Here is a 1,115,539-nt window from a genome sequence, read left to right as displayed (position 1 = left end):
GCCCAAACAGATTGTTCTGTCTCTGTTTTTGAAGTTTTCAAGAGAAGGCTGCACTATGCCATGAGAAACATGATCAAACCTTGTAGTTTACCCAGCTTTGAGCAGGAGGGTGAACCAGAGACCTCCCTAAGCTTCCCTCTGACCTGAATTATCCTGAGTCTATAAGTAATTTCATGTTGCTTTCTCCAGTTTTGTCTGCATTCCTTGCGTGTACTGCTCCCTCTCCATCCCCCTTCCTACATACAGCACACAGAATTTGTCTCAGACATGGTGGCTTACCATGACCAGTGCGCCATTTCCCAATGCACACATCTTTCTGAGTCTGGCTGAGTGTGTGCAGCTGCAGAGTTCATGCCGTCTGTGGAACCAAATTGTCTCTATAGAGATTTATCACTGAGCAGGCTGAAGACTCAGCCTGTTACACTGGAGAGCAAAGAGCTGTAACAGATCTGTTTAGCAAAGTGATCCTTTGCATCCACTTTGAACAACAAAATACATTTTGAGTTTTCCACCTCTTTATGAGCTTTCTTTAAAGGCATGTGCTTTTAAGTTGCTGTGTGAAGTCACAGATTTTCAAGGAATCTTTAGGACAAAGAGTCTTGAGGATGGGTTGACAGTTTTTAACTGGCTGTGGGAAGGATAGTCAACTAGAGGAAAAAATGTGCTTTAAAGGAGGAATGAACTAGCTGTGAAGAAAGTGCTTTGCAGCTAGTTCATTCCTAGCAGAACATGGAAGCAGAAGAAGGTGAGAATTGAAAATGAGGAGTCAGCACAAAGGCTTCACTGCTTATACATACTGGGGAATAAAAAGGCACTTGGATGCCATCTGAAATTTGGGATTTGGCATCGTTGTTTTTCTCTCCACATCTTAAACTAGAAGATAGTTAAGCTTGTCCAGACCACTTTAAGCTTTGAATTTTGAGGTTCTTAATTATGGGGAAAAAAGTGCTGTAAATTTGATACTTAAACTACCAATACATGCGCAGTCATACTACCTTCAGCACAGTAACTTAGTATTTCAGAGGGAGATGCTTAAGTAGCCAAATAAATGGGTGAATTTTCTTTTTTTGTTTTTAGCTGGAATGGTTAGGCACTCACTGGTGGTTCTACCTTACCACCAGCATCAACTGCTTGAGATTTTAGCCCCCCCCTCATTCTCAGCATCTGAAAGAATATCATATGAGCAATTTCTTTAGTCTTACACAATGAGGAGTTATCTGCGTCCCAAAAAAAAAAAAAAACAAAACAAAACAACCCAAACAGAATCCCCAAACTTTATTTTCTGCTTTGTCAGTTGGACTATGGGGGTGGTAAACATGAAGAGAGTTGTGGTGGTAACAAAGATGTTACCATAAACTTTTCCAGCTGTTTGGAAAACCAGCCATTAGATACTCCCTTGGGGTTCTTTATGTCTTGACATCTATCTAGATGTTAAGGCTCCTGTGGCCCAAGTGTATCAGGCCATAACAAGTAGGTGTTTCTCATATGCCAGCCTTTGGACATTTGACTGTTTTTCTTTAGCCTTTCTTCCGAGAAGAAGCAGTATCCAGCTAAGAGTATGAGCATTAAAGGTGGTAAATTAAAGTAGGATCTTCCCTGGAATAACTAATCTATTGCAATTACCTATGAATAACAGAAGGTAGGGTGAGTGTTGATAGTACTTATGATGGTGTATTTGGCATTTTGTGTTAGACCACATGTAGAATACTGTGTCCAGTTTTTGGGTTCCTGGTTTGAGGTAAAACAGAACCAACTTTCTGTTTAGTAATTTTACTTCTTAGCTAGGCCTCTTCTAACTCTCTGAAATTAACAGCATGTCATGTTGAAAATGGTTCGTTCTCAGAGTGATAAGACCAATGTTTACAGATTGTGCCAAGGAATGGTACGCAGAGAGGTTCTTACTTATACTTATTGCTATAACAACCAACGTCAACTAATTTCATTATTTGCCCCATTGGAGGGTTGGAAGTGGAAAAGCATAGAGGGGTCCCACCTGCAGGGAGGAGCGGACAGGACAGGTGACCCAAAATTGACCAATATTCCATGCCATCTGCCCCATGCTCAGTATAAAAGCTGAGGGATCAAACGGTCAACTCTCTTTCTTCCATGGCTGATGTCCGAGGAGGACCCTGCCTGCTTATCTGCCTTTGATCCCAATCCATGGGTTCCTGACTCCATCTGTGGAATCCAGTTCCCACCTGTCGCTGAGTCCAGCCTGGGACTTCCCCAGTGCCTGCCAGTGACATCATCCTGGGAGCTTAATACAGTTTTGTATACTCTGTATCTATTTCATTATTTTCTTTTTTATTTTATTATTAATATTTCATTAAAGTAGTTCAGTTTCTTCTAAACTCATAAATCTCTTTATCTCTCCTCCTCTCCATGTAGGAGAGGCTGGGGGGGAGCATCTGTCGCTGGCCATTGGCCAATTTGGCCAAAACCATGACACCAGTTCAAGGAAGATTTCAACCACCTGGAGCAAGTTTAGTGGAGGGCCACCAAGATGGTCAGGGCTCAGGCTTGCTCAACTGGAAAAAATTAATGAGGTAGCACTGTAATACCACATTACTGTAGTTAATAACAGGCCATAAGCTTAGTACTGAGTCTGCAAGGTCTCTGGACTGAGGCTCATCAGGATTCCCTTTCTGGACTTTTCTTGACCTGCCTGTAGCTTTGTTTTACTTAGTTTTGCTGTAATAATGATTTCTCTAACTGGCCAGGTGTCCGTGATTAATTTGTTTTACTTCTGTTTACCTTTGTGTGGTACAACCGTAGTTTTATATATGTAAGCGTAATAAGCAGTTATGTTATGTAGAATGAGACATTTGTGACTGAAACAATGATGTGGTGGAGAGAAATGCAGGTGTGGTATGATAGCAGAGACCTTTAGAAGTAGAAACAAAGGGTATAACATAGAGAAGTATAGATGGGGCACATGTATGGGACTGGAGACACTATAGACATATATTGGTGAGTGGTTACTCACGAGCGGTCAAGTATGTGTTTGTTGTTTGGGTTTTTTGTTTGGTTTTTCATTATTTTATTTGTGGTTAGCTTTTTGGTTTTTGTTTTTAAAAGGCAGAAGGAGAACTGGACAAAACTGTTTAAGGAGTAACAGAACAAAGAAATCATATCTAACGTATGTGAAGGGCACCATATATCATAAATTTGGATGTAGCATGGAACTGTAGACCAATGAGGAAAGAGAAAGGTGTAAAAGCACGTTAAGAAACATAGAGAATCCCAAGTGGATCATAGAGCGGGGAGGAAGAAAGCAGCAGCATGTTCCTCCCAACAAAGGACTCCAGGTGCTGACGGCTTCACATTATCCTTTCCAGCAGTCTGGAGCTATTGACTTTCAGACCCAGAGGACCAACAGAAGGGTGAAAATAATCCCTACAAAAGGGACAAATTGTGTGTTACAATTTTAACTGTATTACTGCGACGACTTCTGCAGAAAAGTACTCTAACTGCATTGTTATTCTTTCTTTTTATGTAATAATTATATCTAGGCTAACAGCAGTCCTTGAATTTGGATAAGATTTACATATGCTAACAATAAATTTTTAGCTTTACTTATATATGTGTTATGCTTCCTCTTTGCCCATAAACAAGATCTTCAGTGTAATAGAAAAGGCAACTTCAGGCAGAGTTAATAGCAGCCTGCCAGTAAATGGGGAGAAGCTGTCAGGAAAGTAGTCTGCTTTTTGCAGTTGTGTGTGGTGGGAGGATGAGAGATGACGGCATAATTTGAAACTAGAGGTTCTGATTAAAGGTAACAAAACCCCTCTGTGAGGATAATGAACCAGTGGAAGAGGCTGCCCAGAGAGGTTGTGCAGCTTATCCTTGGGGTGTTTTCAACTAGATAAAGCACTGAGCAAAGTGGCCTTGGAGCTGACCCTGATGAGTGCAGGACTTTAATATTAGGGAGCTCCTGAGGTCCCTTTCAATCTAAATTATACTATGACCCTATTTACAGTAAATTCTAAGTGAAACCCAAGTTTACTTTGCTGTAAATTATCTGCGCAATAATCAAGCTGTTTTTAAGACAACTAATAGGAGTTACCGAGGTTGCCAAACACGGCGCTTAGCTATTTGCAAATGAGGATTATAGGCTATTGATTTAGTTATGGTCTGGCTTCTCTAAGTAAACAGTTGTCCTGGGCTGAGCATCACAGGACTAACTTCTCTTCTAATGCTGGGGAAAAGCGCGCTTTTGGAAGACACTAGTGTCTGAATTTGTGAAAATATTTACTTTATAGCCACCTAGACTATGTGGGATTCAAGGTCTTGGTGTTTTTGAGCCTTGTCAGGTGTGGCGATGAGGAGAAGCGAGGCCTGGGCACTTGACCCAGGCTGGCCAACAGGATTATTTCATACCATGAACGACACATTCAGTATAAATTAGAAAGTTTGCTGTGTAGTCTCTTTCTCCCTTGATGGCGGCAATCCAGAGACCTTCTTGTCCCAGCGCCGGACCCCTGAGGCCTTCCCTTCCTCCTGAAGCTGTTGTGCTCACAGTATCCGACATTCGTTGTCCACTGCTGGGAGTGCACAGCTTCCTGCTGATAGAATTTGCTGAGTATAATTCTCGTATATCTTATATTGGTATCGGGATCAATATTGGTTATTATTATTGTTAATTATTTGCCCTTATCCTATTAAATTTATTTATATTTCAACCCTCGCGTTTCCTTGTTTTCCCTGATTCCTCTTCCCAGCTGGGGAGGGGTCAGCGGGTGATAGAATAACTGTCTAAACAACAATAAATTGTTATGGGTTTTCTCAAACTGTAACAACAGTCCAAGTATAGGTTTCTTAATTTATATCTTTTAATTGAATGGAAAAACGTCAAGAGCAGTTCTGCTACCGTAGCCCACTGCTGGGGAGACAGGGACTCTCTCCTCCTTGGGAAGGATCTGGAATTTCACAACTGGCTCTTTCCAAATTCTCAGCATCCTGCATTCCAGTAGTCTGTGGGTGATAAAATGTATTTTTTGTAGAGCAAATAATTAATCTGTGATTAGGTTGGGTAGAACATACGTAGGGGAGAATGTGTTCTTTATCATTAACATTGCATTTGGTCTTCAGCATTGAAACATGAGAAGAATTATTTGAAATGGAAAAGGACTGTTTTCTTTTTAGAAGTGCTAGCACTTTGTGTCAAAAAGTGAGTGAGCTGAATGCTTTCAGAGACATAATACTCTTATGCAGTATGAAGTGAGGCAGTATAATTTCCTTCCTTAAAGAGTAATAGCTTTGGGGGTGCTCTTTGTGTGTTGTTGTTTTTTTTTTTTTCTTTTCTCCATATTAAGCTTAAAAAAAGGAAGTTGATTGACTTTCCTTATGGTTTTTTGACCCTGACAGTGGCTGATGTCTTTCTAATTCCTGAAAGCTAGATGCAGACTCTCTGCTCTGCTAAAATTCTGAGCTTCTGTCTTTCCACGCATTTGTAATCCCGTGACAACAGAAGAAACACTGAGCCCTAAAGGGGGTGGGAAGGAGCGGTCACAGTCTGGAAAATACTGAGAACCTCTGGTCCTTTAGGATGAATACTATGCAAACTTCAAGATATAATCTATGCTGTTTTCCGATAGCTAGCCTTCCACCTATGCCAAATGTGGCACCTCTTTTGAGTCAACCATGTTGTTTTCACCCATGTTGTAGAAAATCATTATGTAGTAAGTAATTTTCTGAAATTATTTTTGAGGAATGTTAAAGGTTTTTGAAATAAGTTAATTGGGAAATTGGTGGTTACTCATACAAATGCTTGCAAGAAATATCCCTGACTTAATTGCATGTGCATAAATTATCATGGATCCTGCACAAGTTTGGTTTTAGTGAATGTATAAAATTTTGCTATATGAGAGCTATGTTTTTGAGTATTGTTCTGGAGAAATTACAGTAGGTCAGTGCAGAAAACCCATGACTACAAGAAAGGAGAAAGGGAAGAAAGCCATTGGGGAAGAAAAAACTTGATGGAAGTCTCAGGTTTGTGTCCTAAATCTCATGTTAATTGTCAAGTAAAAATATTACATTTCCTCAGTCTTCCTGGGGCAGGTTTTTGGTTTGTTAGTAAACCTCTGTCAGCTTGTTCTGCAGAACGTACAAGGGTGGATAGGGTAATAAATTATACTGCAGATGAGTAACTTTGTCAAGTTGTTAAAGGCCGTTTTAGACGAGATTCGTAAATACAGCTTAATGCTAAACGACATACATGGAAGCAAAGAATACAGGATATATTCTGGCATGGGTTTATATACGTACAATGACCACAATACATCAAGTCTCTGGGCAGTCTGGATTTGTGACTCAGTGGGTTGGAGGAGGGGACAGTACTGATTAGGAGCTGGGAGTGATCTGCCTTTGTAAACAGCATGAACAAGATCACTATGCCTTGTTTCACTGCACCTGCTTCAGGAAAGAAATTCAAAAGATCTTCCCTCAAGAGCTGTGAAATGTGCCACTAAATCTAACCGATAAAATTTTATCTGAAACCCGTGATGACTGTGACTTTGTGCTTTATGAAAGGACCATTCTTCAATCATTTGTTTGCTCTCTTCTGTGACTATAGACAAAGGCGCAGTGGCCAGATACCCCACATGGGGCACAGGATTATTTGCCTTGAGGGCAACTGTGTAAATGGTGGCTGCTTCATCCCTTCTCTGTAATTCTTGCTGGTGGCACGTCTGACAGCAGGTAACTTGCTTCCGTTATTTTTCGAGGTGAGATTGCTGTGTAAAAGCATCAGCCCCTAAAACCAGATGTGTGGCTATCAGTTTTTAGGCCTTTTACTGGAAGCGGTGGTGGAGGAGTACAAGCTGATGTGAGGAAGCAGTCTGAACGCCAGTCACCCCGCAGCTGACATGTGGATGCTTTCTGAGGTGGCAGTTCTAGAACACTCTCTGCTGCTTACCTATCCCAGGTATTTGTCATCTTATTCAAGCGACAACTGACTCTGACTCTTTTTTTTTTTTTCAATGAATGATGATATGACAATTAGAATAAAATCCCAAATATGCTTTAGAAGGTTATTATAAAAAATTGTATCTTCTCCCAAGAGTGGCCCTAATGCAATGGTTTTTCTGGCTGCAGGTGGCACAAACGCATGCTCAAGAATTGGTTTTAATATTGTAGGCTTCCTCGATTTGGGGAAAAACCCCAGATCTATGTGACTAGAAAAGCAGATCACATACAACATATAAACTAAAAAGGAAAAAGTCATGGTTTTGTTTCATACTTTTCTCTTGAAGACTTACTACTCATGAATAACTGAGTAGCTATTCTTTGTGTAATAAAGTACTTCCCCTTGGAAGTACCATAACCGACTATGGAGGCATGTTGTTTTTCCACTCTTAAGGTAAACTTGAAGATTTGAATAAATGCTGTCTTCATCTGAAAAAGACTAGGTGAATTTCAAATACAAAGCAGTCATTTTCAATTTTGAATCAGGATTAGTTGATTATTAGTTAAGTTTTATTTCCATTGCAAACTTCCACAATATTTTCTCAAATGTTCAAAGACAGGAAGCTGAAGATAGAAAAGTACAATGGCAAAATCTGAAATTAAAATTAAGTGGAGAACAATTTTAAAATTTTGTAGAATTACTTTTTAGGTCTGCTCCTAGTAGAAGGATCTGTTGTGAAGAGTTCAGCGATTTAGCTTAGCAAGCAAAGTCTGGGAGCGGGAATGAATTCTTCTAACAGCATGGGATGTACGGTCTTTAACAAAACCTTCCACCTTAAATTAAAGACTTCCACCTAAAATAAAAGACTGTGGGAGACAGTGGGAACTGGATAGAGTCCTCATGAAGAATGTCACAGGTGACCTGAATTGCAAAGTCACGGGGCAGGACTGTTCCTGTGGTGATTATTTTGTGTTACTTACTGAAACCTAAGACTGAGGTCTTTTGTAGACTGCCACACACTGAAGTTTTGAATGCTGGGCAGAGGCAGCCTGGGTAATTCCTCTGCATAATGGGATCCACTGTAATCCACTGTAAAGTGAGTCATCACTCATGACAAGTCCATTGATGCCTGGTTACAAACCATAAATTATGACTATAAAATTAGAGAGCATTTACATTCTGATGGCTGCTTGTTGCCTGTTTGTTTTTCTGTGTTCCTGCTCATTAACTTTCACCTTGAAATAAATTCTTCATTTTATCATACCTTGCATATTTATATGATATATTAGTTTCCTCTGCAGTCCCTTTTCAAAGGGAACAATGATGCTAAATTACCCTTGGAGGTAGAAACCAAGTCCCATTCATTCATAAAAGATTTTAAGATATCCCACTTATTGGGCTGTCTTTACACATGTTAGGTCTCAGTTAACACTGTTCCTCAAAGCACCTGGGTATTTTTGGCCTGACTTCTTGAGGATGATAGCAGATGACCACCGCAGAGCAACAGATGTTTTTTTCAGATGTTAAAATGGGGTCAGACTGAAGCAGGAGTTTATCAGGAATGTAACTAGATATCAAATGTGACCTGAACCTCAACTTTGAATGGAGAGGCTAGCTGAGGGGCTGAGTGGGCTGTCAGAGGACAGAGCGAGTGGTCCGTGCTGCATTAAAACATTTTTAACTCTCTGGCTGAGTAAGGGCTTTCTCAAACACCAAAGATGAAGTGGGGTCTAAGCCCTACTGCTCTGTGCTTTGGCGAGGAAGAAGGCACAACAGTGTTGTTCCTTGAACAACCTTTCCAACTGTCCCTTCATCCTGCATCCTTGCCCCTCTGCAATGGGGGACCAAGGGGCTCAGAAAAAGCAAGGTCTGCGCAACTGGGACGGCGTGAGGGGATCTAGTGATGCTGGGGCTGTGGTGCTTGGGGAGCAAGGAGAATGAAAAGTAGTGCCTCAAAGGCTGACCCATACAAACCTGGGAACTGTTCTTCTGAAGAAGGCCCTGGATTCACCTGCTCCACTGGTGGTTCTGTGACTTGTTTTCCCAGAGTCCCCTGAGCTCAGGAGAGGGAGGAGGAAATGTTGCTACTGAGCATGCTGCACAGCTCCCACAGCTCAGCGGTGGCTCGTAAGCAGCCTTCTCCAAATGCCTTCACCGGCTTTTTGGCACAAGTTTGTAATAACACAGATGTACTTCATTAGGTTCTGGAAAAAATGTGCCTGGAGTTTACTATTGCCTTTGGTTTCTTTATAAAACAATATAAATATATATGTATATTTCTACTTTTAACTTATTACTGGCTGATAATTAATCCTGGGAAAAGACCAACATGGTATTGTAGAAAGTCATTCAGTATTAAAAAGAACCGATTTGTCAAGATCAGGGAAGCAACGCACCGTTCAGCCATGGCAGGGAGCTATGGTAACCATCCACTTGGGCAAGCACATTCAAAAACATCACCTTGAGGAGCACACAGGGTTGTGTTTTAATCTCTCTTAAAAAAAAATAAAAATAAAATAAATGGCTACAGCATACACGTCATCCAGGAAATCAACCATATCAGGAAACTATAGGTTCTTCAATAAAGCAATTCATGTAAAATTGATGCAAGCATCTTACTTGGTACTCACGTCTATAAACAGATGACAATTTGAAGGCTCAGCATTTAGAAAATCTGGTGACTGTATTCCAGAAGTCCGGTGGCTGTAATTAGACTGTTCAAAAAATTTGAGACAAAGTCTATTGGAGTAGCTATTAGTGAGGAGAAACAGACACACACAAAACCAAAATCCAGGGAGGAGTCATTTTTTTGAAAGTGGACTGAGTCACATGATTTGACCAGTCTCCTTTTAATGGATTAGCACTCAGGCTATTGTTACAATTCCAGGCGCTTTTTTAACTCTAACATTGAGCAAGGATAGCAAAAGATGACTTTTTGGAGGGATTTCTCTTGGTGTGAGAGGACTAAGACTGCAGTCTCTGGATGTGAGTGAAATTGGTTTGCTTGCTTGGTTGTGGAAGGAGCTGGTGGCTCACTTGCTGAATGGGTCAAGATGGTGCTCCAGCTTACACATGATAAAATGTTTACGTGTTCTTTTTGTCTTGTATGTCTTGATCCCAGGACTTTGCCTTCAGACATGAACAAAGCTAAGACAGAATGTAATTTAATCAAATAGGTGCTTCTTGCAACCTCTAGAAAAAAGAGGAGAAGAACTTATTTGCAATGGTAGAACACTTAAGGTGAAATTTCTTGTTCTAGGTAATAGCAGATCGTGAGGCTACAGAGCTAACTCGCATCAGATGGGAACACTGCATTCGGTTTTCACAAATTAAACACTGAGACTCCTGAAGCTGATAATCCAGCCAGCAGGACAGGAGTTTTGCAGAATAGTCTCTTTTTGGACTTTAAATTGATTTGGTATTCATTTAAAACAGCAGAAAGCTTGTGAAGATCTCTCTGAAAAAGTGAAGATTTTCAAGCCACATTAAGCTTTACTTTCTTACTCATCTGACCAGACTGTAAGAGATTGATTTATTTCTTTTCTATCAAGGGACTGAAAGTTTCACAGTAAAATTGTGTGGTGGGAGAGAAATATACTAGGTTTTCTAACATCTTTCTAACAGGAAGGAAATCCTGCAAATCTGTCAAGTGGAGAAATAAAGATGCCGGGTGGGGAAGGGCTCCCCCAAGAAGGCAGTTAGACTGTCAGAAGTTTTGCCAGGGAATATGCCATCACTTCTTTAGAGGGAGAAGCAGCATTCCTCTTCTATGTGGGGAAGGGCTGCCATCAGAGCTGCCCTGCTGAGTCTAATCAAAAAGACTCGCTGCTAAAAATCTTGATTTTTTTTTCTTTTTTGTTTTCTCAAGCAATGAATAGGTGAAGAGGAACTAAGGAAAACGTGATACTGGGGGAACCGGATGTTCAAGTACTTTTTAGTTTGGGTAGAACAGGTGTGTTTGTGGTGAGCAGATGTCAGTGATACTTTTCAAAGCCTCTACTTCTTATTTGGAATGAGAGCAATTTGCAACATGAGCCGCATAGGAGCAGAGCCCCTGCCCTGGCTGCTGTCGTGTGCTCCTTGCTGAGGTGTGCGCAGAACCAGTACAGAGTTTTTGCTGGTGTTGGGGAATGAGCATTGCTCCTCTGGCAGGTAGCTGTGCTCACAATCTCCTCTGCTCCCAGGGGTCAGCTGGCTGAGCTGTGCTGTCCTGAGAAAAGATTGTGGAGAAATTGTTATAGACCCTGTCAGATGCTGTCCCCATGACATTGCCATCTTTCTTAATTTAATTATGAGATAACTGTTGGGAACTTGTCCTAAAATCTTATTTCTTGCTGGTTGGGTTGACAACATATGATCCACTCTCTCTTTCTTTTGATCCCTTTTCTGGCATATACTTTTCTAATTACATCAAGCATTGGCTATATGCCTTCATTTTCAAGGCTCTCTGCATTTTATCCGCAACCTACTAATTATCTTTCATTATTAACAATGAATGAGATGCCGAGTCCTGCCTCTCATCTCTATGGCTGACTTAAATGCCTTTCAGACAAGCTCCTTCACGCTTTCTACCACGCTGCTTCTCAGGTTTTGAAGGCGCTTTGTGCAAACACTCTCAAGGGTCCTGAATCATCCTCCTGTTTCCTCTGCAGAGCCCCAGTCCCCCACGCTGCCACCTCCAGCCATGTGTCCCTCCTCTCCTGTCCACCTCCCAGCCTGTCAGGCTCGGCCTTCTCTCCCAGCTCTGCCCTGGGCAGCACACCTTGGTGGCAGGGACAGCAGCCATCCAGAGGGACCGAGCAGCAGAGATTTTTCCATGATGTTCTTGAGACCATGTTCAGGTGGCAGCTGCCAGCGGCGCTGCCTGCAGTGCCAGCGCCAGCTTCCATAGTCTTATTTTGGGCTCCAAGTCACTGGCAGACTTTTCCAACAGGCTGTTAAAAGGGAAACCATGTCCCAGGCTGGCACAGGGGTACAGACTTGCTGCCATTTGGTTCTTCGTCCCGCCAGCTGGCGAGCGTTGCTGCTCAGCTGACATTTCAGTTTGTCAATACCTGGTGCAGCTTTTCCTTTCCTCTGTTTTAGTTTTCTGTTTTACAATAAGGTCAGAAGAAGAGATTAGCTGTGAATTTTCTAGGTGAGCATTGCTCAAATGCAGAAGAGAAGGTAACACAGAGCAAATAAAGCACAGACCTGTCTTGAGGAGCAGAAAATGGCGGAAAAAGCAGAAAACTTAATCCTCTGTGACAAGCCACAGTAAGTAAAGCAGAGAGGAAAGATTTTTCAAAACCAGCAGTATTTCCTGATCCTTTAGTATCTGTGGAGCCACTGGCACAGCCTATACATAAAGGGCTGAATGCTAAAAAGAGCAGATTTGGCAGCTGAACTGTTTGGCTGTTCATTAGAAACTGATGTCCCTGTTCTGTGATCACCATAATATTCACTACGACACCTGAGGCAAATACGGGGCCTTGGGACAAGGTGCCAAGCATGGCTCACGCAGGCTGTGCAGAGCTGAAGGGCTACATCTCGGAGGAGAGAATAAGGGATTGCTATTCCCCATCATGGAGCACCTTAAGCATCTCAGTTGTGTGCAAATGCAGCAGGGTAAGACGATGTTCATGAGTGGTCTTTTTTTATTTACTTAACTATTCTTTTAATGTGTTTGAAAAGGAAACTGATCCATGAGTCTAAAGACTGTTTAAGTGTTCTAGATGAAAAGTTTATATCCACATACTGGGTATTCAGAATATTTATTTTCTCACCTTCCATAAAGATAATAATTGTATTGCCTTCCACATATTGTCTCCTTCCACAAAAACCTTGTTCAAGCCTGTCTGAGATTTTTGTAAGTGTTTGAAAATTTAATTTTACAATGAAAAATGGGAGAAATAAATCACATTTTTTTGTGGTTCTTTTACAGATTTTTAATAATCTTGTTCTCTCTTCATATCGTACTTTTCCCACTTTAAAATGATATGCAGCACACATTCTCTTTTCATTTAGTCTTTTGCTCTTATGAGTAACTAAGTACAGAGATGAACTGATTAAAATGTTCTTTTTTTTTTTTTCCAAAATCTCAAGATGGTTTTAAAGGGCATACGAGAAAAAAAGTTTAAATGTATAATTTCAGAATCTGATTGGCTTAGGAACTGCTAGTGAGTTCATTTTTCAAATACCACTCAAATAGGTAATGAACATGTGGGTTAATTTCAAAGATACTGATCTCTTGTCTGCTGGTGTCAATCCAGTTTGGAGCAAACAAATATTTCCACCTTACATCTTACCAGCACAAACAAGCTCATAGAGAAACTCCTACAAAAAGTGTCAGGTCAGTATCATAGAAAAGGAAGGCACAATGACTCGATCCCTTTGCTCTGTTCAACACTCAAGAATTTTTACTGATGTATTTATCATCTGAATGAACAAAGCAAATGTCTTATGTGAATGTATTTTACGTGAATCCAATCTATGAGTTGTTTGATTGCTCTTACTTACAGGTATTCATTCCAGTACTTTCTGCCATTAATTATAGGGCTTGAGTGAAAACTTTTGTCTTAAAACATTGCTTCTGTTACGTTTGTGCCTGCTTCGAGCATCCTGAATAGGCATCTTTGTGTGGACAGAAGACATTGTCCAATGCAGTAACTAAACCTAACTGTGGCATTCTGTGACCTTGGAAGATAGTGCTGTCCATTCAAATTCCAGGCGCTGTTTTTCAGCAGTGCTTTAACTTTTCCATTAAAATTATGAAACAGTTAAAAAGTAATCATTAAGTTGTTATTGTTAGAGCTCAGAGATTGTTCCTATAATGAAGAGAAGCAGTTCATTGCCCATTGTATCTCTAGACTTTATAGGATGGCAGTTTGGAAGGACTCTTAACAATGAAATTTGTAATTTACTTATTTTTTGACTGTTATATTGCACCGAAGCCAAGATTCCCCTTGGAATAGCCAGTCAACACCCATCTTCAGTCAGCTGTTAGAGTCCTTGTTGTGTAGTCACAAAACCATAGAATGGTTGAGGCTGGAAGCAACCTCTGGAGTTCATCTTGTCCAACCCCCCTGCTCAAGCAGTGTTACCTACAGTAGGTTACCCAAGACCATGTTTAGATGGCTTTTGAATATCTCCAGGGATGGAGGCTCCACAACTTCTCTTCAACAACCTGTTCCAGTGCTCAGTCACCCTTACAGTAAAAAAAAATTATTTCCTGGTGTTCCCAGGGAACTTCCTATGTTTGAGTTTGTGCCTGTTGCCTCTTGTACTGTCATTGGACACCACTGAAAAGTGCCTGGCTCCATCTTCTTTACACTCTTCTTTCAGAGGTCAATGCATATTCATATGCATATTCATATGCATTGATGAGATCTGTCCTCCCTGATCCTTCTCTTCTCCAGGCTAAACAGTCCTAGCTCTCATCCTTTCCTCATATGGGAGATGCTCCAGTCCCTTTGTTGGACACCCTCCAGTATATCCATTTCTCTCTTGCATTGAGGAGTCCATAACTGGACACGGTACTCCAGATGTGGTCTCACCAGTGCTGAGTAGAGAGGAAGGATCACATCCCTCAACCTGCTGGCAACACGCCTCCTCAGGCAGCCCAGGACACTGTTAACTTCTTTTTTGCCACAAGGGCACGTAAACTGCTGGTAACTCTTCTTTCCCCATCATAAGGCACATAACTTCCTCTAAAATAGTTATTTTGCAGGATTGCTTGTGCCTCCTGGAAAAACAAAAACAAAACCAAAACAGGTTTATTTTAAGAATGTATGATAGGGACAGAAAATTCTATTCTGTTCTCAAATATTTATGCTAGCTGGAGTTACTGTTTCTTTTCATGCTCTACAGGAAAGACTATACAATGTGTGCATTGGTGCTAAGTAAAGGTAGCTAGGAGGGATTGTCTTTTATCTTTGACACAAACAAACGTTACAAAAGTCTCTTCCAAAAACCCGAACCACACAATAAGCTTTCAGAGAAGAGAAATGTTTCACTATGTTCACAGGCTTATTAATATTTCTCAATAAACTCCAAAGGTCATACAGTTCTCAAGTGGTGAAACAATGGTATACCACAATGGCTGTTTCATCATCTCGCTCTCTCCCGCTGTCTTTCTCTCTCCCTGCCCCCCCGCCAACCTGAACATGCTTTCAGCTTTGCCCCATGGTCTAAATGAAGACGTTAAATACATCAGGGTTAGGACTGATTATTTCTGACACGCACAATGTGAATTTCACAGAAAACTGAGGAATAAATAAAACTATGACTGTCCTCTGTAGAAATCTGCCCGTTTGGATTCAAAACAGTCTGTTGTCCGGGCTCATGATAATAGATTTAAACTGGTGAATAAATTGATCCAGGAAGAAGGAAAATGGTGTTACAGAAAGATTTAAATTTCACCCAGGAGAAGCTGAAATCCTGGTGTTAAAATGCTACGACAACCTTATTTGTTAATGTTATAATCTGCAATAGCTTAGCCTCTGTTTACTCTGGGCAAACGTGGTGCTGGTGAACGGTGCCCTTCTCGCAGCCCTGCAGGGGAATGTCCTTTGTCTATTCAGGGAGTACGTACTGTGCTCCTGTGGTTGCTTCATCACTCCGCCACCATCGCCCCGCGGCTGGGCCCCCCCGCCTGCCCTGCAGAGAGAAAACCTCAGGGAAAGAGGCAGAGAGACATGGGGGTGCCCTGCCGAGGGAGCTGATGTATTTTTTTATTAAGGGATACTCTTAATTCTAAGCCACCAATGACTTCATCCGAGCTACCATGGAACAGTGCTCTGTGGTGCCAGGAACATCGTCTTCATTAGAAGCCAAGCACAGGCAATTGTGCCAGGAGCAGGGTAGGAAAAAGAGTGCGTCAAGAAGCTGCACAAGAGCTTGTGTGTGAGGAGAGGGAACAGAAAACCCCAAGTGCCTGAAACTCCGCAGGGACGGGGCAGGCAAATTGGAAATGCTCAGGCACAAGTTGTGTCTCACCCTGAGTACCCAGAGACCCATGTGAAAGGGAAGTAAAGCAGCTGTTAAAGAAGTTGCTGCATCAGAGGCTAGGTATCTGTCAAAGTACAAGCTAAGAAAAGTCAATCAGGTATCAAAGAATGCTAAATTTCTAGAAAGAAAGAAATAAAGTTAGAGTCTGTATAATAAAATTGAGTAAAAAGGTGTTGGGGAGAGGCTATCTGATCCAAGGGCATCTTGCAATAGAGTGTTGACATCCAAAACTGAGGGAAATATAGATGGAATTCCCCAATTTAAATCTAGAAAACAACAATCAAACTGCACCAGGATGTAAAATAAACCTAACAAGGGCCTAATTGTTGGAAGGGAAAAAGCCTATGTTATCATGGATGTTATTAAATAAACATCAGAAACAACAACAATGAAAATGGGCAGAGTAGAATGGAAGTTAAAAGATCCAAGGAGCAGTCTGCAAAAGGCAGCCAGCAAGCACTAAAAGGGAGCACTATGTAGGGCTGCACAAGGTAATAAGAGGCTGAAGCGGCTGCCAGCATTTGTCAAGAGACAGTACACCTGTCAGGAGCAAAACTATTTGACAGAAGCCCAAAGACAAGGATGAAGAAACTAAGTAAATGTATTTTGTACACCACAAAGGAATTATTTTGAAGACGTTAAAGGGAGAGCTGTGTCAAGGACTGGAACATCTACTTATTGGCTGAAATCTTAATACGCATTTACCAGGCAGTGAAGTATTAAATTCATGTCCAGTAAGAAAAAAAAAATGAGAAAAATGTATTCTTGTTAAACATGATTCAGAACGTAGCACACAGAAATAACTTCACAGGCATAAGTGATTTAGATATAAAGATAAAATCAAATCTTGAAAATAAAAGGTTTACAGTTGCTTTAGAGAAGAAAATATTTATTCCTTGCTTGTAAACGTGCAAGAGCTTGTTAGGAGGATGTGTACATTAGGTAGATATGTACTCACAGCCACAATGACCAATTCAGAAATACTTTAAAGTTGTGAGAAGGAAATTCTTGTAAGATGTAGTTCTACTGCCAAAAAAAAAATAATCTACAAATGTTTCGTTGGTGCTCCAGCAAAAATGTAGAGAGGAATTTGATAAATAGAACAGCAAAGAAAAGCCTATTAAATGGCTTACTTCTGTACTAATTATGGAAAATGAAGGTGTAAAAGTTTGCTTAGCTTTAGTTCCAGGGACTAATACAGTATAAAAATGGCTAAAATTCTGTACTGTTAGCCTCAAATGAATGTAGATGTAGAAGTATATCAAAGAATGTGAAATGTAAAAAAAACAATCTGAAATGCCCAAGAGAAGTTTGTAATGATAATTGCAGAAACTTAATATCTGCATTTGAAAAAGGCCTAGATTTGCTTCCATATGCTTGAAAGAAATTCTGTACCAGTTCGGATTATTTTCTCAATTCACAGAAGAAGTACTGTTCAAGTACTAAATGTGTAATCTTATTTAAAAAAACCTATACGTAATATCTGGTATGCGATGCTAAATGTGATAACTGTTTATAAATAGTACCCAATTTGATTACTGTAAGTTCAGACATTTTGCAAAAGGAAATAACTGTACCCATTTTCTATTGAGTATAGAGTATCCACAATCCAGTATTCCCATGGAAAAAAGTACAGACATTTTAAAAGACTAGAGAGTTAAGCCCCAGCTCTTACCTGCACAGCTAAAAATATTTGAAACTAGAAAGTTTTCAATAAAAAGCTGAGAACTGGACTTCCTTACAATATAATGGGCAGTATTAAAAATGTGAATATTGTGATCTGTTACTTGCACAAGGAAAAAATAAAAATGTTCTAGAAAAAAGTAGACTTGAGACAGTGGCAAACAAGGTGGAAAAGACCGGAGGCTTTTCTAAATTTTCATCAGGTTCCTGCAAGAGTATGATTGAACATGATTAGGTATATAAAAGGAATAGTGAACATTTGAATTCTTACACAAAAAGGGGAAGGGGAAAAAAAAGTGAAGTAGGAGTTTCTACATTAAAATACAGGACAGGCTGTTAAAATTTGACATCTTTGAGAGCAAATCCTAGGAGCTGGTTTGGAGAGTCATCAAAGGATGTTTGAAAATGTGTTGTGTAATCTTTTTTTCTTATGGAAGACAGAGTTGTAAAGATAATTGTCCCTTTCTGAAACTGGTATGATTGAGACAGATCAGCCATTGATTGAGGCACTGCAAGATACACCAGGTTTCTGTCAATACTTCATTTTAGCCCGAGTTCCTTTTTTCCTTCCTACAGTCTTTTAACTCTGTTAAAAATACACCTTTCTTATAAGGTTTTGATTCCAAGTTCAGAGGTTTTTGTTGTGATAGATTAGAGGGTGCAATGATTTATACAGAAAATAAATGTAAGAAAATAAAAAATGGAGCTTAACATTAGACTATGTTAGTTTAATTAAATTATTCGTGAACTGGTAGATTGATTGTAACGCATTACTTCTCGCTTAGTTACTCCCACTTTCATCTCTTCCAGTAGAATAGTGGGAGTGAGGCACTGTACAAACAAGGCAAGGAACAAAAAAACCCAAAACAGTTTAAACTTGAGTTGCGAACTGAACATTTCAGCAGATTAACTGAAGGTCTACTAGAAGCTGAATGAAAAGAAAATATGCAGTTATGGCACAGCAGTATGATTATTTCCATTCACTGTTTATCTTACTTTCTCCAGCAAAGGAGATTAAAGCTACAACAGCAGATATGAAATTTTGTTGGGAAGGTTGCTTTTCAAAAATGATTAACTCTGTGCGCACAAGAGAACAAGGACTTGTGGGCCTTGGTGGTGAGGCGCTGGAACAGGTTGCCCAGAGAAGTTGTAGATGCCCCATCCCTGGAGGTGTTCAAGACCAGGCTGGATGGGGCTTTGAGCAGCCTGGTCTAGTGGGAGGCGACCCTGACCGGGCAGGGTGTTGGAACTAGGTGATCTTTAAGGTCCCTTCCAACCTAAACCATTCTATGATTCTATGATTTCATGGGAAACCAAAGTCCTATAAGCCTCATCAACGCAATAGTCGCTGCAAGGAAGCTGGGGAACTTCTGCTGAGCATGTTGTGAGGGTTGTTGCAGCCCCAGAGAGTTTGCGTGAACCAGGGTTTAGATGGGAGAGGAGTGGTTTGTCCCCAGCACAGGTTCGGGGACCTATGGAGAAAACAGTCCACAGATGACTTTCAGCTGTAGATTTAAGGAAGCTGTGGCTCCTAGAGGTGAGTGGGATCCCGCTGACTCGCAGGACCATCCAGCCCAAGCAAAACGATGAGTTTAAGGAACTCCACTGAAAATGTTTTTCACAAACCGCATCGAACAAATTAAAACAATGCAAAACAAGCATTGTATAAAAGAAATACGGGAGTATGATAAGCAGAACGAAAAGGACCTTAACACTGACATTTTTGGAGTTACAAGTCTCCCAGGCAGAAAATTTCTCTGGCTCACAGCTTGCTGTAAGCCCCGATGTCAGGTTGAGGGTTCTCCTCAGCCTGGGAGTGCCAGGCCCCAGGGACACCATGGCCCTGATGGCCCCGACCAGCCTCAGGTGAGACACCGACACCCACACCCACACCCACACGGGACACCATGGCCCCAACCAGCCTCAGGTGAGACCTCCCCACACCCACAGGCCCTGAGGCTCTACTTAAGCTCAGCCCTGGGGCCTCAGCCCCTCTCTGGGCTGGTGTGGTTGCTGGTCTCCAGCTCAGCTGTGCCTGTGGAGAACCTTGCTCTGGGCCCCCACCTGTGGGCTGGTGTCCTGGTGTGGCCTGTCCCCATGGCCCTGCCTAGCCGTGCCTGCAGCTGACCCCAGCCCTGTGGGTTGGCTTTTTGGCCTGCCCTGCCCCAGCACCATAAGTCTGGGCTTTCTAAGTCAGACCCAGCTGCCATGTCTGTCTGAGGGTGGTGGGACAGGCCCTGCCACCCTGGGGATCCCCTTGTGCTATCGCTGCTCCCTGGCCTGGAGGTAGGAGGTTCTCTGTGCATGCAGGCTTCATCTGAGGAATGCTGCCTCGGGGAAGGGTTGTGGTTTTAGTGTCTAATCATTACTGCAAGGCTGTGCTATGACAAACAAGTAAGCAGGTGAGTAGTGTGTTTAATTTGACTCACTGTTTCTAAGCAAGCCAAGTCAGACCTTTGCCTCGTGGTTGTGTTTTGTGGTACCTGAATCCCGCAGCTCTCTCCTGATGTCAGTCTGACAAAATACCTGAGCCTGCGGTGATCGCTTGTCCGTCTCTTAACTCCCTCGCTCCCCTTAGCTCTCTTTTGTCCTAACTTAGGTTAAAAGCCTTGATTTTTAAAATTGGTGCCTATACTGTATTTCCTGCTTCATTTTTAAGTGATGGGGAGTGGTGGTTCCTAAGACAGTACAGACAGACTGCTTTACCTGAAATTCTAATGTTCTCCTTAACAAGAAACGTCTTGGTTTTTTCCCCAAAGAATATCCAATATCCCCAATATGAATAAGGGAAGTTTTTGATCTAACAATTTAGACTTTGCAAAAAGTCTCCATCATTGGTTGGTCTTATGCCATAAGATCTACCTCAGGTTATTTATAGAAAACCTTGGCAAAATGACTGAATTAGTGATCAGCAAAAAGAAAGCCTCATTGGAGTGTAACAACTGCTTCTTTAATTGATTCCCCTAAGAATATAGTGCAGAGCTGTGCATGATTGGCAAAACGCTCAGTAGTCACCATTCTGGTAGTCAGTTCTGACCCATCTTTGTAAACTGGTTCAAATTATTTATTTACACTACAAAACTTCTTAAAATGATGCATCAGTTTTCTTGATTACACATAATTTCAGATTTTATGGGATAGCTGGACCAGCAGAAACCCAAAAACTTCAACTTCTGAACATATATCAAATTCAGAAGAGTGAGATGCCTAAAACTCTCCTCTTTTTGCTCCAGCCAGGTGCCAGGGTTGAGATTCATGTAGGAGGAGAAAAAACTGGCAGAAAAGCCAGATTTGCAAACTGCCTAGTTCTATGAGTAAAGAAATCAGTCTTGCATTCCTGAGTACAGGAAGAGTCTCAGGTAATTTTAATTTTCACAACTAATATCTTTGTAGTAGGTACTTCCAGTATTTTACTACTTCAGGATTTTCCTTAGGGTGTGGGGACCTATGTTTAGGGTGGTCTTTTTCATCTCACTTTTTCTATATTTTTTAATCTGCCTCCCTAAATCAATATTCAGCCAAATACCTGCAAACAGAGTCTGAAATCTCAGTCAGACTTCCTATCCTTTTTTTCTGGTTGGAAACTTCTTATGTGTCTGGTATCTATGTTAAGGAGAGGACAGGAATTAAAATCAGCAATGTTTAGTCTGACAATAATTATTGTCCCAGAGCCTCACAAGTATTAGGCCCTTAAGTATCTGATGATTGCTCATATCCTGCACATCAGTTTGTGTCTATCAGCCATATTGCTTGGAATTAGGACAGTATAGAGACAGTGCTTAATATCACTTACAGTGATTAACATGTTGTATTGCTCTACGGAGTCCCAACTCTCACTTTCTAGGACAGTCTTGAAGCCAAAATAAACATGTTTTCCTCCTTTAGGAGTACTTCTGGGGCTAGTTCTTTAATTTTGCTGAGAATTTCTGGCAGGGGAACTAAGAATATTTCCTGGGACAAAGGCACGCTAAGGCACCTTTACCAAAAGTACATATGGCAGCAGGAATATCTGGATATCCATGTGTGCTTGAAGTAGCGATGTCAAGGAGAAAACCAAGGCAAAGAGGGATTTCTTCTTGCAGATGCCACAAAGTGAAATTCATACTGGGCTTTATGCACCAGACCACAGCAGGCACCATGAATTCAGGATGCTTCTCTGCAGCATAGGTGCAGCCTTGTTTTCTAGTCTAGACTTTGTTCTGAGCATCAGAGTAGAAATGATGAACTTCTAATGAATGCTCAAATGTTGCTTTAGGTGAAGGAATATTGGAGTTTTGGAAGGTCATCTGTGGATCTCTCAGTGTAACCTCAGTGCCTAGAGGGCTATTTCTTTACCTTCTTATAGTATGCCGTTAGCATTACAAAAATCTAAACAAAAATAGGGTGCAGGAAGAAAGAACTAGCAGTTTCTTGTGAAAGAAAAGGGTGATGATATTGAGTCAAAATGACAGAAGCAGCACACAGCTATGGTGCTCTGCCTGCCAGCAAAAGAAGGAATTTGGAGTAAACAAGTCAAGTATCTGAGCCACAAAATGAAAGCATGCAAACCTCTAATGCTAATGGCGCTGCCTCCATAAGCCTTGGAATGATCATGCTGTCTCAGACCAAAGTCCATGTAGCTCTGTGTCATGTCCTAAGAGGACCAATGTTAAAAAAAGACAAAAGAAACAGCTGCTTCAAAAGTTGCTTCTGCAGTATAGCCACCTAGGTTTCCAAAAAATCAGTGGTTAGGAAGTCTTAAGCTGAAGACGGTGCCACTTGCTACTTCAGAAAAGGTTGCTTCACTATGGAAGGAAAGCTTTCTCTTTAAAAAGCTGAAGAAACCCAAATCAATAGATATTTTAGGGTTTTTTGCAAAGCTTATTGGACATCTGCAGGAATGTTATACAAGCAGTAGCCTGAGACTCTGCCTGGAAAAAAAAACCCAAACAAACCAACAAGCTATAACATGCTGGCTTCCAGGGAAGCTCTGAGGTGATTGCCCAGAATCTATTAGCCTGCCTTTTCCTCAAAACTGGCCTGCCTAGAGCCCTTTCCCTTTCTCCTCAGAAAGCTCCCTCCTCACACCATTGCCAGCTTTCATCAGGAGTGCTGGCTGTGGGCATCCAGCCTAGCATTTCAAGAAATTCCTGCACTTTTCCCACCCAGGAGTCCCTGACTCTAGACTTTGCCATTTCCCCTCTGTCTCCAAGGGGAATGTGGCAGTGTGTGTAGCACAACCGAACTCCCTGTAGGTTGTCTTAATTAGCTTCCTGGCAATCCAGTCCTTAAAAGTGCAGCATATGGTCCAAAGCAGTCTCTCCGTTAGGCTGTAGCTTACTTAGACAGGACATGCTGTGGTACAGTGGCTCGCTCCTCCCAGGAGGAGGCAAAAGACTGATGAGGAACTACAAACATCAGCTGCAGAGCAGTCGGGGGACGCTCCCTAGGCACGGCAGCGGTGGGCTCACTGTTGTGGCAGACTCACACAGGATGATCTGGGCTGTTTAGCACAAACCAGCAGAAAGGGTTTACTTGTATGGTAAGTGCTGACAGGCCTGAGCTGTTAGTGTACATTTTCAGTGCTGTTTAAGCACTGTTTAAGGTTATAAAACTATATCACTCTTGGCAGGTTGTAGTTAAGACAAATAACTTCATACTAATCTCTTTCCAAATTATCAAAGATGTGTTGTTAGTGTATAGTGGAATCTGAGAATAGGCTGCACAATGTCTGTATCGTACGTGATTGTACTGAGATGTCATCAGAAAGCTAGTAGTAAACTTACTCTTACTACAAAGCAGAGGAAAGGAATCAAGACGTGGTATGAAGACCAGTCAACATAGCTGACCATAACTGCTGGCTCTGTGAAATGTAAATACAATTTGATTTATCCCAACAGTTTGTCCTGTTCAGTTTGTTCTGTTCGGTTTGTACACCAAGAGGCTACAGAAATGGTCCCAGGAGAGTCAGATGGGCAGATACCCCCTGCCTCTAAAGTGGACATAATGACCATGCTGGCATTAAGGAAAATACAGGGGGTTTCCGAGGTGGTGTTGCTAGAAAAAACTGCCCTCTCATATGGGAACAGTTGGAGATGGTCAAGAGTAAAGGCCTGGATGACTGTTACCAGAGATGAACTACCTTTTTGTGTATTAGGGTTATCAGAAAGGCTTCGTTAGGCACAATTCCATCCTGAACTTGCCTGAATCTAGTGAGTGTGCACTGATTCCTTCTCAATGGAATGACTTATTCTGAGCGTCAGGGAAAACTCATTAGCAGTTTCTAAACCCTCTACATGACAGCCCAATCTTTGATTTCACGCCCAACCCCACTGTCCTGTTGTCACAGCTGACAAATCTACTAGCAGTGAAACATCATCTGTGACTGTCAAGAGGCTTTCTTTAACTTTTAACTTGGAACAATTGTTCAAGTGGAAACTTTATTATTAAACAGAGAAGAAGATAGCTGTTGAGCAATATTGCTTATCTTAATACACCTTGTTCATGTCAGATTTATGTTGAATGAACCACTTTGTTCTGGGAATCTGTCAATGCAATGATAAACATACAGCTAATGCAAACAGTCATTCTGTATGGCAAAAGATAAACAAAGAGATCATTTTCCTCAGCTGTCTTCAAACACTCTTTTGTTGTATTACAAAGACTAGAGAGTAGAAATATGTGTCCAAGGGCTTTTGTCTTCTTACCATTAATACTGTCACGGATGGAGTGATGCACTTTACTCATAGAGAGAAGGAGTGATAAATTTAATTGATATAAAATATGGTGTATCTCTTCTGTATCATGATGGACCATTATTAAAGTTTTATGTACATTGGTTTGGATTCACTTCAATGGAGGTAGACAGTAAATCTTGACTTGGTGTATAATTAGATTATAACAATTAATAAGATGTAACAGGAGCTGAATAATTAAACTTGCATCCCATAATTTTAGTAAAGTTACAAACACAAATATTTGAGTGATAACTTGTACTTACAGTAATGCTACCCACAAATACAAAATCACAAAGGATTCTCATACAAACACGTCCTTCTCCATTATATACAATACAGTTTCAGGGGTTTCATCAGGATGTATTTCAAAATGACACGCATTTTGTTCAGTGTCAAGACAAACGTCCTGGGTTTTATGGTGTTATTCTCACAAATAAATTCTTGCTGTTCCCGTACAATGCATGTGTTAACATCAATCTGCCATTTGTTTCCGTTTTGTTGGGCTCACACTGGATATTCTAATGGATGTAGTTCCATTGTGATTTAGTCCTAACGCACTGATTGGGTTTATGGTGTATACCAAAGCATTGTGTATCGTTAGGGCAAAAGCTGTGGCTTTATTTTTGATGGGATCATAAGTAAAATTGACTAAATACTGCCAGGATTGGAATTCCTTTTCAAATTCAGTTGCATTACCCCAGATTACCTTTTGAATTTCAGTGGGTCAGATGCCCTCTTCACCTTCTCTTATAATTGCTGCTACCATGCATTGCGTCCACAGTTGAGCCTGGATACAACTAAGGGGTAGAGAAACATTATTTTGGGCTGCACCAAGTGCATCCACAATTAATTGGTGGTCCCCTTCATTAATTCTTTCCCACTGAGGCAGTATATCTGATGAGAGCCATTGGTTAGTTCCCAATGTTAATAGAGAAGACCGCAAAGGGTGTAAGCGGCATTGTTAGGGTTTGGAATAGTAATGTGAACACAAGCATTTCCATTTGCCATCCTGCGGGGTGCTACAAGAGAAAATAGAGACCTTTTTTGGTGGAGAGAGTCTGAACAGGTTACTCGGTTAAAAAGAAGGAAAAATGCATCGTACACTAATTCTATTACTTGTTTTCTGGGGGTAGTATCTAGTGATAGGGCCTTATATTGCCATTTACTCTTTACCCTTTTTGCTGAAGTATCCATGAACCAAATGTTTTCCGTTGGTATACCCTCAGTGAGGGGTGGTGCATCCAGAATGGATGAAGGTTGAATGTTGTTGTAATGCTAAAGGGTGTGTGTTTATGGGCATCTGCAATTTAGAGACCTTGGTGTGTCCTTCGGTTAATTGCACGTTTTCTGCAACTCTTATTAGGTAGGCACACTGTTTTCTGGTAGTGGGTTTTTGTGCAACTCCTTCTGAGAGGGCAGTCCCCTTTAGAATTTCTTCGGGTAAATTAAATGGTCCTCTAGTTGGCACAGGTTGTCCCTGACGTATTTTCTCAACCTTTTTAGCTGCTTGGACTACAGATCAATGTCCCTTTGCCCATTCAGAGTATTGTTGTTCTGTTTCTTTAAATATGGTTGACCAAAACCATAAAGGTCTTTTTGGCCCATCAGGGCCAGTTTGGAACAGGTTACAGTAAGCAGCGTATTCTGCAAAACCCCATTTGACTGTAAGAGGGTTGCAGGGGTGCACTGGTCCCAGTGACCAATACATTTTTAATTCTTCAATTAGAGTTTTCACCGCCTTGTTACGTTTTAATTTCCACTCCCAGGATTTGCCTTTCTGTGAGTATAATGGATGGCAAATGATAGAAAATCCAGGCATTTGCTTCCTACAATATCCTGAACTTCCCGTTAATTGTTGGAGTTCCTTCCTCGATTGGGGAATTTGCAGCTTTTCAATTTTTTTCTTAAGGTATCTGGAGGAATCACAGCATTGCCTGCCATCCAACAGGTACCTAAAAATTTTACTTTAGTTGGTCCCTGACATTTTCCAGGTGGAATTTCAATTTCTGCTTTATTTAGTGCTTGCCATGCTGCTGCTGCTGCTTCCCCCACCATCTCAGGAGAAGTTCCCCCAATCAGAATATCATCTATATATTAGTATTGGTGTTACATCTTGGGGGAGTGAGACTGTCTGTAAAAATTCAGCGAGTGCGGCATGAACAATTGTGGGTGTATGTTTATACCCCTGTGGGAGTCTGTTAAAAGCGTATTGTATTCCCTCCCAAGTGAAAGCAAACTTCTCTTTATCCTCTTCCTTCAAGGGAACCATAAAGAACATATCTTTTTACATCTAGTGCTGCCATCCATGGGTGTGCAGATCCATGCAAAGTAGCTGTTAAGTTTGCAATGTTTGGTACAGTAGCTTTTAGCAGGGCTGTATTAGCACATAGGGGCTGATAACCAACTGTTAAACGCCACCTCCCATCTGGTTTCCAAATGAGCCAGACAGGCATGTTATATGGGGTGTGGGTTCTGGAGATAGTTTGTTGTTTCTCCAAATCAGCTATGACTTCAGAAGTTCCATTTTGTGCTGCAACAGAAATTGGATATTGCGGTACGTTAGTGATCTTTGAGCCAGGGAGTGCAGGGGCTGCGCGAAGCACCCGCACTGCACCCTCCAGGTTTCTGCTGGGGCTGGGGTTGGTGTTTGAGCTGAGGAACCACACGCTGCCATCGGCAGGTGGCAGGTTCGGTCATTTAAAACACCAAAACCTAGTATATTTTCATGATGATCTTTAATTGCAAAGTGAGTAGTCAACATGTGCTTCTCACCCAGAAGCCATAAACTAACCTTGGCAGTTTGGCACAGCAGTAGTCGCTCCAGTTACACCGGTAATTTGAACTCTTTGCCATCTGGACCACACGCCCAGCTTCTCGGCATCTTTTTGTGTTAGTATTGAAATTTGTGCTCTCATATCTATTAAAAACCTCACCAATCATCCTGGAGGACCAACTGGAATCAAAACACATAGGCCATTATCACTTAAGTACCAATAAGCCTCCACTTGCCGGACAGGCAGGTCCAATTGCCTTCCTGTCACTACTCTTTTTTATTGTATTTTTGGTTTTTGGGTTTTTTTCTTGCTTCATGTCCTGCCAGTTCCTCCCTAAGAGTGACTGGCGCCAAAGGAGTTGAACTTTGTGATCTCCTCCTGAAAGCTTCAGGATTTGTTTTTCAGCTCGTGCATCGTCCTAGCCTATTTAATGGCTGTAGCCACCAATACTGTGCATTAATTCTGCCCATATAGGGACTTGCTTGCAGGCATTTTGAGCGTTATCGCCTAATCCCTCACTGTGTTCTGTGTCTTGATCCCCTCTTCTTTTGGAACTAGATGGGCTTTCCCAATCAGTGGTTTTAACATTGCCTTTGTGAGGCACCAAGTTACTTTTAGGTGCTCTTCAATGGCTTCCCAATTCTGCCAATTGCCACAATCCTATTCTTCTGAGAAGTTGGGACTTGGATTCACTCCATGCCTCCGTAAATAATGGGTGATACTGCTTGTCATCCTTCTGACTATGACAATTTGTTGCGGATGGAGTGATGCACTTCAGTCATAGAGAGAAGCAGTGATACATTTATTGATATAAAACAGGGATTTAGCAAAGTTTGATAGTAAATGCGACAGTTGGTGGCAGGGCACACTTGGTTATTTACTGCATAGAGGACAGTGTCAGACAGAACTGTCCGGGAGACCCTCCCATTGAGTCATGATGTTCAGAAAGGACCGCTTGCTTCCTAAACTCCTCAGAGAGGAGTCTATGTGCAGCTGGATCCAGTCCTAGTCCCAGACTTGGTCAACAGTTTATGTCTAAAGGATTATATATGCATAATCAATCCTTTATATCACTTAGTTAAACTTTCAAAGTTTAGCATGCAATAACACACTTACCCAGAATCTGTTGTGGCAAGAAATCTCTTAATGCCGAGAAGTAACCTTGAGAGGCATTCCTACTCAAAGGGATATCCTGCTGTGCAGGAGAGCTGAAAGGACTCTTGGGCTGTTCACTCTTTATGGGGGTAAAATGGTTAGGCAAGGTTATGGGAGATAAAAGTAAGGTTGGGGGTGGGGGAGCAGCACACCTTCACAAATACATCTCAGTGGAACATACCCGGTGAATAAATGCAAACATTGTATGAGCTGTAGTAGTACCCTCCTGCGGTACCTTCTGACTCACTATGCTTCACTCTTTCAGGAACTGACAAAGCTGCATGTGACTTGATCTGGTATTGGTGGTTGTCCCACTTTGAGTGGAGGGGTTGGACCAGGTGACTTCCAGAAGACCTTTCTGACGAACTTTTAATTTTTTTGTTTGTTTCTGATTGTATAATCTTTGACTGATTACCTAACAGCGCAATGGCAGTATCTGAGCAGAGTGTGGAATATTTGAAGTAAAGCATACAGACTATCAGGAATCTTTGGTCTCTGTTTAGACAAAAAAAAATGTGGATACAGTTGAGGCAATAAGGAAGCTTGTTTTTTTTTTTTTTTTCTTTTAAAAAAAAAAGAACCAATTTTGTGGGTAGATAAAGAACTATGGTCTGAAGGCTGGGATCCAAGCACTGTTCACCTTTGCAATATTCATACTAAATAAGTAAAATGAGCAAATAAAAGATTACACTAACTTCTGACAGCTACATTCGTGATTACTACATTTCTGTTACAGCTAGTAGAGCACTGTCAGAAGCTTTCTAAAATTATTATACTGACTGGTGCCAGTACTATTTTAATTATTGCAGTTGAGCCACAGCTGATTGAATGTTAAGAATTGAACTGTTACCTTTCTGTAACAACTCTCCTCCCTTTGCACTGGAGGCCAGGAAATTTCAGAGTGATCTGATTTCATAGCAACAAGAGAAACCAAATTATTCATTTTTGTAACTTCACTACAGTGAACTCGGACTAAGTTTTCTGTGGAGTGTGAAGGGGTGGATATAAGGCAGTTACAGAATATTTATCCCTTTTTCTGTGGCATTCATATCTTGCATGTCCCAAATCTTCTGCCCAGTTGATAAATAAATTTTCTTTACCTGTTGCATAATACATACCCAGTGGTATATTTACATCTGTAGAGGTATGTGACAAGATAATCCTCTTAGTGTGCTGACAGGTGATCTTTGACATAAATATAACCCCTGAGTTGATTGAGAAATACTCATAGCACTGGAAAAAAATAAAGCTTTCTTTTTCTGAAAGCTTAATAGGTGCACTTCAGGCTTTTGGAAGCACTCTTCTGGGAGCTGATTGCATTAGGGATGAAAGTCATTGTTCCTGTCTGTCCCTGGCTGCTAATACCACTGTGTGGTATTCACAGTCAAGCATGAAAAAGCAACAATCCTGGTTTATGTGTAGGCGGGCATAGACTTCCTACAGCAGAACAGAATTTCAGTCCCTGTTGCAGGTCACCAGGGCAGAACAAGTCTCCTTTGTGAGGGGAAGTGATGATGGTTCTCCGGAGTCAGTTCTGCTGCTGCTGTACAGCAGCTACATGGCTGCGTAGGCTGGGACTGGGAACAGCATGCTCTGCAATAAGAGCCCCCTTTCTCCCTCAGGAAAGTGAAATCCAGAGCTGACCCTCTGATGCAGAGGGTTGGGTAGAGTTAACTCTGGTCCTAGTGGAGGGGAAGCTTTGAGAACGAAGAAAACTGTATCGTCAGAGTCACAGAAAAGTAGGGCAGGAAGACCTGCAGCTCAGTCACCAAACCCCCAGCCCCAGGAGGTGGAGAATCTGCAGCCTACTTGGACAGTCTCTTGCCAGGGTTTACCAACATTATCACTAGAAGTTTATTTCTAATATCTAACTGAAGTTCCTTGCTGTAGTAGGGACACATTATTTCTCATTATTTCCAAAGATGAGATTATTTCCTTTTCTTTGCAAAAGTGCCTTTTACGTATTTGTAAATTTATGTTTCATCTCAGTCTTCCCTTCTTTAAACCCAATAACCTCAGCTTTTACATTTCCTTATCAAAGGTCTTTGGATGTCTAATCATTTCCACCTCTCTCCTGAGTCCTCTTTCGTTTGATGGTGTCTTTCCTGAAGTGATGTGTCCAAAATTGAACAAATTGAGAGCCTGCAGAGAAACACTTCTGTATTGTGTTGCTAGTTCCCTGACATAATTGTATCTTGGATTTCTTATGTTTTATTTAGCTTATTTTTTTCAACTTAAAATTACTGACTACTAAATCTCAGAATTTAGAGAGTAGAATAATGACAGTAAAAATGTCTTGAGATTTCTCTGTAGAAAGTCTTTAATCAATAGGATGTTTCTTGTGCCATGTCCCCATGAAAAGAGTAAACAAATAAAGAATAGATACAATTTTTCATTTAGAAATGTCAAAGTAGAATGGAACTGTACAAAAAAGAACTGGAGTACACATAGATATGTATATATAGTTAAAAACTAACAGAAAATGTACAGGAACAAATATGTTTCTCCCTAACTGCAAATTAAAGTGGAAAATTCATAATCCTTAAAACAACATTAGAATATAAAACAAAGGTTTTATTGAATGACCCCATGTGGAGGCTTACAGTTTTCTTTATAGAAAAATGAGTAAAACACAGATTTGATCAAGATTGCTTAGCCTGGAAGGATTTAATGAAGAACTTCTTAAAATTTGCCATTGGTCTTTCCTCTGAAACACACCCTAGCCTAAGAGTAAGCTGATCTGATACTTCCTGTTATATGTTTGGCACTGTTTCTTGCTCTACCTGTTTGTTTGCTACCCAAAAATGTATGATTTTGTTCAGGAGTGAGGTTTTGGGTACATACTTAAACCCAGAAATTTTCCTCTAACACAATGGCATTAAGAATATCTTAGAGGAACTTTAAATATAATAGATTGTTATTTGACTAAAGACAGTTTATCAAATGGATGTTGGAAAATATATATTAAGAAGCACAGGTAAAGCAGACTCATAGCTGCATATATAATCATGATATAAACATCCAGAAAGGCAGAAATAAAATTTAGATGTGAATTTCTGAAGTTCAGGGGAAGTTTATGTTCAGGATGTAATTATAATAAGTTTGCTACATCCAGGCTTGAACAAGATACGTATACATCTGCATGCCAATGTTTTGGTCTCTGTTAGCATGCAGCAAATGAGTGAATAGGCCCCAGAGGTTGTAATTGCCCCATATCCAGAGGCTTAATTCTTCTAGTGAAAGGAAACACTAGTTGTGAGAGTTTTCCCTATACCTGCCAAGGCTGGAGTCTTGTTGCCGTTCATCTGTTAGTACTTGAAGATATGAAATGCTCTCAGATCCTCAGACCTACCCTCTTCTGCCTTTCTCTTGGGGCTGTAAAGAAAAATGCCCTTTGTTCCTTTTTGGCAACATGTTAATGTACTTTAGTCTCTATTAAAGAAGGCTAAATTCATATTGCATGTAAGGAGAAATATCCCTAGTTGGTCAAGTGTATATGCCAATTCCTTTAGTATGTGTACACAGGGGATGGGAGAACTTTGGATACAGGGTTTTTACCCCTAAGAGAATTCATCACTGAGTTAACCAACACACCAAATTGTTTTGAAGATCAATAAAGCAGAAAATCAGAAATGGAAGCCTCTCTGATTATGCTAAATAGTTCAATTGAGAAGAAAGACTGTATTGTTTTTTCTTTTCAAGCCAGCCGAAACACTTCAAGCATTTGAGTGTGAGTCTGGGGAATGCAGACATTTTGCCCACATTGAAAATAAAGTTACAGTGAATTTTCTTTGAACAGCTGTAGTACTGTCAAGGCTTTGGAGAATGATTTGACTTTTTTTTTTTTGATGAATGGAAACTGCTGACTTTGGTCAAATAAGCCTTTCAAAAACTGCAGCTTACTTTTTAGCATGATCGTTAGATACCCAGATCCTAGTATACAACTTCTTTCAGTGTCTGTGTAGCTGTGCTCAATCCACTGCAGCTCTGGACTGCTTGAGATCATGCATTTTACAGGACTTATCAGTTACTCTCCTAGCAGATATTGTACCTGTACTAAAGAAGGACCAGGATTGGCAGTAAAACTGATCCAGGCAACAATAGGGACATTAGTCTGACTCAACAGCATGCAAAGCTTTAGAACAGATTTTCAAGGAAAAAAATAATTAAGGCAGGACAATAAAATGGAACACAGATTTTTCCAAAGGTAGGTCATGCTGTACTGATCTGATATCTTTGATAAAATAAATAATCTAGTTAAGAGAAATCCTGTTGATTTAATTTCCCTGGACTTCAGGAGAACTTTTAATATAGTATCAGTTTGAAAATCTTGCAGCTGAGAGGGCTGCACTTCTGACGAACACAGTAAAGACATACAGGGTCTTCACAGCAAAGACAAGCAATTGATCTGTGGTGTGATCAAAATGTAGGATCAAAAGGAGATGTAGAGAGTGGACAGGACATGACAGACTATTGAATTAGTGGTTACAGCAGGGTAAGACTGCATTTATTAAGGTCTGAGAAGAGGCAGCGCTGATAGCTGATGTCTGAAGGGCATCAGACTAATTACGAGTTGGGGTTTTTTTGACCCATATTAACCAAGGGACTGTAGAGGTTTCTCTGCATATTGTCTTTTCCTTTTTATGTTCTTTAGTGAATATTGCTTTTTTATGTGTAGCAAGTGTATGTTACTTTCCTTCCTTTCTCCTGTCAGGAGAGAAAATATATCTCTTCCAAACATAGTTTTTGTTGATGTGGGGTTTTTTTAAGACTCTTGAAGAAATTTGATTATAAAATACCCAAAACAAACTTTATTTTGCATTGGTTATTTAAATAATCAAATTTAAATAGTTTTGAATTATGGATAAACTGGGTGGTGAATCAACCATCCAGTGATTAACAGAGTTTATGCAGAGAAGGCAGCCCAATCACTAATCCAGCTATCTGCTGCAATACCTGGCCAGGTCTTGCTGGCCTTTTATTAGGCAACCTTGTCACTTCAACTATTTGCCACAGCACTCAAACATATCAGTAACACATATGGGTATTATTGTAATTTTATTTTTTACATGGAAAATCTTATCCCCAGATCAAGTGCTGAAGATCACCCTGTTTGACTGTGACCTAGATTTCTCCCTGCCAAATGTTTGTTTGAGACACACCTGCACTTACAAATTTATCTCCAGGAGACTTAAATATGTATCACCCATTTTCATTAGTTTACTTGGGACAAATAATATACTGGGTTGAGTGTAACTGATATTATTGTGCTTTTGAACTACCATGTGAGTATATATGTTAATGTTTATCCACGTATGGAGGTAAAGGGTAACATATACAGACACTTCAACACTGAAAATTGTACAACTTTTTTCCATTGCAAGTGTTTGTTACTTACAGTCTTTCCCAAGTTTAGTTGTTCAGATTGAAAATATGCAAGTTTGATTTTTACTTCTTGCTTTTTGCAATTAAAACTAGAATTTATTTGATATTTCCAAAGCAAGATCAGTGTATTACACTGCAGGTCACTGTTTTAGAAGATAAAGGATAAAAGAGAGTAATAATTAATGCCTGCTACAAGCCATCATACGACAAGAGAGCATGAAGCCAGCCCTGTAAGCCCCTGTGTGTTACATTTTGTGAAAACACTGCGTTTCAGACACTGACTTAATGAAGCTGAATGTTTTCTCTGTATTACTGATTTTTACTGATTTTACTGATTTTTCTCTGTATTACTGCTTTTTCCTGGCACCAGCTCCAGTACTTCTGTTTGTATTTTATGCATGTTATTGAAGATTGGGGAGGGTCATAAGAATAACCAAAATACCTGAAATGTGTTTATGATGAGTATGTTTCAAAGTCACTGGCTGCTCTTGCCTTGTTTTTATTCCTGTCTTTGTCTCACTTTGCAGACCAAAACTTGATGGCAGAAGTTCAGTCTGGCGGGAGAAATTTTTAACAAGACTCTGGGGCTGGTGACTGAGTTTAGGTAAATTCAGGCTCAGAAAAAGATGAAAATTTTTATTAGGAAAGACACAAGTGGTGCTGAGTAAAGATAGAAGAACTGAGGATGGATTCCTTGTAATTAAAAACTTTTAAATCAAGGTTTCATGCTCTTTTGAAAAGTGGGTTCTAGCCCAAACCCACATATTTAGTTTCAAGCAGTAACTAAATCAGACGTGAGTTCTGCAAGATACTAGCCTAGATAACCAGATTGTCTCGCCCCAGTAGATCTAGGAAAGTTTTTCCCATGATAAAGCACCCAGTCATTTCACTAAGAAGCTCTCATATAGCTGTGATGTGAATCAGGAAGGTATCGATGTTGTTCCAGGAACAGGAATAGAACTTTGTGAACATACATCCATATTTGGATGCTTTATATCTCTCTAAATTAGTCAAGTCTTTTAAGTCATAGGAATTTTCAACTCAATTCTTCAAGAATTGTATGCATGGCAAGCAGAACTTTCCATCTTTGCAGGAGCTGTGGGATGCTGTAATACAGGACACCACAATTGAAAACACAGCACCTTTTTCCTTTGCTATGCCTTCTCCTTTTCCCACCACAGGTGGAAATGGAAGTGAATAAAAAAAAGCACTACCAGAGAAAGCAGCTCAGTTTTTTAAAAGACTGAGATTAAAAGATTCTCTTCAGTTTGCACTGTGTTATTCTGTAATAATATCAGCATTTGCTGATCTTTCTCTCATCTGCAAATGTAAGCATGTTAAAACACTTTTTTGTGATCTGCTTATGATTTTTCTGTACCATAAATATATTTCCCCTGGCTTTTAATAAAAATTAAGATAGAAAGTAAGATAAAGGAAGAAAAACCCCCTTATTTCTCTAATACCAAAGCCATTTAATCCTGGTATGTTGGAGGCTTCTGCTTAGGCACCCTAATAATGGGCACACTCCATCAGGATCAGTTTGTTTTATAGTAGTTTTATTTGTAGTTCAGGCCTCCGGGGTGGGGATTGTCTTACTGCTATAAATGCAGATAAGAGCAACAATCTTCTGATTCTTATCTAGGTATTATTGTCTTAAAACCAGTTATAACTGATGGTCATTTCCTGCAGATCATACTTTTGTCACAGTTGTTTTGGTTGGTAGTTTAATTTACAAAAATATATAGGTGTTGTATAACTGATGTGCGTGTGGTTTTAGCTAAGGTGTTGCTCTGCCTAGCAAGGCACAGCACAAAGATTATCTGGGAATTATTCAATCTTAAAAGTTTATTAAATTGTGATTGGCTAAAATAGTCAATAACTGTCCATCATCCATCAGAAGTTGAGTAAGTCACAGATGCCAAACAAATGTATTGGGGAGGAACTTCCAGTGAACTTCTCTGGCTTTTCTTCTTTTTTTTTTTCTTAAATGGACAGTAGTTAACATAGTGCTATTCCTGCAGAAAGCATAAAATCATCAATTTTATCCAGAAACCACTTGCACTTTTGTATTGTATTGTAGCAATCATACCACTTTTAGGTTCTACAGGAACAGAACACATCAGGTTCATACTGAGGACTTCATTCTTAGGGTGTTGCCCTTCTCTTTGGCTAGATGAGTAGAGATGGTATAAATCTTTAAGCTGTCAGTCTGGTCTAGTGACATAGCCTAGTTTTCATCCCCCAAAATAAACACCTCTATTGCAGGCAGAAGAGTCTCAGTTTCGAGATACGAATGAGGGTGTGAAATGAACTAGAAGACAAGCCTAGGCAGAGCTGCTGATGCAGAACTACAGGGAGCTACCATGTCCCAAATCAGACCTAAAGCTTTCATGAACTCAACTTGCTGTTAGTGTCAGCAGGTAACGGATGAGGCTGAAAAAGTCCAGTTTACCTCATACAGTCCCCTTCCTGCTCATTACAAAGGTGCAGTCACAGTACATGGGGTGCTATGTGTAGGATAGGCCCATTTTCTATTTACTTATTTGTTAGAGTTGAAGAACTATTTTCATAATATCATCATTGAGCTGCAAGAGAGTTAAGGACAGATATTGGAAAAAGATTTCCAAATGCATAGTATTAAGGTATTGAATTCCTTTTTCTGCCTTCATAGATCTCTTTCTCCTTCTGTAAGTGTGAATCCCTGGGTGAATCCAATGTGCACACTTTCACACACATCCCTCTGGGTATTTCAGATATGTACTTTTGTCCGTCCTTAGGTCAGCAAACAGCTCTTGGCACACAGACTAGAAATGAAAAGATTGCACACCAGTCCAGAATAGGTAGAAATCGATGTATTTGGCATCAGTGTCTGAAACATCTCAGACTTCTGTAAGCTTTGAATCAGACTCTTTTTGAAGTAGAAATTGATAGGTTGCATAATGCAGGGGTAGTACATGGATGAAGGAAAATGTTTAAAATCAAAGAAAATGTTAAAAATGAAGGTAAAGGTTGCTCACCCCAAATATTTTCTTCCATTTTTTCCTAGGGTCTAATATTGCTAAGAAAAAAAATTCAAACTCTCTTGCTGAAGAAAGACAACAATGGGTTGTGCTGTACATGTAGTATTCAAGGATACACCTTCTTTTTATTTGAGCTACGGCATTAAGTAAACAGAAAGCAAACTGGAACCTGAGTTGTGCAAAGCTGTATCCAGACAGGAAGCTCCAGAAGCAAAAAATGTTGTAGAGGTACTTTCTCTTCTTTTTTTTTCTATTTCTCTTATAATATTAGTATGATTATTTTTTTTTCTTCTAGGTGTTTTGCTAGTAAATCAAAGCATTTGTGTTCTCTATTTGTGTTTTAAAAGATACTGACTTCTGACTTTAAGTCTAGTGATGTCAAAGACGATTGGCTTTTCAATTGATCTCTTCAGACACAGAAATAATTTTGCAGTTGTTAATGCTTTGATGTGGTTTGGTTTTGGGTTTTTTTTGTGATTTTTTTTTTACATTGCCTTAATTATGTGAAAAGAAAATCATAAATACACAAAATTTTATGTAGATATCCAGTGATTAATTCTATTACCTGAGAAATATTGTGTGTAATTATTGGTGTAAAGGAGATGCATGAATTGGCTAAAATGCTAAACATTTTGTAGACAATAGATTTAAAGCAGTACTATGAAGAAGAAATGTTGATGTTATTTGTAGACTTTGATTAAAAGCCAGGATACAATCTTATTTAGTGTCTTCAGTTTCTTCTTTGATATCTATTAGCTGCAAAACCCTAGAAAAACCTCTTAAGGCACAAGAATTTTTGCCCTTTCAAACTTCTGAAATTTTTTTAGCTACAAATGTGATGTTGTAAACCTATTTTTACACTAGTGCAAGGACTCTTATTCATGAAAACATAGAGAGAATACAAAACCGCACACAAGTTTCTTCTTGTACTGTCATTTCATTAGTGAGGTTATTTCCAGAATGCTCTTTCCTTTTGAATTCTTATGTGTCAAAACCTGAAGCAGCTTTGGTAATCTTTCCACAATAAAACTTTTAAACTTCTGAGCACTTTTACCTGTAGGATGAGTTCTACTACACTCTTTTGGAAGTAGTAAGCTGCCTCTGTGTTTCAGCTTTTCTAGCATTTGAATAAGGGTTGCTGAGGCTTATTAAGAATACAAATTAATTACTAGCTTCTATTTCACACTTTGTTTTAATCTCTTTTTTTTTTTTTACATTTTAGCCTTTTGAAAGATACTAATAGTTCTAAATTTGAAACAAAGAAAATTGAAATGAACGATCACTTCGGGTTTTTTTCCCCTCAGGCTTCACATATACTAGGAGTGCTTCACTAGTTAGAAATTCTTGTCAACTGTATTGGCAGATTTTCTGAGTAAGCACATAAATGTAAAACAGAGGTATGCTTTATACATTCAATCATCCCTATGTTCTGTGGATGAAGCAAGAGATATCTCTAAAAGTGTCATTTAATTGTTATTGTACAAAGTGCTTTTGCCATCTTCCTCTCTTATACATATAGACATTCTTCATTCTGCCATGATGAATGAGCCCAGGGTAATAGCTGGGCATATTTGTGGTTAGTCATCTTTGTACAATCTGTGTTATAGTTATACAACATGATACCATGTCCTGTTATTTAAATAACTGTTAGAAAGGCCACTAAAAGCCATATTTTTTTGTAATACTATATTGAGGCTGAACTAGAATCTGTGAAAAAAAAAAAATAATCAGCGAAGAGTCAATAATTTAAAAAGTGATGCTCTTTCCAGAGGGTATCATCGCAGGGCCTCAAGGCCTTTTCCAAGGCTGCATTACTTATTCTAAATCCAGATGCTGCTATTGCTTCTTTTCTTTTTGGAGGAGTACAAGTTGTGGGAAAGCTGTGGTTTATCTTTTAGGTACTGTTGCTGCTAATTTAAATAGTTTAAATTAACGTCTTTCATCTTTGCAGCCTTTTAAGAATACTGATATTATAAAATCATTCCAGAGTGTCACAGAAATCTATCTCGCGTCTGAAAATATCATTGGCATCTTTTATAGTCAGGGACCAGGACTTTTCCCTCATGATAGCTATTGCTTCATGTACTGGAACTTGGACATTGGGACTTTTAAGTTCAACAAACATTTTTTTTTTTTCATTTTCTGCTTAATTTCACTGGAAGACAGGGTCAGGAGCATGGTATTGGCATTTACCTTTGGGGCTTAGTCACTAATGGGTTTACATGGATGTGGTTATAGTTGAAAGGTCTACACTCGGGCAGGAAGACAGACAGATTGCCTTTAGATGCAAGGCTATTTCCTATTTTTAGAAAGTTTTTAAACTATGATAGAATAAATGAATGTTTTGGTTTATTTGGCAATCTCAAGCACAAATACAGGTTGGGCAGAGAATGGCTTGAGAGCAGCCCTGAGGAGAAGGACTTGGGGGTGTTGGTGGATGAGAAGCTCAACATGAGCCAGCAATGTGCGCTCACAGCCCAGAAAGCCAACCGTGTCATGGGCTGCATCAAAAGAAGCATGGCCAGCAGGTCGAGGGAGGTGATTCTGCCCCTCTACTCTGCTTTTGTGAGACCCCACCTGGAGTACTGTGTCCAGCTCTGGGGCCCCCAACACAGGAAGGACATGGACCTGTTGGAGCAGGTCCAGAGGAGGGCCACAAAGATGATCAGAGGGCTGGAGCGCCGCTCCTATGAAGACAGGCTGAGAGAGCTGGGTTGTTCAGCGTGGAGAAGAGAAGGCTCCGGGGAGACCTTATAGCAGCCTTTCAGTACCTAAAGGCGGCCTACAGGAGAGATGGGGAGGGACTCTTTGTGAGGGAATGTAGCAATAGGATGAGGAGTAATGGTTTTAAACTGAAAGAGGGGAAATTCAGATTGAATATTAGGAAGAAATTCTTTACTGTGAGGGTGGTGAGACACCGGAACAGGCTGCCCAGAGAAGTTGTAGGTGCCCCTTCCATGGAAATGTTCAAGACCAGTCTGGATGGAGCTTTGAGCAGCCTGGTCTAGTGGGAGGTGTCCCTGCCTATGTTAGGGGGGTTGGAACTAGATGATCTTGAATGTCCCTTCCAACCTGAACCATTCTATGATTTTATGATTTGTTCCTTTGAACAACTTTCTTCTCAGCCTTTTTGGAGGTGAAATACATAGCCCTCACCAAAGCTTTTCTTCAGCAAAGTCTGAGGAGTTTACTCAGAGAAAAATCATAGGATAGTGAATATGTGATAGCAATATTTTTGTTGTAGGACTCCAGTAGTACTCTACATTAGGTAAGCATTAATTTCATGCTAGGCTGTATATTACTTTGAATTTAAAAAGTATGTCTCACAGAAACAGTTTATCTTGTGTATTTTAGAGAAATGCAATGTTCAATAGAAATTCAGAAGTTCAGGAAGCAGTATCAAATGGATTTTTCCTGGTTCAAATAGTTTATAAAATGTGAAAAATGTAATTTTTCTGCAAGGTAAAAACTGCTTTAAGGAGTGTTTTTTCTGTACAAAATCACCTGAACATGTCTACATATGTGAATTGGAGAGGCAATACAGGTAATGACCCACACAGGTATTTGCTGGAAATGGAGTTATGTGTCCTAGGAACTCATGTTATATATTACTACAACAAACACCCCCCTATGAGATTTTCTTTCAGCTAGTTGTCCATATGATACAGTTCTTTGGGCAAGAACGTCTATACATTGACAGAATTGGATCTTTGGTGGAAGGCAGGCAAAAGGAATTTAATCTTCTCTGCCCAGTGAAGATACTTTATTAAATTCATATCATCTTGAAGTTTGATCAATACAAAGAACAAGCACATGAAAAAATTCTGAGACGAAGCAACCTGATTCTGCAGGCATCTAACAAAGTACATCTCCATATTTTATGCCCACATCTCACTTTACTCATTTTAGTACTCTTCCATCTCTCATCATCACAAGTGCCCCCTGAGGCAAATGAGCTCTATGTCTTATCGGTAGTGTGTGGAGTAGCTCACCAGAAGGGCAGGCTTCAGCAGGTAAGAGTGTTTCTCTACCAGACTCCATTAGAAATCCCCAGGAAAGAGACAGGCACATTTCTGACATTTGGAAAAGCAGTGCGCAACCATCAAATATCAGATATACTGGTCTCTGGAAGATAGCAGTCCTTTTGCCATAACTCTTCACATTTCTCATGAGAGCTAAAAGGATGTACAGTAGAAAAAAAAGTGTCATCATGCCAGTCTGGGCAGTGGTAAACCCTGTAGTGGCTTCACTGGTTACGAGTCACTATATTGAAACAACAATCTGGCTTTGTATAATTTAGTATGAAAGCTTTGATAAATGTAGCTTCTCTAGAGAGGTGAGATGGGGCTTCTGAATTATACAACAGGATGAACCACAGATTTACAGAAAAGGAGACTGGAAAAGACTCCAAGACCTCATCTTGTTTATTCTGAAGCTCCAAGGGAGAACCAGCTGTACCTCAGAAATCACAAAGTGTTTCATTACCTTTATTGTTAATAAGATTTTCTTAATAAAGAACATAGACTTCAGTGTCGTAGTTTAAACCCATCACTTCATATCTACTACAGATAAAATAAATAGTAATCCCTCCTTACCACTTTACAGGTAATTTATGTAGATGATAATCTTCATATGTTCAGTTGTCTTCTCTTCTTTAGACCAAGCAATCCCAATTCTTTCAATCTTTCTTTCTTCTTTCTTTCTTTTTTTTTTCTTTTTTCCCCCAGAGAACTGACCATTTTCTCTGCCCTTCTCTGGACTCTCTCCAGTCAGTCTACTTTCTCTCTGAACAGTTTTGCTTGAACAGAACACAGTGCCACTGGTTGCTGTGCTAGCCAGAAATATAATAGGAGGTGTTCCTTAATGTATTGCACAAGCAAAACAGTTTATCTCCCTAAAATGCAGCTTGCATTCTTGTACACATATGGTGTAACAGTACTTATGCATGTATAGCTTGTGATTGACTGCTACCCCTTTTATCCCTTTTTGGCAGAATGGCTGCCTAATTGGTCTTTGCCAATCCTACATCTTTACAAGCTATTTTTCTGCCTCTGAACCTCACACTTGTAAACACAAGTGCATTGCAATGTGTTTTCTCATACACATAATTTCTCTTATTTGACAAAAGCATCTGAATTTGATGTATCATGCAATGTATTTGTTGTTCATCTGGGCTTACTGTGATCTACAAGGTTGAAGGATTTTTCCTTTATCCAATCATTAGTGACTTGGGCCGTTACCTGGCGCAGAACAGACCGAGATAGAATCTCATTGATTGTATTTTTTTAGTTCGATAATGAATGATTAAAAACTAATCTTAAAGTCTGTGTTCTTTTTTTTTTCCCCCTAGGTAGTTTTGTACTTTTCCTGAATTAGTTTCACTTTAGTTTACTTTTGAAAATGTATGAGTTAATATCAGTAATATTACTGAAATTAAAAGATATTATATTATCTGCTACTTCTCTATTTATGAGACTTGTTGCCCTGTTACAGAAATTATATTGCTTTATATTTTTGGCATGCTGGCTATTAGCTTTTTTAACTCTCTCTAACCTTCAATGAATAATTTATTTTTTTCATTTATTCTAGTATTTTCCCAGAATTAGTCTCTTCCTCATTTCTTGGCTTTTTAAAAATGAGCACTGTGTTCACCTCCTCACACATTTCTCACACAACTTCTGAGAGTTTTCAGAGGAAGCTAACAGCTCTGAGCTTGTTTCACTCTGTTTTCAAAGTATCTTCATGTGCACTTCCTCAGGCTCAGCTGTCACTATGGATAGGACTCATTTCACCTAACTTTATCTGCCTATGAAATAGCTATCTATATCCGTGCAGGGGTGTAGGTTCCTATCACGGTCAAGGGAGACTTAGTGCAGTCAATGACCAGTAGAGAGCTCTTCTGGAGACATGTTGTAGAGGCATAATTGAGGATGAGGTGAACTGCAGTATTTCCAAATTATTCTCAGACCTCTTTCCTATTTTAGGTGGATTTTTTCTCTACTGAGTTTAGTTATTAGTCATGTAATTACAGATCACCCTTTATGAAGACTGATGGAAAATGTGCTTCAGCCTTCTGCAAGTGAGCTATCACTAGGTTTTTCTTTTCCTTACAGATTTATTTTCTTGCTTTTGAACATCGCTTTTTTCAGTTAAATTTGTGCTTTATCCTTTCTGACTTTGTTTCAGCATCTTGTGCTATTCTTTCATACTTGCCCTTAGGAGTTTGACCTGGTTTCCACTTTCTGTACGTTTCCTTCATGTGTTTCAGGTCATTGAAGACCATGTTGCTTAGCCAAGTTGATCTCTGACCATACTTCCTATCCTCCTACTGTGTGGGATTGTTTGTGTTTGTACCCTAAACATAATTTCTTTAAGGAACTGCCAACTCTACTGAATTCCTTCTGCTTTAGCCATGTTTCCCATGAGAACTTACCTTCCAGTTCCCAGGGTTTATTGGAGTCTTCTTATATAGAGTCCATTGGGTTTGAATTGATCTTTCCTCTTGTTCCTCATCTAAAACCAATACACATTATCTTTCAAACAGATTGCCTTTGCCCTCATATTCCCAGCTATCCTCCTCCTTGGTTGCTTAGCAGGCAGCCTCTTGGCAGGCTGCTGTTGAAGCACTTGGCAGGCTCTGACAGCTGCTGTAGGCCATACACAGGGAGTGGTTAAATGCTGCTCATTATACCCAGAGACAGACACAGCACATTGCTTTGTAATGTGCAACTGGAGATGTTCACCTAAACATTCACAGGGAAACACACCTGTCGCACCTTTCAGCTGGGCATTTAATTAAAACAAAGAACAAATACTATGTATACAGAGTGTTTCAGATTCTCTCCTGGGAAAGCATCTGTGTGGATGCAGAAACACTTTGCCCAGCTGAAGTCCAGCTAAGGAGAAGACAAAAACCTCTCCCCTATTTCCTTAGCAGACCTAGGCATAAAATTAAAATAATGTGTCTCTTTGAACTGATCTTTCTTTGTCTGAATCTTTATTTTCTATTTACTGTCACTCAGAGGAATGGGAAGTCTTCACTGAGGTTGTCTGATTGGTGAGTAAAATTGGATTATTTGTAGCTTTTCATGTTACCATGATTTTCGTAGTGTAGTCAAATCTCCACAAAGAGATTTCTTTGTCACAGAGTTGTTTAATTTTTTATTTATTTATATATTTAGGTATTGCCATCCAATCACTCAAGAAATAAACTGAGACATTATTTAGCTTTTGAAATCACACCATGATGAAGTGAATCTACAGAAGATTTTTTGGCAGTCTATTTTTCATTGCTATAGCTCTCCTCAGTTAAGAATGGGGGAGTTTAACATACATCTAAGTTCATGCTACAAGGATTCTGCTGCCTGAATTGAAGAGACAGAGGCTTTCATTCACTTTCTGTCTTTGCTAAGGGTGATAGGCCTCTTGACTCTTCTCATTTCAATACATTTAGCAGCTGTATAGGATTTTGTCAAAGTTCAAGTGTTTAAGCAGAAATTTTCCATGCTAGATATCTGGCTTAAGATGATTTTTAAAAGCCTTTAAGCATAAATAGTTTATAACTTTTTATACAGTTTTGGAAACGGTGCTCTTTTTTCTTATCTTAAATGGTTCTGGTGACCTTTCCTCTAAGAAGTTCAGGTATTTTGCAGGCTTTGGAAAAAGCATTTGAAAAATGAGGTTAAGGGGATTCCTCTTGTATTATCTCAGTGAAACCTCTGCTGAACTGAGGTGGCACAGGGGAGTAAACCACATGTTTTAAATAACAAGGCAAGCATAAGCAAGATTTTTGGGGGGAAAGTGTTGGGGGATTACTGGCAAAATAGACTCAAAGAATGAAACCAGCAGAAAGAAACTGCCTTGATGAGTAGTGTGAAAATTGATGTGGGAGGGAAAGGAAAGGAACATGTGTCAGTATAGTTTAGGAGATATTAAAATAGCTAGAGCTGAAGCGCAGAGTCTGGGACGAGCTGAGTACAGATCTGAGAGCGAGAAGCAGTGGGGCTGTGTGGGAGGCTTGGAAGAAGGAGAGACAGATCTGATGAGCTGAGCTCGGAAGTGTGTTTGGTGTCGGGGGCTGTGAAGCTGACTGAGGAGACTAAGGGAGGAGTCTGGCAGTGGGAACCAGCAAAGAGCTCACTCGTGCATGAGGAAGACTGAACAGCAGAATCCGTGTGTGACCTGATGGGCATTTGGGAAGCTGGAGAACAGGATTTGCTGGGCAAGCTCACTGGGAACGATACGAGGATGGCTTTTGGAGGTGAGATGAGGATTTGCTGGAGACTGGGTTAAAATTTTACTTGAGGAGTGGAAGCAGGGACTGGGGAAGAAGGGGTCACACCTCGGGTAGGGGCTGAGGGAAGAGCCCTGGTGCCCATGCAAATATATGTCCAGGAGGGAAACTCAGTGTTGGAGAGTTGCTGGGAAGTGGGATGCAAGGAGGTGGGGTTGGGGATAGCAGAAATAGAAGACTCTGGGCAGGCTGTGCTGGTGGTGGGAACAGGGGAAGCAGGGACAAGCTCTGCTAGGGACCACTCTCCTCCAGTGCCAGGAATGCCTGCATGCCTGAGTCTCACCATTTTGTTGCTGTCAGCAAGTAACTCTGACGAGCTTGGGTCTCGTCCTTGTTGAATCTGGGTTTGCTCAGAAGATAACCCGCTGCCACTATCAGTTATTCCATTCCCACTGACAATGATTTTTGTGCCTTTTGTTATGATGCCATATGAATGTGTTTTTTCGGCAGTTTTTCAACAATTGGTTTTTAAAGAAACAAGATATTGCAAACAACTTAACACAGTTCCCAGCATAGACGTGCTATTGAGATACACTAGGGCTGTGCAATAGGATCCCCACTATCTACAGCAGGTGAGGGGAGGTGTGCAGTGAATCAGGCAAGGGGTTTTAGGATGAGAGTTTGGGTTCTTTGTCTGCCACAATATTCCCTTGTGGTGTGGGGCGTCCAGATTTTCAGAGACTCCCATTGACTGTCCATTCTCCATTTTCTGGGTACATGAGCATGGTCTGGAAAACATATTTTCAGACTTTTTGAGCATTCATATCTGTAACTGAATCAGCAAGACTGTCTTGAACTTAGAGTGTACTGTAATGTAAAATACCCGGAAATGTCAGCTCTTTAGTTTCAAGACTCTGATGCCAAAAGCCAGCAGGTACTTCATCTTATGCTCTCTATTCATGCACCAGTTTAATGCTACCATTTCCTAACTTCTGAATACTTGATACTGCATGTGCCATAGTATGATATAAAAACCTGTTTCTAAAAAAAGACTTTAAACATAACATTTCTGCTGAGCAGCTTGTTCTGCAATACAGAAGGGACCACAAAGGAAAGGCAAAACTGGCCTACATTCGTGTAGGAAGAGAGAGGAATGCATACACATGGTTTTGTCAGTAAGTGTCAGGATATTTCACAAAACAAGGTTATTTACGTAAAAGAGCAGGCACAAAACCACCAGTGTAAGGGCTTGTACGTGATTCCTGTACATGAGTCTTTGGACGAGTATAAAAAAGAAAGAGTTGGGTGGAATGAGAGTACAGGTATGGTTTTGGACATCCTGAAAATGAGGGTCAAAAGCTGGACTAGAATGATAGCAGAAGCTGGAAGAGATGGGAGCAAAAAGGAAAATAATTTAAGCAGAGACATGCTGTATGCACTGAAGCATAAAAAGAGGAAAAGCTGATACCGCTGTGGGAGTCTGCTATAGACCTCCCAACCAAAGCAGTGAGGTGGATGAAGCTTTCTATAAGCAGCTGGGGGAAATATCACAGTCACTTGCCGTTGTTCTTATGGGGGACTTTAACCTCCCGGACATCTGCTGGGAATACAACACAGCAGAGAGGGAACAATCCAGGAGGTTCCTGGAATGTATGGAGGATAAATTCCTCGCACAGCTGGTAAGTGAGCCGACGAAGGAAGGTGCCCTCCTGGACCTGCTTCTTGTGAACAGGGAAGAACTTGTGGGGGAAGTAAAGGTTGGTGGCCATCTAGGGCACAGTGATCATGAGATGGTGACTGAGTTTTTGATTCTCGGAGAAACAAGGAGAGGGGTTAGTAAAACTGCCACCTTAGACTTCTGGAGGGCAAATTTTGACCTGTTCAGAAGACTGCTGGACAAAATCCCTTGGGAGGCTGCCCTGAAGGATATAGGAGCCCAGGAAGGCTGGACATACTTCAAGAGAGAAGTCTTAAAGGCACAGGAGTAGGCTGTCCCCGTGTACCGAAAAACAAGTAGGTGGGGAAGGAGACCGGCCTGGCTAAATAGGGACCTTTGGCTGGACCTCAAGAACAAAAGGAGAGTCTATGACCTTTGGAAGGAGGGGCAGGTCTCTCATGAAGACTATAAAGATGTAGCGAAGCTATGCAGGGAGAAAATTAGGAGAGCCAAAGCGCAGCTAGAGCTCAACCTACCTACAGCTGTTAAGGATAACAAAAAATGTTTCTATAAATTCATTAACAACAAAAGGAGGATTAGGGAAAATCTCCCTCCCTTATTGGATGCAGAGGGAAACATAGTCACAAAGGATGAGGAAACGGCTGAGGTGCTCAATGCCTACTTTGCCTCAGTCTTTAGCAGTGGAACTAGCTGTTCCCTGGGCACCCAGCCTCATGAGCTAGGAGACAGGGAGGGGAAGCCGAACGAGGTCATCACAATTAAAGAGGAAGTGGTCAGTGACCTGCTGCACCGCTTGGATGCGCACAAGTCTATGGGACTGGATGGGTTACATCCAAGAGTGCTGAAAGAGTTGGCAGACGTGCTCGCCAAGCTACTTTCCATTATTTACCTGAAGTCATGGCTGACTGGGGAGGTCCCAATGGACTGGAGGGTAGCAAATGTAGCGCCCATCTACAAAAAAGGCAGAAAGGAGGATCTGGGAAACTATAGACCTGTCAGTCTGACCGCAGTACCAGGGAAGGTCATGGAGCAGATCATCTTGAGTGCCATTACAAGTCATATATGGACAAGCAGGAGATCAGGCCTAGTCAGCATGGGTTTAGGAAAGGCAGGTCCTGCCTGACAAACTTGATCTCCTTCTATGACAAGATGACCCGATTATTGGACGAGGGAAAGGCTGTGGATATTATCTACCTAGACTTTCGAAAAGCATTTGACACTGTTCTCCATAGAATTCTCATGGGAAAACTGGCTGCTCATGGCCTGGATGAGCATACGATCTGCTGGATCAAGCACTGGCTGGATGGATGGTCCCAAAGAGTGGTGGTCAATAGAGTTAAATCCAGCTGGCAACCGGTCACAAGTGGTGTTCCTCAGGCCTCAGTGTTGGGACTTTTTCTGTTTAACGTCTTTATTGATGATCTTGATAAGGACATAGAGTGTATCATCAGTAAGTTTGCAGATGACACCAAGTTAAGCGGGAGTGTTGATCTGCATGAAGATAGGGAGGCTCTACAGAGAGACTTGGATAGATTGGATCGATGGGCCAACGCGAATGGAATGAGCTTCAACAAGGCCAAGTGCCAGGTCCTGCACTTGGACCACAAAAACCCCATGCATCACTACAGGCTTGGGGAAGTGTGGCTGGAGAGCTGCCTGGCAGAAAAGGACCTGGGGGTTCTAATTGACAAGCGGCTGAATATGAGCCAGCAGTGTGCCCAGGTGGCCAAGAAAGCCACTGGCATCCTGGCTTGTGTTAGAAATACTGTGACCAGCAGAAGTAGGGGGGTGATTGTCCGCCTGTACTCAGCACTGGTGAGGCCACACCTTGAGTATTGTGTCCAGTTCTGGGCACCTCAATACGAGAAAGATATCGAGGTGCTGGAGCGAGTGCAGAGGAGGGCAACGAAGCTGGTGAAGGGCCTGGAGAATAAATCTTATGAGGAGCGATTGAAGGAGCTGGGACTGTTTAGTTTGAGGAAGAGGAGGCTGAGGGGAGACCTCATCACTCTCTACAACTACTTGAAAGGCCATTGTAGAGAGGTTGGTGCTGGTCTCTTCTCACAGGTGATTAGTGATAGAACAAGAGGGAATGGCTTTAAGCTGCAACAGGGTAGGTTTAGACTGGACATTAGGAAAAAATTCTTCACAGAAAGAGTGGTCAGACACCGGAATAGGCTGCCCAGGGAGGTGGTGGAGTCACCATCCCTGAATGTGTTTAAGAGTCATTTAGATGTGGTGTTAGGGGATATGGTGTAGGGGAGGACTTTGTAGAGTGGGGTTGGTGGTTGGACTCGATGATCCCAGGGGTCTTTTCCAACCTAAATGATTCTATGATTCTATGATTCATGGCTGTTATCAGTTATGACAGAAGGGTACTAGTGGAAGGAATGCAAGAAGGACGTAATGAGATGAACAGCAGCCAGGAGATTGCCTCGGGGATGTGTGCTAAGCAACCGGGACTGTTACAGACAGTTCTTGCTATGCTATGTGGTGTGCAATGGCAGGAATGAATGAATCAAGTTTACACAGGGTTGAGACAAGGTGTGTAGACCTTAACGTCAAAGATGACATTGCTATTACTGACAGTGGCTGAGAAGAGAAATGTGGGACAGAACTCTAAGATACAAAAGAAGCCAGAGACCTAGTTATTTATATAATGAGGAAAGCAGAGGGATTTTATGAGGCCCCATCTCCTATGAAACCAGATTGGGAGGAGGTAATTTATTGCCACCATGGTAAGCAGGCATCATGTTCTAAACTTTCCTTCCATACTCCCTTTTCTCCCTTTCAAGTTTCTTAGGCTTATCTAGATTCCATAAAAGAAAAAGTAGTGGAAATTGCTTTCCCATAACTGGTTTTGCATGAGCTTAAATGGCAGTTGATACATGCATGGACTTTTGAATTAAGAGTTTAGATAAGAAGACCCCATAGCCCATTACCATATAACAAAGCAGAGGGTGTGGATTTTGTTCTCATATTTTCTGTCAGGGACCAAGACCACTAACAGGGCTCTGACTGTCTCTGTCTTGGGACTTCCTCCACCCTGCCCAGGACCCCATGTAAGCCACTGGGGCCATCAGTCCCTGCCCCAGTGATGCAAAGTTCTGGCCTCAAGCTCCCCATGGCCCCACCAAGCTGGGCTCACCCATGAGCCAATGTCAGCGTGGCTCTGCCTGGTGAACTGGTCTCTTGGGTGAACCTGGCCACCATCTCCAGGTCTTCACCGTTCAGGGCCAGCGGAGATGCGACAAGGCTGGAGAGGCCTCTGCCACTCTGGCCATGTGGTTGCACTTGGTTCCCAGCCTCCCATCCTGAAAGGAAAAGCTGTCCCTCACTGCTCTCTGATGACATCGACGGGAAGTGGCCATACTTAAAAAATCAAAAGCCCTTGGCCTTTTTGGCTACAACTACAGCAACAAAACCAGACAATTTTGATCACGTAGTAAGGGTTGAGTTCCAGCATGTGACTGTAGTGCCTTTAATCTCATTTCTCTTTAAACGTCTGTGGTAATTTATTGGATAGTTTTGCACATTCCTTCCTATACTCATTTCCTTGAATTTGTTCTTCTCCATCTTTACTTCACTGAATTATTCTTTGCATCTTTTCCACACCCATTCTCAGCCTCCCTTTCCCACAGCATCATTTGAGCAGGCTACGCAGCCTTTCTGTTTCCCATGGCCCTGGCTCTGACGCTTTTCCTCAGGTTGCTGCTCCCTGCCTCTCTGAGATTTTTTTCTGTCAGGCTCTGTGCTGCCTTTTCCCATGTACTCTTTTTTTCCTCCTCAGTTTGGTTCTTTTCATCCCCAAATTGGCGCCTCCCTTTCACTTGCTCTTTTGTGGGCTGGTTGGAAACAGTTTTAGCACACTGACAGCCTAACTGGTGTTGGCGTCCCTGAAAAGGAGGATTTTAAGGAGTGATTTTAGGTGAAAAATACAGTAGCTCTGTAGGTGCTTCAGAAACTTTTTCCAAAAGGGGGGCAGCAGAGAAGAAAGCAGAAGCTATTTCATAGAATCACAGAATACCAAGTTGGAAGGGAACTCGAGGATCGTCTGGTCCAGCCTTTCTTGGCAAAAGCACAGTCTAGACAAGATGGCCCAGCACTCTGTCCACCTGAATCTTAAAAGTGTCCAATGTTGGGGAAGCCACTACTTCCCTGGGGAGATTATTCCAATGGCTGATTGTTCTCATTATGAAAAATTTTCCACTTGTGTCCAATTGGAATTTCCTCAGGAGTAACTTGTACCCATTACCCCATATTTTTCCACGTGTCTCCTTGTAAAAAGAGAGTCTCCATCTTCTTTGTACCCACCCTTTAAATACTGGAACATGGTGATAAGGTCTCCCCTAAGCCTTCTTTTCTGGAGGCTGAACAAACCCAATTCTCTCAGCCTTTCCTTTGATCATCTTGGTGGCCCTTCTCTGGACCCTCTCCAGCCTGTCCACAAATCGTTTGTATAGCGGGGACCAAAACTGAACACAATATTCCAGGCATGGCCTGACAAGTGCTGAGTAGAGGGGGATAATGACTTCTTTATCTCTGCTGGTGATGCCCTTGTTGATGCAAACCAGCATCCTATTGACTTTCTTTGCTGCTGCAGCACACTGTTCACTCATACTGAGCTTTTTGTCCACCAGGACCCCCAGGTCCCTTTCCACAGAGCTGCTCCCCAGACGTGTAGATCCCAGTCTGTGCAGCGCTCCTGGATTATGTTTTCCCAGGTGCAAGACCTTAAACTCGTCCTTGTTGAACTTCACAAGCTTCTTGTTAGCCCACACTTCCAATGCATTCAGGTCTTCTTGCAGGGTGGCTCTCCCTTCCTCTTCTTCACTCAGTTTGGTATCATCAGCTAACTTCATCAGGGTACAATTGCTCCCATCATCCAGATCACTTATGAAGATACTAAACAGCGTTGAGCCCAGTATTGATCCCTGGGGGACCCCACTTATGACAGGTTGCCAGTTTGAAAAGCCAGTAGCCTCTCAGCCAGTTCCCCTCCCACTGCACAGACCTCTTGTCTAGACTGTAATACATCAGTTTTTCTAGGAGGAGGCTATGGGAAACCCTGTCAAAAGCCTTGGAGCAATCCAGGTAGACAATATCCACTGCTCACCCCCCTCAACTCATCAGGTTACTTTGTCATAGAAGGCGATCAGGTTTGTCCAGCACGATTTTCCCTTGGTGAATACGTGCTGGCTTTTCCCGATCACATACTTCATCTGACTATTTGTTTATTAGCAAGGGTTAATGGTAGCAGGGGCTAGCAATATGGCTGATCGGAAAGTAAAGTTGAGCTTTTAATGCTGCATGAGAAGTGACAGGTAAAGAAAAACCTTGGAAGTGAAGACAGGCAGATGATATGGGATGAAATAGAGAAGGATGCTAAAAGACAGGCATAAGAAGGTGGTGGAATGAGAATAACAAACAGTTTAATGATGGCAATGAGAAAGGTAGCACTGCAGCTGCTGAGAACGGAAAGAAATCGGGTGCAATAATGGAGGGCTGAGATGATCAATGCAGGGAACAAGAATTTTAGCTTGCACCTGTGTTGGAAACTGTGACTTCATACCCGCCTCACTGCTGTGAAGTGTGCTACTCTGTAGGACATCCCTGTCAGCCTCTTACTCAGTAGCCCCCAGTCTAGCTCATAAGTTGTCTCCCTCCTGAACTTGTACTCATTTTTGCATAGCATCTTTCAGTCCTTGCTGCTGCAAGTGAGGTGATGTCAGACCCTGACTCTTGTTGAGAAAATGACACAGATCAGATAGTTCTTCTAGCCTTTGGCTGTCTGCAGCCTGCTGGAGGTTCCTAATCCACTAATGATTTTCCATTTCACAGAGCAGGCCAGTCTGCCTGCTGAGAATCCAGTTTCTGGGGTCTCCCTCCCTCCTGTCCATCCATAGCAAGTTGTACAAGAACAAGGAGGCTGCAGATTTGGATGAGGAAGGGTCTTGCTTCTAAAGGTGGGATTCACCCTGTTAGAACAGCACACTCAGAACTGCATCCAGCAAAGCTTGTTTTTCCTGTTCATTTTTTATTCTGGCTGTTCCTGGGGGGTTTCTACACGTCATCACCTCTTCACCTTCTATGTACCCATGTACATATCAGTATGTATGTATTTGCAGTTGTCTTTTTGAAGGGATTAACAGGGCTTAAATATAGAATGTGGCTCAGCCACTGAAAATGTTATCTGTTTCCAGAGATTTTCCCTACCTTCCTATGAGCTGCCCTACTGGTACCTTTTTTTTACTTATAGCTTCAAATGTATCAGGAGCACACATAAGTATTGTTGTAATTTCATTCTTTTAATCTGGAAAGTCACCTTATCATCAGGTAGGGTGCAAAGGATCGCCTCATATGCTCAGCTGTGACCAACATCTATCTTTGCAAAAAATTAGCTTGAGACACACCTTTGTAAGTTTATCACCAGGAGACCTTAAATCCTTATCAACCTACTTAGTTAGTTTACTTGGAGCAAATAATGTGCCAGTGTAACTGATATTAATGTGTTTCTGAACTACATGCATGCGTGTGTGTATATGTACACATGCATATAGTTCAGAAATATATATACATATACACATACACACACGAGTGTCTGCGCCTGTATTTCTGTACTTGGGTAGTAGGTGCCATACATGAAGACTTAACGTTATTCAACATTTCCAGTTATAGGACTTCTAATTGTTTATAAAAGTATAAAAATATTGGTTTTTCAGACTGTTTTTTTAATATTTCTTTAAAAATTTCAGATTTTTCAATTGCAATGGTTCATCAGTTCCAGGAGAAGGACTGGGAATGCTCAGTTACAAATCATTGTTATATCAGTTCAAGGACAGAATGATGTACCAGTGATACCTGTTAAAGGCAACACAATCTACTCCTTCAGTGCCTGTGCTAGAAGTAAACCTGCACGGCAGGAGGGAGAACTTAAATCTGAGTGTGATGTGCTAGATCATGTACTCACATGACTTTATTGTTAAAATAATCTTTGGACTGTCTAAATATTTCTTAATGGAAAGAGAACCAGCAATACTATATCAGACCTTGTTTTGGTCAGGGGAAAAGGAACTCATTACAAAACCAAAGGTGGTAGTTGGCTAAGTGTGAGTGGTTGTGGTGTAGCTACATATGGTACAAACAGTTAAAGTCCAGACTGCTAACAGACATATGGAATGGCTGTATAAGGTCTACTATCACAAAATGGACAGCAAGTATGAGACAAAGGAACCAAGAGAAAGCAATTTAAGAGGAAAAAATATCTGATACCTCAGGCATATGATATTTTTGTGAGACCCCTGGGAAAGTACAATCTCATCATTGAAACAGAGATCTCTACTGGGTCAAATGATCTATCCTGACATACAGGAGATGTGCAAGTAGGTTGCCAGCCACTCCTCCGTACCCAGTATAGCATATAGAAAAGGGGGATGTTGAAAAGTAATTAAAGGCGGAAAATTGTCATAAATTTCTTGAAGGAAACAGAAGGATGGGAAGAACATTTTATGGTCAGCAAACTTGGGAACAAAGATATGAACAATGTAATACAACTTTTTGGGGGGTTTGTTATGAGGAGTGCGTGTATTGGGAAGAGAAGAATTTTAACAATGGATTAGTAGAGGGAGATGGTAGAATTATCAGTAGTGCAAATAAGGTTGGAATTCAATAAATATTTCTCGCTTTATGAGGGCGTCAGGCCTTTTTCCCATCTCGCATCCACATGTGATGATTTGCATTGCTTTTCCCAATAATCTGTTCCCCATTTGCTACCACTCCTGGCTTGAGCAATTGCTCTGGTTGCTCTCTTGTAGCAACTTTGTATTATGTTTTAGGAAATGGATCTCACCAAACAGACTTCCTATTTTTGTTTGGGTTTGGTTGATTAAGGTAATAACATTCATACAGTGGATTTAGAATTGTATAAAGCATTCGACTTGATACTGCAGCATGTTTTGGCTAAGAAGCTAGAAAGCTATCAAACCAGCTGGATGCACATTGAAGGAATTAAACACTAGTTAAATGACAGGCCTCAAAAAATCTCATCACCTGATAGAAACGCTTCTGAAAGCATTCTGCAAGAAAGGATTCTGTAAGGATCGTTCCCCTCACTGCCTGGTTTACTGCTTAGAAATGTCCAAGAAAGAGTCATAAAATGATTTCTGATGAAATCTGTAGAATCCAGTGCAACATGCAGAGTTGAAGATATTAAGCCATAGGTATGTATGGTTAATCTATAGTAATGTGATCTGAAGAACAAGCAAAAAACAACAGCATGGTGTAAGACTCTTATCTAGAAGATTTTATGCTTCATTAAAAATAATAAAAAAAAACCAAACAAAAAAACCCACAAAGACCCCACAACTATGTGTAAAAAGAACAAAGCAGATTAATGCCCCTTATTCAGTTTTTCATATTTCCTCCTCTCCTTGGGGATATGCTGGTTCCAAAGAGACATTTAGATCTCCGACTCCTTGCTGTGTCACTTTTCACTAGAAGACATTTCTGCCTTTTTTCGAGGAGCCTGTGGGAGCCCATTTCTGCTTCCCTTTGGTTACAGCTATTTATTATGGAGTTGTTGTGTTAATAGACTCACCACACCTTGACTGAGGAATGCCTTGTAGTTACCCAGTCACCTTAAATCACACTTAATTCAAGGTAGGATGAGGTAAAATGCAAACAGAAGTATTAATTCATTATATCTAAAATAGACAACACAATTACAAATATCTGGAACAGACATAAGGAAGAAATAGAAGACAAAGTTTATCTGATCTGCTGACACTGAATGTATCACAAGGATGTTTTTTTGTTTTGGATTTTTGTTTCCCTTTTTCAATTTCAGGTTACTTGTCCCTTTTCTGAAAAAATGGCTCTCAGAATTTTCTTTCCTCCTATTCCTCAGGTTGCTCTTAGGTGATTTTCATCATTGGAGACCGTGCATTACACAGAACTCCGTATTGGGGTCTCCTGTCAGAAAACATCTTCAGAAGAAACCTTTGGACTTCACCTCCAGGTAGTTTCTCCAAATTCTCATGCTGACCTCACTTGCTGATGGACAGTTTTAGCTCTTACAGCCAGTCTGCACTCTTAAGTTTTCTAAGGGGTCCAGAACATGCCATCGTGTGTAAAAATACTGTGTTTGTTTGAATTAGTATTGTGGCAGTTTAATATAAACACAAGTAAATTGTTAATATATGTGACTGCAGCTTTGTTCATAATGATGTTTACAGGTCAGAGATAGTGAACAGTCATCCCTCTTCATTTTTCAGGTCATGCCTACCCTAAGAGAGATTTAATAATTAGTAATGCTGTTAACTGTATGAGTTTGAAGATATTCTGGTAAAGATGTGTGATATAATAATCACCTGTCAGCCCTGAAAGGAAGAAGCCTTGTGTGCAAGTACATTTTCAGCAATTTAACTATTGCTGCCTCTTCTGCTGCCTCAGAAAACACAAGAAACCTGTTTCCATTATGGCAGCTGGGGTTTATGTACATCCACACTGGAGGGAGCGGGGTGGAGGGGGCACCACAAATAACTTCCAGAGTGGTCCTGTTGTATCTTTGTAAAAAAGAAAAACAAAGAAAAAAAAGTTGAAGTTAGATCCTCAAGAAATCCAGGCAATGATTTTTTTTTATTGCCAGTAGGTTCAGGGTGAAAACCCAAAAGGTGGAAAAAGAAGTCAGTGTTGCTTGACTTTTTTGATGGTGCAGACTTTATGGGACAGAAATAGAATGTCATGTTTGCCAGTAGTTGTGGTTTTGCACTTAATTTTGCTACTTCAAATAAAAAGTGATGAAAAAGCTTTCTAATGGGAGCAACACAGTAAGATTGCACAAAGGACATAGAGAGTTCTCTCTCCAGGAAACGTAAGGGGACAGAACGAGTGTGCACAGGAGAGGGAACACTTTGAGTGTTGGATTGCATTGGCCTTCTCTCCTTTTATCTCTGAAAATGGAACATCTTCTTTTCTTTTGTTTCCTCTGCTGCTTCTATTTGCTTCCTGCCGTAGTGAACCATTTTGCAGCTCTTACGCTGCAGCAGCAATGCAGCAGCAATGGCAGCAAACATGTATACACTGCAGTCTCTTTGGGAGAGAGAGAATGGGAGAATTAATCTAATGTTAGTAGTTGGGATTCTCTGCTGGCATGTGGAAGAGTTTGTCCTGCAGTAAATATTAATTTATTTGTACGAAGTGGAAAGCTTCAGGGCAAGAATCACAGAATGGTAGGGGTTAGAAGGGACCTCTGGAGACCATCTAGTCCAACCCCCCTGCCAGAGCAGGTTCACCTAGAGCAGGTTGCACAGGAACGCATCCAGGTGGGTTTTGAATGTCTCCAGAGATGGAGACTCCACCACCTTTCTGGGCAGCCTGTTCCGGTGCTCTGCCACCCTCAGGGTAAAGAAGTTCCTCCTCACGTTTAGGTGGAACTTCCTATGCTCAAGTTTGTGCCCATTACCTCTTGTCCTGTCACTGGGCACCACTGAAAAGAGCCTGGCCCCATCCTCCTGACATCCACCCTTTAAGTATTTATAAGCGTTGATAAGATCCCCCCTCAGTTGTCTTTTTTCCAGACTGAAAAGACCCAAATCCCTCAGCCTTTCTTCATGAGAGAGGTGTTCCAGTCCCCTAACCATCTTCGTAGCCCTTTGCTGCACCCTCTCCAGCAGTTCCTTGTCCTTCTTGAACCGGGGAGCCCAGAACTGGACACAGTACTCCAGGTGCTGCCTCACCAAGGCAGAGTAGAGGGGGAAGATGACCTCCCTCGACCTGCTGGCCACACTCTTCTTGAGGCACCCCAGGATGCCATTGGCCTTTTTTGGCCACAAGGGCACATTGCTGGCTCTTGGTCATCCTGTTGTCCATCAGGACTCCCAGGTCTCTCTCCATAGAGCTGCTCTCCAGCAGGTCAGCCCCCAACCTGTACTGGTGCATGGGGTTATTCCTCCCCAGGTGCAGCACCCTACACTTGCCCTTGTTGAATTTCATGAGGTTCCTCTTTGCCCAACTCTCCAGCCTGTCCAGGTCTCTCTGTATGGCAGCACAGACTTCTGGTGTGTGACCCACCCCCCCCAGCTTTGTGTCATCAGCAAACTTGCTGAGGGTGCACTCTATCCCTTCATCCAGGTCATTGATGAATATATTGAACAGGTCTGGGCCCAGTACTGACCCCTGGGGAACACCACTCATCACTGACCTCCAACTAGACTCTGTGTCCCTAATCATGACCCTCTGAACTTTGTCTTTCAACCAGTTTTCAATCTACCCCACTGTCCATTCATCTAACCCACACTTCCTAAGCTTCCCTATGAGGATGCTGTGGGAGACTGTGTTGAAAGCCTTGCTGAAGTCAAGGTAGGCAACATCCACTGCCCTTCCCTAATCTACCCATCCATCCATCCAGTCATGCCATCATAGAAGGCTATCAGATTAGTCAGACATTATTTCCCCTTGGTGAATCTGTGTTGACTACTTCTGATAGCTTTCTTTTCCTCCACTCCTCCACATGCTTTGAGATGATGCCCAGAACGAGCTGTTCCATCATCTTTCCAGGGATGGAGGTGAGGCTGACCAGCCTGTAGTTTCCTGGGTCTTCCTTCTTGCCCTTTTTGAAGACTGGAGTGACCGGCTTTCCTCCAGTCCTCAGCCAGTTCTCCAGGACCTTTCAAAGATGATGGAGAGTGGCCCAGCAATGGCTTCTGTCGTCTCCCTCAGCACTCAGGTGCATCCCATCAGGACCCATGGACTTGTGGATATCCAGTTTACTTAATTGATCTCTAACTTGAACCTCCTCAACCAAGGGGAAGTCTTCCTTCGTCCAGACTTTCCCTGTTACTTTCTCCAAAGTCTGGGACTCCTGAGGGCTGGCCCGAGCAGTAAAGCCCAAAGCCAAGAAAGCATTTAGTAACTCTGCCTTCTCCGCATCCTCTGTCACCATGGCTCCTGTCTCATCCAACAGCAGGCCCACATTTTTATCTAGAGATGGGAAGAATCTCATCCTGAATGCATCATAGACTTGCAGATAGACCTGTTGCAGGTTACAGAAAACTTTGTACTCCCAGACAGTGAGAAGGAAGGTTATTAAAAAAAAATAAAAATCTCTGTAATCCTAAATGAGTCTATTGTTACACAATATGAAGGGACAGATGGGTTTGCTTGACAGGAACACCAGCTTTAAATGAGAACGGAGGAGTATTTGCTCATATGCAGTTCATTGTTCTCAGAAAGGGGGAAATTTTGTAATGCTTTGAAATGGTCATATTATTTGTCTGTTTGATTTAACAGTATAATTGTAGTGATTCTTTTTCATAGGGGGATTTTTACTCATTAAATAAAGCCTGTTTTTATAGGGCTTGAAAGGTCTTTCTGCTATTGTAAATTCTGTAAGAGAATACCGTGTAATCTTCGTTATATCAGTCATGCAAAATCTAACCTCTACTATCTTTCCTTTGTACAGAAAGGCAGATTTCTACTTTAGAGATCACTTCATCCTCCTTCCTGTGAAAATAATATGAATCAGAAGGTGTTAGTTTTCCTTCTCCCAAATTTTATTTTTGGGATATTTCTTTTTGGGTTTTTCTATAAGAGACAAAAGAACCTAACAGGTGAGTAAAGAATTTACTGACAGAAAGTCTTAATGTTTTCTAGAACCAGGGACACCTTTCCCCGATGTGTTGGAAAGTAAATATGGAGTCTAAGTGATAAACAATACTATGAAAATACTCAAGGCCCTGTCACTGTGATAGCTGTCTTAGCAGTTAGAAGATAGCAGGAAGAATACTACAAAAACCAGTCGACATTAGAAGTGTTAGAACGTCCATCTTTCTTAGATTAATATTGCTAATATGTTGAAACTTTTCTTTTAACATACTTTTCACTAAGTAGGATAGTTTGTTGCATGTTTGCCATAGTGGAGTCTGGTGCCAGTAAACAAAAAATTGATTTTAGGATCTTCATTTGTTTTTGTATGCAGGGAGATAGATTGAGTGCTATGGTGATAACAAAGAAAGACTTACATAAGACTATTTCACACTAATGGCTTTAGTTTCTTCCCTCCTTGGTTGCAGGTCCTTTTCCTGATCCCACTGAAGATTGGCTGGCAATTCAAAATGATCGCAAAAGCACACTGGCTTCTGTCTGCCTGAAGAACAACATTCTTAAATTAGGAAGCAAATTGGATTCTCATGTTGCAAACCAACTCTTTGTGGAGCACAAACATAAATTTATCTACTGTGAGGTGCCCAAGGTAGGCTGCTCCAACTGGAAGAGAACTATTTTTCTTCTCCAAGCAGACTTGAATGCAGAAGCTTCTGAAATTGAGCATGACCACATTCACCAAACCTCAGTGATCAAAAAGCTGGTGACTTACCCTCCTGGCGTACAACAGGAATTTCTGAACAATTACACCAAAGTGATGTTCACCAGACATCCCTTGGAACGACTGGTTTCAGCTTACAGAGACAAACTTCTGCACTCTGAGCCATTCTACAGTATCACTGTTGCTAATGAGATTAGGGCAATGTTCAGGAAAAACAAAAATTCTTCTGAAAAAGTGAGTTTCCAGGAGTTTGTCAATTTCATTATAGCAAAACCACCAAATACTCTTGACATTCACTGGAAACCAATGTTTCTGCTCTGTGATCCTTGCAACATTCACTATGATATTCTGGGTAAGTATGAAACTCTTGGTTTAGATTCTGAGCATGTTCTGAAGGTCATTGGAGCGCCAGGGAGCCTGCACTACCCCAGCTTGAAGAGGTATGGCTCAGAGAAACGAACTAATGGTGATATCACCTTGGAGTATCTCAGACAATTGAACTCAGAACAAATTGAGAAGATAAATAAATTGTATGAAATGGATTTTGTCTTGTTCAACTACTCTATGAAATATGAGGATTATTTTTCCCTGAATGACTAATGTAGGTTGAACAAAGAACGGCTTCCTTTGTCCTCACAGGTGCTTGGTAGGTGGGTTGGTGACTGCTGCTGAGATTTTACTGATGTTTGGAGACATTATCATCTTAAGCACTCTTATAACAAATCGATGCCATGATCTGTTGTACTGTACAGTTCTTTACCTATACGAAATTATTTTCTTCATGTTGATCATTAATGACATATGTTTGTTTCATGAAGATTGTTTATAAATGATAGATTTTGGTCTGTTGGTAAGAGTTAGGGGAAGGATGAAGAGTCTTGTTTTTCACAGTGAATATCTTAAAACACAATTTAAAATGTAAATTATTTAAAATTTTTATTAGAAAAAGACATATGAAGCAATAAATCATCTGCTTTAGAGTCAAACCACTCTGTCTGCAAGAGCCTCAGTCATGAATCCTGTAGGAAACGAACAAGTAACTTGAGACGCTTGAAGCTGCATTACACAGAAATTAATGCCTCATTATATTCCCCTCTACCAATGCTCTCACCACAGCCTACCAGCCTCATCCCTCAAGCAGTATAGTTGGCAGCAATCCAGCCAGGGTTTCCCTTGATATCTCTTCAAAATCTTCTGATGAGCAGGTCTGGAGTTCATGGTGACTTTGCAAACTCTTTTCACCACCTTTCTTAGCATTATGGTCTGATTTAAGAGGGGAGGTCTGAAAAATGTATCTTTTTTTACATAAGTAGTTAGAGGTACCTTCTAAACTTGGGTGGTGCAGGATCTAAAATCTCAGTGGAAAAGTGACTCTTATCTATTCTCCAAAAGCACTTACCACCCAGTCAACTGACTGGCCAGTCAGCACAGGGGGGACAATGTTTGGGCTTTCTCCATGTGTGCCTGCCTGGAGCCCATGAGCCCTTGGGACTTACCTGAGCGTGGCACTTGGGTGGAGGCAGTAACCTCAGATAATGCATTTGTTCTACATGTTGCTTTCTTGCTTCACAGGAGATTGAGTGCAAATAAATTGTAGAATTATGGTGAGGGGAGCAATGAAGCATGTGGGACAAGCAATTCAAACAATTATCAACTTCTTATATTATATTTGTAGGTGGCTTTGGTTTTAGATCATTGAGGGGTCTATAACTGCTACTATATTAAGTACAAGGCTTGCCGCATTTTTTTGAAAGTCTATTGCCTGATAACATTGAAAAATAATTTGTGACCATATTAATTGTGGCAAGTTTTAGCAACTAATCATGAGCATTAGCACCATCTTTAGGGGATGTCAGTCTCTTAGGAGCTAACTTGAAAATCTCTCAAATGCACTTAGTTCTTATCAGCTATATCTGCAAATGTACAAAGGCTGGCAGGCTAGTCTTGGATCCAAAGTTGGCTCACAGCTTCTCATTGCATAGAAAAGGACTGGGACAAAATAACTTTATCATACTGCAGCCACCAAACTGTACAGCCATTGCTGCCAGCAGCATGGCCAAGGGAGAGGGAAAAGGGGACTGCGAAAAATGGGTGCAATGGGATTTGAGTCAAGAAGGTTGTGAAGAGAGCTCCTAGTGTAGGGAGTGGGATGCAGTGTTGTTCTACTCCAGAGGGAAGATGAAGCGATGTATTGGACATCAGCTGGAGACACTGATGAGACCCATGGTGACAGGAGGAGACAAAGGAAGAAGCTCTGTGCATCCCTCCTTGACAGCAGATGGTAGACAAAGCCAGGACTACCATTCAGTCCATCTGGCAGCTCTTACATGGCTGACTAGTCCATAAATGGGGCAGCTTTGGCACAGGGAGAGATCCAAAGTGAGAACACAAAGCAAGAACAGCAAAACATTTTTATTTAAAAAATAGCTTGTGATTTTATGTGGAGTGATTCATGGTTCTGGATCTTACCCTCACCACCACCATATTTGGTGTCCCCACAGTCCTACTATCCCCCAACACTGGATTGCTCATGCTGCCCTGGTAACCCTGTAGTTCATGTGGATTTTCTTTTTTTTACTTTTTTATTGTTCTGAGGCAGAAGCTGGAAATTACTCCCATTCAAAGTTAAGGCTATGCAGAGGGATCAGGTCTCTCTCTCTCTCTCTCTCTCTTTCCTGAATCAGAGCCATCTCCAGATACTTGATTCTCTGACATTCTTTGCCAGATCATGCAGAGGAAGAGGGAATAAGATTTGCTTTATAACTTGCTTCTACATGATATAGCTCTGGAGGGATCTAAGCTTCAGCAAAGATACTTTAATTTTCTTGCACCATCAGGCAGCCTAGGAAAACTCTGAAGAAATGCTACTGACAGAGTTTGATAGGTGTCTTTACTATCAGCACTCTAGTGTTAACACTCCCCTTCAGTTCCTTGCTGTTAGATATGAGTGGCTTTCTATTCTTATTTCCTCTTTCACACAAGATCACGTATTCTTCCTACAGTGGTGACAGAAAATGGATGGCTACTTCATTCATCACAAGCACTAGTCAGTAATAGATGGCTATCTATTAATGCAGAAAAATATCTCTAATTGTTCACGATGGACTCTCAGATTTGACATTTGCCTATTGGAAACTGTAAGTAGCACATTGCCCAGTACCACTGGCTGCTGTAATGCTGCTTAGCTGGTGTGGATCTCAACAACAAAAACTGCAGAGGACATGTGCGTGCATGTGTGCTCATATAACAACAGTTTAGGAAGCAGTGTCACACGAGAACAGTGTAAGTCGTGCACTAACAAAATGGGAATAACGGGTTGATGTCTGTTGGAAAATAGAAAAAAAAAAAAGACATTACCTTATAAAGGATTTTCTAAGATTCCCCTGCAGGCATCTTTTAATGCTCAACCCAATTTACTGCATTTACATTTCTGTGAGCTAACACTCCCCCAAACCAAGAGCTGCTGTGCAGTGGTAGAGGAGTGCATGTGAGTTCTGCAATGTGTTTCAGCATTAATGAAAACAATGGTGCCTTGCTGTGTGTTGTAAAAAGCTTTCACAGCTTGCAGAGATGGGTATGGAACTTTGGGCTGAGCTCAAAAAATGAGTCTGCAGGGGAAAATTGCAAGATCTTTAGTAATTGCATCGAGGTGGCTGTGTTTTTTAGCGATAGCTGTCAAGTGGCAATGCTTGTGGAAAACTCTGGTCTATAATCTTTCCTAGCATATGAGCGACTGCCCATTGCCCAGAATAGTGAGAGTTGTGCCACCTTGTTTATTCCCCAAGTAAACCCCAAAGCTCATTACGCTGGACGGCATTGTAAGTTTGCTAACAGAAGAGCTTACTGTTATTTCATTCTTGATATTGTAATGTAATAAAAGTTGATGAAGGCTCTAGACTTTGTCCTAGTCAGCCCGTAAGAACTGCAAGACACCTGTAGACTAAGTGACATTTCCTGTTCTGTCTTCCCTACAAGTGTACTGTCCAGAAGAAAGGCTCTAAGCTGAGCCGGCCTCCCTCCGGCCTTTGCTCCACCCCCAGTGGAGCTTCTTTCCTTCGGGTGCTAACTCTGGGTGATGTTTTCCTGGGAGGAAAGTGGGTGCTTGCCGTTGGGAGCAGGGGTGGAGGCGGCGTGGTGTGGCTCGGGGCTCAGGCCCTGGCGTGGATTAAAAGGGGTAGGTCTTGCCATAATTAATCTGATTTATTGTTATATGCCTGTGATATTACCATTGCTAAGTTTAATTTCTAATTATTGTAATAAACTTTAGTGAGTTAACACATAGATCTATTTGCTCATCCTTCTGAATAACGTCTATTTAAAAAAAAAAAAATGACTCAGAGCTGTTCCATCAAAACATAACATAGGCCAGACGCTATTTGGCTCTGCTTTGGTACATTAATATAAAGCTGTCTCACAGGACTTGTAAAGAATTGAAAAAATTACCAAATACTAATGAGTGTTCCAGTTCAGAGAAAAGATGGAGCTAAGAGGGGAAAGGAAGAGAAACAAAAAATCTTGCAAAGTCAAGCTTGCAGCTTTCCTGCAAGTCTACCTATCAGCAGTGAGGAAATAAGGGAGAATTTGCCCATTCTCATGGATATCCACACAAAAATCCTTTCAGGATAGGTACCCCAAATCTGACATCATACCTTCTTCGTGAGGTATAGCAGATCTGATCAGTGTATGTCAGCAATGGAGACTGTGTCACCAGTAGTTCCTTGAAGCAGATGTATTCTCCACTTAAAAGTGATGGTTCTGCTCATAAGCAGTCATTTTTCATACAGTTTTGAACGTGAGTAGTAGGTAAACCGTGATTAGTGGTTTCTCCTTCAGAGAACTTCCCAAAGCAGGACAGCTATGAACAGAATAAAAGGTGTCTACAGAAGAACAGTGTGAGCAATGAAACTTTGAATGTTACACAAAGTGTCCTCTGACCAAGAGTAAGAAGAGGAAACACCACCTGTGCAAGTCATTGCACATCGACCAAACTGCAGCCCTCATGGCTCACAGTTAGAAGGTGATTCTACTTCTGCATTCAGATTGTTAATACATTAAAAGCTTTAAGCTCTACAATCTCCAGTTTTCTTGGCTTGTCTGTCATAGATGTGTGAAAAAAAAAGGAAAAGGAAAAAGGAAACAGGAAAAGAAAAAGACGCTAATGAATATGGTGTAGGCCTGGCACAATTTCTTCCCGTCACCAAACTTCTCATCTCCCTTTCTTCTGGATTTATATGCTAGCTCATGCTTTAGTATAAAACAAAAAGTTATTAAGTTACATAACTTGCATAAATCAATGTAAACCAAACAAAATCAAAACAGGCAGAGAATTTACTTGATAGAAGCGTGCGAAATTGCGGGAAATCCTCCTGGAAGTTTTGACTGGGTATTGAATGTACACAGGTGTGCAGTTACAAAGCTGCTTCTAGTAAGAATTTTTTTTAAAGAAAAAGCTCGAGTGATCATAAATCTCAGTCAGTTACTGAGAATAAAGTCCAATGAACCAGCAGACCAAAACTGGTGATCAATCAAACCATCACAGGATCAGGCCTGTAAAAACGAACCAGCTCAACACCATTTCAGCACTGCCCACGTGCACAACGACTAGAACACTTTTTTTATACCTCCAGGATCCTTCTTGTACCTTCTTCTGGAGATGTACCAAAGCTTAGCAATATGAAAGGGCTTTCTCAAAAAGTCCCATCATCCCATGCTGTAGAGACATTGTTAGTGAGATTATACATCATTTGTGGTGTTCCACCAAAGGTACAAATGGTCAGCAATTATTGGAGCTCAAAGCAGAATTTAGCATGATTACCTAATGCCAGGTAGGCATACTCAAGTTTATATTTCTATGATTTACCAGAAGTATGGGGAAAGCTTTCACCAACAAAAACACGCTCCGGGGAGTGGGAGACGATGCAGCTGAGGAGGCTATTGCAAGGAGCCTTGCAACAGAGACTCCCGTTACCACCTGGACAGTGACTGCCCTCGCTGTCTTAATTTGGAGTTATGCAAAGCGTTTTACGCTGTCCGGCACGACATCCTGGTCTCTAAATTGGAAAGGCATGGATAAGGAATGGGATAGATGGCCGCACTCAAAGGGTTGCAGTAAACGGCTCGATGTCCAAATGGAAACCAGTGATGAGTGGTGTTCCTCAGGGGTCTGTACTGGGACCAGTGCTGTTTAAAATCTTTGTTGGTGACATGGACAGTGGGATTGAGTACACCCTCAGCAAGCTTGATGATGACACCAAGCTGTGTGGTACGGTTGTCAGGCTGGAGGGAAGGGATGCCATCCAGGGGGACCTGGACAGGCTTGAACCTCATGAAGTTCAGCGAGGCCAAGTGCAAGGTCCTGCATGTGGGTCAAGGCAATCCAAAGCACAAATACAGGCTGGGTGGAGAATGGCTTGAGAGCAGCCCTAAGGAGAAGGACTTGGGCGCATTGGTGGACGAGAAGCTCAACGTGAGCCAGCAATGTGCGCTCACAGGCCAGAAAGCCAACCGTATCCTGGAATTCAGCAAAACAAGCACAGCCAGCAGGTTGAAGGACGTGATTCTGCCCATCTACTCCGCTCTCATGAGACCCACCTGGAGTACTGTGTCCAGCTTTGGAGTCCTCATTAACGGAAGGAACGGGACCTGTTGGAACAGGTCCAGAGGAGGGTCATGAAGGTGATCAGAGAACTGGAGCACCTCTGCCCATGGTAGGGCGGTTGGAACTAGATGATTTTTAAAGTCCCTTCCAACTCAAACCATTCTATGATACTATGATTCTATATTATGTTTGGGAAGGGCTTGGGGGGGCTTCTGTCTGCTGGGGTAGGCAGGGTCTGGCCACTCTGACAGCCAGAGGCCTACACCCTTTCCAGCTGGGGGCAACATGCCCTCTTCAGCTGATGGCAATCTGGGGTGGTGACTGGCAAGGAAGAGAATGGTCTGCAGAAGGTACTGAATAGATACAAGCAAGCTTCTTGCTGGCCTGCAAGCCTGCCATCGATTTGCAGGAGCTTAAGCAAGCTTTGAGACAGTTATTTAAAAGCTCCAGTCTCTCACAGGGTGTCATGAAGGCACCAAGAGCACACCCACCACCACCACCAGCAGCTCAGAGGCAGCACCAAGGGAGCCGATTCCACCTCACAGGATGGGATCTCAAGGAGCAAAGCATCCGCGGGCCACGTCACCTGATATTAGGTTTGTGGGGGGGCTTCTGTCTGCTTTGGAAAGGCAACTCCTGGGAGCCCCGTCCTGCCTGGTGGCTCTGGACTTTGTGGGGTTGGGGCTGTGGCTGCCTGGGGCAGCTGTGGGCCGCTGAGCCGGGGGGTGGCCCAAGGGCAGGGCTGGTTGTCGGGGGAGCCTGTGATGCGCTCTGGCACCTGGGACACCACAGGGGATGCCTCACAATGGGGGCGGCTAGAAAGGGCGCCAGCGGGCAGCGCTGCCCCAGTTCGGCACGGGAGAGTGGTGAGTGGGGTTGTGGGGGGAGGCTGGGCTGGGGCCGGGGCAGAAACGCGGCCCCTGGGGGGTGGGTTCTGACCCAGCATGGAGGGCCCAGCCACTGGCGGGAGCACCTTGGGCCAGCACGGTGCCGCCGCCGGCGGGGCTGGGCGCAGGCCTTGCTGCTTCCCCGCTGCCTCGGCCCCTCTCCTACCTGCCCCCAGCTCCCTGTGGCTCCCGTCCCCCCTGCCGCCAGCTCCCTCCTTCTCTCCCAGCCCCAGTGAACCCCTTCTCTCCCTCTTCCTGCAGGCCATGGCTGCCCAATTGCTACTCGCCTTCCTTGCTCTGCAACGGATCTTCCGGCTCCCACTGCTGACTGGTGATGAGCTGGACGAGGCCATGCGCGAGCGCATGGGGCAGCGTGCCGAGTACCTGAACGAGGAGATGATGCAACTGCTGCAGAAGCTGGAGCAAATGAGCCCAGAGCAGCAGAGCGACTCTGCCTGGGGAGGCCCGCTCTTCGCTACCTTGCGGCAGTGGCACTTCTGGGCCGTCGCTGGAATCCTGGTCCTGCTCCTCAGGCTCTGCTGGCGGCTCAGGAAAAGGAGCCGTCGGCCAGCCAGCCACAGCAAGGAGGGCAGTTCCAGCAAGAAGGTGGATAAGGAGGCGCAAGAAGCAAAAGCCGGTCTCGCACTGCAGGCACGCTTGATTTCGGCCAAGCGGCTCCTCGACCTGTCGGAATCATTCACAATGGTGGAGGACCTGGTAAATGATCTTCTCCGCAGCTGCCACAAAGTTTCCAGGGGTACTTTAATGCCGCGAGTGAAGCCAGTTGTCGGGATGGAGAGCGCTTTAGGAGCTTGGGGTCCTCACGAGGATGATGCCATCTACCGCCTGCTCGTGCCCCTGAAGGCCCCGCACGGGCACGCCTTCCACCTGGAGCTGGGCACCCCAGAGGGGACGACGGCAAAGTACTCCTGCATCCGCGTGGAGCTGGAGTGCAGCTGCACGAAGGAGCGGCTGGCGAAGGACATGCCATGCCTCCTCCACTGCAACGAGGAGCAGCTGAGGAGAAATCGGGGTCCCAGCCTCCTAGGCACCCTCTGCACCGGCCCCTACCTGGACGTAGAGAAAACCACCCGCTGGTTCCAGGACTTGGTACGAGACGCCTGGGTGGTTTTGCCTCAGTCGAGACACTGCCACCTAAAGGTGCTGCCCTCCAAGCGCTCCTGCAAGCTCCGGCTGACGGACGCTTCCGGTAGTACTGTCCTGATTCACATGATGCTTGGCGTGCAGCAAGGTGACTCAAGTAGGAAGAGACTGCTCACTGCAAGGAGCCTTGCAACAGAGACTCCCCTCTACCAGCTGGACAGTGACTGCCCTCCCTCTTCCAGAGGGAACTTTACCCTGTACATAGTTGGCAATAAGTCACTTGTTTGTTTGAAGAAACGCTGTGTCCGCGAGTGGCCATGCATCGCTTTGTTGGGGAAGGCGGGCACAAAGCTGCTGGCTGCGCAGCTGCTGCAGGGTCAGGGAGCATTTAGCAGAAGAGCTGCTGCAGTGGGCTCTGGTTTCCTGAGTCACTGGGCTTTGGCTTGCCGGGTGGTGTGGGTGAAGCCCAGTGGGCAGCTTGGCATCACACAGCTGCTCAATCCCTTGGCCCAGTGGGGTGGTGGAGAGAATCTGAAGGGTAAAAGTGGGAAAGCGTGTGGGCTGAGCTCAGACGGTTTAGGAGGTAAAGCAAGAGCTAGACGCCTAAGCAAAGCCAAAGAAAGAATTCCTTCACTCCTCCCCTGCTCTGCCAACCAGACGTGCCTTTTTGGGAAGCATTCTGCCTCCCTGGGGCTCGGGTTACCACAAAACGGCCTAGCCTTGTACTGCCCTCAGAAGCATAGAATCGTAGCATATTGGCTTGCTTGATTTCAGCACATGTTTCACCCTTGTGGATAACCTGCGCGGTAGCTCCCACAGTTCAATCTACCCCGGGGTCGCCAGCCCATTCCAGGTGTTGCAGCCCTTCCTTCATGGCCTGAAGTGTCACGGGCCCACCCAGCTAGGAAGAGTTCACCCTTATGTTCCCAGTCCAAATCTGTCTGGAAAGTTTGGGCAGCCTCACCCACTTGTTGGTTGTTTTGACGTTCCTCAGTGGCCCGACTCATGGGTACTTGGGCATCTACATGACGTACCTTTATGACTAGTTTCCTGAGCTGGTCAGCAATATCTTGCCACAATTCAGCAGCAAGGATGGGTTTACCTCTGTGCTGCCAGCTGCGGTGCTTCGGCTCTTTTCACCACCAGCACCGAGCACCTGCCACCATCCATGAGTCCGTACAGAGATAGAGTACTGGCCACTTTTCTCATTCGGCAATGCCTAAAGCCAGCCGGATGGCTTTTACCTCTGCAAATTGACTCGATTCACCTTCCCCTTCAGCCGCTACTGCGACTTGTTGTGTAGGACTCCACGACGCAGCTTTCTGCCTTCGATGTTTTCCTATAAGAGGACCAGAGCCATCGGTGAGCAGAGTGGAATACCGCTTCTCCTTCCCTGAGAGTTCCTTATAAGGCGGGGCTTCTCCAGCACGTGTTACCACCTCTTCTGGTGGTCTCGGACGGCAACAAACAACCATGCGGCCGCTCTTTCAAACTACCTGCCATGGGGAAGAATCGGAAGAAAAAGGCAAAACTTGTGGGTTGAGCCAAAGGCGGTTTAACAGAACAGCAAAGGGCACAAGAAAACACCACCAACAACACGGAGAGAGGAATATACAAGCACTATGAGAGTGACCACCGCTCAGCCAGGGAGCCGGGATGCCCCTGCCCACTCCCAGGGGGCAACTTCCTGCCCCCTCCCCTGGCAGTTCAGTTCCAACTGGGCATGGCTCTCATGGGATGGAATACCTGTGCAGTGTCCCTGCCGGAGCCTGAGGAAAGTTAACCCTATCCCCGCTGGAACCAGGACAGGTAGCATTCCAAAGCCTTTGCTTCGGGCCAGTTTCTGATTGCTTCTGCAATTCCTGGATGATTGGGGTTTCTTATTGGAGCCAACTGTGTGATTAAGGCAACCCATTTACTGCAGATAGTATTAGTGTCATGATGAGTTGTAGGAACTTTACCCTTGAACAGCCAGCCCAATAGTGGTAATCGGGACACCATGAGGAACCATGCTTTACTACCAGTGACTTCCAAAGCACCTCTAACTCTTTCATATGCTGCCAGGATTTTTTTCTGAGTTGAATGGAGCGTAGTTGGCCTCACAGCCCTCTTATGCCCGACTCCAAAATCCTAAGGGTCGACCTCGAGTCTCCCCTGGTGCTTTCTGCCAGAGGCTCCAGGTAGGACCGCTGTCCCTGGCTGCAGCGGAGATCACGTTCTTAATGTCCTGTTTTGACTGTTTAATGCCACGACATAGAGGTGACTTGCTGAGCATCCAGTAGGAAGAGGGCAATGTTAGCAGCAGCAGGAGGTGGCATGAGAGCTGTGCTATGGCAGAGGTGCAGGCACAGGGTCAGGCCTGAAGACACTCCCCGAGGAGCTGGTGCCACAGAACTGATCATGCTGGACACGGAGAACATGGTGCTCAATCATCAGTGGGAAATGCTGCCGCACCTTCCACCAGCTTCCACCTTACCAGATTGCATTGTCCCAGATACCTTCTTCAGTATTCACCTGAACTATACATAGGGACTCCTGCTGAGTTCCGACTGTTCGAGGCCACCAAACAAATGCTGCAGATGCTGACTTTTTCAGGTACAGGTCGTTGCCAGGTGCACGTTGCTGGATGTATTACAACTATTGTAAGAAGGCTTTTTGTGTCAGAAAGTTGTTCAAGCACCTGCTCCATGAGCAAGATATTACTGCCATGTGAGATGTGAATATAAAGTGAACAACATTTTGAAGGCAATTCTACCCCCTAAAAATAAACTCATCTTCCATTCAGATAGTTTTATTGAGTAAGGGAAAGCAAATTTGGGATCACTGACATCAAGTCTCAGAAGCCCCTGCTAATTATGAACAAAAAGAGACAGGAAACGATCTCTCATGAGGGGCCATCATTCTCTGCAGGGTTAAATTTTGTTTACCCCCAGAGATTTGTTAAGACTTGTCCCCAGGGGCGTGCCTTCATGGTAAAGGAGCCCTTTGAGACTTCTAGCTTCTGATAAGCATGGAAAATTAGACTGATGAAGTTGGGAGAGAATCCACCTGACATCCCAACATTAAACAATTGATTCTGGGTCCATCCTGTTCCAGAAAGACAGCACAGGTAAGAAACAAAAACAGGGAAAAAATCAATGCAATTAATATTAACAAAGCATTATCCTGAAGATTTTTGCAATTCAGGAACAATTGTGCATTTTTTGGTCTTTGTTGTTTAGGTTCCTATCTGGAAGGCTGAGATTATGGGTTTGGCTTTTTTTTTTTCATCTTGCTGCACAGCAACTATTGCAACAGGCAGAGCCCTTTAGGTTTTGTAATTTTGAACAAAGGGTCACAGTGATGCTTTTATTTGTAGTAATATTCTGAGTTGCTGTGCAGAGCCAGACACCCACTTCACTGTATACTGTGTCAGAATTTGGATTTGTTGCCCAAGTTCCTGTTGTTGTGGTTTATGTTCTGTGGGACTCTCAGGAGTACCCTGACATACAGCTGGCAGCTGACTGGCTGCTACATGTTAGGCATTTGTTACAGCCTCTGCCAAGCTTTTCATTCTACTCTGGTTTGGGAGTTTTGTTTGTATCTGAAGCAGATTTGGCTTCCACTTTCTGTAAACTGCAGGTTTAAGAGTTGATGAGGATATCGTTTCTCTAAAATAGTAATAATATAAATAATTAATAGCTCTGATATAGCTGATTTAGCCACTTATTTTGTATGTAAACTGTTTCATAAATTCTTATATGAATTTAAGTCTTGCGGACTTAGTAAAGACCGTGTATTGCAATTTCTGTTTGCTTTTCCTAATTTATGTTCTAAAAACCCTTAGACTTTATGAATTTAAAAGTTTTTTCTGTCTTTTGGGGTGGCACACTGTAAAGCAAAGGTGTAATCAGGTCTTTCGAAAGGGGTCCCTAACATGGGTACACACCACACCCTGTGTTGTGGTTTAACCCCACCTGGCAACTAGGACCACACAACCGCTCCCTCACTCCCCCACCCCACCCCCCCAGTAGGGTAGGGAGAAGAGGGAGAAAAGGAGGGGAAAGGAAAAAAACTTACGGGTTGAGACAACGACAGTTTAATAGAACAGTAACAGAAGAGGAAAATAACGATAATAGCAATGGTAAAAGAATATATGAAATAATGTGATACAACACAAGTTTCTCTCACCACCCGATGATCGGTTACCCAGCCTGTCCGAAGCAGTGATTGTGAATCCCTGTCGCCTGGCCAATCCCCATTCATATAGTAAGCACAATGTCTGTAGTTTGGAATATCCCTTTGGGCAGCTTATCCTGTCTACGCTCCCTCTCCGCTTCTGTGGGAAGCAGAAAAAGTCCTTGACTAATATAAATGTTATTTAGCAACAACTAAAACAATATGTATTACCAACATTCTTCTCATACTAAATCCAAAATACAGCAGCTACTAGAAAGAAAATTAACTCTACCACAACTGAAACCAGGACACCCTGAAATAACAATTAACAGTTTAAGTTTATCATTGGAGGGAAAGGTGTCTATATTGACTATAATGATCTTGTGGTGTTTGAAGTGTAAAATACATAAATAATCAGTATATCAATGAATATTTCCTGCTCTCTCCCTCAGGATAGGGCATAGCAACTGTGTGCATCTCTGTCTGAAAGCAAGGAAGGGATGTATTGTTCAGTTATTGGTAATATTTTACAGGGCTTTACTGCAGTGCTTCATATTCCTGTCTGACTGTGAGACTTCCACAGGACATTCCTCCAGGGTGGGAGATATATGAACTCTGAAAAGCACAGCAACGCTTTTTGATATAGGTATGCATTAGCAAACTGATTCAGATGCTTATAAGGCATTACGTTAACCTGTCAGAGGACTGAACATGGCCTGTTCTACAGCTATGTATGTGGAGTGATTTCCACATTTGAATTAAGGCTAGAGGAGTCTAGATCAAAATTTTTCACTTACGGTGTTAGTGCTATAGTCTGAAAAGAAAAGTAGGATTTGGTTGCTGCGGCTGTTGAGTTTTGGGAAAATCACAGTCCTTTATTTGTAGGGCAGGTGTATCCTGTGGACGTTGATCAGCAAGAATACCTCAAGGGCTGTAAGCTTATGACTGTCCAGCCTGGAGATTTCAAGTGGCCATAGGAAGGAGAGAATACAGATCTTGGGAAGTACCACAGCAGTACTTCAAGCATCTATGAGAATATATTAATGAAATGCTTGGCTCCAATGGTGTAGATGAGAGATTAGAAGAACCATGCTTTTGACCTTTAGTGCTTACCTACTAAGTATAACAATGGTGTTTTCCTCTCCTTGAGAAATGAAGAGCTAGCAGAGGTCTCCACAACATCTTACACCTGCAAGAGGCCAAGTGGGAAGTCTGAGTTGAATCCTCTTATTGAAGAGTGCAAGAACCTTTGGGACACCAGTGAGGGCCAGAAATTAAGTGGCTGCAGCCCAACACTGCTGCACCGTGAAGTGGGGCTGATTACAATACACAGTGGTTCATCAAGGTCTCCTTGTGTCTTGAATTCTGCTTTATAATTAAGCTTACTTTCATCTAACCTACCCCTGCCAAAAGGCCTGGGATGCAAGATACACTGTACTTCACCTTTTCTAGAAAAGTTTTTAGTGGAATTCCTGCAAATGTTGAAAGTAGCATTCAGTGCTTTTCCACAGATATGTGTAATTGTTAATTCCCCTGCAAAGAAACCTCCTAGACGTCTTAGAAAATGAACCTGGAGGGGCCCTCAAGAGGCTGTTCCAGAATTTGCTGGCTCATAGCAGCAGAGTCCTAGCCTCCTGCTAAACTTCCTGACTTGAACTCAGGGCCCTGCCGACAACACCAGCTGCTGCCTGGAACTGGCCGACAAAGCTCTTCATCAAACAGCGTAGCAAGTCATTTTTTTTCAGGCTTTGCACACTGGTTATGTTTCGCAGAACTTTTGTTCATCTTTCCCGCCCTCCTTTGAATTGTCTCCAGTTCCAGGTGGTTTCCATCTCTCCTGAAGCACGATGCCCAAAGCGGGGTGAAACCATGTGACTTTACGAGTGCTACATAGATTGAAAGCATAAACTCAGGTATGTCACATATTACATTCCCATTTGTACTGTGAATTCAATGTCATCCTTGTACTAGTGCATCGTCTTTTGTGCTTTTAAGACTGAGCCATGATTCTGCATCCAAATATCACAGGATTTGAGACCTGGATTCAAATCCAAGCTTTTGAACCTGAAGCTGTTCAAACTTTGCAGCCTCATATGGTCAGACGTTTTGAGTTGTTTTGGTGGGTTTTGTGGTGTTTTTTTTTTCTTTTTTTTTTTTTTCTCCTTTTCTTTTATTTTGTCAGCTAGCACCCCTGGAAATTACACAGACTTGAAGCCCGTATGTCTTCGCAGCGAGCGACCGACCAATTATTCATCCAAGTTCATATGGGGCCATCTGGTGGTGAAGTGTGGGCTAGGCAAGAGAGGATTACCCGAAGAGAGGTACTTGATGGCTGGAGTGTTTCAGTCCGTTTTTGACCTGAAGTCTTGTATCTCAAGACTCTCATGCCTGTTCTTTCTCTCCGTCTGCTTCTCTGATTATCTCCCTCTTTCTCTGGAATAAGAAGTCAGTTTCAACTTGGTCACTAGTGGTTTTCTTGTACCAGTAGTTTGTTCATCAGTTTGCCACAAGCCCTTGTCCCTAACTTGCTAAGATGTAAGGACTGTCCAGCTTCCGACACTGGGGATTACCTTGTGCTGCTCTAGCAAGAACTTCTTGTTTCTGTGTTGCATGGTGCAAGCCTACTATCTCTACCTCTTTTTTTTGTTTGGTTTTGGTTTTGGATTTGGTTTTGGTTTTGTTTTTTGGCCTGCAACTCAGCAGGAAAATTTGGTATTATGGATTTGATTTATCAGCACCCTCATTAAGTTCAAACTGAACTTTATGGTTCAATGTTATATAAAAATGAATTATGAAGACAGCTAATTTTCAGTTGCCTACATTTGAAAAGTTATTTTGTGTGCTTTGATTCATCTCTGTCATTACTTCAGGCAGACATTTATCTATTCACCCTCTTTGAATATCTCTTTATGAGTTTGATCTTCATATGACAATCTGAAAAACAGGGTGTTGTGTATGATGTGTATGATTATGTATGAACACCTAACCTGCCATTGGCCATTTTCTGAGTAAAGTGGAGCTCAATACCGCTACTATTAATCTCAGCCAAAATTCTGCTGATGTATTTACACAATGAAATCTGAAGACAACATTGTTTTCCAGAAATCCAAATGTGCGTGTATCAAAGGGAAATGATTTTCATGAAAATGACCAAAAACTGCCTGTGAGGGAAATGCATTTCTTAAAATGAAAATGAAATTCTGGCAAACAAACTTCTAGACACTTCATATCAGCCTCCTTGTATCATCTCAACCCAGTGTTTCCATTTCTGAAGGTGTTTCTGTCCTCACGAGGCAATTTCTCAAACTCTTTGGCAAGTACTTTGATACCATTATAAGAGAAATAGGATTATTCCTCCAACTGATACACAGAAAAAACCCACAAAGGTGTTAGGTTCTAGTTAGTAAACATCTTAACTAATGAACATTCACCCTTGCCAACTTAAAAAAAAAAAACCCAACACAAAAAAAAACAAAAAACCAACATAAAACCACAAGCTAAAACCAAAGAGTGTTTCTTCAAGTTGATAACGACCCCACTAGGGAAATAAAGATCTTCTCCTTGCAATTTCAAAGAGGATGTGGTTCTCTGTTTCCTGTATGGTCATCATGCAGCCTTGCAAAACTGTACTTACCTAAGGCAATAATGTATTGGATGCATGAGTAAAATACCCTTGCCATTTTTTCATTGTTTTGCTGTATTTTTTCCACGATGCTAAAGACCATGTTAATAGTTTTTTATGCCAGTAAAAGCAGGGAGTATTTTTTCCCTTAGTACTTTTGCATGGGCTATTTTGTTTATCACCATTTATTAGGACAAATTGTGCAACTAGTGCCATCAAAAAAAAACCTGGGAAAGCATCACAAGTTCAGGAGGTTGGAGGAATGCTTGATTGCTGAGCCAGGATCAGAAGAATTCACTGAAAGATTGACCACCCCTGGCTCATAATATAGTAATGTAGTTCCTTACAAGGAATAATGGATGGTTTAATCCTGTCTTGCTTTCAGTGTCTTTTTCCAGCATCTGCTGTCTTGGAAAGAGAAACAAAGACGGAAACCCAATCTAATGATCTGCAATCCCAGTTTAGTTACTGAAGGGAACTCTTTGTGCTCTTAGCAATGGCAGAAACACCAAAGACACGTGCCAGATATTAAGTCAGCACATGGATATGGCAGCATTAAGTTTTGCAGCACAGTTTCTGTGTAGTTTGTTCATGTACAGAATTGAAGAAACACATCAGAACAATGGCACAGGAAATCTCAGAATTTATCCACTAGGCTGAAGAAGAAGACAGAGCATTTTATATTCTGATTTGAAAAAAATAACAAATCCAAAAGACAGATCCATGGCTCTAGGGAAAGTAGACCTTCTCATGGTTCCCATTATTGATATATTTCAGCATAAATTGAGAGTCAATATTTCTTTAATGCAAAAAATCAGAAATTGTTTTCCATCGAGCCAGTTACTTGCTTTACTTTCAAAACAATATGAAGAAAGAAAAGGTAATTAAAACTATGTACACATTACCACAGAAGAAGCTTGGAAGAACCAGACCTTAAGCATTTTTATAATTTTTATACTGATTTAATCTTGGAACATTTAGTGCAATAGGCTGTCCATTGTGACTGATTACACAGCGTCAACGGTTATGTCATGGGTTATGTCATACTTGCATTAGCAGCACCATTATGGTTACAGTGTTATCATTGACTGACTGTTTAAGAGTCTTACCAGACTCTTTTCAGAAGCATTACTAGTAGCAGTAGTCTTGGGGACTTCTAGACCACCACAGAATATGGGTTCTCTATTCTGAAGACAGAACCACGAACGTAACTCAGTGCAAACATTAAGCTTTGTTTTCGTTTTAAACACTGCTTTGGTACGGACAGCCTTACAATGACTGGCACTACCCAATCAAGCTATCCATAGCCTGTACGGAAAACCCCACAGTTAAACTTGACAGGCGGAAGGGGCCGTTTTGGGAGAGGAGGGTTTCCCCGGCGCGGTGGCCGGACCCGGTGCCCCGCTGAAGCTCGGAGCTGTCCGCGGTGCTGAAACACCGCCCGGCGCCACCCCCCATCCCGCCCGGCGTTCAACCCCCCGCAACCCACAGGCTGGCGGCGCGGCCACCCTGAGCCGGTGGCAGAAAGGGGTACAACGCTGTGGCAGAAGGCTTATGCCAGCGGTGAGGCTGGAAACGTTCTTCTCGTGCTGTATTTTAATTCTGCTGTTGTTCTTGGTGATTTTCATAGATCACCCTTTTTCCCTGACACTTTTATGATCGAGTGGAGGAAGTCGTTATGCAATACGTTCCTTTGCAACACTCCTCACTTAAAGAATAGGCCAGATACAGGTAGTGAAAAACCCTTTGAAGACAGAGACAATAAGTATGTACTTACATTAGTGCTAAATTTTTTCCTGTGACTTCAAGTAAAAAAAGCATTTGTAAGCACTTCTTGTGGGCAAATAAATAAAACACATGCAAATATTTAATCTTATGAAACAACAACTACAATACCAACTCTTTTCAGTGGTGCCCAATGACAGGACAAGGGGCAACAGGCACAAACTGGACCACAGGAAATTCTGTCTGAACATATGGAAAAACTTCTTTACTTTGAGGATGACAGAGCCCTGGAACAGGCTGCCCAGAGAGGTTGTGGAGTCTCCATCTCTGGAGACATTCAAAACCCGCCTGGACGCGTTCCTGTCCAACCTGCTCTAGGTGAACCTGGTTTGGCAGGGAGGTTGGACTAGACGATCTCCAGAGGTCCCTTCCAACCCCAACTATTTTGTGATTCTCTGTAATTTTGCACAAGCGCAAACTAGACACTTATGTTAAAAGAAAGCTACTTGCACCTTGCTTAGTAATTACTCTTGCTTACCTTTTCCTTAAAATACATTCATACGGCATCACTAATATCACTAGAGTGTGTCTATGATTTTTCAGGATGTATTTGATCTTTAGTGCAGCACTGGCAAATGAACTGGCAAAGCAAACTGTGTGGACAAAGAAATCTTTAATGTACTAACACGCACCCCCACACCCCCCAGCTATTCAATTGTTCAGTAAGAAGTTTTAAGAGTTTTCCAGAAATTTCCCTCTTGAAAAGGGAAATAAAAGCCTGTGACTTGGGATTTAAACTTTTGACCACATTTGCGTAGTAACATCCTTTGTTAAAAAGACTACTTCAATTCAGCTGCCATGCCAGATTAATTGCTGCAATAAATACTACTAGTGATGGTTTCTGTGGAAAACATTAGATTCTGCCTTAATCTTTGTTAAAATCTAAATTATTTATTTCAGAGTTTCAGTTTTCTCCATAATCTGGAGGGGGTTTTATAATTTATACTTTTAAATGTCTTAAAAGTGAAATAGCCTCTTGCTGAGATGTATTTTACTGTTTCTGATAGGGAAGAACCATGATTTGTTCTTTAAGTGGGCCCCTGGGTTGCAGGGTGAATAGGTGAAATGAAACTTCTAGAAATAGTCTGCCTGTATAAACAATGAGACATAACCTGCTCTTCTTTACACTATTATAAATCAGGAGTAAATCCACAGATTTTAATGTGAGCATTACTGTAAATGTAGGCAAATATGTCCCGATGTTCTGAGGGGGTTATAAATAGCAGGCCAAAAATGACAACTATGCTTACTTAAAGCGTAAACAAGTGGTTTCACTGAAGTAATTATCTTTAAATCAAATCTTCATACTGAAGTTCTCACAATCAGTTCACAGGGAACTAGGAAGAACGTGGTTTTTAGGGTGAAGTGTTACCTGTAATCATCTCAAACACATGACAGCAAAACTTCCTCTTGTTTTGTTATGGCATTTTTGTGTGGATTTTCTGCTAAAATGACAGTCGTGGAAGCTGAATCTTTTATGTAAGCTGAGAACAGGCAAAACACAAGCAAAATACATAAGAGTATCTCAGATGCTATTCTACTAAGCTGCAGGCACTTTGAGGAGGGAGCACACAATTCACATGTCAAACTAAGAACCTGCAGCCAGTGATGCTGCTACCATTTATTCACCTGGCTGCTCCTTTCAGCACATACTTCCCATCATGGAATAGGACACCCGGGGCCCCTTCTGCTCTCCCATTTTATTCTATTGCCCGGATGGGTTGGCCCCCAGGCCAGCAGTAAGAGTGTGAGGGAGAAAGGTAGTGATGACAGGCTGAGGGGGAAGTAGGAAGGAAAGGCCTTACTCTTCCCCTTTCATAAGGAATCATAGGATCATGGAATGGTTTGTGTTGGAAGGGACCTTAAAGACCATCTTGTTCCAACGCCCCTGCAATGGGCAGGGACACCTCCCACTAGACCAGGTTGCTCAAAGCCCCATCCAGCCTGGCCTTGAACAACTCAAGGGAGAGGGCATCCACAGCTTCTCTGGGGAGCCTGTTCCAGTGCCTCACCACCCTCACAGTAAAGAATTTCTTCCTAATATCTAATCTAAATCTACCCTCTTCCAGTTGGAAGCCATTACTCCTTGTCCTATTACTACACGCCATTGTCAAAAGTCCCTCCCCATTTTTCCTGTAGCCCCCTTTAGGTACTGGAAGGGGGTCTAAGTTTTACCTGGAGCCTTCTCTTCTCCAGGCTGAACCACCCCAAGTCTCCCAGCCTGTCTTCATAGGAGAGGTGCTCCAAACCTCTGATCATCTTTGTGGCCCCCCTCCGGACCTGCTCCAACATGTCCATGTCTCTTGTCCTGAGGACTCCAGAGCTGGATGCAGTACTCCAGGTGGGGTCTCACGAGAACAGAGTAGAGGGGTAGAATCACCTCCCTCGACCTGCTGGCCACACTCCTTTTGATGCAGCCCAGGATGCAATTGGCTTTCTGGGCCGCAAGCACAGCACAAGAACAGCAACTGTCTGCAGCATGAGATGGGGCAGATGTGGGAGAAAAGTGTTTTTTCCTCCTGAGCATTTTCCAATCACTTGTGACCTCCCCTCTCTTCACCTTCAGTGTAGCTCTTAATTCCCACAGTACTTCCCTACCCTTCCCTATAGAGTAACCCTATGCTCTATATACTGGCAGATCATGGTGAGTCATTTTGGTAGCGGGGGTGCTGTGTACACTCTTTTCTTCCTTCTGGCCTTTTCCTTGTGTCTTTCCTCACTGTCATGGCTGTCTCCTTATGATCTCAAACACTTGCAACCCCTTTTCCCAAAGGGCAGTGGCATCTGGCTGTGCTTGAGGCATGTTTTCTCCCCACTTGCATGTGAGTATGTGAGGTAGCTGAATAGTTAGAGATACTTTTGTTCAGGAATATGACTTGAAAATGTAATTTTATTTCCAGCCACGAGGGGTCTTCATAGTTTATTGTGTCTTTTCTGCACGTTCATCTGATCCGTACACCAAGATCTATACAATCATGGTCACTTTCACCAATATACTACATCTCCCTCATAGCTGAGGATCTGCTCAAATCCCAGTATCCCCTGCTAAGTCATCTTTCATATCCTTGGAATCTGCATCCAACTTTATTCCACTGCTTAAACCCAAGAGCATCTTTCCTGTGTTTACCTATCAGCTTTAGATTCCCGTTTCAGGTCATCAACTTTCTACAGACTCCGGGCTGCTCAGGGGCAAGACTACAGGGTACTAGCAGCTGAGTTGACAGCAGGGCTGGGGAGTAGAAAAAGTGATTTCTGCATATACTGATCCACAGATTCTGGGCCAGAGATCCAAGGCAGGCGAAAACTGAAGCATTGCTTGTGTCACTTCACATTTTAATAATTCAGCCACAGTACGATTTTTAAAATTGCTGCCTGAGTTATAGCTATGCTGCTTCTTAGGTAAAAAGCAGTTCCTAAATCCTTTTTCATATGGCATTCATTGAGCAGATGTTCAGAGTTTATATCCAAAGTCTCCAAGCCTTGCATAGAGGAATTTGGCAAATAACCTACAAAAATTAATCTGAAAAATAATGAACTCCCATTTATTGCAGCAATTGCTTTCATGCTGTATAACCAGGGTTTGGAGTCTCATTCTCCTCTCGCAAGCGGTAGCTGTGCACTTGGATAATTTGATCTGCTTATGTTTGTATGACAAAAAGGGGATGTGACTGTAACATGCACTAACCTGCTCACTTAATCTAGCGAGTAGCAAAGACAGAGCAACCAAAACACCCAGCTGGGGTCCCCTGCTCATTTGTAGTTGGTGACGAGCCGATGAAGCTGTCTCCCCTCACTGCCACTGCTACTCTGCCAGCTACACCAGGCCTGCCAGCTGGGCCGGCCCAGAACCTACTCTGCTCCCACCTCCTCCGTGCAGAGAAGCATCATCTCTCCGCAGGGTTGCTCCTGACTGACACCACTCCTGAAGGGAACTCGAACCACCCGACGCTTTTCTTTGTACTTTCCCGGTGGAGCTGCGATCTTCATTTCGGCCACTGGGGGGAACCTTAGACTTTATGATGAAAGGCCTGGGGGCGAGGTGGGATCTCCCCGTAGACTCGGCCAGCGTTCAGGCCCATGTGGCTTTCAAGTCCTGAAAAAGGGCCTTCCTATATAAAAACGTACCCATCTCTTTTCCTCCTCCCATTATAATAACTACTTATTAACGTTATCTTGCTTGTATCTGTTGCATTGAAGACAGACATGTGAATCACAACTCTGAATTACTTTTTCAGGTCTTCTTAGGTCATGCTCAGTTGGAATTGAAGGACACGGCGTTTCTCAGCTGTCACGCTCCAAGCCCTCTGAGAAGTCTCATGTGGGCAATGAAGTATTTTGCGTGTGCTAAGCAGGCCAAGTTAAACCCAAGCCTCCCCTCTAGACCATACTTAAACTGTTGTCTACGTGAAATCTTTCATGTCTGTAGAAGTGTCCATTGCATCCTCTTTGTCTTTGTATTGTCAAGGCTTAGACACCCTATGGGAATGCAAACTGAAAAGAAGTAAAAACAAGCAATATGTTAATGATAACAGTGTTTAAAAAGGGATGTCATGGGAATGAAATAATCTTTTTTTGCCAGTGTAAATAAAGGCAGAAAGTTCTTTTTGTAGCAGGAGTGTGTGAAATGTGAAACCTCGTCAGTGAGAAGCAATACCGATATGAATCAGAATGACTGCGATAAACAAAACTTTTTACCCCTGGAGGTGGGAACGTGACCTGGTGGTTATAGCAGCAGAGAGCAAATCTGCAGCGCCAGTTTCTGCCCCTGACTCACTGTATGTCTGTAGTCAATTCATGTACTGTCTGTACATCAGTTTACCCATCTGTGAAACAGGGACGCACATATCTGTATCTTATCAGACCCAGCTCTTGCCAAGCGTCATTAATGGATGCTGACAGCCCTTTGCTGTCAGGAATGCAGAATTTCACAAGTGGAAAGTACAAGTCATTACCACTTTGCCAGGACACGAGCAACATTCCTTTTGTTAAAACAGTGGTACACTTACAAGCAAAGGTGGTGATACCTGACGGACTGAAGAATCTCTTTATTCTCCTGGTAGTGTTGAGAGATTTCAAGTTAAATCTTACACAAAGTTCAGAGATCAGTAGCTCTCTAAAGCTGATAATGCTACAAAAGCAGTCAGCCAAACCTATCTAATCTTATCCAACCGATCGCCGCTAACTAGTATTATTAAAATGGCATTTTTCTATTTTTATACATGTGCTAATTTATTAAAATTAAATGTATTGCATGTATTTTGTTTCTATCTTCATTGGTTGAAATTAAATCCTTAAAAATTATATTTTATAACTGAACTATTAACTAATCTTAGCTCTATGTGGAATGAGTTGGTGGTCTCAGAACCGTTACTAAGGGTAAGGTTTCCAAAATAAGGAAACCTTTTAAATAAGGTTTCCTAATCATAGACCACACATAGTCCTGTAATTGCAGAATCAGCACACAGAGCAACGGCTAAAAGAGCCTGGAAATGGAACCGTCCTTCCACGTGCAGCAGGGCTCCCTGAAGGGTTCCTGTTTGGCCTGCAAAAGCTCGCACTTAAGCTCTCTCCTGTGAATAAACTCCTTTTCTATCTTGCTCGTCTACAGACGGACGCTGCCACAGCTACATAAATTAGTTAAGTGGGTCCAGCCCGTGTGTGGGGAATCTTCGATACCCGTTTAAAACCGGCCTCTGTGTTTTCTGCTGTGATCTGTAAATTTATCACAGTGAGTCTTCTTATAAGGCCATCAATTATAAAATCATGCTTTTGATTAAACTGTTATGACTTTAGGTATGTATTAGGCCTAATCAGTCTTCATAGTTTGAGATTGCCTTTCTGCACTACAAAATTTGAAGCTAATTACAAAGTTAATACATAAAATTGGTGACTCTATCTCCTTTCAGAAAGAACTTAAACCCGTTCTGGTCTACCATGAAGGAATATCCTCCCACTTTGTTTTTTTGTCAGTTGGTGGAAAGCTGCACTGCCAACCATTTTCTTCGGCACTTTACTGCTAGTGTTTTTACATAATTTGGCAGTAGCTGTCACCCCTGCCTCACTCACCACATGCACCTTGGCAGCTCCCACAGCTGCCTCTACACAAAGAACTAAATCCACCACAAGACTTGGCCGTTTAAACTGGAAATTCAGATTGTCCAAATTCCTGGCTGGGCACCACCTAATTCCAGAAAAGTATCGGAAGATGCCTGAATTTTTCCTTATGAAGTTCCCCAGCTGCCTTCCTGTCTGCTCCGGGGCATTTGCAAGCTGTGGGCTTTGTGAGTGGCACTGCAGTTGCCTGGGGAGAAGGCATGTCGTGTGGTGCCTGTTGAAACAGTTTTCCAAAGACTACCTGCAAGATCGGGCTGTAAAACAGTCAACTGCAACCGAATAATCCGAATGAAACAAGGCGGGTTGCCAAATTATTTATAGTATCACAGGACCAAGAAGTCCTGGCCGTGGCCTGGGCTGCGCTGCATTTACATGTTGAGGGAGCACAGCCCCTTTTGCAAGGAGCTCGCAGCCCAAGTACCAGGCAACAGACAACAGATGGCGAGAGACAGATGGGAGAGTACAAGGAAACAATGAGATAAATGAGCAAAAAACTAAGTTGAAGACTTTAGCATTTGGTTCCAAAATTCTTAATTCTACTAATCATCTCAGCTGATGTAACCCTATGGTAGGACGCCTTTCCTGTTCCAAAGGTCTTCACAGCAACAATTACAACACATGCCACAGCCCAGCATGGGTTGCATTTAAGGTAAAGAGTGGGAGTTTAGCAGGGAAGAAGTACCGGTGTGTGTGTAATTCTTGCTGAAATTCATTCAGTAAAGGGGGCTGGGGCTACCTCGGCAACCCGGGGCTTAAGGCCACCTGGGTAAGCCGGTAAAGCGCTGACCAACGGAAAATTCCGGCTTTACCGGAGGCCGGCTCTACCCTGCAGCCTCTACCACACGCAGCTGACAACGTTACAGGCGAGACGTGGGGGCCTGACCGGGGCGCGAACCTCCGGTGCTGCCAGAGGCCTGGAGCGCGGCCGGTCGGCAGCTCAGACTCGCCGCGCGGGTCACTCACGCACGGCCACCGCGGCCCCGCGGGATGGTGTCAACCTAGTCACCACACACACACACGCTCCCCCTGCCGCTCCTGCGGGGAGAGCGGAACCGTCCCCGAAGATGCTGAGGTCCCGCCATGGCAGCCCTGGCACCGGAGCCAGGCGGCGCCACCACGGGGGCCGGGGCGTGCGCCGAGGAACGTCCCGCGGGGGGGGTTCACACACGGATCCCAGACCGCCGCACGGAGGCCCTGACGGTGTCGAAACGCCGAGAGGGCGTCGGAAGTCGCCTCCCCATGGGCTAGGAAGCGGGCAGAGCGGGTCGGGCCGCGCCGCCTCTCCGGCCCCGAGGCAGCCGGGAGGCGCCCCCGCGGCTGCGCAGCCGCCGTGCCTGGGGAGCCGTTACTGGGCGGCGGGGCGCGAGGCAGCAGCCGTTGGGCGGCGCGCGCAGAGGTAAGGCGGGAGGCGCCCCGGCGGGGACACCCCGAAGGCTCCAGCCGCTCCCCGGGGGCCACCTCAGGGAAAGCGAAACCAAAAGGGCGGCGGCGAAGGGGCGGGTAGGGGCTCCCCGCGGCGCGGTTCGGCTCGGTTCGCTCCTCCCCTCAGCGCTGAGGCGGAGCGGGGCGGCGGCGGCAGGCGGGCTCGGCGCGCCCCCATGGCCCTGGTGCTGGGTCAGCGAGCACGGTAGCCGGCTCCGGCTGTCGCCCGCGGGTGAGTCAGAGCTGCCCAGAGAGGGCGGGCTGGACATGAGCCTCGCGGCGCGACTCCGAGCAGCGGCCGGAGACTGAGCCACAAAGAAGTTTCCCCGGCGGCGGCGCGGCGCTCCCCCATGCACGCCCCTGGCCGCCGGCCCTGGGGCACTGCCCGGCAGGCGCCCGGCCCCGACCCCGCCATGGAGCCCCGCGCGGGGCTGCACAGCAGCCCGGACCTCAGCCGGGGCAAGCGGCTGAGCGTAGGGGAGCTCCGCTCCCTCTTCGAGGCTCGCTGCGCCGCCGTGGCTGCCGCCGCCGCCCGGCAGCTGCCCGACCCAGCGAAGAGGGGCTGCCGGCCCCCCAACGGGGTGCTGCCGCCCGTCATCCCCCGGCTCACCGTCACCGCCGAGGAGAGCGAGGAGGCGCAGGGCAGCCCCCAGGCGCAGCCGCCGCACCCCGAGGGCGGCTGGCTGAGGACGGACAGCTCGCTACACCTGCAGTCCCGCCGCCTTTCCACCTCCTCGCTCTCCTCCACCGGCTCCTCGTCCCTCCTGGAGGACTCGGAGGACGACGTGCTGAGCGACACGGAGGGCAGGAGCCAGGGCATCGTGCACCTGGAGCACGGCGAGGACACCAACCAGGTAGGGGGAGGTGGCGGGAGAAGGGGGTTGGGGGCGGTTCGCCCGGGAGGCGCTGCCCCCTACCCGGGAGGGCGGCCGGGCGGGCCTGCTGGGTGCCCCCTGGGTGCCTCTGGGTCGCCAGGAGCACCCCTTTGGAGTGAGGTTTCCGTGACCCAACTCCACGCAAACTCTGGGAAACTCCTGCTTTTGGGCCAGCAGTAGTGCGATGCGGTATTACAGGTTGCTGTGCCTGTTGGGAAAACCCTGCTGCACGTTGGCTCTTATAAAACCTGGCCAGGTGTGCGCTGTTTCCTTTGTGCTGTGAAACTCTGCTTAATGTCCCAATAATATGGGGGGGCGTTGCTTGATCATAAGTAGATTGTTTTTTTGTTTTTTTTTTCTTTTTTTTTTCCAGTCTTCTATATCAGATCTTCAAAATAAAATTTTTCCAGGCATTTACCAGCAGGTATTTTTTGTCTCTTTCAATCCTAGAGTCTGTGGTTGTCAATTTTTGAGCTGCTTCTTGCTGTGAGCATGACAGGAGATGGGGAGGAGCTTGGAATGGGTAGAATGCATGCTTTTGTCCATTCTGGCAGTAACACATTCTTCTCAGTAAATCCCCTCTGTAATTTGGCAGCTTTCATCCATGAAGTGCACTTTTAAAGGCATATAGTTAGTTGCTTTTTCCTTTGGTATATATTTCCCTGACTCCTTATGATGTGCTGCTTGGGGTTTTGTAACTGAAATATGTTGCTTTAGTGAATTAGCCCTCCTACCTTTATTGAGGCTGCAGCTTAAATTGTTGTTCTAATGCCAGCTCATTGGTACTGAATTGTTTTCTAGCAGAACATATGTTCTGAAAAAATGTATAAGCAAGAAGTAATGGAACTTGTAGGTGGTACCTCCAGCTGGACTTTTCTCATCGTAATTGTGGGTTTACTACTTTAGAGGACACATAGTACAGGAGCTAAAATGCTGTGCGCAATATTGGCTTTGTTTGCATCAACTTGTGGCCTGGTTTGGGGAAAAAAAGAAAAAGGTTTGTACTTTATCATATTGCGTATCAAGAAACCGATAATAATACTACTGAATTTGTACTTTTGATCCTTACTGAATCCGGTGTGTGTGGGAAGCCATTACTAATGTATTGCTGTTTGGCTTTCTTTTCTGAAATACATGATATGCTAGTGGGGTTTTTGTGTAAGTAGCAGAAGAATAGACATTAAAGGTGGAAAAAGGCTATAGGCTCATTTGACTCAATATCCCTGCTATTGCAGTGGGCTGTATGCGTGTTAAATAGGGAACAGTAATTTAGTGGTAACACTTTAGCAATAAAGAGAACTCAGAGATGGCATCATGACATCTGGTTAACTTGTCTGTGAATATAGGCTGAAGCAAAACCTATTCTTCAGGCAACAAGCCATGCTGCCTTTAAGGTTCTGATTCTGTACCTCTGAAGTCATTGGTATTGTATGTAATATTGAGTCTTAAATCATTCATTAGAACTGTATGCTTTAGGTACATGCATGTAACTAAAACATACAGCATAAGTGGATGGTGAGTGGTATTTCTTTCTTTTAAATTATATGAAGTTTCTAGGCATTGCAAAATTGGAAAAGGCTTTAGTCACCTTTTAATGACAAGAAGAAAAGTTTAAAAGTAAAGAAGGTGGTCTTTAACAATGATTTATAGACAAACTAAAAATAGCTGTATTATAAGTACTTTAAACTCTGAGAGACTGTCCTATTCATTTAGGTGTGGGGGAAGTTGAGAACTTCAAAAGTGTTACGAGAATTCAGTTTTTGAAAAAAGTTTATGCAGGTTTCCCAAGTCCAGTGCGACTGCAGGATTTTTTAATGTCTCGTTGGTAAGGTGACTCAACTAGTAAAATACTTCATGTTTTTAATGGCCGAGTTACTCTTCCATAACTGTGGTGTAGGGGAAGATGGGGCAAACTGCCCACCAAGAGCCTGCCTTCTGACTGATATTCTCTACCATGTTATCACTTCTGTGGCAGGCTGGCAAACCAGAGCTGGGACTGGTACCTAGGACTCTAAAACAGCAGAACTAAGTATCACCAGCTTTATGACACTGCCTAATAAATTAAATGGACAAAATCTTTTATTTGCTTACTGCATGCTCATGTAGTTCATCCCTGCTTTCCTTGCTGCATTACCCACCAAAAGCTTGAATCCCGGGAATCTGCTTTTTCCCTGTGGTCAGGCATGCTGCCCTTCATCTCAGGTGGCTGCACTGTGTGCGTGCTGATACCTGGAGGTGACCAGGATAGGTTTGCTCTTGTGTTTGATGTCTTTTGATAGTGGACAATGCTGTGATATTAGCAATCCCTGCGCTCGGCTGTCCAGTCTTTACAGACACTGTTTCTTTAGTGAAGCAGTGAGCACGTAGCATGGTGAAGTAGAAGCCTCTGTTTTGAACCTCTGTGGGTTCAACTTTACAGGATATGTTCTTTCTACTAATTAATCTTAGGGCAGGCTTTGGGTTCAAGGCAAGCACATGCATGTGAAAATAACTAGAAATTTTAGGATAATCTGAGGAATGGTTTTATATTTTGAGGATTCTATTTAGAGGTAAATTGGCACATGTTGTACGTATGTATTGTTTTTAGTGTATGTATTTTAATAGATGAAGGCTCATTCTCAGAGTGGAACACAAAGGATAGAGACTTTTCTGAAGGAAACTCAATCAGAGGTGGGCCAAACTTGGTGTTCCCTGATTCATGGGAAATTGTGACATTTTGAAATTTTGCTTGTATTGGAATTTCCTTAGACTTTTCTTTGGAAATGTTAGAAATTAATTTGGAGCCTGGCGCCTTATGACTAAGCTCAGACCAGTGCTCAGAGGACTGCTGATCTGTCAAGCCTACCAGACTCCCCAGTGCCTAGCAGGGACCTTGGAAACTTGCCCAGGTCTTCAACTGCAGGAGCAGAAGTTCTGATAATGTTCCTGTTATCAGGGCTTCAAGGCTTCCATCTGCAGACCCAGGAACTTGAGACCTTAGCTGAAGAAGGCCCTCTCAGCTGAAGGCCTCTACTGTTGACCTGGCAATCAAGACTCAGCTGTGTCTTTGAAATTGTGTGAGCTCTCAAGCTATCTGTGCAGGCCTGTGTGAGAGACAGGAAACTCTGGAACCCTTCTTCTGTGTACAGGGCTTGCCACCCTGGAGTTATCAGGCCTTAAATCCTGGGATTATAAACCTGGGAGGCTTGGAGGATGGTTCTCCCTGGCAGCTCATGAGGCAAACAGAGAGTTCTCCAAGAGGATGAATGATTCAGTTAAATGTTTCACAGAGCATTCTGGGTTGGAATAATTGGCACATCACGACAGCATTAAATTTTAAATTCTTATTGAGCACAGTATGTGGGCATGTCCCTGGAGCCTTAGGGCCCCAGCTGGGCGGAGTGAATACCTTGGGATTGGTGACTGATTGCAGTACAGTTCCAGCCTGGCTCAGCAGGGACAAAACGCTGTTTGCGTTTAGGTGGGCCCACCTTTGAGAGAAGCTCAGTGGGTAGGTGTTCCAGTTCCTCAGCACAAGTTCTGCATTTCATTTTGCAGTAATTAACAGAGGCTTTGGGAACTGGACTGCCCTGGCTTTCCTGGAGGAAGACCCCTCCAGCAATGAAGAGCTGGAAGCATGAGAGAAGCCTCTGCTGCTGTCCTGTTAGCTGAGCTTGTGGTTCTGTGAAAACGAATTGCACATAGCTGTGTTAATGTAATTTGCATAACGCCATAGCTGGAGCTTCACAAATCTTGGCAGGTAACTTAATCAAAAAATAATGGTTATTTTTTAAATAGCCAATTGACAGAACAGATTTTACCCTATGACAAGAGTTAACATTCCTGCCTTCCCTTGCATTTAAATGGGAAGCGTGCTTTTCTACTCTTGCTTCGTGCCATCTGGAAAGTGTATATACACAGTTGAATCTTGCAGTGAAAGCACCAGTGGTCCATTTATAGTAATGGAGAGAGTGCAAGAGTTATATATTTTTGTCTTCATTCTGTGACTGAGCAATTTTAAGAAATACGTAAATCTGGTTAGCACCTTCTTTGTTGGGACAGAGATTTTAAGAAGTGGTTTTCACAGAGAATAAACACCATGATAACGTACAGCAGCCTCTTGTCCTCTTTATAGGAGAACGTTATTTACTAGGTGGAAACATGCCAAATAAATCTACTCGTTCTCATAACTGTGACCCGTCATTCCAAATTCCTAGGTCTGTAACCATGAGAACAGCTGACAGCTTGCTAGAAAAAAAACAGTTCAGTTCTTGCTTGCAATGGTACCAGTCCAGAAACTTTGGGGGATAGCTGTTAGTGAAGCTTATTTGGTTTCACTGATCTTCTCACCATTATTTTTTATAATACCAAGCACCTTAAAATGGACAAACATATAGAGAGTCACACACACTTGAAAAATACAGACCGAAAGTTTCAGCTGCTTCAGCTCAGGGGTGGGTTACATAAGCTAATGCAGTAGAATAGAATTGTTATTTTTAAATGAAGAATGGGAACGAAGGGATGACATAAGTAAGACTGTTAATGGGTTTTTAGCCTACTTTCCAAAGGAAAGAAAGCTTGTGTAATCACTCTATCAATTCCATTTTAACAACTTTAGTAGATTTCAGCCAAATTTGGCAGTAGGATAGACATCTCAAAGTTTCTTCAAGAAAGAGTTCTTTAAAGTTCCACAAAGATCAGCATCTGAGTGGAGGAGAGGAAACCAAAATAAGTGCATACCTTTTGTTCTCAGGGGGAGAAGGTGCAGGATGAGTTCAACAGTTGTCTTCTGTTTTGTTTGTGAACTAGTGGATTGGCATGTGCATACTGGCTAGTTGATCAGTGCTTATGTGCTTTTCCCAGCTGCTGCAGGTAGTGCCTCTTGTCCTGAGAGTGATTAGGAGAAAGTATGGGAGGGTGAATACACTGCTGTGGGCTGGTGAGGTTAGGGAATGTGGAAGGCACTAGTTGAGGCGCAGGGGAAGAAGGTAAAGAAATTGTGGGGATATGTAGAAATCTGATACTTTTTTTTTTGGCACAAGCTTAGAGAGGACAAGCTGTAGTTACTCTGATAAGAGTGGAGGACAGTAGATACCAGTCAGCTAGAAACCAGGCTTCATTAGTTTGCTGCTCGTGGAACAACTACTTCTAATGGAATACATTTCATAGTTCAAAAAAAAATAAAATGCTAATTTCTAATGTCAGTCCTGAATACTGAAATCTTTTTGAACATACATGTACTGTATGCTGAACAAATATGAAGTGAACAGCAGCAGACTACTTGCCACATTTCCACGTTGCACAGTTATTGGGACAAAACTCTGAATTGGGAGCCTTCTTTCAGTTTGAGGATGGTTTCTTCTCCCCTGTACGCTCGAATGGTGGAGTATATTGAAACATCAGAAGTATCAGTTCTTGAGGTCACTGTTTATTAGTAATGTAGGACTCTTGTCTGGTAGGAAATGAGTTAGCTCTTACCAAATTAGTTGAGAGAGAGGCAATTAAATGTCCTATCAGTTAAGAGTTTCTGATCCTGGATATATCTGAAATGGTGACTTACAGATTACAAGATTCTTTCTTGAATGAATTTCCCTCTGATAGTTTTCACTTTTCATGTGTTAAAGGATATATTGTTGCTAGGGTGTACAGTTTAAATTGGAAGAGCTCTGTTATATATTTTTTTTTTTCCCTTACAGACCTGTTGGATTAGGTATGTTACAGAAGTTTCTCTGTATGCATGTTTCTACAGTTCAAACCTCCTTGTAATGCTTATTACATCTGGAAAGAGGGAAAGAAAGTAACAGTGACTCCTCATCATTGGGTGGTGCATTCATATTTAAAGAGGGCATACCTAAACAGATTTTTTTTCTCAGGCTATCATCGATTCAACAGAGTTAAAGATTTATTTGTGAAAACCCGTGCTAGTCTGAAAAGGAATAAGGGTAGTGGCTGGAGCAATAGTTTAGAATTTTATGTGTCTATGTATATTTTTGGGTTCTGACACTCTTATTCTATTAGGCTGGTTTGATGAGGGTGAGCAGGTTTTTTTAATTGAACATAGACAAAAATAACCTCTCGGCCTACGTATAAGGTTTATTATAAATGGAATGTGTTAAAGTGAATCAGATTGATTAAATGCTCACAATGTGATGGAATTTAATACAGCTAATATATCTGGAAGCTTAGAATGCACATTTTATTTACGTGGTAGATAGCTGTTTTGTTTAGCAGTGACGGAGAGAAGAACTAAGGATCATCGTACAGCATTTTGTGGTGATTATCTATAAAATGTGATGTCAGAAAAGTAATATTATCCTCACACATCTGGAAGGAAAAAGTGATCTTATGTATAGCACCAGTAGATTCGCTGTCTGTCTCTCTTCTGCCTTCTCTGTCAGTGTAGTTTTTGCAGAAAAAGGGGGCTGAGGCAGAAAGAATTGGCTTGTCAGTCCATGATAATTTGGATCTTGTGTAGCGTAGATTTAGATTGCATTTTTAAGTGCTCTTCTCATCTTTCTCTACCAACAGAGCTTCCTCTATAAAGCTCACAAGTTGGGCAAGATGGCATTGTCTGTCCATAGCATAGCATTACCTTGGGGGGAAAAAAAAACATTAAAAAAAGAAAAAGTGGTGAGGGCGGGCGGAGAAGAAGCAAGTGTTAGTCTCCATCAGCTTATTCTGAGCAAAACCATAGGGAAGGGGGAGAGGCTACCTGTTCATCCAGTGTCAGACTAGCAAACACATTGGTGTATTGTTTCCAGTGTTTAACTGATCCATTCCTGTCAGTAATGGAGAATGCTTTCTGGGATAACATAGCCAGCAGCAGTTGGGTGGGTTTTGTTGAGCTTCCCACAGGGGCGGAAATTTTCCATTCCAAAATGTGGAAGAGTGAGACTGATGCTATAGAAACCTACCCTGAACTCATCAGGCGTGGCTACTATTGCCTGTTAACAAACCTTCTATTCCTTGGCAAGCTCAGAAAGAAGTTAGCCAAAGACCAGTTGGCAGCTCATTTGAAGCAGTATCATAGATCTGGCACGATTCAGATTTAGAGCTTAGGACAGAATCTCCAAGCCAGTTGGTGACTATAGCAAGCATGACACAGACGTTGCTTTGTGGGAGCTTGGCATTCACCCAGAATCCAGGAACACTCCTTATCTGCAGGATGAAATATCCAAGTAAGGTGGCGCAGTGAATGCAAACTCTTTAAACTGTTTACCCCAGACCACCGATATCACCTTTATTTTACTCGCATTCAACTTCAATCTGCTGTTCCTCATCAGCCTTCTGACCACATCCATACTTGAGCCACGTTGATAACAGAGGTGTGGTTACAGGTGATAAAGTATAAGTATAGATGCTTGTTATGTCTGCATATAATTGGCACTGAAATGCCTATGATTCATCAGTCCACCAAATGATTACCTGTTTAACAGGAAGCTGGGATGTCGCAGAACTGTGTGAGTAAGAAAGCTAGTGGCAACAGCACAGTTCACATTTGATGTATCAGAGGAGAGTGCGAACTCCTGTAATCTTCATACAAGTTTCATATGATAAGGGTCATATCTCTTGGTAAATTACTTTGAACACTGTATAGAAAGAGATGCCTTTGTTTTCCAGTGATGGTAGGAAACCATCATTCATTGTTGGTATAACTGATTCTGTCCCCTGGTGTCTACAACATCCTGACATAAAATGATCCAGTCTTAGCTATAGCTGCCTTCACTACTCTGAGCTGCTACAGAGAACACAGCTTTCTTTGTGTCTTAGCTTTTTTCAAGCAGCTCTGTATAGTTGAGAACACTGCAGTGATTCTTCTCAGTGATGTTCACTGTGGACAGCATGTCACTTCTGTGTTTTACTTTCTTTGCTTCCTGTTGTGGAGCGCTGAATCAAATGTAGGTTTCTACTTCTTACCTTTGAGGTGCTGGTTCTCCTTGAAGTCTGTCTGTAGTGCACACAGGGGACTGATGGAGCTCAGCTGTGAAGGGTGGTGTTGTCCATCTCACTCTTCAGACACAGGCAAGCTTGAGGAGGCTCAGCTGTGACCTAGGTTTGCTGGATACAAGAGTGCCATCTCCCACAGGGCCTCAGGAGCCTCTTCAAGTACAGCACTCCTTTCAGTGCCCTCTTTAGCACAGGCATGTTAAATGGACCAGACAGCTCTAGCTCACTCTGCAGCAAGTGCTCTGGAAAGGAAGGGAGGATAAAACACTGTTTTCACATGTCAGCGCCTTCCACTACCGGAATGCATTTAGATGCTCACCTCCTCTGCTGAAAATCTTCAAAGACCCCCTGAGCATGTGGCACAGGTAGTGGTCTTCTCTTGTGCTTTCAAATGACCACTCGTATGGGCAGACACACTGCGTACAGGAAGCTGTGCCATTCTGATGCAGGTTAGTCAAGAGTAAAACTTTGGAGATGAGGGAGGTAAGAGGGTTGTGATAGGCAAATGGGAGGGGAGTGACTGGGACTGGTTGGGAATGAGGGGAATGATTAGACAGAAGATCAAAACTTAATGGGCAGGCAGACTGTTGCTTTAAAAAACATGGAAAATACATTCTCAAAGAAACCCCCCAACCACATCAGGAGAATGTGAGGCAATTATGTTAAGAAATCATCATTCAGCCAAGCATTGAAAATATGTGAAATAAAATAACTAAAGTGACTGCAGTGTGGGCATATTAATATTCTACAGTCTTTAGTGTAGAACTCAACTAATAAGCAGCTGGTTTACGTTTCAGATCAACTCAAAGGACAAGTTCCATAGTGACTGATGCTACGTATTGCAGCACTTGTTTCTTCATAGATAGGTATACAACAAATCAGGCAGATCACAGGAAGAGAAAGACTGACTTTCTGATCTAATGCTGCTGAATGCTGATCTGGAGAACTGCTTGTGTTTCACAGCGTCCCTGGGAAAGACTAGGCAAGCTATTTATGTAGACTTTCACCATGGCTGCCAATTGTATTTTTCTCATTCTCCTATTGACCGACTTGAGAGTATGGGTCTTATTACCAGAAATGCTGAATGTTTGTAGTTGCAACTGAAGTTAATGGGAACTGTTCTACCGTATTGTATAACACTAGGTAATAGGAAAAGCAAAAATTGGCACCCGAGTTCAGGCTTTCAAAATTAGTGGATATTTCTCATATTAACCCATCTTTGCTTTGGTATTTTCCTTCTAAGATAGGAATAAAAAAAGTTTGTGTAACAGAGACTGTGAAAACAAATTCATTAAAATCTGGAAAGCACTCTACTGCTGCAGTGATGACTGTCTTAAAACTACCACACACAACTCAGTAACTATGTTTACAGTAGATTTCCAGTAAGTGAAGTATAAATGGTAAAGCCAATGAGGACAGAATTAAAAAAAAAAAAAAGCTGCTTTTTATAGGGTCAGGAATTGTTTACACTGAATGAATAGGAACTACAATATGTTATTATATAATTAAAGACTATATCATAAGGTCTACAGAAAAAGGTAAGCGTTGGCATAGAGAGGATAACTTCAGATTGCCCAGAAAACGTCAATTCTGAACATTTCTAACTTTTGAGTGCTCAATTTTGCATTTAAGATATTTTTAAAGCTCCAGTGCAAGCATAATTCTCCATCTGAACACATTCTGGTAGTGGAAGGTGCTGACATGTGAAAACAGTGTTTTATCCTCCCTTCCTTTCCAGAGCACTTGCTGCAGAGTGAGCTAGAGCTGTCTGGTCCATTTAACATGCCTGTGCTAAAGAGGGCACTGAAAGGAGTGCTGTACTTGGAGAGGCTCCTGAGGCCCTGTGGGAGATGGCACTCTTGTATCCAGCAAACCTAGGTCACAGCTGAGCCTCCTCAAGCTTGCCTGTGTCTGAAGGGTGGGAGGGACACCACCACCCTTCACAACTGAGCTCCATCAGTCCCTTGTGTGTGCTGTGCCCAGCAATCTCCACAGAAGGTAGCTTCTAAAGACTAACAAGTGTCTACTGCAAATGAACCTGAAGTTCTTACAATTTGCCACATTTGGTCAGGTTAACTTCTGCTCTTCCCGTGGCTTGCTCCTGCTTTGAAAACTGTCCTCTTGCCTAATTTCAGGCTCCTTCCTCAAAATTCAGAGTTAAAAAGCTTTTCAGAGCATTCACCAGAAATTTTGTAATGGGATCAAGATGTATCTTTTTCTAGCCTTGGAAACAGTTGAAGCTTTGCTGGAATTGTTCAGTCTGAAGCAGACAGTTATTGTGCTTCTTTAAGGTGAGCAACCTAAAGCAGTTCTCAGGAGAATGAGAGACACAGAAGCAGAAAGACTTCTTGTGCATTTGTGCTTTAGTGGCTCTACAGGAAATCTGGGGTTTGAGACCCTGATCTTCTGAAAGAGGTAGAGCTAGAGCAAGTCTTAAAAGGTGGCTTCTGTATTTTTCTCCATCACTGTATGCTTATGTGATGCAGTAGTGATAGAAAGGATAAAAATCTGTGTGCACAGTGTTCGGGTGTGCAGATTGGCTGTTTGTTATCTTTTGTGGGGTTTGAGTGGGTTGTTGGCTAAGTGCACTTGACCTGAATGTTCTAATCATGATAAGCTCTGCTTGCTGTGGGCTTCTTCCTCAGCCGTTCCCACCCATGCGCATTCTGTAGGAACAGCAGCACTGGTTCTGCAAAGGGTCAGCTTTGTTCAGAGGAGAATATAATGTGAAGAAACTCTGAAACCTTCCTACGCTCCAGCTTTCACTTTTCTTAGTGCAAAATGCTGAGTATTGTAATTTTGGGCTGATAATTGTATACAGTTTGTATTGTCTTGCTGTGTGGAATTTAGATATGGAATTTTTTTGCCTTCTTTGTACTAAAGCAGAAGGAGTAAGGAATTAAATCCCAAAGTACTCATTTTGGGACGGATCCTGCCATACTCTTGAAAATCCTGTGAGAGGATTTTGAAGTGGAGATTCCTGACTTCCAGATGCTTTTGCCTGTCACTTGCTCATGACGCCACCATGGCTACCAAAGGCATTCAGTAGAAAAAAAATAATGAAGCTGTATTTTAAATGTGTTAGGAAGAAGTGAGTCTCTGGAGTTGTCTCTGGCCTAATGATTTGCATGGATTTGGGCACTAATCAGGCCCCTGTAACGTTTTCATTACTTGTTTTCCTAAAATTTGTAGCAAGACCAAGGAGAATATGTGACTGACTGCCTTCAGCAATGAGACCAGGGAGGGAGGAAGTGCTGTGCTGTCTAATAGCCTTGTGCTTGTTAATCCCTGTGCCCACCGTCTCCAATCCTTTTCCCAGCAGTAGGACTAGCTGATGTTCTAAGCATGGTTTCCCATTCCAACATTAAAACTGTCGTGAAAACTAATTCTCTCTTTTCCATCACTGTTCATCCATTGGGATTTGCTGCATTATTTCTAGAAATATGTCCTGTCCTATTGCCATAGCTGTGTGTCTTGATCCCAGCCTGCCTTTTCAGTCCTCTGATTGTATAGGCAGCAGTCTTGCTGGGACAGGGGATGGCTCTAGGATGAATATAGCCAAGTCGCCAATTTTCTTTCTACGCTGCATTTTTCAAGAAAAAAAGCAGACAGGGCAGCAATGTCAGTCTTGGCTTGTGAAATAACTGCTCTGCATGGCCCTGTGTGAAGCATAAGTCATAAACCACTTGCAAATGATATTTCAAATGTCTGTCTTGTCTTTGTTTGCTGAGTCCTGATATATTGATGTTGGTCACTCATGGGTTCTGTTACTTATGTCCAATCTGGCATAGAAGCTGCTGCTTGCTCTGTATTTCGGGAGGCTGGTGTAGGTGGTTGTGCAAGATACGGGAGTGTGGCTTGCAGTTCTGTTGCTAGGAATCAACAGTATGAAATTCTTGTAAGTTTTTATGGGGGTTTTTGGTCTCTTACGATGAGGTAAAAGTTTTGGTAGATAAATGGTCTATGTATAAACTACACCCTGTTTATTTTATTTTATTTTTAGGTGGGTTCATGTCTTAATAATTAGCAATTGATGTTTGTGCTTCTAAAAAGGTGGGATCTCCAGGATCTTGATTGTAAACACGTTTGTTTACCTTCAGGGCAGAGGAAACATACTCTGTACAACACATTCACTATTGTTCAAACGCCCACATCTCTTCAGGAAGGCAGATGCCTTGTTTCAGTTTCAGTCTTTCGTTGAGTCACTCCTGCTTATGTAAGGTCTGAATTTGACTCTCTCTCTTAAGGCTACATTATGGAAATTAAAATCTTAAATAATCCCTTGTCTTCTGGGACTACCTGCTTCTGTTACGGAGGAGGAATTAAACTCGCCTTTCTTGTGTTGTTCTGTTAACAGAAATTCGCTTTTCATCCTGTGGTTTTGCTCAAGGGAGAAGTCATCTTTTCTCCACATTCCTTACATAGTTCCTGGTGCTGACTTGGGGCAGGAAGAGTTTCTCTAATCTTAGGCTTGCTCCAAAAATAAACAACTACCTTGTGACCCAGAAGGCCCTCTCACTCCTATGGGGGAAGCTGAAGGGTCCCTGTTCCCGTTTAATTCTGGGTTTCTCCATCATTGCCACATTCCGTTTATGGGCTCCCATGCTGTCTGGGACACTGGCCTCACTTGATCTGTTCCGATGCTAACCCAAGTAGGAGTGTGTTTTTTGCTTGCTTGGGGTTTTTTTGGTTTTTTTTTTTCCTTTTAAATCCTTTTGACACAGTGCTTTGGAATAATCTCACAGCTACTATGTTAAAGCTTGGAGTTATTAAAGTGGTTGCTGAAGGATGTGGCTTTCCCCTAGGTAAATACCACACCACTCTAAATAACAGTGCCTATCGCATGTTGACGCTTGCATTCCATTGCAAAGGGTGGGCCGTATTTGAACAGTGGTGTAAGTGATAGGTGAAGCAGTAACTGCTTATGCGTCTTTGGGGAAAAATGGAGGTGTGAGTTTGGAGGAGACAAAGGAGGAGAGACGGAGTACTGGACTCTGTCTTGTGGCAGATTAGAAGAGCAAATGGCAAACTGTTACCAGTGGATGTCTGATCAGTTTTTTACATGACATATTTTAAAACTGTAATAATTCTTTTCACTTAACGCTGTATTGCTGCTTATTTGAGTGCCTCTAATTTAGTTTGCAAGCATTAATTACTTAAATTGTTCAACAGTGTTCTGAAGTGGAGCTATTATAGCCTGCAGTTGTGGGAACTGGAGCAGAGAAAGGGCATGTGTCTGGACTTAGATCCCATAATGAGGCAGTGGAGTTTGCTTAGATCTTTTGCAAATGAGTGTCTGATGTTTTAGGATGTTAGAAGCTGAATTATCATGGTAGGAAAGAAAAAGGTTCTATGTATGTACATTTTAAAAATATATACCTGTCAGTAACCTCTTTATATGTGTGTGCATATGTACGTGCATGGGTACAATAATTTCAGAAGTCCTGATTTGCAGATAAGTGTTGGTGTGAGGGACTTAATTTTTTAAATGTATGTTTTAATATTTTTTAGGAAATGGAAATAAAGCACAGAAAGGGACCATATAACTTTCCTCACTGTCCTGCAGGACATAAGTATCTCTAGATGACTGATGATGAACCATCTTGGTGCCTGTGACTAGAACTCCTTTAAAAGTATTGCAACTCATTGATGCTGGGATCAGCCCAGTTTTATGTTGGTGGCAGGTGTCCCCTGTGACTGGGCTATGCCACGATTTTACAGGCATTTGTCAAGCCTGTTTGAAAGCTCACTGATACATGGAAGGCTCTTGTCTGACATCTGACCTGAATGTTTTGGTTTTGTTGCAAATTAAAGTCATTTGTTCTGATCCTTCCCAGTGGACATGGAGAACAATTGACTGCTCTAATAGTTACGAAAACTTTTGTACTAGAAGACAGTTGCGGTGCTTGGTCCTCTCAGGCTAAACAAACAATTCTTTCAGCCTCAGAGATATGACATTTGTTATTCATCCCCAAAGTTTGCTCCATCTTGTCAAAGCTTTCATGGAATGGTGACCAAAATGAAGCACAATCACCACAAGTAACCAGTAGGTTCTTACAGCAACCTTGACTCTATCCTTGTGCTATCTATCCTTTCCTACAGGAAAAAAATTAATTATAGCACAATAGTCTTCCACTGTTACAGTGTTATATTCCTTTTGGGCAGAAAGTCAAAGTTATATGGGATACGGCTTCTGGGGCCCTTACAGGAGGATACGTTGAAAGCATGGTAAGCTTTCAACATGTATTTACCAACCCAAGCTGTTAGCAGTAGGAAGAGAGGAGTCTTTGACCAGTTAATAGAAGACAATTTTGCAATTTCTGTGTGATGGTAGTGGTTTGTGGTGAATGGGGAAATGTAATAAAGGACAAGTATTAAAATTTCCTTAATTTATCTATTCAGACTGGAGATTCTCCTGTGGCCACTGAATCACTGGGGTGTTAAACTGGTGGCAAGCCTGGCTCTGAACTGCTGGGCAGGCAGGATAGAGCAGTGTGTCTAGGTAACAGTCTGCACCACCTTAGCAAATAAGATGAAGCGCATGCTCAGCTTCCTTCACAAGCGCCTGGAGTTCACCCAGGGGAAATTAGCTTCCTGGCTTGTTGCCAGAACACAGTCTCTTTTGATGTTACGCAGAAACCACACCTGATTTAAATGGATTGGCCCTTCTTCTTGTAGTACATTTGGATTTGAGGTCATACACAGTTCACAAATGACACGTTTGTGCCTTAACAAATTGTGCTTATGTTTTAGGCTGAACCTATTTATTGGTCTATGTATAGAGGAGTGTGGATGTGTTTGGGTTTTCAGTATTCCCAAATACTCATCCTGTTTGGAACTGGTAATTCTGTGTCCTGCCTAATGGGATGTTAGGTTCGTTTTTGCATCTAAAGAGTGTTGTCTTTCTGGACGTCCCTTTCTTATGACCGGTGATATCAATCAGTGACCCATGGCAAGCCGAGGATAAATGGAGGAAGGGCAGAAAATTCTCAAATTGCCAAACTGTGGCATAGGAAGCTTCTGAAGATTTAAACTGCAGTTGTTTTGGAGGTTAAGAAAGATTTCTTTCCTTCTGCCACACCATCTGCTAAAGTGATGTTTGATTTACCACAAAATTGTTCTGGGTGATGGACAGCCTGGATAAATCTCAAATGTCTGGGCTCTGAAAGTGAGTCAACTTTCCCTTAATGAGAAACTTTCCATTTACTTCTTGGATAATAACATTTCAATTTCCAGCAAGACTGATGTTCAGGCAGAACCCTAGTAGGGGCAAAACCTCTTTGGTTCAGTTTTCCTGAGTTCAGTAGGGACAGGTGTCAGAGCTCCATCCTGTTAGAGAACCGGTGTCTTTCAGAGCAGAGCACAAGCTGCGAAGATAGATATAATAGCCATGTTTAATGCCTGCCATCAAAGGTATACATTTTAGTATCTCTTAGATCAGAAAATGTTGATTCTTATTAAAATATGTCTTTCAGTCAACAGTATTGGCTTTTACAACATCTCAGTGAGAAAAGTTGAAGGAAGCCTTTGTGACAGTGCAGCTTTAAACCTATCTAATTTCTTGACTATCTTGGCTTTTGGCCTGGGAATAACATAAAGGTAGTAGGTATTTCACTTGATAATGATCAGAAGCAAAGTCCCAATGTTTATTCCTGCAAAATAGTCAGCAGACTGCAGCTCTTGTTGCTGTTTGCAGAAAGGCAAGCAATGCTTTCACTTCTTCACACTTCATTTTGCTCTGATTTGGAGAGACGCTGCTCCTGGAATTACAAGTAGAATCCAACTGTGGAGTGGGACGTGGGTTTTTGCGCTCCTAGTAATTCCATCCAATATTGGCCATCCATTTCTCTTTTCTTTACTTCTTCCCTTAGTCCAGGCATAGTGAATATCCAACAAGCTTACCAGGTATCCTGAAGAGCAGACAGCCAAAGAACCTATGCATCTCACTGCATGGTGAGGAGAAAACACAGGAACCTGAGGCTTCTGTCTTGCAGCTTCGTTTCTGCTTATTGCATTAAGTGTTTCTCATGGTTCTGAAGGTTTAGCCCAGCCCATCTCAAGTGTGGTACAAACAGGAAACGAAAACCCTGCAGTCAGAGGATACACCTGCCAAACACTGGTTGAGCAGCTGTGGCCCTCACCCATGGTTGAATGCAAAACCGGAAGCGTTAAGGGCTAAGTACAGGCTGAGCACCGTTTCTTCTCAAAGCTTTGGAGGCTGGATGGTGACAGAGAGGGAGGGAGAGATGAAGGTGTAGTCACAGTTTGCCTGGCAGTCTGATGAGAGGAGCTGCTCAGGAAGTTGCTCGTGTAGCGTGCGAACTGCCGTTCTTCTTTAGGAGTGTGTGTCCTCCTTTGCTGCTGATCATCAGTCTTACAGCTCCAGCTGGCACTTGTATACCATAGGAAGATCAACTGTGTGAGAAAGCAGAGAGTGTTAGTTCCTTTGGGGACTGAAGCAGATACAAGGATGGTCAAGGCTCCCAGGGTGTCTGGCATGTAGAGATTGCTCAGTGATTTTCTTGTTCAGGGACATGGTTACACTGTATTCCTTGAGTGAGAGCTGACAGCATTTGAAGTTACACAGCTGCCCTGGCAGAAGGCCAGTTGCAGCGCCTTGGACAAATTATCAGTTGATGTTGGTTGGCATAGCACTTCTGACAGTCTGAAGAGTGATGCTGTTGTGTATCGGGTTAGGGCACAGACTTCTTAAAGCAGGTGCTCAGATCTGCAGACGCTGGGCTGGGCTGTCCATTGATGTAAGTTATCGTAGAGCAATGTTTTGATTCTGGCCCTAAATTGTCTAGTAATTGTCTACCTTTTTGTCTAGTAATCAACAATCACTGTTGTGGACTAGTGTTTGTGTGCATCAGGAACCTGTTTACTGCCTGGTGACAAGCTGAAATGTGGTAGTAATGGGGCTAAGTCAGTTCTGTAAGAGCCTCACCCTATCTTGGGAGCTGAATCAAGCGTTGCACTCAGAAACTTAGTTATAAAGATTTGTGTGAGCGTTTGCTCACGTATTCCTGTTGGAGCTTGCTTGGGGAGCATTCTTCTTGTTGACTTGCTCTTTCACCTCCCACCCATTGAGATCTTTGTCTCAATTTGTGATTCATGTCTGATTCAGCCAAGTGGGTAGTAGACTTGGCAGGAAGAACCTCCTTAGTTTGAGGATTCCAGAAACCTTTAATGAGGGGCAAAAACACAGAAACTGGCTGCTGAAAGTATAAAGTAAGTGCTTTAACTCAGGGATTTTCTTTGCTATTTGGGGTACTTTTGTTTTAGCTATGGGCAAAGCTTGTACCTTGTGTCCCTACTACGCAGAGCCTTTGTGGATATTTAAGTTATATTTCTCCCAACAAATAAGGGAAAAATGTCATGCGTGCCTCACTTTCTGCACTGCAGTATGATGTCTTGTTAGGTCTTCTAAGTTTCTTCAAATACCAAATGATCCCAAGCCTACAAGTTGTTATAGTCTGGACAATTGAAAAAAAGAAAGTCACGGAATTTTGATCAACTGCGATGGAAAGGTTTTACTAGCTGCTTTAGATATTTTAGAAGTGTGCATGTATGTATATATTATTAGAAGAAAAAACAAGGATAATTATAATTTTCTTATATTGGCCGTAAAAATGCTGTGCCAGGATCTGGATCTGACCAAGTCAACTGCCTGCCTCTTTCAGATCTGCAAAGACAACTACACTAAGCCTCAAACTGAAAGAACTCAAAACCAGAATCCTTCAGTAGGCAAATTCTGTGACTGTAACCAAAAAGATACTGTGTTGCTCAGCAACTCTCACTATCTTTTAATTTTTTATTTTTTTATATAAGATCACTCAAATCCCCTGATCTCTCCAAGAGATGAAACCATATGGTTGGCTGTCCCAGAGCTGCACTCCTTTGAAAAAATGAAATTCCTAATAACCTTTGAAGCTGGCTGCTGTAAAGCTGCACCGATGGAAAACTCACTGGTTTGGGGGAAATTATGCTGATAACAACTTGTCTTGGTAGAATATCGTGACTTTGACAAAGCAGTAGATTCTTTGTTTAAATGTTTGTGACTCTTTTTAATAGGTTGTAATTATAGCATTGTAGTTATTGATTACATTAACACACAGAGAAGCATACCTAACTACAGGGTTATTAAATTAAGCTAGTAATTGTCTTGGTTGTGGTCCACTCAAAATGACTTCTTATGGAAGCTTTTTACGGTAACAGCAGGTAATGGCTGCATTGAGACAGATGAAAGCAAAGTTTTGTTCCAGTTAGGCTTAGTTCATTAAAATAATATGGTTAGTAGCTTTGGACCTACATTTAAGTTCTTTGTATGTGCAGGTCCAGTATGTCAGGTCAAAGCCAAGTCAAAAAAAGTGACAAACTACTGAAAATGGAGAACAAATCTGAATATGTTAATTTCATTTTCCAAATTGAATTAAGTACTTTAGTAAAATAGCATAAAAAAATTAAGAAAACAAACTAGCTTTCAAGCCGGTTTATTTCAGTTTTAATAAACTAAATAAAACAGTCAATGATTTTGTAGATGAAATTAACTTGTGGGGCTTTAAAAACATTTATTGAGTTAAGTAAGTGTATATACTATAAAAAGTAAAGCTGAAACAATAATAAAACTTTAAAACATACACAGAGTTTAGGAGGAACAAATATTAACCGAGAGCTATTTGCAGGACTAGACCCTACCATCTGCTCACACTGATGCTTACGACAGCTCTGTGAATAATCTTATGGACCTTATGAGTATTTGTTGTAGCACTCGGAGTAATATGGGTGCTAGTGTGTGACCCAGGAAGGAAGAGAAGTGGGGAAAAAAAAAATCACAGCAGAAAGGTGAGCCACTGGAGAATGACTAATATAGTGCATGGATAAGTCGTAACTGATACTCAGTTTAGTAATGCTTAGTGTTAGCTTAGGGCCCGTGTGTAGAAGGCAGTTCCAGCTAATGGTCCGATAGGTTCCCAGGTGTTACTTTTCCAGTCCCTATTGTTACGGTTACCGTGTCCGGAAAGGGGCCAACACCCATCACCTTCTCGCATGCTTGCTCATTTGCACTGTGTTGACTAAGATTGCCAGGCAAGGTGTTGCTCAGTGCTTTTGCGTTTTGGGCACACGGCTCTTCCAGAACTATTTTGAAACGCGTGTAGTAACTTTTTGATAATTATAGTTTTCTGTGCTCCCTGCAAGTCCCTGTGGAGGAACCTTGTTCCTTCTAGGAGTTAGTGAGACACTGAGTAGGCAGTGGCAACCAGCAATACAGATCAGATTTCAGCCCCCGTGTCCCAGAGTGGCAGAATTTAGCCTGAGTGATGTAAAGACTTTAAGAGAACAGTAGATTATGATGACTGACAATTAAATACTCTTTCTTAAAGCCTTTTACGGGATCAAAAAAAAAGATTACAAAGAAATTTCTCACTACCCTTTTGTTTCTTGCTGTCATAATAGCTCTCTGTAGGCTTGCGTAGGCTTTGTACTAGTGCACAAAAAAAGACAACAGGATCTTGGATAAAGAAACTCCTGAAATTTTCCTGGAAAAAGGATTCAAGGATCACTGTTTACTATAGTCTAGCAGAATTTCCATGAAAATCTACCAGGTCAGGCAAGAAACTATTCCTTCACTCTGCTGATGATGGAAAAATGAACTTTTTTAGGGACCCTCTTGATTTATGTTACATTTGAATGTACTTGTGTTCTTTAACTCACTATAGTTTCAGGTAACATGCTAGGATTATTAAAACTGATAAGTTTTGGGGTTTTTTTCTGAAGAAAAGGGTTTTCTTATTCCCTCCCCTGAAACTTACTAGTTTAGATGTGATTGTTGTTTTTAATTATTGTAATTTCTTCACTTATGGCTCAATTCTACAAATTCCTGTGTATCTTGCCTGTTTGTCAGCGCTTGTCTGAGGGTAGTTATATGTGTTTAAGGTCTTCACAGAACAGAGATCTTTGTTTTCATTTTATCGTTAAATAAGGGAGTGATTTTATTTATTTTTCCACAGAACAGCAGAGGAGGGTTCAGGTCCCTATCCCCCAACGTCCTTAGGAGTCAGAGTGGCTCATTTGTCCCTGAGGGATTCAGTGTACGCTCAGAGAGAGATTTCAGTTGTTCTGTACTGCCTGTAAAACACCAGCAGTGTCGACCCAAAAAACCCCACCGAGTTCAGGGAGTCTACGCTTACCTGTTCAGCGAGCTTGACTATTAGGATGTTACAGCCCTTGTCCTGAACTGGTGGGAGGGTTTCAGGAAAGCCGGTTAGTTCCTGTGGATTGATTCTTGGGGACAGTGAGGCCTGAGCCAAAACTCCTTAAAATGGATGAAATGGCTCTCAGTGAGTTTAGTGGATTTTCCTCAGCCAAGTCCTGCTGGTGTATTTGGGCAGGATCATGATGGCTGTGTGTCTGTGTACTAGTGATGTATAAAGTTTGTGCTCTCAGTCATGGGAAGAGGCCTGGAGAAAGCTGTGGTCACAGAAACCACTGGCCCTTGGTTGCTGCTCATCTTTCCTGTTTCTTAATGGATAGGCATGATGGCAACAGCCACCTGTATCCAGGGTTCAATAGGTTGGGAATACCTCATCTGCCTGGCATTTTGTCTGCACGTGCTAGTGCTAACACAGAGCAAGTCTGCCACATCTGCTGCATGGATGTATGCTTCTCTTCAGTGCTGCGCTTCAAGTTCAGAAGAGTAATCCGGATAACACAGATCGATGTCAGATACCAAGCCACCATCCTTTGCATGCATTGTGGCTGCGTTGTGGAAATCGGTTCTACCATTCTCTCCTCCCCTGAATTTTTGTTTGTTTGCTACCAGGGACCCAGTTCCCGTGGCACAGCCTGTCACACAGGCTGACCTGTTGGCAGGAAAATAGCTTTTCCCCTCTTCAGCATCCCACACCTTTTATTGCCTAGGAAGACATATATGTGTAGTGTGTCAGTTACAGTTCACACTGAGTAACTTATATGCTGAATCTAAGAATGTTAATATTTCTCACGCTTGCCTCTTGGCCCTTTTGGAATGGTTTGTGTATATTGATCCCAGAAGGCATATAAAACAGCATCGGTAATGTCAAGGGCATCTGATTCAGGCAATCCCAATACAGAGATATCTGAGTTTTCCCTGAATATATGTGAATAGCATACAGTGGCTGGAAATCTGGAAGAATTTCTTGGAGATACCCAGGCAAAGCAAAAGATCAAGGAAGACGGAGCAGGAATCTAGAAGAAACAGGGACTGAGGGAGATCTGGACTGCAAATGCAGATGGGCAGTGGTAGCAGTCCTCCTTGCCATTGCAGCATAAAGCGGTGATTTGAAAAGCACATAATACCATTGCTAACAAAGAGGAAGAAATCTTGCTTTAGAAATAGAAGTGAGAAAGATTCCTCCCACAGCAGGCACACAAAGTTTTCATCTTCCCACTCACACCACTGCTCCAACAGCATGCAGCCCTGTTTGCATCCTGGCGATTTGCATCCCGGGTTGAGTGAGTTGGGAGACTGGAAGTTGCAGTAGAGGAAAGTGCAACTGCTGAACCCCTGCCGATGGCAGGACGCCACGTGGGATGGGTCTGGAAGCGGTCCTTTCCCTCCGAGCTTGAGCCTCATGCTTTCCCTGCCTTGAGGGAGGACTGTGAAGACATTATTTAAAATAAATAAAAAATTAAAAATTGTCAGTGTCTGCTTATTGGATGAGTAGCTTAAACATACTTATCCAAGGCAGCTGTAACCTAAGCAGCCAAAGTCCACTTGAGCTGGGGCTGAATTTGGCCCCTTGTCTCTCCTTCACACCCACAGTACAAATAAAAGCTGCAGCTTCTTAGGGGTAGGTGGGAGGGAGGAGGCGGGAAAGCCTCTGGAGTGTGGTGTTACATTGACAGTTGATGTGCATTCCTTGAAAAGCTGAGCTTCTCATCACTCCTGGATGTAGCAGTATGACAACTCGTTGGGAGACAGGATGCAGTTTGTTAGGAGTGGGACATTATGATGAGTATTGGACACGGGGTAATGGCCTCAAACTGAAAGAGGGTAGATTTAGATTGGACATCAGGAAGAAATTCTTTACTGTGAGGGTGGTGAGGCACTGGAACAGTCTGCTCAGAGAAGCTGTGGATACCCCATCCCTGGAAGTGTTCAAGGCCACGCTGGATGGAGCTTTGAGCAGCCTGGTCTAGTGGGAGGTGTCCCTGCCCATGGCCGGGGGGTTGGAACTAAATGATCTTTGAGGTCCCTTCCAACCCGAACCATTCTATGATTCCGTGTGATTTACAGGAGAGTTATGGAGCAATGATGACTTCTGATGAAGGGATGGGGGGGGAAAAGCAGTGTTACTCTGAAAACTGGGCTGGAATCTTCAAAAACTAAATCTTTGGCAGAAGTTACATTCAAAGAAGTCACATTAATTCAGAATGATGTTTACTTTCAACTCTTCTTTAAGTAACTTACAGCTGTGTCCAGCTGGAGTAGCAACAGCAGAGTAGACTGGAGGGCTTCTGCCATCAGTTAAATCTGGCAAATAGAATATACAAAAGTAATTTACCTTTGCTAATTGAATAACAATAGTTACACTGCACGTTTCTCCAGAGGGAGGCAATGGACATTTATAAGTGGTGTATGAGAGTCTCTCTTATCCTTACTAAAAAGCAGCTAGCTCTGTGATAGAGCCAAGTTGCTGTTTAGCACTGCAAGGGTAAATTGGAAGAATCAATCTTATTTCAGAATAACTATGTTCAGATGGTGATTATATTGTTATGTCAGTTTAACTTGCAGCATAACTTAAAACTTTCTTGTGAAGACAAATCCTTAAAAAAAGATCGCTTGCATCTGTGAGTTCACATATCCTCTTGATACATTCTAAGATAGATGCAGGGTTTTGCCCTCACACAGTGACCATCATTGCTAGAGAATACCTTGTAAGAAACGTGGTATAAGCCAACTAGTTTTGGGAAGGATTGCCGGGTTAGAGAGTGATCTGAAGAGCTACATTTTGCCTGTGTATCATTGGATGCTATTTCACTTTTTGTATTTTTCACTTCTGTAGAAGTATATTGTAGAAGACAATAAAAAAATACGTATCCTAAGCATCTGAATTGTCAGATCAATATCGCTGCTAGAGAGATGTGGTTGTTTTGAAGGTGGATTTTTCAGGTGTTGAGCAATGACCTAAACTTGTTTTCAGTGAAATCAATGCCTCCCATTGATTTTGGTGAATCCTAGTTAGGCCGTTGATAAGCACTTCTGTAAATGCTGCCTTATCTCCAGCTATACTTGATCTCAGCAAAACCCCCTCAGCACTAAATTGTCACCCACAAGTACTGTGCAGCTCTGTCTCTTTCTCCAGCAGGGTATCGTGTCCTAGTGACAGAAGAAATGAGCCTGTGGTCCTTGTTTGTAAAGCACTTTGGGATCCCTCAGAGTGTAACCTGAACGCCAGTGGGCTGGGGTTCTCTCCCAGCTGGGTTTCAGTTCCAGAGCACATGACTTTTTCACTTTCTACTTTTTTTTCTTTTTTTTCACCTTTCTGCCTTTGTGACAGAGCACTCAGCTGCTGTTTGTGAGCAGCTGCTCCGTTTCCCTGTCTGCCTGCAGCGGTATCCAGACAGCTGCAGTGTGCCACAGCCAAAGGTGGCCACAGCAATGCCCAGCTTTGTTAAAAAGTAACAAGATTGGGAAAGAGGGGAGGGAGCAGGAAAATCTGTGACCTGGATTAGATTCTACAGCTCATTGTCAATGGGTGCTGAGAGACCTCTGTGTCCAACTAGAGATGCATTTTCTATGCATCTGTCGCAGTAAGACTCACCTGCTGACTCGGAGAAAGCCGTTAATCACGAGGTGATGCTGAAGTTCTCTGGGAAAGGAAGTATTGCTGACAGTGGCAAACAGCTTATGTTCATGTCTCATGGAAACTTAAATGTGCAGAAGTGTGTGTTCAGCATCTGCTTTCCGCATACTGCATGACTCAGACACGGAGAGGGTCAGGTGTGGCTAAGAACAGGCCTATGACGTGCAGTGACACTTTTTTTTTTATTATTTCTTGCAAGCAGCTTTCTTGTGGATGGTAGGGCATTATATTTGAGTATTTGTTCATTCTTGGTTTTATGTGCGTATTTTTCCAATTATGATCATCGTGTCTGTTCTGTGGTTCCACCTTCGAGCGCTTAAAAATTAGCGAGGAACAATTCAATGTGCATGAAGCTATGTGCTAGGTTTGTGGCATGTCAGGATTTGAGCTTTTGCCCAACTTAATATTTCTTTTCTTTGTATTTCAGAAAAAGGCATGGCATACAATTAAAACCATGGTTAACTTACCAGTCATCAGCCCCTTCAAGAAACGCTACTCATGGGTGCAGTTGGCTGGGCATACAGGTGAGATGGATCTCTTCAATGTGTTTGTCTCTGGAGTGGGGATGGCAGCAGCAAGGAAAACAGTGTTTCTCTCTTTCCTTCCTTCAGGTAAAAGGAAGCAGGCAATATCACGTGAATCTGTGAACTAGAACTTCTTTCCTTCAGTTGTGGGGGAATAGGGAAGGGGAAGTGAGATGACATGAGCAAGGAAGCAATGGTCAGACTCTGGAAGAGCCAGGGTCCCAATGCATCCTTGTAAGGTGATATGTGTAAAATAAGCGTTAGAGAGAAATAAGAGGGTCTGGGGAGTTGAAGCCCTGGCCCATCCGTTGCTGTTGGTTGTGGTATGTTATCATCTTTCTTGACTGAGTAGCCAATAAGTTACTTCCCTAGTTGGAAGGATTACTGTCTGTGCCTGTATGTGCCTCAGCTCTGGCAAGGACAGTGTTTCTAATACCAACTGCAAGCCCCTTATCTGAACATGGGTGGAAATCTTTGGGTGGAAAACAAATCTGGTGAAAATTGACTTGCTGACCAGGTATTGCATTGTGAGTCTGTCATCGCTAACTGTGTGAGTGCAAGGAGGAGCTCAGTCAGCTGGATCTAGTTTTATGTCTGTGGAAGTTAAGTGTGCTCCTGATATAGGCTTTGTTTCATTCGTCAGACAAAAAAAAAAATCAAGAGAAGTTATCAGGTTTGCTTCTCTCGTGCTTCAGTTAATTCCTATGCAGCCCTTGTTCCTAAAGTGATAGTGCGGGGTTTATTAGTACACATGTGGGCAGGCACCTACGCTGCATCGTGCTTTAATGCAGTACCTGAACCACCTCTTTATATGTTAATGCACTAATATGATGCACTTCAAAGCTGTGCAGAGAAATTTATTTAGCCCTAGAAATGGAGCAGCTGTATTTTACTTAGAGGTGTTGCTGGGTCTGACTTACATCATGCAGAAAGCCAAGATGACCCAGTCTTATTGCAGTTCTTACCACAGCGTGTGTGGGGTTGGCTTGATCTGTGTGGAGTGATGCAGTCACTAGTCGTGTAATCACAACCATTCTGGAGGCTTGTGTAGTAGGGTAGGAAGAGTCGGGTTAAGAGGTTACTAGAAGATGAGGAGAGATACTGCTCCACGTTGCTTTAGATAGTTTTCTGTGATTGCATTTAGTCCATCCTTCTTGCAGCTGTTCTTCTCTGATATGACAAGTTCTTTCCAAACTAAAACTTGGGCCATCACCACCTTTGCCCTTGTGCTGAGGCAGTGCCAGTTATAGGATTTGTCAGGGAAGAACCAGTTTGCAATGGCTGAAGGATCCTGTTGTGATAGAAGTTGAGCATTAGCTGCAGGATTAATGAGGGTCCTACTTTGGTGCCTGTTTTATGTCGTGTAGATTAAAGGGTACCTCTGAATGAAACCTGTACTTTCCTCAGATGTTATTGTCAGGTTGCGGGACCAGAGAGCGACTTCCACAGCTGGAGTCTAATTACTGCCAATCTTGGCCTATGCAGATTGTCATTTGTACTGGATACCATTCAGACACAGGGCTGTAAAAAAGCAATTGCACTACAGGCTGTACCTGCAAGACTAGCAGGGCTCTGGAGAAGAGGCAGTGCCTGGAGGAACACGCGTGCGCAGTCACAGCGTGCGTGTGTAGAAAGGGTAGTGCTTGGCTTCTGGCCTGTTCGTGGCTGTTTAATGATCACCGATTGACCGTACTGCCTCGGTACGTACACACTCAGCAGGTATACCCTATGTGAGGATTAAGGACAAAGCCAACACTAGCCGCGTTATGCAGCTTTAAAATAGCCTGTCAGAGGATTAATAAGTTCTGGCTTGTGGCTTCTTTCTTTGCATTTTAATAAGTAAAGTAGTGTTGGATATCCTAACAAAGAGTTTAGCATGAAAAAAACCCGATGGCCTCGAGCAGCTGCACTCCTTAAAGCTATAAATTCTGACATGGGAATGTATCCAAATGGACTTTCACTGCCAATGGCTGTGTTTGTCCTGGGTGTTTTATTTTTTATGAAAAGCATATTCTCTTTTCAGGGGAAATCTGTAACTGGTGTCATGAGGCTGAGGTAGATGAAGCTGAAGTGGTAGAGGAAGGTGGTTTTCTTTTTTGCAGGTCAGTCTTGTCAGCATGTGTTTGATTTTCTTTTTTAGGGAGTTTCAAGGCAGCCGATAGTGGGAAGATTCTCAAACGCTTCTCAGAGAATGAAAAAGAGTGTTTTGAGCGATTGATGAAAGACCCGCTACGCTCCTGTGTCCCTTGCTTCCATGGTGTGGTGGAGAGAGATGGCGAGAGCTACATTCAGCTGGATGACTTGCTTACTGATTTTGAAGGGCCTTGTGTGATGGACTGCAAGATGGGGATCAGGTGGGGTACATGAAAGAAGTGCTTTCTGACCCAAATGCATTTGAAGGAAGTGGGGGAAGGGGCGGGGGGATGTGGTCATGCTCTGTCTGGAGAAGTTTGGTAACATTTTTGGAGCCTTGGCATTCAGTCCAGACAACCTGTTGTTGGTTTGGCAATCGCCTTGGACAAGCTGAGGAGAGTATGTCCCATTGTTGCCTGATTGTACATGGATTCTGTAAACTGACTGATCTATAGCCTCAGAAACTATGCACATTGAGACATTTTCAGGGGTGACTTAAGACAAAGTTTCTCTGCAGTGGCCTGATAATACATGGGGGGAAAAAAATTACATGATTCGTTCACTGACAGTTCATTTAATCTTTGTGTATGCAGTAATTCAAAAAGACCCACAAAGAGTAAAATTCCCATCTCCAAATGTGAATGACTGAATAGCAGTGTGAAAGCCCATTTCCAACGCTTGAATGAGCCTTTGCTGGTATTGATCTTTTTTGTAAAGAAAAGACTTGACCATCTGCTCAGGAATGACCTGTGTTTTTTCCCTACTCTGACATTTCCATGATGCTATCACCTTGTTGTCCAGATTCTCGCTTTCTTTTCCTTTTGTTATCTGTGATTGAGAGGAAAACCTCAAAAATGGTATCTAAGCATAACAAATAGATAAGGAATCTGTTGAGAGCCTGGAGCAACAGTACAGAGAGGTATGAACTGTCATCGTAATCTTTTGTGTGCCAGCTCAGATGCTCAAGAGTTACTGTCATAAATGAGTTATTCAACTTACAGGAGTTCAGACAAGCCTTTTCAAATAGATGCAGAATCTTAAATGAATTGTCAGCTAAATCAGAGTAGAAATGTGTAGCATTGGTATGCCCAGAAGAAAGAGGAGAAGGATTTGCAGCAGTACATATTTTATTCAGAGTAGGTGACATTCTGGTAATGAGTGACAGCATCTCCTAAACACCTGCCTGGTTTATTACACTGTGTTGAAGAAAGTACACTCCATGTGCCTGATAAAGTACAAGCTTTGTGGAGAGAGACAAGCTCTAGGAGTCCAGTGGAATGTAGTGAACATGGATAGTGCCTTTCTAACGGTTACAAGATTAACGGGTTGAGTGATAACAGCAAAACGTGGAAGGTTTGTCACCTTTCACCTTCCTGCTCTTAGGTTATCTTTTCTGATTTGGAGTTGCTCAGATAATCTGCTTTACTCTGTCATTTTTACTATATGAAGGATTCTGTCTTTCATCGTGTGATGTGTTAAGTAAAACCTTAATTGCTTTCTGAGGCCTAAAAAAATCACAAGACTGGGTTGGTTTGGGTTTTTTTAGGAGAGAGAAGACAGTAAGACTTCAGCAGCCTTAATTGCTTTTGATTTCACTGTAAATGATCTCTCCTAACTGTCCTCTGAAAATACAGTTCTATTTCATGGCACAGTAGGAATTCAGCTTTCTTCCATTCTGTAAGCAGGATATGACAATGACATGTAACAGTAAGTAAAGGTATAGTTAGAACAAGTGAATGACACAACTCCTGATTCCTGGAACTGTTTCGCTAAATATGCCTGTGCAGTCATTAGTCCATGTTCTTTTTAGTTTTTTTAGTTTTTTTTAGTTTCCCCATATGCAAAACTGGGGTAATGATAACAACTTTCCTGGTTGACATTTCTTGAGGGCAGGTTGTAAGTTGTAAAAAGAAATGTTTGGGGAGTCCTTACAGTTTTGTTGGGATGTGATGTTTTTGCAGGACATACCTGGAGGAAGAGTTGACTAAGGCCCGTGAGAAACCAAAGCTGCGTAAGGACATGTACAAGAAAATGATTGAAGTGGATCCTCTTGCTCCCACAGCTGAAGAGAATGCCCAGCATGCTGTCACCAAACCCCGATACATGCAGTGGAGGGAAACCATCAGCTCTAGTGCCAACCTGGGCTTCAGGATTGAAGGGATTAAGGTAATAGTTTCACTTCTGCCTGATCTTGGAGACTGAACTTTGTTTGATTTGTTGATTAATCAAAAAGTACTCATCAGTAGCCAGTTTTTCCAAAGGATTATGTGAAAATGCACTAATTAAAGCCACAAGAGTTCAGTGTATTGTCGTTTTAAAACATCCGTAGTAATTATAACAGAGTACTGTCAATGAAGTTAAGCATCGAATGCACATCAGCCGTACTTGGCTCAACCACAGAGACATTGCAGGAAGGATCCAAGCAGGTACACAGAGCAGACACAATGAAAATGAGACTCTTATAAAGAAAAACTCAGAACTGAAGAAATAACGGCCTCTCCCCATGACATTACTTTTTTTTATCTGGGAATGATACACCTTTATTTCAAGTGAATCACAGTAAAGTGGGTTTTTTTTGTTCCAGTTATGCTTATTTGCAACGCATGTTAAAAGCATTAGCTTAGATATTCTTGGGATTGAGGAAATCCCTTTTCCTTTTAAGTATATTACAATAGCTGGTATAGATGAAGCTGGAATAAAGCCAAAACAACCAAAAATAAAATTTCTCCATCAACAAAGTCCATCTGCTATTCTTGATGGATAAATTTGTGCCCCTATACCATTCCTGGGATGCTACCTTACAGCCATGGAAGAACCCTGGCAATTTTTTTTCCCTACCCATTAATTCTTGATATTTGTTGTGCTCCATGACAATGTCACACACCTACCCAGAAACCCATTAGGACCTACTCTCAGAATATCAGCCACCTGACTCGATTACTTCAATGTTAACACGTGCTGGAATCCAGAGTTGTGCTTTCTGCTTGCCCAGGCCTGCTGCAGCTAGCCTTGAACTAGTTCGCTTGGGTTTGGATAGTGGTGTAGCAGCAGAGAGCGTGGTGAGGGCTGCCCAAACCCACCCACACTGTGGATGAATACTTGTTACCTGAAGCCTGTGATGGGACAGCTATGAAGAAGTTAGCATGGGTTACCCTGTGTGATTTCCGAATGTTCCCAGAGCATATACATTTAATTTAGGTATGTTAGGACATTGTAAATTAGAATCTGGATGAGCTTTGCTTCCATTTCATACTTCAAGCACATAGGAAGAAAAAAGGGATGAAAGAGGGTAGCAGAGGCTCTTTAAACACCCCTTCTTCTCTCCTTCCCTTTGTTGTCTTCTCCCTTCCTCATTCACGGATTCTCCTGCTGTGATACAGGAACTAGGGCTTCCAGCTCATGCTGTGCTGGCCCCCTGTATGCTGTGCCACCCACTCCAGGCTGTTACACACAGGCATCCTCACACAGGAACTGTCTGGGTGGTAGATGATCTGGCTCCAGTCCGGCCAAGACACTTCCTGTCTTACCCTTTAGCCATCTAATTGTGTTATCAAGATACCTGTTTTATTCCTATACCACTTAGGCCTTTGGATACTCCGTGTAACGGAATTAGAAGCCTAGATGATCTTGAGGCCTTTTAGATATGTTCTTGGAAAGATAGTCAGTGTAGAAGACTTAGGCATTTACGTCGAGTCCTGGAGAGCAACTGAGTTAAAGGAGCGCAGAGGAGCTCCAGTAAAACGTCCTGGCCTATTCTTTATGGTTTGTCTGGTTGTCAGAGGTGGGTAAGAGCAGTATGGCCCACAGACTGCATGATAATTCCCTCTGTTGAGACAATGCTGTAACTGTGCAAAACAGGACACAAATACCTAATCTTTTATTAAGCACAGGAAATGCTTTGGAGTACTGCAGTACATTACATTTTCCTCTGTCTCCCTGTGCTGTTATGAGGGATGTAGGTATTCTCTTATTTTTTTTATATGGAGAAAAATGTATTGTTCAAGCAATACAGCTAAATCAGTAGTCCCTGCACTGTTTCCCTGTAGCTGAACTGTACATCCAATTCTGTATATTTGCAGAAAAGCAAAGCCATGCTATAGAGATCCCCATTTTGAAAGGAGAGCCTATAAGGATCAGTGGTGCCAGCTAGTGGTTGATGGGAAAAAGGGGTTGTTTTCCCCGAGTGCCCTGATAACTCCTGGAGTTAGCTGAACAGTTATGTTGGGTTTGGTCATTCCTGCCCTGTGGCTGCAGGAGTAAAAAGCAGAAGCAAAGAAACTGATATCATAGCAACTTCTGTGAAGTGGATTCCAGTAAATGAGATCTTATTCACTGTATGCACTCCTTCTTCATCAGTGGGTGCCTTTTCTCTTTAGGTTGATCCATCTTTTTTCCTTGCCTTGCTTCCCTATCTCTGAAATCAGGCCAGGTTTACCTATGGGATTTTTCCCTCTTCCTCTTATGAAAAATAGTTGGAACCGTTGCGTTTCCTTACATCTGGCACCTGACACTCAGTCTCTTGCGCCTGCCAGATTCAGAATGCAGGTTTCCTCACTGGAAGGGGCTGTCTGAAGGCCAGACATCACAAACAGTGTCTCTACAACATCAGTAGTTTTGCAGAGCAGAGATGTGTGGGGCTGAGAATCAGGGGTTCTGTTTTCCCGTTCTGTCACTGAACCTCTGTGCAGTTTGGGAAGTTCCTTCTTTCTTTAGCTGTGGATCAGGGATAGCCATTTTTCCAGGACATCAGATTTGATTCGTAAATCTTTGTGAATCCATTTAGGTCACAACCTTACCCCAGAGCCTGTTAAGGGCATTCTGCAGAGGAATCTGAGCAAGACCACACAGATTAATATAGGTAGCACTATTTTATGGAGCAGCCAGACCTGCCCTTCTGCTAGCCGTGACACTGTCACATGTAATGAGAAGTGCTGCAAGTGACCCACTAGCCACACTGCGCAATGAACTGCTCTGCTGTGCAGGAATGTCTGTGGAGGCCCTGGCAAATGTATGACTTCAAGCGGCAAGTCAAGTGAGTGCTTCGTGGGGAACAGATACATCCAGAGTTGTAGCAAGGACCTGGTAGAGAATAGGAGGGATGGTGCCGTTCAAAATCTGGATGTTGTTTACAGCAAGTAAAGTCAGGCATCAGTTAGATTTCCTGCCAACCACTGCAAAGGAGCAAAATCATGGAAGTGTTTCTAAACAACAGGGAAGCAAACAATTTGTCTGTCTAGGCAAAAAGGACGAAAAGGGAACACACAGTAGCTATTTCAGACTTTGCTCTGGGATTTGGGGCACCGGCAGAATTTTTTTACTTTTTTTTTTTTTTTAAAACAACATTACTCCAGTGAAGAGGTACAAGGCATCAGACAACATTCCAAATTTCTGTGTGTGTTGAGTATTATCTTATCATACATCAGATCAGATGGCTCCTAACTTTCACTGCCTACCTGCTGAACTTCACTTGCATAACGTACACATCTCATCAGGCTGACATGCCACACTTGTATCTGGCCCACAGCCTCGGAATAAAGTTCTGTTTATTCTGCTTCTAGGAAGTCTGGTAGGTGGGAGGCTGTTCTGCATGGCTTTGCCATTCAGTCAGTTCATTCTCTTGCATGATAAATCTGGAAGTTTAGCATTACCAGATTTTTTTTCATGTATATACTAGGGGCCGAGGTCTGCTGTGGAGTAAATAGTGTTTTACCTGCTGAGACTGGAACTGAATTTACCCGGTTTTGGTGCGGTGACTTTTAACATGTGAGAGGCGACACATTTTGATGACCTCTTGATTTAGTCTTATAATGGAGACGAGGAACTTCATTGGACTGATATGATGGAGAAGAATACAGTGTCATAATCTTGCAGGCTTTTAGTGTATGCAGGCTACCAACTATTTTACATGTGAGTCCTAAAAGCTCATAGTTGTTTCTCTTGAAGCAACAGGGATGCTCTTGGAGAAATGCATATTCATATAGTCTGTGTTGAACAGATATCAACGATTCATGCACTGCTCTTTACTTGTAACCCCACAAGCACAAACCAGTCACTACCAGCACATAAAAATTGTTTTTTCAGTAGCAGGATGCTACTGAATGGGTGATAAGTTGTACCGCTAGCCCAAAAATACTCTGAATTTCTCCAGGACCCAGTTGGGTGCAAGCATGCATGCACTGTTCTTTGCCAAAATTCACACACCTGCTTTGTCACTGCTAGCATTTGTGTCACTCTGAGCATTGCAAATCCCGAGTTGTTCTTGGCTGCAACTAGCTTTCTGTTCTGTGACTTCTGGGTCATGTTAATGTGCAAAGTTATATTGGGAACTGAGTCTGAACTGCAATTCTTTGATTTTCCCATTGAAAAACAAAAATTAAAAAAACCCAACCAAACAAAAAGGACTAGTATTGGGTTTGAAAATGTCCCCTTACACCTCCAGCCAGGGTTTGACTACACCAAGCTAGATGAGAGGACAACCAAAGAGCTTACTGTGGTTTGCCCCATTGAACTTTGCACTGCTAGTACTGACGTGTGAGAAAACCCTCCTGCAAGCTGGTAATACCATGACTTTTTTTTTTTTAACTGCACTCAACAGGAAATGAAGTGCCATTTTAAGTTATCCAATCAGCTTTTCTGTCTTTCCTCCCCTTCTTGCTTGGTTTATCTGCCCTCTTCCTGTTCAGCTACTCACTTTCATCTGGTTAGCAAGAGCTGAGCTGCTGATGGTTCAAGAGGATTGACAGACGAAGGGAATGGTGTGTGTGTAATATAAATTGTCTTGTATCTTTGTGTGTTTTTGTGCAGAAGGCAGATGGAACATGTAACACAAACTTCAAAACTACGAAGACACAGGAGCAAGTTCTACAGGTTTTTGTGGAATTCATTGAGGGCAACACAACTATTCTGGTGAGTCTGAACTATTCAGGTTCACTGACCTTTGACCCAATGAACTTGCTTCAGGGCTGCGCGTCCTCTGGTACAAGAAAGATCAATGAAACTATCAAGGAGGAACATGGTTTGGACTTCCCGTGCCTCTCAGCAGATGGAGTAGACATGGTGGCGTGGTGGGCTGTGAGAAGTAGTTCTCTGAGACCAGTTCTGGCAGTTCTTGCCATGAGTTGAGCTCAGGTTCCTCCTGATAGCAAAACATTGGTGGATCTGACTTATGGCTTGCAGTCAGCTTTGACCATGAGTGTTAGATGCATCAGAGATGCATAGATGGTGTCTGAGTAAGGATTGTGTTGGCAGGAAAACTTGTCATTTGGGAATTCAGTCTGGAGAGGATAAAACCAGAGGATGGGGGCAGGAAGTGAGATTGGTGGCTGACTGTGCTCCTATGTGTGAGATTAGCCTCAAAGAGAAATTCCTGTATTGTTATTTCAGCATGGTTGGAACTCCTTGTCTCTCTAACACAATTTCATTCCCTTTTCACTGTGGAGAACTGAAAGATTTTTAATTGCTTGAAACTTTTTTCTCTTCATTTAAAAAGAAAAAAAAAAGGGGGGGGGGGATGCAGAAGGTGTGCAGCCAGATGCTATCTCACTGCATCCAAAGCAAGACAGATAATTATGCTTGGTGTAACACACGCAGCAGAGAAGCTCCAGTCTGTTCATTCACTATGAATGTGTGTTTTCAGTTTGACTTTCAAATGATGAACCTGTTGTTGTGAAGGACCTCTATCTAGTCTAAAATTAACATGATCTCTTCATTATATTGACTCTTGTAAACAGAATATCTTCATTCATTCTTTACTTCAATGTTTACAGTTTGTTTTTTTCCTCCTCCAGAAAAAATACCTCAAGCGTCTGCAGGAAATTCATATAATTCTTGAATCCTCAGACTTCTTCAAGCGACATGAGGTGAGCAGTGAGTGTAGTGCCGTGCAGGTGCTTTGCAGCTTCGTTTGGTCATTCAGATGTACTTCAGAATAGCCTGCTGTACTAATAGAAAGGAGTTTGTAGTAGAAGAAAACTAATATATGTTAACAACACAGATAGCCCAAAGCCTCCATTACAATGATACAGAAGATTAAACCAGTTGAGGAATAATAAATCCTCCCATCTTTGTAACGTAGCTCTGGGCCACTGCAGGGAATGGTTGATTAGTACCAGTTTCCTGTGGTTTCTCTGACCTCTGTGTGTTCCAGTGGGAATCTTTATGGGTGAATGGTAATGTGGAAGCTTGCATTTGCTACAGTAGCATTCAGTTGTAGTTTGGCTATGACTTTGGTATACTGGATTTACATTAAACCACTGTATAATTCGGCTCTATATGTTCTCCTTGTGTGCTTTGCTGTGGAGAAGGCATCGTTAGCTTTGTAAGTTCTGCTTGTTACAGCTCAAGATTTTGAGATCTTGAGATTTTATTTTATCTTGTTGATTTCCTCTTCTCACTAGAGGCATTTTTTGTTAATCGTGGGTCGTGGTCTTTGAAAGTAGTCACTGTCTTTTGCTGAATTGCTTAAATTGAGACCTGCTGCTAAGTGAGCTGGAGAACTGCTTTTCTTTGCTTTGTCTACTGGGTCCCTTTTCCCACCTACAGACCCATTAATACGTTACTGATTGATATGGTTATGCAAATTGGGTATGTAAATTGTCAATGTGTAAGTGCAGCCCAACAGTCTGTTGGGTCACAGGTGAAAAGGTCATTGAGGACATCATCTTCTTAGTGGGACGCACTAAGTGATGGGGAGAGAGCTAAAGATGTGTCTTTAACCACATCACCTCAATCTGTCTTCCAGGTCGTTGGAAGTTCACTACTTTTTGTACATGATGGCAGTGGGAATGCCAATGTGTGGCTGATTGATTTTGGAAAGACCACACTTCTCCCTGATGGGCAGACACTGGATCACAGGATCCCCTGGCAAGAAGGCAACAGGGAGGATGGGTACTTGTTGGGACTGGACAATTTGATTGGCATCTTGGAAAGCATCACTGAAAGATGAGTTGAGCATGGCACAAGACTTGCAGGGCTGCTCTGTAACTTTCTGCTCTACTGGGATCACTCAGAAGGAAACCTTTAACTCCCTCCAGACTCCTGAGGTCACCAGTACAGAGGGAGCTGCATCCAGAACCCAGCAGTTAGTCATCAAAATGACTTTACGTCGGCCCTCTATGAACCTAAATAACTCCAGATTGGTCTGTATTGCACCGGCCTAACTTCAGACTGGTCCTCAGAGAATGAAGATCTCCATACTCAGGAATCACACCAGCATGAGTCAAGAGATCTGTATGGTAAACCAGAATGATTCAGATTTCTGGCAAACAGATGGGACTCCAGATTACTTCTTAGTGAACCAGAGCAAGTGCTTGGGGATTCAGGGTAGGAATAACAATTTTTCAGGGAACTGCATAGTTTTGAAACCAGCAAGAGCGGTGTGGGTTTTCTTCCTCCCCTAATTCCAAGTCTCCTTGCTCCTGTGTACACTATAGGTTGGACCAACAACTTCTGCTGTATTGTGTTACAGTGTGCACAAGGTGGAAAGGGGTGATAATCACAAGAAACCTGGAGTAAAGGGAGACAGCAGTTTATAGTGGCTGGATGCGGTAACTGCTGTTGACCATTCCTCTTCTTCCCTACCCTATCCCGGATTCACTTCTATCCAAGAACAGCCTTTGCTTTTATGTAGCCTCTCAGGAGATTACAAATACTCTAGGGAGAGAATAGCAGCCTATTGTCTCCAAAAACGTTTGACTTTCAGACTGGGTGGGCTGTTGGAAAAGTGCCTAGCTTGGCAAGTTTGGCCTCTTGCAGTTGAACTGCAGTTCTGAAAATCAGCCACAGACCAGGGAACTAAGGGGTTTTTTTTTCTCAAGGTTTGTTTGTTTTTAAAGACAAAGCCCCTATATACGCGCACACACACACACACACTCGTGCCACTAGCCAGCAACCAACGTGATCTCTTAAGATCATGGTTTGACTGACTCTGAATGCACGTGACTTCTTGGCCATGTTCCTGTTCCCAATACGATGCTGCCACTTCAGCGTATAGACTGGCGCAGCGATCAGGAAGGTAATGTTTCTGCATTCACAGCATTACACTAATGATAATTGCCAGGCATCCTTCCTCCAAGGTACCAGCTTTTAACTCAGGGCAGTTTGGGGGAAGGAATGTCCATGTATCCCATCCCCTAGTCCCCGTCTGGAATCACAGGGCCATCTGTGGTTCATTCTTCTTTTGCTGTGGCCCGGGCACAGCCACAGAAAATTCACAGTGTTTAGGTTAAATCAAGAAAGACTGAAGTGATTTCTTGTAATGGTTTCACATACCTTCTCTGTTGGTTGCTTCTAGTCACTAAAACAGTTCTTTAAGTACAAGCAGTATAAATACTATCAGTATTCACATGTTCACTCACATTCCAGGTTTTAACATTAATAATGTGATGATGCAGTTTTCAAAATGAGGACAAGACTTACATTGCTATTTGATTTTTAATTCCCTTTCAACATGTAAAGCTGGTATTGCACATTGATCAGAAATTGCTGTCTTTTGCCCATGTCCCGTGTTCAGAAGAGATTCTGAGAAATTTGGGATATATCAAGGTGACCCCATGCTTTGGGAAACTGATAGTTGAATAATAATTGTAAGCATGAGCAAAAAAAGACTGTAGAGTCCAGAACTGGAACAAAATGTATCTATAACATTTGTAATTACAACTGAATGGCCTAGAATAATTTCTAAAAGGAGTTACTTCAGAAAACACACTACTGTACTAAGAGATCAGTCAGATTTAATGACTTTTTCATCACCTCCAAACAAAACATCAGTATTAAAAATTCAAGCTCAGTTGGACCTAAAAGTTAGATGGACATAGAGGGTGTATCCTGTGGGAAGTAATGACATGTGGAAACATTTCATCCTAAACCAGAAGTTGTTTGAATTTGTAATTAGTTTTGCAGTTCAGTGCAAATTTAGACTTCTGTGGCCTCCCAGTTTTATTTTCATGATAGTATGTTAATGAATTTTCCACTTAGATGTTTCAGAGGGTTTACACTTTTTTAAGTGACAGTGAGGCTTCAGTAGAGAGCACAGATACTGTCATTCCAGATGCCTTCAACTTTTGAACTGCTATGAGATGACAAATTAATCTGTTGTGAATTTCATACAATTTTAAAAAAAAAAAAAAAAGGTTGTCTTCTTCCTTTCCTGCAGCCGACAGGTAAGCCATGGGTTAGCAGTGCTAAAGGAGAAGAGGAAGTAAATAGATCTCACAGGAGAGAACTTTAATAATCTTTTCTATGAGGCGGCAATTGCCAGCAGTCCAACCACAGTAATAATAAAAAAAAAGTTAGAAATTAGACTGTTAAGGTGATTGATAGAATTCATTAGTGGTTTGCCCGATTAATCTTCAGAGTTAAATTTCTTTCTTCTGTTACCACATACGTGAATCTTTTGCACCAGTGTAACTTATTTTCTAGAGGGGCGATTTAGAGGGTAAAAAGTCGATGCTTAAATGTCAGTTGAGAATTTGAGACAAACTTTTAGAATGGCTGTCCAGTTCTAAAGGAGAACTAGAAGCAACACGGTACCAGCAGCTTCCAAAAAACCCACCTGCTGCTAGCACCTGGATGGGTTGCAGTACGTGGTCTTGGGGGAAAGCATAGAGAATGATCCATTCCTCTGCAGTTGTTGAAAAGGTCAGGAGAAAAAAAACACCTCTGCTATAGCAGCCCCTGGTCTGGAAACTCAATCTAGGTGATAAACAGTTCTAGCAAGTTAGTTTTTAAATGTCCCTTTGGCTTATGAAGGGATTAGAAGGGAAGCAGCCACAATCTTCTGCTGCTGTTATGGGAAAGGAGGAAAGGAGGCAGCTGTTCATTAGCAAACTGCGAGTGGAGGACTGCAACTGAGCACTGGAGCTCTGAGGGGCTGGAGGCTGTGAGCTCGTGAGCAACCTACCACAGGGTACGTTTGATATCTTGATTGTCATCGGATGGCCCAGCGTGCCTGTCTGTGTACGCTCACGTGATCCTGTAGAAGCGTAGCCTTCTTTCACTATGGGGTAAGCTGCCTTGAATAAGCTTATCTTTACCAGAGGGTGAACGTGATGTCTGTGCGCAGGCATGTAACATAGAAGAGCTGACGCATGCTAACCAAGGGACTTCTCATACGAGTCCAGAATGTGGTTATTTAATGCCTCCGCTGAGATGTTGCCTCATTCTGGAGACACCGCGAGCATGTGTGTTTCCACAGCCTGGTAAGCTACGCTGGCCCAGTGGTGCTGAACAGCTGACCTCTCACTTAGGCACCACAGGCTTTAAACTCACTAGTTAGATGCAGCAACACTTAACTGCTGTAGCTGCTGCATTCCTGTGTGAATCTAGCAGTAGGACTTCTGTCCCTCAGCTTTCAGTGACTTGTTTTTTTGGCTTTGGACAAGTATCCTAGGCCTCAGTTTTGTTCCCATTTTACAGATGAGAATAGTACATACTTACTTACCTCACAGGAATGGCGTGAGGCTGTCCTTCATTATTGCCTGCAAGATGCTGTGAGATTTTTTGGAGGAAGGTGCAATAAAAAAAGAAATGCACAAAGAGTTTAAAAGTGATGGGTATTGGGTCCCCACAAGGATATAAATTTGGATGAAACTTAACCAAAGTGGTAAAAATGAAATCCCTTGGGTTTTTTTGTTTGTTTGTTTGTTTTTGTTTTTTTTTTTTTAATTGGGGGGCGGGAATTCATTTAATATCTGATCCAGTTCCTATTATAGGGAAATATTTCAATGGGAGTTGGACCAAACCCTTAAGTATCTCAGAGGGCTCTTGCTATTTTTTTTTGTATTGCTGTTGTTATTATTTGTTATTCTTAAGGTACTGAGATCGAATGGCCTGTATTCATCCACAGTGCATCCGTTCTGAACACTACAATGCAATGCTGACCACGGTCACTTTTGACATTGACTGTATTGGTTGAGTGTTTGTTACTCTGAAGTGTGTATGCTACTAAATAAACGAGACTGGAGAAAAGGCATCCACTGATTTAGTCACAGGACAGTAATAGCTTTTCTTCAATAATTTCCTTCAGAAAGGGACAAAAACTATTTCAGTGTTTCTTGTGCTTTTAGTCTTTAGCATCCAGTATTTCCTAAAACAAAACCGGTGCTAAGACATCTAGCAGCTAATGTTGGAGCTTGGTTCCAGAACCCATTATTAGAACCTGATCCGCACAAAGCTTGACAGCTTCCTTCAAGGTAACCTCTGTCTCAAAAATCTCAGTTCATAACCTACGGCTTATCAAAAAGTGATGCATCAAAAGGCAGTTGGCAGACTCAGAGCAGTTAACTGTTCCATGGGGCAGTTTTGTGTGGCCGCAGGGAACAAGCAGTCAGCCCTCTGGGACTGGCAATGCTTCTCAGCAAGAGAAAGCGTCCTCTTACCTGTGTGCAAAGAGTACTTAGCAGAGAGGGAAACGAATAGCCACCATTACTGTCTCTTTATTTTGTGTTGCAAATATAGAAGTATACACTTGTCCAGCTTTAAATTGCATAGAAGCAGGCATGTCATCTACTTATGTACGGTAGTCACCAGAAAGGTAAGTTGGCAAGAAGTGCTGCCATGGTGGGAGGTAATGGCAAATCAAACCCAATTCAGCTAAATGAAAACGTCCTGTGACGTGATGGGAAGATGTTAAGTGATGTCATGCCTAAGGTCTCTGCATCAGATTGAAAAGGGTGGGCAGATGGGAGGAGGGAGCACGGCCATGTCTACAGGAGAAGCCGTCTTGCAGAGCTCTGCTGCCTGAGGGTCTGAGGAAGTGTGGTCCCCGGCTGACGCAGCCGTGGAGATGCAAATTCACTGGGGAAAATCCTACTCCCAGCAGTAGCATTTTCTTCTCTTTCAGGTAAGTAGGGGGAAGGTATCGGAGGGTGGAATAAGTTACACTTGTAAAAGCGCATAACTGTTTAATTAGACTTGTAAAGCTTTCTTGGTGCACACCTGCCCATTAGCAAATCAGTGGAGAACTTACCTCAGAAAAAGAGTTGATATGAAGGAACGCATTAAAACGTGTGCAGTTACAATTTCTGTTTCTTTAAAGGGAAAATTAAGATACAAAACACGTTGAGGAGAGAAAAGATAATGAAATCAGAAGCAAGAGTATCAACAAATGTGAAAAGAAAGCAGAGAAAGACAAATCTGAATTTGCATTATTGTTTCACCTCTTGTTATTCAGTCCCTTCCTTAAAATGTAGGTATGAGGTTGTATGAAGCAACATAAAGTACTAATGCTAAGTCCAGACGAAAAAACACCCCAACAACTATATACGCACACATCTAAAAACAAGTTGGTAACATGTTAAAAAACAGACACGCATCAGGAAGAGTGATTTATAATAATCCTATAAATGGCTGATTCTCCAGGGGGGAAGCGTTGGAAGACTTTTCACATGGATCACAAGACTGAATTAGTCCCAGATCTCCAGCTCATGTCATTCCTCGAGGAAACAAAATTGGGTTTTGGCTTTCAGTTGCCAAAGTAATCTAATTTTGACACTATGGGTTCAACTCATTGATTATGCACTGAAAGTGTCTCCTTAGAAAACAGTTTCAAGCTAGTTATCTTTTGAAATAATATCAGTTGAGCACTATGAAATCTGTGATTGTATGAACAGTAAGTTTCAGTCTCAGACCTGTAGGAGTGAAGGTTGTACTGTATGTCATTGCGATTGTTATTTTTCTTTTTAGATGATATGGTGTGGATGGCATGGAGCATTTCAGCATTACAACAGGAGCAATACTAGCATTATTTCCTCCAGGATGTTAATCAAAAATTCATTATCTGTGAGGGTTTTTAAAAGCAACTAAGAGATCAAATACGCACAGAAAAACTGTTACAGGTCAAAGAGTCATGTCAACTGCTGACAGAATTTAATTGACTTTTAGTTTCCATTTGAGAGAGTGAAGAGTTTGTATAACATTCAGGTTGCTAATGCAGATTCTTTTAAAATTCCTGGCTCTTTCTTTTGGTGCCCATTTGGTATGTGCACCTCCATGTTCTGTCTCATTACAAGACACTGCATCTGGCTCAGTACGTCCCCAGTCCCCTGTTGGAAACCAGGCAACTATGTCTAGGAACTAATCACTGTTCACTTGCAACTCCCAACCATTGGTCACTCTTAGAGATAAGATACTGGGCAGGGTGGAGTGTTATTCTGGCTCAGTGCAGCTTTGTCTACGCTCTTCCTTTAAATAAGTATGTTGACACAGCTCTTCAGTAAAAACAGGTATTTGCCCAAAGTGCTGGACTGAAGAACTTGCATTTTGTTTATAAAATGAAGGCATAGCTGCACCCAAGACTGCATGTGGCATTGGTAATAGAAGGGTGTTCTTCTCTCACTTCACTTTTCAAGGGCTTGCCTAGTTTTATAACTATTGGCCTTCCTAAATTCGTGAATTAACTTGAGGCAAGTGCTGCATATGGGGAAGACAATGGTAGCTCAAGCTGGGTAACCATATGGCCAGCAGGGATCCTGCCTCCTTCTCACTGCAATCTTAAGGCGTTTTATAGTCATTTCCATGTGAAAAAAAATGAAGAACCATCTTGTGCCTGCTACTTTATAAAAAGTCTGCAGAAAGGAAAGGTGTAACTTCCCATGGCTTCTGAACAAGTCGGTATGTCACTCCTCACCATCAATTTCCCACACATACTGATGGCTGAGGAGAATGTCATGCCTGAGCTCTGCTCAGGATAGAGCCTGTTACAAACAAGGGTTGGAAAGCGATCCGGAGTCACATCCCCTGCAGCTGAACTAGGATCGCTGCACTCTGCTGTGGCCTTACCACGTATGCAGGGAGGGAGGGCCCGAGTTGCTGACCCTCAGTCACAACTGTTGGAGAGTTTGGTAGCTCCCCTTTGGGGGAAAAACTACTGATGCATACACCATAGGACTAACATAATCCAAAAGGTAAGCCTGTTGAAGATGAGCTGGTGTTACTCCGACTAGCTAAGAGCAGATGTATTTATTCTTGACCAGCATGTTCCAGAGGTGGCCAGGCTCAAACATGATCAAAAAATGTCAGCCTTTGCAAGAGGAAAGAATGAGAAAACTTCCTGCTCACGGGGCTTTCCTGCCTCATCTAACTGAGCTGTAGCAGTTCCTGGACATGAGACAGGATGGGCAATGAGCGAAGCCAGAGAGCTAAAGCAAAGGTGAAGTGGAAAGAAGGGCATATGAGGCTAGGGCAACCATCTCCCTCAGTCACCACCACTCCTGGAATTTGCCCATGCACAGGGGTGACCTCTCTATTCTGACCATCCATCATTTCCCAACATGGATTTGGAATTATTTCCATGCGATATGGGTCATTGCTGAAAGGCAGCCATCATCACCGCTCTGGAAATGATTGCATAGAAAACTATTCATTCTAAAGCCAAAGGCCTAAAACTATAGGAAGCTTGGAACAGATACAAAGTCAGAGCAACAAAGCATAATCCTGAGCTGAAGATGGATTTCACTCATGATGGATTCAGACTCTTCACTCTGCTTTTCTGTACCACACCTCAGTAGTGTCCATCCCTGAATGACGCAGAGAACAGGAAGTCTGTGTGGTAAAAGCAAACCCTCTCCTGACAGCCCACATCTTCCGACTGTACATACAGCTGATGGCTAAGCGTGAAGCTTGTACCAGAGCACCTCTTCCCTCAGACAGGAACCAGACAGTCTACAACTGACAGCTCACCATACAACATGATTAGACCTGAAGGCAGCGTGTAAGTTGCCACTGTAGGCTGGCAGTGCAACATTCAGGCGTGGGACAAGGACAAAATGCTTCTGAGACTGTTCTGGCTTAATCCAAATTATTTACTTTTTTCAATGTCGTTATTATGCAGGCTTTAACCAGTAAACACCAGTTTAGACCCTAAGCAACAGAAGAAAGCCTTAGAAATGATCTGTCTTCAAAACAAACAACAACCACCTTTACCAGTAAGTCTGTATGCTTGGAAGGCAAGAAGAAATGACGACCTGCTCCGTGCGTGAAGCCAAGTCAAGCCATGATTTTAATGTTCTCAAAGGGTTGAGCTATTCTACCTTCCTCTGTAAAGGGCACCCTAAGGTAGAGTTTATATTTCCCTTCACTCTGCCCCTCCCCTGCATTACTTCGTTTCTACCTCAGAGGAGTAGGTATTAAAACTATGAAGAACTCCAGTTGCCAAATGCTAGACAGCTACCGGAGAACCTCAGCTTAATGCTTACCAACATAGTACAGGAAATTACTGTTGAATATCAAAGAACTTACAAAAATGAAGCTCATCCCAAGGAAAGTCCATTAAAAGATAAAGACAGTCTACTTCTCATCACCCCATGCAGCTCACCCTTTCTTGGAAAACCACCTGCACCTTCCCCACCAGGAGCTGTGAGGAAAGCAACACCATGAGGCAAGCAGCACATTTCCTTTGCTATTCAAAGGGATACTATCACTTCCACCAACTATTTTTTTTTTCAATAGCAAATTTGTTTTCCTCTTCATTGCTTGTTTTCAAAGCACATGCTCAGAGGAGCCTGGATTATTTTTTTTTTCCACATCCTTCCTACTGCTTCCAATTTGAGCAGTAGCTTCGTTTTCATGTTTTTCCACAGGGTCTGCTAATAAAACAGATGCAAATGTGGCTGCTATTTACTTACTGCCCTTACAGTAAATTAGCGTCATTAGTAAGTCATCAGGATTGTAAAAAGCTCTCTGGAATACAGAAGCCTTTGCAAGTTTGTTGCTGCTGGCACAGCATGCATTTTTGGTTTCTTCGGTCAGAAAGAAGTGCAACATGTGTTGGTTTCCATCCAAATGCTGTGGCTGGATGGTAGGTCTGTTTCTTTTCACCTGAGCAGATTGAGAAGGAGTCCTTTCACTAAATATTGTATCCTGAATCAGAGCAGCAATGCCAATGTTCTCCACCGCTAAGCTGGTTCAGTGGAACACATTTGATAGGCAGAGATAGAAACGCAACTGTCTTTAACCATCTGGGGATCCGGCAGGTAGAAGGAGGAAACAGAACACTGCTGATGTTGAAATATCACCCATCTGGAGGAACTTAAATGGAGGAAGTGAGTGAAACATGAAGCAGTCCTTCCAGACACACACATTCCCTGATCTTTGGAAGAACCTTTTCTGTTATACTGGAGTAACACTCAGGTCATCTGATAAAGACAGACCAGAGTCCCTCTCTCTTGATGTTTTCTCTGTTTTATAAAATGGCTTTTCATCTTTATGCAGGCTGGAGCTCCTTAGCACAGCTGCTCTGACCTCTGCCAAAGCTGATGGCTGGCGGTCAGTGCTATAGCACAGGTCATCATAAGCATAATTTACATTGCCGCAGGGGAAAGTCTGGAGTTTCACCAGTTCAATCCCACCGATATCCAGGTGAGGGCAGTTGCTTCGACTTGGAGATGCTGGAGATGCCCGAGAGCTAGGAGAAGAACTGCAATTCCCATCAAAGCCCGAATCTTCCCGCTCTGGAGTTGCTTTGAGCTTGGAGCCGGGGCTGAAGTGACAGATGTTCTCTAGCACCCACGATCCATAGGTTGGGTTCCAAAGATTTTTCGTTTTGTTTTTAAGTCTGTGGGTTGGTGGATTGCTGAGCTCCAACTTCTGGTTTGAGCTCTGCTGGAACCAGGACCCGCTGCTGAAATCGCTGAGGCATGGCAGGCTGGGCCCTCGAGCAGTCCGGTTGCTCAGGTTCTCCACCAGTAGCTCTTGTGGACATTGAACAAGTTTGTGCCCGGCATGGTGGGAGTCCAGTGCTTTAGGCGTCATCTTAGGTGTGAGAGAAGGGCTTACCAACAGGGGCACTATCCCACTGGAAATGTTCGGGCGCATGACCGTACTCCCTTCATCCTCTGGTGCAGGGCCACACTCCATGGGCAGCTCAGTGTTGATCACATCAGGGTCCTGAAAAGAGAGACAAGAACCTGTTACACCCCGAGCACTTCCAGGGTGACTGTCACGCCTGCATTTTAAAAGAAATAGCTGTGAGAGTGAAAAAGCTTTTGGCAGAGGCTGATATCAGGTTTTGGAAATATTCCTGAGCATCGTACAAGGTGCTATGCACCATCTGCATATCGCATGCTGTTAGGACTTGCAAAATTTACATGCTTCCTTTGAGCAGAAGCTGTGCTTTATTGAAATCAGTGGCTAAGCTGGGGGTCACTAGTATATAATTTCTCCCTTGGGAGGTTAGATCCAGGCCTGTAGCTGTAAAATGCTACTAGAACGTGAACTCACCGTGCCATCTCATTCCATACCCTCCCCGCTCCATTCTCACTCATCTGTGGCTTTCGAGCAACATTAGGCAACGTCAGAAGATGGACCTCTAAAAGATTCTAAATACCTTTCCAACACAAAATGAAGGACATTTTGCTACTGAACCAGCTGAGAGCTGAAAACATCCACTTGCCCAGGAACAGTATAATCTCATTTTGGTTGGGCTGAAGATGGGAGAGTGAGAACAGATACTGGAAAACCCAAATGAAAAGAGCAGTTGAGCCAACAGCACTACTGCAATCGGGAAAGGAATTAGATCAGTTTGTCAGGACTCTTCACTTCTTTTGGGCACTAAAGCTAGTGCCTCTGGACAGTTGTCATTCCATGGATTATCATCCACCTGGGTACCAAAGACCAATACCTGTGTGCAATATTTGATTCTTTCCAGGATGGTGGAGAAGTTTGGCCGATACTCTGGGCTGTGCTGCCAGCACTGTGTCATGATCCGGTACCTTAAAATAAGTAAAAAAAAAAAAAAAAACAAAAAAAGTATCGATCAGGAAAGATAATAATGTAAAACGTGTTTCAGTACTAAGTGATCATGGGTCCAGAGGAACCGCACTCAGTACCTGGCCCAAAGGAGGAGAACAAAAGTGGATATGTCATTTCTGCATCCTTGGATGCTGAGCCATTAGGGAATCGCTACTTAAAGCAAAGCTTATAGTGGTCTAAGCTGTACTCCAGAGGCAGTGGCTCAAGAGACTTTCAATAATACCCACCTAACACTGCGGGCAATCACCATTCCCTGACTAAAGGTGTCTAGTTGTCTTTGTCTAACCTGTTTGATACCTACTATCCCTTGGCTTGTGGGAGTAAGGAAATACTTACACTGGCCCTGGACAGTTTTTTGGTGGATCCATTCTTCCTCCACTGGTGACAAATTCCAGCACTTCCTGGTTGGTTTTGCAAGGGTAGGGCATGTAGCCTAGAGAGAAAATCTCCCAAAGAAGCACACCAAAGGACCTGTGTCAGAAACAAGCCAACAATACCAATTAGGTTTTATTTGTGCTTCATGCCACAAACCTGGCACAAAGCTGTTTAGGTAACAACCACAGCAACACCCTTTCAAAGCTGTAGGACAACCACAGCTTTAGTTACAATTAGCGTAATTATGAGTCAACTTTTATATAAAAGACCAATCTATTACAACCTTTCCCCAAGCTATGAAAGTAGCTTTGCAGAGGCTTCAAAATATTTGACTAACTCTGAAGTTATTCTTTCTGCTGCGTTTGTTATTTCTAGAGCAGGAAATGTCGGAGCACCCTTTGCTATGTATGGTCCAACTGAAAAGAACTGTTAGATCTGGCATGGAGGTTCCTACCTTACTTGGGAAGACTCAAGATGTTTGAATCAGTGTTTGGGAACAGGATGCTCAAGAATAAGATCAAGTAAGAGACATCCAGTGAAAGTGAAAGGCGGCAGCATTTATTTTTTCTCATGGTATGGCTGTTCTCCCTTTTTACACCCAGGGGCCAGTTAGGCAGTGCCACTGAGAATAATGTGTGACTTAGACCCAGGGGAGTCAAGAGGGTTCTGCCAGGACTTCAGCTGGGTCAGAATTTTAAGAGTCACTATTTGCTGCAAAGGTGGAAGAAATTTCCAGCACACGCATGTTACTTACAATAGCTTATAACTTATTATAGTACAGGAACTGGCTGCTCACAGTTAGGTGCTGATAAGCAATCCCTTGTCTTCCGGCATCACTAACAACTTCAGGAAACTGGGTCAGTGTGGCATTTAAGGGAACGTCTCAGTACAGTATATTGAAGCATCTACTGTACAGGGAGAGAGGCGTTCTTAAGCAACTGGAAAGCTTCCATTCCCCAGCACCTGTGCAGGAATGTGCCACTGTTGAGGGGGTGCTTATTTTAAAGAAAGACCAAGTTACATGAGGAATCAATATATCAATATTTTTTCCTCATCAGCCAGCAAGGACTTCTGATTAAATTTGCTGTCATTTTATGTACAACAGAAAAAAAATATACAAAAGAGTAATGCTGGGTGGTACAGAGAGTGTCATTTACAAGATATAGAATCAGGCCTTGTCACTGATACAAACTAAGTGGCAGATACTGAGGGAAGTGCCTGATGGTATTTGTCTGGATTTTTAACTGAGACTTCTTGGGAATCCAAACTGCTTTCTCTTTTCACTTCTTGATTGCCTTTACATGACACTGTATGTATAGCAAATTTTTAGCACCTCCATTTACAATAGATTTTTAATTCTTATTCAGAATTCTTTAGCCCTGCTTCTACTGAATGCAGAGGGAAAACTTCTAATATTTTTCTGGGAAATTCTGACATTTTTTAAGGTTCCTGCTGAGCAGACTTTTTTCTCGGGCAGTCCATTTCTTTACCCTTATCACTGAGTAGCAGAAGTGATTAAAAGACATTTGTTACCAGGTATCAGTCTTGGAGGTGAAAATGCCCTCTAGAAAAGCTTCTGGTGGCATCCACTTGACAGGAAGCATGGCTCTTCCTCCCTTGCGGTAGTAACTTGCTCTGGAAAAGATAAAATGCATGGAGAATGCCACACAGTCTGAAAGGGCTCAGATATATAAAAGATCTTATCACCACAGCAACAGCAGCTGGGGATTGCGTGCGGCAATGGGGGCCAAACGAAATAAAAAGAAAAGTCATCAACTCCAATAGTCCATTGAAGCAGTATTTTATCCCCTTTTTGCAACTGGGATGGAAACTGAGGCTTTGCACAAGGTGCTGATGCAGCAAGTCTTCTTGACATCATAAACTGTGAATTATGGTTGTTCTTTGGTTGTGGGGCGTTTTTTTGTGGTTTTTTTTTTGTTTTGTTTTTTTTTTTTTTTTTTTTTTTTTACATTTAAGATTATTTATGATTAACTAGCTAATAAATTTGCCTATGCTTGGTTTAGTGTCCACATGTGTTTGCAGTATTCCCTGGAGCCCAGTCTGGAATAAACACAGTTGAAGCCTATTGGCTAGCAGCCATAGATGTGTTAATTTACAGTCTGTTAACTCCAGTTAGTTAAACGGTAATCAAATTCAGACACTGCTTCAGATTCCATGAGACAGTTCAAACCAGTCAAAATGATACAGATTACCGAGTTATTCACAGGAACTGAAATGGCCTTTTTCACCTACCTGTAAATATCCCTGGCCATCCCAAAGTCACCAATCTTGGCTATTCGCCCTGCTCCAGTGCAGGTCAAAAGGCAATTCCTCGCAGCTATATCTCTTTAAAATACAAATAAATTATTAGTTATAATTCTAAACTCTTAAGTAGCTAAAGGAATAAAGAAAGAATATTAGAACCAGACCTGCAAGTCCTACTTGAGTCATCTTTACACAAATGAGAAGGGTGTTATTAAAAATAAGAAATAATGCCAGCTACATTATCATTTTTTATTAACCACAATTCTTAACCTGCATTTACATTACGTTTTCTACCCAGTGTTTTCCAAGCGTTCCCCACTCCCATCTCCTTTCACTAAGGCAGAGAACAGGGTCAGTATCAGACCAGGCATAGATCCAACCTCTTTTTTTTCAACCACCTTATAGAGCAAGAAAGAAATTTGTCATATCTTTTTTTTAAGACTGGCATTGCAGCAGTGTCTCCAGCAGTTGGGTAGTCTTAGTAAACTGCTTGAAAAGTCAATGTAGGACCGGATTCGGTAAACTGTTGCTTTGTTGCTTCTGGGTATCTCCTGCGGAACCAAGCAAAGCTACATATGGGAGCAGCCATTTGCTGGGTGCAGGTTTAGCATGTGACAAATGGCAGTGATGACTGCATGGCCAAGACTGAAGGATCTGTGTTCATTTTAAATACGCATTCTGACAAGGAACTCATTAAAAATCATAGCACTGTGGGGGTCCTGTTGACTGCCAAGAAAAATGAGCTCCTTGAACAACTCATATGTTTCTTCCCACTGCCAGCCTTGAAAAAAAACCCTCAGGATTTGGAAGACAAGCTCAGCTTTCTCTTCATCATCAGCTGTGACTCCTCCACGACAAGACCTGCCCTTAGAGACATCTCCACAACCTCACTACATTACCTTTCCCCCTTAGGATACTTGTTATCTGTAGCGATAACCTTCTTCCCTTCCTGATCTGCTCTAAGTAATACTGACATCATTAACAAATACAGAACCTGAATGAAATTCCTTCTATACTGATTCCCTGAATTGCTGGCTAAAACAAACCAAGTCCGTTCCCAGGTTGCTTATACTAGAGATATAACAGTGCAAAAACTGACCCAGAGAGTTTTTTTAAAACCGATACGCTGCTGTTAAAAGAGTCAGGCACTAGTTTCTTCCACTTCTCTCCTGAAATGGAGATTGGTCTTAAGTAATAACAGCTGACCTGTCCATTTGTTGACATAAATATTAGAAGCTTTGTGTGATGAGTGCTGGGCTCAGTGACATATGATAAGAAAACCAGGGAACATCTACCGGACAGCAGAAATGCAAATTAGTTTTATAAAACACTTGTTGAGAAAATTTCTCTTGAGTTTCTACTGGACTTCTTGCAGCACAAGCTGGTCGTTACTGGAAATTCAATAGATCAGGGTGGATGGAGGTTAATGAAGGATATTACTATTACAGTAAGGATTTAAAAAAAAAATGCTGTAGCGATTAACTCTGAAGTTTCCAATTAGAATACTGATCCTCTCATGTACTTATTAGGAGATACAAGAGCCAAAATTTGTTGCATGCTCTTACTGCTCTTTTTTAATGACAAAAAACTGTAATCCTTTTTTCAAAGGAACTTATTCATTGTTCCAATATAAAGGAAAACTGTCTCAGATGCTCTAATCATAAAGTTATAACACATCCTGTATCTCAGTCTCATGGCTTTTTACTCCAATTGCTGCTTTCCACCTGTTTCCCTCAGTTTCTCCAGTCTCTACCCACTCTTGCCTGGCTCTGCCTCTTTGCTCTGTGCAATATCGTGCGTATGCACACATGCTTCTTCATGGGGGTAAAATCAGTTGTCATCTTACCTAACTCCAGGCTGCACGTCAGTTTAGTTAGAGCCCGTGTGACCCTCTTGTGTGCAGGCCTCTCCTTTGCTGTACACAAAAGGGCTGGACTCAGCATGGAGTTCATACTCAGGAAGGAATTCAGTTGCACACTATGCCTGAGAACATTATGAGCTGGAACAACACTTGATCAGAAGCAAAAGAGTCCAATATCCAACTGGGAATTTTAAAAGGCTACCTAGAATAACCTTTACCTATTCTATATTTTATTCTTATTTGAAGCTTGACATAGCAACATTTTTTTGCTCTACAAAAGAGGAAAAAGAGGTGTGAACAGACAAATACGGGCTCCCCAAGACCACATGGCAGGTCAGCCACTGAGCTGGGAAGGAAGCCTTAGAGCTGTGTTTTTACCTCCTATTATCCCTATTCTACCCTTCTGCAGCCAATGGCTCAAAAATTATGGTCTACCTTGTGCTGATGGGATAGGGAAAACATTAAGTCAAGATAAGGAGATCTGAAAAGTGAGAAATACCTTACTTAGAAGCTGACACAGAGTGACACTACCATCTAGTGGACAACAGGGCTAATTTCAAATGTGTCTACCTTTTAGGCACCTGAAAATTAACACTTGAAAGCATTCACTGGGAACAGAAGATTCCTTACTCCCCAGCAGTGCAAAGAGCAGTGCAGAGCCTAACTCCTACTAAAAAACAGTAGGACCAACCCGGACATCTAAGCACAGGCCTGTATTGGTAGAGGAAATCTCTGTCTCCCCCTTGGAGATTAGTTCTGTCTAATCCACTGCAAATAGGAACTGTGTGAGCTTCATGCAGCTTAAGATACATCAGAAAGGACAGTTTCTCCTCACCTGTGGATAAAATGATTCTCTTCCAGATATTTACAGCCGCAGGCAATATCCCTAGCTATGTTCAGCAGGTCCTGCATTGTCAGCGTGGATGGTTGATTCTGGAAAAGGACACACAGAAAATGGTAAGGGAAGAATAACGCAGTAGAAGAATATAGTTCAGGAAGGGGACGTGGAAAGGGAGAGATATACATACAGGTTGGGGGAAGGGTTAAATCAGTCAGGCGCAAAGAGGAACATAAGCAGATCAAAGTAAAGTTTTAGAAAATGAGTCAACTCTTATTTAAGCCAAAAAACTTTCAGAAGATTTCAGTTCTGAGCACAGTGCACCAGTGCAAGTTGGCAAGAGATTTACGGCCTGGCCTGAACAGCCTAGGAAAGGGCGTGGGAGAGAACTATTCCCTACTAGTATTGGACTTTGTGAAATCAAAAGACAAGCAGGTTTAAAAGGTGTGATGGGAGAGAAAAAAAAACCCACCCACTTTTAAAGACCGAGTTAACAAATTATCAACAGAAATTACCACATGAACTCAGAGAGAGAGAGCAAAAGATGCACGACTGCACATTTCTGCACCAGCAGTCAGCATTCATCAACTTATCCGTTCGTGTGGAAGGACAGAGATTACCCTCAGGAGCAGTATGAAAAAAAGGGATGGCTTTACCACAGGACTCCAGGACTGGTACTAGCCCTTCACCATCTGCACTTCCCTAACTCAGAACAATAAAGAAATCTTTCTCCAGGAGCCCTGCTTATTTTCATCCCATAATTTATTTCCCCATAGGGAAATTTCCTTGGTGTTTCTCCAGGAACTTCTGTATTGCTCTCGGGAAGGGTGGGGAGAAATTACTACACTGCTGATCAAAAGCCCAAGAGATATGAAATAAATTGTTCTTTTTAAGGCTTTTATTTCTGGATGCTGTTATCGCTGTAATTTCTCATGCTCAAACCACATAACATACACTACAGCCATTGAGCACTATTTTTATTGGCTAGGAAAATTATTGTACAAAGCACTTGGACATCTGCCAGGGAGAGTTGTTATAAAGTAGGCATTTCTGGAGAGGAAATGACGAGCAAGAAGGAGAAACAGAACCACAGACATCCAGACCTTATCTCTGCTCTGGGATCCCTCTGTCAGAAGACTGCGATGGACACGCATTTTCCCTGCAGTCAGGGAAACTTGTCATGAAATACATTAATGATGGAGCTAGTTCTGTTTTCAGAAAAGGTGTACAGGACATTTTTTGAGTACTAAGGGGACTTCAACTATTGTATTTGCTATCTGCTAGCATACCAGCTAACATAGCAGCAGGTTTGTTTCCACGTGATTTTTAAGACATAACTGTTCATTACATTAGAACTATACATAATATTCAGATAAGAGTATTTATTATTCTCTGCTGCCCACAGACTTTATCTGCTCAGAGAATTTGCACCACTTTCACTATAAATGCCAAAAATAAAGATATACAAACTCCTCCATCTGGGTGCTGCTATACCACTGTAAGTGCATTTAATTAGTATATTTACTCTCCTGTATGAGGAAGAGATTAAGCTCGATCTTTTAGCAACATGTTATTACCAGCATAGGAGTATACACACATTAAGCTATATTATCATAACTATTTGGGGTGTACGTCTGTGTGGAGAAGCTGTGCAACCACATCATGTGGTGTGGGAATATCTGAGGTACCAGTCAGCCTCTTCCTGCCCCTGTAGGCAGCCAGCATAAGCACCTCAATACAACAAACAAGAAATAATGTAGAATCAGACCTAACTCTTTTTTTTTTTAAGTCTCCACTCAAGCAGAGATTTTTTTTTTTTTGTTAACAGAGGTGTCCAGGATGACACCGTTAAGAAGCAAGAACACGTAGCTGGAATCAGCTATTCATTATAAGAACACTGAAACTAATTAATTCCAAATATTCACTGTACTTGGTTGGCATCAACCAGAATCAGAGATAATTTGCAAAAACCCCTCATGACAGCTTTTTATAAAGATGGGGTTTTTTAAACAAAAATATTTGACTTGATAATTTCATTTGCATTGATTTAAATCCCTGTCACAGTGCTACATGCAGGATCAGCTCTTCAGCTAGTATAAATTTGTGCACCTCCACACGGTCCCATTACTGTATATGAGTGTTATAACTGCAGCTCCTCACACACCATCACAGAGCACAGAAAACAAGGCAGATGTTGAGGAAAGAAAGCCCCTTAATTTGTAGCCCAGTTAACAGTGAACTCTGGAATGGCAGGACAGAATTTTACTCTTTCCTCCTCAGTTACCAATAGATCGGAGTTCTGGCACTGCTTTCATTTTCTCTCACTGACATCTGCTTACATCAAGCAAACAGATGTATGTACCCAGAAGTTTGTAGGAGCTGGGACACACACCCAGCCCTGCTTGGCTTCAGTGCCTTTATCCAATTCATAAAAATAATAAAACCAGCCATACTGAAATCAACCACAAGCATAGCAGGGAAGTTCTCTCACCACTCTGGGTCGATTCTGCCGAAGAAAGCTCTTCATATCTCCTCCAGCCATGAGCTCAAGCAGAATGAAGCGAGGCAGCGTCTGTAGGCTAACACCGATGCACTGCACGATATTTTGGTGATTGAACTTACTGAAAGGCAAGATCACAGCAACATGGAAGAGAAAGACAGCATTAGTACCCGGCCATCATCCATCACCCTCACTGTGCCTGGAGCTTTGACAACCTGGACTGAAGCAAATCCCGATGCTGTACAAGTTACCAAACAAATTCCTACTTCAGCCATATCAAAATGCCCCTCTGATTATGACAGCCCCAAGGTCAGGGTTATGCCTTGCATTACCCATGAAAAGCCTTCAATACAAATTATGAAAAACTGAAAGTAGAGTCTTCTGTCTGTGAAGAGAGAATTTAATGGACACACTGACTGAAAGATGGCGGTGACATGACAGAGAAAAGAAAGCTAAGCACTTCAAATATGCAAATATTATTAGCATTTGTGAAACAAAATCCTGACCAGTGAGGATTTTACATCAGCACTGGTTATTTTAAATATACTGCTCTCTAGTCAGGTGGACTCAGTTCAACATTTAGCCTTCCAAAGAGGGGTTCAGCTAATAACCTACTGCAGCAGCTGCTTATGCAATGGCTTTCTGCCTCTGACAAAAGAAAGCTGAGACTGTCAAGAAGCTCAGTAAGACCCGGTCATTAGAAAGCAGCATGTTCCCTTGGATAGTGATTACCTGGATAACAGAGGAACTAAAAACGGAGAGGAATTTGGGGAAGAGAAAGAGTCATGTGCTACTAAGTGAATCAAAGCACTCTATAATCAATTGAAATTGCTCTTTGAAAAAACATACATCAGTGTTACCTCCTGTTCAGCTGCCAAAGTTCTTGCAGACTTTAGGAAGTGGCACTATGTCATGAGATTCATGCTTTAATAGGAGAAAACCAGCCTCTAGGTATTAGGTATGAGCTGGGACAGTCAATTAGAAGAGGAACTTCATACTGCACAAATTAAAAATGCATAAATTCTGATCGCTTACAATCAACCCTGACTATACTATTATTTTAAAGTCCCCCTTGACTATATTATTATTTTAAGCTTATGGATTTGGGTTAAGGAAGTAAATGCCAAGACTGGAATACTTAAAGTACAGGTAGTAAGAAGAATAGCTCTCTTATCTTTTCCAGGCAGGTTTGATATATCTCATAGTTCACTGTCAGAGTGTTGTGCAGATGAGACCTTATAAAGGTTCTGTCAAACTTGCAAAGACATCAAAAGCCAGAACACATCTAAGAGAAGTGGCCACACTAGGAGAAGGGCTGTGTTCCATCTGTGCAAGCTACACACGCAGAGCCATATTCACTACCCTTATCCCTGCAGAGGTTTCAGAGTGTTCCACTCAGCTATTTTTGTGCAAAGAAAGGGTAAAAGCCCAGGACCTTCACTGCAAAAAGCACTTACTTATGGCAAACAGTTCTGCGGAGAGGAGAAGCAAAAAGTCTGCACGTATGCTTAGCTACTGCCTGAAAACCGCAATGAGAAAAGCTTTTCACACCTTCTCTGTCAGCTGCCAAACCCGCTCTTATAAAAACTCTTATTTGCCCTTGCATCCAAGCCTAAAAACTTACCTCCCTGGCATGAAGCCTGTGTTGTACCACCTTGGTGCTGGTCTTGCAGGGACTGACCTTCTGAGTTGCTGCACAGGTGGCTCTAATCTTTAGCTTTCCTATTGCTTTCCATTTCATCATTGAAAATTTATTTTAGCAAGGGCTTCAGGACATGATTTATACTTAGTAAAAGGGCAATGGGATTCTTTGAAAAGGAAAACATTTCAAATGCAGAACACGTTTTTACAAAAATGTTGTGCCTTTTTAGTCCTCTGAACACGACCAGCAGAATCAACCAGCAGAATTTTTTGTTGAGATGTTGTACTGGTTTTGGGTGGGAGAGAGTGCATTTTCTTCACAGTAGTTCATATAGTGCTATGTTTTGGATTTGTGATCAAAACAATGTTGATAACACATTGATATTTTAGCTATTGCTGAGCAGTGCTTACATAGCGTCAAGGCTCCTCACACCACCTGCCAGCGAGGAGTTGCACCAGTGCACCAGCCAGGGTGCACAAGAAGTTAGGAGGGGACACAGCTGGGACAGCTGACCCCAACTGACCAACGGGATATCCCATACTATATGACATCGTGCTCAACAATAAAAGCAGAGGGAAGAAGGAGGAAGGGGGAAGTAATTCAGAGTTTGGCATTTGTCTTCCCAAGTAACTGTTACACGTGATGGAGCCCTGCTTTCCTGGAAATGGCTAAGCACCTGCCTGCTGAGAGGAAGTAGTGAATGAATTCTTAATCTTGCCCTTCCAATTCTCTTCCCCATCCCACTGCTGTGTGGGGCTCAGCTGCCTACTGGCATTAAACCACAACAGATGTGCAACAAAAGACCCTTGGTTACTTTGTTTGAGCTGAACACATGAAACCAGTAACTCATAATGCTACTAAAACACCATCTGGTGAAAAATAAGGCTGGATTTCTTTTCTGAACCCCAGCAAGTGGATTAATAATTCTCATTTCCTGCATTACTCCTTTTTCCCCTGCCCACCATCAGTATAAAAACCTTAAACTATACCTGATAATCAATGCTTCCATCAGGAAATCCATCTCATCCTGCTCAGAGCAGACTTCTGGCAGGGTCTGTTGAGAGGTAAAGACAGTGAGGACCATCCCACCAAAGAACTGAGAACATTTAGGTGACCACCAAAGGAAAAAGAAGAAAATAAAAAACACGAACAAGCATGGAACATGTGAATCACTTCAGGAATCTACTAGGAGGGCTTAATCTTTTTAGTGCTCAATTTATTGGACTGCACAAGACCCATTTGGTAGCTAAAGTTAGAACAGGAAACTGGTGATCTACTTGGAAATTTTTTGTGTGCATTTAACTATGTGCTGTGTTCTGGAGCAAAATAGCTTCAGGTACACATCAAGAAAGGCATTAGTTGGGGAATTACAGATCTAGTAAGCACTTTAAAATGACAGGGGTTAATTTATTCTCCATTTTCTGTACATCCACACTGCAGCACATGCTTCCACGTTATAGAACACATACAGTCACATGATTTAAATAATTGTGTCATGTGGCCTTTTGGTTTCCCCTCCTGCCAGCAGATTTGGACAGCATCTACCGCTGATAAACATGAACTGAGAGCACAGGCAGCAGTAGAAGCAGTGCCTGCTACCGTGCCCACTATTTTAACATTACGGGATGCTTTGGCCACAGCTGCGTGCAACACCTGCTGCCAAACTGCACGCAGAGAAGTGGGACGTTTACTGCTCAGCATGGTGAGGCTGGCATGGAAACAGTTCTTGTCATCAGCAGTGTGGGCTACAGAAGACAGGGTTGCATTTTGCTATCTCAAATAAGCGATTGCTTCACACAGGACAGTGCAGATGATCTATTAAATTGGTGCAATACCCACAAACAATATGTGGAGTACGTTGCAAATATATTTTTTAATTCATCCCCAGTCTGCACCTGCTTCTTTTGCAAAGTTGGATCAGGACTGATACACTCCATCATGGAACGAGATGAGCACAGCCACAGCTTGGGCCCCATGGACACTCTACCAGTTTCTAGACAGTGAGAAAAGCAGCTTTTTGATGATGTTCAGGGTGTCCACTTCACAGGCAACTGGGTGAACAAGTGGGCAGACAGGGCTCTAACAAGTAGCCGTCATTGCTGAGACTTGCAAAACTGCTGACATCCTCACTGGATTATCACAACTGAACAACATGCTGATCTTCTGTTTGTCTCTGTGCTGTGGTGCTTTCTCCAGTCTGGACTGTGAAACTGGGCTGGGCCATAACAGCTGCTTGGTAGTGTCTGCTCTGGGTTCATAACAAAATGCCATAATACACGATCCTTTCACTTTTTTTTTTTTTTATGAGGGTTTTGAAAGACGGGATGAATAACAACAGAACTTCTTTTTATTAATGAAATCTACGTTTTGGGCTGAACTCAAAGTAGATTTGGTTCTCTTAGGCACAAGCTTATAAAAGAACAAAAGCAGGCTATGAGCATCCTTAACATCAGGGCTGAGTAAGTGACAAATCCTGAGGCAACAGCAGTAATTTCACAGAAAACCAGCCTGTTATCTCATGCCATTAATGACATGGAAATTAGCACAATATCACAATATATATTCACAGCAGCATATTTAATGCTGCAATACTATCTGACTATCTGAAGACTATCTGAAAGTTCACATATGGCAGACAAACACTACTCTCAGTAGAAGGGAAATGTAATTAAGAAACAATAGACATTTTTAAATATGGTGATGTCATATGAAAAACTTAAGACAAAGCATTCAAAACCACTGAAATGCAGAAGTAATACTATATAAGCATTACTATACATGTTTACTGTTTGCTGTAACATAAATGCTTCATACTAATATTTGCCAGGGCTTTCTTTTCTTTATACAAGATTTAGAAACCCCCTTCTAGTCGGCAATGCTCCCAAAATGTCCGTTTGTTGCTATTTTTTTTGCCTATAGTTTCTTTTTTTCTTGGCTACTCAGATCTATAAAAATCATAGAATCACAGAATGGTTAGAATTGGAAGGGACCTTAAAGATCATCTGGTATCATCTACTAAAATCACTGCAGCAGAAAAGTCATTGTGGCAGATTCTCCGCTGGGGTGAACTGATGGCTCTCTATTGATTTCAAGGGAGCTATGTTTATGTTGAAAGAGAATTCGTTCTTTTAACTAATCACATTATGCAGTCTCCAGGTGACTAATTCACACAGCTTCCCATCTGAGGGCACTGATTCTATCTCTCCTGAGCAATGGGAATGGGGCTTTCAAAAGAGATTAGCCTTTACAGCCATTAGGCATGCAGCAAACAAAACAGATGCTTTACTTTCAACCTGCTGCTAGTGCCATACAGCTTAAAAATAAAATTTTATAATTCACAGATGCAGTAATGTGTGGAAACCTGCATCACACACATACATATGCCATTATGCATGTGATGAACGTGAATCTCCAACTGGAATACTAATAAGATAATTTGTCTCTTACAGGTAATTGTTTTTGTATAAGAAATTTGTGGGTACTGACCTTGATAGCCACTTGAAGAGGGTTGGGATCGCCTGCAATGCCTACCACAGTTCCCTCATAAACTTCACCAAATGCACCATGTCCTAGGGCCCTAGAAGGCAAAAAGAGAGAACAGATGTTACTACACCCCTGGATCCAGCACTGGCTGAGCTCTTCTCATAGAATCATAGATTCTTCTCTTCATCCAGTTGAAGAATAGGAATAGAACCTGCTCTAAGACATGGAATCAACAACAGAGTTTTGTTTTCATCTCAAAGCCTCTGAAAAGAACTTCTCAGTATTTTCTGTCACTGTGACTAAAACATGGTTCTGAACAAATAAAGCAGCCTGCTCAATCCTAAGGCCCTATCACCAAGTATGGCAACAGTAAGGCAAGAAAGAACTGGAGAAGAACAGAATAAGGTAGCTGCAAAGCTGATGTCTTCAGGAGGTGGTGTAAGACAGCACGTAAGAACAATGCGGTCTTTCCTTCTAAAGTTTACATAACTTTCATCAATATCATCTGGATGGTATGGAGCCAAAGAGCAACCCAGCATGTATTTCTTCATGACGGGAAATTTCCTTGTGACAGGAAATGCTGAAAAAGAAATACTGCTACAGATCTGGAACGGAGTTACTGCCAGGTGTCAAATGTGATGCAGGACATCATAGGAAAATACAGAGGTGAAATACCCTGTGCTTTGTGTGGGAACATGGAACAGAACACTCATAAAATTATACTTCCACTTGAGAACTTTATGGAATCAAAATATCTTTGAGAACATAGTAAGCGTCACATCTGATGTATTTTGGCTGGCTTGGACTAGGTGCTTTCCAGTTAGTCAGATAGGTGGCCCTCATTTTCTCATCCTGGATACCTGCTGATGAGTAAAACAAGCAGGCGAGCCCTACCTCTGCCTTTGTTTCAGGCTGCCTTTCCTGTCCTGTGCCAGAAAGCAACCCCTGCTGCAAGCCTTACCGAAGCAGAGAGATGTTCTTCCGTGGGATCTCCTTCAGCTCGCTCAGAGTGGCAGCCTTCCCTGCAAAGCAGTAGTTGGGGTTGTAATCTGTCATGATGGCCGATGTGCGGATTTTGCTCAGTTTATATTCTGGGCTCTGCAGTCGTGCTCTGGCTCCTTCCAGCTGCTGCTTCTTAAGGTGATATACTGGGGATGGGGAGACGTGCATATAAAAACGTGCAACTAAGATCAACACTTGGAGAGAAAAGACCATGCTGGTCACACAGAACAGAAAGAAAACACCTCCATAATTATAAATGCTCAAGGAGTATCTTTAGCTTACCATTATCATGCTCTTCTCCATGCTCTGTAGTGATTTAATACTGGATATGTAAACAGTCTTATTCCAGCAGAATAATACTCCTGCTCACCTGGGAGCAACTCAGGTTTCCTCTGCTTCTTTGTACATTGGCTAAGGAAAGGCTGGTCCACAAGACACCTTGCTGCCATCGAGTCCCAAAAAGCACACCATCTTCCTGAATTAGTTATATGTTCATTAATAGTCTGTGACTTCAGCCTATATAGCAGTGGCTGCTAAAGAACTGCCTGCTAAAACAGCTTTCCAAGCTCTCTTCTCAGTAGCAAACACTAGAACAGAGCAGTTCTTGTCCTTTGGGATTATGCTTGTGGGATTATGTTTGGGGTGGTGATGTTTCCTATGACTTCTTTCTCCTTGTCCCTCTCATCAATTTGGGAGACCACAACACTGGCTCCAAGTATTGAAAGTAGAAGCATGTGGTTGGATGGTCTCCTTTTGTCTAATCTAACTGGGAAAGGTCAAGTCAAAGGGTGATAAACAGTGTTCTTACTGATAGATAGGCTGCCACAAGTGAGGATCATTCCAAGCACCACAATCACAGCCACCACAGCAAGGAGGAGCGGGAGAGGAAGGTGTCCCTCTGGGACAGGACTCTGGGGCACTGCACAAACAAAAAACAGAGGTGCATTAACCAGAAAACAATCAAAGCTGCTGTAGAGCATGCCTCTCAAGGTTGCTTCTATTTCAGAAAACAACACAGAGATCATGGTCAGACCATCATATAAAAATTATAGCACATCCCTCTACAGCCCTGGAGGTTGAAAAAATACCTAAATAATTTTTAAAACATTGTTAAGATAGAAAACTAACTGATAAAATGCAGACTGCTTATCCACTCTCCAGCTTTTTATTAATCGGTAACACCACTGCTCCCAAGTTGAAACTCTACAGTCATGATTCTCTGGAGTTGCAAGAGAGTGTGCCAGGAAACAATAGTGAATACCAGGCATCAGCTGAACAGGCACAGTGGGAAACTGCTGTGGAAGGAAGTAATTTGTGGCTTAAATAACTCAGCAGTAGGTGGTATGTTATACCGAAGAGGTATTCACACTTAAATATCTGACACACTGTGCCTATTCAGGAAATTTACACTGTGTCTCTTTACAGATATTTTACCTTCTACCTAATCTAAACCTGAATTTTTGAGATGCTGATAGAGATGTAGCTCAGTGTGTAAGGAAAGGACATCAGTAATTTTCAGTCAAATGTTTGACTGACATTTCTCATAACGCTGTATATACTGGAGCCACCAGCTGTAACTTGGGGATTTGATGATCAAAAAAGCCAGGAGGAGAGATGATACAAAGAATACAGACATTATCCATTGAGGATAAAGCTCCACATCTTACCAGTGCAGGTGACATTGTCATTGGCTAGCACAGCCCCCATCTCACACTGGCAGACTGGCAGGTTGGTGTCAGGGTCCCGCTTGCAGTTGTCTGAGTGGCAGTGGCTGCAGTTAAGGTAGATCTGAACCTCCACCTCACCATGACTCTCCATGGCTGAATGAGGAACCAGACACAACAGGTGGGTTTAGTTTAGCTTTTCCTATCTTGTTCTGCTAAGGAAAAAAATAGAGCAGGTACCTACAGCTTCTCTCCTTTTCTCTAGCAGAGCAGATGGTCCAACACAGTGTGGACACATGCCAGAAACCTTAGAGGGGCCAGGAGGGAAGAAGCGATTGGGTCCCTCAAGCAAACAGAGAGGTCTTGAAATGAACTGACCTGGAAACACGTGGGACTGAGGTTGTTCAGTTGAACTTGATGACTGGTGTCTCTCCTGGCTTAGAGACTGAGACAAAAAGGGTACCAGAGCACTATAGATGTATTTAAAGAAATGACCACAGCTAAAGATCTCGCCTGCAGAGTAAAATATGCCTGAATGAAATCCATAAAAAGCAAAGACAGAAGGAGAGGGAGCAGGAAAGAGGAAATAGAGAGAAGGAAGGAAAAAGGAGGAAGAAAAGAACTGTGAGGAATTAGTAGTAGTATATTGTACCTGCCAGGGGATGCAAGAAGATCTCTCCAATGGGGTTCACAAAAGAGATGCCATCCTGCCCACCAGCTGTGATATCATCATTATCAGAGGCGTGTCCCCCTGGGGAAAGAGGAGTGTGGCTAGCCGATCAGTGCTGCATGCTGCAAAAATGTGATGCCTTTGAAGGGCTGCATTCGTTCCTGGCTCTTATCACCTGGGGTCACTCTGCAACCTTCCAGGGATATATTAATGTATAGTATCCTTGATGGATAAACACTCACTTGACCTAGCCAAGCCAGTACTAAGGCTAGTGAAGTGACTTATTCCAATGTAGGTTTCTCAGTTCAGCAAGGTAAAAATATATTTGCTTTAAATAGAAAAAAGAAATGGAATATTTTCCACAAGCAACTTGGGGACAAATGAAGAGGTGAAGCTGTGCTGAATCCAAATACTAAATCATGTAGGAACGCTTCTAAAACCTTGATTTCCCCAAGTAAAGAGAGATGGTGGAGAGTGGGGCAGGTTCAGCTTGAAGTATCTGTGAATTACCTTCTGCGGTAGTATACCTCTGCTCTGAGAGCTCTAGCCCTTAACTGCAGGTACTCTGAAGGGTACAAAATTAGACAGCATGACTATTCCTCCAACAGACTTACCTCTGTAGCCTCCGCCTCCTCCACCAGAAGTACAAGCTCCTCCTCCTCCACCAAAGCCACCAGAGGTGGCCCACTGGAGCTTGGCTAGTGCTTGAGGACAAGCTTGACCCCCTTCTCCACCTTCCAGAAGGGACTTCCCAGCCTGAGGAAGCAGAGTCTTATCTTGCCAGCCACCACCGCCACCTTCACAGTCAGAGAGTGAGAGAACAAAACAAGAACAGGTGAGGGAGGCACAAGCAGAGGACAGTAGGAGAGATACTGTAGAGAGACAGAAATTGGACCTTCTTAAGTTCTTAAGTGCTTGCATTCAAGTTAACTCCTTTTTTAAGGATAAGAGAATATACAGACAAGCTCCTTGTTTCCATGGATAATAACAAAGTGGAAACCTAATGCACAACCTGTGGTACATGCTGCATAACCAGCACCTTAGCACCAATTTATAGTGGCATTAGGGAAATACGGAGCCCACCAATCCCCTTCGGGATAACTGGTTAGGGCTTCCAGCCATGTGAGATGCTGAGCACCCCAGGGAAATAAAATATAAACTGGATTTCCTCGTCTCCCTCTAGCAGCACCTCTAAAAGGCTATTACAGCAGGCGATGGACAACCGCTGGACTTTTTTGTTTCTTAGGAATGGATTCTAGCTGTTACAGCTGTTACAAGATTACAAATAATCTTCCATTTCTGGTATGATTCCCACAATATAATTCTTGTTATTAGGATTTCAGGGGAGTAACAGGGAAAAAGTCTTTTCTTCAAAGGCCATTGTTAGTGTGGAGAACTGGGGTCGATCCCCCAAATATCATTTTCACTGAATCATTTCAAAGAAGAGAGGAGCCCTCCTATGGAATAGCCTGTGCTGGAACACTCATCACCTGTCTTTTTATCTGGTGACACACCATATAAGAAGACATCCTTTATAGACTACCAGCGTATTTCTAAAAACTACTGCCACAGAAAAACTCCAAAAGACCAAAGAGAAGCCCCTCGCTTCATGCCTACAAGACAACTTGTAGGGGTCAGGCTCTTTTCAGTGGTGCCCAGCAACAGGACAAGAGGTAATGGGCAGAAACTTGAGCATAGGAAGTTCCACCTAAACATGAGGAGGAACTTCTTTACTTTGAGGGTGGCAGAGCACTGGAAGAGGCTGCCCAGAGATGTGGTGGAGTCTCCATTTCTGGAGACATTCAAAACTCGCCTGGACGCATTCCTGTGCAACCTGCTCTAGGTGACCCTGCTTTGGCAGTCGGTTGGACTAGATGATCTCCAGAGGTCCCTTCCAACACCTACCATTCTGTGATTCTGTAACTTGCATATTCAGCCATCTGATTCAGACACTGTGTGGCTGTAGCGTCTCACCTGCTGCCCCAGTCCTTCCACTGACTCCAGGCACTGCAGTGCTGTTCTCAAATTGCTCCAGGGGTGCGTCATCCAGAGAGTTGTCCTGAGCCTTCAGGTAGGCTTTTCCTCCTCCTCCTGCTGCGATGAGCAAAGGTTCGAAAATCCCATCCTTCTGCTGGAAAACCCCCCATCAAATATCAGAAAAACTTCACATCCCTTGGATATGTGAACTCACAAACTCATCAAAAAGCACAAAAGCATCCCAAAGGAGAGTGGCCCGAGGCCAGGGCAATGATACTTATTGTTTCCTAACTGCACTACAAAAATATTTTACACGGTGTTTCTATGTACAAAAATAACTGCTTAACTGAACAACAGGGGGTTGGGATTTTTTTTGGTAGGACTGTGGGATCCTGGTGTGATTTCCAGACCTGAGCTATCAAGAACAGAGGAACCGGTACGGCTAGCTTAGTGACAGTGACAAGGTATGATCAAGGATATGAAAAGAGAGGAAGGATTTAAATTAAAAAGACAAAAGACAGACACAAGCAGAGGGAGGGAAGGAGGAAAAGGGAGGGAGGGGAGAGAGAGGGAGACTCCTTTTTCTTCACCTTTTTTAAAAAACTGAGTATCATATGCCAGGACTGACAGTGAAAGCTAGTTGCTCTGCTGGACACTGCTCAGGCGGGATGCAAAGAGGAAATACTTACTCTAAAAATGTAGGTTGCTCCTCCTCCACCCCCACCTCCTCCAGCCCATTCCTTCAAGTCCTTTTTTTTTTTGTAATCATCTTCAATGAGAGATGACTCCCCTAAGCAGATCCTCTGGGTTTCAGGATTGCCCTGAAAAGGAGACAAGAGATTCACTCAGATATCAGCAAGAGGCAATACCAAAGAATTCATGCTGAAAAGAGGCAACTTTTGAGCTTAAGTGAGAAAAGGACTTTCAAATCATCAAATCATGGGGTCTAGCATAAGAAGACACTCATATATATAAGCACTCATGTAACCAATTTCTGTTTGTCATGAGTGGGTTTTTTTGTCATTATATACGTCTAATACAGGGGCCACTGCAGTTAGTGGAAAGATTCCCACTGGTTTTGACAGGCTTTGGATTCAGACTTTAGTATGTAAGCTTAGAGAGTACCTAACACAGTGCAGCCACAACACTGCTGGATGCTTCCATAAATAATATTAAATTATCTGAAATCCTGGCAGGCAGAAAGAAACCTAGTCTGTGGAAAAATAAGAGAGGGAGCGCACAATTTTTGCCTAACATCTCCCTGCTTAAAATAAGCAGAAGAAAGCTGATGAACACCAGGAGCTTAAAGAAAAGTTACTGTGGGCTTCGTATTTGTTTGTGCATTTTGGGATTGTTTTTCTTTTCAGAGTTCTTTATATTTGAGATTCTTTCTCTAACATGGTTTATTGGTTCTTCCCAGTCTCCTGACTGGATTTCATTGCTGGATCCTGGGATTTCTATCTTTCATCACCAAACCCAAAGCCACCCACTGAATCTCACTGAATTGTATCTGCAAAGCCTCTGTCCACATGTGCTTGTGCAGCCCTCACCCCAGGGCAGGCATCCTCCCCCTGCTGCCCCACTAAGATGTACAGCAGCTCATCTTTCTCCAGCTGGAAGGTGGCCGAGATGAAAACCCCGTGGGACCTCTTATTGTGGTTTTTGGCTCCCTTCCCTCCAGCTGCTCCATAGGCAGAAATCCTGGAAGAAAAAGTAAGTAGTTAAAGAGGGAAATCACATACTTCTCACCGCCAAAGAAACTCCATCTGCTCTCACCAGCCTGCAGTCCGAAACAGGCATTGCTCCTGAGCAGGCTCCCCTTCTGCAGCATCTCATGGCTATTCTTTGTTTGAGACCCATGCAGCCAAGGCTGCTCAAAAGGACAGACTGACTCTACACTAGGGCACTGGAGATGGAGATTTTAGGAGCAAATAGCATGAGCTAGTGTAGCCAAATCTAGAAGACCAAGGCTTCAGGACTGAAATGATGGCAGCACTTTCACTCAGTCATATGCCCACAGTCACTCCTGTTCTGATCTCTTCTAAGTCACCACTCCACCCTTCCAAGCTTTGTGGTAGCTCAGACACAAATCCTTACAGCTAGCACTCCTATTTCTCTCTTACTTCACTGCCCCCTCCACCCACTCACTACAGATGGTCCCACACTTATGCTTGCTGAAACTCCACAAACAAAAAGTAGTTAAACGTGTCTGCCTCTCCAGCACACACTGATACTCACCTGTATCGGTTTGTGGCTGGCACTCTCCAGACTTGCACTCCCCGAAGCTTGCCCTCTTTCTCCACAGACACCGATACATTGCTGTTCTTATAGGCACTGTCACACTGAGCTTGAGTTGGCCCGTGTGGACCACTGGCACCACATGTTGTGAACCACCAGAAAACAACAGATGTGTCCCCTGTGACCAAAACAGTAAGAGTTGGGGCAGATGTGAGCTTCCCTTTATTTCTCAGACATGTGCAAAAGGCTACATGGAATTGGCTGGATGGCTACACTCAAAGAGTTGAAGTCAACGGTTCAATGTCCAAGGGACGAGGGACAAGTGACAGCTGACCAAGGACAAGTGACATTCCTCAGGGGTCAGTACTGGGACTACTACTATATAACATCTTTGTTGGTGACATGGATGGTGGGCCTGAGCACCGATGACACCAAGCTGTGTGGAGCGGTCAACACGCTGGAGGGAAAGGATGCCATCCAGAGGGACCTGGACAGGCTTGAGAAACGGGCCTGTATGAACCTCATGACATTATTATTATTCACAAAAAACATTAATGATTTTTATATAAGAAACAGATGATCAAGATAAAGACCATGTTGCGGCAGTATACACTATCTACAGGGCTTTAAAAGTCAGTATGTCTGTCTGATCACATGCTTATTATTATAATCAAACAGAAAAATGCTTAAACTTGCAATTACAATTTTGAGGATTTGAAAGCTAATACATGCTAAAGTTAAATTTATCTGTTCAACTTCAATGCTGCTCCCTTGTAATACAATCCACTAAGATACCACCCTTAATTACATGATCAGAGAGTACATATATTATCCCAACTTTATTCTAGCTGTAGAACTACTGCTCTGTATTTAGTCGCTGTTTGCATTTTTCCCCTCTCACCTTATTTCCTGCATACTATTTAATAAATCATAAACTGCAGATAAACCCCATCAACTGGAGGGGAAGGGGAGGGGGGCAGACTTCTGAGAAGGCGTTCATCCAAGTGTCTCACAGACATTATCAAATTTCTCTTCTCAGTGCCAGTATGAAGCAAGGCGGTATTATTCAACTTTCCAGGTGAGAACTGAAGCATATACACGGAAATAAAGATTGAAAACATCTGCCATTGCAACTAGTGACCACCTATGAAAGGTGGTGAAAGTTTTAAGTGACTTGTCTCAGGCTTGCATGAGTGGCAACAGCAACAGTCGTGAAAACAGCACCTTCCTACTTTCAGTAGGGGTTTCCTCCAAGCAAATTTTTGCCTGGCTCTCATTAAGCATTATTCTTTTGTTTCTACAGCAATGCAGCAGATAACCATCTCCTCCATTTCACAACCCTTGTCCAAGACCCAAACTGATCCATCTTGTCCAGTGAATGAGATAAGGCCTAAGAATAAACCTATTCAATAATGTATCTAAAAACTGTATGATGCAGTGCATGCACAAGGGCCAGAATTGTTTAAGGGTTGAATGATTAAAATAGCAGAAAAATTGCAAACTTTTAAAAGAAAAATTCTAATCTTGTTTAAAGGAAAAGGCAAGCAAACTATCCCCAACAGATGTCATCCTGTGAACACACAGATGGATCACTGGGGAAAGAGTGTTAGCTACATTACAGAAATCTCTGCTCCTTGAGCTAACAGGAACTGACAGCAGTACAGACTGTCACATTTCAGGTGGTCACCGTCTTCAGGAGGTGGTGCACTCACACGCAGGTATTTGTTGGCAGCGAAGCAGCCTCAAGCACAACCTCCCCTCCTCAGGCCCTCCTTCAGACAGCTCTTCTCACCCATACAGTTGTTATCTGTCCTTCAGAGTGGCAGTCTCTACTGCTGTCAGTAAACTGGTCCCCAGTGTCCCCTGTTCTCCTAGTTTTTCATCCAGCTTTTCTCCTCAGTGGATTTCCAGATCCTCACTTCCCCTCCCTGGATCTTCATCTTTACACCTCTGTTCTCCACTCATTAGATTCAGCTTCACTGCTCACCAAGTCCCAGTAAATCTCCTTCTGTCCCCAGCTTTCTGTACTGGCCTACACTTTTTGCTCCTGAGCTGGCTTTTGTGCACTCTGAATTCGAGTCACGAAGCTTCTGCTTTTACTTAAAGATCCTGCTTTTCTTTAAAAAGGTCCTGCTATTTAAGGACTGGAGAGTTGGGCTCCAGCAAACTACTGTCCTATAGCCAAACAGACACTACCTGACATGGTCTCCACATTTTTGGGATGGATTTTGTTTAGTTGCCCTGTTGTGATAGGGCAGGCAGATCACACGCAGGAGATGGGAAGGGAGCCACCTTTTATAGCCAAGAAACAGGCTTTCAGTACTGAATCATGTACCTGGGAGGGAGGGCTCTTCCAGGGGGTTCAGAAGATGCTCGTCCAGGATACCAATCTCCCGTGGGTACTGACGCTTCCCACCAAAATGATTTGGTTGTCTTCCTGTAATAGTTTGTAGAATGGATGAGGGAGATGGAGGATGATAGAAAAGAGGGATGGAAAATTTAAAGATCACATGAATGAACCAAGTATAACTATTTGGTTAAAATAACAATACCTTGGGTACAAAAGGTGTTTTAAACAATCATAATTTTTGTATTACTTTTTTAGGCCCATGTCTTGGGTTGGCTACTGGTATCTGTGCTGAAATCACATAATTTCTTCACATAAAGAAGAAGGTCTTCACATAAACACAAACTCTCCATGTTATCCCATGCAGGCTCACCTGCAGGATAAGCTCCTTGGCCAGCAAATTGCACTGGCTGTGATTACAAGAGACTTTAGGAAAAGCATAGTGTGGGAGAACAGATATCAGGTATTGATGCTATGCTAGTCAAAGGGACAAGTGACAATTCTGGACAGGAAACAAGTGGAGGTATAAAGGAGAGCAAGAGCAAAAATTGTTATCTTTGGTTCTGAATGGCATCATGGTAAGTAAGCCAGCTTAACAGATCATTCCCCTCTCAGCAAACTACTTTGAGCACCTCAGACCTTGCTTAGAGAATAAAATACTAAATAAAATTACGTGTATCACTAACATATACAGTTAAGAAACAGCAGCATACCCTTGACACAAGCTGTAAATCTTTGGAAAAACCTTTTTGAAAAACACAGAGCAAAGCGCTATATTTCTGACCAATAAAACAGGCCTTTAAAGATCAGCCCTTTCTCAGAGAGGAGTGACTTCAAAGCAATTGCTGATCCAAAGCATCTGAATGCATTGAGAATACCACACAACCAAAGCTGCCTTAAGACAGGAAAAAGTAATAACTGAACCCTTGTTTTATAATCTGCAAGCATCCTGTTTCAATAGTTAAATTATCCATTTTTATGCAGATCTTAGATTGGAAAATCTCTGTAAGAAAAAGGAGAGACTTCCTTCCATTTTATGAGCCCTCAGTTAATTTCATACCGAACATTTTTCATTAGGTGAAAAACATTACAAATATTTCAATTTGTTCCAGTTCCAGTTGTGAGAATCTAACAGCTGTTTGATGCTCTATTCAAAAGAGACTCAGGCAGTTCCAGCTGGACAATTATCTCTGCTGCAAAGCCACTGCTCTAAATAGCGATAATTAACACCCTTGTTAGCTGTGTCAGAAAGGCCAAATAACTAATTGAAGCATGGAGACCTTGCTGAGCTCTTACTCCTGAGAATATTCCCCCCAGGTCTGACTGAAAGAACATTGATGGATGGAAGTAAAAGGGAGCTTTATACTGACACACTCTGTTCATACTGAGATAGAGAACTTCAATGGATGGAGCTGTCAAGCCAGAGAAAAATGAAATTAACCCAAAACAAATGATCTGGATCAAAGACAAGAAGGAAAACCAAATGAAAAAGACAATGCATGGCCAGAAAAGATGCTTGTCTCCCAAGGCCTGCACTGAATTACGAATCCCAAAGGTCACAACAGTTTCAGATCCTTGGAGACATAGAAGTCTAGTTATGTTTGCCAGAGCGAAGGAATGTAAATCGTTCTCTGAAATAGTCAGTCTGTGTGTCTGCATGGATTTTTTGCAGCATCCCAACTGAGTATCCTAAGGCAATGCCTTGTTTCCAGACAAACAATCTTTCCTCCTTCTCCAAACAGTCTCAAACCCTCAACACGCTGGAAAAAAGCTTCTGTCTCTTTATGCTCAGCAGCAGACAAGCCGCAAGACAGGCTGAGCATCATGTTGTCCACATGAGCCATTAACTCTTAGAAGGCTGATATTTTTTGCACTGTCAGACATGAATTTGTAAAGTGGTATTTTCTACAAACATGATGTAGCCCAGGGATCCAGGGGCTGGTACTCCAGTCTATTTTCACAGAATCACACAGCATCACAGAATGGTTCGGGTTGGAAGGGACCTCAAAGATCATCTAGTTTCATCCCTCCTGCCATGGGCAGGGACACCTCCCACTAGACCAGGCTGCTCAAAGCCCCATCCAGCCTGGCGTTGAACACTTCCAGGGATGGGGCATCCACAACCTCCCTGGGCAACCTGTTCCAGTGCCTCACCGCCCTCACAGTAAAGAATTTCTTCCTGATATCCAATCTAAATCTACCCTCTTTCAGTCTGAGGCCATTACCCCATGTACTATCATTACACTCTCTGATAAAGAGTCCCACTCCATCCTTCCTGTAGGCCCCCTTTACGTACTGTAAGGCTGCTATAAGGTCTCCTCGCAGCCTTCTCTTTTTTTAGCTTCCACTTCCTCCTCTGACAGACAACATGTTGACGGTTAAGTGAATGGAAGGGAACAAGACTTAATTCATATTAAGGTGTACCTATATCAGAAAAATAAGAAGAGCACAGGACTCCTTTCTCCAGGCTTTAGCTAATGCTGTCAGTTTCCACACTGAAAAGGGATAGAGGGAAGTGTATCAGGGCATCTGCTGCAGGCAAAGAGCTAAAGTAACTCACTCCTACTTCCCTGTCTCTGGGACTGTAGTGAAAAAAGAAAGTGTGGTCCTGCGGCCGGGATTAATCAGAGTAAGGTGCCCTACGAGATCCTCAAAGTGTACATGATCTCCTCAGAGATCTCACCTTACTGATGCAGATTGGAGCATCCCTGGAAGCCTCTCCAGCTTGTCCTGGACTGGGACAGATAATAAGGCACCAGCTTTCCCCTTCCCCATCCCTTTGGTTATCTATGGCATTTTTAGCCAACACCTTCTGAAATCAGTGAAATGAGGCAGTAATGAGGCTTGAACCACCCCCCACCATTCACCTCAAGCAATGAGACTGGCAGGTCTACAGAACCAGACTTCGCTGGGTCAGGGACTCCAAAGTCAAGAACTAGAGATATGTTATACAAAAGCTCTCTTTGGACAGTCTTGCCATTCATAAACCAGTCTTCTGGGAAATTGCAAATGGTACACAGAACAAAATGTAATCCCTAGGTCAGGGCACTAGAGTGCACTTTGATAGACCACAGGCCTGGGATCTTAACTGGAACAATATAACACTCGGAGCATCAAAAGGTAAGAGTACAAGCAGTGATCACATAAGCACTGAGGAGGGCAACAATCACCACTCTATTTGCTATTCCTGCCCATGTTTTCATATTTAGACACTCACAATTCAGTCCTCTTCCTAAGAGAGCACTAGTTCACTAAAACGATAAGATATCTTTATGCCTGTCTCCTAGAAGTTCTCACAATGAACCAGACGCATGTCATCTGGTCTGTGACACTGTCTTACATAAGGTGATTGTATGAATAAGAAGGTGGTTTGATCTCACCTTTTTCACATAGAAAACATCTGCCACTAGCCAGGAGCTGCCATCCAAAGAATGGTCTCTTTGGTTTTTGTTCTTATTGATGTCCCCTGAGCTGCCCTCACTACACACTTGTTTTCCTCCTAAATCTTACTGAATCTCTCCTCTTGATTTTGAGGTATATGGAAAACCTTACCTTCTTTCCCAGCCTGCATACAGACAAGCAGTGCTTTCAGAGTCTGCACTGGGTTTTGTAGAGCAATTGAACTACAGGATTGAAATAGATGGAGAAAATAATATTTACATCCTAGCAAGCAGCAAATTCTTCCTTCCTGCCATACATCCTTCCTGCTTCCCTCACGCAAAGAATTCACCGCTTGGATCTTAATTGGCTCCATCTCTGACATCTGAAACCTCTCCTTGCCAGGGAGAAATAATTTCATTACTGAAAACACAGCAGAGCTGCCGGGCTTCTCTGCAACCTAACTGAATTAAAGTCATGAGAAGACAAACACAAGGGGGTTGCTTTCAGAGGCGAGAAAACATCAATTTGCAAAGAGGATTCAAGGAACAGTGGCAAGCACAAGACTTCCGAGAAACATGTTTTCCTTTTGATGTCTTTCTTCTGCATGAGTCACACATCTTTGGATCACACCTTCAGATGGCATAAACGGCAGCTGCTCCTGGACATCAGTACGATTTATACTAATTGAAAATGAGGAGTAACTTGGCCTATACAGACAGGCTCTGATAACATTGCTGCAGTGGCATCTAAGCCCCACCAATTTACCAAAGGATGCATCCCTACACTAGAGCCAGAAAAATGTCTGCAGGTAGACTGGAGGCTGTATTTGCTCTCAGAAGGGCAGTAAACTCCAGCAGTTGGGTGCACATCAGCTGCAACAAGAGCATCTGGAGTCACTCATTTCAGTTTCCTCAAAAGATTTCAAAACCAAGCGTTAGCATGGAGGTCCCAAAGGGTTCAGGAGCCAGGGGTGTTAAGAAGCTGGAGTGAACAAATGACTTACTGTCAAGGAACATCTCTTCCTCTTAATTTCAAATGAAAATGTGTGTGCTTAGCATTTTATAGAAGGGTAGTTTCAGTGCCCACAGAACAAAGGGACAGAGAACAGGAGACTGAATCAGACAAAGGTAGGAGGGAAAAGGGCTTTTGTTGATGAAGGACTTTTAACACGTCTGTTTTGACATAACCCTACCCACCTATTATGTTAGGCTACAGCTAGCCTCTGCAGGGACATGTTATTACTCTAAATGCTGACACACGGTGTGTGGTGACACATGAAGGGTAGCGCAGGACCGCTGATGCACATTTTGTCTGCAACAGACATCACAATTTAACTGCAGCACATTCTCCAGTTCCTTTACATCAGAGCACACAGGTCTTTTCTCCAGGGACGAAAAGGCGGCAGTTTCTAACATTTGCAAGTGGTTCAAGTATCCAGCCTCTTTCTACTTGTCCAGCTCTTGCTAACATGCTTAAGAGGGTAGCACTGGCTCCATTTTTCAGTGGAATACATTGTGGTCAGTCACATTCGCAGTAATGAAGCAAAGGAAAGCACACCTGTTATCTATCTGGCAGTGACAGTTGATATAGCTCCTTGCGGGGTAAAACAAACTTGTTGCAGTAATCCAAACTTTACTGTCAGAGAGTCACTTTATTACTTCATTTTCTTCCTTTCCTCCACTAAAATATGGTGACTTTCCCCTTTAATTTCAACAAATTCCCTTCAGCTATCAATTGCCAGGGTGCATAGGTCAGTGGGGACTGCTGAAGAACAGTGTGATGTAATCATTCCTTAGCCCCTAAGTGGAAGAAGTCTAGTGTTCCTTGCCAAGACACACAGACAGGTCTCAACTACGTGATACAGGATACCCCAGATTAGAGACAAAGAGAACACTAGGAGACTCTGACACACTGTAAAACTGCCTCTACTTGCAATCTTCAGTAGGTCTGAGGTAAAATGGCATTGTGCTGTAAAAACTAACACAAATGATCCATGTGCACTTTGTGGGGGGAACAGAGCATCTGTGTCCTGGGTCTTTGGGATGCTGATTACACTACCCAAATTCTTTAAGAGATTCTGCAACATTTGTGGCTTACCATCAGTGAAGCAGTCCAGTCCAAATGTAATATTGTCAATAGCAATGTCAGCTTGGGAATTCCAGCCCCAGGTTGCCAGGAGTTGCAGTTGAAACCTTTGCAATAAGACAGAAGTTTTAGAGAAGACAGACAAAGGGACAGGAGGGGAAAAAAAAAAAAACCAAACACTAAAAAATACAATGTTCCCTTATCATCAAATCATGATCAACACTCTTTAGAACATTTCCTCCAGAAAAGTCCTGCTGAGTAGCCAAAAGGGCCTGCTAGAAATCTGATCCACACGTCAATAGTTAGTAAGGACCAACCAACATTCATATAATGCCACACTTCATGAGGAACAAGAATGAGAGCCTACTAGCCCTGCTATCTGAGCACACATGTAGAAAGACAAGCTACTGTCCCTCACTAATAGTTATACACAACCATCCTTATTCAACAGCTATAAACAGGAATGTGCAAAAGGGAAGGGAAAAAAGAATCCATTCCTAAAGAGATAGCCAGAATAAAAACTGAACAGAACAACAATATCCAAATAGACAGGAATCTTGGGCCTAATACTCAGCCAATGTAACTCAACAAGGTGACATGAGTTTATTTCAGCTGAAGGCCAGGACATTTTAAATTTCAGCCATAACTCCCTAAAATGTTCACTTTCTGGGCTGTCTCATCTTTTTCACCATGACCAGATGTTTAGCTACTTATCTAGGAGGTTTGTCATGTCCCACGTGCATTGCCACATTCTGAATTCACAAGGAGGAAAGAAAACGGGCTGAGGGATCTCCTTCTAATGGATAGGACTGAATTGTTTTTCATTAAATTTCAGAAATAAACAGATGTCTGATGTCCAGTTCATTTAGAGCTTATTAAAAGCATATGGAGAGGACCTCTACTGCTGTCACTGGTGAAGCTCAGCGATGATTTATGAAAGATCAAGCACTGGCCTGCCTAAGACATTAATCATTCAGGCCAGGAACACACTTGTCCCAAATCAGTGGCCATAAACTATGTGCGTGTATTCCACCCACCAGCCAATTATTGCTCCACATCCACAGTTAACCTCATGTTGCATAGCTGCATCAAAATCTTTAGGGATAAGCTGCTTTTACCCCAACTCAAGAATGGCCCCTTGTGCTTAAATGAAAGCATTCGCACCTACAGGATCTGAGCGCTCTGGGAGTGTTGGTGCATAAATGCAAATCAAGGGTGTCTTGAATGACCATTGTCTTAGCTATGGGGTTAGCAGGGGAATTTGCTATTAGATTCCCTTCCTGCAGAAACCTGCCTCTTTATTAGCAGATTTAGCAATACTTGTATATTTTCAGACCTTGTACATAAGTCCACTGATACAAGACAGTAATTTCCCAAGCCATTTGATGAAAGAAAGTCACAGCACCCTGAGTCCAGAACTAGGGCACCTCCAGGACTCACAGCGATAAATACAACACCACAGACTATCCCTTACTTAGGACACACACTGCAGCGTACTCTTGGTCAGGTCAATTTACTGCATCTGGTCCATGGAGTAAGAGCAGGAGAGGATCCATGGCACTGCGCTACAAGGTAGATTTCTGATCCAGCTGAGTACAAGTGGGAGCCTGGGGAATGATCCTCCTCCTCCAATGCACAAGAATAGACATCTCAAAAGTGTTGGGCTCTCTATGCCTCCCCTTCCTCAGAACTTCCGTAAAAAAGGAGGAATTTGCCTTTTGAACTCTGTGCTGCATTAGCCAGAGGGGTTTCCAGTATTCCTGCTTATTGAGCTCACTTTGCTGACTCCAGTGTATTACACTTTTAAGGTCTCTGATGTCTGGTCTTCTGCTTGCCTGATTTTCTTCTGATAGCAACTTTTTTCCCCGTGTGTCTGAACCAAGTGAGTGAATTTGCCAGCTGATCACCAGAAGCAGTTTTCCAAGTAGCTAGGTGCTCAACTGGGAGGCTGATACGTGAACTGTGTAGTTTGTGTTCCATCTCTCCTAAGAAATAAATTCATTGGAGGAAGCTGTTGCTGAAAACTACTTACATATCCCCTCCATGGCCTCATCCTTCTATCCACTAAGGCTTCTCTCCTCTGGCCCCATCAAGCCATTTATGTCCTGCTACAACAACTATTTGTGTTGCAATTTATGTCTACCCTTTCTCCTTGTATGACCTGTCCCCTCCCATCCACTTTGCTACTGGCTATCATCCCTTCAAGGAACCAGGGAAAAATACAGCCCTTTCATACTTTCTCAAGGACAGCAAGAAAAGGACAGGAGTTTCCTGAAGATTCAGGATACAGGAAAATGGCATGCCAGCCCAAACTCTATGCTAAAAAAATTCCCTAAACACAGCATTGCTGGAGCTTGTATTACAGAGGAAAACTGTCAGCACCCACAAATATACAGAAACGTCATTCATGGAGGTTTATACCAAACTGCACTAAGATTGTACAGCAATGTTCACCATACACCTCTGTTTACAATCGCTTGCACCTTTGCCAACCTTAAGCCTCTGTTTACAATTGTTTGCAACTTCACCAACCTTAAACCAATTTAGGCTGAACTTTTCTATTTTGGGTGATCGGTATGACTTGCCTAGCAGTCAAAACGTTTTGCCAGTGTTGAGGATGAGGCAATGCAGGGATTCATTATTTTGACCATGCTCAAAAATGCTGTCAACTTTTTAAGTGCTTTGTGCTACCAGGTATTGGAAGTGGGATCTGAAATCTGTGAGGAAGAGTCACGTGGCATTTGAATGAGAATCTATCAAAATTTTAGTAAAATATCCTTCAAAATTTAAAATGCCTGACATTACCATGCCTGGTAGAAGTCTCCTCTTCCCTGGCTATCTTCAAGTCTGAGGTTAAATGGTACTTTCCATGGCAGTGCTGTCATGAACTGTGTCACGTCGTCCTGCTTCAGCTACATAAAGTGAGACCTGCCCTTCCAAAGTAATGGATACACTTTTTCTTCCCCAGCCCTTCTTTCTTTCGCTGATCCTGGCCAAATAGGAGAAAGAAGCTGCCTGAACTGAATCCAGAGCGAACAAGGTGGCATCTTGGAGATGCCGGGGAGCTCCCTGGGAACTTTACAGCAGGGGAGCTTGGACTTGGTGTGCAGGGGGTTTGGGCCTGAGGTCTACGGGGAGAACCAAACAGACAGTCAAACAGAAAAACTGGGAATAAACCTTTACTGTAGGTCTGGTATCATCAAAATAAAAGTGCACAAGAGGTAAGTAGGAGGAGAAGAGAATGGAAGTGCAGGCAAGGGAGTCAGGCTTAGTAAAAAACAAACACACAGAGACAGCACCTGCTGGAAGAAAGATGGAAACAAGAAACAGGGAGGAGTTCAGAGAGGGAAATTATGACTGGAAGCATGGGACAGATACAATGGATTCAGAAATGGGAGCTTAAAGGAGAAGGAAGAGAGATCAAGTATATTAAAAGAAGGAAGAAAGGCACAGAGTGCTTACAGAAGCAGGTGTAAGGGACAGGACAGAGCAAGGAAGGAACAAGACAAGAGGCCTGGGATGGAGCCCAAGTGTCCTGTGAGCACAAAGACCAGGGTTTCCTCACTTGGGACAAATAGCTGCAACACCTTCCAGCAAGGTGTGGGATGCTTCTGTTTCTGTTATAGATCAGTGCAGCAAATGACAACTTATTACTGCTGTCAGTCACTTGGCTAGCTCAGGTAGCACAGGTCCGCTTGCTAGGTCGAACTGTTCCAGCCTCACCCACAGTGATTGCCACCGTTGTGCCACATCAGTTTTAAATTTGTTTGAAAATGGCATACAGAAAGGTTACATGAAATGAAACAAGACAGAACTACTTGAAACAGATTGGCATAATGCATGCATGCATGCTTGATCTACTTGCTTCTTTCATTTTGTCTAAGTGCTCAACTCTTTCAAATATTACAGTATTTAAATATCAAATTTTTTCATGCAGTGCTGGCTAGTGGTCCCTAAAGCCTCTTGCTGTCCATTCTCTCCCGCCACAGAAGATCCATTTCCCTTCAGAACTGAGGGCTGATGCAGAAATCAGAGGCTTCAGGGGACAAGCATAACTGACCGTATATCAGAGGAGGCAGAAGGTCTTAAATACCTCTGAAGAGTCCCTGGGACTCTTCTGTGGTTAGGTCCACATGAAAGTGCCTGGGGGAAAGAGCTATTCTGTACAAATTCACTGGTCATACTTTACATATGCAGAACTAAACAGATGCTAATCCACAGGACTCCAGACTGTGTCAGACAGGAATATTAAATACACTGCCAGCATGCAGTCCTATCGTATCCTAATGGAATAATTCATGGCAAAGGTGCATATGGTGAACACGTGATAATGCTGAGACCAAAGGTAATCATGAAATTAAACTAGAAAGAGGCTGAGCTTTACTGTTGCTTAGGTCTGAATTACTATCACTTCCAGACCCAAATCCCTTAGCCTTTTACACAAAGATATGGCAAATATTTGAAGTTAAAAGGAATCTGCTCACACCTCTAAATCAGTGAAGTTTTGAGACTTTATTGCCAATATTAGGTAGATATTTTTTCATTTATCAAATTCATTTTATAGACTTTGAGATTTTTTTGTCTTAAGTGTCATGTGAAACAGGCCTTCCTGAGGAAGATGGCAAAAAAACCCAGATTGGAGCAATTTAAAAATCATTTGTGTCATGCAAAATAACTAGCTGCTAACACCAGCTACATGGCTTGAGACCAAATGACTCTGGGTGAGGGAGGAGAAATACTTAATTAAAAATAGATTAGGCTGAAATTCCTTGAATCTTCAGTATTTTACTTCATTTGAAAACCAGTGTCACACTGTATTTTCATATCTAAAACTGAAAATTTTAGTGTAAGGCTGATTTGGTCTTTTCCTGAGATTGTTGCATCAGTGATGTGGCAATGAATGATCTCCAGTTGCCTGGGCTGAACTGATATAGATCTTAGGCTAGACAGTTATATTGGCTAAACTGTGGTTTTGCCACTCATTTGACTCACATGGCTGTTTTTACTGTAGGAGTACAAACTGCAACTACGATTATATTGCTGTTTTCCTACTGGGAGCACTTTGCCACTGTGAGTATACTGGCTTTCTCAGATTGCTAAAATGTTTCCAGTACAGGCATTTGCTATTCCCAACACCTATGTGCTGTTTGAGGCTGCTTCTAAGTGCAGACACGCAGTATGGGCTTCTGCTGAGCTAAGCTGTGTACGTGCACGAAGATAGGCGCAGATGACAGAACGCTTCCTCAGCAAGCAGAATTGCAGTACTCCTGTAATTTTTTCAGTAGAAACGGCCGTGGAAGAAGGCAAGTGATGCTTCACAACAGACAGTAACAATTTCCTAAATCTCTAGAGATAACCCTAGATGCTGCCAGTGAAGCTCTTACCGGTTCTGAAGCACTGGCATTGGTAAGGTGATGAGAAACCAGTGGTCACTCCAGCTCCCAGCTCTTTCCCACATTGGCAAGGTGATTGGAGCTCCCTTTATCTCTTCCTTGACAGAGAAGGAGACAGTACCATTGTAGCTGCCAAAAACATGCACTGAGAATTGGATCTGTAATAGAGGAAGAAGAGAAAAAGAATGGTATCCTGTGATAAAAAGGGAAAGGTACTCACTTCTCCCCTCTCTGGGGATTTGAGACACCAAGCCTTTGATCCTGGGTCAAACTGTTTAATCATGCACGTCACTAAGGCCCCCATTGCTTGTGTGTGACTCATCAATGTTCCTAGCACAGAATTTTCTTGGTGGAGACCCTGAGTGACACTCCTGTTAGGCAGCTGTTCTCCAACCACTAACAATAACATCCACAGCCTGAGACACCATCTGGGTGAGAAAGCACTGGGTTCCTTGTTATCTCCTTCAGGAACAAAAAGTAGTACAGCAGAGGAACACAGGCTTAAACTCAATAAATGCTTTATCATTACATGTTTCCACTAGAGATAGGTTATTGCAGAAAAACAATCCTAACCACATTCCTTTTCAGTGTTCTCACCAGCTTAAAGATTCCTGTGAAAGGGTTTGAACCATGGTTTAAATCTTTTAAGGATTCCCATTGTAACCGCTCAGGTTAATGTGTTACACTGAGGTGGCTCAACCTATGTGCAGGCCTATATAGGGCACAAAAGCACCCCGAGGGGAGAGGTGCCCTGCCCCAGCTGCCCTTGAAATGAGGAATTAGGCTGTCTCTAGAGGCAGAAAACCTCAACCCATATACTTGCTCCAAGTCATAGTCACCATCTGGACTGTAGCACTTGGTGATCAGGTGAGCAACCTGACCACCAAGCCAAAGAATATTTTGAAGCAGGACTTGTTCCTCTTTCTTTGGGGCAACCACTTCCACTTTGCCACAGAGCAAGAAAGAACTGCCATTTCCACCATTGCTTTGAGCATTCAGCTGCTTTCTCTATTACAGAGAGCACCAGCACCAGCAGAAAAGGGAGTGCACACACACATGCACTGCAAAGAACCACCACAAGAAATTCCTTGCTCCTGAAATGAGGGTTCAAATCCTTGCCAGTGGAGGACAGGATGGCTCCAGATCTTCCGAGACCTGTACACCATAATAACAGCTACTGGTTCTCCTCCCTCCTGGTTTTGTAAACCTAGCTCCAAGTACATTTTATTTTGCTGGAACTACCCAACAAACTTGACCTGGATTTATAAATAAATATAAATGCTGAAGTTATACTTTTGGCACCTGCACTATATTTCTTTTGCCAGCTCTAATTAGGAGGCTTCAAAGCTTTCTGTTTTCCCCTAGCAGGGCTGGACTCCAGCTCAAACTTGCAGCTTAATTTTCCTAAGTGCTATGAGTGCAATATCATTTAATATTTTTAATTCCAGCATCTCGTAGTCACCCTTATTCTTTGTAGAGATCTGGGATGAAGGCAGGTTACATGATTTTATCCACGCAAGGTTGCCCTCACCTTTTGAAATTTCTGAAGAATGTGAACACAAGTTTATTATATTCATCTGTTCCTGGAAAATCTAATACCTACTAACTTTACACTCTTTTTCTCAGTGAGACTGAGTTTGTTAACTCCTACGAAAGTATTGCAGAATTTATGAAGAGAAGCCTCAGCAGCAGCTATACTGAATGTCTCAACAGCCCAGAAAGCCCACTCGCTTTCCTGCAAACCAAGACCACCCCATACAATTCAGGTGCCAGGTCTCTTTCAGAGGAATGATCGGTACAGGTAGGATGGGAAGTTTTCCATGATGAGGAGTTGCTTTGGGGTTCCTGCTTTCACTTACTGGGGGTGCACCTCACATCTCCTTTCCAGTGTCAAACAAGTAGCTAGCTAGTTGGTATAGCCAGCTCTTTTGCTTTCCGGTGTTTGGTAGAGTGTGCAGAAGCATAGGAGAATGGGCATATTGTGTAAACAGTGCCTGCAGCCTAATGACTAACTCCACAAAGGTATTAGGACAGCATGATATACCTGGTAGTCTTCAGTGGCAATACTGGCTGGCAAGCTGATACTGTAAGCCTTGGCCATACCGCTCGTCTGATTGCTGTCTGCTCGCAGGTAGAGGAAGTGTCCTGTGAACAAAAAAGTGAATCACAAAAGACAGGATGAGGTTTTCCTTTTTTATACTCTCTTGAAATAATTTAACATCATTGTGCTGAAATACAGTGTAAGTAAGATGACAAGCATGGCTTGAGAGCAAATCTGTTAGTGAGGCAGCTAAGTTGGATATAATAAGCATTGTGGTAGATTTCAGCAACAAAAAAGTCAACATCACAAACCCTTTCCTGGAACATGAGTGCATAAACCTCAGACACCACCCAAGCATGATCCCATACAGGGGCTCACACCAACCTACAGTGAGCTCCAGATCAGCCCTAATTCTTACACCATTAGCATCAATGACTCTTGCTAAGACAAACACTGGGCTGGAAGAGCTTATTTGTAGTCTTTGTTCCCAGGGACAGTTTATACAAGCTCTCAAGAGACAAACAGGACGCTCATATGGACACCCTTCATTTTGTCAGGGAACTGTGAGGCAAGAATCATTTGTGCTGAACACTTATGACTCTCAACCTGAACACCTGAGGGTCTGGCTTTCCTCCTTATTTACCAAGCTGACAGTTCTGGAAATTAACTGACTCTTTTTTATTGTAATATTCTACGGCACAGAATGTGTATGATCACTTGGTCTTTGGATATGCTTCCATGTGATGCTCCTCCTAACCCACTGGCAGAGTCTGTCAAGGATTTCCAAGATTTGTTTATACAAGCTGCCCAGTTCTGTTGGGCAATTTTTATTTTATGATGCAGCAGCTATCACATTGCTGCTGAAGCACTCTGCAATTGCATAGCTCATAAGAGGAAGAAGGAGGGAAGTATATATAAACAAAAGAATTCATCATATAATTTTGTTAAAGGTGAAGAAGTAGCCCAGTCTCCAATAGTTTTGTGTTAACTTTATTGCAGAACTTGTTTCATATGAAGTTTTGAATGATGTTCAAAAGTTAATTTTGGCCACATTTGAAGTTGTTACAGGTAATACTGATGCTAAAGTTCATTCGTCAATGCTGCCAAAAATTTTAAACCAATTAAAAAAAAAATAAATTCAAGGCTATTGTATATAGACATACACACAGAGTGAGAGAGAACTATGAGGAACTTACCTCCAGTGGCTTGCAAGGTAGACCCTACAAATGAGTCATCCTGAATCATTTCAGTAGAGCTACGAATAGACCAAGGAGATGCTGCAGTTTCATTCAGTGTCCAGCCACACGGACCCTCTTCAAAAGAGCAATGTGAGCCCTCTGGGAGACTGTCTACAATGGAGAATAAAAAAGCAGGAAAACAGCAGAAACTTGTTTATGGAAGAACACAAACAGCAACAAAAGTCAAAACTCATTGTGGTTGTCAAAGATACCAAATTTACGCTACATAGATTTTTTTCAATGTCAAAATATTAACTGGTCTCATTTATTTATTTCCCAAGTCACCGTTAGAAAGCCAACACTCCAGCCTCTGGAGATATTTGAGGCTTTGCAGTTCCTTCCTGCTCTAGATACTGTGTAAAACTGCAGCTCCCACAATCTAATATGTTTTAAACTGCCATATGTTTATGAAGGCCTTGCTGTATATGAAATTACAAACATTACAAAGTTTTCTGTGTTTCAGTTAAAGGAAGGCCAACCAAGATATTATTTTTGATCTCTGCCACTGTGCTTGCAACAAAGCTAAATGATGCTTCCTAGCACCACATATACTGAGTCAGGAGGGATTTCTCTGTCATGATATGCAAGATGAGCTCTGAATTGGGGATCTTGTGGGGACAAATTTATGACAGATTATGTTGGTGGATGGCACTAGAAGATGATCAGCACCTTCCACTGAAGGGAGGTTCAGAAGGAACTTCTCACCCAGATGCAGACTGGTTTCGCCTTTCTCTGAAGTAGAGGCAACTATGAAAAGCAGGTCATTGAGCTCCTTACTGCAATATTTAAAAAAAAAAAAAAAAAACCAAACCAAAAAAACTCCACAAACAAATCCATTCTATCCTATATTGGATAAACAGGATTTCAAAGAGGATCTTGGTATCCAATTAGTGTAAATAGGCTAAATTAATTCAGGAGGCAAAATACTGAATTAATCTAGAGATGGAATCAATTTAACTTATTTTTTTTCATTCTAAATTATTTCTTCTAATGGGATAAAGGTTCCCACCAAATGCCATGCCACATACTCACCACACCTCACCCCTTCCTGTTCTTTGGCAGGGCAATCACTGATGAATTCACAGATTTGTAAGTGGCTGACACAGCCTCCATGAAGGCAGGGGAAGGTGGAGCCTTTATCATATATAGAAAGATCTTGGTTTTCTTTATCTAAGGGAAAAAGAGAAAGAAACCCAGAGATGAGTTGGCAGAACGTGTATGACCCTTCACGTGTATCAGCCTTCACATGAAGGACCTCAGAAAGTGTCCTTTGGGTGATAAATGATACTCATTTCTGCTTTTTACCATGTAAGTTTATATCCAGCAAGATATTCCTGCAGATCACCTCATCTCTCAGGGAGACCAAATTTATTGCTCCTTTCTCTCTCATGCACCGTTTTCTGCTGCGTTTGTTCTATCTTTAGATAATCACTTTTCTTTTTTAATGAAGGACCTGTGGTGTGCTCCTCAGTTCTGCACATGTGACTGCGCACCTGCCTGGCAGCTGTCTCATGCTGCATGACACTCTGCTGCTGGCGGCAGAGATACCCACTTACAGCTCCGTCCTAACAGACACATTGATATGCCCTATTGAGACTCAGGCTTAACTAACACTCATGCTGCTGACACATTTCTGTGCCAGCTCTGTGGCATCCTGCCCATGAAGAGAGCTGCTTCCCCAGCAGGTCAGCTCACTGTACGGGAACTTTACTCATACACCCAAGCCAGTCCAGTCAGCTATACTCCAGGACCATTTGTCTGACTGCACAGGTACCCAGTGACCAGGCTGAGCACAATTATTTAAGTCTGATATTTCCCAAAAGCAAGACTCCTAACGCACCCAGCCTGTGCTGTGGATGTGTGTGTGCACAGGTCTGTTATGGACCTGCAGGTTTGTGTAGGTCTCTTCTGGACCTGCTCCTCTTTATCAGAGCTCTGCACAGAAGTTCCACTGGGATTGTTACTGCTCTGGAAAAACATGCAAAAGTTAGGGGACCAATTCCAGAAGCAAAAGAAAAGGACATCTCTACAACAATCCAGGTACACAGTCTGAAATAGTATTTCTTCATGGCACAAGGCTTGTCCTGAGTACATGCATCAGTTTATTTAGGGACTGTTGGGGGATGCTTAGCATATTGCTTCAGCCTGTATGCATCCCCTGAAAACTCCATCACTGTCAAAAAACCATCACATTAAAAATATAATGTTTGTTAAATCAGAAGATTAATGACTGCAATAAAATTAAATCTCTAATATGATCAAAACCAGTCTCATGATATATTATAAAACAGGTCTGTGAAACCAGTATTCTTTTTTTACATTTGAAGCTTTTTGCATTTACATTTCAAGCTATTTCTTCAGTGTCTGCAAAACAGAGGCAATAGCATTATATTAATGCATGAAAACCTGAAAACCAGGAAGTGAAAATTATGTCTCCAGCGTGCAGGCTGCCTGCGCCGACAGACTCTTGTACTTCCAAGAAGCCTAAATGACATTAGCAAGGTTCTGCACAGCTACTGAGGATCATTTGCACGACATTCACAACAGGACTGTAAGTGCTACGTAAAACTAAGGACTTCTGAGCTGAGCGCTCAGTACTTTGGTGAAAATAATTACATTCCAATTATTTTCATTTTAGACAGAAGTTCTCAGCCTGGCAGTAGCAAACAGACCCCATGGAGCGTGGATCAATGTTTCTTTTCTTTACAGATTTGGAAGATATAGCCCCAGTATGGAAAAGGCTTTGGTGACACAGGGTAGTCTTTTATTCTTGATTATTTAAGAAAGAAAAACATGAAATGCTAAAATAATCTAGGCAAATACTTTTTTCCATTCCTGTTGCTGGTTGCAGCGTAAGTCCTGTTGTTTTCTCATACAAAGATCAAGCAAAGAAAATCTGAAAAGCAGAGAGGATCACTTAAATCATTTCTATAATTCTGAGCTTCAGCCCTGCCTTTGGAGCATGTACACATGGGTGCATACACATAAAACACACACAAATGTGACCCTTGACAGGTAATCACTGCCAGAAACCCCAGAGGAGACTCAACTTTCATTTATCTCCATCTGAGCGACTCCCTGATGACACTAATCAATTTTAGTGAGGATGGTGCTCTCTTTTCTGACTGCATTTGGTTATTCCAAACCTGACTGTATTGCAACATACCAGGAAAGCAGTTCCTCAGTTGTAAGGAGCCCACTGCCAGTACTCCAACCTCTTGTGCTCCACAGTTTGAATACAGCAAAGTGATTCTAAAACGTCTTTCTATTCGGCCAATCTGGGCCATCAGGTATTTCCATTTCACCCTAGAAGACAACAAAGAGCTACCAGACATACACACAGCACACTACAATCCATGGAGTCTCTAGCATAAAGATTCTGCACTGTACCAAATAGAAGTAACAGTATTCACATGGGGAATCAATCAATGAATGTAGGCTCTAACATAACAAGCAGGTCTTAATAAAAAACAAGCGATGTTCAGCCTAACAAGCTCATGTTCAGTTATCTTTGTGGAGATCCTATTGCTAAGGATTAAAAGATCCAAACACTCCCAATGATTCTTAACTTAAAACAGGGCTTAAATTATCACTGATTTTGGGCAACCCCCCCATATGTGCCTTCCACGTACACAGTTGTGTTCTGTTTGCTCTTGCAAGTACAGATCAAGCAAGCAGCTACAAAAGTCTCTGGATCCCCTCAAGCCAACACTGACATTGTGTGTTCTGGAAGTTAACATCTGGTCCTGAATGTTTCTTGGATGTGTTAAGTGTGAGAACCTTTTTCTGTTCATTCTCTATCTCATCTCCCATCTTAACAAGCTACACTGCACCCACAAAGCGAGAGGAAGAAGAGAATGGTGATCCAGAAAATGCAGATTGCTCTGGCAATTTATATTTCACCACAGAACAAATGCCACAGCCCCTAGACAGCAAAGGCTTCTCATCTGTGCAGCACTTGTGGCATTTCAGAGAAAGACAGATGATCCCATGCACTCTAATTTTAAAGACGGTTATTAGGCATAAAGAGCTAGAGAGAGATACCGAGTGGGAATTTTCAAAGTACCTCACTCAAATCAGTCTGATTTGAAGGAAGTCAGGGTATCCAGGTGTCATGAAAAAAATCCAGCAAGATTCTTAAAAATATTTTTATTTTATTTTTTTAAAAACTGTCCTACCTCATCTTAACAAGACAATGAAATACAGGTAAAACTGTATGTTGTTATTTCGTTAAGGGGTTGTAGCAAGGATAGTGACAAAGGAATCCTTGCTCTAAGCTTTTTTCTGAGTACCACACAGAGATAAATTTACCCTACATACTGATGATGTTGCCAGAGGCACCCTTGATGAGTGACTCTAGGTCAGTGCCAGTAGGATGATAAGGAGGCCAGGCCATGCTGTTAAGGTGTGTTGCTCAGGCTCTGCTCCTAGTACTACTTTTTCATGTGGGAAATGCCTTCAGCTGCCATGAAGTGATCATCTAGCCCTTGTCCTGCACCAGAAACACATTAGAAGGCAAGACCCAGACAAAAAACACGTCATGAAAACCACAGAACACCTAATTTGCAACTTGCAAAAAACCCGAAGCAACTTTGTTTATCATTCTCTCCACTTTTCATTGCCACTGATTAGTTACCAAACCCATTCTTCCTTCCGCAAACTAACTATATCCCTTCTTCTGGTGAGAGTTCTTACTATCCCTTCTATGTCATTCCCCCATCTTCCACTTTCACCATTGTACACACACATAAATACCCACAGATACCCTAAACTCAACTGATGTTGAGCTCCTCTTATCAATATGACCCTATTTCTCCTGTTTCCTGTCCCATCAGAAATCTCCAGCCCTGAACTACAGCTGCACCATCTCTACTACCCAACAGAGGAGAACAACCGCTTTACTTTCATTTTGTATTACTGCGCAGCTTCAGGAACATCCAGCACTTATAAATATATCTTATAAATACACTTATAAATATATCCCCCCCACCACACTGTGGCACAACATCCAAGAGTATTCAGCACTGGCCCAGAACTCAATCACTTCTGCTACATGACACAGCTTTGTTCATCACTCCATTGCATCCTGTTGGCCACAAAAATCCGTGGGCCTTAATCAAATTGGTTCAATGAGTCACTGAAGTTAAGCACAGTCTTTAAATCTTTTTGAATTTACCTATTAAGCATACTAGACCTTCCAAGCACTGAGACACAGTTCTAGTACCTCCGTCAAGTCACAACCCACCTCCCATCTGAGACATCACAGTATCACCGGTGTTATCACATCCCTAAGTGCAGTAACCTGTAGCACACAGCCTGTGATTCACCACCAGTGTTATATTTAGTGGTAGCAACTAAAGAGATTACTGGCCCACAGCTGAAAACAATGACTAGTTCATCTGCTGCACCTTAATCCTACATGGTTTACAAGTGAGATGCTTTGGAACTTGCCATTTATAGCCTGGTATATCAAAATAAATGAAAACCACCGGTGATCTAAAGTCAATAAACCAACTTCTGAAGCGTCACAACTGAGAAAGACACACTGTCCATTCTGCCATCTCTGCTGGGAGAACTGTGGCATCTGGTAGAAGAGCAAGGCCACTATCTTAAACCACTACTTGCGTGAACTGGCAGCTTTGCTGAGTCAGAGCCCTAAGGTCTCATGAAACATTTTAGTTCTGCACTGAAACATCTTTAGTACTGAAATTTGACTCCATTTATAACACCACAGGAAAAGCTGGCAAGCGTCCAGAGACCACAAAAATGACAAGTAGCTTTGCATCACACAGAATACTTCTGTGTATGGAGTCTCATCATCATCAATGTATTCCCCTTCAGAGAAAGCTTCCCCCTCAAGATCCAACTGCAGCAAGATTTCTAATGCTGTAAATAATTACACCTTCTTTGCTTGGTCCCACTATCCAAACAAGGGCTAGTCAGAGCCAATTTAATTTCCTTAATGGAATCAGGAATGAAGCCCATTGTCAATCTAGCAGAAGATGGATCATTGCAGCAGGCTTCCAGATAAGTCAAGCTTGGCAACACCTTTACTATTGATTTTATGTCAAACCAGATCTCAAGTAACAAAGTAATATTACTCTTCTTCTAAACAGAGATGTTAAAATTTATCTGCATGCATGGAAGAGCTATCAGAATTTGACATAATTTAGAGAAATTTGCATGGATAGAAAGTTTGGAGTTGCAAGCAACCTGATGCTTAAGGCAAGAGAATTCAAGATGCGCCCTGCAAACTTGTAATTTCAACTTCTGATTTGTATTTTCAACTTTTGATTTTCACTACCCTCTCAATCTCCTCTGCTAAGCAGAAGTTTTCCTCCTCCTCCCTACCAATCCTCTCCATGCCAATGCCTTTCCAGAACCAACAAAGATAACTGATCACTAACTTTAAGAAAGACTATTTTAATATTAAGAACAACGATTTCTTCATTAAGAGTGAAAAATTCAATAAAGCTGAAGAGGAAAGCTGAAACCTTTCCTGAATTGGGGGAACTCACTGCATGGGCTATTGCACAAACGTATGTATGCTAAATACTTCAGGCTCAATCAGTGAATGTACAAATTAGAAGCTTTACATTACTTTTCTACATACAGGAAGTTGCTGCCTGCAAGTCTTCACAAACATCCAGTTCTAGCCATTGGACTTAAAAGGAAATAGAGAAGCGAGCAGAACACACGTCCACTCCTCTTGCCTTTACCAATCAGTTAGAGGGTTCTTATTTGACCCACGGTATTTTTGGGTGCAATTTCAACAGAAGCATGAGGGGCAGTAAATTTACTCCTAGATTAGTGTTCAAAAATCGTACGTATTAGGCATTTTCTGAGGACACTTACCAGACTTCTCCCTTTCAAAGGCTTGTGTAGTTGGACACCTAATTTATGAAACCCAAATGGCCACAGGTGTTTCTAGATGTTCAGATTAGCTAGATGGCAATGTTTCCATGTATGAGAGTAGAAGTTAAATAACTTTTGTGGGTAAAAACAGCCACATTAGTAGAACAGAAGTGTCAAAGACGGTAATTTTCTACAAGTGTCCTAGAAGCTGTCAGGGCCTTTTAACACCACCACTACCACCCTCCCAAAAAAGGGGGAAGACACAAAAAACTAAGCAATGATTGTTTTGTGAGGTTGGCTAACTGAAAACCCATGTGTGCACATGGCCATGAACTTTTTACTTTTTGGCCTACCTAGAATATCATGGCCAGTGCTTTATATTTCAGAAAGAAAACAGAACAAAATCAACTTGGCTTATTGACCACGGGAAGGGAAAATATTATCCCTGCCCCAAGCGATGCTTTTTTATTTTCACTGAAGTGTGAGTACTTAGAGTTGAAAGAAACTAGTTCCTTACTGAAACAGTTTTGTCTGACAACACTGAAATAATTGTGTTCAACAACAAACACAGGCATGTGAAATCATTCAAAACAAAAGCACACAGGACTCGGAAGAATCTTCAGCTGTGACTGTTTCTGGATCTGTGTGGTAAAGAGGGAAAAGGTGGGATAAGCGAAACAGTAAAAAAGACATTAGATGTGACCTGAACAAGCACAGTAACTGTAACCCTGAGAAAGTGAAGACAGCTTTCTGAGCCAAGTGCAGATGAAGAAGTCTTGGACTTGCAAGCAAAGAACAGGCTCTTGATGTTTGAGCTCTGCTGAGATAATGAGAAATAGAATTTTATGTATTTTTTGTAAATATATAGGATTTCAAACACCTTACTCCCTCAGTGGTTCTCCCTCTAACAGTAGTAACTCAGAATGCCCACACCCTATAGAGTATAAATATTGTGACTTTGCCCTACTTGTCCAGAGGACATGGTGTCTGAAGGTCCATCTGTTTCTTTGTTTTTTCACCAGGGTACACGTGTTAAAAAAATAAGTGTTAGCTTCAATACTGCAGATTTAATGATAAATTCTTTTGTTAGTGAGATGGATAGAACAGCAACTTTCTCTCACGCATGACATTTATCTAAGCTTTTGGGAACTGTGTAACTGATGGATCCTGAAGGAGGAAACACTATCAGTAGAAGATTTCTAGGTCCAGAAAGAGGACAGTTCACTGAAGTGGTCCGGTGCAGCTGGAATTTATGATGAAGTATAGCTTGATCCTGGAATTGAGGGGTGACAGACAGGACTGAAGCATGGCCAGATTTGTCCTGAGATTTTAAAAGAGTTTCCCTGTAAAGAGGCAGAAAAGGAAGGGTATTTGACCTAACATGGTTCCTTTAACTCTGTTTTTGTCTCTGTTCCTTACCCTCCTTTCTATCTTGATTTAAAACAGGACTCGGTCACCTTCCATCTTTAAAACCTTAGTACTAAACACTCTGAGCTTACCAGCGCTTCATTTCACTCACTAAGAAAAAGTAATACTGGCATCTATGCCAGCCTCCAGTGAAGCTAACTCTATACTTTCTGAATGCCATCACTTTTAGAAAGATGATAATCTTGATTTCATGTAGAATTGTTTTGCAGTGCTCAAATAAGCTGTTAAACAACATCTATGATACATTCCAGAGATGCTGCAGTGATTGTGATCAAAGCCTGGTCTGGGCACCTAGGTATATCAAAAGGGTATTTTATGAGTTTATATAGGGGAATGGAGCTGTGGCGACAGTTGCAGAGGCTTATCAAATACTCAGAGCAGCAAGGGCAGTTATAGGTAAAAAAGGACATTAAAAACTGATCCCAGAAAATGCAACAGATTCCTTATGAAATTGGCAAGAAGGGGAAGGAGTAGCCAGGAAGGAAGTGAGCAATAGCTAAAAGCAGGAGAGAGGAACCTGAAAGAAAATAAACACTTTTTTTAGTCAAACTCTGATATCTTTGGCTTACCAGGAGTCTTGGCTACAGATCTCCATGGCAGCCAGGGGAGTGCCAAAGAATTCAAAGAAAACAAGAACTGGGATCTATTGCTTAAGTTCTCCATGGGAGTCAGTCAGGTGATGGAAATAAAAAGCTCTGTTGTGTGCCTGACCTAGGTTCTTACAAGGCAGATTGCAGCAAAGGAAAAACAAACACATGGAAAATGGCAAAATCAGATGACACGTGGACTTTTCTCCTTCTTTTCCTGTTGTGATTCATTTCCTTTGCCCATTTCTCCTCCTTACTGCATTCTGCTACACATATGAATGAAAAAGTAAAACACTGGAAAGATCAAAAAGAATACAGGACAAGATCCAGAGTTGCTGCACTTTTTTTGTCTTCATCTCTTCTCACCCCTAGCCTCTGTTTTTCCTCTCCCTGAGAATTCTACAAATGAAGCAAAAGAGCATGCTCCTGAACTTAGAAGGCGGAAATTACAAAAGAAGTAAAGTTAACCCTACCTCAAAATGAGAACTGTGACACTTGTAACTATGATAGGACCTCTTGAATACTTAGAGATACCAGTCATGTTGCCGAGGCAGTCTTTCGACCGGCTGCATTTTACAGCTATAGTCCCAGTGAGAGAGTCAACCAATCTTGATCCTTCCAAATGTGAGGGAAGAAGAGTGAGTCCTAAGCAAGTGTGTTCTTTGCAAAGGGGACACGCAAAACCTGGGTCTGTTACAGACACCCTGTCAGGAAGCTGCACGTTTCAGCCCTGACAGTTCTACCTTCCATTTTCTGCTGTAACAGATGCAATGATTTCAAGAAGGGAGAAGACACTGATGTGGCCTGGAGGGACTCCACCCTACCCTGCAATTCAAAGTCTAAACAGCTACAAACTGATTGTCTTACCCGGCATCCTCCTCATGGCCAATTCTCAGAGAAATTGTTGTATTTCTGTTTGTCTCCATATATCTGATTTCAACTGTGAACCTCTGGAGGAGAGGAACAGCATCCTGTGAATGTATGGCCAGTTCCAGCAAGCAAGAGTCCAAGCTCCCAGGCAGGATGGGGCTATGCAGGCTGAACTCACATCTATCTGGGAGCCTACTGGTGTTCAGGAGGAAAATGTCCCCTGTGAGGAGAAAAAAAAAAAAAAAAAAAAAAGAAGAGACACACAGTGTGGATAGAAGAGAGATAATAAGAGGAAAAATGGATAAGGAGTTTGAAGCAAGGAATCATGAGAAGAAAGGAGAGGACTATGCACAAAACCCTAAAATAACAGAAAGTAGAGAAAGGAAAATAAAGTAAATATGAGGCAAGCGAATAAAAAAGTGAAAGAAGGAATGAGAAGAGAAGAAACCAAGCAAAGCAGAGTAAAGACATGTCCAACAAAACAAAAGCCAAAGACTTTGCAAGTCAGACAGCAGACATGTGGAGCCAGCCCTGGCTCGTAAAGGATTGAATTTCCTAAGAAAAATCCAGTCTCTGTAAGCAAAGGTAGCTTATCTTAAAACAGGGAGATACAAAAGGAGTATATAAAGGGGCAGGCTGTATACAGGGTACATACATACACAACTCAGGCAGTACACATACATTATATGTCTCTTAGTGACACCTGGGCACCGACAGCACACTTACAAGTTGTGCACCAGAACCAGCATACGGCAGTATTTTTAGTGACATGTGCCTGAGGCCTCAGCCTGATGGTTCCTGTTGCTGCCACCCACAGCAGCTACCAGTGCTGGGGGAAAGCAGATGTCCATTCAAGGGGAACTGTAACTCTGCATACCTTCAACATCTCCACGGGAGGAACTGTTTTCCAGAACCAGCTGCTGCCTCTCCTGAGAAACCAGGACACCAACTGAAGATAACACCCAGTCCGGTTTTCCAAAATTGTCTGCAGACGTCACCCATGAACAGCTTGAACCGATGATACAAGAGATTTCTGTTATGAGAAACCAAAGGTTTCATTGAGGCCTTCCCCAGTTCAAGGGGCAGGAATGAGCAGATCTAAGGGTATGGGCACTGTCTCCCCCAAGAAATGGAAGAGCTGAAGGGAAAAAAGAAAGTTTGTCTTGTGCAATAACAACAGAGTCTCTCCCAGTGTGGGTGCAGGAACATGCCAGAAAGAAAAAAAAACCTGCAAACTCTTGGCAGGTGTAAATCAGCATCCTCCCACTAGTATCAACAGTGAATTTACAGCAGTGGAAGGTCTAGCCTACATGTACATAAAACCCTGAATGAGAATAATACCTAGTGCAGCAAGGATATTGAAACTGTGTGGATTTAGTATTTTGGCAGAGAGAAACAAATTAAACTCTAAGGTCAACCCTCTCTCAGTAACAGAAAGAGCTTGACAGGGTCTCCAGCAAAATAGCTTAGCAATGCAAGCCTTACATATTTTTTTTATTACTATTTTTTTAAACAATTTTGCTTTCCTCCAGCAGAATGGACAAGAACACTCTCTTAACAAACTCCAGAGTCCATTCACAGCACTGAGAACACTAGATCATCCTGGCCAGAATTTTTCATAATCAGCATATTATAAACCAGACAAGAAGTAATTCACTGTTCTCTCATCAATCTAATATAAACTCCCTGAAGGGATGTTAGCTGTACAAAGCTCTCCCACACAGAGTGGGGCTGAATAGATATGGTAAGCTGATATTAACTTGTGTGATATTTATTTTCAGTAGTAATAATAATATTACAGTAATAACTGGAGGACCCCCAGGACATATGAGAAATAATAAGACACTAAACATTTGTATTTGGAATCCTGACGTTCAGAGGGTATTCAGACCTTGCAAACATGAATGACACGTTATCCCTTTGGTAGCTCTATTCCTGGTGAGGAGAAAAGACAGATATAAAGAACAGAATTAAGGTCAGGGATACAACAAGGATAGCTGGTTGCACGGGAAACAGGGGTGGGGCAGAAATAAAAACATAACAGCCACCAGAAGGTTGGCTGTACTTTAACTAAACTTTCAGAAAAGGAAGAAATGGAAGCATCTTTTGAGTGTAACAGCCAAAGTAGACAAATTTTCCTATTTTTAAAGTAAAGTGTAACCACATTTTTATAAAACAGCACCCAGTGTGCAGAGGCAAGAGAAACACAGGTGTTACAGAGCTGCACATCACTGTGGCTTGGGACAGGCTGTGAGCTCCCACCTGAACACGCACCCTCCCCAGCCCTACCTGGCCTGCTTGCTGCTGGAGGTTACTGCCTCAACCTACCAGCTGGGCCAACCACCTGAAAAACTTCTCAGACCAGTTCACCAAATCCATGGAAGCCACAGACAAATGAACTGTCAAATTGTGCATGTGCGTATGCAACGCCACCTTCCAGCAGGGCACAGGAAGGAGGATAACAGTCACTCTCCTGGCTCGGCTGGATCTAGGGAAAGGTGTTTGTGCACAGCTTCAGGCTATGGTTTGATGATCCAGTGAAAGAAGCTTTAGGGATCTCAATAGCTCAGAAACTCCAGGGCTGTGTGAGACAAAGCAGAGTCCTGATCCGGACCTGCTGTACTGTTTCAAATTTATTAAAGTTCGACAGGTTAACTCAGTACCCACTGACTTATTGTCAGTAGTAGTAATATTTTTATCAGGTAAAAATCTAGTTAGTTATAAAACCCAGAAAGCCATTTCTCTCACAACAGCACGACAGTGCAAGAGAGCAAAGTGAGAGTTCCAGAAAGAAAAAATTCCTTTTCTTTTTAAAAGAGGATTATTTGAAACATATTTATGACAAAATCATTTCATTAAATCTTACCAATACCCCTGCTTTGCAGTAGCAAAGACTGTACCAATGCAGACTTAATCCTTAGAAAATGTCTCACATCACAAAGCAGTCTGCAGGTCAGATAAGTGAATGCAACATTCTTCAAAAGGATCCAATTCCTGTATATTCTGGGCTGTATAAAACCTATCTGCCTGAGAGGATCTGAATGCCTGTTGATGTCTGGTAAAAAAAAGCCTCTGAGCTTTCTGGCAGCTTGCATTGTGATGGAAGATCAATCAATAAGAACCCGTCGTTTAGCCTAAATCGCAGAGCAAAAGAACTGGGTACCCTCATGCGGTCACAGTATGAGAGAACAATGAAAGCTGCAACCTCTGACACTACTGAGTACCACCTTACGGATGCTTCATATGCAACTTTGCTTAGCACCTATGAACCTGGAGAACTTCAAGTGTAGTCCCCATAAAGGCAAAATGTGACATAAATGAAAAGGAAAAAAAAGTAAATTAGAGAGAGAAATTTATCTCTACTACAACCAGAAAAGGACATATTTTAAGGTGTTACAAAAGTGCTTGGAAGAAACTTAGACTGAAGAAAGTTCATGGACAGTCATAGGGCATGTCCGAAAGGAGGTTCACACTTTAAAGAATTAGATACCATCTGCAAGATGTTACTCTAAGGAATTCCTCTCTGGCAAGTCCCTAGGTCACCTTGCCACCTCCTGCGAGGAATGTATATGACTTTTCTAGCATGCACAGGCCTTTATTGTTTAGTATCCTCGTTAATGACCTGGACCAAAAGGGCAGAGTGCACCCGCAGCAAGTTCACAGATGTACAAAACAGGGAGGAGCGGCTGACGCTCCAGATGGCTGTGCTGCCATTCAGAGCAGCCTGGACAGGCTGGAGATTGGGCTGATAGGAACCTCTTGAAGTTCAACAGAAGGAAATCCCAAGTCCTGCACCTGGGGAGGAATAACCCCTGGCACCAGTACATGATGGGGGCCGACTGGCTGCAAAGCAGCTCTGAAGAGAAGGACTTTGGGGTCCTGGTGGACAAGCTGTTTGTGAGCCAGCAATGTATCCTTGTGACAAAAAAGGCCAACAGCCTTCTGTGCTGCATTAGGAAAAGCATTGCCAGCAGATTGAGAGAGGTGATCCTTCCTTTCTACTCAGCACTGGTGAGACCACATCTGGAGTACTGTGCCTGGCTCTGGACTCCCCCATACAAGAAAGATACGGAGTTACTGGAACAAGTCCAGCATAGATCCACAAAGATGATTTAGGGACTGGAGCGTCTTTCATAAGAGGAAAGGCTGACAGAGCTGGGACTGTTCAGCTTGTAGAAGAGAAGGCTCAAGGGGATTTTATCAATGTATACACTTGACAGGAAGGGATGAAGAGGAAGACAGACACTTTCTCAGTAGTGCCCACTGACAGAATAAAAGACAACGGGCACAAATTAAAGAAAGACCAGGAAATTCAATCTGATCATAAGAGAACACTTTTTTTTAACATAGAAGTGGTCAAACACTGGAACAGGTTGCCCAGAGAAGTTGTACAGTCTCCATTTATGGAGATATTCGAAAGCCATCTGGACATGGTCATGAGCAACCGTCTCTAGCTGGTTTTACTTGAGCCATGGTGGTTGGACTAGATGATCTCAAGAGGTCCCTTCCAACCTCAACCATTCTGTGATTATTTCACTACATGAAAGGCGTTTCTTCAGTTTCCAAGTTTCCGTGCCACTGATAGCAACTGGTTAATTTCTCTTATAAACTATAGTGTTTGCTACACCTACCCTGACACCACAGTAAGATCAAAGTCATCCTAGCTATCTCACAAGCATTTTGTCAAGCTCACTGGGCTTTTACAATGCATAGAAAAAGAAAATTCCAGTTGAAAAAAGACTTAATTTGGTATCAAGAAAGGTAGTTCATTCTATAGTTGCTGGAAAGCAGCTCCACTAATTAGCTGGTGGATTTCACTGTGCTGATGGAGAACAGCATTATTTTTTTCTTCTTCTTCTTTTTTTTTTTCTGTATTTTGTTTTCAGGGTTTTTTATAAGTAAGGGATCCCCTTAATGTTACACTGGCCTTTCTGAGTCATAGCTCCATTTTCAGTCAGAAAGTTAATGGCACAGCTTTCTGGTAAAGGGTCCTTGTGACTGCTAGCATCTATCTTGCATGAAGGTTCTAAAGCAGAAAGGAGGAGGATGTAAGGAAGAAGACTTGTAGTACCTGGTTTAGAAGGCTGATGCAATGACACCATCCTCTTTTTTACCGGGGAGCGCTTCTGAGATGGATTTGGTGAAGAAGAGTTTTCTTCATGTGATCCAGAACAGGAGACGACGACTATAACAAAACAAAAAGAACAGGGGAAAAGTTTGGTGTTTCTGTACAAAACTATGCTCCCATATTGTTAAACATGAACATATATTCAACAAAGCCCTGTTAGATTACATCCACCCTCATTACAGTGTAGTGGTGCAGTACTGTCATGATGATGTTTCACCACTTCCCACAAACATAACTACAACAAAATACTTTACTTACTAATGTGTTCTTTACTATTCTTTACCCACTTCCATTTTTACCAATGTATAGGCTCTAAAGAGACACTGTATATTCCAGCAGTGCCCATGTCGCTGTAACAGTACATCTAGCTGCCTGCCAACAAGTACACCTCTAAAGCATTCATGTTGGATGGGGCTTTGAGCAATGTGATCTAGTGAAAGTTGTCCCTGCCCATGGCAGGGACATTGGACTAGACCATCTTTAAAGGTCTCTTCTTACCCAAACCATTCTATGATTCCATGACTAGAAGAAGAGTTCAGCTGTAAAATATATGTTAGCTATACAAGACATGGATTTATCAGCAATCTTTCAGGAGGACCTGTATAAGTGCTCTCATCTTCACCACACAAGAGCAACGCCCCATCTGAAATTAACACTAATGAAACTTTTGTACCACTGCATGCATTCACAGAACAGATTTCTTCCTTACTGCCAGGCATGAAGCATGGATTTTCAAAGGAATTGGGTAACTTGCTTGTATCTGATATCTATTAATACACACTCTCTCCAATATACTTCTTATTAATTCACCTGCACTGCTCTATCTCAGGGATCCCTTTGTCATGTATCTATAAAAACCTTCATTGGTAACTGTGACATTTGATCATAATTATGACACCAACACATATACATTTGTGCATTTTTATTCAGAACAAGTCTTAAAGTCCGGATGTAAAGTTCGGTTGTGCTGGAAACAAAGACCAAAATCTCAGAAGATGTAAAAGGCCAGAAAAATTATTTTCTACTTCACTAATGTGAATATTAAATCCAGCATGCTAAGATTAGCTGGTTAAATAGAGGTATTCTTCTGGATTAAATTTTTGGTATTCAAAGTAAAACAAATTTACCAAAACTACTATTAATTGTAGCACTTCTGACAATAAAATATTCAGTACCTTCTGACTTCTCTTTTAAACAACTCATACCAACAATTGCTTTTTTATTTATTTAACCTGTGCATGTGAAAATACACAAGTCCCAAACTAAGCATGCAGTAATCTTTAAGATCTTCCCTGGTCTTTTCTTTTCTAGGAATCATAAACAAGATGACCAAAACAAACGTTATTTGTTTTCAAAAGGAGCTGAAAGATGGAAAGGAGCAAAATGAGTTGCTTTGACATCTGAGCCATGTGGATTATGAATTCAGCAATACAAAAATGTGAAAGCATATCAGAGGAGACAGGAATCCTCTTCACATGAATTGCAGTTGAGACAAAGATGTACATAAATGCCTTTGATAACAGCTAAGATAGTCTCAACAGAACTTATCTGAATAGTAATATTATGAAAACATACAGAAGGATCTACAAAAAGAAAAACAAAAAAATGTGAAAACTTGAACATATGTTCCACTTTTTCAAACTTAGCACTGCTTTTAGTTTTTCAGCAAATATCTGGTCTGATTTTAAACTGCTAAAACAATTTTCATTTTAATATATATGACAATGTGCATCACGCAATGAGTAAAATGCTGTGAAATGTTTCATTGCATGAGAATGTTGTATCCTTCTGTCTTTTATTATAGTACTAAAGACAGCCACCAGTCTTCATGGGGTTCCAAAGAAAGGATAACTTTAGAACAGAACAGCAACATGCTGCTGCAGACACGTGCTGCACTGATGACAGGCCTGTGGTCTCCACAGACCAATTGTCAAACACTACATTTTTTTCCTGACTCTGTGTTCAAATGTGTAGGGACACTAATGTTTGAAAAGCTGATTCTGCACTGCATATAAGACACTGACACTGGTCTGCTAAGTAAGGTATCTTCAACAATGGGATGAAATCCTCAAAAAGAATGTGAATTCTTGTTTGGTCAGCCTTATGAAAGGCTTACCTTTCTTGGCTTGCCTTACGAAAAATGATGGGAGAATCTCTTTATAAAACTGTCAAAAAAATCCATGGTAAAAACCATTCACATATTGCAAACAAATCTATTTCACCATATTAAAAGAAATTCTGATGTGGAAAGAGAACAAGACCTTTTGACAGCTTGAGTCTGCTCCTCCCAACTTACGTTCTGTATCTGTTGAGAAGTTGTTCAGTTCTATATCTCCCAGTCTATGTTAAGCACTGCTGTAGCTTCAGTATTTACTTCCCTCAGGGGTTTCTGTAAAGTCTGTTCCACCCACTCACCTCCACACATGCTCCAAGCTGCTCATGTATTTTGGAAATAGCCTGAATATCATGGGACTCACAAAACATAGTACAGACATGACAGAAGTTCTGCTAGAGACATTCCTCCTGATAAAACTAAAACTTAATAAAAATATTTGACTTGCACTCCCCACCGCCCCTCAAATACATAAACACATTTAGGATTTTTGTCTTATTAGCAAACACAGGTTCCAGTGGCAGACTACCATGAACAGAGGCCTAAGCTACTTGAAAAATATCCATTGCCATTGGTTATGGCTGAGACAAACAGGGTACAAAAACTTTTTGTACCGTTGAGATAAATGTCTATGAAACTTGCTGGTGAGGTATTAAGATATATTAAAACTTAACTACTGCTTTGTCACATGAAACTTGATCCACTAATTACATTATCCATTGTGCAGACTGTCAGCAACATCCTATTCAATTTTGGTAGAATGCTAAGAGGGTTCATCGAAATCCCGGGTAACAACCCTACTCACCTATCCTGGGAAGAGACCACTTACTGAACTGGGCATATAAGAGGAAAGAAAGGCAGTCATTACCGCTGAGTTCATCAAGAGACAAAATATACTTGGACAGAAGACCCCTGACTCAGTGATAGGCAAGGAATTTGTTCATACACACCCACAGAAATATGCCGCCCTTCATTTATTTCCTCATAGCAAAGAATTTCTGGCTATGACTGGGCATAAGAGGACTCAGAGTATGATGAATCCATGCATGAGATCCGGATAGTGGTTTTATAACACTCCAGTCCAGCCCACACTGTTACTTTACATCTCAATTATTTTGCTCTCTCATTCATTCAACCTCTCTGATTGAACTGAAAAGCTAGTGCAAGCAGTCACTAAAAGAAACTCCTCTTCACTTGCTTTTGCAACTGGGAACTCCAGAGATGCTTCAATAACCCCACCTCACATATCCTCATACAAAGAATCATAGAATGGTTCAGGTTGGAAGGGACCTTAAAGATCCACTAGTTCCATCCCCCCTGCCGCGGACAGGGACACCTCCCACTAGACCAAGCTGCTCAAAGCCCCATCCAGCCTGGCCTTGAATTTGAATGCTTTCAGGGATGGGACATCCACAACTTCTCTGGGCAACCTATTCCAGTGTCTCATCACACTCATAGTAAAGAATTTCTTCCTAATATCTAGTCTAAATCTCCCCTCTTTCAGTTTAAAACTGTTACCCCTCGTCCTATCATTACACTCCCTGACAAAGAGTCCCTCCCCAGCTTTCCTGTAGGCCCCCTTTAGGTACTGAAGTGCTGCTATAAGGTCTCCTGGGAGCCTTCTCTTCTCCAGGCTGAACAAACACAACTCTCTCATCCTGTCTTCATACATACTTCTATGTAATTCTTGTATGACATGAACTTCAGCATTAAACAAATAATAAAGACTATCTCTTATCTACCTTGATCGGCAAAAGGCAATGATTTTAAGTGAAAAGAAATAAAAGATGCAGAGAAAGGAGATGCGTTATTTTAAGCCAAGTCTGCAACTAAGGAACATAAAATGGTCAGGAAGAAACAGTAAATGTAACAATATTCAACTATCACAGCAAAAATATAGGATCTTTTAGCAGCATAGTACAAATCCGTTGCTTTTTCTCTAATCGAACACAGTAAAATCAGGAGCCTCCAGCACGCAGAAGGTAATTCCATTTCTTTCACTACCTTACAGAAAAAAGAATTCAGACACCTGCAGGGCTGAAATTTTTCCTGAATCCTGACGTTACTTTGCAGAAGAGAAGAAAATTACAGAAAATACTTATAGAACTCATGATGGGAAATCAATTCCAGGTCAGCCAAGACACCTTCCTACCAAAACAGGAATTTCCTTTAGAGCATTTTCTAATGTTTTTCCCCACCTAATATCAAAATAGCAGCTCAATATTTCTCACTGCTTCTCTGAGAAGATAAACTAACGTACAGACTAATAGATGTGACCATCAGAAAGTCAGACTAGACAAAAAGAAGACTCTTTGTCTACTACCTATCTTAGTATTTTTCAATTACTCCTAAGCCTTCCACTTTCAGCTCAATAAATAATCTCTCTCCTTCATGAGTATTTACAGCTTTAAGTTATTAACCTTTCACCTTGAAAATGTCACTGTGATCTCCTGCTGCTTGCTATTAAACTCTTTTATTCTTTGCTCATTAGTTGGTTGGTCACCCTTTCCCTTGCTTGCTTCATCACTCTTTTTGTGCTCTGCCAAGATAGATTGCAGGTAATGGTGAAAAAGGGAAGCAACATGACAAAATGCAGTTTTGCCAAAGCTTATTATATGTGGTGATACTTTAGGATCTTCTTAGAGCCCTCTCCAGTTTTTCAGGGTGCTTGCTGAAAGGCAGACATCAGTGCACACTAATGCCATGCTATGCAGAATAGCCACTCTGCTCTCTCCTGATATCTCCCTGTTTATCCACACAACCACCTCATTGGTCATTTTGGCCAAAATAAATCCTCCTAGTTGATCATCCACCATGACATCAAGTCTCTGGCATATTTCCTTCCAGAACAGGTATTCCCATCCTCCATAGCTATATTATTTCCCCTTGAGATATGTGGTTTTATCTCATTGGTGAGTTGGACTCTCCCTTATTTTTTCCTATCTTAATCTTTATGTTGTCGCCAGATCACCAGTACAGCTTTTATGTTGTCTTCTGACTTACTGCTAAAACTGTTAAATAGCACATAGCCCAGAACTTACCCTTACAGGAAACTTACAGGCAGAGTTAATCAACAATGATTCCCATTTATACTTTTATTATAAACAACATGTGACATAGTGATTTGTACAATCCCTGGCATGCACTAAAGTATATATGAAGAGCTATCAATTTAAGTATGTGACTGAAGTCAGAATGTCCTATATCCACACTACAATTTTTATCAAACATGTAACTCATTTTTAAAACTGACACTGCAACAAGAAGTCTTTTCAAATAAGCCCTTTAGATTGACATGTAATTATAAACCCTTTTCTAGTTCTTTCACCCTGTATCAAGTATTCCAGTATTTTTACTCAGACTGATGTTAAGAAAGCAATCTTCGTATTGACAAGTAGTCTTACTCACACGGGTAGAGAGTATATCAGCACATATAATTAAATATAGCCATCCAGCATATTCCATTTGCCCTTTTTTAATACTAATGCAACATTAACTTTCTTCCATTCTCAAGAATTTCTTCTGTATCCCAACACTTACTAAAAAATTCAACACAGATGTCTTCTAAGGCTCCTTAGCTAGTTCTCTGAAAATTCTTGATCACAGGCTGTCTTGACCAGTTGTTTTACAAACTAGATATTTTAATATCTGCTTTTTCACAACATCTTTGTGTTGTATGAAAACTATTACATTATTTCTATGTGACAGTGAAGCATCAATTGTTGTTGGGTTTTTTTCCTAGAAGCGAAATATTTATTGAACTCTTTTTGTTTCTATTATTGACAAATGTACCACACACATCTATGACAGATTCATATCATTGCTAAGATGTTTTTGCTACTAATGCACTTGGAAAACTTCTTTATACTACCTAAATCTGCTGCTGGTTTCTTCTTAATTTCTTTTGCTTTCTTCATCTATTGCTAAACTTTCAACTTTTCAGCTTCCTTTTACTGCAAGCAATGTACTTTTTTCCGTATTTTTTTATACCAGCATAGCGTCCCCTTTCAGCTATAGGTTTGTGGCTTTCTAGCCGTTTACACAAACAAGCCAGTTATTATCTGTATTTTTCTGCCCACAGCCTTTCTTTCAACTGAGTTACTGTGACACTGTTTTAAATTTTAGGAGATTTACCTCTTCTGGAAGTACCACAATATTGTGCACTTCAGATGTTATTTAGGTACTAAAGTACATTTATTTAATATCTAGGCTGAAGTACATATCAAACCACATCGCATTTTATTCTGTTTCAAAGAAGTGTGTATTCAAACCTCAATCACTTCCACTTGTATAAAATCCGGGTTTAGTTCTGAGTTCAGTTCTTACCTTAACTCTTTATTTGCTGAGAATAGTTCTAAGACAATATCCTAATATGTGATATGAGGATTTGCATTCAGATACCGTCACCTACTCAATATTTCCAAAGATGCTCTCATGCTGACAGAATGAAACCTCCAATATGCCACTTGTATTGAAGGCTTCAAACACAAAAAAACCCCCTTTTTTTCTCCCCTTACACACAACAGGCTAGTTAGTATTTCATCCAGGTCTTTAGCTGGATTTGACAGTCTACAGCAGTCATCAGTGAGCACATCAACATTTATTTTAGGTATTAATTGATCTTTTGGCCTTCAAGGAAGTGTCACACTTGCCATGCAATGCTGTTCCCAACCTACTTCTGTCCTTTGATTCCAATCACAGGAATCCTCCCTCCAAGTCTGACCAATACCAGCTTATCAACGTTTAGGTTTAGAAATTAGTAATTCCATTCCATTGCCACTTGTTTACTAGCCAGCCTCATCACGTTGGCAGTAGGCAATTAAAGGACTCCTCTTTCAGTCCTCAATGCCTTGATTAATTTTATTCTGAACATCTTGACTCTCTTCTAAACATGTGATTTTTATTCCTTGCTTTTCTATCATTTCCCTTGGTTGCTAATTTAACACCATCTGAACAAGTCTGGCCTAAGAAGTCTAGAAGGTTGCTTCCCCTCCAGTGAGCTGGAGGATAGTCAAACTGTATAGCCTCTTTTCCCCAGGGAATACAGACATGCATTTCATAGACCCAAGTCTTATTCAACGTATCTGGTTAGCAGTATATTTACAGATTCTTTTTTTAAAAAAACCCCAACTTTCTGTATTGTTTTACATGCAGAACATGAATGGCATCTAAGGACATACCTTGTACGTTCTTCTTCTTTGGCATCAATCAAAGATTTCTAAAAATTAGTTACGTTCTGTGAAATTAAACCAGTCTTTTATGCTAGTATGGACTATCCTTGGTGCTCCTTGCTTATTTATTTCAGAGAACCTACTCAGCTATTGTAATCCTATCTGGTATCCCATTCACAAGAGATATAATGCCGCCTTCTTGCCCACCTGCTGACTGCTGACAAGAATCTTCCTTGAAGGGTGGTAAGTGGATCAGGCTGAAGAGCTTTTCACAACCAGACGCTGAGCAACTCCCTGTTATAATATTCACTTAAATTGCCAAAGATCATCTGCAGTTTCCATGATATAGAAAATGACTCGACATGTACAGTTGTACAAAATTCCTGCAGTCCTCTTTCCCACTGCTCACAGCATGCCTTCTTCCCGGCTGCCTCTAGTTACACAAAATGCTGCTTTATCTCCCATTTCCTCGCTTTCTCTACTCGGTCACTCAGTGGCCAGCTCCTTCCCTGGATAGCGATGTTTCCTGAATCATGTTGTCCAACCACTCTTTATCCTCTCCAATGCTTTGTAGAGTGTGTACGCATCCTTTCAAGCCTCAAATCTTTGTTTCTAATAAAATCACTACACTGCACTTTAAAAACAAAGACTCTTTAAGCTCTGGCACCAAACACCACTGTGCTACAGCTATTAGGCAGAACTCACCCAGAAAAAGTTTTGCCCATGCCATCTACATTTTTCTCACAAAACTCACCTAATAGATAAAACACAAGATGAAATTCTTGGGCCCTCCTCTTGATACTACTTCCCTGACTTGGCATATTGCCTTTCAATAGGAGCTTGCTAATTATGGTTCCTTATTCGGTTTTCAGTGTTCATGTAAATCTACTGAAATGGATCTGAATGACTATTTTAATTACAGTTGAGAAATAGCATGCCAAAAACACTTACTGAAATCCAAAACTATGCCATCTACTGCATCCTCCTAATCTACTAATTATATAGTGTATACACGCGCATAACCCATGTGTGCACATATTGTCACATTAACTTAGAAAGATTTCTCTTTTTATAGCACAGCTGCTCATTACTCATATGTTTTTATAATACTAACTGCTTATTACTTACAGATAATAAGGGCGAGGTTTTACATTGTGTCTCACCTCTATTAGAGCTGCCAGGAATCAATCATATACTACCCAATAGTCTGAAGGCTTTCCAAGGACCTTTGAGATTCTCTGTCCAGGGGAGCTCCATTCTGCTCCCCTTCCTTCTCTCCTCTGTTCAGGCTGGGGTGATTGCTAGCAGAAGAGGCATCTACTCTATTTCTGCTAGCTGTGTACAGACACGATACTGACAGCTAACTCAGGTTGTACCAGTGTTGGTTCTGGATGAGGGGATTTGTCCATATGACCTAAAGCTTCACTGGAAAACAACTTCTGTTTTTCTTGGTAAAATTTCATCGGTCTGAGCTACAGCCTTGCATCTGAAAGTTGGCTGTTCCTGCGGTGATGGCATGTGAAAAACACATTTGCTGCTTATATCACATCTGTGTTGGAGACAGCAGAATTCCAAATCCTAAACTCTTAATCTAGTACCTTTTCTTCCCTTGCTCCTCCATACACGTTAATGGGCAAAGAAACATCTAAAATTAAGAGACGCATAACTGTGTTTTTCTCACAGGGAATGTGGATTTCCTTGGGTTTGTAAAAACTGACGAAAACAGAGGTGGAAAAAAGAAGAAAGAAAAAAAAATATCAGAAGTGTTCAATGAACCAAAAGGTAAAAAAAATATTTTTATATTCTTGAAACCTTTTATTCCCTTTTCAAATCTTAAAACGCTTTTTCATTTTTCTGCAATAAAACCACCATCCATTCTTAACGAAAATTTTCCATTCTCATTAGTTAAATTTTTTAGGTTAACCTTTCAGTATTTTCAATCTAGTTTACAGTCAGGCCACACAAAGGGTTACTTTGTCAAAACCAGAAGTGCGACAAGCCTGGGTGAGAGGAAGGTTGCAAGCCTTTCAAGCTAGCTTTGTCATTAGAGGAAAGGGATGTGAGATTGCATCCTAAGATACCGGTTTTAAAACCAACTGTCAAAGAACTATCATCACAGAGGGTGCATAGCTTGGATGACAGGCTTAAATTAGATGTATAACTCAGATGAATAAAATTAAGGGGCATGTGTCCAACTCTTAATAGAGTTTTCAAGCAGCTCCAAAGAACCAGGAAAGACTACATGATGGAAATACATTTTGCCTTCCAATGGAACAGCACTTCAAAACTGTTGTGCTCTTGTGCATAAATTTAGAGGAAGAAATATAATTGTTTTATTCCTTCAGAACAGCACTCATTATAGGGTTTTTCAATGGCAGCTTAAAAGGAGATATGTATGTGTGAATTCACACATATAGATGTGACAGGCATAATTAGTCACAAGGGAAGGTGAAGGAAGGTATAAAGCCTGTAGATGCAGAGAGAGTTAGAAAGCAGCAGAGAAGGGCTCCCTCAAAAGACTACCCCTAGCCTCACTCTCTGCTTACAACCGTAAAATGCTGAGCAGTCACTATTTTCTCATGGCATGTTTTCATATGAAAATGCCAGTTCCATTACTTAATGGGAAATACTAATATCTTCCAAATATTCATGCGGAAACAATTATAGCAGTTTGTTAAGGTTGAAACATCTTCTTTACTCTGTAATCTGCTCTGAGTTCAGAGTTTGTAACATTAGTGCAGTAAAATGGTGTCATACCTAGCTGAAGGAAAATATTTTAATACTTTCAAAACAGACTGTTTGCCATACTGAATGAGTCATTTTGATTAAGTCAAAGCATAAATTTGGAACAATTTGGTTTGTGAAAAATGTTAAGACTTTGAGTCTTCATCATGATTAGAAATGAAACAAGATTTCCAAAATCAGTTTCCTATGATACAGGATATTTTGTTTTCAACAAACTCATATGCTAAGATGCCAAAAAACCCCTCTGTGAACTGCCCAGAGAGACCAATAAAATTAGGCAAAAGAATAATGGGAGACATAATTACTAGATAAGGAGCAATTGCCCTCTAGATTGCCCACTAGGAGATGGTCAGCTACCAGCTTCTGAATGCCTCTGGATTTTGTGGCCTGTGGCAGCAGCTCTGGGTCCCCGCCCTTCAGCTTCCATAGTATAGCAATGCAACTGTTTGCAGCAAAAGACAAATTGTGTGCCAGCAATAAGGTGAAAGAAATATAATTTTCAGACCCAGGTTTTGATTGAATTATTACAATGAATGCGGAATTGATCCTGTAGAATTCAATTTAGTAAAAAGACAATTATTTTCAATTACTTGATTTCACACAACATAACGTAAGCAGAGAGGACAAAAGTGACTTTAAGCTGTCCTTGAGCTCCCTTGGATCCTCGAGGTTACTTAATGTTCCCTTCCATTCTTGTTTTACTAGGAACAGCCTTAGGAATGCTCTAAACCTATGCACGGCTCCAAGAACCCCTCAGGGGCTGCTCTGCTCACAGAGGCTATCCAAGCACAAAGGCATATTTCCTGGCTTCTTTTTTCTTTGATCTACTTTTGACACAAGGATGGCTGCCAACAGTCTTCATCATCTAAGGATTCCCCTTTGAGAACTTAACCCTTGCTGACCAGCATAATTCAGCCATAAGGATGCTCCATACATCATTAAAAGCAGTTTTATTAGACACACATCTTTCTCTGGTAACTCTTCCCAGACAGGAATGCCACAGCACTGTGCCTAGCAGAGACACTACTCACGAGCAGGGTTTCCATTCCTGCTCTGCTTATTACTGTGTATAACAACACAGATGGCGGAATCAGCCTCCTGGGGAAGGTCCTTTTATCGAAACAAAGGGAAAGTGTGATGCAAAGACTTTGTTACTGTTGTCTTATCAACACTCCCCGTTATAGGGAGAAGGAAGAGCTATCACAGCTAACACTAATTTCCCTCTCCAGGACTCTTGGCTGTGGAATACTACAAGCTTTCCTCCAATATTCAGCTTGTATATGAATCTGTTGGGACATTATTGGGGGATCGGAAACTAATCCACACATGGCAGGTAATTCCATCTTTTTGCAATTTCATATCAGAAACAATATCATCTCCTAGCTTCATTAAAACATACCAAAATCCACTCTTTGTTGAAGAGCACATGACTACGGGTGAATTCTGCAACACTGAGAGGCTACTAGTCGCAGAAGAGAAATGCCTAAAAACTTGCATGCTCCCAGACAGTTTCCATGCTAATACTCAAAGCCCCGTGCGCAAACTGCATGCAAAGTGCTTCTCACTACAGTTTTGCCTTGAAGAGAGCATGCACAGTTGTGTACTGTGCCCTCACACACAAATGTAATCTTCACACACACACTTGCACAACAGTTTGCCCAGCAATGAAACAAGAAAAATATTTCACCACATCTATTTTTAATAATGAGAAATCACTTGGATATTAAATTAAATAGAGGCTATATAAATGAACAACTCAATATATACAGTTGTTTCCAAGACGTGACAGTGACAAATGTAGCAGAAAAAAAAAGAAACTACCACTTTGGGAAAGCACCAGATGCCATGGTTTAAGCTGAAAAATTCATGTTTTATCCAAAAAACACACAGTCTAATACACAGAATGGAATTTGCAAAGATTAAGTGGCCATTTCATTTGACCATATCAATCTTTAAGAACACTGTTTGTGATTTCCTGCTATTGGGCATACTGTATTTTCTCTTCTAAATCACAAAATCCTCCTTGTGGAATCTGCAGTAAACAGATAACACTGTGGACTTCCTCTAGCACTTTTTCTTTCAACACCCTTACTAATGATTGACTGCTTTATTAAGATTAGGCTACCCTTGCCTTTACATATTCTCTTGAAAACGAGCTCTGCTCTCAGTTTCCTTTTATTGAAAAAAAAAGAGGGAAGAAGAAGGAGGAGTTACACCACCCCTATAGAAAGACAAAAGACTGAAAGAGCCTGCTAGTTGTTTCTACTACAAGAGCCTCTATTTGTCCCTTCTGACACTGCCCCAGAGATGACGTTCATCTCAACCCAAGGACGAGCAAGGGATTAGGAAATGTCTAAATAAATCTATCAAAAAGAAAACTCACGGGTATTGCAAATTCATCAATGAATAAATAAATAATTAAATAAACGAAACCGAAGAAACCACTCCTACCCCAAAAACAACTAAAGAAAAAAAAGAAACAAACAACCCACCCACATACAACTTCAACAGAGTACTTAATAAGGTGGGGAGGAAATCCAGAGGTACCAGCTATTTGTCTTTTTTCCTAGGAAACTGTGGAAAATGCTCTTAAACCGTTAATTATATAAGGAAGCTTACAGATACATGGCTACTTCTAATGTTGTGTTGGTACAGAACAGCCTGTATAAAGAAGGCAAAAATTCTTGCAGCAGGAAAGGCTCCCAGTTATTGTCCTAGTATTGAAATGCAGTCTGGTCTCAGAAGCACGATGTGTGATTTAAAGTACTGATCTGAGTATGGAACTGTAAGAACGAGGCTCAAATCTCTTATTCTAACATAGCACAAATACTCCCGTTAGGATAAAAGCATCCAGAGGAGGAGTCAGCAGTAGGTACAGAGCATAGAGTGTAGAATGAGAGACATTTGCTAGAACCATGATATTGCTCGTTGTCCTTGGTCTGATGCTGGTATAGATCGTTCAAAAATGGTACTTATTATTACCCATCTGCTACTATTAACATTTCTTCTGAAGTGGAGTTTCACAGCAACAGCACAGCAAAACACTGTAAACTGTATAGTTATGGCCACAGTTCTCATTTTGGTTAATTAATTTGAAAGAGAAGTTCAAATGTATCAAGCTAAGTGAGCTGGACAAACAGCAAGTAATTTGACCCGATAGTTATTGCAACATATTCATCACTCACCAATTCAGACTCACAAAAGGGAGGAGAATGCAATTATTACTGCCTATGCTTGATGTCTTTACACCTAAAGGCAAATGAAGTGGGAAGCAGTTAAAACACTAACGTGCTGGGAAACCAGAACAGCAAGACTTCACCAAGAATGTCACCCAGCTAGCAGAAGTGAACTTCAGAATTTCCAAGAGACGGTCAATAGCAACCTTTAAAAGGTAGCAACTGTACAAAGAGAGTTCAGAACCAAAAAATCCAAATAAACTCAAGGATGGAAGAGATCTGGGGTTTTTTTTTGTAGCATCTAGAATGCTAAATGCATTGTGATACATGGCGACAGAGACGGCCAGTCATCAGCTGCCAAAGAAAACCCCTGTCAGCAGAAGATAAAGCCCCCAGCTGAGCTGAAAGGGGTCAAGGCACAAGAAACCGTGTGATCACAAACTCCAACATTAGTTGCTGGCGCAAATGTAGAATGAGGCAGACTCGTATGCTGCTTTGCCAAGTCACTTTCCTGTCTTCTCATCTTGACCATCCAGTTCTGCATTCTACAAAGTGCTAGTGTGCTAGTCTGTGAGTGAGAAGTTTTATTTGCGTTGTTTTAAAAAGAAGAAAAATAGCAATAATCTGTAGGACTACTTGTTATCAGTCTCTTTTATCTAATAGGCTTGCTATCTAGGACCAGAACAAAAATTGTCCTTTTCTCAGCTCTTTCACGAAATTTCTATTTTACCTCAGCAAGATTCACTGGCAAGCTTCCTACTCTTTCTTGCAACAGCATCAACAAGAGTTTGAAAACAGTATCTGACTTCAAAAAGTCTCACAAAGGTACAGCAGCAATGTTAGCCTTTTTTGTCAATATGGAGAGGCATACCAGAAAGGTAACATATCCTAGACAACTAATAAAGAATAAGGGGCATTAAAGTTCAGGGATAGAAAGAGATGTGAGTAACAAGAAACTTGTTATCCAAACACGCGTGTTTCTATAACCAGGAGAGGAATGTGAAAAACAACCAATGTTTCTGTTTTATTTACTTTTTCCCTTTTTCCTACTTGGTCACCCTCATGTGAAAATCACTCTGGGCTCTATGACTTCAAAGGATAATATCTTGTACACAAAGAAAGATACCTTCACCATTTGACTTGTAATATAATATTATGATAATGTTTTCTTTTAATGAAAGAGTGGAGAGTGTTTATTTGAAAGTTGGCTGCTGGCCACCTCTTTTTAAGCTATATGAGGCTGTGGTTTCTTAGAGCTGTATGAAACGTCTTTTATGAAATTCAGGAAGAGAAGAGAAACCCTCAAGACCTGAAGAACTGGGTCCCATTTTCACCTCTCCCATTAACAGTTCAGGTATGGACAGAAGCTCTGATCAATAGTAAGACATTCCATATAGGTAACACAAGTAAACAATAGGACCAGGCTCTATCCAATGTAAAGGAACGCAAAACCCATCCCAGAAAAGCTCACATTCTCAGACAAGAGACAATGAAGAAATGTCACAGAAAATAAAGATGCATGGAGAGAAGACCAATAAACACATATGCTAGGAGAGAAGAGACAAACACAATTGAATTGCATTCAAATATTAAAATGCTTTTGGGTTTTTTATAAGAACTTGGAGATATAAACTATTAAACTTACGTAGTACCATTGTTTTCAGAATACGTCACTGGAGACCCAAAGTGAGTATTCAGCTGTTACGAGCTGTGCTGGCAAGTCCTGCTTTACCGAGCAGAAGCCTAAATATAGTACCTCCTGGAAACTACAGAACATAACATGATTGTATAGTAAAGTAAGTACTTAACAAAACTTACTACTACAGTGTAGCAAAGCTGCTTCTTTAGGTTCTCTTTCACAAGCAGACAAAGGTTGCAGCTAGATCTGGAGGTAGCCACATAAGGAAGTACAAGACATACCTTTTTAGAGGAGAAGCACTTGTGTTTTGACATAAAATAGTGACTTCCTCAGAATTATTTTACTTAGAAGCCCCACCCATCACTCTTTATTAAACCCTCTGACAAGGGAAAAATATACCACACCATAATTACGGTTGGCTTTCACATAAGAAGTCAGTATCTGAGTATATACTGATACTTACAGTCCACACGTTACTATAGCCTTTACCCAGAGGTGTCACTGAGCATGCATTTGAATATGCATATGTGTGTGCCACTAGTGACTAAGACTTGATTACGTTTGCTTTCTGCAAAAGAGAAAGTCATTAAAATGTGTAGTTCTGCAGAGGCTAATTTTAGTCGTGTGATCAATTCTTCCCTAACTGGTAAAACTGACTTTTCTTGTGCCAATGCAATGCTTTTTTTAGAGTTAGGAAATCATTACTGATCATTTTTTTAAAACTCCAAAAGGCGTTTTTTAGACCTTGAACATGTGTCACTACAACTTAAGTCTCACTGGGAGTTCAGGTAAAGCTTCAGATCTCCTCGGTCATTTATAACCACCCTAGCGCAATCCTCAGACATCCTTGCCAGCTGTTCTACCTGCCATGTGACCCCAGTGTGTCTGACAGGCAGACAGTTGAATGTACAAGGAAAAAAGCTTACTTCTGTGAGAAGGAAATAAGCAAAGGCAGAAAAAAAGTGGACCAAAAAGTCTAAGTAGAAATGTCAAGGGATAATCAAAGGACTGAATTCCAGAAAGTTTGTATCCTTACATGTGGGATATGGTTTTATATTGCAAAATCATATTTTAAAAGTTGTAAATATACAAGGGGGAGAGAATAACTTTTTCTACTGCATATTCTCCTTACCTCTCGCTCTTGTCTGCTCCAAAGAACTTACCTGCTCTTCTCAAAGGGCCAGACACTGCAACGCTTCCTAATAAGTAATAGCACGTCCCCAGAAAAAATGTCTTTGGCAAAAGGCTCGCCCTGATACTGCTAAATGTAAGAAATTAAGTAGGAATATGAATAGCACAGTACAGAAGAACTGCGTAGGGGGAAAGAGGGCAGAGGAGTTTTGATGGTGATATAAACTTTTGAAGTATGACAGACCTGCTCTTGCCTGGGATACTTCACCCTAGTTCTGAGAAAAGGATATATCATTACCAGGAATCTTAGGAAAAATCATCTGCATGCAAAGTACAGCTGTCCTAGGGACGAATCACATTGCTTTTCTTGACTGAAATAATGACCAAAGACATTCAAAATCTGCTCAACACTCTGTACTGACAATGCTCCCCCAGGAATATAAAAGCAGAAGGAATATACAGGACACACTGCCCTAGATCATTTGAGAAAACGTCTCCCAATCTTACACCAGTTGTGAATGAAAGTTTGGTTTAGGCCATAAATAGAAAAAGACACTAACGGCACTTGACTTGCTTGATCTCTTGAAGGAAAAATGCAGTTATTTTTGTAAAGGAAAGGATATACATTTTATCCTCTTCTTCAGTAGACAATTTGATTCTTTCTTCAGGGCGCTGTCTGTAATTCCTGCCACTAATGTCCATTGCATGTCTGACAGGCCAAGAAGCTCTCTCCCCCTCCTCAAAAGGGCAGCCCTTGTTCTCTCCACATTCCCTGAAGCCATAATGCTTTCAATTGATTGCTTTTCTCTCTTTCTTTTCTTAAGCATCTTTTTAAAGTCACTCTACAATCTATACACACTCAACAACCACTTCAGTTGCCTTTCCCAACATGTGTGTGTGTGAAAACCCATTGCTTTATGTCTTAGGCTCAAAACCCTCAAGCAAGCTAGGAAAACCTTAAAAGCTTTATTTCTTAATTAGTTGGTTTTGGTTTCTTTCCCAGGGAAAGATAGGAGGTGTTGTAAAAGAAAGAGATGAAAAATAGTCAACCCTGTATCCTAATCCTTTCAAAAAGATGTCCTCTCTCTCCTAGTTTGTGAGCTCTGTTATTGTGAATCAGCAGAGAAGACAAGGCAATGACCATAAAAGAAGGACCTGGAGCCCATGAGGGAGAGCTTTCTGCACATCTGCTTCATTCATGAATTGCACACCAATATTAGATGAACTAGAAAAAAAAGAGGCCCCTGCCTGTAACAGGGAAAGTCACAATCTGTTGGTGTCCTGTAAGACTTTGTGGACAATGACCTGCCTTGATGGTTTTTGCATTCAACACATAAGCCAAGACTAAATAAAGCGTCTTTTGCCCATGCTTCTTCTGCCGTTCCCAGTAATATGGCTATTTGAGACTGGGAAGGAAAGAGGCAGATCAGTGAACATCCAATTGAACTTGCAGCCTGTATGAAGGGGATCTGCAAATACCCTAAAAGCATATGTTACCTTCTCATTGTGTTATGCCGTTAGTGGAGACATCCATGGGAAACATCATTATTGGTGTTAGAACCTAACTCTCCTCTTTCTTTAGAAATCAGACTAATAAATGAGTTACAGAGGAGCAAGGAAGGATGACCCCAATTTCTTTATTACCTCGAAAAATCAGGGCATCAGGCATCCTGGGCAGTTAGTACTTAATTTCCTTGCTGGTAGGACTGGCACACAGGACAACTTGCTTGGAAAATTTAAAATCAGCATTTTAGAAATTAAGCAAAGCAATTTCCTTTCAGCATATTCTGTTAAACAGAAAGAATCTTAGCATGTGGGATACTGTTATTTAAGCTGTCCAAAATTGATTTCAGATGTTTAGAAAGATTAAGCTGGTGAAAAGGACTTAATAGTATTACTTTTTGCTGCTCCCACAAGCATTAGACAGAGCACATGTCCAGTTACCCACCTTAGTCTGATACTGAAACAGTCTTTGTGACACAGTTCAAACCTCATTTAATGAGGCAACTATCTTTTTCAGGTGGAATGATGCAATTGGCACTTGGAAAAGAGATCAAACTTAATCCTTGGCTCCTCCACTCGGCCTGGGTCAGAACACCCATAAGACAGCTCTGCTCCAGTGCCACAGATTTGAGAGTTTAGCATCACAGTCAGCTCTTGCTTTTTTGCATTTACAGCACTTCTAGTACAGGGTGAATGTTTCGTGCTCCCTTCTCATCTAAATTTCCATGACAGGGCTGCCTGGGACTGTGGTAGGCTGTACTCAATAACCCAAGGGACCCAATTCATTCTGTAATCTGTTTTCTGCAGCATGCTTGGCTGCTTAAGTGAATCCCCGGTTAGTAAGTCACACACTTGAGTCTATGGCTCTCTATGGCTGATTTTCAACAGTGTTCTGGATATTCTCAAGCAATAGAGAGTCAAGGTGTCCTCCTGGGCTGTATTTAGATATTTCACATATTTGTGCTTCCTGCAGAACGGACTTTCATCTGTAAGAGCCTTTCACCTATGTACTGAAATCCAGTCTTGATTCCCACCCACAGTTGGACATTATTGTAGCTTTCCCTCTGTTCTAGCTCCTTTGCATGCTGTATTCACTCACAACCATTTCAGGATTAACTGACTTTCACTGAAGAAGCCTGTTAAATATAAAAGCTTTTGACCTCCAATGAGGTCTCTGTATACGTGAATTTGATGAGTCATTTTGAATGATATTATGATATTTCAGTGGAGCTAAATGTTGGGTTTTTAGATGTTTTTTCTCTTGCTATTTATATGCACATTTCTGCTAACTCAGTTTGCAGTACAGTAAGGACCTGGTTTTATGTGTGTGAACTGACATATTGAAGAGAGTTGCCGAAATAAGTGACTAGAGTTTCATGGATAATTACCTGTTATGAGTTAATTTTGGACCTTATAATGAGCAAACCGCAACTTACAGGGTATTATTTTGCTGCTACTTGAAGTATGGTGTAATATGTGGGAACAAAGGATTTAATTTAAAGAGAGCCAAATATCTTTCAAATACCAAAGCTAAACTACATTTTTTCCCTCAAGACTTATGGGTTTAAAAGAACAAAGAATATACAAAACATAGATCCATGCACTCTGCATAGACTTTCTGTTTAAAAATTAGCAAGGAAATATTAAGAACAAACCAACGTATCACTAGGCAAAAACTAGTTTAAAGTCTCTAAATTAAAATCTAACTATAGCCAAGTCTAGGTCACAAAGAATTTGGATCAATAAATCAAATGGGTTAATGGTGGTGTCTTAAATAATCAAATTCTGAAATCATCAAATGAATGCATCAGCTAATCAAATCACAAAGTTAACACAGACAGAATCACTTTTCATCGATCTTCTACTAAGAGATTGAAAGTGATGGCTATTTCCCTTTGATCTGAAGCTGCACCTTAGTTCCGATCTAGCGCAGTGGTCTTGGTGCAGCTGTTGCAGGACATGACAGTCCAGGCTGACTTTAAACCCTCAAACAAGTTTTAAGAGAATGCAGGAAGCTTCTTTCTTGTACCACATTGCTGTTATACAAATATTATTACTCTGCTAGTCTTCTGATTTTGCATACAAAACCCTGAATGTTTAATGAAAGTCATTATTGAAAGAGGTTGGTAACTCACAATACTAGATCCGAATAACACTTCTTCACCTGCTTACTAGTTTCCAAAAGTCCTATTCTAATTTACACGCAGGGAATTATTAACAGCATTATTTCCCACCATTCCAACCATGCCCACACTCTGCATATTCTTTAGAGTAACGAACAAGGAAGTTTCCTGCCTTCAAGGTTAAAGGAAGAGAGACTTAAGTTTGGTTTTTTTTTTTGCTTTGCCACCTTGGAAGCTTTGATGCAGATGACTGCAATTACTGTCACCAAACAATGCAGTAGCTTGTTACAAAAACACGAAAACAAAAACTAGTAGTAAAATGAGATTACTCTTCTCTAAATGGAGAGGTGTCCAAATGACATGGTCTGTCCAGGTGCTCCCCATAGAGCAAGAGAAAAGGAAGAGAAAAGTACCTCTAGATAGCAGTTCACCGCATGTCTGCCAGTCATGGATTTGTGACAGAATTGAATACTCTCTGGACAGCCTAGGTGGGATGAATTCCAGTGTTTCAGGACTGAACTGCTACAGTGATACAACCAAGGACAACTGTCTTCACTTCCCAGCCACTCAAAAGTGAACTGGAGATATTTTCTCTGCTCAATAGGACTGGTGAATCATGAGAAAGAGACCCTCTTCCTAATAACCGTATTTTTTTCTTTTAAAAACAAACAGAAATTAAAAATGTCAGGACTGGGATGGACTTCCACTTCCTCGGGGATTCAGTGACCCTGTTACATTAGAAATCAAGGGACAGTTAAGTGACTTCTGCATCCTAGACATAGCCAGCATGGTGTAATTCTCTTGTACGACACATGCTTTTGGCTACCTTGGCCAGAGTTTTTAAATGCATTTTAAAAAAACAAACACACAGTACTTTGGCATTTGCCTTTCAAAATTTGGCTCGTGTCACCAAAGAGAACCCCAATGAAAATGTCACTTTCAAAAAAGCCCACGGTGCAACCAGCAGCAGTGAATGTTACAAAAACATTACTCAGCTGGGGTGAACAGGAGACAACGTCAAGGATATGCCTTTCCTCGCTTCTTTAGGATAATGGTTGGACAGTACAAGCATTATCAAGTTCATTTAAAAGGATCCCAGATTCTTCACAGCTATAACTCACAGCTGAACCATTGCTTTCCATTCCTCACCCAAACTCATGCAGTCTACTAGTAGTTCTGAAAATAAACTAAAAAAAAAAAACCAAAAAAAACCCAAACAAACAACCCCAAACCCCCATATGCACGTTTACAAATCTCTTAACCACTGTCCTGTCACTGTACCCTGGGAAAATGAGGGAAGTAGAGAAAGCCTCATCTGAATTACGTGAGAATAAATTTTGCCTTCAACTTTTTCAGTGTGAGTGACATTTAATTTATGAAAAATAAAGTTTACCCAGAAGCATTTGGATAGGAATTATTCCAATTCAGTTGCAAATAAACTGGAATGACAGCTAATAAAAGAAAATCTTTCCTGTTCATTTCAAGTAGACTAACACCCACTATGGGCTAACACTGCTAGGAATTTAATGTAGCTTCCTGAATTGGCTACGTATTTCTTAACCTTGGTATTTACTTATAATGGCAACAGCTACACTGACAAAAGTTAGAAGTTTCTGTAGTAAGTTGGGCACTGAAGCTGAGATATGAGATTTCTGATTGCATGCTATATTATGTTTTGACACAGTCATACGTATACTGTCATTAAATATTCAGCAGCTTAATAGTGCTAGGCACATTACATTTTTATGTTTGGAAGTTTGGCGAGTTGCATAAAATACTCTCTTAAACTTCTATATTAGATCATTTTGAGTTTCTCATGGTGCCATTTTCTCCAGAAATGTGTATGGCTAGAAATTACCTTATTTCCAAGTCTTCTATTTAAACTCCTTGTTTCCATCATTCAGACACAGATTTATTTTGGGAGATAGAGGCACACCTGAGGGTGGGGAAGGAGAGGATGGGACATTCCTCACTACGTGAGGCTTTTGGAGCATGCCTCTAAGAAAACTTACTGTCTCTATTCTCAGCAAATACTTTTGCAACATTATGTTAATTTTCTGAAGCATAGATGCTGCTACAGTATCTGTAACACAGGTTTTGAGTATTTACTGCTTTGTGATTTCTACCCATAAACAAACTCCTACCAATTAGTCTTTTCTTTCCTGAATCTGGTGGTCACAATCCTATTTTGTTATTGTCAATGCTTAAAAAATCTATCCTCATGAAGAAGTAAACAGTTAATACCCTATCATCCATTCACTGCTTTCTGCTAATTTCAAAATTACCCCATTCCACCGGTTTTATGAAAAATAATAAAAAAATCGCTTAATTTTTTTCTTTAATCAGTCGCATCAAAGCCCTTCTGTGCTGTCTGAACACCTTTTTTATGGAATGAACATGCTCACATATGCTAACACGCACTCCATTGTTGTCTCCTCCTTTTAAGGTCTTTTGCTAATTCAGATGCTTCCGTGTAAACTCTATCTGTTTTTGCAATGCTGCTGTCACAAAGTATAGCAGGTGCCATCTAACCATTCCCAGTCACTTTAAAGCCTTTTTGGTGCAGAGCAGAATTCAACATCCGTCCTCTTCACATCAGTCAAGAATCAACATTCATTTCCATGTCCGCACAGCTCGTAGTGATCAGACACCTGGTGTTTTGGTGCACCTCAGTGGCTGACACAATTCCAGTATCTACTTGATCACATAGGCAGCAGCTGTAAACACTGTCTGTCAAATCTACCAACATTATTTATTAACGCTTCATCCTTTTCTTTGCTGATGTATGTACAAAACTTCCTCAACTGATTTTAAGAAGTCATGGTTGATGCTTTTATTCTCATATGACAGTGATGTATATCAGGTAACCACAAGGGTATAGATGAGCAATAAAATAACCACGGTACAGAAATAAAAGAAGCGAATGGGTGTTCTCTAATACAGAGAAGAAAGAGAATCTGAGGTCATTTAGCCAGGTTAGAAGTATCGAATTATTAACAGATATCCAGTGAACCAGCAACTGGTGTATCTGTCTCTGTAATTAGCTCTTGGGTATGTACCTTTCCAGAACCCTTGAGGTATGAGGGACACTGCTATGAGATTATAAGGATAGGCTGAGTAAGAGAAAAGAAGGGATGAATTAGCGAGATGTGATATTACACTACTGCTACTTCAGTCCTGCGGGATTTGAATGTACATGGCTTAATATTAGGTAGCACATAGCACAAGAGGGAATAAAAACATGGCCATTTACTAAATAGAAATCATAAGGTTCTCAATAATGAAGCTGAAAAGACACATTGTTCCATTAATGGTGGATTCTGTATTTACAAGGGGGAAAAAAACAACCTCACAGTACATATATGCCATATAAGAATGCAAAGACACCACCTCCTCAGGCATAAGCAATTTATAAACCAAGAGCTCTAGACAGCTTAAACACAAAAGTCTTTCAGGTTGTTGGTACCTCTGCCATACCACTCATTTTAGAAAGTCTCAGAACACTGAAAGCATCTCAGCACAAAAAGAGAGCGAGTCTTTTCTTGATGTTTGAAAACAGTAAAAGGGGAACCAAATGATATGCTGGATCCTGATTACACACTTGAGGAAAATTGCATTAAGTTTGATAAATTAACAATAGGAATACAGTTAAAAAGACAACATTTCATGGAATAAAAGGTTGTCTTAAACCCATCTTATTCTTTTCAGTCTTCCAATACTGAAGTTGCAACAAACCCACCAATTTAAAACTACACCTGCAGGTGGTGGTTTCCTAATGACGAGGACATATTCCATCAGCTTTCCAAAACATGGCAGAAAACTACTTCTGAGACCTTTTTGGCTAAATCTGTATGAAAATGCATCCTTCCTGCCTTCATGGATCTGTCTTTTTACTTTGTTGGTACCGCATTCTTTACCGTCCACTGTGCAGTACGGATATTAAAGAACATGCTATGTCTCCAGGGAATAGACCAGGAAATGTTAGGGCAGCAAGCTCCTGGCTTCCACAGTGATATTCAGCTGCTTTGCATGTAATAGAAAAGAATAATACACTGATGTAGTTTGACAGGGACCTTTTAGGTCTGTTCATGTAGAGCAGGTTTCAGAAGCATACCACCTTTGCATTTTCTGTTTCTTTTTTTGAGAGGACTCTTTGTCATCATATTTGCAATGATCTGGTCTGATCACTGACATTTATGTATTCTTGTTTACAGTCTGTGTGCCAGTAATAAATACAGTTATTAATAGGTGTGCCATTGATTCTAATATCAGGGAAATGCAGCTTATGGCAACCTTACAAACAGCTAACTTTCCTTCTAGTGCCCACCCTTCTTTTTCACAGTAACTTGTTTCATCCTTGTTTCACTTACACCACAAGTATTTCAATTTTTAATTTATCTTTCCAATTAACAGATCAGATTTATGCAGCTGTGTCTGAGCTTGTGGTCTTGTGGTTTTCCTTTGTCAGAAAGGGCCACCTTTCTCAAATTATATTTTCATATGAGACTATGAATACAGGAATTTTTTGCTAAATTTCATCTAGCGGTATGCCTACCGCCAGCACCCTGGCAGCAGCTATATGGAGCAGCATGGAAGATTCCATCCCCTACAATTTCTCCTCAATACTGCCAGGAAAATATGGAAGTACTGCCACAAGTCTCCTCTCAGTATCTGCCAAGTTCCTTTCCAGAAGGAGAAATTCCAATTGCTCCATGCCAAAGTTTAGTTTTCATAGGCATAAATTGTGAAAAGGTGGGATGCACAAGAGTACTGTTAAGAGATTAAACTATTTCTTACCATAAATTGTCCAGTAAATACATAAGAGTGGGATTTATGTCTTCAGCCACCTACTACTTAGGTGTTTAAGCTAGTTAACACAGAGAGAAAAGCATTACAGAAAGAGTCCATACGGCTAGCTTAAACCGCTCACCTACTAAATGGCTCAATTTGGACAAAAGAAATCCTACTGTAAGTGCCAGACAGTGTATTGGTTTGTCACGAGTTCACTTTGTACCTCTTAACACGTGCTAAAAACCTCTGACATGACAGTAGAAGACTGCTGTATGGATCAGCCCTTCAGTGGCTAAACTAGGTTGGAGAAAAGTACAACTGAATCTTCTGGTAATATGCCTTGCATTCCAAGACCCTGGATTAAATTCCCCAGTGCATTACCAACACTCTGTGTTACCCGGGGTTTATTCTGGTAGTGTCCAGGCTGCCATCTGTAAAAAGAGTGCAGAAAAACTTTTTATCCGGCTCATTCTTTGGTGTCTCCTGTAACTTCTTCAGGGTCACATCCTATTCTTTTTCTCCATGCCATCTCCTTCCCCACAACCCCCCTCCCCTCTTACCCTCCTCCCCCCTCAAAAAAAAAAAAAAAAAAAAAAAGAAAAAAACACAAACCCAAACCAGGATATGGAAAAGGAAGAGAATGTTTATATTATGCTGTGGAGAACTTTTGAATCAACTAGTAACTTTGAATAAAAATCCTGCAGATGAAAGATACATATGAAGGACCAGACCCTGTCCAACAGTCACATAAAAAGAATGGTTTCTAAGGAAATGAATGTCTAGGAAGTAATTTGAATTTAAAAAAAGATTTCCACATGCAGTCCAGGGAAATGCAGAGTTTTATGAGCATTGGCACAGACTCCAGCAAAGGACTTAGCAAACCTGGAAGAAATAGGGCTCATAGATCATCCACTGAACTAGGACTAGGTAGATCACCAGGTTAACTGCAATGAAAAGTGTTCCCAGTTAATCTACAGTGACCCCTGACCACCTAACGCCCAGGATATTCCTGTTTATTGAATGAAGAGAGGGGATGGAAATTATGTCAAGGAAGAGACAAACCAGGATCATTAAACCCAGTCATGGCAATTAACAAAGAGAGATAAAGAAGTAAATACTAACCACATGTGCATAAACTGAAAATTAGAATAGAGACTCCCTAGATCAGATATCTATTGATTTCTGAAGGTATCCTGCAAGGTAGGCTCTGACTAAACCAAAATATGTGAATTGAGAAGAGGAGAGGGAGGAGATATTTGAAGTTTAATAAGAACAACTAATTTTCCAATTTCTTGTATATATATATATAAACACATGCATTTAATTAAAGATACAAATGGAACAATGTAAGACATGCAAATAATATAATCATCAAACAATAGAACAGTTCACGATCTCTTTAAATCCCAACCCAACACTTGGAAAAGTCAGAATGGATTTTTTTATACTTTTAATGACATCAATTATGTTAGCACCAATGGGCTGCTACTTCAGCCTCTCTACAGAACTGGACATGTTTGCATGAATTATGATTAAGAAATTGGAGGAATGTTTTGCACAGTCTAGCATAACTGACAAAAAAAGCACCCCAAATAAATAACAGACCATGCCACATTAGTCCTAAATGTTGCAGATTTAACTGCAAGGGGGAATTAAAGAAAGATACTCTAAAAGCAAGAGATAACTACAGAGACAAGAAACTGATAACCAAAAGGCAAAAAGAGACATGAGGATAAAGGGGGGCTACTAGTTGGTAGTTTTGTATCATCACAACACACGCTTTTAGAAGTAGAGGGCAAAAATCAGCGAGCCCGAAGTATTGAGACTGCTCCCCATGGACGTAGTATGCTACAACCCAGAGGAGAAAAAAGATGGACCCAGAAGAGCTTAAAAAAGGAAAGTGCCAGGGTACACAAGCTGCCTGATGCCACACTTCCAAGGCCTTGTTGTGGATCCAACTATACTGTGTGCAAGTGAGCAGGTCTGTGCACAGCTACAAAACAGGCTACAGAAAGCAGTGGTGAGAGGCAGCAATTATGGGAGCACCAAGTTACAAGGTAACCTCAGACTCTAAACAGCAACGCAGGCAAAACTGAAGACAATGATGGTATTGGGACAGGCAGGCACCATTTCATAGAATCATAGGGTTGGAAGGGACCTCTGGAGACCATCTAGTCCAACCCCCCTAACAGAGCAGGGTCACCTAAGGCAGGTTGCACAGGAACGCGTTCAGGCGGGTTTTGAATGTCTCCAGAGACGGAGACTCCACCACCTCTCTGGGCAGCCTCTTCCAGTGCTCTGCCACCCTCAAAGTAAAGAAGTTCCTCCTCATGTTTAGGTGGAACTTCCTATGCTCAAGTTTGTGCCCATTACCTCTTGTCCTGTCCCCGGGCACCGAGAAGAGCCTGGCCCCATCCTCCTGACACCCACCCTTTAAGTATTTATAAGTGTTGATAAGGTCCCCCCTCAGCTGTCCTTTTTCCAGACTGAAGAGACACAAATCCCTCAGCCTTTCTTCATGAGAGAGGTGTTCCAGTCCCCTAATCATCTTGGTAGCTCTCTGCTGCACCCTCTCCAGCAGTTCCCTGTCCTTCTTGAACTGGGGAGCCCAGAACTGGACACAGTGCTCCAGGTGCAGCCTCACCAAGGCAGAGTAGAGGGGGAAGATGACCTCCCTCAACCTGCTGGCCACACTCTTCTTGAGGCACCCCAGGATGCCATTGGCCTTTTTGGCCACAAGGGCACATTGCTGGCTCTTGGTCATCCTGTTGTCCACCAGGACTCCCAGGTCTCTTTCCACAGAGCTGCTCTCCAGCAGGTCAGCCCCCAACCTGTACTGGTGCATGGGGTTGCCCTTGTTGAATTTTATAAGGTTCCTCTTTGCCCAACTCTCCAGCCTGTCCAGGTCTCTCTGTATGGCGGCACAGCCTTCTGGTGTGTCAGCCATTCCCCCCAGCTTTGTGTCACCAGCAAACTTGCTGAGGGTGCACTCTATCCCCTCATCCAGGTCATTGATGAATATATTGAAGAGGACTGGACCCAGTACTGACCCCTGGGGAACACCACTCATCACTGACCTCCAACTAGACTCTGTGCCCCTAATCACTACCCTCTGAGCTCTGTCTTTCAACCAGTTTTCTATCCACCTTCCTGTCCATTCATCAAGCCCACTCTTCCTAAGCTTCCCTATGAGGATGCTGTGGGATACCATGTCGAATGCCTTGCTTAAGTCAAGGTAGACCACATCTACTGCCCTCCCCTCATCTATCCATCCAGTCATGCCATCATAGAAGGCTATCGGATCAGTCAGACGTGATTTCCCCTTGGTGAATCCATGTTGAGTACTTGTGATAGCTGAGTTGAGTACTTCTGATAGCTGATTTCCAGACTGAGGAGGTCAAAAATCAGGAAGGCAAAGAAAAGGACGCAGCCAGAGGGAAGAGCGTCTCAGAGAAGGACAGCAGTGACCAAGAGGAAGTCCTTCCTCAACAGCAACAGGACAAACAAACCGTGAGAGACTGGTTTAGAGATCACAGTTGATGTCCTTTGTCAATGAGGCCTGACAGGCCATAGTGGCATGGCAGGAAAGGCATTTTCTAGGGTATAGTATGTATGACATTGGCCAAAGCTCTGTTAGAAAGAAACACTGTGAACTATCAGGGACCTTCAGAAAAAAAAAGAAAGACTCAGAGTAGTCATCAGGAAATCAATCTGTGCAGACAGGGCTAGGATGCTAACTCGAATCACAGCACCAATATAAACAGTTGTCTTAATAACGAGACAATTTAATAAGTATGGAGCCCTGATGGTATGCTGAACATTAAAAAGAGTGATGTTTTCATTGCTTACTGTTTCAGAGTTCCATGAAAACCAAGCCTTCAGAGGAAGGCGAGTCTGAGCAGTCTCCTAAAATCTGCACGTTTCTCTTATGGAAAGGATTAGGACTAAGCTTGTTCACACTGTTCAAAATATTTGCCACCTGAGGTGACTCTCCAGTATGAATACCTTAACTTGCAGCCAGCACAATGTAAGAGGTGCAGAATCTTGTTTCAAACTGCAATTTGGCTTACTGTTGGGAGCAATGAACTTTGTGTAACAGATTCTCAGTGGGTGGGAGAGCCCTGGTATTCAAGACTTCCTGAATGGACTACAAGTCAGGGATGACTTAGACTACCTTATGGATGTTTGGCAAATTGTTTCTTTATTTTCAAAGGCACTTCTGTCATTTGTGCCAAGATCTGAACTTTATTTTTGGATCCAAAAAAATCACCTTCGGGTTGAAAAAACAAAACACAGTTTTTACTCATGGCCTAAAACAACATAACCAAGATTTATGAATTGTACCAGTCTGCTTTTGATAGGAAACTGACTCTGCAATCAGAAGAGTGGTTACCTGCATTTCAGTTTTTTCACTTGTTTTCCCCTCCAGCAAAGAAACCTAAAAGAAACTGGGGATGATAGCCAGATGATCCCACTGTTCTCAGAACACGTAAAACAGAAGACAGTCAGTCGTGTCGTAAAGAATGACTATGACTAGAAGGATGCTTCGGCTTTCAAGAGAGTAAGGTGTGGTTTAAAGAGTGAAGTGTGATTTAGAGAGGAGATCTTTGGGCAATTATACCACACTTCCCGACTGGAAAGCAGCTAAGGGGGAATATTTCATATGAAGGCTTTTATTTTACTTTTGACAAGAAGTCCTTAAATATAATGATCCCTTCCTTTCCTTTAAAGGACCACTTCAGGATCAGTGCCAAAATAGAAATGGTGAAATTAGGAATTTCTTTCTTCCCAAGGATGAGGGCCTCAGATTACTGTCTCTCATTACTGCAAAGGATGAGCTTCAGGGTTTGACAACTTTATGAATTACTCTAGCACACTGGCACAGCCAACACTATTGTGGCTATTCTGATATTCTTAACACCGACAAACTGTTCTTTGAAAATATCCCCTAGCTCTTATATCCAGACGGCTTTATGGAACGGAGCGAGAAGTATAAAACCCAAATGACTGATAGCCAGATCATACCAGCACTGATCTGATTCATTTTAAGACAAGGGTGCCCCTCTCTCATTCCTTTCAAAGAAGTTTCAACCTGTCTTAAGCTTCATGCTGAAGATGAGAATGTGACAAAAAAACTCAACCCCATTGTGAAATCAGTGTGAGGACATCAAAGCAGAACAAACCAGAATGAGCGTCTGCAAAGAAACAAAGATTCTTGGGAAAATTTCTGACTTCCTTTCAGACCATGGATAAATTGATTAAACACTAGTGAACAAAATGGTGCCTGAAAGAAAATTACTGGGGACAGTCCCTTCCACCAGTCCTGAGGTATTTCATTTGGCAGGCAGTAGGGAAACACAACTGGATGCTTTTCTGAATATATCTGGAAAGTATCTATATGCATGAGAAAAAAGCACACAAAAAACACTGTATGCAAACAAACAGAACTCATGAATGTTGAATTCTCTGAATATCTCAACTCAAGCTCTTACATTTGTTCAAGAGAAAAATAAAACCATCTTCTATTAGAGTGAATTCATTCACAGTGCATTCATCCGCAGAATGGTTGAGGTTGGATGGGATCTCTGGGGGTCATGTTGTCCAACCCTCCTGCTAAAGCAGGGACGCTCAGAACAGGCTGCCCCGGACTATGTCCAGATGGCTTTTGAATATCTCCAAGGATGGAAACTCCACAACATTCCTGGGAAACCTGTGCCAGTGCTTGATCACTCTCACAGTGGAAAAAAGTGTTTACTGATGTTCAGAGGCAATCTCCTGTGTTTCAGTGTGTGCCCATTGCCTCTGGTCCGTCACTGGGCAACGGTGAGAAGAGCCCGGTTGTGTCTTCTTTGCACCTTCCCTTCGGGTATTTATAGACATCGATAAGATTCCCCCTTTGCCTTCTCTTCTGCAGGCTGAACAGTTCCGGCTTTCTCAACCTTCCTTCAGAGGACAGATGCTACAGTGCCTTCATCATCTTTGTGGCCCTTCGTTGGACTCTCTCACTATGTCCACGTCTCTCCTGTACTGGGGAGCCCAGAACTGGGCCCAGCACTCCAGGTGTGGCCTCACCAGTGCTGAGTGGAGGGGAAGGATCACCTCCTTCCATATGCTGGCAATACTTTGTCCAGCGCAGCCCATGGTAGCATTTGCCTGTTTTGCAAGGGCAAATTTCTGTCTCACATTCAACTTGGTGTCTACCAGGCCCCCCGTGCCTTTTCTGCAAAGCTGTGACTGCATGAGTCCAGACCTGTTCCACACCACTTACTTTCTGAAGTTTTTTTGGGACCATGAGAAAAGCACTCACTCTATGGAAGTGATTGGTAGGTTGGTAGGGAAATGGTATGAGCTCATCAGCTTTCAGTAATTACTCACTTTAACCAGGCCTTTATCAAAGAATTATGAGAGAGACTACATATCCCAGTAGAATCTCCCTAAAGATCAGTGCCTGACTACTGTTGTCCTACAGCTGGAGTTTCTTCGCTGGCAAGGGGTCACTCCAGACCTGTCCACACAAGGGAGAAAAATGAGGTTTCTATTCCTCAGCCCTCAAATGAGCAAGCTAAGATGAACACCAGACAGCCATAGTTCTTTGCTCCCAGGACATCAGCCAGCACACATGAGCCAGCACAATGAGGAAAACAAACAACATGAGGTCAAGAGCTCGTGCAGTTTTCTTCTCTGCTGGCCCCCAGTAAAAGCCTGAATCACGACAAGTCCTAAAGCAAACCTGGCTCTGCCCCCAGTGCAGTATATCAATGTGGACTCCTTTACATAAGGCAGCTTGCAAGGTGACAAAATGCCTCACAGTGGCATGTAGCTTTTAACAGCACAGGCACTGCCTGAAAGGTTCTTTAATTTCACAGAATTCCTACACTTTCAGTGCACACTCTTCTGACATCCAAAAATGAGTTACCGGACCAAGCATAGGTTCCTTAACTCACAGTGCCCACGAAATGCAGCACACTTGTCACTTGTTTCTGTACATTTAGATCATACTTGGACAGCTCATCCAACATCTCATTTTAACTGTTCAGCTGTAAACAGCCTGAAATTGTAGCTGTAATTAGCAGATTATCATCCATAGGAAAAGACTAAATATGTATTTGAGTAGTACTGTTCTTTTTCATATGTGATTGTCAAGAGTTCCCACTGCCCACCTGGTACTTCACTAGATATCATCCCAGTGATGGAGAAAATAATATGGTAAAATCATTGGTGTCATTTCAGTCTCCCATCAGTGCTCAACAGAGCTTCTTCCAGAGCCCTCACAGAATCACACATCTCAAAACGTCCTTTCTGTGCCAGGTCCCTCTGAAAAAGCCTCAACAGTGCTGCATCAAGAAGTTGCAAATGATACTGTAAATACCAGAAGTGTCCCAAGCATTTCCAAGAATCCCTATCACCACAACAGCCAGCTACTGTGTCAGTAAAAGCCACTGTTTCTTTGCAAGCAGAAGATGAACTCCACTTTATCTACAGTAATGAGAAAGTGTGACAGAGCATGCACAACACATGCACTCTGAGGGAACTGCACTGTCGATAGTATACTCTTTTGGAAGCAGATGTTGAAGCATTTGCATTGCACTCCACCTAGGAATGGCTTCAACAAGAAGTAGTTTCATCTTGTGTTTAAAAAAAAAAAAAAAAAGTGCCACGTAACCTGCCATAGTGCCATAACCACATCTGAAGTATCCAAGCTAGAATCTGCTGCTGTATCCTTCTTTATCACAATATTCTGGGCGGGCCAGGTAGAGAGTAGTTGGTGTTGGGGCACTGAATTCCTACTTTACTGTCTTCTACTCAGAGCAAGACTGGGTTTTAAAGTTACTCTGAGGTACGATGGAAATGGAAAGTCAGTTCAGTTTGTAGGACGCTAGTAAGGCAGGCTTCATTGATAGAGTGCTGCAAGGGAGCAGGCTGCAGCGTCCTGGGCACAGGGAGGCCTGCACTTGGCTTTGAAGGTAGTTGTGGCCACTGCTACACTTCCACATCAACACACCGAGGGCACACAGTGCAGTGCTCAGCCCTGTGTCTCTAAAGAAGAGATGCAGCTACTGTGCCAGTTTGAAGGTGGACAAACACCTACTCCTGCTGTCATCTCCCCAGCATGGCCCTGTCAGCTCTAGCCAAGAGTCAAACACCTTTCAAACACCTTCCTCACAGCCTCAGCTAGAACTTGTTGCCAGCTTCCAAGGTAGGGGCCACAGCTTTGCCAGCAAGCACTCCAGCAGCGTGTGGAGTCTGCCAATTCCAGCTGAGACTCCCAAATGGGCTTCCTAACAGCTGAGCCTCTCAATGCCAGCTGGACTCCAGAAGAGGAAAGCAGTCAAACAAACACTCAGAGGAGGCTCCAAAGGACACTCACCCTGAGTAATGTGTGCTTTATTCTTTGCATACACTTATTTCTTCCACTTTATGCATCTGAGAATCTGGGCTTTGAAACTAAAGGCATAGAGACACCAAGTGATTGCTTTGCATTCTTTTAAAGCTCACACCAGGTGCAAGTAACGGAAGCAGAGAAACAAGCTGTGTATTTCTTACAAGACCTAAAGACACCAGTGCATCCTTCACTGAGCTCAACCTGCCAGGGGCCTACCCACTGTGGGTAAGAGATCCCAAGCTGCAGGAGAAAGACCAAGACACTGGAGTAGGGCTGATGGGGTGCAGGGGATCAGGTATGGCTGTGCACCCCAGGCAAAGTAGTCAGAAAGGTTCCAAGACCCAAATTTGACTTAATAAAACTGATAATGTTCAGCACACAGCTCTGCCAAAAAGATGAGGGAGATGGAGAAAGGGAAGCTGATTACTTCAGTTAGCATTCACAAAACATGTTACTTCCAAATAGCACCAGCATTTAGTTGCATCCAGAAACCCAACACCAGCAATTATAGCTATACTCCTCTCTTTCTTCCGAAGATGAAACTAGACTCTGAAAGTTGACTCAGTGTCACCAATATCCAAGCTGGCATAAAGAATACCAATTCACGTCAACAGAGAAGCAAGAGGGAATTTTACATCTCTTCACCAGTGCTGTGCCTTCTCAGGAGCAGATAAGGATACATTATGGAAAAGCAGTACAAATGTACACCTTTATGTGTGAGGTGAACGTTAAGGAGAACACTTTTATTTCCTCCACCAATGGAAAAGCCAATGCTGTCAGAAAGCTCTTATCAGTAACTCAACATTCAATGTGAAAGAATAAATGTATCTTCTTTTTTTACAGCAACACATTTAAATTTCCACTTAAATTGAGTTATAGAGTCTCCTTAATTACATTTCATTAAAAAAAGGCCAAAAAAAATATTCTATGCACTGGATCTATTTCAAGGAACTAGATCATACAGTTTAATGTCTCACCACATCTGAATAAGGGAGATAAAATAGGTAAAGTAGGGCAAGGATCAGGGATCAGGGCCAGCCAGCATGGGTTTAGGAAAGGGAGGTCCTGCTTAACCAACCTGATCTCTTTCTATGACCATGTGACCCGCCTTCTGGATGCGGGGAAGGCGGTGGACGTTGTCTATCTGGACTTTGGTAAGGCCTTTGACACCGTGCCCCACAGCATTCTCCTGGTGAAGCTGCTGAATCATGGCATAGACAAGTGTACTCTTCACTGGGTAAAAAACTGGCTGGATGGCCGTGCCCAGAGAGTTGTGATTAATGGGGTGAAATCCTCTTGGCGGCCAGTCACCAGTGGTGTCCCTCAGGGCTCAGTTTTGGGGCCAGTTTTGTTTAATGTCTTTATCAATGATCTGGATGAGGGGATTGAGCGCACCCTCAGTAAGTTTGCAGGTGACACCAAACTGGGTGGGAGTGTTGATCTGCTTGAGGGTAGGAAGGCTCTGCAGAGGGACCTGGACAGGCTGGATCGATGGGCCAAGGCCAACTGTATGAGGTTTGATAAGGCCAAGTGCCAGGTCCTGCGTTTCGGTCACAACAATCCCAAGCAACGCTACAGGCTTGGGGAAGAGTGGCTGGAAAGCTGCCCGGCAGAAAAGGACTCGAGGGTGCTGGTGGACGGCCAACTTAACATGAGCCAGCAGTGTGCCCAGGTGGCCAAGAAGGCCAACAGCATTCTGGCTTGTATCAGGAATAGCGTGGCCAGCAGGAGCAGGGAAGTGATTGTGCCTCTGTACTCGGCACTGGTGAGGCCTCACCTCGAGTACTGTGTTCGGTTCTGGGCCCCTCTAGGGACATTGAAGTGCTGGAGCGTGTCCACAGGAGAGCTGCCAGGCTGGTGAGGGTCTGGAGACCAGGTCATATGAGGAGAGGCTGAAGAAGCTGGGCATGTTTAGCTTGGAGAAGAGGAGGCTGAGGGGAGACCTCATTGCCCTCTACAACTACCTGAAAGGGGGTTGTAGAGAGGTGGGTGTTGGCCTCTTCTCCCAAGTGAATAACGACAGGACAAGAGGAAATGGTCTGAAGTTGCAGCAGGGGAGGTTTAGGTTAGATATTAGGAGGAATTGCTTTACTGAAAGAGTGGTCAGGCACTGGAACATCCTGCCCAGGGAGGTGGTTGAGTCACCATCCCTAGAGGTGTTTAAGAAACGTCTAGATTTGGCACTTCAGGGCATGCTCTAGTGGCAGAGATTGTAGGTTGTTTATTTGTGGTGGTTTGTGATTTTTTTTTTTTTCCTTTTTCATTGGTGTGTGTATGGTTGCACTCAATGATCTAAAAGGTCCTTTCCAACCATGAAGATTCTATGATTAAGGCACCAAGACTAAGTAGCCTTCCCCAAATCGTATGGAAACCTTGTGGCAGAACTGGAAATCAGCCTTAGGAAATCTGACTCAACTTACCATATTGTAACAGAGCTATATAGTACAACCTTCCACTTCACCTAACTTAAAGTCACATTAAAAGGAAAAACAGATTTATTCTGTACATTTACTTTTAGTAGTAGGTTAGGATGACTGAAAGAATGACAAACGTCTCCAGTGCTGCCAGTGCTTATGATTCTATCGTGAATTCACTTCTCTACAGTGTTTTTCTTAAACATGTAGTTTCTGGAGGCATGTAATGACATGAAAATTACAGGAACAAAAATTGCTTAATAGTTACCCAGGATAGCAAACACAAACTGGAAAGACTCAGAAACCAGATGGCTCATAAATATGTTTGTTTTAATTTGATGATTTTTAACCCTATCTTGTGATGTGAAACGTGAGCGTGGAGAGTTTAGGTACCAGAAAAACGGTGCTTGCTATACATTTACCCTTCCTCAAGCGCAGAAAGACTAAGCAAGGTTCTTTCACCTATCAGTTCTCGCCAGCTTTATTTCTTGCTCCTTTGTGTGTTTGAGTCACCAAGAATAAAAGGACATGCTTAAGAGTATTCTTAAATGTAGCTGACCTTTTTTTGAAAACTCATGGGAGCACTTCTGTGCGTGCTAGAGCTTATAAAACATTTTGTGTATAAAATTTAAGCCTAGACCCAAAACTATTCTACTGCCTTCCTTTTAGACGATAAATGTAAATCCCAGTTCACCTTCAGAACAGACTCAGTCCTATCCCGAATTGCTTCAGAGCACCTGCTCTAACAACAGTCAGTATACATGATATCGGTCAAAGCTGAAAACAGACTATTTTGTCTGAAGGGCTAAAAGGAGACTTGAAGGCCACACAACAACATGGTGTATCTCTTATTCCTCATACTGTAGCATCAATGATAAGATTCAGACTCCTAGTCTGCATTTTGTGTCCCCTAAAACTGTTAAAAGTTTTGATAACTGGATGCCAAAAACTAACAACGTCCAAAAATAAGAAACTGTCATAAACAGAACTGGATAGGTAACAACAGTGTTTTTCGATTTAGTAAAACAGGATTGTAGGTATTTTCACAGTGGTACAAATTCATATGAGGGTTGTCAGCTCACTGAAATGTAGCTGACAAGGCTGATGTTGAACACTTGCTTCCTTGCAAGAGAATGGAAAGCAGACATGGCTAAGCTAGGTAAGGGTGTATTCACATAGTCTAAATTCAGGTATCTAATCCTGCAGGTTAGTTTCACAAAATACTTATGTCAATGACTGGGGGGAGAGATTCAGGAAAAACCCAACGGGTTAAGAGTTTCCCAGAACACTTCCCCCCAACCCCAACTTCCTGTAGCCCCACTGGGAAACTAACTCCCTTCTTGTCCTTGCCCAGTAATCATGATCTCCTCAACTGTACCTACACAAGCTATGTAGGGTCACACTGTCACTGGACTGTTAAAATGATTTACAAAAATAAAGAAAGCTAGCTTTTAACCTAGGTAATTTCAAAGCATCCGTACAGTCTGACCGACACAGCTAAGATGAGTCTATGCTGCCGACTGGGGGTTGGCAGGAGAGGTCAAGATGGGCATGAATGCTGGAGAGCGGAGCTAAACATCAGCTGAACATTGACCTTCTTCATGTTCACTCAATCTCGAAAGCCCTAAGAAATCCAGCGGAAGAATCAGCACTTCTACGTTTGAAATTCTACATTTACTTGACATAAGGCACTGCCCACCATTCTCGGTGGAAGAATGTCAGTAACATTATTATTCTTGTCAATCCTCCTTCTTGTAGCCATAAAGCAGTTTCTATCAGTAATGAAACAACTTCTCTAGCTTTCTCCAGTTGTACCTTGGTACTGCAGTGAATGTAAATTCTGCTGAAACTTAATTAAAAAATAACTATTAGCTAGATTTACCATAGCTGATAGTCTGTACAGTCACATGCCACATAAGTTGCTGCAAAATGGTAATCTACATAGTAAATATATAATTAGAATATTATCACAAACAATCACGAGAAACCCCTGAGTATTGTACAGTTTTGGATAACTGCATCCACCGAGGAAAGTGTGGAAGACAGCTTGTTTAAAGAAAAGGTGTTTTCCCATATCTTTTCAGGTCCTAAAATAAGTGGGGGGAAAAAAATTCACCATGAGGAAAAAAAAAAAAATCACAGATTAGTTAATTTTCCCTTTCATTAATTTTCATGCAGGTATATGCAGGAAAACACACAAGAGAGGAAAAAAAAGTTTGTGAATTACAATGGGGAGGGAATAAATAAAAAGAGCTACACCTTGGCCAAAACTTATCAGGAAATCAAAAATGAAAATAGCTTTTAGAGGGGAAGCTAAATGCTTGTGTCTAAACAATCTAGCACAGGTCCAGATGAGTTAAAAAGAGCTAGATCTGCGTAAGTCTTTCATTTTTCTATCCACCTGAATAGACAGAATACAGGCCCTTTTGAATAACTAAATAAAAGACAGTTTGTTTTATTCACTTTGTTTTGCTTATAATTCATTCACAAGGTTATTGTTTGTAACTTTTACTGACTTTCAAATTTCTTCTCTAGGATTGCAACAGACTAACAATCTGTCAAACTGAGAAAGTTTAAACTCTTCTAAGAATCTGGTTTTGAAGGGCCAGGAGACATGTGGGACTTCAGGAAAGTTGAAAAAAAAATGGTGATTGCAAGCATTCTGTGATGACTACACTATCACAGCTTATAAAATTCATAAAGTCCAGTGTCTCATTAAAATCTAGGCTGAACTGTTAGCCTGCATGGGGTTAAAGAAAGCTTCTTTCAGAGGTTTTAAATACTATTCAGGCTCCTGTAGTGACTGTAAACCCAGAAAATGCTCCTGTTGTGAATTACATACTTTAAAAGTGTTACTTATGTAAAGAGATCTGGACTCCAGCACAGTACACATGAAAATGCCATAGAGCAAACTCTAAAAACGTGTTACAGACCACGGAAATTTCAAGCGGTCATGCTTTTCTATGATTCCATTTGCTGAAGACAAAGTAGCAGATATATATTAATCACTCAGAGCTCAGTAGGGAAAAAAATTTAAATAGCAGATACTTGGAAAATTAAAACTGCAGTTAAATGTAAAAACAGAAACTAAAAAAAAAAAAAAATCAAGACATCTAAGGTATTAGAAGTGTGTAAGCATAATTGTCCGTGCTTTTTACTTTGTCTAAAATATTAGTCAAGACATCAGGGTATGCAAAAACCAGTGAAGCAAAGCGGTTTTTCTGTTCAGTTCCAGCTTGAATTCAGCTTTGCCTGAGGTTGCTCAAGTTCAGGCTGACAGCTGCTAACCCTTTTTTTGGGAATCCCAAACCACACTGGCTGGGCTCATGGTCTCCACTGGAAAAGAGTTCCTCCATCCTGCTCCTCTGCTCCCATCCTCTCCGTGTATCCCCCCAGTTTCCTCCTGCCTCCCTAAGACCAGGAAAGTGGAGCAGAAGTTGTGAGGCAGAGCTACAAAGGGAGCCCAAGCACTCAGAGTTCACCCTCAGCATGTACAAAAAGGTTTAGGTCACAGCCGCAGTGCCACTCAAACCAGCTCTGCATTGCTGCATGGAAGCAGGCACTTTCCCATGGGGAAGCGGAAGCTGGATGTGAAACTCTTCAGAAGCCCGTCCCATGCCAACGGCATCTCTGCTATGGGAAGCAAGATTTCAGCAAACTGTGACACTGAACCAATAACCTATTAGGTTCAGTTCTCACTGAGGTTCCAGTATGACTGCTGTTATTGGGTCAGTTCTGATTCAAGGTGGGGAAAAAAGTTCCACTTTGGGTTTCATTTGGCTCCTGGATAGCACAAAAAACTCTTCACCATGACATGCAGGAACAGATTTCTCACCTCCTGCACTTAATTCTGTGCACCAAAACACCATCACAGCTCTCCATGTCACTTACTGTGTGGCTCTCGCTCAGTTACTTTATCACTCCTATGTTTTTAATATATAAATATGTATCTCCATAAACATAGACACAGGGGAGAGATGTGGATGCTTTAATCCCAGAAAGTTTGGCTGTTTATGCCCTCAAACACATGCTGTGCTACGTGCTGGGAAAAAAACCTCAAGTGAGCAACTCAAATGCATGAATAAATGCAATCATTTTTGGCTGATAAGCCAAAGTTTATGCGATTTCAGATACCAATTAGCTGAAAATCTGTGATGCCTTATCAACAGACATGGCTCTCCCATTAGATAGGGCAAAAGTTAAGCTGAGTTGCAAGCATAGATCTGTGCTTTTTGGAAAGACTTCAGCTTTTAATTCTATACTTCAGTCTCATTCTTGATTACTTTTAATACTGATAAGCCTGCTGTGTCAGTAGGTGACCCTGTTTTTTAAATTCAGTCAGTGCCATTGTCAGGGAGTTCCTTTCCATAGGACGGGACAGGGACGGGACAGGATAGGATAGTTCAGTTAGAAGGGACCTACAACGATCATGTAGTCCAACTGCTCAAAATAAATATAAAGCCAGGTAGAAATCTTAACAAGTTTTTCACTGACAAGTGGAAGAAAAGGCTGTACAGAATTGTGCAAAGTTTCATGTTTTTCCAGCCAGTTTTATGCTAAAGACCACATACAGAAAACCAACCTGAAATTCTCCTAAAAAGATAAAACCTGGCCTGTGGATGAGCATCTTACTGGAATTCCCTGTTCTTTATTTCCTCAGTACATATGGCAGAGCTGCTTTTTCTAGGTGACAAAGACTGGAAGGCCATCTCTGTTTCCTTTTATGTCATTTCTCTCTGTTTTCATTAGCCCTTATGGGCCCAGCTGTGCTGGTATCATACACACTGAAGAAGCTGCGGTGGGGAGGTACACCACCTTGAGGAAAGCTCTTCAAAACAGCACACCTGAGGGAGACAAAATTATTCAGAGAGACTCCGCCACTTGCTTGGGAGCTGTAGTCCTTTAGGTAGTGCAGAGATCCAGGGAGGTCTTGATGCTACATTTGCTTGGTTGTAAAGGTCCCACACCCTGAGCTCCCCTCTTGCGCATTGGGCATAAAAAGGCAGGAACTTGGCATTCCCCAGGCATAGCCCCTCCGACCCCTAATGATACTGAACCAATCACAATCTGAACCAAAGGCTCCACATGTTCCTCCTACACGCACATAACCCACCAGTATGATCTGTCACCATTCTCACAAGGGATCTCGGTTCTCCCTTTTCACTCAGAGCACATCTGTCAGACCAGCTGCAAGTCATCTCTTATGAAACACCTCAACTCACCACTTTGCCAAGCTGGCCTGCTATCCTACCTGCCACAGGTTTCATCTTTGTGCACACCCTGTCCTGCTGATAGCAGACACATCAAAGCACTGGGTTTGTTACACACTAGGAGAGGAGAGAAGCAGAGGAGTAATTATAATGGAATGGGAGGAAGAGGAATCGTAAGAGGAAGGACTGATGCTGAGAGACAGGAAAAGACTATAAGCCTGATCCAATTAATTAACATAATTAATGTCATTATTTTCCTCCTCTGATTTAAGCATTCAATACAGAAATCATGCTTACTCCTAAGAGTCTCAGATAAAAGTCTCCAGATACAGAAGGCAAGACGTTGCACTGCTGTAACTATACTTCCATACAGATCCATCAATTTGCGTTAACTAAGAACCCCGTGGATCCCTTCCTCTCCATTTATTTCTGGAAAGAGCTCACCTGCCTCTTCTCTCAGCAGCTGCTTCATGCTTCTGCTTTTACTAAAGATTTGCAAAAAGTTCATGTTAATTTTGTTTCCTTTATTTCTGAGGAATTTAATCCAATACCAAGCTACAAACAACGGTACGAGCCACTATGTGCAGTAATGAACATCAGCCTGAGGACAACCACCTGCACGCACAAATCCAGGTACAAACTGCTATATGGTATTACAAGATAACTGAGCAGCTTTAATACAGGATTTTCCAAGTTACTGGCAAGACCAAAGAAATTAAAAATGAAAAACTGTCACAGGTCAACATGACATTTTTGCAGAAGTTTTATAAAATTCCAAAGACCAACACATTTCAGGGATTGTTGAACTATAATACTCCATGTCAAAACTAAACATTTGATACTAAATAATGTTTTAAGATTTTTAAATAAAGACTTAAGATTTTTGTATGGAAGACTTCTCTAAGCAAAAGTTTGAACTAAAAAAAAACCAAACCCAACATTAAAACAGATAGACTCACTTGAATGTCTCAATATGAACTAATGCATGCACACACAAAACAAACCTCCGTACCTAACAGCTCAAAACCTAGAACACTTTATAAAGGATTTTAGTGTCACCAGATCGGCATTTTTCACTAAAATGAATTCAAGATGAAAATTTGTCTCCACTGTTGTCACAGACGCATTTCTACACACCATCACAGCCAGCACGCACCCCATCACACATTCAAGCAGGCTGAAGACAAGGACCCTCCTGTGTATCTGTTCAGGACTCTGGGGGGCGGGAGAGGAATGCTTTTGAAACATGGCTGGAGCAGGGCATCCTCTTCTCCAACTTTGATCTTATGGACCAATTAGAAACTATGAAACTATGTAAAACTGACAGAAAGATGGATTTCTCCTATGGCTGATCACAAGACATTTTCTTCAGCTCTAAAGTACCGGTACACATGGTTCACTACTTGATTTCTTCCTCCTCCACCTTAGTCCTCCCCCTTGATGGAGTTTACAAATCTCTGCATGTGCTCCTTTTACTGTGGAACTCCCATATATCTAGCCTATCCTTTTCCATTGTATTCCGAAAGGTCCTCAACTTTGTAATGTCTGTAACTTAAAAAGAACTGTCTTTTTTTATTTCAAGGCATCTGCACAATGTTTGGTTTTCAGTGACAGTCATAGTGTCTTGAATTGCATAACCAGACTGGGGCCAGTATTAGTAGATATGCTGCCATTTACACAGTAACTGACCACGGACCTAACTCCTAAAACAAATTTCAAGGATCATTTGGTGCTGTCCTGGTTAGAACTATTTAAGTGAAAATACTGAAATCACTACTGTACTCGTATGCTACTTTAACAGAGCAGAGAGAGGCACAAGAAGAAGAGAATAAGAGAGACGCTCTTCAAATGAAGAGGCAAAAGAGAACGTTGGGCCCCATCCCTTCCACTCTTCGCGTGCTCTCCTCTAGACAGACAAAGGGATACACAAAGCAGTAAAGTCTAAGTGAGATAGATGCACTGGTTTATTTTAAGTTGGCTTACAACAAAATGAGGTACTCTATATAAGCATCTTCATGCATATGTGGACTGATTAAACTTAAACCAGCTTATACTCACTCTGTAAAAACCAGGACAGCTTAATTGTGAGAGGCAGACAAACCCAGGGAGAGAAAGAAAACCTCTGGGCTTCTGAAAACAGTTTGTTAGACAAATACAAGGAGGAAGTAGGACCCAGGAATGCAGCGTTCAGCATTGCCATGCTGATATACCATCCCACAAACAAACAAACAAAAGGCTGGCTGCCTTACTCCAAAACCTGTAATCAACCTCCCTATGCTTCTCTGCCTTAGAAAGGATTCAATGAAACTCAAAACCATAACTATTCCTCAGACTGAAATTCAACATAAGATATCCTATTCTGTGACAGCTCCACTACAAGTATTGGTAAGGGCTGTAAAGAAAGACTTGACAAAATGCCTCTACTAATATTATCTCAAGAACTGTGGTTATACTCAATAGCTAAACTCAGAACAATGATATAAACATGACTGCACTTTTGGAAAGGTGTTTGAGGTTTGCCCAGAACGTATGTTGTGCTGTAATTTTGCAGTTTTGTAAGTTTGCCCTCCACACCCAGCGGCCAGAGCTCAACATCTGACCAAGCACAACCCAGTTTTTCATAAAGGAGAAAAGGACTGACCTATCCCCTCCACCAAGCTCAGGTAATCAAAGGAAAATCACCCAATATGAAGATTCAAAACAATGCTGGTGCTTAAAATAAAAAGAAAATTCTCCCATACATTCATCTGGTGGCTTTTTTCACCTTCTACCTAGCCATCTCCTGAGACCTGAGGCTAGTGTGTGACCTCAGCCTCTGAATGACCGTGAAGTTGCTTTGACACTGAACAATACACCTTTGTGCACTGAGTTCTTTCTTGATTTTGTTGTTGTTGTTTTGGGGGTTCTTTTTCTAAGCGTTTTTTTCTGCTCTTGTTCTCTACAACTTTCTGAATTTTCTCAGAGTCTTAATTTTTGCACCACAAGGAGTTATGACCTCCTCCAGTGTTTTGGTATGCCAAAAATTTTCAATGGATTGGAACTCTGAAATTACACATTTAGGATACAGCTCATTAGAAAGGCATATACCAGCCAGTAAAACAAAAGGCAGAAAAGCAGACGTCTAAATTCCCTCATCACCAAGACCTTCGGCTTTCCAGATAGAGAAGGAAATGTAAAGCCACTCTGAAAATACGCTCCCGGAAAACTTCCTCAGGGGAAACTTCCTCAGTGGTTTTTAAAATAATTGACTGCAGAGTGTGAGAGCTGACCATAATAACCCAGTGAGACAAGCAACCCCCATGTGAAGATGGTGACATCAGCTACACAGTTAAATGCTCATGCATACAAGTGTCTTCCTGGTTAATTGAGATTATTTTTGGCAGAAGATTGGACAGAGATTGTAAAATGTATGTTTGTTTTCATTTAGGTCTTCACTTGCTCTCTCTGAAACACACCTTTTTTTATCTCCATCCTAATACAGTCATGCTTCAAAACAAAGACTTGGAGATACAGCAAATGTAATGACTATTCCTTACACGAACCTTACTTGCCTGTTGAAAGTCACTACACCAAAACCACTGCGATGATACTTAGCAGCTCTTGATGAGACCACATGCCATAAGAAATGAGGCTGTGGAGACACACAGCTCTGCTTGCCTGGCCTACACTTGCCCTGGGACCATTTGACAGCAAAGCAACCTCCTCTCAATAACAGGGCAGAAAAAGCCTGAAATCAAAAACTCTGTGCTATGCACTGGCATTTAATTGTAAATAGAACTAAATGATGAAACCTGCTTAAAAACCGATGTCCCAGCGTGTCTTTATATAAAAGAATATATATATAGGTTCAGCATTTAGGCAGACACAGAGAATTTCACTGCACTAGCAAGAACAAGCTGCAGCGCCCAGCAACCTGTTTGCCTTACCTCCTTCTCTACCTGGAAGTAATATGATTTGTTACACTGAGAACTACAGAAGTGTCTCCTGATCCTTGTCTAAGGGTCAAGATGATGTCCCTGTGTCTGCACTGGGGGCACTATTATAACTTCAGCTCTCTGAGAAATTCAGCATGTCCTGATAAGGTTTTTCTCTCCTAATTTTCACAATGAGTTTGCTTGCCACTGTGCACGTACAGTAAATGTGTCCCACTCCTACCTTCTTCTCCCATCGTTGCTTGCTTGCATGCATGCTGCCGCTTCCTAACTTCTCTCCTATTACTGCAGCTTCCCTCCTAACATCTCCCTCCTTCTCTTCTACTGGTATCTCATTCCTCTTGCTGCATTTCAGAACCAAAGCTGACAATGGCAAACAGAAGAGCACAAAGATTCCTTTCAAAACTCGGACTGAGAACCACTCTCTAGGTGGGAGCTCATAACTCCATCTTTCATAGTCCCAATACCTTCTTCCTTATCTGTCTCCTTTATTTCTCTCCTTAGACAAAGCATCTTCTCCAAACTACACCTTTTTCTGTAACCAACCTTCACTATTCTTAGAGCATTGCTTCCTCCTACCTTTCCAAAATAGTCCAGAGAAAGCAATCCAGTAATCAGAGAAGCAAAATGGTCCTGGGGTATAGCTGCTAATTTCATCCTGAACCCTTGTACGACAGTGCCTGCTTCCAGCCTAAGAGCCTCAGTCAGCAGCAGCCTTTCTAAAACTACAGATCACCTATTCATTTCAGTGAACAAAATTTACTTAGAATCAATAACCATCAAGATTTACTTACCCACGTCACCCACGCCAGTACTTTCTGCCCCCTCTCCTTTTTTCCCCCCACTGTTTTGAAAATAACGCTTTACTGGTTTTAAAGGTAAAAGGGAACAGGCAATGAAATAAGTCTGAGTCCCTGGGCATAAGAAAGAGTTTGCATGGCAAGGAGGCGGGGGAAGAAAATAAGTTACTTACCCACTGTGGTGACCAACAGCAGCAGCTGTGGGAGCCGGTTCATGGCTCTGCGGGGTGCGGGCAGGTCCCAGCCGGGTGCGCGGCTCCGGAGGGGCCGTGCCCGGCTCTTCCTGCGGGCTCCGCAGGAGCTCTGAGGCTGGGTTCGGGCTCCTGCTGCCTTGGAGGAGAATTCCCACCTCCTGCTCAGGAAGGCTCGCATGGGTCCTAGAGCCACCCTCTCTTCATTCCCTCCTCCTCCCGTTTTGCACACCGCTCCTGCACGATAAGCAAATCCATAAGGCAGTTGCTTTAGACATGAACACATCCGTCTATAAATTTTTTAGCCATTAGTATTCACTAGGAAAAGCTGAATTCAGCATCTTACTGGGCTGTTCCCCCATCGCAGCCTTCCCTTGCAGCTGCCTCAATGACACACACGAGACACGCTCACTGCCTAGACCGAACTCAGCTCATATTTAAGATAATAGAGAAGATTCCCTTGGTCTGGAAGTCTTCCACTGACTGCCCTGAAAGAGAAATCAGACCTATTTACACAGCCTAGATACCCCCCTTTCTTTCCTTAACTTCACTTACAACCGCTTAACTTGTGAGCAAGACAGCCTCAGTTGGTGAGACAAGCAACAGGGACCTGCAACACAGTGAGGCGTAGGTGCTCTGCCTGCAAGTTTATGCATTCACTCTTTAATCACTTTTCTTGTTAAACTCCTTTTTCTTCTGGTCTATCAGCATTTCAATTACATTAGTTCACTCTGCCTTCAATTTGTTTGCATGTGGGCTTTTCCTTCACAGGGAGTTTATTTTAAAACAGCTATTCCTTTTATAATCAGAATACGTTATTTCTGATTAATTCTCCATGTGATACCCTGACTCTGGATTAGGAGTGTTTTAGTCCAAATTAAAATAATTTATTGTGGCTGTGGGCTACAATAATTCAGAATGGAAACTGTTGTGAATTTAACAGATAGTACCTGAGTCTTGAGTAAAATACCATTCACACTGTAGGCACTGGAGAAATTTGGAGCTAACATGAATTAAAGCCCTGATAGGACTGGTGGGTCTGGCACTTTCAAGGCAGAGGCCTGCATTCTATTTTTAATTCTGGTTCATAAATTACACTAAGAATTTAGTGAATTTACTTAACCTTCTGTGAATCTTTCACTGATATCTATGAAAAGTATGCAATACTCAAGGGTACAATTTGATTTTGTACCATAACCATATATTTGGATCTCAGAATTTACCCTTTTATTCAGCAACATATTGCCATTTTCAACAGATTTAGAGAGGCATATTTCTGAACACAACATGGATGGTCTGGAAGAAAACATGATTCTGAGGCTTTCCTCTATGGCCACATCAATTACAAAAGTACGGTAGCAAGAAAGACAGACATTATCGGTTGCTTATTAACTATGTTTATATAAACTGTTCCCCATGCAAAGTAATAGACCAAGAATAATGTGTGTTCCTACCTGTTACGTCCCGGTCCGACTCCGTTGGGCCCGGGAGAGGTTCGCGATGATTCCAAGTGGGAGGTTAAGACACGAGGTCAGATGCCGCTCACTGCAGGTTTATTGTTATTCCCCAGCAATAGTCACTGAGACGAGCGACAGAGGAAAGGTGCAAGTAGAGGAAAGGCAGAAAAGAGAAGCACTATTACGGAGCGTAGCAAGAGTATAGTCACCACCACTGGCCTGAGGATGTCTCGGCGGTCCTCTGGAAGTTGAGCGGCGTACCGCTGATCCATGGTTGATGGTGGTGGGGGTCTCAGTCCCGATTCCCAAATCGTGGTGGGTCACCGCGCCAGTTATAGTCCAGGGCGGTCCGTAGCTTGACCAAGCAGCGTGACGGTGGCCTTTGTCCAGCTAATTGTCATTTTACACGGTCGCCGTATAAGCTTTTCCTGCCCCCTTGCTGCTTGGGCAATGCTTGGCTCAGCACAGTCATTGTGCCTCAGCAATTTGGGAGTTCATGGCACAGGCCTGGGTGGGCCCCGGGGTAGGCAGGGTCTGGCCACTCTGACAGCCAGAGGCCTACACCCTTTCCAGCTGGGGGCAACATGCCCTCTTCAGCTGATGGCAATCTGGGGTGGTGACTGGCAAGCAAGAGAATGGTCTGCAGAAGGTGCTGAATAGATACAAGCAAGCTTCTTGCTGGCCTGCAAGCCTGCCATCGATTTGCAGGAGCTTAAGCAAGCTTTGAGATAGTTACTTTAAAGTTCCAGGCTCTCACACTACCCAACACCAGAGGGGTGGAAAAAAAGCCTGCCAGCTTTCCATCTCTTCACAAATAACTTTCTTGGCTGAGGCTCTAGGACTGCAAAGCAAGTAATTTTTTACTCCAATTGATAAAAAAGTAGAGCGACCTCATGAGTTTCTATAGTTGCCCAAACCCTCCCACGAACAGAAATGTGAAAAATCTGTATCTGCAAGACACTGGTAGCAGCAGCAGAAGCAGATGAAATAACACTGTTTCTGACAATACTCAGTTTTAAAGCAGTTCGTATTTTCCATGGCTTTCAGTTAGTTTGGCCAAGACAGATGAATACTTAGGCTGATTACAGAAATGTGAGGCATTCTATAAGACTGAAATAAATGAATGTGATGCTTTTAAGCAGAGGTAAAAGCAGAGGAGAAGGTGGTTAATCTCTGACCAATTGGCTCATTAGCCAGTTTCAAGGGTTTGAGTCCTGGCTCAGAAAAGTAAACCTTAGTCTCGTGGAAGGTCTGCAGCTAATCTCAGCAAGGTAATCCACATCTGTCAAGCAAAGGAAGACACTCAATTCAGACCAAAGTTGATATTCTAGGGAATCAAAGATTTTAAAGAAAAAGGACAGGAAAAACAAATGCTTCACAGTGAAAAACAAAAGAAGATATGCAGAATGTGAAAACAACAGAAGTCAGAACAATGCCCAGCATTTGGAAATAGGTGCATGAACTACAAGCAAATGCCACTCACCAGCAGTTTGCAAGTGGCACAAGAGCATGCACAGCAAGAAACAAAACCGAACAATAACAAGAGAATGACAGCAACACCACTAATCCAGAAGAAATATCTGTAGAAGTAATTAGGAGCAATGGACAATGCTGTGCATCAGCAGAGAACTGAACTGTCAGTCTGGAAGCAACTGTGACAATTACACGCTTTTAAGTTGGGCACTGATGCACAAGCTAGAACATTGCCAGAATCTGGATACCAGCAATTGAAAAACCTGCTGGTCTTAAATAATGATACTATCTCTGGCTCAGCAACTCTGGAACAACCTACTGGAGCCCAGGAGAGGGAAGCAGATACACTTATTCTGTTCTTACATTCTTCTGAAGGCATCCATTACTGTCCACTGTTGCAAACACAACAGAGAGGGCAGCACAGAACTTTGAGCTAACTCTGTAACATCTCAAAAACATTCAGGTCGGGGTTGCAACAAAAGTCCCCTCCACACTACCAAGAAAATTCCTCAGAACTGAAGGGAGGTGAGGTGGAAGCACTTACCCACAGAGCAAGCAGAGTTCCAGCAATGGGGTCTAGTCACTGCTAGAAAAAATGATGGAGTTTTCGCTTACACGTACACTCAAGAGACGAAAATTTTAAACAGTGTAAAATATTCCCTATATACAAGAAGGAAGCATTGGAGAGGTGGTCGATACCAAACGCATTTCTACATGGGACGCAAAGCAAAGCAAACGTTCACCTTGCTTCAACACCTTCTTTGGGAGATACTGTTCCCTTTGGGGCTGTGCACTTCCTAGAAAGATACAGCACATTTCTGATAGCATGAACAGTACAAAAGTCTGTATCATGACATTTTGATCTGAGAAAAATATGAGAAAAATGCAGTCAGAGACTTCATAAACCTTGCATGGAAAACAAGCTGTCTGGCAAAAGCTAAACAAATACCATGCAAATTACTTATGATGGAAATAATATCCAGCAGAGCAAGGTGAATGTGGCAAGGTGATATAGACTTGCCACACTAAGATGTAATACAGATCCATTTGAAACATGAAGTATGTAAAGAAATATGTGCTTGGTCAGCCTGCCTCAGCATTCCGAATGCTGCTCTACAGAACTGTCTAACAGACAGAGGATTTAACCGTTACAAAAACATCTGGAAATCTGAAGACGTTAACCAAAGATGGACCAGTCAAAAATATGATAGCTAAGTGCAAAATTAACTTGTCCTCACATTCTTCTACTGAGGATATTGTTAATTTTTTCAAGTTGTAAAGTCAGACTTGGAGAGCAGTCAGTTATCCGTAAAAGAAATTGGGTGTTAGTGCACATAAATAAATAAGTTTTGGCTTTACTCCATAGCCATTAAAGGTTCATGTCTTCATGTATGGAAGAACTGTATGAGCTAAAACTGATCATAAAACTCTTTACAGCCTAAGGGACCTGGCAATTCTCAGGCTAACCTTTCCCACAAGCAAAAAGACTACAGAACTATTTTGGTTTCAAATATATGATTGCAATGTTGCGTAAAAACTAAGCAAGATCTGATGATGATTAGACACATGGTCTCTGGAGTACTTGACAAAAGAACTATGAAGCAAAAACATCCACAACTAGATTTTACATCTGTTACACACACAAGCTCTTTTTTAAAAGTATCTATCAGGTGTCAGACAAAATGTAAACTTTGATTGCTGCAAACATTTCTGGGTGAAAACCCCTGCAGAAAGTAATTGTGACCAGTGCCACGATAACGCTAGATGCTCCAAACTGTTCATAATAGCTAATAGGGTGGCTTTACCCCTTAAAATTATAGTAAGTAATAAAGAGTTACATTTGGTTGTTAAATGTGACTTTGTTTCAATGCATATTAAATCCTCAGACATCAGATGAAAAAAAGTGTTAAAAAGGACATGCACTGAATCATCTAGGGATTTAAAATCTAAATCTAAATATTTTACACCAGCCTCAGATAAGCAGCAAGTTTGAGGAAATTGTTGTTATGCTTGTCACATAGGCCAGAAGGAGTAGTAAAGATGTAGGTGGTATAAATGGGGGGGGGAAAAAAAGTAATCACCCAGAGCAAAGTAGGAATAGATTTGTCACTGCTGGCTGGGAGAAAACCAACTTATTTGCGTCCTAGACTGTCAAATTCATTCCTGCATAAAAAAAAATAGAATAGAATAGAACAAAACAGAACAATTTCAGTTGGAAGGGACATACAACAGTCATCTAGTCCAAATACTGGACCAATTCAGGGCTGACCAAAAGTTAAAGTATGTTAAGGGCATTGTCCAAATGCCTCTTAAACACTGACAGGATTGGGGCATCAACCACCTCTCTAGGAAGCCTGTTCCAGTGTTTGTCCACACTTTTTATAAAGAAATGCTTCCTAATGTCCAGTCTGAACCTCCCTTGGCACAGCTCTGAACCCTTTCCTTGCATCCTGTCACTGGATACCAGAGAGAAGAGGTCAGCACCTCCCTCTCTACTTCCCCTTCTCAGGAAGCTGTAGAGAGCAGTGAGGTCACCCCTCCGCCTCCTTTTCTCCAAACTAGATAAGCCCAAAGTCCTCATAGGACAAGCTGCTCCTCATAGGACATTCCTTCCAGCCCTTTCATCACCTTTGTTGCCTTCCTCTGAATACATTCGAGGACCTTCACATCATTCTTAAATTGTGGGGCCCAGAACTGCACAGTGTTCTAGGTGAGGCTGCAGCAACCCTGAATACAGTGGGATAACCACCTCTTTTGGCCAGCTGGTCATACTGTGCTTGATGCACCCCAGGATGAGGTTTGCCCTCGTGGCTGTCAGGGCACAGGAGTCATTTATGCACGTCAGTACTATCCTTGCTGTATTTTAGAGTACCCATGTTATTGATGTTTGACAACAGGACACCTTTAATGAACATGAGTTTTAGCAGTTTGCAGTGAAGTACGTACAAGGCATGTCAGTACAAGTCTCCATTATTTCCAGTACAACAAGTCAATAGAAAGTAGTGTCAAAATAATAAAGCACCTACTAATGAAAAATGATAGAGTCCATATTCAGCACTGTTAAATCAGAGCACGGCACCAGCAAAGCATGGCTTGTCATGTGCTGACATTTGATTCAATGGAAAATTGAAAATGAGAGTGCCTGTGCTACTAGAAATGGATGTCAAAAGCCCTTGGGGACTTGTAAATATCTAAGGAGACAGATGAGGAAAAACAGCAATCAAGAATGACTCGGAGTACCTGGAGCTCCTGCCATTTGCCCAAGACATAAAGCTCATAACTGTGAAGGCAAAACAGCAGGAAGGCAGCCAAGACAGTTCGCAAGTCATGGGAGTGTGTCACACAAGAAAACCGATGAAGAAAAGGGCCACCCTGTGAGTCAGTTGCTGTGTAACAATCCCAGGAAACTGTGCTTTCTGACTTGCCTGGTGTGTACAATTAGAATCAATAAGCCTGCCAGCATCTGACAACATATATGACGACAACTTACTAAAAGCCTGTGGATGCAAAAACACTCTTCTTTCATTAGCACCTTAAGCTCACAGACCACCTGAATGACACACAATTTCTTGTTGAGATCCTAGGTTTAAATCACATATCATATCCCATGGCAGTGGTTGGACCATCTGCTCTAGCAGCAACATCATGAGACTGATACAGGACGAAAGGTGATACTTAGTGTTTCCTATAAAGGCCCAATGTCACCTAGTACAGGAAACAGGTATGAGGCACAGCCTGAGTTCAGTGAGGTAACAAAGCCTGGTGTTATAATTTAGGCTGGGCTGGCCACTAAACGAACAACAGATGATCTCTTTAACCTCTCTCCCCTTTCCCAGAAGAGAAGGGAGAGAGAATAGGGGAGAGTGAGTTAAGAAAAGATAATAATATCAATAAGAAAATAATGAAATATATACAATATATACAAAACCAGTATCAAGCTTGCAGAATGATGATCACGTCACCGGCAGGCACTGGAAAAGTCCCAGGCTTGACTCGGCAACTGGATGGGAACTGGATTCAGGAACGCACAGATTGGGGTGAAAGGCAGATGAACAGACAGAGTCCTCCTCAGATGCCGGCCATTGAAGAGGCTGACCCCTTTGATCCCTTAGCTTTTATACCAAGCATCATGCAGATGGGATGGAATACCCTGTTGGTCAGTTTTGGGTCACCTGTCCTGTCTGCTTCTCCCTGCAGGTGCAACCCCTTTATGCTCTTCCACTTCCGGACCTCCAACATGGTACATAACAAAGGTATCTCACCTTGCTTGTTATAGCAATAAGTATAAGCAAGAGCTTCTCTGCATACCATTCTTTGGTATTAACTATAAACATCAGACCTTATCACTGCCAGAAGCAGACACTGTCTGAAAAATATGCCATTAATTTCAGACGGTGCTGTTAATTAGGAGACTTAACTGAAAATTAAAATTACTGGAAAGAAAATTGGTTGTGTTCTACCTCAAACCAGGACACCTGGCCACAGAATGTCTTTTCATCGAGTTGTAAGGGAGTTGAAAGAGTGGCATGGGAATCAATATTTACCCTTCTCTTAAACAAGGACACCACTTCTCCTGGTGTTTTCACTACTTGCCTCTTTTTTCCTCCCTTCTTATGTGATCCATTTCACATGCTCCATTTTTGCTTGCATCCTACTAAGTCTTTGCTTCCAGCTGCTATTTCTGACCCTCCAGGTCAGGGCTGAGAAACTGGATCCTTTCGATGATCCAACAGCCACAAACAGGCCTGATTTATGCCCTATTGCTTATTATCTTTTCTGTAATGCCACTTAAGAAAATGTTTCTATGTTTCTCCAATGATAGTCTTTCACTTTGTTTATTTTTACTACACTTTTTGGAAGCATTGCTTTAGAAGATGGGAAACTCTCCTGTCATGTCTGCACAGAGCTTTCTCCCTTTCAGTGCTAGACACCATCTCTCCTTTAGAAGCAATAGGAAACTAGTTCCACCACTCTGAGAGAGATGATTTAAATAGCTTCATTTCTCAGTCTGACTTCCCCCAGAAAGTCCAAAATCTTGAACTTCTCCTAGAGGCTTCAACCTTTTAGGAGTTATATGACCATTTGATGTCTATACAACAGTCTCTTCCAAACAAGATGGAGTTACACAAAATAGTTTAAGGTCCTTATACCTATACAAACTTCATCTGTAGCCAGGAGGCAACATAAACTGTGTTCTGGTTTCTGAACATCCTTCTCCCACCCTGCACAGGGTAAATGACCAGACTAACAGAAAGCCTGAAGAAAAGGTGCTGTAAGGCTGTGTGGGGATGAGGAGAAATTTATTTAGAAATCTTTTAATTTTCACCTATCTGATCGAATACATCTGAGTTTTCTCTGTCTCAAAGCCATCTTTTTCTAGTTCATATTCTAATATAACCTTACGGTGTGAAAGCCCTTCTCATGTTTACCATATGGTAATGAAAAGAGACAGGAGAGTGCACCTCAAAAAAAGTTCCACCTTGAAGCCCTGTTACAGAGGAATGTATTTGTTATGTAATAAAAATAACCAAGTCTGCAATTTCATTGCAAATATCTCCATCACTGTGTTACAAGCAGGATAAAGGATGAAGCAGAATTCTATGCTCATTGTGTCCCCCCATATTATAAGAATTGTATCATAAATAACTGAAAAGTTAAATCAAGTAAACAAACCTTTGTGGAACAACACTAGACAGTGGTAAAGTGCTGATTCAGTATTTTTACAACAGGACTCAGCCCGAGGAACTCCAGCCAGTTAAGAAAGATGAAGCACAAAGCTCACAAAGTAGTTCCTTTCTGATGCTCTGAGGCTGAATTGTACACGCAAGTAGAAGGCATGATTGGGATTTTCACGTTTGAGACTCTGCCTGTTCAAACATTATTTTTGGCATATGCTGTGAGTGTGGGCTTCCCCAGTAGGATTCTGAATAACTGATTTTCCGGTGTTGGCAATTTAACTTCTCTAAACCACCTTATGTAACACCTCCCAAACAAAAATAGCATATATTTAAGCTATGTCTTTAAAACTTTCTCTACAAACTTTACATATAGATGATGTCAGTCATCAGTGCAATGTATCAAAGTTCTAGAATATCTACAGATTATTGAAAGTACCTTATACATTCCACCTTTCTAATACATATTCACTATGAGGTGAACATCACCTGTGAGCAGCATAGTTTTTGGGATCGCTTGGCCCAACACACATATGAAGTACAGATAAGACAGAATAATTGTGACCTAAGGTTGAGTCTAAGTATTATATTTACAATCTTAGCCAATATATACTTACATCGGCAGTGTCTCAGTGCACCATTCAGTTATACTGAGAAAAAAGTGGATAAGAGTTGATTTTCTGGTAGGAGTGGTGAAATGATTTTTCAAGGAGTGGTTAAGATAGCAGCAAATTTCATAAGTCCTACCATAGTCCACAAGAAACAACTTTTTAGTTGCTCCTAATGGATTGTTAGATGAAAGACAGGATACAAAGTGGGTCATGACAGTAACTCCTGCACAGCTGCAAAGCAAAGACTTCCTAAAGATTTTTTTGGTAGCCACTTCAAAGTAAAGGAGGTTTACCATAAAATCATCTATAATTATTCATATAGGTTATTGTAGCAGGAAATTATATGTATTTTCCCCAAGATTCATCAATACAAAAATTATATACATGTTAAGTCAAAACCTTCATATATTAGAGACATTAGATTGTCTCCTCTTTCTGTTGTTAATTAAACAATTAAAGAATTTCCACAAAAGAAGTATTTTACTCTTTTGCCTCTGATCTCTCAATGGACAGAGTATCAAAATATTTGTGCTAATTATTTTGTCAGCACACAGCTGAAATAGAATAATCCACTATCTCCTTGAGTGTTCTCAAGATAGCAATAGAGCTGCATTAAGAATATACGAAAATGTAAGGAGTATGCTAAAATAAAATGGTATTAATGTTGTCAATGAATTAGTGCTTATACTGAATGTTATAATAAATGTTAATTCTATCTGTGGATGATCAAACACCATCTACAAATTAATGGAAAATAAGAATGGTTAATTACTTTCAGCTTACTGCCCAGGACATACATGCAAAGCAAGCAACAGGTAAGCCAACATTTTATCTTGAAGGCTGTGGTGCTGGATATTATGTCATATTTTCTCATTTACCAAAAGAGCGTCAGAGTTAGAGATTTCAATTCATCAGCCTTACGTACATGAAGAAGTTAAGGCATGTCCTTGAAGATGGTAATCTTTATACCCTGCATTTTAAAAGATACTGAAATATTTCTCAGCAATTAAGATGTATTTTATTCATGTTGGGTGAACACGGCTTAGTTGCAACCCTTGAGTTGTTTAAGAACAAAGATGATGAGCAACAGTGGAGAGACTTTTCCACTGATGAATGCTAATTGCTAGTGTTTACCTAAAAAAACACAACCACCTGTCAAGACATGCTGTAAAACCATTTAAATAAGCAGAGAGTGACTATGCAGTGGCTATAAACAAAACTGGCATTTCATTAGCAACATTGGCCAAGTGGTCTTGTTGACTGACGGTGTGGATTAGGCAGGTTAAATGAGTTCAAAAAGAATTCTTATTATACATTTTTTTCTCTCTGATACAGTCATAAAATTTCATGCATATTCAGAATCAGTCATTTCTATAAGAGTTGTATTACTGTTCAAGTATTTCATATACATCTGACAGATGATGTGGTACCACCACCCTCCTATGTTAATAATTTATTGGGGTTTTATGCATATTTCCATCATTCCAGCACGCTTATCTTATCTATTGTTCCAGCTTTGGGTATTCTTGAATTGATTCCATATGTTACTACTTAAGCAGGTAAGTGTTATTACTTTCCACTAAATTCTAGACTGGTAAATGTTAACACTGTGCTGACTTAAATGTTGTTTTATTTTTCTTTTGCAGTGTACTAAAAATATTTTTAAGATAATCCTAAAATTAGAAAAAAAGGATCTTGTGGACACTGAAGTTTATGACATAATGCATTCTTAGACACCTAAGCTAAACAAAAGATAAATGGCAAATTTGTTTTATTTTTTTTAAAGTTTAATAGTCTGCTTTCAAATTCTAGTTCTGTTAAATTTCAGTAATTTATTTGTAAAAAGAGATATAATAAAATTTACTCAAGCTGATATTTACCAGTTTAAATAATAAATTTAAGATTACGTTTAGATTACATCCATTCCTTTAGGTCTAACAACACATATAAGGTTCAGCTTCTATACTGAAAAGCCCACCAAATTCTGCTTATTCACAAGTGGATAGCAGTAAAAAAGTCTAAGCCACTGATCCAACCAAACTATTGGTTCAGATTCTCTCAGTGAGAATGTCAATATCAAAGTATCAGCAGTAATGCAGACGTACAGGAGCTGTGTGCCTGGGTTCATGGTACATGGAAGGCTGAGGTCCTAAGGGCGTACAAGTCCAGCTTGGAGGGAGACAACAGAAAGTCTTTGCTCTCTCTCCCTCTCATGACTGAAAAAAACAACTATAAGTGTGACTGATCTTTACACATTAGGGTCCAAGGAAAGGCTGTTCTCGCATCTGGTGATCAAGGACCAAAAGGCAGAAAAGGACTTTCCAATGATGGTAATAAAAAGGGGAGGGAGGAAGTAAGGATTTCATAAACTTGCTGGTTTGAACCGATCATATTGGCTAAGTGGTTTGCGCACCATTGTAGGAAATCAAGGCTGATGCAGAAATTTTCTTAAGTATCTATTAAACCTCTGTCATGTCTGAATTCCTCCAGAAATTATTCTAGTATTTCATTTCTGGGCTATGGGGAGGCAACTAGCGGCTTCATTCTTAGGTGTGTGTCTCAGTATTTGTATTTGAGTCATTAGCACTCAATCTGCTTCAACGTCATTACGTGCACAGTTGTGCCAGGAGACAGATGTGGCAGATGATCAGTATTCACAGCTTGCTTTGCTTTGCTGAGGATCAACATAAGGCCTAGCAGAAAGCAGTGGTGCCCTTCCCAGCTCCTTGTCACTCCTACCTCTTGAGCTAGAGCAAAATGTCTAGCAGTGATGCCTGCCTGTTACTATTGAGACTTTCAAGGGTGCCTTTGAGGTGGCTCCTGGAGATCTCTATAACATCCTGCCTCAAACAAGTTGTTTCATCAGCTTTGGTAATATACACACATCGCTCTCAGCCCTTACAAGTATTTTCCTCTAGAATTTGTTAATGCCCCTGTTATTACATTAAGCGCCCATCATAACAACAGTTTCTACTCAGGCTACTCATTTAGTCACCTCCTAATGACATCACAGATCCAACTCTCTGCGTAGATATAAAAACAAGCATTTTTAGAGATTACATTTCTGGGCAGAGTCCTTCAAAATCTTTTTATTTTCTCCTATATTTCTTCTTCTCCTCCTCTTGCCACCAATAGGAACAAATATCCATAGTCCTCAAGAATTTTGGTGTTTAAATGTGTGGTAGGAATGTGCTTATTGTTCTTTCTTGCTACTTACAAGAAAGAGGAACCTGAAGCACAGAGAGATGAACAACCAAGTTTTAAACGCATTTAGACACCTAGACAAACAGACGACCGTTTATAGAAGTAGTCCCATTAATATCTATAGGATTTAGGCCTTAGAAAAGGCAAGTGATGAAAACAGACCCTTCAGATATTGCTACTGTCAGTTGATGGAAGGTCTCCTTGGATTTCTTCCAACTTCTGCCAGATCTTGAAATGAAGGGTGTTGGGTTGGTAGCCTGGGAAAGAGCAGCTCTCTACAGATGCTAGGACCGGAAAAGGTTTTACCCTGCTAGACATGCTCGAACAACATTAACATCTTACAACTTGTTAACTCTTGTGATAATAAGGCACACTGTTAGAGTGACTGGCAGGGTTAGTCTCTAGGGTCCACCCAACCACTGCCCTCTCTGCCTACTCTGTAAATCTGTAGTCTTTTGTAATACATTGGGTTGTTACAGTGGTTTTTAATGTCATATGTTTTACACTTTCCATTCTAAACGCAAGGCATAGCTCTGCTACCTGAAATTAAATACAGGGAAATATCTACATTTAGAGGTGGGGAATAAACTCCTATCCACCCATGCCACTACGTGACACATTCTGTTCATCTCCTGGGAGACGATAAAGGATGGAAAAACGTGCATCTGTCTGCACTGAGCAGACATCAGATGTCAATGGATGGCAGTCACTCTTCAAGTAAGTTCAAAGCCATCTTCTATATTAATCCCTTAAACTGTTTGCATTCCCTCTGAGGGAAAAATTATATAGAGAGAGACAGACACATGCAAGTATAGAGAATACATCTCACCTCTTACAGAATTTCCATAAAATAAGACTGGACATAGGGTTATTTTTGGAGTCTATGAGTGCAGCTTTACGCTTGATTCCTGGCACAGTGTCACCTTTAAAACAACTGATTTTTATCAGTGTACTCTCCCACGTGCCTCTTGTAGCACCGAGTTCCTAAACTGTCTGCTTTAACTACAACAATCACGTGGGGCATTAGAAGGGCTGTAGAGGTCTCTGGTGACCTCCACAGCTTGGTATAGCCATGAAAATGCTCTCATCTACACTGAGAATTAATCCGTTACAGAGACAGTCTAGGCTCTTGCTGTCCTGGCTTCACAAGACTTCCTTGGGCTCAGCTAAGTAGGCTCTGTGAGCTGGTGAACAACAATGAATAAGATGCATTTGCAGTATTAGAAGGTTGCTTTCCATTTCTAACTGATAGAAACACTAAATCTCAAAATATCACTGGGTAATATTAATCCAAATACAATGAATGCAAGCAAAACTTATCTTATCTTGCTGACACGTAAAGTACTTTATTTTATAGAGGAAGCAATCCTGATATATTTTTGGAAAAAAAAATGCAATCCCAAGAGAGAGACATTTGCTAAGGATTTATCTGCTCCAATCATTCCTATTTCATTTAACATGCTTTTAGTTAATTAGCTCAGAAAGTCTAGTGACCTAATGGAAATTATCGAACCAGTCAGCATGAAATGAGTTGGAAATGGTCTACACGACGATAAAAGGAATCCCATAGAATCTAGCTGCTGCAACTTTGTCTGTGACTTGTTTATTTTTATTCACAGTGCCTCTCCTGATTGTTTTTCCCCTCTTCCTGTATTTTATTATTTAACTCTTATAATCTCACAAACTCCTGTCACTGAGTGTAGGCTGGCAGTCTTTGCCCTTGACTTTGGAATGTTCCAATCTTTCGCACTGAAAATGTTGCCACATTAAATATCTTCAAGCTAACAAGAGTCTTGATGATTGTAGAACTAATTCGACTTCTCGTGGTCTTAGGCAAGTCCCAAGACACTTTGATAATCAGAAGTACCGTCCATATTCTTTCTAATTCCAAGAACTGATGCTTGAAGTACTTTTGTTCTTCTATGTCAGGTAGAGATTCACAGGCCACTTTTGTTCTTCTATGTCAGGTAGAGATTCACAGGCCAGGTAAAGCAACTTTCTTCTTGAAGTTTTAATTTTAAAGTATGTCTACTTAGTTTCACCTCATGACCAGACAGGTCAAAGGAAATCCCCAAAACCCATATAACTGTAGAAAAGGTGACTGATGGTGTTTTACACAGACTGACTTCTTTTCAAGAGTGTACAATGGCAGGACTCAAACAACAAAAAGTTGTGCTATCTATGCATAAGCTTGTATCCCAGCTGGATTCAAAGGTGACTAGGTTGATAATGAATGGTGAGATGTGTCTTTCCCACCACCATCATTAAAGCTGTAAAAACAGTGATTCTATTTGCAATGGAATATATTTTCAGTGTTTTCCATCTCCTTGAGTTTGGGACTGAATCAAAGGCCTTCTTGCAGGCTACCTGCACAAACCCTAGGTTTTCTGCACTCAGAATTCCTCTTAACCAGTCTAAAAAAAAAAAAAAAAATTATGCTAGGCTGGCTTGCACAGCAAATAATAGATTACCGGCTCAGGTCATTTCCCTACATATTTTTTTGTTTATTGTTCCCTTCCCTTGCCTTTTCTAACTTGCAATTTCTCCCCCATGTATTTTTCCTCTTGTTTTTTACCACAGTGTTGAGGAACCCTAGGCGTTTGCTGTTTTACCTACTGTACAGCAAGCTTTTTTCTCCCTTTCCTTTTGGCATTTTTTGTATAGCTTTGTATCTCCTTGTTCTTATTAAGATTTTATCATTGGTTCTCTTTGATATGTGTTTCCTAACCTCTTCCACATTCCTTTCTTCTTCTTTTGAAATATTTTAAACAAATTCTTACATTATTATAAATTAATCTTGTATCGTTTATCTTGATTTTGGTGCTTTCCACTGAGGGAGCTCAAAACACTTAGCAAGTACGAGTCCATTTATCTTCTCAAGTTTCCCTATTTGGCATAGGAGGAAATTTAGGCAAAACCCTTGCCATTTTCAAACTGGTCTAAAAGGATTTAGGCACTAAAAGATTCCTACTGGACTTTATTTGGAGTGGGACACCTAATTTCTAGCTAGAGGCAGCTTGGGAGCCTGTTCTGCGTTTTCATCATGACATCATTCCTTCTTCACAGATGTCTAATCATTACTTTTCACAAAGGAAAGCCCACTCTGGAAAAAGCATTTCAGAGAACACAGTCTAGTGTCTTCAGCTGGCACTAACTGACATTGCTGCACCAACAAACATCATAATGATTTACACGAAGCTTTTAATGATCCCATCCCAATACAGTGGCACCTGCAACCCTGACTAGGCTTCAAAAAAAAAAACTAGACATAATATTTTGGATTACAAGTGTGAAGAGTTTTAAGAACTGCAGGAAAAAAAACATGACACAGAGAGAAGTCCCTGTTTTGAACACTGTGCTATACCATCATAAAAGTATATATAGAGAAATTAAAGAAACGTTTTACAGAATAAAGTGATGCAGGGCAGCAAGATAAGTTAAAGCTAAGGAAGGCAGCCAAAAGCAATAAGAACTGTTGCAATTCCATCTGTCCATGTTCTGTACAGTACACAGGTAGGCTGAAAGAGTTTGTTTATGGAGGTAAAAGTGGCAAGGCAGCCACTAAGCAATGCTGTGCTACATCAGGGGGAAAAAAAAATCCAGGCTACATAAATGAAGGCCTGGAGCATCCACCGTAGATACGGTGCAGCTTGTCATGTATGCCTCCACTACATTGAGTTCACCAGATTTCTACTGGTTGGTTGTTACAGAGCTGTCAATGTTTCATTGACATTACACTGAATGACATAGAACTTCAGTCTGACATACAATGATTGTTTTCACGCAGTGACACAGAACTTCAGTTTGACATACAACAGCTGTTTTCATGGCTACCAAGGACACTCATTTTCCCTTTGATGAGGAACAACATTATAGCAGCAGATAGTATCTGTATACATAGCTAGTAAACTACAGGCTGAACCCCTAGTAAACTACATTGGAATGCAATATAAATGACTGACAGTTGATGTATCTGTCTTTGTTTACACACAAAATTCTTTCAGTGAAAACTTTCAGGCACCCACCTTCTCCATGATAATTCTGTACTGCAGCAACTTTCCATGTTGTCAAAGGCGAATTGGCAGCATTCTTCCAGTGAGCTGCAAACACTGACCATCATCCTCCATTGTAGGCCTCCAGTTTTCAGAGATAATGACATTGTCTGTACATCTCTCCTAAACCAGTGGAAAATGAGCTATTAGTACAGATTATTTTAACGTATTCTTATAGTAAGTCATTACAACAACCTGGCATCTCTCTTGAGTTACAACAGACGCCAGTAACTACTCTGATATTTCAAGTGCTTGGTGAATATAACAACATATGTTTATATTTTACATGCTTATTTTACCAAAATGAGATGCTCAAGCTCATTAAATAAATTCCAGAATTTTCTATCAAGCCAGGAAAAGACTTAAGTTTCAAAAAGAAAATGTAGCTGGCCATAAGGCCAACTTCTGTTGTAACTTCTGTTTTTTCATGATTTTCTATTCAACTTAATTTTCAGATATACTGTAGAAAATGTGTGTTAAGGCTGGTTTGTGCTTTGCATGGAATAATCAGCCACAGTCTTTCACAAAAACTGTGAATATAAAACAAGAAATCATTTGGCCGAGAGTCAAATACTCAACAGGTCTATCTCTTCAGAGAGCAAGATGCCTTACACAAGACATGCTTTGGCAGAGATTCTGGCTATAGCCACCAAAAAATATTTTTCAAATATGCATGATCCTGACTTTATAATAGAGTTACTGTGTGTTCTCTTTCAAGGACCAGAAGAATGCAAGGCCATACACCACCGCCCCCCGCCTCCTTTGAATTCTCTCATAAAGCAAAGCCTACTCTTACCCCATCTTTTAAAAAGTGACTTTCTGCATACCCACAGACATTACAGGGGTCTGTATGGCAAGCTTGTTTTCACTGAATTTACACATTCACTAATAATACTTGCTAAAGGTGACCATCTGATTAGCGGGAAGCGACGGACCATCATTCATGCCCAGGAATCACTAATAGCTTTACGTCAAAAAGCTATCTGGTGTAGTTAAGTCAGGTGGGGAAGCACGTGCATTAATAAGAAAATATGGTACTGTCTTCTAAGTCTTCAAATGTTAGGAAGAACAATAGTGGTTGGGAAACTCTATCTGGTTAAATGGTATTTCCTCTCAATGGTACAATACCCTGGATTAAGAGTTTCCTTAAATGCTTGGGATTTTATCTACATCATTTCCATCACAAGCGTCATGCACCCACACCCTATAGCTTCTTGATGACCTTGTCACGTGCAAATGTCAGTGGTTTAGATACAGTATAGGTACTAAAGTTAGAAGACACTTAAGTACACCATATTGCAGGCCAGTTAAGAAAATAATTATTCCATTTAGGCAATCACTTACAAAGGCCAAACCCTTCCGAGACTTTAGTTTGTCCAGAAGACGGTGCTCCACAGTGAACAGCAACAGACAAGGAATACAGGAAAAAACAAGGTAAAGTGTTTCCTACAGAAGAGACATCTGTGCCCATGGCACCTGAATATGTAGCAAATACACGTCTCAAGCAATGCCAAAAGATCCCCTGTATGCCCAGCTGCAAGTTAAAGCATCTGAAGCTACAATACACTGAAGGGTCGCATCAGCTGCTTCCTGTGGACATAAGCCACTGAAGACCATCTCCCAAGTCACCTCTGAGGAAGAAAGCTGCAAGAACATAGTAAAGTGTTATCAGCTTGGTGAAGTAACAAAGACAAGGGAGGGGACATAGATTCAGTGCAGAAAACAGTGCAGAAACTCCTAGGAGTTGGTACAGCAAAGCTTCTTTCAATGAAAGCTAGTTGAAATGAGATGGCTTTGCTGAACTTTTCTGATGCTGCATAATCCAGGACTAACTGAAAGAAGAGTGAAGCTTCTCATCAGCCTCTCTGAAGATTATTTATGCTCCACTGCAAAAGACTATAGGTACTCCTGCAATCCCTTAAAATTTACTATGGAAGGATACCACAGTGCATAATATTTACAGAATTACAAAAGTTAATTATCTGATTCAGCACACAAAAACCAAGGTTCCTTGTTGTTGCAGACAAGCAATTCCCTTTATCAAGGTGTTTAAAGGTACATTTAGGATGGATTGCATCTTTTTTTGTGCAAACTACTCTTACTATATAGGTTTATTCACGCTAAAGGCCTCTATTGTGAAACTGACTTTGGTATAAGGTTTCTGTTCCCATAAAACAAATTAATGCATGATCCCAAAAAATTGGCTTCAACAGCTGGCCATGGTTCCTCCCCATCTCCTTCTGTAGCTTCTACATCTGTAAGCTTTTCTTTTCTCACATTATAGTCTCACATCTTTTGCAACAGCTCTTGCAATAACACATCCAAATCTCACTTACCACTTAGAATGACGCTCCAGAATTTTGGACTCCTGATACCCACTTTAGTCTCACGGCTGGTCATGGCCGTTTTGCATACGTCTGTAAGTAAATAAATCAAAGAAGGCAAATCAAGGTTACATTACAAGTTTGTACAAACTCACATTGCAGCTTTTACTCCTCATGCCCCTGGGTTTCCTAAGACCACGTTGCCTTCTGATGCAATTTTTCTACACCTGACAAAAATAGGCCACTAGAGACGTACCAGGTCTGCCTTCTTTTTGCTCTTGTGAGTGGGTTTTGTGTGAAGTAAAGGGGAGCAATTAGACTGTGAGTTGTCTTGTTTCACATCAGTAGAGGCAGAAGGGAACAAGTTCTCTTGCATGAGTACACCAAATAATCGATTTAACTACAATGCAGTATATGTATATTCTTTGCAAATTATTAAACTTCACACTTCATGGAAGCTTTGCACTATTAGAATACATAAGGTGGGTACATAGTTTTAATGCATTTATATAGACAGGCACAAAACCACACAGAGATCATAAGCAACTTTTCCCAGCTCAAATAACAGTTGACAAAAGGACAGTGAAGAGGACACAGAAATAAACACTTCCCAAATCCATCTCTAATTTGGTTTTGGCATCAGGCTCCAGCTCACCATTGCTGCCATGTATCTCATGCAAAAGCAGCAATAACAGGATAGATGGGAAAGCTCCCGTCAGATTTTTAGTCTTTCATCATTTTCTAGCAGGGAATAGAACTTACGCTTAAGGAAATATTTTGGGGTTTAAGGGGTTTTTTTTAGGAGTGCAAAGTTTATAAGCATTGTTTTTAGGTGAGAAAGGTGATCTTGTAATTTATTTCTTTGTAATTTTTCACTTAATACTCAGCAAAATTATAACCACATGTTCTGAATGTTTAGCATATGACAGATGGTTCGACTCCAGCTGAATCCAACTCAGTCTTACCCAGTAAGGAAGAAAAAATTACTGGGTGTTTTTACCTTTCTGCTGTCTCCAGTTTTTCTTAATTTCTCATTGTTGAACAAGAGGAATACAATAACTTCCCCAAATCAGCATGAGTTTATAGCCTATTTAGGAAGGGAAGGAAGAAGGGAGGAGGGAGGAGAAGGGACTTCTGAAAGGGTTGGTGTTAGAGTTGATCAATACTGCTGGGAATGGTCCCTTCAACAACACCCCCCTCCAGATTTCCCTTTCTGGAATGTTCAGAGCACAGAAAAGTGTGCTTGTGCCTCAATGCCACAGAAAATATTTATCACTTTTAATCACACTCAAAATAGGCATAAAAGAATACATTAGCACAATGGAAAAGACAGGGGAAATCTGTTGAGAAAGCCTAAACTTGTTTGTTTTTTCAAGCTTCAGATTTGAAAACACACCTGCTTCCAAAGAGAGCTACGCTGACTACTTTGACTCAGTGACACAGGCATCGGAGCCTGTACCCTTTTCCTATGATCCATGAAGTAATCCCCAGACCACACAGTTTGGTTACAGACATTTCTTTTAATGAATTATTGTGCCAAATGCAAGGCGAGCAAGTACAACCATCTAACACTACAGTGAGATTATGGTAACAGTCTCAAAGAGATTCTGAAAAAGAGGACTGTGGTTAGTATAGGTGATGAAGGATTTAACAGATCACTTCAGCATCGATAGACACTGAAAAAATATACTAGAAACACAAAATAGTTTTCCATCTTTGTGGGCTTAAAATGCATCACTTTATGGATGTGGCAAATGTCACCAATTCTTCAGCCGGTTTCCTACCTCCCTTCTTAATTGCAAAACAAAGCTCACATTTGAAGCCAAGACCCAGGAATTTGGGCCCTGGGACCTGAAGTTAGAGCAGAATCCCTGAAGGCTTTGAGCCCTGGCTCAAATAAGCAGTTTCCAGACTTCTGGCTACCAAAAAAAAAAAACCCAACCCAAAAATAAACCCCCAACCTGAAAACATAGTCATGTCAAAAAAAGTAAGATCCTGAATCCATGGTAAGAGGCCCAGAAACCTGCAGCATGCAAATGTTCATGAGTCATATACACTAGAGGCTGTAGAGTTTCCTAAGTCATAGAATCATAGAATAGTTAGAGTTTGAAGGAACCTTAAAGATCATCTAGTTTCAACCCCCTCAAGCAGGGACACCTTCCACTCGATCACGTTGCTCAAAGCCCCATCCAGCCTGGCCTTGAACACTTCCAGTGATGGGGCATCCGTACCTTCCCTGGGCAACCTGTTCCAGTGTCTCACCAACTTCACAGTAAAGAATTTCTTCCTAATATCTAATCTAAATCTACCCTCTTTCAGTGTAAAACCGTTACCCCTCATCCCATCACTACAATCCCTCATAAAGAGTCCCTCCCATCTTTCCTGTAGGTTGCCTTTAGGTACTGGAAGGCCTCTATAAGGACTCATAGGAGAGGTGTTCCAGCCTTCTGATCATCTTCGTGGCCCTCCTTTGGACTTGCTACAACAGGTCCATGTTCTTCTTATGTTGGGGGCCTCAGAGCTAGACACAGTACTGCAGGTGGGGTCTCAGGAGAGCGGTGGAGAGGTGGAGAATCGCCTCCCTTGACCTGCTAGCCACGCTTCTGTTGATGAAGCCCAGGATACAGTTGGCTTTCTGGGCAGTGAGCGCACATTGCCGGCTCATGTTGAGCTTCTCATCCGCCAACACCCTCTAAATCCATCTCCTCAGGGCTGCTCTCAGTTCATTTGTGCTTGGGATTGCTCCGACCCATGTGCAGGACCGTGCACTTGGCCTTGTTGAACTTCATGAGGTTTGCACAGGCCCACCTCTCAAGCCTGTCAAGGTCCCTCTGGATGGCATTCTTTCTCACCAGCGTGTTGACCGCTCCACACAGCTTGATGTCATCAGAAAACTTGCTGAGGGTGGACTCAATCCAACTGTCCATGTCGCTGACAAAGACGTTAAACAGCACTGGTCCTAATACTCACCCCTGAGGAATGCCTCTTGTCACGATTTGGACATCAAGCCGATGACCGCAACTCTTTGAGTGTAGCCATCTGGCCAATTCCTGTCAAAGCTTGTTCGTTTGCGTGAGAAACTGAGAAAGATGTAATAGAGCTATGGCCGCTGAAAACCCAGGCTCCCTGGCAGCCTGTCAAGAAACCCGACACACCTGAGCTATGACCTGACTAGTCAATAGCAGAGCCAATGTGAGGAATGAGGCCCAGTGCATGCTGGAGCTGAGCACACTTACCAGTGAGGGCTCCACACAAGCACTGCTGAAACCAGCCACCCAAGAAAGGAGGCTGAAGTGATAGCAGCAGTATGTTCGTCACCTTCGAGAGACAAAAATCCCAGCCATGGATATTGTGTGTGCTGCTGGCATAGTGTCAAACACTGTGGTGGCAGCCCTAAATGGCAGAGGTCTTGGAACGGTATGAGGGAAGACTGCTTGGGCCAAAAGACTGTAGACTACACTACGTACTGTGTACGAGAGCCCATCTAAGCCTCTGGGAACAGGCGGAGTTGCCAGGCGCCACAGGTACCTCATTTGTCTCTGGACAGGCCTCCCTCTGCCAAGTGCATGAGCAGACCCAGCACTGGGTTTTGGTGAAAAAAATAAGCTAAAATAAAATAGCACCATTCTGCAACAAGTAACTACCAGAGCTCTCACTGTCTGGGAAATCCATATGAAGGTCATATATACCAGTGGACTACAAACATTAGGCATTTAAATCAATCCAAGTTTGAAGTTTTGGGTTTATCCTGCTAGCAGCTTTAGGTATCTCTTTCTTTTAAATATCTAAATGTGCTTTACAGAGATGAGGACACCTGCAGGTTAAAAGCACAGGACCAGCATTATCATTAGCTTGAGTAAGTAGGAGATAAGCTGAAAATTTAATCAATCATTCTAAATAACCCTCCCACCTTTTTCATTTAATGCATACCTTTTTCAGTGACTTTTGCTGTAGGGTAGTATTTGCATATGAAGTGTGCAATTATGAGCTCAGAAGAGACTACTGAAACCAGCTACCAACTTTGTGAAAATTACTTGAAAATGTAGTTCTAAAAAATACATGATTATTAGTATAAAGTATATCCAGATTGTCCAACACTATTATAGGATATTTCCTTCATTGAACATTATCTTTTTTTTTTAAGAAAGTCTGTTAAATTGCAAAGAATTTATGCAATTGGTATTATTGCTATCTCACTGGTCCTCATTTTACTGGGAATTTGTCTCTAAAGCAGAAAGGACGCAGATTCAGTTGTCTCATTGCTCTGAAGAAACTTAATGGATTTTTAACAACATACTGACATGGTTTCTCATACGAAAAAACCTCCTTTTTTACCCTAGTATCAGTCTGCATTAAATGGTAGTTCCTAAAATTTCATCCATGAATCATTTAAGTTATTAACAGGTTTGCACAACAAATCTCTCAGGGGAATACCTTGTGGAGAGTGTGTGCTCCATTGACAGACAGACAGTTGTTTTTCTCCTGGTTCATGCGTGGCTTTTTCAGAATCTATCAATGTTCTACATCAAACTAAATTACCAACTAAGTTTGTGAGCTGAAAAACAACGTTTCTACCTGAGGACACTTTTTCAGCCACAGATAATGTTAGACATGATTGCAACTCCCTACCGACAAAAGCGGTGCTAATGAAATCAGATCCTTTCACTGGAACAACTATAGGGAATTAGGAGTTAAAATCTCTTTAATTTAAAATCTACTGTTATCTTCAGGACAACTGTTAATTATGGACACAGGCTCACCTGATGAAACTACTGAAATCAATGAGACCTGTTCTTACTGCTAGCATTTAAAAATTCAGTTAACCACATTTAATCAAAGCAAGATTCACACCATCACTCTTTCTTTACTGAAATAGGGCCATCAAATTTTGAAATTGTGGCACTTTTTCTGTTTCCTTAGGAAAGAGAGTTAATTAATTTTAACGTTATGTTTGTATCAACATTTTATAAAAGATGCATCCAAAAAAAAAAAGCTACATATATAAAATCTAAGGCTTCCAATTCCAGATTCCAATGTCAACTGCAGTTGAAGCAGTTATGGGAAAACAGCTTCTCTGGTACACTACAGAGCAGTGAGAACAGTGGCTGCTATTCCAAACCCAGAAAACAGACATCACTCAAAACACACACAAGCAGGGGAGGGTGCTTCACTAAATTATTTTCCAATAATGTTTGGAAACATTTTATGTAGTTATTGTTATGTAGTTAAAATGTTTGCACATTTTATATGTACACATTTTATACACAGCAGAGATTTGCCATGAGGGGTGCATATCTCAAATGCACTTCCAGGAGTCAAAATTATTCCACCCCTATGTTAAACAAAGAAGAAGAATTTTTTCAGCCTGTGACCTGGTTAGCATTTGGAGACTGAAACAGTTAGCTCTATGCACTCCTTCTGCAGTGCTGGCTAAAACTGATAGATTATTTTGTGCACCGGTTTGACAGTGGAGCTGCATATATAAAGAAGACAAAAGTTATTATGAAAGACTGGTTCTCCCTAAAATGACATTTCTAAGATGACGTTGTGCTCAATTAGCTTGTTACCTGAAAGGTTATGCATGCTGTTATTTTAGTCCTTAATAGTAAAAACTGTCTCCTGTGGGCTTGAAATGTCAACTCTTTCTAGCAAATATCAAAATATTATTTCTGTCATGTACTTGTTTAAGAGTGTACTCTTTAGCAAGGTTTAAGATTAACCAGTTACTACACATTGCAATTAAACAACTGCCTTCAGACAGAAACATTCTCATAGGCACGTGTATGGCTTCACCCTTTAGAACATCTTTCTGTTATTTGTGCAAATCCCTATCGGCATCTTCATGACAAATAGGGATGAGCAGTGACATTTCTTTACTCAATTATAAGGAATGGAGTTTTTCTCAACCATGGGTTTTATTTAATACTAGCTATATCAATTATTGAATTCTTCATGGAGATCTTTAACGCATCAGGAGCCCACACTGCACATAAATTACTAAACAGTTTTATTCATCCAGGCACAACCCAGCTCCCTTTATTTTCTTGGCAACTGAACAGTTTTAGGAAACTCTAACAAGGAAAATTGAGAAACTTAAGCAAGCCTTGGCTTAGCCTACCTACTGACCCTTTTTCTGTCCATATAGACCCCCCTGAAACAAATAATTTAGCTAAAATTAGGTTTGAAAGCACACAAAGAATCACCGTGGAGCTTAGTGAGTTAGAAGGAAATCACAGCATCTGATGACTTTTCAAAACTCACATTAAATAAAAATTTAAATTGATATAACTGCTATGAAACTTTGTGAAAGATCTTTTAAATCAAGAAATATTGCTGATGATCACATTAAAGAGGCATTGATTCTGAAGTCAATGTTTGTATCACCTGCAGACTTTAGGTTTTATCATATACTTTATTTCAAGAAGATCAGTGCTTGATGCAATTGTCAGTTGCAGCGCGATCTAATTAAGGCAGGAATACTTTCCAAATATTCATCCAATGCTACCAATTACAGACAGGTAGGCAGGACAACCAGTAGGCAGTACCAACCAAGAACTCTAAGCAGCAACAAATCAGATCAGACAGACCACACTTCTGGGATGGGAGGAATAAATTGCCCTCTCAGCACAAACTCGGCCTCAGTGCCAACAGAGACACAGCTTCTTCCATCTGTAAGATGGAGTACCACCACTCCATTGGCAACAGGCCCAAGGCAGAAGGCAGACAGCTGAAAGCAACATCACTGCAATCAGCTGAGCTTGGTGGAAACTTCTGGGGACCATTTTCTATACAGGTGTGGAGACACCTATTCTCCCAAGTCCTGTCCCTGAGATTACTGCGCCCAGGAAATGTAAGAAAGAATAGTTTCCACTTTCCCTTCTACTATTTCTGCATTTGCTGTGTTGTTAGGGAGAATCATATCTTGTAAAGAGCAATTCTTTAACCAGCCTTGAGTCACACAAGCACCACAAGCATCACTTGCTGCTATTCTCTAGAGTAAGAGGCTCAGTGAATGGAAGAGAATAGACAGGTTATCAAGGAAAATATTTAGCATCTGATCCAAGCTGTAACAACAGCTGGCAGAGAAGCTGGAGGCAGCAGCTATATGTAGAGTCGTGCCTTACATGCTGTGTCATTTTTCAAATTTCCTTGGCTTCAGAAGTTAAAACAGACTGGATGTTACCGGGGATGTAAATTAGCAATGCTAATAGGGATCTGCTCTTCCTGATGTTTTCTTACTTGCAGAATACCATCCTGTTTTGTCTTGCTTTCCCTGCCATGCAAGTGAAAACATCTGTGTTAGAAAGCTTGCTCGTAATAAATATTTTGAGAATAAGTTATCAGGATCAGTAGCATCAATCTTTGAATTTAAAATGAAATACAACTTCTTGGCCTAAATTGAGATGGATGGTCACACACTGCCTCTTACATGCATATAATGACTCTAATCTTGTCTGATCAGCTTTTGCTATTAGCATCAATGGGAGATAGACCCAGGTTATTGCTGGACTTTGTAGCCAGAAATATCCACATGGCAGCCTATGGGAAGAAAATATGCACGTCCTGAATTCATCCCCATAGCAACATAGCCTAGACGTGGCCAATAAGCCAGTGAATTGATGGACTCTGATAATCTGGAGGATTCTTCTTGTCTCCAGGAAGTACAGAGTCGCTCAGGCATGCACTTTGCCCACCATCCTGAAATCCTGTCCATCCCCACAGCCACCTCAATGCTAGCATTGGTACTCTCAGATGGTACTCTCAGCCGTAGCTTGCACCATCTCATGGACTTAATTAGTTTACACAAGCAATGCTAGAGCAGAATTTAATATGCTGTTTGTCCACAAGCAGCTCAAGGCCTAGCTGCATTTTTTGGTGTACCAAGAAGCAGAAGTGTAAAAATGCTTAAATATAGGTGCTAGCGCTCTGCAGGGGCTGATCAGATGTCCTCCCTCCCAAATTACCTTTTTGCCACCTTCTGGATGACAGTAGTGGCACAGCTAAGGAGGAGTTACCATCTTCACCCCCTCACCCCCACCCCCCTTATTTTTGGGGTACTAAAACTGATCTGTCATTTTTCCCCATGAGAGCTGAAACCATGGCTGCACGTTTTCCTGCACTTGGGAGTGGATATGCTGAGTTTTCAGCCCTTGGGCTGGGTATTTAGGAGGCTGAGGAAGACTATCTGTAAATATAAACCTCGTTGTCAGCTAAAGGTTTCTCTCCCTGTTCTCATCAGAACTTCCTCCCCTTATCACAGAAGGGAACCAAAATTGATGGATACTTTATGACTTCTCATCCTCATATACCATAGAGAAGGGCAATAAAATTAGAGGTCATCTCAAAATTCAGTAGCATATTTCAAGATACGTATTTACTTTAAACATCTCCATTAAATGGATCACTAATAAATAAAGCACAGGGAAAGAAGATCGGGTTACATCAATTCTCTACCATGCTACAATTTAAAGATAACTCTTAGCAATTGGGACATTTTCCACACACTACTGCTCCAGAGGATACCACAGCTCAAGATAATGTGTCCTGCATGAGCAGATAAGCATACCAAAACGATGAGAAGTAAATCCTACAAAGCAGTACACATAGCAACCTTCAGGCCAGTTCCCCCAAGTCTTCAGCCTTGTTGCCTGTTTCATTCTCTCTTGGGTATCCACAGAGCACCAAGAGAGAAGGAAAGAAGAGGTGCAAATAGGGAGTATGCAGAGCAGCCAGCCTGATTTTCTCACTCTGTCTCACATTCCTGCTGCTTCCACTCTATCATTCTTTCCTTCCTGCCTTGTTTTGTGTGTGCGAGTGTGTTAAGAGCCCTCTCTTCTGCATTTCCAGCTATAGGAAACAGATCTTTTATATATCCATGCTTCATGACGATTGTCCCATTCACTGATAATCACAGTGGGAAATCACTCTCTTCTATTCCTAAACTCTTCTTTTTATAATTTGAAGCCTTTATCTAAATCTGAAACTATTACTGATGTAAATAATCCCATTGATGCAAATGAAACTACCTGTATGTAGATAACTCCTGAAAATTGGAGGACGTTTCCTAATCATTTAACACTTACATTAAATTCTATTATTTTCCTCTCTTTTGACAGTGCATTAAATAGAAAGAAACTACAAAGACAAGTGAACCATCTCTAACATACTCTCAAATTATAATCACGTTTAAGCTGTTAGAGAAGGTGCTAGAAGCAGTTAGGGTAAGGTGCCCCATTTCACATGTATCTAGGATTCAAGCCAGGTTTTCCACACGTTAGTTCACCAGCAGTTGAGGACATTAAACAGAATAACCTGATTTAAAGAAAATAATATTGCTAAATTTCAGAGCACTGACAGAATCCTGAAGAGGATTTTGCTCTAGGATACAGTTTCTTCTACAGAACAGTTTCTTCTACAATTGGGACACAAGGTTACATTAAGTTAGAGTGGCCAAAATGACGTCTGAGGGACCTACACCATCTCCAACTCAGCCTAAAGCTATGTTCAGCTCAATACCAGTGCCAGTCCACAGTATCCATGCAGTCCTTTCTTAGGTTTCTGGAATTAATGAGATAATTTTATTCCAAGACCTGTATTCTCTCTAGAAAGTGCTTTTCATGCTAATAGGAAGAAACATGAAATATGTTACTTACAAAGACTAGTACAACAAAAAGACACCAACAAAAAGCAGCATGCTTTGTATTTGGATAGACAACTTTTAGGCTGTCCTGTGCTAAACATATGGAAAAAACAGCTACTGGTAATAGTAATAATAAAATAGCTGTTTAACACTGTTTACGCATGCCTGCCCTAAAGGAAGGCAGTTGTCGTGGTTTTGGCCAAATCGGCCAATGGCCAGCAGCAGATGCTCCCTCCCCCCAACCTCTTGTACACGGAGAGGAGGAGGAGAGATAAAGAGATTTATGAGTTTAGAAGAAACTAAACTACTTTAATGAAATATTAATAATAAAATAAAAAGGAAAATAATGAAATAGATACAGAGTATACAAAACCGTATTAAGCTCCCAGGATGATGTCACCGGCAGGCACTGGGGAAGTCCCAGACTGGACTCAGCGACAGGTGGGAACTGGATTCCACAGATGGAGTCAGGAACCCATGGATCAGGATCAAAGGCAGATGAACAGGCAGGGTCCTCCTTAGACATCGGCCACTGAAGAAAGAGAGTTGACCCTTTGATCCCTCAGCTTTTATACTGAGCATGGGGCAGATGGCGTGGAATACGCCTGTTGGTCAATTTTGTGTCACCTGTCCTGTCCGCTCCTCCCTGCAGGTGGGACCCCTCTATGCTTTTCCACTTCCAACCCTCCAATGGGGCAAATAATGAAATTAGTTGACCTTGGTTGTTATAGCAATAAGTATAAGCAAGAGCCTCTCTGCGTACCATTCCTTGGCACAAACTTGGTCTTATCACTCTGAACGAACTGTTTTAGACACAACATGCTGTTAATTTCAGAGAGTTAGAAGACGCCTAGCTAAGAAATAAAATTACTGAACAGAAAATTGGTTCTGTTTTACCTCAAACCAGGACAGCAGCCTTTAGAAAAAGCCTTCTTTCCAAGCTCTAATGCCTAGAAGATATTTTTCTAACATTTCTGACCACTCATTTAAGAGAAGTAGAGATTTATTTTTTCATGAGGAACAGGAACTAGAAGTGCTGCATGCTAGGACAGAAGTTTTATGTAGTTCCAGGCTGATCACAACAAGTGTATTAAATAGTTTTCAATTCTTTAATACCAATACTTAATTAAAAACTTCTGGCTGTAACAATTTATTCTGTAGCACAAAGGCATTGCCATGTCTATTGTTGTCATCTTCAAAACATTTCTACAAGAAACGTAGAAAAAACATTCTACGTTGTTCAAAACATTTCTAGAAAACATTTCTACAAAATGTAGAAATGTTCAAAACATTTCTAGAAAAATTTTCTACAGAGGAACACAGCTTACAGTGGAGTAAGTAACTGAGCTCAACATCTCTGAAATCCTAGATAGCTGCCTCATCCTTAGATCACCTGTGCCCTTCGATTACTATACATCCAGCAATGATGTTCCTGAGAAACACGTGCCCACTACATGTGGCACATGATACTTCCGGCATCACCAGAAGTAGGCATCATCAGAGAAGGTTTCTTTGCTTCATGTGGAAACATGTCAAAGCCTCAACAGGAGAAAGAACTGCAGAAAATTACAAGGAACTCTGTCTATGAGGCCTGTTCAGCCCTCAACATCAGTGCTGAGGCTAACTATGAGAATGCCAATCAGTGGAAACTGTGGTTTAAGAGCTCCCTGGACACATGACCAACACAAAGCTAAACCGAACCTCAATTTATTTTCAGAGAAGGAAGTTTTATTAACCAAGAAATAACATATCTCTGCTTGCTTTGTTGCTGAACAATTCTCTTGTGCGTGCTTCCCTGATCATAGCTTCGCCCTTGCCTTAAAAGGAACAGCTTCTTCTATAACCTCATAAATAGGCATAGAAAAAGAGAGAATTTCATTCTGCCAGTTTAGTGTAATTCTTTTAATTTTCTTCAAGCTACCTCACTTTTGTTGCATCTGCAGAGATCCTCCAGTCTGACTTTGTCCTCTTCTCAACTCCTACCTGCACATCCAGTACTGCATATATTAGCTACTCTCATCTGATTGCACATCTTGGGTTTTTTGTTGTTTTTTGTTTTGTTTTTTTTTCCAGACCTTAAATGCAACATTGATACATAATCACTCAGTTTTTCATATTTGCTGCAGTTTCCACTGTGGTGGGAGATTTAACAAAGCAGGAAAAAAACCCTCATGATTCATTGAAGAAAAGAATTGGCAGCCAGCCTTTTGATATATTTTCACATTTTACGATCTCATACAGCTGAAATTCTGTCCTTCGGTGGCAGTTAAAGACCCTAAGAAAGGGAAACCATTGCTATTTGGCCAGGAAAAGTGAATTGCTCTTGAACAGCAGCACCTCTACTCTCAATATCCTCTTCTGCTTGACATCTGTGCCACAGGAGGTGAATACACAGTACGTAGAAGTAGCAACTAAGAGCAACGTTTCAATCATTTTTTTGTTGGTGTAATTTGAACGGCCTCATTGAGTTATGTTGCTGTACTTGGTGAATGTAATGATTGTGCAACCGGATGGTGAGGGTTTAAACTGCAGATGACATCTCCATTAAAGTGATTCATGTTGTCATGGGATTAGGTCACAATAACAGGGCTGCAAATGCCACAGTACTTGTCAGAAGCATCTCGCTGCACCCTCTCTGAGTGGTGCCAGTGACACATTCAGGACTTGTTCTATGATACTCCAAGTGTTTAGGGACTAGAACATGACGCACAGAATAAATGGACATCCCAGGGGATCATTAACAGTCTATCAAGCTTTCACTTTTCATTTTAAGTTGACATCCAGGGTGGGTCAATGACAACCATGAGCCCTTTCTATCTGGCCTTGATGGGTTACCCGTGGTACAAGACGCCACAACACAAAAAAGGCACTTAAAATTGGAAGTACAGTAGAATCCAAATCCTAAATAAGCCAGCTCATGGTGCAGACTTTCAGCTGTGAAAACTTTTGTCATGCGCTGTGGAGTGCCAACAGTCTCTCTCTTAGAGAGACTGGGGGCTACTATTGAAGCAGTATCACTCACCAAATGAGATCGAGTGTCTTGGTCCTGTCTCACCCTGATCCATCCCTTGCATATGCTGTCCTAGATACTCTCCAGCTTTTATAGAAAGGAAGTTCTGCTCCCTACCAATGTGCAGGTCCTCGTATGGGCTTATTCAACCCATGGTGTAGATGCGTAGGGTCTTTGTTGGCACCTGCTACATGCTGAATTAGTAAAGGTAAAAAGACAGCAAAAGAGGCCTTCAGAGACACCTTTTGCATTTCCACCAGCATGTTGGTATGATCTAAATCCTTCCCTTGCACAGCTGTAGCATGAATCTAAACAACTTCCAAGGAACATAAATGAAAGTGAGAGAGAAGCACAGAGGTACTGATTTTTGTCCCTTTCCTCATACCCATACGCTTTGGAAGTGGAACGCTTATTTTGCTACCTTTTGCCCAGTGGTTGGTTGTGCTGCCTTCCTTTATTGAATCCATGGATTATTTTGAGTAGTTCTTAAAATCAGGTATACATAGCACTGTGGATTTACACAGTGGGTTATAAATGCAGACATATTTGTCACCTTGGATAGGATTACAGACTAAAAATAAACACTTCAAGCAAATACAACATAAATCCAAAGCAAAGCCATCAAAATACTAATCAAGAGATTAAAAAAAAAAAATTATTTGGGGAGAGGTCATTTTAAAGTTAAAATCAGTGCAGAAGAGCAGACAGGTGAGCAGAAAGAGCGAGTGTCTTTCAAGAGTAGGAGAAACTCTGATGGGAGATGAAACTCATGGGATACTGTGTAAAAATGGAAGCAGGCATGGACAAATATGAGGTGGGATGAGAAGTAAAGGGAAGGACTACTGCAGAAATTACACCAAAAAAAAGAAAATTGAAGCAAGGCTGGGTATAAGAAATATACAAGCGCACACTTCTCTCTAGCCAGACACAAGCGTACTTGCAAGCGGCACAGAACGATACATATTGGCACAGCAAATCGAACCCAGGGAAATCCACTTTTGCAAAGCCGGAGCTTGTGTTCATGCACTCTTGATTGTGCCCCACAAAAGTCTGTTTTTTTGAATGTAAACATAGCCCTCAAAATTATACACAGAAGAACAGGGACAGGACAGAAGAGGACACAACAGACACCCACATGAATCGAGCAATCAGAACATAACCTGGAAAGGAAAGAACAGTCAACTCATCTCTTGAGGACAAAGCTACTTGATCTCCTTTCTCTGTGACCTGCAGGAGAAGCTGCTTTTACATATCCATAATGCAAGCTGCTGGTGGCAAGGTCAAGCATCAATAATTTAGCTAGTTTGTCCACAAGAAGAAAACTAAAATCATTACATGACAGCTTTCTTCTGCTAGCATCTCTCTTGTTGTGAAGTACATGGTAACATGTGCTTGCCCATATACCAGCACTGCAACTGACCTGTTAGTTAGTTCTTCTATCGTTCAAATACTCTATGAAAATACATATACTTACATACGTGGTTATACATTCTATGCACATTTTTTTATGTATAAGAGTCTCCATAATATGTCTAAACATGTAATCCCCTGTGCATGGTTTCTCTCTGGAAATCGTTAGTTATTCTAGTGATGCCTAGAGGCACTTGCAGAACTCCCCTCCCAAGAAAGGAGAGTTTCCTTGTTTCTTGTTCAGTCAGTTTTAACGACTTGACATTGGGTGTCAGGGTACATGTCAGGGTAAGCTGCCCCTCAACTAGATCTATTTGGAACATATTAAGTCAGGCAGCAACAGGAGGTGGCAAGGTATGAACAAAAGATGTAATAAGAAAAGGCACAACTTCTTCCAGGATTTTTCCTTTTACTTTAGACGCTCCTGAAGTCCAAGAGAATATGAAGCAAACAGGGCTAAAATCAAGGGATTGCAGAGGAAGCAGGGACAAGTAGATGTTGGAATATCTGCAGTGAGGCTGTTTGGGAGGACTATTTGTTTAAAAGTAGATTAAAAACTGCAGGGTATTCCATCACTTTTCCTCAGTCACTTTACATTAACAGTCCTCTGATTTTAGTTTCACTGAAGTCACTGATTGACTAATCTAAAAGGAAGAGGAAAAACAGCAGAAAAGCAAGGCAGAGTACCATAGCTTTAAACAGCTATTAGGATGGGGTTGGCAAGCCTCTTCACAGCACAGAACACGTTTGAATGAAGATGAGACTCCCAAACAAAATTAGTTACAGCAATAGTAACTCAGAGGAACTTATAAAGAGAGCACTGAGGGGAGAGGCAGAGAATGTAATTTGGATCAAGATCTCCCTTGATCCAGAAGAGCAAGTTGAATGTCAATCTCTCAGTCTCTCTCGTTATCTGAAAATAAGAATATTTTGTTGTAAATGAAACATTACATTGAAGCCAAATGTGCATTTTTCTCTTTCTAATACGGGGGGTGTGTGTGTGTGTAGAATTAAAAATATGTTACTTCAGTCTGATGTTTGCTTCACGAGATTTAGGATTTGAAAACAGTATTAATCAATAGGCCAATTTCTGTACACCTTTTCTCAGAACCTACAGGATTGTATAGGGTTATCAGTGAAGCAGCACAGACATCCAACTGCTGCTATACAAATGATGAGCAGACTACATGCTTTGGCCTCTTATGAGCCTTGTAACTCACAAGTTACGTAGGCACCACCTAACAGAAGCCAACTAAATGGCCAAAAGTAACATAGGAAAAAAAGGATGTTAAGTCTAGTATTTCTTTTGTTACTGCTGTAACTAAACATTGTCAGGGCAGGGGTTACTCTTCAGTTAGCTTGCATATTCAGTGCCTCATACATGTTTATTATTCATAGACTAGCTGACAACTAGGTAGGTAGATAGTAGGTAGCTGGTACTGCCCACACATGGGCTGTAATAAGCCAAGGAGTAGCTATCACTGAGTCCTAACCTGTTACCTATTGGGAACACAGTTTGTAATCAGTCTTGGCTGCCAATACTGGCATCACTATCATTTTTAAAAACCTTTGATAGATAATTGCAGAAGACCAGAAAGTTGCTGGGAGAGACTCTCGGGGCATAGGTATGTACAGTTGCCAAAAGCTCTACTGGAAAAGCAGAGATGTGATGGCAGCACCCTGCTGTTGCACAATCAAGGACATGATCTGCCTGCCTACAGGTGTTCCCTCTTGACCCAGGCTCCACAAAAGGCAGTGCGATTCAAAACAGCGTGAAAGAACCCATAGACCATCTTCAGTTATTTCAAGAAGAACCACCCACCAAGTTGGTGTTGGCTGTGGTCCTGGCAAGAATATGATGGGAGGGTGAAAAGGAAGAAGAATGAAGGCTCAGGAACACACTGGTCTTTGGCATGAGCAGGATTTGGCTTCCACTCTGCTGCCACCTGGAATGAAGAGAAATTGCTTCCACTTCACCTCAGGATTTTCTATAAACAAGACACAATTATATATGAAACAGGCTAGAAAAAACAAAGGCTGCACTAATGGAGCACTAAAAGGATTTGGTTAAAGTGGAGAGCATGATCTTAGCTGTTAATGGCAAAGCCCCTGGAAATAAAATGTCAGCAGATTCACACCTGTCATTTGCTCTCCCATCCTGTGTCCCCCCCCAGCCCCAATCTCTGGGAGGCACAGAGTCAGCAAAACTCACACAGGCACTGTGCTTAATTCACTCGGGCAGCTGGAACCATACACTTCCACAAGTCCTTCTCTCTCTCTACCATTTTCTCTGCTAAGCAATGATGCCTGCCTGTGAATGGTATGCACTCCAGCAGGAGAAAAGCTCTTCTCTACTTGCTCTCCCAGTGCGAAGGGGAGAGCCTGAACAGTGAGAGCTGTCAGTTCCTATCTTTCTTTGCCACTCAGCTTATTTCCTGATTCCTAAAATGAAGCTGCAGCTGCACTGGATGGATGTGCTTAAATGCAAGCCTCCGGAGATGGGGAAGTGCTGACTGGTGAATTGCCTTCTTTCACCTTGTTCTGATGCCATCCTCTACTCTCTCAACTTTTCTGCTCTCCCCTCCCCCATTCCAAAGGGTGATCAGAAACCTGTTGACTTTAAAATTTTTGACAAGTTAGTTGTCCTTGCTGAATGCTCCCCCACATGCTTCTCTAAAATGACATCTACTCCAGCTTCCTTGAGCTTAAGGGATTTGAAAAGTCTAGGAATTAGGGCCCTGTATGCAGTTAACTGTTCCCACCATCCCACCCCACTCCATCCCCTTCCCCCAAAGAACCACGTCCTAATGATTTCATGTTCTCTATTCCCTGAAGGAATTATTTCAGGTTCCCTGAAGGAAGCAGTTATACTGCAGCCATAGTCCTTCAAGGCACCAGCCTTGAGACCAAAGCCTTGTTATTATATTGGGTTCCCAAGTAGTATCTAAAGTACTAGAGATTTCCATTTGGACATCAGTCCTTCCAAGTGATCTGACTTACATCTTTATCTGTAGTTTTACAATTGTGCAGCAAAGGGATAATATTAGGCATTTATTTTTAAACCTAAAATGAACACTTTTCAAGGATTGCTAAAAAAAAAAAGTGCTATGAAAAGGAGGTCAAAAATAATAAATATGATTTTTAGAACCTAAGAGAAGACGACGACAGAAATTTGGTCAAATCTACAATCTTTAAATGAAAACATATGAAAGTTTGGGGTTTTAAAACACCTCCTCCCCAGCCAATTTCCTACATGATTAAAATCATACATTTAAACAATCTGTTCTTCCTTCTTCCCTCTCCTCCACCAGAAGATATAATTTAAAGATTTTGACTCCTAGCTGTCCAAACAAAATGTTACACAGCAACAGCCCCTACTGCTATCACCAAATCAAAATAGATCTGGGCCATGAAATCTCAAATTTGAGCTTTTCCCTGTTTTCACATTGTATGGGTGAGAAATTCAGAGTCCACAGGTCAGACAGTTTACCACCATGTTTCAGATAGACCCAGTAGAAGTGTGGTAAAAATGAACCCCAGTAGTTTCTTGGATTTTAATGAGAACTTAGTCTGTTACATGTGTTACACCTTAGGTATCTGAAAGGTCTATATGGACTTCAGCAAGAAGCAATCTACTATCCTTTCCAAATAATCAGTCCCCCATCCTTATTAAATACATAGACCAAATCAAAATTTACAGTTTGCCAGCCCTAGAACCAATTCAGCCTCCAAAGACCAAGTGCCGTTCTAGTTACAGCACAGAGTTATCTTAGCCAAAGAAACAGTGAGGCTACCCCTCTACCAAAAGCAACAGGCAACAAATTGGTTAATGTAGCTAATGAATGTGCCCATGAGGAACAGCCTGAATATCATCCCGTGCTGCCTCCTAAACCTGAAACTGAAGGCCTTACTGAACCGGCCCCCTCTCCAGTCAGCCGTGTGCCAGGCTGTCACTGGAGCGGGCTGGTCACAGCGTCCTGTCAAACACATCATGAAGTCATGTCCGATCAGCCTTTTGCCTTGGAGCTGCGGGGCGCCAGTCGCTTCTCCTTAGAGCACCAAGAGGGATGCTAATTCTGTGAGTCACGCTGATAAATTTATGGCATCCTGAGCTCAAAAATGAGAGGTTAATTCACGCAAAAAAGAAGAAATAAGTGAGTGAGACAAGGATGACAGTAAAATTGAGCTTTGCAATCATGAAGCAGTGCTGCGACAGAAGAGGGACTCCTAACTGAATGGTTCCTAGCACAAAACGCTACAGAAGGCACAAGTCCCTGGTACCTCCCTGTTCTTCCTCGAGGATTTTGGAGGTGGCAGACCCCCTCAGAATCATCCCAGAACCCCCTCTCCTCCCACCCATAGTTAAAAGCTCTCAATCTGGCTTCTAGCTAAATCAGCCCCCTGCCTCATATATGCACACCCCATGGCTCCTACACAGCTTTGCTCTCTTTGAGTTTGTTTAGCGCCAACCTATGATGTAAAATGTACTGTGAAAGGGCAAAACATTCTGGTTTTCCTCTTTTCCTACCTGCCTTTCCAACTGTAAGATTATACTAGGATTTTCAAAATAGCTCAAAAAAATCTTTTCACTATCAGTGTATGTCTGAAAATTTGAAAAAAGTTTACTTTAATTTTCACATTAAAAAAACCCTATGATGAAAATCATTCAAATTTTCTTGAGCCTTGGTTCATTTTATAGTGAAACTGAAGAGTCTGGCTTGGCAAAAGTAACAGAGGTAGGAGCATTAAAGTATAGAAAATAAAAAAGACTTACACATTCAAAATTCTTACATAATCTCAGCAGAAGGTAATATAAGAGCTAGAGCAGCTGACATATAACGTGTCCTAAATAGCCTTCTATGAGGGAGGCTACTGTATCCAACCCTTAGATACATGCATCCAACCAAAGTTAAAAGAAAAAAAAGAAAAAAGGAACAGGCTTGCTTCAGGAATAAGTCTCCATTAAGGCTTGGTTGCATTAACTGAACGCAAATGCTTTGGAAAACCACTTTGAAGTTAGTATTACTCTTGGTGACACTGGCAAAAGTACATGATTGTGCTAGCTAGTTAAAATTCGGAGGTTTTTTTCCTCCAACTCTTGTGCAAGCCAATACTAACTGCACTGTAGCAACACCAAATGGAGACCTGACAAAAGCATTATGTAGATGAGCACACAACAAGTTTCAAGAAAATTACTGGAAAAATATATTTGATTGCTACTGGTACCACTCAAACTTCTCAGAATTTCCAATCATCTTACAGGGGGTTTGAAGGAAAATACTGAAATGTCCAACTCTCATAATCATGGTCAGACTTCTCACAAAACAGGCACTCCACATTCACATACTCTACCATCACCACACAAGTACAGTTCACAGCCAGAGGTTAACGCCTAGGAATCTTAATGAATATATATGAAAGAAAACGATACATTCAAAATCAGGAAGGAAAAACTACTCTTAAATGTCTTTTGGAGAGTCCCCATTCTGGTTTTGTTAAGAAAATAGGAGGTTCAGAGTTAAAGTGGTTGAAAATGAACACTGAATTCAATGTCTAATAAGTAAAAAAAAAAAAAAAAAAAGAGTGGTGTTTTCTCAAAAAAAAAAAAAAGGATAAAAAATAGGTTCTTTGTTCAATCAGAGCAAACTTTTGATCAAAGCAAAAATTCATAGAAACCACTACTGCAGGTAACTGGAAAGGTTTTTAGGGTGTAAACAGAGTTGTCATTCCAAAAGCCACGCCAGTATTAGCAAAGTTTAAAAGCCATTTCCTGCCCAGAGAAGACCCAAAATGACTTCACATATAAGGGAAGATGTCATTCTACACAGGACAGATTGTGTGGTTTAAGTGATGTTGGTGGGAAAAAGGTAGATACTGTAAAGAGAAGCACAGACCATATGACTTGAGAGACCTCAGAGTCTGACTGAAGCAGGCCAAGCTGGTACACACACTATGCATTATCAGTAGGAAATTCTCTGAATCTCATTTCCGAGGCCTTTCTTGCAGAAAGTCATTAAGCTCTAATTAATGGCTCTGTGAGGTGGAGGGATCCGCTTTGGCATCCATTAGGGTGGAGGCTCAAATGTCAGACCAGCAATGGCATTAGGCAGACTCTGGCATTTTGCCCAATGCATTGACGCATTCAGCATCCTTTGAAATCTTTAGCCCTGTAAGAAAATCTGCAGGTTTTCTCTCTGCCTGTGTGACGGATAACATCTCTAAGTGATCTGCTGGTCCATTACCAAACACCAACTCTCCACCCCAGCTGAGCAGGAAGAAAAGACTCAGCATGGCCCAGTTGCACAGTCCCTCTCCAAAACAAAGTTAAAAACAGACACAAATTGAACCCTGGAGGTGCCACAGGCCTGGAAAGAGCAAGACCTTTACATGAAGCACTCCCCACAGTTTGGCTAAGGAAGTAACAGAGGAGGAGAGGGGGCAGAAAATGGCCTAAAAAGCTGGAATTGAAGTGCTGCGCTGTCAGCAGGGGCCAGCGGTGGGAAGTTCGGAAGAACCTGCCTGCAAGCAATGTAGGGAAGAATAGAGGGACCACAACTCTCCTCGTACTACATCTGGAGGCAATTCAAAGGCACTGGGCTATGAATTGTCAATTTGATGTTCATTTTCACTGGAACCTGCCAGCCTATCAGAAATCACTGTTAGGCAAGGAACTAAGCCAGAGACCAGCATGCTGACAGCCTACCCTTTTCCACACCAATCATCATCTCTCATTCCCTAGCTGCCTCAGCTCTCTGTCCTTGGCCTCTAGCTCCCATGATCTTCCCTTCTTCCTAATTTGCAGAATTTTGTTACTAAGTCACTCACCCTTAATGAGATAGCCGATTCAGAGTTGCATATTGGACTAACCCAGGTAAAAGATACCAAGCTACCAGTTCACTTCTACTGTCTTGAGTAGCAATGCAATGGTAACATTAAATGTATTTTCCCCTACAACTGAGATACATCACTAAGAGTTGTTCAAAATAACTCTTGTAACTTCCGTCCAACCATGTTTTGCTCCTGGGTTTGCCTGTCCCGTTCCCCAGCCTGTAAAAACGTAGTTCTACTCAATGAAGTAGTACATCCAAGTCCTGGAGACAGAGGAAAGAAAGATGCTGAAACCTCATACTGCTAATCCAGCTGGATTATCATTAACTAAACCCCAAAGGAAGTTCTAGCCAGTGGTCCTCAGGCACCCATAAAACAAAAAATAGCCCTTGTGAAAGATAAAATACATGACTGCATCTCTCTCCTGTCAATGATCTCAAAGCACTTCCCTAATACAATCACAAAGCAACTCTGAAATACCATAGAAATGTGTAGCAACATGCCAGTTTCCTCCATGGGAATGAGGCATGGGATAAGTGAGAGGTCTTCTCCAGATAAAGAATGCAAGTAGTGTTTCCAATGCAAGTTCTAGACAGGGTTGTATAAAACCCGTTTTCCAACAAACAATGGTCAAAGCGGGAACTGAACTCCCACCTTCTGACCCTAAGTCCTGTCCTTTTTAAGCCCTAAACTTCCTTCAGGGCTGCAAAAGATCAAATTATTAGTTTAAAATTCATGACAGAAACATTTGAGAGTTTGGAAGTTTTACTTGCTTTACTTTACTTACTTGCTTGGGAGCTTTACTGATTTAATTTCAGTTCATGGTTGTCATGGGATCTTTGAAAGAAAACTCTTTCTTTGTCCCTTTATTTTCTCACCTGTAAAATGTACATTATATTATCTCCCCTGTGCTTCAAAGTACAACTACAAGAGAACAACATCTTTATTCAAATGTGAGAAGTCACTAAGATGCCTATGGCAATGAGTACAACTATCAGCCTCTTGTCTATCAATGATAGAGAATTTGAAAAATTGAAGGACTCACTGACAGCAGGGAAAAAATTTCCTTTCCACCACAAAAGGAAAGTATCGGAGTAACTGCATGGACATTCTGAAGTTCAGTAAAGTCAGTCTGACAGCTTCTGTCAGTCCATTGTTTCCACTTAATACTTAAGAACTGCAGAATCAGGTAAGTGCATTACCATGTTAAACACCAGCGGTACGGACCTAGCAAGTGAGGAAAAAAAAAGAAAAACATCATCAAAAAACCGAGATGAAATTTTCCCCACTGTTTGTATTTTCTGCTGCCACACAGGCCTCTTCCTTGCAAGTGGAGACCCTCACAGCCTATGAACAAGTTTTCTCCCTGCAAACAGAACAAAGCCATCATCCATCCTCATTTATTTCAATTATTTCTCTGTCCTCCCACCAGTCACCACCACTGAAAACAAGCATAGGAGATTAGGCTGGGCCAGCAGTAAAATCAGAAAACTGGCCCTCAGATATGCATATGCAAATGCCAAGCTGTGCCGGCTCATTAAGCAAATAGATGCTGGCTGGGAAGAGGGCTCTGAGGAACAGGCAGAATGATCACTATTGCGCTTGGAGCAAGCAAGGCAGCCGGAGCGAGGCCCAATGCCAATTGCCATTCATTCAGATGGACACCAGTCAACACAGGGATGTAAAGTTTAACCTGGCAGGAAGAAGAGCAGTTTGGCCAACTGAATTTTTGGTAACTGCTGTTAAAGTCATGGGAGAGAGGCAGCAAAGAAGTGAGACAGCCAGTGAGCTGGGCACTGTTTTAAAAGGCCCAAATGGAGCTATGATCAGGGCAACGGTGATGGGTAAACACAAACCCACAGAGCCATCTCTGTCATCTGATACACAGTAACTCTCTTCCACACCAAAAAATACCAAACCAAATGAAGATATGAAAATATTTGCACATGTTCCAAGCTGACAAAACCAGACCAAACTGCTTTAGAACTGTTGTTTAGAAATAGAGGTACATTGGCTTGAGGTAAAACGAGACCCAGACTGAAACATCATACAAAATTCAAGCCAAGGCTGTGGAAAGGTCCCGCAGAGTTTGACTTTATGTGGTAGAAGTGATAACCTCAGGGTCAGAAGCAGAATGGAGCTACACTTCAGTCCAGGCATTTTTTGGGCTTGTTATGGTCCTGCATGTTTCTTATTTCCTTTTATTTCTTCCCTTCTTCATGTCTCTTCTTCATACCCTCAGCCCGGAAGCTGCAGCAGAAAGAGCCTGACAAATTTAGCTGTGGAAAAGTCTCCGTGTTGCTTTGTGGAGAAAAACAGAAGCAGAGAAGTACAGAAAAAAATTATTATCTAGCTGGATTTTTTTAAATATGTTTGCTATTAGTTTGAGCAGCCATCAGCTTGCGATACTATGGGCGTATCGACATGCAGAGGTGGAAAGCAGGTGATTAATCAACAGCAGTGAGACACAAAGGCAGGAAGATCACGAGAAGTTGAATCTTATTAGAAAGAATCAACTTAAAACACAACAGCTAAACAAACAGAACACGCAGACGACAGGGGGCATAGAAACAGTAGCTTCGTTGCACGGCTTTACAAAGCAGACACAACAAGTTTACATGACATGCCAGAGACTGCACAGCCAGTAACAAAGCTGAGAACTCAGGTACCTGCACCAGTCCCAGCGTTTTGATAGCATACCACCCCACCATTGGTCACTTATTCCACTTTCCCCACAGAAACTGTGTTTCAAACTTAAAGTGGCAAATGCAGGAGGAGCTGTATTGGTAGCCAGTGCTCCCAAGTTTGTCCTGTTAGACAGGGGCAGTGTTACAACAACATTTCACTTTCAGTAGGCATGAAAAGAAGAAAAAAAAACCCACTAAACTATTCTAGCTGAATTCCAGTCAGTCATTTACAATGCATGTCTTGACCTAGTCTTTGAGAGACAAGACATATTTTGCTTATTACTCCAGGGCAGCAATGTAAGCATAGTGTTACAACAACTGGAGACTGCGGCACAACATGTTCTATATAAGGCGGACAGACACGTCATGAACTGAAGTTTCCCACATGCTTGAGGCTGCGTAGTAAGAAGACAGACTTAGGCCTTGTTCATGTATGTAAAATGCACTGAATTAGCAAATCCAACAGTGGATTCAGTTTTCCTCAATGAAGACTTTCACATCAGCTTAAAGCCACCACAAACGTGCCTTTAAACAAGCAATCCTAAGGGTTCTGCTACACAAGAAAACTGTGCTACCTTTTATTTAGCACAGGGCTTTGATTCACACACCCATATTGATCTAGCTGTGGTCATACAGGCAAGCAGACCCCAGTTTGCTACCACACCTCCCTACTCATGATTACCTTCCCCACAGCAGATCGCACAAAATATTTAGTGCATCCATCTCCTAATCACTGTAGTTCACAGGCCAGCCAGTGAAGTCACCAACTTACCACAGGCAAACAGTAACAATAATAACTGGGAGACAGACACTCTGCAAACTTACTGTTGGGTGGTAGACTGCAGGTTGGATGGGGCAGACTGTGAAGGCATAGCTCTTCTTATAACCTTGAGCCCTCAAGCTGGACCAAACCCCTGTTTTTCAGTCCCAGTGGTTTGTTATTGTCTTTATGTTGAATACTATGCATAATATTTATGAAATCCATAGAGAGACGCTTGCAGCTGCCTCCAAAAGCAATACAAAGAGGCTGTCTGTAATTTCAAGAAGGTAGAGTCTGCATTAGTGCTGTTAATCAATACATCAGCACATCAGGATGAAGGAAGCTCTGCAAGTTTTTGAAAGCAGACCAGCAAAATAAATAAATACACAGTCCTCTCACCTTTTTTTATAAATGTTCAGTGTGCATTGTACATGCCTGTTCTACAGTCCACATTTAAGAGACATTTAGAGTAGCACAACTGAAGGACAGTGAATATTGTCTGGCCAGCCATGCGTATATGAAAATGAAGGACCCATGCATTGCCCTGCTTGCTACAGCTTAAATAAAGCTTACGTGCAGCACTGGAGCAGGAAATATCACACAGAGGCAGAGAAATCTGCCATCAGTCAGAGAAAAGTATTGCTTGAACAAAAGTCATGTAGGGAGGTTGCCTTCAGTTTCCCTTCTCACAATGCATAATAAAGAAAAGATTTGAAATTCAGTCATATCCTGCTTGAAAAGGCCTTCATGCACCTATAATTTGCCTTGAAGGAAACAAGATGGGGCGGGGAGAGGAAACTAGCAGGTGGTTGCATATGATAAGACGAACATAGCTTTGCAGTATTCCTGTGGGCCATATTCTTTCTACCTCACAGTCTGCCTTGCATTCCCAGCCACACTGTTCTTTAACATTGTGCTATCTACCAGCATGCAGAAGCTGTAACTCCTTTGCTTGGAGACAACAGAATTCATCAAGCCTATCATTTGCCTGTGCTTAAGAGGCTGCGTACCTGCGAGTGTGTAGTCCACTAACTGATGCGTTCATTCCGTTCTTCATGAGTACCAGGGGTGATATCTGAACTTCCCCAGAGAACTAAAATGGAGTTCTCCAGTGGAAGCTGCAATGGCAGGGATGAGCAGAATGCCATTCTGTACTGCAAGACAATCACTTGACTATTCATCATTCAGAACTTCAAAATCTAAGCATCTGAATCAACATGCTAACAAACCTCTAATGGTTGTGCACTGGTAAGAAGGACCCAGAGTGTCACAGAAGTCTAGGGGCTATTCAGGAAATTGGCCGGTTGCTGCAGCAGAGGACCCTTCTATACAGCCTGTGGATCAGTGTGAGAATATACAACACGCAAGTCAACGGGCAACTCAATTTTCATTTTGAAGCCATAAGCAAAGATACAGTATTACTGGTTCATGCGGCTCCATGAAATAGTTTTTCAGAAACAAAAGCAATTTTCACAAATGCTTCAAGCTTCTCCAGCTATAAGCTAAGCATGAAGATCATCCTGTTACACATTTTGTGCTGTCTCTTGACCTTCAAGCTATTCATGCATTGTCTCACTCTGACTCATGATACAGTGTACTGTGCCATATCCTGCTATAAATTTAATCTCCGTATTTACGTTTGAATGGGAGACACTTAGCTGTCCACCAACACAGCAATATACATGCTCTTGGTTTGGTATCAGCTTCAAGTCATTAAATGGAAAAAGTTGGTCACAAAGTGCAATCATTTTTATATAGTTGTCATAGGTGATTACTGCCTGATATGCTGCAGACAAGCTCAAGTGAATGCCATCAGTTTTCTTGTAACTGCAAGTAAGCATGCTTTCTGCATACCATCCACTGCCATGTTCTCTCCGAACTGGCAAATTTACCAAATCTTTTAAACAGCTCTGAATTCATTTGAACCTGCCCATTTTTATTCAAATACTGTGTACAGCTTCTGCCGATGATGTTCAAAGAATGTTTGTTATGCTTTCCTAATGGAATTATTTACATGTTTTAAAATATATCAATTTAGCATACAATACAAGGACATAAACAATTTATCTGTCTTTTGTTGTTCGCACAACCTCAAGCAAGATTAACCTTTCCAGAAGCTGTTATCTATTTGGCAGTAGAAACTGTCGGATCTTTTTCCTCACAATTTTGGCAGCAAGAGCTTTGGTAGATCTTGGGGCACCCAAAGCAGATTCACAGAATAACTGAGGCTGAAAGAGACCTCTGGAGTCAACTAGTCCAGCCTGCTCAAAGCAGAAATAACTCTGAAGATAAATCAGATTGCTCAGGGTCTTGCCCAAATTATTTGGAGACCACAGACACAGAACAGCCTCCCATGAGGAACAGCATGAAAGCAAAGGTGAAACTACACTATGGGACAAAAAGACAGATACTTCTACTTTTAAGACTTCACTCCTCCACCCTCATTCCCCTTTACATCCCTGTCTAGCTTAGATTCATTGAAGAACGTCCACTCAATCCGTCCCCTCACATGAGGCAGGATTGTTATGTAAAAATCACCATAGGCAGACGTTCATCTCACAGATTCTTAAAAACCTCAGATTTCATAACCTCCGAAGGTAGCTCTTCTTCTAGTGGTGTCTTCCTAACTGTAGAAATAGCCTCCCCTTAAAATCTAATCCAACCCTCTCCTTGCAAATACAACTCATCACATTCTTACCTTGTTAGATACTGAGAATATCTGATGAGTATCTTCACTGCAACTACCCGGCATATATTAATATATTTTAAATCATATTCTTTTCCACCCAGTCCCTTTCATCTTTTTACATAGGTTATATTTTCTAGAACTCTGATCAGTCTCCCATCTTTCTATAACTCTGAAAACATGGTGTCAAAAATGGATACTTGTGTATTTGTATATTTGATTTTTCCATTTTCTAACCACTTGTCTTTACTGAATTTCATCTTATTGGATTTTACAGAATTTCTTCTGTAAGATCATTATGAATTCTAATTTTGTCCTCCAAAAGGCTGACAATCCTTTCTGGCTTGGTATTATCTGCAAATCCTATAAGCATGCTTTTCCTCCCATTGTCAAACTAACAAATGAAAATATTGAATAGTACTGGACCCAGGACAGATTTCTGATGATTTCTGATGACCACACTTGAATGTTCTCTCATCTTGACAAAAAACTATTGATAGATTACTCAGTCTAGTTTTTCCACTGGTTGTGCCAATCTTATGTGGATTTTGCTTCCTGAATTTGCGTACGAGAGTGCCATGCAGCACCGTGCCAAGCCTTACTTAAAATCAAGACGCATCACAGCTGCCACATCTACTTGTCCATTAGGCTGACAACATGAACATGGCTGCTTCAAGCTCTGATACTAATTAAGAGATAACAGATATCAGTTTGAATATCATGTTTAGAAGTTGATCAGAAACGGTTATTTGCACAGGTACACGTGGGTTCAGCTGCTCAGCATGATGTACTGCAACATTTCTGCCAGAATTTCAGCCTCTGCCTAGCAGGCAGGCACCCGACTCGTTTGCTTCCCCCATATGCTGGACACTCGTCAGTTGTTGGAGAACCTCTATGTTGCATCCCACATGCTGGTAGTGGGCAAAGTCTAGACTCCCATGGCTTCCCACTTGAAAACATGGAAATCCAGTTAGGTGCCCATGAAGCTTGTTTAGCTGGCAAAATTATGACGGGATTTTGTTATTTGTGTGGGTTTGTTTTTTCTTAAAGGAATTCTATTGTGTTTCTTGTATCTTCTGACTCCACCTTTCCAACCTGTTGTGCAAGTCTGTTACTATTCCCACACATCCAAAAACATGGTTTTGGTCCTTACTGCTATGACTGCTCTCTCCTATTTCTTCTACCTCTTGTTGCTCTTCCAGCAATGAGCTTATCCCTCAGCCTCTTAGTCAAATGTCTCCTGCCTGTGCTGGCTCTGTCCCTTGCTCTGTTCTGTACAGGACCTTCTTACTCCAAACCCCACCAAAACTCCTGTCCCCAGCACAGCAGCTCACTCCCAATACCTTTCAGTTCACAGTTTTCCCAGTGACCATCAGAAACACGTGAGATATCACAACAGGCACTGTCTATAGCTTTGAGACTTTAAGGATGACCTTTAGTGCAGAATACCTGATGCATCCTGAGGCAAGGACTGAAAGGTGCTGTGATTCAAATTCTTCAGTTCTCAAATGTGTCCCATTTCCCTTTAAAGTTGCCACAGTCACTCCCACACGTTAACTGCAAGTGTAAACTCTCCCATCTTAAGTTTAATTCTCTAGCGATATAGAACAGCAAGAGCAAACACATTCAGAGTTAAAAAGAAAGTTTTCTAATTCAGTTGTCATTTGCTTAAGGGACAAAAGAAAGATAATGCAGAGAGTGAAAATTAGTAAGTGATTTCACAGCAGTTCACCTTCCTGGAGAGTTTCTGTGTTCAGATAAGCAGAAGAGCCTTTACTTATCAGGCTCCTACTAAGGAGTCCTCAGCCACTTTCACAAAGAAAGCTGAGGAAAAGGTAGAACAGCTTCTGCCCCAGGTAACCACAGACCCTGCCAGGCAACCTTGTGGCCCTTTTCCTGATGCGCTGATTTGCCATAGGTGGAGCCAGCCTATTATCTAGGAGGTCCCAGTTTCAGCAGGAGAGTACCAAGAGTCACCACCTCTGTTGTAGATTGCCACTACTGTCTTGGATGTACAGTCCAACACAGAAAGAAAAAAGAATGAAAGAGAGAGCAAAGAAACCCAGAGTCAGGTATTCAACTGCACACAACAAAAAGAACCCAACACCAAGCAGAAGTAAACAGATAGCAGAAGCAAACATATAGGTGGATTCCCAAGCTAGTGCAAGTTGATATGGATGCTCTAGTGTCATTGAATATCTGCTATGCAGGTGTAATTTCAACAAAGATTCAAGACACTCCACAAAGAGGAGAAGCTGAAACTAAAGATATTTAGGAGGCTAACAAACAAGAGTTTCCACAAATGCATACTCACACTTAAAAAAACAAAAAAAAAAAAAAAGAATAAAAAGAAAAATTCTTTCCACTGTAGACCCTGCACTTCAGCATTCAATAACCTTAAAAGCACAACCTTAAATCTCACTTTTACATATACATTTCTATTCACTCACTTCACAGTTATATGAAGCACCAAGTACAGCTAAATGAAACTTCAGTGATTTCTAAATACGAGCCATACGTTCAACCTTTCTGACCTCTGTCGGATTCTGCCTGTTTTTTGCTTCAAAAATGTATGCGGATAGTATTTGCATGTAAATTATGGTACAACATCCTAAAATAGGACTGCATTGAAAACTGGGTCTAGGGCTCTCCAGAGATGGCTTAAATTTAAGTGAACATTCAGATGCACTTTACAGATAGCCTGAAAAAATGTCAAATGTCTTAAACATATCAAATGGTATTTTCAGTTACATACCCTCAGCATCTGCTTTATTTACCCTATTTCCTATTGTAATTCTGCAAACATAGCTGTAACCTGACATCTTTGTACATGAAACTGGCAAGTTTAAACTGGTGGGTAATTTGATTTGTAACAAAATACAAAGCCAGCTGAACTGGTTCTGGGTTCAAATTTCTCTGTAAATATTACATGCGTCTGGTTATAGCTTAAATCGTAATGCGAGGACAATCACGTGGCATCACCTGTCCATTGCCACCTGCACAAGTTCCCTGGGTGGAGCTGATCAGTGAGCTACATGCCTGACCTTTGTATCTCATACTTGGTTCCTACGGAAACTGCTATAAAGCCATAAATTCTACATCAGAATTTAATTGTTTCCTCTGAAACTAATGGTCAAGTGCATTTCAAAACAGGAGAGAAAATACAGAAAAATACAAGAGGACAGATTTACATGCAGGCCATTATGTATTTGAATATCTTTTTAACCTTAAACGTGGTAAACAATAGCAATAGCATAGTTTTGAAAGAAAACGAAGATCTAAAATAATAAATGGCTTAAGCTAGCTAGATCTTAACTGACAATCATTGCCCTAGGATATACTTTAGAAAAGCGATTTGCCAACACTGTAAAGTTACTAATCTTTGGAAGAGCAAGTTGTGGAGATCATGTATTCACACTGTTGTCTAAATGCTTATATACTAGAAAATGACAGGAACCAATTAAGACCATAACTAGTGTTTATATAGTAAGTAATGTTAAACTTTGAAATTATATTCCTAATACTCACATTGGGACCAAAATCAAACACGAAACCAAAAACACTAGTACACTGTACTAAAAATATGCTTTTTAAATATAGGCGTTATTCGGGGGTGGGAAAGCCTCTCAAAAGAATAATGTTAGGACATTAAAATGCCTAGCAAAAGCATCCAAGACCGAAATAGAGACACACATATTGATGCCAGTAAATAGAGCGACCCTATTTCTTACAAAAATTGTGGTCACTCTCCTGCCCTGATCCATCCAAACATTTTCAGGAATGACCTTGCTCTCCAAGCATTGCACTGCCCCATGCAAGAGCTCCCCCCATCCTGACTCTTCCCAAACTTCTCTCCTTAAACCCCCTTTCATTCTCCTCTCTCCCCTTTCCAAGACCCCCTTCTTAGAAAGCCTCCACCTCTTTAGCTCTCCCAGCCAGAGATCCCTCCTTCCTTTCACTTATTCAAGCTTTCCAACTCATCCAAGCAGACGCTTCTCAAAAGTGTCTCATATCTCAGTACTTCCCTATCCCTGCCCCTTGCCAGCCTATCCTCTTTTCACTCTGCATAGACAAGACTGCTACCCTCACTTTAGACCTAACCCTCTCCTGCCAGCAAGCTCCTTCCTGCCACTGGCAGTCAATGTTGCTTTCCTCTGGCTGCAGCAGCCAATCAAACACTCCTCTTCCCTGGGTCTCCTAATGGTTCCCACCTAGAAAAGGTTTCACTTTCCCATATGGGTTGCACTTCTTGAAAAACCCCACACATCCCTGGCTGCCTCAAAAGGCAGAAAAAACAAAATTAACGGATAGACATAGGAAATGCTAAAACCAAGCCTTTAAAAGCTTTGCTGTACGCATAAATAACAAAGCATCTATTATATAAGGGGAAGGAGGGAAAGGAAGACTCCTCCACCCTGGTGTGAGGTGGGATGGGGGCAGACGTTTTCCCCGTCGGCAGTCATTTGCAGCTTTTAAATCTGCTGCTGATTGCAGACCCAGTGTGACATTTCCACTCTCCATAAACTCCTGTGAAAATGTTTCCACTCGATCTAATGAAGCTTGCCATGCTTCCTCTTCACCCTCGGTCTTCAGCTGCTGCCTTGTATGGGAACTAATGAGATAACTGGCCACATTTCCTATGCATGTTTGCATAGGAAAGCTTAAGCACCTAAAGCAATCGTATACAGATGCTCTACCAGAGCAGAGCAACTTTGAATGGCTCAGAGGCACCTGAGAAGAGTGGATTTACATAGGTTGGAATGGTATATCTGTGTCTCCAAGGGACCTAAATACTATCTTGTGTTTGTATTGGGAGATATGGGGAGGAGTACCGTGCATTCTCTCGGCTTTGTTTTGCTGCTTCCATTTTATCTTCCCAAACCCTCCTCTCTAAACTTCCACAGGACAAAGTATAACAAAGGTCATGTTACTTCCAGAGGACTTCTCCCAAGCACACATCTAAAACACTGCATGCTTAAGAGCTTTTTGCAAGTCAGATACACACTTGGTGAAATAACGGGTCTTAAATCCTACAAGCCTTGCCTCTTCCTGGAAGGCAGGGACAAGGCAGGAAAGTGGGTGAAGCTTTGTGAAACTGCTGGGAAGGAGCCAGGGAAGAGCAGTACAATTTTTGCTTGTTATTGCTCTAAATCTCCTTTTGCAGCTCCAGAGAGACTTCTTGGGATTGGACATTAAGTGTTTGTTTGAAAACTCTCCCAGTGAGAGATAATTGTTTCCGCAGCCTGATAAAGGCAATGTAAGTTAATCAGGCATATCACTACTTAATGCTTAATAGATGCTGGTGCAGAGTATAGAGAGGAAAAAAAACCTACTCCTAAATCACTGTACTTTTGACACAAGATTACATAAGTGCCCCATACTGCAGCTAATTAGATATGGCACTGGATCAGTGCTAATGAATTTAATTTCTTCCTCCTTCCAAATTAAGATATGAAGGGAAAAAAAGCCAGGGGAGGGTGGGGGTGGGGGAGGGGGAAGAGAAGGGGAAGATGTATTTCCACTACTGTTTATTGCTGTAGTGTATTCCTCCAACAACAGGATAACATGATTTATTATTCTTACTTATGATACTTTTCAGCAATCTTTTTAAACTCTTCTAAATTCTTACAGAAATGGGGAGGTTGCTAGTTCAGCTTAAGGATGTTGCAATTGAGCCAATATTTATTTCAAGCTCAAAATCCAATCTATCCGTACAGAAGACTAGGACCTCCATGGGTCTGAAGTGACAGACACATGGTCCTGTATGAAACTCATCTACAAAAGTACTAACATGACTTGCACTCATTACACCGGCAATTCTAACTGGAATTCTGATAGGAAGCTTTTTGAACATGACTAGAAGGCTAATAAGATTTTTGATCGGGCCATTCAGGTGCTGTGCAGATACTCTTGAATGATCCATATAAATGGAGTACATTCAATAACAGAAGACAGAAGTGAATACTAAACACATACCCCGTATTATACATACATATTACATCGTTCACCCAGATGGGCAACACCATGCCAAAAGTTGATAGCTAATTTTGAATCACAAGCAGACTAAAAGCTTCCTTTATAATTAAATGACAAAAGGAGGGTTTTTTTAATTAAGACAGGCTTTGCACTGATCAATGTAAGCTTACAGTTTACACGTCCCCTTTTTGCTCAATAATTGGGAGACAAGAAAAGCTGCTGCCAGGATAGACAGTTACATCCTATCAAATGACCTGTGTCTGGGATTCACCTTTTCCAGTCCGTCTCCACCATGATCCCATGTTTACTGCTGACCATCTGAAATCCTAACAAGCAATAGCAGTATTCCATCTTCTGGAATAAAAAGTTGGAGCTACAGCTCTGAAGAGACATGTCTTCCAGAGTCATGTCTGAGAAACAGTTGAACATGGGCAAAAGTGAAATGGAATAAGAGGGCAAAGTTAAAATTATTTAAGATTCTTTACTTGGGTTACTTGAACACTACTGAGAACCCTTCCAAATATACATTCCCTTTCCTTTATTGCCCAGTGCTGACCTCTCCTGCTAGTGATTAGGTTTTCAACAGCATAGGTATATTATAGTAATCCCTCCCCTTCCTCCATTCTTCTTCAGGGAAGTCTCAGTTCAAATGTGAAAATGACAACGACAACTGACACATCAGAGCCTCACGAGTATAAGTGCTAGGAAACCCTATTTTCTCCAGTGAAAAAAGCAGGGCTTTTGTGAGCATCTGCACATGGCTTCAGATCAGGCTGCATAGGAAAACATAAGGTTTGCATTTAGGCAATCATCATTTTCACTCCCTTCTATCACCATCAATTTGGAACAAGGTGGGGGGAGGGGGGAGTGTTGTTGTTTTTCTTTTCCCTCCTTTTAACACAAATGGGTCAGTGAACTTCACAGCTTGGAACCTTGACAGAGCCATATGTTCTTCATTAAAAGCCATTAATGACAATGATAATAGCACTAATTAGGCTGCATGCAAACATGCACACACTTTAACAGCTCCAGAGCTACAGGCAATCAAAGGTCCAAATTGAACCAGCTGCTGTATGGTATCAATGAGTACCAACACCCACACCCCCAGCCCCTGCCTTGTCCCAAAGTACAGGGACATGCAATCAGCATCCAGCTGTACACATGGAACAGGTCCTTCTGATACACACATTGGTCAGGGTCTTTTGCCTTTGCTTCCATTGTCCTTCCACCATTTCCTCTTTGTTGTGTGTTAAGAATGATTGGGAAGCACCACCACAGCCTGCGAGCATGTGTACCCCATCACCATGTGCCATTTTTACTTCTCTTATGGGTAGAAGTGAGTCTGCACGCAGGGTTTAAAGAAGAACATAATTGTGTCACACCTGAAAACTATTGCCAGCAAATCGCACTGACTTGCTGCTTCCTCCGAACCTGACTTCTGGAAGTCACTTTGTTATTTCCTGCCTTGGTTTCCTAGACTCTAAAAGTAGAAACAGTACTAGTGCACAGGCATCTGTCAGAGCTTCTTCAGAAAGATCAGTGCTTTGAAATCCTTGATGTGAACAACATCTGGAACTTGGAGCTATACTAATAAGAGTTTCCTTTCAATATAACAGCTCAATCACAATTATCAAGTGATGGAGACACTCAAAAAGACTGATCCATAGAAACGCCATCCATTGCAGCAAGGCCTGCTGGATCAACTGGTGGACTTCTATGTGGAAAACCAGAAATCTAGGCTTGCCTCTGGCCTCAGTTTCCTCTGTAACGTTAGGCAAGTCTTTTACCTGCTCTTACCTTTGGGAATAACTATCTGTAAAAGAGGGATGAGGAAACTGACCTCCTTTTGTAAAATGCTTTGAGATATATTCAAAACAGTATTTATAAGAGTCCAAAAACAGTACTCCCAGAAAGTATATCAAAGCACACGCTCCTAACAGATATATAGTGTTGTTCATTTATGTATACTTAAGGTATAACGTTCAGGATGTATAGTAGCAAAAGAGGAACATACTAGTTGCAACATAACCATACACTCAGAGAATTATGCATTCAGAATCAGCGTAATTGCTGTGACGCTTCAGACAAGTTACTATGGATGCAGAACTGGCAGAGAGAAGCAGCCAGAGCAGCACTGCTATGCAACTGGTGAGAAACCTCAGTTAAGCCCAGGCAATCAATACCGGGTTTTAAAATTGATTCAAAATGTCAACAACCAAGTGCCTTGATGAGTCTTTGAGCCAGAACTGAGAGAAGAGAGACCTCCTCACTCTCCACTACCGTGTCTTTCTCGGAGGGGACCATTTCAGACTGACCACACTAACTCTTTGCTAAGGCCAAAAGCTTGAGTAAGGTCCCAATGAACAAGCTTCTGGCCACTCCCTCACCTTCCTGTCTTAGTTTGTCAAGGCAATAGCACATTGCTACCGTATTCATAATGAACTAACAAGTCCAAAGAAAGGAATGGAAAGCAATGGCCAGGAGATTTTTAACTCAAGTGAATCTGTAGCATAAAGGACAGGGACTTATTGGAAAAATAAAAATTCTGAGAACAAATGTCCCAGCTACGAAGACAAGAACCTCCTGGTTAGAAAGGTTCTCCAATTCTTCTATTATCATTCTCCTTACGCTCCAGGGATTATTAGTTCACTTGAACCATCCTTCTCTGATAGAGGATGTTTCTTCAGCTTTTGCTGATAAGTCTGTATTCTCACAGCCTCCAGACAGGAACTCTTAAATAGACTAATCCATTCCTACCATTCTTTCTAGATCATAACATTATAACAGCCAGGCTCCCAAAACTTTCTTTTCAATTTCAAAGAAAGAATAACTGGATCAGAAGTAGTTTCTTGATATCACAATATCTGATAAGCAACATTAGAAAGCCGTAAAACATCACCTAGCTGGTTTGCAGAAATATCTATTAATGCAACACCTCTCCTGTTTAACAGGCTGGTGTATAAAAAACACCAACTGGGGGACACATGCATGAGTGCAGCTATAGAAAAAGTAGCTAGACAACTTCAAAATCAGTACACAGCTACTTTCCTTCTTGTTTCATCTTACAGTGAACTTTTTTTGACAAAAAGTGCAGCATAAACCACATGAGAACTCAGCATGCACAGACTAGTTGTGCTAGAGGACAATACTTTATTAACTTTTCACACAGCTGAGTGCAACATATATCAGCTAGAATCATGCCTGCTTAAATGTGAAGTGAATTAGAAAGCTCAAATAGAACTGATAGCTTGGTTTGAAAATCTTCACGTTCTGACCTCCAGGCAATGCAAACTAGAAATAAATTTTTTTTAAAAAATCATTCTTTTAGAAGGCAGGAGCCGGGCAGCGTCACAGCATCTATGTTTTAACAGCATGAGTTTCTCCAAATGTATCAGTGTCGTTTATTCCAGTAGTAATTTTGTATGCCCTGCGCTTTTTTCAGTGACATATCCATAAGCCTCCTGGATCCATTTTCACCATATACTATTGCCCCTGCCCCCTCTCAGCCCTGCCCCAATCCACAGCAATATTTCTTTATAGTCAGATGTTAATAAAATGGTTCTCTCTAGAAGCAAGTCATTACCCAAGCAAGTTGAAGGAGGTTATCAAGAAGGTGAAATTACTGCACAGTGACCTGTGAAGGTTATTACTCCAAGACGAGAGATCATGAGGAGGGAGTACACGAGGAGATGTCTGTGGCAGAGTCATGTCACTATGCAGCCAACACCTGCTTTTAAACAGTTTTGTTCCTCAATTCCTTTTCTTCCCCAGAGGGTCAGGATGAAGCTACCTGCTAGTCTATAAGGGGTGCCCCCCACACAACAGCAGCAGGCTGTGAAAGGGCTAATTCCCCACAGGCAGCCAAGGGTGAGGTACATGGGCAGAGAGACTGGCAGCTTCTTGCTGACAACGTCCATTAGGGAGAAGCAGGGAACACCTGTATGCCAGGTCAGATGGGCTAAGCAAAGAGAGCTCTGCGACCAGACCACGAACCATCCCAATACTTTGCAGTGAAAGGAAGTAACCATGGTTCCGTCCATGTGGGGTTGGGGTCCCATTCATGAAAGGGCCAAGGTGGCTTAGGAGGCGGCCCACGTGAGTTGGTACTGCTGAAGGCTGGTGAGGAGCGCACGGTTATTCTGGGCCAGAGGAGTTGTCACAAGTCAGGCTACACACAGATCATAGCAGTGAACTCTTCCCCGGGCCCTGCGCTCCGCTGTTGAGACCACACACAGAAACAGCTGGGGAATAGGACTTAACCACTGTCATGGGACAACCAAGCTATAGGACAGGGGAGGAGCTCGCTGAGGAGCTCGCCCTTGATCTCACAACTGTCAGTTGTTAGTGAATTTAGGGCTTTCAAACAACAAATCCAGTCAAAACATGTCAGCCAATTCAGATGAACTGACTAATTACGATGATAAAGAAAATGCATTTTTTCCCAAAAAATCATTATTCACAAAATGATTCCACACAGTTGAACTTAGGTCTCAGTTTATCAAATACCTCTTCTCTTCCATTCCTTTTCTCTTTCGTTTTGCCTAGACCACAAGCTCTTCAGAACAAAAGCTGCCTCTTCTCGACTTTCTCCCTTGTACTACCACACTTAACCCAGAGGGCTCCTGATTCTGACAAGCGTCCCCAGGCACCTCTCTAATTGAAGTAACTTTGTTAAGCCACAGAAATTAAAAGGAAACAAAACAGCTTCCATTCATGTCATAGAAGTTTGAACCCGCTGAAAGTATAGATCAGAAAGATCAGAAGGTGTTAAAATTCCCGTGGCAGAACGGACTCAGTGATCACCTCTTACAATTTATACGGTACATGTTCTCAAAACAACATATTCAAACTTCATGTTTAATAGAAAGAATATGGATAGGAAGTGCTGTGTAAGCACAGGGTTCCTTTCAAGTATAGGAAAGGGACAGCCCTGTGACACTGGCCAGGGTTCCCCTAAGCTCAGGTGGCATTTGGGAACAGCTCACCCAAGGGATGGCTCCACTGAGTACAGCTGGCAGATGTTAAACTCATTTTTACCTGTACTCTCAGACAACCCAAAAATCTGGTAACTGCATTAGCACAGCACTGAGCTTGAATTAATTATCCCAATTCTGGCTTTAATTCAGGTTTTGGTTGGCAATACAGGAAACCTGAATTTTTGATTCCCCATAGCAGGTTAGTAGTGGCACAACTGCATAAAGCAAAATACTGAAGTATGATATCACTCTGCTGGTTCACAATTTATACTGCTGAGACCCAGCAGGGTTGGAAGCACAGACTAGTCAGTGGGGAACCACAGATTTAGGCTCATAGCTGGCTAACAGAAACATAAATCGTTCCGCTTAGAGCATATGCAGCATGTACCCATTTTAATCCGAACGCTGTGCAGATATTCCCCAAAGTATTAAAATGCCTATCCTGCTTGCATTGGAAAACTTTCCTTCTCCTGGCGGGACAGCGTAACCATCCTTATGAAGTTTAATGAAACTAAGAAGGGAAGGCTCCTGGCGGGAGAAAGGATTGCAAAGTCTAATCTGCTGTAATGGATTAATGCTGTCCTGAAAAACATGCTGGGCTGAGCTTTCAGCCCCTTTCCTCTTAAATATCTAGGACAGTATTGAAAAATGCATGTGCCACCATTACTGAGAAATGGACAACTTCTTTCCATTCCTCTTCCATTTGCCGGGTAAACAGGCCAATCGCAGAGTCAGCAGCCATGGCAATTTCTGAATCAATATTTATCAAGCCCTTCTCCAACTGCTATTTCATGCCTCATTGGTCAGAGAGCATCCTCTTCAAGTGAGCCAGAAAATCCTGACCTTGCAAATGACAGAGGAGCTGCTTGAGGATCACAAAGTACAACAGCTCCTCTAGCTTAAAAAAAAAAAAAAAGAACAAAAGGAAAAAAAAAAAAAATCACAATTCATGTGAATGTCTTCATGGCATTACACATTCTTCTTCCACCCCTTTCCTCTCCCATCCCTTCTTTCAGTGGCAACCCTTGAAGCTAAAGCTTCAATTAAGAGCCCTAAACAAACAGCTTGTTCATTAGCAAAAATCAAACTATATGTAAAGGACATTAAAAGCCATGGATACCTGCAAGGGAATTGTTTTGGGTGGGGGGGTGAGGGGATGTCTGTACTTTTAGTGACATGGAAGATTGATTTCTTCCTACCCCTCCTCTAGGCATAATTCACAATTATTCCATCAAACAAAATGAACTACAACAATTAAGGGGAACAGACTGACAGAAAGGAAGGTATTTGGGGGCACAAAGATGCTATCCTCCATCCTGACACTCCCCAGAGGAGACTACAGAGGGCAGAGAAACCTGAGAGAGGCCAAGTGCTGTAAGATCACCTCGGGAAAACAGATCACCAAAAAAATCAGCTGATAGCTCAGGGATATCTGTAAGGAAAAAAAGCGCTGTCCTTCCCTAGCGAAAGAAAATAACTTCTTATAAAAACAAGTATGTCTGTGATGCTAAGAGATGAAGTGGTGTTACCTACCAGCACACCCTCTGAAATGTATGGATTGTCTCCAGGACCAATTCAGACAAATTAGCATTAACTGTGCACTGTAGCCCAGAAGGGATTCACAGTACCACACAATCTGGTACCACAGCACGTTCCTCTGCTGCTGCTGGACATGCCTGAGGTTTTTTGGAAAAATACACGTGTACGTGAACACCCCATCAAAATATACACTGAAGGTGAGGAACTGCTCCTGCCAGAAAGAGACTGAAAACACAATCAAAGTGCAAATGTGAAGGACCAGAGAGGAGTCATGCCCCTAAGCACACAAGGAAATTGGATCTTTGAGTTTCCTCTGAGCCCCAAGATAAGCAGAGAATTTCTGTATCTTTGACCATTCTAGTGTAGATGCCTTAGGCCTTCTCTGTACAAGTCCATTATTCAAAACAAAACAACAAACAATAGGTATGATTTCAGTACATTTTCCTCCCATTAATCCCCATTACTCTTCTGGGAACACTTCTCCCAAAACAGTTTCTCTCTTCACTATTTCTTACCCCTCTTTTGCTTACAAACTAATATAAAACTGCTCTTTTGATTTTCATTATGTTTGTAGGGTTTAGCGATAACCTACTTTGTTCTTTTCAACTTTCCTAAACAGGACCGCCCAGTTCTTCAGTCTCTACTCTTTTCTGAACACTACTCAAAAGATCACATCACCACATTTCAAATACTACGCTGCACTCTGTGTTTGAAGCTCTCTCTACTGATTCAGAGGGTAGTCTTGTTCAGGGCTCTTTTGCCATGGGATATCACTTGGATACCAGCTCCAAATTACATAAAGTGATATAGCTTATCACCACCTTGATCCCTGGGAGAGGCTGCTGTCTGTAATATGTACACACCCAAGCTAAACAACTCCAATTGGCACTTTGTTCCTAAGGAGCCCAAGATGACCTCTCTCAGACTCTTTTGTACAGTTTTATTTCTCCAGTTAAGCCATGTTTCATATGACTTCCACTGTTTGAATTCTGCTGTATTGACTTCTGTCCAGATTTCAAGACTTTTAGTTGCCTTTGTATTTATCTGGTACTCACAATGCTTTCCACATTAGCAGCATCAGTGAACTAATGGGCTATTTGTTATTTCCCAGATCATTAGTCAAGGCCTTCAACAGAAAAAGCCCTTCAGCAATACTCATCCCTGCCCAGGAAGGGCTCTGCTTCTCAGCTTCATTGCTACCATTTTCTGTTTCCTTACATATACCGCCCTCCTGCTCACTAGCAGACTATGTGATAGCACCTTCACACATACCAGTGCAAATGCATTTTTCATTGCTTTTGCTGCATACAAAATGCTTTAACAGAATCCCAAGTGTTTGGGATCCTTTCTTCCTGCATTTCTGCCAGCCAATCAATTAGCACCATGTTTTCCTTGAGACAGATGTATATAGATATAGATATGTGCCACAGATATAGCAGTTACTGCAAAGGAAAAAATAATAAAAACCAAATCTTATTACATAAACAATGGCCTGGAGGAAGTTCAGTTTCTTTCACATTATCTCCTGCTACATTCTCATCCACATCTCCTGAACCTGACTTGGTAGTTTCAGGCTCCTGTGCCTTTCCCTGTTTTAGAGTGGCACGCCAGAAGGGCAGGATTCTCTGTGGCCAATCTGGACACACAGAGCTACTGAACAGCATGCCAGTACACACGTGTTAACTGGCTAGTTGGCTGCTACCAGACTGAGCAGAAATAGCCAAGCTGTTCTCTCAGCAGAGACACTAACAGATGCCTACTTCTCTTCTACTCGGTCACCAGTTCCCATGGAGCACACAGAGACTTGACTTACTTGCTTTCTGTTCTGTTACATTGGTTTCAAATTGACCTGTGCGTTCAAATGTTATAAGAGAAGCTCTGAAGGGTGGCAGGATTCCCCAGACCTCATTCCTGAAGAGCCAGCCTAAAACCGTATTTGTGTTGGTCCGCACATGCGCACACTTGCAGCATCAAGTCATTTGGGAGTCAATCATGGTGGCAGATGCACCTCATCAGGATCCTAAAGGCTCAGCAAGAGTCAGGCTCAGCCTGCAGCCAAGCTCTGTGCAAGTTCAGGGACTAAAGTTTGAAATTACATTGAATAAAATTACATTTTAAATGTAATTTAAATTACATTTTAAAACAATGTGTTTTAAAAGGTGAATGTTGAGGTGAGGTAGTATCAAAAGACCTTATTAGGGCTTCCAGAACTAAGAGTCACTGGCAAGTCCAAAAGCTGTAAAGGCTGAACCTTGACAAAAGCATTGAGGGGAACTTCGTTATGGTGACAGGAGAAGAAAAAGAGAGAAAGGCTTGCACAGGGATTGCTCTCCCTCTGTCACATACTTCCAGTGAGACCTTCACAGTCTGTGCTGTGTTTTTCCATTTGTCAAAGAGGAGTTTATAGACTACTTTTAGATATACTGATGGGGGGAAAAAGCAGGGGCAGGGGGGAGGAGAGGAATGGCACAAGTTGGGGATCAAATTTTGAGGCATCAACTTTAAAGGTGTTCCTCAGGGTTCAATTCTAAGGCCAGTTCTGTTCAACATATTTATCAACGATCTGTTTGCAGGAGCTGAATGCACCATTAACCAAATTTGCTGATGATACCAAACTGGGAGGTGCTGTTGACTCTCTTGAGGGACAAAAGGCCTTGCAGAGGAATCTAGACAGACTGGAGTATCAGGCTATGATTAATGGGATGAAATTTAACAAGTCAAAATGCTGGATTCTGCACCTAGGATGGAGTAACACCGGGCACAAGTACAAACTGGGAGACGAGTGACCGGAGAGCAGCCCTGCAGAAAGGGATCTGGGGGTGCTGGTCGAGAGCAGGCTCAGTAGGAGTCAGTAGTGAGCCCTGGCAGCCAAGAGGGCAAACCACATCCTGGGGTGCATCAAATACAGTATAACCAGCCAGAGAAGAGAGGGGATTATCCCACTGTATCCAGCATTGCTGTAGCCTCACCTTGAACACTCTGTGTAGTCCTGGGCCCTGCAATTTAAAAAGGATGTGAAGGTCCTCGAATGCATCCAGAAGAGGGCAATCCAGTGACAGGACGTGAGGAAATGGCTCAAAGCTGTGACAGGGGAGGTTTAGACTGGACATTAAGAAGCATTTCTTTATAAAGGTAAAACACTGGCACAGGCTTCCTAGAGAGGTGGTTGATGCCCCAAGCCTGTCAGCATTTAGGAAGCATTTGGAGAACACCCTTAACAACATGCTTTAACTTCATCAGGCCTGAATTGGTCCGGTAGTTGGATTAGGTGAACATTGTAGGTCTCTTCCAACTGAAATAGTCTGTTCTATTCTATTCTAAACAGTAGAGTGCACTGGCAGTAAAAGCGTGAAGCAAGCCTTTCAAGTTTGCTGTGCCAGCTCAGAGCTCTGGGACAAGAAGTTTCCTCTAGACAAGCAGGCCTTGCTGACTTACCTTCCCCTGATGATTCAGAAACTCTGACTGATCTACAATACCATCAGTGATATTTTTTATTTTTATTTTTTTTTACTTGGTTTCCTTCTCCACCCACCTCTTCCAAAAGGACTGATTTGCTCCTACATTTCATTACAAGCTCATCCATTCCTTTTCACTGCTGGTGCCAACCAAATTCCTCAAACATGGCTGTTGCATTTGACCTTCAAAGTCCACAAGTCAAACAATATTGTGTGATCAACTCACAGTCTGCCATTCATGGACACATCAGTGATGAGGTTACCCAGACTGACAGCCAACCATATGACTGCAGCATCCTAAATAGCTTCCATATCAAATCAAGGGTAATAATATATTGGTGACTCAAGAGAGAGAAGCCTTTTGTCTCTGAACAAATTTGTTTCTCTCTGAAATTAAGAGCTTCTGATTTCAATTTCACCTCCTCTGCTGCTGCTGAAACGAAGCTGCTAAAAAGCACAGATGACGTGCAGCAATGTCCTCTTTGGGCTGAACAAAACTTCAGAATAAACAGATAGAAGGACTTGGCACAGCTCATTCCTTATGCACCCAAGAACAGAAGAGCATTTTCCTTTGTCCATTTTCTCCTGTCTCAGATAACATCTGGCTTGGTCAGGGAGATCTTACTGCAGAGGCACATTTCTTTGCTGGAGGCCAAAAAGGCCCTTGACAAGAACCACATGAATACACACTTTTGTGCTATCAAACAACGTTACAGCAATTGTGTTTTTGTGGGCAATGCGGACATCCTATGGCCACATATGAATGTGCATGCGAGAGGGTGGAAATCAGGTGGCCACACCATATAAACAAAGAAGTTGTGAACCAGGTCCGTGCTCTATACCTCTGCTATAAAGAAAAGCACTTGCTAAGTTATACATAACATGCTAAGAATAGTTGCTAGGGAGAGCTCCTTTAGTTTCCTAGCACATGCCTCTTCAGAATGGAGCTAGGGTACCAGAAAGGTTTTGCTTATAAGATTCCTAGAGGCTTTTTAATGTGTGTACACGTGCACAGGCAAAACACAATTAACTGTGAAATCCTTAAAGCAGGACAAGCATGGCATACAGACCTGCTGCATTTATACAGTTTGCTATGGCTGCAGTTTTACAGAAAGCAGGAGTGAGGGGTGCCTTTCAGAGAGCTGGCCATGTAGACAGAAAAATGAGCTCACCCACAAAAAGCATTGGGAACTGGATACTCTCCTGAACAATCCAGGAATTAATTGATTTTTCAGGTCTAAATCAGTAAGCAGTTCTGTGCATAGCAACAAATGACAGACATACAAACTGGAAAATATTCTTTGTAGTCTCACTTTGGCCTGCCATAAAAAGGGAAAAACAAATCAGAAAGATACATCAGAACAAAAACTTGTTAGAAACCTCCTCAGGCAAGCAATATGGCAAGGACTCTAAGCTTTGATGGCATTTCGACTCCTGGCTACACAAATCTCTTCTAAAATAAAGCAGTCTCTAGAACAGATAGTCAGATCAGACAATGACAGATCAGTAGTTATTAAGTTCATGATCTTTCAGATGAGACATAAAACTGGGTCCTGACCTTGCGTGATCATTAAAGATCTCATAACGCTTTTTGCAAAAAGAGGGTTGTTAATCCCACTGGTCTGGAAACAATCCAATTTGGGTAACTACCTAAATCAATCTTACAGATTCATCTAAATACAGTAGTCTTCGCTGTTCTCCAGGCTAAAGTAGTGTGTGGCATTTCTGTGTGCTGTAATACATAACTAAAAGAGTCCTCCCTATCTCAGCATTAGGTGAAACAATCTTTGTATATGCATTCACTGCCACTCCTACAAAGGGGTTATGAACCTTAACGTTTGCTAAGGAACCTGGAGATGCATAGTACAATGGATAAGAAATTTATTATGGTGTTCAACACGGTTCAATTTTTCATTAAACCCTTTCCACACTAGAGTAGTTAGAAATTAGAGCTTCCCAACTTTTGAGTGCTAACAGAGAAACTACAAATGCAGGGGAGTAGAATGCTTATGCCTTTGCCATTGAATAAGCCTATTAGACAATATTCAAAGGGAGACAGGGACACGACTGGGACACCTCAATATTGCCTGAGTTATGTCTGCTGAACACATCGATGGTCAGCAGGTGAAACTATAGGTGGTCCAAACCAGTAAGTTTTCGAAACAGAAGTATGGGGCTCTTTAATAGGCATTAAAGGAAAACACACAGATTCATCCTAAGCACAACTTCCAGCTTCCACCCAGGATGACTCATAAGCACATCTCATTTTCAAGTCTTCTTTACAAATACCATCACTATGGGTCCCAAAACTCCTCGTGGTTCATTCAATATGGAAATCCATAGAAGCGGATGAAAGAGCAGACAAAACCAAACAACAAAATATCAACAGTGCTATTCAGTAAGGAGTTAGTCTCCCAACGTAGTCAATAATTATCTCTTAGAGGAATAAAGCAGCACCAAAATCCTGCAGGTACACACAGCTTGAGCTATAGAAGACATGAAATATGGATGTAGTAAAACAGCGTGGATTTTTTACTCTAATAAAAATGTAAGAGGATAATCACATTTGCCACGCGAAAGATTAAGTTTTGAGACACACAGCATCTTCACATGAGCATTCCTGCACACACATAAAAGAATGCCTGAGTCAGGGTGTGCCTTTGGATACTAACAGCAAAGGCTGATTTTGAATTGAGCTGTCTGCTCACAACTATCTTATTATTTTGCAGCTAGATGAAAAGGAGAGCTCATTATCAAAGAACAACTCCATTATGGTTACTTACAGCACTTACCTCTTGTGATCCTTTGGCATTACTAAATAGAAGCCATGATACCATTCCCATTAAAAACCTAAGAGTAGATTCCCTGGGGAAAAAATTAAGACTAATCTGCAGATGATTCTCACCTGCATCTTCCTGAAGCAGAACATCCATGTTTTCTTCACCAGGAAAGCCTATAGGTTACCATTTTCCTGGTCTTCACTGTCTCTTTACCTCAACAGTCTTACAATGTAATCAAAAGCCAAACACAAAAAAAGAAGGGATCCAAGAACAAGTAGTTTCTTGTAGTGAAGCTTGCTTCTTTGATGAGCCTGCAGAGTAAGAGCATGTGACAGGGCTTTTTTTTTTTTTTTTTTTTTTTTTAAACACATGTAACCTCCTATTAAAACATTGTGCACTGAAATCAAGAGCACAATCCCAGTAGGACTCTTTCATGGTCACTCTTTCCTGTTCCTCAGTACAGGAATGCAGTAAGGAGCATTCTCCAGTTACTGATTTAGTACGATTTGTTGGAACAATAGGTCGTTACCAAAAAAGAAGCCTGAATGAACTAAACCACAAACTACACATCACACTTTAGGAACCTTGTTCCTATAATTCTTTATAATTAATTCTTCATGAGTATTCTGTTGAGAATGAAGCAAAAAGTAAGAATTCATCTTTGGGTACCATTTTGACACAGTCACACTTAAGTGCACTGTAGCATGAGAACAAGGTGGAAACATCAGAAAATTGGGAACACCTTTCACATCAGAACAGCTGTTAGCCCAGCAGTTTGGGTCTCTCACATCACAAGAGATTACCCTAACCTCAGGCTATTGGTCTTTCTGGGGTGCATCATATTTTCTCTCTAGTTTAGACCAGAAACTGCATTCTGGAAAATGCTCCTGGCAGGGGTTTAGTATGACTATAAAATTGCATTTTCTGTTTAAATAAAGGTCAAGTATTCTATGCTAGCTATAGGCTTATCGCTTCTTTCTTTGATGTGCAGCTAGCTATAGGATTGACTGAAACAAATAACTCCAGAAAGCAGTAAGCAAAGATTGCTGGTTCAAAGGGAAAGTCAAGTTGCAAAATAGAGAACAGTTTCTTAATCTTAAGAGTATCTTACAGTAGCAGAAGACTCATGCAAGAAGACAGTTTATTGTCCGTAAGACAATATTGACAATTACATACTAATTCTAGAGGAGGTCTGCAAAATGCACATGGGCATACCTGCTAACTTTTCCAACAGTGGAATGCTGGGCCTTCATGGCACTGGTGCATACAGAGAATGAAACTGTTTGACTCACGATGCACAGGAGTAGTTATTCACAGTCACTGCTGAATAAAAGTACCCAAGTTCTGCACCCTATTTTTAATGTGCAAATTGCACTGTTACAAAAAAGATAAGCCCCATCACCACCACCCAAATTTGAGCTTCAGAGACAGCTATAAAATATAAACTTTGCTGATAAGAGCTCACTGCAAAGAAGCATGGTCAGCAAGCCCACGCTCTCCTCCATAAATATTTTAAGTGTTCATGAAACAGTACCAAAGAGAGAGAGAAACACACTAAAAAGTATACTTTACATCCCCTTTCCTCCCACTCCTTTTCACAGTGGACAGACAGGAGAAGAGCAATGGCAGCTCCTGCCCAAATAATTTCATCAGTCCAAACCTGATCAATGTTACTGCAGACAGTACTAAGAGGAACAAAAACGAGCCACCATCTGTGGCATCTTCTGGGTGGCAGCAAAACTAACATTTTGCGAGTGAGCTGACACTCATGTCAGAGACAAGAGACACATGATGCTTTAGCAGAAACTTTTGTATCATTCTAAATTTACTTTTGATAATCTATATGAAAGAAATATTGATGCCAGGAGTAGCAAGCTGCTTTTCTGTGAAGGATGCTAACAATGTGTCTTCACAGTTGCACAGCACACTTGTGTGGCTGTCATTGTATCGTTGCAGTGTGACACAAACCAACCCCCCCTCTGAAACTACAATTGATTATCAGCAACACAATACCTAAACTTAATTCAGAACTCTTGGGCTTCCTGCTGCTCTGAAGAGATCAAAGAGCCACCTGAATGTGCACTGTGAGGGAAGCTGCTAACAAAAGCCCACACGCACTGAGGAAGCCTAGAATATTGTTTTGGAGACATGCTCATTGATTTTGTGAGGCAAAAAGTTACTGTGGTAGAAGGCATAACAGTGTAGAAAAGTCACTTGATATACAAGCTTCAGTCTCCCTTTCAGCAGACAGATCCAATAGGTTAATTGCTAAAGTGCCGTCAAATATCTGATGGATCAGACCCAAACAGCGTGGTGTGCTTATACCACCTACACAGCAGGCAATCTGAGTCTTAAAAGTAAAGTTACAGCCTCCTTTGCTGTAAGGTTTCCAAATGGACATGTCACGCACATCATTTATGGACATCTGCCCAGACCTTCAGATGAACACGCCAAGAGACACGAGGTTCCACCTCAAACTCAGCGGCTGCATCTCAGTTCTCCAGTTTAACTATTGAATTACTGATTTTTTCTGCAAACAGCTAAAAGAGTGAGAAAAGCCAATGGAGAGGAACTAGAAGTTACTATGATGCGGGAAAATTCAAAATAGAAAGGCAGACAGACAGGGAGGGAAGGAGAGCCTAGTGGAGGAAAACAGGGATAGGAAAAAAACGCGAGAGAAGACAGGGAGGGGGACCCTGTGGCGAAAGAGGGGGAACCACAAACCTCACCTCAGCATGAGAGACCCAGAAACAATGGCACCTGAAAGCTGAGCCATCCTCCACACTCATCGGCTCACTCAATCCTTCCCTTGGTTCCTTCCCAAAGCCTCAAACCAGCCACTACAGTCGGGGAGCAAGGCTCCGCTGTGGTGGGACCTCCAGTACCCGCTTTCCTGCTCCCCCATCCCCTCAGCTACCACCAGAATTGGCCTTCTCCCGCCTCCACACCGGGCAGCTGGAGGAGCCGGGGGCCTGTCAGAGTCACCTCAGACCACCCCAAAGCGAGGCCTCACTGAGGGCAGGATGAGCACAAGGCTGAGGACTTGGGCAACCCTCCCTCCCTCCCTCCTTCCTTCCTTAGGGAAAGCACAAGGCAACCACCAGCATAGCCCCAAAAACACAGCAATCACCTCAGCCAGGCAAAAGCCTCGACCCAACAGGACCGCCCCAGTACACAAAACACATGTTTTAATGTTGCCAACCTGGTCCGCAGCCTCTACAGCCCCTGCCAGCCACCCAGTGCTCCAGAAAAACAGATAAGATGGATGAAACACAGTATTTTCCTCCCATCGATGCTGCTGCTGGCCCCTCTACAAGCTGTCTGAGGGATGGCCCTGCCCCTCCCTGCTCCAGGTTGGGCCCAGGTGTCCCCCATTACCTGCCTGGCCCCACAGCTGCCACCACTCAGGGCAGGCTCCCAGCCTCCAGGCTCTTGCAGAAAACTTCCTTCTAGGCTAACAAGCAACTAATGCACCAACCTCAGACTTCAGCATACACAGGCATGCCCATGCTCTGACACGGCAGCGCTTCTAAGTCACGCAAGCCCCCCTCCTTTTTTTTTTGTGGCTGGGGGACATAGAGGGTAGGTGCCCTGGCCTTCCTCATATGCCTTAGACTTTGTTATGATCTCCAAATACAGTACTTACTGGAAACATCCATCGCCCCAACAGGACTTTTGAGCTGGTTGCTCAACAGAGTACCGCACAAAAGGCGCCCAGAGGCAGGATAAAGGCTATTGCTTTGGTCTCTGGAGCCACGGGTGTCTGCTGGTATCTGCTGGTATCTGCTAGTTATGACCCAGCAGAAAATAAAGAACTGGACCCAAAGATGGACCAGGTGTCACTGTCTAAAACACCCTTTATCCGTTAGTAACCTACACATAGCTATCGCTTGGGGTCTGCTGGAGGCTCACCGCAACACTGCTGGTGCAGCATCTGGTCCTTTCAGACCACACAACCTCAGCTGGGTTCAATTTGGTCTCTTCAGGCTGCTCTTCCCCTCCTTGGGCTGGGGCTGGCCAGAAATCTACATGCACCATTTTTGCAACAGCTGTTTTGAGACTCAAGATTACCACACAAAAAAGGGAGGAAGGCGAGCACACAGTGCCCATTTCACCCCTGCGTACAAACGCTGCTCATCACGCAGTGATGAGAGATGCTGCTCATCACAGCAACTCTGAGAGCATGTCTTCACGGCTCATTCTTCATTCAAAGTGGGAGGAAAAAAAGCCAGATTTTAAGAACTAGGGCAAAGGCCAGTAAATTACCATGAAGTTATTTTTACAAGGGATATCAGAGGCCCAGCTTTGTGAACGGAGAGCTTATACAAGGTTCTGTAAGGGGAAAGAAAACATGTTTTGCCCCCAGATTTGATTATCAGCTGGAGGCAGCACCACTTCATTGATTAGAGATTTCTAAAGAGAACTTTGTAGAGCCAGGAAAGAGCAAAAGCCAGGATTAACAAGCTTTTCTGCTCTACTTTGTCTGACACCAGAAGAAATGGATTTGTCTGACCCTAGTATATTTACACACCCACATCTTATGGCTTGTTCTATCTGTCCGTGACTTAATCAGCAAAAGGTGTTTAGGCTTTGCCTGATACTAAGTGGCCAGACAGAATGCATTAGTCTAGAAATGGATTATTAAATTCCACTGTCAAACCAAAGTAGTCAATAAATACAAGTCCTTTAATCATACACTGCTTCACGTATACTTTACTATTAAGAAGTTCCCATACAGTGGGGTTTCAGTCCTATTTTGATTTCTTCCTTGTCTAACTCTTCACTTTCTTCTGCCAGGCTTTGCTCTGCCCTACTGTGTGGTACAGCCAGCTACTGAGTTGCTTACATCTTCTTTGGGAACTGCCCCTACTCAACAGAGTGGGTCAAGTCACTACATAGGGATCCAAAATCCAGGGAATTCAAACCACTCATGCAGTTGAAGGATCACAAATGAACTCCATTTCTTCTAGGTAGAAAAGGACATGCTTCCAAGCTAATGGGGAGACTCTCTCTCCCCTTTCAAAAAGAAAAAAAAAAAAAAAAAAAGAAAAATCAGTAGAATTCAGAAAACTGCTGCCAGTAAAGTTATGGAATGCAAAACTGACAGCCCCACCATCTTACCTGCCAACTCAACAGCAATACCAGAAGGATTATCTTCAGCTCATCTCCAGTCCAATCAACTGCTTGTTTTTAAAACCACATTGTTGCTGCCTTCCAGCACAGCCCCATCTGAATTTGTCCCATTACAGATTCCTACTGTTCCTACATGGGATAACATCTGTAACTGGGATGAAACCAAGCATTTTCAAGTCACAAAGGACATGAAGATGGTGGATTGTTTTTTTTTCTTTCTGAGAATTAAAAGACAGCATCTGTAGGGATTTTTTTATTTGGTTGTTGGTGTTTTTTTTGTCTTCTGATCACAGCTACCAGACAACATACACTGTTCTGAGTTCAAACTACTTCAAACCCAGAAACCTACTTGTGGGTCTTATTTCAGCAGAATTATTTTCTTCTCAAAGAAAACTTAAGCTTTTGACAAAGAGTTAAGAAGTCACATCAATTATTGGGACAGTTTTCATTTTCTTCATCTCCTCACTTACTCTGATCAGCATTAAACTGGATTAACAGAACTGGCACACTTTGGTCCTACTTCAGACTGCATTCAGTTTAAATTTTAAGCTTATACTCACTCTATCAGGATTCTTCCAACATGCTCCTGCTGGCAAAGCACTGAATGATTCTTAAAAACCAATCACATCAAAAATTATTTCATTCTCCACACTTTCTCCAAAAGTATATGCAAAAATTAAAAATGCAGAAAATCCAAACCAAGTTTAAGGGTTAGTTGTTTTTTGGTTTAAGTCCCAATTGCACTGAGCTGAGAAAGTTTGCATTTAAACTAGATAAAGCAACGCCCTCTAGTGTTCTGCAGAGAAATCTGGCACTAGGCTGCCCAAAGCCGTAAAAAATTCAAGTTTAGGATTGCTGTAACATCTCAAGTGACAGCCAGTTTTGAAAGCTTACAGCTCACATACAGTGTCCTTAGAACATTCTGCACACAAGTGTGGCCTGCAAAACGATTTGGGATCCTTTTGTTTCCTTCCCCCCATTGCTGATGCTTGCATCAGAGTTTCATGTCAAAAGATGCAGGTATTTTCTGGGGATACACTGATGGCTTCAAAAACATCTGGGAAGAGAATCTGGCATAAGCCTGATCCTTTCCTTCCCAGAGTTCGCAAAATCCACCTCCTCTCTCATCACCTACAAATACCACCCATGGACAGTTTTTTTAAACTGTGTTTTAAGTCACATAATACCCACGCCACCCTGTACCTTCCCCCAAGCACACACAACATTTGGTACCCTGTGTTACTGACCCACCACGCAACCAAGATGATGCGTTTGGCTTGAAAAGCTCTCTTACAGAGCTCCAAAGCTTAGCGCATTTCCTCACAGCGGTGCCCTTCCCAAGACATCAATAAATTGCAAACAAAACCATCCAAACTCAAGTAAGATTTAAATAAAGGAGAGCATTCTCATAGTTCCAAAAAAAACCCTGCAAAGCTATCAAAATATTTATTTACACCCTGTACACGTTACAAAACTCAACTTTGCATCGCACAAAGGACTGGAAGAGGTTTCATAACTGGAGGTCTGAAAAGCACAAGGTGAAGTCCTTGATGAAGGCTGCTCTTAAATGGGCAGCTAGGAGTCCTTAAATATTACCATCCATTGCTCTTGAAATGACAACTGCAGGGCTCTATCTAGACAGAATAGAAACTTGAATGACTTCAATTAAACTTTTAATCACAACAAGTACTTTTAAAATAATTAACAATAAAGAAAAACACGTTGACCACTGTGCTTTTGTTATGTGCCATTGATCTGCAGCAGAGAGAAACCACAGATCAAAAGCTGCAATAGAAGGAAAAAAAAATAGGGATTAAAATGAAACATCAGTTCCGCCCATGTCCTATCTGAAATAAGGAGAAAAAAAGACAAAAGGTCTATTTTCTGGCAACCTGAGGGGGACTGGTACACTTAGAAAACTGCAAATGAAATGACAGCACCACAGCCATAAAGTTGCTAACTGGAATTTGTTTCTTGTCTGGAACAATTTCAACAACTACAAGCTGGCCTGTTAACAGTGTTTCACACTGTTATTAGGACATTCACTGGAGCAAGGTTAATACAGGCAGGGTTTCTTTGGAGGGAAGCTACCTTGGCCTGTTTGATAAAGAGAGAAGCTTAGATCTTCAGGGTAGGCATCACCCTGCACCTTCCAGAGGAATTTATTCATAAGAACAAAAGAAATAACTTTAACAAGTTTTGTTCATAAAAGTAAGTTCTCCAAACCAAAGCCTGCCAGAGTGACTGTTGTTCTGCAAAAATTATTGGATATAAATGAAACATCCAGTGAGATCACACCTAGGGTAAATTCTGGGCTTGACCTGGCACTTGCAATGAGCCTTTAGGCCACTGTATTTGTAGCCCTTGTGTCTGAGGCTGCAATACAGAATTTGGATGAAGAAGTGGGATCAAATTAGGAATTTTTAAAATTAGGTTTAAGCTTAGGAACTCCACTTTTAAATTTAAATTACAATCCCCTCTACTTAGAGGGCAACCAATACATATTCTATTTAAACAAGCAGATATGTTTCCCCCCACCACCACCTCTAATGGGGAATGATTACTGCCAAGCATCCTGCCCTGCAAAGAAATTATTTTTGATCTTGTTATACACGTAACCAAATTAAAGGAGAAAAGAAAGCAATTTAGAGGCTATCCAAAAGACAGCCAAGGGAGGATATCCAGTTTTTGTACCACTGCACTAGGAACTATTATTTCTTAGAGGTCTGACACAATATGTCCGTGTGACTGACTGTGTGCACAAAACACTGTCCTGTGTGTGTCCTGTATATAAGCAAAAAAATTGCTTATGCATATAAAAAAAAAAATCTCAAGATCAGCTTCTTCCCTGCTGTATTGTCATTTTATTTGCAGGGGATAGAGTGAGGAAAGGACCACTCAAAACTCAGGATACAAAAAAAAGCAAGGGAAAGATCTGGAAAAAACAGACATCACCTTGAGAACCCACAGTCTCCAGCCTGGCTGAACAAAATAGCTTTTCCACTTCCTTCAGTTTATTCAACAGTCCAGTGCCCCTCAGCCACATTCTCGCCTTCTCTGGGGAGAAACAGAAAAACCTGAAAGGGAACGGATGAAAACGCTCCAGCATTCATCATGGAGAAGCCGCACAGATGTATTGCCGATTCTTGAGATGATGTGCATGGGAGCACTCTACTAGTGCTTCACTTTGTGAAGATGCCAAAAGTGTCCAGATACGACACTGAAAATTTCTGAAGTGCATGTAATTTCGTTAGTGAAGCATAAACTGAGCTCTTCCATTCTTCCCCTTGGCCCTCTTCTTGCCCAAGTGTTTTGCTATGAGACTAGCGCTGGTGCATTCTCCTTATTTTCTTTCTGTGTCACCATCTGCAGGTACTTCAGTCGCATAGCAGGGAGCTGCTCATAAAGGTCAAATCCCAAAGGGCTCTCTGCATTCAGCAGTCTGTAGTAGAGTAGGTGCTTTTTCAAGGTCTGAAGAAAGAAATAGCGGCCATTAAGCATGTCTGAAAAGAATCTAATCTTTTCCACCGTGTCTCCAACACAACATAGCAACCTGACAGATAGTACAATTCCATCATGCCCACCACATTTAATTGCATCATCTTCAATAGAAGAGCTATAAAAGATGAGTTTCTTCCAAGAAAATTCACATTTGATTTGCATGAGATTTCCTCTTCTGAACACAACTGCACTGTCTCTTCAACAACCCCTCAACAACGACTTCTTGCCAAAAGCCCAAATGGGGTTTTGAGTGGGAGCTAAGAATTTACCCTGGATGCTAAATATAAAGGGCCAAATGACCCAGCTCCGTCACACACATAATAGACCTTGGCAAGCTCCCTGAGAAAAAGAGAAACCTTGCATCTATTTTGTCCTTTTCAGGGAAAGCATCCAACTAAGAGCTAAGGGCCACCTATTCATAGTTGTGCTAGAATCATCCCCGTAGGACCTCTCACTATCCAGATATAACACTGCTTGGGCAAGAGGCATGGAAACAGAGTGTAGGAGATTCACCTAGGTTCCAATAGGCTCAGTGCTCTGAGTTCAATTACTACAAGAACTGGATAACAGTATTTACAGTCATCACAGGTCAAAATCCCGCTGCTAGTCTCTTCTCATTCTCAAATTAGCAAGGTAGTTAAACACAAATTTCAAAAGCCAAAGGTAAACCTGTGAGAGCACCGTGTCTGAAAAACAAGTCCCAGTGTCACAGACAGAACCTTACATATCCTACCTCATCCACCAACAGCCATGTCTTCCGCAGCATGCTTTTCCGAGCAGCATCAATCTCCTGGGAACAAAACACACACTTTGGTTAACATGGCACAATGCTATCTTTGCCCCTACAGCACTCCAGGAGGATGCTTTGCTCATTATGATGATGCCCCAAAGAGCAGCTTGTTCCATCAGAAAGGGCTTAGGATGGCTTTTGCTTGGATCCTGCCTCTCTCCTGAAACTCAGCTGACTTCTCAACTTTCAGGTAGAACTGTAGATCAGAGCTGACTGTTAGCACAAGTAACCAGCTGCTAGAGGCCCCAAGGCCATGGGAGGGCTTCTGCTCGGTTATTCAAGCAAAGTGAAAGGAAAGAGTATTCTGCACCTTAAGATTGCCCCAGGCAGCGGCTAAATCTATTACAAGCTCTCTCTGCCATATCAGCTCCCTCATCCTCTCTGTTTCATTCTTTCCCCACCACCACCAGAGCCCACGCAGTTACTGACTTCAAAGATTTATGTAGGATTGGCTACCATTATTGCAAGTGCTTTAGGGTATAACGAACAAAAGTTGTCGTCTCATATGTGAACTCTCAAACAGCTGACCAGTACTCAAAACATTTGCTTACAATCTTTGTTTTCAAGCCCACAGTCAGTGATTCACCACAAGGCACACTGGATTCTTGGGAAGAGCAGATGCAAAACCCAAAGCTTCCAGCCCTGAGGCTCTGCTATCCATTACCTACCTGCGTAGTGCTGTCTTGGGAGAAAATAAAGCTGTTCACATGAGTCACAGCCACCACATAAAGAACAGGGCACCAGCTGTGGCGCAGTGCACCAGTGACCAGTGTTCGGAAGTAGAGTCGCAGGAGGTTCAGGTTATCCTCAGGAGGCGAAGTGTATCGCTCAAGAGGCACAGGAAACTGCAAACACACACACACACAGAGGCAACATCACAATTTTTGTCAGGGTTTAAGTAGTGAGGGGAAGTTCATGAATTTAGGGTGCCCTTCCCCAGCTGCTTGTGTGTGCACTCCCATATAACATGATGTGCCTCAGTGGCACAACCCCCATTTGGAGCAGAGTTGTTAATGCCCACACCGACTAATGTGACATGCCTTTGACAAAGCATCCTCAAGACCTCTTCAGCTTTATGGAGAGATGTTTTACTGGTCAAATCACTGCAGTTGCTTTTTGGCACAGGTAAGAAGACTGGTTTCAAAGGGAGGAGACAGAGTGCTTTCAACAGCACTGCATCCTGACAGTGTACCAGAGAGGCTTACACTGGCCTATGGATTTAGCCAGAAAATGAAAGCAGATATATGTGCCAGAGTCAATGTTGTTAAGCGAGGTTTCCAACATTTTCCGACTTCACTGTCTTGCTTTGAAAAATAGGTTAGAAAAGCTTTAATTAACAACTTGATTTTGTTTGCTTCTCCCCTCTCCAGAAGCCTAATTTCCATTCTTCTCAATTTTGAGATAAGTTCTCTAGGGCCACATATTTCACTCTGGAGCATCTACATGATTAAAGACAATCGTTGATTTTACTCAATTCGAAAAACAGTCTGCCTGCTAGGGCATTTAATTCAACTTAAGACAAAAAGGAAAAAAACCCAAACAAACACCACCTCCTCAAGTGATCTTGCTCAAGTTTTCCAACACAAAGTATCTGGCATTTAAAAAAATTTCTAAGCACATGAAAATCAATCTGCTTTGAAATATTCTCCATTGTAACATATGCCGCAATTCTGATGGTACTGAGGGATCTGGCGTTGAGGGATCAAGACAAGATAAAGCATGTGACATAGAATCAAGGCTATGGTTTTCATGGAACATGGTTTTCATCTCTTTTCCTACATGTATTTGTGGAACTGGAGTAGAGACAGGGAAGTGCTACTGGGAACATCAAGAGAACAGAGAGCTTACTGTAAGATGCAGGCCAGAATATTTTGGTTTACCTGGCTTAAGAAACAAAGGCTCATCTGGCCATAATGATATAGAGAAACTGGCCGCAAGGATACTACAACCAGAGCAGAAGCACTGCAAGTACACAATGGAAAGCACTGATCTCACATAAACTGCTGCTTCGCAGTTGTTTGGAAAACAGATTTTGAAAGGTTATCTTTGTATTAGCAAACATTTTGTCTAGATTGGTTACTGTCTGTCAACTGACAGAGAACTTAAAGCCGCCCCTGCCATTCAAAAGAAATGCAGTCCTGCACTTCAAATTTTTTCGCCGAGTCACCCAGCAAAGCACAGCTCCAGTATAATTCAATGTGGAAATAGGGTTGAGAGGGAAAAATGACTGTCCATGCATTGCGCAAGGAAAAACATTTTTTTAAGGGAAAGGTTATGGCTGGCAGAAGAACATGGGGTGCAGACTAGCCCTGCATATATATAGGCCATAAATTAGAAGGAGGTTCTCAATTGTTAGACCAAGCAGGGTCTGGGACGGTTTCCATTGAAGACTAAGCAACTTCACAGCTCCTGCCCTCCACATATATGCAACTATCTGCTCTCAAAACAAAGTTCAGTAGGTTTCTGAAAATGATTATGTGACAAGGGCCTGCACCTACAGGGGCTGGGCTCTGTTCTTCAGACTGACAATCAATCAAGCTTTTTAATTTTAAAAAAAAAAAAAAAAGATAAATAACCACCACAAAAAAAGTATACACTGCTGTCACAGCCTTAAACCAAAAGAACATTGTTCTCCGTTCTTATTCTGTTTTACGTTCCATGCATTGGACTTTCTTCAGGGAGCATGAAAAGCTTCTAAGCAAAGAAAGCATGATTATTCTACTGGACAAGGAGGGATGAGGAAGAAGGGAAAGTGCTGGGAGGATGCCCAAATCAAGGTTGGAGAAACACAGGCAAGAGCCTAGTAACCCAGAAATACGCAGTGACAGGCATCTACCATAAAACAGCATTACCTGCTGGAGCGGCACTCCCAGTGCCCGCAGGATACTTGTGTGCTCCCCAAAAACAGAGAGACGCAGATGAACGCTGAAACGCTTCTGTAGAGGCAGAAGAACAAAGACTCCAAACAGTGGATCTCCAAAGGAGACACCTTCAAACTGCTCCAGAAGACTTATATAGAGATCGTGGAAGGACGCCAGACCAGGGAGAGGAGCATCCAAGTTCAGGGAGTCCAATGCCTTGGGTTGGCAATACACAGAGAGAAGGGCAGCTGTGTAGCAGTGGATCGGTGCTTCTAGAAAGAGGTCACCACCTGTGAGGAAGACACACATAAGCCGTGCAAGTTTGGCAGCAGTAGGGATGCTCTGAAGGGTTTTAGCACGCCAGGTTTCCAGCAAAAGGACCCATTGCAGGTTCCAGGTCACAGTGTTGACAAGATCAAGTGGGAGAGAATTCAGTACAGCCCCACGTGTCTCTGCATTAGTCACTTTGTTGTAGAGGCTGATAAGTGGAAAGAATGGCCAGTCTGAAGGCAGGATGGGCCCTTTGACCTCAGGAAGCAGCATTGACTGGATGAGGTAATTCCGTCCTTGGTAGGATGCTTGGGAACGCGTAAGGGCAGGCTGCAAGTGGACAAAATGAGAAAGGTAGCAGGAGCGGATGAAAGGCAGATTCTGGTACGATTCTCTCAGCAGGGCACCACGAGTAGGTTTTGAAAAAAACGCTGCCACAGAGCCAGGCTGTGCCAGTTTGGCACTGGTACCCAGATGCAGGATATCAGAGAAGTCAGCTGCTTCTGGCCCTCCGGCTTTCCCTTCCCTGTAAGATAAAAAAAACCCGTAAGTTTAAGAAACAAACAAACAAAACCCCCATCAAACAAATGAAACACCACAGAAATTCATCTCTACAATCTTCCTGGATCAAGGAGAATAGCAGATGCACAGCATTTCCAATGCTTTCCAGCATTCAGCTATGGTAATACTCAGTGCCTGTAAAGCATCGGCTATCTTGGTATTTACAGGAAATGCACAGAACTACATTTGGAGTTGGCAACGCTAAGGCCTTGCCATGAAAAACCTCTACACAATGCCAGTAGTCTGGTGTGGACACTGCAACTCCTTGTCCAGAAAGGCAGTCTTCTTACCAACACAGCTGTCAGGGTGCTGAGATGAAATAGCGCATATCATATAAGGCCTACATGAATCAATAATACAATTCTCGAAATAGTAGCTTTGCCACAGCTGGCAGTGGCAAGGTCAGGGGAACCATACAGACTGGTACTTAGAAATTGAGGGGGTCAAATCTACGTGCCACAATCTCAGACCAGAGACCAACCACGGTCTCAGATTACTCGCCAAATTCTCAGAAAATGGTAGCTCTATAGCAGGTATTTGTAAAAAACAAAAACTAACACCCCAAAAAAACCCCAAGAATTCACTCAAAACCACCCACAAACTTTCCTTCTTTCTGGAAAACTACAGTATCTCCTTGCAGCACCTTGGTCCAATCTCCTATAGGGATGCACCATGGCAAATTTTAAAGAGATTATGATGAACATGATAAACTGCTACCATTTTCTTGGCCTGATACGTGAGGCTTCACATTTGAGATGCTCATGATTTCTTCCAGTGCAAGGTGGAAGACATCACAGTTGTCAAATCAGCAAAAAGCTGTATAAGCACTTGTATAATAAGGGTTTGAGGAAAATTTAATATGCTTTTCAGGCTATGTCAAATTCACATGTATTTTCTAGACTCACTACTCTCAGGACAGCTGATGCTGGGCCTTAGTGAAAATCAGTTCTGTCAGGAATCACAGGACTCTTGCCACAGAGGAGATCAAAAGAAACTGGTCACATTTCTCAACATTGGTACATTGGAGAGAAGTGTGCAGCCACACTGCTGCTCTGATTAGAAGGCTCCGTGACTGCAGAATATGCCAACGAGTAACTAAAATCTGAATGCAGGCCCTACGAAAGGCCAAAAATGATGACAAAATTGCAGTGCCAACATGTGCTTTTTCAATTTTCCCAAGTTTTCCCATGAAAGTGGGAAAAACTACAGAAAGGAAAAAAAATGCAAAGCTTACGGAAGAAACTCTGGATTAAAGGCAACATCCAGTAGGACCTCATAAGCCAGATGCTCACTCCCTGGCAACAGACGGCTTAGCAATGCCATGGAAACGCAGTGATGGAGTGAGGCATGCTGGGTGTAATCCGGACAAGAGCCTACCTGTACATGAAACAAAACAACAGATAAAAGCACTGGATCATTTGTCAACAAAGCAATCAACAGGAGAGTCAATCGAGACATAGATCTCGCTGGAAAGTGAGATACTAAGGCCGACTGCAAGAACTGTCAGCATTCATACTGAGATCTTTCTGCTGCCCCTGATTGTCTTAGATAGTCAGACATCTTTCTAGCAGCACACTTGAAAACTTTGTTCTCACTCTAACCCGAAGACAGGCAAAAATATAATTTTGCCATCCAAAGTATTTTGGATGTAAATCCCCACATCAGTAACTGTAAAGATATTATTTGCTATTGGGGCACAAAAGACAGTTGAAGAGTCACCAGACCTAAGTCAGGCAGGAAAAAGAACATGGATGCAACAAGCAGTTGCCAGTCTGACACACTGAGTGGGAGAGGCCAGCGTGAAGTCAATTCCTTGGGTAAAAGAAATGAAAGGACTAATAACGATACCATTCTCCGAGTCAACGCTAATACAAAGTACTGCAGATGATATTCATGGCGCAGGATCCACGCAGATGAGGGAGTTACAGAGGGAGGTCCGGTCTGCCAGCTTTGATGCAGATAATCCTTCAAGCCTCTGAAGCCCAGCACAGAGCTGTACTATAAAGGAATCAGAAGTGGAGACAAATACTACTAAGACAGTTCACGGTCGGAGGAAAGTAAGACATAGCCCTCTCCAAGGCCTACCCCGTAACTTCTGCCATAAGAATTCCTGTTAGCTACTCCAAAAGCGATATTTAAAAATAGCCTGATAAATATCTGCTTTTCTGCCTCAGGTCTCACCTGCATCCATCATGACCATCCCCATCACAGGTAGCCAATAATCACTGTCTACATAGTGCTTTGTAAGGCAGAAGTCTGGCCAGCAGCTTAAGAAGTTCCCTTCAGCCACTATAGCACTTATTCTCTTGTTTAATTTTATCTCATTTTTCTTTGTTATATATGCTTAAACCATCCCTTTTCTCCTCTGACTCTCAGTTATTTATTTTGCTTAGCCAAACAACGGTTATTTAAGCCCTCTCAACGTTCTTTATAAATCCATCCTCTAAGTGTCATCATCATTCATCACCCGCTCTGCAAATCCAGCTTCCCAGCATCAACTGGATATTGGAATTCAAAAACAGAAGACATTTCTCAGATCCTTGTCCTACCTGCTCTGAAAACAGGGGTATTTCTCTCTGTAGTAGTTTGATATTTTAAAAATCAAAATACACAGCTATTCCTTTTTAATAGTCCTACTAACATCACTCTTAAGCCTGGGAGGATACAGATACTAACCTCCCTCACAAGTGCATCATCATTCACCTTGAACTTACAGTGAAAAAATCTATTCTCACCTTGCTGGTCAGGCCCTTGTGAACGTGAGTGATGCTATTGATGAGAAACAGGAGGGCAGTGAGGAAAGGGAAAGGTGACTTGGAGCCAACCAGGCTCAAAGGAGGTTTGCCTCCAGTGCAACTCAGGGATGCAATGCTGAAGACAGATTCCGGTGCTGGGGAACAGGACAGAGGGTTGCACAAAGCAGAACATGGCCTGTGTGAACAGATAAAGAGAGAGGGGTCACGTCAATAGCACTCATACTGCTGAAGAATTATCTTGTAGGAATGTTACTATCTGGATTGTGCCACACATTGCAGTAAAATGGAAACCCTGAAGACTGTGCAAGAAAAAACAACTAGTATTACTGCTGGTCAAGTAAACACTACCGTCATACAGACTAATGCCAGTGAACTGCCCGGAATTCTAATCTTCAGCTAAATTGTTCATGACATGCAGAAACACTGATGCAGTGACACATCTCTGATGTCAAACATTTGAAAGCATCGGGCCTTTGATTAGAAAAAAAAAATACACACATTTCCCCATGTACATACGTAAACCAGGCTAATAATGCTTCCCACCCACTCAAGACATTTCAGTAATAAACTGGCAAGCAAAGCCAAAAAGCCAGCTTATATCTAAAATTGACATTGCAAAATGCTGACCCTTATGTACTCATGAAATGCATATTTTTAAAGTCTATTCAGAAAGAATCTAGCTTTAACGTACATGAAGATGACCATGCATACCACTCTTGGTGTGTGTGTGTGTGTGTGTGCGCTTACTCTCCACAAGCAAAACTAGAACTTTTCATACCAACAGTGCTTACAGGGCCCACATTAGACATACCGTGTCCGTACAGGCAAAACCACTACAAGGAACAGCGTCCACAAGAATGTTGCTCAACAGTAGTGGGGCAATAGGGAAAATCCTGTCAAAAATCCATATCATTATTCTATGACAGAATTAATCCTATAAATGCACTGCTCTTCCTTCCACTGGCTTTACCATGTAGGAGATGCGTGAACACATCTGGGGCTCACACGGTACCCTGAACTTTTGGCCCCAATCTGACCAGAATGTTTACAACAAGATTGTCAAAATATTAAGGCAAAGACTCTTTTTAAGGCTGACTCTTCATTTTTACCAGTCAATGTTAAGAACAGCCTAGGAGAATTCTTGCCGATGGGCTTTTACAGCCTGACCAAACCCATTGTTTCCAGACCTCAAGGACAGGCAGGAAAGGGTCTAATGCACGTCCTTGTGTTGGAGGCTTTGGTGCTAAGAATTTCATACCTCATGAAACTGCAGTCATGAAAGAACATGGGCCAAACAGTTTGGTGACCATTCAAATACCACTTAAAACCAAAGAGTTACAAAGCCCTTATATCAAATGTTCTCAGAAGTAGCAGGATGTCTCCCTGACAACAAGTTAAGCCTTTCAGGTTACCCTCTCCAGAGGACTGATCACAAGCTAGTAGGAAGGCTCCCTCTACAGCGGAAAGAAAGAACATCTGCAGAGCTGAACGGTTCCCAGAGCCAGAGACAAAGCTTATGTTATCTAAATGTCTGAATGAACAGTTTGGTCTCTAGCCTTAAACTTTCCTGCAGGGACTTTCAAGACCTTAGTGAAGCTCTGCAGGAGCTTAAAGACCAGAGTCTAAATTATTTTATATAAACAGCATCACACAGAGCATGTGAATGGTACATGCACGCACGCACACTCACCTCCCTGATGTAAGAGGGGCTCAAATTGATGTTACCTTTTTTTTTAAACCCATGAAACCAAAGAAGAACCAAAGCCAATCTGAAATTGATATGAAATATACAGCTACATGGAAGGGCAGAGATGCAGGCCCTGCAGGAGCACCAGTAGGAAAGGAGGAACTGGAAAACCTCTGTGGCCATCAGGCTATTTGCTGTGAGGAGAGAGAGGACAAAGCAGGGTGTAGACAGAGCCCTGCTGCACTCTAATTCACACATATGGGGCACATATGTATAGGGGAAAGAAACGGAAGGGGAAATCTGCCACACAGTACAGTATAGAAATGAGGCTCCCTTAGCTTCTGGCAACAGCATCTTAGCACTGAAATTATTTTACCTGAGCAAGTCCCACATGCTGCATACGGCTGGCTGGCTGAGAAGGGGCTGCAGCACCTCAGATGTCAAACGTTCCAGTTCCTCTAAGCAGTCAATTGGATTGACTGATGGCTGCAGAAGACAGAGAAATACAGGAAAAGATGATGAATGAAGGCATTCCAGTGAGGGCAAAAAGACAGGTTGATCTAAATGCTTTCTCTGTGTTTATTATCTTTTTGCCAGACCACATCATCTACATAGTGATACTGCTCTAGGTTAGAGGCGGCCTCACTGCTGACAGCATGGAAGCTGAAAGCTGGCACCTCAACGTGTTCTCACACTCAAGTATTAAAATGCATTTCTTAATTGGCTGGATTTCTTAATTGGCTGGAAGTAAGGTTTGGGATCCTTGGGATCAAGATTCCCTAAATGTAAACTTGCCCTAAGTGTCTAATCCCCCCAACCCATACCATCTATGTGCTGATCTCTCCGTTTAACTTGAAGATGATACAAAGGTGATTAGAACTACCTTGAGAAAGCAAGAGTGGCACCACGAGGGTCTCAAAAAAAAATAAAATTAAAAAAAAAAAAATCAACTGTATAAAGTGCGATTGACCTACCCATCAAAGCATGACTGTGGATGAACACTGTACAGAGGAGGATCTGTGGCTTTTAGAGAACCATCCGAATTCTTCCGACCCTAGTAAGCAATATTCCAGGTTGAAGGAACATGCTGGCAAATCTTAATGTTCTTTCCCTTCACTAGAATGCTGCTTTAGGATATAGAAATACTAATTTCTATAAAATAGAAGTTTAACTTTTCCCCAGCTGAAATCCCGCTCCAGAAATCGGTGAAATCTGCATGAAGATGTTCTTAGTAATGTAACAAAAATAATCCAATGTGCCAGAATACACTATTCTAGTTACTAGACAAGTTGATTTTTTTTTTGCACTCATCCATTCAAACATGCTACATACAACTTTATTTTTATTTTTTTTAATCAGATTAGCTAATCACAATTGATTCCAATTATTTTTAAGTGGAAATAAAGAAAATCTTATGTTGTAGTTCAAGAACTTAAGTTATTTTGTCAGACACTCTTCTAGGATATCTATAAAGGTTGAAAAGGAATATTAAACTCTTGGTTATCTTGGTCCTCTAATGCTCAGGACCTAATTACAGCATGCGAAGAGTACTACTAAACATTGGTGCGCTGAAGACACATTTGAAAGATACTGGCGGTGCCCACCCCAGCCACAGCTAACTCACTCAGTTGCTTTGGTCAAGTTTCAGCGGAGTTGCAGAAGTGTGACTAACTACAGAAATTAAATTACCCCCGCACCTTGAAGACAGCTCTCCCAGGTCATAACTCAGGTACATCAGTTTGGCAGTAAAGAGGAAACTTCCATTTATCTTTAGAACGTGAATCTTTAAGGTAACTGAAGTATAAGACATTTTTCTTCAACAGCATCGCACTGATGTGTCACCTTCAGAAAACTCACTTTAAAAGACTCTATGATTCTACGGTCACATACAACAACTGTAACTGGGTTACAGAATTTGACCTGGAATGTCAGTGGGGCAGCAAATAAGTTTATCTTTATTGTTTGCTATCCAAAGTTCATATGGCATGACCCTCAAATGCTCAATCTTCCAACCAGATTATTGCAGTGTAGCTGTCCACATGTAAGCTCTCAGCAAATTCAAAAATTTGCAACTTGACTTAGCCCACAAGGAGAAATGACTGACAAACTAAATCAGGTCATATTTGCTTCATGCTTTGGATCTCTGCAGTACATCAGAACAGTCACAGCACTACCACATACCTTGATTGAGACTCTGAGCCCAAAGGAAGAAAGGAAGACAGTGATATTCGATACTGCTAAGGTGAAGGATTAGCAGGCTTATCTGACCCTAAATGCCACACAGCCTAGATATGAGCTGTGGTAAACAAAATCTAGTCCTCAGCTAGATGCCTCAACATCTGTCTTTTTCAGCACTGTCCATAAATTCAGGTTTTCAGAGGTAATTTACAAGCTGATGCTGGTGAGATAAAAAGCCACCCTGTATTTTCAGGCCTTACCTGTTGGCTGCAAGCACTATAATAAACTCCCAGGTAGATCAGATAAGTTGTGGTCAGAGGCTGGAGAGTTTGCCAAGTTTCTGTCTGGGATATCTCCTGGAGGCATTTTTTCAGACTGGTCTCAAGGAAGGGCTGTAAGCCTGACACTTGATTCCATGCTACTGGAGGAGGTGCAATCGGTTCAGTATCTTCTGAGCTATTACGGAAACACAATGGAAGAATGACACAGGATAGAGAATACATCTCAGAAACAATTGTCTCTCTAAATTATCATTTTTAATAGAAGATTTCCAATTGCATGTAGTCTGGAAGGCGACACCTGGCAACAGCCACTAGGGGAAAAAAAAAGTCTTTGCACATTCCCACAGACCAGATCAAATCAATTTAGGCAGAAAGGACAAATGCAGAATTTACTCATGAAAGCTGAAGTTTCTTCACCTGCACTACTCTGTCCTTGGGCTATGCTCTAGTTTTAGCAGACACACCACCTCAGTATCCAGCTTTAGTTAAAGAGTTTCTTGCTTTTCACCAGAAAAAGTACCTGTGTCTCCAGCAAATCCTACTGCTTTGATGTCTATCGAAACAATCTCTTAATCCTGACCCACCTTGGTCTCTGCAAAGAGGTTCTTTCCTCCAAACTTCAGGGAGATTACTTTTTTTCCCCCAAAAGGGAAGGTCAAAGGAAATTCCTAGCTTCTTTCAGCAAGGCATTCAGCTAACACTGCCCTTCTGCCCCATAGCTGAATGCAGATTCTTTCTCCTGCCTCTTACTAGACTAGCAGTTATACAGCTATCAGACTATATACCGCTTCTGACTTTGTGTCAGAGGGAATACACTCCACCATGCAGCAATTCATATATGGGACAGTAAACCACCCAAAATGAAGTAAAAAAAAGGTGATAGCCAGGTCTCCAAACCAAAGAGTGGGAAGACAGGACGCCAACTACTCAGATTCACAGAACTGGTGACAGAGATGGCCTACCTGCTCAGCTTGGCCTGCAGCTCTGCTGTGTAGCCTGCTGTTTGCGTCACATGTATCAGCAGAGTAACTACTGCGGCAGCTCGCTGGACTAACAACTCAATCACAGGGCTCTTTCCACGACACGCACTGAGCAATTCAGGCAGTGACTGCAGTATCCTCACCAGCACAGGATAGAGATCCCTATAGTACGAATCACAGAATAGATGAGGTTGGAAGGGGTCTCTGGAGATCATCTATAGTTCAACTTCCTGCTCAAGCCAGGTCACCTAGAGCAAGTTTGCCCAGGAGCATGTCCAGTTGGATTTTGAGTATCTTGAAGGATGGAGAGTCCACAATCTTCCTGTACAACCTGCTCCAGTGCTTGATCACCTTCACAGTAAAAATTTTTTTCTTACGCTTAAGTGGAATTTCCTGCATTTACATCTGTGTCCATTGCTTCTTGTACTTTCACTTCATACCACTGGAAGAACCTGGCTCTATCTTCTTTATACCCTCCCATCACATATTTACAAAGATTGCTAAAATGAGATTATGAGAACCATCACCAACATCAAAACAACAAAAACAAGCAGACATGGAAAAAAGATAACAGAGAAAGAACACTGTCATTCCAAATTGATCTCAATGGGACCTACCTAATAAAATATTCCAACAATCTCTTGGAAAAACTACTTTTATTTTATTCTTGTTTCCCTAGTTCTCAAATTCTCTGCCAAAGCATCCACAGTTATAATCATGCGCATTTAAGGAATCTTCTGCTGTTTCTCTTTCCTCAACATTATTTATAGTGCTGAAAAGTTATACACAGTTTTTACTCTTTATTAACCAATACACCTGATTGGGCTGGAGAACAACCCAATTGTTGGGAGAGCCCAATCTGTTGCAGAGAGAGAACCTCCCTTCTGAAACTTAATACTAGTCTCGCTTTTACTTCTCTTCAGAGCAAATGCATAGCCATCTTTGTGCTTCCCAGTCCGTGCAGTTATAGGAGGAAGATTCAATGCTTGAGGTAGGTCAGACTTATCCCAATGCAGATCTTCACAGTAAAGCACAAGAACTTGTACCGAACTGAAAGCTGACACAGCATGCAGAGTTTGACTGCATCTGTCTGCCTCACTTAGCATGCACGCTGGTGACTGCTGCCCACAGACTGCCTTTAGGTCATCAGATTCAATCCTAGGTGTGCCGCAAACTATGCGTCTTGATGTCGCGCACAAGCACGGGTTATTCATACCTTCAAGAGGAAAAAGATGCAGCCCAAAAAAGTTACGGTGATCTCCCATAGTATAGAGGAGAAAAAACAAAATACCAGTGCTTAAACACAGGAGATAAAGAACTACCAGAAAAAAAGACAATACTCAATACAAATACCTTTAGAAACTGTGAGTTTTACTGCAGGAGGCCAGAGAAAGGGAGATAAGACACCATGAAGGGAGCAGAGACTCAGCATGGGGATCCCTATATTTGCCCCTCTGGAAGAGGATGTCCATTTTCTCTGTTGTGCCCTCCACCCCCATTTCTCCAGCTTTGTGCTGTACCTGTAGAGATCACAGCCCTGACCATAACCAGCTGCCACAGCCCACAACCGGAACGCTTCGGTGCTTAGCCTGATGGCTTCTTCCCTTGGCAGGAGCAGATCCAGTGGGTCTTCAGCTATAAATCGACTTAACCGACTTTTCATTTCAAATTTGTTAAGCTGTAAGAAAAAAAACAAACAAAAAAGAAATGAACAAACTACAAAAAAGACAAAGGAGTAAGAGACAGTTGCATGCATCATTACTCTGACACACTAAGAGAGCTGCAGATTTCAATTCAGCTCATTCTAAACTCCTCTTAACACTGTTCAAATCTGTCTTTATCTTGTGTAATCTTAAGGAGCATACTACGGAGGATCAATAAATGGTGAATGGCTATTAAGAGAGAAGCATTCCTGGAAGAGATGCTTAGGTGTTACGTAAACCATTCCTAACACAAATCGACTACACCTAAATCATTCCTGACAGAGGTTTGTCTAGCCCACACATACTCTTGTTTTGGATGCTTACTGCAGCATTTAATTGATTTTTTAAAAAAATACATAATTATTCTTCAAGTAGTCATAAATAGAACTCTATTAGCCAAGATTACATGCAAAGATATACCTTATGAAAAACCATGTACACAAAAGTAACGAATCGATGCAGACATTCTTTTGGGAGGTCACGCTATATGGCTTTCAGAGGTCCTACAACCTAATTCTTTCTATGATTCTGTTTATTTTATAAAAAGGGTACCTCCTGCCTATTACTTTTATAAGATTATAGAATTTTGATGCCTTGGAAGTGTTCTGAGGTTACTTTAGTATTAAGCATGACACGACTCATTTGCAGTTCTCTAGAAATAATTTTTCTCCTCCCCAACAACTGGGTATTTTTGCTTAAGCATAAAAAAGAGCTTCTCTTTCCTTCTCCCACGCATCCTAAAGCTTGTGTGTGCTCTGTCTAAACAAATGAGATAACAATGTCTTTTTCACAACACGAGGACATATTTATAGATAATTTAAAATTCAAATACTTTAGAGACATCTTATAGGGAAATCAATGCACACTAGCCAGAAACCAAAGGAGCTGATGACTCAAACTATGAATTCTGACACCCCTCCTACAGAATAGGGGGCAAAGTCAAATTTACTTCCAGAGAAGAAAGACGGAAGAATTCTGCTGTTAGCTAAAATAAATTCCTACATTGATGATTTTGATTTAGTTTTTTATTATCTTCCATTCCCATGCCTAAGTGCCTGTAACATGCCAGATGACAGTGCAACAGAACCAAAGACTGAGTGGCAGGAACCTTGTAAGCAGTTTTTGCATGCCTTGAAACACCTGGAGTACACAAAGCCTGAAACAGAGTAAAATTCAGGGATTTTCTATTATGTTCCTAGCACCACTTAACAGCCTTTAAATATCCCACTATCCATTATCAGCACATTATTCTATATATTTTATAGCACAGACTGGTGTTCTTCTGCTGAAATTCGCAGTTTTCTGTATGGCAATTTATTAGGTGCTATTACAATACTGAACCAAAAACCCTAAGAGGTGCTCATTGCACTGTAATAGATGCTGCTCTAGGTAGATATTACGCATTTGTAGTGCCAGTATGATGACCTATATGAGTGAATGCAATTATCTCTGAAGTGGAAAACCTGTCCAAAAGTAGATAAGAGGGGTTGGAAATACTGATAAACGACCTCAGAGTTATTAAGACAAATGAATGGCAGTAAAGTTCAACCAGGGTTGTAAAACACAAGGATAGCAATTAAATCTCTGGTTTATACAGTCCTAAGCTGCCTACCACTGGAACATGGGAGAGTACAGAGCATCACACACAAATGTGTGCTCTAAACGTCTGCTGTTAGTCAGTATCATTGAGTTGTGCTATATGATTTTGCATAAATGCACTACATAAAAAAAAAAAAGCAGAAAAAAGATTGAGACAGCTCTTCTACTGGTACACAGCAGAAGGCATCATTATTATGATGCTGTCAACAATTCCTTCAAAATACACATATCCACCTTATTCACAATGATTATTTCAGCTTCAGCTCAGAGTCACCTCCGTTTAATCCTTTTTCTTTACTTAGAAAGTAAGGCACAGAGAACAAAGGCCTTTGCAAGCAGAAAAGCTCTTCTGAGAATCACTCACCAGCCTGGCTGTTGCATTTCGGCCTCCATATGCCAACACTCTGATGAACTTCATAGCAGTAGCACAAGCAACTCCATGGAGGCTGGTGAGTAAACACCCTGGTTCAGCCACTTGGGGATCCCACTGAGTAGGAAGAAATTCCCTGACAATGGTCTCAATCAACCGAGGACAGTCAAGCAGCTGCAGAGAAATAGCAGAATATTTGTGCAAAATAGCAGCACAAATAACTAAAGGTACACAATTATACAGCCGTGTAGAAGACATGCAAAACACACGAGTTTGTATAGTCTCCTTGCCATAACTTTGCCTGCTCCTTTCTTCCCTTTTTCAAACCTTTCTCTACCACTCCAGAGCTCCTGCACAATGGGAGATTTACCTGGCTGCACGCTTCAGAGGAGTGCCTTGCTATGTGGGTAAGGATGTGCAGTATATCCAGGACTACTGTTGGAACAGGTCGTACCACCTCCAGGATGTACCTCAGCCGGTGCTGGATCCGTGTCTTCAAAAGTCCCTGAAAGGAGCGGGGTGTGGGGGGGGAAATAACCCATTATGCTCTTAATGATTGCTTTCTGAACTGCAGTTGCTGGAAGACAAAAGCAGGTTCAATTACATCTTCTGCAGAGAGGAGGTTTTAAAACTACCACTGGGGAAACAAAGAGATAAGTTTCTGCGGATTTTCCAGTACGCCAGCAAATGAACAAGAGTTAGCTCAAGAGAGCAGGAACAACTGAACATCTGTTCTGAATCCCCAGGTGGTGGGATTGGATACTTGTGTCTTCCAGAGTATGAAACTGTAAGCAACAGGGAATAGGAAAACAACCTTACCTATAAAGGACTACTAAAACTTAATGTGTCTGAAAAGGATTCTCATGCTCCTTCAATCACTTTGGCTACACACCACCTCCACCTAACACGGCACTCTGTCTGATAGTACCTGTTATGCCAGAGAAAGCTGACAGAAGCAGAGAACAGATGCCAATCCCTATTTTGCAGTATGCAAAGAGAGATGCAGAGAGATGATGTGATTTTTATTTTACGGTTCACAATGCAGAAGACCATGATCAGTGGCTGTGCTAGGAAACAAACCTTGAATTTAAGTGACAGCATTATGCATTCCTAGTTCTGGGGAAAGGCAACTCCAAAACACCTGAGTTTGTAGTACTGATACTTCTAAAAAGTTGCAGCCAAGCAAGGTAGTAGTTCCAGGCCTGACCAAGTTCAGCTGCTAGTTTAAATACTCCTTTTTGAACTGTGTGGAGTTACTGGGTTGTAACAGCCAATAAGCAGGTGTGAAATGGAATTTTACAACAATTGTAACAGTGGAGAATTTCATCCCAAATATCTTCTGAGTTCAGGCCACTTGGAACAATTTAAAATCCATTATGCTGAACCACGTAACTGTTTCCAGAATCAGAAACCAATCTTATCTCTTCTGTCTATAACTCTTTTGTTAAGCTTTTTTAAGTGTCACCTAGTAGAATACATCTGAAATCATGAAGCCTCTAAATGAGACCACATGCACAAGTACAGTAATTCATTTTCCCAGTGAAGCTTTTAACCAAGTTCCATTCGAACACAGCCTCAAGCACATGGGCTAAGTGATGCAATCACAGGTTTTAATGACTGCAGCAGGCAAGAGAATTGCATTAGCACCACCAAGGTTGGGTTTGAGATAACAAAGATTGCTATTTTTAGATCTCAGGAACGTGGGATTAGGCTTAAACATGTGAGGAATTCCTTCTTAATGCTGTAACCCTTTATCGGAGAAATGCAAACATGAAGAATGAAATTGAGGAAATGCTAAGTAGCCACCTTATGTCAATTACAAAAAGAATGTCACTGTACAAATCTAACTAGTTCTGAATTATCTAGCTGTAATGCCCACATTTAACTTTACAAAAGTGCATACAGACACTTTAATAGTGTCTGGATCCTTTTCACTTTTAGCTCAAGTAAGCAAGCTTGAAAATCATGTTCATATGCAGTCTTTCAGCAAGTCTTACAAGGTCATCAGTGTGCTTGTTGCCAATTTCCCTAGAGGAAGTTAGAGATACTTAATGATACTGAAATCACACAGGTCAAGTCTCAACATTTTCAGAGATCAATGAAATTACCCTCCTGGTAATATATGACAGAAACATAACACCCAATAGCCAGGGAAGAGTTCTATTTCTTGTGCAGAATGTTCTTAACAGTCTACACAGGAGTGCTGACATTTCAAAAGCACACATAGCCACTGTGCAGAGCCTATTTTCCTAAAAATATTTCAGGTCTAGCTCGGTGCTTACCTTTACAACATCATATCGGGCCACATCTGGATCTGGCTTGTTTTCGTCCTTTAGTTTTTTATCTTGAGACTTCTCTGTTCCATTTAATTCTTCCTCTTCCTCCTCTTCTTCCTCCTCATTGTTGGGGACAAAGGGGAATGCAGCCATCCCTTGGTACCATGAGAAAGTCCAATCAAGATATTTCTATAAGGAGAGTCAAAGCACATAAAAATAATAAATTCTCAAAGAAATCATGGCAGACAAAAAATTTTCAAGGATGCTCTTGATTATAGAATGCTTTATTGATTCCCACCTAATCCCAGGAAAACAGGAGCACAATAAAGGGTATTCTTAACACGTACAAGCACATTGCAGTGCTTTTTCAGAGAAGTGATTTTGACCTATGACCCACACACACTTGGGAAACCATGAAAAGCAATAACTGTGAGGTGGATTAAATTCACTACATAGGTAACAGAAATGCAGCTTAAGTGAAAAACGTTTTGGATAAAAATAAATAAATAAACCACAAAGGCTCTAGAAGTTAAACCGGAATTCAGCATTTATTGGTTCTATTCCTATTTCTGGACCTGTGTGGAACTTAGGTCACAAATAATACAGAACGATCATGTAAAAAATGGTACGTTAAAATAAAGACTGCCTGGTGTATCTGTTCATGTTTGATTTAGCTTTTGTTTGAACAACTCTCAGCTTCAGCAAATAAAAAAATACCCTTTTTTGTTCATAGCTAATGACAGTGTCAGATACTCTCAAGTTCTGGGACAATACTGCAATAAGCGAGCTTTCAGCTTTTCAGAGAGGGATTTGCTCCCATAGCAGAACTACTTGCCCCAAAATGTTTTAGAATATAAGAGACAGTCAAATCTAATGCTTGCACTACTTCATAACTGCTTTGAATTTCCATTTCTTAAACTGGCAATCAGAAATAACTACTGCATTAGTTAGAAAAGAAGTGGTAGACTTCAACTAAACCCAAAGCTGTTTTGAAAAATTTCAAATGAAAGTGCCAAGGAAGGGCAAATTATTATCAGACATTAAGAAAAAAAAAAAAAGAAAGTGCAATATTAAAATTGGCAAGTGAGTGAATGACATGGTCAGAAGAGGCCTAACTTTAGGGGATGAAGCTACAAGTCCATCAGGAATACAGAGTTTGGGACTACAGCCTTCCTTCCACCAAGAGAAGGAAAAGCAGAAGACAGAGTATCCGGGTCTTCGAAGGAAACCGAGAAACATGCTTCTTCCCCACACAAAAGAAGTTTGAACCTTCTAATTCTCCTTCTAATAGGAGAAAAAGCATCAAGGAGAAAACAGACACACAAGAATGCAAAATTAGGTATTTATCAGTGTAAGAAAAGCACATGAGAACAGCAGAAAATGGACGACAGAAAAAGAAAACAGCATCACTATGAAGCATAAGAGAAAGTAGGGAGAATATTTAATCTGTTCAGAAGCCAGAAAACTACAAAGACAATGACATAAGAGACTATATTAAAACAATTAAATTGTACGTATACATTTGTAGTGGCCTGATCTAGATTGTAAAGATGTCAAAAGGAAGAGAACCTCAGCAGGCTGCACTGAATTTAATCATGGGACAGAGCTAATTCAAGCAGGATAAACGATGTCTGAATCTGTCAAACTGGGATAACACACTCCCTTGTCTGTCCCGAAGCACAGCAATGGCATTCTACTGATGATTAAACTAACCCATCCAGCAAGCCTTTGTTCAATCTACTTACCATGTCTTCTCATTCTGATTCCTGTAAACAGCTCAGCATGAAATCAAACCCAGGCACTTAATGATTGTCTCACCTCATCATCAAGTGACACCAGCAGAGCCCGGAGAGCACCAACAGATGCTGCCATGACATTATCCACCGCATCATCCAGCGAGAAGCGCAGCAAGAAGAGAAACCCAGCATCAAGCAGCAGACGCAGAACGCTGCCCTTCAAGGAGGAAGCAAACTCTCCAGCCCTGGCCTGAAACGTATGCCACACAGAGCCAGCGTTAAAGCTGTCTCATCTCAGCTGGGTACACTTCAACATTCTGCATGTTTGCCTCTTCCCATTTTTACCGTAAAGCAGCTAAACTGTGTGCAGGGTTTTTTCCTTTATTTTCTCCTCCTTTCATTCTACAGAGGCATGCAATTAAAGTTCCTTAAGGCAGGAAACCTTTCTTTCTAAAAATCTGAACCCATCTTCTGACTTCACCCTGTTCCGCGCCATCATTCTTCTCAAAACCACACTCCTACTTCTTCTCTGCCTCCACTGCTGTTGGAGGGAAGGTTAGCACTTCCCGTAAGAGTTAGGTGAAAACGTGCACAGAAGTAAGTGTTCATTTTACTTTATGCTATTGGCATATTTATTTATGCTTTATGAATAGGCTGGTTCATTCTCACCTCCTACAGAAAAAGCACATCATGAAGCTGGCTCAGGCAACAAGAGTGAAAGGGTCATTGCCAAGACAGGTTTGTCACAAAAGTAACACCAAAAAAAAAAAAATAATAACTTGCATCCAAAGCAACAAGAGAACTGAAGTTGCAGCACTGCTGCTGAACAACACGTGGAAGCACCTCCCCCCAAAGAAACCTGAAACTCAGTTTGTTATGTCCCAACACTTAACTCTTCTATCAGTAAGGAGACTGTCAGTGAAAAAGAATGCCCAGCTCGTGATTTTGCTCACCTTCATTGAATAATAGAAGGCAAACAACTAGTTCTGGGCCCTGATCCACCAGAAACTTGAATTACGGGGAGAAGTTCCATGGAAAGTGACTTACCTTTTGAACAATACGACCCAAGACCTGCAGAGCCAGTGTCCGCTGCTGAATAACTTGGCTGCGAGACAAATGAAAGAGCTCTTGGAGAGAATAACCAGCCCTCTAAATGGGGGGAGGGAAGAAACAAAACAAAAAACACCCACACTCAGCTATAGGTAAAAACAGGCCCCTGAAAATAAGATTAACTGCAAAATACTGCATCAGGTGAACTGAAATGCAATGTTGTTTGCTGCTTTGTGGCAACTGCAAAAGAAATTCTAAACGTTGATGTGACAGGAGATAACTGAACGTCTTAAGAAAAGGATACATGTGCGCTTTTTACCAACACAACAGATCCTTACTGGCACGAAAGAGAAAAAGCATTAATGGAGTTTTCTGAAATTAAAGCAGTTACTGCATGCAGACCCAACTTCTCTTCAGGAGCTTGTTTCAAAAGAAAATCACCTGGCCTCGTTTCCTAAGCTTTTTGTCACTAAAAAGCCTCAACACAAAAGGAATCTGCCAAACCAAACACTGAAAATGGAAATGGCTGTGCCCTTTCTACTATATTACACCTACCTCTGCCTCTTCGCCATGGTGATGCAGGCCTAGATGTGTCGGTAAATCAGCATCTGCAGGAATCAATTCTCCTTTTAGACTGAATCGAGCTTGCATTCCCTACAATGAGTGGAGGGAGAAAGATTATTTCTATTGCCTTCCACTCCATTCATCACTTAAAACACCACTTTTTACATCAACTGCTGGAAGGCAACAGTTCAAAAACTCCCCAGGTCAGGCCTCAAATTCTTAAAAAAAACTTTACTCCCCTTTCCTTTTTTTCTTAGCTTTCAGACCTGTTCAATCCCCGATTACAATTGCTAGTCTCTCACTTCCTAGCTGTCTTGAGCTCTACGGACTGAACTGACAGTGTATCATCCCACCCTGTGGAAGAAAGTGAGGAATCTCTCAGCCTGATGAAATCTTACAAATTGAGTAACCAGAGGACTAGTTTTTGAAGCCTTCAAAACCATTATTGCTGAGAAGCATGATCCAGACACAAACATGAAAAATATCTGTTTCTGCATTCAAACCTTTTTGGTTTTCTTTTGCCGGGGTGAGGGCAAATCTTTCATCCATTCCAGCTTCTCAAACTCCACGTTGTCCATGTGAATCCATTCCTTCTTGGGCTTCACAGGCAGATCATCATCTTTGTGGGGGGGAAAAAATGGCAGTCTTACCTTCTAAGGCAGGGATGAAGAAAATACTGCTCCCTCTTTGCCAACCTGCTTGGCTTAAAGACTGCATCAAATATGGAATTCATGTAAAATAATAAGAAAACAATTTTCAAACTGACTGTTGGCTGATGCATAAACATCAAAGGTTTAAAGCTGTTTTCATCTTTCATGAGAGCTAGAAGAGGAAGTAAACAGCACTGTAATGAAATTCACAGACAAGGCTAATTTGGGAGAAGTTGAACAGAAGTCAGGACATAAATAAGGCAAGTGATCAGAACCAGGGCAGAAAAATATCAGCCCTACTTTTGAGAAAGCAAACTAATATCATCCAAGGAGGGGGGCATTAAGAGTAGATGTGAAATGATTCAAAAGTGTTAATGCAGAGAGGTCCAAGCAAATTATTGGAGGCCAGTATGACTTCAGCCTAGATACACTGGAGAGGGCACAAACACTACCATTCGGGCTTTTGTCACATTTGCTGTGCTGCTCTTCATTGTATGTCCCCCTCTAAAGGCTTGAGGGGATCAGCTTAGGAAGAAAAGATCAAAACAGCTGAAAATTTACAGAGCTTGCCTAAGAAACACCCCAGCAAGGAAACTGGAGAGTTGAACAAGAACTTCCAAGGTACAAGTACTAAAGGAAGAAATTACTGATTTAACTTTATAAAGAGCTTTGACTAGAAGAATTTGAGAAACAAGATATTTTTGCCTGCCATCACAAGAACTGCCCTAGGAAAGAGACAGATCAGCATGTGGAAGAATCTCACAAGTGAACGGACAGAAGAGACGTAACTGGAAATGATGGGAACACTAGGAAAGGTAATGCTTTGCTACTAGGATACTATCCCATACCAGTATGAGAAGAGATGAGCTAAGAAGTCTTTGCTATCTCAAGAGAAATTACACATAAGGACAGGAACAGGCAGTCTAAGGGCACGAAAAGCAGCAGCATCACCCCTGCTGGAACAGACCAGAACTCTTTTGCACTGCAGCTATTAATCCTAGTGCTCTGGTCTTCTCTTGCAAGGAACAACAAGTCCCACTAGGATGCTCTTCTTTCATCAGATCTTTTCCTGCTGGTAAGTGGCCTGAAATATAACCTTCTACTTTCCTCCAAATCACAGATAAACTTTCAGGAAGGGCACTCAGCCTTTCTAGGATGAAGCTTCACCCTTATGATCAATGTGGTACTGAGTCAGGCAAGGAACCAAACACAGAGTTATCTTCCTCAGTCAGAAAGCTGTTCCGCAGAATTTCAGCCAAAGGCTCAGCACACATTTTAATTGAAGACAAGGAAAAAGCATCTGAAATGTAAGAAAGTGGAATGTTTGTGGGTGGTAGGTGCAAAACTAGAGGAAATCAGCAGAAAAATGAAATCCATTGACATTTGTAATTCAATAAATTGTTTTCTCCATTAATCATTAAGTTGATAGGGCTGAGTTAATCATTCTATGAATAGGATTACACATTACCACCAGCCCTTGGTATTATGATCTTGTCAACAAGAAAAGACAGATATATATTCAAAGGCATCAGCAGATTGTTCAGTTACCAAGAAATCCCTTCACAGAAACACAAGCTGCCAGTGTGAATGCAACATTTGCACTGAACTTTTTCAGACTTGGGTTATATTAAAGGCTATCAGCCAACCTCTTCCCTTTCTGCTTTACTTCCCTTTTTGTCTGGGTGCCAGAATTTACTTTTCCATTTGCTAAGATTGCAAGTTGCTGGATAAAGTCTTCACCATCTTGTTTATAAGCAACAGTAGCCTTTTACCTCATTAGAGAGGCAGGTTTGACTTTTGAGCAATCCCATTGCTTTGTGTTATCCTCCTCTCCCTGGGGAAATTCAGAATAACCATTTCTGCTGGGTTATTCATGATGAAGTTACTTCTGAGCACAAACAGATGCAAAATCCCAACACTAAGTGCTAACATCAAATTAATATTTTACATCTGCTGTGGCCAAGATGGGCTACAGACACAGACTCAGGTGCTGAAAAGGCCTCCCTTGGTTCTATAACTCTATTCCAGCTCATCCTTTCTTTGTTATTTCAAATATCCTGGGAAAACTCCTCTTCTCCTTTCCTGTGCAGTCTTCCATGGGAAGCAAAAGATGTTGTCAGCACATGATGCTCTGAACACTGAGCTATTCCCAATAGCACTGCTACAATCTTGTTCAGCCTGTAAAGGCTTCTTCTATTGCTCCCAGGTGAGTGAAAGAATGTCACTTAACCTGGTGCTACTTGTGCACTTGATTGTTCTGGAACTAGAAAGAACTAAAAATAGTCCTTTTGATTAAGATGGATTCGTGGAAAAGCAAAACTTGTGGAGAAGCAGTAAGGGACTGTTCAGTGAAGTGTTTTCCTTAATAAGAGGCTAATCAGCTTTCCTCCTTCTGCACGTGTATGCACATATAGACTCACAGGCTCATCCCTCTCATCAAGAAAATGGTAAACGGTTGTTATCGCTTGCAAACACCAAGCTGAAATCCAGGAGTGATTCAGAGACCTCTTTAATCAGTCTGCTTGTTGCACTGGCACACAAAGAATACATCAGAAGAGAAGATGAAGAGATGAAAACAGCCAAAAATTGGTGGGGGAAGCATGCTAACGAGGGAGAGAGACATGCTACAAACAAAAGTGTGGGGAAGACAAGAATGAGAGCCTAAAGTCGCCACAGAGAAAAAGAAATGGCTAAAGAAAAAGCTGCAGTGAGGAAAGCAACAATAAGAGCAGGAGCTTAAGGGGAAAACACTTCTTTTCTGTGCCATGAGAATATATGGGTTGCTCTAGCTGCTGGGGATAAAGCAGCTTTCTCCTCATTAAAGAGTTCTGTCGTAAGAGGCAACAGCTCTCTATAATTCTTCAAAAAAAGCAGAAGAACACTCTAAACCTTAATAATTCCCTCCATCCACACCACAAAGAAAGGAACCGTATCTTGTGGAAATCACCACATGGGCTCTGAGATACAAGCCACAGTGTGGGGCCATCAGGAGCAGTGGACATACATGCACTATATGAGCAATTTCCCTGAAGTGAGATTGACTGTCATCTCCATGCTATCCTGTGAGCAAATTATTAACTCTTACCTACCCAACACCCTCTTGTCTCCAACAGGTCCTAGTTAAAAGAAATTATTCAAGCAGCAGATGAATCTCACTACCACACTCTTCTGTTTGCCCTGTTTGCACAGCTGAACAGAAGAGCAATGATGCCTAGTTTAACACACATTTTCCCTTCAGAGATCTCAGAAAAAATTTCAGAAACAAAGACCTCCCCCACTGAATAGCTCATCTCCACTACACAGTCTATCACCCACCTTTCTAATCTATGGAGCCCAGCTAGAAATAACACAAATGTTCTTTCTTGAAACCAAAATATATGTATTTTTTAAATATGATAAAATTCCGAGTTGGATAACTAACAAAGCATCACATCAATCCAATCTGGATTGATGCAAACACCACACAAACCTTACATTTATGTTCAGAACATTAACAACATGCACTTTGTTTCTTACCTGTGATTTCTACCTTCATGTTTTCTTCCTTTCTTACAGATTCTTCCAGACCTGACTCCTGCATGGAAAGACATGATCCTACACCATGCTGAGCCACAGGCAGAGATTCCACAAACTCCTCCAGTCTGTTCTGTTCCATTTTTAATTCCTTTTTTTGGCTTTCATTGCCACTACGTCGTGACTTTAAGAAGGCCACTAAACTGGAATCTGCAAGTATTGACAAAGAGATAGACAGAGGAGTGACAGAAAGCCTCAAAATACTTGATACACCTATAGCTCCTGCTATTTATGTTTTAGCTTTTTGATTCCCATTCCACAAGTCCTCTAATTCTGTACCAACTGTCACTTCTTTTCAAACTGAGGCACTTAACCGCTTTATGACTTCTTCAGCACATAAGCTAGGTACAACTGACCAGCAAGGCAACAGCACAGAAAGAGCTGATAAATGCCTTTCAAGGTAAAGCAACAACAAAAATTCTAGTTATTCTCCCAACTTACAAATAAGGAGATAATTGGTGTCCCCCCGCCCCCCACCTTACTGTCACTGAAAAGGCACATCTAAAAAAAGACTACTCATTGTGGAGAGAATTCTGGTCTGTGATTTATGGGAGGAACCCAGTTTGCCTACCCTGCCTGTGGACCGCTCCATGGCATCAATCTGAATGCTACGAGAATACATCGGACAGACACCACAAAAAGAATTACCTGCTCTTTATTGAGCTGCACTAGAGCTGCAGTGCATGGTCTAGATATTATGTTAGGAGAAGATCTTATTTGTTCTGAACTGACTCCCCACCCTGAGAGTCAATTATGGTCTGACAACATACAGAAAACAGACAGGGACATTCTCTTCATGCTTTGGAGGAAACTAGGAACATTTGGGAGGTAGGGGTGTTTTGAAGGACAGATAATATTCCTACGGCTCTGAAATAGGAAAATTTCAGAAGATCATCATTTTACTTTCAGATCTGCTACAGATATCCCACGTCATTTCTGATGGAGCGCACCATTCTCTCTGAATATTCTCCACCTAGAAGATGGCACTGGGATGCTTATGCCAGAAGTGAACAGTAGAGCCTGTACTTTGTGCCTCTAAAAGGTACAGAGATACTCCGATAAGCAGTGTCAGAGATGTATAAAGTAACAGAATATAACACCTACATTGGTTATTTATTCTTTGGACAACAAAAGGTCAAGCAATTCAGAAATGCTCTGTACCTGGGAGAAGTCATCCCAAAAAGGAAACAACTCCCATGTCTCTGAAACAGTTCGAAGATAATGGAGGGATCTATCCCGTACTTGTGATTGCACACGCATTATCCCACACTCTCATGATGCAGTTTAAACCTCAGTTGGCGAGGGACAGGCATTCAGACCAATCTCATTAAAGCACCCATATTTTTTCCTGACTGCAAGCAGAGCTCTCATTTTCTCACACTTCACTGTACACAGCAAGGAAAAGACTGTATTTATTACTTCCTCATTTCACACAAACAGTGAAACAAGTAATTGATTATATTAATCTGTGCACAGTATGTCAGAAAGTAAGCCTACTCCTGTGCAGAGTCTCCAGGACCAAAACCAGAACAGTATCAGCAGTAAGACCCTGAAGACACTGCCCAGCATGGAATTGTCTACCCACCCTCATAGTCCACATCATGGAATCTCATCTGCTTCGTAACTAAGAGATTAATTCAGAGGCTGGGCAGCATTAAACACCCACAAATTATTCTCGTCCTGAATATGCAGAAAAAGTCTCTTTAATCCACACCTCTGTGCCTGTCCAGCTTCCAAGTTCATCTGTAAGCCAGCAATTTAGTTTAGGAGTTGCTTCATCATGCATAATTCCCTAACCACAGGTATTTTGGGAATGCCAAAATTACTCCCAATTTCCTTAAGGCCTAAAAGACAAAGATCTACAATTTTAACCCATAGGGCATATAAACAAACACATTGTTCTAGAAAATAATTTATTGTTCAGAAATACTTAAAATAAATCCTATCCTTTTAAAACTCCCTAAGCATTCACTTCACTAATATCACAAAGGCCAGAGAGGTGGGGACAAGGAGCAAAGATCACAAATCAGTCACAAGAAGAAAGTGCGTAAACAAGGTATTTTTCATATACATACCATTGTTATAAGCAGTGAAGTTTAAAAAAATATTATTTTTTTTCACCTCAGGTAGTTTGGAGAGCTTAGCTCTCTCAGTGAAAGATGTGCTTAAAGATTCTGTCTACAATCATTTTGCACAGTTCCTTTGCCACCTTTCCAGTTATACGCAGGCTGCTTGGACTGAGGTCAAGACCATTAATATGATCTTTAAGCTAAATCCCCAAGAGACATGCATCTAAAATGCCACTCACATCCAAATTTGATGCTAGAGAATCCGAAATGATGAGACTTTTAAAAGCCCTTGTCTGGAACCCACATCTGTATGTCTGCTCTTCAAAAACCATTGAAATCAATGATCAAAGCCTGCATACAAAAATTATTGAAACCGATACCAACAACTTTTACAGTGCCCTAGATCACATAAGTCTTATCAAACATACCACACTCAGTGTTCACGCCCATCTTGTCATCAGCTGTCAGTAACAGACATTCCCAGAGCATGACTGCAGACAGGGCTCCAAACCAGAGACCACACCCCTGCACCCAACAGTCAGGTAATTAAAACACTTTTTTGAGAAGTTTGAGACTAGTTGTAAGTTCTTCTGCTCTACCAAGTACAGATTTGACTTCAAATCGCCCACACGTTTCCCCTAACCACATACTGACAGTTCCGGCCCATAGGTATTTTGGAGGGCAAGACCAAGGGCTCTCTCTCACCTCAGCATTGCTACAGCCATCCTAATAATAGCTTTGCTTTCTTATCTGCTTCAGAGAACTACATTTTAGGACCTCAATACATGTATATGTAAACGTGTATTTGATGTGCAAAGTAACAAAGTGCATGGACCATCTTATCCCACACCAAAGGGGAGACAAGACAGACTTAAGCTAAGCCCCCTCTCAATGAGGAATAAGCGCTCTAATTCTTTCACATTTAATCTTACTCATAAGCTACTGAAGTGACATGGAAGCTAGATCATCCACGTACGCAGTGAACAGGAATTCCAAGCTCCCATCTTCAATCTGTGAATTTGGTAAGACTTCAGGACACCTACACATTCAGTACACTTCCATGCCTCTAGGAGAATTCACCCTGGGAAGCACGTACCCAGCTGAGCCAGAAGCTTTTCCTGCTCCTGCAGTATCTCTTCCTCAGACATGGACTGCAGCTTCTCCAAGTTCTCTTTGTGAATAGCTTGAGCTTCCTCCTCGCTCTTTTGGCTTCCAAGACCCTCTCCCGTTATGAGACAAGGCCGTTGAGAGGTCAGAAAGTCACCAGCTTTATCTATAAGATCCAACAGAGAAAGCAGTTAGTGACTTAGGTTCTACAGCATTATGAATGTATCTCAATTTTATCATTACCAGGCTCGCATAATTTCTTTTTTCCTTTTTTTTTTTTTTTACATTGGTAGATGAGTTAAAATACTACAAGTAAAGAAGTTTAGTTTAGCTTCAAACCAAATTAAAATATTTGGACTTTCATCCCATGTCACAACAAAATCCCATTTCCACCTTGTTTCTTAGGAGTTAAGGGAGGGATGGGGGAACGGAATTTTGTTTCTTTAATGCAAAGCAACAGCAAGAAAAAGTTAATTGGAGCATAATTCACAATTCATGAGTGAGAGCATTCTTCCAAGTTAGTTAATACTAGATTCTTTCTCTGCCCAAGAAAACCTGAACGCACATTTGTATGTCAGATGAACCATAACCTAGTAAATATGTGTTGAGTGAGACAGATAATTAAAATACTATGTAGCCCAGTTTCTGGAGCAATACCGGATCCATTCTTAACACAGGCATGTTTGCTTATAACAATGTCCTGCATTCACCTTTAAGGGCTAAACGTATTAGAAGTTCCAGCACGAGGGCTCATTTTTCCTACCCTGAACAAAATCAAGTCTCCTTTATCACCTGATCTAAATTCTTTTTAAAGTCCCATTTCATTTAACTCTAGCAGCAAGGTAACACGTTCCTTTGATCAGAGTGACCCTCCAGCCACCCTGTAGCCGAGGACCTATACAAGGACCTGACTTAGTGGCTTCATTCCTTATGTTTTGTTCATATGCTCCTTATAATGACTTGGAACACCCCTATGACCCTAAACCAGCCAACCCTGAAAGCATCAAACACCTGTTCAAACAGCAGTAATAACGCTCATCACAACATCAGCAAGGCTTGATGTCATTTCCACAGAAGTTGCCTTGCACATTGAGCAGAAAGATATGAGAAGCCAGAGTGACCTGGTAAAAGATTCAGTAAGTTTCCCACCATCAACAAGTGAGCTGAGGGTTACCAGGCACAAACACTTTGTTACTACAAGAAATGCAGCACCACCACCGCCCCCCTCTTCTCCTCTTGCTTCTAGGGATCCTGCTGCAACAATATTCCTGAGGAGGCCAGGCCATTTTCTGATCCATCTGTTGTGCTACTGCATTTTGAAAGCGTTCTACTTCACGAGGATCACAGCCGTAGGGTTGTGACAGGACAGGAGTACACATGCATGACTGTAACAGGATATACAGTAAGCACAGTATATTGACTTGGATGGTGGATTTTTGCACGCATGGCACATCTTGGGGTTCTCTTACCAATTCTCTGACAGGGCTCAAGGCAGACAGAAACCTTAGCCAAACCGCAATAACCCTCAAATGACATCGAGCCTCTATTTCAATGTGAAAAAGACATTGTCAGGGAAAAACGCAGACAAATGGTGGTCCTAAGCAAACAGGACCGACAAGCCATTAAAAAAAAAAAAAAAAAAGCAAGCCCGGAGATGCTGGTACCAGTTGAATTGGTTTCATCTTTCCTTGTCACACATCTTTCCTGTCAGACAAGCAACTGCTGGAGGTGGCACTGACTCATCAGTACTGCCTCACAGAATTCCTTATGGAGCAAAGTCACAGTCTCATGGCAGCAGATCTGGGGATGGAAGACTGAGCTTTCAGCTTCTAGGCAGGAGCGGGAACCTGCATCACAGTGGTCTCAAACACCTTCATCAGACACAAGAACAACCCTATTCCTAAAATTATGGAAATCAATGATGAAATGAGAAAAAATTTACATATAACAAAGAGAGAGGAAAAGGAAGACAAGAACCTTGAAAAATAAATCTGTTTGTCCCTGTGTGAAGCAAAAAGGAAATCAGTGAGAAGGCTAACACAATTTTTTGAACGTTAATTTGAGTCTCAGACCATTTCAAATCTTTGTCATGCCACAGACATTCCAAGCAACCTTGAGAATTCCTGAACAGAGGACAACAGCGCAACCCTAATTTAAAAATAAGGCACACTGATGTTATGATTACTAAGGTGATGTAAATACAGTAGACCGGATAAGTAGAACCTTCTTCACTTACCCTCCCTGATGCTGGGGAGAGGTGCCTCTCCTGTTGATCCCTCAGGATCCAGGGCATCTGGAGCAGCTGATTTTATTTGCACGCACTCGGCAGCAGAGGGAGTTGTTGCTGCCCTTTCAGCAGCTCTTCTCGCTGCCATCTTTTGTGCAAAGATGCTTTTTCTACCAGATCCCACCTTCACCTGCAAACAGGGAAGCCATGTGTCACCACTTTCTTCTCCACACTCCCCCTCACACCTGCCACTAACAAATGTATAGATCTGATCCCAAAGACACCCTCAGATCAGACTCTGGGACACGACACAGAGAAGCTGCTGGCAGCCGCATGCCCTTTTCTGTGCTTGTGCTATTCTTTTTTTAACACACGGTTTAATGCTAGGACAGAGAAACAAAAATGTGAATTGTTTTGCTACCCAGAGAAGGAAGATGATTAATTATAAGAGAATTCAAGTCAAGCAAGTACACCTAAAATATCACCAAACACAACAGTTCCAGCATTCCTGCTGTTTGGAAACCATGCATAGCTTAATACTTTGCATTTCTGAGGATAAATGGGGCTGTACTGTACTGTGCTCACCACATGCTTGAAAAAGGCTTCTTATAAGGTGATTAGAGAGCAGCAGGGTGAAGAGATTTACACAGTAAGAAGTGGGCAAGTGGCGCTAAAATAATCCTGACTAAATTACTCTGCTGCTTGTCTAGGCGATGGAAGTGCACGGCTCTAAACAGCCTTGCACAGGAAATCCACAGCAGACTAAGCAAAAAAAAAAAAAAAACAAACAACAACTTTGTATGTCCTCAGTCCAGAGAAGCAGCTTAAAAGGCAGTCTGAATATTTGGTAGCTGCTCTATGCACTCCTGCGTCAGGTAAACCAAACTGGTAGTTTAAAAAGTATTACTCTCTCCTTTCAAAAAAAGCTGTCCTTCTAAACAAGCTACCTCTTCAAAGCAACCACAGCTATCAACAACATATCCAATTCCCAGCATCTGACTCCCACTCAGCTAGCAGCTCTTGCTACTATAGCAATGTCTGATAGCAGCCATGGTTTCCAGTTTTACAGCCTCAGAAAAAAAAAAATGTCAAAATCCAAAAAGTTTCAAGAGGTAATCTGTGCAACCCTACTCAAATATCATGCTGGAAGGAATCTGGTACAACTTCAAAAGTACAGACTTAACCAAACCCGGTGGACAAATTAACAAGAGTTTGTTCCTCAGAGTAAAACATGCAGCAACCCTACCACAACAGTGAGATTTGATCCACCTCATTAAAGAAGGGGGTCGCCTTTGTTCCTAAACCAAAAGGATTCCAATATTATTTAACCGCAGGGTATGGACTGCCTACTTGATGGCAGGTGGGTAGGAGAACTCTCTCCTACGCTAAGGTGGCAACGCCAGAGATACGTTGAGCCAGCTCCTATCTCCAGCATGCCGAGTCACTTATTCTGAGCCCTACCACCCATCAAGCATTAGGCTTTGTAATGGGGAATTTTTAATAGCTAATGAAGGTAGCATAAAACAACTGCTCCCAATCTTACCTCACTTTTTATCTCAGAGCGGTGAAATGTCCTTGGAAATGGGTCTCCCGTGGGCACTGGCATGGTTACTGCTACTGCACTTGTGTCTCGCTCCTGCAGCAAAAAATTTAAACCATGTAGAAACCATTGCAACACTGAGACATGTTTATACCATTTAGCTAAGACAGGACTCAGCTCTGCAGCTCCCAAGCTTTCTGCTACATCACCATCAGGCTCAAAGTACCTTGTGCTTAATTAGAGCCAAAGTGAGGCTACTTTCCAAAAGGCTGGGCTGCCAAACTCCACACACCACTCAAAGAATCAGCTAAAGGAAAACCTGGGCCAGTGCAGAGAATGAGAATGTCTCCCTTAGAAAGTCCATAAACTCAGCCAAATCCACACTAAAGCACATGCCTGCAGGCAAGCAATGTGACCTGTAGGCAGTCTGGACTGGAAAGCAGATTCAAACCCACATTTAACTGACAGCAAAAATATACCCAAAGACCTTTTTCTTTCAAGGTGCCCCAGGACACTGGTCTACAGTGCTACAAGTGCTTCATTACACTGTAGAAATAAAAAGCAGCAAGAGAACCCTTCATCCCTGTCGACTGCTTAGTTCACAGCATTCCAAAAAAACACACTACACTATCACATAAAAACCAGACATACAATAATTTTGCTGAAGACTGCCGTAATGTGTTGATCATGACTCTCCAGTCTTTCCTCTGGATCTTCATCCTCGAAGTGGACACAGGCACTTTTAATCTTGGACTTTTTTGGAGGAGCTGGAGTTAGAGCTGGGAGAGTATCAGGAAAATCTGGGGAGAGGAAGGAATAAGAAAAAAAAAGCACTCAAGTTACTCAAATATAACTACTGTGCAATAGGTACTAGACCAAAGGCTCCCTAATAGCACCTATTATTGCTTTGATGAGAAACAAAGATGAGGAAGCAGTAAGACAATTAATTAAGAGTCCTCTATCTCTGACTTGTGCTGGCTAGTGGTGAGAAACATGCTCAAGAATTTTATTATTTATGTATTGGCACCAAGGTCTTCTTAAAGAGCTGCATAAGCAGGAAAGGGTAGTGAGGCCTGACTGCAAGTATTAAGGGAAGAAGCAAAGCTGTGCAGAAACAGATAGTGTCCTTGCACGTTGTGTTCAGACACAGAAAAGCACATTTCCACTGTCAGCTCTAACAGTGATTGATTTGTATGATCATGAGCAAGACCACCTTTTCACAATGTATAAACTGGAATTGTATTTCCTTAACTGGAACTAAACACTGCAAGATTTAAATTCTTGCTTTTAAGAAAGCACCTTGAGCTTCTGAGAATATTAAGCACATGACAGAAGTGTTACAGTTACTACTGACAGAGGAAAACAAAACCACAGGAAGGAGGCTTATCAAGCCAAACCTGCTGGCTGAAAGCTGGAGCTGTTAGCAGAGCTAAATCTCAAAGACACTGACTGAGAACAGGGTCTGGATAGATGGCAAAATAAGCACTGAGTGTCCAATGGGTACAAATCACAGAAAACACCTCTTGCGTTGAGGCTGGCAAGGTACCACAGACAGCTGATCAATGTAGACAAAGGTATTATGTTGGGAAGGTGGTTCTACTGGATGCTACTAGCATTGGACAAGTGCGTTTTCCAACAAGGTGCTACAGTTTGAAGAACATGCAACAATTTATTGTCATTTAGACAATTATCTTATCATCCGATGATCACTCCCCGCCCAGAAAGGGGAATGGGAAAAACAAGGAAACCTGAGGGTTGCAATATGAACAGGTTTAATAGAATAATACTAAATAATTAACAATAATACTAAAGAACCAATATTGATCCCGATATCAATATAAAATATAAAGGATTATACTCAGCCAATTCTATCAGCAGGAAGCTGTGCACTCCCAGCAGTGGACAGCAAATGTTGGACACTGAGTGCTACAGCTTCGGGAGAAAGGGAAGGGCTCAGGGGTCCAGCACCAGGGCAAGAAGTTCTCAAGGTGGCAGCCATCAAGGAAGAGTGAGACTCCTCAGCAAATTTTCTTATTTATACTGAATGTGACACTAATAGTATGAAATAGCCAGCTCAGGTCAAGTGCCTGGGTCTCACTCCTCCTCATCCTTGCACCTGGCTAGCTTGAAAACACCAAGACCTTGAAACCCACATAGCATAGCTGGCTATAAAGTAAATATTTTCACAAATTCAGACACTGGAGTCTTCTAAAAATGCAGTTTTCCCTAGCATTATAAGAGACCTTACTGAAAAGTAAAAATCCTGAAAGAGAAATTAATCCTGTGTTGCTCAAACCAGGACACAAGGCTACGAACAAAGAATACTGCAAGGAGGACACACATGCAGGGGAAAAGCAACACTGGGTTGAGAGGGATGCAAAAGGGCAAGCACTGAGGAACACTGAAAGAAACCGAGAAACCTAGTAATTCAAAGAACTGCACAAGGGGAATTACCATCCAACATCACTACATCCTTGCAGTCCTGCAGTGGGGGTCTCTCAGCATCTGTGCTGCCTTCCTCCCCCTTCCTCTTGTCGGCTTTCTTCACAATCTTCACTGCAGGTGAAGCTCTGGCTGCCAGGAACTGGTTTTGAAAGTGCAGCAGGTCTGCCTCGGACTCCCCAGGCTTTGGTCGTGACAACATCCTGCCTTCTTGCTCTTGGAGCCCAGCCCTGTGTGTTGTTCACATGGAACCTATTGAAGACGTGGAAAACTGGTTACAGAACTGGATTTCCTGGAGAGAGAATGGGGACAGCAAGGGAAAACTATTAATTTTTGTCTCACTCTGCTGTTCCTGTACATACTGCAGCCACCATACTTCAGGATCACCCCAGGACACGACTAGTTGTACCAGAGTCACAGACAAACTGTTTACCTTGTTCTTCATTGCCAAATAACACACTACTAGACAACTCAACACCTGGTGTACCAGCCAGCTGGGAGCAGAATGGCATCCATCCAGCAAAAAGCTAGCCAACAAGTGTATCGCTGCCAGAATGCCAACAACACGGCCTTGGATTTGCAAAGCCAGAGAAGCACCTGGTCCAAGACAACAAGTGCTGACTTACTCTGATGTCAACACCAACCAAGAACATCAGAGGCACAGTAGCATGCAAACCTCCTCCCTTCAGCATACGGTCTTCTCAGGATCCTAGCATTAGCATCTCCGTCAGGATGCAAGAGCCTGTCCACTCAGTCTCACTGACTCCGCTCTCCTTCTCACTCAAATCTCCCAAGTGAAAAAAGTTTTTCTTCCTTATCTAGTTCTCCTGCTTTTGTTCTCTCTCATTCTTTCACTGCCCTCTTATTGGCAGAAACCATGCTATTTCCAAACATTTTCATTCACTGCCCAGGCCAGTTTGGGGTTGAAAGCCAAGGGTGGTATTTATAAAGACTTTTACCCCTGTGCATACGAGAAGTTACTATGAAGGCAACTATTCCATTTCCCATCTACTGGGCATGAAAATACTCATGCATATTACTCCTCACCTCTTATTCCCAGAGCCTGGGACTGTCAATCCATTTCTCGCAGGCAGCAAGTAAAGTGTTTGCAAATACATTTCACATTAATTGAATCACTGATCAGCACTAATGCTACAGACTTGACACCCTCCCACACTTGGTATGTTGAAATATTTTGTACATATTTGATCTCTTCCACTTTTAAAAGCCCATCAGAACTTGATGATTTGTTGGGAGGCTGGAAAGGGAAGTGGCTATGGGTTTTTAAAAATACAATTATCTGCCATATGGATAGCTGTACGCAGGAGAAAATGCAAGGCTTGGAAGTGAATCTCTGTCTTAATCTCAGACCAAAACAAAGTTCTGTCATTGTGTAGGAATAGCCACTGCCCTGAAGTGAATGTTTTTTCTTACGCTATTATCATACTTTATTGTAAAATGTGTGGGGAGATACCTTGTGGGAAAGATGCGAACAGACAGAAGAATTGCCTCATGCAGTATTTATGACCTACATTTGGAATATTTATACCCTTTTCAGGGATCTCGTTCTTGATGAAGGCTGGTTAGATGCGATGCTGCTGGTTCGATGAGCACAAAGAGGTCCAAGGGAGTTTTATATTTGGTGATTGGCATTTTTTTTGGTGTTTTTTATTTTTTTTTTTAAATCAAGGCCTTAGTATAAAACCACCAACCACGTAAGACCCACTGAAATTCTTTTTCCTGCCCCTCATTTTGTGCAAAAGCTGGACTAAAACCATTCAGACTTAAGAATTTTGTGCACCAAACCAAAGTGGATTTTCAGAGGTTTCGAGATTTCTGGGGACTCCATTCACTTCAGCACTTCACGACTAAGGAACCAGACCTCTTCATCTGATGCCAGCATCATGAGTTAGTTGCTCAATTTCAGACATCTCAAAACACTGACCTTAATGAAAGCTATCAGCTCAAGAGTCCCAGAACAACAAATTCCATTTACATCAAGCCCACATATGGCACAAGGAGCAGCAAGGGGAACTTCCCTGTACCCTCTGAACAATAAAACCCTCCCCCGGCACACAGTGAAAATGCCAGACTTCTCTGCCAACACTCTCAAGGACATCTGTGGAACACAGCCACCAGCAAAGGCTACTTCAGGGCAGGAAGGGAAGGGAGCACGCTGCTATGGTGCCTTGCTACAGTCGGAGAAGAGCTTAACACAAAAACACCTGGCATGTCATTGCGGTTCTGACTGATGTTGAGAATGCTTCTGCATTCCATTCAGCCCAGTTCCCTTGCAACTGCACAGCAAAAATCGCAACTTCTGCAGACAGCTCCTTTTTTGTGCATTCCTAGCAGAAGCATGCACCTATTTGCTCTTTATTTATGGAGCTTTCTGCCACAACAGGGGCTCCAATAGTCACACTTCAGTTGATAGGTCCCTCTTTGATATGCATAAGTAACACCACACACATCAGAAGCCAGGTGTTTCATGCCCTATCATCACAGGCTTCAAAGCCCAAATGAGGATGATGCTAGGATTAACAGACACAAAACACCCAGTTATAAGCAAAGTGTGCTGCTAATCTCTCTGCAACAAGCCTCTTCCACACAGGCATGTACATACACTCGTCCGAGTCTCTGCATATTAAAAACATCCAACAAAAATAAAGCAGGCCTTGAAACTGTCTTCATTTGTCTGGGGAACTGTCAGGCACAAGAAGCCAACTATGCAGTCATTTCCTAAAGAGGTTAGATGTTGTTCCAGGAACCATTTCCTCAAAGTCACTCCTTCTTCCACATGGATATAGAGGCCACCCAAATATAGAGCGCTACACGATGGTAATACAGAGGTGGGCATTAGTCTGGTGCAAAAATAGATAAGAGCTTTAAATGTGTGCATTCCACGTTCTAACTGAGCCTAGAAACTTAATACAATCAAGGCCTTTGACTTGGTCCTTCTGCGCTCCAATAAGCTAGAAATTGCTTATATACATATAGCACTTGCAGACAGACAGAATGCAGTGAAAATAGTTTGTTTTCTAATCGTACCTTTTTCCGTTCCCTCTGGAAGCCATCTATGCCCATTAGCAATGCTTACCTGGCCATCACAAGGAATAATTCTTATCCATCAGTGCTCAGAGAAAACAGGCAAGAAAAATAACACACTACTGATGATCAACATCATATAGTCTGGTTATCCCCCGTCTTGCAACTGGCTACTTAAAAGCTAATCGCAAACTGCCTAGAGGGACCACCATATGCAACCTGCCAAGAATATTGTCCTATGAATGCATGTAAGGGATCAGAAACGCTGTCAAAGGACCATGAGCGCCTACACACACCAGAACATAGTGATTATGTGAATACACTATGATCTGCTGTTGTATCCTCTGTCTGCACGAAGAGTCTCAATAGTTTTCTGTCATGCTTTGGACTTTCTATGGATACTGTTAGAAAAGCCTGTCAGTGATGCAGGAAGTATTACAAATGTAGCTGGGACCAGTGGTCTAAGACAGACTAAAAGAAGACACAAAAAGCACAGAAGGCAGTAAAGCCACAGACTGCTTCAAGTACCAAGATACACTTTTGGATTAACCAACTTCATCTCAAGTGTAAGCCTAAGAAGGAAGGCCAATTAGGACAGTAAGGGACCCTAATCACCAATTAATGCAGCACCAATGTTTCACAGAGGATGGCATTTACTTTACAGAAAAGCTGAGGTTTATAATACTCTTCCAACGGTTTCCAGAAGCAGCATTTAAGTTTCTGAGGCGTATATTACCAACCTCTGATGCCACTCTCAGCAGACATAAAACAACATAAGAATCTGGCACAGCATCTGTTTGAGCAAAGTACCACGCCGCTGCTGTCCAAGGTTTTTACAGGTGCCACCAGGCTATAAAAAACTGTACTTACTTGATACAATCCAACACCACTATGATTTTTATTTTATTCTAGCTCTTGTGCATTTACAATCCATTTTTCGTCTGCAGCAGCAGAAGCCTACAGCCCATGGGAGACACTTACATCACCACAGCAGCCATGAACTAGACACAGTTAAAAGCAAAAAGGTAGCAAGTACATGTAAAAGCAGAGTCATCTCTGACTCATACTGATTTCTAAACCCTGTCAATTTTTTTCCCCCACCCTCAAGTCTGCAATTTTGCATTATTTTGTTGAAGTTATCAGTTAGGGGTAAAAGAAGAATACCAGGACCTGCTATCAAATCAGTGCCTCAAATTAGCATATTTCTTCAGACCTTGTTGGTTAAGATAGGGAATTAAAAGGAGAAGCGTAGCCACATCTCAGCCTCTCCAAGGCAGCTCAGCAGTCAATGGAAAAGTACAATTTCTCTGGTCTAGATGTGCAGTCAATAAAAGCCTCACTTGAGGCTCTTGTCTACTTTGCAAAACGGTGATGTGCATGCTCTCCTCTGTCACAAAAATGCCTTCTGCAGACAATACTGCAATGACTCACAGTCTAAAACATCTAGGTTTGACAAGACAGGTGGCAACTTTAATCTGCTATAGAGAAGGCAGATACTTGTAAAGACCCTCCTCCCAGAAGGAAAATCACAGTCAAAGGCTGCAAGAATGACTCTTCAAAGAGACTCCACAGCTCACGCTGGTCACATAAGACTCTGTGACTGTTTCTTTGCCTGTCAGGCACATACCACGTACACACATACAGCGCCTTGTCTCAGGAAGCACTGCTTTCCCCAGCTTGCCTGAAGAGTCTCTGCAACAAAGAAGCACCAGCACAGCACAAGATAAAATTAAAAGCAACGAGCTGCCATTAACAAACTAAAGAGCTGATGTGTCCCGACGCTCCCACCGCGCTCACAGCCCTCATGGGCTTTCCCTAAACAAGTCTGAATCGAAGCCTTAAAGACGCACACGTAGACTAAGCCCAGGGGCCCAGCGAGGCCTCTCCCTGACGGGGAACTGCTCGGGGGAGGGACTCGGCGAAACAGGGCCCCGCAGCAGAGCAGGCCTGGGGGGCACGGCCGCTGCCCCGGGGGCCGCACGGCGCCTGTAGCCGAGCTCCTCCTCACATAGTAAAGGCGAAGCTCTGTGGCCCCGCTGGCTGTCCCGAGCGAGACCTAGCCTATCTCCGCCGTCCCAGGGGACCTCGCACCCCCAAGACCTGGGCGGGGGGGGTGGGGGGCGGGAAGGCCCCACCACCCCCTCAGCTCGGGCGGCGCCTCACCTGCGCTCGGGCCGCGCCGCTCTCCGCCAGCGCTTCCGCCCAGCCCCGCGGCAGCTACTTCCGCCCGGAGAGACGTCACTTCCTCTTGCCCCTGAATCCGCTGGCAGGGGCGGAGCGGCGCCATTTTCCCCTCCCTCAGGGCTTTCGGTCGCGGTGTGCATGAGGTTTCTCCGCGGGGTGTGCGCGCGGAGTGGCCCAGCGGGTACAGTCTCGATGTGACCCTGAGACAGGTCCCGTGTCGGCTCCCTCGCTGACCGCGGACAAGGTGTGGGGAGGCCGCCCGCTGCTACTGGCGGCTGGGTGCCTGTGGGAGGAGGTTCTGCCTCTGAGCGGCCTCCCCAGGTTCGCTCGTGGCGTGTGCGCGTTCTCCCAGGCCTTTTCGTTGGGTCTAAATACAGGGCACCATCATCCCATAGCGTATGTCTGCAAACATAGAAATACACCTATGTAAATGTATGATCTGTGCCTTTTCACTATGAGAGGGTGTTGATGTGCCTGAGACTGGAGGTATTTCGTGAGAGCAGATACATAAAGCTATACAAATACAGCTGTAATTTGTTATTTGTGTCTGATTGTTCACTTATTATATATGCCAAGCTTTATTAAAAGCTACTGGAAAGCTGTCATAACCTGCAGAAACATTGATTTTAATATTGGTCATTAGTTCTAAGTGCTTGGCTTTCGACTTTTTTACCTGGAAGATTAATTCTGTGGGCGTGAGTACAGCCGTAGATCAGAGGGCTTGAGCTGGACCCCAGGGGCCAGTGGGAGGGACTCATAGTTTTATCCCTTCAGAAAACTGTGATTCTACAGCAAAATTACAACCAGACACAAGTTTCATTCATTGTGAGCATTGAAAGCACTTAAATGTATATAAATTAAGGTAAACCTTTACCTTAGCAGCAGCCAGCCAGTCTTAAGCACAGTATCAGGGAACCAGCATTGTGCTGAACTTGTCCAAAATAGAAATTCTCAGTGAAAATGCTGGGCAGAAAACATCTCTCTCAGCTGTGCATCTCCGAATGAGCACCACTTTTCCTGAGATGGTGAAGTTGATGACTACACTATTTTAGGTTGTTGAGCACTTTTTGACGTAGGAACCACCAAAATTACTTGATGAGATCACTAGACCAACTGATTAAGCAGCCAAGAGTGACCCCAGTTCCACCCTTGTGAGTGGACGTTTTTCTACCACCTGATTCTGGCACAGGTGTTTGAGCAGTTGCTACTATTACATCTGGTGGTTATAGGTGCCCCTAGCAGGAGGAATAAATAGAGCTGCTCTTAATTACATTTGGAGATTCTCAGAAGGGAGCCTTGAGAGTGCTTGGAGTGCTTCTCTGACACTGCCCTGCCAGGCTGCAGTTCATCAGCTGGTGGAGCTCTGCTTTGCACTCCCTAAAGGAACTGGAATCAAATTAAAGTCAAACCTAGTTCAGGAATAGCAGTGACTGCTGAGAAATACAATGTCCCAATTCTCCATTTCACTGAAATCAACTGTTACTCTACCACCACTATCTGGCACTTAATTTTGTCATTCCCAGTTTCTGCTGGTATGGGATGCAAGAAACACTTTGAAATAATTGTTCAAGTTTCTTGCAGTTAAACCTGAACAGCTGCAGTTTCTACTTCTTTCTCTGTGGAACTGCCTGACGTTGATGGTGGCTCCAGAACTCTGTTGATTGTATAGGACTGCTCCAAAATCTACTGAAATCAATGCATTATGCCTCTGCTTGAGGCAAAAGGTGAAACTAGGATTTTAGTTTATTGCACCGTTCCTCTTCAGACCGGACAAGAGAACACCATTAATTTTACAGAAGGGTTCGGCAGATGCACTGGTGCAAGTAGAAGAACTCGCACTCTCTGAGGCTTTGCTGGTGTTGAATTTAGGAACAATTTTCCGTGGACCCTGATGAAGACATTTGAGTTCTCTTACCTGGACAATAAGGCAGGGAGGCCTTGGCGCTGGTTGTGTTGGAACAAACTTGGGTTAAGTGTTGTGACTGTTTAGACTGACAACCGCTTCTGAGGTTGAGCTGTCCTGACCCCAGGGAATTTAATAAGTTGTTGTAAGGTCACTTTGACCTTACTAATGTTGTTCGTCTGTAAGTGATGTAAATGAATTACTATTTGTCCAGTGAAAAAAATACCCTAAAGGTGTTATAGAATAATTAACCCTATGTGTTTTTAACTGAGTCTATTCAGTAAAGTAGATGTCTTGAGTCATGAAAGGGCCTGTTTGAGTTATGGTTCTTCAGGGTGCTCCACCCATCATCCTTTCCTCTTAAACCCAGGAGAGGCGCCTATGGAGACATAACCAATTGCTAGCTGAATTTTGCTTTGCCTGAGTAGTCCTCTGATTCTAATAATAAAAAATGTTAACTTTGCCTCTTGCTTTCTGCTGAAGAAAGCCTGTGCCTTTCTGTAATACTTCTCATGTGAATGGTCAGCACTGAACTTCACAAAACTAACGAATGTTATTTGAGTTATATGTAATCTGAAATTAATCTGAGGGTCAACCAGGCAGAACTGGTCAATACCCACAGACGGTAATCTTACCCTGAGCGCGGGGTGGCATTCAAGCCATAAGCATTTTTCCTCCCCAATTTCTGTCACGCTGGCTGCACAGGTTCTGCAGCCACACACACTCATTCTTAGCATGCATGTGAAGTGGGCAAATAATCTTTTTTTGTCAGAAAGATATAAAAATACACTCAGAATGTATTCAGTTTTAATTACTGCAAGACAAGAATGCTTCCCATCAAAACTGCCAGAGTTTTATGTTTCTTTTCTTCATTCCATTAATTATTTACCTTTGGTTTTAATAATACAGTTAAGGGCACTATATATAGCTTATGCTCTATCAATAAATCATGCTTGCGCGTCTTCATATTTATCCTATAAATTATAAGTACCAACACACTTGCGTGGATCTGCTAAGCTATTCTAGGAAAGAAATTCCCACCAGAGCATCTCTAAGAGTTGTTGGAGGTGAACTCAAACATTCCTCACTTAAGGAGAGCTATTTTATGAGGTTTTTAAAAGGTCGTCAGTCTTGTCACAAACCTGGACAATCTCCCTCTCTCCCCTTCTTCTCGTTTGCCACAAGCAAATAATTTCACGTGACTTTCTGGAGGATGGGTTTGGTGTTCCAAAGCAGAGAGAACATGAAAGCCCACAGCCAAATGCTTTCACACTGGATTATAACAGGGAAGGGATCAGAATGACAAAGACAATGTGGCAGCGGCCTTGGTGGGATCAGAAAGGGTAAATCTGTAAATGCAGCAGTACTATCTATGTTGCAGAGATGATAAATATTAGGATGAGTTGTCTAAGAAGCAGGTGACCAAAGAGACAGATAATCCTAGTGGTTTGTTGCCAGAAGACAGAAACTGAAGTCGAGAACAGAGTAGCTGGTGAGCAGGGTGGTGGCCATCATGCAGGTCTGCTTGGGAAGGGAAAACAGATGATAATAAGGGATCAGTCCAAGATACAAGTCCTTGCTTGTGTTCCCTTGGAAAAAAGAGTTGAGTCTGGTAGGACAAAATGTTCAGTAGTAAGTTGTCACCTGTGCTAAAGGTTCAACTCTGAGAGAGGCTAAGCATTGAACTCAGAAGAAACGGTAATATATCATGCCTCAAAGGAGTGCACATCAACACCAACGACTGCAGGAATCCGCCTGGAAGAGCGAGAGCCCTGAGCCAGCAGAGCAGGGACTTGCACACAGCGGCGTCATGCGCAGCACATGGGGACTCTCTGTGGTAGTAAAAAAGCTACACGTGTTCTTAAAGAAATATGCGTGTGTGAGAGCAAAACTGGGTTGTGAGCTATCAATGGTGGCTTTCTTGCTGGTGGGACGACATGACAGGTGAGCAGAGACAGTGTGTGTCCCCGAATATCCTCAGAGATCCACCCACAGAGCCTTGAGTGGCTTTTTCTGCAGCTCTGGTCTACTTTTGGGGTGGAACCTTGGGGCTCTGCGGCAGTAACACCTCATGGAGCAAAGGCTGCTGGGCATCCCTGGGACTAGGTGAAGCGGGGATGTTTTAAATCAAACCCCGACTTGCTCACCAATAAAAAGCATGCATCCACGCATCAGTGTGAATTGATTTAACCATGTATGTGAGGGGGAAGGGTTGTGTGCTTTAAAAGCCCAAAACAGCAGAGTATTTACTCATCTCTAGCAATGCATCTGGCAAACATTATGTTGGCTTTTGACAGTTAGCATGGGATTTCCTCTTTGTTGTTTGTTTTATCAATTGTTTCTATAGAAATGCCATTTTTATCAGACTAACTGAAAATATCCTGAAATAACACACATCTTCAGCAAATAAAGATATTTCTCACTCAGTCCGTGTCATGTATCTGTATCACACTGGGTTTTCCTCCCCTCATTACAACATCGAAATAAAACCCAGCTAAAAGCGAGCTGCTGTACCGCTGAGACTCCAGAGAACAGACTGCTGTGGAAATTAGAAGGGGCAGTCAAGCAAATGTGTTTCTCAAGTCTGGTCATTCAAACACTGCCTCAGAAGAGTATTGCAGGTGAAAATCAGTGTTTGCACAGATGGTGAACGTGTCGTCATTGACAGAAGGCTTAAATGAAAATGGTCTCCCAGCTGATCCTCCCTGACAATGCCCTCTGCCCCTGCTACCACCACAGAAAGCAACGTTTCCGAAATTTCCCCCCCCATCTGGGCCGAGGACAGTGCCTCTCATGACTGCTGCTGCGGGATCTGTCTGCCAAAATCTGAGCCACGTAGTGGATGCATTCAAGTCTACTGTCATAGATTTTAAAGGAAGCCTGTCAAAGTGCCTAAGCCTGATATTTCATACAATTTAAGACAGTTTAAAGTACTGGATATGCTCAGATGATTATCCTCTGTCGCAAATCTCCTGAAGAAGTGGCTGTTTTGTTGGCAATTCAGGATTTGTTCCTTTGTTCTCTTCAGATTATTGAGTGTTTTATCATGGGGAAAACCTTATATTTCTGCACCTGAGCAGAACAAGAGAGCGATGCATCCAAATCCCACCTGTACCAGCCAGAATATAGACTGAAAGGAGCACCATGGGAAGCTCACCTCTCCCAGTCTCCAGCTCTCGCACCTTGGGAAGGGGAAGCGCGGCCTCTGCAATGCACTCGCTTTAGGGAGCTTAATATTCAGTGTAGGTGCGTGCACAGCAGCTAGCTCATACTGCCAGTGGACCCAAGCCTGAAGTACTTAACTCTGAATAGCTGTGCTAATGCTGTGAGATCTGCCAAGAGTTTTTAACAGTGATAACGTCCTGATGATTTAAGTGGTCTGGCAGAACCAACTGCAGTCACACAGAGGTGGGATTTTGCCTTCATCTTTGGAAATGTGAAGGGCTGCGGTGCGTAGCTGTGCCTCGTCTTTGTGAGTACTTGCCCATGGAGTCTTATGAGGCCAGAGCTGGTTTCCCATCTCCTTGGGAGCGACATGAAAAGCTGTGGGTTCCCAGAGGAGTGTGCTGGTGGTGTGCGTTTCTGCTTCTCAGGTAGCAACACACGCTGCTTTGCCCAACCTTCTGGGGAGGAAGACACAAGCAGCCTAATGAGAAACAACTGTCTAAAAGGACAGACCATCAAGGTGGAAGAGACACCTGGAAGAGGGGTGTTCTAAGGAAACTGCCAAAACTCTATTGTATCACATGGGATATCTAATACCTAGATGTGACACTGGTACCTAGTGTCGAGTCACTTTTGAACTCTGTTGCCACCTCATACACTGAAGAAGTGCTTTTGCTAGTCTTCTGCGGGGTAGGAATTTGCACCCTTTTCTTCCAGAGGCTCAGTGCTTGTGAAGTTTGGTGTGTGCCTAGCCCCAGGACGGGACTGTTCCCTCACTGGTGGTACTTGGTGATGGAAATGAAGTCATCAGAAAGCTTCGGCTGTACACGCTTCTCTACCAGGTTGATATGAAAGCATCTTTCTAGAGTACTCTCTTATGCTTATTATTTGTCTGACAACAAGTTCTCTTCAGTGTTGGGTGGGAGTTTTTTTATTTTATTTTCAGAGGTATTTATAGCTGCCTATGTCATTTATCCTGCCTACCTCAGGAGCAAAGAAGTTGACAGTGGCCAGAGGAAAGCTCACAGGCAGAGAGCCCCTCTCCTGATAGTGGCAGGCAGTACCACTAGCGACACCAACATTTAAAAGCCCCTTTCTTCAGCAGCACAGTCTCGGGGGAAACAGCAGAGATCACCCCAGTGCTTGCTCAATGTCACTGTGTGGGAGCATTGATTGCTCAGATGCGCGCGTGCACCTTTTCATTTTGGTTTGTCACTGAGGGCCACGCATTTTAAAAGTCTCTTTGGCACTGGACAACAGCCCTGAGCGCTGGCAGGCTGCTTTCTGGAGACATACAGCAGCAGCAACTGCCCGGCTTTCTTCCCATGGGAAAATGTTGGGAACTCTCCAAATTATCAACTTGGCTCTGGAATGGCACTGCCCAGATGGCCGTTCTGCATCAGAAGTCGTGAGCCATGGAGGTCAATGGATAGATTTGGGCTTCAGAGTTTAACTTGGGAAAGAAGCTGGCCAAGCCTCATGATAGTTAGATAATTCCTGCTAAGAACCAGAGGTATTTGCTCTTCTTCCAGTCATACACGCCATATTTTGGTGCTTGGAGCCACTGGTGATTTGCCTGGCCTAGGATTGCTCCTCTGGTCAGCAACGGTGTCTAAGGATTTCTCTTTCCTATTTAAGATAACAAAATGTTGTGAACAGATTCTTCCATCACTACTCCCTTTGATTTACAAAGCCCCTCAGAGCTGAGGAAAGATAATCTGGGGAATCAAATTCCCCGTCATTGTCCATAGCACCCCCTTAAAATTGGGGTGCCTTTACAGTATTTTTTAAAGTACTTTGTCCTCATTTGCTGCAAAGCACTTTGTGGACAGGACCTGGGTAGCATTAAGCTGAGCTACCAACTCCCACTGAAAAGCAGGGTACATCAGCTCAGGCTTGGCACAACATGAGCAGCATCGTCAGCCTCAGAGGATGCTGGTGGACTCTTGTAGGCATGGCCTTTTGGTGCTGCCTGACTCTCAGAGCATCTGGCCAATTTTATGCAGGTATGTTCAGCATACATGAAATAGGAAATGTCAGCACCAGCAGAAAACAAAACTCCTGTGTACAGAGGAGGGCAGAGGCAGCTCTAGGTTCTTCATGCTGCCCGTGGCCCTCCATGTCCTACCTAGGGCTGAGAGGACAGTATCTGTTCTGTCTCTGTCAGTGGAGGTTGGAGATGTCCTTCCTCACCGGCAGCCCCAAAAGGGAAGAATAACAGTTTGAAGAAGCAGAAAAAGTGAGGTTGGATTCTGCCTTGATACAGTTAGCAGAGGAATACTCTTACTTATTCCTAATACTCTGCTTACTCCTAAGCGCTTCTTGGGAATGACTCAAGGGAGGGCTGTAAGAGGAGATGCAGCTCTTGGTAACAGTGATGGGGACAGAACTAGGAAAGGTTTCTCAGGACTCAAAGATTGAAAAAGCTGGGAAATTAGAAGTTGTGGGAGATGGTGATTGTTCAGGTACTGCGAATAGCACATGGGAAGGAGCAAGATAAGGAAAAGATAGAAACGGGAGACAGGTGCCAAAATTGAAAGGCAGTGCAAATTCTGGCATGTCTGCACAACGTGGCAATAACATTACTAAGCCTCGAGCTTGAGAGTAGGCATCACTGCCACCAGAAAAGAGATGGTAGGAGACAGGGCAGGGACATCTAAGAGAACTGGAGGGAGACAGTGTGGAAGCAAAAAGCCTGAAGTGTAGAAATGGGTTGAGAAGTAAAAAGAAGCCAATGAGCAGTACCAGGAGGTGACGATGGCAGGAGGTGGCAAGGAATGAAGAGCACTTCACCCCTCTAGAGATGGCCCTTGTCTTGGGCCTCATGTCTGCATGGGTGGTACCCATGCTCTCCATACATGTTGGGTCCCCAGAGGTTTCGTATGTTGGCTGTTAAAGCCCAGGCCTCTCTGGGCACCAGGCCTGCTGTTTACACCAGGGGTGCCAGGGTGCGACCAATACCACCCGGCTCATTTCGTGCTGTTAATTGGAAAGGCATCACACAACAGGCTGGTTGTTCACCCCACTGTGATCCCTGGAGCTATGACCATCAAGTTGAAAGTCATGTACATTATTAGAGTCAGAATGCCCCTCAAAATGTGGCCATCCTTTGTCAGCACCAATGTATTAGAGTATGCAAAGACTTTACAGCCCAAGAGACAATATTGCCTTTGTCCTCTCTTCCTCTAAGAAGGCAGCAAACTACAAGCACCAGAGGATGTAATCCAAGTGCTAATAAATTATTGACGTCTCCCTTCAGCTTTTTACTTACTAAAAGGATATCAAAGCTCGTTTTGTGAATGGTCCAGACAGATTCCCTTTTGCTATATCCACAATTTAATTCACAAATATTGCACTAAGCGTTAATATTGAAGCAACGCAGTGTTCTCTCTTTACAGGCTTTGCAAAAGATAATAGTCATGTTTTGGATTACACAGACTCATAAACTGATACAGTGAAGGAAATGCCACTTGTGACTCCAATAGATGTTTGAATTTGTAATTTAAAAAAAGGCAGAGCTTATTATGAACTAGGAATACACTTTTTTTTTTTTTATTTAAATTGAAAGCCTGTTGAAATCCTTGGACTTCCTCCTTATGGATAGTCTGCATAGTTCTTTGGCACTCACACAAGTCGTAGGACAGTATAACTTACTTTATAATTAGTAATAGCTCCTCTCTTCCAATATGCCTATTTGCATAAGTCAACTAATGAACCATCTGTATTAAAAATACTCTTTCCATTACTGTCAGCCTTGGGGCAGCATGTGGCAGTTCGGCATATATTAATTTTAGCTATTTTTTGGAGCAGCAGCGAAGTAATTTGAAGTCCTCATACTGCCATTTCCCTGGTAGGAGTCTCCCCTGGACAGAAAGCTTAATGTTCCTTTTTCAATCAAGTGCTCTGCAAGTTTTGATGTCCAGAAATGCTCAGGATCTTGATAGCTGTCTCATCCGAAAGACACCAAGCTCCTGGGCGTATCATAAAATGGTACCGGATCTGTGCAAATTTAGCCTAAATGCCGTGTTTCAACCGAAGAGCAGGACAAAATCCTGCCTGTTAAATCGGTGCCATGGCCCAGCTGAGCTCAGAGAAAAGATTGCCAACGTTTTAACAGAGGCACTCTCTGAGTGGCAGGGGGCTGATCTTAAACTAACACAAACTGCAGTTCCTGACTGCACCAGTTTCTTCTTGCTCTGAATAGGGGCGGCAGCGCTGCAACTGCATGTTGTTCTTTGCTAGCTATTTAGAAAGAGTGAGTGACCAGGCACAAAGCCCAGAAGAGAGAGCTAATTTTTGCAATATGGTATACACATTTCGCAAGCCAGCCTGCAAACTGCTTATCTCATTTTTGGTGCTATATACATAAATATTCATAATTAATCTGTGTTAGAATGGAGGGAAAAGCTTCTAAAGAACAAAAATAGCCCCTTCAGGCAGCTCATACTAGTGACACTGATCCTCTGCATTTTGGAAATCAACAAATGAGCTTCTTTGCATAGATTTTGCAGTACTCTGAAATTCAAGCTTCCTTTTCTCCCTGTTCCTTCAGGTTGTGAAGGCGACCTTGATAACAGAGATTGATGCCTTGAATCTGGAGCTAGAGAGGTGGAAATAAAGGCGCCAAGTGAGAGATGACATTTCCAAAGCTTAAATCTCAGGGATAGCAACCTTCATTTTCCCCTCTCCAGGTCTCTCTCATCTTTAGGCTTTTCCCCATATTTTGGTTTCAGGTGCTAGCAGAATGCTGACAGCGTGGCAGGTGGGAAGATTTACACGCCGGTGCCTTACAGATCGAAAGCCTGAATTCAACTGGGGGCTACATACCCTCAGAGACAATTTCATCCCTTAAAGGTGGAAGAGCCGACTAGACAGTCCTTGGGACTGCTTGAAGCCATAAGCCAAGCAACAGTCAGGATTGGTTGAGTTGAAATAAATCACAGTTTATTCAACATCAAAAGCAGAGTGTCTGTGGAAATGAAAATAAATTAAAAACCTTCATTAAGCTGTTCAGGCTGCCCCAAAGCTCCGTGGGTGTTAGATGTATTTATTAAATAGAGGTGACTATTCGGATGGGGATAGCAGACAAATCTGACAGGCTGAGCTCTGCCAGGTCTTTGTTTTCTGTCCTTGTCTGACTCAGCTTTTCAATGTGATGCTCCTGCTCCTGGGCTGCTTGGCTTGCCCGGCGGGCACCTTTCTGGTGCGCAGCCTCTCCTGGCTGTCTGTGCAAACGGGGGCCCCAGCTTCAGAAAACTGTCACCCCTTCTGCCTTACCGAATGGGGGTGCTTCTTCACAGCTGCCTTGCGATACACTGAAGCCCGTTTTTTTCTACCTCCCTTCATGGTGCCTTTAACTCTTGCTTTTTAACAGTCCCAACAAGTAGAAATTTGGCACAAATACAACTTTCAGCCCAGATTTCTTAGTGCACAATTCTCTGGCTTGGCACATTTCCCCTCTAACCACAGCACTCCATCATGCCCCAGCGCGGCCACAGACACCCATTTCATAGTGTATATAAGGTCACTGAAACCATCCAGAGACACATATACAGGCTGACCAACCAGAGCAGGGTTTTAATTTCTCTCTTGTCCTATAGATTTTGGTGGGTAAGTCACCGGCACTCCTTATGCATTCTTTACAGCTCCTTCCCGTGTCCCAGATGTGGCCTGCTCCCTGCCCATCTGCTGCTCTTATTCCCAAGAGATCATATCCCATTGTGCCACTTACAGAAAGGAAACAGGGTATTTTAAATGTGCATTTTTGTGTGGTTTATGAAGCTGGGTTGTGCTGCCTTCCACTGTGTGCATCCATCAGGGCTGACAGGAGGAAAAGCCAGACTACTTTGTACGTATATATTGGATGGAGGCAAACAAATGCCACTCCTGCCAGGAGGAGATGTCATCAGGGGAGGACAAGGCACATGCGGCTGTAACTACAGTGGCAGTGGATGCACTGCAGTGTGATCCAGAGCCACGGGGGGGCAAAGGGAGTTTGTCAATTGTCTCTCGTGGACATCCTGCACCTCCAAAAATGGGTGAGTTTCTCCATCTGGCATCAGCCAAGACTTGTCCAATGCAATGAACACCCTGAAATTCAGATTTAGCAGACCCCAACACTTCTACAAAATCCCAGCCTTGGGGCTTTTTTTTCTCTACATTACATTAACACGCAAAGCACCGTTCCCTGCTCTACAGTCCTCCTAACCAACCTCTGACACAGCTTGAGTGCCTTGAAACTGGAGTGGAGTTTTCCAGAGCAGCATGCCTGAAAAGCAGCAAGCATGTTGTGGCAGGAGTTGAGGTGCGAATATTAAAGTGAACGTTGATGCTTCAAGTGCGCTCACTTGCCTGTTTGCAAGATTTTATGAAGCATTTAAAATATACACTGCTCTAGGGCACAGCAAGAGAAACAGATCAAATGAGACGGGCCTCACGAGGCAAAGAGTGTAATGAAACATGAAGTAAATATGCAGAGATAAGATGGTGCAGCACACCAGTCCTGGTCAGCGGGAGAGCAGATAATGACTGGATGCGCTGAGCAGCAGGATGCAGGCGGGAGGAAGAAATATCGACAGTGCAGGGAGTTTGCAGGAGGCTGCAGTTGTGTGGGGGGAGACCTGTGCTGGAGGCAGATGAAACCGTAGGAAAGGCGCAGGCACCAGGGAGGGGAGGAAGGGGCAGGAGCAGCAGGGTGCCTCCATTCCCTCTGCCAACTACTTCTGCCGGGAGAAAGGAGGTGAAGGTGGGCGGCAGGGCCGGGATGCTGGGGCGGCTCCGCGCCAACGCTCCTCTCGCACCGGGGGCAGCAGAAATGCCACTGCGGGGGATGCGGGCGAGGGGGGGCGGCTGCTGCTGCTCCCCGGCTCAGCCTGGAGGGGCCGGGACAGCCTCAGGGCTCCGTCCCGGCAACGTCGCCCTCTGCTCCCGGTGGCGGCGGGCAAGTTTGTCTGGCTGCTCCGTGCGGGAGCGCTCCCCTGGGGCAGCCTTCCTCCTCCTCCTCCTCCTCCTCCTCCTCCTCCTCCTCCTCCTCCTGCTGCCGTGCCGCGTCCCGCCGGGGGTGCCGCCGCCAGCCCGGGCGAGGTGCGGGCTCTGGGGAAAGGCGGGAGAGGTGGCCGGGGCTGAGGGCGTGAAGATGCGCTGACAGAGGGCGGCCGGCGGCGGGGGTGCACCCCGGGGGTGGGAGAGGTGGGCAGCGCATCCCGGGGCGGGGGGGGTGTCGGCGAAGCTCACCCGGAAAAGAAGACGAGAGTGGGCACCCCGGGGATAAGGGCAGGAAGGGGCACCGCTGGGAAGGGGAGGAAAAGGGTTCCCCGGGGAGGGTAGGGGTTTGGGAGGGCGTCCCCTGGGAGGGGGAGGGCGCACCCCGCAGCTCCCAGCCTCCCGCAGAGGCGCGCCGGGAGCCGCCGGGCGGTCGCCTGCCCACTTAGGGGGGCCGGGAGCGGCAGGGGCACCCCCCCTCCGCCTCGTCTTTCTCTCCTCCCCTCCGCCGCCTCCCTCCCTCCCTCCCTGCCCGCCTGCCTGGGATGGTGGAGGCAGCCGGGAGCACCCGGCGGGGCGGCCCTGGGCGCGGGGGGCGGCTCGCCCCGGCCCCGGCGCGGGGGGGCGGCCCGCGGGGGGCACCGCCGTCTCGGGGCCCCGCAGCCCCCGCCGCCGCCGCCGCCGCCGGTGATGGCCAAGGATGTCCTCGGAGGGGGAAGCCGAGGCGGCTGCTGAGAGCGGGCCGGGCAGCACCCCTGCGCCGGCGGCCGCCGCCGCCGTGCGGGAGGAGGTGAGCGGCGGCGGGGGCGCCCGCCCCACCCCGGGCCGGGCCGGGGGGACCGGGGGGACCGGAGCCGCGGGGGGGGGGGGTGAGGGCAAAGGCAGCCCCGCCGCGGGGATGGGGACGAGGGGCGGGCGTGGGGAGGAACCGGAGAGCCGCGGCGGGAGGAGGGTGCCCCGGCTGGAGGCGTCTGCGGAGCTGGGGGGGGGGGAGCCAGCCACAGCCCGTCCGCACGCCCGGCTACCTGCAGCCGCGCCGCGGGGGCGGCCGCCAGCCGCCGCGGTGCGGTGCGCGGTGCGGTACCCCGCCGCGCTCTGCAGTGCCGGGGCCGCCGGCGGGACCCCCCCGCCCCCGCCGCCACCCGGAGCCCTCCGGGCGGCCGCTGGCTGCGGGGTTTTACCGACGTGGGCCCGGCGCCCGGTGCCGGGCTCGGGGCGGCGGCTCGGCCCCTCGGCCAGCGGCTCTGCACCGAGACGGTGCAGTGGTGGGCGGAAGGGACCGTGGCCAGTGGAAGTTGGGGTGAATATGCCCCTTGGGTTTTGGCGTAGGAGAGCCTGCTGCTGCCCTGGGACTTTCGAAATGGTCTCGAAAACTGGAGCTCTGCGAGGCGCTGGTGTAAGTGGCAGGAGGGGCACATGGAGCGTGAGAAGGGGTTTGCAGCCGGGGCTCGGGGGCTTTCAAGTGTTTTGGGCCAAAGGAGGAGGTCATCCCTCTCCTGGTCCCCTGGGGCCTAGGCACTCCTGTTGCCTAATCTGCGATGGAAAACACTGTAGAAAATACGGCTCAGTTTGTTTCTTCAGATCAGCTGGGAAGTGCTTACTGTGGCCTTGCGCATCATAGGGAGGGAATGACGGATGTGTCTGAGGGTTGACACAAAAAATTCTGAGCCACAAGGCATTGGTCAGACAGAACTGCAGGGCTCTGTGGCAGTAAGTGACAATGCACGTACAATCCTGCACATTCAGGACAGCAGTCTGTCCTGTATCAGGAATGCCTGAGATTTTCTTCTATGCCTAATGCAGCCTTTGCTCCTTTGCTCCCAACTGTTTTGACAGGTCTGCCATGTACATCGTGTAATCCATGTGCAAATCATGGAAGTGACTGAAGTTTCTTCATAATACGGAGTTAAAAACAACTGTACCTGCTCCTAGGGATGCAGAGAGCAGCCTTAAAGCAGGCAGAGAAAAGTGAAAGCAACCCTGGAACATTGCTGTGTGCAGTTAGTCTGCTTAAAGCTTTTGCTAACGGGTTCTGTGGCTCATCAACAGTCTCGTGGTCCTGTACTCAAAATCCAGTAGCCTCAACAAAGCCGACGTGAAGCTGCAGTATACTTAGGCTAAAACCAAACAGCAGTTGTTAAAGTACCTGTAATAGAAAATTGACTTTGCAGCTCAGGTTGAAAAAACTGTCCTCCATTGGTGAAAATTAGGGTTTTCTCCTGTATAATTGCTTTTTAAACACCTGTGACATGGTTCACCGCAAAGAGCTGTGGCTGGATCCAGGATACAGCTGCTGTTCCAACGGTAGAGCTCCCCAATGTAATTATAGCCCTGCAGAAGATCAATAGATGGTTAATGCTGGAAGGGTTTTTTTGATTTATTTGGTCTATGACCAGGAGCTACAGAAGGCTTTCCAATATATCAAGTCCACCATAAAAACATCCAAGCCATTTCCAGACATGAGAGCACTTGATCTCTCTCTCTGCTAAGCACATTATATCTTGCTTCACTCATCCTGTTCTCAGTTTTTCTTCTGTTCCAACACAAACATTTGCACATTTGAGTCTATATCTCAAATGCCTCTAACAGTGATATCTTAAGACTGCAGTCCTACAATATCGGTCTTTTCCTCATGCTTTCTCCGTGTCCATGTAAATAGTCTTTTTGTGCTTGGACCTGCAGTTGCATTTAAACCCAGTATTAAATGGGCATTTCATGGGCTTCTCTATTAGTCTTGTCATTTATGGATTTCACTTAGATCAAATGCATGGGCTTAAATCTTAACAGTAACTAAAAATTGCCTTAATTAGGTAATAAATCAATATGAGATAAAACCCTGAGCTGGTAACAGAGAATGTGTCTGAAGTCTTTTTTCTTGAAAGCAGGACAGTGCAGCTGTGGAGCAAGAAGGAGAGAGGCAGTTTGCTTACCTGCCGCGGCCCTCGTCCTCTTCTGCCAAGGGCCACTTAGGTTTACTGATGACTTTGCTGAATGTCAGAGCAAGCCCTTGGATTAGCTGCCAGTAGTCTGGTTAGGGCTTTTTCTGTTGAAATACCCATTGCTCAGGCTGGATGATCTGGAACAGCCGTGCTTTTGGTGGTGGTGTAGGATTTTACCATTCCATCAACTCTTGCAAAAAACAATCAAGATCTTTGAGGGGAGGGAATATAAAGGACAGGTTTTTCCAAATGTTTCAGCAGTTATTGCTGTAGATTGGTTCTCTGGATGTATTTGCCTTTTCTTTCCTCCCAGAGGCAGCAGAACCTGCTGCTCTGTACTGCCCTGGTTAAGCTATGGGCTGGTGGGTTTTCTTCTCTTAGTTATTACTGTGACAGCCTACACCTACGCAGAAGAGTCGGTAGGGACTTTTCTGCATTTCTGCCAATTTACACCTCAATCTCGAAATGGTCTTAAATATTTGAATCTTTAAAACTTAGTTGGAAACTGTTTTTCTTTTTCAGCAAATTGAAGCTGGTGAGTACAAACATTGTTTATTTGCTACCGTAGCCAAGTAATCACTGAAGAAAGCTGAAAGCAGCCACTTGACATTTTGAAATACGTATTTGTCTTGTCTGTACCAGCAGAGTCAAACAGCAGTTGGCCATGCCCGGTTTTATCTTCTCTTCCATATGTAAGAACTTTAATTGGGCGTGACATAATGTAATCAGTAAAGCTATTTACATAAAAGGGGGAAAGCCTCATGGGGTGATGTTCCTGAAACTGATGGTCATCAGCTCACTGATGGAGATGTTGCAGAAGAGAGAGGGCACTGAAAACTGTCTCATCCGCCTCGTACTGCCAATGCAAAATGCAACAGCGAGTTTGTTTCAAAAGTGATGTTTGTGGTCACAACAGCACCAAGGCGTGTTACAAGTTAAGAAAATATACGGGTTGTTTGCAGGCTACAGCTTTACACACTGTCAGGTCAAAAGATAGCTGGGTCCTTTCCTCTTAAGCATGCCACTGGAGAGATATCCTCTACTTGAGAGATTAACTCCATTTAATTTTCTGGCTTTTTTATCCCTTTCTCCCAGTATGAATGTCAAACATATTTATTTTACTTGTCAAGGCTTATTTTACAGCATTGAAAACATCAGGCATAAAGCCCTTTAGAACTTAGACCGAGTAGCTTTAAATTGTCCCCATCTGTGGGTTGAGGCATACTCATGGGGCTGAGAGGTGGCGGAGGGGGCGAGGCAGGAGACCCTCTCAGGTTTATCAGGTCTGCTGTAGGTACACCTTCCTCACCAGCAGATCCCCATGGTCTGATGAACCTCTTTCCCTTGCAGATCTGCAGGACTCTGTTTGCTCCCCACTGCCTCTCTGATGAGCTCCTCTTCCTCTAGAGGCTTGTTGCCATCCCTGAGACTTCTGTGCTCAAGAGAAATGAACCCAGGAGCAGGGGGTGGAGAGGAGAGAGGGCATGGGGCCTGTGATGGAGGTTAATGTTGTTCCTTGCCATGGGACCATTGGGTACCAGTCGCCAGAGGGGGGCTGTTTCCCTTGTGAAGCTCCCCTCCAAGAGCTGCGCAGGACACTGACCCAATGGGCGCTGCCCAGAGGAGAGCAGGAGACGTGAGATGTGGCTCCTGAGGAAACTCCGCTTTTCCTTCCCCTCAGCTCTTCCAAACCTCTTGCAAAAGACCTGCTCAGCTAACTAATAATGATAGCTGCTGGTTAGCCTGTTGGAAGACTGTCACCATGCCAAGCAAGTATGATTGAATAGTTATTTTTTATGTAGTGCATGATATTCCCCTTCTTGTTTGGGGGTCAAACAGGACAAGCCCCTTTCTACCGCTCCTGCCCGTTCATTCGGCCAGCATAAACCAAGGGGTGCACCTCATTCCTTGATCTAAATGGTCCCTCTCATAGAGACAAAGGAAAAGGTCCAGCAGTAGTGGCATCGGAGGAACTGGAAGGCATTTTTTCATGATCCTGCAGTTCCAGGGAATATTTGCATTGCAGATCCTGTCACAAGAAAATCCATGCTGAGGCATCGCTTCTTTTTTCTGCTTTTGTTCTTTTCATTGTCCCACTTTACCTTCTGATCACGTGTCTGTTCTTGGTGCCCTGACGTTGGCTGTCTTCTCTGCACTTCACACGAGAAGCTGTCGAGAGTTTAAAAAAAATAGATAGGAAACATCAAATGGATGTGTCTGAGCTCTGAAGGGCAGCCGGGGCTCCAGCTGCGTGAGCTTCTACAGGCAAAGTCTTCCGTCCTCTCTGACAGATAGTGCTCCCTCGCTGCCGTGGCTGAGGCTGAAGGGAGTTGCTCCTTCTGGCTGACTTTCTCAATTCCCTCCAGCTTGGGAATTTCGTCAATGGAGTACTGGGCTGGAGTGATGGGGGAGCTCATGGAGCTCTGCCATTGGAGGGTTATAAGGACAATTTAGGCAAATAGCTGTTAAGTATGTAGATGTTGCCTCGCAGGAGAAGGAGAAACTAGGTGACTCGGTGGTAGGTCCCCTCCAGAGCTGGGTTCTAATGCTGTTCTCTCAGGTGGACAGACAGTCACGTGATACCAGTGGAAAAGCAATGGGCCTGCACACTTTTTTGAAGCCCCAAATACTCTGCTTGTTCTCCCTTTCTCACTTCAGAGACCCCAGAGGATGATCTCCTGCCAGAAGGGAAGTGCGGAGACCAAGGATGCTTTTCAATCAGTGCAAGCCATTGCAAGAGTGAGGTAGGAGGTATCTTCTCCCTGGGAACAGAGCGGGAGGCTTCCTCTCATCTGTTTCTATGCCTTGGAAGAAAACAGCTCAAGTCATTGCCAGTGACCAGGAACACTGTGGAAACGGAGATTAAAAAGAGTGAAATGTCCACAAGTAGTCCATACTTGTTTCTAGGTGTGTCCTAACACATGGTAGTGAGTTAACACCAAAAGTAGTGGCTGCCAAGCTATCGTCAGCACTATAAGGCCCTTTCAGTTGTTACAGTGATACAGTCGTGACAATATAGATAAGGCTGTGTTTGATTTTTCACTTAGAGCAGGAGTTCTACTTTTTGGAAAAGCGTGTTTAAGTTGTTAATTAGTTTTTAAGTTCTAATCACGGGAAATATAGTTCACTTTCAGACTAATCATTCATCAGGCTCCTCTGAGTTTAAGAACCACAAAGTTAAAAATAGCACCCAGTGAAACTTTGTTGAGGTCAGTTGCTATAATGGCTTTTTTAACTACCCAAAACTCTTCTAACGGGCTAAGCAGCTTTGCACAGAATGGCCGACGAGGTGTTAGAGCGGGGATGCTGCCTGCAGCGGAGCTGGCAGGGTCTCTGCCATCAGGATCCCACAGTGCAGGTCAGGGGTAGAGGCTGCCTCCGAGAGCTGCCCATGCCGGCTCCTCCCTGAGTGCCGACCGCTCTGCCCACACCGCATCTCATCGGCGGCCGCAGAAGCAAGGAGGAGAAGTGCCTGAAATGAGCAGGACAGATGGCGAGTGGGAAGCTGGAGGAGCCTGGCTGCATGAGGCACCGGCAGCTCCATAGCACCAGGAGGCTGGCAGCCTTCCCGGAGTGGAGTTAAGGTTGTGAAGCGGTGTCTGGTGTACCTGGCAGCCGCTCTCACAGTGCCACGTGTGCCACCGCAAGAGGACCGAGGGGCTTACACCCCACAAAACGCCTGAGCTTTTGACTTCTGTGACTTTTCATCAGGTGAATAATGTAAAGGCAATCCCGGCTCACACATAGCACCGCTTCTATACAGCACATCCGTGTTCAGCATCCATCCAGCAGAAGCCTGGTTAAGGAAAGGCTGGTAATACAGGGAAGACATGGGCTGGAAACAGCTGGCTGGTGAGAACAGGGACCGGTGGAAGCTGACAGCAAAGGGCAGAGAGCAGGTCACAAAGTGTCACGCTCCTGGCAAGGAAGCTGACAGTAGGTAATGGGGGTGACTTGCAAATGTGAAGTCTGCATAACTTGACCTTACCAGGGAAGAGGATGGTCTCAGTCAGAGACTTCTACAGGTCACAGCTTATTTGCGGGAAAGAAGTGATTTGTGGCCACGCATCTATGACTGGAGGCCGTCTTCATACCCATGTGATTGATTGCCCTTAGGAGCTGGACTGGGAATTGTGGAGTACAGCATTCAGTTAGTGTGGTAACAAAAGTGATTCAACGTGAGGCATCGGCATCTTGCTTTGAGCAGCTCTTGCAAACCAGCATGGTGTGTCCTGCACGACACGAGCTAGAAGAGCCTGAGTGCCATCAGGCACAAGCCGTGCCATCTCCCCTACCCTGCGATGGGCAGGGAGAGCACCAAGCACCATGGAGGCTGGGGTGGTAGCATCTGCCAGTAGGGTCCTGCCAGTATGGGGGTCTCTCTGAGGACCAAACAGACGGAGAACAATCCCCTCGTGTCTCCCTGGAGGTGAGGTGGCCAGCCAGAAGTGCCAGTGCCTGGTGGAGGTAGGGGGTAGTGAGGGCATGTGTTAAAAGGGTAGGAATGACAGTCTGTCTGCAGGCCTGAGGTGTGCCATGGTCCTCTGCAGGGGACTGTCTGTCAGCAGGCCAGGGTAGGAGCTAAATTCCCCGATTCCCACCAGCTGGTACTCTGAGTTGCGGGATGTGACAGCTCACATGCAGATGAGACGTCTTCCTGGAGAGTGCTGCTGCAATGCTCGTGTGAAAGCACTTTATAAATGCTATTTTTTCAGTGTCTTCAGGAGGTATAAAATGGTGTGCTGAAACCGTGCCATGGGTCAAAGTCAAGTCAAGAAATAAAATCCAGGTGTCCTGGCTCCCAGGATCCCTTTTAACCATTAGGTGTTTAAATGAATTTCCAGTGAAGTTTTCACCTGCTGTGCTGTCACATGTTGTTGCAGAATGTGTCACGGAGAGAGAAGCAAGAGGGAGAGAGAAGTGGTATTTATGATGAACCTTCTTTTCTCACAGGGAAGCATTAGCTGCTGGGATGCTATCTCATCTTAACAGAAGCACCATCATGAAAAACAGCTGATGGCACTGAGGTCCCAGCTGTGTTCAAAAAGATGCAGAGAGGGGGAAACACACTCCCCAAATCTGACAGAGTCGCTGAAGCCCGAGCAGTGGCTGGGTGTTACTGTGAGGGATGATGAGCTCAGCAGTGCAAGGGACCTGGCGCGGCCACAGCCTGAGCCGCACCAGCCCAGCACCGCGGGGCTAGCAGGTCCTCTGCTGAAGTGTGGCTGGCTGGCTCCAACTGGGAGGTCACACGCGGGAAATGGGAAGGCTGGAGGTTGAGAGGTCAAATCACAGAGCCACCTTGTCCAGGTTTTACTAGGCAAAAGGACGGCTTTGCAAAAAAGTGAGAATAAAAATAAAACCTCATTGTTATTGACAAAGCTTGATTCACAGTTCACTTTGAAAGACTTCCCCTGCCTTCACTGGAGCTTGGATCAGTCCCGGATCACGTTTCTTCTGATGACTTGAGAGATGTTTTTATACCCCATTTAATCTCAAAGTGTTCCTTCAGAGTAAGCAAAGATTAAATGCTATTAATAACAATAATGAACTACTTTTCTCATTTGCAAAGTTCTAAACAGAGGCATTCAACAACCAGGCTGCAAATAGCTGGTGAGGAACTAAGACTCCTCAGGCTTCCTCCTCACAAGGCTGCCTCCTCCCGGCTCCCTGCTTTCACCCCCAGGGAAGCTGGTCTGTGGCTGTTGTCCAGCCTGGCTCCAGGTCAGTCCCTCACTTCCCTGTGTTGAGACAGGGAAGGTCGGGCAGGGCACACAGGACGTGTGGCAGTGGTGAGAACACTAAAGCACAGGACGTGCACTCTTCAAGGATGGGGAGAGCACCTGCGACCCTAGCGACCCATGACTGGGAAGGGATGAGCTTTAGTACACCACTGAACTATGGCTCTGACACCCACTGCTGCAGGCTGCTTGTTTGCACAGCACAGAAGAAAATACACCTGCTCAAGGACCACCAGTATCTTCTGGCTGCTTGCTTCTCCCCCCCACTCCCTAGGAGCTGCGTCTCATGAGCAAAGGTGGGTGCGAAGTAGGTGTTACGGGATTCCTGTTGAACCCAACTGGGACTTTGTCAAGCACATAGAAGCTGGCAGCTAGCTACTGTCCCCTTCTCCCCTCCCTGCTGTTCCCATCCATCCCAGACTGAAGCAATGGGAGCTGGTCCCACCAGCCCTCCTGTTTTCCCTTGGCCGATGCCCGTTTTCCCTTCATGTCAGCAAAGCCGCTGGTATCACCAGTGCCGTCAGCAAGTTGCACCTAGCTGGTCCCCTGGGGCTGTGGTTCCTTTCTGTTGCCTGCAGCTTGCCCAAGGGTGCAGGGAGCTGTGTCTGGCTTTCACAGACTGGAGCACGCTGGAGCCTGCTCCTGCCCAGGTGAGGATCACTCCGCCCTGCAGCTGTGGGATGGACGGACAGACGGATGCTGCCCTCAGCCCTTCCAGGAGCTCCCTGCAGTGCAGGAGCAGGGGCAAGGGCACCTGCCCAGAAACCTCCATGCAGTGGGGGGCAAGTGGCCAGCTAGGCATGAGGCAAGCTGCAAAATACCGAGCGGCACAGCTATGGCTCATGCCAATGATTCAGTCTCGCTAATCTGGCTGTTGCTGGGAACTGCATCCCAGGAGCTTTCCTGAGGATATGTGATGCTTTTATTGGTTGACTGATAAGTGTTGAGGTAAACCATGTTGTTATACCTGTAAAATTCATCCTGTGTCTACTAGGAACCAGTGATATTCAAGATGGGGGAGTGGGTAATATGAGCTAAGTCTGATGGGTATGCTTAAAGTGCAGGAAAAAAACCTGTTATTGGAGCTACTCACTTGCTCTGAGACAACTCTTCTCCCAGCTTTTCTTTCCTGATGAACTCATTACCAGCATTGACATTACTGGGAAAAATCCTCTGCCCCCAGAATGTGCTCTTTGTGTGGCTGCTGAGTTGAAAGACAGTGGCAGCAACGTCAGCAATTTGGGGGGAAAAGGGATGAATTTGTTACTGTAGTTTTTTTGTGAGCATGTAGGAAGCTGCCATGAAAATAGCTCTGATTTCTCTTTTGCAAATGGTGACCACTTTGTTGCTAGGTTCTTTGGCACTGAAGATGCAACTGCACGACTTTCCTTGGTGCAGCGTGTGGGAGCATCACCAGCAGATGTGGCTTGGCCCAAATTTCTCACACCACTCACATACCTACCCTTGTATTTTAGTGAGCACCTTTCCCATCCTGCTGCATCATGCAGCATATATATTGTCTGGGATCTAAATGTATTTCTTTTCTGGGATTTCCTTTATTTCTGCTTGAAGAACGCAAAAGTATCCTGCAAGAGCTACTGCTGAATCTGACATTTTAGAGGACTGGAGGCTTCTTCTGTCCTGACCTCTGCTTTCCTCATCTCCAGATGGTGGCTTGAATTCACGGTGCGAAATAACAGGCTGTCTTTGTATGGTACTTTCGGGGGGCGGGGGGAGGTCCTAGCATCTGAAATTTGTGTAAGTCAGCAAGATTTGTGCCTTTTCATAGTTTGTCTTTTCCTGCGATAGGCTCTGCTGGGGTGAGAAATTAATGCTACGATTTTGTGCACGTTCCCACCCTGAGACGTTCCCTCTGACATCTCCATCGATGGAAGGAGGAGATTAAATCTCTGCAGTGACTTAAACAAGAAACCAAGCGATCTGTGCTCACCACAGGAGAGCAACTGCTGAAGTGAATGCCTGAGTCAGTGATGCTACAAACACATGGAGTGCATGCAGGTTATTCTTTATAAACCAAGTAACATCATTTCTGCTTGTCATTGACGTCATGGCCCCCGCTTGCAGGAAGTTTTCATTCTCACAGAAGGTTTCGTGGCAGAAGAACAAATGGTGCCTCCAAAACATACGCGCAGCAAACAATGTGCTACGTGTTCAAGGACTGGGGGGAAATTCTCTTTGATGCAAAACGGATTTTTTCTGTTGCCTTCCATCCCTTATATTTCCCTTTCTCTCCATGCTGGCAGCCATGCTGAGAGCACTTGCTACTGGCTCAGCATGAGCCAGTAATGGGCTTCTTGCCGTTCAAGATGGATAGCAGGAGGGATTTTTTTCAGGCTCCCCAGGAGGGGATTTATGAGGTGACTGTTGTAATATCTCCCTTTTCCCTCACCAGGCCTTATTATCAATGCCCCATGCGGAGCCCACATTGGGTCCCATGGTGGAGGAGTACTTCTGCCCATCATACACCAATGTCTGGTTTACCACAGCCCTGCAGGCTCCTTCCTCACCATACTAATGAGTATCTGACCTAGGAGTTCATTTGGGCCTGGAAAGCAATAAGAGCCTGTACTCTGACTCTTCTCCTGCAGTTGTCTTCTCCCTGGTCGCCCCAGACTTCTTTGGCCAGTCTTTCACCAGGATTACCTCAGGAGCTGGAAGATGATTTCTGCACCCACGTCTGTCGTGGCTGCTTGGGGAAGGGGGGTAGAGATCTCCTTGCTCTTCTTGCATCATCCCTGTCTGCTGCACAAATGGCAAAGCCTTTCTCAGCACCAGAGGTTGGTGTCAGGGCTCACCTCAGTTATGGTTAACAGCACAGCCTAGGGCTTGCCTAGCAAGGACTCACTCAGTGGTCCTTTCTGTGTTATGTCCTGCCGTGTCTGTTAGGAGGTGGAGTATTTTTCATTGCTCTCTCTTGATCAAGATAGAAGAGGTCTCATAGATAGAGACAAAAATCTGCTTTCATCCAGGCAGGTCACCACTTGCCAAAGTGTGTGACTTGTGGTTATTGATTATTCTTTCCCTTTCATATATCTCATTGGAATATATTCATCACTTCTATAAATCCTCAGAGGCAAATGAAATTGTGACTGGCATTAGTTTATCCATGTTTTTTTTTCTTCTTGCTTCTCTACTTTTATTTCTTTTCTTCCAGTCCTATGTCAGTCTTTCCCCCACTCTTTTTTTTCCCCATGGATAGGAAGCTTGTTCTTGCTAAAGAAAAAAGAAAAAATAAAGAAAAATATAAGATTGACGCTTTGCTCACATGAGTAATCCTGAGCTGTGGAGTCATTTTGTTGCCAAAGACAGTGATAAAGCCACCCTGTAGCCCCGAAGCCAAGTCTTGACGGAGAGCAGGAGCACGCTGTGATGCTGCACATCTCCCTGAGACACAGCTGCACCCTCAGCCCTGCAACGCACTGTCGCTTCTGTGGGAATCTCTGCCCCAATGTAGCACAACCTTATCCCACCCCCCAGGCTGTGGGGAGAAGATAAGGGCATAGATTTGTTTTTTGGAGAAGTTCCCAGTGCCAAGAAAGCAGCCGTTTAGGAGTACTGCTCTCCAGGTCATAGATGGGCCAGGAGGACTGCTGGCTCATATGATGCTTTGGTGCTGTCAGGTTGCGCGTTTCCCCCATTTGATCCTTGCCCAGGTCCTTTCTCTGGGTCTGATTCCCTCCTGCCCCTGCCCCGGCTGTCTGGTCTCCACCGCCACCTACCAGAGCCCTTCTCCTGCCTTGGTGGCACTGGCATTTGGAGCATGTCTAGGCTATCCTTTCTCTCCACCTCTTACCACGCCCCGTGTTTCCCCCTCATTTCTCTATTTCTATTCGGGCCACATCTTCGCTACCCTCCGTTTTCTCTCATTCTTTCATTCTAGACATGATAGCATTTTGCTTCAGCAAAATTGCAGCTCTTGAGGTCAGCCACCAAGGGCAAACACATTTACACAAGGGGTTTAAAAGGAAAGGAAACGTTTTTGGCATGATTTCCCTGAAGGAGAATTTTAATGCTTTTGAAATTGGGGAACCCAGATATCTGGCTGCGAACCAGACACGGAGAGTCAAACTTGGGCCCTGAACTGTCAACAAACCGAACATTAGAATAAATTCATGCTGTGGCAGCATATTTTCTGCTTTTACAGCTCATGCTGGGGTTTTGAAGGAGACTGAAGCATGAAGTCTGACAGAAGAGGAAAAAGCCATATTGTCAATAGGGAGCTATGGAGAAATAGTAAACATAAGGCAAAATTATATATCAAAATTTTAAAGACTGTAACTCCAAAATAGATGGGTCCATATCCTTTGGACTTTGCAGACTATTTCTCCCCACCTGTTGGGGAGTTTGGCAACTTTCGGTTCAAATTTATTTTGCCAGTCAAAATCAGAGGTGGACAAAATGAGAGGTTTATCATTGTCACCGTAACCAGCTGCATGCCACAGTACTGAGGCATCTAGAAAAAGAAGAGATGCTTCAAGCCCACACTGCCATACTTTTGGAGTAAAATACAGCTACTGATGAAGAGCATACAGCAAGCTAGGTGATAATGTGCTCCACTGAAGCTTTGGGAGGGTTTCTCTTAGTATTGTATCTAGACCTGCACGCGGGATGACTCCTGGCAGTGAGCACTGGAAGTGTGAGGAGCACCTTGGTGTCCACATAATGCCCACAGCCTTGTTTTTATGACTGACACTTAGCTTTGTGAAGACAGTTGTCTTGTATAAGTTAATGGGGTATTTAGCCATTAGGTTGGCAGAGTTCTGCAGGAATAATTACCGTATTTGACACTATCCACTGGAATTAAGCATAAAATCACTGCTGGTAACATTCACAGTTGGCACAAACATTAGCAGGCTGGTCTGTAATGATGAGATGAGCACAGTCCTACAGAGGGATCTGCTTCATTTGATAATTTCATTATTCGATCCAAAGACAAATCTGAAGTACACATTTCAGGGTGGAGACTGCAGCCAACCCTTCAGCTGTCCTCAGAAACAGTGACTCAAAAAATACCTGAGAGCAAGGCAGGTGAATGGCTGAACATGAACTCCCAGGGTGGTGCTGGGCAAAAATCTACTGATACAACTCTTGGAGACAGTAAAAAGGGGAAATGAGTGGGAATGGGAGGTATTTTATGTTTTAGTAGGGTGCCAATGAAATGTGTTGAAGTCCTGTATCCACTGGCAGGGTGCACATTTAGGAAGGATCTTAAGATGCTGGAGAGAGAGCAGAGGACCAAAAAGAGCTAGGAAGAGGGCTGTGCAGTGAAGGACTTCAAGACCTTGACCCATTTAAATTGTCAAAAAGAAGGCTGGGAGGTGTCATAATTAGAATGAAGAAGCATCTTCAAAGAGAGAAGGCACACATGAAAGGAGTCTTTCATCACCCAGAGAATGGGCATCCCCCACTGCCATGAATGGGCGCTGAAGTGAGGCAAAACTACAATGGCAGTAAAATATCATCACCAGAACAAATTACAAAGGGGATTGCAGGTTCTTCATTTCTTTTAGTCTATCACTTAAAGCAGAGTGTCTTCATGGAGGATGAGCTTTTACCAACCACTAGTAACTGGGCTGTACATAGGACTGTAGAGTGAAATTGCATTGCCTGTGAGATACAGGAGCTATGGGGAGAAGGTGTAGTGTCTCCCAGTCTTAAGGTGTAAATGTAGTTTGTGTTGTAGTAGAAGCTGAACCTTCCTGACGCAGAACAGCCTTGCAAAGTTGAGAGGAGAAATTTCTGTGACTATCTGTAAGTGCTAAGGAACCGTCTGGCTGTTTACTATATCATAAGGATCCCCACCATCACCAAGGGACAGCCACGTGGCTAGTGGGCGAGTCCTGCGACTAGACATGCTCATATCCAGAGGTCAGCAAAAGCAGTGGGCCATCACTGGTAAAACAGAGGCATCGGAGTTTCAGGTTAGGCACCCAAAAACCTGGGCTGCTGGAAGCAGCCTGGGCTTCTCTGAGCATGGCCCTTCCTCCTCCTGCTAATGGGGGCGTTCATTTGGAAGAACAGGAACAGCCACACCACCTCGACCAGTGTCCCAGGAAATTCGGTAGTCCTTATGTACCCATCAAGAGGAAGGGACCTAGAGACACAAGCACAATTTGCGCACCCAGAAATATGTTGTTCTGGTTTTCCAACATCAGTTTTGCATTTCAACATGAGTCTTTGCTTTTTAAGGTGAAATCGGGGTTTGAGGAGAGGTAATTTTTTGCATTTTGCCACCCACAAGGAAGTTGCTTGCAGGCTCACTTAGAACGGTTACCAGCTACAACTTACCTGCCCATGTCTTAATTCTGGTTGCTTGTAAGGAGTCAAGGGATGGGTCAGAGAGCTGAAACCCTGGCCACCAGTCCCTTGCTCTTGCCACCAGAGCACGCTCGGCTCCAGCTGGTAAGAGGGGGATGTGCCAGACTGTGCACTCCCCCTCCGCGCTCTCTCCACCCCTTTGCACTGGGGGAGATTAACAGCCCAAATCTGCATGCTGCTACAACACAGAGCATGCTTTAATGATTTTAATTACAGTTGCTGCAGCCAGAACCTGACCTCGCTGCTCTTGAGCCAGGACGAGCGTGGGGTGGGTGTGCCTGTGCAAGGGAGGCTCCACACCAGTCCTTGCATACCTGCTTTTGATCTTGGGTATCTGCCATCGGAGGGTGTCTTTGAAGGCAATTGCCCTTTCAGCCACTGCCTGGATGTTTTGTCATTTGCAAACTAAGTTTTGCACAGAACTTTCTTGAAAGAGAAATAATCCAAATGTTGCCAGCCTGGAAACTCCTGTCTGCTACAGGTGTCAGTTGAAATTCCAGTTCTCCATTGGCAGCTAGGGCTTTCCAGACTATTTTCCAGGAACTGCGGCAACAAATTAAATAGCATCTATCATTTAGTGTCTCGGAAGGCTCCACGCCACCAGACAGAAAACAGACCATGGGAGGATGTGGAGCTGTGGTACACAGATCCTCCCCTCTTCCTGAGCTTTCTGGAAATGACAGGCAAAAAAAAACCCAACGCAAACTTGGAGCAGTGCTGCAAGCACTGTGGAGCTCAATGCAGGGCTGTCCCCAACCCTTGTCCCTCTCCGTAAGGCCCCCAGCAGAGGTACCCCCAGTCCTCCCCACACGTGTCACCTCTTTCCCATGGTATTTTCCTCATTCATGCTGAGATCTACTAAAGAATTTGGGAAATATTTGTTTGTTGCTGTTTTTCTGTGTGGAAGAGTAAAGTGAATTTTGGCTTGTGATGATGGATAGTTTGGGTAAGAGGTAGCAGGAGCTTCCAATCCAATCAGGTGTGATGAGAAGGGAGGCCTCTGAAAGCTGTTCAGCAGCATACCAGAGCATAGCAAGTTATTTATAGCATGTGTTTTTAACACAACTTGAAATTCATACACAATAATACTGACAGCTTGGCTGTGCTTCTTCACAGTATTTAATCCAAAACGTGAGATTTTTACAATTTGTACTGTCGTTGGAGCTGTTTGGGACCTTTTCGGTGAAACATTTGATTTGGCAAAGCCATCCCTCTTCACAGAAGTGGTTGTATAGTCACAGAACCATTTGGGTCGGGAGGGACCTTCAAAGATCATCTAGTCCAACTCCCCTGCCATGGGCAGGGACATCTTGCACTAGATTGGGTTGTTCAAAGCCCCAGGTTGTTCAAAGGCCCAACCTGACCTTGAACACTTCCAATGATGGGACATCCACGACTTCTCTGGGCAACCTGTGTCTCATTTAATCTTCTGTCAGGAGGTTTCTCAGGTCAATGCTGGAAGCAAAACCCCAAGCAAAACCCCCAACAAACAGAAGAGGAAGGATGCCTCTCTTGATTTGGGTTAGAGATCCAAATCCGCAAGTCCTAGCTCGCAGGCAAAGTACCTGGTGGCTGAGCCTCCATCTATTCTGGGACAGTCTCTGTTTGGCTCTGGCTTTCTGTCAGGCTCTCTGTCTTTGCCTTCTTCAATTATGTTTCTCTATTAACATTTTTCAGGGGTTATGCTTTTGTTCCACATCAAACAACACAGATCCCGCAGCATTCCTCAAAGGACACAGTTCCTGTTCGCTGGCTGGCCGAAGTTATCATGGAAATTATTAGTTTCCTTAAGCATTTATTGTACTCATCCAGAAATACAAGCTTGCCTTGTTTCGATCTGAAACACTATGCACGGAAAGGAGAAAATTCCACGTAGTACCACAAACATCATGCTTGCAAGAAGGTGGTATGTTAATTAATAAAGTCTGGGAGCCACTGGTTTAACATATTAATGAATTTGTTATGCAGAGAGAGATGGAAAGATACATTTCCTTATTAGATTGTTGAATGTCTGATACTTCTATTATAATTATGTTCTATTTTTTGTCTTTCTTACAAACGCTCTAATAGTGTTTCTAATAGTATAACTGTGTTAGATAATTATGTCAGCAAAGGGAAGAAGAAATAAGGGTATATAGATCAGATGAAACTATTCAGAACTTGAAATAGGAGGGACAGCTGTGAGGGTAGACCCTGGAAAAGAGATCCTTTTATAACCGAGGACCTGCGGAGAGTGGGATCTGCTTAGGAACAAAGGAGGGTATGAGACAGTGGGTCAGAAGAGCCAGGAGAAAAGAATCATGTTTTCCCAAAGGGTTTTGAACATGAAGGCCCTGCTGAACTGGACTGGTAGGTGTGTGAATCAGAGAGATGCAGCGGGCTCTCTTGGCTGCATGTCTTCACTAATGCAAGGAGGAGAGAAGCTGTCTTTTTTACAGACTGCAGTGAGAATAGTGAAGGTAATCCAGCTTGGGCTGATCCAGCCTTTTCAGTGCAGTGGGTTGAAGACCATTTTTGAAGTGTCTCCAGAGGATGCATACAGAAATGTCATGTTGGACCTGCAAGCCTCGGAGCTGCTGCCAGCCCAGCCCAGTGCCAGCCAGGACCGGTGAGACCAGAGCCATCTCTTCCCCCAAAGGGGAGATGGCATTTCATGGAGCTGAGCATTTCCCCCCTCCGCTATGGCCACTGATAGCCCTAACCAGCAGGGCTGGTTGAATCACCCCTCGGGCAGAAGCCAAGCTGTGGGTTGTAAGTTGGACTACAGAGCTGCAGAGAGCAGAGAATTTGTTAGTCAAGGGAAATGGAATAAAGGGAAGGTGGGGATTGCAGTGCCTTTGGCAAATAGTGCCTTAACTGACGTGGGACAGCCCTCTTGCATGGCTGTGCCCAGGGCCAGGCTGACACTGCTTCAAACAAATATTAGAAAAAATTGGGATTCCCAGAGCCACAAGGAGTACTTAAGCACTCACCTTACATTAAAGCTGCTGGACCTCTTTTGCTGGATCCACTGGCATTCTTCACAGTGTTAACCATCTGTGATTCTACATGAGATGTACCTGTGGAAACCTGGCTGTGAACTTAAATTCCCGTGTTAGAATATTGCCCAGCTGTTTTCATATGCACAGTCCCAGTAAGTGGAGTAGAGAGATGTTCTCTTCTAGAGTTTTCTTCACCTCAGAAGACCTTCACGGGAAAAAAAAGGGAGAGGTTTGCAATTCTTCATTACAGTCTATATTTTTTGCGTTACTGTAGCACTTAAAAACTCAGGTCTGTGTCAAGAAGAGACAAAGAATAGAAGACAGTAATTTCTGGTGGACTTTCCATGAGTCGGGAGAGCCTGGGGCTCTGACCTGGGGTACAGTGTATGGCTGGAGCAGAAGCCTACACTGGGGCAGTAACCACACTGGGACAGAGCAGTGGGTATTTGACAAGAGTTTCAAGAAGTTAAACTCTCCATGACTGCACACAGACTCAGGGATTCACCCCCAAAACTCCCATAGTTATTTTTCAGCTGATATGGGGACTCCCTGAAGCCACTTTGTGGCTTTCCTCAAGGTTTCCTACAAAAGACTAAGGAAAACAGCCTTATTCTTACCCATAATAAGGTCTTTTCACAGCCCTACCTACAGAGAAGTTATGTACTGGGTCCTTTATATCCCACCTAGCTTCTCTACACCCATTGTGGCCACTGTAAAGAGAATACAGCCCAGAATAATTATTCTTTATTCCGACACATACACACATACAAATGGTTCGGGATAAGAATATAAATTGTTTACAGATTCCTTCTGGATGCATCAGGAAGAATCAGGGGCCAGATTCTGCCCTTAGTCCCTGCAGATGAATACGGGTGTAGCTCCCTAAAATCAATAAAATTACTCTGCACTTACAGTGTCAGATTAGAAGCTACAAAATCAAAACCAAACCCCATGAAGTCTAGTTGTCAGTGCTCACAGCAAGCCAATAGCCACTCTGTAGTTACTTAGAAGTGGTTCTCTGTTCCAGACAAAAAAAAAAAAAAAAAGAAAAAGCGGTACTAAATCTGACCTTAGGGTCAATGCCAATGCTTCCATCTCATTCAGAAGACAGTAAACTCTTCTTCCTAGTGGTGAGGCGCTATTATTTCCTGAGTCATAAGATGCTGCTCCTTAAATTCCTTGCTGGTTGAAGATTACTTACGGAATCCTAACTGCTGTGGGTCCGAGAAAAGCTATACTAGGCGAGAACTTTACTAAGGGAGAAAGAAAGAAAAGACATTTCCCAAACCTAACATCTATTGGCATCTATGGAGCAGTTTGATGCATTAGAAGTGGCCCCTTGGGAGAAGAAGTTACAGTGTGCTTCTATTTTTGCACGAAATCAGGCTCGGCAGAGGGCATGATGATGCATGAATATCAGTGTGTTTCTGCTTTCTCACTGTCATTTCCTCAGAGCTCGGGGGGAGATGGCAGTAACAAGAGGGACGCAGGCAGCCCCTATCAGGGCAGTGGGGGGTCTTGCTTCACACACTTTCTACAGACGGGCAGCTGCCAGCCAGTAACGTAACTCATGCTGCTGCTGCACTTTGCAGGGAGACAACTCCATTTCCGCTAGCTGCTTGGCTTGATTTGGCATTTTTTATTATAGCCCAACGTAGCATGACAATGCAGCTGATTCACTGCGCCATGGCTAGGGTAAGGGCTGCAATCACACCGTCTCAGGGGATGCAGTGGGAGTACGAGAGTGCGAACTCTGGCTCTGCTCCCAGTCCAACTTTCAGGACTTGAAAGAGAGGGATGTGCTACGTTTTAAATATTCACGCATACACCCTTAGCTCCAATGCTTAAGCTTTCAGGTATTCTAGGTCGGAGCTAGTCTTCTAACCAGCCTGAAGCTATGCTGCACCATGCTGTAATCCTGACAATTTTTTCAACTAAATGTACTTGAATCTAGTAATTTTCCTGATGGCTCACCTCCAAGAAAAATGGTGTCAATCACTTGGTAGGTTTCAGGGTTGGGTGTGAGTCAGCTCTGAGTCAGGCAGCAGCTCCGGCTCCACAAAGTGCTGGTCCCCTTGTGCTGGCACAACCCGTGGGGCTACAGCCCTGCAACGGACGCTTCTCCCAAGCCTCCCCAGCAGCACCATGTGGGAACCCAGGTGCTGGGCAATCACAAAGCAAAGGGGCAAGTCCACAGCCCCACACTTTCACCTGTTCATATGCTGCAAAACCCTCTCAGCCTCGGAAGATGGCAGGGTGCGTAGATGATGCTGGCTCCAGGCAGGGAGAAGGTGATGGGGACTTGTCTCACCCCCTGCGGAGGGGCCCATCCAACCGGGGAGCGGGCACGGCGAGTCACTGCTGGGCAAAGAACTTCCCTTCCCAGAGCCGGGAAGAAGCAAGGAAGGAGTTTTGTCCTGAGACCTCTGTCCCTGGCACAGTGTTTCTGTTTGTATTCACATTTATATTAAGTAGGGTGTCTCAGTCCTCCGGCAGTTGAGAGCAAAGCCAGACACAGTCTTGAAGGCAACAGTCACCGTGTGCATGGTGCAAAGTGGTGTGACTGATGGGTTCCTCGCTCTCTCTTTGTCTTTCTCTCCCTCTCTCTGGCACTGTGATTGAAGCAACGCCCCGTGAAGCAGTCCCTGAGCGCCTGCATGTGCCGAGAGTCCCACTGGAAATGCCTCCTCCTCTCCATCCTCATGTATGGCTGCCTGGGTGCAGTGGCCTGGTGTCAGCTGTCCCGAGTCACCAAGCTCAGCTTTGATAGCTCCTTCAAGGGCAAGTCCATGATCTACCACGACAGCCCGTGCTCGGATGGCTATGTCTATATCCCGCTGGCCTTCCTCTCTATGCTGTACGTGGTGTACCTGGTGGAGTGCTGGCACTGCCACGTTAAGAGAGAGCTGCAGTACAAGGCGGATGTGGACAGTGTCTATGAATGCATCAACCGCATGCAGCAAGCCACTCCGTGCATCTGGTGGAAGGCCATCAGCTACCACTTTGTGCGGCGAACCCGGCAGGTGACCCGGTACCGCAACGGTGACGCCTACACCACCACGCAAGTCTACCACGAGAGAGTCAACACCCATGTGGCTGAAGCTGAGTTCGACTACTCTCACTGTGGATACAAGGACATCTCCAAGGAACTTCTGGGCCTGGAGAGCTACACAGCCACCAAGCTGAGGTTCACCAAGTGCTTCAGCTTTGCCAATATTGAGTCTGAGAACTCTTACCTGACTCAGAGGGCTCACTTCTTCACAGAGATTGAGGGGCTAGATGACTACATGGAGGTGAGGGAAGGCATGCAGCTCAAAAACGTGGACTTTAAAGAGCTTATGATGGCCTATGGGGACCCGGATCACCTCCCCTGGTATGTGTCCCACTATGCTTTCTGGGTGGCAGCTATCCTGATGATCTCGTGGCCGCTCAGGGTACTCATAGAGTATCGGACTGCTTATGTCCACTACCATGTGGAGAAGCTGCTGGGCCTGGAGTACACGGCGCCTACGGCAGTGGAGGAGCCCTTATACCGGTACCGCATGCCCCGAGATGCCACGCAGGACAGCACCGAGCTGGAGTGGCACATCTGCACCAACCGGCAGCTGATCCCCAGCTACTCGGAGGCCATGCTCATGGACCTGGCCAACTCCCCGGCCTACAACAGCTACGCCGTGTGCCGATACGGCGAAACAGCCCATGGCTGCGAACGCTGCAACCGTGCCTCCAGCACCTCCTCCATCTTCTCACGCCACGCTTTCCACAGCTGCAGCGGCAACTCCCGCCTCTCCCTCAACACCAGCCGCTTCTCCCTCTGCCGCGTCCACGGCTCCCACAGGACAGGCCTCTGGAGGAGCCGCAGCAGCAGCATCGCAGACCGGGGCTGCCAGGACGAGCAGTGCTGCTCCTACTCCAGCCAGCTGGCTGTCAACGAAAACCCCCCGACCTACCATGACGCCCGCTTCTTCCCCGTCCTGATTGTGCACAGGCCAGAGGGGCACGATGGGCGGCATTTCTATGTCAGGCGCTCCTCCTGTCTAGAAACCTCTCTGTGACAGGCCTTTCTCAGCTCCTCTGCCCTGGGACAGGGCTTGCAGAAGTGCCGCCAGCGGGGAGCCTGCAAGCATTGGTCTCCACAGCAGGTCGGCAGGACAAGCTTCAGCTCTTCCCCTTGCCATTGCAAGAGGACGCAGTCACTCCGACCAATGGCTAACTTCATTTCCAGGAGCTTCTCCCCCTCCTTCGACTGGTCTCCCTAGTCATTTGTTCCCCCCTTCCTTCTGCTCTTTCGCTCCTCACCCTTTCTCTGCTCCTCCATTCACTGCCTCTCCTCCCATCCCACCCTCAGTCTGTTTTTTCATGTTTCAGTCACAGCATTTGACTGCTGTTGCCACTGGAGGATTTATAAAGCCTGTGCTTTGCAGTGTATTTGCCCTTTCGGATGCCCTGCATGATAAGAAACTCAGATAGAGCAAGGCGAAAGGCACGCGGCCAGCCAGAGTCAAGTCAGAAGGAGAATTCAGATCTGCAGGCGCTGAGTCACCTCCCGCAAACCTGAAACAAGGCGCTTTTTTATTTATTTTATTTTCACCAGTCTTTTTTCCTCTTCTGTCATTTATTCTCTCCTTTCTTCATGTTCTCCTCCTCTCGCTTTACCCTCATCTTCATTTTTTTTTCAGTTTTCTTACTTCTGTTGTCCAATTTTTTTGGGATTTTGCAGGTGAGGATGTCTTTCAGGGTGTAATTACTTTCCGTTGGGCAAAAATAAGGTTCTCGTGGCACAAATGCCACTGACTGCTGACACACGCCTCTGAGAAATGCTGAGGACTTTTTTTCCAGAGTACTGTCACGCACCAATAAAGCAAAAAGCCCTTTGCTCACCTTGCCCTGCCTGGTCTGCAGCGGAGACACTGCTGCGTTTCCAACTGTAGTTAACCTTGTCCAGCTCCACCCCTGTTAGCAATCTTTGAGATCCGTAATGTAGATCAGTGCCCTGTTAGTGCCACTGTTTTTAGGACTATAGGTCTGGTTTGTGGTTTTTTCATTCCTACCCACTTGCTCAAAGCAGCACGGGCTGGACAAGGGGAGAGAGGCTGGAGAGGGAAGGGGAAATCCTCCCACCGATAGTCTGGAGTTGTTAGGAAGCTCTTCCACGCGCAGCATCTATTGGAGCAGTTGCAGGACTGCTCTACGTTACCCTCAGCTTTCCCTGTGCCCTGTAGAGGGTTTTTGGCCCATAGCCCACTGCCTCCTTCCCACCTTCCAGGCAGGATGCGGTGCCACCCCAGCCCCAGGCAGGGAGCACAGCTCAGAGCCAGCCCCACCGGCCACTCCTGCCGGCACTCCAGGCTCTTCCCGTAAGGCTTCCCCCAGAGCAGGTGCAGCACCTTCCAGAAGCTATCGGATTAGTCCCAGCAATGCCAAACCCAGAAGGTGTCTGTTCCTGGCAGAGAGGATCGCTGCACTCTGTGGGCTGCCAGAGACCAGAGACCCAGCCAGAGACCCCCTCGACAGCCAGGGACCGACCCAAGAAGCTCATGGCTGCTCTGAGGACCCACCAGGGACCTCGCACCTGCCAAACCTCCATCCCCCAAGTGATGGTCATATGCTGAGCAAGCTGTGTACCATTTTGTCGAGTGTATGGCAGAGATGGTTATCCACCGTGACTCACAGGAGAATGCAATACGATCGCAATACAGTCACTTTCAAAAACGAAGTGTTGTCAATCCCTACAGCAAGTAGGTAAGAAACCGAGCCCCCAGAGGGGCTGGAAACAAATGCTTCCTCCCAAGTCCGTTCTGTGTGTATCTATATGTAATATGAGATTTGTAAAGTCATATTAGTATGTGTAGATTATATATAACTCTGCATACTTATATGGTGATTTCTTATGGCATTGACTGTTGCACCATGTTAAATACATTTCCTTTTGGTTTGATGACTCCGTTTTGATGTGTTTATTTCAACTCCAGAAATAGAAATATTGGCAATACCTGGCTAACCTGCTGCGAATGATGGCACCATCAGAAAGGCTGTTTAAATTCGCATGAGTCGATCTTTTTTAATGTAAATACTTTATGTATGATTTATGTGACATTTTCATTCTGACAGCTTGGCATTTATCGTAAAAGACAGATAACACATATGATGTGTTAGTTTATCACCTCTAAAAAAGAATAACCATCCCAGACACATGGAGGAACCAGGTTTGGGCTTGGGGTAGTGATTATGGTTGGGCTGGGGCCAAACCAGATAACATTGAAATTTACAGAAAAATCCAAACTTAGATCCACCCCACAGTGACCCAGTCCTAGTCCCCCATCTACACTGTGCCACCTACCACCCCCAGGAAGAGCTGTGAGAGTTTGGGAACTAGGAAAAGATCAGGCTTGAACTCAAAGCTCAAAATTATCGCTGATTTACTTGTGTTCTGGAGACGAAGGAAATACAAGTCTTTAATATGGTTCCCTGTCCTTATCTTCATTCACACAGAAAGTTAAAACCAGCACATATGGAAGATGTAAGAGGTGGAGGAGGCTGAAACATCACGAAACAGAGAGGCTGTAATATTTCAACACAGTTTCTTACCGAAGGAGGCGATAGGGAGGAAGACAAGAAAGGAGAAAGGAAGGGATGGTAGCATAATACAAATTAAAAGAGAACAGAGTTCAGCTGCAGCGAAGATAATTCCCAAATGAGCAACATAACTCATTTATGGCAAGCTTAGCCCAGACACAGGCAGGATGAGTTTCAGGCTTCTTGTGTAGCTGTTGCAGCCACCTGTGGCTTTAAATGCCATGTGCAAGGTCTTGGCATGGCCAGTTTGGGTCCCATATGTATTTCAAGATGGAGAGTTATATTTGGGTCCTCAGAAGCAGCCACGTTAAACAGCAGTATTATCTGACATGAACAAGCTCTGGCAATCCCATTATTATGGTGGGCTGGGCAGAGAATGGAGACAGTTTATGCCCAGTTTAACATTTTCAGCGTCCTCAAAAGCCACTGTAATATCCAGCAGCTCTCCAGCTATGTCCTTGGCAAGGTTTGGAAAGCCCAGAGGGTTTCTGCTTCCTCACTCTGTGTTCTGGCCCAACTTTGGGGCATTTATTTGAGAAGCCATTGCTAAGCTGCAAAAGCCCTCACACATGTGGAGCTCCCTCCTGTCACTTGCTGTAGCCTCTGGCATTGACTGAAAAGCTGGGAGCAGCTCCTGTTCCGGCCTGGTGCTGAAGATGCTGATTTGAACGGATCACACACTCAGGAAGCACCTGAACTGCCACCCGGGGTCTACTACACCATAGAGCAGAGCTGCTCCTGCGACCCTTGAATGCCACCTCATTGCCGCTGTTGACATTGCTGCAGCTTCCTGACGCAGGATGAGGGATCTGTCCCCTAGGCATGGAGGGAACGACGCTACTCTTCAAATCCCAAGTCAGAGGATGGAGCAGACGAGTTCTTGAATCCGAGTGCAAACCAGGCAGCTCTATGGAAAACGCCTTGTACAAACACAGGGATTTTGTATCCGATTGCAGACTGAGACTACTTTGACAATAGAGTAGTGGCATGCGCCAGCAGCTTTTGCTGAACTTTTAGGGCTATGGCTTCTCATGTGGAAATGTGTGTTTTGGGGTGCTTTCTCACTGGGATAACCCATCCTTGTCCTGTTGGGTCTAAATAATTAGAAGGGGCTGAACAGCAGAGGAAGATGAGGAAGTCCAGCAAATAATTCTCTCCCTCCTGCCTTCTCTCTCTTCTTCCTCCCTCCCTCTCTTCCTTTCTTCCTTTTTCCTTCTCCCTCATCTTCAGAAGTCTCCCAGCATTGGGAATTTATCTCTTGATTATTGTGCAGTTCTCCAGGCATTTTCTAGAACATGCCTACACCACCCAGCAAGTCCAGTGAGATGTGACAACACATGATCGCAACAGAAGAAATACGGAAAGGATGTAAGCCAGAAAGGCACTAGCTTGTTTATAAGCCAATGCACTGTATCCTGAGAGTGTGAGCCGTGAGCACTGCCACTGGTGTTATGGCCTGTAGAACAAAGCCACGTTGCTTAATTCAGTGGCATAAGAGGCCAGGAGAGTTTAATTGTCTTCAGTTCCTAAAAGCATTTTGGAATCACCAGTTCCTTTGATTTCTGCGTGGTAATATTGCACTCCTCCGTAAGTTTTACCACAGCAGTTTGCACTCCAACTGGCAACGCGTGCAGGATTTCAGTCCAATTTTCATATGGCTCTTCCTGCCTATCACTGTTGACACAAAGCCCTTTTTGGAAGAGATGAAGCCAGATTCCCTGCTGAGGAAAATTCCCTTTGGTCTTCTGCTTCCAGCACAGCTTTGCTCTCAGAGTCTGGCCTCTACAACAGAGTCCCAGAGTCTGTGCTGTGCTACAACTTCCTATCCCACACTCCTCTTTGCAGATGAAAGCTCCTTCCCCTTCCCAAAGCCTTTGGGAACATCACATATGACATTTGGATGAAGCACAACATGCCTGTCAAGGTACAGGCATGCTCCAGCCACGCAGCGTGGAGCCAAGCCTCTTTCAGCCACTGCCTCCTCAGATGGGCTTGGCCAGGTCACAACACTTGCCTGTGCCTCCTCTCTCCTGCTTGGACACCGGAGCGTTTCCTGAGCCCACGGGGCCAGTATAATGTTGTAAGCCTCTGTAATTGTAAGGCTGGAATAAATCCTTAGAAGGAAAACGCTGTACAAACACAGCATTATTCTAACGGCCATTAGTTTTTCTCATGAGACAACTAAAATCTGCAGAAGTAGCTACTTTCTGGAAGGCGCTACCGCCATGAGTAAGTGCAGAAACACGCTGCGCACTCGGATAGATGGGTATATATGGATACACGGGGGAGAGAGAGCAGTGACAGCAAGTACGCGTGAAGCTTTCAGCAAACACCAGCGCAGAAGCTCTCAGCCCAAGCGCTGTCGTGATCCCAGCAAGAGGCATGTCACGATTTCCTGTCCCGGAGAGCACCCAGGCTTCCTGCAAGGTCTCAGGTGGATGCTTGTTAGTGTCTCCTCATTGCAGCGGGAGGCACTGGGGAGGGAGTGACATTTCCATTCCAGTCATTAAATCTTCTTGGCGTTGCTCCAGTCCCCTAGGAATTCCTATCAGAAATGCAAATGGATGGGTGGGGGGGAGGATCAGAGCTCAGGAGGGAATTACGTGGGCTTGTCATGCCTCGGTTTCTCCATCCCACTAATGGGGATAACGCTGTTTCCCTGCGCTCCTCCATTTAGCCAGGTTTCCAGAGTACTGCGGGAGCCACTGGCTAAGTGTTGCACACTGATGGCTGTGGCAGAGCTGAAAGCTGCATTGTGTTGTAATGATATTGCTCCTTATGGTGCCTTTCAACCCAGATTCTCACCATAACTCCTACAAAAAGGCAGCACCACACTTTTTTCAGAATTTGTTTGTCGGTGACTTTTTCCACACCGCGCCAGTAACTCTGGCAGCAGAGATCTCCTTCCTTAGACCTCTCCCTACTTTTCCACTAAGTGGAAAAGAGGGCAAGGCCGAGCGGATCCTGCTTGAAGGGCACAGGCGCATCTCCTCTTGTTGCAGGTGCTCCGCCACAGATCAGGCACCGGCATAAGGTTGGCCACCATCCTGGGAGCCGGGGTCCGGCTGGCGAGGGGAGCACGGTCCAGGCAAGGAGCTGGAGAGGTCCGGCCAGGGAGGGAAGATGATGGGGCTGGGGGTGCTGTGGGCATGAGGCGAGGTGCTGCTCATCTCGGCAGAGTCTCGGTTTGGGGGGGGCTGAGCCCCGGTGGTGGCCCCAAGCCCTCCTTCCCAGGGGGGGCTGGAGGGCCTGCTGCGGGGCCAGGCTGCCCTCCTGCCTCCACGTGTAGGTAGGGGAATAAGCGACCTGGTTTCCCCCCTCCCTGCCCGGTGCCCCGGCAGCTCCCGCCGATGTGGGTCACCCGCCGCCGGCGCTCTGGAAAGCAGGCCGCCCCGTGGAGCAGCCCCCGGGGGAGGAGGGGGGACGACGCCTCCAGAAATCCCCTCGCCCGCCGCCCCCCCCCTCGCCCCGTCCCGCTCTCGGGAGGGGTCCGACGCCCGGGCACGCCGCGGGGCGGGGGGTGTCCGCGCCCGCGGTCCCGTCCCGGGGCGGCGGAGCGAGGGGAAAGGAGGGCGGGCGGCGGGCGGGGTGATTCGCCGCGTCGGGGGCGGTGGGCGCCCGGCTCATGCATATTCATGAGCGTGATGTCAGAGGGGGAGCACGGCGCGCGGTGACCGCCCGAGAGCGCCATTTCCTGGAGGAGAAGGCGGCGGCTGAGGAGGGACGGGCGGGCGGGCGCACCGACACGGGTTGAGGAGCCGCCGAGCGGCGCCGGCAGGGGGACACCGCTCGGCGGCGGCGTCCGCTCCGCACCGGACCCGACCCGACCCGACCCGACCGACCGCGCCGTCGCCCCCCGCCGCTCGCCCCGGCCGGAGCCGCAGCCAGAACTTTGAGCGTCCCCGCAGCCTCCCGGGGGAGTCCGGTGGCGGGCGGCGACGCGGGACTGCCTTAGCCGCTGTCGCCGCCGCCGCCTGCGCGGGCGGTGGGAGCCCCTCACGGCGCCGGGAGCTGAGGGGGGAGGATGGTGGTGCGGGAACGATGGAGCTGAAGCGGAGCATGGCGATCCCGCGGCTCCTTTTGCTGGGACTGTGGGCTGCGGCGCTCCGGGACGTCGCCGCCGTGGCAGGTGAGAGGGGCAGACAGCCCACCGCCGGGCGGGAGGGCGGCCGATGCTGCTCGCCGCGTCTGAGGGCCGGGGACGGGGGGTCAGTGCCCCCCGAGCCCTCTGGGCGCGGCGGGAGGGGCTGCGGGGCACGGTTCCCGCCGCCGGGCCGTGATGAGGGGGGGCTACCCCGCCGCCGGCCGGGTCACCCCGCGGGCAGCCCCGGCCGCGCCGCCTCTACAGGTGTCGGCAGCACGCTGAGGGCGAACGCCGAGCGCGGGGCCGCCCCGCCGGCAGCGGCTGGGGGACCGGTCGCCTGCCAGGGCTTGCGGGGTCCGCCCGGTGTGGCGGCCGTGGAGGCCTCGGGCAGCCACAGGTGGGGGTCGGAACCGGCCCGTTTTGGGCCCCCCGCTCCGCCGGCTCCCTGGGTGCAGCCGCCGGGCCAGCTGCGCGGCGGTCGGGAGGCGGTGGCGAGCCCGGGCTGTGAGGGTGCTGCGAGCCTCGCCCGCCCGCCCGCCCGGCTGGAAGTACAAGAGGAGTAGTAAGTCGCAGCCCAAATAATCCTCCTCATTGTTTGCGGAGGTATTGCCCTGGTATGTGCCGAGGAAAGCCGGGCGCTAACGCATTCCTGAGTGGCTTTTGTTGCGGTGTTTGTTTGGTTCTTTTTCCCTCCTGAACTAATTTTCCGAAGTTTCACCCCCGGGTGGGCAGGGAGAGGCGGCGTGTGAGAGCCGCTGGGCGCCCGGGCGAACCTCCCGCCGGCTTCCCCGAGAGCTGGGGCTCCGCGCTGCGGCTGGAGCCGTGTGGGGGGGCAGTGACAGCGAGCCGAGGGGCCGTGGCACGGGTGGGATCGCTAGATCAGGGTCCTGAGGAATCTGAGGAGCGAAAAACCTTTCCCTTGGCGTGCATTGGTAGACACCTTCCTCCCTCTCTCCGCTACCAAAATAACTTCACAAAAAGCAGACTCGTGTTCCTAGGAATGATACAAAGATGGCAAGTTTAAAAAAAAAAAAAAAAACAACCAAAAAAACAACAAAGAAGTATGTCACGTATTTTGACAGCTAGTATGTTTGTTTGGTGTCAACTCTGTCTGACAACTGGTTGATAAGAAATTTAGTATAATTGTATTTCCTAGCTACACGTTTCAACTCCTGCAGCTCTTACAGGTAGGCTTGGAGGAGCCTGTTTGGATGAGATTATTTCATGTGCTGGCAAGAACGTTATCAGATGAGAAATTGTGAGTGGGAGAGCAGAAGGAGGAATAGGTGGAAATTAAAATCCATATTGGCCTGCTATGTGCTTCTTCCTGATACCTGCAGGAAGAGATGCTGCAGCTAAAACTGGATTTCTGTCAAAAACCTGTGACTTTATTAAAAACTCCAGATCTGTATTTCTTCATTTCAGTTGATCTTGACAGAGGGGGTGATGTGGAGAATTACAACTCAGGCTGAATACTTGTACTGTGTATTAATTTCCTACATCATTAACTTGTATGGGAACTGAAAACCATCAAGGATGTCTAACAACGCTTCTTTGTTTAATTGGTGGCTAACTCAGCGGGCCAGTCTGAGGAGAGCTGAGTAGTTTGCTTTTCCATGAAGGCACCTGTAGGTGTCTGTCCATTTGTGCGTGTGTTCAGCAGCCTGGCTACATCAGTTTTCTGTAACACAGAGAGAACTGCTATGAAGCTTTCATGTTTTATTCCAATATTGTGAGTGGTGAAAGGGAGGATGCTTTCTGGCATACACTGGGACATGTAATTTGTGTTACAGATGAGTTAAGTAATGCAAGGTTAGATCATCCTCACCCAAGGTGATTAAATCCTTAAGCCAGCAAATGAGCTGTAGCAACTAAACTAAAGTGATCATCTTAGCAGTTTTCTAACACTCTTTGTGAATTTGCTAAATTAATAACAGCAGATAGAAAGGCAAAAGACTGAGTGTGGGAAACCAGTCTGGTTTCCCTGTTAACAGGCTGGGGGATCTCATTAAGGAGAGGAATAAAGTCCTTCTGCCTGTGTTCTGGGATTGCTCGGACCACTGGTGCTCTGCTGGGTACCTGTTGCCAGTGGCAGAGCACCGGCTGGTCCCACAGTGCTGGCTCCCCCCTCCTTCCAGCTGTTAGAACCATGCTGTGAGTAACTCTGCCATTGCTCTACCCTGTGAGCTGGTGCCCTCGTGGCTGCGGGAGGGTGGTGTGTTGGCAAGAGGGGAAGTGGCACATGAGAAATCTCTGTGTTTGATCACTGGTCAGGCTGTAACAGAGTTCGAGAGCAGCGCGGCTGCTTACTTAGCAGCGCTCCGGATTTCACAACTGGCGTTTTTCTGTCTGGCTCTGTAGGCTAACGAGGCATCCTGTGAGAAGCTGACCAGCCAGTGAACTGGGTGAAGTTGTAATGTAGTGTGATATGTGGCCTTGCAAGGGCAGCAGAGTGATGGTGTCATTTGTTTCTGAAAGAAGTGAAGGCCACTGCCAGGGCACAATATTGAACTAGGCTAGACCTGTTCTGGTCTGTCAGTCCTGTGCCGCTGCATAGGAAATGGCCACTCTCCCTAACAAAACTAGCTTTACGTTTATTTCCCACCTTCTTGCTTTCCCACGGTCTCCTTTGATCCTCTGGTTCCTCCTTTATATGCCTTTCTTCCTTAAATGCGCTTATATAGTTGGCTTCCGTGTTTTCTCATGGTAACACGTTCCATATATTCACTTCTGCTTGAGGGAAACACTCCCCATCCACCCACACATGTAACAGTGCTCCGGGCCAAATTCTGAACACTTCCGTGTCAATGTAAACCTGAGCAGCTCCACTGACTCTGGCCCTACTGCTCTGGTGTCACAACTACATAGCTCTGAGTATAACGTGGTCTTTTGACTGAACTGAAGGGTCACGGAGGCTCGTTTGGGCACACGCCCACGTCACACGACAGAAATATCTGTTCTGTAAACATTTCTGCTCCTCGGCGAGGTATGCTGTGGAATAGGCTTTGCTTTCACGGGTTTTGCAAATTGCAGAGAAGCTTTCTGTAACGCAGAGGAACAGTGTACGCTGAATAATGAGACAATTGCTTCTTTCTCGTATCCCAGCTCTTTACAAATGCATACAATGGAGCAAGCATGATGATTTCTTAGCAGGACAGGAACACCGTAGCTGAAATTCAAGCCTGGGGAAAAGAGGGAGGTGTGGTACCATGTTGAGTGAACACACTTAGCAGTGCTGGATCACTGACACCACGAAGCTCCCAGCGTTCCTGCCTGGGCACTGCGTTGCAGATGCTCACCCTGCTGTTATGTGAGTTGAAAAAAGCCCCATGTACGGACTGAGCCACTACTTTTCTCCAGCAATTGCGCTTTCAGTGCTTGCCTTTGACTATTGCTTAGGAGACACAGTAGAGCAGTGCCAAGACTAACAGACCCCTCTGCAGTGTGTGCTGGTAGGGTATGTAATTCCAGACCACCAACCTAGAGTAATTTGCTGTACTCCAACCCCCCTTCTTCTGGGGGTGGGGCGGAGTAGTATTTTTTTTTTAGGTATGAAATTTACAGGATCTCCAATCAAATTAAAGGTGTCCCAGGGTCAACCCGTCAAACTAAATTGCAGCCTCGAGGGAATGGAAGATCCTGAGATGTTGTGGATCAAGGACGGAGCAGTGGTGCAAAGCGTAGACCAGGTGTACATTCCAGTAGACGAAGAACACTGGATCGGCTTCCTCAGGTACAACAGATGCAGAGAAGGAAGAGTATCGCGGAAACTATTGCACAGTTTTCTGCTGTCAGCTATATCTATGCAACTGCAGTGCCCTTGGTGGGGCAGGGTCCTTGGGTCTGCAGTTCAGCACATAGCAATGGCATAACTGAGAGCTGACCTGAAGCCACTGAGGGCTGAGATTTTATGCGCTAGAACCATATTATCTTCCTGACTACTGTGGTGACAGGTGCTTTGCTAATGCTTGCGACGCTTAAGCTGTGACTTCAAGGTGAAAGGATGTTCTTGCCTTGTTTGTTCATCTTGTTCTGCCATGCAGCAGGAAAACCAAGGTTTGACTTATGTAAATAGGTTTTCTCTCTCACTCCGTTCTCTTACTCTCTCTCAAGCTGTCAGTCTGCCTAAAGGGTGAGGATTATTAACTGAAATGAGACTCCCAAGGCTATATCCCCTTCCTTTCTTTGGGGAGGAGTGTTTGTCGCCTGAACCATCCCCGAATCATTTTGCAGAGACTTTCCTAATGCATTTACACCACATGACATCAGTCCTGCCCCACTCAGAGGCACAAAAACTTTCTTCTGCAAAGCAGCTCTCTGGGCCTTTATTTCAGCAGAAGGACAATGTCGGCTAGTTCTGGAAGTACTGAGTTAAACAAGACTCAAGGTTCTGCTCTGGCTTTTTCTTAAAAAGAGCATGTACAAGCAAGCATGCCATCACTGTGAGGCCTCAAAACTGTTGACTGACTGAGAATCACTCTTCCCTGAGCTCTGGCTTCATCTCCTGTTAGGTTTCTTAGATTGACGTTGCTCAGGTTCTCCAGTTCCAGCGATCAAAAGTCTCCGTGATAAAGCTTGTCTGTAATAAACATTTTGATAGGAAAAAAAAAAATCTGTTCCCAGTAAAACTATTGCATAACATTATGTTGTGGAAACAGTTTGTCCTGAAACTATATCATTTACTTCCCCCCAGTTCCCCTAGTTAACTCTCTTTGCCCCTCACAGTCTCTCGGCCTGATCTCCTTTCTCACCTCTTGTTTTCCTCCACTGAGAACTTTCTGCAGCACCAGGGCTAAGTATAGGGTGCTAAATCTAGATGTATCCATATCTTTGTCTCCTTTTTCCTTTCTTCTCCTAAAGTGATCATTTCTACCACCCACTGTGTGACTCTGCTGTGATCGCTGTGTTTCAGAACATGCGGCTGGATGGGCAGGACAGCTGATGCCATTTGAAGGTACAGCTCTGAAAATCAGGCTGTAGTGGGTCCATTTTGTGCATTTCAGCAAACACTCTCTCTTTTGTGTCTTCCTTCCTGAGACATTCTTCCCCTTACCCAAGGCGGACTGCTAGCGTCAGAAAGGCGGGCATCAGATCTGCTGAGGATCCCTGCATGGCAGCAGATGCATGGCTGCACATCCCGTGGCAGGCAGTCAACATTTATACATTGACAGGTGCTCAAAGTCACACTGGTGCCTTGGGTAGCTGAGACCTTGTCACTTTGGGACCAAATTTTGTCCTTACTCACCATGCTAGCCTTGTGTTGCTAACAGCAGTGAGGATACCGCAGGTTTCCAGTGGTGGGGCAAGGAGCAGAATTTCTCCCCCAAGCTGGAGGCCTATGACATGAATGCTGCTTAGTCCCCGTGGCTGCCTTCCCCTGCTTGGATGCATCTTCTCAGAAGGGGAGCTGTTGCTGAGCAAGGGAGGACACAGAAGACTTCATAGGGTGAGGTCCTGTGCTGGAGCGGGGCAGTGTAACCCCTTGAAATCACAAGTTGAGAGGCCCAAGGGGTTTTGCAGAGCGAGGCGCTCTTAGGATGAGAAGAACACCGAGTGTTGTTGAGGTGAGGTGGGGCCTTTTCTGACCCATCTGTTCCTGTATGAGCCTGTCACCAGTCCTGTCACCTCACTGAGGCAAAACAGTCAGGCTCGTTGAAGGTTTGTGGTGTGGAGTTTCCTGCTAGCTCAGATGCTGTAGGCCAAGCTGTCGCTCTTGAAGGTTAGCTAGAGTCACGATTCAGGATCAAGATGACCAACCCCTTCCTATCCTCAAAGGACACAAATGATGGGTGTTCTGTGGTGGCGTTTCGGAAGAAGGCTGTCTGCTCTGCTGAGGATTCCCTTCACCCGCTTTAGAGAGGAGCCTCCTGTCTCCACTGTTCTGCCGCACGCTTTGTGCTGGCTAGCTGTTCTCCTCCTCCCTAGAGCTGGCTGCGTCTCAGTGGGTGTTGTCCATGCATCTGGTTTGCCATACACTGGAGGGTCCTTTGGGGGCAAAAACATGCTTTATCCACATAAAATATCGATATGGCTTTTGACTTTTTTCAGCTTGAAATCCGTCGAGCGGACAGATTCTGGGAAGTACTGGTGCCAGGTTGAGAACGGGGGGAAGAAGGAAGAATCACAGCAAGTGTGGCTCATAGTGGAAGGTAAGGAGTAGTAGTAGTGCTGGTTTCCTTTCAGGGCTGACCCACCAATGTGCTCTAGGTGGAAGTGGTGAGAGCAGATTGCTACAGTGACAGGCTTCTTGGCTCTGAACCATTGCTGCTAACTGCAGCGAGATCACTACAGAGCAGGAGTAAGAAATGGTAGGAGAGTAGTTTCAAGGAGAGGAGCTGTCAGTTTATTACCTTCTGGTTTTATTTTGGCACGTTAGGAAACACGTGAAAGATCCATTCATGCACACACATTTCATTCCAGCCCCTCAATCATTGTTGCTTTGGTGTCCAAATAATTTGTAGAATGATGGAATGGTTCGGCTGAAAGGGATCCATGGGGATCATCTAGTCCAGCTTCTCAAAGCAGGGTCACAGCCTGGTTCTGTGTATATCAGCCAAACAAGTCTTTGAGAGCAAGGTACAGTTTTAGCCCAATCCTGAGTTTCGGGAGAAGTGCTGTACATCAGCACTTCATAGCTGTGACTGTTCCACGTGGCACTGTTTTGCCCGGTCTTTGTCTGATAAAGAATAACTTCTACATGGTTGCCCCAAAGTCGCCCATGGCAGCATGGATTAGTGGCTTCTTACTGTCTCTAGTTTCATTTTCCTTGAGCCATGATTGCGTTAGATCCTCAGAAGCTAGTAGTCATAGGGTGGCTTAATACTCGATGAGGAAGTTGACAGGAGCAGTGCATTTGCAGCAAGAAGTGGCATTTTGGATGTAATTGGTAACATTTTGGGCCAGAGCTGAATCGGCAGTCTTAAAGACAGGGAGCGGGGAGGGTGTTGTGGGAGGTGGTGTGGTCTGGGTGTTTTACAGCAAAGGACTCGCTCAGAGCTGTGGAAACATTTATAGCAGTTCTCATGGGAAGAGGAGCGCTTACCTGCTGCCTTCCCTGAATCCCAGGCTTTTGTCCACCTGAATTTTCAGGTGCAGTATCAACTGGAGAACATTGTTTACAGCTTAAAACGCTCTCTGTTGTGCAGGGTTTCTACTTCTATGCCAATTACCATGGCCCACTCCAGAGATGGTTGCATTTGCATGGTGGGTGCCTTAGGGGTGATTGGGTAGCTTGGTGTGCTAAGCCATCTGAAAAACGAAGGAGCCCTTCTGGATAGCACAGGCAAGAAATACCGAAGTCACAAAAACGAGCTGCAGCTAGGTAAGGGGGAGTGTTGAGAATGAAGGCCAAAGCTTACAGCAGAAGCTAAAAAAAGGCAAGTACAGCAGAAGCTAGTTAAACTTGAACTGAGCGTGTAATCATGTGAAATGGGAGTTAGTGGAAAAAATTAAAAAATAACAAGTAATAATAAGGGGTGGATTTTTAAAAATGTGTCAGCTGCTAGCATAAAAAAACACTGGGGAATGCAAAAGCCTATCTGTCCCACTGTCACTGTTACCACTGTATGTATTTCTTCTCTGGGAGTACCAGCTTTGTCTAGAAGTGTCTGCTGTGTATTGGTAACAACTGTGTCCTCTTTGACTGGGACAGGATCTTTACTCTGGTCATTTGCAGCCTTCGGTAGTTGCTGATACCACACAAAACAAGTGTGGACTACTGAAGTGAGCTTGAATGGTTTTTTATGTTGTTTAATATCTCCCTTAAGACCCACTTAGGTAGTCTGGATCAGGCAGAATTTGTAGTGATGGTATCTGAACTGTCTTTGTAATACAGCTAAAATGTTTGATCTTATGAAACACTCCTCAGAATTTACAAAACCAAAATTATTTAGAAACTGTTTTCTGGTTTAGAAACTAGACTCTGGCCTTACTGAGAACATGATAGTATTTGATGCCCAGAGAGGTAATCTAAGAGGCACACTGCGGAGTGTGACCACCTGAAAAATAAGGATTATGTTTCTTACAGAACTTCCCCTCTGAAATTACACCTCTGACTGTGCGGCTGTTCCTGGGACTGCTAACCCCTGTTGTGGCTACAGTCAGAGCCCCAGCCACACCTGTATGGACACGTCCCCCTGAATTAACACTGTCTAAAAACTGAGCTGTAGAAAAATAATCGGCCCCAGAGGTTGGGTGCTGGCTTGGAACAGGGAATAGGAAGGCTAATTTTCTTGCTTTGCCACTGGGTTCCTGGATTTTGGCTGCTCAGTGCCTCCATGATGCATCTGTGAAAAGCGGGTGCCAGCAGTCACCTCTTGTACCAGGAACTGGGAGGTTAAATGTGTCGCAGAGAGTGAGGCATCCAGGTAACATACGTATGGGGGCAGTGCAAGTTCCTGAGCTGTGTGAGTCAGCTGTACTCCCTGAACTATGAGAGTTTTTATTGTGGTCTTCTCTAATCTGGCTAGCTGCTCCCAGAGTAAGAAAACCTGCCGAGCTGGGCAGGATCCTCCGGAAAGTTTGCCTCAGGTGCCATGGCAAAGGCACAGGAGGCAGGGATTCTGCTCACAGGTAGAAGAAATAATGGTATTTTCCCTTCTAATCTTCCTTGGAGAAGGAGGGCAAAGCAGGCAGAGGTGTCACAGCTGGTATCTGGAAAGTTTATTCACTTTTATTGTTTATGTATGGCTGCAATAAAAAAATGAAATAAAACACGTAAACAAAAACCAGCAGTGAATCATGATGATGGATATACCTGTCCTGAGCATTAGCCTTTGTACAGATAGGCACCATCATTCCTGAAGTGACCTATTTTTAGACCTGTTTTAGTTTGTTTGTTTACTTGCCACTTCAAAGGGAGTGGCAAGGAAGCGAGGAAGGGACAAAGAAACTGCCACCTGAAAGACACAAACAGTGACTGAACGGTGAGTGAAAGACTGAGGACGCCACTTTCAGATGGAGTGTAGGGGAAATGCCAAGCCTTAGACTTCTAAATCCCTATTTAGACACCTACGTTAATCGTCTTCTGTTGGAGGTGCTCAGCATCTGCCACACCAACTGGAGCCACTCGGGCCTGTCATCTTTGGCCAGGGACAGACAGTGCAATTTAAGCATGTGAATGCACAATGTTGCTGGTTCCTCTGTTTCTGTGAGGCAGCAGATCAGCAGTTCCTAGAACACACTTTTTCCAGCTGAGAATGCCTAATTTCGGTGTAGATGCAGTTGGTAGCGGTTATGCTCGACATGCAAAGTTTTGAGTATAAAAGGGAACTCAGTGTTTCTCTGGACCTTCAGCTCTTCCACCAGCCACCAGCAGCGCACGCTGGCTGTTCTGCAGGGTCAGCACTGGTGATGATGGCTGGTGAATTTTGTATTACTCGTTTGGAGTACTGAAACCACAAGAGTTTTGGCATTGCCCATAAGAGGAACCACGTCTCTTCTTGTCTTGAGTTACGCTTAGCTCTTGCCACTTAGAGATGACGTGGTGTAGTTAGCATTGCAGCTGCGTTTTACTCCCTATGGACCTGATCTAAGGCCTGTTGTACCAAGCAGGAATCTTTCCATAGTGGGGAACAGATAGTTATTGAGAGAGCTGTGTTCATGGATGGCCTTCAGCTCTGAAACAAATTACCCCTAATTCCAAGGCAGCCTGGTTCTTGTGGTGTCGGAGCGTGCTGGAAGGTGGCTCCAGTCAATTAAGCTGTAGAGAGAGCATTGTCAATGATCCCAGTCTCTCACCTAGGGGATTCTTTCCTCATTCATGGGTTTATTACAGCTGCTAGTTCAACATGTTCAGAAGCTTCAGTTTTTAATGCATAGCAAGAAGTATCTGCAGATGGATTAGGGATCTTTTAAAGTGTTGTCTGCCACCACGAAAATTATTGACTGTTGCCTCTTTAAACTACAATCTCTCCAGCTGAAAAGCTGAGCAAATACTGCCACTAAAAACGACTTCACAGGGGAGTCTTGAAGGAGACTCAGTGAAAGAGGTTTTTTCAAAGGCATTTTGGGAAGCAAACACTCATGTCTCTCTGACTTCTATTGGGATTACATAGACATTCATGCCTTGAGGTGGTCCAGCATATCTGACCCTTGGTTCTTGTGAAGGGCTTGGAGGGAGTCGGATTAGAGGCAGGGCAGGTGGGTGTCCAGTGTCGGGCACTGGTAGTAGTGGAAATAAACGAGAGAGAGGAGGAGTCTCTCCAGTTATTATCACTTGTCTGTTGCTTTTCTAGGTGTGCCGTACTTTACTGTGGAACCTGAGGATGTGTCCGTGTCCCCTAATGCCCCATTTCATATGGCCTGTGCTGCTGTTGGCCCCCCTGAACCAGTGACAATTGTCTGGTGGATGGGAGACTCTAGAGTGGGGCTTCCAGACATCTCCCCCTCCATCTTAAATGTGTCAGGTAAGGCTGCTGCCAATGCAGGGGAGCACTTTGAGCATCAGAAGAGGAGGAGAGCTCTCTTCTGATCATGCCTAGTGGCACTGGGTAGCCACATAGCGTGAGAATGGTCTTTGACTGTACATTGAGGGCTGAGAGATCGTGATCACATACAAAGCCAGATCATCTTGAGGGGTGATTGTTGCTCTGTGTATTTTCTGCTGGCTTGAGGCACACAGGCTCTTCAGAGCTTGGGTGGAGCTGGCACTGTGGTAAAGATTCTACTGGACAGGTGATACATTGGGTGCCTCTTTTTTTCCACCTCGTGGAGAGTGTTCATGGTTATATTAAGTGACTCTGTTGGTGACACCCAGCTTGGAAATCTCCAAGCATTCACGTGTAACAGATGCCACCTCCTCCTTCTTTGCACAGACATGTCACGCACTGCTTTCCCCTCTCTTCCCCCTCTCTCTCTCTTCTTGCAGGCTTGCTGGATGCTTTTGACGTTAAAACTTGACTGCCTCGTGTAATTGTTTGACACTTTTAGAGTGGTTGTATTGGTGCTGAAGGGGGATGTCTGATATAAGAGACAATGGTTTGCCCCAGAACAGGTACTAGGTGCATGGTGGTAAGACTGCCTTCCTCAGCAGGGTCAGCTCAGGAGCCAGTAGGTGTTCAGGATTCTCTTCAACCCACTTTCAGGGAAGGGGTGATATATCCCTACCAGGATCTGACCACAGCTATTCTTGTAGTTACCTCCTAAAGGTAACTTTGTTCCAGTTAGCTGTCCAACAGCTTTGTGTTCCTTCTTCTCTTTGCTGCTGTTTCATTATTCACAGCAGCCCTGAGCCAAAGTTGAGCTAGCTATTTAGAAAGAAAAGGTTCTACGACTCGGAGTCATCTCTGGGGCCTCATCATCAGTGTTAGTACAGTTGCACCCAGGGAGAGTTTCTTTCTGTACGTCTTTGGCCATCCTTTGAGCTATGCAATGCTATGAAACCTTTAGAACCTAATTTATATGTAAATCAAAACCTGTTTTGTGATTTGCAATGGTTCTATCATCTGCTCCCTCTCTTACGTAGCCACTCGATGCTGTTCCAAGTTGGAAATGAAAACTGCTCCCTCATGATATAATCTGCCTGTTGAAATGAAAACTGGAAAGATTGATAGTTGAGAGGGGAAAGACAGTAAAAAAATAAGTCTCCCTTGCTCCACTGAATTCATCCCACAGTGCCTCGCAAAACTTCTGTCATTGTGGGGCAGCAGCATGGGGGCCTGAAGAAGGGCATCTGCTTGTCGCGATTCTCCAAACGAATTGCTATTGTATATGTTCGTCACCAGCACCTTTCTTTGCCCTTTTCAGTGTTCTTTGGGATGTCCCTTGGGCAGATCTTGTCTTTGCAGTAGAAAAAACGTATCGGGACACAAGCTGCATGGTCAGATTGCCAAAGCATGTCAAAAAAGACGGTTGGCAAGATAACAAGCATTGCTAGCTAAAGAAAGTATCAAATTCTGCAGAAAATAATAGTAATAAAGTAGTGGCTAGAAAGCAAACATTTAGAAGGTTCAGCAAGCAGTTGGTTTGGTAAAAAGATTGTTGTATTTGGAAAGTGGTGCTGGCAATGGTGCTATAGAGTAAGGAGATCGTGGTTTGTGGTATGTTTTGTGTTTTCCTCAGGGCAGGGCTGTGTTTGGTTCTGTCTTTGGGACATGCCTACCATGTCAGGTGCTGCTCTGCTGCCTGGCCTTCAGCCTGCTGGCAGCATTTTTCTCTGGCTCACTAGGGTGAGTGGAAGAAGCTAAAATACTTTGCTCTTTTGTTTTATAGCAGTCCCTCGTCTCTTCCACTACACCTTCTCTGCATTGTCGTTAATCTCAGGCTTGGGAGGTGACTCAAAGGGCAAAGACAGACACTGCACAAGCTGCTCTATGCAGCTCTGAAGTCTTTTTCCTTCCTAAACCGTATGCCCATAGGGTGCCAATCCTTAACTTTTCTCAGATAGAGCCCTGTAAGGCAACTGAGGGCCAAGTCGAGTGAAAACATATGCTGGGCGCACTTCTGCAGGCAGCTTTGCAAATCTGTCTCAATTCTGAGTAATTTGCAATACCTATATGCATCTTGGAGCAGATGGACATTAGTATGATGCCATGTTCAGGCCCTGTGGCATGGATGGATGGATGGATGGATGGATGGATGGATGGATGCTCACAGAAGACAGGGAGCATAATCCTCGTTTGCATTATATCACCCCTGGAAAGTGCTTCAGTGCTGATGCAGTAGCATTTGACTTGCACTTCCTTTAAGTATCTTCAGAAATCTGATGCAAGGTGAGGGACAGGTGGGCATTAGCTTGACATCTGCAGCATCTGGTTGGAAGTTTGCATGGGCTCATAGCCAGTTAGAAGGTGGTTGTTTCTCAGGTGTCAGGCATATCCAGAGCATTGGGCGGTGCGTAAGCCACGGTTCAGCATGATCCTTGCTCCAAAGATGCTCAGCAGAAAGTGAGAAGTGGACGTCTACTAACTGAGCACTGTGAGCTGCTGTTCTGCCAGATTCATCCTTCTTTTTCAGTGCTTTCTGAAGCTGCTGTGGAAGCTTTTCTACATTGCCACACTCTCTCTATTAAAAATGTGTTTAGCACGTTAATTACATTGAAATCCACGTGCCTCTGATTGGCGCCCAGCTCAGCCCTCCAATTGCCTGTACTGCCTGAGCTGGATGTCACACATAATTGAAATTCTGCTGAAGGTTGAAGCGGGATTATATAGCTGTTTGTGTTTCGTTTCCTTTTCTTGGCTGATCTCCAGGTATTAATCAAAGCACAGTTTTCTCCTGCGAAGCTCACAACGTAAAGGGATTGTCTTCATCTCGGACAGCCACTGTTCAAATTAAAGGTGAGAGAGTGCAAGACAATGGGCAAGGGACTTGGGTTTGCTCTCCGGGGAGGGAAAGCGGGGCTCCTTAATGCAAGGGGCTGTCTCAAAGCTGCCAGCAACTAGACCAGTTGGAGCTCTCAGCAGTTGAAATAATGCTTTGTGCTCTAACAGCAGTTCCCGCTTGCTATGCAGGGCCGTCTCCCAGGCTGTTGAAAATAAACCACATCTGATTCAGGAGTGGAAATGTGATGTCAAATAACAGTTTTTCTTTGAAAAGGAGAGTCGGAGCAGTCAAATTGTTTGTGAGAGATTAAATTGGGTATAAATCTGTAGCTGGGGAAATCTTTCCTTCTTGGAGATAGATGGGTCTTGTTAGAGCTAGAGAGGCCATTGCTTCTGCTTGCTTCTCTTTGCGTCAGATTAGATGCTAAAAAAAGACAAGGAAGGTGGTCACCAGTGGCCACTAAAGTCTGCTTATCCACACTGTTTTTATGGATTTTATTTTTTTAAATTCTTTGCTCTTTAAAAAACTCATTCAAAACAAATAATTCCTAGCCTTTGCGTGACCAGTTGCCATTTGGAAGTCCCTAAGTTGATGTCATGTTACCTCTGTTCCTCCAGGTGACTGAAACAGGGATAATCAGAGCAATCAGTTCTTCCCCTCCTCTTCATGTTGAGATGCTTCTGCATTTAAATTTTTAGTCATGCTTTAACGTGCATTAAGTGACATGATTGTCAGTTCCAGGAGAGGCATGTCACAAAAATCATTTGTTCCAAGTGGTAGCTTATTGCTCAGCACGAATAAGAGCAAGCATTTATGTCTGTATCAGAAATCACAGTTGTATTAGCTAATATTCATTAAAGGATAGCTTAAAATCCAGCTGTAGATCTACCACTCTTACAGTGTGTTTTTCTTCAGGACATTGTGGTTACTGCTATGCCAAGAATGCAGTATGCTGGACTAGTAAGATCTATAACTTAATTTAAAAATGTTTGGAGTTGTTGCCTTAAAGGCTTGTCTACACAGGGGAATTAGTTATTGTGGTATATATTTTCTATGGATATTTTTATCCTGGGATAGAATTTAGTTCACAGAGCTATTATGCTTTTAAAAAATCTCATCAAGCCATAATTTGAAATAACATTTAGCAGGCACAAACTTTTTTTTTTTAATGTTAACACAGATTTAATATTTTTTTTTAACTGTTAATAAGATAACGGGGTAAAAGCCTCGGAATTCTCGCAATTCCCAGCAATTGTGTTTAGCCAAAAGTGCTCCATAGGGGTCAATCATCAGCTAATGAATCCACACAACCTATTTGGGAGGGACATATCACCATCACGTGCTTGTGCACATGCATACACTTTAGAGCTGAGGAAGAGCAAGCTTAAGTGATTTGCCAAATGTTGCACCAGTATGTGGCATGTCCTAGAGATAAAAAAAACAGGTTGTAAAGAGCAAGTCCAGTGCTGTAGTAGTAAAAGTTCTAACTGTAATACCTCAAAGATACGTCTAAAAGAGTAGTCGTAAACTTAAGGAAGTGATGAGGCTCTTCTAAGGAGCAGAAGTTTTGAAAATCTAGTACAGCCCCTGTTAAAACTAAAGAAAAGCTCCTAGCAAGGACATCGGCAGGAACAGGAACAGGCTGAGATAATGCTTATTTAGTCCTTGATTCTATGAACATGTAGACTTCAGTGAAATTACTCCTGGGAGCAGTTGTCCATACATGCATGATTAGGGCCTTCCTCTCTTACACAGATCCATTTGCTAATGAGGATTCTCAAGACTTTCTACAATTTATTAAACAATTTGTTTCTTCTGTGATTCCAGAGGCAAATATTTTTGCTAGGACATTTACAAACTGTTAACATTTCTTCCTATTTGCCGCTGTTGTTGTTCATTATCTATTCTCTGTAGTGCCCACAATGTGCTGGGTGTACTCCAAGCAGAAAATTACTGTTATTGTAGCCCGCAGTCCCCAGCCGTGTACAAAGCCCCATTGTTGCAGCCACTCTAGAAGCACAGAGGAAGTTAACTCTCATTATGTTAACACTCAAGGTCCTGCTTTCAGGCTGGCTTTGCACTTCTTGGTGTGTGTGGCCAAGATTTCTATGGTCATGTCTCGTGTTTCAGAGCACAACAGGAAACAGCCACCTGGAGTTTTTTCCCCAGCGCATGACGGGGAAATGCGTCTGTCTCTTCTACAAATTGTGGAGTTAGGGGAAGGTGCTAGCAAGCCGACCCTCTTCAGTGTCTGTCTCCATTAGAGAGTGGATGTGTTAGCAGTTGATTATTTATTCTTATTGGTGGTATAGCCTGCACCTCCTTTGGGCCTGCCATCCAGTCTTGAAAATTGCATGTTGCTAAGCCCAAAAGTAATCAGTGTGTTTACAAAAGACTTGAGTTAAGGGCAATGTTTCAATAATACCCAAGTAAGCAGTGAAAGCGAGCTTTTTCCCCCAAAGAACTTACAAACCTGAATACCTGACATCAAAAGGGAATGAAACCAAAACACAGAAAAGTCTTAAATTAACTTACAAAGACCTTTTGCTGAAAGGCAAAGAACTCATTGCCCATCTTTCATCCCAGACCTGGGCTCTGCTGCCCCACCTCCCTCCCACGCACACGGTTCCTATCTAGGTGGCAACCCTGCCCTGAGTCCTGGTAACTAGTTAACCAGACAACAAAGGCTTTATAGGGTTAATCTGTGGTACCATCTATTCCCTGCACCATCCTCTCCTCTAAGGCCCCTAGAGACTTGGGAGGAGGTTTTGATCTAAGTGTTTCTCCTGCAAGATGGCCCTGTGGAGATGCTGAAGGCAGTATTGTGGTTGTTCTCCATGCAGTGAGAGACAAAGGTGCTCTCTGGCAGAGTAGAAGATGCAGCTGGAGGAATCCTGGTTTTGCAGTTACTTTTCCACTACTGCTTTCCACTGGATACAGCTCAGGAGAGGTGGAAAATTCAGTCTGTAGGCGGAGCCTTGTCCTGAGGACCCTTGGGTTTTTGAAAGAGAACTCCTGAGGGTACAATCTGTTGAGGTGCTGCAGGAAAAGTGTTACTCATGGCAGCAGCACAGGTTTTTTTTAAATGAGCAAAAGGTCAGGGAAGAGGTTAGTATTCATGAAGCTGGTAATTTTTTCAGGCATGGGGTGCCTAAATAAAAATAGAGACTCCGGAATGAAAAAGAGAAGGTGAAGGGTATATCGGGAAGAATAGGAAGTAACTACATGGAATTACAATGGAAGGAAAAGAGAAGGCAAAGGGAAGCGCTGAGGATTCTAAAAGGAAGCCAAAGAGCTCAGGTTAATGCAACAACATACTAGAGGACCCTGCAGTGATGGAGGTGTCTGGTCAGAGCAAGAGCAGAGCTCTGGTGCTCTTCTGTGGTGGTAGGAAGCACAAACATGTGATTAAATGGCCAGTCTGGGAATCCTGATTTTGTTCCTGGCTGTGGCTTCACCTTGTAATATGCTATCAGCCACTTAATAGGCACTCCCTTTGCCTCCAATTGCCCCTCTGTAGAACAGAGTGCTTTCTGAGTTTATTCATCCCAAGCCTGAAGGAGGCATAGTTTTCAGTCCAGGCTCTGTCCCAGGTATTTCAGGAAGGGTTTCTAATGGACACCTGGAGGCAGTGCTTTCAGAGCGCCAAGTGGTCTACTGCAAATCCAGCTGCAGGGTATTTGGATTACTGCAGCAAACCACCCGTGGGCTGGTGCCGGCAGAGCTGGTTTCGGGGGCTGGACTGAGAACCAGGAGAGAGATTTTAAAGCCCTGATTTGGTTTACAATGAAGGTTCACAGGCGATTGTGTGCGCAGGGCTGGGTCATGTGTTTCAATGGAGGGGGCAGGGAAGAGGGTTGAGTAGCAAAGGTGTAAACATCAGAGACTGGCATTGCTATCAAAGAGATCAACCGCTGCCTGTATGCATCAAGCAAGTATGCTGGACTATTAAAGAATGGATGCTAATAGCTTGTTCGGTGTTAAAATAATAGTTTCATTCACAACAGTCAGGGACACCCTCTAAAGATATGATATTGTACAATTTCTGTTAGTGATTTCATTGCATAATTTCTAACCTCAAGCCTTTGCCATTTCCATGCGAATACCTGCTCAGTTCTGTGTATACTGAAAGGTCTCTTTGTTTCCTTTATAGCCATGCCTCTCCCGCCTCTCAATGTAACTGTAAGCCAAGTCACCAGCAGCAATGCCAGCGTGGTCTGGGTGCCAGGATTTGATGGCCGTGCACCCCTCCATTCTTGCACTCTTCAGGTATGGCCCCTCCAGATTGTCCCCTGTCCTGCATGAAGAGTAGGACTCCCTTCAGCCATGACGCTGCTTGGACCACCTCTTGCTCTCCTGACTGCTTTGTATCAGTGTTTGAATTCTTATTCCACAATTTTGAAACATGGAAACTTAACAGGATGCAACTCAGGGCATAAATAGGTGCTGAACAGCAGGGACGGTTTGGAGCATGAGTTTTTGAGAATTTGAGACTGGCCCCCTTCTCCCTCCCGGCAGTTTATCACGTTGGTTGCTCCGTGGCAGCCACTCCATGCAGAGTCGTACCCTGCAGCACATGTGAACTGCATATTGCGCTGTGGGAAGTGCCACCTTGGGTGGCTGCAGGGTCCTGCTAGCCTGGAGCAGCTGGCCCATGGTAACTTGTTCCAGTGCAGCGCAGTGGCCTGTGACTCCCATGCCACTTCAGCCCTGTGCTTTGCAGTGCCAGAGGAAATGCTGGGATCTGGACATACTGGATACAAAGTCAGACTTATTTGTACGTTTCAGAATAATTTTAAGCCCTGCCTCTATATCTTGATTGGTTTTCCATTGTCAAACACCAGTTCTGCCCAGAAAATCAAGGGAGATAATACCCTTTAGCTCTGCCAGGTGCTGTGTACTCAACATCTCTGAAAAATCGGACTGCTTCTTTAGGTTCCTAGGAACAATGGTATGTGTCCAACTTCAGGCAGAGTTAAGTTTCTAGCTTTGCACACCTAACTGTAAAATCAGATCAAACAGCTGATGACTGAGTGTCAGAAAGAAATGGTAATTCCTGAAGCAGGCTATGCAAACACAAGTAGGCACATTCCCCATGGATTTCTCTGCTGGGTGGGAATATTGGGCCCCTGTGCTTTTCCTACCTGATTACAGCAGCAATGTGAGCCGGAGTGGAATTTCTACGGGGTGTTGCCAACTATGTAGAGGAGGATTATAAGAACAAGGTATGCTGGAAGCAGCCTAGCTAATTTACTTGCAGTCCTCTTTTTATTTGGGGAGAAAACCAGAGATTTTATGCTCTTATGTTTTTTCCCTTTTGTAAGTAGAAGAAACCGTCATCTTGTTTTAACTCACTGACAGAAAGAATGGCTGACTATAGCTGGCCCTGGTCTCTGAGTTTTGTTGCTGCTTCTGTTCTTGTTCGCAGTCGAAAATGGTTTTCTTCCGCTGTTTTACAATGCGCGTTATCTCCAGTTGGAACAGCCTATTCTCTCTGGCTTGCATGCTGCAATGCTAATCACCCTGGGTTCTGAGTTCCCCCTCTCACTTTTGGCACGGGCAGGGGTGGGGGGGATGGGGCATGTGGAAAAGAGGCTGAATCAGAGCAGCTCAGTTTCTGTCCACTCAGCGGTCTCGCCCCTTTTCTAAGCCTTTTCTGTTCTGTTTGCGGAGGATGAAGTTCCTGCATTTGGATCTGGGAGCAGGCTAACTTGGCAATAACCCTCCACTGACAGAAAGCTGTGCTTCCTCTGTCTCCCACATTGTGAGATTTTGTGAGAGACATTGACCCACATTTCCATGTGAAAATGCATAAGCTCCTGGCTCTGCTTGGAGCCTCCCAGAAAGAGAAGGGGAATTGAAGCTTGGCTGTGGTTTTCTGGCACTCGGGAATTGCAGCGGGTGCCCCAAGAGCACTATGTTCAGACAGGCAGATTGCTTCTGGGGACAAGGTGGGAAATCCTTGTGTTTACTGACTGTTAACGTAAGCTGTGTTCTAGAGCATAAATGGGGCAGATGTAAGAGCACCGACATTTCAGACTGTTGAACAGGAACACATCATCAAATTGACAGGGTTTTACACAAAAGTCTGCTTGTTTTTTTCCCCTGCTTTGGATGACACTGATAATGACAACAATATGCTTTTCTATTAGGGAAAGTTGAGATTCTGCCTTTTTATTAGCCAAATAAATCAGTGGGCCAAAAGTGTGTGTGAGAATGAGCAGGAGGGCAGGGACAAAGGGAGGAAAACTGCTATATAAAGAATATGAAGTCCACATAAGTCTTTCACTTTTGTCAGTACACCTTGCTTTTACTCCCAGCTTTGCTATCTCATATGCACTTGAGAAGAAAGATAGGCTGAGCCTGGGAGCTGTGCAGTGATTTCTGCTATTGTTGGTACAAAAGCAGGAGCACTGAACGTGTCTGTGTGTCAAAAGCACACAGTGGTATCAGATTTAAATTAACATTCATATTGCTTAAAAGTTCAGATCCAAAAAAAAAAAAAAAAAAAAAACAAAAAAGGGTTGCGGGAGTGGTAAAAAGTTTCTTTTCAGTTTAATTTGAAACAGTTTAGTTGAACCAAGCCACCAGTGGCCACCGTGTCTTTAATCCACTACAAAACTGAAACTACATAAACTTCTGAAAAAGGAGCTGAGAAAAAGGTGACACTAGGCTGCAGGGAAGTTGATCTACCAATTTCCATTGCCCAAATTTAGACAAGCCTCAGAAGCCAGCCGCTAGCACTCAAAGCAACAAGCACATTTAGTTTTATTTAAAGGAATTAATAATCAACTGTAGGATTAGTGGCATATGTAAGCAAATGTATGGAACAAAATTTTCAGCTGGTGAAAGATTGTTGTGCTACCAGAGTTAGAAGAGTGACGTCATTTAAACCAAATAAAGGCATGGCTCGTGATTCTTAGTTTGACAACTCCCTTTTCAGTATTTTAAACACCACTGGTGCCATATCTATTCTTATGCATTCCCAAATTAACCATGAAATGGATTCTTATCGATATGGACCTGTTAGTCATATGGCTGATGGTAACAGTCTTCTCTGTTTCACTCATGGGACAGGTAGCTGAGTCACCAGATGGCCAGGAGGTCTCCACTGAAGTCACCCCAGTGCCACCCTTTGCCTACGGTGTGCAAGGCCTGAAGCATTCCACCAACTACAGTGTTCGTGTGCAGTGCAGCAATGAGATGGGCAGCTCCCCTTTCACTGACAGGGTTTATTTCCAGACCCTGGAGCTTGGTAAGCAAATAGCAAACAAGAACAGGAAACCAGTTCTGAATCTGAAAAAGAGATGATGAGAAACTTCATTGAACTTCTCCTTACAAATTCTGAAATGCAGGAAACGTTACGCTGTCAGATTGCTTGTTCACTCTAAGGGTCTCCTAACACCTAACATAAAATAGTAATATGCAGTCAAATGTGGTTAACAGGAGCGATGCATGATACACAATTTGATTCAGCCACAGGGCTTCTGCGTGCTAGGCATATGTCCCATTCGCTCTCCAAGATTCTTGGGGTCTTGGAAAAAAATGAGAGATGCTGACTGACCTTCTCTTCTCCGCTTGAAGCAAACATAGGGCTGGTGGCTTGCAGTTGTTCTCTCCCCTCATGTTCTCTCTTCTGGCTGATCTCAAGAAAGAGGGTAGATCTGTCTTTTCAGCCATTTTCAGTGTGGATAGTGTCTTATTTTCCTGCACAGAGTGATTGTGTTCTGTCCTCTGCTTTCAGCTCCAAGCAGCACCCCACAAAATATCCATGTTATCCAAAGAGATCCTGGTCTGATTTTGGAGTGGGAAGGTGTGGCTCCAGATGTGCTGAAAGAAAATGTCCTGGGATACAGGCTGGAGTGGATTCAGGATAATGTAACTCAGGTAACAGGTTGAAAGGGGAGCTAAGCCATTGGGCAAAGAGTTGGGCAATGTTCACGTTAAATTTTCTAGGCATTAGGGTCCCTCATCCTTTATCCATACCAGAGGACTAGATTGCTGGCATTGCTTTTGTGTAAATTGATTTACTCTAATTTGCAGCAACTTGTCAGTATTGGGCCCCGAGATTTAGGCCCGTTTATCCCTTCCTGGCATATTCAGAATTCCTTCAATTTGAATGTTCATCTGCAGACAGACCAGTTCTCTGCTATTCCTTGTACAACAAGGACAACATAGAGAAAATTCAGTTTGTCTCTGCCTCTTTCTAGTGCTGTATCAAAGGCCGTTCAGACAGTGCAGAATCTGGGCTTCTCTCTCCTGTGACTGGGACTTGGCTTTCCAAATCCTAACAGCGAAGGTGTATTTAACAAGTGAATGAGTTATACTGTAAATCACAGAAAGAAGGTTGTGGATTCTTTTATTTAATTTACAATATGTAGGGAGTTGAAAGGACCCTGTTAGGGTAGAAGGCCTTTCATTTGTTCTTCAGCATTGACCTTTCCCAAGTATCTATCTGCCTTTGAAGTTCACAGCGCTTCTTATGGTTTCTCGCTTCTTCATATTTATTTAGCCAGTGCTTATTAATGATGAACAAGCCTGTAATAATAGACAGCTAGAGGGAAAAGAGACTTATTTCCTTTTTTGCATGACCCATTTCATACTAGGTCAGCGTCATTGACTTTGAATGACAGTATTTTGAGTTCCCATTGAATTTACATTGTGTCAGTGGTGGCAGCCAAGTCTTCATGGGCTTACTGCAAATAGCATGTATGAAGAAGACCCACAAAATTACTGAAAATATGTTGACCTTGCCATTCTAAGTGAAAATTGGCCATGAAATTCAGAAGCCATTTGGGATTTGGTCAACAAGTTAAAACAGGCAGAATCCTCCCTCGGCTTAAAACTGTCAGATACTTTGCAGCATGTTAGCGCATCTTTGTGTTTAAACCACAAGACGGAGGTGTATCTTTTAATAGCAGACAAAAAACATTTCTGTAGCAACTTTGATGGAAGGACCTCCAAAGAGGAAATCATTAAACCTCCTATCTTCCCTACGGCCTGGGAAACTATTAGCAATTTTTGAGAAGAGAAACCCAAGATGATAGCACACAGTAATGTTTTGGTTCAGTTTTAAAGGTGAAGTTTTAGACTAGATTCCTTTTAAGACAGTTTACAGTTTATTGCCATTTGCTCTCAGGGGGAGATGATTGTGCAGGATACAAAAGCTAATCTCACAACGTGGAATCCTCTCAAAGACCTGATCATCAGGGTGTGTGTGCTGAACTCTGCAGGATGTGGGCCCTGGAGTGACCTCTTCCTGCTTGAAGCTCAAGAGGTCATGGGTGAGTGTCCACTGCCTTCCCTTCACTTTTGTGAAAAAAATCAGAAGTGCTGGGATTGCTGTTTGTCTCTTACTGTTCTTTCAGTGCTTACAGCGGACTGAGCCACTTGGCTTTACACAGCAGCACGCTTCATCAAGCAGAGTAGAAATTAAATAATATTTGAAGAGCTGGTATAAACAAAACAGCTTCTGGCCACTGCTGTGTCTTATTTAACGAGCTTTCGCTGCGCTTAGTGCAGAGCAGGGCAAGGGGAGACACAGTAGAAAAGGTGCAAATGAAGGTCTGAAGTCCTTCATTTAGGCTTAAGTCACACACATTTACAAGAGTAAATGTGACAGAAAACTCCTCTAACATAGGTTCTCTTCTTTGATTTAATTTGAAGCCATTCCTGACTAGTTTCAGTTGAGCCTGATTTAAACCATGGCCACATGGGGTTTTGTAATGGCTTTACTGAATGTCTCCATATTAAAGCAGTTTAGCGCTCTCCGTGGAAAAGCTGAGCTACTGATAGAAGAGGGAGATGATGGTACAGAAGCTGTATCCTGCAATCTGCACCATGTGGAAGGGTTTGTTGGGAGCAAAGAACATGCTTGTGTGGAGTCCATTCCTAGTGATAAAGGGCAGTTAGGCTCATCTGCGCTGGTTTGCTTGCTGCTTGTATTTCACAATGAATGGGGAATGGGAGTCAGGCTATGGAGAGGGGCAGGATGTTATATGGGGAGATGGATAGAAGGGAGAGAAGAATGCTGCTTGTGGAAAAAACTGTGAAACAACTAGGAGGAAGATGTTCAGAATAAATATACAGATTGGTAACAAGAAGTCAGTGAGGTGTGATTGTGAAAACCCACAAACTCCTGAGATTTTGTTGCCAGTGCCTGTGGCAGGACGAGACAGCAATCTCTAATCTCTGGTGCCTGACCCATCTGCTGCTGCTTCCTTCCTGACCCACATGCCTTTTGAGAAATCACATGGACATTGATCCCTCCTGATCCCTCCGCATTTAGGGATGGCAGGGGTAAACTAGAGTGGGGTTCCCAGGCAAGCGGGAGGTGGGGAATAGGGGCAGAGTAACCAGGAGAGAACTGTAGCCTTACTTGCAGTAGTGCATCTAATGCCGGGTTTATTTTACTGGGTTTATTTACTCAGAAAGGCCTTTTGCCAACGCAGTTCCTGTGATGAAGTCAGTACTGATGGTTATGTGTGAGCATGCAGTCACTGTGGGATCAAAGCCCTCAAATTATCTAAAGCAGAATGAAGGGGTGCGGAGGTCCAGAGATGACGCTACTGGAGTTTGGGCATCAATTTTTTTCTCCTGCTTTTTGCTCAGTTATTTTCTGTGGCACCCAAATAGAGAGAAAAGTACCTGAAGGGACTAGAAGATCCCTTTGGAAAATGGCCAATGCTACCAAGAAGCCCCAGGGAATGTATAGGATTTGCATTTTGCAGGGAGCTGGAATGGGATAATCCTGAAAGCACAAAATGTTTGCTTGTTTTTATTTACAGACCACTTCAGAAAAGTAGCATCAGGAGTGGTGCTTGTTTTTCCCAAATGCTGTCTGAAAGCACATATATTTCTTCACAAGCATAACAGGCTGGAAATAAAGGTTCACTGTGGAAACACTGACAGGCCTTAAACAGCAGAGCTGCAGAAAGACTGCAGTTTTGTTTCAGGCCTGGTAGAAAATATAAGTCGCTCCCTTTCCTAAAATAGCAAACTGGCACTGGTTGCTTTATGTGAGAAATGCCAGGGGTGGTTTATGACCAGCTCCCAGTGCAGCGGTAAGGATGACTAAGCCTGTATAAACTTTAAGGCGTATTTGTCATTACAGCAAAGCTAGTGGGAGCTCCACCCTGCTTATGCAGAAATCTTGTGCACTATAAACGGAGATTGTTTTAATATTTTCAGAAAGATTTTCAGTAGAAACCTCTCTCTCTCATTGCAGACAGAGGAACAGAATGTTCTAATAGCATTTTTCCTATCTGTAATCTTCATGATTGTATGCAGAGGACTCTTGGATTACATTCTTTGCACACCTTTGTGATATAAAACCTGCTACAGAAATAAAAGGGGTTCTCTCATCATCAAAGGGCTCCTAAATACTCATTTATACAATGAATATACTCTACTATGACAGACACTACTCTTATACAATGACAATACTCTAATACTGTCTTCTCTCTCCCTTGTACGGTCTTAAGGCATATACCACTTAGAAAAGGGGGGTGTGGGAGATGAGAGAGAGACAGCTGGGGGAGGAGAGGCAACTCAGTCTTCACTTGGGTTGCAGCCATCCTCTCTAGCTCAGTGGCATGAGTGGGCAGCAATGATCTGTGGGTCAGAGGAGGAGAAGCAGTGAATTTTAACATTCATTTCTATTTCTGACACATTTGCTGTAAACTGTGGGATGGGCTCTTGATTCCTACCAGTTTAGAAACAGGGAGAACAATTTCGTTTTGTTTTGTTTTCATCCATTGTCCTTTTAGAGGGACCCCCCGGAAGGTGACCTAAATCCCTGCTCTCTCACCAGGCCGGCTAGCAGACAGAGACTCGAAAAATAGGCCAAGAGAGGTTGTCTCACCAAAGGGAGAAGGAAACCTTATTGTTAACTATCAGAGAGGACCTTTTACATCAGTGTTGTTAAATGTTACTACCCTGATTGTTTGGCAGGAACAGTTGAAGTGATTGGCTTGGGAATAGTGGAGAGGGTTGAAGTTGTCTTTCGTTGTATTTTCATTCCACTTCTGTTTCTGATCCCTTTCCCTCCTCATAAGCAGCCTTGAAGGCCGGGTTAGAAGGTGCAGCAAGAGGGACTATCATAAAACCCAGAGCCTATAAAGCCTTCTGGGTGGGAAAAGAATATATGAGTCACTGAGGGAGATAAGATGCTGGAAAATAGGTGCAAAAGCTCTGATAATTTGTTTCAAGTGGAGAAGTACTAGTCTGCTTCCTCAATGGTCCAGAATTCTGTTTCCTTAAGCTCTACCTGTTTATTAGACTAACATTGCTTCTTTAAAAGCTTGGATGATAAGGCTGGACAATGTAACTAGTAATCAAGCCTCAGAAGCCTTTTGCTTGCCAGGGCTCTGCCAATAAAGATGTTTGACTCCTTTTCACATACATCTATGCAGAGGTTTATCCAAGTCTCAGCCCATTAGCCTAACATCTCATTTAAAGACAGGTTTACTTATGCTCTCATGACATATAATAGGATTAGTTACATCATCTAAGGCAGATGATTCTTCCTTAGCTTCTGCTAAAGCACAGTCAGCTGCTGAAGGTGAGCAAGGGAGCATGAAGATGAAGGAGGTGGTTGGGGCCCTGTTACCTGTTCTTGTTTACTCTTAAACAGTTTGGAGGTATGAGGGCTATCCTATATTTTAATAAACTCCTTCAAATTCATGTTTAATCTTTAGTAATTGTATTTGGAGAAGAAATCTCTTAGGGAATTGGATTAATTTATCTGTTGTTTGCCAAGCATAGATAATATTCTTTTATTCATAACCATGTTGCTTATCTTCCTTCCCTGGCAGCTTAGTCAGATTGGCAGCATCTCCATTTCTTCTGTAGACAATTTGTAGGCAAAAATATACATATTCTGGAAGCAAATATTAGACCAGAATTGGAAGCTGCATGATGGATAACTTGTTTCTTGACTCGCAAGGCACGTTTTAAAATTCACTTTTTCTTTGGTAGAGAGACATTGAGAAGTTACAACCAACCAACAGCACTGGGAAGTTACAGCCAATACCAAGTCCCACAGGGTGCTTCTCTTTGTGGGAGGGGTGAGAGGAAATGTAAATATTTTCAACCAGATTGCCATGAGGCAATTGTCTTTCTCTTATTGTCTTCCAAAATGTTATCTGCTTGGCATTCAGGCAGTACTGTGTAGCCTGGTCAAGGTTCTGCTGGCTGCCTCAAACAGAACAAGGTGAAATCTGCACAGAAAATGCTCATATTAAGCAACGTTTTTGTCCTGAGATTCCAGTTTAAAGTGCCCCAAATCATAAGCTCATGTAAAGTAGTATAATCTGGAGCAGTGCCTTTTAATTTCTTGAGGCTCAAAACTAAGAATAGGTTCTGGTAACTGGATGCATCTGCTCTGCCTTTACTGTGTGATTGACTGTGACTGAGTATCTGTTTATGCCAAATTCCAGTGTACAATGATCCACTGTGTACACCAGATCCAGAAGCATGGCTTTTCCATTTAAAAGCAAGAAGAAGAAATATGTCAGTATGATCTGTGTACCATTGACAGTCTTCTGTTTCCTGACTGGTGTTTTCTCCATCATCTAGGTGGCCAGAGACAACCTCCTTATGGGACATCCTGGGTTCCTGTGGCATTGGGCATTCTCACAGCTCTGGTCACGGCTGTTGCCCTGGCTCTTATTCTCCTTCGAAAAAGAAGAAAGGAAACTCGGTTTGGGTAAGGGAGGCTCTCCTTGTGCTGGAGATCCTTGCTTTCTCCTCTAGTATGGTTTCTGGCTTATTTTTCAGCAAGTATTGTGGGTTGAGTACCCTTGGCACTTTCTTTGGATAACTGTTTTTTCACAATTTTGGGGGTCACCCTGAACTACAGACTAGCAGGAAAGCGCACTACCCTCTTCTAAATAAGAACACCAGAATACAGTAGAAAAATGTTCTGTTCTTTGTTAGAGTATGGAAATATAAGTCCATGGGCCCTGATGGGATGCACCCGAGAGTGCTGAGGGAGCTGGCGGAAGTCATTGCTGGGCCACTCTCCATCATCTTTGAAAGGTCCTGGAGAATAGGCGAGGTGCCTGAGGACTGGAGGAAAGCCAACATCACTCCAGTCTTCAAAAAGGGCAAGAAGGAGGAGCCGGGGAACTACAGGCTGGTCAGCCTCACCTCCATCCCTGGAAAGATGATGGAACAGCTCGTTCTGGGCGTCATCTCAAGGCATGTGGAGGAAAAGAAAGCTATCAGAAGTAGTCAACACAGATGCACCAAGGGGAAATCATGTCTGACTAATCTGATAGCCTTCTATGATGGCATGACTGGATGGACAGATGAGGGGAGGGCAGTGGATGTTGTCTACCTTGACTTAAGCAAGGCATTCGACATGGTCTCCCACAGCATCCTCATAGGGAAGCTTAGGAAAAGTGGGCTTGATGAATGGATAGTAACGTGGATAGAAAACTGGTTGAAAGACAGAGCTCAGAGGGTAGTGATTAGGGGCACAGAGTCTAGTTGGAGGTCAGTGATGAGTGGTGTTCCCCAGGGGTCAGTACTGGGCCCGGTCCTCTTCAATATATTCATCAATGACCTGGATGAGGGGATAGAGTGCACCCTCAGCAAGTTTGCTGGTGACACAAAGCTGAGGGGAATGACTGAAACACCAGAAGACTGTGCCGCCATACAGAGAGACCTGGACAGGCTGGAGAGTTGCGCAAAGAGGAACCTTATGAAATTCAACAAGGGCAAGTGTAGGGTGCTGCACCTGGCGAGGAATAACCCCATGCACCAGTACAGGTTGGGGGCTGACCTGCTGGAGAGCAGCTCTGTGGAAAGAGACCTGGGAGTCCTGGTGGACAACAGGATGACCAAGAGCCAGCAATGTGCCCTTGTGGCCAAAAAGGCCAATGGCATCCTGGGGTGCCTCAAGAAGAGTGCGTCCAGCAGGTTGAGGGAGGTCATCTTCCCCCTCTACTCTGCCTTGGTGAGGCTGCACCTGGAGTACTGTGTCCAGTTCTGGGCTCCCCGGTTCAAGAAGGACAGGGAACTGCTGGAGAGGGTGCAGCAAAGGGCTACGAAGATGGTTAGGGGACTGGAACACCTCTCTCATGAAGAAAGACTGAGGGATTTGTGTCTCTTCAGTCTGGAAAAAGGACGGCTGAGGGGGGACCTTATCAACACTTATAAATACTTGAAAGGTGGGTGTCAGGAGGATGGGGCCAAGCTCTTTTCAGTGGTGCCCAGGGACAGGACAAGAGGTAATGGGCACAAACTTGAGCATAGGAAGTTCCACCTAAACATGAGGAGGAACTTCTTTACTTTGAGGGTGGCAGAGCACTGGAAGAGGCTGCCGAGAGAGGTGGTGGAGTCTCCAACTCTGGAGACATTCAAAACCCGCCTGGATGTGTTCCAGTGCAACCTGCTGTAGGTGACCCTGCTTTGGCAGGGAGTTGGACTAGATGATCTCCAGAGGTCACTTCCAACCCTATGATTCTATGATAAACTAGATCAAGATAATTCTAGAAGTCCTTAGCACTGCTGCTTAAGAGATTCAAAGAGAAAAGACTCACAGATGAATCACCTTCTGTGTTCTTCCGGCCTGGCCTCTTTATCCCATGATGGTTTTCAGTATAGCAGCTGCTTGTAACTTCCTGACAACCCAGAACCCTTCGGATCTCCAAGAAAGTCTCCTTTCCGTCCCCTCTGACACTTGGCTGTGGGTTGTTCCCTGCTGCAAGCAAGTTTCCCATTCTTTTCAGAGTCTCCCAGACCTCCCTCTCACAGCAGCATCACACAGGAGTGACTCCCCTCTTTTAGAAGGCTCCCACCCCCTCTAGGTGCATCAGTAAGGCAGCACAAGCCCATCGTTCCTCCTCTCCAGCTACACCCTCTTTAACAAAAGTCTCTAGTATTTATATGGCAAGCGGTGAGAAATCATCCATGCTGTTCAAAATACCCTTTTAGAAGAGAATGGCCCATGTAATCATGACCCTGTGTGTCTTTTCTGCCTTCTAGCCATGCCTTTGGCAGTGTGGTTGGCAGAGGGGATCCAGCAGTCCATTTCAGAGCTGCCAGGTCTTTCAACAGGGAGGGCCCAGAGCTTATTGAAGCAACATGTAAGTAAAACAACCTGAGTGATTCTGCCTGAGAAGCTGTGCTCATGCATGTACTGTGCTCTCTTTTTTTTCCCCGAAACTGATGCTTTGGATCAAGAACATGGGATTAATTTACAAGGAGACTTACACACTGTGGATGGCAGAAGTGAAAGGCCAGAATTGCTGTTGCCATACCAATTACATAGCACTTGCTAATTACAGCTACAGTCATTGTGTATACTAGTGCAAGACATAAATTTGCCACTCCCCTGCCCCAGTTTCACACTACAGGGACTCCTTCGACTGTAATATTGTGCAACTGTGAGATAAATATGGCTTAACAATATTAGCAGTATGCTTTAAACTCAGTGTGCTGAGCTGTGCTACAAGCACAAACCAATTAATCAGTCTTGGAAGGCCAGGAATTAGTAACTTCTCAAACAGGAGATAGAGTCCCAGGAATGGACAGAGTTAAGGTGATCCATTTCTGTCTCCTGGTTCAGCTGCTCTCTGTAGCGGCACTGCATGGCTGGGTTAGGATGATGCTCCAGCTGTCTTTGACTTGCTCCCCTGAGTTTAGAGGTGTCTCCATTAAATCTAGTGACCATAAACTGTTGAATGTTATGTTACACTCTCAGCCAGGTACTGTGAGACTTGTAACTCTACTTAAAATAGTCTGAGAGCCAGTCATTGAAAACTGGTGCAGCTCTATCAACTTAAATGAAGCTGTATGAACCAGTGTCTATCAGTGTCCCTTCTGATTGGATTTTGTCTTCTCAGCATTATTTACAATAGTTCTGTATTCCTGTTGCTCTTGGTGTGTTTATGGGTGTTGTTATCACACCCTCTCCGTTTCAGTACTGTTGGTACATTTTCTTGTGGTTGAAAGTTAATTGGCCTCTTGTCTGGGGTGAGGGTGGAGGACATGGAAGGGAGCTCTGTCTTTTTCAGGTTTGCCTGCTTACAGTGTGGGAATCAGTTTGGAAATGGATATTAGAACAGGTGACTCTTGATGTTGTGACAGAATATTTAAGTATCCCTTATTTGACTCATCCTTTGGGTTTTTTTTCAGTGGAGAGTGTAGGGATCAGTGATGAGCTGAAGACAAAACTCAAAGATGTCCTAATCCAGGAACAGCAGTTCACCTTGGGAAGAATGTTGGGCAAGGGTAAGAACCAAAACTGAACAAGGCTTTACATTGAAAGTCCCACTTGTGTTCTTTACTGTTGAGTAGGTAGAAGCAATTATAAGCAGCCTGTTTTCTCTCCTTTTGCTTGTAGATGGCAATTTAAATGGAACTTTCCCTTCCTCTGGGATAAAACATTTCAAAGGTTTAGCATAACTAAGAGGATATTGGCTAAGCCATTTCTATAATATGGCTTTACAGAGTCATGAACTGCAGTCTGTGCTCAGCTTTCCAAAGTACTGTTGATTCACTGGTGTGTGGATTTATTTCAAAGATTTAAACAAAGGAATATTCAATTAAACTTGTACTTTTTACACTAATAACGTGGTGCTATAGAATTCCTTCCATTTACATAAGCATGTGTCAAGTATTAAGTGGGCTGAGGCAATACAGAGACAGAGATGATCTACCTCAAACACTCCAAACCCTCAAAAAAAATGTTGATTCAGTTTCAGATATTCTCAACATCTGGGGTGGTTGGACTCCAGATTTTAGTTTGGGCTCTTATAGAGGCACATTTGGAACAGGTACTGAATTTTGCTGACATTTGTCCTCGTTAGTTTACGTCCTTAGGAGCTCTTCTGGCTGTGGATCTCCATCTGGATCTCCTACACAGGTGCTCCTAACGTTTCTCTGAGGTTTTCAGGTCAGGAGGGATGGGCAGAGTAAAGGTGGGATGCTTCTCACTTACCTTCAGCTAAAAGATTGGCCCAGAAACTCTGTGTGAAAAGCTGGTTTTGAATTTAGATTTCCCAAATGTCAGGCCAGTGTGCTAACTGTTGAATCATCCTTCCCTGCTTCTCGGGCTGAAGGCAATCTCTAGAAATAACTGAAAACGTGTAACGATAAAGCCAATAACTAAGAGAGGAGTGTAAGTCAGGGATCATAAGCAAAAGGAAGCTGTAATGTTTGGCTTCCTTTTTCTTTATAAGACTAGTTTTATTGCAGTTTTCTTTGACCCTTTCTCACTGGGAGCGTTCTTCTGCTCCATCCCTCCTAGACCAAATGTGTTTCTTTCAGAGCAGGAAGATGACCTTCCTGCAGAAGTGGTCTCAGAGGGCTTAACAATTAAACAGCTGTGTCATCTGTTTGTGAGTGTCAGCTCTTGGCCAGTTTCTGGGATCCTGCTTCAACCCTTCTGGGCTGTCCCCATGACATGTAACAAACTGGAAATCAGCTGCAGTGGGGCCCCTGGGGATGGCCTTGGTGGGAGGATGCTCGCTGACAGCATCTGGTCTATGTTGTCAGCCCCATTCCACCAACCCCATGCTCAACATACAGGTTACAAGATGGCATTATCTTGGGCTCTGCTGACTCTACAGCTGAGCAACAGCTCTGTCATACGTAAGCAGTATAAAATGCCTTTGCTTCTTCCCATTTTCCTCTTCTGTGGTCAGACGCACTGCTCGTGGTTATTGTGAAATAAGCGTGTGCCATACAGTAGTGAAGGACACTGGTGAAAAGCCAGTGGAAGGATAATGCTTTTGGGGTAGGTGTCCTGAGTGCCATATTTTGCTTCCTTCTTTTCAGTACCAGAGTTCCTCATACTAATGCATGTTGGGTGGGGTAAGCAGTTACAAAATTAGGGAGAGCAAATTTAGAGCCAGATCTAATACAAAGAGGCTGTTATGCTGTGGTATAAAGCCACTTCAGGCTAAAATAATTGTAAGAGGGTTTGGCCGGTTGCATTTCCACTGATCTGCCTTAGAGAACACATGAGAGTAAACACTTCCTCCTGTGAACTAGCATATCACGCACACACGAGTAGGTGTTCTATGTTTTGTCTGGTCAGCTGTGATTCATAGAAGTCATTCCCTGTGTTTTGAGAGATAAGGCCTGATTGTGTCTCAAATGGCTGAGTCCTGGCACCATTACTCAGCTGTGACGGCTGTCAGCACTGAGAGCTTCTTCAGCCAACCCATCCACTTGCTGCTCCAGCTAATAACCCTGTCTCTGACCAGACCCTCACTCAGACTCAGCCCTCATGATATGGTTTCCACAGAAATGTCTGCCTGGGATCCCAGCTCATACTCTGACTCTGCGTTGTCCGTCTGGTAGTGGACTACTTTCTTTCCCTCTTGTTTTCCTTTGCCTTATGGACTGCCAGCACAGTGGCCTCTGTCTGCTGGTAGTGCTACCTCTTCTAGGCGCACATATGCTGAATGCTGCTGGCTGGAACTGCAGAATGAAAAATGAAGCTGGTAGCTGCGCTTCTTATGGTTATTCAGCTTCTTTGCCAGTCACCCCTGGAGTGTACCTGCTGTGAATCATGCTTTCTTCACAAGAAGCTGTTCCCTCACTGCCTGCTCTGGTCATTTCACAGGGGAGTTTGGGTCAGTTCGAGAGGCACTACTGAAGCTAGATGATGGCTCTTTCCAGAAAGTGGCAGTGAAGATGCTGAAAGGTAAGTGGAAGCAGGGCTACCTGAAGTACTTAAGAGAAGAGAGCTTGGAAAGATGAAATACTAACTGTCCTGTTCTCCAGCAGACGTCCTCTGATGCTCTTTACTCCTCTCTGAACTTCCCACTCAGCCACTCTACCCATGTTGTCTCCCATCCGTTTCATGTCAGTCTTTTTGTAGTAGAAGCTCTTCAGGGAAGGACCTGTACCACCTTAGTTGCTTGTACAGCACCTAGCGTGTGGCGAGTGCAACCAAAACCAAGGCATAGCTACAGCTTCTTCTGTGTATAGAGGATCTTGTTCTGTTGCTTGATTTAACACAGCACTACATCATATGGCATAGACAGCTCAGACAGGTCTGCTTTGTCCTAATAATTCAGCAGTAAAAGACGGTATTCCTCCAAGCGTATATCCTAGAATAAACAGAAGAGTGTTTGGGCTGAATGCAGTGACAAGCTAACTCATCTCAGTCAGGCGTATTTGACTAAGTAGTCTAACTCCCTTCTGATTTGTTATTTGATGAGTGTACATAACCAGGGCAATTAACACGTTCATCAGACAGAAGTCTGTAACAAGAAAAGCAATTAATAGATAGGTATAAGTCAAAGCAAGTATGTACATATATATATGTGTATATATATGTTAACCTATGTTATTTCATGCCTGTTGCCTGCAAGGCAAAAATTAACTCTGACACTTAAAGCAGTGTCACACTCACTTATCTCTGGAGCTGTTTGCCTGACACAGAATACCAGCTTTTGATAAATATACTAGTACCATTTTAGCGTAAATCACATCATTTTATCCAGTTTCAACAATAATTCTAATCAGTTTGCAAGCTTTTGTGTAGTCAGACCATCTACCTTCAGGCGTGTAACTTGGGAACTCTCTGTCACCCTCCAGAGGCACCTTCCTTACTGCATTCACTGTAAAAAGGGAATCTACTTTTATCTTCTGAATCATATTTAAATTACTTGCCTAAAGCAGATAATGTGAATACTCCCCTACAGGTCTAAGTCTGATCTTGTAGCAGGACCGGAGGACTCCTGCTAAATTCAGCAGCAGCAGAGGGGATAGTAGACCACTGGGCTAATTCTTGATTATGTTGACAAACTTCCATAAATCTGGAGTAATAGCGATGAGAAATAATTTACTCCAAATTTATGCTGATTTATGTCACTGCTGAATTTGGTCCAAGCTCTCCAGTGCTGTGGTTATTTAAGAAATCTTAGCTCTTGCACCTTAGAAGACTCAATCATGCTACAACACATAAAAGCATTGATATTCCATGCCGTCCTTGTCAGAGATGATATGGGGTCTGCTGTGCCAGCCAGGGGCTACAGGCCATCTCCTCAGGTTCAACATTTTCTTTAATTTTGTGTGTCCCCACCCCGACATTGTGGTTTAGGTCCTTTTAGCTAATTAATTCTTACATCTTTAAGCCACACATGATTTCCATGGCTTCCAAGGAAAGTTGTTAATGAGAAAAGAGCTTGCTAATCAGCAGGTCTTTGCCAAGAACCAATTTACCAGATGTCCCTGATGTGCGCTTACTGCTGCCCATCCCAGGAGAAAGGCTCAGGCTCTGCTTTGTTGTAAACTGGCTCATCTAGCTGTAGGTCTGAGAGGATGTGCTGTGCCACAAAGAACAAGCTTCTGATAATCATTATCTGCAAAGCCCCTTGGAGCCACGCACAAAGGAAGAAAACTTACATTGGCTTTTTTCCAGCGGACATCTTTACCTCAACTGACATTGAGGAGTTCCTGCGAGAGGCTGCATGTATGAAGGAGTTTGACCACCCGCATGTCACTAAACTGATCGGTAAGCCAGCACTGCTGCTTGTGGAGCTGCAGAGCACCTCCCGTTCCTGCACAGTCCCACACAGCCTCACATACGCACCCCCACTGCTGTCCAACAGCAGTGTTAGTGCCGCCACCTCTGTGCTGTCTGGAGTCGTGTGTATATCAGCATTGCTCCTCCCCAGGCCTAGAGGGAGTTGGAGTGTGTGTAAGCGCTCACAACACTTGCCCTTATACACCGGTAATAAGCATTTCTTATTTAAGCCGTTTATTTGGTTCTTGCAAATCGTACATGGAGAGTGTGGCTGGCTGAGAAATGTCTAAACTGCTGTGAAATGCAGACAGGTGGGTTGGTAGGCAAATAGAGTGAAAGGAGATTGTGCCTTTTTGAAGTACTGTGTAGGAACTAAGACATTAATGGGTGGGCATTAATGGAACATGGGCAATTTCTAGAATGTGGAGGTTGCTCTGCAGACCCTGGGGTTTGTGGCTGTCTGGTCTGGAGTGATCCTGGAAACATTTATAGCCAGTCCTGCAAGTAGAGCTGAGCACCACTGGGCACTTAGTGCTGCCTCTGAAGTAAACAGGGTTAGAGGTGCCTTAACTCCTCCTGGCATGAAGCCACACAATGGAACTTGGAGCATGGAACCTACCCACCAAAAGTGCATGTTCTCCTCCAAATGTGTAAGAGAAAGACACAGCAGCCTGTAAAACTCCCCTTGGGACTAATCTGTTTGCTAAAACCCCTTTGCTGTGTGTGTCCTCATTAGGAGTCAGTCTACGGAGCCGTCCCAAGGGCCGTCTCCCAATTCCCATGGTGATCCTGCCCTTCATGAAGCATGGAGACCTTCATGCTTTTCTGCTGATGTCGCGGATTGGGGAAAACCCTTTTGTAAGTCTGTCACGGAATCACGGAATTTTTCAGAGTTGGAAGAGACCTCTAGAGATCATCTAGTCCAACTCCCCTGCTAAAGCAGGATCGCCTAGAGCACATCACTCAGGACTGCATCCAGGCGGGTCTTGAAAGTCTCCAGAGAAGGGGACTCCACAACTCCCTGGGCAGCCTGTTCCAGTGCTCTGGCACCCTCACCGTAAAGAAGTTTTGCTGTAGAATTCCTTCTGGGAGGGTATGGATTTTCAGAGAATGTACTCGGGTTAGTTTGGTGTTGGTCTCACAAAGGTGTTGGCAGATGACCAGATTTTGATACCAGAGGAAGTTATTGGATGTGATGTTGACATATTTAATTCCATGCATGTTGAGGACCAACTTGTCCATTCCTTTCTCTCTATATCCCCCAACCCTGCTCAGTAATCTAGCAGCAAATCTTGACGTTTGCCATACACGCTTGAAAGCTTCCAGGAACAGGACTTAAACTGTAATTTCTTTCAGAATTTGCCTGTTCAGACACTCCTCAAGTTCATGATTGACATTGCCAGTGGGATGGAGTACTTGAGCTCAAAAAATTTCATACACAGGGACCTTGCAGCTCGGAACTGCATGTAAGTGACCCGTGAGTTTTTTGGGGAAAGAAAGAGGGTGAGAGAGGGATGAGAAGCCTTTCACGTGACAGAAGTGGGGAGGGATCTTGTCTGAGAATGCTGATCCTTGCATTTAAGTGACAATGGGCACAGGGGAGCCATGCCCATGAGGGTGGGGGTGTGTGGTCGTGGTGGTGCTGGTGGCAGGGAGCAACTCTTAATGTCCCACTGAGCTTCCAAATCAACACTATTTATAAGGAACTTTTCCATCATTGGTCTGCACATGTATTTGCATAGGGTTGATTACAATATGTGTTTGTAATTAGTCACTCTAATGGCTGCGTGTCAGCATGGGCTATTTGTTCTGCAATATAATGTAACCACCAGGAGAGAATGGGTTTGGCTGTGTTAGGATAAAGGAACTTTCACTGTAGCCTGAAATCTGTATTTCTTATATCTATTTTGAGGACTTGATTATCACAATATAAGAAATGCAGAATTTCCCTAAAAGTTTGTGACGAATGGCTTATGTGGAGAATGCCTTTAGAAATAATTGCATGGTGAACACATTGTATGATATTCCACATTGCTGTTCTTGTCCCGAAACTGCCTTGCCTGCTTTGAAGGGAAGAAAAATCCTTTTTTTATCCTTTTCCCTCGGCTTCTTCACTGAGAATGGAGTAAGGAACAACTCATTCTGGCAGACAGAACTCTGCCTCTGAACAAAACCACAACAACCAGTAAAATTTGCAATGAGACACAGATTTCTAAAGGCATTTGAATGTCCAGATGTACAGGCAGGACCCTGACAGTCATAATGAAAAATGATGGGTTAGCCTGCTTTGACATTTATGAGAAATCCATACTGATTTCCTATTTTTAAACATGTAAAAAAGTACAGACCTCCTTCAGAGCAAGCTGAATGTCTATTTCATCATGTCTTCTGGGAGAGGCAGGGAGTCCTTTATGAGACCTTGGAAGCATGAAGTCTTTTTGGGCTTTACTTGCACTATCTACCAACGTGTCTGGGTTTAAGTGGGTGACAGAGAAATTCAGACCATTAACCAGGTCTGGAGAGAAGATCTTGCAGATCTAGTCTGAGCAGTCTAGGCAAGCATGTATGTTTTTTGGTTGCCTCTACAGGGTGTAGGCCTTAGTGGTAGCAGATGTCCTCTATTTATCTTGGAAACTGCAGAAAGTATCTGAGTTCACTTTGGCTGACAGAGTAGACCATCTGAGCATGGCTATTTCCTTACTTTCTTAGTCCTAATTATCTCCCTATTAGTCTCAAGGAACTGACTTGAGACCACTAAACTATTTCACATTGGTCATCAAGTAGATGAAGTCATTATCCCTCTGGGCAATACTTGGTGAACGATATACTTCAGTTCCCATGCCAGACAGTCCTGGATGTACCTCTTTTTTGCCTGAGGTAGACAGTAAATCTTTTCTCAGTCATTAAAACTTTCCCTTAGGTTGGATGAGAACATGAACGTGAGTGTTGCAGACTTCGGGCTTTCTAAGAAAATCTACAGTGGAGACTACTACCGTCAGGGCTGTGCTTCCAAGCTGCCAGTGAAGTGGCTTGCTCTGGAAAGTCTGGCGGATAATCTGTACACAACACACAGTGATGTGGTGAGTTTTGCTTTGGTGCGTTTGGGCACCAACTGTATTCCTGCTGAACTGGAGGAATCCTGTATTCATGGGGGTGGGAAAAAGCCCTGTTGACGGGAAAGGGAGCTTGCCTTGTGTTTGAAGGACAGTGCTACCTCTGCCTCGGGTGCTGTCAGAACTCAAGACTAAAAATATGTGCAAGTTGTTTATGGCAGAAGATATGAACCCTTTTCCTCTGGTCCTTTGGTCCTTCATTTTTCAGTGCTTATCCCCATCCCCTCCTTCACCTTTCCCGTTCTCCTCTTCCTTTCTCTCTGTTTTGTGCAGTCTCTTCTTTCTTTTACTCTTTCTCCTTTTTCTTCTGTGTGACAATTTGAAGGTGACATTTGAAATGCATGTAACCCACACACTCATGTACAAGTGAAGTGTCCTACAGAAGGCATTGGTGGAGCTTCATAGATTCTGAATGTCAGTGTTTAGACACTCCTCTCCATAATTTCACCCATGGGGAGTGAAGCTAAACCCATTCATCTGAAATTTTTGCTTCCTTTCCCTTTGTGTTTTTTTTTGTTTTGTGGGGGTTTTTTCTGATACCTTCTCCCCTCTTCCTTGCTGCCTTTTGACCTGATTTCACACTAGTTTTGTCCTTCAGGCCTATGGACTTGCCTTCCCAGTTATCCATGTCACAGTGTCCCTGAAGAGAGCACCAAGAGTGCCTTGTAACTTGGCTGCTGTGTTGCCCAGTGATTGCTGTAACCATCATAGACAGTGTTTAATGATTGGCGATCGCTAGTTCAGACGTATTACAGTATTACAGTATTATTACAGTAATATTACAGTAATATTACATATTACACTGGACAGGGTTTTGCTTATGAAAATAATTATTTTTTGCACCTAACAAACCTTGCAGTTTAGTTTAAGTGTAGAAGTACGACTGATGCAGTGTAGAGCACAAATGAACGTGAGCCATTGCCCTGCTTATTGGCTAAATTCCTTGCCCTGCTTATGGGTTAAATTCTTCTTTTGTTTGTGCCTGTACATTTCCAGGAACTCAGAATCTGTCTCAATGAATTAAGAAGCTGATTTGTGAGCCCCAAACCAAAATCTTCTTGTAGCTGGGAACCACAAAACTGATACTGCATACCTTGAAGAACCATGAGTAGGAGATGCTTGGGGGAGGCCTGCAGGTGGAAGACAGCAGTAGCTTCCAAATCTTCACCTGCTCCACTGCAGGATGGGGCCAGGCAGGGCCTTCAGCTGTCTTCAAAGATGATGTGTCAGGATCAGCAGCATGTGATGGGTCGTTTCTTTCTTTTCTAGCTAGAGTTTGGATAGTTCTTGCATCACTGCTGCTCATGTAACAGTGGTACTCCCTGGACTGGGAGGGTCGGCACAGTCTGAGCATACTGAAACCCCACCCCAGCGATCAGGGAACTGTCTGTTCAGTTTTTCTGTGTGCTGTTCCCTTTTAGTGGGCGTTTGGGGTGACCATGTGGGAGATTGTGACCCGAGGGCAAACCCCTTATGCTGGCATTGAGAATGCAGAAATCTACAACTACCTCATCAGCGGGAACAGGCTGAAGCAGCCGCCGGAGTGCCTGGAAGATGTGTGAGTATTTCCTCGCCCTGCTGACATGTGATTCCTTGAGAACTTTGGCTCATTGGAAGGAAACAGGGGCAGCTGGCTGGGATGCTGATCTGAATCTATCCACTTCCCAGTACGCAGAGGCATTCACTAGAAAGTCTCTGGGTTAGCTACCAGATACTCTTTGCTGGCAGAGCTCCCTGGAACCTGTGGTAGCTACATGAGCAGCTAACTTGGCTCAAGGGTTTGAACAGTGTCAACATTAGCAGCCCTTGCCTTTGTGGAAACTATAGCCGTGTTTCCAGAAACTCACTGCTCCCTAGCTTCTCAGGCCAGCGTCTGAGAAAAGAGATGAGTTTCGTGGCACACCCTGAAGGCTGAATAGAAAAGCAATCTAGCAAGACTACAAGGAAACTGGATTGCAGAGACACTGTCCTGCATACGTCTTTCAAAGTTGGGCCCAGTTTTCAAAATTGTATCTGCTACTCTCACAGAAATAGCAGGATGAAAGAGAAGAGGGCAGACAGGAGGATCTAAAGTTCTGTAGATCAATGTCCCACCTTAAATTACAGGTGGAAACAAATCTTGCAGATACTGGTTTCAGAGATCTTCAGACTTGCAGGAAGTACTCGGGTAGACCAATGGGGAGCAGGCAGCCACATGCTGCAGCCTGTGCTTCTGCCTTAGTCCTGCAGCCAAGGGAGCATTCTTGGCCAGCAGGTTACGTGAAATGGTTGCTCAGGAGCCCTTGATCCACGGATGGCAACTGGAGTTTCCTGGAATCCACACGTGGGGCTGCGGTCCCTCAGGGAGTGTCACTATAACTTCTCCCAGCATAAAAGCTTGCCTAGTCCAGAAAAGGTGAAATCATTTCACTGAGTGCCCAAGCAAGTCTCTTTTCTCAGCGTCCTGCCCAAAGCAAGACATAACTATGAGCATTGATTTATTGCCCTTTTCAAGACATTCCTTGCGTGTGAAATGGACAACGTGAGGTCCTCTCTCCTCCCTCTTCCCTCTTGCTGTAATGGTGGATTATTTCATGTGGTTTCCTTTCTCCAGCCTTTTTTCCACATAGGGAATAATCTGTACGCGTGTTATTAAAGCTGTAGATTTTAGCTTCTCAGCAGTTTGTTGTAATTGTTCTACCACTGCTTAAATTCATTGTATGTCTGCATCTTGACTGCTGTGAGTGGCTTTTGTTCCAAGTTGTGAAGTTTGTGGACATACGATGTTAGAGGTGCCAAAAGTAGAAAAGAGATTCAAAAAAGCTGCTAGGCATTGAAGAAAAATCCATCAAAAACTACTAAAAAGGTACAACCTCCATTTCAAGAGGCGTTTGAGCTACAGGTTATTGAGACCTGAGAGAATACACCATAAAGATCTCGCTACATGCTCACCCTCAGCTTGTGTGCTTTCCCCAAGCATCTGCCACTGGCCACTGTCAGAGGCAGGGTACTGGGGCAGTTGAACTTTTGGGCTGATTCCATACAGCCAGTAGTTTTCTACTTTTCTTTCAAATGAATTTCTGCTGTTTGCCAGCGAGGATAAAAGAATTGGTGCCACAGGATAGGAAGTTTCTATTTTACCTGGAGCATTTAGAGTTATTTCTACTGTTTGTGAGGGACCTAAATCAGGATTAAGACAACTGAACCGTAGAAGCTTTCTGTAGAACTACTGTGAGATCAAAAACAGTCTTGTAAAGCTGACAGCAAGCAAGGGACACAAAGTAAAATAAAAGCCATCATTAAATGCTCTTTTTCCCAGTAAAGGCCATATCGGATTTTTTCCATTTACAAGTTTAACTGAGGTTCGTTTGTCTGCGGTGTTTTTCAGTGCCAGTACTGTGCTTTGTTCCTGTTCCCTGCAGAACTGGCAACAATAACGCCATAGGAATGCAGCTGCCAGTCTTGTGGGTGATGCACAAAGAGGAGGAGGACAATGGCTCTGGCCGCGCTCCAGCCCAGTGGGCTCCGGCGGGAGGCCAGCCAGCACAGGCGCTGAGCAGCAAAGGCGGCCGCAGAGGGAGCAGAGCTCCTTGCCCCTTGCCTGAGCGCAGGCCATCGGAGCCAGCGGCATCTCCTCATGCTGGCCCTCAGGCAACCAGAGTTGAGGTGGCTGGCATTTGACTGCAAGAGAAACGCTGCAGGACGGGGCCTGAGGCTGGTAATGGCACCGAACATGTCTTCTGCGTAGGGGTGGTGCCTTTGTAGTAGAAAGGCCATTTCAGCATCCCTCGTCCAGCAGTGAAGCTGCTGTCCATTCCTCCACAGCCCTCTGAACAAACCCACTGTGCCTTTTTCCAGTCCCGCTGGCAACCTGTCGGGCAGCAACAGCGGCACACCTCCATTACGCTGGGAGCACTGAGTTAACACGTTGTGAAAAAAGAATATTCAAAGAATATTCTGGAAATAACTTGCACCTCCCTCAGCTGGATCTCTGTTTTCTTTTTTCCTGTGTTTTATCTGCTCTTGAACTAGAATTTGGAGGGATGGCTTCAGCCGCAGCAGAGGTTGTCAGGATGCTTTTTGTGAATAAATTCATAAGCTATTACTAAGTGGTGTCACACTCACGGTCCTATACTAGCTCTCCAGGGACAGTGGAATGAGGTTTTTACCAAGAATTTCAGCATCCTTTGACAGGGCTTTTGGGTTTTTTGTTACTGTCTAAATAATGATTTTGACAAAAAAGAATGCCTTTGAAAATGGGAAGGAACAAGGAATTAGATCCATAATGCCTGCCCACGTGCTGTCACCTGTGCAAGGCCAAAGCCGATAGGTTTTAAGGAAAGCGTCTGTGCTTTCTAAGCTACACTGCACGGAGCCCCTGTTCGGAGGTGCAGGGGGTGGCGGCTCTGCTTCTCAGTGCTCTCGTCTCCCTCTATTTTGCAGCTACGATCTCATGTGCAGATGTTGGCATCCGGAGCCCAAGCTGCGCCCCAGCTTCGCAGTGCTCCGCTCTCAGCTGGAAATGATTCGGGGGAGGATGTCTGCACTCTCTTCCAGTCAAGATCCTCTCTATGTCAACATTGGAAAGGACAAAGAGGCGTCTGCGAGTGACCCTGCCCTGCACGCCTCCTTTGGAAACATGGACGGTGAAGAGACTGTTGCTGGGGCAGCTGCTGCTGTCACAAGTGACTATCGCTACATCATGAGCCCCTTGTGCCTTGGAGATGATGCTGAGGGTGAAAGGCATCCAGATGGGCAAGAAGGGGAGGACAAAAGCCTTCTGTATGAGCTGGAGACAGGAGAGAAAAGTTGTTAGCCTGTACATAGCAGTGACACTCTGCTTCCCTGGGACGGGATGTGTGCAGCCACAGTGCCGTGTCGCCTGGGGCTCTGATGCCGGATCTGGAATGGCGTTGAACAGCACTGGCCAGAGCTCTTGGGCAGCTTTTGTTGCTTTCACCACCTGTGTGGGCTGCAGTGGCGGACGGCTTGGAAGGACCACAACTCCAAAAATCCCTTGGATTTGGGGGAGGGGGACAGCAGGGTTACAGGTTGATGGCATCCTGCTGAAAGGAGTTCAAAGCTAAGGTGGGCGGTCAGAGTCTATGCTCTGCTCCTTCTCACTGACTGCTGGAGCAGAGCTGAATACACCTTCTGTTCAGTCCGTGCTCGCTCTTGTGTAGATGTTGTCTTCAATCCTGGCTGCGTGACTTCGGGACTGGTACCTCTGAAAACACTAGTGGGTATTTACACTGTCATTCAGGACAAGAGGGCAAAATTCCCCTTGTGTTCACTCAGCAGTACTGCCTAGACTTGTTGCCTACCTCAGTGGTTCTCAAACTGATCTGCAGATCTACCCAGAACTGAATTGAACATCTGGCTTATTTCATGCAGTGACAGTTGCTGCTTCCTCAGTTCGGGGCTCTTTTAAGAGTTTCAGACATTTTGATAAGCGATGAAATTAGAAAAAAATGAAAATCCAGAATCCCTCTTCACCCCACATACCTCCTTTATGTCTTTCTTTTTCTTCTGTTTGATGCCAATTCAGGCCTGACCAGACTTGCAGCTGGCATTAAAATGCGAAGGGAGGGAGAGCAGCTGGCATGTGTGAGGACAGAATCCAACTTCAAAGGCATGGAAAGGAAACAGTGTAGAGAGGACTTAACAGCAGTACGGGGAAACAGTGCTCATTAATGCTAAATGCTGCCCTCCAGGAGAGGAAGGAGACAGCTTAGCTACAGAATGGCAGACTTGCTTCAGTTTCAGCAGGAGCAGGATTCAGCATTTGCTTTAAAATAGGATTCGTTTAATCTTTCTCTTTAACAGTCCTATGACTTTTTCAGGTAACCAAGTGCTGTAGCTGCTGCAGTGCAGGTGTGAAATCGGTTTTGGGAAGGTGTGTGTGTGTGTTGGGGGGAAGGGATCAGTTGGGAGATCTCTTTCTGAAGAGAGAGTCCTCATGATGAAAAAGCTTGAGAACCACTGGCCTTCCTATTTAGGAGGTCTTCTGGCATGCTATAAAAGCCACATCAGAACATAGACTAGTATCACTGCAGCCTTCCAGACAGGGCAAAATGAATGGTTTTGCCCTTTGGGTTTTGTTTTGTTTTCCAATCAGCATGTCTGACTCACTATAACTGCAAGCGCTTGTGTGGTTTTTAATAATTTAATATTTTACTGTAAATCAGCATTTGTTTTGTGCAGTGGTTCCCAGCAAGGAAGTGCAGTTACATCTTACTCTACTTATCCTAAATATTTGCTAGATCTTAATTTCTTTTATTTCCAGCGCCCTGAAAACTCGGCAGTATCACAAGACTTAGGATTCCACATTGCTCTTTCTCAGAAACAAATTCCACAAATGTCATCCTTTGCTGAGTTGGCAAAGGTGGGACCAATAAGTCAAATGAGATTGCAGACTTGATATCAGAACACTCCACCGTGCGATGCCCAGTATGTGCGTATTGTAAGTTTTGGGGCTAACTACAAAATTCAGGTCCGGTTTCAGCCCTTAATGAGGACACTTTCTAGGGAAGGGGAATTTCAGCCCGGGGCGTGGGCATGGGTCCTTTCTGTAAAGTTTCCTACTGAACAGTGATGTCCTACAGACATCTCTCAAAGTTCAGTGCAGTTTCTCAGTTGCAGATACAAACTGCACCATCTTATACCCCAGGCAGTACAGAGTTTTCATTTAGCTGGAATGCTGTAAATGCAGGTGAGAAGATAACACCTAACAAAGGGTAACAAAAACCTGTGCGGTGCACGTTTGCAGTGAGGGCAGAAGGCTATGCGCCCTGCAGCTGCCTGGGAAGCGCAGATGTACATACAGACTCTAACTTTGGGAAGCATGTCTTTAGTTTTTATGCATTTTTTAATAATAAAACATGTACTGTGTCTGAGTCCCAGCCTCTTATCTGTGGCGGAGTTTGTGACCATGCTCGCTTACTGAGTGGGGTCATAGCGAATCTGTCAGCCCCAGATGAAAGACGTCTTTCTCCCTTCACCAAACATCACAAGCACGATTAAGCTACTTCTTGGAGGCAGAGAACATGTGTAGCTTCCCCTGGCTGCAGTTACTCTGCATTGCTCCAGCCTTGAGACTCTGAAGGCCGAAATCTGATGGGCACGGGCCGGTGGTTCCGCAGAGACAGGCTCTGCAGCCACCACTGCGCGGGAGCCTGGGGAGGCGCCCTTACTGGGACGTGCTGCATCCTACCTGGGAGACCAAAACCTCTGCATCAGTTCTTCTCTGAAAGCTGTTGCCTTCACCCATCCAACTGCTGGCAGTGCTCTCTATGGAAGAGAGGTTTGGAGGCGGTGGGTAAAATTCAGCTGCTGAGTCAAATGTTCCAAGCACAACATAAAAGAGCCCCTGGATTTCCAGCTCACAGAGAAGAAAAGGTGTACCTCGCTTTATTCTTCATCAGCAAACAGCATGTTGCACGCCCTCTGCCTGCCAGCTCACACAGAGAGGAAGAGTGATGGTAATCGGTACAAGCATTCACCCCCCCATCTGCAATGCAGGAAAAACGACTTCCGAAGCACGAAGTGACTGATTTAGTTAATATTTTAAGGTTCCATTGCCCAGTGATGTCCCTTGGATCTGGTTCCAACGATGATTTAATCCTTTCGCATGCAAGCCTGGTCAGACCAGGCTGTGTTGTGGGTGGGAGAAGTGACACCAGAAGAAGAGCTAGTGAGAAAAGAGGGAGGGAAGGAGATTTTAAAATGGGGACAGATGGGCCGAGCTGTGAAGACAGCAAACGAGGGAGTCGAAAAGCAGAGATGGGGAATTTTGTATAAGAAATCCCAGCACAGAGAAAGCATTGCCCCAGCTGGGACCAGGCAGGGGTCCAGGGTGGGGGCTGGCTTTGTGTTTTGGTAAAGGATGAGATGCTCTGGTCCAGCCCGAGTGCCCTGCAGTGTGTTGCTCCTAAATCATAAAGAGTCTGTACGTGGCTGGCCTGGCTCTGCCTCCACTTGGCGACAGCACTGTGACCCTGACCCCAGGGAAACATTAGCCTAACAGTTCTGATCTAGGCACAGTCTGGCACATTGGATTCCTAACTAAACCAAACATTTCCCCCACAACCACTTTTCTTTTGTTTTACACTGCCCCAGGAGAACAGTGCAGTCCCTCCCATCCTCCCGAGCGGCAGCCCCATCCCCTGCGGTGGGACAGCCAAGGGGCACTGCACGTCTCTGCCGAAACAACCTCTGTCCCACACTGGTAAGCTTGACCACACTCCTCCATCCACACCTTCCTGAGGATGGGACAGGGTCTCCTTTCTAACGCAGGCTGAAGCCACTCAGGGCAGTTACCAGCTCAGTCGTCAGACAGCGTGACCCCATGGTGCTTCACAAGGGTACGGCAGAAGCTCGCAGCACCGTCTGTGAAACGTAGGGGTAGTTAATGCGTGAGGGGAGATGCCCCAGTCAGCTCCAGGGTCAGGGCTGACTGATGGGCCCTAGACTGCGGGCTCTGCTGGCAGCTCAGCCTGCAGATATGGGGATGCTCCAGCCCAATCCGATACCTGGGCAGCGTGGGGAATAGCAAGCTCAGTGCTGGCAGCTCAGCAGGTGCCTGCAGTGCATGGATGCGCCTCGGAGCTAATGCACACCGACCCTGGGACCTGCCACCTTCCTTCTTGACCTGTGTTTTGAGGGAAGCCTTGACTCACTAAAAACCCTCCATGAAGTCAAATGCAATTAATTTTGAGTAAAAGTTTGAGCCTGGCTGACCAGAGAAAGGAACAATATTTGCAGGTACATATTTTTCTGATCCACGTTCTGTTTTGCTGGCAGTATTCATTTTCCCCTAACGCTCAGACAGCCACCAGTTTTTGCAAATTTCTGTATTTTTTACCAGGGATTTCTGTGAGGCAGCCTCATACACAGTCCTAATTTTATACCGATTTGTTATTTAGCACCAATTATGCTCCCTTAAAATAGCAAGTTGTTCTATGAACACTTGGAGCGAAGGAAGCCTGGTCTCCTGTGGATTTGCATCCCACGGGTGGTTGCAAGCACCGGGTGAAGCTTGCCCCTAGTTAAGGTACTTACAAGAGCTTTTCCCTTGGTGGAGTCTCTGGTGTCCAAAACAAAGTCACTGCATTTCCATCTGTGGTGAAGGTACCGATGTGGCACTAATAGGGTCTGCCACACACAGCCTGTTTTCAGAAAACTTGTAGGAACTTAATTATCCTGCAGACCTCAATCTTGCCATCGCATTTGGCTGAAATGAAGCAGTGGATTCAAAAGCTATTAGGGCCAACACGTGCAGCTGGTGATCAGAAAGCCTTGTTACCATGGGAAACCGAGCTAAAAATCAATTAGTCCAAGAACAGAAAAGACTGACGGACATGGTTTTTGATTGCATTTGCTCTGTCATATAAAAGGAACTCGGCGTCAGTATGAATCAGACCTCAGTCACTGCACTGAGGTCTAGTGACAAAACAAAGATGATCGACTCCTTGCTTACTAATTACTCCATGGATCCTCCAGCTCGAGGCACGCCAAGCCAATTCATTTCTAAATGTGGGTAGGCTGGGGAAACGGCACATCTTTTGGTCATGTTGACAATAGGACCAAAATTAGGAGCTGGGTGTTTCAGCGGTTGTTGGCTCCCACCGAGCCCAGTTTGCCAGGCGGGCGCTCCGATGAGCCACCAGTCGCAGCTTGGAAAGTATCTAAACAGCTTTTGTTTCCTCCAGTTTCTCTTCACTGGCTTAAAATAGAACTGAAAGAAACATTTGACCTCAGGAAATGGACAGCACTTGTTGATTTAAGATTTGTTGAGTTCAGTAGGGATTTATGGGACTGGACTAGTTTCCAGAAGAGTCCTTATAGGAGCTGGCTCTTGCCAGCCTGCAGCGTGAGGAAGCAGGAATTCCTGAAAAGGAAAGAGGGTTTGCACACATAAATGATCTAATTGGGAATATAAGGTATTGCACTATATGCTGGTAAACACGTTGCCAGTAAAGGTGACAAAATGGGGGAGCTGAGAGAAATGGTGGGGCATGGGAGAGAAGCACGCTCTGTACACTGCAACGTGGCAATTAGTGCAGCAAATTCAGAAGGTGGCTGCTTTCTTAGTTAAATATATAAGACAACGATCCTGGCTGCTACCCTGTCATTACCCGAGCTGCGTGGGAGACTGCTGCTGCCTCTTTACTTCTGCTCCGCCAATGAATGCCTCTGCAACAGCCGCTTTTGCTTGTGCGGCACGGCACGGGTGTTAGCTGGAGCAGAGCGCCCTTTGGTCACTCGCTGCTGCCTCTCCTTGTTTCTTCTTATTAAATTACCTTAAAATAAGCTAAAAAAACCAAGGTTCACGTTGCTAGATGATCTAAGGCAGCATGCCTCCGCTAACAACAGGTAAGGTTCAGACTTAATTAATATATTTCCTGGTATTATTTGTCTACGTTATCCCTCCTCTTGCACAAAGATACACAAAGAGAAGCAGGAGCAGAAATATTTTGCAGGCTTGTGGCTGGGCGTACGAGGCGGGACTGAGCTTTAACAGCCCTTCAGTGACCATGAACCTTGCACCCGAGCTGCAGGGTGTGAGGGCAAAGGAAGATGCAGACTTGGGGGTTACGCACGGGACCCAAACTGCACCCCGGAACGAAGCAGGCCCTTAGCTGTTTCCAGAACCCACGGTACTAAAAAACCCTGTGTCAAATTCCAACTTCAAGGCTTGTCATTTACTCAGCAGTCAGCTGGGGCAGTTTAAGAGCCCTTTCCCCAGTATATGTTAGCTCCCCCTCTTCTGGAGTTGGGGATCCCGGCAGCTGGGGCCGGCTGTGCCGGCACTGCTGAAGGTAGGGAAGACAGCAGAGGATGCACAGAAAAGGATGAAGCACAGGCACGTGTTTCTACCAGCACTGCTGTGGGGGTGGAAATCTCCGGCAGAGCAAACAGCCGGTGACTTCTCACACTCCCTCCCCCCAGTCTGATTCACTCCAGTTTGTCTGCCAACACTCCCGGTTACGCCAAGGCGCTTTCATTGAAGCTGATACGCTGGGCTGTACCTGAGGCAACGATTGGGCTCGCTTATGTGAAATATTTCCCATATTTTCCACCTATTGATGAAATCTCTCTGGGTCACCACTGAAATTGCTCAGGGCTGCTGCCCTGCCAGCAGGCCAACTTTTTCTGCAGACATCATCAGGCAAGGGTCCAAATGAGAGGAGCTGAACCTATTTATAGCAGAAAATAACATGGCTCGGTATTTCTCCTTTTTCTCTCTTAATATACTCTGGGAAATACTGCCAGTCTGCTGAGCTCTGCAAGCTGTAGGTAGGGGGTACAGCTGCAGTGCTGTAACTGAAGGCAATAGTTGGCCCACGGGGACTTTATTTGGGGATTTATACTCTTGCATTTGACCCTCGTTGTGTCAGTGGAGCAGACCTTATCCCAGAGGCCTCCTGCACCACGGGCCTGACTTGCCCATTGCTGATACTGGTGTAAATCAGTGAGAAAGACACTGAGATCATCGAAGGTTGGTTCCCTAGCAAGAAAACAACACAACTGAGAGAAGGACATAGTCTGTAATCTGGAAATGCACCCAGCCTGCCTTTATACCGTGCCCTGACCTCTCCTGGGTAAGGACGAGTTGCTGGGACGACATCAGTTTTCCTCCTTGTGCTTGTTCAGCTGCTGAAGTGTTATTTAGCACCGCTGAGCCCTGATGCTGATCCCATGGCAGGGGCAATGCGCAGCAGTTCACGGAAGTCCAGGGGATGATGCCGTCACAAGGCTGGCAGGAGTTCAACATCGTGCTTTACAGCTTGCCTGTTTCTAGACTAATTTCTATTGGCATCAGAAATCTGTGAATGTCGAAAATCTGCATTTGCCTTCGTTCCAGGAAGGCTCTAAACTTTCATGAGAAAAAATTAATGGATTTATTTTCTCAGTAAACATCTTACAAATGGTCTGGGCAACAGAGCATCACTGACAGTGAGCTTGGCAAATAAAGAAAAAAAAGTGTTCTTAGCTCAACATTAGTGCAAATGTGGGAAAAATCCTAAAGAAGACAAGGCTTTCTGTGGTCTGTCTTCCTATGCATTAGCAGGGTGAGGTGTATCTCTGTCTCCCCCACAGCTCTCTTTTCCTGGACCTGCTATTGCAGGTGGAAGCAAGGTGCTGCCTTGTTTTCACCAGGTATGGTGGAAGGGCACAACACACCTTTCCCTTGGTGCAGATGAACCCACAGACAATGGCAATTGTCTGGTTTCTTCCCACTTGAGCTTTTGCTTGCAGGGAGGATGCTGGAAACAGGAGCTGAGCTGGCTGTGCAGGCGTTGGCTGCGGGATCCCTCCTGACATGCACAGAAAAGCCCCAAGGCAGCCTGAAGTGGGCAAGGTTTTACCCTGAGGATGTTGGGGATCAAATTCAGATTTGGCCCCACAGGGCTGGCTGCAGAGGGCTGGCCAGGGAGCTGGCATCGGCTGCTTCAGCAGAGAGCTGGGAAAGCTCAGAGAGGGCAGCGGAGATACCTCTCTGGACACAGAGAGATAATGTGCCTGTGGGGGACATTTTCCCCTCTGCAGTGTGATGTTTGCGTCTCTCAGAAACGCCGGGCTCCTCTCCTACAGCAGGAATCGTAGCTGCTCTAGGGGCTCATCTGAGAGTAGACTTTGCCCTCGTTCTTAAAATCCCTCACATTTCATTGTTTACATTCCCCAGAAATGTGCCCATAAAGGCGGTTGAACATGGGCCCTTCAGAAAGCTGAAGACATTCATTAAACGACCTGCAGGCCTGTAGGAGAAACCCTTCACCATTCACCAGAAAGCCCTGTTTCCCCCACAGCTCTCCTTCCAGCCCGCCCTCCTGCCTGTCTGGCCACGAAATCCTATTTTGCATCCTGCAAACCAATTTCAATACCTCCCCTTGGCCACATTCTCCTTCATGTCCCTGCCCCGACTTGGGTAGAGAGCTGCCATCACCACCAATGGCAGCCCCTGAGCCCCGGCAGCATCTCCACCCACGAGGATGCTGTGCGTGCCCGGCTGGAACCTTCCCCTTGCTGACCAATTCAAGACCTTTGCCACCATGCCACGGAACTGTGCTGGGGGTCTGAGGTGGCAGGCACGCTCCCCCAGCTGGCCTCCGTGCTCTACTCTGCTTAGCAGTTTTGCTGGTGAACAGTGAAGAGTAATCCTGCTTATGTTTCTGAATATATATTTTAACGTGAGTCAGCCGTTGAGAGAGAGTAGCAGATTGCTAAGAGAGAGAAAATTCTGGTCTCTGGCTCCACACAGTCTGAGAGTTGGGAGATTTTCTTGGCCAGACTTTTCCTTCTGCTCAGTTACACCTATTGACTCCTGCAAAACTACAGGAAGCAACTGAAATGAGAGTTCGGCCACAAACTATTAATTTTTGCTTTGCATTGACATTCGGCGTGCAAAACCTGATGAGATTTCCGGATGTACAGTTGTGAAGCCAACAGTGAAACTGGCTTGGGAGAGATGCAGAAACGCCTTTGACGAGTGCCAGCTCTCAGTTCGTCCAGAGTTTGTTGCATGTTTGCTCCCTAGGACGCTTATGCAGTTTTGTGATGTGGTTATGTTGTTTATCGGCAGCATCTATGGGGAAAGTGCTTTGTGTACTTGATGGCTGCCTTCTCTGTGCCATTTTGTAATTTCTCTGGATGCATTTCAGTGAAACGCGTAACGTGAAGACTGGCTTTAACTGGATGCTTTAGCATGTCCTTGCTTTGGATAAGGATGCTGCTTTCATAGGGAATGTCCTGGTGGTCCCTCCTCACCATGTACTGCAGGCTTTTGGCTGAAGCCCCCCTGGGAGATGGGCTGTGGGAATGCACCTACTGCCCACAGGCTGCCTGAGGGCCACCAGTTCCCAGGCCTGGAGAGGAGATGAACTGAAGCAATCGTTCCCGCCACAAATGGGTGCAGCACAAGCGGCAGGTTGCTCTTGCCAACTCTTTTGGTCTGTGAATATGCTCTGGCTGCACTACTCATGGATGCAGCCCTGGCTTTTGAGCAAGTTTCCTTGCCTCGGGTGAGACGGTGAGGGCTGGTGCTCTGCTGCCTGGTGTCTGAGCTGTCTCTGGGTTACGTGCCTGCCTCAGGAGCTTTATTTTGCCTTTGCATCAGCCTCTGAGGTAGGACATGGGTGGCAGCCGAGCAGGCAGATGCTTAGGGCAGTGAGTTGTTTAGGGTAGCAAGATTGCCCGTCCGTCCTGCGGCTTAGCTCTTCCCCGGGCAGTGCTGATGAGGCTGGGAGACAGGGGAGGGGAGAGGGTGCCCCCACGCACAAGGGGGATGGCTGATGCCTTGGGCTCCCCCCGCCTGCTGTTGGCCACTCACACACCCTTGGGGAGGGCAAAAATTTTGCAAATGTGCAGGAGCCTCTAGATAGCCCGCAATCGTCTGAAGATGGTTTCCAACCCATCCAGCAAACTTGGTGCTCTCTCTGCTTCCCCTCTGAGGGGTGCCCCAGCCCCTGGCACCTGCCCCTTCCCTATTCCCTTCTCCTCTCTCTCCCTTTTCCTTCCTCCCTGTTACCCCTGGGAAGGCCTCCCGCTTTGGGGAAGGGCCAAAGCCTTGGCCCCAGCGTGCTGGCAGGTGGCAGCCCGGGCTGTGAGGGTCCCTTGCAGGAGAGACGAGCTGTGCCTGCTTCATGCCCCCTTGCACCAATGGAGAGGCTGCAGAGCAAGGATACAGTCTGTCTTTTAGTGCCATTTAGATTTTTTAAGATCATTTGTGGCTCTCAAAGCCGCTTTAAATGAGGATATTGCAGCACAAGAACTACTGGCTCCGCATATCTGAGAAATCATCAGCACTTCCAGCTTACAAGGAACTAATTCTGGGAGCCAGCCAGAGGCTTTGGCGCTTAAGGGAAGGTCAGCCGGGAGCGCTGAAATCAGGTGCCTCAAAACCGCAGCTGCTTTTGCACCGGTGCCGACAGATGCCTGTACGGGGTTTTGCAGCTGGTGCTTTCTGCCGGGTCTCCAAGGCAGCCCCCTGTTCGTTTGGATCAAGAGCAACCAGCCTTTGGGTCCCCGCGGTGTCCCCTCCCTTGGGGACCTGTGTCCCACGGAGAAACCCCGGGCACACCTCCTGCCCCTCTCCCCGGGGGGGGGGTGTCCCTAACCGAGCCGGGGCTGCCGAACCAGCCTCCCTCCGCAGTGTTTTTCAGGAAAGGCTTATCCCCACCCCCCTGCCCCTATTTATTAAAAGGTCTCGGATTTATGCGGCTGCGATAACGATCTGCCCCCGGGGAGCTGCGCCCGCATCCTCCTTCCCGGCAGCTTTCGTGGGAGGAAGGTTTAACCCCTCACTCCCGGAGTGTCCTGGTTTGTCGCCCATTGCAGCAGGGAAGGGGCAGCACAAAGCGGGGTGTTTTCAGTGGTTTTTTCCCCTTTAGGGAAGGGTTTGTTAAGCTGCGATCCCTTCAAAAGGGGAAAAGAAAAGAAAAAGACCGGGCTCGGCAAGGCTTATCGCAGCAGAAGAGCCAAAGCTCTTCGCAGCTGGGAGGAACAGTAAGGCTGGAAGAGCAGCTCCGGGTTGTTTTCTCTTCCCTCAGGGAGGGATGATCTTGAGCCAGATCCCAAAGGTACCTTGTGCCCATTAGGAACTGGCCCACAGCAAGAAAGCCAAGTCCAAGGGTCTCACCACAGATGCATCCCCAGGAGGTTTCTGCTTTAAATAAGCACCACGCCAGGAGGGAACTGCAGAGAGACGAGGCAGCCAGCAGCTCCCCTCCTTTGGGTGCTGCGGCACAACTCCTCTCTGTGGAAAGACAGAGGCTGAGGGGCTGAAGTGCGGTTCTGTCTTCTTCAGGCTGGGGAGGGCAACAGTTTGGGAATTCACAGGTCATGACTGTCCCCGGTCCCTGTGGAGGCAAGCTGGGATGGGAAGACCCCTGCGGAGAAGAGGACTTGGCCATTTTCCAGTCTTTTGCAAAAGAGAAAGCAGGAGCCCAGCCTCAGCGGCGCAGGCTCTCGTGTGCGCAGAGATGGAGGGGTGTCTTCACCACGTCAGGAAGACGTAAGAAGGAAGGCCGCTGGGGCGAGCAGCCTGGAGACTTCCAGTGAGCGGCTGGTGGGCTTTATTACATTGGTGAAACTAAGCCAACAATACAGCGAGGGGCAGGCCGTCTACTTTGCCTGCCGTTTTTCCTTGCAGAATTATTTAAGAAAATCTGGACAGGATTTCCTCCTAACCTCACCTCTCCGGTCCCAGCGGCTGATCCCTGCCCTCTGGCTTTGGAAAGAAGAGCCTTTCTTGCCGTAGAATGACAGTGCTGCCTTGGCAGCTCTGGTGACAGGTATAAAGGGAAGGTTCAGGCTTAAATCGTGACGATGATGCACAACAGCAGCGGCTCCGAGTGTAACCAAGACAACTGATCTTTTTTAAAACTTTGCCCGATAAAAACAACATTAGGGAACTCTCAGAAAGAAACCACCACCGGTGAACCCTTTCCCTGTATTCAGAAAAGAGAGTCCTTATTTGGGATGCAAAATTGACACTAGAAAGCTTAGTAAATGCCAGCTTCACAATTATCTCAGCAATCTTTATCTGGCTCCCATGTGCGTAATGCTGATTTCATGAAAAATTCACACATTATTTTCTTCACATGATCCTGACTCATTCGTTGCCCAGGAAGTTGCATCCTTAGTTCTGACATTTTGCAGACTTTGAGTGATTGATTAAAGCATTTAAATAACATACTTCAAACATAAGGGTGGTGGTTGTTGTTAAATGTAATTATTGTTGTTTAAATGTAATTATTTTTACATTATGACTAATTATAAATGGATATTATTAATGGGAGAACAAAATTTGTTTATCGGGGTTTGAATTCTGCAGTCATCAGGAATAAACACACCAGGTAATGAGTTTGGCAATAAAATGCCAGCCTTAGGCATAGACCAGATTTAGCACCGCCCTTTCTCTTTGTATCACACTTCCTTCCTCCCACGAGTTCAGCCCACTCAAAACCTGTATAATTTCTTCCTAGAAAAGGATGTGCCTGTTTCTGCTCAGTTTTCACAAGCATATGCCTTTATTTCCTAAATATGTTCCTCGGTGGGAACTCTCCTAATGGATTTACAGGCCGATTTTATCACCCTTACTGGGATGGGTGGGAATGGAAGAGTGGAAGAAGCTGGGGTTTGATTTCGAGTGAAGGGGAGGAGGCCCGCGGCGAGCGGGAAAGCAGAGAGAAGTGGGATAGTGAGGGAAGGGGAACCTCTGGCTGAGCTGATGATGTGGAAGAGCAGCGCGGTCCCTGGAAGAACAGGTACTGCTCTTCCCCCACTTTGCCCCTTTAAAGGTTTTATTCAGAAAGGAAAGGAGTGGGAAGAGGAGGAATATTCTTTTTCTCACTTATTTAAGCTCCCTGAATCTCTAACGAACTCCAGCTTCCCAATACTCAGCTTTCAAAAAAACCTCGATGCGCCAACAAGCAGAAGATTGTTCGTAGGTGAAAAAAAAGAAGCAGAGGGAAAGAGCAGCAAAGAATTTTTCTGCAAAACCTCACCACCTTATTTGGGCATCTCTGCTTCAAATTACGCGCACATTTTCAAAATTAAGGTTTTCAAATCTGACTTGCATAGGAACTCCTTCAGCAAAGAAGCTGTGAGATCTGCCTCTCTTGGATAAAGATGGGTTTTCCACTAAGAGACCAAAATACCAATTTTTTTTTTTTTTAAGCCGTATCACACTGTTGGCTCATTTCTCTGATATTCACAGAGGTGAATCCATCAGGTTTCCTTCAAAACTGCTCCGGTCAAAATGTCTTTTTCCCCTGAGAAATAAATACCAATGACCTACTTCTCCTGTACGTGTTATCTTTCATTTGTCCAGAGCTCCAGCATTTTTGATTGCCTTTGTGTTATTTCTGTGTTCTTTCCTGGGTTTGCAGCATCATTACATTTAACGTGAAATGGTAAATTTCATTTGCGTGATGTTTCCTCTGCTCGCTCTGTTAACTCAAAACGCGTCTTGCAGCTGGGAATTGGGCACTGCATCCGTTCTAGCGGCAGGAGTTTCAAAGAAGCGGGCTGAAACTCGCCTGTCCCTCCATCTGCTCCAAAAAAAGGAGCAGGAACTCCAAAAAGACAGGACCTAAACCCGCCAGCACATACGCAGCTGGCACCCAAACGCTTCCAAACCTCGTCTGCGAGATTGCAAAAACCCACCAAAGGTTTAGCTTCTGCACCAGTTAATATGTAACCTTTTTATAGGGATTCCTCAAAAATATTTATCCAATATGTGAGAGAAGGTATTTTTGAGCTTCTCAATGATCTGGGAACACCCACTTCATTCCACTGGAATTCAGTATCGCTTCCAAAGGAAGCTCAATTTTGTGAAAGTATAAATGTCTGCCTAATTAGACCCCTCCCGTTTTACATCCCTCGTGGACTCCTAAGCCATATTGTCACAAATTCTCAGTAACGTCCCCATGCCTGGGGAACGCCAGTTGCTGCGGTGACGGAGAGCACTTTTTGAGGCCGAGACCTCCATTGCAGAAATTTCAGCCGGGGGGTTGCATCACGATGCCGTTCACCATCACCTTTTGTTTGCTTTTTTAATTGGCTCCCATTACATGTGATGTGCCTGCACCCGAGTCCACCTGGAATTACTTCTCAAGGCTGTGGAACACGCTTCGCCTTTGTCATTGGCACAGTTACCACACTCAGTGTGTGGCCACTGCCACCGAGTTCACCCAGCCTCATCTATCCGTAGTGTCCATGCTGCCCATAGCCCGGGGGGATTTGTTTACTTATTTTTTTTTTTCCCCCCTTACTTGCTCTGTTATCTTACTCTGGACCGAATATGGGCTTTCTTGAGGGTAATCTCCAGAAAACCCTTTTGTTTAGATACACTATTGAACAGGTCTCCTGTAGGGCCTTTATTCGTTAGCAGCTTCCCGCTAAGTCCGTAATTGGCAGGACTGCAGGGCTGCGGATGCTCCACACGCGGGCTGGCCCCCGCGAGCCCCGCCAGAAATACGGAAGCGTCGGTCAAACACGTTTAACGGCACCGCACCGCGGCCGTTTGCCTGCGGCCCGAGCGCCGCGCCCCGGTGCAGACGAACCCCCTTTTTTTCCCCCCACCTCATTCGCAGACGCCGCTGCGCGGAAGGAAGGACAGACGAGGCCGCGGTGGTACCGGCTGCTGCAGCGGGGAGGCCCTGCGGGAGGCCGGCGCCGGGCCGCGGCCCCCCACGCCGTGAGGGGGCCGCCGTCAGCGCCGCAGCCGCAAGAGGAGAGCGCCCACCGGAGGCGGTGGTGGGGACCGCGGCGGGGCGGGGCCGGCCGGGGGCCGGTAGTCCCTCGCCGCCGACCACCGTGGAAGGCGCCCGCCAACGGCGAACGCGCACCCGTGCGGCCCACGCGCGCGCAGCGTGTTTCCCTCGCGCGAGGGCGGGGGAGGGGCAGGAAGGGCGTGTCCCGGGCGGCGGGGAGCGGAAGTGCGTCGGCGGGCGGCCCCGGCCAATCGGCAGCGCGCCGCTGGCGGGCGTCGCGAAGCGGCTTCACGGCGGCCGCTGCTGGCTGCTGCGCTCCCCCCCTCCCCCCGCCACTCGGACGGCCGCGCCGGTACCGGCCTCGCGGGGGCGGCCCGGGGCCGCGGTGGGGAGGAAGCGAGAGGAGAAAGAGTGGGGGGGGGGAGACAGGAAAAACGGGAGCGGCCCACGTGATGGGCCGCTGCAGCCAATGAAGACGGCAGGAGGTTGCGCGTGGCAGGCGAAGGCCGCGGGAGCCGCGAGCGGGGCGCGTGGGCCGGGGCGTTGCTCGGCGCCGCGCGGAGCCGGCGGCGGGAGGCAGGTAGGAGCCCGGCCGCCCCCGGGGCGCGGCCCGACGTACGTACACCCTCCCTCCCGGTTCCCCCCCCTCCCCCTCAGGTCTCCCCGCCCCGGTTTTGAAGTTTTATTCGAGGAGGTCGGCGTGAGGCGTGCGTGTCACGTGAGCGCGGCGGCCCAATCACACGTGCGCGCTCCCTCCCCTGCGCCTTTGAGGCGAGGGGCCCGCCGGCCCGGCCCTGGCGGGGAGCGGCGTGCGAGGGGGGGGGGCGCACGGACTGCCCTCGCTCCTCGCCCGTCCCCCGCGCCGCGCAGTGCTGGGGGGCCTGCAAGGGGGGCTGGGCAGTGGGTGGCGGTCAGCGGGTGGCCGTCACCTGACGCGGGGGAGGGGGGGGTGGGGGAGGGGAAGGTTAAAGGGACCGAGAAGCCCCGCGGCTCCGCATCCGGGCTCTCCGGCCGGGAAAGGTCGGGGTGAGGCCCGGCCCCGAGCAGCTGCCACCTCCCAGAGCCATCGCGCTCCCGGGGACCGTCCCCCGGCAGGGGGCGTGGCCGGCGCCACCCGTGAGACGGGGCCGGGCTGCCCGCGCCCCGCCCCGGTGGGAGAGCCTCTGCCGGGGACCTGCCCCGGTGCCCGGGGGACGTGCCCGCCCCTCCGCGCGCTCGGCGCCACAGAAGGGGGGCTTCGGGGGTGGAGCGGGTCGGGGATGGGGGTGGGGTGGTGGCTGCCGGGGCCCCCTCAGCCGGGGGCGGAGCGTAACGGCTCGGTGGAGCGGCCCGAGGGCGGCCGCTGGCCCGCGGCGGCGCGCGTGAGTCTCGGCACGTCGCGTGAAGCGGCCGTTGGCACCGGGCGGGGGCAGTGCCCCCCACCCCCGTCACCCGCCGCTGCCCCCGCCCCGCCGAGGGCCAGTTTACCGGGGGCTCGGCTGCCCGGCGTAGCCTGGCCATCGCCGTTCTGGTATCTTCCAGCTTTCCCCCAGCGGAGGCCGAGCGCCGCCGGGCCGAGGACCCGCCAGCGTGGCGCGGGAGGCGGCTTCGTGTGGCGGGATTGTGCGCTCAGTCGGTCCCGGGGTTGTCGCTGCCGGTCCCGCCGAGGGGAGCTGGATAAATAAATAACGGTGCGCTCCTGGAAGGGCGATGGGGTGCCGGTGTTGGATTCAGCAGTTGGTGGTGGCCTTAAGTACCACGCTAGTTGATAAGGAGTTTAAAAGGGGGTCAAATAATGGTAAACTGGGCATAATCTGTAGTGGGTAAGGTAGGCATGAGGGTTAGCATAACTTTCATCAGCCTGGTTAGATGAGTGGTTTCCAATAACATGGTGTGAGTTTCTTGCCTAGCTTCTTAAGATGTCAAAGCCTTACTCCTGAGACATAGTGTCCAAACTCGTTTGTCATCTTTAATCGCACTTGATGGAGTGGTCTAAAGCCCCTGAAGATTTGAAGTTGCTACAGACTTTGAAAACCAAAGGTTGTTTAAAGAAGAGGGCAGGCTGATGAATGGGTCTTGCCACTTTAAGGTATTTTGCCCGAAGCAGCTGCTTGCTCTGTGGCTGCAGCACCCTTTCAGTGCCCTCAGGCACAGTTCCTTCTGAGTCTGTATTGAGAACCGGAATGGGGAATTGATTCTGCTTGAAAAATGTTGCCGTGGGTGAGCATTTTTGTGTGTGCGTGTTTATGTGGGGGGAAAAAGGCATAGTTTTTAGGTCTGGCAGAGGTGGGCAGCATTCATTCACTTACGTGTTCCATCTGGCAGCAGCTGACTATTAACCTCACCTACTGTTTGCTCAGTGTTGGTGCAGATGCTGTTGTGCCTGTCATGGGAGAGAAACGTGCAACTAGAGGAAACCAATGTTAGTCCCACTTGTGAATAAACTTGTTTGGTCACCTACCAGGAAAAAAAATAATTGAAATTCTTTCTTTATGAGCTTATGCCACTTCATTTATGCTCAAATCAACTAGATCACTTCTAAAGTACGTGGTTGTGTATGTTGGCTTTTTAAAACCTAGTTTCCAGAGGAATGGAAAGTCCAAGACATTTTTTTTACAAATGCAATGAAATAGATCTCTGCCTAGAGGAGTGACAAGGAGCTCTCATCTAAGAAGAGGGTGTTGTCCGTTTGCTGTTTCATAGACAGCAGAGGATCTACTAAAAAATTCAGCCATGCTATGCACATAGGAAACGGTGCCATTAGCTATGACACCAGCAAGGCTTACTTGGTGTCTTGTTCTTCCATAATTAAGGATGTGGTGTGGTGTGTGGTTTGGGGTTTTTTTTGGTGTATGCGTGTTTTCTTTGTGTGGTCTTTTTTTTGGTTTTGGGTTTTTTTTTGTGTGTGTTTTTTTTTTTTTTTAATACTAGGTGGCTTTAGAACAAAGAGTTGAATGGTGGTGGTGGAATTGCTCATCTCTCTTCACACAAAGATGGAATGTGCTTTCACTGTTGGATTCTTTCTGGTTTCAGTACCTAGGATAAATCCTTGATATATCTGATATTTCTGGACTGGATACGGAAGAATGCAGTGAGAATGGTATGGGTGAGAAGAATAATGAAGGCTTGTCATGAGAAGAAAGCAAACAGAAAAAAGGTTTTTTTTGGCTTTTTTTTTTTTTTTTTAAATCAAGCCCAAACCAGAAAGGCAGTAAGGGATGTGAAAAGCATAAAAGACAGCAAATGAATGTGGGAGCCAGATAAAACATATCTACAATAAAAATGTTTGCATTCATTTTTGCAGTTGCTATCTTCAGAAGAAGCCAATTTGGAGAATGAAAAGATTGTGACCTAATTACTGTTATACAAATACTTGTGATAATGGAATTGTGCTGTTTTGCTAACTCTTGCAGTACAGTGCTTTCTGATAACATGATGTGGTCTGCCTGACCACAGGATGAGTCAGTAAGTCAATAATGAAGATGGATACAAACCTGGAACCCATCACTAGCAGTCTGGTACTTTAATTGGTGTTACTTTCCTTTTTACCATAACATAAAAGGGGAATAGAGGTTCCCTGGCAGTTCTAACTTGATGAACCATTGGTGACTGTAGCAATGACTATTGCTATAAGACAACAGCTCAATGAATAGGATAGTCCTGAGCTCGGGTGTGGGCTTTTTTACTTGCCTGACTTGCTCTGCTGAATTTTCTTATTTTTTGCTCTCTTTTTTTTTCTTTTTTTTTTCTATGATGTGGACAAGATCTTCAGCTGAAGATTCGTCATGTATGTGATAAATGTTCCTCATGATGGCCATAAAGAGATTGAAATTCATCAGAATGGTGTTACTCCTGCTGATTATGGCTTGTTTCTGCCACTGTTGCATGGCAAAAAGCATGAAACATTGCTTTATTATTTTATTTTGTAATTTTCAGTAGTTGAAATAATAGTATATTGAAAAAATACAGCAGTCATTGAATGTACGAGTAGTGGGCATATCAATGACTTTCTGATAAAATATGGGAAGTAATGTAAAATACATGATTTAAATGTTGAAATAATAACCTATTGTGTACAGTTAAAAAAAGTGCAATTATTTGTAGCAAGCACTGGTGTTTATCCCTGCCCTCTAAACGGTGGTTCATAATTATATCAATGGATTGTGTGTTCTGTTTTGTAATCTTTGGTGTTTGGGAAGGTTTCTGTATTTCCCCAAAGTTCAGGGCACTCTTGGGAGATGGAGAGTGTTGTGCGCCGCACATTGCAGGATTGCTGTTTAACAAAGCACCAACTTCACCGGGGACTGAAAGTTTGGTCTCTTGCGGCAAAGTGTTAGTATTGGAGAGGTGAAGCAGGTATTTCCCTCTTCCTCTCCCTGCCCCTCCCCTCCCGGCTCAAGTGTTTGCCCTGTTCCTCCAATAGAAGCTGCTGCTTTTGCAGGGCTGTAGCTGACAGTTGATGAAGCACTTCCTGAACTACCACCTCGTCATCTTGCAATGGTCAGGGCTCTGAGTGCTAAGAAATGAATTTGGTTTTAGTATAAAGTAATCAAGTGAATTTGCTTGTAGTATAAAGTAATGCTCTGGGCTGAAATCTGGTGGCCCACAAGCTGTGTTATACTTGCTGTGGAATAGCGCACTCTGTGTGCGGCTGGAGCGTGTGCTTTTAGCATGTTTGGATCAGCAAGAAGACCTAAATCTGGAAAAGCAGATTTCTTGCTCTTTTTTTTTTTTTTCTGTGCAACAGTCCATTTCTTGTAATAAATTTTATTTAATCTCACACTTTTTAGCTGGATTCTGCCACCACTTTCATCTTTAATCTTCTTGACACTGGATTATACTTCCTCAGTATAGCTAAAGGAAGAACATAAGCTACTTCTCTATCATAAATAAAACAATGTAAATTTTTTTTAAAGGAGATTTGGGCTAGGATTCTGTTGCCTAAGGACAGAGGTCTGGAGCTGTCATAGATGCTGCAAGTTATTAGAGACATCTGTGTAAAGCAAACATTCAACTGTGGGAAGCCAATATTCTTCTGGAGAAGCAGTTGGAGACTAGTGGGGCTGGTTATGGTGTAGAAAAAGGGACTAGATACCTTCTGTAGGCAGTTTAGTGCATCCCAGAGTTTCAGAATTAACAGACTTTCTTGTGGGATGCTACTGTGTTAATAATTCTCCAAAGTGTCAAAACATTGGCTAAAGAAAGTATGGGTTTGTATTTTAACCCTTCTAGTGTGCACATTACACAACACTGTTAACTATAGATAGCATCACTAAATTTTCAGGTCTTTAAAATTTTTTTTCTTTTTTTTTCAGTGGCCAAAACTTGGGACTTTGTATGATTGTCAGCGCTGCCTGATCATAGTTAGTAATAAACTTGTAGACTAGGCTCTGCTGACTGACTGCCGCTGTGGGTGTATTACATTGGCACAGTTGGTTTTGATAGCTGTTGTTTTCAGCGAGTCTAGTTGCAGCTAGTGCTCATTTTTAGCTAATGAATTTGAGAGTTGAAAGCTTCCTTTATGCTCTAGTAATGCTCCAGTAGTAGTGCCTTTCAAAGTGTACAGTATGACAGAAATGTCCTATCGTGTATCTACTTGTGTAGTACAGATCTTTGTATTCGAACCGAAAAGGGGATTGCTAACAAAAAATCCGCACCTCCTTTATGTTTTACGCAGGTTGGCGACTGTTACATTGTGTTTAACTATGTGTGCAACATATGTTGCTCTCCCACATACACATATTTAGCAAAGCCTTGTGACCCTTCAGCTTGTGATCTGTTACTGAATCCTCACTGAATCTTTTTTTTTGAAGACAAGTTACAAATAAGAGTGGATGAAGAACAAAGCTTTTTGCTACAGCTCCAGCTAGCAAAAACTGGATTGCTGTGTGGTGAAAGTTACAGGCTCTGTGTTATTTGTAGTGGCCAGGCTTGAACTGGCGCTTTATGCTTGTAGCCATTCCTGAAAGAAGTAATGTGATTTACTGGCTATTGAAATAGTTTGTAAAGACTGTACTTCATACTTTGAAGGTGCTGCAAAGCAGGGAATATGTCTGAAAGAAGCATTTGGGTAAGAGGGTACTTCTTGGTAGTGGACTTCAGCATTTCAAATATGACCATCACCTTACTGCTTAGTATAAGGTAACTCCCTTTGATCATGGAGGGCAGTATTCAGTTGGTGGAAACCAGTTCATTTATATGCTGCCAACTGGTGTTTAGCACAAACAAGGCCTTAAAACTGGTGTTTGTACTGGTCTAAATGGGATGTAGTTCTTTATTGCAGTACTTCTATTTCCTGTCAGGTATAAGCTGCTTAGAACCAGGTTACTTAAGCTGGTGGGAATCTGTGGTACTACTGTTGGATCTGCTCTCCTTATAAACTAGAGATTCTGCTTTGCTCTCCTTGTAAACTAGAGGTTCCGCTTTTGCTGCAAGCAAGGATTTCTACCTGCGTTAGGTGAAATGGTAACAAAATCCCTGGCAACATCAACAGTCTCCGGTGTTGCTTCTCTTATCGTCACTGGAACACGTGGCTTGTGGGCCATGAATGTGGCACTGTCTGTTATTCAGTTCTGTGTGGCTGCTCTTAGGTGTACAAGTGTCCCTCTTGCTGAAGAAAAAAAGACATTTCTGTATTGTCACTGTTCAGAAACATATTGCTTAATACAAAATAGAGTGTCAATGTATCCTGTGACCCTAAAACTTGATGACTGCTGTACCTGATACACGATTGCTGTAGGTATAAAATGACTGTTCCTGATCAATCCTGGACAACATGGCTTAATTTTTTAATTGGTGTAATTATTTCTGATTGAATTTGTTAAGGGGGAAAAATACTGTGCTGGATCTGACAGCTTGAGGCAGCTGCAGCTCCGTGCCCCCAAGTATAATCAGTGGTAAGGCTGAAAAGGTATTCCCGATAAGCACAAGCACATAGAGCATATGTATACGTGACATATACATGTGTACACGTCTGGCCACACAGATCAGGCAGATACTCACAGGAACACAGGCAGCAGCACAGCCTTATCCTCTTCCCCCTCCCTGTCTGAGCAAGGTGAAGGCCTGCTAGTGAGAGTGGGTGTGCATATCTATTTTTATATATGCACACATATGTATGTGTATAGATATGTACAAGGTAGATTCCCTCCAGCAGATGGGCTTAAACACTTAGTCTGCCCAGCAGCTGGTTCCTGGATCCCAGTCTCCCCAGTTGCTGGCTTCTGGACATTTAAGCTGCTGAGGCCATAGGTGTGCTCCAGGTGCTGGTACATGCTGTCTCTCAGCTGACTGGGACTGCCCTGGTTTGCTGATGTCCAACACCCCTCCACAACCACATGACCTTGCCCTTTAGAGGGACACAGATGTGCAGTGCACATACATACAGAGCTGGTGGCAGTCCTCTGGTCCCCCAGGTCCTTTATCGAGCTGCACACCCTTCCCTCCAGTGTTTATAGCTAAACTGGAATGCTTTCTTGATTTCTTTCTTCCCTTTACTTCCCATTTGCTATGTGAAATGTGAAGACGCTTGACTGTTAGCCTTGGCTTTTTCTCGTGCAAAGATATTTTAGAAACTTCTGAGAGAGAAACATAATGTGAAGCTGTTTTAGAGAATAGCTGAGCATGACCCTTAACAAAAAGAATACTATCTCTGTGTGATTTTTTTTTTTTTGTATCTCCTTACTTCCAATTCCTCTGAACCTTTTTTTTCTCTCTCTAAATCTGCTGTTGCCAGCATTTGGGTGTTTCCCTTCTACCATGCCAACCTTATCTAGTATATGGATGTTGTGGTTTAATCCTGGCCACACACACACAAGCAAAGTAAAACAAGGAATTCAAGGCCAACAGTATCCTGGCCTGTATCAGGAACAGTGTGGTGAGTAGGACTAGGGAAGTGATCGTCCCCTGTACTCGGCACTGGTGAGGCCCCACCTCAAATACTGTGTCCAGTTTTGGGCCCCTCACCATAAAAAAGACATTGAGGTGTTGGAGTGTGTCCAGAGAAGGGCAACAAAGCTGATGAGGGGTCTGGAGAACAAGTCTTATGAGGAGCGGCTGAGGGAGCTGGGGCTGTTTAGCCTGGAGAAGAACAGGCTGAGGGGAGACCTTGTCGCTCTCTACAACTACCTGAAAGGAGGTTGTAGAGAGGTGGGGGTCGGTCTCTTTTCCCAAGTAACAGGTGATAGGACAAGAGGAAACAGCCTCAAGTTGCACCAGGGGAGGTTTAGACTGGATATCAGGAAAATTTTTTCACTGAAAGGGTTATTAAGCATTGGATCAGGCTGCCCAGGGAAGTGGTTGAGTCACCATCCGTGGAGGTATTTAAAAGACGGGTAGACATAGTGCTTAGAGATATAGTTTAGTGATGGTTTTTGTCAGAGTTAGGTTGACGGTTGGACTAGATGATCTGAAAGGTCCCTTCCAACCTAGGCAATTCTATGATAATTCATTCACTACTTCCCATCGGCAGGTGGGTGTTCATCCATCTCCAGGAATGCAGGGCTTCATCATGTGTAATGGTTACTTGGGAAGACAAATGCCATAACTCCAAACATCCCCGCCTTCCTCCTCCTTCCCCAGCTTTATATACTGAGCATGATGTCACATGTCATGGAATGTCCCTTTGGTCAGTTGGGGTCATGGTCCCAACTGTGTCCCCTCCCAACTTCTTGTGCACCCCAGCCTACTTGCGGGTGGGGTGGTGTGAGAAGCAGATAAGACCTTGACATTGTGTAAGCATTGATCAAGCAGTAACTGAAACATCCCTGTGTGACCAACACTGTTGCCAGAACAAATCCAAAACATCGCCCCATACCAGCTACTATGATGAAAATTAACTGTCCCAGATGAAACCAGCACAATGGGGCTAAAGCTTCCCTCCTGCCTCTGCCCATACCTCACCTTTATAAATGGCTAAAGTGTCAAAATCACAATCTTATATTCTTTCATGAATGTAGAATTTGGTATTTAAGCAGTTTCTCTGTACAGTGAATGTGCTTAATCCTCATTTTCTTCAGCCTGAGTTCATTCTTCTAGTTAAAAGAGAAAAAATACTCTCTGGTCTTCTACAGACCTGCCTATGTTGCTGTTCGGGTGCGCATTTTTTCAAGTGCCTTAAAAATGTATTTTCTTTAGCTATGTGCTTCTGAGATGATCTCCAACAGCGTAAACTTACATTGCCAAGAAACCTTCAAAGGGGTGCTGGCCTTTGTAACATTGCTCGTTTTGCCGTTTTTCTCCATCCTGACAGCAAAGGCACAACTGTTCATTAGACTGAGGAGCAGCCCTGCTGAAGTTACAGCCTGTAGTAGGCGGCAGTCAGTACAAAATCCTGGTCTACTGGTGACGCTGGATCTTGGAGTTAGCTTGTTAACCCTGATGCCTTGACTTTTTGGCACCACTGTTAGTATCTGTCCTTCCAGAATGGATGCAGTCTTGTAAAATGAATATTCTTGGTGGAAAAAGGGGTGGTGGTGGGCTTCACAGAAGTGCACAGAAATGCAGCCACGCTGCATTTTGGTGTGCATTCCCTTAACATTCGGAATTGTGTTTTAGGGGGCTTATTCTCAGAAGTGCCAGGTTTACAAAATGTAATTTCCTTGGCTTATGTGAAGGACTGCCAGTCTAGGTGTGGTGTGGTGTGGTGGGCTGCGTGGTGAGGTGCCGAGGGTGGGAAGATTCTATTAAGGTTATGCCGAGATAGACTGTGGCAAGGCGGGTTTTGTTTGCTAACTGGTTCGCCTGACATCCCCCAGGGCGCCAGGCCTCGGACGCTCGGTTAACCTGGGTACTTGGTGTGACATGCGGTGCGAGCTGTCTGAAAGTCACTGGGCACCTCTGCACTGTCGGTGGTGTTGGGTCAAATTCTGATTGAGCTTTGGCAGATGGGTGAGAACTCACGCAGAGGGAGGGAGGCATGACGCTGATCCCGGCCGTACCGTTACCTCCCGGGCTGACGCTCTCCCCAGGCTACCCACGTTCGTGCCTCGGAGATCCGTTGCGCCTCGCCTTTGCAGAGGGGAACGGCGGCACGGGATGAGGCAGCCTCTGCCCCGGGGATGGCGGTGCGGTGCCGGCTCCCTTAACGCCGCCGGTGCGCCGGGACGATACGCAGGGCTCTGCCGGGGCGCAGAACGGCGCTTGCCGGCTCTGCCCAGACCGGGCTGCCGCCGGGCGCCCATCCCGCCGGCGCCGCCCCCCCGGCCGTCGAGTGCCAGCGCGGGAGGCGTCCCCGCCGCCGGCGGGCCCCGGGCCAGAGCCGTGACCTGAGGCGCGGCCGGGACTCTCCGCCGGGGGGAGCGGAGCGGTGCGGTGCGGCCGGGCGCCTCGCCGGGCGGCAGCGGCGGGGGGGCGGGGCCGCGGCGGCGGCGGCTCTGCCGCTCGGAGCCCCGCGGGGCTTCGAAGGCGGCGGCGGCTGGCGGCGGCGGCGGCGGTGCGCGCGGCGCAGCGCCGCGTCCGCGCCCGTTCGAGAAGCTTCCCCGCGCGCGCGGCGCGGCGCTGTGCGCGGGGCCGGGCCGGGCGCCGGGCCCGGCGCTCGGCGCGGGCACGTGACGGGCAGGCGGGAGGGAGGGGGGGGGCGCGTGAGCTGGCGGTGCGCCTGCGCGCGCTGCGGCGCGGTGACGTCACCGCGGTGCGCACGCACGTTGTCCCCAGCTGGCGGACACACGGTCCGCGTGAGGAGAAAGGAAGGGGGGAGGCCCCTCGCTTCGCCGCACGGTAACTACCGGGGAGCGGGGGCGCGGCGGGGGCGCCGGCCGCCAGCTCCGCGCGCTTTTCCCCCGCGCCTCCCGACCGCCGCCCCAGCTGCGAAAATTAACACCAGGCGCAGCCACGAGGCGACGGGGCCCGGGCCCCGCCGGCCGCTCCCCGGCGGCGACGCGAGGCGCCGCTTCGGGGCCGCCCCACCGCGCGCGCCGCGGGGGCGGGGCCGCCTCGGGAGCGCCGGCGGCGCCGCGCCGCGCCCTTGTCGCTGGGGCAGCGCCGGACCGGGTCCCGGCGAAGTGCGGCGCGGCTTCCCCACGTGCGCCGGTGTTGCTGCCCTCCGGTCTCCGCCAGCCACCGCAGGCGGCGGTTCCGGCCCCCGCCGCTCCCGGAAAGGCCCGGCTGGCTCCCAACGGCGGCTGCCTGCCCCCATCCCGAGGCTTCCGGCTGGGGGCCGTCCGGCGGCGGGGGGGGCCGAGGGGGGGAGCGTTAAAAGCGACAAGTGCGCCGCTCGGCCGGTGACCGTGACGCCACCTGCCCCGGGCGGGGCGCTCGACTCTCGCCGCACCGGGCGCAGCCTGCCGGGCCCGGGCCGCCCCTCTGGGTGTGCGGGCGGGCGAGCGGCACCGCCGCCGCGGTGTTGAACGGCAGCGCCGCGCGTTCAGCGCTCGCTGCCATTGGGCCCGGCGCCGGGCTCCCGTCGGCAACGCGGCGGTTGGCGGGCTGTGCGGCGGGTCTCGCGCTCCGCAGCTCCCCTCCGCTGCGTGATGAGTGTTCTCACGCGGGCGGCGGGATGTCGTCATCGGCTCGCTGGTGCCTAACGGTGCTCGGCCTGCGGCAGGAGAAACCCGTGCGGAGCTCCTTGCTTGTGAGCATGACGTACATAAACCGTGGTCGTCTTTGCAGGGTGGGGTGGTTTGGGGTTGTTTCTTTGGTTTTGGGGTTTGTTTTTTTTTGTTTGTGTTTTGGCACGCGTTTTTTCACGTTTGATTATCTTCCTGCTTTTAGTACATCTCAGTGCAACTTTGAGTACGTTTTTGGCCACTGCTGTCTAGTTAGCTGTTGCTCCTCAAATAGACCTTATAGACTTCTCTATAGGGTAGAGAAGTGAACATTCTGAAGCTGATTAGAACTTCAACTTCCACAAATGCACACATTTTCCTTGAAATACTGGTTTAGAAACTCCGTGCTTATAATAAAGCAGACTAGTGTGAATGGCCACGTGTAATAAAATGTGCAAAATGGTTCTTGTAATAGACCGTGTCAGTGCTGAAATAATGTAGCTTTTGGCTACTGTAATTGGACATAATCGCATTGTAACCACACACATCTTTGACTTGATACTGTGAGCAGTGCCTATGGTAGAAATAACTACAACCACGCAATGCAAGAACTTTAAATGTTATAAAACAGAAACTGTGACTCAGTAGCTCTTTGTATGCATAGAATTTTTGCTGAATGCATGGTTGTTGAGCTTTTTTGAATTTATTTCTGTGTAGGTTCTACCTCAAGTAAATTTAAAGTTACAGGCTTTCTGCATATATTAAACCAGACTTGAAATCGCTTTGATAGTGTATTTCCTTCCTGAGCTAATACAGTTTTGATGTATATTGCACAGCATTAATGTGAACTCACTATATGGTTGTATGTTCAGTATACGTAGGAACATGCTGTAGGCGTATGTAGAGAGGGTAAGTTGGTGGAAAATCACATACAACTCAGGATGTGATTTCTTTCTCCCCATTCCGTGTATCTGATTTTTAGTAAGAATTTATCTTTCTATTGTGTTTTTATAGATGAACATGAAAAAGTTTTTCTTGGGGATAACTTCTTGTGTTGCTGAGATGTAGGATGTGCGTGCTCTACTGAAAAAGCAGGGCAACATTCTTAAACTAGAAAATATGAAGCTGATTTTGAACAGCTAATTCATTTTGTGTTCCAGACTCTATTAAGTAGTCCTGGGTGGGTGGGTGGTTGTGAGTGTATTTGTGGGGAAGCGGTTCCTCCTCAAGGTAAAATCTGTGCAGAACAGTTTTGTGTTTTTTCCTCCAATTTAACTTTTACCTGAAGTTTTGTAGTGCAAAGTTTAAAGGGTAGAAGTAGATCTCTCATATTTCCTAGGTGTCAAGAAGAACACTTATCATGGAGTATAAATTGCCTGCCTCCTGAGCTTTGGGTCATTTCCCACATGCATGTGGCAGCTGGTTTGCACAGAGGAGTGTTTCCTCCTACAGTACCCCAGTCCTAACAAAATAAATGTGTCTTATTGAATACCTAGTTCACTTAAAACTCATGAATTTGAGTTAATTCTCTGGAAGGAACTATGATTGTTTTCAAGCAGCTAACTGCTAGTGATGGTGATTCACTCTTGCTTCTGGTTCCCACCAACTAGACATTTGATTCAAGAATCTATCATTTTTTGTCAGTGTTGTGTTCCATATACAATAAGGGTACAAATACAAACATTTGAATGTGGGAATGGCATTCTTGTGAGTTACCAAAAGCCCTTACTTCAAATTTTCACATTGGGAAATATACAGGCTCTTCGAAAAATGAAGTTGTTAATCATCTTTTGTTAGAGTGTTGACATAATACTTAACTACTGTGAGGTAGACACACAAAAGTGGAATTGCGTATATGCAGAAAAAGGCAACTATTTCAGCTCCCTAAACAGCGATTGGGCTAATCATAACAGTACAAATGTTTTCTTATTTGATTTAAATTATTTCCGTAATTTAGAAGATAGAAGTAGCTAAGGTTGCTTTGTGCTTCCAGGCTTACGTTCATCCATTTCATCTTATCTGCATGGCCTTTTGGGAGTTAGTTTGTCTGTTTCTCCCCAGAGCTTATCTGTTTGAACTATTTTTTCTCTTCTGTTCTTTGTCTCTGCCTTGGATGGACATTTAGAAGTTTTTGGGGTTAGAGCGGGTGGGAGCAAAGAAATCCCAGCCACACAAACTTAGTCTTTTTCAATAAAGAAACTTGGGGAAAATGTTTTTCATGTACTTTTTTCTTTTTCCTTTCCCCCCTTTAAGTTTTGGGAAGTTTTGGACCTCTGGGAACTCTTTCTGACAAGAGCAAATGACTTCTGCCTTTGTGTCAGAGATGTGCCATTTGCTGTTCTGAAAACTTCTGCACGTTTTGCCAAATGCTGTTTGTTAAGCAAATGATCTGAAGAGTTGAGGCAATATCAGAACAAAGAGCACTTTGAAATATCAAGCAAAGCAAAGATTGTGGCAAAGCATTACATGAAAATTCAGTTTAAAGGTGTCATAGCCCCCGTGTCTATAAGGCCTAAATTATATACACACAGGCAACCTTGATTTGGTATATCCTAATTGTGCTTGATTTTATAGTACTGATTATCTTCTAAGTTTTTAATGTGGAGAACTGTTACAAAAAGGATTTCTCATGAGACTTAATTACTTTCTTAAGCTGTATTTGAATAATTGTAACTGGGTTTTCCTTCTTTCCAGAATGGTGAACACACATAGAAGATTTTCAGAACTGTGTGGAATTTGCATTTGATTTGAGAAACTGTAAGAGTGCTCGTCATGGAGAAACAGCAGATTGTCTTGGGTAGCCGGGATGGTGGGACTGTGTCTGGTGCAGCGCCTGCTTTTTTTGTCATCTTGAAACAACAGCAGGGAAATGGTAAAGCTGACCAAGGAATCCTAGTAGCAAACCGTGATGCTTGTGCTCTTGCCAGCAGTGTATCAACTCCAATAAAATCCAAAGTCAAGGCCTGCCTCCCAGCTGACTGTGTCTCAGGGGGCATTACTGTCACCCTAGATAACAACAGCATGTGGAATGAATTCTACCATCGCAACACAGAGATGATTCTGACAAAGCAGGGGAGGCGCATGTTCCCGTACTGCCGATACTGGATTACAGGTCTGGATGCCAGTCAGAAGTACATCCTAGTCATGGACATATCCCCTGTGGACAATCACCGATACAAATGGAATGGCCGTTGGTGGGAGCCCAGTGGGAAGGCAGAACCCCATGTTCTTGGTCGAGTGTTTATTCATCCAGAATCCCCTTCCACTGGCCAATACTGGATGCATCAGCCGGTATCCTTCTACAAACTCAAACTTACCAACAATACCCTGGACCAGGAGGGTCATATAATCTTGCATTCTATGCACCGTTATCTGCCACGACTTCACTTGGTGCCTGCAGACAAAGCCACAGAAGTCATTCAGCTCAATGGCCCAGATGTCCATACATTTACCTTTCCACAGACAGAGTTCTTCGCAGTTACAGCCTACCAGAACATCCAGATTACCCAGCTGAAAATAGATTACAATCCTTTTGCTAAAGGATTCAGAGATGATGGGTTGAATAGTCGACCTCAGCGTGATGTGAAACAAAACAGTAACTTAGAATTGGAAGGAGGTGATGTTCTTAGTGCTGCTAGCATTCGTGGTCGCCCTGCTGAAGTTGATGCATTAGATTTGCATCAGAGAAGTTTAGATTCTTCATTCATTGCTCAAAATCCATCAGACATTGATCTGGAAAAAGAGTCCTTTAATGCAGAAAGGGACTTCCTGCGTTTCCTGGACACTGACCTGTCTTTGGGTGATATGCCAAAGCTAAAACAAGAAGTCTCTGAAAGGTGGGTTAACATTCTATTTTTAGAACAAATACTGGTTGAGTGGGGTATTTGGTAAAAGATTAAATAATAGGATGTTCAGTATACAGATTTACAGCTAAAGTTTGCCTGACTCGAAGTGGCAGAACAGTTAGTATTATTAAAGCTTTTCTTTACTTGAGCAGTCATATATCAGGCTGGACTTTCTAATGTGTCCAAGGAGTGTAAGAGTTCAGTATTTTTTCCTATGTTTCCTTAACTCCCTTTCTAAAGAAGTGTTGGGGGATTTTTCTTAACCCTCTTAGCATTTAAGAAGACTAAATTTAATTTTTCAGAGTTTTAAACAGAGCACATAGCAGTCATCAGAACATCACCTTTCTTTTTAGGGTTGCTTACTGCAGCCACATGCTGTCTCTGTATCTTCAATTTTCATTAGCGTATGGGTGAGGTTGTGTGGTGTGTATGGGTATTTAGGTTGGGTATGTGTAGGGATTGCTACAAGGCAGTTGTAACTGGCAGCATGCCACTGTTTTGTCACTAACTGCTTGTGTGAATTCTTTTATTCCACAAAGTAGCCTGCCTGTTGGTAGTCGGTTGCCTCATGTTTGCTGGGAGGTAAGGGAATCTGCACCTGGGAAAGTACTTCAAAATAACTGTTACCCTGTTCAGACCTTAATTTACTCCATGGTAACTTTATGTCTATGTGCTTATCCAGTATTGACTTTTTGAACCATTCTGTTCCTATCACACAAACAGTAGCAAAGCAATGTAGTGTATGTGGAGAGCCTACCCGTAGTACGGAAATTGCTAACCAGTAAGTGTTCCTGTTGGTAAAGCAAGCCTGGCAAAACCTGTTATTTTACTGCAGTTTCACTTAGTTTCCAGATTCTAAGGAATAGAATAGAGCAGACTTAGTGAATAGTTAATCTGTGTCAAAAGGTGCTAGAAATACTTCAAACCTGAAGAAGTGATTTAAAAAACAACAAAAAAAGAGGTTTCTCTTCTGCCATGGTTCTTCATGTCTGTCTCTGAATACGAGGCTTAATTTGCTAAAGATTTAGTGACAAAAGCAGCCATACATAGATCAGTACACCAAGAAATTATTTAGCTGCAGGATATCAGGATGATGTTAATGGTGTAATTAGAGGCCAGTTCCTAGAAGAAGAAAAGTTGTATTTATGACATAATTATACAGTTTGTTTCAAAGGCTGTATTGCTGTCCTACTTCATTGTGTTTTAGAGAATTTTACTTGACTGTTTGGGTTGTTTGGTTTTTTTTCTTGCAGAAAGCCTCTCCTTGCCTTTTGAGTAACTGAAAAACTTCAAATTACAAAGTTCACCATCTTTTGAGACTTTATTGAGTTTAGTTGTAATAATTCTTAAGAGTACTAACATTGCTTCTTGGATCTTGTGTTCTAACCTTTCTTTTGCAGTATTTTCTGATATCAGTGTATTAGGAAGAAGAATGTCTTCTAGATGTCTTATATTCTCCAAAAGTATTGTAAATTCTAGAGAAACATGTCGGGAAGACTGAAAGTACACTGATTTCAGAGAGGATGGGCTTTCTTTAGTTCCGAAGAGTACAGCATGGAGAAGTGTTTAGATAACTTTGCATATTGGAAGTAAAACAGTAAAACTCTGAAAACAATTACTGAAATGTTATTTTGTCTTCGAAGTGATATTTTTTTTCTCCTTGGGGTCAGCTGCAGTTGAAAAAGTTAAATTTTTATCACTTTGTTTGCCTGAAGGGGTCATTCCAAATTATTTGAAAAACTATTTGAATTGGACAGCTTGGGGTGTTTTTGTTCCCTTCTTTCCCAAGGAATAAACCCCATCATTTTAAGGACTCAAGGACCTTCCTTAAGAACAGGTGATGCAAATTGGCAGACTTAATTTCTTTTGGTCCAAAGCATGTTAGATGCCTTCCCTGGTTTCACCTCCAAGACAATTTATTTCTGAAATGTGCTAAAAGCTGTGCAGACAGGGAAAGACTGTAAAGGGTTTTTCTCTATTCCGGTCTAGGAAGCATCTATCATTCGATGAAAAAAGGTTACCATAGTCCTAGAACAACCCTCAAGCATTGTCCAGCTTTTTGTTTTATGTTTTTGTACTCTATGTGAAAAAGTCAGATTCTGTACTTGGAAAGACAAAAATTGATCTTAGCCAAGAAATGGCAGAACTGTCTTTTTATGCACTGGAGTTTTTCAGAACGGTATTTCTTCTTTTTCCTTCAGATCTGTTTGCGGTGTTTTCAGGCCGTGCAGTTGAGATCTGCTCATAAATGTGCCAGCCTTTCAATGACAGTGTTGAGCGAGTGGCATTTTTTTTTATCAAACTAGATACATTAATATATACATATTATATATGTATATACATACACATATTATATAATATATACATATTAATGATAGGGCATTTTTTTGGTCATATGCCAACTATTACTAATAGTTGATAGACACTATCTTGCTTTTATGCAGGGTAGTGATTTCTGTTGAATTTAGATCTGGATGAGAGTCAGAAGATGGGAACTGCTGCCTCTCAGATGATGCTCTCCAAAGGAACTGGAGTTCTTAGTGCTAGACTGCGTGATATTTCCCACCACCACTCATTTTTTCTGACATTTTTGAGAATGGAACTGTGTAAAGTGTTGCATATACCTAAGAATAATTTTAATCTTGAGTTATTAGTGCACTTTGGAAATAAAGGACTGTTTTCTTTAAACAAGGTGGTATGTTTGGTTTGTTTGTTTTTTGTTTTCCTGTGGCCTGGTAGTATGTTTAGTTTCATCAGGTGTATTTTAAAGAAAGTAAATGTTTTATTTGAGTTGTGGACACTACCATAGGAATGCTTATGCCTGGAAACACTCAGACATTGGGGGTATGAAGGGAACCACAGACAAACTTTACTGGTTCTTAAGTCTTACAGGCTAATGTACCCTTTCTCCCTTTCAAGGTCTTTTGCATTTCCTGCTTCAAAAATGCAATACTGTGAGATTTTTAATGCTCTAATAGCCTTGTTTTTCTAATTTAGTTCTCTTGTGTTTAGTCTGACAATTTACTTTTTCCCGCCTTGCCCTCTTTTTGGAACAGGAAGGCAAGTGATCATCCTTCAAACCTCAGCCACAGATTGCTAGACTAATTCCAAAAGAAATCAGTTGTGGTTTGTTTTTTTTCCCCATGGTGCATTTTAAAATGATCTAAGTTAAAAATAAATAAATAAAACTCCATAAATGAGCAGCTAAAAGGTTTTTAATTTGGCAAAATGCAAGAAAACGTTTTCCCTGCTTTTGCTGTTTTATTGTGAGGGTACCAAATACATTACTTGGGGTTTAAAGAAGTTTGCTTAAATATGAGCATTGTTGCATATCAGGCAAAGAAGGAGCTAGTTAAGACATTATTTCACTTTTCACTGTTTTTACCCAATCTCGGATTAAGCTGGGAATTTTGAGAGGACAAAATTGCATGATTCATCTTCCTATAAGATATAGAAAGAGAAGTTGCTGTGACTGCTGATGTTGCACATAATTTCATTTGGCTTTTAGTTTGTGAAGTTACTTCAGTGCTAAAAAGCAACATTTTATTGCTTGGAAAGTTGATAACTGCATCTGAATTTAAAAATCTAGAAAAATGCTGCTCACTGTTTGGTGCAAATACTACTTCTTCTCATACAGACACACAGATGGGTGCTACCTATTTTGACACCATCTGGCTTATGGTTGCAATATGCAGAGTAAAATAACATTTGTGTCTAGAACTGTAATTTTTACCACAGGGCTGCTTTGGTTTTGAATACTGTCCAGATCCCTAATAGAAAGGTAATCCTTAGCTTTGACTATACATTTTGTAATAGATAAAGGAAAATGTCTAGAGAAGTCCAGACTTTACGGAGCTTCCAACTGGAAACAGTAGAACTCAGATGAGAAATTTATTCCTGGCCAGCAAATTTATTAGGGTTTTTTGTCTCTTTATTTTAGAGAATGTTAAGATAGAGGAGCAGATGACTAGGTCTTCTTAATAGCATTCACTTTAATTGTGGATCTGCTGTAATGTGACAGGATTTTGAGTTGCCCATAACCCGTAAGTGGATTATCTTAGAATTTCTTTCCCAGTAAACTCACTGAAGAAGAAAGTCTTCTTAATTTACATTTGACGTTCTTAATTAAATGAAAGCTAGAAACTTTCTAATAGGAAACTTATTGTCCAGAGAAGACAGTAGACAAAGCAGGACTGGTATGCCACTCTCCTGCTGCCTGCTATTCCCTCAGAAGGCAGGTTTTTGCTTCAGGTTTAATTCTGGTTACTTAATGTAAATGTAAATATACAAATCTGTGTTTTGACTGTCTGCTCCCTGTTTTAACACTGCAGTCTTTCTTCATGAGGTGGAGACTCCCAGCTCCATGTTGTGACTCTTGTGTGTCCCACGTTTTCTCCCTTAAGTATGTCTTCAGTCTAAATGAGGAGGAAGCAACCTCTTCCCCCACATCGTCCCCTCCCTCAGTCACAGCACAGGGTTCAACTGAGTGTGGTCATTCTTTAAAGGCTGTGGAGGTGGGTGGGTGGATAATAATAAAAAAATGCACATGCATATATGCACAATATATAAAGCAATATTCCCTTTATATATAATATATTGTTATTAAAATTAAGTTATATTTGAAATTGCATTAGCATTAACTAACATTAATAAATACTGTTTTTCTTAATAACAATTAACTTTAATAGAATTTGAATAATAATTTAACGTAACTAAAACTGTATATAGTACCTTACAAAACATATATAACGGGAATATTGGAATATTATCTGATGTTTAGTAAATAGGTTCTGACTAATTTTCTGAGGTTCGTTGTGGATATGAGTTTCTGGTTTCATATCTTAGTTGTTTCCTTTTATGACAAGGAGCCAGCTTCTGATGCACTTAACAAAACTGCTGACTGCAATTTTTTTGAACTGATGTGTGTGTCCCTCAAGGAAGCCCATCATGCGCATGTAACTGGTTGGACCTTTAGTTTTCAGTATCTAATGCTGATATGTCAAATTCTGATTAGGTTAATACTTGGACTTAATGGAAGATGGAGCATAATTCAATAGGATATTAACATTCTGTAAGTGTTGGAACAACAGTTGAATTTAGGAATTGTCTGTATGTGGCTTCAGGATGAATTAACTAAAATGTTAGTTAAATCATGTAAATTGAAGTGTATTAGGCACTCACTTGGCTATTTATTTGCAAGCACAAGGCTTTAGTAAGGTGACTTAATGAGATAGCAAACTGAGGCCACTTCTGAGCATTTAAAACATGATAGCTTGGCATGAGTTCATGCTGAGTCTCAAATAGGAAAAAGTACAAATGTCACCCTGCTGTTACGCTAGGGAAGGAAATTGTGCTGCTGCCTTCAGATAAGAAGTTGGATTGTTTGTAATGATGGCAGGGTTTTTTTTGAGTGCTTACTTCTAAAAATGTAAGCTTGTAAATAACAGCTTATTTAGCAGACTTGTGTCTTGGGGCATTTTGGAAGTTTTTTGTAATATGTAACCAAAGATTATGGGAAATGATGGAATTTCGGTAAAAGAAGAGATTTGATAAAGACTTTGTGTTGTGTTTTGTTTTTGTCCCCTCCCTCCCACCCCAGTCCCATTGCTAGCAGTTATGAAGGCAGTTCCCGTGTGGCATCCCCACTGGACCCAAATGGACACTTTAATGTAGTCATTAAAGAGGAACCAGTAGATGACTATGACTACGAGTCAGGTATTTGCACACAAGGAATAAGTGTGAAACAGGAAGACACAGATGAAGAGACGGATGAGTATTCCAACACGGATGATGATGATCCCGTTCTACAAAAACACCTGATGAGACGCAGGGAAACAGATGGAATTGATGGAGAATTCAGGTCTAGGAAGCGTGTGCTAACCAGTCCTTCAGGTGTTGCCAAAGCAAAAATGTTAAAACTGGATAGTGGGAAGATGCCTGTGGTCTATTTGGAACCTTGTGCAGTCACAAAGAGCACAGTGAAGATATCTGAGCTGCCGCAGACCATGCTCTCCTCTTGCAAGAAAGAAAAATCCCCTTTGAGTGCAATACTGGATTCTTTGCCTGTGTGTTTTGAAAATCACAAAGGCTCTTGCTCAGGCACAGCCACTGTAACTGAGGAGTTGGTGATGAAAAAACAATCTCCTGGGAGTAAAATGTCACAGAAATACTCTTCAATCAGAGAGGCCCAGTGGGCTCTATCTAAATCACCTAATTTTAATCTCAGGGGCTCAGCAGGTTGTCACTTTTCAGCTAAAGAGATCTGTGGAAGAAAAAGGCCTGGCATACTGAAGAATCCTATGTCCCTGAAAAGCTCTGGTAGCAATCAAAACACCCTGTCATCAGTTACAACTAAAAGAGGAAGGCCACGGAAACTGAAAATTTCCAAGGCTGGTCGACCACCTAAAGGAATAGGGAAAACTGTAATAACAAGCAAGAACACCTCTCTGGGGCCTGGGAGCATCCTTCCAGATGTTAAGCCAGACCTTGAAGATGTTGATGGAGTCCTCTTTGTGTCCTTTGCATCAAAGGTAAAACCTGTTATGAGTAAAATTAAAAACCTTTTCTGATGTCTCATTTTTAAGCCCTTTCTATTTATAAGCTGAAGGCATATTTTCTTTTAAACTGAGTTTTGAGATTTACGGCCTCTTTCCAAATCTGTTGTTATTTTGTCCCTATGTTAATTGTAACATTTTCTTCGTAGCAACTTGGGGAGCAATAGTGGGATCTAGAGTTCTGTTTAAAAGAACACATACTTGTTTATTAAACAATGTCATGTTTTGAATATTTCAGTGGTACTTTTGATGTGGCCTAGTTTGCATCTCAGTCAGTGTTTTAAGGTATCTTATTCAAGGCTCTGTATGTATGTAGGAAGCTCTTGACATTCACACTGTTGATAGAGCTGGAGGAGAAGAGTCGCAGAATCTTCAGGCACCCTTACTGACTACGAATGATCCAGGTATGTTTTTGGAAGCGGCTGTTCCCTGCAAGAAGGGAATTTGTAAAAACACACTGGGAAATTAATCATTTAGGTCAATTTTTTGCATGGTAAATGTTTTTTATGTGTTCTCTCTTTTTTATTTTTTTGAGTAGACTGTCAAGCAAGAATACAAGTACTGGAAAAGGAATTGATGGAAGAGCTGAAGACCTTGAGGCATAAGCAAGTAATACATCCTAGCCTTCAGGAAGGTAAGCTGGCAGTGTAGATATTGTTGCACCTGGTTCTATATTATACTTAATCTTACCGATTTGGTAATTTCCTACTGAATGTAATGCTATGTATGCCCAATACAGCTAGGATCTGATTTTGGTTATTTTGTTTTTTCAAATGGAGGAAAGCATACAGGTGTGTATGTACAAATGTGAGAGTATGAGAGGAAATTTGTGTGAAACTGTCAATTTCCCTCTTGCCAGTTGTGGCAATGAGAAAGAATCTGTGGTGTCTGACCCATTTTTTTTCCTAGAGGCTTTAGAAGTAGTTTCAGCCAGCCAATAGAGATGTTTTCGTTTTCACACATTCATGTTGCAAACTAGAAGAGGTGGAGGAGGCAAAAGATGAATCCTGAATCTCCAACAGCAGAGCAAGAGGCTGCATGTCATTGTAGGCCTCTTGCAGAAGATGCTGAGCCTTCAGACTTGAGGCCATGCCTGTTTTGTAATGAGCTAATTCTTGTAGAGAGCAGATAGAGTTGATTTTACTCCTCTATAGAAAATAGCCATTTTCTGGTAGGAGGGTAACTAGAGATCCAGAAACACTTAACTGAGACTACATTTGCTATGTTTGAGACCATATTGCTTTGAGTCACTGTAAATCCAGGTTCACTAGCCACATAAGAGGGCCAAGCAAGGTACTTCTAGTTGTGATCTTTCATTTGTATACAATATTATCCTGAGGTCAGATGGAAGAAAGTCAAGGATCAACACAGCAGAAGTTAATGTTCTCTCCAGTGATGATGTTGAAAATCATCAGTAGTAGTCCTGAGACCAATGGTGCTAAAGAAGGCATCAGAGCAGAAGACGAAGAAATTGATCCAAGTGGAAGCATCGTACCTCATGCTCTTGAGGTTCTGGCCCTGAATTTTCCAAACATTTAACTGTAGTGCTGTAGGGGTTGAGAGTCCAGATACTGATCTTGACTCTGATACTAGTTATTTTGGGTCCTCACAGTGCTTCTACTGTGAAGAACCCTGGATTATCCTGAATGGTCTGTCCATGGGGCAAGATGAGAACTAGCAACCATTGAAAGGGATGCCTTTGTGTCTTGCTGATGTTGAGCTGACATTCCTGTGTTCCACCTTTGCAAAGCACTCTAAGAAGGGTAGTAGAGAGCTCTTAAAGCTCCATATTGGATATGGTGGGAATGAGACAAGATAACCTATCCCCAGCTAGGTTGTACCTCAGTGGTGTAGCATCAGTGTTGACAGTTGTTTCGTGGATGTCTAAATGCAGTTTTCCCCTCCCATCATTCCAGAAATAGGCAGCCCTGTTTTCTAATGACCTCGCTGGCCAACCTGCTCTCACTGGTCTGCATGTGTTGTGATATTTCAAGAATGGTGGTAAAATCCCTTTTGTGGTCAGCTGCTGGCAATGCTAGGTACAGTGCTAAGCAAATGTTACAGCAATGTTAAGGCTTTTCAGGATTATATTATGGGCCTCATAGATGTTATCTTTACCCAAGAAAAGAATAATAAAATCATGGTATGTTGTCAACCACAACACTAGTGAGGGGTATTTTACTCATAAGATGATCCTGAAATTGGGAATGTGTAAAACACGTGCTTTTCCTCCAGCTTCTGAGCAGTGATGAAGTGTTTGGTGCTTTCTGAAGGGTGTTGATCAGCTCACAGATACTACAAAATGGACAAGAAGAATCAAGCATCAGGCTAAGAAAAAAAAGATCTGAAGAATTTTTACTTTCTTGAACGCTTGTAACCATCATTTACAGTGTTGAATGGTAATCTGCTGAGTGTGTTAAACGAAATTGTGAGTCAGCAATTAAGAGAATGACCCTCACCTGTCTAATTTTTAGAGGGAAAAGAAGTTATGTGAAGACTATTCGCAGTGAGAGCATTACTACAGGCAGATACAGATGTAATTTGATCAGGCTGTGAAGTGAATTACAGTACATATATTTCAGTTGTTAGACTTCATGTGCTGCATGTGAACTGGAATGAATCTTTGTTCAGATTACCTTCACCTTCCAAAATGTTACAGGTCTTTTGCCTTCTGTTACAGACTTGAGATTGGGGAAGGAACACAAAGATGTTAATGGAGAGAAGAGGGATTGTTGTGGGTTTTTTTATTCTTCTCTCTCTTTCTCTCTCTCTTCGTCCCCCCAATATCATTGATAAGACATAAGAAAGCGTCTGATGAGTGGCTCTAGGCCAGTCTTAAGGGCTGTATCTTCTCCCAGACATTCTGATTCTAAATAGCATCTTGGAGCTTAGTGCAGTCTCATTAGCATTCTTGATTCCGATACTTGTTCTCCAAAATTTCTTGGCCACGGATCATAACTAATAGGTATTGTCATGTGCTACAGAACCAGGAAGTTCCCTTATGTCTGGAAGATGTGAAGTGCATGTTTCTAAATGTGCCTTCAGCTCAGCCATTTTGTAGAAGCTTACTGGCTTTCTTGTCCTGACTGCAGTATGGGAAGTGGACATAGGAATTTTGATGTTAACTCTGCTTTTGGTTTTAGACAGTATGGTTGAGAAGCTTAAGTTTCTTTTTGAGATTCACTGATGGTGTGTTGGATCTGTACCTGAACCTCACAATTACTGTTGATTTGTGAATTTAAGAAAATGGTGATTGTGGCTATCTAGATCCTTAGAGACACCAGGGCTGAAGTAAGAAGATGCATCAGAAAGAAAGGAATTCAACTTGAGCATGTTAGAAGAAAAGCTCCTGCTGGAGTACTGGAATGCTATGGGATACCTCTTCTACCGGAGCTAGTTTGAATCCCTTACTATATTACTGAAAATCAAAGGCACTGTTGTCAAGCATTGTATTTCAGATTTAGTGGCTGCATCTGGTGGAGAGGAGAAAGTTCTGAAGGAGATGGTTCTTCGTTTGCTATTATTGGATTATAGCAACTGAAATTTAGCAGTACAGGGGATGATCGAAATTAATAAAAAATGATAATTCATGTATCATGTATGATGGTGTCTGTACTGACATATACTTACTGTTACCATTTATTTTCTCTAGGCTGTCTGCATTCGTTACATGTTGCGCTTGTTAGAATCATCCTCTGTTTTTTGTCTGGGTGCTTTCTACTTCACAATCCTAAACTGAAATAGTTAATTTTGTGTATGGGTGATGTTTTGTGGTTTTTTTTTTTGTTTGTTTGAGTGTTAAACAAAGCGAGGCTTGTTTTTGAAGATGACAAAATAATTCAAATTGAGTGTCAAGAAAAATAAATTGTGTGCTCGTTACATTTTATTTAAATCGAGTTTGAAAAGAAATGGATGGCATCTTGACATTTGGCAGTTGACATGTTTTTATACAAAATGCTGGATTGACTTGCTTGTTGCTCATTTTCCCTATGTAGGTTTGAAAATTAAATCTCAGTAGACTGTCTTTGATAACGGTATCTGTTTAAACAACCATGTCTGAGATTTGTTCCACGTTGAATGTTTTTGGGCTGCCAGTAGTCAGGTCACTGTGTTGCCACATAGAAACTTAAATGTGTACCACCAACACAAGTTTTCTACTGTATGTGCAAATACTACTGTATGTGTCCTGAGCCTTGTCAAGTTGTACACTTTCAATTTCAAAACGCACATATTTAATATATGAATTTCAGACTTGTTGGCAATAGGACCAACATTTATAGGTTTCTATAGCTAAAAACCAAAACAGATCTCAACTACAGACTGTCAGCTGAATTTGATTGACAAGTCATTTTTTGAATTTAGTGTAACAATATTTTCTGAAATAGGTACTAAGTCAAATTTGCTAGCTTCTTTTTTTCTCGGCATTTCAGTGTCTATATTTGTTTTGCCATGGACAAAGATGCCTTTTGTGGCCGAGTCAAGTCTTTCAATTTAAGTATTTTTGGAAGAGTTAATGAAGGAAGTTGATGTAGGCATTTGTGGTGGCATCAACAATATGAATTGTTTAGTTTATAGCCGTTTTTTCCCTTTGCTTCAAAAAAAAAAGGGTTTTTTTTCTGCAAACTGCCAAGCCTGGGAGAAAATAATCTCCTGAGACCTGGATCGTTGATGAACTAGTCCTGAGAACGCTGTCTGAATACAGCTTTGTTTATATCATAATTTTCAAACATGCACGCACACTTCTTCAGAACTAAAATGTGGTTTGCTCTTGTCTCTTATTGCTGTTTGAAACTGAAGTGTGTGTGGCATATGTTCTTGCACAAGAATAGGTTTCAGTAGAGAAGGGGATATGTAAGTACCACTAGCAGGATTGATAATTTATGGAGTCATATGAAATATCAAATAGTCAGCTGGGTTGGTTCAGGCAGTAACTCTAGCTTTCAAGGATATAAACAGTGCTAACTTCTTCAAAAAGTGAACAAGCAAAAACTTGTATTGCGAGAATTATTACAACACCGGCACTTTGGTTAATAAATTTCTGTGGAAACTTCAGTAGTAATCAAGAAAACTCTGAAAAGTAATTCCATTTTTTTCTTGATTTCATATTCCCTAAAATACTCTTTAATTCATACCTGCTGCAAATCCAGTATAAGTAACAGTTATAGTCACTAATACTTTTTTTCAGGTCTCTTAAAATGGTGGGTGAATGCTAGAAAAGCCTGTAGGTAACTTATTGGTTTACTATTTAGTAAATATCCTGACTGACTTTTTCCTAACATTTTGCTGCATGGAGACATTTACTGATACTTGCCTCTTGTAGTGGGACTGAAGTTGAATTCTGTGGACCCAACAATGAGCATTGACTTGAAATACTTGGGTGTGCAACTTCCCCTTTCCTACTCAAATTTCTCCTTGTGGAGCTATCCAGGAACCAATCCCAATTCTCCAGGTGGGTAGAATACAAATTTGCTGAAGTCTCAAGTATTACCTTTTAATTATCAATGATCAGAAGGAGGGAATGGCCATTTAGTTGAACTTGATATTTTAAAGAGATTAAAGCAGTATTAAAATGACAGAATGTGAGAACTTCCTTAAGTCGTTATGCGCATACTGGCCAAGGAGTCCTGAGTAGTTCTGGCCAGATTGTCTTTAGCCTTTAATTTTGTGGTGGTTGTGATACAGTAATAGCGTTTGTCTAGTTTATTTTATGCAGGCATGTTCAGTTTATTTGAGCTGGATTTTCTAAACATAAATATACACATTAACTACTCTCAAATGGCTCAGAAAAAGTCTAAGCAGTCTACATTTCTCTGTTGCTCACATGCAAAACAAAAAAAGTTATCTTTCACAGAGCTGAGTATCAGAGCTTTCCAGAAGAGCTTGAGGCACCACTTGAGGGCTAACCTATAACTTCATGATAAGTTTTTATTACGAAAGTGCTGACCAGTTGTGGTTTTTTAAACTTCTATTTGGTATGCACAAAAGTGCATTTCTCATTATAATGTGACTATGGTTCTAATACGGTTCATAGATACTATTTTTAACAATAAACTGGTTGGACAAAGTGTAGGGGTGCTTACCTTTCTCCTACTTACTACTTCATCTTACTTTAATATTCTGATTACTGAGTCAGTCTTATATCTGCTGCTTTTGGGAGCTGGTAAAGAGGCAGGCGTTGTATCTCAGATTTGTTTACAGTGCAAAAGAGGCAGATACAATTCAGAAGACCTCAGTCAGCTCGGTGTCAAATGTGATTGTTTTCTAGCCTAGCAATATGTAAAACAGCGACACAGATCCCTATTAGTATTTTTACATGGTAACTTAGCTCCCAGAGTGGCTGGATAACTTCAGAGAGATGCCGCTGTTTGCCTTATGTGATTATTCCCTGTCTCTACCCCTAATTAATACTCACCTGAATTTGACAGAACAGCAAACATCATAAGTTCCTACAGGTCTTATAACAGTCATTGACTCAATTGAGGGGAGACACTCAAATTACTTTCCTCACTGAGAGAGGTTGTAGTATCCGCTCAAAACCTGCCTGTTCCATTTTAGCCTACTAACTTGCTGATTTGCCTGGTTTGAATTTTGGAATCAACCGCTTGCACCATTGCGAAGGACACTAAAACTGAAAATACAGAAGACATCTTTTGTATCGGGTAGCAGATGCATGGCAACACAATGGAACTCTACAGGAAGCTTGGCTTTGTTAAGTGTTCTGTTAATTAAAAAGTAAAGAGCCAAGTCTCTTTATTCAGCCTTTTGATTTTCATCTATCCCTGAAGAGAAATAAGCAGAGTTTGCTAGGACATTGATAAAAATCAAGCTTAGCTCATAAACTGAGGCTACCTTTCTTCTTTTCCAGATACCGGATTTCCTTTTGTTTCCAGGACAGGAAAGACAAATGATTTCACAAAAATCAAAGGCTGGCGAGGGAAGCTTCATGGTGCTTCTAGAAATGAAGGTAAAAAAAAAGAGATCAGCGTACATATTTCCAGCACGTGGCCTTTTCCTTGACTTTCCATAGGTCTTGCAGTTTGGTGATTGTGTGTGTCTTAATGAGAGTTTTATTTTTTTTATATTGAAACTGTTATGAATAAAGAATTTTTTCATGCTGATTCCGTGGTTAGAGTGGGGGTTTATGAGAGAATAGAGAAACTTACTCTGAGTAATATAAAAAAAAAAAAAAGTCTGTTTTACACAGAAGGCTTGAGTGAAGATCAAAGGTGTAATAGTTTTGATTTTGTTTTTCAGTTTTGAGTTTACTTGGAAGTATGGTAACTTCAGAATTCTGTTGCCCCAGGGACCCTACTGAACTAGAGTAATTTTCATTAATATCAGCGTATTTGTAATTCCAGTTAGAGTAGATATTCCTTACATATTTGATTACTTTGCCCTGCCTAAGGGAGAAATGGATATTTGTCAATTTGCCAATTTTCACTTAATATTTAGGTTGAATATTTATATTGTATCTTCTGCCCTTTCATACAATGTTGTGTTGGGGTATTCCAGATGTATTGTGGTGTACCAGGTAGGCTAAATGTTCAGGACAAAGAAGTAGTTGCTTAGAAGCACTGCCTGTTGAAGGCTTAATGTTTTTCTGACCAAATATACGTGTAAAATCTCCACAAAAACAGTTGTTCAGACAGCTGGTTGTGTTTCAGTCTGGATTATATTTGGTGTGCCTGTGTTGTACTTTTAGAAAAGAATTGTATGTATAGTTTTAGAGAGGTATTTATCTATTCTATATTGTTTAATTATTGTAAGATTTGTCAGTATGATTTTCCAGGAGCTAGTTAAAGTGCTCTTTATTTGTTTAGGTGGCAGCTCAGAAGGTTCCTTGAAGAATCGCTCAGCGTTCTGTAGTGACAAGCTGGATGAGTACCTGGAAAATGAAGGGAAGTTGATGGAAACGAGTATGGGATTCTCTTCGAGCACTCCCACTTCTCCTGTGGTTTATCAGCTTCCTACTAAGAGCACTAGCTATGTGCGAACACTCGACAGCGTTTTAAAGAAGCAGTCCACCATAATTCCATCAACATCTTACACTTTCAAGCCTGTTCCTCTGTCATCTACCTCTAGGAAGACAAAGACTCAAAACAGACAGACTTCTGCAAACAGTAGAGTAAAATCATCTTACAAGCCTATACTGCCTTCACCTTTTCCTGCAAAACAGAAACAGAACTCATCAGGGGAAAAGGCTGCTAAGTCTGTCTCAAATAGCAGTTTGACTAACCAAGCAGATGGTTTCGTGGTGCCAGCTCTGGATGAAAACGTACTTCCAAAACAGATTAGTTTGCGCCAAGCACCACAACAGCAACAATCAGCTCGTCCACCAGGTTTGTCTAAATCTCAAGTGAAGCTAATGGACTTGGAAGACTGTGCTCTCTGGGACGGCAAACCACGGACCTATATTACAGAAGAACGAGCAGATATCTCTCTGGCAACCCTGCTTACAGCTCAGGTAGATCCTTAATAGTTCTTTTCCTTTCTGTACTGTTGCTTTGCCAAATCTGTGCACTTATTGATGTTGCATATAGACGCAGAAAATAAGAGTGAAGCTGCTAAGGAGCATGACAAAGCATGATGTTCCTTTGTGGTGTAGTCTTTGCAGTGAAAGTTGAGAAGTGCTGACTTAGCATTATGTGAAAAAACTAATTGTGATAATAGTGTGTTGATATAAATCATTAATAATTTGAGTTATCTCAAATTTTCACTGTTTAAAAATTCTGGTTAATACAATTGTTATTCAGTAACTGCATTTCCCTACTATTTGTCACTTTTTTTTTTTATGGTTGAATTAACTGCAAAAATAACCTGGTCATGTAACTTGGTTGTGACATGGTAACCTCTTTTGCTTTCTTCACATTCTACTTATGACCAGGATGGTTCAGCTGTCTCAAATGGCCTCTCAGAAGACTTCAAATGCGAACTCTCCTCTGTTCTGCGTTTTTTCAGTATAGATGACAAATTTTCCTATGTGAACCATGTAGCTGAAGGGGTTACTCTAAATGAACTTTGAATAGCAATTTTGCATGTGATTGATTTAATCTTACTAAAATTTCCTCTTACTAAAATTTGAAATATATACTTCTTTAAAACTTTTTTTTAGGCTTCTCTCAAAAACAAGCCTATCCACAAAATAATAAGACGACGAGCACCTCCTTGCAATAATGATTTCTGTCGGCTGGGTTGCATATGTGCCAGTCTAGCGCTGGAGAAACGTCAGCCTACCCACTGTCGCAGGCCAGACTGTATGTTTGGTTGTACTTGCTTGAAGAGAAGAGTGTTGCTTGTGAAGGGAGGATCAAAACATAAGAAAATAATGAAAAAGGCTGTACGTGGAAATCTTGTGTTCTATGGAACACAAGAAAATCAGCAAGAGGATGAAGATGTGGAAGAAGAGGGTGATGGGGAGGAAGATGAGCTAAAGCATAAAGATAAGAAGAAGAGAAAAAGGGTGGAATACAGTGAGTATTGCTGGGCAAAAGTGATTACTTGCAGCTTTGAAGGAAGCATCTATCTTGATGGGCATTTTTATTAGGACATAGTAGTGATGACATTTCTAAATCCAGACATTGGGAGTCAGTTCCAAGAGGTGTCTGCAACATCTGCTTTTGTATAGCTGACTAGCAGGAAGTAACACCTTTTCCCTTTTTTTTTAACTCTTATCTGATCAGCATTTTGGGCACTACTTAGTCGTTTATTGTGATGAAATAGCTGGAGTTTCTTTTGATACTCTTGCTTAATTCTCCAAATATCTTTAAAGACTAATGATACAATTATTGCTATCATGGCTGTAATCTTCACTGTCATAGTACTGTTTTCTTTCACTCTTGCCAATTGAGTATCTAGAACTGTATTATCAGTTGCTGTATATAGCTGCATAGTTCACTGACTTCAGTGGAAATATAGTGATTTACAGTAGTTTCAGATCTGGCCTAAGGTATTCTTAGAAAGCCAGATTGGTACAAAATGACAATGAATTTATGCTTTCACTTTCTTGCTAGTAGTACTTTTAGCAATAGCTAAAAATGAACATGGTGTTATCTGATGTTCCACTGGAATAAGTGAATTTTTTCATAGAGCTGTAGTATAAAGTCTGGGGTTTTGAGGAGTGTTTGTAATTTTAAGTATACAGCATCAATGAAGATCACTAATTCTTCATTATTTTTCTGTATCTTCTATTACAGTACAACTGGGAAACAATAATTAGTGCAGAATCATTTTAACTTTCATTGTCTCTTTCTTGTGGACAAATCCCAGTCACTTTTGGCTAGAATTTGAGACAAGAAAAACAACCAGTAGTCTTTTCTGACAGTATGAACTAGGGATTGCTGCATGGCTAGACCTCAGGCTCAAACAAAAATTTTTGTTACTGCTGTATTAGGTGATGTTTCATTTATAAGTAAATTGTGGGGTTTTTTCCCTCTTTTTTCAGCGATCTGTGACTCGGAGCCAGAACAGCCTATTAGGAATTGTCCATTGTGGGTGAAAGTAGAAGGTGAAATAGATCCAGAGCCAATTTACATCCCAACACCATCTGTTATTGAACCAGTTAAATCTGCAGTACTGCCCAACCCTGAAGTCTTGCTTTCTAGTAAGCATAGATCTTCCAGTGGAATGAAATCAGGCAGAGTGTATACTCCTAAACCAAATCCAGTGGTAAGAAAGGAAAAGAGATGCATTTGTTTTTCTTTGTATTGAAAACTTGTTTTTCTTTGTATTGAAAATTAAACAAACACTGCCAAAAGCTTCTGTGCTAGTCCATTTTAGATGAAACTTGAGATGAAAACCTGACAGCCCATAAGTATGTTGGTAAGGTAGGATGAATTGAGTGTGTATAAATCTTTTACTGTGTACATCTTCTGTTGAGAATTTACTGTAGCAATACGCAGATGGTGAAAGGTGATTGTGATTCACTAATAGCCTCATTTAAAAAATGCAATAATATATGCTATTTCTGGCAATATGATTGCTGGTCCTGTAATGTTTGTATAAGTTGTTAGCTGCATAATGAAGCCTCTCTGATTAATGAATTACTTGGAAAAAAAATGTTGGGATACAGACACACAGTGTTCAGTGTAGTTCTGGAGTTTCTTTTTTTGTTCTTGTTTGAGGTTTCATTGCCAATGTTGGAAGACTCTGCATTTGCCTCTTCTCTCACCTTAGCATCTAACAACAGCAGTAGAGTTGGGTCTAGTTATGTCTGAAGAACAAACGTACCAGAGTTGCTATTTAATATATACCAGAGAATGTTAAACAATGCATGGCGCTTAAGACTCATTTCCCCACTTAGAAGAGTATCTGAATGAGTTTGGGGTTTTGGGGCTGGTGGTGGTCTGTTTCTGCCCCCGCCCTGAATTTGGAGGCAAGATGTAGACTGGGCTATGTGATACTAAAAGGGTGGATACAGCTTTAAATGCTAGGCCTTTCTTTTGACATTTACTATTGAAGCATTAATGCTGAATTGCTGTTAGAAAGCAAAACTGTTTCATGAATCTAATGTGCATCTAGAATGGAGAGGTTTTCTTTTTTCTTTTTTCTTTTTTTTTTTTTTGGTAGATTCGAGAGGAGGACAAGGATCCTGTCTACTTGTACTTTGAAAGTATGATGACTTGTGCAAGGGTCCGAGCATATGAACACAGGAGACAGGAGAAAAAGCAACAGAAAGACAAAAGTGATCCACAAAGTTCTAGTATAAAGGTAAGAAGTCACACTGTTATGTATTACAGAACTGGCAGAAATTTTGAAAATGTTTAATTTTTTCCTGGGAAACTGCTATGTGACATGAAGGCTTGCGTTGTATTGGTGATAGGGCTGTGGAGCTCAGAGCCTAAATCACCTCGTAGTGCTGGTAGACTTATCTTTTTACTATGACAGAAATTGTCCTGTCTGTGGAAATTCCTGGCTGCCAAGTGCATTATTATGTAAGACTTAAATGTTCATTGTTAACAGAGCTGTTCTAACATGAAAATTGTAACATTGACAAAGTTAGTGTATGTGTTATGATTTGGAGTGACAGTATGGTGAACTAATTTATTTTGTGATGTGATGTTTAGTATGGAAGAGAAATACACAGGATTAATGTTTTTCTTGCACTTCTTTCCTCCCGCAGGAGCATGAACCAGAGCTTCAGTCTCCTGAGAAAGCAACCTGTGAGATAGACAAAGACAGTGATAAATCAGGAGGTAAGAGCCAAGTCTTGAGTATAATTCAGTCTCTTGGTAGTTCCACATTTTCGTGGTGTTTTTTGTGTTGCATTTATTTTTTTAAAAAGTTGCAGCTAATGATGAAACAAAAGTCCATTTGCTGGGGAAGTTATTGCAGTTGTCAATAAAAATCTTATGATGTGCTTACAGTTTCCTGTTTTCTTAAGCATTTGTGCGTGTGTCACATGGGAGATACAGCAGGCTAAATACCCATTACTTGCTGTTGCTCTAAGGTTAAAATGACCAGTATTACAGCAGCTTGTTTAGCAATAAAAGATTATACTGTACAGCATACTTGTCTTCCAGAGCGATAATTTAGATACTTGGGAAGAAATGGAGTTCACTGTTCATGGTTTGTCTGGGTTGGTTTTTCCTCTTTTTTTTTCATTACTATTACTTTGTAGTTACTGAAGAATTAGTAAATGTCCAAGTGGGAGGATGAGATCCTGTGAGAGTGGGATCCTCATGTTCTCCACTTAGAACTGTATGGGACAAGGAAGTGCCTATACTTTCTTTGGAGTTGTTTGATGTTGAATTCTTTTAGTTCAAGTTGAAAGGTTGAATTGAAGTTTTGCTACGTGATATATATTGGGTTTGAGTTTCTAGTTCATAAAGAAGTAGGCTAGACATCTGTGTTCTCATTCAGTCTGAAGTGGCCCAAATCATGTTATGAACTTTAAAATGAAACATATACTAAAGGCATTGTGTCATCCACTAATGAAATATAGCTGTCTTTTTGAGCTGAATTTTTTCACGGTTCGATGTATACAACAGCGCACTCTACATTTAAGGATGGGAATGGAAAAATAATACAACTAGTTGAAAATGCTGGTGAATTGGTAGGTGAAATCAAAATGGCCAGGACACAGGGCTCAACATCCTTACAGTTTTGAAAAAAAAAGTGACATTGGATCTCTAATGACAACAAAAGGTCATGCTTCTGTTTATACATCTTCTGCAAACACAGTTCTGCTAGTGGCATGTTTGCCTCTCGTACTGTTATAGGACACTAGTCCTTTTCTGACTCCAAGAGAAAAGTGCCATCTCTCGAATAACCAGCGATGCTTTCTTCTGCATGTTGGTGTTGCTTGGAGATCTTTCATCCATGTACTGAAACAACCCAGCTTTGTTTAGCTTGTGATGCAATGGGATACAGCTCGAGATGGTATGGCTGCAGGGAGTGAACTGTGAGAACGTTACTTTAGTTTTGCATTGAGTTTTTGCTTGCTTGTGAAGCTCTGCAAGGGGAAGTGATGCTTTGAACAGTTCTTTTACTTATTGTTGCCCTGCAGCTGAGACAAGGGTGGAGGTGTGGGCAGAATAAAACTGTTTTAATATCCAGGTGATTAAAATGCCATAGTATTGCAGAAACCTATTTCAATTCTTTCTCAGAGAAAAGCTGGTGGTCTTCCCGTAGTGAGGGGGACTCTTCCTCTACCTCCTATGTTCATCACACCACTCCAGGTGGACCAACCAAACTTATCGAGATTATCTCTGACTGCAACTGGGAGGAAGATCACAATAAGATCTTGACCATCTTATCACAGCATATCAACAGTAACGCGCCACACTGCCTCAAAGTCGGTAGCTTCATTATTGAATTGGCTTCGGAACACAAGGCCCAGGATGAGAACCACCCTCCTGTCTACTCCTCCAGAGTGAAAATTTCAGTGCCGTCCTACCAGGACAAGGACGAGAAGCCTGAGATACCTGTCTTGGAGACTCCTGATAGCGGAGTGCCGTCACACAAAACCCCAGAAAATCTAAAGTACTTGCGGGCAGACACATTGGACAAACTGCAGGAGAAGTTGCATGGGGGCAAAGGCTTGCCTTTTTATGCAGGCATTTCTCCTGCAGGAAAGCTGGTCGTCTACAAACGCAAAGCTAATATGAGCCCCTCAGGCTTGATTCAGGTGGGTCCCTCTGCCTTTACTGTGGAGATTAGATTCAGTTTCATCCAGCATCCCAGAACTCCTTGAAGGGGAGAGCACTCTTTAATTTGTCTACCTAGTCTTTTGCCTGTCCAGACAAGGATTCTTAGTGTCTAGTGGCATTCCTGCCTCTCCATAAGCTTGTTCCTTTCAAGATTGACTCAATAACAGGAAATCTGATTAGAAGTCTGAAATCTGATGGTTTGGCTTGTCCTTTTGGCCATTTGGGTCTTGGTGGCCCAAGCACAGAACCTCTTTCAACATCTTTTTAGTCCTTTGGAAAACTCGCTGCGTTTGACAGATAATACTTCTAAATAAATGTCTGTTAGAGGTCACAAAAAGAATATCTTCTGAGGACATGCATGCTGGGACAAAACTTTAAAATGGAATGTAAACATTAAATTGCTTTTTGCTACAGCTTACTGTTAATCTTCACTAATAGCCTGCGAGTAGAATATATGTTGTCCATCAAGAGACTTCATAGAACATAAGTTCAAAGTGAGTCCTTTCCCTGCACATTCATGCTGCCAACTTGGTCTTATGAATTGGTGGTAGGAACTGTAGGGCTAGGATGAAGATCTTTTTCAATCAAAGGTATTTGTGGTTATAGTAACACCACTTTCAGAGAAGGCATATGAATTAGAAAATAAGAGTAAAATTTATTTTCATGATACTTTGCAGATATGGCACCTTCACAAAGAGACGCTAGTGGAGAGAAAAAAATATAGGGGGAGTTTTCTTATTTTTAATAAAAGTTGATCAATAAAAAGAGTCAAGACCTTATTTAGTAGATTGTTAGATGTATTTGACTTTTAGAAGGTATTACAACCTGAAAGTAAAATGCAGCACTACCAAAACTTCCTGTTGACCAGTAGGCTTAAAGCCTGACATTCAGAAAGATGTTCTGTTTCTTCTCTCCCATATAGTCAGTTACCACTACAACTCTGAATTTGAAGTTAGTCAACTCAAATACCTTAATTACAGTATCAAATGACAGTAGGGATAAGAAAAAAGCTGATAAAGCTTTTACAATCTCTTTAGAGTTTTGTCCCAATGTACATGACTTGAGTATTCTTTCTTCTGTAATGCTAGATGTTAATTAGGTTTGAGAATTTTATCCAAAATTGTCCTCAAATTTGGGAACCCATTTTTATTCAGGACTGTAGCATAGGTAAGGGACGGGAAAAATAAGTGCTAGCTTCACTCTTGTCTAATTTTGGTGATTTCACATGCTCCTTTGGACTCTGAGATTCTATGTGAGAGTCTTGAGTAGCATCTAAAATCTGTATTATAAAGTTATAATAGAGTTGTTTGAAGTTCTTCTGGGCAGCAAGGAAATTGGGAATTCCCCTTCTGAATTGCAATGGTTTTTTGAAAAGGGCACTTGGAAGTCCCATGGAATGAAACACCTCTCCAGAGGTGGTGAATTAGCATTCTTTTCACAAAATTTCCCTTTTCCACTTTTTTCAGGTTAATGATAAAAGGTTTCCTCAGGCCAAACTGCTTTTGGGACAGATGGGGGCATTACATCCTGCCAATCGGCTAGCAGCTTATATCACAGGCAGGCTGCGACCCACAGTACTCGGTGTCTCAACCCTCAGTACTGTGATCTCCAAGGTAGCATCCAATGCTAAAGCAGCTGCTTCTGTGACACCATCAGTCCAGGTGCCCACAACATCAACTCCCAAAACTACATCTTCCACCAGCACTACTTCAACCCCCACTGTGACGACTCTGAAAACCCATGTCCCAGCACAGAGACAGATAGGTAGGTTGGAACTTATTACTGTGTTTTAAATTGCGTGAAGCTGAAGTAAAAAGTGAGTGTACAGCATTGCCATTGATTTCTGTGCAACAGTGCATGCTGCCTTTGGCTGCATTGCCAACCTAAACTGCCTCTGCAATAAATAACCTCTTTAAAGCAGAAAGTTTTATTTTGACTTCAGAATAAGATTACAGATGTTGACTAGTATTTTATTAATGCTACTAGAGCATATTTTCAAGAGACAAGGACAAGTGGATGGAGACATGCTGAATGTTAAGCTTGGATTTCTGTTCCAAGAGTTTTCCTTACTATGATTTTTAGTTGCTTTTCATCAAGCATGGATTTAACTGGAAATAAGTAAAGGATCACTCAAATCTGTGGTTCTTCGCTGTTAGTTTTTCTGATGATGTTGCACTTACAATTGGAATTCCTGTGACCACCAAAGATGTGTGAAGCAGCAGTGAAAGACTAAGATGGTCCAAATCTGGATTAGCAAAACAACAGGTGTGCAGCCAATAACCACACCGGCCTGTAATCTCATTGGATTTCACAAGCTAAACAGGGTTGGACTTAGCGCTTTGAGTGAAAAAGAGAGAGTATTGGAAGAAGCATGTGGTGCTTGGTCTGAGTTGGTACTGAAATGGTTACCCCAGCATGGCAAGAGAGGAAATTGCCTTTAACTATTACGTTTTGCATGAGTTTAAAAAAATATAAAATAAAAAAAAATCTAGTGCCCATCCACATATTCCCACACGTTAATTAAAGATCTGAAGAAGCTTTGCAAGAGAAAAGGATGTTACCTGTGTCCTGGCAAAACTTTAATTTCTGATTGATTGTTTTGTTTCTTTCTGCCTAAATTTTCATTGCCATGTAAATGGGTGTGTTGTTTTTCTTGTCCTGTAATAAATTCTTGTTTTGTGTGTTTATGCAATATTAAAGAGCTGACTGCATTTCATTGATGGGTAAAGTGATTGTTGCATATATGATTTAAGTGTACTAGCATATTCTGTGTTAAAAATGCTATATGCATAAATAATTACGATATCTCAGTTGGGCATTCTTCATAATCTCTATGCTGTTGTACTCATCTGTAGGCATCTGGAGTGATGTAGATGTGTAGTATTCTGATCCCTTGGAGAGCAAGGGATGAGGGAAAGGATCTTCCCAATACTCATTACTTGCCAGTGGTTAAATTTGTCCCTCAGTTGCACGAATGTCACTGCAATGAGAAAGTGACATGGCAAACTCTCCCTCACGCTCCCTTCCCCCATGGCTGTGTAAGATGTGGATACAGTAGAAGGGGGATGAAAACCAAGAAGCGGTCAAGATCACACAAGATGTTACAGGAAGAATTTGAGGTTTAGAACATAGTTTGAGCCCATTATTTCGCTTAGGTGTTTGTTTTCCTGCACTGTAATTAGAATTGTCAGTTCATAGTTTCACAATAAAGAACAACCCCTCAAGACCTGATTCTTTTGTGTGGCCAGGAAGAAATGCAACAAAAAGCCGTAGAAGTGGAATAAAGCAGACATATTTCTAATATGTAAGGCATGCTCAGGACTGCCATAAAGGTTTCTGTTTAATTACAAGATTCAAAGAAAATGGAGGCTCAAATTCGTGCTGAAATTACAGTTGTAGCACATCATGAAAGGCAAAGAGGAAATCTATTAAAATTTTGACCTGCAAGTTTTTATTTGCAGCTGCCCGACCCTCACCTGGTGGTGTGTTTACACAGTTTGTGATGAACAAAGCCGGAGCTCTACAACAGAAGATTCCTGGAGCGAGCACACGCCAGCCTGTATCAGGGCCACAGAAGTTCAGTATCAAGCCTATGCCAATAATGGTGGTCGCTCCTGTGGTTCCCTCAAGGCCATCTCCAGCTCAATGCACAGTCTCTCCTGGGGTCACCGCAGCCACCACTACTTCTCCAGTTACTGTGGAAAGTACCAGTGTGGCAGCATCTACTGTGACCACTCCTAGCCAAACAAGAGCTAATGAACCTGTCTGCTCTCCTCCTGCAATTACAGTCACAGCTGCTCCAGCAACACCTGGAATCAACACCTGTACTACTCCCTCATCCAGCACTCCTACTACCACTGTGAATATAACAAAAGCAACAGGGATTGTTGCACCAGTAGCAACGACATCATTCCCTAAAACTGTAATAACACCACCAACTGTTACTTGTCCTGTTGTCACAACATCCACTTCTACAGTTGTGTTAACAACAACTGCAACAGCTACATCTGTGGTGACCACACCAACTTCCTCTGCTGGCTCTGTTCCAATTATAATATCAGGAGTTAATTCTAGTCCTTCGCTGAATTCAAAAAGAGGTAAGGCTTAGGGACTTTGGGAGATTATTGCAACTCTTTTTTTATTCTGCCTCCTTCATAGCTGGAATACAGTCTGCAACTGTAGAACCCAATTTAAATATAGATTCACTTCCCTCACCCTTCTTTCCAAAATAGGATAAGAAATGTAATCTCTTAAATTGCTTGTTTTATTCCAGCCTGAGCCGGTAGAGGAGGAAAAAAAAATGTAGCTATCTGGTCAGTGACTGCTATGAATTGAGCTGGAAGTCTCACATCAGTTCTTGGTCCATAGAAATGTATAGCACAGTTATGACTGCTAGAATTTCACTGTTGGCATAGAGCCCAAGAAGTAGGTATGAAATTACTTTCTTGTTAACATGGGTGTCTTCTGAGTCATGGTTAAGAAATGTCAATGGAACTGCATGAAAAAGACTGTTCTGGCCTGGCTGGTTCTATGTCCTGGGAATAAAAAGAAAAAAAATTACTTTCTAATAAATTGAAAGAGATCCAGTTTTTCCAGAATATTTGTGCTTGTTTTCATTGAGGGTAATGCCTGATTTGTAGGCTGTTCTTAAACTGATTTTTATTTAACTTTTAAAATGTTTCAGAAGATGCTACTCCACAAGCTACGACTCCCCCGAAGATGTCTCCTGGAACAGAGAAACGTGTAGGACCGCGATTGCTGCTGATTCCAGTGCATCAGACATCTCCAGCTTTGCGACCAGTAAACAACACACAGCTTGCTCAGAGGCAGAGGATGATCCTTCAGCCTCTCAGGAGTCCTGGTGGTGTGAACCTGTTCAGACATCCTAATGGGCAGATAATTCAGCTTGTCCCTCTGCATCAGTTTCGAGCGGCAGGTGCCCAGCCCAGTGTGCAGCCAGTGATGTTCCGCAATCCAGGTACAAAGTCCAGTGTTTCTTTCTTGAATGACCGATGTGTTACCCAGAAATGAACAATGTAATTGTAATCTCTGTAATGCTCCTTTCCCCTGCTGGATGTAATTGAGTAGTCTAATTTGGTTCTGCGTGAGTAGATGAAGAACATAGTGTAATTATTCAGATGTAATGTAACTTAAGTACCATGTGTCTAAAATACAGAAAGTGCAGTTAATAGCTAAGTCACCCAAATTTGGGACTTCTGTGCAGCAAGTGAAAGGGCCTTTGTGTGTATGGCAATGGAGCCATGTCCATTGTACTGTCATAACTTAAAAGAAATTCTTTTGATCTGGTGATTCAAAAATAATTCTTGTTGGGGATTCCCTTAAAAAGAACGAGCCGTTATCCTGTATCTCATTGGATGTGCTGCTCTATTTTTGTTTGGTTTGCAGGTTTGTTAGTGCTTTTACAGTAGATACTTGGATCAAATGTTATGCTACAGTACAAAATTGCTGTTTTTTTCCTCCTTAGAGTGTGAGAAGAAAAAATTTTATTTTCAGCTGTTTCTCTAGTGCATAGTTGAAGATAGGGTTGGAAGAGTTAGATATTGCAGGTATCGACAGAAAACAGGGTGCTTGTTGAGCATACAGTTCTACATATTTGTAAATAAAACATGTTTGTAAACAAAATATACTTTAAATGCATGTTTACTTTCCAGTAGGATTTTTCTTCTGTCTTCCCTTTATATAGAAGCGCCTTGAGGAGAGGGAGGCAGAGTGGTGTTGAAAAGAGAGAGGCGAGAGCAAGCACAGTAGATGACAAAACTCGGGGGAGGAGAGAAAATAATCCTGTGCCTTAGTTGAGGTTTGAGCATGAAGTCTGGTAAAGAATCAGTCAAAAAGTTCATTGAATTCCTTTCTGGTTTGGGACTTTGCTGTACAAGAGAAACTATTTGCCAGTGGTGGTGGTTTTGCTCCTTGTTTTACGGAGTTCTGAAATGCTGCAGAAGAGTTAATTAAGTTCAAAAAGATTGTGGTATAATCATTTAATCTTGTTACAGTTTTTCTCTGTGGAAGTCTTTTTCGGGGGGCGAGGGGAGGGGAAGGGATGTTTAAATTAAATACTCTTACTTTCCTGTTTTCCAATAAATGGGAAAGTAAGATGCAGAGGGCTTTATTTAAAGGCAATGCCTTTTTTGATTAAAAAGCTTAATGCTAGAACGTATTAAATCTGTTAGAGTAGCCACCTCATGTATTTTATTGGGGTGTATATGTCTTTATGCAGTACCAGCACTTTCACTGAGAACTTGTGGTCAAATACCTGATAACATTGTGATCACTGAGAACGCTGGCTACTTTTAGTACAGCATCAAATACTAAAACTAAAAGAAAAAAACCCTACTTTGAGGACGTATTAGTTGATGTTTTGTTTTCCTCCCAGGATCTGTTGTAGGAATCCGGTTGCCTGCACCTTCTAAGCCTGCTGAGTCACCTGTGTCTCCCACTTCCTCTGTGTCTTCCACTTCTCCTGCCACAAATTCAGCTGTACAAGCTGCGGTACCCAAGTTATCCCCCACATCTAACCTAGCCACTCAAGCATCTTCTCTTCTTCCTTCAGTAACAAGTTTTGTGTCACAGGCAGGCACTCTGACTCTGAGGATCTCTCCTCCTGCTGCTAGCAGCGTGACAAATCAAACAGCCTCCGAGTCTAAAATAACCTGCAGCACAGGTGGTCTGCCAGCTACCACTGCAAATCTCATACCTTTACAATCCGGTAGTTTTGCTTTACTTCAGCTCCCAGGACAGAAGACTGTGCCAAACTCCATTCTTCACCATTTTGCATCTCTTCAGATGAAGAAGGATTATAGGAAAATATGCAAGAAAGAGGACTCAGATGCTGCTCAGCAGAAGGAGAATGGGAAGGCTTCACGCTCAGATGACGTTGAAGTTACAGAGTCCGAGGTCACAGTGTCAGATAGGAAACAAGAAGAAAATGAGTTGTCAGTTAACCAGGCAAATCTTGAAGAGCCAACATCTGGCACAGTCACGCCTGATCGAAATTCCACTACATTAGAGATGGTGGAGAAGGACTCAAAGGTGCTAGAGAGTTCTTGTGATGATAGCTCTTCTTCTCAGCATGATGTTTCTGCAGATGTCATATCGTCTGACCATTCGTACATCAGTGAGAAGCCAAATGATGAGGAAGAAAAAGGGGCTTCTGAGGAGAAAGAGGATTCTGTCAGTTCAGAAACTGTAGTGGAGGCTGTTTCAGCTAACTGTGAAACTGTTTGTGGGTCATCAGATCCGTCTGTAGTTGCTCCTCTGGATAATGCACATCCAGAGAGTCTGGAGAATCGGGAGACTGCACAGTTGAAGAATCATGGGAAGGGACAAATACCTGCTGAACAGGAAGAGAAAGCAGTAAAAGAGGAGGAAGGGGAGGCACAGACACAGATGGAGGACATCAAGGCAAGTTCTGGGCAGTCACAGAGTCAACAAGAGCAAGACACACAGCTGGAGAACACGAAGGAACAGAGAGGGACTGAACCGTCTCAGAGCAAACAAGAATGCCAGGGTGACGCCATGCAGCCAGGTACGGAAAGGAGTGAGGACAAGAGCTCTACAGAAGCAGAAAGCATAAGAGAGAAAAAAGGAAGTAACTCTGAAATCAGTTCTGCAAAAGAGCAGGATAATGCTGCAGGAGAAACGCATACAGTCCATGCTGAGGAAGGCAAAGCAAACATAACTAGGCAGGATGGCAGTAACAACAAAGAACAAGATACTTTTGATTCTCAGGAAGAAATGAAAACAGGTCACGATATTGTAACACATGTCAACAGTTCTTGGAGCAAAATATCTAGCATTGTACCCGCTTTAGAAAATAAAAGCGATGCAGATAACAAAGCTGATACGTCTGAGAAAAGTGACTTCCTGACACCAGAACAGAGGGCACAGGAAGCCAGGCATCACAAAAAGGGTTACCTGCCCACTATTGATATAACTGCTGATGACATGGAAGAGGAAGAAGAGGAAGATGATGATGAGGATGAAGAGGATGAAAAAACTGATGATTCTGCTGATGAGATGCTGGATGGTGCTTCTGACTTCCCAAGTGAAGAGGAAGTAGATGTTGAAAAAGTGGTAAGCATTTAACTATTTACGAAGGGATTTATTTTTTTTTTAAATTGACCAACTAACACGTCACAACCCATGGATTTGAAAGACATGGTATGATATTTGTGTTCTGGGCTTCAGTTTCTTTAGAAAGTCTAGATCAGGTTTCCAAGTGGAAATGTCTTCCGTTTCTTCTTAGTTGCATGCTTTTTTGTAGGTAGCATTGTAGTGGCCTTTTACAAATTGTCCGTTTTTCAGGTAACAAGACTTATATTGAGTGAGCTGTAATAGAACCATTGCATGCTGTCTTCCTCCAGTATCTGTTCAAGCAATTGGTTCCTTGTAATATGACTTATGATCCTAAAATATAGTAGCTAATCTAGTATTTCTGTTATTTTAAGCTGTTCCCTTCTACTTAATTTTTGTAGCTCTTAGTTAGCGTTTATTTCTGGAAGGAATGTTTGAATCTCTCCTTAAATTCCTCTTGAAATTTAGTAATACATCTAAGTAGTGTGTGAAAGCTGTCATTCCATATTTGATAAAAACCAAATTGCTTTGGAAGTCACAGAATAAGGGTAAAACATTTTGGTTAGTGTAGTTAAAATATATTCAGATTTTAATGCTCATAGAATTTCCATCAAATTTTGCCCAAAAATTAAAAGAAAACAATCCCACATTTAACTTCTTGATGTACTTTTTATATATCATTATGTGACTTGAGAAACAGTGCATTGTTACTTAAAATCTATGAAGTTGTGGTTTTGTGAGTCGTTCAAATGGACGTAAGAAATAAGGTAGCCATTTCTTGGGGTGAGATAAAAGTGGAAAAAGAAAGATTAAACTGGGAGAAAAATTGAAGAACAAAAAAATTAACAATAGGAGAGATTAGGTTTGTGTGTTCAGGAATTAGAAAGTATATAGTTCTTTTAGCCCTCTTGTGTTAATGTAGCCCTCTCGCACTTAAAAACCAAATTAGACTTCTTTTTCTGGACCATATCCAGAGCAACTCAATTAAAGCAACTCTGGCTTTTAGAGAATCTGTTTAACTTCCAGAAAAATTGACTAATCAGTTAGTATTCCAGCTTGCTATTCTCAGGCAAGATGATAGCATCTCAGCTGCATGAAGGTGAGGAAACCAAGAGCAGATGTGACTTTTAGAAGTTCTTCCAAGCTGAAAACTGAGCGGTTGCTGTCTTGTCTTGAGTCAGACGGTGACAGTTTAACTTCTGTATCCTTCAAAAACTTCAGCAGAGTTATCATCAAGTTTTGAGAACTAGACTTAATTCATGCCTGATCCCTGGTTAAACTTTCCAGACAAGGTAGTCTTAGGAATCTGTTGGTAAGCCAACAGTTGCCTAGGTCACAGAGTAGCCTGTTATCAGGGTTGATGTTTTAAAGATGTATTTTGTCCTGCAAAAGGATGATGAAATGAAAAAATAAATTATCAGAGATTATAAGAAATGTTTGTTTTTAGAAGAAACTTACTATGCAGGTTTTGGCTAATACAGTTTGGTAAGCCATATAAGGATGTATGTCTTCACCATAAGTTCACACAGACATGAGTCTAGCTTTGGTTCTAGAGCAGTAAAGCTGAGGAATAGAGATCTCTGGAATGAGATGTCTGGAATTTGGGCAAGCTCTTGGCCTGTTAGTCTGCTGCCTGCAAGTTAAGTTAGCATGTCAATGCCTAATAGAGAAATCAGTTTTAAATCTTGAGTATCTGAGTCTCTGTTTTTCATAGGGATGTTCTCTTTTATCAGCGTAGTGCTTACAAGACAGGCTGCACCGCACAGGTTTGTCATATTGGATGAAGTCAGATAATATAAACAGACTACTAGAGGATGTTTATCTGTTTCATTAAGCTAGTGGAAACATAGAAGCAAAGTGTACACGCATGTCCACTAATATTTTTGTTCAGTGGAAATACTAATGACAGCTCTTTCACTACTAGTTTGGAATATGGACCAGTTTTAGTTACTCAGGAAATAGCCATTAAAAACCCCAGAAAACTCTAGTCAGGATGATTGCTACTTACCTGTAGGAGCTCTTACTGTTTCTTTTTTAGTACATTTTCCCACACTGATTCTCATTGCAGTGATGACTTCATTGTTCTTAATTTTGCATATCGATGCTCTTCAGATGGCCTTCTTAGCTTAGGAGGGTTGATCGTCTTGTGTTTGGCGATATGAATAAAACCTTCTGAGAATATCTATATAAGCAAACTAATCATTATCGGGACCTCTTGTCTGAATAAATTCTAATGCGATGGTCTGGGACATGATGTTAAACTCTTGATCTCCAAGGCACGATGATTGTACACAAAATTCCTGTTGAGAATGGCTGCTTGGCCTGGGCTAAGTCACAGACTGTGTCTGTGAATTGTTCATTAAGTGCTTGTTGGCTTAAGCCAAAAGCATGCCAGGGCTGGTTCTAGTATTTTAATGCTACAGATAGAGTCCTGTGGTCCCATTTAACTTACTAGTCTTAATGTAGCTCTGTGTCTGACAAGTTATTTTATTTTAAATGTTGTTAAAATGTGTTTCTCAATCACTCTTTTTCTGAGCTGACATTAAAATGATAAGGAACTACTATGAATTATTATAGCATTGTAAGTTTAATAAAAAGTGTAAGTGACATATTTTGTGGATGAATGAAGTTCTAACAATCTCTCGCATGTTCTGAGTTTTTGGTACAGGCCATGTGTGAAACCTGCAGATGTTATAGCATAGAAGGCAGACTCAGAAATGAGGCATTTGCTTGGGTTATGTCATCTACCCTCCTTTCTCAGCACTGTCACTGAGGATCTTTTGCCATCAGGCAATTTGCTCTTCAGGAACCAGCAATATGGGTGTAGGCTGCCAGGAACAGACAGATAGAAGTAAGAAGAGAGCACTTAGAAACAGGCATTGACATGCAGAGAGATAAAAGTGCTGATATTTCTGTAGCAACTTTGGAACTTTGCTTGTAGTGCAGGATGGCTCCTCTTGTGTCTCCATTCCTTAAGGTATTTTACTCTTATAAGCTCAAAGGCATTTAGAAGTTTCGTAACTACAGGACCTGTGGAAAGACTGATGCTAGAAAGGTAGGGCTTCCACAAGCATTTAAAAGGTTTTGCACCTTGACAAGAAGTCATGCTAGGCTATGAATAGGATTCAGCCTATGACAGGTTGGCACTGCTTACATAGGAATAGGTGTTCTTACGATATTTTTCCTGTTGTTAGGAAGTCAGAGGTAGAGAGAAAGATTTACCATCCTGAAGCATTTTTCCCTTTGTTGTTAGATATAAGAATGAAAAAAGTAACGTTTTTTGTCTTACGTATGTCCACATTCAGGATTTTTAAACTTCAACATGTGAAATTCTTGGTGGGCAGTGGAGACTTTATACTTCTATATTTTTCCCTGTCTTTCCTGAAAAAGATGCAGCATCTTGGGTTTGGAATACTGTTTCTCTAGTATGATAGCATGTAGAAAGTTCTACCATGAGAACAGCTCTAGCTGGATAATTACTATCAAGCCCTTGGTTAGCCTAGTGTAAACGTTCAAAAGCTTTACCATGGTAGTGTTTCTACAGTAAGCTAATGTCCCGCGTTTGTTTTTTCCCCTCACTCTGTGTGTTGTAGCATCTTTTGAACTGCCCTTCATGTCTCCCTTCCTTACAGTGTAATGATGTCCAAATGCAGTTTAGGCAGGGTGGTCCTGCCCTCTGAAGAAAACGAGTATGCATCTCTTGCAGGTAGAATCACAGCAATGATACTGTATAAAATGGAAAAGCTAGAGAAAATATCAGGAGGCTTCCATCATCAAGAAGGTTTTAGGGATGACCCAGGAGAGCGGGCAAGAATGAGAAGTGATCTTTGTATAATGAAATACAACTATGTTACCATAAAATTTGACCTGTGCCTCTCGCACATGTAATATTTTCAACATAATGTGGCAGGTATCTAGTCAGCAATTCTGTAATATAAATAGTATCTTTGTTTGAATAAGTTTTGTTCAGCCAGTTGGTTTTTTTCCTCTGGCTTTATGATGCTTTTCCTTCTCTCATCAGGCCCTGGGGAGGATTAAAAAAAGGCTGTAGAAGCACCTATGCTACATGTTTATATCACCTGTTGTAGCTCAACAGAAGGTCTGCGTTCGGGGAGATGGTGTAATTTTGGTATTTTCCAGCTTCTTTTCTTTTGCTTTCCCTTCCCTCCACTCTTACCAGCTAGTAGACTTTAATTTCAGATTCAAGCTTGTGTTCTTCTTGGCTGAGGAATTCTTTGAATTTCATCACTCTGGGTCCTCTAATACATCCTGTAGTTCACTCTGTGAACCTGGCATAGCAATTAAGGACTTCTAGAGAATTTGGAAATCTTCAGTTGTGTTTTTGATTTTCCTGCCTTTCTGTGACTTTGTGCAAATGGGTTGGTCTCTGCTTTTCAATGGGGAAGCTACAGAATTGACATAACCGCAAATTTGATGAATCTGTTGTCTTAAGAACAAAATGACTTGATAAAAAAAATGTATCCAAAAAGTTGTTCCTGTTCATTAAAACTGGATCTTGACAAAGTCTGTAACGAGTGAAGCAAGCGTGAGGAGGAGTTGTTGAAAACATGCTGGCTGTTTGCATAAGTGATGTTCTTCAAGTGAGATTTTATATAGTAGAACTTAAAGATTTCTTAAGTTTTTGTAAGCCTTTAGAGCCACTCAACAGACAGGAAACAAAGCTGCGTACCATTCACAAGCAGTGTTTGAAACTTGTTGAAATACCTATGCTGAAATGCAATGTAGTCTTAACTTGGTCACAATTTCAGTAGCCCCTGCATATGTGTTCAGATCTAGACTGCAAGCAGTATTTGGTTAGACCTCAGCAAAGCCCCAGGGATGTGGTGTCTCCTGACTTTCAGTGTCTTGCTGTCTTGGGGAGCTGTGGTGACACGTAGCCTCCTGACCAGTCTGTCAAGTTCAACGTGGTACACAGCTTCCTTGGTAAAAACTGATTATTTTCTCTGCGCTTTACCTGGTCCCAGTGCTAGCAACTCTTGCTTTGTGGGAGCATATTTACAGGATGGAACAAATAAGGGTTTTATGGGCTTTCACGCACAGAGAGAAACAGTACTTCCTTAAGTTCCTGCCAGTGCCAGTAGCATACTTTCAAAGTAAGATTGAGAGTTGGTTTTCCCTCCATGCTGCTTTTTATACTCATAGCAAGAACTGTCATGGCATAATAAAGATTCATAGCTACTCTGAAGGAAAGCTGCAAGAAACCCCAGAAGGTAGTAGTAGTAGAATAATTTATTTATGTCCTTTCCAAGTGCAGAAATCACCAGAGATCTGAGCTGCTTTCCTGGGCAGAGAAGAGTGGTGTCTTTAAAGTCAGCGCATGTTTAAAATATCTTTGAAAGAATGAGTGAGATTGTTCTCGAAGGCTAGTAATTTCTCATCTAAGGTCACTCTCCTTACTCTTCTCTTTCTTTTTGAAAAGACATTGCTTTTTATAAGCATAGACATAGTAGGTAACATGGGAGTGTGCATAGCAACTTGTAGAAGTAAGGATGCTTTTCTGTTCAGATCTAGCAGCTATAGCTGATAACCTGAGCATCACTTTTCTTTGTTTCAGCGGTAATATCTTGATACTTCATAGCACAGGAAGAGGTGTCAGCTTCTCTGCAAGTGAGTAGTTTAGAAGTTTATGCCTCTTTCTACACAGAATCTATACTGCCAGCACTTTGTAGGACCCCTCATGACGTGAATGGAAAGTGATGGAAGACTTGAGAGTATTTGAGAGTGGTTTTACAGGGGAGGATGCTGCATGGTTTCATTCTTCTTAAAAGACTGGAAGTATTCTCCAGGCAGTAGTGCATACGTGTGTGTGTATGTATATCTAGGCACTAAAATATATGTACGATATACACACACTTTTTAAAATATATATATATGCACCCTTTTTCGTGTATATATATGCCCATGTACTCACTATATACTTCACTAAAGGCTACATTGCTACAAAGTATACATTTTTATACTTTCCAAAGGTTAGGTCCCCTGCGTAGCCTTTAGTAAAGGAGGGCAAACTTGCTTGATTTTTCATACTGATTCTGTTCTCAATTTTCTGTAGCCTCGATCATACAGCCATGGGAAACAGCAGCATGATTCCCTAGCACCATGATTAGAGTGGTTACTCTGTGGTGTCACTCAGGTGGCAATTCTGATGGTGATCTCTGAATTTTAGGTAGCCCTGCTGCGAGCTGTGGGTTTCGGGGTTGTGTTTTTCTTCTTTTTTGGGTTTAAAAAAAGTTATGTTTATTCAGTATGAAGAAGACAAGTACTGTATCAAACGTTAGGTTATTAGAGATCCTGCTTCTCTGTCAAAAAGGAAATAATCAGCTAAGATTTACTGTCAGGTTATAAATAAAGTCCCTCTGAACTAACATAGCTGCAGATTTCACAGGTGTAAATTTCATGACTGGTGATTGGAAATGTGCATCCTTAACCACTTGTTAGTTATGCTTGAGTGGTAATTTGGGCTGCTTATGTTTGTTTTTTGTTATAGTGTTGTATATAGCCTAATCTGTGGTCAGCTGAGTAAATGCAACACTTTTCTAATCAGTTTCTTAAAACATCAGTGCGAGTTGCAGATAACTGTAAATAGTCAGTGCCATGAAAAGCATTTATTAGAGGCCACTTACTGATGCAGTATTGCACATTGCCCTTCTTTTTCTGTTCTGCAGTTAGTGTTTTTTGTGATTAACTGTTTGCATCAATTTCAGGTAAGTATTCAGTTCAGAGGAGGAGATTGCAGCTCCTCAAAAAGAAAGAAAAGGAGGACAAAGAGAATGAAGGAATGACAGAAGAAGAGAATAGGTGGAGGACAAAATTGGGTTAGTTCGGGGAACGGGGTGAAATAGAGTAGAGAATGGAAGTATAATTACATTTTTTTTACTTGAGGAGGAGAAAGAGTTCTGCATTCTGTAAGCAAACCAAATATTATAATATAAAAAATTCAATAAAAACTCTAATACAAAAATTTGCTTGATTAAGGCTTGTTTTGTTGGGGGGTAATCACCTGGTACTACAAATGGCCACAATATTGATATTTGACTCTTGCAGTTGCTGCAGCGCTGCAGCTGTCTTCACAGATGGTAGCAAGTTTTCTTGGTCAGGCAAGCATGGAGAAAAAGTACTCTTCAGAATATCATAAATATTTAAAATAATTATTGGGCAGTCCTTTGGAAAGAGCCAAAATCATACTCTTCTTCATGTAAGCAGTTTACGACCCAAAGAAGCCTGGTTCTGCGATGTTCTGACTCTTGCTGTCTTAGGTGTGAGAGACCATTACCAAGGTGATAACTATCTCAAATCGTCTCAAAAAAAATGTTAGTTAGCAAGAGTCTACAGTAGTAGGTTGTAAAGGCAGTTTAATCTTATTTGAAAACGGAGGCAGGAAAGCTCTGCCCTGTGAAAGCTTTTTATCTCACCCATAGTAAAAGCATAAATGACAGAGGTGGGTTTTGCCCTTACCAGAATTCATTTTGAGGAGTTGGTAGTGGGAGGAATTCGAGGTGACAGTTAAAATAACCACCTGCTTAGCACTGTTTATTGGCCAGTGTAGCTGGAGATGTTGATTCTGAAATGGTTCTTAATGTTACTATGTAATCTCTTTTGAGACTGAAGTGAAACTGTTTTGGCCTGAGCTCTATTGCTAAGTAGATACTCATTTTAAAAAACAAAACACAAACTGTTCCAGGATGCGTGTGAATACAGTGAGGATGACGAGCAGGTGGACATTGAGACCGTGGAGGAGCTTTCAGAGAAGATTAACATTGCCCGTCTGAAGGCCACAGCTGCTAATATCCGACCTTCCAAACAGAAGTAAGCATCCTTGGAGAGCGCTACAGTTTTGTATTTTATTGATGAGCTGGCATTGAATGAACCCATTAAACAACAGGTTTAATGTAATGGTAAGATAAAGCGAGGCTTGTGTCAGGTCTTCCTGAGCACTGGTGCTTCCCAGTGTCTGTGAGGACGGTGCTGTCAGAATTAAGAGTAGATTTGAGGTGTCTTAGCCTTTGTTTTTTTTAATTCCCTGTAATTAATTTGTTCCTGGCGATGTGTATCTTGTAATGTGAAATTACTAGTGAATCGCCTCCCATCCTGCAAACTGAATATGAGCAGGGTCGGCTTGGTTTTAAATGTGATTTTACAAGCTTTGTTTATTCTTGCTGGTGGACTTGTTATTTTTAGGCAAGGAGCAGTCATTGATTTAATCCCTGATCCTGTAAATGAAAGCTTTGTCTTTGGGACCATTGCCCCAGTGAAAAAAGTATTTTCTTATTTACATATAGTCTGCCATGGTTGGATAGCTTGGCTTTTTTGTTGTTCTGTTTTTGTTTGTTTTTTGTTTGTTTTTGTTATTGTTGCTGCCCTTGCATTTATAATGACAAAATGCAATGTAGAAACATGGCTTATTTGAGATACGTAAAGATGGTCATGGCTATTTCTCAGTTGCACCAAATAAGAAAATGGGGAATGTTGCATCCTTAGTTCTTTTTGTTTGAAGAATTTTTTGGTAGAAACTTTGAAAAATCTGTTTGGTGATGTTATATACCTCCCAGATAGTTCCTTTTTTTTTTTTTTTTCCCCTTCAAAGATACAGCTCAACTTTTATCCTTAGATGGTGACTTTGCTATAAATTGTGAAGCTCTTTCAGTGAGAGAGAAAAACAGATGTCATGTTTCGTGAAAAAATAATTATTTCAAATGTGTATTGTTCTTTGTTTTCTTGAAGCTCCTGAGATGTGAGGAAGCTGTTATTATATATTAGGATAGTAATAAATGTGAGGATTTTGGATGCTTGTTCTTGGTGGGGGAGGGATTGCTCTGCCATCTGTATTGAATCTGTGTTTTTTCAAAAAAGAACCAAAGCATCATTAAAAACAATACTTTCTGCAGCCAAAAGTCATGGGCTGAATTTATTCTCATTGGCATATCATGAAATAGTTTGTCTTTTGTACTATGGGATACTTTTACAGCTTTCAGAAGAGCTGCGCTTTTTCCAGGATGATAGCATTGGAGATAAGAGTTCACTTTCTAGAGAAAGCTCTACAGTGTCCTGCTTTCATGTAGTTATGCAAGAAAGAGTTAATTTCAAGGGATAAAAATGAGCAGTTCTAGGCTGTTGGAATGTAGTTAATGAGGATCGAGTGCATGAGATGAGTAGTGTTGGGAAAAACTTTTTACCTTTCTTCCAGATACCATGCTCGTAATTCTTCGGATGAAAAATTTTCAGAAAAACCTACGAAGGTATATGTTTGCTCTCCTCTTTCCTTTTGGTATCACAACGCCATTTTAAAGATAAGCTTTCATCTCAAGTGCAACTCTTAACGCGATTTATCTACCTTCCATATATTTATGATCAAATGCAAGAAACCAAATGTGTAAATGGGGGGAACGGGCCCAGTCCAAATCTCATTAAAGAAAAAGGACTGTTACTGGCATGAGTGGGTTTCAGGTTCAGCTTTATGTGTGGGAGGAATATCTGCCTTTTATTTATTAGTATTTTTGCTTAGGTTTTGTGTTCTTGGCATAAATAATTTTTACAGCACACGTAAAATAACAAATGAGAAATGTTTTCATGTGTTGAAGAAGACAGTACGTAGGTTTATATAGGCACAGCACTGAAGAGGATTTCTGAAAACAATATTTTAAATAATATGTACTTAGGCGAGTTAAAGATAACACAGAATCCTTTCAAAACAAAAATTGCAGTCTTCTGAAGTTTATGCTGTACTTTAGGGTGGCTTCGAAGCCAGTTTCACTAACTGTCCGTGATAACTATCTGCGATGTATTTGATATCAGGTCTAGAGCTACCTGGTGGGATGGGGGTTTGAGGTGGGCTGTGAGCCTGGTGTATGTCTTGTACATTAGTGCAGGCTGGTATGTATGCTTTTGCCTGAGATAGAGATGGGTCCCAGGATGCTCTGCCTGCCTCGTCTTCTCCATATATTCTTCTCTCTGCCCTTGAAGTTACGGCACGAGGCCTGTTCTTGAAAGCAACCTAATGCCTAACACAAGAGCAGATGCAGTTGCAGCCTTAAGGTGCTCAGGCTGCCTATGAGAGCAAAATGGATGTCAAGAGCCAGGTTTCAGGAGACAGTCTTCAGATTCCTCCTCAGGTCAGCAGGCTCAGAAATAGTATCACTGGACCTGAGGAGGAGTCTTTCCACTGATTCACTGGGACTTGGAGGCAGGCCTAAAATGATGTAAAAAATGCATTAGTGCTACTTTTTAAGTAGTATTTCATCGTGAAATAAATAGCATAATGGTACAAAACCTGTAAGAGTAATGATGAAATAAAAAAATCTTCAAATCTGTAGAGATTAGTAATTATGCTTATTGCCTGTCAACCTTTTTGCAAAGCAAATTCAAAATCAGCCTGTCTTTGACGCTTTCTTGGTTAGATGTCTGAGGTGATAAGTTTCAATGCCGTCTTTCACATTCTTACCTACGATGTCTCTTGGCCCCAATCCAAATGTACCCATGAAACAAAATGGAAATCGAACTAGTTTTAACTCCAGAGAAAAATTGGAGTGTCCTATATTTGATGTGATTGTTTCATCCATTAGTAGACTCTTTTGAGCAAACAACGGAAAATTTCTCAAACATGTGTGATTTTGCTGTAATCCTGTGGTTTACCTAAGTAGCCTCATACTGGAAAAAAAGAAAGCTTATGAATAGAAGGGACTACTCATGATCTCTTCCTTCAGGGTGGATGTGATTATGTTGGTCATTTCTTTTTGGTCAGCATTTCATGCTTATTGCGTGTGCTTCTGACACTGAACTTTCATGAAGACATAATAGCAAAATAACATGACATGAAATCTTCAGGTGTCTGTAGAAACCTTGTAAATCGGGCATGCCTTTGAACATTGTTTGCCACTACATTACCTTTTTTATTTAAACTGGTTAATATGGTTACTTCTCCAGCAGAAACCTCAATTCTGGAAGAGAAAGCTGAAGACTGAGGCAGAAGCCTTTGCTCATTACCGCCAGACGCACACAGCAAATGAACGCCGGCGACGTAATGAAATGAGAGATCTCTTTGAAAAGTTGAAGAGAACTCTGGGGTTACACAACCTTCCCAAGGTCTCCAAATGCTACATTCTCAAGCAAGTAAGTATTGTGAAGCTTAAGTGAGGAGGAGAATCATTTAATCCGGACAGAGTAACTAAGCTAGCGTGAACTCTTTGAGTGAGTCCCAGTGATAGTGTGAATAGAGAATTTCTGTCGCCTTTACGCGACTCTCTAGAATAAAACAATATCTGAAAGAAATTGTATTCCTGAAAACTTAATCTTGATGACGCAGATGCACGTTTTCAGATTAGCCCTCCCCTTGTTGTATTCTTTGTGAATTTAACCGTGGAAGGTTATGTCGTAATTCCTTAGTGGTTTGCTGTGTACATCAGGCAATTTTGAAAGACATTGAAGACTTACTTTTTAAATGCAGGAGAAAATAGCATTTAAGTATTACACTGATATTAAAAATGTAACTGTAAAGATGTAAATGACAAGAAACAAAACATAAATTGTAGATACATAATTATGCTTATCAGCTGTACCTTGAAATGGTGGGAGAAAAGCTGTTTTTTTTTTTTTTCTTTAAAATAGCTGAACTTTGGAGGAAGGATGAACAAGATGTTTATCATTTTTCAGCTTGCATTTAGAGAAAGCTGGCATTTCATGGAAATTCACATGCTTTCTCTGAGTCCTAGTTTCTCAAGATGATGAAAATGTCTAAATAAATTTTGTAAAGGTTTCTGGGAAGGAAAAATAAATACTGTATTATTTTGTGTATTGTTGATTTATAAATCAGTTCCCTATCACTCTTCTAGGCCCATGAAGAAATCCAAGGATTGACTGATCAGGCAGATAAACTTATTGGACAGAAGAACTTACTGACACGCAAACAGGATGTTCTGATTCGTAAAGTATCCACACTTTCAGGTGAGATAGTTTTTTTTGGATACAAACTAGCTGGAATAATGAAAGAAAAGGCTTTTAAGTGTGGGAGTGAGTGGAGTATTCCTCTGTGGATCTGTGTGAGTCATGAGTTCGCATGAAATGTAGACTCTTGACGCCAAACAAAGACCTGCTAAGCTCTGACTCAGCAATACACTCATCATGCTGATAAGAACTGCTTGTATTTTTCTTTATGCCTAAAGGAAGTGTAGAGTGCACCGTGCTGCAAGCCACAGACTTGGGTTCCTGTGCATTTGGATATGCTTTAGTGAGGGGAGGGGGGAAAACCATTTCATTCTTGTCATTGGTCACTTCCTGAAACGGCTTTTCTGCTCAGTGCTTCGCAAGTATACACAGCTGTCTTTGGTCAGTACCAAAACCTCTGATTCCTTTGGTCAGCTTTGCAAATAACTATCCTTGTAATGCTTTTCTGAGAACTAGTGCTAGTAGTGTCCAGAAGAAGGCAGCTCTGTCCATAGAACAAAATCGCTGTATATTCTGAGCTGCTACTCATCTAGGCATTTCAAGACAAGGCCATGTCGTATTTATTGTGTCTTTCTGTCTCATTTGGAGGTGTAGGAAAGCTGTGACACGTGTTCAGCCAGTGCCAAAATGTGTGTGAACAAACAAAACATTTAAATTATTATTGTAATTTTCTTACTATCTGAGAATAAAAACAGGATGCAACCTGTAAAGTAGAAATTGATACTTAAATCTCGTGTATTTATGTGAATCATTTAATGCATATTTGAGATACTTGGTTAAAAAAAAAAAAAAGATAGGAAAAGTGCTTTAGTGATTTCTCATCTTAATCCAGAAATATTTGATAAGCCTTTTGGGCAAATAACTTTGGGCAAATAATAAAATAGTTTTCTGATCTCTTGCATCCCTAGTGAAGTACCTCAAAACTGACGAGGAAAAAATCCTCTTGCAGGAGACTTAGTTAAGTATAGACTTGATTCAAGATAGACCGTGATGTTAGAACATAAATACTAAGCAAGAAACAAGCCAATACAGTTATTTCAACTTTGATCCTATTAAATTGTGTGCATCCACAGAAAACAAATTATTTATAAAATCTTTGGGTTTGTTGAAGGTTACAGTTTTCATGTCAATAGTAAACTGTATGTGAGTTTACCTCTAAATGTTATTTGAGTAACAGGGTCCATTAATCCAAGAAATTTCACACCAGGTAACATTTTGTCTGGTAGCCATACATTTATTATTAGGAGAGATGTGAGTTTTTTTCACAGATGTGGGTATTTTCAAAAGATAGTGCTTGTCCAAGCTGATTTCTGCTCATTGAAGTTGCAGGTAAATTCTAAAATGTATGAATGTTTTTGAAGGAAAAAAATATCTTGGAATAAATAGGTAATTACTTCCCTCTGCTGTTAAGTTTGCTATTTACTTGGGGGTGGTGGTTATCTATTGTATAGTAGTTGAATGGTGTCAACAATAGATTTTTAGTTCTGTCTTCAGCTCTTTAGTTTTGGAAAGAGAGTTTGAAGATAGGTTGACTCTCTGATAATTTTTCTGTAGGGAAGACAGAAGAGGTTGTCTTGAAGAAGCTAGAATATATTTATGCCAAACAAAAAGCAGTAGAAGCACAAAAAAAGAAGAAACAAACTGAGCCAGAGGAATCTGTTGTAACCTCAACTGCAAGCACACAGCAAGAAGGATCTTCTGCTCCCTCCAGAGAGGTGGCCCAAATTCCTATGACAAATAGAAGAGGCAAGCCATTGATACTTGCCAGAAAAGGAGGCCGTGCCACAGGTGAGCTAAGAGCGATGCACATTTCACGTAAAGGGGAGACAGACATTGAAGCAGCACCCCATGGGATGGCAAAATGCTAGCCTGCTTGTGCAGGAAACTTCTTTCTTGAGGCAAAATTGAGTATAGGACCAGGAAGCGTCCATCTAATAGGTGCGGAAACCACTTGTTTTCAGTAAGGATGAGACCAGTACTACTGAGGTCTTCAAATGAACATGACTTTTGAGTTTCAGAATGATGGGAAGTAAATTCCTATTAAGTTGCGTTTGGTCTCATGGTGTTTCACTGCAATCCTGCAGTAATTTGTGAGAGTCTAAGGTGGTTCTTTTTGTGCTGACTCAAAACCTAAAGTTCAACCCCCAGAATATTGGAGTTGCTAGAATAGACTCAGTTTTTAAAACACCCCTCCCCAAACAAGCTAGTTCTCAAGGTGGTGGACGACTTGCTCTTGAATTAAATGACAGACTTGTCAGGCACTTGAGAATTTTTTTTGGAGCCGAGAACTTTTGGAGAAGTATTTGTTGTTAATGGGGACTTTTGCACCATAAATGTAGGAAGGAACAAAAGAATGGCGGAAGTCCAAACTTTCATGGTAGTACCAATATAGTACTCTGTAAGGATCTGGTGATGTCTCTTATTTTGGTAATAATAAGTAGACCTTACTTGAAGTGGTCTTGGGCTTTCATAAGCAACTGATCGTTCTGGTTTCCCAAGCCTGATTTTTGTCCAGGGCTGGGGAAGTTTGACATCAGAATTTGGATGTGGTGAGAAAATGTCCTTTCTTTGGACTGAACAATTCCCCTTTGTAATTTCAGCAAGACTGCTCTGATACTTGGTCAGGATGCCGCTCTAGAGAGTTAGGATTATGTTACACTTCATGAAGAGATAGCACAGACTGGCTCTAGCTGTGTAGATGAGGTTCCTGGAGCTTGCATAGCTCCTGTAAGAGCTTTCTGATCTAGTGCTTGTAAACCTTCTAGCTGGAGTTCCTTCCCCTTCCACAACTGTACTTAACACTGGATTGCAGGGTATCTTTTGCCGTCAAGGGTGCTATGCCAGAATAAATTACTGATTTACATATTTCTTTTTTACAGAGGACACCTCATCCTCTCTTACACTAACTGCTGCAAGCCTAGTGATGACTCCACAGGGGCAGGTGCTTACACTGAAGAGCCCACTGGTACCAGGGCAGGTAGCAGCGGTTCCTTCCACGCTATTGCAAGCTGAATTAAAGCCTCGAGCTGTCAGTACGACCATGACAGCACAGCCAGGTATGATCATGTGAGAAAGTGTTAATCAAAGTCAGTATAATGCTGTTCACAGATGTGCACAGCCGTTTACAAAGTAGCATGTTATTTAATTTTTGCTTTAATTTTTTGGGTTTTGTTACAATTTAACTGATTGAGGTAGAACCTGACTCTGACAAGAGAGATTTGATATAATTAACTCAAAACTATCAGTTTATCAACAGGTAAGTAAAATTGGTTAAATTTTTGCTATTCCCAAATTAGAGAAACATAGGGAAGATTTCTTAATCATCTAACCAATCTATATTTCTATTTCTTACCACTTTGATATGGTATTACAGTGTAAAGTCTTGCCTAGAAGTGCGAGGCTCTTATTTTTCCAGGCTTGATTGAGTATCTGAAAGGCTCTTGTTTCCTCCTTGTCCCCCCTTCCCCTTTTCTTGGATAAGGTATTGCTTCTGTGATGATTCAGCTGCCAGGATCAACAGTTCCTGTCCAAGTAAAAGGAATCCTTACTAACTCGACTATTCCCATTACATTGTCGACTGTTGCTGGAAGCCCAGTGCCCTCAACAGTAGTATCAGCTACAGAGCCCCATTCAGGTAGGATCTTTGGGTTTTTATGGATCTTTTTGCTTGCATGCAGGGAACGTTACCCTTGCAAAAATGAAGGTAAATTTTTTTCTCACTTGGAAATAATGATGGGTATTGTCTGGGTATTCAAAGAAAATCACTATTAAATGTTTTGAACAATTTAGAGGGGCCTCTAGGGGATTATAGATGAGAGCTTTTTAACTTCCCTTCACCTCACCGAGCCTCCTTGCCCTCAGCAAAATCAGAATAAGTGGGGACTGGAATGTGTCTGTGGTGTAATGCATCCTGCTGGAGAAGCTGCAGTACAGAAAGAAGATTGTTAGTCTTTTTTCCTCTTGCATCACCATCAGAATTGTAAGAATTAGTTACCTGTATTTTGGCAGCCTGCTGAAGGAAGAAAAAGGGCAAGTGGTTCTGGGATAGTAGGTGTGGAGCTTGCCTTTTTTCTGCGGGTTGAAAGTTAAGCTATTACTGTTTTAAGGCTTCACTTGACCAAAACTCTGTAAGCAGTTTAAATTGTGAATAGCAGCTTACTTGAGGAAGACCTGAAAGTGAGCAAATTATATTTAATTGGGAATTACCTTGCAGTTAGCATGGATCCTGATGGATGCTGCTTTGTTTGGTTTTACAGAAAGCGAGGATTCATTCATGATGCCAAAGATCGTTAATGTAACATCACTGGCTGCTGAGGGAAGCATGAATCTAAACCTAAACAGAAACAAAAATGCTAATACAACAACAGCTGCAGGTGCTCAGGCTTCTGAGAAATCCTTGGTTGCAGCACCCCTTGAAAGTAGGAAGAGTGATAGTATCCTTTCGGAAGAAAAAGCCAAACCTTGTCCTGGAGACAGTGGCGGAGATGGAAGAAATACCACAGGCCCCACAAAAGTTTTCTTTGAAAATAAAGATGGCTTTCCACAGCTCCGGAACGTATCGAGTACAAAGGAACCCCTAGAGTCCTTTAGCAAAAAGCTTTGCGTTGGTGAGTTTGTAGGAAGCCAAGCCAGGAGGAAAGATGGTGATCCTGGAGGGGAAAGATTAAAATCTAAAGAATTGTCATTCCGCAAGCTGCAGATCAAAGATTCCAGGATAGAAATGGAATTGAGGAAAGTAGCATCTGCAATGGAGGAAGCAGAACTGGATGCAAGTGAGTTATTGAGCAGCATTGAGGAGAGTGATGACACTGATGAAACCCTCACCTCGCTGCTCAATGAGATTGCCTTCCTCAATCAGCAGCTGAACGATGATGCTTCAGCTATGTCAGAACTGCCCGGCACTCTAAATTCAGATTTCTCTCATGAACATGCAGAAGCCCGTCGGGGAACAGCCAGTGATCTCACTGCTGCAGATGGGTCGTCTTTCCAGTTTGGCCATTTGGGAGGCAGTTTTAAGGACCTTTCTGAAGTTCCAGAGGGTGGTGGTTCTATAAGCCCTCTCCTGTTGCACCTGGAAGATGATGACCTTACTGATGGGGACAAGAATTCTGGGGAGCCTTCATCTGAAGCAGATGTTTTAAAGATAGTAATAGGTGCTGAAATGAAAGATCCCCTTCCCAATCTGTCTGTAACCAGTGGTGGGAATGGCAAAACCGTAACAACCTTGGCAGAGACCACGAATGTGACTCCACCAGTTTTGCAGATGAAAACTAATCCAGAAGCTAGTAATGCTGACACTTTGTGGAGGCCCATGCCCAAGCTGGCACCGCTTGGCTTAAAAGTGGCAAGTCTGCCAGCGGACTCAGAAGGGCAGAGCAATAAAGTGATGCCCTTATTGGCACCTATAGTTGCAAAACTGGCACCCAGTGGGGTAAAAACTTCATTACCTGCAACTGTTCAAGAAGGACAGGATAACAAAGTGATGCCCACGTTGGCACCTGTGGTTACGAAATTGAATACGACTGGGACCTTGCCTTCAAATTCAGCAGGCAAATAAATGCATATATGTTTTTTATCAGACCGGAATGGAGATCTGGAGCAGTGTGAACCAGTGTCGGAGTTTGCCAACCTCCCTTGTCTGCAACACTCGTTTTCTGTATGGCATCAGCACTCTCTTCATCTGAGGGCAGGCCCTAAATTAAGAAATAAGTGCTATGAAACTTTAAGCATGTTGACATATTTTTACCTCACTGTTGTATTCTGGGTGTTCTCCTTCCCCTTCAAAAAATAAGGAAGATGATCTATAACCATTGCTGGGCACATGGTATCCTTCCAAAATTGGGTCCTTCACAGAAATCGTTCGTCAAAGGACTGAGAAACCTAGGCTATTGAAAGAGAATTTCCCACCCCACCTCCCCCACCCTCCCACTAGGAAGGCAGCTGTCTTGTTGGGGAAAAATCGGATTACTTGTTTTTGTACCAGGCAGATTATCTATGCAGAAATGGATTTGTTCATATTTGCTGTTTTTAATTTTTGCAAAATATGATGAATGTGCAGAAATTAGGTTGCAGTTACTCTCAAACTTGTTACCTAAAGCAGTGGAAGGGAAATCCAAGACTGTGCAGAGGGCTGAAGTAAAAAGTTTTTGTTCTTTGGTGCTAGCTAGTTCTCTGGCAGAGACTCATTTTTAGGAGCTTATACACAGAAGATTTTAATAAACATCTATAACTCTCACTACATGGGGAAGAAAATTATATTTCCCAGTGTAATTAGAAGTAGGACAGTATGTTAATTTCAATAAAACTACTAAAAAAAACCCAAACATCACTTTCGCCTCCTGCCCCTATACAAATACTCCCTCCTTTGATGCTTAGGGCATCTGGAAGGAAAAATTACAGAGTAGAAAGAAATTTGGGCACCCTAATTCTATGACTTTAAATACATTGCTGAAGTAGCTTGAGTGTTTTCCCAGTTCTTATTTTCTTTCCTCCTGTCATTCTTCAAGATGTATGTGGTGGCTAGGAATGTTAATAGAAGTGTTGCTTCATAAAAATACAGAACGCTTTCAGGACTGTTGCAGCCTAGCGTAAGTGAGCGAGGTGTATATGTGAATGTATATATGAAAATATGTGTATAGCTTTCCAAACCTTCCATTTCTTTATAAATTCAGGAAAGGTACTCAGAGGTTTCTCACTGCATTTGCACAAGCTGTGTATAGCAAAAAAAGTCAACAAAAATGCTCATTACCAGGGAAATAGGGCAGTATTGAATCACAAGATGTATTTTTTATTCTTCTCTGCCACTGCTTACTCAATAACCTGTAGATACTCTTCACTGTTCAGCTGTTGGATGTGAAGGGTCTACAGACTGTAAAGATATTTATATTTTTGTACACAATTTTTGTTTTCATAGTTTTCTTGACAAATTAAATTTTCAGCCTAGGAGAGATGATTTGTTAATGAGTGTATACACAATCTTTTCCTATCAGGTTTGTAAATGAGAGCTATGGTGCGCTTGAGGGGCTTCTTAACTGCTCCAAAAAGGTAAAAAAACGTTGCCATGAAAATGATACAGAATTTGGTGGTGCATTTTGCTTTATGTTTAGGAATGTAATCCCCCTGTCTTACTGTTCCAGCAACAGCAGCTGGGATTTCCCCCTGAAATTCCCCATCTTTGGTCATGCAGTAATGCAGGAATTTAATCTTCCCAGCGCTGAGGCTGTGCAAGTGTTGAGAGGGATGTTCTTCCACAGTTCAGGAGCGATGTTTGTGCACAGTGCAACCATAGGCCCTGTTCAGTGAGCTGCATCTTCTGGATCTGTGTCTAGGTTAGATCCACCGGGGGAAACACGTACCTTGGGTGTTTCCTTGTCTTGTTTTTATGATTGTATGTTATGCTGCAGAGGAGAGAAGCCCTTCAAGCTCGGTATGCATAAAGTTACTCCAGAGCCTACATAAAAAAGGTTCTTCACCTGGCCATTCTAAATGGTGTGTTTTAAAGCAGTTACATCTAACTCTTTATTGCCTTTTGCGTATTTACTATTTTAATATTTGATGCGAGTCCTGTATTAGTGATTTGGAAAAGAGAATATAGGTCAGCATGAGAGTCATGCAAGGTCTTACAGTTGTCACTGAATGCCTTAGAAAAGGGAATTTACAGTATGGATAAGTATTTAGACATATGTTGCTCATTATTAAAGGATTTTAATCTTATTTTAAACCAGTGAAAATCTGCAGTAACTGAATTAGTTGCAAGCGCTCCATCAGACTTAAATTTATTTACCTGGGAATCTGGTTCTGAGCATTTCTAATAGGCTGAAGTTGCTTATTTTTTTACCTATGGCAGTTTGTTTTGCCAGTCGATTTCATTCCTTCTATATGTGAAACAGCAACCAGAACTGTGCTGTGATTCCTTTCAAATTCCTAATCCCTGACCTTTCTTTCTGCACCCCGTCCTCTCGTGGTTCTGAGTGGCTAATTTTAATTACAGAATTGTGTGCTAATCGTATCTGAGTAGTTTTTAAAAGTATGTGTGCTTTGCACACTTCCATGGGACAGAGAAAGCTGTAACATGAAAACCATTCAAATATTATCTAAAATAAATGCTGTACTTCTGAAGATGTTTTGTCCATTATGAAGGTAATGGAAAATGCCTGGATGTATTTACTGTTTGGCAGTGGGCAGGAATTTTATTGCAATAAAAATATGCCGTGTAAAGATGACAGCAAAAAATTTTGGTTCCTGAACATGATTACTAAATTAACTAAGAACAGACCCCCGATTTGGCTGCAAAAAGTGGTAGTTGGTGCAGTTCCAAGAAGGATCTATGATGGGTTCTACCAGGCAACAAAGCATGTTCGAAATGCTCTTAGTTTTTTCCTTTCCTTGTTCCACCGTCTCATGTCTGCAGCTTAATATTTTGCTATGAATTTAAATGCTGACTCTCTCTTTTTCACTCTTCCCTCAAGCCCCCGTTGGTTTGGAACAAACCTTTTAAAAATTATATATGCTGTCTTTTGAGGCAATAATGCAAGAATATGACACATAATGAAAAGATTTTAGAATCGGAAGAACAAAGGAAACCCCTGCAAGGCGCACGTTCTCACTAGACCAAGAGACCTGGAAATTTTCTGTTTTTTACACATCTGTAAATAGACTGGAATGTTTTTAAGAATATAATGAAATGTCAGATTTAGCTTTTTTCCTTTTATATATTAAAATATATCTTTCCCTCTTTTCTGCTTTTGAAAAATTGATATTTTTGTAGAAATCTAACAGTACAAGACTCTTAAATAACTGTATGTGAGGGACAAAGTGTAAAACTAAAATAAACCAATCGAGGTCGACTAGAAACTGGCTTTGAAAGTTTATTATGGGGGGGGAGAGGGAGCAGAAATGACGTGGTGGTGTGCTGTTGTTGGTGACACGTGGCATTGGACCTGAGCAAGTGACACACACGTATGCTCTGAGGCAGAAGTTTTGGCAACAAAAACATCTGGTTTTTGGTTCAAGTAATCAGACAACTGGGAGGAGATTTCTCTCTTCAGTCCTGAGCAGTATGCAGGAAATAGTATTGGTTGTAAAAAGGGATTTTTGACTTGCGAAATGCAGAAAAGGTACTGAAGGGACTTTATTTTCACCAAAATGCATCTGAAGTGGGAAGCCAATGGGGTTAACATTCGATAACATAATTCGATGTAACATTCGATTCAACCCCAACAGTTGAAGATAAAAGTCCACATAACATCACTCTCCGGGCTCCCTCCCCCAACCTTAGGTTAATCCTTTGTATCTGTTTCCTTTAGAGAAGTTAGACAGCACAGCTGTCTGCACCGGAACAAGCTGGAAGATCTGTCTCCAAGTAAAGTGTTAGAGGAGATGCTTTTTTAGAAGTAATAGATAAAATGCCTGTCACCATCTATCACTTCCACATCCATTAAATGGAAGGTTAAACACTTACCCAATGGTTTTTTTGTTTGTTTGTTTGTAAAAAGTAGTAAACGTCTACAAATGAACAAGTTTGACTTACAGACCTGAGAAAAGAAAATGAAAAGAATGGTTATGCATGGAGGTAAGTGATGGACTGGAGAAGAGATGTCGCAATTTTTTTTTATTATTTTATTTTAAAGAGGAAGATCAGATCTCACAGGAGAGGATGAACAAAAATGGGCGATAGTCAGGTAATGCGTTTTTGAAAACAACTGATGAAACCTTTCAACAAGGCCTCATCCCATGACCCCTTATGTTAAGGGGTACAGTTACTTCTTGGAACGGAAAGGAAACATAAGTGTAAGGTGCATCCAGTCAGGCTTGCAATGGAAAGAAGTTGCCAACAGTCCCATGACGGTGTGTGCTGAGGACCTGTGTTTTCCAGTATATACGTTGTGTTCTTGGAAACACAGATGATGGTACAAAAAAGCTCAGTTGACCACTTGACTATGAAAAGTTAGAGGAAGCCTTTGCAATAACTGATTTAAAGCCAGATTTGAGTCTACAAGTGCAACCTGAAAATGTGCAGAGGAGTAGTTTGTCCGTAATTAGCAATGAAGGGAATGAAATTAATTGCTGTCGTTTAGGATCCTGTTAGTGGAAGAATTATGGCGCTCTCTGTGAGCAGTTAAGCTCTATGCGTCATCTGTTTGCCCTTGTAACTGCTGATACAGACCAAGAAGGTGTTTTTGTGCCACTGTGTACTTGGTTGTTGCTGTGCATTTGGAATTTTGTGTCTTTTGTTGTCTGTCTTGGGTCTCTTGGGAGTTGGAGGCTCGTCACAGCTCTTGTGTAGGCCCCCCCTCTTAACACAATTCTACCCCTCAAAAGATTTGGAGTCTCCACTTGTCTGAGAGTCTTTTCTGATGAAGAGGAAAGGCCATAGTCTGTCCTTCTCATCAGCCACCCACCTGGACCTCGCAGGCTGCCAGCACCAACAGCCTGTGCAGCATTTCAGGCAACTGGAAATCTCTTTGCCCCAGGTTTGCAGCCGCACAGCCTCCAGCATGCTCATCAGCACAAGCATGTCCCCGCTCCAGCGAGGCCTCCAGCACCCATGGTTACGTCTGTCAGTGATCCACTTACGCATCCACCCCGCCAGCCTGGAGTGTCCGACCCGCATTAGTGCGTACGTGAATATGCCCCTGCCCTCCCCTGGTCCGGCGAGGTTGCTCTCTAACAGCCCCTTGCTGGCAGCAAGATTCCTGGGATAGAGAGCACAAGGAAAGGAAAACCTCTCCTTGCTTGAACAGCGTTCAGTTACCTGCTTCGTCGTGCTCTCATGAGGGTTCCCTCATTTTTGTAGGACTGCCTGTGTGCAGGACTGGGTCCTTGAGGTTACAGCTGTTGGCCCTGGGTCTCCTCCGGTGAAAGGCAGATGCTGGAAATCAGAGAATGGTTTAGGTTGGAAGGGACCTTAAAGATCATCTAGTTCCAGGGCTAGGAACATCTCCCAGTAGAGCAGGGCTTAAACCCCATCCAACCTGGTCTCAAACACTTCCAGGGATGGGGCATCCACAACTTATCTGAGCAACCCGTTCCAGTGCCTCATCATCCTCAGAGTGAAAAAATTCTTCCTGATATCTAATCTAAATCTCCCCTCTTCCAGTTTGAAGCCACTACCCCTCATCCTATCACTATATGTCCTCGTAAAAAGTCCCTCCCCATCTTTTCCTGTAAGCCTCCTTCAGGTACTGGAAGGCTGCTATAAGGTCTCCCCTGAGCCTTCTCTTCTCCAGGCTGAACCCTAGCTCTCTCAGCCTGTCTTCACGGAAGTGCTCCAGCCCTCGGATCATCTGACAAAGTCAAAGCTGCGGGACGTGAACCCGGCGGTGACTTTCTAACAAAGCTGTCTTTGCAGCCTTCGCTCCTTGGCTCTCGGTGTGAGGGCAGCAGCCTCAGGATCCCCACCTGTGTGACATGGGGACATGAAGGGGGGGGTGTATCAACACCACCCTGGCTGAAGGGGGGGTCAAGTGAGAGCAGCCGTGCCTGTCTGGCCACAGTCGCAGGTGATGTGGGTGTAAGGGGGAGGGCTGCGGTCCTGCAGGAGCAGGGCTTCCTCCCCTGTGCCAGGCTGCTGGGAGCAGGAGGAGACAGGCTTTTCTGGGTGGTTTTTGAGTTCCTTTGCTCTCTGGTCGGTGGCAGGGCTGGGGGCTGCCCCGCAGGGCTCCCACCGGCGGTGGGGCGCCTGTAGTTCCCCCGTCTGACACGCCGGGGTGCCCCTCGCCAGCGCTGCGCCCATGGGCTCAAACCAGGCAATTAAACAGCAGCTAAAAAAAAGATACACAAACATAAGCCATGTGCCATTTTCAGTGGCTTATATTTTGGTTAACTCCTTGGACAACAGCTGTATGAAACGACTTGCCTGGCCCCTCAGCTCTTCCCAAGCCGCTCCTCTGGCCAAAACCAGGGCTTGAGGGCCTGCTGGGCAGGGACGGGTCTGCGGCCATGAAGGGGCACCCATGAGGTGGGTGGCTCTGCCCCCGTCTCTCCGTGTGCGGGGCTGGGGGGCACAAAGCCCCGGGCGAGGTCTACAGCCTGGCGTGGGTCCGCACAGCTCACATTAGCAACGGGCTCCGATTGCAGCTGAGGCTCCCAAGCCCTGCGAGGGTATCAAATATTTCACACCACTGAGGTGCCAAAGGACCTGGAAAATGGACTTTGGATCCCTGGACTTTGGGATCCGGTCATCTGTGATTGCTGTTAGGTGGGGGAAAAAAAAAGCAAAATAACCTTTGTTATCACCAATCAGCTTAAAAAAGAGGGGGCAGAGTTTGTCTTTTAAACTGTGCTGGTTCCAGTCTACATAAAAAGCTAAATGGGAGGGTGAATGTATGACAAAACCTCGCTGGTTTCTGGAAAAGCGCAATGTGTTTTCAGCCCACGGGGACTGGCCGACTCTGCTGACCCCCGCCCTTCCCCTGGACCTTCTGCAGCGTGAAAATACGATCAAGACTTGTTTAGTTTGTAGCTACGTGATTGTTCTCATTAACAAGAGGCCCATTGGCAGGACAGTAACAGCTCTACAGGTGTTTTTACTGGGAACAGCTGTTGCAGCAGCACGTGCCGCTGCAGCCTCCTGTTGAAGACCTGGCCGGGGTTTCGCAGAGCAGTAAGAGGAGAAGGGTGGGTCTGTGATGGAGGTGACGGGGTGGTTTGGCAGAAGAAACTGGGGAAGCTGACACCAGCTCTTGCACCACCTGTCCCTCACTGCCCCTGCAGTGCTCTGTGTGCCAGGCTCCCTCGTAGCAGTTGCACAAGCTGCTCCTGGCCCAAGGGGCAGGTGCTCCTCATCCTCCCCTTCGTCCACCAGTCCTTCTGCCTGCTTGGGCCTGGACCTCTGAGTCCCCATCCTCTGCATAAAGAAAAGGGGCTCAAACCCGGCTGCTTCCCACATTCCACCCTGGCCTGCCATGATACACACCCAGCAGCGCCTCAAAGCCCAGGCCCGTGGCTACACTGGCCTTCTGGCTCAAAGTCAACTGCTGAGCACATGTTGGGTTTTCTCTTCCGAGAGCGAGACTGGGGCAGCCTCCCAGTGTGAGCGCGCTGCAGCAGAGCCCTGATGGTCCCTGAGAGTGGAGCTCCAGTCAGCCAGTAAGTTGCAAACGGCAGATCTGCAGCACCAGCCTCCTACCTCTTCCGGTAGGTATATCCATATCCAGTAGGTAGGTATACCTATATCCAGCAATATCTTGGTTTCCTTCAGGTGCCGCCTATCGTGCCTTATCCTGCAACCAGCAAGGGCACATCGCGCACCCCTCCGGTTGTGTCTGTGCCGTCAGAGCTCGGCTGGGCGGCAGTATTGGGGGTGAGCCCTCTGCTCCCCTCTGCTTCCCTACTGCTCGCCCTGCCCTCCGCATGACTGAGGGCTTGCCCGTTGTGCTCTTTTATTCACACAACATCTTCCACCCTGAGGTGGCCTAAAACAACAATAAAATGATTGAAGGGATCCTGGAATTCCTTGCTGAGTTGCTTTTCTCCTGAAGGAAAAACCCAACGGTGACCAGGTGTCTGGTTTCTTTCGGCATCGAATGAAGCCCAGAGCTGTTTGGGTAAACAGCAGCTAAAAATGCCTCTTCCCGTGGGAGCTGCTTGTTGCTCGGTGTGGATGAAGCTGGGTCATCCCAGCCACGAGCCCTTGGCCCTTTCCTCAGGGGACACGGCTCTCGGTTAGACAGCTCTGCCTCTCCCTGCCTAAGCCTGAGGCTCTGGCGGCGCTGAGCTTTGAAAATGTCTTAGCTAACGTTATGCCTTATTTCTGAGATGGGCTGGAGCTGGACTTTACTGCAAAACAACGTTATGCAGCTGGAGTAAAACATAATTCGATAAACCATTAGTGTCCCTTTGGGGCCTGGCCGGAGCCACATTTTGTATGCTCAGCCTCGTAAAGGCAGCAGGGCCCGGACAAGGTCCCTCCCGCCCGGGCAGCCCCATGCTGGAGCAAGATGCTGGGAGGGGTGGGAGCTGGTGGTGTCCCTCAGATGCAGGGTGAGGGACAGCTGCTGGCTTGGCTGGGCTTTGCTGGGTTTGGGGCGTTCAGGAGATGGTGGTGGGGCCCGCTGATGGCCGGTAGCCCCTCTCTGAGGGCCTGGGACAGGTTATGGGGCTGGCTAAATCTGGACAGGCCATGCTTCAGCAAAGTTCCAACATACGTGAATGTTTCTATGTACGAGACGGGTAACACAGCAGATAGATAGGATCTTCCTGCTCTGTTTATCTTGATGCTTTTCTTTTTAATGATGTAGATCTTACGTGATCATGTTACAACTTGCGTTAAGGTGACTCGCTGCAAAAGCAGGACAGAAAAAGAAGGTACCTGTGAAGATTTTGCAGCAGTAATGATTAACTCCTGCTCCTCAACCAGCGCTCTCAATGACTCTTTGGTTTTAAAAAATGGCTCAACCAGACTTTCAGCTCTGTGAAGGTTTAAATTTGCTTTCTCAGCTTTTGGATGTCCACGGCAAAAAAAGACAAAAGTCTTCCTGCAGAATTTCACCCCACAAATGTTTTGTGGCTCTGACATATGGGGCAATCAACTTGAACCAGGAGGCTTAGTCTCCAGGAAGAAATTTTAATAAACGGCTCCCACCAGGCGAACTGAACTGATGGCAGCCACAGTGGGAATTGTTTACTACCGTGCTCCAGCGTAGACAAGGCCTCATTGTCTGGCTTTGACGGGGAAAATGTCCAGTTTCGCAAACTTTGCTGAGCAAGGGAGAAAATAATTATATTGCAGATCAGCTTACAAGGGGCACATTCATGTTTGAAAGAAAACTTGATTTTCATAGGGTGAGGAAGAGAGGCATAACTGCCAAAGGGAAAAGCCAGTGGCTTCAGTGACCTACTAAAATTGCCTCAAGTCAGAAGTTATTCCTGGCTGAAGGTGGGTCCCAGGGGGCCGGATCCTTGGCTGTGGCTGGGAGGCAGGCATGCGGGAAACCAAGCGCTCCTCCGCCTCCGGAGCTACTCCATGGGCAGCCGGCACCCGTGTCCGAGGTGGGCAGGGCAGACAGCAGAGCACTCACCGTGGTGGGACAGAGAGCCACCGCTGCTGCGGCGTCGCACTCGAACCCCAACGCCCTCCCGTCTCCGAGCTCCCCAACGGGGGTTTGCCGGGGCAGAAGCTGTGGCATCAGGCTCACGTGTCCCAGTCCTCTGCCTGCCTACCCAGGAGCCCATGGGCGCTTCGGAGCCGGTCAGCACAGGGCTCCTCATGAAGCCGCGCAGGTGGTGGGCTCCCCGGCGCCGCTCACCAGGTGGGTGACCTCATGCCTCTGCCTAGAATTTGCCTGTTTTCAACTCCCAGTTGCCACAGTTGTGATTTCATTTGCAGTATTTGAGCAAGGGATTGGCAGCGTTTTGCTTCGTGTGTTTTTATTTAGGAGGACAACAGGGCGAATATTGAAGGAGTATGTTTTACAGAGCCGGGATGAGCCACACGCAGCTGGCCTGAGCTGCTGACTGGCTGCCTTCCCCCTGGTGCTGGGAGTATTAGTTGAAGCCATTTTGGTTGTCTCCCCAAGGGGGAGGATGTAATTATCTTCTCTTTGCAAGATTGCATGTAATTTTCTCCCCTCTATCTTAAAACTGAAACAGAAGCAGAAATGAACTGTGTAACACGCTGATAACCTATTAATTCTTTCATCAAACTGAAAGCAAAGCTCAAATGAGTTTAGTGCTATAAACCTCTCTGGTTTTTTGTGAACATTTCTCTCAAGGAAGCATGTACTCTCCTCTTTGCAGGAAGCTGCGATACCAGCAGAAACCCAGTTTGTTGTCATGGCAATGTCAGTAGTTGCCTTATCTGTATGCCAAATCGTAGGCACTTGTAGGATCAGGAAAATTCAGGTGGGGAGGGACCTCTGGAGATCTGTAGTCCAGCCTCCTCCTCAGGGCAGGGTCAGCCGTGAGATCAAACCTGGTTGCTCAGGGCTTTCTCCAGCCAGGACTTTAAAACCTCAAGGGATGGAGATGGCACTGTCTCCCTGGGCAACATTTCCAGGCTGTTGCTACCAGCCTTCCTAATTCCAGTCATTCTGGGAATAACATTTTGGGTTTGCTGTGTCTTTGACATTTATTCACTGTGCTCTCTGTTTTTCATCACCTTGAGTCTATCCAGAAGAGGAATTTCCCTTCCACTTCAATTTCTTTCTCTGTCTGCAGGGTTGTTACACCTCGCTTCATTGCTCACGAACGTACTAGCGCAGGCCACACCGCTATCTTGCATTCTCTTATCTGCTGAGGTTTTTGATGCCATCCTTATCACCATGACATCTGAAGAGTTTCTCCCGTGAACTTAAGATGTGGCTATACTTTTATATTTCCCTCTTTTTCGGTCAGTCATCTTGCCAGATGACTAATTGGTTGTGCTTTCTTGTATTTGACATTTGTTTTCTGCCCACATTGGCACTGCTTTAGGAAAGCATCCCTAGTCAGAACAATATTTGCACACTAGCAATGGGAACAAATGCATCCATACGTACAAGTTAAATGTGCATTTGACTGCTCTTCAGACAGGCGTACAAGCATGCAAATGTTGCCATTAATCCCAGTCCTTCCTGTTTGTTGTCACCTCTATAAAGTGCATTGTCCGAAAGAGAGAGCCATGTGTGTTTGTGCGTGTCCTTGTCCTGAAGGGCACCCACTTGCCAACTCTCTTTTGACGGGATTGTTTCATGAGTTTTGTGTTTCACTCTTCTTCTGCTTGTATCGTATTTGGTATGCCATGTCCTGAGGGCAACTGCTGTTCAAGGTTTGTCCTGTTTAATTGAATTATGGTTGCCATGGGTAGTGGAAAGGTCAAATTTCATTCTGCATGGTGAATTCTGCAAGCCAAGGTAAGTTGCAGAGGAAGGGGGAAACCTGCTCTCTCTGTCAAGGAGCCAGGGGTTGAACTGATGGGGATTTTGAAAGGCATTTATGGTAATTTGTTGCCCTGCTTCCCAAGGAAATGCAGATGGATTTGGGTACCAAATTTAGGCTTATTGTAAAACTCCATATTCACAGCCAAGTGCCACAGCTCTTTTTGTGCCTGTCTCCATGCCATCTCTCTGCTTTCTCCTCTGTCTCCTCCGGGACAGAGTCGTGCTTCATCTCAGCCAGTCTCTCTAGAGAACCAAGCACAAGTGATGGGACTGACATAACCTGCGTACTTGTAGGGCTGGGCAGTGTACCTGCAATGGGTCTGGAAAAACACAAATAGGTGCGGTGCCAGCATTTCTGGTATTTGGTTTCCAAACAGCATGAAATGTTGTTTGCACTTCAGCCCCTGTGCCTCATTTCAGCATCTCTGAGGCGAGAGGATGGAGCTTGGCACTCAGGGATGCCACAGTGCTAAGCCCTCCCCTACAGGCCCTGTAACAACCCCTGGGGACCTCTGTAGTGACCTCCATACTGACCTCCGTACTGGCCCGACATACTGACCTCCATACTGACCCAACGTACAGACCCCAACGCAGCTCTGCCTGCAGGAGGGGGACACAGATGTGGGCATCCCAGTGGGAAGCAGCAGAACATCTCTGCAGGAGGGTCTGGGACACAGCAGGAAGTTTTGGAAGGAAAAAACCCTCTTGCGAGTTTTGTTTTGATGTTTGCTTTTTGTTTTTAAGGATGCAAAAGGCAAAGAGCAGATCAAGTAAAGGGAATGTTTGTGAGATGTCACCCTCCAAGCAGGACTTCGTGAGAACAGATGGGGAAACTGAGGCAAAAGGCAGTGCTTGAAACCTCGCCAGCTGAGTGTTGCTCAACAACATGTGAGAACAAGAGAGAGAGATGACTTGTGTGCTCCATTGCATTTGGTTTTCCAACATTCATACTTGAGCCCTGCTGGGGAAGGCAGGGTTGTGACATGTGAGGAAATTTAGAACATCAATGCGCTCGGTGTGATTGTGGAAGACATTGCGAGCAGCTGTGAAAACTGATATAAATGGGTGAATTTCATGGCTTGCAATATAACACTTTGACATCACTTGTCATGAGAGGGCTTGCTTGCTCACAGTTTTGCTGTAGTTCTCTAATTTTGCTAACAGTAGTAATAACAAAAGGCATCTGTGGATGCCAGACGGCCATACAACACATTCGAGCTGTAAGATCTGTCATGTTGTCTTCTCAGAGCAAGACCCAAAGCTGTCTGGGTTCTGGTTTACACCGTCAGCTTGCTGAGGATCACCGAGAGCAAGACGAACTCCAGCCACGGCACTGTCTGCTTTGGGCTTGCAGAAGATATATGTGCTACATTGTTCTCCTTAATTACTGCTCTCTGGAAACATAAGGCATGGGATGGAGGAGAATGAAACAAACAGGCTTATTTAGGTCAATTACAGAAGTACGGGCTAATTGCGAACAAAGTGGTAAAACAGGAGCAGAAGGGGCTCAGAGGAAAACAATGTCAACAGTGACCTACATACTCCCGGCGAGGGAGGGGGCGGTTAGACAGCAGGCGGTGGGGAAGGCATAGCTCAGCACGAGAGGGGTTTGCATGCTTCTCTCCTTTCAGGTCCCTGGGCCAGGGCCAGCCTGCGCGCTGAGTGCCATCCCTGCAGTCTGCACAGAGCTGGCCTAAACAGGTAACAACATCTAGGGAGACATCACCCAAGTGATGCAGAGGCATCTTTCCCACGTGACGTGTTGTCCCACAGGAAGCTGCAAGACCTCTTCCCCGAGCCTCAGGGCAGACCCGGAAAATAATAGCCCCCTGCTTTCAACGCAGAACAGCTCTGGAGTGAAAACGCTGTAATTTGTGCACTCTTGCTTATGCTGCCAGGAAGGACAGTAAGTTGCTTAGACACGTGCTGGAAAACATATCTCATGATCCCTCTCTCTGTCTGTAATGGTAAGGAGCTCTTTCTAACCTAACGCAACATAACCTAACCCAATATAACATAACCCAACATAATCCAACCCAACCTTTCTACGGGAAACAGGCCCTTGGGTGATCTTAGAGCAGTAAGGCAGCAGCTTTCAACCTCTGCCCAGTGAGCCCTTGAGTACTTTTAAGATGTTTGTGAAAGGTAGCTGTTCTCAACTACCTTTTACAATCCCCCTAAACGCACCACCAACAGGCCGAAGCGTGTAGGTGTCCACACCTCCACTCACTGCCAAATGTTTATGGGTCCAAAACTGGGAAAGGTAAAAAGTGACTGCTCTAAGGGAAACCTTTATCATTCCTTGTAGAGTTCAATGATAAGTTCATCCTGTGCTTCATATTTCCAAAAAGCAGTAATCAAGGAGAACAATGGAACACAAATAACTCTTACAAAAGGGAACAAGGATTTGGCATCCCTTATTTAAGTACCAGCTCAGTCAAATGCTTTCCTATCATGTGATTTTCAGCTCTGGACTCTCCCTCCTTGCAAGTAGGGACCTCTGTATCCAAGATCCTATCTCTGTGTGCCTGCCAGCCCTGGCACGTGGCCAGTCAACGAGAGACAGCCCTCTCCTATCTGCACGCTGCTGTTCTTGTTCTACCCACGTCTAAGGTCCCAGCTAACTACTCTTTAAAACAGACGGAGTTCATGCAAGACTGTAGTTCCACTGTGGGCTTTTGAGACTGTCAAACCATTTGGTTCTGTGGGTAAATCGGACCAGACTCCTATCTAAGCTTAAAGAAAACCCTGCGGATTAGCCTGGATAACATGTCATGGCTTATCTGACCAGCCAAAGCCGTGATGGTGGGGAGTTCACAGGACCCAGCCAGTGTCTGGGTCAAGTTTTGCCTCAGTACTTGCTGTACATCCTCTCTAATAGCCTCCATGTAGACAGCAGGAAGCACAACACGTTTACATTCAGCAGCTATGGCGTGGTATTCTATTCCCCTGCCACTGAAAAATGAACAACACAGGCAGGTCCTGCTTCTGGCAAAAATTTAATAGGGTTGTAACATAATTTACCTCCCTTCACAAGCTGGCTACCACACGTATGTATGGGCCAGGCCACAGCTAGTGGGCGTAAATGTTCACATACAGCGCTGTACTAGCCAAAAAGCTGGAACAGAAGTAGCGGGGGCTGCGGCACTGCCCTTGGGGAGCCGCTGGCCCCCACAGTGCCCTGGCAGGCTTGTCCACCCCTGTGGCATCCAAGCGCTGACGAGGCTCTCGTGAGGATGGTTCAAAGCATGTGCTGCCCGAGGTGGCTGCGGGAAGTCCTGCAGCCATTCCTCCAGGCTTAAATCATCCGGCCCGGATTTTTTTTTAATCAATCACATCTACCTCCTCACAGCAAGCTTGGAAGCGTACCTCACTGCACACCGGATGCGCACATGCCTCGGGCACCAGGTGAGTCAGAATGTGGCCTCGGTTTGACAGATGAATGGACACATGTACGCACTTCGCTAATAACGTTAAAAATAGTTTTAAATGAGGGCATGGATTTTGTTGATCCCTTGAAATACAGGAGTGAGACATAAGTGGACTAGTTCACCTATTATAATAGCAGAGCCAAAATTTAAATTAATTTGTAATATTTTCCTTCACTTTAGGGCACATTCTTCTAATTCAGCAAAAAAAATATCAACGTAGCTGTGCTTGGGATTTCCAAGTACATCTGTGCACCTTTTGTCTTATTACAGAAATTATCCATCCTTGGTGGATACAAGCCTTTTCTAAGCAGCATCTTCCTATCTTCAGTTGGGCTTTCTATACTACACATTTTGTTCATATTCCCCATGGTTTCTCTTTATCAGCACAATTTCCTGGCAGCCAGCTGAATGGCATTCATGCATGTATATTTTTCTTTTTTTAAAGCTCAGCTGGGATCTGTGATATAAGTATATTCTCCCTGGATGCATTACGAACCATAGATGTCTACATGACTTTTCCATGGAAACACACGAAGGAAAGATCCTGTGTAACTACTGGCTGGAATCTAAACATTTCAAGTCAGGTACCAGGAGCCTAATAAAAAGACCCAGGCTATAGTTGGAAACAATTTCCAGAAACTGGTTCTGCTTATCCCTTGTAGCTGTGGCAATAAAGGAGAGAGAGTAAGGGACAAAGCTCACTGGGGAAAAACACGTCAATAAAAACAGCGAAGTCTGGTTGGGCTTCATCACCTGACATGCTGTACATTGAGCTTTGGAGACCTTTGTGTGTCTTACAAAGAATCCTTGGTGTATTTTGCCAGGACAAACTCGTATCTAATTAGGGGGTTAATAAGAAAATTATTATTAATCTTGCAGTCATTTTCATAGCTGGAGAAAAATTAAATGTCAAATGTCCTCTATATACTGCATGGTAACTGCTTTTCTTTTCTTGCCCTCTACCCTTCTATTTTCTTATATAGTTACTTTTATTCTGGACTAGACCAAAGCTGTTTATCTTTCCTCCTCCACCCTCTCTCCCTGTCCGAGTGCCTGCTGTTCACTGTTCTAACAAGTCAACAGGTGGAAAAAGGCGTTATGACCCTGATGAATCAACATCCTGTGAAGTTAAAATGATAGCCGTTAGCCTAACTGGAAAGCAGCACCATGGTCCTTTGGAGGTAGTAGGGTAGACAGCTCTTATAGAAGAAGACTGAATGCTCTTCTTTCATAGGGTTTCAAAGTTTGTGGGGAAAAAAATGTGTTCTCTGCTCTTGACTTGGACTGAAAGCTGCTCAGGAAAGTGGCAATGAGGGTATGGAGTGAAATGTCTGTCCTTGCTATTTTTGCAGATACACATGACCAAGTCCAACCCATGCTCTGAGCTGTCTGGAAGCCATGAATCTGCACAAATGTGATGCTGATCCCTGACTAACTCACCTGGTCTCTGAGCTGGCCTCAATTGCTCATGCTGGCTGCCACAACTTCCAGTTTGGAGCTCCCTCTAGTACCAGGAGAGCAGGTCAGCTCTGGCACGTTGGTGTCTGAAAAAATAAAATCCTTTCTCAGATGTGTTTCTTTGACTAAGAAATCAATAAAAAAATGGCAAAAATCTGATCAAGCAACTGTCCTGGCTCATGGCTGCACTGTGGTATCAACACACTGGGGTTTCAGAAGCACGGAGCACCTTGCTGCCGCTGTCACACAGGGTTTGAGCAGCGCTCAGCAGATCCAGTGATGGGACCATGGCTGCCCTCATCATGTCAGCACAGCTGGCTGGAGCATCGCCTCACGCTCCCTGCAGCCACAAGCGATGCGAAGAGCTTTGTGTGTAAGAAGAAAGTTCAAGGAAAGGTTTTAATATCACGCTGAGAGGACTTCTGCTCTGCTGCTTTGTGTCTTTTACGTGCTCTTTTTAATCATATTTTTGTCTAGGAAAATAATTTTGTTTGAAATTACTTCTAAAATGTTCCTTTGCTCGGAGCCCTATGGGAGGATTCCAGGATTATTTGCAAGATGCTATTTCTTAGAAAAGTAAGGAGGATTTCTGCAACAGAGAAAAACATTTCCAGAAAATTCGTTACCTAATGCTTAAAAACACAGCATTTAATTTATTGAGGCATCTGTTCTCTCTCATTATTTACGGCATCCCTCAGAAGACTACTTTAAGAACACATCATTCAAGAGCAAATGCCGCAAATGCCAAAGAAAAAGGATATAATTTATTCGTGTTACATTGTCCTTTCTGGCAAGAAAGGACTCGTGACCTCTAGAGTGAAGCTGAAAATCTTGTTGCCTTCAGTTATCATTAACTGATCTCAGTCAAGGTGCTGCCCTATGGAGATGGGCCATACAGGAACACACTGTAAAAGACAAGCCTTGTTCTGCAGTAAAGGCAATCTACAAAAACTTGAGCAATAGTGAGAAGACAATTAACGGCAGAACAAAAGGAACAGCAGTAATTGGTGGGGTGGGTGAGCACAGCTCACCATCATGAGCCACACGTGTACCTTTAATGACTTCCGACAGACGAAGCAGTGAATGACCAGCCAGCAGACTGACTGCTGCTGTGGGAGAGCGCTTTTTTTGGATACCATGAGCAAGAGCAACATCAGGAGGCATGACATGGAGCAACGGGTTTACCAATTGCTTCCAGACATGCCACTGGATGAAAAGTAGAAGTTTATTTCTCTTCATTTCAAGTTATTTGGTATTTATTGGAGGATAGGACTGGGAGAACAGAAGCCACGCAGATTAACATCATCTACTCCAGTTTCACCCAATCTAAAGCTCTAGTAGTTGCAGCGTCAGTGCAAGGGTTTTGCACTAACCTTTCATAAGTTATTACAATTGGAAATCGGGCCCTTCTAATGACGAAATAGGTGTATGGTAAGACTTGTACTGCAATACCTTGAGGAAGCTGGTGATTCCTGCTTGTTTTCCTTTTGTATTAATTGGATCAAAGGAAAAAAGAGCAAGTGTTTGTGTTAATAAAACTATAGAAAAAGTTTCTTTAAAAATCACTGGCAAGATCCTTCTCTTTAGGATGAACTGAAGAAACTGTGACATTTCATCCTGCTTAAAAAATAACTAGAAAGGTAGTATGCTTTAGTCAGAAAATCAGAAACATACATTCCCTGTCCCAGTTCCTTTTCACTGATTTTAGAAGTCCACTGATGTTTCAGAGTTAGCCCGTCTCCTCAGTCGCTTCACAGACACAAAGAATTGTAATCACAAATCACATTATGCTGTGCTCAGCTTTCAACAAAAGGGGAACAATGCTAGTTGCATTTAAACAGCGTCTCCCAAGCAAACATCTCAGCTGTCCCTTGTTTTCAAAGACGTCCCTCAGTTCTTTCTCAAATGTATGCATGTTTCTCCCAGATGTGATGACTCTGGTGTTTTACTGTTGAACAGCAGAAATTTAAGAACTATCAACTACTTTTTTTTTTTCCCCCGCCCTGTGCAATGCCAGGTCCCAGTCCTGTACAGGCTGGTACATGTTTTTAACTCCATGTCCAGTGTGAGTAGTTCCACTCACTAGAATTTATCCTACGCTGGATAAAACTAAGCACACGTGTAAATCTTCAAAAGAGTAGGGATTTTATTTTTGCAGCAGCAGCTCTGGTTTCCTTCATGGGGTTCTCCTCACCCTTAGCAACAGGGCAATGTTATTCAGCAATAGGACAATTGAATTGGTAGGAATGGACAACATTCACATTTTCTAGAAGAATCCTTTCGTTATGTACCACCTCTTGGGTTGCAGGCCATGTCTGGGGCTTATATTCCTAGCTCTCATGGACTTCAATTACTTTTCTTTGAAAAATAATTGCAACATTACCAACTCTAGCAACTTCACGGTAAATCTCACAAAATTTTGTACCTTTCTGAAAGACCCAGACATAGCAACAAGTGTGGATTTCCCTATGGCACCTGTGTATCAAAACTAAAGCCTAAGAAAGGTCAGAAACTGACATTTTAAACTCACTTCCTGCAGGTTATTATGGCATGACTGGAGCTGACAGAGAGTAGAAAGATGTCCTGTGTTATGCCTCTGGGTGTTTTCATCAATACATGCAGGTTTCTAACCAGTCAAGCCTTAAGATCCTAATCCTGCAAGCACTTGTACCTGCGCAGAATCCCACTTTGAATGCAAACAATCTTTTCTGGAAATTCAGGTGGCGCAAGTTCAGAGTCACCAGCCTGTGACGGTGGCAGTGTGCTGGCCACAATGGGCACTGCTAAGGGGAAGACCACAACCCACGTGGATCGTCTGTCATGGTAAATCTGTGCCTGAACTTCAGCAAATTTTCATGGACTATATTTTTGGAATGATCATCTGCGTTTGCTGTGAATACTCTGGATTTGCATTAGTCACTGAAGATGGGACAACCACCAAAGATGGAAAGGGGGGAGGGCACCCACAATAGGAAACAAGGAGCCAGAAAGATGTTCCAAGGACAGAGGACAGATTGCAACAAATGCCAGAGCACGCGAAGGAAGGGGGTGCTAACAGGACTTTTCCACTCTAAGAAATGCTGGTTTTCTTTCTCCTCTTTAGGGCTTTGTTGTGGAGGTGTTAGGCCAGTGTGGACCCGTGCAGTCTCTTTGAACTTAGAGCGCTACATCCTAAATGTACACCCTTTAATAGCAATTCAGGCTTGGTGGCCTTTGAAATCTGCACCCCCCCACCTCCTCTCACATGGTTAGTACCTGCCACAGCATGGCAGGGCTGCTGTCTGTCCCCGTTTGGGAAGCACAAGAATTAGCATAGTGGCTTCTGAACTCTTCCATGGGGAACAGCCATTAGGCAGCTCCAGGGAAAACCCTTCTTGCTGGCCTCGTGTATGTTTTGTTGTGTGCTTATGGAATTCTTTAGTATTTCATCAGAAGGGGAAAAATGTGTATGATTTCATCTACGCTATGTGACTGTTCAGTTTTCTCTGGGCCAAGATAAAACATGAGGTGGACTTGTCAGCGTTAGGTTGGACTCAATGATTTTAAAGGTCCTTTCCAACCTAAATGATTCTATGTTTGCTTCTAGGCTCCCATGTGCTATAAACCAGCACACAAGCACCCAAATTTCTGACTCCATGGTTTCCATGCCTGTATCTTGATGTGCAGTGGGCTGCTAGACTCCTGGCAAAAACTTTGGAGAGCTGAGAAGTAGCTACAGGACCTCTTCATAGGTGGGAACTGACCAGTTGCTGTGGAGTCCTACCATACCATCGTCAGGCTGTGGAGTCCCACGGTCATCCAGTAATGCCCAGCTCAGCTGCTACGGGTTTGGCTTTGCCAGCAACCTCGGTATCAGCTGGCTCTGTGACTATTGTAGCCCAAATAAAGGATCCAAACACCACACGTACAGTGTTACGAGACGTGTATCATCCATGCTTGGCTACCCTGAGGTAAGGTGGTCACTCAACAACTTTTTCACCTCCATAGTGAAATTATTACCTCCATAGTGCGTCCTTCCAGAAGCGGCCTGAGCACCGTCGCCCTCAAGGTGGCCTGGAAACCCGGCGGGTGTCACACCAATGCTGCGTGTGGCAACGCCACCCGGGCTACCCCACAGCACCAGGGCACAGGCTGTCTGTCCCCTCTCCCACCCCAGAGTGTCAGGCCAGTCCCACAGCTCCCGGCCCCCTCGCTTCCCCAGAGGTGTCCTGACACCAACGGCAGCCTGGGCGCCGAGCCAGAAATGGCCGGCCAGGCGTGTGGGGCAGACTGCCCAGTGCGACGCTCCCGGTGACAGCAAACCGCCCTGCGGCACGGGGACGGCGGCGGCAGGGACACAGCCGACAGCCCCTACCCCAACTCGTTAACGGCACCTCTGCACGCCACCACCGCCCCACGATCCCTCCGCCAACACCCCCCTGCGCTGTCCCGTCTCCCTCCGCCGCCCCCCCGGCTCCGCGTCGTGTTTTGACCACCGCGGGCCGCCGTAGCGCGGCCGGGCGGCCGTGCCGGGGCTGCGGGCGGCGCTGCGGCCGGCGGGGGGAGCGGCTGGGCGGCGCGGGCGAGCGCTCGCCCCTGGGCTCCCGGGGCCGGCGCGGCGGGCGGCCTCGACCCCCCGCTTCTGGCTGAGGCCTGAGACTGCGGAGCCGCCCCCTTCGCTGCCGCCGCCTCTGAGGGAACGGCCCCCGCCCCGCCCGCGGGGGCGGCCCGCGCCGCGGCCCCTCCTCGGGGGAGGCCGGCTGCATGGGCAGGCGCTGCGGGGCACCGTGGTCGCCGGCCTCGCCGGCAGAGCCGCTCCTGGGCGCCAGGTAGGAGAGGTTTAACCCGGCGGGTTAGGCTGAGGGGGGTGCGTGGGGGGAAGAGACGCGTCCCCTGAGCCCGCAGTGCCGCCGCCGCAGGGAGAGGGGCTGGCGGTTGTGCTGGCTTGGATGTTCCTCTCTTCTTCCTCTCTTCATCTCCTCCTCTCCTGCTCCTCTCTCTCCCCTTCTCTCTTTCTCGCTCTCTCTTCCCCCCGCCCCCATTTTGCACGGAAGCCGGGAGGATAATTTACTGCCGGCTTTGACTGGATCCCTCCTCGTTCCCCCGCTTCCCTCCGGCCGCCGCCGGGGCTTCGGGGAAGGCGAAGGTTTTGGCCGGGGGTCTGTAATCGTTGGCAGCAGTTACAGCTCCTCCTTGATCCCCTTTTTATAAATAGGGGGTGCGGGGATGTGAAATATAATATGCCTTTATTATCAGCTATCACCCACTATACGTGTGTACTTAAAGCAAAGATAAACTAGTGAGAGTTAAAAACTCCTTCGGGTTTATTCTCGGTGTGCTTCTGCGACTTGGCATTTAATAGTTAAGTACAGCGTTGTGCTTTTCCAGACTGTGAAGCCTAAGGTGGAATGGATGGTGTATGGAGCAAAAGCAAGGGGCTGGATGGACCCTGGTAATGGACTCCAATGGTGGGAATTTCTGTCTTTGTCATAAGATGATACTGAAGTGTAAAACATCTAAATTTTGGATCTGGGAATTGGTTCCAATGTGTTAATTGATACTAAAAGGATGATAATTTTTGTGGAAGCCTCTGAGAATAAGTAATACTGCACCCGTCCTTATCATAAACTCTTGCATTTGGCATTTCTTGTGAAGAATGAGGCTAGAATTTATTGCGAATGTTGTATTGACCCATGGGTGCATCTTTCAGTTTAGATTATTGCTGATTTGATCCTCTGGAATCTGCAAAAGGAAAGTCTGCCAGCCTCTGTGAATAGCTTTGCGGTGTAACAGGAGTGGAGTTCCCGAGCAGAATCGCTGAGAGATATGTGAACGAGTATAAGCAAAGCTGAGCACGTCGGTATTTCTGCCTCAAACCTGGGCTCCTTCCCCAGGCACAGTTTGTGTGTGGGGTGAACACCCTCTTGGCACCTGGAGATGATGTCGGTCGAAGGGTCTACAATAACAAGTCGGATCAAAAATCTGCTTCGCTCCCCTTCCATTAAGCTGAGGAGAAGCAAGCCTGGGAACAAGCGTGAAGATATAGGCAGCAAGGTGAGTTCTCTGTGGTGCAGCTAGCATGCTTTAACTTTGTTGCCTGAGGTCCCATCTGTACTAACAATACTGCTTTGGGAGTAACTGGTGTAACTGTAGAGTGATGCAGAGCAACTGATACGTGACTGTAGTCTGTCTTTTAGTTGGGGTCTTTACTGTGCTTCATCTCCTTGCTAAACCCTGGATCCCTTTCTGAAACACACTCTTTTTGCTTGTGTGTATGTAACCAATCTGTATCAGAAAGCTTTTAGCATTTCCCACGCTGTGGTGTGTGGAGTTGTTACAGATGACTGACAGGAGAAACATAATGCTGCCTCTTCCTCCATATTTCCAACTGCTAACCTGTGTTACCGGCAGCTACCGATACACAAAAGACCTGTTCTTCTGTGTAAGCAATTGCTCTCAGCCCCGCAAAGGAGTGTTCTTTGAGCATGAGGGGAAGGGTAGGATGATCTGAAAGATAGAGGACGTGAGACATCTCTTGCAGATGACTGTTCTGATGGGGTTTGTGTTCCACAGGCCTGGATGCACTTTCCTCTGTGTGCCTCAGACCCCCTTCCTTGGGGATGTCTCGTCTAGGGTATAATTGCATCTGCCTGAAAAATCCATCGTTCTTCTTGGTGTTGCAGACAATTCCTGACTGATAGTCACTGATTGGGAGTTGACTGGTGTCATGAGGAGAGGAGGATGACTTAACCCCGGCTGCAGGGAGAACAGGAGCTGGGTGGCATTGCCTTGTGCTGACAGCAGGCGCCTCTGAGTCAGGGCACCCCGGTCTGTCCCTGCCACTGATTCACTTGTAACCCTGGGCAAATCACTCAGCCTTTGCATAGCGCTCTCGTTCTCCATAAATAGAAAGCTTAATCCCTCCCCTCCTTGTGAAGACTCACTAATAAATAAGAAATCCTTATAATCCATGACTGCAAAGTGCATTCATTTGTCTCAAAACAGTAGCGCTTCAAAAGTTAGCTGCTGGAGTGAGGAGTGTGTAAAAACTGCAGGGGAGATAAATGATACTTTATCTAAATGCCCTGTCCCCAGCATGAAATCCTGTTCTCAAAACCGTCCCCTGAGATGGCTGTTCAATACCAAGGAACGTAATATTCTTCCCTTGCAAACCAAGCGAAAAACCTGCTTGGCTTCCTTAAAGCTGTCTAGAAGAGGTGTTCATGCTTGACCTCGGTGTGTGAATGTGCATGCGTCGCATTTAATGTGGCCTGTGGACTGCCAGTGAAACGTGCTTTGTAGCCATTGCTGAAGGGCAGTTCGTTGATCTGTATTCTGCAGAGACCTCTGTCACAAGAGCCAAAAGCCACCTGTACCACCATGTACAGTGGGCATTGGATTCTGGCTCTGTGAAAAGGAGCCGAGGTTTGCCCACTCCTTTGCAGAGTTGGGACCTGCTGCTGTAAACCCTGGGTATTCTCTGGTACCTGTTTTGGTTTGGGGTTTTTTTTTTCATTGTTTGGGGTTTTTTTTGTGTGGGTGTTTTTTTTTTTTTTTTTTCTTTTTTTACCTTGCACATGCCTTTTTGAAGAGCTCCATTGTATCCCTTGTGCTGTCTCCCAGTGTGCAGCCAGAGCTGTCTGATCCACTGGGAATATCATGGATTCATTCTACATCATCAAATTAGGGTTTGAGGGCTTGATTTTGTGTATCTTATTAGTAAGAGCAGTTAATCAGTGAGATGCAGAGGAACTGGTGGAGACTTTGCTGGTAGAATCTACTTGTCATCATGAGGAGTGCTGGTGTTGGTTTCCCAAAGCATTCTGCTCTTAATTTCCCTCAAATGAGTTATGTCCTGTCTTCAGTGGGACAGCTGGGATGGGCAAGGCAGAAAGGAGTAGGCTTCTTACCAAAGATGCAACAGAAGAAGTTCCCATGTCTGATATCTGTGGAGATGCACCCTCTGCTGTGTATGTGCTCCTCTGCCTTCTGAGGTGAGAAGCAGCTCTACTTTTCTAAAATAGCAGGAAACAGATCCTCTCAGTCTGCTATTTGGTATGAATGTAAACCCCTTGGGACTGAAATTGAGCATCATACACATTGCTCCCAAAGGATCTTTGCTGACCTGCAGGAAGGGCTTTTCCAGGCATCTTTGTCTCGGACTTTTTGAGAAATGGCTGCTCCAAGAGATGCATGTAGCTCTAGTCATGTGGAAGAATGGATGGGCCTATGAAGCTGGTAGCTTTGGCTGGTCATCTCTGCTGAATACTGCTTGGTTATATAGGATGGAGCCAGGACTATTGCCCTAGATTAATGCCTGAAAGGTGATATTGTGCTTTGTACATGCAGATGTAGGTGAAAAGGAAGCCCTCAACAGCTCTGTGGTTCCTCTGAGTCCCTCGAGCTTTTATTGCAACCAGCTGCTCAGTTTAAGATGGACAGGCACCCTCAGTGGCACTTCCTTGACTTCCATGAGCTGTGATTTTTTTTTTTTTTTTTCCCCTCTAATGGAAAGTGTCCCTGGTGTCCCTGCTCTTTCCTAAACAACACTTTGGCGGTGTGAAGCCTGCCAGGCTATCTCAATGGTTAGGGACAGACCCCTTGGGCAGTTTGTCATGCTGAAGAGAAGCCCTGTGGAAACTGGCTCCTATCAATGAAGCAGCCGTGTAACGCTGGGCTGAATGTGGGCAGGCTGTGGGAGGCTGGCTCCGCAGAGACCTGTTTGTGCATTGCTCTGGAAGGGGGAGTGTGGGTAAGTACAGATATTTTGCATGAGGGCTGTGCAGGACATGCAATGTGTTACTTGGGAACTGTACAAGAGAGAACTTGTTTTGTGACTTTTATTAGGACTTATTCCTTGCCTATAACTAATGCATGGTTTTACTGTGCAGCCCCAGGAGATCTCTGCAGGAGTAAAACTAAGGAACCAATACATAATCATGGATACGTAAAAAAAAAAAAATAGATAAAATAAAGGATCTCTTTAAGTAAAGCTTGTTGATAAACTTGATGTAGCGTTCAGTTTTGTTGCTGCTTTTTAGAAACAACTTTTGTTTTGTGAGAGTCCTGATTTTTGTTGCTGCGTGACTAGCTCTGTGTTTAGACTTTTGTGTGTGTGTGTGTGTCTTCTGATGTTTGTGGCTTGAATCCACTTTTTCTGTCCTGTCCAGATCTCCATTTCTTGTGTTGAACCAGTGTAGACCTAGAGTACAGTGATTTACGCCTAGGCCTGTTGCTTGTTCGATTGTAACATGTCAGTGTGGTGGCTGGAAGCTAAAATTTCCTCAGATAAGTTGGTTGGCCTGAGTTCAATTTCTAGAGGATTGCTAGCCCTACCAGAATCCCAGCTGTGCATCTGCTCACCGTGCTTGTGATTCCAGTAGAGACATGGAGTTAAAAACTGGGCACCAAGTGCCTTTGAAGCAGCATTGATCACCCTGATCACCCTGAACGGCACTAGCAGGACAGTGGGGAAGCTAAGGATTGAGCCGTCTCCCATTGCTAAAATGCCCTGGTTGCCATCCGTACCCTGCAACTTGGCTAAACAAATCTCTTGCTCTGACAGAAGTAATGTACCTGAGCAAGTACAGTTCCTGCAGGGGATGTTCATATTGTTAAGCTCTACTCTTGTAAATATAAGCATCTTTTTAAGTGATGTAGCTGTGCCTATTTTAGGGGGTGTGTGTGTGTTATCCTCAGTCAAACCCAATTATGAGTGTCAAGGGAGAAACAAATTGCTACAAAACCTGCTACAGGCTTTTCCCTGAAACTGTAAGCCAGTGAGTCAAAGAAACACATTTGGAATTTGCTGCTTGTTTCTTTGATCTCTACTGTTTTTTCTAAGCCAGAAATATTTCAAGTTGCCAGTTTAAAAGAGCGCTTTGACTAAAACCTGGCATTCCCCAGCAGGAAGTCATTCAGCACAGGTACTGTTGTACTGTGGTCTTCCCCCCACCAAGTGTCCTGTGAGCACATGCAGCTTGCACATCTGTTCCCTCTCCATGATGCTGGGCTGGATTGGGTGGCTCTGCAAGCCCTTTTTGAGAGTTTTTGTTCTGAAAATGAGCCCTAAATTGTTCCTAGTGGGACAAGGTTTCTTGTCCTCCTTTGGTGAGGCATGGTCTGTTGTTACTGCCAGCCTCTGGGCTGGCATTAGCCTGATGGTAGGTCCCAGGCTAGGGCAGCAGAAGAACGTATGCCCGCCTCTGTCTTCTGCCTCACATCCAGTGAGCAGGACATGCACAGGCACAGATTTAAGAGGGGAGCAGATCCATGGAAGCTTGAGATCTGTTATGCCTTGTTATGCCCCTCGCATTCCCAACACAGTTCTACAGCTCCTCAATCCTCTGAGAAGCTTCAGGGCTCGGCAAGGACCACAAGCTGTCCTGAACACAGGAGACTGGAATAATGTTTCTGTCCTGGCTGTAGCTTCCTGCCTTCAGTACGCGGCCCTTTTTGTTTGAAAATATTATAGCTTCTGACACGAATGAGTTTAGACCACTACTGGTCTTAACCAGATCAGCTGAGAATTGCTGAACCTGAACTGGAACAGAACCAAGAAACACATGAGTTTGATTCACTGATATAAATGCTTCAAAAATCATCACCTTTTATTAAATCATTTAAGGTGCAGCTGAGGCTTGTTGTGGAGTGAGATTCTTTGTAAGTCTTTGGGAACGACTCAGTCCTGCAGCAGCAGAGCCTGCTGGGTTCCTCGTGGGCAGCATTTCCCAGGGAGCTGGATGCGGGGCTGAGCAGCCTGGCTGTGTGGGTGAGGTAGAGAGCAGCCTGTCCGACGCTGTCACAAGCTCTTGTTTTGGCAGGATTCGCAAGGGTCTTTTACATAATGACGGTGCTTTTGAGGAACTGCTCAGCATGGTGTTGCCCTGTTCCCCTTCTCCACTCCACTGGACTCCGAGCAGTACTCAGCTCACCAGCTCTGTGATCAGCACAGCTGAGAGGATGCATCTAACCCTGGTCTGGCCTTGTGCTGCTGTGCCTGTTCTGCTTCGAAGTTTACATCCATGAATGTTGCTTGGCCCCAGTTGGTAGCTAGGGATCTCTCACAGCTCTGCACCACTCAGTCTAAACACACCCAATTGCTTCAACAGCTCAGGGGCTGCTGTGCAGAGATAGAAGGGATTTCATGTCTGTCTCTGGTCAGGCTTATAACAGTGTCTCTTAAAGCAGAGGACAAAGGCTAGTTAGCTTCTTCATAGCCAGACCTGCATTTCAATGGCATGTCCATATCTGTGGATAAAGTCAGTGGAACAGCTGAGAGTGTCATAGCTAAGGGGCTGAATGCCACCCTACTGGGCTGCTCTGGTCCCTTTTTCTTCATCCTTAAGTACATGGTGCTCAAGATGACCCTGTGTTTGTTAACAATTTCACACACAAGTTTTCCTTGCTCCATTCTTCACCCTCTGCATGTTATGCTTTGTCCTGAAATTACAGGGTGATCTGGCTAGCTCTCCTGGCCTGAATTGGAGCCAAACATGGCTATTAAATGTGACTTAGCCACAGGGCATATCGAAGCCAAAGTTTTTCTGCTGTTGGACTGCAGAACCAATTGCTTCTGGTTCTTGAAGTATGGTGGATATAAAAGCATATAGCTGTTCAACATGTTTGATTTTGTAGACTGCAACTGTATTCATGAACCACTGTGACCCTTCTCACCAGTCCTGAAACAAGATTGCTGGAAAGTTCCACCCTTTGTGCTGTCTTTACCATGAAAGACAGGAGGAAGACCCCTCCATGGCAGGAGGGGAGTGATGATGTGTTAACAGCTGAGGTGCAGTCACATAAATAACACAAACCAGGTCATTTGCTGATGAGTTTAAATGGTTATTCCTTCCCTTGGGTGGTCACATGCTGCTTTCCTGTATGGTCTTTTAGATCTGCTGAGGTCTTGGCTGGCATGTTGTTCTTCACCTCTTTCAGATGAGCTGGGTATTCTTAGAAGGCACATGGGCAGGTTTTACTCTGTCCCTGATGTGTTGGTTAAGCTATACACGTATAGACTGACGACCCCCTTTTGCTTGTGAGCTGTTGTTCTGCAGTGGGCTGTGAAGCATGTAGTGTTTTGCCAAAGACCTGGCTGGGATGGTAGGATGGCAGAGGTCAGGGCTGGTCAGAGGGGTTGTAGGTGGTACATTTACTGCTTGCTGGTCAGAGCTGTTGTTCAGTGTGGTGCAGGGAAGGCTGGTGGAGAAAGGCATCCACAGACACAGTGGGCAGAGACCTCCTCCAAAGTGTACCATCTGTTTCACTAGCTGCGTGCTTGGCGCTACCTATGGTGTATCACCTCATTTGTTTCAGGAGGGAGAACAGTTGAACTGATGGTTGGGAGTCAGGCCAGGTTGGACCACTATCTGTTCAAGTGTTTGCAAGTGCCTATAAAATGACTGGTATATTTTTTCACTCTCCTCTGTGTCTAGTGGAAAGCAACTGTTGGACATCAGCTTAATTTCCATCTGAGAAAGTAGTGGTCAGCATTTTGTTGGACTGGCAAATCTGAGAAGATAGTTTACTTCCTGTTTATCAGGTCTTAGGAAGAAGTTGCTTGATTAGTCTTGGTACAATTCGCTCTGTGAGAGTGAAAGTAAACACCATGTACTATCTAGTCTTTGGCGTTTTTAAAAGGTCTCTTTTCTTGATGTTTGGGGCAGGGAGTGGCACTTACATGCGCACAAGCAGCACAATGAAGCCCTGATATTAGTGTTGAGTGATCCCAGCTAAGGTCTGAATAATTAACTAGCACCAAGCCTGGTTTCATTCACTTCAGGCTTCTGGTTTGTGTCTGATGTACCTGCCTCTGCAGAACTGAAAGTTTCCGAGGAGTCCTGTATGTGCGTAGCAGGGTTGTGGTGTGCTCTCTGCTCTGGTTTCCAGCTCCAGATGTGGGCTGGTCCTTGCGCCTGAAACCCTGTGGGCTCTGCTGAGGGCTGTACTCACCAAAGGGTGGCTCCTGCAATTCAGGAAAACCTCCCAGTATTTCCTTTCAACCACAGTGCTGCTTAGCCTTTCACTGAGCATGTCTCCATCTTGTGCAAGGAAAATTTAGCTGAGGCCTGTGGGTGTTGTAACCAGCAGTGGATCTGTGCTATGTGATCTGTCTTCAAAAATATTAGTGTAAAGGTGAGTCGCTGCTAATATTTATATGACCGTAGACTGCAGGAGCAGTCCATCTCTACTTTGCTTTGGTGAGTGAACATTGGACAGACATGTGATAAACATCCCAGAGGAGCTTCAGGCTTAAGCCTGGAGAGAGGAAAAAAAAAAAAAAAAGGTGTGGGGGGAATGGGACATGCTTTTCCTATACAGACATGGCTACAAACTCCCACAGGAAGTCTGAGGCAGACCTAGAAATTGAATCCTGATCCTCCGAGGCCAAATCTTAGCCTTAGCCACAAAGCCCAGTCTCTTGCAGATTACCAGGGATGTTTCTCACCTCTCCCATGTGAGGACTGTGTGTTCATTTAGGATTATTTGCTTAAAAGTCCCCAAACCATGCTGTTGCAAATGCTGACTTGGTTCCATTGTCACTAATGATTTCAGTAGCTCTGGTGATGATGACTTTCCAACAGGCTCAAGCAGATTAAGCACCATATGAATTAGAGCTGTGGAAACCCCAGTAAGCCTTGTAATTTTGCTAGTGTCCCAGGAGACCAGTACTGTTGTTAGTTACTGCAGGGAAACTCTGATTGAAAATAGTACTATAGAAAAATCTATGAACTGCTGTTGTATTCGATGTTTCCAAGCCAATAGCAATAAAAGCCAGTCCTGCTTGTTCTCCCAAATACAGTATTAAAATTCACAATTGGTCAAGAAGGCTAATCTGATTTAACAACTACTATGAGACTTCTTACCTGGTGGAATTTGAAAAATAACATTCCTTCCTCACAGTGGTAGTTCTTTAATTTCTGCATCTCTCAAACACTTTGCATAGTTGGTCTGAAACTTCCCCCATCGTGAATCCAGAGAGACTCCTTTCTCTGAAATAAAGTAGATTGTTGGGAGTTGCATAGCAGTAGAGAGTCACAACATTAACAAATGCCTTGGAAGCAGGCAGATGGAGGAGTTTCTGAAAGAAGGAGAAAGCAACTTTACGGCAGTGTCAATAGATTCAAGGATGCAGACTTGTAAAGCTCTCTGCTCCTGTTTTTCTTCCAAGTAGGCACTACGGAAAACAGTGCTGCCTGTTTAGAAGCCCTTCCCTATCGAGAGGCAGGCCCAGCACAGGGCATTTGTTTGAAGTGCCAGTGCTGAAGTGTTAGCTACGTCTCCTGTGCTCAGCAGTGGTGGCCTTTGAGCTCTCCCAAGAGCTTTGAAATGGGTTGCTCACCTTTGAGTAGCACGTAAGGGGCTGCTTGCCTTTGAAGTCTTGTTTGTACTAGGGATGCTTTCATTTGCCACAAAAAAAATAAAAAGCACCATTACTCAGTCCAGGACTTTGCTCCAAAGGAGCTTGCGTTCATTACATGGTTCCTAACGTAATCTAGATGCCAGAGTTGCCAAAACATTGAATAGGACTGAAGGTAAAAGGAGTGTGTGCAAGACCTGCCTCCTTATTTGGTGACTGCTCTTGGTGCTCAGAACTTGCTGTGCTCTGTGCTTCAGCCCTGGCTGTGCTGGGGGCTGTGACCTGGACCGTAAGGGGATGGTGTCAGAGGTATCCAGAGTGGGCATGACTGTAAGGGTGTACTGGGCCAAACACTTGCCTGTGCTAGAAACAATTTGCAAGCTGAACTTCTACGACAAGCTATCTTAAGGGTGACACAGCATCAAAAGCACCTGTTGAGTGATCCTTTCCCTCAAAGAAACAGGCTATACTAGTAAAAGGACTTTTTTTTTTTGCCAGCTATATTGCATCAATATTAGTGTTTTTTCTGCAAGAGCTTTATCTGGGCTAAGAGTGACGTTTTTCATGCCCCTAACCAATGATTCTGTGCTGCTGAAATATGTAAATGTAGAGTGAACCTTAAAACAGAGCTGTATATTTTTTTTAAATGCAGTTAATGGTTTTGGGTTCTGTGCTTGCTCTTCAGACTGTCTCTGAGCCTCTTTTTTCCTCAATGTAAAACAGACAGGAGGCTACTTATCCACTTACTGCAAAGTGTCCCAGCATCCAGGGCTTTAAAACAGCTGTGTAACTCCTTGCATTTGGCTTATCTCCCAGTTTTGAACTAGATATAGTGGTCCCAAGCGCAGTTGTTTCAATACTGCTTTGGGGTGTCATCCTTCTCGAGCAGCTGGGCCCAAAAGCATTGCTGACTGTAAACTGTAACTGACAAATTTGGGATCCGCTTTGTTTAAACCCGTCTGGTCCCAGCTCATCTGGTTTTCTTGGATGGAATCATGGCCAGGCAGGCTGCAAAAATGGCTCTGTGTATCTTGCCCGACCATGAGGGCTGGCTGGAGGGTGCCCTGAATCCTGCTCTGGGAGTGGTGGTGGAGGGGAATGGGGACAAGGCAACAAATAGCACTCTTAATGAAATGAATTAACAAATATTTCTGATGAATCTGTGGTGTGCCTCACTGGACGTAGTTGTTTTAAAAATCCTGAGCTGTTTTTGAGGCTGGAATTGGGATTCCACATTCTCCTGCACCGGGAGGATAATCTTCCTCCCTGATAATCCATGGTTTGTGCTGCATGTCTCTGCAGGCCTCCCGAGCTAAGCTGTTGAGATGTATTTTACACGCAATCAGCGGTGCGAATAACTGGCGCTGGGGGAGGATGAGAGTAGGGTACTCTGGGCTAGAGGTAGCTTTCTTCAGTTTCCTTGCCGCTGGCTGCTTTGGCTGTGGTTTTGGCTGTAACTTCTGGAAGAGCGGGTCTCCTGCATCACCGTTGTGGTGGGTGGCTTATAGATGCTTGCTTTGCAAAGTTCTTGGCCCACTTTCTGTAGCGGGGCTGGAGATAAGCTTTTTGATGTCCAAGACCCAGGAGTAAATGGCTTCAAAATGGAAGAGGGGAGACTTAGATTAGATATTAGGAAGAAATTCTTTACTGTGAGGGTGGTGAGATGCTGGAACAGGTTGCCCAGAGAAGCTGTGGATGCCCCATCCCTAGAAGTGTTCAAGGCCAGGTTGGATGGGGCTTTGAGCAGCCTGGTCTAGTGGGAGGTGTCCCTGCCCATGGCAGGGGGGTTGGAACTAGATGATCTTTAAGGTCCCTTCCAGCCCAAACCATTCTATGATTCTATGAGAAATACTTTTTTGATGGAGCCATCAGTGGAAAACAGAGCGTGGTGCCGAGGCAGAAGATGCAGTGCCCGGACTATCTCTGCTGTGCATCGGAGCTACTCCAGGTCCTTGGAATTAACATCTCTGCCCAGGAGTGTCTGAATGTAAACATGACCATTAATAAAATGGCCAGCGGGCTGATTTATGGCCTCCTGCAAGACGCGCTGGAGGGAAGGCAGGAGGCCGGTGGGAAACACAGGGCTGCAGTTGCACGGCCTGGCCTGGCCTGGCCTGCTCGCTGCTTGCCGGCAACTTCGCGGGGTGGGCGTGCTCCTTCTGCCCTCGCTTCTCCCCCCGGCCGCCGTTCCAGCGCTGCCCCGGCCGCTGCAGCCCTCGCTCCCTCCATCCCTCGCTCCCTCCATCCCTCGCTCCCTCCATCCCTCCCGGGCTGGGTCGTTCTCCGGCCGGGCCGGCCCCCGGCGCGGTGCCGCGGGAGGGGCGGTGCCTGCGGCCTCCCGTCACCATGGAGACGCCTTCCGGCCAATGGGGGGTGAGGGGCGGGGCGCCGTGGCCCCGCCCACCGGGTGTGGCGGCGCGCCGTGTGCGCGGCGTTGTATTTCATGGGAGCGTGGAATGGTTTGGGTTGGAAGGGAGCTTAGAGATCATCTGGTTCCAAATCCCCTGCCATGGGCAGGGACACCTCCTGCTAGACCAGGTTACTCAAGTAAATCCTTTCATTTTATATATATAAAAAATATCATCCCCCACGTTTACTGAAAAATGTTATCTAGAATGGTAGTTAAAAGGAAAAAGGAAAGACCGCCACATTCAAACAGCAATTTTAACAAAAATAGCAGAAATGGCTTGTAATACATAGGAAAAGAAAAGGTCTAATTTGAACTGTGGAGAATGAAAGCAATTTTAACGCTGGTAGATTTTTGCAAAATTGCATTTAGCAGCATTTGGCAGGGCTCCTCTGGGCATCGCTGTCCTGATGCGCTTCTCAGGGACCGTACCCTTGGGTAAGCCCATGCCCGTTAATTTAAACACAGGCTTTGGAAAAAAACAGACAAACCAAGATTCCAGTCTAGAGAAACCCCATATAATGTGCTCATAGTCTGTGTCTCCAGACAGTGTCTGGTCCTTTGTGGTGGAGCTGGGGTGACCAAGGTTACAGGCTGACCAGCAAGGCTGGAAGAGAGCACAGGTTGAACTGGGTAATAACACTGTCCTTCATGGTAGAGGATGTGGTTGTATGAGATGCACTGGGCAGCTTCCAGCTCTGTGTCTCTGCCGAGGGAACTGAATTGTCTTGTTAGTTCAGGAAAATCTGCCTCTTTCTTTTGGGAAAGAAAAGCATTTTACAGAGTACCTGGAGAACTCTGAGGTCACCAGGGGTGGAGAAATGCTGCTTGCTTTGGAGAGTCCTGTAATCTAGTGGGAAGAGGAGAGTGCTTGCTGTGATAAGGTATTTAGTTTTGCTGTGAGTGCTTTCCAGAGGTTTAAAACAATTGGGAACACTCATCACCTACTGCCTAAAGGTTTGTTGGCAAGCAACAGAAACTCTTTCTCCTGGTAGTTTTTTCTGGCTCTTAAGGCCTGTTGTACTGGGAGGAGCAACCCGTCCCGCTTTAGCCAGCAGCACTGGCTGAGGAGGGGAGGAGGCTGTGTAACAAAATACGGTAACTCTGCAGGCAGAGGGGAGCTGCTATTCCTGCCTTGGTCTGTGGGGAGGGGAGTTGTGGGCCCGAAGCGTGTTTGCATAGCATTTGGGATTAGTTGAGCCAGGGAACCTCTCGTGCTGAGGAGATGGCAGAACTGTAAATCATCAGTGATCTATGTAAGCTGTGGAAAGCAGTTAGGGCAGAAGGAAGGGCTTAGAAGGAAAATCCATTATAAAATGTCAAAGTGGGTGATCTCCCTTGCTGGGGAGGGGGGTCTTGTCTCTGGGCAGCAGAGGGAAAGCTGCCTATGTGTTGTGGCCATCCCTCTGGAAGAGGGATTTACTTCCAGGTCTGCTGCCTGGGTTCTGTCCCACGTCCTGCCCTCCCACTCTCTAGTGTGATTTAATTTGGATGCTTTTCTCAGATCCCCAGAAAGGAAAGTAATGTAAACAGCTGCCAAGCAGGATTTTGTGTTGTAGAGCGTACTTAAATGCTGGGGCCTGGCTGAATGATGGTCTGAGTATGTTTCTATTTTTCTGCGTGTGTGTGTGTGTTTAATAGGAAGAACATATTCTGTTCTGGTTGAGTGTATGTTACTTTTCTTAGTGTGCCTGTTAGTACAGTAACTTACAACCCACTCATTCCCCCTGCTTATAAAGTGACACTGGTATTGTGTTACAGCTGTAATGTACACAAAGCCTCACACAACTCTTCGTATAAGATTTTTACAGTCATGATGACCTTGCACGGTTTAAAAGAAAATGAATGCAAACTCTGGCACTGTTCCTATGGATACTTAAGCATGTGCTTAATTTTGTGTGAGGTAGTATGAGCGTGAGTAGTTCCATTTCACCCAACGGACATAAAGATAAGTGCCTCTGTGGCCGATTGTAAGGTCAGAGTCTATATATGATGATTCACTCCATGCACATAACTGTATGTGTGTGCATGCCTTATATGTATATCATGCAGTTGTCTTTATCGTGTTGTTTTGACCAGCTCGGCTGCACTTTGTCCATTAATCCATATTCCCTGGGCATGTTGCTAACCAGTCCTGTGAAGCCTGGGACAGAGACTGTTTCTTTTTTTCTGTTTCTCATCTGCCAAATAAAGAGTTATCCAGAGAAATTCCATTTTTCTTTTGTACCCCCATCATCATCCCCAAAATGTGGATGAGGTTTTCCCTTTTCTCCCCAGTTAGAGCTTCCCTGACGGAGCCTCCTCTGATCCAGGCAAGATGCTGACCTGACACGTTGAGGAAGGGCAATTTCATCCCTGAAGTTACAAACAGGTTTATGCAAGGATAAAGCTTGGTTATTTATAACCCAGGACAAGAGATGCCCATCTCTGCAGAGGCCTGAGATGGTGGTCATTAACTTTTCCACATCACAAAACCAAAGATGCTGTGTCTTTTTAGATACTTCTGAAGTGTTGATTATGCTTTCCTCCTCTTTAAAGTCCAGTCCCATTGTATTCTTGGATTCAGACATAAGAAAAGGCAAGATTTTTTTTTTTTTTAAAAAGTGTTAATTTCCCCCCCCCCCCCCGTATTTAGCTGTTCCAAAGAAAAATTGATGAAAGGTTGTTTTCATCTATTCTGGGAAGACTGGCAGAGCTGTCTTTGCAGCCCATGAGAGGAACAATCTGGTGAAAGGCACGGTAGTTATCACCTGGTAGTTCTGTACATGTGATAGCAGAAGCAGCCTCCTTTAGGAGAGGGAATATAGCAGGCACTGCGTCTCCCCGTGGGCTGCTGCCTGGGGTTTGGCTCACCTGGGGTCATGTTAAAACCTAGGCCTAGCACTGGGATCAGCATCCTGTGGGGTTTTAGCAGGCACTTCTCTCACCTGTGTGTCACTGACGTTTCTGCAAACAGCATCGGGGGAAGTACATTTTGGATTTTGGTCCGTGTCTCCCATGCCTTGCCCTTCTTGTTTCTTCTCTGTGCATGAGCTTAGGGGTATTGGACTAAAGTCAGACTCATTAAAATATGGTAGCACCACTGATATTTTCAGTACAAGCAGGGTTTGCAAATAGAACTATCTGACTATCTTCCGTTTGTCCATCCCTTAAGTTTAAAAGATTACTTTAAAATGCAAGTGAATACTGGCAGATGCTCTACGTATTACATGTCTGCCCTTATGCTGCCACACACCCTGGTCACCTCTATGTACTCTCTTGGCAGTCAGGCACTATATCTTGATGTGACAAGAGCTGGCAGTTAACTTATAGCTATAAATCTGTTGGGGCTATAGTAGAAGTCTGTTAGTGCTGTGCAGGTGGCGAGTGGCTTGCTTAGCTTCTGGGTGGATTTTTTTTTTTTTTTAATTTCTTTTCCTAACATGGCTTGTATTTCTGCAGTGGTAGAGCCTGTTCTGGTCACAGTGGTCACAGTGGAGCAGCAGAGTTAACAGTGTTTATGGGAAATTCTTTTCAATTGCTGTGGCCTAAACATATGTACACCAGCATTGAGTTACTTCTGCCTGGAAATAAGCCACAGAGCTATATATAAAATATGTTTGAACTGTTGTAGTAGTGTTGTTGGTATAAATAGGTGAAAGGGGTAGCACCAGGGCTTCGCTTCCTTAGAGCTGATTTGAGAAGACTTCCCAGTGCTCCATCTTCAGTGGAAAAGGCTGGGGAAGGTGACTGGAAGTTGCAACAAAATGCCATACAGCTAGCCTTCAGGGAAGAGCATAAAGTGCGAGATACTTGGGTCTGGAGTGTTGACTTCCTGCTTGGTGGTTGCCCAGCTCTTTTCTCTTGTGGGGGAACATCTGTCAGAAATCTCACAGAGTTCTTTTTGCAGCAGCCTGGTCTGCCAAAGCCATGGGGTTTGGTCTGTGACAATCTTTTGTGTTCTTGTGACTCCAAAACTGAGTTTTCTTGAACTCCTTCTGGCAGATGTTTCTGTCCTCTAGCTATTAGACAAGCAGTCTGGGTACATGGGGAGCTTCTAGTTGCCTTGGTCATCATGTTGTGATATGATGTAGGGAGCAGTATTTTGAAGTGACATCATTGTGTAGCTGTGCTTCCCAGGTGCATTGGGATGCTGCTGTCATCTTTTGAATCTATGAAGTGTACATAGGACTTCTCCCAGGCAGTGCTTGTAAGCAAAAACAACTTCTGCAATGTCTAAGTACCTTTCTGCTTCTTTGTACAAGATTGTTTAGTGCCAGTCCTTGCTCAGTCAGCTTCGCTGCCGTAGCAGATTGTGCCAGTTTCTGAGGTCCTTTCTGTCACTAAAAGATTTTTATCTCACCGAAAAGAAATGTAGGAAGTGACCTCTATAGAAATAGCAGAAAGTGCTGATAAGCACTGAGCAGCCAGTTCTAGTCTTTACTTGTGGCTGGTGTTAATTCCATCTTTAAACTTTAAGTGCCTGTTTGTCTTTGGCTAATTTGTAAACAGATCCTTCCACAATATTGACTCTGAAGTGCTTTGTTGCAGGTATCAACCTCTGGTGTTCTAAGGATGTAAGAGAGACGAGGTTTGCAGGTAGAAATGTCTTTTCTTAAATAGACTGGTACAATTGGAAGAAGAGGGGCAAGATTGTGGACAGGTGGGAAGATTTTTAGGGTTTAGCGCTCCATGAACAATTCTCTACAATCATTTCTTTCTGCTTTTTTTTTTTTTTTTTTTTTTTAAAAGAATCTGAATCATCAGTTGCGTCCTTCAACTCTGACAGGCAATCAGCTCCATTTCATCCAACACTTCTTCTCTGGTTGGTCATGGGAGTTGTAGCCTGGTTTCAGCCAGAGGATGGTTCTTGTGCAGGGATGAGAGTGAAGCTTGTATCCAGCTGTTGCCCATTAACTTACTGTCAGTGCACCACAGCAAGGAGTGGACAGAAACTGCATAGAAGCTTTATAGCTATCTTTTTGCTGGAGGACATAAAATACAGTTTGAGTAGGGTTAGCATAATCATTCAGTACAAAGGACAGTCAGTGGGGTGTTCGGACTCTTAAGTGTTGCTTTGCTGTTCAGTCTTATTGCTTGCCCTTCAAGTGTTTGTCTGCTTCTTATATCCTTTGTTTGATCTGTAGAAATGTACTTAGGACTAGTATTTCAGGTATTTCTGAACTACGTGTGTCGCTCAAAGTTATTTCTTAGCAAGACAGATTCTGCTAACTGCTTCTGAGTAGATGAATGCGTCTAAAACTATTGACTGGAAAATCATGCATTGGGAGCATTGACTCTTTGCTGAATAATGGAGTTCCATAAACTTTTTTTTTTGTGTTTTGCTTTTTACTGCAGCAATTTTTGCTAAGAACTAAACATGTAAAAACAGAAGTGAAGTGTTGAAGGGGTAGGAGTTGGTTGTGTTCCTGGATCTAGGGCTTTCTGAATTTCAAAACAAGGGCAGTAAAGAAATGGTGGTAGTTGTAATGGTTTGCTTTCTTGAAGTATTGCAGGAGCTAGGTGGTAACAAAAATAAAGGGGTTTTTAAGCCTGTGGATAAAAATTGCTTCCTCTAAGTGTGGTTTTACTTCCTCAGTTCTCACGTTTAGTAATTCTACCAATTACCCATGCTTCTGAGCCTAAATGTAGGCTAGAGGAAACCTGCTTTTCCAGTGTTACTCCCACTGTTTCAGGATTTTAAGTCACTTAGGTGGCAGCCTGCTCCCATTTTCTTTCTGTTAAATCACCTTTAAAGAACTCCTCAGATAAGTCATCTTATGTTGGACTATTGTGCCTCTCGTTTACAGACTTGGTTTTCCTTCAGGAAAAGAAACTGAAAAGGTGCTTGGGAAAAATCACAGGAAGAAGTCATTTAAGGGCAAAGTATGTGAAGAAGGAAAGTGAGCTGAATGAATGATTTAATGAGTTTGTTTAGTATTGCTTTGTAGTTATCTTTTATAACCTTTTGTCTCTCTGTGCGGTTTATTGTGTAGCGGTGGTTTCCTCTGTGTATGTGTGTGTATAAGGTGGAGAGGATCCGATGGTGTTTCTCGCTGCTGACTTGCAGGGGGAGTTATTCATGTCTTTAGGTTGCTGGGTTTAGGCCGTAAAACTTGCAAGAAATTTTAACTGTTTGGAAAAGACTAAACCAAGTTCTGCATCTGGGATAGCTGTGACTATGAACAATAATTGTCTCTCCTGTAGTACCAGTTTGCATCCTTGAAGGAGAAAGATGGCCCTACCATGTGTACCAGAGTGAGCACGCATGGGTTTGCTGGAGTTGTCCATGCCGGTGGCTGAACAGCAGCTGCAGTGATGGTGACACTGTATTACCAGTGAAGGACTTTCCAGCCGTACTGGAACAGGAGGAGGTGGCAGCAGGCTCGTTGAGGAGACAATGGAAATCAGTGCTTGTACTGTTCTCTTAAGTTTGTTGTCTCAGTCTTTGGCTCGTGTTCATATGTATCGCTTCTCCTGGAGGACATGGTCTCCTTTCTGGCTGACAGGAGAAATCTCTTGAGTGCTCAATATGCGTGTTGACTAACAGATGTGAAGAGCGCCTTAATTCTAGGATGCATGAAGGGCAGATGATGATAAAGACTCTTCTGTAAGAAGCTTATTCCTCAGGGCAGAGGGCAGGGAGTGCAGGAAGGGATTGCCAAGAGCTAGGCAGCAAGTGGTGGCTGGGGGTGGACAGGAAGCTTGTGTGCTCCTCTGTATATCCTGATTGGTTTGGGGAAAAGAAATCTCTCATGCTTTCCTCCTATTCATTTTTAAGTGTTCTTAAAAAATGTTCTCCCTAGCCTCAAGCAGGAGTGAGATACAGCAACGGTGCAGCCTTGGCCGTATAGTAGATAGCTGCTGGAATTTGGGAGGGAGGTGAGGAGGTTATTCCCAGCTCTGCTGCTAATTTGTTGAATGACCACAATCAAGACATTTTACCCAGTGCTGCTGTTTGGTTTTTTTTTTTGTTTGTTTTGGTTTGGTTTTTTTTGCCATCCAGTCCTCTAATATCTGGTTATAGATTGCAAGCTGTGGGAGAGTACATCTTCCTACCTGGTGTAAGCACTGGTGGCCTTCATGTTTGTTGGGACTTCTTGCAAGTACTGTGAAACAAATAATAAATGGTCCAGACAATATTTAGGGGAAGAATGAATGCTAGTCTCTTTACCACCTGCCTCTTTCTGTAAGGATGTTATTTGTGTGATAAATGCTGCATACTTGCTCTGTCCCTCCTGTTGTATTTATTGCAATCTTAGCATCTTTTAAATTGGTGTTAAGTGTGGTTTTTTTTTTTTAATATAATTTAAATCAGCTTACAACAAGACCATTTTCTAATCCCCTGAGGATGCGAGTATGTACTTTCCCCCATAGCATCACTGCAGTCTTAGGGACATGCATGTGTGGGAGGACAAGGTGTCTAGTTCAGGTGTTAGCGGCAGGAGCCTTGAGGCACCAGGAGAGGTGAGCTCTCTGACCTCCTGTGGAGGGGACAGATATCTGCTCTGTGTAAGGAACTGGGCATAAAAAGGTGAGGCTTTTGCATACAGAGAGTCTCTTTAAATCTTTCCTGGGGGCATAAATACACTACTTAACAGCTGTCCCTTTCTCCAAAAGACCTGCAGTTTTGCCGTCATGGTAATGAGGGCTGGATAGGTACAGATGAGATCTAGACTTGCGATTTAGAAGTGGCAGTTGATGACTTTTAGGACAGAACTATTGTGCAAATCAGTGGTGGAGGATAAAAATAGACTGATGTGGCATGGGGCATTATATGTAAATAAAAAAATCACAAATGAATTATGAGCGTCACCTCAGGCAGGCTGATTAAAAGGCTTTTCTTCACCCTGCATAGCTCTAGCTTGTGTGTTGCTACTCCTGTTCTCAAGGTTCACCACCAAGTTCCCCCCCAAGCCTCAGACAAACAGCGCACTGATCTGTTTATACCAAAAATAAGCGCCGGTGAGAAGAAATGAAGGAAGTTGGGGAAGGGAATTGTAATGTGGCGCTTTTCTTGAAGCGCCTAGATGTAGCTTTCCTTCTCTGGCTCCCCTCGGCAGAGTTAATTGTGGGGAAGGCTTTCTGCACCCTCTCTTTCAGTGTATCTTCCCCATGTCCAAGTTTAGTTTGAAAGTTTGTGTTGTTTATGGAGTTCAGCAGGAGGTGATTTAGGATGGAGCTCCTCGCCATGGCAGTATCAGTGTTAGAAACACCGTGTTACAGCCCATGTGTTTGAGTTCTCCGGAGTCAGGAGTTATGTGGAGCTGCCACAGTTTCCTTGGAGTGGATGCCCATCTCTGACATGAAACTGTGGGCTTTTAACTGTTGTCCGTTTGTATTTAGGAGCAGGCCTGACTCGGGACCGGGGCTGTGGGGAAGGACTTTGGCAGAACTACAGCAGGAGCAGCCTTGCCAGCCCTTGCCCACATCCCTGTTTGGCTCTTCTCCTTGTTCTTGTTTCTCGCTTTTCTTGAGTGCTAAAGTCTGGGTGAAACAGGGGAAAGAGCCTTTCCTATCTGGGAAGTGATGATTAATGATGATAAACAGTGACCCTTACACTGCGAGAACCGCTTGTTCCTGCTTGATTTCAAACCCTTATATGAGTAACTGAAACGCTGCCCAAGGGAGCTATATTTACTTTTTTTTTTTTACTACATTTCACTGAAGCACTTTCTTTGCCTATATTCAGGCCCTGTGCGTGGATTTGGAGGAGACCAATGTATAACGCTGCCAGAAAGTCAGAAGTTGCTTCCTTTGCGCTGTTGGGACAGACTGATGGGGGAGTGTTGCAAATCCTCACTTGTACCTAGTACTCTTACTCTGTGCACGGGAAGGTGAATTGGTTCCTTTTTCTACTATGAAGAAAAAAATCACCGGACAAATTGCCTATGTGGGAGGGCAAAATCACCCCCTATGTAAAGTCTGGTATCTTGCTGGCCCTTTTTCCTTATGAAAAAGTAATGCACACTTGCAAATTGGAAAAATCTGTTCCTTGAGAAGAAGTGATCCTACACAATTCCAGGTCCCGAGACCTCAAGGAATGGCTTCTTTGAAGCCTGCCCACACAGGATGCATCTCTCAGTTGTGTCCCATAGGGCTTGCCTGCCCATGGAGCTGGTCCGATTGACTCCATGTGCAGATGCTTAGTCTGGAATAAATCAGGATTGACTCTTTATGTGCCAGCAAACCTGTAGCCTGTTTGATGTTGCTTTTTGTTTTTTAAAGTATACATTCATCATGCAATCTTCACAAACTTTGCTTACATCAACAAAAAGAATTCCCTACACCAGAGTCAAAATAGCATCCATCATCACAACACTGATAAAGGTGGACGTTTTACACACATTCCAGCCCTTGTCACTTTACCACATTTGTATCTCTGAAGCCCAGATATTCTGAAGGTTTTGTGAAATCTCATGAAAATCTGAGTTGGACTGCTTTTACAGTGAGGATGATGGCTGAATGGGAGAAGGAGGGGAAGTTGCTGCTTGCCATGACATTAGCTAGGGTTGATAAGGTTACATGTGCCTCTCCTTATCCCTGCAGTATTTCAGAAGAAATTGGACCTTGGTGTGGGGGTGGGGAAGAGAAACTTGGGGGATCAGTCTGGTGTTAAGTGAAGAAACAGAAGGTAATTATTTAATGGTGGCTAGGTCATGCTGCAGAAGCTGGTAGGAAATTAACCCTCTGTATCCTCTATTGCAGGCCACAGGGACACTTGCAGATGTGTGCTGCTGTCAGTTCTGAGTTCCCTCTCTACGATTCCTGGTAGAGGTGCTTTTAATAGCCTCCCACCCACTTCCCCAGGGCTATGCAATGGTATTTATGGCCTCCCTGGGACTGCCTTACTCCAGGTGCATGAAGAAGAAGGCAGAGTGCAGATTCAGCACGTAGCCCCCGACAGCTGGGGCTGACGGGTCAGGAATGCAGTTCTGACAGCTGGAATCGGACTGAAAGCAGCCAGCATGGTGGGGAGGCCAGGAGGGGAGAGCAGGCAAGAGAGGCTGTGCGGAGAGATGGGCAAATGCATGCGTGCTGTGTGCAGGCGCATGTGGAAAGACAGCCTGCAGGGACCCTGGGTTGTTCACGTTCCCTTTCTTCCACCTCTGTCCCTGTTTTGGTCCCTGTTCTCTCAACTGCCTGGATCATCTTTAATTAATGCCTGCACACCACCATACAACCATTGTAGTGACACCTGGCAGAGCCATTAGAGCTGAGGCTCAGCATTTCCATCAGAACACCTCCCCCATCCTACCTCTGCTTTTTTGCAGGTTTACAAATGTAATGTAATGCTTCCCATAACTCAGCGATTCAAACCTTTGGGCAAGTCAGTTTCTACCCTCGCCACTCTTGTGCCAAGGTGCGTCATTCATAAGTTGTGTTGTGGGAGATTGTTCCCTGATGTTCGTGAAGTGGTTATCTTGAAATCAAATTGCCTAGAATTAGCAACTGTGTGCTGCAGATGATGATGTTCTGGTCAGGTGTGTGGTGTTTGTTTTTTTTGTTAAATTCGTTAAAATGTGAGGGCTTGGTCAGTGGTCAGACATAGCTCTGAATCCTTTCACCCCATGAATAGTGCTTCAAATTGAGCATTGGCTGGAAACACCTTGAAACGTTGCAACAAGTCTGTGTAGTGGATTGCACAAAACCAGTTTGATGGTGGTGGAGCAGTTCCTAGAGGGTCAGTTAGGCAATAGGTATGAGTCTGCAATGGTGGCAGTGAGCAAGGCTTGTGAGACTTACTGCGAGAGACATGGAGACTGCTCTGCCAATGCAGAGACATTCTGCATTCGTCATGTGTTGGAGCTCAGCTTACTACTGTTGCTTTTGCAGGTGGAATATTTTCAGTCTCCAGGCTTGTCAAGACGGTACTCTTTGGTAGCACTGGATGCTGAGGGACGGAAGGCTCAGACTAGAGAGGAGGGAGAGGATAGAAAAGACTCCTAAAAAAAAAAACCAAACAAAACACAAAAAACCCCCCTGTGCATATTTTACATGCACATACAAAAACAGGGGGAGACATTGGATATGTGAGGGACAGAAACCAACTGTGGAGCTGAGTGGTTTTGTTGTTTGTGTGCTCTTGTAAGTCAAACATCTCCTGCAGTTAATTCCATCCACCCGTCTTCAGCCTTCCCCCTGCCAGACCAACAACAAAAACCCCAACTCCCGAAAAAACAAACAGGCAGAGGAACCTGGGCCAAAGCCAGACCTTTGCATGTTAAGCTCAAGTGCAAAATGAATATTTCACAGCTGTGTTATAAAGCCCTGAAATGAAGGCTTTGCAGTGGAAATGCTGACAGCCCCTTAAGTAGAATAGTATATTCTAGTAAGTGTTCTGTGTTTAATGTGCCAAACGAAGCACAGCAGAGCTAAACGTAAAACTTCAAGCCTTTGTTTTTCTGCAGCAGTAACAGGAGATCAGACAGTGTGTTCAGACGGTGGATTAGAGCCTACAATGTGTGTGCTGGTCCCTGGAGGTTAAACGTGCTTTTTTTGCGGTGGGGCTCAGGGACAGCAGGAGAGATGTACAAACAGGGCCAGCTGTGAGATTTGGCTCCCTGTATCAAATTTCACTTATGTAAGAAATAGACAGCTATTTCTTAAATGCTGACGCTGACAATGTACAGCTACGATGCATTTTCACGTATTGGATGCCAGAGTGCATTGATATGACTTTGCTGTGTTGCAGCATGGAAAACACGTTGGAGTGTGTTTCAGCAGTGCTGAAAACTCTGGAAGCAGAATATAGGGAGACAAACATGAAAACCACAGCGCTGTTGTGAAACTTGGGCCTGGTTCTTGGAGCTCCCTGTGTCAGTGTCTTGCCAGGACCGAAGAGTATTGGGGTCTCAAGTCGAGCTGTAAAAGCCTTTTTTTTTAAGGCAAAAGAACAGATGATTGTGTAGCCACTCCTCAGATGAGATGGTAACTGATTACTTGATGTGCTAGGAAAGGCTTTCCAAAGTAACCCTCATGGGTTATGTATCTCTGGGATTTCTGTGTCCACTGCTTTCTCAGGAGCGTGTGCTTTTGCACATACATTATTAATATGCCCACATTCAGACAGAGAGGGATGAGGGCAGGCACATTGTGCAGTGGATGATAGATGAACTCTGATGGATGTTGTCTTTTCATGCTGACTCGATGCTGCCAGTTAATTAAATGGATTTGAACGTTAACTGTGTTATACACAGGCCCATGGGAAAGCTTTTAAAATAGAACTTGTCTGGATGTGGACATTTATTGAAGCAGCTGTTCTGGAGTGGAATGGAATAGTTGTGCTGCAAGAACTCACTCTGAGGATGCCCTTATTCATGAATAAGTGCTCACAAAGATAAGGATAGGAAGGAGGAAGTTGAAATCAAACTGTTGATTCAAGAATAGGATTTCCCTTCCACAGGGGAGCAGAGAGGAGAGAATGGGGGATAAATTTCCGAGAGCAAAGCAGCAGGAGTTCTTTCCATTACTTTGTTGAGCCGGGTGACCTTTTTGCTGCTGTCTGTAAATGATCTTAGATGTCAAAAAGGCAGATCAAATGTAAGGTATTAGTGGGGAAAAAAGAATGGAGAACAAAACGTAAGACTATTATTCTGCTCTGTAAACACTTGCTGTGACCACACCTTGAAAGCTGCATGTGGTCTTGGTGTTTCCTCTTCATCTCAGGAAGGATATAATGTACCTGTAAGGTGGCTCACAGAAGAGCATCAGAGCTGATTAAAGATATGAGATGGCTTTCAGGAGAGCCATAAACTGAGTAAGTGAAGACACTTGTAGTTGGAAGACAGATGACTTGGGGTCCTTACAAAATCATGAGCCACTTAAAGATGGGTGGGGATTGGCTATTCAGTGTCTCTTTCTGTACAAGAACTAGGGCACATCAAATGATACTAACAGAAGTTTGGTTTAAAACGAGCAATGAAAGATGGTTCTTCTTGCAACATGTACCAGACTGGTAGAGTTCCTTGCCAAAAGATGTTGTCAATGCTTAGTGGATAAGCTCATGGTAGAGAACTCTACTGAACGGTTAAAAACTGAGAATATCTGTTTTGAGAGTGGGAGATTGACAGGAGGTGAGAAAGAATAAAATTTGCTTTCCCTGCTCTTAAACTTTATCCATACATTTGTTTATGATACTCTTCTTCCTGACTTTTCTCCTTCACTTACGGCTGCAAATGGAAACAGGAACCAGGGATAGATACTGGTGTCTGATCCAAGGTGGCCAATCTCATGAAGTCTGGAACAGACACATCTGCTTGTTGGACATGGTTTTGCCAGGCTGTGGCCTCCTGCCTAGTGCCATAGGTGCTGGGACATATGGGCAGCCCTGTACAGTAACACCAGTTTTCTCCCCTCAGTGGTCTTTTTGAGCTCTGGAGAGTTGCGTGTATCCTCTCAAATGCTTTGCTTCTTTATTTCCATGCTTAAATAAATCTTGTTTTGTAGAGAATTATGAATTTTTTGGCTCAGAAGAGAACGTGGATTGTATTAGAAGGCAGGAGGTGAGGTGATCAAGTCAGAAAATTCCTTCATTTCTTGAGCATATGAGTATGCAGAAGAGGGGCTGGGGGCTGAAATACTACTGAACTCCTACTTAGTCTTTTGCTGTCCTGTGGAGGGTGATAGGCTGAGTAACAGCATCATTCAGCCTATAGTTGAATCTCTTTGAGGGATGCCTGGTGTTAAAAATTACTTTCTCTTGAAATTTTCTTTTCCTCTCTTTCTTTAAGCTGAAGCCAGACTGCAGAAGTCTACTGGCGGGCAAGCAGGCATAGATACAGGAGCTCCTACCCAGCAGCGGTGGCTCATTAGTAAAACAGTGCAGCTGTAGGGAGAGCGCCTGTGAGCTCACGTCAGGCAGGACTGTCACTAGGTTGTCCCCTTTGGCACCCATTTTGGTGGAAATTGCTGCGCTGGGTGTGTTTACTACTGCTTTCTAACAGTGTGCTGCCTAGATGTGCGGGCCACAGTGTTTGCCTCCTGTGCCTCCTCTGCGGCTTTGCAGTGTAGATGGTCCCAAAGGAATGCAAACGATGGGAAGGAGAGGAGGAGAGTGTTTGCAGGGGGGTGAAGTTGGGCTAATCCTTCAAGGATTTCTGTGTTGTCCTTTTAGCATGTGGAAACAATTGCTTGTGGTAACTTCCTCAAAACAGCAGAAAGAGCTCATGCAATTATGAAACTCACTCTCTGAGAGCTGGCAGGAGCTGATCATGCATCTTCTTTCCTGAAAAGACAAAAAGGCTGGCAGGGGCTGTTTAGAGCAGCCTTTCTGAAAGGATTGTCTGCACCTTGGTAGTAAGGCAGAGGTGGCATGGCTTTGTCACGCAAGCGTGGGCTTTCCCCTTGTGCTGTGTGAGACCATGCTTGAGGGAAGCAAGGGCTGCTCTCAGATGTGCCCTTTGACTTCCAGGTGGGATTGGGCTGCAGCAAGGCCCAATCCCTGGGAAGGCCTGGCTGACATGAATGCCTGTTGGTACATTGAGTCCTGCAATTCAGGACTCTACTGGTCTGGTCCTACCAGGTGTGGGAACTATCTGATGATCTTGGGATTTGATGTGGAAGGAAAAGGGTAAGTGATCTGCTTAGGGGCTAAAATATTCTTTACACGTTTGTGCAAAGCTGAGCAGCCAAATTTAGATTTGAGCCTGTAAAATGGGTGAATATCAGGTTTTGCAAGACAGGTGTTAGCTGCACAGCTGATTCTGGGTTTGGTGCCTAAGAGTGTGTAGTGTGCTTCCAAATTTGAAAAGTTGACCTTAGAGGAATGGAGATGGGGTGGTTACAGGTAGCATAGTGGCAATGCAAAGTGAGCTGCAGAAGCATGTTGTGCATGGAACAGTTCAATAACACTTGCAAATCGCATAGAGAACGTTGACTGAAAGTGCCACATACTATTAATAGAAGCCTCAAGATGAAGTAACAAATGTGGCTAGGCGGCCTCCTCTCTGCGCCTCTAATTTAGGCGCACAAAATGACAGGTTTAATCTTGCAGTTGTTTCCAGGCTTGGATGAGGGAGGTGAGGTGGCCCATTGATTGCTTGTGAAGGCCTGAGCAAGCAGTGGCATGTCTGGCAACTGTGGGAAGCAAATTGGGCCAACATGGGAGCTATTGGTAATGAACATGGTGTCTCAGATCTTCAGTGGGACTCTCCAGATCCTGTGATTAGCCCAGATCACACTTGGAAAGGTGTGTCAGGGAATTTATTTCTGATTGGAATGTGCTGAAGTACCACCTGGGGGATTTGTGTGAATGGCAGTGGTTATGGCTGTGTAGGACTGGGAGACTGCACTTGCCACATGAGGAAGTGGGTTCCTGCCTTGTTGTAAGTTGTAACTTCAGAAGTGGGATAATGGCAGACCTCTATCAACAAATTTGCCCTTTGCTGGACAAATCTTAATTTCAGATTAGGAAGTTAAAGTTGGTGTACTCCTTTCCAAATTATTAACTATATTAATAATTTCTTTGCTTTAGCTGACAAGCTGGGAGGAATCCAACTTATACTGTATTGCTGCTATTGGTTTTTCTCTCTGAAGTGTTTTTCATTCTTCTGTCAAGTTTTGTGGCAAGTGACTGACTATCTCTTGCCCTTATGTCACCTAGTCTGGAGGTTGGTCATGGGGATAAGAGTGTATTTTGGGCAGGGTGGTGGGAGTGGAGCTCACAAGTGTGATAAGACCAAATTTTAAATTTGCATGTGCTCCTTTTGGAAGCAACTTGTTTTTCGTACTCAAGGATTATCATGTGGAGGTGTTGTAAGAGCATCCATTGGATAGGCTCATGGGGTTGCCTTTCAGATGCTTTACACTAGGAAGGTTTTAGAGCTAAGACTAGGAGCAAAAGAGAGGGAGTCTTTCAGAAAGTTAGTTACGAGTCTGTGGCACTAGGTCTATTAATACCAGTGGTATGGCCTTGATAGTTGTTGTCTTTTTCTAATGGAACGAGTGGTCTTTTGGAGTCCAGAAGATGCTCACTGGCAGTAGAATAATTGGACCTAAAGTCTGAGCTACTCCTTTTGTGTCAAGCTGTGTGCTGACCATAGGAGAAATGTAGACTTCCCACCTCCTAGCCTTCCCATAAGTAGTCTGTTGGCAGAGCAGCATGGGGCCTCCACAGACCCTAGAGTGATAGAATGTGACATTTTTCTGTTGGTGGGGTGAGAGTGCCAAGATGAATCAGTTAGTGCTCTTGTTCAGTTCCTCTCCCTCTGAAAGATGAGGAGGGGACAGATTTTTCCACATCACCAAGTACAGTGTGGGTTTTGGAGGTACAACTGGGTTGATGTAGTTGCCAGTGAAAGGGGACCGTATTTCTTTTCCCTGGCTTTGAGCTCCCTGAAAACAAAAACTCCGACATGGTTTGCTGCTGGTTTGGCCTGCTGGGCAGGCAGTTGTTATGCCAGGACTCGTGCAAGGGAAGTGGCGGGGGTGTCATTGGGATGAGTGGGATGAGGGAGGAAGGAACTGTCCCCTCCAGAGCAGGCAGCTGTAAGATCAGCTCAGCTGTGGCGTAAGACTGCACACTGAGAGGCTGAATATACATCCTCGAAGAGCAAAAATGTACCTGTGAAAGTAGGTTGCTGAATTGCTGATGAATAGCTGCATAGCCAAGGTCAAATAGTGCCTTTTAAGATAGCTGCAATTACAGCCAGCCTGAGCTAAAGCCTGCGCTGAGCAGCGTAAGCACAGCTTTGCTAAATTGATGTTTGCTGACAGCATCAAGTAATTGGTGCCTTATCTAGATTGGAGCACTTGAATGGCACGTCTCTTCCACTTCCTCCTTCGCTGTCAAGAATTAGGTTTCTCTAGTAATTTAAACCTCTTTCAGTTTGATGGGTTGGGAACTGCTGATATGAGCTGGAATCTCAGCAGTAGAAGCCTTGGGTTCTTCTTTCTGTGCATTTGTGGGGCTGCTTTAAAAATAAATGTGTTTTGAAATATTGTTAGTGAGCCTGGAAGAGTAGATATCCTCCTAGCCTCCCTCACCCCAACATTTTTGTTCCAACACTAAGTTGGAACAAAACTATTTCCTTTCTTTACCGGTGGATTTGTAAATGCATTTTTAATTGTATGTTCTTATACTTAACAAAAATCCAGAGGAGTTTCGTAAAAGCCATGTTTCCAGACATCCTCATTTTGCAAGGGAAGGGGACAATTTAGTGTTCTCTGATATGGTTTCAAAGTATCTGGGGTGTATCATTACTAAAAGGGAAAAAAGACCAAGTTGTTCCAGAGACTGGGATATGAAATCTTCCATTTTCCATGTCACTGATTAGAAGGCAGGCCAAATTTGAACTAGCTGAAGCACGGACGGCTCACTTTAAATGGTGGCACCTCAGCATTGCTTTACCTGTTGAAGCAAGGTGGTTCTCTGTGTGGGATTATTTCTATCACCTTCTCTAGTAACCTGGGCCATGAGCTCAGTGAGACCTTGTTTCTTCACCCTACAGCCTCAGGTCTGGTAAGCTGTGTGGTAAGGGTGGCGTGGGGAACCTGCCCTGCCCCTGCTTTTTGTGCACCATGTTGATATAAATACAAGATGTTCGTCTTCAGGGCAGCTATTAAAGATAGTAGTAATTATTACAATAGCAACTTCTTATGCCGCGTCCATGCCCTTAAGGTCTTAACCAAATATAACTTAGATGATGATAATTAAAACCAGAAGACTGTGACCTAGTAAAATCCATGAGTTTGGCAGGGACAGCAATGCTGAGGAGGAATGTATGCATCAAATATATAATAAATCAAGCTGTGCAAATGTAAAGGAAAGAGAATAATTTTGTGTCGGTCAAAACAACCCCAGGGCTGAGATCTGTTTTGTGCTCAGAGTTTGAGTCCTTTCATGCCACAAAGCAGATTTTGTGCAGTGTAATCCCACTACAGCCTTTTGCTTTGGGATAATTGCTAAATTCCGATGCTTTCTCTGCCAGGGAGTGCTCCCCAAAATATTGTGTCATATCTGTCTGTCCCCCTCCCTTCCCCTTTTGTTTTTGCTTTTCCTGGCTTCTTGCCACAGAGGCCTGGCTATGAGTCTTTGTATCTTCGAAGTAGCCCTTCCAGTTGCATTTCTTTTCCTAAAAATAGTTGAGGTCTTTGCTCGGGGGGAAAGCAAGAAGCAAGCATTTTGGATTACTGTCTCTTGCATGGGTCACTGGTGTGTGGGCTTGTGAACCCAGTCATGTAAGCTGTTCTGTCTCTTGAGATTGCTGGGGAGGGATGCCCTGGTCCACTGGATGTGGTTTCCAATTCAAGCACTGTGGGAAAAATTGACTATTCAGCTCCTAGGAATAGGGGACTGAACCATCTACCACTGGATGATGGAGATAAAGACAACAGGTCAGCCTGGAAATGATTTCTGGGGAAAGAGCTCTGGAGAAAGTAGTTTGCTGCTCTTCCTGGGAGGATGGGAATTGGTAGGCAGTGAATATGCATCCCAGCTTCTCACCAGTACTATCTGCTGCTTGCAATCCTCCGTCTTTGTAATACTTTATTTTACTGTGCTTGTGTTGAAAACTGAGTAGGTTTGCTTCTGTACCTGGATGCTCGTCAGTGAATTTCTAGGAGCTGTGATTCTTCTCAGTGCCACTGTGAACCAGACCATCAGCATCTGTGTATGGGTCCATTTGAACTGCACTCATATTTCATAATACTTCTTGTTTTCTTTTTCATATGCACTAGGTGACTTTGGAGAAGGTGTTGGGGATAACTGTGTCGGGAGGCAGAGGATTAGCCTGCGACCCCAGAACTGGCCTCGTTGCTTATCCGGCAGGGTGAGTCACTAACCACATTCTTCAAAGCTAAGGTAAACCAGGACTGGTGCATCAACACAAAGATTGAGGATGTTTCCACTATGGTCTTCTGTCGGGAGGCTATTTACTGTTCTTTAGTCTTTTAACACCAGAGAATGATGAGACTCAGCACTGTTACAAGAGAGAGGGATTGCATTTTACCTGTCAAGTTTTAATGGGATCCCTTTTAATGGAACCCCTCTCGTTCCTCTTGCTGTAAACTGGGAATTACATACATTGTGGACTTTTTAACTATGCTCTGTAGTGTGGTGAGCTTACACATAACTCAATGTGATTCTCAAGGCAGTGAATACCTAATGGAGCAGGTGATGCTTCAATTAATTGACAAAAGCCTTCTTGTATATGCTCTGCAATTTATGACTTGCCATGTTCCTCATCCAAATGCGGAGAAAGATTTCAGGCTGAGTGCCCCTTGTATGTGAATTCTCTGGAGTGCAACACATCAGCCGCAGTATTCTAAGTCCAGATAGAGATATCCAGAAGGAGACTTTGGTGGACAGCAAAAGAGCTACTAGAGGGAGGTTGCTGAGGGCTGGAGAGGTGGCTTTGTGAGTTGCATGTTTAGCAAAATCATACATTTCTGGGGCCAGATCCTGATCTTGCTGAAGGTAGAGGTCACCCAGAGGGCACGTGTCCATGGAAGAGCAGAGGATGTCAGAGTTGCTGGTCTGTGGGATGCGACTTGTCTGAAAGAATGTATCCCCTGAACAATTTTAAAGGGACTGTGAGAGGTGCAGGTAGAGGTCTCATAATGGATGGCATTTTGAAAAAGCTGGGGAGGAAAAACATTTTACTCTGCCAGTGGAAGCGTGGCTGTTGAGATGGGGTATATCTATGACTTAGATGAAAAGATACGATACTGTAGTGGGAATAGATTGGGAAGACAGAGCAGTGTCATGAGAAGCCTTCACTGCCCAATGTAGCACTGTGGGGATACTCCATCTGGCTGGGTTGCAGAAGTCCATATGAGCTTGGCTCTTCCTCTCAGCTTGTTTATTCTGCTGGTCATCAAGCTAAAGGAGAAGAGGAAGGGCAGTATCTCCAAGTGGCTTTGCATAGATGTACTCTTAAAATATGAAAACTGAAATTAGAAAAAAGAAACTTCCACAATAATTATAGATGATGTTTTCCAAGCATACAAGACTAGCAATACTTAAGGGTTCTGTGTTTGTGGCCAAAATGAGAGATGGGGTAAGTAAAACTGGCTAGAAATTTTTGCCCATCCTGACAATATCTTGGTACACAGAATTGTGGTTGTGAGGGACCTCTTGAGATCATCTAGACCAACCCCCATGCTCAAGCAGAGTCACCTAGAGCAGGTTGCCCAGGACCATGGCCAGGCAGCTTTTGAATATCTCCAAACATGGAGACTCCACAACTTCTCTGGGCAGCATGTTCCAGTGTTTGACTACTCTCATAGTAACAAAAAACCAAAAAACCCAAAGAAGCGGGGTGTTTGGTTTTTTTCTTTTATTTTTCCTTTGTGTTCAAATGGAATATCATGTGTTTTAATTTCTGCCCATTGTGTCTCTTTCTGTCCGTGGGCATGCAGACAGTTTGAGATCCACATCTGCTCTTGACAGCATCCTTTATGCTTGAACTCTTTGGAGCCAGGAAAATATATTCCAGAGTGTGTTACCTTTTCCTCTACATCTTTTCTGACAGTGAATATGTTCGTGCTTGAAGAGGGCAAGGAGAGAGAGAAGAATACAAGTGCAGTAAACAGATGTTTTGGACTCTTGCACAGCTAAAGATAGACTAGTTTTCTTAATAGCAATGTCCTCTGATGAGCTTGTGCATGCCTAACATGGATTTAATCAAGCATGAGGACACCTGGGGATTCTTTTGGGTAATTAAAAGGTTATGCGGCTCCTTAGGGCTTTACAGGGGAATTCCTGTTCTTACTTGCTGGTGGTAGCATCACATGGCCTGGGCAAGAAACCTATGGAGTATACCAGATGTGTGTTGTAACAGTTTAGTGGCTTTTATGACTTTCTGCTTCTGTGCCATGGCTGGCCTGTTTTGTGATGTTGTTGTGATTTGCTGCAGTCAAGACAATCTCTAACAAAACTAGTATTAGTTAAGGAGCCAAGACATGAGAGGGGTACTTGTGCAGACCATACTAAGTTGATGCAAGTTCAGTTTGTTGTTGTTGAGTCTTGGGTTTTTTTTCCCCTGCATTCTCATTTCCAGTGAATTTCTCTTGATTTGCACAAATTCTGGCATTTCTGGTACATGGGCTTCATTTTGTTTATTTTTCTTTCTATTTGTTTGAATTTATTGGTCAGGGAAGCTTCGTACATGAGGCTGATATAGCAGGCTGGGTATGGCTCATGGACAGTTGGTTTATGACCTGTCCATGCAGCTTGGTGACCTTTGTCTGTGCTTCATGTACTTCAGTGATTTCCTCAGCCCTCTGCTCATCTGCAGAGGTTTTGCAATCCTGACATGCAGATGCTTTGCTCCTCCAGTCTGTCCTACCCCTAAAAGCTGAATTTACGTAACAACTCTGTATTTTCCTAAGAACACTTTCAACATACCTAGGTTCATTTGGTTGAGATCAAAACAGTTGCCCCAGGCATCCTGACTTCATCCACACCAGGCATATGAATGCGTACATGGAAGAGGACTTGTGCATGAGAAGCTTTGGCGCTCTTTGAGCAGAATCTTAACTCTGGTCTCTGGTTTGCCTAAAGTAAATTATTATTTTTTTTTTTAATTATTATTTCTGAATCTCCTGAAAGGAGCAGTTCCTAATGCAACACAAGCTCATTCCAACTCCACAGTGGTGCCAAAGAGCTGAGTTACGTTATTACTTTCTTTCCTTCTCACTGTGAACTTTCTTTCTTTCATGCTTCTGAACCTTTTATCCTTTCTCTTCTTTGACCCTAATGAGGCTTTCGCTCTGGAAGTGTTGATGGTATTGTTTTGGTGGGATGCTTGTGTTATAGGAGTCTTTTTCTCCATGTCTGCCATAAAGGCTAAAAGCACTGAGTACTCCAGGTATTTTAGGCCACCAATTTCATATAAGGCTGTTGGTCCTGGGAAGTAAGACAATATAGGAAAGAAAATTACATCCTCTCTGAAGGTCTTACAACTGCAGCCTACACTTGCCTGTTCTTATGCTGGCAAGTGAAATAAACCCAAAGTTGCTTAATTTGATCTCTGTTAGGTTTATACAGTGAGTAACAAAGTCTGTCTTGTGGGAGGAGTGAGGGGGACAAAGATGTACTGAATTTTTTACTTCTTGTGGCAGGACTGATGCTCCATTCTCCTTTTCTTTCAGTTTTTTTTTTCCTCTTGCTTTTTCCCTGCCCTTCTCTGATTTTTTTTTTGTTGTTGTTGTGTTTTCTTTTTTTTTTTTTTTTTTTTCAGTAGCTAGTTCTGTTTCCTAGAAACAAGAAGGGCAACAAAGCTAAGAAAATCCTCTGAGGATGACTAGCATTAAAAAAGGGGGAAAAAAAAAAAAAGGCGGGGGGGAGAAGTGTCTATCCATTTAAATTCTAGACCAGCTGCTCAGATAGCTTGAGTCAGCTTATCTGTTTTGGTGTTGTGTTTGCTGCTGTTTTATAAGCCTTGTAGGTTGGTGTGAGTGACTGATTTATTTTGCTTCTCTTTTATTCTTTACACGGCTCTCAGTTGGTCATGATAGCTGGTTGGGAACCTTGTCCTCATGTGAGGTACTTGCCTGCTTGAGGGAGCATCCTGTGCTTTTTCTTCCATAGGAGCAGGAAAGTAGCACTTCATGCTGTTCAGTGTGCAATGTCTTTTAAACGCTATTCTGTTATGTCCTGACAAGCTTAAGCCTCTCTCTAGCTCTGCTTATCAATGCCCAGCCACTCTTATAGAAGTCAGGGATTTTTCATATTAGTGTTCCTTGCTGGGGAATTTTTGATACATAGCACATGTAATGAGTTAATCAGTCTCAGCTTGCATGTTCTTCCCTCCCCTTCAGCTCTCTAGCATAGCTCTTCACATACAGCAACTCCTGCTAAAGGCAGACGCAGGTTTAATAAAGCAAATACTCTCTGAGATACAGTGAAATTTAGTTTCTTTGTGATTCTCTCAGAAGTTACTGTAGCCAGTACAGACACAGGCCCTGGCTAGCTCTGTGGCGTGTGGTACATTTGATGAACAAATTATTTGGATGCCCCCGTATTCTGTACTATTTCAGAATGAATCACCCTTGTTTGTAGATAGGAAGGGAGGGACAATAAAAGGACCAGCTATATGATCAAAGTTAAGATGAAGGTATTAAGTCTTTTCTGCTGCTGCTTTTTGCCACAAGATCTTTTTGAGGAGCTAGGCTTGTTCTTGCTTCAGCTTTACCACCTTGAGGGTTTTTTGAGATAGGACAACTAATATTTGGAAGTGAATAGTGGTGTGATGTGTTCAAAATCAGAAAACTGCATAGCTGTCTGGATCAAAATTTATTTTACTTATACTGTGCCGTCCACATTGGATGTCAGTGCAGCAGCCTCTCATGTGCCAACCTGAGCTACAGCAGAATCGACTCTTCTCGTTTCACTGTGTCTCCCCTGTTCCACTCCTCGTCCTTGGCTGGTTTGCAGTACTGAGTGGAAGCCTCTTAACTCTGTCAGCCCTTCTGAGTCATACCCCTCCTGGGTCCCTTATCCACTGATCCAGGGAGGTAAGTGTCAGGTCCTGCACAGGCAGGGCAGTGACCACGGTCTGTGTCACAGCGAAGGGAGGAAGGGGAGGAGCACAGCGGGAAATGAGTGAGTTGTTTTTAATCCAGCCAGGAGTCTGCTCAGCACGTGTGGAGCTGTCTCACACAACTGAGTGGTAAATCCCACTGGAAGCTGAAAGAGTAGGATTTTTCTTTTCCAGAAGTGGTTGTTGGTTTGCTCCCAAATACCTCTTTCCAATTCCAGTAGATATGCTGTAAGGCTAAGTGGTTTCCAGCCCATCCACATGTGGAGTCTCTTGGAAAGTTTTAATCATAATTTTCCATCATTATATAGATAAATTACTGCACAACATAATAAATTATCAGCTTGGAACAATTTCCCTTTACCTTAAGCTGCATATAACCTACAATGGAAGAATAACAGTTAGGATAAATGTTGTGTAACTTTACCAGGCATGATGTTACCTTGCTATTTCATTCCTCTTTAAAGTAGAAGGTTTTGGTCAGCGGGGTACAGGAATGAATTGTGAGAGGCAAATCTAGTAGATGACTGCTGGTAAACGAGGCAAAATGCTGTTTTGAACTGGGATCTTTTCAAGACTAATGACTATTGTGGCCAGATTAGAATTGGTGGTTACATGGACAATGAAATCCTAATTTGTAAGATGACAAGTATTCCTGCCTTATTCCAGAGCATATTTTTCTTAAGTAATTGATCACTTCGCTTGGATGCCACAACAATAGTTGCCTTTAGAAAGCTGGGGGTACACAGAAGGAATCCACTTCTTTATAGACCCAGTGTACCTTTTGGTACATGTGCAGTTTGTGCAAAGCTTTACTGCTCTGTACGGGTACAGTTCTTCACTAATTTTTCTCTAGCACCAATGCTAATGCTATTGGGCTGTATCTCAAATGTAGCTTTGTATGTACAGGGACATTGAAATACTTGAACTGTTGGCTTGTGGGCAGATAAATCCTATTCTCCTGGTGCTGGCTCCTTCAAGTTTACTTTACCCAGTCCTCTGAAGGAGAATTTCTGGACCTTCTTTCTGTGTTCTTTTAGAAAAGAGAATTCTGTGGTGTTCTAAAGACTGTAGAAACCTACCCTAAAATGAAATTCTCATCTGTGGTTCAAAGCAAATTTCAGCATCTTTGGCCTCACCAGAGGCAGCTTGCTTTGTCCTCTTTAAAATGGGACAGTTGCCTTTCAAGGGTTAGACCTCTTTCCCCTTCCCATCTTCCAGGAATCTGGACTGTTGTTAATGCATGTAATCTGTGAGGCTACTGTGCTTTTACATGCCATCTGGGGAGATTTTCCAGCTGTCACAATTGTGGTGGTGGACCGAGAGAGGAAGATAAGAAAATCTCCTTCATTGAGATTGTTAAATACAATTTGAATTGGAGAGCTGCGACTGCAGCTGGGCTTGAGTTGGGCCATTACAACCAAACCAAGCAAATTTTTCTGCACCAAGAGGGAACACCACAGGGTTTCAGGGTCCTGAAAGTGTCCAAAAAGATGATGAAAAATAGCCAAACCCTTCCCTCCCTTTCCTCCCCCAACAACAGCAGATCTCTCAGAAAGAAGTAGGGATACGTTGTTTAACTCTTAAATCTCCCTGTCTTAAATACTCTTGGAGGAAAAGGAGCATAGATGCACTGAGGCATGAAGATCTGAAGTATAAAATACTTCCTTTCATTCCTTGCTTTTATTAATTTAGATTAGACAGGGAGGGTGGGCTGAGGAAGGTTAATGTAGTCTTAGTTTCTGGCAAGTGGGCAAACTCTTTGCACTTGGGACAAGAAAATGGAGATCCCCTTTGCAACAGTGCTTTCTTCTCAGGCCAAGGAATCATAACTTTGATATTTTAATTTGCAGAGGTGGATTTAAGGGGGCTATGACCTCTTCCTTGCTCTCTTGCCATTGGCCTTTGAGATTCACAGGTAACAATCATGCAGTCCTGGAGCAAATGGCCTCTTCCCATCTAGGTAGCAGCTGGGTCCAGTCCTGAATCCCCTTCATTGAACTTCAGACAGAAAAGACCCTGCCTAATGGAGTAGGTGCAGTCTTACTCGGCTGAACTGTTTCCACATGCCCATAGAGCTAGGCAAGAATTTCTACATTGTTTTTTGCTTGGTCTCCCTTTTTGTGAATGCTAGAGACTCTTCCACATTGAATCCATGTCTCTGTAATACAACTGCACCTAAAAAGTAAATTGTTTGCTGAACGACTGTGTATTGATCCGGTTCAGCTGTAATCTCACTCGGTTTTGGCAGAAGAGATGAAGAAGCAAAGCAAGCACTACTAGCAGTCACCTAGAGCTGTGGGCAAACTCCCCTGGTTTAAGTCCTTAGCAGAAAGGAGTCAAACTTGTCAAATTGACTTCCAGGCAGTTTCCATCAGCCAGCCCCTAGGTGTGTGTGTGGGGCAGCGCTTTTGATGTCATGTCTAAATAATTTAAAGTCTTTACTTGTGACAAACAACTGAAGACCTAACATTCAGTAGAATCTTAAATAGTGAGATAGCAGTGAAGCTCCAGACCTGCAGCAAACCTGCTGTCCAGCAGAAAAAGGGAGAAAAATAGGACAAAACCTCAAAATAGCTGGTCAGAAACCCTTTTTACTAAACCAGAGGGGAGACTGTGTCAAGTCTGTGCCAGAAGTGCTGCTGTGTGCGCTGAAGACTGCAGCATTGGGGTGCTGCCAGACTGATGGAAGGAAGGTGTTGGGAACGCGAGCCCTTGACTTGGAGAACTCAGCTGCTGGCTGGGGAGGTGGTTAGTGTGATCTTTGCCAGCAGTGGAGTAGGTTGTGGTAGACAGTGGGAATCTTGTGGGATGCTTGGTTTCAGTCCCTGTGTGACTTTGTACCTTGTGTCGCGCTTGGTATTGAAAAACTAGTCAGGGCAGTGCTGATGTTTGGCGTTGCCAGCTCCCTTTGAGACAAGCTGCTGTTTTGCTGTACATAGAGTTGCTGTTTTGATGTACGTGGAACTTCTAGTTACTTCTCCAGAGTGCCATACGCTAATCAGCCTTCAAGTTAGAAGGGAGTGGATCACTATTCTGTAGCCAGCTGCTACAGCCTCTGGACAAATAGGGATGAAATGTGATGCTTTGTCCTACACTTAGTATTTGAGAATCTGGCAGCAGCAGTAGGTCTGATATACTCCCTCCCTCCCTCCCTCCCTGATATACATCCTCCCTCAAGCTGCCGGGTACCAACGTGCCCCTTTATCCCCCGTCTTTCTACAGAAGCCATGTGATATGAGCCCTTTCTCCTAAAACGCTTCCTTTGTCCACCCCATCCTATCTGGGATGAGCCTGTCTGTGCCCATGCTTCTGTGCTTCTTTCTGTCAGGCACTGGGAAAGGGCTGGACTCTGCAGCTGTGCTCGGCGTATGAGTGTCCTGCATCCTGGTGTTGCTAGAGAACCCCCACAAGTGAGGAGCAGCAATCTTTGCTTCCTCTTGCAGCCTTTCCAGTAGGAGGACCCACCCTGTTGACAGGCAGTACCCACTCTCTTGGCTCAGGGATGAATTGACGTTGAAGTCTGGGACCCTTGGTAGCAGAGTTTGCTGGTGTTTAACAAACAAACAAAAAAAACCCCAAACAACCCCCTAAAAGCCACAACAGGAAGCCTTGACCTGTTTAGATTGCCCGGTGTTTTTTGACATTTAGATTGAATTGAGGATTTTTCAAGGGAGTGGTCCAATTGCAATGCAACATTTTTGGAAACATTTCACAAATTTGTTTACCAGGAGTTCTGTGGAGAGAGGGAGTGTATGAGTGGGAGCAGGTGCCTTTCCCCAGAACAAATTGCCTGAGAACATTGCCCTAGGATATGGGCAACCCTGCTTTTGAGTTGAGCAGCAAACTGGGTTCAGTTCAGAGATGAGCTGGTAACTGTATTCCTTCTTCCCCTCTCCACCCTCAAAATTACAGAGTTGGGGGCAGGAAAATAATAGAAAAGTTTGGGTTGGAAAGGACCTTTAAAGGTCATCTAGTCTAACCCCCCCTGCAATGAGCAGGGACATCTTCAACTAGATCAGGTTACTCAGAGCCCTGTCCAACCTGACCTTGAATGTTTCCGGGGATGGGGCATCTACCACCTCTCTGGGCAACCTGTTCCTGTGTTTTACCACCCTTATAGTAAAAAATTTCTTCCTTATACCTAGTCTAACTCTTCCCTCTTTTACTTAAAAACCATTACCTGTTGTCCAATCACAACAGGCCCTACGCAAAAGTTTGTCCCCATCTTTCTTATAAGCCTCCTTTAAGTATTGAAAGGCTGCAATAAAGCCTCCCCAGAGCCTTCTCTTCTCCAGGCTGAACAACCCCAACTCTCATCCTGTCCTTGCAGGATAGGTGTTCCATCCCTCTGATCATCTTTCTGGGCCTCCTCTGGACCCGCACCAACAGGTCCATGTCTTTCCTGGGCTGGGGGCTCCAGAGATGGACACAGTACTGCAGGTGGGATCTTGCCAGAAGCATGTTGTTCTGTCTTTGTTCTGTATATTGCTTTGTCTTTGGGATGATAGTGAGAGTTTGTCTGAAGGACAAGGAAGACTTTTCTGAAAAAAGCCAGCAATGGGGAAGAGGCAATGTATTGTAGGGCACGGAGAACTGAGACTTCTTTTCTCTATTTTAAGTCTACCATGGGACTTGATGATAGAGAGAATCACTTTGCTTCTCCCAGCTTGCACCTTTTTCTAAAAATAAGAGTAACAGTTTTCTATTTTCTCCTTTATAGAGATGTAGATAACAGGAGCTGAGTATTAAACAGATGACTTACAAAAAAAAAAAAAAAAAGACTTTAAAAAGTGCTGTCTTGTACCCTTACCTTACCCTTGCTAGTTTGGACGCTCTTCTCCCAACATCATATGCTAGCCACCCCTCAAGGCAGTAGAGTCCACAAAGGCACATTGTGCTGCTTCTTAAGAGCCTCTGCAGTGTGCTGCTGCTCTTGAACATCCCACAGCTGGTTCCACGTGTGGGACATGAGCTCAGGTGCCATTGTGGTAGGTATATGCACAGAAGGTTAAGGACATGATTAAGGCAGAGAACACCAGATGCTGCTGACTCCACTGCTTCTGTGTCCTCCTTTGTACTTGTTCCCAGCACGGAGCAAGCCCAGTTCTTGACAGAGAGAGGAGAGCAGAATGGGGTGGAGGTGGAAATAAATGCTCTTAGAATAGTTTTGTAGAAGGAAATTGTACGGAGGTTGCATAGGCATGTCTTCAGTGGTGCATTTTGCATTTTTTTGAACATCAGAGCACTTTTACGTGCAATTTCTTTGATTACTTCAAAGAAATAAGTAAAAACTTTTCTTGTTCCACCTGTCTCCTCTTCCATGCTATATACCTTTGAACTCTGACCCTTCATGGCACGGCACAAAATTGTGTTAGCTGTAAGCAACTTTGGTGCTTAACTGACAAGGAAGCTGGGGATGGTTTTTAGTGTAAGAATGAATTGCAGGACCCGTATTCTGGGCTAAGGAAGGCTCCTTGCCTGCAGTGTGCATGCAGGCAGCATGAATGTGCTCTCATCTCCAGTGATGGAAATCCTGGGGGGTTTCTTTCTGTGTGTGATGCTGTAAATAAAGTTTGATAGTGTGGGTAGGGTAAGTCAAGTTCGGTAGCTTCAGTCCTGCACTGTGTCACACAACTGGTGTGGCAGGTCCAGGCACTGCTTGTGCAGTGTGTGTTGGGGGGCCAGCAGTATTAGCTGAGCCCTCAAGAAAGTTTATGTTAGAGTGTGAATTCTTGCCGTTGCCAAAAATATTATTGATGAAGAAAGTGAGAGCAGGGAAATGGGAATGCTTTTATCTTTGCAAGGCTGCAATGAAAATTCTTGTGACAAAGAAATAGTGCTTAACTGCCCTTGAAGCTTCCCTGTGCAGGATTCCTGAGGTTGCGAGGAGGGAAAGGTAGGGCTTCTCCAAGGAGTCCTGTGAATTTGCTGCTGTTTGGGTTGCCTGACAAACCATATTAAAGAGAACTATATAGTACATGCTTGTTACTGCTTCCATCCTAGTTCCAGGGCAAATATTCTAGTTCCCTCAAGGGAGCGTGTTATCATGCCTGTCAGAATAGCTACAACAGTTGCTGTTTTAATGATTATATTGGTCATGTCTGACTTTAACCTGCCTTATTAAGAGAAATGCTGGCTGTCCTCAGTCTTTCACTGTGCCAGTTGTACCAATTTGGTTTTTAAATTGGGAGGCAAGCTAGAAATAATCCCACGTAGATGATTAGTTTGTTACTTTGTGCTTTGATCCCATTAACCAGCATGTGAACTAAAGGGAAATCACTATTTAAAAAAAAAAAAAAAAAAAGGCAGTCCCGTGGTGAGGGTCACTTGCAGTTTATGTGCAAAGAAATTGAAGGGAGAGAACAACCATGTCTGCTTTATTTAATAACAGAGCTAAACACTCTGGTAGAGCTCTGCAAGTGGGAAGCTTTTGACAGGTTTGGAAAGCTACTGCGTGCGAGTGGAACAGGGAAGAGGAGTGGTTGCAAAACTCATGCTGCCTTGGCTATTTTGAAATATGTAGGCCTTTTCTCAGCTTGAAGCTCTGCAGCCCCCTGGGGTTTGCCTGAGAAAGGAGGGGGGTTGTCATAGGGCATGAGTGCCCAAAAGCCCATGTACCTGCAGGTAGCAACCTGCTCTCTCCTCTACCTGCTCTGTATCTCTCCAGCAGTTACACCTCCTAGCAACCAGCGCCTTGATGCGGCAACAGGACTTGCTCGTGAGCCAAGTCCTGAGCTTGCATAAGAGCGAGGCGGGGGGGGAATGGGGACTGAATAGCAAAGTCTGGGATGAAAATGAGATACCAGCCGCCTCAGCTGAGCTCCACCCTCTCTAAGAATCTCAAAACAGGCACTGTGTCTCCTGGCAACCTTCACACAAATTGTAGAGTTTAACTTAAAAGAAGTACATACAGTCCAAAGGCTGTGTCCCATCACCAGGTGTGACCAACACGGAGTCGATCCTTTTCCTCTTTCTGGAAAATCTGGTGGTCTCAGATCTCAGTCAGTCTCAGACAGGCAACAAGTTAAAGGTGAAAGAGCATCATGTTAGGATATCTTAAGAAGCTCCAGGGAGCAGTGTGTTTTGTTTATTTTAAGCTTGCCCAGAAGTGCCCTGACTATTGCTTAGGAACTTGGCCCTCCCTGCCGTGCCCTGCGCTGGAAGCCGTGCCCTGCGCTGGAAGCCGTGCCCTGCAATGCACACACACGTGCGCTGCCCTGTTGTGCAGCTGGGCCTGGTTCTTTCGGCTGACAGTCAAGGACCGACAGAGCTGATACCAGCCACTTCCTTGCCTTCAGTGTCAGTTGCCTTGCTTTTGCAGTGCTGACCTAATGCTTCTTAGTCTTGGACTCTAACTTGGCCACGTTTCTCTGTGACAAGAGATGTAGATATATGAGAAAGCAAAAGTGGGTTTTATCATGATTGCTTCTCCTTTCAGATCTCCTGACAACTGATGCTCATTAGCTTTTCTGAAGAAAAATTTTAGTGCATTTAAAATGCTCTATATTATGCTGAGATACAGGAAAAGAGAGGTAAATTTTCATCTTCCATTAAATCTAGAGCTGTCACAAGTCTCTAAAAAGGCAACATAGGCAGAATTGAATGTTGCCCATCTAGCAACGACTGCGCTGTTTCTGCTCTGAGAAGCAGCGAGGCTGGGGCAGGGAGCTAATGGGAGCTCTGGGCGTTTGGGCCTGGGAGCCGTGGCAGGCTTCCCATGGCTTGTGGCACCGACAGCAGCTGGGGGCAGAAGCAGGCTTCCCCCTGCCCCTTCCTTTCAGCACCTGCCAGCCTGACCTCCTACGGATCTGAATAGGCAGGGCTGGCAGGAGGCTTTATTGCCTTTTTGCTGGCCCTGGCAGCCTGCTGCCCAAGGCAACTGTGAGCTTTGCCATGCCTAGAGGAGCTGAAAACAACTGACCATTTGGAGCGGGTGATTCTTAAACTCCATGCTTTCGAAGAAGTGGGCTTGGTTTTATGGTTTGGTGTGTGGTTTTTTTTTTTTTTTTTTTTTTTGTCTCTGATACTCTTACAGATACATGGCAGGGATTATGCTTACTGAAGCGTTCAAGGGGAAAAGCTGCTCCAGTTTCCCTGCCGCAGTGAGGGCTTTTGCTGTCTGCTCTGGAACGCAGATCAACGCCTGCCCTGCGCCTTACCCTCAGTGTGGCGAACCTCCCCAGGGAGATGGTGGTGGGGAGGGGGCTGGGAGGCAGACTGCTTCTTTCTGAAGGTTAATTAGATGACAAGGGGGAGAGAGTTAAATTGTATTACTTTTTAGTTTGCCCCTTTGATTGGTGCCACTTTAATATTGACTACACTGCTTGCTCATGGTAAAACAATTAAAGCCCTGGGGCATCTACCATGAACTGTCATGTTCGTCTGCCCTAGATGATTAGCTTGACGTATAGATCTTTCTCCCCGCTCCCAAACTGCTGCACTTGCTGCTGGAAACTGAGGTGTCGATCAGTTGCTTGCAAGTGGGATGTGTTTTTCTTTTCAGACTTGATTTTAAACGAAAACACTCAGCTTTTGAGGCTTTGTGGCACGGTGGGAACTGCTCTTGCAGAGGAGTTTGTGCAGATTTGAAGTGTAGAGCCAGATGTTCCCATGTAAGCCCACCTGGGTCTGCACACCTCTGCAGGGAGCTGCTTGCTCCCAAGGAGGGTGCCTTCAGAGAGAGCTCCCATCTTCTCTTGTTATACTGTTGGGCTGGAAAGCTGAATTTGCTCAGCGCTTGATGGCAGATTTGATTTATTCTGCAGGAATTTTATTGTAAACTTCGCTTCTCTTTATCTCTATCTTTCTTGCCTTTCCCCCTGAACTGATATTTTCCTGGGGTTTTTAAATATCTTTCCTTTTTTTTTTTTTTCTTTTCTTCAGCTTGTCTTTCATTGCTTCCTCTTCCCCTAGATCTGTGCATTTTCTTTTCTCTGAGGCACTCCCCTTGGGCTTTGTTATGCTCGGTGTTGTTTATAGGCAAAGAGGAAGCACCCCTTATACACACACACAGCCTGTATATATAAATAAAAAAAGCAAGAATTTATTGTTAGTATAACTGAATTCTTAACACTCTAATTCAAGAATCATTTTATTCTACCACTAATTATTACAGGAAAACAAAGATAATACGTTAGAATACTTCTATATGGAAAAAGTCTCAATAATTGTGGTAATGCAACTAAAACCGTAACACATTTCTTCGTTTCTATTCATTTTCCTGGTGTTATGCTCACCCTTGTGTTGCTCCTCTGGATCTTCAGGTCAGTTGTTGGAGGGTAATACTGTAGTGAAAACTGAAAAGCCTTTGTAGCCCTTCACTGGGAGGAGTATGATGTGGATATTGCTGGATTCTTCCTCACTCCAGGGTCCACTGGGTCATTTTTTATATGTTTGCTGACACACTTTCACATCTGTCTGTTTCTTAGTTGGTCTGCAGCTCCATGATGCTTCTGATTTCACTGTGTATGGTGTCTTTCATGCATGTTGGGTATTATTTCTTTGTTTTCTTTGTTACCTCTGTAACCTGTTTTGTTCAGCTCCAGGTCTGCGTTTCTTTAACGGGCCGTGGGTGAGTTGTTCACAGCCATGGGGTCTCCGCTGCCAAGCATGTGCCTCATCTCTTACCATCCCATGCCTGTACTCCTCTGCACTGCATCCCGCCCTCCACTTCTCAAGGTCTCTGCTATCATACCATGCCTGCATTTCTCTCCACAACATCGTCATGTTAGTTGTAAATATCTCAGTCTACATAAAATAACTGCTTGTTACTGTTATTTATATAAAACTATGGTTGTATCACACAAAGATAAACACAAGTAAAACAAATTAGCCATAGATACCTGGTCAGTTAGAGAAATTGCTGTCATAGCTCAACCAAGTAATACAGAGCTACAGGCAGGTCAAGAAAAGTTCAGAGTGAGCAAGCCCAGGAAGCCTCGGGCCTTTTAGACTCAGTACAAAGCTTACAGCCTGTTGCTGAGAATGGCAAATCTGGGGCTGTCAGCCAGTCACTGATCAAAGAGGGACAGGCTCTTGAGAGCAAGTGCAGGGGTGGAGCACAACTGGGGAGCAAGAGATCCCCAAAGCAGGTGTCTTGGCTGGTCTGTCAGAACGGAGAGTTGTTCTGTTCTACTTGTTGATGTGCCTGTGACAGCCATAACTTTGGGAGGAGACCTCAGCATATGGAGACAAGTCCTTTCTCAAGAATTAACATAGTATGCTGTGATTCATCCATCCTGGAAAAAAGTTGCATTCCCTGCCCTGATGCAAAGCTCTTCAGGTTTTCATCTGTGTTCTGGCTCTTTGTTTCGTCCCTCTTGGTCACACCTGGGCCCAGCCAGGTTCTGCTCAAGGCTCCATTTTCTACTGCTTCTCAGTCTCTCCTGTCCGACTGATCAGCACATTTTCTTGTCATGAACTGTCTCAGTGATCCTTTTATTCCTCCAGCCTTCCTATCATCAGTTGCCCATTGCTCTAGCCCCTGGGGCTGCTGCTCATTTACAGTATTCAGTGGGTGTTTGCCAAGAGTGCTGAAATAAAATGCAGCTCTGCAACTCCCACTCCCAGCCCAGTTGATTTAATGCTTCATGTAGGTGTATTGCTGGCATTGCTTCCCTGCCCCTAGGGAACGGAGTAATTTTGGAGAGAAGGTGGGAGAAATGTGGACTCTCTATGTGTGTTATAGTCATCCGTGAGCCATAGGTATGCATGTGTCTGTATATATGCCTACGTATACACACATATATATGTGTGTGTGCACATGCGTTTGTCATCAGTGCCTTATGTTCTTTGCAGCTTCTCAGACATGCAAGCTGACAGGCAATTCAGCGTGTGTATGTGCAGTGGCCACTTTGTGTGGCTTTGTTGTTCCACCTACCTTTGCTGCAGGCTGGAGGAGAGATGGGATATTCTGCAAGGCAGGGGAGATGGCCTGTCCCCAGTTCTGCTGGGGCACAGTTTTATTCCTGGTTTCTCATCCATGAGATTTTTTTTTTCCTTTCCTGGCTTTGGAGTGTCAAAAGGAATCGGGATGTTTTGAAGGTGAAGTTCCTGCTGAATCACTGGTGACTATGCAGCCATGAGCCATAACAATTAACTGGAATGTTTCTCATCTTCCTTGCAACTGTAATGATTCCCAGTTGGTAAGCTGGTTTAAATTCTGTGGTTTTCCTCTGAGCCCTTTTCTCCCCTCTGCTTTCCCCACATGCTCTTCTTGCACAGGTCTTTCACAATCTTCGTCTGGCTTAGCTCTTTGCCTCCCAGAAAAGGTGCCTCCTTATTGTGCGGTTCTGTGAAAAGCCATCACTCTCCTGAGGGCACTGCCGCTGTGTCTCTGGCTCCAGCGTGGCTGCTGTGGGGTTGCGTACAACTTACCCGGCAGGAGACAGGACTCGAGCTATCTTTTGTCCCCACATTCATTTTGGGCGAAGTGTGGAGTCTGAGTTTGTTTTCCTGAATCATCACTCTGCCTCATGTTTGTCCAGTGTCAGAAGGGTTGCCAGTTTTAAGACTCTTCCTCCGCCTCTTCTGCACTGCCCCATTAAAACGAGACCTTGCAATAACCTAGCTTTCCGTGCTAAGATGGAGTTTTGCATGTGTGGTAGTTTCAGGGGGGCAAGGATATGTTGCAGTAAGATCAGCTGGACCCGCTAGAAATCATTGCAAGCAGCACCTTCACTCTGGCAGGAGGTGGGCAGGACGACTCCTGCAGGGTTTCTCCTCTGTGTTCCTGGTAAATCAGAAGCTTCAGTGGTATCTATTTGTATGCAAGAAGAGAGGCCTGGATTGGTCAGTGTACAGTCACAATCTCTGCTCCTTACTGGATCTCTTAATCCATTTATGTCTTGGGGTTGGGTTTTTTTTTTTTGAGTCTTTTTAAAGTGTTTTGGGTGTCTTTTCAGATCTGTGCATCTGTTCTCTGCCATCTGCAGCTTGAAGTCAGAGATGTGGCTGGTTGTTTTAAAGATACAGTCTGCCAGGTGTAAAGGGGGTGTTGAGAGCTGCCAGTGCAAGTTCTTGGCCGTGCACGGCAGGAGTTTGTGTTGGGCCTGTGCAGGGCAGGAGCTGAGGAGGAGCTTCTTGGGCACTTAACCCTGTCCCCTCATCTGCAGCAGAGCCTATACATGCAGACAGGCACAAACCACTCTGGCAGCACCAGATCACGAGGATGGCAGCATCCTCGTCAGGTGGTGGGGAGAGCAAGTTGCCTGTTTTTCTGAATGTCATCAAATCACATAGGCACTGATTTTTTTTGTTTTTTTTTTTTTTTTTTTTCCAGGGGTGGTGGGCATTTTGAAGCTCCCATACTTGGGGATGTAGTATTTGTTCTCTTGCATGCCTTGCTCTTCTGTCTCAGTCCATTGAAGGCTGAATGGGAAGTGAGCTGTCACTGGTGTTACCTACCTCAGCTGAGGACAGTAATTGGAGCACAATCCTGTGGCTGTGCAAAGCAAATGATACTGGGCAGAGACAGAGAGAGGCTGTTGGGATCCTTCTTCTTGTGTTCCCTTCATAGTGGACACGTCTGCGCTCTCAGTCAGTGCAATGGGCGATGTGAATTCAATAGGCTGACGTGGTGGGGGGAGCAGAGGCTGCCCCTGTCCCTTTGGGTATTATCCCTACAAATCGTTCTTGACAGTTCTGCTCAATTTACTGCGCTGCTCTCCCTCTTCTTGTGTGTGGGTGCCCACTGGCTTAAGATATTTCTGAGTATCAAATTTCTGGAGGCTGGGAGTCTGGACAAGTATCTTAAAATCTGCCCTGTTCTTCCCTAGGCCTGGGCTTTTGGAGACAAGATACTGGACTTTAGTTTGGCCTGGTTCTTCTTGTGGTTTTTTTGGAGCAGAGCCTGTTCTGTGGTGCGTTTGAGCTCCCACTCCTGCAGGTTTGGGGTGCCACGCAGTCTTTTAAACAGAACAAGCATGTCCCTAGTTGGCAATCAGAAATTCCTGCACTATTAGTCTAGCAACACTAAATGTATTGCTTGCTTTTTTTTTCACAGTAGGTTTCTTGTTCAGTATTCGTGGCTTTCCATTAGCCTGTGTTGGTTTCTGAAGCATGAATTTAACTGCATATTTCCAGTCTTCTTGATCATGGATTGGTGCAGGGAGCTCAGAAGGCTTTTCTGCTCAGGCAGCGACACCCAAATCGTAACCTCTCAACAGATACATCTTTCTTCTCAGCATACATATAATTAATAGAACTTGCATGAAAATACCTATTCAGTTACATAGTCAGTGTGCACATCCTTTCGCCTCGTTGTTAACCCACTCCCAGTACTGGCTGTGAATTAAAGAAGCTTTCTGGCAGGAAGAGTTGCCACATAGAAAATTAACACCAGCTTTTGTAGACAGTCTGATTGAGCTTCCCTTGGCAACCAGTGCAGTGTAAAAAAGATTTTGTTCTTATCAATGTCTTTTTTCTTTTTTGTGCATTTAGTGCGTAGGAAGCTATTACGCTTTCATTTGAATTGCTTTGGGTGGGGGGAAGAGAGCAAAGTATGGGCCAGAAAGTGAGAAATGGACTGATTTTGAAGGGACGGGACTGTTTGCTCTTTTCATTTATTCTTGCAGCAGCATGAAAGGAATATATTGTGGGGAAAAAAAGAAAGCCAACGTTTGTTTTTATGTCTTAATGGAATTTTCTTTCCTCCATACAGCATCCTCTTCATAGCATAGGCTGCTTGTATTTAGGAGGGGAGGACTTGACCCATAAACTCTGCCTCTAGTCACGTGTCCCACAAGATAGGGCAACACTGAGTTGATGGATAGCTTGGAAAGGAATGCTATATCACAGGCTTTTAATTTTCCCAAGCACTCTGGAGGAGCCTGTGGCCTGCAGAGGAAGGAAAGAGGAAAACTGACTTCTGCACAAATCTGGTTTTTACCAGCGTGCTGAAGAAGGAGGTGGCGGGGGGAAGGCAGCTGAGACTAGAGGGATGTGCAGGGAAACAGGAGGACAATGAGAAGTGTAAAATGCCAAGGAACTAGAATTTTGGGAAGAGCAGAGAGGTGGGGGGAGCTGCATGGAGTTGACCCACTGCTGCTGACTTAGTGAGTCAGATACTTCATGTAAATGTGATAGTGATGTCCAGTTCCTCTCCGTTCCTGCCCCTATATTTAACTTAGGGAAATTGCTTCTTTTTTATATTTTGGGTTTTTCCTCTTGGTGGAATAAATGGAAACTGCTCCATGGAAACATCCCCCCCCATGCCCTGAAACAACATCAGCTTTTTATCGGCATGTATGGTGCACGCATAAGATAAGGCTGTACCTTCATGGAGGTTTGGAAAGCTCTGCAAGGAACCTTGCACCATTTTCTTGTTGGCTGACCCAAATGGGCTCCCTGATGGAGAGAGCTCAGTTGCCTGTAAAAACTTTTGACATTGCTGTGAGAGCTGGTTGTGTCCTTCCCTTGTCTTTGAGGTTACCTGAATGTCCCACAAGAAAGAGGAGAACTGGGAGAGATTCCACAGCCAAGTTGTTTTTAAAAGCTGCTTGCATCAGGAAGGTGTACTTAAAGGTTGTTGGGTGGCATCATAGACCTAGAAATAATACCTTTAAATACATCTGCCATTGCCAATGGCCTCAGCAGGAACCAGCATGCAAACAAACAGGACACTTGATCTCAGCTGGCTGATAGATGGTTTGTACAGCAGTAATCCATACAGCAGTGAATAGTTTCTATAAATGTCTTGGAAATCAGAATGTACTTGTGGATTAAAAAGCTGCTGTAGTCATCAAGTGCTGCCTGCAGCTGCAGAGGAGGGAGGTAGGGTTTGTGCTGAAACAAGGGTGTTAACAACGTTTACCTTCTAAGCAGCTAGTGTGTGCCAGGGTCAGTGTTTCTTTCTGTAGGTCCCATGTGAGGTGCTTTTGGAGCTAGTCTTGCATGTTGGCACTAGCATTTTAAAAAGGTCTCCTCAGACAAAGGTGTCTGGAGAACTTGAATTTGTTTTGAAAGCTTAGTTTTGGGAAAGGGGTGGGGTGGGTGGAAGAGGTGATGTGACCATTATAGAAATGCAGGTTTGAAATAGTTTGCTTGGTCTACATCCACAATTGGAAGCTCGGAACAAAACCACCAGTGCTCTTTTCCCTTGCGTCCTTTCCATCCCTCTGGCTGTAAAATGCTGAATTCAGTCTCATAAAGGAGCAGACAAAGGTGGAGGATGGATAGATGGGTGTATGCTCTTGTATGCAATTAATTTTCCATGGTAATTATTTTTATTATTTTAACTGCTGCAAGATTAAAGCTAGCATAAACGGAAACAAGTAGACACTTGGAGTCTCCTGAGGGCTTGGTAGCCTTACTGGACTTGGAGGCAGCGTGGAGTAGGTGGGTCAGCAATCTGACCATTCATTGTCTCCATTCCCTTTATTTTGCTACACCAATTTCCTTTGCTAAAGCAGAGCACGCCCAGAGTACTGATGGGCTCTGAGCCACCTTGTTTGGGGAACCGCTGAAGAACAACTTGCTGGCTGTATGGGATGGAGGGAGCTGCTCTGTGGCCACACTGAGCTGAGCTGTAAGTGTCTGAGCAGGCAATTGAGGCCACCCTTAACACTCGGAAGAGATTAAAGTGCTAGAAATGGTTAATTTCTGTTCGTTGAGGAGATGTGGTCTCTAAGGTGGAATGGACTAGACACCTTCCCAAGCATTTTGAGAGGGAGCCAGTTTTCAAAGTCAGGTGCTCCTGACTCCCAGAACAATATCTGTGTCCCACTGTAAGATTTGCGATTTGTGGCCTGTGTTCCTTCTGGGTAACGTGTCCTTGGAGTTGGCTGGAGTCTTCATTGTCCTTGTATATGGCAGACAGGAGAGTGATGGTGGAAAATCGGCATGGGACAGCATAGCAGTGGGGTAGCTTCAGTTGAGTAGCAGCTCATTTAAGAAAACAAGTTTAGAAGTCTAGTTTATCCTGGATAAATGACTTCACTGGTACAGAGGGTCATAACTAATTAGCGTGTTATGTTAGTTGTTAGCTTCCAACTCAACATAACCACGTGCAATTTTATTTCGCCAAGTCTACAAGTTAAAATTACCTTTTTGTGGCATAAATTAATGCTTGCTGACCGGTAAGGAGACACTGTGATTTATTTCCCTCTTTCCCCCTCCCCCCAGCCCCTTCCAGATAGAGTTTTTTAATTATGGGTCGAACTCAGTGAACCGAGCATAGAGGTGTCTCAAGACAGTTAAAATATCCATGTTTATGAAGGCCACTCTGGCACTAGAAGCCATGTGGCTCTTGGACTGGTTTGTCGATTTGCCCTGGTGTGTGAGCTGGGTGGTTCTTACCTTCGCTGTGGGGTCTGGACTTGGCCAAGGGCTGGGAAGCGGGGAAGAAGCCTGCTGGCAGACAGCCCACTCAAGTGCAATTGAGCTAAAATTCATGATTGTAAGTGGCCAAAGGCTCTGTCATGTAAGTTAATAATGGCAAAGCCCTGGACTTTCGTGATTCACTATACTGTTCTAGGAAGTGGTTTGTTTTCTTGCCTGGTTTGGAGACCATGGTTTGTTTTTTTGCATCTTTCCTGTGTTTTTAGACTGCGTTCACTTCTCTGAAGTCCTGTTTTTCTGCAGAGTTCCTCACAATAAAACACTAACAAATTTAACAGCTGCACAGGAAAGTCTTTACCAGGATTTCGTGTCTTTCCTTTATTCTTTCTGTTTTTTTGAAGCTTATTTTGAGCACAATTCATCCCTGTCATAACTCAGCAAGATTTTGATCCATTAACCCTATCCAACTCCACATAATGGGGTTTTGCTTTGCTTTTCTGATTAGCCAGAGGCTTGGGATTGGATAGATTTTCACATCTGCTAACTTCCTGTTTCATATCTCGTGATTTGCGAGGCTTAACCTCCCCTGACTTGTTAATGGATCACAAACCACCTGCTTTTTTACACTAATCCCTCTGAAATATATAGCATAGCTTTGACTTGAAACTCTCCAGAATGGATCCCCAGGGTAAAAAGTGCAGAAGGATCAATCCCAGACTGAACAACCTGCTTATTTATGCTTTCCCTGCTCTTCCACAAGATTACTTCTCCAATCATGGCTGTCTGCCTTAACTATTAAGAAAGTTTGGTGCCTTTATTGCCTTGGCCTTCTGGGTAGGCCGTGAGTGGAGAAGAGTAAATGGAATGGCATGGGTGGAGAATAGTCTAATGGGAGGGCTCATGTCTTGTGAATAGTTGGTGCTTTGGAGGTTAAAGCTTCAGTACCCGCTGACCGCGTCTGCTTTGAGCTAGCAATGTTAATGGGGCGTGAACAGCTTCATCCAGGGACTCTGAACTCAAGGTCTGGGTGTCAGTTCTCCTTTCTGCTTTCTTTTCCATTTAAAAATTTACACCACTTCTGGCAGGGTAGCCCAGTCAGATCAAGGGAAGGGTCAGCTGCCCGGGCTACGTGAGTAGGTGCCAGAGACGTTGCAGGTCCCTGTCAGCCCTAAGCCCTGCCTGCAGCACTGCTAGCCCTGCCTGCTGCTGGGGGCGCGGAGAGGGGCCTGGAAGAATGTGGCTCTTGTCCTGGGCAGCATGGTGCCTAGGTGTGCTTAGTCCTGGCTCATGGGTGTACCCTGCCTCAGTTAAAACGTTGGTGAGGTCTGTAGGTGAGGTACTGTAATGGGTTTCTGTGATGCCTCAGCTTTCGCCTTTCTGCTTGGCTGCTTCAGGCCAACTCCTCTACTTCTCTGTCCTCACGTTTCTCCCCCTGACTGATGTCTGTAGCCTGGCGCGTTGCGGGTGAGCCCCAGCGCGATGGTGACGTGAGGGAAGTCCCCAGCGCAGGGAGGGCTGCTGGCAGTGGAGCAGGGGCATCCCACAGCACTCCCCTGGCACCGCAGAGGAGGAGGAGCCAGGACGCTCCAAGCACTTGCAGTGTGTATTAGCAGAGGGACAGGCGAAAACCACAACTTCTGTTTTAGAGGTGAGGTGAGAGATGGGCACAAGGTCATTAGAGCAATTGCTGTTATACCTGAGGCCAGTTTTCCTTTCCTTTTAGTCACTTACCAGCTATTTTTTTGGGAGGGGGCACTAATGGCCATGCATTTTCTGCTACCGGTGGCTACTGCTCTCTGCTATGAGACTAATGCTGTCGTGTGTGGAGGGTGTTTGTGGAGAGTGGGGAAGGCTCCAGCACCCAGGACTGCCCCAGGCTTGTTAGGGTGGGCTGAGGCACCAAGGCAATGTGCTATGGGCAAGATCTGTGGGGAAGTGGGGCCTCTTCTCCCTCCCTTCCCTCCCCTCCCAATCAGTGACTGTTTTACTCCTGGTGGAGGTGATTATATTGCTTACCAGGAGTTTACCACCGCTTGCTTTTGTAGTTCATCTTGCTGAGAGACTTCTGTGGAGCCCCTAGGCAAGTTGTTTATTTGGATACGTCCCTTGGGTCAGTAGTTTTTGGCATCATATGTCTCACTTCTTAACTGGCCTGCCACCTCTTCTGCTATACTCAATGGTTTATCTCCTGTCTAGTGTTACGGCCAGGCACATAAATTTAGCTCTTTACCTCCCTTTCTTCTCCTCCCCACAAGAGCTTTACTGAAAGATCCCCTCATTCCTTCTTCCTGACCTTCTTACTCTGTTCTAGGCATGCTGGTTTGGTGCCCAGTACATAGGGTCACTTTATGGCAGGGGATGTAATCCATTAGGGCCATTGCACAAACTTTCATGGTTAACCTTTCTGTTCAGCTTGAGCAATCAGAGACTCAGGGCTCCCAGATGCTAGAAAGGTACTTATTTATGGTACTAGCACATGGTGCTCCTAAACATGGGAGAGACTTGTGATTCCCCTCTGGGCTGCTCTTTTCCTTTGTAATTTCTGGTTAAACTCAGCTGAGCCTGTGAGGTTAGGGGATGAAACATCTTTTGGGGGCTGCTTTTGGTGCTGCTCTGCCAGCAGGGATAGCTCTTTGGTTTTCTTTATACACATGGTCACATCAACTCTTTTTGTTCTTCTGTTTCCTCCATCTAGGTGTGTTGTTGTGCTGTTCAACCCTAGAAAAAATAAGCAACACCATATTCTAAACAGTTCCAGGTGAGTGAAGCTTTAAGCTGGGTTTGCTTTCTGTGGGAGGCGAATTTCAAGGTTTTTATGGCTTGAGTGAAGTGTGGGAGCTGCTGTTGCTACAGGCTAAATCCCCTCAGTGAGACCTGCCTTGGGGGGGGGCGGGGAGAGGCTGCCTGCTGGTTTGATGCCAGCTCCTTCTAATGTGAGGTCCTGTTGCTGCTAATGTGAGGTGCTATTGCTGACAAGACACCACCTCATAAACATTGTGGCCCCACAGGAACTGCTAAGAGGCATGACATGGTCTTACCAGAACTGCGTGGTATCTGATTTGGTTTTTTTTTTCTCCACCTGAAACTATGACGTTATTATTGAAACCATGACTAGGATATGGTTCTGCATTTGGAATAAAGGCATAAGGATGAACCTTGACTTTTGGAACTTTTGTGGTGCTGTAGGCCTGCTGCTTGAGACTTAGGCAGCAGGGAATCCCCATGGCAAGCGTTAGGCCTCTGGTAAAGCAAAACCATTGTGTCGGGCTATTATATTTGATTTTAGCCTCTTCCCAGTTCGTCCCAACCTACTCCCTGGCCATGACGTATTGAAATGAAATCACATGTTGGAAATGTTTCTCAGTATCTTTTTCTCTGTTTTAGGAAAACAATTACAGCGCTTGCTTTCTCTCCAGATGGAAAATATTTGGTTACAGGAGAGGTAAGTGTGAGAGGAGAGGGCGCACACCTTGTCCATCGTATTTTGAATCAGGGCAGAGGGTATGCTGGAAGAAACAAGCCAGTGAGCTGCCTTAACACAGGCAAATCTATTTCAGTGCTGCATCTCTGGGTAGACCTACTGGGTTATGGGTGGCTCTGGGTGCTCCTGCTGGCAGCTTTTCAATGTCTTGTCTCTTATCACCCTGGGGGATGGATCTTCTGAGATGGCGTCTGTGGGCTTGAAGGTAGAGTGAAAATAAGTGGAAGGACGCTCAGCTTGGGTGTTCTGTAGCATCAATGAAGAGTACTTGGATGGTCCTTAATCTTGGTCTGAGTTTAGCATTGTCCCTTTAGGATTTCGGGAAGTAGTTGAAGCCAATAACAGTGTTGTGGAAAAAGTGAAAAGTGTGTGTGGAATGGAGCCTTAGGAATAGCAACAGAAGATGCTGGTGCCTGTGGTTTGGCATTGTATGTTTGGCTGGGGGCGACAATTGCTTCCCCTTTCCAAACATGCCCAAGGGGGAGAGTAAGGATGAGTGCACTGTGTGTCTGTTCCGCATTAGAAGTTCAAGATGCGGGCTATGTGTCATGAGGTTGGAATTGCTGGATGTTAGAAATCCACAGAAATGCTGACTGTCCCCTGTATGGTTGGGCTCAGTTTGCTCTTATATGTAATGTAATTGCTCTTATAATGATAATTTACTACTACTCTCTGTGCCTTTGTAAGACATGGGGAGGGAGCATGTGTGAAACAGGTCCCCTTCTGAGCCTCAGCCATGGAGGAGAATGTCCCAGCCCCGTGTCGGAGCTGTCAAGGCAGAGGCTCTTCACTCCAGAGGTCCCTAGTGCAGCCACTGTGATGGCAGCTGCCGTGTCACTGGGTGGCTCCCAAGCTGGGCCTGAATCCTGTGTGGATCAGGCCAAGGATAGAAACAACAGTGTTTTGGGATGGAGGCTACCTTGGCACAGAAAAAAGTAAGCACAAATTTTCCATTGGAGCATCAGAGATTGTTGTTGTTATTAACGTTTTAGTGAAAGCATGAAGTTTTATAGCTGTATTTTTTAATGCCTCTTTACTCTAGAATTTTAATGTAATAAAACCCCTTTATATTAAAATTATAATATATATAATAAATATTTTTTTTCTCCTTGGCGTTCAGTTCAGATGATTCTGGTGCCTTCGCTTTTATTTTTATTTTTCAGATGTCTGGTGCTCTATTCTTTTCATGTGGGGTAGGAAAAGATGTGAAAAATGAAGTGGGTATTTTTCTAACTGACAACCCAAACTTTTCAGTTTGAAACTTCATTGGCATAAATGGCAAGTTTAGAGATTTTTTTTTTTTTTTAAAGCCTTTCCAGTTATACTTGTACTTGAAGGCTTTTTTTGGCCTTGTTTCAAAACATGTCTCCTCATGCCCTGTTGTAAGACCATTTCTCTTTTCAGTATCCTCCCACGTGTCTGATATTTGAGTTATTACTTGGTGTAGCAGTGTCCCCTGCCGGTGTCAGCAGTCTCATCTTAGTTCAGCCTCTGTCCTGTGGATGGTCCCATAGGGAAATGCTTTCTGAGTTCACTTTGTCAAGCTCAGTTTTAGCAGCTTCGTGCTAATTCTGCCTAGTGACACCTTAGTTTTCTGCATGACTGGCTTTTCAGGAAGGAGACCATGGAAGTTAGTCCTTGGCTGACCTACATATTAAATGTCTTTTGTATATTTCAAATACAGAGGAAAATTGAATTTATTTTTCTTTTATTCCTCTCTTTTTTTTTTTTCTTTTCTTTTGTTTTACCCTTTCTACCCATGGAAGCATAGATTCTTTATCCATGGGAATCACACAGAGCTCTCTTTTGGTGAGCATTTTTTTTAAATGACGGAAGATGAATCCAATTTGTTAAGGTCTTGGGGTGCATGCTAAGGTGCCAGGAAATATATATATATATATGTATGTATGTACATACACACATATGCGTGTGTGTATGTGTTTAAGTACAGGAATTCCTTTGAAGAGCAGCTGATTCAGCTCATTGCAACATCTTGCCAGCCACTTGAGACCTGAGCTCTGCCTTGCAGGAGGGAGAACTGTACCAACTGCAGTAAAATCTGACCACGGCATTTTCCCAAGCCACAAGCAGTCACTTGGCAAAGCTTTTGAACAAGACAATTAAAACATGCACAATTCTGAGTTTTTAAAGGTTTGGCTTCTCCTTGCAATCAGACTTGCCTCTCCCACACAAATGACTTAAAACTGATCAGAAAAGGTCCCATTTTGCCATGTTGCCATGGATATATCTTGCAAGCTACTGTTTTGACAGACTTCAATGTGAAATCATGAGCAGGTTCTTGAATAGGATTTACTCCTCAGGCATGTTTTTGGCCAGCATTTCAGCTCATCTTGTGCACATTGTTTTATTTTAGTTTAATAACAAACAATTAAAATAATAGAATTGTCTGGCAGAAGGTGCTGAATTGGCATTTCTGAAGTCTGTGACCTTCTGTTTCCCTGGAGATCAAGTGTAAAACCAGAGGCTCTGTTCCCTCGATGTCTTTTTTTTTTTTTTTTTTTTTTTTTTTTTTCCTCTGACACTACCCTGCCCATAATCTATCGGGTAGCATGCATCTGTGTGTTACCTTTGTGACAGAAATGATGCTGCTAGTCTCCCAGAGGCCTCCCTCCAATGCTGTGTAATAGTTATCGCAACAGTCATGTCATGGTTTTGTATGGCATGACCTGGCCTGAGATGTCGAATGTCCACGTTGTGCTAAGAGCAGAGGATGTGAGGGCCTTTTGGTTCACTGGGTCCCGAGATACAATCTATTATACTCCTTTTTGTGAGCTGGCTGTGAGTTCCCATTGCAAAGATCAGGGTTGTGCATTATAAGTATTGTTCTAGTCTCTGGTTGTTTTGTGAGTACCATGAGAAATGGATTAAAGCAGGGGAGATTGTATTAGTGTTTTCAGACACCTGTTGAAATGCATATACTCCTTAGGTTGTTAGTCTCAACCTGGGTTTAAAGAGTTGAAGGAACTGAGGTCTAACTTCTAACCCTATTGTGAATACACCATCTAGACATCTTTTTCCAAGCCCCCACATATTTGCATGCTTCAGTCTGTCAGAACTGACCTTGGGGGTTATGTTTCCTGTTCTGTGTCTGTTCTCATCCCCTCCAGAGTGGACACATGCCAGCAGTTCGGGTATGGGATGTGGCCGAGCGAACCCAGGTGGCTGAGCTCCAGGAGCACAAGTATGGCGTGGCCTGTGTGGCCTTCTCCCCCAGCTCCAAGTACATTGTTTCAGTGGGGTACCAACATGACATGATTGTCAACGTCTGGTCATGGAAGGTAAGTTTTCCAGGAGGCTAAGTGGACCACAGGGGGTTGCCACAATACAAAGAGTGGACAGTCTGACCATAAACTGTTCCGGTTCCATCTTGCTTTCTGCTTTGTTGTTGTTGTTTGTTTTTTGACATTCATAGACGCAGACAAGTTTGGACATGAGAGAACGCTATGTTCCCTTAGGGAAGGTCTAAGTCACTTCAGTGAAGGGATATTCTCTACACTTGGAGACGTGTGACATCTTGCTGTCCAGTCAGAAAAGCCAGGACTTTGAAACCTTGTCAAAGCCTTGTGCTTTTTTAGAGGCTTATTAAAAACTAATTTATGAGGTTGAGGAAGGAAAGGCTCATCAGCCAGGGATTTCTTTTGTGGTGTAGTGGATGTTCTTGGCTTGTTTTGGTTTTGTTCTGTCAGGGTTTGTGATACTCTGATCTCATCCTTGATGACTGAGAAAAGAATCATAGAGAAATCACAGTGGGTGAAAGCTGATGGAGAACACCGACTGCCACTGGCTTGAGGCAGCACTCTGTGGAAAAAAAGCTTGTGTCTCATCCTCTAGAAAGCATTTAAGTGCATGCTGTTTGTATATAAGAAAGGAAACGTTTATTATCAGTAGGCTTGGAGTCTTCTATATTAATAAATGCTAAGCACTTACTCAGCTCCTGCTACCTCAGGTGCTGTAACACTTTCTAAAAGAGATGCAGTTTAAATAAAACTTCAATGCATCAGTTAAATCTCACACGATCGTAGAATCATAGGATGGTTTGAGTTGTAAGGGACCTTGCAACAAACCAAGAAGGAATCACCTAGTTCCACCCCCTGGCCATGGGCAGGGACACCTCCCACTAGACCAGGTTGCTCAAAGCTTCATCCAACCGGGCTTTGAACACCTCCAGGGATGGGGCATCCACAGCTTCTCTGAGCAGCCTGTTGCAGTATCTCACCACCCTCACAGTAAAGAGCTTTTTCCTAATATCTAATCTAAATCTCCCCTCTTTCAGTTTAAAACCATTACCCCTCTTCCTATCTCTACACTCCTCGATAGAGTCCCTCACCATCTTTCCTGTAGGCCCCCTTTAGGTACTGGAAGGCTGCTATAAGGTCTCCCTGGAGCCTTCTCTTCTCTTGCAGCTTGTAAGTCTGTGGTCATTTAGTATGTTACTCTCTTCACCACATTTCCTGTGCTGTAATTTAAGATCTCACTGTGAGTTCTCTCTTGCATGAGCTAAAGTTTGACCTTGCTATTTTTTTTTTTATAGCTGTATAGCTGAACTATGTAGTGATAAAACCCAAGTGTGTATGTCAGTGTTGAAAATTGAATGCTCAGCCTTTTGGTTCTTTCTAGTTATACAAGTGCAAGTAGTGACTTGGAGATGGTCATAATGCATGGCACGTGTGGGACTGAGTACAAGTAGCTTTGTTTTCCCTTGCTTATGCAGGTTTTTCCGTTCACTGTGATTCTATTTATAATTATGTGCATGAGAGCTGGTGAGGTAAGGACTGTCTCACTATTCTGCGCTGAAGAACACACACTTTAAGCGTACGCTCCAGATTGTGACTATTGGGAGGTCCAGCTAGCCTCTGTTTTGCAGGCTGGGTACCAAAAATTGAAAGAATTCACCTAACTAAAGTCAAAGAAGAACAAGAGACCAAGATGTGAAAATAGATCTCCTGAAGCACTTTTCTGCACTTTTAACCACAACCCTTCTTCTATCCACTGTGCTGCTGCTTCAATTTCCCTCTTTTTCCTGGCTGGGAGACTTGCTCAGTCATTTGACTGGGATGGAAAAACCCATGTTGTCTGTAGGGTCCCCTGGCTCCCCTGAAGAAAGACCACAGCAGTGGTCCAGATGCTGAGGTCTGCAAAGGTCATAAGCCTTTCTCTGGGCACTGTCTTTTAAGAAATTATGTTAGTGGCTGTCCCTCTTGCTTTTCCCCCAGCCTGGGTTGGAGGGTCCTCCATAGTGATGGTGTAGCAGCCTAGACTCTTCTGTTGCTGGTTTCTTCAGTTCTGTCAGCATGCTGTCTGACAGGGCCTTCATTGTGATGTGGTTTGTGTGCTGAAGGCGTTGTGTTGGGAAGACTGGGAGCAACCAAGCCCCTAAAAGGATGGGTAAAGGAAACAGAGGGACAATCGGAAGTGGTGGACTGTTGTCAACCATTTGCTGCATGGTTGAAAACCCACCACAGGCAGAGGGGACAACTTTTTTATTCTCACTTCTACCAATCCCCAGGGAAAGGCAGGGGGTGGGAAACTGAGTGCTGGTATTGTGAACAGGGAGCTCCTGCCATCTGATTGTTATGCTTGGCCAGTCTCCATTCCTGTTTTTTGTCCCTGCCATGTTCTTCCTCCTTTCCCAAACTCTTTCACATTTTGAGGTGCACATTAGAGATGTAGCAGATTTTGCTTTGTCCCTTCTAGTACCGGCATGGTCGGTTTATGTTTTGGGTCTTTCGATAAAGCATCCCATCTTTAAAGAGAAGAGATAATTTATGGAGGAACCAGTACTGTTTCCCCTGCGGGGAAAATACCTGTTCCCCATCTTGAGTGCCTTGCCCTCATTGCTGCCTAGACGCTGGGAGAGCTCCTCCGTGTTCTGGCCTACGTGAGCTTTTGCTATTTAGAAAGGGAAATGGGTTTGCTCTGGGCTCCCGGTAATTGTGAAACCAACGTGTCAAGGCTCAGACAGCAAGTTCCTGCAGGCACTAGTGCCTGCTGATTTGTTCTTGATCCCAGTCAATGTGGAAGTGGAATGGGATGTAAATGTGAATTGTGCTATCTGCCAAATCAATGCTCCCAGCTAATGCTGGGGAGACTGTATTCAGGGGTGAATGGGGAATAGTTTGGGCCTCGTCTCTTCCCTGCTGCAGTGCTTGTATTGCGTATGTGCCTGTAATTGAAATGAGTTTCCTTTTCTTCAGAGCAAAGAAATTAAGCTATCTAAACAATTATATTTCCAGAAAAACATTGTGGTGGCAGCCAACAAAGTCTCAAGTAAAGTGACAGCTGTGTCATTCTCGGAAGACTGCAGTTATTTTGTCACTGCTGGAAATCGGCATATCAAGTTCTGGTACCTGGATGACAGCAAAACCTCCAAGGTAAGAGAAGGTGCATCAAGGCCAAGCTGTGAACAGGCGTTTCCATCTTATGCAGGGCGTATTATGCCCCAGTGAGCTGTGGGAAGTGGTAACTCTGATTTTGCTGTGATTTGAGGGTAGCCCTCTACCCCTGGCTCTCAAGTCTCAGTCTCCCCATGGTCTGGTAGCACCAAAAGGTGCCAAAAGCTTGTCTTTTCCTGCATTGAGGTAGGAGCATGGCTCTTGGCGTTGTTTAGCAGCGTGCTTGTTCTTTAGTAGTCACATATACTGAAGGACAAAAAAAAAAAACTAGAGAAGAGCTGCAGTCATTGAACTCCTTGGAGCACAGAGGAAGGGAGAGCTGTTTGATGTTGGTATGAGCATATCAAAAGGTTGTGAATGTTATTTTGAAACGTCAACTAAAGTGTTTAAACTTTTAGCTGTTCTGTTCTTCTGTGGGGGACAGAATCCACATATGATGATTTTTCTGGGTGCTCATGAACAGATGTTCCTACTTCATCCTTGGACCGTGCTTTGGCGTTTGGTGTAAATCACAGATTGGCCATGGAAAGGTTGTTTTTCCAGTGATTGATATGCTGTCGCTGGGTCATATGTTTGAATGCGCAGTTTTGGTGGCACTAATAATGTTCTGTTCCACTGACATGCTAATACTGATGGTCTCAAGACACTATGCAACCAGTGGGTTTGCAGCAAGTAAAACTACCTCTCCTTGTATCCTGTTTGCAGTTCTTTCTTTGAGGCGCTTCAGCACTCAAAGCTTGATGTTCTCAAAAATGTCTGTCTGCCTGGAGTCCCTCGTTCTGTTTCTAACACGCTGTTTTTATTGGTAGGTCAATGCCACAGTCCCCTTGCTAGGTCGCTCAGGGTTGCTTGGAGAACTGAGGAACAACTTCTTTGCAGACGTGGCATGTGGAAGGGGCAAAAAAGCTGACAGCACCTTCTGTATCACATCCTCGGGCCTGCTCTGTGAATTCAATGAAAAAAGGCTGCTAGACAAGTGGGTGGAGCTAAGGGTGAGTTTTACATCCTCCTGTCCTGCAATATTTGTGCCTGCTGAAGCAGAGCAGAAACAACAAATAATAAGGGCACTCAGGGAGCACAAACTGACCACCAGCAGTGAAAGTCATTGGGCCTCTGCCACTTTGTGATTTACTCTGGACAGCTAGGCAAAAATAGCATTGGTTCTTGGCAAAGGGATTTTATTAATCGTTGAGGCTCTTTCATTCTCAAGCCTCAGTGTTAAAGCTACTGCCCTTCTGGCAGAGCAGTGTCCTTATATAGCTTCAGCAACTGCTGTGTTGTCTCTCCTGGCTTGGCCTGGACAAGTAGGAGTTTTAGAAGGATTCTGATTTCTAACCATTCTGCAGTGTCTTACCTGGCTTATGCATCTCAAATGCAGGTTCCCGAGGTGCTAGTTGGTTTGGTTATTCTACACCATCAGGTTGTCCCATAGTTAAGAATTTCATGGTGCTTACTTTCCCTTCAATTGAATGTAAGACGCCTGCCAGAAAGGATCCAGTGTATTATAATCAAGGGAAAAATCTTTCCATGCTTTCACTCTAGTGAAATGCCTCTTCTTTTCTTTCCTTTCCTCTCTAAAATCTGCCTTTCACTCTCGCTCAGAATACAGACAGCTTCACAGTAAGTTTGAAAAAAAGTTTTGCCTTGAACTCATTCCCTTATCACCACACTCCATATTGTACCATTTTCTGCCATTTGTACAGATCCCAGTGGGAGGGGGAAGAAAATCCGTGTTTTTCTTTTCTTATCCCCTTGTGACAGGTAATGTATTGGCGTGCTAGTACAGGGCGAGGTGCTGCTTGCCTGACAGTGGTGCTGAAAATCACAGAGGAACAAAAAACAATATTCAGAGTAAGACTCAGGTGGAGAAAATGTGTAGCTCTGCTGACCTCCCACCACAGTGTGTGGCAGAGGAGCTGGGATTTTTCCTTGGAATTCCACTTGGAATCTGCAATGGACCTTGGTTGGGAAGCTCCTCAGAAAGGAAAGTCGGATTTTTAGGCTTTTCCTTATTCCCAGGGCTTGACTTCACTTCACTTCTGCTCTTCTGACCATGACTTCTTTGTCTGTCAATTTGCTGTTCTCCCTGTTGTGTGTCCAGTGACCTTTGAAGTGAGAGCACATTGCTTATTCCCCTTCTTGTGTGCTGTGTCCTCCTCAGACCACTGTGGCAAACTGCATCTCTGTGAATCATGACTACATCTTCTGTGGCTGCGCTGATGGCACCGTGCGGATTTTTAACCCTCTGAACCTTCACTTTGTCACCACGCTGCCGAAGCCACACTTCCTGGGAACAGACATCGCAAGTGTGACTGAGGCCAGGTACTGTGGGGAGGGTGGGAGGGAGCAAGGGAGGCTTGTGGGGGTTAGAACTGTTCCCCAGACCTTTGCCATCTGGAGTGTGCTCTTTTTATGGGTTTAAATGGGAAGCCTGTTGGAGATCTCCCTGAGTTGTTGCAGCCTTGCCTTGCCTGGCTTGGCTACAACCCAAAGCTGGTTGCTGGACTACACAGCATAGCTTGCTCCTCATATTCCTGGGATTGCTTGGGTCTGGTGGCCTTTTGACATTGGTTGCTATGAGTAAGCAGGCAGAGCACACAGAATGCTGTGGCACACTTCAGTTGTTCCTGTACCATGGCACATTCTTTGATGAAGGTAAGGACTGAAGACTCTCCTCTGTAGCAATATAATGATGTTGGTAAGAGATGCTCAGACTCTTGTGGGCCACTTTTTCAAAGGCTCCCTTGCAATCTCTTATAGACCCAAATCTCCTACTGTTGTCTGCAGTCTTTCTTCTCCCTCAATTTTGTGCCTGCTTTTGTCTTGTTTTCCTACCTTGCTCCGGTATTTTCTGCCTTGGCGCTCTATTTCTCACCTTCTGAGATGGGCAATGTGATTTTTGTACAGTTCTGTCTGCCAGCTTGCAGGGCCTTATGCTAGAGAAAACCTTTCATGTGTTGCTGTTTGCTGATCCTAGTTGGAGGCCTTCCCAGTCTTCTTCTGTTGCCCTCTTTCACTTCTGTCACTAGTGGGGTAGGAAATCCCAAGGTGTATGAATTCACCAGCCATCATTCCACTGGATATATGGAGTTCTCACATCTACAGATATGTACTCTTTTTTTGGGTTTTTTTTCCCTCCTGTTTTTTGTGCCCCAACAGGTTTTCTCTAAACTTTTCTTGGGAACTTGAGGTAAAGGTTCAAACAGTGCACTGTATAGTCTTCCTCCATAAGATCAGCAGGAGATAATGATATTCCAGTAAGAGAGCTGGAAAATGAACTCTCTCACTTTAAAATGTTACCAGTTTCTGGTAGTGCTGAAGTCAAGCAATTGTATACAACGGACCCTTTAAAAATACTCTCTGCTGCTCTCATGCATCAGTCGAGCACAAATATTCATATGATTCTTAAACATGCATTTGTAGCGCTGATTACAATCTTAACAACGTTTTTTTTAGAATTTTTTTTACTTTCAAAGAGGCTTGAAAACACAGGACTCCTTATATTCCCATGCATGCCAGAGCCTTTCTGTGGGATGCCAGTTGCCCGCAATGAACTGCCCAAAATTGTCTCAATGACTTGATTTTTCGATAGGATCTGGACTGTGCTCTTCTAGCCCTCAAAGCATTGCACTTGAGAAGCGCGGCTCCAGTTGTCTGGTGTGCGCTTTGTCCCTCATCCTGGCATTTCCGTCAGTCCTTTTAAATTACCTACTCAACACCCTGGCACGCTGGCACCTTACTTGATATCATTAGCAGCACTGTAGGATGGCTGTGTTCACCTCAGGTCAAGAGAGCAGCTCCTTCTTTATGTGCATGGCAGCAGGACTTAACAGAGGACCCCTCTAGAGAAGATACAGGGTTTACATGGTGTGATCTTGGTCTAACCTTGGTCTTTCCATGTTCTGCCGAATTCCTCTAGTTTTAGGTTTGCATCAGAGAGCTTGCTTATCTAGAAAGGATTGTAGCCATCAGCAGTTGCCCATCTCATGAGCTGCTGCAAGCAGCACCAAGCTGGCCTGTGTATGGGGAGGTGGGCGGGTGGAAGGGAAGCATGTCAAACAAGTGACTGCTGAAATCAGTCATTCCTTTGTCCCTTGTGCTGGTGTGCTCCTATCTTTTGAGTGCAGTGCTTAGTCAAGACTTGGTCGCACACAAGAGCAGTTGCTGCAATCACTAAACAAAATACACTACACGCGAAAAGACGATCCTTCCCCTCCCCTTTGTTTTGAGATTATTTGACTTGGATTTTACCACCTGGTTATACCGGGGTAAATGATGATGAAGATCTCCAGTGATGATCAAGTGTCCTGTTCGGTCCTTCTTTAGGGAAGGTCAGTCGCCTGCCCAGTGGGACTCTGGGTTGGATGGCAAGGAGAATGACTTTTGCCATGGGACTTTCAGGCTTCTTTTGGGACTCTGTTTTTTCAAGAGACAGGTCTTCCCAGCCAGCTACTGTCTCTAAATATATATGCCACAGTGTATTGTTCACCTTGCCAGCACCCTGCGGAGAATCTGACCTCTCATGCTTCACCTCCTTGCTCTGACTGCAAGAGAGCGCAAGCTAACCAGGCTGTTGTTCTCTCTTTGTGCAGTCGTCTTTTCTCCGGTATGGCTGATGCGAAGTATCCAGACACGATTGCCTTGACCTTTGACCCCACCAACCAGTGGCTTTCCTGTGTATACAATGACCACAGCCTGTATGTGTGGGATGTCAAAGACCCGAAGAAGGTGGGCAAGGTGTACTCCGCTTTGTACCACTCTTCCTGCGTGTGGAACATCGAGGTATGTTGTCTGCAGACACAAGTGTTGGATTGCGAGTTGCAGCTGAGGAAGTCCTCTGAAGGGCTGCCAAATTTGAATGCAAACACTGCAGGGAGAAAGAATTGACTCAAATTTCCTCCTGTGGTTAGTGTGGTTCCTACCGGGCTTGAGTTGGAACTAGGAACAGTTCTTTGCTGCACTGCAATGGCTGACCCAAATGCATTAGATGCAGTGTGTTACTGGAAAAAAAAAATCTCACCATTAAAAGGTGAAAGGGGGACAAAGGAGCAGACCTGGACAAAGCTGAACGCATGGTCTCCTTTCACAAAATGTGCAAGAGTTTACTGCGGACCTCAAAAAAAATAAAATTGTTTGAGGTCTGTGATGAGCAAGTGCTCCAAAGTCAAAAGGAATGAAACAAGTGATAAGATCTCAACTCTGATTGTTCTTAACCTGTTTACCAGGACATCCTCTTAAGTGGCTGTCACGTTCCGGTCTGTCTAGATGGCTTTCCCTCAGAGGGACAGAGGGAAGGAAAGGAAGTATAGGAAACAATGTAATTGTTAATATGTTGAAATATGTCCAACAGTGGTCAGGAAAGGGGGAAGTGAAAAGACAGTGGGAAGGGGTGAGGACTCTCTTTGTTACTATTTATTAATTGCATCTCACCCTTTCGACAGTAGTAATTAAATGTTGCAAACAACAGTGCAAGGTCATTGTTGTGTGGTCTTCGAGGTGTTCTCTTTGAACTATTAGAAACAAAGGATGCTGGCTTGTTACATGCTGCTTAAGGAGATTTTCCACATTCGGGCAAGCTCAGTGAATGTTTGTTTGAAGTGAATATGAAGCTCTGGTCTGCAAACAGGTTTTCATTAGGAGAACAGACTGGCTCTTGACTTTACAAAACAGAGAGGACAGCCCTTTTATCTCATCTTGTTTTGAAACTTGCTACCAGTGTCTAGGATGCCAGGTGCCAGACAATCTCATTCAGGGGTTGATTTTACCTGCCCTTAGATGTATCCGGAGGTGAAGGACAACAATCAGTCATGCCTCCCCCCTGGTTCCTTCATCACTTGCTCCTCTGACAACACCATTCGTCTGTGGAACACGGAGAGCTCCAACATTCACGGCACAGCCCTGCACCGCAACATCCTCAGCAATGTAAGATCCCAGGCTTTGATCACCTCCTTGCCCTTGGGGTTGCTCTTTCTCGTGCACCGGTATTCCCAAGTTAAGGCCCAAACTTCTTTAGATTGCTAAGTCAACACAAGCTTCTCTGTAAACAGAGCACAAGTCTGGTAAAATGTATGAACCTGAAGAAACATGGAGGGAGTATCAGGTGGAAAGACAGTCTGTCTGAAATGGCCCTGGGGACTATTGCTTTTTCCATAAACCACCCAAGGATTTGCTAAGCTTAGTCTCTTCCAAAATGGTTCATGCCATGTGCTTCAGGAGAGCTGTTTATCTTTTTCTCCATCTCTGTAATTTGTAACCACTTTAAGATTTGTTTGGAAAAGGTGCATTAAATGAGGCAGAGGTTTGGAAGAATTGATGCTCACCTCATCTATGTAAGAGGGAGGATACTCATACAGAACAGTGATTACTTATGGACATTTGCTTCCATTCTCAATTGTGTTGGAAGATCCATGGGCAGAGCAGCCCTGACCTCCCTGTTCTCAGCAATCTGCTTATGATGGAAAAAGCTCCTGCTTTTCCTGTCAGAGAGTTCTTAAAAGGCATGGGCTGACTTGGATGATCCCTAGAAGTCTTTCAGATTCCTGCTGTGTCCCCTACTACATTGTAATCACTAATCCCAGAGTTTGTTGTGTGGGAGATGCTGTTTGTTTCTAGCTTGAAGGGGAATCTTTTGCAAAAGGTGATCATGAGACACAGCTGTGAAACTTTCATCCTACAATGAGAAGGGGTGAGCGCTTGCTCCTAGCTAAAAGATCCCACCAATTACAGCATTACTGTCAACGAAGTGTATATGTTGGCCAAGAGCCCAATTCCTAAGGCAGATGCTTCACTTCAATAGTTAGTAACTAGTTAATATTTTTGGGTGTCTTGTATCCCCAGGACTTGATGAAAATCATCTATGTAGATGACAACACTCAGGTACTTCTGGACACTGATTACAACTCAGCAGGAAGTGCAGACAAAGCCGATGCACAAGTGGTGGATACAAAGGTGGGGATACGCACTGTGTGTGTGAGTCCCAGTGGGGAGCACCTGGCCTCGGGGGACAGGATAGGCACTCTCAGGTAATCCCGTAGAGCTTCTTTTGCAGGTTGCAGGCTGGGCAGGCATGAGAATCAAAACAAGGTCTTACTAATTTTATTAAACATACTGAAATCAGCCCTGTTGTGTCTTAGGATATATGAGTTGCAGTCTCTGAGGGAAATGCTGAAGGTGGAAGCCCATGACTCTGAGATCCTATGTCTGGAGTACTCCAAACCTGATACAGGTAAATGCAATTGAGCTTCTTCCCTTTTGCAAGTCAGAGTGCCCAGCCATGGTATGTGAGAACTTTCAGTGGTGTGCTACTCCTGGATTTCAGAGCAGGCTTGTAGCATTGGGCCAGTAGAGATGGACTTTGAAAAAGGCTTCTTTCTCATACTTTTCCTTGGAATATTGTAGGTTGAGATTGAAACTTGTTCTGTTATTATAGCGTGAAATCCAGGGGCATTCCTTTCTGCCCATCCATGCAGTTGGCTACAGTGTAATGTTTTGTCCCTAAGATGACTCGAGAAACTGTTTTAAAATAGTGTCTGGAAGAGACAATGACTTTTTAGTAATGGTCTTTCACTCTTTTTAACTTTCTGACAGGCTTAAAGCTCTTAGCCTCAGCCAGTCGGGATAGATTGATTCATGTCTTGGATGCTGGAAAGGACTATAGCCTGCAACAGACCTTGGATGAACATTCTTCTTCCATCACTGCTGTGAAGTTTGCAGGTAAAGAATCGTGGCTTCCCTCCAAAGCTGAATTTGAGCACTACTGTTGTCGCATTGTGGCTGTAAAGTAATTTTAACTGCTTTAAACACTGGGTTAGGCCAGGCTGAAGCTGCAGCTGCTTGTTTATCATCTTCTATAGCTGCAGTCCTAACAGAAGGTGATATTTTACAGTACTTGCTTTCTTTTACCTTTTATTTTTTTTTCTCCTCTCCTCCCTCCCCATTCAAAAAACCTCTCCTGCTTGAAGTCCTCAGCATTTCTTTGGAAGGCTGTTTTCTGTAATGATATACTCCCTTCAACTGATGTCAGACGGCTACACACTGTTCTTAGCGAGGAGAGCTGTGGAACAGTCATCCTCCAAAAAAATTCCCAAACCCATAAAAAGCGTTTTGGGATTAACTAGTCACAACTAAATCTGTCATTGCAAACCCATGTAAGACTTTGCATTCATGGTACTGGAGCACATTGCATCCCCAGCGCTCAGTTACTGCTGATGGTCAGACATCAGTGTGGTGTATTTTGTGCTATTGTTGGGGAACGACAAGGGTTGGCTGCTCTGCCAGGGGAAGCCAGTAGCCAAGGGTGACAGAAGACAGGCAAAGGTCGTGGCCTCACTGGCAATGGGAAAGTCACACAGTGCCTGAACAAGGTGGAACAGATCAAGTCCAGTGACAGTAACTAGGTCCAGCCAGTAGTCCAGATCACCAGACAAATCCATAGTGGTAAGACAGGTCAGGAATTCAAGGTCAGGATCAGTCTGGAGATAGTGTGCAGGGTCAGCCACAGTTCAGTGACTTCCAGGCAAGCCCATAGCAGCAAGGCAGGTTCAGATTCAGATCAGGAAGCTGAATCCATGGGTCAGGGTCAGGATTCAGCTCAGTAGGGTCTGTAGCCAGAGGCACAGGTGTGGCAGCAATGCTGCTGCAGCGTAGCTCCGTTGGGATTCAAGGATGTGAACCTCAGCCTGAAAGTAGCTCCCAAGTGAAGGTCAGGGACTTTAGTGAAGCTTCATATCAGAGGCTCCCTGAAGGTGCTGTGAGGCTTTTTCAAGTTTTTTCTCAAGGAGCTCGAAGGCCAGGAAAAGTTTCTCAGACAGGTCTGTCTTAGCAGTCAGCCAGCTGAACTCCTACTAGATGAGGGAAGTGCACTCAAGGCTCTGGCAGCAGAGGCCTTTGTGCTAGTCTGTGAGCTAAGTGCAGCCCTGCTCTTAAGTGGGTGCAGTTCAAGTGGACCGGTGTGATATTGGATCCATTTTCATTACATGGCGTTTTGTCAGGTGTTGCTTTGCTGAAGGAGCAGATTGGTTACAAAAGAGTGCTAGGGGAAGCAGAAACGCCTGACCCTGTGCTAAGAAAGGGCAGCAAGAAACACATGACTGACTGTGAGAACTGAAAAGTGCCTATTGCCCGTTTTCAGCTCACACTGAGTGTGAACTTATCATATTGCCACAGGGTGCTGTGGCACATAGTATGCTCACATGCTTATTCTTTGTTGGAGGAGAAGGCATCCTAATATGTTGTGTAAAGCCTCTGTATTAAGGCCTCATGCACTCTTAGCATTGATAAATGCTGTCCCGGAGAAGCGGCTTCTGTTTTGCTGCAGCATCCTGCTGCTTAGGTAGGAGTCAGTCTTAGCTAATCAGGACTGTAATAAATGAGCAGTGGTATAAACTGAAACATTTCCTCCACCTTGTATTTGTGTTTATCTTTTGATTGACTCCTGCCTTTTTGTTCCAGCCAATGATGGGAAAGTGAGAATGATAAGCTGTGGGGCAGACAAGAGCATCTATTTCCGCACTGCGCAGAAGGTAACCTTATTATAGCTTTTTGAGCACTTCTTTAATAATCTTTCCACAAAGGAGCTACTTTAAAGAGTGATACCAGAGCTTCTGTATGAGCTTGTTGCTATTTCAGCCTCGGTGTCTCCCACTGAGTCAATGCAAGAGATTACATTCAGAGAACTAGTTCTGTGAAGCACGCAGCTGCTCCCTGCCTGACCTCTCTCAGCAAGATGCAAAGTAGAAAACTGTTAGGATATCTGCTTTTCTTTTGTTGCCAGGGCTATTGTGAGGAGTAGTGGAAGAGTATGGGCTGGAGAGGAGATCATTGTGACTCCAGTCCCAGCTGCTCCTAGCAGACCTAGTTAGTGGGAAGGGTTGGTTTGTGCTGGCTATGTGAGAGGGCTCATCTGTATTTAGAAGTTTTTAATAACGGGTTAACTACTTGATTTTGACACAGTCTTTACCCATATGCTTAGACAGGAGAAGGAGTTCAGTTTACCCGAACACATCACATTGTTAGGAAAACCACCCTGTATGACATGGATGTGGACCCCAGCTGGAAATACGCAGCCATTGGATGTCAGGATCGTAACATCAGGTTAGTTTACTTCTTGTCTTGAAAATATTTTTGCAGTCATAAATGAGTTGGCCAAGGAAGCCCTATCTCCATCGTTGTTCCTCTAGGTTCTTTGACACAGCATTTTCAGACAGATCTGAGGCCTCACCTCACACTCTGTGAGGTTGAACTCTGCCTTTCCCCTTGCTTATAAAAAGCTGTGGATATATGCAAATGCCCATAGGACTTACGGCTTCCTGCTGGGTTGTTCTGCAGAGCAAAGCCCTTCTATTGGGAGAGCAAGTGTGCGTTCCTTGGCACATCACTGAGCTGTGGAGAAAGAATTTCTGTGCTGTGGTAATTTTTGCTTTTAAAGGTGTGTCTAGTGAGAAGCTGGGAGGTCCTGTGGAATAGCTTTGAATGTAGGAACCTAAAATTGAGCTAGGTGTGACTGTCTTTGGACAAGCGGAATCCATTTTCTGCTCCCTTTTTATCTATTTCTCCAATCTGTCTGCTTCTACCTTCAAGGCAAGGGCGACTGTCTGTAGTTGTGTGTCTCCTCCTGTTGTATCTGGGTGAGATGCCAAGAGTGTTGGTCATAGCTAAATACCACTGCTGAATGTAATTTTGTTTTGTGTTCTAATGTAAATAAAGTCCTGCTCTCTTAACCCTTTCCTTTAGTATGAAGGAGTTACAGGTATTTTTATAGCAGGGAGGACTGACTGAAGCTTATTAAGAGACATTCGTGCTACGTAACCACACATAGCCATTACAGGGCATGGCAAGGTTTTCTCCCTCCCATTTGACCTTTCCTTCAGTGCCATGATGCTATACTTGGTTTTGATTATTAGCTTGAGAATCAAGCCTTAATTTTAATTCATGTAATCTGCTTGATATCATATCATCCAGTCCTGGGCTGGACATTACTTTTGAGGTTGTTTCTTGAACCACTTAAATGATTGGTGGTTATAGTTCATAGAGGTCATTTCTCCACTTCTGTGGCTTGTCCCTGTTCCCTGTATCTCATGTGGAATGAGGAGCAGAAAAAGAAAAGGACCCTGATGACAAGAGCCACAGAGCAATACCTGGGCAAAATGCGCAATGTTGTCTTATGTCATCCACCTCAGGGTTTTCAACATAAGCAGTGGGAAGCAGAAGAAGCTGTACAAAGGATCCCAAGGGGAAGACGGCACCCTCATCAAAGTAAGATGTTTTCTTTCTTTCTTCCCTTTTCCTTTTTTCCAGCTCTTCTGAATGCAGCTCAGGGCTAAGAAAATGAAATGCAAATCTGAACACAGTAACTTTTTTTTTTTTTTTTGCTTACTCCGTACTTTGTCCCTTATCCTCCTGCTGCTTCCTACTTCCTCCATCCTTAAGCGCTGGTAGTGTATTTTGTTTCCATCAGGCTAAAACAGGAAAAGAGTCATTGAATGCTGAAGTTGATGTATAACTTCTCTCTCTCTCCTGTTTCTGAAATGAGGCACAGGCCCATGCTTGTAAAAGCAAGTACAACTGCACCAGTATCTGTCAGGAGATGATTTACCCTATTCACTCTAATGCTTTACTTTCTGCTCCAGAGAGCTCATTCTGGCTTTCTTGACTATTTTTATTAGGATTTTGATCAGTGTTTGAGAAATTTGTAGTTGCCAGAGGGCAAATACAAATGGAACTCTTAACGAGTTGATGAAATTAAGTATCATCTGCCCTGGAAAGTCCATATTCTTTGGGTCTTGGAGTGCTGGAGAAGCCCGGTACATCTTAGAGTCTGTTCATGTTTCCCACCTGCTGAGCACATCCAGGACTTGGGGTAGGGTAGCACGCCTGCTGCTGCCACTGTCCTGGCCTTCCCCTGGTAAACCAGGTGTGTTAACGATTTAGCGTTAAGAGTGATGCCAGCATATTGGGATCTGGAAGAACTGTATTCTTGCCTTTAAAGGAGGAAGACCAATCGACACAACCAAAATATCTCTCAAGTTAAGTTGCCAAACAAGCTTCTCCATGATATTTGTAGTCACTGATAATTTTTCTACTTCGTAAACCAAGTATTTCTGTTCAGCTACACAGGCCACCAGTATTATTGGTAGGTGTAAATAACTGGATAAAAACAGAGAGGAAAGCAAACAGCTTTTGTTCAGTGTCACCTTTTCTGTTTTACAAAGAAAGATAAGTTCTCTTTCTCTTTGCCTATTATAATTTCTACAATATTTTTTTATAAGCCAGAGTAATGAAAAATTGATGCTACACTTTATTGCTGGTAAGCTCCGATACTTGATTATATCTTTCTCAGACCACAAACCATGAAATGTTGCTGGGAGCTGGATTTTTTGGTTTTAATACCCTTTATGTTTTTGTTTGTTTTTTTTTTTTTAATGTGTAGCTCAAGTGGGGAATCTCAATCATTTTTAATGTTGCTTTGTTCATTTTTAGGACAATTATGTAACCAAGGGATTAAGGTTTTCTCTGTAATTTACACTTTCTTGGTATGTTGTTCTGAGACATTGCAGTTTAAGGAAGTAGAACCCAAACAGTGACATGCAAAGCAAAAGATAACAGCAACAAAATAAACATAAACAAAAAGAGTTATCATTATTTAAATACCGTGTCTCCCTCAAAAAACAGATGTTTTCACTCCCAGTTCCTTTAAGCTCTACAAAGGACAAAGCAGGATATTTGGTGAGAGTAGCTCTGTAGCTATTTGCTCTGTAGCGCTGCTTTAGAGCTAGTGAGGCATTTGGAGGGGGTTTTATATTTGATAAGCAACAAGATAAAGCAACAAAAAAAAACGCAAAAATGGGAGTTGCAAATGCTGGAGATTTGACAGCATCATTATCAAAGACAATTTCTCTGCAGTGTTGAGTTCTTTTTTGGTTTCTCTCCTCAAGATTGGAGTCTTTTAATATTTCACTTAACTCTGTCAGCTCTGATGATTTTTCTGGGGGGAGATATGTGTGGGGTTCTGTTTTGTTTTGATCTTAAGGTAGAAGAAAGTAAGACCCAAGTGGTTAAAAGGAGGTAGGAGAGAGAGGTATAAGTCTGTCTGGTGGTGGTGGTGCCTTCACAGTAGTGAAGGCATTGAATGTAAGTGCCTTTAGTCTCTGGTTAGGTTGGAGATAGTTTTAACAGTTTAGTCAGGTTGGAGATTTGTCCTGGGATGCTGGATAGCCTGGTACTCAATCGGAGTCCTGTAGGATCTACTTGCATTGTATTCTTTTAACTACAATGATTGTCTTGGATATTCTGGACCATTTTTATGCAGTTTGAAGGCACTTTCTCACCAGGCCTTTGCACTTCTCTCCTAAACCAGGTGCAAACGGATCCCTCTGGTCTTTATATTGCAACCAGTTGTTCAGACAAGAACCTCTCCATCTTTGATTTCTATTCTGGCGAGTGTGTTGCAACCATGTATGGACATTCAGGTAAGGAATGTAAACCTCTGGAAATGCATTTTTTCTGCTAATGACTATATTGCAGGGTCTGATACTAGGCAGAGCTTTCTGAAGGTTCTACCCCACCAAAGTTTACCCAATGGGTATTTTGGAGGGGGTTATGGTTGTATTAAGTTGTAATGGCTTATTTCATTGCAATTTCAATGTTTTCCAGACCTCATTTTGCATTGCAAAACACAAGCACATGCAGGCCTGTCAGGCCATGTATTTGTTTACACAGTTTTTCTGATAGCCTATAAGGTAGTCTCTGTTCTTTCAGTGTATATTAAGTTTTGTTATGATGTACTCTCAGCAGGGGATATTCTATTATAGGCAAAAAGAGACTTCAGCTTATTTTGCTGTGGGATACCCTTTCTATGTCAAGCCTAGATTCTTTGTTAAATGGTTATGATAATTGGGGCATATTAATGTGTGAAGTGTGTTGGCTTTAATCAGAGTTTGAGTTTCTGAGCACAGATGTGCTGTTTGGCTAATGATCTCTTCTGCCCATTGGAATAATTCAGGGAACATTGTTGTTTTTTTTTTTTTCCCCTTGTGCTTTATTTCACAGAGATTGTAACTGGGATGAAATTCAGTAATGACTGCAAACATCTGATCTCTGTTTCTGGTGACAGGTAAGAGGGGTTTTTCTTGTCTGTGATACCAGCTCATGCCATCTCACACTGGATTTAAAGTGTGTCCTGAAGGAAGGTAGATTTTTTTTTTATTTTTTAAACGAGGGACGTTTATGAATTCCAAAGGAACGTTAGAGCTTTCTGAATCCTAAATGGGTGCTGTTGGCAAAGGTCACAGAGCTTATATTATCCTTCCATGGAATGAGATGCACATGTGAAGTGCTCCCTTTGTGATTTTCTGAGTGTAGGTACTATTCGCTGCTGGAAAGGAGACAGGGATGTGGCCTTTTTCCTTACCAGCCTTCAGGTCTGTAATGTAATGCAGCTTGTGATATTCTGACCAGTGGTGTCAAAGATTTGTCTCCTGTTAGTGAGGTTTCACCAGGTGAATGAGCCTGTCTAGCAGCAAAAGGGACACACCTGTCCCCACTCTTTGCTCCTGTCCATATGGTCCTCTTCCTTGCTGCCCTAAGTCAGCTGTGGTGCAGTTAACCTTTATTAAGCTGATTCAGGTCACTACATTAGCGCCCCCCCAGCTGAGTTTCTGATGATTTAGCGAGCTAAATCAGCTTGCCAAAAGCTTAAGTAATCACCAGACTGAGCCTGAGGGGAAAAGGAGAATACATACCTAATGTCATGATCGTAGAGGTGAGTAGACCCTCTGTTTCTGGAATCAGTGAATGCTTAAATCAGATGAACAGAATAAAACTTTTCCTTTGAGGAAGATGGTTCCTGGAGTGCTATTTTCAGGCCAGAGCAACCCAGATTCTCTCTTTCTTTCTCTTTTCTATTAATAAACCACAATTGAACTGGAAGAAAATTTAAAGGGTAAGTTGTTGCAGGACATAAAATATATCACCTTAAATTGCATCAGTTGGTTATTTCTGTCTTTCAGTGAACAGTAAATAATTTGGTTTTCCTCTTTCTTTACTTTTTATGTGTGTGTAAATAGATTAGGGAAAAAGTTGCAGAAAAAAAGAGTGTTTTTGTTGTGGATTTCTGATAAATTCCAGAAACATAGAAGGTTTGAGGTCCCCAGTGATCCTTGTTATTTAGCACAATTTTCCCTTGTTGACCATTTCCATGAGTGAAAGCGTCATTTTCTTCACTAAGGGTGTGGAGGAGGTGGAGGAGAAGTAAGGAAAGGATTCACGAAGAACTAAGCTGTAAGGAGAGGAGAAAGTGTGTTTTTCGAAGGAGAACAGGCAAAATAGTCTGTTCACTCACAGCAGCATGTGCAAAGAATAAAACTAAGAATAGAAAGAGAAATGGAGATTGAGACAGGCACAAGGACTGGGAGACCCATGTGAGAAAAGTACTGCAAGGGAAAAAGAAAAAGCAGCAAAAGGGGCAGGTGGGAGCATGCTTCTGCAGAGCTTTGTGTTAAATGTTACTGTATTTACAAGTTCATATTGTTTGCTGCTTATCTCTAGGTCTGATAGCTGTGGGGGTGGGATAAATGAACAAGGCAGGCTTGCTTTCTGAATTTTGTTTCCTGCTTTTCAGTATTTTCTCAGCAGCAGATTATGGTTGCTGTTACATTCAAGAGAGTTGCTGCTTAAGGGGAAGCAGCTGGCTGCCCTGGGCTGCCATAGTTCCCAGATGCAGTGCCTCACCACTTTCTCCTGGCTGAAAAGCTGGGGAGGGAGGATGACAGCATGTTCACTGTTGATGGGAAACATCTCTGTCTGTGTGCGACTTCAGCAGCTGGGAGTGACATTCGTAGCTTTGTCGCAAGGGGAATGGCACTGTGGGCAAGAAGGCAATTTTTAGTTTTCATTAAATTCTCCACAAACTGCAAAGTGAGGTTTCTATTTTCTTTTTATATGGCATGGAACTAAAACCATTTAAAATGTCTTGGAATCATAGAATGGTTCGAGTTAGAAGGGAACTTAAAGATCATTTAGTTCCAACCCCCCTGCCATGGGCAGGGACACCTCCCACTAGACCAGGCTGCTCAAAGCCCCATCCAGCCTGGCCTTGAACACTTCCAGGTATGGGGCATCTGCAGCTTCTCTGGGCAAGCTGTTCCAGTGTCTCACCACCCTCACAGTAAAGAATTTCTTCCTAATATCTAATCTAAATCTCCTCTCTTTTGGTTTGAAACCATTACCCCTTGTCCTATCACTCCACTCCCTGACAAAGAGTCCTTCCCCAGCTTTCCTGTAGGTCCCCTTTGGGTACTGGAGCCTTTTCTTCTCCAGGCTGAACAACCCCAACTGTCTCAGCCTGTCCTCCGCATGGGTGCTCCAGCCCTCTCCTCGTGAGAGGAAAAAAATGGAGAAGATGCAGGCATTTGTGATCCTGGTGCTTTTGGCATTTGCCTCTGGTCCAGAAGATCAAGTTCATGGCCATTGTTCAAAATGGCAGAGCAAATGAATTTTTACAAACTAGCAAGGAAGAGGGGAAAGCCCCTCACTGAAAACTCCTTGGTGATTGGAAGTACCCATGAGTATGGTGGCACTGGTGGGTCTTGAAGAACTTGATTAAATCCTGTTTGAATTACAAAGTAGTGTGCAGGGTTTTATAAATGGTAGTTAAAGCACCACCTCTGTTTCTACATCAGTGTAAGTATACCCAGCTAGACAGGAAAAATGGGTGAGATGAAAAGAATTAGTTAGCACTGAGGTTAAATTTCAAAGAAAACACTAGTCATTTTACTTTCTAGTAGCTGAAGATGAGATACAGTATTCTCTAATGTGATGAGGAATTTCTTTTTTTTTTTTTTTCATTTATTTTTTAGACAGATTTCTGAAGAAAATGAGGTCACACTGTTTCCCTCTCTTGAAGGCTCTTGAATCCATTGACCAAATTCAAATTCCTGAGAAGATTCCTGGAGGGAGTCCCAGTAAAATATTAGGAGTACCCTGACTGCAAAAATACTGCCACATAAGCTTAACTGTTATTATATCACCAGAGACTCCATGGGATGGCAGGCTTTAGGAAGGCCTTGCCCATGGCGATAGTTGCAATCAGAGGCTGCAGCTTAGCCGCTGTTAGAGGATGCAAAGGATTGTAGGCTCCGCTCATCCTGCTGACCATGGAGGGACTTGCTATGGCATTTCCTTCAGCAGTTGGTCAGATAGTCAAATAAAGGTATAGGATCAGAGATGAGCCTGTGCAAATATCTCTGCAGTTGCTCTTGCCCACAGTGAGTCTTTGCCAGGCAGGTTTTACCTTTTTGTCATGAGGCTTGTGATGGGATTGAGTTCCTGTGAAGCTGTTTCTGCGTGTGTGTGTCTCTGCCACAGACAGAAAGGCTCTTGTTTGCCTCTTCAGTGGGAGCTGATAATATCCATGAACTGAACTGAGACTTGACCCCAGGCTCACTTTTCCCTCTTTCAGCTGTATCTTCATCTGGCGGCTGAGCTCAGAGATGACCATCAACATGCGGCAGCGACTGTCTGACATGAAGCAGAGAGGAAAGCAGGCAGAAAAGTCTCCTCCACACAAGACAGCTGGACTCATGAGGTGAGCAGAGTAGACTAAGGGAGGAGTGGGTGGCTTTGTAGGGTTTAATGTGAACAGTGTGGCACTGGGATTCAACTGTAAGGTTTCTGCTGTCTTCACTGATAGCGTCTCCCAAAAGTTCTCTTACTCTTCTGTTGGATTTGCCATGGTTTTTATGCCCCCCTTCTTGGCATACAGAAGCCTAACCGTGATCTTCCAGACTGTGAACTTCCTTACTTAGTGCTGCTTCAGTGATTGCTACGTGTATGCAATGCCCCTTGTGTCTTAATTTAGTTTAATGATATGGTCAGAAACTTTAATAAGCAGTTTACCTAGCAATACTGAAGCTGGTACACAGCATCCCATCAGGGAAGCCTTGCTCCTTCATGAATAAAGTTCTCTGGATCTAGGCTGATGCAATTTAAGGGCTGTTTTCTGCAGTGTCCGTACTGAAGTATACCTGTGAGTTGTAGGTGTTTGCTGTGTTGATCATAATTCTGAAAGAGTCCTTACAGTTGTGCTGTTCTTTTGTTAACTATTTTCCAGAGGCTTTGAAAAAGGTCACCTAAAAATAATCAGAACATAAATAATAAACATAAAAATCATTTCCACGGGAAAAGTTCTTGGCAGCTAAATCATATTATTATTTTTTGCTCGGTAAACAACGTATCTAAAAACAAACTACCACAGCCTACAAACTGAATAGATCTAAATTTATCTGGTGACCTTTCTTTAAAACTGGTGCTGAAACACAGACCCTGGTTTTAAACAGAACAAGAGCGACAGGGGATTATGGATTATTAGTGGAATGTATTTGGTTTCTCTGTAATTAGTAAGTAGCTGAGACTAATTTGACTGCAAGCAATGCAGGAGAGAGTCCTGATCAAGCTGATATGGGATCGAAGTGGGGAAAAAAGGATAAACACAGATTTTTGATGCTATGTCCCACAATTTCCTTCCTTCAAATGACTACATATTGAGTTCTGGATATAAAAGTGCCGAAGCATTGGAGGACTTAAACACTGGTTGTTGTGTTGAGTATCACAAGGACTGTCCCACTCCCTTTGAGAGCAACTAATGTTGAAACAAGTCTGTCTGCATAGTTTCAATTGGGAAAGTTTTGATCTGCTCATTCTTGAAACAAGTCTTGTCTAATAAGTGTTTTCAGTAATGATGCTGGGAGAACTCAGGAAGCCTTTTTTCTAGCCAAAATTCTGGAGCTGTCAAGCAATGTGCTTTTTATAGCAGACTCTCCATTATTCCAGCAGCTGCAGCCTTACCCTACCGAGGCTCAGCCTGTGACAGATAATCCCGGTCCTCTTCCGCATTAGGTGATACTTGTTTCCGTCACAGACGCTTGCTGAAGGGCGGTGTTAGTGCCACGCCAAGCCCAGCACTTTATTAAACTTGTTTGGTAACCTCTTTGCAAGCCTGGAATCTACTTGTTTGGTCAGCTTCGAAAGCTTGTTTTCAGTTTTGATCGACCGCTGTGGTCACTGGAGATCAGCAGAGACATAACTGCAGAGCATTTTGGATTGGGACTGAATATGGAGGAAGAGCCTATTGGACCAGCATTACTGAGGTGGGAGAAGAAAAACTAATGAACTTGAGTAAGACTGGTTTTCTAGATGCCCTGTACCTGTTCTGGTTGTGTTTCTGAAGTCTGTCTATGTAGTTTGCAGTGGAGACGGGTTGCACCTTGTGCTATAAATCTGTTGTCTCAAAAGGACTCTCAGTAGAGATAAGAAAGGTCCCTGCCTGGTGATGTGTCATTTGTTCTATGATATTTTCTCTAGAATGGTATTGCTAGAACGTTGTTGGGGTAGTAATGCATTCTCCTAGTTTCAGATCATGGACACATGACAAGATGAATAATCAAAATAATACTCGGGGAAACAAAACTGAACTGAGGAGACAGCGGGGAGGTGAAAATTTCCAGTTCAAGATAGCGCTGTCTCTATCCAGCTGTGACTGGCAGGGCAGGGATTGGCCCAGGTGAATAACATCTGGAGAGGAAAAATGCCTTTGTGGGTCAAACCAGTGCTCCATGAAGCCCAGTATTCTGCCTGTGACAATGCAGTGGAAGATGCTATTTAGTGAGACACTGCGTGAGCCTTGTTACGTGTACCTTTGTGGTCCTTTTGCCTCATGCTCAGTTGTTGCATCAGGGATGTTAGGGGGTGCCTCTCTGCCTGTTCCATTTAGTATTTTGTCATGAACCCATTGTCCACTGAATTTGTATAAATCTTTTTTGAACTTTGTAATATTGTCTGCCTCTGCAACCTCCTGTGGTGATAAGTTCCAGGAGTTTACTGCTTTCTGTGGAAAGAAGGACTGGTTATGTCTGTATTAAACCACACTCCTGCTAGTTTCATTGAAATCTCCTTGCTTCTGAATATTGTTAGCTTTGGCGAACTATAGTTCTACATCCAGCTATCTGTAGTCCCCATAGCTTTGTAAACCTCTATCATAACTTTTCTCTATCTAGTCTTCTCTCCAAACTAAAGAGTCCCAGCATTTTCAGTCCCTCCAAAAACTTCTAGAGAGACTAAAGTTTCTCCTCTGAAGGGTTTTTCTGACTGGCTGTTATGGGACTTTGGATTATTTTGTAACTGATCTGACCTGTATGACCCACAGTTCTCCATAATGTCCCTGAGAGCCTTCAGTTCTGCCTCTGTTTGTGATAATTGCAGATATGTGCTTTTCTCTCATCTGCTGAATGTGAGGAGCTTTGATTGTTTGGGATAATAGAACTTGTACTCAGCTAATATTGCTGGTACATTTTGGTTTTGAGGCATTTATATTTTCAGAGAAGGAACCATGTAAAGGCCTTTTTGTGCAGTTTTGAATTTGATCCAAGTATGCATTTACTGTTTAGAAAAGCTTGTCTCAAATTTTTGGAAGGAAAGTTTTAAATTGATTTTACTGTGGAATGCTTGCAGGGCTTATAATCATGTTTTAGCTGAGCATTAATATTTTTTTTTTTTATTTTAAAAGGCACTTTTTCTGTGACTTCCATTGAAGCTCTAGTATAAATAGCAGGAAATAGAAATGTTATCCAAATTAAATTGTCTCAAACTAATATATGTATGCTGAAGAAGTGCTTTGAGCCCCAGATATATTTGTAAAGAAGATCTCCTTATCAAATTCTCAGTGAGGTTTTGGTCCAGTCCAGGAAAGCTGTGTGGTTTCCAGGGCTCAGAATGGGGCAGGCTTTTGATGCCGGATCAGAAGTGGTGCTGTGCTGAACTACTGCAATTATAACACCAGGGAAACTCTGAAGTCAGCAGCACTATGATCTTTCTGTGGGGAAAAGCAAGGTAACTTTCTTTTTAAAACGCTTAGGCATTTGAGTTGGGGGGAAAGGAGGGCAATCAGCTAGTGATCCCTACCACATAGGATGTTACGGTTGCATAAATAGGCCCCTAAAGCTGAGGGCTGGAGTAGCACAAGATCAGACCTGGAATGCGGACAACATACCACTTTAAATGGATAGTTGCCATTCTTGTCTGTTTTGGTTTGTTTTAAGAAAAGAAAGAAGGGTTGAATTCAGGACATGCAAAAGAATACAGAGTACCTAATATCAGATGTCTTAATACTAGAACGCTGGCACTTTTAAGTCTATATATGCATCCTGAAGACTTTCTAACTGAACGTCCATCTCTGCCATTGACCCTGTACTGGCAGACCCTTTAGAAACTGGGAGCTGAAGTGCAACTGACTCTGCCCATCTGTACAGGCAGAGGTACTAGAACCGGATAGTTCCTCAGGAAAGGAAGAAGACAAGAGAAAGGACAATTAAAATCAGTGCTCTGAGTCACATGTATCGTGAGAGTTAGACATGTCTGTACATGCTATTCTGGGATAGCGCTCTGAAACATTCATTCTGGTATAATGATGCTTTGTTGGGGTTTGGCTGAACCTGCTCTCAGCAGGAATTCAGCAAAACCCAGAAGTCCTATTCCTTCACTTTCAGAATGCTCTTCTGTGGTGCTTATTTGGAGCTTATTTCAAGCAGCTCCCATGTTTAAAACCTCACCCTACATTACTCTGACTTCCATTTAAGCATGAACAAGAATTGAGGAAGAGTGTTGAGGGGATCTGTGCAACAGAGAGGCTTAGAAGAAAATCCAAAGTACATAGAGGAAGGCAGGGAAAGAAAGGAGAAAGTAGTGAGTTCAAATTGAGGGATTGACTTGTGCAAGCACAACAGTTAAAACACTCAAGACCTTGTGAACCTAGGTTTCATTTTCAGGAGTATCTCAGTTTGAAGTCAGTGGGCCAAAGATCCTTTTGAAAACCCCATTCAGTTATCTTCCTTCAAGTCACAGGACTGAGTTTGAAAAGCATATTTAAGTTGTAAAAAGGAGGATGTGGAAGAGGGGCATGAGTTTTTGCTGGTGTAATACAAGATAACCTTACATCTGTATCAGAAACATGTGCCTTCATAATTTGTTTGTCACTTCTTGTGAGGTATGAAGAAACACCCATCTGACTTCCAAAATATGTTTTGCATTCTTTTACTCAGCTTTTTTGAGGATATTGGAACACACTTTTTTCCCCCTTACTAATTCTGTCAGTCACCAGGAAGACATCTTTATATTTGTAACATAAAACATATTGATTGCAATCTTCCCTTCTCCATTTACACCAATGACAGTACATGCAGGAGTTTAGCAAACACATAACCTTCCCTTGCCATATCACCTCATCATAGTGAGGTATTCAGCTAGTTAGATGTTAAAATGTCTAATAATCCAACCTGTCTTCCTCAATAAACTCCTCAACCAACCATGACAAATACAAGCAGAAGGATGCTATCAAAGTTACTGATACAAAACTAATATTGCCTACCATGTATAAATGTAACATACCTCATCGGATGAAACGTGGCATAACCTCAGAAGCACTGTGGTGCTTGAGATTTGTTGGAATTCCCCTGCTTAGGCACAAGAATCTGAGAGTGACAAGATGGACACACAAGGAGACAGTAGAAAAGATGAAGAGACTGACGAACTCAAATGTCAAAAGTAGATGAGGGCAGCCAACATGAAACTGTTTCACTTTCAGAGGACTCTGCAGACTACAGTCAGTTTCATTCCTTTTTTTGCCAGAACACCTCAAAGCTTATCTGAAAGGGTTGGGTAGTTATTGCTCAGCCACTCCTAATAAAGTGGAAATTAACGTTCTGCCACTGTATGGCAAGAGAAAAGATTAACATACCTTAACTACTTCTTACCATGTTTTAGTACTGCCTGCTATCTGTCAGCCACAGGAGAAGCTGGTCTCTCGCCAGGCTGCTCTGTATTTGGTGGATGAGCTATTTTTATTTCATGAATAATGCTTGGCACTCAACACCCACCAGTGATATCCTATAAATGTCACTAATGATGAGTTTGGCACTCTAGCTCACGGCCACAGAGTCAGTGCTACTCAAATTTATTTATTAGGGATTCTTCATTTGTTCAATTACTGTCCAAAGTGGGTTAGCTTATTTAGTTCTGTTGGCTGAAGGGGTTGAGGGGTGGAAGGGGAAGAGGAGAAGAAAGAGGGAAGATAGGGTTTGGTGTTGGTAAGTGCAAGGGCTTGGTATTGGGGAATTCTATGCTGGGAGTGCCTCTAAGGTCTGTGTGGGAACACTTGTCTGATCGACTTTGATTAAAGATCTGCCCAAAATATGTTTTACATTATTCCTTGTTCCTGAAGGCTAAAAAAGGCAGCACAGCACTCTTATGGTGTGTGGGCTGTGCCTGCAGGTTCTGCGTGGTGCAATCCTTGATGCAAACTTGTCTCTTACGTGATAATTTGCCATATACCAAATTGCTGTCAAACCGGGAGTATCTCTGTGACGTTTTTGATGTGTAAAATAGTTCCAGAGAGGAAATGCTTAAGGGTGGGAAAAATATTTGCCTTTCAAATATGCTCTTCCATACTGACCTTGTGAATTGGTGGGGTCTGAAATGGAAAGACAAGTTTCATTCCACTTGACTTTCTTATTCATTTACTTCTGTTCTGATTTCTGTCATCATTCCACACATATGAGACAATTGCTGTGGCAGGCTCTACACACCTTTGTGGAGGGTTTAGCTTGCCCTGTTTCTCGGAGATGATTTTTGCTAGAGCGAGTTCTGTTTGGGAGAGTTGAGGCAGCCTGCTGAGTGTGGATGGAGGTCGGGTGGAGAACTGCCTGCTGTAGGGATTGAAATGGTGGGTAATTCTTGAGATAGACCATAATGCTTCCAATTCCTGCCTTCCAGGCACGAGTCCATCACTGCTCTGTCCTCTGTGCCTGCACTCTCATCAGACAGTGACAAGGATGGTGAAGATGAAGGGAATGATGAAGATGAGTTACGTGGGCTGCAGTCTTTCCATATTCAGTCCAACTGCAACACTGAGAGAGACTCAGGTATAAATGGGAGAGGGGCATGGGCAGAGATGGAGAAAAATGGCATGAATGTGAAGTGGGGGGAAAATGAGAGACACTGTCTCAGGGATGACAAGATACGGGCAGAAAGACCAAGACAGAAACAGATGGATCGACACTAGTGGGTAATGTGGAGTTGCCTATTCCTGCATCTAAAGAGGGGTACATTTCAGAGTTCTCTGAATAGAAATCCAGTTGTTAAGTTGCCAAGTTTCTTGCTAGTACCAGCTGGCCAAACAAATTTTGAATTAGTGTCCTGGGCTTGGGTCTATAAGCTATTAGAAGTCCACAGAAGACAAAAGAGATCTCACGAAGGATTCTAGAGATGTCTAATAAAACTGACAATAGAGACAATTACCATTACAAATTTGAGGTATTTTTATCACAGATGCTACAGTGTATCAGAGCAGGGTTTTTTTCCAAGCCTTTGGTGGGTGACTGCACTGTGGCAGGTGTTCTGCAATGGGTCTGCTGAGTCATTGAAAATATTATATAAAACAGTATGTCTCCATAAAATTTGGATATAATTATTTGGTAGGAAAGCATATATTGGCAGTGGTCTGCTGGTTCAAAAGGTGTAGGAGTGCTGCCTTTGAGGAAAGATGAGGTAAGAGGTCTTTAAAAAGTTGGACTGCTGGCCAAGGATGTCAACTAGGTATATATCTTTTTCCTTTCCAGATCCAGACCTTACCCTCTCAAGAAGCCTTTCCCATTGGGAAATGAGGAGGGTGAGTTACTAAACCTTCAAATTGTATTTGTTGTCATAGGGAAACTGAAAAAGAAATTCCCATGGAGATGAAAAACTTCATTCTCACTGGTAGGAAAGGCGCAGCTGCAGTGGAAAACCAGTGAAAAGCCTCTCTGTGAAAAATGACTCGGGGATGGCAAAATAAAGCCTAGTTTAAGAGGCAGTTTCATGTGGGTTTGTTACATCGGTATCTTTTTCATCAGATGTTATGCTTTTGTCCCCTTCACTTCGGTCATGAATGTCACGTAGTGCTGAAGCCGATCACATACTTAGATCCAGGGAGATCAAGGGAGGAATTTTAATCTGTCTCACAGACAGCTTTGGGGCTTTCATGGAGATGGACATAATTGTGGTTTTTTGTGGGTCTTGTGTTTTCTCTCCTGTTTTTCCATCAGCAGAACTCAGTCCCTAAGTCTGCCTTTCCTTCAATTTCCTGCAGGCCAAAGAGATAGCGGCAATCCAGCGCTCAGAGGCACCAATGAGCAAAATGCCCCGGCAACGTGGGCGCTGGTCACAGCCAACCAGCAATATAGAGATGACTGTGAAATCCATGCTTGACTTGCGTCAGTTGGAGTCTTTCTCTGTTTCCCGTTCTCCGAGTCGAGACTCACTCTCTCAAAACAGCAATGGGGACGACAGAGAAGAGCAGGCAGATCTTCCTGTACACATCAACAAAGTAAGGGCAGTACTACTCTGAGGAGGTGGATCTATTCTGAGTGCATCTGTCCTGCCTCTGTTTATTATTACCTACATTTATTACTACCTGATGCCATTCTTTCTGTCTTTAGAGGTCGCTCTAAATGCCTTCTGAGAAACCTGTTTAGATAACTCTTTTGTAGTTAGTACTCCTGCAACATGTTATCTTATAGCAGAGCCCATATGGGATCCATGTTTCTTTACAATGACAGGGAAGACCTCGTGTTTTCTTTTAGCTCTGATTATTTATAGCAAAAACAAGCTGAGAAGCTGAGCTTGGAATTACAGATGTGTACCTGGTTACCTGTTAGCACACTCTGCTGGGGTGCATTTTCTTGACTCCAGTAGCCACTGAAATGTGGTTCAGATGACACCCTTACTTGTGGGCTGTGCTAGATTAAGTTCTCTTTAATCTTTGTATCGAAGGGTCACAGCAAGTAATGCGTGCTCATACCTCAGAAAGCTAATGCCTGTTTTCTAGTAGCAGTCTGTGCTGCTGCCTAACTTCATTAGAGTTTTTCCTTCGTTTATAACTGTGTGACTGAGAAGAGGATTGGGCTTACTGAGTGCAGTAAATCAGTGTTTTTCAGCTGTGCCCCACAGACTTCTCTGAACTATGTGTGATCAGTCTATAAAAGGTAATGGAAGAACCTGCTGCCATGTGGCTTACATTCCTGATGTGTGGTCAAAGAGGGATGGGGAGTCCAGTACTTCACCAGAGAATTTTAGGGCATTGCAAACAGGAAACAAAATAGGAAACTACAGTAGGAGTCTGTGAAGTTTAGTAAATAAGGAACAGGAAAGACATAGGAGTGCTGTGTTTTCTGATCTCAGATTTATGATCATATTCTGTGCTGTAATGTGTACTTTCTAGCTCTGCATACCTCTTGCTGACTTAAGGAAAAACGCAGGTAATATCTAGTTTTCTCTCTTTTCAAACCAGGTTGGCAGCTCAATGCCTCCCCAAGATAATCAGTCTTGTGTGCGACCCCAAGTGATTCGGCTTGTATCTTGTGAAGAGGGGATTTTCTCTCAGGAACTGGAACCTTCTGAGAGCGAGGAGTGTGTAATCTACCCTGAGCAAGACGAAATTCATCCCACAGACTCTAGCAGGTTAAAAATAAGCTCTCTGCTGTGCATGGCTTAGACATTTCTGTTTTAGTTTGCTTGCAGCTTGTGTGGTAACTTGGATGAGTTGACTTACTGCCTGATTGATGCCAGGCATGTTTACTTGAGAGTTTTATGCCAGCCCGATGCTAAAGGAATCTGAAACTAAGAAGGCACCATTAAAATAATCTTTCTTCTGAGGAAACTGCACATTAGCAGCCTCCTCCAAGTTTTGTTGAATATACAACTTGGGAGCAGCGTTTTTGCTTTCTCATTTATCTGGATTGATACAAGCAAGGGAAAACTTGGAAGCTGGAAAACCACCCTACAGTGATGTATGCGTGGCAGTGAAATGTCTGCCCAGCAGAAATGACAGGACACTATTATTTGTGACAATTTCAAACCTAATTGGGCAAGAATTTAACAAATGTAGTATGTCATGACCCTTTTGTGGGAAATAGATGAAATTGAAAAGGACACTGGAGACAGTGGAGACCTTTTTTCTTCCTCTTCTGTTTCATCTGCTTTAATTTTACCTCACTTGATTGTTTCATTCTGTGCTCCATTTTTTTTCCTTCCCCGAGTTTAATTTTTCCCTTCCCGTCTTAACCTGATGCTAATAGCTGTTTAATTTCCTCTATCTCCTCCTGCTCTCTTACAAAGAGTGGGCTGTTAGGTTTAGACAGGCTTTTATGCAAAAGCACATGCCAAGATTTTGCAGTTGAAGACGCTAGGTTTCACCCAGTTTCTTTTTATTTACATTTTTAATTTTATTATGATAACACTTGAACAGAGCAGACCCATGTGCTGCTTGTAAGAAAGGGAGGCGCTCTGGTGGTGTTGGATACAGACCGAACACATCTCAAAGTATACAGAGTTTGCAAGCTGCCAGGGGTAATTGCCATTCAGTTTTATTGAGTGACTTCTGCTTCCTACCTTATCTTGGAGTATATCTGAAACCAAAGTATTTCATGAAGTGGAAAACTGAAGTCCTCAGGCATCAGGCAAAAGAATGGTGCTGGTGTCATTTAACAAAATAAGACTCCTGAAATCACAACAGAAATCAGGAACCCTGTCTAACAATATTGTATTTTTGTATGATTTTGTATGATTCAGTAAATTAGTCTTGCTCAAACCCAGAATCTTCTCTATTTTGCAAAACAGAAGTTGCCCAAGGAAGCAGGTCATAAACGTGGAAAAAATAATATATTAGGGCTCAAATCTACTGTCATGCAGGTATAGGCCTGTTTCTAGTCCCTTTTTCATTACATAGACCTCTACGTTTGTTCCTCACCTATGCTGGAAATCAAGCCAGGGCAGTGCTGTGCTGGTGCCTGGTACTCATGGGAAACTGACAACGCCCAGAGTGTCAGACAGTCCCCTTGAGACTTCACTGTCCAAGCTTAATGAAATGCAAAAAATATACTGTGTAATGGTGAGAGAAATCAACTTCTTTTTCTCTTTAAAGCCTTACTTTTGTAATCAAAGGTGTTGCTATCACAGGTAAGGCCTTATTAAAGGTAGAATATGCTTCTTTACATGTAAAACAAATATCTCTTCTAGTGCTGTATCTTTCCTGTCTCTCTTGTAGTGAGTTCCAGGTAAAAGCACTGCCCCATGGGAAGCTAAGTAGAGGTTATCACAGTAATGGATGCCCAGACAAACACAGTCCTGACAGTGCCTGCTCTGTAGATTACAGCAGTAGTCGTCTGTCCAGCCCAGACCACCCGAATGAAGGTAAGATGCAAAGACGTTATTAAGTGCACTTATGTGATGTGATACGGAATGCTGCAAAAACTTGCTGGGGCGATTCTGTACCATGTTTATCAGTTGCTATCCTGATCTCTAATACTTGATCCTCTTCCTGAGCTGAACTGAAGTCACACTCCTATTAGTCTTGCTAGTATTACTGTAAAGATTCAGGTGCACTTGAACAGGCACTTTAGTGAAGCCACTGTAGAAACCAGAGTTGGTTAAAGTGTACTTTACTTGTGCGCCTTTGGATTTCTTTTACCTTGCTAGGTAAGGAGGCAGGTTCAGTACTGATTATCCCATAGCCTATGCTGTTTGTGGGATATGGTAGATTAGAGAATTACGCTTAATGCTGACCAACTTTTGATTTAACATTCTAGATTCAATTTAGCATCTTTGTTGAATTTTTTCTTTTTTTTTTTTTAAATCTGGCTTATGTTACTGTGATTATGCTATTACAGCACTGGGATTTTTGCCTTTTCCCAGATTCTGAAAGCACTGAACCCCTAAGTGTGGACGGTGTCTCAGACCTGGAGGGAGAGGAAGGAGAGGAGGACGTGGGTACTAGCATGCCAGAGGGAGAAATCCCCCAGACACCCGATCAGGAGAAGTTCCTCAAACAGCATTTCGGGACCCTGGGCAGCACTGATGGAAAAGGTACAGCACTCTGCTTGATCAGGAGAATTCATGAGGTCACTCCAGATTTGTCCCCTGTATAAATCAAACCAGGCTACAAGTTCTGCTGGGCTTTCATGGGGGTGTGTGTGTACGGGGGGGGCAAAAACGGGGAACCAATGTAGAGAGACCTAAAGAGCAACATCTGATAACTCCATTGGTCTGCGTGCAAGTTTGTGTGGATGAGATTAGGGTCTGTGTCAGTTTGGGTTAAGTATTGTCCCTGGAATTCTGAAGAGCCGTTCTCTTGTTCCCGGACTAGTTTTTCCTGTTGTACATGAAAGTATTAACTGTGTGTTCACGACCCCCTCCCGCCCCCGCGATAGATGACGTGTAGTGGCCTCTAGTGGTACATTAAGGCAATAACAAATGTCACAAAAGAAAAGGCTGAAATGCTGGGTGGAGGGAGAGAATAAGAGGAGACGTCAGAGTGGCAAAGGAGCTGGTTAGTCTTTATCGACCAACTCCAGAACAAAGCCTATCTTTTTGGAATTGATAATAGTTTCAGGCAGCAATATCTTATGTGAGTTGTCTGTTTTCTTCTTTCCTTTTGTTTTTTTTTTTTCCTCCTTTGATTGGTTTGTTTTCTTTTTGATGCCAGCGCCTCTCAGTCCTGCAGGCAGGATAGGACACAAAGGGAAGCGAAAAAGGAGGAGGCGTACCCTTAGGGAGAGTAGCAGTTTAAGGCAGAGTAATCTAAGTAGAACAGAAAAGGCAAAGGCAATGACGTTATTTCATTCTCTGTGGTTTTAGCTCAAAAAATCCCCTTGGACACGGGGGAACATTTGATAGTCTCTGTGATAAGAAAATGCATGTGTCAGAATGTTTGTTCTGTAACTAAGCTGCTCCCTTTTTCTTTCCCCTTTAACCAAAATTTTTAGGTGGCTCATGTAGGAATCTGGAAAGAACTGAAAACCTCAGTATTTCCTCTCGCTTTCTTTCTCAGTCCCCGGCTCTCAGGTATGGCTCTGCTTGTTTTGAGTGTCTCCGTCTTTCTATTTTTACTAGTATGGGTAGGTCTCTGGGTCAAAATAGTTGAGCAAACTTCTGGCCTTGGTGTGCCTAGGCACAGCAAAGTGTTAGCATAGCACTTGGCAGGCTGGTTGCAGACCATTGTGATTTGGCCAGGCCATCCTGTGTCACTTTAGCTGTTCTATTTCTTCCTAAAGCAACACTGTTGTTTTGTTCTTTTTCCTCTTTCAACAATGTGCTTAATTGTTTCATGATTAGTGCCTTGATTGATTAAGCTGGAGGAATCGCTAATCATCTAATTTACTCTTCACTGTTTATGCTCTGTTTATTCTTTTGCATTTCATTCAGCTTGGACAATGAAAGTAGGCTTGTCAACTTTTCCTTTGTTTTGCAGTCCTTTCTTACTCAGCTTTGTTTCTCAGTCCCATGACTTCACAGGGTGCGCCAGTGTCTCATACAAAGCCCCATGGGGATATTGTTGTTCTTCAAAAAAACCTCAACCCTAAAGCACCCCAAAAGGCCTCTCCAAGCTGCTTCCCTTGTTGTTTAAAAAAAAAATCCCAACAAAACAAAGAAACAAAACAAGAACAAAAAATGGGGTAAATACTTTTGTTGATTTGGGTTCATAAATGTTTAAAACAAGCAAATACTCCTGTATTCCTTTAAAATAACAAACTGAGTTCTCAGCTCAAAATAATTTCATTGCATGGGACTGAGCAGGTTTGGGTACATCTTCTGTGGTTCACCAACTGTGCCTAGATTCACGATGACAGGGGAATTTTTTTGTCATTGCGGTATTCAACTGCTGCTGTCAGGAGTGCCTCTTAGTCTGTCTCGTGTTGGGACTGTATGTTTGGGAAGAAAGCTGGTGGTTAGCTATTGCATAAGCTTCTGGAGAGTGGCAGTGATGAACGAAGGAAGTCACTGGCACTCTAGAGATGCAACAAGAGCGGTAGTTTTAGGTTATGAAAGCCTCTGGGCTTTTAATCTGTTCAGCTGTTCAAACGTGTCAGATTGAAATTTGCCTCCTTTGCGAAGTAAGCCCACTGTGCTTGTCTGAAGTGGAGAGGAAGAGGAAATTAAGCTTTACCTTTTGAAGATACTGACCATCTTTCCTAATAATTATGCTTTCATAATGTTAGGAAAGCATAATTACTTTCTTTTAGGCTGTCTTAGAATTGAAAAGATTTCATTGTTAGTAAGGTGAGCCGAGAGAAAAGACCTGCCCTGACTTTGCCCAGTCTTCCCTCTGCCTGGAATTTTCCTTCTCTTTTGCTTTCACCTTTTGCAATGTTTCCCCTGGAAACAGTGACCCAATGCTATTTGTAATTGCGCAGCCTAAGGTCAAATGCCTGAAGATCAGTGCTTCCAGGGATGAGCAGCACGAAGTGTTAAAAGCCTAGGGCACTTTTGACTTAAAAAAAATCCAAATAGGGAAGGGCTCTTTATCCCAGAGAAACTGGCTTTAATGTGTGTGCCTGTTTGTCCAGGGCAACATGTTTATTTGTTTTAACTGGGATTTCTTTATCGTGCTCTCTAGACGATTGTCACTCTCTTCGTCAAATCTGATACCGGATTCAAAGCCCATCGAACCACCAACACAGACCAATCGGCTTGCACCAGACCTGTTGAAAAATGGCAGCGACCATCCTGGTGATGCATTGGAGAACAGCCAGCTCCTGGAGAGTGTAAATTCAAATCGGGCTGTTTACATCCAGAAAAAACGCAGATCAGCTTTGGAGGCCGGCAGAGTTGGTATGGCTCCTGGACGGGTTATTGCATCCTTCCCAGAAGGCCCTGTGAATGCAGTGATGAGAAAGGCGCAGTCAGTTCACGACCTCGTACATGAGGGTAAGGACACACGTTGGAATGATGGTATAGACCCAAGAATGAAATGGGCAGATTTAAGCTTGAGTAGAAATTTAAATTAAGCTTATGTCTTTCTGTGTTCTGAGCTACAGGCTTGCGTATCTTCTAACTCTTGGCCTGTCAGGGGAAAATATTTTTAATTTGTAATGCAGATGCTGGTCTCTTAATTATCAGTCTCTGATATTTGTCTGGCAGCTGTGGAAGAAGCAATGCCAAGGGTGAGATGAACTATTTGCAAAGAAATTCTCTCTTGCTGTGGGTGGTGAAGGAGAGAAAGAGGGAAGGAAGAGACAGCAAGAGGGAGCTTACTGTATCCATGCATTCTGTGTGAAAGAACTCAATTTTTGAAACAATCAACTCATGGACCATCAATAAGCACTTAGGTTGTTTTTAAAAAAAAAAACCCAAAACTTTATCACTGCAACATCATATGTAAGTTTTTGCCTGCTTCCTCTGGCCCCTCAGTTAATGGTCACAGTGGTCTGAGGTCTTCTGGCCATACGCTTTAAGAACAAGTCTCTCTCATCAGGTAAGCAGCAACGTGTGAGCAGGATGAGGGATGGGCAAAAAAGAAAGCTGTTGAGGTGTGATGGTTACTAACATGAAGTAGTGGTTCAGTACATCTCTCCCAGGGGCTGAGCTGAGGCATATAAACTGGAGCAGCTCTGTTACTTTCCAGTTTTGGAATTCACTGCAGGCTCTGGTCTATTTTTGGTATGTTTGTCTGTTTAATTTTCACAGATAAGGGTCCTGGAGTGATATCCTCTGCCAAGCAGCGTCCTCAGACTCTTTTGGTGGTTGAGAAGGACCCCAGACCTAACAATTGCAGGGCGTTATCAGCCAGTATGTTGAAGATGGATGGACCTGGTGCTCTGCTGGCCAAAGATGTCAGGGCTGCAAAATCAAAGTCCTACATGAATCCCACAACCAGCTTCCGGGCTAAGATGTCAAGGAGTGTATCTGTAGGGGAAAATCTGTACCTTGGTTACTCCACCGAAACGTTGACTGATGGGAGGACTAGCCCTCCAGTGGCAGAGAAGACACAGTTTAGTTCCACAGCAGATGCTGAGAAGATCAAGCTACCAGTGAAAGAAAATGTTCCAGTGAAGCCAGCACTTCAGCCAGTTGTAAACTGCTCATCTCCTAAGTCCTTCCACAGCAAGTTGGCATCGTCGAACCGAGCACATCTGATTCTTGACATTCCCAAGCCATTGCCTGATAGACCCACACTGGCCTCCTTCTCACCCACTACCAAAACAAAAACCCTACTTGAGCCGCAGTCTCCGCAGTCACCTGCTGGGGCCTGTAAAAAGAAACCCTCTTTTCCTGAGGTCCGAGCCTCCAAGAAGGAGAATCAAACTGCTGGGTCTCTGGTTCCTGGTAAAGAGATCCCAACAGGACTTGCTAAGGACAGCCCATTGGAGAGTCCAGTCTCAAGGACAGGTTGCCAGGATGAGCCAGGGGTCACTAATCCAAAACTGAGGGAGTTATCAGAGGGCCGGCACCTAAGGTCTCCTGAAGACACACTGCCCAGGTGCAGGGAGAGGATCACCGGCATCGCCTGTGTGCTAGACAACCAACCTGGACTTTGCCCACTAGACCCCATCAGGCCGAGGTCTCCTACGTCTATAACTGCCTCGGCACAGGTCTCAGGTGTGCATGGATACCCATCTCTTCTCTTCCCCCTTCTGTCTCCTGTCTTTGTGAACCGCCTCACGATCCCATCACATTTCTTTACGTCCAGCTTCTGGCCTGTCTCGTCTTGTCTGCACCTGTCTCGTTCCATAAGCCATCCCCTCAATGGTGAGACACTTCTTCAACCTGACATCTTTTTTTCAGTCTTTAATTTCCATTTCCTGTGGGTCTTAGGTCTGAAGGTCCTTTTCAATTGAATGTTTTACAGCCTTTGGCACTCTCAGGTTTTTAGTCATACAGTTACCTGTAGGGGTTCAAAGCTCTTTCTAGTCAATACTAAAAGCTGATGTACAGTGAAGGTTACATCCCCTGTGCACCTCTCAGCATATCTGACCAGCAGATGAAGATGCAGGCCAACATGTGCTAGCTGAACCTAGCAAGCACAGATGATGGTGACAGTGAAGTTATGCCAGGCAGCTCAGGCATTACTTTGTTAATGTGCAAGTGTGCAGGGTCCAGGAGGGTTTGCATACAGTTTTCTTGCATGAGATAAGGCTTGACCAAGGTGAGTTCCTTGCTGTAACCACCTGTGAGAGCGAGAAAGTCTCTGCTGCTATCACTCTGCTTCGAGGACGTGTCTGCAAACTGGGTATGCACTGCACGTGCAGGCCTAGCCTTTGGGTTTGAGCATAAAGAACATGGATTAGTTTTTGAATTATCTCTAGTTTGGAGGAAAAGGTGTGAGGTGGGAAACTGTTTCACATGCTGACAGCAGCTCTTGGATCTGTTACGGGCTCTAGTTTAAGGTACTTCCATCAAATTAAAACTATCGGGTAACTTCAAACTGAAGCAAAAATCCTGCCCTCCAAGGCAGGCAAAGCTCCCGTGGCAGAGACAACACAGTTTAGTCCCACAGCATCTGCTGTGGGATTAAAACCTCTACAAGGTTTTCTCTTGTATCACAACCTGAAAGGAAATATGCCTTCCTGAAATATTCAGCTGAGTCGTGCAGTAGGAAGCTGGATGCTAACCACTGCACTTATACCTTGTACCTTCAGGGAGCTATACAGTGCACAGTTTGTAATCCCTTTTGCTATGTTGTTCTTATTCATATCCGAGAAGGGACATCTCTGTAATCCTCTGATCAGTTGCTTTCTGTGGTACCAGGCTGTTCCACCATTTATCGCAATGGTTAAGCGCAGTATTTCTGCACCAAAGTATTGCAGAGGGATAACCTGGTCTCGATGCACTGTTTTTTCTTTTTGCATTTCTAGAGGGATCAAATGCCCTAAGATTGAAGCACTCTTACAGAAAACAGGAAATGTGCTTTGTTTGAGGGACCTGCTGTTCTTATACCATAGGGTAGCTGCTCTGTACAACAGCGACTGCACCTGAAACTTTCAGACCCTGCCCCCACGGGGGTGTGGTTTCCTCCAACAGCAGATGCAGCCTGGGGCTGTGGAATCCCATTCTACAGCAGAGTTGTACAGTCCACTTGTCTGTACTCTTTAGCCTGAGTTTTCTCTTCTAGACTTGGTAACCAAGCTACATAACACATGGGTTTGGGTCAGTTGCTGGGAATCTTTCTTTGCAGAATTAGCACAGACAGTGCATAGAGAACAATTTTTCTGCAGCAGTGATTATTACTTTTTTTTAAAGCAACCCCCAATACATAGCACACCCTTACAGAACGTTTAGCAGCATCCTTTAGTGAGTTAGGATGATTTAGCACAGTGGATCCCCAATTTTTTTTTTCCTTAACAGACAGCTGTCAGCCTTCAGCTTCTTGCAGGACAAGTTTCCCAAATTTTTAGTGGTAGATGCTGGAAAAGCTGTTTAGATCCAAGTTGGCTATTGCTGTGAACAATTTACTGTTGCTCCTGTGTATCATAGTGTGTCAGTTTAGATTAGAACTGTAGGGTTGTTCTGCTTCTGACATGCTCTGTGACTTCGAATTTCCACTTTATTTTTCTGTCCTTCCATTTTCCTGCCTGTATAACAGCTGCAGATAAAGAGACTTAATTGTTTTTGTTAAAGCATTTTGACATTTGCAGTTAAAATGCTGTATATTGTTGCCATGTTTAATATTCTCTGCTAGTTTCTGAAGAGCTCTGCTCTGCACACCCGCGAGGCAGAAAATGCCTGTCACTCAAGCATTTACATTATGTTTGTGACCTCTCTCCAGACTGGCAGCTCACAAAGCTGGAGACCAGCATAAAAAGCATGATCAGAGGAGAAATCCAGAAATGATCATGAGAAGAAACAGCTGGGTTTAAAACAAAAAGAGGGCAGAAGGGGAGCAGCCAAAAAAAAAAAAAAAAAGCCAAGAATCTTGGACTGCACTGAAGCCCACTGTGCTCAAACTCTACAAGGTTGAGTGATCTGGGAACAAAAAAAGCAGATGGAAGGATTTGCTCATGCCCCTTTGTTCTTTTAGATGTGTTTGTTTATGTATAAATAGATGTTTTTCTAGCTGTATTTGCTTATACATCATCTAAATGTATTCATAAAATTAGCTAAGGTCCCCTCCAGCCTGTTCAAAGATGACATTCTTATAAGTGCAGAAATAATAGAGCTAATGTGACCAAGTTTTGTTTTTAGGTAACTAAATGAAGTTGAATGGCCTTTGTCCAGCCCTTTGCAAATTGAAGATAACTGCAGACTGTGTGTGTGTCCATGTCTCTGTTCATGGTTTATGTCTAATGCATGGAAGTGTTAACTTTATTAAAACATTGCAGGCCTTCAACTCTGATGCTTTGGAGATAATATGTGGTGGAGGCAGGGAGAAGATGGTGTTGCTCAGTTGCTTGCTCTTATTTTTCATTTTTGAATTATGGTGTATCAGCACTGCATATCCTGGGTTGCTCAGAAATGTGATTCTGTTGTGATTGAGTTTGTTTGTCAACGCTCCTCTGGACCTCAGTCCTCACTAGAGAACACTGTAATAATTCAGTATAATGCTACATCCTCAGAGCTTTGTTGTACACTGTGCAGAAGGATACATTATGGGGAGTGTGTAGATTTCTGACTAGGTGGAGGATAAATCAGAGGCTCCACAGATGAGTCCTTTTTGCCACTGGAAGCCTTCACTTAAACTTCAGTTTAATTATAATTGAGAATGGGATGGGTAATCTGTGACTATCCTTGACTGTAAGAAAAATTTGCAATCTGAGAAAAAACATTGTTGACCTTGGAGAGGCTAAAGACTGGAAAAATAGGAACATCTAAAATAAGCAGCATGTCTAGATGGTATGAAGGAAAGCTCATGTAGAACTTGCCTGTTTAATGATTGGCTTAAACCAGCCCTAAAAATTGAACGAGAAGTATGTGCACATGGTCTTTCAAATATATATATATAAAAAAATAATGTTTTCTTACCCAACTGTGAGATTGCAGGTATTGGAGTGTGTCTGTGCCTTAGTTGGGGTTTTTATTTTTTCCTCCCCTTCAGAATCGTGCATCAGCATAGAGCAGTGTGAGCACGTGGTATCCGAGCTCCAGGACAGCATGCGCAAAGCCATTCATCTTTACCGCATGGTGAGTGACCTCAGACATGGGCTCTGGTACAGTGGCTTGGCCTTACAGCCTATGAGCATCAAATGTATGTGCTTGCTGGCTCAAAGTGTTCTCTTGACTGGGTGTTAAGTGACACAACCTCCCTGGTCGTCCACTTGACTGCACCTTAAGCTTGAACCGGGGAGGCAGGAACTGCTGATTTCCAACTTTGGATTTTCCAATGACTTGCTATGGTACTCCGAGCAAATCAATTAACTTTTCAGTCTGTTTAGCCTATCTGTAAACTGAAGATAACAGTACACTTTTCTTTCAAAGGGATATTAGGGAATTATTTAAATCTTATACAGTGCTTCAGAGATATGAAATATTATAGGAGATTTAAGTTTTATTATCCCCATCTCTTCTCTGTCTGTGATGCCTGGGAAAAGGATTAGCAAATATGAGATACCATAGGAATCTATCTGTGAGAGGGAACATGCAACCACTTGCCTCTCCCTCTCTCTGCCAGACCAAAGTTACATGCAAATCAATATAACAGCTCTTCGTTCCTTTGCTTAGCACTGAGCTGTGAAGTCTCCTGTAATGAGTGTGAAACTTCCACAGTGAGCTTCTGCCATGTGGTCCTCTGCAGCTCTGGCCTTAGTGCTTGCATTAACTCCCTGACCTTGCTCTGTCCCTGTGACCAGCTGCATCTGGCAGACAGGAAGAAAAGGAGACTGTGACCCTGTGCTGCAGCTGGGAAACATAGCACCTCCTTAGGCCCAGTATAAGGGGAACACTACCCAAAAATGTGCATCCCGTCTCTATCCTATTGGAGTAATGCCTCTGGATTTTATGTGACTAACGGTATTGGATGCGTGCCCTGCGACATGACTAAATTGGCAGCCTCAGATGTTGAAGGACACTTGAGTGGTCTGCAAATTGTCATGGCTTCACTTCCCTTACGGGCTGAAACTACTTACTTGGTGTTCTACCTAAACCCCAGTGCATTCTTTTTTTTTTTTCTTTTCCCCTTCTGTTTTCAGGTGTTAAATGATACAGAGTCTTCTACTGACAAAGATAAAATAGCAGGCCTCCTGACAGAAACATTCTCCTCAATGAAGAAAGAATTGGACTCTTTGAAGGATGAGGAAGAGCTTCCAAAGGTTAAGGAGGTACTGATGAAGCCACAAGATACCACTAGCCCACTGAATGAGGGATCTGGTGCCAATCTACCGAGTCCCAAGAGTTTGGGAGATGAGCAGACACTAGCTTTGCTGGAACAGTACTCAGAGCTATTGCTGCAAGCTGTGGAACGACGCATGGACAAAAAACTCTAAGAGGGGTGGCTTTCAGGTGTTCGTGAATGCACAGAAATAATCCCAAGAAGAGGACCACAGAGAGAGCTTCAGACCGATGCTATCATCGCGCTGGTCTAGGGCTGGTGGGGAGACCTTTATAAATTGATTTCCTCAGGCCCCTACAACTGACTTGCTCTAATTCTTAGCAATGTGCTGGCCACAATTTTAATATATTTTTTTTCCCCAATGGTCTTCAACTTCCTGTCTCTAGACAAAGTCTTGAAAGAGGAGTTTGGAGGAATTGCCTTGAAATTTCTTCATAGCCAGGAGGTCAGGATGTTTGGCACCTAAAGAAACAAAGAAAATACAGTTTATCGAAGAAATTCTGAACTGCTGACTAAAAACAGAGGAGTGCAAGTGAAGCCAATCCCTTCCTCTCCAAGGCTTCAGGAGAATCAAGAAGCAGACTTTTATGGGTTTATTTATTAATTTATTTTTCTGACTGTTGCTCTGTCACATTTGTGGCTGTTATCTTTGTCCTTTAACAAAAACTGTCAATCCCTTTGCCATATCCCAGCGAGAAACAATCTCTGTATTATGAACCCCCAACAGGGAGACAGGCTGGAGTGTCTGTGCAATTAATGAACTGTTTTCTGCTTAAATCTTGTCTTGCTGTTCTTTCTTTTCTTGCCTTAGTTTTGTTACCTGGAGTAATCCTATTGTTGTCATGACAACCCTGTCTGCTTTTCTCTTGTTTCGAGATAGTCCTCACACTGTATTTTATTTGCATTCACCTCCAGGGAACAGTTCTGCAACCCGTGGGCCGTGCTTTGGAGATTACTCAATGAATTCAGTAGTGGTATTTTTAATCTGGAATTTGATGTTATACTTCAGACTGGGGTTTCTGCAGACATTTTAAAAATGGGATTTAGATATAAATATGAAAGTTTGTTTCAGCCACCTTTCATGATTAGGAATTGGATATTGACTTTGATATTATAATGACTGGGCTAATTTGGAGTGATGATTTATTTGTTGAGAAGTGACCTGGAAAAGCTGGTTTCAATCTCTTACAGTGTAACTCTGGATTTGAGAGATCTTCAGTGCAATGGCTCGTCCATGTAATTTGTTCATTTCACTGTGATAGGAAAATGTTTTCTTCTTGCCCCCCCCCCCCCGGAAAACAGAATATTTACATCCCAAGAAAGCTGGGATTCTCTTACCTTTTGTAAAGCTATTTCAACTACCCACAGAAAATGGCTTCCCAAGAACTTTGAAAAAGATATTTTGGGATGTGATTACCACCGTTCCCCCTGCCCCCAGCCTCTTTGCTTTTCATGAATTTCTTGTCTGAGAAACAGAAAATCTTCCTTTCTCGCATTTGTGTGTGCAATACTCTTCTCATCCTGTGGAGCTTCTCTAAGCCCATGCTAACTTGTGTTTGTTGTGGCTTAAAACTGTCCAGTGATGATTTTTTTGGTCAATGATAAGCTAAGAAAAAAAATTTTCAAGCCAATGAAATTCTTCAGCACCTTCCTCCTTCCTCCCGCTCCTTTCCACAACAGGGACAGATATACAAAATGCTTTATTTCTTCCTCCATCTCCAGTCTCTCTTGTATTTATTTTAAGGCAGAGCAGTGTAGTCCCAGTTTATAAAACTAATGCAAGCAACAAGTTTTAGGTGGGAGAGAGACTGTTAGCATCTGTGGAAGTCACTCAAAGCCAGCCAGACTGCCTTACTTGGTTCCACAGGTCACCAGTTTGAAGCAGTTTTCTTTCATTTTACTGTCCTGGCTGTCATCTCTTTGAAACCCTGTGGCACTCGGAAATCTGCTCTGCTGACTTCCTTCTGTGACTGGAGATCTGCAGTGCAGCCTTTTTTGGGCTGACCAGACTGGTGTAGGATGACCCATTTCTTCTGAATAACTCCAGGGCTGAACAATCTGCAGTTCTCCCCCCTCCCCAGCAGGTTTGCTGGCTGATCGCCACTGCCGAGTGCTTCAGGACTTGGCAGTATGAGGAGTACTTTGAGAGTTTTCCAGCTACTTCTGCCTGTAATTTAAATCTGTCTAACACGTTTCAGGTGTCCTTGCTAGCCTTTCCTTCCATGGTCTTGTACTGAAACTTTAAAAGTGTTATTTTCTAGTCCTGTCTCAGCATTGCACTGTGCTGAATCAGCTGGTATGCTCGGTCCCATGGGCAGCTTCCTTGCACGGACAGGGTTTGCAAAGGAAGGCAAGTTGAAAACCAGAGAGGAAATTTCTGGCAGTTTCCTTGAGTGAAAAGGTGTGCTGGAGATGCTGTGAGTGGAATGTATGATGGCAGTCATGTTGGGTCTGTGATGGAGTTAGTTTGGGTCAAGCCTGCTTTTGAGGTGATCAGTTCCTCCACTTTCAGACTGTGAACATATGTCCTAGTATACAGGAAATTTCTTGGTGTACTGGGGCCACAAGACACTCAGGTAAAATATCAGTCCCTTCAACCCAGGTACATTTTGGTACTGGCGATAACGGTTTGAGGGTCCTTTATATTACTTCCCTGTGCAATTTTATTATTTAAACTTTGAGGTAGTGACGAAAAGGGTCATAGATGATACAGAAGAACCGGTGGTGAGAATGAAATTCCCATTAAGGTAAAGAGCAACAACCAGTGAAGCTGGCATAGAGATAGGAAACAAAGCTCCTCAGAAATGAGTCACATGAAGCAAATCTGATTTTTAATCAGAGTGGGTTTTACTTCCTGGAATGGATTTTGCTTGGGTTCACGGCTGCATACGGGAAACCAGAGGTAAAATCTGATCAGAATGATGGTAAGAGAAGTGTCAGGCAAGTAGATCAGCTGGAGGATGGTGTGTAGTTTAAAATAAATTAGAATAGTATATGTAGGACACACAGGAAAACAGAGTAGAGGTAGAAATAGTCTTGGCCTGAGGAACACCATTTGGCCAATACCTGCGAAAGACATAGTACAGAAAGGCTCCAGGAAAGTAGATTTAGGACTGAGATGGTGATCTGTAATTGAAGAATGGATTGGAAGGGGTTTGTTTTTAAAGATGTGCTATTGGGCCTCTTGTTTCTTCGCTTGGTGTCCTCTAAGCAACTTTTTTCTTAAATGGCAAAGTCGCGAGCTGTTTGCCCAAGGCTTGGATGTTAGGAATTTTGAGTAGTAGAAGTCTGGTAAAGGAGACGCTGGTGCCGCAAGTTTGTTGTTGAGAGAGGTGAGGAGATAGTGTTGCTCTTTATAATTTGAGACCGATCCAACTGACTTTTCCCTTCTAACTTCCTATTGCTGGCAGTAGGAAATATTCCTAAAAATTCTAGTTTACAGAACAAAGAGAGCATAAATGCGTTACATTTTGTTGCACCTTGTGAATATGTTTTACCACAGGCTGTCCATTGGGCCAGGTAGAGAAATACTGAACGGTAACTGCCTGGGAAGTGAAGCGGCTTGTGGGAGGAGGTAATAAACTTGAGTCTATCCCTCTTACTGGTTTGTGTGGGTGTTAGCATAGGCACAACCAGATATCTGTATTAAGACAAGTTATTTGTTTAACGTAAAGCCTGAAAAAAATAATTTGGACCTACCTATCCTCTTTACATACATTTTTGTCCCCTTCAACCCAACATTCCTGGTTGAAATGAGAATAGTTCTTGGGGTTTTTTTCCCTATCTTGTAATTAGTACTACTTTGCCTGTGGGACCCCTTGGTTTATTCCTGGGCCCTCTGGGGTGGTGCAGTAGGAAGGGCTGCAACCTGAGAGGGCAGCAAACTCTTTCTGTTCTATTTCTTGCTGCAGGCAGGCACCGCCTTCCTCCCCCCAGCACCCAGGAGCTGTGTGTATGGGATTCTGTGTTTCTTCCACCTCCTCTCTCAGGTTGTCCTCTCCTTTCCATGGGACCTCCCCGGTGATGTTTGGGGCAGGCCCTACAGCAGCCCCCTCCACAGTTCCCCATTTTGCAGACTCAGAGGAATCGGGACGTTTCTTTCCGGGAGTAGAAACATGCAAACGTAATTTTTTTTTTTTTTTTTTTTTTTAAAGAAAGGATATGTATATAATTATATATAAGAAGAAATGAAATACAGGTATTTAAACACCATTGGTAAATTCATGCATGCATACGGTGTCTTCCCCCTCACCCCCTTGGGTGTGTAGCATCCAGGAAACTAAATGACACAAACCTCATTAAAATAATAGGTCTTAAAGCAGCCCCTGAGCGAGCAGGTGCTCCCTTCTCTGGAAGAGACCAGCCCGCCCCCTATTTCAGGATCACAGGGGGGCGGCTGGGACGGTGTTGGTGCGGGCTGTGAGGGCCTGTGAAGCGGGGAGAGGGGTGCCCGGGGGCGCAGCGTTAGGAACAAGCCATGTGTCCGCCAGGCGGGCGGCTCCTTACCCGGGCTCTCCGACGCCACCCTTCTCCTTTACCCCTTCAGAAAAAACAAAACAAAAAACTACCCCCTCCTGCTTTATTTATAAATGTGTGTTTTTATACTTTTGGCTTTAGGTAAAATAACTCCTTTAAAATGTCTTTTTGTTTTTAATTATTTGGAACAATAATAATAAAAATCGTTTGTTGGGTTTTTTTTTTTTTTTTTTTTTGCACTGTGAGGCTTCCCTGCGGGAGCCGTTTTTAACTCTATATTCATTTGTACTCCGTGTCTTAAACCGTTTCAATAAAAATGTGATCATTTGTTACCCAGCTGCCGTCGAGCTGCGCCACCCGCTCCCGCGCAGCGCCCGGCATTTCCTTTTCCTGAAGGCGGTGCGGGGGGGGGGGAGGGAGGCGGGCGCCGCCGCCTCCTCCTCTGGGCTCGGGCTCGGCCCCGCTCCGCGCCGTTCCTCCGCCTGCTCCCAGCGGCGCGGGCATGGCGGAGGGCGCGGCGCTGCGGGCCGTCAGGGGCTGCCTGGCCGCCTTCCCGCGGGAGGCCCGCGGTGAGCGCCGGGCCGCAGGGGCGGAGGGGGCGGGCCGTAGGGGGGTGTGTGGGTGGTGCAGCCCCGGGGGAAGGGACGGGGGAGGCCGCGGCGGGCCTGGGACGGGCCCCAGCGCTCTCCAGGGGGGGGCCAGGCCGCCGCATGAGGAGAAGAACTCGGCCTGCGGCCGCCCCGGCGCCCCGGCTGGGCCGCAGCAGCGGCAAATGGCGCCTGCGTGTGTTGCAGTGGAGCATCCGCGCCCCTACGCTGTTTCCAGCCAAACGTTTCCAAGGTGAAGCAGCAGCAGAAAGGCCGCTGCAAAAAGAAATCGAAACTCGAGAGAACGGCCCTTTTAGGTTATTTTCCTTTGTATGAAATACAAAAGCGAAGCAATAGTCCAGCTTCCCAAAACATTCTGTGATGTTATCTCTGTATTGGAGTTGCGTCTCCTGTCACACACGTCCTCCTTGCCCACCCTCCTGTGGGCCCATGGCGTGGCCACCTCTGTGGCTGAGTGCAGGAGAGGAGCAGGGCGGCAGCCTGAGGTATCCCCCTGCCACCGAAACCCTCCCGGACAGCCTCTGGGTTTTCACAGAGCCATTTCTGGAGCTGGCAGTGGGACGACGACACACCGCATGCTTTCGGTTGAGCGGCTGTGGAGTGGGGTTTGAAGCCGGTTAGTGTGCTGGAAGAGGGCACTTCTCTCAGGACCCTGAGTAAAACTGATTCTATTCTCGTTTGCCTGGACAGAGCTGGGGTGGACGGAGTCCATACCTTATCTTGACAGGCCTCCCTCCCCGCTGGAGTTTTATCGAGAATGGGTGAGTCCGAATAAACCTTGTATAATTCGGAATGCCATCAGCCACTGGCCAGCTCTGAAGAAATGGACCTCAGCATATCTCAGGTATGAAGGAGCTGGTGGTCGATTCCGGTTGACCTCAGTGAACGGCCCTTGGTTAATCTTTGGTTTTATCCTTAAGATTAGCTCAGATATCTCCGTGCTTCTGTGCAAAGGTGTTCAGTCTTGCCAAACTCAAGTGTAAATTTTTTCCTGCAAACATAACTGTCCTGACCAGCTTGAGTGCAGTACAAAGGGTGGGTGTTCAGTGTGCAGCCGGCAGACTGGGGCTATCGAAACCCAGTCCGATCCATCTGATTGCTGTGCCCTGGCCACTGCTCCACCCTGTGGCCTCCCAGTTGGAGTTGGGGCTGTAGCGCTGTAATAACTGACTGGCCTGTTTGTGACTGAGTACACCTTGGTTATTTTTAAAAGAAACAAAACCAAACCATGAGCGTTTTAACAATGACTGATTTTTTTCTCTTCTTTTAAAGTTCTTTTTTTGAGAGGGGATTTCTGGCTAGACCTAAAATCTATGGGCTTAAAATTAAATTTCTCACAGAAATAAGGGCTGTTAGCCTCACAATGTGTGCATATGTGTATCTGTCAGTCTCTATTCACCGTTTCTCCTTCCTCGATTGCTTTTGAACATGTGTCCCTCCAGATTTGGCTGGGTTGAGCAGTCCTGAGAATATTAAGCTCCACGATGATTTGTGAAAAGAAGTGGCTGAAAGAGGGCTATCTGTGCACACGGAGGGAAAGGGAGGTCCTTTGTGAACTCGCCTATTAGACACAAAAGAATTTAGAGAAGCGAAAGACACTATGGTTGCTTTGACCATAGGGAGAAATTTGGATCAGAATGCCGGAGGCCTTATCAGATAGTAGAAAATCTAGTTTAGAGACATCCAGCCACGGAAAGCCAGGGTTCTTATTTTTTGCTGCCCGTAAAACATGTTCCTTTTAAAGTAACCAGTGTCCAATATATGGGCCAATTGCAGGTCTGGCTATAAACCTTTGGTTTGTTTTGCAGGGAGGTAGTAGGTCCCAAGGTAGTGAGTGTGGCAGTAACACCAAATGGTTATGCAGATGCGGTGTTTCAGGACCGTTTTGTCATGCCAGAGGAGCGCCAAATGCCTTTCATGGACTTTTTGGACATTGTGGAGAAGAAAGTGACCTCTCCCAACGTGTTCTACGTGCAGAAGCAGTGTTCAAACCTCACCGAGGAGTTCCCTGAACTTGTCTGTGATGTGCAGCCGGACATACCATGGATGAGTGAGGCACTTGGTAAACCTTGTGTTTCTCCTATATTCAGTAAATATTTTGTATGGAACTTTAAAACAATCATGCTAAGTACATGGTGAATATTTGTTCTATTTCTGGATGCCACAGCTGAGTTTGGTTTCATCCCCTTAGAAAGTAGAAGTGGTAAAATACTTAATAATAGAGTAATCCAAGCTTGGGGTTTGGGTTACTCCAGAATCAGTATCTCAGTTGTGTATTGGGGCCATCACAACTGAAACAACGTGGTGATAGTGCCATATAGCATTTCTTTTTAAATAGTGGCTTTTCTCTCATTTAGAGTCATGTTTCAACTCGAATTCACGCTGTTGCTACCAGAGCTAGCATAACGAGTGAGTGAAGCAACACACAGCTTCTTTGGTAAACACCACCTCCTTTGGTAAAATTACGGATGTTTGTTTCTAGTTAAACACTGTTCTGTTTCAGTTTGTTTCTATTTTATGGCATGTCTTTCCTTAAAATGTCAATGAAAATGATTTACTGTGATCGCACCTTCTTTTTGCAACTGTACGAAGATGTGCTGCAGTTTCTCTGTGAGCTAAGTCTTAGGGATTCAGAATGTTGTAACCATCAATTTGGGGATGGACAGTACTATGCTATGAAGTGTGATGGGCACTACAGTGGCTTGCAGCATAGGAGGAGGTTGCTGTTGCTCACAGAGTGCTATTTGCAATGAAACCTGTCATAGTTCTGAAGGAAGTTAAAGGACAGAATTTGGCAGAAATTGGCAGAAAATTATTTGAAATGCTTTTAAACATGACACTTCACATTCTTTTTTTGTTGACAACATTCCTCTGTTCCTTAACCGTACAGGGAAGAAGCCTGATGCTGTGAATTTCTGGCTTGGCGAATCAGCTGCTGTGACGTCTTGTACGTATTTTGTGTTGCTGTAAGTCTTCCCTGTGCTTTCAGCACAGGTTTAAGCGGGCTTGTTTTGAGTTAGTGGCTCTGTAGGACTGCGTGTATTTTCTGACAAGGCAGTTCCACTTTGACATGCTTTTTTCATTCTTTCTTTTGCACTTCTGCAGCCTCTTGCTGCTGTGTCTCTGGGTGCATCTACCTGACATTGTGTCAGGCAAGGCGCTGATAATTTGCTTCGTTGAATACATTTGCTACATTATATTGTTACTTTCCACTCTTGCCGGCCGCAAAAGGAGAAAGCAGCCTGATAACAAGGACAAGCTGACGCTTTCAGTTTACTGGCGTTTCTGATGTAGAGAAGGAAACAACACTGATTTTCTCTCTTTCTCAACATCTCTTTTTTTTTTCTCAATCTTAGTACATAAAGATCATTATGAGAACTTGTACTGTGTGATATCTGGAGAGAAACATTTTCTACTGCATCCACCGAGTGACCGTCCCTTCATCCCATATGGTACATAATTTACTACGCAATATGTCTGGAGGCTGGAAGGAGGAGAGACTAAAATATTGAAAGATACAAAAAAGGAAACAGATAACAATTTGATGTTTATGCAGTGTCACGCTTTCCAGTGTGAATAGAAATCTCTTCTATGTCACTGCAGGTAGTTTGTAATACGAACATTATTCTGAGGTCAGGTTTTCCAGTCCTGTAAAGTCATAGGTTCATTGATACTCTCTTCAGCTTCAGAATATTTAAATAATTCAAGTATCTTGTCAGTATTGTGGCATGTCATTGCTGATATTTAACAGGTTTGTGTTCTGCCTGCTTATTCTTTTCTCTAGGAAAAAAGTCAGGAAGCTGAAAAATAAGTTGTCATTTGATGAAACATTCAGGTTACGAACTGAATCTCTGAAAAGTGGAGAAATGAAAAAAGATTCTTATGGCAGCATTACTTTGCATTGCTCATTTTCTTTTTCTTTATATTGCTTTCCTGTGTGCACAGTAATAGTTTGTTATGTTGCAGTGTCATCTAGAAGATGGACAGCTTAACTTTATGCCTTGTAAAATTACGTTATTTTCCCATTCCTTAACTTTCAAACCATCAGATCAAGTGAATGCAGAGTGCTATATGGCACTAATATAATTTTGCCTAGATACGTGTGCTGCTACAATATTTTATTTATACTGGTGTTATTTTGTTTACAACCTTGAAATCATAGAATCGTAGAATGGTTTGGGTTGGAAGGGACTTTTAACGTCTCAGCCTGTCTTCATAGGAGAGGTATGTATATGACTGTATGAAATACGTGTGTATCATATAAGTCATACTTTGTAAAATGAGTTCCTGTTAAAGCATAGAACAGAGATAATGCTTACATTTTAATAGTGTGTTGTAAAAAGACAACATCTTTTTGAACATCAAGTTAATGGACAGAAACTCTCTCAAGGGAGGACTCAGAAAACCACATGTGCTGAAGCAATGAAGAAAAGCAACTGGCGGTACCAGAAGCAGTTGATGAGCCTTATCAGACAAAATCAGAAGTGAAAGGCTGGTCACAAGTCAGTAATAACTCTCGTGAGTGCTATCTTGCTAGACTGACCTAAGAATATAGAACAATGTGTAAGTAAGTCAAAGATGCATTTATGACTTCCAAAAGGGAAACAAGACAGTTACTGGAATGAAATAGGACCAGGAGTAAAATGGTTTTTGAGGAGAATAATTCCTGTGAGGAAAGAAGGTTGGAATTCCAAACAGGAAGGCAATTCATTATTCAGAGTGACTTAAAAAAAAAGAAAATTAAGAAACTGGTTAAAAATTGAAATGGACAAAGGGAAGGACAATGAGGACAGTAAGTTGAAAATGGTTTTGTCTTTATTTTTCTTTTACTGTGTGAAAGCGTGACGTGACTTGCCATTAGTTTCTCTGAGTTCTGCTCTGATTTGTGCCATTTAATTATTTCTGTGGTTCCAGAGCTCTATCAGCCAGCAACCTACCGGGTATCAGAAGATGGCTCATTTGAAATTGTGGATGAGAAGAGTGAGGAAAAGGTAAAAAGTATCTAAAGAACACAATCAATACATTAAAGGTAGTTTTGGGCACTGCTGAGCCCTCAAACTGAGCATATTGATTAATACTTAGAAATCCTTCGTTACTGGAAAGAGAATGCCCAGATATTTCACTTGTATTTTACTGTTTGCAAATCATACCTAGGTTTCAGAAAAGATTTGTACTGCACACCTGAACCCGTTGATATCATAAACTGTCTTCCTTGCACCAAACTTAAATAGATTCAGTAAAGGACTTTTAAATGAATCAACAATAAAGGAACTGATTTCATTAAGACTGAAATAGACTCCTCTGCATTCACTTTCTTTTGGCCCTCTACTCAGGGCTGCATTTTGCTTTACAGCAGTATCACCCAGTGCAATAAAACATACCTATCTCAACGAATAAATTGTGTTCTCCTAGAAGTATCAATATTTTTTTGGTTAAAATCTATAGATCTGCAGGCACTTCACAGAACCTCAGTAGCCTTTTGTATGTAATCTCTCTCCTTTTGTCTCTGCAATGTGTGACTAATGCCACAGCTGAACTTGGGCTGTGGCTTTTTCTCTGTTTCCAGAATGGTGCTCATGGAATCTCATGGGAGCATTCCTGTAACGCAGTAAGGAGGAGTGCTGAGGTTTATAACTCTGTAGGGCACAGAAAAAGTGAATGCAGGGAAGAGGGATTTCCCAGCAGGAAGAGGGGTTTTAGCTGGTGGGGACAGAATTAGACCAGAGAGCTTTAGAAGAAAGGAATTTCTAAGGAGTGGTGCAGATGAAATATTCAGGTACTGAATGCAGGAGGAACAAGTGACTTAAGGGACTGGAGGTGTTTTGAAAGTATGCCATGAGACTGAAATTTCATGGCTGACATTTAGCATCTTTTCCCTAATTAGAAATGTGTCGCTGAAGGAGGCAAATTTTTGCATCCTTGACCTATTCTGAGTTGAATGTGGAAAGCTGCATAGCTGTATGTGTTTTGCTAGGCAAAACACGTGTTTTGTAACCTAGTAAGTTTGGTTATCGGTTGTTTTTCTGGAAGCTTGCTGGAATTTTTTGCCAGGGTCAGTACCATATACATGCTTCTCTGCTTTTAGGTGCCCTGGATACCCTTGGACCCCTTGAATCCCAATCTGGAACAGTACCCAGAGTATGCTCAGGCAAAACCTTTGCAGTGTACAGTGAAAGCTGGTGAGATGTTATACCTGCCTTCTCTCTGGTTCCATCATGTTCAGCAATCACATGGCTGTATAGCAGGTAAAATACACAGTATTTCCAGATACGGTTTTGAGCTGTGGTAAGTGTGCTGCTAGATACCCCACAGCAAAGCATAACTGGGACTAAAGGTCCCTTTAGGATCATCTACCTCCCCTCAGGAGGAAATAGCAATCTCGACAGATGCCATGGGGCTACCTCCTTGCAGTCTCTTTTGCTTATAATTCATAGCATTGTTGACAAGTGCTAGGGGTACAGCAGAAGAAGTCTGTCTAGTTGTCAAGGCTGGAGAAGCATAGCTAATTCAGTGATCATGATCCAGTTTCTGTTCATGAGCTAAGCAGTTTGCCTAGCCTGATAACTGCAAATTGGTCATCTGCATACCTTTCACAAAAAACCTGCATGGTGTGTGTGCCATTATCACATCAGCACAAAAGGTTCTGGGGGAAGAAAAGGAAACCAGAAAGTGTGTGAGTTTTAGGCATGGATGTAGACACAACACGTTGTGTGAGCTGGAACCTGCTGTGACCCAGTCACTTACCTTGCTAATAAGCCTATGCTTATGTTGCTCTTCCCCCGCACTTAGCAAAAGACATGTCATGTCTGTCTTTATAAGATTTATCATTATCTCTCTCTAACTTCTTTTTTCCATCCCCAAGAGAGTTCTAGAATTTCAAGCATTGCTCATTTGGTGCAGGTGAAGGGGTGGGGATGGTGCACAATATTATCATTACGTTGCGTAAGTTTTGCAAGGTTTGAGGAAAAGTTTTTTGCTGTCCTTTGCCTGAAATAACCCTGTCTGTCCAGGCAGAGTAAATAAAGTATTCTGAACCACATAACATTAGTATTTGTGTAACACTGCAAATACTGCAGGGCTTTTTTTTTTTTTTCTTCAGTATTAGCGATACTGTGATAAAAAGACAAGCTAGCAGTAAAGCAGTATTTCTGATTCTCTTTTCCCAGTACTGCTGCATCAGTCCTTAAACATTTTTTTGGAAAAAGTAGAGTTGTTTCCAGCTGCAAGCCCCTGGCTACTCTCTTTTTCTCGGTCTAGCAGAAATGCTAAAGAATTGCCAAGTTTATTTGGCCTTTGGTCTGTTAACTGCATTACAGTCTGAAAACACTTGAAAAATCAATATTGTCTGGGTCTGGTCCAGGGGATGACTGAAGCTAGAGTATATCCTCCTCCAAGAACCATTGGTACAATATTATACTGCTTGGCTTATTTTTTTCTAGCAGACATACACTAAAATTAAAATGAGAAGCTGAATTAAAGCACTGTCTAATTGATCACCATTGTGAAGTAGTGGCGAATTTGTGATCCTTTAAACACTCAGAGGAAGAGAGGTTCCTATCCAGATATTAAACTTTGCAGTGTATTTGGTATTTTTGGTCTAAATAGAAGCATACATTTTCTGTTCCTAAAATTTTTGCCAGCTTCTGCTCCAAGGAATCCCCAGTGTAGACTCTGAAGAGGAGTTGGTTTGGGTTAAGAACTCTAATGTTTGCTTATGTTGTTTTTGGCTGTAGTCAAAGATTTGCTATTTTCAAAGTTCAGTCAGTAATAAGGAAAATCCAAACTGTGTAAAACAGTCTATGAACACGTTTGTAAATCATTACATTCTAGCCTTAGAAATGTTTTTGCTTTTTCTTGTCTCCTCAGTGAATTATTGGTATGACATGGAATACGACCTTAAGTACAGCTACTATCAACTCCTAGACTGTCTCACAAAAGCCGTGAATGTGTTATAGCAGAGGTGGGGGACTCGACCTCCTGATTTTTCTCTCTGGTGTGGTACAATCAATCATCAGCATCTGTGACTGGAGTACAAACATGATTTAAATGAAAAGAACTGAACATGAAATTATCCTCAACAATGTCTGTCAAACGAATCACAGATATTTTGCTTGATTCAGAGTCCAGATCAATTGGCCAGGTTTTTTGGCTTGTAAGTAGAAGGTTTGACAATAGCATTTTTAGGTCTTTGCATGTTGCCTCGGTGATGGTGAGCAAAGTAAAGTTTGAAGGGAGGCAATCCAGGTTTTGGAAATCCCAAAACAGAAGCCATGACTGTTTGTTTAGATCTGCAGACTCTTTTCATAACAACCCAAGTGACAAGGAGGAATTTGCTCTGCCATCCGCCTGTGCGTCAGGCTGCATCAGTCCAACACATGCATTCCACTTAAGGAATTAAGCGATGCATTCCTGTCCAGCTGTAATTAACTAAGTTCAGTGGCTGTGGTGTTTTGACGGTGAGAAATTACAACTTCTGCAATAAAAGGTCAGTTTAAAAGCTTATTTTTGTACTAATTTATTACTTTTTTTCCAAATGATGTGATGAGTGGAGGACACCTAGGAGGACAGGAAAAAGTCAATGCTGGCTATTTTCCATGTTAAGCTACATGTTTTTATTGCTGTTTTTTTATTTCTTTCTACCGTTGTATTTAAATGTAGCTGCATTGTCTGACATCCTAAGTGGCGATTTTAGAGTTGCTTTGCCAGATCTACGGTCAGTCTGCACATCAGCTCTGGTGTTCTGGCATGACGTGATTCTGCAGCTTGCAGGCTCATTGGTTGTTTCATTCTTTTGCCATTACTTGCCACCTAACACGTAGTCAGGCAAGTTGTGTGAACCAGGTGCCTATTTCTGCAGCCTTAATTCCCATCTGTATTTCCACAGAACGGGATGAGACTACTCACGTGTCTGAGGTCCACAGAGTAGGACTAGAAGGCTATTAAATACACAGACATTGCAAAAATGAAGTGTCGTTTATGAAAACCAAAAGTTGGTATTTATCATCAAATCTTCAAACAGTTCCTTAGAAATGTTAGTGATATTGGGGAAAATTTATTTTCCATATATTAATTAGGAAAATGCAGATAACCTTTAGGCCAGATTGATTATTACGAAGAAAAAAAGATAATAATTCTTTTATTTTGTCTGTTTATTTTTTTAAGAAACACAGTTAAAGCTTAAAGCATCATTTTACCTTGTGGTGCTTGTCCAAAAATTGCTGAAAACTCAAGAGGGACTGAGGGCAGGCTTTGTTTCCCAGCTAGATTAACATGTCACGTTACATCAGGCTTTCCAGCTTGTGTTTGCTGCGCCTTGGAAAAGGTGCCCAAGCCAGTTCTGCAGTCGAATCCGGACTTTCCCACAGAGGGAAAGGCAATTTGAATATCTCTTTTTGTCACTTTGGGGTTTTTGATTTAGTCTCACTCTATAACCAAAAGTAAGACCGCACGCTAGGAACAAATGACAGCTTTTGTCTGTGCAAGTGGATGGTGTTACTGTACCACCTCTGAGCCGAAGTGCCTGGAGGGAGGCGTGTTCTGAACTACGTCTCCCAGCAGACCGTGCTTGCGGGCTGAAGGAAGCAGTCACGGTGGTTCCTCCTGGACTTTGGGCAGAGATTTTAAGCCTGAGAGGCGACAGGCTCCTGACGATCCTCTTCCACGCAGCCCGTGTGTCTCGCCACAAAAAAAGAGCAGCTCCTCTCCCCGCCAGCAGAGCCGGGATGGCGGTGCAGGTGACGGTTCTGCCTTCCCCCAGGTGTCTGTTTGATGACCCCGTGCAGATATGTGTGGCCGGTCTCCTGCCACAGCAGGCGGTCACCCTCCGAGCCAGCCTGGTGGACGAGAGCGGGGAGCTTTTCCAAGCCCACGCTCGCTACAGAGCTGGGAGCAGCGGAGAGCTCGACCTCAGCCGCTCCCCTGCGCTGGGGGGCAGCTATTCAGGAGTGGAGCCGATGGGGCTGCTGTGGTCTCTGCAGTCTAAAGCGCCCTATAAGCGGCTGGCAAAGAGGAACGTCCTGACCCCTTTCTATGTGGACTTTGAAGTGTATGAGGGACACGGGGACATGAGCCACTTGCTGGGAAAATGCACCAATGAGCGATGGTTTATAGGAGAGGGGGTGAAGAGGATTTCGGTCAGAGAAGGTCGTCTGAAAGCAACTCTCTTCCTCCCTCCTGGTGAGTTTTAATTCTGTTCTGGTTTTCCAGGTGTGACTTATGCAACGTATTGGGTCCCATGGCCCCTGGATGCACTTGGCAACCCAGAGCGAAGCCTCAGCTAATGGTTCCCTCAGCCTGTGTCTAGCTACTTTGGATCCTCACAGCAGAGCAGGGGGAGCAGGCGTTGGCCAGGCGGGTGAAGCGCTGAGGCGGGGGTGCAGGGAGGGCAGCAATGGTAATACAAGGCATGTCCTGTTTGCTCTAGCTGAGGGGGGTCAGGACCTCTCCTGCAGTGAGAGGTCTGGGGAAAAATGTGTTTATTTGTTAGCTCTTCTGTTTAGCTGATGGGACAAAGAGGCCCCTGGTCTTCGGCAGAGCTGTGAGGCATGATGGCTCCAGCCGTGAAGTAAGGAATGACAAGGTGTGGTGGGACCACTGGACTCAGGCTGCAGCCAGCCTAGGCTACTCCAACAGCTGCCACGGATCTTCCTGCAGGCTCTGGACTTGTCTCTCTGACTCTCTCTTTGGATAAGGAAAAGACAAAGAAAGAAGTTTCTACCTAGTTGAGCAGCTTAACTGCATGGGATACTTAGGATGGTAGGAGAGAAATGAGAAAAGCAAGGTCTTTAATTAAACAGGTGTCATATTCCACAGCTCCATATGGAGACAGTGCGGAGACTGGATCCTGTGTAAAGCTTCTCTGAGCCCTGAACTGTTTATGTTCCTTGACCATCTCTTAAATGTGAATGTCTTGCTCTGTAATGAACAAAAAGTCCATTGCAGCTGCTGTGACACCAAATCTTGTAAGGGAGCTCTGGCTCTAAAAATGGGCAGAGTAGTGGCAGGAAAGGAAGGTCCTATGGCTACAGGAGGAAAACTGAGAAGCCCAGGGGCAGTTACCCAGATCAGACTGAAGCCTGAATTGGCATAGGTCAAAGATCAGCGCTGGCATTTGTGGGTGCATTTCATAACTCAGGTATTCCGTCTCTGGAAAACCTGCTAGCAAAGTTCCTAAAAGAAGCACAGCTCATGCAGCGATACTGTTTGTTCATCAATCCCCAATGGCCTGAGAACATCTAGGCCAATTTCATCTGAAACTCATGGCGGGAAAAGGATGCCCAACGTATGAACTTCCTATTGTGAATTCCTAAGAGAGAGAAGAAATACCCAAATTAGTGTCCTTATGGTGATTGTGCGTGTGCCTGAGCACAGGAACCTCCATGGAAAGCTTCAGAGGATGATTTCCTTTTGATATCTACTGTCCTTATATGTGCTGAGGGAGCACTACCGAAAGGACAACTGTAGAAACTTTTCTCTTTCATTGCAGGACCTGGTCCATTCCCTGGACTTATCGATTTGTATGGATCTGGAGGAGGTCTTGTTGAATACAGAGCAAGTCTTCTGGCTAGCAGAGGCTTTGTGACTCTGGCTCTTGCTTACATGGCCTTTGAAGATCTCCCTGCTATGCCAGAGATTCTTGAACTGGACTATTTTGAGGAAGCTGTAAACTTTTTGCAGAAGCAGCAGCAGGTAAGAGACAAATTATGATGCTCATCCTGTTGGAAACTATTTTCCAGTTTTCTAATGTGAAATACTGTATGTCACTGAATGCATCCAAGTTTCTGAGATGTTAGAAGGAGACAACATTGTCTGAAAGACAGCATGATCTGAGAGATGGAAAAGCCTGGTCCTCAGTTCCAGTTTTGCAAGTAGTTGGATAGCTGGTTTTGCACAGCATCTTATGACAGTCCATAGAGTGTTGTGCAAACCACTGTTTGTGTAAGATTAAATTAAACCAGTTCCTGGACTAGAAGGACGAAATCGATGATTTTTTTTCCCTCCTTTTGCGTCTTTCAAGATTTTAGAAAGGAAAAAAATCCATTGACTTTTTTACTATTTCTGAAATGTTAAAGGCTTTTAGTTCTAAGTAAGTTTCAAAAGACAGTACTAAAACACTTTAACAACAGAATCCCTTATGGTTGCAGCACTGGAAAGTGTGCCATGTCTTAAGAAACTGGGGCTGTATTTGAACAGGTATGTGGAATAGGAAGGACACTTTTTAGCAATATATCATTATACTTAAACCAAAAGACACCAAGAGAAATCAAGTAGCATTTAAACTTTGAATGGAATGCTACTTAATGTGATATTCATTTCACAGTTATTTTTTTTCTAGCACGTGGACACCAGGAATGTAGCCATCATGAGTGCAGAATTCAGCCTTGCTTGTTTGTCTTGTTCCTCATGGAGCCCTGGAACTTCCAGAGTATATTAGAAGACACACATTACAAAATCAATTCGGTGTGAAGAGCCCTCACTCTAAATAAGTTGATTTAAATAGTAGTTGGGCTTACTCAGCCTCAGGTGTAATGAACCATATGTGTTTCAAGACAAAACAGAAGATAACATGTTGGTCAGCTGTAGGAGAGTATCAAAAAACAACGGCATGAAAGAAAATCAATGCAAGTAAACCCATGAAAACGTGGTTTTCCAAAGGGGACCTGAGGAGAGAAGATTGAGGGGGTTTGGAGGCAGGAGCAGTAAAAGATACAATACTGAGAGCAAGCGTCTAGCCAAGATGTAGAGGGAGCAAAGAGGCTTTGTCTGTAGAGATCACCAGGAAGAAAAAATGTTACAGGAGGAGAAAATTTGAGGAGCTGTAGAATTCATAGTCACTCTTGTGGAGGCTAAGCAAAGGGACAGATATGGGAATGATGTGACCTGAATAGAGAGATGTAAAGGGTTAAATATGGGTGGTGTTAATTGGATGAGGAGTGAGGAAGCAGAACGGGCGACATTACGTCAGCCCAGGAAATGAGGAGTAGTTGATAATGGTTGTTTCATAACTGTGTTTCAGGTGAAGGATACTGGGATTGGCGTTTTGGGCTTGTCTAAAGGAGCTGATCTAGCCCTTTCCATGGCCACGTTTCTACCTGGAATCAAGGCAGCTGTCAGCATATCTGGAAGTGGTTTTAATTCTTTCATTCCCCTGCGGGTGGATGGCTTCACTGTTCCTCCCCACCCGTATGATTTGGGGAGGATGAAGATCAGTGACGAGTCTGGCCTAGTAGATTTCTCAGATGTCCTGGATGATCACAGGGACCCAGCGACTTGGGACTGTCGCATTCCTATGGAGAGGTCCTTGGCAAAGTTCCTCTTCCTGTCTGGACTGGATGACACAAACTGGAAAAGTGACGTCTATTGCCAGGATGCTGTTCAGCGCCTTCAGCAGCATGGACGGAAAGTGGAGTTTTGCTCCTATTCTGGAGCAGGGCACCTCTTGGAGCCACCATACCTGCCTCTGTGCCAGGCTTCGATCCACAAAGTGCTTGGGGTATTTGTACACTGGGGAGGGCAATGGAGGGAGCATGCCAAAGCCCAAGAAGATGCCTGGCACAGGATACAGGCCTTTTTCTGGCAACACTTGATGGACTCAGACATCCCTAAGAGTAAGCTGTAGTGGAAGCTGTCAAAGGTGCTAACCAGGGTTGGTATTTCAGCTCTCACTGAATCTTGGAAACTCATTGAAAGTTTCCTGGCCTGCCTTCTTCTAAACCCCACTGCTGCATAGTTGTTTATTTTCATTCCCCAAACAATTTCCCATTTTTTTGGTTGAATTTTAGTTGTTTTCTGGCCCCAGCTGCAGTGTAGATTGGCACCATCTGATCTGCCTGTGTGCTGTAGTCATCTGAGAAAAACCCAGCATACCATCATTCAGATTGCATTTGTACTGAACTGTCTTGCCCTCAATCTCAAACCATCATCTTTGGTAGCAGGAAACACTCTCATAGGAGGAGTTTTCCATTGACTTGTTTAGTCTTGCACCTTTCACTAACCTAGATGTAAACAGCAATTTCTTGAGATGGCACATCAGTACACTCACCTTTCCTCTTGGTATATCATTTTCTCACATTTCTTAGTAAAAAGGTTGCAGCAATTCTGATCTCAACTGGGTAATCAGGCACCCTTCTGACTTATTCTGAAGTGCGGTGATTACATTTTTTTTTCTGGTACCTCAAAAACCAGAAGTGAATCTTATCCAGGCTACCAGGTTATCTGCTTACTCCAGATAAGTTACGTATCAGGGTAAAGTTTCCACTGCACTACTCAATAAATACACTGTGTATGTGTGTATGCACAGTTTACTTGAAATTATCTGAATGAAGCCTTCAATTGTCTTTATTCCTATAAATAATACATAGGCAGAAATCCTGGTGTAGTCACAAGCTGCTGCTTCACCTAGCCGAAGAATTTATGTACAGAAGTCCTTCCATCGGTAAGAGGAGTGGGGGAGTCTGCCGTAGACATCTGCACAATGCTCAAGATGGGGGTGATATAGATGTGCTAAGTACCTTCTTTTGAATGTTGAAAGTCAGTTTATCCCTGTTTTGGGGAGGAAGAATAAAGCCGCTGCTGCTGCTGAATTCCCAGGAGCCCTGTGGAGTGGGCTGTCTCTGCGCTCTTGCCACTATGGCAGAGAGCTGTGGGCTCCATGACAGCTAGGAAATGCCACTCTGCAGAGAGGGCTGACCTTGCCTTCTGGGGAGAATGCGCATTATCTCACCCTTTACTGAGGTAACAAATCTGCCAAGGACAGCTGTGATCTACCTTGTGCATTTGTGGGATAGTGGCATACAGCAGCTTGCTGGCTTTTTCTTGATATCAAATGACATCAACTGAGCCGATTTTGCTTCCTGGAGCAGTCAAGGCTCCCATTCTGACCACAGAAGCCAGGTGGAGCTGGGGGTCTCTGCCTGCGCTGAGGCAGCACAATCTTGCCTTTTAGAGGGCAGTAGTCCCTGGTTTCCAATTTCTTCTGGGACGTGAGCCCTGCAGGAGCCTGGATCCTGCTGAGGGCAGAACCATACCCTTAGTTATTGTGCTTCAAGGAGCAAAGGCTACTCAAAATGACCCTCAAAGGGCTGTAGGTCCATTCAATACATCCAATGCAGAGCGTGCCCTTTCATTTACTTCCAATTTTCCTGCCACAGCCCTTCTTCAAAATGGTGGATGGGTACCACTTAGCTCAAGGTGTAAGCAGTTAGAGTGGGGAGGTTTCACTCCTGCTCACCTGTACTGGTCATCCATCAAGTTTTCTGCTATTACCTCTTCCTCGTTTCTGTTTTTCCCCTGTGTGTCTATGTCCTGCATAGACTGTGGTTGTTCCAGATGTTTAGTGAGTGGGCAGGACCTGGCAGAAGAGCAATGTGATGCAACAAGTGAAGTCAAACCCATTTAAGCGTTTCAGTCTGAGTAAGGGACATTTTCTTTCCCCTTATTTTTCTATTTTATTGAAGCAGTCAAAAAACCCTGGGTTGTCCATCCACGTTTGCGTCAGACTCAGGGCACGAGGCTGTGGTACGAGTAATTTGGTTCTTTTGTTTTTTCTGAACACAGCGAGGCTTATACAGTACACTGGGGCGTTCTCCCGCCTGTGGGATAACACATCTATTTCAGTCCCTTCTGAGGGGAAGACAAACTTTCTCAGCCGTCAGTGGGCAGTTTACAGATATATACTTGGAATTACAAATGAGAAAGTACATTTTCTTCAACTATAGGAAACTACCATTAAAAGGAAAAATACTTTCCATCAGTAAATCAACTATGTGGTCAGTGATGCTTTCATACAGTCTGTTATGTTGTCACATTCAGCAATCGGGTGCAGGAAAACAGTGTTGAAACTAGAGGATGAAGGGAGATGACAAGAGCACATAGGAACTCTTTGTTTCGTTGCTCTGGAATGGAAGCTTTGCTACCCAGTTAAAAGCCCTTTATTTATCACTTGGATGGCAGCTGGCAAGAAAAGATGGAAAAAGCTGATTTAGCTGAGCAGCTTTGTGCCACTTGCAAAGAAGAAAACATGCCAGCCAACCCAATTGCACTGGGAATTCTTTTTAAATCAGCTGGCCTTTTAAAATTAAACTTGAGTTTGAAACTTATCTTCAGGAAACTGGAAACTGAAGGGAGACTAATACCAAATAATTGCAAATAGCCTAGCTTCAATAAAATGCTTATGCCTGTTCTTTGACGTGTTCTTCAGTGTTTTGCTGAAGACTTTGACTACTAAATGTTTCTTCTACTGAAGTGGTGATACAGACAAATGGGGCTAAGATCACATTTTTTTCCAAGTTAGTGACAAAAATTCTGCTAATTACAGCCTGTAGACTCAGGGTGCTTCATATAATTTCTCTAGGCTTACAGAGTACAGACAACATTATTCAAGAACGATGTGAAAGTTATTTAATTAAAGATAATTGATCTTTAGCTGCAAAAGACATCCTATGCCAAGCGCAACTGATAATAAAAATTGGATGGGGAAAGCTATTCTTGTAATCTGCTTGTAGTTGAAAAGTGCTTCAGATAAAATAGAGCATCAAAGGACTGGCTTGAACCAAAAGATCTCGGCTTAATGCTTACATCAGTCATCCCTTTGTTTGGCACTTTGCGCTACGTATCTATTATGAGAATGAGAAAAGCTTGTGATGAGTCTTTTAGGAAACAGAGAAGCAATCTCCCCACATGTAAGCTGCTATGAACAAATTTATTGTAAGGAAACAGTACATCTTGCAGTGCTCTTTTGGGGCAGGATGGTTTCCCTAGCTGATTTGGAATAGGGCAACGGTAGAGATTGCTGATTTGCCAGTTCATCCTTGAAATTTTCCTTCTTTGCTCTATTTCAACTTGTGGTCTCTCTACATAGAAAGGAGACTACCCCAAAAAGAAGAGAACTGGTGAGAAAAAGCACGTCCTTGAGTGGAACATCACTAACCTCTACTTTTGCCTTACTTCCCTGACGCCATGAATCTAATATAATCCGTGTGAATGCAGTCTAAGTTATGTGAAGCATATATAGCATTATTTTAAACTAGGTGTCCCTGAAGCAGGTTACAGGCTGTTTGCACACGGAGACCTTTGGATACAATTATCCTTTTCGTTGTGGGCTTTCTGTATCACAATGCAGATGGTTTTCTTTACATAGCTGCATCCTGCAGTCCTATCTACTCAGTAACCCTTCCAGCTTTGGGCGCCTCACCACAAAAAAGACATTGAGGTGCTGGAGCGGCTCCAGAGAAGGGCAACGAAGCTGGTGAGGGGTCTGGAGAATAAGTCTTATGAAGAGTGGTGGAGGGAGCTGGGATTGTTTAGCCTGGAGAAAAGGAGGCTAAGGAGAGACCTTATCACTCTCTACAACTACCTGAAAGGAGGTTGTAGAGAGGTGGGGGTTGGTCTCTTCTCCCAAGTAACAGGTGATAGGACAAGAGGAAACAGCCTCAAGTTGCACCAGGGGCGGTTTAGACTGGATATTAGGAAAAATTTTTGCACTGAAAGGGATATTAAGCTTTGGAACAGGCTGCCCAGGGAAGTGGTTGAGGCACCATTCCTGGAGATATTTAAAAGACATAGTGCTTAGAGATACGGTTTAGTGATGGTTTTTGTCAAGAGTTAGGTTGATGGTTGGACTAGATGATCTGAAAGGTCCCTTCCAACCTAGGCAATTCTATGATTCTATGAAAAGCTCCAGGGACTCCTAACACTTTGGAAACATTTGGACACTGCGTGGGGCAGTGTCCTCTCTACTTCCCAAAGCTTCTTGAAAAGTCTTATGGGGTTCTTTCCCCATACTTTGCCATACATGTTGTTAGGCTGTGTATAGCTGAGGAATAAAGAAGTTCTTGATGTTCTTTACTGAAGACCTAAAAGTATCAGGTATTTAATTGAACACAAACTAAAGCTGATCTGGAAGCATTTTGATACACGTACAGTATAACTTGGAGGAAACTCCAGAGTGAAAGTAGTCAAAATGCCTTTATTAGAGAAAAGTGAACCACAGGTACAGAAGAGGTGAAACATCTTTGTGAAGTAGCTATACATCGAACACTGTGCCTCTGCCGAAGTAGTGGGTATTTGAGACTTCAGTGGAATTTTACTAGGGACCATGCTGAATGAGGAGATTTCAGCGCAAACGTGCTCCTGTAACACTAGTAGCTTCTCACCCAGGAGAAGCAGTGTCTCTGGATGGCTTCTGCAAGCAAGGTTGTTACGTGGCCACAGGACAAAAGGAATGAAGTGAAAGAGGAGAATATATGTTGTGTGGTGTAATTTAGAAGTGACCTTTCTCCATTCCCTGTTTCTGTTTCCAGTGTGTATTTGGAAGTCTAAAGATGATCGGGGACATTTTTTTTTTTTTTAAATTTAAAACTTACTCAGTTCACTAACACACTAGCAGATCATTTGTTATTGAGCTGTGGGATAAGACCAACATTTAATGACAAAATAAAAATAGTAAAAATTTTTGCTGTGTTAGTATTTTGCTAAGAAATTTATAATTTTACCATTTCAGAAAAAATCACTGATCTGCAATTTTTAGTGCTCCATACATGTTATTCAGAAATGGAATCTGAGCCAAATGTGGTAGTAAGTGCAGAGAAAGTGATACTTTGAAGTTTGGCTAGAACGAAAATTAATGTTTCTGGTGAACTGATGCTCCTTGCAGCATTTGCTGCAAAATATCCCCACCATTTGTCATTGTCCAGGACGAAAAATAAAAATGCTAAAACTCACTGTTTTTCAGAGTCTTAAAAAATTGTCCATGCAAAATTTACATTAAACCTAAAAATGCCTGGACTTTGATTCTAGATAGCACTTAGAGAAAAATAGTTAGAGGAGTTACATTCCGTTAATTTAGGCTTGTATCTTTTCAGTGATTTAAGCCACTGAACTTCTAACATCTTGTGTTTAGACTGTAAATGTATGTCTGCGTTAAAGTCACTTTAGTGAAAGGTGTGGTTCTATGCTCCAGTTTAACTGTTCTAAGAATACCTTGCTGCCCAAAGGGATAGTCATGCCTTTTTCCTGCTTGCTGATCTAACTGAGAGGTAATCCTGTGGAAAAAAAACCAAACAACAAACACAACACAAAAGAAGATTAAAAGGTTCAGCTGGATCAGAGAAGGAAGTAGCAGGAACATACATGGGGTTATCGGGAGAAGCAGGGGGGGTGAGCGGTACTGTGCCTTTCAGAGTCAGTGTGACCTTATGCCAAACCGAGATAATTAAGTAACTCTAGCAGAGTTTTTAGTTATGTTTTTAGTGATTAGTCCAGCTGATTCTAAATTATGATCTGTTTATTTATACAGTGAAGTGAACGCTTAGTGGCTCATTGTGTGCTGCCCCTGTTTACAATGGATCTGGTCCTGAAAGAGTAAGGTATTCAGTAGTGGAGAGAAAATTGTGAAATACGTGTATCAGATAGGAGACAAACTGGATAGATGGTTCAAGGGAAATGTCCTGCATAGGAACAGAGCATGTGCCTATCTCTGCCTTCAATTAGAAGAGAAAGTTCAAATGCACTTCCATCATTTTAATATGCTATGAATTCAGTAAGACAGTTTTGAATCAGTAAACTTGTGCCATCTGCAGGAGTTCATCCCTGGATAGTTTCAGTCTGATCTTCTCAAACATCAAGCACTAACTCAAAATAGATTAATTTTCCTAGCCTAGGCGTTGGCTGCACAGAACTTTGGCTCCAGCCACCCTCCCATCTTTGGTTCCTTTCAGATCAGAGATACTTGTCGTCTTGATGCAGGAAAACTACTTTGATACCTGACAACATCACTGCTGTCATGGTGGAAGGGGAAGAGGTCAGTGGTCTGTACTTTTTGGTAGAAATATCACATCCAATTGCTGTAACAGCCCTGGCAGCCTGCGCAGCACTCCCTGTAAAGCTGAGACGTCCTAGGCTCCATTTAGATCAGCAATGTGCAGGTGTAATTCTGCACTTTCATGCCTCCTTGGAATCTTGTTCTTTCTATGGCCCTCTTACCCACACCTGAAGGCATGATGTCTGCTTTCTCTTTTTTTCTTGACCTTTTGCACAGCCTTGCTCCTGTCCCACTGGCCGTGACCCAGGCCATTCCAATTCCAGGTCACCCCAGTGCTTTGCATGATCTGCTGATGCAGGGGGAGCACTCAGCAATATGTAAGGCCAAAGCCAGAAGGCCCAATAACACTGGCAATGAGGAACTGTGATGCTTTGACTGGTGAAGACCAGATGATATCATGTTGTCGTGTTGATAAATGACCTCAAACTGGTCTTGTTTCTGGCAAACTACCTTTAAGTCGGTCAGAAGGAAACTTTGCCATGGTAGATTGGGTATAGTGAAACACCTCTGCCAGTCTAAGATTTGTAAAACTACAGGGCATGCTCTGCCACTGGCACTGAGAATGAGATATGTTGCAGTATATTTATAGTGGCTAATGATTGTATTCGGCATGTTTTGTATGTGATGAAGAACACTGGAAAGGTGCATCTCAGTAGCAAAAAGTGAGATTAGGAGAGTGACATGCCATTCAGATGAGTCATTCAGACTGGGCTAATGGTTTACTTGAAGCATTTTTTGTTTGTTTAAGTTTTTGTCCAGTTTAGTTTTTTAGAATTATACCAAGGGAGCCTGGAGGTGGCCCTTGTTTCCATGTTGTTCAGTTTGAGTTGCGTTTGCTATTACTGAAAGGAATGCACATGACACTGCTTTGGTTGTGCTTGGTTAAAAGTAACATCTGCAACGATCAGCTAGTTTGACCATGTCTGTGTGTAAGGGAGCTGGTAGGTCACAGAGCAGCCAAGACTGGGTACAGAGCCAAGTGCTGGCTAAACCGACCAACTGTTACGACTGAGCAAGAGCAAACACTGGGAAAAGCCATTAGCATCAACCTAGCAGAACACAGGTACCTGTGGAGAGGAGTTCTTCAAAACCAGCCCGCTCAACTTTCATTTTCTGGTGACAGAACTTGCAAAATGGGACGCATCTGTGATTTGGAGGTTACCTCCCCGTGTGACATCAGAGAATGACACAGGTGACAGTGCAATTTGTACATAGTGATGTATGTAAGTGGTGCAATTGGGCTTGGAGCGAGATGAAAGGGCAAATCTTTCAGTCTGATCTGATTCTTTGTGAGAATCTCCTACGCAGATTAGGTTGATGTTGCATTGATAAATACATGTACTGATTAAGCTGCATTTGTTTACAAATTCTGGATGCTGAGCTTAAAAATTCGAGCATTAACCAGTGGCTTAGAAGTTACACCGTGACACTGTGCAGAATTTGAGAATGAGCTGGACTCAGTGCATTTGGGCAGCTGACCAGTCAGCAGTTCCCTGGCAGGCACTGAGTGCGACAGGAACACTTGATCTACTGTACTGATCCTTTGTGCTAGGGACGGAATATTCCTACTACTGGATTTAAATCTGCAAATAGATAAAATATATTTGTCGTTTGCTTCAACCATGTCAGCCATGTTTCCCATTGGTCTTCAAAGCATCTTTGTTGATGAGAATGGGCCCCACCCTGATCGACGCCACATGAAGAAGCCCACTCCACGGTGACTCACCATCTATGTATACAAGGTACTGATTAAATGCAATACAAAAGCATTGGACAAATGTATGTAAGAGGAATCTATCAAGATTAACTAATTTCAAAGACACTACGTCTGCCTCTCAGAGTCCCAGAACCACAAATTACAAGAGTCTGGAAGAATATTCTGGAGAATTAGCACAACAGACTTGTCCTGTTCTTGCATCCTCCTGTGGACCTCTTCTTTGACCATTGGCAGAGCCAGGATACTGGGCTAGATGGTCTGCTGGGGTGAAGCAGAGAAACCAGTCTTATCTTTAAAAGACATTTGCCCTGAATTTGGTTATTCTTGTAATGGAGTCCTATTTCAGATTTCTAGGAGTTGTATATCAAGTCCTGCTTCAACAGACACAGCTGCCTCCCTGTGTTCATGCTCTGGCACATATACCCTGCCTAGTTGTTCCTAAGTTCTACACTTTACTGCAAAACGATAAATGAAAAGCTACCTCAGCAACTGAGAAGGAGAAAATAGGGCTTGCTGATTTGCAGTGATCGTGAGTGGTTAAAAAATGCAGTAATCATGCAGTGATTAGTAAAGAAAGCAAACGTGCAAAGCAGAAGAGATTTTCCTTAAGACACACCATCGTTTGCTTCTTGTGTAGGTTAGGAGATATAACGCACTGTGAGTAAGCGTTAATGTTTCTTTGAACGTAACCTCAAAAAGCACAGCAGACTGTATCTGTATGAAGGGGAAATTCTCATCTGTTCCTAATGTGGAAACAGTCATATATTGTCCATCAGTTATGTCAGGGATTTAATCTATGTGTCTTTCTTCTTTCCAGGGTAACATACATGATGCTGATGTTCTCGGAGGCAGGAATTTCTAGATGAGGTGAGCACAAGAGGAATAATCTTTTTCAGTTTTGGGCATCAAAATGTGTTAGGAGCTGCTGAACCGCACAGAGATCATGTAGCATTTAAAAGTCAGGAGCAAGCTGTGGGTCTCTCCATGCAGCACCATAGCCCTGCAGCACTTAGGGCATTCCCCTTACTTGTGACAGAAGTAGCAGTGCCCTAAAGGAGGAAGAATTAATTATTTTTTGTATCTTTCTCACTTGACGGAGACCTGATTATTAGAAGTGGGCACCAACTCTCAGTAAACCCTCCCTTAAACCCCTGGTGTGTGGCTCTGGGCTGCTGCCAATGGATTGAAGGGAGAGCATGCTGCTTTAGCTTTGGGGATGTTCCAGTGAAGCGTGCACTGTCTGTTATAAAGTGGAGCATGACTATGTTATTTTCCAGTGAAAGGTATGTTTGGAAGGCGAATGTTTGCTGTTAAGGGCATTTTTTCGTCTTGCAAGAAAAGTTTGTTAGTGACAATTCATATGGGGGGATTCTTCTCTCAATTGGACTGTTGTTCTGAGTAACTCCGTGGTCTCTTTTCTTACAATATAAATGTAATTTATAGATGCAATTTAAAAATTCTTTGTGGTGTATCTATCAAACTATATCTGGCTGCAACTTTATGGTGAGTATTCATATTCCTGTTTGTAGTATGAGGTGGGTAAATGTTAATGCTGTAAAGCCCTCTGAAGCCTTTCATTATTCTGATAGCTTTCGTAACCTTCCTGCCTATTTTCTATAGGATGGATTGTAATTCAAGAACACAATCACATGCTACCCTTCCCTGTAAGTTCAGGATCAAAGTTAAAATCCTGCTTATGGGTCCGTGCTTATAAACAAACATATGAAACAGACTGTGCTGGGGTGTGTATTGGTGATTGATTATTGTGACAGTGTCCAGGAAAGCTGGACATTCTTCAAGAAGGAAATCTTAAAGGTGCAGGAGCTAGCTCTCATGTGCCGAAAGACAAGCTTGTTGGGAAGAAGACTGACCTGGCTGAACAGAGAGCTTTGGCTGGAACTCAGGGAAAAAAGGAGAGTTTATGACCTTTGGAAGAAGGGACAACTCAGGAGGACTACAAAGATGCCGTGAGGTTATGTAGGGAGAAAATTAGAAGGACCAAAGCCCAACTAGAACTTAATCTGGCTACTGCCGTGAAAGACAATAAAAATGTTTCTGTAAATACATTAGCGACAAAAGGAGGGCTAAGGAGAATCTCCATCCTTTATTGGATGCAGGGTGAAACATAGTGACAAAGGATGAGGAAAAGCCTAAGGTACTTAATCCCTTCTTTGCCTCTGTTTTTAATAGTAAGACCAGTTCTTTTCTGGGTACCCAGCCCCCTGAGGTGGAAGACAGGGATGGGGAGGAGAATGAAGCCCCCATAATCCAAGGGGAAATGGTTAGTGACCTGCTACACCACTTAGACATACACAAGTCTGTGGGGCCAGATGGGATCCACCCAAGGATACTGAGGGAGCTGGCGAAGTGCTCACCAAGCCACTTGCAATCATTTATCATCAGTCCTAGCAAAATGGGGAAGTCCCTGTTGACGGTAAATTAGCAAACGTGACACCCATCTGCAAGAAAAGACTTCCTTTAGCAAATGTATGAATACCTCAGGAGGGCATGTGGTACCTCTTCCTGTCTTCTGGAATGTGTACATGCCTTGGGCATCATCTTTCATGGAAACCGAGGGGTAAATTTAACTAGGCAGCAAATAACACAGTTCCAGTCAGTTCTGTTGAGACAGGTGTTCAGGAAAGATTCCTCTCTTAGAGAAGAAGGTACATACTGTGAAACTGAAATATTTTTTTGGGGGGGAGAAACAGATTCCAGTCTGAGAGGAGCTAGTAGAGTTTTGAAAAGATGCTACCCTTGGACCTAGCAGGCAAATAATTCCATAGAGCACTTGGTGATCTTAAAGGTATCTTTAGGATGGTTTTAATGAATGAATACTGTGAGTACTGTAGGTACAAGTCAAAGTACAGCTAAGTGGTTTGTTGATTAATGAAAAGAACTGTAGCTCCTCAGGAGACAGCAGTTATTACTTTTATGTCATTCTGTTTGCTGTTCCCCACTGAAGATTTACAAACCCAAGAGAAGCAGTTGGCAAGTGGCAGTGAGTGAACCTGTATATGCCAGCTGCGACACATCTTCCTTGCTTTGACCCAACCTTTGCTTGGAAGCAAGGAGAGATTTCTAACAGCTGCACGAAACCCTGACAGAGTGCAGTTTTAGTCAGCTTGTACTAGAACAGTGCAAAAAGGTGATACTTAGGAAAACTGGATGTCAGGTTGACTTTTGACTGATGCTTTATTTTGTGTACCAGCTTATTTCTGCCCTTCATATCAGACTAGATACCACAGTCCAAGTCTGTGTGACTCCCATTGCCGTATAGAAAAAGAAGGAGAAAGGGCAAAAGGGTTTCGTGCAGAAGAATTTGTGTATTTGATTTGTCAGGAGCATGTCAGGAGCATCCCCATAGAAAAGGGAAGGTGGTTGTTTCAAACATGCCTGGATTTTATCGGGGACAGGGTTTTTGCCTTTTAAATCAAAACTCACCATGAAAGTAATTTTTTTAAAATGTGACCATAAAAAATGTGATTATGTTTGCTGTGATAATATTCCTGTCACAGCTCCCGTAAGACTTGTTATCCTTCTCAGTCTCAGTTACTTTAGAGGCTTGTTCAGAGTTCTTATGATCAGTGAAAGGTCAATGCCTTCAGCCTGTAGTCACTCATTTGTTGTGTCTTACACTCTTGCAAATGATTTCTAGGACTTATTATCATCAATATTTTACCATCATCCTTCACCTCTGTGGAAGAAAATACTGTGCAGCTCGAACATGGTGGCTTTCTAGAAGTGATCCATTACAAGCCCTGTTGCCTGCTACTGTCTCACAAGTGGTGTTTTTACTAGTTTCTATTTTATGATAGGAAAATATGTCGAAATATTTCACTCCAGTCCGGTACATGCAGTGGAATATCAGTATGTGCAATACCCAAAATCACAATCATAGCCCAGCTGGGCAAAATAAAAAATAAACTAAAATAAAGGTGTAAATTGCACATTTCTAAAGAAAGAAAAAAAATGCATTCAAGGAGTATCAATTCTTAAATTTCTCCCCTTCATATAAGGAAGTGTGTGAGAGAGTGTGCATGTGGGTTTATATAACTGTGTGTTGGAAAGGAGAGGAGGAACAGAGAGTGGAAAGAAAAAGAAAAACAGAAGATTAAAAAAACCTGGTTTGTAATTACTTGTATGCTTTTTGTAGAATGTAGGGTCCCCAGCAGAAATTTCCTTCTGCCAGAAGACATACATATGCAAGTGAAAGCAAGGTGGCTCAGGTCCCGACCAGATGGTCGGTTTCCCTGTGCAGTGCCAGAGGTGAGCGAACGGTAACCACTGCCTGCTCCAGGATTAGTAGAATAAGCATGGTTACAAAATGCCAATTACTCAGCCACAAGGTGAATCTATATTTCTCTGTAAGACAATCAATGACAGTCTCACCTGCCTCCAAAAGGCACGATGCCTGCTTAGAAACAAGTCACTGAAATCTGTATTTTGTATACTTCATAACTAAGTGGTTTTGAAATCAGTTATTATTAGTAGAGTTATTGTCTTGGGACACTGACGACTAATGTTTTTCTGAAGAAGTAATAACTGCTTTCCATCACGCAACCTCTAGTGACAGGTTATAGACATTTTCTCAAGATCTCTAGAAACAAAGGAACAAATTCTACTTGCTTCATTTCTTGTTAATTCCACTAAAATTTTTCAGTCACTATGTAGGCATGAAAATAACATGGTCCTTTGTTCTCTAAGTGCTAGAGAATCCTGAGGTAAGAGAAGTATTTTATTCTCCCACTGGGGAAAAGATTAGCACTTAGTTGCATAACTCTGTTTTATCCTCTTAAAGAAAGATGCTAAAAGCATCCTTGAAATAGCCATTAAACTAAAAGTTGGGGCTCTCCATGGGGGTTAGGAGGCTGAGACGCATGCCTCCGCTGTGCTTGGTTAAATTCTCTCACTTCCCAGACCAGTGTTCTCAACAGCAGGTTGTCGATTATTGGTACATGGGTGGTTATGGTGGGTTCAGAAGAAAGTCTCGATTTTTATTCCACATTAGACCAATAAGTTTTGAAGTCTGAAGTCCTGGTTTGTTTGTTTGTTTGTTTTAATGAGATGACAGCTTTCTTTTATCAACCGTTACCTTACACATCATACAATGTGAAGTTAGTCTTTTGGTAATTTAGCTTCCTCGGGATATATGGCTTATGCTGTGCCCTTTGTGTGTTTCCCTTGATTTATCTGGAATATTATGCCCAGAAGAGGGGGAAGGAAGACCAGAGACAGACATTAACTTGTTTCTTTTTTTTGGTTGTCTCTGGCTACTAAGTGCATAGCCCAGGAACCACTGTCCACTAGCAAAAGAACTGCTTGGAAAAAGTCAACCCCATTCATCTCCTTATGTGGCCTCTTCATCTTCTGAGGCCTGAGAGAAAGATTTGATCCTGGAAGATGCTGATGCCTAATAGCTCCTAAGCAGAGAGAGTTCAGTCATACTCAGACCAGAGCTATTTTCTCTCTCCACTTTGTTTTCTGCTTGCTTCATTTGCTTTCTGGGTATTTTCATAATCTGTGTCTGCCTGATTAGCCATATAACAGACACCACACACAGGATGATAATGGGCCGTGGCAGCTACCTTTAGTTCACAAATTTAAGAAAAATAGCTTGAGTTTTTAAGAACATGGAGAAGCCATTTGCTCCCTGTCCTTTGCACATGCAAGTTCTCCCTTCCTCTGGGTTGAGAGGAGAATAGAATTTTTTGAGAGTAATTTATTATCCTTCTTCATTCCTTTCAGTTCTCCAGATAAGGCTATTCAGCTTTCCAGTGCTTCTGCTTTACTTTTCTTCTCCTTGCAGAAGAGCATGATTTTGCTTTATCAATGAACATCAGTCCAGACCTCAAAGGAATGCAATTTCCTGGGCTCAGGAAGGAATCCAGAGGTTAGTCTCATAAATCCTATGTATGCTCTGTGTCTGTTCCAGCTCTTAGCCAAGTTTGGCAACAGTGTCATTTCATCTAGCACTCATGTAGTAAAACACATTTCTTTTATGACCTCCTAGCCAGCTGTTCAGGCTAAATCATTGTACATACGGCCATGACTTGACTAATGCTTGTGCATGTCTCAGCTGCTTTCCTGTTACTCTGTCTGTAGAATGGTGCAAAATTCTCCTTATGAGGTGGTGTTCCTGGAAGAAAGAGCCTACCGCTACACATAAAAAATAGGGAGTGATTTTTCTGTGGGTCACAGCATGCGCAGATCGCAGAGTCAAGATGATTCTACCTGGAAGGTGACTTAGTATAAGAAATGTAGTTCTTCTGGGAGCAAATGTGTGTCTGTGGCCTGTAAGGATGGTTCCTCATTGCTGGGGTCCCCAGTTCTCCAGTATAAGGTTCCATGTGGAGACAATCAGGAATGCTTTTATCTGTGTGAGAATTTTCTTCATGTGTTTTAGGTTTTCATTAAAGAAGTGTAAAAACTGAAAGCATATTTAAGCATGTTTTCAATCCTTTCATGCCTCCGCAAGTGATCATATCACGTCATGTGACTCCGAACAGATTTTTCAGCAGAAAAAGAAAAAAGAAAAGAAAAGCTCTGGTTTCTCAAAAGCCATTCATCATCTAAAAAATCTTTCACTGAAACTCTGAGGTGCTTTGATGGGCTTCAATCTCATAACATTGTTTGCTTGACTGTCAATTCTACAGCACCCTCAGCTCTGACTTCCCGCAAGCACAGCGGAAACAGCAGGCACAGCAGGTACCTACCTCTGCTTCCAGGGAAGAGCCACAAACCAAACTACCATGCTCTTCTGCTGCTGCCCCCAGGGCAGCTAGAGGCTGAGCTTCTGCTCTTTATCCCTCCTTTGTCCTTGGTCCTTTATTTTATTCTCCTCATGTTTTAGCCTGTTTCACTCTGTTAGGTTTTCTGAATTCTGCTTTTCGTTCTTTCCTCATGTCTCTCATAAGAAGAACGCCAGCTTTATTTTGAGCTCTCATTCTTGACAAAGTTCATAAAATTAGTTCTGTATCTCTTATTTATAATAGAGATGATCAGATTATTGTGATGAAAGAGGTTGAAAGGAAAGGTATTATCAGGTCTCAGGCTTTAGTGCAATTAACAGGCTCTCAGACTACAACACACAGGTTAACTACCAGTTAACACTGGTATGGACTTAACGTCTTTGTGAGTCCACTGGCTGTTTGGACTGCTGCTGCGACCTGAATCCATTCTGGCAGCAGACTGTGTCAGAGAAGGAAGAGTGTGGTGTTTTACAGTGAAATTGCCTTCAGCTGACCTTTTGTGCAAGAACACACTTCATCCAAACCCAGCAGAAAAATTAAATACTTTCTTGGCTGTGGAAGGAGGTGACTGAAAAAGAGACAGTAATGAAAGATAAGGGGACAGACAAAGATCAGCAGAAGCATATTTATACTTATATAGAGGAGTATATGAGCTCCAGGTATGTGCTGCTGAAAGGAATATTTGTTCCCCAGATAGTCATCAAGGTCTGCTTTTAGCTCCAGCAGACTTGAAATTATGTCTGGTTGATGATGCGTGTTTCATTATATCAGTTGGTGCTTGCTGGAAAAGAACAGAAAAGAATGAACTCTGTTCTCTCACTTGGATACAGCATATTAAAGACAATGTGAAATAATTGAATTCTTCTAGTGCTTGCTTAAATCGTATATTGTGTTTTCACAAAGGAGGTGTAGCAGTTGGTCATGAGAACTGGAATTCGCTTCCAACTCTGAAGAGGGGATCGGAAAGTGGCTCTCCAGAGTAAAAAGCATTTACAGTTGCAGAAAAAATAGTATACACCTCTTTTCTGAGCCTTTTCAGAAGGCTCAGCTACCCTAGTTGGATCTCACACAGTAGGTTTAAACTTTTACGATTGACCCTTACCCTTACATTCTCCTGGATCTCAGGCATATCAGCTGTGCAAGCTGCGGCATGTCTCCTGCACCATGCTGTGCCGTGTCAGATGGGGCACTGCTAACTTGCAGCACAGGGTCAAGGACTCTCCTCCTGATGCGACTATACCAAATGTCTCCCCTGACAAATTGCTTTGCTGTCAGGAATGTTGGAATGGAAGAAACTTGAGACACCTTACTTGTCCCCTGAAGGAACAAATGCTGAGGTTAAGGAAGGTCTTAACGCCTGTCATCATAGACTCATTGAGGGACTGTAACCACATGACTTCACAGTCTTTTTTTTCTTTCTTTCTTTTTCTTGTCTTAACTTTGCAAATGGATTAGCTGTAAATCTGCCCAGAGATTTGCACTGCCACAGCAGTAGTAGTTATTATTACGATTGTTGAAATACACTGTTAAGTTTCACAGAGATGATTCAGCTGCTTTGTAATTTCCATGAATATTTTATAGGAACGTATAAAGTCCCCACTGCCACAAGATTTGAATTTCCATTTATACAATCAATACAATGCCATTAGCCTCCTCAAAAACAGGGAACAGGCAAACATAACCTTCAGTTGCTAGCTGGGAACCCTCATTCTGCTGTGCCATATCCTGAAGAAAATATAGTGTGTCCTGGAAACTCTAATCAGAGTCTAAATGCAGGATGCTTTGGTTTACTTTGGCATACATTAGAGAGAAAATACTTGAATGATTTGAGTGTATAGTGGTGGTTGAGGCATTGGTAGTGAAGAAGGACTGATGATTTGTCTCCAGTCACGTGTGTTGAAGGAACCTTTTAGCTATGCATGGACTCTCCCAAACATGTATCTGCACCCCGAGCAGTTGCCTTGTTAGCTCAGAGCTCTCAAGGCTGCTCCTGCCTGGTATGTCCCTGTTCCTTCCTTGCGCAGGTATTTCAGATTGCCAGCATTTCAAGGTTTGATTCTGTGTCTTCACTTCAGAAGTGTCCCGTGAGTGAACGCTGATGGAAGCACATATAGTTGAGCTTATAAAGAAGGAACGTGGGGTTACTAGCAGAGGGGTTCACAGCTTGCTTTTCAATGTGATTGCAACCATACTAAGCTTTTTCCAGGTGTTCTAAAATGCTTTGTAAGCAGTCACTGCAACTGAAGTCTGTATTGTTTCAAGAGAACAGCATAACCACTTTGACATACAGCTGTTTTATTTAAGTTGACCAGATGGAACAAACCCATTTAGATTCAGAATACAACCAATCGTAACACAGTTTTTTTTTCAAGCAAGAAAAATTCTGCCATAAATATACAAGCTTTACACTTGGAAGATGGAGAGGAAAAATTTATCATCAATGTGTGAAATTGTAGAATGATTTATAATTGTTCTCCTTCCAATCTGTAAAGGGTATGTCTTTTTTCATTGTATACTGTCATATTCAAATGCTGGTTAAGGGTGTGTTTTGCTTTCCAGTATGGATGATTCTCTTGGCAGCAGGGGGACATTCTGTAGCCTTTATTACACAACCCTACTCCTTTAAACTATGGGTTTCACCCCCTCTGCAGGGCTGCCTCCAGTCCCTAGCCATGCCTGTCCATGGACAGCCCTTCCAGTAGCAATGACAATGACACTGAAGGGTGCAGCCCGTGAGTCACAGCTAAGAAAGCTAAGGAGAGAAAATATGGGTCTGATTATAAAACAGGACTCAGCTGCTCAAACACGGTCATTGCGCCTGTATACCAGGGAGACGTACACCGTCTCCCCAGCCAAGGGGGAAAATTGCTGTCACTGTAGCAAAGTAAAATCTACAGGTCACAAGATGGCAGCATAATCTCACTAGTCAGGGTGCCAAAATTTGAGGGGTCAGGTCATTAATCTTCCTCAACTCAAACTCCTGTTTTGAACAATCACAAAGTCCTGTGTCTAACTAGCTGGTGCTTCCCAGGCTCTAAGCTGCTATGTATACAGGTGAAACTATTGTGTTGGTCGGTGAAAATCCTGTTACATCACTTTTCAAACTAACCTATTTAACTTAATTTCAGATGCACTGTGATAGTGTTGAAATAAATTGCTCACCTGGAGTTCGATACTAAACAAAAAAATTACACTAGCATGTTATATCACTAATCAATAAAAAAAGCAACATTTATGGAACATTGACTTTGCAAAGCCTCTGCAACTCAGAGTCATGTTTGTTATATTTTCCCTTCCTTTCTGCTCTTGAGAGTGAGGTATTCCGAACCCTGCCTCAAAATACTCATTTCTTACTGAACATTGGTTTCTTTATAGTAGTACTGGCTGAATATATTCTCTGCGAAGAGCTTATTTGATGTATTATTCTCTTTCTGTTTGAGGGATATGTAAGTAATCTGTATTCAGTTTTTGTCTGCCTATTTTCCTGCCTGTCTCTGTGTCTCTCTTTCAAAGAAATCTGCCCATTCTTACCGTTCTTCATGAGCTGTACCTTTCAAATGTGCAGTACGTGATTTAGGAAAAAAGAACTGTGGTGGGGAGAGATGATTCATCACATCAGTCACCATATTATATAACACAAAGTGATAACAACTACTGAGAACATTTCTAGCAGCAATATTTCCACTTGTGAATTTAAACACTTTCCTCAGGAATGTCTGTAAAAATAAATGGAGGTATCTGCATGTATTTGGAAGGAAAACAAGCTACGAGAGCAAGGCAAAAACCTATCCATTTTCAAAATTCATTGCAGTTTTTTTGTGATACTAGTGCAGAATTCAACCATAGATGGTAAGGTGCACCTCCCAGGTGACTTTTTTGAGAAGAACATAGAATCATAGTTCTACCAGTTGCTTGCATCTGCGAAGTGAATATGATTTTTTGGCACATGTGCAAACTATGCTTATGGGTATTTACTTGCTGAACTTACAGGTATGTTTTCAGAGGACACTTTTGCAAACGTTAGACTTTTGTACGCTGACCTCCCAAATGGTCATTGGCTTTGGTTTTGTACCTGTTCAGGTGACAATTGTTCTATCCAAGTTTACTCTCACCAGTCAATACAGTTGCATCTGAGCACCCCTAGGCTAAATTTAATAAACCAGAAGAAAAATAAGAAAATTTTACACTGCCCTTTCTATTAGCGTGTCGTTTCCGGGCTAAGCAATTGGCCACATGGTGTCACTGTGTCTTAAGACAGCAAAACCTCTAGCAATACAGCCTTTAGCAATTCCAAGTTTTCAAAGTATCCCACAATGTGATATTATCTAAGGAGATGCTTCAACAAGAATGGCAAGGTCATGGAAGCTTTGCTGTAGGAGTGTTTTAGCAAGTTATTTTGTACAAAGCATCTGTTTCCTGGCTTCTTGTACCTTCCTGGAATACATCAGAAATGCTCTTAACCCAGAAGCACTTTTTCTTCAGATGTCTGCATTTGGGAGCATGCTTATATGGAAAGCTTTATCTTAAATTGTAGCAAGTCAGAGATTTAAAAATTCAGTGGTGTTGGACTTATCCTACACTTTAGTCATAGTCCTGCACTTCTCCTTCTGTCTTTGTATATCTGAATGCACGACATCCTTTGGTTCTGCTGAGTAGAGGGAACTTGGCCTTATGGAGCTCAGAGAAATATAAACTCCAGCTCGTGGGGCCCACAAAATGCCACTTAATCCCTGCTAATGCTGAAGAATGCTTTGCACAACACACCTGCTCAAGAGAGCTGTGCCAAAAGCTGATGTATTGGGTGTTTCAGGAGTTTCGTAATGTACAGCTATAGTAACACTGAGAGAAACAGTTGTGTACAGATACAGTACGAGCCTTAGCCAAGAAGATGATACCTGGCTCAGGGCATATCGAAAGATTGCAAAATCTCATGCAGTAGTGTTGGTGTGCACTGTTTCTTCTGTAAAACAGTAGGTGAGCCTAGAGTAGCAGGCCTTATGATAACATCCTGATAGTCTGCGTAGGTTTGATTAAGATTTTATAGAAAGAATAAATGTCTGACAATGACTTACCACGGGTGTAGACTGCAAGGTGCCTTGTTTTGATTGCTAGGACATTAGGTAGCTGCAGTGCTTTTCTTGAGTCAGCTGCTCTGCTTTGTGCGAAGCTCACTTTCTGAGAACGATAGCGCTGTTTTAAGATGTGTATTTCTTAGTGGTAATTTTGCTACTGGTTTTTTTTGGGCCAGGAGTTCACTTGTAATATACGTGTTTTGATGGCCATATCTTCAATATAAATGCATGGTCAGGTCATATTTAGAGTTATTAGGTCTACAAAGCATGGCTCTGGGAAACTTCTGGTGCCTCGGTATGAATTTTGGTGCAATGGTATGAATTGAATAAATGGCTGTGTTAGTCTGGCCTTGAATGTGACATGAGACAAAGTGCTAAATAAACCTGGACTGTCAGGTCTCACAGGCTAGGGTAGAGAGATGCCCAGGAGTACGTGACTCCCTTGAGGAGACAGCAAGAGCATACAGGGTGGGTTCAGAAGACTGGAACACGTTTGTGAGTAGGAGATTAAGTTGTGTTTCCTCTTGTTACTTGCAATGTAACAACAGCTTAGAAGTATGTTCAATGATGTTTATTTAGGAACACTTACTTGAATGTGATTTTGGCCTTTGATTCCTCTCTCCCCTGTCCCCCTCACCATTGCTTCTGTAATTAACTGGAAGAATTCTCCACTGGTCTCTGAGCTGGTGGTGGCCCTCAGTATGGAATCTTTTGCAGAAGGTACAACATGATATGGTTTATCCCGGGAGAAGAAAAGCCTGAAGCAGAAAGTAGCGTTGAACAGTAATGCAGAAAAGCATGTGGGGTCTGCTGTAGGAGAAGGTGGTACAGGCAAACTTGTGAGTAAATCAGGCATGCTGCCAAAACAATTTGTCCTTGTTCCGCAAATCTTGGAAATCGCTGACCTCATTATCTAGACACAAAATGTCTCTTGGTAGTGTGCAAGGGAGTTCTATCATAACTATAATTATCCTAATGGCACTGCTGCCATGATGGTATATAAACTATAAACAGGAAAGACTGAAACCCACTGACACAGATGAGATGCAAATGAAGGGCTGGTGCCTCTAGTATAGGAATACGAATAAGAAATGGAAACTGGCTGAAGAAATCCCTTGAGATTTGTCTCCAGGAACTGCCTTCAAAATGTTTGCTCAGGGAAGAAAGGTGTAAAGAAGGGGAAGGGTGTGTTTCCTCCCCTTGTGGTTTTATGAACCCCAGGCCCTGGAACCAAGGCTCCTTCTGAGAAAGCTTTTATATGTTGTCCTGTGCAATGTATTCTCTGGAAAGCTCTGTTACTCCGTATTTGTTGGAAGAGGCACACTATATAGCAGTGCCAAGGGCGTTTAGATTCTAACACTATTAGACTATAGAGTGAGTCTCCTTGAAATAATGAGAACAGCTTGTCTCTTCATGTGAACCTTTTTTATAAAGCACATAGAACATCACTGCCTATGGATATTAGTCAACTACAGGCTCCTAATATATGTTTGAGATGTAAAGAAAAGTTTGATGCATGGAAGAAAAAGATATTTTTAAAGCTAAAGCCAGTTATCGTTGTTTAGTCTGACCTATACAATGCATGCATTTTTCTGAGTAATTCCTGAATCAAGTTCCTAATGTCTGAGCTACACGTAAAAGACAGTCTTGATTTAAATTTAGCTATCATGTGGGAGGGAAATGTGGTGTGGAGGCTGAGAAAAGTCAGGGGTCACAACGTAAAAGGAAGGTGTAGGAGGGAAAATACATAGTTTAGCTGTAACACAGGTTTCAATGATCAGAAATAGAATTTATTGTAATTTACGGTACTTTGGCACTGTGAAAAGTCAGTAGAAGAAGTGAGCCTCATTTTGCTAAAAGAGATAAGAGTTCCCAGATAAGCTGTAGACCTTGCTCAGAAAAAAACCTGCAATCTAAACAGATTACATGAACAGCAACGCAAACCCCAACACAAATGAGAAAATAGAAGTAAAAGCACAGGAGTTAAACAATAATTAAGCCTATGAATAAAATGTGGTACGTTTGGTCTTCGTGGGGAGCAGAGCGGGGAGACCGGGCTAATGTTTTGTGCATATTTCTTTGTCTGTTGTTTGGTTGTGCTCCAGTTCATCAAACACTTGTGCACCTGAGGTGGCACTTTAACTGTGAATTATCCTGTTAGTACCGGTTAGACTATTCCTGAGAGGAACGTGTGCAAGTGCAAAGCTTTTGACTTTTTAAATGCATGAGATTATTAAATGGGTGGCAGAAAAGCTGGTATTGTCTAACCATGAAACGTACTAATCAGTTGCCAGTAGCTGCAGATCAGGAAGATGTCTCTGAATCTTTTCAGTACATCTTTTTCCAACAGCAAACAGACAACTTTGAACTTTCAGAATTTTACTGTGGGTTGTTGTTTGACTGGCTGAATTTTGACTAGCTCCCCTTGGTAATCTGGAGTGGTGAGGGACAGGAAGCGTAGTGTAAGAGACGAGGATTTTACTCGTGCTCGGCACCAGACAGGTTGCAGTAAGAACCCTGAGGTCCTCTGTTGTCAGTATGTTTTGTGTTAGACACTGTTCTGACACAGACAGACCACATAATGGTGATGACTACATATGTCAAAAGGAAGGAAGTGAAGCTCGAATGATCACAACAAGAACTAAAATTAAGAAATCAAATAGGTGTTCCTGTCTCCAGAGGCTGAAATGGATTGGCATGGGTTCATCTGTACAGTTCTTCTTTCAAAATGTTAGGTACAAAAGGAGTTGTTAATAGACAGCTATTAAAATCTGTTCCCATTTAGGAAAGCATCAAATAGCTTTATAGTATCTTTTTTTTGCTTGGTTTTGCAATGGATACTGTAATATATTCTGTTGAAGTTATTAATATAGACTTCCTAGTACATGGGTATATTGAATGAAAATTTAGCTGCCCTGCTCACTACTTCTTACAGTGCCGAGTGAAGCTATTAATTAACTTTCTGACTCCCAGGTTATTCCCCACAGAGTTGAAGGATGTTTTGTTGGGGATAAGTGAACAGCATTTAGCTGCATCTGTAATAATGTAATACAACCATTCATTTAATTTGATTCAGAGACACATAAGGCTATGTGGTCCTATGTGGAACAAGTCTTCAAGTATGAATTCAGAGGGTGGGACACATTTCTGACCCATGCTATGGCTGCTGGATGTTTTGGTGCTCTCTGGACCATGTGTAAAACGATGTCTTCCGTGATGCAGACGCTTAGTGGGAAATAGACTAAATTTCTCCGAACATCGTCAGTGTCAGTATGCAATATTTGGGTTCATAAAAGGAAGATATCTAAAAGGGATGTTTTGAAATTATAATTATTTGGAAGAAGGGCCAGTAATATTCTGTGATAATAGAATCATCATAATTTTTCTTTGCATTTCTAGTTTGTTTTTCTGCTGAGTTGCTCCAGTTTCCCAGATCTCAGGTGAACTGTCTGTCACTACTTTCATTTCACACTACAAATTGTTCGCTAACTTGCCTAAGATGTGCAGGGAATTTATGACAGAGACAAGGAGTATTCAAATGGAGCAGGGGTTGCATTAACATTTTAATTCTCATTTCCTCTCTCCTCTTTTCCTGTAAGCAAGAGCATGCGGTTGTTGCACAAGGCGTTCTGTGCTCCACATATCTGTCCATGTTGTCAGCTGTTTGTGTATCAAGTCTGAGGAGGAGGAAGAAATACGAGGTGTGTTAACAACAGTCAGGTACTTCCCATTCACAGTTTTAGCATACATGAGGAAGTGATGTCTGATGAATAGAGTTGATCATAAGTTTTCTGATGCAACAATTCTCCTTTTGAAAATGTTGATTGGATTCTGTATTGCTGGGTCGGCTGGTTCTCCAGCTTCATGGAAACCTGCTTGGAAAGTTGTCATGCTGTCGTAAACCCTGTGGACCCACCTGGCCTGTTCCACTGGCTACCCATCATTCTGTGATGCCATGACACTGCTGGCTTCTCCCAGTTACCAGGGGCTACCCCCAGGCTGGTCAGCAGTTGAATGAGCTGCCCATTAAATGCCCTTCAGCTGTTGTCCAATTCCATTGCTTCCAGCTTCCAAGATCTCTTAGTTTCAAAGCTCCTAGCCTGCCCAGGTGACTGCCTGGCCGCCCATGTGGTAGCAAAACAGCTGTGTAGGCAGGGTCTTGGCACGTGAACTGATGCATCGGCCCAGAAATGTTTCAAAATCTTTCTTATATATGCGAGTGAAACCCTTTTGGGAAGGGTGAGGGGAGGTGTGCCAACACGATTTCCTCTGTGGGATGAACATTCCAGTTCCCAGCACTGGTGCAGGCAAGTCACGGGACATTTTACCTTTTGCGGTTCGCAGCTTGCTTGCTAGTACTTGGCTGACAAATGCATTCAGTATGTGTGTGAGTACACGGTAGGGAAGACCAACAATTAGTGGATTTGAATCATACAAGGCTAGGGTCTCTGCCACTTTGCAACGTACCTCTTGTATGGGGAGAGATTGCAGACTACAAATTGCGCGTGTTGCAGAGGAGGCACCATTACTGGTTTGTGCTCCGCTGCTTTGGCAGGCTGTGGGTGAGGCTTGATTCCTGGAGGTATTTATGGAAGAGGTCACCATCTGAAATCTAGTCTTCCATCAGATCTCTGTCCCTGGAAGCTAGAGTCTCTGAGTGAATGCATTTCCTCCAGCCCGGACTGTCCCTGGCTAGGACCAGGAGACCTAATTTTGGACCTTTGGCACATAGATCTGGATCCTCTGGCATAGGAGGCAGTGTAGGGAGCTTATTTTAATGTTCTGTTCTGTACAGACTCAATGCCTCTCATGAACTACATGAACATTTTCTGGCTTCTTGGCCATATCACTTCTCACCTGCCACATAAACCATGAATGTTGGAGGCCTAAGGGTTAAAAACACCCTAGTTCATTGAGATGCTGAAGGCTATAAATTTCTGTTGGCTTTGATATGTGTTTCTATTCCAGGTTCTCAGGTTTTAAGAAGCACTGTACAAACATATTAGGAGTTTTGGAAGTCCCAAGGTATTATATGAATTGAGAGGTTAAAAAAAGATCTGTGCCTGTGAAAAATCAGTTTTCTGCTAGAATGAAAGCACTTAAAATTGCAGTCAAGTTTTATGTTTTATGTGCTGCTGAAACAGGATAATTGAAACAGACCTAATATGCATGCATAGAGACATTCAGAGATAGTATCAGGCTCCATGGATGACTCTGCCTTGGCACAGGTTAGAGTAGTTTTCCTGAGAATGAGAGGCTCAGTGTGTTTCAAGTGCCAGGCACTCTGCTCACACTTGTCTGTCTTCTGCACTGGTTTAAGAGGAGCAGGTGACCCTTTCATACTGCTGGAATAAAGCTGAGGGTGCTCTCAGCAAGTTACTATTAGGGAAACTTTCTGACTTCTTTTTGTCACAAGAATGGTAAAAATGGACTAGAAGAACAGACACATACCTAAACAAGAAATTTTTCTCATCAGAAATATTTTCTATACAGATAAGTATGAATGCAGAAGGAGCTTTTGTATTAAAATCCCCATAGCTCTGTAGAGCCCATGAAGTCCTCATGAAGTAGTCTTCTGCTGTCAGAAGTTATGATCCACCAGAAGTGAGTCACAGGGTTCTTAATTGCTGTACATAAGCTTGCAAGTCATAACTCATAATAGCTCTAATGGCTAAGTCTGGCTACTCTGTTTTAAATTGTTCCCATAGCTCGGTTGATGTCTAGAGATTTTGTTAAAAAAAAAAAAGATACAATGATGAACATAAGTGAAGGAAGGAAGGGAAGGAAGTTTTCAATCTTGACAACCTTGCAGTAACCTTAGAAGAACCATAAAAAGAGGTAGTGAAAAGCCTCATGGCTTTCTGGTGCTGGGGACAATGAATTGTAATGATCCACTCGCAGGGATGTGCACTGAATTGTCTGATGTCTTTTCCATCTCTGATACTCTTTTCCCTATGAATCTTGATGCTTTAGGCAGCTCTTGTGGACACTGTTATTTGCCCATGGTCAGATTCCCACTACTGAACTCAAGGCGAGTTTGTATGTTCTAGTAAGCTGAGGTAATAGCTACATGCCACTAAAGAAGGGCAGTCCTGGAAATTCATCAGAAAAAAGAAGAGTCATTTTCTGTTCCTTCAACTCCTCAAGCGAGCTTAGCACTTGGCCAGAAGAGTGACAGAGCCAATACTGTGGGGTAGGGGCAGAACTCTCTAAGCTGGGGACTGGGATGGGAACAAGACCTCCTCTTTTAGTGACAACTAGCTCTTCGATGAGTATTGCTGCAACATGAAACTTCACCTTCAGATATTTTTAAGGCTTGAGTATTTTCAGATATTTAACAAGGATTCTGTACTGGTATTCACTTCTTCTTTGTGATCAGTACGCCTGCTACAAAGGCATACTTTGTGGGTGTTTCCAAAGCTACTGGTGATATACTTGGATGTATTCAGTTCATCCTGAAATGGCTGTTTCTGTATTTCTTTGCCCTGTCTCTATGCCGAGATGAGTGGTTTTCTTGCGTTTCATTAAAATACTCCACATTACTTAAGCTAGGACATAGGTTAAGTTGCTAGCTTTATTAAAAAAGCCTACCCATTAACTATACTAACCTACAGAATAACATGGTGAGGATACCTGCTACAGTCTTTAGTCTCGTTAATTTTGGAGGGCTACTTAGAGGATAAGATACTGCCAGGAATGAATGACTTACGTAATATTTGAAATAAAACCTTGTGTATCGTTTATCCCTTTCTGAGCCAACATCTATGGGCTGTGCTCAGGTAAAAGTAGAACCTTGAATAAAATCACATACAGGGCTGAAAGAGGATTTGACACAGCGACAGGGTTAGAAAGGAAATACTGCTATGTGTGTCATACAATCACAGTAACCTTTGTTTTTTAATTACTCTTGCCTAGGATAATAACATTCAGTAGCAAAGATTTCCGTAGTAGGTCTTGGCCCAAAGAACTTAAAGTCACAGAGAGTGAAAGACAATAGGAGAAAACAAAATTTACTCTCTTGATTCTAAAAAAGCGACTATTAAAAAAACACAAGAGGTTGGTGGCAACTAGGAAAGAAACCCTTCTCTTCATAATTTGAAGCTAAATACCATAACCATAAGTCAAGTCTTCCTGTCAGCCAAGTGGTAAAGTGTAATACTTACCTAACTCTTCTGAGGTCTTTACTCAAGCAATTTCATACTGACATCAGTGTCAGACTATTTGAATAAGATCTGAAGATAAAGGTCTCAGAAACTGGCTCGAGCGGAATGACACTGAAATATCTCACTCAATTATTTCAATTAGATGCTCTGCAATCACTTGGTTTAAAATAAAAGAACAATTTCTAAACATAAACACAGTGGGTTTCAAAGTGTGGCTTTACATTGACGTGTCTTGGAAAGATAACACTCCAGTCCTCAGATACCCCAGGTGAATAATAAGCAGCTTCCTCCCATCTTGAAGCAGCAAAGATCACTATCTTGCTATATTGACAACCACACCCGCAAAGTATCTAAGGAAATTAGTAGCTCTCTTACTCTGGCCAGGAAAAAGAGCCAGTGATACTGGCTTTACTGTGTGATATCTTTAAGATTGCAGTGGTTCAGGAGATAGGTAAGAGGATATAACGCCTTTTACTTTCCTGAAACAGGTTTAGATCTTGATAGCCAGAAGGACGGTTGGTTTGCAAATGCTGCTATCACCTGACTGCTACTCGGATAGACAGCTTGGTATTTTGTTCTAATTAACATCAGATGAGCTGAAAATGGTCCTTTGGAAAGCATTCAAAGATCTAAAATAATTCCAAATTATCTGTGTTGTTTTGCTCAAAAAGAATGGGGTGGAAGGGAAACAGTGAAAAAAAAAAAAAAGCTTTTCTTTCAAAATTAAATGTTTCAGTTTTGAAAGGTCCCCAAATCTGATGTTTCTGAAGCTTTGCTTTGTAGCTTCTAGTTTCACATGGCAATGTTGAATTAAAAAACATAGATATATTTTAATAAAGTTTTTTTTTTGTTTGGATTATTTTTTACAGTGGTTATGTTTACTTCATACCCAGGTATGAAAAAAAAAATAGTTTGGGGATACGCTAGGGAAAACTAAGGCTTTTTTCCTCAATTTCTGAGAACATTTTGAATTTTTTTTGTTTGACTACAGACAATTATTTTCTCAGGTTACTATAATTTTTCTAACCCAGCCACTGAGCTGAACAAGGTATGAACTGATCCATGAGGCAACGAGAAAGCAACTGTTATCTTCCATTGTCACTGTCTGGCACAAGAAGTCTCCACAAAGCTGCACAGTCTTCCACCACCATCTCCTTAATGGTGTGGCTGCAGCTAGCGCTAGGAAGATCCGTCACTTATCTCTCCTTAACGGCTTTAATGGGATGAGTAAACGAATGTTCTCAGACAAAATCAAAGGAGTTTTATATTTATAGGAGAGTGTTTCAGTAATGGCCATCCTCGCTTGTGAAGTTGTTAGGATCAAGCGTGGAAGGACTATGAAGACAGTGCTTCAGTGAGGGCATTTTTTTTGTACGCCAAAGCTGAGCCATGTTTGTATGAAATTTTGCTGTGCTGTTGCCATCGCTGGCGTAAATAATGAACTCCGCTAAATGAGTCTTCAGGACCTTTTGTAAGATTTCTCCCAGTTAGCTTTTAAGTTCATGCCAGCAGTAGGGTGATCCACATCACACTCATTTGGAGTTGCTGCCACTCCGCTGCTTGGTTTCTTGCAGCTCAGCTCTGACTCTTGAGTAGCTTCTTGCGAGGGGCTGTTAGTGAGCAGCCCGGAGTGTAAGTTGCATGAAGCCGAACACTGTATTAATTAACTTTTATTTCTTGCGTACTGAGAACAGCATGGGCTTGCATTCCTTCTACTCTGATTCTGTTTCACGTACTCCCCTGTGTGCATTGTCTCAGTGCCAACAGGTAGGGTATGGAGCAATTTAACCTCAGTGTAATTTGATATGCCTTTTTATCTCTTTTTTTCCCCTTGAAGCTTCTTTCCAAGTACTTTATTAATATTAATTCAGAAAAGAAATAAGATTCAGTCATAAATGTGGAATGAGACCAGCTTAATTAACCCGTAAAATCTTTCTGGAATCCCTCTTTGTGTCCTGAACAGCCTTTTACAAACTGAAACCAGAGATACAGTGTTACATTTTCTGAATTTAATAACTCCACTAATATAAGCTTGGTATGACGGTGTGCTCCCTATAACAAGGGGAGGGGGAGGACTTTCTGTACCCCTTTGAAGATATTGCCTATTATTTGACTAGTTTGATAATGCATTGTGCTGTGGCCTCTTTGCTTTAGATTGAACCTTTTAGCTTTGTCCTTCCTTCTTCATGCAGTTGACTGTCTTAATTTCCCCATACTGTACATTTTTTGTGTCTGTAGTAAGGGCTGACATCACGTAGCCCATCTCCCTCATGTCCAGGAGGAAATGGACGTGATACATGTCAGTGTGCTTGTTGACAAGCAACACAAAATGTTTTATGTGTTTTGGCCGTGCTGATTTACTGGAAACATTAACTTCTTGGAGGGGCTATTGGAAAAATTAGTTCCATAGCTCTCCAAAATAACATTTGCACCTTGATTTGAAGACATTCTGGGAGCTTTTTTTCTTCTTTCCTGTTCCATTAAGACCTGGGTCTCCCTGCTGCAGCTGTTCTGTTTTTAATGTGTTGCTCCGTTTCCAGGCAGACATACCCCTCTCTGAGTGGAGTTCATTTTTCTCTGGCTGTTTTTCCATTTGCCTTCTCTTTAGGAGGTAAATTTGTCAGCCTACTATTTTGGTCTCTCAGTTCACTACAGCAGCAGAACCTATGATCAAAGCTTTAACAGCAATATAAAGGAGGAAAACCCGAAACTACACTCTGAATAAGAGCTTTTTTTCCTATCTCTGGAAATGGGATGCTACAGACTTCTGTGTCCAAGGAAGCATGGAGAAGAATGCTTGCACCACAGCCTTCACTGCTCCTGTAAAAATGCCCAGGCAAGGCTGTCAAAACAATGTTACTGCAGGAGCGCAAGACTTGCATGGTTAATTGCTCTGAACCCCAGATTGCTTTCTGAAGAGTTTGGCTTGTTTTTCTGGGAGTTTTGTAGCTGCTCTTTGATTTGCTGCCTACACACAGCAAACCTTTACTTGAGATATCTTTCTTTTTGGTGTTTCAAAGATGGCAACCTAAGCACTCAAGGCCTCACCCTGCTGCTTGGGTAAGCCTGCATCCAGTCCTTGCTGCTCACACCATGGCTGTGTTGCCAACCGCAGCAGAGTCTTTGTGAAACATCGGTTTGAGCAGTTGGTTGTCACTTGTATAAGCCCAGGAGCATCTGCCTAGAACTGATTTTCAATTGGTGACAGGGTTGTTTTTTTTTTTAAAATGCTCTAAAAAGTGGTTTAAAGGTGATCCACAGTATGCATCTGAGTTTCAGGAAAATTCTAAAGCCAAAGATTTCAAGTAAACCTATTTTCCCAAATAATTACTGTGGTTACATTTCATTTTTTTTCTTCTCTTGCCAAAAACCAAACTCATAACTGCTATTTGATGAAAATTAACTCTGGACACCCTCCTTTCCCATCAGCGTAAGGTGTCCACTGGCTGTTTGGTGAGGCTTGGTCCTGCCTGATATTACTGTCCCCCAGTGAGGACATATGTTACTGCAAATTTATGGTGGCCTCCAGACCTTTTCCAAGTCTGGGTCTGCATGACATCCAACATGAAATTGCAGGCGTAGATTAAGGTACAGCCAGAACAGATTGCCTGGAACAATGTCCTGACAGGCATCCTACAGATTGTCTGTTAACAGTCCACAGTGGGCATGGGAAAGGTGGAGGAAGCCATGCCTGTGCCATCTCCAGAGGATGCCTTAGGAACCACCACTGTCACCAGCAAGCTGGTGGGGGAATAGGATGGGAAGCTGGGAGATGTCAAATTGTCATGTTCTTCTTACAAGAAGTGTGTAGAGGGGAAAAGCCCAGAAGGTATGTGGATTTTGCTTTCCCTGCCAATATTTATCTCAGTTTCACCAGTGTCTCTGCATTGGCCAGACAATCATCCAGTAGCTGCTTCAAAGTAAGGAGACTTGATTTACTGGTTGGCAGAAAGATTCCCAATAATATATTAAAACAAGTTCCTATTGTAGAAAGCGTAGAAAAGAGCATTCAGAAGTGGGTTGGTCTCCCACCAGAAATTTTAATAGGTGAGATTTGTCTGTCCCCTCCCTTTTTTTTCTGGTGTATTTTGTGGAAGAACTTAAAAGCTACTGAAAATTCAACTGCTGACTAGATAGGTGGAAGAGATGGTGAGTGAAGGAAGACTTTCTGAACACGGCAGAATCCACCCAAAAGCCTGGCAGGACAATATTGGGGCAATAACAAATTGTGAGAGGTAATGAAGTGACACGCAAAGGTGTGGTAACTGCAGCTTTCCTCTCACCTCTGACATTGCAGATCTTTCCCTCTCGGACGTAGGCAGACTCTTCTCCACACAGAAGAGGCAGAGGGTGGAGCTCAGCGCCTGTATAAATTATATGTGTCCTTCATGTTATTTCAGCAGCAACAACAAGCTGTGAGCGTGTTTGTCAGCTGACAGGTCTGTTACCCAAATTGAGTTTTCTGTTGCTGTCGCCATCTTGCGTGTCATGGGGAGCCCACCAGCCAAGGTAAGAGAATTGCAGCTCTGTGCTTTGCTGTGGCCCGGCACCTTGCTGTGGAGACCTCCCTGCTCCAGTTCTCGTGAGCAAACTCCCTCCTCTTTGCATCTGCAGAGACAAACTACTGCTGGTGCCATGTGGCAGGGTCATCTTGAACTTTGCAAATTTACCATTTCCCCCTTTTACCTCACAGTAACTAATATATAAGCAATCTTCAGCGAAAACATGGTGAAAATGTGGTCCTTTTCTTTTATCGTGAGGTGTACATGTGGGAGTGAACGCCGGGAAAGAAGAGAGGGCTGGCCCTGATGAGTTTACTTCACTGTGAAATGAAAGTGCTTTAGCCCTACCGCATGCTTTCCTCAGGATAGTGCATAGAATCATGTTCGTTGCTTGCTTCAGCTGAAAACAGTTTTTTCTAGCAACAAAACATAATTTATATTACTTTAGCTGCAGGGGAGAGTTCTAATGAGGCATTTGGCTGATTTAGCTATCTTCAATGTAATGTTTATGGCATCTGTGATTCTAGTGGAAGTACTTCATGTCTGGACTGGATTTTTCTAGTAGTAAGTTCCATTCAGAGATTTTAACTGATAGTTTTTAGTATAAATCAACAGAATTATTAGCTGAGAGGTATTTTCTCATGTATATCTTTAAAAAGGATGTGTTGTCTTAAATGCAAGATGTGAATTGTTTACAGCTAACCGTTCTTTATGTATCAAACCCTATGTCAAATTTTGCAGCAAATAATGAAATATGGGAATTCATGGGCTTTAAACATAGTGAGAAACAGTGTTACGTGCTATGGCTTATAGACAATCATTAATCATTAAAAATAAAAAATACCTACGATACTTGTGCCGTGATAATATTTGCCGGTGAAGGTAAAGATTCAGGAAAATATCAGTAGCTTGAACAGATAGCTCAAATGCTAGATTAAAAATACTCAAACATTGGATTCTCAGGGCAAAGAATATACATTGTAAATGTAATGTACTTTCCGGATAAAATTTGTATTGTATGCATCTACCTGTTAGATCCAGAGCTATCTATCTTAGGTATAAATTTTATCTATCAATTTTAAATATCAATGTTATATCTAGTAAAATAATTCTGGATCTGGTAGATGAGTAGATAGCTTAGGTATAATTTTATCTAGAAAGTCTCAATTACAGCGAAAGCTCTTGCATTTCATCCTAATGCTGCAACTGCTATTCCACAAGTATAGGCATACTCGTTAACAGGCAATGCTGCCAAAAGGTTAGAGTACAAGCATAGCTTCAGGTCAGAAAGCTTCTGTTCCCAAGGAAGGAGATTCATTCAACATTGCAGGTTGAACACCATTCTGTCAGGCAAATGCATTTTCCATTATATGTAAATTGGTAAATAGATACGAAAATTGTAAACAGAGTGGTTTTGTGTGTTTTTTTTTCTTTTATATTAAAAAAAGCAAGTTGTTTAGAAACGTGTGAGTACTTGGAACTATCTAGAAAGACCTACTAAAAGTCTCTCAGTTAATTTTTTGCTGTTTAAAAAAGGTACCAAATTGGCACAGAAGCAATGGACAATATTAATTTACAATGTGCTGGGAATGCTTTTGATATTCATAACAGGGTCTTTTCTTCTGTTCACACAAGAATAATTACTCTTTAGCGGTTTTATTTTGTGAACTATGGAATAAATTTTATGTGGTAAAATACTCAGAAATTCTTTCAACGCAAAAACCCGAGGGACTCAGTCATACGTATAAAGAGGTGACTGATGATAGAATATGAACAGGGGACCCATCCCAAATCCACAATGACTCCTGAAACAATCCATCGGTGATAATGTGAAATTACAGTAAATGTGTGTAAGGTGAATTAGATTTACTCACTAACTGTTCAACGTCCAATGATAAGTTTTCGGATAATTGTGATTCCCAAGGAAAATGGGGCTTTCATGGTTGTGCTCTCTCCTTCTATCCCTTCCCCTGGCTTTGCATATTTCTTCAGTCAGTTGCTTTTCCCACCAGAACTTTGCATTCCTCTAATTTTAATGAAAATAGGCAGCTGGTTGGAAGGGCAAATTGCTAGCAGTATTCTCATATTGGAGAGCCCCCTGCCTCTCATGATGGAGGGGCTGATAAACTCAGTCCATTTTAGATATTAAAGAATCTATGTGGAAGAGAGTGCTTTGGTACCAGTCTGATCATGAAGCTTTTTTTGTAGTTTATAAGTTTATAGCTTTAACCTTAATTTGATAAATTGACAAGTTGTAGTCGAACAAAATCCTCAGTATCTAGGTAAGAATATGGCAAATTATTGCATTTCGTGTGAGATCTTGTACAGAAGATAATGTACAGAAGTGGTGATGAAGCAGACTCCCTAGTTGCCAGGCTCTGCAGAAACTACCCTCTTAGAAAACTAACTTTCTAGTGAAGGTAGCCATGTTCCAGGTGCAGCATGGAGGGGTAATAAGGAGTGAAATCAAAGATAGGGGCTGTTGGTAGGTTTTCTTCTTACACTGCCATCCAAAGACCATCTTGGTAGGCTCCTGACTATTAATGGGCTTTTAGAAGATTTCATACTCTCAAAGTTGTCTTTTTGGGATGAAACCTTGATGTGACTAATTGCCTGTAAACAGGAAAATTATGTGTCCTCCTGAAGCTGACTGGTATATGACTATTCTCTGGAAGCCAGACAGTAGGCCAGCAAATGTCTGTTATTACAAACAATGAGATGTTGGCAACAGATGTGAATTTTCAGTTTGTTAAGGTTTGACACTGTTGTGGCAATTCTGCCATGCTAGTTTTATCTCCTGTTTATTGGCTTTTTCTATATTTTAGACCTGAAATGACTCTGCCAAAACTTGCGTTGAAAGTACAGAAACGTAGTTTAGTGCTAAATGCTATCAAGTGAAAAGAAGTTTGGTTTTTTGTTGGTTGGGTTTTTTCCCCCCATTTTTTAGCCTACTCTGGTCAAAGACTGTGGACATGCTACTATTTATTGGTCTGGAGCGTTATTGTCTAGGATGCAAACATACACAGGTATCTGAATCCTGCACATTGGCCTCAATGTGTCACTGCTAATTTTCCAGCAAAAACAGAACAATGTGCTTCTGGGAAAGCTACCTTTGACTCTGGGTATTGACAGAGGGGGTTTGTTACACAGTTTCTGTGTGCCTGTGCAGGAAACTATGGTTATCCCAAGGAATTGAACTAAAAAGAGCAAGATCAGTACAGCTGCAAGACTGTCAAGAGCCGTTTGGATATGGTGTTTGTGATTATCAATTTGCATTAATTGTGAAATTACGTGTTGCCCTTCACGTTATGAAAATAGCAAATGTTATCCCTAACCCCAATTATTTTTTCTAGAAGGATGTTCTGGAGTGCCAGCACTTTTGGGCAAGGATGTTATTTTAGACCACCAAAATCAGACCCCAACAGGCTGAAAATTAGCTCTACCTTCTTCTGATGAAAAAAAAGAATTAGCCTAATTCTGGAAGGTTATCACAGGCTGGCATAACTGCAGTCCTGGGAGCAGGATGGCTTCTGGCTTCCCCTGGGGATTTGCACAGCCCATGGGGATTATTATGGCCATATTTACCCATCTGAGTCTGTTTATCTTTTACCTTGCAACAACACTACTTCACACCAATCAGAAGTAGTGAACAGTCATCTTTGATGATATTTCCATCAGCGGGCAGATGTTGACATGTTAAGGGAAGTGGAAAGGGGAAGGGAGGAGGAGTGAGGCTCTCTGGCTCGAGAGGGAGAGGATGAAAACATGACATCTATCACAAATGAGAGTACTCTGATGAACTGCAGATGCACCATTTTTGTAAGCAATTACCATATTTTCATCATAAAAGGTTCAAAGCAAATTGTGTACCAACATCTGTTTCTCCAGTGAAGGCAGACTCTGAGAATGGTTTGGGCTTCTGTTGAGCAAGGGGGAAGTTGATTACAAAATAGCACAGAATTAACATATTAATTAAAACCAGCCAGCCCTGTAATTGGCTACATAATCCAATATTTCATGTTAATGAAACCCACTAGGAATGCTGACTGAGTGTCCCAGTTAATACATCTATGTTAAATAACTATTTGCACGGGAAAAGTAAAGTCAAATTCTTGCAGTGGGCAACTGGAATAATATGGAAGTGTCCCAGTTGGAACTTTCAATGTCCGTAATGCATTAAACTCAGATTTTAAATGTGTCAGTTTCAAATTGGAGGAAAACATAGTGGAAATTATTCTGGTCACACACAAACGAATGCGTCTTGAATTTTTATACAAAAAGTGTTTCAATCAACCAGTAAGAGGCCAAGAGACAGAGTAATCTGTGATTTTTTTTTTTTTACGTTTAACAATGGTGTTTCTCTGCTCAGGGCAACCTTTAATTTAAAAAGGGTGTAACTTTAAAAGTGACATCATAACGTTTAATATTAAGCCTTTATTTGAACGTGCGAATTCACAGTTCAAATGGTATCCATTTGACGTCACGTAATTTACCTCTGAAAAAACCTGAATGAAACTAACTGAAGGCTATTCTCATCTCTAATAAATATGTCCAGTAGTCCCCGTTTTAAAAGAATTTCAGATTAACTGTAGTGAGTGACTCCTTCTGTAGAGAAGTTCCTCCTTCTCCAGCTCCTTGTATCTCTACAGTTAATCATTTCAGTGTCAGGAAAATTAATCATGGTGCTATGTTTCGAAATAAAATTGTCAAATTATTCTGTTACAGTGTAATGGGATACTTTCATTTAGACAAATAAATATGTGTCAGTGTGTAGTTTAAGCTACCATTCAAAATAATGGCACAGTTCCAACATGGTGTGGCCCTGTTTTAATTTATTAGTGGTAGCAGGACTGTATACTATTATTGCTTATTGTATGTGACAAGCCATGGTAATATGCAAAACATACATAAAATACTCAAAAGAAAATGAAAAATAAATGTAAATGTTCCGATTTAAAAAAAAGAAGGAAATATTTTCATGCTTTCAGTATTAAAATTATCATGTCTGTATATGTGTCTTTATTCAGGTTTATTGCAATGTCGTTTAAAAATGACAAATACTTTCTGACCAGCTTAAGTTCAGAAGCTTAATTCTTTGTTAGAGTTAGGAACAAGTAACTTGAAATAGGCATTACAGCGATAGCTTGCCTATGATAGAAATAAATCTCATGTCTGGAAGGGAAGTGGTTCCATTCCCATTAGGTATTTTCAAGATACCTAATGATGTGGGATTCTGTGATGTTATGCCTCCAAAGCGGGGCACTTTTTTCTTCATCTGCAGGTTCTCTGCTGGGTTTATGGTGCATTCACTCACTCAGTAGTGCCTTCCTCTAGATACCTTTTGGTGAGCTTGGCCTACTTATGAGTATCATGAGAATTTAGTCCTAGTTTAAAGTACCGTGGTAACTGCCATGTCCTGGCCCAGTCCTGGCAGCTGCGAGCCCCTAGTATTGCCTTCCAAAGGCCCGGTATTGACCCACCTGTGGCACAGGACCCTTGCCAGATTGGCAGTACAACCATCACCATGGCCGACACCATCTGGTTTTATGAAAACAGGCACCTCTACGGTGATAACAAAAGCTTTCCGTACCATCGTCTGAGTCCGTGTTTTCTTTGTCCATCTTCACTCACTCAAGCTACTTAGCAAGTAGCCCAGTGTGCATTTGTGCTATCTTCTGAGCGTGGTGTACTTCCACTGGAGGGAGGTCCCCTCACTTCAAACAGACAAACAGCAAGGACAGACTGTCACCTGTACTGTACATATGATTTTTGTATTCTGAGATGATAAAACTAATTGCATTTGTTTTCTCTGCAGATGAAGTTTTGCCCCATCCACATGCTTTCTGTAAGAATCATACAAGCCAAGAACATCAAATCAAGAGACTTGTGTGAGTTGTGGTTTTATTGTGTTTTCAGTCACCTCCAGAGTTTACACAATGAACAATGTTCCTAAGTTCTGAAGGTACACAAGCAACGCGCATAAAGCAAAGCAACAGAAGTACTAATGCCAGGGCTATAATTAGATCAAATGCCTGAGGTATCATTAGATTGGAGGACATATCTTGTGGCATTTCAGGGAACTGGTAAAAATCAAGACTCCCAGATGAATTTTTTGGGCCAATAAGGGAAGGTAGACCTTGTGGGGGCACTGCAATCTGTAAATCTGCTTGGAGTTGTTTGTTTTTGGTGGTTGTAATGGGTATAAATCCTATCATGAACTGGAATTTTGCCACACTGGCCACATATTTAGGAACCTTTTACTGAAATGTATCAATTATACATGATAATCAAAGGTAAATCAGAGAATTTAAAAAATACCGTATCATTCAGGGTTCTTACTGTCCTCAGATGACCAGTCATGTTAGATATTGATAGTTTCTAGTTAAGGAGGGCCTCTGCAGGTCGAGCTCTAAGCAGATGCTGAACATGCGGGCAAACCAGACTTTTCTGTGTACTTTTGTATTCAACCTTCTTTGACTCATTGTCTCACCCTCACAGCCTCCCATGGCTCCTTTTCAAGGCGTACTATGGACCAGCCCTTCAGTTGCCATTTTTGCAGAGGTCTCCCATGAGTTCCTCAGTCGGGACAGAGACCTTGAGCTGCCTTTTCTCACACTCTTGAAACCTCTGGTCTGTGTATTCCTCGAGTGAAAAATGACATGTTTAGCCAAAAAAAGCATCACTTTGCAGTGAGTTACTTGAGTCACAGCTGAGACTGTTTGCATCTCGCCGTGCAGGGCCAAGCACAACCTTGGCCGTGCCTGGGTGCAAGGGAGACCAGAGGGAGCGAGTCCCACGCTGGTTGAGTAACTGCCTGCTGAAGGGCTTCCTGTACTCCTGTGGCAAATATCACATAACGACATCCAGAGGTAGACACTGGAAAGGTGTTAGTGTGACGAGGCCTGTATTTCTGAGTTTCAATGATCTCTTCTATCTACTCTATTGAAGGGACAGTTCCACTTTCCTGCCAAAACCTTGCGGGGCAATGTTATTCACTGCTTGATACCAGTCTGAAGTATTTAGGCATCTCGGGCTGCAGTGGAAATCTTCAGTCAAGTCCAGACTCCAGCTCTGAAAGACATCACCTTGGAGATTTCCGTTGCCAAGCTTCACAAAGTAAATGCACTTTCCCACCCTGGCTCTTCCCAAAGGATGGCTGCTCAAGGCACTGACTGCACTAACCATAAGGAGTAGATGTAGGCTGGAAGCGAGATGAAGATTTCCGATTTGGTCGTGCCCTCATGTTCTGGGGCCTACACCAGCCTTTAGCTGCAACAGATCTTCTCTAGCACCTAACCCTTCTAGACAGCCGTGATATCCCCTCCGCATGTTTGTGTTGCTAGACTGAGCAAGCCAGTCTCCTCTGATCTTCTCTGTAATAGGTGTTCTCCTTTCCTGTAATCATCCTAACAGCTCTTTTTGGAACTGGCTCTAGTTTCAGTTAAACTTTTTTAACATCATTGACTGGAATTGCAGGGACTGTGCCCAATAAATGGTCAGTGGGGTCTTTTATACCTCTTTCTCTTCATGTGGGAAACACGGCTCTTTGTGTACTTCATGTGTGCATGTGTACATTTGCGATTAGTAGTTACCCAGGAATTAGATGGTTTTTCTTGGTTCCTTCCAAATGATGGTCTCTTTACTTATTTTTAAAAAAGCAGTAATATTTATTAGTCTTCAGGATCATGGCCTTGTCCTGCTTTTAATCTATAACATTGGCATCAGGTTTTTAATTTTTCTCTACTGCAGTGACTGCATCAGACTGCTACGTGCGCTTGTGGCTGCCATCTGCTTCAAACGTAAAGCTTCAGACCAAAACCATCAAGAATTCTGACAACCCTGTCTGGAATGAGACTTTCTACTTTAGGATCCAGAGGGAAGTTGAGGTAGTAAAAAAATAGAAATGTCACCATTTGCGATTGTTGGGAATCCTCAGTTGACACCCTGTCGATCAACTGTGCTAATTAACTTAAGAAAATGCTTGTGTAACAGAACCGACTGGTTAACACAAAACAGTAGACATATGCAGCAGTGTTCCCCTCAGCTAGTTATAGACATCGGTGATATTAATGCCTACATGTGAGCTAGTCCAGATTCCCTTTGTTGTCACCTGAGAGAAATAAGTACTGGCTGTAGCATGCTTCATCTGGACTATTTTAGATGGTTAATTTGGAAAGAGCTTTCCCTCCACTGGTTGTAAGGGAAGGGTAGAGGAGTTCCTGTGGTGTAGACAGCAAATTTAATCCTACCCTAAGCTATGTAGTTAAGAGAACTGGGGATGAAGAAACTGAGTGTGTTCCTTGGGCGGGTTATCAGTGCGATGCAGAGCACTGACACCTTTTCTGTCTCAGGGTAGTGGAAGCTCTCTGTTGTAGGTAGCTGTCTTCTATTTCATGATAAGTTTCCCAAGGTTGGGTTTAATGATGGTGTTCCACATAAGCAGACTCCTGAAGGAAAGCACACATTTCTTTACTCTTACCACTGTGTTAGTCAACAGCTGCAAAAGTCTATAACGACTTTTTTGTTTCTGTGTAACAGAAGCTCAATAAGAGTTCTTATTTATTTTCTTTTACTACCAGAACATTTTAGAACTGGCAGTGTGTGATGAAGATCCACTCACCAAAGATGACATGCAGTTCACAGTTCTTTTTAATGTTGCTAGAATCAGACCTGGGGAGACACTCCGTGAGACATTTGCTTTGAAATCAGAGGTAAGAAAACAGAGGGAGAGATTGGCAAGACCTCATTGTCCACATTGGCTTCCATATTAAGTGGGGTTTGGGTCTACATAAACACATATCCTTATATGTCATTATCAATATCTCATCCAAACAGATATCATTGTGCTGGATTTTTGTGACTTCATTGATCTCTTTTCACAGATTCAGAAATTGAAGCAGCTTCTCTCTCATGCCCATCCTTTCCATGGAGGCAAAATATGTTAACAGGGAGCATCTGTACATAGTCATTTTTATCTTTTATAATGCAAATAAATAACTTCCTTGCCTTTCGCTTTATGCACTTTTGCCGTGCTTAGAGGACATTTCCTCTTAAATGGCAACTTTTTATTGAAAACATGAAGACAACCACTCGCCACTTGAATTAAGTGATTCTTTCAGGCTTCTCCTGTGGGTGCTCATGCTGCATTTCCTTCTAGGTGATTCAGATTTCTCTAGCCCATAGTAAAGGGATGCCTGTTCTGCTAACGTCTTTGGTATTGTGTTAAGGAGCCCATGAAAGAGAGTTGTCCAGAGAACGAAGCTGGGATAGGTCTGTGGCAACTCCTGGGCTTGTCTGAGCTGTGGCTACAGGCTCATTGCAGGAAGGAGACAGTCCATACCCAAAAGAACAGCTACTTCCCAAATGCTGAAAGCTGGATCTTCCCTGGGACTCTGCACTTCTCAGCCAGTGAGTGAGTCACTGGGAAATATAATCTTTCAACAGCTACCTTGGTCCAGAGTATTCTTGCCCATTCCATCTCTTCTGGATTCAGTGTGAGTGTACTTTAAATGGTTTGTACATGGAAATGACACTGGCGTTAGTCACATTTGTTGCTGCGCTTCAATGCCTTACCTGTGCACACCATCTTTGCAGAAAGCCATTATATTTCTGTTTCATTCAAGCTTCCCTCTCTGATTGTATCTTTGGAAATATGTATAATTCTACATATCCCACAACGGGAGAATATTAATCTTATGTGCCTTTCATAAGCCTGTGGTTTCCATTGCAATCTCAGCATTGGAAAGAGGTAACACTCAGCTTTTTTGGTAACATTAGCAGAAGAGATGTCAGCCATGGAAGTGCTTTTTCAGGTGTGTCTATACTGCCAAATTCTTGCAGCCTCCAATAATCCATATTTATTTTACCCTTTTCTTTTTAGAAAGAGAGGTGCATTAAGAAATGGGAAAGTTTGGAAGTAGAATTCTGGATGGAAAGAATGTGAGTAAAATTCCAAAGCTGAAAGGTATATATCTGCCAGGGAGTAATAATATCTCAGGGAAAGGGGAACTTCTTCCAGCTCTCCCTCCCAGCAGTGAGCTGAAATTACAGTTTCAAACTTTTTTTTTACCTTAATTTTCCCAGCTAATTCTGGCTTTCAATGTTTTTCATACAAATCTTACCTTCTGTTCAACATGCGTATCCTGATTGTGGAAATGTAGTAACATTGGCACAATGTGATAACTTGTACACCAGCTGCGTGTCAAAGTTAACAGTGGTGCTCTTCAAGTTGTTAATGTTAATTGAACAATGCCTAGAACACTGGAGTGTTTCTAAAAGACTGGAAAACTTGTCTTGTGTTATTATCACGATATATACATAGAGTTATGTAGACAATATTAAAAAAGCCACTCATTTGGCAATAGTTTAGTTAAACTGAAAAAACATGCAATCAACAAATAATAAAATTAAGACCATCCCCCTCAAAGTGATAATCAACATTGTCTGGAGGAGAACAAATCCCATAAAATAAACTTTATCTCTCATCTGGCATTTCTGAGCTTAGCATTACCAAAAAAAGGAATATAGTCCAGTCAAAACTGACTAACTGCATGATTAGAAGAAAGAACTGTAAATAAGGCTTCTTGTTCTTAAACATGGAAAAGCTGCAGAAGAAAATCGTTGGTGTTCTTGGTTGATTTCTCCCACAGTGAAAGTCAAGAAAATCTATTTAATTTATCTGTGAGAGATACCTTAAGAGATGGTATAAGCATCTCCTGCAAATGTGGAAGCAGTCGCAGCCAGATATATAAAAAGGACAGAATGAAATGCAGTACTTGGATACAGATTAAGTAGATTCAGACTAGAAATAAGAGGAATATCTTTTAACGTTCAAGTTACAAGGCATGTGGTGGATTCTCCATCTTAATTATTTACATTTAAGTACATTCTACAGCTGAAATAGAAGTTTTAAGGCTGGAAGTGGTGCTTGGTGAAATACCCTGGACTTTAAGAAAGTGAAAGATTACATACTACATCACTTTGATGTTCCCTTCAGATATGTGAAAGCACTTAACGATTGTGTGTAACAGTGATGTTAGAGTATTGGCCTTAATGAGAGATGCTGTTAGTAGACTCTCTAGGTTACTCATAGTATTAAATACCTACATCCATTCGATGACAGTCCTAGGTCTTACAAGGTAAAAATGTCTGGGACAAAGAGTTTTTATTACTTACCTCTGTGTTTTCCAGTCATACATATAGCACAATGGGAGCTAATTCTTATTTGCTGTTCATTTATGATCGGTTGTAAATTATAATCTGGAACAGTCAGAAATGTCTTTCCTAATAAGTATTTGCAGAATACATTAATAGTAGTCTTTGCTTTCTCCAAGTCATATGGTCATTTGTTAATAGCAGGACGTGATTCCACATAGACCAATATGTCTTTGTTCTGCTGTATCTTAGCATATAGTTGTAAGCATTGGTATTTTTATGGGCTCTCCTGCCTTTCTTCTTGTTTGGCTACTATATTTTGGTTCAGGTGATCATGTATTACGCCTTTTAGAAAACAAATTGTGATACTAACATAACTATATTTAATTTTAAGTAGGAAAGGTCATAAAACTACTATTTTTTAAAAATACCAGATACTCACACAGATTTTGTTTGTTTTCTGATTCTCTTTTTTCAGTCCTGGCCCTCCAGAGCATGTCATTACCAATGATGTCTTAGTGGTAAGGTTCACATGTGAATTCAGCTTGGAGTGACTTTTCCTTCATTTTGATTGTCTCCTCTTCCCCCCAACCATCTGACATTTTATAAAGAGAACAGAAGCTACCACGATAGATAAGAGTATAGCGTGCATTATAAAGTGAAAGATGTGGGATGATTCCCATTTGTTATGTTGCCCCCTCCATGCAGAAATAGAAGCTGTGTTTCTTGAAGTCCTCAGGTATTACGGATGTCAATATTTTGCCCAGCTGTGGTTTGTTAATGTTGCAGAACCCCGTACTTGATGTTCAAAGTGAAAACTGCTTGTGTTTCATGCGATACAGTATGGCACTTGGCAGGAAAAACAAAGGTTATAAAAGGGGTGAGTCTGTAGAAGGCAATAGTAAGTATTCAGTGTCCTTATGACTGGAGGGTTATCTAGTGTAACAGCCTTTTGGGAAATGAGTTTTTTAATAAAGAGTTATTTTAGTCGTTGAAACATAGAGTCCTCCTTCGCTATTAGTCAGCATGTGGTACATTACCTATCTCCTTGGGCTGGCCCAGCAGCTAAGGAGTACAAAGTACTTCATGCCAACCACTCCAAGCCTGTGCATGATTTCCAGATGCTAGCCTTTAATACCCCTGAGGCGAAGTAACACATATTGTGTTCTTTCCCCCTCATTTTCTGTGTGAGGCATAAGAGCTGTAATGATTGGCATGCATTGTTCCTGAAATGGCTTGGAAAGCTGTCCTGGCATGACTTATTAAAGGTGAACTGAAATGACTCAGATGGAGGGTAGGGTGGAATAAATCCAATGATCTCCCTACATCAGGACCAGCAGAAGATGCCTTGTAGACTAATCACTGCCACAATACACAGAAACTCATCATCAGGTGTTGTCCCCCACCCTTCCTAAATAATTATCAGATATATGTGTAGCTGTTTTGGCAACAGTGTGTTGTACAGAGTTTTCTGGTTTTGGAATAATTTGAATGGGTATAACAACCTCTGACAATGTGCCCCTGTATGGACAAGCTAGTTCTGAGGCAGCGTAACTGGGCTACTGTCCTGGGATAATGAGCTCTGAATTTACTCTTGTGCAGCTGGATTGCTTCCAGCACTGAGACCAGTTTAGTTGGCTCTGTATTATACGTACTTGTTGTCTGCATGATGTTTCATTATTTACTGCAGATGTGGCATTTGCTATCTTCACACTTCTCCACTCCGGTCTTTTACAGGCCCGTGAGGTTTGCTGCTTGGAAGCGCAAGTGGACATTAATGAAAGCAGGAAATATTTGCAAGGTATGCCAATTTCTCTGTGAAGCAAGGACATGACCAAATCAACCCTGTCATAGTCATTCAGACCCAGATGAAGGCACTTTAGGATACAGAGGCAACTAAGAATGTTCTAAAGACAATAAAATGTAACGCAATTGAAAGTCCCTGAACTGCCTTCATTGTAATGCCGATCTCTGTGTCTTTTCCCTGAAGCTATCAAGTTTGGACACAGTAAACTTGGCTGGTGGAAGTATGAGAGGGTGCTGACAATGAGAGCACTCCAAGCTATGGGGTAAAGGCAGGACTACCAGTTCCTGTGCTGTAGGAGACTTGCCAGTGTGGCAGCTTACAGAGGAATTATCACAGAGAATGACTCCAGCAGAAAGTTTGCCAACTTCGTTAGCTATTTTGCCTGAACAGCAGTATTTTCTAAACAAATCTGTTTTCACTAGAGGGTAAAAATCTCGTGCTTACGGTGCCTGCGTCTCATGAGGGAACACAGAAGACTACAGAGGACACAGATACTTTCTACTTCCATTGCGTGAAGGCCTGGGAGCCAGTTCTAAAAGTCAGGCTGCAGGTAATGGGCACTATACAATATCACTGTTCATACTGCTTGCTTATTTCCAAAATTCTTGTTTTGTTTGTCACCCAAACAGTAAAGAACTGGATTGTTTCTATTCTGTGAATAAAAACCATGTTTTTTGTTCTCTGTAGAAAGTTTCTGATAAGGAAGATGACAACAGCAATTTAAGTGACACTTTAACAGTACCGCTGAAATTTCTCCCTGTTGGACATAAAGTGAAAGTAACCCTCCCTGTAAGACATGTAAGTGCCTCACCATTTATATGATCTTTTGGAGAGAAGAGTAGAGTAACCCTCAGTATTTAACACCATAACATTTTTTTTAAAAAATCTATTAGTAAGTCTGAGTGAGAATTTTGTGCAAATATAAGTTTTCTGTGAAAAAGGTTAGTTTTCTCAGAGAAATATCAGGTTTCTGTCGATAAAATCAGTAACTGGGAATTCGTCCTGGCCAGTTTTAGATGCATTTCAGACCAACCTCTGTTGTCATTACACAGTTAAAGGAGAATATTCAATACCCCTAGCAAGGCTTTGGGACACCACACTGCTCTTGTCAGGCCCGGGTGGCTAGCTCAGTCTATATACCTAAATGGCTAAAGTTAGATGAGTTGAATCTTACCCTCAGAAACAATTCTGTCACGTTCTTCTATGTGTACAGTCATGATGGTGACTGGTGGATAGGTACAACTCTTAAGTGGCTTTAAAAGCTGCAGTAATGCTGCTGTGTGGCCAGATGGATCTGTTAACAATAACCAGACATCCTTTCCCAGAACTTGCAGCAAATGAGGGGCAAAAATAGGAGGAGAAGGGTTTCTCAGCAGTCTTTCCCGTAAAGAGAATGAATGTCTCTTTCACCACTAGTGATTCCCCACCCCTCTGTTTGGATCCTCTTTTACCTCCAGTAACTTTTTGGAAGGATGTGGTGGCTTGTATTTCCTCTTCTGTCACTGTCTTTGGCTGCTGCTCTTCATCCTCAAGAATAGGAGGGTGGCAATGTGATGCTGCTACTGAGTTAGGATGGTTCGTGGAGTTATACTCGCAGTAATGAAGAAATCCTGTTTCACAGCCTGTTCATCTAGCCACTTAGACGACTCCTGCCTGTTTTGCTTCTCTGCAGTATATGTTTGGTGTTTAGTTGCTTTCCTTCTCTTTCCCACTTCAGTTTTCAAAAAAAAAAAATATGTGCAGGGCGGTAATGGTGGGGCATTCCAGGAGGCACTGAAAATCTGGGTTTCAAACCTTCCCTTTTTCCCAGTCATTCACATTCCTGCTCTCATTTCTTTGTTTACAGAATGTGCCACTGCAGTTGTACCTCCTGCTAAATGATTGGTAAGAGGACTGTTTTTTTCTCTAAAGGTTTTATTGCTCTTTGAACTGTGAATTCAAGAAGGGAGTATCCTTTATTTAGATACAAGGAACGCACAAGACTAGAGGCAAAATATAACAATAGTTAAGTCACCATTAAAGAGCCACCTCAACAGATCAAAGTTCAATGTCCTTAGAACAAAAGAGTCATCATGCCAAGATGCAAAAAAAAAAAAAAATAAGTATTTCAAATAGTGAGAAACCTAGTCACTGAGTGTCCTTTGTGTCAAAGAACCAACGACTGAGATTGGAGGCTTCTTCAAAAGGCCAGTGAAGCAGGAAGAAGGGAACTTGAAATAAGCAAAACATCCAGAGTCCGTACATTATACAAACCACACAGGTATTCTCCAGAAAGTAGGTTTGTGACTGTGGTGATATCAATAGAGAGAAGCACAAGCTAGGGAAGACAAGATTTTACACTGTAAAATAATGAGACAGACAACAAAAAAATCAAAGTTATTTGAATATCTTTTTCATTGTACTGTTTCTGTATAAATCTGTGGTACAAATCCCTGTGAAAGTCCTTGTTAGGTTCAAGTCACCCTTTGCTCAGAAATTATATGAAGCAGAAAGAGAAAGGATTCAGCTTACAAAGCTGCTGAAAGACACAAGAAGCCTTTCTTTTTTCATATCTGCTATCCTTAGCTGGCAGTAAAACTTACATTGAAACATCAGAAAATAGACCACATTGAAGCAAAGCAGTTATTTCTTTGAAACTGGAAGCTGCATTTCTGTCTCTAAATCTAAACAGTGAATCATGATTTTTTATGATATTTAATAGACTGGAGTTGCTGAAAGTAGATCCATGTCAATTTTAAACACCAATCCTGTGCCTCTTTATTTATTTATGTTTCAGCACAGAGAAACTAGATGTGCGCTTAGGGTATGATCTGTGCCGAGAAGAGCAAGAATTCTTGCAAAAAAGGAAGAGAGTGGTTGCCAGTGCCCTGAAAAGGGTTCTTCATCTGGAAAGAGATCTACATGGACACGAGGTCTGTGAGTTGGAATCCAAGCATGGGGTGTGGGTCTATTGAATTAGGATTGGCACAACTCCCCACCAAATTTCTAGTAGTTTTGGCATGTTGATGACAAACCCATTGATTTGAATGGCAGTGGAACAGAAGTTCTCAGTGTGGCGTACCCCATACTCATCTAAAATTTCAGCTCAGCTATTCATGCCTCCATTCTTTTCAATGGGTCAAATTCCCAAGGACATACTATACCACTCTTCAAAGCCAGAGTTTCCAACAGTGTGAAGCAGCGGGTCAGCAAGATATGAGGCATTGGTACCATTGTTTTATACGCAGCCTAGCCAGACAACCCAAACCAAGTAGGGAAACAGGAGTATTTGAAATTCACCTCACACAGATATTTGTGAAATTGCTGTAATGTCCCTTCTTTAGGCTTACATTTTTTTCTTCATTTTCAGAACACTTTTCACAAACAGTCAAAATCCTTTAGGGTGAAGAAAGAACATTTTATAACAAGCTCCAGCTGAAGTATGTTTTGTTGCCAAGATCCAGGGTGAATTTTTAAGTGAACACTTATTTTCTTGCTGGAATTGTATTTGTTGAATGGATGCTGTCCAAAGAATCATTTTGTTTGCTTAATATATTTTTTCTGAACTCTGCTTAGGACTTTCTTGAATCCATTCTTAATTACATTTATTGAAATTTTTGTTATTTGTAATAGAATAATATCATTATCTATTATTAATCATTGCAATTCCAATTATAAAGAACAAGGGAAGGAAGGAAGGTTAAAATCACTGCATATTCAAACTCATCCAAGCTTTGGGGTTAAGGGAACCCACTGAGTATCTGAAGGTTAATTTAAAGAAGGTATTGGTAAAGGCTGGCTGAATGCAGATTTCATTTCATTGTCCTCCAATGAAGTCTGCTGAGGAAATTATAAGAGCTGTAATTACACTTTTCCAAGTAGGCAATTGAGTAACTTTTTGAAGATAATACTTATGTTTTGAACAGGTCCCAGTAATAGCTGTTATGGCAACAGGCGGAGGCCTCAGAGCAATGTCAGCTATGTTTGGCCATCTCTTAGCTCTTCAGAAGCTGAATCTGTTGGACTGTGTTACCTATGTCACCGGGGCTTCTGGCTCGACATGGTGCGTATAGAAAATTAGATTTGTTTTTGGAATGACTGTGACACTACATTTCCACACAGTGAGAGAGATGCATCTCTTTCAAAGTCTTACATTATTAATAAGTGAATGTAATGTCATATTACATATCTGGATGTCATATCCAAGCACGTTCAAGAGCAGGAAGTTATTGGAAGTGGTCAACATGGATTTACCAAGGGTAAATCATGCTTGACCAATCTCGTAGCCTTCTATGATGTTATAACTGGTTGGCTAGATGAGGGCAGAGCAGCAGATGTCATCTCCCTTGACTTTAGCAAGGCTTTTGACACTGTCTCTCATAACATCCTCCTTAGGAAACTAAGGAAGTGTGGCCTAGACGAGGGGACAGTGAGGTGGATTGAGAGCTGGCTGTGTGACAGGACTCAGAGGGTTGTGATTAATGGAGCAGGGTCGAGTTGGAGGCCTGTAACCAGTGGTCCATACTTGGACCAGTATTGTTTAACGTATTCATCAACGACCTGGATGAGGGGACAGAGTGTATGCTCAGCAAGCTGATGATACCAAACTGGGTGGGGTGGCTGACACCTCAGAGGGCTGTGCTGCCATCCAGCGTGACCTAGACAGGCTGGAGAGCTGGGCAGAGAAGAACCTAATGAGGTTCAACAAGGACAAGTGTAGGGTCCTGCACCTGGGGAGGAAGAATGTCAGGCACCAGTATAGGTTAGGGGTGGACCTGCTGTAAAGCAGCTCTGAAGAAAAGGATCTGGGGGTCTTGGTAGACAGTAAATTATCCATGAGCAAGCAATGTGCCCTTGTCGCCAAGAAGGCCAATAGAATTCTGGGCTGCATAGGGAAGAGTGTGGCCAGCAGGTCAAGGGAGGTCATTCTCCCCCTCTACTCTGCACTGGTGAGGCCACAACTGGAATACTGCATCCAGTTTTGGGCTCCCCCATTCAAGAGAGACAGGGAACTACTGGAGGGAGTCCAGCGTAGGGCAACAAAGATGATTGAGGGATTGGAGCATCTCCCTTATGAGGAAAGGCTGAGAGAGCTGGGACTCTTTAGCCTGGAGAAGAGAAGACTGAGGGGAGACCTTATTAATGTTTACAAGTACCTAAAGGGTGGGTTTAAGGAGGATGAAGCCAGATTCTTTTCAGTGGTTCCCAGTAACAGGACGAGGGGTGACAGGCACAAGCTGGAACATAGGAAGTTCCGATCAAATATAAGAAAAAACTTCTTTACAGTGAGGGTGACAAGAGCACTGGAACAGGCTGCCCAGGGAGTTGTGGAGTCCCCTTCTCTGGAGATTTTCAAGACCCGCCTGGATGCAGCCCTGAGTAATGTGCTCTAGGCAATCCTGCTTTAGCAGGGGAGTTGGACTAGATGATCTCTAGAGGTCCCTTCCAACTCTGAAAAATTCCGTGATTCCCTGGTAAAGCTATTACTGTTGGCTCTCGATCATAACTTCAGTTTAGGTTTGCCGATTCTCTTCTTTGATTAAAATGGCAGGTTAAATATAGTAATTTTCCCAAATTATCTGAATAAATGGATGATTTTCTCACATTTCTGTTCTTCAGGACCCTAGCAGACCTGTATGAGCATGCTGACTGGTCACAGAAGAGTCTGGAGGCACCACTTAAGGCAGTAAAAGAACAAGTGACAAAATGCAAGCTCAACCTTATGTCTATAGAGCATCTGAAGTATTATCACAAGGAACTCGCTGAAAGGGCAAAAGCAGGACATGTGTCATCTTTTACAACTCTGTGGTCACTTGTTCAGGAAATGTTCTTACATGAACGGGTATGTATGTGGTCCTGCCACATATTTGGGAAACATCCACTCATTTTCTTTAGAGCTTTATTCTTTGAGGGCATGATGTAATGTGTGGAACAAATCCAAAGTGACTGAGGCACCCCAGTGTGATTAGTAAACAATGACAGAGGATCTTATAGCCAGGATTTTCCAGGGGAGCTAATAGTTTGAAGATGCCTCGGTACTAGGGTGCCCAACAGCTAGCAACTTCAGTAGGCAAACTTTCAGAAAGAACTGAGCGATTCCCCCTGAAAAGTCAGGTCTTTTAAAGTCTTTTTCTAGTTGGACACTTTAGAACTAGAGTAATCTGTCCTCATGTGTCTCAGCCTTAGTAAAGATCTGTGGGATGCAGGCAATCAAGGCACTTAGATATTAATGAAGAGGTTACTTGGTATCAAAAAGGCAACCAGGAGGGAAAGTGCAGGAACATGAAGGAAGAGGTGTCTTATAAAAATGTGACTCATAGATTCCTCTGGGTTATAAAACATCTGTTGTCTATCCATACTCAGGTAGATTGTGTCAGTGTTTTTGCTTTACACTCTTCCAGAGGTTTACTGTGATTTTTTAATCTCTTTGATTAGCCAAGAAAGTACAAGCTCACAGACCAGCGCAAGGCATTGGAGCATGGACAAAATCCATTGCCTTTCTATGCGGTCCTCAATGTGAAAGAGGAAAAGTTCAGTACCTTCAAATTTAGAGGTAAGTATTCCCAAAGTTTCTTCTGACTCTGGGTAGGGACTAAAGAGAATTTGGAGGGAGGGTGTGTGTGCATGTACAATGACAGGGGAACACATCTGTTGCTTGCCCTGGCCCAGTATTCATCTTTTAGTAAAATGTTTGTCTTTTTTGCCAACTGCTGGGTGTTGATTAGAAAGAGCAGATCTGCTGAATAACAACCTCATGCATAAACAGGGCATTTCTGAAGATCTGGGCTGAAGTTCTAGTTTTGCCACAGACACTTTGAATGAGTGTGGGCAAATCATGTGATCTTTTTCTGCCTCAGTTCCACACCTGTGGAATGGCTTTGATGGTTCCTTAGTTTGTAGAGGTGCTGTGAAATGTAATTGTCATTTCCCTAAATACTACACTGATGAGGGTATGAAAATGGAGTGGAGTATGATTGCTATGATGGGTATGATACCCTTTAAGTGGACACAGGATACATTCAACAAAAGGTATTAAAACGAGCAGATACTGGAAAGAAACCCCACACTTTGTACTTATATTTGGTTAGGTTTATAGCTACTGTTCTACTGCAATACCTGTACAGGACAGCTTCAGTCTGGAGAGTGCACGGCCATGCCCACACTGTGATACTTTCTAGTTTGGAGCCGATGTGTCTTCAGGCTGCTTTGTTGTATCATGTAGACTGACAGGTTTGGGTTAGCAGAGGTTTCATGCCAGTCATTCCTTGCAAGTTAGATCACACTTTAATGTTGTACCTTTGATGCTCTTGATTTAGAGAGGCAAGTGGGATTCCAGAATCTTTATATAGAAATATAAATCCGAGCTTTTGAAGGTAACATTAGACTCTTTCTGAGGTGAAAAACCCGGTTTCTTTTGTATGCAAATCATCTCATCTCCCAGTTTGTATGGAACTAGACAATGTAGTTTGCAATACAGAGCTACTGATAGTACAGAGCTGCTGAGGCAAGCAAGATCCATGGAGCTTGTGGATAGTTTTATTCACAGGGGAGGGTTTTGTTTTCTTATTTTTATTATAGTAAATATGCCATGTGTCAATTCTTTTGTAGAGTGGGCCGAGTTCTCTCCTTACGAGGTAGCCATACCAAAATACGGAGCCTCTATTCGTTCAGAATATTTTGACAGTGAGTTCTTCATGGGAAGGCGAGTGAAGAAGCTGCCAGAATCTCGGATCTGCTATCTGGAAGGTGACCTAGCCGTGCAATGCAGTTATTCACAACATGGTAGAAATACTACATGGTAGTGCTAGCTAGCCACTGGTCTGTGTACAACACTCCTTGCCAGCAGGTCTGCTCTAGGTCTTGATTCAATGGGATCTTTACCCCTTTTGTACACTTCTGCTCTTTGTGAAGCTTCTTTCCTCCTGTCCTCCCTTTTAACCTGGGCAGATTTGGGAAAGTTGCAGCAAGGTTCCACTTCCCATTTTCTGAACCAAACAAGAAGGTGGAGAAGGCAAGTTGAGGACATAATAAGCCTTCCTTCTCTGACCAGTCATCAGCTCTTCAATTTCGTCAACCATATTTCTAGGCAACACATTGCTGGGGTAGAACTGGAAGGAGCTGAAAATAAAATATAACTCATCTAGAACAACCCACAAAGATGAGAACCATCTGAGCTTTGTGGGTTGAGAATGGTGTCACTAATCTTCCCTGCCCATAAGGATGAAGGAAGCCCTTTTAACCTTCAACAACTGCTTTGACTGGCTGTTCTGCCTCAAAAGGTGAAAAGGGGAAAAGCAGCTAGTTAGAGCAATCCATCTGCCCTGGGCAGATTGTAAATCCTTGTCAGAATTTTAGCTTTTGATACCAAAACCAAGGGTCCAGTGGAGACAAAAATCCTATTTTCCTCACTGTGAAGTCTGCTCGAGATTGGATTTGTTCCTCATGTGAGCACCTGGCATGGGGCTTAATGACAAAGGATAGTTTGTTCTTTTCCAAAAGCAGACTCACATATGGAATGAATTCTATTTTGGTCCTGGACCAGTTGAACTCCACAGAAATAAAACATGCCTGAAAGGAAAAAATGGGTCTCAGATCAATTTAGAGAATAAATCAGTTTAAAGGAGGGCCTTAAGCTTATATTGGCTTCATCACGCTTTCAAAGCCTGCTTTCTTTCACAAGAGCCCAAGTACCCAGTGAAAACTCTGAAAAGTTGTTTGGGTGACTGATACCTCTGTGTTACTCTGTACTATACAGTGAATGGTCTGTGTGTAGTTATCTCTTGAGAAAGAGCACTGAAGGGCTGACACCAGTATGTTTGAACCCTCTGAGACCTACTGCTCAATCTGTGTCATGACCGGGCCAGTTCACGTGGACCAATAATATGTAGCATGGATACTTGTAATAGTCAGTGGTTAACGTGTGGTGGTGCAGTATTTTTCCATGTGGTTTGACTTACAGGTCTTTGGACAAACATCTTTACTAGGAATTTGCTGGATGGCTTGTACTGGTCCTCAAATTCAAATGAATTCTGGGAACGATGGGCCAAAGATATGGTAGATATAGGTAAGAGTTTCAAAATCAGTAATTTTTTTTTGACCAGACAGTGTTTCCTATTCAGGAGAAGATCAAGAAAGATACGCTATTGCTACTGTTTGTAAATAATCTCTCACATATTCTGCCTAAATTACCGCATGTTGTGTTGCCTCACTCTGGATTTTCCAGCATGGTTTTGACCTGTATCAGAATGATCACTATGTGATATTTTTATTTTATTTTATTTTATTTTATTTTATTTTATTTTATTTTATTTTATTTTATTTTATTTTTTTTTAACCAGAGGCATGAAGTGTGCCAGAGGCACACTTCATGCTAGTTACAAATGTTTTTCATTTAAAATTTGCTCATGGTCTGTTGAATGACTCCTCCCGTGACTGCAAATGAGAGGGTTACTTTTACTTCTTTATAGGCAAAAGTACAAAGCAAGTGTGTCATTTGAAAGAGTAAAAGACAAAAGCTGTGCTTGCTTTAAACAAAACCAAATATCTCTTTGTTTAAATGGGATTGGTCATGTGCATATGTTTTCAAGCAGACTGCAAGAAACTGGGAGGGGAGGGACACACAGGAAGACAGCAAGGGCAGCGAGCCAGGAAAGGTGCCCAGCAGAACAGATTGCTGATGTGTTTTCTCACAGTTCCTTCTCTATTTCAGAAAAGCATTCCCCTGAGGAGGATGTCACTATCATCGAGCCTCCGTCTTGTTTGTCAGGGAAGTTGTATGAAATGTTTCAGGACATTATGACCAAGCGTCCACTACTGGGAAAGTCGCATAACTTCCTGAGAGGCTTAGAATTTCATAAGGATTATATCCATCAGAAAAAATTTATTGAATGGAAAGGTAACTGCAACAAAGAGTTAGCTGCAGTGTGCAGGTAACATCTCAGATTTTTTTTTTTAGACTTTGGAAATTTCCCATTTAGAGATATTTTCTCAGGGTTTGGAAATCTACTGATATGGAACTATGTCCATGCTGTCTGTTTCTTTAGGGTAACAGGTTAATTAACTAGTCTATGGGCCACTCTTTCAACTCCTGAAGAGATCTGTAATTTGTGTCAAAGCATGCTGTTCTACAGAAGTTTGTCACTCTGCATAGGTACAGTAGTCAAAAGATTCAGAAAAGTTAGAATCTTTTAAGGTCAAGAAACAAAGGTAACACTGGAAGCATAAAATAGCAGGTGATTATGTGGATCAGATGAAGGAAAGCACTGGCTGCAAGCATGTGGTTGCCCGTATGTGTGGTATTTCTGCCTGATGATTTATCCACCCAGAGACCTCTCTTTAACCCTTCAGAAACAGAAATACCATGATCCAACCACAGAAAGTTAAAGCCAGATAGGTTTAGACTGTATATATTGAACAAACAGAATGCGTAGACTTGATGTATAAATTGAACAGCAATTTTCTGTGGCCTGTGCTCTGCGGGTAGGCAAAGTAAAGAGTCACATTTTAACCTCAAGGTCTATGAAACAATCTGTGAAATGATAGCAAGGTGATGGAGCTGAGGTTTTGCGCATCACAAACCTTCCTGTAATCCCAGCATCCTTATTTATTCTATGAGCGGGTAGCAGCATGGGAGGACCCCACGTTATTTAGGTTAATCTGACTTCATCAAGAAAACATGTGTTGTCTGCCTCCTCTGAGTTCTTCTCTTTGGCAACTTGTGTTTTCTCTCCTCTGTTTCATGCAAGTTACAACACTTTTTGTCCCTGGCTGCCATTGCTACGTGGTTTGCTGACAATGGCAAGAGATGGTGGAGCTATTTTGTGGATTAAGGCAGAGCTCACAGCATGCTAGGTGCTTTCAAAACGTTCAGTAAGCAAAAAGTCTATTTCCTGAAAGAGTCTGCTCTAAGAAAACAAGTGAGAAGGAGAAAACAAGTAGCATAAGAAGGGTGGGTGAGAGAAGGAGCGAGCAAGTAGCTTAAGAAGGTGGATGAAGGCTAAAATTGTCGGTCAGTAAATGTTCAAAAAATAATTTTCCTTACACTTGCTCACTAGTTTTGTAAAGGCACATGGGTAGAAGCAGATTGCAAGGAGGATTTGGAGGAAGGGAGCATAGGGACACTAAAGACTACCTCAGGGTAGATATTCTGCAGATAAAGTAAAATAAGTGGAAAGCATAAAGTCTGGAGTGGGAAAAATTAGCAGATTTTGTATCCTCTTTTGGCTGCCTGCATTAGACCAAGCTAAAACCAGGTAATGATCCATCGCTAGGAGCAAGAGGAGATGCCAGCTCTGTGAGGAGAAATGCTAGTCTCGTGGTAGGTGAAGTCTCCAGAATGTAGCTGTGTTTTAAAGGCTTCCCTGCAGCTCAGGTTAACTGACACATTAAAACAAGTCTTTAAATGCCATGTGAAAAGCCTGATTTTCATGCTGAGAAATTTGAGAACTCATGGCCTGGAATTAGCGTAATGCATTTACAGTAGGGTTCATGCTTTCGAGGGAATTCCTGAGGCAGGACTTTCTTTAAAGTCCTTTTTGGTGTGAGATGGAAGAAAACACTCTCCCAAGAAAATGCCTACTTCTAATTTATGTATCCAGCCATGAATAAATGCTGCACAGTTCCAGCTCCACGATAAGAAAATGGAGGTAACGGAATTTCAACTAAAAATATTCACCAGGCCAAATAAAACTAAAAAGTACGCTCTGTTTCTTCTGTGGGGGACTGCAAGCAAATGTCTCTCATTACAGCAGAATCTGTGAATTCCCAGCAGCCATGAATGCTAAAATAAGCAAATAATTTTGTAAAGACCTGACAGTGAGGGAATGGAAAAAATATGAGTTATTTCTTCAAGCTGCTGTCAAATATTCCAGGCTGCGGAACAAGCTGGAGTTATTCTGCACAGTTTAACGCTACAGAATGAGGCCAAGGAGGCAGAGAGATCGAAAGAAGTGAAATGTTGGAACTTACCTGCAGTATTTCTGTGATCAACAGTTTCTTAAACTACCTAAGCACAAATGATTTAAGGCTCAAGGGTTCTGCCCTGGATTTTGCTACCTCATGTTGTGAACTTGAGGAACACTCCTAAACCACTATTTTGATATTTAAAACCATGGCAAAATGATTCTTATTATGTAGGACTAGAAATGGTACCGGGGGAACAATAGTGGACTTGCTGTCTACAGGTGGGGTTGCCAGCAAAGAAATAAGAGTCCACCTATCATAAACTGGCTTTAGATCTCAACTCACCACTTGGTATAACCCCCTTTTGGCTCTTTTTGGTGTTAATGTGAGGATATGTTAAAATATTCAAGCAATATTTTAAGCTGTTGGTAGGGGATGCTGTGTGCATGATTTGGTATTTTTTTTTGCAGCATGGCTAAGATAATTTATATGAGAGATCACTGAAAGCAGGTTGAAGTCAGATCTTTTCACCCTGGGAGCGGAGTCTAATCCTGAGAAAGCAAAAGCAAAAAAAGAGCAATACAAAAGTGCAGTGAGGTACTGCATTCATTAGATTTGTTGCTACACTATGAAATTGTTTTTGTTGTTTGCATTTTTCCCAGTTCTTAGGGGGAAAAAAAAAATCGGCTAAATTCTGTATTCTGTGAAAAATCACTCCCCAGAGCAGCTGTGAGGCCAGCGCAGTCTGTGTCTCACCTGCCCTCTGCCTGGCTGCCTCACGCCTGCCTTTGTGAGTGTGCCTGGGGGAGTGTGGCAACAGGCCAGATGTGCTCAGACGTGCAGTTTGGAGGGCGTGCTCCTAAGGCCACGTTTGTGGGCTCGCACTATGGCGGGAGGTGAGCCTGGTCTTGAGGGCAACCAAGGGGCTGCCCTTAACACGTAACACAGACAGAATTACTGACTCCTCCTTTCCTACCAATGCACCATTAACTATATTCATAATGTTTTTCAGACACCGTGCTGGATGGTTTCCCTAACAATCTGACACCGCTGCAGAAGTATCTTTGCCTGATAGATGTTGGCTATTTCATCAACACCAGTGGTGCAGCACTTTTCAAGCCAGAGAGGAATGTAGATGTCATCATCTCACTCGATTATGGTTTGGGGAATGTGTTCAAGGTGAGAAGATTAACATGCTCTGCCCCTTGCAGTCCTGGTAAAACCTTCTTGTGTCATTAAAACTTTTAAGTAAATGGCTGTCTAAGTCTTGATCATATACACAAAAGCAAACCCGTCACCAAATCTTGGAGGAGGAAAGAAACTTCCTTCAAGACAAGAACTACAGAAACTGTTAGGCTCTTCTCTCTGTAGTGTATTGGAGCATACACTTCCTAGGATCCTCAGGGAACTGCAGTGACAACTGGGTGCTGGAGACATGACCTTGATCTCTCCTGGTTTGTCCTCATGACAGATTCTAAGTGTGGCTTTTGGTCATTCCCTCTATTCCCTCACTTTATAGGGTGATAAGAAGCATCTTCTGACTTGTGGTGAGTGGTGGCAGAAAGTAGGGTTATACTGTGGCTACTTTGAACTAGACATTCATTGCAGAGGGATTCTAGGGACTGAATTAAGCTGTCATAGTATTTCTGGGATACCTCAGTAAACCTGATTCTTGTCTCAGTGTGAGCTTTAATGCAATGACATTCTGTGTCCACAGCAATTAGAGATGACATACAAATATTGCAAGATACAAAAAATCCCATTCCCCAAAGTGGAGCTAAGTAAAGAAGATGAAAAGAACCCAAAGGAATGTTACGTGTTTTCGGACGCAGAGGACCCCAGAGCACCCATAGTAATTCATTTTCCCCTGGTGAATGACACCTTTAAGGAATTCAAGGAGCCTGGTAAGTTCAGTCAACAAAACTATACTTTCTAGTTGAGTTCAGGCCATTTGTCTTTCCACAGCACGGATCTTATTTGTCCTTTGTAGCAATAATTTTAAGTGAGGGCACAGCCTTTTTGTGAGTGAGACCATCCTGTCTCCTGCCCATCACAGTCATACAGGTATATTTGCCTCTTCCATTGGGCTATGAATGAGCATGCCCACTCATCTGTCAGGACGGGTTTAGGTTACTGCATTCAGCTCAAAGTACCTGAGTTTCCACCATGGCAGGGGACAAGGAGGTGTCAACTCTTTTCCTGTTAACCTAGTCATGTTAACATTCTCACCAAAACTGGGATGGTGTTCTCCACATAGAGAGTGAAACTCATCCAGTAAACCATGATGCAACAGAGGTAGCTGAGGCAGGTCCATGTCTCTACTGATTAGCCCCCACGTACTGCTCAAGAGGCAGGTTAGCCGACTCCAGCAGACTCAGTGATGTTGAGTAAGACGCAGGACAGAACAAGGCTTTAAGCCACAACCCACACTGCAAGGAATACTGGAGAAGGCAGCACTTGCAATTGTGAGATGCTGGGGAAAAGGTAGGGCCAGAATTCCTCCTTGATCCACAAGACACCAAGAACATCTGCCGCCTCCTTCCCTCGCCTTCCCCCTATCGATTGGAGACCTAGCAGTAAGTAAACAGGCTGGGCACTGGTTGCTTCTCCCATACTCTCATGTCTTTGTGCCAGCCACCATCTAGATGGAGAGAATTAGCAAGTCTCTCCAGCAATAATAAAAGTGATGGTTTTGTCCCAAGTGTCAGAGCAGAAGGAATGGGCACGTGGCTGCTAACAGCTGGCTCAAGTAATTCTGTTGTGAACGTGTTCAGAAACATAAATAGTAGGAGGTGGAGGGGATACAATGTTTAGTTGGTATAAGGGTAAGAACCATAAAAGTTACTGATAGTCCTGCCTTGGCCTAGCCATTATACAGTGTTGGTACAAGCATTGTGGGAGGAGGAGGTTACTTCCTTTACTAAAAGACAGTGAGTAGAAACAGCTGCCAGGAAAGCTCCGTTAGTCTGTGGTGTACACAAGGGAAAGCCTGTATTAGCTCACAGAGAAGGGCCTTGTCCTGAGCTTGCTGAAGAGCTTTGCGCATGCGTTTGGCAGCCCTGCGCACATGATTAACAGACAGCAAGACCCTAAGTTTCCCAGGTAACACAGCTCATATCCTTCCTCCCCTTCCCCAGGGAATTCAACGACAGACGGCATTGCTGTGGGGACATAAGCAGTTGGGTTGGTTCTGTGTGGAGGCCCAGCAGGCCCTGGGCAGGGGGGCCTGCCCTCAGGTGTTGTCTTTGAACGCAGACACGAAGCAACGAAGGCCGCGTTAGAAAAAGAGAGCCTCAGTACAGACTAGGGTTTTCCAACAGCTTGTGGGATACTCTGCAAAAATCAGACCGGCAGTACCTTGTTGGTGCTTCTGCTGTCTGACTTCCGTAACCTGAGACCCTCCTCCGTGCCGGAGCTCTTACAGCAATGAAACCCTGAAGTATCTCTCACACCACCTTTTGAATTATCAGGCCATGGGGAACCTCTGCTCTCCCTCGCTACTGCACAACACAGCAGGCAGAGCACTCACTCTCCTTCCAGCTTTATCCAAAATTACATTGTGGTACTGGGACCCCAGCACAACACATGTCTCTGCAGGAACATTTGGGGAAGGTTATGAACAGCAGCAAAACAGGTTAAGTAAAGCTCCTTTTCTGCTGTGATGTTCACTAATGCTCAGAGAATATGTGCAGTAAGAGATACACCCATAAAATCATGTTTAGAAACTCTGTGGATGAACAGAGGAGATACTCATAGAGGGAACGAGGCTTGTTAGGTGGAGGCTGGAGATGGTGAGATATTGCCATTGAGCAGTGGCTAGCAGGTGACACAGGTGAGTGTTGTAGAGTCTCTCTGAATGAAAGATGGATGAGATTATGCAGAGGAAAGCAGCTGCTGCAGCTTCTTGGTGCTCCGGGCCCAAATTGGTGAGCTGTGACACTCACCTGCATGTCTCTGAGCAGCCGGTGATTCATCAATCAAGCTGACAGCCAGCAACTAACGTGGGTGGTTGGGGGAGAAGGGCCCTTGGCAACCTGCTTACGCAGATTTCAAGTTTAGCAGTGGAGCTTTTCATTTCTAGATGGCTGAGAGACACCTTGTGGAATGTAGGCACTGATTTTTCTTGCTTTTAACTATTTAAATTTTAGAAAAGAGAATCAGCTTGTGAAGTGTCCATTTACAATGCAACTGTAGACTCTGGTTTTGTGTGCTTGAGGCATACGCAGCTGTATCTGGATGTGGATAGCACAGATAATATGGCTCTCCGAATACTGGGAGGCTCAGTGCAGCAAAACTTGGACATTTTTAATACAGCCACTTGTAGTGACAGCCTGCGCCCATCACCCTGAGATCACACTGCCCAGAAACCACTAGATTAGACCAAAACCTGCAGTGTCTCAAGCAAAATTCACGTGTCATTGTCATGTGGTTGTAGACATCGTAAGGAATATCTCAGCAGTCTGTTTGTAGCCCTGCTGACAGTCATCTCACAATACATTTATGGTTTGGGCATGTTTGTTTCAGGCTGCAGGGAGATAGATACGCTCTCGTCAACGCTTAGTGAGGTTTGATCATGGATTTTGAAAGGCGTTACAGGCATGTGGCTTGTCTGAGAATCAGTCTTGTAGGGTTTGGGAAAGGATGTGGACCCAGGGGCACGCTGCCCAGGAATGACTGCAGGGGCAGGACAAGGGGGAAGGTAATGACTCCTGCCAGCCCTGCTGAGGGATTTCCAGGTCTGAGCTTTGGCAGGAGCGGGAAGGAGAGCGGCTGGGAAAGCTGACCAGGAATGGCTCTTTCAAGCTGAGGAGGGTGCAGTCTTTCCTGGAAGCTGTTGTTAACAGCGGGTTCTGCCAAGCAGATTGGTCCCTCTCCAACACCGTGTGTTGTGTGCTCCAGATTCAGCTCACTGTGGTGGCTTTTGTCTTTCTCTGCAGGGGTAAAGCGCTGTCACTCAGAGATGGAAGAAGGCAAAGTAAATCTGGACAACAACTGCTCACCCTATTACCTCATTAGGCTAATCTACTCCTCCGAAAATTTTGACAAACTCGTGAACCTGAGCAAATACAACATCCTCAATAACAAAGACCTGCTCCTCCAGGCAATCCGGAGTGCTGTGGAACGGAGGAGAAGCAGCAGGACTGGGTATCTCCCCAGCCACTCTGGAGCTGGATACCACTAGGCTGGGTTTTCGCACTGTTCCCCACTGAAGGCTATGACAGTCACATTCCAACACATCACAGTCACATTATAACATGTCACAGTCACATTCCAACACATCACAGTGTTCATTATTTGCAGGAAACTGAGGAAACCTGTACATTTCTCATCTTGCCTTGTTCAAGTTCCTAGCTTTCAAAAGGGTTTATTTAATCTCCTTCCTCCAAGTTTTCAGACCACAGAAGCCTCACACTGTGGTCTTACTTGTTAAGAAATTAGGGTCCTGGTTAGCAGAGGCCTTCCAGGATCTCCCCGATGTTATAGAATATGGTGGTGGTGATAGTGATAGTTCTTTGTATGCGCCTGTCCCCTCAATCCTGAGCCCATTGTCGGTGTCTTTTCAATGCTTCGTTACAAACCAAGTCCTGGCCATTTGCATTCAGTAATGTCCAGATTTTCAGACAGGCTGAGCAACTAGAATTTGCACTGAATTGGTGGGCTCAGCTTTGAAGTCAGGCCAAAGAGTCATATATATCGGTGAACAACGGCCAAACTGCAACGTGGACAATTGCATTCTGTCTGGCCGATTCCCCTTGCTGATTTAGAAATTATTCCTTTTTTCCATTCCCCTGCAAGAGTTTGGCACAGAAACGCTGCTCCGGACTGCCACGAGGGGGGCAGTTACATTTCAAAGAGAGAGGACGTTAGCTGCAGAGAGTGAGTACGGTTCTTTTGAGCGTTGGCTGGAGGAAAAATTCTGCATAAGGCGTGAGTGATTATATTGATTTATACGGGTATTGCCTTTATGCTTTAAAATGTCAAGAACCTGAAACGAGCTTTTGATACCAGAAACTTGAGGGGAGTAACTACCATAGACTCAAGTACATTTAATTTAATAATCATGACCAAGACATAAGCTGGTGCTCCTTACATATGCAAACTGAATGTAGGATAACATAACTCACTAACAGAGTGCATAGCCATTGTATTTTCACACCCAGAAGACTTTTTTCCCTTCACAATCTTCTATCCCTAACATCATAAGCAAGGTATTTTTAATAGGTGCTACACTAAAATAGAGCACAAATAAAAAAAAAAAAAGGAAATTCTTTATCACACCTCCTTGCGAGAGGAAAATATTTGGAAAAATGACGCCTGGTTTTCATTTGCTTTGGAGTGCAGTGAAAGACATTGCCTTGAACTAGGAGCTTGGAACATCTTTATAGCTCTCCTCTATATTTAAAGGATGGTAGGGAAGGACGGTGATCACTACAAAACAGAGCCCTACAGATGTCAGAGAAGTTTCCAGACTTCATAGCACTGAAGGTTTTGGACCTGCTTCTGGTTTATTAATACAAACACAGCATATTCATCGGGAGGCCCACGGACAATCTTACATATTTCTTCTGTGTTGGAAATTTACTTGATATCTAGAATTAGTTTTACTTGAAATCCAAAATAAGACAGAGAAACAGGGGTCTGTCTTTTTGGTCTACGCAGACAGTATTCAAGCTCAGAAGGAAAGCATTTACAAAAGGCTTCATTGCCTGAACCCTGCATCTACTCAACGCTTCTTCTGCTGCAAGCAGTGTCAAGGAATGAGCCTCAGCAATATTCCTTCTACAATGCTTATTTACTGAGCTAAGGAATACTGTGCAGAACCTGAGGAGTCTTAACAGCTGGAATGCAACTGTACGACTGAATTCAGACCAGGAGAAGATAAGAACTAATTGGATACCGGCTGCAAGAAAAAACCGTAAAGAGCCATTTTGAGTTGAAGGGTGAGATGGCAGCAGGGGGCTACCTCAGAAAAGAGTCCTGCCAGCAGGATCTGTTACCTCCACGTCGGAGAGCAGCACGTCCTGGCACCGCATGCCGTGCTGCAGGTACATGCACATAGAAGCACAGGCGGCTGTGTGCACCCCCTGCTCAGGGCGCGCACTGTTTTCATGCTCTTCTGTCTGGTCCTATAAAGAAACCCCTTCCTATAAGCCACTTGCACAGAGCAAAATCTGGTTCCAGCATGACTTGCGCGGAGGCTGGGTGCTTCCACCTCCTGTGGTCTGCTGCACCCTCATTCACCTGGGCTCCGGCGCGTGGCCCCACAGCCACTGGGTGTTTGAGCCCTGGCTCGCCTCAGCCGGGCAGTGGGAGCGGAAAGGATGGACAAGGAGCGAGTGACGGCACCATGCCGCCCGTCTCCATGCCCTCTCTGTGTTGGTGTGCCGAATTATTGCTCATGTCGTCCAGCGCTGTGCTGTTACACAGGAGGTGCGAAGGGCTGAGCTGGAGGAGAGGGCTGGGGGCTGAGTGACTTGTGAGGAGCCCCAGTGATAGCAGCCGGCAGCAGCTTTTCTGCTGCAGTGGTTAAAGGACTGAGTTCGGTGAGGGACACTGGTGTTCCCCACAACATCCTGGGATTTCTTCTGACACTAAACCAGTATCTAACTGAAGCTGGAAGACTTGGCCTCCAGGAACAGAGATTCAGGGCAGCCCCCGCTGAGATGATACCACAGATTCGTCAGGAGCAAGACCACCAATGATGTTACGTAATTGCCTTTTGTTTACACATCATCCACATCGTACACAGGAACACTGTTTTACCTCATCTACCTAATTTTTACGCTCTGCTGCTGCAAAAAGACATCCCTGTTTTGTTCGTGGGCTACAGTGAGTGATCCGTAACCTCGGCAGCACGTGCCCAGCAGCGAGGTGGCTCGGCCACGCTGAGGAGATCGGGTCTCCCGAAATGCTGCACAGACCCATAACTGGGGCATGTTTGGTGCGTTCGTGGTGCTGCTGATGCAAACGGAAATGCCCACTAAAATGTGAAAGAGTCAAAAACACCCCCCCCCGCACAGAGTTTTCGGGTAACCCACAATCAGTGGAGAGTACTTTTCTGAGGGACTGCTGAACCCTGTTATAGAGCTGGGGAGCTACCTGTGGCTAGGGAAGGAGGTGGGAAGGTGGCGTGACTCCCCCTTTGCCAGGGGAACTGTCACCCAAGGTTGCACCAACACTTGAAGTAGGGCTGGGGACTGCTGTTTTATCTTGCCGCCAAGAGGCACAGCAAGCCTGTGCCCCTTGATCTCCTTGGGGACCCACGTGGTACCCCTGTAGCCTTAAACTATAATAGTTTTTTGAAATATATCTTTGCATTTCAGAGCCTGAAATTATGTGAGGGCTGTATCATTGCCCATAAAAGTGTTTGGTTTTGGTGTTTTGTTTTGTTTTGTTTTGTTTTTTTTTCTTGCTTTCATATTTTTTTGGTTTTGTTTTTGTAGCATGACATTGAGGGAGTGTGTTGCTGGCCTGATGGTGTGGCAGGAGGACCTGGAGGGCATTTGTGAGGGCAAAGGCTGCTGGAGGCCTCTGCAGGGTGGAGGTACCTGCACCTGGCACAGCCTTATCCATGCAGCTTGTTGGGAAGCGGTGGCTGGCACATGCTGTCCCCCAAAGCACACCTGGGCTCTGGCTCAGAGCACGCGAATTTGCACAGCCCCAAACCCACAAAACTGTAGTTGCAGTGACGTACGGCTGATGAGTGACCTGCGCACAGGTCTGCGCCTTGGTCCTTGCTTCCTTTAGGGTGTGCATGGAGTCTAAGGGAACGGGCCACTGAAATGTCGTGTGTTTGTTCCCCTAAAGGCTGTACGTTTTGTTCCTTCTCCCCAGTCTTGCCTGGCCTTGTGCCACATGCTGTCAAATGGCTGCTTGACCGGAGGGCACGAAGACCAGAGCAGGCCCTGGGAGGAGAAAGCTGTCTCTCTGCGGCTCACCATAACAAGGCGTGTGTGAAAAGGCGCATGGCACGGTCATAAACCAGGCCTTGCTGTTCTGGCGTTATGTTTGCTTAACCGCTGAAGATGAATTCACGCGTGCAAAAAAAACCCCCAAAACTCATCCGAAATGCACCCCAGATCCCTGCTCTCAGATGAACATTTTGCTGGAAAACCCCCACGAATACAGAGCTTGCTATCTGCTGCCAAATGCAAAGGAAACAAAAGTTCTTACAACTGTTAGCTACTCTTTATAGAAATTGCTTGCTTGTGTCTTTTATCCGTTTAGTAATATATTAATTAAAAATAAAATATTGCAAAGGAGCACCAGACCCATGAAAGTCTTTATGCGCTTAAACACAAGGCTACATTTTCCCCCTTTGTGTTAGCACTATTTATGCTAGATGCCGGCTCAGCACTTTGTAGGGCATTTACTGGTTTCAAGACTGGGTGGAAAAACCAGAGGGAAGTTGTTCTGGTTTACAAAGGCATTGAGAGCCTGGAAAAAAGTGGAACAAAATCTACCTCCTGTGGTAAAACCCTGTTTGGTGGAACGGCCCAAGGCAGGGTAGGAAGGCAGCTGTACTGAGCCACTGCCAAGGCACAGCTTTATTTTGCCTCTTGTGTACTCTCAAACGCGTACAGAAGTCTGCCTTTCACTGGACTTTACTGTTATTGATTAAATGATGAGGTTAAAATACCTAAGTTTGAAAAAAAGGAAGTTTTATTTTTTTTGTAAAAGCAGTTAAAAATGATCAAGAATAAAGGAAAATGCACCAGTTTCCCATTACTTTCATTTACTGTATTTTTTCGGGACAGGCAGCGGCTGCAGCAGGGGGTACAGCAGATGAGTGAGCTGGACTAGCCAAAAAAATAGTAATGATTAAATCACCTTGTTGGGTGAGAGTGACTGACCTGAATCTGTCTGAACACACATTTAAACTGTAGATGTTGCATGTACCCATAAAGTATTTACATAAACGTGGTGTTATGCACCCTCCTTCCCTCCTGCTGGAAAATTGGTCAAGGCAGAGGAGACGCCTGCACGCAAGGAGCAAGAACTGTGCTTCACGCTGGCTAACAAAGGGCAGAGGCTGAAGTCCTTGTCAGAGGAGTTCAGGACTTGAAGCTTTAGCTTCCACTGCTCAGGGAAGAGCCCTCAGTCACTACGCTGTCCTGGGTGAAAAGTACTGCCATTTCTCACCAGCTTTTCTAGGTAACTTTTCTTTGGCTTAGAAACAGAGATAAATAGGAAAAAAAAAAAGATATTCTTCATCATGATTGCACTGTACCTTAACAAGTAGAGCCTAAAATCCAAATGGTTGCACCAGTAGATGGATATTTAAGCAAAAAAGGGCTAAACAGACCCCATCTCATGCTGGATGCTTGATGTGATCACTCCTTCGTTAGCCAGGACTTGAGTCTGGGTCTCAGGTGAACGGTCTCATCGGCGTGTTATTTCGAGGCGCACCGGGAATCTCTTTCTTTTCCTTTTGGATTTGCTCTGCTTCATCCCGACTGGTGAAAAAAAAAACCAAATTCAGACTCAGAGAGCTGGAACGTGGTCTCTATGAGCCCATTACAGGGGGATGGACCCCTCAGACGTGAGAGTGTTTGGTCTCATGACAAAACCGCACGCCCAGCTTTAATTGCATGCCTGCCACTCTCCTGTATTACTATACCTCTTAGGCATAAGGATATAAAGTACATAAAGAGGAGACTCTCAGCTGAATCCTCTTGCACATCCAGGCTGAAGCACAGTAAAAGAAAAGCCCAAGCCACCAGCAGCCCTATGCCATGTGCTGTTTTTCCAGGCTTGGGCTTCTCCCTGGAAGAGCACTGGCAGTTGCGTCTCTGCTCCTGGGGAGAGCTACACGTCTAAAACCACACAAACCGCTAAGTTTTCCCTTCTTGAAGAGAAAGGAGGAATTTACTGTCCACAGCTGCTAACAATTTCCAGGTATAGCACGCTGCTAACACACCATTCACATAAAACCTCGTAAGAGAAAAATGACCCTAAGCAGCCCTGTTGTATAGAAAAATTAGTTTTGTGGTGGCAAAAGGGGTGGGCAAAGGAAAAAATAACATTATTTTCGGGTCAAAACCTCCACTTCCCAAAACAACAAAACCTGTCTAACCTACAGCGTATAAAAAGTCCTGCTAAATTGCCCCTGTTGGCGTTTTTAATGGGTTTCGGTGCTGCGCAGTGGCTAATGCTGGAAACGTGCCCCTGGACTAAGTTGTGGCAGAGGGACACGCGTGGGCTGGCCCTGGGCAGGAATTAGGGCATCGGGGTGGTCAGGAAGGCTCGCTGCTGCGCTTGCAGGTCCTCCCTTGGGCAGCAGGAAAGCTTAAGGGATTTAAAGATGTTCTGGGCTAAACCATGATATTCATAAACATTGAATTTGATAGGGGTTTGTTTTGGGTTGGGGTGGGGGGGGGTGCATGTATGTGCGGTGGGGATGTACGCGGGCACACACGCTTGCTTGGCATCTCCATGGGTTTCTTTATTTCACTTGTTCAGAGTCCTTGGAAGAGCAAAATCTGCATCTCCTGGCTTGCACCCTCCCGGAACAACAGTTACCATGAATTTTCTTTCTGCGGGAACCCAGAGCTGGAGCAGTCACATGTGTCTAGCCTGGATTTCCCTACTGGAAATGTGTAATAGACATTTAACCCATTGCACTTCTACAATGCCCCATATGTAAGGATGCAAGTGTTTTCCTAAAGCCTTAGAACAATTTACTGCTCGGTACCAGAGGAGAGAGAGGAAGTAGGCAAGATTCCCCCCCTCCCAGAAACAGCCCACAGCTTCCTATGATAGTCCTGCTGTGGAAGAGTTTAGGTATCATCCCGTGTAACCAGGTCTCTTAATGCTAATGCCAAGATACTCTGTTTAGGCAGCATGATAACTTGGGCCAGGATTTTAGCTTTCTGCTTCAAGCATCGACAACCAATTAATGGATATGAGTAGCATAAAATTGTAACTGTGTGTAATGATAGTCTGCCAATCAGTGTATTGTGCAGTGTGACCGGTCCAGGCAGAACCTGAAGAGAACCATGGGCATGTGGAAGCAGCAGTTTTAATAATGGCAATGACACTGTTAACAGAAAATGTAATCCACATTCATGGGATATAAAGCAGTTCCTGGTGGCAGAAGAGTTATTTGCAGGAGGGAGAGGGAGAGAATGAAGTATCTGATCACAGAGCACAATCAGTTTAAGACTGGAAAGCCAAACTCATCCCAGCGCCTGAGATAAAACTATGTGACATTGCTTCAGTTTGTTCCTAGCCGATCCCTGGCAGCCAGCACTGTTGGAAGATATATGGCCAGATTAAGTTTGTTAATGTTAGCTTTGAGCACACCATCCCCTCCTTGCCGATGCGTCTCAAGGGAGGTCCTGCTGCTGCTGCTGTACAGCCTGTATCTCCTCTCAGCCTCTTTGGGGTTTCTGCTGGGAAGGCCTCTCCGGGATAAACAATGTCAAAATGTCTCACACACACCCCAGCTTAAAAGCCACACTTTCAGCAGTCACCGCTGGCAATTATGAGAGTCTTCTTGAGCAACAGCAGCTTGTGTCTTGCAGGAAGCAATGGCTCGAGCCACCTAAGTTGCCTCCTCAGTGCACTGCGCAGTGCCGAGATGGAGGTGTGCAGGTACGGACACGGGACTTGAAATGCAGGAGTACAGGGATGAGGAAACAAGAGCTGTACGCCGGCGGATGAGCCCCAGTTTGGGATCACGCGGCTTCTCCTGTGTGAGGCTTCTGCTTTGGGAAGCCAGGCTTGGAAAAAGCACGAGGACTGGGCAATGCAGCTGGTGAGATCTGCAGGCTGCTACAGCTCTCCTGTTAGGGAAAATCACTGAGAGACCCACACCACAGTGTAAAATGCTTTAAGGCATTTTAAATATATTTATTAATTACTAGTGAGCCCCAGCTTACCTGTGGGTGTGGATGCCTGGAAACCCAAACCCCACTCATCCTTCAGTAACATTTGCAATAATGCAATAAATGCTTACATGTAATAATAACAGGCTTCCAGCTCATGATCTACTTTTTTCACGCCCTTCCCCTCCCATCCCTCTGGCAAAGGGCAAAAGAGATGTTTGCCTCTTTAGTTGCCCATTACAGTGGTAGGTGCAACCCCTCTGAAGCTACCTTTGAAAACTGGCTATTTATAGCTTAGCAAAAATAATTTTGCAAATGTTACTTTTCCTTAGTAAAGTCGTGCTTTCGATCCACCAAAATTACAGCCCACCCAGATCTGAGGATAATTTCCATTACTTTTTTTTTTTTATTGTTGAAAATGACTTACAGCAGAATAGCATAAAGTGTGCTGATACATTGGCAGGTGTGGAAAGACAAGCTCACACTCACTCATTTAATTCCATGGCATTTTGCATTTCTAATGTGTGAATCACTTTTGAAAGGTTGAATGTCTTCCCGGTAAGAATCTGGCAAATCTTGAAAAGTTCATTTTTATTAGGAAATAACTGCTCTCTTATTTGCTTTCTTCCCGGGAGTGACGCTCAGGTGGCTGCCAAGGGATTTTATTTTTTTTTTTTTGTCGGATGCTAGAGTGAGGTTGCTGCTTACGTTCAATAGCTGTGACTTTGCAAAGTGCCATTCAGAGCACGACAAAATAAATCTGTTATGCTGGAGCTGCCCTAACTGCACAGCCGACTCAATGGGTCATTTACGTCAGCACCTCAAGGCAAAAGCAGAGCATGAAAACATCATAAGACGAGACAAAGCATTAAGCGCAATTATCTTTCATCTGCGGAGACTGGGGATCAGGTTGCAGTTATTCTTAGTCTGATCTCATCTAAGACCACAGTAATGCAATTTGGCGTGGCTGACGATCCCTGCGAGTGAGGTACGGACCTGACAGCATCTAATTCCACTCATTTGTCAATACTAAGCTCAAACAATTTAAAGGCTGATGCCTTTCACACGCCTGCAGCTCTGGCCACCTGGGCTGTTACAGTTCAATTTCTGAAAATGGTGACAACGCTTTTCTGCAAATTGCTTCCGTTGTGATTAGATGATCATTCCGCTCTCGGTATATACTTTTGACTTGCCATCTAGTTTCCAACGCAACAAAATGTTGGGAAAGGAATGAGACCATTTTATCCAGAAAAATCTCTGCAGGCCATGGTCTTATTTCACAGTAAAAAACTTTTTAAAGAAAGACATTTTTAAATTTAATTTGTTTCTCCACCATTGTGTAAGGCTTTATAACTTCTTTAACTGGGGTCAGTGACCTCGTCTTTACGCTCCGGTCCTCAGTCTTAGCCACTGAAAAGGAGCGAGTAATACATCATCGCTGCTGGGATCGTGAGTTTGGAAGACGAGTGTCTCCTCACACAAGTGCACACATGTGCAGGCTTGCGTGTGTGGGGGTGCACGACCGTCCATCAAGAAGGTTTTGTCTAGTCCCCTGTAGGAAAAGATTCAGTTCAACACACCTGGCCACCTAATCCAGCAATTTCATAGCATTATTGCACAAGTTTTCACTCTAAATTTGTTTCAATTCTCTGCTGTGTCTCCCACCAGGGAGACAAATGGAGGAGAAAACCTAGTGATGGAAGATATGGAAAAGGCTGAAGTATTCCATACTTTTTTTTTTCTTTTTTCCTCTTCTCTCTTTTTTCAGTACTCGCAGGTAAAGCCTGGTCCCAGGCCTCTGTGCGTGGCAGCACTGATAGGGAAGGAGCTGGGAGATCAAACATTTGGGAAGCAACAGATCAGGGGCCACTTAGAGAAGCTAGATGTTCGGGAAAGTGTTTCACTAGCAGGCTGTGTGACTATGGGACTGCTGCTCTACTAGCTATGAAGCATTATGGTGGCAGGAGGAGGTCTCTCATGATGGGTCACAGTCTAATGTGAAGGCAAGAAGGGATCTGGTAAACTACATACGAGGCCAATCAGCCTCACTGCAGCCACTGGTGAGACCATGAAGCAAGTCCTCCTGGACTTCATTCCAAGCACATGAAGGAATAGGCGATAATCAGATGAAGGTCAAGGTGGCAATCAGGAACATTCAACACAGATTTACTAAGAGGACAGCAGGCTCGGACCATGTGATTTCACTTCATGGTGAAATTACCAGGTATGTGGTCATGTGGAGGAAAGTAGGTGTAATATACTTCAGGTTTAGTAAGAGCTTTTGTCCCTTGTCTCTAAGAGCATTCTCATTGAGAAGTTGTTGAAGTCTTGCTGGATAAACAGACTGTTAGATGGCTTGAAAACTGTCTGAGCTGTCTTCTGCAATGGCAACAATTGATGGCTAGACTTCTGGACATTGGCAGGTGACAAATGGAGTATTCTGGGGTAAATACTAATATTGTTCTACCACTTCATCAGTAAGCTGTACAGCAAGGTAGAGCACATCCTCAGTGCATTTGCGGACAATAGTAAAAAACCAGGGAGTGGCTGACATGACAAATGGTAGATCTTCAATCCAGAAGGACTTCGAGAAAACTTGAGGATTGGACCAACAGAAATCTCATGAAGTTGACCAAGGAAAAGTATGAAACTCAGCACCAGGTGCAGAATATGCCCCTTTGTCAGCACAGACTGAGCAGCAACTGCCTGAGTAGCAGCTCTGCTGAAAACATCTGTCAGTCACAGTGGCGGCCATGGTCAGTATGGGTAAGGGCTGCCAATAAAGCAAACCGCGTAACGGGCTATGTCAGGAGCTGAACCCCCTTTAGTCAGGAGTGATGAGGGCATACATGTAATATGGTGACCAGTTTGGGGATGCCCAGTTCAAGGGAGAAGCAGAGAAACTGAAGTGGGTGTGATGGAGGGCTACCAAGATGATGAGGGGTTTGAGGGCACACAGCCTATGAGGGCAGGCTGGTAGAGTTGCACTTGCTTAATTTGGCAAAAAAGAAGGCAGCATGACAGCACCTTCATCTGCTGAAGTGCAGGTACAAAGCTGATGGGTCTATGCTCTTCTTGGTAATGCTGTACGACATAGCAGAGGACAACAGGCACAAGTCCTGGCTTGGAAGGTTCATATAAAACTTTAGGAAAAAAAATCACTCAGAGTAGAGCAGCACTAAACAGGTCACCCAGAGAGACTGAGGAATTGCCATCCTTGGAGGGTTTTTAAGGCTTGTCTAGACAAAACCATACCTGATCTGATCAAGTGCTGATGATTATTTGGCTTTGAATAAGATGCCAAATTACAGACCTCCAGAGGTCCCATCCCACTGACACTTCTGTGTTTAGCCCAAGGAGTGGTATCTCTTCAAGATAAGCGTTACACTACTTGCTGAAAAGAACAGACTCATACTGATATGGTGGCCCATCTTCGTGGCACTGCAGCTGCTGCATCATGCTGGGGCTTTGCTGTGTGCACTGTGGAGATAAAATTTGGTAATTTGTGTGCACTTAACATCTTGTTCAGCTATAGAAATTTAAGAGGAGTGAAAAAGGCCAATAGTGTAATAAGAACAAGATGAGACTTCATACAGATAATAAACTATTAGACATGCTTTTTTCCTTTACCCACATTCTCCCAAAAGACTACCTTATATAATTCCTACTCAACCCAGCTTCCCAACAGACTGGTCAATCAACCTCGTTTTCGGTCTTTCTGAGAGCAGTGGTCTGGGGAACAGTCTTCCTCCTTGCTATCCTGCTTTTCCTCTCATTTTACACTGAAAGACTGATTGCTGATGCATTATTTTACTTTCAGATTCCCTTAAAAATTAGTAACTCTGGGGGACTTTTTTTCCTGGTAACCTCATCCAGAAAGAATTGGAAAATAGTTAGGAAACTGTTGGTTAATATGTTGTAAAAATGAAAGATCGTGGAGACTACAGAACGCTGCAGGAATTATATAACAAATGTTCCCTTTGAGACTTCTGCTCCTGTGGTGCACAGACCGCCCAACCCTCTTAAATCTTATCCGTTGATATTTGCAAAGCTACTTGCAAGGTGGCTGCTGTTCACTCACAGCTTGCACCTCGAGCTCTGCTCAGTGCTCCCCATTTCTGTCTCACAGAGTCACTGTCTGGCCTAAAGGTCCCTCTGCCCTTCCCTCTTCCATTAGGTCACTTGGAGTAGATATCGCTCAGGTGATATTATGAATGACAGAGTCATCGTATACACAAAAGTATACCAGATGCAGTCCTGTTTAAGTATATTTAATGGTTTTACTAGATTTAACACATAATTAAAATAAGTTCCAAGGGTAGTGATTAACTTAAAACATATCAATACGTTTCCAGAGGGCTGGATTAAGATGTAATGGTGAAGGATCTGGTATTCATTGAGGCAAATGTCATTTTTCTCTTCCTGCTTCTAGTAGAGATGGAAGCAGCTTTGTTTGATTACCAGTTTGTTCTAGGCTCAGGGTGGTGATGGAGGCTCGCGTCACTGTAGTCCCATCATCCTTAAAATCTCTGGAAAATTCTGCAGACTCTCTCTCTGGTTTGATTTTGAAGGAAGGTGTTCTCCTATCAACAACATGCATCATCAGAAAATCAGGTACAATCATAGGGGAGTTTAAGTCACTGTGTATATGTAAGAACTTGTTAGGCATCCCTCAGGCAGAGGGACTAGGATTTCACATCACAGTCTGTTAGATTTTTCAGACTCCAAACGCAACAGAAATTGATGTACACTACAGGCCAAATTTCCTCATTTGTCTGTGTTTTACATGCCTGTGTTTGGATTCTAAAAACAGCCTTTGAGGAAAGTATTCAAACAGTGCGACTTTAGACAACTGGTTTGGCTCCTTAAATTAGGAGGCTGGGTTTCTCTTAGATGCTGCTGGAGTGAATATTCAGAGGAAAATCCAAGGCATCTATTGTAGACTCCTGCTCTGATTCCCTCATCTGTTGGAACAAGCCTCTCTCTGTTGAGCATACAGGTAACCCAGTCTTCAGATCAGATACTTTATTTCAAGAACTTTGGTGCCTACAATAGGTGATACAAGAATTCCTCTGGGTGTCCCAACTGGTCATCAACCACAGTCATGATATGGCTGACTATAGTCAGGCCCATTTTTAAAAACTGTCTGTAGCACATCATAAATGGCACAAATTAATTGAGGCAGGGTTATACTCAAGAATAATGTATTTTACTGGATTAGTGGCAGAGAAGAGGGACTTATTGATGTCAGGGCAATCTCCCTTTGTAGGTGTCTGCTACCTAAGCACAAACAGCAGTGACATCAGTTCAGCCTTGAAGCGCAGAGCCCCTACCTTGGGAGTGAGCTTTTGCTGGTTAGTCTTTCAGCAGAGTCTCTGTCTGGAAAATCCCATGGTCTTGTCTGGGAAGTCTCTGTGTTTGGGGTGAAAGGCTGCAGCAGCATTGTGGAATGTGATCTGCTACTCTGTCCTGCAGAGTCAAAGAACGCAAATAAAAACCTTCTGAAGTAGTGTTAGAGGCAGAGTTTGCCAGTTCTGGGTCCGTAACAACTTTCTCTGAACATCATTGTTATAATTGTGCTATGGCTTCCTTTCCAGTAAGCCTAGTGAGGTGTCCAGAAAGAGATCTAGAAGCTAGATCTAGAAGCTAGATCTTTTTCTACATCAACAGAAAAGCTGTTGATCAAGATTCAAAGCAACCCCTTAATAAAAGGATGAATACAGTCCTTGGGCAAGGCCCCTCCTCCCTGGGAATAACCTGATGCTGGCTGCAGTACAACTGAAAGGCTTCTTTGCAAATCACCCTGGGCATTCTCCTGCCAGGTCATTACATCGCAAGGTGGCAGGTGACTTGTGTACTGCTGTCTAACAGAGACAAAAAGGACGGCTCAAAATCCCCCATACTAAGGCCACTTTCTCATTCTGTTCCCTTTCTCTCACCACCACTTGCTAAAAACACAGTTCATTCTTGAAGCGAGAACGTACCTATATTGTTCTGTAGTGATTGCAGCCAGTCCTCCATCAGTGTCTGAGAAGGTGCTGCAAAGTAATACTCTGCCCCATCTCTCAGCCTGTAAATAAAGATAGGAGAAGGTGAATTCTAGTCAGCTTTTTCTTATACCTGCTGCCCTTAAGACACTTTGGTTATGCCTCCTAACAACATACAGTCTTAAGTGACTGTAACAGTACAGGTAGCTGTGTAGGCTTTTATTAGTGCACTTCTTAAGACTTACCGCAACATGAAGGCATTCTTTTTCCTGATGTAATTTACCAGCCTCTCACATTTGGCACCAGCAAGGCTGAGGGACAGGAGCGTGGATACGTTCTGAAGGGGGATGAAATTATAACAAAATGTCTTGTGTGTCTTTTCTGCTAGGATTCAGTTCCATACCAACCTGCGGGCTGACTACACACCCACACTATCTTTCTCTGCTTTATAACTAGAATCACTGAATAGGAAGAACCACAGAGGAACAATGGGCTATTGCATTATGTCTTGAAGGCAATTCTCAAATAAGATACTTCTTTTAAGGAATATGCTTGAAAATTTCTGAAAGCTTATTATTCTGTCTTACAGTTGGTATCAGTTGAAGAGTTGTTGAATTTTCACTCAGTTGACATTTGAAAGAGAACTGATTACCCCAGTCCCAAAGCAAAGCAAACGTAACTAGAAGGATTCAAAAACCAAATTACCTTAGATGCTTCTTTTTCATCATTATAGAAATCAAGCTTTAATCCATCAAGTTTTACGTAGAAGGATTTCCAAGACCTTGAGCCTGGCTACATGGATAGAAATGGTAATAAAATCCAATTATTAGCTATATATTTTATTGGAGTAGTGAAATCTTTCATGTGCAACTTCCATAGGAAGCCAGGAGCTCCCCAGATTATGATCACAGAAGCTCTTTTAGTCATGATTATCTCCTAGAAAAACAGAACCTGCTGTAGTTTCTGGTGTGGGTGATTCAGGACAGGTCTCTCTGAGTCATGACTGAAAAAATGGTAAAATATGATATGATATGATATGATATGATATGATATGATATGATATGATATGATGCAAGCAAACACTACAGCATGTTGTGGTCAGCATCATCTTTGAGAGAAGGTGGGTAATCGAACTCATGTCTAGTGACTCCTAAAAGCTTCGCTTTTTTCTGGCCCTTGCCTTCTGGTCACAGTCTTGTTTTTTTAAGTGTGTGGTTTCAATCTAATGTGGCTGCTGAATTCTTCTTCATATCCTAAACTAACCCCAGTGGAATGGTACTGAATACTGGGCAAAAGCAGCTGCCATTTCTTACCCCAACTACGTACCAGTGAAAGGTTAGCCTAGCGCCATGAGACCCTTCTGGATGAAGGAACCCATTACTTGTGTATATTCTTATTTTGTTATGTCAGTGAATCAAGTTGACAATTGGGTCATTCAGAGAAAAGGAAGGAAAAAGTCCTGGGGAAGGTAAGTCATAGTTTTTCTTGTTTGGTAAGACGGAAGTTGAGTATCACAGCAGACTAAATTCAGTGTATCCAGAAGAGAGGAAAACCTAAATTTTTCTTCCAGAAGATGGAGTCCATACCAGATTCAATTTTTTAGAGGTCTTTCAAGTTAAAAGTTTCAGAAGAAATATTCTATGGGACAAACAATCCAAGATAACTTGTTTACATGCAATACCTCTGCAAACACTCTGGTGCCTACAGATTTGTGGTGAATACTAGAAAATTTCCTGCCTGTTATGATCACTAGCCTACTGGCCTGAAGTGAGATTCTTTCCCAGGATGAGAATTCAGATTTCAGTTTCATTCAGCCCTGGATTAAACAAACCACTTCTTCAAAGATAAATGGAAACTTTAATTCTCTTCTAGCACAGTTAGAAATTATAAGCATTGGAGGCATGGGAGTGAGGGCTTCCTCTGCCAAAACCCCATCATATGCTGATACAAGCTTGTATTTTTAAATTTTTTTAAAAATATTCATTTTTTTTTTCCCTCAGTTCAATTGATATATTGAAACTTGTATTTATAATTAGGGGAACATACTTAACATGTTCATACAGCCTAGGCTCTGGTTCATAAATCCATTAAATGTAGACAGACCCTGTTCTGCACGATTCCCACGACAGGTAAAAATTCCCTTGTCTCTTTCTCTTAAGGACTTGATCAGGTACTGCTAAAGTCAGTGGACACAGCTGCATGTGTTTTAGTAGTAAATTAATTAAACCCACAGTCCTGAGCTCCTCTTCAGCAAGAGTTTATGCTGAAGGAGTCAGACCAGATCTGGACTAAAACTCGAAGGAAAGATGAATTAACCTAGAATAACAGCATTTGTTTCTACCTGTTGTCTTCTTGGAAGGAGCTGGTCTCTCTTTTCTAGGAATCCCTCCATATGCTGGAGACTTGCAGAAACCTGAGACACAAAAGAACATTGCTGTTTAACTTTAAAAGGTGCCTTAAATGTACATTATAATATCTGTAGGACTTTCTAGAAAAGTTCCACACAGAGAAACTGATCTCTACTGCTTCTAGCCCTCACATACACAGCACTGCTAGAAATTCTCTCTAGGTTGCGGTTACATCTCTGATACACTACCTAAATGAAGATAATTCACGTCCTTCTAGAACAATTTGCTCATGGAATTTCCTCTATCGTGGTGTATTAATTAATTAATATTATTTTTATATTATTAAATACAATTTACAACTTAAATTGCTGAAGTTATTCACACCACCCCTGCAATAATACTGAGTTACACTTATGTATAGTGTTGTACTGGCACACTTGGATGTGTGACAAAAACATTCCTCCTAAAGTGCAAGAAGGAAAGGGAACAATTTTTACCTGTCCATGAGTTTACAGTGCACTTCCTGCCAGGGTGAGCAAACAGGAATTGCTGGTCCTAGTCTTGCACCAGGGCAGCTCTTTGGCAAGGATGCCGCTAAGTCCTGCCTCTCTCTGACTTCTAACCTCAGCGGACACTAAGCACCACCACCTCACATAGAGGGTATGGGTAAATCAGCAGTCTTGCCTCCTAGTGAGACAGCATCTTCTGGTTCTTGTTAAGTGCTCTGCTGAGTATTCAGCACCATGAATAACCTCCAGTTGGGGAAAGAAAAACAGAAAACAATACAGTTGTTAAAACCTAGGCAATAAAGCTGACCAAATTAAAAATGCTTTTAAGCTATACCTAGCTGCTTAAGTCAACAATCTTTTTGGAAAGTGTATCAACTGCAAAGGCATATGAAATGCCTCTGGCTGTTCAGATCCATGAGTGTATCCACTGAAATGCCTACTGTATAGTGCTCCGTGACTTTCATACAAAACTTCCTATGTTTCCTTATTTTAACTAGCACAGGACAGCAGTTTTGTGAGGAGAGAGCCGGAAATCCCCGGGACTTACGGAAGATGTATTCTCTAATCTCTGCGAAGAGAAGTCAGACAGCATTAAGTTTGGTGATTTATCTAGTGACCTTTGGCCAGGCTCGGGTGGAGTTGCCATTACTTTTGTCTGCAGATTGGAGAAAGAGGAGCCTCCAGCACTTTTTTCCTGAGGTGATAAGAGGCCTGTGGCATACGATTCTGACAAACTGCTGCTGTGTTGCTGGCTTATGGGAATAGGAGATAAAGGCGAGCTTAAAGAACTGTGACTTTCCAAAGATGTAGCTCGTGGATCCACTGTCTTTGGTGTAGGTGGAGTGATAATCTCACTGAGCGTCCTCTCAGCTTCCATTTCTGTTTTGTTGCTGCTCAGCACTTCTGGGACTCCCCCAGCAGTGAATCGTTGGAACGTTGATGGAGACTTTTCGATGGGGGAGAAAATAGTTTCAAGTGGGGCCCTCCAGGACAGGCTGGGTAAGGGCACAGATGGCAGTGGTGTTGTGCTCTTTATCTCTGGCACTTTTGGTGGTGTATTCCTTTTGTCAGACATTTTTCTTTTCAGAGAGGGAACCCGAACAACTTTGCTTTTATCCTTCTGCTCACTCTCTTCTGTGTCCACTTGTTTCAGAAGATTCATCTCCCTCTGTAGGACACAAGTGTTACTTTTTTAAAATTACCTTCATAGCACTCACGGGTACTTACCTAAGATTTTTTTTTTATTTTATTTTAAGCAGGAATACTTTTTCAAATACATTCTTTCCTGGCATTGAATTTTAAGGCCTGTACCTGCATTAGCATTCTTAGAGTTAGAACTGAACTTAATTCCTATGTTCTGGGCACTATTTTGCTGCCCAAACCATGAATACTGATGGCAGTTAATCTCAAATACAGTGAATCCTGCCCTTGCTAAATTCTCTAATGGCTGAGTCTTTAATAGGCTCTAGAGAAACTATGCTTCTTTTCTTTTCTGTGGCACTGCTTCTTTTAGTTTTCTGTGGGAACAGTGAGTATCTAGAGGTGTTCTGCTGGAAAATTTTAGAGTGGAGGACCTTTATCCTTTCGTTTAGCCAATTCACAAACCACTGAACAAAAGGCAGACTCAGCTAAGCTAATTTTTAGCCTAATGCCAAACACAAAAGCTCTGTTTCGCTGGTTATTTCAAGAAAGTAATTTAAAAACCCATTGACGCAGACGTGGGAGGCTGACTGAATATTTTTGGTACCTAATACAATTCATTATAGAACTCTGATGCCAGAAGGAAAAAGGCCTCTCTCTGCCTTGGTGTCCTTTATTTTCAGGCCTTTGCTATCCTCCAGCACTGTCAGGTGGCTGCAGCTCCCTACCGAAATTCTGAATGAATCAAAATCTCTCCATCCATGTAGCGAGGGATCACCCTGTTTCTCACACAGCCTTTTGCAACGACACACACTCTTTTTGCTCCTGGCAGAAGAAAACTTCCCTTCTAGAGCTTTTGCAAGCTAGCAAGACTCTTCTGATCCACATATGGGTCTCATTCTTAGCTGCTCTATCTGCAGTGTCTCAGCTTTGGTCAGTCATTTACTCCATCTCAGCACAAGCGTTAATTCTTATATAGAGTGACTGAGCCCCAAACATTAAAGAACCCACATTATCTTGTTTCATAGACAGCTCATTGACCTTCTCACCTTAGTTTTCCTGCTGAGCTGAGCAAATTTCTCCTCCTGAGCTGCGAGCATCTTCTCAAAATCATGGTGTTTCTTCAGTAATTTCTCTACTTCAGACACTGAATCCTGAATGGAAATATTATCAGATACAGAAGTCCAAAATCAAGTCCATCAGAAGAGATTATGCCTAAAATTTTCAGATTTACCCATTCTATTTAGCCAAATGATGATTCTGAAATTTTTGTAATTGAATGAGAGCTGGCTGAGTGACAGAACTCAGAGGGTTGTGATCAGCGGCACAGAGTCCAGTTGGAGGCCTGTAACCAGTGGTGTCCCTCAGGGGTCAATACTTGGTCCAATTTTGTTCAATATATTCATTAATGACCTAGATGAGGGGACAGAGTGTATCCTCAGCAAGTTTGCTGATGATACCAAGCTGGGAGGGGTGGCCGACACTCCAGAGGGCCGTGCTGCCATCCAGCGTGACCTGGACAGGCTGGAGAGCTGGGCAGAGAAGAACCAAATGAGGTTCAACAAAAGCAAGTGTAGGGTCCTGCACCTGGGAAGGAAGAATGCCAAACACCAGTATATGTTAGGGGTGGACATGCTGGGAAGCAGCTCTGAGGAGAAGGACCTGGGGGTCCTGGTAGACAGCAAATTATCCATGAGCCAGCAGTGTGCCCTTGTCGCCAAGAAGGCCAATGGCATCCTGGGCTGCATAGGGAAGACTGTGGCCAGTAGGTCGAGGGAGGTCATTCTCCCCCTCTACTCTGCACTGGTGAGGCCACAACTGGAGTACTGTGTCCAGTTTTGGGCTCCCCAGTTCAAGAGGGACAGGGAACTACTGGAGCGAGTCCAGCGAAGGGCAACCAAGATGATTATGGGACTGGAGCACCTCCCTTATGAGGAAAGGCTGAAAGAGCTGGGACTCTTTAGCCTGGAGAAGAGAAGGTTGAGGGGGGACCTGATTAATGTTTACAAGTACCTAAAGGGTGGATTTAAGGAGGACGGAGCCAGGCTCTTTTTAATGGCTCCCAGTGACAGGACAAGGGGCAATGGGCACAAGCTAGAACATAGGAAGTTCCGTTCAAATACACGGAAAAACTTCTTTACAGTGAGGGTGCCAGAGCACTGGAACAGGCTGCCCAGGGAGGTTGTGGAGTCCCCTTCTCTGGAGATTTTCAAGACCCGCCTGGATGCAGCCCTGAGGGATGTGCTTTAGGCAATCCTGCTCTAGCAGGGGAGTTGGACTAGATGATCTCTAGAGGTCCCTTCCAACTCTGAAGATTCCGTGATTCTGTAATGTCTAAACCCCTTAAAAGAAAATGTTTGTAGCTTGCAGTCTGTCTGCTGTACATGAAAAAAAGAGCTCAAATAACAACCTTCCTTTTTTCTGCAAAGCCATGTAGTACCATGACTTCCAACTATAACTGTTTACATACATATTAAGTACTTGGATTCCAGCTTGTGCTAGACACAGAGTTTATTCCTGCCCTACAACATAGGTATCTTAAACATCTCTCTTGCTCTCTGCTTAGTTTTCAATACCCAAGTTTATGACATTGTTTTCCCATCTTATAAACCATCAGAAGACAGCCAATAATAAGAAAAAAACCCAAAAACTATGGATCTGGTGTTTAAATAGGAATTTAAACCTAGCTGTCAAGTCTTCTGTGCAAAACATTCTACTGCCCAACACAAGGTGAGGAAAAAACCTTTCAAAACAGGCTTTCAGCTTGACAATGAAGGTTGAACCCTCTGCAGGTTTTTTTTATGTGAAAAAATGGTCTGGAATTCTTCCCAGTCTTCTACCACCCCCTGGTAGCCACCATCTCCTGGAACCCATCACCATGTAAAATACAGCAACTGTCCTGGCCTCACTTCTGTAAGAGGACAGAGCTCCTGCCCTTTGTTATCTCAAGGGTGCATTACTGTTTAGATTGTGATTAACTTCAGGCCCAAGGTGACACATGCTCCAAGCACTCTGTATATGCTGAGAGACATTTCAATAGCGTTGCAGTGTTTACTCACCCCATAGCTAGGATCTGAAAGAAAGCTCTCCTTGGCAGCCAGCCATGCTTCTGCTTGTTCTAGCTCTCTGCGGAGCAACTGAATCTCCCAGTTTTCTTCATATAACTCTTTCCTCATGTCCCAGCTCTCCTTTACCTTCTTCATCAGGTCTGTCAGCTCTAACAGTTTTTCTTCAATCTAGAAAAAACAACATTTGCAATGCCAGGAGGTGAAAAATCCAATCAGGCTTTCATGTGACAGCCAAGTAGCGTTTGGTCTGTCCTCATGAACCAGAAGATGACCTCTAGATAACTTCTTGGTGTTAACATAGTTTAGAAAGGATGTCTGGGTCCTCATTTTTCTTATTTGAATTCATTTAGCCTGCATGTTGTATAGCTATATATTATAATTGTATGCATATTCCACATACTATAAGACCAATATTCTGCTATATGCTTTGCTGCAATGAAACTTTATACCCAGGCAATTTGCAGTATAGAGCTAGTGAGAACAAGAAGATTCAACAAATACATCCATTTATGGCAAGGCAACAATGGAGAGCCTTAAACTGTAGAAAGTTCTCTAATTCTTTCTACAACAGAAGTATTGTAATCTTGCATAAATTCTGAAGATGTTGTTGATGGTGTGATCTCTGGATCTATTGACAGTATCAAGACAAGCTTGGGACCACTGCAAAGGTCAGAGTCTAAAGGTACCATAGATAACAGGATCACAGAAATTTTAACATTCTTGCCCCTTTGAGTCTATAACATTTCTGAAAATTACATACCTTTTTGTCTACTCAGGGACGTCACTCCATCCTATAGTTGATTGCATTGTGATGTATTTTATCCTAGGTCTTGTGTAGTTAAATGCTAAAATCTCATTTATGTGGCACATCTTTTCTGTGAAATAGCAATACCTCCCTACCCCCCCACATAGTCATCATCAACCCAGAGACTATTCTTTTATGGTCAGCTTCAAAATCAGTTGTTAGAGGAGTAAGAACTCTAAAAGGTGGGGTTTTTTTTTCCTACATGTGACATGAAGTCTGCAGCTTTTAATGGTAGAGAACCTGATTCTCCTGTTTAGTTCTTCTGTTTTGAAAGAGAGACAAAGCTGCAACTCCCGCCTATTTAATGTCCTATTTGTTCACTCCTGTTTGGAAAATATTTAACTCATCAACACACCTCCACAGACATGAAATGTCCATTCTTCATCAGGTCACCTCCTGCCCGCTGCATTTCTTCATATTTTAGCCACTGTTTCTCTATCTCACGCTTGTATTCCTCATGACGCTTGATAAGCAGTTCAGCTCCCAGGACATCATTTGCCAGTTCCTCAGATATCACTAGTGCATGCATCTCATTGGCCCAGGCCCTACAGAATAGAGTCAAAAGGGTGAAAAACAGAAGGAATCTGAGTCTGTTGGATACTCAGGAATGCACACATCCTATGGCGGCAGAGACATGCATACAGACTTTCACTTGCTCACGAAAGACAGGAATATACCAAAACACTGGTTAAGGTTCACTCATACATCTGTGGACTTTTATAACCTGATATAATATTCCCAGTGCTGTTTCAATATGTAGCCTGTTAGAAAGGCAGCTGCAGCATCTGTACACACTGAAGCATTGCACATTCAAATCCTCAGAAAGAACTGTAACTGCAAATGCCCAGGCTGTATACATTCACAGTACTTTTATACGTGGTACCGGGACACAGAGACTTTCAGATGTCCATCTAATCTTATCAACATGCATGAACGTACTTCATACGCATACAGAGCACTCACGCAAAGAAGGTACTGTTTAAGGAAAATTTTCTACTCCAAGAGCCTCAACTGGCATACACAAATGCATCTTGATTTACCTGAGCTCAGGATCTATCCCTTAGCGTAGTAAATGTCCAATAGTCAGTGGTAACCACTTCACTGTCTTTGTGTTTCTACTCCTGTCATGGATTAACTCTTCCATTAACTACACTGAACTAAAAATGTCCATATTTCTTCTGTGAGAAATCCTGTTTAAAAAACACTATTTCCATCAAAAGTGTATCAATTTTGATAAAAATAACATTAAAATTATAAAATATAATATTTTAATGTTGGTCTGCCACTTTGAGTATAGCATATTTCCATTATTTATTTCAATTTTTACATTAGACCTCTGCTTGTGGATACTTTGGCGTGATTGATTTAAACAAAATGAGATGCTTAGCTCAACATATCTTTTTTTAAAAAGTAGACTTTGTAGATGCTTTAAACATTCATCATTTTGTTCTAATTCAGTTTAAAAAAGGAAAAAAAAATCATGGAATTTTCCAGCAATTGAATTCTTGCAAAACACTGACCCCTAATAAGAATGGACAGAAGAGTGTGTGCATATGGCCAATCGTATTAAATACATGTGTGTGAAACACTTTCAGCACTTGAGCAAGTGCTAACCTATTCTAGAAGGTTATCTTTAATGTAGTTGTTTTGACTCTGAGAAAAATGGGCGCTGGTGTCTGTATAGGTGTATAAATTACTTGACTATCTAGCAGAGACTCACCTATCTTCCTACAGAACCAACAGTATTTTCAATTGGAATTGTAAGACTGCCAAATCTATCCAGAGTGACTGAATTCTCCAAGACTGTCTAGGAAATAGTCTAAAAATGTGGGTTTGTCATGCACACTGTGCTGAAGTGGAGTGGCACGGTCACCTCTGATGTGTGGTAAATTCTGTGAAGTGCTGTTGAGAAGATGCCATGTATTTATTCAAAGAGATTTGCAAGCAAGCTGCAGAGCATCTGGGACAGGAGTCAAATAACTGACAGGTGTAATTTAGAAAATCCTATATGGGAAAGACATGAAATAAGGCCCACTGCCAAACTCAAGGGGCCAATACATACATCAGCTCCCTGCAGTCATTGAAGTAGAGCTGGACTTGTTCTGCCTGGCTCAGTCTTGCCTTCCTCTCCAGAAACTTCTTGTCCAGGTTTCCCCAGCACTCATCCACATCTGTGAGTCTCTCCATAATGTTTTCCTTGACTTGAGGGTATGTGCGGCTGAGGTGCCAAGCCTCTCCCCGAATCCGTTCCAGCTCTTTCATGATGGCTCCTAGATCTCTCTGGAACAGAGACAGAATGGATTGTAAGAGCATCTTACATCTATCTTACATCTATCAAAAGCAGATTTTAAAGATGGTGCATATCTTTTCTAGCCACTGGCTGCACAGAGGCTGGAAATATGACTCTGTCAAGACTTTCCTCTCAGTTTCCTCCCAAAGCCTTTTAACATTCATCATCAAACACCAAAGAAGAGTCTTTAGATGTGACACACTGATTATTTTGATAAGTGTGGAGTTGAAGTCTCTTGTAGCTCAGATGATACCTTTGTAATTATAATAACAATTTGGAACAGATTTTAGAAGAGAAGCTCATCCTTAGAAGTAAAAGCGTTAATAATATAATATCACAATGTTAAAAACAGGAGGAAAAGCCTCTCTTCTGAGAAGCACAATGAATATTTCAGGGTGCAATAAATTTATCCTTTGTTGTCCTGCAAAAAAGGCACTTGAGAGGATTTCAAATCAAGCATCAGTCTCCTCTTTTTTTTGCCATTAATGCTTTTCTGACACTGTTTCATGGCAGATCCCCTTACCTCTACTCCCTCAAGCTGGCTGAGAAGTGTCTGTACACCTGGAAGATCATATCCATAATCATCTATATCCACCACTGCCTCTTTCTCCTGCATCCAACCCTTTATTTCATCGACGTCATGATCATATTGGTGAACTTGTTGGGCTGCTCTTAGATTCTGGAATGAAGAAACAACTTAACGGTAATACTATATAACATATCTGCAGCACAAAAAAGGTCAACCTTAGTACGTCCTAATGCAGTACAGACTGAACAAGAGTGGGAATGAAACACCTTCCCAATTAAGTCACCTGAAAGTGAGGTGTTCAAGCCAACCCAGTTTCCTCAAGTTCTCTATGTCAATGGAAAGAATCAGATGTCTCCAAAGAGCAATTTATCTCTACATAAGACAAATGATCAAGCTGGAGAGCATGAATTGCCCTCTCCAGGTAGCTCTCTCAACCAAAGTAAGTGTCTTAAAAAACTTGCATGGAATAGAGGCCTACACTGCAAACAATGAAAATAAGAGGAGTTAAGTGAAAATTAGGTTTTCTGAAATGAGAGGATTAAAAAATGTTCTTATAATATTTTACATTCAAACTACATAGTAACAATTATCATGTATTTAGTGCTGCTAACACTATAGACAATAGAGGGTCTATTGTCTAATAGACAATAGAGATTGCCTATTTCATAAGCAAAATGTGTGTGTAACGCTAGTGAAAAAGAGTTGAGGACATCTTATATTTTATGTTCTCCTTAAAGCAAACAGAATTGTTGAGTTCTATGTGTCCTCTCTGCTTTTCAAACACATCTGTGACCTCAGTTTCATGAGAGGGGGTGTGATGATTTAACAGCTAAATGCTGGCAAAAGGTAGGGTGGTTGTCTCTGTGTCCTCTATCACCTTCTCTCCCATATGCCTTCTTTGATTTCAAGTAATTAACTCAGCAAAAAAAATCTGAAGAGTTTTCAGCTTGTTTAATAAGCTGAAGTCATTCAATAAAGAGTCCAGTGAGTGCCAGAGCCAGCCTCCTGTTAGTGGTGGTAAACCATTAGACTCGCTTAGTTTTTCAAGAAACCAAGGATAACAGTGAATTAAGGAAAACAGAATTACTCTAGGCTGACAAATATCTTTCAAGTATAAGCCTTGCCAGGAACAGTAGGGTAAGCAGTAGCTATAAAGGGAAACGGACCAAGAAAGAATAGAACAGAATATACCCATTGCTCTTATAAACATGGTGTTTCAACATGAGCAATGCACTGGTTTAGGAAAAGAAGAAGGAACATGGGAAACTGCAGGGAATTCAATGCCCCAGTTTTTCATGTATTTCCTACCTCTGTCCTTGTCTGGATAGCATGGCATAGTTTCTCCCACGTCTCATTGATTTGCTTTGTTCTCTTCTGGATAATGTCCATCTTGCTGTGGCCCTCCTTCTCTAGTTTAGATGCTAACTCATTTAAGGAGACAACTTTGGAATGTCCCAGAGGTTTCACCTCATTTACAAAATCTTTAAACTTTTTCTCCAGCACCTGCAGGATAAATGGTGACACAGACTTAGATACAAGAATTTCTGCCTACCTCTATGAGAGAGGCAGAAGGAATCACTTTCTCTGTACTATATAACACAAAAGCTATGTATTGCAGTCTACAAGTGCAAATCACTTGATAAACCCAGATGGTATGGAGTCAGAAGACGGTATCTATTGTCTTGATCATTTAGCATCTTATGTCACAGAGAAAAATCACCCACATCCTGACAAACAGAGACTGCCCAGATCAAGAGCTAAGAAACGTAACCCGTTAGGCTTAACATAACATAATGCAGCGATTGTTGAGGAGCAGACCCTGTGAATGATACCTCTCTGTACTGTGTGCCCTGAGGAGAAATTTATCCTTGAAATCATCAGCCAGAAGTGTGAACACCACATCTCAGTGTTTTCCACTGAAATTGTTACAAGACCATGGCCCTGGTCGTGTCCAATTTTTTAGGCTGTGTCGAATTTATAATCAGGGCCAGGAGTGAAGTGCGCTGACCTCACCTTATCCCCAAAAAAGCTAACTTTCTGAGGCATCTACTTTTTCTGTTGGAAGATGCTATCTCAGAGAGCCCTGTATAAGCAGACAGAAACCAGTCTGAGTTCTTGCTGCAGAGAAAACTGCTTCACTTAGTTTTTGTCACTGTAACATGCTTTACTGTCAGCAGCCACGCAAAATCTGCAGCAAATATATTCCTGCTTTGCCACACAATACATACAATATCTTTCTTTTTCTTTTACCTCAACATCATCTAAGTCCTGCCCATAGTCATCGGACTCTGCTACAGACTGTTTACTGGAAAGCCATGCATCCACCAGCTGGAATTCTCTTTCAAACTGATAGAGCTGGAATTGTTCTTGCAGGCATTTTCTCTGGGTCTCAGCCTTCTGTAGGAGAGACTGATAGTCTGCTAGGATCCCCTGGAGCTTTGAAAGTATGGCCGGACTGCAAAGAACAAGAATCAGAAGGTATGTCTTTGTTTTACTGTTCTTTTTGAACATTTTCTTTCTGACAGGTTGAATTTACAACACCTTCAAAATACAGAAGAAACCAGATAACATCATTGAGTGAGTTACACCAAGCCATTAAAACCAGCTAGTTCAGGAAATTAAAGTATCTCATATGAATGGCTGTTCTTTTCAGTTCCTCCTCCACAGATATAAAAGCAAACTGACAACGAAAAACAGTGAACCGTCATGAATGTCCATTTCCTTTCCAAAGCACAGTGTTTTTTGAAAGTTTATGGTAAATGAGAACTAGGTAAATGAGTTCCTGGGAATAGACAACGGACAAAGAATTGGCCTGTTGTTAAAAAACAACAGTCATGAAAACATTAAAAAAAGCTTTTTGGGGGCTGAGTGTGTGTGATGGTGGTGAAGGATGGATTGATGTCCCCTGAAGTCATATTTCTGAATAAGCCATCAAGCAGCCACTGAGGGTTGAACTTTTCTGTATTTGCCTTCTCTGGGCATTTCTGTTATATGTGGAACAGAAGCCTGTTTTCACTTTCTTACCTCTCTGGGCTGCCTTTGTTTATTAAGCTGGCACCTGTCTCCTGTGCTTTCTCAATCCGGGGTCTGAAACCATCCATGTCCAGCTTGGTAGCTTCAAGCTTACGCAGTAAAGCTTGTGTGGATTCTTCGTTTTTCCCATAATCAGAGGTCTCCAGAATGAAGCTCCTCTCTGCCAGCCATGCCTCCACCTCCAGTAGCTGTAAAAAATACAGGGATGAGCCTGAACACAGCTGTGATTTAGGTCAAGACAAAGAAAGCTGGATGCCCAAAGAGACACATCAGTGAAAACAGAGACCAGCTTAGGTGCCTTCCTGTAATGCAATCTTGCAGACACTATTCAAACAAAATATGTACCCAGAAGCCAGTAATTAAGGTTACATATTTATCCCTCACTTCAGTTACTTGGAAAAGTAACTGTTATTTCTCCACTGTATTTATGCTTACCAGATATGAAAAATCTGCTCCTATCTCAGCACTTACATCCATCCAACAATACAGGTACTGGTTTTTTTAAGCAAAGAAAGACCAAAATAAATCTCTCATGAACCATCTTTACCTCATTCAGGAACAGATGGGCCTCATATGACTGCATCAGCCGCTGTCTCCTCTCTTGAGCCTCTGCCTTCAAGGTTTCTACAGAAGTCTCAAGCTCCTTCAGATGCTCCATAATCTTTCGAGAGGCTGAGTGGCCTCCCCTTACCAGTTTCTGCCCTGTACTGAGCACTGCTTTGGTCAAAGCATCCCGACTGCTTATCTCATTCTCCAAATTCTGGAAAGAGTAAAGAGTAAAATGACAGACCAAAAAAAAACGTTATGGAGATTTTTATACCAGATAATGCAGTCATGCAATTCCATTATAAATCTCTTTTCTATACACAAAGATGGGTCAGAGGTGCAAAGACTGAGTGAACGCTCGAAGTGGAGTGGAGGAGTTTTTTGGGGGATGAAGGAGTGATTACAGAAATCAAATATAGACATGAAGTTTGGACCTTGGTGTGTGTCCACCTCAGGGTGTGGAGGGAAGAGGTTCTAACCAGAAACTTCTTATCTGTAGATTCCACTGAGATAAACCCACTTCCACCCCATTACACAGTGTTTCTTGAATTAAAATATGTCTAGGGAAGAACAATCAATTCACCTGCTTATCAGTATTTACCACTTGCCAACACCTTTGTAGAAGATGCAGCTTTGCATAACAGCCATTGCAAACACTGTGAGTATACATACTACCAGGCAACCAAGAGGACAAGGAGAGAAGAAAACTACTTGAACCAGTTCTCAAAGACTTTACTTGAAATTAACTTTTGAAGACTAGTAGATTTTAAAACCATGTGCATACCTCCATATGCCCCCTAATATGATATTTGCCTGGGTGGCTAAGGACCATGCCATCAATTTGTCTGTGGGTGGATGCGCATTCCACAGCTAACTACACCTGAGCACCTTGAGCACAAACAAACCCCACCATTTTACAATTGTTGTGTTTATTTTCATAGCTGTGAAACAAGCAGTTTCAGAGTTAGACTGCAGTGCAGTGTTAATGTAGGAGAGAGGCCTTCTCTGAGGAGAGGAGCTGCTTTTTCAACTTAAATATCAGGCTTGGCTGGGAAAGAGCTCTGATTCTAATCTTGCCTTTAACTTCCCCCTATTAATTTCAAGATAGCCACTATGTTGTTGAAAAGTGACACCATATTTGACCCCAGCAGAATGGAATCCAGTGGCAAAGATTACAAAACATCTTGTACTGTGTATTAATAATAAGCTAGCAGCGTGAAGAACAACTTTGCAGTTGAACATTTAGGAACATATATTCACAGTACTTCGTTTATAACAACAGGAATTTAAAAAAAAGGAGGGGGGGAGGGGAGGAGTGGGGGGAAACTGTTCCAAACAGAGCAGCTGTGTGTATGCATATTATATTTGTGTGTAAATGCAGTTTTGCAAGACAGTATTTTTTTTTTTTTTAGGTTGATACATTTCACACACAATCTTTTTTGTGGTAATGGACCAAGGACTGAATTTTGGAAATCTGGCTCATTAAGACAAACAATGGAGGGTGGAACTGATAGTATATTCAATTATTGACTGTTATGTTACATCTGACATTTGTTTGCCTGTAAGTCAACATTTAAAAAAAAATGGCGTAGTGACTCTAGCTACTAAAAGATTGAGAATTCAAAGCTTATATTTTAATTCTGCTTCCAGGACAATAAGAAGCAAAACGGCATTAAAAAAACCGGCATTCATTAAATTGTGAGTACATCTAGGATAAATCAACTTTTTAAGAGACTTCATCCCTGTCCTAGTATGTCACCTGTAGCAGTCTTGATGTTTTACCCTGGGGGCATTTCAGATATTTTGTAAGTTCAGACTTTTATTTGTAGACATGAAGACTGCACCAAATGCTTGAGCTTACTCTCTCTATTTATATGTATATATATATAATACATACTGCCACTTTATAAGATGTTCTGTCTTTCCCAGCCCTATTGGAGATTGCACAGACTTTCCCCAGAGGCACTTGACTTTGCACTTAAATGTTATTTGCTAGAATTAAATACCAATAGCTGCTGGAAACTTTTAGCAGGATTTTATTTTTTTTCCTTCCACCTCATGTTTGCAAAGAGACAGTGCTCCTTATTAATAAATGATTAGGAAGACAGCTGCTGTTTTATTGGTACTTGAGATGACAGTGGTCCAGGCACTGCTTTCTCTGATGGCCCATCTGAACCTTGTGAAATAATTCAGCAGCTATCTTGAAAGCTGCCAGTGGAACGAAGGTCAGCTAAGGCTTATCATGATATCCTGTTAACTCCCTCCCTCCAGAGTAGAAAGAGTTTTGGGGAAAGATGTTTTCCTGGGAGCTCATCCTGAAACATCTGAGAATCATTGTGCTTCAATGTACTTACTGAGTTTCAAACCATATTTGTTAGGACATCTGCTGCCCAAAGAAGCTATGATAGGATGCACAACAGACCCAATGTGTCCACAGAAAAGCATATGGTGTGGTACCTACACCACTGCAATGACAAGCATTATTGAATCCCACATGTTGCCAAGTCATGGACATATATTTCAAAAAATGTCATTATTATCAGACATGGATTAGAGTAATCCCTAGCATCTTGAATCCTGTTAGCCAAAACACAGCAGATGAAGTTTGCCAGAGGCAAATTGAATTCTGCGATCTCTCTTTGATTCTAAAGACTGATAATTGTTGTCACATGACATTACCTGGTGCTTTTCTTGTAGACTCTGAACAGTTGCTAGGGATTGGCCATAATCTCTGGAGGAAGCCATGGGGAGCTTCTCATGAACCCAGGCCAACTCCTCATCAACATCTCGGAAGAATTGGTACTGAAGTCTGCTTGCCTCCAGACTCCCACGTCTCTCCTGCAGAGGATCACGAAGACTTTTGTATCTGTAGGTTTTAAAGAAAACCCAACGAGGACTGCAGATTAATAAGGACTGAATGCAAAATGTTCTTTTCAGAACGATGTAGAGAAGGAAAGAAAAAAACATTTGCAGGGAAGAAAAAAGCTGATAAAAATAAGAAAATGATGGCAGAAGAAGGCCAGGCACTCACACACCTCTGCACCAGTTGATCCACACTTTCTTCTAGTTCATCAGCAAGGAAATGCTTCTCCTTCTGGAACTGCTGAGCTGTGACCACAAGCTCTTGTAGCCGGTCCCTATGGCCAGCAATATCTTCCTCCAGTTCCTCTTGTTTCTTCAGATGACTGTTCAAAACCACCAGATCGTTGTAACTATATGGTGCTTTCAACTCATTTTCCACATCTTCCAACCATTTCTCCATATCCTCTACACTTCGCTGAAAATGAAGGCCCTGAGGACAAGCACGAAGAAAAGGTCATTTAAACCTTTAGGTCAGAAAATATGATATAAAAATCTTGGCCACTTTCAGTAAGAATTACACACAGACACAGAGAAACTTTCTGGTGCTTGGTGAACTTTTCCCAGATATGATGGTGGTCCAAATGAAGAAGACAATTCAGTCAGAGTGAATGCAAGAACAGATGCGGAGAACAACAAGAGCTGATCTTAATTGTGTTTCACAAATACAAATAATGGACGCAGTACCTTAAAAGAAAGCCATTTAAAGGGAGAGCTCTATTTTATACCCACAGAGTGTCTGATAGCCCATGCAAAACTCAGTCATCAGAAGTCATATGCCTGGAGCTAGAATAATGTGGGCTTTTTTCTCAATGTGTTGGAGAAAAGATGCCATGGGGACAGATGCAGAGAGCTGACATATATGAGTGAACACATTTTCCCTCAGTATGCCCCTCTAGAATCCTGATCTAAACTAGCAGCAGAAAGCAGAAGGGAACAGAGCCTACAAATCCCTTTCCCTCCATAGGAATCTCTGCTCCACACTTAGTAGTTTCTTTGCTTTAATTGTCTTTAAGAATCATGTCTGATTGTATCAAGTGACACAGTCATAGATGAGATGTGTAGCAAGGCAGCCAAGCTATCTCTGGAAATGACACCAAACCCAAGTACTGGCACCCCTGTATTACCTTGTAAGTATCTTGCAGCTTGGCCCATTTATCCTGGCAACTTGCTAGCAGTTCCTCCCATAGCTCTTCCATTTCCTGTAGTCTGGACTGAATGGCTTCAGGGGCATAGTGCTTCTCACGGAGCATCTTCTCCCCTTCCTATAGCAGAGAGAACAGTCAAAGTTTTCTTAGTTTGCTGAATGAATATATCACTTTTACCTCCATAAACAGTCTACTGGCACTGTTATGCAAAGGGCCAGCTGCAGCCATCATCTTGTAACATAAGAGATAGAAGCTGCAGAGACGAACTAAAAACAGATAAAAGCAAAATGCTTATTGAAACTAGGGCAGATGCTGATTTTCCTGTTTTTCTGGCCTCTGAAATTATTTGAAATGCTAGAAGGCAATGTTAGAAGACAAAGGGTAAAGAGAATCTTCATTACATAACACCTGCATCGCCTAAAAGCTGGCAGTGAGCCTAGTTTGCAAGCACTCAGTTTTTTCTGTGATGTTCTGCATTCTATGATCACTGAAATTGCCCAGCCACCTGTCCTTTTCTATTCTGTTCCTTACATGTTGAGAAGTATCTCATACAAGTGAATGACTGTGTGATATAATAAAACCTCTTTAAACCATGTACTGTTCTCCCACTGTATTATGTAATAAAAGTTTATCTGCATTTCTAATCTCTGAGCTGCAGATGCTTAACTGGTTGGCAGAGGAAGAGGTAGAGGGGGCACAGCAAGACCTTCATCAGGTAGAAGAGTCTGTAAGTCCCCCTTAAGCTGTGACCAAGTTTGCTTTAGAAAGCTAAACTGAGCTAGTTCTACGTTTTGCAATGGGGAAGAGGAGGCACAGCAAGAGAAAGATGCCATACCAGGACAGCAGATGTTAATTTTCTTCTAAAGAGCAGCTTCTAAGGCTATTCCAAACAAAAAAGACAGGGCATCAACAAATAATGAGACAGAGATTGTGCAAACAACTCTTTAAAACTAGATTAGTTTAGAGAGAATTGTAACTCCACCCTTTAACCCTCCTGTTGTGTCTGTGCACAGGAGGGGGTTAAAAAAAAAGAAAAAAGTTTATGTTGGGGTTCTGCAATACTGGATGTGGGTGAGTCTGAGGAGGGAATCTATCTTTAATGCTTAGTTATCATTTATTGCAAAATACAGCTAGTAAACACTGTGCTGAAAATAAGGTTAATAAACACGTAACAGTCTGTCCTTCCAAACTCATCATCTGATCACAGCTTCTGCCAAGTATCTGACAAAGCTTGTCAGACTTCCCTCGTATCTCTCCTACCAGCATGTCTCTGCAAAGGCAACTCTTGAAAACTTTTCTTGATCCTTTTTGTTGGATACATCTTATCTGGCTTGTTGAAGTTGTGCATCCAATCAGCTAGGTTCCCTGCTGCAAAGAAATAGGTGCACCTCTAAAGTGGCATTCACCCCAGAGAGATGTCCCTAAAGTCAGTGGACTAAATTTTTTGTTGAAAACACCAACCCCTTTCCATTGCATGCACAGTGAATATACATAGCAAGGTCACGCTGGACAATGAGATAGAAGTTGAAAGAAAGCAATGGACACAAGTTCTTGATGGACTAAAAGAATAAGCTTCCCAGTCCCCTCAGGGAAGTGTGAATGATGTCAGTGAGGGGAGAGTGATTCCCCCTGGCTTTTTTGAGATCACTGTAACAGACTATCTGCAGTCTTTCATGCCAGTTGCCCAGCCTTGCCATCAACCCCGATTCTCTCACAGATTTGATGGAGTCCAGGCGATTTCTGTTGGCCATGATCTCTGCTTGGAAAGTCTGGTGCTTCTGCAGTTTGGTCTGCAGATTGCTTGGATCCTTCCAGCTATCATCCTGGGCAATGCTGTTCTTCTCATTGATCCAGGCAGCCACCTTTGGGGAGGAAAGAAGAGAAGTAGACATAACCTTCAGTGTTTCTTCAGCTCCAACCTACCACGCCCTCCTTTCATATGTATAAGACATGGGACTAGTGAGTGGGGACACAAATGAGTAGTCCTCCTGAGGTTCTGCTTCCCTAAGCTCCTCATGTCTTTCATAATGAAGTCACCCCTATATCCCTGTTTACCAGCAGTTACCTGGAAAGGGGGCTGTCTCCATGATATAGTCCCCATGCAGGGAGAAAGTGAGTGGGTGCATGTGTGTATGGGGGAGAAAGTGCAATTACTTCCCTATTGCTACCACATTGCCAGTATCCCACAAGAACTAATTTGTCTCTTCCCATGAATTTTAAGATGGTGGCATGTTCCCTTTTAACGCATTTATTTCTTCTGCATTTTGCTGGCCTCCAATGCACAGTAGATCTTTCATATGGTGACTGGAGGGAAGCTGTGACTTGAAAGCTGAAAAATATCCCTTCACTCTTATCCTTGTCTTTCCTAATATCATCTCATTCCAGACTCAGTTCCTTGATTTTTCTCACAGTAAATCTCTTCAGGAATTCAGATCTATGCAGTGCAGTATGTTTCAAGAGACCAGAATACCATGAATCCTGTGTAATTGTACCTCAAAGGAATTCCTCAGCAACTTCTGCAGAAGCCTTGACTCCTCTAGCAGATGTCTGCGAGCAGCAGCATTCTCCAGCAGTTTCTCTTTTCTGAGATGAAGACAGATGTGTGAGGTAAAAGCCACGGAGTGAATTAGATAGGATAAGGGTATTCAATTTTCACCTCTAAACCACATGTGATCTAACCCTCCATTCTCCACGAGAGAACTGTCAATAACATGATTCAGGTTGTCAGAAAAGATGCTCAGGACACTATAGGAAGGTTTACTAACAGATAAGTGTGTTTAAATTACACACAAATTCTGTATATATGACGTCTGTCTCTAGGAATCACCATTATGGCTTTTCAGGGTACAAGAGAACAAAAATTCAGCATGTTTCTTACATGAAAAGCCAGGGAATATGATGGTATTTGTCACTGATAAACCAAAGTTACACCATCTTTTCATCTTTTTTTTCCCGAATGTGGACCTGCAGCACTTTATTCATGCTAATGTAGGGATGACATAGTTTGATCATATTAATAAATTAATACGTTCACTAAAGGGATCTCCAGTCGCTCTTCGTAAATTTTAAATATATCTTTTCATCTACCATAGCACTGAATACAACTGCTTCTACTGTCAGCATTTATTTAAGATGAACGATATGGAATGTGCTAGGAGAAATAAAGTAATTCACATGAAAGGGCAAGATCTGATCAGAAAAATTGCAAATGCCCCAGTAGATAATTTGAGCAGGGCTTTAGGATCAACCCCATTAGAGCAGTGAAAAAGTAGTTGGGTACCAAATGACCTTTCTTGATGGTATTAAATGATAATGAAGTATTTAATGGCACAGCAGGCCTCTGTCTTTTGTTTGCAGCACTGTCCCTATGGCCAGGCCAGGATACCAAATTACAGGAAAACTGCCTTTTTCTGAATCCCACTCCCCCTGCACTTAACTGTATTTTGGAAACCTCCTAATGAAATATTGACTAGAATCAGGCCATTTTGGCAAGACCACGGTGCAAGGCACAAAGTTGAATAAATGCAAACTAGTTTATGGCTCTCTTAAAACATTTAAAGATATTAGTCACAGGGGAGAGTCTCATTGCAAAAGAAATGGGTGGCTGACACAGGAAAGGTTTGACTTCACCTCCTCAGAACAGCCTGGCATTTGTTGGTGATGTTGTCCGAGTCATAATGCTTGTTTTGCGTTAGCTGCTGAGCAAATGAAGCCATCTCATCAATTTTCTCCATCTGAGCTTCCAGTGCTTTTTCAAACTGTGCGTGTTTCCGCTGTAGGCTCTCCACACTGGACACTGAGTCCTGGATAGAATTCAACAAAGGGAAGCTGCTTTCAGTCGGAGTTTTCCATCCACAACATTGATAATCCAGAAGCTAAATGGCATTTACCCCACATTTGCAAGCTGTCAAGAAAATTTATTGGTCTTTGAAATTTATTGGCATTGAATCTGAGACTTGTGGCCTAAATAATGTTCTATGCATGGTCTGAGGCCATTGTTTCGGGGTAAAAACTAAAAGCTAAGCTGGATGCTTAGCTTCTCTTGCATATTGTGCTGCATAGAACATACCACTTCTCAAGACATAAAGCATCAGGTCCTAATCATAAATCAGTCTTAAGACAGATGCTATTTTAGAAGCAAATGTGGGATGACAAACTGAGATCAGAGTTAAGTGAACAAATATGTCACAGAAAGAGATTAAAATTGTAGCCTCGGTTTCAACCCACAGAATTTGGAAGAGCTCAGATCCAGATTTGGATTTGAGGACTGGAGTCTGATATTACAGTTAGTCTGAAGAGAAACACAGAATCTGACTTCTTGTAACATTTGTGAATCCCAAGCTTAATGACTCAGAGTTCTCTTTTCAGCACCCCTCTGCACTATAATCAGTGGTGTCAAAATGTTGTTACTGCAATAAACTCTGCTTTCCCACTACTCTAAAGGAAGCAATAAAGCTCACATCAAACAGGTCAGAAAAAAATCTAAACTTCTGGGTCCCTTTCAATGACTTGCATGAGTCATTGAAAGGGAAGGTACTCACAGAGCATTTTCTGTGCATTGCTGAGCTAAATATGACTGGAAAATGGGTGGCTCCTTCTAGGTCTCATATACTCATTTGTTTTTCATACATTTGTTCACATTATGCCTCCACTGAAATCTGAGATGTAATGGTACTTCCTGCAGACACAACTAATTTGGTAGCATTACCTATACAAAGTGCAGGGTAAGTTAACCATCAGAATGTATATCCAGCACCCTGCGTAGTTTTTGCAACCCATGCTTCGGTCTGTGGTTTCAGTTATTGCAGTGTTACTGGTACCTGAGGTAGGTAATCTAAAGCTACACTGGGTACATCTGCAGTGACAGCAGCGATGACTTGCACACTGCTGGTAAATGTACTTGGGTCAGATAGGACCAGTTAGAGAGATGCAGTCTCATTTTCCTGCTATCTTTGGAGTAGTTGGACTGTTTCATTACTCTTGGGGCTGAGAATCCTGTCCCGTGTAAAGTATCAAGGAAAGAAATCTGATCCTAAACCGTCAACAAGATGGAGCAGTAACTTCAGAAGGAGAAAGATCACAGGAAGGTTCAGAGCACATCATCATACTTCACAGCTCCCTTTCCTCCAGACTGATTGCAGAGAAAATTGTAATTTCTCGGAGCACCTACCCCTAAGTCCTCATTGGCTAGGAAAGCCTCTTTGCTGCTGAGCCAGCTCTCAGTCTGTTCCACATAGCCATAGAATTTCTATATAGGGAAAAAAAGCAGTCATAAACATGGTGTAAAACAGAGCCAAACCTGACTTTGACAGAGTATGCTGAAAAAACCAAACTTCCGGGGCTATTCAAAAAATGAACTGCATAGCACTGGATGGCAATAAGCATTGGACGCTACAAAAAACACATGTGTAAAATTATTATTGTGAATTTTTCCTTTATAAAATAATATAATTATTTCTTTTTGTCTAAGATGTAGGATACAATACAAGTATTTGTAGCTTGTTTGCTAATAGTGTAGAGAATGCTGCGTAAGGTAACTGGCCAATAAAAAGGACAGTAACATGGCCTGAAATAAGTAGAATGTACTGCATAAATAAGCATGAAAGCAGTCCTTACCATATGGTTTAAGTTCTCATATATATGAAACTTTTTAGATGGGACTAGTAGCACCAGCTGTTATTTGAGGTACTTGACATTCCCCATTATAAAATCTCCATTTCAGTTATTTCTAACTTTTGCCAACAAGCCATTTGAGCAGAAATTTTGTGAGATGACAGTTACAAGGAAGTATTTCTGGAAAACTAAAGCCAAAACAGTTATTTTCTTAGAAAAATGCAGGGAAAAACAGTATTTTGTCCATGCTAAACTTTTCTTCAGGTTTTTTTTTAAATACTTGCCTGTTTTTTGGGGGGAAGTTACGGAATTTAGTAGTGATGTTCCATTCTAAGTATGTGCCTTTTTCCAGATGTATGAGAGTTTGACCAAATTTTGCTAAGTTTTATAGCCTTTGAAAAACACCTGAGCACATATTCCACAAAAATTTCTTTGATTTGTAAAGGTACAAATTCTACAAGTCTTGCCACCACTGAATGTGCCTGGCCCTCAGCGTGCCTTCTGGAAACCGGTGAAATATAAATTAAACACCGAGTATTATTAGCATATCTTTCATTGTACCATCTTATAAATTTGCTGTGTGTATCGAGGAAAGTTGTCAGTGGCATGTGAATTCTCTGTCATTGAATGTCTTTTTACTCACCTGTAAATCTTGTGCCTGAAACAATTTTATATATTGGTCCTGCCATGCTTGGATCAATTCAGACCAGGCTTGCTGTAGTCTGGAGAGGGACTGGTGAATCTCAGGGGTAGCATAGTGACCAGAATTGCCAAGTTCTTGACCATAGTTACTGAGAGAGTTGAATCTTTCCACTCGTGCTTCAATCTCCTCCTAAAATACATTACTAAGGTTGATGTCAAGGGCTTACGGAACGCCAGTTATTCAGCATACAAGCCTTAAGGGGAAGAATATGGGCTGTAACTTTCCGACACTAATATTTGTATGGAAAATCATTCATCTTTGTGCTATGTTACTGAAAGAGCATAGAATTGCCTAAGAGAAAATAAACATGGACAATAAATTACTTTATTGCTCTAGGAATAATTGGTCTCCTACAAATCAAAATTGGGATTAAATTAGAAACAGATTAGAAAATGCTTAGATATAAATGAACACAGTTTTGAACTGTAATACTGCATCCCTCCACAGTCTTCCTACATAAAGGTCGTTCTTATGAGAAACACTGCCTAGAATTTTTCCTCTCCTGCCAAATAACTTGGCATTAGATTACTGCATTAAAGACAAGGTTTTACTTTATTTTGTAGTGTTAAAATTTTACCTTTTCCCTTTACATTTGACTTTTTCACCTAGTCTGAGGAATGAGTTATGCCTGTTTCCTGAAGGTGAAAGCATTATAAGCAACTATGGCCCCTGCAAACTGAATGTGGAACTCCTAACGTAAACAATCTGAAAATCAAAAAACCCATGAGCTGAAATAATACCATGTATTAACCCACAAACCACCTTAAAAACTATGAGATGTACTATTAAATGTCTGAAATTAGAACTGCTGCTTTTAGGGCTTTTTCGGGGGGGGGTGGTGGGGGGGTGGTGGTGGTGGTGTTGCCCAATCATAGGTAATAGCCATGGAAATGTAAAATGCAATGTAAAATAGCCATTCTATTTTTTTAATCCAGATTAGCACCTTGTGTTCAACTCTAGTGTCTCCTAAGGACTTTGGTTTGAGCCACTAATCTGAACGAAGAAAACCCCTCCACTTTTCTTGTCTATAATTTTAGTTTAGTCAACCCAATACAAAAGAACATATTGCCTGGATTCCTCCTTTTCTGACTGACTATCTCCTTAGAACCATTTGGGTTACTTTACTAACAGATATTAAAGACTTAGATCTTGTTACCATCTAAATTTGGAGGACATTACATCAGTGGTTTGTATTATTACTACTGTGACAAAGAATTACTAGCAAAAACATTGTTAAGTCTGTGACATGAGACAGCACTGTTAAAATGGAAGGCTCCAAAAGGAGAGGACTCAGCTACTTCATACTAAATTCAAGTCTAGAAAAAGAATCAGGATCTTCAAACTATTTGTTCTAATAATGGGCGTGACAAAACACTGGATATTAGTCATGATTCTGTGAACATGATTTCTAGAAAAAGTAACATAACTACAAAGAAAAGGTAACATGACAGCTAAAAGATAGCTATGACACTTGGGAAAAAAAGTAAAATATTAACTTTTTTTCTAAGGTTAATTAGTAATATCACTCCTTTTAGAAAATCCACCAAAAATTATTATCCAAATTAGCCACCAAAAGATTGTGTGGTAATTAGTACTGGAATATGAAGTGTTTCAGAACTGAATGTGTAGTACTATCCAATGGTAATTTACTGCCCTGTGTGAGACAAACTGCTGCTTTTATTTTCCACTCAGGCAAATGGAGTTTGCATGACAAAATCTAAATCAAAGCTAGAATAAACTGGCATTAACTTTTTGGCAATCCAAATAAAGAGATCAGCAGCGAGCAGGTTTTGATACTGAACCAGCTTTTTACCTACAGGGCTAGACAGCAGTACAGGTGAGAGCTAATGGGGCTTTCTGAGACTTTTTGCAGGGACAGGAGCTACCAAACAGCCCATGGGATAGATTTCTGTCAATACACAGGTGTCTTCTGTCCCTAGTCTGTTACTGAAAACGTGTTCTCACCATGTTATTGACAAGATGCATGCAGCAAAATTCTGCTGTGTCTGCAGCAGTTAATTCCCGTGGGAAGGATTCCCAGTGTGTTCAACTGGAAGCAATGATGATACTTGCCTTTCTCTGATGATGTTCCTCAATCATGCTTTCTGCTTCATTTGCACTTTTAGGAAGTCCCCCTGCTTCCATTAAGCCTCTGATGTTTTGTGTCCAATCTAGGATCTCCTTCATCTCCAAGTTAAATTTCTGCAACTGATATGAAGCCGCCAGCTTCTCTTTCCTGCCACACAATGTGCAGTTCAGCATTATCCAACACAGAATTATCTAGTTACCTCTCCCTCCTCATTTGCAGAGGCAGTTACCTCAGAAGCCAAATGAAGTGAATTCAAGCCTCCTAGCTTTGCCATACAGCTCCTAACAGTCCTCATGTTAAACCAAAATCACAGGAGACTCACACTGCCTTGGAGATAACATGCTTATCTTATTTTCTATATCAGTTCATTAGGACAAGAAAGGTGAAGAAGCCTTCATAGCTGTTGCTTCCAGCAATGATTACAACTCAGGCCTAAGCTTTTCTAGTTTTGGAAAGATTCAAGGAAAAAAATAATCTTCTAGAACCATCCAAAATTAAGTCTTTCACAAATGCTTTATGATAGATTTAATTTTGATAGTCTGGAGGCATTTTAGTAACATTATTTGGTGAGATAAGTTTTCCCAAAGTCACATCAGTGGAACTTTTCTTATACCAAGTCACACTTGTTCCAATGCAGGTGTCTTAGCTGCCTGCATAAACTTTGTAAAGGATCCTCAGAAACTTTTAAAAAGCCCTTGGCAAGTAGATTTGAGACTCCGGGGAGCAGCTTTGCTCCTGATGAGAGATATTCAGACCACTAGAAGTCTTTACCTTTGTTTGGCCTGTCCCTGGAGTCGTAGCCAGTTGTTTTTCATCTCCTGTTGCTTCATAGTCAGTTTGTCATTTATGGATGGATTCCTTGTGGAAAGGCGGAAAGATTCCAATTGCAATGGCTGGGAAGAGATTTATAGTGGGGTGAATTTATGCCAAATGCTTATATTCATTCCTGAGTCTGCCTTTCAGGAAAAGTAGTTCATTTCGAGATACTGATTTTCAAAAGCAGGTACTTAAATTACAATAACAAAATATACAGAGGGACTTATATGCACGAAAAATACATATGCATTTGTGAGCAATCATCCATGTGAAGAAAGAGATGTGTGTGCTGCTTCATGTGCACAAATGTTAATTTACAATTAAGAAAGTAGTTTTGAAGAATAGGGACAAACATACAGGAAAATGAAGTGCTAATTGTAACCTCTATTAGCTTAGTCTAACTAAAATGGGTAACAAAAGCCATGAAAATATGGCAGAACACGGAACCAACCAGACTTGCCTTTCAACAGAAGACTCAAAAATCATTTGTATCTATTTCAGCTAACAGCAGCATCAAAACACTACTTTCAGTGTAGAATTCTAGTTGATGCTGTTTTCCTTAACACAGGCTGATAAACAGTGATGAACGCTTACTAACCCAGATTTAAAGTTGATATCTTTCTTGTAAAACTCCATCAAATCAATGAAAATGAAGAATTTTAGTTATGCAGAAAGGAGAATATGCCAGGCTGGTTTTAATCCATAAGAAAAGTACAGATATTATACTTTGTACATGGTATTTGCATCAGCATCAAAAAAACCCCAACCAGACCTAAACCCAAACCTTGCTCATCTTTCTGTTTCCGTGCAGCACTCCCCCATACAGCCTTGCTAACACTGTCCGTGGAATGCTGACTAGTAATCTCCCACGTTTCATATGGGAATTAGCTAACAAAGTCAAAATGTGTGAAGGTATCACACATATTGTCTCCATTTGCATACTATTGTGGAAAAAAAGTTTTGAGAAAGTTTGTAAAAATATTTTCTATATGAAAAGGCCTAAAACTCTGGCCAACAGTGAAAACTGTGAGAGGTTGTCACAGGATTTCTACTACTGCAGTTCAGTTGAAAACATTTCTTTTCATTAAAAATATGCAATTATATAGGAGCTTAGACCCATATTTAATGCTCAAGATCAGTTCTAAATGATGCAAAATGATGAAAGCCAGAGCTGATCAGGCAGGCAATTATAATCTAAGATTTCTGGTTTTGATGTCTGTGTCAGAAAACTACGTGCACTGTGGGTTCCGCATTTCATTACTAAACAGAACTAGAGTCATGATTTTGGTTCAAGTAAGTACAGAAAATGGGGGAAAGATGGAGAGCTAAATTTGTGTTCCAACTTTCCAAAAGATATAGGACAGTCTAATCTGGCTTGTAGGCGAGGGCCAGAGAATCAGCTAACATGTTAAAAAGGAACTTCTCTTCTTAGATTTGGTGCATCAGGAAGAATAACATTTGGCACAACGAAGTAGGATTAAGTAGCACAGTATTTTACTGAGAAGAAATCTGAGCTGCATTTGCATTGCAGTGCAATTCATACTAATGAATCTGAAGAGTCAAGTCGATCTTTGCACCATGTTTCCAAGAAGCAAAAATGAACTTTTTTACAGTATCCTCTGTACTTCCACACTTCTTACCTCCATTTTGGACTTAATAACACCGATTTCTCTCTCCATCTCTTCATGCCTTCGAATCAGGTTTTCCACACTTTCCACATCTTTCCCATAATCCAGTGCTTGTATCAGTACACTCTGAAGGGGGCAGTAGGATGTGCAAATGGTGAAGATGACAAAAAGCAAAAGGATCATATCTTAATTCTTTCAAATAGTCTCCTCCTTCCCTTTTTTGTATTGCCATCTGATTGTTCTTATTGTCTTTATAAATATCATCAGGGCACCTTGTCTGCACTCCTTACGGAGATGGAACAAGAATTCACAACTCTTTGGACAGTCGCAAACCTACTTAAGGTGCCTCTGGCCATTCACATATAAAGCAAAGGCAGGAATGCTTCGCTGCATTTCTCAATCTTTCTTTTCCCTTTTATTTCCATATACCAAAACAGCCCAATACTTCCCATTAAATTGTGCCACAGAAATTTTCAAGTGTGTTTTATGAAAATATGGAAAATAAAATTGACCCTCAGAATCCTACCAGAAAAGAAATCCCAGACAATGAAGAAATACATTAGTAAAAGTTGTTATAAAAATTTCAAATCAACTGCCTTGATATCTTAAGTAGTACCACTATGTATCTGCCTATTGACTTATAGTTAATAACATTAGTTATGTGGATGAAGTAATTGGTGTTTATCTAGCCTTTTTCTTCTATTAATCTCAAAATTATAATCCAGGATAGGCATTTTTACCTCCATTTCTGAATGAATAAGATTTTTATGCAACTTTTCAAAGTTGCGTATTTAATATGTCTGCATTGCACATCAGAGAGAGATATGCAAGCTAGTGTTGAGTGAACTAGCTTTGAATTTGGAACACTAGAAGTTGCTATATTTAAGATAAGTAAATAATTCAGAAAAAGCTTTATGGTAATTCAGCTAACTAACTGGCTTTTGGTATTCAGAACTGACTTGCCTCAACACTGTCTGAAGGAGATGCAAACTTGATACACAGACAGCTATCAAAGTTCACTGCTGGATACTCTCTAGCAAGGGTCATGCCTGGGTTTATCATCGTTAGCAAAATAGAACATTTTCCCATGTCAATTAATCAAAATCTGAGAACTTACCTTCTCAGTAATTCTCTCTGTGATGTCATCAATTTCTCTGATTAAGGCATGAATCTCTAGGGCTCCCTCTAACTTCTTCCTGTATGCATTCAGGTTACCATGGAAACTGTTCCACCTTTTATTGAAAAGAATATTTTAGAGGTGTAGTTCAGAGGTATTTCCACAATTGAGTTTCATAATACTCAGATCTAAGTTAAAAGACAGGATTTCTGAGCTACCTTGTGTATTGATCCCCACTTCCCCATGACAGGGGACTCATCACAGAGATCAAGATTATCCTGACAAGACTACCTGGTTATATTTATTCCAAGTTTTCAGGGCGGCATGGGGGTTAAAAGCTAAAAAGTACCAATCCATTTTCCTTAAACCCTCAATAACCTCATAATCCCTGTCTTCATGCTTTTGGTTCTTAGCTAGTGGCCCATGAAGTAGCAAAAGCAATATGCACTTCACCAGGACAACTATGTGAACAGATGGAAGTGTCTTAGCTTCACGGATCTAGTGTGTAAAGTGCTGTGAAATAGCATATTTGCCTCCAAGCCTGAAAACACGAGTTTGGCCCTGCTAGATTAGAAATCCTTCTGGCTAATTGCTCTGAAAGTCTTGAAAGACAACTCCAGTGTGTGATGTTTGGTAGTTATGATGTTAAAGAAGAAAATATATGTCACGATTCCTCCATTTATCCCAGCCCCAGACACCTAATATTCCCTTCTTGGTTTTGCTTTATACAGAAGCTTTAAAAGCATACTCACTTCTCATTGAGCTGCTTCCGGCGCGTATATATTGTCTTTGTTTCTTCCTTGTTCTGTCTTTCCAGTTTCATGGCCAGGGCATTGATAGCCCTGATGTGAGCATCATCCACTGTTGTCTCCTGTAAAGTGAGAAAAGGAACAAAGGTATATGTTTGATATGTTTGTGACTGAGTTTTCCACTGAGACAGGAAAACCAGGATTAACAGCAACAAGCAAGAGTTTTACCTCACTATCAAACATTTCAGACACATGGGGTTTGCTCTACTACAACTGCTGGTGTTATAAGGACCTGATGAGAAGACAGTAAAGGCAAGAAAGGACATTAATGACTATAGATACAAAAATGATCTAGATCTAGATGAGAACCCTCAGAGCTTCATTTGTAAGCCAGGCACTCCATCAGGGGCTCATTTGTTGAAAAAAACATAGGTGCAGTTGCTGGTTACATAGGTGGCTGCTGTGGAACAGCTGGTGTGTGGCAGATTGTTCCGCTGTCAAACAGATAGTGACTATTGGCTCCTAGTCCTACTCACTGTTTTTTCAAGATAGGCCTGTCCAGCTTTGCCTTCTATACTGTGGACAACAAACTTAAAATGCATACAGCCTTGAGAAACTCAGACAACCCATGCCATTGCATTTTCTTCTAAAGTAACATCGCTGCATTTTAAAAGGTATGCTAAGTCTTCAAGGCAACTTGCTTCCTATGTACATACCGTAGAAAGTATAATATTTGCACATTGCACATATAATCTGGACTACAGTGGAATAATTGTTCTTTTTAAGCATGACAAATGGCCAACACTGAACGCTGCTCCAAGATTAAAAAACACGCTCTGTTTTTCTAAAACTAGTAAATCACAAGCTTAGTGGGGAGATATTAATCACTGATGTAGTAGAAGCACAGCTGCAAGATGCCAGCACACTGTTAATAGAAGTATTAACACCATTTGTATTTTTTTAATGCTACATCCATACCAAAGTGCATGCTTCCATGTGTGCTTTACTATTATACACAGCCATAAAGTAAACAAGAGAAATGAGCAGACAGCCAGATATTCTTCAGAAACCCTGCAGTCTCCTCTCCTGGTAAATAACAGCAGCACAGTGTGACAGAACATGAGTAGAAAATCTGGTGGCCATCAATGCAGGACGATTGCTTCCCTACCCTGATCTCGGATTTCTCTAGTGGGGAAACCTAGAATGGATGGATGAATACACTGTGCCAGGACCAGCCTGCTTCTGTTTGTATCACCCTATGAAGTTCTGTATAACTAAGCATCAGCTCTGAGGGTATATCACTGTCCCAGCCTTTTTCTGCAGGAGTCATGTTCAGAGTGGTACAGGAACAGTGGCTACAAGCTGATAGTATCTAATGCCAAGAGTTTCCTGTGGCACATAAAATCTACTTTATGCTGACTGGGACACCGGGTTTTTTCTGTCTCTTTCACCATCCTCCTTTTGGCTGGTTCGACCTGTAGCAGAGCCTTTGCTCCATCCCTTAGCTCACAGTTTAGCTGGTGAGGACTGAAGGGCCAATGAAGGTCTCTTCACTAATTCCGTGGTGCTGGAGCTTGAGTGTTTCAGCTCTCTACCCAAATCCAGTACAAATGCACTGTCACAGGAAATTCTGCTGGCCTCTGGAAAGGGGAGCTCAGGGTTTTCTCACAGGTGTCAGGCATATCTATACTGTTACTCTGCATAGAAGAGGATTGCCTCCTCCTGCTATTAGGCAGCAGAAATAGAAGATGGGAGCTGCCCTAACAGGAATTGGCAACAAAATAACAGGCAAACAAAGGACAAAGGATATCAGGAGAGAACATTAGAGTAAGTCTCACTCACAGAGTCCTAATACACCTCTTTCCAGACTTCCTCACAGCTTCCAGACTAGCAAATCAGCACAGTAATCTTTCCTGTGTGACACTCAGACCTGTTAGTCCACCTCTGTAGCAGTTCACAGAAACAAAGAGAACAAGAGGCTGCTGCAAATGCATCCCCTCAATGTATGGCCTCACAGCTCTCATGGTGGGAGCTGAAGCACATCACAAGGAGGCCCTTGTTGTGGCAGGGCCTGTTCCCCAGCATTCCCAAGGTTTGGTGCCCAAGTTAGCACATCTCACTGGGGACAAGAGAGGCAGCTGGCATGACGCAGCACCACACAAGAGGGTCAGAGATCTCAGCGCAGAAAGGCGAACTGTGCAGCTGTCTTGTCACATGGCTGCTATCCCAAGTGTAAACCACTGCTCTATTTTACTAAATGTCTGATTATTAACATCACGATTCATGACCTACCATATGTGCTGTATAAACAAAGTCCCCCACATATATGTATTTCATTTGGATGAAGGAATATGAGAAACTTGACTGTTCCTCAGGAGGAGGGGAAGGGAGGGAAAGGAGGGAAATGGAGAAATGGTCCATTTGTTTTCTATGGGCTTGTTCATGGAAGGTCTACATCAACTGTCAGATTCAAACAAACGTGGCTGAAACAACCATTTTTAATCCACTTTTGGGTGGAACTCACCATGACTTGTAGACGGCATGAACCATACTGGAAATTTGCTCAAATTCAGGCTCACACAGCCAGCTTTTCAGTCATGTAATGCAATCAAAAATTTTAGGTTGTGTCATGAGTGCCTGACAGCGCTGTTTAGACATCATCAAAGCAGAAGGCACAATGAGGGAAAATTCTAACTATTTTAATAGCTTATAAAGTGGTAATGCTTCCTACCTCCCTGATCTTTCACCTCCTCAGCATACTGGAACTGTATTTGCTACCTGGATATGTTGTGGGACTGAAAAGGTAGCTGCTGCTTCCAGCCACATAGTGAATGTGCATGGAAAACACCTCTTACCCCTGATGTTGCTCCATGGAACTCATTCAGCTTTTTCATGAGCTGCAGGCAGTGTTCATAGTCATTTCCCACATCACCTACGTTAATCATGACTTCCTGGGGAAATAAGCAGCAGACAGGCAAACATTCAGGCTGAGTACAAGAACACAGCATGTCCCAATGCTTATGCTGATGCAATGAGTTCTGTGATGTGTCTGTAAATCACTGACCTACAGCTTCTGAAAGAGTCTCTTCTGATCTTTAGATAATTATGAGACTTAGTCCCAGTTCCCTCTCCAATCTATTACTGATTATGGAAGCAACTTCTGAATGAAAACTTAGTGGATCAAATGACTCTTCCTTCACTCTTACAAAAAGAAACTTGCAGATTTGATACACAATGAGCATGAGTGCCTGTTGCCAAAGGCTTAAGGTCTCTTCCATTCTAGTCTGCTTCCATTTCTCTGTCTCAATAGAGACACACAAGATAACCACCAATAATCACAATATCTTCATGTGCACTTTTTATTGTCCTACTGATTCTGGCATGGAAACACTCCAGAAATTTTTTAGAATTTGTCGAATCATTCCTTCCATATTGTTTGTAGAACATGTCATGCAAAAGCTACTAAGAAAATTTCCTGGAAGATGACACATTTATTAGAAGTTGACTGCTAAATAGAAAGTCTCCAGTGTGCTGCTTGGGTTAAATACTAGAATCCATTTACCTTCTCCCTGATCCAGGCTTCCACCTGGTCTACCTTCTGGAGAAATTCCAGGAAGTCCCGGCTGTCCTCCAGCATCTTTCCACGGGCAGCAACAGCTCTCTTCAACTTCTCCCAAAGCTCCTGAAGCATGCGGACTCGGCGACAGATCTCTCCTGATTTTGGGTGGCCTTTCGATACCAGGGCTTCTCCTTTCTTCATATTCAAAAGAAGAAATTAGAAATTAAGGTTGCCACTACATTTTTATGTGATTACCATGTTATATGACCTCTCTAGAAGGACGCTCTCACTTTCCTAACCTGGGCTGTTATACAATAGATTACTTATATAAAATTTAATGCGCAAATGATACTGCTCAGCTGAAAACCTTTTACGTCTGGAGGGAATCAAGAACACTAGAATTTGAATATTTCCCTGCCAAGAATGACATTCATGGAGTGGGAGCACCAAAAGATTACCATTTCAGATGATTGTGCCCTTCAGCTACGTGATTCACCCAGTTTCAACAAGAATGTCCACAAATTGGGCATAAAATCCTATTTACCTTTTGTAGGAGTAATCACCCCAGGCAAGGAAGAAGTCAATGATGTCTTTCTATTTAGGCGATAAAGAAAGATGGAAGTTCTCTGGACAAAGTAATTAACAAATCTCTCTGTCATAAATTAACATTTCCATGGCATAGCAACTGGGTTCTTGCCACCCATGTAAGATATTTGATATAGAAGTGGTGAACAAGCTACCCTTCCTTTTCATTCCACCTATCTGTCCTTTGGATAACCAGCAATAATCTGTAAAAACACTAGCAGAGTGAGAAAGTTACCTTATTAACAGCTGTGATGATTTCTTCATTTGCTAGAATCTCTGCCTCAAAGACCTGATGTTTCTGCAGCAGCTTCATTTTGTCCTGCAGATTGCTGGGGTCTTGTATGGAAGGATCCTCTAGCTTCTGCATACGCTCACTGATCCAGTCTTCTGCCTGCAGCAGTGTGAGGTATCAGTTAGCATGACATGCAATCCTGGGGCCTCCTCCCAAGACATGTCATTGTTCTATGCAACTGCCTACATCTGGGCTAGGCAGACTGAGCTGGGAGCTGACAGCAGAGGTGTCTCTCCAGTTTCTGAACTATTCTACTTGCTAGGAAATAAAAGTAGGTAGCAATGAAAATAATTTTTATCTGACCGCATGAATAATGAAAAATTCCTTGAATACCTCAAGTTTTATCACAAGCCATACACAGATTATACAGTCTTCTAGATTAGAAAATCCTTGAGCAGATATGCAGCCTTGACATGGCAGACATATTTAAAATGAGGTGAGCCTTGGATTTAGGGCTCTGAGTTTCATCTCCTATCTCTGTCATTGACCTACCTGAAAGTCAGGTTAAAATTCTTAAGAATTCTGTGCCTCACCTATAAAACAGCATTAATATTTCCTGATCTCAGTGATGCTGTGAGACCTAAATGGAAAATGCAAAGCAAATAAAGCCTTACTGATGGGGCCAAGCACTAGTCAGATTATTTGAAAGCAAATATAACTCTATTTGCTTTTACACTTCATAAAAATTCAAAAACATCTAGGCAGGAACATCAGATTCAGACAAGCAGGTGAACCATGAGGACCTACAAAGCAAGGGTTATGTGTTTCTCTCAGGAAATTCTTTTTTTTTAGGGAATTTTAAAGTATGCAGAATAAAATGGACAATAGGATAGTGAGTTTTCCACAATTTTCTTCAAAGTCTGCTAAACTTTAGCCCTTAACACTGAAGGAAATATTTTCTATCCATCAAAACACCGAGAACTGAACACTTGACATACATTGTAACTGATCCTGTTGTCCTCAGACCACTGAGGTAACCTAATGTTTTGACAACACAAGAACAGAAATTGAAGCCAGCTTCATCAGTTTCAAAGCATCTTGGCTGTCCTTGTGGAACTGTGCTACATGCACACAAGACTTGACAACTGGAGGATTTTCTCAGTTAATTAATGATTTGAAGTGTTGTTTCAGCTGCTGAAATTCTATAAACAATAACAGAAATAGCTTTCACTAGCAGCATGCTCTCCAGAAACTGTTCCCCTCCAAAGCACAGTTAGAGACTTAAACAAGCCTTAAGTCAAGGTTGCCCAGGACAGCACACTGTCATCTGCTGTTTTCATTTCTTACACCCTCCTCAGAAGCTAGGGCCTTCTCCCATTACCCAGCCACACATTAACGCTTTAACATCACTTAACTGACTTCTTATTTGTATGGGAGAGGCTCATCCATACAGTTAGGATAAGAAACAAATGAATCCCCTGTATATGGTCACTTAAAGGGCAATTTCTCTCCTACATTTTAACAATAAGCAACGGTTTAATAACAGACTGAACAAAGCCATTTAAAAAAAAAAATCACATCTACATTCTTCATGGCTTCTTTTTATTTTAAGGCCTACTTAGGATGGCTCTAGAGAGTGAGAGATTCTTCTCCTGGCCCCACGTCCACATTCAGATGTGAAGAAAGGCTAATACATTGTCCCAAGATCTTTCTATGGAAAGACTTACTGTTTTCTGGACATGCATTTTCATTTCACTGAAGACAACAGCGAGACTACTGTTATGCTCAGTGTAGGCAAACGGGACTAGTTTTATTTCCATGGGACTCATAATAAATGTGGGCACTATCAATTTAGGAACATACATTTTCAAAATATCAGTTACTGTAACCTCAAGAGCACAACCCTTTTGTAAATTACCCTGATTTTTAATAACTTTTATGTTATTAAAGCATATTTTAAACATATAAAGGCATGTGCCTGTTGTAGACATTAGGAGAGAGCAACTCATTCTCTCACTCCACTGAGATAAAGTAGTAAGTGGTTTTTATTCTCCTGTATAGAGGGTGAAAGGGAAAGGAAGTTAAGTGACACTAATACAATAAGCAAGTTTCAGAGTCAGCATTAAAACTCAGAGCCAGCTTTGGAAGTCAAAACTTTCAACTTTATGATTTTTCCTCTGCAATACCGTAAATACACATATTTCTAAGTAGCAATCTGCTCATTTGCCTTCCGTGTCAATACTGAGGTGCAGACTTTGTAACAATAGGATAGTCTATAAGTCTCTCTCACTTCTTTAGGACTCTAAAAGCACCCTATTTCTACTGTAGGAGAGTGTGCCCTATTTTGTGAGCTACATGAGATTTCTTGACTTAGTCATTGTGGGTTTTGTGCAGAAAAAACAAAGTCCTATGTTCTGAAAAGGGTAGGAACTGCAGCAGATAGCCTTCTAAGCGGACCATATGATGCTGAGCTCTCCATCCTCTCATCAGTAATCACAGACTGTGTTGTCTTTGTACTGATGTGTGTAATTGCTTCTCTGTAATTGCTTCTAGAGAGTAACTAGGAGACTTTTAACAATGACAGCTATCACTATTTTCTGCTGACACAAAAAATTCTGTTTGGTCAATAGAAATGATGTAAGATGATTGCAGGAGAAGGAGTTTGTTAGGGGAGTGGGACCCAAGCTATGGGACTTGTTCTCCTAATAAATAAGAATAAGCAATGACCTCATTGATTTCACGGCTAGACTCCAAACTCATCTTTGCAAATTAACATCCCTTTAGGGACTATTCTAATATATGAACTCATACACACCCAGAACATCATTAAAATCAAATGAAACATTCCATTCTACCCAACAAAGAGGAAGAGAGATATTAATGTAAGATTATTTTTTTTTAACTCCTTCGTGGCATTCACATTCTACAGCAGTAGGCAATTAATTTAGATTGGTGAGGTAAATGAGCAGGTAGTTTGAGTGCAAAAACTCCCTATAGAACTCTTGGCTGAATTTATGTGGAGAAAATGGATGAGAAAAGGGAAATATTCCTCGCTATACAGGGCCAGATCCTCTGCTATAAGTGTGTGATTCAAGAATGAAGGGGGACCCCATCCCAAGCACTGATTTGACAATTAGAGAGAGATGGGAAGGAATGCAGAAGTATTCCTACCTAATGGGTAGATTGTGTCTCTAGGAGGGCATTGAAAAAAAACGGAACAGCATGCAGCTCTTGCTCTTTAATGTAGCCAAAGACGAAGGTGTTTAAATGTTTGATTATTTTGGGAGGGAGGGCAGGAGTTCCAAATACATTGTGCTGTAAATGGAATTTTAGCAGCCATTTAAACATGTGGAGGATGTTCCACGGGATGCAGCAGCAGAAGTGGTGCATACCAGAACAGCAAGAGTGTTTGCAAGTGTCCTTCTGGGCCTGTGTGCCTGTTTATGCCAACACACCGGATGCTGGCACATTTTTCAGTCACACACATTGTGCTGCCCTTTGAAAGACTGACCTAGTATGCTTTTCCAACAGTAGTGCCAGGAGCAGAGCTACTCTGTTACAGGACTAAGGCCAGAACAGGAGAAGAGAGGAACATATTCTGCAGAGACTAGCCTACAGTAGCTGAAGGGCTATGCTAAGTCATAGCACTGTTTTGAAGGCCTTCAGAGGGCAATAGTAAAGCTTGGTGCCCTTGCCATAATGCTTTCCGCTTTGCATTAGCCCTGATTTGAAATATCTTTTCTTTCCCATCAAAGGAAACGTAAGGTAGTAGCTGGCAGTTTTCCTTTTATTCATTTTATTTTAGCGGAGCTCCTGATGTGTAAAGCAGCTGTAATGAGCTCAAGGCCACGATGATGGTATAGTAACAGCAATGGCATTGGAGCACCTATCCCTTGGCGTGAGTGTGGCAGAACAGGAGTTGCCATACCAGAGTAGATTATCAAACCACCTAATCTCTGGCAAGGGCAAGCACTTCATCCAAAAGAGGCAGGCAGCTCCTCTGCTTCCCACCCCCATCCCAGTCTAAAACCCTCTTACCTCTTCCAAGTTCTGGTAGAAAAGTGCCAGAAGAAGGGCGGTCTGCAGCTTCTCTCTCCTACTCTGGGATAGATCCTTGATCTGCTGCTTCCTCTCACGAATGGCATTCAGTTTGTGCTGGATCTTTAGCCCTTCCAGTCCACCAACCTTTTCTAGCCTGCTTGCCTGTTCTTGAAGAGACATCATCTGAGGAGGCAACAAACCTGAAATTACTTTTATGCTCCCAAATGGTGCAAAAGAACAAAACCCAGACTCCTTTCCATACCTAAAAGATTCTCTTTTTTTTTTTCTGGAATGAAACAAGAATAGCAGGGACAAGTTAACCAGCATTCCCCCCACCCACACCCTGTACTGTGTTACATCTATGACATCCTTGTTATTGGTCTCTGTAGTGCACCCTGGCTACTTAAATGAATTAAGTCTGTAACTCCAGGAGTCTCTACGCCACTTATCGTTCAGTGCAAGGAATCATGGAGCAAGCCTGATACACATCAGTACTCGGGTTTTATTGCTTTGTGGAAATCAGGTATTGGAAGGTAGCTCTCAACATGAGCAATCAGTCTGGCAGGGAGTTGGCGTGGGTTCTGGGAGCTCATTCCTTCTTGGGAAACCAGGCACAGTCCCAGGTTTGAATTTAGCCCTAGCCTGGGTGAATTACAGCAGTGGCCACCAGCCAGGCAGATTCCTTTACATGCAGGTGAGTGATTCAGCATCTGTTCCAAAGGTGCGAAGAGGCTAGCCAATTGGGTACAGACATTGTATACCAAATGTATATTTAAATAATTAGACAAGTCATCCCCTCTGATTTACTGTATTTTACTTGCTTTAAAAGCCACTGATGTGCATAAACTTCTGATACCTGTAATACACAATATCGCCTGCTTTAAATATTTCTTCTGGTAAGTCCCACTATGCAACTTACTAAGTGGTTTTCCTGTCTGCTGCAAAACAATACAGGCAGGACTTGGCCATGGAGTGTCTGAACACTTGTTCTGCCTGTTCTAACACTGCTCTGCCTCTTATTTCACTAAGTTTCCCCATTTTCTCTTTGGTTCAAGCATACCAGACATATCTCACCTGTCAGCAATTTAATGTGTTGCGATGTTAAAAAAAAAAAGAAAGAAAGGTAAAAATCATTCTGGCTCATGGGTTGGTAGAATATTTGTGGATTTTTGTACCTTCTCATCCTGTGATGCCAGAAGCTTCTCAAAAGCCTCATGTTTCCTTATCAGTTGCTCTACTTCATCCACAGAACTTCCAAGGTCATTGCTTTTCAAATAAATCTATAAAAAAAAGTTTAATATTTTTCTCAGTGGATTAATTATCACATAAATCTGATTCATAAATGTGAGAAGAGGTATTAACTCTGCAATTGAGAGTACACTTGAAAGGAAAAAAAAAAGAACAGAAGGTAACTGAAATTGGAAATTAAATAGTGGAGCTCCATGGTCTTGAGCAAGAAAGAGAAGCGTTAACAGGTCCAGCTAAGGAAAGTGACCTATCACTGCTTATCGCAATCACTAAGTCACAAGGCTGGCAGTGAATTCCAGAGGTCTAAGCCATCCTTGTAATCCAAAGCAAGATCACCACTGTCATGTCTGATAGATGTCTGTATGATTCCTTCTTACAAGACTTCCAATAACAGAGACTTTGCAGCCTCCCTGGGCAATTTATTTCAGTGCTTCATTACCTTTACCATTACTAAGATTTTCCAAATATCTAGCCTGAAAATGCATGCTAACACTTTACCTCATTACATACTGCCCTCTTCATCATAGAAAGGTGATAATTCCTTTTACACTTTCTTCAGCCGTGTACATGTTTGCAGGCTTTTTGCATGCTGGGGTTTCTATCTTCTCTAGGCTAAAACTACCTTGATCTGATCAGTTGTTCCACAAAGGCTGTGTCTTCCTGACTCTGATTATTCTTATTGCTCTCCTCTAGGTTTTCTCCATTTCCACTTATTTTGAAATGGGGTCCTAATACTTGATGCAATAAATGGCAATAAGCAATAAGGCTGCCAGAGTGAAGGTAGTGAAGACAGCAGAGAGCTTCTGTGTTCTTTCCAAGCTGTAATCTTCCGCATGTATCTGTGTATGGTGCTTATCTTTTACACAACACCATGAACTCAAGTTCACCTTGCAATCTACTATAAGCTTCCAGAAACTTTTCAGGAGAACTGCTATCAGACCAGCTTGTCCTCATCCTGTATTTATGCAGCTGATTATTCCTGAAAAATGTCACAGCTTGCATCTGTACCAAGGGCATCTGTTATTTTTTTTAGGCCACTTTTCCAACTTGCCTGCATTAATTTTATTTACTGTCTGTCCTGTCAGTCTCTGATGCAGAAAGACGTTAGTGTAAAATAACAAATGCAGTTTTAAGGAAACTGACCTCTGCAGTTCACTTTTTAACTATTCACTTTTAATGCCGTGAGAACCTTTCCTAACTAATCCACATACATCTCTACGGCACCTCAGTGTTTCTTGACTCTTTTCTGATGCTAAGAAACTGATTGCCCAATTACTTCTCCCATGCATTCTGTTATATTCAGTTTTGTCAAATGCAAAAGAATAAACAATGTAGTTACCTATTATCATGAAAAAAATTAGCTTTTCTGCAGGCCAATATGAATTGATTGTTTTCTGGTGGATTTAATTTCTCACAGTTTCTTCCCTTATGCAACGACAAGACAACAGCAGGACAAAAACGCCAATCAGAGGCTCTGATAGGACATGAGCGAAAAATACCTGTTGACATGGTTCACACTGAAGTGAATATGACTGGATGGACTCTTGGAGTCCAGGCTGCTACAAGGGACTGCATTTATTGGTTGGGACATAGCACTGTGTAAGCCATTCTGTGAGCTCATGGAATTATAAGTATTTAGATGAGAAATTCCAACCAGTAATTCTACCTGGGTAAAGTGCAATTAGCAGAGATGGAAGAAGAATTTGAGATCAGTGATACAGTGTGAAAGAATTAAGAGGCAAGAAAGAAACAATAGAATCAGTGAAACCACACAACTGCTAATAGCTTCAGAAGAGGGCTGGTTAAGAACATAGGTAAATCTATGCCTTAAAACCATAGACGTGCACAGGAAAAAATAACATCTAGAGAGATGTCTCTTGCTTTGCAAAACATTATAGTTCTGTAGCAGTCTGACAGAGTGGTTTTTATAGGAGTGAAAAGGTATTCTTCAGTAGCTACTTTAGAAAACCAGTAATGATGTTCATTGTCTGGACAGAAGTATTGGATGACTGTTTAGCACAGCACATCTTAAGGAGAGGTTTCCCAGGCATGTGTTATGTGCAGGGGAATCCACACATACTTGTCAGGGTCTGAGTGCACCAACAGGCTTTGGCGGCCCTGAGTGTTCCCTGGACGGCCCCCCTGCTCCCACCTGGGGCTCTGTCTCAGGCTCAGCCTGGGCCCTCAGCCCTGCCTGAGCTGCATTGAGAGGGGAGGCCTGAGCCCTGCCCTGGTCCCCCTGGACAGACCCCACATTTCAGGCATTACCTCGCTTTGTGACCTTGATCTCCAGCTGGTCGATGGACCTTGTTACTGCTGCCGCCACTCAGCCATCCTTGGCAGCTGTGGCTAAGACGACTGACAGGCAGACTTGGCCTGACTTTCTGGTTCATTTTTGGGGAGTTAGTGAGAGGAATATTTTGCAGATACAGAAAAATGCACAGAAGAATATCATGCCCAGGCAAGATGTTCAAACTGCTCTATGCTATTCCACGCCGAGTATCAGAAGAGAGGTGAATAAATCCCAACACAGTAATGACTATCAAGAAGATGGGAAGGCCAAATGTACAACAGGGTTACATTTTTAATAAGTCTGGCCCATAAATCACCAGGATGCCTAAAAGAAATACATTAACGCCTCTGTTATGCCTCTGTATGTTAAATACAACCCCCACCAGAAGTCAGATATTGTGTCATTCTAACTTTAATACTTTGATCTATCCCACTCATCAAGTGTATGAAATTATGACAGGTTTGGTTTCTTTGTTTTTTTTTAGAGTGCTTTTGGATTTGGTTTGCTCTTGTGGAGGAAGATCTCCACACGTGTGGGTTCCAGGTCTGCCTACTGCAAAGCTTTGTTAAACTGCTTATAATTACCATCCATATTTACACTGCTGTTACTAACACTGAAATAAAAAGCTATCAGCTGAATCTAACTCACTCCTGTTTGGGGTACACAAACATATAGCCACATGCTGCATCTCTAGTCTACTGTTTTAAATGCTGCTTTAAAAGCATTGTAGATTCTCTGTCATGTTTTGTGGAATATCCACCATTTTTGGTCAAAAACGTTTTACCTGAGGAAACAGAAAATTCCCATAATTTTCCACATATCACTCCAGGACCTTTATTTAAGTAACTGTTAGCAGTGAAACTGCAAACTCCGTGAAACCTGAAGAAATGGTCAGTCATTAGTTTTCCTGCTCAGGTATCTGTGGTGCAAGAAAAAGGCAAGGGACACATACTGGTAAAGATGGTTACTTTCTTTGCAAAAAGAGAACAGAGACATCTGAGAGCAGGGGTGTGGGATGGTGAGTCATAAGCAGCTGCCACTGGAGCGCTCAGTGCCTCACTCCCACTGAAAATCCCTACACGCAAATAACACTGAGCATTCAAACCCCCATCCCTTCAGCTGTTACGGCAGTGAGAAAAAGTCCTCCTGACTTCTGAAAGCTTTGGACCAGGTCCTCCAAGTAGAAGGCCATGCAAATGCTCTGGGGAACTCAGGTTTTAATACTGAGAAAGAAAACTGGTGCACAAAAAGAAAACTGGTGCGAAGGAAAACTGGTTGCGTACATAACAGGAGAGACGATGGTAATAAGCTTAGAAGAAAGCAGGCCCAGTAGCACTAACAGTGTTACTTGGAGAGCTGGTGAGGTAAAAACTTTCCATTCGTCTTTTAAACAGAAAGCTTATGACAGCAATTGCTAGAATCAGAACCTCAACATTTTTTTCATTTAAGCATTTGTTATACCAATCTGAAAGCAGAATGGAAACTGGCTCCCACACCACAATGCTGGCCTGTGGCCAATTACATCACTTTTTGGCATATTTTTAGACAGGCCCCCGAACTCCTGCTTTGAATAAGACGTGTTGATTTCAAATACAAAACACTGCATAGCTCTCCTCAGGTAACCTACCAGGGTTTCCCACAGCACACAGCAGGTATAAACTTTCTTTCAAGTTTTTTTCTGTTATGAATCATGGCCCATTATCAGAAATTTAACGCTCAAAAAGCACCAAAGGCTTGACCACTCGCTATATAATGGACTCATTTTTGAGTGAAGACTTGCAAAGACACTTAAAACCACAAAATGAACTTGGCCCTTTTTGAGATTTGAAATGCAGCATGTAACAAATAGCCAACTTATGAACAATGCAAAGCACAGAAATGGAGTTATTAACCCTACTTAACTGGAGTTTTTCAATATTTCTGAGCTCATTGCATAGATTTAGCCCCACTGTCATAGGACCTCTTACATACCAATTAATGCAGAACTAATTGCAAGGTCCAATTAAAAAAAAATGTTAATTTTAAATAAAACTGTACTATATACGCACTTATGTGACAGTGCAGGCCAGCTCTAGCTTTGGGAGAAATACTGAATGAAACATTTTAGTCATTAGGATAACTATGCTCTCTAGATGCCACAACTCCGCGTTTATACACACTGGAAGCTGACATAGCCCCAAAAGAAATCCGTCTTCTAAGAAATGTCATTTTTATTTCTATAGAAGAAAAACTATTTTAAGTATTTGTGCAAATCCACTCCCTTCTCCTGCTTCTGCTCTTCACAGTGTAACAAGCTCCACAGATCTTCCTTCCCACTGCCTACCCTGGGCTTGCTGCTGAGATTGCTGAACTCCGCTGAAAATCTTTCAGATCTAAGCATGTACTAAAAGCCAGAATTACTCCCAGTTATAAGTGCCCTCACTTACAGCATGTGATCAAGTCCAAACTCTCTGCCCAGATAGATAACAAGGTTTGGTTTGACTTACTTCTGATAAAAGTAAATACAAGAAAGAATTAATGAAAAAAATTTAGATCTGTTTTAGCAAAGTAAATAAATGTGCTTAATATCATGATTATATATGGTTCACAAATATGTTGTACTATGCTTCATCTTAGTAAAAGTTATAACAAGGTATCATACTATAACCATAAGTGGAATAAAACACACTGGAGTTGTTTATAAAGAAAATACATACACCTGTTTTATCATACTGACATCACTGTATTTTTGACCTCTGACCTCACAATCTAGATGCGAAATTCTGATTTTAAATGTATTTAAAATTTCCTTCCCCCCTGCCACTGCATGCTGTCTCACTGGCATAAAATACAATTATCTGATATTGGAAATGTGCAGGGGAAAAACACAGTGTTTGTTTTCCCATAACTGCTACGATCCCTTCCTCTCACCTATTCCCTCCTTCAAAATTCAAAAGCTCAACCCCTATCCTGTAAGTAGTAAGTGTTAGATTAGAATCCTATGCCCATACAACACCATTATTAAAATATTTACTTATGAAATATTTGTCTGAAGGCAGACTAAATTCTTCCTAAAGTCCCTATAGTTTCACTGCTAGAAACTTTTCTGGGATATCCAAATTCGAGATGCTGTGGAGACTAAATTCCCTTCATTTCCCTCAGGAAAGGGTGGTACCTCTCTTTGTCTAAGGAGGAAAAAAAAAAGTGATTTCTTCCTACACGCTTCAATATTTAGGGTTTTGAAAACAAGTATTACTTTTAAAAGTTACAAAACCAGGAATCAGCCATTTAGAAATACAGCATAATCTGACAAGTAAGAAAATGAAAACAGTGAAAGAGAAAAATCTAAGAAAAACTACACTGAGGATTTGTCACAGGTCCCAGACCAACTAGCAGAGAAGAAAACCAGTTCTTGGCCCTGAAATCTTGACCCTTCAAAGTGATGAGAACTATGGCCCAATTATGCAAAATCTCTAAGTACATGCATAGCATTGAGCATGTCACGTTGACAATAGTACTCTAATGGTTAAAATGAAACACTTGTTAAGTGCTCGATCAGATCAGCTTCATTTAGGATGGATCAAGCTGTAGCTGCAGCCTCAGTGACAGCAGAACACAAGTAGCTTTCTGATTGTCCCATAAGTCATCTCTAGGGAGTGGGAACATGACAGGAAGCATACAAAAATAAATCCACGTGGCTTGAATAACACTACTTAAAACTTCTGTTTGCAAATGTTCCTAGAATGGAATGGAAATCTTCACCACTCTCCTCCCAGATCCAAAGGATGCAATGTTGACAGCGATAGATGGACACCATGCACCCTCTGTGTCTCTGTGAGTTGAGGATGTGGTGTGAGCTGGTATGTTTGTCAAAAGGTTGTCACGGCATACAGTTTTTAGAGTGTATGTTTCCTGGCAAGGTCTCAGACCAGACCTTGCCCAATGGCTTGGAAGCAATCCTGAGCAGCAAACTGGATTCACTGATAAAGAGAGGCCAGCCCCAATCTCCGCAGGGTGAAATGGTGGACCAGCTATGTCTGAATCATGTGTTTTGATAAAGATTGTTGGACTTGGGCTTCTTCTAAATTCTCTTACCACCTGGATAGGCATGGCAGTCCAAGGGGTTGCAAGTATGAGGGTGATTTTGGAAACCTTGTGGTGAGCAGGTATTAGACCATCACGTGGAGTCTTCCTAAACTCTGGCCTAGATGAAGCATGGTTCTGAAAGACAATCAGCTCTGGATTTAAATCCTTGCTTGTCACCTCATTCTCACTAGCCAAATTTTCTCTTCCAGTCAGCACAGCTGGGGACAGCCATATATCTCTGGTGACAGTTTGTTGGGGAAGGCCAGGATACTTAGAGGAAGTCACATGAAATCTTGTTATTTGAAGGGCTGGAGACCCACCTGAAGGGAAGCCTTGTTTTGGTTTCTGGAATCCTGTTGGAAGACCAGTCGGAGTTTCAGGCACCTTCTCTAATTGTGGCACGATCAGACTTGAATGAGCATGACTGCTTCCATGGGAATCTGTTCGAAAAGGCTTTATCGTCAAGCTGCAAGTTGAAATGTAAAGCTTCACTGAAGCATGGAGGTCTGGCATTTGGACATTGTACTGGCTACAGCCTTGTTGAGGTGGGAGAGAATCACAAGGTTCCCGGGATGTGTGCAGATTTTTGGTGCGGAGCGTAGAAACAGCTGGAATAGCAGAAAGATCAACGTCTAGGCGTGAGGTCCAGCTGGGAGCTTTGCAGGAAAGGACATCAGAGGGCAAAGATACAGCAAGCTTCAAGGAATCGTTTTTTTCAGGAGAAATACGATGAATGCTTTTTTTTCTTTCTGAATATTGTCTGTAAGATGCAGATGTTGACCAAGTGCCAGAACCCCCATACCCATGACCGCGAGGGTTCCTGGGAGGACTGGAACAACTGGACGTCTCATCAGGAGGACTGACAAGGTGACTAGCGCTCCTGAAACATTTCCTGTGGTCTGTGTGTGCCAGGACGACATCTAGCCTTGAACAGTAAGCTCCAGAAGACACACTGCTTGGTGATGAGCTGGGATTTCCTGGAGCAAGCTCTGCAACTGATAGACCTGTGGGAGGGTGCCATGCTGATGCTGGCATCTTTTGAAAAGGCCTGTCCCGCACAGCAGATTCAAAAGGAGGAGGTGGGGTCATTCTGGTGGAAGACAGCATCACTTCCGCAGTGGAGACATAGGTTGCAGATGAAAGTTTGCGGCGATGGTCCCTGCATGACATTCTGAAGCTTAGTCCTAAACGATGCAAAAATCAAAGCCACAGAAGCTTGCCTTTCCCCCTGTTTTTAAAACCAACTCCTAATCCTTTTTCCTTTGGCACTGGAAATTTCCATTCTTCCTCTGAAGCAAAGGAATGAGAGATGAATAAACAGTCTCCAGGAAAAAAATTATAAACTAAAAAAATCCACATTCAAAAGGAAAACGCGCAGCTCTTCTAATACTGCAACCACCGCCTGTCACATCTGCAAAGTGATATGAGAGTGGGATGGGCAGAAAGATAAATTATAGCGCATGAGGCTCTGCTCCCTGAGTGTTCTGACAGTGAGACTGCAGACAGAGTAGGAGGGAGCCAAAAACGCCTGCCAGAGACAGCCTGCGAACTCGCTGTTATTTCATCCGTGAAAAAAAGGAGAGCAGCTAACCTGAGCAATGCATCTGCTGCCATGAAAAGGTTAGAACAGAGCAGAGCATACTGGACAACGCTTCTGCTCAAAGCAAAAGTGATTGTTTTTTTCTTCCTTCTCTTTTTCAGCTGTTTCTTGTCTGCACTCCGAATGGCACGATTTCAGTTCACAGCTCTTAGGAGAGTTTCCTACAACAGTTCCACGCAATGGCACAACTGAATTCATAATAAAAAACTTTTAAAAAGATAGATGTTTTCCTAATTTTCTCCACATGTGCTCTATTTTCTTTAGCGTAGAACAATCTTAGACTAAATTCTGCAGAAATCCTTCGAAGGTTTAAATAACTTGGATGTAATATAAGATGTTGGCATAAAGTCAAACCTGTCACACTGGCACAGACTGCGAATGAGAGCAGTTCTCAGTAGTAGTTCTTAGTTTAAAACACTCTCTTGCCTTCTTCCTTCCCTTGTTCCTTGCTGCTGGGGGAGAGACTTGTTTTAAGGCATATGAAGTACTGAGAAAATAGGATCCAAAAATTATGGGATGACAGAAGCTGCTTTCTTACACACGTATTTTGCAGATCTGCAAAGTGAAATACACGTGACTGAGCTTTGCCTCAAACACAAAAGTCAGAAGAAACACAAGGGGTAGAAAGGTTGCTTATACTTGTTTGTCTGATAGGAATCTTTTTTGAAAGTGTGTTTGCTTTTGTCCTTTCTGAAAGCAGCAAATGACATTATTCCCATTGGGAAAGTGGCTTGGGAGTCTTCAATTGATGTCTTGGCTGAATACTTTTTGAGAGCGTGTTTGAAAGGACTGCTTTCCTACCCGCCTGCCTGTCTCCCTAGGGAGAAGTCTTGCGTTACTATGCAGCCACATTTTAACTCCATATAGTCATAATAGAGCTCCATCCAAAAGGAATAGATTCCTCTACCAATAGCTCTTCAAATGCAGAGAAGTAAAATACAAATAGTCACTCAGGAACCTCAGTTCACTGTCAAATTGTATATACTGATCCATAAGGCAAAAGATAGCTTTGCAGTTCTTGCTATTTCTCTCTCACTTAGATGGGAGTCCTGCAGCACAAGAATAACCTGTTTGAAGAATGATCACACTTAGAGACAGGAGAACAAAAGAAATGGGGGATATTCTTGGAATACAGGAAATCTAGCTGTAGAGGAATCAGAACAATGTTGCCATTTCTTCTGCCCCTCTACTCTGCTCATGTGAGACCCCACCTGGTGTACTGCATCCAGCTCTGAAGCCCCCAACATAAGAAGGACTTGGACCTGTTGGAGTGGGTCCAGAGGAGGGCCACGAAGATGGTCAGAGAGCTGGAGCACCTCTCCTATGAAGACAGGCTGAGAGATAGGGTTGTTCAGCCTGGAGAAGAAAAGGCTCCAGGGAGACCCTATATCAGCCTTCCAGTATCTGAAGGGGGCCTACAAGAAAGCCAGAGAAGGACTTTCTACAAGGGCATGTAGTAAAAGGACGAGGGGTAATGGCTTCAAACTGGAAGAGGGTAGATTTAGATTAGATATTAGGAAGAAATTTTTCACTATAAGGGTAGTGAGGCACTGGAACAGGTTGCCCAGAGAAGTTGTGGATGCCCCAACCCTGGAAGTGTTCAAGGCCAGGCTGGATGGGGCTTTGAGCAGCCTGGTCTAGTGGGAGGTGTCCCTGCCCATGGCCATTTAAGGTCCCTTCCAACCTAAACCGTTCCAAGATTCTATGATTTCTATTCAGGGCCAGGCAGCACATGTTAAGGAAGGACTAGAAACCATCAGAAGGTAAATTCCTTCCATAAAGAGCAGCAAATGAGCCTCTTCTTGCAATGATTTGCTTTCTTTATTGATTTCATCCCATAAATTCTCCAAAGATACATCTTATTTTGTATGTAAACACATGTTTCTATCTTCTCAGCAGCCTAAACCTGCATCACTCTGTATCTATACTCACTGTGGACAGATGTTGCTCTGGACACTGAGGTTATCACCAACATTGCCAGGTCTCAAATCAGTAAAATTGACTTAAAGACAGTAAAATATGATTTAAAATTAGCAGGTAGCAGTGGAATTTGTGAAGTACAGCTGAGGTGTGCTTTCATTGATACTCTTTAGCTCTGAGGCAAGCTGATGTTCCTCGGGCAGCTGCCTTTTCTCATGGTAGTTTTACTCAGTGTCAGCTGTGGGTTAAAAACAAGATGACAAGAACGGACAACACAGGAGTGAGTTATCATGATGGAGGAAAGCTAGTAATTCCTGAAAGGAAAGCTATGCACAGTATCGGCCTGATTGGTGCATCGAGAGTAGTGAAAATTAAAACTCATCCTGAACGCTCAGAGCTTATTGAGGATCTGTTTGTTTGCATCCTTGGATATGAACAAAATCAGTGTCTCTTCTTCGACCTAACAGCACTTATATGTTTCCTGGATTAACTTTGAGTATTAATCCATAACAGTCTCCTCCAGGCATTGTGGTAGCTCAGCGATGATAGGGACTGTGTCAGTGAAGGAGGAGACATACGGCTGACTGATATCCGGATACCAATTTAGAAATCCATGGTGTTCTGTAATTTCTCTTGTAGACTACAGGTAGATACTTGGTCATTGACTACAATATCAGAGGTATTTTATAACAGTAACTCTGTGAACACGCAACTGTAATTCTTTACATGCACAGACCTCTCACAAAAGCAACAGTTCTTCAAACAGTTGTAATCTTCTGAAGATTAAATATAAGCAAAAATGAGAAATAAAATGTTTATAAATTTGCTTTCCATAGCTAGTGTTCTTTTCTACTTGAGTGCTCTTCAAAAAAAAAACAAAAATCAGATGCAGTGGGTGGTGGAAGTAACAAAAGAACATATGATGACTGTGAGTCCCTCATTCTCTATACCTATATGGACAAGACCAGCTTGTCATTACACCCCTCTGCTTATTTTCTTGTCATTCTCCCTGACTATAAAATACCATTTGTATCAAGGGGTGCTTGGAGGGACAGACAAGTACTCACACTTCACTGTTCCACCTTCTGAACCCTTACAGTGAGAACAACTGAGTACCGGGCTCCTTAGAAGTTCATAGAGAAAATGTTACAAGAGAAAGATTCTGATAACAGAACTGCTTTTCGTGGTCTTCAAGGTCACAGCCTTCATTCTCAGGCTTTGCCTTGGCTGAAGAAACTTGTGGTAGAGGCAGGCACTGTGGTCGATCCTACCAAGAGAATTTACCCAGTCTGTGATGAACACTTATCCCTTTTGTGGCATCTACCTCACAGTATAGGGCAATAGTAAATTCATATGTATTTACCTCTGAGGCACATACAGCAAAGCAGATGCCATAGTCACCGTACCTCTGCATGTTGGCTGATCTCCATTTCATGAAAGAAGAAAGAATGCAGTGGCCAGAATTTTGTAGAGTTTACATTTTCCCTGAGGACGCTCCCCATGCAGCAGCTTAGCAATCATGTATCACTGCTTGGTAGGGACTTGAGACAGATATAATGCAAATTGTGCCATTTGCTAATTAACCAACAAATAAATATTTTTAACAGGCAGAACTATGTAATATTTTATTCCAGAAACTTGAACCTAGCTGAAATTCTCTTGGTTTCATGTTTTGGCACAAACTCAGAATGCAGGCCATACTTGCCAAGGGTGCCAGTTGTAGGGAATTATGAAGACACGCATTTCCTTCACAGAATGAGTAGCAGAAGGCTTCAAGCCCATGTGTCCCAAAAGGTTTCAAGGCCATGTGTCCCAAAAGGTTAAGTATCGCTGCAAGGCACAGCTCAGGGTCAGTTTTCCAGCAGATTTAGTGCCAGTGGCAAAGCACTGGTGGAAATCAGAGCTCAGCACGAACCAAGAGACATATTATGCTGCCAGTGGTCTTGGAGAATTAAGAATTATTTTTCCTTAATATGAAATGACACAGAGGTACAAACTCCTTCAACTTTGCTTCAAGCCTTCCATTTGGCAACCTTCAATCCATAGATGTGGTTTGCATGCCAAGTCTCAGCCCAGTTACAGCAATCCATCAACCCATTAATTTGCACAGAGTGACTGGAAAAGACTCCTGAATTCTGCACTAATTTTTATAATAGCAAATGTCGGACCTCAAGCTGGAACCTTTTTGAATAGTTCCATGAATCCAGGAAAGTGCAAGAAAGACAAAATACAATTTAATATTGGTGAAAAAAAAATATCTATTTCAAGAGCTGCAAAATGATCATAATATGAACATCGTTCTGTCTATTTGCATTAACTATATCAGCCCTCTCTTTTCATGAGAGGGCTTTTTTCACTAGCTCATCTTTCTCTACTGCATCAAACAGAAAATAATATTCCTTACAATCAAATTCTTTTGTAGTTGTTCTCCACACTGCTATCAACTCCCTTGAAAAAATGAGAAGTCAGTTCCTTTTCCTGGATTAACTCACACTGCCAACATTCATTTTCCACTAGTTGCATTTCCTCAGCACTAGCCCTCAGCCTGGGGTGAGGTTTCCAGCAACACCTGCAAAGTAATCTCCCTGTCCTACTTGAAACCCTCTTTACAATTTCCCTTCTCTCTGAAGCCTACGAAACATTTTGCCGGTGGTTAGCAGTTGGTATGCTGCAATCTGCTTGTAAAGCTGACTAATACTGGGCTGTTGTCTCCCTCTTCCGTTGTGACTCTCATCTGTTAGCTCATATGTTTATTTGCAAAAATTATCTTTCAGGCAAGAATCATCTTTTTGTTTCTGGTTCTGCACCCAAGCCCCATAAGAAAGGGGGGTCTTGTGCACTGCTACAGTCTCCGAGTGATACCACAATGCAAATAACGATAAAAAGAGTGTCTTTTCTATACACAGGCCCAAGGGTTTTAAGTTGTTGGTGACAGTAGTGCCCCTTTTAATTTGGAAGAGTTCAAATGCTTGAAAAGTGTAACTGCTTATTTCAAGTTTATAATTCACGTACCTCCTGTGAATTCAGGAGCATGTCCAGGTGATCCCAATCCTTGTAGAACATTTGTTCTTGGTGTATTTTCTCCAGCCACTCCTTCTTCTGTTTCCATTCATTGTATACATTTTTCTTCTCTTCCAACAGAGCCTGTAGCTTCTGCTGAATCTGAATACAATTTACAATGAAAAACTTGTGTTGGTCTTTATACCCCATGGACCAGGGTGAGGTGGGAGGAGAAAGGATTAAGTGGAGTGGTGCATAAGCCCCTTAAATTGCAGCAAAATTATCAAACAGGAAAAAGTAAAACAAGTTCTAGCACTTATATTTGCTCAGAGAGATAATCAAAGGTACCTCTTTTCAGGAATGGAGGAACACTTCTTAGAGAATATATAGCAGTCCAAGCCAAGAGCAAAGGTAGGTAACTGTTTCTCAAATGTACCTTCTAGAATTAAATCCTAATTCTCCATTATCTTTAGTCACAATGGTGCAATTACAGCACTTCAAATTGGGATAGCACAGATACTTAAATAAGTTACTAACATAGCATATTCTCCTGATCAGTTAATACATGCCTCGATGTTAGACTTCATGGCATTTCAGCCTCCAAGCTCTATATCCATAGGCCTTCTATAAATGATTTTTTCTTACATTTTTCGACAGGCAAAGGACTTTACAGTCACGAAGATCTCTAGTTACTATAGTAATACATTGCAATATTCAACAAATTTTCAGTCAGATGGGAGAGTAATTTTCAGAAACTGCAGTTTTCTGAAAATAGTCAAGAGACATGGTAATGAATTGTCAGGGGAGAAGTAAACTAGTAGGTACTGGAGAAGTAAAAAATGCTGTGAGAATCTTAGAAGCTATTTGTCTTGAGTAAACTGACATTTTGATTTCCACCTTTCATTGCCAGTGAGTTAAATATACCAGCATTATTCATTACTACAGAAAATGTTTCAATTAATCTTTAAAGTTGTTCATATATTTGAGTGTTTTCATTCTTTGGTTGACAGGTTTTTGTCCAGCCTGGTCTGGTATGGATATAACACTGTAATATGAAGACTAGTATTTGTGTGGAAACCCAACTTTGGGAAGTGGGCAGAATTATCCCCATTGCTCAGAACATAGCGAACTTCTCAAATGAGCCAAGTTTTGCTGCAGTGGGCTCTCAGGAGACGCCAGCACTCTTCTACTGCTGAAGTAGGAAATGGAATAGATGTTTTTGTGCGCAAGCTAGATAACACACTGAAGCAAACGTAGGTCATGCATATGGATATGTGTGAGTGTACACGCACATTCGTATGTTTATGGTGTGATACAGTATAGAATGATAGTTATATTGGTGTTGAGTAGCTGAATGTGTGTGACTGAACTCAAATGAGTTTCAATTACCTCTTCTGATCCTGTTTCTTCATCTTGCAAGAGTGATTGTCCTAGCTGTACGACATGACTATACTTCTCTTCTCGTGCTTCAATCTCTGCCAGTAGCTGTTGATGCTGGGTAAGTCTAAGGCTGCTAGTAGATATGTCCCGAATAGTCTCCTTGGCTCTCATTTCCCTTATTATTTCTGCTGTCCATGAGAAATAGTCCCAAACCTGGAACCCAAGAAAATGTGATAGTTGAGGTTAGAGCTCAAGCTTAGGATATCAGACAGGAAAACCGCAGGCTGACTGTTCATCTTTAAGGGAATAATAGGTAAAAAAATCACAGATAAGAACGGAAATATTTCATTAGGGCTTAGAGTACTTCTATGAATTTTAATAAGGGTGGATAACACGACTGTAGGAATTTCTACATATTGTGTTAAATCATACACATTTTGTAATATAATCAAACTGTGTTATATCACATCAATGACAACATGATATAATTTATTACCCTTTAGTCCATCATTCTTTAAGTGTTTTCTGGTGTTATTCCTTCACAAAGGATAAAACAATATCACCCTATTTTTCTGTGACTTATCTTTGGCTAATACAAGTCGATTTGAAACTTAAGTTGTACACATATTCTAAAACGAGAGTGAGAATTTTCAGGTGAAAAACAAATGGGCTCACTCTAATAGACGCGGAATAAAGGCAAATCACAGGTAAGAAAAAATTGCTTAAGCGTATCAGGTATGCAAGATTAATCTCCTGGTTTGTGGAACTATGACTGAGATTGGCACAGAAACACAATTGTGGAAGGAACAAGGATATAAAGCCAGTTTACTTTCAAAATCTGAGGTACTGATAAATGCATTTACAGTATCTTAAAATGTATGCAGCATTTAGCTAAGGCAATTATAAGCAAGTAAAATCTTAAACAAATCTCAGAATTATTTTCTGATTGTGACTGAAGAGACTTGAGCAAGCAAAAATAATTTAACATTTTCTGTCTGTCTTTCTCTGCACTTGATTCTGCACCTTCACCAGTCCACTTTAGGCATCTCATTTGAATCTTTAATAGGTGGTGTGCTCTTACGTGTCAGTTGGTAAAAACTAGGACTGCAAGGGACCGTACCAGCGATTATATAGGATGATTAATTAATTTTTGTTACAGTTTAATTTTGTTTGGATTAGTTGATTAAATTCTGAGGTGGTAAATGGTCTTTTAGTTTTCTGAAAGTGTATTTTAAAAGACTGTTATGTATAGTAAGAGTTGAAGAAAAATGCTCTTTTACTGCAGAGAACTAAAAATTTTCTCTTGTGAATTTTCCACTGGAGCTTGTGGCTTTTCCACTGAAGGAAAATATGTAATGGAAAAAGTTTCTTGCCTGTTCCATTTTACCCATGGATTTTTATCCCTATCATCAAAATTTTGTACAGCTCAAATCTGGCTTGTGAACCATCCAGCCAGGATAAAATAGTTTCAGAAAAGCACTGCAAAGTTGAAAACGGCCCATCTGCAGACCTAAGAGTTTAGGCTTTAAAGCCAAGACACTTCTTTTATTAAAGCCAGTGAACACAGCTACTAAATGACTCTTCAAAAGGACTGTTGTCCTTTTAAAGGGTCCCACGTAGTGCACACGTGTTGGCATCATTTTGATTTGCAGAACTAATTCACACACAGCTGGGATGTCACTATAGACACTGACATTGCATTTGGCACTGCAAATGTCTAAGACTCCCTGAGATTTTAGGCTAAGCATTAGGAAAAAATCCATAAATCTCAGGATATTTAAGGCAATGGAACAATTCAAGAGCAAATAATAGGTTATTGGACTGCCACTGCCAGCAATGTTTAAGGATAGACTAGGCATCAGTCTGCAGGAAACTCCTAAGCAGAACCTCACTGAGGCCATGCAGATCCTAGCGCAAACTTCAGAACAAGAACCTCAAACATTCAGAAATACTTTGAGTCTATGTCTCAATTCACCTTCCTTGACTGAGTTTCTTGGAAGATTTGTAGCCCTCTACTGTTACTGTGTATTGTCAGTTAGGGTCAACTCTGCTATTTAATCAGACTAAAATCATACTTGATGGGATGCAAGGAGATGCAGTAGCTGATTGTGCAGAATTGTCTTTTCATGGAAGGGATGATTTGTTTTTGTTTCACTTCTGCGTACAATTTCATAATGAAAAAGACCCATGGACACCATATGAACAATACTAATGAAAAAAGTACACTAAACAGCCGTGACTAACATTAAGTTTGTAGACCTCTTGGCAGGGCTGAAAGAGGAAAGGGAGCAAAGTTGCCTCTTTGCACTCTGCAATTTGGGGTATATTCTGCAGTAAAGCTGCTCTAACCTACCCTAGAGCTACTGAGATCCTTACAGTCATTAAGACTTGTCCCATCTGGGCAGAAAGATGAGTTTACCAAATCTGCGGAACCAGATCTTCACTTTTTCAGGAATTATTGTCAGGAAAGGAGGTGAAAATTGAACGGCTCAGGGATACTTCTTGCCAGCAGACTGACATCAAAGATACAGGGTGATGCCTGAGGCATTATCTCATCTCAGCATGTCACTGAGAATACAATCACCTGGCTTTGTCATTTTGTTTTATGATGTTAAGAAAGCACATTAATGACTCATTGCTTGTAAATTTACCAATGCAGATGAAAGGGCACACTGCCAGAGTAAGAAATGGGCTATAGATTTGCCATTCAGATCACAGGATGCATCACAGATTTCAGACAGAACTCAAACCAAAGGTATTTTGTACGGTTCCAGCAATAAAAAGAAAAAAGCACCCCCACCAACAGGACATTTTCTATCTGAAGTCAATAACTAAATTTATGACATAAGTTATGAAAGAAATCAATAAGAAAGTGAACTCTCAGTGACTATGTTTTAACAGACAAATCCAAGATCCATCTCCTGATGAAGACTCCCCCAGGCTGAAGACTTTCAGAATCTAATATATGTTAGAAGACTACACAATAGGACTATGTTGTTCTTACTATCAACCTTAGATGACTGTCAGAAAGACAGTGGACAAATGAACCTTTCGCCTGCATCAGCAGACCCACTCTAATTTTCCTTAAGTCAAATTCTAATTCATTTTTTTTCCCCATCAACAGTTCTGCACAAGATAATGGATTCTTAACAGTTAAAAACCAAACCAAACAAACTCTCAAAAAACAAGAGTGCCATAAACATCCTACATCTCTAACTGTACAACTAGACAATATATTTTTGGATTAAATATAACATGTAATGCTGGATTTAACACTTTTAAGAGACTTAAAGTGGATTACCCTAATGTACAGAAGCATCTCATGCTAACAGAAAAGCATGATGCACACTCTATTGTGGTCTTGATCACAGCTCACAACCTGAAGACAAACTTGTGGGAAGGTTTTTTTTCCAGGTGAGCATATCCTGGATATTCTCCGGTTCCCAGCAAACACGGAAACAGAATGTGAACTACTTTCTTAAACTATCTTTAGTTGACACTGAAGTTACGCCTGGAATAATTCAAGAATTCAAAGAATGTAAAGGTATTCTAGAAATCTACATTAGCAACTTTCTTCATGATAAAAGAGGGCACCCTTGCTGTTTTAGTACCTGCTAATGCAGCACTTGCAGCAATAATCTACTAATTTACAGTGGTGTGGCTCAAGTGCCTTCGCTGAAACTTCTGACATTTGCATATTCTGTGGCAAATCATAGCTCAGTGACCTACTGACTTCTTTGGAGAGAAAACGACTGTGCATTGCAGATGACAATATCATGCTGATATACGCATGTCACTATGTTTAAGCAACTTGAGACGTTACTGCAAAGACCAGAGTTCTATTTGATACATTCCATGAAGTAAGTTAAGTGAGGGATATTGCATGCACTGACAGAGAGAGAACAAACTTTTAGCCATTATAAATGGGAGTCTAATATCTATTTTTATTACTCAGTGGGAATTGCAGAGTCTTTTGACTACTGCTACTCATGCAAAGTGATGACCATTTCTGAAAACTATCAATTATCCCATACACACTTGGATACAGTCTTCCCTTCCCACAGAAGGATCCTTATTCTCTAACACCTTTCTAAATAGCTACAAGCACTTAAGTACTTGATTAATAACACAGATAGCACCTGTAGCCTTTTACATTAACCTTTGCAGCTTGGAAGTACACCTATGGTTCACATACATTGAAAGCAGCTTTCCCCTGTGTACCAACAGACAGAAGCCAGAAGTGCTTACGTGTGCCTGAAACTGGTAAAACTTGTATGCTTGTTCCAGAACTTTCTTGCGCAGTTCCACTTTAGACTTCAGGGCCTTCCAGTTGGTCACTATTGCCTGCTGCTTTGCTTTCAGGTCTTCCACCTGCTTCTTTGAGCAATGGGTCAGCACATGATCTGCAGAGTGGATCAGCTCCTGCAGCTATACACAGGGACAAAAGAAGAGAGAGTCATAGAGATCGAGCTAATATCAGAAAAGTTATGATAAGGGCTATGTTAATTGTATATGAAACTACAGTTTAAGCAACATTTTCTGACCTAACTTTTCTCATGCTAAACAAAAGCTTCCCTGACTTCAGTTCTATGGAATAACAGTGACATCCAGTGTTCGCTAAGGCTCATCACAATGGTGTTTTTTCAAATAGGCAGGCAGATTTTATTTCTCCTTTTCACTGTACCATTTATTAAATGAGTAATGCAAATAATAGCTAACCATACCTTGTTTTCCCCAGTGACCGTATAGATTAACTGTGACTACATTTTCCTCATGCATATCTCATGCTCTTTAATCTTAAAAGTAACAAGCAGCAGGTGGGATCAGTTCTAGTGATATCTGCCACAAGGCCAAGATGTGAGGCCACTCATAAATGATACTGGGATAACTACTTCAGTAATCTTAATATGACACATGCTGTTTTAACTGTACCATTACATTTACTAAACAAAGGAATGAAGAGAAAACTCACACTATTTTTATTGGTCTAGTTGAAGCTAAGCGAATCTCCTATATACAAGGAAGCTTTCTAAACAACAGCTGTTCTCATGAGCTGAAACTTTTCACAAGTTTGTATAATGAAACCTTTCTTTTCACAGTCTAACTCCTACCCCTCTAAACTTGTTGAAAATTCCAGACTGCTGCCCCATCATTCCTTCTATAATTCTCTATACTTATTCAATGCATTTTGTGTTCAATGAATATTCCATTTCTCTGCACATAAAACAGATTCTGGACTTTTCATTGTAATCACCCTTAACACTTTGAAGAAGGGGGTAAACACACCGTAAAGCCTGGCATAATCATACATTTCAAACAGTGATCAAAAATATCCCTGTGAATCACTTAAATAGTCAGTGCTTGTTACAAGATCTCCCTTATTTGTAAGGTTTTAAATGACGTACTTCATCATTACCATCAAACCTTGAACATACTGAAAAAGCAGAAGACTAAGGAAGATCCTTAGAGATTTCCAGGTTCTCAGAGAGAGCCTGTAATAATTTGGTTCACAATACCAAATTATTACTATGATTATCTTGGAAACTTGAATTTTGTCCACACATTAAAGACCACAAATGACTTTCATTACCTGCTGCTCATTCCCAGAGAGCTCGTGCTCCAGGGCCACATGGTTCCGGAGCTGGGTTTGCACACCTCTCATGTCTTTAGCAACATCATCTGGAATACTTTTAGACTTCTCCTGGAAGGAAGAAATCAGAGAAAGCTTTGTAACTTTCTACTTCCAAGCAAAACACATCACAAGCCTACTTCAGTAATTTTGTGTAATGCAACTCACATTGCACAGTTAAGAACATCCTGGGTTACTCAAGTAACTGATAGGTATGATAGGTAAAAGGAAGCTGGAAAAATCTGTCATAGTATATCTGTCCTAGTAACTCACTTGTAAGTGTCTTAGTGATTAAGCTACCCAACTGGACCGAGAGAGATATTCAGTCTTTCCTCGATCAGACAATATAGAATGTCTTCCAGGCTTTGAGTTGAGAGGCAATCTTGAATAGCTACTGCAGTGACATATAGTGAATTCTTAAAGTAGCATTAACAACCAACAGTTTCAGGCCATCCTTTGCGATACAGGTGATCTACCTGTGAACCCCTTCTAGATAAAAAATTAATTACGTATGCTCAGGAAAGATCAGTTAAAAATGGCATATATGCAAAGAAAGATTACCATTAAGATGAGAGAAACAGAGAAACCATCACATAAAAGGAGACTTAAACATTTATTTAGGTCAACAAAGGTTCTGAGTTTAGTTGTTACACAGACATGCACTGGGAAACAGCAAGCAAAAAGAAAAGGCACTTCAGCTGAAGGACAACACTGTTGCTAGAATAAAATGATTAGAAATTCGCTCCAGGTCAATTTAGGTGAAAACCAGAAGAACATTTCTAACCATTGGATAAGTACATTTCTGTAACAGATTCACAAGCTGGTTTGGGATACCCACAACACATCTTGGCAAGGTGCTGTAAAAGGAGATACATCTTGTAGTTGCCTGTGATATGATGGCACTGGCGTTGGTAACTTAAGCAAGATCTTCTAGTACTATGTTTCTATAAGAAATGGCTTTCCTTGGTAGACATCTGACCAGCGGGTACACAGGAAGGGACAGGCAAGATGACTGAATTGTCCTCCCACTCAGCAGAGAAGCTTTTTAACAAGATGCTATGCAAGAGGTGTGTATTTGTTTGCCTGGGCCAAAATCAGCATGGTCAGCGAAGTGTTTCTGAACTATCCCTTGTCGCTGCCACAGAATTAGCTACTTCATCACTGAAGTTAAATATGCACCAGGTTCTGAAAACCCCAGCTGGTATACAGTGAAATATTATGATATTTGATTTTCCATTCATGACAGGGAAAGAAAACAGGAATAACAGAATAGTTGAATAAGGCAGCCTCTGCCAGCACAAGCAAGTAGAAAATCTACTGCATGTAACCTAACAAAGCCCTGTTGCCTTGCAAACAGTGCAAGCTCTGTTGGATTGCCTCCTCCTGTACGCATTTGTATTATGGAAACCACACCTCTCATTACAGCAAGGATGTGATTTCACCGTGAAATTCTTCAGGATGCTCAGATAGAACAGCAGCCTGAAGATTTTCATTGGGACTTCTCCCTGCAGTTTTCACACTGGGACTGTTTGAAATTATTGCCAGTAGTGGGCACTGAAATGAAAGGAAAAGTTTTTTGGCTCAGTTTTTTGCATCAGGTCACACAATTGCCTGACAATTTCCAGGCTAATGGTCACTGTAATCCAGACAAATGCCTTTTTCACAAGATAGGTCTTTCTTCAGCACATAAAGCTACAATAGTGTACAAAGAAGAACCAAAATGAGGCAGTAAACAGTTTCTTAGTCAGGCCTGATGACTACAAACAATATTACTATATGCATTGCACTGTGAGACAACTTAGTTCAAGCCCTGGTCTTCTCAGCTTATCTCACAGATCAGCAACTCTAGCTGCACTTGGTCTCACCAATGGTTCTCATAAGCTGACCGGTCAGACGTCTAAGGATTACCCAGGATTTCTTTTTTTTAACACCATGAGTAATCACATAGGTTTCTTAGCGAGTTTTTTTTAGAAGTCAGCAGTAAGCATGCTGAGAATCATCCACAAATTAAGTTGAAATGAAATTCTCATTATATGAGACTTTCCCATTATTTTTTACCTCAATATGGGCCAGAGCATCTGTCAAATCTTGGTAACACTTGTGAATCGTCTCAGCATCTCTCAGACGCTCACCTCGTAATCTGGCAATTTCCAACAGCTCCTCCCAGGAGTTCCTAAAAGGGAGGACGAGGAAAAGAAACATGTAAAACATTCAAACTAGGAGTAAAGGAGATTAACAGTCTGAAGAAAGACTGAAAACAAGACCTCCTCTTACTTTATTTTTCATTCCTGACATTAAATTCTACCTGAGTGATTCTCTGAAGGGCAGCATGTCCTTCACTCTACTCCGTCCATGCTCTCCTGTCTGCTCCAGGCACTTAAAGAGATGGTCCTATATAAGGGCGCACCTCTCCAATATGCTTTTCAGGTTTTATATGCAGGACTTGGAGGACTGAGTAAGACCCTACTATTCCTTCATGCTTCTCTTTTGGGCCACTTTGGACTGATGCCAGACATAAAAAGCTCCGATTAACTCAATGTTGTCCTGCAGGGCAGTCATGGGATTCAAACTCAAAAATCAGAAGCACCAAAGAAGCAACTAAACTTCTAGCCTTTCAGTTAGGTGATCCTGTTTCAAAGGGCAAAGGAAGTTCATTCACCCCTTACTTGTAAAACACCTCTGATGCAATTTACAAGAAGCCAAATCAGCAAGCAGATAATGTCTGCATTATAGTCGTCTATTTTTAAATGAGGCATGGCAGCAGCTCTGTTCCAATGAGCAAACCACATATTTTGCAATTAGAGAATTGGGACGACATGCCTTATCCTTTTCTAATTCCTTCTCACTTCCTCGTCCTTGAGAGTGAACTGAAAGGACAAAGCATTATAGAGCTAACACAAGTCTCCTACCTTAGCTCTTTCTGCTTCTGCCGAATTTCCCGGGACTCAGAATGTCCACAGTTCAGCAAGTTGTCTGCCAGCTGCTGGCAAGCCACGACTCTCTTCCCGGTTGCTTCCAACTGGTGTCGGAATGTGTTATATTTGGCACAAAGTTGCTTTTGAAGGAAAAACAACAACAACAAAAAAGGCATTTTGAGTGCCCTCTTTTCCCAAACATACCTGCTCAGCTATCAGAGCACAGCCAAAAGAGAGCTGATCATATTTGGAGATGGAGAAACTGCAGAGAATGACTGGATTTTACCTCCAAAGGCTATGAGGAGCTACAAACTATTAGCAAAACATGAGGTTTGTGATGCAGATGGGAGGCAGAAACACTATTACTGGGTATAGAAACAAACATCCAATGCACAATAGATTTCAATTATTAAGTGATATGTTTTCACTTCATGAATGCAAATGTGTATTCAGTACTACAACTGAATAATGCAGTCCAATTTTAAGACTTAGGACACAAGATATTTTGAAATAAATTATAAAAATGAGGATTCTGAATGGCTATTGATTTCTAATGGGCTGACATTAGATTAGTTTCTGTGCTATGTGAAGAGGTATAGCTGTAGATGTGCATACACACTGAAATATCTGATTATTAAAAATAGAAAGGAGTTGCTCTCTGAAGGCGTAGACATTTTAGCATGCAGTTGTTTCACGCAGCTCAGCCCCCACAGTAACAGGATGTAAGTGTTAGGCAATGCTGCCTGCCTGTCATATCGAATCAATCCTCCCACCCACTCTTTACCCTTTCTCCTCCCGTCTCCCAGTTATTTATTCTTATTTCTTACTCTGTCTTACAAGGTTTCAAGGACAACCTTAGAATCTGTTACGGTCTCACTGCGTACAGTTCGGTTGACTTATGATCTGTTACTCAAAAAACTGACCAAGACATGTTCATAATCATTTCCATAGTCTTCAGAGCTGGCTGTTTGTTTCTGATGAGTGATCCAGTCTTGCAGATCTTCATATTCTCGTATAAACTCATGCAAGACAAGAGTCTCATCCAGCTTCTTCCCTCTGGAAGGGGAAAGAGACAAGACAATACAATTAGACCAAAGAAACACAAGAGGAGGGCAATCAGTAATTTTCTTCCTATTTATCCACAAAATGTTTGTTTGTTTTGTTTTTGGGGGTTTTGTTTTTTGGTGGTTTTTTTGGGGGGGGCGAGGGTGGGTTGGTTGGTTGGTTGGTTGGTTGGTTGGTTTTTTACCTTCCCATGAGAATACCCTTGTTTTTTTTCCAGATCTGTCCTGATCTGTCTTTCTAAAAATAACTGTGGTACTTATGGAAATGAGAAAGAAATCTTTCTGAGGATGGTGCCCCAGGAAGGCAAGTGCTATGAAAGCCATTTTATGCAATTCTGTTCATATTGCCTGTTCAGCAAAATTGCTCCAACCTGACGCATATTTCTGATCATCTAGAGTATCTTACAATATAGCCTGACATGTTACAGGCCTTCCACAGTAAAGAAAATACCAATTTTCCAGCTTCTAACAGTGCCTGGCCATTGTGCAAATATTCCAGGAAAGATGAACCTGGCTTCGCTTTTTGAATCACAAATGGTCACCACAAGAGATGTAGCCTGCTGAGAGAGTCCAGCCTGCCAAGGGAAATGCAGACCAGAGGTACAAACCAGAGCACCAATGAGGCACCATGAGACCCAGGTTAACATCAAGCATGAATGAACACAAAACATTTCTGGGTTCAACACACACAAGCACTTTGATATTTCTAGATTGAGTATTCATTTTTCTGAACTTTTCATTCATAGGATTTTCTATTGATGCTTTTACTTTTATAATTGTAAACAAGAATAAAAACAAAAGATAAAATATCAGCATTTCCTCTAGGCTTAATTATTCTAGTATTCAGATTCATTGATTTGTTACTCTATTTGCCGAGCCCCATTCCTTTTCTGAGTGAAATTTTTGTGGGGGAAAAACCTAAACTGTTCAGACATTTGTTCCTTCCTGACAACAAACCAGAAGTGTTTAAAAACCCTGTATACAAGTAAATGGTCCTGTTGTAAACATCTTACTGTAACAATAACAGAAAGGAAATGAAATGAAAAATAAATGACTTATTTAACAATAAACCCCTTCCTATACTAGCACAACACTGGGCATAAAGATAAGTGTAACTGTAATTATCTGCCTTCTGCTATGTAATGAATTAAGTAATTTTCAAGCAACATTAAGGAATTCTTTTAAAAACATTTTTTTCCTTTTGATAGTAGACTCCAAATACCACAAAGGCAAGTCAGAATCTGGCATCTCCAGTCACTTTACAGGAGGACGATGAAGGGTAAAGAGGAAAGCTGGGGGCTTCAAATCCCTAATACGTAGCAAAACTCCCTGAATAAAATGTAGAGTTCTCGCTTAGCAATAATGAAAAGCTCATAGGTGCACAGAATTCTAATACAGAAACAAGCGATTTCCTAAATACAACTGAAAAAAGGGGAGATAATGGATATGATCTAAATTACAGTGAGGTAACTGGAAATAACCTTTATTGACTTCACTGGGCTTTGAATCAAACCTAGGATCCAAGGGGCAGTTCTAGTTTATACCTTGCTGCTGCTAGTTCCTGCAACTCCTGGAGTCTTGAACAAACTTGTTCCTTTGGTGCATCAACCTCAACATACTGGATGGAGCCCAGAAGAGGAAGAGTTTGGGCACTTTCACTCAGTTCTTTCATCAAATTTTGGTAAATGGCAATCTCATGCTCCAGTGCCTGGCAGAGAAAAGAGTTGATTGAGAGCCAGTTTTCCAACATACACACTGTTTGAACTTTTGTACCAGCCTGTGATGTAGGCATTGAGATATTAAAACAGGAGAAAAACTTTCTGGAAGCATGTGATGTTTCCAGGACTTGATCAATTTTAGATCATTTTGTAGCAACTTTTTCTTGAAAAAAAGTGTACACAAATTCAAACAAATTAGGTGAATAAAGACAATGAGAAATTCCTAATGCACTATTAGGCAGATAAAAGTATTCCTGGAATAATACACTATCTCTATCTTTGATTTTAGATTCTAGGGAAAAAAAATAAATAAGGCTTCTGCATGCACCTGTTGAGGCTGAAAAGCAGATCTCAGTCAGTTTAGGCCTCAGAAAAATAAGATGAGAATATTCACCATTCTCCTTTTTCCCCAAATTACATTTTTTCCAACCATATTAGTAAGCTGCATTGAACTCTTCTATCAGTCCATTCACACATAGACACACATCAATGTGAAATATCTTGTAGATGGATGGATACTTAAGTACCAATGAGACAGAAAATTTTACAGCCACAGACAGACCAGAAGATCAGGCCAGCATACAGAATTGAAGCAGAGAAATACCTTATGTTTCTTGAGGAGTTTCAGTGTTCCATCTTCATCCTTACCATAGTCCTTGCTTGTCACAAGTGGATGTTTTTCTGCTATCCAAGCCTCCAGGTCTGAAGTATTCATTAAAAACTATCAGTTAAAGAGAAAGCAAATTAGTTTCTACCTCAACTTTCAAAATACTCATGTCATTTATTTGACCTAATAAATTCTAAATGCACTGTAAGATTTACTGTGATGTTTTATTAAATAACAAATAAAGAATATTTAATCCCAAGAACTACTATTCCACACTGTTGTTCTGCCAAGTCATATAAAAGTGAAGGAGGCCACAGATGGAAGACTTCAGTGCAGGATAACTAAGGTCTTCTCCAGGCATCAAAGCAGTAAGTTTCAAGTTGTCTCACTTCTCTTTCTTCACATCACTATCCTTACTTGACTTTTCCTTTACCTTTACCCCTTTACAGGGGCTAACTGTATAATATCAGTGTGATATTTTCCCTTCACCTTCCTGAGAAGGTCAAGTCACCTATAAAAATCAGGCTTCATAAAGCCAATAGTATAGACAGCTGTATAGACGGAGTAAATAAGAGCCACATGACCAAATTCCCCAGGGAACATACTTTAGGTCGGCCCGTGCAAATGCTGTTTACGTCTACAAAACTGCATGTGTTATCTGAAAAACTGCACTTCTGCATGACCGACTGATGACAGAAAATGTGGACTACCAAGATAAATATTTGCAGGCAATTATTTTTTTTTTTTAAACAGACTAACATAATGGGCCAGTATCCTGTTGAAAATAATAGGGCCGAAAGTGCTAACTCTGTCAGAGTGAAAGAGTGTTATCAGTTACTCAGTATCATTTTGTTGCCTGGACCATTGTTGCCTGGATCAGGCAAAGATTGGATGGCACGAGAGATCCTGTCTTTTCTGAATTCCTTGTCATAAGTCTCCAGTATGAAGGGTCAATTCAGGATCCATTGCATTACTTAAGTCAAAGCCTCAGGCTGTATAAAGATATTGAGAAAGGAGATACTACTAGGAGAAATGTGTCTTCTACACACAACCATAATCTTAGTGCTCTGAATGGGTACAGAGTCCAAGGCAAAACTCTAGAACAGCAGTTCTGGACTGGGGGCTGCATTCAGCTATGCAACCCAGCCCTCCATTCCCATGAGTCTGGCCTCAAGCAACTGAAGTGAATATCAGTCCCAGCAAAGCTGTTTTGTTATTCACTTTAAAACTTCGGTCCTCTTGTTTGTCTGAAGAAGCTACTGTGTAAGGACTTTGCTGTAATTTGTACCTCCTGGAAGCCAACTGAGTGCTGCAGCTGCTTCATCCTTTCCTCACAGGCCTTCTCCAAGCCCTGCCAAGCAGTCACGAGCTCCTGGCATTTCTCACTTATTTTCTGAGCTGATGGATGCTGGCCTACAACCATTGTCTTTCCTTTATCCAGGACCCGCTGGACTTGCTGTTTGTGGGCATTCACTTCTGCCTGCAGTTCCTGATAATGAGATAAAAGAAAAAATAAGAATAAAGGAAGAGTATGTGAGGACAAAGAAAGTCTATGTGCTCCTAGTCCTAATCAAAACTGCCAGCTGGTGACAGTGGGCAGAGTATAGCCAGTGGACACAAAGACTGTCTGTTTCTACAACAGTTGCAGCCTCAGCCACTGGTTCTAGTCCTGCTTGTACAATGCTCTGCTCTTGGTGCTGCCATTAAGGGAGGAGATAGGAGTCCGTAAGGAGGCATCAGACATCCCTTAACTTCCCTACACACTCAGCATTACTCACCGAAGTCCTCAGCTTAGTGCTCTGGCATGGTTCTACCCCTTCCCCTTACCATATACCTGCCCCTTCCCCTGCCCAGCAGCCAGGGGAGCATCTCAGGGTCTCTGCCCAGAGATGGAGCAGAACAAGGGATGAGACAGAAAGGTGGGGGATTCAGAAAAGAGTGTTAAGCTGCTGATGGAAAAATAAAACATCCCAGATGAGTGGCCTAGAGGATGATGGGAAGAGAGACATTGTCAACAGTACCATGAAAATTATTAAGAGTCCTGCTCCATAAAGCCTCCTCACTGGTCTTACAAACTTTCTCATGGAATTTGCAATCCAGATGCTGCAAAATCAGTGTTGCCTGTGGTGCAGGGCAGCTCTGAGGTGCCCCTCGGGCTGTTGAGGAACTGCTACAAAGAATCGAACTCTCCAGAAATCAGAGTTAACTCGTCTTTATAAATATATTGACTGTGGCTTGTTCAAACCATTTTACAAGAAGTACACAACTAAAATAAACATTAAATGGCTGTTTAGTGGTCTCTTAGAGAATCTAGCATGCACATACCTCAACACTGCATGTATAACGAAGCAGCAAGCACAGAACTAAAATAGGATGAGCATAAAACAGTCAAAACATTCAACCCAGATCAACCCAAAAAGCAAAAGACTTGTTTTTCCTATTTAGTGTGAGGTACGCTAGCTTTCTATTCACTTTTAATGGGAAGAAATATAAAATTTCTCATAATAATAATACTTCGAACAGGACTTTTCATGTTTCCTCCGAAAATCATCACCACATTGCTGACTTCTCTCAACTCACTGGAACCATTTTAGCTTGGCTAGTGCTGGAAACAGTGAATGTACTAATTGAAAGGGGGGCAACACATTTTGCTTGCAATGGCCTTCCTGAAGGTAAAGGAGAACAGCGCAGGCACTGGTTTGCAGGCTGAGGTGAAATGCAATGTGCCAACATGCTATAATATGCTTGATTAAACGAGTTACCTTGTGTTTTTGCAACAGGCTTTGAGCCACATCCAAGGACTTCCCACAGTTGGTAGAATGGGCAATAGGCAATCGCTCATTAATCCAGTTCAGTTCCATGTCATGATAATGGTAGAACTCATAGAGATCCACTGCAGCTTCCAGCAACTTACGCCTCTCATCAAGAGGTGCTTGCAAAGACTCAAACCTAGGGGTCATCCATTAAATATATGTTAAAACAAAGCTTTATCCTGATTCTTCCAAGGGAATTAGGCTATGATACCACTGTGAAGATTAGAAAACACTGGACGCTTCTTTGCAATTAAATTTCAATGGTTACTGCTGGCCGCACATACAAGAATCCCTTCTCCAGAAGGCTACTTTGGGCAAGTAGACATATACAATAACACTAAATGTAAGCAGAGGAACAGTGATTTACACTTTTGAAGTCCTAGGCTTCTCCTGTGACGTTTTAAGGAACTAGTCACTATTGAATGGTGGATCCCTGCACCTCTTAGAAAGCAGTGGATTACCTATGGGTAAGCAAAGGACTAGAGGAGGAGCGCAGCAGGCAGTAAGCAAGGTCCAGTAATAAAGGCTGAGGTGGGTCAACAGGCATCTGAGTAGGTGCAGATCAAAGCACAGTTGTGGTACAACTGGGAGGAGAAATCATTCCTGAATATGGGTTAAATCTAACCATCTGAAAGGCATTTTCTAGAAGGTAGAACAAAAAATGTTATTTGTCACAAGGGGTGGAGACAAAAAGAGAGTGACACCTCACCTTTTCAGATATTTCTGTGTTTCATCTAGAATCCTCTGGGAGTCAAAGTGATTGGTGGCCATTTTCCTTGCATGAGATACAATAGAGTTCATTTTCTCTGCCAGCTCACGTGTCTCATTTTCCAGCTGTCTGTGCTGCTTGAGTAGATCACGGCTGGAGCGCAAATCATGGCCTGTCTCAGATTCCTGAAGAACTTTCTCAATTTTCTCTATCTTCTTTTTGGCATCCTGCCAGGAAAAGATTACGGCACACTTGTACTGACCTTTCAACATCATTTTCTTTCACTCAGACCTCCCATGACAGCTTTCGGGACACAATTTTTAAACCATAAATCCTTTCTTGGTAACATGATGGCCAGGTGTCTCTAAGAGGCATCTCCTGGTAATATTTTACTTTGCATACTATTTTGGAGCACTCTTCTCTCTGAGACACTAAAGCACATAATTAAAAACAGTCTCTTTGAACTATCTTCAGTGACATAATACAAAACCATCCATCTTCAAAGGCTTCAGGTTGTAGCTACAACACAACAGTAGTTCATTGACATACTGGTATCAAAAGAGCTTCACAGCACATTGTTCCTCTTATACAATTTGCCTGGATGCCAATGTACTTAATATTGTGCAATCTCTCTAACCCCCAAACTGACTCCAAGCAAGCAGTTATGTTTGCACAGCATGGATCCTTGCAGAGGGTTTTGACTGTTTTCCCAGTACAGGATCGCTGCACAGATGGAGTGCTGAGCCCAAGTTCAACAGCTTTGTACCTTGGTGCTGTGCTCGCACCGTTACCCTGCTCGTAGCTTTGGAGTGAGCTTGGTCAGTGTTATATACAGTTTCTCCTGAGACTGTAGGCAAAATGGACACCTTAAAATACACTTTCATCTGGATGGTATCCTGTTCTTTTTTGTGAGAACCACATGACAGAGGAACCAGGCTCCTAGGCAATTCCTCCCCTCTGTTCCCCACCACTCCCTGACCTGGAGCAGTTCCATGAGCTGTTCTTGCTGCCCAGCTTGTCTCAGCTTGTCACCTCTCTCTATCATCTTGCCATACAATTCCTTCCACTTCTTTTGAAGTTCTGACATCTTCTCCTGGATAGAAACTGCAGCATAATGGTTGTCTTGAATCAGTTGATTTCCTTTCTGGAGAAACATAGCACATCATTTTTTTGAGCAGATCAGCATCTGTGAAGTCTGGGACAAGATGGAAGACTTAGCTCTAAAGCTGCCTTCACCTTTATCAGTGTTGCAAAGTGCTCCTCATTAGCCATCATTTCCTTCTCAGCAGCCTCATGCCACTTCAGTTTGCGTAGAACATTTGTTGGATCACGATAGGATTCATCCGATGCAATCTTGTACTTCTCTTCCATCCATATCAAAAGCTCAGCAGCATCACGATTAAACTCCTTACAGAAACAAACAGGATTAAATTGATTTGACACCAGTTTCTGTGTGGGTTTGCAGCGCATCCTTGCTGTTAGGATCAAGTCCTGATTTTTTTTTCCTAACAGTTAGGAAATGTGATATATTTTTATATAAAAATTATTCTACATAGTCAACACTCGTAATTGAAGAGGTATGATCTTGAACCATTGATGAGTTTTTAAGCCCTCAGAGTAATATTTCAGTCCCTTTTTTACCACATTTACTAATCTGTTGCCTTTAATTGTCAGTGAAGGTTTGCATTTTCGATACACTATTTTAACCATAAGTGGTACGGTCACACAGAATCACAGAATCAGAGAAACACAGAATGGTAGGGCTGGAAGGGACCTCTGGAGATCATCTAGTCCAACCCCCTTGCCAAAGCAGGTTCACCTAGAGCAGGTTGCACAGGAATGCGCCCAGGCGGGTTTTGAATGTCTCCAGAGACAGAGACTCCACCACCTCTCTGGGCAGCCTGTGTCCTCCAGTATAACTTTGCATCTCAGCACTGGAAGCTAAATTAGGTGCCAAAAGTACGGTTACTGTAAGTAACTGTGACAAACTATTAAGGTTCATAACAGTAATAAGAAATGAGCAGAATAAAATTGTCCAATAGACAAAATATTCTGTTTATATTTTTTCATTCAATATCTCCTTTTTTTTTTTTGGTATTTTGCTGTGGTTATGGCTTGGTGAGATTTATCAACAGTGCTCCACCCACTCCCTGGAAAGTGAAATTCTCTGTCTCATAGGCAAACAGAAAGTGAGCTGCAGTACGAATGCTCAGCAGTTTGACATTTGTCCCATATTAAGGCAAATGATAAAATTACTTCACACATGCTTGACCAGATCTGCAGTATCAGTCCTTTTACCTGCAGCTGTAGGGAATCCAACAACCTCTGTCTTCTCTCAGAATTGCTTTGTACCAGCTGCTCCCACCTTCGCCGGAGAGTGACCATTCTCTCTTCAATACTACCAAAAAAAACAGGAAGTCCAATGCAGTACTAGTCATATTGGTTCCCCTTGGTTGTACTGTAGTCATGACTGTGATATAAATGGAATCTAGTTCAACACCTCTGTTAACAGGATGAAGGGATATACGTCCCTGTCCCATGCCCATGCTGGATTCATCTGGAAAGCAGCTATTGCTTGCTAGCTGCTCTGGACTTTCCTTTTGTATGGCTGTGTTACATTACCAAATTGCAGTCAGCTATGTTTAGCTACAACACCCAGACCTTTCTCTTCCCCAAATATTCCACTTCAACTGATATTTTTCTTGGTGATCCAAGTGCATTGAGGCTCTGGAATGGCCTTCTAATGGTAGTAGTGCTGGCAAGAAATCAGATTTTAAGAACAGATTTATAAATTTGTGAAGGGAATTTTCAAGACATTATCACTTGTGATCATAAGAACATGGTCTTTTTGACCCACGAGGTCTATTCTGACCCTATATTTCTAATTCTTGTTTGTACGGAGGTCCCCTTACTAGATCTCAGTGGCTCTAGCACAGTAAAGGAACTACAGATGATAGTCCAGCTTCAACAAAAACATGAAGGAGTTGCTCCTGATGAGTTACTTCCTTGTGACATCTTCTCTAACTTTAAACAGCAAATATTAATTCAAATTTATGATACCAGTAAATGAAAGAAAATTTGTTTTATGTAGGCATTTAATGAGTTTACATTAAAGAATTTTTAACACTATATGTAATTTATGGTATAAGGGGAATTATTCTAGCATTCTGTCAAATGCCACTTTTAAGCTAAAGCATTTCACTTATTTGTCCTGAGAGCACAGGAAGTTCATATTTTTTTGAAAAAATCCCTTCACCCTCCCTCTCCCTCCCTATCCAGCAGATCACAGCTTGGAAGTCAACTAAATACTGGCTCAAAGAAAGTTTTTAACCTCACCCTAATCACACTGGACCATTTATCAAAGCTAAATAAAAAAGGAAGGAGTTTGGACTCACACATGAGATGCAAAGTGTCTATTCTCTATTAGGTTCACCCCATTTTCATTAAGTGCTTCAACTCGTCTCTTCAGCACCATCAGCACTTGTTCAAATTGCTGATGTTGCTTCAGCAGGCTTCGAACAGCATCTACGTGGTCCTGTATTTAAGAAAGAAAATTCAATCAAGCTTTTTCTTGGTCATACGTTGTTTCTGTAGCAATGAAAAAAAAAAGTTGGACCTTATTTTCCCCCTTTCTCTGTCAAGCAGGAGATATAGTGTACATTTTACATATGCCTAAGGACGTCCAGGGCTATAAACAAGCTGCAGGTGTTTAGGTTTGTATCATATCTGGTTCTTGTGTTCAGTGTTTCCACTATGGTTCCATTTTCACCTTTTAAGAAAATCTTAAAAGAGTTCATGCCAGCACTCTGGCACATCTAGGTATATGCAAGACGAAAGGCCATAACTAAGTAAAAATTTGTTCCACTTAGTTGACGCAAAAGTATTGAAGTATCAGTTTCAGCTGAAAACAGAAAAGATGGTGAGATACCACAACTTCCTCCTTCCCTGATCTTGTGAATACTGTCTGCATTTGTTTTTTCCCTTCATTTTATTTAATGGTCAATACTCAATGAAAACAAAAAGCTTTATTTTTTTAAAGTTGGGTTTTTACTTCACCAAAAAACCTATTAATTGTGTTCAAGCAGAAATCTTTTTTGTCTTAATGGTTAGCCATCAAACTGATGAGTCAATTATATATAAGCCATCAGACATGTACAAACACAGCAACAAATCACAACTCTAGCTGGTTTTCAAATTTTTTTCTGAGAGATAATGAGCTTCGTTTTCATTAAGATGAGTAAGAACATAAGAACATTAATAAGAACCTGAAAGTCTAGTTTCCAAGTATTAAAATGCCATGACCATAAGAATAAGGAAACTGATTTAATTAAAAAAAATTTTGCCACTCCCTGGATGGGGAGACAAAGTGGGAGAAAACAAAATCAGCTGCTGTACGTACCCCAAGGTCATTTCCCCGGAGAAAGGCCTCATGGCCAGAGAGGGCTGCATTGATACGGTCTCCCTCCCTATTGAACTTCTGCAGTTCCAGGCCATCCCGCAGCTTTTTCCATCGCTGTTCCCACATTTTCTCCAGCTCTTTGTTCTCCTCAGCAAGTCTCTCCAAGGACTGGTGGACATCTACGGTCCTGTCATTACTGGGTTGTTCGTGGATTACTTTGCGCCCTAGCTCTTCCAGCTGCACAAATCTTCCCAGAGTCAAAAAGAAAGGTGAGACCTCACTGCATGAGGGAATATGAATTCTCTTTCATCACAGCTCTTGGCTATTTTGGCAGTGCCTAGACATTAAGCTTCCCCTCCCCCCCTTTCACTCTTCCTGCTAGCCATGGTTGTGCACTACAAAGTGCAGCTGGTTGGTTGGTCGGGGATACATGCTGGAGGCAGTAAGTAAGATTTCCCCATTTCAATTGAAAGCCCATATAAGCAGGCTTTCTCATTAAAAAGGAGAGGAGTGACAACCCAGTGTCTGTAGCTTCATAATAGTGCAGAAGGAGAACTGAAGATGATGGCAACTGGAAGCATAAGGCCTCAGAAGGGAAGGACTGGGAGAAGAATTCAAATGCAGATGGCACGGCACTATCCAAGTGTCAGGAGAGCTTGAGGAATACTACTCCAAACACACAGGTCCTTCATCAGCCATCAGGAGAACTATGCAAAAACTAACTGGATTTTGCGTTCTGCAGTCTCCTTTTGACACTACGTTTCAAGAGTATTTGAATAAACTCTCGGCATCACTTTTATACACAATTTATATGTACACAATAGACATGTTTTGTCTTCACAGTACTGTTGTCATATGACCCCACTCTGCCCACCCTGATAGAATCTCTCTACCTTTCTTTCTGAGACCTAATTTCTTTCAGCAGATCCTGGTGTTCCTTCAGCAATTGCTCTGCAGAAGCCACATCTACACCCATTTCTTCACTGCTCAGTTTCTCCCGAATGCCTTCTGCCCATAACAGGAGCCTGCGGCTGTCTTGCAGGAAGAACTGTTGATTTTGGGCCCGCCGCAGAATGTCCCGCTTCTTTTGGGTCTCCAGCTTGAGCTTTGCCAGAAGCCTCTCCATGTTCTCCACCTGCTCGGTGATGGCCCTGCTCTCTGCAGGGTTGGTGTCCTTAATCCTGCAAGAGGAAATAAAACACATTCAACTGGATGCACACTTCAAGCATTTAGAGCTTGAACCATTACTCTTTAAAAGAAATGTATCTGGATATTTACACTTCCATTAAAAAGAAAGTCAGCTAATGCAACAAATGCTCCACACTAGCAAGAAATATTGTTGTGAATACAGTGTATTGCAGAAAGTGCATCCCTGTGAAAGACTCTGGTAACACTGTTGTGGTTCAGTGATTCATTCCCATTACAAATGTACAGAAAACTTAAAGGTAAAAAACCTTAAATTCATATTTAAAATTCAAACTCCTGTGCACAATTCTCTGCTATCTTTCTTCCTTCATCCTTGCTTCACCCAATTACCCTCTTTTAGGACCTAAATGATACCTAGTTCAAAATGTGGAAGTAACTTCCACTAGTAGAGATAATTTGTTAGAGACACAAACAATCCTGTGATATTTATCCTCCTACAACAGCAAATTCTGGTAATCACCCAGCCATACTCAAGAGAGATGATGTCAATCCAGCAGGTAAGTCAGTTCTTCAGGTTGATAGAAAGAGAAACTTCACGAGAAACTTCACAAGCTACTCATTCTCTTTATACCCATAGTTTACAACACGATCTTAGAGAATTAGCAAAGAATATGGAAACAAAGAGCAGATTCCTTACGATTTTGCAACGCTCCTCAAGTATTCAATTTTCCTCTCTATCACCAGGATCTCTCTCTCAACTGTAGACAGTTTGCGCTTCTCTGACTCCAGCCCAGCAGGTGAGTTCCCTGGTTCCAGATCACTGAGTTGGACCATCTTGTCTTGCAGTAGTACTCCTATGCTCTGACAGTCCTGAAGAAACGTCTTCACATCAGCCACTCCAATCAGCTCAGAGCCCTTTTCCTCCTTCAGCGCTTCCATGCGTTCCCACCTTGGAGAGAGGCAATACAATTACTTGCATCTAGCTTCAGCCACTACCCCAAAACTTGCCTTCACCTAGAGAGTAGATTCAATTTATAGCCTTCGTTATAAATGGGATGTATCCTTTTTTCTATTCAGAAGAAGTCTTGTATAACGATTTCATCAGGACTTAAGTGGTCTGGAGGGGTGGTGAACTCTAGCACTCCCCCACAACCTCAAAGTTCATCTCAATGCCATCTCAAGCAAAGGGACCTGCTCAGGTGACTAGAACATACTGGACACAATGCCAATAAACAATGGTGGTCAAAATCAGGACCCGGCTGTGCTTCTCAGTTCCAGCTGGGTGGCATGGTGCCAGGAGTACGTACATAACAGGTACTAAACACACTTGGTGAAGTCAAACAGGGTTTGATGTTCCTTTCAATATTTTTGAAGGGCACCCTCACCCTGATGTTTAAGTAAACAAATCATTTGCTGCAGTACAGTAGAGACAGAACCGCTCTGAATCCATCGCTGTCACCTGTGGGTGGATTCACATTGTGCTTTAACACAAACACACATGGATTGCCGCAGCTTAGTATCTCAGTGTCAGGGGCTCAGAAGCACGCCCCAGTCCCAGAGGCATGACACCAGGCTCAGGGCCAGCCTAAAGCCAGTGTGGCTGAGGGCTGCCCCCTTCCCACTGGTGACAGTGGGGACAAGCTGCCAGACAGCTGGATTGGGACTCAGCTCTGGCCCTGGCTACCACGGCAGGCCTGCCCTGCTCACCTCCCTGTGGGACTGCGGCCCCTTGGCCCACGCCGGCCCCCCATCCCAAAGGCAGCAGCCAGCCCTCCCTGCGCCCTGATAGTCTGGCCCAGGCCCAGCCCTCACACCAAAAGTGGGCTTCCCGGCCAGGCCACAGCCCTGCCCCCTCACCACAGACTGGCTGCCTGCCCCCTTGCCTGCCCCGCTCCCTGGCTGGGGCCGTGGGACAGGCCCCGGCTGACAGGCCCCGGCCCCCAGGTCCAGCCCAGGCCCTGGGGAGCAGCCCCTGCCCCTTTGCCCTGCTCCTTCTCTGGTGGCCACAGCCGCACCTGAATACAGCAAACCTCAGCCACATGCAAAAACCTCCCCTCAGGCCAATGCTGGGAGCTAAAAATCTATCAGACGGGTGTTCTCTCAGTGTAGTCTAGATCAGCTGTGAAACGTCAGTTGCCCCCATGAGAAAATCCTCTGCTTTACCAGTAGCTCCTTTACCTGCTGTTGATCTCTTCCAGCCAAATCTGGATCTCAGAATATTTGCTGGGACTGATCTTTCCATATTTAACAGCTAAGTTTTCAATATCTCCCAGCTGGCCTTTGCCTGCAGCCAGTTCCATTAAAAAGTTCTAAAATAGAAAATATACAAGAATGCAGAATTTGAGGTTTTTTTTTTATTTGTATGGACATAATTCTCAATAATCTGTTATATCCACTCATCTCCCACTTTCACAAGTGGCTTTTCCATTTACCTGTCTGCTGCCACCATACCCACCTGTGCATGGAGATCCCCTGTAGCCCTCCTGAACCCCCTGGTGTGCACCCTACACCTATGTACATATGTCCCACTCCACTGGGATGCAAGCGTGCTGCAGGATTTTTTCATCATCTGGCATTTTTCTTCAAGTGACATAAGATAAACCACAAAAAGAGTCCTTTTGTACCATAATACTTGTACAGGATGCCACATCCAGAGGAGAAGTTAAAGGGACATAGTTAAATCAGCTTCAATGAGCTTGGCATAGTTTATACGAAAGAAATACCTGATCTATGCATGACTCCGTAAGATGAAATAAATGAAAAGACTCTCAAAACTTCATTTCTCAACTTTACCTGTACTCCCAAGGTCAATTTCATTTAAAAGGTGTCATCTGTGAGCAGAGAAAAGGGGTACCTGATATTTCTGCTGCATGACCTCCACGTTGTCTGCTTGAGGCTGAAGAGTCCGGAAAATGTTCTCTTTATCTTTCATCCATGACTGAAATTCTTCGCAAGAGCTACAGAAGCGGTAATATCCAATCATCTCCTCCAAAGCCTTTTTTCTGTCCTGTAAAACAGATGAAGATTTAAGTATTGCTGTAATAACTCATTGCCATTTGAAGGAAAGAAAAGATCCTTGGATTTAACTACAATACACAGGTGGTAGCTTAGTAGTTTTGCCAGACAGAGCTGAAAGAGAACAGAACACGTTACCTTAAGATCACAATACTCCTTTCCCAGAGCAACAGTGGTTTAAAAGCGTTAAGAGAAGCAGTTGGACAGTGCTAAGCCTCTGACAGGCAGCAAGGCCACTGTGCTGTTTGCTCCTGCTGCCTGAATATTTACCTCACTAATCTCAAGAATATGTAAAAGTCCAATACAGCATGTTTTTGTTGGTGTTTGGGGCAGGACTGTGCCAGGTGGGAGTGAAAAGTGATAAATGGAGAATGCAGATTACAGTTGTTTATTTTTTCCGGTATCAAGTAAAACAGCCCAAAGATTTAGGAGCTGCAGCAAGCAAACATTAGGGGAAAAAAAAATATTACACAAAAGAATCCACTCTTCATAAAGTAAAAAGTCTAGAAGGTAAATGGGAAGTTTGCCAACAAAAAAAGCGTTTTGATACAAAACTTCAATGCCTTGAAGTCCCACAGGACAGGATTGAGGCACATTATTAAACTGAAAAGCAGAGGTCGGCATAGCACTTAACCTCACTATGCATTGCTTTGGACTTCACTATTTTTGTGAACTGCAAAGTGTTGGAGGGGTTACTATACCTCAGCCATGCTCTGTAGATTTTCATAAAGTGAATCTATTTCATCTTGGGTCTTCCAGATGTTCTCTGGAAGAAAATGAACATCTGTACTGGAGGTTCCAGGGAATACAGCTTCAGATGTTGCCCAGGTTCGACTGAATGGTAGCTTATTTGTCTTTTGATTTAAGTCACTTAGGGCTTCTGTCTTCACCACCTGTTAAACAAAATTTAACAGAATCAATGGATGAATATTTGTAAATTGGATAAAAAGTTCATATGGAAGGAAAATTTGGACTTGCTAGTTCAAATCACAGCATTCTGACCCTTTAAACAAAACATTTCCACTATTTGTCTGAATCTGTTTCCTTTGTTTTATTCTGAAAGAATGAACCAAATGCCTGAAAAAACCCCCCAGTTTTCTTTAAAGAAGTTGTTTCATTTAACTTATTTTAAAATATATTGATTCGGTAAAAATTCTCATTTTGTGCCCACATCAAAGTTGGTTTGTTTTTTTTCCCAATTTTTAAAATTGCCAACAAACCAAGGAATTGACTATGCTCACAGTTCTATTTGTAGTGATGTTTTAGTACCAGAACATTTCCAGTTTCAAAGCCTGCAAGTGCCCTAGTGAATAAATGCTTTCATTTGCACATCAATACCATCTTGTCACTTACTACTGTATGAATTGCTCCTGGAGCTGTGGGATGGTTCATAACTACGTTAGAATGCAGAAAGAATTTGTAAAGAAGTTTAGATTAAATGTCTGCTTTTTAAAGCTGGTTGAAATTACTAATGTTATGAGAATAAAGAGCGCAAAAGTATCTGTGAGGACTGGTGGAGGGAACTAATATAGATGAGAACACTATCATAGAACGCTAACTAGGTGGGCTACGACTGGCGAATGAGCTTCTTTGTCATCTAAAAATTTGCCTCAATTCTAATAAAAATTTCTTGTGAATTAAAGAAATGCTCTTGTTTAGGTCATTAAGAAAATTCTAGTATGGAAAAATCAAAATATTTTACATAATTAAAAACCATTTCATTTACATTCTTCAACAAAATGTGACACAACCCCTCATCAACTTACTGCAGTTGGAGCTTGCTGTGCTGCAATATCAGCCTGCTCTTTCAGGCGTCTCATCTCAGAGGAGTAGGCTGCAATCTCCTTCTCCAGGCGCAAGTGACGATGCAACAGTGCTTCAGCGCTCGATTCATCTTTTCCATAGTCCTTGCTGGCCAGAAGGGGCTGCCTTTCTTGTAACCATGAGTTTGCTTCATCGATGTCAGCGAAGTACTGACGGAACACAGGGGAAAAAACCACTTGGTTTCATTCTGAAAGCATCATATCCAGCTCCTTCTTTTGAAAATAATGAATAAGGCAGAAATGCCATTAGGTTTGTAGTTATAAGGTTACTTACAGGTTTTGTGGAAGCTATGAATAAAGAAGCTCTAAGCCCATGATGTATTTCATGATCACATCAGGCACAGATAATTCACAGAATCACAGTGAGTAAATAGATTCATGGATTGCCTATATAACTCTTTAAAAACTCCTAACTCACTCAAACTTTATGGTGCTTAATAGCAGTGGTAAAAGGAACCCACAATGTACAACGTTGGTAGGCACCACATAGTTCCAACAGGTATTTACTAAAAGTTCTAAGGAATAGTCCAACAACAATGAACTCAATCTACAACAAAAGCTTTCTTCTTTTTTTTTCCCAGAATTTACAGTATGCCTGGCTATGGTTGTAAAAACCAAAACAAGATTTTGAGATATAGAATAAAGGTACAACAGAAAAAAAGAAAACCCATAGTAGTGAAGGAAAAAGAAAGAACAACTGAAACATCATAATGATGTTGAACTTACTAGACAGAAGAGAGAATTTAGACTTTGTCAAGAACAAAGCTGTTAAGTCTTGTTCAAATGTCTCATGGGAACAACAGACTGAGTAAAAATCTTGGGGAAGGGATAATACCTGAGATAATGTTGTGTGATTTGTGAATGCTGCTTTTATAAGAGCTCTTTATTTGCAGATGTGTGAATGTTTGTTGCTGTAGAAGTGTAGATCAGAATGGCAGGGTCACAAGTTTCCCAGAGCTTGGGAAGTTCATGGTCAATCCAAGTTTTATGGCATGTTTCTTTTGTTGTTCGTTTTTGTTTTGGGATTTTTTTTTTCATGATAGAAAAATATCACACAGCTACCCAGATCCCATTCTCAAAAAAGACTGCATCAGCACTATTATGTGTGCTATTTCCATTAGCATTTTTAACTTAGAGCAACTCCCAGCTGCTCAAATCTACCTGGCTGGCTTGCAGGAGAATTGAGATTTCGCTGCTGGAGATCTTTTTGAAAATCAACACCTAAAGGCTTACTGCCACTGTTGCCCTGCATGTGAGAGCATGGGGAAGAACTGAAGCACATCTGTGTCCCCCATACCACGCACCACAGCAGAGCCCTGCATACCTGTTTGATGAGAGCTGCTGCCTGCAGGCGGCTTTTGCGATCAGCCACCTCATCTTGGAGCTGCTGCCACAACTTCTGGAGGTTGTCTGTCTGCCTCAGAATGTCCTCCTGGCACACGGGGTTCTTCTGGCTCAGCTCCCAGCCCCTCCTCATCACGTCTGCACATATGGCCCTGTGGGAGTTGCACTCCGCTTCGAGAGCCTAGCAGAAGGACAGGAGACATGTCAGCACAACTCACTCCCCACCAGCTGAGGGCAAGAGGGTGTCCTGTTCTCTGCTACTGTAAGACACATGTTTCTAAGAGCCCTGTGTCTTATCAACGCTTATGACTTCCCTGAGCCCTGAGATGATTCCCCCTTGGCTCCCCACACACAAGTTTCTGTCCTACTTATTGCCTTTGATGTGAAGCTTGTTATGCAGTCTTCTCGGAAGTAGGTACTTGTTTGTTGCCCACCAATTCAGCTGTCTTATGCCTTCCAGAAGCAACAAATATGCAAACAGATGCACACAAATGTATATTAAAATTACAGAAGAGGCTCCTGTTTCAGTTTCGTCATGCAAGTCTCAAGTCCACAGGTCTCTTCATTTGTTCACAGCGATTCTTTGCTGTAAGAAGGCAGTAGCTCAGATAGCTAAACTTTTGATATTAGCCCACAGCAAGCTCCTAGGGAAAGTAGTGGTAACAGATTTGTAAGCTCACAGAATGTTATCCATCCTACATGCTTATATCTGTCTTCTTTGCACCATCACTTTCTTTCCTCACATCTCTCTTGGCCAGAGAAGGTGGATAGAAAAAAAAACAACAAAAACTAGCAACCTTTTTTTCCTCCTATGCAAAGTGAGCTAATATGGAGGCCAGTGTCTTCGCTAGAACCTGCACTTCTAGTCCAGTATGAAGTATATTCCTTCTCTACTCTTTCCTCCCCCTCTTGGGAAAAAGTCCCTACCCTATACATTTTTTAAAAATTACAAACACTGGTCAGGACAGTTGAGATTATGAGTGGATTGACAACTTGCTTATAAGTGCTGTGCTGACTGAACTAAAGGACATAAACATTCAAAAATCTTGCTGTAATACAAAGACAAGGCACCACCATCAAAGTAAGATACCTTGTGCTTCTGAATAGAGGCTGTAATCTGGCTGACATCTTTCCCTAACGTTGTTGTTCTTGCTAGCTTCCATTTCTCAGAGATCCACAATTCTTCTTCTTTGCAGTCACGGAAGAATTCAAAAAGCTTCAAAGCCTCTTCTAGCTGAGATTTTCTGAAACAAAGAAACAAACAGTATATCTGAGTGAGAATTAGGATCCCATGGAGACAATGGTAGTGTAATCAAAGAACAATTTAGAAAATCCAAAATCTGGAAGCCTTTAACTCCTTTGTCATAGGTTAATTTATTCATGTAAGAAGACAAAGGAAACAAAATCACATTTCCCTCTTCCTCTAGGAAAGGAGGAGACAACCACATGCTATTCAGACTTCACATAGAGCAAGTCATAATAAATGCTGAAAATTAAGCTATTCTTCATCTATGAAAGTGAGTGATCTCTTTCAGTCAACTGCAATCAAGACACTCAAATTGCTTGTGTTACATATTTATAAATGGAGAAATGAAAAATTTCAAATGCTGGGAAGTTGTGTCTTCTGATTAAGGGAGTGATTGACCATCCTAATCATGAAGAACAGAGACACAAGCACGGCCCTACCGTGACTTGCTCAGAGCTGTAAGGTTCTGATACAGCTGACGAAGCATTTGAACTTTCGCGTAAAGCACTTCTGGTTTAACTGTGCTGTCCTTGCTGATTTCTGCTGTCTTCTGTGTGATATGTGTCAGTCTATCATCATAGGAAGAGATCTGCGAGTCAACCAAGTTGTGCTTCTGCAGCAAATCTACTACTTCCAGGAGCTGCTTCCCACAGTCCTGGGAACTCACTAGCACCTGCAAAGCGAGAAACAAGAGGCATTGGCAGAGCGTGCATCCAGGGTCTCAGTACAAAGAAATCAGTTGAAAGGTTCCTGTTGACTCTCACCGCTTCCAAACGTAAAAGAACGACGGCAGCTAGGTAAAGCTGAAAAGCTTCCTAACTGCACGAATCATACTTTTCTTTCAATTTCAACAGGCTAATGGCAACAATCCAGAGTTTCTATTTACTGCAGTGCAAGTAATAGTCTGTTCAAATAAGTACCTATTTACACACCTAAGTTATTTTTATTGATTAAGCACTCAAGGTCTCAGAATTCATGCGTGCAAGGAACCTATAGGCAGATTTATTTGCAGTCCGTATTTGGAGAATTCTACAATATCCCATTTTACGTTATGTTTTGACTGCAGTGTTTTTTTGTTTGAGGAACTTACTTGTCTTTGCTGTCTAAATAATGAAAAGAAGTTCTTCATAGTATTTAATTGATGGCTGATGAAGGTATCAAGTGCTTAAAAGGCTGTCCTCTTTCTAATTGTATCAATGGATGCAATTATCAATCCTATTGTAGGATGTTATCTTTCCTTACTGGTCTTCTCCCATATCCTCAGGCTGTCATGGTTCTAACAACATTATTACAATTAAGTGTTCTTTGTTTACTAACACTAGGACAGAAAGATTAATAACTTATAGATGGCTCTTATCTTTAATTTGAATTCACAACTTCATATAGCATGTTGATGCTTCCAACTTAGGTACAAGGCATCCTACAGTTGCAACGATTTTTCTGTCTTTAAATAAGACAAGGCAAGACCAAAGGATGTATATATACTTCCTGCCATTACAAAATCAATATTAAACTAATTATTTCCTATGCTAAAGAGAAAACTTTGGGCTCTGATGCTCTGGTAACACTTGGAAATTATTGCTCAAAGGAATCATAGTGGACCTTTTCTCTCTCACAAGTTTAGATACCTGAAAGCCAGACGTATGCCTGAGCTAATCCCCACCGAACTGAAGGTACTTCCAGAAGGTAAATCAGAAGAATTACTTGGAATGGGAACAGGAGGCTCTTTTATTCCACTTTTGCTTTTACATTTCTAAATTTAGGTGAGATCATTTCTCATCTTTATTTTACTACATAACTTGAACCTCTTATGCATTCCCTGTAATACCATATCTGACTAGGGAGAGCCCCAGTAGCAAAGCCTGTTTTTTCTCATGTAGCTACCTTCAATGATGAACTGAAATGCATGGTTAGGCGTTTAAGTAAAAAGGGTGTATTTTTTCTATAGCTGATAGACTTATCTTCTGTTGGCACCAGGCAGTCCCTGGAATACGGACGCACACTGGTAGCAGTGCAAGCTGGTGCTGGTGGAGAGTGGTCAGTACCTGCAGCTCTTTCAGCTCCTCTGTAATGGCATCAGTGTCCCTCAGGAGGCCCAGGATTTCCTGCATTGTACCTAGGGAGTGTTGTCGTCTCTGCAGCTGATCCAGAAGATCCTGCCATTGCTTTGAAATGCTGTTTTGCCTTCAAAGGAAGGGAGAGAAATGACCAATTTGGACTAAAGACTTGGGGCAGCACTGGGAGATTCTCAGTGCTTGCAGCTTTAGAAGAGCTAACTGAACACACACAACTCTTGCCACTCATGCAAGAGGACAGACCATGATCACAAAATAGGCCAAAGCAATGCTGTTATCTAATTAGTGTGATCACGGCACAAGAAATTTTGGCTAGCACATCAACTGTCATTGACTTTTGTCATTTAGACATAATTTTTTATGGATAATGAGTCACAATCTGATCTCATAAAGTTTGGTTTACTCTTTCATAACTGTTTTTCTTAGTTTTCCCACAGATTTCTGATTTTATTTGAACTTAGAAAAGCATTGAAATACCACAAGAGAACTTATTTGTACGGCATTCTTAGCCATTCCCAAATTGGGCTGTATTGATCAGAGAAGTCATAATTTCTCAAGATTTGCTGCAAACTGGAGTCAGTCTGAGAAGACTTTGTGCCTTAACTAATCTATAATTTCCCAAACTACACACTGAAAAGGAAATGTGTTGATTTGGAAAAAAATATATCCCTCTAAGAATTTCTGATGGAAGACAGGACTTTTGGCAGAAAAAATATTTTCATATGTAATGAAAATATCTTAAAACTATTTTTCACCAGAAATCAGTCTGGGCTTTGATCATTCAAGAAAAAAATTAAAATTTTAAAGAAGGTGAAGCATTTGTCATATCTGCTGAAACTGTTCACAGTTAGAACAAATTACTGCCAGTTCTACTCCTGAGGAACAGAGCTATGATTCATAGCTACAATTAATTTCCTTCCACCACACCACAGTATTTCAACTAATTTCAACCTCCACCACTACACAGTCTCATGACCGTCACTCACTTCTTCACAATTTGATCCTTGCCATGATAGTTCTCCTGGCGGATGACTCTGGCCATTTCGTCCAAAGCTGTGAAGCGTTCCCTCCTGGGGAGTACATCTGCCACAATGGCTTCCAGCTTCTTACTGGCAGCTTCCATCCTGTCTGCACTCTCTGGCCAGAAATCCTGCTTCCCAATCACTTTCCTCATGTCTTCCAAGTAGGACTCACGCAGGGCCGCCTTCTTCAGGAATCTCTGGGCTAGCTGCTCCAGCCTTTCTAGCCTCAGCATCTCCTTCTGCAGTGCTTTTCCCCGGTTGTGCTCTGCCTTTTCCAGGATAATCCAGTGCTTTTCCACATCCTGCAGCGTCCTCCCCTCTGGGGGCAAGTATGGACGTTGGTTGTTGGCTCTCTGCTTGGTCCTAATGTTGAAGAGATGAGCTTCAATCATGCCCTTCTCTTGATATTTGGGGGGTTTCTCCACAGTGCGGAAGGTCTTGAAGTTGGCCATCAGCAGCCACATTTCCTGAAGAGAGTTGGGAAAATGACGGTCATCCAGTTCTGTCACCTTCTGTTTAATCCATTTTAGGAGGTCAGAAACCATCTGCTCATACAGAAGCTTCAAGTCATCGATCTCCTTCAGGAAGAACACGATCTGTGATGGGAATATGAAGTTATAAGCCACATAAGAAGCAGACTCAAGCAAGGTGGGTGAACAGAAAATAAGATTTTCATAAACCAAGCTTAGTATTCAAATAGTTGAATGTGTCAGGTGAATATGTGTCAGGAAAATAGTATTTAAAAAGCAGGTTGCCACAGTCATCACATTTTTATACTAATGTGGTGATAGCTGTCTCATCCGAGGGCAGGTGAAATCCTAGAATAACATTTCATAAAACACAGATAAATAAATATTATTTAATGTCTCAATTAGTTTTTTATTTAAGAAAAAGTCCATTTTGGAATAAACAGCATGCATGTGGAGACTGTCAGCAGTTCCTATGTGAGCTGACTAGAAAGCAAGAATCCCAAACTGAGGATTCGGATTTTTTGTTTCACAATGGAAAAAAAAAAGGGCTTTTTTTTCCATTCTTATTCCTAAAACCAAAACAATTTTATTCCATCTAATATGCAATTACACCCTCTTAGCTTCACCACCTTAGGCTATAGGAGACCACCAGACAAGATCCTGCCTCTCTCACATGCCCACAGCTGACTGTGATCAAACAGCCCCTTCTCAACCTCTTCTCTTGGAGCTGTTTCTCTTTATATAAATTATTAAAGAATGTCTCATAGCCAAACAGGGGTTTGGTAAGGATATTAACTCTGATTTAATACTAATTTTCCAAGTCCAGGGCATTTATCTCTTTCATTTGTGGTCTGACCTGCCTTTATTTCACATTCAGGTAAACACTGGAGCAAAAATTTAGAATGAAATCCATAATTAAATAAAAAGTGTTAGAATTAAATCATCCTTTCTTTCTATTTTACATTTTTTACATCCTCGTCTTTTTACTTTATATTTGATTTTTTCCTTTCTCTAACTTAGTACCCCGCCTGCAGACATTAGGTTTAATGCTGAACAATATCGTCTGCCTCTGTCATTCCCCTGAGCCCACCTGCTCCAAACAGGCAGATCATTAAGGGAGATGGCACTGAGAAAAAACCCAGTCCCTGCAAGTGGTAATCTGCTTTTACCTATCAGAAAGCGCACTTGTCAATGAATAAGTGTCACCGTGCTGGAAGAGGAGTAAAACAGCACCAACCTTTAGTGCAGGAAAAGCAGCCCGTGACATCAGGGCTCCCTTCTGTATTTTCTGCCATCGTACCCAGTTTTCGCTGAAAGATCCTAGCAAATGCATGGTCACCTCCCATGGGAGGGGAAAGGAGCTTTACCTCCCTGGGTTGATTCTCTCTGCCATCCTGGTCACACACTTAGTCTGAACTCAAAGGCTTCCTTGACACATTCAGGCTTCCCTCCCCAATCCTATTAGTAAATTCAGAGCTGCCTATTTGAGGGGACTAAGGACATGAAGAGATTAACATCTGTTTCATTCTCCTTCTGAATGTTCGTATGTGTCAGATATGCAGAAAGACAAGAATGCAATATTAGAGACAGGCTAAAAGTAGGGAAGGAAGTAAAGAGAGAAAAAAAAGCACGTAAGTGAAAAAAGAGAGAGAAAAGAAAGAATAAATATTCCTATACAAAATGGAAAAAAAACAGCAGAGCACAACAAGAATTGAAAAAGTACAGAGTAAGAGTCTTTCTATTTTTTCCCATGATACAAAAATTATGGCCTGTTTCATCCTTAGAGTTCCTCTAATACATGCTTGGTGACTCAAAGACTATTTCAGGTTTATCAGAAGAAAAATAATATCTCCTGGCCAAAATCCAGGTACTTGCGTGTAGACCAGTCAAATCCCACTGCCCACTCTCCTTACTGATGCCCAGTCTTTTTTTCAGCGAATTCCAAGTCTTGCTCTCATCTAATGCTTCTCTTCAGAGAACGTCACTGGTACTGATACATGTTTTGGTATCATCTTGTTCTTGTCCCAGACCCGCTGTTCACTGAGGAAACCTTGCTTTGCAAAAGCTTTTCACCTTGTCACCACCAGGGAAGTCTTAGTTTGCCCATTAAGCAATATATTTCCCCTCTAAACTGCACAGGCAGTTCTCTGAGTCCAGGTGTTCATGTAGGACCCATCCTGGCTGTGCAGGTTTTGTATGGGCTATCTGTTTTGTATTTTTGACAAAACCAAAATAGGTTATTCTGAAGGTAAAAAAGAAATTCTCTCTAAGGCAAGTGGTCTCCAGTGGATTAACCACAAAACTCCTTCACTTTTCCATCAAGAGGATGCACTAGTTTTTAATATAACTCATGATCATATGTGAAACAAAATGTATGTGGAAACTGAAAAAGAAAAATTTAAGCTTTTCTCTAGGCATGTTTCCCCTTCTTTTGCACTCCCTCATTTTTCAAGTAGTTGTTTTTTTGTTTTTTTTTCTTGTGGTGTGTGTGTGTTTTGTTTTGGGGTTTTTTGTTGCATTTTGCATTTTGTACCTGACCAAGGAGCTAGAAAGAAAGGACGAGGATTTTCACAGGAAATGAAAATCCAAAATAGTCTCATAGAATAAGGCATCATCTTTCCTATTAAATCAGAAAATTGTTGACTAGGTCTGCTTTTGCCTAGCAGTAATCCTCCCAAGATTAATGGGATCTGTATACCTAAAGCTGTCTTGGAAACACAGCAGTTCTCAAACAGGAACTGTGAGGTCAAAAAAGAATTCATTTTCAGTGAGATAAATGCAATACCCTTCAAAGGAAAGTCCACAGACACTTCTCAAGATTCAAGTGACGATAAAAGGTCTTTCGGATGGCTGTGCCGTTTGATTCAGTTCAAGTGATCCTGAAGTTGAGCTTGCATGAAAAAGCCCCATTTCCAACATAAATTTAGCTTTATGTATTTAACTTTTAACTTCTGAAGACAGTAATGCACTTACTTTGGTAAGTCGCTTTTGTATTGTCTGTCCTTGTTTCAGTCTGGAGAAGTAGTGGTAATAGAGTGAAACATAAGTCATGATGGATCTCTCATCTGGGTAGGGTACTGCCACATCCTCCGCATCAAGCAGTTTGCTGATTCCTAGCTCTTTCTCAGCAACATCGAAGGCATTGTTCAGGTTTTTGATGGGCTGGTCCTGCCGAAGCGAGCTATAGTGGATAAGATCAGGCCTGGGAAAGGAGAAGAACAGGGCGTGGAGGGGAAGAAAGATTTATGTTTGTCATAAGATCTTTCAGATTATAAACCATAAACTGTTTATTAGACTATGGAATGTGACGTTAACACTGAAATTACTCTGTCTGACCCTGAGCTTCATTCAAGAGCATCACCACTTGCCTACATAACAGGAAGAAAATTGTCCCTTATGAAATTGAAGTACCACTCCCAGCAAATCTCTGCCCTTCACTTATTTCTCCTCACTGATGGGTGAAAACCAAAGCCCATTGGAGAGGCAATTCTGAAAAGGGAGGTGACTCCCAGCTGGGGAAGTTACAGGATCGCACTGTGACATCCTGCCAGAAGACATAGCAGAACTGTTAATGGGAAAGAAATGTTCAAGGTTCTCCCAGGTGGTTTCTCTCTCCTGCCTTTGGCTATTTTCTTCACACTTTTTCAAAGGGACAGAGAAGGGAGAACGAAAGAGACCGAGAGGTTGCTTACTCTCTTACAATAAAATGAGAAGGTATACATGCTCACAAAGTGTATACAATAAAACCAGTCTCTAAAATAATAACTTTTGAAAAAGAGCAATGGGAACATGACTGAGAGGTTAAGACCAAATAATGGGCAGCATTGTTCGTATCTGTGATTGACCCTTGGAAATTCGATTTTATGCCCAACAAAAGGAACTACGAAGCAAGGAGCTTTTGGTCCTTCCTTCCTCAGACAGAGAATATCCATTTAAGAAAGGAGAGTCTTCAGTGAGGAGAGGCAAAGAGAGAATCTGAAAATTTCTTGACAAATACTTGTAATTCAGACCCTGGAACAACTTGTGCTGGAGCTAGACACAGCAAGGAGCAACTCCTCCTGAACTGGTCCATTGAATCATAGAATGGTTTGGGTTAGAAGGGACCTTAAAGATCATCTAGTTCCAACACCCCTGCCATGGGCAGGGACACCTCGCACTAGACCAGGCTGCTCAAAGTCCCACCCGACCTGGCCTTGAACACTTCCAAGGATGGGGCCTCCACAGCTTCTCTGGGCAGCCTGTTCCAGTGTCTCACCACCCTCACAATAAAGAATTTCGTCCTAATACCTGGTCTTACCTGTGAGCATGTATGAGTGCATTGAAGGCCAGTCCATCACTCCAGCTTTTGGAGAAGTCCTTCACATTCACATTGGAATAGCTGGCAGTTTTATGCTGACACCAAAGTAGTAGGGCTTCATTGGCAAGTAGACCATCAGCTCTGCCTCCAAATTCTTCCTGTGAAGAGAGCAGGGAAAAGAAAAATCAGGGTGAACCATATATGGAAGTAGCATCAGTGGATTTATGCTTATGTTCCCAGTGATCACTTTGTATTACTTCTGTCCTAGTCACAAATCCCCTCAAACTCATAACTTGCAGACTGTACCTGCCATGAAGGTAGAATGATTTTAACATGAACGTAAAAGTTTTCTAATGAAGTAAAAGTGAATTGAATGAACTCAGAAATTATAACGTGAAATGCAGGTTTTAAAAAGTTTTTAAATGTTTCTCTTCCTCAAGGTTTGTAGAAGTCAAGTGAAAAGCAAAGCTCAGTTTATTTGTTTCCTTAGCTGTGAACTAGAGCTCGGAAACAAAATATAATGTATCCAGGTCTAATGTTAGAAATTATTAACTTTGATTTATAATACCCTCATAGGATCTTATCCTTCATGTACTTAGAGTACATGTTAAATAATTTAAATTAGAATATTTCAGAGAAAGAGCAAAGGAGCAGCGTACAGTTCAAATCTAGAGAGAACTGTCATCAGAGAAATTCTTTCTGGAATCAAAAGCCAGTAAAAAGTTTGTGGAAAAGAGTGAGGAACATGAATATTCTATCTATCTCCAAGTTACTGTTTTCTGTCTCTTTGAGAAACTATAAAATTGATTCAATTGCTGGCTTTAGAAATGTAGAAATTGCTGGCTGAGTAGCTGTGTAATATTGTAAGACCTGCATGATCAAAATGGTCAGGAAACATCATCAAAATGGTCCTTGCCTGCCTGAAACTCTACTAAGTCTCTGAAATAATCTAATCAGGCAAAAAGACAAAAATGCTGTTTTACCTTATCAAGTTTGATAGATGAAATCTGAAATCGAAGTATAATGATCCAGATAAGTCCCAGGATTAAGGTTCTGTCACCATCTACGATATTCTCAGGACCAATCACTTTTACTTGTACCTGCTAATAAACCAATATCTTTTCAGCATAAAAGTTCTCATGTCCAGTTCTCTGAAGGAGATATCTGTAACAAGCTGTTATTGAAGAGGGTGTTCAGGCTGTGTTCTTAAGGAAACAAGTTTTACGTGATCTTTTCATTTGTCTATATACCTGCGAGCTCCTGTGTTCACACCCTGGCTCTCAAGTGCACCAAGGATAATTTTCAGCAAAAGCCTGGCAAAGGGACAATGGTCTCAAAGATTTAAAGTTCCTATAAGGGTTTTGAAAACTGGTGGTTAAGGAGAGGAAAGAAACAGTATTCAGTGCTCCTTTCCTCCAAAGGAGTGATGGCAGGGCAAACTCAAAGACCATCTCCTCTGTCTGGTCTCCAGCCAGCTAGTCAGCATATAGCTCTTGGGCTCACCAAACAGTACCTACTAACACCAAACACCCTACTAAACAAACCATGGCTGCTTTCTCCATTATTAGTTAAGCAGCAAGCAGGATTGTAATTTATGCCAAGAAGGCGATATCTCTTCAAGAAGTCTGAACTTGCTGTATTGGCTCCTGCTATCTGCATGATCACCTCTCTGGAGGGTGGACTCATATGAGAAGCGATGGTTGGCTGGTCCAGCTGGCAGAGCCTGGATGTGCATTTACCACTGGGCCCTACGCGGTGTGTACCCTTAGCAGACATGCGTCAGCTGGAGCCACATGCTGAACTCCATTTGTTTTGTAATTAGGAAAAAATCCAGACATTATATACTTTCCCACGTCTACCACTATGAAACCCCTCTGCTCTTTTCGAATTCATAGCACAGTTTTGTGCAATGATTTTCCAGAGAGGTCTACAATAAAATGTTTGCTCAGAAAAGAAAATAAATGACATACTAACTTGTAGCTGAAATGAAGATGCACAACTGGAATAAATAAAACCACTGCAATGACTTGCTGAAACTGTTAGAATCGGAGCTCTAAAAATCTGTTTTTATATCAGGTAGCTTCACCTTTGCCTAATGATGTTTGCTCTCCCCCAGCATCTGGGAGAACATAATATCTAGAAAGATGTAGAAGTACAGTACGTTTTCATGTAGGTGTGACTTGTTTTGGGGGAACATTAGCTGTTTATAAGTTATGTTACTCAAATAACAAAGAAATTCAAATCCGATGACTTTTTTCCTTTAGTAAACCTGGCCTGTCTTCAAAGAATATCTTATTGTATATTAGAGGGGGAAATCATAATGAACAAAATACTATAATTAGTTAGTAACATACATAAGATACTGTGATTTCTAGTATCAATATTAACTTACCTTGGATTTCAGAAATGAGATGGCTTTGCTGTTGTTCTCTAGAAAATGCACTCTCATCTTTCCCCGGTTTGGTCTGGGCAAAGCTTCTCCAGAGAGCAGCTCAAGGAGTTGCATGAGAGAGATGCCATCCTTTAAGTCTGTGTAAATATCTTCTATCTCAGTCTTTACCTGTGAAGACCAGTTGGACAATACGGACTCCAGCTGAACATTTGGCCCACAGAACCCTCTACTTCTAATACAAAACAAACAACACAGTATTGCTCTTTCACGGAGAATTCTGTATGTCAGTGCATATATGTGGAAAGCGTTGAATATTAATTCACAAAAAATGCATTTGCAGGAGGACTGACATTATTTATGAAAGTAGGCTGAAGTGAAAAAAACCCACAAAACAAAACACAAGACAGCAAAACAAAAACACACTACAGAAAAAAGCAGGAAATTTCGAAAAATATAAAAGAATTCAGCATTTTCAAAATCAAACATTTCAGAAGTGATGACATTTTTTAGTTCAATTCAAATGAATCTTTTCAACTTTTTATTCTGAGCAATGCATTTCATTTAAAAATTGAGGTGATAGTCCCATTCAATGACTCAGTTTTTACACCATAGTCTCAACAAAGTCTGTTGCATCCTGCTAAGACTTGCGCCACCACCCAAAGTGTCCATATTTTTAGCCAGTCTCACACTAAGCGAAAGATTAAGATCTTTTCCAAAAACGTATTTAATTTCTGCCAGTAGTGAGGTCACCCAGTGCTTAGGTGATACAACATGACACAGTGTGTACTCTGACCTAACAAGAACTTGCCTCGGGCGTTTCCTTTTGGCCTTATGCCACTAGCCATCAAGAAGTGACATTAAAACCATACCACACACCCAACAATAATTTACTGTGATTTTGAAATCACGATAAATAATCTTTTTGTCTTCAGAAAAAAAAAATAAAATCTGAAGTTAAGCTTTTTTAATTCAGAGAGTAGTTACATATAGGGGAAAAAAAAAAGCACAAGTAACAGACATGCACTTTTTCATTCCTGACCAGTTATTGATCAGTTTAACAGACCTTTTCTTCAGAGAAAGAAGAAAATACTGAAAGTGTAAAGGCAATTCAGAGAGACCTTAAGTCTGTACTGTGTGTGGAACAAGAATTTACAACTTTGACTGATTATCCCCATGAAAAACTCCCTGTTTAGCTGCCAACTTTTTCCATATTAAATAAACTTAAAATTCTGCCTACGGTATATTACCATAAAACAAAGTTAACGCTGTTATATTCTGTGACGCTTCCATAGATGAAGGATAGTTCTGCTTAAATTTGTAAAAAGGCAGTCTTTTTATAGCTTCTTTAGGCCTCACCCAGCAATACTTTTAATAGCTTTGTGGCATCATTATTCTCATAAAGCCACCAATCACAGTTTGCTTGGCAATCCAATAGCATCTTTAGTGCTGGACTTGAAGTAGTCACCAGTGCAACTGAGAATACTGCAGTGGCCTGTAGCATGATCCAGTCACGTTGAAGCGTGTGTTGGAAAGCTGAGACTACATTGCTGGGAAGACCTAGATAAGCTGTCAGTCTCTGCACCGTTTCTTGCCGTATATGGTTTGGATAGCTCTCGCAGGCTTTTGTCCCCATGCTTTTATGATACATGAACAAGTACTGTGCAGGAAGTTAGTACTGACATTTTAATCTTTGAACTCGAAGCTGTTTTTAAAATGAGAAAGTATATATATAAAAATATATATTTATCTGTAGCTAAAGAGCAATAATTTCCTGCGCCATAAAACGCCAACTTTCTGCAGGTGGCAAAACAAGAAGGCGTTTTGCAGTTCTTCTCTCATGGTAAGAAAAATAAAGTTAAAAGTTTGTTGTGCTCAGAGGCTGCCTTTGCACCAATCGCTAACTTAAAACATTACCCTTAAAAAACATTACGCTGAAAAAATGTATCTAATACTGAAACATCATACAGTAGTGATGAGCTAGAATGGAACAAAGAGGCCTTTTCCTGCTTGGTGTCACCAAAGTCCATTTTCATTAATATCAACTACAGACTCTAGAAAAAGGAATTGGTTTTGTAGTTTTGTATGATGTCATTCCCTACTGTGACACAACTACTTCATTTGTGCCTCAAATGAGTTTATCTGCAGTCAGTATGGAGACTTTTGGAATGTGTTGGAGTTACCTTACACACACAAATCAACCGTACACTAGCTCTGGACCTTTTTGGAAGTCTGAGACTTACTGAAAACAAGCTGGTCTGTACTTGCAAGGTACTATGTCTGAAACTGATAGACTTAAGGCAACTTTTTCAGAGCCATTGAGCAGCAACTTGAGGTGGACTGATCAGGCAAAGCAGAAAATCTTAAATTTTGGCCAGGCAATTAAGAATTGAGTGTTGTTTGGGGAAATCCAGACATTTGAAGATACTTTATTTACAGGAAAAAGAAGAGCAAATGAAGATCTTCCTCTGAAATGATCACCAAGATGCAGTGGACATCACAATACGACAGGGTTATAAGGTCTATGAAAGTGAAGCCTGATTTCAGGGAAGACTGGAAACATGGACAATGGAGGCAGATGTAAGGTAAAAGATACAGGCTGGAGCACTCTGGTTAGTCAAAGCCTTCCTTGCTTGCATATATGTGTAATGACAAGAGTCAGGAAAAATATGTAAAAAATAACATTAAAAAAGAATACAGTGGGTGAAATAAATGAAATTAAAAAAAAAAAAACCAGAAAAAAAAATCCCCAAATTGAAGAAACTACCTACATTATTCTTGAAGAAAACATTGTTCATCCAGTTGGTGAAGGTCTTCTTTTGCATGGACATACGCTGCTCCTGCAGCTTTTTGATATGATCTTTTTCATATTCAGTACCCATGGTCACCTAGGAAGTCAGAAACTCCAGTGAGATGCTCAGTGCTGAAGAGATCTGCCCTGGCCAGCCACAAAAAAACAGTAACATGCCCAGTGCACATAGGGAGCCCAGCCCCAACAGGTACAGGATTCAATACCACACCCAGTATAATACTTTAATTTCCTTTTGTACTTTCCCCTTTAATTTCACTCAATCTTATTTTTAACTTACTTGAGTTCTCCCTTTTAAAATGCATCTCTAGTTTCAGGATGAAAACATGACATGTATCTATGCAGCTTTACTTTCTTTCTTTCAGTATCTCCCCAGCCACTTGATCCCATCAGGAGCACCATGATCTGAAAGCTGTCAATAACTTCCTTGCGTGTGCTGGAAGCACATGACAGAGAACTGATCTTAAACCCTGCCAGAAAGAGGGATCTGCAAATCACTTCCAATGCAGTGCTTGAAAGCATGTTATGTTCTCTGAGGACTGGTTGAGATGCTGCTGCTGGCTTTCAGGCCACAGTATTTCCAACAGAAATCAAATAACTGCTTAGAAAGGAAATTGAACCAACTTGGTTCTTTCCTCTCATGAGTTAAATTTTTGCATATCTGTCACTGTAAGGATGGTGATACACGTCCATAATCACATGGACAAGATCCTAGGATGGAAGTCGGGAAGTATTATTCCTCTTCCCCGGGCTGTGTCAGACTTCTCTGCCTCATCTGTATCAGTGAAAAATCAGGCTTGTAATTCATCACAGCACCCAAGCTGAATATTCAGGAAGATTAGAAAGGAAGAGTCTTCTCTTTAGAATCTGTGACACAATAAACTGGATTTCAGCTCAATCGAATAACTCTTTTGGAATCATTTGGCTTATGGTGTAAATCTGTTAACAGCAGTGACCTTGCTGTTACGAAGGCAAGAGAAACACTTAAAAAAAAATAATCAGTGTAAGATCCATAGCTACTGACATCTTTAGTGACCAAACATCACCTCCTTGGACTACTGCCATAATTATAAGTATTACCTGGATATAAGCCTAGCTGCAAACCCAAGAAACCTGTTGTAATGGTGGAAGAGGAGAGAGGCGTCTGCTGCTGTCAACCCACTACAAAGAGAGAAAGGAACAAAAAATTAAAACCTCTGACAAACTGCAGAGGTGTGGAGCAGGGTGACCTGCTTCCCAAATATTCTGTGTCCATTTTGCGAAGGCCCAGTTCTGATCTATTCTTGTCTCTGTGCCCTTTTAAGTCATAAAACATAAAATACTGAAAAAAACCCCAACATTATCTGTCTTAGTGTGAGATGATAGCAAACGGGAACGAGCAACAGCAGCTACTGCAGATGGGAAGTTGCTTGCCTGATAGTTTTCCATGTTCTAAGAAATATGAAGAATTTTGCCATTTTACAAGATGAAAAGGTGCGTCAAGTGCAGAAGCAATGATTTGTCGCTGCATTTTCTATTTTTTTTTGGCAGATGTTTCTCAACCCCCAGTGCTTGAATTCTGCAAAACATGGCCAGCATTAAAGCCTGACAGTTCAGCAACAACACAGGGAAGGCTCACAACCATAGATGGAAGCTTTAAGAAGGAAGAATTTAGCAAAGTTTGAAATGGAACTATAAAAAAAGCCCTCACAATATTTTCTGATCTTTTGGGCTAGTTCAGAACTGCCTGCTTTCCCCATCTGGAGAGCAGATACTCACAGAACTGCCTTTCCCTGCCAGAGGGGTGATATTAACTCACTCCGATGTAATAAACCCATATAGCTAACCCATATCATAACGCCATTTCTGCATTTGCCAAATGGTTCTCAGAATGTCTGCGGGCTCTTTTTTTAAAAAGGATTGTTATCCAAGCATTGCGGCCACCCTAAACAATCACCAAACTGATTTCATTTAGGTGCAAGGGAAGCTTGTTTGTTGAGCTACTGCCTCACGGAACAGCTCACCTGTTTTATTAAATTAAGTTAGAAATCCTCTCTGCATCGGTAGGTGATTACCTGAAGCCAGATCTGTAATAGATTATCTGCATTTGCAGGATGTAAAGGTAGTGCTAAGAGTCAAATATGGCTATAATGGTACATCGCAGAGAAAAGACCAAAGAACATTTGAAAAAAAAAATAAAGAAAAAGAAAAAAGGACTTACTCAGGTTTGGAGGAACTCCTTTCTGACATTCAGTAGTTGGTGATTCAGGAGAATGACTTTCAGTTGTCGATCCACTCCTATTCCTATGTTCAGCTCGCTGTTTTCAAGCAAAACAACCTTTGAATTCAGGAACAGAGGCCAGGTATTTATGATCTACCTATGAACCTTTCATCCGATCTAAAGGAAATAACCCATCAGAACACAATGAGGAAAGGTTGACACAGGCCTTGTCCAATTCTTATGCTCAAAAATAATGTAGGAACAGCACCAAAATTGCTGTAACACAGTGAAAACAGTCGTCTTCCACCATGCTGATGCTTTGGTAAAGAGCATCTTTCACATTTTCACTGGAGGCTCTGACTGATCACAGGCTGCTTTTCTAAAGGGATTCTTACCTGGGAAATCGAACCCGACAACCGAGTCTGAAAATGAAAGCACAGCAGAGGGTACAAAGGTCAGAGCGATTCTCAAGTGGTTAAATTGGGATACGGCAAATGAGAAGGTGAAATTGTGAAGTGCTGGGAATTTGCCATTCACTTCTTTGAGGAAGCTCATGTGCACAGATCCCTGCTGCTGGCAGGGTGAACTGGGATCAAGCTGGCAGTGCCAGCTGCTTCTGACGTTTACTATTGATGGACTTCTCATTAATAACAAAAGGGAGAATAATTCTGATAACTTATATAGCAGTGAGTCCTTTCTGCCACTTACAAGGTTGCACTAGCACAGAACACATTGCCCTGGCATCACTGCCGGGAATCAGAAGGTTGGTGCTGGGAATCACTGCTAGAAGCAGGCAGGCATCTGAAATCAGAAGCTGTGAGTGAAGGTGTCCAGCTCAGAGATGAGGTAAGGGAATAACAGTCTTTTCCCTTCTGGTAAGTGTAGTTTATTTTGCATCCAAAAATGATAGGAGGAAATACATAAGAAATGAACAACCCCCCACAAAACTCAGTACAGATAAAACTTGATCAACAAAATCTGTATTGTCATACACACCCTAGAGAAATGTCATACATAGTGTCACGTAAGACAGCTGAAAATAAAAAATTGAATACATATGTTACAGGTATCACTCAACATATTCCCTCCAAATTCCTGGACTTGCATTCACCAGCCAACTAATACAATGCAATTCTTAATGATCATTAAATAGGAATAGGATGATAGGAGGAAAGGGACATAAATTCAGCAACTGTTTACATCTCTTCTGTAAGCTCATTGCCTGGTTATAATTCCACTTGTCTCTTTTTTTGTCTTGCTTTATTTATTCCTATGCTCTTCTAAAGGTAAGATTATAGGCTGTTGGCTTAAATCTGGTACAGGTTGGTTAGGTTGTGTGTGTTGAGAAAATGTCTTTGCTCCTATCAAATAGAAGGCAGAGGATGAGGAGGCGAATTGGCCCTGGATACGGGCATTTATCCCTATTGCAAGTTAATTATTATCTAAACGATTAAACATGTGAAACACTGGCTTTGCTTTTTATGACAATACAAGACAATCAATGATGCGGTATGAAATTTCACTAACTCCTGAATACCTATCTCCATTTGTAGTATCTATCTACAGCTCAAAGTTGAAATAGTGAACATTTATGTGATACTGATAAATAAAGCCATTTCCTCAGTTATTTATACCCTAACAAGGTAAGAGGAAGGGCACAAAAATGTTTGTGTGCAGTTTCTGGAGGGACCAGGAAAAAAAATCACCCCTCCAGGCTAATTATGGGCCCTGTCTTGCTGCCTCCGCAGGGAAGGGGAGCCTTGCCAGCGACCTCAGGAAGGAGAAGGGCCCAAAGAGCTGCCTCCCCTGGCCCTGTGTTCAGTCTGAAGTGCCTTTCCATGATGGCAGCAGCATTTTTTTTCTTAACAGGAAGGACCCTGATGTGGGATTCCCTTCTGCAAAGCAGGAGCCACGCTAAGAGGTGTCAAGGTTTTTTTAGCACCCTTTCTTATCTGCCTGCAATCTTGTTCTGCTTAAGAGGGAAACAGAGACTGTGGAGATCAAACTGACCTCATGCCCAAGCAGCCCCAAAGCTCTTCTGCCCCCAGCCTTTACCCCACTGTTCTTTAGCTCCTGGCAACACCATGTAGAACAAAGAGGGATGTCACGCTTCCTTTCTACCTATTTGAATTTTTTTTTTTTTTTAAATATAGTCATCCTCCTCCTCTCACAAAAAGTATCTGAATTCCCAGCTCCTCTCTAAGACGGGAAGAAATGTTTAATCCCCCTGTCATCAAGAGCATAAAAACGACAGCCGCAGGACCAGCAGAGTGTTGCAGATGTGGAGTTTCCTGCTCCCACTCCCACCCCTGACCCGCATGAGGGATGATCACCATGAGCTTTCCCAGGACAGCAGAGCCTTGGTCCTGTGGAGGCCTCCCTGGCCCCGCTCTCCAGGTGGCAGCACTGGTTTGCTCCCGTCATTGCCCTCACCCTCCAGGATGGAGGAGTCTGCCAGAGGGGAATACATTCGCACAGGGGGGTACAGGTGCCTTTGCGTGCCAAAGTGTCCCTACATAAGGCCATTCACAGCTGACAGTCCTGTAACTAAAAGAGCCCTTCATTGTACCAAGCCACTACATGCATGCTCTGAGCTGTCAGAGCAAAGCCAGCTCCAGACTAAAAGCCACGTGGCCATACTCATGCCTGCTTTTACAGAGGGCTGAATTTATTCCTGTGACGCAGGTGGAAGGTTGGGCACAGCCCGTCACCCTCCATTACGTATGCTTTGCATACACGCGGTCCTAAAGGTACGTGAAAATCTTATCTGATCTCTGCTAAAGAGAAGGTTCTCCAAATCTCAAAGAAAATAAGTATGTTAAGTGCAAACACATGCATGACAGCTCAGCCCTCTACCCCCCACCGTGTCTCCAGCCATGTTGCTTCCACATGTAAGACTCTCAAAACAACAAACATCTGGGCCTTGACTCTGCAGAATAGGAAGGCAGACCCCCCTCACAGCCATGGTCTTGTAGTCCCCAACATGTCCAGTAAGTACAGAAACTAATCTGCTGCCTGGGGCCAGCAGACCAGGTCCCACAGGTAGCCCTCCCCTCTGCCACCCTCCCCAGCTTCAGCAAACAGCTGATCAGTCTCATCAAAGCAGTGTGGACACAGGTGAGACGAATCATGATCCCAGAATATTTCCTAACCGCATCTTGAATTACAGCAAATCTTAGACCTCATCGTGGCACAGAGGAGCTATGCTTTGGATACTGAGAACACCGGAGAGCAGCAGGTAGTCATTATTGCATGAAACTCTTTGCTCATTTGGGATACTAAGGCTGAAGAAAAGTTGGGGAGTTGGTCAAAAGCAGCTTAGGAGAGGCGTGGAGACCTCCAGCTGTCAGTCTGCACAGATTCCCTGCTTTCACAGGCCTCTTAGCTGAACTTTGTCCCTAAATTGCCAAATACTTCTCTCAGCTTCTCTCCCTGAGGGGCTCCAGCTCCTCAGCCCCAGGCACACCCCGCCTCTGCCCCCCACATACCTGCCTTCCCAGCGCTGCCGTCACCAGCTGCTCCGGGGTGCCACCCACCCGAGGGCAGGGGGGGTCCCTGATGGATGGAGCCCCAGCTCCTCTTACAGCTTAGCTCTGCCTGGGAGGATCTAAACCGACATCCCAGAATGCTGGGTTGTTATAAACCTCAGCCTTCCCATGCTCTAGTCTAAACTAGAAGTTGCTTTTCTCTTTGAATAGTTGGCTGGCGGCGACATGACATCAACAGGGAGCAGAATTCAAGCAGAACAGTCGAATTACATCATCCAAAGGAACTGGAGCCCCTCACTGCATTTGAAAAAGAGGACAGCTTAAAGCAAAATCAGATGGATTTATTTTTCCTGGCACGAAGAAGTTCAGTCATCTTTTTCAAACAGAAAATATACGTTTGCTTGTTTAGTCATGAATTAAAGACATTTTCTCCTTGGAGCTGTTTATATTTTCTCGAAATTTTCCTTCTGTTTCTGAACCTCAAACAGTTAACATAAGACCTTCAAAGGTTTTGTGTGATGAACACATGGGACAGAGGACTTTAATTCTCTTTCCATTTCATACAAACATAGATAAAGGATTTCAAGTGACAGAATAGCCTTACTATTTTGAACATGATACTGAAAACGGGCCTTAGAAATCACTGCATTGGCAATGTTGGATCCAACTAGTGTATTTTTATCAAATCATTCAGATTTTTTGGTTTTTATTCATTGCTACTAAGAAAGATCACTGCATGAGGGCAAAACTACTAATCCTTTACAGCTGTATTTTAGGGGGTTATGTGTGTATTGAAGTGATAAAGCATTTAGCTCTATTTATTGATGAAACAAGAGTTGCGAGATTTACACGCAGACCGGCTCCCAGCACCCCCAGTGCCAGCGTACTGCACCCTACCCGCAGGGACGGCATACCCCACGGTGTGCTCATAGGTTTTGGTCCCCCACTGCCCCAATCAGCAGATTACCGATTGCAATCACGCCTCCCTCCCAGTCCAGACTTCATTGTGAAGGCCACCCAGTCACGTGGAATGATTGGAGGTAGTTGTCAAAAGACGTGTAGCGTTGTATAAACAGTTAATATTAAGGGTGCAAATTTTAGCAGACGAGGTAAGACAGGGTAGTGTAAAATGAAGAAAAATTGCAATTGCTCTCCATTGTAGGCTAAAATCAAGCCCTGAACTTCTTGGTTATAGTTACACTGTTGGTTTATTTCTTACTTTCAGACTAGACAAAAAATTAATGCATTTGGAGAAAAAAAAACCAACACAGAATGATCCAAAATAGGAAATCACTAAGCATGAGCAGCATCTTTCATCAGTTTCTTGTTTAAAATGTATAAAAAACAATAATCATACATAGAAATATTACAGTGCACCTGAAATACAGCATACGGTGAGAGATACATACCATCCATGTAAAATGAGCTATTTTCATTACTATGAAATCTTCAGAGCTCCAGACTGAAGTGGAACACAGGATGCCAAGCTAGCAACACCTTGGAAAGAACATGGACAAGCTCCATCTCAAAGAACAGGTGGGAGAACACGTTAGAATTGGCATTAATGGGTTTCCGGTACTCACTGGACCAGAAGGTAACCGTGAGTCCACAGTCTGTCACCAGGTACAAATCTGTGCCACCACGAAGTCCTATGGGGAAAGGGAGAGGAACTCATCTCAATACCATGGTTTCCACGAGAGAAGATATTTTTCCCCTCGAGGTCAGAAAAGCTGCATAGATACAGGACTTCTGAATATAATTGTGCAAAACACATACACCTCCTCCTGGCTGTGTTTTGATCACAACAGGTGTTTGCTGGGCTTGGGCATTTATTCCCAGAAGGCAGCTCATCGCCATGAATCCCAAGCAGAGAGAGGCACCTTCAGCAGATGATTGTTCATCTGCTTAAGCAGGGCAAGGCAGCCAGCTCTTTCTCCTGGGGTTTCCTACCCAAGACAGGCAGGCTAGCCCACGGACGAAGCTTTCTAAAAGGTCCTCTGCACTCACAGTTAGTACTTGCAGCATGATACAGCGTTGGGTGAGAGAAGATCAGAATAAAGTAGTGTCTGCTTCAAAGCCTTTACAAATACACCAAACATGGGAGCCAATAACAAAGTCTGGAGAAACTAAATGGCATGGCAGGCATACATAGAAATATTTCACAGTTTAAGGGTGCCAAATATTAGAAGTAATAATTACTGCAAAACTTACAGTTGAACTAGTAGCGTAGATATTCATCCAGTTTTCCAAACATAAACTGTGGATTAGAGCAAAACATCTAACCATGAAGCGTGCTGCAAATTTTTCAAAGTCTGAAATGCCTTGTATGTGGAGTATGTAAAACAACATTCTACTAAAAAAACCCAAACCCCCACGAATTTTTAAAACTACATCTTCTCCGAACCAGTTCTGACTTTTATAAGGATCAGCTCAAATGAGTCACTGCAACTCAACAGCAGCGTGGCCTCCAGGAACCCACGACATACTGTTTGCAGGGGAGACACTTTCATGTGACATAGGGGGTGACCACCAGCAGCACGACCATCCCAGCTTGCTAACGCTGCTACATACAAACCCTTCTAACTCTACAGCAACTTGGATTTGCTACTAGTAGGAGCAGTAGCTAATCGGAGGATCCTGGTGGCACAGATGTTATCTTTGGAGACGCTTCAAGTAAGTTATGTGTATACGGGAGGAAAGGAGTGGGAGGAATTAATTTAAGCACAACATTAATGTGAATGTTCTATTGATATCATTGGTTATTTGTAAGTAGTAGGTAGCAAAGTGTGACAGATGCCCTTGGATTTTTTGGGACAAACATATCAACAAAGTAATTTTTGCTAAACTGCTATTTAATCCACTCTTATTTTTCAAGGTTAGTGCCCCACTGAAGTCAAGAAAGCGTCTCCTCAGCTTAAGCTTCAAGCTTTCAATCCACACAGGAAGTTTTTGATTTATCTTCCATGCTTGGACTTTAAGAAATTTCCATGCTTAGACATTAAGAAATTCCAAAATTACATTCTGCTATAAAAAGCTAATTATGAAGAGGTGCGGGATATTTTTTTTCTTCTTCCTTCTTTAAAAATATCAATTTAATTCTGGTGTCAAGCCTTGGCGTGGACAGTAATTTCAGCAACAAGTTCAAGGACACAGAAGAGAAATAGCCATAACCTATTATGGATACATAAACCGAGGTGGGAAAATAAGCAGCTTGCCAAATAGCTCCTATGCCTATGAGCCTTAAGTAGCAGGATTATAAAATTCTAGTCACTGAAAGATTACCTTCTAGAAAGAAGCTTACAAAAGAAAATCTCAGGTAGTTCAATATTAGTTTATTAAATCAGCAATTTTTATCACCACTTTCTAAAAATGATTACAAAGCATATTAAAATATATTACAGTATCTGCAAGGAATTTATTGTGTAATAAAAGTGCAACGATAATGAACTTACAACTTTGTTTGCCTAGTTGGACAAACTGAAGCACACTGCACAGATCAAGCCTTCCCTCAAAAATTAGAGTGCCTTTGAAGTGAAAAATACAGTGTTTAACAAAAATATTAGGAAAGGTGAGCATGTGAAGTTGAAAACAAATTTCATGTACATTCTCTCAGTGCTAAGTTACACATACGCATCAAATCATACACTTCAAACTCGGCTTGAACTACAACAGCATAAAAAGCAGTGCACGTTGTGAAGGGAAAGAAGTGAGAAGAAGAAAAAGAGGGCACATTTCAAGTACTGGAAATGAATGATGATGTTGAAAGTCAGGGACTGGATACTGCTGCTTTGAGACCATGTTCCTCACAAATCCATACCATCCCCAGCTAACAACTGGGACCTCACCCTGACCTACAAATCTTTGTAAACTCACCATTTTCAAGCTGTCACAGCTTTAAAAGACTCTCACTGTCCTGTAGTGTGGTTATGAGCAGCAGCCCCAGATTTTCTGTTCCAATCTACAACAAAATTCTAATTACTTTTTGTGGGAACAGAATTAGGGCTAGGAATTAAAACTCTGTTGCGGAATAGCTGGAGAAGAGGCAAAAGCGGCAGTCCCTACGTTGGTTTATGGCAGCAGTCTACACCAGTGGGCACTGATTTCACAGGATGAATTATTGACAGTTTTGAATGGTCTCGCAGCAAATGTAATCAAAATCCTAGGCATAAAAAGGCCAACAAATCCAACATCTTAGTCTTTCTTCAGCAGGTATTAGTAACATCAAACCGAACACCAAAGGCTACCTCATATTGCTGTTCCCAATAACTACTTTGAGCACTATTTCATGAGAGAAGGCAATCCTGCTCACTTCTCATGCTCCTAACACATAGACTCACTAACTCCACAGAACAGTATCCAAACTGTTGTGTGTGGCTGGTTTGACTAACTGGACAGGCTTGCAGATCTGACAAGCCAGAGAGCCAGGAAGGCAAATGGAGTAGGCCCACAGGTAGGTGAGGAGGTAGTGAGAAAAAAGGACCCTTCCCCTGAGCAACAGCAACCTACTATATCAGTTTAGCTGTGCAAGAAGCTGCTGTTTAAAGTCCAGATGAAATGTACTTTATTCCTATCGACCAAGGACAATGCTAGTGCACTGCACCACATGTCTAGAAATACATTTATGCATGTAGCTTTACATGCCAATCCTGAAGCACTTCTACTCCTCCAGATAAAGAGAGAAAATCCACCTCTACTCCTATACATGCTTTGTGCATTCCCCTTCCAAATTCTACAGGAAAACCAAAGCAAAACATTTCAACCCCATCTAGACAAAATATTTTAACTTATCAAAATGATGCATTTCAATTTGTCTCCCCTACACCCAAGTTAGCACACTGTCATGGAGACTGAAGAAAAGGCTGTGTTCTCCATTTTACTACCAATAAAGCTAGAATGATAAAGTCACTGAGAAACTATCCTGCTCCTCTCACTGAAAGAGGATGTTTCTACTGGCGTGGGATCACATGACTCCAATGCATTTGGAACATCACCCCTGGAAGCTACACACAGTGAGAACTCAAAACACGGTCTCACCCCTGGAACTCAGTGCTGCTGAAGAGCGAGGTAAGGCAGACAGTCAGAAGATGAGCATCTTCCCAGATCCTCTCAGCTTTGCCCACACTACAGTAGTCACAATACACAAAGCTTACTTTCGTTCTCCTGGTTGCTTTCCCTATTAAGCTAGCCAGGTTGGTCATTAGCATATGAATTTTTTTCTGACTGCAGACACTACACACAAACAAGCATACATTACTACATCTGCAGCCCATTTTTTTAAAAAACAGCTCCTGCAATGTCTATAGACTACTTTTTGTTCAATCAAAAATAAATTACATAGAAAATCAGTTACTCTGCAGATGTACAGTCACACAGATAGACTCACGGTCAAGTTTCACAGCTCTACTAAAGCGCACAGAGATGCGCTAAGGCTAATTTGGGTCCTAATTTGTGTCTAACAGAAATAAAGTTGGTATGCTTGAATGATATGAGAAAAACCTAAGAATTAAAAAATAAAAAAAAAAATCAAGCAAGTCCTCAAGAACAATTTAACCATGCCAGGATATCCTTGATACAGGCCTGGAAGGCTGGCAAGGTAAAGGTGTTCTTCTGTCATTACTTAAAATAGTTTCATTGTTTTCCCGTGGTAGAGCCCTGGCAAAGTTCAAAGTAATTTCACATCAGAATAGAACAGATGCAGAAAGATAAGAGGTCTGGAAAGATCTGAAGTATTAAACCTGACTGACAACCTACAAATGTACGATTTGAAAAAACAAGCTGAGGCTCTTCTTAGGTCATGTACAAATCCGAACATGTAAGTGTGACTAAAATCTTAACTGGGAGACAATACCCAAACTACTTCCCTCCCCACCCCTACTGCAAGGATGCTAAAACACTTCTCGGCTTGCTCTGTCTCACAAGGCACTACTGCTACCACTTACTGAGACTCAAAGAAAAAGTAGTCAAAACTACAGTACCTGTGATGTGTAGAGTATTTCATACTACAAACGGAATACAAGTCAATTCCTGCTCACATGCATAAAACAAAACTGACTGCCAAGTTTGATTTTAGAAAAGAACTGGCCCTCCCTGAAAGACTCAAGTTCACAGGGCCAAAAATTCGCGTTCTTTTAAGGTACTGATAAAAATCAGTTGTAAGCAGCCGATGTGTTCAACTTTGATTGTGTTGTTAGAAAAATTAATGTTTCTTAAGCATCCATTCCTTTCACGGATTGTTTTCAATAAAGGAATAATATGTGGAAGGACCAGTCATTTATTAACAATCAATGTAAAGATGCCTGTTAGCCTCCCCATCTTTCAAATCTGCCACCAAAAGAATCCACTCTCTTTTGTGGTTGTCAGCTACATGTTGGCAAAACAAAGTTTAGAACTTTTCTTAAAAATATTATATATAAAAAAAAATATACAGAGATAACTGTATAATTATCTGTAAATAGAAAGTAATACCAATGAAAATTTCCCGAGACAATTTGATGTGCTTTGAAGAGGCTGACTTTGAGCAATGCGCCTTTTCTGAACAGAAAGTGAGGCTTGATTCCAATAGAAACGTGATTTTGGTTTTTTTTTTTTAAAGCTTATGAAAACATTCTGCTGTCACTTTGAACAATTCAGGAATTTATTGGCTGCAGAGCAGCTAAACTGAAAGCTCAAAAGAGACTACAAATCCAAGGAACAAAGAACATTCAGTTCTTCTAATGATAATACTGAGTATATAGTGCTGCATAAAACTGGAGAAGCAGTTCTAACAAGACACAATGATGACAGATTGAACAATTTTAATATTTTGCAGTTTTAGCTATAATCAAGTTTTAAAACAAGTCTGCTCATATTCTGAGCACTTAAAAGACTCTCTCCATTACTCTTCTCTCTTCTTCTGCCCTCAAATTAAATAAAGAAAAAAGAACAAAAATAAAATTTCCTTAAACTATAGAGGTGCTGATATTCACTCGATGCCTAAAGTATGTTTCTAGCATAGAAAACGTTCCTTGCATAGGCAGGTGAATTTAACATTTAGAGCTTCCTTGCACTATTTAAAACAGTTTGGAGAAACTTACAGTTGGTAAAAGTATTCAGTTTTGGTGAAGGTCAGTGATTTATATATGTGGTCTTTTCTGCTTTATGATTGTAAAGGCAGCAAGACATGGAAGCAGGACTACAGAAACATTTTCACCTTACCATCACACATTATGATAGATCTATACAAGGCACTTGTGATAAGCATGTCTCAGTGAAGGTCAGCAGGGACAAGTACGCGAATGTTTCCCTGCTACTGTGCTTCTAATTTCAGTAACTTGCATGAAATGTGCTGTGAGGTTTAAGGATCTAAGCCTAATTTCAAATTTTGGTGGTTTCAACACAGAAAGATTTCCAAAATCCTCATTCTTCTCCTTGCACTTTTCACTCTGCTGTCTGCAAAGGTTTCCTATGAGATGGTGGCACCAGGTGGGAAGGTAGCGTGCCAGGAAGTTCATATCCATCCAGTTTAATCTTGATGAGATGTTTTGCTAATGCAAACTCCTCATCATCCAACATCCCATCACCATCACAGTCTGCAAGTTTCCAGATCTTCCCCAAGACACTGTTGGGTAGTTTAGAAGTCACCATCTCTTTCTTTGCACTGATCCCAGATATTTTGCCATTGATTGGTGACAGAGTGTAGAAAATCTCATCATAAGCAGGTTTATCTTTGGCAACAACCCATTCATCTTCATCAGCTCCTTCCTTAACACCTTCTCCATATCCATGGCCAAAGGGTCCTGCCATGGTGCCATCAAATGCACCACCATGTACCATCTCTGTGGGCATATTGCTCTCTTCCTGGCTGATCAGGCTCATCAGGGAGGCGATTTTGTTGGCCAGCATGTTATCCACAGCTTCAATTAGCTTCGGTTTCAAAGAGTGAAATTTAGTGAAGTCACAAGTCTCCAACAGCTCCTGTCAATGACAAGGGTTTCAGTGACAGCAGTTAGAAAAACCTTCCAATACACTGAAACAGGTTAAGGCATGGGCTTTAAATTAAAATAATCTGTTATCTTTTGAAGCAGTTTCTATAACTGAAACCCCTCTTGAAGGGGAAGCAAAGCTGACACATGTATCATACACCTAATATACTGGTGAAATACACTAAGACAATTTTTCAACAGTGTATGAGCTGGTCTATTAAATTACACTTACAATACAATTTTCAAAGCAGCAAAGCAGAAAAACATGGCAGTTGATGAATGTTACCTAACAACTTTCCCTTTGGTGATTTTCTTCCAAACATCAAAGAAAGTATGCAAGTAGGCCCTCAGTTCTGCTAGCACTTATGCAAGTGTTTAAGTTAAAAATAAATACAAGAATTTGCAGGATTGATCTGACTTTGTAGATTAAACTTCTTATTTGTGGTTAGGTCATAAAATGTCCTTTACCAATAAAGAAAAACTGAGTTGGGATAACAGTTTTTATAGAAGTGCTGCCAGAACTCATAAGTCCCATGGTCCCTGCTGAGTTTTCATCTTGTCCGTAAACTTCTACTAACCTCAACAAGATGTTTAACTAGGTGATATGTGCTATTTCAACACAAGTCCAAGCATGTTTTATACCAGAGCACTGAAAAATTAAAAACGCTTTAGGCAATTATTAAATGATTTCTACATGCAAAATGATAGCCAGGAAGAAAGAGTTACAGTGGAAACTGTTACAAAAACCCAAACGCAACCCCCTAAGTCCCCTCTCAAAATGCTGTTAAACTGCTTTGACAAATCACATCTGTCTCAGGGACCTGCTCCCATACATAGCAGAACTATAGTGATATGAACCCAAGAAAACTGAAGCACAGGAGTGGCTTTGCCCATGCACACAGAACTTCAGATTTCTTAGAGGAAAACTGCCAACCAGCAACCGTCACTGTTCAGGTGACATTTATACACAATCACCTGATTTACAGCAACCGATCAGGATAAATTTATGATACGCAATAGATCTTAGAAAGCAAAGGTCAAATCTGCTATCTCTTTTGGCACAATTTTGTTTTCTCACCATTTTAATCCTCATTACAGGAGTGACTGATCTCTCATGCATATATTTGCTGCCATCTGCTGTTGAGGCTTAACGACATGCACTATTAGTTTTATAAAGTTCCATTCAAATTTTGTTTCAATATACAAACTGACAAATGATCACCTCTCATTTTCTCATTCCCCATCATCAAGAAAAGTGTCAAGGAAAGAAAGAGTCAACTTTTTCCAGACAACCCCCTTTTAAAACCTAACTCATGAAACCGTCCAACAATCCTGCCTAAAAAACTTAGCTGAAATAGACCTGTGCTTCATCTATAATTTACTGTCTCATGCCAATAATTGATTTCCATGTTAAATATTTAATTCACAAAAGAAACCTGTGCATCCCTATAGATAGGTTAATCAGACAGTCATCACTATGATGAGCAGTGGAAATGTACCACATAAACTGTAAGAATAATACACAAGCGTCAATCTGTAAAACATTGTCCATCGCACTCATCACTAGCCCATGGTCAGACCAAACTTCTGTCCTACCTCTTCCAATTCAGCAATCCTGCTGGAAAGTATTATTTCAGAGGAACTATAATCTATCAGCTTACCTGCATTTTCTTGACTTCAGGGAAGTCCCCTGCTGAGATATGGTATTCCCTTTGCAGTTGGATGTAGATTTCTGGTAATCTGCTGATCAGTTCCTTCTTCTTGTTCTCTTTTCCAAATACAGAGGGCATTTCTTTTTTCAGATAACTGATGATATAAGCATGAACCTAAGAAGCAGCAAAAATAAAATCAATACTACTGTTTACCTACACTTAGCATTAGTGTTCTTTACCCAGGTCATGAAAAGAAACAAACAATATGCTTCCCTAAGTCAGCTCAAGGATAAGATATTATCAACGATTGCTTCTGGAACTTCATGTTTATATGAACAGTTATCAACTAGCTTTTGCTCCTTTCGGCATTCCTTGAGGGGCAGAGAGAAAGCAAACACATTTAAAAGAAATACAGATGTACATTTGCAGTTTAAGAAACAGCATGGTACAGCATTCTATCAGTACCAACAGTCAGAGCAAAAGTAAGGCCCCAAAACCATGTCCTGACACTGCATGCATGGATCATACACAGAGCACCAGCCATACCAGTCCATCTGTCTCAGTGGTAGAGATTTGTAACTCCATTTGCCTCACTAATTATTGTGAGAGGCAATGGGATAATGGCTCAAGTAATCCAAGTGAACTAAGTGGCAGAGCTATCTAATCGAAGTGACGCTGTGTTCCTTCCTATTTACTCCCAGAAAAGTGAGTACCTATAGTCTATATTTATGCAGCCACAAGAGGATGACAGAGCAGTCAGTATGCTGTAACAGCAGCATGCCATGGCTGCCTTGCGAAGACTTAGGGAGAAAAGCAGAGCTATTCCAGCATATAAAGACAGACAATTTAGAATGACAAGTCCTAAAACACATTGATACTTGCAGAGCTCTTCAAGTTTCCCACCTGTCATGATTATGATAACCCAGCACTGCCATCAAAACATCCATCCTGCCCACGCACCCTCCTTCCACCCTTACTCCTGAGCCATTCATCTCTTTCCCTTACCACCCTCTCACCACCTTTCACCAAAAAAAGGATCTGTGTGGCCACACAATGATCCGTGTCCTTGCCCAGGACAGACAGGAGGGAAGCTCAAGGGCTGGCTTCTTTAACAAGCAATGCGCTTCTATCATAACTTGAAGTAATCAAACTGTTTCCTAAGCTCCACAACAGAACTCAGCCCTTTCTTCATTAAAATCAGGATGTAGCTGTTGCCAAAACAGAAGTTACATACAGTTTTCACACACACAGAAAAACACATTAAAAAAAAAAAAAGAGAATGTCTCTCAAACCATTGTACAGTAAAAAGCTGAAATTCTGAAGAATGGGGGAAAGACAGACTACTGCAAAAAGCATCTGCAGAAAAAAGTGATTATATAGATATGGTGTAAGTATAATTAATTCCTACCAAAACACCACAGAATGCACCTTATAGTATTCTGTACAAGCCTAACACATAATCTGTACAGCGAAACTGCTTTCCCATTCCTTTCCTTACTTATTTAGAAGGGTTAATGGAAACTGGAAAAAAAAATCTCTTGTTTTTAAAGAAATACGGTGTAACCACTTCTTCTTTGCACATCTTAAGATCCCAACTTTCACATGGACAAGAATATACATTCAACATCACTTCCTCATATCTAGAAAAAGTGCATGAATTTTAATTGCAGATAAATATCAATTTCTACAGAGGAGAAAAACAATTAACAGCATAAAGCAGCAGGGTTTCTGCATAAACCCATCACATTTTCTGATAGGGTAGACATGAGTATTTCTCCAGAATGACAGAAGGAGGAAGGAATTTTGTACAAGGAGAGTGCTAAAACACTGGAACAGGTTGCCCAGAGAGGTGGTGGAGGCCCCATCCCTGGAGACATTCAAGGCCAGGCTTGATGAGGCTCTGAGCAACCTGATCTAGTTGAGGATACCCCTGCTCATTGCAGGGGCTTTGGACTAGATGACCTCTAAAGGTCCCTTCCAAGCCAAACTGTTCTATGATTATAAGAGATTCAACAAGGATATTTCTAAGAGAGTTTATAAATAATTGTAAGCAATTTTATGGATCTTATGCTTAAAATAATACTTCTATCAAAACCAGAAAAGTATGTGGTTTTCAGTATGTGGTAGCAGTTTCACATGTGTATGCTACATGGCCTAAGATCTGCATGTAGGCACATGTGTTTATTATAGATAAGAACTGTTCCCATCTTCAAAATGGGACAGTGAGTCACAGGACTTAAAAAAAAAAGCTAATGCTCAAATTCGACTGCAAGTTAAAGTTTACTTTTGTTTTTGGTTACTGTGCATGCTTTAGAAGAGATTAATAGGACAAAAAAACACCACACAACACTGTAAAAAATGATTTTTTTGAGTGTCAGTAGTTTGAGTTCAGTTTGGAAGATAGAATGACGACACAGGAAAGATGACGTTGCTGCTTTTGTGTAGATAAACAGTTTATTCCCCTTCCATATCTGCCTAATTAGAATGCTCTATGAGCATTGTATTTTGTATTCACTTTTATCCATTTTATTTTACATTACATAGAAACACCTAAAAATGATCCATCTGACTTTTCCAGTTTCAAAACAATTGTAACGAATGAAAGCAAAAAGCTGCCACCAACGTCCACAAAATAGATTGAGATTATAGCAACTTTCAAACACAACATCATAAGGAATGTGATTTTAAGTCGAATTTTCAAAGAAGCAACTGCTATGGGGTGCCCTAAAGCTCAGGCCACAAAAACCCCAAAACAACTTAAGTGTATTGTTATATTCAGAGAGTTAATTAAGCCAACATAGGAGGTGGGATACGACGGTATAGGACATACTACTATTCTTCCGTCAATCTAAGTGCAAGTCCTCTTTGTTTTTTTGCTTAGAAGTCCACATGAAAATGTGTTCCAAGACAACTGCATTAACTCAACTCACATTCTGGTTGATAGCTGCATAGGAAATGCCAACGGTCTGGTATCACTAGCTTTCTCCCCAAGCATTCTGAAGTTAGTTTTCCTTCTTTTCCAGTTTTCAAAATGACAAATCATAATTCTTGAATCACAATTTTCATTTTATTCTTGAGCTTTACAAAACGACAAGAAGCTTGGCAGTGCTTTTAACTATTATTTTAATAGCAGCTGCAGTGCTACAATAAAAGAAATCCCCTGCAGAATCAGAGAAACAGGTAAGGTAGTATTTTGGATGGCAACCAAAGCTTATTCTAGTCAGGCTGTGAGAAGAAAGAACAGATGAAGCTAGTGTTATTAAGTGTTGAGTCTGAAGATTAGTGTAAAAATATAACCAGAAGGTTTTACAAATAGGTAATTAAAACTTGGTGATAATTCACAAGGCTTTAAAGTGACATCCACTCATTTATCAAAGATAACTAAAGACCTATCAAAAAAATTAAACAGGTTTTAAATGGTCAACACAGTGTTGTCACATACAGACAGCCCATGCACACTAGTTAGTGACTGCAAGTTGCACCCAATGCATGTACTTCTCCAGAGCTGAAAAGATGGGGAACAGTGACAGGGGCTACGTACGATGCAGCACATAACTCATGTTCCTGCATAACAAGATGGGTTTTCATGGATATGATGACACAAAGTTTGTATCACATAAGTGTCTGTGACTTGGAATGAAGAAGACATAATCTGAGAAGCTCAAGAGTGTCAATCTAATGCACAAGCACCTCTCCAATTCATTAGTATCTGTGCTTCAGCAAGAGTAAGGCTTTTAATCAGTCTTGTATTCCAGGATATAACATAAATGCATTTAGTCAAAGCATCTTTCCACAGCAGCTGACTGACAATATGCATTAAGGCATTAATACACAAAAAAGCATATGGAGGTTTGCATGCGTGCATGTGAATAGTTTTGACTGTGGTTTTTTGCAACCTTTTTTTTTTTTTAAAAAAAAAAAACACCACACCTGTTAAACAATAGCTTTAATGGCCTAAAAAGCATCCAATCCCTTCTCTAAAATTAGGGAGGCATCCCAGTACAAGTCTCGACTTCCTCCTACTTGCTTCTATATCCCGGGAGATAGGATTTCCTTGAAAAACTGACAATTCAATCCATTTGCTGAAAACCACACAGTTTATATGCAGAGAAAGATCAGGAAGGGTGAGAAAGGACACATTGGAAGGACAGAAGAGACTGCTCATTCAATTAATTTAGGGTTTTTATCCTTTCTTACCTTTGCAAGTCTCGCCCTCTTAATGAGATCATTGAGTTTCCGCACAGCGGCCTTCTGCGGGAGACTCTGGATATCCCTGAAAAGATCCTGTGCTTCGGCTTCAAAGAGTCTTCGATTCTCTGTGTTTCTGAGAGGATGGGCCCAGAAGGAGCCAATGTAGACCCGCAGCACCTCTGGAGTGTTGATCACCTTTCCCAGGGACCACATGAGTGCACCGTAAACCCTCATCAGCTGCTGTGTGTCCACTTGGTCAGCCTTATTAAGCACCACTCGAATCTTGTCATCCTGGCCCCGGAATGACTTAATAGCCTCTGAAAACTCATCAGATATATCCAGCTTATGGGCATCAAAAAGGAGGATGATGCGGTCGACCCTCTCAGCAAACCACTGGAGGACTTGGCAGAAGTCGTAGCCTGAAGGAAGGACACATTATTACAGTCATACCATTCAGAAAAGCAAGTCTCAGAGAAGGTAGGGCCGGGGATGGAGAACAAGGGCATCATAGCATCTATGTGGGGGAAAAGAGGAGACGCGCCACCTGGAAGAGGGCATCTGTGGAAAATGAGGTCAGGAGAACTGTATTCTACATTTCCTTAGACCGGTCTCACTATTCCTGCTTTTTTTTTTTTTTTAATCATTGCCCTTCCTTCAACCTTGCCACCCACCTCCTATGTCACTATCTTTTGTGCTGCTGTGAGTTACCGTCTCACACCCATATTTGCCTCTTCCAGGAGTTCTGGCTCCGGCAGAGAGCCCAAGCGAAGCAGCTCCGTGGGGCTCTTATCACATGCTTTTTTCATCACTGTTAACACTGCCCACTTTGGTAGCACTGCCTATCTGTACCAAAAAGGAAAACAGCACATGAGCAGCATGCCAGCGTAAGTCAGCAAACGAAAATATTTGGATTTTAAAACCATTTCTGAACTCATCTCTGCTTGCACTGCAACACTTGCTGTTATTTCTACCACAGCAAACTCACAGATACAATTTACGAGTAACAGGCCTATGTTGCTGATAGCTTTGGGGACGTGACAGGTTACAGAACACAATGAGCAGTGACCTTTCTGATGATCTGAAACAAACTTTTTGACTTTCTAAAGGGAAGCCTATTCATAGCTCCTGTCTGAATGCTTTTATAAATGCAGCTGGTAGCCTAGTCCACATAATAAACAGTATTCAGGAGCCCTTATTCAGAAGTGACACATTTAATCCACAGAGAGTCACCAGATGTGACTCATCTTGTTTGAGTAAGGAACAGCAAGGTATGAGCTGTGAGCCGACATCCCACCCCTCCTCTTCCTCTCAGAAAGAAATCAGAGCTAAAAGAGGGAGCAGTCAAATGCAATGTTAAGTAACCCAAACAGAATCAACAGTTTTGCCCTCAGCACCATATATTTAAATGCCAACAACAAATAAAGTTCAGTTACCACCAGTGAGCCCTCCAGAGTGTCTTTGGTCATTTCTCAGCTGAGTAAGATAAGCCTTTAAACCTTCAATCCCCCAGCAAAGAAAACCCACTTAGACTACTCATACATGAGCCAATTATACAAACACTTCATACACCTGGTCCAGATACAAGCAAAACACTCTTCATCACTCCTCATTCTCCCTAGCATCTTGTAAACAGTATAAAGAAAAAAATTTGGGGACATCGTAAAGTTCTCAGCTTTTCTTAAAACAATGCTGGTTCAGTCAAGTCATTATTCACTATACTTTCAAGTTGTTGGTCTTTAACAGGGAATGCAAAAGCAATCCACTTTTTTTGCTTTCTGGTACAACCTGATTAGGGCCAACACCAAGGAAAGCTGACATACATGAAAGCAATAGGAAAAATGGTGAACTCCGGATTTGTCATGGAGCATACTTGTGCATATTCAGCAACACACGAGAGAACTCAGTCTTAAATTTTGTGTTTAAAAATGACAAATAGCATATGAAATGAAATCCAGAAACTCTAGTTAATAGTAAGAAAGTGTCCCCGGTTACCTGCCCCTCATCTTCCCAAAAGAGATCACAGAAAGATCACAGAACTTCACTTAAAATCCAGCACAGACAGTTCATACTGAAAGGAGAGGTCTATTCTAAAAAGGTATTATTAGCATCCAAAAGGATGCAGGTCAGACTAACTGGCTACTAAAAAAAAAAAAAAAAAAAAAAAAAAAAAAAAAAAGCCCAACATAACCTTTCCCATTAAAAGGATTACTTTCTAAGGAATGCAAAAGTGCCCCTTTGCAGATAATGCCGCTCTGGTGCTTTCATGTGTTCTTTCTTTCCTGTGACTAGTTCCTGAAGAGCTAAACATAAGATGAAAGGTGGGGGCAAGGAGGAGAGCTGCACAAAACACATCTCGAAGAGAACTCTTCTCCCTTTACACTAACAATCTTATCAAAACCAGTATGAATAATTTATCTTTATAGAAATTTAGCAGGAAAGAACGGGAGAAGCGAGATCTTGTATGTCAATTGCATATCACAATATAGTTGCAACAGTGCACAAATCCGAGCTACGCAATAATCTGTTCTGATTTCACTCATGTAGAAGGAAATCTGCCTGAAATGAAATACATAAAATTGCAAAATGAAGCAAGTCGAATTCTATTAAGTTTTTGACAAATGGGTATGTAAGAAGGTGACTTATAAGGCTAGTTAAATAAATAAATTCCCACCATACATTTGATTGATTTTGAACTGTAAAAACAATTGTACAGTCAACAAGCATATGTTAATTAGCAATAAATTTATTTTAAATGAATTAAACTTTAATGAAACATTTGCTTTGAGAAAGAAAAGTCCGCTTGCTGAAAATCGGTATGAAAAAGACCTCACAAAAAATCTGAAAAAAATCTATTAATTTTAATTAAAATTTGTCATTAGAAGTGAACTTATCGTATATACAGATTCAGTGGTTACACATTAGAGTATATCTGAACTACACAGGAGTGATATATGGTTAAATATTTCAGCCAAGGGTTTCATGTGGTTGATTTCATGTTTTCTCCACCATGTACCCACAGACAACAAAATGCAGATCTATCCCATCAGTCAAAGCAATGATCTTAAAAGGAAACATAGGACAGCTGAGGAAATTGAGAGACAATGCATCTAGGTCCTGTTATATCCAGTATATGCGTATGGATTAGGGCTTTCAAAGTCCAGCAGTACTAGGTCAACAATGAGCAGTTTGGAAAACCTGACCAAAAAAATTTGTTGTTGCTACTTCTCAGCCTCTTGCTGCTCTACTGTTGCTATTTCTTCATAGGTTTTGTTTCAATGACTGATGTCAGCAATTATATCAGGCCTGAGGATCTACATCTCACTAGGTACAACATCTACTTGCAAATGCATATTAGAAAGTCACAAGTCTCCCTTGTACCCAGCTAGGGGGCAAAGGAAAGCAGTGATTCACCAGCAGCACTGCAGAGCTGGTCCCAAGCTGCAAGGAGGGAGCAAACTGGTGCCTCCAACAGAGGCATAACTGTCACGCATCAGTAACAGGCTGAGCAGAGACCACAGAGGAGAACAACACAGAACAATGAGGAAGAGATGAAAAAGTTGGAGAGAGACTGTTGCTGTTCCAGGGTTACTAGCTCTGGAAACACTGACAAGAGGAATGATCGTGAGCTCTCGTGTGTCATTAGCACAGAGCAAAGTACAAGCCCCATGCTTGACAGCCACCAGCCATACTCAAAGATACAGCTGTGCAATCACAGTATGAATGTGGATCAATTTTCTGTGCCATTTAGTAATAAAGATTTAAAAAAACCAGTAGGCTTTCCTTTGTGGGCCCAAGGTAGAATCACAGAATTGTCAGGGTTGCAAGGGACCTTGAAGATCATCTAGTTCCAACCCCCCTGCCATGGGCAGGGACGCCTCCCACTCGATCAGGTTGCTCAGAGCCCCATCCAGCCTGGCCTTAAAAACTTCCAGGGATGGGGCTTCCACCACGTCTCTGGGCAACCTCTTCCAGTGTTTCACTACCCTCATGGTGAGGAACTTCTTCCTAACGTCCAGTCTGAATCGACCCATTTCTAGTTTTAATCCATTCCCTCTAGTCCTACCATTACCCGACATCCTAAAAAGTCCCTCACCAGCTTTCTTGTAGGCCCCCTTAAGATACTGGTAGGCCACTATAAGGTCTCCTCAGAGCCTTCTTTTCTCCAGACTGAACGACCCCAAATCTCTCAGCCTGTCCTCATAGGAGAGGTGCTCCAGCCCTCTGCTCATCTTTGTGGCCCTTCTCTGGACATGTTCCAGAACATCCATATCTTTCTTGTAGTACGGGCTCCAGAATTGGATGCAGTACTCCAGGTGGGGTCTCATGAGAGTGGAGTAGAGGGGGAGAATCACCTCCCTTGACCTGGTGGCCACGCTTCTCCTGATGTGGCCCAGGATACAATTGGCTTTCTGGGCTGCTAGTGCACACTGATGGCTCATGTCGAGCCTCTCGTCCACCAGCAGCCCCGAGTCCTTTTCTTTAGGGCTGCTCTCAAGCTAGTCACTGCCCAGCCTGTATCAGTGCTTGGGATTGCCCCAACCCAGATGGAGGTAAATTATTTCCACCTTGCCCTAATACCTAATACCATCTCCCAATGCTTTTGCAATTCAGAAAACAATTAAGGAGGCTTGATTGGCTCCATCCATCCTCTGCGAGCAGACAGGCGGAGTGTCCAGTTCTTCCACCCCTGGGGCTGGCACTACTGGCACAGCAGAAGAGAGGCAACTCTCAGATGAACACTGCAATGAGAAGCCTCCAAGCTCAGAGAACAATATCCACTTACCAGATGAATCAGAGGTGGGCAGAGTGCTGGAGAGATCCCACCTGCCATTGCTGTCTAAGTACCACACGACCAAGATTACAACACACAGTTTGGACGTGGATGAGAGCAGCCTTCTCCCACCTCCCCAGTCTGCTGTTCTTCTAATGCTTTGCCACAGGTGAGCATCTAAACTGTCCCAGTCTTTCAAACGCGGCTCAGTCCCACATAGAAAGATGCACTTTTTGGAGTCCAGGATGGAAGTTTCCAGTTATGTTAATGAAAGCCTGTCTCAACCTAGCACTCCCGGGTAACACTCTTATTGCACTCCTGTTGGGGGACTAATCCTAAGAAGAATGTTCAGTGTCTCACTGCAAGGCAAAGCCTGAGGCAATGCTGCAACTATATACATCACCTTACTTAATCTATGACTACATTTTCACAAGCCAGACTGAACCGAGAAAATTACTTGTATTTAAGTAACTCCAATTCTAAAAATGCAAGCTAACCAATATCCTCCATTTTCCTCTGAGCTCTTTCCCCATACTTCTGGACACCCTTGGCTTCTTGCCACTCAATCATGAACCAACCCCCCTTTAATAAAAGCAGTTCCTCCCCACACCCTGCCAGACATTGCTTCACCTTCCTCCTTTGCTTATGCTCATTGTTCCGTCCAAATCTTGCAGACCATACGCACATTTCTGTCTGACATGGTCTCTGTGAACGTCACCAGTGATGCTGAAGAAGCAGCACAGGGACAGGCATTGTCTGACAGGGCACAATGCTGGCACACATCTGCACATTCTGCTCCAGCCACTTGAGAAGACCCTGAACAGGCAGGAAGCTTCTGGCACATCCTCCTGACGGCAACAGATGTGGGAAAGGTGTGTCAAGAGAGACAGCTCTGAATGTTGCACTCTGTATTTTTGATCCTTCAGAAAGCAATCAGCCCCTTCATCCAAGTCTGGATGCTTTCCAGAGTTATAAATAAAAACATGCTGGGAAATAGCGCATATCCGGTATTTTTACGTGGTCCCTTTACTGTTTTCCTGCATTGTAAAACTGAAAGTTTACACTCAATTGCTTTCTTGGTCTCAAAGGCTTCACCTTACTCCTAGTGATACCTGTTAAATTCTATCATTATATAGGTGTTACGTCCATCCAAAGGTAAATAGTTAAGCAGTTGTTCACGGCAAGATAGAAGGAAACACCAACAGCAAAGAGTGAAGGTTTTACACTGAGATCTCATAATGTTATTCTTCCACCAAACACATTAGAATATCACCAATAAGAAAAGTTGCTGCTCAATGTTAGAAACAAGCTAAACTTCTAGAAAGTTAATTTAATAACTCAGATATGAACAGACACCAATAATATGCAGAACAGAAAGCATCTAAGAATACTTAACAGGTGTTATTAAATGTCACATTCCATTACTGGATTATGAAAAATCTCATCTTATATATATTATTTAGAAAATACCAGCAAGATTCACAAGAAAAACCAAAACGAATCCAAAGGCTTAAAAAATTTGCTGAACTATAAAATTTTGAAATATAAAATTGTGAAGTTGTCAGAAAAGAAATCCTGAATAATCACTCTGTGTATTTAGAGTTTTCCTGGCAAGCACAGAAAAGCACCCCTATGTTTAAGGCTGTAATCACCTTCACAGTAAAAAGAAATGGCAGTTCCCATAGCGAAGCACACCAGCTGCAACCTTATTTCAGTGAGCAGCAGCCAGTGAGTTTAAAGGTAACAACACACGTTTTGTAGGAAGAAACCTTTGTTGGTCTGAGGGCGTACAAACAAAACCTTCTCTGACAGAGACACATTTAGGGACTGCAGAAAACATCTTGTAGGATCCTGCTTACGCTTGCACACAATGATTTAAAAAGTAATCTAAGCAACTCAAACTTCAAAACGTGTTGAATTAGACTCTTAGCATAAATACGTTGAAGTCAGTCCGACTCCTTCATGAAGCAGGGCAGACAGGCCTTGCTATGTGCAGTACCATAGGACAAGTCAAGTTTGTACTCCACAAAACCACCTGTATGGAAACTGCATAAGCAGCCCAAAAGTCACATACAGGAAACGCATCTGACTATGCAATATTTCTGACGTGGGCAAGTGCAGTATTGCCTACCATGAGAGCATGCAATAGGTCCATACAGTGACTTGTAGGTACTTCCTGTATGCTGATGCCTAAGAATATGAAACCTGAAACCTTGGCAGCAGTTGCCCTGCAAACCTGGGGCACAGAGAGAACAGTGTTCTAAAGCTGACTCCCAAACCCTTATTGGTGGTACAACCACACTGCTTGTGCTATGGCATACAGGAGAACCACATTTGTGATAAAAGAACTATGCTAAGTTACATGTTCAAGACAATCCTTAACACATTGGAAAAAAAAAATCATGAAATGCAAATAAGTCAAGTGAAAGCCTGTGAAACAGATAATAGTTTGAGGTTATGACTGTGCACTGTCAAGTTGGGTAAGAGTCTACCTTATCAAAGGGCAAGCCAGCTCGGCCATAAAAACAATTGATAAGGCACATACCATCAAGAAACGGAGTTTCTAAACAATAAAGGAATAAGTCATGTATTTTATTAAGTTATAACAGGAATTATAGATGGTATTATAGATGGTAGCAAAGAGCCATGGTCCTTTAAGCAACACAGGGCTACCAGTGAAACATAACCTGGAGTGAAACACAACTCTGTGTGTAGTCTGGGCCTTCCACAGGAATCCCTAATAGTGTTGAATTTTGTCACACAATTGCTCACTTTTTCAGTGGCATATTAATATGATGCTCTAGCTTTCTGCTCATTTCATGCACACTTCCATACTACTATGGAAGTGGCAGTAGAGACTTCAATGCTGCCAAGCATCATTTCCTTTTAATTTAAGGAGCAGAGAGGGAGAAAGATGAGCCTGGTTTTTCTTGGTGGAAGAAAAAGGGAGCTGGAATCCAAAATGGAGAAGCAGGAGTAGGAGATTTAAGACCATCTTTGATTTTTATCAGACTGGCTGTGTAAACTGAGACTTAAATATTTTGTGGACATCTTATGAGATTAAAGATGATGAGTTATATACACTTTGTCATTTCTGCATAGAAAAAGGTGCCAGCTTACAGTGTTTGTTTTACTCATCTGGTTTTACAACACTCAAGCCTTTGCTCGCACAGATGTAGAGCACTCATTGCTGTTCATCTCTGCTAGTTCACTATCTATCACATATAGGAAAACACAGCTCTCCCCATGATAAATGCTTTACATGACTATATGAGCAACAAAGAGGACAAAAAACATTCAGACACTGAACAAAGCATCCAGAAACATCTAGTAGACCAGTTTACTAAGCAAGCATATTTTAGATGACAGTCTTAAGTTAGTCTCTTATTCTGCCAGTGCAACGTAAAGACAAGACTATGGTTGCACAGCTGCCATATATTGTTCTCATTCCAGAATTTCCTCAGAAAATACCAGGTGTGATATGTTAAAGAACTGATTACTTCCCCCTCCCACTGACACAAAACACACAAGATTCCATTTCTTAAGCAAAGGTCTGAAAACAGAGGGCAGCATAAGCCACACACTGGATCACTACCATTTGCAACTCCACAGAAGCCTCTGACGTGCACTTAAATGCAGCTGAAGGAAACAAGAAAGTTAGTTATTTACATAATGCTGTTTTGTTTTAGTAGTTTCTCAAAGCCAAGCTAATTTCTTAAAGAGATGTTAAAAGCAGGGTTCAGTTCTTCACAGAATTTTCATTTTATTTAAAAAAAAAAAAAAGTCTCATTCCCTCTTCCTGCTCCCTTAGCTCTTTTGACTGAAAATTACTTTATGGCATGACTGAGCAACCTTAGTCTACACCTTATTTGTATCCCAAACCTAGTTTTTAAACATGACCAGCGTAAAGAGCTATTGCTATTATGAAACGTTTCTTCGTTCATGAACTTCAATGCTATGAGTCATTCATTATTACTTTGTGGAAAGCAATTAAAATGATGGAAATAAGGATTTTTCTCAGGAGTGTCAAAGCACTAATTAGTCAACAGACCATGCAACTATAGCCATTTGCAGCCACAGCAGTAGGATAACAGAAATCCCAACCCCATCAGTTTTCAAGAGTAAAAATTCCAAACCCTACTTCCAGACTTAAAACATGATTTTAATAAGCCTTGTAGTAAGAAAGTTTGAGACACACCACCACTCAATACCACTAAAACAGGCCCCCAACAGATTAGGATGATGACTTGTCCAGTACAGCAAAAATAGTGATTGAGCTTGGTTATTTTCAAGCCCTGCAACTCACCTCTGCTGATGCGCTGCTTCTCTCCAGAGAGAATGCCGGGGCTGTCAATAATACTGATGCTCTTCAGTACCTCGTTAGGTAACTGAGAACACATGAACCTGCAGGAAAGGAGGAGAAGAGTAACCATTAACTGTAGCTCTACCTCACATATGGATTGTCTCTTGAGAGCTCCCCTTTACGTGTCTGCTTTTAGAAAGACTCAAGTGAGATTTTTAGAAAAAAAAAAAAGTTTCTGAAGTCCTAATAAACCCCTATGTTTGGCAACCATACATTTTAAGAAAACAAAATGTAAATGGAGAGCTTCTCAAAAAAAGAACATCACACAGGAAAACCTTGTAAAACCATATGTTTAAGTGCTGATAAAATTCCAAATTTTGCAAGAGCTGACAACATGGTCCATAGATGCAACATTAAAAAGGCTGCATAAACCAAATATTTTGCTGTGACCAAAATTAGCATACACAAGAAAAAATTCTTCATGTACTCCAACTTTTGCCCAAATTCAAAGAGACTCAAAAGAAAAGGGAGGCAGGCAAAAAGCCATACTGATGATATGGTTTATATTCCAGTCACTGGCAAGTCACCCTCCCACCTGCTCCAGACATGTTTGAACGGTCCCCATCTCTATTCCACCACCCTCCTTAGGTGGGCCTTGCCAAGGACTGAAAACAACAGTATCTCTCCCACAAACCAAGCAAAAGCTTTCGCGCTGCAGGAACTGAGAGTTCAAATTACACACGGCATGCTCTAAACAATACCCCCCGTGCCTGTGCGACAGGAGGCAAATTCAATGGTGGTATTATGAAAGAATAAATAATTCACGAGGCCGCTGAGAGTCACGCAGAACACTCCGTGTGTGAAATCCAAACTACTCCGACGCTTCTAGTTCATGACTGCAGAACTTCACCTCCCTTCATCACAAACTGCCCGTAAGAGATTTGTTTAAGAGCTTAATCTTCTTATCGGGTAGCAGCTGAAGACCGCACTAACAAGCAGACGGTGTAGCCCACCCTCCTCCCGCAAAGCCGCGGAGAGCAGTGTCCCAGCGGCAGCGGCCCAGCACAGGGTTAAGCCGCAGGCTCAGGCCCTAAGATGGCCGCCCTGTGTTAACCCATCACTTCAGAAGGCACACTAGGCTCAAGAAACAGGGTATCACTGACAGGAAAAACCTTAACCCTGCCAAGGTCGAACAAGAACTTTAAGACCAAAGATAATCTGAGTTAGGAAGATTTCAAGCAGTCAAGTATCAGATAGAAAATGTAAGATACATCAAAATTTTGAAGCTATTGTTGGACAGGTAACGTGACAGAGCCAGGTGATTCAAAGTAAATCAGGAAGAAAGAAAATCCTTACACCTCGCTTCACCTTGTTTTCAGATGACCTTGTAGTAACAAGTCTGTAACAAAAGCACACAGCATCCCTTCTCGGGTACAACAGAAACGGCAGCATCAGCTACACCTCTCCCTGAAACCCAAGGGGGGATAAGGAAACAGCAGCCATCTTGGCCCAATAAGAAACAGCACTACCCTTTTCGTTTTGTTTTCTCTTTTTTGTGTGTGTGTTTGGTTGTTTTTTTTCTTTTAGTGGAACACCAGGTGTAGAAAATACTGCATATCCTGAAGCAGACTTTTGCACTAGGGCTAATTTTCAAACGTTTATGAGATGCTTTTGAAAGAGCAGTAAGGTACTATTGAATAAAATAACATTTTTTATTTTTTTTTAACTTTTCGAAAGCCTAAGGAGACACTGTGTAAAAGCAAACACATTTTGTGGAAGCACAGTGGATGCAAAATAAGTGACAAAGAAAATACATTTGACCATGTTAACAATTACAAAAAACATACATCACTAGTACCCACAACATGAAGCAGCTTTCATAAATTTGGAACACTGTAAAGACTGAGGTGTGATCTATGTTTTTTTCTTACTGCTTTGTTTTACTTCAGAAATTCCGGCACTCATTTAGTATCACTGAGATGTTTCTAGACCTATTTCATGAGAAGACAGGCACTATTATTTCAGCTGAACAATATGGCAGTACTTTGACTTAGGCATCACCCAAACTGGCACAGCTGGAAAAGGCTGTGCAAGAAAATAGAGAACCACAGGCCTCAAATCGAAAGACACTGTAGTCTTTGCAGCAGTCATTAGTGGCAAAAGGAGGAGGAAAGTATATAGGAAATGGATATAAAATAGAAGGATAAGCTCAGAATTAACTGGCTGTAGCTTTTAGAATATATGCATAATCTAAAGACAACAGATGGATTGAAAAAAGTCTTACATCAAACTAATATTTCAGACAACTTAAAGCTGTAATGCTAGTTGCATCTGAATTTCTCTTTTTGACATTGAGATTTGGCTCTGAACCACTATTTCTTACATGACCTGTATGAAATGGGATTTTAAGTTCTGCATCATAAAAAGCAAAACTACCTACCATCTACCTAAACAATAGACCTTCACAAAAAAAGCCTTACAAAAAGTTGTGCAACTGAGATGACTGTAACTGCTTATGACACATTACACCTTTGATACTGTCATGTTTTTCATATTATTATAAAACTATTGTTAAAGAAACCCAGCGATATTAGACTACTGTTGCAAAAATAAGTTACAGTTTGCAAAAATAAAATCAACAGCATTGTAATCATCTGTTGTTTTTTTTTTAGATTAACTTGGATGACTCAAAGAATCCAGCAAGAATTTATGCTCCTTTTTGTGTCCATTCAGATACCCATTAGAACAGAGCAGGACCATGTGTTTCTTCTCAGCAGCACCAATTTATTTCGGTGATCTTATGGTATACTGCAATATTCTTTCCTCACTTACTTTAACACACTAGGTCCTGCCCCCATCACCTTCACCCCCAACTTTCCTTAAAAGGACAGAGAAATAAAAAACAAGTTTCTGCGCTCAGAAGCCTTACAGAGACATACATCTACCACAAGCAGTGAGATACAGGGGGAAATAAGAAGTGATCATGGAAAAAACAGGCAAGGTAACATCAATAAATGAATAAGGCTAATTAGCAAGCACAAGCCTTGATTGTGCTACTGTGTTCTCGTTTGTTCTTAGTTTCTCCATTACCTCAGTCACTGCTTCCTTTCCTGTTACATTTAGATAAAAAGGACACATAATTTCATGACTGAAGGGTTCATAGCCTTGTAAAAGTAATACCTTAAGTTTTTCCACAAAATAAAATACTAGGATTGTGAAATCATTAAAAAAAAAAAGCAGGGGTGAGGAGAAGAGAGAAGTAGAGAGAAATCTATTAAGACAGAAGTGAAAAACAAAATATTGGTTATAAAGCATTGTCACTGCCAGTATGGCAAATGAGAGAAGACAAAGCAAAATATGTAGTATGATCGCAGGTAAAGAAGATAGGGAGAAGATGCTCAAAGATACTGAAAGACATTTTCAACTAGGTAAAGCAGGAAAGAGAAATGAGTTGACAGTTTTATAAAAGCAGCAATATGATCACAGTGGCAGACCAAGGGTGGTGCTAGAAGAATATAAGCACCTAGATCTCTGCTGCAAAACTAAGGAGCAAATGTGAATGTTGGGGAAGATAAGGTTACTTACAGTGCTGCAATATAACAATATCACAGTCACCAAAAGAACTGGAACAATTTAGTCAGTTATTTTGAATGTACATCTTTTTAGCTAGCAAACAGTCTTGCTTGCCTAAGATTCAGGAGCTGAGACACCTAGCTAGACAGATAAATTATGTAACCTATTCATCCAAACATTTAGTATTATTACATGTTCTGTGTCAATATTTGACTATTGTGCAAAATACTGTTTACAGTATAATTGTACTAACTTTTCATAGAGAGCACACTGATGAGGAAAGAGAGAAATGGAACAGTGATCTGGAGAACAGGACTTAGGCAGTAATCTCACAGAAAGGGGTCCTGAACCACAAATTATTTAAAACAGGACTTGACTGCAGCTTCCCATAGCACATATTCTTATCTCTCAGCAAAGCGATAGCCAAGCCAACTATAATCGGCTAGAAACTTTCTTCTGTGAATAAGCACAGTGAGAGATAAGTCTGTACATGATGAACTTTTAACACATATGCCAGTGTTTATCGGTCAAACAGGAAAGTTTATTGTTAAAAGAGAACCAATTTAGATTAATTGGCTTGCAAAGCCAGGCCTCCATGTCAAGCTACCATCAAATACAGGAAGAAAACAAGGTGATTGCTCACACAATGCGAACAAGTTATTAATAACTTTTAAATGGAAATATTTAGTCTGCTACTTAAGTTACCTACAGCAATATTCACAGCCCCTTAGCAACCCTTCTCTTTTTTTGCAAATACATAGCAGCCACCCACAAGCTAACGCTATCATCCTGGTCTATGGGACTGCTTGAAGACCAGCTAGTCAAAATTAAACACTTAACAGCTTGAGTATGTGTTTATCCGGAAGGCATATTCAAATAGTCTCCATTCTTGTAGGCCTTTTTACATATCCCAGCAATTCAGAATTTTAAAGAGCTATACCAAGACCTCTGGTGAGACCAGTGGAAAGGAACAAGACAGCATCAAAGGGAAAATATTTTTTTTTCCGTTTTTTGGATGGTAGTTTTTAAGAATAGTACTAATCTATCAGTTTTATTGAGCAGGAGAATTTATGCCCAAACTGATCCTGAGTTCCAGCTGGCGTAATGCCTTACAAACAAGTCAGCCGATGGAGCATTTCAGCAATTTTCTGTAAACTGGTTTTAACAATGATTTTCTGTTCAGATAACAGAAACATATATCTATGTTAGTGCTACCCTGCCTAGTACTGGTTTGGGTTTTTTTAATTCACTTGAGCAGTCACTGCCCCTGCTTGTAATTGAATACTTATTTCATGCTGTTCAAAACAAACACGGCAGAAAAGATTTAGTAAACAACATAGATGCTTGAAGATGGTATAAGGTAGAGATTTAAATGACAGCAAGCAAACAGATCCCACCTGTTCAAGAAAGCATTTCCAAAGCGGCTGAGTTTGCGGAACGGCTTCTTAGGATCAACAACTAGGGCATTTCCAGGAACGTTTCCTTCTGAATCTCCGTACATCACAGCAATAAAAGAATCTGTGGTAGGCTCTGGACCAATCCGCATGCCTGGAAAGTCTTGTTCGAGGAGATATCTGGAAATGGAGAATACATAAAGTAACGGAATGAATGTCTGGGAACCATGGCAAAAGCAAATATCTGTAGTTTGCTTGAACATTCCCAAGGATACACCCGTCTGGACGTGTTCCTGTGCAACCTGCTCTAAGTGAACCTGATCTGGCAGAGGGGTTGGACTAGATGATCTACAGAGGTCTCTTCCAAGCCCTATCATTCTGTGATACACACCCTAGAATAATAAAATAACATTTTTCCTGCATTTCATTATTTCTATTCATTAGGAAAAAAACCCGAAACTGAATCCCAGTTTTTCACAACTAGGTAAAAGCATGAAGTAAATCCCTTTATAAAAACAGGGTGGAAAGCATTCCCTCAACCGCAGCACCTGACCCACTCAAGTGAATGCTTTCACCAATGATTCCAGTGCTGTAGCTCACACTACAAGACATTCCTGCTTCTGTGCGTGTTTGCAAGTCTATACAAGTGCTGTTGTTACTAAAAGGGAGCAATTTGAAACAGCACATGAACAGCGTCACTTTGCTGACATATCTAACCCTTTGATGAACTCAGTTACGGTGTATGATTTTACTATTTTTAACCCATCTTACCACAGGCAGAAATAACACAATTATGAGCCAACACAGTTACATCTGTTCGGGAGTGAGGAAAAGAGCTTTTATTTTGACCCATGTATCAAAAAGCAATTAACTAAGTCAGACCTGCAGAACTTCAGGCCTAACAGTAACGTCCTTCCAAGAGGCATCAAGTCAGGTAGCACTGTACCAACAGAAACCATCTTGCATGTCCCTCTGAGTAATCTACTTAGAGACTTAGACAGCACACACTCAATGGACCAAGTCTGACACATACACCAAGTCTTGACTTTACAGACAACAAGGTCTCAAACAAAGGATGTGTAATATTTAAATGCTAAAACTTAATGGAAACGGAGCATGAATTTAGAGAAAAATCCTGTCTGCATCCTTTCCTGGATAGCAAGTGAGAAGCAAAAGAAATCCCAAGCCTATCAAGCAAGCCTCTGGCTTACAAAGTTCCTCTAGCCTATACTATAACTGCCACTTTTCAAAAAACCGGAGTAGACCAACCTGCCTAACATTAAAGAATAGGCATTCACAACTTGAAAATGTTCACCTCAAGACTAAGACCAAATTGTTTTCAAGCATGCTGTAAGAGCATTAAAATTCTCCAATGAACTTAAGTCATACAGTAATTATTAATTCCATGGTTCCCATGTCACCCTGCAGTTCTTAAAAAAAGCCAAACAAACTACAAAACCAAACAAAAACCACCCAATTTTAACAAACTATGATTTAACTTTTTACATAATCAAAGCTGGACTTCACCAAGAATTCTTCAGGCACAGGTGACGGTCCTACATCCGATGACAGCACTACTTAGGTTTGAGCACATCTATATGAACATCTGTCCTTGAATAATAGGTTTGTTCTGGCCCTTAATCTAGCAGCACTATGCCTGTTATGCTATCATTTAATAAAGATATACTAATTTGAGAGGACTTGCCGGTTGTTTTTGCTGAAAAAAACCCAAAACATTCTACAAAGTGTCTGTGCTTGCTGAACAATCTCTATTTGTCTTTAAATTCAATACCCAAACATTCTCAGACTTTATAGACCAGTGCAGGGAAGCTGAATTTAAGGAACTAAATATATACTACATGTTTCAAAGATCTTTTTCCACTAGACTTAGCAAACTGGCTCCAATCAGCTCAACCTATGATCTGGGAGGCTTAAATCATAGAACAGTTATTTACATGACATTTCCTGCAGCTTTCTGCAATCGAACAAACAGAAAGACCCCCAACCCGCCAATGCTAAAAACTGTGGGAAAGAAGGAACACAAGAACAATCATGCCAGAACATGCCGAAGTCAATTTGTTCTACTTCTAGAATAAGCTGTACCTAATACACAGTAACAGGGAAATAAAACTAACCCTTGTCCAAATGCAAGAAACTCGATACTTTTGCACATGCAGGAGTGCACAATGCAGTATATCCCTCATCTTTACCAAGTAGATCATGTATCAAAATTAAGACAAAAGTCCTTTGATAGCTCAGCAGTTGAGCCCTTTATGCATGGAAATCCAGGACTTTCAGGTATTGTAGCAAACAGCTAAACACCTGAAACAGATGTGTGTTCCTGCCTCCTCACAGAACTCCACTGCAGACTAGAGCCCTCTAAAACAGGATGCAATGCTAACTCACAAGAGCCACTACCATTTTTCACTAAAACCAGGCTGGACTTACCCACAGCGCTGATTTTGAAAGATCAATTATACTTTTAACTTCTAAAATAAGATTTTTAGCTTGCCACAATGAAATATTCTACCTCAAAGTCTCCCAATTTTGCTTTTCTTCATTGCCCTCCTTTTTGAAGGGAAAGGATTTCTATAAGACGCGTAACTAAGTTCTTCTCTTGAGATGAATTGTCATTCCCAGACTTCTGCTGACAGAGGCAGCAAATCATAAGGTGGCAACACATACGACAAGAAGCTCCCAGAGCAGCAGTAAAGAACATTGTACTGAAATCAAATGCACGTGAGAGAAGTCCCAGATCCCAGGTCACAGAAAACTGCATGATGGGATGTGAATACAGGATAAGACACCTCCAGGGCAACAGGATAATTGCTATCTATCATAAACTCGTGAACCTGCCAGGCATGGTTACGGACATTTAGTGGTAGTGCTTTTTTTACATGACTAAAAAAAGTAATCTCATGGCCTGCTCATGAAGCTGCTGCACATGTAACACTTGCAGAATTCACAAAGAGTTGGAAGTATGGACTATCTGTATTTTCAGCTTGGAACTCAAACAATGCAGATTCAGATTAGTTACTTATTGAAAGGAAAGCACTACTGAACAGCGATGATATTTCCAAGTTAATGTCACAGATGCAGCTTTAAAACCCAGGCTTTTATAGCGGTAACAATCCAGAAAGGCAAGATCTCCTTTCAAATACCAAGTCCCACCCAACAGTCACATTGCTGAGCCAGGTACAGCTATTCAACAGACACAGGAAACACTTTGCAAGGCAGGTATTTTCCATTAAGACCAGCCCACAGTTGCATATCAAGAATCAGTACAGACTAAAATAAACCCTAGTTCTTGAGCACTGGCTGTGCAATCTATATCACGCTTCCTCTCAGTATGAAAATACCAGTTTCACTTAGCCACACAAAAGAGATGAGCAGTCTTCTGTAAACTGAAAAGCTACAAATTTTTTTGTACCATATGCTATATTAACGCAGGAAAATACCTGGATTTTTAGCATCCACAACTCCATGCCCTTCTCAGGAATTTTCAGCAGAGGAGGAGTTCAAAATGGTTCACAGGAAGAATGCTTAAAAATAGCAAACATCCCAAAGACAGTCTAGATCAAACAACAGACATCCTGTTGACTCTTCTCCCTTTGTTTTTACCTGGGCTATAACCTTTCTGCTTTGCCAATAAACATTCATCTATGTTCCTTTGCAAGATCTATAGCCAGACTATGGGAAACTGGTTTACAAAGTTCCAGAGATAGCAAAGATTACTCACAGTTGCGGATACCGATAATCATCTGAGGTCTAAACGCTTCAGCTAAGCCATACGAACGCACGAACACAGGTGAGGTGGACAGAGCAGCATTGGGCAGGGACACCGTGTGACGCATGGGGAGACAAACTCAAGCCTCCTTTCACAAGGTTGCTCATCTCCATACTACATACTGCACCAAATCCTCCATGCTTTTTTTTTTTTTCTAACACAAGAAAACTAGCAGATGTTTGCTTTAGTGTAAGAATTCTGCTCCGAGTAACTCAACTAAAACTTTCATGTAGAGCTGGTAACAAAGAAGTTCCAGCTTTCGCTCGCAGAGATTTACAGGGACCTTTTCCCCCCAGAAGAAATAGATGCAGCCTGTAATTGCCATACAAGCGACTGCATACTACTTGCAGACTCCAGATATTATGCACACAAAAGGGTGCTTTCACAAAACCCAGTTCTGGCTGAGTTAAATAGAAGGAAGTTTACCATTTTAATCTCTGAGTAATACCTGTAAGCAAAATAAAAGCACAGCCTGGCAAGCTGAGGAATTTCCTTCTGTTTTTCCTCATCTTGGTAAGTTCTTTAAAAAAAGTCAGTCTCTTACACTTTTAAAAAAGAAAATTATTAACAAGTTAAACAGTATTAGATCAGAAGTTTAATTCATTGTTAGAAGGAGAGAAAAAAGGTTAGCAACTACAAACTTGCACTGACCAGCTCCTGTCTCTTTTTCAAACACTACAGTTCTCCTCTCCTGTCCCTCCTTTCCCCACTTCTTTCTCTAAAGCAGCCAGGAGAAACTGAGAGAATTATAGAAGCTGCAAAGCCAAGCAGCTCACACGCAAGATAAGCACTTGGCTCTCATCTATCCTCCCACCCCGTTAAAAACAATCAGACAAGTATTAACATTTCGGCCTGGATATATTTATTTGAATTGTCAGCACTGAATAAAAGAATATTACCACTCTACACCTTAGACAACGAAACTGGCAGGTTTCACTGCATTGTTCCAAGCGCAAAGAAGATAAACAGCATCAAGTGAAAAACCAGAAGAGCTGTTAGAAACCTGGAAGCGTTTGTTTGTATATCTTAATCCCCAGGGACATTCAGTCATTGCTAGATCTGTGTTTTCCATGAAGACTTAGTGGAAGGAACTGGGTGGATGTGGATGTGTCAGAGGTATGAAAATGTGAAATTCTCACGATAACGTCTAAATCAAAGTAAATCCCAAAGGAATACTTGTCAACTACACAGAATTGTTATGTTCACATATAAACCTAATAGTAAACACTTAAGTAGATCTAGTATGCCTTCCTGACTATGAAATGGAGAAAAGTGGAACAAAAAAGCAGTTTTAATTAAGATTTAAAATAATGTTTGCTTGTCAAAAGGCTAATGGGAAAAAAACCCCTACAGTCCAACTTCATTTTAAGAAAAACTATCTATAATAAACCTGGAATTATAACAATCTTGAGAGCATATGACATTTTTCCATGGGAAATTCAGCCTACCAGAGGGGAAATTTATTTGTGGCTGACCTGGACACTATAATATTTTCCCATGTCTTCTTCTAAGTCTTGCCTTCAGCACAAAAGCACTTCTCTTTTTTTGCTTTTCTTTTTCTCCTCTAAATTGGTAACAGTCACTGGGACACTATTGTCTAAGTTGCTGCCCATCTTGAACGGAGCATTTTCTCATGTGATTCAGCCAATTACTATCTATTCCATAGCGAACACTGATGTAATGAATGTTCATCATGGTGAAGTCAGACCATGGTCCTTTAGAAGGAGGAACAGCTGTTCTGTTACTGATTTGGGCTCAAGAGTCAATTCCTGTCTTCTCCAGTACCTAGTGAGGGATTAAACCACTCTGCAACCTACCCAAAATGGGGACAGGACAAAGGGGTAAGTGAAGGAAGAGAAAGGCACATCACAGTAGAAGTCACCTCCTCCACTGAGTCAGATATTTTAATAAAACGTATGAGAAAACATCTTTGAAGATTTTATCTATGTCAAATTTGCCTGGGCATCTTTGCCCAGCAGTGACCAACACTAAAAAAGCTAGAAATAGCTGTAATAAGTGATACGTGTTTTCTCATTCAGACTGTACATTAGTATCAGTCAACCAATCAGCTCAGTAGTTTATGGTTCAGGTGAGAACAAGTTACTCACAAAGCAACAGTACCAAAAATACATCTAAGGCACTGCAAGGAATACCAATGTTCCTAAGCGCAATATTGACTTGCACTCCAGCCAAATACGGGCCACTGTAAAGGACAGAAAAGTTGAATGTCCATAAATCAAGTATGTGTGTTCTCATCCAAGGCAGTTTCTTAGAGGGGAAAAAAGTTTCCTATGAATTGCAAGTGACACAGCAACTCAGTGGACAGGCAGAACAAGTTCTGGTACGTACGTATTTGAGACTGTTCTGTCTCCGTATTACCTGTGCTCTCTCCATCCCCTGTCCATAAGCCAGGTAACACCACTTGTCTGGAAATATATACAGACTTACAAAGCTGCTGTACTTCTTAAAGAATAAAATCAATCAGGCATGACTGAAGAAGTGTTAGGAAAACCCAAATCAGCCACTTTAAGTGTTTGCAAGAATGCAGTAATAATCAGTAAAGAACCGAGATCAACTTAAAGCTTCCAATTAGCTAGTTGTAAAACCAGAAAAGAAACATGATTATCTCTGTAAACATCTGAAAAGTTCTCAGGTGAGTTAAAGGTAAACATCACTCTTCAATGGAGAAGAAGAGAGGTAGGTCTTTCACGCTGTAAAAAGAAAACAGCGTTATTGCAAGGCTGCCTGTAACCTTTGGAACCGAAAGAGAAACATTTGTAAAATTTACAGAAGGACAATAATGAACTTCAGCTATAACAAGCAGGTAAAAATTTGACCCAAGTGACCCCTCGGTGTCTTTTGCAGGGTTTTATATCATCTTAGACTGATCTGCAAGGGGCATATGAGAGGCAAGCACACTCAAATATATGCAAAATATTCACAAGCTCCTAATACCCAAGGCACACTTCAGCTTCCTAAAATCAGTTACCAACAAACTTAGCGATAAGGAAGACAGGAAAGAGAAAATAGTACAACAGCATCAACACTGTTAAGCTGCCTTATTAGGCATTGATATTGCTTGTTCAATGCAATTCACCAAAAAAGCTGGGGGGGGTGGGGTGGGGAAGGACTTTCCAGATACTGTGTGGTTTTTGGCCCAAAACTGTCACCGTGTTTCTCTCTCATCTTCACATCCAATCTACACATTAAACTACTTTTGGGAAAGAAGAGGGAGGAGGTAAGGGTAAATGGCCTGTGATGGCCGATGCGGTCATGCCGGTTTAACGCCGAGCGCCGATTTTTTCCTTTGAAATAATTTAGAGATTAAAAAAATAAAAAGCTAAGAGGAAGTAGGCAACGAGGTTACGCTTTCTCGTCAGAACATGAAATCGAGATAATATTCTCAAACGGGAAGTTGGCGGGAGAGTTACAGGGCACGCAGCAGCCCCGGGAGCGGCACCCAGCCTCGCCACGGCGCGGGGGGGCTCGGGGGAAAGCCCCGCTCCTCGGGAGGGACACCGGCCGCGTCCCCGCCACCCCAGGCTGCCGGCAGCAGCCGGACGCCGGCCCCGCTGCAGAGCTGTTAGCCGCCCTTCACCGGCACAGGCGCTCCCCGCTCCGCCGTGCCGTAGGGGGCGAGCAGGCGGGGCGGCCGCTGGCCCGCCCGGCAGGGCTCGCCGCGGGGTGCGCTGCCAGGGCGTAGGAGGCATTTCTCCCAGAGCAGAAAGGCCCCGGGCAGGAGGTGAGCGAGGATTACCGAGGGGGCGGCGGGGGCGAGGCGGGCAGGGCGCCGGCCGGCGGTCCCCGAGCGGGTCCGGGCGCGGCGGCGGCGTCGGGCGAAGGAGCCGCGCAGCAGCTGGGGGCGCCTACCGGATAAAGGTGGTCTTGCCGGTGCTGTACTGCCCGACCAGCAGCACCATGGGTTTGTTCTCGAAGTCGGCCTCCTCCAGGGCAGGCGAGTGGAAGTCATGGAAGCGGTAGTGCTCCTCCAGCGGCAGCAGCTTGCGGAGGTAGAGGTCCCGCAGCCCCCCGGTCACCGTCTGCACCACGTCGCTGCCGGCGCCGCCGCGCTCCCGCCCGCCGCCTTGCTTCCCCAGCCAGCTGAACATCCCGCCGCCGCCAGCGCCCCGCCGCTCTGCCGACCGCAGCCGCCGGCGGAGGAGGAGGTGGAGGGCGGGGGGGGGGAACGGACGGGCGGGCGGACCCGGCCCCGGTGCGGGGGCGGTGCCAGCAGCGCTGCCCGCACCCGGCAGCGCGCCGCTCCCTGCCGTAATACCCTCGGTTTCGGGTGCGTTTGGGGTTCTTTTGAGAGGGATGTTAGTTTTTCAGAACCAGAGGATCTTTAAAATTTTTTAAATTCTTTTACTATTTTTAACCATGATTCCGCCTCTGGGGGTTAATTGTACCTGCCGCTCTTTCCGCCCCAAAATTTCATCCCCCTTAAAATGACACCCGGAAACGCTTTGACAACTCCGGCCTGAACATAGGATCGCCCAAATGCTCCTCATGCTTTCCTGATGATGGCTGCTGGCTTTGGATGCCAAAGGAGTGTGTAACTAAGAGGCGTGGGCATTAGCTACGACGTTGGACAACTGTTTTAAACACAGTGAAAACTCTTAGTATAACATTGACATTTTGCTGTGGGACGTGTGTAGCAGATACAGCCGTTAGTTTTAACCTTAGGTCTTGATATTGTGTTAAGCCACTTGGATGGATCACTATTTCCATTTATTTTTCAAGAGATTTTAGTGGAATACAATATCATATTCACTAAGACATTGAAAAAATCAGTAAAATTAATGCTTTTTTTCCTCTAGCTTAAAAGTTTGTGCTCAGTCACTACTTAGAAAACACAAGCTTGGTCTCCCAGTTAAAAAAAAAGGGGGGGGGGATATTTTGCTGAATCTGTGTGTAAATATAATGCTGAAAGTTTATCTTTTGTATTGCACACTTATGTCCTTGGCTCCTTTGCCATATCCTTATCATCTAAATCCCTTTTTGCTGGTCCAGCACACTACTGATTCACATTTTTAGCTATGTACCTTTCTTCCTGCTGATTTCCATCTTGAATATTACCTTTTCTTTGTATGCTCCAGCTCTTTTCTAAATAAATCAGCAGGTTTAGATGTGCCCTTTCTATCTCCCTCCTCCTCATGCTGTTCCTCAAAGAGCAGATGTTAGGCTTTAATAATGCTCAGTTCTAAGCATTTAACCACTCTGCCTTTTCTTGGTTCCTTGCTTCACATTTTATTTAGGGCTGTGCACATGTTTTGCAACTCTTTTGTTGCAACTTCCATGCTGAGTCAAAGATTTTATACCATTTCATGTAGAGCTTTGCTGACTGGCTTCCTAATTTTTTTTTTTAAATCCCCTTTTTATAGTTTGGTTTTGCACTCCTCTCATTTTCATGTCTTTTCCCTGTAGGTTAATCCATTGGTAATTAAGTTATCCTTGCAGTTACTTAACATCTTCTCCAGGCCACTTTAGTAATTTCTTTTAAATAAGTCTTATACTACCACATCTTTAGGAGTTGTGGCTACTCCTGATCATTTATTATCTGCAAAAATACCAGAGCTGTGGAAAACATAAGTAGTGCAGTCTGGGGTGAGACCACTTTCCCACTCATCTTTGGGGCATCCAGTATTAGTGACAGGAGAACATCATGGAAAAAGAGCAGGTACAATATTGTCTCAGACTGTCCTCCCAGCCTCTGGGAACTGATGTTTCAGTGCAGGACTGAGGCAGATGCGGAGCCTTTGTGGGGTTTTTTTGCATCCAGTGAATGCACCAGTCAGTTTTTTTGAACTTGTAAACTTTTATCAACAACAACATCAGGGGCAAAGAGGTCTATAACTTAATTGCATGTTGTGTGTAGAACTACCTTACTTTGTTAACTTTGAACCTGCTGCTTGCTAGTTTTGTTTGATCCCCTCCAGGGCTTGTGTTAAAAGAGAGGTGTACAGTCGCTCCCTGTTCATCTCCCACAAGGCACCCCAGATTTCACGGATCTCTCACTTCTCTGCCTTTCACTCCTTTTGTCTTTTTTCTAGGTTGCAGATTTCCTATCTGTTCACCCCTTGTGTGGAAGCTGTTCCACCTCTGTGATCAGCCCTGTCACTTTCCTCTGTAGTCTTGTTGAATATAGAGAACGCAGAGATACTGTATGATTATTTCATGTTAGCTTTTTGAAATGGGGTAAAGTGTTCATTGTTCTCGGTGACCCCTTTGTGGCTGCTGGAAAGCTGCAGGAAGGGCAGGGAAGTGTTTGCACTCACACACCTCGTTCTGCTTGTCTTCAGATTTCCTGCATAGATGCTTCCTGCTGTCAGTGGGATAATTTTTGCCCTTCAGACAATAAAGCTCTAACTGTATACGAGAACATGGGAGTGCTTCCAAATTCCCGGGTCTGACTGTGCCCTCTGGCTGCATCCCGTCCCATATTGTGATGAGATCCAGCATGCATCAGCACGACTGCCGTCTTTGCTCTCTTGTTTCCATGGGAGGTAAACCCTGGGCATATAGCCCACACAGGATCTGTATGGGCTCCCATAATGTGCACCACAGGTGAGCGTTCACTGACCTGAGTGGAAACAGAAGGATTATGTTTCTGTGCACCAGAAGGAGGAGACCCTCGACCTTGAGGGCACAGGGATTTGTAAGGCTTCCATTTTTGTCCCACAATAACAAGATCTCTTGACAAAGGATACTATAGCAGAACTGAGGAGCAGGGAAGCCTGCAGGAAACATGGGCTTGTAGATACAAGACGTCTACTAAATAAATCAATAGCATTGAATAAAAGTTAATTTAGAAAAAGAATCAATCGAGACCTGGATTCCATCTGTCAAAAAAACCAGACCACTTACTTGAAAGGAGCCATGTCGACATGATGACCAAAGTGTCAGAAAGTGGAAAGTTAATGTTCTGTTAACTTCAGTTGCAATACTCTACAGCAAGTTAAAAAATTGCATTTGGGTGGGCAGTGTTCGGTATACAATCTTAGATCTGCTTTCTCTGTGTTTCTTGTGTCTTTTCAAGATGTAATATTCTCAAAACATTAAAGCTTTAAACATTTGGTATGTGTCAACAACATTTAAGTCCAGCTTAATAAAATAAATTAGCATGATTCCTTTCTTGTAGAGATGGATTTTAAATGTAATCCTAAACTCAAGGGGTCCCAGGATCCTGGGGCAGTTCACGTATAGGTCTGGAGCAGGCATATTTTCTTCTTCAATATTTTTTCAGCAGCTATGAAATAAGTCTGCATGTTGTCTTCAGTTGTCTTGCTAATAGAGGAAGAAGCACCTAAAATAAATGGCTTTAACGTGTATTTGCTGTGAAAAAAAGTTTATTTGCTGTAACTCTGACTCAAAAAAAAGTATTTTATTATATAAAGTTTAATATTTATTTACATTCACATAAAGGCTCCTTAGTTCACAAATGGGTTTTGTTTTAGAGACAATGGATTATATTCTCTGCTGTATTTCTGGATTGAAAATCCTCTCTTTTTATAGCACAGGTAGAGCACAAACACGGCCAGCGTAAACTTCCTCACGCTTCCTCGTCCATGTGTTTCGGCCTTGGCCTGAAAGGTCACTTCTGCAAGCACGAGCAGAGCACAGCCTCACCTAGCCACGCTCCTGAGGCTGTCAACGAGGGAAGCGCATTAATTTATTAAGGAAGACGTCTGTTTTTTTGTGTTTATTCCCTCCACTGACAGACACGCTTTAACATTTTTGATGACAAATGAAGTGCTATTCTTAGCATTCTTTGGCTTTTCTTCACTTCCTAATCAAATTCCTTTTTTTTCTTCATTAACAAGACTCATAGATATTTTATTTCATATTCCCTCGTGCCGGGCAATCGGCCAAATGCTGGGTTCCCTTTCTATCAGGCGCACACGTACCATCCCCATTGGGTGTTTTTTGCAGTGGTTGCTCTTTCTTATGCTGCTTTTTCCGCTCCACGGCAGTACGCAAGGCCTGAAGAATCAAATCTTTATTGTTCTGGACGTTGTAGTAACTTAGGTTCACCAGTTTGTCAAAATCTTCCTCTGAATAACTCAGATTGTTTATGTAATATGGACCACAGGTATTGGCAACATCAACATCACCTTCTGCCATCTCTGAGGGGCTACGTTTAACACCTAAGGGACAAACAATGACTCCGTTAATTAGCAAAAAGCAGTTGGGTTTTTTCTCAGGCACGCACACATAGAGGATCACAACCTGAAATTTTCCTTCCACAGGTGTTTTATTGCTGGGATATTTGGTTGGCAGCAGCGGGCAGAGAAGCTGCTGGTGGGTGAGGCGAGTAGGGGTTGTCCTGGGTACTTTTGGAAATTCCAAAACAAGTAGCTCCTCTTTTAAGCACAAAAGGGTGAGACTCCCTGCCTCCTCCTCTGGCTCTGAAGAGAGCTGTCAACATGGTCCCCAAGTCACCCTCAGCGCTGATGCTCTCCCAGCCCCAGCCCCCACCTCACAGTTATCTCAGCCCCCTACTTTTAGCCAAGGTGCAAGTAAATGGCAACTACTCTTCCTCTCTTTCCTCCCCTTTTCCCAAAGCAGACGCTAACAGCAAGGACCTCATGACAGCTTGGTTTCTTTCCAGGTGATGGGCCTGAAGCCACTGCCACTTTCTGTGCCTTCCAGCTTTGACTCTACATCATGTTATTTCCCTCACTACTATCCTTCTATGCCTCCAGAAATAGGCTGCTGAAAATCCATGTATTTATTTCAGTGATTCAAGCTGAAGCAGACCTGCCTTCTCAGTGACCTGATAGGTATTCTTTCCTCCTGGACAGCCTAGCACTTGCTCTAGCACAGTCTGCTGCATGATCTTGGTTCCTACTGGGAAGAATTGGCAAAAAATACAGAAAACAGACCTAAACAACTAGATTCTGTTATCTAAACTGAGAGACTTCACAGAGTCATTATCTGGACATATCCCGGAACCAGATGGCACAAATATTTACGGTAATTTCCTTGAGCTACCTACTACTATAAAAAACTACAGGCTTTAAGTAACCTCCACAGCGAGACTGAACCTAATAGTGCCCGAATCACTAAGATTTGGCAGGGACACTGAAAGAACTTCTCATGCCCATTTCATCATCCCAGGATAATCAACACATATATCAAAGATACAGCAAAATAATTAGGTAGATAATTCCCCAAGTGTCATCTCTGGAAATATTATATCCATCATATCTTATGATCTGAAGACAAATTTTCTTTTTTCTTAATTCATTTGACAGTAGAAACCCAATCCAAAGCTAATGCAGAACTTCTTTTGCAGGCTATCGCAGAGCAAATATTCACAGGGCCCTCCACAGTATGTTGTTGGTACAGGGCGAAAAAATACCCAAGGCTTGCCCTGGAAATCACAAATCTCGGATGCAGAAGATGTAAAACACATCTTGTAACTTGTTTTTCTAGGAGCTTCATAGATCACCTGGGATTCAAAATAATAGCTGATCTCAGCTTGGACCCAGGCAGCTGCTCTAGACAGTGACACCATGAGTGGTTTTGATTTAGCTGCTGTTTGAGACACACCGACACTTACTGACTTGGTGGAAATACATCTGTACACTAAACTCAGTAGACGCAACATGCACGCTGTGAGCTGAGGGTGTGTTTTACATGATATACTCAGTGCACAATAGGCAAACTTGCCCTTCTTGAACTCTGCACTTGGAGAGTGTAAGAACCCACTTGGCCATATTAGTTTCTGCTCGACTCTGCACTGGTGCAGCAGAGCATATGGAAGGCTGAACTTATATCTACCTGTTAGTACGCAGAACAAACAGGTTCTCAGAAGGGAAGAGGTCAATTAATTTGGTTAGATTCTGCAGATTCCTGGACTCCCATCTGTGTCTTTGACTGCTAAAGGCCAGCTGAGGATCCCACCCCTGGGCCAGAGACCCGAAGATGTAGAGATCCACTGCTGCGTGCTAGCCTGCATGCCTGACATGACAGCTCATGAGGGCTGTTTCTTCCTTCCCCGTCATTCCCACGGACCCCTCAGTTTTCTAACAGCTAGTGTGAGGGAAAGAGAGCAGTAACAACCCAGAAATAGTAGATAATACTGTCAGGGATAGATAACACGGGTTAACAAAGGCAGGAAATAAAACTTGATCCCTCCTCATCACAGATGAGAGACCATCAGACACAAGAGAATTTTTCTCTCAGCCTCCAGTGAAACCATCACACTGGCAAGAGGGTGTTACTGTAGCGAACAATCACCCTCCACAGTCACAGATACCGAATCACCTGTACTAAAGCAAGGGAACAGGCATTGGGAAAATCTCTCTGACAGAACTGCATGCATTTCAGGAATCTTCTCTAACAACACCAATCTAACAACATTGATCAAAGGGCTCTGATTTTCCTTGAAGGCTCTCTCCGAGTCTGATAGGTGGAACTAGATGATCTTTAAGGTCCCTTCCAACCCAAACCATTCTATAATTCTAGGTACTCCTCCTGGCTTTGCAGACAGAATTACAAGGAACTGATACCACTCAAGTGAAGCAGTCTAAGCCTCACACAGAGAATCCCCTTTCTATTTGATCATGGAATAGTCTAACCAGTGCAGAAGTAACCCCATTTGAATGTCGGTTTTACTCGTTTACTGCCCAGGCTCTAAATTCCCTGTGCTGAACAAGCTGATGGATGAGCTGGCTGTGGAAAAAACTGGCTGTTCATGTGATTGAACTAATACTTCACATGCTGTACAATTTAGACCTGTGCTAGGGCATGGTACTGAAGCATTATAAATTAAGCTGATCTCTGCCTGTCACTAACAAAGGGCAGACATCCATTCCCAGCCTCCCAGGACTTTCTGCAGCATCCATGCTGCTGCTGTGGAGGTCAGGTCTCAGCTGTGAGGTGGCAGCCCACCCAAAAAACCGCATGGGCCAAGCCCTTCCATCTCAGCTCAGCTGAGACTTCATCTGTGGGGGCCCAACAGGGACCTCTTCGCTCTCTTTCCATTTAGTCTCATCTTGCAGCTACCAGCTGAACCGGTTGGGCAGCACAGGCTTGCCTCAAGTGTATGTAATATGCAGATATCATGCAAATCTTCATATAGATCTTCTACATACCTAGTAACACCCCATTTTAGATTCCCTGGTAATGTATGTTGTCATGTAGCATCTACATATCATCTGGTGTACACCTGATGTTAGATAGCTAAGTTAGGCACAACATCCCTGGGTTCTGGAAATTATTGAGGGGGAGAGGGGAGGCAAACTCCCTCACAGAGCAGTACAGAAGCTAATTCTCGGTTCCTGTTCTAGTTCTTTCTCCTTTTCTTCTTTCTCTAATTCTTTCTACAAAGGGCAGCTGCAGAAACCAGCCTTTCAGTTACCTGATCAGTGCTAAGAGCTGGAGTAGAATGGTATATGTACGTGCGTAAATACCCTTAGACTATTTGAATCGTGTTCAAAATCCCAGTCGTATACCTCAAATGTGCAATGAGCTCAATCCAGAATATCTACAAAGCAAAAGCACCACATGATTTTTTATGACTTATTTAAAAAAAAATAAAGGAAATGAATTAATACAATTGGGATAATAGTTTCTGCATTTGTTTTATTAAATTTAATGTACAATATACCAGCCTAGAATTTTTAAATTTCAGTATACTGGGGGGCTTTGAAGTGATTGAAAAATAAGTGTTCTCACAGCATGAGTTAGGAATTTTATCATCTGGAGAAAGAGTAACTGAAACTTTTGGCACGAGTGGAGTGGTATGGTGTTTTGGGATATGGTACCAGGACTTATATTTCATCTGTTTTGAAATGGCTTGCAATGTTGCTACTGAAACTCTAGAAATTCCAAAGTAGGACTCACTGTAGTGAACAAAAACTGTCGGTGTGGCTCAGTGTTGCATTTTCATCACTCTACTATGGCTCAGTGTTATATTTTCATCACTTTGCTAGTTCACACTTTTGTTTGCAAGGTTATCTGCCTAACTGTAAGCCTGGAAATTATTTTAAACAATGAAATACGTAGATTCCCCAGGAGTACGTAGATTCTCTAACAGGAAAGGATGACAAGTATGAGAGGAAATAACCCTGCTAATGTCTGCCACTGCAGATAAACAGAATATACTTTTATCAGTAAACTCTACAATCTACATATGAAAAGCCAAAAAGAAATCTGAAGAGGGGCATACGTGCCAAAGGCTGATCCCAGCTGCTGCTCTACTGTCCAGGAAAAATTACATATTTTAAGCTTCTTGATATGGTTCAGATTTAAGCAAAGAGAGTCTGAGCCTGTGTTTACAGCATGGTCTGAAGAACGGATATTGCACAGTAAAAAAGAGAAAGAAGGTGGCTGCTGCCTCTGTTAATGCAATGGGTAACTGCAAGCTTACCAGGTGCTTTGTAGTCTCTGAAGGTGTCATTTACCAGAGGGAAAAATATCACAATAGGGGTTTCTGGGCTCTCCTTGTCACCAATAATGTAGCATTCCTTCAGATGTGGGGTTTCCTGGTCATCTGGCACCTTTGTAGGGAAAGGAATTCCTTGTTTTGCAAAGTATTTAGAGGCTTCTTTCAGGGGCTGGTTGCCACAATAGGAAAACAAAACAAAAGAAAACATCAGAACATAGGGAAGCACTTTGAATTTGACCAAAACCCAATTTCGCTGGGTATGTTTGTGAGATAAGGGCCAAATTCTGACAGAATTTGTGTGATGTACCACACAGTGATGTACCCCGCTTAGGTGTAGACTGTATATGGACTGAAGACCTGGAAGACAAAGTTGAGTGGAATGGATCTGCATCCACATGCCTGTCTTTGAAAATCTACATCCCACATTTAGATATTAAAAATGCTGCCTTTAGGCAAGTTTTTATCCCTAAGGAATTTAAAGCTCCTAAATACAAACTGTTCTTGCATTTATTTGCATATCTGGTCTTCTGCATCAAACCCTTCTATTGCTACAGTTGTATTGCCCTGAATGTACACTTTCCCATGCATAAGACTATGTATGATTGCATTGACAAGTCTTAGACGATTTTTAAATGCATTTAGCTTCATTCATTCTACATCTGACTGCCTTCAAATCAGCTAAAAAACATTTACACATAAAAATGGGCAGATTTAGTTTCCTAAATGCTTACCTCCTGGTAACACTTGTACTGTTCAATAAAGATATGTGACCCTGGTAAACTGTTAGCTTACTTACACTTCCCAGATACTGGGGAAAAAAGTTTCTATGAGTAGAGGATCAGCCATTCTGGGAACTCAGTGATGAAACAGAAAAGTCAGTAAAGAAAAATGTAGAAGGCTCACCCCTGTCTGGGAACCTGAACTGTAGTTGAGATGCAAAATGACATCCACTTTCCTTTCCGGTCTCATAAGGGGTGGGTAACTGGTAGCAAAGGCAAATGCAGTATCAATCAGGATGAGGTAGTCTGTTGCTGCTGTCAGGTGGTTGGGCTGCGAGTCAAGCTCACAGTCTAGAAAAGAAGCATTTTTTTGTTCAGAGGGGGTGCTCAATGCAAGAGAGGTGCTGAGGAAAGTCAGTTGTTAAGAAAAAGAGAATTCAGCTTTTCTTGGGTCTAAGACCTACCTATATAGCTGATAGCTGCAGTTCAGTCATTTCTCAGTTCCTCTTCCGCCTTCCTCTTTTCACTATTTACTCTGCAATTTCTTTAGCTTTTCTCTAATTAAGAGGGATTAACTTGGGGCTCAGGAGAATAGAGTTAATTCCATCCCCTGGTTTTGCGTGTGACTTTGATCAGGTCAGGTTTTTTTTCTTTTTTTCTTCTAATATGGAAAACATTAAAAAATTTTAATGTCTCGACAGGCTAAAGACTAACGATGTTTGGTGCCTCGCCTGTTATGACAACAGTCACACACAGAATCATAGAATGGTTCGGGTTAGAAGGGACCTTAAAGACCATCTAGTTCCTGCCCCCCTGCCATGGGCAGGGACACCTTCCACTAGACCAGGTAATCTGGACCAGGACTTCTACTATGGTACACAGAAGATCTGGTACCAGACTGAACACAAATTCCCAAACTGGGTAACAGGGAATACTGTTACAAAGGTTACATCTTACTTATGAGTAAAAAAGTAACACGAAACAAGGCTCCCTCCCACATCCCTTGAGTATTGGCCAGGCAAGAGACGGCGTATGATGGCACCAGTGCCATGCCACAAGCGTGCAGGCTGGCTGGCTGGCACATCAGCAGACACAGGATGGTTGACCAATCAGGATCTTTCTCATCTATCAGTCACCAGACTTCATGACATTTTTAAGAACTTATTTCTGAAGCCTCTCCTGCTACCTAATTTCAGCTTTCAGTGACAAAGAGTTTCAAATATTATCAGAGGATGGGAGTAGAACAAAAAGGCAGCCGGCTTGATAATCTCCTAAGCATTGTTTCTTTTTCACAAGGATGGTTTAAAATATAACTAACAGAGGCTATTATTACCATACCTTTCCATTTGGAAAACTCGCTCTCTAGGTAGTTGTTGTTCATCTGGAGGCCCTTCAGGAAGTTATGGATTTCTGAAGCTGCTGGCCGTAACATGGCAACATCTCGGAAAATGTCTGAAAAGCTGTCAGTGGGACAAACCACTCGAGTATCCAGCTCATTTGGTCTTTTAGGGAATAGGGTTTCATCATCTGCAGAAGAAAGAATAATAGTTCTTTTATGTGGTTTCATTGTTGATGTCAATCTGTGCAATCATCATTTGTCTCAACATTTTGGCAAAACTTGGACTTCTTTCTCTTTTTATTGCTAGGATCTCCACAAATCTCACAGTTTTTCAGCTAAGCTTTGAAAAATCTATTTCTTCTTCTCACTCCACAGTGGTGCTAAGCTTTGAAAAATCTATTTCTTCTTCTCACTCCACAGTGGTAAAGGCCTTGTTTGTACTGCAAAAGAGTCCAACTCACCTACAATAATTTTCTTTAATTTCTATGATTTTATCTGCTACAATATCCTGCACTTACCGTGTCTTCCTTTGCTACTCTGTGTTACAGTTTCTCTCAGCAACATACACATAAAAACACAAACATAACTAATGTTTCTTACTAGCAAGTGCAAGCTCCTTGTTTTAACAACTGGGAACTACCCCCTACAACTGCAAGAAGATAAAATAAATCACCCTTTTTGCTACAATCCTCTTCCTTCTCATCTTTTTTTTTCCTCTGTAATATGTCTCCCTGGTGTATTTCCTCCTGAAACCCCACCCTGCAGGTCTGTCTTAATGAGGTGGCGTGTTTTGCAAATCTCATCCTTATGACTAGTTTGGAGTGGCTTTCAATAGTACTGAAGTTTGTATCCATGCTTTGTAGACTCCAGAGATGCAAGGATGGTGTTTGCTCTTGTTTCTGTGAAGCCTCATGCCATGTTCCAACTTACAAGAGAGGAACTGGGAGACTGTGGATTGCTAGGGCAGGCTTCCAGCCTCTTCTGCTCTACAGGGGTATTTTTCTCCAGTTTTACCCTTGTTCTCTGAAAATGGCTCATATGAGGGCTATTATCTCTTTTTTTTTCCTGTGACAGATCCCGTGGTTTCTTTTCTCGCACAACTGAAATGATTGCCATACTGTAATACACGGCATGAATTTCCTTCTGGTTACCATGTGAGTTACAGGAATCCCTGAAGAGGAAATTCCAAAGTGGCTTTGAAAAATTCAGTCAGAGAATAGCAGCACAGAGCATAAAAAAACCCCACAAAAACAAACAAACAAAACCAAAAAAACCCCACCAAACAAACATAATGGCATAAGAATATCCCACCTATTTCAGTAATTTTGTTTCGGGTCCACTTGTGCCAGAAGTCTTCTGAATGAACAGATATATACCAAGCATCCATAAGATTCAAGGAAAATACACTGCTCCAGATGCCTGTGGCGTAGGATATATTTGACAGAAAGTGAACCAGTAAAGACCTGGAAGCATTTTCATTCACGATGACCTTCAGTACCTTTTGCATTCTCTAGCAAACTTTATTCATTATGTTATCTTAGTGCACAAGGGGACTGTCTCTATAAATTGGTATATGAATCCATAATGTATATAAAGAATCTGATATATTGACATAAATAGGGGTAGGGGGTTGGACTAGGTGATCTCTGAAGGTCCCTCCCAACCCCTACAATTCTGTCATTCTGACGTATATTAAGAGGGCTGGTAGTATTTTCAGTATATTTGCTAACACATTCATTTTTGTTATGTGGCAAATAACATTTTGTCAAGTTCATTTTAATATTTTCTGCCTGTCCTCAAAATTTGTTATTCCTCAAATTCCCAGCATTCGTAATTCTAAAGCTTTTATTTGGAGCATAAACCTGTCACAGATATGCAGTTACCACGCAGGACTGTCAACCACAAAATATTCAAGATTCGTACACTAATATCCCTTAGAATAAGGAAGCTGATTCAAAAGTTTTTAAAACAGAAAGTGTAAATGTAGGAGTCTTTTGATCTGCTTTCTGATTTTTGAGGGTTTAGGACATATTCAACATTTTCAAGCTCCTCCTCCTGCCAGCAGATATAGGAAAACTCGATGGCAGTCCAGACTGCCACCTGTCTGCAGTCATCTTCAGGCTGAGAAAACACCATCACCTGGCATGGTTAGCTGTGCTGGGTGTGCAACAGCGCCTTCCCAAAGCCTCCAAACTGCAGAACTAAACCTGGGGCTCTTGGGAGAAATGGAGTGATGGAGAGAAGAGGCTGCACCTGAGCAGCCTGGCGATCGCCTGACCCAGCAATGCCAGCCTGCAGGCAGAGGGACGGGCTCGGCCACGCGGGAAAGGGCTGCAGGACCTACCTAGTCAGTCCGCGCTCTGTTGTGGGGCTGGGGTGCAAAGGAATTTGCTAAAAACCTTTCAAATAACTGTGTCGCTGAAATAAGTAACACTGCCTGAATAGGGGGACTCTGGGTCATTGGCATGGAACAGCGACACAAATGTCCCAGCATTGCTCTGGAGCAGGGAAAGAAGAAAGTGCCAAGGTGGGAGATGTAGGAAGGGAGCTGGTGACCTGCTGGCGTTTCTGACTGCTGAAGGGGAGACCCAGGTACCTTGTTTGACATTGCAGCCAGGGACGGGAAGATTCTGACTGCTTCCTCACACCTCACCACTAGCTGTAGTGAAATCTCCACACAAGCAAAGAGTCTTCTCAAAAAAACCCTGAAACTTCCTTTATGCAATTGGTGGAAATAGGAAGAACAATGAGGCAAGAGATTGCTTTCGCAAAGGGAAAAAAAGATTTCCTTACTGCTTTTGCTGTTCTTATGCAAGACGGAAAAAAAGGTAAATATTATGACCTATTTGCACTCCAGAATGGAAGTGTTATACTGAAGGATTAATCAGGGTTAGCTGTGGCAGGAATATTGTAGGTATAAGGCTGTATTTTAGAGACAGGTTGCAGAAGAGACTGATGACTTAACTTAGCAGCAGTGTTATACAACTTTTGTTGCTGCCAAAGACATATAAATATTGTGAAGGCCTCATGTCAGTAAACATAAGAACATATGAAATCAAATAAATCTGTTCAGCTGAATAAAATTGCAGAGAAGATGAAAAATCCTGCAGATAGTGGCCTGTTGCCAGTTTTAATATTTTACCATATACTGTTCCTGGCACATAAAAAATACACTAACTGCTTTCTTTCAGAAGAGGAGTTTGTGCAGGAGTGGGTTATATTATTATATTAAATTATATTTCCACAGAGCAACAAATCACCTTCCAAAAAGCAGATTCTGGATTCTGGGATTTTCTTCATCAGGCGACCCATGAAGAACTCACTACCAAAATCTTCTGCATGAATGAAAGCACCATATTTCAGGAATCCTACCTCGTAAGGGGTGAATTCCACCCATTCTGAAAGAAAAAGCACAGGACAGATTGATTACAGCAGCAGAGGCACAATAAAACATACGATATTGGCCAGATTAAGGCAGACCCGTTTCTGAATAACACACTTTTCATACAGACATTTATTCACTGTACATTTCACAGTGTTGAACATGTAGAGTGAATTGTCCTCTTACAGCTAAATTTCTCTACAAACTTTAGATTTCTGAGGTAATTTAGCAAGTAATTTCGTGACAGCGTCCTCCATCATCCTGCTTTTGATTGCGAATACAGCTGAATATACTAAGATGTTCAAAAATGTACTTATTAAAATTCTACTCTTAGGTGGATTGGCCCTTCAGAGAATTTGTGCATTGAACTGATTCCTTTACCTAGTCCTAAATCGACACTGATTGGGGTTAAATGTTAAAAGCAATTCCGGAGTATTATTACCTCTAAAATCCTGGTCGCTGATTTTATCCTTCACATTGAGAGAGAGGTAGATGGGCAGGGGATTCTGACCCTGATTTAGTGCCTGCTGCTGATCTGTGAGCTTGTGGGAATCCTCCTGTTTTGAAGAAGGACAGTAGCTGAGGACAGTTAGATGACACAAAGAGCCTCCCACTTCATCTAAGCCTGTGCTCTGACAACACAGTGCACACGGGGCTCCAACTAGGATGTTTCACAAGAGTCTAGCTCAGAGAGGTGCTATTATCCCTATAATAATCCCTGACCCTCCCCAGCCCCAGCACACAAATAGTCCTAGGTTAAGTTCATATGCTGAAAAAAAAACCCCCAAGATTTCAATGATAGGAAGAAGATGTTGTTATTCATGTTATTTATTTCAGGTAAATGTCTGAAAAGCACTCTTGGCATGAAATATTTCACTCAGAAAGAGTAAGCCCTGTCCCCACTGCCCAGAAAATCAGCTTTTCCTCGGACCTGTGACAGAGCCAAGCCTCAGGCACGGTTAATGTTCAGTGAGCCTTGACCCTTACTGCCTCTGCTGAGGAGCATCTTTCATAGTCAGGCAGGGTGGAAAGGACAGGACGGTTTGGGAGACGTGCCAAGGCTTGAGAGGGTGCGGAGTTCAGATCCTCCTCCTCGAGGGAGAGCTGCAGGTGCTCCCCTTTGCTGGAGCAGCCCTTGTAGGGACGGCTGTGCCACTGGGCTTCCCTCAGGTGGTGCTGGTCCTGGGGGACAGGGTTGTGGCACTGCAGGGACACTCTCAGCTCCCCGCTGAGCCACCCCCGGGGAGTCCCTCGCACTGTGCTGTGCTCAGGCAGTAGAAATTTGGATGTGTGTGGAGTTATTTGTGTTACAGGGGGAATGTTTTCTTTTCCTAAGAGAAAGGGCTTACTGGGAAGGAAATAGTCACAAATACTAAAACAGAGCCTGAACATTGCCTTTTGGTGGAAATGTTTACAGGGTAATGTCATCCCATTAACAGCTCAGAGGTACTTGTCTTTAGGTTTGCGCTTGTGATTTTTCTTCGCCTTGTCACATCATGCAGCTCTTTTGAAAGAACAGCAGGATTTTCCTTTAAATGTTTACACACGAATTCATTTTAAAATCATTCATACTGTAAGTCTCCTGTTATTTCTCTTTATTCCCACCCTTTCTGTGCCAGGTGTGATGTTACAACCTGCATACCACAGCCAGCAAACACAAAGAATGATACCACCAAGGCATGTGCTTTAGGCACCTGTCTGAAAAAGAAACAAACAAACACACAAGCAAAACCCCCCCTTTTCTGTAAGGGAGGTCAAATACTGGCATATGTTGCCCAGAGAAGCTGCAGTGTCTTCACCTGTGCAGGTATGCAAAAGCCCATGGCTCTGGGCAGCCAGCTCTAGCTGACTTGAGCAGGGCTGTTGGACAAGATGAACCTCCAGAGGTCCCTGCAATCTCAGCCATTTTTTTATTTACTGTCTGCCCTCACCTCTATGTTCACTAAATATGCAAATCTGAAGAGAAAGGTGCTGCTATTGTACCTTTTCATGTAACATGGTTTCAATGATGAGTCCCCACAGATCTGTGAAACATATCTGATGTCCTTCCCGCTCCCTTTGGCGCAACTCTTTCAAATAGTATTTCAGACGATCAGGGGCAAAACAAGTAAAGAACTTATTTTTGAGTACATGCTTTCGCACATCCTTGAGTGTTTCCTTAAGATCCTTTTGGGACCAGTCAGGATCTTCATATAAGTTTGACATGGTCCTTAAAAAAGAAAAAGAAAAGAAACACAAGGAAAAATATGAGTTATGAAGCAGAGCTTTGGGAAGTTATCATGCCTTGATTTACCTTAAAAGCACTTGTGTCTGTGGTACCATGCACATGTTTAATCAGGACTGAATTAATTCCAAATGCTGGCAAATACCCACCGAAGGAAACCACAAAAAGCCACAGCACAATAAGAAAGTCCTTTCTTGGTAGTAAAGATGGTACAACTCTTCAGATAATTTCTTGATATCACATACAGAAAATTCCTATGAAGACTTTGCTTGTCTTGGTCTTACCATGTTGTGCCAGATAAACCAGTAATGTACGAGACACAGTCCAAGATGTTCAGTTCCTGCACACTGAGAAGGTGAGCGTACATGGCTGTCAGAGCTCTGGTTCCACCACCCGTTGTCATGATTGCCACCACAGGTACCTGTTAATCCCAAAATACATACATTTAGTGACATGGTCTGAGAAGGGAGAGAAACATCATTGATTAGCACAGAGAAAGTTACAGCATGGATAAAGTAAGAAAGATGCTGCATGCCACTAGTCTGCAAGGAGAAGAAAAACCTGAATTAATAATGGTGCATAGAAGGAGTAAGAAATACTTCATTCTTTGCCAAGCAGCTGTGCATTACGACATGAAATCCATCATCTCAAACATCACGTTTTCAGTGCTCTGTTGCAAAATCAATAACACAGACCATCAAAAAAAAAAAAAAAAAAGAAAAAAGAGGGAATGGTACCTCCTGCCACTTGAACCAGATTCAGATGCAATAGACTAGAAAACATAGGTGCTGTCTCACAGTTTCCCTGTGAGTAGTAATAACCTCTGTTACTGAAGTTTGCTAAAGCCGATTTCTACTATTGTATAGCTATTTCACAGGCCATACTAGATGCATCATGAGAGATGGGTTTAAGAGCAGAAACCAGTTCAGATCCCCTGAGACCAGAGTCTGGTGACACCATCCCCTTTTACAGTTGCTGGAGGGAAAGAGAAACCATACTCACTCCACCTACCACATGTGTACATACAATACTAGGATGCAAGGGAGCTGCAATTACTTTTTTTTTTTCTGTGATGATACAGAAACCAGGGACCAGTAGTCATATAAGAAGGATTAGTCCGTAAGTATGAACTGGCTCTGTTAACAGTAAACATAGCTATTACTATGCATTGGGGTAAATTAATCCCTTGTGCAAATCATCAGGAGACTCTAGGGAGATTGTTCTGCAGGTAAAAGCATGGGTGCCTCTAAATCTGAGGGGGAGGAAATGGCCCACGGCTTGGTGCTGGCATTTAAAGGCAAGGTCTTGTGTGTGAAAGGTCCAATGATGCAAAAAAACTGCTGAGCTCAGTTTACGGCAAAACAAGGAAAATTTACATCTCTGCATCTGAGTTCAGGCTTCACACTGCAGTCCTGGGAGTATAATTAAAAAAGGGAAATCTGATTTTTCCTTGCCTCAGACCCTCTGTTATCGTTCCCATTTGCCAAGCAAGCGCATGCTCTCGCTGCAGCAGACGGTGAAGGCGGGCCAGCAGCATGCTGGGCTCACGCAATGGAAGCCTAAGTGCCGGCACAAAAGGCACAACAAAATAAAGCCCTGTTTGAACCATGAGTGAAAGAAGTACAGGATCAATAGTTTAGAGCTGGCTGAGATGACTGTGAGGCCTAAAAGAATCTTTGCCTTTGGCTCAGGAGAGCACCTAGCCCTTCTCTGCACTGTTGTGCAGGCTCAACACAGAGCTAGATCCTGCAGCAACAGGGCTACAGGTTTTTATTAATGCTCCCTATGAGTACCCATTTCTTCCCTAGAATAAAGAAGTCAGCCATAGCTTGCACATGAAACTTTACACTGTTTCCGGGAAAATGGGAATCGAACCCCAAGGATACATTTTGGCCCTCAGCTGTGGAGAAAGCAGAGAATAATTACGTCTCAGGTACCTCATCGTCCTGCAAGTCCTCCTCCAGCTGGAGAATGCCTTTCAGAGCAGCTGCAGCCACCTTCTTCCTCTTGCGAATGAAATCCTGTTCCTGGGCACACAGGTCAAACCCCAGACGTATGTCTAGGTCTTCCTGGCTGGAACAGAGGATCAGGTATCTCACATCACGTTTATAGTCTAATTCAGCATTTTAATTGCTTCTACTTCATAAATAGACATGCCTTCACCATGAGGTCTATATAAAGCAAAGCAGGAATAGATGAAATGTTTTAGTTTGTTCCTGGAGAACAACAGTACATCTTCCTTTGTACTGAGAGGGTTTCCTTTTTTTTTTTTCTCATTGTCAAAGATGCCTGAAATTAAATATAACTATAGGTAACAAAATTGTTCCCTTTCAGACATAAAGCAAAAAGCCTGCAGAGGGCAGTGTTTTAAAGGTGGCTTTTAAACGCCTCTTCAGAACTTCCGCAAGCTTCCACTGATACCTGGGAATTGTGGACTGAAGTTGTGGGCTTTCATGTTCGGATGATTGTTTGTGTGTGGGTGTATATAGTCATTTATGGATACTTATAAGCACTACCGTTGCGGTTTGGAAGCTGCTGTGAAAATCTTTCTTAGGCGTGGTGGGAAAGAAGTTTGTAAATCACAGCTGTAAACTGTATGTCCATCTCATGCCTTATTTACCGAAAATAAACAGCACAATAGAAGATGGAACTGCTTTTGTAAGGGAAGAGAACTTCCTACATAATGTAACATATTCATCTTATAAATTTTGCAAGGCCTTAACCGTGTCTCAAAATACACAATGGGTTTCCTTGGTTTAGAAATAAGCAGTCACTTGATTGAGTTAATTTGCATTAAAATATAAATGCAGGTACATTTATTATTTCATTTTTTTCATATTCTAGAGTGACCAGGTAATCTGACTTTAGTCTTTTTTTTTTCTCTGACCTGGGAAACAGAAATGTTTCTTTCAATTAGTTTTGAAATACTGCTTTTATTGAAAATCTGCATTTGGAAATAATTTGTAGAGGTATCAAACAGGGTCTACAGTGGCCCTTAGCACATAATTTTGATTGCAGAGAAATATCAATAGAAAATTGGTGTGTTCTTTATAAACCCTTTTCTTAACTCATTGTATAGTCCCATTACATAAACTCGTGGCCGCTGGAAATCTCTGTATTGTGTAGTGAGTTCGTTTTATTTTATAGTCTGAAATGAAGATGAGCCAGCATTCTGGATGCAGGCAGTAACAAAGGGATTGGAAGTTGATCGACAACTATGCAAATTCAAAGAACCGAGGGGAAAAACACAAAAGGGAAGATGAATAAGGTGTCTTACCATTGTTTCACCTTGAAGTGAAAATCAAATTCTCTGTGCTGAAAATTAGAAAGGTAAAATTAGGAATATTGATATTTTGTTTAAAACGGTCCTTTTCCCATACTCAGTGTGAGACATAGCCCTTTTGGGTCACCATTGCATCTACAAAGCCCTGAACTTCAGTAAGCTGAGGTTGGGAGTTAGACTCTCCTCTCAGTGTTTCATTAGTACCCAGACATGTGCACCGATTTAATAAATAAAGACATTGGTGTTATCATCTGTAGTCTGCATCTTCTCTCTGTTGTGAAACTCAGGTATAGCTTGCTCTGGCACTACTTAGCTACACAAATAAATAGCAGAAGAGCTGCAGTGCTACGCCTGACCTCCCTGGAAGGGTCTACCATTAAACAGGGGTCTTGAAACTAAAGTCTCTCACGCAACAATGTGAGATAAAAGTGGAAGCCAAAAAGCCTGAGCACCCCCTAAGCATGGCACGGGTCTGCCTGCCATGGCAGTGTGCCAGGCTGCAGCCTCACCCCCACTGTCCCAGTGGCACCTAGTGACCTCCAGCCTGGCTAAGGACGTGGACGATAGAAGGAGCATGAACAGCAGCTTAGACATTTTTCTACTTCCTCCTTCTCCCCTGGATTTCCCATCTTATTTTAGTCCAAATAATTGACTTCGTTATGCATTGCCCTAGGTGTGAGGGAGGTTAGAAAACAACTGGCTCTGTATAAAGAGAGGTGGTCTTTGGCTTCCGCTTCTTGGGAACCAGCAACAATTTTTAAAAGCTTGCAAAGGATTCCCCATGGCCAGCCAACACTTACCTCTCCGACTACTTCCCGCTTGGAGGGGAGTGACTTCAGAGGGAGAGTCAGGGGGACACTTCTGCTCCTTCTTGCTCCGCATGACACACAAGCAAACTGAAAAGGAGCACGGAGTACTTTTTGGTTAAGACAGAAATATTCTCCTCTTTCTGCCTACTCACACGTAAAGGTCAGATCATAGGACTGTCTGTGTTGTCTACCATGTTCTGGAGTAACGTACAAAGGTGGGAAGCCTCCTCTTCTTTGTGAGCACAACATCCAGGGAGGGTTGCTTGTATTTGGCATAGTGGAAGAAAGTGGGATATGGGAGAAGGGAGCGGGAGTCACAGCCCACTGAAACTCTCTGGGTTTCTTCAAAGGATCCTCTCACTGTAAATGTTAGCTCATTCTCTAAAACAATGAGATAAAATGCACATAAAAATTACTTCTAATTGCAAAAAAGAGAGAAAGGGAAAAAAAGAAGCAAAAGATAGCTTTGAACAAACCCCTTCTCCTCTTCTTTTGTATTTGGAAAGCTGCCTTCTGAAAGTGATCCGTGACCCAAACGCTACAGGTGGTTGTATCTTTATAATGGGATGAACAAGAAGCCGGCTGGGAGCATGATGTGAATGGCACTGAATTTTAGACTGCTGCATTTCTATTGCAGTCGCATCATGACACAATGAATGCAACCAGGTACTTTGCATTGTAAATCATCCTCATCCCAGGCCTAATAATAAGCAACAGAAGTTCTCAGTCCCCTAGAATAAGATCTGACTCTGCAGCAGATGTTCCTATTTATATGAAGAGATGAGCTAATTCTGCCAGTGTGTGTTATGCATGCTCTTGAGATTGCCTACCAGATCCAGCCCCTCAGGGGATGTGAGCAGAGGAACTTCTAGATTCTGGATCTTGATCAGGGTCAGGCGGGCGCCAGCTGCTGAGCGGCTAACCCCTGCAAAAAATGAGGTGTTTCTGTGCATATGCAGAACTGTCAGAGAACCTGAGGGAAGTTAAGGCCAGGGACTATCACACCTAAAGAAGTAAGCTTCTTCAGGGCTTAGCAGTACTACAGGAGGGGTTTTCAGGAACTCATCTTGGTGTTTAGATACCTTCTGTACAAGCATCTGATATTGTTTCTAGTCTGGCACAAGGCTCCATGTGAAGTCAGAACCCTGAACCTACACCTACTGCAGAACGGGTGATGTTCCCTACTGCAAAGTTTTTACAAATCACAAATCACCTTAGATGTGGTCAATTAAAGACTTAGTATTTGGATGATGCGATTTCTAGGCGTTGTTGGAGAGGGTGAAATCACTAATATGCAGTTAAAGGATTAATAAACTTACTTGAAAAATGCTTCTTTTTCCTCCTGCTGTCCAAATGAACTTCCAAACAGGCTACTTCACGGCACTAGAACAGACATGATGGGGACAGAGAATTAGATTACTCATCCAGCCATCTCACCACCAGTGCTGGCCGATGTTGGTCATTATAGGAAGGATCACTGCTTGAATGTGGGAACCAGCTGTGTTGGAGACCTTCTACTAGACCCAGTGAAAGTGAGAATTAACTTCCTTGTCACGTGGGAAGATGGTGCTATGCTAAACATATTGTAATTTTCAATGGGTGCAGAAAAAGCAAAGGAAAATGCTATCAGTCTGAAGGCTCCTCTAAGGTCGTGCTGGCCTCCTCAAAGATAAAGCTCCTAAGAGAAAAACTATCACTACAGAATGAAGAACTGAAATGTTTCCCTCACTGCCATCATAGTCAGCTAAGGCAAGGGGTGATGTGGGAAGGAACACAAGAGAACAAAGAAAATAATAGTTTACCACTATTGCCCCATTTGTGATGATGGTTTCAGGAGGACCCCGGCTAGAAAACAAGAACAAATAATAAGTATTTCATAAACAATATAATCTGAACAGGACACATTTTTCTCTCTTAATTTTGTTGTTTTTTTTTTTTTTTTAATTTGCTCCTTCCTATTATTTGCAGAGGTATGCTCACTTTTCACTAGATGCCACATAACTACCTAGCAGAAAAGATTCAATTGCAATAAAGTACCTGGAAAGTGCTTGTAACAATGTTAATAGCACAGGTATGTCACAGATTGGGCAGCAGACAGATTCTCCTCAGTTGTGAGCTGCCCAGAGAATCCTCTCCAGAAAAACTATAGACTTACTGCATTGGGATTTACCAGCCCCAGAAAACCAACTCTGAACTATATAAGTAATATATAAGTTTTAAGATAAAGTCACAGAGTTAAAAATTCTGAACTCATTTTCCACATCGTGGCATTTTCCTTTCTTATAATGATTTGCTGATGCGCACATTAAGTTGGGAAAAAGGGTGAGTCTAGGTATTAAGATTATACTGGGTTCCCTCCACTGATGCACCACTCCAAGCTGGTGCTCCCATAATAATGGGGTTTTACTCACATGCTCTCCAATACAAACTCAACTTCCAGCTCCTCCCTCCTCTGAAAATGAAAGGAAAATAAAAGAAGCAGTGTCAATTAACATGTGCAGAGATTTGCAAGGTGACCTTCATTTTTGCAAGCACGCTTTCCTTTATGCTTTAATAAATAACAATACTCTATTTTGTGCTTACCATTGTCAGCATTAGAGGACAGAAGCAGCTTTTTCTTCCCCAAGGAAAAGAAGACTTCAATTGTACTAGCAGAACAAAGGGTGGTTGGTGCTTACAAGTCCCCTTAGTAAACCTTTATTTTTCACACTTTCTTCTCTGCCAGTTGCCATGTGCTGAACACAATATGCTAAGACTTAGTGTTTAGTAAAATATTGTGGAAAAGGGCCATTTCCATGTCCTTGTATTGTTTTTCTTTTTATAATCTTTGTGAGGATTAGATAAACTCTGTCACTTTCTGTCAGATTATTAAAAGTGAAAAGCTTCCCTAAAATTGCATCTGCTCTGGGCTTGTGAATTTGGCTGTAATCTGTGCCAGAGGAAGCCAACAGAAATTTGAGAAAGCCGTCTATTTTGTCACTGGCGTGCAATTTCCAAGATTCCAATAAATTTTGTTACATTTTTACCACCAAGCTGGTCCTGGTGGTAAAAGAGAGAAGAGACAGCACACCTCTTTAATCAGAGGGTAGAGAATGGACATCAAGATGTACTAAATGTCTGACTGAGCTCTTACCTGTGGATTTAGTGGGAATGCCGTAAACACTCTTTCTTTGAGGGGGATTTTAGCTACATCAAAAAGCACAATTGCATGGTCGTCATCGTGAATGATGTCATCATCAGAAACAGTAATTTCCAGAATATTCTGGGAAAAGAAATGAAAAATGTCCAATTTGTTAGCACATACTCAAGAAGTATGACGTTCTGCAGCTCTTTCAAGTTCAATGCCTGCTTTACAGAGAGGAAATAAAGAAGTATTGATGACAAAGTGTCACAAAGAAGAGTAAGAAAATGAGTGTAATCTTCTTTATAAGAAACAGATTCTAGTCTCATCAATTAGGGCTGAACTGGGATTTTTCTTGGGTGACATTTTATGCTTTTAAGTAGCTTTCACCAAAAATGCAATCTTTTAGGAAGGAACACGGATAGCCAGAAGTCCTATATTGCCCTTCATCAACAGGGGCAACAGAAGCTACTTCATACCAATAACCCCTTTCTATGTCCTTGGACTTTCCACTTTCAGCCACACATTCATAGGTATTTGAGTGTAGCATAATTATCAGCAGCAAACTTAGTAAAGATCTTAATTATACTAGAATTCATCAGCTTCCTAGCATTGACATGTCATTATTTCATGTCCTCTCAGGGAAAGATGTGTTTTTCAGTTATAGTGTTGTTTTGTATTTTCATTTCATAGTTTCTCTATGTTGTCACCCTGTCATTGGTCCCATTGTCCTTCTCCAAGGAGGTCAGGCTCACATTTCTGAAATATAAATAATAATTATCTAATAATTATCTGTTAGGAGAGAAGTGAATTCCAGCAAATTGTTTTGCTCCAGCTTGCTAGGGGAATTCTAAGTAAACTCAGAAAGGCATTAGAAGACATGACATCCTGGTTTGGGCTAAACTGAAAGAAGATGCATAGAGATGAGATAGAGAAGAGAGGTTTTGGGTTGTGTACCTTGACTTGTCTCTGTATCCGGAAGTAGAAAGTTTCATTCCACACGGGGTTTCTGCAGTTTTTGATGGTTTTGGTGTGGAATTTTTCATCTGAAGCTGTTGGCAACCAGAGGCTCACGTAGCAATCAGATTGGCTTACTATAGAAACATAGGCACAAAATATCTGGCAGTGGAAGCACAGCACAAAAAGTGGAGGCATTGAAGTGCTCGGTAGCTTGAACATGGCCAGTTGTTCCTGATATACATTGGCCAAACCAGGAAAATAGAAATCACACAGCTGGATAAAATTAATTTGTGTTTCATCACAACACCATTTTTAATAAGCAGCATATTCAAATAAGTGTGCATGATCCTACACATTTGAAAAAAAGACAGTCCTAGCCAGTGGATAGAACAATATGAATAGCCAGGAGTCTTATATTTCCCCATATCAACATTGTTTCATCTGTCTTCAAATTTGGCAGGAGGAGAAACTGTGACTGATGCAGCAGAGAATGAGCCTCAGACCCCAAGAGAGACTGGGTGTAAATTGTCTCTGTGGCAATTTAGCTTGTGAGAAATCTTAAAAGAATCATGTTTGAGTCTGATTCAGATAACAAATGTCTGGCATACCTGGTTATTAACGCTTCACAGTGGAAAATTAATTATTCCAGCTCCCTAGAGCATTGTCTCCTTAGGTGGGGTAGGAAGGGAGAGGCCTACCAGCAGTACAACTGCTTCTTCAGGAGGTCAATAGGTTGCTGGAACCTTTTCCTGGTGTTTTCTGATGCCTGAAACATGTAGAAGCTATTTCCTACTCCACATCTCTTCCCAGGCAATTGAAGTGGCAGAAAGGATTTGGATCTTGTGGATGAAGGGAGTGAGCCTGCACTTACTATAAGGGATCATCTCCCGTAGATCATGAACCAAGCAAACACCAAAGAGATTCTCAGACCTCGGACAGGAACTTTTCCAGAGGCAACTGGAAGGGCTGATCCATCCTGTTGTGCAAACACAGGATTTGGTGGGAAAAGAGGAGAAGGGGAGAAGACCGATCTCATGGCAGTCAACAGAGATAACTACCTCATGAGCAGAGAGATGAACACCTACTATTTGTAAGCATGGCACAGGTCTTGAGTCAGTTCCTCAAGGTTAAAAGACAGTTCATACTGGTGTCTTTGCTCAGCCTATCATATATATTGCTTGGAGATATTTTGCCTAAATACAAGATCTTGCCTGAAATCCAGAGGCCCAGTGACTGGGACTCCCCTGAGGACGATGCCTGTCAGGTAGGGAGATTCCCACGTAACTCTTCACACTGAATCCGAAGGAGTTTCTTGACACTGCTGGGAGTTTTCCCCCATGAAGGAGGTAGGTTGCCTTTCTGTCTTTGAAATTATTTCCACAGGCAACATTTCAGCATCTCATATTTTTGCGTAATCAAAGTCATAGGCTAATATATTGACTTTGGCAATTACCAGCATAAGATTCAATTTACAACACGCAGGAGGGCTGTGATTACCAATCTGTCTGATAACTAAAACATCTCCCCTCACTGTGCTGTCTAACGGCCTGCCAAGCTGTGACACTTGTCCTGATAAGTGGTATCGCTGGCTCTGATCTACAGAGTTTCTCAAGAGCACATAGGAAGCCTGTAAAAATGCCAAGAACTAAACATGGCTTCAGGCTGTCTAGACCATCCTGTCTCTCATTAATGCACTTAGCATTGCCGATCTGGAGTGTTCTGAAAACACGAATCCAGCATCCCCCAAACCACCAAAGTGTCTGAGATGGAATGTACTTCAGAAATGTTAAACTGATCTGAGACATAATTTCTGTCCTTTTCGATTAGTGACCATTAGTAGGGTGTAGGAAGGACACGTTTCTATATTTTTGCTGTAGTTGCAAAGGCCAATTCTTTTCTTTTCCTTTCTTTATCTTCTTAATGAAAACCAAGATGCTCTGTCCTTTTTTAAATTCCAGCTTTAAAACATGCAGTGTATCAAACAAGACTCATGATAGAACTGAGAAAGCTGGCAGTGCTAAAACTCTGACCCAAGCAGGACTGAACAGCTGCAGCATTTATTAATGTCTTTTGTTACTGTTTGATCTGGAATTTACAGACTTGTTGAAGTGTTTTCTTTAACAAAACATTTTTATGAGGCTACTTTCTAAAATTATTTTTCCATATGTGTGTTGCTGTCATAAATATTTACTTAAAACAAGGTATTGACAATTCTTTGCCAAACTGATGAAGTACAAGCTAGATAAATGGACAGTGAGGTGGATTAAAAACTGGCTGAACTGCCAGGCTCAAAGGATTTGCAGCAACAGCACAAAGTCCAGCTGGAGGCCAGTCACTAGTGGTGTACCCCAGGGGCTGATACTGGAGCCAGTGCTGTTTAACATCTTTATTAACGATGTGGGTGGTGGGACAGAGAGCACCTAGCAGGTGGTAGAAAACTGGGAGGAGTAGTCGACACACCACATGGCTGCGCTGCCATTCAGAGGACCTGGACAGGCTGGAGAACTGGGCCAACATGTGCCTCATGAAGTTCAGCAAGGGAAACACAAAGTCCCGAACACGAAGACGAATAAACCCATGCACCAGAGCAGACTAGGGGCTGACTGGCTATAAAGCAGCTCTGCAGTGAAGGACCTGTGCATTTTGGTGGTCACCAGGTTAAACACGAGCCAGACAATGGGCCCTTGTGGCAAACAAGGCCAGCAGCCTCCTGGGCTGCATTGGGAGGAGTGTTCCCAGCAGGTGGAGGGTGATCCTTCCTCTCTACTCAATGCTGGCAAGACCACATTTCTGGATTCCCCAGTACAGGAGAAGTAAAGACATACTGGAATGAGTCTAGCAAAAATCCACAAAGAAGGTGGGGAGATTGGAGTATCTGCCATATGGGGAGAGGCTGAGAGAGCTGGGACTCTTCAGCCTGGAGCAGAGAAGGCTCAGGGGGATCATATTGATGTATGTAAATACCTGATTTGTGTGGAAGGGGGAGGAAAATAAAGAAGTCAGATTCTTCTCAGTGGTGGCCAGCAAAAGGTAAGAGGTAGTGGACACAAACCAAAATATAGAAAATCCCATATAAACATAAGGAAAACTTTTTTTTACCATGAGGGTGGTCAAACACTCGCACAGGTTGCCCAGAGAGGTTGTGAAGTCTCCATCCTTGGAGATGTTCCTGACTGGACATGTCTCTGAGCAACCTGCGGTAGCTAACCCTCCTTTTGAGCTGGGGGCTGGACTAAGTGATCTCCAGAGGTGCTTTCGCACCTCAGCCACTCTGTGCAATTCTGCAATATCAAGGCTAGATGGTCACAAACAAATTACATATAATTGTTAGTAACTACTGAGTGCAAATTTGACCTTGAAGATGAGGTGAGATGAAACCACTAGGACAAAGCGTGTCCTCTTCCTTTGGAGAAAGGGAGCTATGTGATACATAGTTTTGCCACAATTCATCTACAGTCCCTACTGATGGGGAGGGATTATTGTTCCCCATAAAATTCCTGTGATTTACTATATTTTCCCTGAATTGTACAGACAGTATCAGCTATTCCCCTTGCTGTGACTCTAACTGAGCTTATGCATTTCTGTAGAAGTGGCAGTTCACTTGAAGCCAGGCTAAGCCGTGAGGCGAACAGTGGGACAAATGAAAAAAATCAGAGGGTAGTTGTATGTCTGCTGAATGCTATGAAAGCTATGATACTCTCATTACGTGGGAGCACTTGAAATGACTAAACAGCTTTTTTCGCTCTCTCTTATCCATGAAAAAAGTGTACAGAAGAGCTACTGAAAATCTTCCAGTTTATTCATTGCTACCTGGGAGCTAATACAAAAAAATTATATTTGCATTTTTTTCGTGCTCTGGATTTAATGCAATTGCTGGGCATCATTAGCAGTTTCATGCCATGCCAGGCCCTTACGTCAGTATGTGTGTTGCAACTTCATTCCCTGATGATATAATACCACCCCATGTCGATGCTGAGACATCTGAACTCAGAGTCTCTTTGGAAGTCCTGATATCCTTTCCCAGTTTTTAACAACTTCTGATTCAATTGCATTTGTGTGTTGGTGGGACTATTTCTCATCTCTGTCTACAAGCTAAAGGTGGGCTAAAAATTCAGGACTGAACTCAGAAGTTCAGAATCGCAGCCGGATGCTTGCTCTTCTGTGAGAGCACAGTCCTGTGACATGTTCCTGAAATGAACTGTCACATGCTAAAATCATTCATCTCCACCACAAGTAAGAAGAAAATTACAGCACTGAAAGACAAAGCATATAAGAAAAACTAGTCTCATAAGAATAATGAATGTAAATATAAAATCCCATCTGTCCTGTTACTGCATTTCATAATGCCAAAAAGAAGAAATAATTTTCTCCCAGTGAATTCCTCTCCACCTGCACAGACAGGTTCCCCTTGAATTTGAGTTTACTACAGCTTCACCCAAAAGGAGGAGGAGAGCCGCTCCCATTTCTCAATCATCAGACGTGCTCTCTGGGGAAATTTTCCCTCACCAGCATAGCATGATGCAAACAATATTAAGATGTTACCTCCAACTGCTGTCCATCTCAGAGCTGATTTGAACTGAACTCTCTCTGTCCTCTGAAGTATCCAGATGCAACACTCGTTTTTAAGTGTAATATTACTCTCTGTAGCTTCCTTGTGGAAATAATAAAGGCTCATAGATCTACCATGCTTAATCAGTGATGTCCTCTACCAGTAATGGACAGAGTCCCGTGTGAATGAGCCCTCCATCCTGTCCAGCCATTTCAGTGAGTGGCAAAGTAGGGTTTGGTCTCTGGAGCAGACACAGTGGGTGCAGTACCTGCTGCAGCTACAGAGAAAAGCTTTTGTACCCTGGGTCACCTCTACCTCTTGCGCCAATGGCGCTGCTTGCATTCTTGAGGCAGGACCATGAGTATTGCCTGTACGAGGTGTATTCTCCCTAATTTGCTTTCATTTATTTTCCATGGCAAAAATAACCCCCGATGTCTTTGAAAAACCACTCTGATTTGCAAAGACTCTAGGTGTTTCATCCCAGAACTGACTAATTTCTTCTGAATGGATAAAAGAGCTTCCACAAAATAATTTCTTAAGCTGGGAGAGGAGAAAGGCTCTGAGCTCCTTTTTTATAAATATGCAAGCTCTTTCTTCATCCGAGGATAAAAAATGAAAGGAAGATCCAAAACCAAAAGGAAGGGTAAAGGGAGTGGTGTGATTGTTCTGACCTCCAAGATAAGACCAACAAGTTTCCTTTGATAGCCAAGACAGCTTCCACATGCACTTGATTTCTACAGTTAGAAAATATACCTGATAAACACAGTCACGTTTCAAAACCCGCCAAGATTTCACCTTGCCCTACCTCAGCTCTGACAACTTCATCACAGGGATCCCCCTACCCACAGCCTCTTGAACTGGCATGACAACACCTAGCAGAGAATTTTCTATCCCACGAGGAAATCACCTGTCAGCCTGAAACACACCCCAAGTAATTTCTCAGTGGGACATACAGCTCAAATTCACCTCTGCAGTCCACGCAGAGCGTGGAAACACCCAGCACCAGTGAGGCTGAGTATGACAAGCCAGACCTGACACCCCTCCTCTTTCACCCCTGCTGCGTTAAGGAGCCCGAAGATGCTCTCCAGTAGCAAAGGTCAGCTCTTGGTATGTGGTTTCAACCGGTACCCACCGAGGCTGCCACGGTTTCGCTGGGCAGCCTGTCACAGAGACACCTTTACTCAGGTCTTCTGGGTTATGCAAGATCCATTAGAATCCAAGAGATTTTTGCTCTTTCACGTTGTACTAAATCATAGCAGGGAGGGACACATCGCTGCAGGTCTGTGTCACCGGCATTGCCCAAGGACCTGGGAGAGGTCTGCTTCCACTAGCGGTATCTCAGGACATTCTCCTTGTGCCAGATGAGGCAGATCCCCTCACTGATTGTCTGTTTGTCCACAGGAGTAGGGTAAGGGCGTCGGCTCCAGCTGTGAGCTTTAGGGGCTGCCGTAAACCAGCAAGTATACACTAATGATGGGGAAGATGGACCAGGCTGGGAGCTTGGTGCAACTCTGTGTGGCCACCAAATAACTCATTTGTTTAAGGTGAGAAGCTGGAAGTTTTGGGAGAACCTGTGTCACCCTGGTCCTCCTCTCCCATCCCTTGGCTCCTTTCTCATCCTTTTGGGAAACAAACTCACTGGAAGGGGTGTTAGCAGCAAGGGAAGTGGCTAATACACTGTTTTGCCTGCCACCCTATCCTGGCCAGATATTCCTCCTACACATAGGGAATTCTCTTGGAGAAGTGATGCCATTAATAGAGTCAACAAACACGAGCTTTTGTGAAAGCCTCTGACACTAGCACTAACCTCCAGCTGAGGAGGAGCAAGTGAACACACCAATGTCCAAAAAAAGTCATTCTTTTACCTGAGGCTGCCTGCAGTCTTGGACTGAGGAGGGGAATACCACTGCAAAGTACGTGCCAGACTTTAAGAGTCCCATAATCTTCACTGGAATTGCTTCCTTTCTAGCATGCCCACCACCTCCCCAGCCTAACTGAATACAAGCATTCGAGCCTGGTGATGACGCTCAGCACCTGCAGGGCAGCAGGATGAGTGTAAGTGATCTTATCTGGGCGTCCGCCTCTCTAGTGCCCACAGTGAGATCAGGGAGTGCCAGAAATGTGTGTTTGAGTCTGACCCACGATTACAAATTGGCATAAAGGTCAGTTAGGAATACAGTGAAAACTAATTAGCTCAGGTCTGTCAAGAGAATTTGCATATAAGATAGGATAGAAACCAGTTGTATGAAGTATGAAGCAAGTGTCAGAGTTGAACATTACCTAACTATAGAGGAGCCCGCAAAAGTAGTGGAGTGACTGTAGGTTTATGAAAAGGGCTAATTGATCCATTGAGGAGGAGCAGGATGCTTTCTTTTTGTTTCAGTTTTCTTCTTTGTATGAAAACAGATGCAATCATTTCAAGCTCCATCAGCATGTGCCATATACAGGCAAAGTTGTAGCATCAGGTTTCAGGATAAGCTGGGACCCCATCCCAGGTTTGCGAAACAAGCATCCCATAGATCTTGAGGTGCATGTTTAAAAAATACTCAGAATCAAGTTGTGTGCACACGATAGTGACAAAGTGTCACTGGAAGCATATAGAAAGTGGTGTTCTCTGAAACCAGGATTTGGCAAGTCAAGGAAAATACAAAAAACTTTAATCACCAAATGACCTGTCATGACTGCACTTGCCAAAAACTGAGAGAAAAATCAGGGAAATTGAGCGTGTTTTAGTGAAGTGAAGGTGAACAGAAACTTGAGCAAGCAGATAACTGCGTGCTTAGAAAGATGGGAAGCCAGCACGTGGGCAGAAAAAGCAAGTCATAGAAGCTGCTGCACTTGGTTGGAAAAGTGGCTTGTTCCTGGATTTCATACTTGGAAGATGAAAATCTAGGGAAGTCTGAAATATGTTATCACAAAAATTGTCAGCCTTCTAATGATATCTCACAGTCAGATAGCACCTGTATCAGCTACTTATAATCCATTTTCCAGGGAAAAAGATCATATTGCTGAGACAAGGCTAGGTAAACACCATTTTCTAATTCTCAAGAGCACACGTTAGCAAGTGTAGCTATTTTAGTTTTCTGATACTTCAAATACTTTCAAATGTTAAAACATTAAGGGCATCAGTATCAATGCAAAATCAAGCACTTAAAAATTATAAGATATCTTTTTGCATTGTACTGAAGTATTGCAATCACATGGTATCATGCTATTTTTCCTGAGAGACTCCAGCTTCTTTGAGAGAGCACGGGCAGGTGCTGCTCAGTCAACAAAGAGCTATTTAATATTTTATTATCTTGTTCAATGGCACGCTGGTTTAGAGTGCTCCATTATGGTGTATCATCCTTAATAAACAGGCCCAAAGTCACAGAGAACCTGGGGAATTACTGACAGAAAGGAGAGAAAGACATCCTTTTCTTCACCTGCTGGTCTCCAAATCTTGTTTACTGGTTACTAGCAAAAGAATCTGAAGCTACTTCTCACTGTTTCTAGGACTTACCTCACATCTTAAGTTAGGATTCCTCTATACATAATAAGAGACAACCCCTTTCGAAATGAGCACATCACCTAAGTAGACAAGAGAGCGCAAACGTGTGGGAGAAGATATTCTGTTATCCATGTTTTATAGATAGGGCAAGAGAGGCACAGAGTGTTTGGATGACTTGCCTAAACTTATACAACCAGCCTGTAGTCAGAGTTAAAAATTGAGCCCACACTTCTTGATCCCTGCTCCAGAGTTATACATTTTGGCGATAATGGAAATTTTCTAGATGACTGCATGCCATTATGCAATACAACTTCTGAAATCCCACTGTCCTCAGGATGGAGGACAAGGATATAACAGTAATACTATTTTCTGAGAACGCAGCATCATTTTACTTTGTGCAATCCCCTTGCATAAGCTGATGAATCACGGTTCTTATCTTGTCATTCAATTTCCATTCTAGATCAAAGGTGATACTAAAAGAAATTAAATCAGCACTTTAAAGGAATGAAGCTAAGATCTTGCATGCATGTGCAGTGCTTCATAGTTGTGAAAAAGAACAGAAATTAATTTGCTATCCTATGATGGTGTTCCATTCTCTGCAACCCAGTATTACAGAACATGTGAATTGAACACTTCTCTCCATTTGGCTGGAAAATTGACAATGGTGACATACACATTCTTGAAACACCAAAATGAGTGGAATACAAAGAGGTGTTGAGAAATTTTCCTTGTAGAATATTGTTCCATCAGAAGACGAAAACAAATGGTAGTGTTTGGGATGAAGATGTTGCTGTCTCTGAATTATCCAGTGGAAGTCAAGTGGTGCTCGCTTAGAGAAAACAAGAAGGTACTCTGCCATGCCCTTAGCCTTCCTCAAAGTCTGTTTGATGACTTGCTGCCTCATGGAAAGATGGACTTTTAGAGTTGCCTGTCTGCTGGTGAGGAATCTAGTCCAAAGTAGTCTTCTGAAGCAAAACCTGTTAAGGTTTCCAGGCCAAAGCAATCTGGAGCAGAGCTGCTGGTTTAATGGCAGCATGAGGCACCTCATCTTATTTCTTGTGAAAAGTTGTGTCTGTCATAGATATTGTCTGAGCTTCTAAGTCCAGAGACTGTATCAAGCCAAGCTGAAAGTCCTTGACATGCGATGTACAGCTGTTTGCTCCGACAACTTTGGTAACTGCACTGAAACCACCACATTTTGGAGTACCGTAGCTAAAGAATTCACTCTTGGTCTGTGCAAACAACAATTGTAAATGACTTTTCATTTTGATGGATCCTCTAGCTGTACTAAAAATATTAAAAAGTGGGAAGACAGAGGAGTGACGTAACATGTTATGTGAAATGTTGAGCAGTGGAGAGGCTCTGGTGCTAGTGAACTTCAGCACAACCTCAAAAAAAGGAAAGAAAATGCATGGCAAAAGAAGGAAGAACAGTATGGGATATGCAAAACTGTAGTTATTACTGACCTGCCAAGTTCATGAGGCACACGTAGGAATGGCAGGAGAAAATTCTCCAGAGAAAAACCTTTGTGGAACTGGAGCCTGGCCAAATACCACACATTTTCAGAACACTTTGTGTGTAGGCTGTAACATACCATGTACTCCAGTCCCCAAAAGTTTTCTGTTATACGTCTATCAGTGGGGAACAAGAGTCAGAAACATCCATAAAGACATGGCTCCTCAGGAGAGGACACTATACACCTCACAACTTCTAAGATGTGGCAGGGCTCTTCAGGGCAAAAAATTTAGAGCAACTGCTGTGTAAAGATTTCAGGCCCGTATTCTATGTATTTGTTATAGACATGGGATATAAACTCCTGGGTATGAAAACTTGTGTTAGGATATTTTCACACCTCTGAAATGGCTAATTTGTCTGTTCTTTGCTGACTGATGAAAGTCTTAAAGATTTAGTCAACACCCTATCTGGCACTGACCTTTTGCCGAATTCTTAAAAATACCCCAAACAACAAAAAAACTCTGAAATTGTAAATAAATATTCTGTGGCAGAAATTGGCTTTGATTGTGATTTTTTTGCTGGTACTATTTCTGTGGTTTGCATTTGTGCAGTGACTAGCACAAGCAGGGACTGATTCAGTAATTTTAGAACTGTATAATGTCAGTGAGAAAATCTGGTACTTACAAAAATCTGCCTGATGAGCATTTCTCAACTTTATGATTCTTACAGTCAGCAGGGAGTAAGGTGACATTTCTTCCTGCTGAAAAAAATAACAAAGGAGATATGCTTTAAAGTTTGGGATACGTGTATTTATTTTAATGACAACGAAACACTGAAAGGAACTTTCTCCACAAACTTCATTGGCCCCTAAAGTCTGCAGTCACCTAAGCATACAAACAGAAAGTGTGGAAGGAGAAGATGAATAGGAAAGGGGAGACAGGAGGTAAGTTGAGAAAGTTAAGTTAGCCAGCTACATTAAATCATACACGCAGTCATCAGCATCCAGTACAACACCACAAAACTGAGTGAATCACAAAACAGAAATGCTGCAATTTTGGTTGAAAAAAAAAAAAAAGAGATCCTTTTAGGTTTTCCCACTTGTTTTAAAAAGAATAATTTTCATGATGGAGAGGCGTCTACAGATTAGTATTAACATGTTAAGGAATGTCTCAAGCCACCAGGGAAATACATAGCTGTGGACAAGAGCTCCCAGCTTGCTTTGTGGAAACAGTTGTTTTCCTTACCAAATGTGGTTTTCTGATTGATAGACATGGAGTACTATAACAAAGTACATGATTTTGACTACAGTCCATCTCAAAGACGGCTACCTCCAGTTCCGTGTTGAAGATGCCAGGCCTGACCAACTGGGTCTGTAAAAGCTGTGCCAATTACATGTGCTTTAGGGATTTTACATCTTCAGGCAACATGATCATCATGTCCAGCAGCAGCAGCTAGAGCGTCTACGGTATCAGCAGAAAGATGTGGAAAATTATCAGAGCTTACAGTGGCTGCAGCAGAGATGGCTGTCTGGATTCCCTAACTGTGGGAACAGTTGTGGAAATTTTGTCAGAATAGCTGAAGTTTATAGAAAGGAGAGAGTCGCACCGTGGTCGTACACAACAGACCGAATGAAAAGAGCAAATCAGCACTGGGGGTGCCTACCTCTATCATAATTTAGGAACAGAAGCAGAAGAAAAGGAGGAATTTCAGAGATTTCAAACTATATTGAGTAATAAATTCCCAAGCTGATGTATGATTATAATGGGAATTGGTCTCATTACATAGTTGGGGTAACACAGTAAGACTGCAGTGAATGCCAGAGTACAAGGGTCTGCACAGGAAATAAAATACTCTTTCAAAGTCTGTCAAATCCTGAAGCGGGTATGCAGTTGTTACATAGATGTTATCATACGACGATGTTATCAGCAGATTCTGAATTGGCTGTCTCCGGTAAGAGGGGAAGATATAAAAAGTATCACACATATATCAAAAAGTGACCTTGTGAGACTCAGGTTATGGAATAATAATGATTATTTTAAGGACTTCTCAGTAAAGCATCAATAAAACAGTATGTTATAACATGAAAATGAGGTAGATTTGTGAATACAGAAGTGTTAGTTTGCAGTTCTAATAGCAAAGGTCTGTGGAAGTTATAAAATTACCAAGCTAATTATGATGACACTTGCAGATTTGCAGAAAGATATGCAGCCAAATACTGAAGGCACAGTATGTCTTGGGGTAAAGAAATAGGTGGCCACTTCTGTGATGTGGAGGCCTGACGGTAGTCACTCATATTCAGGAAGAGGTCAAGGAGGAGTTGACTTAATGGCAGAAGGCAAACAGATCAATAATTCTTTCTAAAGTCACTTCAGAAAACAACAAAAGGCAGCCAAAGTAAGAATCTGTTGTGAAAGCTAATGACAAAAAGTTTGAAAAGATTATCTGAAATGACAGAGGAGTGCTGGTAGAAGATGATGAAATAATTAGGAGATGTTATCTATTTTCTGAGAAACTTCAATTAAAATAACAGGAAGAAACTCTCGAGTGAAATAAGAGAAAGCACATTCATAGGTGCTGCTACTGTGACAAAAGTCAGACTACTAAAAAGGTCAAATCAGTGAGACAAGACAGTACATCAGCTGAAGTGTGTAAGGCATTGGACCACAGGGAATTCATCATGACAAAATTTAGCTTAACCTTCCAAATCATCTCCGTCTCCATAAGGATGAAAGACATGAATGTCATAAAAGTCATTTGCAAAAAATTGCAGTAATTCTCAAGCTATGAAGTTATCCAATGAAATGGCAAGAATTAATTTTTGAGAAAATGCTGGATAGTTTAAAACCATATTAAATAAAAGTTAACCAGTGCCTAAAATAACCATAAAGCTTTGCCCATGAGCTCAAGCTTATAACTAGGAATAGTACTGTCAGAATGTTTTCAGTAAGTTGGCTAGTTAAAATGCTAATATTTTTTTACTGTGAGGTACAGAAGCAGCACACCCAAAACAACAAGAGGGCTATTCAGTGCTGAACAAATGCATTCTCTTTATCAGGCTACAAGGAGTAGAAGATATCGGCTTCTGGGTGGGTGCATTCCAAAACTAAATAGGAAATTAATCACTGTTGCTTAAAGTCATATGTAGGGCACAGGATATTTTATAGGGCTGTCTGTTCTAAACAGGGGAGGTAAGAGCTCAACATTATCAGCTCCACACTATTGTTTCAACCATTACTGTTACACCGCTCCTTTTTCATCAGCAAGGAATAACTCCGTGCCTTCTTACCTCAACCTGTTTTGTTCTTAAAGAACAAACACTCGTTGGGTTTGTCCATTTGTTTCTATACCTTCCTCAAAACTAGTAGTCAAATTGGAGAAATACATAAAAACCTCAGCAGATATGTTTCAGGAGAAACAAAGGAAAGAGTTAAAGGAATTGCATTTAGTATTGGTGCTGTCTTAGCCTTCTTTAATGGCACCAGTCCTTCAGTCAGCATTTTGTAACAAGTGTTTTTAAAGATTGTCAGAGACACGTATGAACTACCATGACTTTTTAAGAACTAGAATGACAGAAACAAGCGTGGTTTCTGCGAAGACACGTCAACACCAAGCACCAGTTCTCCGCCCATTCCTAAGTGCCATTGCAGCAGACTAGAATAGAGGTTATGTGAAGAACGCATCACAAGAACCTCATATTTTCATGTAAATGAAGACAAACTGATGAGAGACTTAGAGTAATGGAGGGCTATATTAGGAGGGAAAATAAACCAACCCCAAAACAATAGAAGTAACCCTGTGTTTCCATTAAGGAGAGTAAAATACTACAGAGATTAGATAGTGTTAAAGATTATACAAGGGTTCAAACACTTAATTTCTTGTGGTATCATGGTGAGAAAGGGGATGGGGATATTTGGTGTCACTGGAAGATGGCTTGGTGCAAAGAGCAGGTGTTTATTTAAATTTGAAGAGCTTGTCAAGGGAACAGTAGGGCAGCATACTCATCAGACACAATGTACAGATTAGAAATTTGATTGAAAGAGAAGCAAGAATTATTTCTCACTTCCAGTAGGAGACCTCTGAGTAAGGGCTCTGTAAGAGAAAAGGCAATGAACTGTGCATGAAAACACAGTGTTGCAGGAGGCAGGTAACCCCCTGTCACAGAAAATCTCACTGTGTTGCCTGAGAAATCTGAGTCCCACGAGACAGCAAGATACAGGCTATGTCAGCCACAGCACATCCAGCGTACGCTCATGGAATGAAGACCACAAGGAAGAGAATGGAAAAAGAAACTCGAGGAATTAAAAACAGAGGAAAAAGCTAGTGATGTGAACCTGGGAGATAGCCTCAGTAAGTGTGTTTGGTGGCAGAGAATGTGCAGCCAGGGAAGTCATGGCTGAGCGAGTTCACCTCACTCCCTGGGTCTATTCATAGGGTCAGCATGTTTCATTGGCAAAATCCTTTCCAGTATTAGCCTGCCCCCAAGAATAATGATTACTTTAAATTGGAAGGAGTAATGCAAATATTAGTTTTATTTCCATATCTCAACATTTTTTACCAGTTAGAAAAGGGTCTCCACAGCACTCAGAACCAGTCTATACTCTGAACCCTTCTTGCTTTCTCACAGTATAACACTGAGATGGCCACATCACCCAAATCAAAGCAGTAGAAAAAAACCAATCTCTTCTAAAACATATTTCCATCCCCTCCTTAGGGCAAAGAAGGAACAATCTTCAGTAATCATCATTCTCATCATGATTTGAGACACCAATGCCTTCGAAGACAAATCCTAAATGAACTATTAACGATAAAGCAAATCTCTGAGACAAATGGAAAGGAGACTTATCCTTCTTAAAGAAAGTAATTAATGAAAAATTACTTCATATAATACTTCTCTGCTGGCCAAATGCCAGACTTGAAAACTACTCCAGAAAATTCAACAAGCAAAATAACACCTTATAACTGAAACTCAGGTCCCTGGTGCCATCAGTGCAAATAATGCAACTAATTCTCTTTTCCCTCTAGTCACTAGTTCATTGCAATAATACAGTGAACGATGCTAATAAACTAAGAAGCAAGTGTGTTGCTGCTGGTGATTATCATTTGTGTTACATTAAAAAAACGCATAGTTCAGGGAGTTGGTAATGTAATCAACTATCCATGAGTGACTAATTATCATAAATAGCTATTTTCAGCACAAAATTTGCATTCATTATTAAGCCAGGAGCAATTCCTGATACCTAGAATAAAGAATTACCAAAATGTGAGAATACACAGTACACAGATGGGCAAATCATCTTGCAGTCCCCTCTAACAAAGATAAATCTTTGTATCCCGAACCTCAGAACTTATCTGTGCAATGACAGAGTGATGGCCAGACTGTCCAGCCTTCCTTAAAGGCTCATTGCTACCCGTGCAAAATGTGACCTTGCACGACACACTTCAATCACAAATACTCTTTTTAAGAGGGAAGGATGACAGGGCCCTTGGAAATGTCATGGCTTTTTCTAGCTTTGCAGCAAATCATTAAGGAATGCGCATCACTTTATGTGTATCACTTACATACATAAATCAAAAACTGATTAAAGTTCTCCTAGCTCTTCTCTGGTTTCTGATTTCATGTCCAGCAGAATACTTTGGTGAGCCTCCCTGCCCTATGTTAGTATTTCTAATCTTGAGCTGAAATTATACTTCCTAGTTTCTTGCTCTTTCATTACTGTATATAAGTTTTCAGTGCATTCACAGATGATGAGCCACCAACTACTTTTTTTAAGCTGATAATTTGCCAAGGAAAATACCATTGTTTTTTTCATTTTTGGAAATAACAAATTATTCTGTATAAGACAATGCAGTAACACATAATATTCTGTGATAAATTTTCTAGATTCACTGTAACTATAGGCTACCTTACTCACAACTATTTATGATCATCCTTTAGTATGTTTCGTCTTTCCTGTATTCACGTGTAAGGTGCTAGAAGGCAAACTGTCTTCTCAGGACTCCCTGAAATAGCTAAACAGGTGCTCTCTTGATGCTCCTATCCATTTGAAAATATGAAGGAGGTTTCACAAAGTTGTTACATTTTCCTGAAAATTCAGCAGTGGGGCATATTTGGCTTTGCACCGTAGGTAGGCAACACAGCTAAATTCCATGTGCAGCCCTTGGGCATGTTTTTCTAAGCCCAATCCAGTAACGATTCAGTTTATCCCACAACTACACAAAGTCCTCTCAAACTGAAGCAAGGACTTGGGCAAATATTTGAGCCCTAGCGCTAAGGAAAGCTTTGCACCTGTTTAATTGTTCTGGAACTTAAGATCTGCTATAAGCATGTTATCCTTTATAACACCTCTCTACTAACAATCATCCTCCCATGGCAGATGGCAAGCTATGGCTTGTAAAAATCAAGGGAATTGCTGAAAGCTGCCCAGGAAACCCAATGGCAGTAAGAGGAAGAAATTGCCCAGCTTGCACAAGGCTGTGCCCTTAATGCCAGTTTTGTGCCAAGCTTTAGTACAGAGGAGAGAAGACATGTTCAAATGCCAGGAGGTAAATAAAGAGTGTCTGAGAATGTCTCAGTTGCTAAACACTTGTGGATAGCAAACAGAACTTTTGGAGGTTCATTTGATAAGGAGAAATTAGGACAAGAACAACAAATTAAAGCTGTGGAAAGGGTCCCAGAGCCCCTACATGCGGGGTTTTAAGGCCATAGGATTTTTTTAAATGTTTCTTTACAGACATTCAAAAACATATGCTGGATTCTAACAGTCTACAGCATTCTAACAATGAAACTACCTTAGTGATGAAGAAGAATTGGATACTTTTAAGCATGGATATTCTAAACCAAAACACAACTGCAGTATAAATACAGTAAATCATTACAAAAATGCTATGGAGATCAGGTCATTGCACTCCCCAATAGTTGCTTTTCCTGCTTTAGTACGTTCCCTTGCTGAGCTTTAGTACACACACACACAGAGCAAATTATGAACACCTAAATGCCATGTCAGTTTTGGTTATGCTACTTTGCCATTTACATCAAGTTTCACAACCCCCTGATGGTTTGTCACCCTTTTTGTACACTAATTTCCATCTGTAGAAGCTGCCAGAATGCTACTAACAAGAGATCAATTTGATCAATGAGTTTGATAAGGTTGTAGCATACATAAGCAAAATGATGTTTGTAGTTTTCTATTGATTTCAAAGTATGGTTGCACAAATAAGAAATTAAACATACAGATTTCCTATGAGCTGTAGACACTTCAATCACATGCCATTTAAGATACCATCAGAAGTAGATTAACTTTTTTTTTTGGAACCACCCACTTTTACTTTGAGGCAGCTTGGCACAAAGTATAGTCAGCTGCGAGCTAACCGAGTGTGGAGACAAAAATCATCGCTGATATACGTGCATCAAACATGTACCAGATGTATCTCTGTCAAGGCCCTGCAACTGTTGCTGAGTTGTTCCTCTTTGGTTGTGATGAGCTGCACAGTGATCAAAGTGGGCATTTTTTCTGGAAACTAACATTAATGACCAAAACCCAAAGGATTGCCAACAACAATGCTCTGACTTTTCAACGCCGGCAACATTCTCCATTCATGCTGGGCTAAAACTCCATTAAAGTCAATAGAGATAGCATTAAAAAAGGCCAAAGTCAGTTCCATTTTATCAGTAAATTGAGAAAGTTTTCCCTGAGGAATTTCTTTAAGGAGTCAAACCATGAAAATAACACACCTTGTATAAATAGATAAAGGAATGGAATAAAAAAAAAAAAAAAAAAGCAGATGCTTCACCTAAAGAAAATTTTCTTCCATTCAATGTTCCTATTTCTAAATAAGCACATGAATCTTCAATAACCAAATATGTAAAAAAAAAAAATAAAATCCTACGCTTCTCAAAAAACCATTAGTTTAGTCCCACCTATTTTTAGTTTGCTGAAGTCAGTACCTTAGCATCAATGTCGCTGGCGGCTACGTAGTGCATCATCCATTTTCTTTCTTCATTTTCCAAGGGGCTTGATTTGCTGCTTGAATGCTGTTGAGGGAGGGAGAACACGGGATGAAAAAGAGAATAAAGACCAATTCTTCTACTTATTTCAAGTCCTCAATGGGGAATTGCGATGTGGAACAGGCAATTTGCACCTCTTCATTGTTTATGGTGGATAAAATGAACGTGCCAGGAAAGTGGCAGCTGTTTCTCTGCTCGGTGGGAAGATATTGACTCAGGTCCTCATAGCTTCAAATAGCCAAGAAGGGAGAATCTTGTTTTCTTGGAGATTTACGTCCTACTTGTAAGAATGGACTTGACCTGATTATAGGCTGGGGACAAATCTCTATCAAATACTCAGAGGCTCCTGGCAGGCTTGTTCTGTTTTCCACTTACCTGAGGGAAGGCAGAGCTTGATGCCATTGAGATCGCTGCTGCATTAAAAGCAGGTGCTGTGAATAGCACCTGTGTATTAGGCTCCACAGTTGCCGGTGCCTCCTGAAACATATTTACATCCTTGAAGAGTGTCAGAAGTTGCTGAACAGGTGTTTTATTACATTGAGTCAGAGCTCCACCCCTCCACGATTTCTGAAACAGGAAAATTTCCCACCCACTTTACTTGTCCAAAGAGCACATCTGTTGTAAGGTGCGAACATTCCTATTTGCAGGTCTTGTGACTGAGCAGAATACGCTGAGACCAAATTGTTCCCACCTGGAGGCTCATAGAAGAGTAATAATAGTGATAACCTGATTAATGATCTGATAGAGATGGTCTATGAGAGGTAACCTTACAGCGATAATCTAAAAGTGATGATAATAATAGCCTAATAGACACATCCACTTATTGTCTCCATGCAAAGACCCTGAATTCCATGCTCTATTGCCTCTGTAATAAAAATGGAAAAAAAAAAAAAGATGGGGATAATTATGAGAAGAAGACATTTATGTATGAAGATATTAAGAATTCTTCTGAAGAAATAATTTTACCTGAAAAGTGCTGTTACATCATGATTTGTACATCTGTGTTTGTTTTTATTGTAGTGTTCTACTTCAGAGGAAATGAAAGAAGGAAGAAATTTGATAAATAACATTTCTGTGCTCCCTAAAACACAAGGTATCACTTTTCCATTTGAAATGCTTTACTCATTCTGGGCTTTACATTTAATACAGTGTGAATCTTAACAAATTTAAATAAGATTCAAATATTTCACCTTGAAAAATCACGAAACATTTTAACAAAACAAACTAATTTCATGTTTTAGGAGATTTTAGTTCTTCACTTTTGTTTTACCCAGTTCATAACTGTCATTTTCTGAACATTCAGATTTCTGAGCAATTTGATTCAAGTCACCAGGTGGCTGGGGGTTACTAGCAGATTATTGGAATTTAATGGACTGATCCTGTGTGTTTTATGATTTTTTTGTCTAATGAGGATCTGTATGTGTTCAGCACACCTCTAGGAAGCTCAGTGGATAGATTTTCTATTCCATTATGCAAATATTTTTAGGTACACATATATTTGTATTGAAAGTCCTCCCAAATGATTAAAAGTAGTGTTTATGAAAGGACTTGAGATTAATAGGATGACAAAGCATGATGCTCCCTATTAGAGACCTGCATAAGTATGAAATCACAGCCACTCTGACTGTGGCAATGAGTGTTGTACAAGGACCTTGACTGACAGAAACTAGACACAAAACCAATCACTTCCAGCAGTCTCATTACATACTTTGCTTATATGCATAGAGGAATCAATATGAAAAGCTGGTGTTACAAGGAGAACAAGTTAAGACAGTTTGATCATCTTACCTCCAGCACTCTATCCTTGCAAAAGTTTGATTTCTTAGGCTTAATTTTTTGCATGCACTTTCAGGGGTTTTTTTTAAATTAAATAAGCACATTTATTTTATCACATTGTGCAAGGGAAAGGTTTGCTATGAACTTCCTTTCTCACCTTCATCATATTGAAACTTTTTGATGGAACAGGAACTGCTTAATTGAAACTGAATTAGATAAACTACAGCAATAGGCAAAGAATAGTCACAAGCCTCCCACACACTTTGACTGATGTGTTGCTTAGTATGAGCACTTGCACTTCCATTAAAAAATGTAGAATCTGCCTTTTTTTTCTGTAAAAATTCTGACCAGAAGCAGTTTAGAGAAAAGTAACTGTACACATAAAAGCACACACATTTTTTATTTCTTCTGCTACAGCCTATTTGTATCCTTGATTGAAGTGCCTAGGGGATGTGCGATACCACAACAGAAGTATGAGAATGATAGCTACAATTTCTTTGTAATTGTGCCCCACAAAGTTTATCAGCTCCAGGTCTTGTTTCTGTGATGTATGGAAGCTAATGGGTGTGAGGTTTTTGCATGAGAGCCAGTTTCCATTTATGTGTGTCATATTGCACCTTTGGTTTTAAAACAAAAGGAAATGAAGGGGGAGAAGAAGCCTCCGGCATCCCCTAGGAAGGTGACTAAGAGTTGCTTGTTGCCTAACAACTAACCCTTCTTTCCTGACTCAAGCCTTCCTGATATGAAATGCCTGTTTTTTAAGCTCAAGTCAGAGGTAGCCAAAGGTGCCCTTGACTCAAAGCTGGCACTGGTATTGAATTTCCTAAATTAGTTGAAAATTCAAATTGCTTTTCACTATGAAGCACTATTTCTTTTGAGGCAAACATGGCCTTTTCACAAGGTGCGTAGGATAGGCTCGACCTCACCTAAGTCGTCTAAAAGTTAGACTTCTAGTTGAAGCAGGTTGCCTGCGTTCCCTGTTTGGAGGAAAAAGCAAACGTGGCAACTGCAGGTACTGACTAAGCTCCTCTATATTGGATTCTTCTGGAGAAGCTTAAATGTCCAGGTCATACATGACACCTAAGTTCTGAATCGCCGAAGGTAGGTGATGTGAATCCCACCCTTAGTAATCAGTATATCCTCTTTAATTACTCGTTTCCAAAGTTACTGATGCTGAGGGATCCTGACATTGAGGAACTGGGTTGTGTTGTTAGCACGTGATTCACCCTGTCACAATGTGAAGCTGCGAAACACCCTTGGGCAAAAGGTCTATTAGCATATAAATGAAAAACCTTCTCACGGATTCATTCAAATAACAAAGAAGAGGTTTTGCGATAACCAGGAAGATGTAATGCTGAAGTACCAGTACAAGTACAAACTTACTGCTATATTCCAGTTTAGGATCACCTAAGGCCCCTGTGAACATGAATGGGACAGCTTGACTTGGGACTGCTGTTCATAAAGCACAGACTGTGCAGTGATAGCTCATGCCCAGACATATTAAGGGAGGAATATGAAGTTGGGTTTTCCATGAAACCCCAGGCTGCAATCTGAGGAAGAGCAGCAGCTGCTTCATAAACATCTGAGACATGTTTGGGACAAATGGGGAATGTCAGAGGGAAGGACAGAGAGGAGAGGACTGCTACAACTACCTGAAGGTAATCACAGAATCACAGAATGGTAGGGGTTGGAAGGGACTCTGGAGAGCACCTAGTCCAACCCCCCTGCCAAAGCAGGGTCACCTACAGCAGGTTGCACAGGAACGCATCCAGGCGGGTTTTTAATGTCTCCAGAGACTCCACCACCTCTCTGGGCAGCCTGTTCCAGTGCTCTGCCACCCTCAAAGTAAAGAAGTTCCTTCTCATGTTTATGTGGAACTTCCTATGCTCAAGTTTGTGCCTGTTACCTCTTGTCCTGTCACTGGGCACCACTGAAAAGAGCCTGGCCCCATCCTCCTGACATCCACCCTTTAAGTATTTATAAGCATATTCATAATGTACTCCTGAGTTGTGGGGCAAAGCCCCAGAGGTCAAATGATACGCTTAGTGCAACTCAAAGAGCAGAAAATCTATGCTGGGCCAGCCTTAGATACCCACGCTTACAGCAATTTTGGAGTCTGTCTGTCAGCTGGTGAACTACTGGTGAGATGCAGATCACCCAAAGTTGCTCTGCCTTGAACTGGTTGTCATTTGAGGCTTTTTTCTGTAATATTTTTTTCTTTTTCCTGGCTAGTCTGATGGTGTCTAAGACTACAATCAACATAATCTAAAACCACAACCAACAACTAAGCTAGGCCAATTTTAACATTAATGCTCAAAGACATGTGTTGAATCAGAGTTAATCATTCAAAGATTTATTAATGTGACAGCTAAGGACAAATAAAAGATCAGCTAGATTGTGTGTTTTCTTTTAATCTTTCTCAATTGTTCTCAATGATAACCCTCTTCAGCCTCTTTCCCATCTTTCCCAGCTCCTCTGTGGCCTACAGACTCCTTTATGTCTCATCCCTGTATCATGGGCTTTTTCATATCATGACCTAGCAATGTAATCAGCCCCTCTTGCTTCAGCACATCGCCCCTCGGATTTCCCAGACCACATTTTTCTGGAGAAAGGGAGGGTCCAGCTTCCCTGAAGGCCCTTCTGGTTTACTCCTCATTAGGATCTTTCCTAGAAACAGCCATCTTCTACCTGCCAGGGATACAGGAAGATGCAGCTGATGTGCCTCATAGCAGTATAACGTTTCAGGCATGTTTAAAGTAATAATACAAGGTGGCCCATCTGAATAAAAGCAAAAATGTTCAGTTCGTGTCAGAAATTGAGACATCATAGCAATCTCCATGACATCATTGCCAAATATCATTCACGAGAGTCAGGCTTTCATATGGCAATGGCTGTGTAACTTTGCCTGATCCACATTGTTGCTGCTGGTGATCCGTATGCCCTTTATTTTAATAAGATAAATGAGAAAGGTATGTATATATTTATCCACAATTCAAATATGAACACATTAGGACAGAAAAAGTGAAATGGGTTGAGAACATTTGGACAATAAAGTTATATCAGCAGAAAAAGTGGTGTTTCTGTCCATCAGGAGTATTATTGCTTTTAGGAGGGCTCTGTACACTCCTCCCCATGACAAATATGGGGTATAGATATTTGTTGTTACATATATACTAACTTTACCCAAACTCAGAGAGTACTTAAATTCAGAAAATATTTCAGAAACAATCCCAAAAGTACTTATCATCCTGGACAAGTACTGACAGTATCTCAGTTTGGGTTTGGTTATTCTTACCTAGAACATAACCTCTCTTCTGATACATCTGACCTGTAGGAGACCTGTGCGTGTGCATCTTGCAGTCAGAGAAAGGCCAGTTTGTGTAAAGAGAACCTTAGCAAGTCAACAATCGTAATAGAGCCACAGTCAAATGAAAGTATAGAATGGACCCAGTGCTAATGCATATAAAGAGAGTACTGAGAAACTTCTAGGCTTACAGCTTCACTGACTACAGTATGGAATGTGCTTTTTTATACTCTTCGGCTTCTTCCAATTCTTTTTCATTTTCCTAGAATTAAAACCAAAATGTTTTGAGTACTTCAAAAATAATTGACATGGGATAAAATTTAAGAAGGTAACTATGAAAAAATCTGGTAACAACATATGAGGAGAAGGCTGAAGTACTCAACAACTTTTTTGCCTCAATCTTCGCTGGTAATCCCGCTTCCCACACCTCTCGAGTTGACAGACCTCAAGGCAGGGAATGGGGAAGCAAGGTTCCTCCCACTGTAAAAGGAGATCAGTTTCGAGACCACCTAGGGAACCTGAACATACATAAATCTATGGGACCTAACAAGATGCATCCCAGAGTTGCCAAGCCACTCTCCATGATATTTGAAAAGTCATGGCAGTCAGGTGAAGTCCTCAGTGACTGGAAAAAGGCAAACATTGCACCCATTTTTAAAAAGGATAGAAAGGAGCATCCTGGGAACGAATGACCTGTCAGCTTCACTTCTGTGCCTGAGAAGATCATTGAACAGATCCTCCTGGAAGCCATGCTAGGGCACGTGGAGGACAGGGACAGCATGGCTTCACGAAGGGCAAGTGGTGACCAACCTGACCAACCTAGTGGCCTTCTGTGATGGAGTGATTATGTCAGTAGACAAGGGAAGAGCTATGAATGTCATCTATCTGGACTTCTGTAAGGCCTTTGACACGGTTCCCCACAACTTACTTCTCTGTATATTGGAGAGGTATGGATTTGGTGGATGGACTGTTTGGTGGATGAGGAACTGGTTGGCCACATCCAGAGTGTAGTGGTCAATAGCGCAATGTCCAGATGGAGATTAGTGACAAGTGGTTTCCCTCAAAGGGTCCATATAGGGACCCCTGTTTTTAAACCCCTGTTTAATATCTTCATCATTGACATAGATAGTGGGATCGAGTGCACCCTCAGTAAGTTTGCGGATGACACCAAGCTGAGTGGTGTGGTTGATATGCCTGAGGGATGGGAAGGACATCCAGAGGGACTTGGAGAAGTTTGAGAAGTAGGCTCTGTTGAATCTTACGAGGTTCAACAGGGCCAAGTGCAAGGTCCTGCACCTGGATCTGTGCAACCCCTGGCATCAATACAGGCTGGAGGATGAAGGAATTCAGAGCAGCCCTGCCAAGAAGTACTTGGGGGACTGGTGGATGAAAAGCTGGACATGAGCCAGCAACATGCTCTTGCAGCCCAGAAAGCCAACTGTATTCTGGGCTGCATCAAAAGAAGCGTGGTCAGCAGGTCGAGGGAGGTGATTCTGCCCCTCTATTCTGCTCTCCTGAGAGCCCACCTGGAGTACTGCGTCCAGCTTTGGAGTCCTCAGCACAAGAAAGACATGGACTTGTTGGAGTGGGTCCAGAGGAGGGCCACAAAAATTATTAAAGGAATGAAACACCTCTCCTATGAGGACAGGCTGAGAGAGTTGGGGGTTGTGTAGCCTAGAGAAGAGAAGGCTCTGGGGAGACCTTATTGTGGCCTTTCAATACTTAAAGCAGGCTTATAAGAAAGATGGGACGGACTTTATTTTTTGCAGCTTTTTCCTGTTGCAATAGGAAAAGGGGTAATAGTTTTTAACTAAAGGATGGTAGAGCCAGACTAGATATAAGGAAGAATTTTTTTATGGGGAGGGTGGTGAAGAACTGGAACAGGTTGCCCAGAGAGGTGGTAGATGCGCCATCACTGGAAACGTTCAAGGTCAGGTTGGACAGGGCTCTGAGTAACCTCTGAGTAACCTGAGTATCTGGTTGAAGATGTCCCTGCTCATTGCAGGGGTCTTGGACTAGGTGACCTTTAAAGGTCCCTTCAAACCCAAACTGTTCTATGATACTATAAGTGCAATACTTTTTTATTACTGAGCTTATATATAAAGTTCTTAAATTAGTCTTTCCTGTTGTAAGGCATGCCCTGCGTAGGATCCTAATTCTTACCAGCGTCATCATAGTCTCCCGTCAAACATTTAAAGACATTGGTCTGCTAAAGCAGCCTATCCTGAAATAACTGGCTTCTAAACCTTTTCAGCTGTAATAAGTTAATGGTATCTTGGTACATTAATAAAATCAGGAAGTGCTGGTGGGGTATGCCTTTGAGTTTCCTTTTCTTGTCTAACATATGGGACATCATATGCTATCATCAACTTTAAATTGCCAGTATTCATTGCAGTTAGCTCCAGGGGATAAAGTACATTACAAGAATCTAGCCCATGCATAAAATTGTTGGTCACCAGCGTACGTTTGCTGACTGTAGAGAGAGAAACGTGGTTTCCCGGGAGGACTGTTATTTGAGAGTCCTGGGCAGGATCAGGGGACCCCAATGCAGGTGACCGGTTTTCCACTGATTATGGCAGTTCCTCAAAGCCTTCCCCATTGCTTAGCAGGATTGCTTTTACTTCCTCAGTGTAAAGGGGAGCATGGCACCTTTCTGAGTGCATTGCCTTTTCAGCCAAGACTGGCATAACCAGAGTGTTTCACCAGACATCAGGGGACTGCTTTTCTCAACATGGCAATGGCTCAGCTTTTGTTATGATGAAATTCCTAACTTTTTTGACATTTTCTGTATTGCAGAAAAGGATAGAACAGTGCCGTCTGAGACCAGAGCCCACATGTGATGCAGTGCTGCAAGAGAATGAAGTCCCTCCCTCCTAATTAACTGAGAGGGGCAGAAACAGCCAAGAGATTCTTGCCTGAAAGATGTAGCTCCCTTCCACTTCCACTGTCAGTCCCTGGGAGAACCGCAACCTGGGGAAGGTGGCTGCCTCCAGCATGAGAACCCTGGTGAGAAAACACAAGCTATGGGAAAAGGAGATCCTTAGGGAAGGTGTACCCAACTGAGGAAATACTGCCAGGCACTCTGGGAATTTCCCGTTCCACTTGCAGGCTGAAAAGGAAGAGGAAGCACGGGGTTAGGTGATGCACTCACTCCAGTTAATCTTGCAGCACTGAAATTCCTGGTGCCTCTTTCTTGCATGAGAAAGGCCCGGCTATTGCAGAAGCTCTTGCATCCAGTATCTCTCCACATGTGCAGAAGCCATGTTCCCATTGCCATTTGACTTCAAGCCTTGTGCAATCTGAAGAGGTGTGCATGGCAGCGTATCTTGCCCTATATACAATGTGTTGTCACCAGGAGGATGGAGTGACAGCCTTTCCAGGGCACCTGGTAGGTCACGTAAGCAGTGCTTAGCAAAGCCAGGCTCTGTTGGGAGTCACCCAGACACCCCACAAACCTGCATTTTCTGCCATCTGAGATTGAGCTATCATCCATGCCTTGTGCGATGTGGTCTCAGTGACCCTACACGTGTGACTCCACACGACTGTTAACAAAACAAAGCCATTTCTCAGGGAGTCAGAAAAGGCTTTGCAGTTGTCTGGGGAGCTGAGCGTGGGAGAATTTGGGGCTGGTAGGCAAAAAATACCAGCTATATTTCCCCATGCTCCTGCTGAACAAAATACAAACCTGTGCAGAAGTGTTACTGTGGCCACTTACTCACAAAAGGGCTGATCACAAAGATTAAACTATGTTAACAGCTCCACATGGAAAGACTTGAAAGAAACAATTGCAAAACATCTTAAGGAAGTGTTTCAGAAATGCGTAAGGAAAGAAACATTCTCCAGGAGATCGAGATAGGCAACTATTTAAGTACATCCTATTACATGCTAAATTAAATCACCATTGCAACACGATACTGTGCTAAAACTCACAGACATCAAAGGCAAGCATGACTCTTAGGTCAGGTCAAGAAAACATAGATTAAAGAAAGACAAATTTGTCGTGGCAAACATTGCTAAATATCCATTATAATAAATGTAAGGGAGCCACATGTTACTAAAGCATGTGGAAACCTGTTTAAACAGCTATTGCATGCAACTCTCACATGGTTCTGATATTGTGACCATACGTGATGTAATGACTAAAACCTACTCAATTAGATCACATTGCACAGATATGACGTGAAAGCAGAATTAATTATTCCTTATATTTCCACAAGTCCAAGACAATGATAAGGTCAGACTAGATGTTGGCAAAAAAACTTATGTGATTGACAAAGAGGCTCAACGTTGCAGCTTCATGCTAAAAACCAGTAGGAAAGGCCAGGATGGGCTAAAAGATGTCTCTGGCAGCATAAATAGCTACTCCTGCTGCAGTTGAGGAAATCTCAGTGGTATGATATGAACTATCCCAATCACAATTTTGGCTGAAAGCCCAATGTCTTTCAGAGGTGATAGGAAGGCAGCAGCCTCGTGTGAAAAAGAAATGCACGGTACATTGGAAAACAGTGAAATACGAAACTTTCAAAGTAAATCATAACTAATGGAATATAGAAAAAACATTATTTTCACGGGTGACAACAGGAAGCTTATATAGACATATGTATATATGCAAATATAAAGGAAATGTATGTGAGGAGAAAGCAAAATCCTATCAAAGATCTATACTCATTACTTCAAAGAGATAGCAAAATAATTACTAGTGATGCAGCTAAAGCAGGAATGCTAATAAAACACTTGTGTTCTGTGCTGGGAAAGAAGAAACTTTGCATGTTTAATCAATGAATATTATAAACTACTTTGCAACATATAGCCATACAAAATATATTAAGACAGAATAGAGATAATTCTTACCAATTAGTTCCAAAAGTGTAGTCTGGGAAGATTCTCGGCTGTCTGTGGTTCAGCTATTTTAATTCATGGCATTCTGCAGAACTACAGAAAATTGAAAGAAAGTGAATATTGTGTAGATTGGTTCCGCTGGTTGTCATTGCAATAGTGGGCACAATATCTGATTATCTTAAAATCCATCACTATATATTACCAGTCCTGGTTCTCTTGCTATTCCTCAAAATGTGGACTGGCAATCATACACAGCAAATGCCGCATCATCCCTGAAGTAGTTAATAGGAATGCCTATTTTGAGCCAAGAGTTAGTTTCAAGTCACATACGTTCTTCTCATTTGTCTTTCATATGTTTTGTACAGCATATGTTAATGTATGCAGGTTTATATGAAGTACAAGTTTCAGCATACAAAGCAATTATACACAGAAAACTGCACTCCACCACACAAGGGAGTGTTTTCCCCCCCAAAAAAGATCGATGAAGTGTAATTAGTGAGCCTTAGGACAGTCATTAACTAGTACGATTTACTGTCTGGACAGCAGATGGTTCCACCCAGTCAAATTCCATATGTATGTGTCTATGTGTATATATATGTATGTGTAAAAACACCTGGGGAGATTTGGAGTAAAAATAATGTCTGAAACCCTTTCCATGAAAGCAGAAATAAAAGACCTACCTCCTGGCTTGTGTAAGAGTGGAATGCCTAGCCATATGGCTCGGGAAAGAGCTTAAGAACTATATAGCTGAGAAATAAAAGGACAGGAAAGCTGATCTTAATAAAGGCAGATATAATTGTGCATTTCATTTTCTCCTCTCCTCTCCTCTCCTCTCCTCTCCTCTCCTCTCCTCTCCTCTCCTCTCCTCTCCTCTCCTCTCCCCTCCCCTCCTCTTCCCTTCCCTTCCCTTCCCTTCCCTTCCCTTCCCTTCCCTTCCCTTCCCTTCCCTTCCCTTCCCTTCCCTTCCCTTCCCTTCCCTTCCCTTCTCTTCTCTTCTCTTTAAAATCTTTTTCTATTAATCTTTGTGAAAGTCTTAGTTATATTTGGAATGTGCACAGAAATTCTTCTTTAATTTCCTTATCTTAGGTATGTACTAGAGGTGATGCCAATATACTGCCAAAACTGAAGTGTGCTGTTCCTATGGATGCATTGATCTTGCAAGTCAGGGTACTGGAGATGTCTTTCAGTGACCAGAGTGTAATAAAGACGTAAAGGATGTTAAAACAATTACTGTTCCACCAATAATGAGCATGGGACGGCATGGAAAAGAAATCTCTTTGGGGTTAGCATCAGCCAGAGGTTCCCTGTAAGGTGATAAGCAGTTTTGAGAAGCCCTGAGCTACCGTCTGGAAGCCAGTCAGTATAAAATAGTGGGTGTTTTAATAACAAGAGACCGATTTTGTTCTATCCTGCAACTGCAGTTTTTTTACTTGTATTGTGCAAAGATAGTAAGATTTTGTTATGCAAAGACTGAAAAAGGTGCGTATTTCTAAGGTTAAGAATTTGTTATCTAACTGATTTCATAATTAGTCCTCAGTGAGAAACATCACTGAAAAAGTTTTCTTCTGAGGAATTTTTAAGAGTTTAATGGTCTCAAAATCTATTCAACATTTTGATGAGTGATTTGGAAACAAGTGTGACATCCTGACTGGCCAAATTTGCAGTAGAATAAAGATTGATGGAGTGCTGAGTAATACTGAGGACAGGGCAATCATACAGAACAGTCTGACCTGCTTGATAAACTGGCCTGATTAACCACAGTTAATTCTAACACACTGAAGTATGAAGTTATGATTAAAAGAGTGACAAATGTAAGTTAGAATTTACTCCCCCTTATGAAAGGGAAGAATGTAGTGTGGAAAACAGCAACTCACCAGGCTTATACAAGACGAGCAACTCAGCAGAAGTCTCTAATGGCAAATGAGGACAACTGGATTATGCATCTAGAAAGTGGAAAGTCATTTATCTGTAAGAATAACAAGGCAATGTTCATCTCTGTATATAGCAATATTGGGAAATGTACTGGAGTCTGCATTTTATAAAGGGATGACAAAGAGTTGGAGGGAGTGCAAGAACAGAACTACAGCTGGATCTAGCTAATAAAGATTTTTTTATAATGAGAACTCGAAGGGCTGAATCTACTGGTGATGTAACCTTCGCATATTTCATAAAATCAAACCTAGTGAAGAAACAATGGTGATGCAATGGCTTTTAAATTAATAGAAAACCATTTAAGAAGAACTAATGTCTGGGCTCTGGCCAAACTAATGAAACTGGAAACAAAGTGCATAATTATAGCTGGAAGATGATCACCCTGTAGAACATACTTCTATGAAATGTGAATTCACCATTCCTGATATCTTTAAAAGAAGAGGGGTCATTTTCCTTCAAGATAGACTTTGGTCAGCCGCAGGTAATCAGGATTAACATTTAAGTAACTGCATGGCAGGTAACAGGTCTGACATCTAACAAGTGAAACAAGGTGATCTGATGGTACTTCTGGCTTTTATAAGTCTATACGAGGAAATAAGATGAATAATGTAGTACAAATACAAAACTGTATTCACTGTTTTACTTTGTTCTTCCACCGCCTAATAGGAGCTAATCAGAGCTCAACAATTCAAGACCTCTGTACACTACTATAAAATGGACGGATTAAAGAAGTGCAAGCAGATAGGCCCATTTAGCAGGCAACAGTGGGAAAAACATGCCCCAGAAAACTTTCCCTCAACATTGGCTAAAACCTTATCATTGTGTACTTGCAAACAAGGATTGCAAAGGATCCAAACAACCTGACTATCCCTGCAGGCTTAGCTTTAGCCTCTAGAGCTTCACAGTCCTACCTCACCTCTCCTGAGGCCTCCCAGTCCTATTTGCTGCAGCCTACTGTCTCTCCTTGCTTAACCTCCTGCTTTGGTTTCACACATGTAAGGTGTAAAAAGCCTCCTTGAGGCTTGTTGAATCTTGAGTTAGGCCTAACTGAGCAAAACAATGCCCCAGAAAATGTCTAAAATGAGACATGTTATAAATGACCGTAGTCATTTAAAAGCGCCTGTCAATTTGGGGGGTATCCCAGAAGAAAGGTCAAGCACAAAAATACGTGGGAGATACCCCAGCTCCCCACTGACATGTGAATGGCTGAAGCTGGGGACACTGGTGGTAGTTTTAAAAGGAAATTTCTTCTGACCTGTATGTAGCCATAAGGATCATCCCTTGAGAGGTTCACACTGACTGTGCAGAGAAAGTGAACTGGTCATGAGAAAGTCAGTCTAGGCTGACTACAAGACAGCCAACTCTCACAGTTTCATTCTGGAAGGGTAAATGCAAAGTGAAGAAGAGCTGAGAGCCAGAACCTGTCCATCATCCACAAAAAGGATCTTCTGAGAATCCATCCCCGACAAACCACACTGTTAAAGCTACAACTTTTCAGCAGTACAGAAACAAAAGCGTGACTACATCCAGAGAGCTCCCTTACAGGAACAAGGCAAGCATTTCACAGACACCCCTCCCAGCCACTGACGCTCCTTCTCCCCTATATTTCAAAAGAGGGAGCTGCACAGAGCACTTTTGTCCTTGGCTGGCAAGTCATTACAGAAACACTGTATCCTGCTCACTCTACCAGGCTCTGATGATGCTATTTAAAGCTTCAGAGTGACACGACTCAGCCAAGCACACTGCGAATACTTTTACCTACTCATTTGGAAAGTAGAGATAAAATCCTGCTCATTCACCTTGAAATGTGACTGGAAGCCATAGAGGCCACGCAGCAGGACCCCACCCTGCTACCAAAACCTTGCCATGTAAACCCAGTACAGAGCCCTTCTGCAATCCAAAGAATTTTAACATTGAAATGTAACCATAGGTGGCTTTAGTAGGCTACTAATTGTAAATGCTGTACTCTTACATACACTGAGAAATTCAACACACTTGTACATTATTAAGCACATTAGATATTAGTCAGAGAAGGGGCAAAATAGAAAACATGGATTATGAACAGTTAAATTATGAGTGGAAAACAATTAAAAATATAACTGACTTTTTTCACTAGTATGTTTATGTATTCAAAATTGGTATGCTTAGAAATAATCATTCACAATAGGTAACCTGGGAGAATCAAAATCTTGTATTAAGAATTTGTATTCTCACTTTCCAACCTAATCTTTTCAAATTCCTACAGAACAAGAAAAAAGAAATACATGCATATCTTGAGTACGCTTTACTTATTTTGAGAGATTTGTCACATGTAAACATCACCTGTTGTTCCTATTTTTATTAATGTTTTCAATATTACTTTGTCTAATAAAACAGATACCTATGAAGAATTAGGGAATTTCTACCATCTATTAGTAAGCGAGAAGTGAATGCTCCAGGAGAAACACAGAATAACTCATTTGGTCTGTGAAGTATTAGTGTGTTTTGTGCTATTAATTCAACCTAGAGCATGGGTTACCTGCAAGGAACTTAATAAAAATGAGCTTATTTGTGTGTTTGGAAAGAAATACTTTCGCGTACTTATATTGCTATGACTGTGTGATGCAGGTTTGCACGGGTTTTGGTCTCATGAGGCTATTTCTCAACTGGATTTTTTGCAAATGAACAAGTAAAGCATCTTAACCCTAGGGAACAAATCGGACAGTGATGCACACAAGAGGAGATGGAGGATCTTTGCTATGGGTGCAAGCACAGTGCTCCTCCATCTCTTCCCCACTGGGAACAGTGACAGAAGTCTAGGTTAGGCAACCTCTCATCATGGCACCTTTGGCCCAATGGGCAAATTATGCCATGTTATGTGCATGTCGGTGCTGGGTTTGGTGCAGAGCCAGTCCAAGAAAAACTACTGCTCAGCAGGCATGGATCGTCCTGCAGCAGTTTGCCATGCAGAAGGATGTACTTTTTATATCAAACCTTCCCAGAGCTTCCAGGTTCTCCATTGGTCTACACATTTCTTGTCTTTTTCACAGATGGCACAAGGCCCACAGCAACAGTATAGGTAACATAAATCTTTGCTATCTCAAGAGGAAAAAAAATAACATTCCTGGAGCAGGATATCCTCTTTAGGTGCCCTACTGCAAAACAGAAAATATTCCTTCTTGCACCAAGACCATGTAAAGCCCTTTTCCTCCCATGTGGGTGCCTCCTAGTTCTGCAGGTGCTGAGCTCGTGCGACACCCAGGCAACAGCGAGGGCAGGCAGAGCTGATGAGTTCAAGGACTTGCACATCCTTGCTTCTGTTTTGAGGGGGATTAAAGCCAGCAGAGTGTTGTTCTGTTTAGCTTGTATTTCTAGTCACTATGCTACTACTGCTCACACCAGGAGTGGGAAGAGGGATGGGTAGCCAAGAAGCAGTGAGGAAGTGCACAGAGAAGCTTGGTGGCCAAGCAATGGCAATACTCTTTTGCTTTCTTGGTTGATCTGGTACCCATGGTCTGTGCCTCCTCTGCCTCTGCCCAAAGTCACCCTTAGACGTGATCTGTGCCCACAGGATGCCGTATGACATGTGCCTGTCTTTCTCTAAACACTTGCCTACAATGTGCCACAGTCCCAGTCACAGACCTGGCCCACAGGCTGCTCCTTGCCTCACCACCACCTCACAAACACAAAGCACAAGTCATGTTAATAAAATATGCTTTTAATGTGGTCTGCCCTGGACATGTTACACTTAAACATTTCAAACTCTTTCTCAAGGCAACTTGCACCATGTTCATTATCATCTTAGGACTTTCTTCCTCATGACTGCCCATCTTCTGCAGGATACAACGAACTGTACTCCACTGTAATAGTTGAATTGCAATGTATTGCTGCAGTGAAATTCTTTGGATAAAAAGTTTCTCTTCAGTGTCTTCTTTGTTCATCTGAGATTGCCATCAAGTGGGGTTGATCAGGAATCCTTTGAAGGCTGCTGGCCATTCATAAGGGAGCTTCAGTCTCTTGGTGGATTAAGGGAACAAAAGCATCCTCCCTTGTCTGACATTATTTCCTTTTCTGTGTTTTCCGTGCCACTGCTGTGTGCAAGGCCTGCATAATAAGGTCCTCATTATTCAGGATGTTGTATTCTCCCAGCTGAACCAGACGGTCGTATGCCTTCTCAGTGTATTGGACTGAATATGTTGAATAAGGGGAACAGGAGCCGTAAAGATCAACTTTGCCATCTTCCATCTCTGACTCTGAGCGCTTCTGACCTAGGAGGAAGGGGAGACAAATCACTTTTGAAAGTTGGGAATTACTCTGGTCATAAGCAAGCAAACTTTTAACAGAGCAGGGAAAGGAGATGTCTCTCCATGGAGAGAGTTCATAATCTAAATTACTCTTGTGGGTTTTTAAAATTGTTTTTTAAACAAATGATTTTTTTTCAAACTGACAACTCAGTCCCTGGCTCAGGTGGATATCAGCTTCTTCACATAATGAGGGGAGAAAAATGGTGATTTTTTTCTGTTACGTGGGTCTACACTGCAGTTCTAAACTGTGCCTGTGGCTTACGTAAGTACATCAAAGTTACCTGCAAACTAACTATCTTGGGGATTGAAACAGGAACCCCATGACAGCAAATCTGACTTGGGAAAACAACTAGCTTTAAGCAACAGGGAGGTTTGATGTATTGGAACGAGCCAGCAGTGAAGTTTAAGTGTTGGAGTATTAAATATACTCCCTTCAATTGGGAGTTGTAGTTGTGGATGCTCCATCCCTGGAAGTGTTCAAGGCCAGGTTGGATGGATCTTTGAGTAACCTGGTCTAGGGGAAGGTGTCCCTGCACATGGCAGGGGTTTGGAGGTAGGTCCCTTCCAACACAAACCATTCTATGATTCTATGCTTTAATAGGCTGGCCATGATGTCAACCTTTTTCTGACATGCTTGATTACTTACCTGGTGCTTTGTATTTTTGGAAGGTATCATTAATTAGTGGGAAAAATAGCAGTACTGGTGCTCCTGGAGTCTCAGCTCCATCAAAGAGGTAACATTCCTTCAGGTTTTTCCTGTCTTCTTCACTCAAGTCCACTCTGGGAAAAAGGATTCCCTGCTCTGAGCAGTACTTGCAGGTCTGGTCCAGAGCCTGGATCAATGAACAGAACAGCATGAAGACCGAAAGAGGATCTCAGGGCTCAGGATTTCTTAGAGTCCAGTGACAAAGGGGGCATTTTCCAAGCTGTGTGAAAGCTCTGAGACCCCTATTGGAAAGCGCTGTGTCAGTAGAGAGGTTTTTGCTTTCCCGGAGTTCTTAGCACAAAACAGTTGTATCATACAAGAAAAACAAATATAGAGCCTATAAATGAAGTATCACACTGCAGCATTAAGCTAAAAATGCTAGTGGTTAAGACTTTTAGCAGGAGCAATATAGAAAGCACCTAAGTGTTAAAAACTTCCAGGTATGCAGCTGTTGAAGAAGAAATGGAGACTACTTCAGTTCCTCTCACCTGTATCTGGGATCCTGCACTGTAATTTAAATGCAGGATGACATCCACCTTTCTCTCTGGTTTTAAAAGTGGCATGATGCTTGTATTGATGAAAAATCCCGTATCTACCAGAGACAGGAATTCCTCTGATTGTGTCAGCTGGTTGGGAAATGTGTCTAACACAGTATCTAAAAGGAAAGATATTTCTTGCTGTAGGTGTAATAGTGCAAAACTGGTTAGCCTGTTTTCAACTCTTACACCATGACCACAGAGCCCTGACTGGTTCCTGTTTTCGGGGAAGGGGGATTCACTGTATCCCTTCTCTTCTGCCCTCCTTACCCCCAGCCCCATGCAGTTTTGGACCTGCAATCGCAACATTCATGAAGGGGGTTTCTTGTGCCTCCCCAGTACGTGTGTCTTCAAAGGGAAAAAGGGAGGACCACCATCAGGACCTGGTGCCCCTGCCTTGGGAGGTGTGTGCCACCAGCAAACCATTGGCATGGAGCTTAACACCACGCCATGCTACATCCCACTGTGCCACAACTGATTGATCTAATAGTGATTCTGCCCAACCACAGCCTCTAACCTTGGAGAATGGGTTTAATATCAACTCTGGGTTTCGTTTTGTTCTGCTTGTTTATCCTCTCCCCAGGCACACAGCTCTTCTGTTACCTTTCCATCTGCAGAAGTGTTTGTTCTCCAGGTAGTCATTATGCATCTGGAAACCCTTTAGGAAGCTGTGCTCCTGGGCGACACTGAGGCGGTCGGTGAGAGCACCGCGAAGAGCACTGCCCAGGGGGCCAGGAGGGGTGAACAGGCGAGTCCTGAGCTCGTGCGGCTTCAGCGATAGGAGGGGTTCCTCGTCTGCACAGCGAAAAGGTGTTAAATTCTACCTGCCTAGAGCAAGGTCATCCCCAATATGCCAAAGTTAAGTAGTAAAAATCAGTGTTTTCTTTATTTAAAAGGTCTGGGATGAAAAGACTCCATGAGCACAAGTGACCAAATGAAAAAGAAAATAAAATGCTACTCTTACCAGCCAAATACCATTTTCTTACATAGTCAAGATGTGGATAAAAAACAAAACCCAGTATCAGGCACCAACAAAAATCTGCACCAGACGTTGTGGAACACTTGTGGAACAGGCTGAACGTAGGCTTTGGAAAAGGGTAACTGTTGTACTTATTTGGATAACAGTAGCTCCTACTTAACATAGTCAAGATGTTTTTGCTTTATTAATCATTTACAGATCAATCTTACTATTTCTGAACATTTTACTCATCTGCCAACATCGGTGTTGAACCCTCAGTGAGCACATAGACCACAGGACTGGAGATTTTTACATTATCCAATTATGCTTTGCAGTATGAGACTTTGAATCCAATTCATTCTGGAAAGGAAATGTGGCGTTTGAAGAAACACTCCAAAAAATGCCAAATACACGGCGCACATCTCACATAGCAGATGGTGTGTGATGGTTTGTCTAATGTTAACTCTATCTAAGGATAAATACACAGTAAGGAAGAAGTATGATCATTTACCTATATTGTCAATTTTATCACGGGTCCACCTGTGCCAGAAATCTTCTGATGAATGGGACAAATTCCAGATATATAACACATTCAGTGAAAATAAACTACTCCACATGCCTGTAAAAGGAAAGAGCTTTCTAACTCAAACATTCACACATCATGAATTTCAAAACTGTTATCATGAGATTAAATTTGTGAGGTTTATGCTTTTCTTTAGTTTGTTTTAAATGGATGATATGTCATTCTTATTTGGCTACTGTTTTTTAAACCTTATTTTGATATCCAGTTTTTGTTTTATGGTACTTAGGGATGGATATATATTTTAACAAATGGTGAGATTTTTGTGAATTAATATGATTTAAGAAGCCTAGGTTTTCAGGAAAAAAACCAAGTAGAACAAGGCTTGTATAAAAGGAAAGAATGAAAGTTTGCAATCTGAGAGATTTGATGGGGAACTGTATTGATAAGGGTCTAACTACAATGTGATCTCACAGCTTCTGCATTTCATAGAATCATGGAATGGTTTGGGTTGGAAGGGACTTTAAAGATCACCCAGTTCCAACCCGCCTGCCATGGGAATAAGCCTGTTAACACACCGAGGGATCAGTTTTGACCAGGCATTTTAGAGCTTGAGAAACAATTTCTCTGGTTATCCCTTAGAGCACAAGTTCTCACTGGTTTTTGTTTCAGGAAGTGCAAATGTATGCATGTCCAGCATAGGCTTAGGCTAAAATAGTTCAATGTGTCCCTCACTCTGAGTGAAGTGGCCAGTTGAAGACAAGTTTGCATCTCGAACCAGTCACAAGTTTACAGCTTGTCTCTTTGTCTGGAAAACACGTACCCATGCTCCACTTCAGTCAATAGCAAAAATACTTCTGGATATGACTATGCTGTTTTCCCCCCAGGCTTGCCCAGGCAAGGTGGAAACTGGAGCCAGTTTTGTGTGGCCAAAGCAGACGCTTTGGAGCAGGGGAGACCTGGCATGCTCAAGCACACCCGGATGCAGCAGAGAATCAGCATGGAGGCCCATGTAAACTGTCTATAGGAAGCACACAAATTACTGACTACCTGTGAGACAGGCAAGAGGCTCTGGAGTTCACCCTTCTGGAGTAGCATCAGCAGAACCGTGGATTCCCAGGGACCTGAATTTTATGGTTGGACCGGAAGTGGTACTATATATTTTTATTCAAAACTAGCTTTAAAAATTAAAATAAGTATTTGTCTGTCACTGAATTTTCTTTTTTACAGTAAACTGCATCCATTATAGTAAGTATTAATTCACGTTTCTGGTGAAACTGCCCTGTTAGTCATGCACCAGTGCTTTATTAGTGCTTGGTTTATATATCTCACAATTAAAAAAAAAAAAAAAATCATTCAGATGTTTTTAAGACAATAGCTTACCTTCTAAGAAGCAGATCCTGGATTCAGGGACCTTCTTCATCAACCGACCCATGAAGAACTCGCTGCCAAAATCCTCAGCACGAACAAAAGCTCCGTATTTTTGCAATCCCACCTCATAGGGGGTGAACTCCACCCATTCTGTGAAAAGGAACACAAAGAAGAGGACGATGTTTTATTACAGCATCATTACATGTAATGAAAGGAATTCAAAATGAAAACAATTTCTGCAGTTAAGTCTAATATTTCAGACCAATAGCAATGAGTTATAAGCTTGAACATGAAAAGTCTTTGGAATATTTTTGAGTCTGTTGCATAGATAGTCAAACTTTCACCTGATCAGAAGGACATTACACAAATACACATCAGCTGAGGTTCTGTTCTTTAAACGAAAGGGCTTTTCTTAGGCTATCTAAAATTATTGTCCCAGGATTTACCAGCTTAAAGATAAGGACAAATGGCTCTCAGAAGTCTCAAAATTACCTTTGAAATCCAGAGTGCTATGGTTGTTCTTGACGTTGACTGCAGTATAGATAGGCAATGGGTTCTGACCACGATCAATGGCCCGTTGCTGATCAGAGAGTCTATGGTTGTCTTTCTGTGATTCCAGAAATATGGTTACACTGAGACGAAAACTGGCAGGGGAACTTTTTCTCTGCATCTGAGCTTGTAGGGCAGAAAAATGCCCTCTAATGCCTCTAATGTATAATGTGTGCTGGACTTAAATTCTGAAATGTTCCATATTTTTCAAAATTCCTGTAAACATTTTGTTACTGAAATATCTGCAGACATCCAATCTGATGACAGATTTTTTTATGACCCATTAGGATGAAAATAGAAGGAAATGATGACGAGCAGAGAGCAATACTTTTGGTATAAACCAGCTTAACGTGTTAAGCTGCAAGTTTACGTAAAACCTCTCACAAATTTCAAAAGTCTGCAGGTCCATTTGATAATATCTCTCATGGACATTAAGATATTATCTGTGATTTTGCTATTTCTAAATAAAATACTTGTAGAATATGCCAAAAAAATCTCAAAACATAATATTTTTTCACAATGTTAATCTTGAAGTTTTCTCCGAAAAACACATCCAAAAATCTCACAAGCAAGAATGCTGATTTCCACCATGTTTGGATATCTATAAGGCTGCCACCAAATGTTTTGGAAATGGCTGTGCATTGGCATACACACAGTCTTGTAACAAACTGCTTTTCTCAGAACAAACAGAAAACTATCTTCTCCAGAAATTAATTTTCAGAAAATTGTAAGCCCCTGTAAACGCTGCTTTATGACATACTGTACCCCATCATGTAACAAAGATTCCAGGACAAGTCCCCAGAGATCTATAAAAGATGTTTTGCGGCCCTCTCTTTTCCGTTGACATAGCTGCTTTTTGTAGTACTTCAGATATTCCAAGGAAAGGGAATTTATTTTGCATTTTGTCATGTGTTTTCGAGCCTCACTGATTTGCTCGTCGAGATCCTTTTGTGACCAGTCAGCATCCCTGTACAAGTTTGACATAGTCCTAGGAAGAGGAAATATATACTGAAGAGGGAAAAAAACACACCAAGGTTTGAAGTAGACAATGGTTACATTTTATGTTTCTATTTTAAATTCTGGATTTGAAATTAAGTAAACGGTTCATGTTTTCAGTTCCCTAAGAAACTATCATGTTCCCACTGAAGTCACAGTCATTATCCCTGTCAAAATGGCTTAAGCAATTTGTTGGTTGCTGTTGCAAATTGTGTGACCTTCCCCCATGAAAATACTTGAATGTGTTCAATTTTGGATGAACATAAAAAAATTAGGGGTACTGAGAAGGTATTATAGGTAGACTACTGCATGTCAGCCCCAGCCTACTTCAGTGCATTGGTGTCAACAGGAAGACTCCATCCAAGAGCTGCCCAGTCCTACTTACCATGTAGTACCAGACAAGCCAGTCAGGTATGTGGCACAGTCCAAGACATTGAGTTTCTTGAGCCCCCGCAGACTGCCATACAGCGCGGTCAAAGATCTCATCCCTCCTCCCGTAGTCATGATGGCCACCACTGGGGTCTGTGCAACACACGAGCAGAAAGGGCTGATGTCAGACAGAAAACTGCAGCTGACAGCGGCTCTCAGTAGAGACCTCCTACTACACAAAGCCTGACACCACCACACATGCCTGGACACCCACTTCTTTCCGAATGATTTCTACTGAAACATAAGCTACCGTTTATTTCATAAAGGAGAACAGGAATAAAAGTAATGATGATTTTTGCTCAGGTAACTGATACTTGTCTCCAATGTGCTCAATACAGATGTTTGGTAAAAAACAAATGAAAAGTGCATTAACTCAAACCAAAATAGACAGTAAAAGAGAAAAAATCAGTTGTAAAGGCAGGAATTAAAAAGAAATCTCCCAGGTCAAAGAGAGGAGGAAGGATTATCAACAAGGATAACAATGGTCGGGTAAATACTGTGGAAGAAGCCATTTCTATATAAGGAATATCCAGCCTGGCTTGCAATGAAAGTGTAGAGGAAAAGAGTTAAATGCAGGACAGCAACTATAAAGGACGCAAATGGCAGGGTGATATTAGAGGTATGGGGCAGTATTAGATGCGAAAATAAGTTTAAAGATGAGGAAAGACCAGAATTAAATGGGAAGAAAAAGAGGTCATATTATGCAGTTATCCCCACTGCTAAGAATTCATTAGATGTTTTGAATATTTGCCCTACAGACCTCGTGGTCCAGCAGATCCTGTTCCAGCTGCAGGACCTTCTTCAAGGCAGGAGCGACATACTTCTGCCTTTTGCATAGAAAGTCTTGCTCCTGCACACAGAGGTCAAACCCTAAACGCACATCAAGATGGTCTGGGCTGGAGGAGATCAGGAAAAAAGGATATTTTGTTTTATTATTAATAGACAAGCTCAGAGTTTCCAATACAAGAAAATCAACTTGATTCACAAAGTACCACATTTACAGGAGGAGCCTTTCCTACACTCCCAAGCAGATATAGTGTTACATGAAGAAATGATGGAAAGAGGGACTGCTAAATTTCTAAGCAGCTATCAAAAGAAAACTTAAGGGAAGACATTCCTGCAGATAATTTCTGAGACATCTGTTGTCCGGATTCTCTCATAATTTACTCTGCACTGACACCTGTAGGAAAAACTTCTCGCATTTGTCTTGAAGTAGACAGCGAAGTTTGCCTACTTCATGATCAACAGTACCAGGTGATCAGCTTGCAGTCTTACACAGTGTTAAAGACTGTGCTGAGCATAACACCGTCTAGCGTAATTGGTTTGTAATATTATTTCTTCTATTTTATGCATCTTTTTCATTATTCATGTCTCAGTATGGATTATACACAGGTGTTTTTAATTTTACACATATGGTATGCTTCCAGCTCACATGAATTCCACATCACTTGGTCACACAACCTACTGTCCTCTTGTGAGTGCCTCCTCCCCAGTAAAGAGCAAAGGGCAAGATGAGTTCAGCTAAGGACAAGTTAGCCTCCAAGAGTGGCCAAGTCTCTTACCAGTCTTCTGCCTTCACATATAAATCAAATCGTTTATCCTGGAAAGCGAGAACACAAACCGTGTAAGTGTGACAACTGCTTTAGCACTCCTCCCCTGCAGCCGTCCTAGCAATGCAGGTATAAATCAGGAGCTCTGAATATTACAGCAGCATATGCGAATTGACCGCAGTGGTTTATTGTCAGGGAAGTTGTTCAGTAATTCCCAGTGTTTCCTAGTGAATGTAACGTCTGAGGACAGGTGTTGTTTATAGACGAAAGTAATGATAATGTATACTTTACCCATCCCTACTAACATTACCTCGCTTGGGCAGCTGGCCAGGCTGCGGCCACTATTACTCTACACAGCAGCATTTGCTCCTCCCTTTCCATGGCTTCTACCCCACAACAGCTGTGATCTTTCCATTCTATATAGATTTTTTGTAACCGTGGATCTAAAAGTGCTTTGAAAAGCATGGTCAGCATCAGCAAGAGACTGGCACTACATCAGTTAGTTCAGGTGCCCCACTGGTACGTTAGAAGAAAAGCAGAGCCTCAAAATTTATTATGAAGTAAGATCAGGATGGTGTAACAAGGATCCCCTGTATTCCCACTCACCTTTGCTAAGATTGTGTTTTTTCCACTTGGAAAGGAATGAAGTTCCATGTTTGGAGAGCCTGTATAAAACACATGGGAGCGCTGAAAAAATACAAATATATCCAAGTTTATATTGTAAGGAATGTCACTCTCACAATGCAAATTAATGTTAATATTTGTGGTGCATGTTAGTTTACATGCCATTATTATGTTTTATAAAGTCCGGTTATAACCTACAAAGGAGGGAGGTCGTTTCTTCCCTGGTAGCGTAACATCCAGCGTTGGCTGCTTGTATCTGGCATAGTGGAATTTGGCAGGAGAGGAGGAGCTGAAGGCCAGGTCAGATCCCAACATAATGTCTTGGGTGCCCTCATAAGAGCCTTGCACTTTAAAGGAGAATTCTTTCTCTAAGGAAGTGACACAAAAGCAGACACAGAGTAGCGTTCTCATCAAAATTGGAAACAAAGCTTCTTACAGGGACTATCACAGGGCTGTTCTCATGTTTCAGATTTGTTAGTTGGGGTTTTTTTTCATTCTTACATTAAGCCAACTGCCTTCATAATATTAACACATCATGACTTAAAAATAGCTGATGGAGAAATAACCTCACTTGGTAAAGATTTCTTCTTTTTCTTCTTCGTCTTCTTTCCAACCACCTGGACTTCCAAGCAACAGATTTTGCGAGACTGTAAGAGACATGAATAATAAAACACTTCATGGCAGGGAATTTCCAGTCTCAGATTCTGTTAGCTAGTCTACGCTCCTACTGATGATGATACAAATGCTATACAGGCAGTGCACTTTGTCCCAAGGAAAACATTTTCTCTCAACCACGACCTTGGTTTCAGATGCTGGCTAGAACAGGAGCATTCTCTGAGACACTGGACGCAGCCAGGGCAAGGCTGGGGGTGCAGCATGGATGAACAGGGCTTGCAGAAGGGAGAAAGTAAGGGCAAAGTGAAGAACAGCACCCCCAGAATCCCGACAGAGATGCAGAGGACTGATTTAAACAAACATAATGAGGAAACAAAGCTAATGAGCAAATGGCATAGTCGGAAAGTCTGCAGGAAATGGTGTGTGTCTGGGATGGGACAAACCCCGTTGCTCTGACAATACGGGAATTTGTGAGGAGTGATGTCCAAGGGAGAGTTCACTGCTGCACCGATGTCTCGGACCTAAACCACTTCCATGTGTTGCCTTTGCAACACCAGAGGGTTGCTAGCACAGGGACTCTCCCTGCTGTTCCAGCCCCAGCCTCTCCACAGGTGCCATCCATGAGGATGTGTCGTGAGGCAGATGATGAAGTGTGAAATCACAGTGTTTCAGTCAAAGGGTATGTTGGCCTGATGACTGTGAATCAAGTGAAACAAGTGTGGCAACAGGACAAGAAAGATGACAAAGCATGACACTCACCACTAGTACTCCATTAGTAATGATGGTTTCAGGAGGGCCTGAACTAGGAAACAGAAAGAAAAATACGTTCTTAATAACTCAGTATAATTATGGTATAATTAATGAGCCACACCCTTCTCCTGATTTTCCTCTTGCTTATTTTTAGCTGCGTATTGGATTTGAACAAAAAGTCCCAGGAGACTTGTGGTACAAGTTTCCTCTCCTACTCTACTCTGTCAAGGCACAATTGTCATCCTACCGGCTCATCCAGACCTGGAGCTCAGCAAAAAAAAAAAAAGGTACTGCGGGGGCAAACTGCATAGTGATTTTATCCTGAGCCCCAAGCTGAGGTTGCAGATGGTTTCAAGGAATCAATTTTTTTTTAAAATTGCCGTTTGTTGGAGGATGGGACAGAAAGGGCTCTAGATCAGCAATCCAGTGTGTTATTCCATGTTGTGCTTTGAAGGGAGGCGAACCCCCCCGCTGACCTTAAAGACAAACTTGTAACAGAACAGCAGTCCTAGTATCCTGGTCTTCAATAGCATTCATTACGCTAGGCAAAGAAAAGGTTTTAGGGTCTGCCTAAAGTTCATGGAAGGTCATTCTGGCACAGACCAATTCATCACACAGCTCATAGCACAGGTTACTCCGGAAACCATGTTCATCAGCAGCATTGTCAAGAAATGATGCACTCTGGACAATTATACTAGATTATTTCATGCCTCTGAATTGCTGTTTCTTTTTGCTGCAATTTATGTTGCACTTCATGTTTACTCACATATTATCCAATGCAAATCCCACCTCAAGCTCCTCTTGTCTCTGGAAAATAAAGAAAGGAAAATGTTTTTGGCACTAGTCTGCTGACAGTTCTCATAATGCAAGTTCTCATTCTGGCAATATAGGTGTGCATGCACTATTTGTGACTGGCAGAGCATTTAAAATAGAGGCACCCACCCCCTCACATCTGTGTGTCTTGAGCCTCAGGTTTCTTCATCGATAGGAAGATTCTGGATGCCTGTGGTTGTAGTTTTTAACAAAGAAAGTAGTTGGCTTGCCTGTTTCTGTTGGGGCACAAGGGACAGACCCAGGTGGAGATGCTGTCTCATACCGAGTCTGCCAGCAAAGAGAAAGAGGGTCTGCTGAGGGGATCAACCAAACCCTTCTGGTGTAAGGAGGGGAAATGGTGACAGACAAAGCAGCTGTGGAAGAGGGCAACTGCTTTTCTTGGCAACGTGCTGAGGGCATTAGGGCAGAGGTATATCTGACATTAAGGCCTGGTCTGTGGGGTGGTGGAGAAGAGTATAATCCCTAGGTGGAAGAAAGCGCAGGTGAGGTGAAAACAAAGGTGGGGACAGAAGGGATGATGAACAGAGAAATGAGATCATGCTGTAGGTTACTTAGTTGCTCAAATTACCTATTGCATTAAACACACCAAAAAGTTATTAATATAGGACACAAAAAAACCACAAAGGCCTGAAGAGTATAAGCTCTAAGTACTGTAGCTGTGCAAATGCAGTAATGAATTGGATGTGGCACCTCTAACCACTCAGACAGTAATGAGCTGGGTTACAGCTAGCCAAATGTTTCTATTTTACCAAGGGCTAGTGGAAGTCCACACACCACTCCACTGCTATTTTGCAGAGAAAGAAATGGTCAAATAAGGCATTTAAAGATAATGAACTGTGGAGTGGAGTTTGGGTGTGTGTACATAAGGTAATTAATCAACTGAACGTTGCATGACAGATGCACAAGAGACTGGGAGGGAACTGGAAAAGGAGAAGGAGGGACAGAACATACCAGGGGGTGGGATGTGTGACTATCAGAGCCTCCCTGGACATTCAAAATAGGAATACTTCTCATTGCCAAGCTGAGTGGCATGACTTAGACACCTTATTTAAACACCCATGCCACAGTCCATAATTAGTAACTAGTCTGGTTCGACACTTGGTTTGATCATAGAGTTATTACTTCCTAATTACTAGGTTAAGTAACAAGTTATGACAAAAAGCATCATGTACTGGCCAGGACACACTCCTTGATCCTCAATGGGGACAGGCTCAGCAAAGTGACAATTTTGCAAAGACACCTGAAGTTTGTGAGCCTCTGTGGCCAACACTAAACCCTTCAGTGTGCCTACAGATCCGGGTGCGAAGAGGCTTTCCCACGTCAGAGTGAAAAACAGCTCCCTTTTATGTGTCTGGGCAGTCCATGCACAAGAAGGAAAAGAAGGAAGATTTTGCAAATAATATTTTAAACAGAAAAGCAGACAAACATGTTCTTGCCAACCTACTCCATTTCTTATTTCAGACCTCACCTGTGAATCGCACTTGAAGTGCATGAAGACTTGCTCTCCCAGGGAAAGTTTGGCTATATCGAAGTACACCGTGAAGAGGTGGTCATCTTGAGTAACCACGTCCTTATCATAGAGCGCCAGCTCCAGCACGTTCTGTGAAGGGAAGGGAAGGACTTTAGAAATGTGTCAGGTTTCTTTCAAAGCAGGAGATCCTGGGGACAGCTTTTTTAGTCAGCTTTTGTGGGGTGGCCACTCCTCACAAAAGCTGACTAAAAAAGCTGTCCCAATAAATAAAGTTTACTGTCCCCAGAAAGTAAAGAAAGAGAGCAGGAAGGGAAGAAGGTGGAGGGGAAATGAACTCCATGTAGGCATCTGCCTATGAGGAGGAACGAGGGGATTTCACAGGTGTCTCAAAGGTCATATCCTACCCATCGCTGAGATAGATACTTGTCTTTCATGGCATTGAAAACATCGTAAGGATATGTGTTACTCCCATATTGTTCTGCATCTTTCTTTGCCTCTTGAGAAAATTACTTATGTCCCCTTTGCAAAAGGATAAAACCTGGCAGTTGCTCCCTAGGTCACAGTTAACAGGGAAGTCACAGCTCAGTACCTTGACCTGACTCTGGATCCTGAAGTAGAAGGTTTCGTTCCAAACTGGATCTTTGCAGTTCTTGATGGTTTTAGTCTGAAATTTGTCAGTTGAAGCAGTTGGCAGCCACAGGCTCACATAGCAATCAGTCTGGCTTACTGTATGTTAAAAAACACAAACACATCTAACATGAAGATTTGCTCTAGAAGAAAGAATGAATTGAACAACAGGAAGCTTTTCTTTCAAAGAGAGAGAGACACTGATACATGACGACATATTTGTCCAAAATAAACACTACAATTTAGGTAACAGGAATGGAGAAAAAAGAAGAGGGCCATGATTATTCTCTGAATAAATATGACTAGAGATATAACCTATGCATTAAAAACAAAGAGGTTTCTCCTCCTTCTATCTCATCAAGCAATCAGTTTAGCCTGGAATAAAATAATTCAGGACAAACACAGCACCCTATATCTGCAAGGGTTAAGGAAACAAAGTGATAGCTTCTATTTTAGCCAGACTAAGCACTAAAAAAAACCCAACCCAAAACATAGAAAAAAGTGCTTCTTGATTTCTGCATAACTAAAGCTATAATCTTCTATTATATTTCAGTTGCAGGCCACCAGAAGTGAAGCTACAAAATGTAACAATACCTAACAGGTTGGTTAGCTTTTACACAGGGAATCGGGGTACAGTAATTTGGATTACTTAGCCTTGAGAAAGCTTTAAGCACAAGCTAAGTTTGAGATAAGGCTACTCCATTTTTCGATATTTGCTCCGTTATCTCAACCAGTTTGTGTCCTTTGTTACATGGATATACTCCAGAGGAAGACACAGGGCACCTTTCCAAACTTCTTGCTTTCAAGACTGCAGAGCTTTCCTTGCTCCCTTTGGGGCTGCAGAGAAATATGTGCAATAGGTACAACTGTGACCTTATAGAGTCACCTCTGTGCAGAACAGGGCTGATGCAAAGAAGAGCAGCACACTATGTTCACTGTTGAGACCAGTATGACAGTGAGGGGACATTCTCCATCATGGAAGAAATGTAGAAAACACTTCTTCTTGGAGCAGGACTAGCTAGTACCCCATGAAGGTTAAGGAAGCCATACAGAGCACTGCAGATACTTACAGACATCTGCTTGGTGGATATTTCTTGCTCTTATGACTCTTATAGTCAGTAAGTAACACAGAGATGATTCTATCTGCAGGGAAAAAAAACCAACAAACCAACAAACATACAAAAGACAGGAACAAATGCTAAAGGTGGATAGCATATTTAGAAGACAGAAATGATCAAGAGAGAGAAATACCCAAATCATGAACAACTTAGTTGAATTTTTCTATGTGACTATGAAATGGACAATACATTTATTTTCCTACTAATATCTAAATCAAGTTCTAGACTGAAAGGCTTCTCTACTTTTATAGCATGATAATTGGATTTGGATATGTGGATTTGTTTTATTATAGAGAACGTATTTGTTTTCTAATGAAAATCTAGCTGCATAAAGCGGTAAGGGTCACACTCAGCTTGGGAGGGGATTTACTTGCTACGTTTCCAAGGTAGAAAATGAAAAGCTGCCTTAGGCTTTTTGCAGATGATAAAATTGTCATTGTGGGAATCACCTCCCATCCTGTTATTACACGTGTTCAGTCTCCTGAGCTATGGGATATGATTTTCTCATGTTCCTACTCTTTTAAATGTGCAGTTCTCCCCAGAGTTAAATGCTGACCTCTGATGCCCACGCTACTTCTAATGTCAGAGGAGAGATCTCTGCTTTGCGCTTCCACCATGCTACTCACTATACATGTGTTTTTCATTTGTGGTGACATAACTGTCCCTCTTCAGCTAAGCTCAACTCTGACTTTTTCTTAGGCTTCACTCTTTCATATTAGCTCATGTCTCCCACATTAACACCTCATGCTTTACTTCATGGCCTCTCATATTGCTGTTCTGGTCTCATGTTGGAGCCCAAATGCTATTGTCATCCTTACATATTCCTTCTTTTACCATAAAATAAACAAATTAATACCATTAATCTCCATTTCCAACTAACCTTTTATTTCTAGAGTCATGGAAAGGGAGAAATGACACAATATGTTGGAACAGATATCAGCAAGAAAGTTTTGCTCCAAAAGTTCTAAAATACAAAAGGCATTTAGTGCAACTACAGGGACACAGACAAGTAATGACACCACCTCCTTACTCCACCTATACTGCAAAATGACTATAAAAGGACCATTGGCCGTCCTGAAGTGACGTTCTCATGACACTGACCTCATTAGTCCCATTGAGAAGGAGACATGACACAGGCACTTCAGGAAAGGAGAGCAGTACTTTTGCTCTAGTTGGCCCTGAGCAAAGCAATTTGGTATGTACTATGCTAATAATGTGCCGTGTTTACCGTCTGTAAAAAGTGAGGTACATTAGTGCTTACAGGCTCGATGGAATATAAATCCATGTGGTGTCTCTCATAATGTTAAACCTGAGTGTATTAATGCATGTGACCAGGGCTAATAAATATATGTTGTCCAGGTCGGGGGCAGTTTGCAAGTAGGCTAATGAAGAACCAGGTAAAAGTAGCCTTGAGGTAACCAAAGCACCTCAGCCTAGGAAAAGGCACCAAAGAAACTTGTGCTGTTTGGCTGCACAGCAGGTGACTGAGTGCATAAATCAAGGATGTCAAACCGCTACTAAGAGTCCAAAGAGTAGCTGTGGATAAGACCGTCAAAGGCACTTGTATTCATGTCTAAAATCTAGCTCCTAAGGCACAGAAATGAGGCAGGTACAGGTGGAAAATGTTCAGTAATTACAGAGCCAGTGGCTGGGGCTGACAACGGTTGGCTTTGGAGAAGGCACTTTCCTGGAAGAACTCAACTTGGTTTCATGGATCGGGTCCCCTGGTGCCAGCGTCATGGCCTGTGGTGATCCCAAAGCATCAAGGAGGGAGTGCAGACTGGACAAAGTACTCAGGTTTGTAAGTATGCCCAGTCATAACCAGGGAGTCTTGGCTTAGACATCACATTGGTATAAATAACAAATGGACAAAATTCTGTCAGTGGAGTGAGTTTTGCCTAAAGAAGCTTGGTAGGTTTGTTTTGTTCTTCTGAATCTGCTGTGATCCTCACAGTGTAGTGAGTTGTGTTTTAGGGTGCATTTTCTCATCTTTGGGTTTTCCATTCAACTAATCAACAGAAAGGGTTGACTAGTCCTTAAATCATAAGCACGACATCTGTTGCTCAGCAGCTTAGCTTGAAACAGAATAAGGGACAGTTCCTAATTATTACTAAATGGCCTCAAACTAGAGAGAACAAGGTCAAAAAATCTTTTTTCAGCACATCTGGTCCTCTCATTTCCTAGAGGAGATTTTATATAACATGTCTGAAGTCTCTTGGAAAATTATTAGTTTTTTTAAAGGCCAGAAGAAGGATTAATTCAGGAAATCAGGTGTTGAAAATACACTTCAAGATTGTTCCATACTCTTTGTGGGAGTAAGCGGCACAACTTCACAACTATCACTACACTGGCAGTAAATTTGCCCTTGTGCTTTAGCAAGATGTATGTAGCAGAAAGCCAATTCAAATGCATCCTTTCAAAGCTATGAGTCTTATTAAAACAGGGTTCATTTCCCTTGTGCCAAGGATAGAAAACAGCCCTAGGACTTTAACATGAAGCAAGACTGCATAAGTGAAGCGATCAAAATGATAAGTGGGACAGTGTTTCATGGCGGGAGCTGGATGGGTTATGGTAGCTAATTAGACTGTTTGGCAGATGCTGAACCCTATCTGTTCTCACCCAGGCTCCACCCATCAGGAAGGTCTTTTAGAGTTTTCTTTTGAAATCCTCTTTTGCGGTACCTTTGTAACAGGAATCTGCTGTTCCCCATCAGGATTCAGCCACATAATCGCTTCTCCTAGCCGATCGGTTTGAGTGATCAGCTCCTGCAAAAAGAACGGCCAACGTTACTCCTGGAGAAATCATCCTGTCTCTTAAAAGCAATCCTCATCAGGAACGGAGAACTGCAGAACAGCAGCAAAGGGGAGCCCATGGTCAGTGCTGGCCGTAGAGCCTTGGAAGACAGAGTGTCCTGTGTCCTGCTGTGTCCGGTGCCCCTGCCTGCACCATGCTTGCCCCAGCAAGCCTGAGAAGAGGCGTAGCAGCCAGGTAAGGTCCACCCTTTGCATGACATACGGGGAGGGAAGGCAGCTCCTGGCCCTGGCTGTTAAAGGCACAGCAAACCTGTCTCCCATAAACACACCCTGTCATTAATCTTTCACCTTGAAGCACACCTCCATGCTCTTTAATACTTAATCTAAGGTTGCACATATCACGTCTCTAAAATGAAGAAAACCACCAGATATACAAAGTGATCCCTTTGTAAATACACTCTTACTCCCCAGGTAGTTTTCACTTCCTTCCTACGGCTCGTTACCATTTTTTTAAAATTCAATAATAAGTTTTTTGAAGTTTTCGACAATAATTTTTTTTGAAGTTTTCTATAATAAGTTCTCTTCATCCTGTGCACAGTCAATTATAGTCAATGGTAGGTCAAGAAAGTAGTACCATCTTTGCGCTACGTGCAGCATAACCAGCTGAGATCCCAGATGCCTTGCTTTGCTCTGCACCCTTCTTACCTGAGACAAAATGCCATCTTGCTCCATTGTGGTCGCTGTCATGTATATGTCCAATGTTATCTGCGGCAATGCAATTTCACATCTCCCAGCTACCACAGACGCCAACAGTTTAAATGTCTCATATGCAGGTGAGCAACTGTTTTATAAACTGACTCAGAGCCCCACCTCTGCCTGATTTCTTAAACCCAGTTATTCCCCTCCCATTTTCTTATACTAGGAAACTGTACCCTGTGGTCGAATAAGTAGGAAAAAAATACATTTGCCTGCACAGTAAGTAGAAGTATGCTGTTTGAGTCACTGCCCAATAATGGCCAATGGCAGGTTTATGACTAATGGTAAGAGAAGGATGCCCTTTTATCTGAACACTGACCTTTCCACTTAGCAAGACCTCAAAGCCTACAGAAATACATACTCTGTAATAAGATGCAGCAAAGCTACATGGATGGGATTTAGGTTATCTGTGACAGTAAGCAGATAAGCTACAATAGCTAATGGAAAAAAACGATGGACAACACTTGCTCTCAGACTAAACTGGTTCTTGCAAAAGGCAGTTTAAGGGTTTCTTTACCACATGCCCGTGCAACCCCAGGTCTAGGCGTGCAGAGCAGACACACTCATACAGTGGTTTATATCTACTCAGCTTTGGTCCACCCGGGCTAAGTCTCTCCTCAAGTCATTGTATTCTTCTCCCCTTCTTTCCTATGGCTTGTTATAATTATTTTTGTTTAGAGGAAGAGTCCTGAAGCAGTGACTTTCCTTAGCTTAGCTCCACCCCCTGTGAATAACTTCTGCACCACTTTACGGCTCAGACTGGCTGTAATCTAGCTGCATTTAAGCGCCCGTGTCTGACCCAATGAACCCTGCCAGCTAGAGGCAAAACTCAGCACCAGCCACACACGCTGCCCTCTGCACCATCCCTGGCACACCTGCAAAGCCACCGTCGTGGCAGGACACCTATGCCTGCCGCTGTGAGCACCCAGCTGACCCCTATACCATCAAAACCAACACAGCTCCCAGCTCGCTGGAACAGGATTAAAAAGGGACATCAAAGACTGTTGTATCTTCAGTAGGTCACAACAGATCAAAACTGCTGAGGGAAGGGAATCCTTTAGCTTCCCTGCTCTCCCGATATATTGTCTACAAGCAGGAAGTTACCCATTCCCTGAACATTCCTTGAACTTATTGGTTAATTATTGTTACCAGTCAACACAGCTCCCCTTTGCGCATTCCCACGCAAAATAATATCAACAGTCATCACGGTCAACTTGGTGGAATAAATTTTTGCTATAGGCTATGTTAGTTCACAACCCTGTGAAGGGTTGTGTCTGCATACGTGGCATGTTTCCTCCATGTGCCAGCTGCAATTATGTAGCTTGATGAAATGCATTTTTCATTAGGTCACAAAAAACCCTTGGCAACATCAGCATCTTTCAGCCATAGTTGAAGGCAGTGCTTTATTACGACATCTCCTTGGAGGGCTAAGCTACAAACCAGACTGTCCACCAGGACTGAGGCTCTGGGACTGTCACTCCCACAGTGCCTGTGGCCAAAAAGCTCTTGTTTTCATGAATAACATTTGGCATCCACATCAGAGACAGCCCTCTCAGGAGGGAGGGATCATGGCTCGGTTTGTACCCTGCAATCCATCCCTGAGACATTCCTTTATCCATGATGCTCACAGCAAATATTTGGTATGCTCTTATGCTCTTTGCAGAGATAACAGCAGTTTTGTTTTCCTGGAACAAGGAATATACTGTGAGTCTGGAGCATATTACTGAAATATCTGAATATGTGGAGCAAGGCAGAAAATTTTCATTTTGCAAACAAGCCTTTATTGTCCGGTACTGTATACATGAAATATTTGCATGGAAATAACATTTCTCCAGAGCTGGAGGTGGCATGAATTTATGGCCCAAAACTGTCTTTATTTTTTCATACCAGGGATTTCAGGTTCAAATGGAGGCAATTCCCAGGATGATATGCAGACCACATAGCACCGTATTTCTGATTAAGACTAGTGAAACTACCATAGAATAAAAAAAACCCAGCAGAAGTTCATATTCATTCGAAACCTAGAGTTCTAAATGGCAATATTTATGCTCTGATCTTTAGGCTTGCAACATTAGGCTACAGTTGCACAAAAAGGCAAGGTTTGGTTTGACATCATAAATAACAAAAGCGTTGGTAAAAGTAGTTGTGAACCAATTTGTAAAGATAATTTGTAATTGTTCCTTGCCAAGATGAAAATCCTCAGAGTGTCATTTTGAACCAAGACAAACACATTACTTGACTGTAAATGAAACCTGTTATTTTCAGTTTGGGTTCCCTGGGCTGAGGTAGGCGGTCGATTAAAAAGAAGCTATGTTTCAAAACAAAGATGTTTTGTAAAATATTAACATGAAATGTTTCAACTTACCCAAGCATTTTCCCTGGTTTATTTTAGCCCCAGATTATGACATCCAGTTGATAGATCTTTTTTCACTGAGTAGACTCTGTTCAAAATGTTCCCAGTTGTCATTAGGAAACTAAACATTTTAATAAAAAAGTGTATTTTCAATTTGACTTGCTCCTGGAATGCACAGGTTGTTATGGATTTATAATTTTTACAGCTCACTCTCAGCAATTCCAACAGTTCAGAAAGGAAAATTTCCATAAAAGAGAAAATGAAGAAAGTAAAAATGCAAACCCACAACAAATGTTGTTGGTTGTTTTGTGCTAGATCCCATGGAGGGTCTGTTCAGATTGTTTTAAAATGGCCTTAGTTGTTGCAGACTACTAAATCACACCTGCTTATCTGCACAGTCTGAACAGGCAGAACTAAGCAAATAAGCATTTTTGTTGATGAGCATATGTCCTAAATTGTTTAAACAAATTACATTGAATAAAAACCCAAAGATTTCATTGTCTAGTGGAAGTAAAATATTTTCATTTCAAGCACTTGTTCTTTTTAATTTAAAAAAGGGAGTTTAATATGAGAAGTAACTCAACTGGGAAAAAAAATCCCAGGGTGTTTAATTTTGAAAGCTTCAAAACAAAACATTGACTTTTTGCATACTGTCTCAACACAGAACATTCCAAACTGACATAAATTCAGAGAAAATTTTGATGTGCCCAAATTACACTTTTCGCTGCAAAAAAATTCTTGCATGAAAAATCTTACACCACTTCCTCCTAAGTTGGTCTGTCCCATCTATGTATGATTCATTCACAGCCCAAGATAGCCCCGTAGGTGGACACGATTCACAGGGCTGGCTGTGTGCACACACTTGTCCCTGTTACATTTACAACCTCTTCAGCTGCTCTTCAAGACACTTGCAAAATAGAGTTGACCCAGGGATCCAACGGCAGCTTCCAGTCATGTCTCAGGTTTTCTTCATTTTCCAGGGTTGATGCACGTTGTGTTCCACGAAGAAGAACTGTAGGGAGCAGAAGTTTATAGCCCTTTCCTATGGCCTGTAGGTGTGTTGGCTGGGTTGTATTACTGTAGCGCTGTGGTGGTAAAAAATTATTTTCCTATATGTCACACATTATAATAAGTTAGGCTTAAAATGACACTATTTTTAAAATCTAACAAGGATTTTAGGTAAAGACTGTTCTACAGACAACCTTAATTTAGGGAACAAAGCATACGTAAAACACTTCCCAGGCAATGTCTTTGCCTATAGAGGCCACTTCTTGGGAATGGAAAAAAGCCCAACAAAACACTGATCCACCTGGGTAGTTTCTTTCTATAGTGCAGAACGGCCAGTGTTCAAAAAGCTATGTCCCTTCATGCTCTGTGTCCTAGAGCATGAAAAACTCCTCTGAGAAGGTACGGGCAGCTGGATGGGCGATTAGCACATGTTTTGCCTTCTCCTTTGCATCGCTATCTGCAAGGCCTGCATAATCATCTGCGAGTTGTTCAGGATGTTGTATTCACTGAGGTTCAGCAGCCGCCGGTAATTCTCATCAGTATACCTGACTGAGAACATGCAGTAGGGGGAAAAGCGACTGGTCAAATCAAGTTGTCCTCCCTCCATCTCTGAGCAGCAGCGCTTGACGCCTGGAGAGAAAGAGAAGTTGCCGCTGTGACATGGCGTTTATCCCAGTCAGTGACAAGCTGTCCACAGCAGCCCAAAGAGGGTGACTTTTCTCCAGAAGAAAATTCATAGGGTTTAAATGCATGAATAACACAGGTCAGGTATCCCCACTCCCCATCACTGCCTGAATTGATGAGGGCAGAAGGGAGAAATGAGGGTTGGCATTGTAATGGTCACCTACAGCTTACTAGTAAACAGCTGTCTCATTAAAGCCATGGATTAGTCAAGGAGATCAGCCTGAAAGGGCACGCCGATAGCCACTGCTGGTGCAATGCAGGTCTTATCCTGAGCAGTTGGGACCTCTACAAACCCTGGCTGAGGGAGGGGAGTTGCTAGTAACAGAATAGAATTTAATCGAGAAAGGAGTAATAAAACATATGGATACTTAAAATTCCTGCAACCAGGAATACAGTCTCAGGGCACCTGCCACCAGGATCCATCTCTGCCTTTCCATTTCTTGTGTCTCCCAAAGCCCACAAAAGCAGAGTTTTAGACTTTATCTCCCTGCTACCGAGGAACAAAGCAAATACATCCTAGTAACTGGAAGTAAAGGAGAGGAATACAAAGCAGGTGGCCTGGCAGAAAAGGAATGACAGGCCCCGAGCAAAGTACGGAGAGCAAAATGACCCCTGGGCTGATGCTGTACCAAAAGGAGACATACTGCTCTTGATATTGCAGGATTTCAGCCTGAAAGCCAGGTTCTTCCTCCCCCATCATTCATACATGACACTATGCCTCCTCAAGTGCAGAATGAAATTTCTGGACAACAGACAATATAGGTGGGGAAAAATAATCTCTGTGAGCTATAATTTCCCAGAAAAAAACAAATCTTTTATGGTTAGCTAGCAACACTTTCTGTTACAAATGTGAGAGAGATGAAGATAAACACCATCCAGAAGACAAAGGTTGTGTCTGCCCTCTTAGGGCCACAAAGATGGCATGAATGAACACACTAGCTTTGGCAGGGATGGGGAAAACAGGTTTAATTAGCTAAAGTGCTCCCCCATGAACCCATCCAGCAAAGATAGCCAGCAGCAGAGAAAGTGGCTCCACCTGAGTCAGGGAAGCAGGTAGTGGTGTCTTTTGATTAATGCTTTGCTGCTACTTATAACTTACCAGGTGCTTTGTACTCCCGGAAGGTATCATTCACAAGGGGAAGAAAAATCACGATTGGACATCCTGGCAAATCTGAATCTTGGAAGACGTAGCACTCTTTCAGATTTTTCTTATCTTCATCAGTCAAAGAAATTTTGGGGAATGGGATTTTCTGCTCTGAGTAGTATTTGCACGCTTTATCTAGAGACTGGAGTATCACAGAAATGGTCAGCATTGGAATTCAATTTGGTTCTCTTAAAGCCCCCAAACTGTTATCTAGTATTAAGGTTTAGTGACTGAGATCCATAACTCTACACAGAATTACCATACATAGTAACCAGAATACTAATCACAAGCTGTAAACACAATTTCAGAGTTAGAGAATTCATGCAGGACACTGCTTTTTAAAAAATGGAAGCAATTTGCAGTTTTGGGTAAAGCATATAGTTTTAGTAATTGAAAAAGCCTGTGTTTAATATATTATATAGTATTAATTAGAAAAGAAAACCACAGCAAGAAAACATTTAAGGCATCTTATTATGTGCTTGGAAGCCAGGAGATAAGAAAGTTAAGTTTGAATGGGCAATTATGTCTCTGCCTGTGCAAGCATTATGGCACACTGTTAACTGAGATTGATATTTTACTGAGAAAGTCCGAAGTACTAGGCTATACTGTACCTTTTCCCTGAAATGTGTAATACAATATCATGTCCTACTATGTACTGTGTTATTTACTCTGCACTATCCAATAGCGGACACTATCAAATAGGAAACAGTTTCTACTAAAGTGCTTAAAACTGCTGCAGCCTTTCTTCATAAAATTAACCTAGAAAATGTATGAGGTTGAAATGAAACTTCATTACATATAAGTCTTATGCATCATATGGCTTATTAACTGTAGCACGGCTGTTCTCATTCACAAAAAATAATTCCACTTAAGCGGGCCAAGATTATTAATAGCAATTTTCTAACAAACCTCAGCCTCTGAGATATAAAGAACCAAACTTCTTCTCTGCAAGGCCTTACAGAGAGCTAGTTAACTTTATCTCCATGAAACTGTAGTTTCTGCATTGAATTTTCCTAGTAGCATCTTATTTGTCAGCCCAGAAATGATCCGCCCATGACTATCCACTTAACCCCTTTTATGTTCTGACTTAAGTCAGGAGAAATCACTTCCTCATCTTTACGTATATTCCTGTGCAGGGTCTGGAAACCTGCTTGATTCAGCATAAAGCAGAAGAGGCTCTTCCCATAGTTCTGGAAGAGAGTGTGCTGATGTCCTCTTGAATAATTCAACATGTTCATAAACCAGCAAGACAGATTCCAGGAGTGTCAGGAAGAAATAGGAACAATATTAATCATTACAGTGAAAAACGCAGGGGAATGCAATAGTTAAAAACTGAACAGATGAAATAGCCAGCAGTTCTAGGAGCTACAGGCTAGACCTTTACAAGCAAAAGGAGAGACAACACATGGAAACAAGATCCTCCTCACCGATGTATGTGACCCAGTAGTATAACTTAAATATATGATGACATCCACTTCCCTCTGTGGCCTTAAAAGTGGTGCACTGCTGGTATTGATGAAAAATCCAGCGTCTATCATGCCCAGTTGATCAGGATTTTGTATCAGCTGGTTGGGACGTGAGTCTAACACAGTGTCTGAAAGGAAAATATTTCTTGGAATAAGAAATGATCTGTAGGTATTTTGACTGGAAAAAGAAATGCAAGCTGGAAATGACGGTCCCAGAGGCCTGGTTTAATTAATTGCCACACTACTGGATTGTCGAACAGGTGTGGGAGGGACTGCAAAATGCCACCTAAGTTCCTGTTCTGAAAAATCTTCTATGTTGAGATTCCAAGCAATCTATTCCAGGAACTTGTCATACTCATTAGTGCCAGCAAGCTATTTCTAATATTTAACCTAATCCCCTTGCTTCATTTCAATAATTGTTTCATCTTTTATCCATCATTGATTCAGAGAATGAAATGTTCCCATCCATTTTTACTTTTGGATTTATGCCTCCCGTCAGTCCAGTCTTCTATGGACTACAAAGCCCCATTCCTTTCCAGCTTTCCCTCGTAGGTCATATTTCCTGGGGTATTCCAGTTGCATCTGAAGTTAGATGCACAGTCCTGCCAAATTCAGCTTTCTCTCATGTTCACCCTGCTCTCTACTACTTTAAATTCTGAGCTGGATGACAGGGATGGGGAGCAGAATGAACCCTCCATAATCCAAGGGGAAATGGTTAGTGACCTGCGACATCACTTAGATGCACACAAGTCTGTGGGGCTGGACGGGATCCACCCAAGGATACTGAGGAAGCAAGCCACTTTCCATCATTTATCAACAGTCCTGGATAACCGGGGAGGTTTGAGTTGGTTGGAAGATAGTGTGATGCCCATCTACAAGAAGGGCCAGAAGGAGGATCCAGGGAACTACAGGCCTCTCAGTCTGACCTCGGTGCTGGCGAAAGTTATGGAGCAGATCACCTTGAGTGCCATCATGGAGCACATACAGGGCAACCAGGTGATCAGGCCCAGTCAGCATGGGTTTATGAAAGGTGAGTCCTGCTTGACTAACCTGATCTCCTTCTGTGACAAGAAGACCCACGTAGTGGATGAGGGAAAGGCTGTGGGTGTTGTCTACCTAGTCTTCAGTAAAGCCTTTGACGCTGTTTCCCACAGTATTCTGGAGAAACTGGCTGCTCGTGGCTTGGATGGGCATACGCTTCACGGGTTAAAAAAACTGTCTGTATGGCCAGGCCCAAAGAGTTGTGGTGAATGGAGTTAAATCCAGTTGGTGGTCAGTCACAAGCGGTGTTCCACAGGGCTCAATACTGGGGCCTGTTCTCTTTAATATCTTTATATATGACCTGGTTGACAGGATCGAGTGCACCCTCAGTAAGTTCACAGACATCACCAAGTTGGGCAGGAGTGTTAACCTGCTTAAGGGTAGGAAGGCTCTACAGAGGGATCTGGACAGGCTGGATTGATGGGCCAAAGCCAATGGTATGAGGTTCAACCAGGCCAAGTGCCCGATCCTGCACTTGGGTCACAACAACCCCATTCAGCGCCACAGTCTTGGGGAAGGGTGGCTGGAAAGCTGCCTGGTGGAAGAGCACCTGCGGCTGTTGGATGACAGCCAGGTGAATATGAGCCGGCAGTGTATCCAGGTGACCTAGAAGGCCAATAGCATCCTGGCGCGTATCAGAAATAGTGTGGCCAGCAGAACTAGGGAAGTGATCACCCCCTGTACTCAGCACTGGTGAGGCGACACCTTGAGTACTGCGTTCAGTTTTGGGCCCGTCACTACAGGAAAGACATTGGGGTGCTGGAGCGTGTTCCGAGAAGGGCAATGAAGCTGGTGAGGGGTCCAGAGCACAAGACTTATGAGGAGCATCTGAGGGAACTGGGTTGTTTAGTCTGGAGAACGGGAGGCTGGGGGAAGAACTTATCACCCTACAACTACCTGAAAGGAGGCTGTAGTGAGGTGGGGAATGTTCTCTTTTCCCAAGTAACAAGCGATAGGACAAGAAGAAATGTCCTCAAGTTGTGCCAGGTGAGGTTTAGGATGGATATTAGGAAAAATTTCTTCACAGAAAAGGTTGTCAAGCATTGGAACAGGCTGCCCAGGGAAGTGGTTGAGTCGCCATCCCTGGAGATATTTAAAAGACATTTAGATGTAGTGCTGAGGGACATGGTTTAGTAGTAACTTGGCAGTGCAAGGTTAATGGTTGGACTTGATGATCCTAAAGGTCTCTTCCAACCATAACGATTCTATGATTCTATGATTCTAAATTCAGTTCTGTCAGCTGCAAGCCTACCCTCTTGGTCTAGACAACAGAGACTGCAGCTAAAGCACATAAATACATGCTTATATTTGAAAACAGGATGAAATACCTGGCAACACTGAGGTTTTAGTCTCTTCTCTGTTCAGAAAAGAAATGTTCTTTCAGGATTTTTTTTTCCCCTGTCAAGCCTGGCAAGATTCTTTCCTAAATTCCCCACCCCAAAACCACCTGAAAATGATGCCTGTTAAATATTAGTTCCCATTACCTTTCCATCGACAGAAGTGCTCATTCTCCAGGTAGTTGTTGTGCAGCTGGTAGCCCTTCAGGAAATTGTGGTGCTGGGCAACAGAGAAGCGGTCAGTCAACGCTCCCCGAAGGGCACTGGACAGAGGGCCAGGAGGAGTGTACATGCGAGTTCTCAGCTCGTGGGGTCTTGTAGGCAATACCGGGTCTTCATCTAGAGGAGGGAAGAAAAACTGGTGAACTGTCTGTTAATTGATGTTCATTTCTTGTTGTCCTGGTGTGTAGGAGATATCGGGGTTTGTTCTGGGATGATTCAGTAAACACATGAAAACTATTCTGAAGGAGAGGACTGACTGCTAGATAAAGCTCTGTTGATGATCTTAAGCTTTGCCCTGAAGACAATTCAGCAGAAGCAGTCTTTAGTCCTGGAAAAGGGACACCTTAAAGGAACTAAGCACTTCAGAGAATGTCCCATGAGAAAGTTACATATCCTCATAGGAAGATATCATGAAACAGTCAAGGATGGAGAAAATGGGGCTGAAGCACATGCTCACATTCAGTCAGATGGGCAACAACAGGGCACCACGGAGCCTATTGCAACAGTGACAGCTTCTGCCTGATAATCACCCATGGCTACGTGAGCATATGCTTAATCAGTAGAATCAGAGCAACCCAGGAAAACCTGGGGCATACATTCATATTTAGAAACTACAGGTAGTTTTCAGGGTGACTACATGGCAGCATACGTGGGTGAAAAGTAGAAATGGTACAAGGTGTGGTTTCTTGAAATCACAACCTGCTTTGCCAGACCAAGTGGCTGACAGTGCAGCAGGAGAGACCTGGTGGTTTCCGTGATTGCACAGATGTATTTTTTATTTTCGGGATGTCTGTAATTACAGTTACTATCATACTAAATAATTTAGCAATAAAACCATGGTTTCTGTATTGCTTCAGAAAATAACCTCTGGGCCTCATTTATCTTTGTGCCAGGGTGAATCCACTGCAGTAATTACTGTACTGAGTAATAAAATAAAACCCAGGAAATATTGATTAGCCAATTGATATTCAGGTTTATTCTTTGCACAGGCAGTAAAAATAACTTTAGTCTCTGCCACTGGTTCTTGATTCCATATGAAAGAGTGAGAATGGGCAATGCCAAAACAGTTCCTGAGAAATGTGTGACCCCTCTAAAGCTTCCTCTTAAGGACAGAGCCTTTTATTCAGTAAGATTTTAGTAAGTCTGGTAATTACAGCAACATGTCCCTGATTACCCTATTCCTCTTAGTCTTTACAATGGAAGGGGAAGTCACTATCTCTTAGGAGGATCCTATGATGCTGGCTTCAGCATAGTTGATGGGATGATGCCAAAAGGCATCCAGAAGACTAAGTGACCATAAATGAAAGGCTTAATGATTTCTCACCAACTTCTTCTATTCTGTCTTGTGTCCATCTCTTCCAGAAGTCCTCTGAACTGTGGGACAGTCCCCATATTTGTAAGAGGTTCACAGAAAATATACTGCTCCACATACCTGTAAAGGGAAATAGTGAACACAAGAACACATTCTAACAAGAAATTGCCCTTTTCCTTCCATTTTGACCTCCTGGATTAATTATTGAATGGGCTTAATTCAAATATTTCTAAACTCTTGGGCTCTTAAATTCCTTTTTACTTTCTATGGCAACGGTTCAAGTCATGCAGCCACCAGTTCTGCACCTAACCTACCACACGGCTTTGCCACACAGTAAAGAGAGAAGAATAGGAGAGAAGTAAAGGAGAAAAACCCACTCACTTGAGAAGCGAAATGAGAGCTTAGATAATGCAGACTTCACAAAAACTTCCTTTCCACCCCTGTCTTCCTTACTCCAGCTTCTCTTTTTCTGCATGCACTCTCATCAGCTTTCACACATCCTGAATTGTTTCACAGTGGGATGAACTGGCTCTTCAGCCATTCGGTTTGTAAAACATGTCACACCACGGCATGTAAAGGCTCACAGACACAGTGGGCTCCTGCTCCACTGTACACTCTCTTTTCCATCCAGGATTGCCCCTCTCTGCCTCCCCTCAGGGCCACTGGTGGCTTTACTGACAAAACACAATGCCACCATCTCAGCTGCCTTTGTAAATTTAAATATTTGTTGTAATTCGTCTATCACAATTGAACGCCTTAATTTTCAGTGGGGCACAGAAACCAGTGCAGAATACGCAGCATGTAGAAAATAGATTTCCCAGTAGTGGACCAGGTAAAAAGGGCCAGCCCAAGAGGTAGTCTTTTAAAGATGCTCCTTGGGATTACAGACTATTTAATATCACAACATGTTTACTGAAACCAAGGAGCTTCTAAGCAGCACAAGTGTAAGAAGAGATGACTGAAACTGAACTTGCACTGCTCTTTGTTCACTTGCCAGTGATTCTGGCTCCAGGGATACTATTAGTTTTACAGACAACCCATCAGTACAAGTCAGGGACTGACCAGAGAGATTCAGAGACCCTTTGCTTCTGGTCTCATTTTTCCACTTGGGCAGCCTGCATCTTTAGTAGATGTGATTCTCTACACGGGGTTGAAGTTAAACCTCGCAATGGAAGCACAGCTGCAGGTTTCCTGATGTCTCAAAATTTTCATAAGTTGGAGTGCATTCAGAGAGGAATCGGAAGAATCACCAAGGAAGTGAGAACTATTCCTTACAATGAAAGAATTAAGTAGCTTTATCTATTCCATCTATAAGACACAATGTTAAAAAGTTTGTGCATACCAAGACAGTGACAAGAAACAGAAAAAAGATGTGGGATTTTTTACTGTATTCTTTTGGACAGACTACCACACACCCCCATTTCCTGGCAGGTGGTATCACAGGAGCGTTCAGTATGTTAGACGGGAAATATCCACCCTCTGCTTAACAGCGTTGCACCCCTCCAAAGTGCCTTTGTCCCAGGACAACACAATACGTCACCTTGAAGGTAGCAGATCCGGGATTCGGGGAGCTTTTTTAGCAAGCGTCCCATGAAGAACTCGCTTCCGAAATGCTCTGTGCGAACGAACGTGCCGTACTTCAGCAGTCCCACCTCGTAGGGAGTGAACTCCACCCACTCTGCAATACAGCCACAACCGGACACTTAGAGGGCTCGCAGGCTCTCAGCCGGGTGTGGAGATGGGGGCAGCGAGGGCGTAAACTGGCCCGACCTCTGTTTGCTACGCTGTCTTTGCAAAACCTTGCTTGTAAACGCCCACCTGCGGGGCCAGGCATCTAAGCAATGGCACTGTGGCAATGGGGAGCCAGGGGCAGGTACGTGGCTCGTGGTGGTGCTGCCGGTGGCACAAGGCACGAGCCAGGAGCACAGCAAGCTCTTACACAGCCTGTGTGCACGCACGAGCCCAGGGTTCTCTAGTGTGCAGGAGGTTTCGCTCTGCCCTTCTATATACCACATCTAGGTCAAAGTACTTCCACTGTTACCAATACAGTTAACTGCCCTTGAATAATTTATGTACAAGGACAGGTACACATCTCTTGAGAAAGTTTGCTGATGATACAAAACTGGGAGGGGTGGCTGACACACCAGAAGGCTGTGTCACCATACAGAGGGACCTAGACAGGCTGGAGAGTTGGGCAAAGAGGAACCTTATGAAATTCAACAAGGGCAAGTGTAGGGTGCTGCACCTGGGGAGGAATAACCCCATGCACCAGTACAGTTTGGGGGCTGGCCTGCTGGAGAGCAGCTTGGTGGAAAGAGACCTGGGAGTCCTGGTGGACAACAGGATGACCATGAGCCAGCAATGTGCCCTTGTGGCCAAAAAGGCCAATGGCATCCTGGGGTGCATCAAGAAGAGAGTGGCCAGCAGGCCAAGGGAGGTCATCCTCCCCCTCTACTCTGCCCTGGTGAGGCCGCACTTGCAGTATTGTGTCCAGTTCTGGGCTCCCCGGTTCAAGAAGGACAAGGAACTGCTGGAGAGGGTGCAGCAAAGGGCTACCAAGATGATTAGGGGACATCTTTCTTATGAAGAAAGGCTGAGGGATTTGGGTCTTTTTGAAGGATTTGGGCCTGCAAAAAAGACAACTGAGGGGGGGGATCTTATCAATGCTTATAAACACTTAAAGGGTGGGTGTCAGGAGGATGGGGCCAGGCTCTTTTCAGTGGTGCCCAGTGACAGGACAAGAGGTAACAGGCAAAAACTTGAGCATAGGAAGTTCCACATAAACATGAGGAGGAACTTCTTTACTTTGAGGGTGGCAGAGCACTGGAACAGGCTGCCCAACGAGGTGGTGGAGTCTCTGGAGACATTCAAAACCCGCCTGGATGCGTTCCTGTGCAACCTGCTCTAGGTGACCCTGCTCTGGCAGGGGGGTTGGACTAGGTGATCTCCAGAGTCCCTTCCAACCCCTACCATTCTGTGATTCTGTAAGAGGCAAATTGTACTCTTTATGTGTGGTACTAAGGAAAATAGAACTAGTCCTTGACTGTCTCAGATGTCCTTTCCAAGTGAAGTGCAGTCATCTGGTATAACTGCAGTGTGAGCAAAGACTGGAACAGAAAGGTCATGGACCATAATTTCCTTTTCGTTCAGAAGTGGTTCATTTTTTCACCTCAACCATAAAAAAATTTATCTGAATTTCTTCTCCACCCCTTCTCCTCCTCCAGCTGCCTCTCATGGAAAAAAATAACCAAAACAATGAGCAAAGCAAAAGATTCAGTTGGGCGTATGTTGGATGATTTCCCAAACTTTACAATAACTATGTGGTCTTTCTTCATATTGAAACTATAACTGGGCATAGACAAAAAGCAGTATTTAATTCTCAGACAATTCCAATACTTCTTATTCTAGATGGATCAGATAATATTTCAAAAATGGCCTTTCTGGCAAGATTTTGACTGTGTATGTCTAGACAGTGAAACGCTGATCTCAAAAAGCTCTTGCATTAAAATCGTAAGGCATGGAGGCGATAATTATTTCTCCAAAAAGCAACTAACACACCAGGACTGTTTTCTCCAAGTGCTACCAAGCAGAGAAGAGTGAATTACAGGAATTCAGCTGCCAGTTTTAGCCCCACAGGATCTGAAACATCATCCTTACCTTTGAAATCATTGGTGCTGTAGTTGTCCCGGACACAAACCGACACATAGATGGGCAGTGGGTTCTGGCCATCACACAGTGCTTCTTGCTGGTCCGAAAGTTTGTGGGAGTCTTTCTGGTTTTGAAGAAAAACAGTTATGTGAGAAGAGATGGAAGCGATGCATGGTAAATTCGGTGGCCCCAGCACTGGAGGAATTGGGTGGCTCTGCCCCTGGCATGCAGGACATGCCATGGCAGGTCCATTGCACAGAGCACTTCAGGCCACCCACCTGCCAGTGGCAGACCAGCCTCCCAGGATCCACCTGACTTTGTGCACAGGTTCACAAAAGATGAGGGGAGGGAAAACTATTTCTGCATAGATTTCTGTATGTACTAGAAAGTACTGCCCTAGTAAGTAGGAGAAGGGGCGGGCTGCCCTTTAGGATGAGGAGTGCAGTGAGCAGTCCTTGCTCTCCTGGGGCTGAAGGAAGCCCTTGAGCAAGTCAGTGTTGTGTTTTCTTTCTAAGTACGCAACAGCTATTGCAGCCCCAGCCTTGCAAGGGGACTGGAATTTGGCAGCAAATTATTTGCTTCCCACCCAGCTTCTATTCTGGAAAAGAATATTCTCATTGAAGTGGTTTGTAAAAAACATAAAATCTCATGAACTGCTGACAAATTACAGGACAGGTAGTTCTGGCAGATTAGGGAGAGGTTAGCAGTTACATAGCAATAGTCAGCACTGATCAAAGGGAAAGATGCTTAGCTAGATTGTAAGGGGGACCTCATCTAGCTGAGTTAAAACAGAGGCAGCTATTCATCTTATACTTTTGTTTAATAGATAGTATTCCTCTCTGTATGTATTTATTTTCCATTTACATATACATAATACTATGTACGTACATATATAAAAATAAATAAATAAAACCAGATGAACGGCTGAATGGCTGCAGCATTTCTGCCCCCTCTGGAGCACACTTCTGTTCAATCCTCAACCACTCATCCCTTCCCACTTCCCAAGTGCCAAAGCACACATCCTTGAACTGTGGTCCAGTTGGAGAGAAGAGGGAGTGGATTGCTGTATTGTAGGGATAGAAACAACTTCAAATAATAGAAAAGAAATTAGTTATTGCTTGTAAAAATTAATATCACTTAAACCAGCTACTGTCTGAGCAGTCCTTCTCAGCAAAAGTAAAATATGCACTTGCCTCCAGTGTACCTGCAAATCAAGTTACCTGCCAGTGGATTCAAATCACCAAGCACTCTAGGCATTTCATGCTTACTTCGGATAGTTTTCACACAGTTGAGATTACTCTGCTTTGCATCTTGAACTCTTTTTCCATGCGCAATCTGCACCTTAGGCAGACTGCCCGAGATTGCTTCCACTTCTATTTAAATACCAGCCAGAGTTCAAATGACTGCATCCCCAACCTAGTTTATTAACATATAGGATGTGTTTCTACCTAGGCAGTCTATTAAAGGAAATCAAAAAACCTGAGAGTTTTGTTGACATGGAGAACTCCACTCTGTTTTGAGGTACGTTCACCAAAATGATGGGCTAGTTGCCTCTCCATTCACTAAGAGAAAAAGCCATGGTTCTCTAAGAAATGGAATATACATCATACCCCATCATTAAGTAAGTACTCAATCATGAGCCCCCAGAGATCTATAAATGATGTCCTGTATCCCTCTTCTTTCCGCTGACAAAGCTGCTTATTGTAGTACTTCATGCGATCCATAGAGAAACAGCCCATCTTGCATTTGGTTGCTTGTTTCTGGGCTTCGCCAATATGCGAGTCTAGGTCCTTCTGCGACCAGTAGGCATCTCTGTATAAATTGGCCATGGTCCTGGAGAAAGATAAAACAGACAGCAAAAGTCAAAAGGAGCAAAAAAAGACTTGAAATTTTGTGCCTTTCGGGACAGAGTTTTACATTTAGGGATTCACTTCTGTTCATACATACTCTGGTTTTGCTGCTCCAGCCAGCAGAGTGAACACTCCAGAGTTTCTATGACTGTTTTAAAGATGGCCCTGAAGGATAATCTTTTTTTTATGTTCTTGACTTTTTTTTTTTATACAGAACTGGCAACAGCTTAAAGGATAAAATTGCCAGGTGTAAACATACGTACACTTCTGAAGCACAAATTATGCAAAAAATTATAATAAATTTTCTTTGCTTGTTTTCTAGAACCATAAATCAGTTCACACTAGCTGCTCTCTCTTGGCTTTGTATCACTTAGTGTTAATCTTATACTATCACTGTGCTTTATTTTAACACCATCCTGTATTTTACCAGACTTCCCTATGTGGGACCATCAGATGTTGGGCAGTTGTAGGTCTTGTGAGCAGGGAATAAAGCTGCTCCCGGGGCACTCAGTCTTTTTCCCAACTGACAGGTTGCAAGGGTTAGTGTGCACTGTCCTGCAGTTTCCTCTGCGTGACCAGTTGGAAAGCAGAGACAGTCTCAGAAGTTACTGGGAACAACGACGACTGGGACATCAATAGAGAGAGGAAGAGGTGTGATGCTATAGGCAGTCTTACATCCAAACTACTTACTTAGAAACCATTTTGACAATATGTAATTGTCATATACATATTAAACTGCTGCTAATGTGGAATTGAAAAGCACAGTAAAGAATTGCTAATAAAAAATCAGTGCATCAGGTCAAGCTAATATTTAATGTCCTGTTACTAAGAAGCAGCTTGTTTCTATGATGTTTGAAGAAAATCTCCTGATCTTGTCTGCTTTTAGAAGCTCCTCTCTACAGCAGCATCACCCTCAAAAGGCCTGGTCAAGCCTCCTGGCCAAGCTGGCTTACCATGTGGTGCCGGACAACCCACTGATGTATGTTACACAGTCCAGGAGATTTAATTTCTTGAGTCCCATGAGGCTGCCGTATAGTCCTGTCATTGACTTCAGTCCTCCACCTGTTGTGATGATAGCCACCACGGGGACCTGTTGGGCAGAGGAGGACAGGACGTTCACACCAACAGCATTCAACATGGCATCCTGGACTGCCATGGGGTCTGGCCACCACATCCAGACCAGTTTCTGATCTCAGAGCCCAGGTTCCATTTTGGAAGGAAAGGCTCCAAAACCAAGCAGTGATGGCTACTGCTGCTTTCCTTTGGATAAATGTGGGTTCAGAGATTAACCCAAACTGGAGTTCTTGTCCATCTCTGGGGCAAATAGGGGCACAAATGAACAAGAAGAAACCCTTCTGTGGAGGCAACAATGTTCTCTACATTTTTCTCTACATTTTTCCACTCTTTCTCTACATTTCCCACTCCTTTGACACTTTTTTCTTATTTCACACATCTACTACTACTGTATGAAAATCCACATGCGAACCCCATGAAGAAATACACTCAATTCACAGCCAGTGTTGTTAAGCTACTTGCATCAATCCTGTTATTCTTCAGTATCATGAAGTTACTTTCAAATAACTTATATTTATTTTAAAGAATTTCAAAACTACAAGAAAGGGAACATATTATAAGAAGCACTCAAAGATATTTATCCTAAACTTTCACAAAAGATGAAATTTGAACAAGGGAAGAAATCTTTGCTATGTAATGTATTTAATATGCACACAGCATTTCTGAAGCAAGCCAGTTACAGCATGGGATGGCAGGGATGAACACACCTTGAATCTGACAAATTCCAAATTGACAGTCATGAAGGATGCAATTACTGCAACTAGTGTATCTTGCAATAACAAACCTTGCCAGGAGAAGCAAATGTACTTAAGACACCTGGACAAGCTGGTACCTGCACAACAAATACATGTGGCCCATTTTGCTGACCACTCATCTTGAAGAGTATGTGAAGGCACTAGAAATTCAAGATCTACGCCCCCCAACACACACGTACTTCATGATCCTGCAGATCCTGTTGCAGGTGAAAAACATTTTTCAGGGCACTTGCTACATATCTCTTTCTTTTCCCCAGGAACGTCATCTCCTCTGAACATAAGTCAAACCCAAAGCGCATGTCCAGGTCTTGGTGGCATGAACAATTACTAAAATAAAAACAGGCACATATTTTACATATTAACACACCCATATCAATCTTATGACTTTGATCAAAGATAATCCACGCTTCCCTTCAAACAGGGTGATGCAATGTGACAGGAGCAAGAGAGAATATTCTAACTATTTTTAAATGTAAGAAAATTATTTCAATTAGTAAGCTTAACCAGTGGCATTATACCCAGTTATTACTAATTGATAACGAAACGATGTATAATATTTACAAATGAAACAAAATATTTAAATGAATATTCTAAAACGAAAAGAATTACAAGTTTAGAAGATCTGTGCAAATGGTCAAAAGTGAGTGTATTAATTCCCATTTCATGGGCTATTTTCTCATTCTAAATCTAAATTAAAACTCAATGTTCAGATGTTGGCATTTCCAACGTGAAGGGAAATTCTTGATTTGAGCAACTCAAGTTGGAACGCATCCCCCTCTAGCGGTGAGCATCGCTGGGGAGGAAAGCCATCCACCTGCCTGCCAGGCACCGTGTCCGTGTAACCCTACTCACTGGAGGGATGACCCTGGTGCCATCCAGGCCCTGGGTGGGTGGAGATGGGTCACTGAATTTAGTGGGGCAGGATTTCACGCCTGCAGCTCCAATCCGTCGGCACTTGTACAAACTGTCTCACAGGTCAATGCTGGCAGTTATATTTCACATCAACCTTGACTCAAAAATTGTAAAGCATAATATTCCTCAGAGGAGGATTTCATTTGCATCAGTTTTGAAATTTAATAAGTCATTGCTTAAAATTCTACTGTTGCAGCTTATGTCCTGGGGCATTTTTGCTTTTCATCTCACCGACCTCCTTCCTGTCTCTTCCCGCCTTGTGCCTACAAGACATCGATGGGCAAGAGATCTGGTGTGGTGTCTTCAGGCCAGAGCTACCGGTGGACTCTCTGGCTGGCCAGGTAGACCTGGCCAGGCATTGTAAAATGGCAGGGTTTTGCTTTTTCTTTCAGTGACAGAATTTCTCTCTTCTTCTGAGTCCATAATTTCAATGAAAACAGTAATGAAATTTATTGACGAGATTTCTCCACCATCAGATTTGGAAAAAATCGGCCAAATGATTACAAATGTATTTGTAAATTAAGACACGCAAGGGAGTTAGGTGGAGCTGCAAATGCCAGTTTCCATTGTAAATCAAGATATAAACAAACTACTTTTGAAGTTCTCTGGATGTAAAATAAATAAATGGGAAGCACTTTTCCTGTTCTGGAATAACACTGGTTTTCCTGTTGTCATTGATCACTTGCCTGTCTGAAATTAATGATAGAAAAATCTGTTTGAATTCAAAATTAAGTTATTTTTCCCTTTTATTTCCTAGTCAGGTGCACACACACACACAAAAAGATCAGTTTACCCTGTTCTGTATGTTACATATGGTTATGGATAACATGAAACATCTTAATGTTTACTGGTGGGTATTAATAAGCATGTCTATAGATGCCAAATCACTAGCCACATTGTCTAACTGAGTTTCTACTCAATATACAGTATAACTGGACTTAACAGAATAAAAGATTTATTGCTGTAGAGTATTGAAACTTAAGAAAAAAATAAATGTTCATGATTTCTGATTGTTTAATATTTATTCCCATCCATTCTGCTTTTTTAATCAGCTTTGTTCTTTTTGTGAATTTCAGAGACTGACGTTGATCAAAAATAATATTCTGTGGTCAGATAAGGCTAAAATAAATACATGTTTATCAACATTTATTGATTTAAAGCCAAATCTACCTAAGACCCATTATGTATTATATACTGTGTAGGTATTTCATGTTTTATTAAAAGCACATTCTAGTTTTTTGACTGAGGCTGCATGTTTGTGGCATTTCCATGTGGCTAAAACAATATCAAAATCAATAACCCAAGTCTTCAGGAATAGAAGAAGATCTCTTACCAGTTTTGTGCTGTCACATTCAAGTCAAATCTTTTCTCCTGGAAAACAAGAATGTGCACTGTAATTTTTTAATTTTCATTTTAAAATTTCTTTTTTCCCTTTCTGTCTTGAGGTTAGAGCTTTATTTGGACCCCAGCAAGGTCTGGCATTTGCAAAGTTAAATGTCTGAGATCTCAGCATATATTTCCAAAAGCACTCACTTATCCTTGGTGTAACCTCCCTACCCACAGATCCCAAATGCTTCCAGACTGCAGAAACGATTAACCATCTTGGCATAGGGGCTTCCTGAGACTCATGCAGTAGGTCCTATTTCCCGTGGTATTCACAAGCCCTCTGCAGCATTTTGAAATACCATTTTTTGTATGTTTCCCGTTTTTTATGCAGACCTTTATGCAGATCTTTGACATCTTGGCCACCACCTCACAGTGAAGAGACTACAAGTCTGCATTTGCTGCTGCCAAGACTTCATCCTGTCTTCAAATAGTTATTGCAGCCTTCATATTAACTGACAAAAAGTGCTCTGCTTTAATGACCCTGAAATAGGAGGTTGTCCTACTTCTTCGCAACATAACAATTAATGTTTGGACAAGATTGTCCCTAATAATCTGGACATCTATGGATGTTTCTTAAGAGAAACATATTTTTTATAGTAAGGATCCTTTTCTTCTATTAACTTCATTCAAAATTATACAGCACATGCATCTATTTCAAGCAATATTCTCATTAAATTTTTTAAAATCCATACACTACGTCTAATATTTTCAGTATATTTTAATATACTGTCTTTTGAAGCACCTGGTTTACTAAGGGCAGGTTTATTGACTTTTTCCTAGCTTGTGCCCAAGGAGCAACTTTTAGTTTGGACCCTAAGCAAAGGAGGAGTCAGTGGGTAAACAGGGAGAGACATACTGAAGGAATCATTTTTTCTGACATCCTTCTTGGTCTCTGTATCCGCTACTGGCACACAATGGAGACTAATGGAGGGACAACCTTCTGTGGAGAAAACAGTTGGAGAAACAAAGCTCCTCTTTGTTCAAGGTCTGAGAAAAAAATCAGAACATTTCTGATCCTCTTAGCAACCATCTGGGACAATATTATGGGGGCTTACAGGAGGAATTATTTCAGCCTGAGTGACCTTTTATTCCTAAAGGTAGAAGTAATGCTCACCTCTGCAATGGTCGTTTTCCTTCCCATGGTCAGCGAATTCAGCATCACCACTGGGGAGCCTGTCTCTGTACTGTACTTACAGGTCCACTGGGAAAACAAGAAGCTTTAGGACAAAAACAGTAATGGATTTACCCTCTCCCCCTCCTCCCACTGTCTAGAGAGGCACTCATGGTCAGTTCATCATTAAGGCCACATCGAACGTACAGGGTGGTAGCGCCTCTTCTTTGGCAACATGACGTCCAGCGTTGGCTCCGCATACTTGATATAGTGGAACTTTGTGGGACCTGATGGGCTGGCCACTCCGTCAGGGCCCAGTGTGATATCCTGTGTCCCCTCGAAGGAGCCCTTCACAGTGAGGGAAAGCTCTTTCTCTAAAAGAGCAAAAAAAAAGGTTGTGAGAAATGTCACTATAATTTAACCAGGAATTTGTGCTGGCTTGATTAAAAGTGGGGTGCAGGTAGCAGAGCTGTAGGGTTTGGCCCACAGCTTTGTCTAGTGGAAAGCACTCTGAAGGGAGCACTAGCAGCAAAGGGAGAGGAGAAATGGGGAGGCTATTTTCATGGGGACTCTGAAAGCTCTCACTGTTATATACAACGGGGATCTCAACTTAAATGTAGGTCTAATAGACCTTACTGACATATACCTAAGGGAGCACAAAATGCAGTCGTTGAAATCTATAACAACCTGATGTGTTTACCTAGTAGTAACTGCACTAAATACTGTAAATACTACTTATTCCATTAATATATTATATGAAAAGGTCATCTTCTCATCAATAAGCGTGCAGTTATTGGTAAACAGATAACAAAGCAATAACCTTACTTGATTTTTGCTGCTTCTTCTCCGCCACTTCAACTTCCAAGCAGCAAAGTTCACGACACTATGAAAGGCAGAGAACAAGAATTTGTGAGAAAGATCGTCACATCCCAGCACGGTTATGGGAGTTGTGAATCCCTCAGCTTTAGACATGTCTAGTTCCCCAAAGTGCCCAATTCCCTGGCATTTCTGGGTTTTGCCTAGTAGCTGCTGGCTAAGAAAAATGAAAAGCTTTGGAGGGAGCTGTAGAGCATCCTCCAGTGACAGTGACATACAACTGGGTGCAGTAAGGGGAAGATAGAAAGGAAGAAAATCAGGCGCATTTTCAGGATACTAACATAGATACAGAGGGTTAAACTGGGAAAAACATAAATGAAAGATATGTTGCTGAATGACCAAGAGTCAGTAATAGAGACAGTTTTCTGAAGAAGCATTGTTATTAATGTTTTGGGGTTTTTTTAATGGCACTTACCCTTCATTCATATAATGTAATTACAATAGGTCAATGGCTCATCTCCCAGGGAGGAAAAGGCTGGGTAGGTTATCAGCAAATGGCTTCACAGTCTTTTTACCACTCTGCTTTGATAGACAACAGTACATTTTTGGAGGAGTACTGGTACCAGAGGAAAGCTCTGTGTGTGTGTGTTTGTGTGTGAAAATATAGGACAAATGGGAAATAGTGGGATGACACCAACAAATAGGATAATAAAATATCCCATTCTCAAAGTACCTTAAACAGGAAAGGAGGAAGAAAGAGAAAGAACTGGCCTATTGGCTATCTTGTAGCTCATGGTTTCTGTAACCCCGACCCTCCCTTCCCCCTTATATTAAGAAAATACTTGTATAAAATTTCTTGGGAAAAAGACACATACCACCAGGACTCCATTGGTAGCAATAACTTCATGAGGACCAGAACTAGGAAACAAAATGAAAATCAGAGATTTTTTAGATCAAACAAATGGCCACGTATCCTTGAACAGGGTGTTGCAACACCTTGTTGATAAACATACGTGCACACACAAGCTCACGTACACACACTCAGAAAGTCTTCTGAAATGTCCCCAGGTAGACAAATCCAACATTGTGGATAGCAGAGACAATGCTGGGAGTTGAGTCTTTGAAAGCAACTAAACCGCAGAACACGATGAGTGTCTCACTCCAGCAGACACTGCGGTAAAGACGTATGTAAACACATCTGGCACTTTTTTGCAGAAATCCCACAAAGCATGACTTCTAATGCTGTTTTTGTATTTGAGCATTTAATGATTTTTGCATTTTTTAAAGAATCTCTATATCACTTACGCAGCTTCCAATTTGAATTCAACCTCTAGCTCCTCCTTGGCCTGAAAACGAGAACAATAAATTAAATGAAGTAGCTACATAATGCTTTCTCCCTTGTCTAAACCCAGGTCCCTGGTATGCAATATTGAAGTAGTTGGTTGGAACGTACAGACTGTGATAAATATTTCAGACTGGAAAGTCTGAGAAAACATTTCAAAACTGTTTAACGATTCCTTCCTCACCTCCTTCCTTCTACAAGGTACCATCAAAATGACGTATAGTGTTATCTTTTAGTATGAAGGTGCTCCAGAAAGACAGTTTGCAACTTGCTTTGTCTTCTGAATTCTACCTTTTTCTCATATCTATTCCTGGCACTGTCCTGCTATGATTTACTGTCCTTGCTGTTAGCTTGGAAGTTAAAGATACTTTCCACGCATCACTTTAACATAATAAACAGAGACTGGTATTATTGAGTGATTCAGAGTTACAGTTATGCAACCCCCTGTAAGGCAGTGTTGATGTGTATCAGCTAGTTGTGAGTGACCTAGTTTGGGTACCAGAAGCAATCTGCCCACGGTAGCAAGAAGTTGCATACTTCATATGATATTTCACTGATCTCATCCATAAATCTCAAAGGGAATCAAGACACTTTTTTCCCATTTTATAGATGAGAAACTGAGAAACCGAGTAAATCAGTCAGTCAGAGCTCCAGAACCACACTAATTCCAACAGACAAGCAGCAGGCTCGGCCCTAGAGGTATCACTGCAGTGCTGTGCAGAGGACAGTACTGGGATACACACAGGGACAACTTCAGCTTTTCCTTTGGAGTGAAAGTAGATACAATCAAAGGGGGGGGACAGTGGCTATGAATTACATGGGGAAAAAAAATATTCACCCTGCAACAGCTGTGCATCCTTGGTGTCACTCAGGGATAACTATCAGTTAGATCCCTCCCCTACCTACCACACTGTTTCAGCCACACGGTCTTTAAAAATTTATAAAAATACTGTGAGGAGGGGCTCAGGCTCTCAAATCCAGATTTTTTTGCCACATTTTTCTGTGTTTATATTTTGAATGGCAATTCGTGTAGCCATTATTGGGATAAGTCATCCATGATGGATTCAGAAAGCTCACCCCAAGATTTTGAAAGTGTTGTATAACTCTCCACTGGTTTCTTAGTTGCTTTATTTTAACCACCTACCTTATCTACGTGATGGAGTCACATAGCTGCTGGATCAGTGACAAACTGGAACAACAATCCATAAGTTTAATCCCCAGCAAATGAACGAAAGATACTTTGCCAAGACTATCAACTAAAACTGACTTCCAGTGCTCAAGCAGCTATAGCCAAAAGAGGCTGCTTCACAGAAGATACCACAGAGAAGAGCTGCAATATGCATTGCCAGAGACATGGGAGTACGGTACAGCAATGTAATGCATAGTCCAGGAAACAGAAGTACATTAAAATTTATAGTTCAGGCTTGAAAACTCAGTTAAGTGTGCCCTCTACACCCCCTCCTGCCAGATCTTGCAGTAACTGATCTCACGGGTCTCACCTTTGGGCTGGGCTTAAAGTACAGGAGCACTGTTCTGTCAATTGGAAGTTTAGCAGTATCAAAGATGGCACAGAGGAGATGGTCATCTGGAGTAGCAAAATCCTCATCATACACTGTCAGCTCCAGCACGTTCTGGAGAAAGGGAGAAATGTTTTTTGTTGTTTCTATGTTCTGGAAATCCCTAGCTCTAGGGAAGAAGGAGTGCTGGGGATGTGCTTGAGAAGAAAAGTGTAGAAATTAAGTATCATCCACCTTTGGAAAAACATGATATAAATTCAGTATTCATCCTTCCCCAGTTCAGTTTAATTGCTGTAACTTGATTAATACATTGGCTATACCTACAGGACAGCTTAGTTAACTCCCAAACTCTGCATCCATCTTGCACTGATTCATAAGAGTCCCTAGTTTCCCTAAAATTTTAGTACCAAGCTCAGTTTCCAGCCTTCCTAAAAAACACCATCGAACATGCATGGGAACTCAGTCATCTCTGCTGTTAAACAATTTGAATAGTCTCTTATCATGTGCCATCTTAAACTATTCCTGGGTGTAGTTCAGGAGATAGGTAGGACCCACCATACACAAAGTCTTCAGGCTGCTTCAAGCAGACAGCTTTGTCTCCTTACCTTGACCTGACTCTGGATCCTGAAGTAGAAGGTTTCGTTCCACACCGGATTGTTGGAGTTTCTCACAGTTTTAGTGCGAGACCTTTCACATGTCGCGGTCGGCAGCCACAATGACACGTAGCAATCAGCCTCGCTTACTGGGTAGGGAAAGAGGCAAAACAATTGTTAATGTGGCAAAGTTGGTGGTGCTGCATGACACTGGAAAGGTTACTGCATGGTGCCAACAGCAAGTATTAGTTATTTAAAGGCAGAAATGCCTGATTGAATGTAACTCTGTTCAAGATATCCTTCTGAGGGAAAAAGCACAGACCATAAGATGACCTAGAACAGGGAGGTGGTTTCTATTCTTCCTTGCGTGAGTTACATACAAGAGCGATGTTGTGTATAAAAGAAGAGGGTGAGAATTTCCTCTTCTAGTCAGCCCCTTTCTTCAGTTTCTCAACCAGCAAGCTTCCCTGTGCTCACGCACACATACACTAACTAACCCTCAGCTGCCATCTGATGAGAGGGGCCGGGGAGCCTCCTCTACTTTTTGAGAACAACTGCAAAGGTCTCCATCTCTGCCTTGCCTTCACTGATTTTCTTGGTGAAGGCTTGTGAAAGCAGCTGCAGGACTACCCCTGTTGTAGGAGACAGGGGAGGCTTGCTCCAGAAGGAGCTAATCAAATTAGACATTGGATCTTAAAGAATTGCCACCTCTGAGGGGGACCAAGTGTGTCTCCAGAAATGCACCAGTAGAAGGTTAGTGAAGGATATTCCATCCTATTTCTCAAAGGCACCCCAATTAAAGTATATCACAAATAGCTACAGCCCAAAATGCAACATACAGCGTGCTGGGTGAATGCAACACTTCTTCATGAAGGTTACACAAAATACTTCAGCGCCTTGAAATTCTCATTTACAGAGTTCTTAACAATAAAATGATTAGATATCATATAATGCAAAAGGAAGCTAACTTTGAAAATGGATGTCCTTTGATAGAGAGACGAGTGATGGCAGCAGTAAATGGAGAGGACCCGGCAGCAGCAAAGGACTCAGGTGATCAGAGGAACAAGAGCTTGCACAACAAGCTGCAACAGGAGCCTTTTCTTGTCGTCTCTTTTTCTTTTCTTCTCCACCAGGTTCTGCTAGGTGTCACCCTACAGCCACTGCTATATCTCAAACTGGGTGGAGGGTGTATTTTATGTTGTTGAAAGTGGATTTGTTCAAAAAAAAAAAAAAAAAAAAAAAAGCAGCTTGCTGCTTTTCTGTCCAAGTCAGAATGAAGACTGCAATTCAGAACTGCGTGAGATTTTACATAATGCATTGTGACACGTCAACTGACACCTTAATTATTGGTTTTCTGCTTTTTAATGTTAAAATGGAGAAAAGGAAAAACATTTTTAATTCCGTCAAATTTTTCCTAAAAAAACTGTGGAGAAATCAACACATTCCTACACAGTCGAAAAAACAGTATTCCCCTAATGGAAAAAATTTTTTGGAAAATATTCAGCAGGCCCTAGCCCTCTCTCTCTCCTGCTTTTCTCCACCTTCCGTATCTTATTTTGGATTTAAAAAAAAATAATTTAATTTCTGACAGCAGTTTAACTGTCCTTGTCTGGAGTCATATCTTCTGCTTTAATTTGCTCCTACCTTCCCACCACTCTTATCTCTTGGCTTCCTTCCCTGTACTTTCTTCCTGACTGTCTTAGCTAAGAGGACATTTCACCTCCAGCATTCATGTTTCCTTCTTTTCTTTCCTTTCCTTTCCTTAAGGATAAAAATCCCAAAGGGAAGGAAAAGGGCTGCTATGGGCTGCCTTTCTGATCTGTGTTCAAGCCAACAGGTGGAAACAACAGAAATTACCCCAGTAGCATCTGTTTTCTTCACACAGATGCCACAATGGGCTTTGCAAACTAATTACTCTGAGAATCGTGATTCCCAGGGACATCTCTTCACTTCAGACATTTTCGTTGCATACTGTATCTCTCTGCCTCCTGCTGTCGTTACGCCCATGCCCACTTTGTATTAAGGTCTGGGAAGCATACATTCCTGTGGGTACAGATAAACAATAAGCAGCATCAAAAGCCCCACAATTTAAGACATATGTTAAGGTCCTTGAATGTGTCCAGAGGAGGGCAACAAAGCTGGTGAAAGGGCTGGAAGGAATGTCCTATGAGGAGTGGCTGAGGACTTTTGGTTTGTCTAGTTTGGAGAAAAGGAAGCTGAGGCGCGACCTCGCTGCTCTCTACAGCTCCCTGAGGAGGGGAAGTGGAGAGGGAGGTGCTGAGCACTTCTCCCTGTTATCCATTTACAGGACGTGTGGGAATGGTTCAAAGCTGCACCAGAAGAGGTTTAGAATGGACATTAGGAAGCATTTCTTTACTGAGTGAGTGGTCAAACACTGGAACAGGCTTCCTAGAGGAGTGGTCGATGCCCCAAGCCTGCCAGTGTTTAAGAGGCATTTGGATAATGCCCTTAATAATATGCTTTAACTTGGTCAGCCAGTTGGACTAGATGATCATTGTAGATCCATTCCAACTGAAATAGTCTATTTTATTCTATTCTATTCATAAACAACTATGCAGAAAAAAATCAGTGCACAGATGATGCACGTTGCAGCAGGCTGCCAGGACACTGACTGCTAACATTGGAAGCATTGGCTGCTCATACCAAATGTCTCTCCCCAGTAAGGGTAGGTCTAGTCAGCCTGGCCTTTCTGGCTGCCGTACAAATTTTGCTTCGCTGAGGCACATAAATATCTCTCTGAAAGAGGAACAAAATGTCTCATCTGCACCTTTTCCTTGCAAAGCAAGTTGTTTGTCTTGATTTCATTTATAGAGAGAGTTCATTTAAGAACTAGATTTAAGGCTGCCCTCCTTCTGTCTTAAGACACTGCTTTTAACTACCTACTACTTGTCAAATTCCAGCATTCAGTCTCATGCATTTCCAGGAAGCGTGTCTTGAACTAGGATTTTTGGGAAAGTCTCATCTGGAAGAGTTTAGATTTATCCCAAGGATGAGACAGAAGAAGAAACATCAGACTTTTTCATGTTAAAATAGAAATTCTTAATCATTCTGCTGTCAGGTAATAGCCCTCCTACGTCTTGCTCCAGAGTAGAAGAAACAAGCTAATTCTAGAGCAGTACTGCACCTGATCCATCCTCCATCATTTGGGCAATGCCAGAGTAAGGATCTCCCAAACCAGAGTTTGTGTTGGAAATAGCATGTTTAATAACCCTTGTTAGACTTATGCTCCATGAATAATTTCTTTTTGAACAGATAAATTTTAACATCCATACGTTCCTGTGACAGAGTTCCACAGTTTACTTATATATGCCCTTTACTCGTTTTAAACTTTCTGTTTGATATTTTTATTGGGTTCTCCTTTATTCTCAGATTGTGAAAAATAGTGGCAAAATGACTCCTTATTAACATTCTTACGCCCTTTTATAGAGACAGCTTCCATGTCCTCCTCAATAACTCCCCTTCCACTCTTAAAGTCTGTAGCATATTTAGTCCCTGTAAAAGTTGTTTCAGATCTGTAATCATAGTTGGTGCCTTTCTACAGCTTCTTTTGTTACTTCTTTTCCTCAAGTGTCAGAGGCTTTTGCAGTGGACCTACTTAATATATCCCCCTAAGAGAACTGTATGAGCATCAATTTGGTTCTGTATGACTGTTTGTTATTTTCTTTTCCTCTTCTTATCTTTTTTTTAATCTGGGAAATTCTATGCAGATAATAATGCTTTGAAGAATTTTGAAGCCTCAAAAATAGGTATTTGAATACATTTGGAGATCCTAGAAGTAACAATACCAATTTTGAAATGTTTTTAAAGTAATTCTGTATGACTACTGCATGATTTCAGGTTTATCATTGGAGATCAATGACTGTTGGCAGTTTGGCTGGCAAAGTACTCTGTTCTATTGATGTGATCTGTCATTCTTATATCTTAACTGTACTTTGAGATACAAGGCATATCAAACAATCCTTAATTATATGCGTAGATGCAGGCAAACTAGTCAGCTGTGTATTTAATGCAAAATATTGCTTCAGTTCTGCTTGCACAATCTCTTTCTACAACCTAGTTATTTGTGATTTTGTCTTGCCGCCTGACACGCAGAAGATCTGAGATGAGCCCTTGATGAAACCTTTCTGTGTTATTGCATCATCACACTTGTGCCACAGCCGTGGACCAGGAGGGAGGTGCAGCTGCAGAGTGCAACCCAACGATACAACTTAAGATATGGTCAGTATATCCCTCACTCAGAGCTGTTACACAGGGAAGTCCTCCAATCTACCTTCCAGAAAAACATGTGACAACCACAGGGTAAGATGGGAATGGTACTGCATGTTAAATCCACTTCTTCATCTTTCAGAACATCTTCACTGGCTCTTCCTGTGCAAGAGACTATAGTGCCGACTGCTGCCGCTCACGGTGAAACAGGAGAATCAAGAGAGACAGCAGGGTTACACCACTTCCCTTCCGTGGACACCCTAGAGCTAGTTCCAGCATCCTTTCACAGGTGGTTACATAGCTGTACTGATTGTGTGAAATGCTTCTTCTCACTGCATATGTGGGTAGTCCATATCCTTTAACTAAACTGGTATTTTCCTTTCCCGCTCACTTACTTCCCACCACTTTCCTGCCGTGTGACTCACGCTCTTGCACAACTGCAAGATGGCTGCATGAGCGCTGGAAGGGACAAGGCATCCAGCTCTCAGTCAGCACTGACAGTCATTTCAGTGTAATTAATAATGGCGTCAGCCTGGTGGTAATGATTTTAGAAAGTTTTTTCTTGTTCATTTCATCTGTGTCAGAACTGAGATTAGGGGGGATAAAAAAGTTTGCTCCTCCCAGTCACAGTTCCCAAGGTGCTACAACCCAACAGCAAAATTACCTCTTGCTTTTGGAAACACAGGATACAGTATTTTTCATCTACCTGTGTCAGAAACTCTCCTTTCTTTGGGAGAAAGTACCAATCCTCAAAACCACAGTCAAGTCTTAAAACCAACCAGAAAGCACAGGAACATTCAATGAAACAGCAGCAAACAGCAAGGACTGACCTGGTTTATAACAATTAGTTTACATAAACATCGGGTTATTTCAGAAACACTTGGAAAAGTTGCTATAAATTATAAAAGAAAACTTGTTGCCTATACCCTGGGATACCACTAAGAATGGAGATACTTACAGGCGTCCACTCGCTGGAGATTTCTCATCCGGATTATCCTTACAGTCAGTAGATAGCAAGGAGAGGATTCTATCTGGAGAACGGTACAAAACAGAGTATGAATGAACCTTCAGTGGGGAAAAAGTATCAAATGTGCAGACTAACTGAGTGCTACGAAGCAATAATACAGTTGGTAAAAATTGTGTTAAACATCTCACTATTCTGTAGATGAAAATCTGCAACATAAGCTTCTGCTATTAAAGAAGTCTCGTTTCAACACTTCATACATTTCACTGTCTTTTTGTTGTGTTACTCTGAGTCTGTATGGTTCATGATAGCAGAAAAGAAAGGCATAAATCCCTGTCAAACGGCACTGTCTCTGAGATGTTTGCAACCCGCCTTGATCTGAAATTGTAGTTTAGCTCTACAACATAGCTACAATAAGTCTCTTGAACAGAATAAATGCACCAGTAAACGTCGTGGTGGAGTGGTCAATATACCAGCAGTCGTACTCAAAGTTACAATCAATCCCCTTAGTAACCACCCATGAGGTCCCGACACAGTGAAAAGCGTGCTGTGGAGAATATCTGTTGCTGATGACTCTCACAGGATAAATCCAAAGCACCACTATCAGAGAGATGTTTTTACCCTCTGCTTTGACAAAATAGATTTCTCTTTTTTCCCTTTGCAATTGTATGGGAAAAACAGTTACAATAATCTGAGCTTTTGTAAGTCACAACTGTGAGATAAACCAATGTTCTAAGAATTGTTTCCAGAGGATTTAGGGGGCAAAGATTTAGGTATGAGTTTCCTTTGGGGAAAAATAAAGCACAATACCCCCCTCCAAAAAACCCTTAAGATTGAAAGTGCTTAACTTCCTTTAGTCCCTTTGAACGTCTCAGCCATAAGCTTCTATAAAACAAGGCTCTCCAGATTTTGTGACTGCAGGGACCTCTTCCTATTTATTATTAGAGGATAATCTGGTTTCCTTCTTCTAAGGAAGGCGATTTCCTGCTGGCTCATTCCACAAAGCTGTCTCTGGCTCAGCCCTATCTGCAAAAGGCTGCTCTGACAAAGCCAATAAATAAATCAGCATTTCCTGTGGCTGTGACACACGGTCATTTCCTCACACTCCTAGAAACATTTCCACCTGCATAAGTGGTTACAGCAGAGCCCTCCAAATCATTCTTTTTGACAACTGCTATTTTTATCAACTGATTTCCTCTCATTTAGGAGCATCCTTCTATTTCTATAGCACTTCAGAGACTTCCTAGAACGACTATAAACAGAGACAAAATAGATTTTAAGGCAGATAAAGAGAAGCTGGAAGAATCTCACTTAAAACAATATGTGTACTGTTGCCAATTATTTTTTTAAGAGAACAGAGCAAAAAGGACCTTATTTTCAGATGGAAAGACAATTAGGCCTCCTTTGTCACAACAAATTATTTTTTCAACGTGTGTTTAAAATCCCCTCTTCTCTCTCCTAACACCTCCTGTTATGTTAAAATGTTTTTGCTGAGATCTTAAAAAGGGTTTCCCTCCTGTACGTGCCTCAATATTTCTTTGTTTTCATGCTCTTTTAGTACTTTTTCATGAAATTCACCCTCAGTAATACATCCATCTTTTTTTTCAAGTATTCTCAAAGGAGAAAAAGCCTAGCAGAAGCTGCAAAATTTGCAAACAAATGATGGAGGGGTACAGCCTCAGAGCTACCCCATGCAAGGACACTGGTTCACGTTTCAGAAACAGTATAGCCATATAAATACAGTTCTCCACCCAGTTAATTAACCCTTCTCAGCTGGGTAATTAGCAAAGGTGGATCACCACACTCACATGTTAGGAATGAGCTTGGGCACCTCAGCATATGCCCTAGAAGGCAGAAACTCATTGTTCGGTAGGATCTGCATAAGCATGGGGCAATTCTTGCAGCCATTTATCTCTGGAGATTGCGCAAGGTGCCGCCAGCTCCTGGATCAACTCCAGCTACGCTTCCTCGGGCAAATGGCATTGCTTGAGTGATAACCGATGGATTCAATATTTGCAAAGCAGTTTGAGATTCTTAGATAGGAGACATTAAGGAAGCGTGGTGGGTTGGGTTTTTTTTAATGGTTAGTACACAGTTTCTGCCACCTGACCACCTGTCTCCTGGTTCCCATGTAATGACTTTCTAATGTGTTAGCCAAATTTTCCCACCTGGCGTGGGGAAATCAGCTCTCAGAGATGCATGTTTCACAAAAAAAAAGACTTACTGAAGTTTCACAACAAAAATCAGTGGCTTCACAGATGCTACAGAAAGCAGGACCTGTGCTTGCACTGGGGTAGAGGCAGATGCCACCAGCCAGTTCCCCGAGGAAGAGGCAGCAGCCAGGCATTAGCTGTCCTGGCAGCCCCAGCACCTGCCAGTGGGGGTAGCGAAGACAACAGGGAGAGCAGAAATCACTCAGTGATCAGGCCTCACTAGTTCTACTGCTCCCAGGAGGATTTGCTATTTTAATTAATTCCAGGACATCTTAAACAAAAGAAGTGTATTTAAATAGCAACTGTGACAACCATAACATAATGTACTAGGGTCTAGTTAGAGAAGCAAAGAAAGTAGCAGCTATGCATGCATAAAGCAAAGGATAGAAGTCCTGTTATTCTGTTTACTTAAAACCTATTACAATCTCTTTAACCAAAAAAAAAAAAAAAAAGGTTGATGCTATGTCATTATGTTCCACCTATAGAGAGATTTCCACCACCACAGCCTTGAGTGGTGAAGACCCCACACAGCGTCCTGCCCTGGGGCTAACAAGGATTTACTACAGCACCCATTTAGCGCTGTCACATTGTAGCTTTGCTTTTGATAAAATCAAGACTGATGTAGTCACTCTGTGACTGTTTCACCCATAGTCAATCTGTTGGCTTGTCTTCAGTTCCATGCTTCCCAACTTGCGCTCGTGTGCTTCATGCGCACGTGTCTATAGCACGGCTGCATGCAATACAGCACGCTGCAATGCCAGCGCACAAGCCGGGCGTACACTGCTACTTGCTCTGTACTTCCAGGGAAAGAAAGTTTTACCGGGATTTTCCAAACAGCTCGATCAAACATGGTGCAGAAGTCATAGTCTCTTCTTCTAATTTTCCGCCACTTCCCATAGAAAAGAATAACATCGTATGATAATTGGCACCAAGTTACTATACTGGTGGAAGTAAAAGATTCCTTTGTCGTGTGAATGATTCCGACTTTCTCTCACCTGGGTGAGTAAGAATTTGAAAACAGAAATTTCTCTGTCATGAGCACTCTGGGGATGCAGGCTGGCTGCATTCCTGGCAGATTTGTGCCTCCATAGGTCTATCCCAGCCCTCTTTAAAGTCACACTTATATTCAGATGTAGGTATGTGTGGCATGCATCCATCTTGAGAAGCACTGCTGTAAATTACTCCACTAGTTTAGCTGTATAATACATCCTGTCACATCACAAGTGGATCTGGAGCTCCAAAATGACAGCACTCCTTAATGAGAGAAGAGTCCATGAAACCAGAGGATGACTATTCTTCTTTACCTTTTTTTACTTGTTTTTCTCTCAGTACCTTTCTTCAGCCTCTAGGCTTCTTCATCTTCTTCAAGCATGGGCTATTCCTAGGAGCATTTTCCCAGCTTGCGATATCAATGGTATGGACCACTCCACCATGCCTACTGTAGACTACCCCAGTCTCACAATTCCACAACAGTACAGTCAAATGTATGCTGGGTCAATGCATATTTTGGTTTTCAGTGTTAGCTCCTTGTTTTACCATAGGTGTTTGATCAGTTACCAGAATACACTAGCTGCTTCCCCAAAACAGAGAGCACTCATCCAACAACACTGAGCCAAAAAGGAGAATTTACTCTTGAACCCCCAGGAGCAGCCAACACGTTCTCGGTCTTGATTGTTGCCCTTTTTAGATTGGTATTTATTCCAAAGCAATCATAAACTAACAAAAAATAATGCAAAGTTCCTGAAATTAATTTTCAGTGTGTGCGGTGAAAATTATATCACCGAAAAGCAGGTGTCCTCCAAGCAGGTGCTCAGCTATTGCTTTTCTACATGAAATGCGGAATGCCTTCCCTCTGATCTTGTGAGGAGGTGGCATTTGTCATGCTGGATGAAAAACTGCAATGAGTAAGCAGGGAAAATTATGTGCCACAGTGTGCTGGTACCATTACCTGTTTCAGTGCAACCTTGAGGACAATCAGTTTACTTTTTCAATGGTTAAAAAAGGCCGTTTCTACAGACCAACCTGAAAAATTTTTTGTTATCTATGAAAACCATGAAAAGAGCTTCCTCTCCACCCACACATTTTTCCTGCAGTCACCCAACAATAATGCCTCTATCCGTTTCTATGTCATCTACAGGCACAGCAGCCTTTCCTGGCAAAGACAGCTTCCTTGTCTTGACTAAGGTCCCCCTGCATTCCTGGCCCGGAGAAGCATTCTGCTGAGATGAAATCACTCACAGGATGTCACCGGGGCACTCCTTTCTTCATCTTCAGGTGCTAATTTAACTAGACTGTAGCCAGGGACCAAATCAAAAGAACTAAAATACTTTGCTGCTGATGGTGTATCTGGTGCTGGTGGCGTGTGAAGAAGTGCCTATCTTGAGCTGTCTGAGAGTCAGGTCTCCTTAGAGAATGTGCATCCTCAAGTTTTTTACATTTGTAATCAAGATGCTTCAGGCTGTGAACATCACTCAGCCAAGCCCTGCCCCAGCCTGCCGGACCCTATCTCTCACTGCTGTGGGATGGGCCAGGGGAGCCCACTGTGGCACACTGCCTGGGCTGAGCGCGGTCAGTCGGCTGCTGCGTGTGACCACGTCTCTGAAGCTCTTCCTCATTCTCGACAAACCCAAGCTCCACGCCGGAAAAGCGTCTGTTATAATTGCTTCCTTCCTTCGCCTCCTCCAGGCACTGTGGCACCTCCATCGACAGCTTCGGAGCTCCGCGGGGGCCAAGGGGGTGCCGAGGACCACTGCTGCCACCGGCTGGTTTTGACAGGTCCTGTGTTTCATGTTTTTCATTAGCAACATAACTACGTCTAATCAGACCGTGTTTTCACCAGAATTAGCAGAAGTCTTGGCTGGATATCAGTGAATTAAAAACTCCCACAGTCTGATGGAAACACCCCTTTCATGCATACGGCCACAGTAATCCTGGTTTCAGCGAAGGAAAATTTACCTGTGCCTACAGGAGCATGACAGGTATATGCAAGACCACAAGAACTGTGTCCTTCCCGTCATTGCTTCCTCATACGTATATCCATTATGGGACTTGAGCACTTCTGAGGAATGTGACTGTGCACATGAGACTGTGCTTGAAACACATTTCCAAAAGTCAGAACTTCAAATATTGATCAACACAACAGGGATACTCTCAGTGCACAATGATCCTGACTTCTGCAGAGATTCATTATTTGACTGATGACTCAGGCTAGTTGCATAACCCTTTCAGTGCTAACAATGTTAACATTGCCCTCCATCTTTTAGTGTTTCCAGATGTTTAAAAACCCTTTTTTTTCTGGTTTTGAAAAATAGGTCCACTTGAAAACACAGAACATTCAACTGCATGTTCAAAATTATTTCCATATGTAGAACTGTAGCCAAGGAAATAGGATAGTCCAATCATGAAAAGACAGAGCCCTCTTATACTACTTTGCCCTTCCCAACCAGAACAAATATGAGAGAAAGAAACTAGCCTGAGCATTAACCATCTGAGGATTGAGACTCATCACACCTAACTCCAGATAGCTGTAAAATAGCTGTTTATATCTGACAGCTGTTAGACATTTCTGGACTCTCATCCCAAGGTAGACATTACCACAGGACATGCATCACACCCTGAAAAATCTCTATTTCTGACTATGGATTCTCAGTGGAATCTAGAGGTCTATCTCAGACACAGCTATTTTATGACAAATGTGGATAAGAAAAAGCATATTTCAAAGTTATGAGCTGATGGGAAGTGGCCTCCTTTGACTTTGTGAGATTCATTTTTGAACGCTGGAGCATGTAATTTCAGCAGTCTGTCATTTCCACTCCACTCAGGGTGGCAGTGGAGGCACCTGGGCTCAAAACAGCTTCTGCAGCGGAGCAGAGCCATTGCTGGTGCCATGCTCCTGCAAGAACCACAGGGCTGGGGTGGCTCAGGAGTTGTTGCCTCCTACTTTTACAGTTGCTGCTGAGCCCAGGGCTGGACCTGCTCCCAACAGTAGGTTCTTGCCCTTGTAGGGAACAGGGACACCGTGCCTGGCACCAGCAGGGACCCAGCCCTCCTGCCAGCCTCAGCTCCTGGCTCACGTGATGGAGTCCCACCTGTATCAGAGGCAGCAGCTGCAACCTCCTCTTAACCTCGCCATGAAGAGTCGCAGCTCCCTACTCTTCCCATGATCTCAGGAGCTGCTTCCAGCTTCCGAAACCCATCAGAAGCCAGAGCTCCTGCTTTGCAGAAGTGTAAGAGTTTTACCTGCCCCTCTTCTGTCAAAGGGCAGCTGTTCTCCCAGCTGCACAAACCTTGCAAGAGCAAGGAGCCCTTGCCTGTCAGGGAAATAAGGTACCACTTGACCTGGGTATGACATATCTTACCCTTTTTAAGACATGGCTCATGCTGAATTCAGAACTATGCATCCAATATTTCCCCTTCCCTTCCCTCACATTAATGATATGAGACCTGCTGCAATCCTTAAATATTTTAATATAAGCACTGATGTCTGAAATACCAGAGCTGGCTCTGCCTGCTGCTTTAGCATGGGGCAAAGTACCAGCCAGGGCCTGAATAATACAGATTTCTTAATGCAGATAAAAATCAGCCTGTTGGCATAAAGGCACATGCAGTTGCTGGCATATGCTGTGGTATGTTTCTAACAGCTGATTCCTCTTCGCAGGCAGAGACCCTCATATTTAAGTCTTCTGAGTTTCAGTGATGGAAAACTTACATTTGAGAAAAAGCGAGCAGAAGGATGTACACATCCTTCACATAAACACATGATAGGCTGCAGTAATCAACTTGTGATCATGCAAGTGCATAGGATAGAGTGCTCTGTTCTGATCATAGAAGAAAAAACAGTGACTGCGTAACCAGATGCAAGAACAAAAACTCAGTCCATCACCAAGGGATTGTAATGAATTTTTGTAATTTTGAAATGTGAAAAATAATCTTTTGGTGAGAGACAGGGGCAATATAGTGGTTTAGAAGAAGGTTACGTTCCCATACGCATAAGATGATTCGTTTGGTCCGTTACTGTCAAACCTGCCCCCTCGAAATGTCATGACTCTTAAATTTCTTTGATCTAAGCCTATCTCCTGAGCAGATAATGGAAAAACAAACATATCACTGTGTGGGATTAAGAAGTGGAGACAAGAATTTACCTGTCATAAGTATAATTACCATAGGTTATTATAATCCAGGAGCTCAAATCTTTTTGCTTTCTCTCATCATGATTTTAGGTTCCTTACGCCTTGTAAGGAGCAGAGTTTATACGAAAGACTGATCAATTCATTGTTTTCCAGCCTGTTTTACTATCTACAAAATTCTTCATCTTATACATGATCCAGAATTTCAGTATGTCCACAGGCTGGAGATACCAGACATTGTAAGCTAAATATTTGCAAGATGGAACGCCACAGAGAACCAAGACTGATATAATATCAGAGAAAATAGAGTTTAATCTATTAATGCCACTGTTTGGGCGTTCTTTTTGTTTGGGTTTTTGGTTTTGGGGTGTTTTTTTAAATAAAAATCCTAATACTGGACAAACACAAAAGTTAAAATGTGAAAAGTGTATGTGAGAAAGTAAAAATACTGCAAACGTGAATAAGAATTGGTTTTAATTTCTCAATACCTAAATTGTACCAGGACTACTTGGTAACTAGCTTATCACAAAGCTCACCTGTCTGCCTGCTTACAGTAGTACCTCAACTTCCAGATAAAGCTCCTTTTCAGCTTCATTTTGTCTCAGTATAGCCTGTCTGCATGGATTAAGATACAAATGGCTCAGAAGCAGATACTTCTTGGGACAACACTGTTACACAAGTCACATTTAAACTTCTCTAATCCTCACAGACAGGAAACAACACCTGTACTTACTGCACAGATAGCAAAGTAGCAGAATGAGAAACCCTATCAAAATCAGTAATTTGTAATGAAAATTAACCTATGACTGACCTTCAAACACAAGAAATAGCTCTAAAACATTCGAGCATCACTCCTTTCACAGAATCCCCCGTTACAGTTTTTTTCTGACAAGCACGGAAGTGGTGAAAAATCAGGGTTCAATAATCTAGTACTCCCCCATAACTTCCTAGGATAGACATTGCACGGCAGAAGCCATTACATCAGAACATACATCACTGGTACTTTTTGCCCTTTCGGTTACAGAAAGCATTGTGGAACAGAAAGCTCACCAATGGATGTCTTTTAGAAGTGAGGGATTAACACAGTAGATATTCTGCATGCTCTCAATAGAACGTATCAGAGAAATACAACAAGGAATTCTGAAAATCATAAACACAAGTGGAATAAAATGATCTAAACAACAAACTTAAGGGCGTTTCCCTCGTAACACTCAAACTGCTGCCATCATTATTTATCTACGTGAGCCTTCTCCCCTTTTGAGCAAAATCAAAACCCTCAGCCCTCATTTGTCCAAAATTCTTTTGTTCATAATACCTTGAAATCACCTTTGTCTGGTACAGCACTTTCTTCATCTTCTTGCGGCTCACCATCTTCTGAAGAATCGATGTCTGTGTCTGAGTCTTCATCCTGAAGAAAAAAAGAAATTATAAATTATAACATTAAAACAACAACAGCAGCTTTATCAGGGTAGATAATTAATTCCTACTTGCAATAATTTATGCTGAAACCCCAATTAGAACAGGAGTTGGTTACACCCAGCTGTGTTACAGCGCTCAGCATAACGAATGAACCACCATGTGGTTCAGCACATGCTGGTACAAAATCCATGCCAGGGGTACCCTTTCAACGAGTCAATGAAGGAAGAGCCATTTCAGCTGTGAGATGCCCAAAAGGCGCCTCTGCATTTATTCTGTGAATAAAGGTTTGCTTTCTGTTTCGAATGTGACCTTTTGTCAGTCTCCTCCTGATCTCAGGAGTATTACATCTCCATTTTAAAAATGCCAGAATCTTTTCTCTGGGTTTGAACCCAGAGCGTGAAACACATTGCAATTACAAAATTTTAAATCTAACGTTTCAATTTTTTTAGGAAACAGAAGTTCCAAAATACTACTACAATGCAGAGTGTAGGAAAACACCATTAAATGACAGTTCCTATAAAAAAATGTCAAAAGTATTCTGTTCCTGTTTCCAGAGTACTTCCTGAAGCAATGTGCCTTCATCCAGTCAAAAACCACACAGAACAATGTATAACATACTACTGTTGAACTTAAATGTAAATCTTGAAATGACCCAGAGAATACAAAGCAAAATGGAAAATTCAGAACAAAAATGAGAATGTGGAAATAAAAGTCAATCCCCTGTCCTTATCCATTTTCCAGTAACAAAAAAATGACGTTGTCACATTAATACGCATGTCAAAATTTTGCTATTGATACAGAAATAATAACTTTTTAATAAAAGTAGCATTTAAATATGGAAGAAAAAAGATTTTTTATATCTGGTTCTGGATTCAGGTTGATAATTCAGTCCCCCAAAAATTGTTTCCTTCCCTGTTCATTTTTTCCACTTTCTCTTATTTTTCTGTCCCCTTGCTACTCTCGCTTCTCTCATTTTGCCTACAAAGCAGAGATCTTTGGCTCCCACAGATTCAGGAGGACTTTTGCCACTGATAGCCACAAAGACAGCATTTCACCCTAAACTCCTTCAGGCAGAGACATTGCTGCCTAGTCCCATCAGACAGTAAGTTTGTACAGTAGCTTTTACATAAACACATTCACAAAACAGGATTTTGTTTTCTGTCAAATGCAGTGGACCTTAAGCAAACATTTAAAGCCATTTTCTTACCTGTAGTGCCTTTGCATTTGGTGGCATCATGCCTTTCCCTGTCATCATGCCTTTCCCTGGCAACATGCCTTTCCCTGGCAACATGCCTTCCCCTGGCAACATGGTCTTCCCTGGCATCATGGTCTTCCCTGGCATCATGGTCTTCCCTGGATTCATGTAACAGAGTGTTTCTGGCACCTCCACGGGCAGCACTTCCTGAGACATGTTTGCAGGATTCACTCCCGTAGGAGTCAATGACAAGTTATTTTATAAAATGACCTGAGGCCCCACCCATCTCATCTCTATAAGTAAAGGACTTCCCTCCCATTGCCGAAGTCGGTGGAGCACCAAGGGTGACTGCTCCAGGGAAGGATCTCATGGGGCAACCACAACAACCAAAAGTGATGCGGTACCTTCCTCTGGCTGGGAACCTCTCCCAGCCTGCGCTTGCCCCTTGAGTCCTGTGCTGCTGCCGCACTTTTTTTGGGGTGAGCAGAGTCCTGGGCTGTCCTGCCAAGCAGAGAGGAAGTATGAAGGGCACCACCGCTGGAGCCTCCTTCAAACCCATCTCTTCCCCACCTGTGGCACAGGGACTGCCCTGAGCAGACACCGATGGCAGCTCCCGTGTGGGGGAAACCGACTGCTGGGAAAAGCCTCTGTGTGTCAATAACTACCAATGACCTGTCCGGGTGCAGACACACACCTGTCCACTTTGGTCAAAGCCTCTGTATAGGCGGGAGGACCTCAGCTCGCTGTCTGTAAAGAGGCGCTGCCCTGAGCCACGCAGTGACCCCCCTGGAAAGGGCCACCGCCACCACCCGACAGGTTTCTGCATGGACCAGCAGCTCCCAGCTCCTCCTGGGCTGCTCCCATTTTCTGTTCCAGGGGAAGCAAGGCCAAGGTATGGGCACAGGGCTGGGTCTTCGGTTTGCAGAGGTGAGCTGTAGGTAGGGGAGGTGAGTGAGGAGCAGGGAGCAGCAGTACCAGATTGTGTGGAATAACAGGATGGCAGGGGAAAAGGAGGTTGACTTTTCCAGGGGTTAGCAGAGATCTTGTAGTCAATGCCTATGGCTGCAAGCATCATCCAAGGTCACTCCTGCACCTGGCAATACCTTAAATTCAACAAAAAAAAAAAGCAAGGAAATAAGGAAATATATAATAGCTGTGCAAGGCAGATAAGAGTTATGCTTTCATACATTTTTCAGAGAAAGACAACCGAACTTTACACAACAACTGCAGGAAATTCATGTCAAGTTGAATAGAATATAGTATCTAGCGGTTTAGTTTTATTAGTTTTATTTTACAGAGATTTTGTTCTACTAAAAAACATGAACAAAAGAGCACATGAACATCTCCAGGCATACCCAGTGGAAATTATCACCTTCAAACACAGAAAAACAAATGAATAACAAACTAGCAGCTCCAATAACAGCAGGCTGTGTCATAGCATCTGCATTTCCAGCATGAAAAGTAGCTGTGCCTACACTTGAAGTACAAGAGCATCTTTTGGCCTCAGGTTATGGACACTCTGAGCTGCGTCCTGGAGAGCTCCTCTTGCAGCTTAATTCAGAGAACAATCATTCATTTTTATTTTTTTTTGAGACTCACCAGAAAAGAAGACCTGCCTGACCTTGGAAGACCTGCTATGGGACATTAAAAATACTGGTATACTTGTTGTTAGAACAGGCCAGCTTTCCCTAGGCTGCTTAGTTCAGAGGACTAGTTAGCATAAATGATGATATTCACCTAGAAACCCCTCTAAAGATCATGAACCTTAAGAAAGTTGAGATCCCCTGTCCTCAAGGAAACCCGTGGAGAAGAACAGGTGGATTCTGAGTACAGACTTCCATGTCTGTGGAGTTAATTCCGTATTATATGCACACTCAGCCTTCTGGAATGATCTGTATGGTCTTTAGCTAAATCGAGGTATTCTGCTCTCACCTGAGGGAATGCCATAAATAAAGAAAACTCTGAGGCTCTCATTAACAACTGAACTAGTGTTATCTAATTTAAAATCTGAACGTACAAAGCTGGATGGTCTCAATTTGTAGAATGAAAAGCAGAGGCTTCAAGTGGAATTATATTATTTCTTTACATTTCATATTTCAGTAATTTAAGGATAGATGAAGCAAAATAACCTATCTGCTTAAAAGATCTAACCATAGTTGCCCTGGCAGCAAAAAAACATGCTACTCTCATCCTTTAGTGCTTGCTAGACCTCATTCTCCCTCTACTACTTAGGTTTCCTATTCACACTACAACCCAGTTTGTAGAAGCATCAATCACCTGGCAAAGGTACCTTTATTGCACCTGACTGCAAAGACAAGCTGTGGAGAAACAGAGCTCCGCGACAAACTTAACATTTTTCAACATGTTCAAATATAGCTTTGTGATTTCTTTTATCACAATCTCGGACTGGACTGAAACTGCTGATAGCCAGCGTCCTCCTAAATGCCTTGCAACAATAGATGCTTGCCTGGCCTTCAAACAGGCAAAATGAGCCTGGGGCTGTTCCAGCAAGCTGGAAACGCAACCAGGGCTGGCTGGGACCACCCCACTGCTCTCAGTCACATAGATACCTCTATACAAAAAAGAGCACTGGAGAGCAGAGTCAGATGGGCATTCTGTCTCAGCTATTGTCCTCTTCCTGCAGGAGGAATGGTGTCTTAGACCATCACTTCTGCGGTTAGTGAAGGAAGGAGATGTGGAGCAGGAGGGGAAACTCACAGGAGGCAGGGGCACTACTGCTGCCTGTCATTTTACCCCTGTCACAGGCAAGAAAGAATCTTCTGGGAAATTAATTTTAAAGCAAGTCTTTAATCAAAGACTTTAAAAGCAGTAGATTATATTCCTGTTAGGACATGATGATCATACAGACAAAAGTACGGTACTTTATATCCATCACATACATGCATCAGCATTTGTATGCATCTAGCATATAACTAGTACACAGCTCTGATACTGAAAGTTATTACCTTCCCAGTAGAGAAACTGACGTCACTAATGACTTTTTACGTGTCTGCACTCACAGTTAAAGGCTTTTCTATGTTTCCTTCATGTTACAGTTAGGGATACACTGGATAAAGCCCAGCACTTGCCATACCAATCTCAGAGTAGCCTAATTGAAGCGGAGATTTATACTCCATTCTATGTCTCTTAAGATTTTATGCATGTTGCAAATATAGAGTCCTCAATGTTACCTGTACAGTGAGAAAGTCCTCTGTGCCTGGACTTGTCTCGCTGTGAGATGTTTTCTGTACTTGGAGTATGTTTCCCAGGAGTACAGTAAACTAAAGGAGCAGTTCCCAAAGTTTTCTGAATCACTGTTCACTCTCCACATTTCTGCAGACTACATGCAAGTTTATCATCTCCTTACAAGCTGGAAATCAGCACAAGGGCAGTATGACTAGTATGGTGCTTTCTGCCATGCCTCAAGCCAGCTGTGGGTTACAAGCCATCAGAGCTCCTGCACCCTCAGCAATCATAGACCAGAGCTTAAGAGTGACCAGAAAAGGTATTTGTTAAGAATTTATGAAGGATTTTCTGAATCATATCATCTGTTAAATCTCAAAAATAAACTTCATTGTATGTTTGCAAAGTAGATACCAAACCAAAACAACTGCAGCTCCAGGAGGAATGTGGAGCATGGCTTGCTTACAAGACTGGTTGAAACAATTTTGGATGTCAGCCAGCTGAGTAGCAGAAATTGCAAAATTAAAGAAACAGCCACTAATTGCTCAAGATTTAAAAGTGTGTATTAATATATGTAGAAACTTACACCTCCTTGCATCAGCCTCTAAGGATGCTCCATTACCTCAGCAGAAGAAAGGAAGTAGGAGGGGAGCAAACATTTCATATCTTTACAACTAATTTACAGATTACTAGTTGAGAGAGAGAAGGGTACGATAAGCAGCAACTGGCAGGAAAAGCTGTACTGCTAGGGGCTGAGGGACTGCCTTTTCCCAGTGTTAAAGGGCAGAGAAAAGAACAGAAAGCTGGGAGCTAGAAAGGACTCACAGTATGCACATCAGGCGTCTGTAAGCCCAGAGCAGTCAGAATCTCAGCAGAAAGATTTAATGCCATCACGTTTTCTGGATTAGGGGGGTTTTTTTTAGTTGCTATTCTTTTTAATGGAACAGCCTATCAAGCCTGCTTTGAAGAAACTAGAGGAGGGATACACCTTTATTTCCATTTTACATGTTTGTCTCCACCACCTTTTTGTTCCTGATGTCTTCTTTCTTTTCTTCCTTCCATTCCCTGACATCTTTTCTTTCTCATTAACTTCTTGGCTCTCAAAAAAACCTATTTCCTTCCCTTGTCCATCTCAATACCGCACAGCTATAATTCCCTTTTTCACTTATATTCGGGTATTATACTTTTTTTTTCCCCCTCTCCTCTTCTTCCCTCCCTTGCTTTATATACCATCTGTTTTCTTAATCTTTCCCCTTTTTCTTGCATGTCTTCTCCATCTTGCAATGGTACCCTCAGAAGCTTCAAGTCTGAACAATGGAGGTTTGGTCATATTTGGAACAAGCATGAATGCTACAAGCATTAGAACAGCTGGGATCAGGCCATGACATCTGGGTGAGACACCCAACTGGATGGAGAAAAGGGGATAAGCAATAGTGGGTTGAAAAGAGTGCAAAGGAAATGTCAGGACTCAAGGAGAAAGAAACTGGAGACGTGACAAGACATGCCAGAGTTTTGATATGAAGAACTGGAGGGGTGGACAGGGTGCTGGCGAAGGGCTTTATGAATGCTGCAGGTGTGCTGGGCTTCAGTGGGAACCCTACAAGGGGCAGACTTTCAAGAGGAGCTCAAAGCTGCAAAAGTTCAATGGCATGAAAGACACACAGCTCTCCCCCATTGCTACCTGTTGACCAGCATATAATAATCAGGGCATGAGGAAACCAGCCCTGCTGGTAATGAGGCCATGGTGGCCTCTTCTGAAGCGTTATCACTGTAGTAAGAGAGTGGGATATTGCACACACAGAGTAGAGCTTTACATGGGAACTGGTTTTAGCACAGGGTTTTTCAGAAGGGCGTCCTGCTCTACCACCCATGTTCTCCTGTACCCACCGTGGCAGGCACATTTCCACATGGTGCAACTTGTAGTCTTGCAAATTAATAGCTCACTTCGCTCAGACTGTTTGCAATAATCTTGTATTTGATCACTCTTTTAGCTACAGAAACACATAAAATGGCACTGCCAACCATCCCATTAGCTTCTGCTTCCTCCGTGGCACTCACCCAACAGGGCTGTCCGAGTACCCACGGGCCTTGCAAGGGGATCAAAAACCCCACTGCTCCTTTCCTTAGGTTCCTGTGGGCTGACTCACCTCACTGAGCTGCCCAGTTCTTGATGCACCTTTGTGATAATCGGAAGGGCTGGGGCAAAGGTGCAATTGCATGCTAATCCCTTCACTTACCTACAGCTAATGAATAGGTTATAAGGAAAAGCCAGAGACAGAAAAGATGCAGAACATACTCATTACAATTAAGGAGGTCACCATGTTAGTGTTTGTAGTTCCTATTACCACAGCTACCAAGAGTTCTGTCTTTTAAAACACTTAGGAAAATTCACGCTAACTCCTGTTGGTGCTAACGTTGCTAACGTTGTGATACAGCATGGGCCTGGATTTTTGCAGTTTCCTCCCTTGAAGGGCTAATTCCATGAAATTACTCCTATTTCCTGTAAAAAGGGACACTCCCAACCTGCAAAACCAAAAGAGCCCACATCTGCAGCTGTTAACATTCTTTCAATGCCTCAGTACAGCCCAGAGGCTGAGCATGGGAAACATACCCCATTAGCAGCTGAACCAGAACAAAAAATGCCAGAAGACAAAGCCACACAAAGCCTCCACACTGGCATGCAAGAATTGACAACTAGAATCTTTTGCAAGTGTTCTGTGCAATTAATTAATAAATTTAATGATAAAAAGCAAGCCGAAACCAACAAATTAACCAACCCTCTAAGTCACAAACAAAGCACCTCTACTAAACACAGAACAGGAGTGCTGACTAGATGGGAGTCAGGAGAACAGGCCATTGCTGAGGAGCAGTCACCTGGAGACATCTCTACAATACCTCAGAGGGGAAGAAACCAACTGCAGATGGCATGACAGGGCTGGTGTTCTTCCCTTCAACTCAAGAACATTACCTATGGGGTTGCTACATTACTTATAGGTGAAGGACACCAGTGTCCTAGGAGAAGGACAGCTGGATGGAGGACTAAGCCGGACCTTTTTCAGGGTTTACAGTAACACAGGACATATAGGTATTTTCAGGGTTACAGCAAGGACCTTGCTGTGGGACTCAGGTGTCTGTGGGTGTATCTGAAAGAAGAAAGTCATGAAAGTTTGAGGATTGCAAGGGGAGAACTGAAAAGAAGATCCAGTTCTTGCCAAGATTTTACCCATGTTGAAAACGCCACTAGGAGCTATTGTATGGGCCTGCCCAGACTGCTGGCAGGTGGGATGGGCTCAGCCCCTAGAGGGTAGAGCAGAGTAAGGGATGCCTTAGTGGCATACCTGGAATAAATGGGGCTTCTCTCTGTTAAAAAGAGATCAACAAACAAAAACACACCAAGGAAGCAAAGGGGTATAGTTAAGGGCAGGGATGGGAAGAGTGAGGCAAGTTCTTGAAACTTAGTGTCATTGACAGCCTTGGATGGCAGCTCTCGAAGATGCCCGAAACACCAGCTGGAAGATGAACAGGTACGAGAAGTAGCAAACACATGTGTCACCCCAAATGGGTTTGCCATAATGATAAACAGGGAAGCCCTAGGGGGAGTTCCAGCTGGAGCAGAGGAGAGGCAATGCCAAAAGGGAGTGCGTGACTCAGCAGCAGAGATCACAAAGAGGAGCCTTTGATGAGCACAGACAAGTAAACAGCCATTTCAGCACACAGGAGGTTTGAACCAGGGCTGCAAATTGGATGGAGTAGTGAGGGCCTGGAAAAGCAGCTGGGGCAAGGACACACCGTCCCTAAGGGGGCTGAGGTCATTGGAGGTGCATGTGGGAGACTAAAGACGACAAAGGCTTAAAGCTGTAAAGGAATGCTTGGAGGAAGAGAGACAGACAGGCAGTGACAGCAAGGGCGAAGAGAAATTTTTAGCCTTTTAGAGGTTCACATCTCATTTTGCATTAAGGATTTCTTTTCTATTTTAGCTGTGATTGGGTTATTCATAGCTCTCTGTGTGCCAATACATGTTACTTCAGCACAGACAAGTTACTGCGTTTCATTTAAATTTTAGGTAATTAAGGGCAGCTGATACTGACTGAACCATTGTATCTTTTTTTTAAGATTAGAATCTTTGCTGTAATGAAACAGGTTTACAGAGTATTTGCATTATTAAAATCCTTCATAAAGCAAATAATTATTTTGGTCTTCATCTCAAAAATAAGCAGTTTCAACAAATTGCCCTGTGCTATTTATAGTAGCTGCATATGCCGTGTGTTAATTGTATACAGTCAGGGACCAACAAAGTCATGCAATTACCCATGGATATCAGTGTAAAGCAGTTAGCTTGCCTTCTTACCACAAAATCTGAATGTCTCTCAGTTTTTGATGTTTTTATTCTCACAACATCCCATCCTATAATAACAAGAAATACTATTGAAACTGTTGAAATTAATGGGACGTGGATGCTGAGCTGGATCCTTTAAATACCGTGAGTGTTCAGTGAAAAACACAACCCCGGGTTAGGTACTTACACGTGCACCAGAAGAGCTAATCCTGACCCACAACAGGGTTTGGAAAGGTCACTTCCAAGGAATATTACAAACCTAAATATTGCTGGTGTAATAAAACTTGCAAATTCAGAAGTATAGAAAATTTGCATTTTCCATGTGAAATTTCAAATTTTCTAGTTCTTTTATGTTTAGATTTGCGTGTTATTTCCAACAAAATTTCTTGCTGACACTATAGCAAGCTATGGTTTTCTCTTTTTCTTTTAAGTTATCCACAGTTATTATGCATTTTTCTGTTGCACTAGATTTGGCATAAATTAAATATCTGTAGCTCATTTGTCTTCACTTCACATATAACTTCTAGCAGTCTAGTAATTTTTGAAAGAATTGGTATTGCTGTCCCACGTCCATGCATTTAAAAACCTTGTCAATAAGAACCACTATTCCTAACTTCTGATTTACTGCATATACATGCACGTACACGAAAAAAAACGTTCACCAGCAGTGAAATCCAACATAAATAAAGCACAAGACTAATCATTATTTTGTTTGATCAGTTTATCTAGGATCATCACGTGGTTCAGAGGAGCCACAGGCTGAGACAAGTCTTTGTACTTCCCCAAGTCTGTCATGTTCATTCACAAAAAGGTCTTGATTCTTCTGCAGGAAAAAAAATATTTGGATATCTTTCTGAAACTCAGGACGGCGTTTATTTTTTATGCTGTCGTTTCTGCTCTATGGCTGAATTCAAAGCCTGAAGGATCAGATGTTTGTTGTTCTGAATGTTGTAGCTGGTCAATTCTACCAGCTTGTCAAACTCCTCCTCTGTGTAAGTAAAGCTGTTTAAGCAGTACGGGGAAAAAATGCTGGAAACATCCACGTTGCCCCCTGCCATCTCAGCAGGGCTCCGCTCCACACCTGACAAATAAAGAAAGATTGTCGATGGGGTATAGATGTGGTCCCACATCCCTCTTTCCACATGGGGCACAACGTTGCTACTTGCTACCTGGACACGTGCATTTCTCTCCCATAGGAACCACAACAGGGGAGGGAGGAGACCACGCTAGACCATGTCTCTCATCCTGACACAGCCAAAGGGTGGCCAGGTGGTGGGAGGATCATCTCTGTCCCATAGCTTACCAGGCTCTTTGTATTTTCTGAAGGTGTCATTCACCAGCGGGAAAAACACCACTGTCGGAGCCTCTGGGGTCTCTGTGTCTTCAAAGATGTAGCACTCCTTTAGATTCTTCTTTTCTTCTTCACTCAGTTGGATTTTGGGAAATGGTATTCCCTGCTTTAGAAAGTACTTGGAGGCTTCTTCCAAAGGCTGCGTTCAGACAGAAAAAAAGAAAAGATCAGAAATTCTGCAACTCCCCCAACTTTTCCTGAATGCACATCACATCTATCAAAGGCTCTTCACAAAGATCTGGGAGCAGCGTTTGCTGTCAGTATTTCTTCTGGCCTTTGTCTCTGCATGAGGTATTTAGTACCAGTTATTAACAGAACAACAGTTCAAGACCCAGCCTCCAGCTTGCACTCCTGATTGTTGTCCTACCTCCTCCTCCTCATCAGCCTTTATCTGCAAGATAAATAAGATGTTCATGGCTGCAGGCAAGGGCGGCCTAGCTGCTTAAGACAAAGAAACATGCCCCGTACTGGAGAAAATCCTGATATGAGCACAACGGACAGGAATCTGAAACGGTATGGTTTTTAAATATGGATTCACAAAGGTGCAAAAAGTTTGTTGACTTGGCATAAATATTTTAAAGCCTCTAACTGTCTTAAGATGCCCTAAGATGGTTGTGAAAATTGATGTAGGCATCGGGGAGGAAACATCATCCTGATGGAAATGTTAATTTAATCTTGCAGGTGTGTAAGCTGTTTTTGAAAATAGGATTTTTGTTCCTGAATCTGTCTGGTGTGTATGAAAATTTTAGCTTTCAAGAACTTCTGTCTTGTCCGTACTTACTAACACAAATTATAGACCAGGTTATTAGCTGGTAATTGAAATGGCAGACATGGCATCAAAGGACAATTCTTCTCCATAATTTAGAACAAAATAAAAATCCAGTTACTGTTCTAGAGACAACTGGACAAATTACTTCTAATTCAACTGCATGTTGATATCTTTAGATAGATATCACAAGACAAAACGAGTTCATCAGTGGTGGCATTAGTTCCAGAGAAACACTCCATATGGAGTGTAGCCTTGATAGACATATTGAGATCCTAGGAGAAGATAGCATTTGCCTATTAGAGGGTTAATTAAAATAAAAGATTTAGAAAACTGCTACTACATCTGTTGTCCTTAGGGTATTTGCCATGGTATACCAGCATCACTGAGAGACGTAGGCATCTACAAAATGGGAGCTCTACACCAAGAATCCTTTTTCCCAGAATCAGTTTCTTCTACATAAATTATTCCAACTCCTTAAAGAGGGCTAAAAGCGCTAAAAAACAGCAGTTATTATCGAAGAAAATAGAGTGGTTATTGCACCGATGTCTGTGATCCAGAAGAATAGTTTAAGTGTAGGACAACATCCACTTTCCTCTCCGGCCTCATGAGCGGTGGGTAGCTGATATCGATGTATCCTGCCGTGTCTGCCAGGCACATGAACTCTGCTGTTTCTGTCAGCTGGCTGGGGAAATTCTCTAGCACAGTATCTAAAAGGAAATATTTGTTATGATGAGTGATTCATTGAAAAAGTAATATATCTGTTGTTTGGCTAATAAGGGAGGAAAAAATGCCTCTTGTCTTCCCATTACTTTTGCTTTCCAAGACCCTGCCACGCTATGGAAGCTCAGCCTTGACAAAGAAAAGAAAGATCTGTACAAGGCAAAAAGGCAGAGCTCCTTCACTTCTTATGCTGCTCTTCTTCCATCGCCAATGAGCAGTAGTTGCCCTTCCCTGGAATCAAGGGAGTTCTTGGAACTGGTTTGCCTGGATGAAATTTCACTAGTTATCTTGAAATTTTTATTTCCAAAGTGAAGAATAAATCCTGTTCATCCTCTGTCTTCTCTTCACTGATGAAAACACCAACCATCTAAGCAGATAAAAATTAATATCCAGGGATGTTTACCTTTCCATATACAGAAGTTTTTGCTCTGTAGGTATTCATTGTGCATCTGGAACCCCTTCAGGAAGTTGTAGAACTTTGAAACCATCACCCTCTCAGTCAGGACCTGCCGAATGATGCCCATGATGCCACATTCAGGGGTAACTAAGTAAGTCTCCAACTCATGGCTCCTGGCTGGTGGGGAAGGCTCGTGTCCTTCTGAAGAGTAGAGGAGAGGAACAAGTTGTTTTGGTACAGTTCTTTGCAATACTTAAAATACAAAAGGCATCTAATATTAGCTACAGGAAAGAAGACCTAATAAGACATAGAAACATACAGTCAAAGCAATGCCAAAGTAGAAGCAAGAAGAACATCAATCTTCAATAAAGCATATTCCATGAAAAACAAAGTCAGAGTGGCAACAAACTTCCTAAAGCTGGAAAAAGCGATATATTTCTTGATAGAAGTCATAAGTGGATTTCCTGTGTGAGGGTCAGGGTAGGCTGAGAATCTGGACCAGTTTCTTTCAAAATTAGACCAAACTGGCTTTGAAAAAAAATAATATGCTGTCAGGAGACTTAGACACCCAGAAAAAAGCAGAGAAAACGCATTGTGCCAAATGGCACCTCATGAGATTGGGAAAGAGGGCCAATGGCTTTCTATCACAGGCATTTATTGAGGTCCGTGTCCTGCAACACTTCCATGAAGAAAGTGATGAAAAGTCCATAAACCAAACTCACTCACCACTTTGAAAACAGGAAGGACAGCCAACACCTCTAAGGAGCACACAGGTTTATAACAAGATCAAACATTGAAATGGCATTCCATGTAATTGATATATCCAAGTCTTCAACAACAATGTATGGTAAGTACCATCTGCCAAGGCAGACAGAGTACACAGCACTGAGATGTTTTACAACATGTAGGTTCACTGAAAGGCGCCTGACAAAGGTGATCTGTTAAAAAAACTTCAGTAGTTTTATATTTGGTGACAAATCATCACTTGCATAAATTCAGTCCAAGGGAGATTAATGAAAATAATGTTGCTATGAATGAATTCAGAGAGGAAACCTAGTTAGATGTTGCTGGCAACATGACACCGTAGGGGAAAAAAGAAACACCTGCAGTGCAGCACTGGCCTCAGCTTTAAGATTCAAAAAGCCTTCACAAAGATTTCATGCTATATGAATCTAAATGTAATATTGATTTAAAGATTCATAAGACAACAGGTAAAGTAGAAACAGAAATGTAACCAACCAACATCAACAGTCCTGTGTTGGGTACACCTCAGTGAGCACCTTTGTGTAGGATCTGACGAATGCCAGGCATCCAAGAGGTTGTAGGAAAAGACATTGCTCCACAGACCTGTGCAACAGTAGAGAACAGGAAAACTGCTTTGGAAATATCTTAATGGAAAATATCCCTTCTAAAAAAATAAACTTTTAGCTTTGCAAGGTGTATCCAGAAACATCAAGGTTTCAAAACTCCCACCAAAACCTGTATGAAGTTCTTTTGCAGCAACCCACATTCTGTCCTCAAAGAGGAACCTAAATAGTTTTAAACATTGTGCCAGGTCTTCAGCCACTGGAATTCATTGTTACATCCAGCTATTACCAATACACTGCAAATAAACTTACCCTGTCCTATAAGCAACTGTCATCAGAGAGTAAAACCACACTATTTCCCATGAAATAAGAGTTTGTTCTACAAACTATGTCATATGCAACCGTATACTCAGTTGAAGGTTTGGAGGCTGCTCTTGAACAGCCAAGATTCAAGTGGTTAGAGCACAATTTGGGATAGTCTGCAGAGTAAAACAAAAACATCTTCACTGTCCCTTGTGAGAGTTCTCTTGACACAAGTTCTTTTGAGTGAGACTTATCTCCCTCTCCTTGTTATTCTCATCCCCACAGCCTTTCTTCCACTTTTGCACTCCCACTTAAAAGGATGTCTAAAAATGTCTCCCCGGTGCAGAAATCTCCAGAAGATCCTTGGATCTTGAAAAGCATTTCATCTTCCACAGCTCTGCTGCAGGCCCTGAGAGGAACTCTGCCAGAGAAGGCAGTGCTGAGCTTTGCCTTGAAAATCTCTATGAGTGAAAGCTTTGCAAAAGTCTTACATCACAAAGGATGCAACTATTTGAACCGCACAATACAATATTAGGCATTCCATAAATTAGCAACAGAAATACAATTCCCTTTTGAACATGGCATGTTTGTGGAGTGGGACAAGAACCCAAGGGTATTCTGCTTCACTAGAAATCCCCATAAGAATGGAACTCGCTTGAGAAACATTAGAAATACGTGAAATCAAATAGGGGCTCTCTGGCTCTACGCTTAACTGGCAACCTTCCATCAACACAATCTCATCTTCCTGCAGGTTGAGAAGCTTCTGTCCAGGCCTGCTGTGAGAAGGCGGCTCCTCTCTTTTCTCCTGTCTTTACGTGGTGCCTTCTCACTCCATAACATTCCCGGCTCCCCAGGCCCCAGGACTTACACACTACTTGTGCATTTTAGTATCTTCCAAACACTGTTGTCCCCCCAGAACCTGGTTGTAATGGCATAGCAATGTTTCCCTAACCTCTTGCACTGAATTTTCACAGTAACTATATTTGCTGAAGTAAGAACTATGAGAAGAGACTGTATCTTTTACTAGGCTGACAGAGTTTAAAATAGCAGACAAGCTTTCATACATCCCAGCCTTTCTTTTGGAAACCTGAGTGTCTTATATCCTCATAAGCTCATCCAATTTTTCCAGCTTTAGCCATTGCTCTTATAAAAGGCCTTACATCTTCCTGCAAATGACACCTTGCTTTTATCCTTAAACTATCACGCTGGAACTAACAGTACATTACAATTGCAACCCAAGAGGGCATTACCTGTTGTATCACTAGATGGCAACATTGCTTTAACTCTCCACTCTATTATTCCTAAAGATACACCTATTTTGTGGTGTCTGTGGGGTCACCAGCCTAATTCAGGTGCTGAGGGTGAGAACACAAGAGCTCAGCCCAGACTGGATGTGCTGGGTGTGCTTGCTACCTGGCCACCTCATGTCTGACCACACCACTGTCGTTGCGAAGCTGCAACAGAGGCACGTTCTCAGAAGGTGGCTCTGAGTCCCACCTAGCTCTATAATCTGCCTCCTACCTCTGGCGATCAGCACAGAGTGCTTCATGGAAGAATACAAGAAAATGGAAAGTATGATGGGATCTCTTCTCCAGTGTACTCTCCAGCAGCTCAAGGTTCTGGATTTAGTACTTCTAGTGCTGGTGTCTGCATCTGAACTACCATGTCGGACTACCTTCCATGAATTTGTCCTCCCCTTTTCAGACCTATTTATACTCTTGGATCCTGTGTTATCTTCTGAGTATTTTCCCTCAGCCACCTCTTTTCTCAAGTTCATGACATCACTAAAAGCTCTAAGCATAGCCATTAAAGCTCTGAGATTTAGTGGCTGTGTGGCTAAGCACAATCTTCTGTTCCTCATGCCCAGCTATTTTCTCATTATTCTACCAATATGACTCTGGATTCCTCCTGCATCATACATTGAGGTGCACAACTTCACCGCACACCAAATAAGAAATACCACATGGTGTTGCTGAGTGTATGGATTTTTCACTTCATAAATAAACCCTTTCTTACTAGTATCCTTGGTGCCCTGTTGTATGTTGTGCTTATTTACATGTAACACATCTGTTGTTCAGGGTTTAAGAATAGATGGACTCTTCTGCAGACAACTTCATACAGAGAACCAGTGTACAAAGGGGTGTGGGAGAGTTCTAGCTTTGTGCAAAATTAAAACAGTTGCATAAAATCTGCAAAACTCTCTGTCGTGCATTACTGGAAGCTACCGACTTTACTGAAATAAGGATGACAAAACTCACTGATATAATCATGCTAGCAAAATTACAAAGGATTTAGAATACTAAAATTGCAAAAATATCAGTAACAGTTCAAAAAACACTCAAAATTGCATATTTAATAACAAACTCTGTAACAGCATTGCTTTTTGTTATAAAATCATGCCATTCATAGACAAATTTGGTTTTAAGATTCTGGTTTCACAGTACAAATATTTTCCATGTGGAATTCTGCTGATGATCAGTTCAAAACCTCTTTAAACAGCCCTGAAACTTCAGGCATGAGAGTCACCATTCAAGACAAAAGCAGCAGTAAACAGTAAATAGGAACTGAGCTAGAGGTGAGAACAACATGTCGTATACTTTGCTTCAGTCCTGCATGTTGTGCAGGGCACTGGTTGCAATATGCAGGGTCTGCATTATATTAAAAATAAAGTAGACTTTGAAGCAATTCAAATTTTCATAATGGAGCACATCACCTTTCATGAAACAGATGCGGGATTCAGGAAGCTTCTTCATCAGGCGACCCATGAAGAACTCGCTGCCAAAATCCTCCGCACGAATGAAGGCGCCGTATTTTAAGAACCCGACCTCATAAGGGGTGAACTCCACCCATTCTGCAGAGGCACAAAAAGAACTTTTAGATCTTCTTCCTACCACTATCTCCCTGCAAGAAGGGCTCTGAAATGACAAGGAAGCAGCTGCAGGACAAACTCTATCAGCAGGATGATCACCGACAAACCTTCCTCAGGGTAAGGAGTTGTCATTCAGCTGGTTTCAGCCCCTCACTCAGTAACATTTCCCAAACTTGTTCATTCAAAACTTTCCAACGAGTCTCTCCAGACAGGACATAAGTGAAGTTTATACCCAAAGGGGTCAGCCTAAGTTACCCCACATGGGGAGCGAAGGCTTTGACTTGAGAGTACCCTGGTCCTTAAGCACCTTCCCCAGTTTTCTCCTGACCCAGAGGAGATGAGTTCCTCCCAAAGCTTAGGCACAAAGTCTAGAAATGGAAAAACAAGAGGAAGTTAAGGAGGAAAAGGAACTGGTTTATGAATGCTACAGTTCAGCAGTGCAAGGGCTTGCAGGACAAGCAGTAATTGATAATACAGATCATTTGAAAATGAACCAAGTCCAGATATAGTTCAGTTTTGCCATCACCTTTGAACTCTGAAAGGCTGTAGTCTTCTTTGATGTTAAGGACCATGTAGATAGGTAGGGGATTCTGACCCTGATTCAATGCTTGTCGCTCATCTGAGAGTTTGTGGTTATTTTTCTGTGAATTGACCAGAAACAGAAAGAGCAAAACCAAGGTTTGACATGGCGTATGGGTTTGCAAGATTACAGCAACACAAATACCCATTGCCATCTTAATTTTCCTATTCTCTCCACTCATTTTATGTCCAGACTTTTTTTTAACCAAGGAGTGATCTAAACTTCTACATATCCACATAAGCCTGTTTAATTACAGGTGAGCCGTAGGACATTTTGTGGTACAAATGGTCTCTCATGCTTCCCAGTAAATTCTTCCCAGTAAACTTTACATGGATTATTTAAATTCTCACAGGGAGGAACAGAGGAAAAGAAACCAAAAGCAGGACTCTGTTTTTAGGTGCTCAGGTACTCATACTGGTAGCAGGAGACATAGGTTTTCTGCTCTACAGAATACACCCTTGGCTGCTAATTATGTGTTGAGAGATATGTGGGGAAAAATCCCCTTTATTAGTCAGCAGAAATCATCTGCTAGATAATGCTGGCATACTCTCAGGCTAGCATCTCTCTCTGGAGCTTCGTTTTCCATATAACAGTATTCAATAGCTGTTAGAGAAAATACAGACATGCTACCCCATCGCTTAATGCTTTTTCCAGCAGAAGACTCCAAAAATCAATGCTAGAGATCTGGTATCCCTCTTGCTTCCGCAGTTTTAGCTCCTTGTCATAGTACTTCAAGCTCTCCAGGGAAAAACAGCTTAGCTTGCATTTGGTCATATGTCTGCGGACTTCATGAATCAGTCTGGACAGATCGTTGTGTGACCACTCAGCATTCTGGTACAAATGCGACAAGGCCCTGGGGAAAAGAAAGAAAGAACGTTGTCATATGCTCCAAGATCTTTCACTTTTTAGACTTGGATTTGAGGACCCCATCAAATGAACTAGCTGAGGTTCTTTAAAAACATCTTGGGGGCTCAGTTTATTATTGAAGAGAAAAGATTTTTGATTTAGAGGACGCTCCCCCGCCAGATCACTAGTGAAACCTGAGGACTTGCAAAAAGCCCCTCCGTGCTATGTAGGTTTATGCACAAGGCTGTGATTCGCGCCAGGGTTACTCACTGGGAAAGATCCTAGAGATGAAATAAAGGGTCGAGGAAAATGTTGTACCACGTAAGCAGTGCTTAGGCCATATTCTGGCTCGAGACTGAAGTAGTACACCTTCCTTTACCAAAACGAAGGATAAATCTCTCACAGAGCAGACTATAGAGCTGACAAATGATGTCTTTGTTCAGGATCTGCTTACCATGTTGAACCAGATGACCCAGTAATGTATGAAATAGCATCTAAGAGGCCCAGCTTCTGAAGACCCAAGAGGTTGCCTAACAGAGATGTCAGTGCCCGGGTGCCACCTCCTGTTGTCATGACTGCTACAACTGGTACCTGTTTAGACATCAACACAGCACTGGTGAGCAACAACTTAGTTTACCAGCACATGTGATCAGAGTTGAGTGAATTGCAGCATTTCTGTCCCACAAGAAATTCCAATATGTCACCGTTTCCCCAAGCAGGGGAGAAAAGAAAACGTGATAATTTGCACATAAAAAAAAATAAATAAAAAAAAATTTGGTAATTAGCTAATTTTGACTTTTTTAATGGAAATCAATCAATTTTGATTCTAAATTGTTACATGCTGGCTTACCAAAACAGCTCAAAACTTGTTGTTTCAAGGCATTTCAACATTAGACTGCATTTTCCTTAGCAGCACCTTATCTCATGAGAGCTCTATTTTGAGAACAGGCAGAACTCATCCTCTCTTATAAGTCAACTATAATGACTAGATTACATTTCCTATAAAATACCTGGAGTATATAATTGCAGTGATGAACCACGAAGCCTAATGGCATGGAAATATAAATTGTGCTACAGGGAGACAAATTCCTCCAAGAAGCCCACTGAGAGAAGAGGAGCCAAATGACATTTCCCATACACATTTCCAGGTAATTGCATCAAGGAAACACTCAGCAGTGACCGGATTCAAATCAAGCATTTCAGGTCAAAGCAAAGTATTCGGATTTGGGTTTACCTGACTATGCTAAAACATTCTCTTGTTGGAAAATTTGAAATTAGTAGTTAGAAGTACTTGCCCCCCAGAATTCTTATACTTAAGAAATTGCTTTTTTTCCCACTGCAACTAGTATGGTAATGAGAAATAATAGACTAAGGCGATCAGTTTGTGAGCAGGAACATCATTTATAGCACCCAAAGCCATTCTGTCATACAACGTTTAATATGCTTTTGGTCCAGCTGTCCTGGACAAGGGGAAAAGCACCGGTGAAAAAAAAAAAGCCTCTCAAAATGAAAACATCTTCATTCCTGAAGTGCCTGATCACAGACCATGTTCCCTCCCTAAAGCACCAACCATCCCCATGCCAGCATGGACATCAACAAATACAAACCCTAACTCGCTCAGACAGATGAGAGAAAGATGTTGAATGTCTTTGTGTTGTTAGAGTGACAATACAGCTGAGATGACGAGCACCAGAGGAGACAGTCTGTGATAAGAAACATCCTCATCAGTCAGTGTTATGTGTCACTTTAACTATTAGATTTTCCCCCTCCAAAATCCAATAATAAAAAGTCCTTATGGAGCGTTGGCGACTGAATGCTCACCTAAGAGAGTAGGACTATCCAGGTCTATAACTCACAGATGAAAAAGAAATAAGGCAGGGAAAAAATACTGATATAGGGCATTCCGTTTGTTTTCTGAACAACCATGTGTAGCAAGTGGGTTTGATACTCCCCATGCTTTCACACTGTTTCATCTAAACATTTCTCCATGCTTTACATGTGGCACTGTATACATCAGGGCTGGTTAAGGAAGAATATGTGAATGGCTACAAGCAAAACACATTCCTGTTACACAGCACAGTCCAGTCCCTATGGCGCTCCCCATACCTCATGGTCTTGTAGGTCTTGCTCTAAATGAAGTGCTTTTTTCAGAACAGAAGCCACAAACTTCCTCCGTTTCTGTAGGAAATTTTTCTCCTCCATACACAGATCAAACTCCAAGCGAACATCTAAGTTTCTTGACCTCAAACAAAGTCCAGGGTTAAATAGGATGTACATGATCACTTACAATTAATGTCTGGACCCATGCTTACAAGTTACAAACTCTACTATTAGGGTTAGAAAAGCTGCTATTGCAGCCCCACAAAAGGACATCAATCACAGACAGTATAGACAAGGTAGGGAAAAGGCTGAAAAAGTTAAAAGTTGTAAAATCTTACAGAAAAAAAAAAAAACCAACACCAAAACCAGAAATATTGCTTATTGCTACACTGATTTTCAAGAAGTGTCTAACATGAATACTGCAACCCATATACAGATACTATAAACAGTGGAATATTTAGGATCTGTTGCCTGAAAACCTCCAGGTTTTATAAATAAAAATATTCTGGATTCTTTACAAGTAAGGAAAGTGAGGTATAAACACATGTTTTTCTAAAGTCATAGATCCATGGATTTTTCAGCCAGAAAAGATTATTCTCGCATCCAAACTGAACTCCTGCATAGTAACATAACAGGAAATTTCACCCAGCATGGTTAACAACATTCATCTTCTGGACATGGGTAACTAACACAGGGTAAATATAATCATTGACTAAATACTTTCTCCCTTAGTTACAGAAAAAGGTAAGGAGGCAAAAAATCTGGGCAGCATCTTTTTTTCACAACAACAAACCCAAAGACAGGATTTCTTACCAGTCATTTGACTTCACATGTAAATTGATGGTTTCATCCTAGAAAAAAAACACAATATAAGCACTGGAGATAATTTTATGTGCTTTCCTTTCAGTCAGCTTTGAAGCCCTTCACTTTTTCTAAGAGCTGTGTTGGAGCCACAAAGCCATATCAATCAGAAAATCCATCTGATTTTAAAAACCTCTCCAAGTCCGTTTTATTTTCTTTAAATTGTTTTATACTAAAGATACACAGACCAGTCCACAGTAAAAACCAGCACGAGCTCTGCCAGTGTGCCCTGTATTGCCTCATCATTTGATTTTCTCTGACCTACATTAGTCCACCAGCTGGTCACAGGAATCCCCCTCTCAAACGTTTGGCTGTGGCTTTTGTTCTACTCAGTTCATATGAAAATGTACAGGTCCATAACCCTCTGTGTTAGGAATGTAAGGGCGTTAGCAGTTATATATCTAAATCCCTATTTCACACTGATCTAATTAACTCAGGCTTGTTGATCTTTGGTCCATAGCTCCACACTTAATCTAAAAAGTTGGTATCAGTCACCTTTGCTACTGTTACTGTCTCCTTGAAGGGAAGTGAATCCAGAGGAATAACGAGGGATGCATGGCAGTCTTTTTTACCTTCACCTGAGGTACACTGAAAAATAAATTATAATGTAGAAAAGTATTTAATGTATACACCACAAAACAGCACCTACTGGCACCAACTCATTTTTTCAAATGGGGTCACCATCCAGCAGTTTCCAAGTTGGCATCTAATATTTAGGCATCTTAGGGGGAACCGTGCTCTTCAAGAGCAGAAGATCACAAAGGATAGCTTTTAATTAAAAATACAAATTCTTTCAATTTGCCACAGTCAAGTATGGAAAACAATAAATTTACTTTACTTACTCAAACTAATGATCACGTACCGAGCAGAAATGAGGCTTCTTCTCCGCTAGAGCCACACACAGGTCTGACAGGCTGTACTTGATGTAATGGAAGTCCAGGGGTTCCATGGGTCGCCAGGAGGAGCCCAGCGACAGGGTCTGGCTCTCCTCGTAGGATCCTTTCACTGAAAATAAGAAGTCTTTTTCTAAAAATAATAAAAAAAAAAGATGAAAAGCATAAGAGAAGTTAATTAGTATGATCTCGGAAATAGAACATAAAATGATCACTCAGAAGTTGTCATTTTAATATACAAAACCTTCAACAATGCTTAAAAGCTCCCATACTCCATTTATCCAACCAGGGATCATTACAGGAAGAATGAAAAAAAAGGAAAAAAAAAACAAACCAAAGAGCTTAAAAAACCGCAGTAGCTGTTTTAAAAACCCAGACATACAGGCAAATGGGGCAAAATGTGAATTATTGAGATAGAAATATATATTTTACAGCACTAATAAGATTTGTTATCACTCTAACCATTCGCTCCAGTTTCAAAGTTTAGTTTTTATAGTTAGTTAGCATAGGCACACTAGAATTATTGGATCTATGATCCTGTATGTACTCCTAAGCATCCAATTCACGTGCTCTGATTGTAAGAACAAAGTAAGAGAATTACGAGGTGAGAAAATGACCAAAAAATTAGAAATTTTCTGTTTACCATAAAATAAGATTTTTTTGTTTCCAGTTTAAAGTCTAACCTGAAGGTTCTTTCTTTGTCCATCTATTGTCCACCAGGACTTCCAAGCAGGAAATTTCACGAGACTGTAGCAGGGATGAACAATGAGAGAATTAAGTGTCCAAAACATGCCATATCTGAACCACTTCACTGCTACCTATCTCTGGACACCTGGGTGCCTGGGGTCTGGAAGACTGCCCACCCTGTGCTTGTTAGGGTAATAAGAGAAAGATCTTGGCACTCTGAAGATGTTCCAGATTTCCACTGAAAGAAAAAATGGCTGTGGTGCTGTGGTCCACCCATGGAGATGAGGCTTGGGAGGGAGGGGAATAGCAAGGGAGGAAATGGAAGTGTGTTGAGACCTCCAGAGGGTAGACTGAGGGGTCAGCCAAATCACAGGGCTGTCCTCACAGCCCTGCTTTGGTGAAGTTGGACACCTCCTCTAAATAGTGAGTTAGGGGCAGTCAAGAAAGCAACTTCCGTGTCATCCTATGGAGGTGGGAAAAACAGGATGGCCATGAGGGGCGCCCAAGAGAAGTCCCCAGAGGGAAGGACACAGAGGCAGTAAATCAATGAAAGAGCACTTCAGGCTTTTTCAAGAGGCTTGCTATCAGCTGGTGGTGGTGGACAGGTCTCTGGGTATCCTCAATGACTGTGTTCACTCTTTCCTAATACATCCTCCCACAGGGAGCAGCATAACAGCATGGTTGCCAGTGTTTGGCCCCTCGTCTCCCTCCCCTTCAGCCCTGCCTGCAGCGAGCTGTGGGGGCACCTGGCAGATTCACCACTCCCATCGCTAGCATGAGAATTAACATAGAAGAGAAATAATTTAAAATTACCACTAGTACACCATTAGTGACAAGCTTTTCAGGAGGGACTGGACTGAAAGAGAGGGGAAAAAAATGCAATCAGAATGAATATGACCTAAATATGTCCTTAAATTAATGTCAAGGAATAACACTTTCCTTAAAGGTTGCCTTGTTGAGCATAGTCTCAAATATGTCACTGATTTTCAGTTTTGGGAGACATCTGAAACGTGTCTTCCTTATTTTTTTAATGATAATGGTAAACAATAGTAGTAATAAGCACAGTGGCTGCAGTTCTTACTATCCTTCTCTGTCTTCCAGCAAATAATGGGATAAATTAGTATCCAGGATGATTCTTGGTAGATTTTAGCCAATATGCAACTAACTTGATAAATACCAGCTGTTGCTGTGATGTTGAGCATTTTAAGCTTTATTATACTTAACGATAGTATGTGTTTAACTGCTTATTTTTGCAAAGTACAGTTCTTGGGTCCTGTATGGGTTTTACTCACATGCTCTCTGATGCAAACTCAACCTCCAGTGACTCTTGTGTCTGTAAAAGATTAATTCATTATAAGCACTTGAATTAATTTTCTTTCTCACTGGCTATGGCTGTCTAGGATTATTCTGGCTCCTGAAATGGCTCTTAAAATCAAATTTCCCTCCTGCTCTAGGGTATGCTCAGCTGAGTGAAAGCAACCGAGTTAGAGGGATTTTGGAAAGTATTCTCCCTCCTTTGTTAACCATCAGTCCCCAGGCTCACTGCACTCGTGCATTTGGTGGTGAGGCAGAGTAAAATGGTCACACAGGCAATCCCCAGTTCTGTGCCTGCAAGAACTGTTGGCTTAAAACTGTTTAAAGCCTGATTTTTTATGGGTAATATGGGTTTAAAGCCTGATTTTTTATGGGTAATTATTGTAAGACTGATACTGTTGTCTAGCAGAAGGAATTCTCCGTTCTTCTGATCAAAAGGACTGCTATATCATGGACAATACAATGACCAGTCACCAGACAAGTTAATATAGACTGCCTGCTGGTATCACCATAGACCTGAACACCAATACGTATCCTATAAGAAAAGTCAGTGAAAAAGAGCATATCTATAAAAGTATCTAAATTGGACACCCGTATCCCATGCTAAAGTCATCATGTATACATTCGGGCACACTGAAGTAATGAGATAGTTACAGCAATTTGCCATCAACGGGTTTTAGCACCTCAGCATGGATCTTTGTGTTATTTTCAGTTATACACAAAAGAATTACAGGGCAGAGCATCAGTTTTTAAGTGAATACTCCAACGTCTGTACCTGAATTTGCCCAAACTCACAAGTGCTGGTCCCAGGAAAAGAAATTCTAACGGAGAAACTTCGTGTAATGGCAATGAAGTCATTTACCTCCAACAAAACCTATTTGAGCAACAGAATAAAGAAAGAGAAGGCGGGGGGGGGGGGGGGCAGGGAGAAGAAAGGAAAAAATAAAGGGAACTCTGGCATCAGAAAAACCCTGTTAAGGGATTTGAGGAGCTAGTAAAAACCTTCAGAATTATGTCCAAGGTAGGGAGGTAAACATTTCCCACTTTGATGGAAGGTGTTTCAAAGCATACACGAAGTGCAAACCAATAGGAAATAAACCCTCCCACCTACAATTGCTTAGCAGGAAGTTATTTAGGAGGTAATACCAAAAATGTATTTCCTTCCTGTGGCCAAGGCAGTTTTATTCCTCACCTTTGGATTTAGCTGAAAAGTCAAGCGAACAGTTTCTCCAAGCTGGATTTTAGCAACATCAAAGAGGACGGTGAAGAGGAGGTCATCTTTAGTGATTGCATTTTCATCGTAGATTTTCAGCTCAAGAATATTCTGTGAACAGAGGCTTAGTAACATCTTTGTCTTGAGACCTTATGGAGGCACAAGATGATGTGCTCAGCATGTTAAGGAAGACGGAGAAAGGAAGGGGAGAAGTGAGGGAGCATGCACAACCTTTTCATCCACACAGAGCTAAAGAAAGATATTCTGAACCTAACATAGTTGGGTTTATTGCCGATTTTCCCCTGTGGAGTAATTTAAATGACAAAGGCTAGTAGAATCATTGAATATGTAGCTCCCATATTGAAAAACACGTCTGACCTCTGATTTGGTTTGAGGTTACCGCTTTTTCATGAATTGTAGAAAATCATCTAGTGGTTAGAACTTTATTGCTATTGGTGAAAAAAAATTAAATCTTTGGATATAATCAGTGATTAAAATACGCTAAGGAAGCACTATCTAACTACTGTATGTTTGCATAATTATATCCTGTAAATTATTAAACATACCACATGGAAATAATTGCCATGGAATCTACAGAAACTGATATGTTTTTGTTAAACTGGTGACAAAATGCACAGAAAGCAGCAGAACGAAGGCCTATTTTGATTGAATTATATCCTACACCTCTCAATCTCCTCTTCCTTCCTCCCACTGCACAGATCTCCTCCTCTCCCTCCTCTGTCACCTGCCTGTTTGGATGGACAGGAGGGGTAACAGCCCCTGCTCTGCCTGGTTGGTAGCTGCACGTGGGCTGGCTCAGAGGTGCCTCCCAGAATGCCAAGCAAATTAACATTAATGGCTGTTTTCTCAGTGGGGAAATAATTCAGGCCTCTCTCCATATATTGAGCAGATCATTTTCATGTAAATTACAGGGACCTCCTATCTCAGAGATTCTCACTTATCCATGAGAGTTAACTGTTAACAGAGAAACTTGCTAAGAAGTCTGATGCTTATTAAAGACACACAAAGAGGCACGTGGTCTTACACACAAACACGTGCACAAAAAAGAGTGAGCACATGATATTTGATGCCTTAAAAGTTCATAATGAATCACAGGAAGGTCCATAACTAAATCTGATAAGTGACTGAATATACAAATATATCGAAAGGAAGATGATCCAGAATTCAAATATTCAATTTTGACATCTACCATTTCTGTAAGAAATCAGCAAGTGAGAGATAGCATTCTGTAGTGTGTGAACTTGAGTTTGCGGTTTGCTGTCAGAAGACACAAAGGCTGCTGCCCTTTAAGGCCATATATGTAAATGCATCACACTGTGCTTCAGACATAAAATCAATTCTGTGTGGGGCTGACAGGGTCAGCAGTGGGTTCCTGCCCGCCAACACTTGCTAAAAGAAACATGCCAACAAGAGACAGAGAGAAGCAGCCACAGCAGCTTGGCTTACAGGCCAGCCGTAAATAGCCTGTGAAGGATTATGGAAGATGATGGAGGGGATATGCTTAAAAGCAATAGCTTGCAGGTTGTAGAAGGCAGGCTTCACTGAAGAGCAGATCAGTTTTCCTAGCTGTGATACTACAACAGACTGTCCCTATTTGGCAAAAATGGCTGACATTCTCTTAGTGACCGACTGATTTGAAGTCCCTCAGTTACTCTCAGCTAGCCAGAAGGGGCATGCACAAGGTGCTGGCTGGTTAAGGGAGATCCCCAGCTGCACTCTGGGATGCTGTGTGGGAAGCAGCCGGTGCTCTCTGGGCAGTTCACCATCTCTATCTGCTCCTGACAGAGGATATGAGAGCAGCATCGCTGGGGTGGCCCTCCTGCAGCCAGGGGAGCACCACCCTCAGCACCAGCCAGGAAGATCTTCTTTGACGACTGTGCTCTGTCAGACATTCGTCAAAACAAATGTCCTTCGGTAAACGCTCGCGTTCCTGATGGGAACCAGCCCAACATACTCAAAGATGTTGTTCTCTTCTACAGTGATAGTGTATTACATGACTTTTACCGAGCTCTGACTCCCGTGATTTAGGAAGATGAATACCTCAATGATGCACGAGATGGGTGAGAAGAAAATAATCAGGCCAGCAGACTCTGGCTCTGCTCAGAGTGTAATGAGCAGAGCGATTGCAGCGTATGCAGGAAAACCTGTGAGAGCCTAAACTTAGTCTGTTGAGCCCAGACAGCAATGAGGCAGCAGTGACAGACATACCACAGCACTTTGGTTGTCCCAGATCCCCAGGATAGATTTTGAGCAGCCCACACTGAAACCACAGTGACCACCACAGTGCTGCCGTTGCCACACACAGAAAATGATTGGAGATAATGCCACATGTCTTGTCTCCTGCAGCAAACTTACTGCAAAGTGAACATAAGGTGTTCCTAACTACTACTCCATGAAGGACTAGTTCAAGTAGCTTCCTGTGGCCAAGATATTTTTTTCAGCTGTTACGTGTGGTATTGCAGTTTTGAAAGATCTGTCAGCCACAAACCATTGCAAGGAGCAGGTGTTCTGGTGCAAGAGTTGCAGATCTGTGGGTGTTTGTTCCTATGCTGCAATGTCTGTCCCTTGCCTCTGTGGAAGGAAGCCTGAGAACTTATATCATGGGCAACTTGTGCAAAGGGAAGAGGGATTGTTCACTGGAGACCCTGTGGTGTAGCAACACTTTGAGCTGTTCTGAATGCTCTTTTGTAGGAGTTTATTGATGCTGAAGAGAGCCAGGTGACTGGCCTGATGATTTGGCACTTGGCAAAAGTGCTCTTGTCCTGCTCTACCACCAGCACTGGGACAAGAAGGGTGCAAGTTGTAAAGCAGAGTTTGATTGCCCCATGTGAAGTAAGCTTGGCGTACTTGGCCTATCACTAATCTTTGTGGACTACTAGACTCTGATGTTGATGCTGGTTTTTTGGAGGGAGTGGATAACTTGCAAATCTTCTTAAACTCTAACATTTATCATTATGGTTAAAGCTCACCTGGTTATCTTTTGCAAAATTTAACTGTTGTTTTGTGATTTATTTTTTATTGCAAGTCATTCTAAAGGAACAGTAAAAAAGTACAGCACTGTGATGCTTCCACTACTTAGCTCATACATGTCTTTTATGCTGTTCAATTTACTCTGAAATTCCCACCTTTACTCTTGAAAATCAGTGATTTAAAAAAAAAAAAAAAGAAAAAAGTGAAAAGTGATAGAACATTATATGAATAGCTGTGAAATATCTTGGCTATCCTCTATATATTAGAAAATAAAATTTAATTTTGCTGCTGCATGCTACTCCACATCCCCTTACCCATATCCTTGCAGCCTCTCATGCATATTTATTTTTATGGTACCCTTCATACCAATCACACAATGAGATCTCTGCCCCAAAAGAAAAATAAATGCACTCTGCATCTTACTTTTACTTGGCTCTGGATCCTGAAGCAAAATGTTTCATTCCACACTGGATCTTTGCAGTTCTTGACAGTTTTGGTCCGGACAGTCTCAGGGGAAGCAGTAGGCAAGGAAAGGCTCACATAGCAATCAGTTTGACTAACTGCATTTGAAAAGACATATTGTAACTAACAAATTATTATAAATATAATAGAACATAGCCTTATAGCACTGTATAGACAGCAACCTGCAAAAAGGAGATATCGTTTCTATTACTTTTCTTAGAGGTCCTTATTCATTAGCCCTCACTACTATTTATTCCCTCCTGCAGGTGGGAGCTCTGGTCATTAACAGAGATTCAAAGAAGCTACTGCAATAAAGGCAGCTGGTAAGAAAAAAGTACGCAGAGCTAGTTTTACTTAACAAAACCCATTATTGTCATGTCCCCCGTTTGTTGCAAATCAACATATTTCTGCAATGGAAAAGAAAAAGTTTTACATTTTCAAGAGAACTTTTTAAAAGGGTAAAATACTTATTTAACTCTTTGAGCATTTAGACAGGGGTCTAACTTTGTCCTTTGCTCTTGAGAGGGGAACAGAAGAGCTAAAGAGGTCTGGGTATGAAGGATCTTCCCCTCTGGTCTGCCGCCCCCACATAGCTGTACGCCAGCCCACGTAAGGAGCCAACTCTGTCACCCAACATCTGATCACATTCCTCCACCACCAACAAATATGCAAAAATAGCAATGCACTTCTATCTTACTGATTTAAACTCTGAGCCTTGATAGCAAAGAAACCTCTGGTTTCTTAGAAAGGTGTTACTTTAATGTAGGTTTGAATACATGGTTGCACGGTTATGTGCAAGTATGGCATTAAACGTACAAATATGGCATTAAACATACACAATACACAGAGGCTGCTTTGGGGTGGGCTCTCAGGAACCTCCCCCAGCTCCAGGCTGGGGCAAAGTGCCTGCCAACCGGGTGAGCAGAGCTATGCCAGGCACCTCTGCAGGGTGTTGACAAGTTGTCTCTTGGGGATTGCCAGAGGTTTCTGATGAGATGCAGGTTGCTTACTTGTATGTCTGTGCAGCTAACTTTCCTTTTGCATGCTAACCTGATCGATGTAGAGTATTTGGTGGTTAGCATTCTCTTTGATACTGCTAAAAAGATAATGGGTTTTTTAGGAGGGAGCAGGGCTGGGCATCTGCTCCTAAGTGCGTAAAAGAGCTGATGTCTCATGAACTTGTAGTGACCAACTGAGACCCTGAAAAGACAGTGAAGAGGGGTGGGACTCGGTCTCTCTACACTGTTGTTCACCCTTTTGAGCCCTCCCATTTGGAGCAAATCTGCTGTTCTTCAGTCCTGTAAACTCTTTGCACTTATTTTTAGACAATGGATTTTTTTTTTTGCCTACTGTGCAACTACAGATATCTCTCGTGTCTCCAGCTCTAAGAACTTGTTTTGTAATCACAGTAACAGGTCAGATTTGGGTGCAATAACAGCCAGTTTGGTACTGTGGGATACATGCTGAGAGGCAGCATGACCAGGTGGATAACCTGCTGGACAAGATCTCATGACATGTTGGCTCCAGTCCCAGCTCTGCTCCAGGCTGCTAAGTCACTCTGGGCAATTGCTCCCATTTAAATTTATCTTACTTCTCTATCTACATTTCCCCATCAATAAACAGTGATAAAGATCCTTTCCTCTTTTGTAATTTGCTTTGACATCCCATGATTAAAAACATTATACAAAAAAATAGCTTCTGTTATTAATATTTCCACATGACCCACAAGAAGAGAGTCCCTTATCAGTAATTAAGTTATTCTTTCTCTACCAGCCTCTTGGTTCTCATTCCATACTTTCTTTAAACTTGTGGTGTAACCCATGTGGCAATGAATAGGTGTTGCTTAAAGTAATTTGTGCAATCAGATTATGTATGATTTATATTTCAAGTCTTCTGATACTGTCTGAACATGAAACATCTTCCAGTTTTTCAGCATACATTTGATAGTTTCCCCATTACTGTCCGTAGCTGGGAAGAAATGACTTTAACATCACAAGTACAGATGTCTATAACTCTTGTAAGTAGTATTAGGATATTTTTAGACTTATTACTCCAATTTTAAAATGCAGAATATGTGCAATGTACCTGTAGATAACAATTTATTGGTAAAGGAGGTGAAAAAATAATTTCTTTAGCTCTCTCCCTGACAATATTTTCTACAATTCTTCCACTGATTTTTAATATTTGAAAAAAGATAACATTAACTTAGCATAGTTACTCCCTTGGATGGTGCCAGAGAAGGAGGTGAGAGTGAGAATAACTGTTTCTTCAGCAACCGCATCTGTCAGTTATGGACTACTGACATATGTGTTTTAGAGAATTTTTTCATTTATGGTATAGAATATCTCTTTGTTGTACATACTAGCTATGAATCCTGATTTAGAAGACAGGCATTCCATATTTTCAGAGTATCAAAGAAGCGCTAAACTTTTGACTTATAATCTTGTATCTACATAGAGCTCTGTCGGGATCTCTGTTAAGTCCTTCATCCTCTCTGAACACAATGGACCTACAGCCAACTTGAGAAGTTAGTTCAGTCTTTAGTAAGGCTGTTCACTCTTAATAAGAGCAAAACCAAAGTCCCACAACCTGATGATCCACATGTAACATCAACTCAGTTAGAAACCAGCAAGACCTCAGTCTCAGCATAACCCAAGACAAGAATGCAGGTAGAGACAAAGATATTTGAATCTGAAAACAGGCGATTACAGCCAGGCCAGTGCATGAAGATTAACAATATATGCCCCAGAACTATAATGTTGCAGGACTTATCTGATAATTTATATATACAAAACAGATTTAGATAAATTTTGGACCAGATCCCAAACACACAATGTTCAATGTAAGTGCAGGTGATGAGATTTAGCACTGAGATCTCTTTGCGTACACTCCCAGCCCTAGACAGAAACAAGTGGATGCTCAGCGTCTTCCATGTTGCAGTTCTCTTCCACTCTTTTCCTCCCTCCACCATAAAAGGCTTTAACTGTTACCAGCTACTAAAATTAAACATGTCCTGATTGTAGAGGATTGCCTTAGACAGTTTGGCATATGAGAAAGAGCAGAAAGAATTGAGTTTGCTAACTCAATAACAAGAACCATCAGAGAGTGTCAAATAACATAGTAATAGTTATTTCTGTAATGTCCAAACGATTGACACAAAGAGGACAACGATCTGTTGCTCTGTGCAACCAGAAGGTAATAAACAAAGATAAATATTAGAAAAACTGTTCCAGCTCTGAGAGAGTTAGCTCTAGCAAGAGAGATTTCATAAATTTTCCAGGTAACTCATTTCAGATGGTATTAGTACCCAGACACGTATCAAAGAGTGGCAGACAAGGTAAACTTGATCCTGCTTCAGGAGAAGAGGTGAACCTACAAGGTGTCATATGGAATTCCTGCCATGTGATGCCCATGTTTATGCTGGAAGACAGTAAACAGGATAATCATGTCACGTCAATTATATTGCGTGGAAACCAATTAACCAGTTTCCCTGCCAGCCTTTACTGTCAGGGAAGGAAGCGATAGGACATCCCTATACAGTACACCAGCCCAAGAGATCAATTCCCAGATATGTGTGTGCTGTCTCCAAAACAACTCCAGACCTTCTTTGACGCGTATAAAGGAAGACTGTAAGTTCATTGGAAAAGTTGCCACCTCTTCTTTCCAAACATGTATGTGTCAAAGTAACAAGGCCTAAATCCATACCTAGAGCCTCCGTGTACCATCCCACTGTAATTGTCAAAAGGAAACAATACAAAAGCAACAGAATGTAATGCAGAGAAGCCCACAGACAGCTGTGCTACAACTTCTTGCATCCGCCCCAACTTCTCCATGAAGCAACAGGGGACAAATTATATTCCCTACGTGGCATTTTGTGTACATGTAGCTGTTCTTGCAAGATTTGTACATGCTAACAGAGGCACAGATGTCACTAGATCACCCTTACATATGCTCTCTTTTGGCAAAGTGGGACTAGAAATCATGTATTTCCACAGGTACATCCATTTTTAGACCTTTCGTAAACATTGCCACTATTTCACTGTTCCTACTTTGAGTGTCAGCCAGTAGGAACCAAAAAGTGGTATATTTTTGGCCAAGAGGCATTATTAAGAGGTTAGACTTCCTTTGTTCCACCTCAGACCCTCTTGCAGTGATATGTGGTACAATCTCAAATCTATCACTGGAATATATTTTTTGAAGGTTCTTTCATTTCCATTTAAAAATAAACTAGCTGAAAATTACGTCTTGGCCAGACATCAACACTGTTAATGCAGACACAGGGGCAGTTAGAACTGCTGTGCATCTGAAGAAACCATTACTAGAGGGAAACATCACGGAAACAGACTTGGAAACAAGCTGCAAGCAGTACACAGGAGTACCTGGGATTTCAAAGGAAATGGGAGTGGGAACAAAATCAACACCTGAAGCAGCCGAACCAACAAATCAGCAATCACAAATTTTCTTCCTTCAGAAAGTGTTCCAAGAATGTTATTCACTCAGTAAGGGAATAGAAACAAAAATGGTTTTAATGTTTAGCTAAAACTATTTCTTTTTCCTTAAACATCATTATTTTGACTCAGAAATGCCTCTGTCATGCTTTATAAAAACATGTAGTTATGGTACTTTTTCTAGTACTCTTCTCCAGGATTTTTCTGAAAAAGCAGGAACGAGGCATCATAGGAGATGTAATTTGTGCAGGAACTGAGACTAAGCTGCAGCACCGACAGTGCACCGCAGCAGTAGTTCTGATTTGAACTTTTCAGTTGAGACTTAGAGTTTTGAAACAAAACTTTGCTACTGAATAAATAAACTTTACAGCAGGGACACTTCTCCTAGATATCTTTTCTTTCAAGTAAGATTTGGTACCAAATGGGAAGCTACCAAAAAGTTGTAGCTCAATATAACAGTGAGGACAAGGTCAGCTGACTGGCATGAGGGGTTCTCATTTCACTGCATTTAAGGTGTCTGAAAACCAGAAAATATTTGCAATTATGATGAATGAGGTTAAAAATATCCCAAAGTCTCACTTGCAGGAAGCAGCTAGTACTGATAATCTGTAAGAGTTTATTGTAGATTCTGTACACAGAACTAAAAATAGATACCTGTAGAAGTACTTTGTTTTTTATGGTGAGGGTGGAAGAGTTATGCCTAAGGAAACAGCATGGAACTAATAAGGCACATCATTATAACTAAGTAAGAAAAGTAGGGTGCAATAAGTCACTTCATTCCCTTGCAGGTTCGTTTGCAGCAGCCAATATAAAGGTAAAAATGTCAATTATTTAATTTGGTAAGAAAGATTCCGTAACATACTGGCACAACTCGCTAGAAGCAAGAGTCTTTATACCACGACACAAATGGGTCTTCGTGTCCCTGAGAATTAAGCCCAAAGTCTGTAAATGTCAGTCACCATTTTGTGAACTTAATTTTGGACCTACAGGGCATAACACACAGGTGAAGATTACAGTTTGATTGTTTTGGTTTATTTGTTAAGGAAAGAGTTCGTTCAGCCTGGATTAACAGTTTACGTTGCAGCAATTGCTCATCCTGACATAAATACTATGACTTAGATGCGTTGCCAACACGTGCTTTGCTTTTGGCAGCTGAGTCTTCACATTTTATACGCCTTTTCTACAAAGATGTCACCATCGGTTTCTTTCACATCAAAGTAAACCAGAGATAAACACACAGTCTCCAGAGGCTACAACTAATCCTATTTTCACGGTGAAATTAAATGAGCTCATATTCTGGCTGGAGTCCTCCAGGACTCCCAGCTGATGTAACAGTCTACAGCAACTTTCCTGCGAGTAAGAATGAATGAAAGCGTTAAGAATAGATATATCTGATTCACAAGGAACATTTCTATCCAAGACCCCTTTTGTTTAGTTTTCATTCTTGAACTGAAAGGGAACTCTTTAAAAAAGGATAGACAAGATTGGTCCTGAACAAATAGGAAAAGATGAAAACCTTTGCCAGACAGACATTCAAAAAGATTGCCAATTTAATAGCAGAATGCAATGCAAGCACCAGAACCAATATTTGTGTGTGAATCTTACTTTTAACTTTCAATGCCTACTACTGCAGCACTATTTTATTGGCTCTGGTTGAGAACACAGTCATAAAAGTACCTGGGGAGAAGCCATAGTCTCACACGGACACTCTCACGTGTCTTTTCAACGATGCAGACTATCACAGCCATGCTAAATACTGCCTCCCTACTTTACATTGGCCTCCCACATAATAGCAAATCACATATGGGTTCTTGGTCCTCATCTACAAGGTAAACAATGTCCTTGGTTCAGCAAAAAGTTTGCCTGAAGCTCCTCTCTGGAGACCATCGCTGATAAACGCCCTCAAGCCCTGTGAATCTCACCTGTGGGCAAGGCTTTCCCTGGCACTGCTCTGAGTCTTCAGAATAAACCTCCACAGGGACCAAGACATACCACAGGCCTTATTACATGGTGCTTTTAGTGTGCAGCTCACCTCAGCAGCACTATCTAGACATGTCTGAAATCACTAAGAGAGCACAGATGCATAAAACAAAACAGGTCCCTGCTCAGACGGTATTGGAAAGAAAGAATCGTTGATTACAGATATCAGTCACTCCGTGTAATGCATACTTGGATGAACTGCAGATGAAATCAGAACAACCAGGACAGAACTAGAACAGATTCTGCAGGTTCTTTAATGGTGTATAAGAAAATCTATTGGGAATCAATGAACAAAAATGCATTTAAAGGTATTTTCTGCAATAGAATACCAAAGATGAGAAGTTGTCCTTCTTCTCATCAAAGGAATACCTCAAAAATCCTGAAGCAAGTCCTGCAATAAGTAAAGGTCTGTATCAGTTTTCATATTCTTTATGAACTTCTTTGAAGGTCCCACATAACCACTAATATCCCTGTAAACACAGATCTGCTGATATTCAAATTGTGGTTGCTGTTCAGTGTCAAGCAAAGTATACTTTGGTTTTAAACTCAATACATCAATATGCAATAGTCAGCAAGATATGATTCTATGATTCTATATACAGTAAAAGATGGTCCTTATCAAGGATGATCAAAACCACCAAGGTACAATAACTTTTAAGAAGATGCAGGAGACTGCAAGCATGGGAAAAGGCAGTGTTCAATTTAGTTTCATAAGTGGTAAGAAAGTGTTACACAGCTCAGTCCAAAGAAATTGGCAAATATAGAAAGCTATTCAGAAATCAAAGCACGTACTTCATTGTCATTATCTTTTGACAACTGCTGAATCTGCTTACATATGTTCAAAAGAAACTGCATGCTAGTCTTGTGCTACCTGTGCTATTTATTAGCACAGCAGTTCATGAAACATGTCTAAGCTCTTGCAGAAACATCCATCGGTCGGCTGGAATTTTCCAAGTGCAAACTAGAATGTCATGTCCTGAGCAGAGTCTGCCACTGCCTTTTAACCCTGTAAGCCAAATGGCAGAGGAGGAATGAAGAGTCATGAGTCACTGCATGGGCCTGTGTCCTCTCACAGCACCGTGTGGTTCTGCCACCATCACCTACTCTATTCCAACCTCTTTTCTCCGCCCACGCTTCTCCCTTGTTCATTTCCATTGCCTCCACCCTTTTCAAGCCTGTTTTAAAACAGGTTTTGACATTTTATAAAATTATAAAGTGTTTTAAAACCTGTTTCAACCACTTGTTGAGTAGAAGCCCCCTCTAAACAAGAGGATAATGAATTCTACTAGGAACATGTAGTACCATCACAGAAGGCTTTAAAGATCGCGCCTGTTCAGCGAAGGACAACAGCCACAGTACCACCTGTGCTGCTATGGTATTAGAGCACAGTAGCTGGTCTCACATTTGCCTTTGAGACAGAGAAAATCCTAACAGTTATCTAAGGTTGTTTACTCCTTTTACGAATCCTTCAGCCGGTAATCAGTTCATTCTCCTAATGCCCCTTATGGAGCCCCTAATGCCCTTGCTGCATTCCTTGCTTTAGATATGAGGAACTGAGGTTTTGAGGAAACTCATCTTCTCCAAGAGTCTCAAGGAAATCCTGGGGGAACATTGCACAAAATACCTTTAACCACCAGAGCAGCTTTCTGTTCTTGCACACAGAAGTGCAGAGAAGCCAGAATGGCTGACAGAAGATGCATGTGTACCTACATGCAAACCATTGATACCTAGCAGTAGAGATGCAATCATTTCAATAACTGTAAGGAGGTGCCCTGACCAAGATCCCTAAACAAATAACATATTAATGAACTCCTTGATTATAGGTAGCATTGTCCTTTTTAGTGGCATCTTATGATACTATGAAGGCACAGCACAGGCTTTTCGCCTCCACGCTTCTTACTATGTATATAATACAATTGCATACAGTACAATACACACTACACTATATACAATACAGGCCATCGTGGCTTTTCTGCCAACAATAAGTTAAAGACTTGAGAAAGGGAAAAACCTTGAAATAATCTCTTAGACTAGAGAACACAAAATGGGTGATCTGAGGGAAACTAGGGTGTGGCATGTGTTTAGATGATAGCAATGAACTGAGGAAGGGTGGGAGCAGAGATGGGTAACACGAGTGGATAAAACCAAACAGAAGATTGAATGGAAAAGAGCAGAGGTTGTTAAGAAGTGCAACTGTGAAGCTGATTTACATTATATTAATTGAGATATTCCATTAATTTGTTATTCATATTATTAACTGTGGTTATGACTTTGTTATTATAAACATCAGTCAGGACCAAGGCTCCATTTTGACAAGTACCTTACTAGGTATGCAATTAGCTCTTCATCTTGATCTAACCCACTTACAATTACAGTAAGAAAAGCCCTGCTTCAGGATATGACATCACAGGGAGGAGCTTCTGGTGATTAACAATTGTTTTATAACTGTTTGTTTCAGTTTCTTAACCAGTGAGGAAATCCTTGTTTACAGGTCTTGTTGCAACTTGGCAGCTACCCACGTAACTAATTCTCTGTCCTTGTGCGGATTCCTATTGCCGAGCATTTGTCCTGGGCCTCTTTCAGGTTTTTCTCTCCATTAATGCAAACACAGCCTGTCTGAGCAGCCAGTGGCACCAGGAACTTAGATGAGATGCCTTGCAAAGACACCAGTGCACTTTTTCCAAAGGACCATGTCCCAGGATTTCTCTCAACCATGGCAAAACTCAGTGACCACATCCATGTTGACAGTGAAGCGATTTCACCCTGAAAGGTGAAATCCAGAGGGCTGGATTACCTATGCTATGAGGACAGGCTGAGTTGGGTTGTTCAGCCTGGAGAAGAGAAGGCTCCGGGGAGACCTTATAGCATCCTTACAGTACCTGAAGGGGGCCTACAGGAAAGCTGGGGAGGGACTCTTTATCAGGGAATGGAGTGATAGGAGGAGGGGTAACGGTTTCAAGCTGAAAGAGGGTAGATTTAGATTGGATATTAGGAAGCAATTCTTTACTGTGAGGATGGTGAGGCACTGGAACAGGTTGCCCAGAGAAGTTGTAGATGCCCCGTCCCTAGAAGTGTTCAAGGCCAGGCTGGACGGGGCTTTGAGCAGCCTGGTCTAGTGGGAGGTGTCCCTGCCCATGGCAGGGGGGTTGGAACTAGATGACCTTTAAGGTCCCTTCCAACCCGAACCATTCTATGATTCTGTAAAAGCAAACATGCCGTTAGGGCTGGCCAGCCAGCCCAGGCAGCTGCCTGCTGGCACTGCCCATGCCACCTGCCTGCACTTACTGCTGCCACCCCCTCACATTGGTGCTACAGTCAGTGGGACAGGCAAGAACAAGCACACGCAGCTTGTTGTGTGTGTGTCTTCAATCAGTCCTTTCCACACACAATAGTTTCCTTTGGAGAACATGGCAACAAAAGGGAAACGGTGGTGTTACACAGGATTTAGGTGATATAAGGAAAAACACTAGTAATACTGCCTTCCAAATTTTAAATCAATGGGTAGTGTATTGGGAGTTCGCTATGAAATTATGTAGCAACAGATTTAACAAGACCCAGATTTAATAGTATAGTTAAAGACAAGCTTAAGGCTTTATTTAATGAGCCTTGTCGTATCAAAGAAAAAAAAAAAAAGTAGCTGTAGGCCATTCCAAAAAAAAGTTTTCTGGAGCTTGGGACTTTACTAAATACAAAGTATGGGAAGCCAATATTTTTAAACACATTTTTTGTCTCCTGAAGCGAATATTTCTGTGAAACACCAGTATGTAGAAAATGTTACTTTATATCTCGCTCGTAGCCCGTGAAACAAACAGGTTTCTCTCCCATTAGGTGTCAATTTGCAGTGTAGAAGGCATTTATTTCCCCTCCTGGAAAACCCGTGAACCCTGCCACTGAGAAAAGGGCTGCGCTAGACCAGATTTGCCAGCTGTGCGAGGCAGCCCGTGCCCCGCTGTGACTGCAGCGGCAGTCTCTGGGAACAGCCAGTGCCGGATGCGCTCCGGCGGGACTGCGCACAGCGAGGCAGCCCTGGGCAGCCACACTGAAAAGAAGATCCACTTCGGGGAATTTACACAGCGTGGATCTAGTTCTTGTTATAATTGGCACACGGAGGGTGAAATGCAGTGGTACTTGGCCAGCAGAAAAGGCTCTCGAGAAAGAAACTCTCCCATGGTTAAAGAGTAGAAATGCAGAGACCTGCATAAAGGTGGCTTCAAGGGGCCTTCGAAGGCTTATATGAAGAAATAGGTGAGGGCACTTGAAGATGAAAGCTATGTCCTCTTCCAGTGACCTTGACTGGTGGACCAGCCCTTGAAAAGCAAGAGTTTTGCAACAACCAATCCTTTCCCACATGTGGGAAACCTTCTGAAAAATCAGTCTCCACTACTTCAGCTGACAGGGAAAGTAAGGGAAGATCATGGGAAGTCACTGGATGGCAGAAAAAAAAAATCAAGGCCTTTCAGCAGAGAAGGCAAAAATGATTTTTGCTACTGCAAGGATGAGGCATTCAGATTACAGCAAAGGTTTTTGTGACACAAAAACCAGAGGCTGGACAAAGACTGTTGTTGATGTATAGAGTTTATGTAGGTGCAAGGGTAGACTGAAGGTGTCGCGGCATTCATAGAAAAACTGTGTTTGGCCTGGGAAGTTACCAACTCTGAAGTGATCAAAGGCTGGGAGACGACAACGCACTATATACTTTCACTCTACTCTCACACTCCTCCCCAGGCACCTTGGCCTTTGGCCACTCTCAAACACGAGGCAGGAGAGAACTGTGATCTGATCCAGCGCAGCCATTCGTGTGTCCCTGAGCACCGCAATGGGGGTGCAGGAATGTGGAGAGCCCAGGCACCTCAGCTTGTGACTCTTGCTCCCAATGGTGCCAATGGCTCCATATTTTGCCGGTGCCTCAAGCTGGCACAGTTGGATGATCAATGTTTAGACTATGGGCTATTAAACACTCCTCTCCAAAATCGCCACGTGCTTTCCTATACAGTTACAGAGAAACAGCACCATCCAGTCAGTGAATCCAGATTTTGCAGAAATTGTGGATGCATTTATAAAGCTTTGTGACAGCTACAAAGTTTTCGCAGTTTTAAAGCAAGGGACAGCTTCAGTCATGCAGCTGTTAATGATAAGTTTTCTGCCATTTTTGGAATAAATACAAGGGGGCAGTTGTCTCTGTGTAAGAGCTAATCCTAACTAATATGCAGAAAAGGCCTCTTCAGGCCAGCCAGAAGAGAACCAGTTTTTTTCAAGTAGGCATTTCTGCTGCCCATGCAAGGCAAAGAGGAGAAAAAAAGAAATGTCCATAACTATTTAATTAGCAATATAAGTATACGGACCACCCCAGAGGATAACATCCTGAAACGAGGCCTTGTGTTTTCCTATGGCACTGAGAAAAAGCATTTGGGTTCCTGTCCAGTGCAAAGTGAGCTGAAAGATATCAAAGTAAAAAGCTTTTGTGCCCTCCAAGTGCCAAGCATTTTAGGTATGGCAATTAAATGCAAACGCTACTTTTGACTCGCAGGCAGATCTTTGAGTCATGGACCTCATGAACCACAGATTTATTGGGAGAGTGGGGCAGGGAAAAGCATGCTTTGGTGCTTGTCCTGCCCAAAAGCATTTATTATAGGCCAGTTCTGGGGACATACTGTCAATCCAGATGAGATTTTGGAGTGGTCTGGTGTCACTATTCTTATAACTTTTGACAGGGAAAATTTAGCCAAAGTCAAATGTGCCCAGAAATTGCAACAGCTGTGTCTTGGGAATGATATGTACTGCTCAGATCGCAGTTGCCTAATAACATACATAATGTAGTAGCAATCTTTCTGATTCATGAGTAAGCCTTATTCCTATCAGATTTCAACACACATTACTAGCCTAATTCTTGTTATTATGCTCACACCATATACAAATACAATCTTCTGTCTGACACAAAGGGAAAAGGTCAGGAGATCATGATTATAGATGATTGCCACAGCTATCCCATAATAAAAAACCAAGTCCTATATTATATGGCATGTGCAAGATCTAAAGATGCATGGGTACTGTGGGCTGCGTGTAGCAGTCCCTCTGCGCAGAGGACACTTTAGCTGTGCAGTGCCACAGCTGAAGAAGAGCATCTTTGAAAGGCAGTCTTCCAAAAACCACAGCTTGGTCTAATCAGACTCTTGACTCCAACAAAGCGCCGACGGCTCTTGCAGTTTGAACTATTTCTGTGACATCTTTCAACTCCCTGTCCTCATCTCTGCCTCTCATGACATCTTTAAATGGTACGGAAATAGTGATTAAAACAAATAAATGCGGGTGGGAAATATAATCTTCTCCTAAAATATATTTTGAGCCAAACATATTTCAAGTATTTTAAAAATATTTGAATAAATAGAGGAATTACGTGACAAATATATTCCCACAAAAAATATTGAAAAAAATATTAAAATTCCTTTTGAGCAAAGACTAATTCTGGGAAAGTAAATACCTACAGAAATACAGATAAGCAGGCCTAACTAGTTATCTTTACTTTGTACTTAACTCGTTGCTCCATTCAAGTCACTCTATTCATGCATAATTAAATGCATAGTTTAGGATTCCCTGATTTCCTTTCAAAGTCTCCACTTGTCTCACTGCCCATAAATGCACTTCAGCCTAAACCACTCTGAACTTGGTATAGACTACAAAGTCAACTTTGCTGTACATGCCAATACCCCTCTCTTCCATGACAGTTTTTGAACAAGTGCCTTTGGATCTCTTCCTCTGAGGACTTCTCTCATTGTTTAGGTGTTAAAACCTCTTTGCACAACATTTTTGTCAAGAGTGGAAGGGCTGCCCCGTAAAGGTTCCTACTACACTCTCACACTCATTTTCTAATTCAGTTTAATGCTTTTTAACAGACTTATTTCTTGTGATGTGTACTGCACCACTTGGCATGACTCCACTAACAAAATTAAGTGTTCTGAGAGATCATACAGATATGGTTCAGATAAAATCTAACCGGCTCTCTGCTGTGCCATGGGTGACTTGCTCCCGATTCTCAAACAGAAAATTATATTTGGTGCTCTGTTGCATTATATAGAAAGGCAACTGGGGTGGGAAATGAACAAGGATGCTCTTCTCAGACCCTGGCACCTAGGATTGCTTCTTCTGGCTCTCACCAGCAAAGACGACCTACCTCCACATCTGGCTTTGGAAGTAAATCTCCAGTGATATAGCTTCATACCTGCAATCAGGTAGTCAAACTTCTGCTCAAAATGAAGATACAGGCTAAAGACTAATAAAAGATAAAGAGCTAAGACAGGTAGCTATGGATTTCTGGAAGTTCTTTGGTCCTTGAAAATGTAAAATCATTCTAAAATGCTGAGAAAGAAATAAACATCTCTGATTTTAAGGCCGGAGACAGATATTTGGTTACCAACTCTGTAGGTGGTTATCTTGATGCTATTGGCTGTCAGGGCAACTTAGGCATTCCCTTGGAGTAGTATCATTTATGCCAGAAAACAGCTCAGCCGAGATTAAAAAGACAGAGAGGGAACTCAACCATCTTTTCATTCTTCCCTGAAGATGTGCTGTTGTCAAGAAAAGGCAACATTTCTGTGCTAGGCTTAACAGCAGAAAAGCAAGAACTGAATAGTAATCTCTACAGATGGAGGCAAATACTTTTGCTGAGTTTACTTGGTCCTACTTAATACGCAAAGGTTCTTATTTACTTCCTTTCCATTGCATTCCTGCCTTTTTCTTTCTCTCTGAGGCAGATATTTGAGTCCACCTTCAGCTTGCTTTCTCCTACTTGAGTATCTGATGAGATTTTTCTCTCTTCACTTCCACCCATTCCACCAAGTCCCCAGAAACTTTTCAATGATACTGGTTTTGCCTTGAAAATCTGGTATTTCAAATACATTTCAGTAAACATTTGAGAGAAAAAAAAAAAAAAAGTTGTTTGGCAATAAAATACATAATGCTCCTCTATTTTTTTTTTTTTTTTTTTTTTTTTTAAGCAAAAAGGAATTTAGAGGTGCCTGTATTATTTCTGCTGCCTGCAAAATCAGACAGGTACGCACAATGATACCAAAGCTCCCATGTTACCCCACAGGCTCTGGCAGCCACTCAACATCAGTGCTGGCATTTTTGTCAGGAAGCAGAGGGGCAGCCTGCATTTCAGTGCATCAAAAACTGCAGCTGAGAATTAACAGCCGAATTTGTTCAGCAAAACTGGCTCTGAAGCTGGTTAGCAGTTAAGATGCTTTACAGTACACCACAGCAGACCTTTGGTATTTCCGTTAATAGTAACATTCTATAAATGGAAAGATATTGTTTATACAAAACTGTATTCTAAGAATAGCCCAAATTCAAATATGCATCAATATTTGAAACCATGGTGACACTTCATACACAGATACAAGTTACAGCACTTGCTTATATTCTCTGCTTTCAGAACCAAACTACTGGGAACTGCAAGGAAAGACTGTGATACTCACACAGATCTGCCTTTCTCAGATTTCTCATTCTTACAATTTTCACAGAGAGTGAGTAGCACGGGCATTCTTCACTCTGCAGAAAAATGTCAGTTATTACCTGCATAAATATCAAGTTGTTTATGCTTCATAAAACATGCCCTCCCATAAGCGCGTGTTGCAATTTTCAGAGTGGTGCAGCAAAACTGGAATATTATTTACTTGCACTGCTTTGGAAGTTAAAACCACATCTATGTAGAGTTAGAAAAAGAGTCAGAAAAAGAGGAAATATTCCTCTGTGTATATACGTCGTTTATGGAAGGAATAACAGTAAAATGGATAACACAGTAAAATGGTTTTAAATAAAATTAATGCTTGCATTACATGACAGGACATTTTAATTTAAAAGAAATCTTTATCAACAATTAAGCTGGAAATATAAGCTAGCAAAGAGTGAGTGTGCATGAGAAGCACCTCCATCAAACATTTGTAGACAAATACATAATAAGTTTAACTCTCTTGAATAGCTGAAATTTCACATGGAAAGCAGATATTTTCTTCAGATAATTTTATTCAGTAAAAATTCCAACTTTCCATTTAAAATTTTTATCAGGAACTTTTCCCAGAATCAGCGAAGTGCGAATACATGAAAGGTTGTGAGGTGTTCAACTATTGTGGTCAGGAAGAGGAGAATGAATGAAGTACAAAGAACTGCTAGGAAACAGAAACAATCCATGATAAAACGTGTAATCATGATACTGTAGACTTCAACATCTTAGCTATGTTCAAAAGCATCATGACCCCAGAGAAAAATGAAAATGTTCAGTGAGTGAGGCACCACTCAGGTTCTGAGGCAGCAGAACCTATATGAAAGAAAACAGCTTAGGAAGAGATGTTAATGAAACTTCCCAACTCAAACCAGATGCTAGACATTTGAAAAAAGGGTCATTAGCCGAAATGTCAAGCACAGAAGGAAAGACAAATAACTAGACACAGCCCAAACAAATTATTAATTCTTGCAGATTTTAGTATCTGAAACTCTGGATATTGCTTCACTGTAAATTGTTACCTAATCCCTTTCCCACTATCTGCTAGCAAAATTACTCCATTCAATTCCTTCAGGGAGATTATGTCACTTCTTTTCCAGTTAGGTGTTGACCCTGCTGAGGAGTTGGATACAGACCCCCCTATCACTCTTGAATTATGGTAAGCCAATCTTGGTCTGTATTTTATGTCTCGCTCCGAAACAGAAGGGCATGTTTTATTGTCTTCTGTCTGGATTCACATTCTGGATGAAATAATTCTCCTGCCCCCCACCCCGACCCCGTCACCAAGAAGCCTCTACTTTTACTCTTTCTCATGAGGCTGTTTCAGTGATTAAGGGCAAGAAGAAGAGCAGAGATGACAGTCCTGTTCCTTGTTTTGTACAGATATTTTCCACACAAAGACCATTGCCAGACTCTGTTCATTTTTCTCCTCACCTTTCAAAAGGATGAACCTGTAAATCCTTAGTGTTTCTTTAACTAGTTTGGTTAGACATTCATGCTTTTTATTTGTTAAGCCATGAGGACCCCACATTTGAGGTCTCCAAGCATCAATGCACACTTATGTTAACACACATCCACGTTACAGAGAGAAGCTCTGTAACCTCTGTTTTACAACCAGGGAAGCAGGGCACAGATTGATTAAATAACTTGCTTACAGTCAAATAGCAGGTCAATTTCAGAGCTGAGGACGGAGTATGTTGACTCCCTGCAGTCAACTCCCTGTTGACTGCCCTAAAACAGGCAGTTTTAGGGCTTTCCTTCCTCGTTATGTTCCACAAAAAGAAGTAATAATAAAAAAAATATTTGTAGCGATTGTGGACAAAGGCAGATCAAGAATTTTTGTGTGTCAGTCATGCACAAATATCAAACTAGGACCATTTTCTTTGTGTCCATGATTTACCACTGGTTTTAGTCAGTGACCTTCCTGTGTACATCACTACCAGGAGGCTGCTAGCACAGCTCCCTGGGCACAGCGTGTGACTATACTCGTAGCTGGCAGATGCTGCACTGTGGAAGAGCCCAACTTGCATAATGTTTGCGTCAAATCACAGATTCAGCCCAAATCCACAGCAAGCTCCCGTGAAGCACCTCAGACTGCTTCTCAGCCTCCATGTGAATAACTCACACCCTCATGGAGTGGCTGAACTTCCCTCCACTACCAGAAGTGCCTCCGCAGGGCAGCCAGTATCAGCAAAACTATCAGTCACTCTGACATAAACACACACATAGATGAATTTGGACTAACAGCTCCCAAGTCCTCTTCTAGGCACCACGATCCCAATCACAAACCCGCCTCAGGTTCATCAACCCATCTCAGCTTCTAATGAATTAAGGCCTGAATTTTCACACTCTTACCTCACGAGCACTCCAGTATGATCCCATCGTGCTCCCAGCTGCATACAAGTCAGATAGGAATGTCACTTCACTGTTATAGGCAACAGCTGGCAGTGGCTCACAAAGTACCTCTGCAAACTTTAAGGAGGCACCTGCTGAGGAGCAAGTGGTTAATCCATGCCCCACCTTCCTCATTGCCTGAAAGGGAAAGTATGAAGGGAGAAGGGGAGGGAATTTGCTGAGCTTATTTGTTAGCTAAACACCAGAGGTGTGTTTCTGGGAAGGCTGTACACACCAAGGTACTAAGAGTTATTAGCAATTCAAGATAAGGGAGTGATAACGCACAGCACTTATTCATGGATCCATATGACCTGGCAGCCTAAGCAATGCACAAATCAGAGAAGATAATAGCAGCTACATGTAGGCTGGAGGAAAACAGAGCTCTACAGCACCCCAGTCGACAACCAAAAGTATTGTGGATGAAATAACTTTAAAAGATCTTCTATTTCAACAAAATGTTATTTGTTTTCCTTTTCTTGGAAGTAGAGGGTGTGGAATTGCTTGCTAGTATATGTTTCCCCAGTTTCATTTATATATTTGTCAGGTGGATATGCGTTTTCCTGCTTTTCAGAACAAACGCAAAACTTCTGAATAAACCAAGACAGTGTCTTCAAATTATGATAAAAAAAATGAGAGCAAACTTTTCCATTTTCTGGCAGAAAATTGTGCAGCAGCAGATACACAGGTGAATAGCCCTTGCCCAGGTCCAGCTAATATGCCCAGATGCCTGATATAAAATGACGACTTGAAAACTACAGGAAGTGATACTATACTCTCACAGTACTCACAACCTGTCCCCTTCTACACACACATCATGAAAACACACAATAAAGAGAGCCAGTTCAGGCCTTACAGCTTTTCACTGCATGAAAATTACTTCAGTCATCAACGACTTTAGGATTAGAAATCTACCCTTCATACCTTTCAAATTAAAAAGACGTGAAATTACATAAGATAACATTCCATTAACATTACATCCGGCAAAAAAAGACCTTCAATCAGACAAGCAGCCTTAGCTATTTATCCCAAAACTGAGAAAATTGATCTGAAATTGGCTAAACCTGAACTGTTTTGTTAGCTCCTGCAGTGTCTGAACTGATGTTGCCTGAGCCATTCCCCTGAGAAATTCTGACCCGGGGATGAAGACTATGGAAGTTGATGTCTTCCCACGGATTAAAAAAAACAAAACAAAACAAAACAAACAAACAAACAAAAAAACCCCAAAACCACACACACAAAAAAACCCCAACCCTCAAAAAACACAACAACTCTAACCAACACTGTGGAATGTCCAGCTGGGGTAGAGAAGGATGTAGGGAGTGACTATCTCACCCCAAAACAGCTGAGAAATAACTACTTCTTGAATAACTCAAGGAAAGAAAAAGGGAGGACCAATCTCTACCCATCTATGACCTCTCCTACCCAAGCATGGAGCTAGAGGGAGTCCATCCCAGACACTGGCTGTCAAGTACCTCTGCTAGAAGAGGACCTAGTAGTAGCCCCAGCATGGGCATGTGGGACAAGCATCTAATGTGAACGTGTAGTAAATGGAGAATGCAGTAAACCAAAACACCGTGCCAGTGTCTGAGAAACTACTATTTCTGGTTTTGTTCAGGTTATCTGAGATTTTAGGGTGCATCGCAAATTCTGACAAGGGGCATACAGAAGATGGAGCAGGCTGTAGTCCTCAGAGAACTGCTTCCCTTTTCTCAAGAATGTGTTTTTTCTCAAGAATATATGTTTTCTGACCAGTCTGAAGCTGCTAAAATCAGGAAGGAGGAGGTGCTCACCATTTGCTATCAAAAAGTCCACAGGCAAAGTCAAGCAGAGTGTCTAATCCCGACAAAAAAAAAAATCCCCAATGAAGGCCAACAGCTGAAAAGTGGAACTGAAACAGAGTACCTCAGGGAGCCCACAGACTTTGTGAAGCTGAGGCAATACCCAGATCTCTTTGCAATAACAGGAGGACTGTGACAAATATGTTGATGTTGATGACACCCTCCCTGGTGGGCTTTAAGGATTCAGTCATGATGCCCGTTTTGACAGTTTGAGTACCTTATTTTGAGTATATCAGTGGGTTCTCAGATAAAACTGTGTACAGGATTTTAGAAGGTAAGTTTGAAATTTTCTATGTAACTTATTGGGAAATTTGTGGAGAGAAAAGTCTCTTCTATAACTCTTGCCTACTTCTTTTAGGCCAGGCTACTCAAGGAGGTGAGGGACTCCTCTAAGTCTCATCCTGGCTGGCCTTTCACAAACTCCCAGCTGCCAGCACCTGCCTTTCATTCACAATGCTTCTGTGGAACTGTGACCAAAAAGACAGCAAAAAACAACTTCTTAACCAGCTCAGGCTCTAGAAAAGACCACATCTTTCTTAAGTAGCTTGCCTCTGAGGAGGAATTCACACTAGAAACAGAAGCTACATGTCTCTCTCTGTTGGACATTTCTTGGCCTGTAGGATGTTTGAACAGATTTCCTCCTCCTCAAAACACATAGGCTTTTTCTTTTTCTTTTTTTTTTAATCCAAACAGTTCGTATTTTTTCATAGCATCTGAAAACCTGTCCAAAGGGGCAGAGGATTACGAAATATCTCATTAGCTGAAGAGGAAGAAATGCAAAATATTTATTCTCCTATATATCTAGATTCAGGTATTCAATGATGGTTGATCAACATCCATGCTTTGGTGGACAAGACTCTTGCTCCTTGGAAATGACATACAATTTTTTCCTGCATTATATACCATTCTCCTGTAGAGCTTGAAGGGGAGTGCTGCTTTTAGTTAATAGATTGCTTATCAGGTCCTTTATCAGACGTGTGCACGCATCATTTAGTGCATTGCCAGGAAGGGTATTTCTTCTGTTCTTTTGCAACTGCACTGGTGTTTGAGAGCTGTCATGCTTTTGAGCTGTGCGTGGATAAATCAGCTTTTTCCCCACAGCGATTGCACTTCTATGTGCTTGTCAAATAACTAATTAGACTGTGGCAATCATATAATCTTAATTACTACTAGCATACCTAGCAGCTGTATTTTACATTTTATGGTTGCTTAACAACTGTGACACAGTGAACAGAATATTGGTATCTTACTCCATTTCTCCGGTGTGATTCTGTGTGTTCAATTACCATACATCCTACAATCCCCCCCACATGCTATCTGTTTCAGTAATATTTCAATTCACTGCATTGAACAAGCTCCAGAAAACGCTGAAGCAAAATTGCATTTCAGGGAGACAACTGCAGCACACACACGTGATCTGAGACAGTACACAGTTGATTGTGAGAGGAGATGTGGAATGGTCCTTCAAAAAACAAATTCATAAGCTTGATTTAATTGGTAAGAATAGATGTCATCAAAGAACTAAAAGGCCACCCATCTATACATCTGTTATCCACCACAAGTTTGAAAAATCAAATATCCTTCATAAGATATATACATATATATTTTTATATGTATATATATTTCATGACAGATCATGACGAAAAAGCACTTGGGAAACAAAACTTTTAAAAGGTAGAACACCATTTTATTCAAGTTATTAAAACTAAGTAAAATGGCTTAAATTGATACTGCATAGATACCACCTTCTGTGTCTGAAGAGGGTTTTATGGATTTGCTACCAATGGTCCCAAAGAAATGCCAGAATATTTTGCAGATAAAAAAAATACTAGCAACCAGCCATGAAGACAATAAGAAACTGCAGAGACAGAGCGCTAAAACTATTTCCCCATCACACACAGCTAAATCTTCACCTCTTGAGCATCACCGTGAGATGGTGTTAACAACATAGACGGCTGTGTGCGATATCACAACTCCAGATCAAAAAGCAACTACTGCTTAGTAAACTGAACCATGTGGTGTGAAACAAATAATTCAGGTTTTCTTTTTTGAGAATGTTACTTAGAGATGGCACTTGCCAAGAACAGTGAAGTAGCTATCGCGTATGTGCTGTAACGGAAAATATTTAGTAAGGGAGAGGAAAATGCTGTTCAAGAGGAGGACTGTGCTTGTGGTACTGGCTGGCTCACAGCTTGTTTCTTCCGTGCCACAGCCATGCGCAAGGCCTGAAGAATCATGTTCTCATTGTTCATGATGTTGTAATTAGTCAGCTTCAAGAGCTTGTTGAAATCTTCTGCTTTCAGCGAGACCTCCCTTGTTGAGTACGGGGAGCAGAAACTGGAGATATCAACCTTGCCCTGTTCCATTTCAGCAGCACTACGTGACATGCCTGTCAAGGGAAAAAAGGAGGGTGTTTTTATAGTCCCAGGGAATTACAGTACTCTGATAGACTATGTCAAGAATAATTTAGACACATCACAGAGGCAATTGCTATGAAGGCAAGTGCAGTGCTATGATCTCTGAAAAATCTACTTCTGAACAAAGTCTATTGGACTTAAAAAAAAATAGTGTCACTAAACATCATTCCATTGCAACCAGCACCTTCTACTGGCCAACTCATGGCACGTCATTTTATGTGGTCACAGACGCTCAAGTCTTACTTACCCTGCAGGTTCTTGAGTAGAATGCGTAATAGAGGTAAAAGGAATAATGAGATATAAAGAACAGGAGGAAGCAGAATATTAGTAGCCTTGGAAATCATCACAAAAACGAAGCCTGCATCTCAAATACTAGCACAAAAGGACAAAGTGACTGTACTAGTTTATGTACTATTGCTTTGATTTTCCAGCATATACAACCAACATACTAAACAGGCCAAACAGAAGGCATAGTAGCCCTCCACAGAACCATTCTACACTGTATAGGTATTTCTCCCCTAGATCTGACTGTCATAAAAATACATAATCTGAAAAATATGCTTTGTTCTACATGCTAAAGATCACAAGAAGAAACTAGTTCCCGTTCCTTTACTTGAGGAACAAGTTTCTTCTTTCACCGAATTGCACCAAGGCTCAAAACTAAAATTATGCGCAAGATTTCACCTGGTTTTGCAAAGAGTTTGTGTCATTCCATTTTGCAATGTATTCACTAGTAGGAGCAGGCAAACAAACAATTTTTGTCTTGGGATGAGACAAAAACACCCAGGGAGTGAGAAAGTTCATTGGGTCAATAAAATAAGCTGGGTACTGTTAACTTACCAGGTGCTACATATCTTTGGAAGGTGTCATTCACTAATGGAAAATAAAGCAGCAGAGGAGCTCCCGGGGTGTCTGCACCATCGAACATGTAGCACTCCTTCAGGTTCTTCTCATCGTCCTTCAGCCCAATGCTGGGAAACGGAATTCCTTGCTCCGAGAAGTATCTGCAAGCCTGCTCCAGGGGCTGGACATGGCCCAACAGCAGCAGTGTAAGGAATGGAAAAGATACCCAAGATCAGGCTGCTGCCAAAGCCCAGTAATTCATGCCAAGTTGCACAAAATAGACTGACAGCACTGGACAGCCGGCAATAATGTGAGCACCTGCAGCCCCCGGGACTGTTTTTCTCTTGCCCAAGAAGCTATTTGGAAACAGTCTTACAGGAAAACACCTAATGTCAAGACGGCAAAGAGAGTCTAAATATGTATCAATGCACTTCTCTGAAATGGGAATATGATTTAGGAACAGAGCGGCTTAATTCAAAGCATGTTATAGAGCATCATTAATTAAAGGAGAACTAAGTCAGAAAAAGAGATCTAAACAAAACTAAATTTGTGGTCCAAGACAGTAAGATTCACAGTCACATTGTTTATATAGCAGTATAACTTGTGAGTTGACCTTAGTAGACTTTAGCAGGATTTTGAGACCAAATTACACATTTCTATAACTTGGAATTCTAGAAATAATATGAGATTTCAAGCTAAGATATTTTAGATCTCAAAATATAGCACTAAAAGCATTTATCAGAAAGCTCATTTGTGATGACAAAATTTGTTTAATTATCTAACAAAACTCTGGAGAACCACCTCAGTTTGTTTGAATTAAATATTTCCAAAACACTTCAGAGTACAAGAAAGAAATGTAGTGCAAGTTATTACATATGCCTTTTTTCAGCTGCAGTGGAGACAAATATTTTTCATGTGGCATCACAGTGTAAGAGCGGCATTAAAGTATCTTTCATTTGAAAAATGACAGAACCTTAACCAGTGAACTTTGTGTTTTCTGTAGTGCCCTTCAGGGACAGGTCTACAATTACACGTCTATATTTGGAAGTCTAAGTCTGTCTTTTTACATGGTGAATACCACTTTCAAAACCTATATAACCATTTTAACCAAACCAGATTTCTGCAAACATTGTAAATGCATTTGTTATCTTGCTTCAAGGCCACTATTTAAGGAGAACTTTGTATTTATTAAAAGAGATAAAAATAAAGATGAAGAAATCCTTCACCTTAGATTGTTCTTGGACAGCTAGAAAGCCACGTATTAAAATATGGGCTAATAAATCTTACATATTATTGTAATTGAAGTTGCAGCTCAACCATCATAACTTCACTGTGCCACTCTGTAGTTCATTGATGAAGCACTTAGATATTTTCCCCTCTGGGAATTTCCATTCTTCTTATAAGGTTTGGAAACACCACGTTACTAAATTCCACTAAGTTCTACATTTTAGAGACAGCTGTCTGTAAATTGCGGAACACAAAGGAAAAGCCATTACTAAATAAAGACAGTTTTGAGACTTCTCACCGAGGTCTGTGATCCACCAGTGTAATTTAAGTGTATGATGACGTCCACTTTCCGCTCTGGTCTCATAAGGGGTGGGCAGCTGGTTTCAAAGAAGAAAGCTGCATCCACCAATTCCAGGTGCTCTGAGTTGCCTCGCAGGTCATTAGGAGAGGTGTCTAGCAAAGTGTCTAAAGAGTAAAAGATACAGAGCTATTAGAAAACTGCAGAAAGATATCTGTCAAGTTAGAAAGCAAAAGGAAAGCGAGCTTTCCTCCCATCCAGGATTTTCCCTTTGCTTTAGAATAGCATGCAGCAACCCTAAAGCTCCCCTCAGCCTCTCCACTCATGTTTTGTTGGTGTTTCCAAACCCATGAACTGCACCAAAACCTAGGCAGGTGTTCCATATGTGCAGAGCCCTACCCCAGTGATTTTCATCCCAGTGAGGACTTTCATTACCAAAAACTGAACAGTTGTATTACTGAAAGTGAAAGACGTGAGGGGTTACTTTGTTCTCCATCCTCTCCTTTTAGCAAGTACTAACAGCTAACCACAAAGCCCACTCACTTCTCTTCAGGACATGCAAACACCCCTTGCTAAATCCCAGCCCCTGCGTCCTCCCCGATGACCACTGAGGCATGTAGGCTGGAGTGCTGTCCACACCTTTCCATTTTGTGAAATGCTCCTGCTGGATGTACTCGTTGTGCATCTGGAAGCCCCTCAGGAAGTTGTGGTACTTGGAGACAGCAGGGCGGTCCGTCAGGATGTCCCGGAGAGTCGTGGAGAGGCCACTTGTAGGAGTGAACATGCATGTAGCCATCTCATATGGTTTCTCAGGCAAGTCCGGTTGTTCCTCTAGAGACACATGGCATAAATGACGTGCAATTGAATTATAACCACAGTTAAGAAGAAGCTAGAGCTAGGCATAAAGAGGAGAAAGGATCAGCGACTCTTCTGTACGAATAGTAATCATGTGTTCACAACTCTCAGCATTGCGTTATTTTTTCCCTGTGATCTGATTTGAGTTCCGGTTAATTTATTGACAAAAATATAAAATTACTTTTGTTTTCTAAACCCCAGTTGGCTATGTTTGACTAAAGAAGCATTTTTCTCATAAAACAACATGATTTTGGTACACATTAAAGTAATTCATTTTTCCAAGCAAACAAAAACTGGGGAAAATTATTTTACCTATATATTTGAGGTGATTACTGCTTTTATATTCCTTGTAGGTTAAATATGAAATTCAAAGCTTATTTTGAAAAGACCAGAAAAATCTGAACATTTTCTTTTTAAAGCAAATATTTTTACTTTTAAAAAAACAATTTGTTCAGTTTTGTTTGGGTGTGGCCAGCTGAATTCAACACAAACTTGCAAATTATTTATATAAACACAGACATAAGAGTTTGATTATTTTTTTTTTCAAAAACATAATCCAAGTCTGTTCACTACAAAATCACCATCTTTGCTTGAGTTTTAACAGGAAGGTGCCCATGAGTATTTTCAAGGAACGGTCTTTTAGTACGGAGCTGCCTCTCTCAGCTGGTGTACCAGAGCTCCACTACATTGACTTCCTTTGACCTCTACTAAATCTTGAAGTTCAGTCAGTTTTTGAGGGAGGAATGCTCTGTGCAGCCTGAATAGATATTGGAAAGGAAACACTCAAGCTTCTCTCTAGCTAACATATAGTTGACATTTATCTTATGTATCCATCCCTATCTGCTTTCCATCAATATCTGTCTTATGGTGCCTTTCCTTCTAATAATCATCTCACTATTTAAGCAAAGCACTGGCTAGTCAGTCAAATCAATTCACTTGATTTTCCTGGTGCCTCCCATACCCCAGGGCTGAGAGCATCAGAATGACAGAAAAACTCAAAAAATGAGAAACTTGAGCACAGTTACCCTATCAGAGGGGCCTGGAGGAAAGAAGCCATCAGTCAAAGGGTACTTGAGATTTACCTATTTCGGTCACTTTGTCTTGGGTCCACCTGTGCCAGAAGTCCTCTGAATTGTCAGCTGCATGCCAGGCATCCAAAAGGTTTTTGGAAAAGATACTACTCCACATTCCTAGGAAGTGGGAGAGGTATAATAAGTAGTGCTGAGGTAAACATGAGGAAGTTATTTTAAAAACTGCCTTCTGGCTCCTTCCACAACTCTTCTCTAACTTTTTCATATTTCTATCCAATTTTTGCATAAGTCCAGACATCTATTTCAGTGGTAGAGCTGACTCAGAAGGCAAACTTATTTCAGAAGAAATTTCAAAGTACTTTCTCTTCCGTCATATTTTACCTGGATTTTTTTTGTTTTGAGAAATTTTACATTGTCATTTTCCTACTTCCATTTCCTTTTTCCTTGACAAAGAAATATTTTCAGACAGCTCATTCCTCAATTCCCCTCTTTCTTGCCCTGTTTATTTCTTCTTAACATTTCCTTCAGCTTCCACAAAGTCTCATAGATTTCCAAATTTCAAAGTGTTTGCAAGCTATGGGAAATGGTGATGCTTCAAAAGAACTCATGAAGGTACATAACAACTTATTTGTCCATTTACTTTCATTTTAACTTAGTCCAAATGATAAAACCACCTTTTCTAGCAAGGGAAGTTGAGAGAGCCTCCGGAGACATGCTGAATTTCAGCTGACTGACACAGTACCTCTGCTGCCACATGCAGAACAACAGGTTTCTGGGGACTAATTTCCAGAATCATTAGTGTTTGTATTAAAATCTTGTCACTCCTGCAGGCTGGTGAGTCACCTTGCATGAAGCAGATCCGGGACTCGGGGAGCTTCTTCATCAGGCGACCCATGAAGAACTCGCTGCCAAAATCCTCCGCACGAATGAAGGCACCATACTTCAGGAAGCCCACCTCGTAGGGCGTGAACTCCACCCACTCTGCCAACACACACCCCAACAATGTTAGCCCCACTACTAACAACAGTCAAGTCACCAGACGTGCAATAAACCTTTCAGGCACCAGCCCTTGCAGGCAAGGTGGCTTAGCACGTGCCCTGAGCAAACCCTGCTGACAGCCACCACTGAACCAGCTATCACACTGTCTAAAGGTTTGTGAAAGAACAATGTCAGGGTTAAGGGAAAATTTAAATTCTTCTTTCATCTGGCAAGTGGGAAGTTTTCTCATGGAAAGTGGACTAGAACATGGGTTGACTTCTATTGCCTTTTAGCCAACTGTGAAAAACATACATTAAGCAAACTTGAAGCTTCTTTCTTTAAGAATTCATAGTGTTTCTGAGATAGTGTCACAGATCTATGTTGTGTTGTTACTCTGAAGATAATGACTGAATATGCACACTTACATTCCAGGAGATCTGACAAGATACTGAACTATTGCTGTCTATCCTGTGGGTACACACTTTTTACCTGTCTGAACAGGACTTCTCTTGGAGTGAGAATTTAAAACAAATCATCATTATTTACAGTATCCCCATGCTGTATCTCCCCAGGTTAAAACATAGCTCTTTTCCAGACTTGAAATATTACCTCTAAAATCTTTTGTGGCAACTTTATCCTTGACATTGAGGGCAAGGTAGATGGGCAGCGGGTTCTGACCCTGATTCACTGCCCGTCGTTGATCAGAAAGTCTGTGGTGGCATTTCTGGATTTGGAAAAAAAACAGCCCAACAGTTAGCTGATAATCAGTTCGCTAAAGACATCAGCTTATAACATCTGAATATAGGATATAATTTTCCTGAACTTCCTCCTAAATTTACTTCCATGCGCTTGAATAAAAGAGGTCAAGAAAACCATGGGAACAGGAATAATTGTTGTTAAGATAACCAGCCATGTTCTACATTCAATATACAATGACAGTAATGAATTGCTTCACGTGGTATTCTAACTTTGCATTGCTAAATATAAGCAAAAAAGTAGGGCAGATCTGGGTAATTCAGCTATTACCACATACTTCGCCTATTAAACATATGAGTTCTTCAAGGCAGCATGTTAATGACCCTTCCAGTCAAGATTTTTTTTAAAAACCGTATTGAAAGTTAACATCCACAGAGGAAAAATCCTTGAGCTGTCCAATACTAACAACTTATCTTACACATGAAATAGCGATTTTGAGTGTACTTCAGCCACATTAAATTCTAGCAAATTTTGCAAAGTAGCACTGAGGCAGAAGTACAACGTGAAATATGATATGGAATGAGAGTATTTCATTTTATCTAATTCACCTAGGCAAAATATAAACCATGTTTACAGGATTTTAAAATAAAATAAGTTTTTCCCAGCTATTTTTCCCATCAACGATCATCAGTCCGCTAGTTTACATAGAAGGTTTTGCTTGTGTCATTACAACAAAATTAGGAATGGGAGGTTCTGAGACATCAAATCCAAAGTAGCCAAAAAGCACCTCCAAAATCACAGTTTCTGTAGCTAAGATGTCTCAGGATCTATATACTGTCTCATCAGTAAATCACGAAGTGCAGTAAGTACACACGAGGTACCTCTGCAGTACAATCAAGGTATGACTGCAGCTTGTGTAAATATTGCAGCAGTGGAGACATAAGAGCACAGAAGCATAAAAAAACACCTAAGAACCTCAAAAATTTCTTGGACAGCTACAAAGTTAATCAGCACGCTGGTTACTTTAGAGCTAGTCTGAGCATTTCTGTGTTACATTCAATCACACTTTAGGCTTCAGTGTAGACATATGCTATGTCTCCAAGTTATTAATGTAAATAAGTGGTGTTCTGCCTACATACCAAGTACAATGTTATTGGCCAGGTGTCTCTTCCTAGGGTTTTACTTTCTCATAATTGTCATAAGGACCAAGTCACCAACTTTATGAGTAGAAAGATACATAGATGTTACCCCATCATTTAACATGGATTCAATCATGAGCCCCCACAGATCAATAAAAGATGTTTTATGTCCTGCTTGGGTCCTTTGGCTCAGCTCTCTGTAATAATTCCTCAGGCTTCTCATGCAAAAAGCCCCCATCTTGCACTTGGCTGCTTGCTTCCGAGCTTCGATAATTATTTCTCCAAGATCCTTACGTGACCAATCAGCATCTTCATACAGTTTTGTCATGGTCCTGCAGGCAGGAAGCATGATGGCAAGTGGAAAGAAATCACAGAATCATAGAATGGTTCGGGTTAGAAGGGAACTTAAAGATCCACTAGTTCCATCCCCCTGCCATGGGCAGGGACACCTCCCACTAGACCAGGCTGCTCAAAGCCCCATCCAGCCTGGCATTGAACACCTCCAGGGATGGGGCATCCACAACTTCTCTGGGCAACCTGTGCCAGTGCCTCACCACCCTCACAGTAAAGAATTTCTTCCTAATATCTAATCAAAATCTCCCCTCTTTCAGTTTAAAACCATTACCCCTCATCCTATCGCTCCACTCCCTGATAAAGAGTGGAGCCGTCTTTCCTGTAGGCCCCCTTTAGGTACTGGAAGGCCGCTATAAGGTCTCCTCGGAGCCTTCTCTTCTCCAGGCTGAACAACCCCAACTCTCTCAGCCTGTCCTCATAGCAGAGGTTCTCCAGCCCTCTGATCGTCTTCGTGGATGATCACGAAGAAGATGCTTTTGCTTTTCAAGACGCTTTTGAAACTCAGAGGATATACTTTGCAGAGCTTTGCGCGCTTATTGTTTTATCTTTAGGTCACTCTCCTCTTTGAGGTTAGTTGGAGCAGAAATGCAAGTCTAAAGGCAATCACTCCAAAATCTGGGATCCAACACAAGCAGCTATACCAGTTGTCTATGCTGCTTCTGTCCAACAGTAAATAACAATAAAGGATCATTTTGCATAGGATTAAGGATGTTTGCGCTTCCAATAAAGTCTCCTCTTTTGGTTAGGGGCAAGTTACTTCAGTAACACCAAATGTATGATGCACAATAGGCCTTTCATGGGTGACCCTGGCATTCATAGACCAAAGATGGAAGTAATAACTCAATAGACCCCTTTTACACTCGCCAAGATCTAAAACCCTAGACAGAGCGTGGGTTTTGCTTAACACAACAAGATCCAAACAACAGTATCAAAATGCCTTCTCACCATGTTGTGCCAGAAGAGCCACTGATATATGAAATGCAATCCAGAACACGCAACTTTTGAAGACCCAGAATACTGCCATACATGGCAGTGAGTGCTCTTATCCCACATCCCGCTGTGGTCACAGCCACTATAGGCACCTGTTCAACACAAAAAAGGGCAGAAAACATAGGTGGAGAAATGACATTAAGGCACATTTGTGTCAAAAGATGACAAACATGTAAAAGCCACATCCAAACACTAGTAAAATATGTAGATAAGAGATAAAGCAACATTGCTCTGAGTTATAAATAGTACAATTTGCTGGACATCACTGTGGGGTATACTAGAAGATCTTGGCACTTCAGGAAGGATTTTTAAGAAGCACAGACCAAACTCATTGGTTTAAAGCACCTTCAAACGATTCACTTGAAAGACAAGCGGAAATAGAGACATTGCTCATCCAGACAGACTTTTGAGCTCTCCATCTGAGATGAACCTGGCTGCAAACAGTGCCCTGGAGAAGGATCTGCCGACAGAGGTCCTCACTCCTCACCTGGATGGAGGTGAGAAATCACTCCTCATCTCCAGGCTTGAGGGAAAAGAGAGAGAAAAATTCCCCAGCAACGCCTTTCCTGGTTACCTCATGATCTTGCAGATCTTCCTCCAGATGAAGAACATCCTTCAGTGCAGCAGCAACCACCTTCCTCCGGTTTTGCAGGAAATTCTGTTCATCGGTGCACAGGTCGAACCCCAGGCGGGCGTCTAGGTTTCTTGGCCTGAAACACAGACCCTGAGTCCTGAGACCAGGGCACAAAAATTATTATAGTATCATTCACCGTGGTCAACTCCAGCTATGCTTGTGTGTGTTTACAGACCAGTTTGTGGACAGTATAATGTAATACATGAGAAAGAGCAACACCACAGACAGGCCTCTGCTAATTGCTGTAGCTGCTAACAAGAATGTAAATGGGAATTCAGAGCAGAACATGACATACTGTCCTGGTATGGTAACAAGGTTCCTCCAATACACTTTGGGTTTTATTTGCTTATATAATTTATTTTTCATGTTTCAGTAGTGCCTGCCATATGTGCCTGTAACTAGATAACCGCTGTCAGCACGCACTGCAGTTGATTAGGGAAACAGCTACCATGCCTTGGTGTTATTTTGTTTGTGTAATACAGGAATATGATTTCTTTGTGAAGCTGCTCTCTCCATCTGTGGGCATAACAGTGCCCACAAATCGAGATCTCCTTACCGAGCAGCACTAACAGCTTGGAAACTTGGAGGAAAAGGGCCCCATGATTTAATTCTCCATCGCTGAAAAAGGAAAACCTGGCAAACAAAAGCCTGCAACCCAAAGATGAACAACACCTCTGCTTACAACTGGGCCTGCATGGACCCCTGCTGATTTCAAATGAGCTTTGCGTAGGTGCAAATGTCTCCCAGTTACAGGATCAGGTCTTGCTGGAGACTCACTTACCATTCATTTGCCCTTGTGTACAAGTCAATTGTCCTGTCCTGAAAATCGCAATACAAACAGTGTAAGCATGCTCAGGTCATTAATGCTGCGCCTTCCTCCCCCACTCCATCTACGGGCTGAGTTCCACTATCTTTGCAGTCAGCAACGCAGCTGCAGAATCTGGCCAGCAATGGTCTGGGTTGTGAGAGGTATAACGAGCTCCAGTACAGCCTGGGTTAAATAGAAGTGGGCCGTTCACCCAAGCTTAGGTGGCCCCTAGGGGCTTAGGGCCCCTCAGCTTTTCATAGCTGAACACCTAGTTTGACCTTCATTTTCTGGGAAGGTCATTGAAAGCTGGGCATCTGAAACACAGGCATATGGGTGTTCTCTGCTTTATCTTCTGCTTCAGGCAAATATATAGTCTTTACAAATATAAGTCTTAATTGTGATATCCATTACTGTTAGCTCGCATACTATGTTGATGAACATATTAGATATGTCCTAAGGAAATTAGTTTAAGCTCAGAACAGGATTGAATGACATGCCTGGAACCACATGCATAATTAAAAGACACATTACATATTGCATAGTTGCAGAGTGACTCTCATTCACACCTTACAGTGTAGCACATGTCATGTCTAACAGGAACTGAATCATCACCCCCCAAACTGAATGTGTGTTGGGCTGGTTTTTATTAAGAAAGACTTGTTCTCACCTCTGCTATTGTTATTTTCTCCTCTATAGGAAGCGAGTTCAGAGCTAGAGTCACGGACTCATTCAGATCCCTTTCATTTTGACTTGATATAGACTGGAAAAAAAGGTAAAAAAAATAATTAGTTAACCATTTACAAAAAAAGGAAAAAAAAGAGGTAAAAGCAGTCTCCCCTGCTTCGTTTATACACATGCACTTGCCAATTCCCTGCATACACACGCAGGTCTTAGAGGTCCCTGAAGAAATACACAGTAAAGAGCCAGCTACACATTTGCAGCCATCACGTACCCTGCTGAGCCGCCTCCGCTGGGGTAGAGCCACAGTGAGCGATGACTGATTATACTTGATGTAGTGGAACCTGGCCGGGGAGGTCGGGCAGAGGCAGGAGCTCAGTGTGTGGGTCTGTGTTCCTTCGTACGACCCGTCCACAGTTAACGCAAACTTTCTCTCTGAAGCAAAGGGGTTTCAAACTGAAGTTCTCCAAAAAATGTGGATAATTTGCACAGTAATGTATGTTTTCCTTAAGTAATGACATCATTTGATACCCAAATTACAGGATAAATAAACAGTGACTTATGTGACCCTTTGGGTTTCAGCTTCAGAGCTCGGGTACAGAATGTGCCGTATAATAACTATTGCTATAGTACCATTGCACAATGTACTGTGATTGTTGAGACTACTGCTCTATTTATCACATGATTCACAGCTCATAAAAGTACTTTTTGGCAGAAAAAAGTACTTTCTCCTGAAAATCTGAAATTTTCCAAGTACCTCAGCTATACCCTCCTGGACACGTTCCTGTGCAACCTGCTCTAAGGTGACCCTGCTCTGGCAGGGGGGTTGGACTAGATGATCTCCAGAGGTCCCCTCCAACCCTATGATTCTATGATAAGACAGTATGTGGTACTAAAATACTATTCTGGCATAATAAGGTATTTTGAAAATTTCAGATTTTGGGGAGAAGCTGGGCTTTTGTGTAGGAGGGTACAGTTCTCTCTAGAACCAGTAAAATCTCAGTCCCTCTGTCATGTTTCCCTTTACTTCAACCTGCAACATTTCTTTTGAAATAATTTCTAGCACTTATGAAAATAATGTCTGGTGGATTTTGGCCTTCATATAATAAGCCTCAGATATGTGTCTTCAAGTAATTGAAAAATGGTCTTTATATAGAATGGAATCAAGCCAGGTTCAAGGTGAAATATACTCTGTAAATCCACAGACCCAAAGGTATATATCAGTCTTCAAAAGAATTATCCCACTCAAGAATTTTCAGCTACATCTAGCAAACTTCTTCACTGTGACAACTAAGCTCAACTGGATCATCCATGTGCTTAAGCAGTTTGCCGGATGGGGGCTATCAGGAGATGTCAGAGTGAGATGTTTGAAAAATTGCATAGGAGATACAGAGGTCCACAAGCATGGACTTGACAGGGTAGTGATGCACGGCTTAAAATGTGCAACAAATGTCTTTGGTAATATACTATGTGTCTTGTGTTTCACCTAGTGGCATGTTTTATATTGTTATGCCGAAAGAAATTTTAAGAAGTTAAACTGATAGAAGAATCCGAGTCCTCATTCCGCCCATTTTCTTTGTCTCTGAATCCAGAAACAACAGGAGTTAGCTCAAAAATATTCAATTTCCTGCACAAATACGTTGGAACATTACAAGCATCTGACAAGATGCTGTTATAGAGGAAAGTATTTTGTAGGGAAACCAGACCTCACGCTCATCACACTACATTGTCTAGCAGTATGTATATTTTTGATGAACTACAGCCCCTTACACCAGTCACTGGCATCAGTGAGATTTTTGTCTTAAATAACTTTAAACCAGGTTGTTCAAGTGTAAAACACTGTGTGCTTTTGCCATAAAGTGTCACCCAGGTTTGCTCCATAAGTCAGCGAAAGGCTCACCTGTACTGTCCTTCCTCATCCTCCCGCCATTCACCTGCACCTCCAAACAGGAAACTTCACGGGACTGTAAGAGACAACCAGGGAAAGAGGAAAAGGCATTCACTGTCAGCAGAGCTCTGCCTCGGCCAGTCCCTTGGGTATGCGCGGGGGGCAGGGGGCTAGGGGCATGTATTTCAGGGGAGAGGTGGTGCCAGCCTGTAACCCTCCTACCCGCTCTAGAGAGGTAGCATTGGGCTTCCGCATGGGAAATAACAGGTCATGTCGAGATGAGGAAAGAGAAGGGATCTGCTCGGTTCCACCTGAAGGAGCAGCCCCACAAGGACCAGGGGGAGGACTGGCCGCAGGAGAAGGGTCCCTGGGCTGGGTGCTCAGCCCAGCTCTCCCCGGGCAGACGGAGGGACATCGTCTGCCTGAGCCCAGCTCGGTTCGGGCAGAGGCAAGTGCTGGCGGCAGCTCACAGCTTTCGGAGCTGCAGCCTCCCCCAGCGTGAGTCACTAGCAGGGACCGTTTGGGAAAGCCAATGCTGACACCCGCTTCAGCTTGCCTCTCGGCCGATGCCTTTGTGGCACCATATGGAGCAACCGCCCCATACCTTTAATGCTAACCTTGCAATAAGCATTGCTATATGGCAGGGAAAGGATTATGAAATAAAAATTACCACTAAAACTCCATTAGTAACAATGTTTTCAGGAGGATCCGGACTAAAAGACAAAATGGAAAACAATCAACTCAAAACCAGCACTCTCTTTTTTCTGTTTGCTTTGGTTTTTTGTGTTGTTTTTTTCTTTTTAAACTCTTATTTAATCATTATTGCATTATGGTTATCTTTAATAGTCCATCTTTGGACAGACAGCATGGGAAAACAGCATCAGAAGTTCCAGCTGGACATTCAATCCAATTATATCTCACAGGCTTGAGTCTGAACTTTAAACTATTTATGGAGATCTGCTGAGGAGGAGCCCCTCACTGTATCAGACAGGATCAATTTCTGACACACTGAAGCAAATTATACAGGGATGGCACAATTACACTATTGCCCTGTATTGCTCAGTTCAAACCTAGGGGATCAGAGCTGAAAAGCTGGTAAATTCATGCAACATGCCATAACAAAAAAGGAAAAAAATATTATCATTTACCGTAGAAATCAACAGCAGTACTAGGACTGATTTACATGCCCTTTCTCTTCATTGACTGTACAGTCAGGACAAAAACACAAAAAACCTTTTTTGATCTATTCCCACAACTAAAACAAATTCTAAGTATCATTTTCCCCGCATTCTTATGACAAGGTGAACACCTGTGATCCCACTGTAAGGAGCAAGAGGGGCTTGAAACTTAAAACTTCCTCCTGTGCAGAATGCCCCTTGCAGCCTGGTGGGCAGCAGCCATCAGGGACGTCTCCACACTCCCATCGGCATCTGTGCTCACTTCTCGGTGTGTCTGGATGCCTGGTGTAGGTGAACACACATCATGCACTGCCATGCACCCCTTCTGCATTAAATGCCCTACACAGGCATTTCCTGAACACCCATAGTTCCCCGCTACTTTACTCGGATGGTGACAGTGTTAGGGGGCTGCAAGTGTAAACTGATGTTTTGTGTCAGTAACATTTTGTCTCTGGCTTACATTTCTGTTGATCACCCATTTGACGTTACGCACCTGCTCTCCATTGTGAATTCAACCTCCAGCTCCTCTTTTCCCTGAAAAAGAGAGTGAAGGCAATCACTGCAGGTTGGTCCTCCTATGAAGAGAGATAGTCTACAGGAATCTGTGCTCTTCAGAGGTCTCGATAAGCCAGTGTCTACCTTTTTTTACTGCACATGCAACAGATTTAATTTTCTTCAAGTTGCATCTGTTATACTTCCAGTATCACATACTTCTAATGTCATATCCACTACTTCAGCAGACTCCTAGTTTAGACCTTTCAGGACAAATGTAATACATACTGCAGGGCCTCTTGGCAGTTGCTCCCCCTTTCTGCAGTCATAGGTTCCCACCGCCCCGGTTTCACAGCCCACCTGCAATTCCCCTTTCCTTTCCCCTCCCACAAGCTCTCACAGTCCCCACTGATCCTCAGCACGAGAGAGGCTGGATTTCTCTGGTGTATCCAAATCATCCTGCCCCTCTCCCAGCCTTCACCTACAGCCTGTGCAGATGGGCCTGGTGGCACACTAACATGGTGGCACACTTGGGCATATGAAGCCCAGGGTGTTCTGGAGGGTGTACTTCCGTTTGGTGGAGCCTGCACACACAGACTTGTTACATGCTCAAGACTTCATCTTTGCCTTTTGTAATTACCTCCCCCTGAGATTTCCTTCCTCCTTTGCAGGTTTTGCTGCAACTTCCATTATCTTGTCACCCTTCTAGTGTGAGCACTAAGGAAAACACAGCATGGAGAGACAGCCTTTCCAAAACAGGTATCAAATCAAATCAGCGCTCACTCAAGGATTTCTAGGCCTAAACACTGCCCTTAAAAGTTCAGTATAAGGTTGCCTCAACCATATGAAATCAAGACCTGCTGAAAAATTCACTTTTTTAAATAGTTCAGTTATGCAGGTATTATGTTCATTTTCCAAATAAGCTGAAGGCCACACCGCGTTTGCGATTTATGACTGCGGATCACTTCTTTTATTTTAGCCTAACATAACACACAGCTCAGAACCACCAGCTTCAACTGCAAAGGGACGCCCAAGACTATTGGGCAGCTGATATTTTGACATCAGGGACAGCAACCAGACAATCAAGTCCAATGACATTGGCCAACTCTATCTGTAGAAGCAGCACGCGAAATCTGCCGTAATTGCAGAAGCAACACTGGGCATCAACCCCTGAAACAGATGGGTGTATTCAGGTGCCTAGGTGGACAGTAAGAAAGGCTTGTACATGGGGCACATGAAAGAGAAACTGAGCCTCACCTAACCACATCTCCTTAGCTTTGTCCTTGAATTTTATCCATACCTGTGGATTCAGCTGGAAACATAGCTGAATGTTTTCTCCAAGCTGGATTTTAGAGACATCAAAGAAAACAGTAAGGAGATGGTCATCTTGAGTTACGTTGTCCTCATCACAAACTTTTAGCTCCAGAATGTTCTGTGAGAAAGAAAAAAAAATAATCATCTAAGGTTCAATAAATATAGCATGCTACAGATATTTAAATTTAGCTGAAGGGATTTGTGAAAGAAGTTCAAGAATGAAAAAACAGAAATTTTGCAGTTGCTCTCTACAGACTCTATTGACTATGCAGGCAGATACAGTCGTATCCAACCATCGAAAGCTAAATAGCTACAGGAAGAGTGTGAGAATGCTTCATAAGGGGACTCAGAAAGACCCCCAGAGTGGAAGGGCCGTATGGTAGGTTTGATATCTGCTAAGAATACCTAGTGGGGACAGCTGCGCTCCTACCTTAACCTGGCTCTGAATCGTGAAGTGGAAGGTCTCATTCCATGTCGGGTTCTTGTTGTTCTGGACTGTCTTGGTGCGGAACTGCTGCACTGAAGCTGTTGGCAGGCTCAGGCTCACATAGCAATCAGACTGGGTTACTGTTGAAGAGAGGGAAAGCGTGAAAGCAACGGACCAATGAAACACATCAAGTATCCCATAAGGTGTTGCACGGTATGAATTTTTAAGCTCTGTACACAGGATAATATGCAGAACACAGGCCAGGATGCTAACTAAGGTACCATCAAGCTAGTGCTAGACAACCAGCTTGCTTTACTCTTGTGAAAGCCTGGCAGTTTGCTCTTCTTGAGAACTACTTCTTTTAATTGCTAGAAAAACAACAAACATTCAAAATATACAGTTACATTGTACTCCTTTTCAAAGAGGTACATAACCAAACTGTCTGTTTATGTCAGACTTCAAAGGTTTTAATTCTGAAGAGCCACCCACATGCACAGGGGCACGCACACACACCGCAGCCTCACAGGGCTGGGTGCCGTGGATGGTTCAGCTGCCTGTCGGGAGCATGAAGCAGACAACGTTAGCAGCTGTGACAGGGACTGACAGACAGACAGAGCCCAGCTCCTACATACTGGGCTTCCACAGATAGGCATGAACATGCCTTAACGTTTCTGGGGTAGCTCTGGCTGTAAGTTCTGTCTTGGATACTTTCCGGAGCAGCTTTCTTTTCTCTAGCATGTCTGGCTGCCAACACGGTGCAGGCAAGAGCTTGTTGCACTGAAGGTTGCCATGAAGCCCCATTGCTGTCACAGAAGGCAGGTCTTCCACCAAGGCACCTGATCTCAGTCTGCTTTCTTCCCTTTTGGAAAGTTAAAGGGAAAACACATGTACACCACAGAGCTCAACAACAGAGCTTTTCAAGAAAAAAAAATTAAGAAAAAATTAAAAAAAAATATTAAATGTGGAGATGAATTGCGTTTAGTCCTCTCTGAAATGGATTAAAATGAGCACATATAAGAAAAGCATTGAAGTTGAACAGATTGATGGCGTAACATTTGTTTTGGGAAGCAGCTGTCCTGAGGCAGAGTTTTTGCCAGTAAAGCTCTATAAAAAATATTGCTGAATTTCACTACTTTCATCTGCATCTCTGTGCCTCAGTCAGAGTGGTAAAGGTATTTGCAACATTTGGTGTGCAGGTGAAAGCTTGTCTGTGCTTCACAGCACAGCACGAGTTGACATTGCTTCTCTGCACAAGATTGCATCACTTTGATGTTTCAATTAGAGGTGTGCTCAGGTCATAAAATTCGCCTATGAATTTCAATGTTTCCAGATGTAGGGAGGGCAGCTTTAGTGGTTTTGCTGTCCTCTCTCAGCTGAAGAGGCCAGCTGTAAAGTTTGACTTCCCACATGAGTTCTGTTGTAGGTGAGGGATGTTCAGGGCCAAAACTTCGGTATGAAACAGTAGTTAGCAGCAGACTGCAGCGCTTACATCATCAACAAGCACTTTCATTCTGAGGTCAGAATAATCTGCCTGCAAATACGTTTTGTCATCATTATGAGGAAATAAAAGGCAAATGTGAATCATGAGGTTAACAATACTGTGACCCCACACCCAAAAGTCAGGGATGATCACCCTACAGAACACTATCTGTCAGTTAGGGATGACAACCTGCACAAGTGCCAAAGATAGCATGGGGGACTATTGCCCATAAATGCCAATCCCATCATTAGTATTATATTTCCTCTATTTGTAGCACCACCTACTCAAGCATTCCTGCCGTTGCACAGCAGACACACCTTCATCTGAATAGACTTAAGTCTTGTCCCACTTAGTTTTACCAGTAGACCTGACTTTGGAAAACACAGAATAATTGACTTGGGCCTTTATTTCACTCCATGTGTAACTGAAGTATTAACAAAGCCAGTATTTTTTTTTTCCCCTGACTCCCCTGAGACTTATGTCATCTTTGTTTGAGTAACTCTGAACGAAAAAAGAGTAGCTTTGACTGATGAAGGTAGTTGTGGTATGTACAAAGATATATAAATCCTATAAAAATATCAGAACACATAGAAATCACCTGAGCTTCTAATAGTCCTAATAGCTCCCAGACTTCTGTATGCACACAGGAAATGTCCATATGAAAATCTTTATTAGCTTTTGGGAAGTCCAGACTGATACAAGTAGACTGCTGTCAGCTCTTGACCCTGCTTGGAGGAGGATCAGAAGGACCCGAGTCCATAAATCTGTGAGTGAGCTGAAGTTTATTTCATCGACATCTCCCAAATAGCAATAAATGCTCTGATTATGTCTGTTGTGAAGAAAAAGTATTATTTCAACAGTCCACCTTCCCCCTCCCCCCCCCCCGTAATTGATCACCATCTGCTGCTGCACTGAATTTTACATCTTTAAGAAATAACGGCTTGTCAAACAGCAGAGCCCTGGCTTCTCATTTAGATCTCCAACTTTCTCTGGGGGACTTCTCACACAGCCACTAAACAAGCATGCTTCTGCCTTCCCATCTGCAAAATGTGTTTGATGAGGCCTTTTGTACTTCAGACGTGTCCTCTGAAACCTAATTACTGCTTGTTCATGAACTATTTTCCGGCTGTTATGAGGGAGGCACTTACAAAACTCAGGATCCTTTTTGAAACATGTGGAATACTTCAGGCCCATATTCTGCCTGACCAGCTCCAGGCACAAGCAGATGTGAGAACTGGAACTCCACAGCGCATTCTGTGCCCAAGCTGGTTGGTCACGCCGCAATACCCCATTGCCTTCTATCAAGTGCCTCTCCACATACACGGCTCCCACTGCCAGCCACGTGCCAGCAAATCGTCATTATCCGGGTACGTAAGCCTAACCACCACCTAACTATGGTGATTATGCTCCCACATGATATGCACAGCAGAGCCTCACAGCAGCGGTCGCTGTGTCCCTCCCCTCAACCACGACACGTGAGCAGCCATCAAACGTGCTCGGGGTGGCAGCCGTGGTATCACTATGGGGCAATATCCTGCCAAAAAGCAGGTGTGGCAGCAGGTGTTTATGACAGCACGGTCTCTTCGTCCAGTTATTACACTAAGTTTCTAATTATCTTCCAGGATAGCAGCAGGACTGGATCTTAATTGCGCTTTACCATTAGAAAGCATTACTGCAGCATGACCCATGCTCAGAAACACCGCAGCCCCGGCACCGTGCTGCATCCCAGACAAGAGCAAGGCACCAGCTGTTCTGGCTGGAGCTAAAATCTCACCTGCCTCATAGACAGCTCAAATTCCAACAGGGCTAAACCACAAACTTTTAATTTTAATTCTACCTCCTGTTTGGATGCTAACAGACACAACTTCCAGCCCGTTCGTAACCTGGGCAGGAACCTGGACATCCTCCTCCTCTTGGACTACCTTTAAGTGCTCACATTGAGGCTATTTCTAGGGGGTACATTTTTTCATGACTGTTTTTCTTGTTGTGCTGAAGGGATGCAAACCACAAATGTGGTCTCACACAGAGTTTGCCCAGATCATCTTCTCGTATCATGTCTCCCCTCACTTGGGCCCATCCATGTCACAAAATATAAACTGTCACCACCAGCGGAGGAAAGCATTTTTCATCTTCCTCCCACACTGTGGAGCTGAGCAGAGATCTGGCTGTGGGTGGGTGGACAGGCAGGCATTGCTGTTTTCTAGAGTGCAGAATATTAGTCAATTTAGGTCATTGGGCCTTTTTATATTCTTTTTTAAATAAGAAGGTGTGTTACTTCTGTAAAAGTAAGCACCTTCCTTCTCAAGGCCCTTCACAGTCGGACTATCAGAATTCATTCAGTCCTGGGAGATCAGTTTCTGCCTCCAGGGAGCATTCAACATTAATCTCCTAATTGCTAAACTTCAACAAAAAGCTTTCACCCTTTCTCACACCCTGCCCTTCATATAGGGTGAAGGACCCTACAAGTATCCCTAAAACAGTATCACTACTCTCATTTACATACCTCCTTAAAATATCCCTTTGCTGAGATGTTGCTAAATAACCTTACTATTTTTCCCCCCGTTTTCTCCCTCATTGGGCTTTATCAGTCCACATCCTCTTATTTTATAATGAGATTTCAAGCAGCACCCAGAACAATAGGCTGTTGGTACGTAATTGCAACTGCTTAAATGGTGAAGTAAGTAATAAATAACAATGAAACAATAACAACAGTGCAGGAACAAAACACCGGAGGAAGTCTGTGGGTTCCTGCAGTAAGTATCGTATTGGACCATAGTTCCTTGAACAATAATGTATTTCACTAGCTATATTTCTTTTCAGGATCTCAAGGGCCTTTTCATGAATCAATCTCGTACACGGCAGAACTGCTACTGCAATGCCATAAAATATGGGTTTTGATAAAAATAAAAAACATACTTAATAATTTTATAAAACTTTGTACCAAAAATAACGTAAGCCTTATGTAAAAAAGTCCAAAACTTGGATGTTTCCAAAAATTAACAAGCCTAATTTAAAAAAAAAAAACACCACCATAAAATCTTCAAAAAATATCATTTGCTTAGTAAAAAAATGCTGAGGAATATTTTTAATGCTACACCAGTCAAGGTTCATTTATCCCGGGACCCACAGGCAGTGTCCACTGAGGAGTCTTGGATGTTTTCAGGAAGCAGGGAATGATGGATTAAAATTGCTCAGCTCTGCATCCCCATCTAGTTGCATATTTTCACCTTTTTGTTTAACCCTCAACACTCTGTTTTCTTTTATTTTTCATTTGTTTACTCCACTTAATGATTTTGTTTCTCTCCAGTATCTTTTTCTTTAGTCCCTTTGTCTTTTTTTGGGGGGAAGTATTTTTGATCTTGTTAGGGATGGACCAGAGAAGAATTTGGTGGTGGGTGTCTAAGGAGGAGTATAAGGCGGCAAACATCATATAATGCTCTCTCAGCCCTCACAATTTCACTGGATTTTTCTTCTATGAACTTGTCCAGTCTCTGCCTAGAACCCACGTAAACCTTTGGCATCTGTTATCTCCTGCCATGGGGAGTTCCGAAGCTGAACGACACACTGCAAAGACATGCCCTTCCCTGTGTTCTGGAGCTATAGTGGTTGCCCAAGGATTGTGAGAGGCTGAGCTTGAAATTTGAAATTCTTTACAGAGAAAGCCCTGTTTTTAAGGGTGGGTTGGATTGGTGCACATCCAAGTCTCACCCCATTATGGAGTCAGGATGCAGATGGGACACACACCCAAATCTGGGAACTGGCAAGTGTTCACAAGTCCAGGAATATCGAGAGCCCCAGTGAGGCTGACTGGGACGTGGGTGTACTCAGTGGGAAGGGGGAATCTGGAGAACACAAACAAGGCACTAAATTCACAGGTGGTATCAGTGATATCAGCTATGCATCAATGCACAAGTGGAAATTAATATTACAATCTACACACTGATGGATCAGTGGGAAGAAGAGACAGCGCAAGGGTGCATTAAAAAGATTCAGGGTTTAAAAAGCAGAATGAAACAACTTAAATTGTCTTAGATGAAAATCTTATGCATTGAACTTCCATTAAAGGTCTTGTATTATCTGTTCCATGGGAGATGTTAGTGAGGTTTTGAGGATCTATTTTTATGGATTGATTTTCCCATCTCCATTACCTGGAAAATGGAGCAGATAGACCAATAATGAATTTAACCTGTGGCACCAGGTTGGAAGACCTTCTAAACACTAGATGAGTATTAAACAAAGTGATCCAAAAACTCTACAGAAACCTAGTGCAAGAAGGGATCTTGAGAGGAGGAAATAAAATGGGATTCACATCAGAAACAAAAGGATGGGCACAACTGGTGAGAGACAGAAGGAACTGATTTAAAATCTTAAAAAAAATCTATAAGATGACTGAGAAATAGGTGACACTTGCCAACTTGTTTATCTAGAAAAGTTTAGACGAAAAAAGAAAGTGATAAAAACAGAGCTAGGAAAACAAAGAATAAGAAAAAAAAAAAATCACTCTTAGGAAAATGATACTGTAAAGAAGTCTATATCGCTGGTGATGGAGTCCACGTGCTTCTGGGTTTCCTAAGGCTGTGACAAGCTACTGTCTAGGGAACTGTAAAGATGACTGAAACAACTCAACAATATCCCCCCAGTTTTACACAAAAACCAGCAAAATTTTGTACGTGGTGCCTTTTTTATCTTAAGCCTCCCATTTTGCTGCTTCTCAGTGAAAGTCACATAGAGTTACCAACATGAAATTTACACTAGCTTTTACATTGCCAGTGAGCTTAACCAGAGGTTAAATTATTTTATTAAAACATTTGAAATACAGGTTTATTTTATATGATAAAGGGCATGTCATTGAAATATGTGGCTTCTACAAGTCTGTCTGCATAGAAAACTACATTCTGAAATGGTTTAAAAGCAGGTCTTTCTGATAAATGCAACTGACCAATTTTACACTCAGCAAAATCTAATGTTACTGGAAGTAAGCAGCTGTCAATCAAAATCAGATTCAACAATTAAGCATAAGCAAGGCAGTGCCATGACTAGTAGGATTTTCTTTTCCCACACAGTGGAAGTAACCAAGAAGCAAAACATTCACCTTTTGCAAGCATTGTTTTTGGTTTATTTGTGCAATTTTTTTCCCCCCTCAATATTTTGACTGATACTTCCCTTTCAAACAGATGATAGCTTGGTAATGTTGGCGGTGGATGTCTGACATTCTGTTTTGCAGGCAACATCCAGTATATGCTTCACAGTGTAAGGTAGAACAGCCTCAGCCTGGAAAGCCCGTGCTGTGGCTTTTCTGCTGCTCCAGACCCTGTGCCATGCTCTGAAAACACCTGTCATTCAAACTGCTCCTTTAAGCCCTTTACAGGCTGGTGGGACGTGTCTTGGACTGGGAAGCAGAAATGCCTGAGCATTTCTCTAACCATCCCTTGCCCTAGAAACTTTTTAGTATTGCAAAGGGCAGCATCAAAACGTAGGAAACTTCCTTCACAACAAAAATAGTTTCAAGACAAAAATAAAAAGCATTGATCTAGATGAGAGAAAGGTGGAGAGGAAGTTTGGTAAGGTCATTATCACGGAGGTGGTTTAACAGGACATGATTATGTGGGGAGATATCTGAGGGCTGTGAGTTTTCCACACCTCTTTCTTTCAGTTCAGAGTGCACATTTGTACCTTCAAATAGGTTTTAGCTGTAGCAAGGGATTTCTCTCCAGCCTATAACTGAGCTTCAAATCTCGTTTCTGCACTTTAAAGTAGTCCAGTGGGAAGGTTCATACAGATCCTTCTTCCCCGTATATTTGGCAACAACAAAGCTTCTTACTTCTTGTCAATAAAAATCAGAGTGAGAAATTCTTCTTCATACACCTTTGCTCTCTATAGAAACTATAACAGAACTCAAAGCAAATCACTTTGAAAAGGCCCAAACAAAAATCTGTCTTGCATCACTTTAACTGAACAAATTTAGGTTGGTCTGGTTCCTATAGAAGCTTTCTGGATTCAAATCTTTTATTTGTATAAATGAATAAATGCAAGATAACCAGCCACCTCCTCAGATTGGAGGTGATTGTCATTCACAGCTTTTTTTCCTAGTGCTTTGTAGTTCGGATATTTATGGAGCATTAATAGGCTTTTACATAACTATCATTCCGGGAAATTTTGTAAAAATAATTAAGAAAAGAAAAAGCTAACAGTGTGGGCCCTCAACTAAGTTTTGAAACATGGCTGTTCCTATGGCTGAATCAAATTTGACAGTCCATGAAAGATGACAAGTAAGCAGTCCTGACCTCACATAAAATATTCTGTGATAGACCCAGGGATGTACGGCATGGACATTATTGTAAGAAGCAACCACAGAAAGAAGTGCCCCATCTAAACTTCTTGTTTCAGCCTTCCCTGTGAATAAAAAAAGCTTTCTTTGCAGATTCAGATGGAAATATTTTACGCATTCTGTGCAAACATCTTCTGAACTACAACTGGTGGCTAGACTTCAGCAGTGCACTGACAAAGATATAAGAATAAATAATGTTTTCTAACTATGCTACCTCATCTTCAGCATACCACAGTCACACATCTACTCTCTCTCCTTTTATAAATACTCTATAGTGTTTGTGACACTCGGTTATATTCGGAGTTTTACAAGCATGTGGATGCTCCAAGGGTATAGAAAAGATACTCACACAAGTCTGCTTTCCTGGCGTTTTTCATCCGTATGATTTTTACAGTGAGCAAGTTGCATGGAGAGGGTTCTGTCTGTTGAACAGCATACAAAATGTGTGGGATGAGCATGCAGAGAGAAAGAACAGAGGCAGAGTCAGAAGTAGCATTGAAGTATGTATTTCAATTCAAAAATTGAATCCATCCAAAACATTTCTGAAATTAGGTTCTTCCTTGTGCATTATCTTCTCCTTCTTTCCAGAAGGTTTGCAGCCAGGTGTGGCCGGATACCCAAAATAAACATTTAATCACAAACCAAACCTCTGATGTCCTCTATTTTCCATTCTGAAGAAACTTGTGGTAACCCTCAACTTGAAGTGTCTGACGCTTACAACCCGGTCACAGAGATATGTATGACAGTGGGCCTTGCTGTGTTATTAATATATCTGACACACATCTTGGCCTGTGTAAATTCAAAGAATGCCATATATATCCACTATATTTCACAACAAACAGCAGACAATCTAGCAGGGCAGGAATTAGTAACGATATCATGATGTAACGATGTTGCTCATCATCTAGTTTATAGCTGTATAACTCCATTGTTACGTTTGACGTAGAGCAGTGCTGGCTCTCAGACAATGAGGACCACAAAATTGTGTTCCAGAGACCTATCCCAAACTGCTCAAAAGGGGAGGAGTGAAAGCAACACCTCTGTAATTATTTCTCTCTGAATAATTCAGCTGATCCAATCTTCCTTTAAGCAAAATTCACAGGAAAGTATCAATGGAAATCTTGGGAAACCACCTAAGCTTAAGTGGTTATCAAAAGACTTTCAACAAACCTGCCAAGAAACTGGTTTGATTTTGTCATCTTCTCCTGTCCTAAGCAAGAATCAGACAAACATATGGTACTTAATCAAAAGTATAGGGCCAGAAGGTGAGGTGCCTTGTTCCCTAGATAATTGTCTTTTTTAAAGGAATAAATAGAGGAAAAACTGCATGTTTTATGCTCTGAATGGCAAAAAAAAAAAGTTCCAGAAAACACACCAAAACTAACCAAAAAACCTCAAAAAAACCCAAACTTAAAACCACAAACAGAAAAAACCAAAAACCAACAGCAGCAAAAAAGAAAGAGCAAAACTATGTAGTGATGCAACAAGACATGTAAGAGACAGTTCATGCACACTACCTATAGAACAGGGAAATCATGGCAATGAATACATAGATCAACATATAACAACGTGTCACCATTTATTCCCTTATGCCCAAAAACTCCCACAATGTTTGAGAGCTATATTTAACACCTCATGTAATACTAGTTTCCTGGCTTTCCCCAGGCACTCCTAGACGTTACTGATACCTCCATAGTTTTCCTCAGTGTCTTGTTTTGCCTAGCCCAGTTGGATGGAAGTGAAGGACAGCAGCAATGTACAAAAAGATCTCCTTTTTAATTGGGGATTTTCAAAATAGTTAAATTACTGCAGCATTAAATTCCTTGCATTCCTGAAGGCCAAAAGGCAAAGTAGGCAAAAACCCAGGCAGAAACCCTGCTTTGCTCACAGCCTTGGTGCTGAAGACATCTCAGAGCTGAAGATACAGGAGGCGGAACACCACCTCCCACAGCAAGTCCCCTCTGCCACCAAGAGGCTGCCTGCACAGCTCAGCTCACGGCAGAGCGTCCTCCCTCCTTTTCTTACCTGGCTCTTGCTGTAGAACAGCCCCATTGTGATCTTTCCTGCCTCCGAGCCAGGTGCGAAATGTGGCAGCAGATGGGTACGGTGGAATCTCCGCCAGGCAGCTTCTCCTGCTTTAAGCTGCCGGGAGCAGGCAGGCAAGTGTGTTAGGGCCTGACTCAGTGCCGCCTCGCCCTGCACCACTGCTTGAGCAATCCCCAACTCCTCCTCCTCCTCCTCCTCCTCCTCACTGCCTGGGAGGTGAGTGCCTGCTGCACACCTACACCGAGGCGCAGACACCCAGGCTCTGGCACTGCAGAAGGATGGTCTTTGCAGCTGTAGTTGGAGGGACACTGAGATCTGAAAGGGGTCTTGCCTTCACAGTTATGGGCACTGAGCAAATATTTTATACTTTTAAGCATTCCTGTCACTTCTTGAGGAGGCGACAGTGGTTTTGCGTGCTGGAGGGCTGTCAAAGTGCAGCCTCTTGTGTGGAGATGGCTAGTGCCACCCAGGGCCCATCTGGCTGCCCAGGAGTGGACAACAAGGACCTCTTCGGCCAAGGACATCTGAACAAACCATTGTGCATAGAAAATATTTTTGTAGCTTTTCATTGCCTATAGGGAATATGCGAGTCTTTGCTTAATCCACATCAGAAAGAACTTTTTTTATCCCCATCTCACCTTCCATTTTGCTCAACTCAGACAGCAAGTCATCTTCCAGCCAAGCTGTTATTGCAGACAAATATTGCATGAAACAATTCCCCAATCACCTGTTGAAACTGTAAGAGTTTCCATTCTACTGGCAAAGCTTTAAAAGCTCACTCATTTTCTCAGGTTTTTGTATTTTGTGCATCTGAATTAAGGTGCTTAAGTGAATGATCCCAAAGAGGATATATTTGGGAGGGCAAAATTAATGTTGAAATTAATGTTAATTATTCTTTGTGTTCTCACCTGTTCTTTATGTCCTCACATTTATAAGGCTTTACGGTGTAGAGCACTGCTAGCATCACGTGAGGTGGTCCCGGTCTCAATAAGGGAGTACACAAAATGAGTACACAAGACGTAACAAAATGGGAGATTTTTTTAAAAACATCATCCTTGCTATTATAAAATTTAACAGGAAAATCAAACTCAAAATAATCTCATTTCACTTTGCAATGAGTTGAGAACTGATTAATAAAGATAGCTTCACAGACATGATATAATTGAATTTCATAAAACATTAGGCATTTGAAAACACTCTAATTTAAGAACTAGATGCCCAAAGCACCATTGAGGTGTTAAATGGATTAAGGATGGATAACTAACAGATCACAAAAAGCAGTAGTAAAGGAGGGAGTAGTCCCTCAGAGGGAATTATTCCTAAAGAGGTTGCAAAGAGCTCAGTTTTAAGCCTACTGCATGTTTTTATCAATGATAATGAAATTAAAATAAATAAATAAATAAATAAATAAAAATCACTATTGACGCCCTGTTTCAAACAGGGGATATTTAAATATTGGGGAAGCTGAAGATAAGAGCCACAGAGTGATCTGAGAATAGGAAGAGCTCCCTTGGAGATGGAAAGGCAGGTTTCACATCAGCCAGCGTGACACAATGCAGATACACACCAATGCTGACTTGGGATGCAGCACAGCTATGTCAGTACAGTAATTAGTCATGGTTAGAAGATGGACCAATTAGCCCTGATGAAAACCAGGGTTAATCAGGCTCAGGCTGTGTCATGCACCTATCTGGCTTTTTCCCATCCTGTTGTTGAGTAAATTTCCCCTGTAAAACAGACTGAAGCAACTTTCGTCCTGCTCTGTTTCATTTCCAGAAAAAGCAGAGATCCCATGAGCTGATATTCTACTGTTCTGGAGCTGAACCACAATTACAACTGCCTCAGACATAGAGGGCTAATAATCCTGTTTTAAACATGCAGTAGTATACCTGGAAAAAGGGTTATACTGTACCTTTCCAAGTGTTTCAAGTGCATGAAAACAATGAACATGCTCATAGGTGAAAAACGTGGCCCACTCTTCCTCTTCCACCACCCAAATAAGCTCCAGGATGCACCATCAGCTGTTTTTTCCATAGGAAAGAAATTTTTTTCTCCCATCCATTTCCTAGGAGTTTGTTCCATACAAACAAATTTTTCACTTCTGAGCATAATCAAGACTCTGATCTCAACACCAATTCTGCCCTGGTGACTCAGTCTGAAGTGCATTGCAACAGTAAAAACCTTTTATTATCAAAGAGACGATAATCCCAAGCATTTTCTGAGATGCTGCGACCAGTCTCTTCATGTATCACAGCTCCAAAGTGCTGGGCTGCTATTGTGAAAGACTGAGCTTGTCATCTGCCTGTTGTAGAGCTGCAAGAAGAGAGTCCTTGGCAGCTACCTTCCCCCAGAAGGCCTCCAGGGCTTTTGATAAGAACCACTCTCTCCAGACAACCCCTGCAAAAAGACCATTTGCAGGAAAGTCTTGAACATTTGCAAAAAATATAGCTGGAAGGGAGCTCAAAAGGCCCTTTTGCATTTACCATACTCTACGCAAACAGCTAGCGGCCGCTTCCCATGTTATGAAACACTGGGAGAAATTGCAAGGTAATCTTTCAGGAACATTCAAGGCAGGTGAAGATGAGTGACACAGGACAGTCATCAGTAACTCCAAGAGAGAATGAAAGGAAAGTCGGGCAACGTGACTACTACTTAGGCTGAATATAGGCAGTTCTGTGAATAGCAGATCAGAGGATTCATTTGACTATGTGAAACAAAGATGACCTGATTCAGGGGTATTTTTTTATTGGTGGTAAAAACTGTATAGATTTTTACAACAGTGACAGTAACTTGAGAAACTTATTTTCAAAGATTAGCGAAAAAAACCAGTTACATAAAAACCTCATAGTGGACAGACAATCAAATCAGAATTACAACCTTCAGTGTGACAATAATTTAGATAAGCAAGACCAGCACAATGGATTAGCTATTTACCAGAGAAATTCCAGTTCAAGTGACTGCTGTTCTGCCAAATAGAAAAGAAATATGTAAATACTGGTTTGATTCACATTTTAATGTGCTACATGTTTCATTATTATCTTACACAACACTATATTAATTTATACAGAATATATATTGCAATTGATGAAGTAAGAAGGTAACAAAACTAAACACAAATTTGCTGCTTTGAAGTTTGTTTTGGATTAAACCACTGGAAAATTCCAATCTGTTCATCTGAACAGTCACATAAATAGGATGAATTGGAGTCCAGCACATCCTCAGGATCATGTGATTTCTACTGCAAGTAACACTGCCAACATCAAACATCTCAATCTCACCAGACAATGGACAACCCAAGAAATACCACATGGAAGGTTAAAGCTAGCAGGCAGTGACTAATATTTCCGCTGCTTCCTCCGTGCCACTGCCAAGCGTAAGGCCTGAATTATCAACTTCTCGTTATTCAGGACATTGTAATCAGTCAGTTTCACCAGTTTGTCAAAATTCTCTTCACTGAAACACACCTCCCTTGTCGTAAATGGGGAGAGGATAGTGGAGACATCAACTTTGCCTTCAGCCATCTCTTCAGGAGTCCTTTCCACACCTGAGGAACAAACCACAAGGGGATGCACCAATAAGGTTTTATTGCAGTATGTGGCTCTTATCTGTTGTTTGAGTAATTATAGACAGAAAAGGGAGATTTGGAGGAAAAGACATGATTTGCCAGAGGGACAGAAAAGTAGCCTAGTAGCACCGTATTCTTCAGACTCTGGATCAAGCCTCGGTTCAAAAAACATGTAAACCCAAACAACTGGGAATGAGAACAACACTGATTACCATCAGCAGCTGTGCTTGTAAACCACTCATTGGACAACAAAGTCTTTGTTACCCAAACTAGAAAAGTGGAAGCAAAAGGAAAACAAGATACTCTTGTACTGGATGAAATAACAACACTCTCATTGAAAGTTCAGGAGAAATGATGGCACTCAGGCAGAGGACATAGTTCATATTAAAAACAAAGACCTATGTCCACTCAGTCCCCAATCTGGGAGATTACTTTTAAATACATGAACAAAGCCCAGATGAATGGGCTACCACCAAAAACCACATAAAGTTTTGCCTCCCTCTTCCTTGCAAGCAGTGGTGCATAACAAGCGCACGTTTGTCGAGTATAGTAGCTTGTGTTGAGGACCTGCCACCCTTGCTGTATGTATTTTGGGAGTTTTAACTTCATACTATCTCTAGTAAGTCCTGTGAAGTAAATGCCTATTTTCATCTCAAGTGTATTAGGAAAGCTTCTGGAGTTCTCACAGTTCAGACAGAATGACACAGGCCAGTTATTTTTGTCAATGATGAGACCAATAATGCCAGCATTGGAAAGGTCAGAGATGACAGTGAGATGTTAGATACGAAATGGAGAAGACACACCAGGCAACTGACTTTTTATTAAAATTGCTAGCCACAGATTACTCACCAGGAGCTTTATATTTCTTGAAGGTGTCATTTACTAAGGGGAAAAAGAGCACTGTTGGAGCTTGTGGACTATCAGCATCTTCAAACACATAGCATTCCTTCAAGTTTTCCCTGTCTTCCTCACTTATCTCAATTTTGGGAAATGGGATTCCTTGCCCTGAGATATACTTTGCAATCTGATCCAGAGGCTGGAGGAATGAATAAAATAAATAAAATTAATACAGAGAATCAACACTCAAAAAAGATCCAGAGACCTGGATTTTCTAAACGCTTGAATCTTTCTCTGGGAAGATGTTAAGTTTCAGATGGAAACAGCCATAACCACACCAGACATTGCAGCTTATCTTATTTTCTGTACTGCTTAAGGCAAAACAAGAAAAGAGTCACTTTCTTTGGGCTTGCAAATGGAGCCAAAAGCCAAAGGACTGATTTTATAATTCCGATAAAGCAGGTTCAGAAGGGGAAGGCAAAGAAACTGCAAGAACAGAGAAGGAACAGGTCACTCTAGATTATTCTGCGTCATTGTCTTGACTTCTTCATTATTTACCACTTTCCCAATCTGTCCTCTGCATCACTTGTGATTGATTGATAATGACTCCCTATTAACAAATATATTTATCAACATACTTTATGACCTCATGAAAAAAAAACTTTAACAGCTATATTTACTGTAAGCCTATGTTTATTTTTATATTATTCTCATTATGTATGCAACACTAATTATATTATTTTTCATTATTAATCAATTCCGGCATCAGCCAGTACATTTCCCTAAGACTGATATGGGATAAACAGTGCAGAGACATATAGGTTTTCCCATTTAATCTGTTAAAGTATTGTCAGGACTTTCTATTGCTTCTGTAACTTGCTCATCTCAAGGATAACCAAAATCAGTATCAGAGCTCCAGAACATTCCTCAGTCTGCTCTTCAAAGGCTCTTGGATCCACTGTAGTGAAGACCTTGATGTTTTTGAAGTGCCTATATCCATCACTGTCTTCTAATTTCCTTCTTAGTTATTGAGAAATAAATCAGCTAAAAATCTACATAATCAATCATACAATAATCATCTTATTCCCATTCCAGAACTGGAAAGTTAGTTGGTTTAACTGATGAGCGCTAGAAACCAAAAGACCACAGAGGAAAAAGATCACAGATATCATGGCTTTTCTTACCAGTGTCTGGGACCCTCCACTGTAATTTAAATGCAGGATGACATCCACCTCCCTCTTTGATCTCAAAAGTGGTGGGTAGCTGGTATTGATGAAAAACCCAGTGTCAACAAGGGAGAGTTCATCATTTGCTGTTTCCATCAGTTTATTTGGGAAGGAGTCTATCACTGTGTCTGAAACACGAACATTTCTTGTTACAACAAATAAAAAAAAAAACAAACCAAGATTGACTGCTCCACTGCAGAAAGTTAAAGAGGGAAGAATTGTGAATTTTGCCCCCCATTTTCCCTGCCTTTCTTTGACTCACTAGCAGCACTAATTTACAGGAGTAAGCGACACACCACAGCTTTTTGTTTCCTTCCTTCCTGGACTTCTCAAGCATCTTTGGCCCTAAAGGGGAGATCCCTCCTGCCTCCTGAGGCTGAGCTCACCTTGTCCACTGGAACACAATCCCCAGAAAACCGAATTCAATTTCAGTCCTCATCCCTCCCCCAAAAAATGGTATGCTGTTCAAATCTATCTTTTATGTCTTCCATTTGTGGAAGGGAGAAGTGGAATTTTAGAAGTCAGTCTTGTCTCTCCCTCCTCATTGGAAATCCTAAATGAGTTCCCAAACCTAAACATCCTCAAAATGTTACTGAAAAACATGCTGAGTTACTGTGCCTTTCCAGGTAGAAAATCCTTCACTCTCCAGGTACTTGCTATGCATCTGGAAACCTCTGATAAAATTGGGATACTGTGCAATGGTTGGGCGTCCTGTTAGGACATCTCGCAGAGCAGAGGAGAGGGCGCTCGAGGGAGTGAACAGACATGTGTCTACCTCATAGGGATTCATGGACAGAAAGGGTTCTTCTGCTGCAAGAAGGAAAGAAGTTCTGAGTTTAGGACAGTTTTCTGAAATTATCAATATTTTTAAAAACGGAGTAACTAATAACCACAGTTGTCTCTATCCCCCACCCCCAGGGTAAATCAAGCATATTTATAAGCCTTTAAGGTCTGCGCTACCAGATAAAACTCAGCATTAGATAGTGAATTAAATCACAGCTACCTGCAGGCAGCAAGCTACCAGGCAATAAGCACCACCTCCCGCTTCAGCCTTCCTCAAATGATGCCAAGCTCTATTGCAGCGTGTGGTGCAGGGGAGAGCCACGTCCCAAAACAAACAGGAGGACAACACTGGCCTTTGAACAGGACACCTTCAGAATATCACCCAGCTGCAACCATTAGGAAGTTAGGAGGCCAGTCACTCCAGGTTCCCCGTGCAATTAACAGCAAGAGCGAGCTTTCTCCACGGGCAGTTTAGTGGAGAAAACAGCCCTCTGCAAAAGATGTTTTCTCTACTGAGAGTATTAATGGCCAAGGAGAAACATATCCTAACTTAATAATCTTAAAATGTGCTCTTAATACAACATTACTTTTATATGCCTGCTGGAGACAGTTTTTGCATCTGTATGTCCTTTAGAGAAATAGCTTAGCCAAAGCTTTGCCAAAGAAGTACAGTCTAGTTCTTCTAAATCAGGCAGAAAAATATCTTAGCTGACATCTCTGCTTTGCTTTACTCATATCTCTCTCTGAATTTGACAACATCTCTCTAGGCATCTGACCTCTGCCAGAATATAAGCAATATATACTGGTGGTAAAAACAAAACAACAAAAAAAACGCCACACAAACTAAAACAAAACACAAAACATCTCACCAATATCGTTTACTTTGTCTCTGGTCCATCTACACCAGAAGTCCTCTGAATCAGTAGCCAAATTCCAGACATACATCACATCTATGGAAAATATACTGCTCCACATGCCTGTAATGTGAAAGAGAGAATAGAAACTGATTGATGAAGTAGTCTTGGAAGAATTTTAATTGACGCATACCTCCAGTCCTTCCCCTTAGAGACTTCCTTTCTGTCTAGATGGATGTCTTCATGGGCATACTTCCTAAGTATGTCCTTGCCGATGCAAACTCACACCTGCTCAACCTGTTTGCTGGTGTCTTCCTAGGACTGTCCACCACACACCATGTGCTCACTTGTGCCAGCTGCCTCTCGAGTAGGCTACCTTTCCCTCTAGGCAATAGTCACCTTGCATGTAGCAGATCCGAGCCTCTGAGAGCCTCTTCACTAGCCTTCCCATAAAGAATTCACTTCCAAAATGTTCTGCGCGAATAGACGCTCCGTATTTCAGGAGACCAACTTCATAAGGAGTGAACTCCAGCCACTCTACGGCGACAGCAGCCAGATCATGAAAAGGCAATAATGCGTTAAGCATAGCTAAACAGAAGAGTACTAGAGAGCAGGAACAAATCATGAGAAAGACATCGGCTAGTTCATAATATGCTGTTCATCAGCTATAGCAGTACTGTCCTGAGAGAATATACGTCTTTTGATACAGCAACCGCCAGCAGAAGAGCCCTGGTCTGAATGAAATCATAAGCATTCTGTGCAGATAATCTTACCCAAAAGCACATGTTGCTCAGTTATATCTTGTTCCCTTAAGGGCATCAGTGACACAGAGCTTAGCATTCACCTGGTGTCATGTACTCAGCTGCTCATATTGAAAAACACTATGAAAATTAATACTAGAGAAAATAGTGATTTTCTTGCCACTGGGCCCAGAAATTCCAAGTTGTCCCTTTAATTGTTCAAAATAAGACCACGTGGAACCACCATAACAATTGGTTTCATTACAAGGTTTTTGTGAGTTTGGCATCTTCCATGGCATAAATATATTTTTGCTTCTGGCAACATAGCGAACTCAAATTCTAAAGACTAAACATGTTTGGATTTTTTATTTTTAAGTGTTAGTCTCTATTATGTGAAATTTGAAATGTTTTTTTTTGCTGTTAGAATGAAAGAACTCTTGTGTTATTAAAGCTGATTACATACATTTGGTCTTAGTTCGGATTACTTAAATTATAAAGTTATTAAGAAATGTGGATCATAACCATTACCTCTGAACGCCTGAGCACTATAGCTGGACTTGAGGTTGATGGCCACATAGATGGGCAGCGGGTTCTGACCATTATCCACAGCCTGCCGTTGGTCTGAGAGCCTATGCTCGTCTTTCTGGTTTTTAAAAAAGGTTAATGGAATGAAGTGAAAAACAACTTGTACTTGAAACAATATAGTATGAATTATGAGCTTTATCCTGATTCTCCTTCCCATTCTCAGCCCACTGGATTGTGCAGAAATATCTGCCATGGCATATTCCAAACTTGGCAAGTATCCCATGAGCAGCAGCTACACCCTACATGGGTTCTCGGATTTTGAGATATGCAGAGAGGTTGACATTGACTGTAGGCTCAGCAAGGAAAAAAAACACATTCCCAGGAAGAAATATGTGGCTAAGTGAAAGGTAAAGTACTTTCCTTGGCTGGATCTCAGGGAACAGAGTTTATCACATTTCAATATATTTTGCAAGTATATTCATATGCCAGAATATATTCTGCTGCACTTGACAATTTAAAACTTCCTTGTATAAATATAAACTAGAAGGAAACTACTTAAGTTGTACTATTTTTAAAGTACCAAAATTTCTATCACTCTTTCTTAAAACTTGATAACATATTTACAGAAGGGTCTTTCCTGCTATTTGGATCATCTCCATATGCAGTCTATAACTAAGTCTCTTTATAAAGGCATATATTCATTTATGCTAGTGAAGTAAATTATTTCAAAATTTTAAGTGCCTCTTCTAGTCAGAACATTTCATGTCCAAAGTGATTAGTTTACACCTCAAAATAATTTTTTTTTCAGGATTTTTCTTTCTTTAAGAAGAAACAACACCTTTGACCGCAATGCCGCAGCTCCTCCAGTTCAAGGTCAACCTCACTTTAAAACAAGAGTAGTCTTTTAATAATGGACCTGAATATACAGAATTTAATCACCACTAAACCAACTATTTGTATTAGTAGTACTGAATGGCATCCCAGGATTTATTTTCTTCTCCTTTATAGCTACAGAAGTTCATCAGTTTTCTGGAAAAAAAAGGATTAATACCTTATCATGTAGCATGGATTCAATGACAAGCCCCCAAAGGTCTATGAAAGAAGTGTTATGTCCTTCTTTAGTCCTCTCCATCAGGTCATTATAATAGTACTTAAGACAATCCAAAGAAAAACAGCAGATCTTGGATTTGGTTACATGTTTGCGAGCTTCATTGATTGCATCCTCCAGATATTTTTGTGACCAATTAGCATCTTCATATAAGTTTGCCATTGTCCTGAAGAAACATTAGAAGAAAATAATGAAAGAGAACTAATGCTGTGGTTTGGCTTCAAAGAACTTTTGTGCAACCTCTTTGCCTGTTTCTCAATTCATAAGGGGTTCACAACTGAAAATTAAACACACCCGAAATACTCTCATTTCAAAAGCAAACAAAACCTTCAAGCTCTCCTGGTTTTGAGGATAAAAGTTTATGTGTGTGCAAAAAAATCATCTGCAAAATTAAATGGGAAAAAATCTGCCCAAGATTATTAAATACAAAGCCCACGAGTCCTCAGAAAATCCATTTCTTGGAAGGTGGGAATTATTCTAGGGAGCAGTAACTACTAGCTTGCTCTAGTCTCGTATTTCTTGCCAGTATCTGCTACTGGCTACTACTAGTGAGACAAACAGTCAGTTCCTGGGTCTTGGGCACATCCTGGTATGACCATTCTTACTTGTCCTCTTGAAATCATAAAATCATAACACAGACAGGTACGCTCAGATCTCCACATACATACAGAGAACTTAAAAGAATTTCAGCAAATACTTAGACAAACCTGCCATTAAGGTTTGGACTTACATAAGGACTGTAAGGACATAAGGACACAGTTCAGCACAAAAAAACTGTCTCCACTTCCAACCAGGTGTAGAGGAGTGGAGCTACCTGGAACCCACATGATCAAATACTTAAGTTATTTAAAATATGACCTCTTCTGCCATATGCCCACTGGGAGAAGAGAGGACCTTATAATGAGCTACCATAGCTGCAGTCTCTCCGAGGTCAGTAACTTGGCATCCTTTGTTGGACTGTCTATGACAGTATTAATTGCACTAGCCCCAAATACACCTTTTACCAGAGGGAGATGCACTCTAAATCCAAAATGGAAGTGAGAATAACCAGCAAATGGCAGGCATAAATTCTTCTTCCCATCTTTCTTCAATTTCCAGTCTAAAGTCAAATTCGTTGCATTCAGTCTAAGGTACAATTGATAAAATATGAAAAGGTAATAGAGCATTTACATGAAAATATCAGGCACAGACTGTGTCAGTGTGGTGACAAAAGCAGCTGATGAACATGACAACTGATGTCTTATTCAGTATGTTTTGTTCCTTCGCTCTAGGTGGACACAGAGTAGATTGTGGGGAAAAGGGAAATGCTTTTGATTTACTAAGTGCCATATAAGCTGATGTTGCTGTACAAATAGTCGACAGCATTGAGCAAAGAGAGTGCAAACATAAACCTTGTTTGGGTCATTCTCACCATGTGGTACCCGATAAACCACCGATGTAGGAAATGCAGTCTAAGAGATTGAGTTTCTGGAGACCCAGCAGGCTGCCATACATCGCTGTCAGCGATCTCGTCCCTCCTCCGGTTGTCGTGATGGCCACCACAGGCACCTGTTCAACACAGCAAGGCAGAGTGAATGAAAGCCATGCATGTGTTAGAGACGAGCAATCCTTCTTACTGCAGCAATCAGATAACAGGTTGCAGGGTATTGATACAAGCAGTGACGTTACTTCCTGCAAAAAGGACGTGATTGTTGCAAAAGGCTTCTGTTGCCACCACCTGACTGATGGGAGAAGGAAGGTTTTTATTTTACCCACTCAGATCGGGTGGATGGGAGGCTGTTTACTTAATATATAATTGGAAATCAACCTCATCACCCTGGAATTCTCAAAGTGTATTATTAGAATCCATCATAGAAAACACAGGATTTACCATGCCGGAGCAGATTAGGGATCCGTGATTATGCCTCTAACAATGACCAGCGTCTCAGAAGAACGCACAGCACCCTGTAATCAGCCAGACCGCACAATAGCCGAAGCCTTCCTGGCCTCAGGCCACTAATTACTTTATGTCCTGAAGCACAATCATCAATAGGGTTTCCCCCCTCCAAGGTCCAAGTGTAATTGAACAGACAGACTATTCTTCTCTTAATCTTTTCCTGATGAAGTACACCCTTTGCTTCCGTTAGTCTCTTGAGTTGTGTGGATGCCTATATGCCCTGTGGAAAATGTCTACCTTTTAAGTATTAACTTCAAATTTCATCAAGTGATCTGCTGTTCTAAAGTCAATAAATAGACCTGGAAGAAAAATATTTCTCGCATTCTATGAAATTCAAAAATAAAATCAATAAAAAAATACGATGTTCTTCCTACCCTAAACTTGATAAGAACTTAAAATCTAGGAAATTTTATGAAATGATAATGAGGAAAAATCTGATGATCTCTACTAAATTTAGAATCATTTCAAAATGTTACGTTTTGGGTTTTACCTTTTCCAACCTTTTTCATCATGAATTAAAATTCTAATGACACATTTGAACAGAAAACAAAAATAAGTCAGTTAACAAGAGAGAGGGGATTTTTTTTTTTTCCACAATTTTGAAGTTAAATACATGGATAGTAGAGCCAGAGTAATTAGACCTTTTCAAAAAACAGCCTTGGTGTTACCATTTTGGTCTTACCATGTCAAACACTTTTCTATGCATCAGGGAACACTTAGACAGCTAAGTAAAAATGTTCTTTCCAGTTTTCTTGAACACTTTATTTCCTATACTATTCTCTGCTCTGAAATCCAAAATATGATTATTTTTTTTTAAAATCTGTACGTTATCCACTGCACTATTTCTTTTAATTGTCAGCTAAAGAGGATTCTTGTTGTTGGTATGTCTGTACTTTTCTGATTTTCGACAACCCAGCTAGACATAAGCAGTTACAAGACTTATGACTGAATTATGGAGGCTCGAGCAGGGGCTACAGTGATAAAGCTACACTTTTAGTCAGCTATTTCATCTATACAACTCAACAATGCTGTAAGATTAACTCTTCTTTTCCAGCTTGATAGTTTTATTCTAGTAGTCAGTTTTCCCAACAATACACCTTTTCTGCTGCAGAAACCACCCAAATTATTTTTATTCAGATGTCTGTGTGAAAGTTTTTGCCTCCTCCCCTCAAAATCCTTTACAAATGCCATGACCACCACCTTGCCTCTGTTATGGAGCTGAGGCACGCTGTTTCCCAGGCTGCATGTCCCAGCAGTTCCATGTCTGCCCACTATAAATTTTCCTCCTGAGACCCACGAGGAACATCAAGAATAAACAGGAATGGGTTGAACTGAGGAGCTGTTGAGAAGTTTGGGGGGGGTGGGGGGCTGTAAAGATATCCTGCTTTCCCCACTCCGCCGTGAGAACCAGCTACTTCTCTTGCTCATCTCTTGCCCTAGGTGGCCAGGCCTGCCCCAGAACAGCAGGATTGATTAAGCTGTTTTTTTCATTTGTGGTTTCAACTTGTGAGCCAGGCCCTGATCCCCAGAGAGGAGCTGCTACCAGTGAGTGTATTGGCTTGCCTCATGCTCTTTCAGATCTTCTTCCAAATGTAGAATCTTTTTCAGAGCAGCAGCAACATATTTCTTCCTTTTCCGCAAGAACTCCTGCTCTTCCGTGCACAGGTTAAACCCCAAGCGCACATCCAGGTTTCCTGAGCTGGAATAGGCAAAGGGACAAATCAATGGTACATGTAATTTATAGCTGATTTCAAGACCTGTAGGGCAGGTAGTCAGAAAACTCCACAAATCATCTGCAAAACAAGCAATTTCCAAGTCTGCATATTGATCAAGAAACAGAAGAAAAAGGAGCATTTCTATTGCCAGCAAGCAGTAGTAGTGAAGACGAAGAGGAGTTTTCAAGGTGCTCTAGATTTCTTGTGGGCACAGACAGAAAGACAAGACACACAAGCCAGGGAAAAATCACCTAAAGGGGTAATTTCAGGAGTACTTTTTTTCTGTATGCATTTCTTTTTGTCACCGTGACATCCTGGAAACTCAAGTGATGCCACCATCACCCGTTCTCAGGTTTTGACAGCTCACTAGCGGTATTTAAAGTGAAGGTCCTAATGAGAGCTCAAACTGCAGAGCAAGTCCTGCAGCATCACCCCCTGCTCAGCCTCTGTCCTGTGAAATCCAGCCTTTCACCTGTGTGCTGAACAGATTTCTAGATAAGGATTTGCAAGCTTCATCCTGCAAATATATAAGAATATCCATCAGTTTTTCCATGTGGGCAACAACATTGAATTTTCTCCCTTGAGAAATGTGAAGCACAAGCCATAAAACTTGCAGAAAAAAAAAAAAAAGGTACAAAACCAATCAAATAGTAGCTAATGTTTTGTGCCTTCAACAACACAAATACACTTGTTACTGAGAAGAGCACTCAATATTGACCAAATCTTCTGGTTCATATCACCCTCTGGTGGCTGCAAATTCTATCCTGAACATTACTTTCACCAGTATTTCACAAAATGAATGTTTCAAGGGTTAATGGTAGTAACCTCTGTTCTCCAGGAAATTTTGAAAACAGAGTAAGGTCAATTCATCGACCTTATAAAAAACAAACAACTTTTTTAGCGGTAGATTAAAACTTCTCTTCCTCTTTCCGTAAATCTGTATCCGTTAGATTTACATTTCAATATATTTTGTTATGGGCAGAGATTGAGCAGGTGGCTCTTCTTCCTGTGCTCTGAGTTTCACCTACATAAACCGCTCCCATGTTTTCAAAATCCACCTTGCTTCCCTTCCGTATATCACACAACAGTAAGGATGCTGCCAACCACATGAAGTTTTCGGCTGTATCCTAAAACCTCACTGTCTTCGATTTCACCTGTCACTGGTGCAACCCTGTCCCTTCGAGCGGGCTGGCAGAGGTGCAGCTGGTCAGACCTCAGCTCCCATTGTGCTGGGTGAAGCGGGAGAAGGGGCAGAAGCCAGGCTGCCCTGTGTTTGTTTCAGTGACTTTGCAAAGTTAAAGAGGAACAAGGGTTATTTCAGTCATGATGCAGATCTGAATATTGGCGTAAGTGGGCAACAAAACTAATATGCGAGAGTAGTGCGGTTTCACTCACGACTAAGAATAGTAGTCATAAAATCGGCTAATTTACTCTGAAGAAACCTACCAAGGCTCAAACTCTCACTGAACTGCGTGATCCTGTAACTGCAGCAGACTTGCGCTTACCTCAGGCACCACATGAGTACAGGACAAAGCACTCACGTGGCGTGTGTCCATCTCTCCACCTAGCACAGAAAAAAACCTAGATAACTAGTTTACAGTAATCCTGGATGATAGGACAAAAAGAGGCTATCTTACCATTTTCTTGCTGTCAAGCACAAGTGAAAGGAATGATCCTAGAAATCCAGAGAATAAAGCTAATTACCACCAGATTTTAAAACACTTCTTTCCTTCAGGCTCAGGCAAGGCTCATTCAGTAAGAGAGGAGGTTCTCAAATAAGAATTCACATGGCTAAGGATATTATTTTGGTACAATTAACCAAAACCTCAGTCCCTGCTGTGGAATCAAATTCTCTCTTATCTAACCAGGCTGTCTGTTTGGGGCAATTAGTGAGCCACCAGCTTGCATGTTACACCAGCTCACAGCGTGCACACTTAGAAGGAGCAACAAGAATGAGAGAAGTTAACTTCTTTAAAAAAAGAAAAAAAAAATACATACAAAAGCACTTCCAACATCAAAATTAGACAAGTCAAGATCTGAATTAAGCTCGTATTCTGGATTGTATTTTTTAAAACTAGCCATTCTGGAATTACCCCAATACCCAAAAAGAAATTTTGGAATGCATGCTCATAAGACAGTCATTTTTGTTCCTTGAAACCACTTAGTTCTAATTTTGGGATGCAGGTTTGCAATGATTTTCTTATTATAACTATTGTTAACACCCGCTTCCTTAAATGTGAATATGACAGTCTTTCTTTCTTTTTTTTTTTTTTAAAAACATTTTCAATAAACAGCTGTACAGTTTTACACAGTGATTTTGTTCACTTGGTAACTTCATTTCTGGCAGGACAATATTAAACACATTGGGAAAATATTTCTTTCAAAAGGTTCACAGCACTCACCTCTTCTACCATTACTTCCTTCTGCAAAGGGAGTGAATTCAGGGGGAAAGAAAGGATCCCGGATTTCTCCGTTTCATTTTTATCTGCCAACTGAAACAATGTAAAAAGTAGTAGGCACGGACACGTGAAGGGTTTATCATCTCTAGAACTTCTCCTATTAAGAGGGCTAGTTCAGTTGACCGGTTACATTAACACCTTCTTCTAATGTCATTGTGGTTAACGATAACATAATGGTAACGAGGGGAACGTACCTCTTCTGGTAATGTGACATCCAGTCTTGTCTGCTCATTTATAATGCAGTGAAACACGATGATCCTAAGGCTGGAGTCAGAGTCCAGAGAAATCTTCTGGCTTCCTTCATGTGATCCTTTCACTGTAAATGTAAGCTCCTGATCTAGACATAGAGGCAGGGAATAAAGAGAATTTTAACTATTCCAAGCAAACGCACGTAACTAATAAACAAAATCCGCTTCTGCTCTGCATGCTTTTTGTCTGATTTTCCTTACACCACGATGATTAATTAGACTTTGGATGGCCAAAACAGATTGAAAATGGCTATAAAACATCTCGGTGGGTCTGTATTAATCACTAATATACAAAAATAACATATTTTTTAGACATTGTAGCATGCTATTTGGTAGGAGCTTTCTATGAATAAATAAAACTAAGATTTATATTTAAAGGAGTGTCAGTTTAAAGGCCTTTTGGATTAATCACAGTGAATTTATTTGATAGCAGTCTGTTCTGGTTCACCGCGTACATTTTATTGGATGTTGTGTCTGCTACAATAGTCGAATGATTCAAACGCAAACATCCAACGGGCTACTTGACATTTGCCCTCAAGTCAGCAAAACTGAAACGACCTGTCAACCCAAAGGCTGTGCTCCTTGGACAGAAAAGCCTTTATGTTTGCAGAGAGATCATACGCTGTTCCCTGGCAAGATCAGGGCCAAGAGGTACATAATTTTAGGCCACTAACCTTTCCTCCTCATGTTACATTTCAGTCTGAAACTTGCTGTAATGCAACTCAGCCATTGCTATCATTTGCTTCATAAAGGTCAATTTTCCATTTGTGAATTTTCTCGAAACGGGCACAATTTTTTGAGATTTTCCCCATGAGCAGCTTTACACAAGCTACTATTTATTTGAATTAACTTAAAGACTAGTGAAGAGTCCTGCTATATTTATTAGAGCTACATTTTACAGCCAAAGTCCTGATTCGGTGATGGTTTGCATTTTGTGCAGACCCCTTTGATGATACAATTTTACATTTAAACTTAAGAGCTTAAGTTTACTATTTTTACTCAAGCGACCAAAAAAAAAATAAAATCTCTTTCAGAACCCTGAATGTGCAGAAACTTTGTACATACTCAAACCCAAATTAAACATACAGGATAAGACTTCTACATTTTAATTATAAGATGGTTTTAAAAGAAGATCCAACTTAGTTAAAAATGTTCATTTTGAACAAGCAATAAACAAAGAGAACTAATATGATTTTTTCCAAGTTTTTAATACTAGTATATATGGCTCTGTTTTTGCATCAATTTAAGATATGCCTCGGAACTAAATACTTGACTAACTTGAATTTTGACAGATACAATCTTTCTGCAAGATGGGGCATGGCAAAACTAAGTATTATGTGAAACCGCTAAAGTAACAAACACAACAGATTATTAATTTTCAACATCTTTACAATGGCTGAATCACAACACAAAAACAATAGGTTAATGGAGCAATAACCTCACTTGTGGATTGCTGCGGCAGGTTCCCCGTATCCACTCTAACCTCCAAACAGGAAACCTCGCGTGCCTGTAGCAAGAGAGGATAAATGATGACTGAGAGAAGTGTAAATGTCACGGCACGCGATTCATACTGTTCTCAACCAACCCCTCTAGTTTATCAATGAGTAACACAATTACTATCTCTTACTATGCCTTCTGATAACATGAGGGCAATAGTGCTGTGGTATTTTTTTTGAAGTTTGAAAGTAAAGAGGAACAACTCATGAGCTGCTTGAACTTGGAGAGACAGTTAAGTAAAGAAGATGAGACCTATTCAAAATAATAGGCATATTGACATATGGGAGTCTTCTTACGAGCGTTTTATCATTTTGTCCGTTAACCCCTGATAGTTCTGGGTGTAACGTGGGAATAATGGGTAGGAAATTCAAGTTTATAGAAGAAAGTAGGTGGCACATGCATGCTGACAGCAGCCTCACAGCATGCCTTTGCAGAGGGCAGCACTGCAGTGGAGTGGTGGGAAAACAGTGATCCTTAGTGCCAACAACAGATCCTTTTTCTCAGTAGGACAGTTTGGCTGATAGTACTCGCTTTGGGACACAGCTCAATGTTTCCAGACTTAAAAACATGAAAACTTGTTATGCAGGCACAGGAAAGATTTTAAGAAATATACATTACCACTAGTACTCCATTGGTAACGATGCCATCGGGATAGTCCAGGCTGAAAAATATAATGGAAAATATATGTCATGGGTGGGACAATTCAGACGAATATTTAAGTGTATGAGTTAACACATTACTCATTTTCCCCCTCCATCAACTTTGACATTTCTGACTTCAACATTCTCACTCAAAAATACTTTAAAGCTTTTATCAAGTATATTTCTAGATGACAAGCTGAGTTGCAAGTTTTTCCATCCACCCATGATAGAATACAAAGTCAGGCTTTTATTCCTGGGGTTTGTCATACTGACTTTAGTGACCACGTAATGAATTTTGACACAGGACATACTGAGTTTGAGGAGGGAGCTGGAGGTTGTTACATCCATCTTGATTGTTTTGATCATAATACAGTTTGACCCAAAGTTTTGTATTCAAAAAACTAATACACTTGTCTAGATTTCCACAATTGACCAAAAATTACCATAACAGCGGAAGAGACTGTACTCGCCTCATAGAAGTTATTTGCAAAACAGATATGAGATGTTAATATATCACTGGATCCATAGATGTGTTTCCACTTATACAGCTAGGGGCAGAAGTGGGTTCATATACTGGCAGATGCCAATTTTTATACTCTTAAATATTTTTCCCTCAGAAAAATCAGGCAACGTCTCATTAAGGATATCTTCTAATTTACCTTTTTATTAAATTGCAGAGGGAAATTCATATAGTATTCTCCATAACCCAGATTAGTCCAAAGGGAATGCACGCATACATAAAATCATAAGGATTGAGCACCAACTCCTCAACCTGCTGCAGATGGTACGAGTTGTTTATTCAGACTTTACAAGTTATGGATTATACACTCTGTAGTCTCACATAGTTATATAATTGAGATAAGTATTTCGTCTTAGCTGAAACCAATAAAGCAATATGCTTCCTTTAAAATCAGATGAATGGCATTGTTGTTATCCATTTTAAGAGAAGGTTTATCAAAGCTCATAAACAGTTTAAAGTTTAAATTTCCAAATCAGTATTTTCCTTCAAGAGAAAATTTGCATTGGCTAAATACAGTACAGAACACTTAGAAACAACTTTCCAGTAAAAACAAAACAAAACAAAAGCAAACACTACACCACCACCACCCTTCCCCCCCTCCCCGCAAAACAGTTATACACTGGAAAAAAGAGTTTTACCTAAGAATTTTGTAGGTTCTTTTTTTTTTGGAAAGTGTATTTCAAAAGAGTTCAAAGAACATTGGTCAGTAATGGGCAAAAAATACTCTGTGTTTCCACCTGCATGCAGGGAAATGGGGTTAAGTACTACACAAGTTTTGTTCCAGACCCAAATTTTGCACTTAATTGCTATTTCATAGTCAAATAGTTGTAACATTACATGATGTATGGTGTCACTATCCTCAATACTTCATTAAAGAATAAAGGAAAGCAGGGAAAGAGCATGGTGGATAATAGAAGACCTGAGTCTGAATAGCCTGGTGAAACGAAGGTGGAAAGACAGAAAAAGATGTCTTTTTATAGAGGTAAATATCCAATAAAGTGTAGTATTATTTGAGCTATTGGTATCAGCAAAGTATAAAGTTAGACTGATAATTATGAGTTCAAGGCATGACCTTCAAACAGGGAGGAAGAACCTGTATTGTTGGATAGAATGGCTTGCAAGGCTCCTGGGAAGAACCAGGACAACACAGGCATTGAGCACCAATGCCTGAGATGTCCCTCTTGGAGCATCACCTCTGTGGACACTCCTGTGAGGAAGCCCAGGTGCGGTCACTTGTTGGTTACTCTCCACACAGCACTTCCAACTTTTACATCCTGAGTTTCAAGGCTTCTGTTGGCTAGAAACCCAGCTGAGCTGGGTGCAGAAGAGCTCTTACTATTCAGGTTGGCAGACGCCTTTGAATATTTTGCCTTGCTTTGGAGCACTGAATAACGTCCACTTCTCAGGACTAGCTGGTAACTTCCCTGACAACCAACCTGCTACTAGACAAGCCCTCGTTACCCATACTAACAGTTCTGTCCTCTCCTGCATCACAGTTTGTGATGTATGGCCTTTCCTAATGCAGACTTCAGTTTTACTATGAGAACTAGGAGCTTGTCGTAGCCTGCAGCAGGAGAAGCCAAGAACAGAGGCCCTGGGCATCCTTCCCCACTAAATACCCATAGAAGGGGTGCCTAACACTGCAGTGGACTCTGTGAGCCCAGAGGTCACTTCACAACACCTGGTTCACCTCAGACTGCCTTCTCCTCCTTTTTAGATCATGCCTGGTTTATAATGAGGTGAGCAGTATTGTATGGGAAGCTACAGTCACACAAATTCACATATTACAGTTCACATTTGGAGTAGGCAACCGTGCTCTGTTTCCCCAGAGAATTTGGATTTTTTGATACTTATGTAGAAATTTTTAATTCTTTTTTGACAGATCCAGCTTCCCCTTTGTTTAGTAGCTTCCACATAGTGCAGGCTGCTTTTCCAAACTTTCTGAGAACCTGAGAGAACCATTGGGCATGGTACTTCTTCAATAAAGAAAAGTGTATTTGCCTCCAAGATTCTTTGGTTGTCATTTTCCTTCACTTAAAACTTTTGCCTTAAGTGCTCCCTGAGGCCCTGTGACTTCTTGCCACAAGTACAAATACGAACAGTACATTTGTCCCCTCATGGATGGAGGCTCAGGCTACTCTGAGAGCTTCCCCAGCAGTGCCCAAACCAAATGGCTAGCATGATCTGCTGGTCCCTCCCCGCATGGGGGAAATTTCTCAAAATAACACAGCAGAACTACAGAAAGAAAAAAAGACTTTTATTTTCTAAAAATCATGCTTTTGCCGTATTTCAATAATTAATATTTAACTTTTATACAACATTTTGTACACCTATTTACATTTGTGTGTGTTAAGTGGGCTTTGTTTTAAACATCATCTTTCACATTTGAAAAAGAAAAGGGTGGGGAAGCTGAGATGAAAGCTTGTGTAAGAGTGGTCCTTCATTCTTCTAAGAGTTGTTTGGGATGTACGTCCTCAGCTTGGGACATCTGAAAGATAGAAACATGCCAAAAAGATCAGCAGACCCAACAAATACCCTGGGGCCCTCAGACATCCCCTTGGAAATTCAAAGTACCTTTTAGTGCACCAGAAGTCTCTTTGGGGCCTCTCAGTATCAGGCATGGGCTTCAGAAGTCAGAGGGGAAGGGGATGTTAAGGGAGCGAAGCCACCTAGTCCAGCGGGACCCCGTCCCTGTAGCAACTCGTAGAGGCTCATGCTGATGCTGGACTCTACCAGGGGAAACACAAGGGAGAAAGGGCACGTTACCATTGATAATCACCAGAAAATAACACAAAAAGCACTAAAGTACTCAAATCGGCAACCTGTGTACAACGACCTTACCTTTTCTGTCACTGCTGCTCGAGGGCAGCAGCTGTCATGCCAGCTGGGCTCGTGTTATGGGCCCATAAAACATTGGGCAGGCGTTTGCAATCCCTTGGATCAGTTGCTGGTGAAAAGGCACTTGGAGGAAGGAGCATGCCTTCCTCTCTGTGTCGTTAGGATACACGGTCTGGCTCTCAGTGCCTGCCACAGGTAGTGGCAGCAGAGAGGTGAGCGTTTGCAGGTACTGCAGGAGTGGCGTAAGAGTGAGGCAAAACTAGAGAGGGTATTTGTCTCGCAGTTGTGGAAACCAGTCTACCAAAGTGAAGGTTTTCTTCCATTTTAAATAAAAGATAATGGGAATGCAAGCGGGAACAAATTCCATACAGCCCACCAGTGTATCATGACGAAATTTTTACAATGTTCTTTGGTAAAAGTGACACAAAACACAATTTTTGCAGTGAGGTCAATAAGCAAGCAAAAATAAGAGTGACAAAGCCACTATTGTAGGTGCAACCCAGGAAACTTTCTTGGCCTGGTGTTACACTTCACGTGGGATATTTTTCATGTGTAATGCTGGAAAGAAAGAACAGGCTAATATAGTAAATCTTCCTATTGGTAAAGTCTGGAATGAAGATGGGAAAGGAGAGAAAAACTACTTCAGTTAAATAGTGTCAGACAAAATGTGCTGGTGGGAATAATTATTAATTTCAGAGATAAACTGCCATATTTACCCCCAAAAAAGTATATTCTCATTGTTCCCATCACAATACCAGATTTCTCGAAACTTCCTTGCACGATTAGCTGTACTTCTTGTAAATACTATGGTTGACCCTCACCCTCTGAAAATTATCTCTAATCTCTGTCAACAATTCTCCCACCCAGCAACGCCAAAACTCTTGCCAAAACCTGATGAGCTTGTTAAACACAGGAGAGGTCGATTTCATCCATAGCTTTCTGGTGACCCATCTCAGCTACTTCCGTCTTTCAGACCTTTTCAGGGCTCTTTAGTTTATCACAGGTTACGCAATCCATTGTCTCCAATTTTAATGTCCAAACCCTTTAATTAATTACTCATGATATCACATTTCTCTATGTTGAGGGGAAAAAAGCCCTCTCAACATCCTACCAAGATCATGATATTTAATCAATTCACTTGTGCTTATACCTTTATTGCAGACTCAACTGACGGGCAGAACAGCATTGACCAATATGCGTATGCAAGGAATGCAAATGAGGGATAGTAGGGAAAACGTTTATCTGCCTCCCGACAAGAAGCCCATTTTCCCAGAGAAGTGTCTTCCCTTTTCTCAGTCCCGCTGTTACCTAATAGGGACGTTCCCTTACTTATGATGCAGCAATTTCTTCCCTTTGCGTGTTGAAAGCTTCAGGCCACAACTATTACATTGGTGACCCATGTATCACACTATGAATGAAAAAAGGGGATCAGATGTGTTCTTGCTGTAGCAACGGAGCCATGACTGTGATTCTTTTTAAAACCTCTTCCTTGGGACTGCCAAGGGTCCTTTTTATATGTATAGTCCCAACCATCATTTTCCAATGACTAGAATTCCTACTTGGACAGCACCTGCAGAAATAGCTACGTTTCTGACTTTATCTATTGAATACATCTCCAGGAAACGGCAATTGGCTGCAAGGTCCAAGAGAAGAGTTTGACACAGAGCTGTCATGCACATGCTCCGAGGTGAATTCCAGCCTCCATACCTATATGCAAACCCACTCATGCACAACCTCCAAGCCAGACAACCTACCTGGACCTCCCTCATCAAAAGACAAGATTATTGAGACTATGATTCAATCTTTCAGAGGAAGGAAGATGGTAGACAGGCCATCTGGGACATCTACTGGAGCTCCCTTCCCCATTGCCATTACTGATGTCGTGGCACTCCTAAGCTGGGTCTTCCTGTTGCTGGGCTTTCTACCAGTTTTGGTGCACAGTAAACAACAAACAATACACCCTGGTGAGTTCCCATGACTTGTAATAGGAGATTCTGGGACTGCTTTATCTCCGACGGCTTTTTTGCTTGTGGACACTGGAAGATCTTTCCTTCTTTGTTCATAACACTTCGTTCATAACTACTGCCCTTTCTCCAGCAAGTCCCAATTTCCCCTTACGTCAGGAATAAAGACATTATTCAAAGTCTCCACCAACATAGTATTCTGTTAGGCCTCCTGAAGTGCCTCAAATGCCTTGAGAAGGTCCCAGCAGTACCATCCTGTCTCTAAGGTTGTTTTAACAACACTTTCAGTTCAATAACATGGATCAAACTGGTAGCAGAAATCCTTTCAAGTAACTTTCTCAGAGTCATAAAGCATATTATGGAGACAGACTGTGATCCCACACCAGACTCCCTCTCCAGCTGGTGACAGATTTCTCCACAGCATGAATTACTTGACGCAAACACATCCCCTAAACAGTTAAAATCCACCAACACCTTTCAAGCCTACCAAGTGAAACTAGTGCTGCTCCTCCAGTTTTCCTGGTTCCTCAGTCCTCAACCTCCCACAGTGATCTTTGCTGTTTTCTTTATGCAGACTATTTTGTTCCTCTCCCTGCTGGAACTGATACTCAAGTCTACCACAGCTCCCTACGTGTAGCCAGACGATCAACTTACAAGAGAGCATTTTGTACTGCTGTCGATTTGGAGAGCCAGATTCTCCAAGAAGGAGGTACATAAGATGTCTAGGCTTGGCACCCCTTCTTCTAAGGGTCAAAACTTCCCGAATATTGTAACTGTCCTCATACTTCCTTGTGTATTGATTCAATGACAAAAAAAGAACAGGAGGAAGTTGGTGCCCAGGAGACAGCAGCCAAACAGGGCAAAAATTACATTTTAAGATATCTAAAATCTAAAAATATGTATTCTGAAATTCCTGTTTACTAGACTTGAATGAAAACAGCTAGATACTGCTTTCAGAGACTGTAGGTTTAAGAAGCACATCACAGATGAACCAGCTGCCCAGTCTATTTTTACAGAAAATACAACAGTTTATATAGAATTTAGGACTCTACTCACGTGTTCTGCAGTGTGAACTCCACCTCCAGCTCCTCACGCGCCTGAAGAGAGCAGGAAAAAGAAAGAAATGTATATTATTTGTTTTTCCTCATAGCTTTCATCACACGTTACATATCATTTGTAAAATGCATATTTATAATAGCACTTTGGAAAATTCCCAGAGCATAAGAACAATTTGCAAAAGAAACTGTGGTGCCAACTGAAGATATTGGATTTTATGATATTGAAAAAGCAGACGCTAAAACTATTTTTTTGAGATCTAAATACCATATGAGCATGCAGACGTTGGAACTGCTGTTCTGCTAAAACAGCCGTTTTTCAGATTTCAATTCCCAATATAAAACAATCAGCTGTTTTAATATTACTACGGTTTAAAGTGGCTGAACAAGAGTTAACAAACACACCAGAAATATTCAGAATGAAGGCACCAGGCAATTAGTTTTAGGCTGGTTGCATCCTAGAATTTTACCAGAGATTTTTTCTTAAAAACTAGCACGGAGCACTCATACAGGGATTTTAAGTCTTTATTATAATCGCAGTAAAATACAGTTTAAGTAGATTTTTCCTGTAGTGAAACACTGTAAAAGGATATATTTAGGTGGAAGGAAAGAATTTGCTCTTTTGTTCTCATTGATTCCATTGCTCACCAGTGGATTTAGCTGAAACTTCACTCGAACCGTACGTCCTACAGTGAGTTTATCTATGTCAAAGAGAACTGTGCAGAGCTCGTCATCCCTGGTGATTGTGTCTTCATCACAGACCTTTAGCTCCAGCACATTCTGCAAAAGGAGGTTAAGAATATCATGGACTTCTTTCTGTATCTAATTGCTCCATAAGGCAGGAAAATCTCAAGGTTTCCTCCCTCCCCACTCCAGTTTTAGGGGAGGAAGGGAAAAAGAGAAAGACAAACAGAAAAGGGAAACTGATTTGGGAGTATTAGACTTCACATTAATAACTGTACATACACAAAGAAGCAGGCTTGTCTGCCCGAGGAAATGAAACAAGACAGACAGGTCATGCAGAACATTCATGAATTTGTGATAAATAACAGTATTAAAAGTTTCTACATTTTTTTTTTTATGGCCTTTGGCTCTAAGTGTATAAAACAGGCACAGATACACAAAAAGTGTTTAAAGGATTCCCTTTCCACCCTACCTAGAACTAACTGATCTTACTGTTATTTTCATGTGTTCTTTATCTTGGGTTTTACTTGTATCTGTGACTGGAAATAGGATAGAAGGGCCATATTCTCTATGGGCAGGGCATTTAGTCCCTTCTCACTTCCTCTGTATAGTAGATGTTTAAGTAGCTGGAATAGAACAATACCAAGGAGATGTGACAGCAGAGTTTTTCCTGAGGAATCTTCAACACCTCCAGTGTTCAGAAACTAGCTAAATACTTACTGCTTTATTGTAGTTTTATATAATCTACTGACTATCTGCAAACAGCAAATGGTAAAAACCATTTATTTTCACTACCTTGACTCGGCGGTCGATTTTATAGCAGAAAGCTTCATTCCAGACAGGGTTTTTGCTGTTCCTGATGGTTCTTGTCCGAACCTTCTCACTTGAGGCAGTAGGCAGCCACAGTGTCACATAGCAATCTGAAAGGGTGACTGCATAAAGAGAAGATGTGCAGAGTGATAACGTATCCAGAGAAAGAACTACCGCACTGTGCACATTCAACCCTAATAAGACAAAGGTAACACGGTAAGGGATTTCTTCCTAAAGTATACAGCGTGAGGAGCAAATAATACAATGAAGCATTCACAAGAACACAGAAACATCCTCACGCATTTGCCATGCTCATTCCCAATATAAAGTTTTATTTGAAATAACACTGTACTCCACATGTAGTACAAGCACATCTATCCACGCTGCATTTAGTTTTATATTCATGACTATCCAAATAATTGGGGCAGGATAACATTGCCAAAACACGATAATATCTACTGGTATATGTCTCCTGCCACATGTGCTCACATCAGCTCTAGGATGGCTCCTCTGTCGCTCAGGCAACACACCTCACGGCCTTCTATCTGGGCTACGGAAAGACTTGTCCTCCCCAGATTTGGTACCTTAACTAGTTGAAAGCCTTTATCAAAGTGCTGGCTTAAATGAAGAATGACAGATTTTTTTGCCAAAAAGTAAAGCGTTTCCCCCATAAAGCCAAAAAGTTTGACTTCTTTACCACAAATCAGAATTTGCCAATTCCATATTCATTCACATATTTGACTAAATTTTTTAGAAGTTCTATCTTTCTCAGCAAGTCTTTTGGAAAACCAAATCAGTCTCAGCACCAGGGTTGAGTTACAATTCATGCTATTCCTTCCTACCACTCTGTCTGCAGACTAGAAAAATCTTTCCATCACTCAAGTCTGGGGAAGGAGGCCATTAAATGCCAAAGACATCAGCTTCTTCCATATTCTGCCCCCCCATGTTTGGAGGGAGAACCACCAGGGAGTGAGACTTGCAAAAGCTTGAGACAGGCACCCATGGTCTTTCTCTCATACCTATAATGCAATACATATTCTCTCTATTCCACATTAGCAACACTCAACCAGTCATCTGGTTCTTGCAGCAACCTTGTGAGTCAGAAGAGATCAAATGATTCAACCCACGGTCAATCCCTGCATCATGCTCAAAACGTGTAACAATGTTATTACATCATATTAAGTACAATTTTCTTCATGCATTTCCTCTTTATCTTTCAGTAACTACTACAGATTTAGATTTTTCCACCAATCATATTTCTACCAAGCTGTGCTTTTACCATGTAGTTAACTACGCTATCACTGCCAGAAAAACCTTAGCAGTGACTATGGGACGGAAAGCATTTCCAGAAAGCTCTCTTAGCCAAACCTGATCAGAAGAGCGTGACCAATCAGGCACTCGGCAGAGGCAAAAGTGTAGGTAGATGAAAATGTAGATGGCTGATGGTGATTAATGCTAGAGCTTCCATTTTCAAAGAACTTGGAGACACACCAATGAATTAGTTCACAGAGACAACGTAAGGATTAAGCAAGTTTGAGAAAACTTGAATGACTTGCCCAAGATCCCATAAGGCAGTCAGTGTCAGCGTCTGAAAGACTGTCTAGATTTCCAGGCCTATATTCAAATCTATTAAAATTATCCTGGCTCTGGAACAACACAGGGAGAAAGACTTCTAAAGCATATTAATTTTTCATTGGTAAATAGGAATGTGAGAATCAAAGACCACGAAGAAAGATTCCCTTCAATAAAATAAGCACAAACACTTCACTAACAAGAAAATTGAAATGGGGGGAAATTTGATTTTCAATATATATTGAAATGGGAAACACCAAGGTTTAATCAGGTTAAAACAGGAAAGCTAAAGTGGAGAAAATAAATGCTAACTCAGAACTAGAGTAACTAGAACCATACTGTTATCACTACAAAGAGGCAGAAAATGGATACTTTCCCATAGTTGAAAATACCAAGGTTTTAAGGAAAACTAACTGAAATGTTTGGATTCTCAAACGCCTTTTTTAATGCCTCAGCAAAGGTAAAGCCTGCCTGGCATATCCTTGCCACTACAGACAAAAAAATTAATATTTTTTTTCCACAATACTTTGAGTTTCCTTAGAAAACAAGTTTTCTGATGAGAAAATACTCTTGCTGAAAAGTTTTCAAACCTCTCTGCCAAATACACTTTAAATAAAGCCTTGGGAAGCCCAGGTTCTGAATTCGTGTCATCTCAAGGGGATAAAGATATGATAGTCATCTGTTTTTGAGACCAGAACACAAGGAAATAGGGCAATATGATGTGAGAGACATGCCAACAGGCATCATGAAGAAAGACTGTACGATTCACTGTGGTAAGGAGCGACTGTGAGAAATTCATTCCTGAGAAGAGGAGCCACAATGAATTGCAGTCACAATGAATCGCAGCATAAGCAGGCAACCTGCTGGAGTACACAAATCCACACATAATTGTGCATGCAGGTTTGCAGATGTAATTGCAGTGACTGCCTGGCCAGCTCACATATTTTGTTGATGCAAATCAACACTTAGGCATTTGAACATCTGGGGTTTGTTAAATAAGAAGTCAGCGCATAAAACTGTAAGCCCACGAAGTGTGTATTTCTGCACATTAAAATAGGATTTTAATCTGTAAGAAACCCAGAACTTTACAATTTACAAGCTGCTCTCAGTTTGCCTCATGAACCAAATCCCTTTTTCAAAACAACACAGTAAATATCACAAAGTAGTTTGATCATCTGTCATTTATAGAGTAAAAAAATACTAAGACGTAAACAGTAAACAAAGCATCCAGTAAATCATGGCAGATTCTTTAAATAAAAGGAACAAGATAAATAAGCACAGTAGTATTACTTTGCTGAAGATGCAGGAGTAACCCAGAATACCACAAGTGAGTGTAGCAGAGATTTGTTCCCTGATAGTAATCATTCATTCAAAACCACTGTTGTTAAGCACAACTTCCACATGTTCCAACCACGTTCTTCCTGCCAGGAACCACCAAATCCAACCTCAGATAAGAAGATAAAATTTTCTCTCTACTCTTAACCCATTACATTAGTTGAATTCTCAAGATATATAGTAGATTAACTAAAATTTACAGCTGGTTTCCTTACAAACTACGATGTTCCGCATGAAATTCTGAGTGTGCCAAAAGAAATTTAATTTTGAGCAGTGTTCAGCAAGATTTTGGTGAACATATTGTGGACTTTTCATCTCTGGTTTACGTCTTTCCATTGCATTTTTACAGTCTTTCAATTTGAATTTTTTTTATTCTCTTTGTCTTTATTTCGCCGCCTTCTTTCATGCCTTTCCAACTTCTTTACACAGAGGTTTCACCATTCAAATTTCCCCATGGAAGTGACTCAGTGGCATAACTGCATTTTGAAAGGCACCTGAAAAAGCCCCAGTGCACCCAGAAGAGTGAGTTATTGGGGGCCCACATCTGTGGAACAGAAGCTGTGAGGAAGCTCCTCAATTAATCGGGAATTTTAAAATACAGAATTTAACCAGTCCCTCCCGTGGGTGAGTCAGTGTCACTTTTGGACAGTGAACAAATGGTTTATTCCACCTATTGCAAGTCTTATTCTTCCACTGAGAATTTTTGGTTTATATTTGCTGCAACACCAGTACCACAAGCTGGTGCCCACTAGTCTGCCGAGGCAGAGAAGGTCAATCATTACTGGGCTTCCACAGTTGGATATCACCAGACTTGTGGGCTTCCCTACTGCAGACAGTTCTTCTATCTTGGTCCCTTCTCACTATTAACTCTTGTTCTGTGATCTGGCTATGACGTTTTTCTCTTGTAGTCTCTATTCTAGATACCCTTTTCTCTCTTCCCCTCACTCTCCCTCACTTAAACTCCTTTAAAACACTCACAGTAGTGCTCTGTTTAATTTTTTCTTTTAAATTGCTCCATTCTCTAGATTAAATAAATTCCCAGATATACTGGATTTTATCACCTCTTCTTGCATATATATAAATTGTGAAGAAGTAACAGAATGTTTTTGCTTGTACTTCTGTTATTTTCATAGGCTTTCCTACTACTGCTGATTTTACATTTGCATCACCGGTCCTCTACTTTCTTCCGTCCAAAAATTCTGTAGGGAACACTCAGGTTTCTTACTCAAAAGTGCAAAAATGTTCATCATTTAAAGAGCAGCCCTCTGATCAACAGCTAAGTCTGATGTCACAAGGATAGGAAATAAACGTCATACAGTGAGGTATGAAAGCAAGAGATCAAACGCACCACCTTACTTGAATTAGCCTCTTTAGGCTTAAGAGGAGAAAGAAACGCTTCAGTATCACAGTAAAAATAATTCTTGCAAACCTGCAGCAACATATCTTTCTATTCCTACACAATTTAAGAACAGCAACATTGACCAAATATTTTCTTTACTTTAAAGAATTATAAGAACCATCCAACAATAGTAGTACTCACGCACGTCTGCCTTCCGGACATTCCTCACTCTTAGGATTTTTACAGTAAGCAAGTTGAAAGGAGATACTGGTCTCTGCATGACAATTCAAAAAAAAGAAAAAGAGAAAAAGAGATTACACTGAGATTAGTATCATAGTGTGTAGTCACAGACTACTATAACCCTAAATTTCTAAGAATGTAGACAAAACAAGGTTTTTAAGGTTGAGCCAATATCATTTATCAAACCAACTGGAACAGTTGGAAAAACTATACAAATTTCTGGCACAGAATCCTTTTCAGGTCTGAAATAGAAGCAACAGATTTCAAAACCACATATGAGTTGAGAATAGGAGCTGAGAGTTTGATTTGATAAAGATCACATCTTTCTAACTCTGCTCCGTTATTATCACAATAAACACCCCTACAGCGCACGTGTGGGTTTCCTCGCCTCTTACACACCACTGCCTGCAATAGAACAGACTCACTGGGACACCAAACACTGTCACGGTAGCTGTGCAAGTAAAGCTAAGCAATAACCATGCACCAGCAAAAGCTCCTGCACCAGCAGAAGCTCCCACACGCAGCCTAAAAGGCCAGAAATGCAGCTCACAGTAACGAAATACTTCTCATGAAGACTCTGATCCATCTCTGATCTTCAGCCCTGACCCCAGCAGAAGGCTACTAAACTCTTTCCAGAGATGATCTTGGGAATTAATTCGGAACTGCACTAGATATCAGACACCTTGGGCTCAAAGATATTAATTCTGCAATACCTCATAATTTCCATGGCTCATACTAATATGTTTTCATATTCCTCAGGTTATAAATTAACCTTCCCCCATTTCACCTGGGAGATAACCACTTAGCACCTTTCTCTCCCCTCCCACTCTAACATCTCCTCTGTTTCATAGGTACCATCTTTCCTTTTAAAACCAATGTATGTTCAGATGTCATTTCTCTCAACACTTGCTTCAAATTGGTATTTAGCTTTGAGTCTACTGATTCTGTTTTTAGAACAGAAACAGGTGTTTTATGCCCAGAAACTTGTCTCATCTTTCTATGTATACCAGTTTGTAAGAACAGACATCAACTCTAACCGTAAACCCTCTCACTCCTGCATTCATAGACTTACTGTACCTTAGTAAAGTTAATGCAGTGTCTTAACACAAACACGTGGGTTTTATTACTTTGCATCTGAAGTGCCTCTGTTAATCATAAGCAACAACAGTAAAAATGATGTATTGATGTTAACTAGTAAAATCTACCTTTCTACTATTTCCTTCATACACGCTATACATTTTGCCAGCCCATTTGTCTTTCCATCTGTACCACAAGGCTTATCCTGAAGTGTTTCACAATGCTTTGACAAAGTGTTAAGCAACTGGGACTGTGAAGTGACATTGGGCACTAACACAATGTAATGAAGTAGGTCCTTGTCCTCACCAACAAAAACCTCAGCACCCTTGAAATGCATCAGAGATGAAGAACAGTCTCCAAGAAACAGCCTGGGCAATCCCCGGCACATCCTCTTGTACTTCCCTTTGGGTGGGCAAGGGGCCTGAAGATGCAGAGTTGAAGGTCAGTGAGACAGCAGCAGGAGGGTTGGATGGGCACATGATATGGGCACATTTGTTCTACATTATCTTAACCTGTCCAGAATAGCACAGGGCATAGTTTTATGGTGCATAGTTCGCAGACACTTGAATTGTCAGCTGTGGGACATTGCAGTTGTCTCAGAGAGTATATCACACATCTACCTGCTCCATTATCCCAAACATGGCCACTTGGACAGAAACACCTTGAAAGAAAAAACTAGTTTTTTCATGGGGAAAGGAAAAAAAAAAAAAGATTACAGTCTCCAATCTAAAGCAACCAAAAGACATCATGACCAGACTATGCAGTTGAACTGCCAGAACTACTGTTCTATATGCATTAAATAGAACTGGGTAAAACACAGAAGCACTCCTAGGCGCAGGGACCAACAGCCAAGGCTTGCCTCTCCCTGCCAAATCTACTGACAGGTGTGCTGCATTTACGTTTGGTCCCTGCTTTCCCATCCAATAAATCCTAAATGTTTTTGTCCTCAGAACTGCTATTTCAGCAGAAGAGGTGGAGTATTTCTTCACTCAGGAAGGAGGGGGCCTGCATCCCTCAAATACAGAAGAACAGACTTGAGAAGTTCCCCATGCCAGGGAAGTATCATAACCACTAGGCTGGACACCATTTTAAAGGAATAACCTTTGCCAGTTCTTTGAAAACAAGCGTCTAGACCTCTACTTTGTGCATCTCAAGTGGATAGTGGTATCTCCCTGCAGCCTGAAGGGGCACACAGAGACAGGATCTAAGAAGGGTGTTTCTGTGCTCAGCTGTCCCTGTTAGCTGGATGTACAGATTTATACAGTTCCCTTCTCAGCTGTCACAATTCCCACTCTGATGTTTCTAACTCTTCAAACATATTGAATCAATCCTCAGTGCTTCATTTTGGCTTCTGGAGTCTTTTCCCACACTACAGACTTGGAAGTCTGGTCTTATAGCTCCTAACTTTTAGGTGCCTGAATGCTTCATCAAGTCTAGCAGTCAGCAACTTTCAGAGATTCACACAGAAAAACTATCTTAAACAGGGTAATCTGCTAGTTGTAGGCAATGACTCCCACATCTTTCCCTTTAACATGATGATGACCATATCGCAGGCTGGGTAAGTTCTGAGGCCAGAAGCCTCCCAGGTCAGTTATTACACACACTTCGACTTTCAGCTTCTGTATTTATTTTGTCTGAGACATGATTGTTACCTCATAAACCGGAAACACAAGCCAGGCATTTTAATAAGCAGTTTGAAACTACTTAAATATATGAGATTGCAAACACAGGACTTGGTCACACTAGCCTACGTCAGATAAAAGTTCAATTAAGTCCTGTGGCACACTTGTGCAATCCTTACATATCTAGTCCCCGGGAAGTCAATAGGAGTGTTCACATACGTGAGTGCTCATCCGTATGAATAAGAGTTACATAACTAGGCTCTGAAACTGCTCTATTTCAGTAAAATTCCAAGCTTAAAAGTCTTTTATAGAATTTTTTTCTTGAGGAGACTGGAGTGAAACACGTACAACATTCCCAAGTTACATCAAGAGAAAAGGCAGTTATCAAAGTACAACAGCGTGTCAGATCTATTTGGAGCAGAGCATTCTTCTCTTAGGTTTCCCTTCAAAAAGGAACAGAAATATCACCAGTACTTTAAAAACCATGAAGGCCAACAAAGAAAACGCTCAGGCCTGTCAGAAAGAGCGGGAGTACTCTAAAACACAGATCTTTGCCTTGCTTCTGACCTGGGTCAGGTATGTGGCACCTTTAAACTTCAAAGAGTTTTGGAGCCCCAAGGGCAGGCAGGATTTCATTATGTTACTATGTCTACCACCTCAGGCAAGGTCAAATGCATAAGAAAAGCTTTTTCCTTGTATTCCTGTTTTGTATTTATTTCACCCATTTTAAAATATCCTGTAGCTGGGTATTATTAAGTCAGTAGAAGTCACTGGGGTTGTTCCAGAATAAAAATAAAAGAAGCAGCAGTGACTCAAGGCCTGCTTCTTTCCAAGAGCTATGTAAAACTTGTGTGGCTTCAGACTGCCATATTCATGTGATTTTATTTCTCTTCCTGTTTGCAGCTCCACAGCCGGACTTGCACGTTAGAATAAATCCAAATCTTAGAAGAGAAACCAAGTCAAGCATTTCCACAGTTCAGCATGGCTTTTCTCAAGACCACACTAGCCTATATTATTTTGATATGATCCAGTAATTTGAGTAATTTAAAAAGTATTACTTTTCTGCCTGTCAGCTTAAGGGCACTACCGACATCTTCTCACCAAATGTTTTACATATTACCTTTAATTTAAATGGCCATTCAAGTTTAAATCACACACATCCCATGGGTTGCCCTGAAACTGACTCTGATAATGAAAGCCGATTCCCTTAACTGAGCCATTGAGTAACAAAAAAAAAAACACCCTCAGATATACTATGCTGATATATTTATCATCATAAATACTAACTTTCATGGCAAAAGAAAGGACAAAAAATGTCAGGTCTTTCCTGACTTTTGCCTCTGTGAGCCTTGAAGACTCAGGACAGAAAGAAGGGGCTCTGTGTCCTACTCTAAATTCTACGTACTATATTCAGGCCAGATCTGCCACCCGAAATACCATAAAGACAAGAGGCACAATCTAAAGTGACTGAATTGTACAGGTCTCGCACCTAGAGACCTACTAATAACGTTAAAAGCACTAAGGATAAAAAAACAGCTTGATCTTCTAAAGGCAGGCTAAGTATACAGAATTAAAAGTAACAATATTTATGATACTAGCATACTTTCTTAGAGCTGCAAGACTACACACAGAGGCCTAAACATCACTTTAAAAGCTGTGTTTTGAAGAAACTCTGCAATGTCTTTGCTTTACTCCAGCATTTCACTTTGAACAGAGAAGGTAAGTGGCTCTCGGGCACAATCAGGCATCAGATAGTATCTGTCCTGGTTTGAGGTAAAAGAGAACCAACTTTCTGTTCAGTAATTTTATTTCTTAGCTAGGCCTCTTCTAACTGTCTGAAATTAACAGCATATTGTGCCAAAACCAGCTCGTTCTCAGAGTGATAAGACCAATATTTACAATTAGTGCCAAGGAATGGTACGCAGAGAGACTCATGCTTATACTTACTGCTATAACAGCAAAGGTCAGCTAATTTCGTTATTTGCCCCATTGAAGGGTCGGAAGTGTAAAAGCATAGAGGGGTCCCACCGGCAGGGAGGAGCGGACAGGACAGGTGACCCAAAACTGACCAACAGGGAGAGGTGGAGGGAGAGCATCTGTCACCAGCCATTGGCCAATTTGGCCAAAACCACAACACTATCAATAACAGAAAACCTTCACAAGGAAGACCAAATTTACCACCATTTGGGAGAATCTCTGTATCACTGCAATCCCCCCAGGAGGAACCAAAGCCCAAAACAAAACAGGCTGGGAAACCCCCCTGTCACTGAAGCAGGGGCAAGAGCCCATCTTTCCAACTACAGATCCCCAGAGTCGCAACTGATATTGGCAGCCCCAAACCTATTGCAAGTGTCTGAAGACAGCCCCATCCTGTTACCACTGCCTTTGTTCCCATTCACTAGCTCATAGCAGCTTATCATCTGATGTATTTTCCTTTATGCTAATATCTGTTAACGTGAACATTTGCTAATTGCCCAGGGAGTTTTCATTTGCCTGTGCAAAGACTTCATCCTCAGTTCAGCCTTTACAAAACAACTTGTTGCTCTTTTTTCACCTTCAGAGAAGTATGGGCACAGCTCTCACTCCTACCAGACCAATGAGACTGGGCTTGTCAGGAGGCTGAACACAATACATTTATTCCACAGTTTTAATTGTCCTGATGCTGTGTTTTTAAACACCGTGTTACACAGAGAATTGCAAACTCTATGATAGGTCCTTACAGAGCAAAGAAAGCCTACAAGGAATACTACAACACTAAGAACAATTGAAAGACCCTTTTAAATGAAGTCTTCTTATGAAAAAATAACATATAAGACAAGTGGGTGTTTCATCCAAATAAATCAAAACACAAAAAAATCGAGGAATTAAAAAAATTAATGTAGGTGAACTATAAAATACCCTGACACAGCGTAAAACCTACTCACAGCATCATAAGCACCAGACACCAGCAGAGACCAGACTATTTAGAGTTTACTGAAAGCCAAGGCAATATTTCATCTACGGAGTTGAAGCTGCAGCTCAGCTTTTCAGTGTTCAGTAAATATTGCAGTACAGTTTTCCCCGGAGCCATTGAATTCCTAACATTTTTTCTGGTGATCTACATTCAGCGCTGGACAGCATTTAATGAAGGGCCAAGCTAATTACTACCTACCGTTCTCTCCACTGGTGCTGAGGTGCCCGTAAAAGTCTAGGAAAAACAACACAAGGCAAAGTTAAGAAAACTAAGCTACGTGTTACACTCTTATTTTAGGCTGACATTTAAAAACATCTCATATTCAAAGCCGTACTTAGAGCTATTCTCATTAACGACACTCATTAGGTGCTTTACCCATCACCAAACCCATCACAACTCTGTGCCAGCTTCTCATTTCCTTGACATGAAGCTTCTTTTTAAGGATGCACAGTAAGTAACATTGTTAGCCTTAAAACATAGCTTGAAAATGCAGACATGCCACAAGGTTCTGTAAAAGGCTAGATTAGCAAAACCATTGTTACAACCACAAGGTCTAAGGAACAGCAAACTCGCTTTCCGTGGATTGCCCGTACATCTCAAAGAGCTTGGTCTCCTCTGTGATCAACTTAAATGGAACATCAGACAATTTTACCCACTTACTATCAGCTTCTTTTGCTTACCTCATTTGAACTTAAATTTGATCCCATTGCAGCCCCAGTTGCATATAAGTCCAATGTTAAAAGATACTGAGTCGTACAGCTGGCAGGAACTCCTCATGCAGATTAGGGGTGGAGGAATAGGGATTTTATGACAAGGCTCTCCCGCCCCACCCCTTTGTTATTGCCAGTCATTAGGCAATCCCCTCCCTGCTTCCTGCAGCCTATTAGAGCACCTCAACTGAGTCAGCAGAACAAAGAGTTATTTCTTTTTTTACCTACCGTGATGTCTGGGGGGGACATTGGAGCCCCTTTCTGCCCAGGGATTGCTTTCTTGAAAATACTGCTGCTGATAAGTTTTGCAGTTACACAACATCTCTAACCCCAAGCAAAGCACTTGTGACTAATGAAATCACAGGTCGCAGAGTATCTATCTCTACACTGCCACCATTATACTGCAGGGTAGTGGAGAGTGTTCTCAAGAGCTTCTTTCCAAACCATGAACTCAAACACCTGTAGCAGTCCTCCTGTAACAGCACACTGTTCAGCAGGTAAGTGACCCGGTTGCAGTGACACAACTAAGTGATTGCAGGACCCACTCTCCCCTGAAGCTGCACTGGGCATCTCTGTGCTACACTTGCCACGTGCCCGGTATTCTTTGCCTAGATATTTAACATATATCTAGAAAAAAAAAAAGTCAATCAATGTCCAGAAAACTTGCAGTTTGATTTTGAACGTAACAAGAGGGAAGGGAGGAGCTATAAGCAGTAGGTGAAACTTGGGGGTGGAAGGGTGAGGCAGGAGAGAGGGTTGTGCTCTCCTGCGTGGGCCCAGGAAGCACAGCAGTTCACCCGTCCTTAGAGCTTACTTCAGAGGGATCTTGTGCATGCTCACTCTCACAGTGGGAAACACTGGGGCACAAAACCCTCCCTGATTCCTCTTCACTCTGGTGTGCAGTGACTCACTGCCTGTAAGAGCAGTGCACTACTGTAGCCCTAAATTAGCACGTATGTGCAAGCTGGTAGATTTTGGGGCATGCAAGACCAGAATCCAGCTCTACCACACTCTTTCCGGTCTCTGTGCTTGATGCCAGCCGGTGGCTAGTACTCACTTTCGCATCATAAGATCCAAGTGAATATTTTTAAATCAATCTCATACATATTGATGAATAATTCACTTCATGCAGGTAAAGAAAGTAACCTTGCAAACTGCAGTGGGTGCCACCTAAATGCTCTGCCCTCTGCCATGGACGTCAGTATCAAAGCAATTCTGTCCAGAGGAACAGAGGAGGTGTTCTCCAAGGAATGCTGTTAGAGTAAAATCCTCTTTTTACATGCAAGCTACTTCCTTCTGTGTTGATGTCTGTATGATGCACACATGATGACTGTTCAGAAGGTCTTATCCAAAACGTGGATAAGATACTTGGGGTAGTGGGACTATCTTAGTAGCCCGCTGCTCGCTCCATAGTCACACTTTGCGCAGCTTTCTCAATAGATATGGAATCAAAGAAAAATGTCTCATAAATATGAACCTGCAGCATCTAAAATGCTCCTTGAAAGAATGACCAAAAGATATTTCTAATGGAGATGAACATCTCTACGTCAAAGACAAAGCATCTCCCTTAGCTTCTGTCTTTATTACTTTCTATCTGTGTTAAATACTTAGGAACAAGTTTAGAGCAGAGGTGTTAGAGCAGTCACAGCTGAGAATCACTTACTTGCACTCTCACAAAACTAGTCTTTCCAGCTTTTGTAAGAAGAATGCTTCCCTGGAAAAAGTGGGAATGTGCTGTCATTAAAAATGTCTGTAAAACATCCTCTACCAAATGAAAGAGGGTAGGTTATCCAGCTCAACTTCCCCGAGTTGTCCCAGCAGGTACATATAACTACATACATCTATACCACCCCAGCTGTTTCACAGCCAATACAGGACTCCCTGATATTACATTTTCTTACCCACATCGCTTTTAAGATCCATAAATGAGATACCACTTCACAATTTAGAACATTATTCCAGAGTCAGTGCATCTTTCCTGCTGAATGGTTTCCTGGTGTTGTTTCCTGATGTTCAGATTACGTTTTCCCTTTCTCAAAATAGTGTCATCATTGCCATACCCAAAACATGTTCCTAAATAATTCTTCCTCTCCTGCTCATGACCAACACCAAGTTTTGTAGCTGACGTCTTTCCTTAACCACTGCTTGTCCGAGCCACACAAGAATTGGAATATAGTATCTTTAAAAGCTTTGTGCAAGTCAAGGATTATGATCTCAACAGTTTTTCATTCATGCAGTAAGTTCATGATAGAACTATCTGAATGGTCATAACACCCGTAACAGTAAGTCCTTCTCATCACTGAGAAAATTTTGACTGTTGATGACTTATTCACTGGTGTCTATAATCTGCTTCAAAATAAATTGTGACTTTTTCAGTTTGTCCCACCGGCATTTTAGAGGTAGAGATGTGTCCCTAGGATTATGATTTAAAAAAGATTACTACTTCAAAGGTTAAGTATAACATGGGGGGTTTTGCATTTTTCTTTAGCTCTTCCAAAATCCAAGGAGAATTTCAAAGACAACCATCAAGCACGCAGTGAGTAAATTCATGGGCGAAGTTACTGAAAGTCTCAAGAGCCATATGTTTGCTCTTTTTAGCAATCCCTTTTCCTCAGTAAATAATTCAAAACAGGTAGTGATCTTCATATACATGCTGCTTACACTCTTGCGTTGCTTTTTAAAGACTAGAGAGACTGTGCTACTGATGAGGGAATACACAGCAGTCTCTTTAAAGCTCTGGGCCATAACAAGGAAAGTAAAAAGGAAGATATAGTTTTCCTCCGCTCTCCATCTACTTTGTAGTGTGCATTTACATGTACATGATTTTGTATCTGTGTCTTAATTAAGGCAAATTAGAGCAAATATAAGTATTTTGCTAATCTGAGGCAGTCAAAATCCATCTGAACTACCCCGTTGCAGGCACAAGTTTCCCCAACATGATATTCAGATAATTGTATATCTAAGTGCAATAGGTTGCAGGTAGCAATAACAGCTGCATCTAATGTCCCACAATTATCTTATGTATCACTTTGTCACCTTCTGATAATCCAAGACTACAGAAATGTATGACTAATGGGGGATTTCATACTATTGCAAGAGAAAAGTATCCCTGTACCACCTTTGGGATGACAACGGGAGTTGGTCATCATTTAAACACCTTGAACATAATGAGAAGGGTAAATATCCAAAAACATGCTAGAGGTGTTACAAAATGATAGCTAAATGCCACGTTAGAAAAGAAATACACAGAATTAACAAATAAAGTTAATTAACAAATAAACAAATATAGTGTCAGATCTATAGTTGGGGAATTTCCCTGGCTCTAGCCTTTCAGTTTCTTTTCCTTTTTTTCTTTTTTTCTTTAAATGATTCCTTAAGCTACAAAACCTACACAGACCTCATGCTGCCAACCAAAGAAGAGAGCAAGCAGTCCAAGTCAAATTCCTGTTACACAATGGGCCTAAACTCAGTATTCACTGCACACAAGGAGATTTACCATGGATGAAGAGTGTCACTTCCTTCCCCATGGTACCAGATTTCAGTCTCTGAAAAATTCAGCTTCTGATAGATACTTTCTGACCTGTCATTAATTTAAAGGAACTGTCTGGCATTAAAAAAAAAATGTTATATATGTATATAAGTTTCACATTAATACCTTGGCATTTTATTTTCATGCTTATACATACAACACCTTCAATATACCTGTCCTTCAATACTCTACAATATCCTTGATGTTTTGTATCACATAAGGTAAAAAAAAAAAAAAAATCACATAAAATGAAAAAAAGGACTACCCAAGAAAGCATTCTTGAAGAAATTGACAGGTGGCACAGGTTAGAGAAAGAAATTTGAGAATTTCTGTATCATCCATTTGTAAGCAGGAGAGACCTTCAATCTGAATCTGAATTTAAATTCCTGAGAATGAAAGGTGCAAAATCAGTCACTGGAGAGATCACGCTAGCTGACTGGGGTGGGGGGACTATATTTTTACTTAAGGCACTATTCTGATTACGACATATATGAAGGAGGACTTCTGCCTTCAAAAAACTATTGAGAAACTTGATTAAAGTGATTCCACATGCCTTCGATATGTTTCGGAGAGATAAAATCTCACTCCACCTACTGACTCACCTGAAGCAACTGGGCAGTTTTGCCAACCAAAAATCATCAGTTGGCCCAGCTGTTCCCAATATATGCAATCCTGCCTTCAGTTTTGTTGCAACAGAATTTCAAATCCAATTCTTGTCTCAAAAAGCGGTAGCGCATAACCTTTACCTCTGCCTCTCCCTGTGCCGTGTAGATCTGAGCACCCAGCAGCATCTCTCTTCATCTTTGCAGCAACAGTCTGAAGTTGCCTGACCTTTCCAGGTTCATTCAATGCTTCAGACACTGCTCACGCAGCTTTTTCTCTTCTCTAACCCCATCAGAGCACAGGTGTGAGGAATACCAGTGCCTGCTTGTGTCAGCTAATTAGCCAGTAATTCCTTTGGCATAAATGCAGAAAGACACATAGCCCAGGACCTTTACAGGGAAATCTAGAGCCAATTTGAATCTGAACCAATTCTTAGAATATTAGGAAGTCACCTTGTGTCACCAGCTAATTAAAGGGGGGTAACTTCATCTACAGTCAGCCTAGGAGATGTTTGAGTCCTAACAGAGACTATAAAGATTCACAGCTAATTGGTTACAGGATCATGCCATTACATTTAGGAGAGCTTGTGTGACAGGTCACAAACAGGTGTTTTCAAACAAAGAAATTGTTGTTGACGTACCTGGATCTTAAATAGAACAATTATGCCAATGCTGAATCACTTTGAAAAATCCAGCTGATATGTCACTGAGCCTCAGCTCCTTCCTTAAAAAACAGCACCAGTAATACTGAATGTCTCTCCTTTGCTATTTTTGATTAAAAGCTGGCAAGGCACTCAAACACCTCTTCCCTTGTCCTTTTACATTGCCCTTCATCACATCACAGGCAGGATTCTGAGGTATTGCTGCAATGTGAACATCATGAACATTTAATAGGACAGAAATAATTTAATAATGCCATTTAATAGGACAGAAAAATAAGCTTTTCCTTCCCCATACAAGAAATCAAATGAGTTCACTGTGGAGAAAACTCACAAGCCACCAAGGTAAGACCACCGAGCTTGGCGAGCCCAGGGAAAGCATTAGCCTCACGCACTGTTAGATCCTTGGACACATGTCCCAACTCGAACACCAGTTTGAGTTTCCTTCAAGTCAAAATATCGAGCTAGACAATTCAGGCAGGCTAAGATTTTTCAGTGGCTTGCTCAACAGGCCCAGATTTCTTAAAATGGACTCCCTTTCCTCAGCTCATTCTAAGCCATCCTAATTTTCTGGATCTACTGCCAAAAACACACATCATCACCACACCACACCTTGGGTGAGTAAAGCCGAAAGCCCAGTGACAGGTGTTGCAACCACCAAAAACCAGTCAGTGGAATACACCAGGCACAGACTGCACTGCATCTGTTACATCTTCCTGGAGCTGCAAAAATGAAATCTTGAAAATCTTTTAAATGCTTAAGATACTTAGCAAAAAAAATTTAATCAAATTTTTAAAACCCCATTTCATTACACATGGAGGACTGGAAGGTGATTCGAGACAGCCAGCATGGCTTCACCAAAGGCAAGTCTTGCCTGACCAACCTACTAGCTTTCTATGATGGAGTGACTACCTCAGTGGACAAGGGAAGAGCTATGGATGTTATCTATATCTATCCGGACTTCTGTAAGGCCTTTGACACAGTCCGCCACAACATCCTTCTCTCTAAATTAGAGAGGTATGGATTTGATGGGTAGACTCTTCGGTGCATGAGGCATTGGTTGGATGGCCGCATCCAGAGGGTAGTGGTCAAATGGCTCAAAGTCCAGATGGAGATCAGCGACAAGTGGTGTCCCTCAGGGTCCGTACTGGGAGCAGTACTGTTCAATACCTTCATCAAGGACATGGACAGTGGGATCGAGTGCACCCTCAGCAAGTTTGCAGACAACACCAAGCTGAGTGCTGTGGTTGACACACTTGAGGGATGGGATGCCAGGTAACAAAGTATGAGGTTGTCTCTTGCTTAATAAACCAAGATCTGTAAGACTGGATGACAGACCCCATTACCTTCTGGCCACAGTGCATGAGAGGGAGACACAAGATGCTACGCTCCCAGGGTAATATGGTCATACTGCTGGCATACAGATGGATGCACTTTATTTTCTTTTATACTCACAGCAGTGTAATGAATGACTGCAGTGAGGAACAGAAAAGACTGATGAGAATATAGACACATATACAGTGCTAGTCACATGCTGCACTCTGTGTTACTGAATAAATAACCTGGTGTTTGCAAATACCAGTATTTGGACTTATAAACCTCTCATTATCATCCCAGTTATCTGTACTCTTAAAAACAGAATTTCCTTCTGTTTTTCATTTTCCACTGTTGAAGTGGCAGCTTTTCTTTTATCCTTCCGATAAGGAACAAGCATTTTTTTCCCAGATCAACTCACTAGCTGAGCTGAGTCCATAGAACTTAATAAAAAAAAAAAAAAAATCATACTTCAATGGTTGCATCTATAACTCTTACTTTTAATAAGATTATGCTTCAGTGCTTAGTATTTGAATGGTAGCTATTACACTGTATGTATACCGATAAATACAAGAGAAAATAAGATCTAAGAATGACCAGTTATATATATTTTCTTAAACAAGCATTTATCTTAAACAAGAATGAAATTGTCGTGAACACCACCCTGTCTGTCTTTTACATGGCAGTGGGAATAAAACTGCAGCAGCAGCCGCCACACACTGACCATCATAACGTTGCAGAAGTCGAAGGAGTTGGTATTGCAGATTTTGCTGCTATCATGAACATCTGCGAGCTCGCAGCAGATTAATAAATGAAGATGTGGTTATGCCCAAAGGCATATTAAAACTGTTTTTTCAAATCCACTAAGTGTAGAACTTGAAAACTTAGTCACTACCCTCAGTTTCAAAATCTACTTGGTAGGCAATAGTTCAGAGAGAAGTTCAGCAAAAATGGATGCAGTCAGATGATTTTTATCACAGTTGGCAGAAAAAATCAGGTTGTTATATGTTGATCACTCTGGGGTTGTCCATCAAAAGTGAAGACTCAATGCAATGGCAGCCATGCAGGTAAATTCACTGAAGGTTAGACTTCCGCCTGACAGATAGATACTGAGAAAATAGAAGACATCACATGCAGTTCCATTCTTTGTCAGCCTGCCATTTCCCGGTGCAGACGTATCTGGTTTGCTCCTTATTGTCACAGAGATCTGTGAAAAAGGCAAGGCTTTGCTTCGTTCTCTGGTTCAAAGACCACATACCACCAAGATTTGCCTCCAAATGTGGCATAGACTTTTGTGAGGCTGAAATCTCATTCTTATATGGCTGTATATCCAAATAGGGCCCTACAGTTCTACAACTGACTTTCCATTCCCTAAAACAGCAACAAGAATTTTTAAAAGTAATCACGATTTGCCAATGACTTTAATGCCAGAACCAGCATGAGTCCTCACACATAGTACTGAATAATATACTTTTTTTTTTTAACAAGCTAACACGGATGTTCATTTTGTATGGATTCACATTCCCTGAATATTTATTATTCCCTGATATTCATTACTTAATGAATATCCCATTACCAAAACATTTGTATATCTCCTTCTGATGAGATTCATCAAAACATACTTCAAGAACTTTTAGACAACTGAGGTGACAAACAGTTTTTAAAGCGCTTCTTTCGTTCCACTGCAGTTTGCAAAGCCTGAAGAATTAAATGTTTATTATTCAGGATGTTGTAGCTGCACAGATTCAGCAACTTGTTGAAATTCTCCTCAGAATATGTAAGCAGACCGGTGCCATAGGGAGCAATACAGTTGGACACATCTACTCTTCCCTGCTCCATCTCTGTGGGACCCCGCTCCACATCTGAAGTAAGAACGTAGCAAAGTTCAACACAGCAATGTTACTGAGGTGAAAGACAATGCAAAATACACAATAACAGCCACAAGAAACTGAATTCTCTCTGGAAAAACGTTCAAGATTTAATCACTGCACAGGTACTACATCTGCTGCACTAATAAAATCCACTGCTTTCCTGCTTCACTACAGTCACAGCTATCCAGAATTGACTGGCAGAACAACTTTCCATGCAAAATACTTTCCTCCCAAATTAAAGTTTTCCATCGGAATATTTCACTTTTGCAGATTTGGAATTTTGTATTTTTAGGTTTTCTATTGGGTATTGAGATGACAGCTCCTTTTCTACCAACTGATAGAAAATGACACCACGAAGCTCCTGGATTGGGAATTCTCCCTCTCAGGTGGCTGAGATTTTAAGTACATGCACCAGGACAAGTAAGATGATGACCTACATGAGGTCTTTTCCAAGAAGCTGGTACGTGGATTTTTGTTCAGTTTTTGATGAAAGTTTCCTGTGGCATACTAAATTAGCAACAAGAAAACTGGAGTTGATGCATGCAAAATCATTTGTAAACTGAAACTGAATCTGACAAGGAGCTTTGCTGGTGAAACAAAAAAAAAAAAAAAAAAAGAAAAAAAAGAATCACTATTTATTTTACTGCTGAACTAAAGAAAATAATCTGGGAACTTTTCAAAAGTGACAGATATCAAAGCAGCTTGTTGCCCTGGCAAATCCTGTGCTTCATTATATGTTTTCAGCACTTTCAATTCTCAAAGTAAACAGTAAAGAAAGTTAACAAAGTAAACGTAGAATCTCATTACAAGACTGTTAAGTGACAGTGTTAGCTACTAATGGGTATAACTTAGTAGCTGCCTCCTGTCCTTCATTATCAAAGGAATGCAAACTGTTCCAGATGCCAGATAAGGGGTTTTGCATCAAGCTGCAGCTATTCATGCTTTTGATTTTGAAACTGTTCGGTTAAATCGCTGATTAGTTGTCCAACAATATATCCATCACAACAGGACCCGGAATACGATAACTTAGCCAGCTGAGAAGCTTGACAGTCTCTTGTTTTAGAAGAGTAACAAAATCAATGGATAAACTGGATGTGACGACATCAAAAAGTGGTTGATTAATGTTTTTAACTTACTCGGTGCCTTGTATTTTTGGAAGGTATCACACACCAGTGGGAAATAGGCCAAGATTGGTGCCTCTAAGCTGTCTTTAAACACATAACACTCCTTCAGGTGTTCCCGGTCTTCCTGGCTCAGCTCCGTGCCAGGGAATGGGATCCCATGCTCCAAACAGTACTCTGAGAATAGGTCCAGTGGCTGGTTCAACAAAGCAGAGAGCAGAAACACAAAGAGAGGTTGAAATAAGGCTACCAAACCCCATAACTGATATTTCTCTGCACTAGGTAATCTGTGATTGATTTATATGTTTACAAATAAGGCTAACTATGCACCAGAACAAGCATACCCTCTTTTTTTAGTATAACCTGGGTAATAGAAATTCGGTTCATTTGCTAACACTGTACATCTTTAAAGCAAGATTGCTGTTTTCCGAATTTTATAAGAAATTCTGATCATTTTTGTGATTTAGTGGTCCGAGAAGAAGATTTGGATCAGGAAATTTTGATTACACGTGGTGTTTTAGATCAGAAGTTCTTGAGTGTTTGCATTCAGTGCATCTAATAATCAATGTCTTCATGTCCTCGTACAAATAAACTGCATTCATTCCAATCCTATACCCCCTCAACATTTCTTCAAACGCAGCAAAACAAAAAACTGACTGAAACTTATGCAAACACCAAGAGTCAAACATAAAAAAAAGCTCCAAATTTTCATTCAAAATAGCAAAATTATATATTAACTAATTACTTTGCAAAAGTTAGTTAAATAACTTTTGTGGAACTTGGTACCACAATGACAAATCTGCACAGACATACAGAATAGGTAATCTTCTATGTGTCTGTGTCCATGTGTGTGTCCCAGAAAGGTACTGAAAATAGCCCCAGTAGAGACAGTGATAGTATGGTCACAGTGTTGAGCAGTATGACTGATATGATCATTTAACTTAATAAAAACAAGACCATTTTCTGAAATTTAAAAAAAAAAAAAAAAGAGAGAGAGAGAAATGTGGTAATTCAGCTGCTGAGGTCACAGAGATAAAGAATCACTACTTCAAAACATCACCAGAGTCTGTGATCCTCCGCTGTAATTTAAATGCAGAATGACATCCACTTTCCTCTCTGGCCTCAGAAGGGGTGGGCAGCTGGTGTTGATGAAGAAAGCTGTATCTACCAGTTTGAGGTAGTCACCCATTTCATTCAGCTGGTTAGGAGAAGAATCCAGCACTGTGTCTGAAAGTCAAAAACTTCTATTATCAATTAACAACTGCAGAACCGAGTCCTTTTTTTTCCAAATCAGTGTAACAAGGAAAGAAAGAAAAGGCAGCCCACACTTATATTTGTCTTTGACACAAAGCCCAGTTAAATATTTGTCTTTGACTCAATTTTAGCTTCTACAGCTCAACTCTGAGATCAGTAAGAGGGAGCAGTTCTGAAACTCAGCTTCATCCAAAGTGATATATTAAGCTGCTTTTTCAAATGGTGTAAATTTGTGGCTATTTAGCTTCAGTGGAAGCTGTAAGTAAGTCATCCTTTTGCGGCTTTTCCTAGGAAGACCAGAATTCAAGCAAACCTGCTGTAGCTTCTCCAAGACAGAGACAAGATGAGCATTAAATCATCTGGGACTCAGCAAAACTAATTCCACAGACATATAAATCAAATAATATTAATCAACATTTGCCTTTATGCTAAAACTTATCAAATATTTGTCCTCAGCAAGTATCAGCACTCAAATCGCCTCCAAAGGTGCATCTAAAACTACTGTTACCTTTCCACATGCAAAAGCTCTCGTTCTCTAAATACTTGTTATGTAGCTGCAAGCCCTTGAGGAAATTATGGTAAGTTGAAACCACTGGCCGCCCAGTCATCATTTCTCGAAGAGTATTGGACAGGCAACCTTTGGGAACGGATAAGCAAGTTGGCTGTTCATGAGGCTTCTTGGGCAGAGCAGGGTGTTCCTCTGTAGAAAGAATGAGAAAAGGGTATATGTCTGCGTTTGTTTAGAGTCTTTCTCTGATACTAATAAAAACAAAGAAAGAGGGGCCAGGCAGCCGAACTACCACAGCCCCGTCTGTGAAGCAGAGCAGATGAATTTGGGCCGAGGCGGGTTTCAGTGTCACAGCATCACATTGTTGTTCCCTGCCTGGCCTCTCCCTCCCCAAAGGACTCATGGCAACCCTCTCCTGACTAACAGAACTCCTCAGGGATGTTTCACATTGAGCAGCACAATGTTTTTTTCCTCTTTTTCCTTCATTCCCGAAGGCTTGGTGTCACCTAACCCAGAAACAGGACACAAAAACCAACCCTTTACCAAATGCCAGGTTTCATATTTCAGAAAGGTGTGAAGACAATGCAGATGCAAGTGAAAAGTAATTCAAATAACTAACCAATGTCATGCTCAGTGCCTCGGGTCCATCTGTGCCAAAAGTCCTCTGAATGACCCGAGAGGTAGACAGCATCCATAAAATTCTGGGAAAATATATTACTCCATGTGCCTTGAAAGTTTAAAAAAAAAAAAAAAAAAAAAGCCTTACTTAATACTACTTTGACTTATTAGAGCACACCTACAGCAACCTTCTTGGCTTCAGTCTCTGTGGTTGTTTAAATTAGCACTGGTGTAGTTATGAAATATTATGAATTTTAGTACAAATGTCAAATGCCATACCATTCCACATAATGTCTGGCTTATGACTAGGTCATTTTAGAAACTTGGGTGTTTATAAAAGTCAGACTGTGATTTTTAAATACTTCAAAAGATCAGTTTTAATGTGTGTGTTCTGTTTTGGTCTAACCTAAGAAGTTCAGCAAATTAATTGCATTTGTATCAAGAATTTGCTTCCTCTTCTGTCACTTTTGGCTAGTTCATTTGAGATTTAAATCGCACCAGATACATTATCTAGTATACTAGTACTGCTGCTTGCAGACCAGTAGTTATTAGATGCCAACTCTGTGGTTATAAAGGTGATGTTTTTCTGCATAGTAAATCACCTTCCAAGAAGCAGATGCGGGACTCTGGAATCTTCTTCATCAGGTGACCCATGAAGAACTCGCTACCAAAATCCTCTGAATGAACAAAGGCCCCGTATTTCAGGAAACCCACCTCATAAGGTGTGAACTCCACCCACTCTGCAAATAAGCCATCAAGAAAGACTTATTGCAGACACCTGAACACATGTAAAAATAGTAGTTTAGAGAATCAAAAGCTGGAAAAACAAGGCTTGTAGCTTCAGCAGGTTGGTGACAGACAGTTCAAACCACCATGTTTTGAAACAAACAGGTTCCCTTCAACTTATTGCATGTTAGATTGATGAAAGCAAAAGCTAAATCTATTTTCTATATAACACTGTGAAATCTATTCAGCTTGGGGTTCAGGTCTATTTCTGTACCAGGAAGCAAAAATTGGGACTGAAAGTCCATCGATTGCTAAGGCCCTGCTCAAGATGTGGCAGTTTTAGTTCTTCTAAGTCAGTGATGACACCAGCTACCGTTCATTCTTAAGACTCCCATAATCACTGCCTCATGAAGCTGAAAAAAAAAAAAAAAACTCTGACCAACCCACTCAAACCTTGGCTGAACACATGGGTACTGAAGATTGTGCCTAGAAGCAGATGATCAGGTTCAGTTGCAGGACCTCCTGCTTTGTTTGGGCCAGAAAACACCATGGAAGTAGCCGGAGATCAACAACACTGATCAGGGCACAGAGCGCTGCTCCTCCTCAGATCCCTCTCTCGCTGGTGGGAGCTGCCTTCCACTATCACACTCTTCCACAACTTCCCTTCTCCTCCCCCAGCTCTGCACAGCTCTCTTGGACTACTGTTGCCTGGGCAGGAACCCCAGCAGCTGAAAGAGGCTGTGAGGAGTAGCTGGGGACCAGAGAGAGAAAGACCATGAGTGATGGCTCTCAAGGCTGCCAGCAAAAGGCACCTCCACCCCCAACGGGGCAGTGTCTTTGCACAGGTATCTCCTTAGTGTAGTATTAGGATGCATGTTTTTCATCCAAGTCAGAATCCAGATTCTGATGACAGGGGAAAAGGAAATTATTTAAAAGATTTATTAGCTTGGACTTACTGCAAAAGTTTTTGACATTCACCCAGCATTAAAAGAAAAATACTTAGATCTATAGAAGAGCATATAATAACCATTACCTTTAAAATCCAGAGTGCTAAAGTCATCCTTGACATTGAGGGACAGGTATATGGGCAGCGGATTCTGCCCCTGATTTACTGCCAGTTGCTGATCAGAGAGTTTTTGAGTACTTTCCTATTTACAAAGAACAGGAGTCGTTGTAAAAGATGAACAGGATGCATCAACTTAATGCGGTGTTTAAGCATGGACTATCAATGAAACCTCTCCTAAACCTCAGCAGATTTTGTTCTGTGTACTTTAGTTGTTTGACCGCACGAATGCATTCACGTGTCCCCTGTCATCAACCTTTGCCAAAGCATTATCACTGATGCTTCCAGGCATTTTGGAATGACGGATACAGTGAAAATGTGAGAAACTTGTCTGCGCAGTCACTAGGATATGACGTGCTTTAAGGAAAGAAAAAGATATTTAGCTACCTTGGAGGTGCTACGGATAAAAGTCAGCCAAGGGCCTATTTCATTCAATACAGCTTTGTTTGCTGGTATGGCTAGATAATGCTGTGCCTGAACTTAGCTCTGTTAGAGCCACCTCTTCTCTGTGTGTTACTAGAATGCTCATTTGGTCTGAAATTAAAGATGGGAAATCAGTTTCATTAACACCTTGACTTTTTACATGCTCAGACATTCCCCCTAGATGCTTACATTTTAGGCTTACCGTGTTATTTTTCTCCTAAAAAGCCAAAGAAAGACCCCTCAGAAGTTTTGAGAGCCTTTCCTATAACCGAATACAGAACTTTAGACACGAAAAGCTAGAAATCCACCGGGATAAGGGATGGATATATAATACCTGATGATGTAGCATACAATCAATGAAGAGTCCCCATAAATCTGTAAAGGACAGCTTGTGTCCCTCTTGCTTTCTTTCACAAAGCTCCTTTTCATAGTATTTCATATGATCCAACGAGAAACAGTGCAGCTTGCTCTTGATCACATGTTTCCTGATATCACCAATTGGTTCTCCGAGATCCTTCTGTGACCAATTTGTGTCTTCGTATAACTTTGCCATGGTCCTGGTAAAAAGAAACATACCGCGGTTCATGACCGGGCACATGACAATTCATGGGCTTATACCACACATAAGCATTTCATTTCAGGATACACAAGGCTCTCGGCCCCCAACTTTTACCTTGGAAGAGCAGCTCAAAGCTCAGGCAGAACTTAGACTATACAACAACATTTTTGCTGCAGGGGTACATTCAAACTCATCCTAGCTTGTTTCTTCTCACAATCAAGAGACTAATAACGCAACACCCATAATTAACACAAGCATTTACTAGAATTACCCTTTGATTGTCCAGGTTCAAGCTGCAGCTTCTGTCTGAGGCCGGTTCCCTGAGCTATTTCAGATGCCTTGTGAAACGTTCAGCAGGAGTTTAGCAGCAAATATTGCCCTGGAGAAGAGTGAGAACTGCCCTCCTTGGGCACGCAGCAGGCGGGTCACCTCAGACTTGGCACACAGAGGGCCAAGTCTGCTTGGGATTTCAGCTCCCAGAGTTTGGGCAGATTCCAGTCATCCCTTCTCATCCCCACCGGGCTTGTTCTAGTTCTACCTCATGTATCTTTTTAGAGCAGCCCTCCAGAGGCAAAACGTTTTAAAGCCCAAGACCCCTGCTAGTCGTGCAAAGGCAGTCAACATTGTGAGCGTCACACTCTGTGTTTCTCGGGGCTTGTCTTTTAAATTCTCCTTTTCAAGGCCGCATAAGAGTTGAGCCAGACAAATATTACAAGAGGATTTCTGAAGTGTTGCATGCAACTAGATAACCCAAGAGATAACACAGGGAAAACAGTATTTCCCTGCCTTCATTTCCTCATTGCTGTCAAGCGTGTTCAGGGATCAGATCTGTGTCCTTTCAGAGATGCAGGTCCCAGGACTCCAGCTGCATTGCTTCTCTTACACGTCTATGGCATCTTTTCTTGACTCATGATTAAAATCTGATTTGTCTGCACTGGCAATCAAAAAGTTTACTTCTCCCCCTGGAAACAATCGCTATTTCTTACATTCCCAAGAAAATGCCAGGTTTGGGCTTATCAGGCCCTATTCAGTCCCTCATTGATAGCCATAAACAACCACTTTTCATTCAAAGAGAAAGACTGAAACACCTCTACCCCCCAACATACCGTAGGAATCTTTCCTGCCATGTAACTCTGGGAAATGAGAAATAGAGCTGAGCCATACAGAATTTTCATCAAAAACCGTACGTTTCCCCCTCCATTCTCCGTGTCAAGCACCAAGTTTATGACAGAAACAAGTCCCTCCCCCCGGAGGAACTCAAAACATACAGCACAGCAGAAAGCCACGTATCCAAGACACAGAAAAACTGCAGGTGGGTTTATCACCTATACTCAACTGCAGGGAGATTCAGGTAAACCATCCTGGCTTGTGCTCTTTTCTTTTAGTTTCTGTGCAATTACGGAAATAGTTATCACACACATTTGTCTCTTGTAGCTAAAAGGAGGTAAGGGCCACAGCACTGAGCGGTCCCATGAAAAGGCTGAGCACTAAAAGGAAGCCAAGCATCAGGAGTCCCAGCATCACACCGAGTAAAATTCAGCAAGGCAATATGCTTCACCAGGTTATCACTCTGCTAACACAAAGAGCAAGCACAAGCCCGATGCTCCTTACCATGTTGTGGCAGATAAACCACTGATGTATGAGACACAGTCCAAAACACCTAACTCCTGGAGACCCAGAAGACTGCCAAACATAGCCGTCATGGACCGCACTCCCCCTGCTGTGGTCATGACTGCCACCACTGGCACCTGCTCAACACACAAAGGCACAGAGTCATTCATTACCGGAGGAAATAGAGAAGTGATGGGCGTGCAGAAAAAGTAACAGCAACACCCTGATTCAAGTAGGCTTGGACTCAATTCACCTCCTCCTTGTCAGCACTTAGGTGTGTGTTTAAGTTGTGTAAAATTTGGTGGGACTTGGCATATGCTGAAAGCATCTTCCTGATCAGTGATGCTTTGGCAAGTCAGAAGTCGTAAGCATGGCTCTTGTACAGCATAATCTATTTTCAGATTTGTAAAGATTTTCTGGGTGTTTTTCATTTTTCCTCACATCTTTTCCCTCAAAACACATTTTAAAATCCTGAGTAAAACTGAGGTGAGAGGAGCAGAGCGAAAGCTGCCTGCATAATTTTTTCTTCGTCTAAGTTTACCTGCAACGTTTTCTGTTCTCCAGGCAGATGGTGCCAAGCTTTATAGATTTATTTTAACATCCTCTTTGTTACCTAGATTACCTCCCCCTTCCCTGACATCAACACTATATGCAATTTGGTCTTACTGTCCTCAAGGATGCAGCAGTTCTGTTAGGCGTTATCCCTTTGCCCCACAGGTAGCCCTTAACAAAAACTGACACAACATATTTATTCATTTTTAGAAACATACCTTGCCATTACCTTTAATCTCGTCCTCACAGCACTTTACAATCTACTTTGGGGAGGCTGTTTTTTGTTTTTTAATTAATATAACACTTTATCCTCTTTTATTAATAACAAGTCTTATTCCACTTGTTATTTAAGTTCATGAGCACTTTGACTGGGTTGACAAATGCTGTCCTGCACACAGCATCAAGGGATGGGTGTGCTGGGAGCTGAATAGAGCTGCAGAGGAAATCCCACAAGGGCATGTTCTCCCTGTTGCAGAAGAGCGTCTCTCTGACTCTCGATCCAGGGTGTTCCCTGATCCAGTTCCCAAGATGCTGTCCCACATACCTCATCCTCCTGCAGGTCTTCATCTAGATTAAGAAGATTTTTCAAAGCAGCAGCAACCACCTTCTTCCTTTTACAGATGAAATCCTGCTCCTCTGCACATAGGTCAAACCCCAACCGCAAATCTAAATTCTTGCAACTAGAGCATAAGAACAGAACAAGACACATTTACCTGTAAGCCATTTCTTGAGCTACTGCTTAAGACATCAAGCAAAACCAGGAGCAACAATAAACCAGTTTAAAGTAAGGCTACTTCCATGCATATGAATCTTTCCCTGTGCAAATGAAAGCAGGTATATGGGTATCACAGGCCCCGTGGATATTTTAAACAGAATTGTGTCCTGAACTATTTCACACAATAATGAAGAAGCTAAATGAATCAAATTCTCTGCTGATGAAAAACAAGGAACATAACTGAATTCAAGCTGTTTCCTGTTTCACATCGAGCTCTGAAATTTGGACACCTCTTCATGTTCTCTTGTTTTGTATGTGTTTCCTGAAGAGAAAACGTTTTAGGCAAAACGACCCTAATACCTTGCTAGGCTTATCTCTGCTAAGAACTTGTGCTGGAAATACTTGAGTCAGAAAACAACTCTTAAGTGTAACCCTTCATATCTGTACCTGATTATGAACATCACGTGCATCATTAACTCTATAACTTCTGTTTTCATAGTGCTACTGTTTCAGGGGGTTTTCATCCAAAAGGTTATTTTGTCCCTTCTGTCACTCATAATCAATGTTCAGTAAAATCTCTGATTTATCATCTGCCTGCAATTAGTGCTTGCAATGTAGTTAACTCATCAGTAGGGGGTAATGTTGCCCTTCGGAAAATCATTGCAAGCCAGTCAATAAATTAATTACTGTCCACTTGTTTCATTGAAAAACGACCTGCAGAGGGCTGGTAAATGCATAACAGTGTTAAAAACACGTTAGAAATATGTTACATATAAACGTGTATGTATTATAGATACAGGTTACAAGACAGAGGGACTCTTAAGTATCAACATTAGGAAGCATCAACATTAGGAAAAACATTGTCACCAGTTATACTTTATGACTACCTACCATCTATTCCATGCTGAACTCTTACCAACCAATTTAAAAGCATGCATCATTTTATTAACAATTCACCATATTTTAGTCTTCTTTAACGAACACAATTTTTATTCCTGGTTTCAAAATGAGCTAGTTTAAGCTGTAGCTCCTTTTAATCTAAAGATGGTATTATGAAAGGATAGGAGATGGCTTAAATAATCATTCAGAAGAAATAAAATATTTACCCATCTTCCTCCTTCACAGACACCTCATAAGATTCACCCTGAGAATCAAGAATGAAAACACCATAAATTTTAAACAGAATTTAAAGTTTGCAAAAGCAAGATTTACAGTATTAGCAATTATTCAGGTATATAGTCTAATGACAAACCAATCTTTGGTCTCTTCTCAGGTCTTCTGCACACCACCATCACTGGGATCCTGCTTTTAAAATACTTTCAAAGCAATCAGCAATTCTGAATATGTTACTTTTCCCTGAATAATAGTTGTACTTTCAAGTGTGTGCAGAGCTGAGCATACATATAACTCAGCTAGTATATTTTTAATAACAAAATTAATAACAGACCAGGTATCACATAGATATAGCTTACACTTGTTGAAATAATTTCAAAAGCCGTCAAAGGTTACTCACTCTCATCACTGTCACTTTCTTCCCCAAGTCCAGAGAATGGAGAGGCACAGCCACGGGACTTCTTACATCCATTTCTCTCCTAGCTGAGCCATGCTGAATTAAAGTGGGGGAAAAAAAAATTGTTACAAGGAGAAAATTATTTACAATCCATAGGTACAAATCTACCAGAGGAGGACTAATTCATCATCTTTCTCCCAAAAGTTACTTTAGCTGTTATCACCATCCACAAGCAAAACATACACCACAGAAACAACGCTCCTTTGGCAGCGTCATGTGCAGTCTGGGTTGACTGTGCTTGACATAGTGGAACATGGTTGTTTCACTGCTTCCCCGTCTGCAGCGAGGACCTATGGAAACATCCTGCCTTTCTTCATAGGATCCTTTCATTGCGAACATGAAATCTCTCCCTAAGAACAAGCAGCAAACCACAGAGAAACGTTAACTGCATCTAGTCCTGAAAAATAACAAATAAAAATACCACAAGTGAAGTTTCAGCCTTAGCACAGTCAACATTAATTCGGGCCACAATGTTTTTCCTCCCCTGTAATCAGTGTGAGCAAGGGCCAGACTGAATAAGCAGCAAAAGGCCAGCGCAGCATTGAAACCTCTCCCCCACCAAGTGACGGGGAGCGTGTGTCAGACCAGTGGATGCCACTGGCAACGTTCAACACCCCCTGACTTTCCACCGTAGTGCTTCCGCTCCTGATAATTGTGTCTCTCCTATTTTACTTCCCATTCTCGTCACAGGTATTTCAGTTCCATCACACTGCAGTGATGTTTCTGAGTCTCCCGGCCACCTCCACAGTTCCCCTTAAGCTACGCTGTCACGCCATCTCCAGAGGATTCTCACTATTAGCAAGTAGGTAATTCAGGAAACACCTCAATCCCCAAGCAGCCCCGATGATACAAACAGAGATGAAAACAGATTAAATATTTATCTAGATTCAGCAGCATCTACCATAGCACAAAAAGCAGTGACAAACAATTTAAATCAATAACCTCACTTGTGTAAGGGCTCTGCTTTTTTGCTTCATTCACATGCACTTCCAAACAGGAAAGTTCACGAGACTGGAAAAGACAAGCAATAAAATCACCAGTCATAGAAACAGTTCAGGATCCTCAAGGAGGATCAAGGGATCTTGTGGAGACAACAGGCTTGGCCATGATGTCCTGTGAACATGAAGAAATTACAGAGGCTGATTCTCTTGTATAAATCATGCAAGCAATAATGTGGCCAAAGGAGACAAGATAGCTGGGGATCTGTCCCATTACATTTAAGTACCATTCAATCCCCAACAGTTAACACAATTATTCTCCCCATCTAGGCCACTCCTTAAACTTTGTCTACAGAAAAGTGAGCTGAAGGATACCTACAACTCTGCAGAACAACTGGACAGATGGGCCTGTACTTCGACATCTTTGGTATGAAGTTGAAACTCCCCAAGAGAGCGGTGCATAGGAGGAAGTAGCAGCACGGGAGCATCGCACAGTACTTTGGACATAGTGTGAAAAGAGCCTTTGGCTTCAAGGTAGACCTTCAGCAATAAACTCTGCAGAGACACTGGATTCACTCCCTTCCCAAGTTTTCTTGTTTATCACCATTTCATCAGTGAGCAGCTCACTGGCACTGTGGCAGAACGCTGGTCCAAGCCCCTCCCAACACAGAATGCATTACATGCATAACCGAATTCAAAACTTTACAACTGCACCCGTGTCTCATCTGAAAAAGAGTAAAGGCTATGCCTAAAGGCATAGTACTTCCAACTGCATCCTTCGGTTCTGCCCTACCATAAGAACATAAGCGTAAAAAAATAAAACAATTACCACTAGTACGCCATTAGTAATGATGTTCTCAGATACCCCTGGACTGAAAAGCAAAAAGGAAAAGGTTTATTTAAGAGTGGGTATATGAGTAATAATCTTTTAAAAGCAAATAGTTCCCTGAGCTCAGTTTGTGTAGTTGCCAATGGCCATCAGCACTTTAATCTTTCACCTCTGTCTCGTGCTCACTGCCAGGTCGGAGGTGCATAACTGGAGGTGCATCAGAGGTCACATAGCTCCTAGGGACACTCCCTCTTCTTACCTCCCCTGATCAGCATCATCTCTCCTTAGGTCAAATTACAAAATAAATACCCACCCTCAGCTATAAATAGTAAGTGAGATTGTCACTCAAGGAGGGATTTCACCAGATTCAGGGCAGAAAAGCAACCATCGGGAAGATGCTGAAATGGGGTGTCTGCGCACACGTACATGTAGCCACTTCCCCAATGCTGCATTACCACTCTCTTTAAAATACAAAGTTTTCTGATGACAAATTCTGTAACGTTTGGGCTTCACTCACATGTTTTCCAGTAGAAATTCCACTTCTAGTTCTTCCTGATTCTGAAAATAAGATTTATTTTTCATTTAAGGCAAATGAACAAATAAACTTTTTACTTTCATAGAGCTCTGATAATTTTGCATAACCCTCCTTGCAATATTTTGCTATTCCCACACTCTCTGCATCATAACGTAAATGGATAGGGCCTTCTTTGGCCACCCTTTCATTTCACCGCTCGTGACTCACCACTCATCACACCGCTCTACTGTTTACAAACCAACTGTCTCCCGAAGGGGAAAAGGAGAATAAGTATCATGGAATAGGGAATGAAAGTCCCAGTATTCACCGATTAAGAGGATGAGACATGGGTCAATGAATGCCGAGGAAGGGAGGTATAACAGGTGAATGATGTAGAACATACTTGAGAATAAATGGACCTACATGCTGAGTACATCTGGGTTAAAACAAAAGAATTTGCAAAGTATAGTGACTAAACATTAAAAAAAAAAGAGATGGTAGAAGAAAACAACTTGGAAAATGAAAATTGCCGGGGTGAAGGGGAGAAAAGAGTTCCCGCTTCCGAGTGAATCTGTGAAGGGGAATGAGGGAAAGAGCTCAAAAAGGCCAAATCAAGATGAAAAAGGGGGAAGAGTGTAAGAGCAAGGAACAGCAGAGTAACACATCAACAACATGAGAGGGACTGAATAACTGTATTACTTTACTACACCATTTGCTGGATCAGTCTGTGTGGGGGACAGCCAATCCAGGAAATACCACACAAAAACATGCATCAGAGAGATCTTCTATACCACCCACAGGGAGGAAAACACTAATTAGTGGAAGATATAAATCTTTTTCTGACAAGTGAGGGTAAAATTTTTCATTCATAATCAGAAGAACTAACTTTTACTGCCAAATATCCCTTCTGTCTGGCTGCACAACATACTTTAACTTTGCGAAGAGACTGTGAAAACTGTGTTAAGTCTGATAATGTAGCTGCCAAGGTAAAATCACCACTTCAGTAAAGGTGAAAAGTGAGTATTTTTGTATTTACTAGTTCATGTCAGTAAATGAGATATCTCAGGTGGCTTCTCTGAGAGCTGGATCTGTGGCAGGTAACCCAGCAGCAGGTGGTTCTCGCCATTTATTTCTCCCAAAGTCTCCATTTCATGAGAAGTTAAGGTGGTTGCAACTGTTTGTAACAGAAGGCCAAGGGATGGATTTTAGAAAGCAATCACTTTACAGAGATGCAAGATAGACTTGATCAAGCATCAGATTGTGACCAGTCTATACTATCCAAACTCAGTGACGGTCCGTTCCAACTTTGTCCAAAGAACAGCAGAAACAATGTTCAGGAGACCCTGGGTCATAACATCTGCCTAATCGTGCCTGCCTTATGTTCCCATCTTTCTTGTGCTGTCGTACACACACACTCCCACAAATTCTATTTCTATTAAGTCCCATTCACATTTTTGTGGGTGAAAAACCTGGAGCAAAGCAATGGAAAGACCTGTTATACCACACAGTGAGCAAGAGGCACAGCAGGAAGCAATCCTGGTGTTCTGACATTACCCATCTGGCCTCCTCAGCCCTCCTTTTGAGATACCTTGGTAGATGAAAGAAACCATTAAGGGCACAGGTGGCAGTACTTCCTATTATTAAGGTTGCCCAGCATGTCCCATTACTAAGTCACTTTTTAAAAAAAATTAACCCTAAGTGTTCTAAGAATCCATGTAGAGACCACAATCTGTGATGCCTCATGGGCACCTGAGTAGGAGTTGGGATCTGAATAAGGAAAGCTTGACCAAGAAGTTCCTGAGACACAGCTCACCTTGTCTTATCTCCCCAACTTCCACCTTGCTAAGCCAATGGGTTAAGCCAACTCTGCACATGCCTCAGAGCAAACTCACAGCTTGAATCACACCTCCAATGATCTCACTCACATCAGGCTTTTCCTACAGAAGGCCATAGTCAGCTGGAACAGGTATACTGAAATCCTTAGTAAGGATTTGCTTTCTAGAAGAGTAGTAAATAAACACTCTCCAAAGCAAGAGTAATGTAAAAAAAAAAAAAAAAAAAAAGGGCAGGAACTGTTTTCTAGACAGCCTGTCTGACACAGTGGTTTAGAAATAAACAGAGCGCACTCAATTCCTAGGAACTGTAAACTCAAGCCCTGCTCAGAAGTGTGGAACAGCCCTGAAGTCTCGGTACTACACAGCCTCCAAGCAGAGAAGGTGTTACTTTTTGTGGAAAGTAATCTGAGTACGTATTTTGCTCTCTTAAAAGATGGGTGCTATTTCTCCGCCTGTCCTCTCAGCAACTTTGCCCACCAGACATTTCATAGGAAAATCTTTATCCCCTCTTTAACAGAACCAAATACAATACCCTTAGAGACATATGCAGCAAATAAAACCCCTAGGTCACACATTGACCTAGAAAAAAAGAATAAAATAATGAGGAGATTCTCATTCATCAACCCCTACGCATTCCGCACTGGCTTAGCCCTCCTGAAAGAAATTTTTAACCCTGTAACAAGAGATCTTGCTGAGAATTCAAAAAAAAAAAAAAAAAAAAAGTTGTTGTTTATCAGAAGGAGGAAAAAAAACCTGAGAGATGATCATGAGAATATATAATCATTTACCACGCATGCTGCCTGAAAGCACAGGAAAAAAACCCTGGTGAAGCTGAGAGGACGTACACCTAGTGAGCTACTGGCCAAAGCATCAGGGCAGCTGCCCAGAAAGGGGATCAGGTTTGTACCCATCCCTGCTCTGTCAGTCTCCTACAACAGCGACGAGATCTCTAACCACCAGCTTCTTTATTTTCAACTCTTGCTTGCTCTCGCTGGGTTTTTTCAAAGGACATTTTTGAAATGTCAGAAATAATCAGAATAGGAAAGCCATTTTGCATCTAATTGCAGTAACAACAGAGGGGTGATTGTTTCTGACCCCCCCTAAACCCTGAGCATTTAACTTTGTGCTTTAATAAGGTCCTTTTAACAAAGTCTTTGTGTGTGAGAACAACTCTAATATTTAATAAAGGAAGTAACTTGTGACAAAATTCCGATGAAGAATATCATTTTATCTATGGTCTTAATTTCACTTGTCTTTTCATTTCTCACCTCTGGATTCAACTCAAAATTCAGGTGAACTCTTTTTCCAGGTTGGATTTTAGCCACATCAAAGCGAACAGTCAAAAGCTGGTCATCTGGTGTAAAAGTATCCTCATCACAGACCGTCAGCTCCAGGATGTTCTGACGAGAGAGGCAGAGAAGGATGTTAATGCCACATTCTGGGACTACTGAACCCAAAAGAAAGGTCTAGCAAGAGTCAGCATGCAGCTCTCATGTTGTTCAATGTGGACAGACTCCTGCGACAGCGTGGAGCTCAGTTCAGATTGCGAAGTCATGGATTAACCCTAGAAGAGGTAAATCATCAGACTTGGCAATGAACAAGAGCTCAAAAGAAAGGTAGCATGAGGGACATGCATGATGGTGATATGCACTGGACAGAGTAGAGATTACACGTGCCGTTCATCACGATCCTTTGTGGACTCAAAATTACTATCTTGAGAAATTTTGGCACATCAGCAGAAAGTAATAATAGAAGGTAAACTCTTAGCCCTTTACAAACGGAAGGTAAAGCATGTTAACAAGCCCTTTTAGCAAGATTTTAGTTGTAGTGATTCCCCTTGCAATTCCCCAGGGCTCAGATTACCCATAGGATCATGAGAAGATGCAGCACTAGTAAACCACAGGAAGCTGAACTGGTGTCTAGACCTTTTATCACTCACGCTCTGACTGCTAATCTATTTCTGCTAACTATGCAAACATCTTAACAGTTGTTACAACTGCTCTGGGACAGAAAGAAGCATTCAACTTTATTCCAGAAGATCAATAACCCGCTGAGCTTACATTCATTCAAAGCATGAGGCAGACTTTTATTACAGGCTTCTGTTACAAGGCTGTAAGTCGAATGTGTGTTTTGCTTTCTTATAGACTATCAGGCTTTTGAAAGTACGCCTGTTTAATGATGGAATGGTTAGTATTAAGAGATAATTTAAAATTTTTAAAAAACAGCATTAAGTTATGGTACCTCCTATAATTTACAAATGGCATCACTGTTGCTGTATAAAGCAGGTGTTACAAGTTCATGGCAACATACAGCAAAAATGCCTTCACAGTTGCATACAAGAAAACATAACTAATCCTCTAAAGAGTTTGTAAAACCCGCCATCCAGTTCATGGGGTTCTAGTGCTTAGAAGATGACAGAGACCAGTCAGGGCACCAGAGAATCCATACCAAGGCTTGCATACTTACTTGCTGGTAGGAAACAGCATCAGTCGTGCCGTCTCTGTTGCTTTCTGTACCTTTCCGTTACCATCCTACCCCTCAGCAGAACTGAGTTCAAGCCCCTATGTGAGCCTCAAGGCTCTCCTAAAGAGCCTGCACGCAGCAGGTGAAGATGTCCCCTTTAGAAAGCATCTGCTCCCTGTCACAGGTGCAGATCCTACCTTTACTTCACTTTGTATCATGAAGTGGAAAGTTTCATTCCAGACAGGGTTTCTGCAGTTGCGTACAGTTCTTGTCCGGGCTTCCCGGCATGAAGCTGTTGGCAGCCACAGCCTGATGTAGCAATCAGTTTGGCTCACTGTGTTAACAAAAAGATGCGTAATTAGCACAGCAGTACTTTTCTATTATGTCTTTTGCTCAGTCAGGGGAGGAAAGATTAACCTCTGAGGAGTCCTAAGTATTTCATTAGACCCAAAGGCGTGCGTTTAGAGTTATTTAACTTTTCTATCTATATTTATACCAATTCCAAACAAAAGGCAATTTTAAACCACTAATTCTATATGAAAACAAAAGCCAAAATATTCAGTTTCAACAGTACTGAAGTATTCCTTCTCTTCTGATTTTTTTGCTTCTATTTTCAAATATTTTCCAGGCTCCAAACAAATTCATATACGTCTTCACTTCCTGAAACTTGGTTTTTTTCAAAAAAATGAAGAATTTATTTAGTTTTGGGGATTTTTTTGACCTGGTCCTAATTGTAATGCACAAGTCGTTCACTGTGATTGATATAGCAATGAAGACACAAACACAGAAGCACCCAACACAACTACCGACTTCCGCTGTAGCTTCCACAAATATGCCCCTCTCCGAAGGGAAATAGACAAGCGGTGCATAAAGGGGAACTGAAGAGTGTGCGGAAAGGGAAGTATCACCGAGCAGCAAGTGAAGGGAAGGATAACTTCTTTCCTGACATAGAATTTCTATTCTATTTCATTTGTGGTGTTAACATTTTTCTAAATTATTTTAATTGAGTCTAAACAGAAATGAGAACAGATACAACTTCTTCAGACAAAAAAACCTGAGACATTACTGTAATCCAAGCAGCAGCTGTACAAGAGCATTAAATTCAGGTGGCAGCGACTTTCTGGCTAACCTATAAACGTGCCATTGCTAATACTTACACAGATCTGCTTTGCGGAGATTTCTCATGCTTATAATTTTTACAGTAAGCCAGCATAACCGAGGCACTTCTGGCTGCAGAACAATGAGAAAAATACCTTCATTATTAGCAAGTAACTCAGATATAAGTAACACAGCCTATACTATAGCATGGCAAAGGCCATTGTCTCATTAACACAGTGAATATAAGTTCACTTTAATTATTTGAGACAATTTCTGAGAAGAAATACTTTCTTGTGATTTGATACCCTGTAATGTCAGATTCCAGCTATGTTTACTAACCAGTTGTGTTTAAGTTTTCTAAAGATTTAGGTTTTGCAGGTTAAGTTTTAATGCAGGGAGTAGTAAGAAATATCACAACATAGTTTTCACCAAAAGAAAAAGTCATTACATAATCGCCCCTGTAAAATCCAGCTACCATTAAACTACAGGGTTTGCTCCTCAAATTTCAGGCCAAATGCAACAGATTACAGCACATCATTTCTCAGTGTGCCAGCTGGGGGACCACAGGACGCTTCCTTCCTCTGGCAGGGACGGGTGCCCATCTGCCGCATAACATTACTGCGGAACAGGACAGATAGCCTCCCATTTTATAATGTCCCGTGAAGGTATCACTGCTACTGCTCAATCTGGCTGTGGGATAGGTAACGCCATAACGGCCTTCACCATAAAAAAAATACCTGACCCTTAAAAGGAAATAAGTGACTAAAAAAGGGAGAGAATGGTTCTAGAAGTGAACAGCCCCGTATGGAACTCCAGAGCTCTTCGGTTACGCCAGCAGGAGGAAGGCTGAAATCAGAAGCTTGGGGTAGGCTTTCTTCCATTTCACACGTAGGTCCGGCTCCCTGTAAGGCAGCTCAAGCATTTCAGTGCAAATTTGACAAAAGGAAGAAGCAGCTGGGGTTTTTTGTTTGTTTGTTTGTTTTTTTGGGTTTTTTTTTTTTTGCCTCTGTATGACACTGAGTAAAGATAACCTGTCATCCATAGATAAGGTCTACATTAATCAAAATGAAACCATGTTACCACAAAACGCAGAACTGATATGTGTACATTAACCGGGAGCTGGAGGAAAACGAGAACTGAAGAAAGCATGAATCACAAAATCTCTAAATAATGTAAGAAAATGGAAAGTTGCAAACACAAAACAAATTGCAGATTTGAAAAGATGAGGGTAAAATTGCTAGTGTGTTAGATTATGAAATTAAACAAAAAGAAGCAAGAATAAAAGTTACAATTGCATATGAATACAAAAACACACAAACAAAAAAAAAAAAAACAACACATCAACAACATAAGCACAAATAGGTGATCCAGAACACCCTGGCTTACTCAGGACTTTTGCATAATAAATTATTTTTAAAGTCTGTTCACATGGAGGAACACTAGGTTGACCTGATTGATTCACCAAGGAGGAGAACTGAGGTACAGCAATATGTTGACATCCCATAGTGCAGAGCTCTATGGGGGAATAGCTTGAAGGCCCCACAACCCTCTCCGTTTTTTGTTTTCTCCCTCCACCCCCTACCATAGCTACACACAGCCCTGTGTCTACTTGGTTACAGGAAAAACAAGACAATCTTGAACATCAGAAGTAAAATACTACATACAGAAGCAGTAGCTCCATTAATTAAATTGAAAGAAGCAATCAAATCTTCAAAACATCGTGATTTCTGAGAGACTGGAGAAACTTAGACCTCCTGGTGGTACCTTTTCTTTTGGTATGTCAGTGTCCTGACAGGAGAAGATTAACCATCTAAAAAGCAGTAAGTCACCAGGCTAGATGCTATTTACAGCTCACTGGAAAAATTCTCAACCCAATAGTTTTCTCTCAGAAACTGCCACTTGAACAAAACCAGCAGGTCTGGAAGAAACCCGTCAACCTCAGCAAAATTTTTGGCTGCAATGTTTCCGGAGATAGAGAGAATGATAGGAATAGATGATCTGAACTGCTGAAAGCTCAGTTTTTCATCCCAAATACAGAGAATTAGTTTTTCATCCTCAGCGTTAGTACCATCCATATCCAGGAATTTGGAGAAAACTTATCCATGAGATTACTGAAGAAAATATGCAGACACAAAACCAATTACTACTCCACAGTGCTAGTAGGTAGGGAGTTCACTGCTCTGCCAAATCTAGCAAAGAGTTAGCCTCATACTTCTGCACTGAACGCAGCTAGGGACCAGATTCAGGGAACTCAGGGGGAAAATATCTCACATCCTACAATTTTTAAAAGTTTTTTTAGGTTATCATTTAATATCATTTCAAACAGCCATTACTCAGAAAAGGGAATAATTCGTTACATATCCAGTATGTACCACATTCAGAACCCTCCAACACCTTGTACCAGTTCAGTTTCATAAAAATTAACATTCAGAATTATTTTAAGTGGCAGGCGCAGAATAATCTATTTTATCTGCTGCTCTGCCTCCATAAAGCAAAGGAAAAATAATTTGAAGACTGAGCCTTGGGTGTTATGAGGTACAACTACCACCTTACACTGATGTCACACTAAAATCCAGCTCTCCCGGTTCCTTGCCCAGCATCTGAACCACAAATGCATCACCTTCCTCACCTTCCCAACCCTGAAGACACAGTGAATGTTTTCCGCTCTGGAGAGCGCACTCACAGAAGAAACAAATATTCCCTTAAACTAACCGTTAAAAAATATCACCTCTCTTAGTAACAGTTAAGCTTAGGGAGAGACAGGAAAGGCTAATGGAAGACTGCAGGTAGCACACCATTGTTCGTACCCCACAGCCCTCTCCCTGCAACCCAGAAGCTGCCCTGTGTACAGTACCTCGTCTTCAGTGCTGTGCGGTCTTTCATGATTCTTCCTTCCAGTTCCAATCTTCCTGTGCGGGTTTGCTCGAATGAACCAATCCTGAGGACAAGGAGCCAAGAGAGAGGCCAGTGATGAAACCCAGCAGTCAACAATTCCTAGTTTTCAGTTTCTACTCAGTTTCGCCGTGGCAATAGCAGGGAGCCCTACCATTTCCCCTCCTGATGATCAGATACATCTTCATCTCACCAGGACTAACTATCTGCTGCTCTTGCTAATCTGACCACTGCAGACCTGTTTGACATTTAAGGATCAAAACTCCCCAAGCATTTGCTTTTAATGAATCTCAACGAAGATAGCCAAACCGATCCTCCTGCCCCACCACTGGTTTTCTCTTACCAAAGGTGAATAGGCTGACGATCCCATAAGTATCTCTGTTTCATAAAAGACAAGACTATAATGGTCCAGTCTGTATGTCTCACAGCTGGCAGGTGCTCCTGGACCACGCTATTTTCCAACCAACTGAGGCAGGGAAGAAGAGCTGTATAGATTGACTCATAGCTCCACCTCCCACTGATTTCAAAAGCACAAATTATGCACTTATTCTGTGCCACATGAAGATTACTTTTTTTTTTTTTTTTTTTTTTTTAAAACACCGCAGTGATTTAGGGGAAAGGAAGAGGTGGGTCAAACATTTTGTCATAGGCTAATTCCAAAACAAAATAGTTATCCACCACTGTAAGGTTTGAATAACCACACACAGAGCGATATCGTTGGGGCAGTTGCAACTCTCACAAACTAGAGAAGACCTAACAGAACATTGCAGCTACTGATATCTACTGCTACTTTCTCTAGTCTTAAAATCCATACCTGCCCTTTGGCAGCACCTCCAGCAGCATTCCAGCACCCACTGGCTCCTCCAGCCAGATGCGCAACTGCAAGGGGTTTTGCCAAGTTCACTGGAAATTACAGCTACCACACGGAGGGTGGCTCTTATGGGCAGTGGCAAATAGTTAAAGAAAACAGTCTGTAGCTTTCCTTCTTTCTTATTTCTGCTACATAAGGGATGTCGCGGGGTAAACAGAGCCAGCAGGAACTTTTGTTATTGAAACCTTTTTTAATGAAAGTGCTACTTTCAATTAAGTTATGTTAGAAACTGTAAGAGCTTTAACACAAAAAACTACATATAATTTTTTCCCAAAAATATTTAAACATTCATGTTAAAAATGTCAATTCTGATTTCTTTTTCATTTTAGAATAATTTCATATTATTTTTCTGTAATAGCACTCAATATGTAATAACAAAATTACCTAGTACCATTACTAAAATACGACAGAAGTCAGCTATTGCATTAAACATTTTTAAAATTGCTGAAACCGGCTGTTATTCACTAGTGAGAAATTACAGTTGAAATAAGGGGTTTTTTAAAACTGTTTATTTTATTTTTTAGAATTCCCAAGTTTCTAAGTCAGACAGAAAATCCCTTTTTGAAACAGCAGGACTTCTTATGGAAAAAAAAAATAAATCTGACTTTCAACCATTTGTAATGAAAGAATCTGACTATTCAAACTGTCCTGTAGAGGAGAGCTGCCTTAGATAAAGTTTCAAATGATCATTATAATTGGTCTGGTCTTTCATAAACTCAGGCATTGAATATGTAAAATTTCCTGCTTTAGGTTGTACTATCATTTATGCAAAAGAGTGTGATGAGTTCCCAGCTACAGGTTTTTGTTGGGCTGTTTTGTTGGTTTTTTTTTTATTTTGTGGCACAGTCTTATTACAATAGAGATCTATTTCATTTGATAATGCTTTTGAAGTAACACTCCCTGCTTTGAAACACAAGATGCAGCTCACGCTGTTACAAGAGGTTGAACACGAGAGGCGTTGCATCACTTACCTCAGGCTCTGAAGTCATTTTATGGCTCAGTTTGAGGACGGTGGATTCTCTCCAGCTCTTCAAGAGCAAAAGTTACCCATCCAGTTCGATAATACGCCATGCTCCCCACTCAACTCCCACCCTTTCCACCATCTCCACGTTTGGGCCTTTTGTGGATTTCATAAATTAAAGCAAGCAATATTAACTGCTCAAGCAGCCTTGTCGCTATGCTACACGCGCTTGATCTGTACTTCACCAGAAAGCAGAACTCCAGTTAAACAGCTCTCCCATGCAAAAGCAGATGTAGCCCAGCAGTAGTAGGAAGTTACATGATAACCTGACAGCCTGCGTCGCGAACAGCGGTGCAGGTGAGTCAGAAGTCAGGAAACCACAGGCCAGAAGACAAGACAGTGTTTCACCAGTACCATTATAACAACAGAAGCCTTCAGCAGTAGTAGTTGCGGGGCGATACGAGGTCTGGAGACACACAGACACTTTAAATGGAGCCACATAACTTGCAGCATGGGAGCCTGAGGTGGCAGAGGAGCAGATCGCTTACAGCGGCACCAGCACAGGCTCTGCAGCCTCTTGAGAGGCAGTAGCAAGAGCTGGAGACTCCCAGTTGCCACCAAGATCCCAGATCAATTTTGACAGAGTCTCAGAATCTCTTTCCTCTCACAGAAATTTGAGACTGATAATCAGTGATATCAGTCACACAAATTCTTTCAGGGTTTCTACAACTATTTAACATCTAATATAAGGCAAAGAGGGAAAAGCCCTGAGAGCCTGGCTCACAACTTGCAAGACTGCTAACTTCTGATAGAAGGGTGCTGTGATAAAAAGTCAGAGACACCTCTTGATCTGAGCTCTGATACACCCATGCAGCCACAGGGTCCAACTTTATTTCTAAAAATACTAATTATTTTATTCTTCATAACCGCCTAAACAAAAGCTGTTGGGCACCATCTCTAAATATCAGACTTAATTTACATGACCCAAATAAAACATCCCAAAACTGACTCACTCGTAATCCCTTTTTGACCTAGATTCTGACAAAATCCTAAGTGACGATGATTGAAATACATAAGAAATTAAGTCTTCATGCAATTTTTCAGAGCACCTATTTAAAGCATTTTGTGAAAGACGAAGAAAAAGAAACATTAAGCTGCATTTCCCGCTTTGGTAATACAGAGAGGACCACAGGGAACATCTTTCTTGTGGGACAACAACAAATAGACTGTTTGACTTAATATTGTCTGTTGCACATAAATTGCACAGTTGTGTTCATATCCTGTTAGAATTAAAGTTTTGTTCTAATACATGATTCAGTATGACCAGAAAAAGTATTCACACTCAACATTGCCAATTTAGGCTTTATTTACAAATTATTCATGCCAGTTTTCTCAGGTTATTCCATAAGTACCTCAGCACAATCTGAGGTGAGTTGACACTAGTGACAATGACAACAAATGCACAAGTTGCTTTGTGTTATTGCTGAGGAGACAGCTATATTCAAGGACTGAATTACTCAAGAGGACCTTCCTCTCAAACAGAACTACCAGAGTCACCAGAGTCAGGTGCTCCCTGACTTCCCAGAGTCACTGCTCAGGAAATGCCAAGTCATGGCACCCAGGATCCACCTGCATCTTCAGCCCAGACCAGAAGATATCGCCTATTTAACACTTAATTATGGGAGACAGGGTGATCCCACACTAGAGGCTCTAAAGTGGGATCTACATCACCAGTCAATCATGCATTCGTGCCTTTGTGCAATGGAATTTATCATGCTCCTAAAGCAAAAGAAGAAGAAGAAAAGACCTCAGAAGAAAAAAATTTTCTTCATTGGAAGGGTTATCAAGCATTGAAACAGGTTGCCCAGGGAAGTGGTCGAGTCACCATCCCTGGAGGTATTTCAAAGATGTGTAGATGTGGCACTTAGGGATGTGGTTTAGTGGTGGACTTGGCAGTGATAAGTTTATGGTTGGACTCCATGATCTTAAGGGTCTTTTCCAACCTAAATTAGTCTATAATTCTATGGATATAAGACTGGTTGGGGTGTTCTGTTAGCTGACCTCACAAGAAAGACTATGAATTGAGCAGCAATACTCAGGCAGGCCTAATACTTGAACTCTACCATGGATATAAAGGAATTGTCATATTGCCTCAAGCAGAGGGAATTAGGACTTAGAATATTTAGACTGCTATAGATAAATCCCAAAGAAAATAAAGCATAAGGCAAAGCTTAACCTGTGGTCTATGGATTTGTTGCTCTTATCTGACTTACAAATAAATGAAGCAAAGGGATACCTCAACGTAACTATAATAAACTGTGGTGGGTTGACTCCAGCCAGCAGTTAAGCATCCACACAACTGCT

The 1,115,539-nt window shown here is 42.5% G+C and overlaps 18 protein-coding genes and 1 long non-coding RNA gene across 68 annotated transcripts; 9 read left to right on the top strand and 10 right to left on the bottom strand.

Annotated features, from left to right (window-relative positions):
* The first annotated feature begins 55,516 nt into the window (after positions 1 to 55,516).
* Positions 55,517 to 60,460, top strand: LOC128909343 (carbohydrate sulfotransferase 9-like). Its single transcript, XM_054200898.1, has 3 exons — positions 55,517 to 55,555; positions 59,000 to 59,147; positions 59,610 to 60,460. Exons 2-3 carry the CDS (start codon positions 59,054 to 59,056, stop codon positions 60,458 to 60,460), a joined length of 945 nt encoding a protein of 314 aa, XP_054056873.1. The 5' UTR covers positions 55,517 to 55,555; positions 59,000 to 59,053.
* A 25,169-nt stretch (positions 60,461 to 85,629) lies between these two features.
* ITPKA (inositol-trisphosphate 3-kinase A) lies at positions 85,630 to 125,826 on the top strand. Of its 2 annotated transcripts, XM_054201122.1 has the most exons (8): positions 85,630 to 86,404; positions 86,799 to 86,849; positions 110,627 to 110,723; positions 112,864 to 113,077; positions 114,818 to 115,022; positions 119,661 to 119,762; positions 120,644 to 120,715; positions 121,597 to 125,826. In XM_054201122.1, the coding sequence occupies exons 1-8, from the start codon at positions 85,901 to 85,903 to the stop codon at positions 121,798 to 121,800; spliced, it is 1,449 nt and encodes a 482-aa protein (XP_054057097.1). In that variant the 5' UTR covers positions 85,630 to 85,900; the 3' UTR covers positions 121,801 to 125,826. The 2 variants fall into 2 exon arrangements, with proteins under 2 accessions (XP_054057097.1, XP_054057098.1); XM_054201123.1 differs by lacking the exon at positions 86,799 to 86,849 and having other exon boundaries at positions 85,638 to 86,404.
* A 5,135-nt stretch (positions 125,827 to 130,961) lies between these two features.
* Positions 130,962 to 229,973, bottom strand: LTK (leukocyte receptor tyrosine kinase). The gene is made up of 31 exons (XM_054198056.1): positions 229,775 to 229,973; positions 229,025 to 229,164; positions 186,587 to 186,635; positions 184,414 to 184,527; positions 180,220 to 180,375; positions 179,340 to 179,562; positions 172,769 to 172,908; positions 170,635 to 170,772; positions 169,561 to 169,713; positions 168,368 to 168,468; positions 166,315 to 166,481; positions 160,943 to 161,037; positions 155,453 to 155,554; positions 153,118 to 153,295; positions 152,430 to 152,580; positions 151,569 to 151,700; positions 150,877 to 151,033; positions 149,517 to 149,699; positions 148,885 to 148,983; positions 148,236 to 148,388; positions 147,377 to 147,487; positions 146,528 to 146,714; positions 145,570 to 145,660; positions 143,073 to 143,137; positions 140,433 to 140,562; positions 137,939 to 138,036; positions 135,231 to 135,323; positions 134,511 to 134,612; positions 132,939 to 133,073; positions 132,472 to 132,562; positions 130,962 to 131,738 (listed from the first exon to the last, which is right to left on the bottom strand). Exons 1-31 carry the CDS (start codon positions 229,971 to 229,973, stop codon positions 130,962 to 130,964), a joined length of 4,710 nt encoding a protein of 1,569 aa, XP_054054031.1.
* A 68,842-nt stretch (positions 229,974 to 298,815) lies between these two features.
* RPAP1 (RNA polymerase II associated protein 1) lies at positions 298,816 to 343,506 on the bottom strand. Of its 6 annotated transcripts, none has more exons than XR_008466379.1 (26): positions 343,448 to 343,505; positions 338,252 to 338,491; positions 336,449 to 336,597; positions 335,801 to 335,893; positions 334,267 to 334,447; positions 332,020 to 332,196; positions 328,798 to 329,004; positions 325,135 to 325,250; positions 324,623 to 324,721; positions 324,065 to 324,166; positions 323,100 to 323,267; positions 321,288 to 321,470; positions 319,376 to 319,510; positions 319,000 to 319,179; positions 316,854 to 317,011; positions 315,316 to 315,495; positions 314,333 to 314,528; positions 312,271 to 312,380; positions 310,187 to 310,382; positions 309,300 to 309,449; positions 308,686 to 308,828; positions 306,612 to 307,416; positions 304,428 to 304,604; positions 303,703 to 303,759; positions 299,457 to 302,939; positions 298,819 to 299,351 (listed from the first exon to the last, which is right to left on the bottom strand). XR_008466379.1 is itself a non-coding variant. In XM_054201120.1 (25 exons), exons 2-25 carry the CDS (start codon positions 338,439 to 338,441, stop codon positions 302,784 to 302,786), a joined length of 4,308 nt encoding a protein of 1,435 aa, XP_054057095.1. In that variant the 5' UTR covers positions 338,442 to 338,531; positions 342,912 to 342,947; the 3' UTR covers positions 299,402 to 302,783. The 6 variants fall into 6 exon arrangements, 1 of the variants encoding a protein (XP_054057095.1); XR_008466378.1 differs by having other exon boundaries at positions 298,820 to 299,351; positions 338,252 to 338,531; positions 343,448 to 343,506; XR_008466377.1 differs by lacking the exon at positions 343,448 to 343,505 and adding an exon at positions 342,912 to 342,947 and having other exon boundaries at positions 298,820 to 299,351; positions 338,252 to 338,531.
* Positions 343,507 to 376,147: 32,641 nt separating this feature from the next.
* On the top strand, positions 376,148 to 377,572 carry LOC128909287 (transmembrane protein 151B-like). Its single transcript, XM_054200740.1, has one exon. It carries the CDS (start codon positions 376,175 to 376,177, stop codon positions 377,570 to 377,572), a length of 1,398 nt encoding a protein of 465 aa, XP_054056715.1. The 5' UTR covers positions 376,148 to 376,174.
* Positions 377,573 to 383,823: 6,251 nt separating this feature from the next.
* On the top strand, positions 383,824 to 428,922 carry TYRO3 (TYRO3 protein tyrosine kinase). Of its 3 annotated transcripts, none has more exons than XM_054200832.1 (19): positions 383,824 to 384,222; positions 387,727 to 387,910; positions 390,226 to 390,326; positions 394,413 to 394,583; positions 397,368 to 397,454; positions 401,594 to 401,709; positions 404,518 to 404,695; positions 405,185 to 405,327; positions 406,580 to 406,724; positions 411,019 to 411,148; positions 413,434 to 413,534; positions 414,586 to 414,681; positions 417,023 to 417,103; positions 418,829 to 418,921; positions 419,670 to 419,791; positions 420,290 to 420,399; positions 421,854 to 422,013; positions 423,468 to 423,604; positions 426,469 to 428,922. In XM_054200832.1, the coding sequence occupies exons 1-19, from the start codon at positions 384,135 to 384,137 to the stop codon at positions 426,839 to 426,841; spliced, it is 2,616 nt and encodes an 871-aa protein (XP_054056807.1). In that variant the 5' UTR covers positions 383,824 to 384,134; the 3' UTR covers positions 426,842 to 428,922. The 3 variants fall into 3 exon arrangements, with proteins under 3 accessions (XP_054056807.1, XP_054056810.1, XP_054056808.1); XM_054200833.1 differs by having other exon boundaries at positions 384,128 to 384,222; positions 387,713 to 387,910; XM_054200835.1 differs by lacking the exon at positions 387,727 to 387,910.
* A 12,598-nt stretch (positions 428,923 to 441,520) lies between these two features.
* Positions 441,521 to 506,158, top strand: MGA (MAX dimerization protein MGA). Of its 24 annotated transcripts, none has more exons than XM_054197573.1 (25): positions 441,521 to 441,825; positions 455,402 to 456,543; positions 462,152 to 463,082; positions 463,423 to 463,510; positions 463,645 to 463,740; positions 468,427 to 468,555; positions 469,972 to 470,070; positions 470,927 to 471,570; positions 472,219 to 472,576; positions 473,548 to 473,771; positions 474,672 to 474,812; positions 475,225 to 475,297; positions 476,711 to 477,231; positions 478,720 to 479,017; positions 480,715 to 481,350; positions 481,938 to 482,231; positions 483,648 to 485,347; positions 493,050 to 493,174; positions 494,553 to 494,604; positions 496,289 to 496,474; positions 497,194 to 497,305; positions 498,860 to 499,093; positions 500,185 to 500,361; positions 500,787 to 500,939; positions 501,562 to 506,158. In XM_054197573.1, exons 2-25 carry the CDS (start codon positions 455,480 to 455,482, stop codon positions 502,860 to 502,862), a joined length of 9,636 nt encoding a protein of 3,211 aa, XP_054053548.1. In that variant the 5' UTR covers positions 441,521 to 441,825; positions 455,402 to 455,479; the 3' UTR covers positions 502,863 to 506,158. The 24 variants fall into 24 exon arrangements, 22 of the variants coding, with proteins under 22 accessions (XP_054053548.1, XP_054053547.1, XP_054053560.1 ...); XM_054197572.1 differs by lacking the exon at positions 441,521 to 441,825 and adding an exon at positions 451,845 to 451,940; XM_054197579.1 differs by lacking the exon at positions 441,521 to 441,825 and adding an exon at positions 452,195 to 452,793 and having other exon boundaries at positions 476,783 to 477,231.
* Positions 506,159 to 523,674: 17,516 nt separating this feature from the next.
* On the top strand, positions 523,675 to 624,844 carry MAPKBP1 (mitogen-activated protein kinase binding protein 1). 4 transcript variants are annotated; one of them, XM_054198143.1, is made up of 31 exons: positions 523,675 to 523,861; positions 524,748 to 525,086; positions 554,459 to 554,550; positions 578,240 to 578,302; positions 578,929 to 578,986; positions 582,154 to 582,324; positions 585,280 to 585,417; positions 586,248 to 586,430; positions 587,600 to 587,760; positions 590,031 to 590,220; positions 591,214 to 591,360; positions 592,276 to 592,460; positions 592,572 to 592,663; positions 593,026 to 593,151; positions 594,889 to 594,959; positions 595,409 to 595,530; positions 596,616 to 596,691; positions 598,793 to 598,904; positions 599,485 to 599,548; positions 602,894 to 603,019; positions 609,256 to 609,404; positions 610,101 to 610,150; positions 610,610 to 610,846; positions 611,810 to 611,979; positions 613,565 to 613,710; positions 614,212 to 614,382; positions 615,282 to 615,360; positions 616,913 to 617,223; positions 617,983 to 619,044; positions 622,328 to 622,413; positions 623,418 to 624,844. In XM_054198143.1, the coding sequence occupies exons 2-31, from the start codon at positions 524,970 to 524,972 to the stop codon at positions 623,709 to 623,711; spliced, it is 5,049 nt and encodes a 1,682-aa protein (XP_054054118.1). In that variant the 5' UTR covers positions 523,675 to 523,861; positions 524,748 to 524,969; the 3' UTR covers positions 623,712 to 624,844. The 4 variants fall into 4 exon arrangements, with proteins under 4 accessions (XP_054054118.1, XP_054054116.1, XP_054054119.1 ...); XM_054198141.1 differs by having other exon boundaries at positions 524,743 to 525,086; XM_054198144.1 differs by having other exon boundaries at positions 523,676 to 523,861; positions 524,743 to 525,086; positions 617,983 to 618,894.
* A 3,585-nt stretch (positions 624,845 to 628,429) lies between these two features.
* JMJD7 (jumonji domain containing 7) lies at positions 628,430 to 637,143 on the top strand. Its single transcript, XM_054198159.1, has 8 exons — positions 628,430 to 628,602; positions 629,332 to 629,485; positions 630,450 to 630,703; positions 631,532 to 631,588; positions 631,998 to 632,093; positions 633,556 to 633,632; positions 634,727 to 634,886; positions 636,508 to 637,143. Exons 1-8 carry the CDS (start codon positions 628,536 to 628,538, stop codon positions 636,594 to 636,596), a joined length of 954 nt encoding a protein of 317 aa, XP_054054134.1. The 5' UTR covers positions 628,430 to 628,535; the 3' UTR covers positions 636,597 to 637,143.
* A 127-nt stretch (positions 637,144 to 637,270) lies between these two features.
* LOC128908283 (acyl-coenzyme A thioesterase 1-like) lies at positions 637,271 to 708,092 on the top strand. Of its 15 annotated transcripts, none has more exons than XM_054198147.1 (24): positions 642,259 to 649,652; positions 650,090 to 650,202; positions 650,995 to 651,044; positions 673,565 to 673,673; positions 679,482 to 679,554; positions 680,615 to 680,782; positions 681,416 to 681,552; positions 682,246 to 682,377; positions 683,547 to 683,605; positions 685,299 to 685,341; positions 686,558 to 686,621; positions 687,050 to 687,177; positions 687,315 to 687,425; positions 688,474 to 688,511; positions 689,404 to 689,539; positions 690,533 to 690,669; positions 692,226 to 692,448; positions 693,042 to 693,159; positions 694,215 to 694,352; positions 695,566 to 695,670; positions 696,316 to 696,501; positions 699,520 to 699,686; positions 700,225 to 700,411; positions 703,445 to 708,092. In XM_054198147.1, exons 4-24 carry the CDS (start codon positions 673,653 to 673,655, stop codon positions 703,687 to 703,689), a joined length of 2,616 nt encoding a protein of 871 aa, XP_054054122.1. In that variant the 5' UTR covers positions 642,259 to 649,652; positions 650,090 to 650,202; positions 650,995 to 651,044; positions 673,565 to 673,652; the 3' UTR covers positions 703,690 to 708,092. The 15 variants fall into 15 exon arrangements, 12 of the variants coding, with proteins under 12 accessions (XP_054054133.1, XP_054054130.1, XP_054054131.1 ...); XM_054198146.1 differs by having other exon boundaries at positions 673,462 to 673,673; XM_054198148.1 differs by lacking the exon at positions 673,565 to 673,673.
* A 7,447-nt stretch (positions 708,093 to 715,539) lies between these two features.
* Positions 715,540 to 814,190, bottom strand: SPTBN5 (spectrin beta, non-erythrocytic 5). Of its 2 annotated transcripts, XM_054197911.1 has the most exons (68): positions 814,008 to 814,190; positions 813,690 to 813,806; positions 810,922 to 811,089; positions 809,513 to 809,632; positions 808,530 to 808,687; positions 807,206 to 807,434; positions 803,727 to 804,358; positions 802,711 to 802,849; positions 801,106 to 801,338; positions 800,510 to 800,663; positions 799,400 to 799,600; positions 798,019 to 798,225; positions 796,954 to 797,145; positions 796,092 to 796,244; positions 795,416 to 795,546; positions 793,935 to 794,186; positions 792,985 to 793,272; positions 792,092 to 792,338; positions 791,088 to 791,227; positions 789,991 to 790,090; positions 788,929 to 789,099; positions 788,672 to 788,836; positions 787,693 to 787,919; positions 786,933 to 787,119; positions 785,459 to 785,659; positions 784,168 to 784,284; positions 783,390 to 783,553; positions 781,705 to 781,837; positions 780,776 to 780,921; positions 779,925 to 780,039; positions 777,828 to 777,938; positions 776,486 to 776,665; positions 772,247 to 772,450; positions 770,870 to 771,019; positions 757,907 to 758,011; positions 756,729 to 756,914; positions 752,694 to 752,849; positions 751,877 to 752,068; positions 751,170 to 751,265; positions 748,318 to 748,436; positions 747,566 to 747,680; positions 746,461 to 746,574; positions 744,776 to 744,897; positions 743,989 to 744,151; positions 741,856 to 742,044; positions 740,770 to 740,847; positions 739,230 to 739,402; positions 738,092 to 738,182; positions 737,315 to 737,461; positions 735,579 to 735,716; positions 734,628 to 734,884; positions 734,272 to 734,458; positions 731,594 to 731,806; positions 731,038 to 731,234; positions 730,264 to 730,468; positions 729,322 to 729,516; positions 728,008 to 728,163; positions 727,257 to 727,474; positions 725,550 to 725,739; positions 724,381 to 724,557; positions 722,371 to 722,475; positions 720,729 to 721,349; positions 719,666 to 719,737; positions 718,030 to 718,116; positions 717,570 to 717,661; positions 717,322 to 717,407; positions 716,671 to 716,806; positions 715,540 to 715,920 (listed from the first exon to the last, which is right to left on the bottom strand). In XM_054197911.1, exons 2-68 carry the CDS (start codon positions 813,798 to 813,800, stop codon positions 715,746 to 715,748), a joined length of 11,679 nt encoding a protein of 3,892 aa, XP_054053886.1. In that variant the 5' UTR covers positions 813,801 to 813,806; positions 814,008 to 814,190; the 3' UTR covers positions 715,540 to 715,745. The 2 variants fall into 2 exon arrangements, with proteins under 2 accessions (XP_054053886.1, XP_054053885.1); XM_054197910.1 differs by having other exon boundaries at positions 813,690 to 814,190.
* Positions 814,191 to 822,731: 8,541 nt separating this feature from the next.
* EHD4 (EH domain containing 4) lies at positions 822,732 to 855,209 on the bottom strand. Its single transcript, XM_054197913.1, has 6 exons — positions 854,918 to 855,209; positions 847,264 to 847,440; positions 842,297 to 842,394; positions 833,226 to 833,638; positions 829,038 to 829,202; positions 822,732 to 827,368 (listed from the first exon to the last, which is right to left on the bottom strand). The coding sequence occupies exons 1-6, from the start codon at positions 855,154 to 855,156 to the stop codon at positions 826,832 to 826,834; spliced, it is 1,629 nt and encodes a 542-aa protein (XP_054053888.1). The 5' UTR covers positions 855,157 to 855,209; the 3' UTR covers positions 822,732 to 826,831.
* Positions 855,210 to 855,234: 25 nt separating this feature from the next.
* On the top strand, positions 855,235 to 858,177 carry LOC128908212 (uncharacterized). The gene is made up of 2 exons (XR_008465881.1): positions 855,235 to 855,335; positions 857,347 to 858,177. It is a non-coding gene; the product is annotated as an uncharacterized LOC128908212 (long non-coding RNA).
* A 703-nt stretch (positions 858,178 to 858,880) lies between these two features.
* Positions 858,881 to 897,255, bottom strand: LOC128908210 (cytosolic phospholipase A2 epsilon-like). Its single transcript, XM_054197912.1, has 22 exons — positions 897,153 to 897,255; positions 896,718 to 896,804; positions 889,457 to 889,532; positions 879,276 to 879,412; positions 878,331 to 878,459; positions 877,609 to 877,649; positions 877,000 to 877,042; positions 876,517 to 876,580; positions 875,409 to 875,578; positions 875,189 to 875,284; positions 874,383 to 874,420; positions 873,043 to 873,178; positions 871,390 to 871,526; positions 870,865 to 871,090; positions 869,324 to 869,438; positions 868,760 to 868,897; positions 866,811 to 866,918; positions 865,499 to 865,687; positions 864,345 to 864,511; position 864,213; positions 863,424 to 863,573; positions 858,881 to 859,191 (listed from the first exon to the last, which is right to left on the bottom strand). The coding sequence occupies exons 1-22, from the start codon at positions 897,177 to 897,179 to the stop codon at positions 858,881 to 858,883; spliced, it is 2,586 nt and encodes an 861-aa protein (XP_054053887.1). The 5' UTR covers positions 897,180 to 897,255.
* Positions 897,256 to 912,666: 15,411 nt separating this feature from the next.
* On the bottom strand, positions 912,667 to 970,852 carry LOC128908251 (uncharacterized). Its single transcript, XM_054198055.1, has 43 exons — positions 970,802 to 970,852; positions 969,491 to 969,583; positions 960,831 to 960,903; positions 955,658 to 955,794; positions 955,035 to 955,166; positions 953,499 to 953,539; positions 953,069 to 953,111; positions 952,203 to 952,260; positions 951,585 to 951,751; positions 951,381 to 951,467; positions 950,214 to 950,251; positions 948,148 to 948,295; positions 947,093 to 947,229; positions 945,900 to 946,122; positions 944,299 to 944,413; positions 942,182 to 942,319; positions 940,654 to 940,761; positions 939,255 to 939,446; positions 936,691 to 936,857; positions 935,219 to 935,405; positions 933,864 to 934,065; positions 931,962 to 932,046; positions 930,024 to 930,083; positions 929,247 to 929,330; positions 926,518 to 926,590; positions 925,410 to 925,546; positions 924,818 to 924,949; positions 923,282 to 923,322; positions 922,525 to 922,567; positions 921,722 to 921,797; positions 921,349 to 921,518; positions 921,133 to 921,213; positions 920,539 to 920,576; positions 919,737 to 919,872; positions 918,933 to 919,069; positions 918,317 to 918,539; positions 917,495 to 917,609; positions 917,015 to 917,152; positions 915,623 to 915,730; positions 914,757 to 914,948; positions 914,106 to 914,272; positions 913,558 to 913,744; positions 912,667 to 912,875 (listed from the first exon to the last, which is right to left on the bottom strand). Exons 1-43 carry the CDS (start codon positions 970,847 to 970,849, stop codon positions 912,667 to 912,669), a joined length of 5,166 nt encoding a protein of 1,721 aa, XP_054054030.1. The 5' UTR covers positions 970,850 to 970,852.
* A 1,380-nt stretch (positions 970,853 to 972,232) lies between these two features.
* LOC128909339 (cytosolic phospholipase A2 epsilon-like) lies at positions 972,233 to 1,015,275 on the bottom strand. Its single transcript, XM_054200894.1, has 20 exons — positions 1,015,249 to 1,015,275; positions 1,012,871 to 1,012,943; positions 997,933 to 998,069; positions 994,498 to 994,629; positions 993,284 to 993,324; positions 992,805 to 992,847; positions 991,988 to 992,051; positions 991,274 to 991,437; positions 990,907 to 990,999; positions 990,364 to 990,401; positions 989,557 to 989,692; positions 987,905 to 988,041; positions 987,235 to 987,457; positions 986,551 to 986,665; positions 985,869 to 986,006; positions 982,785 to 982,892; positions 981,552 to 981,746; positions 980,969 to 981,135; positions 979,612 to 979,798; positions 972,233 to 979,389 (listed from the first exon to the last, which is right to left on the bottom strand). The coding sequence occupies exons 1-20, from the start codon at positions 1,015,273 to 1,015,275 to the stop codon at positions 979,181 to 979,183; spliced, it is 2,427 nt and encodes an 808-aa protein (XP_054056869.1). The 3' UTR covers positions 972,233 to 979,180.
* A 3,891-nt stretch (positions 1,015,276 to 1,019,166) lies between these two features.
* Positions 1,019,167 to 1,045,331, bottom strand: LOC128908788 (cytosolic phospholipase A2 epsilon-like). The gene is made up of 20 exons (XM_054199625.1): positions 1,045,206 to 1,045,331; positions 1,043,530 to 1,043,602; positions 1,035,376 to 1,035,512; positions 1,034,932 to 1,035,063; positions 1,033,633 to 1,033,673; positions 1,032,632 to 1,032,674; positions 1,031,974 to 1,032,037; positions 1,030,348 to 1,030,508; positions 1,030,063 to 1,030,155; positions 1,029,369 to 1,029,406; positions 1,028,528 to 1,028,684; positions 1,027,909 to 1,028,045; positions 1,026,719 to 1,026,941; positions 1,025,384 to 1,025,498; positions 1,024,640 to 1,024,777; positions 1,023,848 to 1,023,955; positions 1,022,550 to 1,022,741; positions 1,021,911 to 1,022,077; positions 1,020,383 to 1,020,566; positions 1,019,167 to 1,019,514 (listed from the first exon to the last, which is right to left on the bottom strand). Exons 1-20 carry the CDS (start codon positions 1,045,230 to 1,045,232, stop codon positions 1,019,276 to 1,019,278), a joined length of 2,469 nt encoding a protein of 822 aa, XP_054055600.1. The 5' UTR covers positions 1,045,233 to 1,045,331; the 3' UTR covers positions 1,019,167 to 1,019,275.
* A 2,675-nt stretch (positions 1,045,332 to 1,048,006) lies between these two features.
* LOC128908604 (cytosolic phospholipase A2 epsilon-like) lies at positions 1,048,007 to 1,082,076 on the bottom strand. Its single transcript, XM_054199207.1, has 21 exons — positions 1,082,050 to 1,082,076; positions 1,081,568 to 1,081,603; positions 1,075,679 to 1,075,751; positions 1,071,217 to 1,071,353; positions 1,070,386 to 1,070,517; positions 1,069,739 to 1,069,779; positions 1,063,338 to 1,063,380; positions 1,062,666 to 1,062,729; positions 1,061,169 to 1,061,311; positions 1,060,918 to 1,061,007; positions 1,060,153 to 1,060,190; positions 1,058,364 to 1,058,499; positions 1,056,276 to 1,056,412; positions 1,054,808 to 1,055,030; positions 1,053,760 to 1,053,874; positions 1,052,891 to 1,053,028; positions 1,052,507 to 1,052,614; positions 1,051,473 to 1,051,664; positions 1,050,813 to 1,050,982; positions 1,049,641 to 1,049,827; positions 1,048,007 to 1,048,770 (listed from the first exon to the last, which is right to left on the bottom strand). Exons 1-21 carry the CDS (start codon positions 1,082,074 to 1,082,076, stop codon positions 1,048,562 to 1,048,564), a joined length of 2,439 nt encoding a protein of 812 aa, XP_054055182.1. The 3' UTR covers positions 1,048,007 to 1,048,561.
* Positions 1,082,077 to 1,089,806: 7,730 nt separating this feature from the next.
* LOC128908605 (cytosolic phospholipase A2 epsilon-like) lies at positions 1,089,807 to 1,111,713 on the bottom strand. Its single transcript, XM_054199208.1, has 21 exons — positions 1,111,687 to 1,111,713; positions 1,111,306 to 1,111,389; positions 1,108,511 to 1,108,583; positions 1,107,551 to 1,107,687; positions 1,106,159 to 1,106,290; positions 1,103,059 to 1,103,099; positions 1,102,542 to 1,102,584; positions 1,101,722 to 1,101,785; positions 1,100,958 to 1,101,124; positions 1,100,718 to 1,100,810; positions 1,100,311 to 1,100,348; positions 1,099,034 to 1,099,169; positions 1,097,938 to 1,098,074; positions 1,096,102 to 1,096,324; positions 1,095,315 to 1,095,429; positions 1,094,158 to 1,094,295; positions 1,093,557 to 1,093,664; positions 1,092,938 to 1,093,129; positions 1,092,236 to 1,092,402; positions 1,091,191 to 1,091,371; positions 1,089,807 to 1,090,045 (listed from the first exon to the last, which is right to left on the bottom strand). The coding sequence occupies exons 1-21, from the start codon at positions 1,111,711 to 1,111,713 to the stop codon at positions 1,089,807 to 1,089,809; spliced, it is 2,535 nt and encodes an 844-aa protein (XP_054055183.1).
* Between the last annotated feature and the right edge of the window lie 3,826 nt (positions 1,111,714 to 1,115,539).

This window comes from Rissa tridactyla, chromosome 4 (assembly GCF_028500815.1).
Source record: "Rissa tridactyla isolate bRisTri1 chromosome 4, bRisTri1.patW.cur.20221130, whole genome shotgun sequence".
Lineage (NCBI taxonomy): Eukaryota > Metazoa > Chordata > Aves > Charadriiformes > Laridae > Rissa > Rissa tridactyla.
This window is presented reverse-complemented; position numbering and strand designations above follow the sequence as displayed.

Coding starts and splice junctions, on each gene's coding strand:
- LOC128909343 (XM_054200898.1), top strand. CDS start 59,054: ATGAATCAGAAGGTGTTAGTTTTCCTTCTCCCAAATTTTATTTTTGGG. Junction 59,148..59,609: donor GAGACAAAAGAACCTAACAG/GTGAGTAAAGAA, acceptor CCTTGGTTGCAG/GTCCTTTTCCTGATCCCACT.
- ITPKA (XM_054201122.1), top strand. CDS start 85,901: ATGCACGCCCCTGGCCGCCGGCCCTGGGGCACTGCCCGGCAGGCGCCC. Junction 86,405..86,798: donor ACGGCGAGGACACCAACCAG/GTAGGGGGAGGT, acceptor TTTTTTTTCCAG/TCTTCTATATCAGATCTTCA. Junction 120,716..121,596: donor ACTTCTTCAAGCGACATGAG/GTGAGCAGTGAG, acceptor TCTGTCTTCCAG/GTCGTTGGAAGTTCACTACT.
- LTK (XM_054198056.1), bottom strand. CDS start 229,973: ATGCGAGCCTTCCTGAGCAGGAGGTGGGAATTCTCCTCCAAGGCAGCA. Junction 184,528..186,586: donor CGTAAGGCAAGCCAAGAAAG/GTAAGCCTTTCA, acceptor GTTTTGTTATAG/TCGTCGTCTCCTGTTCTGGA. Junction 133,074..134,510: donor ACCTCCAAGACTGATACCTG/GTAACAAATGTC, acceptor TTTCTGACACAG/GTCCTTTGGTGTGCTTCTTT.
- RPAP1 (XM_054201120.1), bottom strand. CDS start 338,441: ATGTTGTCACGACCAAAGCCTGGGGAGTCCGAGGCAGACCTGCTGCAC. Junction 324,722..325,134: donor GGCAAAAGAAAACCAAAAAG/GTTTGAATGCAG, acceptor CACTCATTGTAG/GGAATGCAAGCTCGATTCAG. Junction 314,529..315,315: donor CTGCAGGCCAAGCTGAGCAG/GTAGGCCATCTC, acceptor TTTCCGTAATAG/CTCAGAAGATACTGAACCGA.
- LOC128909287 (XM_054200740.1), top strand. CDS start 376,175: ATGTGCCGAGAGTCCCACTGGAAATGCCTCCTCCTCTCCATCCTCATG.
- TYRO3 (XM_054200832.1), top strand. CDS start 384,135: ATGGAGCTGAAGCGGAGCATGGCGATCCCGCGGCTCCTTTTGCTGGGA. Junction 417,104..418,828: donor GGCAGTGAAGATGCTGAAAG/GTAAGTGGAAGC, acceptor GCTTTTTTCCAG/CGGACATCTTTACCTCAACT. Junction 420,400..421,853: donor CTTGCAGCTCGGAACTGCAT/GTAAGTGACCCG, acceptor ACTTTCCCTTAG/GTTGGATGAGAACATGAACG.
- MGA (XM_054197573.1), top strand. CDS start 455,480: ATGGAGAAACAGCAGATTGTCTTGGGTAGCCGGGATGGTGGGACTGTG. Junction 481,351..481,937: donor TTCGCTGAATTCAAAAAGAG/GTAAGGCTTAGG, acceptor AAAATGTTTCAG/AAGATGCTACTCCACAAGCT. Junction 496,475..497,193: donor AATGCTACATTCTCAAGCAA/GTAAGTATTGTG, acceptor TCACTCTTCTAG/GCCCATGAAGAAATCCAAGG.
- MAPKBP1 (XM_054198143.1), top strand. CDS start 524,970: ATGATGTCGGTCGAAGGGTCTACAATAACAAGTCGGATCAAAAATCTG. Junction 554,551..578,239: donor CTCGTTGCTTATCCGGCAGG/GTGAGTCACTAA, acceptor TCCTCCATCTAG/GTGTGTTGTTGTGCTGTTCA. Junction 596,692..598,792: donor AAGACGGCACCCTCATCAAA/GTAAGATGTTTT, acceptor CTCCTAAACCAG/GTGCAAACGGATCCCTCTGG.
- JMJD7 (XM_054198159.1), top strand. CDS start 628,536: ATGGCGGAGGGCGCGGCGCTGCGGGCCGTCAGGGGCTGCCTGGCCGCC. Junction 630,704..631,531: donor ATGGATGAGTGAGGCACTTG/GTAAACCTTGTG, acceptor TTAACCGTACAG/GGAAGAAGCCTGATGCTGTG. Junction 633,633..634,726: donor ATGAGAAGAGTGAGGAAAAG/GTAAAAAGTATC, acceptor CTCTGCTTTTAG/GTGCCCTGGATACCCTTGGA.
- LOC128908283 (XM_054198147.1), top strand. CDS start 673,653: ATGGGGAGCCCACCAGCCAAG. Junction 694,353..695,565: donor TCGGATCTGCTATCTGGAAG/GTGACCTAGCCG, acceptor TTTGACTTACAG/GTCTTTGGACAAACATCTTT. Junction 700,412..703,444: donor TAAGGAATTCAAGGAGCCTG/GTAAGTTCAGTC, acceptor CTTTCTCTGCAG/GGGTAAAGCGCTGTCACTCA.
- SPTBN5 (XM_054197910.1), bottom strand. CDS start 813,800: ATGGGTACTGAATATGAAAAAGATCATATCAAAAAGCTGCAGGAGCAG. Junction 808,688..809,512: donor CATCTATCAAACTTGATAAG/GTAAAACAGCAT, acceptor CTCTCTTCACAG/GAAGAATTTGGAGGCAGAGC. Junction 792,339..792,984: donor ATTAGGTCTCAGAAAGAAAG/GTAGAGAGATTC, acceptor GACTCTGGGAAG/ATTTGTGCAGCTGGAAGAGC.
- EHD4 (XM_054197913.1), bottom strand. CDS start 855,156: ATGTTCAGCTGGCTGGGGAAGCAAGGCGGCGGGCGGGAGCGCGGCGGC. Junction 847,441..854,917: donor GGCAAGACCACCTTTATCCG/GTAGGCGCCCCC, acceptor CTCCATTTCCAG/ATATCTCCTCGAACAAGACT. Junction 842,395..847,263: donor GGAAATGCTTTCTTGAACAG/GTGGGATCTGTT, acceptor CCTTTCCTGCAG/GTTCATGTGTTCTCAGTTAC.
- LOC128908210 (XM_054197912.1), bottom strand. CDS start 897,179: ATGGCATCAAGCTCTGCCTTCCCTCAG. Junction 896,805..897,152: donor CAAGCTCTGCCTTCCCTCAG/GTAAGTGGAAAA, acceptor CTCCCTCAACAG/CATTCAAGCAGCAAATCAAG. Junction 889,533..896,717: donor CCAGCGACATTGATGCTAAG/GTACTGACTTCA, acceptor TATTTTTTTCAG/CAGGAAGAAATGTCACCTTA.
- LOC128908251 (XM_054198055.1), bottom strand. CDS start 970,849: ATGATGACAGGGAAAGGCATGATGCCACCAAATGCAAAGGCACTACAG. Junction 940,762..942,181: donor CCGGATCTGCTACCTTCAAG/GTGACGTATTGT, acceptor TTCCCTTTACAG/GTATGTGGAGCAGTATATTT. Junction 914,273..914,756: donor ACACTTCTGCAGATGGAAAG/GTAACAGAAGAG, acceptor CTTTCCTTTTAG/ATACTGTGTTAGACACATTT.
- LOC128909339 (XM_054200894.1), bottom strand. CDS start 1,015,275: ATGGGATCATACTGGAGTGCTCGTGAG. Junction 994,630..997,932: donor GGATCCAGAGCCAAGTAAAA/GTAAGATGCAGA, acceptor CTCTGTTCACAG/AATATTCTTGAGCTGAAAAT. Junction 992,848..993,283: donor GAGTTTGCATCAGAGAGCAT/GTGAGTAAAACC, acceptor CCTCTCTTTCAG/TCCAGTCCCTCCTGAAAAGC.
- LOC128908788 (XM_054199625.1), bottom strand. CDS start 1,045,232: ATGGGGCTGTTCTACAGCAAGAGCCAG. Junction 1,032,038..1,032,631: donor TTACTAATGGAGTTTTAGTG/GTAATTTTTATT, acceptor TGTCTCTTACAG/TCCCGTGAAGTTTCCTGTTT. Junction 1,023,956..1,024,639: donor CCGGATCTGCTTCATGCAAG/GTGACTCACCAG, acceptor CCCACTTCCTAG/GAATGTGGAGTAGTATCTTT.
- LOC128908604 (XM_054199207.1), bottom strand. CDS start 1,082,076: ATGGGATCAAATTTAAGTTCAAATGAG. Junction 1,056,413..1,058,363: donor AAGATCTGAAAGAGCATGAG/GCAAGCCAATAC, acceptor TGTGTTGAACAG/GTGCCTGTGGTGGCCATCAC. Junction 1,055,031..1,056,275: donor GGTTTATCGGGTACCACATG/GTGAGAATGACC, acceptor ATGTTTCTTCAG/GACAATGGCAAACTTATATG.
- LOC128908605 (XM_054199208.1), bottom strand. CDS start 1,111,713: ATGGGATCGTCAGCCTATTCACCTTTG. Junction 1,094,296..1,095,314: donor TAGCACTCTGGATTTTAAAG/GTAATGGTTATT, acceptor GCTTATTTGCAG/AGTGGGTGGAGTTCACACCT. Junction 1,093,665..1,094,157: donor CCGCATCTGCTTCTTGGAAG/GTGATTTACTAT, acceptor TAAACTTTCAAG/GCACATGGAGTAATATATTT.